Source organism: Drosophila serrata, unplaced genomic scaffold (genome assembly GCF_035046125.1).
Source record: "Drosophila serrata isolate PLE 108 unplaced genomic scaffold, ASM3504612v1 contig_8, whole genome shotgun sequence".
NCBI lineage: Eukaryota > Metazoa > Arthropoda > Insecta > Diptera > Drosophilidae > Drosophila > Drosophila serrata.
In genome coordinates, this window is record NW_028256906.1 from 261765 (window position 1) to 1392969 (window position 1131205).

General features: G+C 35.2%; 56 protein-coding genes, 6 long non-coding RNA genes, 1 other non-coding gene and 1 pseudogene across 130 annotated transcripts; 27 read left to right on the forward strand and 37 right to left on the reverse strand.

Annotated features, from left to right (window-relative positions):
• The first annotated feature begins 7508 nt into the window (after positions 1–7508).
• Hexo2 (beta-hexosaminidase 2) lies at positions 7509–11564 on the forward strand. 2 transcript variants are annotated; one of them, XM_020952838.2, is made up of 3 exons: positions 7509–7840; positions 9560–11097; positions 11161–11564. In XM_020952838.2, exons 1-3 carry the CDS (start codon positions 7722–7724, stop codon positions 11340–11342), a joined length of 1839 nt encoding a protein of 612 aa, XP_020808497.2. In that variant the 5' UTR covers positions 7509–7721; the 3' UTR covers positions 11343–11564. The 2 variants fall into 2 exon arrangements, with proteins under 2 accessions (XP_020808497.2, XP_086682408.1); XM_086826282.1 differs by lacking the exon at positions 7509–7840 and adding an exon at positions 7870–8064.
• Positions 11542–15051, reverse strand: LOC110184345 (uncharacterized). Of its 2 annotated transcripts, none has more exons than XM_020952840.2 (3): positions 14760–15051; positions 13891–14490; positions 11542–12504 (listed from the first exon to the last, which is right to left on the reverse strand). In XM_020952840.2, exons 2-3 carry the CDS (start codon positions 14355–14357, stop codon positions 11697–11699), a joined length of 1275 nt encoding a protein of 424 aa, XP_020808499.2. In that variant the 5' UTR covers positions 14358–14490; positions 14760–15051; the 3' UTR covers positions 11542–11696. The 2 variants fall into 2 exon arrangements, with proteins under 2 accessions (XP_020808499.2, XP_086682454.1); XM_086826328.1 differs by having other exon boundaries at positions 14724–14974.
• LOC110184344 (ribosome biogenesis factor Nop53) lies at positions 14559–16966 on the forward strand. Of its 2 annotated transcripts, XM_086826305.1 has the most exons (6): positions 14559–14640; positions 15068–15296; positions 15362–15535; positions 15607–15927; positions 15996–16397; positions 16459–16966. In XM_086826305.1, exons 2-6 carry the CDS (start codon positions 15169–15171, stop codon positions 16856–16858), a joined length of 1425 nt encoding a protein of 474 aa, XP_086682431.1. In that variant the 5' UTR covers positions 14559–14640; positions 15068–15168; the 3' UTR covers positions 16859–16966. The 2 variants fall into 2 exon arrangements, with proteins under 2 accessions (XP_086682431.1, XP_020808498.2); XM_020952839.2 differs by lacking the exon at positions 14559–14640 and having other exon boundaries at positions 15030–15296.
• On the reverse strand, positions 16860–20358 carry l(1)G0020 (RNA cytidine acetyltransferase l(1)G0020). The gene is made up of 4 exons (XM_020952836.2): positions 20010–20358; positions 19501–19948; positions 17189–19437; positions 16860–17105 (listed from the first exon to the last, which is right to left on the reverse strand). The coding sequence occupies exons 1-4, from the start codon at positions 20210–20212 to the stop codon at positions 16979–16981; spliced, it is 3027 nt and encodes a 1008-aa protein (XP_020808495.2). The 5' UTR covers positions 20213–20358; the 3' UTR covers positions 16860–16978.
• Positions 20359–20595: 237 nt separating this feature from the next.
• On the reverse strand, positions 20596–35259 carry r (carbamoyl-phosphate synthetase 2, aspartate transcarbamylase, and dihydroorotase rudimentary). Of its 2 annotated transcripts, none has more exons than XM_020952842.2 (8): positions 35015–35259; positions 32404–33160; positions 29083–32340; positions 28912–29016; positions 23576–23715; positions 21488–23357; positions 21037–21420; positions 20596–20968 (listed from the first exon to the last, which is right to left on the reverse strand). In XM_020952842.2, exons 2-8 carry the CDS (start codon positions 33157–33159, stop codon positions 20759–20761), a joined length of 6723 nt encoding a protein of 2240 aa, XP_020808501.2. In that variant the 5' UTR covers position 33160; positions 35015–35259; the 3' UTR covers positions 20596–20758. The 2 variants fall into 2 exon arrangements, with proteins under 2 accessions (XP_020808501.2, XP_086682391.1); XM_086826265.1 differs by lacking the exon at positions 35015–35259 and adding an exon at positions 33226–33244.
• LOC110184347 (uncharacterized) lies at positions 24918–28355 on the forward strand. Its single transcript, XM_020952843.2, has 2 exons — positions 24918–25593; positions 25658–28355. The coding sequence occupies exons 1-2, from the start codon at positions 25004–25006 to the stop codon at positions 28251–28253; spliced, it is 3186 nt and encodes a 1061-aa protein (XP_020808502.2). The 5' UTR covers positions 24918–25003; the 3' UTR covers positions 28254–28355.
• Positions 35260–35573: 314 nt separating the features above from the next.
• Fcp3C (Follicle cell protein 3C) lies at positions 35574–39035 on the reverse strand. 4 transcript variants are annotated; one of them, XM_086826343.1, is made up of 5 exons: positions 38933–39035; positions 38545–38872; positions 38242–38450; positions 36035–36690; positions 35574–35792 (listed from the first exon to the last, which is right to left on the reverse strand). In XM_086826343.1, exons 4-5 carry the CDS (start codon positions 36365–36367, stop codon positions 35607–35609), a joined length of 519 nt encoding a protein of 172 aa, XP_086682469.1. In that variant the 5' UTR covers positions 36368–36690; positions 38242–38450; positions 38545–38872; positions 38933–39035; the 3' UTR covers positions 35574–35606. The 4 variants fall into 4 exon arrangements, with proteins under 4 accessions (XP_086682469.1, XP_086682459.1, XP_086682490.1 ...); XM_086826333.1 differs by having other exon boundaries at positions 38532–38872; XM_086826364.1 differs by having other exon boundaries at positions 38545–38862; positions 38933–38981.
• A 220-nt stretch (positions 39036–39255) lies between these two features.
• LOC110184350 (thioredoxin domain-containing protein 17) lies at positions 39256–40381 on the forward strand. 2 transcript variants are annotated; one of them, XM_020952846.2, is made up of 3 exons: positions 39299–39780; positions 39965–40242; positions 40325–40381. In XM_020952846.2, exons 1-2 carry the CDS (start codon positions 39636–39638, stop codon positions 40228–40230), a joined length of 411 nt encoding a protein of 136 aa, XP_020808505.1. In that variant the 5' UTR covers positions 39299–39635; the 3' UTR covers positions 40231–40242; positions 40325–40381. The 2 variants fall into 2 exon arrangements, with proteins under 2 accessions (XP_020808504.1, XP_020808505.1); XM_020952845.2 differs by lacking the exon at positions 40325–40381 and having other exon boundaries at positions 39256–39780; positions 39965–40289.
• A 416-nt stretch (positions 40382–40797) lies between these two features.
• Positions 40798–48677, forward strand: LOC147645131 (uncharacterized). Its single transcript, XR_015270321.1, has 2 exons — positions 40798–41092; positions 48553–48677. It is a non-coding gene; the product is annotated as an uncharacterized LOC147645131 (long non-coding RNA).
• A 604-nt stretch (positions 48678–49281) lies between these two features.
• dnc (phosphodiesterase dunce) lies at positions 49282–277214 on the forward strand. 26 transcript variants are annotated; one of them, XM_086826378.1, is made up of 15 exons: positions 49282–49841; positions 126951–127068; positions 127155–128361; positions 128427–128823; positions 240761–240937; positions 247804–247842; positions 260470–260574; positions 262675–262855; positions 264080–264173; positions 269548–269924; positions 269992–270256; positions 270325–270439; positions 272209–272371; positions 272434–272802; positions 272869–277214. In XM_086826378.1, the coding sequence occupies exons 2-15, from the start codon at positions 127012–127014 to the stop codon at positions 273097–273099; spliced, it is 3777 nt and encodes a 1258-aa protein (XP_086682504.1). In that variant the 5' UTR covers positions 49282–49841; positions 126951–127011; the 3' UTR covers positions 273100–277214. The 26 variants fall into 26 exon arrangements, with proteins under 26 accessions (XP_086682504.1, XP_086682510.1, XP_020808670.1 ...); XM_086826384.1 differs by lacking the exons at positions 49282–49841; positions 126951–127068; positions 127155–128361; positions 128427–128823 and adding exons at positions 142303–142477; positions 145151–145405; positions 176925–178200 and having other exon boundaries at positions 262669–262855; XM_020953011.2 differs by lacking the exons at positions 49282–49841; positions 126951–127068; positions 127155–128361; positions 128427–128823 and adding exons at positions 142303–142477; positions 145151–145405; positions 176925–178200.
• On the reverse strand, positions 63848–64405 carry LOC110184476 (mitochondrial import receptor subunit TOM7 homolog pseudogene; annotated as a pseudogene). The gene is made up of 2 exons (XR_015270319.1): positions 64288–64405; positions 63848–64218 (listed from the first exon to the last, which is right to left on the reverse strand). The product of XR_015270319.1 is annotated as a mitochondrial import receptor subunit TOM7 homolog pseudogene (transcript).
• On the reverse strand, positions 99213–100467 carry LOC110184477 (uncharacterized). Of its 2 annotated transcripts, none has more exons than XR_002319697.2 (5): positions 99899–100467; positions 99755–99844; positions 99578–99692; positions 99415–99517; positions 99213–99351 (listed from the first exon to the last, which is right to left on the reverse strand). It is a non-coding gene; the product is annotated as an uncharacterized LOC110184477 (long non-coding RNA). The 2 variants fall into 2 exon arrangements; XR_015270320.1 differs by having other exon boundaries at positions 99415–99481; positions 99899–100411.
• LOC147645132 (mitochondrial import receptor subunit TOM7 homolog) lies at positions 113857–114339 on the reverse strand. The gene is made up of 2 exons (XM_086826647.1): positions 114254–114339; positions 113857–114191 (listed from the first exon to the last, which is right to left on the reverse strand). Exon 2 carries the CDS (start codon positions 114136–114138, stop codon positions 113974–113976), a length of 165 nt encoding a protein of 54 aa, XP_086682773.1. The 5' UTR covers positions 114139–114191; positions 114254–114339; the 3' UTR covers positions 113857–113973.
• On the reverse strand, positions 115553–117191 carry LOC110184474 (uncharacterized). Its single transcript, XM_086826599.1, has one exon. It carries the CDS (start codon positions 116647–116649, stop codon positions 116296–116298), a length of 354 nt encoding a protein of 117 aa, XP_086682725.1. The 5' UTR covers positions 116650–117191; the 3' UTR covers positions 115553–116295.
• LOC110184475 (uncharacterized) lies at positions 121198–121545 on the reverse strand. Its single transcript, XM_020953022.2, has one exon. It carries the CDS (start codon positions 121543–121545, stop codon positions 121198–121200), a length of 348 nt encoding a protein of 115 aa, XP_020808681.2.
• On the forward strand, positions 121912–123881 carry LOC147645133 (uncharacterized). Its single transcript, XM_086826608.1, has one exon. The coding sequence runs from the start codon at positions 122842–122844 to the stop codon at positions 123166–123168; it is 327 nt and encodes a 108-aa protein (XP_086682734.1). The 5' UTR covers positions 121912–122841; the 3' UTR covers positions 123169–123881.
• ng4 (new glue 4) lies at positions 125031–125207 on the reverse strand. Its single transcript, XM_020952853.1, has one exon. The coding sequence runs from the start codon at positions 125205–125207 to the stop codon at positions 125031–125033; it is 177 nt and encodes a 58-aa protein (XP_020808512.1).
• On the reverse strand, positions 130813–134028 carry Pig1 (Pre-intermoult gene 1). Its single transcript, XM_086826573.1, has one exon. It carries the CDS (start codon positions 131714–131716, stop codon positions 131171–131173), a length of 546 nt encoding a protein of 181 aa, XP_086682699.1. The 5' UTR covers positions 131717–134028; the 3' UTR covers positions 130813–131170.
• Positions 230923–233844, reverse strand: LOC110184472 (katanin p60 ATPase-containing subunit A-like 2). Its single transcript, XM_020953018.2, has one exon. The coding sequence runs from the start codon at positions 232507–232509 to the stop codon at positions 231013–231015; it is 1497 nt and encodes a 498-aa protein (XP_020808677.1). The 5' UTR covers positions 232510–233844; the 3' UTR covers positions 230923–231012.
• A 2227-nt stretch (positions 277215–279441) lies between the features above and the next one.
• Positions 279442–324687, reverse strand: LOC110184391 (uncharacterized). 2 transcript variants are annotated; one of them, XR_015270329.1, is made up of 4 exons: positions 324641–324687; positions 297718–297757; positions 283360–283796; positions 279442–279769 (listed from the first exon to the last, which is right to left on the reverse strand). It is a non-coding gene; the product is annotated as an uncharacterized LOC110184391 (long non-coding RNA). The 2 variants fall into 2 exon arrangements; XR_015270331.1 differs by having other exon boundaries at positions 279442–280357.
• Positions 324688–335466: 10779 nt separating this feature from the next.
• Positions 335467–336712, reverse strand: LOC110184392 (uncharacterized). Its single transcript, XR_002319690.2, has 2 exons — positions 336637–336712; positions 335467–335496 (listed from the first exon to the last, which is right to left on the reverse strand). It is a non-coding gene; the product is annotated as an uncharacterized LOC110184392 (long non-coding RNA).
• Positions 335897–356125, forward strand: Myc (bHLH transcription factor Myc). The gene is made up of 3 exons (XM_020952897.2): positions 335897–337023; positions 338401–339658; positions 350586–356125. The coding sequence occupies exons 2-3, from the start codon at positions 338458–338460 to the stop codon at positions 351560–351562; spliced, it is 2178 nt and encodes a 725-aa protein (XP_020808556.2). The 5' UTR covers positions 335897–337023; positions 338401–338457; the 3' UTR covers positions 351563–356125.
• A 54993-nt stretch (positions 356126–411118) lies between these two features.
• TRNAQ-UUG (transfer RNA glutamine (anticodon UUG)) lies at positions 411119–411190 on the reverse strand. Its single transcript has one exon. It is a non-coding gene; the product is annotated as a tRNA-Gln (tRNA).
• A 16638-nt stretch (positions 411191–427828) lies between these two features.
• LOC110184437 (uncharacterized) lies at positions 427829–430519 on the reverse strand. The gene has a single exon (XM_086826703.1). It carries the CDS (start codon positions 428467–428469, stop codon positions 427891–427893), a length of 579 nt encoding a protein of 192 aa, XP_086682829.1. The 5' UTR covers positions 428470–430519; the 3' UTR covers positions 427829–427890.
• A 42207-nt stretch (positions 430520–472726) lies between these two features.
• On the reverse strand, positions 472727–474157 carry LOC110184418 (uncharacterized). Its single transcript, XM_020952953.2, has one exon. It carries the CDS (start codon positions 473488–473490, stop codon positions 472870–472872), a length of 621 nt encoding a protein of 206 aa, XP_020808612.2. The 5' UTR covers positions 473491–474157; the 3' UTR covers positions 472727–472869.
• A 508-nt stretch (positions 474158–474665) lies between these two features.
• Positions 474666–476988, reverse strand: LOC110184417 (E3 ubiquitin-protein ligase MARCHF5). Its single transcript, XM_020952952.2, has 2 exons — positions 476296–476988; positions 474666–475733 (listed from the first exon to the last, which is right to left on the reverse strand). The coding sequence occupies exons 1-2, from the start codon at positions 476815–476817 to the stop codon at positions 475020–475022; spliced, it is 1236 nt and encodes a 411-aa protein (XP_020808611.2). The 5' UTR covers positions 476818–476988; the 3' UTR covers positions 474666–475019.
• A 1060-nt stretch (positions 476989–478048) lies between these two features.
• Positions 478049–492440, reverse strand: LOC110184420 (glutaredoxin domain-containing cysteine-rich protein CG12206). The gene is made up of 5 exons (XM_020952955.2): positions 491889–492440; positions 488468–490233; positions 478765–478998; positions 478633–478698; positions 478049–478556 (listed from the first exon to the last, which is right to left on the reverse strand). The coding sequence occupies exons 2-5, from the start codon at positions 489974–489976 to the stop codon at positions 478383–478385; spliced, it is 1983 nt and encodes a 660-aa protein (XP_020808614.2). The 5' UTR covers positions 489977–490233; positions 491889–492440; the 3' UTR covers positions 478049–478382.
• A 5273-nt stretch (positions 492441–497713) lies between these two features.
• Positions 497714–504206, reverse strand: LOC110184400 (sodium-dependent neutral amino acid transporter B(0)AT3). 3 transcript variants are annotated; one of them, XM_020952926.2, is made up of 7 exons: positions 503758–504206; positions 502261–502337; positions 501884–502191; positions 500855–501812; positions 500409–500612; positions 499923–500344; positions 497714–499810 (listed from the first exon to the last, which is right to left on the reverse strand). In XM_020952926.2, the coding sequence occupies exons 3-7, from the start codon at positions 502084–502086 to the stop codon at positions 499612–499614; spliced, it is 1986 nt and encodes a 661-aa protein (XP_020808585.2). In that variant the 5' UTR covers positions 502087–502191; positions 502261–502337; positions 503758–504206; the 3' UTR covers positions 497714–499611. The 3 variants fall into 3 exon arrangements, with proteins under 3 accessions (XP_020808585.2, XP_086682854.1, XP_086682850.1); XM_086826728.1 differs by having other exon boundaries at positions 502261–502853; positions 503758–504144; XM_086826724.1 differs by having other exon boundaries at positions 502261–502850; positions 503758–504134.
• A 653-nt stretch (positions 504207–504859) lies between these two features.
• LOC110184380 (alanyl-tRNA editing protein Aarsd1-A) lies at positions 504860–506522 on the forward strand. The gene is made up of 3 exons (XM_020952884.2): positions 504860–505020; positions 505086–505852; positions 505912–506522. The coding sequence occupies exons 1-3, from the start codon at positions 504982–504984 to the stop codon at positions 506408–506410; spliced, it is 1305 nt and encodes a 434-aa protein (XP_020808543.2). The 5' UTR covers positions 504860–504981; the 3' UTR covers positions 506411–506522.
• Positions 506473–507526, reverse strand: LOC110184381 (mitochondrial import inner membrane translocase subunit Tim29). Its single transcript, XM_020952885.2, has 2 exons — positions 507256–507526; positions 506473–507201 (listed from the first exon to the last, which is right to left on the reverse strand). Exon 2 carries the CDS (start codon positions 507184–507186, stop codon positions 506623–506625), a length of 564 nt encoding a protein of 187 aa, XP_020808544.1. The 5' UTR covers positions 507187–507201; positions 507256–507526; the 3' UTR covers positions 506473–506622.
• LOC110184373 (uncharacterized) lies at positions 507310–508381 on the forward strand. The gene is made up of 3 exons (XM_020952872.2): positions 507310–507795; positions 507852–507923; positions 507994–508381. The coding sequence occupies exons 1-3, from the start codon at positions 507620–507622 to the stop codon at positions 508367–508369; spliced, it is 624 nt and encodes a 207-aa protein (XP_020808531.2). The 5' UTR covers positions 507310–507619; the 3' UTR covers positions 508370–508381.
• A 747-nt stretch (positions 508382–509128) lies between these two features.
• Positions 509129–509663, reverse strand: RpS28b (Ribosomal protein S28b). Its single transcript, XM_020952873.2, has 2 exons — positions 509351–509663; positions 509129–509282 (listed from the first exon to the last, which is right to left on the reverse strand). Exon 1 carries the CDS (start codon positions 509587–509589, stop codon positions 509392–509394), a length of 198 nt encoding a protein of 65 aa, XP_020808532.1. The 5' UTR covers positions 509590–509663; the 3' UTR covers positions 509129–509282; positions 509351–509391.
• A 975-nt stretch (positions 509664–510638) lies between these two features.
• Positions 510639–513456, forward strand: l(1)G0320 (signal sequence receptor subunit 1 l(1)G0320). The gene is made up of 3 exons (XM_020952871.2): positions 510639–510813; positions 511742–512458; positions 512523–513456. Exons 1-3 carry the CDS (start codon positions 510750–510752, stop codon positions 512648–512650), a joined length of 909 nt encoding a protein of 302 aa, XP_020808530.1. The 5' UTR covers positions 510639–510749; the 3' UTR covers positions 512651–513456.
• A 3108-nt stretch (positions 513457–516564) lies between these two features.
• LOC110184434 (uncharacterized) lies at positions 516565–577802 on the forward strand. The gene is made up of 5 exons (XM_086826785.1): positions 516565–519660; positions 520176–520282; positions 568260–568761; positions 572363–573522; positions 575669–577802. The coding sequence occupies exons 3-4, from the start codon at positions 568292–568294 to the stop codon at positions 572544–572546; spliced, it is 654 nt and encodes a 217-aa protein (XP_086682911.1). The 5' UTR covers positions 516565–519660; positions 520176–520282; positions 568260–568291; the 3' UTR covers positions 572547–573522; positions 575669–577802.
• A 4886-nt stretch (positions 577803–582688) lies between these two features.
• Positions 582689–763450, forward strand: mgl (low-density lipoprotein receptor-related protein megalin). 2 transcript variants are annotated; one of them, XM_020953035.2, is made up of 15 exons: positions 582689–582927; positions 617469–618168; positions 735861–736016; positions 736432–736563; positions 747322–747597; positions 747653–747907; positions 747973–750300; positions 750363–756020; positions 756082–756293; positions 756360–756766; positions 756829–758333; positions 758402–758714; positions 758779–760965; positions 761030–761277; positions 761338–763450. In XM_020953035.2, the coding sequence occupies exons 2-15, from the start codon at positions 617727–617729 to the stop codon at positions 761556–761558; spliced, it is 14340 nt and encodes a 4779-aa protein (XP_020808694.2). In that variant the 5' UTR covers positions 582689–582927; positions 617469–617726; the 3' UTR covers positions 761559–763450. The 2 variants fall into 2 exon arrangements, with proteins under 2 accessions (XP_020808694.2, XP_086682921.1); XM_086826795.1 differs by having other exon boundaries at positions 582729–588034; positions 616951–618168.
• Positions 763451–764804: 1354 nt separating this feature from the next.
• On the reverse strand, positions 764805–802423 carry Tango5 (Transport and Golgi organization 5). Of its 10 annotated transcripts, none has more exons than XM_086826818.1 (7): positions 801199–802423; positions 800904–801135; positions 799895–799959; positions 766666–767140; positions 766315–766596; positions 765942–766248; positions 764805–765805 (listed from the first exon to the last, which is right to left on the reverse strand). In XM_086826818.1, exons 4-7 carry the CDS (start codon positions 767112–767114, stop codon positions 765311–765313), a joined length of 1533 nt encoding a protein of 510 aa, XP_086682944.1. In that variant the 5' UTR covers positions 767115–767140; positions 799895–799959; positions 800904–801135; positions 801199–802423; the 3' UTR covers positions 764805–765310. The 10 variants fall into 10 exon arrangements, with proteins under 10 accessions (XP_086682944.1, XP_086682948.1, XP_086682938.1 ...); XM_086826822.1 differs by having other exon boundaries at positions 766666–767150; XM_086826812.1 differs by lacking the exon at positions 799895–799959.
• Atg8a (GABA type A receptor-associated protein autophagy-related 8a) lies at positions 801951–805814 on the reverse strand. Its single transcript, XM_020952962.2, has 3 exons — positions 805619–805814; positions 802628–802825; positions 801951–802551 (listed from the first exon to the last, which is right to left on the reverse strand). The coding sequence occupies exons 1-3, from the start codon at positions 805706–805708 to the stop codon at positions 802474–802476; spliced, it is 366 nt and encodes a 121-aa protein (XP_020808621.1). The 5' UTR covers positions 805709–805814; the 3' UTR covers positions 801951–802473.
• A 695-nt stretch (positions 805815–806509) lies between these two features.
• On the forward strand, positions 806510–808005 carry LOC110184424 (uncharacterized). The gene has a single exon (XM_020952959.2). It carries the CDS (start codon positions 806623–806625, stop codon positions 807946–807948), a length of 1326 nt encoding a protein of 441 aa, XP_020808618.1. The 5' UTR covers positions 806510–806622; the 3' UTR covers positions 807949–808005.
• sloth2 (ubiquinol-cytochrome c reductase complex assembly factor 6 sloth 2) lies at positions 808006–808241 on the reverse strand. Its single transcript, XM_020952964.2, has one exon. It carries the CDS (start codon positions 808239–808241, stop codon positions 808056–808058), a length of 186 nt encoding a protein of 61 aa, XP_020808623.1. The 3' UTR covers positions 808006–808055.
• sloth1 (sloth 1) lies at positions 808006–808699 on the reverse strand. The gene is made up of 2 exons (XM_020952963.2): positions 808424–808699; positions 808006–808333 (listed from the first exon to the last, which is right to left on the reverse strand). The coding sequence occupies exons 1-2, from the start codon at positions 808575–808577 to the stop codon at positions 808248–808250; spliced, it is 240 nt and encodes a 79-aa protein (XP_020808622.1). The 5' UTR covers positions 808578–808699; the 3' UTR covers positions 808006–808247.
• A 454-nt stretch (positions 808700–809153) lies between these two features.
• On the forward strand, positions 809154–810753 carry LOC110184425 (histone H3.3A-like). Its single transcript, XM_020952960.2, has 3 exons — positions 809154–809288; positions 809726–810023; positions 810090–810753. Exons 2-3 carry the CDS (start codon positions 809742–809744, stop codon positions 810216–810218), a joined length of 411 nt encoding a protein of 136 aa, XP_020808619.1. The 5' UTR covers positions 809154–809288; positions 809726–809741; the 3' UTR covers positions 810219–810753.
• A 544-nt stretch (positions 810754–811297) lies between these two features.
• LOC147645134 (histone H3.3A) lies at positions 811298–815184 on the forward strand. 3 transcript variants are annotated; one of them, XM_086826979.1, is made up of 3 exons: positions 811298–811372; positions 813148–813445; positions 813512–815184. In XM_086826979.1, the coding sequence occupies exons 2-3, from the start codon at positions 813164–813166 to the stop codon at positions 813638–813640; spliced, it is 411 nt and encodes a 136-aa protein (XP_086683105.1). In that variant the 5' UTR covers positions 811298–811372; positions 813148–813163; the 3' UTR covers positions 813641–815184. The 3 variants fall into 3 exon arrangements, with proteins under 3 accessions (XP_086683105.1, XP_086683109.1, XP_086683111.1); XM_086826983.1 differs by having other exon boundaries at positions 811304–812980; XM_086826985.1 differs by lacking the exon at positions 811298–811372 and adding an exon at positions 812092–813057.
• A 621-nt stretch (positions 815185–815805) lies between these two features.
• Bap111 (Brahma associated protein 111kD) lies at positions 815806–818526 on the reverse strand. The gene has a single exon (XM_020952958.2). The coding sequence runs from the start codon at positions 818284–818286 to the stop codon at positions 816001–816003; it is 2286 nt and encodes a 761-aa protein (XP_020808617.2). The 5' UTR covers positions 818287–818526; the 3' UTR covers positions 815806–816000.
• A 100-nt stretch (positions 818527–818626) lies between these two features.
• On the forward strand, positions 818627–819407 carry fh (frataxin). The gene is made up of 2 exons (XM_086826972.1): positions 818627–819006; positions 819076–819407. Exons 1-2 carry the CDS (start codon positions 818683–818685, stop codon positions 819334–819336), a joined length of 585 nt encoding a protein of 194 aa, XP_086683098.1. The 5' UTR covers positions 818627–818682; the 3' UTR covers positions 819337–819407.
• LOC110184421 (uncharacterized protein CG7065) lies at positions 819395–825103 on the reverse strand. Its single transcript, XM_020952956.2, has 3 exons — positions 824847–825103; positions 822636–824784; positions 819395–821642 (listed from the first exon to the last, which is right to left on the reverse strand). The coding sequence occupies exons 2-3, from the start codon at positions 824755–824757 to the stop codon at positions 820012–820014; spliced, it is 3753 nt and encodes a 1250-aa protein (XP_020808615.2). The 5' UTR covers positions 824758–824784; positions 824847–825103; the 3' UTR covers positions 819395–820011.
• A 515-nt stretch (positions 825104–825618) lies between these two features.
• LOC110184396 (uncharacterized) lies at positions 825619–851599 on the reverse strand. 6 transcript variants are annotated; one of them, XM_086826958.1, is made up of 7 exons: positions 851264–851599; positions 839655–839798; positions 828524–828617; positions 827966–828452; positions 827028–827601; positions 826688–826861; positions 825619–826601 (listed from the first exon to the last, which is right to left on the reverse strand). In XM_086826958.1, the coding sequence occupies exons 3-7, from the start codon at positions 828573–828575 to the stop codon at positions 826491–826493; spliced, it is 1398 nt and encodes a 465-aa protein (XP_086683084.1). In that variant the 5' UTR covers positions 828576–828617; positions 839655–839798; positions 851264–851599; the 3' UTR covers positions 825619–826490. The 6 variants fall into 6 exon arrangements, with proteins under 6 accessions (XP_086683084.1, XP_020808572.2, XP_020808574.2 ...); XM_020952913.2 differs by having other exon boundaries at positions 826682–826861; XM_020952915.2 differs by having other exon boundaries at positions 851277–851578.
• Positions 829537–835340, forward strand: LOC110184361 (male sterile (3) 76Ba). Its single transcript, XM_086827855.1, has 3 exons — positions 829537–829748; positions 829914–829997; positions 830067–835340. The coding sequence occupies exons 1-3, from the start codon at positions 829657–829659 to the stop codon at positions 834220–834222; spliced, it is 4332 nt and encodes a 1443-aa protein (XP_086683981.1). The 5' UTR covers positions 829537–829656; the 3' UTR covers positions 834223–835340.
• LOC110184362 (uncharacterized) lies at positions 834836–839384 on the reverse strand. The gene has a single exon (XM_086826926.1). It carries the CDS (start codon positions 838542–838544, stop codon positions 836844–836846), a length of 1701 nt encoding a protein of 566 aa, XP_086683052.1. The 5' UTR covers positions 838545–839384; the 3' UTR covers positions 834836–836843.
• A 763-nt stretch (positions 851600–852362) lies between the features above and the next one.
• Ankle2 (ankyrin repeat and LEM domain-containing protein 2) lies at positions 852363–858851 on the forward strand. 5 transcript variants are annotated; one of them, XM_020952965.2, is made up of 9 exons: positions 852363–852508; positions 852744–852942; positions 855133–855315; positions 855383–856086; positions 856152–856295; positions 856548–857441; positions 857508–857948; positions 858017–858135; positions 858201–858851. In XM_020952965.2, the coding sequence occupies exons 2-9, from the start codon at positions 852762–852764 to the stop codon at positions 858736–858738; spliced, it is 3204 nt and encodes a 1067-aa protein (XP_020808624.2). In that variant the 5' UTR covers positions 852363–852508; positions 852744–852761; the 3' UTR covers positions 858739–858851. The 5 variants fall into 5 exon arrangements, 3 of the variants coding, with proteins under 3 accessions (XP_020808624.2, XP_020808625.2, XP_086683001.1); XR_015270362.1 differs by having other exon boundaries at positions 852371–852508; positions 857512–857948; XR_015270363.1 differs by having other exon boundaries at positions 852372–852508; positions 855455–856086; positions 857512–857948.
• Positions 858852–861533: 2682 nt separating this feature from the next.
• LOC110184438 (uncharacterized) lies at positions 861534–862502 on the reverse strand. Its single transcript, XM_020952977.2, has 2 exons — positions 862296–862502; positions 861534–862216 (listed from the first exon to the last, which is right to left on the reverse strand). The coding sequence occupies exons 1-2, from the start codon at positions 862321–862323 to the stop codon at positions 861705–861707; spliced, it is 540 nt and encodes a 179-aa protein (XP_020808636.2). The 5' UTR covers positions 862324–862502; the 3' UTR covers positions 861534–861704.
• A 116-nt stretch (positions 862503–862618) lies between these two features.
• ppk23 (amiloride-sensitive sodium channel pickpocket 23) lies at positions 862619–866015 on the forward strand. 3 transcript variants are annotated; one of them, XM_086826905.1, is made up of 9 exons: positions 862619–862641; positions 863204–863658; positions 863760–864059; positions 864125–864206; positions 864265–864547; positions 864655–864793; positions 864860–865070; positions 865159–865359; positions 865416–866015. In XM_086826905.1, exons 2-9 carry the CDS (start codon positions 863273–863275, stop codon positions 865533–865535), a joined length of 1722 nt encoding a protein of 573 aa, XP_086683031.1. In that variant the 5' UTR covers positions 862619–862641; positions 863204–863272; the 3' UTR covers positions 865536–866015. The 3 variants fall into 3 exon arrangements, 2 of the variants coding, with proteins under 2 accessions (XP_086683031.1, XP_020808590.2); XR_015270370.1 differs by lacking the exon at positions 862619–862641 and adding an exon at positions 862871–862999 and having other exon boundaries at positions 865128–865359; XM_020952931.2 differs by lacking the exon at positions 862619–862641 and adding an exon at positions 862871–862999.
• Positions 866016–868751: 2736 nt separating this feature from the next.
• On the forward strand, positions 868752–956674 carry LOC110184410 (rho guanine nucleotide exchange factor 10). Of its 2 annotated transcripts, XM_086826857.1 has the most exons (8): positions 868752–869364; positions 870409–871021; positions 883839–885741; positions 947497–948614; positions 948674–948910; positions 950778–951642; positions 951711–952405; positions 952461–956674. In XM_086826857.1, exons 3-8 carry the CDS (start codon positions 883884–883886, stop codon positions 954825–954827), a joined length of 7140 nt encoding a protein of 2379 aa, XP_086682983.1. In that variant the 5' UTR covers positions 868752–869364; positions 870409–871021; positions 883839–883883; the 3' UTR covers positions 954828–956674. The 2 variants fall into 2 exon arrangements, with proteins under 2 accessions (XP_086682983.1, XP_086682990.1); XM_086826864.1 differs by lacking the exons at positions 868752–869364; positions 870409–871021; positions 883839–885741 and adding an exon at positions 910906–911563.
• Positions 917544–918676, forward strand: LOC147645136 (uncharacterized). Of its 2 annotated transcripts, XM_086826966.1 has the most exons (2): positions 917544–917691; positions 917906–918676. In XM_086826966.1, exon 2 carries the CDS (start codon positions 917935–917937, stop codon positions 918625–918627), a length of 693 nt encoding a protein of 230 aa, XP_086683092.1. In that variant the 5' UTR covers positions 917544–917691; positions 917906–917934; the 3' UTR covers positions 918628–918676. The 2 variants fall into 2 exon arrangements, with proteins under 2 accessions (XP_086683092.1, XP_086683088.1); XM_086826962.1 differs by lacking the exon at positions 917544–917691 and having other exon boundaries at positions 917760–918676.
• Positions 933149–938140, reverse strand: LOC147645137 (uncharacterized). The gene is made up of 2 exons (XR_015270407.1): positions 937802–938140; positions 933149–933398 (listed from the first exon to the last, which is right to left on the reverse strand). It is a non-coding gene; the product is annotated as an uncharacterized LOC147645137 (long non-coding RNA).
• Positions 949209–950100, reverse strand: LOC110184414 (uncharacterized). Its single transcript, XM_020952948.2, has one exon. The coding sequence runs from the start codon at positions 949967–949969 to the stop codon at positions 949379–949381; it is 591 nt and encodes a 196-aa protein (XP_020808607.2). The 5' UTR covers positions 949970–950100; the 3' UTR covers positions 949209–949378.
• A 4886-nt stretch (positions 956675–961560) lies between the features above and the next one.
• On the forward strand, positions 961561–964771 carry LOC110184363 (uncharacterized). Its single transcript, XM_086826888.1, has 2 exons — positions 961561–962401; positions 963055–964771. Exons 1-2 carry the CDS (start codon positions 962110–962112, stop codon positions 964611–964613), a joined length of 1851 nt encoding a protein of 616 aa, XP_086683014.1. The 5' UTR covers positions 961561–962109; the 3' UTR covers positions 964614–964771.
• A 2136-nt stretch (positions 964772–966907) lies between these two features.
• p-cup (presidents-cup) lies at positions 966908–969438 on the forward strand. 2 transcript variants are annotated; one of them, XR_015270149.1, is made up of 5 exons: positions 966908–967703; positions 967767–968159; positions 968223–968686; positions 968743–968884; positions 968949–969089. XR_015270149.1 is itself a non-coding variant. In XM_020952951.2 (5 exons), the coding sequence occupies exons 1-5, from the start codon at positions 967170–967172 to the stop codon at positions 969257–969259; spliced, it is 1848 nt and encodes a 615-aa protein (XP_020808610.2). In that variant the 5' UTR covers positions 966909–967169; the 3' UTR covers positions 969260–969438. The 2 variants fall into 2 exon arrangements, 1 of the variants encoding a protein (XP_020808610.2); XM_020952951.2 differs by having other exon boundaries at positions 966909–967703; positions 968739–968884; positions 968949–969438.
• An 8657-nt stretch (positions 969439–978095) lies between these two features.
• ENGase (cytosolic endo-beta-N-acetylglucosaminidase) lies at positions 978096–982018 on the reverse strand. The gene is made up of 4 exons (XM_020952946.2): positions 981329–982018; positions 979913–980150; positions 979533–979850; positions 978096–979450 (listed from the first exon to the last, which is right to left on the reverse strand). Exons 1-4 carry the CDS (start codon positions 981528–981530, stop codon positions 978235–978237), a joined length of 1974 nt encoding a protein of 657 aa, XP_020808605.1. The 5' UTR covers positions 981531–982018; the 3' UTR covers positions 978096–978234.
• Positions 981881–982956, forward strand: LOC110184415 (uncharacterized). The gene is made up of 2 exons (XM_020952949.2): positions 981881–982143; positions 982237–982956. The coding sequence occupies exons 1-2, from the start codon at positions 982089–982091 to the stop codon at positions 982383–982385; spliced, it is 204 nt and encodes a 67-aa protein (XP_020808608.1). The 5' UTR covers positions 981881–982088; the 3' UTR covers positions 982386–982956.
• LOC110184411 (putative ATP-dependent RNA helicase CG8611) lies at positions 982237–992137 on the forward strand. Its single transcript, XM_020952945.2, has 5 exons — positions 982237–983515; positions 983571–985438; positions 985499–985926; positions 991047–991236; positions 991293–992137. Exons 1-5 carry the CDS (start codon positions 983447–983449, stop codon positions 991555–991557), a joined length of 2820 nt encoding a protein of 939 aa, XP_020808604.2. The 5' UTR covers positions 982237–983446; the 3' UTR covers positions 991558–992137.
• Positions 992138–996333: 4196 nt separating this feature from the next.
• B-H1 (homeobox protein BarH1) lies at positions 996334–1016475 on the reverse strand. 3 transcript variants are annotated; one of them, XR_015270412.1, is made up of 3 exons: positions 1015126–1016475; positions 1011453–1011681; positions 1009972–1011350 (listed from the first exon to the last, which is right to left on the reverse strand). XR_015270412.1 is itself a non-coding variant. In XM_086827021.1 (3 exons), exons 1-3 carry the CDS (start codon positions 1016068–1016070, stop codon positions 1010711–1010713), a joined length of 1809 nt encoding a protein of 602 aa, XP_086683147.1. In that variant the 5' UTR covers positions 1016071–1016475; the 3' UTR covers positions 1009972–1010710. The 3 variants fall into 3 exon arrangements, 2 of the variants coding, with proteins under 2 accessions (XP_086683150.1, XP_086683147.1); XM_086827021.1 differs by having other exon boundaries at positions 1015131–1016475; XM_086827024.1 differs by lacking the exons at positions 1009972–1011350; positions 1011453–1011681 and adding an exon at positions 996334–997552 and having other exon boundaries at positions 1015131–1016475.
• Positions 1016476–1023943: 7468 nt separating this feature from the next.
• LOC110184435 (uncharacterized) lies at positions 1023944–1025249 on the forward strand. Of its 2 annotated transcripts, none has more exons than XM_020952974.2 (2): positions 1023944–1024104; positions 1024181–1025249. In XM_020952974.2, exons 1-2 carry the CDS (start codon positions 1023981–1023983, stop codon positions 1024999–1025001), a joined length of 945 nt encoding a protein of 314 aa, XP_020808633.2. In that variant the 5' UTR covers positions 1023944–1023980; the 3' UTR covers positions 1025002–1025249. The 2 variants fall into 2 exon arrangements, with proteins under 2 accessions (XP_020808633.2, XP_020808632.2); XM_020952973.2 differs by having other exon boundaries at positions 1023972–1024104; positions 1024163–1025249.
• An 86211-nt stretch (positions 1025250–1111460) lies between these two features.
• B-H2 (homeobox protein BarH2) lies at positions 1111461–1122873 on the reverse strand. Its single transcript, XM_020952984.2, has 3 exons — positions 1121260–1122873; positions 1115059–1115311; positions 1111461–1113284 (listed from the first exon to the last, which is right to left on the reverse strand). The coding sequence occupies exons 1-3, from the start codon at positions 1122263–1122265 to the stop codon at positions 1112666–1112668; spliced, it is 1878 nt and encodes a 625-aa protein (XP_020808643.2). The 5' UTR covers positions 1122266–1122873; the 3' UTR covers positions 1111461–1112665.
• A 2178-nt stretch (positions 1122874–1125051) lies between these two features.
• LOC147645138 (uncharacterized) lies at positions 1125052–1127845 on the reverse strand. The gene is made up of 2 exons (XR_015270413.1): positions 1126021–1127845; positions 1125052–1125672 (listed from the first exon to the last, which is right to left on the reverse strand). It is a non-coding gene; the product is annotated as an uncharacterized LOC147645138 (long non-coding RNA).
• Between the last annotated feature and the right edge of the window lie 3360 nt (positions 1127846–1131205).

Below are 1131205 nucleotides of genomic sequence, written 5' to 3' on the forward strand. Positions count from 1 at the left end.
GCCCATCATCAGCACCAGTCGGAAGCTGGATCCGCAGTCCCAACCCCTCCTTAATCTCATATTTTTCTCTTTGCCCCAACGAAACACACAGTAATAAATCTCTCATTTGCTTCTGAGTAAAAATAAAAAACCTTGGGTTGTACATTTCAGGCAAGGCGAGTAGGAAAGAGTGAACAAGAGATGCCTGCGCAAAGGATCAAAAGTATATATGCTTCAGTTTGAAGTTTGAAATTATTACTATTTACCGAATGGCATCCTTTCGAATTTTATTATTATTATTAATTTTTTTGTTTTAGAATTATATCCCTTAAATGCATAGGTTTTTCGCTGAGTGCACACAAAAGCCAGAGTCAGAGGCAGCTAGGAAAATGCAGTCAAGCAAATGCACGCGCGGTGAGGCAAGTCGGAGGGGAGGGGTCTTTTGGGTTAGTGGTGCGGGTTCAGGGGTGGAGAAAAAGGTGGGTTGGGGGGGGGAGGTGGAGCCCCAAGATGGCTGCGGCAAAAATTAATCAAAACATTGCATAAAGGCAGCAAAAATAATAACAATAACAATGTAGAGCGTCAGGCAGAAAAGCAGAAAGAGACGTTGACAGGAGCACCACCATTGTGATGATAATGATAACGATGATGATGATAATGATGATGATGATGATGACGATGCCACTGACACAAAAGCAGCAAACAACTGTCGACAAGGATCTCATTTGTTATCCTGATTATGTTGGCGCCTTCCAATGAGAGACAGAGACAAAGACACGGCGATAGTTGGGGGGTTTTTGGGGAGGCATTTAGGGGTGACATCGCAGCACCCAACAGCATCAAGAAAATGCTTAAAAAAATTTTATAAAAATAGAAAAGGACAGCAGAATTCAAATATTACTTCACAAGTTTTGTTTGATTTATACAAGAAATATAAATACGTAAATTAATTTAAAAAGCTTTGAAAGTATAGATTTCTATGCTTTGAGCAAGTATTAAAAATCTGATATAAAATTTGGTTTAAAGAATTATAAATATAATACAAAAATGTAGATAAATAAATAGTTAATAAAGTTGCTTAGTTGCCTATTAAAAGTCTACAAAAGTGTTTTAATAAATTATTGTTAAACAGACTAGATTTTTTGATAAATATTCATAATATTTTGTTCTTGGCTTAAATCAGTGTGACGCTGAATTCCGTCTTGGGATTTCAAGAATTCCAAATTTATTGGTAATTTGGAATTATTATTCAGTCCGATCACTGTATCGAATTAGATACTTAACCCATTAAATGACCATTACATACGTGTTTATATTGCCATCAAAAATATATCAAAACGAAATCAACAAAACGACAAATAAAACAAAACAAGCGGGCAAAGTTAATTCACGAATCAAAGACCACTCGGAGGGCCTTGAACTTGAACAACAATTGTTGGATTATCAAATCAAAAACAAAACAAAAAAATACAAAAAATTTGAAAAAAGAACGACAAAAAAAGCTTAACAAAAAAGGGGGTGGCCGAGGGGTAAAGGAGGATGGTTTGAGGTGGCTTTTTGGTTGCTGTGGGCAATGTTAGTGCAATTAATTAAAAAGCTAGATTCACACACACTCAGGCTGGGAACAACAATAAAAAAAAAGACCACATGTGTGTGAAAAAAGAGGCAGAAAACTTTGCACAAATTAAAAAAAAATCAAAACCAACAAGAAAAAGAATGGAACTGTGCATTTGATTCTCGACTCATTTCTGCACTCATTCTATTTTTATTTTGCATATACATTTTGCCCTTTAATTTAAGATATCATGGATTTGTATACTCATTTTGGGTTATATATTATTATTTTTTTATATTTCGGCTTAGGCTATTTATCAAGACAGGGTCTTAAGTACGGTAACTTAAATATATATACCTACTTTGAAAATGAAACACATTTTGTGCAAAATTAAGTAATCGTATTTCGTCAGAGAAACCAGACTGTTAATATTTAAATTTGGATTAATTAAATTCTAATGAAATCAAGAAATTAAACCAAGAACACCTTATAGCTTATGTTAGCCTGCTATTTTTTTTGTTGTGCAACAAGATATAGGACAAGTGGCATTAATTAGTTTAAGCAATGTACAAAAGAAAGCTTATATAAAATATTAAACTATATTAATTTATATTCATTGAATTTCACTCTTAATAAACTGGTACTTAAGTTGTCTTTAAAATGAAACCACTTTCTTTTTGAAAACATATATTTATAATTAAAGCATATGACATCTTAGGTTATATTCACAATATCCTTAATCTTAGTTCTTTAACCTGCAGTAAATTGTTTTAATAAAGGGTAAAGAAAGGGTATTCATAGAGTCCTTCTCCAGGAGACTTTTCTTTACCATTTGTTCTTGCACCGTTCTTGTTGTTGGGTTTTTTTCTTTTTTTCTGATTGAATTGAAAACATTTTATGCATTTGATTTAATCAAAAGAAAAACAGAATGCAGTGCAGTGGTCCCGGGTTCAAGTTCACCAATGCCATTCCCAGGGTCCAGGAGGAGTGGGTGGTGGGTGGTGGGTGGGTGAACATTGAAATGAAATGCAAAATGGCATTCATTCATGCAATTTGCATTGTTCGACAGCCCTCCCCTGGCGAAGGCAACAAGCAGCCACAACAACAACACTGGAATAAACCTCATCCACTTCCGATCACTTCGACGATGATTCCTCTATCCACCCCCCCTCCACACCCACCAACACACACACACCCATTCCCCCCTGTTCCAAGGGCCAAACGTTTAGTCGTCAGCCACCTGTGCCCATCGCAAACAATAAAAAACGAAATAAAAAATAAATAAAAGCAAGAAAGGCAAAGCCAAGGAAAAGGTTACCACCATAAACACGAATTTGGGGTACCCTATACTGAAAAATATAGTAGTAAGTAGTAATAGTAAGAAGATAAATTAAATATTGATTGTAGTGTATTTGTTAAGTAGTTTATGTTTTAAATATTTATTAAATTGATTAATAAACAATCAAAGAAACCAATTTTGCGAAGCCGAAGCTTATTTGCCCTTTTAGTTTGCAATTCAAATATAAAATCAAATTGCAAATCGATCATAATTAAAATTAAAACATTTGAATCGATATTTATTCATAATTTTATATGACAATTTTTACGATAAATCAAATTTTAAAAATATCATAACTTGGCCAAAAATGAATTAATTTCAATTCAGAAAGCTGTTCTGTGCTAGTTTTTATTGTGGTAATAAATCTGTATACTTAATTTAAAGTTTACAACAATTTTAATTTTTGACCAAAAATTGTTCAAAATTTTTAACGATACCCCCTTATAAAATTTGCATAAAATTTTATAAATTTTTTTCCTCCTAAATAATATCTAAAAAAACTCGCCTGATGATGCTGATCAAGAATATATATGATTTATAGGGTCGGAAGTGACTCTTTCACATCGTTACAAGCTTCGAACTACAATTATAATACCTTGCAAGGGTATAGATATTTTTCAAATATATCAAACATTTCTATATATACCACATTTTTTATGGCAATACTATATTTATTTTATATCAGATTTTATATATTTATATTTGTTTAAGCAATGTAAGAAACCTACTGTTAGAATTAAAATTAAATAAAAGACTTCCCTCTTTGGCTCTAGTCCGAAAACACAAAGCTCAAATTAACTTTTCCTTTAACTTTGAATTTCCACATATGCACCTTACCCCCCCCCCCATTTTCCGACCTCCCCCCCCCATCGTATGACAAGTCCCAGGTCCGCTGACCTCAGCCACGTTCCACGTTCCTCCTCACATTTTCCACTCCCCCCATTGGTAGCTGCAACTTTTTGCGCTTGGTTTTTGTTTCAATCTTTCTGCTCTCTACTGATTTTCTTTTTTTATTTTTTATTTGCAGCTCTCGGTTTTTTGTGTAATTTATTTGCCGTTTTGCTTGTAATTTGTTACAGTTTTTTAATCTTGCATTGTTCTAAGCAGCCGCATTGTGGCGGAGGGGGAACGGAACTGGGGGGCAGTCAGAGCGGTGACTGATGGAATCTGAATGAAGGACCCATGTCTGACGGAACCGGGATCTGCATCCGGTTCTAAATCATGCACGGAGAAAATTATAAAATTAATATATCTGGATCACAAATAAAAATGTTAAAACTAGCTGTCAAGATCCTGATAGTTTTAACCATTAGCTACTAACCTCAATATCCTGAATCGTCAGTTGGGAATTTTAATAGCGGCGAAGCAAACGATTTTGTTAATAGTTTCTTGAAATCGTGCAATATAAATTGCAAAAGATATTTATATAAAAATTTGTGTTAGTTGCTTTTCAATATTATATTATTACATATTATTTCACAAGTTATCCTTTTTTTTACGGTGTATGAAAAGGGCTTGGGCGTAATGGGCGTGACCAAGGGAGAGGGCGGTATGAGATGCAGCCGCAATGTAATCAACATCATAATCAGTGGCGACGCGCTGAGTTCCAAGTCCCTTTCCCACAACCCTTTTTTACACAATTAAAAAATATTAATAAATACATAACATAAAAAATATAAATAATAAATAATCATAAAGATTTGAGTGTTAATTTATCAAAAAGAAATATAAAGTATACAGAAGATTTCTAATTTGTGAACTATTGGATACATATTGCAAATTTTAAAGTATTTTTAGCATTAAAAAAATGTATTATTTTTGCAAAAATAAATTATTTGTGATCAGGTTATGTTTCAAATTATCTTCGTATTTTTATCTCAGTGCATCAGGCCTTGCATCTGTGCATCTGCATTGTCCTGGAGCGACAGGAGGCGCCAAGTCAGAAAGGATGGGCAGCTGCAGCTGCTACTCATCATGATGCTACTACTACTACTGCCTACATACCGACTCCCGTTCCAGCTCCTGATCCTGGTCTTCGTCCTGGTCCTGCTGCTGGTCCTTTCTGCTCCTTTCCTCCCCCCATACTGGGAATCCTCGTTCAGGACCTGGTGTCCGAGTTGGGCAAAACTCATTTGCCCTGCTCACATGTGTGTGAATCCCCCTAGAGATGGAAGCTTAGGAAAAATATCTCAGCTTATATTGAGGAAAGTGAAATACAAATTATACCTTTAAATTATAAATACAACAAATAAATAAATAATAATAAAATAAATTAAATATTTAAGATAAACAATTGTGAGTATTAAGTTAAAGGGAGTTTTCAAAAACAAGTTTACAATTCATCCCAGTAGAGTTTTCAAGTTAAATTATAATATAAGTAGTATTATGTGGTGAATATGTAGATTGAGGTGAGTATTTAAACCGTGGAGAGTATTTAGGTATAACATTTTTTAAGTAAAAACTATTGCATTAAGTGCATCCATCTCAATCTTTCCATTTAACCATCGCACACTCCTTTTTAATTATTATAATTTTACATTCTAAGCACACACAGTTATACCCAGACCCACACATGCTCTACAGGCTACAACAATGGGCGCAAAAACAACAAATAATAATAATAAAAAAAAAAACATAAAATAAAACAAGAACAACACACACAATAGACGAAGGCGGCGCTATCGCATAATTCAAAATTCATTTGGAAGGCGCACAAAAGGCGCCCATGGAAATAAAATGGGAATGGAAATGGAATTGGAATTGGAATTCAAGCCAGCAACCACATAATAATACATATTATTAATATATAAAAAAAAGGGAGAGATGATAAAGAGTGAGAGAGGACGAGCACTGGGCAGCCATAAGAACTAGATGTGTGAATGCCGAATACAATAAAATAATAATCAACAATGCCCAGTCACTCACACACAAATATTATTTTCTTTTTTAATATATTTTCCAACATGCTCCAACATTTTATCGAAACAATAATGAGGGTGCAAGTACAGTGCGTTTCACAGATATTAAGGAAGACTATATTATTCGAATAAGCTTAAATCAGACTAGTTTAGGTATTTAAAATATCATAATATCAATTTTAAATATTTTCTTTGAATAATACAAAAAGTATTAGGAATATTAAGCTGTTATTTTAAATATTTTCATTAAATTATACAAGAAGTATTAGGAATATTAAGCTGTAAGCAGTAAGAAGAAAAATTACAGCAAAAAAATAATCATTTTTGGGTTCAAAGGATTTGTATCTTGTATCTAATGACAATTATTAATTAAATATTTAACGTACTTAACACAGATCTAAATGTACACTCATATTGTTTTTTAGTGGTGAAACGTAGTGTATTTTACGATAATAAAGGAATGAATTTTATTGGAAAACAAATTTTAATCTGAAACAAAGTTGAATACAAAAAGTATCCTGTATCTTTTGCGGGGAGTTTTTTTATGATCAATTCACTAACTTATATAGAATCTCAGACTGTTGCTCCCCGTCTATATACATTCAAAATTTATCAAATAAATACGCTTTACCTTATCAAATCATTTTCGATTTGCCACATTTAACTTTCAGCAGAGCTTTTCTTCTTTTTTTTCTGATAATCACCCATAATATTAGGCATGTGTTTGCGATATGCCAAACTGAGCAATATTGTGATTTTACCATCCAATCTTTATCTATAAAGATAAGACACTTTGTTCTATGAAATAAATATATAATTAATTTTATAAACATATGTATAAATAAATAAAACATATTTACAATATATGTATAATTTCCATTAAATTTTATGTTCCTATTTGTAATCCAATGTTTATCTATAGATATAAGAAAATTAACACTCGAATCATATAGGTATACTCTTCCTATAGAATTTCAATTTCCATTGAATGCTAATGACAGTTTCGAAATGGATCTACAATTTTAATTAAAGAGCATTTACATTTCTTATTTTCTTGTTTTTTTTTTGGCATTAAACTTACTGGCAGCTTTCTGCCCATGGTTTTATTGTCGTTGTTGTTTTTCCCGTTGCGGTTCTTTTACTGTACATATATATGTATATGTATATATATATATATTATATTTTATCACTCACCCCACGATTTCCGTATGTGGGCCACACATAGCAGGGGGTGCGGTGGGCCTAAGAGAGCGAGGGGGAAATTCTGATTCTTATTCCAGTGCCCTACACAGAGAGAAGAAGAATCAGAGAGAATTATTTCATTGAGTATAAAGTATGTGTATCTTTAGATTCGAAGTATTTATAAAATGTAACTACACTCATACGTTTGTTTCGAAAAATATTTAAATAGGATTATATTTTGTCTAAATTTACACATAGAATACGAAAAATAACGCATTAAATTCTATACATTTTGTTGTCACCCAATTATTAAGAGGATATGCATAAATTTAGAAATTGTACAATCACATTCTTAAGGGGTGTGTGTTCATATCCGGTTGAAAAGGATCCGGTTTTTTTCTGTGCAACTATCTCACACACTCTCTCTCTATTTCTCATTCTCTGCCGCTGTGTGTTATCCACCCGCTCTCCGATTCCGTTATCCGCACTCTCTCCCCCGCTTTTTAATTCTGTCGTTAAGCTCGGCTTCGCTTTTAATTCGGCTTCGGCGTTGCTTCGCCGTTGTTGTTGTAGTTGTTGTTGCGCGCCACAACTGCAAGTGAAATTTTTCGCCCAGTTTCGTTTGTTTCATTTGTCATTTTCCTTTTCGATTGAGTTCGGTTCGGTTTTGTTTTGCTCCGCTTTCCGAGAGTGCTTGCATGAATAAATAAAAGCTAGCGGCGCAGCTGCGGAGCGCTTAGAAAGGAAGATGCGGTTCAGCGGCTACAACCGTTATCATTGCTCCACCTTCGCCTCCCTCTGCCTCTGCCTCGCAGTTGGGGCTGCGCTGACGCAGGCGGACGATGCCGACGTCGACACCGCCAGCAGGTTTGTGTCTCCACAACAACAAAAAGTACAAGAAATATCTATAGTTGCATATGAAAAGTCAAGAAAAGTCGCTTTCGCGAAACTGTGGAAATGCAATTAGCATGAAAAATTGCACCCAACTAAACTCAATTTGTGTGCAAAGTGAAAGCGTAGGCGGAAAATGCGGGTGAAAACAATAGAGATATCGCAAAGTGGCAAAGAAAAGGAATTATTTAAACAAATCAGTAAATATTTCCTAATAACCAAAAATAACATTTTTAAACTTGGTTTAACAATATTTACATTAAAAATACAATTTAAAGTGCCTAAAAATAACAGAAAACAATAATAGTGTATAACGGTTTTAGTATATTATTTTTTGTTCAGTGATCTGAAATATATTTGTGATTTTTAAAACGAAATTTAAATCAAGTTACGTTTTGCAAATGAAACTATAAATTTGTTTAAATAAGTTTTTGAATTAAAAACCAGCCATAAAAAATACGATTTTTGTAGAAAACAATTGTGTTCTGTTCTCATTCAGATTTTTAAGTCTTTGTTAAAAAAAATATACTTAAATATATATATAAAATGCAGTATTGATAACGGATTGCACATTTCTTAAGATATAATGAAATATAAAACAAGAAAGGAAGGCACGAAACCAATATATTTTTATATGTTCATTTTATAAGGAAAATCAAATTAAAAAAATACCATAACTCAGCCAAAACAGCGTTAATTTTAATTCGGAAAACATTTCTGTGCTAGTTTTTATTAGGTTAAAAAATCTGCATACTCAATTTTAAATTATAAAAGAATTAAAATTTTCGCCACTTTTTTACGATTTTAACGATGTAACCCCTTATAAAATTTTGAAAAAATGTGAAAAATTGTTTTCGGCCAAATAATGGTTAGATCGACTCGGCTTTTGATGCTGATCAAGAATATATATGATTTATAGGGTCGGAAATGACTCCTTCACTACTCTGCGAGGGTTAAATGAAACAATATTATATAGGAAAATTGCATTTAATGACTAATACATATTACACCTTTAACCAATTATCTTAAAAAACAGCTGCTTTTCTTAACTCTATAATTTTTAAAGCTTGCAAAAAATAAGGTAATTAAAAAGTCTTTAATTGTGAACAACTTTAAAGGTTGTAAAAAATAATGAAGTAATTAAAACGTATTTCATTTTAACGAGTGTTTAACTAGTGAATTTATGTTTTTTGCAATCACTTATTATTTTTGCTATTAAGTTATTTTTGTGGCACTTCCTCGATAAACTTGTATATATGTAGATAAGGTCTTATCGTCACTCATGGCAATTTTAATATATAGAAAACACAGTTCCCTACAGAAAGTAGGCTACATTTTGTTTACTAAAAATAATCTTTACCATACAATTTTATTGTATAAATTAATTATTTATACTTTTGGTATTTATATTATTATAATTCTGTATTTATTTCATTTTAAACGTTTACTATACATAAGGATTAACTATTTTTTTAACTAGACCAAGCCTAGAAAGCCCATTTTCAAGATCAGATCTCTGTGTTTCAGAAAATTAGACAAAAAACCCTTAGCTTTCTCGACAAGGGATTCAAATTTAATAAATAGTCGAATACCCTTTACATTTGAAAGAGACATCTCAATGGATTGTACTAATATTTTTCTATATATTTTTAATTAATTAATTTTGAACAAACCCTCCCTTTTTCACCTTTCCAGGAAGTGGCTATGCAGCCAGACGGAGTTCTGTACACCGGAGGCGGAACGGGTGCAGGGCGTGCACTATGGTTCCGAACGTTTTGAGAGCCAGCGGGATTGTCGATTGTCCTGCGGAAAGTATGGAGCTATCTGGCCCATGCCCACGGGTAAGGAGTGCACCATATCGAACGATCGAGTTCGCTTTGATCCCTGGAAGGTGCGATTCCATGTGGTGGCACCCGGCGAGGCGGCTACGCAATTTTTAAGGGAAACCAATCGTCTGTTTGTCTCCAACCTGCTGAAGGAATGCACTCGAAACTGTACGCTGGAGAGCAGTAAGCAGATCCTGGTGAGGGCCACGGTGGCTAATGAAACCCTGATCCTGGACTGGGCCACCGATGAGAGTTATGCGCTGGTGGTGCGCACCACAGACACGGCCACGTTTGTGGATATCCAGGCGGGAACGGTGTACGGAGCACGTCATGCCTTCGAAACGTTGACAAACTTGGTCGCCGGTAGTGTGTCCAATGGTCTGCTGATGGTATCAGCGGCCAATATCACCGATCGTCCAGTCTATCCACATCGCGGTGTTCTCCTGGACTCAGCCCGGAACTTTGTGCCTCTGAAATTCCTGAGGAGTACACTGGATGCGATGGCGGCCAGTAAGATGAATGTGCTCCACTGGCATGTGGTGGACACGCATAGTTTCCCGCTGGAAATCACCAGAGTGCCCGAAATGCAGCGCTATGGAGCATATTCCACGTCGCAATCATACTCCCGTCAGGATGCTCTCAATCTGGTGAAGTATGCCCGCCTTCGTGGTATTCGCATTTTGATCGAGATCGATGGTCCTTCGCATGCCGGCAATGGATGGCAATGGGGTCCAGCTGCCGGTCTGGGCAATATGTCTGTGTGCCTGAATGAGTCGCCTTGGCGGCAATTCTGTGTCCAACCGCCATGCGGACAACTGAATCCCCTCAATGATCACATGTACGCCGTAATGAAGGAGATTTTCGAAGATGTTGCTGAACTGGGAGCACCGGAGGAAACCCTGCACATGGGCGGCGATGAGGTGTTCCTGCCGTGCTGGAATAATACCGCTGAGATTCGGAACGGTATGCGGGAACGGGGCTATGATCTCAGTGAACAGAGCTTCCTGCGCCTGTGGTCACAATTCCATCAGAAGAATCTCAATTCCTGGGACGAGATCAATGAGCGCATGTTCCCGGACATTAAGGAGCCCAAGCCGGTGATCATTTGGTCCAGCCACCTCACCAATCCCAAGTACATCGAAGCCTATTTGCCCAAGGAGCGGTTCATAATTCAAACCTGGGTCGATTCATCGGATCCTCTCAACCGGGAGCTGTTGCAGCGTGGATATCGCCTGATTGTGTCCACCAAGAATGCCTGGTATCTGGATCACGGATTCTGGGGCAGCACTTCCTATTACAACTGGCGCACTGTGTACTCCAGTGGTATGCCCGTTGCCCGGAATAAGGATCAGGTTCTTGGTGGCGAGGTGTGCATGTGGAGCGAGTACGTGGACCAAAACTCATTGGGTAAGTATACCTGAAATTAAAAGAACGAAATCAATTAGTAATGACCGATCCAATCTCTTACAGAATCTCGCATTTGGCCAAGGGCCGGAGCAGCCGCTGAACGTTTGTGGTCTGATCCAAAATCATCGGTATTATTGGCCCAAAGGAGATTCTATCGGTATCGCGAGCGACTTTTGGCCCGTGGCATTCATGCGGATGCAGTGACGCCGCACTGGTGTGTCCTCCATGAAGGCATGTGCCTTTAACTGGTCATTCCACTGCTTTCCCTCAACAGGCAACAGGCTGCCGAGTTCCGAGTCCTGCTGCAGATCAAGCATTAGCTCCAGCAACCAGCACTGTGTACATATATGCCCTTTTCAGCCTAGATGTTATATATACACTTATTCATCAGTTATATCTTATATCTTATAAAGATTGTGTTCTCTCATTTAAAATCAGTAAAAGTTATGTTAACAATGTTGAAGCTATATATTTTGTACATGCATCATAATGGTTACATGGATAAATTCTGCAATACTAAATGATCTTGATTTGATCGTGGAAAAAGAAGGGGCGCACAGGTAGGCGGTCCCAGAAATTATTGCCCCAATACGAACTTCCTACTTGATGTAGCCCTGATCGATGGCATGCTTGAAGATATCGGCCAGTCGTTGCTGCTTGCTGGTATCCGTGAACGGCGTTAGGTTCCACACGTCCGTAAGAATGGCATTCTCCTGAATGCTATCCAAATCGGCCACCTCCTCGTCCTCCATCATGGTCATGGGCAGGGATTCAATGCCCATGCCGCAACCAAAGCGTCCGAAATTCTTCAGCTCCTCCTGCAGTGAGTCCCACGAAATAACGGCCTCGGCATCACCACCCAAATCACGGATCAACTCCTGGGCACTCTCCAAATAGGCTCGCAGCAGTGAATCGTAGTGCTGCTCACGCAGCTCCTGGCTGGTGCATGAATAGACGAAGAAGCTCAGATCCAGGGCCAGAGACGAGCATCTTGCCAGCTGGAAATCAATGATAATGATCTTCTCCGACTTGCCCTGCTCATCGTATTTGGTCAGGAAGTTGGGAGTCCAGCAATCGCCGTGCCCGAAGACACTCAGCTTGGAGCGCGTGGACACCAGATTGATCAAATCATCGAAGAGTGGCGGCTGCAGGAAGTTGTCGCTAATGGTCTCGTACTTGCTATTCGGATAGATATGCGTTATGGCATCCTTGGCCACATTCTCGGCCAGCAGCAGGAATTTTGTGTACCACTCCCGGGTGTGTTCGCCGTAATATGTCTCCTCCAGGGAAGCGGCCGCCTTTTCAAAGTTCTCATGATCCAGGGCATTGAAGGCAAGAGCCACGCCATGGAAACGACCCAGGGTTTTCATCGTCAATAGGGCATCTTCCAAAGAAATGTAGTCCTGGCTGTAAAACAATGGAATAAAGGAATTATAATTAGATTGGGAAAAGGAAATGCTAATGTAAACTAATTAAGAGTTGCTTTAAAAAATTTTATAGATTTTAAAAATGTTTTTTTTATAGGTTTTTTAAGGGTATTTGTATACCTCTGCAGGGTATTGTAATTATAGTCAGGAGCTTGTAACTATATTCTTGATCACCATTAGCAGGGGAGTCTTCCTAGACATTATTTGGTAGAAAAAAATTTTACTCAATTTTTTCAAAATTTTTTAAGGGGCTACATCGTTAAAATTTAAAAAAAAAAATGAATTTTTGTACATTTTACATTGAGAATGCAGATTTATTAACCTATTAAAAACTAATGCAGGGCAGCTTTAAGAATTGAAATTAATGAATTTTTGGCTTTGATATGAATTTTTTTAAATTTTGGTTTGTCGAAAAAATTTGCATATAAAAATATAGCTAATATCGATGAAAAATGGTATTGCACCTTTAATAAGAAGCTTAAAAGAGTGTGAAGGAGCCATTTCCGACCCCACAAATCATATATATTCTTGATCAACATCAACAGGAGAGTCTTTTTAGACATTATTTGGTAAAAAAAAATGTACTCAATTTTTTCAAAAATTTTTAAGGGGCTACATCGTCAAAATTAAAAAAAAAAAATTGGCAAAATTTTAAATTTGTTTAAATTTAAAATTGAGTATGCAGATTTGTTAACCTAATAATAACTAGTACAGAACAGCTTTTCGAATTGAAATTAATGCACTTTTGGCTTAGTTATGAGTTTTTTAACACATTAATTTGACGAAAAAATGTCTTTGAAATAATATATAATAATCAGGAATAGTTTTCAATTATCTTATCATCCGGGAAAACTACATTTTGTTTGTTAAAAAGGGTGAAAACAAACAAATTTCTTATAGATCCTAATCTCTGACTGATTATGTGCAAGTTTATCACTGATTGTGAACTATTTGTTTGATAAGATTCTAATATATTAAATAAATAATATACTTATAATCCCTTCCTGGTTAATTTTCCAAATTAAAATCTAATAGAATGATAAGTAATATATAGGAAATGAGCGCAGCATATGCCAAAACCAAAGCTTTCTATGTACGATCAAGAACTATGACATTTAAAACCTTTAATTAAAACTAAAATATGCTTATTTCTGCAATTATCATTGATAGCTTTATCGGAGACTTAATGATTAGACCAGACCAAGCAAACTGAATAAATAAGACTAGACTTTCTAATAAACAGATTAGAAAAATAACTTAACATATTTAAACAGCTTGCCCCACAAAGACACGTCAGTTTTTTGGGGACATCTATATCTATATCTAACATAACATTATTAATAATGTTTCAGATAGAAAAACTCACCGCACAGGAGCCCTGTAGCCCCTTGGACCCACATCCTCTAGGGCAATAAAATCATTGACTCCGTCACAGAGCGATGCCACACATCTGGGATACTCCACAAACGGATGCTTGGCCTGGGGCTTACGCGACTTCTGGAAAGCCTCAATGGCCGGGATGACCTTGGTGTAAAAGTTGATCTCGTTGCGGAAGAATATCACCGATCGGAACAGTCGGCGACGGTGGAGGTTGTCCGGCATGGCCTTCACAATCACACTGACCTCCACGGGTTTCTCCTCCCCATCCTCCTCCTTCACACCGTAGATGGTTATGCGGAAGACGCGGCTCAGGTAGGCATCGCCCTTCTTGCCACTCGGCCCAAACTTGTACGAGGTGTGACGTGTACCGCCCACATTCTGGATGATCTCGTCCAGCGTCGCCTCGGAGAACTTGGAGGAAATGTCCGCGAAACTGGGGAAAGTAGCGCTCATTTTGACGATTACGATGCGTCTGTCGTTGCCGGGGGAACTCGATCGGCTATTTGTAACAAATTAAACTATTTATTCTGGCAGAGGGATAGATAACACGTAGTAATCAGCGACAGCACAAGACGAGTAGCGAAAACTGTAAAAAAATAGAACAAAATACGGTAAATACTCGCTAGAGCCAACCCGTTATTTGAGCTTTTTCTTAATTAATCGAGTGAGGTATTCTGAGAGATGTTTTTTCTCTCGTTACAATAATAGACTAATCAGAATTCTCGGGTAATAAAAGGTACAACATTAAATCAACTGCGAGTGTTCACTGTGGCAATAAAAAAAAGAACAAATCACAAAATAACAACAACGTTTGTTTACCGCTTTTTGTTTGGTACACGTCAGTCTTTCTCTTACCGGCATTTTTTTTTTTGTTATTGCCGGAGCGTGATGCGTGTTCTGATTTACGCTATTCCGGTGACGACGTCTGATCTGCTCTTTAATGGGTTTGCCCCTTTAACCGCCAGCTCACAAGTGGTTGTTAGTTTGCTTTTGTCTTTTTTTGCAATTATAAATTAAGCGTGCAACAATTGCTACTAGATGTTGTTGCTGTTGAAATAAAATACCAATATATGGATTTTTTCTGGTATTTTTTTGTTATGTTATTTAACATTTTACAATTTTACACTTCTCATCGATGCATCGATGTAAATTATCGGAATCAGTGCCGTACAGCACCCGAAAAGCAGTGTTGGAAAGCGTGGTCCGAAGATTGCACGTGGGGAACTTGTTATTTCTCCCGCATTGCAAATAATAATCTGTAGAAATGACTGCCGTGGAGCCTGGGACGAAGAGGAAGCGCATCTCGAAGAAAAACAAGTCCGCGTGGCGCAAGACAGACATTCAGGATGTGGAGCAGTTCCTCGAAGACCAGCGCCAGGAGGAGCGTGTCGGGTGAGTTTGCGACCAAAACAATGCCGCAAGCACGAGCTCAACGACAAGTTGCCATCCAATTTCAGGTCATTTGCGGACAAAAAGGATGAAGATATGTTCGTGGAGGATGCTTCGCCTCAGAAAGCCAAGACCTCGGTGCTGAGTGTGAAGCAGAAGAGGAAGCTGAACGCCAAGAAGCCGATGCGGAGTCATCAGGCATTGGAAAACACATCTAAGGTCCAGGATCCCATAGTAAAGCGGTAAGTCCTGGCTTGGACAGCCTTCCTCAGGCGAATACAACTCATGTTTATAAAATTATCAATTATCACAGCAATCATGTAAAGCAGAAGAAGAACGGCCGCAACATTGAGCTGGAGGTGTGCAATCCCACCAAGCCGCGTCATCGTCAGGCCAACAGCGATCGCGTTGCTTACTACGGCAAGCTGGAGCAGCGTCTGGAGGCCAAGAAGAACAAGAAGGTTGTGGCCGACAAGGATATTTGGCAGGAGGTTGACTTCCGTGACGCGATACCAGGATTGAAGGATGAAAAGGGTTGGATCAGTCGGGAATTGGCCGTTCATACAGCCGGAAATATTGGCAAGAAGGTGGTGAAGACGCATGCCAGCTTGCACCACAAGACCACCAGGGCAAAGTATGAAAATGAGCCGCATTTGTGGCATAAAATGATGATTAACAGGCTTCCTTCTCTCAATTTTATAGGAAATTTGAGCTGCCGCATCCGGGTATGAGTTACAATCCTTCAGCTGAAGATCACCAGGCGCTCATCGACCAGGTGGTGGAGCGTGAGCAGGGCATTATCAAGAAGGAGCAGCATTTAAAGCGTGTGACCACCAGCATGTTCTCCAAGGTGACGCCCGAGGAGCGGGACAAGCGTCATCTGCAGGAAATGAGTCAGGGCATTGAGGATGAGGAGAATGCTGAGGAGCAGGAGCAGGAGAATGAGGAGCAGGATGCCGATAAGCCTTATCACACAATCAATGCTCCAGTCGAGAATAAGAAGAAGAGCAAGCAGGCACGCCGCAATGAGCTCAAGCAGAAAGAGCTGCAGCGCCAAACGGAACTGAAGAGGAAGCTCAAGCAACAGACGGCAGATCTGATACGGTAGGGATTATTATTATATCATAAATTATCTAGAATACAATCGAAATTATTACCTGTAAAGCATCAAATCGATTCGCCACGAGCTGGACGAGGAGGAGGAGGATCTAAACGATCTCAAGAAGCGTCGCAAGCAGCGTGCCGAGAAGGCAAAGTTCGAGCCCAAGCGTCTGGGGCGGCACAAGTTCGAGGAGCCCGATGTGGATGTCAATCTGCCCGAGGATATAGCCGGCAATCTGCGCAACGTGAAGACGGAGAGCAGCCTGTTGAAGGACCGCTTCCATATGCTGCAGCGTAACAATATGCTTCCCACGACGAAGGCCGTCAGCAGAAAGAAGGCCAAGGTCAAGAAGTATCTCCGCAATTCCCACAAGGAGCCGGGAGTCAGCTACCAGGATCTGAAGGAGCGTCGCAAGGTTGCCGCTGCTGCCGCCAAGGCGGGTACGCCCACCATCAAGATATAGGTCGATTAAGTGCTCTTTTTATTTTGAAACGGAGCTTATAACGAAATGTATGTACTTTTCTATATAGCATTAAAAACTACATTATTTTTTCCCCCCTAAACAAAAAAACAATGCCTGTATCTAGATCAGGGACTTTCCCTGATTGCGTTTTAGCTTGGGATTGTTCTTCTTTTTCTTTTTAGACAGCGGAGCAGCCAGATCCCGGTCCTCGGGCAGGTCCATTGGTCCATCCAAGCGCTTGACGCCACTGAAACGAAAGAGAGAGAGAATGGCAGGGTCAATTTTTGTATCCTCCTCCAGTCTGCATTCATTCAAAAACATTACATTTACCTCTTGACGGAGAGCAGCCCGCTGCCACCGCCCGCTGATGCTGATCCATTGGTTTGCAGGGCCTTGGACCAGTCCTCCTCGCTGCCCTTGATCTGGAATTCGTCCAGCTGCTCGGCCTTCAGTCGCTTGAGCTCCTTGCGTTGCTGCTTGCTCAGCTTTTGGGCCGTTTCATCCAGTTCCTTGTCGAGAGACAGACTCAGTGGCTGCAGTTCCTCGCCCGTGGTCAGGTCGGCCTCCTTCAGCATTCCGCCTTCGATGTGTTCCTCGAGTATGGATCTAAAGCACTTATTGCACCGCTTCATGGCATCAAAGAACTTGGCCAAAAGCTGGTTACCCGGCATATTGAGCTCCAGACCGAGGGCATCCACTGATTTACCCTGAACGCCTACAGCCAGGAGAATACCCTGCTGCACCAGATCCAGCTGCAGTCCCTCGATCCGTCCCTGGAAATACAGCTGAGCGATATCCGTCAGTAGATCGAGGATCAACCGGAACTCGGACTGTTGGCGGGCATAACTCTCCAGGCGCTGCAGATCGTGCGGCAGAAAGTAGACGTCCAGCATGGGCTTGTCCAGATGCTCCACTTGGGACTGTTCCACAATCTTATTCTTGAGCAGGGCCAGGCACAGTTTCGTCTCAAACTCCCGGAACGTCTTGCCCATAAGCTTGAGTACTCGCCGTCGGAAGTCCCGGAAATAGAGCGGCAGCCAGGAGCCTTCACTAATGGTGTGCAGCATGATGCAGCTGTGTTCGGCGGTCAGTTCGTTGGATTTCTGGCTTAGATACACGGGCACAAAGCCGGCTCCCTTCCAGAATTTCAACAGCTCGGAGGTGAGGCCATAGGAGGTTCCAATATAGTCCACAGATTCCGGGGTGCGTTCATGCAGGCGCTGCAGAAGGGTGGGTATGCGACTCCTGGGTCGGATCTGCTCCTTGAGCAGGCTCAGCTGCTCCTCCTCCACCTCCTCTATGCCGGCTTTGGCACTCTTGTTGGCAGGAACATCATCGATATTGGTAAACTTATTTCCATAGTAATCCTTCAGCAGTTGAATGGCCCGCTTGCCGTAGCCCATTCGCTGGTAGTTCGGATGCGTTGCCACTCGCACTATCCGCACGCCGCCAAGCTTGGGGAAGTCTCGATCTCCGTATTGCTCCGCTATATTCCAGGGTATTAGGTCACCGGCCGCCTTCTTGCCTCTGCCCAGCGAATCGCTGATGCTCTGTGCCGATATCTGACCCTCCAGGGCCACTTGGATAACCACCAGGATCTCGGGTAGGGCGTCCATTCGTTGAACAGGTCCCAGCAGGCAGAAAAGATGGTGCGCCGGTGCATCGCTCATCATCTGCAGGTCGTTCGGTGTGTTCTTGTAGTGCGACGATACATATATGGAGACGAGCCGATGAAGGAAGGCCTCGGCTGCCTTGTGGTACGAGAAGAGAGCATCCCTGTCCACATAGTACAGCTCACAGGCATCGGGCGTGGGACAGCCAGAACTAATGCCAGGCACTGTGCTGGCATCCAGGCATAGTAAATTGATCAGCCACTTTTCAATGTCGTCGTTCTCCTGATAACGGATCGACTCTTCCAGCTTTAGTGGCGGCCTCGCATTGTTATCCTTTTGCAGCTGGGAGATGAGCTTCAAGCTGAGGGATCTGCCGGTGCCCTCGTAGCCATTGATAGTACTCGCCATGAATACCAAATACGGACCAATCATCTTCTTTACCAGCGGCAGGGGAATGGCAGCTGCCTCGTCAATTAGCAGCAGATCGGCAGCGTTCAGGAGATGTGTGTCGCTGGGCGCTATATACTGTATCGTCTGGCGGCTGCTCCTCGTTATATTTATTCTTATGATGGCCTTCTTGTACTCGGCATTCGTGGACCGGATGATTGTGTAGTCGGCATGCTCCTGATACTCCAGCGCATCGAAGCCTTTGAGGACAAACTCGAAGAGTGTGATCAGATTCTCCGGATGTGGCGATGTCACATAGATGTTCACATAGCCAAAGGCCACAGCGGCGGCAATGGACAGGCCAAGAGCAGCCGATTTGCCACGACCACGTGCCGCTGTCAGAGACATTGGCGGCTTCAGTTGCTTATCCACCAAGGCCTCAATGAACTGTGCCACGGCATTCGCTTGGTCGTAGGTCTTGCAGAGATTAACCAAGGCCCCTGCCGGCTGTACATTCAACAGGCTCTCCTTGAGCTCCTTTAAACTGGATTCGTTGGGCGAGCGACCAGCACCATCGGGCTAATAGAAATTAAAGCAAATTTGGTAAATTCCTGAACTTCAATTGAAAATGTACAATCTTACGTTGACCGGCGTCACATTGATGGTCTTGGAGCTCAAAGGCAGCACAGTGAGGTCATCGTTGACCACCAGACAGCGCTGGCAGTCCGCCAGGGACAGGATCAGGCGCTCATTAAACCGACAGGTGACCGTTTGGTGAGCCTCCGTGCGGTAACGCTTGTGCACATCCATGCTCATGGTGTATAGCTGCTTTAGGGACTGCATGGTCTTTAGCAGTAGGATGATCAGGCCGCCGCCCTCCACCGTTTCCACAGTGCGGGCCAGGAGATTTGGTGTCAGTGCCTCAAAGTCTTGCAGCACACAGACGCCGTATGTTCGCCCCAGTATCGCATGCGTTTCGGAGTAGTATCTGCCATGGATGGTGGTGGCCACTCGGAATGAATCGAACAGATCCGCCTCGTTTACATCCACCTTGCCCACGGCTATCTTCTTGGCACGCTTCTTCCCATGGCTACGAAAAGGAAAACTCATCAATTAAAAAGTATTTAAACATTGACCAGGCAGAAACCCACTTCGATATGGCCTCATCCTTGTTCTTGTAGCACCAGAGCACCGTGGGTCGCGCTTTCACTGTGGATTTAGTCAGAATATCGTACAGGATCGGCACCTGGTCGCGCGCCTTATCGCCGATCACAATGAACATGGTGCGGTGGCCCAGCTTCACGCCGTTCTCGATCATCACCCGTATCCGGTTGTCTATTTTCTTCTTCACCATCCTGAATTATGTGTGCTCGTCGCCTTGTGTCCAAATATTCAGAATTTCGATGTAAATAAAGGGAATAAAAAAGGCGGTCTCGAAATGCACGTGTGCGAGTTTTTAAAACTGTAAAATCTGTGTGACCGTGGTAGCAACTTTTCAAATGTACTGCATACGGCTTTGAGAAATGTACTATTCAGTATATATAATATACTATAAAATACCAGCTGCACACTTAAAGTACGGTATAAAGAGAGGAACGAAAGCTGTTTTAGAGAGAGTGAGAGAAATACGGCTTTGAGAAATATACTATTCAGTATTTATGTAAATAATATACTATAAAATACCAGCTGCACTGAGGACTTGAGCGGGACTTGTTCAAAAGTTGAATTTGGATACACTTTTTGCTTATTTAGTTACATCTTTTAAATTAAAAGGTTTTTTTAAACTAAGAAATGCAAACCGTATGTAGGTTTATTCGTAAAAATGTATCATATACAAAAAAAAGGTGAATACAAAAAATAAAGAGCGTAAAGAGTCATTGGGAGATTGTCTGTTGTCCTTTTAGAGAGCTGTATTTCGGCTTCCCACTACCATGGCCAGCAGGGCCATGCGTATATACATGCCGTATTCCGCCTGCCGGAAGTAGGCAGCCCTCGGATCAGAGTCAAAGTCGCGACTAATCTCGTCCAGGCGCGGCAGGGGATGCAGCACAATCGAACGCTTCTTGGCTAACGTCATAAGCTTGGGCGTTACAATCAACTTACCGCAGCACTGTATCAAAATATAAATAAATATTTAAATAAATGAATAATTACAAGGCACTCTATGTCATAACTTACGCTCTGGTACTCCTCCTCGCTCTCGAATCGTTCCCGCTGTATACGCGTCATATACAGAACATCCGTGGTTGGGAGGACATCCTTTAGCCCGTAGGCAAAGTACTGCTTGACGCCTCGCTGATGCACAAAATCGGTAATGTCGCGAGGCATTTGCAGGCTTTCCGGGGCCACATACTGCAGGGTCACGTTATAGAGCGTCAAGAGGCGGGCCAGCGAGTGCACAGTGCGTCCATTCTTCAGGTCACCCACCATGGTGATGGTCAAACCGTTTACAGTACCAATTTCCTCGCGAATGGTGAAGATGTCCAGAAGTGCCTGAGTGGGATGCTCACCGACGCCGTCGCCAGCGTTGATCAAGGGCTTTCGGGAGAACGAGGCAGCGCGCTATGGAAGGAAATATAATAAAATTAAAGCTTCGTAGCTACGGTAAGTAAGAATTCCCCCTACTCACCGCCACAGCACCTGGAGTGGGATGGCGCAGCACCATGACATCCGAATAGCTGGCCATCACCTTGATGCTATCCTCCAGCGTTTCGCCCTTCTTTACCGACGATGTGATCTGGTCCATACTAATTACGCGGCCGCCCAGTCTCAGCATGGCAGCGGCAAAGCTGCACTGTGTCCGTGTGCTCACCTCATAGAACACACTGGCCATAATCTTGCCGCGCAGCAGTTCATCAACGGAGCGGTCCTTGGTCACTCGCGACTTGAGCAGTTGGGCCAAATTGAAGATTTCGTTCAGATGCTCTTTGTTGAACATGTCCACGGCCAGGATGTGCTTGCCCACCAGGGAATGGGCCACGGGATTGGGACTGGAGGAGCCATGCGCTGGCTGCACTGTGCGCTGCACGTACTCCCGGAGAGTGGTATTACTGGTGGAGTCCAGTCGCATGCGTGGCGACGGTGAAACTGGACGCAGGAAGCTCGAGCTATTGGCCTCGTCTACAAAGTGCACCTTGGCACCAGCAGCACCACCGGCAGCAGTATGAGTCCCCTCATTGGTCAGGAGATGGGCAAAGGTCTCGTTGGCATCGCTGTCGCTGGGCAATAATTGATCCTGAGAGGCAGCACCCTCAGCCAGCAGTAGTCCAAGCTTAGGTTGTCGCACATTCTGGCCATAGCCGGGTTGGACCAGCACCTGGCCATCGATATAGGCCACCTCGCCGCGCAGAATGACACGATGAACGCGTCCCTTGACCTTGGTGCCCTCAAATGGCGTCCAACCCGACTTGCTCTTCATTTCGGCCCCCGTGATGGTCCACTCCTCGTCCAAATCGACCTCAACATAGGTGTGCGGTTGATCGGGCAGGTTGAATATATTCCTGGGATTGCGATGGAACTTCCGTTTGATATCCTCCAATGTGAGACGTCCCTCGTGGACGGCCTGCAGGAGGAGAGGCAGTATGGTCTCCACACCGGGGAAGCCAGGCGGCGGTCGCTCCGAACGCTTCTCGGCCAGCGTGTGCGGTGCATGATCGGTGGCGAATACATCAATGTAGTCCATGTGCTCCCACAGTGCCTCCTGGTCATCGGGTGAGCAGAGCAAGGGTCTCACCTCCGACATACCCTCGCCCAACCGCTCCACATCCTTGGTGCTCAGGAACAGATGGTGTGGGCACACTTCGCATGTCACACGGATGCCCTTTTCCTTGGCGGCGCGTATCAACTGAATCTCCTCCCGTCTGGCCACATGACAGATGTGCACGGGTCGGTCCAGCAGGTGGGCCATTAGGATTACAGCCGCTGTGCTTTGCTTCTCGGCATGACAAACGATCGGCGCTCGTTTTGGCCAGTGAGTCAAGTGTCGCTGCCAGGCATTCATGTCGCTTAGCTTCAAGGTGCCAAAGGTATCATTCAGATACATCTTTAGGCCACATGCCTGGCCGGCCAGCTCTGGCACTTGTCCCCAATTTCCATCTGTTGCACCCACATACAGGGCATAATCGCAACGGGCTCCTGCCTTGGCCAGCTCCTGGAACTGCGTGAATGTCTCCCGATCCACAATCGAGGGATTGGTGTTGGGCATGGCGCATACGAGGGTCACACCACCGGCCAATGCTGCCGCTGTGCCGCTGGAGAAATCCTCTTTGTGCGTGGCCCCTGGCTCTCGGAGATGGACATGGACATCAATAAAACCGGGCAGCTTGACAATTCGTCGCGAGGTCATGCAATCCGTGTGTGTCTTCATAGCCGGCTTGCCACCAGTCATTCGCATTGATTCCACCAATAACTTGGTGCACTTGACATCGGTAACCAACGGAATGGAGTAGTCCACGGCCAGGCGGCGAGTGCGATAGCCATGTGTCATGAAGGAAGAGACTCTGTGGGAGAATATATGTGATATATATTTAGTTGTAATTAAAAGGATTTGATGATAATGATTGGTTATTAATCAATTAATCAATTAGTCTCAAGGTAACCTCTTCTAAATATTGTTTTATTATATCTTTAGCGTTATTTTACTTATCGTATAACTTTGGCTATGAAATATATAATATACTTTATAGACAAGTAGCAATCATTGGCCACCACTACATACCGCCTGGCTCCTCCGCCGCTCATTGGCAGGTTGATGACCATATCGAATTGTTTGTTGGCCAAAATCTCGGCCAAATGACGAAGTTCACCATTGATGTCATCGGGTGTGGTCTTGTCAAATGTCCACTGAACGGATTCCACCTGGAAAAATGCACAAAATAAAATATAAAGTGGGGATATACCAATAAATAAATATATACACATGATATGAACATATAGAAAGGCAACGTCAAGGACAACCTGTAATCGTCATCTTCAACTTGAATCAATTGTTTGCTTAGAACATATAATAAAGATATCGAAAGCTATTTATGGATTGATTTTTCATGTCTATTGTTCGACAGGCAATAAACAATAGGAAAATAAGAAAGACAGGTTGTAACAATAATTTAACACAGTGGTTCTTAGTTAGGAAAGTGTTATTAACTAAGTCAGAAGCTTGAAACTAAGTGAAGGAATCATTTCCGACCCTATAAATCATATATATTCTTGATCAGCATCAACAGGGGAGTCGATCTAGCTATAATTTAGAGAAAGAAAAATTTTATAATTTTTTTCTCCAAATTTTAGGGGTTACATCATTAAAATTAGAAAAAAAAAAATTGAAAAAATTTTAATTTTTGTACATTTTAAATTGAGTATGCAGATTTATTAACCTAATGAAAACTAACATAGGACAGCTTTCCGAATTGAAATTAATGCATTATTCGCAGAATTATGATTAATTTTATATACCAATATTCTGTTCCAATTTTAAAATTCAAACTTAGGCTTTCCGAAAGATATCCTTCTTGTTTTTTGAAAATATTGTTCCTATATATAAAATGGAATATAAAATATTCTCTTTTCTCAAGTAAAAATATGTAATTATCGAATTATATATCGATTTTTGAGTGAAAAATTAAAGCAGTATTATTATATTATATTAATATATCTATATTTTGACCAATTTTATTTGGAAAACATATAAATAAGAGAGAAAAAGAAACAGCTGCACTAGAAACCTTTTTAAAAATGTTCGCATCTTATTATTTTATAATTTATTAACTAACTATATATAAGTTATTGAATTTATAATTTTCCAATAATTATTTTCCACTGTAAAGTGGAAATCAATTCCGTTTTTGATACCTCAGAGTACCAGGAACTCGGGACTAAAGTGGAGACTCAATGGCCAAAGCCAAGAGACGAATCAGAAGCAGGTTGGAGGAGAGCAGGGCCGAACACGGCGCCGGAGCCGGAAGCGGAGCAGTGAAAAGGAAGAGACGTTATCAGGCGGAGATTGCAAAAGTCATTATTTGATCGCTGATCGCGATTCGTGATCACCAAAGACAGCGATCTTATCGGTTTCGTTTGGTTTCTTTTTTGCTTTTTTTGGTTTTTTATCAGGCAAGACAAGAGAGCAGCGCGTATCAGTTCTGAATCAATCATGGGCTGCTCCTGGTCGAAAGCGGAGCACAGCGTTGACACTGCCAGTACACCGAATGCCCTGCAGGCGGCCATTCCCGTCCAGCGTCTGCAGTGGCGTCGTCGGCAGGATGAGAAGCATCAGCGGCAAATCCAAAAGTTGCAGAAACGTAATGCCCGACGCAAGCATCGTAGGAAGCGAGGATCGACCAACGATGGTGGTGGCTCCATTTCCGGTTCCCTTCAGAGACGTCAACGTCTCAGCGGTAAATCCCATCCGGATCTTGCCCTGCAACTGCGTCTCCTGGGCGGCAGCAATGGCAGCAGTGCCACCGAATGTGTGAGTGCTCTGTATGCCAGGACATTGGAGCAGCAGCGTGAGGAGTTCCAGAGGACAGTGGAGCGACGGATGTTGGAACAATTGGATCGGGAGTTGCACACATTTCTACTGAATCAACTCCTGTTGGGTGTTCAGTTTTTTTCACACTTTGAGGCGGAAATGAGCCTCGTGGATGCGGAGCTATTGGCCAGGCGGCAGAGTGCCGAGCATAGTTTGCTGCAAAGCGGGGCCATTGATGCGGCTGTGGCCAGGAATTTGTTATTCAAAACCAAGTGAGTGTAGCCTGAATCCTAGATGGTAATCCTTGAATTGATACACTTCCTCTTCCGGCTACAGCTCCTCGAAGCAACCATCGCAGCCGCTGCAAAAGCCAGTCACATATGTGGTCTTTGAGAACGTGGATGTGGCTCGTCCTCATGATGCCAACTATGACACAGTGGCCACGTTGTGCAAGGTCCTTCTGGAGACGGACTATTACAGCAGGACACCCTGCAGTTCTGAGCTGGTGGAGTTAATGGAGCAGACCCGTTGGATGGGTTATGTGCGTCTCAAGCTACGCGATCGATCGATTCATTCACCGGCAATGAGCAGCAGCAACAGCAATCCTGGTTCACCCATTCCTCCCATTAGCAGCGATGAAGAGTGCACCTCCAGCACTTCCTCCTCTTCATCCTCTGGCTACAGCTCGGGTGACTATGATCACGTGTATCTGGCCAGGTTGAATACACCACGACCTTTAGAGGAACTGCGTTTGAATAGGAAATACAATCTGGAGAGCAATGTGTTGCCAGAGAGCTGCATCCGTCGTTTGGCCAGCTGTTTGCCACCGGAACTGGAGCAGACCGATGATGAGGATTCTTCCTCTTGCGATGAGCTGGATGACAATGAGGATGATGAGGAGCAGCAGCACAGGGATCATAACTATCCTCCCGCTGGCTATGAGACTGTCCAGGTTCTACGTCAATGCCAGGCGGAGCAACTGCAGCAATGCTACCTCAGTTCGCAGCAATTTATGCTTTACTTCGGTGAACTGCTCCGTCAGCAGTTGGGTCACCAGCTGGGCATCAGTGCTGCCCAGCTCAGTGCAGGCTCCTATCGCGGTTGCAGCGTTTATATGGCCAAGGAGGTGCTAGTGCCCGCCATCCATGTACCCCATGCCTGGCCCGATTGTGCCTTTGAGTTTGGTCTGAGGGCCAGACCGAGACTGACCAATCTGCACACCGCTGAGCAATTCCAATGGCCCACCGAGCAGATGAGGAAACGCATACGATCCTTTGGCTACCACGTTGTTCCCGTGGGCTATGCCCCGAAGCGTTCACGTAATCCCTTCCGGGAGCTAGAGTGGCGCATTGTCTTCCCCCAGGCGGAGCAGTATCTGGAGCGCTATTGCCTGACGCCCATGCAGCTGAAGGTGTTCCAATTGATGAAGTTGCTTGTGAAGACATTCGTGGAGAGCACTGATGCCCAGCCGCCGGGAGGTGTACTCCTGGAGCAACTGCGTGCCCATCTCTTTTGGCAATGCGAACGGTATAGTAACGATTGGCCCGAGGAGTTCCTTGGCGAGCGATTGGTGCGATTCATTCGTTCGTTTGACGTGTGTCTGGCGAGGAAGCATCTCAGCGATTACTTCATCGAGCGGCGTAATCTCTTCGAGCATGTCCCGGAGGATACACTGATGAAGCTACGCACTGTGATGGCCGGCATTGCTGAGCAGCCGCTGTTGCATGTGGTCCAGGCTTTGAGGAATCTCCAGCATGCGAAGGATTTTTATCCCCAGCTGGACTACAAGCGGCTGTTGAGGAATCTCTGTAGTCAGGATTATCTAGAGCTGCATTCGTGGGGTAAATTCTCGCGTCCACGTCAGGGTTTTCCTGTCCAGCAAGAGGAGCAGCAGCAGGAGCAGGATGTTGGAGTTCCTGGACCTAAGATCTCACGCCGAAATACAGACATAACCGATGCTGGTGGTCTCCTGGGCCTGGCCCAGCACCAGGAGCGTTCGAGGGGTAAGCTGCGCCGGAAGACACAACTCCTGAGGGCCACCAATCAGAGGCAACTGCAGCGGCAGCTTTCGGAGGCTAATCAGCGGCGTTCCTCGCTGGATTCCTTGGATCTACATCGCCTCCTGGCCCGCTCCAATTCGGAGATTTCTAGCCAGGAAATGCCAGCGAAACCTCAGCTCAACAATGGCCTGGAAATCCTGCGACGTAGCAATCTTCTCGAGCTTCTGCTGGATCATCTGCTGGCCATGTTGACCCGTGCCGTCCGTTATGGTAATCGTGGCCATGCCCAACTCTATCTGGAGCAGGGTCAGCGACTGAGTCGCTTGTACCAGCATTTGGGTTGCTCCCAGCAGGCTCAGCACTTTATCCAGGAGCTGCAGCAGGCGGCCAGCAACATGGAAATGATGGTCAGCAGCAGCAGCAGCACCAGGATACCATTGCCTAGCTCTGAGGGATTCCCTTTTGAGGAGGTGGTAAAATCACCGCCTTTGGCTCGCCGAAAGTCCATCAAATTCCTGGATCACGTTGTGCAGATACACTCTCCCGATCCTCTGGCCAGGCACATGAATCCCCATCCAGCCAACATTAAGTTGAGTGGAATCCTAAGGGGTCAATCCTCACACAAGGATGCAGAGGAAGTGGATGTCATAGAAAACCAAGGAGAAAGGGAGGAGAAGAAGGTGGAAAACCTCAAGGACAAAGGCCAGCAACAGGTTGAGGAAGTGGAGAGTTCAACTCCAAAGGAGGAAGGTACCAAGCTCTCTCTAAATGGCCTCATCCAACGCCTCAATCTCGATCCGAACAAGCTTGAAGTGATCAGCAGTCGGACGGAGCAATTGGTCCAGAAGGTGGCCCCATCGGAGGCCATGCGGGAGGAAATTAAGGAGATCCTCAAAAGCAAAACCCAGAAGATCAAGGATGCCTTTAACTAGCGTCATTGTACATATACAACCTATTCCTACATAATCTTTATATTATATTTTTAGTGATAAGACGTAATTACAGGCTAAATAAAGATAGGGAAAAGTGATACCTAATTTTGCAGTATATTGTTAATAATTAATATGTGTATATAATCTTCAATGAACTTTAAATCAAAAAGTATAAGTGAATAAAGTTGAGTTCAATCTTTTGATTTAAAATTAACTTAAAAAGGCTTTAAAGTCTATAGAAAATATTTAAGCAGTGATATATCTATAGTTTAATATCGAAAATTATCGCATTTTACTTTAAAATATCAATCACAAAATCACAAAATCACAAAATATGCAACAAAAGTTTATTATTATGCTTTCTTTCGGATTAGATTGCTTCAATATACCAAATCCATATCAATATTACCACAAAGTATACAAAAAAACTATCCAATTTATAAATCTTTCATTACAGTTATATGGCATTGATAAATCAAACAGAATATCTTATTATTGCACATAAATTACAGCAATAAAGCAGCAAATTAATTAATTAAAGCCTTATGGAAATTTGAAACATACTTTTGACCCGAATTTTAAATGATTTGAAATCTTTTATAGTATTCCCAACTTTCTTGAAAGACTTATGAACTAATAAAACTAAGGCTTTACTCACATCAACGCCATGCTCAGCATAAAAGTCCCCCGTGCCCATGGATGCATATAGTTTATAGCCCATCTTGGCCAGATCCCTAATCGAAGGCAGCAGTTCCATTTTGTGCTGGAAAATAATAATTTAAACAATAATAATAAGATAAATTCAATAAGATTTAATAGAAAAACCCACCTTAAAGCTGCCAATGGACAAAAGTACAGCATTTTTGGGTATCTGAAATCCGGTGGACATCATGGCCTTGAGATAGGCCTCGTATCTGTTATCCCCGAAGCAGGCCACCTCCCCGGTGGAGGCCATCTCCACACCCAGTTGGACATCAGCACCGGCCAGACGCGAGAAGCTAAACTGTGGCACCTTTACGCCCACCTTGCCCACACCATGCAGCACATCCAGTGGCTCCACATCGAGTCCAACAATGGCCCTCGTGGCGGTGGCCACAAAGTCATGATCCAGAGTCTTGGAGACAAAGGGAAATGAACGGGAGACACGGACATTACACTCGATGACCTTCAGTTCGTTATTCTTGGCAATCAGTTGCATATTAAAGGGACCCGTGACATCCAACACACTGGCCAGATCGCAAGTGATCCTCTTAATGGCCTCCAAAGTCTCAGCATTAAGATCCTGCGGCGGTGTCACCAGCGTGGCATCACCCGAATGGACACCAGCATTCTCCACATGCTCCGAAACGGCCATGCACAAGATCTGTCCATCGGCAGCCACTGCATCCACATCGATCTCCTTGGCCTCCGTTAGGAACTTGGATATAACCACCGGATGTTCACGGCTCACCTCAGAGGCAGCATTCAGATAGGTCTCCAGGTCCTGATTCGAATAGGCCACATTCATGGCGGCACCAGAGAGGACATACGATGGCCTGACCAGACACGGATAGCCCACCTCCTCACAGAACTCGATGGCAGACTGCAGATTGGTCAGCTCCTTCCAACGTGGCTGCAGGATGCCCTTGCGGTCCAACATCCGAGAGAACTTGAAGCGATTCTCGGCACAATCAATTGATTCCGGTGATGTGCCCAAAACTTTGGCCTGCTGGCGATGCAAATCCATGGCAATATTATTTGGCAACTGTCCGCCCATGGAGAGAATGATGCCATCACTGGACTCCATCTCATAAATATCCATGACCACCTCGAAGCTAATCTCCTCAAAGTACAGGCGATCGCACATATCATAGTCGGTGGACACTGTCTCCGGATTGTAGTTGATCATAATTGTGGGACGTTGCAGTTTCCTCAATTCCCTCAGGCAGCCGACGGCGCACCAATCGAACTCCACGGACGAACCAATCCGATAGACGCCCGAGCCAACGACAATGGTGTGGCCACCGGGAAAGGTTACATCATGCTCACTGCCATTGTACGTATTATACAGATAATTAGTGCTCGCTGGCCACTCACCGGCCACCGTATCGATCTGCTTGACATGCGGACGGATTCCAAACTCCTGACGCTGATGGCGCACTGCCAGTTCAGTGCTCTTGGTCGCCTTGGCTATCTGCTTGTCCGAGAAACCGGAACGTTTGGCCAGTAGTAGCAACTCTGGTCCCATCTGGCTGCCCGCCCTGGTGAGGTCCCAATGCAGCATCATGATTCTCTGCAGCTTTTCCAGGAACCAGCAATCAATCTTTGTTAGAGCATGCAGTTCATCGACGCCCATGCCTATATCCAGGGCGGCGGCAAGGACAAAGGGTCGTCGATCAGTTGGCTCCGATAGTTGCTCGTTCAGCTGCTCCTTGTCCAGGGTAACCACATCAGGGTCAAAGCCCAGCACATCGCTGTCCACCATGCGCAGAGCCTTCTGGAAGGCCTCCTCGAAGCTCCGACCAATGGCCATCACCTCACCGACGCTCTTCATGGAGCTGCCAATGTGCTTGCTCACACGCACAAATTTGGCCAGATCCCAGCGTGGTATCTTGACCACACAATAATCCAGCGATGGCTCAAAGCAGGCCGTCGTATTGCCCGTCACCGAGTTCTTAATCTCGGGCAGCGGCAGACCCAAGGCCAGCTTGGCGGCCACATAGGCCAGTGGATAACCGGTGGCCTTGCTGGCCAAAGCCGAACTTCGCGACAATCTGGCATTCACCTCGATGATGTAGTACTGCTCCGAGTGCGGGCACAAAGCATACTGTATGTTGCACTCACCGACGACGCCGAAATGACGAATCACCTTGAGGGCGGTGCTCCGAAGCATTTGGTACTCGCGGTCCGAGAGGGTTTGCGATGGTGCAACCACTATGCTCTCGCCGGTGTGTATGCCCAGCGGATCGAAGTTCTCCATATTACAGACAGTGATGCAATTGTCGTAGGCGTCGCGGACTACCTCGTACTCCACCTCCTTCCAGCCCTTGAGGGATTTATCCACAATCAGTTGGCTTGAATGGGCCAGAGCCTGATGGGCCAAGCTCTGCAGTTCCTGTTCGTTGTTGGCAAAGCCCGAGCCCAAGCCGCCCAGGGAGAAGGCGGCCCTGGCCATCACGGGATAACCCAAACGTTGGGCTGCCTCCAGGGCTTCGGTCACCGAATATACTGCCTCCGAGGGTGCCACTTGCTCGCCAATCTCATTCACACGATCCGCAAATAGCTTACGATCCTCCGTCTCAATGATGGATTGTATAGGTGTGCCCAAAATGCGTACATTGTACTTGAAGAAGACGCCAGCCCGTTCCAGTTCCACGCCACAATTGAGCGCCGTTTGGCCGCCAAAGGTGAGAAGGACACCGTTCGGGCGCTCCGACTTGATGACCTGCTCCACATAGTGCGGTGTCAGGGGCAGGAAATAGCATTTATCGGCCATGCCCTTTGAGGTCTGAACTGTGGCTATATTCGGATTAATAAGCACCGTTTGGATATTGGACTCCCGCATGGCCTTAATGGCCTGCGAACCGGAATAATCAAATTCTCCGGCCTGGCCGATGGATAACCCACCGGAGCCCAGAATAAGCACCTTGCGTGGCTTCGCTGACTGCGTTAAATCTGCTGGCGGGCCAGTTGGCTTCAATCGCTGCTCAATCAGCTGCGGTATGGTTACATCTCGTCGCTGTATGCTCTCTAGGAACACATCAAACAGGAACTCAGTATCCTGGGGGCCAGCATGATGCTCCGGATGGAATTGAACCGAAAAGTAAGGCTTGGTGGCATGAACAATACCCTCGTTGGTGCCATCATTGGCATTCACAAACAGCTCCGACCAGCCGTCGGGCAATTGCTCCAGATCCACAGCATATCCATGATTCTGAGAGGTCATTAGGCAGCGTCCGGTGGCACGGTGAAGACAGGGCAAATTATGGCCTCTATTACCGTACTTCATCTTGTAGGTGGAGCAGCCAATGGCTTTGGCCAACAGCTGGTGGCCCAGGCAAATGCCAAAGACAGGCTTGTTGCTGCCACTCTCAAGCACTTGACGAAGCTGTTGGGGAAAGAACGAATTGGATATTAGATTGAGAAACTAAGTCATAAGAGATTCCCTCACCTGTTGCACAATCTCATCGCAGCTTTCGGGATTACCGGGTCCATTGGACAGAAAGAGAGCATCAAACTGCTCATCCTGAAGACGGGCATTCCAAGGTAGCAACACTACCGAGGCACCACGATCCAGAAGGCAACGCAACTGGTTAAGCTTCAGGCCACAGTCCATAATAGCAATGCGTGGTCCCTTGCCTTGGGGATCACCAAACTCACGACGCTTTTCCACACTGCATTCTTTGGCCAAATTCCTGGTATTGGGATCCACAAAACTTGACTTGGGCAGTCCACCTGATGGCTGCTCTCCGTATACGATCCTGCCCAGCAGGCTGCCCTGTTCACGCAGCTTCTTGGTGAGGGCCCTCGTATCGATGCCACTGATGCCAGGCACCTGGTGCTGCTCTAACCACTTGGGCAGCGTCTTCCAGGCGCGCCAATGCCAAGCCTTGTCGGCCACTTCGCCCACCACTAGAGCGCTGGCTTGGACTACACCCTCCAGCCACTCAAAGTGCCGGGGCAGACCGTGCTCATCCTGATCCTCCGGCGATGGTACACCATAGTTTCCAATTAGGGGATAAGTCAATACCAAGATTTGACCACTATACGAGCGATCCGTGAGGGCTTCGGTGTAACCGACCATGCCGGTTTGGAAGACCACCTCGCCACCAATGCCGCCCTCAGTGGCCGGGGGAATGTGGCCAAAGGGAGTGCCGGGCATGACAGTGCCATCCTCCAGCACCAGGTAACACTTTGGGGACGTCATTCTGGGGGAAAATAAAGAGAAGCACAATTAGCTGGAGAGCAATGAGGGTATTGATTGTTATCAGACAAGTGGGATCATATTCTGCGAAGGCTACACATAATGTCAATTTTGCTGATAACGACATTCCACGACCACTCGAGAAGTGTCTTTAATTAATGAGTTATAGCCTTTGGCAATCGAGAAGCCTTGCATTTTGGCATTAGGGAGAAGTGTAATTGGAGTAGGTAAATATTTGTGCCAATTGATATTTGTTCTAAGGTGTCATCCTATCTGCGACGGGACTTCAGAATGAGAAATCAAGTTGCATTTAACTAAATATTTAATGAATGATTGCTCATACAACGCAGTTAAAGATAGTTAGATAGGGGCTAGGATTTTCTTGATATTTCCAAATGAGTCTTTTAATACAGAAATAAATATTAAGTATACAATTTGTTACTTGATAATTATCCTATTTTGTAGGTCTTCTAATATTAATATCAATATTCACGTTAAATCAAATTAAAAAATCTCTAAACTTGATTTCAAAATTTCAAATAAATGTCTGACTTATATATTTTATATTTAAAAGATAAAAGAAATAATACAGCTTATTTTGGGATACCAGCTAAAAATTGATAAACATTAATTTTTAAAATTTAATTTATGAAATGTATATTCAAAAAATAAATTCTTTTGCAGTTTGCCGAACCTAATTAAACCGTTATTTTTCGATATTTTTATATGACAATTTTTTCGATAAATCAAAAGTTTAAAAAACTCATAACTCAGCCAAAAAAGCATTAATTTTCATTCGGAAAGCTGTCCTATGTTAGTTTTTATCATGTTAATAAATCTGCATATTAAATTAAACATTTAAAAAAACTAACATTTTTGCGAAGTTTATTGATAATTTTAATGATGAAACCCCTTATAGAATTTTGAAAAAATTTTGAAACATTTTTTTTCTGCGGAAGATAGCCAGATCGACTCGGTTGATGATGCTGATCAAGAATATATATGATTTATAGGGTCGGAAATGACTCCTTCACAGTGTAACAAGCTTCTAAGTAGAAATATAATACCCTGTAAGGCTATAAAAATATCCTTAAAAACCTATAAATAACATTTGCGAATGATTTAAAAATCTATACAAATTTTTAGAGCAACTCTGCTTGAGATGGCTAGTTAGACTCGGCTTAAGAATATTATATAAAAGCTTTTGACTAATATTATAATACCCTTAAGGGGTATAAATATAAATAAATAAATGCCACAAAAGCAACATGTGTTTTATATCTTCTCCCTCTCTCTTCTTCTCTCTTTCTCTATTTTTCAACTCTCACCTACACAAAACGAGACCCCAAGCTGAGAGCAAAGCCCGCTAGCCGGCACATTCTTTATCTCCATCCCGCTCCCCCTTAAGCTTTATCGGCGGCCGTCTGGCAACATGTTGCCCGGCAAGAACAACATCAACAAGTCGAACAGGAGGAGAGCGCAATGGAAAACTGATTGGGAATGGTTGACAACGGCGCTTATCAAGTGGTTTAATTTTCTGTTATTGCTATTGATGGTTTGTTTACGCAGATAAAGGGGGATAGACAGACTAGAGGAGTCTCTGTCACTCGATTCGGTCTGGTTCTCGGCTTTCTTGTATGTGAGGAGTACCTAGCATACAGATGTATGCGTGCATAAGCACGTGTATAAAGTTCAGAGTGAACTTGGAACCGGTTTTTTTTATTTTTGAGACACACACAATAACAATAACAAACGCGCAATTTCGGATAAAAATTAAAGTTCCTTGGGAATAGCAAAATTAAATATATATATTTAAAATATCCCTAAGCTTTTATATCTGTATCTCTTTCACACGCACCCGAAAATTCCTTGCAAAGTTTAGGTTTTTATTTTAGCTCAGCCTGCTGCACTTGCACTGGTAGTTGTGAGCGAAGCACGTTTTAGTTTTTTAAACGCGGCTTTTGTTTTTTTAGCTTCCGATTGATAACACAATCAAGCGGCGAATGTAGTACACACACACACTCGCCTTGCTGCTTCGAAAAAAAAGCTGGTTTACTTGTAAATTTACTTCAATTGGCTGACGGATGGACGTGTGGCGGAAAATAATCGAATTCACCGCCTTGGTTTTAGGGATGGAAGAAGTATTTCTAAATATCGATATTTTTATAAAGAAAACATATTTTAAAAAATTATCTAAAATATATACATAATTATTCATTGACTGCTAATTTTTTTTGTATTAAATATTATTAAAATGATCGAAAAATATCGATTCAATAATTTTGTCCTAGAACAAAACCATAAAATATAATTTAGCTTCACTTTTGGTTGCAAGCTTGGCTAATAATTTTTAAATTAAAAAAAAAACTTTAATATAGTTCCCTGAGCCCTTTTGAATTTAAATTTAAAGCACTCAATTTTGTTATACAATTTATTGATTCTGAAACGGATTAACCCATTAATGGACAGCGGTAGGGAACACCACCGCGACAGCAATATTCCCTGCCCGCCTGCAAATTGGTATTAACCCATTGGTTGTGACAGTTTTTGATGAACAAGTAGGCACGCTCCTTGTGGCAATCATGGCCCAAAGCGGAGCATACAATATTAGCGGAATTGGGCAGGTGCTGAACGATCTGTAAATAATTTATAAATTATGGGTCACAAAAAAAAAAATATATATATATATATCGATTCTTTCGATCAGCAAATGATATCGGAACTCTATGCATATCGAATTTAAATGAATTCCAACAATCTTATAACTTGAAGAGGCGTTAAAATTGTTAAAAAAAATAATAAAATGAATGCCAAGTTAATGAAATTTTTCAATAGATGATCAATATTTTATGGTTATTGAAATAATCGTAGTACTCACCGCTTCCAGACACTTGGTTTGGCACTGTTTGCGACCAATGGCATTGCAGGGGAACATTCGATCCAGCTCCTGGTTAATTAATGGAGCCGTGGGCAAACCATTTGGAATTTGCGAAGAGAGGAAAACCCCACAGGTGCAGGGCACTGGCTGATTATCGGGAATGGGCGGTGAAGAAACCACCTCGCCTGCAGCTCCTGGCATCGGTGGCGAAGGAAGCGTATTAATCAATGTACTGGACGTCGTTGTGCTCATCGGCATTGTGGTCTGATTAAATGATTCCACTGTTTTGGGGGAAACATCTCCTGGTCTAGTCGATGATGTCTCCACCGGCATAGCTGTGGCCGTTTCAATGGTGCTACTAGTACTATTATTAAGTGGCTCCTCACTGGCTTCCAACTCGTTTCTGGGTGTTGTTGCCACAATTACAAATTCAACGGCCGATGGCCAGTCCTCTTCGGTGGTGCTGCCGGTGGTCGTGGTGGTGGTGGTTGTCGTAGCGGTGGTGGTCTCCACCTTGAGTCCCTTACTCCTTAATTTCTTCTCCTTTATATAGTTCGTCTTCCCATAAAGTGGCTTTTTGTAGGCGATTTTCGAGGCCTGCTCCAAATGTAGGGCCAACAGGAGCACAAGGAGCAGTAAGGAGTTCCTAAAGGCAGCTGAAATTATGGAGAATAATGCATAAATTGTATTAAGTTTGAATTTTTTGTAATAATTATATTTAATCTCTGAAATTAATCCTCAAAACTTCCTGGTGCTTCTTTATGATCTTACCCATATTGTTCTCTCAGATATACTAATTACTTTTGCTGTTTGGATCAAGCATTTTATAAATAAATTTTCACTTGTCTTGCAGTTTTTCAAGTTCTTTCTGTTTCTTTACAATTTCTTCTTCAAGTTCTTTGGGTTCTGAGGCGACCCTCAATGAAGTTCAAGTTGTGAGAACCGACAAAAATGGGTCATGGTTATCTCTGATTAAGCAGAAATTCTCAAAGACTGCAAATTCATTCATTTAACAAGAAAATTAAGGCAGGTTTCGTACGTGTACAAATCAGTATCTTTCAACAGTAAGTAACTATGATCATTAATTAACTATGATCAGTAAGTATCTATGAACATTAAGTAACTATATACAGTAAGTATCTATGACCAGTAAGTATGTATAATCAGTCACTAACTTTAAACACTAATAAACAATGACTTGCAACTTTGTAACAGAACACATTTCTGAGACGTGCCTGGCAGAAGTCACTTCATTCCGGGGAAGTTAGAACCAGTTGGGAATAACAATGATTAGTAAATATCAATTAACATTAATTAACTCTGACCAGTAAGTATCAATGAACATTTAGTAACTATGATCAGTAAATAACTATGATTAGTAATAATAAGATTTATAAATAATAAACTATGAGCAGTAAGTAACTCTGAATAGTAAGTATCTATGGCCAGTAAGTAACTATGATCACTAAGTATCTATGACCGGAAGTATGTATAATCAGTATAATAACTTTGAACACTAATAAACAATGACTTGCAACTTTTGTAACAACACATATCTGAGACCTGGCTGGCAGCAGTCACTTCGTTCCGGGCATGTTAGAACTAGTTAAGAATCATAAGTACAGATGTGTGAGATTTGTTCTTGAACAAATTTATGAGCAAGCAATAAAACTAGGAGTTATTCTTCTATATAATTTAACTAGTATATAAGTCGGAGCATGGCGAAACGGTGGACTATATATATATATACATATATATCTGCCATAGGAACGATCGAAAAATTAAAAAAAAAAATTATAACTTTTCCAGTTTTCAACAGATTTTGATCAAATTTGATATATAGCCATTATAAATTAATCTGGAATTTTGTGTGTATGAAAATCGGACGACTATATCATATAGCTGCTATACAAACGATCGTTAAAAATAGAGGAAAATGCATGATGAATGTAAAACTTTAAATATAAAATGTATAGCTGAATTTATATTGAATTAACTATTAGTGGATGAATTTCAATCTTCAACCTTCGGCGTGCCGAAGCTGGCTTCCTTTCTTGTTTCTGTTTAAATTTTAAAAGCAATTTTCTCTAAGAATTCTCATTAAAAAAACTCATGTACATATATGTATTACAATTTTACCAAAGAGTTGGTTGAGACAATTGGATAATCAACTACTAATCTTTCCTTCCTGAGTTCTCAATTATTACCTGCATTAATCTACTCCGCAGCTCCTTGCGTTGGCCGAGGTCCTCGAAAGATTCCAGTTCTGTTTTTAAAAATTCAACGAAGGCAATATGCAATATGGCGTTATAGGACGAATTCTCCTCCTTTGACCTCAGCGCTCACATACGCCGATGAGGAGGATAGGTAAGGATACTTCATGGTCGACGGAACTGTCTTCGATATGGGACAGTTACTGCAAGAGAATATATTAATATTTAAACTAATAAATACTTTCCTGGCCTCTCATTATTGAGATTAGGGCCAAAAGGTTTACTTTAATCTTTTACCGACGCCAACGTCGACGCTCTGGCCGGTCGACTCATCGCCATTGCGCTGAGGAGCTGCCCTGTGATGCGTCCTCACGAACTCCGTGTGCGTGTACCAATAGGGAAACTCTATATGCTTGGCGGGGCCCGCTTCCTAGGCTATACGCCGGTTCAGCAACAGTTGGTTACTTGTCCTCCCTCCACCATTAAATTGTGCAACCTGGCAGGCAGTGGTGTTAATTTGTCCCGCGCTTTTTTGCCGAGGTAGAAAATGTTTTTCTGGCCGTAGAGGTTCGGATGCTGCTTTAAAAACTGAAGCAAATTGGTAACATGCTCCGCCTTTGTGTACCTGAATAAAGAAGCATCAGTTTTATTTAGCTAATTTTGTTTTATTAATGTTTTTATTTACCTTGCTGGATGCGGACATTGTTTTTCGTTGTTTGTTTCACGGCGTCTGTGGTGAGATATGTGAACACAGCTGATTTTCGGTATTTTTGCTTGCCAAGTTATCGGTTATCGGTGGCAGGTTGGTATATGTTAACGGAAGTTAACATAATGGAAAGCTCAGAGTGCTGTTAAGGAAATGTTAAGACCTCAGTTGCCCAATTTTATATTCGGATATATTCAGTGAATAAAAACCTAAAACTTAGTTTTTTTAATATATAAACATTTCTTTTACATGTCAAGCCAAGAAGCAATCCATGCTTTTTGACTCTGGCCTCAAAATGTATGGTTTTTCGTTTGATGTGAAAATACTATTTTTGAAATTATACTCAACAGTTAACAGACAGCGGCCTGTTGCGCTTCCTCACAACAGTGCGCTTAACAGCACAGCGCTGTGTGCCGTGGTGTGGTTTTTGTTTACCTTCCCCACAGTTCATTGCAAATTGCCGCAAAAACAAGTGAAAATAATTTGATCGCCGACAAACTCCAGTCCCTGATGGCTGATAAGTAGCGGCTAAGAACCCCATAAACACGCCGATAAGATCCAGATAAGCAGCTCGTTCCAATTATCAATATAAAACCGGCGCTGGAGCATTCCAACTTCTGGTGGCAACGAGGCCCGACTGGTGCTCCCCAACAATAACTGTAAAAGCGCGCAAAGTGAAAAAATGCCCGAATACGTGCCGGCAAAGGGATTCAAGGAGATGGAGAATCTCCTGAAGATACACGACAAGAAAAGGGTGCCCATCTACATCTACTTCTACGGCGAGAAGGACAAGCATGGACGCAGCTGGTGTATCGACTGTGTGGAGGGTAGGTGACAAAGTGCCGTTATGTTTTGTAGGCTACAGGTAGTGGTGCAGTACAGCCAGGCAGTGCCTGTCTGACAAAGTGCCGTTATGTTTTGTAGGCTACAGGTAGTGGTACAGTACAGTCAGGCAGTGCCTGTCCCATTGACACATAATGCAAATAAGATTATTTCGTTTATTCTGCTTAGCCGAGGAGACCATCATGGCCGCCTTTCGCAACAATGCGCCCGCGGATAGCCTCATCCTAGTGGTGGATGTTGGCAATCGTGAGTTTTGGATGGACAAGGAGAACAGCTTCCGCAGTCCGCCATATTCCGTGGATGGTATTCCAGCCTTGCTCCATTGGAAGGGCGTGGAGCGACTGGATGGCGATCAGCTGCGGAAGCCGAACTTGCTGGAGCTATTCTTCGAGGAGACAAGCACTCAGAAGAGCACCGCCACGACGGCTCAGTGAAGTCTGCAAACGGTAAACAACTCACTCAATAAAATTCCAACTTATGTTTTGAGCCGAAACTCAATTGTCTTTTGCACTCCCCCACTTATCACAGCTGGAGGGGGGCCAAACACAACCGAGTGAAAAGAGAGTGAAGAGAGTGAGCGGAAAAGGAAAAGAGGCGGCAGCAGCGGCAGCGACGTCGGCGCCGGCACATTCGTGGTTCGAAAAGCATACGGTGGTCTCGTCGCCAAAAAGTGTTCGGTTAACTGAAAGCGTACTAAGTTCGAGTGCAACGGCAGCAGGGTGTGTTGATTAACCCGTGAAAGGTACGTGGTTAAAACTTATCAAAATTGATTTTTTTTTTTTGTTTTTGCCAAAATTAAGTTAGACTTAAATTGAATTTAAAATTAAATTAAAATTAATATTAATTTTTTTTTAATTTAATTTAAATTCTAATGTTAGGGCTAAGCATTTTTCTGTTAGTGTACAAACACCCTGAACGTTAACGAACTTAAACCCGAACGATTTGGCAGCCGACGAGACTTTTCTTATTCGTACTGTACCATGGGGCATAGCAGCGTTGTCGCTGTCGGTGTCGATGTACGTCGGCGTTTGTACCGTTATTTGCACGCATGTCGTCGAACAGGACGAATCGTTGTGTAAAATCGCGCGGCAGCAAAATAACGAACGGCATAACGGTACTAACAGCGGTCTAACGGTAAACACGCGGCAACGCGCCATCTTGCTCGCATATATAAAAAAACAGCCGCGTGGAATTTGTAATTATTCCCTTTTTTTTGAAAGTGTTTAAAATTAAAAAAAAAAAAAAAATAAAAACAAAAAGCAAAGCAAAATCTACAAAACAATTAACAGAAAATAGGTAACAAAATTGCGCAAAAAAAGGAAAAACTAATTAAAATAAAACATAAGCTCGCACAGCCGAGAAATTAAATTAAAATAAATTATTAATATTGAGAAGAGCCTGTTGCTTCGACCCCAAAAATAAATTTGTTAAAACAAAAATTAATTGTGGAAAGCCAGTTGTTTCCGAAAATATAAAAATGCAAGCGGAAAAACCCTGTTGCTTCCTTTTGCCAAATAATAATAAATAATTAAAGCAAAGTTTTTGAAAACAATAATTAAATAATTTATAAAATATAAAAAAGGCGTTAAAATCAATGTATAAATAATATAAACAATAAAACACTTTCGCAGCACTTGACCCTGTTGCTTCTATTTACAAGAAATTGTAATAAAAGCTTATCAGGCTGTTGCATAAACAGTTCTTTGATTATTATTATTTTTTTATTTAGCAAATATTAAATAAAAAATTGAAGATATAGAGAGGGAGAGTGAGAATCAGGGAGAGATCGGTGCCATCCACTTGGCGGAATGGTGTTAATAAATAAGCGAAGAGATGGCAACAAAATGATTTGAACAAGTCGCAGCGAATGGACAAATAAATAAAAGTGAGCAACAAATAAATTAAATTAAATTGGCAGCCGACGATCAGAATGGGAAAAAACGAAGAATTGGAAAACAAGAGGATACGTATTGGTATTAAAGCGAAGGTTGCCGAGATGTTCAAATTTCCTTGGCCATTTTTTAGGTATATAAAAATATGGGTTTTTCCTTATGTACAAATTGGTAAAGTTAATAATATATATAGGTTAAAATTTAAAGCAGTCATTTAAAAATAAGAACTATCATTTTGTTTTTCACAATTTCACAATAATTTAGTTAAATTTAAACACATGTTTCATTTATAAAAATTATTTACTTAAGTATTTATATAGGTATTTATGAGATATTATTTTTATTGTGTTTATGGTTATTAATTTATTTCTTAATTCAAAAATATCCTAAATCAGGTGTAAAAATATTGCAAATTAATCTACAGTTTTTAGGGGTTGTCAAAGGAAAGATTCTTAAAAATATTATATTTTAAGGCAATTCTTAATAACTCGAAATATAGAGTGTAGGAAATATATTCCAAAGTTAGAATAGGAAAATTTGCTAAAATATGCAACATATTTTTGCTTGGGTGTAACAATCCCGACTGTTTTTTTTATATTGTTTTTTTTTTGTTTTTTTTTTTTTTTTTTTTTTTTTTTTTGTTTTGTTTATCAGCTTCAGCCTAAAAATATGTGGCAAAATTTATTTGTAAAGAATATTTTACATAACATTAGAAGTCTAAAGTTTTTTTTACTAAATAAGGCTCAAGAGATGTTTACAAATTAACAAAATATGAAATGAAATTTAGGTTCTGTTAGTAGCGAAATTAAATTTAAATATACATTTTATAAAATAAAAAAATTAGCTATACCAAAAACTTAATTCTTCCCCCGGAAATTATTCACATAAATACATTTTCTGATCGTTTTGGATACACATATTTTTTGTTTTCTGCTGACCCTGGCATATTTATTGTGGCGAAAAGTCAAAATTTAATGAGCCGTCAGAAAGCATTGGAAATTTATAATAAACGAAATCAAATTCGAATTTTAGTATCTTATTTTTGCTTTGGCTTTCGTTGTTTTGTCAATTAAAAACCAAAAATTCTTAATGAGGCACGTAACAAGCTAGACAGCTGCCAGCCCCCCTCTGAGCCATAAGGTTCTTCTCTCCATCCAAAATGCCGAATTTAGCGAAATGTCATTAAAGAAGCTCGTAAAAATCCGAGTAGAAAAATTGCAAATAAATTAAACATACGCAGAAATTAGTATATATAGGTTATAGAAGGATTATATGTGTGGATTTCGTGAGGATCGGTGGATTAGAGGCTCTTGAGTATTTCGGTTCTAAATCTTTTAACACGTCGTCGATATGCAATAATTTGTATTTATTTTCCTTTCGGCTATCCAACTTTTCCGACTTTTCCGACTGTTTCGCCTGTGCACCTGAAAGATCTTCCAATTTATGGTGTCATTGAAAATTTATAATTTATTTATAATTCCCCCTCAGAGAGTAGATGCCAAAGAGCTGTGATCTTTCTGTGGCTCTTGGATTTGAAATTTGTATTTTCTACTTTCTATATTTCATTTATTATTCCTTTTTATATTTAATTGACGCATTTAGTCCATAACAACAACAAAAACAAACGTGTAGCGCATATATTTCATCGATATGTGGAAATTATATCTATAATGATATAGCCTGATACATGTGGCTGTGTGCAAATATATTTTATATCTGCTGCGCAGAGCTCTTTGCATACCTCTATATGTGTGGTGTATATATACATATATCTCGCGAATCAAAATCAAAAATAACAAAAAGCAAAACGAAAAAAAGGAAACAAATGAATAAAATGAAATATATACGCGAAAATCCAATCAAATGTCACACTCGGTTGAATCTGAAGAGGATGGAGTGTGTTGTTTTTGGTGCAAAAGTGAGCCAAAAGAGATAAATCGAATGGAATACTATATAGAACATTCAGGCGATCTGGGAAATCAGGAAGTGCAGTTCGATAATTTCAAGGAAATTAATGTGAGAAATAATAATACCTAAGAATTTAGGGTTTTGTGTTTTAAAGGGTAAAAGATCAAGAATATGCTAAAAACTCTCATTTAATTTAGATATATTTTCAAAATATATTGGACCAATATTAATATTTATAGCATCAACATTTGTTGTCGCCTTATAGCCACTATATATTTTCAATATCTCAAGAGAATATATATATTTAGATTTTTTCGAATATATATATATATATTTTTTATTGAACACATGTGCAGGTATATATAATTAAAAGAGTGTGTATCTAAAAATGAAGGAAATCTGATTTATTGAACAACGTATTTGGAATTTGAAATAATTTTAATAAATGAGGTTAAGATGTTAGAGGTTATTTTTATTAATCACTGCAAAAGCATAGATATATCTTACTTACATATTATACTTCAGTTAAATTATTTAATTATTAGTCTATAAAAGTATATAAATATAACTATATACATAGCTTTGTGGGTATTCCCCCTTCAATTTGATTCAAATTCACTGTGTAGTTTATTTCGAAATTATTTCTTTCGCAAATTCCTTTATAATGTTTTATTCTAACACCCTTGGAAATAATTTAATTATTGAATTTTATTAAAATCTTGCTTATCAAGCAACAAAAGAAGGCAAAACTGACCTTTCCAGTTGAATTTCAAGTCTTAAAACTTGATATTTCACCTATATAAATGCATTTTTTTATAGTTAGCCCTTATCAGCCCAATACCCCGCCCCCTCTTTGGGCCATTTCTATTGCCAAGTCGTCACCCCCTCTCCCTTTTTTGGGTAGCTCTTGCTCCCATTTTGGTAATGAGCCATGTGGTCAGCCCCCGGGCATTAACTGACCGATTTCCAAAAACGATTGCGATAAATTAACGTGTAGTAGCTAGAAAACGAAATAGAAAAAAATTATAAGAGGGTAAGGGGGATGGGGAGGGGGAGGGAGGATTCTTATCAAAATGTGCAGAAGTTCCACTGATAGAGCAGCGTTGAAGCAAACAAAAACCAAAAAACGAAAACCGAACGAGGCGAAAGTCAAACAAACAAGAGAAATAACAATTTTTTTTTGCCGGCAACGTTGCTAATGACGACACTAAAAGGGGTGGTGGGTGGGTGGGTTTGATGTACGGAGGGGGGAGAGGGGAGTGGAGGGGGGTGTGTCAACTACCGCGCGCTATTTGAAAATCGTTAACAACGTCAATGGCAACAAAAGTGCAACACAATTTCTCAAATGCACTGAGGCGAAACTTTAAAGAAGAACAAAGAGAGATCTGAAAAAATATATATATATTTTATACAATAAAATATGATTTAATATTAATTAAATATTTATTGTATAATTTATATTTTGAATTCGTCTTTGAACTCTTAATTAATTTTATTCTTAAAGTCAAGAGCTGATAAGTGATATATTATTATCTTTGTTTCATTAAATTGAATCCCTACAAAATTTCCCCAGTTAAGGTAGCTAAAACTTGGAACTTTAATTTATTTATTTATCACTTTATTACATTTTGTGCTAATAACACTTAATAACAGTCTGATAGCCATGCTTAAAGTGATATGTTTGGTAAATTGATAAGATATGAGAAATATTTATTTAATGCCAGTCAATAAAGAAGGTCATATCAAATAGAATAAGCGAATTGAATTATTCAATTAAATAAGTTTTAAAAATTTGTCTAAATTATAACCAAATAACAAATCAATATTTATTAATATATATTTATTTATTAATTATTAATATGTATAAATATTTATTTGCAAACCCAAAAAGGCCTTTAGGCCTTACTTTATTAATGCTTGAGTAACTTTCGGATACTGATGGGTAATATTAGATTACTTTTAATAGGACAATAAATATATTCTTAATATATAATATATTAAGATATATATATTATTTTTGCTAAATTTTCTGCAACAAGATAAAGTAAAAATTTCTATAGATTTAATTTCTTTATGAAAAGCATATATTTCCTCAGAAAGAACAGTTTTGTCAGTATCTAATATCAAAATATAATAAAAAGGAATGTTTCTAAAATCACTATAACATCAAGTTATATATTTCGAGTATATATTCTCCCAGAAAGTGTAGTTTTATTAATATCTAATAGAAAAATATTAAAAAGGTGTTTCTAAAATCCTAAAATTAAAATCCCTACTCCTGATACACTCAGCAACACTTATCGTAGCATACTTTTAGCCACCCTTTTCGAGTGATTTCAAATCACCAGCGAAGAAGAGGTTTTTCTGTTCCGTTTCCATCACTTTGATGAGAGTACGCCTAAAAAAACACGTAGTATAATATAGTAGCATCTAACCACGTACTATACTATGCACGTACACTTCCGATGGGGGTTCGATGGCGACGGGAATCGAGATTGGGGCTCAGTCGGGCACCGTTGCCGGTTCGGTTCTGTTCGAGGTTCGAGGTGCTCGGTATTCCGATTGGGAATTCATAACCGTGCGACCGTGTTTGTGGCTAACTGTTTATATTGTGACGACGCTCACTCGTTCACTCGCTTTAATTGCAATTATAATAAGTAATATCAACAGCAATAACCATAACAATAACAATAACAATAACGCGACGACAGCGGCAGCAATAAATAAATGTATTTTGTCAATTCAAAGATCGGTGGGGAAGGGCAGAGAAAAACGCTTGCAATAAAATCAAATAAGAGTGAAGCTCGTGATCGTGATCGTGATTGTGATCATCAAGCTGCAAATAATAAGTGAGAATCAAGATTGATGGGAAGATGGGGAACAGCTGTACGGCTTAATAAATGATTATATGAAAATTTTCAAGAATTTCTTAGATGACATTTTCCTATATACTCTTTAACAAAACTATTTTAACAATATACATTTAGATATTTTTTAATATTAAATATAAGTTTTCCAAGTGATAATTAAGATTGATTGGAAGAGGGAAATTTATTAAGAAATTCCTTAAAGGTATTTTCCCATATACTTTCATTTAAAGATGGTTTTACAATATTATATATCAGTAATAAAATAGTTTTTCATGTGAGAATAGTTAGATCCCAATATGATCTCTCTTTAAAAATCATTTCTAAAATTTTCTGAGTATAATATCATTGAATATCAGTTATAAGATCGTTCTCTAGATAAAGTTATCTCTGTAAATTTGATAAAGTTATCTAAACATGTTCTATAATGCTCATTAGATGCAAGGCCCCTATCTAACTGATTTTATCTCCACTGAAAAGTGATAACAACCTGAGATCTTTCAGGTTATTGAGGACACTTTTGATTTAATTATATTTACCCAGAGAGTAGGAGGACTCTCCTTCAACTAGAGTAGTTCCACTCTTTAGTTAATCAATCAATTATGAAAAGTATTTGCTTAAATAGTTTGAGTTTCTTGATTGATTGATGATAAGTGAACTTGGATTGTGTCAATATTTAGGTTTTATATTGCTGATTGAAGATTTATTTTCCCTATACTTATATGTTTGTATATATATTTCCTTCGATCTATTGGTTCTTGGAATTTACATATTTTGCGATCTTTTGCTGTGATCTCTTGATTTCGTTTAATGTTTGTTTCCTTTTCGATATTTTGTTTGTTTTTACTACCAGCAATTCCTCAATGTTTTTCCTTTTTTGTTTGTACTTAAAGTTTAAACATTTTGAATGGGATTTCAGGTATTTTTTTTGTTAAGAAGTTAAAAGGTTTAAGGGAATTAGGAATTTTCTTTCTATGATCATAATTAAATTATTATATTATTCATAGTAAATTAAAGGTTAAATTTTAGGATTATGATCCTAACTTTCTTCTCAATTTTCTTTTAATTTCTTTCTACCGATCTCTTGATCTGTTTAAATTAAAAACGTGAATACTTTAGTTGAGTGATTTTTTCCTAGGCTCTTTTTTTAATTTTCAGTTTCGGTTGTGCTTTGGCGCTTTCCATTTTCATTTCTCAATTTTTATTATGACTTTTTTGCGTGCACGATTAAAATTACCGTCTCCGCCGCTCACCTCTCGTCTCTCTCGCTCTCTCTCTATCGCAGTTTCCCATCGCCGGTCGTTCTATATTTTCTATTTCCAATTCAGCTTCCAACGGCTTCCATCGAGAGTAGTGCAAGGCGGGGGAGACAGCGGGCCATTCCATTCAGTGTATTCAATTCGGTTCGGTTCGGTCGCGAGTTCGGTTGATTTTGGCGCGTTGTGCTTGAGCGATCATCTCATCGCATCGCATAATCTCGTTGAAGTGACAAAAGCCGCCGGCAAAGCGCACGCGAAATGCGATCAGTGATTTGTTTTAATCAAAAGTGATTTCAAACTTAACAAAAATACCAAAATAATGAAATAAAAAGAGTTATATAAATATTAAAATCAACAAATAACCAAATCAAAAATTTAAACTGGGGTCTAAGCAACAGTTAAGCTATATCTATGTTGCTTAATAAATATATATATGTATATGTATATTTACAGTGCACTCTAACTAAGGTGAACAAAGAGGAACTATTTAGAAAGGTCTTGTGTTTTTAAGAGCTTATTTTCCTTTCAATTTCACTTAAAGTGTGCAAATTATCAAGAAAATTAGGTTGAAAACCTTAATTAGGCTCAAGAACCAAAGACAAATGGGTTTAACTTTTGAGTAAACTTATGAAATACATTAATATTAAGACAAAAAGAAACATTTTTATACATTTACATTTTTACAGTAACAGTAAAATTGAAAGCTAAAAATATTACAAATGTTTTAGATAAACCTAAAATATTTAAGCTTAAAGAGTTCACAATATAAGGTCACCAGTATACGTATATATATATTACATTTATATAATATTTTTAAATTTTTTTTACAGCGCTGCTTAATAAAAGTTGATTGAAAAATATTAAAAACAAACGCGAGTGTTTAACAAATGTTTGAAACTAAACAAAAATCAAACAAATAATATAACACAATATAAATAAACCACCAAACGAGAAACCAATACAATTTTTTTTTGTTATTTTTTTTAAATATTTTTTTCTGTGACTTGTGCTAATCAGAATCAGAAATTTTCGCGATAAGCCAACGGAAGCTGATAAAAAAACAACAACAACGAGGAGGTGGCAGCAGCAGCGAGGCAGGCCGAGACTTTGAGTCGCATCTCTCGAGGAAGGTTTGAGGTGAGTTTTTGAGTTTCAGAATTTTGAGTTTTCTGGGGGAAAAGAGAGAGAAGAGAGAGCCGCTCAGCGATGACGGCTGCGCACTTTTCTCCCTTCTTTCTCCCAAAGCGTACAATTTCCGAGTGACAGGTGTAGGGGAGGGAGGGTAGCTGGCAAAAGAGCAAAGAGGCGGAAAAGAGACGAAACAACAACAAATGCAGGCCGCAGAAGAAGAACAAGCTGCAAAACCAGCAGCAGCAGCAGCAGCAGCAGCAGCAGCAGCAGCAGCAGCAGCAGTAGCAGTAGCAAATGGCCACTAAAAAACAACAACAATAACGGAGCAACAAAAACAACAAGCATACAGATGAGGGGAAAAGCCAAATAACAACAACAACAACAAAAGATATAACGCGGAAAAGCAAGAGGCAGTTTTCTTTGGCCACAGCAGCAGGCACAGCATGCTGGAGCAGCAGCAGCATCATCCGTTGACAAAAAAAAAATCAAAATCAAAACGAAAATAATTCATCTAAAAAAAAGGAAATAGATGAAATAAAAGCAAAACAGCAAGCGCTCCAAAAGCAATTTTCAAGCAATATTTTATAATAATCAAAAATATAATAAGCAGCTATCCGAAATATTTTTCTTAAGTTTTTTTTTTCTAGTTCGTGCCAGTGCAAACAAAAAAAGTGTGTGTTTTGTGAATATAAGAAAAATATCATAAATAAGTTGTGCAAAAAAAAGTAATAATCTTAAACAAAAAGAAATAATGAATACGCCGTGCTAAAATTATACATAAATAAAGTTAATTATAAAAAGCAAAAGCAGACAAAACTAAAGCAATAATATTTTCTATAAGCTACAAAAAGTGCCGAAAATGATATAAAAATATATATACAACAAAAATAACCAAACAAAAACAAACAAACATAAAAATAAAGTTTTGCCAGGCGGCGTTTTTGCGGAGAGCAGAAAGAAGGAAGGAGCAAAACCGAGGAGACAAAAGGTAAGTGACCTTCTCTCGCACACACTCCCTCCCACCAGCAAAACCCCCCTCTTCCCCCACAAACCAACCCCCTTTCTCATCCGGTGGAAAAACAACAACAACAATACAACAAAAACAACAGCTGGGAAACTCCTGAAACCGAAGCAATTAAAAATTCTCAGCTCGTTGAAATTTCTGTGAGGGTTTGCAAAAAAGAAAATTCGTATTGCCTACTTTGAGGGGCCGCAGCTGTTTTCCCCAAAAAGGGGGTGGGATTGGGTATGTGAAAAACCTGGGTTGGGCAACAACAACAACAATAAAAAGTAGTAGAAGAAGAAGGCCAGAGGCTGGTCGCTGTCGGCAAACATTTTTCACCAGTTCTTTAGTTCTTTTTTTTTATTTTTTTGCTTTTCTCAACCAGCCGCCTTATTTTTATTGAATTTTATTTGCCGCTCGGGAAAAGCGCCTGCGTTGGGAGAGTAGTGAAAGAGAGAAAATGCTCATTGAGCGCTTTTCGGTTGTTTTGAGGGAAAATTGTAACAACAGGGAAAATAATGCAGGGTTTCTCGCTAAAAACAGGGACGCACATGGAGCCAGGACTCTCTCCGAGGAGATGAAAACATATTACGAGACAAGAGAGGCTACAAAAGAGAGGGAGAAATTGTGTTGCCTTTCTCTGGAGAGAAAAATTTTGTAAAGGAGAGAAGAAAAGAAATTATTCTCAGTTACCTGAGCTGATTAATGAGCCAGAATCTAGTTGAGTTTTGTAGAGAAAGAATATTTTGAGGACCTACAAATCACAGTGTCACGAAATTTACCAAGAATAAATATCTACAAATAAAATTAAGCTGGAATTTTGTGTTCTTAATAAAATAAAAACTTTGGAGTATATTTTTAAAAAAGAAAATACATACAAAAGTATTATTAATTTTGTTAAGAACTTGAAATAAGAATTTTTTTGTAATATTCTCATAAAGCTATAAACTTCAAGGCAGGGATTAAAAAATATAGAGATGAAAATTAGGATTTGATATATCAATTTCAAAACTTGTATCTAATAATGATTCCAAAATAACCCCAATTAAGTGGCTCTAGATCACTGTTACCATTAAATTTGTACACTTGAGTTGAGTTATTATTACTTTTGTTTGGCTCAGAGCTCTTAAAATTCTCAAGTTCTGAATTGAGTGTAGTTTTTGGAGCGACTTTTGTGCAGACTTTTTCGTGGCCTACCACAAAAACAACACATGTAGAGCTTTTGGGCCGCTTTTTAGTCGCGTTCCTGCCGTATCACATTTGTATTTCGTATCTGCAGGATCAAAAAAAAAAAAAATAAGAAACCCCCATCCTGCCCGGCAAGGCTCCTCCTGGTTACTTAACCGAAGCTCTAGCATCATTTCGCTTTCAGTCTTTCCTTTTTCTTTATTTTTAGTACTCTTTTTTTTTTGCGGAGACCTGGCGTCTTCGGTTTTTGCTACTTTATGGGCTTTGCCTTCTTCTTTTTACGACGAGGTTGTGTCTTCTCAGCCGCCTTTTCCACCACCAGTTTTCCTTTACTTTCCTGACTGCCTTTTGTTGCCTTCTTTCATTGGGTGCTTTCTTTTGGGCGCTACTTCCGTTTGCTTCGGCGGCGGCAACAACAAATTGGCGCCATTAGTGAAATTGTAATCAAGGCATTAGCATATATATATATTGTATATATTTTTCTGGAATATATATACATATGTATCTGTTACCCAGCCGGATGTAGCCTTCCCGAGAATGCTTTTCTCCCAAAAAAAAAGAAAGATGCCACCAAAAATTATTCAGGGACTATTCACATTGTAGTAGTTGGCAAGGTCATTCACAGAAAATTTGCTGGGCATTATTAACCCATTGGGTGTATTCATTATACCCTTGCAGGGTATTATAATTTCAGTCAGAAGTTTGCAACGCAGTGAAGGAGGCACCTCCGACTATATAAAGTATATATATTCTTGATCAGGATCAACAGCCGAGTCGATCTAGCCATGTCCGTCTGTCCGTCTGTCCGTCTGTCCGTCTGTCCTTCTGTCCGTCTGTCCGTCTGTCCGTTTCTACGCAAACTAGTCTCTCAGTTTTGAAGCTATCTGAATGAAACTTTGTAGTTAGCCTTCTATATACTCTCACTCGTATATATGTCGGAACGGGCCGGATCGGACGACTATATCATATAGCTGCCATAGGAATGATCGGAAAATTTTTACAAAAAAATTTTTAACTTTTTCAGTTTTCAATAGAATTGGATCAAATTTGAGATATAGCCATTTTACTATACTCTACAATTTTGCATAAAATTTTATGAAAATCGGACTACTATATCATATAGCTCCCATAGGAACGATCGAGAAATTAATACAATTAAATTTATAACCTTTTCAGTTTTCAACTGATTTTCATCACATTTTAGGTATAGGCATTAAATTTAAGTCTTAAATTTTGTGGTAAATTTCATGAAAATCGGACGACTATATCATATAGGTGCCATACAAACGATCGATTTGATTGATGTGGAGGAAAAATGCAAATCAGTGAATGTAAAACTGCAAATATAATATGTATAGGTGAATGAAATGAAAGCAGGTATTACTTCATTGTTTTTTAACACAAAGATATATAATTTGTATTGTATGGTTTTTTATTCATAGAAGTTCTATCTGCAAGGGTATATAAACTTCGGCGTGCCGAAGTTAGCTTCCTTTCTTGTTTTATTGTTAATTTATTTATTTGGAATTTAAGATGTCAAAGATGTTCACTAGTTGAATGCTGAAATGTATAATATTTGTAAAATTATTATTAAATATATGAATATAGGAATTTTTAGAGAAATTCCTTTTTAACGAGAAATGAAGCCGAATTTTGAATACCCTTGCATTTTCGATTGACCATAACTAAACCAAAAATGCATTAATTTCATATCGGAAAGCTTTCCCATGTTAGTTTTTATTAGGTTAATAAATCTACATACTCAATTTGAAATAAAAAAAAAATTTAAAATTTTTGCGAAATTTTTTTATAATTTTAATGATGACACCCCTAAAAAAATGTTGCAAGAAAATTAAAAAAATTGTTTGTCTGTGTTAGGTGGCTAGATCGATTCGGCTGTTGATGCTGATCAAGAATATATATGATTTATAGGGTCGGAAATGACTCCTTCACAACTTTGCAGTCTACTGACTATAATTATAATACCCTGAAAGGTATAAAAATACATGTTTTATAGTTTAGTTGTTGTAGTAATATTTTAATTTCAAGTAAGAAATAAAAGTATAAAATAAATTATTTATTATAAATTATACTAAATTTATTACGTATACTTAATTTCATCTTCAACAAAATTACGTATACGCAATGTCAGCTTGAAAAAACTCACATAAATTTAAAATTTATTATATTTATTTAAAGTAATATGCCTACAAGCCATTCAAAAATTATTTATTATTTATTTTCATAAATGTATTACGTATACGTAATGTCCTTAAACAAAAATTACGTATATGTAATGTCTTAAACAAAATTTACGTATACGTAATGTCATCTTAAACAAAAATTACGTATACGTAAATTAAACTCTACCAAAATTACGTATACGCAATGTCATTCTCAACAAAATTACGTATACGCAATGTCAGCTTGAAGAAAATTACATAAATTTAAAATATATTATATTTATTTAATTTAAATATGCGAGCATAAAATAAATTATTTATTTCTTATTATTATAAATGTTTTACGTGATGTCAGTTTCCAAAAAAAAAATTACGTATTAGTTTCAACAAAAATTTCGTATACGTAATTTCAGTTGTAACAAAATTGCGTATACGCTATGTCAGCTTGAAGAAAATAACATAAATTTAAAGTTTATTACACTTATTTAAAGTAATATATATAAAAGATATACAGTAATTATTTATTTTCATAAATGTATTACGTATACGTAATTTCAGCTTCAACAAAATTACGTATACGCAATGTCATCTTCACCAAATTACGTATACGCAATGTCAGCTTGAAGAAAATTACATGAATTTAAAATTTATTATATTTATTTAAATTAAATATACAAGCATAAAATAAATTATTTATTTCGTATTATTATAAATGTTTTACGTATACGTAATGTAATCCTTAACAAAAATTACGTATACGTAATTTCAGCTTCAAAAGAATTACGTATACGCAATGTCATCTTCAAACAAATTACGTATACGCAATGACAGCTTGAAGAAAATTTTATAAATTTAAAATGTATTATATTTACTTACAGTAATATATATAAACGCTATATAATAATTATTTATTATTTATTTTCATAAATGTATTACGTACACCAAATATTATCTTTAACAAAAATTACGTATACGCAATGTCAGCTTCAAAAAAAATTACGTGTACGAACTTTTGTATTTTGTGTTAATGAACTGACACGGTTTTCTCTTTAACTTAATAGTTATGTAGTATAAAATTATTCAACTCATTAAATTTTAAATGATAAATAATTCCCTGGCAACTAATAAATCAAGTTTACGGTGAAAATTCTTGGTAATAAACGTACTTAATGGTGTACTTAAATAACTATAACGTAAAGCACAGAACTGTGTCAAATAAAAAGTTTATTAAGACAATATTACGTATACGTAATGTTGACAAATCTCTTTTTATGATTTATTTAATATCTATTTTTCCAATTAATTCCTTTTAAAATATCATAATAAGTAATTAAATTAAAAGCAAGTTTCAGCTAACTTAGAACCTAATATTCAATCTAAAGAACGCTCAAAGCGAACTCAAAAGAACGAATTGGGGGTTTTTCCCCAGAGGCGCAAAAACTTTCCACAACCTCTACATTTTTTTTTCTTTCTCTTTACAAGAATCTCTACTTTTCCTTTCTACCCCTTTCATCTGTGTCTCGATTATACCAAAGTAATCCCATAATAACACTCATTAGAGGGCCTACACTTTAAAGTTGAATCGACGGCAATTTGGCCAACAATGTTCATTCTTGCCTTTTCTTATTTATCTATTATTTTCCTTTATTTTCTCTACAATTTTGTTCAATCAACACAAATCGGTGGAAAACAAACCCCGAAACAAGAAAAAAAGAGATTTCCAAACAGAAAACGTTGTCAAATAGTGTAAAGCAAATGTTTTTATATTAGGTGACCGAAAAGAAGGAAACTAGGGGGAAAAAATAGAGGAAAATAGAAAGTTCTTAAGGGGGTGGAGGCGCCTGGTTGCGAAAGGCGGAAAACCACCGTCAGGGGGAGCCACTAATGAGGCCCTTGGGGAACATATTAAACTTCAGACAGCAACAACAACCCAAAAAAGAAGGAGAAAAACCTAAACATCCACACATGAAAATACATTTTTATATCACTGAAAAAATATTCCAACTATTGCAAGGGATATAAAATGTATATATATATTTAATATATAATAAATATTTCATTTTAATAATATTTGGGTACTGTTTATTGTTTCTATTCAAAACCTTAAAGATTTGCAAGAGAATTTGTTATATTTATTTTTATTTAAATATTTATTTAAAAAATATTAAAACCGAATTATTTAATGTATTTTACATTATTTAATCTTTATAAATAATTTTCTTTTATGGGGTATATCTTTTTGCTGTGTAATATATTTTTTTTTTTTTTTGTTACCATGCGAAGGCGGCAACTTTTTTTCCAAGGGGGGTCTACCAAAAAGAGGGGCCGCCCGAAAATTTTCCCAAAACCGAACTCATTTTCTTTGGAACTCGGGTAACTTTTTAATTTAAAAAAGAAACAAAAACGGAAACTGGATAGCTGAGATTGAAGAGTGTTTTGGGGAAAGAGGATGATGATGGTAAATATACGGGGGCTTTCGGCTTTATTTTTTTATTTTTTGATCTGACTTTGGGCAAAGACAAATCGCAGAGAAGCCAAAAAGAAGTAAAGAAAAAAACAAGCAGGCACCGAAACCCCAGAAAACCAAAAACTTTGACGCTCAACGCAACTCAACTGACTCACAAAATTAAAGTAATAATAACTTTGTTTCAACCCCCTCCCTTAGCCCTATTCTGCTAAGGAAAAACTTTTGTTTTCCCTTCACTCTGTTTTGTTTTTGACTTCGCCGAAACCTCCTCTCCCTTGCTAAAAGCCAAGGGAAAATGTCTTTTCAGGCATTCGTTTGGCAATGGAATTCAATTTGACAGAATTATGAATTTCCCACATTATGTTTTGGAAAATGTAAATAATTCAAAAGTTTTTTGGAACATTTTTCATTTTGGATAGAAATCAGTGCAGCATAAGATTTGATTTAAATTGGGCGTTAAATGTGAAATATTCATACAGAAACTGGTCTCTAATATTTGAAATTAAAAACGGGAATTAATTGGAAAATAAATTCATAGCACAGCTTATTCTAGACCTAGGCCTGATCCCTATCATAGCAAATATATTGATATTAAAATTCTCATGGTTAAGACTTACTTACCGCAGTGTAGATTTGTATTTTTGGTAGCTTCAGTTAGGCCTTTCATCGTAGCATCAAAGTGATCTTCTTGGTTTTCCAGATGTATTGCATTTGCCATGTAATATTTTTGTGTTCGGAGTTCAATCATTATCACAACACTTATCAGTAACGATGTAAACAGCGGGAAGGGCACGGACAGACTAAGGTCAGAGCGATATCAGTGCCTGTATTTATACTGTCCGAGGAAAGAGAATAGAGAAAGTGGGAGCGACAGAGCTCCAGAGAAAGACAGAGAGATAGAGAGAATGGGGTATCTCTAGAGATACGCAGAGAAAATAGACATACCGCAATGGATAAAGTGAGAGAAGGAGAAAGAGGGAGTGGGAGAGGAAGTGGGAGAGGGAGTAGGAGAGGGAGTGGGAGAGGAAGTGGGAGAGGGAGTTGGAAAGGAAGTCACTTTGCATTTTCCTCTACATTTAACGATCAGACGGACAAACGGACGTGGCTAGATGATCAACTCGGCTAATTTATCCTCTATATGGTCGAAAAAAACTGCTTTAATATAATGTCGCCAAGGAGTTTTAGTTTCACGATCCTCCCATAAAAATATTACAAAAAACACCTCGATAGTTTAACGATACCCATAAATTTAAGAACATTTCATTTTTTTTACTCCTCCCCAAAAATGTTCGACTTGTGAACTTTTCAGCGTAAACATAAAGAACATAAAATAAGGAGAAGGAAAAAATTACGCTGGCGACTTTAAACGTTGCCACTGCTACTTTTACTTCTTCTGCTGGTTTTGTTGGTTTGTTGGCTCTGCTGCGACAAGGCAAACAAACAAAAAAATAACACAAAATAAAATAAAAAAACAACCAAGTCAAAGTACAACAGCAGCCGTAACAACAATTACAAGAACTGGCTACAAAACACCAGCGGCAAAGTCAAAGTTGCGAGTGGCCTAAAGTAATATTAATGGGAATGGCAGTTCATTGTTTAAATTTCCGCCTCAGACCCCAGTTTCTACCTTATGTTGCCTTCGGCTTATTAGTGCAGAAAAGTGCCAGAAACAAAAAAAAAATATATAAATATGCATGCACAAAAAATAAACATAAATAAAATAAGAAATTCCAAACAGAAATTAGGTTTTACAAACAGAACTTCACTGATGTAAAAAATGTGATTGTAATTTTTTTCTTTTTAAGTTCCAAGTACTGCATGCTACATTTTTATACCTACATTATTTGTATGCCATTTTTTAATGTATTTATTTTATGCCTATAATTTTTCTCAGTGTCCAAACACCATTAAGGTTAGGGGCAGAGGTTACAGACCACTTAGCCATTATTTGCATACAAACACTCTCTACGTGGCAGGAAAAGGAAAATATATTGGTTTTTCACTAAAATACTTTAAAGATACATTTAAAGAAATATTTTGAAAAAATATTTTCAAAAATATTTAGCAATTTTTTACTTGTTGAATTAGTATATAATTAAATTTTTGCTTCACTCGATTTGCAATAAAATGCCATATAAATACAAAAATAAATAAATCAACAAACAAAGCCCAAAAAAACTAAGGAAAATGTATGCACAAATATGGAGATTTATATTTGGGTTGCCGAATTGGTCCTTTAGAAGGTTTTAACGAGAAAATAGGTGAAAAGGAAAACAAAGCCTGCATAATTTTCCAACTGAGAGAAAAACAAATGAATATAAATAAGGTTGATCTTTTTCTCAAATAAATTGAAGGTTGAAAGAAAGTGTATTATATTAAGAAGAGAGTATTATTTCAAGAACCTTTATGTTATTTATTTCAAATTCATATAATTGTTTTCTTTAAATTAAAAGCAGCTTAATTAAATGTTTAAAATGGTATGATAATTTAAATAAATAAAAACTATTATGTGATAAATAATAGTGTACATATTCTCGCCATAAAAGTTAACAGAACTTCAATGGAAGCAGAAACTGAAAAGAACACATAGCAAGCTTATTATTATGAGAATGCCATCGTTGAATGTCAAAATGCCAGGACAAAACATATATATATCTAAGAATATATATATATGTATATATATATAGATAAAATAGTACAAAAGAGGGAGAGGGAGACACAACTTGGAGAGAGAAAAAGAGACGGCAAGTTTGGGGGGGGTGCGAAAAATTCCTGAAGTTCTTAGCGCCAAGGAAAACCGCAAGCCCTCGGGCGGTTCTTCACTCTCCCCTCTCCCTCTCTCTGTTGCTCTGCTTTCTCAGCTTTCTTTGCTTTCCCTGCTTTCCCTGCAGCTTTCTTGTGTCCCTTATTTCTCTCTGTGTATGTTTGTCCAGGGCTTGGACTGGCATTTTAAGTGATTTAATGTTTGGCTTTTGCCGGCACAGATGAAGTTGAGGTAATATACAGAAAGTGAGTGAGAAAGAGAGAATGAGGGGAGAAAGTGAGACAGAAGAAGAAGAGAAAATTTTTGGGAAAAATTAGGGAGAAATTAAGGAGAACAGTGGGGAGGGGAAGCGGGGGAAAAAAAATGCTGTCGCTGCCGAAATATTTGCAAGCAAATGTTACGCATACTCAGCATAAATCTGTCCATATACAAACATAATGCCGGGAAATCCTAACATTCAGAGAGGGAATTATTGAGAGAAAGCTAAGAGAAAGGGGAAATTCGAGAAGAGGATAGGGAGAAGCAGAAAGAGAAGCTGGGAGAGGGGGCATATTTGGGAGGCTTCAAATTTATGCCACAGGTGCTGAGACCCTTGAACCATGGCCATTGTTACCCACAATTAAACGCATTTTCCACGCTGTCCTACCAACTTTATTTTGGGTTTTCTTGGTTTTTTTCTTACTTTTTTTTCCGAGAAACAGATGTAGGGGAAAAAATAATAATAACGATAAAGGTGGAATGAGAATAAATAGCCATATGGCTTTGTTTCCTTCTTTGGCGAAAAAAGTTTAGTCATTTCGGGAAATCTCTAAAGTGTGTTAGCAAAGTATGTAGTTATTCTAGAGATTTCATAAATAAATAAAGAATAAATATATTTAAAGATAATCTTAGGGAGATAAGGGATGCAAGATTTCAGAAATTTATATTGTTTTTGTTTGGTTTTTCTTAAAAGAAATATTTATATTATATTAATAAAAAGGAAATACCCCGAAAATCAAAGCTTCAATATTTTCCTTTACAAATTCGTTACATTTTTAGTTTTATTCAACGAATTTTTCCAATTTTCTGTGCTTATTTAATGAAAAAAAAGTGGAAGTGGAAAATTTTATACTCTTGCAGTTTGCAATTGAATTTTAAGATTTAATTAAAATATTCGCATTGTTTGAAGAGATATTTATCAATATTTTTAAATGACATTTTTTTCGACAAATCAAAGGTGTAAAAAAACTCATAAGTAAGCTAAAAATGCATTAATTCCAATTCGGAAAGCTGTTATATGTTAGTTTTTAGTAGGTTAATAAATCTGCATACTCAATTTTAAATTTAAAAAAACTAAAATTTTTATCAAATTTTTTGTTGAAATTTTAACGATATATCCCTTAAAATTTTTGAAAAAAAAAAAAAAAAAGATTTCCTGTCAGAAATGGCTAGATCAATTCAGTTGTTGATGCTGATCAAGAATATATATGATTTATAGGGTCGGAAATGACTCCTTCACATAGTTACAAGCTTTTGAATGAAATCATAATACCCTGAAAGGATATATAAAAATGTAGCAAAAGTATCAATATATTGGTAAGAAATTAATATTTGTGAGCAAATTATAAATAAGTTAGGCTTTTAACTTTGAGTAGATATCATTTATAAAAATTGCTAAGTCACTTTAGGGGAGTTGATTAGAAAATAAACGCATAACTAGCATAGCTGTTTCTAAACCTAAACCTGATCCCTCGTAAATTATTTATCTACCTAATATAATAGTCATGGTTAAGACTTACCCCATTGAAGGACACATGGTTATCCGCTTTCATCATTTGGTAATGCCTTTTAGTGCAGATTTATATTCCTGGTATTATCATTCCTGGTTATCCATATCCATTGCATAGGTCACGTCATCCTCTTGGAGTCGAAGTGCACTATCATTATTTCCACAGATGTAAACAAGTGAGCCTCCTCCTGGTAATCCATATCCATTGCATAGGCCACGTCATCCTCTTGGAGTCGAAGTGCACTATCATTATTTCCACAGATGTAAACAAGTGAGCCTCCTCCTGGTAACCCATATCCATTGCATAGGCCGTCATCCTCTTGGAGTCGAAGTGCACTATTACCTCCTCCTGGTAATTCATATCCATTGCATAGGCCACGTCATCCTCTTGAGTCGAAGTGCACTATCATTATCTCCATAGATGTAAACAAGTGAGCCTCCTCCTGGTAATCCATATCCATTGCATAGGCCACGTCATCCTCTTGGAGTCCAAATGCACTATCACTATCACTTTCACCATAGATGTTAACACTAGGTACCCCTAGGACAGACTGAATCGCGCGCGACCCTAGCACCTCTATTTATACTTCCCGAGAAGAGAACAGAGAAATTGAGAGCGAGAGCGAAAGAGCCTTCTCTAGAGATAGGCAGCGAAAGAGGCACACCAAATGAGTAAGAGGGAGAGAGGGAGAGGGAGCGAGCTAGAGCTAGCGCTAGCGCTAGCGCTGGAGCTACAGCTAGAGTTAGAGCGAGAGCGAGAGCTAGAGCTAGAGCTAGAGCTAGAGCTAGAGCTAGAGCTAGAGCTAGAGGGAGAGAGCTAGAGTTGGAGCCCAGTTGTTTACTCTAGAAATTATTTTTAAACCATTTAAAGTGATTTACTTCACAATTTTTCATGCCGGATATAGCTGGAAAGATTCAAATGCTGATGCTGATCAAGAATATATATGATTTATAGGATCGGAAATGACTCCTTTTCTGTTTTGCAAACCTCTGATTAAAATTACAATCCCCTTGAAGGCTATAAAAAGTGGTCGAATTTCCTAAAACAAAAAATGCTTCATTAGAACTATTTGCATTGATGGAAATACTGCCGCCGGAAAAACTTTCGGCTTCAATTTACCATGGATTTGAAACCCGGTCAAAAAAAACATGTCATAACCGGAGGGGATTTCCCTGAAAGGATCCGGAGAGTGCTTTTTTTTTTTTTTGGTTAAGGATATCATGCATGCAGAGAACCGCCCCATGAATGTTGTGACTGCCACTCGTCGTCCTTCAATTGTCCCCACATTTCCAACAGGCTTGCTCCTCCCCCTGGTTTTCCCCCCAGAATTTTCACCCTGATTTTAGGCAGGCACTTTTGTGCTGACATCGTCTAATTTCAATTTATTTAGCCTACCAATGACAACGCACAAAATGCACTCGAGTTCTTGGCTAATTTCGATGTCCTTTGGCTTCCTACCACCACAGCCATGGGCTGGAGTCAGCATTTTCCTTTTTTGGCTTTCCTTGTTTTCTTATTGTCCCGGCAACGGGAAAATCAACAAGTGAAAATGCAAATGTGATTATTTATTAAGCGCTTTAAACATTGCTTTCCCCTCCACTGCCTTCCGCTGCCTTCTTTTGTGTGTTGTATTTTTTTTATATATTTTTCGTGGGGGGTTTTTCATCATCAACAGGTTACCCGTAGAAGGTCACAAGGTAAACAATTTGCTTTGCTTTTTTTTATGTGTGCTTGAAAAAGTCTATGGAAATTCATGGGGACTGGGGCCAATTGAAAATTCAATGGGAAAATTTATAAACGATTTCTAAAGCTATTTTTATTTTTCTATTTTATTTATTTATTTCTGTTGTTCGTTTTCGTCTAAGGCTCTTTGTAATTGCGCAAAAGACTTTTCTTTCTTTTCTTGATTAAACGTCAATGGGATTAAAGTATTCGTTATGGTTTTCCTTTTTGCCTTTGTTTTTCTTGGGTTTCCTTTCTTTTAGCATAATTTTGGCTTCAGAAAAGGTGAAATTGAAAGTGGTAACAAAGAAGATGGGAAAAATTATTAAAAGGGAAAATTATATTTAAAAAAAAATTGAAGGAAAACTTCCGGTACTCTGAAATGAATACCTAAATCAGGAGAAAAACTTTTGGTGTAGTATTTCATTCCAAGTTTAGCTTAATTATGTACTTTTTAGGATTTAATTAATGCGAGTCCTGGGCGTACATATTTGATTTATTTATTTAGATTAATTTAAATGCAGATAATTAAATATATATATTTTTTAAAAGGCTTTGTTTTAAATTTTCCCCCACATTTTCATGTGCCACTAAATAACCCCCCCCCAAAAAAGGTAGAGTATGCTAAGGAAAAGCCCGAAATACTCCCTTTTCCCAGGGGTAAAATTCTTAATGAGCCAAGTCAGCCGCCGCTTTTCCTTAGCTTTCCTCAATTTTCCTTCTCTTGGGCTTCCCCTCTCAACATTTGCTTGGCTTCTGTGTCCTGGCATGCAAATTAATTTAAAACAATTTCTTTTCTGGTCTCTGGCCCTGGCAAACTAATAAAGTATACAAAATATTCAACTTCATTCCCGCTCCTAATTTTCGTATATACGTACACTGGGAGAAATTTCTGTAATGTATATAAATATTAATTGTTACACTTCCTATTAAGGAGATTTAAATTTTTTGAATTATTTAGGTCATTGGTTTTATCTGTTAAATATAGTTTAAAGTCAAATAACAAAATAGATTATATCAGAATATAAATTGATCTCACATAGGCATATCGGTACCTTAAAATATCAACATTTTCTGTCATTTCTAATGTTTAAATTATAAAAATAAATTTTTTAAATGTATTAATTGTTTCTTGATAAATCAATATCAAAATATAAAAATTTAAATATATAGTTCTAAAATTATTTGCTCTGTACACATATTCGCGCACGTGTGTGTTTGGATGCCACGCCCAAAATAAGCATCATTAGGCTCTTAGCAGGCGCCCCCAAAAAAATGTGGGAGTGGCAAGTGGGTTGAAGATGATTTTCCCAAAAAAAAAGGCAAGAAAATGTTGGCACTGCATTCGGTGAAAATGGGCGACAGCTGGAAGACGCCTTGAGGGCATTTTCATTTTACAAGAACCCGAACTCAAGTTACCAAAGTGCGGATAAATCGGTGTGGGGAGGGGGGAAAATGCGATGCCAGAGAAATGCCTGGGAAAACCGAAGAAAATATAGGCGCTCGGTATTTTCACAAAAGCAAAAGCGTGTCGAGCCAAAAAAAAAAAAAAAAAAATGCGTCAAGGTGTTTGTAACGCAAAATGTGGCAAAGGGAAAGGGAAAGTGTGGAAAAGGTGGAAATGAAGGGGGGAAATTCGAAGGGAAAGTGCTTCTAATACTCGCAAAGGAACTGAAAAAAATATATATATAAGAAAATGTCCAAGGAAAATTATAATCCTAAAAGGAATATTATAATTTTGGGGAAAATAAGGGGCTCTTACTATTCCCTTTGAGTTAGAATTCTCAACTGGATCTAACTTCAAATTGATGATATTTATGCTGAATTTTAAAGGTACTTTCTATTTGTATATTGATGAGGAAAATATCACTTATTAATGTTAAAAATGAGGAACATTATTTTTTGCTATTGCCTCAAAATAGTTTTATTAGTTATTAGTTGTGTATAATCTCTCCAGGAATCCATTTATAGCCAAATTACGTGTCGCATATATCCATAGTTTCACATCGGTTTATCGGTTGGGGAATCATAGTCATCATCTTATTGCCAGAATAGACTCAAAAGGGTCAAAGGTGGCATATCACGATCAGCTCCCCTTCTGAAGCCCAGGAACAAGACGAATGGTATGAATCCCCAGGCAACTGTGACCTCCACCGCATTCATCACAGTTCTTAGACGCTGCTTGGCTTCCTCAGAAATCGCCATTTTCGTATAAATATATCAGATTTTGTTCTCTTCACGAATTATGTGAAAGAAATCCTGGTTAAATCTATAGAAAAACTTTTGTTAGTTTTGTTGAAAATTTGTTGTATAATTTTTGTAAAGGAAAATTTCTTACCTTTTGTTAAATTTATGGTGAAAAACTTTTTGTTCAACTTCCGGATTCAGTTACTGTTCGAAAATAATAAAAGTTACAAGGTAACTAACTCGACACTAAACCCAAATGTATAATGATTGCATTCCAAAAATATATATATTTTACAAGGACAACTTGAATTTATTTTGGTTTTGAAATACCTAAGAATTTATATTTGGTTTAAAAAGATTCTGGTTATATTTTTCTCTGTGCATTCTCACGGCAGCCTTTTCTATAAAAAAAGGACCTTTGTCGTTATTTTTTGTTGGATTTTTTTCGGTGCCGGTTCCTTTTCAGTCTTTGCCTTTCAAAATTGCGTATTGGCAGCTTCTTCAGCTTAAATGAAATGAAACGCAAAAATGAAGATGGATCGCATAACACCCACAACAACAAGAAAATAAGGAAAAATGGCAGTGTAAAGTGTGGCTAATAGGGTGCGAAGCAGAAAGAAAATGAGAAAAAGAAAATAAGGCAAACAAATTAAAGAGAACTAAAGTGTTCTACAGGAAAAGTTCTGGACGAATTGGGAGAAAAAGTCTATATCATCAGAGATAATTTTGAATTTTATTGACCTTTTATTTGAATATACCCTTGATCCTAAATTTAATTATTATCACACTTTTCCACAATTTAAATCTTAAATTAACTATAACCATGAATCTTTTGCTAATGTTTGTATTTTCTTTTTCTTTATTTCATTGACAGGTATGTTTATTTTTACATTTGGACATCCAATTAGCTGTGACAAAATCATTGGCAGCCATCTTCAGGTATATAGATATTTGTATATTATTTATTTATGACAAAATGTTCATTATAAAACAAATTAACAGGGTTTTGCGGGTAAAAAAAATATTGAAAAAAATAATGGGAGGAGTTATTTATGACAAATGTTGCTTCTTTATCGTTAGATATATAGACAGATTCGTATATAAATATATATAGATAGAAGTATGTATAGATATATACAATTTTTTTAATATAAAACAATTTAAGAAGGTTTTTGGAGGTTGAAGAATATGAGAATATCTTTGAACATATCTCACAATCAAGTTAAAAGAACCTATTACTATTCAAAGCAAAAAATCATTGCTATGACAACAGATGCTCCTGTGGCTCCTATATAGTATATATAATAATTATTAGCAGATCCAATGCAAATGCCGCATTAGCGTTATCGTCGTCATCGTCTCGTGTGCTTAGCAAATTGGCATTAGTTTAATTGCCATTGAACGGGAAAACTACTTATGTGGCTAAGTGGCCTGATCCAGGCCAAATCGCATGGCATCGCAACGCATCGAATCGAATTGAACAGTGGCTGCTCAAATTATGGCTTATAAAGTTCCAAATGAAATTATAGCTATTGAATTAACTAATTGCATTTGTGCTGTGGGATGTGGTATGAGGTATGGGTTTGGCGACGACGACGCCGACGACGACTACGACAGGACGACACAGGACACTTCATCTGCACCCTCATGCCATTGCACAGACTGTCAAGTAATCAAGTATAATCAATGGCTTCAAAGGGTTGTGTGTCCTTCCAATCTCCCTGTCTCTCTATGCCTGTTAAGGATGATTACATTCTGTGGGTTTAGTAAGGAATGTTTTCTAAGACAACACTAGAACTAGGGGTGGATGTACATATATCGATAGGAAAATCCGATATATGGACAACAGGTCTCTAAAAGTATGCAATGATATGTTTGAGGTTTAAAATATAATGTTAATCTGTTGTTCACAAAGTGAAATTGTTTAGCATAATTTTGAGAAAATTATTTGGGGTAAAGGGTAAATAAAATAAAATAAATTAGCACCGAATTTAGTAAGAATTTGATCTTATACAATATATTTGAAAGTTTTTTTTTAGAGTTATCAAATCTATAGTAATTTTTTGTAACTAAGTAAAGTTTCTTTAGCTGAAGACCTACGCCAACCCTTGGCTTAGAACTAATTGTTAGCTTTAGATGAAATATTTAAGTAATATATTTTCTAAACTATTGAATCAAAACAACAAATTGTCAATGTAAAGTTCCTTCTCACTTTCCTAAGACATTTAAATATTCGCATTTAGGCTGATTGTTGCTACTTATTGTCTGTCAGAAAGCGCTTTATGACGTTTAATATTTTGCCCCACGAAATGCTCCAACCCCAAAAGTCCAAAACCCGCACAGAGTGGCATTAGCCTTGTGGTAGTCATTTTAATGCGCTTAACATCTACTGAGAGCATCCTGAGGAGTATCCTCAGCATCCTCAGCATCCTGAGCGTTCTGAGCTCCTGTTCTTTGAGCCGACCATTGTGTGTGTGTGTGTGCGGGGGGTGTTTGTGTGTATGTGGGACTGTTTGTGGTCGGGATCTGGAGAGTAAGTAACCCTTGGAAGACACTGAAAGAATCTAGCAACTTGAACTAAATTTAATTCTAAAAATATATAACTTAAATCCAATATTAAGAAGACAAAATAACTTACAAATTTAACTAAGGTTTGCAACTCAAATTAAATATTATATTAAAGAAGTTGGGATCCCCTTACTACCCAATTTTTCTCAGTGCATTTAGGACCCGTATTCAGCTGATTCTCACACATGCAGCGGGGCGTTGTTAATGATGCGCAGTTCGCACTCAAATCTCTCGAGTTTTTGGGATTGAACACAGGAGCTGGAAGAAAAAAGGTGGCTAGAAAAGCAGACGAATAATAATGGCATATAGAAAGCGAAGAAAAAAAAAAGGAAAATGGTTGGGAATCGGGAGATACACCACAACCCACACCCACACCAAGCTCGCTTTTGATAACCGGCGAAAAAGGAGCGCCCCTAAGCCTTTGCCATGGCAATTTGTTTCGCAACAGTTGAACAAATTTTATGCAATAACCCAGCACTGAGCGAAAAAAATAGGAGCCTCTATTGCATAAATTGTACAAAAAAATGGTGGAAAAGAAATTACGATTTGTTTTTACCACAGAAAGTTTTTAAAGAATCTTATAAATAGTTAGTTAAATTGTATAAAAGTTACATTTTTCTAACAGAATTCGTTCAAAAGTCCCCAAAAGTCCCTCAGCCTTTTGGTATTACAATTTCCAACCGAATTCAGCAACAAATTAAATTAGTGAAGCGAAATATTGAATAGAGATAGAAAAAAGCGATAGACCGATAAATAAATCGATATTTTAACGTTGCAATAAATGTGCAATAAATTCTTTAGGATGTATCAAAGCAAAGGATATACCAGAAAAAAAGACATATAAACTATATAGAGTATTTTTAAAATATAAAAAATATTTGTCCGATAGAAAATATATTTTTTCGTTTTTTAAATTTCGATAAATTAGAGTTTACAATATTTTCGATATGATATTGAATACGATTAATTATTCAATATATCATATCCTGTTTTTCCTCTCAATTTATATGCCTAATTTTGAGTATTTCCATTTGATTCAGACTTCGTGACCTTAAATATATATATTTTCCGGAAAATATACAGTTCAAAACATTTCTCTAAGTGCTATTATATCGCACATACAGTTCCTTCCCTCCACCCTTATCCGTATATGAACCTCATCGAATCTGTGTCTATATTTTGTGGCCCTAGGATATTTCGTTTAACTTTTTCTGATTGAAATATTTCATTCTATGTATGTGCGTTATTTTTTGTTGCCCCAACCAAAGTACACATAGCCCAAAGTACTGGGAGCCACCCACAAGAACCTATATTCTCCACTCTCCCTAATGGTAAGCTGCAATTTATAACAATTTAATTTACACATAACTTTGCACTAAGCCCCGACTAAGCTACAAAATGTTCATCTTTGGCCCAGACAAGTGTCAACGGGGAAAATGGGGAAAAGGGGGCTTAATAAGAGGACGACAAAAATAGTTTGCAATTGCAATTTGAAATGTTTACCTTGTGGGGTAAGAACAGAAGGAGAGAGAGGTGCGGGGGCTTTAATACAATTTGTATGCAATTTTGCAATAAAATGAAAATTCATAGAAAAATGGAAATTTATAGAGAGACAAGCTAAACGAGTGCTGATATATGTACATATGTATATATGTTTAATATATATATAATTTATGAAATTGGAACGCTCTCTTGTAAATTGAAACTGTTTAGAATTTATAAACTGAAAGTTTTGGCTGAATTAAAATAATTGAGAGCTGTGAAAGTTTTTGGTCATATTCTCTACTCTCTTTTTTTTTGTGAGAAAATGGCATTAAAATAGTTTTAAATTAATTTAAAAGGCACCGTGATGTGCATTATTTTATTTTGTAACTAAAAGCGTTGCTAAAAGCATTAATACAGATTATTTATATATTTATTAAAAAATGCTGTTGATTTGTTACAGCTTTCTGTTTAAATTATTTATTAAAGCTCTGAAACTGAGTTTTAAATATAAAAAATAAATATTTTTTATTTGTTAATGATCAATTAAAGTAACTTTAAATGTTTATACTTGTTTTACCTTTAAAAAAATCCCTTTAAAAATGTATAATCAATTAAAAAATTTTATTTATTTTTGTTTTATGTGTAAATCTTTTCAACATTATTTTAAAAGATATTTATCCCTCTCTTAATGTTAAAATTAAGTTACTTTTACAAGCTTTTACCTGTTAAAATATTCCTTTAAAATTATAAACACATACTTGGAGCTGCCTAAAGACTTAAATTTTATTTATTTATCTTTGGTTTTTATAGCCTTCATAAATTACTTGGTTTTCATTTTATTAAATAAATATTTGTACATCGTAACTCAAGGTATATTTATGATCTCCTCCATCGTCAGAGTCTTAATTCGTCAATCGTTGAATTTGTTAATTGAATTTCCACTCAAACTGTTGGCCAAACTAATAAAATTAAAAGATGTGCGAAGAAAATTCTCCATTAGGACGAATATAAATCAAGCCCACGGAACATATTTCTGTGTTTAATTTACAACTGTTATTTTCTTTGGAGAATTCTCAATTTATATTTATGGTCTTTCCCTCGAAAACTACATATTCTGGAGGCGGTCTAACATTTATATACACATACAAATTGATCGTAAATCTTGGCCATTTGCAATGGTCGTCTCTCCCTTTTGGCTTTCCCCATTTGCATTTCCTTGGGCATAAATTTTGATTTCCCACTTGCCCTTGCCCCTGTCCTGCTGCTCTTCCTCTTTGATCATTTCATTTCAACACGAATTAGCATTTTGGCAACTTAATTAAATTTTTCGTGTTTTTTTTCTTTAATTTTTTTTTATTCCTTCTTTTTGGCGACACTCGTGCAACAAGTTGACGGCTGTCCATGACGCACAAGAGAATTTATGATTGCCACATTTTTGATGGCGGGTAAGAAGGGGATGGGAAGAGAAGAATTTCTAAATTTTTGAATTTCAAAAATTATGAATTTTATTTTTGATTATTTTTCCGAACGAACGGTCGCTGGCGCGCCAGCTGAATTTATTGGAAAAATGTAAATGAAACATAAATATGAGACAGGACAGTTGACATGTGTGTTTTCGTTGGTCTTTATATTTATCCCTCTCTTCCTCTCTGTCTCACTTGCTTTTTTTGTATTTTTTTTCTAGACCGATTTTGTTGGTTGCTTTTCATTCTTAAACCATTTTCAATTGCATCGTTAAGAGCTTTGAGGTCATGTGCTGCTTAGCCTTTCTCTATATATGGATGAGATGCCATATGTATTTTTTCTTCTATATATGTGAATATATGCAGCCACAGGATAGTTTTTCTTAGATATCTATTTTCTTACAGTGGAAAAAAAAGATAGGATTTTTTTTATAAACATTTTAAAGTAGAGAACAGACTTCCAATAAGCTTGAAATGGAAATTGAAAGGGTTATAGAGCTGGTAGTATTTTTTGAAATATTTTATAATTGAAGGACGTAATTAAAAAGAACTTCAAATGTCTCTTCAAGTCTTAAAAACTATCTTTTAATTTATAAAAAAATAATTCAAGTGTTTTTAGCTTTAATTTCTTTCTCTAAAATGTATCTCCTTGGGTTTTCCTGCTCCATTTTTGGCCCAGTGTAATAGCCAAGTTAAAATGCAATTGAAAAGCCATTTAAGAAACTTACTGAAAAGGAAAAAAGCGCGCCTTTGGGGAAGTTTAAGGGCATATACATACATACATACAAGAGCCCCTTACCTACATACGAGTGGGATAAATGCTTTTCTTGGCCATATGCAGAGGAGCATAAAAGCCAGATAAAAAGAGGCTATTAGGATCAGGCCAAGAAAATGGCTCGCACAGACAGAAGAGAACAGAAGAGAAAAACGTGGCAGCTAAGTCTCAATTCGATTTAAAGGTTTTCCTTTTTTTTTAGAACTGCAACTTGGATCCACTCTTAGAACTGGTTTAGTACCTAAACTCTTAGTAAATGGGTTTAATACGTACTAAACTCTAAGCTCTTGCTACTAATTGATTTGGTATTTGAGATGATTAATCAAACTGTTGCTATGACCAATCCAGATTTAAATCCTATGAAATACTTGGGGATTTTATTAAGCCAAGGAAGCTCATCATAAAAGCAGCTTTTGCTTTTAATTTGTTTGCTTAGGACGCATTATATTTACTATACCTTTATCTAAACCCAAAGCTGACATTATTTTTTAAAGTCCAGTGATTATTTTTGAATATTCCCCTTGATACCCTAAACCAATATGCTTATCTTTGCGGTTTCCATCGAACTATTTGTACTTCGATTCCCAACTGAGCTGCCTGCTGCCAATCTAGCTTATCCTTTTAGCTGTTTAATTTACCAATTGCATTCGGATAATGACATATCCTGTCCATACGGTGAGTGAGTTCCCTTAACTCCCATCAACCGGCTTCACTCTCTCTCAATACCATTGGGAGATGGCTTTAATGCATTTAAGTATCATGCAATGGGGGCCCCCCAATGCAATTAGACAAAACTCAGCAGTAACAACAGGAGCAACAACAATAGCAACTTGATTAGCCACTACAACTATGCCAAAGCAACAATAATAATAGCCAACATAGAGGAGAGTATGTACAAAAGCAACAATATGCAACACGCGAGCAAAGCACTTGAAATGCTTTTCATAACTAAGTGGCCATGTAATGTGACATCATGGTAATGGGAAATTTGTTCAGGCCCAAAAACATAACGATCCAACAGCAAGGATCAAAATATTAGGGGTTTTTTCGAAAGTGTTTATATTTTTTGTTTGATTTATTTACTAAAAGGGGATTTTTATTTAAAACAAGAAAGAAACTCACTTTGGGAAACTGAAGTTGCAGTTTGCAAATAATTTATGGTATCAAATTAGAAAGCTTGAAATATTCCCATTCTTTGAATCGATATTTATCAATATTTTCATATGACAATATTATCGATAAAATCTCATTTTTAAAAACTCATAACTAGGCCAAAAATGCATTAATTTTAAATCGGAAAGCTGTCCTATATTTGTTTTTATTAGCTTAACAAATCTGCATCATCAGTTTTAAATTAAAAAATATTAATTTTTTGTAGATTTTTTTTTTTTAATTTTAACGATAAAACCCCTTAAAAAAATTGAAAAAATTAAAAAAATTTTTTTTTCTTCCTAATATGCCTAGATCGATTCTCCTTTTGATGCTGATCAAGAATATATATGATTTATAGGGTCGGAAATGATTCCTTCACTGTTTTACAAGCTTCTGACTAAAATTATAATACCCTGCAAAAGTATAATACAATGTATTCTTTTTAAAAATTTCTAAATTTTTAGAGAAACAAAAAGTAAATTATATACTATAATATAATAATATAAACAATCATACTCAAGTTTAACAAGTTATCTGGTATTTTACTAGTAAAAATTTATAATAATAGAGTAAATAGAAACAATTTGCTCACTTATTTTCGTCAAGTTTTTCAAACGAAAAAGTTATATACATACAGAATTCAAAAAGTGTATTTATGTACACTCTTTTCCAAAATTGGTATATGTAAAAAGAATATAAATATAAATCCAAGGGGAGAACTAAAGCTATTTGCTAAATTGGCTTGGCCAGTGGAAAAATCTTAGTTTTCATCGTCCATATCCAATAATCCACGCCAGCCTGCAAATGCGTTTTCCCCTCTAATCTTGTAAAGCAAGAAAAACACGAGCATTTTCCACGAGTACACAAAAAAAATCTCAAAGATGATATAGTAAAAACTATTACAAACACGAATATTTTAGTAAAGATAAAAATAAAATCGAATTATATTTTACTTGTTTTATTTCTGTGAATCTTTTATAATCACAAATGTGTATTTTACAGATTTAGCAAATTAATTAGTGTGCAATGGCATGAATATTACATTTAATTTGCTCAACTTTATTATATGAGATTCATTAATTTAACTTATTCATATCAGATACCCGCACATTTTTTTGTGTTGCAAATTGCGTGGCAATTTTTTTTGTACCTATTTTTATATGAATTTTCATGCAACAAAAAGTTAAGCCAACTGGAAATGAATTTGAAACAAATAACAAAAATCAAGTACGAAAAAAAGAGTAGAGTGTGCTCACACATTAAATTAAGTTAAATTTTATATACATGTACATATAAATATGTTTTGGTTAATGGAGAAAATTTTATTTAAAACTTAATCCTGACAAGGCAAAATGCACAAGAAAATGTTGTGAGGAACATCCTTAGACACTGTCAACATATCAATGTTGCTGAGCAGTAACTTTAAAGCCTTTAATAAACCTTAAATTACAATTCTATAAAAGGAATCAATATGGTACATTTCAATGTGGATAATACTCTTTATTATTATCCACTCAAATGGATTTTATGTTTGCCAAACACTTGGGTCAGTGCACTTTAGAGAATAATCACTGTAAATGCTATTTGCTCAAGTACTCGATTTGTTTTCGGCTTTAAATGCGTTTAGAATTGGCGCTGAAGCTCCTTGCTTTTGTGTTTGTTTGCCTATTTGTTTGTTTGTTTGAATTGCCGCAAAAATGTATCCCAAAAACGAATCTCAGCCACACTCTCTCTCTCATACACACACACTCACTCAAATACACACATGTTGTGTTCCACAGTGTTCGATATTGGCCACAAAAGTGTCGCTGCCTCAGTTGCACAGAGCCAATGCAAATATTTGGCCCAAAGGCTCCCCCCTAAAATTCGGAAATGCAAACAAAATTGGTAGCAGCAGCAGCTGCAAGTAAATTATTGTCATTTGCATTTGCAATTTCTGACTAGTAACTCAGTTTCCATGGAATTTTAGCTGAAAATTTTGATCCACAACTGTGCTGTTGAATATTTTAATGTGATTTTCCTGTAAGCTGTCTTTTCATATGACATTGATTTTGGTAGTATAAATTAATATAGAATGTTAAATAGATATTAAATATAAAAGCTTAAATTATAGGGAATTTTTCTAGTCCAAATTCAAGTTTGAAGCTTTTAAATAACTTGAAACAATTATATTTTTCTAAATGTTTAAATGGTTCTACTTGTGTAATTGATTTTCTCACTAAAACCTGTCTCTCTTGTTAACCAGGATTGAGGTAAAAATATGTTAAACTAATCTAAAAAACAACGCATACAATAAAATGGAAAAAAAAGAAGTAAAAACATTAGGGAAAATGTGGAAAAATGCAATGCTTGACACGCATAAATTGCCATGAGGCATGCGAGTAGCGTGGTGGGCGTGGTGCAACACAATTTTCCTATTACTAAAAAGGATTTTGTTGCAATTAGAAAATGCACTTTAGAAAAGGGCGAAGAGTCCGCTTGATTGGATAGCATTGTTATCCTCGGGTCCCTCTCTCTTCACAAAAAGAATTTTTGGAAAATGATATAGCAATAGTGATTGTTTTTTTTATTTATTTATTTTTTAATTTAACTTATTAGTTTCCCGTGGGCAGCGATGCCTTAATGAACCATATTAGAGCACAAATTAAGCAATTAAATATGCATAAAGTCCGGTCTCTTCATGCATAATTCAGGCAATGCAAATTCAAAACTGCAATTTAGCCACCGAAAGTTTTTGGCATTTGTTTTGTTGTTTTTTTTTTTCGGATTTCTACATAAACTGTCAAAGGCACACACGCGGAAAATAATATAAATAGTAAATATGAAAATGTTTGGAGTTTTCCCAGCGGTACGTGTAAAAGTTTTTGCCAGGATATTATCTTTGAATTGTATTGTTTGGTAAATAAAATTTCTGCTCCCTAAATATGATTTAAATGGTGTCACAATATTTTGTTGTTGTTGTTGTTAAATTGATTTATTAATTGCGCTCGTTAAACAAGTTCTTTTCGAGTATTTCGGTCTGACAGCGTCAAAGCAATTATTTCAATTGAAGCGTAGTGCTCTTCAATTGAAAATAAAGGGAAAAATGCTAGCAATAAACGTGCCAAAAATTCATAGAGCAATCATATTTGATGATGATTTCTCTATTCGGTTTTTATATTGCCTCTTTTCTTTTCTCCTCGATGAATGTCACATGTCCCTGGCCTAGAAAGTAATATTTATTTTCGAGCAAAATATTTAATTAATAGACTGGCGCATCGCTTTGCTGGCTAATAAATGTTTTTTTTTTTTCGGCTTGGCTCTCTAATGTAAACAGAATAATAAGTTGAGTTAACAAGGCGAAAATGATGAACAATATTTTCCAATGTTTATTTTGGAATTACTCGGGCCAATTATGCATATTAATCTCTGTTGCTGCTGTGTTTTTGTGTTTGTGTATTTTGGTGCCTTGGCCAAGTCGCTAGCGCTTATTGTTATGGCTTAATTAATGCTTTCCGATTTGAATTATTCGCCTTGCTGTAATTTTCTTTTTGCGCGGTCAGCGCATTTGATTTATGCTTTTCTTTGGCTTTTATGGTCCCTGGCCTCCCCCACTTTCCCCTCCATCTCCTGCTCAGGTGACGACGGAAAAGTGTATGTGTGTGTTTGTGTTTTTTTTTTCTCAGTTTTCCCTCGAATTCTTTCATTCAGTCTTTATTATTTGCCAGCATCTTTTATGGGAGGCCATATGCGAGTTTTGTGGCCTTATTTTTAGCTCTCGCATAAAAGCTGAATTCATGGTACAAAAAATTCATTAAATGAAGTTTCTGCTGCTTTACAGAGGATAAAATGCAGTAGTTTTAGTAGAAAAAGTAAGGGGAAAAAAATATATGTATAAATATAAGTATTTTAAATGAGAAACTAGTACTTTTGCAGGCTAGAGATGTATATCAATGGGAAAAATCGGAGATAATATATAAAGATACATAATGCGCTTAATATCGTTTTGTAAATAGCATAAACTTTGTCAAATTGAAGTTTTAAATAAAGAAAAAATCGCCTTGGAAAATTGATAAATAAAAACCGATAAATGTAGTACTCACTTTTCTCGATTACATTGAACCGATATATCAACCAGAATTAAAGTTTTTATATATTGAAATCGAAAAATAAACAATGAAAAATTTGTTAATATTTTTTTTGTCGCTTTTAACGATTATATTAGATCAATATTTTAAACTAAATATCGATATATATATAAAGAAATTTTTAATATAAACAAATATCGATCTATCCATATTTCCTCTCCATCCTCAAATGGATATCGACCAAAATTTTATAATAATATAGAAAAGCCTTGAGTTTCCAATCACAAATTTGTTTTATCCTTCAACTGTGCCCTACAAAATGAAGCTCTCATTAACATTTCTTGTGCTGCTGATCCTTCAGATCTCCAGCATTGATTCACATCCCTTTAGGGCGTCATCCTGTGGCTTTGAATCCTGTAACTTGGATCGCGCCTTTGATGATGCCATTAATGAGGTCCTACCATCGGATGACTATATGTTCCTTATGGATTCCAGTCCCTGCAAGAGCACAGGGGTGCCTTTCACTCCAGCCCCAACGAAGACCAAGGACATGGCTTTGGAGATTGCCATAAATGCCGCTGATGCCGCTCAAGCTGCCAACGAGGCTCAGGCTTCTGCCGCCGCAGCAGCTTCGCGACAGGTGCATATCCAGCTGGCGGACAAGGCCGCGGATGCAGCTCGAACTGCTCATACCGTATACGAGGCCTCCAAGGAGTCCTTCGATAAACTGGCGAGGGAAACCCGTAAGGAAGAGAGTTTAATGGAGCAGCTAACAGCTGGCCTGAAGGCCAGTGAGGCGAATGCCAAGACCGCAGAGGCTGGCCGCAAGAGACTCGAAAAGCAGACAATCGCCATGAAGGCACAATTGGAGCAAACAAAGACCAGCTTAGGCAAACTCGATGATCTCATCGAGCAGGGAAAGGACGATCTGGAGAATAAGAATCGTATTTTGGCTTTAATTAAGGAGCGTATCGAACTCCTGTCCAATCAAGTGGAAAAGGCCAAAAGCGAATACAATCAGGCTGAAATTGATGCCAAGAAGTTCAGCTTGAAGAAGTGTCCAAAGATTAGGACGTACAGGAAAGCAATGCCCAAAATTAACAGAACATGGCTTCCTAAACAAAAAAGAGGTCTTTATTTTGCTTAAATGTCTAAGTTTCATATTTTTAGTTTCCATTTAACTATTTAAATTGAATGTTTAAATACATAATTACCATCTTAACAAGTTGAAATGAATATAGAAGAGATTAAAGATTTTTAAACCATGCAAAAAACCTTTTAAAAAACTATGTAAAACCGCGTAAAAGACAAAAAAAAAGCAGACTTCTTAGTTTGGTTAAGCCCGTGTTGGGCAACCGCAAATACGCTTCAAAGCCGAATTTGAGAAAACAACTTTGCTTTTTGCTTTTGCGATAAATTCGAGCAGATTACCTCGTCGTCGTCCTCGTCCTCGTCCTTGTTGGCGGCGGATCATAGGGCAAAGGAGCACTCACGGATATTTACCCGGCCATTGAGGAGGACCTACTCCTTTTCTATCTTCACTCCCGTCTGCCCCCTGTTGACCTGACCACCTTCTGCTTTCATTTCATTTAAGCCATCAAATAGTTTGCCTTTTTCCAGGTTTCAGCCTAAGCCGAGAGACCCTGAGTCCGAAACCTTTCAATTTGTTGCTGTTGTTAAATGCTTCAGGCGAATGTTTGTGCCCCACAAAAGGATGGATGGGAAAACTCGGGGAAATCTAGGGGGGTGGAGAGTGGGAAAAAGGTACAACGACTTCGCCATATGATATGTATTTTCACTGGCAGGAGCTGGGATTAACTCAATATCTAGCCTTAATATTTAATAATATTAATTTGTATACCCTTTTAGTCAGAAGCTTGTAAAGCAGTGAAGGAATCATTTCCGACCCTATAAATCATATATATTCCTGATCAGCATCAACAGGGGATTTGATCTAACCATCTTTTGAAAGAAAAACAAAAATTAAAAATTTTTGTAAATTTTTTAAAGGGTTTCATCATTAAAATTGTAAAAAAATTAGCAAAAACTTTTAATTATTTTTAATTTTGATCTGAGTATGCAGATTTATTAACCTAATAAAAACTAGCATAGGAAAACTTTCCGAAATAAAATTAATTAATTTTTGGATAAGATATGAGTTTTTAAAACTTCGATTTTCCGATAAAATTGTCCTATAAAATATCGATAAATATCGAGTCAAAGGAAGCGAACACTTGAAGTTTATTTACGATCAACTATGATCCTATAGTTCAATTGCTTTCCTTCCTTAGTTTCCTTTCTTGGTATATTTGTTTTACAATTTATTTATTTAGAAAATCTACTTAATTGTTATTGAATTATTTTATTTTTAATTTAAGTTTTTCTCAATGTATTCCACATATCCCTAATAACTCTGACAAACTGTAAAACTTTTCAAAAAAAAAAACTTGCCTAGAAAGGCAGACTAAAGTTAAATAAAATAAAATTCTATTGGCACACACACACGTCTGTCAGCGTGGAAAATCAAAGGAACTTGCTGGCTCATGTTTCTAAATATTTACCAAAAATAAAAACAAAAATCAGAAAAAAAGGGGAAAGAGAAAAAAAACGTAAAGGCTGATGAGTGAAACTTTATTAATTGCCAGCAAGTTTTCTAACTCGTCAGTTTGTTTAGGTAATTAAAATTATGACCGTGTCCATGTGCTTCAAATTGTTCTTTACTTTTGATTTATACAATTTGTTGTAGTTTTTTTTCCCCCCTTCATGTTTTTTTTTGGTTTAGTTTTTTGTTTAAGCAACAGCAATTAAGCCGTCCCCCAGTGACGTCAGTCGGTCGCTATCCAAAGGGGGGGTTTATGTAATTCCCATCCAAATATAGCTGCGCCCATGGGGGACGGACGGGGGTTAATTCATTCCTTTTTTGTGATTTCGGCTGTCAGATCCGGCTTATATAAGACGGAACTCGGACCCAAGCAGGGCATCTGCCCCCTAAAATAAAAAAAAAAATGCTGAAAAGATACTCATGGGGAGGAAAAGCGCAAAATAAAAAAAAGACAGAAAAGCTGTTTAGCAGGCGAGCAGCTGAGCAGCCCAGCATATGTGACTGTGTCCTGTTCACCAGATTGACACAATTGTCGACCAATGTCAATGCCTTTCGATGTAAGCACAGTGGGTTGAAGGTCCTGAAAAAATAGTACAAAAATTATGTCATAAAATTGCAAAGTTATATGATAATAAGAAGCCAAAGTTTATATATTTATGCAGCTTGAAAATTAATTATATAATCAAAACAGAAGAAACAGTAAAAAATTCATTAATTTGAATTCGGAAAGCTGTTCTGTGCTAATTTTTAGTAGTTTAACAAATTTGCATATTCAAATTTAATATTTAAAAAATTTAAAATTAAAAAAATTTTTTTTTTTTGCTAATTTTAACGATGCAACCCCTTATAAAATGTTGAAAAAATTTCCAAAATTTTTTTTTTCTTGCCTATGTGCCTAGAAAGATTCAGCTATTCATGCTGATCAAGAATATATATGGCTTATAGGGTCGGAAATGACTCCTTCATAGCATTACAATCGTTTGACTAAAAGACCCTGGAAAGGTATAATTCTAAAAAGATTTTATATATATATTAGAATTTATTTTTAAAGTTTCTTTCTAAATTTAAACTTAATGATCGATTTTTTATTGATTGCCAGTATTGAACATAGTTCCATTATTATAACCGGCTTGTATAAGACAATATAGTATTTTTAGCGCACTGTGACGCTGTTGTAATCCTGCCGGTTGGATTGTCCTTCATGTTAACTCTCTCTCTCTTTCTCTCTCTCTATCTCTGCGCAGGCGCTCGGCTTTCGCTCGTTTTGCTCCATTGTTTCTCTCCTCTTGTATTTGAGTTCCGCTCAACTGAAACTCACTCAACTCATAGAACATTGTTCGCTTTCTATGTATGTGTGTGTGCTAGTTCCTGTTCCTTTACCGTTATTTGCACGGTGCGTTGCCCTTGTAGGACAACAAAAGATGGTCACTCTTAAATGACTTAAGTTAAATTTTAGGCAAAAAGTTTAACCATCAATAAAAGATCGAAATGATCGCACCTAAAAGATTTTATTTTAATTTTATCTAAACTATACTTAAATTATACCTATTTTTACATATCGAAAAATGTATAATTAAATTTAAAGGCATAAATATAGTCACATTTTAATGATTTTGTTTTCATTTTACCTAAAATTGGTTAAATAGTTTAAATTAAGAAGGCAAACGATTTTTTGGGCTTAAAACATATTAACACAACAGTAAATGGTCATACTATTATGATTTTATTCCGGCATAATAACTATTTTAATTTGAAAAATTCTTAAATTTAAATGCTATCACAAAACAGTTTTTTGTTCAGTGTTCTTTGTCGGTTGCTCTTGTGTAATTACATACTTTTGCATACCTTTCTTATTTTCTTTACCAGCTCAGACTTACTTTACTTTTTACATTTTCTTTTTTTGGTTTCGTTTTTCTTGCCTTTTTTGGCATTTGACCCTATTCGACTGCCGCTTACCTTTTTATAATTCCCATATTTTTATTCCTGCTGCTCTGGCAAAAACTTGAAGCATCCATAAATTGTAATTAAAGCAAAATAGAAGGTTTTTTGGACTCCAACCAGGAGCAGAGTGAGATGGCAAGGTGGGAAACAGCAAGGGATGGCTACAGAGGCAAAGAATGAAAAGGGCTTGCCGCCAAATTTTGCTAGGCGTGACATCATTAAAAAACAAGTTGCAACAAACTTTTAATTAGATTACTCAACGCCAACGTCAGCTGTTGCATGCATGCTTGTTCTATATGCATATATCTATATATATATAAAATAAATATAAATCTATTTTTCTGCATCACACATAGTGGATTTTGTAATACCTTCAAGAACTTTTGTTTTGACTGCCACTTGTCTAGTTTGCTGAAAGTTTTCCGAGCTCTGTTTTCCAAACTTTAAAATTGCTGTCATCACAGCCGGATATTAGACATAGGACGGAAAGCTGCTGGCTCTGAAACTTGATAACTTGACATTATTATGTGTATATTACTGGACCACAAATTAGTTAGTATATATGAAGATATAATGTGATTTAAATATATAGAAAATCAAGAGAAAGAATATCCAAAATAAGTAATCAGGTTTTGTTGTAATCTCTTCCTTAATAAAAAATATATTTTCTTTTTTAAAGAAAAGATATATAACTGATTTATTGAATTATATTTCTTTTTAGGTTTCCCAAGTAGATAGCTTTCCTTTCTTATTGTTACTGATTTAATTACAATACAGTAGATAATCAATATTTGTATACTCTCCTTGAAAATGTTTTTATATTTTCTATGTATTATTTTTCACTAAAATCAACATACAAATAAACACAAGAGTTATGTAAAAGTTGTTTGCAAGAAAAATAGGTTGAAATATAAAAATTATTGAATAACCTTTGTGGATCCATAACGAGAGGTGATTGAAGTGGTTGTCTGGCGTCAGTGCGAAAGGAATTTGGCATAAATTCCACTATTTCTCTGTCTATTTCACTATTTCATCGCGTTCCTTGGGGCAAAGACACTGGAGAAGGTGCCATTAGGTTGGTGGAGGGGTGGGGAAAATGGTTGGGGGAAAAGTGGGTGGGAATGTAAAAGTAGGTGGTGGTTGCCACCACCCCCAGGCCGCAGTGACATCGAAAGCGACAGCGAAAGCGGATGCCATTTTTATTATTTCTTTTTTTTTGTCGTTTTTCTTTCGCTTGCCCCTTGGGCGGGAATCAACAGTTTGATTGCTACACTCGCATTCTATCACTCACATAGATACTCACACAGATATTCAAAACACACACAAACACACACGCATACCGTAGTGACAAACATTTTAGTTCGTTAGTATCGAAGTTTAATGGGCGACACTTTGGCCACAAATTAAATCAATTCATTTTTACCATCGGAATAGCTCGAGAAATGAATGCATTCATATGGTTGAGTGGATCGCATTTGTTGAATTGCTCAACCACAAATATGATTGAGGAAAATGCAATCAATCAGTCCTTGGATTGAATCAATTGTATTGATATTTTACCGATTAAGTAGATTGGATTCAGATAGTTGCGGTATTTAAAAATTGATTTAATGATTGCCGCAATTAATTGAATGTCTACTTACTTAAATTATAAATTTCATAAATACTTATAACAACAATTAATCCATAACTAAACAACAGTTTAATATTCCTATGTCATACTATACGTTTTATTTAACGGTTTTATTTTCATGATTGTTCAGAAAATCAAATACTTTAAGATATAACCATCAATTATTCATTTTTTCAACAACAGTTCAACAACAACTCAACAACACACTTAGATAATTTAATTTGTTTAAAATGAATATATAGCAATACATTCACAAAACGTTAAAAATATTCCTAAAAGTCGATTTTAAATTCAATCCCGGCTAACTCAAGTTCAAAACAACTCACATTTCATTCAATTAGCTGTGATCAAGGAAATTTGATAGTTGAAGGCATATTAAATACCAGTGCCATTCTATTTTTTTCACAAGATTTTTCCTTTTTGCCACCCCCATCTTGGGTGGCAAAAAGGTCAACTTTCCTGGTAGATAGATAACATTTTGCGCAGGCAGAAATATGAAAATAACGGGCATTTGCTGGAAAAGCCTCTTTAAAAATTTAACAAGAAAATGTGCCGCGACCTTTTTCTTCGCTTACTCTATATATATTATATATGTATATATACTTTTTTTCTGTTCCTTCGCATTTTGCCAATGAAAACCCAAAAAAGGCAGACTGTCAGACAGACAGAAGGAAAGGGACTTGGTATATTGATATCCGTTAGTCATGCAAGGCCCCAGGAAAAGAATGGAAAATCAAGAAAAGAAAAGAAAACGACAAAAAAAAGGAAAATAAAAGAAAAGAGAGCAATGTAGCAAAGGCAGAATGCTAAAAGGTAAAGTGCAATCGAACATTTTGTTAATATACTTTATGAGTTTTCGCCCTGACGACGACGTGTTGCCGGCAAACAAAAAAAAATAAAGAAGAGAATGGCAACAGTAACAGAATAAGAGAATCAGTGTTAGTGAGAGACAGAGAAAAAGAGATAGAGATAGAGAGAGTGAGAGAAACAGAGAAAGAGAGAGATGCTACATTTTATATAATTTTACATAGTGACACTGTAGGAATACTCTTTCTACTTTTAGTCAAGCAAATCAACAAATTAAAATGTTTGTAAATGATTTATAAAAAATCAATTTGAAATGTTTGTAATTAATTAAAAAAAGTAACATAAGAATATTCTTTTACTGTACATATATCTCTTTTAACATACAGCTCAATCAATTTTAGGAAAAGAACTCAATTAGAAACAATTTACCAATTCAACAATGTCTCAATCAGCCTCTTAATCATTTTTAATAAATCGATGACTTGGGTAATAATTGAACACAATAAACAATAAGCAAAGTGAAACACTTGACAACAGGTTATGAATAATACATTTTAATTAATTTAAGTTTTAGATCACTTGAGCTCATATTTTATATAAATAAATTAAAATGAGAAAGACATGACAGGACTAAGACATGTATTAAAGATTGTTATATTGTATGATATGTATTTAATATAAATTAAATTTGTTTAGTTTGATATTTACTTATCATGTTTATTTTTCTCTTTATTTACAGGTAATTATACTATGTTAAAATGCCACCTTGAAGGAAGTGTATCCAATGGTAGATTTCCCAGTGTTCGGTATGTTGATCAAACTCAGTTTCTGACTGACAGGCGTCCTTATTGATGTGACCTGCCTGCCCTGTGACCCTCCTCTGCTATTCTATAAGGGATATTCCATTTTTCTTATTCTTCTTTCTTTTTTATATTATTTTTTTTTTGTTGCTGTTGTGCATTTACCTGAGGGCTCAGAGACTTTTTGGCCCCAAGTGATTTGCGTTGACTTGAAGCTGGGGAAAAAGTAAGGGAAAAGAGTGAAGGGATTGCTGGGGATGGAAAATAGCAACAAGCGAGTTTTCTTTTCCCCGTCCTCCCCTCTCGTCATATCCTGGGCATTTTCTCTTATTTTTTATTTATTTATTTCGTCCTTCTATTCCATTTTTGGGCTTTATGTTAATGTCGAATGCAAGAAGAGCAACAGTGGACCGCGAAAGGTTCGAATGGGGAAAAATAGGAAAAAATTCAGCATTGTTATTTGGGGAATTGAAAGTAAATAACGGATGGATGAATGAATGTCTGGATGATGAGAAAAAGGGTTCTTTTCGCTTGAACCTTTTGCAAGGGAAACAATATCCCATCCATCTATCCATCCATCCTTTGAGTGCTAATTGGTCATGCGATATGTCCTTTGGGGCACAGCGAGAAGTCTTGGCTTGGAATCCATTGGAATATGCATAATTTGAAGTTGGAAAATGCTTCTGGGCCTTGCAATTCGTGTCAATGGATTTTTGCCATTTTCATGCTGCACAAATCAACGGATATTGTGCACTGACAATTTCCGCCCTTTTCTCTGTGCAGTCGGGGAAAATTTCAAAAACACGCCAGCAAAACTTTTCATACAAAGTGACAGCATTTCCGACTTCTTCTGCTCATTTTCCATTTGCCACACTGCGACAAAAGAAAAGTGTCCATTTTGAATAATGCATAAACAAATGCACTGAGAGAATCTTTTGTTATATTATTATGTATAGGGTGAGAAAATGTGCGAAAGGATGTATGGAAAATAAATATGACTCTAAATTTATATATTGAAAATATTGTAAAGTTTTGAAATGTTAAAATTTTAATTATCAAAATGTGTCGCTATCAATTTTAACGAAACAAGTTTGGAAAAGTTTTAGTTAATTTATATATACTATTTTTGAGGGTATAATGATCAAGTAAATTAAATACAATTGATTGATTATTGATTTATTTATTCATTTAAATCTGTATATCGATTTCCGCGTCAAATATCGATAAAGTATCGATATATCGCTTCGTTATTTCCATCCCTATAAGGAGTTCTTAAAAACTAGGCAATTTTTTGCTTTAGGAGTCTTCTTTTCTTGTTCTTAATAAATAATAGAGAATAAATGCATATTTGGAAGACTTGAGAATATTTCCTCTTAATTTGAATACCCATAATTTGGTATCTAATTTCTCGTAGTGTAGCCCATACAATCCTGAGCACTCACAGGACTCACAGGACGCTCCGACGGGGGCCCGGGGGCGTTGAATGTCAAGCGTGAATTGCGGGCGTGGCCGTGTCATGGGCATGTCTATCTGTTAGCCCCAAGAAAAGTGGGCCACAGAGCAACTTGTGCATAATGAAGAATGAAGCTGCGAGTTGAGTGGCGGAAAACAAGAAGGGGGGTGGGATGAAGGCGGAGGAAAACGTTAGGGGAGGTGGGAAAAAAAGGGTGGAAAACCTTAGAGGCGGCGGCTCTGGTGAAACATCGCTAATTGCAATGAAAACACTTGTTGGCTGCCTCAAAAGGTAGCAGCGGTAAATTGTACATGCAACTATTCAACGCTGAGAAAATCGTGGAAAATGAGTGACAGCGCTGGGCAAAATTTTCAGCTTAAAGATAGCTTGCATTGGATAATTTGAAGAATAAATTTCTTAGTATATATTTTATATATATCCTTGATATATGTGTGTAATTTCTTCTCCTTCGACTTTATAAACAATTAATTTTTAATGAGCGAAACTTCTTAGTTGAAGTTTTTCATGCCAGATGGGTGCCTTCAGAATTCTGGCTAGAGATTGATTTCCTTCAAGTGGGAAGTGGAAAAGTTTTCTTTAGCTTTGCCATAATAAACTAAAGGTTTAATATTAACGGTTGAAAGGAAGTTTTTATTATAAGAATGAATATATATATTATTTCAAGACATTTTTAATGGTTTCTGTTAGTTAATTAATTTTTGTAAATGATATTAGTAACTAAATATTTGTAATACCATTTAATCAGCTCAATATTCACTCATAAAAAAATAACAAAATATTCATAATAAAATCCTCTGACTTAACAGACAATCAATTGCAACAGAAAAAGGATTATCTCTGCTTAAATGGTTGAGTTTCTTTGAAATCCGATTTTCGAATTAAGCCCACCCTTAACCCTCTAGGTCCTTTCCCTGCACTCTTCAAACCCCCCTTTAACCCCATCCGATACTCTGATTTCATCACTGAAAGCCATTTTCCTATTCAACGCATCTGTGGACTGTGCACTTCAATTTGCATTTTCATTGCTGTATCAATGGGTGGAAAAGTGTGCGAAGGCAAAAGGGAAAATCGAGAATGCGTTCTAATCTCAATTAAATCAATTGCGTTGTCAACATACTCAAAGTCAAAGTAGATAGATACTGGAATTAAGTTAGATACTGGAATTTAGTAGTGAAAGCGAACCGAAGCTCATTACATGGAAAGTTGACTGACGATTGGGGATACAATTTCATCAAAAGCTTTAGAAAAAATAAACAAAAAATATACAAAAACAAGGAAAACTTGAAGGGAAAGGGAAAATTAACATTTGTACATGTGAACATCTCCCATCAGACATATCAATAGAGAAGCCTCCATCCACCAATCTTGAAAATAAAACGAGGGATAAAGCTAGTTGGATATTACACTGCCTTTTTAGGGATTTCTTTTGATTTTTAAGGGAAGTTTGTAATTATTTATTTAATATGAAATATTACATCTTAAGACAGAATGACCTTAAAGAAATAACTAATTGGATTTGGTTTGAAAATCGATAGATTTTTATATTTTTTTTCTGGGATTTTATATATTGATTTTCCTATTTAAGAATATAACAACAAAATTAGAATTGTATTTAAATATTTAAAATAAATATTTAAACCTAAATTTTCACATTCCCTAAACCAATATATGTATATAAATATGATTTATTATAATAAATTGGCTTATATATAGAAAATATCCTACAATCTTCTGAGCTGGAAATCTCACTGTAAGCCTTAAGAGTATTAACGTCTTCGACGTCTACAAAATAAGATACTTTATAGGCTGGGAAAAGATGGCAAAGCCCAAGACTCTGAGGGAAAATTCTCGTTTTGGTGGAGGCTTTCCGTTTGACGACTTAACAGCTCCCCGGTCGGCAATAAACGAAATTTTAATGCCGGCAAAGTAGCCAAAGTAGGCAAAGTATCTAAAGTAGCCAAGAGTGGCCGGCAGTTACAGTTCCAGTTCCAGTTCCATCTTCCGTTTCAGTTACGGGGTTTACTTTCACTTTCAGTTCGAAATTAGACTTTCAGATACAATATGATAAGCCTTTCGAGGCGGCAGCAAAAAGATTACACTGGCCAACAAAGAATGTGCACTAGGGAAGTGAGTCTTAGAAAAGATTTGGGAGTAAGCATATTTTTAATAGCCTTTAAAAAAAGTAATAATCGACATTACAACAATATTTTCAATATTTATTCATATTTATAAAACTATAAATGCAAGAAAATAACGATATATTTTTTATTTTACCGATATTAATTTAGAAGTCGACATAAAAATCGGTATTTTATTGTTGCCATGAATTTCGAATAACAATTTTCATGTATTTTCGATAAAAATCAATATATTTTTCGATATTTAACAGTGTGCTAATGAAAGTTTAGGTTTTACTCCATAAAATATTAATCGATCTAAATAGGTTTTCTTAATATTCTATGGAAACTTTCGTAAACACATACCCAAATCTAAGTATTTATATATATTCTCTATCATTCTATATATCAGGATTTTGTTTTTAGATTTTCTACATTATGCTATATTAATACATACACTGAACTCTAAAAATTTCTCATAAACTTTAACTTGGCTGACAAGTGTTATTATTTGTTTTTGGTCTTGGGGACGAACAAGATTTCCACGTCCGCCTCCATTTTGTGCGGGCTCAAAGGGAATTTTCTATCAGTTGGGCTGGGCTAGAACAATAGTCCACGAGTCCTGTAATCGATACGTATGTATATATATTCCTTTGTATATATATTTATATATACACACAGTTGAACGCGTGTGTGCGACATTAAAAAACACAATAACAGCCATAAAGCAGCGGGAGAATGGCTATGAAAGGGGCAATCGAGTGGCAAAGAGCAAACACAACTGGGCGATAAATAAAAAAAAAAAAAAAAAAAAACGCCAAACGGCCAAGGAATTCTATACGAGACTTGTTGGCAAATATGTTGAGAATGCCTCCAAGACACACATAGAGAGAGAGACGGAGAGATAGAGGGAAAGAGAGGGAGGGAGAGCTCTTCCTCAAGCGGCCACCATGTCGTATACGTATTTAAAATACGTATACGCCTAGTTGGTCACTAAAAATAGTGTCAAGCTACAACTAAAGGATACTAAATGGGGTTTGTTTAAGGTTTTTATTAATAGAAATTATGACTTTTACTTAAGGATATTAAATATAAATAAATAAAGAAATAGAATTAATGAAAACTGTAGTGTAGGTATAACTACTATTAATTAAATTCTTTGTCAATAGAATGCCTTACTTTGTCAGAGCTTAAAAAACATATTAAATGGTTTTTATTAGTAGCAGTTCCAAGACAAGAGTGATAAATTTTTCATATTAATATTGAGTATATATATATTTAAATTATAAATTTGACTTAAACTTACTCTTAAGCAAGATATAACCAATAAATATTCTTGACCAAAAGTAATGAAAACAAATACTCATTACTATAAATTGAAACTTTTGTCAATATAATGTCTTATTTGTGCAGCAAGAAAGAATTGAAATTTATGATACGCACAATGTCTGGAATAATCTGCTGCCAAAAACACATAATATTCTTTGTATTTGATCGCTTTGCCCGAAAAGATAAACACTTTTTTTTCAAGAAATTTTCCATTAATTTTTGCTCGTTTTGACGTTTTTCCTCAACTTTTCCCAACCCCTTCCCAATGGTTTCTCCATACCAAAAAGCATAAAATACTAAATTTAGGGTTGCCTTTTTTGAATATTTCTCTAAGTTTGCTGTTTGGCTTCTATTTTCTGTTGTTGTTTGACATGACCAGATGGTTTCATCGAGTTGTGGGCCAAGGTCAATAGACTTCCTCCTATTCTCCACTTCCCCGCACACTCCCATTGCCAGACCTTTTGTTTTTCGGAATTTTCTAGTGGAATTGTTCAAGTTTTATGGACATGCATTACAATTGTATCTCGGTATCTTATCAGCAAAGGAAACAAAAAAGGGAATTATGGGAATTATGGAATGCAGAGAGAACAAATTTGTTGGTTTATATTTCTATTGTAAATTGGAAGGGAAAGTATAATCATTTTGTTGTTATTTTCACAATATTTATTGATTAAGTAAAGGGATTTACTACGGAAATTATACATGCACTAAATATATAATTTATAGTGTTTTTTTATAATATTTTTGGTGTTAACTTTTGTCTGACTTTTATTATTTTAATACTTCTCCTATCTTTTTTATGGATCTGTGGCGTCATCATCATTATCATGGCCATCATGATCGGGCTCGGGAACATATATATAAAAATATATATCTGTGCTGGTTTATTTTCATTACGTTAATTCGTTTGTAAATATTTTCCTTAACTTTTTGCCAGGCTCTACCTCTCACTCTCACTCTTTGCTTGTTTATTTACCGATTTTCCCTGCTTTACCCCTCTCTCTTTCTCTCTTTTATTTTTGTTTTGGGTGAAATTGGAAGGCGTGATGGAGGGGAAGGGGCGTGGCTCATGCCTTTGAATAAGCCAGGAATGAACGCTCAATTTCATTTATTTTCTTGTTGTCATTCATGGCACAGTGGGAGACAAAGACGAAGACGATGAAAATCCCTCCTTTTGAATGGACACAAGACGTGAAATAAAGAAGTGAAGGGAAAACCTGAGGTTTACTGGGGCTGGAGGGTGGAGGGATTTTCATTGAGAAAATGATATAATTGGTATTGGACAAGTAAACGCAGCAGGATGAAACAAAGGAGACCAGCCTCCCCCACCGCCCCACTGTCACCAATCAAAGAACGTGAGTGATTCTGTTAGTGACACAATACAGATTTGTCCCTATAACGATTTATATGGCTAAGAAGAAAGAGACAAAAGGAGGCGTTGCTCCTAACATTGTATAAGTGCTAAAACACCTGTAGATCTTTTCTACGGATTTTGCATATATGCATATAAATGTATATTTTATGGAAAGGTATAAAAAAGTAAAATCCTATTAAGGAAGTTTTTTGGAATAGAACTGAGTCAGTTTAAAATTAGTCTTACTTTACATAATAATATATCTCTGTATAGTTTCATAACTTTACTTAATAGTTTACATTAACTATAATCAACTTTCTTACTTCTAATATCGTTTAATAATTTTTAAACATATATTCCTCTCTTTCACTTGAACCTATGAATAGACTTTTATACAAAATATTCCTTGTATTATTTCTTCATTAAAAAATTACATTCTTTAGCCCACTGTTTTTTTTTTTGTTTAGTTAGTTGTTGCTCTTCTTTGTCTTTCCTTTTCTATTTTCATTTGTTTTTCTCCTTTTTTCCCCCGCTTTGTGTGCTCTATGTATTTGATTGCCACATCGAACTCTGACCCTATAGGTTGCCTTACTTCCTTATTCCTTCCATATTGCTGATGGCCGCCGCAACCCTTTCTGGGTTTCGATGGCAAATTGCAATTGATGAATAAACGATGAGCGGTTCATTAATTGCTTTTTTTTCTTTCTATACATATATACATATATCTTGTATATATATCTCTATATATATACCCCTTTTTTTTGAGGTTTGTTGGTTCAGTGAAATGAAATTAACGTGCATTAAGTGCAGGCTAAGGCGTTCATTAAGTGCGGTGTATATTGTTCGTTGGAGGTGTGACCCTGATTTATGTAAATTGCCCAGGTTGGTTTGGTTTGCGTCTTTTTCCTTCTTCTCCACTTCACTTTAGTTTTGCCTTGATGACGTCAGCGCTGAAATGAGGAGAGAGAAAGCACAAAACAATGACGACAACGAATTTATCGCATTTAATTTGCATGTAAATTTGTGCAGGGAACTGCGCTTTTGTCTTCTCCACTGAGTGCCCAGATAAGTATGCAGCGGTTTATTTTTCTCTGTCCAAAGTCGCAATGAAAAATGCACAGAAAAGTAGCATTTACGCTGAAGGGAAAATCAACTCGGGAGTTGCAGTGAAATACCCTTTAATTTTACTGGAAAAATATTATAGAAGAGGGACATTGAGTCTTTGATATAAATTAAATTATAAATAAAATAAATAGGCAGTGAAGAGGGAGGGTATATGATGTCTATTTCTTACTATTAGCAAGCTAAACGTAATTTTTATTTTAATTAAAGTATTTAATACAATAAATAAGACAAGAAACGGTTTTATTATTAATGTCTATACAAGCCTTTTTCAATTATTAATCTTACATCAAATGAAAACATTTATTAATCAGAGAAAAAAAAAGATAATAAGAAAATATATTTTTGTAGATATTTTTATATCTTTATATTTATATTAATTGATATATTTATTACCTAACCAAATAAGTTAATATCACACAATTTCCATTTAAAGAAATCTCCAGCTTAATCAGTTAACTCATATACTTAATTTTCACTGGTAAATATCTAAAGGTAAAATCCCCTTAGTGGCCATTATAAATGACAAACTAACCGGTTGCATTTATAAGAAAAATTTCCCAAGAATGTCTGGACTCTAGCACTTGGCCATTCCTTTTGTCTCTGCCAAGCTATTTTCCCAACTTGTTGTTTTTCCCTACCCGGACTCTCTCTCTATGTTTGTTATTGCCAAGGGCTAAGACGATGGCTAAGAATGAGGTGGAATGGTTGAGAAGTGCTATTTATTTGCTACTTCATTATAGCAGCAAGGTGGCCACCAAGCTGGTAACTGGCAGCTGTAAAATTAATTTGAAATGTGGCGGAAAGGGCTAAGAAAGAGCCAAGGGATAGGCCAAGTTGCGGCAAGCAAAGTATTTTGCATTAAGTATTTAAAAGAGAACATTTTTAAGCAGATTCCGAAGACATTCAGGGGTCCCAGCTGGTCGCGGAGTTTATAAAATGCAAAAAGCGAGTTAAGCTTCGATAAATATTCAAGTGCCAAAAAAATATACGGCGAGAAATGCTAAGCGAATAAATATGAAAATTGCTAACTGAAAAATTCAAGAAAGGACAGCTCAGCAGGGATTTATAATATCTTTTGGCTTTAAATTATTTCAAATTTATTTAGTTGACTTCAAGACCTAATAAATAAGTTATTAGCTCTTACGAAATCAAAGTAAAAGTAAGAAAATTCATATTTTCTTCTACCTTTTCTTGTTAATTTGTTTCTTCTTTAAATAAAGCAAAAAAAGAAACAAAAACTGAAATGAAGGTGGCAACTAATTAACAGGTTGGCAGGATAATGTTTGAAAAGCAGCAGCAGGTGTACTCCTTTTTCCACGTCGTATACTTAATATGTTGCGCATACGACACGTGGGCTGCCTGTTAGCCTCCCAAAAAAAAATAAACGAAAAAATATTAATAAATTAATTCTTGGCAGCTCAGAGCTAAAGAGGAGCAAAATACACATACACATGCATACTGACAAAGGACTTTAGTATCCTTTTGTCGCCTTTGTTCTAAGCTAACCAACAAAAACAAAAAAAGGCGACAGCAACAAGCACAAACCTGCCCATCACACTAAAAATAACAATTTCCGCTCTAATAAACATTTCCGCTTCGTGAAATTTAACATTTTACAATAAATTAAGTGAAAAGGCATAAAGATAATCACATACATATATATATATATATATATTTTCGTATATATATATTTATATATATATATATATATATATATATATAGCTTTATATACCCTTGTGGGTTAACTTTCTTATCGATGGATTTTTCGAGCATTTAAAATTGATTTTTTTTTGGTCCGCCACTCACTGATTGCTGTCTTTAAAATAAAGCCGGGACTAAAAGCCTTCTAAGAACCTATCCCCATGCCTCCCTCCCACTGAAGTTAACCATATCCTTTTTAGATCCCTTTTTTATGGTTTCTAATATTGAATTGAAATTCCCCCGAAAAGGAAAGGATTGCCCCGCAAAAAATGAAAACCATAATTATGCTTAGCTAAACGGTAAAAGATTCCACTAGGGGAAAATAATGAATTTGTAATTATTTTATTTATTATAATTAGTTATAATTAGTTTTATGAAAATCGGAATCCAATTTAATATAACTGAAGGGGAAAAGGTTGTTAAATGTAATGGACCTTTAAACACTAAGTTAACTATATATAACAATAACAATAAGAACTTAACTATGATCAGTAAGTATATATGACTAGTAAGTATCTATGACCAGTAAGTAACTCTGAACAGTAAGTATCTATGATAAGTAAGTATCTATAAACATTAAGTATCTATGATCAGTAAGTAACTATGAGCAGTAAGTAACTTTAAACAGTATGTATCTATGAACAGTAAGTATCTATGACCAGTAAGTAACTATGATCAGTAAGTATCTATGAACATTAAGTATCTTATAACCAGTAAGTAACTCTGAAGAGTAAGTATCGATAAACATTAAGTAACTATGATCAGTAAGTATCTGTGACCAGTAAGTAACTATGATCAGTAATTAACTCTGAACATTACGTAACTCTGAACAGTTAGTATCTATGAATAGTAAGTAACTATGACCAGTAAGTGACTATGATCACCAAGTATCTATGACCGGAAGTATGTATGATCAGTTACTAACTTTGAACACTAATAAACAATGACTTGCAACTTTTGTAACACAACACATATCTGATACTTGGCCGGCAGAAGACACTTCGTTCCGGGGATGTTAGAACCAGTTGGGAATCATATGCACAGACGTGCGAGATTGGTTTCGGACCAAATTTAAGCTATTTAAATGTCGTTATTCTTCTATATATTTTTACTAGTATATAAGTCGGAGCATGGCGAATCGGTGGACTTTATATATACATATATATATAGCTGCCATAGGAACGATCGAAAAATTTAAAAAAACAAAAATTACAACTTTTCCAGTTTTCAACAGATTTTCATCAAATTTGATATAGAGCTATTATATAATATTCTAGAATTTTGTGTAAAATTTTATTAAAATTGGACTAGTATATCATATACCTGCCATACAAACGATCGTTAAAAATAGATAAAAATGCAAATTTAAATGTAAAACTGTAAATATAAATGTATTATTATTATAATTGAATATTTTTTTAATCAAGAAACGTAAAATTTCAAAGTTTTTCAAACATTTATGTTCAGGAAAAACCTTTGTGGATATCTTGCTCCAAATTAATTAATTCAACTTTAGCAATAAAACGAAAAAGTGATTTCCCTTGCTCCCCTCCGTTTCAGTTCACTGAAAAAAAAATCAATGGCAATTACCACCCCTCACTCCCCTATTCGAAGGACACACGAATCCAAAAAAAAAGTACTGGAAGATGGGGTCCCAAGGAAAATTAACATTTAACTTTAAGCATTTTGTTTCCATTTCATTTGGCGTTCTCTCACTCTCTCTGTCACTTTCTTGCTTTGAATTTTCAACAAATTTGGCACTTAATGCTGCCACGTGACTTTCGATTGAGGTGCGAAAAGGACCGCCAGGACGAAATTCAAGAACTGTCACGTACTTGTTAAATTAAAAACGATTACTTACTCAAAAAACTCGCTTGGCGCTGCACTTAATTTAAATCGTTATTGTTATTATTCTATGGTTTGAAAGGGTATTATAATTTTTTTGAGAAGTTTGAAACACAAGAATATATTCTTGATGAGCAACAACAGCCGAGTAAATCTAGTCATGTTCGTTTTTACTAGACTTAGTATCTCATTTTTTTAGATTTCAAAATAAAACTTTAAAGATTATTTGTACACTATTTTCTTTCTTATATATGTCGGAACGGTTCAGATCGGATTACTATATTATATAGCTGCCATATTAATGCTGTCTTTTAACAGATTTTCATGTACTCTAAAAATATATAATATATGAAAGGAACTTCTATTATTTAATGATTCAATTGAAAAGTGCTAGGATATACAAACTTCGGTGCTCCAAAAGTTTGCTTTTCCGGTTTTCTATATAAAGTCAGTCCGCGGACTGGATTCGCGCTGTGGGCGGCCCTCCGGCTGGGCCACTGTGTTTTCAATTAAAAGGATATGCGCCCAGGATTTCTGTCGGGAGCACACAAATGCCAGGCTGGGCAGGATTCAGGATTCACTTGCGTGCCGCTGACAGAAAAATGAATATACATATACAGATACAGAAATATATATATATTAATTTAAAAACAAAAAAAAGGAACAATTGGGAAACAGAGAAAAAACAGAAGGCAAACTCCTCGAGCCTTAAAGTGAAAGCGAAAAATAAATTAAATGAAAATGGAAAATATGAAAATATGATGTAAAGAAGCAAAGTTCCAAAGAAAAACAATGCGATTTTCAGGCATAATTCGCTATAAAAGGAAATTAAGAGCGGCAGCAACCAAAGTCAAAGACAAAAGAAAAATAATCACAGTTTTTAAATTGTTTTTTAGTCAAAGCAAATTGCTTTGTTTTTCATGTTTATTTCAAGAACATTTTCGGAGAAACGTGAATACGAGAAGAAATTATTTAAAATCCGTATATTAAAATCCAAAATACTTTTAAAATTTCTTTTAAATGAGTAGGCTTCGTATAGACACCGCAAGGTAAATGAAAACATTTAAACAAAATTAATGCTAATTGAGTTACTCAAGTTAAAACCTTAACAAAAACCAATAACTGCTCAAAGATTTTGCTGAAATTAAATTCTTACCTATATACAAAGATATTTACTTTGAACCCAAACCCATTTTGGAAAACTTTGTGAAACTACCGAAACGAAACTTCCATTTAAAATCTCGCCTTTGATTAAGATTGTAATCAGTTAGAGGCAGCTGATTATTAGGGATTTTCCCTGGGGGTTGGGGGGGCTGAGGCCCAAGGAGTTTTCCCCAAGGAAAGCTAGCCAAGTTAAAGTGAAAGGGTTCCCAGTTACGGTTATTTTGGGTTCTTCGAGGCTTGCGGCTTGGGGAGAGACTTTGTTTCCACACATCCCAAAATCGCATGACAAACCACAATTTTTATTACGGAAAGCGGAAAAACTTAATGCCATGTAGTATACTTTTCATTTACTTTGGTGGTTTCGTTTCGTTACGTTTCGTTTCGCAATGACGTCATTGGAGAACTCTTCTCCCCATTCCAATCCATAAATATATAGCAAATATAAAACGAAAGCGAAAAATAATAATAACGTAATAAATGAAAATGAAAATGAAAGTTTTGCCCCACGCTTTTGTTTTGTAAACAGTTTTTCCTCTGTTTAGCCTGATTTATTTATGTTTACATCATATTTAAATATATATATAATATAGTGGAGAATATATATATGTATATGGATATGTGCATATGTCTTGACCTTGGCCAAGTGACTTGAAAGTGAAACCTGATTTGTTGACAAGCGTGAAATTGAACAGGGTCTTAGGGGTTCTGATTGGAAAAATGCCTTCAAGGTTTCTATTTACTCGGCGTTGTTTACTGATTGCGATTGATTTATTTCATTTTCCAGGTCATACTTGTTTATTTCAACATTTTATTGGTAGTGAAAAGTAAATAAAATGTAGTTAATATTTATTAAATTATTTTTAAGGGTTATATTGAAGTTTAAAAGAACTCAAAACATACTTGTAGAGCTCAAATTAAATATTTGATGGTATTTTTGGATACTTAAAGATAATTATCCTAGTTTTTTTTTAACCTTGGAAAATATTTATAAAGGAAAAATTTAGGGTAAAATATTGAATTGATCAAAAAATATAAAATTTATCGAAAAATATCGAATTTAAAAAAATATTTATTTTATTTGTTTCCTTTTTCTATTATATCTATTCGATATATCAAACAGTAAATCAATTTATAACACAGAAATCCTTTACAATATTCAAATATTTATATAAATTGATATTTGAACATTGTGATGTATTCCTGTGTGATAAATTAATTTATTTACCTCTTAAAAATCGATAAAGTATCGATAAATTTACATTTCTTCCATCTGTAATTTTATACTTTCTGTGGAATATTTAAAAAAAAATTTCTATACGAATCATTAGAATTGCCTTTTTAATGCCCCATTGAACATCGATGCACACTTCGATTTGTTGGGTTTTGCTAAAATGATATCGCTTACATTATGGCATATGCATTTTATTTATTTATTTATTATATGGCGTTCATTGAGCGAAATAAGCTTTTGCCGCTCGACTGCATCACACAATGTCAATGCTGCTGCGGTCAACCGAGTTGTCATTAATTTTCAATTTCTACTTGTTACGCGACGATTGTTGCCGACAATTAAATGTTGACATTCGAGTGCATCATTTGTCAAGACGCGGTTTGACCCCCTTCACTACGCCCTTTCATGCCTTACTGGTAATGGTCATGGGTTAATCAGTCGACGCCACGTTCAAATTTCATTTAGTTAATTCAATTCCAGGGCACCACGACTACCGACCAACCACCCTTCAAAGTCACGTCCCTGGGAATGCGAAAAAAAGGGAAAAAGGGGGGAAAATCGAGGGAAAACTGGGGAAAAAGCTAGCTGGAAAACGTGACTGAAACGAGAGAGAGAGGATGGACTCTTCTGGGAAAGGTTGACTTTTTGCGGGCTGTCTGCAAACAATCATCGATTGAGGTACATAAAGAGCAGGTATTCCCCAGTTATGTTGCAACAAAAAAATTAACAAGTCATAAAGCAGATTTACATAAAATAAAACAATGAACTGAATGACAAAACAAAAATTAAAACCAACATAAACCATATTTAACAATGAAAACAATTGAAACTTGATTAGTTGAGTTACTTCAAGACCTTTGTTTTACTTATTTTAGTATTAAATATTATCTCACCAGTTACTACGATTTTTTAAATATTGAAATTGAAATAATTGAGAGTCGGTATACATATATTAAATATTTATTTATTATTTACAAAAATGATTTATTCTATTTATTGTTTTATTTAAAACCAAACTTAAGCTTTCCTTTCTTTTTCAACTTATTCCATTTATTACCCTTAATAATATTATGTTTTTATTATAATTATCTTTTAAAAAGCCCAACATTCCAGAATTGTTATCCAAAAATACTGAAATCTCTGACTGAATAATGTAAGCCTTTTAAGCTTCTTCACTTTTATGTTTCATTTTCGTTTTGATCTTAAATATTTATGCCTGCATATATTTTCCAACCTGTCATCATTCGCTGAATTGTTGATCCACCGCTTTTCCCCGGTTTTTTCCCTAGCACTTTTGTTGATTTCCCCCGAAGCACAGCTGAAAAATGCAAACAAAAAATTGAAACTGAATAATAATCTGTGGGCACAATGATGCAACTAGGCGGGGGGGAAATTGGTAAACTGAGGATTTTCTTACGATGATAAAATAAAAATAAATGGAATTTGCTGTCTTTTGACACTTTTGACCACTGAATTTTAACTTTTTCTCAGTATCTCTCTCTCTGATTGGCTTGATCCGGGGTCTTGTCTTAACTTTAACCCCCTCGGCACCTGGACACTCACCTTGCTGGCATGGGTTAAAAGCCTTATATAACCACATTACGTTTCATGCAACGGGTTTCCTAAATAATTAATGCACACAAAAAGCAACAGGCCAGCCATTGTCCAGGTATTGCGGTGCTAGGGATGGCAAAGTTATCGATATCTTATTGGATCGATAATAGGGTTTAAGTATTTCATTACTTTTTACTAAATATCGAATAAGCGATGAATATATTAATTATTATTTTATTCTAGAGAATTTTGTATAGGTGTTGAATACCGAAAATGATTATTTCGATAACCATTAAAAACTAATTCTATTCTAGTTCTGCAAATAATATTTTCAATAATTTATAAACTTTTTTAATACCTTTAACATCTCCTTCTCTAAAAGTTTTCTGTAAAAGAAATTCAATTTAATATTACGACCGATATATCATATAAAATTTGTCTTCTCTCTCTCTGCCGGACCAAAGACCAAACCGCAGGATAAAGCCGTGGTCCGTTTTCCCCCTCCCAAAAACCGGATCCTGCTGCCTCCTTTTCCAGCCCCAAAACCTGGGGGTAAAGGAGATTCCTTCCTTCCATTTTCCTCTGGTCTCCTCGCATTGGTCTGTGTTGGTGGCTTAGTTTTGACCGCAGCCTTCATTCAACTGCCACTGACAGTTAATAGCCCCCGCCTTCCACTCTCTTACATCACAAAAAGGACGAAACCAAAGCGAGGGAAAGAGATAGAGAAAGCAATACAGAGAGAGAGAGAGAGAGAGAGAGAGAGAAGGAAACAACGGACATTGGCATGTGAAAATTATGAAAAAATATCCTTTGCAATTAGCCGCATTAAAATGCGTCATTAAAAATTATTTAAGTGCCCATCTTTTGCATTCTGAATTATGTATTATATTGTATTATTATCACCACCCGCAGGCGCTTTCTTTTATTTTTTTGTTACATTAAAAATGATTATTCCTTTTTTGTATTTTTTCCAGGTGAGTTTGCGGCAGGATGAATCTGTGAAATCTGGTTTGCTTTGCCCATAAGCCTAAGATTAATGTAAGTTATTATAAAAGAATTAAGAAATTAAGAGTTGCAAATATTAACTTACTTGATTTAAGATTTGGGGAGTAGCCTTTGGGGTATATATATCGTATGAAGAGTTGAAATTTTAAACACTTTGAATGGGATTTATAATAATTTTGTATATGAACCTGAGATTAATTAAGTTTTGATAAAAAAATTAATACTTAAGAGTTGCTCAAACAACTTACTTGCTTCAAAATGGGTTTTAAAAAGCTGGAGTTTCCTTTGGGTGATGTTAATTTTTCTTAGAAAGACAATTTGGTACCCTTTAAATGGGATTTAATAATAATTTTATATTAAAGCCTAAGGCAACGAAAGTTATTATAAAGAAAATATCATTTAATTCTTTGCAAATGTAAACTTACTTGCTTAGAAATTTGAGTAGTATCCTTTGAGTAATATATCATTAGGAGAGTGTAAATTTGGTATCCTTTAGAAGGGATTTATAGCAAGACCTACGATTATATTAGTTATATTAAAAGAATAAACATTAAATACAACTTACTTACTTAATATAAGACTAGTTACTTGATTGGAAAATGGTACCCCTTAAATAGTATTCAAATGATTGTTATGCATTTCAATGATTTTGTCCTTGAACCGCCCAAGGTGACCAATAACTTTGATCAGTCCAGCAAATGCCAGCTTTGCAGTTTCGGCAAACCTATCCTTCATTTCCATGGGCTCAAAGAATATAATGAATTCGCATAGCAGCAAACAGGCCAGGACAATGAAGAAGGCCTTCAGGTGACTATTGTGCCAGACGACAGCATAGAAAGCCAAAGGAAGTACCACCAGGAAGGATATAAATTCACCCAGAGAATGGGATAAGTCCAATGTTCGATTTCCAATTTGATCGGCAATAGGTAGATCCAAACATTTGCAGCATTGCGGTTCCATGATTGGATTTTAGATATATATTCAGAAACACTATAATCGAACTGACCAGTTTTAGAATGATTTTACTTCTTTTTTGGATATTAGAAATTCAGACTCACTAAAGTTGAAATTTTCAATGGAATGAACTCTGTTGAAATATTAAGATCGATGTATTTTTCAATGCCTTCTGTGATTTACTGTATTTTAAAGTAATTTAAAGCTTTTGTATAGCCAGAGGCCAGGAGTGTTCTTTTTTTGTTCCTCCCCCGCAGCAGGCAATCAATTAATGAGGATCCTTCGTGTTTCGCGAAATTAATTAATTTTGGCCATCCACCCAAAAGCCAGCTCTCTCGTTTTCCCTTCCCACCTGCCTTCACAAATATTCATTTTATTTGCGTTTTTATCTCTATTCTTTTGGTGGAGGGGATGAGTGGGTGGAATAAAACAATGAAATGGCCACACAGAAAAGTGTAAATCATATAACATCAATTTTCATTAGATCGTTGACAGGCAGGATGGCCATTTTTCGGGGACTCTGGCAATTAAGTTGATTTCACAAAATCACCGGTTTTGTCCCAGAGGAGCGAGAGAAAATGTTTTGAATATAAAGAAAAATTCGGAATAATAATATATTTATTTCATTTAAAAATATATATCTTGAAAATTAAACATTTTTATTTTTCTAATACAAAATTGTACGGCCTGTAAAATAACTAAAAAGAACTAAAGAAAATGTTTACATATAAAGATAGTTTGAAATAATAACAAATATATAATATATATTTAAATATGATATAATAATATTAAATATAAATATAATTAATTTAAAAAAACACACATTTTAAAGTCACAAAACTTAAAAACACCATTTCTGGGTAATATAATTTTAGTCAGAAGTCAAAAAATATGTGAAGGAATCATTTGCGACCCTATATATATATTCTTGATCAGCATTAACCGGGGATTCCATCTGGCTATAACCGGTACAAAACTAAATTTTCGAATTTTTGTCAATTTTTTTAAGGGGTTACATCATTAAAATTGGACAAAAAAAATTGAAAAATTTTAAAATATTCTAAATTTTATATTAAGTACGCAGATTTATTAAATTAATAAAAACTAACATGGGACTGCTTTCCGAATTAAAATTAAAGCATTTTTGGCTAAGTTAAGTTTTTTAATTTTGATTTATCGAAGAAAATATCATATAAAAATATCGATCAATACCGATCTCAAGAATACAAATATTTAAAGCTTAGTTATTATTAATTTCCTTTTCGAACCTCTAACGTATCTTCTAACTTTTACCATAGCACAACTAGAATAGTACAACAAAGTAATTAACAATTTGATTATTTAAAATATATCTTTTTTTCTCAAACTTTATTTTTTATAAAGCTTCTTCTGTCCCTCTGACCACATCCCTGTTTTTTCAGTACTTTGTGTGTATATATTTTTTCTACTTTGGATATATATTATGTTTTGTCTTGGGCAAAGAGGCACAACAAAATTAATTGCATACAAATAGGCGTCAGCAGTTGGGTTCTAGGTAAATAAATTAGTTTTAGGGGCTGTGGGAGGAGTGGAGATGCCGCAAAGGATGTATTGCTTTTCAGCGGGTGGGGGAAAAGTGGAAAATGCAGGCGGGGAAAGTGGGGAGACTAGAGAACAGGGTGACAATGGCCATCAGGTGGGTGGTTTTTGTTTGTCGGTGGTGGGAATGGTGGCGATGGCATATTCCTCGGCTTCCGGCACATGCTGGAAAAGCGACAAGCAAACAAAACAACAACTTTAAGCTTTAACGGAAGCAGCGACTAAAGCTGCGACGGAAAAGCGCGGGGTGGAAAATGGAGAGGTATGTAAGTAAGAAGCCACAGTCACGACAGCAACACGCACTTGGAAAATCATCTCAACCAGATGGGGTTCTGATGGGATTCTGGGAAAATGTCACCAAACATTGCTTAGATAAGTTTACTAAATATGTCAGAGGAGAAGATTGGGAGGAAAAAGGGAGTCTTTAAATAATGATATTGATATGTGAGAGATGCTTGGGGAAAATGGGTTTTCCCCAGCGGAGAAAACTGTGCCATATTTTCAATTACCATTATTCAAGGAAAACAACCTTATCTTGGATATATAATATTTAGATTATCTTTGGAAAGTAAAGTAAAGTCTCCTATTATTTTTCAAACATCTTTCCCCACTTTTTCACAATTTTCCAGGCAAGCCAATTAGGTAGCACTCCAGTTTTTAGTGTCTTTTGTGCAATTTCCTAGTTTCGGGAAAAATGCAGCAAAAGTTTCGCTTTTCCACGCGTTCGCCTTATCACGCTTAAGAGCATTTTGAGTTTGTTAAACTTTGTTGTTGGAGTTTTTCAGAGTTTTCCTCCAGATTTAAAGATGTGCAGCGGGAGCAAGATTAAAAAAAAAGGCGAGTAAAACTGAAACCCCATTGAAAGGAGAAGCCAAGATGGGTAACTGTCGCCTCGCATTTTCCTTGCCTTTTTCCTCTCTCATTTATTTCATTCCATTTCAATTTCGCGCTCATTTCATGCATATGATTTTAATTTTAGCTAAACATATGTATGCTTTCCCTTTCCCAACACCCCCTCCCCCCTGAATTTTCCATTTCCCGAGATTTTCTTGCTCTGTAAGGAGGCGTCGCGTTTCGCTCTTGGATATTCCTTGGCTTGTAATTGAATTTGTTTTTCCCAGAGAAGTGAAAATGGAATTGCCAGCCCGGCAAATGGCTATATATCTGCTCATACATCAGTTGTACATATAAATATATATATTTATGCACTGAGAGAAATAAGTAGATGATCTTTTATAGGGAATTTAAGAGAGCATTGTAATCCAGGAGATATTTGGGTTTGCATTTGAATAGTATTTATATTCGGAGGTTTCTGTTTGATTTTAATTGTATTTAAATATATATACATTATAGAAAAGAAAATATAGAATATAGAATTATATAGAATATGGAAATATATATAGTATTTCTCCAAGTGTCTGTCTATTTATCTTATATGTATGGGGACATATGGACTCCCTGTGACAGCTGGCAAGCGGCAGGTGGACCCTCAAGCCTCAGGCCAGCCAACCGAGTTGGAAGCCAACAAATCATAAATGCCATTACAAGGAACACAGAATGTGGCCAAAAGGAGGAAGGGAGCAGGAGAAGGAGCAGCAGGAGTAGAAATTGTTAGCCAGTTGAGAGTGAAAGGGGGAGCCTTGTGGCAAACTGTTGCACAAAATTCCGTTGCACACTTTTTGTGGTGAGTTAGTTGTCCAACAGACTACGACACCCATTTCCAAAAGCCCTCCAAAAAAAGAAATGAAAGGACCAAAATAATTAGGTTCAAAAAGGCGAATGCAAATCCAATAAAAAACCCATAAAAGGATAACATATCTAAGCACTAAGAGAAAATTTAGTTCTTGGGCTAACGAGAACTATGAAATTGTTTGTGGCAAATCCATTTTTTTAGTCAGAGTTTAAATAGTTTCTGAGGTAAAGAAAAGATAGGAAATATTTTAGTTAATATATATTCTGGGTTTCAGACAATATTATAAAATAAATAATGCTCGTTAATGCTTAAATCAATAATTAAATACTAGCTGAAGTAAATTTAATAATTTTTTTAAATTCTATCTAAAGCTAAACAAAAGATATCTTAATTTTATTAACCAACCCAATTTTCAAGCAAATTTCCCAGCTTTTTGCAAATCAAAAAGGAAACCATTTTTCGGGTGCATTTTAGTTGTGTGACAAAAGGACAGCATCTTGAGAACTTTGTTCCCCTTGTTGGGCAGCCAGCAGGATAATCAAGCTTAGCCAGAAGCAAGAGCTGAATTTACGACTGTTGACAATGTGTGTACAAAAGTTGCGTCACTTTTTACTGCTGCTGCCCAGAAATGAAACGACGTGTGAAAGTTACTGACAGGGGAGATGGAAATGGGAAATGTAGAATGGAAATGGATGTGTTGGGAAATGGTGGGAGTCCCACATATACTAGTCTCTCTCTCTCTCTCTAAATATATATATATATACGAAGGGATGGTAGGGATCCTATCCCTATCCCTATACCGGATGCGGGTGCTGGTTGAATTTATGCAGACGGCTTGGAAAATTTACAACTATTTTTATGAAGCCAAGCGGGCGGTGTGTCCAAGGACACGAACAGCTTTACGGTGGCAACATGCCCGAATATCCTGTGGAGCACACAATATATATGTATATATATACAAACATACATGTGAAAATATATATAGAAAGAGAAGGGTTTATGCTTCAGCAAAGATTAGGAAATTGATTTTAAAATCAACCAAAGTGGCTGAGCGACAATTTTATGAAAAAGTTTTATAGGTGGGTCAGGGCTGCCAACTCGCTTGCGTGCGTCCTTAGTCCAAAGAACGAGCTGCCAACTAAATAAAAATAAAAAAAAAATCGAGGAAAGAAAGCAAGTTTTTCCTAACTGACTTTAATCACGACAAACTAAGTACAACATGGAAATAAAAATACTTGTTAATATAGTGCAAATGTTGCTGTTACCTTTTTATACTTTTGAAGAAAGTTTTTAATGAGAAATTCAAATATTTAAACTACTTTGAAGCTAGGAAATCTTTTCCAACTTATTACAAAGAAAATACTTCTAAGAAATATTTATTTAAAGACATATTTATATACTTCCTGATATTCAAAATGGTGAAAAGGTGGTCCCCAAAGATATTCCCTGAATTATCCCTTGATTTATGTTCGTTGTTAAAGCAATTACTTTATAATAATTCAGTAAACAACAAGAAAGGAAACTAACTTGGTTATGCCGAAGTTTATATATTCTAGCAGTTTGCAATCGAATTATAGGATTGTATTGGAAATTTAACATAACTAGGTTAAAAATATTCACATTCATTGAATAAATTTTTATCCATATTTTGAATATGACAGTTTTTGTCGAGAAATCAAAATTTTTAAAACGTATAACTCCGCCAAAAAAATATTAATTTTAATTCGGAAAGCGGTCCTATGTTAGTTTTTATTAAAGTAATAAATCTGCATACTCAATTTAAAATTGTGAAAGTTTTAAATTTTATGTCAAATTTTTGATCATTTTAACGATGAAACCCCTTAAAAAATGTTGAAAAAATTTTGAAAATTTTTCTTTCTCTAAAATATAGCTAGAGCGAATCCCCTGTTGATGCTGATCAAGAATATATATGATTTATAGGGTCGGAAATGATTGCTTCACTTGGTTTTAAGCTTCTGACTAAAATAATTACACATAAAATATTCCCATTCTTTGAATCGATATTTATCGTTATTTTTAAAGCTTAAAGAACGCATAACTCAGCCAAAAAAGCATTAATTTTAATTCGGAAAGCGGTCCTATGTTAGTTTTTATAAAAGTAATAAATCTGCATACTCAATTTAAAATTTTGAAAGTTTTAAATTTTTTGTCAAATTTTTGATCATTTTAACGATGAAACCCCTTAAAAAATGTTAAAAAAAATGTTGAAAATTTTTCTTTCTCTAAAATATAGCTAGATCGAATCCCCCGTTGATGCTGATCAAGAATATATATGATTTATAGGGTCGGAAATGATTGCTTCACTTGGTTTTAAGCTTCCGACTATATTGATAATACCCTTGGAAGGGTATTAAAAACAAGTAAACCGGAATTTGGTGTGTTTTGGTCTGGCAAGTGGTTTAAGGAGCTCAGCGAGAGAGGCACTCACTCAAACAAAGAATCATTTGTTTGCCCTCCAAAAATTTGTACACAGTTAGACACGCATGCAAATGGCGAATTCGGCAGTTCGTCAAAATGAAGCCATTTGTATGCCCGGCCAGGCTCCGGTTCTCCGACTCCCATCTCCATCTCCATTTCCATTTTTATTTTCATTTTTCCACTCGCCTCAGTTGCTTTTCCACATATGGACCTACTCAGCACTGAGACAAAAATGTTAAAGAAGCTTCTTAAATTATAAAAGTATTATAAATAAGAGTGAAATTTTTTTTGCAACTATTTTAATAGTATTTTTTAATTATTTTATTATCCTGCTGAGAATTTGCTCTGAAACCTTTAAGGTTCATAATTATTCATTTAGTTTTTATACAATTTCATGGTAAAAATGTTTTTAAAATAGGATTATTATTTAATTTCATGGCTACAATATTATTTAGATAAGAAAATATTATTATTTCATAGAAAAAAATCATTTCTAAACAGGAAAAAATTATAACTTCCGGGCTAAAGTGTTTTTAAAGTAAGAAAATAATAAAATTTCATTGGTGAAATATTTTTTAAATATGGGAATAATAGAATTTTATTGCTAAAATTTTATTTTCAAGTGTATTTAGCGTGCCTCTCGCCCTCGCATGTATGTACATATATATTTTTTGTCAGGATTTTCAGGACATTTGTGGCTGCCTCTGGTAGACAAGATCCAGCGACATCCTGATGAGCCCAAGTCAAACTCGAAACATGGCCATAATTTGCCTCATCAAAATGGGCAATTTGTGGCGCAGAAAACAAAAAAAAACAAAAACAGAAACAAAAAACTGGAAATGGAACTGAAACTGGAGCACAACTCCAAAGAGGAAATAATTTCTGTTGTCATTTTCTGTGTGTTTTTCGTAATGGTGTAAAGGGTGTGGCTGCCACAGGGATTAGGGCATTAAATATTATAATATATTTTACATATGCCAACCCACAGATAGTTTTTAGACCCACCAAAAATATGGGAGAAGTATTTTATTAAATTAAGTAAAGGAAAACATTTAGGAAGAGTTGGATATTCATTTCAAATAGTACTTATTATAGGTAATATTGTGTAGGTAATTAACCAAGGAGAATTAACTAAGAGAATAATTACATTAAAAGGATTTCGTAACATGTTTTTATTGAATTATACAATTTAAGGTATTCTTGACTTCTTTAATTTCTCAACAATTTCTTTTTCTTCAAAGTGTATCAAATTTTTTGTCCAAGTTAAGCTTTGCTTTTTTTTTTCTTTGAAGCAAACATTTTTTGTTCCTGCATTAATTGATGGAAAACTGATTGATTGCCATGACCCATGACCTTTCGTTCAGATATCCTTCTTTTCATTTGGATATTTCTTCCTTTTTTTTTTTGCCAATATTTTGTTGCTATCTGAATACATTTTGAGAGCTCTTCACACAAAATGCATTCACCGCTGGCGTTGATAATGATGATGCATCTACTTCAAAAATGTTGCGATAATGCAGTTTGGCAATCCATCAATCCATCACCTAGTCACTCGTTCCATCAAAACGCCGAATTGTTGCCGAACACACACACCAGCAATTAAGTGCATAGGCCGCTTTAATTGTGTTTTAGCGGGGGTGGCAAAACAAAAAAAAAAAAAGGAAAAACTGCCAACGAAATGCTTTTCATTTCAACCCAAAAACATGGCGAGGATTTTTCCTCCTGCCTGTCCAGGAGTGAGCAGCAGCAGGTCGCATCAGCTCGATCTATTAATAGAGGGTAGCAAGAGAGCCACAGAAAAGGGTTGAGTGGGTGGAAAGGGGCTATTGATTTTCAGCCAGTCACATACAAATGTGGTTTACCTATAGTACACAAGGACACTGTAACACAAAACAGGAATTTGGGAAATGGGTTGAAAAAATTCTTAAAAATAAAATAATGATATTGAGAAAACTTGGAAGTACTTTAAGTTACCATTTAAAGATATCTCTAAAGCATTAAACCATTTTAAAGGCAACCATTTATTTTGTGCTTTGGTAAGAGTTCAGTTCAGAAACCAATTTATTTTCAGAACTATAAATTTGTGTTTTAAATGAACTTTTAACTTAGCTTAAACTAAATTGTTGCAATAAAAATGGTTTGATATATACTAGAAATTATTAAAATATATATTTTTTATCTAAAAAAAATCAGAAAACATGGCATTGTTTTAGACTACTTTTTAAGTTATTTTAAAGCAGTGATGAAATTATTATTTGTTTCATAATGGAATTTAGCAAGTCAGTGATTTATTGCTTTAAAAATATTTTGATGTATCTTGGACATTATTAAATGAAATTTCTAAATTAAAAGAGCTTAAATATGTATAGGAAAACATTTTGATATAACTAAAAGTACGAAATATATTTAAAAATATATGTTTAACCAAAAATAATATTAGCAGTCATGAGTCACAGGATAAAACCAATTTAAAAAAACTGATGCATAAGTTTTTACTTAATTTGAAACCCTTTCCTTAATTGAAAAAAATATAAATTTCTTACCATTTTTTGCTCTGCAAAAGAAATAGAAAAGCAAAAAATTTAATGGCTTAAAGGAAGCAGGAAAATTTCCGCATCGTGTGGGCTTGAATACAAAAATAGTCTTACAAGGGGTGAAAGGTTATCAGGTGTGTGTGTGTAGCTACGTGTGTATATGTTGCAAAGCAGGTGTTAATTTTAAATTATTGACCAAAATGCCGGGCCTGCCTTTTCTCAATTAAGGAATCGTAAATCCTTCTTCAAGCTAAAAATTCGTAGCATACTTATTCGGGCACGCTCACTCATGCGCTTTAAAATGCCTACGTGTGTGTGCGTGTGTGCGTGGTACATTTTAAATGACCATTAAATTTAATTGCATATTAAGCGGCATTCATTATTTAATTAAATAATTGAAACTAAATAATGCACAGTGCCAAAGAGAGTTGCAAAGCGAAATTATTTAAGCAAATTATATACCAACTCAAGGTTAGCACAAAGACTTGAGAGTCGCCTTGGGCATAGGAGGGATAGATTAGCCCAATAACGATTTTGACTGGCTAAGACAATAACAAAGGAAATTATATTTTAATTTACAAAAAGGGGGCTTAGTTTTAATTAAGAAAATAGATTGGCATTTTTTGATAAAGATTTAATTCTGTTTTGAAACTAGATTTTAATTGGTTTTCTTAAACAAATTGGTTTATATATTTAAAGAAAATTTGTTTTTAATTTAATACATTAAATCTATATATAAAATGTATCATTTAAATATATAACTATATATTTCTTAAAAATATTAAACAACTAATCAGAACCTCTTCTTTTAGTAGAAAATCCTTTACACCCTTTCCTTAATTAACTAACTAAGCTGCCTTGTGATTGTTGTTTGTTTAATTATAAACAATTACAATTAGTTAATAATATGGCTTGTTTTCCTTGGCATTCCCATTCATTCATTTTCCCTGAGTAATTTTCTTCGTTCAATTTGGTCTCTATGGGAGTGTGGGGGGGGGGAAGTGTTTTGTCTGTGTGTGTTGGGAAAACCGGTGGGAAATGGGGTGAAAAAGGGAGTGCTTTTCGTGTGCCAATTTCAGCTACAACTGTTGCGGTCGTGTCTGCAGAATTGCGTGCATTAAAATGCTCTCTACTCACTACACCTCCCCCCTCCCACACCACCCCTGGGGAAAAATAAAACCAGAAAAACTGAAAAGGCGACATAAAGTACACAAAAAAACCAAAAACAAAAACAAAACCAACAACATTATTCGACGTCTATGAACTTTGTTTTCGGTGCCGGCATGTTGTGGCTTGTCGATGGTTTCCTCGTCCTTGCCACGCCCGCTCTATGCCACCACGCCCACCTGTCAACGCATTCGAGGGGCTTGACATCCTGAATCCACTGACCCATCGATGTTTTTAAGAGTTGCCCAGAGGAAAAACCGGGAAATGTTTTTTGCCTGGAATGTAATTAATGTAGCAAATGGGGAAAGTTTTGGTTAATTTTTTACCCTAAAATATTTGATAATAATATGTTTATGAAGGGGAATATATGTTTATTATATTTTGTATTAACAATGTTAACAATGTTAGCAGTTTTTAAATAAGGTTATTTAGATTTAATGCATTACAAAATATAAGAACTAAAGTCAAAATAGTAAGGTGAGGTGGGTCTTTTGGCTGGCATTTAAGATGTTAGTTTGATGCTTAACAAATTAAGCTTTAATTAAATTAATTTCAGTCTAAATTAAATTAAATAAAGCTTGCATTAAATATGAAATTACTCTGACTAATGTAAATATAACAATCTGCCAGATTTTTCTATGTTCTATAAACGGTTTCTATAGTTTTTCAATACATTAAAATATATATTTTTTTCTGAATTAAATATTTATTTACTTTCCAAAATGTATAGATTCAACTTTCTTGTTATTTTATCATATAAAAGTTTTTTTTTAAAGAGTTATTTTGAAGAGTTAATACCCTTAACTAGTCCTTGAACAGTTTCCCTAGTTTAATCGTTTTTCTTTTTATTTTCCTGAATTTTCTAACGGAGATTAGCTTAGGCTAAATCCACTGATGATGAACAGTTGTAAATGTCGCAATCGCTGTCAAATTGCTAGGGAGAGCCTGGAAGATTGATGATGTTGACCGTGGAGTAAAAGAAAATGGGGAAGGGATGCCAGGATAACCAGGACTCCTGGACTCTCGGAATAATTAGCCCAGCTGGCTAATATCCTTACCCATCGAAATTTAAGGCCACATTAAATTAGGGAAAAGTCAGTCGGGGAAATTGATCTTTATTGAATCGGAGGAGATTCTGGTTCTAAGGAGTCTGCGTTTGATTGATGCATAGCTAATTGATTGATTGATTGACGTCAATTGAAATGCCAGAATAATTGGAGTCACCTACGTTGGCATGTGAAATTCGGAGACAATTTGCAAAAGATTTTTCGGGGGAAAATGAATGAAATCTCAGTGAAAATGGGAAAGGGAAAGGGAAAGGGCAAAGGCAATGGCGACAGACAGACAGAGAGAGAGAGAGGGCAATAGAGATGCAGACAGAGATAGAGACACACGCACTGAGTGGCACAATTAGGACGCAATTCAAACAGCCGGCAGACATGTCAAAAGTTGCTTTATTGGTTTAGCACATACAGGAAATGGCAACTGGCAAAGGGAATGCCAACGCAATGCCAAATGCCAAAACACAACAGGACGAAAAGGAGACGCAAAGAAAGTCCTTCGTAAAAAATAACCAAAACTTAAACCAAAAGTGACCGGAAGGTTAAGTACCCTGGGAAAAGTCAGTAAGCATTATATTTGCAGGCAAAAAAATCACAAATAAATTATGGAAATTATGGAACAAGAATACTTAAAAATCCCTTAAGAAATATTATTTCTAATTCATATATTAAGTATATTCAAAATAACCTCTAAAAGGTATACAGCATTCTTAAAAATCCTTGTAAACTAGCCTAAAAATGTAGAGGAAGCAGGGAAAGCAGGGCAAATGGTGATTTTTCCTATGGCTTTCCATCTATTCTCTATACCCCATTTCCTTCTATGTCCTGCCTGCCTGTCTCATTCCGCCTGTCTGTTTTAGATGTCTGTCTATTTGTCCATTTGCCTGCTTGTGTTCACACATATAAAACATGCGGGTTCTAGGATATAGTACACTCAGAGAAAATACTATAAATAGAAAGAAAATCATTATGAAATTGTTATCTAATTTTATTATACAGAAACAGAATGTTATTTTACAAGAACTATAAACAAACCATTAAAAGGGTACCCAAAAAATGGTTTAATATTTAAATACGAATTTATTTTTAAATTATTTGAATACCAGATTTTTTCAAGCCACAAAAATAAATCAAAATTACATACTCCAAAAATTTTAATAGGCTTTTCGCCGTTTTAAAAATGTTTAAATATATATTTTTGTATTTAGTTTTTATATTTCCTACAGTTTATATTTTCCTCTCAGTGCCCAAAGACCCGATGTCATGTTGGTGTGTCAGCTCTCTGTGTCTTGGCCAACACGCAGGACCTTGGCCACACCTACGACCCCATCCACGCCCACCACAAAACGCCCCCTTAAGCTTAAGGCAAAAAAAAGGAGCGAAAAAAAATATAAAAGTAGAGAAAAGTGATAGAGAAGACGAAAATGGAGAGGCAAAAATGAGGAAAACAACATTCGACTAACTGATTAAATTTATGCGCTCTTTGCATACGAATTCGGAAGGCGAGCCAGAAGAAAAAAAAAACAAATTAGGCAAGGCAATTTGGCCAAAAGGACGAGGTCTAAACTAATTGTTTCTTGCAGGAGGAGGGAAAAAGGGAGGTTTTATTAGCCAGAACTTGACATAGCTTCAGGCTTAAAGGCAATATAACTTGTTCTTGAACTTGACTTCATTCCAACTTTAATCGGAGTCACTATCTGTGCCCTTGAGAAACGTTTGGAAATGTTAATCGATTTTTAATCAGGAGATTTTGGTTAATTAATAAACTTATATATAATTTTGGACTGCTGTGAGTGCAATAAATACATTCCTAAGTACTGGCATTATAATATAATTAAAATTATAAATACTTTTGATATTAAGTGTTTTTTAAGCCCTAAAAAAGGTGCTTTAAAGAAAGGGGGAACAAAATTAGAAACTGATAATGAAAGAATTATTTATGGATCTAGTTATCAAATTTATATATTAAACTTTAAGTACTTCCACTTAAATAAAGCTAGCTATTTAAATAACAATTCTTACACATTATAAACCTCTAGTACAATTGTTTAAAAATTTATTAATTGTTATTTTATACATCGAAAACTTTTCGCTTTAAACTCTTGATTAAATAACCAACTGAAATTCCAGTTATTTTGATAAAAAAAAGAAACTGCTGAAATATTCAGTGTGTTTTTGGATTTATCTGTCCCATCCACACACTTGTTGATTTAAGCCCCCTTTTTCACTTGTATTTTTTTTTTTGCTGTTTTTCCCCTCACTAAGACACTTGTCACTCGTCAACTCTCAAATTTAAGCCTCACAGCTGGCAGCCATTGTGTGTCAGCCAAAAAATATGAAGGGAAAAAGAGGAAAAACCAAGTGGAATACAAAACGAGAACACGACAAACTGAAGAATATAAAAATTATCCAACATATCCAAGGAGCTTATAGTGTTTTCAAATTCTTGTTTTTCTTCTCTCTCTCTCTGTCTCTTTCTTTTTTGGTATTTGCAAAATAATAGGCAGTAAGCTGAAATTTCCAAAGAATTGGGCGTCATAAAAATAACAATAATAAGAGCGTAGAGAGTACCACAGGTCTACATAAAAACACAACACGAGGGAACTGACAAGAACAAGGCGTAATTGTATGCCTCTCTCTTTCTTCACGCCTATATCCATCTCTTTCTGTCGCCCATTTGTGGTGGGTGGCTTATGGGCGAAAAACATTTATTTGTGTAACGGTGCGTATACATAATATAAGTCACGTCGAGCATATCAACATCAATGGCCACAAAGCGCAGCATATCAATATACATAAATACAGGGTGTCCTTGGGGGTTTTGGTTTTTGATAGTAGCTCATAGAATAAACTATTTTGTATATGTTTTATAGGTAAAGAACTATGAGAGGGAAATATCTATATTTATGATCAGTTTGGATTGTTACTTTCAAGAATAAGTGTTTTTTAAAGCAAGAAGGTACAGTTTCAACAAAGCATAAGTCTCACAGTAGAATTCTCAACTAAGGAATTTGCAAGCAGGCAGTATTCCCTTAACTAATAAAAAAAGAGGTTAATTCTTCTAGAAAAATATTTAAACCACCAAAAACTATAAATAAGAGTTCTTCTTATTACAAAAGTGTATTTTCTATCCAACAATCCAATCATAGCCAACATATGGATTTCACATTCTGAATTTCACATTAGTTTTCGGTCAGGATGCATTGTTTGTCATCATCTTACTGCCATAATAGATTCAAAATGGTCAGAGGTGGCATATCGGGATCAGCTCCCCTTCTGAAGCCCAAGAAAAGGACGAAAGGTATGAATCCCCAGGCGACTGTGGTCTCCATCGCATTGAGCACAACTTTCAGACGTTCCTTGGTTTCCTCAGAAAGTACCATATTTCCCAAATATACGATTTTGTGCAACTTCACAAGTCTGGAGACTGGTTAAGCTATGGAAAATATAGATTTTAGTTAAAATAAACAAACAATTAGAGGATATACAAATACTTGCCTTTTGTTAATTTTTTGCTGACAACCTGTCGGGTTGAGATATTGAAAATATTGAAAATATGCGTAGAAATTTAAACCCAAGTAAGGTGACATTGATTCCAAAGGGTAGTGACTGTAGTAAAACAAAAATATATATGTATTCTAAATTATATTTAATTTATTTAAATAATTAAAAATTTTCTGACTATGTTTACCCTGTTTTTTGCACACATGAAGTACATACATACATATGAGTATGCCCTTTGTTTTGCTGAATTCTGTTGCTGATTCTTCCTTTTGCCATCTCTTTCTACAGCTGCTTTCTTTGTCTGAAGACGAATGTCACTTTCACGCATCCGCTGTCTCTTTCACTTGCCCTCTGACGCCTCACTCTCTCTGTCTCTCTCTCATCATAGCTTTCTCCCTCTCTTGTTATGGTGTTGCTTTCATTTGAGAATCGCGCCTGTCATTTGTTTGCAATGCCAGAAAATGAGGAAGTGGATAAGGAGGGAAGGGAAGAGGATATGGGGAAGGGGGAAGAAGCAAGAAGTAGGAGAAGAAAAAGATGAAGGTGCAGAAGGCAAAGTGGGAGAGAGAGAGAAAGTGGAACAACAACAGCAACAGTTGTGCCCATTGTATTGCGTTTGCAGTGCTGTTTGCTGCTTGTTATTGTTTTCCATTCCAACACCCTTTCTTCTGAAGACACCACATTTTATGGTTCAGTTGAAATGAGATATATATTTGGATTACCTTAGAGTTCCTTAAATCAATTTAAATAGCTCTAGGACTTCTTTGGAAAAAATGGCAAGCCATTCACAACCGTTTTCAACAATCTTTCAACAACAACAATATCATAATATTATTATTATTATTATTTAGTACTTATATATGGTGTCACATAAATATTATAATATATTTAGACACATCACAATCGTTGAGTTCAATATAAATACCCCTAAGGAACTTTTGAAACAATAAATGGCGACGTCCTTGCTCTTGGTTTTTTCAACAACATTTCAACAATGATGGATGTAATATCATAAAATTTTCCTATTTAATTTAACCATTTTTGGATTTTCTTTTGTTTTCATAAATTCTAACAATGTTACTAATGATTTACAAATTCTTTTTATTTATATTACAATTTTTGTGATATTAAAATATAAAAATAAAGCCTTTCTACTCACGGTTCTGAAAGAGTATTCACCAAACTCCGCTTGTTATTGTAATGGGAGCCCTCAATTCTTGGGCTATAACCATTTTTATGTGCTCGAATTGCTGATGGGTTTTGGGTTTTTGCTTCGACGGCGGCCGAGGACTTCGGATTCAGAATTGGGAATGGGTTCTCAGGATGGAAATGAAAATGGGGGGACCTTGATGGTTGTTGCTTTCTTTTTTGCTTGCGTGGTCTTTCAACTTGTTGCTTTTTATTGCAGCTCATATATGAGTACATTGCTGTGTGTAATTGTGTTGTGTCTGAGTGTGTGTGTCTTGGCTTGGTGGCAACTTTAACCTTTCACCCTTGGAGCAAAACAACAATGTACGAGAGACGAGGCCACCGAGTAATCAAGCTAACCGATTCAGTGCACTCCAAATACGCCATTAAATTCACTGTCCTGTTCCTTTCTTCCACAGAACTCTCGTTCTGAAATTTACGTTGAGAAATGTTTCAAGACCAAGGTCCTTGAAGAAGTCCTGCCATATGGTCTGGGAAAGGAGAGATTACTTTGGGTAAAATCAGTTTTCAAATACTTTAAATTAGTAATTATTTAAATTTATGTTTTAACTGTGGCAAGGTTCGTAAAGTTGTATTAGAAAGTGTTGATTCCTGGGATGAACTAAAATCTTGAGTCTTGTAGAGTAGACTCTTATCTTTCAAGCTAAAAATGTTACAATGTTTTGTATTAAACATTAAAACAATCAGTATTATGTGTATGCAATTTTATACCATAGCCAGGTTATATATTTAGTTTTTCATATAATAATCCTCGAGGATAGATAGGGGAAAAAAAAATAATTGTCTCTTCTTCGGATCAGTTGACTTTAGGTCCTGTTCCTTGTGACCTAACCCCTGTTACGCCTGCGGGCAGCCCTCCTTCTGGCAGCACGCCTCCTGCGGGCGGCGGCCCTCCTCCTCCTGGCCCTTCTCCTGGCCGCAGTGCTCCTCCTGGAGGAGCTGCTGGAGCTACTGGAGCTACTGGCTGAGGTGGCACTGTCGCTGCTGCTGGTGCTGGCCGCTGTAGTAGCCGACGAGGAGGAAGACGGGGATGCGGTGGTGCTGGTGGTGGTACCGGTGCTATCGGCAGCGGTGGTGGAGCCAGTGGACGATTCAGAGGTGGTGGTGCCAGTGCCAGTACTCTGCGAGTAGCTAAAGGCACAGATCAGGACAACGGCCAAGAGCAGCCAGTGAAGCTTCATCTTAAAGATGGTTTTTTTTTTTTTTTGAAGAGTTTGAAGTGTGGCACTTCTCTGTCATTTTCGGCTGCTGGATCGCCCATTTATAGGCCGATTCTTTGCGTCATTGAGATGAAACAATGGCGCCAGCAAAACACGATTAGTTAAACAACATCTCGAGTTGCGAAAAAAATGTATAATACAAAGAAACAGAGCAAGTCGTTCGAGACATATTTGCACAAATGTCAACTATTTGCGAAACGCGAAATTCTTAAAAATTTTAAAACAAACACAAAGTCACATACTATGTAGTACTACTATTCTACTCGGCACTATTTGCTTGATTATATATTTGGTCTGGAGGGGAATCTTCATTCATCGATTTGACAGCCGCATCACCAATTCCATTGATCACAAGTCTGTGTCTGCTTTGTGAGTGTCTGAAAATCAGCAAATATTTGCCAGTAGCTTTGTTGCCATTTCTATTTTTTATTTCTGTGCCATTGAACATGAACTTTGTTAAGAAATTATAACAAAAAGAAAACAAAAAGGTATATAAAAAGAGAAAAGAAAAATCCAGGCTAGAGCTTAACCTTTAATTTAACCTTTGTCTGAGAAATATGTTTTTTTTTGTGCTTAACCAACAGTCTTTATTGTATAAAATAAAGAAATTCGCAACATATGGTTTCTAATTGTTTGAGAATTCAAGACCAGTCTTGTTATTTTCCTCCTCACTTAAAGACTTTAACTTTGTACTTTAACATTTCGAAATTGTTATAATTTTTGGGTGGAATATACAAACTTTGTAGTAAATATTTAAATATTCAGCTGCTGCTGCAGCGGGTGCATTATTCTTTCTTTATTTTTATTTTGTTGTGCAAATTTATGCCAAGCGGCAAAGGGCTTTTAGTAATTGTTCCGCTCGAGCGCAGTTTTTCCTTTCCTCTTTCCCCGGGGGAAAAACGGAAGTGCAAACATGGCCAAATGGAAAATGGTGAGCACTTCTCCTCTGTTAAGACTTTTGTGTGAGCAAAGTGAAGTTAAGTTAAAGTGTTCCGCTTCCTGTCCGACTTTTGGCCAATTTTCTTTGACTCAATCACGGCCTACCTACTAGCTGCGGTTGCTGCTGCTGCTGCTACTGTGGCGACTGGCTTTCCATCAATTAGCATCAATCAATCAACGTGCATAATTAAATTGCTCATTAGGCGCCAAAGTAACAGCAGCGGCCAGCAGCCGCCGGCTCTATGGGCGGTCTCAGCATCCTTGCGGCTGCTTGGAAAATCGACTGCGAGCATCCTGTCGCTGCCAGGATAAATCAAAATGCGTTCCCACACACACACATGCATACCATATGGTTGGTGGTGTGGCTTTTCATTTACATATTTGCGTATTTAATTGGCCCAAAACAAATGCGGGCCAAACTAAAGGAAAATTTACATGAAAAGCAGTTGCTGTTGTTGGGGGGGGGGGGGGGGAAAGTGGCTCTTAAACGTTTAATTCGATTCAAAAGAAAAGCCTTGCCGGTCTACTGACTTAATTAAGCCGCAGGAACTTAAACTTTGTCAGCCTTGAGGCTAATTTACTTTAACTTTTTACTTCAATAAGATCAAGGCAAGTGGCAAAAGCCAACAAAGCAAGAGCTATAAGTGTGTAACAAGAAATTAAACTTAACTACTTTAGCTTCTCAGAAAGAATTAATTGATTAAATTTTAAGGTATTTTGCTAGTTGTTTATAAATAAATAAATACAAATAAATTTCTAAAAGCATTAATCTTTAACCTTGTTTCGAGCAAAAGTCATGGCAACAAAATGTTTGCTTACCAATTGAGCTGAAATAAATACATAAATCTCAAAGCACTGAACCAAAGTCCAGAACTAAGTCATATCTTCGTTCATTAATTTCATTGAAAACGGTCTCACATTTTTTTTTTTTTTTTGGAGGAGAAAATCAGGTCAGTGATGTCCTTTGGACTTCCTCATACCAAACCTCATCCCTGTATCGGAGTTGCTTTCACAACAAGTCGCTGTTTTCATTTGATCCATTGTAAGAGACTTCGAACAAAATTAATGGCATTCGCTTGTTTGTTTTTGTTTTGGTTTTTTTTGTCATTTTGTTTTCCTTTTTTTTTGGTTTTGTTTTTTTTTTTTTTGTTACTGGACTTTCTGGCATCAATCAATAAAATAACTCGACACGAGTTGGCAGGGTCAACTCTCGATGCAGCAGCAGGGGTACACTGCAAGAAAATAGTAGTAAATGTCCCACTGATATATAGAAAACATAATCTTATTTTCAGTATTGAATAATTCTTAAATAAAATATATATAAGTTCTTGAAAAAAATGCATTAATTCGAAAAATATTAATAAGTAATATTAAATAATTAAGTTATTTAAGAATTAATTAAAGAAAAATGTTCAGCAGGACGACACTGAAGGACATATTGGTTAGGGTCACACTTACAGTAAAGGAAATAAGAGTCAAGGTCACACTGGCATATAAAAGCATAATATTGCTCTTACTCTGTAGTATTAAATATTTTTAAAATTAAAATTTAAAATATGCAGAGACTTCTAAAAACAATTTTCAGTTTGTTATCAATTTTAAAACATTTCAGAAAATTAAATTAAATATAAATACCTAAGAAATCCCCTATAGTTTAGCTGTGTACAGCTCTTGGCCATTGGAAAGTTCCTTATCAGAAGGATACAAGCACACGCACACACTCACGTATCCCAGGATGTGGCCAAAAGGATGTGGGGAGTCCCCAGTGCGTATGGCTGCATCCCCGGAGCTGCTCTCGAATTATTTGCCATCAAAACGCTATTGATTTATTAATGCCGCTCATCATTCGACGACAAGTGGAGCTGGGAGTTGAGCTTCCTGCCCGCATCATAGACATTAATTTTGCAAATGTCTCAATAAAAATCAATAGCATATATGAGCGTATAGAGTGTGTGTGTGCTTTATGGCTCTATCAAGTGGATTGGGTGAGCAAAAAAATAATATTAAATAAAACAAGCACTCGTTTTGCTAAGCAAACAAAAAATTATTAAGGCAATTTTTTGTTTTGCATTAAATTGTCTTCGATTTGCCCCAATTGAAGTAGGAATTTGATTGCCTGCAATTCCACACATTTTTATATTTATTTTTATATTCCTTTATTTATGTCGATTTGATTTTATTGAAGAACTATAAAAATGCAGTATCAAAAAAAGAAAAACAAATGACAGTCGGAGAGGCAGAAACTTGAAACCAAAATTTATTAGGTTTTATATTTGAAATGGAATTGAATATTTTGTGCTCATAATAATAATTAATAATTATAATTTTGTGCAATAAATTGATAAACTAAACTAAACTATTAATAACAGAAAATTGTGGGAAAACAGGTGTTTATATAGCTTAGCTTTAATTTCTTTAAATTAAATTCAAAATGTATTTAAAAGTTAATTTAAAGAAAACCCTCCCCAAAGTTACCTCTTTGTTGCTTGGTGTTTAATAGTTGACAATTTTTGGTTGCATACCTCAGGGCTCCCTCTAATGGCGCCCCAAAAACTATGCTAAATTTTTGCCAATTGAATTTCAACAATTTGAAGTCGTGTTAAGTTGTTTCTCAGCGGTTATTCAAGGCACCTAACAACGCGTCTTTTGTTATGAAAAACGTTGTTGTCATTTTAGTTTTCCTCTATTTATTTCTATTTCCTCTATTTGTTTTAGTAACATTTTCCATTACACACACACATGTGTGTGTGTGTGTGGTATCTATGGCAACCGCTTTTCCCCCTCCATTTTTTTTGTTTTTTGGTTGAAAACTTTTCGCTCATTTCCATGGGAGGTGCGCCTTTTGGGGCTTTTGCTTTTGCGGGTTTTTGACGAGTTCGGTTTTTACGCTAATGGGTTTCAATGGAGGCGAAACTCGACTTTCAGTTGGCTCAAAGGCATTGCCAAGTAAATATTTAATGCCTGTCTGCATTTTGAATATCTTATGAGTTGAAGGGGCAAAACACTGATTTCGTGTACCTTTTTACCCTTTGATCAGGTTGAAAATTGAGTTTTCTCACTTGTGATCTTGTTTATGGATTTGAATTATACAGGTTTACAGGTTTATGTTTCTCTTTTGTTGTTGTTTTTTATTTGTGTATGAAAAATAAAGTGTAATTTAAATATTATATGAGAGTATTCAGGGGAAACTCATTTTTAAGGTGCAAGCTTTGAAACATTAGATAGAGTTTAAAAATAATATATATAAATGGAAGGGGAACATGTAATATTAAGTAAATAAATTTAAAATATTACAAATATTATTTAAGCATTCCTTATCCTAAATAAAAATATTTCCAAATCGAAACTTTGATTTCTCAACTTTAGAGTTTGATAAACTCTACTTTTCTATGTGTTATATGTTCTTCCCCCAAAGAAAAAGATATAATTTTAATATCGATATTTATATTTGCATTAAAACTTCACCTACAAAGGCAACTAAACTTATAAAAAAAAGAATTTAGGTAGTTTTCATTTGGGGTTTCGTCAGGTCAAGGATCAGGATCAGATTAAAGTAAATGCCAGATTTTTTTAAAGGCTGAGGCGGCGCAGACGACGATTCCTGCGGGATCGGGTGCTCCTTGTGGTGCTGGAAGTCGAGTTGGAACGCCTCCTGTGGATCCTCCTCCTCACGGCTGGCCTATTTCTGACGATCTTCCTCCTCCTGTGTATTACCTTCTTGCCAGATGATGATGATGATGATGATGACGCTGTGGTGGTTGTGGTGGCCGAGGCCGATGTGGTGGTGGTACTAGCCGCAGCTGTGGTTGTGGTGGCCGCCTCAGTGGTGGTGGTGGTGGCGGTGCCGGTGGCAGAACTGTCACCAATCAGCAGACAACCGATGGTGGCCAAAAGGAGCAGAAGGCAGGTGTAGCGCATGTTGATGGATGGTTGGCTAATTGACAACTGATACCAAATCCATGGAATCTAAGCCATATTTATACGAAAACTAGAGCTGATTTGCAGCTGCCAAAGATACGCGTATAAATACAAACGACGCATAAGAAAAGCTGCTGATTTTTTCTACCTTTTCTTTGTTGTGTATTTGTTATTATCTTGATTTTTACTTTTTTTTTTTTTTGGCAATTTTGGTGTTAGGTAGTTATTTTGTTGTATTTCTTATAATAAAACTAAAACTAAAAAAAAAAATTGTAACTATCTCACATACTATTTTTTTTTTTTCTCTTTAATATTTAATAGCTGTTATATTTATTTACATTCAAGATGAATAATAAGTAATTCTCATAATAATAATAATATTAACTTTATTATAAATACCATAACTTCATTATCAAAAGTTCATAAAAACTCTATACCGATAGGAATTAAATTTGTATTTTTTTTAAACATAATTATTTAAATTATGTGCGTATTTACTAAGATATAAAATGAGCCAAAACCTGGTCTGACAACTTAAGTATTCATTATTTGAACAATTGCAAAAAAAGGACATGAGCACAATTCCAAAAAACGTAGCTCTTAAATCTATTTTAAACATTTCGGAAAATCATATTCATTCTTACAGGAAGTCACAGACTATAGATTAATTTCTTCTATATATTTTACTGTTATAGAATGTTCAAGTTAAGAGTCTTACATTTTTCTTTTCAATTTTGAATTGATAATTAGTATTTAAGGCTTTCTTTTTACTTCCCCTAAGAATTCCCTCGAGACTGCCCCCTTAAAAAAAGTATGATGTTTTTCTTTTAAGAATTTTTTATATTTGTCCAACACTTAGGATAAAAACTTAACTATGTTAATAAACTAGAAATAAATTAATAGAATCTTGGGAATCATTGGTTCAGTGTCAGGATCATCTATATAAGGAGGTGACTTTCCAGAATCGGAATCCGTACTTAGATCAAATATCTTAACTTCCGGCAGGGACTTGGTCACAAAATTTGAGTTTGAGTTTGACAAAAGTTGAGTTGGCAATTGGCGAAACTAACCAAGTATTTAAACAATTGCGCAAACCACAACTATTGCGAATTTCTTATTTGTCAAAAAAACCCGTATAGATTCTTTGCTTTTCTGCAAGCTGCTGACCCAATTTGCAATTCTGCAAGCAAAACTCTCCGGGACATGACTCAAATCTAGGTCGAAAGCCAGTATAAAAACTCCACAAAAGACTCCAGAAGAGCATCAGTTGATCAGCATCCGCTCCAGTAGCTCAATATGAAGATCTACCTCGTCCTTTTCCTTACTACCATCCTTTGTGCAATGCTGTCTATCCGCCAGTCGGAGGCTGCATCCAGCACCACCACAACATCCGCTTCTGCCACAACCAGTGCAGCTGCCTCCAGTTCCTCCGACACTACAACCGCAGCCAGTTCCTCGGACACCACCACAACCACCGATGCCACCACAACGACCCAGAAGAGTTCCTCCACCAAGACAAAGAGAGTGACTAAACGCCGAAGAACTAAGCCAAGAATTGTAAGGCGTAGTAGACATAGAGACACTTCGACCAAGTCCCGTCGGAGGCGCAGATACTTGATCTAAGTACGGATTCCAATTCCTCCTTATCCTGAAGATCCTGACACCGAAAACAATGATATGACATTCCATTATTTTTCTTTCCTAGCTCGTAAGCCAAGCAAAGTTGTTATCCTTAGTTTAAGGCAAATATAGAAAATGTTTTAAATACAATATATATATATACCTTATTAGGGGGAAAATCGTATGAAATGGTTAGACGAAGGATGTATGGAACATTCCATTTAGCATTGCCATAACAATTATTTAGGTGCACTTAAAACAAAACAACAAATCTTTATTTTTATTTTCCTAAGTCACCTGACTCCTTTGAGACATTATTTTTGCATACGTCTTGCTTCTGTGTCAATTGTTTAAACATTTGGCCATTTGGCTGTGTGTGAGTTTATTTCTGTGCAAATTTTTTTTTTTATTTGCAAACTTTCTCTTCCACTTGTTCAAAGACTCTTTTGTGGTGCAGGTTTAATTTTAGCATTTCGCAATTATTTTGCGGAAATATACCAGACCAAATCTACTTTGGTCTTTGCAAAAAATTAAAAGCTGTTCAAATAACTTCGATTGCGTTGATTATTGGCTTACGTGCGGTCTTATTGATTAATAAACTATTTTTATAAATTGTATTTTTAATCCATACGGTTTCACTGAATGAAAGTGAAATTATTGTTGGGTTTTAATTAAATCATTTACTGGTCACAATTGTTGTTTAAAAAAAGAAAGAAAGAAAAGACTTTAAAAGAAAACCAAACTAAATTCTCTAAATATATTTTTATATCCTTCAGGGTATTACTATTTTAGTCAGAAGCTTAAAACTATGCGAAGCAGTCATTTCCGACCCTATAAATCATATATATTGTTGATCAGGATCTTCTGTCGAATCGATCTAGCCATGTCTTGTAAAAAAATACATTTTTGAAATTTGTTCAAAATTTTTAAGGGGTTACATTTTCAAAAATTGACAATAAAAATTTAATTTTTTTACATTTTGAACTGAGTATACAGTATTGTTAATCTAACAAAAACTAGCACAGGAAAGCTTTCCGAATTAAAATTAATGTTTTTTTGGCTGAGTTATGAGCTTTTGAATATTTGATTTGGTGCTATAATTGATATATATATAAAAAAAAAGAAGATAAATACCAAGTTAAAGAATGCGAATATTTTCAATTAAGTTATGATCGATTTTCAATTAGATTCTATAATTCAAAAGCAAACTTTAAACTTTGGTTTTCCGAAGTTATTTTTCTTTCTTTGTTAATCAACAATTGTTTAGGCTTTAGAGTGTTAAGTTTTAGCAAATTGGCAAAAACTATTTTATTAATTACCAGACATATCCCAAAAGTATAATATATTTTGCTATATCTTTTACAACAATTCTGGCCGCTGTTTTATTATATTTTGTTATTAAATAAATAAACAATCTCACATTTGGTAGACCTTAACCTATTCTGGCTTGTTTTTATTAAATGATAAATAAATGTACAATGGAAGAGAAAGTAAATAAATTCGAATTTTAATAAATAAATAATAATATTATTCAATAGGATATACTGTTAAAAATATATTCTAAAATTTTTGTTAATTTATTTGTTATTTAGAAAACAGATAAACTGGCACATATATGGCAATAAAATATCTATTTATATCGATACATTAACGATGTAAATATATTTTCTGGTAAATCTTATTTCATTATTCAACAGACAAGTCTTACATTTTGTTTAATAATATAATTTTTTAAAGCTTCCCATCCACGAAATGATTATTAATTATAATATCGACTAAAGGTGATATTTATCCATAGTTTTTACTTTTTTTTTATATTCTTAACCAACACTTAAACAAAAAACCAAACAAAAAACAGGCATTTCTTAATACTGAAAGTAATCGTGCTTCTGATAGTCTGTAAAAGAATCAATGTAATCCTCGGGATGATAATCCAGGCTATTGTAAAACACATCCGGTTCGGTGAAATCCTCCACTCTGTAGAGAAACTTGCAGATGAGAAGCCAGGGCAGGACCCAGAGCAGGAGGAAGAGTGCCTTCATATTCGTATAAAATCCGTGGGGCAACTAATTAACGCGAATCGCTGACGGGGCTACAACATAGCTTCCAGCTTTTATGACGGCTCTCACATGTGGGTCAGTTTGAGCAGCTGCCGTTTGGCCCTCCCAGAGCTACAGATTCTGTTCGCGAATGTTGGCAAATATGTGACTAACCCAGTTCCCCATCCAACATATCCACATAACCATAGGGTACTTTCGGGCGACAAATACAGCTGAAAAAAAGATGCTTAAAAGCGGAAGTGTAGTAGCACCTATGGGAGTTTATGACAGGTAGAAAAGAAAGGGGATTTTTAATATGTAAAGTGAGTTATGTTTTGGGTTTGAAACTAAAATTAATATAGTGAATATATGAGGGTATTTTTGTTTATCTATAAAATAGATTTTAGTTGAAGTTTAACAAGGAACAGGAAAGAAAGTTAACTTCGAGAAGCCAAAGTTGCAGTTACCCAAAGGATCATGAAATTGAACATAACTAAGCCACAAATGCATTAATTTTAATTCAGAAAGCTGTCCTATGTTAGTTTTTATTAGGTTAACAAATCTGCATACTAAGTTTAAACATTTTAAAATTTTAATTTTTTGTTCAAATTTTTGATAATTTTAACGATGAAACCCCTTAAGAAATTTTGAAAAAATTAAAAAAAAATATTTTTCTACCAAAGATGGCTAGATCGAATCAGCATTTGGTGCTGATCAAGAATATATATGATTTATAGGGTCAGAAATGACTCCTTCACTTAGTTTCAATCTTGTAACTGAATTAAAATATAAAAAACATAAAAATTCCAAGTGGAATTCCTTCATTTATAATACTCTGCAAGATTAAGATATCAATATTCTTGAATAAATGATAATTAAGTTAGGCTGTTAAGTATACACACTCTTAATAAAAATTGCTGTATCACTTTAAAGTAAAATTAAGTAATGGGGTCCATGGCATTAAGGAAATTAATTGGAAAATAAATTCAAAGCTAGCACAGCTAATTCTAGAGCTAGACCTCATATCTCTTATATCATCTATATTCATAATATAATTGTGATGATGATTATGACTTACCGCAATAATTATCCTTAGTCATCATTGCTTAAGTCCTTCCCAGTGTAGAGTTCTTTATCCAAGAGTAACTTCTGATTAGGCATCGTACATCGAAGTGAGCTGCTTCCTGGTTATCCGGATGTATTGCATTGCCCTAGTGATACATTTCGGGTCGAAGGGCAATCACTATCACTTATCACTAACGATGTAAACAGCGGGGAGGCCGCGCACAGACTGAGGTCCGAGCGACATGGGTGCCTCTATTTATACTGTCCGAGGAATGAGAACAGAGAAAGTGGGAGCGAGAGAGCAACGGCTTTCTCCAGAGATGAGCAGAGAAAGAGAGAGTGAAAGAGGCATCCCTATAGATGCACAGAAAGAGATAGTTAGAGAGGGAGAGAGAGAGAGGGAGTGAAAAAGGAAGCGGGAGAAAGCAAGCCCGGGAGAAAGCGAGGCCGGGGAAAGAGTTTATAATATTACGCTCACAGTTTTGCATTTGTCTTTAATTAATGATTGTTTCTTTATGATATAGTCTTTCGATCTTAATTAAATTAAAGCCGAAATTATAAATAAGCTTTGAAATAAGTTAATTTAGTAATGTTCATGTAGTTTATCCGTAAACTTTGTTACGTTCTCTTAAATCATAAATACTTATTAACTCTTTTTTCTTGTATTCACTTTACTTGCAGCTCTTCCTCTTGAATAAAGATGCATTGGTGGCCAAGGAGATAACTCCTGATCGCAGTGGGAATGATGCGTTTGGCGCGCTTCACGCAAAGTTTCTCGTTTAACAAAAATGCGGCCAAGGTGGAGGGGGCAACCTTAATTAATTCTTAAAATTTCTATAATTAAGCTTAATTATTTATTTGGAAATTTTGTGTGTTTAATTACAGCATCGCGGCAGCGGCAGTAGCAACGGGAACGGAACCAGCAACGGCCAGAGCTTAGGTGGCAGCTGCAACGCCAACGGCCTGGCAGCCAGTGGAGGCGTTGGAGGGGGCGGCGGCGGCGGTGGGAGCGGGAGTGGCCGGGGGAGCGGCGGCGGCGGCGGTAGCGGCAGCGGCAGCGGGACAGGCGCATCCGGTAGCGGAAGCGGAAGCGGGATCGGCAAGCGGAAGTCAAAGGCGCGAACAAAGTGCTTCGGTGGCACAGTGTTTCGGTGTTGCCTCCCTTGTCGCGGGGGCGGCTCCGCAGCCCCCGCCACAAGTCCGCCCCAAACTCCCGCCCAAACGCCGGACGAGCTCAAGGCCAGGCCGGATAATTATCAAGAGAAGCCGCAGGACAATCAGCAGCAAAAGCAACAGCAGCAACAGGAGAAGCTGCCATCGGAGGAAGGTGCTGAAGAGCAGCAACGTGAACGCCTGCTGAGCAATCCCGATTTATATACCAGCGGCGAAAAGAAGCATTCACTGGCAGAGACCATCAATACATCGGTCACCACGCCCATCTCCCTCAAGACCCTCATCAACGACGTGGATGAGGAGGAGCTGCTAGGACAGCAGCTGAGCGCAGCGGATATTGCAGCGGCCAGTTTGGCCAGCGGCCTTGTGGCCCGTCGTGCCGAACCGGAAACGCTGAGCGACGCCAGTGTATCACCCACGGCCGTGATCCAGCAGCAGCTGGCACAGCCACCTGCCCACCTGGTCACTACCAGCACCGCAACCACGACAGCCTGCACCGGCAGCCTGCTCAGCCAGGTGACGCTATATAGCAACAGTCCCGTCAATCAGACGCCAAATCCCACCCAAGGCCAGGCCCAGAGCCCGAGCACGAGTGCGAATCCAAATCCAAATCCCAGCCAGAGTCCGAATCAGAATCAGAATCCCAACCAGAATCAGCAGCGTTGCAGCTGCCAGCCGCAGACCTCGCCGCTTCCCCACATCAAGGAGGAGGAGGAATCCGAGCAGGCCAACTCCAGGCAGTTATCCCTTAAGGAGGAGCAGCAGCACCAGGAGCAGCAACAGGAGCAACATTTGCCTCCCATTACCATAGCCAGTGGCTACTGTGGCAGCTGCGAGAGTGTCCATCACTCCTCGGCCACCTCATCGTCAGGCGGTACAGCGCCAGGAGGCAGTCAGCAGGCTCAGGAGTATATTGCAGGTAAAAAGATTTAATTTGAATGTAATAAATACTTTTTTGTAATAACAATAAATTATAATTTGCAGGCACTTCCTCTACACCCTCGCCGCGAATTAAGCTCAAGTTCCGTAAACCGCACAAATCCTGCTGGTCACGCATTGTCCTTGCACCAATCGGTTCCACAGGCGGTTCATCCTCAGCCGGCGGCTCCACTGTCATTGGTAGCAATTCAAACGAGACTTTAGCCTCGAGCAGCACCACCGGCGGCACTGCCACCACAACACAGAACAGCAGCAGCGCCAGTGTTGCTGCACATCATCGGCTCACCTCGTCGTCAGCCTCGGCGCTTGCCTCATCGCATCCAAGCAACTCACAGTTGCTACCCACCAGTAAAATGCAGGCGGAGCAGGGTTCCATTGGGGATCTGCAGAAATATCATAGTCGGTATCTCAAGAACCGTCGTCACACATTGGCCAATGTTCGGTGAGTGTGGATATATTTTGATTTAAATTTTAAATTTAAATTTAAGAAGATAGATTTTTGAAGCCCTTTAAAACAGCTTTAAGTATGAATAATGCCCCCTAATGTGATCGCACAAATTTGAAAACCATTTCAAAGCCCTGTCTACAGTTTTTCTATGTGTTCTTAATATTTTAAAATGGCAACAACAGCCGCCTTGATCTAGTCTTTATCTTTTTAAGTAAGTTTTGAGTCTCGATAATATAGCAGGTATTAACCAGACTTAAAGCCTAAAGTCAAGCTCAGCAAAAACCCTAAGTAAAGAGTTTTCTACATGTACTTATATATATTTTAAATGGTGACAACAGCCGACTTAATTTAGGCTTTATTTTAAATCACTTTAAGTCAGCTTTAAGTCTACCTAAATACCACCAATCTCAACCTTTTCAAAGCTTCGAGTCTAGAGTTTCCAAGACTCTTAATTCCCCGACTTTAATCAGTCCCATTAAACAAGAAAACAGAGAAAGAGAGCGAGAGAGCAAGAGCTATCTCCAGAAATGAGCAGAGAAAGAGAGAGTGAAAGAAGCATCCCTATAGATGCACAGAGAGAGATGGACATACTGAAATAGATAGAGAGGGAGAGATAGACAGAGAGAGGGAGAGGAAGTGAAAGAGGCATCCCTATAGATGCACAGAGAGAGATAGAGAGGGAGATCTAGGCTTTATTTTAAATCACTTTAAGTCAATTTTAAGCCTAAATAATGCCACCAATCTCAGCAATTTGATATCCTTCTCAAACCTCCGAGTCTAGAGTTTCCAAGACTCTTACTTCCCCGACTTTAATTAGCCGCATTTAAATGTTATAAGAACTTCTCACTTGGCCTTCAAACTCACTACAATTAAAGCGAAAGCCGCAATTATAAAAACATTGTTGGTAAATTTTTACAAAACAAAGTCTATCTAATTATACGCCTTATTTTTTGCAATGTTTGCACAACTGCTATGCTTAGCTGATTTAACAGAGACCGAGAGCAAACGTCAGTTTTTAGCCAGAAAAACACAGCCAACTAACCCAGCTAGCCAAACCAAACTGAAAAGTTAGGCCAGGCCAATGAAGACAGCCAATTAGCGACTTACAATGAAATCAATTTTCAGTTAGTCGACTTAATCGAATTAGAAAAGTTTAAGTGACAGAAACTTTGAGTCACCGCAGGAAGTCGGCCAACGAAGAAAAGCTGTTGATTTTCCCTGTAAACGAATACGAGAGACTAAAGGGGATTGGTATTGAGATTGTGAATTGGATTTGGTTTGGCTTTGGCTTTGGCTTCGGCTTTGGCTTTCTCTTTGGCTTTAGTGGGGGTGTGACTTGTGTGTGTGCGCCTCTTGCTTGAATAAGTTATTGCGATGACTCTCAAAATCGAATGGATAATTGAACTGATTGTGGGCTCTGTCTTAAATGCCAGACAGTTGATAAGTCATCGATACCGACACCTGTTTGCGAGGGCTTTTTGTGCTTGCTATTTTCCACAAATACTTATTGTTGCATATTTTGCAGATTATTTTTTGAGGCATGTCATGTGCCTTTTCTCGTTTAGTTTGGACGTCTCTTTTAAAATATGGAATGTAAAGAACACTCCGAATTAGGTAACATGAATTTGTGACTTGGGAATTTGTTTGTTATAGTGAAATAAAATCATTTCTTTATAGCCTCAATTTTTAAATTCTTAAAATCTTGAATTTAGTTAGAACGAAAGCGTCTCTGTATTGCTTCTGGAGTTAGATCAAGTTTTGCTGGAAATTGTTGTTGAATAGTTTTATTAAAAACAAAACCGTTGAGAAGTGTCGTTAAAGTGTTGCCAAAACTTACTACTGAATAGTGTATTAAAAAATTTGTTGTTGTTGTTGAGAAGCTCTACTTTACCCCACTGTTACATTTTTCTTTTTTTTGTTTCCTACGATTTCTTTCTACGATTTTTTTAACGATGCTCTTGTGACTTGTTTTAAGCCCTACACTTGTTGTCCTGGCTTCTCTTTGTCCTGATTTTCCTTCAAAAACGGTGCATTTGTATTCGTTTTGTCATATTTCTGTTCGCTTCTGGCATATCAGCAATTCCCTGAATCGGCAGGGCAGATTGCATTTTTTAATTTCCAACGAAATATTCATTTCCACGTCCTCCTCCCTTCTGCTGGCGCACAAAAGGATTGCAACGAAAATGTTGTCCCGCCGATGCACACACCAATACACCAATCAATTATTTAAATCATGGGAATAAATAAATAAGGGGAAAAAAACACACACACACATATTTATTGTGTAAATTCTCTGAACTCTTTTTCATTTCATAAATGATTTTTATGTGGAAAATGGAGTTTAACCACGCCTCCTGGCATTGTTGGTGTTGCGGCGCCTGCTGTTGTTGTTGGTGCGACGATTGCTGTTGTTGTTGGTCCTGCGATTGTTGGTGTTGCTGCGCCTCTTGGCAGCTGCCTGTCGCCTTCTGTTGTTGTTGTTATTGTTGTTATTGCGTCGCCTATTGTTGTTGGCCTTCTTCCTGATGTTGTTGTTACCATTGTTCCTCTTTCTCCGCCTGGGAGCAGGAGTAGGACTGGAATCGATATCAGAATCATCATCGGAATCGGCATCAGAATCGTTATCGGAATCCTCAGGTCCCAAATCGGAGCCATCATCTACATCGGAAGTATTGCTGCCCGAGCCCGACGATGGGGAATTACCCGTGGTGGGTGCTGTAATTGGAGTTCCTGCCGCGGTATCATCTTCACCATCGTTATCGTTATCGTTATCGATATCCGCACTTGTATCATCGGCACTGGTATCGGCATCAGTATCGGCACCCAAAATCGTGGCTACAAAGAGCCCGAGGAGCAGGAAACTCAATAACAACTTGTTCAACTTCATTTCACGAGATCTTTTCTATCTTCTCTGACGGCTTGTCTAACGTTGAATCCCAATTTATAGACAAAATTCCAGGCGTCAGAATATTTGTTTAAGCGAAGGCCACAATAGCAAAAAATTAACCGAAAAAAACACACATACTCAAAAAATCTGTAGAAACAAATGTCGATTGAAAAACAATAGAGATGAGAGGTGATTGGTCTACAGCGAATGACGCCATTGGTAGTATAGAGTTTGTTAGTTTTAAGTCAGGTGATATTTTTTCTTTGATTTCTGTATTTAGCTAAATTAAAGACTCACTCAAAATCAAACAAAATATATTTAAAAGTGTAAATGATAGTAGATCATAAACAATTATTAAGTAATATTGTGTTTTACACATTTGATTTGCTCACACAACTGGCACACGCAATTTTTCCATACAACTCCAACTCCAAAAATAAACACAAAATGAAAACAAGAAAGGAAGCTAACTTCGGCACGGCGAAGTTTATACACCCTTGCAGATTGAAATTCGATCACTGGAAATTAATGCAATATAAATTATTTATACTTATATAAATAAACAATAAAGTAATGCCTACTTTCATTTCATTCGCCGTTTTGCAATTTCCTCTAACGATCCTTTGCATGGCAGCTATATGATATAGTCGTCCGATTTTTATAAAACTTAACAAAAAATTCTAGATTAATATAAAATGGCTCTATCAACTATAAAACTATAAAAGTTATAATTTGTTTTCTTAAAATTCTCCGATTGTTCCCATGGCAGTTATATATATGTATATATATAGTCCACCGATTCGCCATGCTCCGACTTATATACCAGTAAAATTATATATAAGAATAACTCCGTAGTTTCATTTAAATAGCTTAAATTTGTTCCAAAACAAATCTCGCACATCTGTGCATATGATTCGCAATTGGTTCTAACGTCCCCGGAACGAAGTGACTTCTGCCAGCCAAGTCTTAGGCATGTGTTGTGTTACAAAAGTTGCAAGTCATTGTTTACTAGTGTTCAAAGTAAGTAACTGATCATCGTACTTACTGGTAATACATACTTACTGGTCATAGATACTTACTGTGTAGAGTTACTTAATGTTCATTGATACTTACTGATCAGAGTTACTTAATGGTCATAGTTAATTACTGACATAGTTCTATAAATCGTCTGATTGTTCCTATGGCAGTTATATATATGTATATATATAGTCCACCGATTCGCCATGCTCCGACTTATATACCAGTAAAATTATATATAAGAATAACTCCCTAGTTTCATTTAAATAGCTTAAATTTGTTCCAAAACAAATCTCGCACATCTGTGCATATGATTCGCAATTGGTTCTAACGTCCCCGGAACGAAGTGACTTCTGCTGGCCACATCTCAGACATGTGTTGTGATACAAAAGTTGCAAGTCATTGTTTATTAGTGTTCAAAGTTAGTAACTAATCATACATACTTCCGGTCATAGATACTTGGTGATCATAGTTACTTACTGGTCATAGATACTTACTGGTCATAGATACTCACTATTCAGAGTTAATTAATGCTAATAGCTACTTACTCATTATAGATACTTACCATTCAGAGTTACTTACTGCTCATAGTTTTATTTCTTCAATTTTCCGATCGTTCCTATGGGAGTTATATATATATAAATATAGTCCACCGATTTGCCATGCTCCGACTTATGCACTAGTAATATTATATAGAATAATTATTCCATAGTTTTATTGCTTACTCTTATATTTGTTCGAAAACATATCTCGCACATCTGTGCTTATGATTCCCAACTAGTTCTAACATCCCCGGAACGAAGTGACTTCTGCTGGCCACATCTCAGACATGTGTTGTGTTACAAAAGTTGCAAGTCATTGTTTACTAGTGTTTAAAGTTAGTAACTGATCATCCATACTTACTGGTCGTAGATAATTTCTGACCATAGTTACTTACTTATCATAGATACTTACTGGTCATAGATATTTACTGTTCAGAGTTAATTACTGGTCATAGATACTTACTGGTCATAGTTAATTACTGTTCAGAGTTACTTACTGGTTATAGATACTTAGTGATCATGCTTACTTACTGTTGATAGATACTTACTGATCCTCTATATTTATTGAAATTATAATTCCCTGCAAGGGTATTTGTTACAATGGTTATGAAAACAAAAAAACCTCGATGATCAATAATGACAATTACGGAGCAAAAAAAAAAAAAGATAAATAACCCCAACAGCTGCGGTTAAGCAAATGAAAGAAAGTCAACTCATGTTTGAGTTGAGCTGAGTTTAGGTTCTACCAGGCCCAGAAATTGAAAACAGACCTTTTTCATCTTGTAAATATTTGACAAAGACCAGCACGAGGCAACAACGTGTCCACTTGAAAACAAAAAACCTTAACAGATTTACAGAATGTATTATTCTTCTTTTTTTTCCCGTTGATTTATTTTTCTATTCACCTTTGTAGCAATATTTAACTCCAGTAAGATACTTTTTTTTAAGTGCAAGCCAGTGTTGTGTCAAGAGACCCAATTTTGTTGGAAATTTATAATTCAAAATATATACATGATTTATTTTTGTTATTTATTGTTTAATTTATATTTTAATGCTTCCTTTTTTATAACATATAGTAGAGTAGTAATCAGCTTAATATCACTTTTCTAATTATTCCATTAATTGCTTAATTTAAATCTCCGAGTATTTAAATGCTGTAAATCTGTAAGAAGAAATCCCTACTGTCTGCTGAAGATATTACCCCCTAAAGGAGCCTGCCTGCTCTCCACCTGCTGTCAGGTGAAATTCTTTTGTTTGGAACATTTAACGAGGGGCGTTACCATATTTCCAGCCCACTAAACACAAATTACACATGCAATTGTCGCTGTCCATGGGCACCGACGACAATGCTGACAATTCCAACAGATCCAGATCCCACGGACCCACATCGCGTGTGTTAATGTTGCCTATCCAACAGGGGGAACCACTACCTCAGTCTCTGACACTGAAAGAAATTTATAGAAATTTAACAAAAATCCAATTACTATATGTGCCTGGTTTATGTTAAATTTGATATCTTCAAATATATATATAGTTTGCATTTAAAACTATATATTTATATGATAAAAGTATTATTATTTCTCTTTAATATTACAAAGTATTTGTAGTTAAAATTATGAATTTATTTATTATTTATTATTTCTCTTTAATATTTTATAATATTTCTACTTAAAACTATAAATTACTTTAGTTATCAGTAGCCATTTTCTCTCTGTTCATGGACTACTTCACTTTGGCCCATTGTTTTTGCATTTTGCACGCCATTTCTGTGTGGCCACAGCGGAAATGAACCTGCTGACAATGCAGGCAACTGTACTTTGGCAGCGGCACACTCGCCGGTCCATCAGTGTGCGTGTGAGTGTGTCCCTAAGTGTGTGTGTGTGTGTGAGAGAGTGTATTCTGTGTGGGTGAGTGCAAAATGTTGTATTAATTTATCACAGGAAGAGCCTTGAGCTGACTCGTCCTCAATCATTTGGGTCTACGGATTTTAAAGGAACTGGGAAAAGGTTCACCTGTTCGAAAGTTTAAATTGCTTTAAATTTGCATAAATATATAGTGAAAAAATTTGATTAAATTGTAGGTAGAATATTAAAAAAAAATATATATTAATTAAACAAGAATTAAATATTTAATAATCCGTAAAACAATGAAATAAAATAAATAAATTAATAATAATGTTAATCTCAGGAGCTAATCTTAGCTATAACAAACTCCTTTAAATAAAATGTTTTAAATAATTTATCATTTATATTTAATAATGTAGAAATATTTATAATGATTATTGCAACATATTTTTTATTTGATTTAAAGCTATTGAATATTTATCGAAACCGGCTTAATTATTTGCTTTAGAGCTATAAATTATTCCTTCAAACTGGCTTAATTAAATAAGCTGACAGATGTTTAAATAATGCCACCGAAATTAGGCCAAATAAATGTTTAAATATCTGTACTTTTCTCCTTTCCATCTTGAGAATAATATATATATTTATATATGCATACACTTCGCGCCCCCCCGATTTTAATTACTTCCATAATTGTGGGCGCCATTTGCCGTGTTGCATGCCCCATTTCATATTTCTTGGACAATTTGATTTACATAATCTTCATTGATGGCAATCATCTGTTGCGCACACGGGGGGCTCCACTCTTAACCCATTCGAACCCTTAACCCCTGGTAGACCCACCATGCCATGCATTATTTAACTCTTTTGTGACATTTCCGCCCAACTTGGGACTGAGACTAGGACTGGAACTGGAACTGGAACTGGGGGCCTTTGGGCCTGGCTGGCTCTCACAATAATTCACGCTTGAGTGGAGCTTCGTTGCTGGTAGTCATTGAACTTCAGCTAAATGTGTATAGATATTATATATTATATTTAACAATCGGGATGGAGAGGGGAACTCATAAAGGACAAGGGACTAACGAGAACTCGAACGCCTTGAGCCTGCCCCAAAATAAACTCGTAATTAATCAATACGCCAGCAGGCCTTAAATTTTGTTGCTGTTTTTCCATTTCTTTTCCTTTTTTGGCGATAGATAATTAAATTATTTTTACAAAATTCAATAGGTAAAAGTCCCAGAAGATGTACAGAATTATCTGTATACTTTAAAATACAAATAATGTGAAAGATAAATACGGTTAGATTCATGGAGATTAAGAAATGATTTATTTTATAAAGTTGTTATTCTTCTGAACTTAAATTTCAAATGTAAATTTAAATATTTATATAAAGAAATAAGAATTTAAAGATATATATAAAAGGGAATAAGGTATTCATATTTATAAAGAGAAAAACTTAGCATATTAGGCTTTAATGTTTAAGAAATTTAACATTTTATAAATTTTTGACGTTTTTTTATGGAGTTACCCCTTACCAAATTCTGAAAGATTCAGTTAAGTATAATGCCAAATTTATTTTTTAAATGTTTTATCGTTTATTGGTTATATATATATCTAACTCTCGGCTTGTTGGCCTTCATATACCTTCAGGAAAACCCAGTGTATGTGTATTATATTTACATTAAATTGATATATTTACATGCTAATTTTTATAGTTAATTAAAAGATTTTCAAATATCATAACTCAGCCAAAAAAGCATTAATTTCGATTCGGAAATCTGTTCTGTGCTAGTTTTTGATAGTTTAATAAATCTACATACTATAATTAAAAATTTAAAGAATTAAATTTTTTTATAATTTTTTTGCCAATTTTAACGATGAAACGCCTTTAAAAAAATTTGAAAAAATTTCAAAAATTTTATTTTTTACCAAACATAGCTAGATCGATTCAGCTTTTGATGCTGATCAAGAATATATATGATTTATAGGGTCGGAAATGATTCCTTCACTGATTTTTTAGCTTCTGACTGAAATTATAATACCCTCTAAAGGGTATAACAATCAAACCAATTTTTCAATTAATAAAAATAATTGAGTATATTTTATGAGCAAAATTTATTCATCATACATTATTTTCTAACCAAATTTTAAATTGTTTATTTCCAATAATCATGAAGCCTTAAATTTTTACTGAAATAGGTAAAAAAAATATGTATTTTATCAATTAAAATAAAATATTAAATAATGGCAACTGTATAAAAATAACAATATCTACTATTTAAAATTAAAATGAGTAAAAACTAAATTTATTTACAAACAATTTACCTAAATACCCGCCACTTCAAGGCATTATTCATATTTAACATTAAGTATACGCACTGTGCAACAGCTTTATAAAGCTCAAAAATGGCTTCCCTGCAGAAGCTTCACAATTTTTCCAAAAATTATAAAGCTTACTTCGAAAACTTTCACATTGTGCCAGACAAAACTTTCACCACACCGTTCAGAAGCTTTCCCCAGACATATTTACCTCGGAAAATCCGTCTTTAGATACATTTCAGCCAATAGCAAAACCGTCAGAGAGCTTTAAAAGCTAACCCCTTGAGTCTAAAGACAAATTTATTCACCGATCCCTGGCAGCCATTAGCCGGAATTACGCGGAAATTGAGTACCATAACCTTGACATTCGAGGCGGGGAAAAGCGGAAGTTGGTCCAAAAGGTTAGCCGCTGCACCTGACAGGAAGCGTGGCCCGGAAATCGGTGCTTGGTGCCTGGTTATCAGTGCTTCTTTGGTGTTTATTTCTTTTTTACTTGGAACCTCTCACAATGTCCTCCAGAAGACAAATCAAAGAGTTTGCCGCCTCCACAAAGCTGCCAGGAAAATAGATTCATGCCGGTAAAATAAGAATACATTAATGTGTATATACATTATGCACTTAGCAGCCAATTTTCCTCAGCTCTTTGAGGTTGAAGGTTAAGGCTACACTGGGAAAAGTAATGTTATTTATCAATAAGTAATATATTTTTATTGATTTGTATATCCTTGTAGGGTATTATAATTTTAGTCAATAGCTTATAACTAAGTGAAGGAGTCATTTCCAACCCTATAAATCATATATATTTTTGATCAGCATCAACAGGGAATTCGACCTAGTCATCTCCGGTAAAAATAAAAAATTTAAAAAAAAATTTCAAATATTTTTAAGGGGTTACATCGTTAAAATTGTAAAAAAAAATTGGAAAAATTTTAACTTTTTTACATTTTAAATTGAGTATGCAGATTTATTAACCTAATAAAACCTAGCATAAAGACGGTTTCTGAATTAAAATTAATGCTTTTTTGGCTAAGTTATGAGTTTTTAAAGCTTTGATTTGTTGATAAAATTTTCATATGTAGAAAAATATCTATAAATATCGATTCAAAGAATGCCTTAATGTCTTAAGCTTAGTAATTGCAAACTGATTTTGTTTATTATTCATTCCCATAATTCTTCCGAAAATTGTAGACAAAAATTTCCATTTATTAAAATTTTTATAAATTAAGTTATAATTTATTTTTGCAACTGCATGAAAGCGGTGCAAGCTCACTCCGTTTGTGCAACATTTTTGAGTGGATAGTTGCCACTGCGGTTGTCACCTGCCAGGTGATGTTGCAACACAGGATATTGTGGTTTGAGATATGCAAAAGTCAAAGGTCCCACGTTGTGGGTGTTATTCAATGAAAATCTAAAGATAGCATTCGCTGGACATAAGAAATTAGGGTATCAAATGGGTCTAAATAGTGCCTTTTGGTAGTTAAGAAACTAGAAAGAAATTGTTAAAGATATTTAATTTATGGTATCAAAGTTGCCTCATTCTGCTTTCTAAAAATATTAAAATAATTAAAGAAATACTAAAATTACCTATTTTATAAATTTTATAGTATAAAGTAATACATAAACTCATAGTTTCTTAGAGGTTTCCGAATATTTTTAAATAAAAACAATAAGAATTAAGAATCATGAAATAATTCAACAAAAAAAGAAAAAATTCTTGCATTTTCAAAACTTTATTTTAATTACTTTTCTGTAGAAAACAAAGGGGAAGAAAGGGAAAGAGAAAAAAGAATATGCAGGTTCAGGGCATACCTGTATTTATAAGTACATATTATATATATTTATATATATATATATATATATATTCGCAGTCATGACTCAATTATCTGCAATTGTTATTTGTTTGTCCTCACTTTACATACGTAATGAAGTCTGGAACTCAAGCAAATATTTTTCGTATTCCATGTGAATTTCTTGGGAAATAAAAACCATACCCACCGTCCACCAACTGAATTAATAACAATTTTCCTCTCTCTTTTCTTGTTTTCTTTCAGGTGAGTTTTTCATATTTTAATATTGTTGCAATTATGAATAAATCGTAAGTAGAGGAATGTTTATATATATTTATATTTAAAGCTTTAAGTAAGATACCATATTTCTATTTGGGTATTTAAAATTCATGTATAATATTCTGTAAAGCCTTCGTTACTCGTAAGGACCTCTGGCCAGTTCATTAGAAACTCCTTTCGGTTGCTAGGCTCTGTCTCTTGTCTTTAATTTCTGCAAAATTCTGTCAGTTTTAACATATAGTTGCATGTGGCAAATGCACCACAGATGCCGGCCGGATGTTCAGTTTATCAATAATTGAGGCCCACAAGGGACAAGGAGGGGCCAAAGGTCCTGCTTCGACATATTCAATCAATTTAACTGACATTTTCTATATCTATACGCCGCTTTCAATTATGTTAACTATGAAATGGATACGAGAAATGAAGCTGATGAGTGGGTTAGTCTCAATATATGTATTTATGTAAATACAAGCAAATATTTCAAAGAATATATTAAAAGGGAATGAATACCAATACTATTTAAATAGTTAAATAATTAAGGGAATTTATGAAACAAATTAAAGGAGCGTTTAAAGATATAATGCTCTCTGTTCTCTGAAGAATGTTAAATATTTCTTTTCAAATAAAAACAACTTAAATATATGCTTAAATATTATAAAAAAAAGAGACAGTAACTTGTATAATCGCTTGGCCCAACCTGGCTTCATTACGAAACTACAACCAACTGGCCAAGTTAATTACGAAAGAGCGATCTTTCCATTAAACAAAGCAAAACACTTGCACAAACTCAATTGGAATGGAAATAAAAGAACTCAAATGAAATGAAATGAAAAGAAAAGAAATGAAGGGAAGAGGGGAAAAAAACATAGAAACAAATGAAAAAAAAAAAACGAAAAAGAAAATATATATAACGAGAACAAACAAAGCCAAGTGAGCAAAAGAAGGAAGCAAACAATTTCGAATGCTGAAACAAAAATTGACTTAGAAACTTTAACTGCATAATGGAAGCTGCTGCTAGCCCCGGAAAAGCTGCGAAAAGTGGGTATAAAAATTGAAAGCGGAAATGTGGCCAAGGACCTGGGCAACAAACAAAAAAAAAACTTTCCATTTCCATTGGGATAAAGGAGCGACACTGAGCGGCATTTATTCCCTGCAGCGCCTGATAAATGTTTGCTAATTTCGTTAATCATACGCCGCGTTGCCCCTGGCATATATATACATATATATCCATACATACTTATGTATATATATGTATAATAGCCATTGTTGTCTGCATCATTCGGATGACTAATGCTCGGGGGATGCTGAAGCTAAAGCTGCATCTCTTCATCATCACGATTCCTCCCCATCACCATTTTGTTGCCAATGCAGCTTAGCCCCTTGTTTTTTTTTGTTCCCTCCACTTTTCAAATTTTTTTTTTAACGGCCCAGTCAGCCAGCTAGCTAACGAACATGTTAGCCTGGTCGACAAGAACCGCCAACTAAGACACCCATCAACTGGCCAGGTTTTAGGCCAACCAACCAACCAGACAGCCAGCCAGCAACATGTTTGCTCGTCCAGGGCTATTTGCCGAAGGCACAGTGGTTTCGATTGGGTTCTATCGCCAGAAAATTGTATTAACAAATGATTATTAGTAAAGCAAGAGTTGGTTTAATCCTTAATTCTTATTCTAATGTGAAAGAGATATTATTTGGTAATATAAACTTAAGTGTTTCAAGTTAGGGAAGGTTTAAAAAATATCGATTTATCGGTCGATCATTTGTATGGCAGCTATATGATATTGAAGTTCGACTTTTATAAAATTTTTAACAAAATTCTTGACTAAAATATATATTCTATATATCAAATTTGATGAAAATCTGTTGAAAATTGGAAAAGTTATAATTTGTTTTTTTAAAATGTTCCTATTGTTCCTATGGCAGCATTATATATGTATATATATAGTCCACCGATTCGCCCTGCTCCGATTTATATACTAGTACAATTATATAGAAGAATTATTCCATAGTTTTATTGCTTACTCTTACATTTGTTCGAAAACATATCTCGCACATCTGTGCTTATGATTCCCAACTGGTACTAACATCCCCGGAACGAAGTGACTGCTGCCAGCCAGGTCTCAGATATGTGTTGTGTTACAAAAGTTGCAAGTCATTGTTTATTAGTGTTCAAAGTTAGTCATTGATACTTACTGATCATAGTTACTTACTGGTCGTAGATACTTACTGCTCATAGATACTTAATGTTCAGAGTTACTTAATGTTCAGAGTTAATTACTGCTCATAGTTATTTGCTGTTCAGAGTTATTCAATGTTCATTGATACTTCTTGATCATTGTTACTTATTGATCATAGTAACTTGCTGTTAACTTCAGCTACAGTGATATAGTCGTCCGACATATATACGATTGAGAGTATATGGAAGACTAACTTCTGACTGAACTTATATTAACCCTTAAAAAAATGCGATTTTACTTCTCTCTATATACCAAACCAGTTGAAATTCTTTGACTTTGATATATCCACAAAAATTCTTTCTTTCAAATAAAATGTGTTAATGGAACCACGGCTTTGTGGCAAACATTCTGGCAGCCGGGCTTTCGATTTTGGTCTATTTGTTTGATTTACGTTTGCACATTGCCTGCCAATCGGCATCGAGAGCACAATTTTGGGATTTGTTTGGCTTTTTTCTAGTAGACCGCATCGAGCTTGCTTCGAACCTGTTCAAGTTCAAGCGTGTTCGAGCATGTTCAACCATGTTCGAGTCGTGAAAGCAACCAATTTCAAAGGCATTTCCTACCGCTTATCGCGTTGCCAGTTCAGTTGCAAATCAGACGTCTATCGTGGGAGTCGAGGCAACAGCAGCAGCATAAAAGCATTAAAGCATAGCAGCATAAAAGCATTAAAGCATAGCAGCAAAAATCGGAGCAACACAACATCATCATCATTTCAACTCAACTTTGTTCGTTCTCAGTGCGTTTCATGCCTATTTTTTTCCAAGTGCTACCTATATTTTTTTTCCCCTTCAGTGTGTGACAACAAAAATATAGATAAATATATACATATATATTAAAAAATACAAATAGCTAAAAAAAAGAAAGAGTCAAACCAAAATCGAATGCGAAATGAAGCAAATCAAAGTGCAAAGACTCTCCAGTGAAGTGAAGTGATCGCCAAATAGGAACTATCACACAAAACTTGTTGCAGCCAAAGCGTTAAAACTTGTTGCAGGGCCCCCACTTAGACAGTAAAAAAAATAAACAAAACAACCTAGAACCTAAAAAGGTAAAACTTAATAAACGCGGGGGTGTTATCATTAAATCAAAGGCAAAGCAAAAAAAAAAAGAGAAAACTAAATAAAACGATCAAAAATAGGCAAATGACAAAGTGCCATAAATAGAACCAAATCGAAATTGAAAAAGTAATAAAAAAAAAAACTAATCGCCTTTATTGATTGTTATCATTTGTTTCCCCCAAAGCGATTCGCTGATTAATACAGTGGCCATAAATATTTGTTGTATTTTAAAACAGTAACAAACAAAAAAAAAAAGAAATACTAATAGAAAAGCCAAATGTGATAAGTCAAAAATTGTATCGATGATTAATGATGCTGCCCGGGGAAATGTAAGGAAAATAGGGCAGAGCTTTTCCCCCAAGGAGATTTAAAAGGAGATCAAAAGGGAAAGCTAAGAGAAAAGCTTAATCAGCAAAATCAAGAGGAGAATCAAGAGTTTATAGTTCACGATAATGACTAATAATTGAGCTTAAATTTGATTTTTTTTAGAGGAAAATAAATAAATTTTATAAGAATTTTTTAGAGAAAGAATAACTTAAAATCACTTTCTAGTCTTATCTAATTTATCTTCAAAAAAATACAAAGAAACTTCTTGAAGAATACCTTTCTCTTTAATCACCTTAAAATATTAAAAATAAATGAACACACGCTAGACCCACTATCATTATTTGCTTAGAGCTTAACGTTGTCTGTGAATTTGCTAATTTCACATATTCCACTGAAATCTTATCATCTTGAGTATTTACTCTTAAGAATAAAAAATCCCAACACCCAAAAGACTTATCTATCAAAAATCGCATGCTCCAACTAAAGAAGAGCCAATCGAAAAAAGAACTTGTAAATAAGAAGAGAGAGTTTTTTGAACCCATCAAAATAGAAATAAAAAACTTTCAAACTATGACTCAAATGAATCACAAGAAAATGGCACAAAGTCTATATTATATAGAACCATAATTAGCATAATAAACCCATAAACTTATAAACTCTATAATATTGTGTCTACCCCGATATTAATTTGAAGATGAGCTACTGTTTCTGTATTAGTCTCTGTTTAAGTTTTAATTTCATTATATTTTTCAGTTACTTTGCCCTCACTTAGTCAGCCAAAGAAATGCGGCCGTCTGTCTAAGAATTTTTTTTTGGCAGCAATCAAAATTATTATAGAGAGCATATAGCCCAAAAGCAAGAACAACTCACACAATGTCCCAAGAAAATTAACACATTTTGACGAACTTGTGTGTGCGGCTGGCAAAAACAATTTAAAAATATGTTTATTTTCTTTCCCTATCCCCTGGCTACCATGAAATGGGGAAAGTTTAGGAAACTAAAACGAAGTATAGATGCTCTTTAATGGTTTCGATTTGGGATTAAAAAAAGTTTTATTAAAGAAATCACATCTATACAATAAAGAGCAGGAGAATTTGTAAGGGAATAATTGTTTTTGAGTTTATAAAAGCTAAAAAGAAAAAGCAATTTGTATACATTTAAAAGTCCCTACAATTTTTAGTTAGAAGAGAAAGTATTTTGCAGGCTTAAAAATAAATTAAAGGTCCTCAAAGTCATTATAATTTTGTTTAGGAATTCATTAATTTTTACAGGCAAATAAAACCATACTATTTTTACCCAATCAATTAGTAAGAGAAAGGATTCTCCTTAATAAACCTCCCAGGACTTAACTTAATAGATAGTACCTGCTAATCCCTTGATAAAGTCCAAAACTGCCTCTGGCAATTCACAGGGAAGAAACAGCAAAGAAAAACGAGGGAAAAAAGAGAGGAAAATGTTGTACCAGAAGACAGAGGAACGCACATTCCCCGTTGGCTTGAGGAATTCATCAAAATTGAAATGAAATGCTTGTGGGTCTGGTGGATAAGTGCTCCTCGTGTCGCATAATTAACGCATTCCCCGGTGCAGCCTCCCCTTCCCTTCTCTCGCTCTTTAAGATTTTAGGAGCCCAAAACAACACATAATCATCATCATCATGGTGCTGTTAACTGGGCTTAAAATTCATTTTCCTGCCAAGAACGAAAAAACGAGAAAAAAATATACAGGCCAATACACAGAACCGAAAAACAGAACTTATTTATAAAACTGAGCAGTCGAGTGGATGAATATGCCGCTCCTCTTGCCCGCTTCCACATGGTATTATATTATTATTTCTCTTTTTTTTTTTTTGGGCCCTGAAACGAACGATAAAAATAAACCAAAAGCCAGAAACGTCCAACGAGACAAAACAGTTTTTCAACCAAAAAGTCGCAAAGGTGTAAAATGTATTGGGGGAAAATAATGAGGGAACAAATGAAAACCGACCGAGCAAGTGAATAAATATGTGAATAAATTCTTGTTCGCAGAGATAAATACATAAAACGACGCAGCTAAATTCCAAAGAAATTTGAACAAAACAAAAAAAAAAAAACAAGTAAAGCTAAAAAGCAATTAAAACAAATTGTGCCGTAAGTCAGGTCGGTGGGCTTACAGGCCAGCAACAAAAAAAAAAAAATACAAAATATATAACAATAATAATAAACAAAGAACAACAAGGAACAAGCACCACCGAAGGATCCAGGACCCCTAAAAAAAACCCCCCACCACACCGCCCCAAAAAGGTAACCAGGAATTATTTAATTAATATTTGCCTCTCTTGCCCCAATGCTGCATACTAAAAAAAAAAAAAGAAAAACCCCCCAAAAGTCCCAACCCTGATTATATATATGTATATAGCATATTTATTACATTTCTCTGAATATTATTTTGCAGTCGATTGCATTTGATTCGATTTGTGGTGGAAAATTATGCACAATAAATATAATATATATGTATATAAACAAATGCCGGCGGGCATTGTTTTTCGATAGGCTTCAATGATTTTTTTCGGGCATAATATTTTGTAAAGCATTGACTTTCAAGGGTTACGTTACGTTGATTTTACAATGCATTTTCCACCTGTTTTCCTCGCCATTTTTCCCGCATTTATTTATGCGAAAAACAATTGAAATCAACACAAAAGCCAAAAACTTGTTGAGCATGATATTCAGCTTCATTCTGTTCATTTATTTTCAGTGGAATAATAAATGGTTTTTAGGGATTAGTTTGTATATTTTATTGTTATTTTTTTTAGCAGCTGCAAAAACTCTGGTTTAACTTCTATTTACATTTCCATAGACAAGGTTTCCCTGAAAATGAAAGCCCTTTTAATTAGTCTGTAATTAATAATGCCCAGATTTACCGCCCTCCGATTATTATGCATATAATCTGTGGATATTCATGAATATTTATAATCTGCAGAAATAATATTCTTAATATTTCAAAAATACCTGACGGCATTTTTAGTAGGGCCTTTTTCACTATTTATTTTTCTTGATTGTTTCACAATTGTGTTATTTCATTGAGATTAATTAAGCAATTTATGCATCGGCCTCAGACTCGATTTTAATTGCCTGAAAATTTGCAAGGCCATCTGAATGCTCATTCTGAAAACGGATCCACTCATCTGCCACTCGCCGAGAGTGGTTCTTGAGGGAAACACCACAACGCACCATCAAGGCACCGTCCCACCCAGAGGCCTATCAGGAAAATGCATCTGCAGGAATGTCTGTCAGACGATGGAAAGTGTGCACATTATGGTTACAGTGTGGGCCAAAATAGTAGAAATTCTGGGGGAAAATTATTTAAAATTCAAGAAACTGTGAAGAATATTCATTAATGCTAATTTTTAGTTAGTTTAAATGCTTAGGGGAAAACGATGTTAAGAAATATAGAAAGGTTAATGTTTAGCTATTACAATTACATTTATTTTAAGCTTAGATAATTACTAGATTCTCAGAAATGAAAATCTCAATTATTTCATAAAATTATCTCTAAACTTAAGACCAAAAATCATCTATAAAATCTCTTCTTTGTCACAACTAAACCCCTTTTTTATACCCTTTCAAGGTATTATAATTTTGTTCAGAAGCTTATTGCGATGTACAGGAATCATTTCCGACCCTATAAATCATATATATTCTTGATCAGCATCAACAGCCGAATCAATCTAGCCATCTTTGGCAAAAAAAAATGTGCAAATTTTTTTCAACATTTGTTAAGGGGTTTCATAATTAAAATTGTCAAAAATCGAACAAAAAAAAAATTTTTTTTTTTACATTTTAAACTGAGTATGCAGTTTTATTAACCTTCTAAAAACTAACATGGGACAACTTTCCGAATTAAAATAAATACTTTTTTGGCGAAGTTATGATATTTTTGAACTTTGATTTTTCCCAAAAAACAATATAAAAAATCGATTTTAAAAGATTATCATATAAAAATACATCATTTAAAGAAAAATATAATTTTAAACAGTGAAGGAGTCATTTCCGACCCCATTAATCATATATATTCTTGATCAGCATCAACAGCCGAATCAATCTAGCCATCTTAGACAGAAAAAAAATTATTTTTATTTTTTTCAAAATTTTTTAAGGGTTTCCATTATGAAAATTTTCAGAAATTGACAAAAAATTTACATTATAAACTGAGTTTGCAGATTTGTTAACCAAATAAAAACTAGCATAAGGACACTTTCCGAATTAAAATTAACGTTTTTTTGGCTGAGTTATGCGTTTTTTTAACTTTGAATTTTCTAAAAAATATATTGATTACAAAAATGCGAATATTTCAAGAATAGTTAAGATCGTTTAATGATTTGATCTTATATTTCAAATGCAAACAGCAAGGGTATATGAACATTGACTTCCCTGTTTACTTTTACTCTTACTCCGCAGTTTCTATTTGGGTAAAATATTTTAATAATATTTAAAATATTAATCACGCAAACTTAATCACAAAACAAAAATGCGATACTGTTTCATAATCGCAGGAGGCAGATATAGCGGGTAGAAAGGGTAGAGAGGTTGCTCAGATGGCTGGGATGGGGGCCACTAACCATACCGATAAGATATCAAACCCTCAATGCGATAGAGAGCCGTCGACTTAGGGCCTGAAGTAGGCATTTTGGGGGACAAGAGCTCCGCAAGCCCCAAAAAATTATACAATTCACACGGTAGATAACACCCGGGAATCAACTCAAGTGAAGGAGTTTAGCCCGGCGTGTGACATAACCGGGTGTCCACTGTAGTAGCCACGATCCGATCTAAAGCGAAATCGATTGACGCATATTTAATCCATCGGCGACATTGCGACTGGGAAGGCCAGTGAAATGTACTATATATAAATTTTTATTTGTATATACATATATGTTTCACTATATCGCTATTAACCTCTGAAGAATGGTAAAATTTTTTAGAAAGAACCTATAAAAATCTTGACACAAAGATAAGCCAAAACACATTCGTTGCAATGATTAGATTTCAATCAAAAGATATAGATTTTTTCGATTGCCCATCATCACGCGATTTAAAGGAAACAGAATGAAAGTTGAAAGATTAAAAATGGGCTTGATACAAATTAGTGATCGATATATGTGATGAATAATATAGATCTTTCCGAATATATATCGATTTATGAATTTTTATATAGCTTATATCTATAAAAAATATGATGTATATGTATTTAACTTTATATTTTTATTTAGCAACTCACACCTTGATTTAGAAATAAAATACAAAGATATTACTTGTATTTATCGATAACTTTACCATCACTAAACATATATCGAAGGATTCTATTAAAATCGATTGGCAAATTAAGGACATAAACCACAACTTTCGAAACAAGATTGTCAAAAGAAAACAAAAGCAGCAAGTAATTGAGGATTTTCTAGAGAAAGAAAAAATTGCCAACACATGTGTCTTTACATTTACATTTAAATGGAAAAAAATGTTGAAATGTTCGATCAGAAGTTTGGTGCATGCTTTTCCCTTGGCTTTTATGAGTCATATTTGCAAGGCAAATGCTTTCTTTTCGAGCTGTACATTTATTTGCAGTTGAAAGAAAACGCTTTTCCAATGAGTTGGCCTTATGAGTCATTTTATGAGGGAGTCAGTGAACCCGACAGTTTGAGTGCCAAGAAATCACAGTCAAATTTTTAGGGTGCTTATTAAAAGTGAATCTTAAATCTATATACCATAAATTGACTCATTATTTGGGCTTCCTTCTGATAAATCCCTTTAAAATCCATTTCCTTTTGGCATTCTCTTAAGCACTTAGCCAGAGTTCTCATTACCTTCTCAGTGCGAATGAGCCATTTTGATTCATTCTCGGCCATTTTCTATGCGGCACGAACTCCAAGTGATTGAAATGTAATTGACAGCCCTGTCTAAGTAGCTATGCCCTCGCTCTTTTCCCATTTTTACATTGAGATACACACAGATACTCAACGCAACGAAATAGAAAAAAATAAAATAAAATACAGACACAGATACAAGATACAAGACACAAGTCGCAGCTGTTAATGCAAGGCTAGTCATGTGCTTCGATTTATCGACAGCATTTCTATTTGTACTTTTGCCGCAAAATATTTACACAATTGACAGCTGCTTCTGTGTTCACCGCCCAACATTTTCCACCCGCTTTTCTCCCCCACTCCATATACATTTTCCCTTCGCTGTTGTGAGTGTGGGTAAGCTGAGCTGGTGAGCTGCTTTATGTGCTCCTCGTACCAAATGAATTATCAAAGCTTATTGTCACATAATCTTTGTCAACATGACTCAGAATACCCTCCACGGAATGCTAAGCCAGCGAATGCTGCAAGCTCCTGGCTTTATCCCCTTGGAATATCCGAAACTTTGGAGGAGGGTGACTCTCTGTGTGGGGTGAAAATTGTTTTTAATAGGGGCTTTTTCACAGGAAATATATATAGGAGAGAGGGATTGGGGATAAGGAAAATCCATTTAGTTTAAACAACGCTAATTGAAATTAATTTGACTATAAAATTAATAAAGCTTGATTAAGTCGGCAAAATTAATAGGAATTTTCTTGCCACAATAATTTGTTTAATAATTCATAAGCACATGGAAATGCTAGAGATACTAAATTTTATTTTATTTTAATATAAATTATCCATACAACTCCTTGGCTTTAAGAAAATACTCTCTCTCTTTGCTACTCTTTCTGGGTACAATGGGGCGTATACGTAATATTTCAATTTGCTTTCATTTTAGAGGTCGCTCCTTTTCCCTGTCCTCCTATTTTCCCTACTTTCTCTTCACTTTCACTTATCTCAGATTATTAAACACGCCGAGGGGTGAATTCTCTTGACTCAGTTTTTCAGATTTGAGCTTAACATTGGTTCGCAAGTATACATTAATACCCAGACCGCAGAATTCACACAAAGCCTCAGAGAAAGATTGGCTAGATGGAAAAGGGGAAGATAACCCCAAATCAGTTGAAAAGTTTTGTAATTAAATAGTAATATGAATGCGTCTGGACGTGCCAGAGTTGATAAGAGCCACTTGGTAACAAGTTTAATCAATCATTGACATTCAACAATCTAGCAGCACTATTTGTTATTGTTGCTGTTTTGTTTTCTGTTTGGCTTGGCCAAGACAACTGGCAAAAGTCCGTGTACTATATTGATAATATCTGATATCTGTGACAAGGGATGTCGAAAATATCGGATTATTAATATTGCAACGAAATTGGACAGTAACTTTCAAGTGAATATCGTTAGAAGAGTCTATGGGAATATATGAATTTGGTCAAAATTAATATGATTGCATGTTATCGATATTTAAGTCAGTATACATGTAGTATATATTTATATAATATATCAATATTTTCGATATTTTGATAACATCTTTAATATGTCGATATGTATATTTCGATATTTTTTATTTAATTATTCATTTTAATAACACCTTTTTACAAAGATATATTCTTGAGCTTTCTTTGGCACTTAGGATGAACTTTGAATAAACAATTATCGATTGATTTCCATAACCCATTTCCTAATCAGAATACATTTTCCTTTCAAGTAAACTGACCTTTTTCCGACTCTAGACCTTGGTATTTGCATAGAAAATCAGGCAAATATTGAAGTTGACTAACCGTCGAGAACAATTTTCGTTTTAGCCATGGCTAATGGCAAAAATTAACGCCCGCAATTTGTGTCAAATCGAAGTTCAAATGGTCAATAGCACTGACAATCTGTTGTTTTGCCATTGGAATTTTCCAAAGAAATTGCATATAAACGAGAGGGAGACAAATGCGTAACGTTAGCCACCACGATGATGAATTGGTTTTGCAATTGGCCAGCCAAATGTCAAATGCCAAATACCGAAGACAATTACGTAGAGTCAAGGATTTTGTCATAATGAGTAAGGAATCTGTGTGTATTTAATCAGATTTAACTAAACAAAGTAGCAAGAAGATGATGATATTCGGGAAACGAATCGATATTGATTGAAATTGATTATGGCATTTTACTTAAAATTAGTTTTCTGCAAAATGTAATAAGAATTATGACCAGGAGAGCTCAATGGTTTTAATTAAAAATATATATTTATTGAATTGCCAACGACAATTCTCTTTAGAAAAACTCAACGAAGAGCAAAAATAATAATGTTCACCTTGCTGCTGTTTTCCATATAAACATCAATAAATAATAAGTTCTTTCATCTTTTTTTTCTGATTGTGTACAACCGCAAATAATAAAAATTCTATTTTGCGAAAAGTTCAATAATAATAATAATCAGCACACCATTTGGACTTGAATTTGTTTTGGCAAATGCCTTTATAAATAGATTTTTATCGATCCCTAAAGAAAATCGAAAGTTAAATTAAAGCAATATATGGAATCTCTTGTGGGCCATCCATCAAATCATGAATTTCCTTTTCAGGCGAAGATCTTGCTCTCGTTTTTGATTGTTTAGCTGACATTGCGCATACGACCTGTTATCTGTTCAAATTAACAAAAATAATTGAATTTCGATTGTTTGATTTACCATCCGACGATATTTCAAAGGCATCATCATTGCTTTTCTTCAACGGCTAGCCAGCATATAAAAAATAAAGTGAAATTTTCTTCGTTTCTTTTATTTTTTTGCATGCCACACACACACACTTCCCCGTCGCTTTCCACTTGAGCCATCGATTTTCGATTTTCCAGCTGCCTCAGTTTTTTCTTCTTCTCGCTCTTTTTTTTCTCCCCCTCTCTCTCTTTATTTTTTGTATTTTTTTCTCACTTTTTTCTGCTATTTTTTGTGTGTGTTTTCTTTCTTTTTGGGTCGCCGAAAACAAATAGGCGAAATACAAAAAAAAGAAGAAAAAATGAATGGAATGGCAGGTGTGCATTGCAGGTCACGTCATATCACTTGATTCAGTCCGGGCTTTAATTTTTATTATTTTATGAACAGCAATAAGCATTATTTTTGGTTAAAAAATAAGACGGGGAAAGCTGTTTAAATACAGAAAAATATATAAAAATGGTACAAGAAGTTAAATAGATTTAATGCAATAATTAAAAGCTGATTATGAAATATAAAAGGACTTATTTGAATACAAAATAAGACCGGAAAGTCTTCATTAAAATATAGGAAAATATATAAAATGTTAAAGGGAATTAATTAAGCTTAAAATAGTAATCAAAAACACTTTATAAAATATATAGTTAGTAAAGAGTTTTAAATTTATAAGAAGCGATATATTAATACATAGTTTCCATCTTACTTTTAACCCCTAACATAATTGTATTTATTTATTTTTACTTATATTACTTCCCAAGGACCTTTTAAGATTTTTCTTTCTCTGCATCCTGGCTGATTTTCCCTTTTGATCTGTAATTTGAAATCCATTTTGGAGGCAGCAGTCGTCAGGTGCAGGCAGAGAGACAATGCGACACGCATGTGTTCATCAAATTTCACTTAGGATTCACCGCTCAGATTCACATTTTGTGTGGATTTTTGTGGCTTCAGGGTTGATTTCTAATTAAAAGGTCTTCCATGGAATGGGATGGGAAGGGAGCACTGTTTCGATTGCCTCGCTGATTATCGTTGAGTAGAAAAGCCCCCCAAAAACATGTGCAGGCGAAATTAATAATCGAACCTTTGGGAGCACAGGCTGCTGTCATCGCTGTAGGGGAATACTGAGATGGATTGTGGTCTGATTTTGTGGCCAAATAATTTGCATTTATGCAATGCAATCGGTATTGGATTTTGAATACTATGGGGATCCACGGGATTTCATTTCAACAAAACTTGACAGAATTTGGCCCAAACTTCAAATGGAATTCCTGGAAACAATTGTGGATATTAAGTTTGAGTTTACTAAACATAAATCGCCTGACTATTTCACAGGAATTTTGATTGACTTGACATATTTGTAATTACAAGCATTGTTTTGCCACATTTATGGACATGTGGTTTTTGGAGTTTGGTAATTAAGGAATTTTACCAGTTGACTAATAGTAGTTATAGGGAAGTTATTTAGATGAATATGAATAGATTTGAATATAAGAATTGCCAACTAATAATATTAGTAATTCCTTATTCTACAAATTGATTAATTAATGAATTCTTGAACTGAGGAATTGGAACAAATTATTCTCCACTGATTCCTTTGAAGAAGTCAACAAATCAAATACAATATATAAATATATATTTCCTGCATTCCTCTAGCCTTCTTTTATTACATTTTTATTATAATTCGGATTCATTCCAAGTGGAAGCTTTAACCAATTTGGCAAACATGTAGTATTTATGGTTGGCTTGCAATAAAATTTTGCACAAAATAACGACATAAATGACACACGCAACCATCCATCAATGGCCATTATGTCATGCAAAAAATATATATATATATTCATGAATTTTGTGCTGAATGCGCCAGCGAAACAAAATAATAAAAAAAAGAAAACTTTCAACGAATTCGTTGCGCTGAATAAATGAAAATTCAATTAAAATATTTGAAAACCATTCAGCAAAAATCAAATCAATTACAAGGCTATAGAATGACATTCCTCTATATTAAATTGATGTTTTAAAAAACCCTTTTTTAATTTAAATCTCTTGGAAAATTTCTTAGATTATTATTACAATTTAAGTGTACATTGTTTTCCCAGAATAAAGGGTCTCTCAGATCTTTAAAAGTATTTTAATGAGATCCCATGTTTTGCATAAACTTTTGCCCTAAATATCTGTTACCCCATTTAAAATTCTTTTTGTTTTGTTGTCAACCTTTTTTTGCCTTTATACATTTTCCTTGCTTTTCCTGTTTGTTTTTTGTTTTTTTTTTTTTGTGTTGTCTGACAGATTTCCCGGCCAGCTACCTGTTGTTGCATGAATTTTTGGATGAGTTTTTGATTAGCTTTTGACATACATAATCCGGAGTTTAGCTATATAGAATGCCAAAAAAGTTTTTTAAGCCACGTTTTGCTTTGGATTACTACTCCTTGCTCCTTTTTGGTCAGTCCGGTAAAAGGATATTTAGATACACATATGTATGTGTATACAATATAGTGCAAAGTTCGACAAAGTTGTGATAATAATTAATTAGGTTGAAGTTGAAAGAGACTAACTTTGTAACCGCACCATGGGCACAATATAGTATATATAGTTTAAAAAATAATAATAAACTATAGCTGGTGGAAATCCTAGTGTAATATATAGGAAGAGATAATGCCTGGCTATGGCTAATCCAGTAAGAGTTATCGCCCTTGCCTTTCAGCCTATTTGCGATAACTGCATGTTATTATTATAGTTACTCTCTTCTTTTTTTGTATTCCTCTTTTAGCTGCTTTTCAAATAAACTGATAAGCAGATAAGAGCTGTAAAAAATAAAACCAAAAGCAGCAAACGAACACGAATAACTTGTTAACATGACTTTGATTGTGATTTATAGGACACACACCATAAACTTATCGCGGCAAATAGAAAAACGCGCGAGGAAAGCTCAAAAAAAAGCAGAGAAGGAAAATCCCAAAAGAATACATGAAAAACTATATAGTTAAATATTTAAAATATATAATTATTTAATGGAAATCATTACAAGTTTTTAGAGTGCTTTCCTAAATTATTTTCTTTAATTAAATTGGGCATGATTTCCTTTTTCTCTACATATATTTTCTAAACACTTTCATTGTTCATGAGATCTTTAATATATTTTCTATATATTCTCTCAACAATTAAACCCTTTTTCCAAGGACTCACAACCAATAATTGATTTGCCAAGGCAGCACAAATCAAGTCCCAGAGTCTTGTTTATTGTTTGAATCAATCGATAAGGATGAATCCTTTCCACTGTCCTGATTCCAAGTATCCAATCTCCAACCTGACCACACAGGAAGTGGTGGGCGTAAAAACTCAACTTGGATGATGCAAATAATTGCCAAGTTTCAGCCACAAACAAGCCAGACAGAGGGAAAAAGGGGAAGAAAGCCAGCATCCTCGGCCTCGAATGCAACAAAGTCGAGTGCAACTTTACTGGTTTAATTGAATTAAGCGAAAGTTTTGCATTATCTGGCAGAGATAAGGTACAAGAGATACCGGGAAAGCGGGGAAAATGGCAAATGGAAAACAGGAAAGTGGCAAGAACGGTTAGGTTTGGGAGGGGAAAAAGCGAAAAGTTGCCGGTGGCAACAAAATTACACGCTGGGCATGTAATTAAGGCATTTCACCAAACTGACCAACAATTCTCCTACTTACATTGTCAACTCTCACTTAGTCTTCCCCTATTGTGTTCTTTTGAAAAATTCACCGAAATTTTCCAAGAAAATGTTTACCACAGAGTGGAAAATGTAACCCAAAAGTGGTAGACAATAATTTGAATAGGAAGATTAATAGGAAGATTAATTTTATAGAGTAAATAAGATAATTACATCATTTATATATCGAAATATATTTATATATGATCTCCCAATGCAAGTTAATGTAAAGTTTTTTATATTCCATTGCTTAAATCCGAAAATCAATATCAAAAGAAACTTTTATATTTCCTTTAAAAGTAATTTTTACAAAGACCATTATATTTAGAGCTCAATATACTAAATTTAGTAACTTATTTCATTGGCACACTGTACTACTCGTCCACCTACTTACGTGTTCAAACTGAAAACCAATTATGAGCTGAAGCTTTGGGTCTCCAGCAATTTGCCAACGTTCAATTGCAGGCTAAATGGGGGGTAAAGGGTGGAAGGGAGTGCAGTGGTCTATCAGCTAGGTATGCAAAAAAAAGACCTTTGATATTGAACAGGACATCCGGTTTACAATCGATTTTTATCCTTCATTTCTCCCCGTGAGTGGCAACTGAAATTAAGAGCATAAATATATGGGAAATTTGGTTTTTAAGAAGTTTTAAACTAGTATTTGGGGAAAATGTATATATTTTGTATATAATATATTTATGAATTATTATTGGAAAATGCTCATAACAGATACATTTATCTATAATGTCGAAAAAGTGTATTGAAAAGGGCGAAAGAATCATTTTATGAAAAATTTCAAGCAGTATTTGGAAACGATTGATTGTTTCTAAAAAAATATTTTTGATATCGATAGTTTTGAAATGTTACAAAAAAATGCTCCTTTCCTTACAATGCTTCTAAGTTTTTGTATATACCTTATTGATGATATCGATTTCTAATCGATCTTCCGGAACTGAAAATATTCTTGCTACCTAAAAGGATATATATAATACATTTTACATAAATATCTTTAAATACTTTTAAATGTATAACATATAGTTATTATCTACAACATCACTTTCTTTAATCGATTAATCGCCAACTTGTTCGATATTTCTTTCGATATATAAAATGACATCTCTAAGCTGCAAACCACACACGTCGACAAGTTCGAGCTCCACTCAATTCGAGTGGCTTCGCTTAACCCCAGCTTTTGGCCCTGTTTACTTGTCAATTGAGGCGGGTTCAAGCGGTGGGGGGGAAGGGGGCTAACAGGGGTTAAAGCGGGTTAGAAACACAACGAAAGTGTGGCGGCATTGTCTCGTTGGCCTTTTGCATGTTCCGTTATGATTGCTTTCCAGCTGCACCACTGCACCACCGAACCACCTCCTTCATTATCCTTCCACCACCATAATTCTGCAGCGGGAAAAGTCGGAAAAGTGGTTTGGGGGAAAATTATATGAACATATATTGAATGGGGAGGAAAGGGAGGATGAAATTCCAATCAAAATTGAAAGTTAAGTCCGTTGCCTCATCAGGATAATCGGTTTTTATTGGCCCTCCGAGTGAACTCATTTTAACGGGGGTTTCGGATAATCAGAGCACTTAAAAAATTGTAGTAAAAAACTTCATTTTGCAGAGAAAAGTAATACTTAAAAGTAGATTTTTGCAAAGATATTTCCCTAGGAAAAAATACAAAAGTTTCACTTTTTTAACAAGTAAATGTTACTCCTATTATTTTCAGGATATAAAAGCCTTGAAATAAATATATACTTGATACATTTAAAGCCCAGAAACCACTATATCACGTACTATTATTAAAACCTTTCATAACTTATCTAATTTACCTGTCTAAACCTTTTTGCCAGATGCAAAGCCAAAGAAAATCCAAGTAACAAAATATTCTAAAGCCCTTTTGCTTGCATTTTCCCACTCCCATGATAAATGAACTCCATTTGCAACTACTCGAAAACTATAAAAGTTTTGCCCACAAATTACTTTTAGTTTTTCAGTTTCTAATGCCGCTTTTAAAAAATGCATTTGTGTTGCAGGAGTTCGCACAAGAGTGAACATTCTCCTCTCGCCAAAATAAAAAGTTCTTTTACAACTGTAATTGCATTCGATTCACCTCATCGATCATCATCATCATCATTAGCAGCATCCCTTTTACCTGCGTGTCAATTTGATTTAATAATGAATGAGGCATGACTCTGACAGCCATTGAGCAGATCGAAGGAAATGAAAACTTTGCAAGGAAACTATGGGATTTTCCTTTCCCCTTTTATTTCTACTTTTTACCTTTACTCATTAGCTATGTTTACCTTTAAGCTCTGTCCCTCTTCTCTACTGTATTTTTCTCTCTCTCTGTTTATTTGTTCAATTTTTATGCCTTTCTGTCGACATTTTATTGGGATTTCGTTTACGCCTCCATTCATCAAGTATACGCAGCGTGGTACACAGCAAGCAAGCTATAAGTCTTTCATCATTTTTATTCGGTTGCCCAAACACTGTAATAAAATTATGGGATTAAAAAATATAAGAGAATATACAAAATTGAATCTTAAAATTATTTTTATGCTATTAATTATATATTTATGAGCATTTCATTAACATTTTGCTAATTATATTACTACAAAAAATAGTTCAAAAGCAATATTCACTATGAAAAATATATGTATTATATTAGTAATCTATATTTTCACTTTAAGAATAATATAAAATGCATGTTTTTTAGGAAAGTAATATTTTAAATTATTATTTGGCATTTAATTAATATTTTGCTACTTCTATACCGCACAATATGTTTCAAAAGCAGAATTTAATATGAAAATTATACAATTTCGACTACCAATCTATAATTTTACTTTGAAAACAATATAAAATACATTTTTGTATAAGAAATTAATATTTTAAATTAATATATTGCTGTTAACCATATAATTTCTAGCATTTAATTAATATTTAGCAACTTCTCTCAACAAAAGAAAGGTAGTATAAAAAACCTACTCTTGCGGCTAGAAATCAATATTTTCACTTTAAAAATAATTCATAAATATTAAATACATACCCATAGTTTTTTTACAGTGCAGGGAATTCCCCCCTGAAACTCTCCTTATATTATTTTGGTCTTTCTTTCATTTGTGGGTGGCCCGCAGCGTATTCAAAAATTTATCAATTCTTGCGGGAAGCCAGGCAATAAATCGCCTTTTAAATTGAAAAATCTCACACACACATTTTTTTTCTCCTCCCTCTTATTTTTTATTTTATGTATTTTTTTTTTTTTTTTGTTTAACATGATTAATTGCGTGTGTGTAACCTCCACCCAAGAGAGATGTGGTGGTGTTAGGATGGAAAATGGTGTTTTTCCTACAAACAGCTGCGACGGCATAATGAGCGCTGTCATTAACTTGTTTTATGTCGCCTAATCAAGTTGGTTTTTGCCCGGTCAGTGCGAAAGTTGTGGAACCTTGAAAGTGAAAGTGGTTCAACATGGCCGAAGCAAACAAATTAACCAGAGGCGGGAAAGGGATGAGATAAACAGGGGGAAAAACCCTGGAGTGGAAAAGCGAGAAGGAACTCAAAGAAAAGCAACCCGAATGTGCTTTACTCATGCATTAAAGCAATTCCATTTGTGACGCAAATTTCGACAATTAAAGGTACACACACACAAAGCTAATAGGTATATATAAAAAATATTTTCCAGCCAAGTTTACTACCTTACTTTGCTGGCCATAAACTATATATATATGTATTTTCCAAATGGCTCATTAAATATTTGATAATCACTTTGTGGCTGGTTGGAAATTGTTGTGTTTATGGAGTATAATTTGCCAAACCTGATGAAATGTTCATATTTTTCCTAAACAAATATACTTGATTTTATAATTTAAGCCTAATAAATTAAGTTACAAACCTTTAAAAGGCATCAAACATTATATAATTTAATTAAATTTCTATGCAAATAAACTATAAATAACATAGCAGGTTGCATAAATACTTCCAACAAAATTGCTATTTACTTGCAATTTCCATAAATATAAATACCAAGCCCCACAAAAGTAAACAAAGCTAGAAAACACAATGTATAAATATTAGCTTTTCATATTTTATTGCTTTAATTCGGGAAAATAAAATAAAAAAAATCCCTTTTATTATGATTTAATTTCCTGAAAATAAGTCCTTTCGAATCGAATCAAAAGAGAAACACTCGCATTAGGTGCCTCTTCAGGATATTGAAAATAGAAAATATTGTACTCGACATCCTTTTTTTTCGGTTGCAGGATCTTAGTATTCCTCTCCCGCTCTCTCTCTCTCTCTCTCTCTGCACGTAATCCCGCGGAGCACTTTAAGTGTCCACTTTCTAGTTGGGAGCCTTAAGCTCCTTGAATGGCATTCTCGGTGGCATGGCGATGTCCTTGCTGACTGTTGCCAGGAAGAGAGAGAGAGAATAGAGAGGAGGAGAGAGCCTGGGAGCATGGAGAGCCATTAATGTTGATGCGCTTAATGCCAACACACAGATACTCGCACACATTCGCAGTCGGGCCAATCCTTTGGCTCCTTCTACTCTGCTGTGTTATATTTATGTGTGTGCTTATTATCCTTATCACATATTTTCTCAGAGAGAGAGAGTGGGAAAATGGAAGCAAGGCGATGCCTGGCAAATGTCAACCAAAGGATCTACACTTTGAAAAACTAAAAGCCAAATTTGATTAGTGTCTAGAAAGTAGTATTATTTATAATATTGTTTCAAGATTTGTACGTCTTTTATTACATTTTTCTTGATTTTTAAAATAATTCTATCATTTTTCTTTTGATGTTTTGTATTAGTAACTAAAAAATACTTTTTTTCCTTTTGTTTCCTTTGTATTAAATTAAAAAAATACTTTCCTTTTCTTTTTGAATTTTTTTATATTAAGATAGAAATACTTTCTTTTAACGTAACCCTTTTCCTATTTGCTATTTTTTTCTCTCTCAATCTGAAACTATCAGTGATTGACAGCTTTGATGGCTGTCACTCAGTGGTCTCCATGAAGGTCCTTGTTGCTCTGCTCTCTCTATCTCTTTTTCCCCTTTTTCGCATCCTATTTTCATCTTTTTCTCTTCTCTTCCGCATATTAGTTTCCGTTTTTTTTTTTTAACTCCCAGCTTATGCAAAATATTTGACATTGTTTCCGAGTATGTTGCCATGTTGACAACTTAATGCGGGGTAAGAAAATAGAAAAAAAAAACAAAATAATAAAATACACACATACAGAAATACACATTCGATGACAAAGGATCAAGAGGGTCAGGATATATATATCATATATATATATATAGAAGGAGGGACAAATGCCATTGGTTGCACTCTTTGGCTCAATGGGATTAAATGTGTCTTCTGGCGACCATTTAGCGGAAAAGGTTTGCAATGTTGCAAGTTAAGAAATTTCACAAATGTAGCTTAAAATTTATATTATTTAAAAAGTTCAAGAAATGCCTCTTAGAAATTTAATTATATGTTTTTTAATTAATAGACTTGTGCTTGAATATTATCAAGTTACAATGTCATAAACTCAAGACTTTATAGCATAACAAATGCCCTGCAGCTATTGTATATATATTATAAATTATTCCAATTATTATGAAATTCCCAAGAACTCAAAAAAAATCACCTGGCTTTCCCCCACCTTGTCCTTTTTGCTAGGCAAAATTCCCCTTAAAGAGCCTGAATTCCTGTAGAATTTCTAGGTTCCAACGTTGTCATTGCATTTCGCTGCTTTCGAGACTGGCAGCTAATCAAATTTTACACTCTGGACTAAAGGGTCAGGAAAAAGGGGTTAGCAAAAATAGGGAACAGAGGATAGAAGGAGAAAGGAGGGGACAAAACTGGGTGGAAAATGTGGCCTCCAACTGTGGGGCTTTTCCGCGCAACGGAAACTTGTTGACAAGAGTCCTTTTGCCGCTCGGCTACTGCAAAATTAAATTGGCCGCGTTGCAGGATGCGTTGGGTGCCTGCAGGTTTGATGGCTAAAAAAGGACCTGCAGGCCAGATGACAGCGTTCCAAATTAACAAAAAACCCCAAAAATTGCACAAAAACAAGGTACAACGTATAAAGCCTTTGACTGATGTTGACAATCAAATTTTTGGAGCTTTGATTTTAAGTGGAAAAGGTCAGAAAAAACAGGATATATTCTTAAATCATATGAAAAAAGATTATTTTGAGGAAAAATATATAAAATATAGAGGGTTCTTTTCTACAAAATAGACAAAGAACTAAATTATAAATATTCTTTACTTTAGCAGTTCAACAAGATTTTAATTAGTAAATAAAATTCGGATAAAAGTTAAAAACCAGCAAAAGGCTTCTGTAAAAGTTAGCTGAAAAGCTTTAAAAATATTCCCATATTTCCTGGCAATATACATATTTCCACAATTTATCAAACGATTTTTTTTCTGTTAACCCAAAAATAATGCCAACGGGCAAGTCAGTAGACAACCTGTTGACGGAAATCACAGTGGCTGCCTGTGTTTTTTCCCTCCATATATAAATATATAAAAAATATACCTATCTTCATTGTCGTTTATTTGCTGCAATTTCCCCTCAAAATCAATATAAAAGCCGAAGGGGCACACACACAAAAACACAACCAAATAATAAAAAGTAAAACGAAGACAGGAAAATTCCCTCAGGTAAATTAAAAAAGGAACCAAAAAAAGCATACACAAAGAAATAAGAAAGGCAACAAAGAAGATGAGGAATCATAAATCGTTATGAATAATGTTTGAAAAATGTATGTGGCAACACATCAAAATTCTTTCTCGTTTGAGGCACACACAAATTACAGCGAATTATGTTAAGCAAACCCACAAAAAAAAAACACAGACACAATGACAAACAGGAAACTGATGAACAGGAAGCGGAAGTAAAATTGCTACAGGGTTGTAAACAGATGAATCTATATTTAAACAGGACGCGGGGAATACCTGGATTTTTGAATTTTTTTTTAGTTTGCTTAATCTTTTAAAGGAAAAATTAGTAAAATTAAAAAGATAAAGGAAATTTATTAAATAATTTAAATCCAAACAAAAATATATATATTATACCAAATAGAAAAATGAGATATAATTAAAGATCCAAATCTAAATACAATAATATACAATAAACCGTAAAAGATATAATCGAAATCTAAAATCTTTGTAAAAATATATTATATTTAAAATAGCATAAAATATATCTAGTAATTAATCTAAATTCAGGCAACAATATTAATTTTCTAGCTTGTTCTTGTAAAATGATATATATTACATATATTCGCATTTAAAAATATTTTTCCTTCTGAGTAAGCATTTACAAAACAAAAATAATAGTTTTACCCCGTAAAATCTATTTATAAAAACGCAATTCACTGAAAATACTTTTGAGAAAATATATTGTTTTTCACTTAAGTGGGTAATTTTGAAGGTAAAACTATTTTCAACCCCATATATATACATATAGTATATACCTTTTACTTGGGCTTCTTAATAATTGTACAAATTTCCCAACATTATAAGAAATGTGTGACAACATTTTCTTAATCACACAAAAAATATGTCTACCTTTTTGGCACCTTGTTTTGACTTTGGCAGAGCCATTAAGCCTGGCTGTAAACTCTTCATATTTCCTTATGACATCATACACGTAAGCTAACTGGGGAGAGGAAAATCTTTATGTTTCTTGGGAAAGCACACAATAACTTTTTTAATGAACATCGTTATGTAACAATAACGACCACAAATCAGTTTTCATATTGTCGAATGCCCTTTGGGGGTGAACTAAAACACATCCCCCTGTAACGTTTCCACCGTAGTGGTCCCTCGTCCCTCGTCCCTCGTCCCATGTTCCTCGTTCATTTTCCATTTTCCCCATCGTTACCCCTCCTCATGCCCCCTCCCTGCTTTTAATAGGTCTCTTAGTTCTACTGTTGACCCTTGGGCGGGCGCGTGTCCCTGTGAATTTAATTTGCCTTCTAATTTGTATGAATACTTTGTTTGTGTGCGTGAGTATGTTCTACCATTCAACCCTTGCCACTTCCCCTAACAAAGCTCAACAGCTTCCGTTTCCGCTTCTCTTTTTTATACCTTCTTTGCTGCTGCTGTTGCTGCTGAAAATGTGAGTGAGAGGTGTGGGAAATGTGTGTGGAAATGTGCGGGAAAATGAGGTGGGGTCTCTGTGTAAGTCTGGTGTATAAGTGTTACCAGCTCGCTGAGCACTCGAGCAGCGACAACTACAATAATAACAGCAACAACAACTGCCAAAAAACACTGGAAGAAAACTAAAGTTTTAAGATTGATTTCTTAAATCAATATTTAAATATTATAAATATAATAATTATATAGCAAGTTCAGGTATAAATATGTATATTTGATGGAGTTTACCTTTTTTATGGGTTTCTGATTTGGGCATACTGTGCGTATGATTGATATTTTCTACAAAATAGTTAAAGGTTTTAGTTAAGTAATCAAAACTTAGGTTTTGATAAATATTTAAACAAGCTTAGGAAGAATTATCTACTTTTACATACCTTTTTTTTGTTGTTTATAAATTTTATTCTCAATGTTCTTGGCTTACTGAGCGTATACTTAATATTTTGTTCTCTGTAGGAAATTAAATGTAAAAAGCTATAACATGAGATAATAACATTACAAAAATGTGCTTAATTTTTCTTACTTAAATCATTATTGCTTATTAGAAAATATAATATTGTTACAACGACTGTGTCTTGTTATACTGTGCGTATACTTAATATGAGTTTACTAAAAGCCATCGCTATGTGAAAAATATAACATAATTGCATTTAATAAAATATATAATAACAACTTTAACCTATTGTATTAAAGATTTTATATTTTTTCAACGTTTTCTGCAAAATATACCCTACGTATACTTGATATTTGCTCCATAAAAATATAAATGAAATGCAAAAACATAATAAATTTAATTTATAAAATCAACTTTAATTTTGATATTTAAAGAATTTTAGCCATTGCCTTGTGTTATACCCTGCGTATACTTGATATTTTTGTCATTGAAGTCTGTAAAATATATAAGTTAAAAATGGTAAAGAAAAATAAAAAACACAGTAAAGATAAATTAATAATACCCAATTCAATTCGTTGTATGTAACACATAATATTTTTTAAGCAATTTCTTTGCGTTATGCGGTGCGTATACTTGATATTTTTGTCTTTGAACTCTGTATGATATAAAATAACAGAAAATAGTAAAGAAATGATATAAATACAGTAAATATAGTTAAATAACACTCAATTCAATGAATTGTATTAAATATATATTATTTTTAAAGCAATTTCTTCCCGAAATACCCTGCGTATACTTGATATTTTTGTGTTTCAACTCTATAACATACAAAAAAAATTGAAAATACTAAAGAAATAATATAAATACAGTTAATATATCTAAATATCACCCAATTCAATGCATTGTAAGTAATGTAAATTAAGGCATTTTCTTCCCGTAATACCCTGCGTATACTTGATATTTTCTCTCTGTGGATGTACTAGTTACGTCTGTCTGCCTTTGGATCTAGGATGAAGCGAAGGCAGGCGGCGGGCGGGGTGCCGGGAAATGTAGCAGAAAACACTTCATAATTTAATTAGTACCGGCAGCCTCGCTCCCATTTCCAAACAGATTGAGAAAAAACACCAAGGCAGGTGGAAATAAGTTAAGAGACAGGCCGAATAAATGACTTGATTAATAGTTATAATAAAAACAATCTCACGCACGTTTCATTCTCGTGTGAAAGAAAATGCAGCAGAAAATGGTGATGGGAAAAAAGAATTCACCACTCTCGTAAGGAAAAGACAAAGAAGCAATTCCCTCAAGGGGTTAAAATGAAAATTCCGCTCACTGACATAGAAACATAAGTAGAATGCGGGAAGCAGAAAACCAGAAGGCAAAGGAATATGAAATCCTGTCAAAAGGAGAGAGGGAGGGGAGAGAGTGAAAAACCCAGAAGAAAACGGCCACAACAAACGGAAAAGGAAAACTGAGGCGAGACGAGGGAAATAGAAAAGCGGATTAAAGTGAGGCAAAATCTAAGGCAAAGTGGAGCTATCAAAATGGGGGAAAATGAAGGCACACAGAAGAATGGGAAATGTGAATGGAAATCGCTAGACATGACTGGGGAAAATTGTGGCAAAAAGAAAATCAGACTCACAAAGGTAACCGAAACAGTGCCATAATGAAAAACAAAGTCTAGGGCAATTTGTAGATTTGAAAACTTGAAACATTTTCTCATGTGAACTTACATGGCAATCTTTGGGGAAAACTCTCTCCAGCACCAGCGGTAGATTTTCCCACAGAAAGTAAACAAAAAATTGCTGGAAACGAAAACAAACAAACATATTTTCAAGGAGCGGAAATGAAAATGAAGATGGTGTTTTGAAGTTTATTTTTTTGTTTTTGTGAAAGCAGGGACACGTGCATTTTCCACAGACATTTCAGTTTGTTCATGCCCACATTCCAGTTCATGTTTCTTTCATAATTTTAATTGCTCAATTTTCCGGTCGAACGATACGCTTTGAATTTATTTAAGAGGAAAGTCTTAGAGGGTGAAGATATTTTGCTTAATTAGTTTTTATTTTCTGTCAGGTATTCCATGAGGGCTGACAACTTGTTTTAAAGAATGCCAATTTTGGGTTTTAATTAAAGTATAACTTTTGATATGGAAAATTGCAGGGTTTTATTGTTTTGTATTACGAACATATACATAAATGGGAATGAAATTAAATCTTTTAAAGAAAGCACTGACAACTCGCTGAATTTAAGAGCAATTTGTTTCAAAAAGAGCCTAAGGAATAGCAATCTAGTTTCTAATTAAAGTTTAACTTTGATTTGACAGAACTTAATAGGGTTTTGTTTCATTAAACAAACTTTATTATTTAATGAGATTGAAATTTAAAGTCTTTAAAGGCCGCCCTGCCAACTCACTGTATTTAAGGTCCTTAACTGCCGCCCTGCCAACTCGCTGAATGAAACATGAGCGGAGCTACTAAATATAAAAAAAGGACACTGTATCACTTGCTTGAGTTCCACTCGGGTCATAAGCCAAGTGCGCTGCAAGTGTAACAAAGAGCAAACAAAGCGCCGGAAAAGGAAAGTGGAGAGACAACACACAGCCACTCATTGTTGCTGTCTACTTTCTTTCCCAACTTTCACCCCGACTTTCAGGCCGCCCTTTTTTTACTTTTATTTTGGCCTTTTCGCTTTTGTTTCGCTTTCATCTTTCGGACAGGTGGCCACTGGAGCATACACTGTGTGTATCCTTTGCACTTTTGCCTACTTTTTCGGGCAATTTTTATATACATAAATATTTGCTCTTCATCTCATATTTATATTTGCTTTTGCTTTAGTTGCTTACACTGCTTACTCCTTGTTATTCATTGAATTATTATGTAATTGCCCCTAAAGAGCAGCCCAGGGAATCCCCGCGGGTGTGTTGCGGACCTGAACAGATTGCCATCAGAAACATGTTAAATCGCCTTAAAAGAAATGGCACAATTTATCGTACATGTGTGTGTTTGCCAGGGCCTGAAGTGCCTATAAATATTTTGATAGCAGGAATAAGCAGCGATGGCAACAAAAGCACCGACAACACACAAAAATGAGCAAAGCCAAAAGCAGACACTCACCTGTCCAGGCTCCCATTCAAACTGGAGCCCACCGATAAGGTCACCACCGACCGCCACAGGCAGCACTCGCTATAAGAGTCGTCATATAATATAAGGTCATAAAACTTGATTATGGGAATGTTAACAGCTGTGATAACTAGGCATTAATAATATGCTATATATAGTAAACAAAGTTATTCTATCAGAGGTTTTACATAAATATTGGTTTAAATAAATATTATATTTTTCTTGATATGAATTTATATTATAAATAATATATAAAGTTAAAATATAGGTAGCAAATGTAGAAATATTTAAACAGGAAATAGTTTGATTATTCTACAATATATAAAAGTAGGAATTTCATTTTTTTAATGTTACAAAATATAAAACAATAGAATACAAAATTAAAGAAATTGAATATTAAGGATATATTTATACTAAAATTAGTTTGACTAACTTACAATATATAAAAGTCAGAATCGCTTTCTTATTTTAGAGTTAAAAACATAGACAAAGTTTATAGGTTACATATGCAGCAGAGAAATTTCATAATCTGCTGTATTTAAACCTTAAGTTTTTAAGATTTTGGGCACCTAAAATATTATTTTTTGACAACTTGAATTAATATTTATGAACCTTTTGAAGTTTAGAGGTTTGTTTCTAATTTTCCAAATGTTACTTAATTTCCCCACCTATGTTTGAGCTGTAACTTTTAATATTTTTACAATGTTATAATAATTTCTCCATATTTCCTTTTTATTGATTACTCACTGTAATTGAGCTAGCGGAACAATTTGCCACAATGCCTTGGCCCCGGCTTCCTGGCACCCTTTTCACCATTCCTTGTCCCTCGCTTGCAAGGCAAATGTTTGAAATGCGTTGCCTCTGGAAGTGTTTGCACTGTGTGTGTGTATGTGAGTGTGTGTGTGTGTGTGCTAGTGTGTCATAGATACAAGATACTCATACACCACTCACTGCCCCCCTCACAACCCCATCCCCCTTGGCACTCATCCGAGTTTTGTGGGGAAAGATCAACATCAGATGCCAGAGCCAGAGCCAGAGGAACTTCACTTTAAAGCCGACATATTTCCACCATCGATTTTGAATTTTTCTTAGAAAAAGAACAAAAAAATAATAGGGGGAGCACACTCACTTTTTTTTGGGGTCAGCTTTTGTGATTCCATCGTTATTCTTATTCAACCGCTTTTCCCTGCTTTTCCGTCCTGTCAATAGTTAACCTCCTTGGAAATTGCCAAAAAAATACAAATATGTTGCATGCCACGTTGTGACCTCAAACTCTCTCTCTCTCTCTCTCTTGGAGGGAGGGAAAAAATTCGGAAAATTTCGACTGACTGACTGAATGACTGATTGATTAGGGGCGTGGTCCGCGGAGGCGGCAACATAAGTTGCGTGCCAAGAAGTTGTTTCGCCTTCAAACTGAAGTTGCTTCGCAAATGTTTCTATTATGGAAATAAATGGCAACTATCAGGAAAACTAAGTGGGTAAAAAGATCGATGGCAGCAGGTGGGAAATATTTAAAATTTATTCTCTTGGGAAAATACTTTATGCAAAGCCTGGAGAAAGTATTAAATATTATAGAGATTGCAGGAATAACTAATTAAAACCTAAAGCAAATATATATTAAGTCAGTTTAAATACTGAATATTATCTCACTCATACTCAGCTTATTTTATTTTCCAGGGAAATCCTTTGAGTTAACCCTTACAAACAACATAAAAAAAAGAACACTGCTCCTCGGGCAAACATGAATAAATATAAATACGGCCATGAGCAGCAAAGAGAACAACAAGTGTAAAATAAAAAAAAAGAAGACAGAAAAACATTTTCATTTTCATTTCATTTAAATGAAAAAGCCAAAAACACGCTTTGAGAGGTTTTTAATAAATTTTTTGTCACCGCGGGCACGAAAATCAACTTTGAACTTAAACCGTATACAAAAAGAGTTGTCACAAACAATATTTTATCATTTATTTCAAAACAATATGGTATATATTGTAGATATTTCCCATTAGTTCCAATTTCATTCCCTTTAGAACAGGGAGCTGACCTTAGACCTTAGGCCGAAGAGCAACCCTTAGGCCGTAAGGCATCATCATTAAATTGGTTTTGTGGCTTTTGTGGTTGAACTCCATTTCATTGTCTTTGTGGTCGTATCCTTGGGCTTCGCTTCAGCTCCTTCTGAGCTCCTTCGATTTTAAAGCGACATCACGCACAAATAAATTAAGCAAATTTATGGCCAACCGACCTGTGACCCCACCTTAACTCACCCCAAAAGCCTACGCCATTAAACCATCTTGCGCCCTTTAATTTTCCGATCTACACTGAGCGAGAATTTGGGGGGGAATTTGATATATATTTGCTTGGAATTTATGGATCCCTTTTGTACTTTGTTCAGTATTTTCTTGCATACTTTTTTCTATACTTTGTTTCATACATTTATTGATAGTTTATTTGTATACCTTTTTCTATTCTTCTTCCATAGTTTTATCCTTACTTTTCTCCATACTTTTTTCCCCATTCCTTCTTTTATACTATCTTCTCTACTATCCTTCATACTTTGTTTGATACTTTCTTCCATATTTCTTTCCATACATTTTTTTTCAAAGCTCCTTTCATAATTTCTTTTATTATTATTATTATTTCTTCTCTTTTATGCGTTTCTACATTCTTTTTCCATAATTTCTTCAATACTTTTTTCAATACTATTTTCAATACCTTTTTCCATACTTTTTTCTATACTGTCTTCAATATTTTACTACTTATTTTCTTTCATACTTTCTCCATACTTTCTACCACACTTCTTTTATACTTTTTTCTATACTATTCTTCATACTTACTCCATATTCCTTTCATACTTTCTGTCATAATTCCTCTTCTACATTCTTCTATTTTTTCCATATGTAACTTCGTGCTTATTCCATATTTTCTTCAATGTTTTTTTCAATACTTTTTTCAACACTTTCCATACTTTTTCCTTACTTTTTTCCATACTATCTTTCATATTTTAGTACATACTTTTTTCATACTTTAAGTCATACTTTCTTCCATTCTTTCATCCACACTTATTTTATAATTTCTTCTATACTTTATTTCAAAATTTTCTTAATACTTTATTCCTTACTTTCTTCAACTCTTCTTTCCTTACTTTTTCCTATACTTTTTTCTATAAATTCATATACGATTTTGTCTTAATTCTTTTTTTCAATACTATCTTTTATAGTTTCTTCTTAAATTTTTCTTCAATACTTCAATACTACAAAATTTCTTCCCTATTTTCTTCTATAATTTTCTTCCACTCTTCTATTTAAAGTCCTTCAAATATATATATATATCCTTTATTGGCGGTATTCGTCTTTAACTTTCTCTTGATTTCCATCGTTCCCATTGATGTCGTCGCCTGCGTGTTGATTTTTATTTGGCTTAGACATTAGACTAAGTACTTAGGGGAAAACAGCTCGGCAAAGAGCTTGGGAAAACAGTCCGGGAAAACAGCTCGAGAAAAACGGCAAACAAAATTCGCCATCTCAGCCAGGACTTGCTTTTTCCGCTTGGCTTTCCCTGCCTTTAATTCCGTTCTTAGGCTTTGACTTTGACTTTGGCCTTCGGTTTGTGTCTTTGATTGTCGTTGTGTTACCTTAAGCTGCCACGCCCCCCGGCCACCGTCACAGCCGCCCCTCTGTTGCCTGCAGCTTAAATAGGCTTAAGTAATGTAGCCGGAAGTGGGTCTAAGGGGGTGGGGGTGGAAGGGTGAGGGGGTTGGGGAAAATGGTAAAATGTGGAAATGGGAAATGGTCTCTCTTACTCTCTCTTCCATTATTAATGGAAGTTTGATTAAATTGCGAGGACAAAGCCAAAGTTCTCCTCTTCTGACCTTTTACTCATCCCCTTGCCACCTGCCAACGAAAAAGGAAAAACTAAAAGTGCAAATAACTTTGCATGCTGACAAATTCACACAAATTAGCCAAAGTGAGTAGTGCATCCGTTTCGGTATCCATATTTTCCCCTGGGAAAATGCAATTTTCCCGCCGGTCCATTCAGGGATAGAAAACCAACCCAAACCACGTCATCCATCCGCGACCTATGGAAAATGCATTAAAATTTCTCTTACACCAACCAAATTCACTTAGTCCCCGGCCTGATGAGCGCACAATGATGCAATAAGCCTGGTCAGTAGAAGGGACGGGGTAGTAGGGGGGGGAGGTGGAAAATGGCAGTAGGAAAACTCTGCGGATAGTTTGATTTCCCTTCCAAACGAGAAGCTGGTAAAGCAATTACTCAAAAGGGTTAGAAAGTAGGTATTTCTAAAGGGACTAGTGTGTTTTTGTTTTAGATTAAAATAGTGATTTAAAATAAATATATATATTTAATTAAATACATATTTTATCAACAAATAAATATATTTTAGAAATTACTTATTTACTTATCTCTTTTATATAGATTTTAGAATTCTTATCAGACAGTTGAATATATATTGATAGTTTTTTACCATTTTCCTCATCAAAAACATATTTGTTATTATAATTTTTGGGGATAGAATATCGATTACAAATAAATTAAAAAAATTAAAAAATATATAGCTGATCTAAAAATTCATTTGTTTCAAAAAAGTCATGCTCATTTGTTAGTTTGCATAAATATTGGAGAATTATAAAAAGACAATTGAAAATATAAAAATGTTTTGTACTACTTGCCTTATAAATTATATTTTTCCTGCCCTTTAGCACATGAATTAATTTTATTCGCTATGAGTAAATCAAATGAAATTATTAAAACATTTTATTTAAATATAGATTCCACTAATTTCTCTATTAAAACTACCTGGCGAAATTTTAAATGAGGAAAAGGCCTAGTAATAAATTCCTTCTGATTACTAAACTCTTTAATAAATATATATATATATATTCATAATTAATAAAGCAAACCAAAAGCTAATATCTCAACTGAAATAATCTACTGAGATTATGCAAACGGAAAAAAAGGTCTAGAAATAAATTAACCTTCAGCTTCTTACATTTGCCAAAAAAAAAAGAAAGCAAATGTTGCGCTGTCTGATATTTACCAAATGATTTTCCACCCACAAACACACCTCTACCACTACCTGTAAATATATTCCTGACGGTCAAGGTCGGCATTTGCTGACATGCATTAAAAATAAAACCACTCCAAATTGACTTTGATGGGCAGTGTCAACACAGGAAAGTGCATTATAATCTGTAAACTAAAAATGTGGTGACAAAACAAAAATTACCCATCCGCCCCGTTGACCTTTTCGCAAAAACCATTGCCTACTTATTGGGGCTGAGAGAGAGAGAGGGGGGTGGAAAAAAAGATTGTAAAATGGCAAAAAGTCTGAAATGTTACTTGTCCAACTCAATTAACGTCGTCAATAATGCAATCTAATTGAACAATTTCCCAATGGCGTAATTGATACCGAACGGTTATTATGATCAAATCGAATCCAATCGAATCAAATCGAATCGAATCGAATTGAAATCGAATTAATCTAATGGGCCAGCGTTTAAAATTGATTACGAAGTCTGTATTTATGAGCGACGGGCAGGAGAAAGGGGATTCAAACCGCTTTCAGGTCTAATTTTAAAAAAGGCAATCGATTAATGCGTCAGAAATCATTAAAAGTTTGAAGAGGAAAATATTAATATTTATAAATTATATATTTAACCTTTAGGGCAATCATTTATTTATATCTATAAGAATGTCTTTTGCTCTTTGAGATCTGATTACGGGGGCATCCATTTTCCATTCTCTTTGATTTTTCTTGCAACTCCTTCGAGCTGGAAAAGCCTTTGTGTTGGTCTGTTTTTTATGCTACTTTCGTTCTTTTTTTTGTTGTGTGTTACATTTTCCTGTATTTCTTGCTCTCGTTTTTTTTCTTTCTTCCCCCTAAACGTTAAGAAATTCATTGGGCAAGCATTGAAAGTGAAGTTGATATATGGCTAATGATGTTGACATGAGAATGTATGTGTGTGCGTCTGGGTTTGAGCGCGGAAAAGCCAAGGAAAAGTAAAGGAAAAGCCATTGTTAACTATGCCAGCACACATGAGGGTTTTGGTGGGGGAGGAGGAGGCGTGGCAATCAACACATGAAGCTTATTGCTTTCGCCTTGTTTGCTGTAAATGCAAATTGGTTTTGTTCTTGTTGTTGTTGTTATACGCTGGCCAATTGTTTGGATTTTCCGCCCATTGTTATTTTTGTTGCATTGGCCGGGAAAATACAAAAAAAATCAAATCAAATATGCACTCACTCACCCTAGAAAGTGTAATAAATAACGCCACAAATGAATGATTTCCCCGAAGCATTCTAGGTAATGTGCAATCGGGCATATCGATTGCAAAATGGCAGTAATCGTAGCCATATATACATATATATTGGTTTATATAGAGTGCATATATATATTTATATGTATATTTCTATATATCTGTGGTGCAATTGAACTGATCGAATCACAGTTACAGCTTATTTTGTAGCCTTTAAAATGCAATTACTTAGGCAGACACGCCTCCTTTTTGCGAAATGCCACAGGGGAAAGTGTCAACAGGCGGCAAAGAGTGAGTTAGAAAGAGTTCCAACGAGACAGAGAGTGAGAGAGAGAGAGAGAGATAGTCAGTAAGAGAAAGAGATAAAGATAAGTAGCAAGGAGTTACGCATATTGCCTACGGCAAAATCCTTATCCTTCAGACCCCTCTCCAATTTCTACACTCTCAAAAAATAACCACATGATTCAGAAATATTTTAGAAATTTAATTTGTAATTGAATTATAGAATCTATATTTATTGATATATTTTTCCTCCAATTAAAACTTAAAATGTCATAACTAAGCCAAAAATGCATTAATTTAGATTCGGAAAACGGTTATATGCTAGTTTTTAATAGGTTAACAAATCAGCATCCTTTATTTGAAAAATTAAAAAACTAAAATTTTTTATGAATTTTTTGGCAATTTTCACGATGAAACCCCTTGAAAAAATTTGAAAAATTTCAAAATATTTACATTTTTACCAAACATGGCTAGATCGATTCGGCTGTTGATGCTGATCAAGAATATATATGATTTATAGGGTCGGAAATGATTTCTTCACTGGTATTTAAGCTTCTGACTGAAATTAGAGCACCCTGTAAAAGTTATAAATATATATTTAAGCTCGTTACTTGGCTCTATCAATTAACTAAAATTTACCTTTAAATAAGGTCTTATTTTTGTCTTGCAGTGCATATTTTAAATCGAAACCCTTCAAAAAACAGTTTAAGACATAGTTCAACACTCATTGCTTTCATTTCATATTTTAATTTTGCAGAACAAATAGTTTCAAAAAATATTTAAGCATTTTACCTAGTTGTACATTTTTACTCTGATTTTTTCTTATAACAATTACCATAGTTTTTGGTGCAGTGTAAATTCGTAGTCGAACCTTTTGGTGCTCAAACTGGTTGGCATTGTCGTCATTGTCATGCCGTTTCTCAGGCAACTAAGCAAGCGAAGGAGGTATTCATTTGCATAAAATTGCAGTAACATCTATTCTGCTCTCTCTTTCTCTGTGTGTGTGTGTGTGCATACCTGTATGTATGTGTGTGTGTGGGAGTCCTGCAGGCCATTTGTCGCTGTGTGCGTGACTGTTGCACAAGATGCGGGACTATTGTTGCCGTTGCCATGTCGCCACATGCCATGTGACAGTCATTGCAACTAAGCGTGTGGGGTCGACCTTCAATTGTCCGACAATTTTTTTTTTTTTGGTAACTACCAAGCAATGACTTGCCCAAAAACGGAGACTTTTGTGGTCAAAACGGAAAGGAGAGTTAACAGGAAAATCAGTTACAGTAAAAGAGGAAAAGTTCAGAAGGAAAATCAGGAAATTTGAAGTCGGCATTAAGTGGAAATTCGAAGCCAAAGCCAAGTTAATTAATTGATATTAAATAGGGAAAGCTTTTAAGTGGCAGATTTACCATAAACATTAGCAGCTTCTGTATAAGTTTTCCACAAATAAATATTTAATTTGTATTTATTTAAATCTCTTTGTGATCTTATTTACTTATTCAAAAAGTGAGCTAAAGATTTTCCGCCTATTCCTTTGACTGCATTTCCCCCGCTCTCTCGATCTCTCTCATTCGAAAAAAAAATATATTAATAGTAGTGAAATCACACTCAATGTGATTGCTTATTGATTTCCTTGGCATAAAGGAAAATCTTCTGTGCGGGGGAAAATGCCAATGGACATTCGCTGAAATCTCCAGGGGACAACATCCTTTTCCTGTTTGTGAAATACCAGCTTCTATTTTTTCTTTCTTTCACTTTTTATTGCACTTTTTTTTACCTGTTTTTTGTTGCACTTTAATCAAAATCAATTAGCTGGCAGTGCCAGGAACGAATGGAAGTGAAACGGAATAGGAACAGAAACGGAAAAGGAAATCAAAGTCATGATTGCACTTAAAGTCAGTTCATTTAATGAACTACACTGCAGAGAAAAATAACCATCAAGTTGCCATTTTAGACATTTTATTATTGAAAAATTAAATTTTTTTATCAAAATATTTATATTTATTTAAATTATAAAAAATCATTTGTAAATTAAAGTCTTCAAAAAGCTCAAGTGAATTATTTTTCAATGTGTAATTCTGTCAATTAGCTGCTGTAAAGTGCAGGGAACAGCTTTCCGCTGAATGGTAGGAAAAATGGCAGCCGGAAAATAGAAAAGGGGGCATGGAGTCACGGTCACGGTTCACAGGTTAATTATGCAGCTTGTTAAGGCACACCCGCAACACAAAACAAAAAAAAAAAGAAAACAGAAAGCCAAGCTCCAAAAAGAACACACAAAAAAAGAATGTGTAGGGAAAAACAACATTTTTCCCACACACAAAAACCGAAAAAAACAAGAAAATTTCGCCAAAGGCTCTGGCAAGAGAGGGCTGGGAAAATGTGGGAAAAGGAAAAGCTAAAGCGGCATCCTGTATGAAAAGGATAACGCGGTGGGGTGAACATGTTGCGTTCGAGTTCGAAGCAAAGTTTTTGCCATTTTCTCTTTTTTTTTTGTTGTTTTGTGGAAAATGTGCCACGAAGTTTATTAATGAGGTTTCCGCCGAAATCATGCGATATGTGTGTGTATATATTTGTAGTATGTGTTAAAAATGCGGAAATCAGCGTATTTTAAATGTCATTTAATTCGCTTAAGTCCTCAAGCCTTTTAAGCTCACATTTCTGTCGCATATTAAATATGGCAAGCTATTTTAGTTGGCATTTTAATAGTTTTAATTATGGCTTATGGGGGTTATTTTAGCGAAATATAACACAGAAAATTAATTTAGAAGTTTATGGTGTTGATTTATTTACGGAAAATTGTATATTTATGTTAGTAAATCCTTCGATTTTAGGATTTTTATTTAGATTTTTGGAGTTTTAAAAAAATATAACACAATGTCTGTAGGAGTTAGTGATGGTGATTTATTTATTGAATAAAACATAGTTATTCTAGTAAATCCTTCACTTGTTGGTTATTTTATTCAAGGCACTTTAGAAATATTTTTAAAAAGGAATTTAAAACAATTTCTTCTATGCCAAATCGTATTTTTTACTCTTGGCTTTGGTTTTACGAATATAAATGTTTCAAAATAAAATTGGTTTAGGAAAAGGTTGTTTCTCTACTTGTTAACTTTTTATTTAATACATTTCCCTTCGGTGACTTTCCCCTTTGAATTTTCCCCACATACCCCTGCAGAGATTCCTCTTAATCCAAAGCGCAATTAAGGCCAAAAAGCCAAAAACTAATCTCATCCTTTGACCCCCCAAAAAAAACGTATGCAATGCATTGAGGCAAGAGGGCAAGCGTGTGTGTGTCACACACTCTTGCAAAGAAAATTAAAAGCATAAATTCTGTTTCCCAGAAACGTAGCGCAATAAAAAAGAAAAGCGAAAGCAAACGAAATACACAACCATGTCCAGTGAGAGCAATGGTGGAACAGGAACAGGAGCTGGAGGAGGAGCAGGAGGAGGAGCACCCCAGGCAGCACCGCCACAGTACATAATAACCACACCCAGCGAAGTGGATGCCGATGAGTTTGGCTCCCTGGGTGAACTCCAGCTGGAGCTGGGTTCCCCCGAAACACAGATGATGCAAAGTCAAAAGTTTGCCAGCTCCAGTACCACCAAGGTGGCCACCAGATCCTATTCGATGACCAGCAGCAGTTCCAGCGGTCTCTCTGCCATGCAACAGATGCAGCAGCAACAAATGCAACATCAGCAACATCAGCAAATCCAGCAGCAGCAGCAGCAACAGATAACCCAACAGCAGATCAAGCAAACCCAACAGATTCAACAGTCACAGAAGATCATCTCCAGCTCCACCAGGAGTCAGAGTCTTCAATCGAGCTCCATTCTAGGAGGAGAGGTGACCATCAGTGGTGGCAATCAGCAGCTGCTGGCCAGTGCCTCGGCTGCCTTGGCCCAACAGCTCAAGGCGCAGAGCTCCACCTCGATAATAACCAGCAGCAGCGAGCAAAGGACCAGCACTAGCACCAGTACCAGCAGCAGCAGCACACGATATATGGCCAGTGGCTCCACAGCACCGGGAACAGTGGGTAATAATAACAACTCCGGTGGCTCCACCTCCTCCACATCAACAGCAGCAGCAGCAGCAGCTCCTGGCGGGAAATCCCGTTTCCAGAGTTTCCTACAACAACCGGAGGGGGCTCATGGTTTCCTCACAGCCCATCAAAAGCATGTCCGGCAGTTTGTACGCTCCACCTCGGCTCATTCGGAGGCAGCAGCTGGAGTGCCAGGATCATCACGGCCAGAGAAGTGCATAAGGAGTGCCTCCACACAGATCGATGATGCTGCCGTTGAGGCTGGTAGTTTGCAGGATAGCAGCTCCACCGGTGGCTCCATGAATCTATCCATGAGCAAACTGGGTCTGCAGCAATCCTCCTCTATTTTGATTTCCAAATCGGCGGAGACCATCGAAATGAAGAGCTCGTCGGCGGGCATGCGCACACAGTTGACACTTAGTGGTGGCTTCTTGGCGCCACCGGGAAATCGAAAGATCACGATCCTAAGTCCTATACATGCACCGCCAGGACTCCACGAGATGCTGCGAAGGGCTCAAGGACGATCGCCGCTATCGCCGAGGATTAGTTTTCCAGGCAGTGACACCGATCTCTTTGGGTAAGTGTTAACTTCCATGAGAGAGTTAGTATAGGAGAAATGAAAGGTAGCTTCTGAGAATCTAATATTGTACAATTGCTGATTTTTATACCCTTGCAGGAAATTATAATTTATAATACCTATAAAGTATATATATATTGTTGATCATTGTCAACATCTGTCTATCTATTTCCGCCCGTTTGTCTGTCTCTCAGTTTTGAAATTAGGTGAATGAAGCTTTGAAGTTAATATTTTATATAATTTCATTATTATATTATTATACTGTATACTAGTAATTTGAAACGGCCCGGATCGAACGACTATATCATATAGCCGCCATAAGAACGATCGTAATCATAATCATAATCATAATTGGTACACAAAAATTTATTACTTTTCCAGTTTCATTTAATATAGTATTATTTTGCAAGCTCGGTTTTAATTTCACTAAAATCGAACGACTATATTATATAGCTGCCATAGGACTGTGTCTCAGTTACTCTATCGCTGCCTCTATCTATCTCTCCCCTCCCTCGTACTCGCTTACTCTCCCTCTCTGTCTTTCTCTCTCTCTCTCCCTCTATCATTTTCGATATGATCGCTCTCGCTCTCTCACTCTCTGTTCTCTTCACTCGGGGACTATAAATAGAGGCACTAAAGGCGCGCGCGCCTCAGTCTGTCCTAGGGGTACCTAGTGTAAACATCTAAAGTGGTAGTGATTGTGAAAAAAGTTGCCTGACCAATGCAATGCATCTGAGTAACCAGGATACAAAACAAAGACTTGTAAGTTTTAAAATTGTTAAAAATTCATAAAATGTTGTTGTTTTATAATATTAAGGCCCCATATGCTGGCATCTTAATAAAAAACAACACACAGAAAAGTTTTCCAAAGTTAAAACTAAATAATCTTGAGCTAAGTTATGATCGATTTCATATTCGGAACCATGATTTAAAGAGTAACTGCAAGTTAGCTTCATTTCTTGTCTTATATGTTATAATTCAGTGACCACTGTTTCACCTTCTCTCAATTAGTAATATTTTTTTAACACCTGTTTATATATACATATATTGTACATATAAAATATACTAATACTATATACTATCTTCATAAATTAAAACAATTTGTGTGCTTGCTCACTGAGTAATTTATGGCAATGCAGACATTCAGATAACCAGTCTATAAGTTTTGGTTTTATTTTTAATTTTTTTTTAATTTCTACACCCTCGCAAAACACAATTTTTGTTTCTATAAATTGTTATAAAGAATGTTATAAAAACATTCTAATATATAGTATTCTGTATACAGTATTTACTGTGAATATTTTCCCTTGAAATTTTCACTAAACTTTCGCCGAGTTGAGAACCCTTTTGGCGCTCTGAAAATTTGTACGCTCGAGTGGTGCTAACCCCTGACCCCCTCCTTGTATATATATATATATATATATATATATATATCCTTGTCCATGTCCAGGACTCTCTGATGGCACATTGAACTCGCTGCTAATTGTTGACTTGTTGTTGCAAATTTATCCGGAGGCGGAATGTCACAAGGAAAATGCTTTCCTCCCCGAAAAAACGTTGTCAAAATGCCAAAATTGTTTGTCATAGTCGTATAATTAAATTTAAATGTTTTTAATTTTTTTGTTCTTGTTGTTTTTCTCCCCGTTACCCCTGCCTCATGGTCGTTTTCTGCCAACGACAGCAGGCACAGCGTGGCATGAAAAAATTAAAAAATATATCAAAAAAAAAATATATATATATATAAATGTATATATATATATAAAGGAGAATAATTTTAATGAACCCCCGAAAAAAGGAAAGAAGGATAACCAGGGTGGAAAATACTATGGAGGCGTGAGGTAATTGAAGCTGGCGGCCCATGAAAATTAAAGGAAACAGCTTGGTGAGAGGGGACTGAAAGAGAGAGAAAGTTAAACAATTATTGGAATTATGTCCATTAAATGTATTTAAATTTAATTGCAAGCCAAATAAGGAGCACAGAAGCAGGGAATGCAAATAATGCCAAGAGTGTGAGGCATTATTATCCATATAAATCTGTATGAAATATTATACGCGCTAATGGTTAAACACGAAAATTACTGAAGCGTTTTACTTTAACCAGTTGACAGTTGTGGCTTTCTATATATATATATTCCTTTTTTATTTCCATTTTTGCTTGGCATTTTTCTGTTATATTTTGTGGAAATTATCGGTGGCGAGCTCAAGTGGGTTAAGGGTTTTGCGTGAGTGGGTAATAAATGAAAGGCACAAAAAGGAAAATATCTGAATGTGGAAAATTATGGCCTTGTCTTAACCAGGCCTTTATAAATTTGTATCTATTTTGTACATTTACAGCCACAATTATATTAATTCTCAAGGATTTTAATTTAAAAGCAAGTTATTTAATTTATAGAGAATGAAGAAAGAACTTAGAAAGGCTTCAAAAATAATTCCTCGATTTTATTTCTATACGTTTGTAAAGGTATTCTAATTTCAGTCAGAAACTAAAAAAGTAGTGAAGGAATCATTTCCGACCCTATAAATCATATATATTCTTGATCAGCATCAACAGCCGAGTCTATCTAGCTATATCAGATCGAAAAAAAAATTTTGAAATTTTTTCAACTATTTTTAAGGGGTTATTTCATTAAAATTAAAAAAAAAAATTGATAAAAATTTTAATTTTTTTAAATTTTAAATTGAGTATGCAGATTTATTAACCTTCCAAAAACTAACATAGGACAACTTACAGAATTAAAATTAATGCATTTTTGGCTTAGTTATGAGGTTTTTAAACTTTAAATTATCCGTAAACTTGAAGAAATTAACTCCAAAGTCTTAAAAAATATGTTAAGACCTTCTAAAATATTAAAAAACTCATCAAAAGTCTTCTTGACTTGTTTTTTAACTACAAAAATTTTTATAAATGAAAAATCTTCTTAAGAATCTTAAGTTATTTATGTTTCCTTTTAAAGCCACTTAATAAAATCTAATAAATCTAAAGCAAACTCGGCTCTCACTTCCTCTCACTCTTATATATCAGTTGCCCATTTTAGTCATAACATTAATATTCCCCAAATCAAAAATTCCCTTAGGAATTATCAAAAAAATAAATGAAGAGAGACAGAAGGAGAAGGGAAGTTTTTGTAGTAGAGGAATTTTGTGTGCTTTTAAAATCCAGACAGATTCAGAGGCAGGCCGCAACATTTGCATAGCTTTGGCCACAACTCCCCTGACCTCTTAACCTCTCCCCCACAAAGGCATAAATCCCTGCACAGTAAAAAAAAAATACAACATTAAATTGTATGATTTATGCGTGGCTTACATTCCTGACATTTGAAACATTTAGGGTGAGAAAATAAAATTCAAAAGTCTTGTAAGTTAAAAGTGAAATTAAAAGGAAGTCTCAGATATATATTACTTTTAATAGTTCTGATAAAATATAAGTTTATTAAAGTATACAGTATATATATTAATGTTTACATTTTTAAATAGTTAAATATTAGTTAGAAAAGGTGGAAGAAATTTGGGAAAATATATGATTAAGATAGAGAAACAAAAGCAACAGATATTATAAGTAAAAGACAGAAAGGGAAATTTAGTTTATTAGTGAAAAATAATTCTAAAAAGGCAGGAAATGATTATAACTTATTAAATGAAATGTTAAATAGTTCTTATCTATATTATAAACTTGGAAAAAAAATTCTATAAAAAAATCTGTTAAAATTATATACCTAAAAGTAGCAGTTATATTAATAATTTCATTTTTTTTTTAAGGACCTTCCCTCCCTTTTTTCTTCTCTCAGTGTCTCTCTCTGCTCAAGGCTCAACTTTAGGTCTCTCTGTGTATGCGTGACTTATGTTTACAGTTTATTTATTATTAAAAACACACAGACAAATGGTCTGAGAAGAAATGTTTATTATTGTTGCTGTTTGCCACAGTCACAGGCACAGCAAAAACATATAAAAAAAAATAACAAAATAACACAAGAAAATGTATACATTTCAAGCAGAAATCCTGCAGCTTTGGCCGTTGTCCTGAGGGGTGTGCCTCATTTATATGCCATGTCAAAGTTGTATTCCAACCAATGAATTGAAAATTTTCACCGCCAAGCTAATGTCTATATAAATTATACTCCAATTTGGCGAAGAATCTTTAAGCCATCAGGGAATTCGGGGTCGAAACGCAGACACAGCCCGCATTTTTTATCAGCTGGGAAAAAAAACTCACAAAACAAAACAAAAAAACTTTAAAAAAGGGTATTCCCCCAAGGATTTTTGTTGGGGTTTTTATCTTCATTTGTTTTATAGTAAAATAAGCATTTTAATTGCTTTTAAATTTTACACAAATCCTTATTGCTTACAATTATTAAATTAAGCTTTAAATAGTCTTTGTACCTTCAAGGGAAACTCCTAGAAAATCATTTTCCGTTACTGTCAATCAATCACGACCCAAGAAATTGTTAATTAAACTGTTCAAGTTTAGGCTTTAACCCCTTCAAGCTGTCTATTTTGACCCCATTTGAGAAGAGTTAAAAGGCCCATTTTGCTCTCTCTCTAAGTTTAATGGTCATCTGACAGTCGTTTCCCTCTAAGCGAGTTTTGGGGGAAAAGTTTTTTTGCACGGAAAACTGAGTAGGATGGATGCTGCTGGAGTGTTTTTTCCCTCGGGGGAAAACTGCGTCGGAAAAGTGGTTACACTGAGGGTTAAGAAATGGGCCGCTTTTGCATGCCAGCACGTGCCTTTGTTTGCATATTGTATTCGCGAACAGGAGTTTTACCATTTTCCCCATTTTATCATTTTCATTTTCATTCGAGTGTTGCATACTTTTTTGGGGAATGTGAACGAGTGGAAGTGAGTGTGGGAGGCGCTAATGAAGGCATATTTGCACAGCTGAAAATTGAACAGGAAAATTGCAGGACCTTTTAGGACACTTGAGAATGTCTGTTTTGTTGCTCATTAATTTAGTTTAGGTTTCGATTTACCAGAGTCAGGCAAATGTCAAGGTTTAAGTTAAATATATAAATGTGCATTTTGCTTGCTCAATTAGAGGAAATAATTGGAATACAAGTAGGAGTTTTACATATTTGCCTTAATTAAATAAGTTTATAATGAAACCTAGAAGACACTGTTAACTAGTTTATTAAGTGTCCTGGAAAAATATAAATATATATAGATAAATGTATACAAATATATAAATAAATATATCTGTACCTGTCATGACATTTAGCTTCCAGAAATGTTTTACACAAATTTTATGCCTTCTGTTTTTATATTTTTAAGCCAATTAAAAAGTTTTCACTTGAGCTTAAAATATGTATATACATTTACTTGTTGTTCTCATTTTTCTTTGGCCAAAAGGAAGGTCAAATTAAATGTTAATTATAGCCAGAATATTGCTTTACAAAAATTAAAGACAAAGGAAAGAAGAGGAGTTATTATTAAAGAAGAATTAATATTAAAGTAGCATTACCTTAAAAAACATATTAACGCTAATTAGAAGACATTAAATCAAGTATAAATTATAAGACCCCACACTCTCCTTTTTTTTCCGCTCATAAATTATGGCCCACATTTCGATGCCTTAATTTATGCATCAAATTAAACTGGAAAACAGCAAATAAAAATAAAAATCAAGCTTGCTAGTTAATTACCATAAATCGAATGCAACTTTAAGGTGATTTTTTAATGCTCTCAATATTCTTTCTATTTATTTTTTATCCCCCTTCTCCTCTGTTAATGCTGACATTACAAATATTACGCATACGACACGTGTGACATTTGCAAGGCAATTTTCTTTTTCGCCAACGAAGATAAAGGAATTGAAAGACAGGGAAATGAGAGCGAAAGGAAAAGGGGTTAAGAAGGAAGAGGGAAAAGAGCAGCTCGGATGGCCATTTGAAGTATATCCCTAAGATAAAGGCAATCTGAGATGGGTTTAGACAAACATTGAGGATGAGGAGCACGGAGAAAGGAGAAAGGAGTCCTGGGCAGGCACAAAGGTGAGCCCTCGGATGAGGAGGAATGATAATAAACACAAAACCATTAAAAAAGAAAAAAAGTAAAGAAGGAGGACCACCAGGTAGAAGGGGCCAGGACAAGGTCAGGAATTTAATATTTATGTCACAAGAACGACACAGATGCCAATTGTAATAAGGACGAATTTTTTTCAGGAAAGGTCAAGAAGGTGTTGAATGGGTAGTTTATATATTTAAATATATAAATTATATAATATAAATTATTTTTTTTATTTATTTTTCCCAGAACTCAAGTTACACAAGATTTTCTAAAAATTCAATTTAATATTTGCACCCGCAAGTATTATGGCATTTTCTGGAAAACCTTTAACCATATATGCCATAATTTTATCTTAAACTTTCTTTTATTTAATTTTTTGGTTCTTTTGCAAGTTTTTAGTTTTTGCTTGGTTTTTTTTGGGGAATTTTTAAGTTGCAGCTTTAATTTCTGGTAAGCTGCTCACCTACTGAGCTAGAAGCACTTGCCTTAGAATTTGGCCAAATAAAAAGTAAAGAAAAATTCGGAAAAATAGGGAAAACAGAAAAGGAAGTTTGCGAACAAAAATAAATGAGAAAAATAAATGCGCAGGTTGCTCTGATAAATTGTGTTTATAAACCAAAAAGTAAGAAAAAACATTTTGAAAAATGTGTGTGGCAAAAAAGCGTTATAAGTAATGATGGTTATAAATTCAAATATATGGTATATATGTAGTAAATATATTATAATTTTTTTGGCCAATACTAAAGCTTTTTTTCACATTGATCTTAAAGAAAATTACTGGCAAAAAAGCTCTTCAGCTGAGCAGCAAACCCAAAGCTAGGAAAAATGTTTGAAGCTTTTCACCACTCAAAGGTATTTTAAGGAAAAACTTGGTGGCCAAAGCTTTTCCGGGCAGACAAAACTTAAAAAGCTTGAGCAGGGAAAACTTACTCAATACCAATTTTGTTGTTTGGGGTCAGGATTTTCTTGAAATGAAAAGCTTTTATGGAGGTGGGAATTTAAGGGGGTTGCCTTTTCCTTACTTTCCTAACAAAAATGGATTTCTTATAAATATAAGGGCATACTTATACAATTTAAAATTATTTTTATGAAATTAAGTTTAGAAATTTAAGCTTAAAAATATTTTATAATAATCAATAGATGTTATAACTTAATAAAATTCATTCTTTACTATTTAATTACTTTTAAATCTTACTAATTTTACATTTTATATCTTCTTTTCTTTACAGGTAAGTCAATTGATTGCCTTGGTTATCGTTTTTCCCCAATAAATTAAGTGATTTCGGTGAGCTCTATATTTAAATTGCATTTCTGCAGAACTTTATCGCTGGTTAAATTTTAAATGCCAGCTATTATTACGTATACGCAATGTGCAACTGGTTGGTGGGCGTGTCAGGCACATCCCCTTTCTTACCTCTCATTTTTAACAAAAAAACAGCAGAGAAAACAATCAACAACACGTTGAACCTTGGCATTTTCGCTTGGAGTTTTTTATGATTAACTTTTTTGGTGGCTAGACACTGGAAGTGAACAAGTGCACTGGCAAAAATTAATTAAATACTTTTTATAAATGTTGAAAATTTTTCTTTCGATAAAGCAATTACATTTTCTATGGGAATTTTATATATGTATGTATATATCTTTTTTAATTTAGACCAAATTGGTAGTATTCTATAAATGACAGATAAAACTTAAATTGAAGTTAAGGAAAAACCTACGTAGATTTATTAAAGGTTAGTTGAAAGTAAACTTTTACATAGCGTTTTGGGGAAATTCTGGTAAATGTAACAAATTCTACTGGTTGTTTGTTTATTAAATAGCAGTTAGCAAAATATTACATAGTTTTAAAATATTGATTAATGATTTGACTTGATTTTAAAGTTTGTTTTAAAACTGTTTTATTTGCTAGTTAAAAACTAACTCTTTCTTAACCCTTAAGTTAATGTAAAACTGAATTACGTTAGTTAAAGGTTTGACAGTTGTATGTGTGTTAACCTTTATGTCTGTTTGACATCGATATCAAATAATAGATATCAAATAATAGTAATCTATTAATTAAAAATTAATTCTCCCATTGATAAATTAGTTTTCTTTCAAATTTGTTAACTAATATGAAAGTTTCTTTAAAAACAAAATTTTTAAAAGACAGTTTATTGATAGGAAAATCTCTTGAAACACCGTTTCCTCGAATTTAACCCAAAATATCCCCAGTGTATTTCCGTTGTGTACTCAGCTGTGCGGTACTTTCAAGCGGTAGGCGGTGGTACCGCCCTGGGGGCGTGGCTGGGCGCCCACCTGCCGCTTGTTGCAGGTGCTGCAACTGTAACTGTAACTGCAGCAGCAGCAGCAGCAGCAGGAGCAGCCGAAGTTGAAATTCGAAATGCGAAATGAGAGACGCATGCAATTTGTTTGTCCGCTGGCCACGCCCACCGCCTCTGCCCCCGCCTCCCCCTCTTGTGGCAATATTGTTAACTGCCGGCGTGGGTGTGGTTGTGGGTGTGGCACAAAAGCAAAAGAAAAATCTCAAACGAAACCGGAGCTCAAAGAGCAGGAAATTGAAGAATATTAAAAGACAGCTGGCGAAAAATAATAATGGAAATTGTGAAAATTCTTGAAAAGCATCCAAGAACTAGCATAAATTTATAGATTTTCCTTTAACTTGCAACTTGTTATTATTGCTAAACTATTTATTATTTGACTTTGTCTCGTAAAATTTCCTTTTAAAACCACAAATATTTGCCATGATGATGGCAATTCCAGGAAAATTGCCCAAAAGCCGTAAAATGTAACATTTTGTTGGTCTTTAACTTAGTTGGATTGGCAGCTGAAAAGGAAAACATTATGATGAAAATATTAGGCATAAGATGGAAAATTGTAGGGAAAACATTAATTTCCAAGAAACATCTTTTGCTTGAAAGTTCGCCACTAATAATGTCAAGTTTTCTTTTATTGGAAAATTTAATGGAAATCTAGGCTAGACTCTCTTGTTTGCTTCATGTTTTGACAATCCAATTTGGTTAAAGTGCTGGAAACACATAAAATACAGTAGAAAATAATTGAAAATACTGTTTAAGAATGCAAATATTAATAGATTTTTTAATATTACTTATTTTTATTTATCTATTATTTGAGATTAAAGTTATATTTTGTATACCCTTGCAAGGTGTTATTTTTATAGTCAGAAGCTAAAAAAACACTAAAGGAGACATTTCCGACCCTACAAATCATATAAATTCTTGATCAGCATCAACAGCAGAATCGATTTAGCTATTCTTGGTAGAAAAATACATTTTTGAAAAATTTTCGAATTTTTTTAAGGGGTTTCATCGTTAAAATTGCCAAAAAATGTATAAAAAAATATAATTTTTTATTTTTTTAAATACAGTATGCAGATTTATTAACCTATTAAAAACTAGCACAGAACTGTTTTCCGAATTGAATTTAATGCATTTTTGGCTTAGTTATGATATTTGAAAAACTTTGATTTACCCAAAAAATTAACATAAAATTATGGATTTAATATATCTAGCATACATATATTTTAGGTTTTCTTGGAAGTATACGAAGGCTTAAAGTCATATTTATTTAGAAATTGAAAGTAAGATTATGAAATTGGAACAATTTTTGACAAACAAAGCACTTTTTTAAATGTTGTAAGGTGTAAAATCGTTAAATATAAACCCTTCCCAAGTATTTGAATAGTATTTTTTGTTATTTATTAATAATATATTAATACGAACTATTAGTTCATTTATTATTTATATAGTACAAGTAAAGCTATAACTAATAATTAATAATATACTCATACAAACAATTAATTGTTTTAGTTTTTTGAATAGTTTAAATAAACCTTTATTTTTATTAATTAACAATATAATAATACAAGCAATTACGCCCGTGAAAAACCATCTTCAAATCCGTTGCACGTTTCCGGTTTTACAATTTTTCTTGCAAAAATATTTGACACCAAATAATCTCTGAAATAAGACACACTCCACCCGGTGCTATATATACATATATATACATACCTATGATGTACGAATGTATGTATATATATTCCCCATTCCTGCCTCACTTTCCTCCCCTTTCCTTTTTTCCTATCTTCCTGGATGGCCTCCTGGGTGCCATTGCCCATCCATTAGTTTAGTTCATCTCTCTCTCCATCTCTCTCTCTCTCTCTAGTTTTCCCAGCTTTTCTTTTCTTTTTTTTTTTTGTTTCTTTCTCCCTTTTGTTATTGTTGTGGCTGTTTGTCAAAGCAAAAGTTGACATAGGCTGGAAGGGGAATAGATTAAGGGAGGAGAGGTTACTAACACCCTCAAATATTTGATGGCAATTTTTTTGTTGGGGGAAAATAGGTGTCGAAATCGAAACGAAATATATTCACGCCTAACTCTTACTCTGGCTTTTTTTAACTTTAAACTTGACCTTGTGTCCAAGTTCAGTTGAAAAATGTAGTACCAATCTAGGACACTTTTAACTGACAGATACGGATACTTATATATCTCTCCGTCTTTTAATGCTAAGAGTCCAGGATAACATCTGGTTTCGGGGTGGTCATAACCATAACGTTGGGCTTTCCATCAAAGGTAATGGCAAAGAAGGTGCTCGGTGCTCGTTGCCTCACCTGTGTACTCGCTTCTCTTGGTGGAAAATCCTCGGTTATTCGCCCTGGAAAATGGCAGCAAATTTTCATTAGAACAAGTGGCATCTTTGATGGATAACTCACGCAGGATAATTGCAATCCCAGCCCGAGGCTCGGCCTCAACTTCTCTCTCTTTAGCTTTTTTGTTTGTTTTTTTATTGGGCCGAAAGCAGAAATTTGAAACTTTCCAGGGGGGTTCTTTTTTTTGTTGTGTTTTTTGTTCCTGTGCAGCACCTTGAGGCACCTGGGGCAGCTTAAGAGCTAATAACAAAATGCCAGGACACTGGTTGAGTGCAGCAGCATAAGGTTACCACCGTCGAGGGGGTCAGGGGTCAGGGGCCAGTTAATCTAGCAATCAAAATGGCCACGGGCCGACCATGGAAAAGTGCCTGGAAGAGAGTCATATAATTAATACACTGGGAACACAGGGGGATGGGTTTTTTAATACAAAAAATAAATAATAATTTAATATATATATCTCATAACTTTTACCTTTTTAAATATTGCATTATAATATAAACAAATAGTATTTTAAATAGATTTTAAATTAGAATTCCCAAGTGAATTAGTGAAAAATATTATAATATTTTATTCCTGTTAATTAAACCTAGGAGATTTGACAACCATTCTAGAAATGTTGTGAATCTTAAAAGAGAATATAATTTAGGTAAACATAAAATTTATATTAGGTTTAATAATATAAAAAAAAATAAAATAGAAAGGCAGTTTACTTCTGAAAACCAAAGATTATATACCATTGGAGTTTGCAATTGAATTTTAAGATCGAATAGAGTATCGATCCTAACAAAGCTTAAAATATTCGCATTCCTTGAATCGATATTTATGAATGTTTTTATATGAAAATTTTACTCACAATTCAAAGTTTAAAAATCGCATAACTCAGCCAAACATGCATTAATTTCGAATCGGAAAGCTGTTTTGTGCTAGATTTTAAAACGTTAATAAATGTGCATACTGAATTTAAAAAATTAAAAAAATTAAATTTTTTATAAATTTTTAGACAATTTTACCGATGAAACCCCTTAAAAAATGTTGCAAAAATTTCAAAAATTTATTTTTCAGTCGGAGATGGCTAGATTAACTCGGCTTAAAATGCTGATCAAGAATATATATGATTTATAGGGTCGGAAATGACTCCTTCACTGTTTCTCAAGGTTCTGATTAGATTATAATACCCTGTAAAGGTATTAAATATCGCTCTCAATTCTCAAATTCTATAAAAAGTATTTCAATTTAAATAATTATAATAATAATACAAAGGGTGGACATTTTTCTTTCTCCATAATATATTTTATTATTATTATTTTCTGCTTAAATTTCAATCTGAAGTTAAAAAAATCATTCAATGTTATTAGTCAAGACCCCAACCTTCTGAGTTCGCCGCAGCTGCTGCTGCCTCCGTCGCTGTCGCTGCAGCTGTTCCTCTGCCAGCTTCGCGGTCGTCGCACCCATCACTTGACCCAGCTTATTTATTGGCATCAGTATTAGTATTAGCATTAGCATTACCATTTGCTTTCGATTTTGGTCCAAGAACAATTGAATGCAAATGCCAACTGAGTAGAACAGAAGATGCGTAAATTAAGTTTTCAAGTGCAGTGCGCAACAACAACAAGAACAACATCAAAAGCAGCATCAATAACAACAAACTCTGATAAGAAGCAGCCACAGCGACGCTGGCAGCGCATCGGCAAAAGAGAGCTAATTGGAATGAAGAACGCGCAGCTTTTCTGCGCAAAAGAGAAGGAAATTGCGGCGAGAGCCGAAAAAGCACGAGCCGACAGCTCCCGCTCTCGCCGTCCCTCTCGTCGTTCCGGCAAACAATAAATAATAGTAGAAAAATAGACCCGAAATAATAATAAATAAGCGATAAGTGGCGGTGAATTTCGGTTGGAAACTCCGGCCAATTGCTAAGTTCTTTTTTTTTTACTGTGCGTCTTTGTTGTGCTTATTAACCTTTGCCAGTTTCCAAGTAAAGTTGAGAGTCCCGAAAAAAAGCATGGCATGCACTCTGGCCGGCGTCTACTACTTTTTTTTCTGCGCACTTCATTCAGTGGAACAATTAGAAGGTAATCATTACGAATAGCTGAATACCCTGGAAATGAAAAAATGTTTATCAAAAATAATGTACATATAAAAAATTATACACTCACAGTAAGCTTTCTTTATTATTATTAATTATATTATTTGTAAGGTTCGCAAAAATACAGACTCGCCTGCAAAATGTGGTGCACTTTTTTAATTTTTATTAGTTTAAAATATATTTCTTACACAAAATATTTAAGAGTCGAGCATGCCCCATGTTCTTGAATGGATACTCAAGCGTCGTTGTCGCTGCCGGCGTCTTTCGCGCTGCAGTCGGCGTCGCTCGGTCTCCACACAGCTTCCGCAGGCGTGCTTTGGATTTTCTCGCCCCCGCTTTGGCCCCCTTTCGCTTCTCTCTCGGTCTCTACCGGGGACTCTCTCACATGCTTACTCTCTCTCTCTCTCTATCTGGAGTGCCGTGTGGCCGACTGTGCTCTTAAAAGCCGAGTGCAAGGTGAATCTGTCCCTCTGCCGGCGTCGCAGTCGTTGGGCGAGGTGAATAATCCTCTCATTTTCCTCTTTCTGGATCTGTCGAAGGGCAAGGTCGTTCTAGCCGATTGTTGTCCTTAATAGGCCAGTAGAACAATAATTAAATTTTTTATATTAAGAATAATAGTTTTGTCTCAATAGTTTTATATCATTCATAGATATCCGTTTTTGCGATTGCCGTTCGGGGTTACAAGTAGCTTATGCTGATTTTTTGCGCCTGATTTATACTTTTAAATATTAAATTACTATTTCATTAGTGAAAATTTTTGAAGTAAACCACAGATCTTAAACCAAACTTGTAGTCTTAGTTTTTATTTTACTTTTATTATTTACCTTAATTATTTTATCCTGAATTATCAATATTATCGTTTGACCTGCGAATGAACTCTTGATAAATATTTTTGATACATCAATGTAATCATTAAAACCATATTTTCATAACTCTATTTTGGTTTATCATAACCGATAGTTCAATGACCTGTTTCACCCCTAGCGATCGAGTCGAGTCTTTTGGGGAAAAAGAAAGATGTTGAGAGTTGCAAAATTCGCAGAGTTCGATAGTTCACCTCAAATGAGAGCAGAACCGTGGAGAGTTTCAAAGAGAGAGAGAGAGGAGTAGCTTACCTCGAGTTCTGCCAGCGCTTCGTGCTTTTCACCCGAGCGCCGACGAAGCCAAGAGAGCAGAACTTCGAGAGAAAGCGCGCGCAAAGTTCAAATTTACAGTTCAAAAATTTCACTCAATGAAGGCGGAACCGCGGAAAAATCTTCGTGAATTTCCAAGGAGAAAATAATCTGCCGCGTCGGTTTGACGGTTGCGTTGCCCACTGCCATCCGAAAGAAATAACAAAATCATAATTTTTGTTTACATTCAAAAAGTATTTATTTAATATATATATTTTTTATTGTTGCTAAATTCATCCACGATGCTAGTCGGTTTCGGGGCTTAAATGTAAATGTAAAAACAAGTTTAATAAAATGGCTGTACCATCAGCTGTTTATGCCGCTGCACAAGCAGCATGGTTTTGTTGTAGGCCTCACGCATTAAATTAATTAAACAAAACCCTTATTTATAAAACAAACAAAAACGAACGGAAAAATGCTCTCTCCAAGCCAATGGCAGCATCAATTAAAATGTGTTTTTAAAAGCAAAGCTGCTGCAAAGCAATTGTTTATTATTGCCGAAAATCCTAACCAAGCATTACCTATCGCATACCGCATATCGCAATTATCGCATACCGCCTATCGTCAAACGCCGTGTGTGTGCATGTGTGTGTGTGCGCGCGCGCCGCCCTAAACAACAAAAAAAAAGAAAGAAAAACGAATAATAATAATAAATAATATTCATAATAGCATGCCGTCACAATAATCGCAAAAATCGTGAAAATCGCCCAAAATATTCGGTAAACAAAGGCAGTTTTTTTTGTTGTTGTGCTTCACTTTTTTTCGAGTGCTCAGAAAAGAAAGAAGAAAACAAACGCAAAAGGAAAAAGAAAATAAAACAAAATAACAAAAACGCAGCAGAAGGAGACAGACGACGACGGCAGCAGCAGCAGCAGCAGAAGCAGGGAGCCGGCGGTTGTAAATTACATAAAAGAAGCAGAGCAAAAAGCAGGCCGAAAGAGCAGAAAGCAAAAAGCAGGAGGCAAAGATAAGAGATAACAGATAAAAGCGTGAATGATAAGCGATACAAAAACAAAACACCAAAATACTTATTCCCATAAATTAGGGCAAAAACTGAAGTTGTTCCATAAACAAAAAGTATAATCAAAGAATAACATCAAAAATCTGACATAAAGAGACCTCTTAAAAGTGAGTAAAAGGTGCTACAAAATATTTATTAACCAAAAAAAACAAACCAAAATTTAACTAAGCACCAAAAACTAAAACCAAGAAAAACTTTCAATTTAAACCAAATCAAACCGAAATTTGCCAAAGTTTTTAACAAAAACAACCTATAAATAAACTTCCGTGAAAATACAATAAACAAAACGAATTATTCATAACAAATTAAAAGCAAAAACGTGTAAATTATGAACTCTTAAATAAACAAATTAATAATGAGACAATAAGAAAAGCAAAAGCATAACGTAAATGTAGGCAAAAATCAAACAATAATCAACACACACGGAGAAGCAATAAATGAATGAAAATAGCCTGGTTAACAATACAATAAAACACCAACTTAATCATAACAAATAATAATAATTGTTGATAAAGAAAGAGTGCATGCAAAATAAATCAAACTAATTACCATTAATGTTAATTCCAGAAAAACCCTATAGTGACCTTAGGTAAACACAACATGCTCAAGTTAAACAACAAAAAGTGTTAAACAAAACAGTTAAGATAGCTTTTGTTATGCCAAACCCGTTACTAATACAATATCAAAGTTCAACTCATTAAAATATAAACAAATAAATAAATAGCGTCATACCTGACTTACAACAGCTTCCTAAATTCAGAGGTGTATAAAAAGCTTAGAAAAACAAACATTACAAAACAAATAAACAATGAAAAATAAACCTTAAAAACAAGCTAACACTAATACAAGGAAATGCAATAAATAATCGTGTAAAAACTGGAAAGAAAAATACATTACTGTGTAATAAAACAACAACAAAAATTTAACACATTACTATTTCCAAAGCATTTACCAACAATAGCAAATTGAACACACCGAAAACCACAGAAAGCAATTGGATAAAGGTCTCTAATTGCTTTTATACTTAAGTTTATAAATAAATCAACAAAGTCTTGACAAATTTTACAAATAACATAAAGAATTTAATAGAAACCTAACACCAAACATTAAATATATATTTTAAATGTAAATAAAAACACTACAACAAGAATTTATTACAACAGTGACACCAAACAAAACGTACACCAGCAAACCTAAGCTCAAATAAATGTTGATGGAAACCAAAAAAATCGCCCAAAGTCAACTGAAAAATTTAGAAAGTTTTTCAAAGTCAAATTCTTGATAAATAAAAGAGCTTTACAATTAAAACGAATTCTACAAGCCAAAAACAACATAAGAACACTAAAACAAAACAATACAACGTTTAACAACAAACTCTACAACATTCACAACAAATAATAATATAAAAAATATACCTAAAAATCTCTTAAAATAATATACAACTTAAAAAAAAGACAACAACAAAGCACCAACAAATGCCGACGCCGCCGCGACGTCGACGCAGCGCTCAACCTGCGTGAGTGTGTGTGTGTGTGTGCTTGCGTGGCTGCGCCGTCTGTGTGGATTACCCATTTTGCATGTGTGTGTGCATGTGAGTGTTTGCGGCAAAGTTTTTTGAACTGGCGGCCAAAAGTGACGACGACGCCGACGCCGACGTCGCCGTTGCAGCGCGTCCAACGCCAACGCCGACAGCAGCCGCAGCAGCATCAACAACAACAACAACCACAACAACACCAACAAATCTTCATTCAACAACAACTGTTGCAACAACAACAACAACAACAGCAGCGGCGGCAGCAGCAGCAGCGGCAGCAGCACGATCGCGACACCTGCAAAAAGCCACCGCGAAAGTGAAAAAGAAGAAAAAGTGGAAGCAAATCTCCTTTGTGGATGATCAACAAAAGCTAAAGAAAGCAGCAGCAGCGGCGGCGGCAGCGGTAGCGAGTTCGACCTCGACGCAGGCAGCAGGTGAACGTAAACCCTCAACCTGCAGCGCCCCACCTGCCTTAGAGGGTCACGCCCCGCGCTTTACCAAGTTCCTTAAACAGAAGACAGCCGAGAGCAGTGCTGCCTTGGCCTCTGCCTCAGCGGGCATCGGCAGCGCAGGACGTCGAAAATCATCGGCAGCATCGATCATCGCAGCGGCCGCCGGCCTTGAGCTCTGTCGCGATCGCGAGAAGGGAGAAAGAAAGGAAAGTGGCAGTCGGCAGAATAGCAGCAGCGCTGCAACCGAGGAAAGTTCCAGCGCCACACTTACGGGCAACGTTGGCGTCGGCAGCGGCAGTGGCAGCAACAGCAACAGCGGCTGCGGCAGTGGTAATACTTCGACGTCGACGTGGTGCGGCAGCATCAATTTCCTGGTGTATATGGTGTGCTCCTTTTGCTGCTGCTGCTACAACTTTCGCAATTCGCCCTCTAGGTAAGAATATCGGTTATCGGTTATCGAAATAATTGAAGGATTTGTTATCGGGGATATTTTACGTTATTTTCATTTTGATATAATGCTTTTATTCTCTAGAGGAACTTATATTTATATATTTGATATTTCACATATTTACTCCAGAGGAGAATATCCCTAATTGACAGATTTGGTCTCTTTTATATTTCTTCTATCGATATTCTAAAATTCCCCCTCAGTCTGAGAAATGGAATTATGGCTATCGGTTATTATTCCCAATTATCGGTTTATCGACAATTAAAGGATTAATCGAACTTGTTGTATTTATTTTTCCCTTTACATTATTTTTTATGTGCTAATTGGCCAATTAAAATAATCTTATCGATGTTATTGTGGGAATTTTAGATTTTCGCACCTTTCAAATAGTTTTTCTAGTTGATTAAAAAACACTATTCTCTATCTTTAGTTGGTTTAATTCATAAATTCTTTACGATAATCGGTGTTAGCTAACAAAGACAGAGTTTTCTCTATCAAATATATCTTTAAAAACAAATTAAGCATACTTTTAGTTAGCTTACCTAGTTAATTTATTTTGGGTTGATAAACATTTCATTATTTTATATAATATTTTTGCAATTGAAATAAATGCAAACTGTAATTAAACATTAAATCACTTTGTAGCCATTCCCTAATGTAAATGTGTGTTATTTCAATGTGAAAACAATTTTCGAAACAAATTATTTGATTTGTCACGATGCAAGCACCGCCCATATTCCCCCTACACACTTTACCGCACTTTCCCGGAGATTTCTCTGCGGCGATATCTATAATTAAGTTGTTAGAATTCTATTCATAAACTATACTGCCTGCTGCTACCCGGTCGGTTTGTGTCGTTTGTTTAATAAAGCATGACCAGGTCCCCATGCAAAGCGGAGCTTATCTAACCAAAAAAACAAAGAGCAAAACAACAGAAATCAGCAAAATATGAAAAATAATAATAAAAAAAAGTGAACATTGAAATTGCAGGCAATTTTGATAGCAAACGATCGCATGTGCGGAATACTGACTGACTTAACAGATGAAATAGCAGAAGAGGATCAATCAGAGCAGAGAAAACCATTATAATGGGTCATGTGATATTCATTTTCATTTAAGAGCAACCTGTTTATTATTTTTTGAATCGAAATTGATATTAAATCTTTATTTAATTTTGTGTTATGATTAACTCGATGGGATTTAGAAAATATAACTATTAATAAGTAGAGCTTCTTAAAATAAATAGTAAAACAAGAAAGGAAACTTTTATATTTACAGTTTTCACCGTTTTGCATTTTCCTCTATTTTTGACGATTGTTTGTATGGCAGCTATATGATATAGTAGTCCGATTTTCATAAAATTTTACTCAAAATTATACATTATAATATAATGGCTATTTATCAAATTTGACGAAAATCTGTTGAAAACTTTAAAAGTTATAATTTGTTCCCTTAAAATTTTCCGATTGTTCAGTTATATATATATATGTATATATATAGTCCACCGATTTGCCATGCTCCGACTTATATACTAGTTAAATTATATAAAAGAATAAGTCCATAGTTTCATTCAAATGGCTTAAATTTGCTTCAAAACAAATCTCGCACATCTGTACTTATGATTCCCAACTGGTTCTAACGTCCCCGGAACGAAGTGACTTCTGCCAGCCAAGTATCAGACGTGTGTTGTGTTACAAAAGTTGCAAGTCATTGTTTACTAGTGTTCAAAGTTAGTAACTGATCATCGTACTTACTGGTAATACGTACTTGCTGGTCATAGATACTTACTGTGTAGAGTTACTTACTGGTCATAGATACTTACTGTTCAGAGTTACTTAATGTTCATTGATACTTACTGATCAGAGTTACTTAATGGTCATAGTTAATTACTGACATAGTTCTATAAATCGTCTGATTGTTCCTATGTCAGGTATATATATGTATATATATATAGTCAACCGATCCGCCATACTCCGATTTATATATTAGTAAAATTATATAGAAGAATAACTCCCTAGTTTTATTGCTTGCTCTTACATTTCTTCAAAAACAAATCTCGCACATCTGTGCTTATGATTCTCAACTAGTTCTAACATCCCCGGAACGAAGTGACTTCTGCCAGCCAAATATCAGACATGTGTTGTGTTACAAAAGTTGCAAGTCATTGTTTACTAGTGTTCAAAGTTAGTAACTGATCATCGTATTTACTGGTAATACATACTTACTGGTCATAGATACTTACTGTGTAGAGTTACTTACTGGTCATAGATACTTACTGTTCAGAGTTACTTAATGTTCATTGATACTTACTGATCAGAGTTACTTAATGGTCATAGTTAATTACTGACATAGTTCTATAAATCGTCCGATTTTTCCCATGTCAGGTATATATATGTTTATATATATAGTCCACCGATTCGCCATACTCCGATTTATATACTAGTAAAATTATATAGAAGAATAACTCCCTAGTTTTATTGCTTGCTCTTAAATATGTTCAAAAACAAATCTCGCACATCTGTACTTATGATTCCCAACTGGCTCTAACGTCCCCGGAACGAAGTGACTTCTGCCAGCCAAGTATCAGACTTGTGTTGTGTTACAAAAGTTGCAAGTCATTGTTTACTAGTGTTCAAAGTTAGTAACTAATCATACATACTTCCGGTCATAGATACTTGGTGATCATCGTACTTACTGGTAATACATACTTACTGGTCATAGATACTTACTGTTAAGAGTTACTTACTGGTTATAGTTAATCATAGTTGATCATATTACTTACTGATCATAGTTACTTAATTGTTAATTGTTGTTGTTAATTACTGATCATAGTTATTTGCTGTTCATTGTAACTTAAGTTTGAAAGATACTTGATATCTATTCTGAATAAATTTTTCGATTAAATTCCCTTTAAAGATTAGTTATATTATCACCGAATGTGAATCTAAAATCCAAGCGATTAGCGCAGATGATTACCAAATGAATAAAAAATGTTTAACAAATGAACTTAAATTGAATATCTGTATATATGTTTGTATTTAGATTAATGAACTAACTCAATTACGACTAGATTTGCCAGCAAATACTCGACTCGAGACGCATTCCAATCAGTAGCTCAGTCCAAATGTCCTGACCGACCATTATCCTTTTTCCACTTTCCCCTGCCTTCCCCGCCTTCATGATTTATCCTGCGGTGGTAAGCTGCTTGCTATGAAACCCACTTGGGACTAATTATTACTTGGCCATCCTTGCCATATATCCTTCAGAAATCAACAGAACAGAAAGAGACGGGACACCCGCTGTCGTCACACGTCAACTTCTGGGTGAGGGAGGGGAAGAGAGGGTGAAATGAGAGGACACAAGAAGCAGAAATAAGAAGATGAAGAAAAATAAAGGAAAACAGAAGAAGGCTCTGCTCAGGTGGCTCTGCTGCTTCAGCTGCTGCTACAGGCAGCGACGTCGGCAGCCAAGAGAAAGCTTTCCTTTTTTTTCTGTTTCTGTTTTTTTTTTCGTTTGGGGCAATCAAATTTTAGGCGCAGATTAGAAGGCTGCGAGGTCAAAGTTCAAGGTTGCACCACACACTCCCCCTTTCAGAGGCGCTAGGGGTTGCTTTCCAACTATTTTTCGTTGATTTTTTGCACCCGTCTGTTTGTTTTACATTTTGACAATTAACATTAAACGCCTATTATGTTCTCTTAGTATTATTTGCTTAAAATGTTAATCTGCTCAACTTGCCGCTGAATTAACAGAAACGAAAGAAATTAAATTAAAAAAAAACGGAAATATAGAAAAGAAAAGAAACTAATTAGGAAAACAAACAGAAGCCTCAAAACCCCTTAGTCGAATCCTAAAACTAAAGGTAAAAGCGACAATTTAAACAATTATAAAACCAAGAGAGTTACTACCTAAATTTATTCAACTCAAAATTTTAATTTAGCTAAAAATGCCAAAGCCTTGAAAATAGGTATGTTTAAATGAAAATTATTGGAATAATAAATACTACAATTACTTATTAAATTAAAATATTTACTGTATAGACTTTGGGCTTATTATAAATTATAATGCATAATGATATAATATTGTATATTATTAAGAATAGCTTATTGTTTTAATGAAAGCCTAAGAATTTCAGAATTCGGTTCTCTTTAAACAAATTTACATGAATATCTCTAAGTATATATCTATATCTATCTATAGAGTTATCTTTAAATATATCTGATAACTCCAACAAAATACATTTTTCTTATTATTAACTTACAATTTTTCATGCCTTACTAATTAACTTTCTATTTCTCTTTACAGGTGAGTCCAAAATATCTGATTTTCCTATATTCTGATTTATCATTGATGGGGATGGTAAGTTCATTTGGGAAACCAATTTAAAATCGTTCTATTTTAGGGAAAATTTAAGCGGTTATTGGGGAAATGTATGGAAAACGGGTTTTCCTGAACATGTAAAATTATAATTTAGGGTTGTATGATAGAGATCTATTTAATTTAAACAATTAACAGAATTCTTTGTACATTTTGTCTTGGGAATTATTCCGTATTCCATAAAAGTCAGAGTCAATTGAATACTTCAACTCGTTTTAATATTTGTATGGGGGCCGGTCTCTGAAGCGGACAGGTGCCCTGCATTGTTGTTTTTCTTTCTTTGGTTTTTTTTTTTTGTCTGATAAGAGCATTGTTGTTGCTGTTGTCTGATAAGAATCCAAAGAGCCGCGGTACTCTTTGTAGAATCCACCAAAAGCCCCCCCACTAGAAAAAGCAAATAAATTCGAGGCTATTGTCGTTTTTTTTATTTATATATATTTTTATCACATGTGATAAACGGAAAAGAGAAGCCTGCCGAAAGATTAACGCAAATACTATATAAACCTTATGGAATACCAAAAAATAAACATAGAAATATAGTCAATTCATTATCATTAAAGAGGAGGAAATAGTCATAAATAATTTTCGTATTTATTTTAATAATTTCTTTTACTGAATATAGAATATGTTGTAAAATGCATGGGATAGAAAAATATTTTAAAGTTAAATATTACTCAATCATCAATTTAGTTTATGAGAAAATCAAAAATTAAGCTGGAAAATAATTAATTAAGCATTAATTGTTTTGAAATATACATACATGAGCGACAGAAAAAATATTTTGAGTATTTTGAAATAGTTATTTTGAATTATTAATTAATTTCAATATTGATTATGGAACAATGAAGCTGGAAATTAATGAATTAGGCACTTCACCTTAACTAAAAGTTTTTTCCTATTTACTTTGATTACCATTATTAATTTAACTTTTTCTAAAACCTCAAATCAAGGGCTTTTATTACCCATTCAAAAAAACTAACCATAATACCTCATCTTACCTATTAATTAATCTCATAAAATGTGCAATTAAATTGATTGGACGTTTCAGTTAATTGCAAATAAGAAATATTAAAATAAAAAATGTGCCAGTTTAATTCATAAAAAAAAGCTAGCGAAATTTGACACGAAATTTATGGCTGCATAAATCACACATGTGTGCTTACATGTGTATGCAGATTTTTACATGTGTCTGGCTTTGAATTCCCCAAACAACAATTTTAAAAGTTCACATTTTTGTTTTTGCACAGTTGGAATTTTTTTCGGGGGCCACTTTTTTTTTTTTTTTGAGTCATTGTACTTGTGCAAGAAGTTAAATAAAAAAGGAAAATAATAAAACAGAAAAACAAGAAAGGAACAGCAAAAAGGAAGAAAGAAAGACGGCGCTCTGTCTGCTTGCTCTGCTTGTAATTGGATTTCCGCTGTTTGCCCAAAAAAAAAAAATAAAATAAAAGAGAAAGAGGGAAGTCGGAGTGGGAGTGGGAGAGAGAGGGCTCTCGCCAGAGAGACAGGACTAAAAGCTGAGAGCAATAGGGCGCGAGTGGGCGTTAGAAAAAAGAGTGGGGTAAGGGTAAGGGGGGCCACCGTCAGCGGCAGCTGTTTGATGATGAATCTCAAGTCGCCGTCTCATTACAACTTTCAATTTCAATTGCCAAGTGCTCCTCCGAGCTCCCTCTTGTTGCCTCTTCTAGCCACTCGGCCTATTCTCTCTCGTTCTCTCACTTGCTCTGTCGGTTGTCGCTCATTAGGCTAAGCATCTTCTCGCTAGCTCGCTCTCCCTCTCTCTCTCTCTCTCACGCATGGCGCCTATTTTGGCGATAAGTGAGAGAAATTAGGGGGGTACTTTGGTAATATATATTTATTTTAATACATTGACAACAATAAGTGTAAACTTATATGAATTATGGAGGATTTGAATTTATATTTACTTTACTTGAATATGTACAAATTTTTCTTTATGTACAAAAATGTATAAACTTTTGTTTGATTTTTATTATTATAGTTACTTTTTTTATTATCATTAAAATAATGAAAGGGTAAGAGTAAAACCATTTTAGCTATTTATTTTTTTTAGCTATAATATTGAAATTAAAATAATATACAAATAGTTATTTGTACATATATTTTTCATATATTTCTATTATTTATTTTAATCATTTTCAGTCACACAAAGTGGCTATTTATTGCTAGTACATATTCATATGTATTTTATCCCTCCTTTTTTCTGCGAGTGTTGTTCTTCTCCCACCCATCGCCCCACCTCGTGCGTTTCCACTGCGCTTTGGCTTCAGCTGGCTCGCCTTCGCCTCAATTCGCTTTTCGCTTCGGTTTTTTTTCGCCTTCGGTCTCGATGTTTTGCTTCGTTTTCGCCGTCGCCGCTCCGGACGCTGCTTTCGGCGACTCTGCCGGCGTCGCTGCAGAGCAGTGGCAGTGGCAGTGGCAGCGTCAGCGGCAGCGCAGCGTTTTCGTTTTCGTTTTCATCATATAACAACGTTTGGGTCGGCGGTTGTTCGTTCTCGTTCTTTCGCTCGTTCACTCTTCGCTCGGCACACAGAAAATTTTGCTTAAAAATTTCGCAAAAACCGTAAAACGCAACAACACACGGCTCAGAAAACAAACAAAACAAAACAACAAAATATAACGCGAGTTAATATAACGCGCAGCATAATTGAAGCGGAAAGGCCGAAAAATCAGAAATGTGTGCATAATATTAGCCGAGAATAGGAAAAAGTACGAGCGGCGGACGGCGGGGGAACAAGTGCAAAAAGAGGCGAAAAACAAGTGGAACAGACAAATAAACAAAACAGGCAAACGAGAGAGAGAGAGAGAGGCAGGAGAAAGAGAGGTAGAAAGAGTGCTACAGAGAGAGAGAGCGAAGGATAACCGCTCTAAATAAATTTAAATACATCAAAAATAAATAAATAAATATTTAGCAAGGTCCTTCAATTAATAATTAATCAATAAATACCTTGAAAAGCTTATGTATTAAGCTCCCTTTTTAATTGAAGCTTAAAAGTCACAAGAAAAACAAGAGAAAATATCAACAAATACACAAAAAATACAATACTATTATTTAATTAATTAAAGTAATGGTACCTGGCAAATATTTGCAGCCATAAAAAGAGCTAAAAGAAGTGAAAAAATCACAAAAATTATAGCAACACCTTTTGGGTAAATGTTTAATGTTTAATTTCAATTAATTGCGGCGGCCCAGTTTAAAAACTTTTCAAAATGTGTGTGTGCGAGTGTGCGATAAAAAAAAACCAACAACAAAAGTGGCACTGAAAAACAAACACAAAAAAAAAGAGAAATACACTTTTTTTTGTACGCCGGCACGAAACGACGCTGACGGCGGCGTCGACGCCAACGCTGACGTTGACGCTGGCGCCGGCGACTGTTGATTTTTATCAGCGCAACAATTACAACAACAAAAGCAACAAATATTAGGAAAAACAATAGAAACTACCTCGCAACTGAATGGAAAATCTTTCTTAAAACCTACAAACATAAATATATTTATGATTATTAGTCGACTTTTTTTCTAGTCTCAAAAGTTGGTCGCGTGTCGGGGTTTCTTTTTGTTTTTTGTTGTTTGTTTAATTTTTTTATATTTTTTTTATGTGTGCCTTTGATAAGGAATGTGTTAAAAATGCTTAATAAATTTTGCCACACTAGTTAACCATATTTGTGGTGCACTGTGAAAAACGAATACCGAATGTGGGTCAGGTATTTGGTTAAATATATATTTTAAATATTCTTTGCAATAAAAACTTAAATAATTTCTTTTAAAATTATTTATTAAATAATCAGTTGTCTATCTAAAGATTATTATATTTTATTTACATTTATATTTAAAGAGATATTCATGTAAATTTAATACAATATTTTTATATATGTAGGAAAGTGATTCTTTAATAAATAATAATCATAAAGGGACTCCTTATAATTATCACATAAATTGATTTATTTACAGTATTTTAATATATTGTACTTAAAAAATACCTCATCAATTTATTAAATATTTATATTTTGGGATTTATTTGTGGCTTAAAATATAAAAAAAAAATATCCGAGATTTCTAAGAAATTTAAAACTCTTTTAAAATGGGATTTAATTGGATTAAAATATTCTTTAAATTATCAGAGATTTCTAAGAGATTATAGTTTGTCTTTAGAATTCTTCTAAAAGTAGGAAAGGCTTTGCCAGCTTAAATATACTGGAAATTGTTCGTGGATAGTCTTTTTTAATATATTTTAAAATATATATAAAAAAGGTATATGTAAAATGTTTAGAAATATGGTAAATAAATTCGTTTTAAATTAACTTACGAATTTTTCTTATCTGCGATCTTCAGAAACTTTCCACAAAACTTTTACTTTTCATGGGACCCTCTTGTTCCACTCCTCCGCCAGTTTTTCTCTCATTTTCTTTTGCTTATTTTTATTTTATTTTCTATTTCAACTAATTCGATATCATTTCTTAGTGTCTCCTTCTTATACTTGCTCATCCTCTTTCCTTCTTCTGTTGTGCATTCAAACGAAAACGAGAACGAAAATCAAATCAAATCAAATTGAATTTTCAGCTCCCGTTTTCCACGACGCCCCCTTGCCTCGCCACAGCTTTCAGGATCCTTCATCCTTCAGGCTCAGACTCAGACTATTGCCCTTCCCATTTTCCTTTCCCCTCTCTGTTGCTCCTTCGAGCAGAAGACAAGGACGAGAAGGAGGAGTGCTTCCCGATTTTCCCCGCTTTTTCCCGCTTTTCAGTGCAAAAAGTTTAACTCCATCGGCCGCGCGCGTTGATTTCTGTAAAATGTAATTTACCACGGGTCCGGCTTTTTGGTCCCTTTCCCGGTTTCTGGGTTCCCGGATTCGGATGCGGATTTTCAAGCCACGCCCCCCCACCAGCAATACGCCCAACATTTATTCTATTTATTTGAAAGGCAAAAATTCTATTTGCTGCTTGGCTTGGCCGAATCGAAATCAAAGCGAAAATTGTAAATAAACGGATAGCTGAAAAGCCGGAGTTTACATTTTTGCTTAAAATCTGACAGAATTTTCACCTAAGGAAATGAGCAACAGAAACCCCTTATAATTCCCAAGTTAAATGTTTGTTTTGGGATTTGTGATATCCTAAAATGAAAACTGGCTAGTATTCTCTCAGTTCAGGTGCTTTTTTTTAGATAAAACTTTTTCAAGATGAAAAAAAAAAAAAAATAAAATAAAATTAAGTTGGCTGCATACTCATATATATTTATATATATTATAGAGAATGTTGGATAATATTCTGCTCTGTCACACATGAAATTGGCAATAATTCCAAGTCGTACTTCCAGTCACGTATTTGCTATTAATAAACCTCCAAGACAACTCGATGGAATTCCGAAGCGTCTCATTGCCTCCTCTCTATATTGTATATATGCAGCCTCGATGATCATCATCATCATCATCATGCAGTGGCTATAATTTTATGGCCATGACTATGCTCTTATTTACCAATTTTACGTATTTTGTCTTCATTCATTAAATTCTTATGCGGCTGTTAAAAATATATAAATAGTTGCAATTTCGGGGTGAGTGTATTTTTATGGCCAAGACTGTGGGTTGGATGAGTGGCAAAATATTTGTAAAGCATGATAATATATTTTAAAATCTCGAAAATCTTTAATATCTTTAATTTTTTCCAACCAATAAGTCTGATAATATCTTATAAAACCATTGCAAAAGGCAAATACTCTTAAAAATATCTGTATTATAATTCCCAGCTACATTGACGGATAGGGCTGAAAGGTTCTTCTTAAGTACATCTTTCGTTTGAAGAACTTGTATATTCCACAAAGCAAAAAATATAAATGATATTATATATATATATATTTCATTTATCTAAAGTTATTTGAAAATCAGACCTATTTCCATGACCACCATCGTTTCCTGCTACACTGCACTACACCATCGCATGTTGGGGAAAACGAAGTGCAAGGTTCAAGTATCGAATCGGATCAGATTGGATTCGATTCCATTCGATCGGATCGCCTTTTGTTTTGCTAGGCGCCGTCTGAGTGTCTTCTCGCCTGTTTCGATTATCGCTCTAGTGCGTTTCTTGTCTTTTATTACCCACTGTTTATTTGTATAGTTGGTAATTCTTGTTTAGCATTTGAATATTGATTTATGATCGCGAGTGTTATACAGATTTATGGCTAATATGTGTCGCCGCGATTGTTTTTGGTAGCTGCAAAAGTTTCGGGTCTCGGGAATTGGGCTTCAAGGGGTTTACTACAACACTCACACTAGCCCTATCTCTTTCTAGCCATAAATCATGCTGAAGTGTGCTCAGTGGGTTAAAAAAAAGAAGGAAATACAATAAAAAAGGAGGGGGCTAGGTGGTGGGTGCTTTCGTCACTAGACCCGCTGCCGATAAGGCTTTTATCTAATTGATAGCAAATTGCTGATTGATGTAAACGATTGAGGGGCCCGCTTGTTGTTGTCATACATTTATGTGATTGATTAATTGATTGATGGCTTGATGCACTCAGCTGTGATTGACTAAACTGCCGGGTTGAGGGGGAGGTGACTTTTCCGACACCACTTGGCTTTTTTTTTATATATTTTTTCGCCACTAGTTGTGCACGGAAATCAATTTTTTTTTGTAAAAGTTCATACAATGCGTTATATTATATTATTTAGTATATTATATATTAAATTTTTATATATTTCATACATTTTTTGGGTATAGTGTATTGAGAGGCAACAATTCTCTTTATTAAAAAAAAAGTATAGTATTACAAAACTTAAAAATAGTTTAAGAACAAAGTTATAAACAGAGAGATACCCTTCTTATTTATATATATCTTTAATATTATTATTTAATATATTTATTATATTTTCCTCATGAATTTTTATATTTTTCTTTAGTGCATTTTACATTTTTACTTGGTGTCCCATTTTTTTTCTAGTTGTTCCTGGTGGTCTGACATTTTTATGCAGTTTTATGCGATGATTTATTGGCCAATTGCATTAAGCATGCCATCTCCCTCTGTCTCGGCGTGGCGCCCACGCTCCACACTTTCATGTCGCCATCTCCATCTCTTTCTAACACTGTGCGGTTGCAAAATTTATCGATTTTGTTTGGCGGTTTTGTAGTTTTGCCTCTGCTAAAAAAAAGGGAAAAAACTTTGCCATCTCTTTCTGGCCCCCAAAATGTCCCCCGTATCCCGTTACCCGTAACCGTATCCGCATCCTTGTTGTGTGCGTGAGTTAATTTAAGCCTCGCATTGCTTCTTATATTTTTCTCCCCCCCTGCCCCCCCATTTCTCTCACGCGCGATAAAATTTTTATTTATTGATTTTCATTTATGTTTTCCTTCCTACTAAACAGCTGCTACACTTTACGACCCCACCAGCCCATCGCTCGCTTTCCACTTTCCACTTTTCCGTCCGCCCACTCCCTACCACTTTTCCGCATCTTCAAGCTCCCATAACCGGTAAGCAATGCGAATCTCTATATAGCCATCTCTTTCGGCCTCCCTCTATCCGTCTCTTTCGCATGGAGCAATTACGTGTTGTATGAAATTCACCGCAAGCCCGTCGTCGTCCCTCTCTTTCCTTCGCTCTCGTGCCTTCTCTTTCTGCCGCACGCTCATTTCTCAGTTTTATGATTCCCCATTCCATCGGAAAATAGGGGGTATTCCAATTGTGTAGGGGGGGGGGGGGGGCAACGAGGGGTTAAGGTCTGGGAGGTTATGTTATATGGGTGAGGTGATAAACTTTTCGACGCGCGCTAATTGGATAACTCAAAAGTTTTGATTAATTCGATGCGATAGGTGCATGCGATGAAAGGTCACACTGGGGTCGGGTCTTACTAAAAGGTTACAGATTTATAAAATGCGATAGTTCTAAACGATTGTGAGTTTTGGGTTTAAAATTATTAAACTAAATTTTTTTTAAATTCTCGTAAAACTATTCCCTATCTTCTAACAATTTCCACGCACTTACCAAAATGTTAAAGATTCGGAAATATCGATACTTCAAAACGATTAATCGTTTTGAGTCCTTAATAATCAATATATGTTTAATTAAAATTCCCCATAGTTTCTTCTTAGTAAATCTATATATTCCCCATTTTCTAACCACTTCCACTCACTTATTAGACCCTTGATAATCGCATTATTCCCACCCTGCACTATTTACATTGAAAATTCCTCTGTAAAGAGAATTTTTTCCCCAACATTCCCTAAATAGACGCAACGACGGCGACGGTGGCGGCAATAATTGCAAAATGCCAGGAAAAGTTGTCAAAGAAAATGCTAAGAAAAATTTCTAAGCCCAGGACACGTGTGTGTCCAAAGCGAAGAAGAAAAACTCTAGGCCATCTTGCCCCCTCTGCTTATTACTATGAAATAAATATAATTGAACGAAATTAAATTAAAAATATTTGAGGGAATTTGCTAAAAGGGCTTCCTGTTGCTTCCATGGAAATAAAAAAATATAATATATATATATATATATATATATATATATATAAAGTGGGGGAAAAACTAGGTCGCCTTCTGTTTGTTCCATTTTCTCAATTTTCCCGCCAAGGAACTGGGCGGAAATTTATGCTGTTCCAACCTCAGGTGAAGAAGAAAGTTTTAATTTTTTTCTTTCCACCACCGCCCCCTAGAGTGTGTGGTGTGAGTGTGAGTATGTTTTTCCCACTGGGTAGCCATAAAACTGTTTGGCAAAATGAAAATGAATCGTCCAGGGGCATGAAAATACAGATCGTTGAGAACAGACAGATACTATATAAGCATAAAGGAAGAAGTATTTAAATGAAAGGCTTTAATCAGTTTCTTTTCATTATTTTTCAGGACATTGAAAAACCTCATTATTAGTGTTTCTATTTTCCCCTATTTTCCTCTCTTCCCTCTTCGTCAGAATGAGAGGTATGGATTTTAATTTCCGTTTTCCGTCACATGACAACGTCAATGTCAAACCAAACTCAACAGATTTCAGCTCTGTCCAAAAACGGATGTGTCTCTGTCTTAAAAAGGACAGCTTGTTGGTTTTCAAGACCTCAAATAAATGCAGAAAAAATAGATGCAAGGACAGCAAAAGTTTTAATATTTATAAAACTAAAATTATGAAATAAAAATTGGTCAAAGGAAATTGTAAATTGTATAAATAGAAATCGTTCCACTGACCCAGACATTAATTTTGGCTACCGAAACCCATAAAAATGTACTTTGATAAATTCTGTTGTTTGCTTTTATGTTTTTTCTTTTTCAATTATTATTCTTCTTGTTGTATTTTTTTTTGTGTGTGCTTTTCATGATCGCTATAAAGCTAGTTGCCCTCATATCTGCACCCAATAATATTATGAGGCTTTTACAATCGAAAGAAAGAAAATGAACTCGCTAGACAAACGACGCAGTTTACAGAAACCCCCATTTATTAACCGGGGTCTGAGTTTTATGAGTTTTGGAAAACCCAGACCTCACCATAAATGCTATTTATAAGGTCTGGTGTCGATTTCTGATATATTTTGCCAACATATTGCTGGTAATTTTAAAAGAAATATGTCTTGGAATGAATAATTTTAAATTATTAAAAGCTAAAGCTACTTATTGTTAAATTAATTGATTTATTATTGTTATATATAGTATGTTTTATTATCTAAAAAATGTACTTGCTAAAGAACCCCATTAAAACGGATTTCCAAATTTTAAGGACATTTTAAGGGACATTTCTTTCTTAGTTTGTTTACCCCGTTTCGATAACGATTGTGGTTTGTACTAATTAACTGGCTCATCGGCTGCCGTTTTATGATAAGTGGATTCGAAACAAGTTAATTGCTTGATCTTTATGGCTTAATGACCGATCATTTTGCCATATATCTACCAATTACCTTTTATAGAATGACGCGATGTAAAAGCGCACCTTAAAATTACCCACCTTGGGGAAGTTTTTTGAGGCAACTGTACCTCGGGGGACCATCATCAATCTGTGTTAAAGACCAACGACTGTCACTCTGGACGCTCTATTTGCCTTCTTTTTTTTGTTTTTTTGGTTGGCTGGGAAAGGAAAACAAATTTCCATTTGCCATTTCCCTCCATTTTCTTGTTTTCTTTGGCCCTTCTCCCTTTTTTTTTTTGTATTTTTTTGCCACTGCTTGTGCTTTTGTCTTTGAGCCAAAGTTGTTTGGCAAAAGTTTTGCACAGCAGCCAAAGCAAGTCCGCTTTCCCCGGTCGCCGTTTTCCCCCTGGTTTCTCTTCCTGGGTCAGGAAGTATTTTGAAATTGCATAAAGTCGCTTTCAGAGCAAAGATTTCAATTAAAGTTGCTCTTCCCGCCGCCTTGATTTAGAAAACAGAGGGGGGAGCAGGGACTGGTGGTTGTGGCCATCATCAAAAGGGAGAACTGAGGAAGTATTAAAGCCAAATACACAGGGGACTCAATGTACAGTGAATGAATATCATAGTGCAGTCATAGTATCAGTTTATTTTAAGTTTTGTTATTTCTGTAGCTTTTCAACATTTGCTTTTGTAAAGTTTCATTCAAAGCGGATTTGAAAACTTTTGAATTCATTAGCAATTTTAGTACCATTCATTTTAATAACTATTAACTCTTTAATTTGAAACTAAATCGTTTATCAATACCGATTTTTAATTCAATTAATTCTGATGTTAGACTTTATACAACTTTTAAATTGCTGATTTAGCTTTGATTGACTTCATTTTGTATGTCTTCCAAATTGAGTTTCAATATTTTCTTTATTTTTTATCAAATTACTATTTCTGAAATTTGTCCCTCTTTCCTGATGTGTGAATTTATTGAAAACCAAAATTGGTGGTCATTCAACCACTTACTTTCTTTTTATTTCCTTTTTCCTCAAAGAGAAAAAGGAAGTCAAGCTAGACAGAGACAACTGGCGGAAGAGAAAGATAGCTAGAGAGTGAGTGAAAGAGACAAAGATATCTAAGTAAATAAAAACGTGAACTGCATTGCATTAAAGTTGATCTAATGACCGACTACGTGAGCTGACTTGCCAAAAGGTGAGACGTCCAAGGGGGTGTGACGACCATTAATGGCTACAAAGCGAATTAGCAGCAAAAAAATAAAAAATAAAATAAAAATAATAAAAAAATAGACACCAAAAATATGAAATGCGGTAGAGTAATGGTTTCTCTAATATATATCTATATTACCTACATATATAAAACATAAAAGAAAGTAAATGGAATGAAAAATTAAAGCTGAGACACAAACAGAAAGAGATAGAGAGAGAAGTACTAAAGCGAGATGGCAATAGACTCTTAAAATCGAATTATTACATGAAATCCACAAAAACTCCGAGCGAGCGCCTTTCTCAGCTTTTCCCTTCGTTATGAAAATAAAATTAAAGCACTTAAAAAATGTTCATTGCACACATTTTTTTTTTCGGCGAATGAAGGTCGTGGTTAAGGGGGAGGGGGTAAAAAGAGCGTAATGCGCCGCCCTCTGACGTAAAGGCGCCTCGCACACCCACACACACACACACACACGCAGAGAGAGAGAGATGATACCAGCGCGCACACACAGATACGCAGATTGTCGGCAGCATCGCATAAATATTAATAAAGACATCAAGAATTGATTGAATCGAAAGCGTAAAGCGAACGCACTCGTGAGCATTACGTGAGGCATTACGTGTGGCTTAGAGATGGGCGCGTGACAGTAGCGGAAATTAGAGACGGAGGCTGAGGCCAAGGTCGCGGCTTCAAAGCTATTAACTTTCAATGGGTTGAGTGAGATTTTTTAGACTTTGGGTTTTATTAAAATGTTTAGAAGTGTATTTGTAAAAATAACTAGGAAATTAGCTTCAGGAAGCCAAAGTTTATACACCCTTTAAAATTGCAATTGCAATTATAGGATCGTATATAATATCGATCATAACTAAGCTTAAAGTATTCGCATGCCTTAGATGGGTATTTTTATATGACAATTTTTCCGATAAATCAAAGTTTAAAAATCTCACAACCAAGCCAAAAATGCATTAATTTCAATTCGGAAAGCTGTCCTATGTTAGTTTTTGTTAGGTTAATAACAGGCCAATTGAAAAGTCCCCGGTCTACCATAGTAAAACAATTTTTTTTTTGAAAATTCTTTTTTATTATTCAAGGTAGTTCCCTTCGAGGGTGATACAGCGATTATAGCGGTCTTCCAAATTTTCGATACCATTTTTGTAGTACGATTTGTCTTTTGCTTCAAAATAGGCCTCAGTTTCGGCGATTACTTCTTCATCGGCGCTGAATTTCTTTCCAGCGACCATTCTTTTGAGGTCTGAGAACAGGATAAAGTCGCTGGGGGCCAGATCTGGCGAATACGGTGGATTTGGAAGCAATTCGAAGCGCAATTCCTGCAATTTTGCCATTGTTTTCATGGATTTGTGACACGGTGCATTGTCCTGATGAAACAAAACGGTTTTCTTCCTCAAATTGGGCCGTTTTTTAGCGATTTCATCCTTTAAACGATCCAATAACTCCATATAATAATAGCTGTTGATGGTCTGACCCTTTTGGAGGTAATCAATGAATATTATACCGTGCGCATCCCAGAATACTGATGCCATAACCTTGCCAGCTGACGTTTGTGTTTTTCCTCGCTTTGGATTCGGTTCATCGTGTGCAGTCCACTCAGCTGATTGTCGATTGGACTCCGGAGGGAAATGATGGAGCCATGTTTCATCCATTCTCACATATCGATGAAAAAATTCAGGTCTATTGCGCTTAAACAGCTTCAAACACTGCTCAGAATCATTACAACGTTGTTGCTTTTGATCGATTGTGAGCTCGCGCGGCAGCCATTTTGCACACAGCTTTCTCATGCACAGATATTCGTGAATGATATGATGTACCCATTCAGATGATATCTTCACAATGTTAGCTATCTCCATCAACTTCAGTTTACGGTCATTAAAAATTAATTTGTGAACTTTTTTGACGTTTTCGTCAGTGACAGCCTCTTTTGGGCGTCCACTGCGTTCGCCATCTTCAGTGCTCATTTCACCACGTTTAAATTTGGCATACCAATCAATGATGGTTGATTTTCCTGGTGCAGACTCTGGAAACTCTTCATCAAGCCAAGATTTTGCTTCAATTGTATTTTTTCCCTTCAAAAAGCAATATTTTATCAGCACACGAAATTCTTGTTTCTCCATCTTTTTTCAAATAACAAAAGTAGCTACACTCAAAAAAATATATCTCACACACGAATGGTCGCACTGCTGTCAAATTTTTACACGTTTCTTTTAAAGGTTGGTTCTAACTGAAAAAAATATTAATTCAATACTAGCACCGCCGCCTGTGTGTCAGACCGGGGACTTTTCAATTGGCCTGTTAAATCTGCATACTTAATTTTGAATTTTTAAAAATTAAAATTTTTTCCATTTTTTTTCGGAAATTTTAACGATGTAACCCCTTAAAAAATGTTGAAAAAATTGACTAAAATTTTTTTGTCTCAAATTATAGCTAGATCGATTCGGTTTTTGATGCTGATCAAGAATATATATGATTTATAGGGTCGGAAATGATTTCTTCACATCGTAACAAGCTTCTGACTATAATTAGCTCTCCTGACCTTATAATTTTCAAGTACAATATTTCAAGAGGGTTTTCAAGCTTTAAACCGGCTTTCGAACTTCATTAAAATTTAAAAAATTAGTGCAAAAAGTTATTTGTAAAATAAAATTGCAGAAAATCAATCTTAAGACAGAAGAATACATTTTTTCTATTATTAGATCTTATAATTGGCTACTACAAAATCCTCACTAATTCATAAAATCTTCAAGAAATCCCTGCAATTGCCTACAGAGATTCTTAGAATATTAAAGCCAAAAGCTATTTAAAAATAATCTAATACCTATTTAGAATAAGTTAATTAAATTGTTTTTAAAATTATTTAAGCCTGTCCACCGTAATTCCTACTGCACATTTTACAAGTCCCATTTAAGCCAACTTGTGGTTATTTTTAAAACCCCAAAAAACATACCAAAGAATTGTGATAATTTCCTTTCATCCTGAAATTTGTAGCCCCTTTTTAATGTTTTTCTTTTATTTATTTTTTTTGTCGAAGGGACTTACGAGTTGTCTCCTAATGAGTTTTGTGTGCTGAAATTGAAAATTTCAACTTGAGCAAATACAAAGCAGGCAAAGGGTATGTGTATGTGTGTGTGTGTGTTTGGGAAGGATTCAAGGATATATGTTTATGTATTGGGAGGAGTGAAAAGCTGTAAATTGTGCGGTCGGCGTTTCGGGATGCCGGATTCTTGATTAGGCGATGCTTCAAGTGATAAACTTGCCCCCGAAAAACTCTCTCCCTCTCTCTCTCTCACCCACATTTACTTTTCATATGGAAATTTTCCGAAACTCCTCTCTCCCCCCTCTCCCTTGCGGCTCTCATGTGTTGAAAACTTTTTGGCACAAATATTTTTATGTAAATTGTTTTTGGCATTTATTCGTTTATATATGTGTATGGGTGGGTGGCATTCACACATATGACACATGTATATTGTTCTTGACATTTTCATAATTTAACTTTTTCCCAGCAAAAGAAAAAAAAAGAACAAAAAACCAACAACAAAAGTGGGGGAAAACAAAAAATAAAACACCACTTGACTTGCAGTTCATTTGGAAGTTGATTAGTGAGGAAAACTTGTTTTCCATTATCTCCCTCCCTGTCTTTCTCTGTATTTTATTTGGGTTTTCCTTATCCTTCTCCATATCCTTCTCCTTTTGCTGCTGCTTCTTCTTGAGACATTCTTCGTTTATTCTGAAGAGACTTTTCCAAGCACTTTTGTTGCTTTTCCTCTTCAACTTGATGTTTTTATTTTCCTTTGCGCATTTTTGTTAATGAGTCTCTCGCTGTTGTTACTTTTCTTTTCCCCCTTTTTTTTTTTCTGTGTGTTCATCTTGTTTTTGTTGAGTGCAATAAAAGGCAAGAAAAGGGGAAGAGGAAGTGGATAAAGTTTCAAGTTGTTTTATTTTTGAAAAAGTCAAAAAAAAAAAGGTTAAAAAAGGGACTATGAAATGCCCTAGAAAGTTGAAGATATTTTAAGAATTTATACCCATAAGTTTTGTTTGGTATTTTGTAATATTTATAGTTATTTAAAACTTACTAAAAAAAAAACTATATTTCATGGGAAAAAGTTGGGAAAAATATATTGTTTAATGAATTCAGAAAGCTCTTTAAATGCTACTTTGAAATATATTTTAAAAGAATTTAAATATAAGCTAACAAAAGTCAAAGAACAATTCTGATAAAAGGAAAATCAATTCTTCATTCATTGATTTCATTTTTAAGAAATTGATTGAAAATAAGTTTATCTATATATCTTTTTAAATTACTATATATACAAATTGTTTAAATTAGCAAACTGTAATTTATTAAGTTCGAATTTTTTAACAACTTTATTGAAAAGTCATGTATACCCCAAAGAACCTTTCACAGGACATTGACAGCTAGAGAAACTTATGCAAAAATGGCACATAAGAGGTTGGGGAACTTAAGGTGGATAAAGGTGGCCAAGAACAGGTGGGCAGGGGGGGGGGGCAAGGTAAAGAGGGGGAGTGAGGCGAAGGCACAGAAAGGTGAGACAAAGGCAACGACAACGCTGCCACACTTAATGTTGCATACTTTTCGAGGTCCTTGTGCCAGTAACGTTTCCGTTCATTCTACTTCCACGCTTTCTGTGATTGTGTGCACACATGGACACACACGGATATCATTTTCTTTTTTATTTCGGTTAAACCTACATATATATGGCCACCTTGAATTTTTTCTACACTTGTGGCTGCTCCAAATGCAAACTAGGCTTAAAGTTAAAAAGAAAATCGAGGATATGGTGGAGCTATTCTTAACATATTTGAATATTTTTGAGTGTCTTGAGTACTGTAAAACAATCATTAAACCCATTGTCTTGATTTGAAATTCTTGTCTGTTTATAATTTACTTTTGTCTTTTAGTTTTTTAAATTTTTCATTTTCTTAGTTCTCTTCTGCAAATTCTCATTTGCTTTGCATTTGTTCAATTCATCTCACATTTCACCTTTTCTCGCTCGCTTTTCTCACCCGCTTTTCCCGGCATCCCGCTTTTCTTTTGAACAACTTGTGACACTTCTTACACTTGACTTTTCTTGTTTCGCATTGTTCTTATCTCACTTGACTCTGCACTTTTGCACTTTATTACACTTCCGCTTTTGCAATTTCAGCGCTTTTCCCTCCCTGTCTCGCACTCTGTCTCTGTCTCTGTCTCTGTCGCTCTCTTCCTTTTCCGCTTTTCCGCTGCTGTAAGCGAGAGCGCCTTAAACTATGCCATGATTTTTTCATATGCACTCGTCTATGCGTCTGTGTATGCCTTGTGTTTTTCTATTTTCTTTTTCTGTTTCTGTTTTTTTTTTGCTTTCTCCTCTTCCCCCTCTGGCTTGTAGCTGCCACTTTATTTGTGGCATGTAGCTCACTCCAGTTTTCTCCATTTTCCAGAGCCTTTGGCAGCTTCTTTGTCTGCCATTTTCCGACTGTTTACATGTGAGACAAACTTGTGCACAGAGAGCAATGAGAATACACCACTATTAAGCAAATATATGGATAGATATTTTATAAAAAAATTTAAAAGTATACCATAAATAATAACATATCTTGTTATAACAGTTTCTGTTATATATTTTAGGGAAACCCACTTAATTTTCTCAGTGCACACCCATCTTTATTTCGTAGTCACATCATGAAAAGAAACTTGGAGTGGGTGGAAAACCCTTTTATGGGCTTCTGCTCCAAACAGAAATATATATTAATATACCTCAATGTGACCGCATTTGTCTACATCTCTGTCTCTGTCTGTCTCGCTATCTCTTTCTCTTTTTATATTTCTCTCCTTTTCTCTTTCCTCATCGCTCACACAACTGTCAAGCTGTCTCTTTCGTGGTCTCTCGTTTCTTTTCTTTCTTTTTTTTTACGTATTTGCATTTGTATTAAAAACGCTTAAAGTGGAATTTTATTTCCTGTTTCTCCTCCTTAACAGCCCCCTTCTGTGTGTGTGTGTCCCCCCTTTGTTTGGCTTCTTCACCATTTATTGCTGCGTCTTTTGCTTTAGTGTATTTCTAATGCCATTTTTATACGCATTTCCCACTCTCTGTCTCTCTCTTTGTCTCCTCCTCTGCCAGACAGATGAAATATTTTTATATGATATTTTTTATATGATGCAAATGGAAGGCCAAATCGATTTGGTTTAAAAAAAAATATATATATAAAGTATCTTTGGAAATAAAGAGAATTGCAATCCTAAAATTGAGTTCTGAAAGCATTTGCAGTAAATTAAATTCTTTGAAACTCTAAGGAAAATAATTTTTATGAAATGTACCAAGGTTTTTACTTTCAAATGATTAAGTTTTTGTATAATTATATAGTTGGAACTATAATTAAATTGTTCGTAAATTTATTTCAAGATATAAGAAAATATTATTTAAAAAATTGAGTTTTGAAAGAAACTCTAAGGAGAGGATTTAAGGAAACTTTAAAAGGGTCTTATCTTAAAATAAATGTTTTGTATAGTTGTAACTATAACTATATTCTTTGTAGATTTATCGCAAGATATTTTTCTCTCGTTTAGGAGAATGTGCCAAAATATGATTGTTATTATTCTTACATTCCGTTCAATATATATAATATATATATCCGAATGAAGCCTGCAAGGACATGTTTATCTAGATGCCTTTTAGGACAAACTGTACTGCTGTGGCATTGGTGTGGCTGTGTTTTTGCGTGTAGGGTGGCAACTCTTTTATGTTTTGCGGCGAAATCCTGCAGGGATTTCACCTACTTATCAGAGGGGCGGTATCCATGCCCCTCCTAGTCAACCCTTCTTTCCTCAGTTTCCCTTCTACCCCTCCCCGGAGTCATCATCATATCATTCTGCTCTGCTGCTTGCCGGGCATTTTCAATTTCTTTTCCTTTTCTCGTTTTCATTTGCTCGCTTGCGTTTTTGGTTTTTTTCTTTCTTTTTTTGCTGTATTTTTTTGGACCAGCAATCAACGTGCTATAAAAAGCCATAAGTAGAAAGGGAATATATATATCGTATAGATATATATATAATATATATATATATGTATGGAAGGATGTTGTGTAATGGTCTTTATTGTGTCTGTTAACGGATTTTGAGAGAAGGAGAGCTTGGCCCACTTTCAGATGTCTTTCCTTTTTTTTTTGTTGTCGTAAAGGTCCTTCCATCTCCTCCTCCTTCCTGTTGCTTTTAATTTTAATAAATGTTCAACGGCTTATAGAAATCATGAGTACAATTTAGTTGTGGTTTACAGAAAGGTCCAAGATCTGGCTTAATTTTTATGCTCTTTATACCTTGATTTTAATTAAATTAAACCCTCAATTGGTGACTTGTATTTCGCGTCATTTTAAAGCATAAGCATACTTTGGGGCACATTATAGTTGGCCATAACGATCAATTAAGGACTTTAAGCCGCATTCTTGTGCGTGTGTGCATTAAATATGTAATCACCTGCCTCGGTTAATTATGCCCGAAGGTAAAAAGCAATTGACTTGGCTTAACTTCCTTTTGCCCCGGACTTGAGCCGGCAGCTTTTCTCGCCTTTTCCGCGTCGTTTCCGTCGTCGCCTTTTTAAACATTTAATTTTAATTTAATTTATGCACACACACTACACACTTACATACACTCATACACCAACGAATACCTTGTGGCTCATCTCAGTTCACCGCACACCACTCACAGACAGGAAAAAACCCCACCCACCTTAACCCGGAACCACCAACCCAAAACCCACCCAACAATCTCAGTGGGCGAGAGAGTGCATTAAATGATTATCAACTAATTAAGTTGCTTGGATCAGCGAGCAAATGAAAAGCGCAAAATTGTTTCAATTTCGTTGCATAATAACTTAATAAATAAACTGCAGTTCCTGCGGGGAATTGAAAATAGAAAATGGAAACAATAGAGAAAATGGGATGGAGAGAGCCATGTGAATTATAGTTGAAAGTAGCAGGGACAAAGGGAAATTACAACTGGAAAAAGGGGAACAATAAGAACCTTAAAAAAGTATTCAATACATATAGTTAAAAGAAAGCTTATAATTGAAACAAAAGGAAACTCTACAGGAATCTCAAACAAGTATTAAATATATTTCATTAACCAACTATATATATAAAGTATCTCCTTGATAAACAGATAATTGAGAAAATAACTAATTCTAGTACATATAATTATAAGTTTTAAATGTCTAATACTAAACTCATAAAATAAACCAAATCTGGTAATTTAAAAATCATCAATTACCATAATTTACAATCGTCTTAACATTCACCCAATGTTATTCCGTAAATAAAATAATAATAATGGGGATTACCTCGCTTACTCTTAAAGTCCCTTTTGCAAAACAGAAAAAAAAGAAGGAAAAAGTGTAATAAAAAGAAAAGCATAAGCCTTTGCTGAATGTTTTCCATTTCTTTCTGTTGGTTTTCCATTTTTCTGTTATTTTTCTTTGTTGCTGAAAAGGAATTTTTCTACCGCTTTCATCTAAACTATTTCACATGTTTTTTGCTCCAATTTAAATGTAACAAACAGCAAAAGTTGATTTGCAAAAAGAAATTCCTTTCACTTTCTCGCTGTCTCTCGCTTTATTTACAATTTCCTTTTTAGTTCTGAAAGAAAAAATAAATGAAATGCCTTTGGGTCAGTTTTTTGTTGGCTAACCAAAGTAACTCGTATGAATACAAAAATTTAACAAAAGAAATAACAGAAGATTCAGAAAATATAATGCAAATTCCACACAAAAAAAAGAGAGAGGATTTCATGGTGATTAAACATTGAGTTTATATGGAGTTTATATATATATATGTATTTCTCTCCTAGACTTAAATTGGAGCCTTTTTTAGGGCTGTAACTGCTTGCAGTTTATAACGCCTCGCAAGTGCTATCAATGGGCTAACACATACACTCTCGCACTTACACCGATAAAAGCAGACACAGATACACACTCAGACACACATTGGCTTTGAGGTTGACTTGAGTGCTCATGCATTTTTGTTGCTGAGGCATTAGTACAAGCACACAAACAGACAAGAACAACAACAACAACAACAAAAACAATAATAACGCACATTACCAAACACTCGGCCCACACAGATACACAGATACACAGATATACAGATACAGATACAAAGGCTGAGGCCGAGGCTGAGGCTCAGTTCGGATACTGAGAGGCAGCAGCAGTCGATTGTAGCTACAAGCATAATCGTTGCTTATTGGCAGCTGCTGCCTGCCATTTCCAAGCGATAAAGATGAAAACGCTGATGGCGCAAACTGTGCGAAACAGAGATAGTAGCCCCCAAAGGAAAGAGATAGAGAGACAGTGAGAGGGTGTGTGTGTGTGGGGGGGAATACCCGGCATGTTTGCCTTCTTCTTCTTCGTTTTTTCATTCAACATCTTCGCTTTAACACGGCCAAAAGTGTGAAAGATCAAGAGTACTTACTGTAATTCCACTTTAAGGGCGAGCTCTTTGGGGTGACTTTAAAGCAGACAAGAAGTTGAGTGATTATTCAAAAGGAAAATAAATAAAAACGATTGAAATCAGGTTAGGTTTCTTGTATTTTTAGTGTTTTATTTAAAGTTTGCTAACTTTAAGTAATTTTTATGTATTACTTTTCACATTTCTATATTGAAATCTAAGAATATTTTTATAAATAAGTATCTCTTAGTGGGTTAAAACTATTTTCTCTTGACAAATGGTTTCTTTTATCTCCAATTTGGACACCTAAAAAGTAGGCAACACTTTGAGCGCTTGATAATATTAAAGCAAATTTCGCTGATGGCATGGCTCACTCACACTTACACAATCATGTGTTGGCACACGCTCTCACACACACCTGGCATTTAGAAATCTTTCACCTGGATCCTGTCCCCCCTCCCCATCGGGAGGACTTTTACATAAAGCATACTTTTTAAGGCAGACACAGGCAGAAGCATTTTCACTGTCACATTTAATTGAGTTTGCCTGGGCCAGCGCTAAAAGCAACGTCATTTACGGCATCCTCACCAATATATATATATATAAAGCTATATATATATTATATACTCCTGGAAACCTACTTTTTCGCCTCCCCCCTTTTCTAGATGAACATTTTTAAGATGCCTCAGCTGCGGCTCTCTGTTCTCAGTTCTCAGTTCTCACCCTCAACTCTGGTTTCCTTCTTGCTTCAGTCTATTTCTTTCATTGTTCTCGTTGGCATCATTTAATTGTCAAAAGACTTTTACAGAGGCGTGCCACAGGAATAAAAACGGGGGGACATTTGTGAGCTAAGAACATTTTTACCACTATATATTAAATATATATATTCTATTATTTATTTTCCTGAAATGGAATCAGAATAGATAAGAAAGAGCCCAGACAGAGAATTATAAAATGTTCATTAGTTTATGTTTACTCATAAATTATATATTAATAAATAAATATAAGATACATATTCCACTAAAATGTAACTGTCTTAATAAATTGTGGCTAGATTGCACCGTTTACTGTAGCTGTAGAGTCCTTTCTCTATCCAGAATTCTTCCCAAAAAAGGTATATATATTTTCTTGTACCCCTCGAAAAAAGCCATGAAAATACGTCCCTGAAGTCATAAGTTTTTGCTGCCACTCAATTTGCAGCATTCAATTTGCAGCGACAAAAAGGGAATTAGAACTCATAAAGCAAAGATGAAAGGCCATCGATGATGAGTGAAAATGGTATCTCTGGGCAGGGTCTATTAATTTTATTGAATTCAATTTGTATTTAGCCCCGAAACACACAGTCTTATTTTAATGTGATATATATTATCAAATTTTGGGCCAAAAGTTATGTTGGCCTTTGGCTAAATCAGTTTAAAAGTAGGCAAAACTACAGACACACACGAACACACACTCTGAGTCCAGTGCTAACCCGATTTGGCAACACTTTTAGTCTTAATTATATTTCTACATAATTTAATTGCAAAACTCGTCTGTTGCTTTTTATTTTTCCTTCTACTATATGGGTGTGTGTGTGTGAATTTTCCTTAAAGTGCAAAAAAACATTTTTCGTGAATTATGTATGGAAGGGAAAGGGGCAAGGAGAGGGGAGTGACGTGTGTGTGGCAAGTGGGGCGTGGCAAGTGGGTTAAGTGTGTTAGCTAAAAATTCATGGCAAACAGAGCGCAAAGCAAGTATGCCCACATAGGGCTAAAAACAATAATATAATACATAGTTTTCTTATAAAATTATAATATATTTATTATAAGAAATTAAAAGTTTATAGAAATCGTAAAGGAATTTTAAAGGAAAATTTATATTTGATATATTTATTATATTTAATAGAATCTATAGAAAAGTAGCAGAGCTCCTTGTCTTTGTATCTTTATTTATAATATATAAAATATAATAATAAATATTATATTTAGCTTTGATAGATATTTTCCAATCTTATTACATTTTTTATATTTTTAATGAATATCTAATAGTTTTCTTCAGTGCAGAGTGAGGGAGAAAGCCTTTGACACACATAGTATGCAAATTGCAACGCCATTAACAACCACAGTTCAGAGTGTGAGTGCGTATCTATGTGCAGCCTCTCTGTATGTGTGTGTATGTAGTTTAGGATGTATATATATGTATGTAGTCAATACGTTTTGACACTAATTTGGTCAGCATTTGCATTGAGACCCATTGAAAATGGCATTCGCCCAAAGGCCAACGTCAACATCATCGTTTCCCATCATCATCAGCATATCGGCATTATCATGATTTGCATTTCCATTTCCAATCACCTTTCTCCCAGTCGTCGGTTTCGGATTTCCATAACCATTTTCCTCCCCCCTGTGCAACACAAAAGCCTCAAATTGCAGCTGGGCCAACAAACTGACACATCTGAGAAACAGGGAACAGGAAATGATGATGAAGCCTACAGTGCTCACTGGAGGGTTAAGGCTCCGCAGGGAGGCTTCCAATTTTCCAAAACGAGGAAAGCCTTGGTCTTGACCAGCAGCCTGAGGTTTGTTAGCTGGCCAAAAAGGCAGGGAACATGGGGAAAAGAAAGAAAAACAGAAAGGGAGTTCCTAGAAGTAACAAAAAAAAGGTGCACTGTCAAAAAAGAAAATGTGGGAGAGAAGTTCAGACTTAAACATGCAACAAAATAATTATTTTATTAATTACATTAATATTTAACAACTGTTCTTGAGCTTCTTGACTTCTGTTGGAGATTGTAAATCTTTTTTTAAATAGCCCTGAAAAGTATGCAACAACAAGTCCTTTACTTTAGAAGTGTAAGCCAAATATGAAGGGTTTCCCTTGGGCCCATTTCCTTTTCATGTGAAAAGTGCGTAAATGAATGCAATTCCTTAAAATTCCCTTCAAAAAGGAGTTTTTGAGCCTGCCATGAAAATTGTAATAAATCCGAAATGCAATCATTGAACAAGTTTCAAGGTTTTCATTAAGCATACGCAGTGTTGCCGCATAACTTTTCACACCATTCATCCCCATGCCGCCGTTGTTTTAAACGCTTTTGGCTTTGGCCAAAAAATATTTTATCCATTACGTGTCCCCCTCCATTCCCCCCTCTTGCATTTTCCATCCGCTAACACTCCCCTCCCTCCCCTCCTCAATGTCAGCTTATGGAAACTATGCGCATATTTTGGAAAATGTTTTGCATTAAGTTTCCCAAGGAGGGAGGGAGCATTATTTATGACGTCGCTGGCAAGGGATATTAGGGCTGATGATAATAATGATTATGAGTATGATTACAAAAGGGGATTATGATGATGATTATGATGATGATGATGCTGATGATGATGATGTAAATGTTGGTGATGCTGATGGTGTTGTTAATGGATGGCAAGAACACAGACACACACTTTAAAGTGCCAAGTAGTTTGAACTAAATTTCAAGTGATGGATGCTGGCTTAAGGGTTTAAGTGAATCGTGGCTTAAAGGTTGATTGGCATTAGCCTTTACATTTATCATTTAATGGCAAATAGTTTTGCATTTGCATTTCAATTTAAATCACTTTGTTTTTTTATTAGAGTTGAATATTTTGCACAAGAAAATGCATTAATCAATAGGTAAAGTTTTTATATAAATTGGCAGAGATTTTCTTACCGAAATTATCAGGGATTTTGAACCATTAAAGAGTTGTAAAGAAATCAATCCCTTCTTTATTAATAAATAGTATTTTTTGTTAGGGTTTTCCCTAGTTTTTGTTTAAGGGATTTTATTTATATATATTTACCTTTTCAGAAACTCTTTTTATCGTATTTTTTTAAGCTCTTTATTGTATGTCCACTTTGATTAAATCACTTCGTTTTTTTCCTATTTGGATTTCGCATTTTTTTGCGTTTTTCCCCTTTTTGTTTTGCTTTCTCTGGCGACGTGCAGTCTGAAAGTTTTTCTTTTTGTCTGCTGGAGTTTTTGTGTGTTCGATTTTCCTTTTTCACGAGGAAGCATTTTTATTAATGAAACAAAACTGTGACAACAGAGACAGCTAGACAGAGATAGAGAGAGATTGGGAGAAAGAGAGACCCACAAGTACAATGTATAAATATTATGTAAACACGCAAACAATGAAGTGATTTGTTGCTACTTAAATTTAGCCCCCGAGAGGGAAACAGCAACAACAACAGCAGCAGCATCAGCTGAGGATGCTGAAAAGATGCAGACACACACAGACATACGTAAAGATATATATATTTATATATGTGTATATATAAACAATTACGGTCAGGATAATAGGATTAGCAGGAGTAAAGATATTTTATTATAGTGTTATTCCCCACCTGAGACTACCGTTTCAAACTAAATACGCAAAATATTAAAATATATATCATATATTGGTGTGCTATATATTTTAATATAGTAAAATGTTTCTAATATTTGCGTAAAATTTTTGTTAAATTTAAAAAATAATAATTTAAAAGAACGATAAAACCTGTAGAAAATATTTTAAAAAAATCGACAGATTTCAAATCAATTAAAAGTCTGCTATAAGTGGTGTTATATTTATATATAAATCAGAAAAAAACATATTTCCTGCTAGAAATTCGTAACTTAAATAATAATAATATTAATATCATTCAATCAATAATAATATCTTTAAAAAAAGTAAAAAGATGCCTCACAGATTTCAAATCAATTAAATACTTTACCCAAAAAAGTATGCTATGAAATGCGGCATCGGTGTAAAAGTATGCATGCGCCTAGGAAAATGTGGAATTAGTTGGAAAAGAAAATCAGAAAAAGCAACAGAGCTAAGGGAAAGAAAAAAAATTGAAAGGAAATATTTGAGTGTGTCTGTGTGGTAAAGCGGCTGTGTGTGTGTGTGTAGCTGTGCGTGCGTGTGGTGTGTGTACAGGCGCAGTCGCTGTAAAAGTAGCAAACAGTGCCCAAGGCGCTCCCCAAGAACTTACAAGAGAGCAGGAGAGAGAGAGGGACAGAGAGAGGGGAGAGGGGTGCATTTGGCCCTGTTACCAGCTTGTTTGCCAACACTTAAAGAAAAGCGCAGAGAAATGAGAGAAAACAAGAAAGGAAGCTAACTTCGGCACGCCGAAGTTTATATACCCTTGCAGATAGAACTTCTATGACTTGGAATCTCAACAATATAAATTATATTTATTTGTGTTAAAAAAAAATGAAGTAATACCTGCTTTCATTTCATTCACCTATACATATTATATTTGCAGTTTTACATTCGCAGATTTGCATTTTTCCTCTACATCAAACATTCATTTGTATGGCACCTATACAACATAGTCGTCCGATTTTCATGAAATTTGACACAAAATTTAAGACTAATACAAAATGGCTATACCTCAAATTTGATGAAAATCAGCTAAAAACTGAAAAAGTTATAAATTTAATTGTATTAATTTCTCGATCGTTCCTATGGGAGCTATATGATATAGTAGTCCGATTTTCATAAAATTTTACGCAAAATTGTAGAGTGTAGTAGAATGGCTATATCTCAAATTTGATCCAATTCTATTGAAAACTGAAAAAGTTAAAAATTTTTTTGTAAAAATTTTCCGATCATTCCTATGGCAGCTATATGATATAGTTGTCCGATCCGGCCCGTTCCGACATATATACGAGTGAGAGTATATAGAAGGCTAACTACAAAGTTTCATTTAGATAGCTTCAAAACTGAGAGACTAGTTTGCGTAGAAACGGACAGACGGACAGACGGACAGACGGACAGACGGACAGAAGGACAGACGGACAGACGGACAGACGGACAGACGGACAGACGGACAGACGGACATGGCTAGATCGACTCGGCTGTTGATCCTGATCAAGAATATATATACTTTATATAGTCGGAGGTGCCTCCTTCAATGCGTTGCAAACTTCTGACTGAAATTATAATACCCTGCAAGGGTATAAAAAGAGAATAGGGGGAAAAAACCCTTGGTAATGCAGGATCCAGAATTGGCCACCTGAGAGGAGGCCTGCTGGAAAACTGCAACTAGCGGTAAAGCTAATGCTAATGCAATGACTTAAGTGGACTTAAGTGGAAAGCCATGTTAAAGCCAAGGCTTTAAGACTACTCTTGTTAGCCTGATTGAATATCGGATCACTAATTGGTAAACAATTGACCTTTACAAATCAAAGAAGATAAGGGATATAACCTTGAATGTGAAATATATTCAATCGAAGATAAAGCTTAGTCAATGGAAGTTCATTTAAATGAGCTTTGAAGGGAAGGGAAAGGATTTGATGTATCAAAATGAATAATTACAATAATAATTATAAATCAATGAAGCGATATTTATAGATTTATTTCTATGACAATTATGTCTACAAATCAAAGTTTTAAAAACCCATAACTAAGCTAAAAATTAATTAATTTCAATTCGGAAAGCTTTCCTATGTTATTTTTTTCAAGGATAATAAATCTGCATACTCAATATTAACATTTAAAAAAATTTATATTTTGTCAAATTTTTTGACAATTTTAATGATGTAACCCCTTATAAAATTTTGCAAAAATGTGAAATTTTTTTTTTCTGCGAAAGGTGACTAGATCGATTCGGCTGTTTATGCTGATCAAGAATATATATGATTTATAGGGTCGCAAATGACTTCTTCAATTTATAATACCTTTGGAAGTTGATAAAATTGTATAAATCAATTTATATAGAAATCCATCCATCCATCCATGTTTATGATGTATATTCTATATTTTTAATTCATTTGTAATACCTCAAACAATTTATTTATTATTTAAAATTGATTTAGGTATATTTTATCATAATTTACTAAACATTAAAGCTTCCCAGCTTTTCCCACTCTCTGGCTAATTAAAATGGAACTTTATGTGTTGTACCTTGGATTTTTCATCTGGAATTATGCCATAGGACATTAGTCGTCCTGACACAGACTTTATGTATAAATAGAGAAAGCGTTTTTTGCTGAGCTTAATTCACTTTAGATGCCACTTTTGCCCCTCTCAGCCGTGGTCTCTTCTCAGTTTCCTTTCTCTATATTGCTGCAATCCTTTCTCCTTGGTGGCAAGTTTTTCCTGGCCGCTATTTCTAGTTTTTATTTCTTGGTTTTACTTGGTTTTTTTTTTCTGTTTTTGCTTGATTGCTAGCTTTTTTTAATGCAATTTGAACAAATTAAAAAGTAGTGCGTGTGCCGCAGGTGGAAAAGTGGGCGGTCGGGGGCTGGCTGCAAGCTTCATCATCATCATCATCTTGGTTGGATCGTCCTCCATCAGAATTTGTTACGCTTCCTGAACTTGGTGCCTGCTGATAGTTTTAATTAAATGCAATTGAGTTGCTTTAAAAATTTGTTAAGAAAACTCTGGGTTTGTTTTTTAGAGAGAGAGAGGTAGGAAAAGAATGCTAGTTTATTATATAAAATATAGATATTTAAATCAAGCTTTTATTCCATTTTCTCCATTAAAGAACTTGATTATTTTTACAAATATATAGAAAAGGCTTTCCTAGATATTTATTTGTTAAATCTACTAAACCTTTATAGGTCAGACTTCTTCCCAGTTTTATATATTTAACCCCAATCTCTGGCTTTACTTTGTTTCTAAATCAAATTTGTTAACTAAAGTCCTGCTTAAACCTCTGGCTATGTGTGTGTTTAGTCCTGTCTTAGCCCCCACCTAAGTCCAGTTCCCCCTCCTTCTCATTGTTAAATCATTTCAATTATGGGTTTGAACTAAAAAGTGGCTACTCGTAGCTTAGGGTCAAAAGGAGGCAAAAGGATGGCTTAGAGAGAGAGAGAAAAACTATAGTTGGGTTTAGTATAGTTGGTATAAGCTGCTCACAGGATTCTGAGGGTCCTTTAATGCCTTCCCATTTTTGTCGTTGTTGTTGTTTGTTGTTGTCTTTACAATTTCTATACAATCTCTACGCAATTTCTATTTCTCTCTATCCTTAACAAGGCAGAAAATAAGGAAGACCAGGAAGGTCAGGGAGGTACATATATCCTATCAAAGGCAAGAAGAATGCTATTCGAGTGGGAAACAAAATAAGTAGGAAAAAAGTTTGCCCTGCACTTGCGAATCTCCTTTATGTTTTATGATTGTGTGTGTTCGGTGTGTGTGTGGTGTGTGTACTTACAAGTGTATCCATAGATGTGTGCAATAATTGTGCATTGATTATCATAATATTCTCGCAGCACCATCAAAATTGTGCAGAAAATCACTCGTCAATCCGGCAGTTTATCCTTGCATCAGTACATCAGTCAGTCATTCGAAAGGAACGAATGTTTATATATACATATATATTTATATGTCTATGTATTTATTTATATCAAACAGATAAAACAATACAGCTGCAAAAATGAAACTGAAAAGTAAATGGAGCGTAGATCCAGGAAATCGGGTGTTTAAATCGGTTCAGTTTAAGGTAGAAAAGGTGTTCAATAAAGACGATTTTATTTAAATATAATATATATTTAATTCAATCATAAAGATTACTTAAGGAAATCGTTAAAAAAACGGTTTAAATAAAGGCTTGAGACATTTGTTTCCACATTTTCTGTACCAAGTTCTATTATTTGTTATTTAAATATTCGAAATATTGAAGTTACAATATTTTCTATAGATTTTTGTATACCCTTGCTTAGGGTTTTATAATTTTAGTCAGTGAAAAAATCATTTCCAACTATATAAACCATATATATTCTTGATCAGCATCAACAGGCGAATCTTGCTAGACATGTTGAAAGAAAAATAAATTTTCTGTAATTTTTTCAAAATTTTATAAGGGGTTACATCGTTAAAATTGTCAAAAATTTGACAAAATTTTTAATTTTTTTAACAATTAAAATTTTTTTTACTTAGTTATGGTTTTTTTTAGATTTGATTTATCAAGAAAAATGCCAAAGAATTCATATATGTTTTTATATTCCGTTTTGCAATTAAAATCCTAATTAATTAATAATAAAATATTAAAAATGAATGCTTCTCTGGCTTAGTTAAATTTAATTTCATGCTGTAGGGGTATACAAATTTCGTTTTCGTGAAGTACCTTCCATTTCCCTTATTAGTGCTAGGTTTTCCTTTTAATTTTTCCCCATTTTTCCTGGCTGTCATCACTGACCCGTTGATCCATCATTTTGGGGACATGTGTCTGTCAGCTGCAGCTAGTTAGTTTTCCTTTCTCTCTTACTCTACTTCCGTTTTTTATATAAATGTATATACGTGAGGCTGTCAGCAGGACTTCCGTTTCCGGCTCTCAGCTCTTCTCCTGTTCTTCCCCTCTTTCTCTCGCTGTCTCTTTTAAAAATTAAACTAATTAAATTAAATGATTAAACCAGATGAAACTATAATAATAAACCAAAACGAAATTCAAACCCGAAAACGAAAAACTTAAAACGAAAACGAAACTGAAATCGAAAACAAAAAATTCCAAACAAATATATAACAATGAGTGCGGTATTTTCAAAGAGAATAATTCTCTAAAAAAAACCTACAAAAATAATTAAACTAAAGAAATACAAAATAAACATCAATCAGAGATGATTGCCACTCTGTTCATCATCTTTGCATTTATCCGAGCCTTTCCCTGGAGCCGCAAAAGGGGAAGACCCGCCCTGGCCTTAACTTTAATGCCAGATGGCGGCGGCGAGGATGAGGAGCATCAACATCAGCAGGATCAACAGAAGCGGGATAATAACAATCGACCGCGTCCCTCCATATCCCTGGGCAATGGCGAGGGCATGGCTTCCAGGAGTCGCCGGAAGTCCTCCAAATTCCATGAGGTCACCTTTAGTGGCAGCGTTGGAGGAGGCGAGAGCGATGGCGATGGTGGTGGTAACGGTGAGGTTACCAATGGCGGTCTGGTGGAAATGTCAGCCAGTGGAAAACGTCACTCTTTGAGCACCACCAGCAACTCCAGTTCGGCTCCATATCGCTATCTGAGTAATAGCAGTCGATCACGAGGATCACGCGGTGACTGTCATGAGTATTATCAATTGCAACAGCATCAGCAATCCTCATCCTTGTCCAATGGCAACCGGATGCGAGGAATGAGCCAAAGAAGCGACACCATGGCCACCGAGGCTGAGGGTGAAGAGTTCGAAGTGGATCCCATGGATGAGGATGATGAGGATGAGACCTATGATCGGGAAACGGAAGAGTTTTATAGCAATATACAGGATGCCACCGGGACAGGCTCAAGTAGTCGGAGTAAACGCTCTTCTCTATTCTCCCGATCGGATAGCTCTGCCACTACAACCTCATCGAGTGGCGGTGGCACCTTCACCGGTGGCAAGCGAAGATCAGCTGCCTCCATTTTATCCTCATCCCTTTGCTCCGATGTAATGATCAGTGATCGAAGAAGCTCCACGGCCACCGAATATAGTGTAAGATCAGCAGTGGCTGGCAATACTCAGCGTAGATCCAGCGGCAGGATACGTAGATATGTGTCCAGGATGACAATTGCGGGAGCCAGAAGACGAACCACGGGCAGGTAACAAATTCATTTGAACAGTCTTTCCATTAATTTTTATTAAGATACCGAAAAAAAATTAACCAATCTAGATTTCACAATTAATTAGGGTAAGTTAAATGATTATGAGCCATTCTCCTGCTGCCATTGCTCATGTTTGGCCAATAGCTTTTGTCCTAGAGGACGCACCATCTTGAAGGCCTTCTCCACATTGGCCTCACTCACGACCTGTGAGTCCTTCGAGGCTCCTGGAACCTTATTGGTCGCACATCGTACACGATGCATGCTAACCTCCTTGCAGGCCAGGCGTATCTCATCTCCTGTAAATTGATCCGAGATTTGCACCAAATGCTCCAGCAATTTGGGTGTCATCGAGATGCTAGTGCCAAGGAGACGTCCAATGAGGGAGCTTCTCTCTGCCTGATTGGGCAACTGAACCAGTAGTTTCTTTTCAAAGCGCCGGAGAAAGGCCTCATCAATGTCCCAGGGTAAATTGGTGCTGGCCAGGACAAAGACACCTTTTAGAGTGTGCTCCATGCCATCTAGAAGTTGGAGGAGCTCATTCTTAAACCGCTTAGAGCTCTCATGATCTGTGACCCGATCCCTCTTGGAGGTTAAGCTCTCAATCTCGTCCAGAAAGATCACAGATGGAGCTCTCTTTGCTGCCATGTGAAAGAGAACTCGAAGAATCTTCTCCGATTCACCACGCCACTTGCTCACCATAATGCTGGCTGTGATATTGAAAAATGTCACCTGACCACGGGTCTCCGAGTACAAAGCCTTGGCCAGAAAGGTTTTGCCACTGCCTGGTGGTCCATGGAGGAGCAGGGAACGCCAAGGCTTCAGACCATGGGCAAAGAGCTGTGGATACTCGATGGGCGTGATCACAGCCTCCTTGATTAGCTCAATGGCACGCTGATTGCCACAGACATCGGACCAACGTAGATTAATCTCCTCTCGCAATATGGAAGTCTTGACCAACTCGGCCAGCGATTGCCAGTCCATGGAGGCGAACAGTGAATCATCTCCGCCCAGGTGGCCATGCTCTATTTCACCCACCAATTTGGGCAAGTTATCGTTCTCCACTGGTGTCTCCATTTTTCTGATTTGCAAAGGATTATTCACATTATCCGTTTGAGAGTTGGATTGAGATTGGGAATTTAGGCTCACGGAGGCTGCCACTTTGGCTGCTCCCACGCCCATGTGCCAATTGGCCAGGGAACCCACTTCATTTGGTGACTTTGTCGATGACTTTTCTAGCTTCTCTGGTTTCTCGGACTTTTCCTGCTGCTTTGGCTGTCCTTTGCCTGCCATTTCCACCTTGATTTTGGGTCCAACTTTCTTGAGTATCTTGGGATACTTGCCAAACTTCATGTTAAAGAAGCTGGCATACTCCAGATACATGCCATCCAAGTCGATATTGTCGCACAGTTCGTACTCCTCGGAGAGGCTACCCTCGGACTTTAAGGCCTCTGCACTGGAATAGAAACCATTCTCCACCAGATAACGATGCATCAGATACATAATGTTCCTTCGACGGGTACTAAAGTTCCTCACATCCTCGCACAGAGCCTGGGCAGCTGCCATGGCTGTTACTCCATACTTTCCATGGGTCTTCATAGCACTTATCCCTTTCTCTTATTTTAAATGTCAATAGAAATAATACTTGGAAAGATATATATAAAGATATATCTTTATAAAGCTTTAGAGAGTTCGCGGAGTTTTTCGTATTTACAGTTGGAAAATCGTAAATTATCTGACTCAGGTCTGACAGTTTTTTTCTGGCACCAGCTAGACAGGGTTGTCATAACGAACAGGTGAAAGAAGGGTTGCCAGGTAACGCTTAAATACATAAATAAATTCGTTGCCCCTTTTTTTTCGTGCATTTTCCACCCTGGCAACCGCAGCGAAAAAGTTGTAATGAAGAAAAATGGGTTGGCCGGAAAAACTAGAAAGAAGAAAGAGCGTTAGCATTGAAGGATTTTTCTTCTTCTGCGTTTCTTTTTTTTTAGATCTGCCTGCGTTAATTAAAAATGCGAAAAGAGCATGACGAGAGAAAAGACCGAAAAGGGAATTAGCAAAACCATAAATACTCTTATTTTGTATATTTTTGGAATGAGATTAGCAGCGGTTGGGGATTTGCGGTATGAGTTTATTTTTGGTCTTCATAATTTTCATTTGTCTGTGGATATTTATAGATTATTTTTAAATTTGTAAGAATTTAATACAGTGCCATAGTTGCATTATTTTCTATGTATTTTTTTAAATTATGCAGCTATGACAATGTCTTACATTTTTTGATTAATTAGAGGTTTCCTTAAAGCCTTGAAAGTGGTTGTACTTTTGTTCAAATTTCTTTTATTGCTTTTAAGACTTTAATGTAAACTATAATTATTGAAATTTAAAATATATCGCTTGACTTAGTATGCCCGTTGGTCATTTCACAAAAGCTTTTTTAAATAACAATTTCAATCAAATACGATATAATACAGTGATTATCTTTAAAATTGTCTCCTTAAGTTGAGTAAAACTTAAAGTATTTTTCATTGTTGAATGCAATTTGGTTATAAAACCATAACTAAATTAAATAAATAAGCCTTAAGCTAGTGAAATATTAAAAAATAATTATATTTACCCATCAAAAAACATGATAATCTTGATTTTAATATAACTATATTGTATAAAAATATTTTAATAACCTTTTCAAACTCTTTGAATACCTATAAATCTACAAATTTGTTCACAGTGTAGTCAATTTAAAGCCTCAAATCCCAACCTAACCCAAATTTGCCATATCAGTTGGCCAACAATTGAGCACCACTCAATTGGTTAGTGTACTTAATTGTAGGTTGTGCATTTCCTCCCACCTCGTCCACCTGCCTTTCGCCTGGTTTTCTCCCGCTTTTCCGCCACCGCCTACCCCCCGCCCACCCCACTTCTCTGCGCTTTTCCATCCCGCAACATGCTCAATTTGGCGAGAGATGACGGCGACAGCTGCCGAGCAGCCTGCGATGGTTAATCAAATGCACGACGCATTGGAATGAAAATCAGCGGATTTTGCCCTGGCCACACACACATGCACATAACACACACAACACACACACATTTGCATGGGCATACGCACACGCACACACGCACAGAGGGGCCACGCCCACTCAGGTGAAATTATGCAACATGCACATGCACAGAATCCCACAGTTCACCTTGTCTTTAGAGCTAAAAAAAAAAAATAGAGACGCATACACAGGGCGAAAAAGTGGAAAGTGTTCTTTTGGGTTACAAGAATAAATAGTTAACTTTATTATATATATATAAATATATATAATTAAAAATTTAATACAAATATATCAGTTTATTAGAATAATTTAAAAAAGAAACATAAAAGTTGAAAATTATTATCTGTGGCTTACAAAAATACCAAGATGATTTTGTAAGTTATATTTAGGATAATATACCCTTCCAGGGTATTATAAATTTAGTCAGAAGCTTAAAACACTATGAAGAAATCATTTCCGACCCTATAAAGTATATATATTCTTGATCAGCATTAAAAACCGAATCGATCTAGCCATGTCCTACAAATTTTAACTTAATATTTAATTTTTTCAAAAATTTGCTATTTTTTATAAAGGGTTACATCGTTAAAATTCTCCAAAATTGGCAACAAATTTAAATTTTTTATGGAGTATGCAGATTGGTTAAGCTAACAAAAACCAACATGGGACAAGTTTCCGATTTAAATTTAATGCTTTTTTGACTGAGTTATGAGTTTTTTACACTTTGATTTTATCGAAAAAATTGTCATATAAAAATAACGATAAGAATTCTTTTTCTGGAACATAATTTTTGTATTTTTATTTAGTTTTTTTTTTGCTATGTACTTAGCAAAGGTAACTAAAGTAGGGTGGTTGGGCTGGTTTTTTCGATGAGGGGCTGCTGGCGGCTGTGCCCATTTCATTCCGGCTCGCAATTTTAATTTGGTTTTTTTTTTTGCCACGCCTCCACCCCTCGACTTTGCCGCCCATGTTGCATCAGGCCGTGTGGCAGTCAGTCTCAGGCTTTTGTTAATGGCCTTGTGACAGTTTTCATGTTTTTTCTTCTCTCTCCCAACTCCCCCTTTGGCGATGCTTCGCCTTCATCTTTGGTTGCAAGCACACACAAATATACACACACACCGAACACACACACCGAACACACACACCGAACACACACACCGAACCCACACACACTCTGAGTTGCAATCGGCAGCATTTGCCTTTCGGTTTTGCACTTTGATTTGGATTCATGGTCCTGAGCTTCGTTGTGCTTTGGATTTTTTTTTGGTTTATATTTTCTCGGTTTTTCACTTTTCTATTTTCAAATTCTTTTCGGGTTTCCATTTTGCTTCAAGGTCCTTAAATTAACGGTATGTGGGGGGCATATATATGCATATGGGAGGCCACTTACCACTTTGCCCTCAAATTGTGAAAGTGTCTGTGAGTCTGAGAAAGACTGAAGATATTTCAAGAAGAGTTCCAAAAATTGTTTGCTTTTTAAAAGGAATTTTAGTTAGGTTTTTAATATAATAATATATCTATAATAATCATTTTCTATAATTATTTTGAAGCGCCTTTTTGAGGTTTTCAAAAACCTGAATGATTTCATAACACTAACCCATTAATATTTGTTTTTATCCCATTTATATAATCGGAATATAAATTATTTTATGAAAAATACAATAATTTATCACACAATCTTTTAAAGAAACATCTATATTTAAGATCAACTTAATAATTAAAACCCCTTTTGACAACTTAATCGATCCCTTAATTGAGGTTAAACTTGCAGCTTAAATTTTTAGTTTACAAAATACCTGAAATTTGCCCTTTGTTGTGCCAGCTTTTCAATGGAATTTCCCTGCCAAAGGCACACACACTCACACACCCAACACCCGCAGACACTCATTAAGTATGTGGGGGCGTGTAAGTCTGACTCTGAGTGTGTGTGTGGGTGTGTATATAAGTGTGTGAGTTGCGAGTTTAACAAACTAATTAAGTTGGGCGTTGAGCTTAGCGCTCTCTTTCGGTAAAAAGTTGATGGGGAAAATGAAAGGCAAGGCAAGTAAAAAGGGGCAGTCTTTTGTCTATGGCAAACATCTATGACGACACACACTAACACTTGGGTTAAATACACACACACAATACATACACGGAGGAAATTTCATTTGTTAAATGAAGTTCAGTTTTCATATTTGGATATTTATTATATTGTTTTTAAGCTATTTAAATTGTCTGTGCTTGAAGAAAACTAAATAGGATAATGGTAATAATTAAAAAAAGATAAATACAAATTGGTAATTTGAGTATTTTACATATTTTTATATTTAATTTGTAATTTAAAATCAATATTGTTTAGGATTCGTATGAACCTAAAAACCTTAATGAAAATACTTAAAATAAACCTTTGCTTAATTATAATTTTCTTGAAGTACCATACATTATAGATTTCCTATTTAATTTGTGAAATATATATAATATTCTCTCAGTGTACTGTCACACACACAATCTGAAACACAGCACTGACTCGCACACACACACACATGCAATCAGCATGCGTCGTTCATTTATTTGCACATATAATTAGGCGCATGAAGAGCTGCCGTCGGGCACACTTCCGTTTCCACATTTATCCCTCCCGATTCCCCTGGCTCCTTCTTGCTTCATGTCCTGGCTGTGCTTCTTATCCTTCCCCCTCTTCCCCGCTCTTTCCCTCTCTACCCATTTCCCTCTATCGTCCCTTTTCACAACAATGCCAATCTTCCAGGCAGGCAGCCAGTCAGCCAGCAGCTACTTTCGCCTTCATCCGGCTTGAGCTTTGGCTTGAGTGCGACTGTGTGGCTTAAAGCACGTCACGGCTTAAGCGAAGAGGAACCCCCTGCAGCACACTCAAACACACACACAGACACACACCAACACTCCCCTCCTTAGGCTCCAACCCGCTTCCCCTTTTGGGCCATGTAATTGCGTTCTGGGGAAGCCCCTGCAAGTATGCAACTAGAAATAATAAAGGAGAGGGAGAATTTGCAGAGCAAATGGTGGGGAATCTTCTAAATTAAATAAAATAAAATATATTGTATAATATCTATTATGTGATTAATTGAAAATATAATATATATATTACAATCTATTGAATATATATAGAATATATATAATAATAAAACTTAAAGGATTTATAAAACATAAAGAAAACAAAAGAGTTTACAGAGTATATTGAGAGTTGTACTTAAATTAAACCACAAAGTATTTATTCAATATTTAATTACAAGCATTTCTTAAATTATATATATCAAAAATATATAGTTAAAACATTGCAAAAGTTTACAAAACAAGCTATTAATAATATAAAACTTCAAGGATTTATAAAGAAAATCAAAGAGTTTACGGAGTAAATTGAAAAAAATGAAGTTAAAATAAATGTTTATAGTATCTTGTATATACTATTCTATATTTCGTTAAAACATGTATTCAATACACATTTTAAAAATAACTTAAAACTCAAGAAAGCTAAAAAGATTACACATTAAAAGGATTAATTAAGGATCAATAAAACAAGAGAGTTTAAAGAGAAATGAGAGTTGTACTATTTTAATTAACCAAAAGTTAATGTAAAGTGTATGTAGTATATAGTATTCTATATTTATTTTATGGCTCATACATTCTGTATATCCCCAGATTATTCAGATATTTATATTTGGTAAAAGCCAAGGACTCCGCAGAGTATTTAAGAGAATAAGCCATGTGTGTGGCTATGCCAGGCATGTGTCTCTATGTGGCTCAAAGTTGAGTGGCATTTGGTGCTTCCTCGAACTCCTCAGCTTAACCCCTGCTTCTCCTTAACCCACTCTTAACCCTTGTTCGCCCTCTTTTTAAACCCTTTTTCACCCCTCTGTTCAATTGAATTCCGTGCTGTTGTTGCTGTTGCACACTTTTTCGCTGCATTTTTGGCGAATTTTGTGGCGATTTTCCACCGCTCCACCCCCTCCTTCCGCTTAGTGGACACTCGGAAAATTATTGTCCTGCTCGCTTATCTTTTGTTTCTATTTTTCCTTTCTTTTCCTTCACGCTTTTTATGTTTGTTTGCTGCCGTTTTTTTTCTTTCATTTTTTGCTTTGCTTTGTTTTGAGCCCTGCTTCTGACGCTTTATGAGTTTGAGTGTTGTTTTTTATCCTCTTTATTTGGTTTTTTGTTGTATTTTTTTTTTTGTGAGTGTTAAGACAGGTCCTTGGGATGTCAGGATAAGCAGGCGCCAAGTATTCTGTGACTTTGAAGGGAATGAATGCGGCATTCAGCGAACAAATGAATGCATGAGTGCATCACAAAATAACTAAGTAAATATTGAGGAGGAAAAGGAGGATAATAAATATAAAAGAGGCTGCAAAAAACACAAAAAAAATAATACAAGAAACTAAAAAAAATAATGTTAACAGGATAATATGATAAATTGTATGTATTTTAAAGTTTTCCCATTTTAAAAATCAATCTATTTCACGAATAATTATCATTTATTTATGTTTTATGTTCCTTTCAATGCATTTCTGTTACTCAATCATATTAAATCAAAGGGAAAACCCATTTTCCATTCATTTCATAAAGCTTAAAACAGAAATACATCCATTAAAATGTATCTCTGCGTTTCCCAATAATAAAAAAAAGACACAACTAAGTTGAAAACCAAATCAACAAAGTAGAATTTTCCCATTTTGCATTCTCATTCTCATTTGTTTTGAAAAAAATATAGAGAAAATAAATAAAAAGACAGCTCCAAAGAGTGTCCATAACACCATTAAAAATACAGAAAAACAGAGAAAAGCAGCAAATATATACAGGAAAATCGGAGAGGAAAGCGGGGGAAAATGTATACCCGAAAACTGAAAACTGAAACCCAACTAAAAACTGTTTGCCGCCGCTGCTGTTGCCATAACTTTTGCTGAAAAGCGCCACAAAGTATGCCAGGGAAACTGGCGACATTGTTGCTCGCCCCAACCCCATTTTCCTTTCCACCCACCCCCCACCACCACATTTTCACCACCCTCGAAAAAAAAAACAGAAAAAACAAAAACAGTAGCAACAAGCGGCAACAACTTTGTGCCAAGTTTACTTAATGACCCCGATATAAATTTTACTTAAAACATCATTTTTCTTTACGACTTTCGCCCCACCAGCCTTTCAAGGCGAAACTGGACGTTGAAATGGGGGCGTGGCCAGGAGTGGGAGTGAGGGTTTTCCGCTCTATGTGTGTGTGTGTGTGTGTTGTGCAAGAAAGTTGTGGCAAGTGTCTTGGCCAAGCGTTTCCATTTGTCCTATTAGGAAACGAAACTGGAAATTCGAATGCCACTAACAAAGCTGTGTCAATGAACCATGGCTACACGGCAAGAAATAATTATGAAATATAGGAAAACACAGAAAAGGAGACCCTAAATTAAGATATAATAAATTTTAAATAATTTTCAGACATTTTTCCTGGGTGTTGTTAACTCGAAATCAAGTTTATTCTCTGTTGTTCGTATTGATATTTCCATAAAAATGAATATTTGTATTTGGAAGCTATTAAATTATAATTATAATTGTTAATAAATATTTTCTGTTGAGCACCAAGTTTATATTCTTTTTTACTCTTTCATATATATATAAAAATTTATTTATATTTGGAATATTTAACGTCTAACCAATGTATAGATTACAAGAAAACTTTGACTAACTAAGAAATAAAAATTGTATTGTGGAACATAAAAAATACGCAATGGACGCTCTAATTTTATTAGAAAATATATTTTCAATTATTCTAGGGCTCTATTCGCTGTATTTCGTACATATATATTTCTATACAAATTATTAATTATATTCTATAATTAGATTTGATTATTTATATAAGAAGATATACCTTTATTTATCAATATTTTCAACTGAAAACCCAATTTATCTCTTCTTATGTATATCTTATAATTTAAATTAAAAATTTCATGTTTAAACAATTAATTAAAATAAAAAAAACTATACAAAACTTAGGAACTCTCGAGAGAAACTCTAGTGGCGTCTTCAAAAAGCTGATTAAAGGTTTAAAGGTCAAGAAGCATAAGTCCAGCCAGCGATAAAGTGAAGTGCCCAAGATGAGCTGGCAGTTTTATGAAAGTTTCATCTTAAAGCATATATACATATATATATTTTATATATATATATATTTCCTTGTATTTTTTAGTAACTCCCCAAAAACTCTGGTCTGCAATTGACTAAACTTTCCTTTCACATTTTCGTTGGGTAGCAGAGTGACTTTTGCTTTCGCATGTTTCTTTTCTTTTTCCTTATTTTTTTTATTATTTTTTTTTTGTTACTTGTTACAAGAATTTTCCCAGCCAGAAAAACTTTTGGCCGCAGACAACCGAGCGAGCTCTGGCAGGCTGTTAGGCAGAAAAAAAAGGGCAAACGCGGAAAATGTCTAACGAAATGAAACTTTAAAAGCGCCTTGTTAGGCGTGCTTCCGTTTCCGGTGGCATTGCCTTCATATTTTTCAGGGATCTTCTTTCCCTTGACTTTTCTTTTTGCCCTTTTTCCCATTTCCTTTAAGAGAGCTAACCAGATAATTTGACAGCTAATTTCGTTGGATTATTTAACACAGCCTAAGTACTTAATATATAAAAGGGTCAGAGTTGAGGGGTGCAAAATTGTATGTACACATCAATTCGGGATTTTATGGCATATGCTGGGTCTTACATTTGACATTGATATATCCATTAAAATTCAAAATTTACCAAAGAAAGTTCTCAAGAAAATTTTAAAGAAAATTCCCATGAAAATCGTATCTAATTTCTATATCTTTTTACATATTTCTATTACAGTTTCGATGTAGAAAATGGCCAGGGCGCTCGATCTCCGCTCGAGGGCGGCTCTCCCAGCGCCGGTTTGGTTCTACAGAATTTACCGCAGCGTCGCGAATCGTTTCTATATCGTTCCGATTCCGATTTTGAGATGTCACCCAAGTCCATGTCCCGAAACTCAAGCATCGCTAGCGAAAGGTAAGTTTAAATTGATTTCAAAACTCTCTTTTTTTTACCCCTTTTTCAAAAAATAGTTCAGTATTATATATAAGTTTGATTCTTCTTCGCCCCAAAAAAACCCTTTTTCGATTTGTTTTAGTTTTGGTTTTGATTTGATTTTTCGGAATGTCACCTATCCATTCGGTTAATGGTTATGCTGAGACATTTTCAACACCTTTTTCATGTTTGCCCAGGTGGCCAATGGCTTTTCCTATTCCTATTTGCCTTTGTTGTGACATTTTCTTTACTTTTCCTCTTTTTTTATGGGGGAAACACTTCTTTGAGTACAATTAATGTTGTTTCCTTTGTGGTGTTTTTTCTGAAACTATCTTTAACTCATTTTTGCTATACTATTTTCTTCCCTTTGATGTGTCTACTATTCTCTCTCTCTATTGATAAAATTTTGAATTTTTTTAAATTTTAAATTGAGTATGCAGATTTATTAACCTTATAAAAACTAGCTTAGGAACGTTTTCCGAATTGAAATTAATGCATTTTTGGCTAAGTTGTGGGGTTTTTAAGTTTTGATTTTTCGATATAAATTGTCCTATAAAAATATTGATAAATATATGTGCAAAGAAATCGAATATTTTAAGCTTAGTTATTTTTTATTTTCGATTTTATTCAATAATTCATTTGCAAATTGCAAGGGTATATAAACTCTGGCTTCCCAAAGTTAATTTCCTTTCCTGTTTTATTTATTTTTACAGAAAAGTATCTTTGAATCCTCTGCTCTTATAAAACTAGTTAATTTTTAGTTTGTTTAGTTAATAATTATTAATTGGTTACTTTAGGGAATACATTTATTAAAATACAATTTTAGACATATATGTGAGAATAAAAGTCAGAGAACAGGGCTAAATATAATTTAAAACATTTTATTTCCTAACTAAATCATTTCTAAATGATTAATTTACTTAATTTATTATGCATTTAATCTCTTTAAGTTGGCGTTTCGCTTTAAGGAATTTAGCAAGACATTTGGCAGGATCTTTTGGTGGGGGAAAAGTGAGAAAGTGGAAAAGACTAAATTCCAGAGGCACACATGCGAGAAGTGCAACAACTTTACTGGCATCTCTCCCTCTCTCTCTCTCTCCCTCTCTCCCTCTCTCTCTCACTTTCTCTCTCTCACTTTCTCTAGGCTTCCCTCTGCTCGTTGGGGCTTTTCCTCTGTTTCCCTCTCGTCTCTTTGTGCTCTTTGTCACTCTGCCATGGGATTGCTGTGACTTTGCTGGAGGCTTACTGTGGTTTCAGTGCAACCGCTTTTCCCCCTTTGCATTTCACTTCAGTTTTTCCAGCCCACCCACTTCCTACTCCTCCTCCTCCTTGCTCACACTTCTTGGTTTCCCATTTTCCCCCGTTGTACAGAATTTATATACAGAGCTGCACTATGGAAAAATCATTTTAAGGCAATTGCCAACTTGAAACCTTTTAGTTAATTTGAATGCTAGATTTATCAGTTCTTTGAGGTGTGGAATTTGATTACAAAATATCAGGAAATCGGTGTGGAAGTCGAATTAAATATAAAGAGTTAAATAAGAGTAATATTTAAATGGGGATAAAAATAAATAAGAGTCTGGTGAATACCGAATCTATATTATATTCATATTTAAAGTGAAGTTCTATAAACACATAAATTTATATTATAACGTTGCAATATATGAAGGTTAATTGATATTCTCTTGAATATATTGATACAATATAATCGGGAAAGGAGATAAATAAAATTGGTAATTTGTTTTCTGATATTTATTAATAATATTAATCTTTTGATGCTGAAAGCAATAAATAAATTTTTCTGATATTTAAAATTATAATAAATCAAAGTTTACAATAATTTCTTTATGTATGATAGTATGCAATATATTTATTGATATATCATATCAGACTTTTCCTTTCGATATTTATCCATACCTAGTTAAAAGTATCTTTTCCCAGTGCTCCTTTACCATATGCTCGGCATAGTTTCCTACGGCCTAAGGCCTCAACTTCAATTAGTTAGTCAGGGAAAGCTGAAAACCCCGCCCCCAATGGAAATTCAAACCCCTCTTCAAAAAAACCCCCTCATTACACATGCATGAACAAAAAAAAAACCCGTTATGCAACACTGAGGCCGGAAATGCTGATTTTTTCTAGTTTTTCTTTTTCTATTTTCCTTGGATTTTCCTTCTTGTTTTTGTGTTTATATTTCTCTCGGTGTGTGCGGTGAGTTTATTTTTTCATTTTTGGCAAGCCTCTCGGCTGCTGTGTTTTTGAGTGCATCCACACACTCACACACACACACACGCCCCCCCTTTTTGCATCCACCATTTTTGGCGAATATTTTTTTTAGTTTTTCTTTTCTTTTCTGTGCACTTTGGCAACTGCAATGGGGCCATCATACACACACACACACACACACATATACCTACAGGCATATTATGCACAAAAACAATAACACCTAATTACACATGCAGTTGCAATAATGTCGAAGGAGGAGAAGGAGGAGGCTCTGTGCTGATGATGATGATCACCATCAAAAGATGGAAATATATATACATATATATATGTACATGCGAAAAGTGGGTGGGAAAATTGCAGAATGTGGCATAGGAAAAGCAAGGGGAAAGAGTGGGCTGGCGGCTGGGAAAATATTTACATTTTTACAGCTATTTTTACAGCGCCAAAAGTGAGCTGCTTCTACTTTCCTCGTTTTTCTTTTGAAAAAAATCTAGATCGCAAATTATTGGTTTTTCGCAAAATATATATGGCCAGAAAGAAGGAAAATCCACTAAAATTATTTGGCACTTGAGATTGAGATTGAAAATTGAACAACGGAAATAGCGCAGATTTTAGATGACTTTTGAAAAGGTGGGAAAATGCAATTACAGGAAGTGATTTATTAATAGAATAATTAAAGGTGGTCAAATATAAAAGACTTGTGTTGTTTTAATCCAAATGATTTCAATTTCTAAGCAATTTTTTAATACTTGCAGTTTTTAGATGTATTTTTTCATACTTTTGGGCTTTAAAAATGTATCAATGAAACATTTAAAGAATATAAAAATATATTAAAAGGAAGACATAACCTTTTCTTTATATTAATATTAAAGCAAAACAGTTAACCCTATTTTTAACTTGGGTTTTATTTAGTATTTTTATTATTTATAAGCTTAAAAATTATTTCAATTATTTCAATTTTAAGCTATAAATTAATTATATTACCAAAGAAATATGTAGTTTTAGTATTAGGTCCCGGAACTTCTATTTACCAATAATGGTTATGGTTTACCAATTTATTTAGGCCATCTAAGTACTTTCTTTTCCTTTTTTTAATTGTTATTTTAACTCTGCTCAGGTGTTGTAGTTTTTCTTATGTTTTTTTTTTTTTTTTTTGGTATTTTTTTTGTATTTGTTTTTGTCTTTTTTGTTGCTGTTGCTGTTGTTGTATCGAGGGCTCCCTTTACGGTCAAATGTTTTTGGCAGGCGACAGCAACGCAATTTGCATTTGTTCGGTGAAAACTTTTGTCTGCCTTCAAAGTTTTTCGGCCTGCCACTTTTCCCCACCCCCAAAAATTTCCACCTCCATTTGGGGCATCGAAAAAAAAGAAAATAAGAAAGAATGAAGCCGATCTGGGGATACTCTGACTCTGAATATAAGATATAACTATAAAATATATTAATATGATTTTAATCATAATAAAACTGTGGGAACAGTTAAAATATGATTATAGATTACAATTGTAATATAATATTATAATAATATATGTTATATATACTAGATTTTATAAATTAACAAAAAGAATAGTAGAGGGACACTTTTATTCAGATAGTTTTTAAACTGAAAGACTAGTTTCAGCACAAACTTATTTAAATAGATTTTGTTTTTTGGCCAACTTCTTAAACCAAAATACCCTTTAAAAAGGGTATCAAGACAAAAAGAAATCTTTACCTTTCAGCGCACGCTGCGTTTGCTTTCAATCAAGTTGGAATATTTCTTTGGGGCCTGCCACTTTCAAACAATGTTCTTGATGAGCTGTCAATTACAAACACTCACACACACACACATCAGGGGGTATGGGGAGTAAATTAGGAATGTAGTATATCGAAAGGGAGAATCAAATATTATATATTGAAAGAATACTTTTATAAAAGAAATTATAATAAATAAATAACCACTTAATGCTTAATGCTATAAAGGCAAAGCAAATACCGATAGATTTGCTTTATATCTTAATAAACATATCGATAGATCAAGCACAGCTCGATATATATTACGGCAATACCGATTGTTTTGCCATCCCTAATATATCCATCACATTGATTGACGACCCTGTTTCTTGGGTTGAGTCGTGAAGAAATCATAAAGATTTCAACACCAATAACAAATAATTAGCCAACTGTCCGAGGCTGTTTCACATACCAAGAAACACACAACACCCAACACCTCCTCCCCTCATTCCCGGTGTGTAAATGTCAAGGTCGTCATTTGAGCAAAACAACTCACAATTAGTCATAATATTTTGTTTTCGGGGGATGTTCCTTCTCACATTTTCGGACAGCAAAACGAGAAAATAATCATAACAACAAATAATAGATGCAGTTAAGTGGAATGTTTTTGTCGAAAAAAAAAATATTGAAAGAAAGAAGAAACATACTTGGGATAGTATTTCTGAAATGAGAAAGATGACTACACTGAGAGGAAAGTATTTACATATATATAAAATATAGAATTGGAAAATATATATAGCGTTTGAAGAAGAACAAGGGGAAAATTAATAATAGTAAAGTAAAATTATGAAATTCAAAATGATGTTTTGAAATCACTCTAATATTATATATTTTAGCATTAAAATCTATAAGTTTCGATATTAAATAATTCAATAAATCAAAGTAAAGGATATTGATGCACAGTTTTCCAAGACATACTCAAAAGTCAACCCAATTAAAGTTAGCTTTTAAAAGTTGTAGTAGATACAAATATTTGTACATTTTATAGTTTCCAACTTTGATTATCTTATCCCACCTCCTTGGCCACAGTTTTCTTCGCAGTGAAGAAATCCTGGCCATTCGTCTTACCGGGAATTGAAACAAATCCTAATCCTCAGGCTCTTGGCACAGAAGCGAATCGAAATCCTCCCTTCCTTCTGTCGTCAACTTTGGGCCCTGGGCATTAATTTAACCGCAAAACTGTGTCAGGTGTCGCCTCGATAAAGTTTTGTCTACCTGAAAGTCCCATCTACCTTTTCCCCTTTCCCCATTACCCTCCTGGAGAGCCATGCAAATGCCTTTGCAATTCATCTTCGAAGGGGGAAAGTTGAAATTGTTGCTGCAAGTTGTTGTGTGTCGCCATTAATTCCAAAACTGAAAGCAACAGAATTGGAATCGGAATACGAATAGAGGTTTTGGGAGGAATCCTTTTAATTGAGTTACCCCCGGCTTCGTCTTCTTCTTTAGTTTGGATTTGGATTTGGAATTTGGGTTAAGTTTTCCCTCAACTTTGCCTCAGAACTGCATCAGTTTTTTGTGGGTTAACGTGGGTTAACTTGGGGGTTAAGAGGGGTTAACTGACGTGTGGGGAAACCGAAATGCCAAAAGGAAACGTAAATGAATTGAGGTTGGCTTAGATAAAGTGAAAAACCATTTGCTAACTGCATTTGAATGAAGTTAGATTTGGATGAGATAGGTTACAACAAGTAGCTCTTAAATTAAATGAGAATTTACTCTTAATAGGTACTTTTAGAATTGGTTATAATTTAGGGAAATGCTTTAATAACTTGAGAGTTAATTGCTTAATAGGGTTAAAAATTGAACTTATTTGCGAAATTGGTATAGAATATATATAACAAATGAAAAGCCTTAGCGTGAGCTTAAAACACATTTAAATTAATAAGACTAATTAGCAGTTTTATTAACTAGTAAGCTTAAGCTTTAGAAAATGACTAAAATTACATTTATAGGACTTTTCTATGATCCGATTAGCTAATCTGAAGTTATGTAAAGGGCCAGCCATTACCTATTTTTTGTACCCTACTCAGCCTTTGTTTTCTTTTCTGTTTATTTTTTTGTTCTTTCTGCTCAATGACATTTCCACAGAGTTGCAAATGCAGGAGACACAAATGGATGGGTGGGAAATGCCAGAGGTGGTAGAAGGGAAAAGGGTTTGGTTTGCTTCTCGGCCATGTCCTTAAATGTCAACACTTCAACTTCGACTTTTTGTGCAGCCAGATACGCTGTCTCTGTCTCTCCGTCTCTCTGTCTCTCTCTTTGCCTCTGTGTCTGTCAGTTTCCCCTTCTTTTTCTCCTTCTCTGTCTGATTGTTTGTTTGTTTGTTTTCTTGTTGTGACGTATGGCGCAGGAATGACGTCACTGATCTATGTGGCGGGGTCATTGTCTGCGTCAGCGAAAGTCAAACTGTGGAAAGGGGAGACCGAGGAGAAGGAGGTGCCCGAATCCGAGCCCCTTTCCAGTGGCCAGTCCGCCCCATTTTCCAATTTTCCCACCAGCTGGACACATTCACTTAGCATTTGGCACGTGACGCATCAATTAAGCTCTTTGGGGGAAAAATGCACTGGGGAAAATTAAGCAAGGAAATATTATTCAAATAAATATAAATTAAAATATGGATTTGATTTTGTTTTTATTAGTTTCTTCTTTTATATTTTTATGTTTGATTATCCTAATGTTGCCCTTTACCCAGTGTTCTTTGTTAGCTACTTCTTTTCCCTCTATATATTTCTTAATATTTCCCACTATTTTCCCTTTTTAAAATACCCCCTATAATTCCCCCCTCTAACTTGGAGATTTTCCCTAATAATTGTTGTCTGTATTATCGTTGTTTATTAAGATTGTAACCCTTTTTCCAGGTTTAAAGAACAGGAAGCCTCTATACTCGTTGACCGATCGTACGTATGCCGAGAGACCCACCTATATCGTCTGTCTCTCTCTCTCTTTCTTTCTCTCTCTCTCTCTGTCTCTTTCTATCTATCTATCTATCTCAAGTGTTATGTCTTGCCTGCCTTTGCATTTGATGTTTGTTGTATGTTTTGTTGTCCTGGTCTCTGTCCCTTGTGTTTGTCGTCCTGCATGCTGTCCTTTTTATTGTTTAACTTTTTCTTTTTGGCACCACAAAATTATGGATTATTTTTGAGGATAATTATTCCACATTTTATTGGGAACTTAGAAGCTAATTTATTCACTCTTTCGATATTGTTTTTGATTCCTTCTTTAAAATATTTCTTTAAATATTTATTTAAGCAAATTTCATTTCGTTGCATGGTTTATATTGCATTTGTGGTTGGGTTTATATACCATTTAAAAAAGAGTTTATTTATATCTATAAACTTTATTTTTAAGCAATAAGAACTACGGTAATGTATGACAATTTTTTTAGTTTTTATTATAGAGAATTCATAATTCATATTTTAGATATTCAAAGAAAGTGTCTATCCCTGTCAAACTATATATTTTTAGATTCTAGGAATCTTTTGTATATATATTTCGATGACACCTTTAAATAAATCTAAATGGAATAAAATATTTAAATAAAATAAATCTAAACTAGATGCAATAATTAATCAAAGTAAATATAAACAGAATAATAATAATATGAACACCTAACTTAAATATTTAATCCACCGTTCACCCTTAGTAGCAGCAGTGATTGAACTGCATTTTCACAGATGCTTGAGTACATATACTTTTTGAAATTAATCGCATTTCGTGAATTAATAAATTTCAAAAAGTAATGCAAAAGCCTTCTAGGAAAATTAAAAATACCATTCAGAACAATGGCTATTCCACGTGCTCCATTGTCGTCAGTTCACTGAACTCTGAACTTTCCATATTTTCCCTATACCAAAAAAACCCCAAATATGTAGACTTGAGTCATCTGTCTGTGCATAATGCTCACATGCTGGTATTATTTGTTGAGTCACTTCAATTTGTCTTTGATGGTCACGAGTTGCAGACCAAATTTCAAATTTCGACCTGGGGAATAGGAATTTCGCACACCGAATGACGCTTTTGGGTAACACAAACAACAAGAATAACAAAATAAATAAATAAATTATAGTATTGAGAGTGCAGGCCAAGCTAATTTAAATATGAAAAACATTTCCTATTTCCTGTCCCCAAGTGCCAAGGAAAACTTAACCGAAAAAAAATAATGAAAATCTAGGGAAAATAAATAAAACGAAATAATTGCTGACAGAAGTCAATCAAGGGGAACTCTCCATCTCTTTCTCTAGTTCTTGCTCACTCTCTCTTTCTCTAGCTTTCTCACTGTCTCTTTCTCTAGGCTTCGCTCACTCTCTCTTTCTCTAGTCTTCGCTTACTCTCTCCCTCTCTCTTTCTCTAGTTGCCACATGCAGTGGCGTCGCACCGGGCGTATACGTAACATTCCCGCTCACATTATTCATACGCAGCGTGACACCCAAGAAAAGCTGGCACACAAAAAAAAAAGAAAAAAACAGAAAATAGTGTAGGAGAAAAAAAATATAAGGAAAAACGAAAAACCCATAAAATATGGCTCAGCCAAGGGAATGCCTCAGCTTCAACTAAATAAAATACATTTTTCCCGTGCATTAAATTTGCTCTGCCTCAGTCCCAGTCCTCAATTGCCCGGACTAGAAATGTGTGTTGTTAGTGCCGGAATATGATTCCTAAACAGGGAGAAAATTTATGGTTCTTAACCTATTAATTTATTTATTTATTTATTTATTTAACAAATTAAGCTTAGCATACAATGTTGAACTTAATATTAAATTATCGAGCACTTCGACACATATATTTAGGATTTGTTTTGAAAGTTCTTGAAAGTATTTTAGTAAAGTATTATATCTTAGTAGTATCTATCACTCTAGAATTAAAATAAAATAATCACAGTTTCAAATAAATGCAAAAACTATTTGTTTATATTAATAAATTAATATATAAATAAATGTGTTTAAAAGAAATTTTAAATCTATTCAAGACAATCCTAGCAAAATATTAGACTTAATAGAAGATTCCGCAACATAATCCCTTTTACAAGTACAATTACACAAGCAAGCATATATCTTTAACATATTTATTCAATTTATTACAATTCCTGCAAGAATCTCATATATCTTTTCTCAGTGTAAGTGTGCGTTGAGAGTGTGTGAGAAGAGCCATCGTGATTGCGGGCACATAATTTTAGCCTTAATATATATATTTATATATATATACTGCACACATGTGCAGGCGGCTCACTTTTATATACTCAGTTATAGATATATATATGTATATACGAGTATGTAGATATATATATGAAAATGCATTGCACATTGCAGATTTGTCATTCACACCCAGGAGCAGTGAAAAAAATAGACATTTTTATAGCACGATGTGCGGCATGGAAATGGAAATGGAAATGCCAGAAGGAGGGGAGGTAGGGAGGTGGGGAGGTAGGGTGGTAGCTCTGTGCCAAGCCAAAAGTGAAATGCAAATTAAGTGCTTTAATATCAGGAGGCTGCAAGTACCCAAAGTGCAGTCTTCCATGATACGGTCCCAATAAGGAATAAGCCAATAGGCAACCAAATAAAATTTAAATAAAATCGGAATTAACGTAATTTAACCCTAAATAAACCTTATATTAAACAGAAAAATATATCAAAAAAACACAAGCCCAAATAAATTTGAAGTCAAGTCAAAAAAGCTCCCAAATAAACCCCAAATTAAACGAAAGTAAACCAGGAAAAGTACCTTAACTTAAGGGAATATTTAATATTTTATAAGAACGATGAGTCCGATATATTATACTCAGATATATTTCTTATAATTCCCCTAAGAAATCCTGAAAAAAACTGTTTAACTCAAGAGAACTCGTTTTATTAAGCCATTTTAATGATCATCTCAAGCTGTTCTCGTCCAGACTAAATCGCAGTCTCTCTCTCTCTCTCTCGCTATCTCAAGGCAGCTCATATGAAATGTGTTTAGAAACTGTTTGATTGCACAAATCCCATAAATCTCCAACTGCACTCTCATCATCCCCGACGAGTGTTTATTCCCAAATGTTGAGGCATTCGACCGAAGGAGCTCTTTTGTTTACGAGGCAGTCAGCCACGGGGAGCGTTCTATAGTCACTACAATCGTTTGCTTTAGTCAGTCAATCAGTCAGTCGGTCAGTCAATCAGTCACTCTATCAGTCAGTCAGTCAGTCAGTCAGTCACAACGGTCAATGCATTAAAGGCGGCGACACTCTGTGGGAGGTTGCACTGTTTGGGCGAAATGTGAAATCAGAGCTCTGTTCTGTTGAGTTTGGCGCACGCTGCGTATGAGTAATGTGTGCCCCATATTACCCAGTTATCAGCTTAAGTGGCACATCTCTTTCTCTATATATATATATATGTATGTCTGTGTAACGTACAGAAATTTGCAAGTACAAAATTATTAATAGAAGTCTTGTAATAATAAACGAAAGTGCAGAGAAGAAAAATTTATGTAATTAAATGGGATTTCTAGGAGATCTGATTTTTGTTTACTTCAAATCTTATTTTAATTTTTACTTATTCAAAAGTATTAAGATTTTATTTTTATTTTATTTTATTTTGTACACTGTAGGCAGAAGTTACAAACTTAGGCTACAGGGATCGGCCATAACAGCGGAGATTTTCGGCCGGAATAAGGTTTACATGATTTGGTTAAATAAATATAGAGGGATCTTATAAATGTATTAACAGTTAATTGCACATGGATTATTTACAAGTAACAAATGACAGATATTTTATGAGGAAAGTGATTGGTTTATATACGGTGTAAAAGATTTGCTGATTTGAGGAAATTAAGAATTAATTGGATGTTAGCAAAATTAGGGTTGAATAACTGATCAGTAAGTTTAATGTTTGGGAAGTTTGATCTATGTGTTTGAAGTGCTGGACAGTCGTTAAGGATATGGGAGATTGATATTTTTTCGTTGTTACAGAGCTGGCACTGATCGTTTGGTGGTTGTGAAAAGCGATGTTCGTGGGTGAGCCTGGTGTGGCCGAGTCGAAGACGGATTATTTTGGTGATCTCTCTTCTAGGTAGGTTGAAGGTTTGTATGTAGTCAGCTATGCTTAGGGCATCTGGGTTAATTTGTTGATACCACTGCGATGATTTCTGCAATATTTTAGGCTTAAGTTTTAGCGTGTCGATTTTTATTTGATTGTTGATGTCTCCACGGTTAACATTTGGCATTGTTAGTAGTGGAGCGTTGGTCGCTTCTTTTGCTGCTGTATCGGCTTTATCGTTGCCTTTGATTCCGACGTGGCTGGGGACCCATAAGAGCTTGATTTTGTTTTTGTGTCTTAGCAGAAGGTCGCGGATATATGATACGTAAAAGTTGGAATTGTTTATGTTTGCAAGTGCTTCCAATGTGGATAGGGAGTCTGAGCAGATGCAAAATTTCCCTCTTGTCTTGACTGCTATTTTGATGGCTTCAAGGATAGCAATCGCCTCGGCTGTAAATACAGATGAGTAACTTGGAAGGATAGCTTGTTTCAGTATTTCCTCTTCTGTCGTTATCGCAAAGCCAATTATTTCCTTACTCAAGGATCCATCTGTGAACAGAAGCGTGAAATTTTTGCTAATAAGCTGGTGTCTGATTTCCAGAAATTGTTTGACAAATATGTCCTTGTTGGTGTCTGATTTTTTTACTCGGCTTAGTCGGGTATCTATCTGGTTGGTATCCAGAAACCAGGGTGGACATGATGGTTTTGGCTTATGGGGAAGAGAGGTGGGGAATCCGAGCTTTAAGCCAAGATTAATGCAGTGGTTGACGGCGGAGGATCGATATTTTTTTGTTTTATTTTTGGTAATCCGGTGAATGATTTGCCTTAGAGGGGTGTCGTTTGCGTGGATAATAGTGTTGATTGTTTTTGTTTTTAAGTGGTCGATTCTGTTATCTATTGGTTCAATATTTGCTTCTAGGTATAAATTGAAAGTGGGTGTAGAACAGAAGGCTCCCAGAGACGTTCGTAGGAGTGAATTAATTAAGGTTTTAATTGGTTTTATTAGTGATTTCGGGGAGTTACCATATATCGGTAGAGCATAATCAATTTTGGAAATGCATAGACTTTTGACGATTTGGATTAGGGTGTTGGGGTGGCTGTTATATTTTCCGTTGGAAAGGCATTTAATTATGTTCGATGATTTCTGTAGTGACTTGTGTAGTTTAGTAATATGGGGTTTGAAATTGTATTTTTTATTGAAAGATAGACCTAGAATGGTGAGTTCGTTAACTGTGTTAATAATTGTGGATTGTGTAGAGACCTGGCATGAACATTGTTTTTTCCGGCAAATGTGAATATGTTTGCATTTTGAGATTGAAAGCATAGCTCCGGATTTTTGGCACCACTCATTGATTTCAGCAAAGAGTGTATCGAGGTTGATTGAAATGTTTTTGTCTTTTTTTAATGGTATTAAGATGTTGAAGTCGTCTGCATAAGCTGTGTGTTGAAGTTCCTTGTGCTTGTCGATTATATCTGAGAGACTGTTGAACGCAATGAGAAAGAGAATTACAGAGAGTGGAGATCCTTGTGGAATGCCATTGTGGAGTGGGTGTATCCTTGAGGTGTTATTATTGGCCCGAACTCTGATTTTTCTGTTTGACATGAAGTTAATCACATATCTGATTATCAATGGTCCACAGCCCCATTCCGACAACTGATTAATGATGGTATGTAATCCTATTTTTTCGAATGCTTTTGCAAAGTCAAGAGATAAGATGGATATGTGTCTTTTTCCAGAGAGGGCTCTGCTAATTAGAGCGTCTGTGTATAGCAGACAGTCCATAACAGATTTTCCCTTTTTAAATCCCAGTTGACGGCTATTTAGTAGTTTGTTACTTGTTGCAAACCACCATAGCCGTTTTGAGATTATCTTGTCGAGGGTTTTAGACAAGCATGGGTTGAGAGAGATAGGTCTGTACGATTCAGTCATGGTTTTGTCAGCACCTTGTTTATGTATTGGTATAATTGTGCTTATTTTGTATGATTGCGGAATATAGGATTTTAATATATTGTTGAAAAAGTATATAATTCTCATTTTGAGTGAATCAGCTACGTGTCTTATCATATCGTAATTTATCTTATCTTGTCCTGGGGTGTGACCCTTTAAGCTATTTAGAGATTTTAAATCACTTAAGTTACTTAAACAAAATGTATTTAATTTCTTGTTTTATTGACTTTTTTATTATATAAACTTTTTATTTATTCGGTTATTTAATTATTTATATGATTATTTATTTTATTATTATATTATTGATTTATTTCTTATATTATTTAATTATTTCTTATATTCATCATTCAATTATTATATTAATTTTGAAGTTCTTATATTCATTAATACATTTTCTTTGAATAAGAACAACCTTTCCTATTCTTTCGGTGTTTTTTCTCTCTCTCTCTTAATCTTTGGCTATTTTTCTTTCTATCATGCGAAAAGATATTAAAATAATTGCTGTATTTAAAAATTGATGTGCGAGTTGTTGTTGTTGTTGTTGAACGCTAATGAGCGTTAATCAAATGCCAACAGCTGCAGCATCAGCAGCAATAACAAAAACAAAAACAACAACAACAGCAACTAAAATTATTAATACTAACAAGAAACAAGCAGCAAAGTGCCAACTAAAATGCCAATTGAAGGCAGCCAGCAAGCCAGAGAGAGGGAGAGAGGAGAAAAATACAGAGAAAGAGATAGAGAGAGCTATAGAGAGGCAGAGAATTTATTAAACATTAGCGTAGGTAAGTGAGGGGCTTGTGTGTTTGTTGTGTGTGTGTAGTGTGTAGTGTGTACAAAAATACAAACTAGAGGGGCGGCAAAGGCACACACTGCAAATGAAAATTAAATTATTTGAGCTTTGCTAGCGGAGGTAGCTACATCTCTCTCTCTCTCATTCCGAATAATAATCGCCACGATAATGATGATGATAATGATTCTGGCCGGGATGCTGAATGGCAATGATGATGATGATGATGAAGTGCCAAGCAAGGACGCAGGTTTTACAGGGTGACTCTACTTCCTTAGAGACATAAAATTAAATTATTTAAAGACATTATTAAGCTGTAAATTTGCATTATAAAATATGGTAAAGTTATGAATTAGGCTTTTAGGGAATAATTTCTACTTAAAATATAGGAATGAGCTAATATTTTGAGGCAAAGAATCAACAATTTTGACTTTGAAATACTTATAAAATATTTAAGGCTTGTTTTATGAGTTAAATATATCAGTAAAATTATTAAATTAAATCAATTGATTAGCTTAACAATTTTATTAGTCCAAATCTTTAGAAACTAAAAGGGTTTTACTTATTAAACTTGTCAATGGATTTTCAAAAGCCTTTAATTGCTTAATTTATAAACCGTACAAAATAAAACCCTTCTATATATATATAAATATATATATTTTTTTTTGGAAATTTATAATTATTTTATTATTTACCCTTCACCCTGTATTTCAATTATTGAGCAAATGTGTTTGTTGTTGCCTGATGAAGACGAACAGCAAGCAAAAAATTTAAATACAAAAAAACAACAACAACGAAAATGGAAATTAAAATAAGAAAAACACACACATTTTCATCATTTCGAAAATGACATAAACACACACACACAGAAAAGCGAGAAGAAATATTTATATTTTTTAAGTTGAATATAATTTGTTTCTCAGCTGCTCGCTGATTCTCTCTCTCTCTACTCTGCTCTTCTCTCTCTTTCTCTGACCCACTCCTCACTCTTCTCGTCCATCTGTCCCCCTCCCTCTCCCTCGCTCTCTCTCTCGTGCTTCGTCTACTATAATTTTTCTTTTTCACTTTTGTGGATTTGTGTGTTTGGATTCTGTATTTTCTGTATTTTCGCGGGACGCGCTTCATTCTCGGTCATCGTGCGCTCGTGGAAAAATCAAATTTAAATTAACAAAAGATAAATAAATAAAATACAAATACAAAAACAAACAAATTAAGAGACCAAACAATTGTTACAACTCTGGAAATAAACTTTTAAATATAAATACATAAATTTCCAGGAGATATTAGTGTTCTTTTGTGACCTTAAAGTTCGAAAAGATATTTCTCTCAGTGGGCCCCAGGGGGCCAACAGTTATCTTTATTATTTTTTATTAGGTTTATATTTTTTTTTGTCGTGTTTTTAAGTGTGTAAAAAAAAACAAAATTAAAATAATGCTAAACAAAAATTCGGCCTCGTCGCAGTCTTTGCCTCGAGTGCACAGTTTCTTCAATATGATACCCTCGATTCTGCAGGACGATCTGGCAGTGACAATTCTCGCCGATCGGGATAATATGTTCTCGATCAAGTCACATCGCAGGTAAAGGATCATAAATATTTATCTTCAAGTATATGTATATATTTGTATATATATCTGACCGATCTGTCAGGGCCTTTTATGGGCCCCCTGACCAGCTCTCAAAAATAGTTCCCATACGTGTCCGCGAGATCGAAATATATGCTCGTATATATATATTTATATTCCAATTTAATGACACCAAACAAGCTGCCTTATGCTTCATGTTCAGCAAAGCAGCGTGTCTTCTATATGCTTTCATTAATTATGATCTATGGCGGTATCCAAATATTCACAAATTCACAAATATTTTCATGTCAATATATATTGGTTCGACTTGGCTCATCTCCGCTCTCTGCCTTATTTATTTAACATTTTAATTGGCACAAAATTGAGGAATTTCTAAGTAGAAATAAATGAAACTAAAACTATTAATGGCTTTAAAAAGATAAATTTACTAGAACTAGTCATTTCTGGTCTTAAGAAAATATATAAAACGTTCCAAAATATATAAAACTTTCAGTGAAAAACTTATTAAAACTAATAACTGTATTCTACTTAAAAGAATATATAAAAATCTTCTCAAGTAGTGTCAGAAAACAAAAGGAATTATAACTATAATAAGTGTTAATGGTTTTTAAAGAAAATTTCAGTGAAAACCCAATTAGAACTAGTTTAAATACTTTACAAAAACTATTTTAAAGCAAATGTCTGAGAAACTTTCCTCTTCGCTTTTCCACCCTTCTTTTAAATCTTTGAAAGCAAATCACTTTCTTTCTAGTGACAAAAAATTCTGGGAATTTTCATTTATTATTATTTTGGTTTGATGTTTCACAAGTTTTTAGGACTAATTGTTTATAAGCAAAACCATTTGTATCAATTATCAAGAATATGAGTTTGTCATTTGGCTTTTAATAAATACAATTTCAATTCAAGAAATTTAGGAAAAATTGCAGAAATTTATTAAGAATTTCCCTAGCATAGAAATTGAAATGTTACTTCCCCCGTAAATATTTGAGAAATGAAAGTGAAAGGTAATTAAAACCACAAATTACTTGCTGCAAATTGAATGTTTTTCGGAAATGGATATTCCTGTGACACATTTCTTTGGCATTTTCCTAAAGATTTTCCTCACTTAATTTGCTAAATAATTTTAGTTTAAGATTCAAATTCAGATTCAAATTCACACACCTTTAATAGCAATGAGTCACTATGTTTTTCAACTAAAGAGGCTATATTTTTGGGACCTGGGAGGCGTGTTGAAAATGCGTCGCAATATTAATAAATCGAAATGGCGATGGCGAAAGACTAAAGAAAATAATAAATAAATTTAAAAAAAAGAATGACAAATAAGTGGAAATACAAATACAAAACCAATCAATATGAGGGAGCAAGATTTCCCGGAGTTTTTCCCGCGGGTGAATGATCCCAATTCAATTGTGGCACTGCATTTGCGGTCATCGATGGATAATGTCTGTCACAACTGGCCGATATTCATGCTATATGCGACGTGCCAAAAATCATGAAAACAAAATGTGAAAATCTGTTGAGCAAACAAGCGTTGAAAGAAGTGCGGGGAAAAATATATAATATAAGTGAAAACAAAACCACAACAGAAAGCATGGTGCTGTTGTGTTATTTTTTCTTTTGTACTTCTTTTTGTTAATTTAATATTATTTTTTATTTTTTTTATTTGTATTTATGGCCGCAAAGGAGGTCAATTTTACATGCGTTAAAAGCCGCCTCAATGGCAGAATTCTTAATTATTTTCTCTGCTTCATGCAGGGAAATTGCCTTTTATTTATTTATTTTGACTGATTTTCATTGTCTGGCAATTTGGCTGAGTGGAAAATGAGTGACAAAATTAGCTATAACGTGTCAAATAATTTATAAAAAATAAAAATAAATAAAAAAGGGATTTTAGCCTAACTGCAAAGATTAATTACTGGTTTAAAAAAAACTGTTTAAGGTGTTTGCTTAAATTTAAATTAAAGTTTTTGTACAAGGGAAAGATTATTTAATCTGAAGGTCATGTTAATATATTTTACTATATATTTTTATTTGGAAAATTCATTTTATGATGTTCCTGAATCAACAATTCTTGAAGACTTATTCATACCCTTTCAGGGTATTCAAATTTCTGTCAGAAGCTTAAAACTATGTGAAGAAATAATTTTCGACCCCATAAATCATATATATTCTTGATCAGCATTAACAGGCAAATCGATCTAGCTATCTCCGGAAGAAAAAAAATTGTTTGAAATTTTTTCAAATTTTATAAGGGATTACATCGTTAAAATTTTCAAAAATTGACAAAAATTGGAATTTTTAAATATTTTTAATGGAGTATGCAGATTTGTTAACCTATTAAAAACTAACATAGAACAGCTTTCCGAATTTAAATTAAGGCTGTTTTGACTGAGTTATGCAATTTTTAAACCTTGATGGTCATATAAATATATTGATAAATATACAGCCAAAGAATTCGAATATTTTAAGTTTAATTATTATTGCAATTGCAATCTGCAAAGGTTTACAAACTACGGCTTCCCAAAATTAGTTTTTTTCTTGTTTTGAAATATTTTCAATGGGAAATGCATTTTATTTCTTAAATTTCCCTAACATAAAAAACCTTTGACTATTTATTTAAACCCTTTTCCCAATTACTTTAAATTCCTTGGCGCCCTGCTTAATTTGTGATATCACTGCCATTGTGTTTTTGTGTGTGTGCAATGTATAGTCATCTATATGTATTAAGCGTTTTATTTTTTATTATTATTAATTTATGCCATTTTTTGTTTGTCAACTTTTTTTTTGTGTTCATTTCGATTTTCGCTTTCTCGTTAATTTTTCGGGTTCCTTTTGTTTTATTTTTGGCACACAGCGCGAAAATTCCGAGGAGGCATTTTTTGCCTGAGAACACCGCCTCTCCACCCACTAAAGTCCCCTAAAAAAATGTCCCGGTGTCCTCCCAGACCCGAATTTTCTCCTATATTTGTGTGTGTGTGTGTGTGCTTTCCACAATTTCTGTGGAATTTTCAATTGCCAAAATAAAAATGGAAGAGGATAGAAACAGAAACTTGGCCGTCGCCATGGCGTCCTTTATATATATATATATATATGAGAAATATATATATATACACGAGTGTGTGTAGGTGTGTGCGTTAAGGACATTCACTGACCTTTTTTTTTGTGTATTTGTATATGTTTGTTGATTTCTTTCCAATTCTCCACAACATTTTGCCATTTAAATTCTAGTCAAAATAAATGTCAAACACACGCACTCCCACAGGCAAAATTAAAAAAAAATTTAATTTAAATAAATTAATAAATTAGACAAAATTTTTCGCTTTGGAAATTCTTGATGTTATTTATGGTCTTGTTTTCGCTGTGTTTTTGGCAATGCATCAAAGTTCTTCCGAAACTAGTATTTGTTCAATGTAAGCGATTTTTCCTTAATTGAGCTTTGTAGATTTCCAAACACACTTTCCAATATGCCAAAGATTGTAAATAATTTGGATATATATAAATATATAAACTACAAATGTATTTAGTTATTTTTGTTGTGGCACTTTTGGTATAAGACATAATATTGAAGGCATTTCCAGAGCATACTGTAGTAGATATTTTCCCATGCATTTAAATTTCCTTAAGTAAAAATAATTAATTTTTAGAAAGTTGTATATATATATATAATATATATATTATATCACAATTATAATTAAATTAATTTTGAAAAAGGTATATTATTAACTTTTTGGTTGAATATATAACAATGGGTTAAAAATAATGCAAGTTATTTGCCAATAAAATTGCAAACTTGTATATCCATCTCGCTTGCACTGGCATTTAGTCAAGGCTCAAACCCTGTTTTTAAGCTGAGGCTATAAAAAATTACTGGGTTCCATTATATTCTTTCTTTAATGTTTATATTTTACGCAGAATGCTTTTGTAATGTATTTAATATTTAAGAGATTGTTAAGAGTGTATATTTATAATTTTTATAACAATTATAAATAAATTCAGGTGGTATATTATAAATATATCCTTTTTTGTGATTATTGCATGTCTTTACATATTCGTCTCCTGTTGCTTTTGGGTTTCCCTTTCGCCTAAGCCCATAAATATGCATTAATATATTATAATATATAAATATAAATATTGTAACTAATAAATTTACATATTTTATTTTATATTTTAATTTGTTTTTCATTAATTTTTGCTTACAGCCATGGCGAGGATCTCATTGTGACGCCTTTCGCCCAAATTTTAGCCAGTTTACGTTCAGTGCGCAACAATTTATTAAGTCTGACAAATGTTCCAGCATCAAACAAGTAAGTGTATTGTGACCCCTGTGACCCCCCCCCCCCCTAAGCCCCGACCCCGTCCCCAGCCCCTCTGCCCCCTGCCCCCGGAGACTTTCAATTTGTTTGTGTACCATGAGAGATGTACTTGACCCAAAAAAAAAAGCTAAAGAAAATACAAAAAAGTACTGAAATCTCACTCTGTTTTTAATCCCCCCTTTTAACCCCTATGTGTGCTGCCTGCTCTTTGCTCGCTTTAACCCACTCACTCCCCCTATGTCTCTCTGTACCTCTCTCTCTCTCTCTCTAACCGACTGGCTCTGTCCCGCTCTTTCGTGCTCTTTGGTGTGTTTTTTGTTGTCTCACACTTTAATTAATCAAAACCAGCGAACAACAAACAACAACACAATGACACACAGTCACCGAGACACCTATAGCCACACAATAACCAGAAATAGAAAAATGGAAAATAAAAAATAAAAACAAAAATATAGATGGATAAATAAAGAGATATACATATATGTCGAAAAAAGAATAAGAGAAATCTGTGAAAAATAACCCTTTGCAAAAAGGTTGAAGGTGCTTACCCCTTCAGCGAAACGTGCCAAAAAATATATATAGAAAACAAGTAGGCCAAAAAAAGAAATCTATTCCACAAAAAACAAAAAAGAAAATATATATAAAACATACATACATATATACACTTGTATAGATCTGGCACAGAATTTAAAATTAGAGAGGGGAACCATGTTTCGGTTGTGTCAATTTTCCAAAAAGCAACACTTTTCTGTATTTTTTTATTGGGTTTGTTCAACCGGGAAATACTTGGGTTTTCTGGTTATTGTTTATTGTTTATTGTTCGCCGGTTGATTGTTTGACATGTGACTAACCACCAATTCTCGACGTTTTAAACCATTTCCCCCTCTTTAAGTATAAGAAACACTGATCAAAAAAATAATTGATTTAAGAACTAAATGCCACACAAATGAAACAAATAATTTAAATGGGAATTTCAATTTTTTGATTGTACGAATAATACTTTTAATTATGGTCTAACAATTTGGATACTTTTCAATTTTTAGAAATGAATACTAAATAATGAATACTTTTAAAACAATACTTTACAATGGATATAAATGTGAAGTAATAATAAAAATATAGTACATCTCTTCAACTGAAATAATAATAATAATTATCTGTGGGATTCTGGTCTAACAATTTAGATGTTTTGTCTACCGAATATTCAATAATCAAAAAATTTAATTAAATTGAAGTGACCGTATAATTCTAAAATAATTTAACTAAAAATCTATTTTTTTTTATATATATATATAATGAAAACCCTGGGAAATGCATGCTAAATGTACATAATAAATATATATATCTTGGGGGAAATGGGTTTGTGTATTGAATGTTAACCCTTAACACCTAATAACCTTAACACCCATTAGGCCCCGAAAAAGACCCGCCCCCGCCCCTGCTCCTGACCATGGCAGAGACTGCTGTAAATATTAAAAAAAAAACAAAACAAAAAGCCCTCAAAAGTAAAAAATTCAATTACAAAAGACAAGCAATTTTGTTCACAAAATATAAATATTTTTCTCTCTCTCTCTCTTCCGCTCTCTCTCGCTCTCTCTCTCTCTTACTCTCTCTCTTTCTAACGCTCTCTCTCTTTCATTTAACCAATTTTTGCATATATGTGTATATGTGTGTGCAAACGTTTTGCAAAAAAAAAAATCACCAACAAAAAATCTAAATGTTGTGTTCTTCTCACCACACACCATGCCTACGTCAATAAAATTAAAAAATATAAACACACCACATCCCGCCTCCCACCTCCCATATATATATATATAAATATATTATATATTCCTTAATTATCACCCTATCATTTGTCATTAATTTTTGCATTTCCAATCGCTTTTCCATTTGCGCTCCCTTCAATGTTTGTTCAATTGTTTGATGGTTCCTTTTGTTTGATTGTTTGTTTATTTCGTTTGTTTGTTTGTTTGTTTGTACTCCTTTGTAACTCCCCCAAACCTCCCCTCTCCCCACTCTACACCCTCTTTGTGTGTGTGCGTGTGTGTGTGTGTGTGTGGAAAAATCGTGTATTAATCAACCAAGATCCAGGCGGCCAACGCAATCCTCGTCGGCTGCCCGCTCCACCAATCCGGCGGGCGTCCCTCTGTCGCAGGGCGAGGAGGCATACACCCGCTTGGCCACCGACACCATCGAGGAGCTGGACTGGTGCCTCGACCAGCTGGAGACTATCCAGACCCATCGCAGTGTCTCCGACATGGCCTCGCTTAAGGTGAGTTTGATATTGATTGATAGATCAATCGATCGATTTGAGATTTTAGAATCAATCTAATACTCGAACTAGGCTGGAATCTTTAAAATTTATAAATGAATATATAAGTATTATCAAGATATTAAAGAATATCAATTTATATTGAATCTATATCGTAATTGGTTCTAAATATAGTATATAGTAAATACTCTATAAATCTAAATCTATACATTGGAGAATATCAATTTATATGGGATCTATATCGTATTTTTATCAAAAATATATAAATAAAACTATCATAACTATTATTATTAAACCATATACATTTATATTGAAAATGTATCTTATTATCATCTAATACATATTGTTTCGAAGCAAAAACATATTCTCAATATATCAATTTATATAGGATCTATATCGCATTTTTATTAAAAATATATAAATAAAACTATCATATATTTATTATTAAACCATATACATTTATATTGAAAATGTATCTTATTATTATCTAATACATATTGTTTTTGCTTCGATAAATAATTACGATATTGGAGAATATAAATTTATATTGAATATATACAGTATTTGCTTTAATAAATCAAAAATTACATACATAAATATCACAATAAAAATGTAGATAATTGAATATATATTGTACTTGACATCGATAATCATAAAATAATAACAATATTGATGACTATCAAATTATATTGGATACATTTGGTATAGTTAGTCATAGATCTAAAATTATAAATATTAATATCATACCGATATGATACAATATAGATTTATATCTTATATAATTTATTTCACATCAAAATGGCATTCAGTAAATTAAAATACTGAATCCTTAAAAGAAGGTTAACTTATCAGTGATATTTGTGTATAATAATATATAAAGAAAGCTACTTAAACATTGCAAAAAAAAATCATGATCCATGTTCCACTGACATTTTAATCTCTAGAGATCTCGTAGACACCTGTTTATTTAAATGTTTAAGCTTCAGGGAAAAGTACTTGAAAAAAGTGAAATTTCGAAATGAAATATCTGCAAAAGTGTGCAAAAATACAGATGATTATATTAAATAAGCCAGAGGAATTTATTTTTATAAAAAGCTTTAAATAACTTTGATTTTATTTAAAGAAAAAAGTGTGAATATAATAATTATTTTGCCAAAATTCGAGTTTGTATTAATTTACTTTTAAACAAACCTAATTAAAATCCTGGAATCTTTCCCTTTTCAGTTCAAACGCATGCTCAACAAGGAGCTGTCACACTTTAGCGAATCCAGCAGATCGGGAAATCAGATTTCCGAATATATATGTTCCACATTTTTGGGTAAGTCAAGATACTAAAATATATAAATAAATACAGGTAGAAATAAGATGAAGTAGCTTTAAGTTGTAGCTATATATTTACGTAAAACTAGATTAGTTTCGAGGTCTCAATTTGCATCGATTCACCTACTTAAGGATGGAGATGAATGGCAAACTTTTTGTTTTTTTCCTACAAAACAATTGCACAAACAATTCCAACAACACTCGAATCATTTCCGCTCCACATCAGTTGGAGATTCAACTGGATTTTCAATTGTATTTACCCCTTATTCCGCACCATCGTCGTCATCATCATCATCAGTGGCAGAAGCATCCCCATGAACCTCATTAACCCTACAACGCCCCCTAATTCAAAGTTATTCAAGATGTTCTTCTGCGGCTTCAACTTTCGCTGCCTGCAATTTGTTTCAGGCGGTTGTTTTTGTACAATAGTTTTTCCCCCTTTTTTTTCTGCCATTCGGCTTACCAAAGTATGCAATAAAATCGCATTAGCCATATCGGCGGAAAAATGCGAAGGAAGAAAGTTAAAGTAGCCAAAGCCATCAGGCATCCATCTCCATTTCGAACTTCGGCTCCATCTCTGTTTCTCCATCTACAGAGCCAACAAATTAGGGCAGAAAAATGCCAGCAAAAGTTATGCAAATGAAGAAAATGAGCTAAAAACGGGAATATATCAAGTCGTCAATTATATACTCTGGAAATATATAAAATAATTTAAGTGTTTGCTAATTTTTCCCTTTACAAACTAGTCATTAATGTGGCACTGATGAAAAGAGGCAGAAAAATAAAATATAATTAATTATATATCAGTTAGGCATATATCAAAAACGCTCAAAAATCAATCAAAATTTGAATACTTTCTCCCAAAAAAAACACAAAATTGTCAAAACTTAAAGATATTTGGTACAATTAAATACCAAATTCAAGATAAATCTTTTAATATTTCAATCCAATTTCATTGGAAAATGCATCATATTTTTGCTATTTTTCGGGATGTTCTTTATTTCGAAAGAATGTCTCTGTTTTCCTCATTTCCCCCCTGCATCCCTCCTGCGTTTTCGGATTGAAAGTGCAAAATTAAATTATGCAGAGCAGCATAAAAACAGATGAAGTGGAAATTTCATTGTTTAACCTGCGAACCAAGCCCCCAAGCGGCGACCTCTGCGCACCCACATGGCGTCCCCTTTTCTCTCTCCCTTTCATCTCCCTCTCTCTCCCTCTTCTTTTTTGTTTTTTGTTCAAAAGTAACCCCTCTGCGGATTTTCCCGATCCCCGTTTTCCAGCCATTTTCCCCTCCAGCTACCCACTTACCGCCTTTGTCCAAAGACAAAGCCACTTTGTGGCACTGCGTGCAGGAATGGAAGCTATTTTTCGGGAACGAATGCACAGAGAGAAAAATATTGAGAATATAAGGATCTATACAAAATATAATAGATAGGAATTTATTTTTGTAAATTATGTAAAATCATAGAGTGATGAAGAAATGTATAAACTTATTTGTTTACCCTTGCAAGGGTATTTTAATTTTAGTCAGAAGGTAAAAACGTTGGGAAGGAGGCATTTTCGACCCCATAAATCATATATATTCTTGATCAGCATCAACCGGAGAATCAATCTAACCATCTCAGGAAGAATAAAAAAATTTGAAATTTTTTCCAAAATTTTATAAGGGGTTACATCATTAAAAACTTCAAAAATTGATAAAAATGTGATTTTTGTTAAGTTTTATATTGAGTATGCAGATTTATTAATCTAATAAAAACTAACATGGGGAAGCTTTCCGAATTAAAATTAATGCTTTTTTGGCTGAGTTATGAGTTTTTAAAATTTTGATTTGTAGAAAAAATTGTGCATATAAAAATAAAGATAAATATTGATTCAATACTTAGTTTGATCGATTTTCGATTCGATCCTACAATTCAATTAAAAACTGCAAGGGTATATATACTTCGGATTCCCGTAATTAGTTTCCTTATTTGTTTAATTATCTTATGTATATATTGATATCAATTATTTCATTGAAAGAACATAATATTTATATTTATTTATATGTACTTATTATTAATCCTTCTTATTTACATAAATTTAAATGTTTTATATTTCTTTATATTTTATATAAATTCATAAAACGATATATTTATTTCTAGAGATTAACCTATTTATATCAATGAACCCAATTGTTGTTTAAATAGGTTTTACTATTAAGGCCTTTCTTTAATATTCTTCGCTCTGTGTTAAAGGGGCGGCTGTTCATGCTTTTGGGGGCGTGGACAAACAAAAACGCCGCACCTAGGTCAACCCAGGGCAGCAGCAACAACAACAAAAAAGAGTTGAAAGCACAGAAAAAAAAGAAAGAGAAAGGGTATCAGGCATATTTGCACATTTGTCCATATTTCTGCTTCACTGAACCGGGCGAAAGAGACAGGCAGAGGGGGGAGAGAAAGAGATAGGAGAAAGGGAGTGAGACAGTGAGAGAGAGAGAGGGGGAGAAGGAGAGAGAGAGGAAGCGAGTGGACAAGAGTGACCTTCTCGGGATCTAAGGCCGCCTTTTTCACTAGAATTTTCAGGCCTAACCCAACTAACTTGTTGTTGCCGTAGTTTATCAAGCATAAAATCGCATTTGGGGGGGTACACACACATACACACATACACAGACATCCCACACATACACACACGCAGCCTGCCTAATGTCCATTTGTAACACTTCATTTGAAACAGAAGCCTCGACCTCGAAAGTCAAAAAAAAAGAAAGAAAGAAAATGGGAAAGTGAAAAAAACAGTGAAAATCCCTCGAAAAAAAATGACGGAAGGGAAAACAGCTTTCGGCACCTGAAATCGTTATAGGAACAGGCAATAGCAAAAGGGAATCCAAATCTGAATCTGAATCTGAATCAGAAACAGACGCAGAATCGGCGGAACATATGCAAAATACACACATCAGGTGAATACATTTCCTTAACAATATTTTCTCTCCTATTTTTTTTTTGTCGGGCAGGAAAAGAAAACTCGTAAAAAACGCCGAGGTGGAGGCGGGGGGAGAGAAAAGCTAAAACAATTTTTGGTAGAAAATTTATGCGTTGTCAAGCTGATAGAGAGCTTGGCACATGAAAATGTCAAAGTGTTTCCCAGAAGAAAAGCACTAAAATCCCTTGGGTAATATTACCAATTGTCTTAGAAACTTTATTAGCTCAAGGGAATATATATATTTATATATTGGGAACTTGACGATGAAAAGCAGGAAATTTATTGTATTTTTTTTTTTTTATTAAAAATAAAGCAAGTTTTTGGTTTAAGCTAGGATTTGTTTAATACATTTTATACATTATACTTCGGGCGAGTTTATTTATTTGTTTTCTAATTTATGATTTAATCTATATAAATCGTTTAAAATTATTAGAATAATATCGTTATCACTACCATACCGAAAATATTCATACATTTTATTTATTCAGAGCTGAGAGCATAATGATTTATGGCACATATGTTACAATCGTTTAAATATTGATTTCTTTATCGACTATTTAATTATTTAAGCCACTGTAGCAACTACTGTAGTAGCCCCATTAGTTCTTAAATCCCTATAGCAGTATATATCTTTAAAATTCAAATTTTTACTTGATAATCTTAGATGCACTCTTCGCATATTTACTCCCCTATAAAATTATTTATTTTTGTGTCCTAGTTTAGCTCTTTAAAAACCACATAATAGACCATTTAATAAACCCGTTTTAATTTATGCCGTACTTGAGCTTCCGCATTACCGAATTTAATGCCAATAAAATTGATTGATTCGAACTAAACGGACATTGAATTACAATACGCCCTATTAATTTTTTTCACAAGTACGCAACAGTTGAGCAGACACGCCCTATAGAAACTATAGAAACTATAGAAACTTAGCGCATTTTATGCCTATATGTATATGTATATTTTCCATACACCAAACTAGAACAGAAAATTCAACGCAAATTCGAAATTTTAGAAATGAATATTAATTTATGCACACAGGGAATTTGAATTTGCTTTCTCCTCAAACAAACAATTGAGTTTTTTTGAGAGGCTGCCGGCTTGGGGCAGGGGTGCGCTCGAATGTAGGCAATGGAATTTTCAATGGGAAACTGCAAAAGTTTTTGCTTGTTTGCCCCGTCGAACGCTTGAATATTTATATGGCTGTTTAAGCGACCAGCAAGAAGGCCCTGAGAAATTCATCCAAGGGTTGAAGGACTCGCTCTACATACTACCACATTTATCCGGAGGCAGAGCTGCCTTCTTATGGCACACTTTCCCCTCCTCCTTCCTCCTTAGTCAGTCAGTGAGTCAACGAGGTCCTGTAGTCTGATATATCCTGGGGCTATGAACGCCCACATCCAAGGATGTGTGTAATGTGACTGTGTTGATGATGATGATGATGTTGATGATGATTTTAGAGCCCCCCTTTAGAGGGGCATTTGACTAGGGTATATTTGTAGATTTAATCGAAAAACAAATAGTGCAAGTCCAAATATTAATTGGGGAAATAGTAAATGGTCCCTAATGTTTATTGGAAAAATAGTTCAAGTCTATAATTAGACTTTAGTCAGAAACTTAAAAGTAAGTGAAGGAATCATTTCCGACCCCATAAATCATACTTATTCCTGATCAGCATCAACAGGCGAATCTTTCTAGCTTTTTCGGCCGAAAAAAAAAAAATTTCAGAAATTTTCCATTTTTTGCAAAAAATGAAAGGGGTTACATCGTTAAAATTTTCAAAAATCAGTCACATTTTATATTTTAAGTCGAGTATGCAGATTTATTAACCTAACAAAAACTAACATGGGAAGTAAAATTAATCCATTTTTGCCTTAGTTATGAACATTTTAAAAATACATTTTATGATCCAATACTTAGATTCTGATTCCTTCTTTATTAGCCCATAAATAATTAAATATCATATTAACAATTATTACAATATGAAGAAAATTTTCTGTAATTATTAATTTATTTAAAATAAATATAATATTAGCAATAATTTAAATATCATGAAAATTCTCCTTAATTATTTAATTATTTCTGAAAAAACGGGTCTGCCGAACCCTTGCCTCTGATTGAAAAAGGGAAAATGTTTTTTAATTCTTCTAGTTCTTGTTAAAAATATATATCAAGTTTAGTATTTAATATTATACTTAGCTTGATAAAATACAAATAAATAAATATAATAAATTCTTGATCAATTTTAACTAAATCCGCTATACCTTTTCCTTTTCCTAGCACCTACTGCTTCTTGTGATATGTATTAAGTTTAGTATTTGGATTAAACTAATTTAAAATAAATAAGTATTATATATTGTATTAACATTAACTAAATATCTTTTACCCCTTTTTTTTGTGAACCACAGACAAGCAGCAGGAGTTCGACCTGCCGTCGCTGCGCGTGGACGAGAATCCGGAGCATGCGGCTGCCACAGCTGCCGGCGGTGGCAGTGGCGGCGGTGCGGTTGGCGCCGGCGGACAAACCACCGGACAGCAATATGGCAACCGTAGCCGGTCACCACGTGGTCCGCCCATGTCGCAGATCAGCGGCGTAAAGCGACCGCTATCGCACACCAATAGCTTCACCGGCGAGCGATTGCCCACATTTGGTGTGGAGACGCCCAAGGAGAACGAGCTGGGCACACTGCTCGGGGAGCTCGACACCTGGGGCATACAGATATTCAGCATCGGCGAGTTTAGCGTCAACCGGCCGCTTACCTGTGTGGCATACACCATATTTCAGGTGAGCCTTTGTGCATAATTCAAATTTGTATTCACTAATTAATGCATTTTGTTTGCTCCGAACACAGAGTAGGGAATTACTGACCAGTCTTATGATACCACCGAAAACTTTTCTTAACTTTATGACTACTCTGGAGGACCACTACGTCAAAGACAATCCGTTTCACAACTCGCTCCATGCCGCCGATGTGACCCAGAGCACAAATGTGCTACTCAATACTCCAGCGCTGGAGGGCGTGTTCACACCGCTTGAGGTGGGCGGTGCCCTGTTTGCCGCTTGTATACACGATGTGGATCATCCCGGTTTAACCAATCAATTTTTGGTTAACTCAAGTGAGTATCTATCTCATTGATCCTTCGAGAGAATTGATAATAATGTTGAATGATTTGCTTTCCTGTAGGTTCCGAACTAGCATTAATGTACAATGACGAATCTGTTTTGGAAAATCATCATTTAGCTGTTGCCTTTAAATTATTGCAAAATCAAGGATGTGATATATTCTGTAATATGCAAAAGTGAGTACATTTTAAAGATACAGTGCTTAAAAAAATATCATATCATAAAAAGGCATTAATGCGGTTAAGTCATTTTTCATTAATGTGGCTTTGACCTAAAATTAAATGTTGAGATATTTAAAGTTATTATTTGAGCTCTATGAGAGATATATTATTCTATATTATAATAATATATATTATATGAAATTATGATATTATATAGGCCTCTTCAAAACTTTAAAATAATCTCCTATATGAGTATGACATAGTTTTGAAATTGTATTTATGGGGATATACTACGTTATTGTATTTTCATTCATTTTCATTTTTTTTTATTCATTTAAGTTTCCATTAGAACCTTAAAAGAGACAACTATATAGCTTGTTTTATTTATATTTATCATTTCTTATTAACTACAGTCACACCAATTATATAGGTAAAGAACAACAATAGTCAAAATTCGCAATACATAATTATTTCTGTAGTAATAATTATGAAAGATATTTAATAGATTTTTATACCTTTGTTTGGTATTATAATTTCAGTCAAAAGCTTAAAACACATTGAAGAACTCATTTCCGACCTTATAAATTATATATATTCCTTATCAGCATCAACAGTCGAATCGTTCTAGCCAATATATGGCAGAAAAAAAATTTAGTTAATTTTTTGAAAATTTTATAAGGGGTTACATCGTTAAAATTTTCAAAAATCGGCCAAAAATTCACATTTTAAATGGAGTATGCAATTTTGTTAACCTGCTTAAAATTAACATACTGCCGCTTTCCGAATTGAAATTAATGCGTTTTTGGCTTACTTATGAAATTTTTAAATTTTGATTTGTCGAAAAATTTCATATAAAAATATTGTTAATTTCGGTTAAAAAATGGTAATCGACCTTCAGTCAGAAGCCTAAAAGTAAGTGAAGGAGTCATTTCCGACCCTATAAATCATATATATTCTTGATCAGCATCAACAGGCGAATCTTTAAAGCCATCTCCGGCCGAAAAAAAATTTTTTCAGAAATTTCCAATTTTTGTAAAAAAAGGAAAGGGGTTACATCATGAAAATTAGCAAAAATCGGCCGAAAATTCACATTTTAAATGGAGTATGCAATTTTGTTAACCTGCTAAAAATTAACATACTGCCGCTTTCCGAATTGAAATTTATGCCTTTTTGGCTTAGTTATGAGATTTTTACATTTTGCTTTCACCAAAAAATTTCCTTATACAATAGTTCATATCGGTTAAAAAATGGTATTGCACCTTCAGTCAGATGCTTAAAAAAAAGTGAAGGAGTCATTTCCGATCCTATAAATCATATATATTCTTGATCAGCATCAACATCCAAGTCGATCTAGCCATCTCCGACAGAAAAATAAATTTTTACCACTTTTTTCAACATTTTATAAGGGGTTACATCGTTAAAATTTACAATAATTGACAAAACCTACATTTGTAAACTGAGTAAGCAGATTTATTAAACCAACAAGAACTAGCATAGAACAGCTTTCTGATTTGAAATTAAAGATTTTTTGGCTTAGCTATGATAATTTAAACTTTGAATTTAGTAACCTTTTAATTACAATGTTTAATGACTTTTTTATGCCGTATTATACCTGTAAAATTAAGTTGTTAATGCTGTTTAAGAAAGGTATAGTTTCATAACGAAGTTTTTAATGTTTTATAAGCATAGTTTCATAATGAACTTTTATGTCTTAAAATAAAACAATCTCTTCAACTATTTATTTATATACTTTCTAACTATAAAAATATTTATATTTCCTAAAGGAAACAACGCCAAACATTGAGGAAAATGGTTATTGATATTGTGCTGTCCACGGACATGTCCAAGCACATGAGTCTGCTGGCCGACCTGAAGACAATGGTGGAAACCAAAAAGGTGGCCGGCTCCGGAGTCCTGCTGCTGGACAACTACACCGATCGCATACAGGTGAGGGAATCCCAGTCCCATTTAAATTAATATAATAACAAACTATATACTATATCCCGCAGGTGCTTGAGAATCTGGTGCATTGCGCCGATTTGAGTAATCCCACCAAACCGCTGCCGCTATATAAGCGCTGGGTGGCGCTGCTCATGGAGGAGTTCTTCCTGCAGGGCGACAAGGAGCGCGAATCGGGCATGGATATCAGTCCCATGTGCGATCGCCATAATGCCACCATTGAGAAGTCACAGGTGGGCTTCATCGACTACATTGTCCATCCGCTGTGGGAGACCTGGGCCGATCTGGTCCATCCGGATGCCCAGGATATACTCGACACGCTTGAAGAGAACAGAGACTACTACCAGAGCATGATACCGCCGTCGCCGCCGCCATCGGGGGTCGATGAGAATCCGCAGGAGGACAGGATACGATTTCAAGTGAGTCCTTGCAAGGTAAATAATTGAATAAATTACTTATTTCATGAAATACAAACCCCACAAAAGGTAACCCTTGAGGAGTCCGATCAGGAGAACCTCGCCGAGCTAGAGGAGGGCGATGAGGATGTGGATGCCGCTTCTAGCACCACAACAGGCACCACGGCCACCTCGGCCCTGGGCGGTGCCAGTGGTGGTGGTGGCGGTGGTGGGGGTGGAGGTGGTGGTGGCGGTGGTGGTGGTGGCATGGCCCCCAGAACGGGTGGCAGCCAAAACCAGCAGCATCACGGTGGAATGTGACGGAGAGTCGTGGGATTCTATCGCAAATTACAGGAAAAGGCTCATAACTTTTTCCTACTACGTTAGTGACTACTATTTAACAGACACTCACACATACAGAGACACAACAAAACAAAGCCAAAAAGGAAAAACTAAAAAAAAAAACAAAGAAAAACTCTTGGAAAAAACACAAAAAAAAAAACAAAACAAAGAAACCTAAGGAAATATTAAACAATTGTTTAAAAAAAACAAAAAACCAAACAGCAATAGCAAAAGTACCGTTTAACTTATAAAGCCTAGAGAAAAACAAAAAGAAAAGCAGAGAAAAACAAGAAAAAAAACGACAAAAAAAAGAAAGTTAGAAATTTACTTATTGGAAAAATGAGATTGATGATGAATACACTTGGAGAAAAAACAAAACAAAAAATAAGGAGGCAGAGAGCATGGAACAGAACACAAATCGTAAATATTCTTAAAAAGCAAAGCAAAAAAGGAAAATCCAAGACAAAGCAAAGGGAGTAAGAAAACCCCATTGATAGTTAAGAATATATACCAAAAGTCCCGCCCAAAAATACCCCCCCTTCCCCCGTAAGGAAACAAGCATAACTATATCTATATAGACGATTTTTGTTGTAAATGAGATTTCTGTTGAAGCCGCCCTCCCAGGACCTTTTAAAACCTTGACTAAAACCAGATCGGACGGGGGGATTACAATTAAATACGATTAGTTTAAGAGAAAGCCTCCTTTCTTTTTTTTAAGTTTTTAAATGTTTATTGCATGCACGAACAGATACATTTTACTCGATGATTAATTTTGGTTTTGATAAACGATAGCCAAGTCGATAGAAATCGATAGCAGGCGGTATTGAATTTTTTATGATTTAGACAAAGCAGAGAAGCGAAAAACACACACAAACAAAACCTATGTAAAGTGTAAGAAACCAGTGAATTAAACCCAAAAAAAAACAATTAAGAATTGAAAGCAAACAACACACACTTAAATTCAATTAAAATTCTTAAAAATCCCTTCCCACAAAACGATTAAGATTACAGCCCGACTGTAGTTTTGTATAGTAATATAATATATAAATATAATATAAATACGTTTTTTTTTATATATATATATATTATTTGTAAATAATTTAAATGTTGGACTCGAATTTAAAAAAACAAAGCAGCTAGCAAATGTTTTTGCAGCTAAACTAAATGAAAGAAAACAAAGCCAAAAAACCACACACAAAACAACACATTAAATTAAATTAAATTTAAAAAACTGAGAGGAGAATAGAAGAGGAAGGAGTTATCAAAAAAGGAAAGATTAATAACTATTGTACAATTAGCTAAAGAATTTCCATTTCGATTTGAATTGCGATTTCATTTGCTTCCAGAAGAGAAGGAAAAAATAGGAGAAATAGAGAGAAACCAAGAGAAAATAATGTCAAACGCTGTCTTCGCAAATATTTTTCGCTATATATAAAACTACTATATATATATATATTATTATTATTATTTACCTAGTTAACTAAGCTGACAAAAACACAATTTAAGCAACAAATGCAAAGCAAAGCAAACACAAACACAGAGACACGAAAGAGAAGAGAGGAGGAAATATGAATTTACTAAAGGAAAAGCACACAAACAACCAGAAAAAGACTCTTCGACAAAAAGGTAAATTAATATTTAAATTTATAATAATAATAATAGTAATGATAATAATTGAGAAGAAATCAAGAAAAGCAAGCACAATTTTTTAGTTTTTCCAATGAAATGCGAAATGCGTAACCAAAACCAAAGCTAGAATGCAACACAAAAAACACACACACACAAAAAGCAAAACAAACAACAAAACGAAGAAAGTCATTGGCTATAATAATGCGATATAATTTATAACACTTAACCTATATACAACAGTCTATATAGAGAGATACATATATACCCCATAGGAAGATATATATATATATGCAAATGTAAAGTCACGATCCCACAGCGCTGGTGCCGTGGGTCGATCGATGTGGCAGGCCAAATTCAAACGCGCATAATTTATATACATACATACATACAAACATACATATATATCTATTGTTTAATATTATTATGTTTTATTGTTATTAATTTATTACCCAAAAACATTATTATTTTGTTTCAGAGCTAGTGCTATATATATATACGATTTATTTTTTGTGTTTAAGCGGGCAGGATCCGCGCATAAAATAGTTCAATTATTTTTTTTTTTTTAATATATATACATGAATATATATATATATATCATATATCAAATAGATTGATATATGATACGATGTGAAATGTAATGAAACAAAAACAATTCAGAAATGAAAAACGGAACCTTGATGGTCTAAAAATATCATTAAAACTAAAACTAAAAACTAAAAACTATTTGCAAAAGCAGAGTTATATATGTATATTGTTGAAGGCAAAAAAGTTGAAGATAATACTTTATAGCAATTTAAGCAGCATTGTAAATGTGCGCTTCTCAGACTTACATACAAACATTATTTTTTTTTTTCGAAACTTAATTAACCTTCGGCAAAGATTCAGCAAAAGATATATGTATATATATATATCTACCTTACATGATGCATACATATATTAATTAATTATACCAACCAACCAACGGCAAGTCCATGGCGAACTTAAAACAAACATAAAACAAAAAGGAAACCAAGCTACTTTAACAACAAATTGAGTGAAATAAATAAAAGAAAAAGAACAAAAAAAGCAAAAAACAAAACAAACCAAATGACTTTTTTCTCCTCTCACAAAAAAAGAAAACTAAAAACTAAATGAAAATTAAGAAAACTAAGAAAATTAACTATTATTGTATTTGTAACACGAATTTCCCTGTGAGTGATGTGTTTTTTGTAGAACCATAGAACCGGAAACACACCGATGAAGAAGAGAAATATGGAAGTGAAAATGAGAAAGATAAACATATAGAGAGATTCCGATAATGATAACGATAACGATTACAGATACTGGTACATGTGTGTGTAGCTATACGATTATGTAACTTACCAGAGTATTAACCGAACATTTACATTTATATATACATATATATATATAATATATATCCTAGGCATACATACATACATATATGCACACGGTGCAGCCACATTACATACATTTGATGTATACTCGCGTTGATGAAACGATGATACTTAAGCCTAACCAGATGTTGTATGTACGTGTATTCTCTGTGCGTGTGTAATTCGATGAATTTAAAGTCCAAACAAAAAAACTGATACCGAAACTGAAACTGAAACTAAAAGTAGAAGCATCCATCACACACAGTATCTTACACCACACACACACAAGCAATTTATATAGTTAAATCGAAAAGTATCTAAATGTAATTGTTAGCAGCAAACCGAAAGATACAACCCAAGTTATAGGCATCTCTCTGTCTCTCTCAGTCTGTCTATCTATTATCTGTTAGATACAAAATCGACTAATCCTTGTCCCAAAGCCAGTTTTTGACTGAATTTAAACACACTTGATATTTTTCCTAATTATTTTTCTAATTTTTTCCTCCATCCCCCCATTGATGTGCCGCCAACTTATATCAGTGTATATAACTATATTTAGAGAATATACTTACTATTTAGCGCATACGCGGTTATGTAGCTCCGGTCGTGCAAGGATACCCACTTATATAGAGATATATATACATATATAAATATTTATATATATAGGGAAAGGCAGGCGAGAGATCAGCATTTGTAGCACACACACACACAGGTTGGCCAAATTTTTTGGGGGGAGTTAAAAAGAATTAAAGTAAAAATGAAAGAAAGTGTGTAACCAAAAACAAAAAAAAAAAATAGGAAAGAAATGATAACTGTTTGTTGTGCTGTTTAGCCGTAAATGAGAACTTTTTTTTGAGATAACTTAATAATATACATACAGATATATATTATATATTAAATATGTGTATCTATAACTATATGAAAAGGCAGGCAACAGATTCAGATACCAGAACCCCTTAAAAAAATATACAGAAAAACCAAAAAAAAGAAACATGAAAAGGTTAATGAAGAGAGAAAATAACACAAACCTTTGAACTGGCAAGTTTTGTACTATAATGAGAATGAAGAAAGAAAGTAAAATAAAACACCAAAGACGAAGATGAAGATGAATGAGGCAAAATGAAACACAAGACAAAACGAAAAACCAAAAATATACCTAAAGATACCATAAAATGAGCGCTGGCGACGGTTGTTAGATGGAAATACCGCTTGAGGTGCCGCAGAGGAAGTGACGTCACATCCGGTGGATCCGGCACTTCAATCAAGAGCGGCGATGGAGTATCGGGAGATATTATATATATACATATAAATCACGTAACGCTGGCGTTACTGGGCAAACAGTTAGGCATTTCCTTCGTTTCGCTTTTTATTTGGGAAATTTAGAAAATTTACAAAAAAGAATCGCCACAGAAGTCACACACAGACACAAATATACAAACGCCTCAGGCCCAGAGATATGAGAAATGAAAACGAGAACGAGAATTACTTACCACAGCGCACTCTCGATCCGATCGGGCGACCTATACTATATAGTATATATACATATATAATATAGAGCTGGCTTTTGTTGTTTTTGATTTATTTTTCCTTCAGATTTTGTTTCGTTTTTGCCTCTCTCAGAATACCGTATACATATATATGTATATTCTATGTATATATATGTAGTTATTGTATGTGAAAAGCGTAATCATTTATGAAATTAATAAAAAAACAAAAAAAGAAAACAGAAGTCTACCCCTGAAAAACAAGTCAAATACATAATAGCATGCAAAAAAGAGTAAGTAATATTTATGAAATCTAAGAACAAAAGTCACTCAGTTTGGCATTAAACAAGACCTCATGGCAAAATGATGTTAAAACAAAGCAGATCAAGAGCATTGGCATGAAGAACACCGATTTGAGAATGAGAAATAAGAAATGAGAAACGAGAAATGATAAATGAAAATGAAACCTAATGAATCTAAATAAACGAGAAGATAATATTAAAAAATAACTGTATTCGTCTTTTATTGTATTTATTGGGTTTACTTTGCAGCATGGAGTATTTCAGCAATGCAGGTATATAATCATCAATGATGGTAAGTAAGATGCAATATTGCCGCCGACAAATAAGCATCTCTGTCAGCATAGTTTTAACTACTTTTAAAGTTCAAATTCCAATTTGGCCATTAAATTACAAGAAATTGCTTGCTGTAAATTCAAAATTATTGTTTTTGTGAAGAAGTAGCTTATTGTGGTTGTTGTTGCCGGCAAAAATGCCGGAAATTGTTGTTTTTGTTGTCGGCAAGAACGCTTTCAATTGTCGTTTTTGTTGTTTTTGTTTTTGTTGTTGTTGTTGTTTTTGTTGTTTTTGTTGTTGTTGTTGTTGTTGTTGTTGTTGTTGTTTTTGTTGTTGTTGTTGTTGTTGTTGTTGTTGTTGTTGTTGTTTTTGTTGTTTTTGTTGTTGTTGTTGTTGTTGTTGTTGTTGTTGTTGTTGTTGTTGTTGTTGTTGTTGTTGTTGTTGTTGTTGTTGTTGTTGTTGTTGTTGTTGTTGTTGTTGTTGTTGTTGTTGTTGTTCATGTTGTTGTTGTTGTACATACTGTGCAAATCGTGCGGTTGTGTGTTGTACATACTGTAAAATCGTGCGGTTGTGTGTTGCCAAGCCAAGCCTTCGATGTGCTCGGCGTCACTTAAAATTCGACCTGAAATACCAGGCGAACAGAAATCAGCAGCAAGCAAATTTAATTTTTTGCAAATTCATTTTACGCCCCAAAAGTATGCTACACCACCCCCAAAAGTATGCAATTACAAAAATATGAACTACTTGCCAGTGTCACCACACCCTAGAATTGTTGGCCAGTGTGTCCATATTGAAATTTTTGGACTGCGCGGTTTATCGATTAATTTATCGGTGGCGGTTAATTTAAATTCAAATTTGAATTTGCACACTTTTGCCAGTGTGACCATATTGTAACTTTTGGCCAGTGTGACCATATTGTGAACTTTCGGTTGTCTGATTTATCGATTAATTTAACGGTGGCGGTTAATTTAAATTCAAATTTGAATTTTGCACTTTTCGCCAGTCTGACCATATTGTGAACTTTCTGTGCGGGACTTATCGATTAATTTATCGTTGGCGGTCAATTTAAATTCAAATTTGGCGGTTAAGCTAAATTGCACTACTGAGAGAATAAGGCATCGCCATTGGATTTAAGCGGCCAATCTAGATATTTTGCACTATTGGGAGAAATAGGCATCGCTCTAGTATTAGAGATGCCAATCTACTTATATATACTGCACTGCCAGGGTAGTCAATAGACAATAAATTCCATAATACAACTATCTTCGTTTCTTTTTATTAATTTTATTTTTATTTTACACACATTTTACTTAATCTTAAATAAATATTTATATACTTACTTTTCTTGACAGAAAAATTAAAATTAAATTATTTATTTATTAAATTTTTATATTTTTGTTTCATGTCATATAAAATTAAAACTATATATATTTTGGCAGATTCTCCCAATTTTACATTGCCTTTAATTTTGTACATTCAATGGCTGCAGTAACGACACCTGGTTATGTAAAATAGAAACTGAAAGCTGTATGCGCCAGTGCTCCTTACAAGATCGCAACTTAGAACATTTTCGTGTAGATGGCGCCATCTTCATGTAAAAAATATATAGCAAAATAGAAAATTTATCTTAACTGAGCTGACCTTTTTTTAATCAATATTTATTGATATTTTTATATGACAATTAAAGTTTAAAGAGCTCATAACTAAGCCAAAAATGCATTAATTTGAATTCGGAAAGCTGTCCGAAGTTGGTTTTAAAGAGATTTTTAAATCTGCTTACTCAATTTAAAATTTTAAAATGTTAAAAATTTGTTAATTTTTGGAAATTTTAATTTTTAAAATTTTTTTATTTTGAAAAAAATCTACAATTTTTGAAAATGTTTTTTTCCTGCCGGAGATAGCTAGAAAAATTCCCCAGTTGACGTTAATCAAGAATAGCAAGATTTAGGGTCGGAAATTACTCCCTCACAGTGTTTTAAGCTTCTGACTACAATTATAAAAACCTTGGAAGGGTGTACAGATAGATACATTTTTTAAGTTATTACCACTTTTTAGGCAACAATAATCATGGTTTACATTTTATTTTATACTTTTATAATTATGTTGGACACTTTTATATATCTTTTACCACAAATTAGATGAGCTTTTATATTTTAAATAAAATCCTGGTTAACATCTGCAATTTCAAAGGATTTCATTTACAAAATGATTTTCATTAATTATACTAAATTAAATCAGAGAAATATATGTTTTATATTTATAAATATAAATATTTTATCTAACAGAATTTTCAACTTGATTTTAGCTGATTAAAAATCACCTTTCACTGCCCAGATTTATACATTATCCTGATACTATTACCCCCACTCTACCTGTAAATTATGATTGCCAAACTATAGGGCATTATAGTGCCAATCCGGAACCAAAGTCAAACCCAAAACATTTCCAAAATTCCAAAAATCTCACGTCGCCTCTTGACTCTGACAGGCAATACGTCCGATTTCCTTTTGCCATAATTTTTGGCACTTTATGTCCCAGCAGATAAGACATGCCTTTATTTACTGTATTTTTTGTTTCGGTTTGTAGTATTATTTCTCTTTTCTCTTTTCTTTTTTTGGGCTGGCATTTCAAGTGTTTAGCGTTAAACGCTTCCTTCCATTGATATGCGCTAGTGCTCGCCGGGTTTTGGTGTTATTATCCTTTTTGGAAAACGTTTCACGTCGCTTTTGCCACTTCACCGAACGACGGAAGAACGGAGCAGGCTGACCCCGACCCTCACCCCAATCCCAATCCCGATCCCGACTCGAATATCAGGTCTCTTGGCAGTATCTGAATCGGTCTCGGTCGAAGTATCTCCTTCTCCTTCTCCTTCTCCTACTCTTTTTTCGGGGCCGTAAAAAAAATAAAAAAAAGGCAAAAAATCGAAGAGACAACGCTCTCATCAGTAGGGGGTCGTGGCTGCTGATTGGAGATTTTCCTTTCCGTAAGTGCATTCAAGTATCACAACTAAGTAATTGTCTGTGTGTCCGTTCCCTGGCTTAGATACTAAGTTGAACCCCCTAGGAAATACAGTGGATTATCGCTAACATAAAGTAGTGTGCTGGAAATGTATTTTACGACAAGAAATAGAAAGTATCAAAGAAATTGTAGAGTTAATAAAATAGTTACTTAATCAAATGTTAATTACAAATATAAATAAGGACAGGTGAATATATATTTTAAGTCATTTGCCTATCAGTTGTTTACGTGGGTAGGTTACTTAATTATTCACTCAGGTATTCAGTCAGTTATTTCCTAAATTCTCTTTTTTGAATCATAAAAACTACTCACATTTAAATTAAAAAATTTCCAGACCAAAAATAAAAAGGAATCTATTTAATATTTCCTAAGACGTTCACTCTTACGGTTGTCCACTGTACCCCATCGATTATGTTAATACAAAAACTAACCCCCGATCTCGGCGTTGTCTTAGTTGTGTTCTCCCTGTGTCCGTTACCGTAACCCAATGACCAAAGATTTTCATAATCTCCGAGCGGTTGTCAACGGTTCTCCCTACTCGACATTATCTCTGGAGTGTTGTCCCATTCCCCCGCCCCAAACACACACAAACACACACACACACTCCCCAGAAGATCCAGTTCTCGGTTCACACGTTACCCATGGAAAATTTCGGTGCTGCACTCGGTAATTATGCATGTTGATCAGTTTTTCCAGCCCCATTCCACCATCGTTTACATATAAATTTGTGGATTTCCCGGTCTTGGGTCTCGGTTTATACATACATAGGGTTACGCGGGGTCCAAATAGCCCGATTTACATGTGTAATGGCTATGCCACAACGTACACACATCGTTTTCATTTCATTTTCATTTTCATTTTCCATCGTCTCATTTTCACGTTCGTCCTTATGGCAATAGTAAGACCTGTATGTCATAGGGTCGTTGTGGGGGGGCCCCCTTTACGGTTGCGACATTTTAATTTGAACGCTATCGAGGGCGAGTGTAATGAGTTTCAATGAGTTCGCAGGGATTACTTTATTTTCCTGATTTTTCTAGATTTTTCTATAGTTTATATTTCTATAAAGATAACTTAGATCTTTCTAAGCAGGTTTTTTTATGGGTTCTACATGAAAGTTCTATAATAAATGGTATAGTATAGTAAAGAAACATATTAGTAAATTGTATAAAATCGAATTGATTTTAAATATGATCGTTATACATTGATTCCGCATAGGAAATACCATCCATATGATTTAACACAAATCTTTCTAAGCCAGTAAAATGATCTATATCAAAGGTATTAGTACCTTTATATTAAATATATAATATCAAAAAGATTTAATCAAAAAGATTCTAGTTAAGATCCCTAAACATCCCTCCCGCATTGTAATCCATCATATAAAGCCTAGATAAATCTCTCCAAGCTAATATATTAAATAAATTGTAAAAGAAAACTCCTATCTGCAAATCCCATAAAATCGTTTTGTTTTTGCTGATTTTGTTAGAATTTTTCCCGGGATCTTAACACGAAAATTCCCATTTTTCCCCCGTCGTAAATTCTTACCTACTACATACCACCAGCACACGTAAACCCAAGATCACAGCCCGCACAAAACTATATACCATAAATAAATGCCTATATAGTACTATATAAGTACAGAGCGATCGTAAAGATCAAATCGCCTGTGACTTCTCAATGACTTTCGGGCCATGTTGTCGAAGGCATAAACAATTGCAACGGCAATTGGATGCCCTGTAAGTGGATACTTGCCGCGCCACTCGAAGATGTCATTTGTTTGCAATAAATAAGGCTGGCCCAGGGAAAAAGGATCCGTTCTCACTCCAATTTCCCAGACTTTGAATATGAAGCAATTAAAAAAAATGTTTTTCACTGAGAGAAAAATATATACTATATATAGAAATTATCTGTCATAAATTACTCTAATAAATATTACTGAAAACTGAACTTGCTTCTGAATATATCTTCAACTTCTTCAAGCAATTAATTGAAGGAGAAATTGTACCAAAATTATGCAAAAGATTTTTTAAACAAAAAAACGTTAAACCTATTAAACCATCACCAACCCTTTAAGTAATTTTTAAAAGCATAAATTTCGTAATGGTTAATCATTATCAAAGTGATTTAATTAATAATCGATTTTTTCTTCACTGTACTCACCACAGGCAGACACTTGTAGGCGTGTCAGAGCAGAAGCAAAAGGAAGCCCAGTTATTGCCAACATATGGAAGAGATTCCAATGCATATGTCCTCCGAAATTCCACCATCGCGCAGGGAGGAGAATAACCCCGATGCCTCTCTGCCTGTGCCAAAGTTCAATAACATTTCTGCAGTAATTTGCATTCATGCCATGCGAAATCTTTATTATTTACTGGCGGAACAGGCGCGACTTCCTTCCGCAGGAGAGTGAGAGACCAGTCCAGCAGACGACTTCCTCTTTATGAAAAGGGAAAACCCGGGGCAGTCCCTTAACCCCTGCGCCACCATCGGGGCTACTAAATAGCTTTCGTACGCAGATCAGGGGCAGCCGAAGTGCTCTGGTTTTTTTTGCCTCAGATTGCTGTGGATTGAGTCCGAGGCTTTATCAGTCCAAGACACTGGGGAAAAATAAGAAAATAATAATAATATTTTAAATATAATTTTATAATTTAGTTATATATAAAAACATTTACAGCTTAAAATGTGTTAGTTTTGGCCTTCATTATCTTTTATATTAAATACAGCCTTCAAATAAGTTTAAAAATGGTTTAAATAATTGGTATATTGAAAAGCTTATTAATTATTTACAAAAAATAATAGATATACCTGTACATCTTTATCTATTTCAGCACTTAGTTTTGACTACGTAGAGGCTAGCATTATATGAGTAAATAACTTCCTAATAATTTATAATATATATATTTAATATTTATAATATTCAAAAATCAATGTGTAATAAAAGAAAAGTTCGCTTATTATAATTTATATGTATATATTTATATATAATAAATTTTTAATTAATTTTTTTGTTTTCAAAATCATGTATTTACAGTCTCAGAATTATTCTTTTTAGCTTGAATAATAAATATATATTTATAATATTTTATAATAATATTTTAAGCCATAAACACTTTACTATATCTCCTCTGTTTAATCACTAATCTAATCATTTTTTGCGGTGCCACATAAACCTCAACTTTGGTCCAGATCAGATCGGATCGGATCTGTGGCACATAAAACATGTTAATGTTGCAAGCTGCAATTTTCAACGACGCGACGTTGCTGTCGATGTTGTTCTTGTTGCTCTTCTTGTTTCTGTTGTCCATCTTCTTTCTTTTGATCTGCTTTTGCTTGTTTTGCACTCTTCCCTATCAGAGGTCCTTGCATTATCCTATCTGAACTTCAAAAATAATTTAATTCAGAGCTTAAGAAAGACCTTTGCACAAGCTTTATTATTAGAAATGAAATAATATGGATGCTGATTTATTTAAATCTTGTCTGAATATAAATAAAATATAATTAGTATTATATAATAAATCAATATTTGATTTTTTTGCAGATCTAAACAATATTATGCTTCAATGTTCTATTGTTTATGTTTTTTATTTCGTTGTTATTCCCCATATAGATTTATAATTTTTATTATATTAGATAAATAAACCATTGAGATAGTAATTCAAGAACATTTTAAAATAATGTTATTGAACTTTAATCGAATTATTATATGATATGTATAAATGTTTTATAATATATCTCCTGTATGTTATCTATTTCGTTTTTACTAAAATGCTTCGATTTTGAATCATCCAATTGTGCAAAGTGCAGAGAATACAAACTTTAGTATGCAGTTTTAAATAGATTTTTTTAAACAGATTATTGTATAGTATTTATTTGTAATATATATTTTTAGGGTATCTGAGCTTTCGTTTATTTAATTTGTTGTTTTCGCAGCTTGTTTTGGTTTTGCTTTCTGTTGTGTTTGCATTTCTTTTCTTTATTATTCTTTTTCCTTCTCTTTCCCTTTATTTTTTTGATTTTTTTTTTGCCAACGAACCGGACTCGCATTCAAAGTCGCGTCTCTTGTCTTCTTAAGAGTGTGTGTGTTTTCTTTTGCGTTTTTTTTTTTGCGTTGCGTGTGCGCATGTGCGACGCCCCTGTGTATGTGTGCTTACAACATAATTTTAATTTATGGCGTCGCGCGGCCAAGTACAGTTGAGACTTGCGGCAGTAACCGGCGCGCAGACGCGTTGCGATGAGTCAGTGTGTGTGCCGCCCAAAGGGGGCGTGGCCGAAGTGTAGAAACAAGAATCAAAACAAAAGCGAAAACACACAATGTGCGAACTTTGAGAGTGGAAAACCCGAATTTGAACGACGAGTCCAGGAATCCCGAATCCTTTCGTGGCGAATCCTGTTCTTGGACAAAAAAACAAAACAAAAGCCAGACAGTCTGGGTTAAGAAACATCTGTGTTCGCAAAAGTACCACCAGGATCAGTAATTATTATTTAAGGATATTCCTATAGTTTATTCACCCTTGAAAACAATATTATATCATAGGAACATTAAGGAAGTGCAAGTTAGTTCGCATTGGGGAAAGTTTATGAAAAGCGAAAGTCTGATTTAATATATTAATACAAATTTCGTGTTAATTATTGTATCGAAAATATCATAAGCTTTTATTTATCAAATTGGTAACATTTTTAAGCCTTGAAAAATATTAAAAAAATTGTTTGTAAAAATATAGTTAATATCGATTAAAAATGATATTACACCTTCAGGCAGAAGCTTAAAAGAAAGTGAAGGAGTCATTTCCGATCCTATAAATCATATATATTCTTGATCAGCATCAATAGGCGAATCTTTCCAACTATATCCGGCCAAAAAATAATTTTTTCAGAAATTTCCCATTTTTTGAAAATTTGCAAAAGGGGTTACATCGTTAAAATTTAAAAAAATTGGCAAAAATTTAAGTTTTTAAATTGAGTATGCAGATTTATTAACCTAACAAAAACTAACTTGGGAAAGCTTTCCGAATTAAAATTAATGAATTTTTGGCTGAGTTATGAGATATTTAAGAATTGATTTGTTATATAAATATATCAATAAATATAAAATTTAAGGATTTCGAATATTTTAAGCTTAGTTATGATAGTTTTTCAATTAGATTCTCTAATTCAATTGCAAACTGCAAGAATTTATAAACTTAGGCTGCCCAAAGTAAGTTTGTCTTTCATGTTATGTTTTTATTATTATTATTATTTTTGCAAAAATTAAGTACAGTATGACCTGGCACACACACACACACACACACACACACACTGGGCAATTATCAATGTATCGGCAACAACAACATCTGTCGCCGGCAAGAAACAAGTTTCCCTCTGGGCAGGAGACACATCCTTTCCCCCAGCCGCTAATCATGGACCCCTCCTTGACCCCCAATTGATGTTTATTGGATGTCGGATCGTTGCATCGTTGGATCGTTGAATCGTTTCGTGCACCCAAATTATGATGGCGAAATTGGATGATGCGATATATCGTGCGTGTGTCCTGTCCACTGTCCAGCTCCAGATGGCTACTAGTTAACCCTCATCAGGCCGCGCACTTAACCCTTAACATCAAAGGGGCCAGCACACACATATACACCTCCTCCTCCTCTCCCCCTCAATCATAATCAACTTTTATGGAGTACGATTGCCCCCAAAAAGTTGACCAATAAATTCAGCATTATGTTGAAAATGTGAATTTTACACGCAATACCAGGCACCTGATTGGGGAATATTTCCCTTTTGTAATCGTAGTTGTAGAAATATCTTCATTAAGACTAAGAAATTAGTTTAATGACATTTTAAGTTTTGATTGTTCAAAAACATGATTTAAAAATGTTGATTGCAAAACAAAAGTGTTTCTGCTAGGTGTATTTATTAAATATCCTTAGAAAATGCAAATGTATTTAGGAAGTTTTTAGGTTTTGGTAATAAGAAAAAGTATAAATCACAAATAAAATAAAATAAAGCGACCAAATTTAGATATAATATACAACTTTCTAACTTTATAAAGAGCTTATTCCGGGAGTTCTTAAGATTATCTGGTACCCGCAAAACTAATAAAACTTTCTATAAAATGAGGTATTTATTTATGACTCAAAATCGGATAACACAATCCTCTTAGATTAAATAAACCAAATACAAGATCCTGATAATATATCCCAACTATTTGTGGCAGCTGATCAATTAAGATAATGTTGCAGTTTCTAACCCCCATTAAGTCCCTTATCCTTGTTGTCCTTCTTGACTTTCGGCAACTTATTTCCCACAAAAAAAAAAAGGAAAACGTGTGCTAATCAGGAAAGAAACAAAATTGATTTGTTTTTAAGACCATCGAGGAGAAAAGAAAAGGTAGGCTAGGAGGATTCCAAAAATCCCCAGGGGGGAGTACTTAGAAACCGCAAGTACCCAGTACTTGGGGTGTGTTTTGAATTCCTGTGTCATTTGCACCTTTCTCTCTTTACCCTAATCCCGATTAGTATTCCTTGGCCAGCTGTTAAGGAAGGGAAGGAGATTGTTTGTAGAGACACGAGTCAAAATCTCAGTACCCAAAATCCCCCGGTGAGTGCTTTCCACTTCGCGGAGACAATCAATCAAAGAAAAAACAACAACTGGCAACAGAAGAAGATCGATTGTATCAGTGCAGAAAGCATATTTTAAGTGTTTATTTTTGGTCAACACTTTCAGAACACTGTGAAAAAATAGGGGTCTTTATATAACGAAAGGTTTTTAGAATAAAAGTTTATATATAAGCTACCTCAGGCTCTTGTTTAGCAACTAATACTTTGCTTTATACATTTTTATGAATATATTGTTAATTATATATTTTATGTATTATTAAAAGCATCAACTATATCTTTAAATTTTTACTAATATCCTTTTTTCTCTCAGTGAACTGCCTGTGCATATTTATGCGACCGCACAAGTCTTGGCAAATGTGCAAGAAACGGAGGGCTCGAACCAGTTCCTACCTGGGGTGTCGCCTTACTTAAGTTGTCAACAATAAAGGTGTTGCAACCGGCGAAGGACGTGGACAGAGGTGCCCCGAGACCCGAGTCCGGATGGCAAAAAAAAAAAAAAAAAATAAAAATAATAACAAGAACAAAAATAAACACAATCCCAGTTTCAAAACTGTGGTCATCTCCAGCCAAGTGTGATCGTAATTAGCCCGCCGTTGAAAGAGATGGCAAGCTAAGGGATATTTGCATATAGAAAGGGATGGCAAGTCGCCCGCCAGCATCTCTCTCAAGTAATCTCAAGGAATATATCCTCACCGCAGGACAACGACAATGACCACACAGGCCTCCTCCCTCCTTACATGATGGGCCCAGCCTAAGCTGCTGTAATCTGCCCTTTACTCTTTCGAAGTATCTGCATACACTGCAAACAACAAATGTGAATTGAATTTCAATACAAGAACAAAGGAGCTATGTTGGTATTAGGAACATACTTAACTCAAAGGAAGAAGTACAATATAATATATGGATAGAAAAATAGAAGCTGTAGTAAACATTAATCTTGTGAATTCTGAAATATCAGAACAATATATCACTTTATCCTTAAAATATCTATATTTTTGAAAACAAGAAAAGAAGCTAGCCTTGGTAAGACAAAGTTTGTATACCCCTGAAACATTAAATTGGATCTAGCTTAAATTTATCATAATTAAGCCAAAAAAGGCTTAATATCAATTCGGAAAAGATTTCTGGGTTATTTTTTATTAGGTTAAAAAGCTGCATATTAAATGTATAAATTTAAAAAACTACAAATTGGTCTAAATTTTTAAAAATTTCAACAATGTAACCCCTTAAAAATTTTTGAAAAATTTTTTAAATTTGTTTTCATATGAAATATGGCTAGATTGATTCGGTTTTGCATGATAATCAAGAATATATACGATTCGAAATATTAAATAATTTATTGATTTATTATATTTATAATTAGTTTGAAAATTTTTTTATATGTTGCATTCCACTTCGTTTCATATAACTTTAAAGCATCATCCATTTCATCAAATCATCATCATCAAATTAGTGTCTAAATTAGACTAAAAAATGTATACTTAATTCTGTGCTTAGTTTATTATTAAAATTAGAATTCTTTGCATAGTTAATAAAATTTTTTAGTAGTGCACTCTTTCACCGAAGAATCTTTGCGTTGGCAGCTGCCACCAAAGAGCTGAACCAAAAAAATTAAAACTAAAAAAAATAACCAGAGGGCGACATCTCTGTTGCAATTGTTGGTCATTAGCACGCTGATCCCCGACCGACATGTAACCCGACCTCCCCATTTTAAATATATATATATATGTATATTTATATATATATTCACTCCTTTTTCTTTCTTCTCTTTACAAAGCTGACCCTCGAGGGCCAAAGTTCAGACTTTCTTTTGGGCCCCGTTTTTCGTTGCGTTGGTAAATCGTCTGCTTTTTTTATTAGTTTAGTTTTATTTTTGGTATTAGGCTAAGGTGTGTGTGTGTGGGGAGAGAGAGAAAGAGAGAGTGAGAAGGGGAAAGGGTGGTGGGGTGATAGCCTGGGGGAGCATAGAATTTATACACTGAGCTCCGAGAATGTTGAGTATTTGGTTTACAACTTTAAGAAATTCAATTAAATCGTATATTAATATACATTTAAATAATTTTATAATATAAATAAATAATTGATTATATATAGAAATTATAGGGAAACTAAATTTTCAAATAATTTGTAAACTCAACTAAATTAAGAAACAACACAAACAATAAAAGAATTGGAACTCTGAATTAAGTAATCAATCTTACTTCCTCTTCTTTATGTGCTTTTAATATTATTTTTATTCTTCTGATTTCAGTATCTTTAGCACGTAAAACTTAAATCTTTCTCTTTTCTTGCAGTGCATATCTTTGTATCTTTGAGTTACATTTTCTCGTGCCTGTCTTTTGGTTAATTGAGTGATGTGATGTGTGCGGCAAACAGCTGACTGGCAATGACAATGGCCCAAACATGTCGACACCAACCAACGCCCCCCACCTTTGTCACCCACCCACCTCCACCTACACCTCCACCTCCACCCCCAGCCTTTCCCCTTCCCCCTCTTTGCGATAGTGATAATGATGATTAAATTTACCGTACGTTGCCAACGAGAAAATATATATAACAAAAAAAAAAAAAGGAAAGAAAAAGTGTCGCAGCCATAAAAAGTCATTGAACCTTCTCAGCGGTAAATTATTGAAATATTGAAAGAAGTACCAAAAAAAAAATTAAAGTCTTTTATCACCTCTCTTTTTTCCACTTGCCATGTTGTTCCTCATTTTTTTTTTTTTTAGTTTTTCTGTTTGATTTTCTCTTTGACACAAATCAACTGATTGCCACGAAAAAAAAAAAACTAAACTAAAAAGTGGGAAATAAATCGATATTCAATAAGTTAAGTGATCCACAAAAGTGCGACTCTTAAACTAATGAGTAGAGCCAGGAGAAGTATTTAAATAAATATAGATTTTCTTTAATGGTTCTAAGAGGGAATGAGTATCTTTATTTAATTTTAAAATATATTAAAATATAAGATATTATTAAGAAGAGAGTTACTAGAGGAGGACAATGGGTTTTATTCAATTATATATAAAGGCAGCAATGAAGATCCCTTAATTGTTTAATCAAAAATGTATCTATACATTAAAGGTTATATGTATGTAGATATTTATCTTTCCAATATATATTTCTATATATTTAAATATGGGTTTTTACATTGTATTTTTATCAGATCCCTATTATGTATTGTCTTTAAAATGTAATAAAAATAGTATCTTTATATTTATGTAAATATTTATCTTTCCCTTACATTCTCATTTACTTATACTTTACTTGAATCTTTACCTTTTCCATTAAATTTTATACATATCCCAAAAATACCAAGACATTTGTTACCACCTCTCTCTTGACTTGGAATATCCCTACATCCATATGTGTTTATTATTTTGTTTAAAAACTGTAATCCGCAGTGCTTTTCCATCATTATTCATACCTAACTTGTAATTTGTACCTTTTACCTAATATATATTCAGGTAGAAAAGGATACATCGAAAGATCTCATCTCAACTTTTTTAGTTTTGCAATATACTTGGCACGACTTTTACTTTCGCTGATTGATAAATTGCTCGCCAGACGGTGCCAGAAATGGACGAAAATGTGGGGGCGTTTAGTACCCAAATGTATCTAGTATGATATTATATATTGTATACTCTATATATAATATAGTTTTCATTTTCATTTTCATGGGGACTGCCGGCTGTCAATCCGTTGGCGTTTTTCCGAATGACATATTTGACTAATTCCCCACGGAGGTCGAAGACCTCTTGATGAGCCACAAAAAAAAAAACTACAAAACTAAAAGGAAAAATCAACAAAATTGTGGAAAATGTGTTGCAAAAGGGTGGCAACTGTCCACTCGCATAATTAGCCAAAAATAAATACTAAAAAAAAAAATAAAACTCTATACAGAAATAATGTTTGCTTTTACAGCTGTGTGTTTCGCCATTTAAGTGGCAATCAAACTACTCCAGAGGGCACAGACATATATCCGTGTATATATAAATATATATATATGTATATAGCTGCATTCCCGTTTGCGTGTTAAAATTAAAAACTCGTAAAATAGTTGGTATGAAAAACAAACGTAAATTGCAGCATAACAAGCATTTTATGATTCATAAAAACCATCATCCAGAAGGGAACTGCAATACTAGGTCCCTCACCATTAAGGGTAATTATGCAATGCAGCAAATACACTGAGAGTCATAAATATTGAGCCACTGATGGGTTGGAATGTGTAACTAGGGGGATGATGATGATAATGATGGTGGAGAGGATGAGGAGTACAAGCAAAGAATTACCGAATTATTGCATTTTAATGATTATAATTAAACGATAGATGAAAGCATATATTGTTGTTAATAATTATAGATATTAATTGGATTTTATATATATATTATTTGTACTTAATTTGTACTTCAGTTTTTAATCTATTTATATAGTTAAAATCTCGATGAAAGTACATATTTCTATTAATCATTTTATATGTTAGTAATTGTATTATACATGATATATCATAGTTTTAAAAACTCATAACTAAGCCAAAAATGCATTCATTTTAATTCGGAAAGCTGTCCTATGTTAGTTTTAATTAGGTTAATAAATCTGCCTACTCAATTATAAATGTACAACAATTAACATTTTTTTAGAATTTGTCGTATATTTAGGAAGATTTTTCATTAGCTAAATGCCCTTAAGGCAATTTGATAATTTAAAAAAAAAGACAATTTACTTCTTAATGTAAGGGTAATTTTCCTTGAGTGATAAAAAACATTTAGTTAAGATGAGAGTAAGTAACCAAGAACAGTAATGACTTCCTACTTCTACGTATTACACCACACACACGCACATATGTTAACTAAGAGTTGGCCGGCGGTAAGCAGCCGTCACTTCGTTTCGGAGATGTTTAAACAAGTTGGGAATCATAATTGCAGACGTGTGAGATTTAGATTCAGAAGCTTGTAACTCTGTCGGAAGTCATTTCCGACCCCATAAATCATATATATTCTTGATCAGCATAAACAGGCAAATCTTCCTAGCCATCTCTGGCGGGAAAAATTTTTTATTATCAATTTTTGAAAATTTTAACGATGTAACCCCTTATAAAATAAAAAAAAAAAAATTGTAAAAAAAATTTTTCTGCCGGAGATGGCTAGATCGACTCTGCTGTTTATGCTGATCAATAATATATATGATTTATAGGGTCGGAAATGATTCCTTCACATTGTTTCATGCTACAAACTAAAATTATAATACAATGCAATTTAATGTTAAATATAGGAAATAATTAAGTATATTTAATTTAATGTTAAAGAATTGGTAAAGCAAAATATATATGAGTATCAAACTTAATGTTTAATAACGATATGATAATAACTATCAAATTTAATAGATAATAATATCAAATTTTAAATAATTTCTTTAATACAATTTTATTTATGGCTATTAGGACCTACTCTACTTGTTACTTTCTATTCCTGATCCCTTTCTGCTAGAATAATGGCCTTGAAACGCACTGTAGCTACCCCTAGATCATGTTGGTCCATTCATTGCTATAATAACCATCGGAATTGGAATCGAAATCGAAATCATTATTATAAACTATAATGCGGGATTGTCCAGCATCAAGAGGGGGGATTCTCGAAGGATACTTTTGAGGGGTGAGTTACCACAAATAAAAACCCAACAACAATTGGCCTTAAACCCCTATGGCGACTGCTCCTAACTGACTGAATGACTAAATGACTAAATGACCAAATGACTGAATGACTTACTGACTGCATGTGCGAATGACTAACTGACTGACTGAGCGTTTGACTTTCTTTTGCTGTCTGCATGTTTGCCTTTTTCATTTTTAGCATTCGGGTTTAACATTTCGTGACCTGCATTTTGTTGTTCGAAATAAATTGGTCGGTCGATCCCTCGGTCTCCTTTTTGGCATATGGCAAGCATGTGGCTCACGTACAAGCCACTTCACTCCTTTCAATTATGTGCGAAGCTGCAGCAGCAACAGCAACCAGCAACATTGCAGCAGCAACATACAGCACGGCAGCAGCAGCAGCAGCAGCAGCATCTGATGCACAGCAGCAACAGCTCAAAATAATGGACTCATCCATGTGTAGATCGAAAAATTAAATACTCTTGCAAGATCGATTTAAAAAAAATGTGTAAAACCCTAAACAAATACTTTTTAAATTTAAATATATATTTAATTAAATATATATATATATTTGTATATATTTATAAAAATCACTTTAAAAACAACTAGCTAAACTTCCATCCTTAAAGAAAAACTATCTAAGTCGTGTGAATCAAGCATATATTCTGAAAATTTATTATAATTATTATTATTATAAAAGATAATTATTATTGAAGCCACAGTCAATAGTCAGAGTGAAATATTTTCAATATTTCAATATTTATATATATTATATATTCAATATATACATAATGTTATTTATAATAATAATTATCCACCAAAATTCTAAATCATTTCAAAGAGTCTCAATATTTCTTAGCAGAGCATCAGCATATCCACCACAACCTATAAACAAATTGTCCAAGTGTGTATATACTTATAAGCAAAACTGTGGCTCCTTTTTCATTAACTGTTTGCCTCTCCTGGGATTCCCCTCCACAAAACTTGACTCCTGCTCGCCGCTTTAATTACAATTACAGTCAGCAAAATGCATATGACACGATCGAATAGCAGCAGTAGCTTCCTTTATTTTGTTTAAAACTCTACACGAGTGTCACAAAATCGAAATCGTGAAACAAAAAACCAACAAAAAAAAAAACAAACTGAAAAGCGAATTTCTTAATTCGAAGGAGAAGAGAACATTTAAATTTCAACTTGATTTCCCAGGGTACTGTAACTGATAAAACCAGAATAAGAAGTCCAAGAGATTAGGGGTCCCCATCCTATATGGGTCACATACAAATAGACCTCTGATCTCCGACTTCTTCCTCAAAGTGATTGCAAAATTCCCAGAATGAAGAGGAGGCACCACACCCCGTCAACTAGAAAAGCACTTGTTCTCTGATATCAACCACGCCCTCTCCTCGATAATAACCCTTCCCGATAATAATAATAAATAATATTTCCAAGATTCTGACGTCAGAGAAGAGGGGAGAGAAGGGAAGCTCTACTATATTACTACACACTTTCCCAAGATCCGCTTAGAGAAGAGGAATTCTGACGAGTTTGCGATTAATTTATATGCCGTCTCGGCTTTGTCTCTCCTCTCGTTTTCAGCTCTTTTGATTGATGATTAATCCAGACTTTGACTTTTGGCATTGACGATGGGGCCCAACAAACTCGAACAAGAAGCCTGAGAATACTTGTGTTCTTGTGTGTTAAGCTTGTGTCTTGTGTGTGAGCAAAAATACTTGTGGACTCCGGGGCACTCGGACTGTGAAGTGACTATATAATTATACCCTAAACAGAGGAGAGGTAGCTAGAATTTTGTAAATATTTTTTAAGAGCATTAGAATGGGATGAATATTTTTTAATTCAAGTTGAAGTTGAAATAAAATATACAATCTAGATTAATCTGAATTTATAAACTACTAAAAATATAACAAGCCCTGAAACCATACTATCTTTGAGAATATATATGAAGTTTTGTTTTATTATATTTATTTCAAGAAATTCATTCATAGGTAAGAGCTTATGAGATATTTATATAAGCGTCAAATATCGTAAGAGTATGGATATATCAATAATTTATGGTATCCATAATATATTTCAATATAATCAATGTAAAATATTGGCCTACCTCAATAGATAATTCCACTTCAATCAAATCACAAAATGTCTAATTAATTCATTAGAAATATAAAAAAAAATTAATCTAGAAATAGAGTATTTCAAATCCGTTATATATTTATTAAACGAAAATGCAAATATGAGCGGAAACGCCTGCTTTGAATGGATAACAAACTGCGACCGCAGCAAAGGGAACTCTCTTGGGGTTACCCATAAGGGCAGAATGTCGAAACCGCAGAATTTATGTTTGTTTATTTTTTTTATAAACATATTGTACAAAATTATTATCTCCTTTTTTTGCGAATATTTATTTATTTTTTATTTGTAGCTTAGCTTTCGATAAGCGAATAAATACATTGTATTTAATGCGATTTTATGCCATTCCTGAAATCGATTTTCCCTCGGGGGATTCGCTGAGATTTCCTGCCGGAAGGAAAAAAGAATTTTTTGCAAAGCCACTACGAAGACTCTTTAGAATTTTGCGATTTCATTTCATTCGTTTCCAAGAAGTTTGATAAGTTTTTTTAAATGGAAATATATAGAAAAAAAGTTTAACGGAAATAAAAAGTGGAACACAATAAGAATAACCCATGGATTTATATAAAACTATATACAAATCTTTTTTAAAAAGCAATCAAAGATATTCGTAGATTAATCCTGCGTTGAAATTGAACTATCTTCTAGAGACAGTCGTTCCTCCATAATTAACCATTTCCCATAGGGGAAAAATTCACTCTGGGGACCTTCCCTTCAACATTCTAATGAAGATCCATTCAAAAAATATAAAACTACAGAGACAAAAAAAAATAAAGATCAACTTGCCGTCAAACTTAGTTTTTTGGCTTAGATCGTAAAATCGAAAAAATGTTTGAAAGACTCGTAAAAATCAAACAAAGGCAACCTTCACAAAAAACTAGAAACTATAAATGTGTAAAAATCGATGCAAAGTTGTTGTTGCCTTTGACTTTGCTTTGCTTTTTTTTCGCATACATTTATGTTTATTTTATTTAAGAGCAAACATTGGGTTAATAAACATAAAAAAAGATCGCTTGAACTGCCATGGAATTGCTTCATAATTAGTTGCTGTTAAACGATGCCAGTTCGAAGATCTCGATGGAAGAGATGACTGGCCAAATTAACAAAATACACAAAAAAAACCTGACATGAGCCAGAGATCAAAGCACACACACTCACGAGCTCTTTTTCTTAATTTTTTATATATATACTATTTTTTTCTGCGGGGTGAGGGGGCAATGACATCGGACATTTTTCCCCCATTTATATAGCATATAGTACAAGTAGTTTGTCATACGGCAGAATCATCTTGGATATTCGACAGAAATAGACGACGATTGCCAGCAATTCAATGATCTTTTTGACAGATCAGTGAACAGACCTGAATCTTCTTAGATTTTTATTAGAGTATAAAAAGAGTATTATGATTTTAGTAAGCAATAAAGAAGTTATTTGTGAGACTATGTATCATATATATTACTGATCGCAGCTATGAAAAAATAATAAAGCAATTATTTCTAAATTTTATAAAAGCCTACATAATTAAAATTGTATAAAATTCCAACAAAGCTTTAATATTTAAAATTATTAATTAAACAACCTACCAATAAGTGTAATCGAAACCTAATTATTTATTAACAGAAACTAGCTTAGCAAGGCTTTTCAAAGTAAAATTGTAATGCCTTTTTGACTTAGTTATAATAGAGTAAGAATACCAATTCCAAACTTTAAGGGTACATAGACATTGGCTTCTTGAAATAAGCTTCCTTTCTGGTTTTCTCTTCAAGTGAAGCAGTTACTTGAGTTGATCGCTTGGGGAATAGGGGTAATAACAGAAAAAGTGCTGGGAAAACCAAAGAAGGTTCTTGAAAAACTGCCCCAGGAAAATGCTACAAGCTAGCATTATATTATATATATATATATATAATATATTATATGTGCTTGTTATAAATAATTACACAAAATATTTAAAATTCCAAAGTGATTAAATATTCTCAACGAGGTCTTCATATTATACAAAAAATATATATATACAAACATTATTAAGAATATTAAAAATAAGTATTTATATTAAAATAATAGGAAGTATTCTAATTAATTTCTATATTTAAAAAAAGAATAGGAAAACTAAGGCAAACTCACCACATTTGTTTCATATTTTACATTTAGTTTGAAACCACATCTAAAAAGAGTAAAAGAAATTTTAAACATTATTAACAAGCTATATTTGATATAAATTATTATAGAAAACAAAATATAAAATATTTTATATAATCCTTTTATTTAAAATATTATTTTAAAACCTTAAGAAAATCATTTTATTTAAAGGAAAACCCACACAGTTTGCGAGAGTAATATTCATTGGATGCTGGCTGCATCGACATAACCTTGCCTAATTATCTGTGGAATTGCATGTCAGCCTCGTCGTATCAGCTGAGATGAAAATCAAATAAATATTTACAAAAAGTGCAGCCATGGAAAACTGGGTGGAAAATTAGGAAGGAAATTGGGTTAACAAGAAAGGCACGCCAAAGTTTATATACGCTTACAGATTGAAATTGGATCACTAGGAATTAATACAATATAAATTATATATATTTATATTAAAAACAATAAAATAAGGCCTGCTTTTATTTCATACACCATTTTGCATTTTCATCTATTCCTAACGATCGTTTGAATGGCAGCTATATGATATAGTCTTCCGATCTGTCCCGTTCCGACTTATCTAAGAGTGAGAGTATATACAAGACTAACTGCAAAGTTTCAGTTAGCGGAAATGTGTAAATATTTTGTAAACAATTCGTACGATAGAACAGAAACTGCCACTACGCCATATAACTATATTTGTATCTCCTCCGAAACTCTCTAAATTAATTAAACATTTTTTTTTTTTTTTTTTGTATAGTTTTTATATTTCCCTTTTGGTTCAGACAACAGGTGAAGATGTGAAGACAGCATTCGGTTCAATGCTCTGCGGCTATCTAAATCTGTGTGTATGTATCTTTGTGGCTACTAAATATTATTATTGGCAGTTCTACGAAATGTGGAATTAACTCATTCATTAAATTTATACATAAGCCACTAAAACACACCGAGAGTAGCCGAAACAAGATATTGTAGATGCACAGAGAAAAAGTAAAGGGTTTTTTTTTTGAAAGAAAAGAGGTGCGAAAGAAATAGTTTAAAATATATCTATTTATTTATTAATAGAGAAATAAGCTACTATGAGTTAAGATATTTATTTTATATATATAGTAAAATACTTCATATTATTTTTTATGCCAAAGAAAGTCAAGAAATTAGAAGGTTATTTTGTCTATCAGAAGGCTTGCTCTTGAAATTATGAATTTTCAGGTATTAAATATAATACTTAATATATTTAAAGTATTGTAGAATTAAGTTATTTTCTATCCTTGTACAATATATATTTTTTTATAATTATACAAAAAAAAAATTAATATATATTTTATATATTCTTTACCATTACCCTTTATTGTGTAGTATAAAATTTTTGAAATAAATTCTTTCCCAATTCCGATCTTAAAAATCTATTTAAAATTATATATTCAAATAAAATTCTTTTAGCATAATTTATCAAGATTTCTCTCAGTGTTTAGGCCCTGCGCTCATAAGCATAACCCTCATAACGAATAACGAAACCTGCAGCTCCAACAAAAACCAAACTCAACCGAAATAAAATAACCAAAAAAACAACAACAATAAAAAACAGGAGACAAAAAAAAAAAATAAAATAAAACGAACGACGACAACGAACCCCGAGCCTCGTATTAATTGTCGGCTAAATTCTTTTTGAACACCAGATTTCGGATCAGAGAACAGGTACCACAGCAACAACAATGGAAGAGAGATAGAAAAAGAAATAGAAACAGAAACAGAAAAAAAGGGGCCGCTAAAGGTCGCCTAATGAAACATTCTAATAGATGCAAAGACTCCGATCCGAAGAGTCATCGATTTGGATAGAATATTCAGCCACACTGAGAAAAAAAAACAATTAAAAAAAAATAAAGTCTAAAAGAAATTCTATGATACAAAAATCTATGAGTAACAACACGGGAGGGTAACATCGGGAAACTGAAATTTCTATACCCTTGCAGAGAAACTCAAATGTAAATCGATATTTTTAATTGATAATTCTTTAGGTAAATTAATTAATTTTAAATCTGAATTATAATCAGTAAGTAGCTATGAGCAATAAATAACTCTGAAAAATTAGTATCTATGACCAGTAAGTATCTATGACCAGTAAGTAACTTAAATAAACAAACATGTATGATCAGTTACTAACTTTGAACACTAATACACAATGACTTGCAACTTTTGTAACACAACACATTTCTGATACTTGGCCGGCAGAAGACACTTCGTTCCGGGGATGTTAGAACCAGTTGGGAATCATTACTCAGATGTGCGAGATTTGTTTTGGAACAAATTTAAGGACGAGCTATTTGAATGAAACTATGGAGATATTCTTCTATATAATTTTACTGGTACATAAGTCGGGGCATGACAAATCGGTGGACTGTATATATATATTTATATAAATTTATATAGCTGCAATGGGAACGATCGGAAAATTTTAAGAAAAAAAACTATGAGCAGCAAGTAACTCTGAACAGTAAGTAGCTATGAGCAGTAATTAACTCTGATCAGTAAGTAACTAAGATCAGTAAATATCTATGATCCGTAAGTAACTCTGAACAGTAAGTATCTATAACCAGTAAGTATCTATGACCATTAAGTAACTATAATAAGTAAGTATGTAAGATCACTAACTAACTTTGAACACTAATACACAATGACTTGCAACTTTTGTAACACAACACATTTCTGATACTTGGCCGGCAGAAGACACTTCGTTCCGGGGATGTTAGAACCAGTTGGGAATCATTACTCAGATGTGCGAGATTTGTTTTGGAACAAATTTAAGGACGAGCTATTTGAATGAAACTATGGAGATATTCTTCTATATAATTTTACTGGTACATAAGTCGGGGCATGGCAAATCGGTGGACTGAATATATATATTTATATAAATTTATATAGCTGCAATGGGAACGATCGGAAAATTTTAAGAATAAAAAATATGATCAGCAAGTAACTCTGAATTGTAAGTAGCTATGAGCAGTAATTAACTCTGATCAGTAAGTAACTAAGATCAGTAAATAGCTATGACCCGTAAGTAACTCTGAACAGTAAGTATCTATAACCAGTAAGTATCTATGACCATTAAGTAACTATAATAAGTAAGTATGTAAGATCACTAACTAACTTTGAACACTAATACACAATGACTTGCAACTTTTGTAACACAACACATTTCTGATACTTGGCCGGCAGAAGACACTTCGTTCCGGGGATGTTAGAACCAGTTGGGAATCATTACTCAGATGTGCGAGATTTGTTTTGGAACAAATTTAAGGACGAGCTATTTGAATGAAACTATGGAGATATTCTTCTATATAATTTTACTGGTACATAAGTCGGGGCATGGCAAATCGGTGGACTGTATATATATATTTATATATAAATATATAGCTGCCATAGGCACGATCGGAAAATTTTAAGAAAAAAAACTATGAGCAGCAAGTAACTCTGAACAGTAAGTAGCTATGAGCAGTAATTAACTCTGATCAGTAAGTAACTAAGATCAGTAAATATCTATGACCCGTAAGTAACTCTGAACAGTAAGTATCTATAACCAGTAAGAATCTATGACCAGTAAGTAACTTAAATAAACAAACATGTATGATCAGATACTAACTTTGAACACTAATACACAATGACTTGCAACTTTTGTAACACAACACATTTCTGATACTTGGCCGGCAGAAGACACTTCGTTCCGGGGATGTTAGAACCAGTTGGGAATCATTACTCAGATGTGCGAGATTTGTTTTGGAACAAATTTAAGGACGAGCTATTTGAATGAAACTATGGAGATATTCTTCTATATAATTTTACTGGTACATAAGTCGGGGCATGGCAAATCGGTGGACTGAATATATATATTTATATAAATTTATATAGCTGCCATGGGAACGATCGGAAAATTTTAAGAATAAAAAATATGATCAGCAAGTAACTCTGAATTGTAAGTAGCTATGAGCAGTAAATAACTCTGATCAGTAAGTAACTAAGATCAGTAAATATCTATGACCCGTAAGTAACTCTGAACAGTAAGTATCTATAACCAGTAAGTATCTATGACCATTAAGTAACTATAATAAGTAAGTATGTAAGATCACTAACTAACTTTGAACACTAATACACAATGACTTGCAACTTTTGTAACACAACACATTTCTGATACTTGGCCGGCAGAAGACACTTCGTTCCGGGGATGTTAGAACCAGTTGGGAATCATTACTCAGATGTGCGAGATTTGTTTTGGAACAAATTTAAGGACGAGCTATTTGAATGAAACTATGGAGATATTCTTCTATATAATTTTACTGGTACATAAGTCGGGGCATGGCAAATCGGTGGACTGAATATATATATTTATATAAATTTATATAGCTGCCATGGGAACGATCGGAAAATTTTAAGAATAAAAAATATGATCAGCAAGTAACTCTGAATTGTAAGTAGCTATGAGCAGTAATTAACTCTGATCAGTAAGTAACTAAGATCAGTAAATATCTATGACCCGTAAGTAACTCTGAACAGTAAGTATCTATGACTATTAATTAACTATAATAAGTAAGTATGTAAGATCACTAACTAACTTTGAACACTAATACACAATGACTTGCAACTTTTGTAACACAACACATTTCTGATACTTGGCCGGCAGAAGACACTTCGTTCCGGGGATGTTAGAACCAGTTGGGAATCATTACTCAGATGTGCGAGATTTGTTTTGGAACAAATTTAAGGACGAGCTATTTGAATGAAACTATGGAGATATTCTTCTATATAATTTTACTGGTACATAAGTCGGGGCATGGCAAATCGGTGGACTGAATATATATATTTATATAAATTTATATAGCTGCCATAGGCACGAGCGGAAAATTTTAAAAATAAAAAATATGATCAGCAAGTAACTCTGAACAGTAAGTAGCTATGAGCAGTAATTAACTCTGATCAGTAAGTAACTAAGATCTGTAAATATCTATGACCAGTAAATAACTCTGAACAATAAGTATCTATAACCAGTAAGTATCTATGACCATTAAGTAACTATAATAAGATAGTTTGTAAGATCACTAACTAACTTTGAACACTAATACACAATGACTTGCAACTTTTGTTTCTGATACTTGGCCGGCAGAAGACACTTCGTTCCGGGGATGTTAGAACCAGTTGGGAATCATTACTCAGATGTGCGAGATTTGTTTTGGAACAAATTTAAGGACGAGCTATTTGAATGAAACTATGGAGATATTCTTCTATATAATTTTACTGGTACATAAGTCGGGGCATGGCAAATCGGTGGACTGTATATATATATTTATATAAATTTATATAGCTGCCATAGGCACGATCGGAAAATTTTAAGAAAAAAAACTATGAGCAGCAAGTAACTCTGAACAGTAAGTAGCTATGGGCAGTAATGAACTCTGATCAGTAAGTAACTAAGATCAGTAAATATCTATGACCCGTAAGTAACTCTGAACAGTAAGTATCTATAACCAGTAAGTATCTATGACCATTAAGTAACTATAATAAGTAAGTATGTAAGATCACTAACTAACTTTGAACACTAATACACAATGACTTGCAACTTTTGTAACACAACACATTTCTGATACTTGGCCGGCAGAAGACACTTCGTTCCGGGGATGTTAGAACCAGTTGGGAATCATTACTCAGATGTGCGAGATTTGTTTTGGAACAAATTTAAGGACGAGCTATTTGAATGAAACTATGGAGATATTCTTCTATATAATTTTACTGGTACATAAGTCGGGGCATGGCAAATCGGTGGACTGAATATATATATTTATATAAATTTATATAGCTGCCATAGGCACGATCGGAAAATTTTAAGAAAAAAAACTATGAGCAACAAGTAACTCTGAACAGTAAGTAGCTATGAGCAGTAATTAACTCTGATCAGTAAGTAACTAAGATCAGTAAATATCTATGACCCGTAAGTAACTCTGAACAGTAAGTATCTATAACCAGTAAGTATCTATGACCATTAAGTAACTATAATAAGATAGTTTGTAAGATCACTAACTAACTTTGAACACTAATACACAATGACTTGCAACTTTTGTAACACAACACATTTCTGATACTTGGCCGGCAGAAGACACTTCGTTCCGGGGATGTTAGAACCAGTTGGGAATCATTACTCAGATGTGCGAGAATTGTTTTGGAACAAATTTAAGGACGAGCTATTTGAATGAAACTATGGAGATATTCTTCTATATAATTTTACTGGTACATAAGTCGGGGCATGGCAAATCGTTGGACTGTATATATATATTTATATATAAATATATAGCTGCCATAGGCACGATCGGAAAATTTTAAGAAAAAAAACTATGAGCAGCAAGTAACTCTGAACAGTAAGTAGCTATGAGCAGTAATTAACTCTGATCAGTAAGTAACTAAGATCAGTAAATATCTATGACCCGTAAGTAACTCTGAACAGTAAGTATCTATAACCAGTAAGTATCTATGACCATTAAGTAACTATAATAAGTAAGTATGTAAGATCACTAACTAACTTTGAACACTAATACACAATGACTTGCAACTTTTGTAACACAACACATTTCTGATACTTGGCCGGCAGAAGACACTTCGTTCCGGGGATGTTAGAACCAGTTGGGAATCATTACTCAGATGTGCGAGATTTGTTTTGGAACAAATTTAAGGACGAGCTATTTGAATGAAACTATGGAGATATTCTTCTATATAATTTTACTGGTACATAAGTCGGGGCATGGCAAATCGGTGGACTGAATATATATATTTATATAAATTTATATAGCTGCCATAGGCACGATCGGAAAATTTTAAGAAAAAAAACTATGAGCAGCAAGTAACTCTGAACAGTAAGTAGCTATGAGCAGTAATTAACTCTGATCAGTAAGTAACTAAGATCTGTAAATATCTATGACCAGTAAATAACTCTGAACAATAAGTATCTATAACCACTAAGTATCTATGACCATTAAGTAACTATAAGAAGTAAGTTTGTAAGATCACTAACTAATTTTGAACACTAATACACAATGACTTGCAACTTTTGTAACACAACACATTTCTGATACTTGGCCGGCAGAAGACACTTCGTTCCGGGGATGTTAGAACCAGTTGGGAATCATTACTCAGATGTGCGAGAATTGTTTTGGAACAAATTTAAGGACGAGCTATTTGAATGAAACTATGGAGATATTCTTCTATATAATTTTACTGGTACATAAGTCGGGGCATGGCAAATCGGTAGACTGTATATATATATTTATATATAAATATATAGCTGCCATAGGCACGATCGGAAAATTTTAAGAAAAAAAACTATGAGCAGCAAGTAACTCTGAACAGTAAGTAGCTATGAGCAGTAATTAACTCTGATCAGTAAGTAACTAAGATCAGTAAATATCTATGACCCGTAAGTAACTCTTAACAGTAAGTATCTATAACCAGTAAGTATCTATGACCATTAAGTAACTATAATAAGTAAGTATGTAAGATCACTAACTAACTTTGAACACTAATACACAATGACTTGCAACTTTTGTAACACAACACATTTCTGATACTTGGCCGGCAGAAGACACTTCGTTCCGGGGATGTTAGAACCAGTTGGGAATCATTACTCAGATGTGCGAGATTTGTTTTGGAACAAATTTAAGGACGAGCTATTTGAATGAAACTATGAGATATTCTTCTATATAATTTTACTGGTACATAAGTCGGGGCATGGCAAATCGGTGGACTGAATATATATATTTATATAAATTTATATAGCTGCCATAGGCACGATCGGAAAATTTTAAGAAAAAAAACTATGAGCAGCAAGTAACTCTGAACAGTAAGTAGCTATGAGCAGTAATTAACTCTGATCAGTAAGTAACTAAGATCTGTAAATATCTATGACCAGTAAATAACTCTGAACAATAAGTATCTATAACCACTAAGTATCTATGACCATTAAGTAACTATAAGAAGTAAGTTTGTAAGATCACTAACTAATTTTGAACACTAATACACAATGACTTGCAACTTTTGTAACACAACACATTTCTGATACTTGGCCGGCAGAAGACACTTCGTTCCGGGGATGTTAGAACCAGTTGGGAATCATTACTCAGATGTGCGAGATTTGTTTTGGAACAAATTTAAGGACGAGCTATTTGAATGAAACTATGGAGATATTCTTCTATATAATTTTACTGGTACATAAGTCGGGGCATGGCAAATTGGTGGACTGAATATATATATTTATATAAATTTATATAGCTGCCATAGGCACGATCGGAAAATTTTAAGAAAAAAAACTATGAGCAACAAGTAACTCTGAACAGTAAGTAGCTATGAGCAGTAATTAACTCTGATCAGTAAGTAACTAAGATCAGTAAATATCTATGACCCGTAAGTAACTCTGAACAGTAAGTATCTATAACCAGTAAGTATCTATGACCATTAAGTAACTATAATAAGATAGTTTGTAAGATCACTAACTAACTTTGAACACTAATACACAATGACTTGCAACTTTTGTAACACAACACATTTCTGATACTTGGCCGGCAGAAGACACTTCGTTCCGGGGATGTTAGAACCAGTTGGGAATCATTACTCAGATGTGCGAGAATTGTTTTGGAACAAATTTAAGGACGAGCTATTTGAATGAAACTATGGAGATATTCTTCTATATAATTTTACTGGTACATAAGTCGGGGCATGGCAAATCGGTGGACTGTATATATATATTTATATATAAATATATAGCTGCCATAGGCACGATCGGAAAATTTTAAGAAAAAAAACTATGAGCAGCAAGTAACTCTGAACAGTAAGTAGCTATGAGCAGTAATTAACTCTGATCAGTAAGTAACTAAGATCAGTAAATATCTATGACCCGTAAGTAACTCTTAACAGTAAGTATCTATAACCAGTAAGTATCTATGACCATTAAGTAACTATAATAAGTAAGTATGTAAGATCACTAACTAACTTTGAACACTAATACACAATGACTTGCAACTTTTGTAACACAACACATTTCTGATACTTGGCCGGCAGAAGACACTTCGTTCCGGGGATGTTAGAACCAGTTGGGAATCATTACTCAGATGTGCGAGATTTGTTTTGGAACAAATTTAAGGACGAGCTATTTGAATGAAACTATGAGATATTCTTCTATATAATTTTACTGGTACATAAGTCGGGGCATGGCAAATCGGTGGACTGAATATATATATTTATATAAATTTATATAGCTGCCATAGGCACGATCGGAAAATTTTAAGAAAAAAAACTATGAGCAGCAAGTAACTCTGAACAGTAAGTAGCTATGAGCAGTAATTAACTCTGATCAGTAAGTAACTAAGATCTGTAAATATCTATGACCAGTAAATAACTCTGAACAATAAGTATCTATAACCACTAAGTATCTATGACCATTAAGTAACTATAAGAAGTAAGTTTGTAAGATCACTAACTAATTTTGAACACTAATACACAATGACTTGCAACTTTTGTAACACAACACATTTCTGATACTTGGCCGGCAGAAGACACTTCGTTCCGGGGATGTTAGAACCAGTTGGGAATCATATGCACAGATGTGAGAGATTTGTTTTGGAACAAATTTAAGGGCACTAAAATAAATATCTACCTTTAAATATTATTTTTTCGTAAAAAACCCAACTCCCATTATTTCCAGTGCATAGTTTCACCTGTATAGGCCAAGTTCTTAAACGCACAGGTACACAGAGATCCATAGATCCACGGGCCTCACATCTTCAACCCCATCCTCCTTCAATCGAACTTAAGATTGGTTTCTCTCGTCCGGCTCATTCAGTTCGTGATTTAAATAAAACTTAGATTAGTGTCGTTTAGCAATTTGGAATTTTCTTGGCATTTCTGGTATTCATCGCTCTCTACCCTCTCATGTGAATAATTTCGAACGCTTTGCGCGTGCTAAACTGGACTGAATGGAACCGAAAATCAAGTCCAGTTGAAAATCGAATCGATTCGAATCCGAAGGGAATCAAGAAATGGGAATGAAATTATTCAAATGCTTTTCCCATGAACTATCGGCCTTTGCTTGGCCACTAATTCACAGCCTTATCGCCATACGAATTTTGTTCCAAGGAAATCCATTTCGCATAGATAGATATATGTTACGTATAGACTCACCACGTAGAGATACTCATACTGTGGATGCCACGAGTCCAGCGAATGATTTATGAATCGTATTTTGACTTTAATTTGTCTGGACATAGTATTTTATATTGTCAATTACATACAACGTAAAAGAGAATTAACATTAAAATTAAAATCTGATAAGAATGTGTCATGTCTTGTCATAAAAATGTTTCTGGACATATGTTCTAGGTTTTCTTTAAAGTAAAATGTTATTTTTGGAGTAATTAACTAAAAGTGTTTGGAAATATTTATCTCTAGCCCTGCAAAATATTTTCTTTATAAACAATATTTAATAAATATTTACTAGGAAGTATTTATTTCTGGTTCTATATAGTTCTCTCCTAAATATTTTAAATATTTCATAGTCAGTCTTAAGAAGTATATAATTATAAATTTATCACTTATTTTATCAGACTTATTTTTTGCTCCCTTAGATGACACTGAGTTCAGGCTATTCACATTCTAAAATCATCATCTTTGGGCTATAGTATGCCTTGACATTTGATGTCAGAGTCATAAAATTAATCAAGAACTGCCTGGCTATAGCAATGGTTATCTACAGTTCGCCAGGCAGTTCAATGAATTCAATTCCCCATCCCAAAAAACCAACCACATTCGAAATACTACATATATGTACCGCCAGAGTGGGTACTTTTAATTTTTTATTATTTTTATTACATTCTGAACGATAGTTTAAGCCGAGGCGAGGTCAAGCACGGCGGCTATGAGAGAGATTAGATTAGGCAGATACACAGGGAAATACAGGGAAAATTAGATTTCCAAAAAATATTTAACTCTCTATAAATTAAAATAGTTCAAAATTCTTTTATATAAAAGATTAAAATATTTTTCATATAATATCAAGCGCAATATATTCCTCCATCTATTCCTTTTAATATAAATCCCTAGCCTTGATTACAATATCCCTTGTAATAAATTATCTGTTATACATATTAGTAAAAATTTTTTTTAGTGCACATCTGAACCCTTTGCCGGATCAATGGGGTCTGGTCTACTGAGTACATAGAGCACCGGGGGATATAATATAAGTAGTCAGTCACTCACGCACTTATAGTCTCTAATCACATGAACATTGGATCGAAAAGTCGAAGAAACAAGTCCAGCCATTATACATAAGTCTGCACTAATTACCGCTAAGTGTTGGGACAAACTAATCTCTTTTATTTGTTTTTTTTTTACCTTGTGTACCCCTCTTTTTTTGGGAAATTTTTTTAATCGCCCACGCATGTTGAGAAAAGTTTTAGTGCTAATTGGAAAAGCACGAATTGAAAAGGAAATCAGAGCAAACTAATAACTAGGAATCAGAAAAGTAAACTTAATTATGCATGACATTTAAATTATATTAAAAATTATTATTATAATATTAAAATTAAAGTGAGCTAAAATTCAAGCATATATACCTCTTAAAATTAATAATTTTTCTATATTTACGGTGTATTTCTATAGTAGTAAATTATATTCATTAAAATCTGATTTAATATGATAACACATAGACATAGACATAAATAGTATTAAACTTTATGTATATAAATAAATCTTGTAATAACATATTGATTTATAAATATATAATATAAATACTTATTTATAGATTTTTTAATAACCTTAAGGGGGCTAGCAACAGATGCTCAATAAATTCTACAATCTATTACAGACACAAAATCATTCATTATATCAATGTTTAATATTCATATAATCAAAATATAAATAATATATATCATATAATACCTATAATACACATGAAAATAGAATACTAAACGTTTATTTTCTGTTACTCAATCAAAAGCGAATGAATTAATATTCTTAAGGTTCTAGTTTAGAGTTTATATATTTGTTTTGGTATATAAAAAAATAATCTATGTATATCAATGTCTTGTTTTAAAAATTGAGTTTAGAAACTAAAATAAAATTGTGTTTTTTCCTTACATAAATGTTTATGTAATACATGAAACATACATCAAATCTTAACAATTTGTAAAATATGAAACTTGTTTGTATTCAAATATGGCACTTCTAACAACTTTCAGTTCACTATTTTAAAATCCGATTAAACAGTTAAATATTAACTTATCTATTTAAATATCATAATATTTCTTCTTCTAAAAAAAATACAAAATGTAAATTTTACCCTGACAAACCACAAACTAGCACTTATTTCCCCACCCCAAAAATTATAAATAAATAAATAGTTAAAGGCTTAAAACCCAATTTGTCACAAAGGAAAGTGTGTGGCGAAGAAACTCGATCGGAATATCGGACATTTATGTGGAGAGGGGGGCGGGGCGAGGGCGTAAAAAGGGGGCGGCGGTGCGTAGCTGCAAAGTAGGCCTAGCAACGCGACACGCACCTGCCCTGGCCTGCTCACCTGCTCACCCGCTCACCCGCTCACCTGTCCACCGCTCCATGACGGGCGACTCTCGCATTTATGGCGGTCGCTGGTCGTCGGTCGTCGGTGGGGTTTCGACGCTTAAGACCCTCGTCGCCATTGATATCGATATGCAATCTTAATAGCGCACACAAATCAATCATAAAAAAAAGAAATATTATTAAACATAAAGGTAATGTTCAGTTAGAAGAAGGAAAGAGTTTTCCAGAGTTTTCCAAGGTAACTGGGGAAACTCAATGGGGGATATTTTGTGGGAGATTGTAAGGCAGTCAAAAACATTTAGGCCCTTAAATGTTCAATTTTATTTTATTTAATTAATAGAAACTATGTCATATATATGAGAAAATAAAATATAGGTTGTTTTCGAATTTAACATAATTTTTAAAATATATTTTAAAGCTTGCCCATATTTTTTTACATATTTTCAGGGCTGCATTTTAAGGCTTTAGAATTTGCAAAAAGTCAGAAATATAATAAGAAAATATGTAAAATATTTTTAAAAATATTACAAACTAGGAGATTTGTTTTTTTTTTTTTAATATTTCTTGACATTTAAACCCATTTAGGGTAATTTAATTTAGGCAAAATGTAAAAACATTGTGAAGGAATCATTTCCGACCCCATAAATCATATATATTTTTGATCAGCATCAACAGGCGAATCAATATAGCCATATCCGACAGGAAATTTTTTTTTTAATTTTTTCAACATTTTATAAGGGGTTACATCATGAAAATTTTCAAAAATTTGCAGATTGTATGCAGATTCATTAACCTAACAAAAACTAACATAGGAAACCTTACAGAATAAAAATGAATCCATTTTTGGCTTAGTTATGAGATTTTTAAGCTTTGTTTTATACAGAACATTTTCATAGAAAAATATCGATAATTAATTGATTCAATGAAAAACTGGAAAACTGGTGTTTTTTTAAGTAGTGTATATTTTAATGAATATTGTGTCTATTAAAATATTTAAAGTATTCTTAAAGATTTAATATCTGTAAAATATAATAAACTAAGAAATTCCACTCAGTAACCAAATCCTATTGCTGCTCTATCATTAAATTTCCATCTCCGAAACTATACCTTCCCTCAACTTTAAAAATGAGTCAAAATATTTAAGAATATGCCTACAAAACTTCCTAATTTATAATTATTATAGTACTAAAAACTCCCTTAAACAGTTTAAAGGCCAAATAGAGAAGTTCTCAAATTATTCTTAATGTTTATTTTTGTACGATTCGCTGACGCAGCCGTGGAGTTTATCGAGCTAATATTTAATGAATTTACTAGAATCATAGTCCGCATGTGTGTGGTGTGTGTTTGGTGTGTGTATTTTGGGTGTTTCTACTCCATTGAGCTCGACAGAGTCTCATGTGTGTGTGTATGTGTGTTCCTTGCTCTTTTCTTTTATCAAATTTCTGTTTACACACATTTCAGTGTTTGCATTTTCTTTGATACTCATACGTTCGGTTGTCATCGCACTTGTGTAATCATCATTGCGATTGTCATCACCACCGAAACCGATAGACGGGCTCTAAACAAAACATCAACAAAGGGGAGGGGAGGGGGATAGCACAGAAAAAAATATTTCAAGTTCCCAAAAACGACTATAAAAATGGTAAAATAAATATAGGGGAAATAAAGTGATTTAAAGTACTAATTAAACAAGATTTGAAAAGATTTGAAGATTTGTAAATTAAGAACTAAGGGTTCTATAAAAAAATTTAATTATATTTTTATTAAATTATCTAAATTTATAATATTTATATTTTTCAAAACTAAAATAAAAAGCCAACATGTGTTTGTAAAACTCTTACCTTTTACTATAGTATTTCAATTTGAAAATATTTGTTTACCTTTTTTAGGAATTTAAATACATTAATCTAGGACATTGATTGAATGTTAAATTATTCTATTATATCAAAAAGAAAATACCATTTATACTTTTAAAAAAAACCAATTTAAAGCCTTAAATGACTTCATGAATTCATGTATCGCATTTCGTGTTTAAATGCTTGACAATTATTTTATTCCCCTCTTTTTTGAATTGAAATAAATATTTCAAAAAATGTAATTAAGTTTCATTTAATCCCAATTTATATTTGTATATATTTTCGTTCAGTGTAGCATTGCAGTTTGTTTATTATCCATTTGGAATGCTAATCCCTTGGACAAATGCCGTTTTGGCCCAATGCAGCCTCTGGTCGAGTGTAATCAAGAAATTAGAGCAACATGTATGCAAGTGTGTGAGTGTGTGTGTATCTATGTATTTGAGCAACATTTGATATTTGTGAGATACTTGGGCTGTATCTATGAGATAACAGAGTTATATATATATTTTCTTCTTTTTTTTCCATACTGCAATTTGGGATTCCCAGACAAGCGATTTGATGTGATGTCAGCTGTGTTTTAGACTTTTTAAAATATCTAAAAGTCTTTTTTAATTCATTTTCAATTTTTTTTTTTTATAATAATTAAAACATTTAAATATTATTTTATTATTAATAAAAATTATAAAACGCCTTTTTCTGAAGTAAAAAACCAAACCAAAACTGATACTCTGCTTTTCTTTGGCGTTTTATTTCTTCTATCTCTAAAATTTCCACACTAAAAGGTTTTCCACTTCACATTTATACATATGTGTATGTGTGTCTTTAGATATATATGTCTACTATCTGATACATATATATATGTTTAGTAGATATGCTCTGTTATCTTTTGTGTGTGTTCGCTTTCTTTGCTCACAAAATTCTCACGTCTGTCAAATATAAACGAAAAAACGCAACCGAAGACGACAAACGATCATCATGATAATGGTAATGATAATTATAATGCATACGAAGAAGAAGCTAAATATGAAGCTATATGATACACCTTAGATTTTACCTGCAGGAAAAATGATTTTGAAATCAAAAATAAAGTCAAGACAACAGGGAAAAAATCATTTACAAATCAGAAATCCTGATATCTGAAATATCTTTATATTTACAGTTTAATTTAAATTTGAATTTCATTTTAAAATTAACAGTTATTTTAATTAAGAGTTATACTTTTGAAATTTTATAAATTGTATTAAAATAATAATAGTTTCAGCAAAAAATCTATTATTTATAAGAAAAAGAATATTGAACCTCACAAAGTTAAAACTTCGTATAATTGAAATTTTATATAACTTTTAAAATATAATAGTTATGTAATATAATATTATATATATAAAATAATATAATATATGTATATATAATAATATAATATATTTAATATAATATTATATAAAAAGAACAGAGAATATAGTCCATAGCTTAACTCCAAGTATCGGAAATCTTTTGATATGTAACCATAGAATACCTGTATTCCCCTCCAGGTAAATGATTACAAAATAACGTTCTCGTCCAATTTGTATACCTAGTTTTTTTCTCTCTTTTTTCTTTTTTTTTCTTCTGACAAACAATGTTTGCTTGTTACATATTACCATTACCGAAACGAAACCGAAACGAAAGTGATATGCAAATGTTGACAGTGGCACAATTTTTATGGACCACCATCATCATCTTCATCGTGGACGTTGAAATCGAGATAATGATGATCCGATTCCCGATCCCCTGATCCCCGATATGTGTGCACAGGTAATAGCTATGGTAATCATAATGGTAAACGACAAGATGCTGCTGTTTGCACATCAAAACCCATCCCATCTGGATTTTTTCTTTGTATTTATTTTTATTTCTTTGCCTCGCTCCAAATTAGGCGCTGATGGTCAGTTCTCCATTATAGTTATAGGATCTTTGCCCCCCGAATTTGTTGTTAGTGTAAATTTAGAATAGACAAATTAGAGACATATAGCCAAAAGCAAACTAAGAGCCAGCTGCATGACATTTATCTATTGTTCGGCCAGATTTTTAGCCCGTGCTAAGTATTTAACATGGAAAAAACGTCGTACAAATGTGTATTTATTCTATCCATTTGGTTCTTTGTTAAATTTTTTTCTTTTTTTTTTTAGTTGCTCCAAATCCAAATGGGGGATATATACCTTAAAGTACAGGGTATAAAGGGGTTGCTAAGGATAAGTGTAAGTAATTTATGAAGCTATTTTGTATACCATATAGAGTTTACAGAGGGAGTTGAAATATAATTTCCTACTCTAAAAGCCTATGAAAAATGCTTTAAAACTTTATAAAGAAAGCATGTAATACAAAATAATTTTTATCTAAGTAAAATGTTCAAAAATAACCATAATAAATAAAAATAACTATAAAGTTTGTAATCCCTTGCAATAGTAATAACATTTTAGTTAGAAGCTTGTAACGCAATGAAGGAATCCTTTCCGACCCTATAAAGCATATATATTCTTGATCGGCATCTACAGGCAAATCAATCTAGCTATCTCAAACAGAAAAAAAAAATTCTTAATTTTTTTATATTTTTATAAGGGGTAACATCGTTAAAATTAAAAAAAAAAAAAGTTGCCAAAAATTAAATTTTTTAAAATTGTAAATTGAGTATGCAGTTTTTTTAACCGGCTAAAAACTAACACAGGCCAGTTGTTAGAATTGAAACTAATGCTTTTTTGGCAAAGTTATGAGATTTTGAAACTGTGATTTGTCTAAAAAAATTTGTCTTAAAAATTTTGTATTAATAATTTTCTTAAATATTTTTCCAGGTAATTTATGCGCTGATAGAGTGTGACCAAAGTCACATTCATCACAACGCCTTGGCGCTTCGTCTGTTGCTGGCTGCTTCCTGGTTACACTTATTTTTGGATGCCGTCGCCGTTGTCTGCGAGTGATTCCATCAAAATCGCATAAATCCAAAACAAAACGTTTTAGTCGCCAGCCGTTGACTTTTCGAGACCCCTTCCCCTGCCCCCTGTGTGTGTGTGCCATCGTGGCTGTCGCCTCAAAAATAGTTTATGTACGAATTTTTGATTTGATGCCAAAATGTCGCAGAATAAATATGTTTTAAAACCGAGAAATCTCACTGTCGCCTGGCTGCGACCTCATCAGCTCCCCAATTCTTTCCTCCCCAGTCCGCCCACTTGTACTCCATTTAATTTGGAATAAGACCACTTAATACTTGTACATAAATATATATAAATATATAAGAAAATAATAATAATGATTTTGTGTGGCTTTAAAAGCAAGTGTTGTGATTATTATTTAATTTATTTGTGTGGTAATTAGAGGTATTTATTATGCATAATATATGAAGTTGTAATACTTGTAATGAAAACCAGAATCTCTCTTAATTTTTTTATTAAGAAACACACAACCATTTATTTTTTATATAAAAATTTAAAACTTCCATTTAAATTATTTCAAATAATCCTATAATTTCACGACATCCTTTATACACTCCCTTTTTTCTAAAGACTTCCTTTAAAATTCCAAACATTTATCAGTAATAAACCTTTGGCTGCAAATTTCTGCCTTCCTTTCAAGTAATTTTATTTTTTTGTATTGTTTCTCTTTTTTTTTCAAGTTGAGTTTTCCTTTCTGTATTTTCTTTTTGGTTGTCTTTGAGGCTGCCAAAATACATAATGTTTGCTCGTAAATTAGTTTTAAAGACTTTCCAGTCACAGACATAGGCGCATGTGAAACATATTTAAAACGTTTTATATTTTTTTCTACAGTATCTTTTTTTTGATGGGGTGGAAAAAAATGAAAGGTGGGCCAATGATCTGAAAGGCAGTCGTCAAGTGGCGAAAAAAACTGAACTAAAATAAAAATAAAAAATACACACAAGCTGCTTGATTTTTATAAGCTAACAACGAAAGGTTAAGCTTCTACAAAAATGTTAATATATAAATAAATGCAAAGATAAATATATAAAAATAAGTAAAATTCTGTATATATACATAAATATATATACCTATTTTTATAAGAAATTTTGGTAACATAATACTTAAGAAATATAACTCAAACATTACTTTTTACAGCGAATATTATCACATTTCTTGTCTAGATTGTCCCTGCCCTTATTTACATTTTTTTTGTCAGTTGATAAAGAAATCAGTAAGCCTTATTACCATATGTGTGAAATTCTTGTCTATATCCACACAATTTTTCCCACCTATTTCCGTATAAATACAAATATATGAATTTCAAAATTTCCACTCCTCGAAGAACCATAAAAGATGGGCCTCTACAGGGTAGGGTATAGCCTAGTACTTAAGAAAACGAAACTGAAGACGAGCACAGTCGAAAAATAACAACAAAATAAAGCTTTAAAATAACAACAAATAAAAAATAGAAAACCAAAACAATTTCATGGCTTTTTCAACATTGTAATATTTTTATTTTCCTAATTCTAGCAACCAGAAATTACAGAAATTTATTATTTCACATAATGTCTTTATCTTTAACGCTTTTTATTTGTTTTAGTTTTTTGTTTCTATTTTTTTTTGTCTGCTATTTGTGAAGGGCGTTCCGCGGGGGTCTTTAACACATTTTGTCTATATATTTTTTTTTAATAATGGTCTCTACATTTTCTTTTTGTATATTTATTTGCTTATCTTTCTCCCGTTTGCCAACACGTGCCTTTAATTTTGGTCTCACTTTTTTTTATTTCCATGTTTCATGTATTTATGTTACTTTATTGTATGGAAAATTTCCTGGCTGTGATCTTTTACGGCTATATATGTTCTGTCTATATATAATCCAGTTTTATTAGTCACCAAGCAACTATTTGATTTATATCCTAGAAGATCTTTCCCTAGAAAATTAAAACTCTTGATCGTTTTAATAGTAAAATAAACTTAATTGTTTTCTAAATGGCTTAAAAACGCTTATTACAAATAATTTGCTGTAACTCAAAGACATTTAATGTTTCAAAATGAAGTTCCCACATTACCCTTGCAGAGGTATTATAATTTTAGTTAGAAGCTTAAAAAGTTGTGAAGGAATCATTTCCGACCCCATAAATCATATATATTCTTGATCAGCATGAAAAGCTGAATCGATCTAGCCATCTCCGGAGGGAAAAAAATTTTTACCAAATTTTCCAAAATTTTATAAGGGGTTACATTGTTAAAATTTTCCAAAATTAACGAAAATTTTACAATTTAAAACTGAGTATGCAGATTTATTATTCTAACAAAAACTAACATAGGACAGCTTACCGAATTAAAATTAATCAATTTTTGGCTTAGTTATGAGATTTTTAAATTTTGATTTGCCATATAAAAATGTCAATAAATATCGGTTGAAAGTATGCTAATAGTTTAAGTTTAGTCATGATCGATTTGGGACACGATCCCATAATACAATGACAAACTGCAAGGGTATATAATCTTCGCCTTCTCAAAGATAGTTTCCTTTCTGGTTTTTTTCTATACCAATTTTATCTAGTTTTATTGGCAACAATCAGCTGTGAAAAATTTTCCATAAACTTTGGAAACAAGTTCCCCTGCCCCAGCGATATCTGTGTTCTTTGAATAATGTATAAGCCCAGCATATATTTATATATACTACTAATTCGCTTCTTATTTCACATTATATCGATTCAAACTGCGTAGAAAATTGCAAATTAAGAGACCCAGGGGAAAGGGAAAATATTTAAAATTTTTATATACACGATATATATTATATATATTGTGCAGTGTCAACAAATATTTCCCAGCACCGTGTCGTCTAAGGTGACATTTCCTGCAGAAACGGCCTTTGAAGCATTTTTATATTTTATTTTATTTTTTTAAAGGAGACTTTGGTTCATGGTGCTGTTTAGTCTACGGCGCAATTAAGTCCATTTTGGCCTTATTTTTTGCCTTATTTCTTTTAGTTGGCCAATTTTAGCTGACCAAAAATTTTTCAGAAAGAAAGAAAGGAATTCTTTTGTCCAACTTAAGCAAAATTACATTATTCACATCGTTGGAGAAATATGGTATTATTGAATATTGAATATCAAATTTGCCGACAACAGCATTGTAATTTAATAACAATAATAATATTGTTTATTATTTATTTATCGAGTGCTTAAACATCACTTTACAAGTCCGTCAGACAGTCAGCAAAAAATGAGTATAAATAAAAATAAACAATAAATTCAAGAAAAAGAATATTGCAAGAAAAGAACTCTGATTAAATAAATAATGGTGTTTGGGGTGTAAAAAAAAGTTTATAAAATTTAAAAATAAACAAAAATCAGAATACAAAAATATATGTTCATTTTAATTCCGTATTTCTCACTTCCAAAAAAATTTATTCAACAACAAAATATAGTTTTGCTATTATAAATATATGTATATTAAAAATGCCCAAAAAAGTCTTAATCAAATTTTAATTTCTATATTTTAAATACAGAACTAGTAATATTTCATAAAAGTAAGTCAAAAATGCCATTAAAAGTACATAAAACTGTTTTAGTTTTTTTGCAATTACTTCAAGTGCCGCATTAAGTTTTCCCTTTCGATATGTACTATCAGCAGATATTACGATATATACACATATATATTTGTATATATGTATATATAGCTTTGCACTTGAAACCCATTGCGTTTTGAATTACCATTAAAAAATGATTTATACTTTGCTGGACGGGAGAAGGAACTCTGTTCTCAAGAAGTAAATTTGAGGAGACCGGAATGTCTGACTGCAGGCAATTTATAAATATTTTTTAAGTCTAGCGTAATCATTTCCCTGATTTTTGTCATTTTTAATATATTTTTTTTATTGTCGGACCAAACGGAAGGTCTGGGTCTGGGCATTTTGCACGCGCCGATTTCTTTTTTAGTTATTTGGCATTTTTTTTGTACTAAGTTTAATGCCTGATTACCTAAGAAGTAATGTGTTGGGTTAGCATTATTGTGGATTTATATTTATTTGTAATATATCAAATAATTTATTTGAATTTTAAAGTATGAAAATGTTTTATAATTTAATGGAAATTTTTAGTAAGAATAAATGTATGTTTATATTTATTTATTATATTTGTATATTGTATTTAAATTTCACATTTCCCTTTAAGATATCTTTGAGATTACTATAAAGCCAAATGTAATAAACTTTTACTTGATATCAAATTTTAATACCAGAATTCCTAAGGACTCTTTTCATTTTCTACCTTAATGTGTTGGCTCAATTACTTAATCTTCATTAGATTTCATTAGATCATTCAGATTTCGATTTATCATAAGAAAATAATCTTATAATTTTATAATCTTTTTTGAGAATTTGAATTTATAAAAGAAATTCCAAAAACTCTACAATTACTCTTTCTATTGTCTGTCTTAATTAACTTAATTACTTAATTTCTCCTAGCTCCTTTAAGCCAATCAATAAGTGATTAAATCAAAGACTTAACTAACCAATCTCTGGGGTCAAGTGGGTGATAACCCTTTGAATATAAAAAATATATATAAAGAAATGATAATGTTATATAAATCGTAAAACTGTTTGCTGATTCGTCATGCGTGTCAAGGTTGTGGGCCAAAGTGCGTGAAACTTCTTATAAATTAATTGAGTGTGTGTCTTAATGTGAGTGTGTGTGCCAAGTGTGCGTGTGTTGGAGTGTGGAAAAGCTGTCAAAACAACAAATGTGATAAAAGTAAGCAAATGCTTAACCCTCCCATTGCCCCCACTCCAATCTCATATTCCCTTAGCCTGCTCCAGCGCGTGGGAAAATAGAAACTCAACCGCAAAGTTTTTTATTTCGTTTTGTTTTTACTTAATTTTTTTTTTACTTTTTGCTGGTCTTTTTGTTTTTATTTTTTTCTTTTTACTCTGTTTCTTAGTTTTCTTTTTTTCCCCATTTTTTTATATGGCAAGTTAGATAAAATGGTTTTAAACAAAACGTAGAAAAATGCTAAGGAGATTAAGAAATATAATTACGAATTTTAGATGCTCTAAAATAATTATTAAAATTAATTCCAAGGAAAAACTTTAACCGTATATATATATTTATTAAATTTTTCTCTGTCCTTGCTTTCTTTTTATTAAATTTTTAAAGCTAGAAAGCAGACCTTTGTAATCCCTGATTATGCTTTAAGCCACATGTTGCAAGACTTTACTAATTTAATTAGAGAAAATATCTGCAAGAATTACCAGTCACGCGTCAAATACACACACTCAACACACACACTCAACGCACAACCTGAACCCGGAAGAATGGATTATTCGGTGAATTTCAGTGGTAATATTACCGATTTTTACCGGGCATCGATACATCGATCTGGACTGGTTCGGTTCGCTTTGATTGTTTGGACATTTCCATACACTTGTCATGCGCCATATGGGCACAAGCTACACAGCAGAAAATATGCATATATTTATATATTTAAAAAAAAAATATATATATACAACTCTCCTAATATTTATATATATTTTATATGTATTTTATATATATTTCATATGTATTTATACGCATTTTATAATATTTTTACTACAAAGAGGGACAATTATTTAAAATATTATTTATTTAATATTTATTTGGATAATAATTTCGGAAGGGAATAAATAAATAAAATTTTTAGCATTTTTATACCCTAACAGGCTATTATAAATGTACTTAGCAGCGTAAAACAAGGGGAAGGAATCATTTCCGACCCTATAAATAATATATATTCTTAATCAGCATGAAAAGCAGAATCGATCTAGCCATCTCAGGCAGAAAAAAATTTTTACCAATTTTTTCAAAATTTTATAAGGGGTTACATCGTTAAAATTTCACAAAAAATTCCAAAAAATTTAATTTTTTAAAATTGTAATATTGAGTATACAGATTTGTTATTCTCATAAAAACTAACATAGGACAGCTTTCCGAATTGAAATTAAAGCATTTTTGGCTTAGTTATGGGTTTTTTAAATTTTGATTTGTCGTTAAAATTCTCATATCGAAATATATAAACAAAAAATATATTTAAACCCATTACAAGTATTAATATAAAATACTAATAAATATATATAGCAATAATAAGTATTATTTTTGCTATATAATTATGAAATCTAAATCAAATTTCTCTGTGTGCATAATTTGTGAAGGGCTGCGAACCGGATTGGACCACCGAGTAACCTCTGGGCCACACTCCGCCTGCCGAGTGCCCCAAACAATGGTTGTGCCAATTGATCAACTGCCGATCGCTTTGAATGGATATAGCTTTAGGGGGAAAAATCGGGGACTAACTGGGGGGAATATGTGTGAATTGTGGAGGGGCACAGTGGGGGGCAACCTTATAAATCTGTCCTAAAAATTATTATTTAAAAATATATACTCTTTCCTAAAATTTTAGTACTAATTTGATCATTAAAATATAAATAATTGTGGAATAATTTAAGAAGGTTTCTCATATAAAATTATTAAAAAACATATTTAATTGTATAATTTTAATTATGAGAATTGAAAAATATTTGCAATTGTTTACTGAAACTGTAAGACTTATATTTGTGTAACACAACTTTATGGGTAAATGTGGAAATAATAAATTATGTTATTAGTATTTTTTTTATTATTTAAATTTACTATCTATATTTTTTATTTACGTTTATTATTTATATTTATATTTATATTTATATTTATATTTATATTTATATTTATATTTATATTTATATTTATTCATTATCTATGGAAATAATGGAAGATATGGAAGTAATACATAAATAATATATATAATATAATATATATTTAAATATTTATTTAAATAATAACAAATCCCTCTCGCCCCACTGTTCTTGATTCATGCTTTTGGTGCGACAACAACAATGACAATATAAACAATAACAATAGTTTGAGGTTCATGGTCAAGCGTTGTAATATTTTAATTTATTTGGCGTTCTTTCTTTTGTTCTTCACATTCGCCACAAGCGTGTATATAGTATATATATAAATTCTTTTAAATATATATGTATTTTTTTATATTTAATATTTTGTTTAAGATTTTCTTTAGCATTACAATAACTTGAGTTCTTATTGCTGTTTATTGATGGGAGCTGGAGTTTTTTGTATTTCCGATTTAATAAAAAATAAATACAAAATATATATTTATTGCTATATATTTTCCTTGTATTCTTTTTTATTGAAAATATTTAATAATTATATTTATTTCTCACTGTGTTAATTTCTCATTGGGCTAACTTTTCGCAATTTCCCATGGCCCCTCCGTGTTTCATATTTTGTAGAAACTTTATTTCGGGCCTTTTGGTTCGATTCGATCATTAATCTTTCGCCTCATATTGAGTGGTCATCCCCCTTTCTTGCCCCCTTTTTTTGTTGGTGGGCCTTTGTTCTTCCAATTTGCTTAATTAACTTCTAAACGTCGCCTTTGGCTTGTTGTTTTATTTTATTTTGACTTTTTTGTATTTCTTTTTGCGATATTTTGCACGCAAAATTTCCTTTTTTTGTGTCTCAACTAATTAGCAGTTTCGTTTTGGTCTTTTATCTGCTTTAAAAATGTTTCTTAAAATGTCAAATAAAATAACAGGAATGGAATCACAGTGATTAAGTCGTTTGAGAGAGTCAATAAAAGAGGCTTTAAAGGGGATGGGAAATTATTTAAACTATTTAAAATTAGAGAAGCCGAAGCAGGAAGTTGATAATATAGAACTTGGCCAGATATTTAACATTCATTAATAATAAATATAGTATATTTGTATTACTTTTTAAAACTGGAAAGTATTCAAATATTATTATTGAAGTGCCTTGCATTAAATATATAAATATATTTATACTACTTATAACATTTCAATGGGATTTATATTTTTATTTTTGCATATTTATTTATCAATTATTAAAACGTTTTGGTCTTCAATAAATTTAATTGTTATTTATTTTAATTTTTTGGCCATATTTCTTATTTCTTTTTGAATTATTTGTTAGTTTGTATTATTTGTAATCTTAATTATTCATCATTTAAAAATTTTAAAATATTTTTATTTACCCGATTCCCATTTTATGAATCCATTAAAATATTAAATAAATTTCTCCTATTTGTATTTATATTTTTATCTCTCATATATGACTTATTATATATTCATATTAATAGATAATCCCACTATTTAGTATTTTATTCAAGTCATCATTTGGTAAATCTAAGAAGTCTCGCTACCTATCTTTATTAACTGGCCAAGATCGGTTAAGTTAAGGCACTTACTTTAACCGCTGATAACACCGACAACGCGTCGCTTGATTGCGACTAAGGTAAGTCGGCATTATTATAGTAAGAATTACCCAACCCACCCCCTTTCCTCCTCCCCAAAAAAATAGAGGAAAGAAAAAAAACTTGTCCCTCGATGGTGTGTGCCTGTTTCTGACCTTGGCGGGTGTTGGGCAAAATTTATTGTTATTTCTGTTTGAGGTTTTTTATGTTATGGCATTATTAATATAATCAAAAGCTCTGCGTGGAAAAGTGCGAAATAAAATGCGTGAGGTGCAAAAAAAAAAAATATAATAAAAAAAATAACGAAGAAGCCAACAAAAAAAAATGTTTAAAAAAATGTGAAGAAACAAAAAAAAAAAGAAAAGAAAATTAAAAAAGAAGCGTATGCTAAAAGATTAACGCAAGGCGTTTATTTCTTTTGCAGAATCGCGCGATACAGACCTTGATTGATAACTAAACTATATATAACTATATATACATATAACTATATATATATACATATAACTATATATTTATTAACTATATATATGTATATACATTTTAGTGCTTTTAGCAACCAAAAGACCTTCAAATAATATAGAAATATTTTACTGCGGGAGAACGTTTCGAAAAAAAAGTGATAGTAAATTAGTTTAGTTTAGTTTGAATTATACTACGGCACTTAAGTGTCTGACAATTGATAAGATTCCATTCGCACCGATATAGATATTGCTCTTGCTGAATATATATATATATAAATATATAAACTAACGCACGATTTCAGCTGCGGAAAGGAACTTAATTAGCAAAGTTCGGGGGAATCACAGCCAAAGACCCTTCAGATAGAGTTTGGATTTGATCTCTGGAATGGCGAAATGCCGATAGAAGGGACACGTGCTGAGATCAGGGGTCTTTATAATGCCGGAAACTAATATATATATCAGAAACTTAATTTTAAAGGTCTTTGGTTAATTATTTTAAGCCTGAAATAAGCCTAAATATATTTAATGAACATTTTTCTATATTATATGTATATATTAAATCAGTCGAAGTATATTTCAATAATATATTATATATATTAAGTCTTCTTATATAAAGTTAATATTTTATATATTTTAAAGATTAAATATATTTTTGTTATATTTTATCAAATCAGTAATCTTGACAGGTATCATCGACTTCTTTAAGCAAATATATTAGATATCTTTATTATTGTAAAAGGGACTTACTCACCTGAATTCTTTTGAATATATGTAAAAACCAAACGGATGAAAGGAGTCTGAAATAAATAGAAAATATTCGAGTATAAAATATATATAATAAATTTTGAACGAATAAAAAAAAAACAAATTAACAAGAAAGAACTTATGTTAAAAAAAATTAAAAATATAGTATAGTATAAAGTATACATTTTATATTTACAGTTTTACATTCACAGTTTTGCATTTTTCTTTATTTTTTACGATCGTTTGTATGGCAGCTATAAGATATAATAGTCAGATTTTCATCAAATTTTACACAAAATTCTAGATTAATATATATAATATATAAAAATATATATTAAAATTTATGAAAATCTGTTGGAAACTGGAAAAGTTATAATTTTTTTCTTACAATTTCCCGATTGTTCCTATGGCAGCTATATATATGTATATATATAGTCCGCCGATTCTCCATGCTCCGATTTATATACTAGTCAAATAATATAGAAGAATAACTCCAAAGTTTTATTGCTTGGTCTTAAATTTGTTCCAAAACAAATCTGGCACATGTGCGCATATAATTCTCAACTAGTTCACACATCCCCAGAACGAAGTGACTTCTACCAGCCACGTCTCAGACATGTGTAGTGTTACAAAAGTTGCAAGTCATTGTTTATTAGTGTTCAAAGTTAGTAACAGATCATACATAGATATGTACATACATACCTACTGGTCATAGATACTTACTGTTCAGAGGTACTTACTGCTTATAGTTAATTACTGATCATAGTTATCTACTGATCATAGTTATTTAATGTACATAGATACTTACTGACCATAGTTAATTACTGGTCATAAATACTTACTATTCAGAGTTGCTTACTGATCATACTTACTTACTGTTGTAAGATATTAAGTAATCCTCCACATTTAACACTTATGAAAATATGGTCAATGCTGTAATAACTAACTAACTGTGATATAAAATCCAAATCCTGAAGCAGTTTTAAGCTTCTGACTAAAGGTCTTATACCATTCCTTGAGTCAATATTTATCAATAATTTTCTATGACAATTTTTTTGACAAATCAAAATTTAAATAATTCATAACTCAGCCAAAAAAACATTAATTTTAATTCGGAAAACTGTCCTATGTTAGTTTTTATCAGGTTAACAAATCTGCTTACTCAATTTTAAATTAAAAGAGAATTAAATTTTTGTCAATTTTTTTTACAATTTTAACGATGAAACCTCTTATAAAATTTTGAAAAAATTAAAAAAAAATATTTTTCTGCCAGAGATGACCAGATCGATTCTGTTTTTGATGCTGATCAAGAATATATATGATTTATAGGGTCGGAAATGTCTCCTTCACCATTTTTCCAGCTTCTGACTAAAATAGTAATACCATTGAAAGGGTATAAAAATTAAATAATTATACAACAAATTAAATAAATTAATCCTTTCCGAAGATAACAAATTCGTAAAATTTATTTACCAAATAAATTAAATAACAATTGGCTTGCTTTTTGGCATACAATTCGGTCGATTGACTTAAATATCTGCCTCCTCGACTTCCTATTTAAACTCCTAGGAATTTAGAGGCGGGACTTTGTTGGTATATATTTATATATACATCTATATAGGAGATATATAAATATATATAGAGATAGAAGAAAAGAGGAAGAGCGACCCCAGGTGGGCTAAAATTAACATAGCCCCAAAGTTTTTGTCAAGAAACTGCAGCTTCTAATTTTGTTAAGAAAAAAAATACATTAAAAAAAGCGTCTAAGACTGACCAAAAATATCCATCAAATACGAAATATTCACACAGTGAGGAAATCATAATTATTAATAATTATTTATATTTATAATAAAATAAATTTATATTATATTATGTAGTTTTCTATATACATAACAAAAATATGTATTTAAATAGGTTTCACATTTCAAATACTGTAATTCCCACTTAAAATTCATGTGATAAAAACTCCTTTTAAAAATAATATATTATAAAAATGGTTTAGCAATAAAGAAAGAAAGAAATATTTATTTAAATTATTTTTATATTTAAACTGACAGTTTTGAAGCTAATATAAAATCCTTCTAATTATTTTATTTGATGTACTTTCTTTTCCCTTGATCACCTATATAAATCCAAACCCCTTCTTCTTTTTTAGATAAATTTCTCCCAGTGCATCCTGTATCCGCTCTGACTGTTGTGCAGTTTAAGGGACTTTGCTGATATTTCTGTAAAAGGTCACGCTCTTGGCGGCCAGACGTGAGTGACAGAGAGCAAATACAAGAAAACACACACAGAAATGGAAAGCGAAATAAAATTAAAAAATACATAAATATATATATAGTAAATATATATATGTATGTGTGTGCTGTGTGTTATCCAAAAATAAACAAGAAAATTATCTCGACACAGACGGAGAGCGGAAAATATTAGTTTTAGAACTGAAGAGCTCTGGATTTTCCCGCTTATCGTGCGTGTGTTTAATGATTTTTCCTCGACGATAACCTCAAGTGCAACTTTGACGAGACGTCGGGGGTCTTGAGAGCACAGAAGTGCCATGAGGAGCATCGAAGTAGCAGGTATATAGTTGCCCCTACCCCACACACCCATCCTCATCAAAAGAAAAACTAAAAATTTTCCACCCCTGGGGTCCCTGTCTTTCTATTTATTTTTTAAGAGCTACCCCTTAGGAGGAGAGTTTAAAAGAGTTTTAAGTCATTTGAAGTGTAATTAAAAATGTAAATAATTATTTTTTTTTATTGCAATTTTTTTTTTTAAATATATTAGTTGAATATTAAAACTTTTTCTAGGCAATTCAGTTAATTAAAATTATTTTTTGTCACAAAGAAATTATAGTTTATAATAAAGTTCAGTTATTTTTCTATTTAATTACTTTAATTTCTATCTTAAAAAATCGTTAAAATTTCTATGTTTCCTTTACGGAAAACTATAAATTTATATTGCATTAAATAAAATTTTCTTGGTAGAACCTTTAAAAGTTTACTTACTGGAAAATAATAAAAGAATTCAGAAATATGTTTAAATTTTAGAAAGAACATAAATACGTCTTTTGATTATTATTTAATGTATTTTTATCAATTTATTGTTTATTTATTAACTGGTTTATTTATTTATTGGTGTACATTACTTTTACTCTCTCATTATTTATTCATTATTTCTTTCTTTATAACTTCTTTATTATTTACTAATTTATTTAAGGTACCTCCAAGTCTATTTTCTTTTTCCAATCCCTCAATTAATTATTTTCCCTGTCCCTCATTTTTGGTGTTGATTGTTTTTCCCCCGCTGGTGGCTTCTTCGCTTTTGGAAACTCTTCTGGATTTTCTTCACTCGAGTGGGTCCTTTTTTTCTGTGCCCTGTGCCACTTGTATCTCGGCACTTTGACCCCTCCCCCCTCAAGAAAATTACAAGTGCATCATGATTTTTGGGGGAAAAACAAAAGAAAATTGTGGGGACATTAACAGTCGGCAAGGGGCCCAAGTGATAAAATGGAAAACTCCAAAGAAAAGCGGTAGCCCCAATAATCAGGGGCATAATGTGGATATCAGAGGGGAAATTCTTAAAGATTACAGTAAATTAATGTATTTAATTAATATTAATTAATAAATATTTCAAGAGATTGGGAATAGATCTTTATTTAGATAAAGTGATGTATGATAATGTAAATGTAAATTTTCTTTATATAAAAACATAGTTTTATATCTTTGAAAAATGTTTATTTAAATACTTGTATTCCTTTCAAAATATTTAATACCTATATCAAAAATTCATGAGTATAAAAACTAAACTTTAACAAATTGCTGTTTAAATTTGTTCGCTTTTCCCCCATTTTCTTTTGATTGTCCCTGCTCCTGGGTTTTCCGCAGTTTACTTTCTTGCATACTATTTGTATTATTTATTTTTATATTTATTTTTATTATCAATTCCGATTTCAATTCCGATGCCAATTCCGAATTCCCGACACAGACGCATCGCATTAACCTGCCCGCCCACAGTATGACCTTGAAACTGGCGTGACCTTGAGCCGGGATGCCCTTATACATAAAAAAAAATCTAAACAAATAAAGTACATATAGTACAGAGACAAAAAACCAATGATTTAAAAAAAAAGATAGCCAAAATAGTTGAAATAAGTCATGAAATAAAAGAGAACTTTAATTTAAATTTGTTAAATATAAACACCGACAAATGGGTGTACAAATTACTTATTATTTGATTAGTTATATTAAAATTTTATTATTAATTATTGTGTAATTTATTTCATACTAAATCAAGATTTGAAAAAGAAAAAACAGCAAAACCCTTTCAAAATTGTTTTACATTATTTATATATTTATATATTTATATATTTATATATATATTTATATTTATATATTATAAAGTAAAAGCAATATATATTTTGATTGATAAATAAATAATAAATTTAAATTATTTAATAATAAATTTGTTTATTTATTTTTTATTTATATATTTAAAAAAGTATTAAAGTATTAGACTCTCTACAAATAACAAAAACTTATTTTTGCGATGCAAAGATTCCTCCCAAACAAAAATCAAGGAAAGTAAATACGGGAAAAATATAATGGCGGAAAATGGCTGGAGGAAAATGGAGGAACAAGAAATAAGGGAAATGGCAGGATGCAGCCACATCCTCTATCCCACTCTCTCTCCTCCCCCCACAAGGGCGTGACCTTCACTGGCGGAAAAGTGGGTGGCAAGATGGCGTCGTCTGGAATTGCTAAAATCCTTTGGAGACTTTCTTGATTGCGCAGGACACGCAGCAGCAGGAGCAGCAGCAGAGGATGTGGAAGTGTCTGTCTGGCTCCTTAATACCCCCTCCCCTCCTAATATTTTCCACACACACACACATTTACCTCCTCTTCCTGCCTGAATTTGCGGTTGAATGTCCTTTTGCTGCCCCTCCCGTCTGGCAAGTTTGTTTTTTGTGCTGCTCCTGCTGCTGCGCCCGGGGTTTGATTACCGTTTTGAAGGTCGCAGACAGCAATGCCACGCCCCATTTTCCGCCCTCCCCACCTACCATTTCTGGCTAACTCCCCTTGATTTTTCCGTGCTGGGAAATTTGTGCCAAATTCGCAGACAGCCGCAAAATGGCAAAGAAAGCCATAAAAATAAACAACAACAAGGTATAAAGGATGTTTAAGGATACTTAAACAAAGAAATGAAGTATTTATATATATTATATGTTCACATTAATATATATAACATAAAATTCAAGTGCTATTTAGTTTAGTTTTAACAAAATAATAAATAAAGAAAGAAAGAAAAAAACAACTAGGGATAAAGGATTTAAATTTGAATAATAAATACCTATAGAAACTCTAAATAAATCAATGTTAAATTGGAATACGAAAATGTTTTTTAATTTTTAATCTGGCAGAAAATAAATGTAAAAAATAATTTCAAATATATACTATGCATTTTATAAGCTCCTAAATAATAAGATTGCTTCATAAGATAAATATTTAAAAAATACAATTAAGAAAAAATCGTTCAAGGTATAAAATAACTGTTTTGCTTTATAAAATAAATATTTAAATAGTATAATAAATAATAAAAAATACATAAATAAATAATTAATATATAATTAAAAATAATTATAAACTTTTCAATTGAAACATACTTCTTAAATAAGGAAATAAAATCCTATAAACACTTGCTCCCTTAGACATTTCAATGATCTAACTTTAATTAATTTAATTGAATTTAATTAAAGGATAGTGGGGGGTAAACAATATTATGTACAAATTTATATTCCACCCAAAAAATAAATGTAATGTGTGTTTTGGGGATGAATTCAAAGCGAAAGTGGGGCTAAGAGTGAAAGTGAAAGTTGAAAGGTGGACATTTGGGGATCCATAAAAAAAACAGATAAAAATCTATGAGTGTCGGGGGAGATATTAGAAACATATATTTAAATAAATAAAATATACACAAAACCAAAAACAATAAAAATTTCATTATTCAAGCAAAAATTAGCAAGATTGATCTTTTGTAAAAAAATTTTACGGAAAACTTTTGAAATTAATAATCTTAAACTGAAATATATTTAAGAATTTAAAATATTTAAAAATTCTAGAGTTTTTAAATGTTTTTTCTTTTAAAATGTTGCCAGTGCTAAGCAGGTTTGCTGCGGCAAACAATGTTTCGGCAACATCAAAAAGCTTAACTAAAACTGCTTTTTAAAATATATTTAGTAACATTTGACAGTCATGCCATTGTTACATATAAAATGATTTATAATTAAATAAACCCCTAATTGCCTATTTTGTGTATATTTATTTTATTTCCCTTAGCTTTTAAATATTTCAAACATCAAAAAGCAATGTTGCTGCAACATTTTTGAGTCTAAGCAACGCCATAAACATTCAGAAACATAAATACAAAACTCACTCAATTTGCACGAGCTCTCTCTCCTGGCTCCTCTCGCTCTCTCTCTCTCTCCGCTTGTCACTCTCCATCGTTCACCGTTTAACACTCACACGCGGACTCGGTTGCCGCAGATTTCATGTTCCTCTCCTGGCCAACCTTCTTCCTCTGGCAGTTTTTTCCCCCAAAATATTACCCCACCCCGTTTTGGCCGCCTTTCTGCCCACCTTTTGTTTTGGGCCGCATTTGCAAAATGTTCTATAATTAGTCAGTTTATATCGTTTCAAGCGTTGATGAAATACCGGCAAAAAAAAAGCGAATACTAGCCGGCAGAACGGGATGGCAAGTGGGAGCTCTCGAGCTTATAGCGAGCTTTTACGGTGAACTGAGCTCGCTCTGGTGCTTGCTCTTGCTCTCTCTCTCAGAGTTCCCTTCTGTGTTTTGTTTGTCTGTCTGGACACCGTGTCGCTCTCCCTCTCTCTCTATCTTTCTTTCCATCACTGGCGTCGCAGTTCTTCGTTTTGTTTTGAGTGCAGTTAGGCGAAAGCAAAAGCAAAAAGGGCCACAGTAGATGGGGGTAATGGGAAAAGATAAATAAGTAGCGACTTTTGCTTTTCGCTAAATTAATAAATAATAAAAGCAGCGCGCTGCAGTTTCCCCTCAATGTGCACAAATTTCTGTTGCCAGTGTGTGCATATGTGTGAGCGCAACTGTACCAGCGTCTTCGTTTTATATTTTGTTTTTGTTTTTTCTGCGTTGTCTCCTTCCCCTCATTCAACGATTGCCGGCTCCTTCTCCTTCTCCTCCTCCTCTGCGCCCAGCGCTTTTTCGTTGCTTTTGCAGCTGCCGCTCTGCTCCTCTTCTTTCCCCTACCATCATCTTTTGCCGGCTGTCTTAACACCTTTTTGTGTAATCCTTTGCATGCTCTTTGAAAATTTGCAAAATGTGTCAACGAGTGGAAAATGCGAAAAACAAACGAAGCCAAGAAGGAAAATAAATAGGGAACGATAGAGAAAGCACAAAAAGCACAGAAGGCGCCATAAATAAAAGCAGTGAATGATGATGAGCTGCAAAGGGGGATGGGGGTATTCGATGTAAACAAGACCGAACACGATTCCTTACGAAAATAGAGCCATGCAAATAATTGTTGTAATCGAGTTACTCATTAAATTGAGGCTTCAATTATTACCAAGTAATTGGTATAATGAGTTATTATTATTATCAAAGATCTAAATACTTGATATTTGAAATTAAATTGTTAATACTACCTAAAATACTTAATTGTTTAACACTTTTTAATGGTTCTAATTTTTTCAGGGTCAGGACTGTTTTTTTTTTAATACAACAAACAAAAGTCCTGACCCCAAAATCGCCACATATGGTCAGTATTTGTGTTTAGTAAATAACTTCCCCTAGGCCTAGTCCCCCAAAGACACTTAAAAAAACACAATGCAATCCCTTTAAAAGTAATCCTCGCCTTCCAATCGCGACCTTCAGTGGGGTTTTACGTCTATAATTGCCCCTATGATTCAGTTATGCCGAAATACTTGAGTATTGAGCTCCTCAAATAATTTATTATTGAAGGTTTGCACAGGCGTTATCTTTTCTGATACGAAAGGCGCCTAAAAAGTGGTAAATTATATTACCCAATCGAAAATGTGCAAAATAAATACACTTGGTTAGTAAAAAAAATTGAATCGGAAATAATTCTATAAAACAATTGACCAACAAGTTAAAGGCTTCCTATATTTTTGGAATTTAAATTAAATAAACTGTAAAATTTTAATAATATATTTATACATATTTTGTAGTTTAAAAAGAGCATTACTAAATGTGGCTAAAAGAATATAGTAACAAATTTTAGATAACTACAATGTTGCTACAAAAAAAATCTAGTGCGCAAAAATGCAATTTACGATTACTTTACGTTATCAATGGGCGACTGTTTCGGGCCTCCACGAGCATAACGGTATTCATATAGTATAAAACCAGACTATAGCATTTGAATTGCCATTACAATTACAAAAGCACACCTGTCCTCGGCTTCAGTCCACCTTATCAGCTACTATGCATATATACATATATACATATGTACATATGTATATACTTCCTAATACAACTTACTATATATATTACAAGCATACATTAACGTCGTCGTTAAAGCTACATTGTTGATGCACGTGTAAACCGTTAAATATCAAATAAAACTATGACTAGAGATGCGATTAAATGTATTAAAAATATTTTAATATTTAAAAAAAAGTATTTAAATTTTTAAAAAGTTTTTTTATCAAGTTCTAGAAATAAGAAAAATAAATTATAAAATTAATGAAGAATATATTTACTGAAATCTAATCAATCTAAGATCTGGTAATTTGGCTATGAATGTTTGTATATATTATATTATAATTTATTATAATATATTATAATAAATAAATTGATAAAAGATAATAATTTTAAAAATTTAAAAACAACCAAGCATATTTATTTTTCACAAATATGAAGAATAATTCTATTATATTAGGTTTCAATGCAAATATTATTTCAATACTATAATTTAGCTATATCATGGCTATACCATATCGATGCATTTGATGGAAGTAAAGTGTTCCAGGTTACGTTACGTCCATTTTTTGAAAGCTCGTCGAATTCTTGACAAACTGGAAGTGAAAACTTAATGACGCAGCGCCACTGTTACTAGTTGGTCTTTATTTACGCAGTTGGTTTTTCTCCTCATGCACCCATTTTTGTAACCAGCAAAAATGTATATTTAAAAAAAAGAGAAAAAAAGCCATAAAAAAAAGTAGTAACACGCGCAAAAATTAATTGCGCAAAAGTTTAGCCACCAAAATATTTCAAAACTTATTGAAATCGAACTTGGCGGGAAAAAGCTCGCAAAATGTGCGCCAACTTGTTGTTTTTCTTTCACCGCTGCACTTATACCTTTCAGTAACAAGTGGTAAGGAGTATACCGATTTTATAATAACATTCTTTTACTCATCTAAATATTGTACGAAAATAATTTGATATAATAATAATAATAACAAAAAAAATTTATGTGAAACTGTCTTTTAATATTTTCCAGCATTAATCGTAGGTTTCGTACACATAAATAAATAATTAAATTATATATAGTACAGGGTATCAATCAGTCGCTATGCACATTGCACATTTCTCTGCTGTGTTGCCTTGTTGCGAAATCAAAACAAATCAAAAGCGAGTGAAAGAGCAAGGAGGAAGGGCACAGGGCGGAATGCACGCGCCAAAAAGTGCAATGGAAATTGCAAGGGGATAAAGGGGACGGTTAAACGTAGAAATGGAAATCAAAGCGAAACGTAACGGAATCAGCGAATCAGCGGGCGGTGAAAATTATGAAAACAGCAAAGAACTTTGCGCCGTTTATTTATTTATTTATTTTTTTCATTTATGAGCCCACCTGATGATTTTTGTCGATTTAACTATTTTATTATTCGATTATTAAGTTGGTGGGAAAAATAAGGAAAAGCCCTAAGAACAGTCTTAAAATTATGAATAAATCATAATATAAAGATTATATAGTGTATTTAAAAAAAATCCTAATCATATCTTAATTTTAGTCAGAAGGTAAAAACGTTGTGAAGGAATCATATATATTCTTGATCAGCATAAAAACCGGATTGGTTTAGTCATATCAGGTAGAAAAAAATTTTTTCAAAATTTTATAAGGGGTTACACCACTAAAATGTTTAATAATTGATCAAGTTCTTAATTTAAAAAAAAATTTAATTATGGTTGCAGATTTATAAACCTAATAAAAATTAACATTGAACAGCTTTTCGAATTAAAATTAAAGAATTTTTGACGTAGGTAGGAGATTTTCAAACTTTGATTTTTTTGAGTTGTGATATTTTTTATATCACAATCATAAATACAACTCAACTTAAATAAAAAAAAATCTAATTATTTATGAAATGTATAAATAAATGTATATGTTTTGTTATTTAAGTTATATCTTAACAGGCAAAAAATAAGCAGTTAAATCTACTGCTTTAAAATTATTAAAAATAAATAATAAGGATTTTTTTAAACAAAATTAAAAAGATAAATTTAATAAAATAAATTAAAGTTTTCGAGCATTTTTAAAATTATTTATATGTTGAAAAATAAAAATGTTAAATTAAATATTGAACTTACCACGGCATTTGAAGTATGATAATGATAAATTATTTAATTTGTTCCATTTTATATAATAATTAATGAATAATTATTATTTTAATTTTACACATATTATGGAAAATCTTGAATTTCTTTTTTGTCTTTATTTTCGACATTGTTTTTACCATTTAGTGGGTATAATTTAATTAGACTTGAGGTAGGTTTCGCGCACTCACTTGTTATTTTTATTTTTTGTTATTTTATTTCTCCTTTTATTGTCTTTTTCTTTGCCGCAAAGTTCAGGGGTTCAATCAACTTGACAAACTGAAATTGGAGTTGCGAATGAGAATGGATGAGCGGAAGAGAGGGGGAAGCGTGAAAGGTGCAGCTTAAATTACAAACAAAACACAGACGAGAGACTTCATAAAACAAAGGAAGAAAAATAAATAGATAAAAGTGATTAAAGAGACAATGACAGTCAGCAAAAGGAAAACCAGGAAAATAGGCAAGAACAGGACGTAAAATAATAAGCTCTTTGTTTCAAATAAATACCTAAATTAATTCCTTTTTTATATCACAATAAATTGCTTTTAAATTGCACAATTTATTTACAAAATATATGAATTAATTATTATTATATTTAAGGGAACGTAAACAAATTTCACAAGCTAGTTAAATATATTTTAAATGTTTTATCATTCCTCACTTGCATTAATTTTTTTCTTTTTTCAAAAGATGATGCAAAATGAATTTGTTTATTTTTTCCCCTTGCCCGACTGCTCTCTAGCACACTGGGTTCAACTTGCTTTGTGTTTGTAAACAAATTTCCACTCAAAAGGCGCGAAGCAAAACAAAAACCGAGTGAGTGAGTAAGTGTTAGAGACTCAGAGAGCGAGAGAGTCGAACCGGCATTTGTCCAAGTCGAGAGAACAAAAATCGCGCATCACGCTCTCGGCTGTCGTCGGCAACCGTCGACTCCGTTCGGCTTTTGAAGAAGCCTATATATACCAGTGCAAGCTGCTTATTCGGGAAAACAAATTTTTTTTAAACGAAATTTGACGTGGAAACTGGCTCTCTCGCTTTGTGGATTTTTGGCTGTTTTCCCGCCCAACAAAAAAAGCAAAGTTCTGTTTCTGGAAATAATAATATTGAATACCAACTAGGCTAACGTCCAAAAAGTAAAGAAATAATTAATTACAAGCAACAAATCACAAAAAAACAGTTCGCTAAAACCACACAACCACTGTTACAAATCCGTTAAAAATGTCACACAGAAATAACCATAGTGCAAAAACCGGAGAAGGAGAAACGCAACGAAAGTCCTATTAAACCAAGGAAATTCGCGCAAAAACCTACAACAAGCAGTGAAAGAAAACAATAAACTTAACAAATAAATCAAAGAAATAATAAACCAGTGAAATAACACATAACTAATACAAGATAATCGGAATATATTCCACTTACCGAAGAAAAAAATCCAAGTAAAGCGCGCGAAGCAGAGAAAGGAAAACGAATTTTTTTTGGTGTCCCTTTTTTTGGTGTTCTTGACTAAATTGTATTTGTTTGACGCAAAAAGTGCGCAACAACACTTGTGAGACTTGCGAATAAGGAGAGATAGAGCGCGAAAGAGAAGGCAGCGGTAAACGCAGCAGCAGCAGCAAAACGAAGAAACTTAACCAAATTGGATTACATTTACATTTAATTGAATAGAACACACACATCCGCAAAAAAAAACACGCCCGCAACAACTGACAACTGGATACCAGCACATATATACACACACAACCAACGCAGTCGAACCGTCTAAGTAACGGGACTTCGTCTACAAAAAGGAAAAGCTGTTGAAAAACGGTGAGTGCGAAGGCGAAATGAAATCAAGAGTGCGCGGCTGGCTTATCCCGAAACAACTGAAATTGTTAGTGAAAAAAAGAGATCAGTGCAGAGGCAGAATTCGAAAGAATTTCGCGAGAACTTCATAAGAATGCGGGAAGGGGGAAAGGGGAGATGGAAGTTTCTCGATTCCTAACTGTTAATGCGCTCACACACCAGTGAAAAAATGTCTGTTATTCCTTTTTGTGATCTCGCGCGTGCATACACACAAGCAAAATTGGTTCGAACAAGAATTTTAGTCGTTAATATTTTCTTGTTCAGTGTTCATCGTTTTAAAGAAAAGAATTTTAATAAAGTTAATGTACAATTACAATTTACTTGCAATTAATTTGTCTTGAGCTGTGAAATTAAAAAGTACAACTAATAATAAATTAAACTGTGCTGAGATTTAAAAATAAAAATACTTACTTCCTTTAAAAAATTTAAATATTTAAACTTAAAAATCTAAGTGACCAAAACGTAAACTTTTCTTTATATTAATATTTAATAATAATTAAATATTAATAATAATTATTAAATAATTCATATTTCAGTGATTCGAAGTTCTTGCAAAAGACCCTTGTGCTTGTGTATGCGTGCGTTATTAAACTGTACTGTGTTTACCGTTAGTTTTCTGCCAATGCAACGGCATGTAAAGGAACCAAAAAAATTGAGAGAGAGAGAGATTTATTAGTTGAAGGTCAGCCAAATATGAGAGGAATGAGAATTGGAATGGGAATAGGAATGCGAAATGGAATATAAATCGGCGTTGCTGCCCGCGGCCGCCGTCTCTATCTCTCATTCCCTTTTTTTTTTGTTGTTGTCCATCTGGAGGAATCGCAAGTTCGAGTGCTGATGAACCGTTAATAGTGTTTAAATTGAATCGCGTAAAAGGCTATTAATTATTATTTTTTTTTTAAATTTATTTTATTTACTTTCTGATAACATTTCCTGAACCCTCCGCCACTGACGTCAAGCAATGAAATGGAAATCGGGACAAGTTTAAAAATGCTATTATAATTACTACTTTTTTTTTTTTTAATTTATTTTAATTATTATTAAAATAATAAAAAAAATTACAAATTTATAAAATTTAAATAAAAATGAGAATTTAGGATTTGAGAGTAAAGAACCTCTCATATTTGGCTCAACATTAAAATACCTATTATTTGTAAAATAATAAATGTGTATAATTCCAAATTAATTCTATTAATTAAATGGACTTGTAAAAATATAAAATATAAATATTAATTAAATTTCAAATAATTTCCAGTAATTTAAATAAGTACAAAAAATGTATATATGAAATATTTTTATAAATCGTTAAACAACAATTTTCCCCATTTTCTTATTTTGCAGACAGCGCCCAAAACAAACTCAGGAAATAAGTTAATAGGACACACACAGAATTAAAAAATGAATTTATTACCAATATTCTCGGAGGAGGAGGACTCCACCACAATGAACTTTGACTTGTGCAACAATTTCTTTAGCGATCCTCTGTTCGAAAATGATGAAACGATGCCCAGCATTCGTAGTGATTGTTTAAAGGACAAAAATGAAATATTCTCCGACGGCATTCCATACAACTGGAGAGAGGATGTGAAGCCGAGCATTCTTAATGCAGACCTCATGTGGTCAGCGCCAGCGGGCTGCAACAATGCGGCAAATATGAATGCAAATGGCAACAACAGTGCCGCATCCTCGTACAGTGAAACCAGCGCCATGTCCTTTGCCGAGGTCTCTGGCTCAACGAATCCCTACTCAACCTATCAGCGTCCTCAGACGGGACAGACACAACAGCAGCAGCAGCAGCAGCAGCTACAGCAGCAGCAGCAGCAGCAGCAAGATAACAACGATGATCAACTCCCAGTGATTATCAAGCTGGAACAGGCGGAAATGGATTATACCTGTGCTGAGAAGCGTCGCCGTATTAGGTATTCCGAGACTCTGAATGAAGACCAATTGATACCGCCGGGCACCAGTTTATTGCGTAAAAGGAATCCCCCAATGTTGTCCAGTGTCTCGTCCTCCGCGTCCAGCAACCGCAAGGTGAGCGAGTTGAAGAACAGAAAAATCCAGAGGCCAGACACTCCACACAGCCTCAACGATGAGGTGGCGGCTGCCCCCGAATTCCGACATAATGTTGATCTGCGTGCCTGCGTGATGGGCAGCAATAATATCTCACTGACCAGTGATGTGGATGTGATTAGCCAGATCAGTGGTTATTTGCTAAATGCTGCCAAGGGACTGTTTCCAACCCGTTTTCCCATTAACGATATGGACGATGTCCTCGATGTGCTCAATCAGGAGGTTGAGTCCCAATCTAAGCAGCAGCATCAGCAGCAACAACAGCAACAACAACAGCAGCAGCAGCAGCAACAGTCTGCCATCGATAAAGTGGTCAGCAGCAGTACAGTGGCCTCACCGCCAACAACTAGCTCCGATTGTGATTCGGATGATGGCGATTCTAATCCCTATGCCCGGTCGCGGCGCAATCAAAGTAACAAAATCATCAGCAACAGTTACAGCATGATGTTGCACAGTGATCACAGCTATACGCGATGCAATGAAATGGTTGATGATGGACCCAATATTGAGACGCCCTCCGATTCCGGTGAGTTTTTAATACACATTTTTTTAACTTTGAGAATTATCTAACTTTGATATACAAGATTGACAAGATTCCTTGTGTTGATTTAAACAGTTTTTAATTACAATATAATAGAACATTTTTAGAAATAGAGCTCTAAATATTGGTATATTCGTTTTCTATATTGAAATTAATCAGTTAATATTAGTCAAAATTTATGTATTTAGGTATTCAGAGTTTAAAGTATATAATTTGAGATACAAGTTTCTAGTGTTGCTTTTAATCAAAATTTATTAGAAAATTTTTAGAAATAAAGGTATACATTTTGGTATTTTAGCTTCCTTAATTGGCATTAATCAGTTACTATTAGTTATAATTTATATATATATAAGCAGTTAAGGTTTTAAGACAATAGATCTATTAAATACCTATACATTTTCTTGGCTCTAAAAATAATCAATGACTTGTATAAGATTGTATTTGTAAAATTGATTGGTGGGTTAATCGTTAAAAGCAATCAACTAATTATAGAACAGGATATATCTTGCGGGGTTGTCTTATTAATTTCCACCGCTTTTCTTTCCCACACAACTTATACTCCCGCCCCTCCCCCCTCTCTCCTACCACTTATTCTCTTGCCTTAACTCAACATTGTTTTTGTTGCACATTCAACTAGTGTTCGCACTTCCGTTTTGTGTGGGCGTTGCACAGAGATACACTGAAACCAACAAGTCACAACAACACGCAAACACACACACACACGCACAATTACCACCATCGGAAAATCGATCAAAGGGGGGTTGGTGGTGGCGGGAAAAAACACGCCTACGTCAACAGCAAACGTAGTAAACTTGTTACGTTGCTCTGCACACGCCCACGTTTGTCTGAGGCGATTCTCATTGATTTTTTTCTGTGTGTGTGTTTGTGCTTTTCGCCGTTTTCCGTTTTGCCTTTTGGGCTTTCCTTTACGCTTTTCTCCCTCCCCCACCCCCACCCACACACAACTCGGAAAATGTTGGCGCGTGGCTTTCATGGCTCATTGTGTATACTACGTTGTGTGTGTGTATATATTTTTTTTATGTTTTTAATGTTTTTCCATGGCGTCATCCTCTCACAGAAAAAGAAGGAAAAAAAGTTATCATCAGGCAAAAGGAAAAGGGGATGATGTTCTTGCGCAGTACTAGTACTACGCCCAAAAATGAAATAAAAGCTGAGCTAAAATACATATATACTATATAATATATATATATATAGTGGAATCTGGCGCTCTCTTTTGGGCCAACACCCCAACATTTTCTAAGCTTTTCCTTATGTCGCCGCCTGTTGTTGTTGTTGGGCTTTTCAAGGATGTCTGCCCGGCATGGCCACGTGGCAGACAGCCCCAAAATTTTCCTTTCCTCCTTTGCCGGCATTTTATATATCACATTTTTTTTAGGGAGTAGTTGCGACTTTTTGCATACCTATTGCCTCTTATTTTTCACAATAATAATTAATAATAATCGAAATGTAAAAACATTTAGAATATTCAATTAACTTCAAAGTCAATAGCAAAAGATTTCTAATAATTAAAATACCCATTTTCTCATTTGCATTAATAATAAAATAATAATTAATAATCACCAAGTTATGCATTAAAAATTAAAAATAATACATTTTATTGCGTCAGGCAATTTAAATGAACTTTTTAATACAAAATAGAGTCATTACCATTTTGTAAAAATAACATTTAAAACATAAAATAAAATCCCTACACTTCAAAATAAATAATTAAATAATAAATATTAATTATATTACAAAATAAAAAATAGGATATCGTGTATGCCTTTAAAACTATTTCCAACCGGGTTCAATGTCTCCTCTCTCTTTTTGGCGCGCAAATCTTTACTATCCATTGAGCAACCCTCGCAGTCGCACACGCGCGCCCCGTCTCGCTCGGGGGCCGCCGCCTCTCACGCTTACGTCACGTCACGTCAATCATCTTTTACTACGCTTTACGCTACAACTACAACTACGATTACGACGACGGCAACTACGACTACGACTGCAAAGGCAAATACAAAATGCAAATGCAAATGCAAATGCAAATGCAAATGCAAAATGCAGCTATGCAAAATACTAGCTTACTATTCATTAGTTTCTTGATTGTCTAAACGAAACAATAACAAAAAAAAGCATTAACTTAATAATAAAATCAATAAATCTTAATAATAATAACAACAAATGCATCAAACAAACGAGCGAAAAAAAAGGCGAAAAAAAATAAGCTAAAGCAAAAGCAATAAAAGGCAACCACCAGACACTCACACTTGTTTTGCTCCCCATGCTCGTGCTCGCTCTCTCTTCCGCGTGCTCAGATGCCGGCTGGCTGGCCGGCCGGCTCTTTTCCTCTCACTCTCTTTCTCTTGCAATTTGCCGAGTGCAATTAAACCGAAGTGCAACCAACAACAAGAAACACTCTCACACATTTCGATATACATATATACACTTCGCGTCGCGTCGCGGCACTTTTGCACGTTTCGCACGTTTGTTTTGATTGTGTTGTTGGTGGCTTTTGGTTTTGCTTTTTTGCCGTTTTGCTTTTTCGGGTGTTGTCTCGCTGCTTTTGCATTTTCGCATTCACCGTTGCCGCGCATTTTGACTTGTGTGTTGTTACCAAGCGCTCCACATATTCGTGTATTTATTTTCTCCCGCCGCCGCTGCCGCCGTCGCCGTCTCCGCGAGCGATTAGCAGAGAATAGAATAAAATTAGAAACAAGAAATCGGCGGGTGGTGTGTGGGGAAGGGGGGTAGGCGGCAAAAGTGTAGCATAAATTGAGTAGAAACGCCCACGACCACTGAGCCCATTTATTTATTTTAATTATGCGTTGCCATCAAAAATGAAAAAGATGAAGAAAATGATTCATTTGTAAATGAAAGAATTTCACTAGGAATTTTATGAAAAATTAAGCGAATATTTTGAGCTTACTTAACATATGAAACTTCAGTTTTCTTATAATTTTATCCTAAGAAATATTAAAAAAAGCTTCTACATATTACTTTTCAATTAATTTATAAAATTGTGCAATTATTAGCAATTAAAACTTTGATACTAAACTAATAGGGGAAACTGCAAATCTTTTGACAAACCAAATCTAATCAAATGTCGCTTTTACTTCCCCCGCAACGAAAGAATTCCATGTCATCATCATTATCATGATCATCACATTCTAAACATCATAACTTTTCCACTGCTAATTCAGCAACTAAAAAACTTGACACAAGTGGTCTAAGATTAATTCTTTTCTTTCTTTTTTTTGAACGCCCAGCAACACGCACTGCCTAGAGAATTAGAAATAGATATCGAAATAGAAATAGCAGAAGAATAGGAACGCAACAAAAAAAAAATAGAAATGAAATGAAATCAGGTGCGTGCCGCAGATTAGCAAATATGTATGTATCTACCCATCTCGCTTCCGCAAGCGGTTGATTAGAGCCAGTGCGAGTGAGAGACACGCACTTGTATCAATATCAGTGCCTCTGCTGCCGCCTTCGCTGCGCTGCACAGTTCAGTTCTTCTCTTCTTCTTCCTCTTCTAATTAGTATAAAAGGTTCCCTTTTCGCGAGTGAAAGGGAGAGGGCGTGTCACGTGCGAGCGGGAGAGGCGAAGGCGGCGGCGGCGGCGCCGCCAGTTGGCAACAGGGGAAAAAAAACTTAAACTACGCACAATAGATTTGGTTATGAGGGGGTGCGAGAGGGAGAGGGCACGACATGCGTAAGTTGGCGCCTCTGTGTATTAATTTTTTTTTTTTTTTTTGGCATTTCGCACCTTACTTTTTGTGTGTGCGTGTTTGGAAAAATGTTAATGAACTGAACCAAGGTCAGAGTCGGCTGGAAAAAGTGCGTAGAAAACGAAATGCGCGAAAAAAAAACTGAACACAGAAAAAAAAAAACAAAACTACGAAGTTACTCACGGAAACAGAACAGAACACAGAAATAAAAAAATAATAATAATTGCCCAAAAGGTTTAATTTCCTTTTTGGGTTTTATTTGGCGGTTTTCACTTTCATTGCCTCGCTTTTTGCTCTTTCTCTATTTCTCTTTTGCATTAATTTATGCCACGAAAAGTAAACAATATCGATGTAACAATTGAAAGTTAGAGAGATATCAACAAATATCAATGCAAATTTAATACAAACAATTAATGATTAAATAATAACAAAAAGTTTAAAAACTTTGCATGATAATGCTTGTAAACTGTAAAAATATGTTGGTAATAATGCCTTGGTTTTTTTTTCCATCAGCATTTTGCCTTATTTTTTTTTTTTTGGCAGTTTCTTGAGTTTCTTTGGACTTTGTGTTGCTAGGCGCGTCTTTTCGTCTTTATCTCTCTCTTACACAAACGCTCACTTCTTGCCCCCCCCCCCAACCTACCGCTGTTGTCTCTCTCTCTCTCTCTCTGTGTGTGTGTTGTACGTATTGCGTCGTAGTTGGTTTTGTTGTTGCTTTATTCGCACACGTGTAGCAATAAATTGTTATGCTCAAGGTCGCAATAGCTGCGGCGGCGACGACGGCGGCGATAAAAATGCCAAAAGCCCATACAGAGCCACAAAGACAGAGTGGGAGAGGAGGAGATAGAGAGAGAGAGCGAGGCAAGCGGGCACATCTGGAGATAGAGAGTAGCGGTGATGGAAGGCGGAGGGAGAGCAGGGAAAAGCTCTCCCTGCTCTCTCTCTCTCTCTCTCTCACGCACTTGGCACAGCTTTATTTATTTATCTTTTTTTTTTTATTTTTTGCAACGAGCCTCCCTTTATGAGAGATTTCCTGCCCATATATGTACATAAGTATATTTCTTTATAAATCCCATAGAATTTATGCTACAGGGCACATTCGATATATTATTATAAATTCTATAAGAAACCCCCAAAACATGTTGCCAAGCAAACCAGAAGTTGCCCTCTTAATGCACAAGAATGTTGCTAAAAGCATAAGGAGAACTTGAATGTTGCCAGACGCATTTTCATAATTTATGTGCAAGTTACATTATTATTACATTATTGATGCGATGATGCTGTGCGATATGTCGCATTGCGACGCCGGTCAACATTAGTCATTATATATTGCACTTGAGTAGGAACGTGGGGCGGGGCGGGGCGGTGGGCTTAACTTTTGATGACTCACATCCCGCTTTTTCCACCGATGATGAAATTCCCATTTCCCAACTACGTCACTCACTTATAGGCGAGAGAAAAAGGAAAAGCCGAGAAAATGAAAAGGAAGCAAAAGTGCAACAAATGCGCGTGGGAAAATCTGCCAAAGCAAAACCAGCAGCAGTAGCAGCGGAAGCATATTTTTTTTTCTCCACAAATATCTACAGTTAAGGATATATAGTTTGAGAAAGTTTTCAAAATTAAAGTTCAAAATTAATTTATTCCGTATAAAATCCTTTCCTTGTGTTGAAAAATTCATGTTGATATATTTTGTTTATTTAATTTATTGTTGATATGAACATTCTTTCGACCTATTTTCCTGGCCACAATCGTTTGGGTTTGATCTGCTTGATGTTGCTGCAGCCTGGATCTGCGGTTGAGCGACATGTTGCCAGCAGATGTTGCTGCCGTACTTGCAATTTCTGTTGCAGATGCAGCAACTATTGTTGCTGTTAGCTGTTGTTGTTGTTGCTTCGCATGAGGAGGCGTCTGTTAACCTTTGGCTTAAGTGCACCATGTGTTGCAATTTATTTGATTTTCATGCGAAATGCCAACGCAAAAATTACAAGAAAAATCAGTGGGTGAGGCGTGGGAAAATGTGCATTTATATTATATAGTAAATGTTTTCGTTCTTGTTTAACTATATTTCTACGAATTTCGCTTAAATTTTAAAGCCGTAATTTGGCATTCAACAGAAATCGTTACATTTATTATAAACAAATTGAAAATGAAGGAATATATATGTGTGAAGTCATTCCCCTTGGTGATGATCTAAAGCCAACACAATTCCTCACTCAATGAACTTTCTTCTAAATATTATTAGTAAGCTTTTGCAGTTCTCTCTTTCTCTATTTTTTTATTTTATTATTTTATCTGTGGGGGAGGGAGAAGAGAGAGAGATAGAGAGAGGGAGAGATATATAGATAGATGTGTCATAAAAGTCGAAGTAAACAAAACTGAAACCGAGGCGAGTGAACACAACACTGCGTTTGTTATTAAACAAATTTGCCAATGAAGGGAAGGGGAGGGGGAGGCGCTGGGGGAAGGGAAAACGTCTCCAGACTGATGTTATTGTTGCTGCTGTTATATGAGCGCATTTGTTTAATTTTACGACTTACGTGTACAATGGTGGAAAATGTAAAACATATTGCGATATTTTTTGGGGAATTTTTCTTCATGATATTTTATACATTTTCATTTTATTCATTTTTGTAAACATTTATTATTTATTTTATTCACTATTCATTTAATTCATTATTATTAACATAAGTAAGTTAACAATCAATTCATTTTATTCATTGTAAGTCAATTTATTCATTATTTATGTTATTCATTTTATACTTATATCTTTTTTAATTTTCCAAATATTTCTGGACTAATTTCTTTATTTTATGTATCATTATTCCTTAGTGTTTTTCTAAATTATTCATTATTCATCCTCATAAGTTAGTTAATGATTAGAGTTTACTGGCCTAAGGGATTACTAACCTAATAGTTTGCAAAAAAAATATATATACACCTATTGAGTCATTGATGACTCAATTTTTCGTTGAAATATAATTCTATGGTAGCGCCAAGTGGGCTTAATTTGTCCCACTGTGCCTTATTTGTCGCTGCTGCTTGTGTTTGCTTCTTTTATTTTTATAGGCTTTTTAAAAAATTCTTGTCTGTATTACATCATTTTACTCAGTCTCTGCCTCTATCTTTTGCCATTTCCATTTTCATTTCCATTTCAATTTCATTTGTCTGACCCAGCCCAAAAGGTTTGGATTTAACCCTTTTTGATATCTGAAGCATCTCATCTGCTGCATTTCTGCTGCTGTTGCCTTCTTTTTTTCTTTTTGTATATATTGATGATGATGCACTTGTCCCTTTTGTTTTTTTTCCCTGTTCTCTGTTTTGGGTCTCCCTTTGCACTGTCTGTCCGCATCTTCATTTGCTCCCTCTCCCATTCCCTCTCTTGCTCTCCCTTTTGCTATGCTAATTTTATAGGGCAAAAGGCGTCTGTGCTTATCACACACACTCACACTCACACACAAGCGCTATATGCAGCTATACCTCTTGAATATCTATCTATATGTATATATATTCCTGTATAGGGAAAACCCCAGACCACCACCCCCTTGTTTTTCCCCCTGTATATACTAGTGCCTGCACAAAAGTTGCGCAACATGTGGCGGCGTGTGTGCATTTTATTTGCAATTGTAATCCATAGCAGCCCCGTTGTTTCCTCTTCAGCATTGTTTGATACCCTTTTGTAAAGGGTATTGAGAACTTTTGGTATTTAACATTTAATATATAATTAAATTAAACTGAAAGTTTTACTTTGATTGGTTGAATCACTTCCGAGTTCCTTGAGTTAGTATTCGAGACGATCTTAAAATGAATCTTTTAATTAAAGATTACTCCCTTGTTTATTGAGTAAACTAAACCAAACTTGGCATAAGTTTAGACAAGGCTTCAATGCAACAAATACAACAATTTAAGCTCAATTGAAACATATATTTTGTAAAATTGAGAAGAGTATTTAAAAGCCTTCTGTGTGCGCAGCTTCCATTCACCTTTGCTGAAGCCGGCTTTTGCTTTATTATTACGATTTGATCTTGGCTTCGTTCGCTTAGCAACAAAAGTTGCTGTCGTCTCGGATATATATGTATGTATATACACATATATGTATATGTATATATATATATATAAAAAAAAATTAAAAGTTGCTTTGTTTGGTTTTCTGCTTCTTCGACGCGGTTTCTTGTATTTTAATGCAGCAAACGAGTTTGTCTGGTTTTTTTTTCTCCTTTATTTTTTTTTTGTTGGATCCAAAGAGATATATGAAACAGGCAGGGGGACGAACCGATTTACGCGGAATAACCGTTAGTAAACTAAGGCACAACCCTAGTTTTTATTTAAAGCAATGCTGCTATTATTATTATTATTATTATATTATTTCTATTTGCTATACTGCAAATAAAATGCACTTTTTGCAGGGTTGCTGATACATATTGTATTTAGTTTTATCATTGTCTATCAACATCATCATCCTCCCATTCATTGTTTATTTGTTGCAGTCTGGGTCTCTGTCTGGAAATTCCCCTTTTCGATAAATAATAAAGCTGTTCCCTGGAAATCTCGCTTTGACAGTTGTTTTTTCTTTTTTTTTTTTTTTTACTCATTGTTGCTTCATTTTTATTGATTTTTAGTTGAAGCGCAATGCCGTGTGTGTTTGCTTTTCGATTAATTACTTTTGTTTTTTAAAGGGAATTTTTGTGCTTTTAGCAAGTTGCTGAAATTTCTGGGAATTATGCATAATTGAATTTCCAGATTTCTAGAATTCCACACTTCCAGATATCTAGAATTCCAGATTTCCAGACTTCTAGATTTCCAGATATCTAGATTCCTGTGTGTCATCTGAATTTATTTATTTGAAATATTTATTCCATAGCTTTAAACAAATGCCTTTCTGCTTTTCTGACCATTTTTGGTGGCATTCCTTGGAGTCAGTCTTCCACTTGGCAGCTTTTTCCGCAGCGTATGCATCTTGTTTTTTATTCCTTTATTTTTATTTTATTTATTTATTTTTTTTATCTTGCTGCGTTCCTTTGGCGCTGCTAATGAAAAATGGCCGACGAAGCAGCATTCCAAGATTTTTTCTTAAAACCCAATGAGGGGCAAAAAGGGGAAATCTTGGTGGTCTGTTGGTTGTCTAGCCAAAGTGAAATGATGACGTTAGCAAAGCAACAAAAAGAGGAAAAAATATAAGAAAAAAATTCCAAAGAACTTGTCTTGACTCCTTTTTTTATACAATCTCCTGGAAAGAATCATCTGACTCATGCCCACTTCTCGGCCGAGCCTCTCTTTCGCACCCATCGCACGGCAGGTTTCGATTTCGTTGCGGTTTCCAGTTTTATTTTTATTTATTTGTATTTCTTTTTTTTTTGCACTTGATCTTGCAACTTGTTGCACTTGTCAGCAGTCTCCTGCCCCATACCTCCTCACCTGGGTTTTATTCCTTATTTATTTTGTTGTCAAGCGCCAAGTTTCAGCTTCTTTTTTGTTTTGTGTCTTGCTTGCACAGTTGTTTATTTTTTCCCATACAAAAGTATTTAATGTTTAATGTTAAAAAAAGTGAGAGTTATGTTTAAACAGTTGATTTGCTTTGGCGAGGTGTTTTATTTAAAAAACAATGCCAAAAAGTGAGCAAAGGCCAAATTTTATGGAATATTTGTATAAAAAGTAACAAAGAGCCCAAGAAAAATATTATAAGTATTTAAATGTAAATAAAAACATTTAGAAAATAATAGGGGGGTATCAGAAAAATAAGGAAATAACAATAATGTTTTATCGATTTTTAAAAAAATCGATGCATAAGTTGGCATTTCATAGTGGCAATATATGTGAAATAAAACAATGTTAAGATATATTTATATATCGAACCAATATTGTAAAAAAAGGAAACGTACTAATTGAATACAAGCTTTCGAATATTTGTCGATAATATCGATATTTGAAAGTGAATTTCAATCTTTTCGTCCTTTATTTATTCTGTATTTAATGTTAAGTTTAATAATATGAAAACTTGATGTTATTTTGTAATATATATTACCTGTATTTTTCAATTATATTAATATTTAAACGTGTATTGTAATATTTTTAGATAATTTTTTTATTTTATTGTTAAGTTTGATATTATGTTGTATATTTTTCCTATACATATTTTGTTTTTAATAATATCGATACTTTAATGGTAAGTACGATATTTATTTCCTTTGTTTTTCGATAATATCGATATTTTATCTAAATTGTATCACATTTTCAATATAATATTTTATTATTATATTATCGATATTATTTTTCGATGTATTTTCCCCTCGATATACATCCCCCTCCCCTTCCTGCAGTTAACCTGCAGCATCTTCAACTTATTCTTGGTTCAATGTTCGCAACGGAAACGTTAAATTAGCGAAACGGAAGAGGAGAGAGAGAGAGAGCGGAGCCCCCCAAAGCTTTCTCCAATAGCTCCCCAGCTTTCTTTCTCTTTCTCCCTGTTGCCAGGCGGAATTCTATAGAATGGGGAACAGAATGGCAACAACAACAAGAAAAAATACATATAATAATAATAAAAGAATGGAAAACAACGACCAATGACGTCAACAACAACACACACAAAAAAAGGGCGTCGTCGTCGGCGACAGACAGACGACGACGTCGTAGTCGTCGCCACTTGAAATTGAAATCCGTGCAAATCTATTGCTTCCTGAACTCTGATACACTATACTATACCATACTATACTATATAATACTATACTATACTGTATATATACTATATACCGGATATGGAATATACACCAAAGGAAGAGGCGGAGGAAACGTTGACACACTAATCCGCTTTAGTCCTCAGCTCAGTCCTCCTTTTAGAATAGTTTTTGTTTGATTCTCTTTTTTTTTCCACCTACCAAGTCATAATTCTTAGCCAAGGGTCATTAAACTTGGGCCAAGGAAAAGAAAAACATTTGCAGGGCTTTAGTAAATAGAATAAATAGTAAGAAGAGCCAAAGTATTGCATGATGGGTAGAAATGTAGTAGAAAAAAATGTATAGTAAATAGAGCTCTCTTTTGTGATGAATAATTGTAATTATTTAGCTGAAAAAAACTAAAGGAAATGCATCTTGTGTAAAATAAAATAACAAAATTAATGTAAAAAAACAAACCCCCCTCCCTCCCCCATATTTAATAAGCAATCCTCTTTGATTTGTATTCCCTTTTTATAGATGAGGAAATCGATGTGGTCTCCTACACGGACAAGAAGCTGCCCAATAATCCATCGTGCCAGATAATGGGTGCTTTGCAAACAAAAATGGCCCATAAAATATCTGTGGATCAGAAGAAGCCACGATATGGTAATTACAATCTACCATACACACCGGCCAGTAGTAGTCCTGTGAAATCTGTGGCAAATTCACGTTATCCATCGCCATCGAGTACACCGTATCAGAATTGCTCATCCGCCTCGCAATCATATTCACCGCTGAGCGTTGATTCATCGAGCTCAAGCAGTTCGAGCTCGAGTACAAGCTCGATATCCTCTGGTTTGGTGGCAAATACCACACAGAAGGGGCGTAAGCATTATTACCTGAATGTGGCCACAGATGGCATTGGATCGCGACGAATCCTTCAATCATCGTCATCATCATCCATGATGAGCAAAAAGTGTCGTGGCAAGAAGGCGGCAGCAGCAGCAGCAGCAGCGGCAGCAGCGGCAGCGGCAGCAGCAGGCAACATTAGCAGCAGCAGCAGCAGCATTAGCAGTTCCTCATCATCCACCGGCTCCGTATCGCCCATGGCCCAAACCCAGCAACACAATTGGCAACGCCAAAGCAGCTCAAACTCCAGTTCGAGCCTGGCCAATAGCGGTCGAAATGGTAACAATAGCCAGTTTAGTTTGGATGAGGCCGATACGATTGAGAAGCGTAATCAGCACAATGATATGGAGCGTCAGCGTCGCATTGGCCTGAAGAACCTGTTCGAGGCACTCAAGAAGCAAATACCAACCATTCGGGACAAGGAGCGAGCGCCCAAGGTGAATATATTGCGTGAGGCGGCCAAATTATGTGAGCAATTGACTCGCGAGGAGCAGGAGCTCAGTTTGCAGCGTCAAATGCTTAAGGAGAAGCTCAAACAGCAACAGGAGCTTCTAGCCCGATTCCGTATGGTCAAAACCGAGCCGCTTCAGGCAACCAGCGGATAGTAGTGATGATGATGATGATGAAGGATCAGGAAGGAGCAAGGAGCAGGTGTCCAAGCTCTGTGATGAGCAGGTGAAGCTCTAGAAGCAGCAGGAGCTGTCAAGAGCAAGAAGCCTTGGAATAGTAGTGATTATGATAACTGATTACTGATCGTAATGATATGACCCCCTAGAGCGGCGGCGTTAGGTCGTAACTTTAACATATATATATATATAACATATTTCCTTATAATATTTTTCTTTTTTTTTTTTACTTCTATATTTCACTATGATCCACAGAGATCTTAGATATATTTGACCTTGACCTTAAACATCTTAGGGTTTCTTTTCTTTTTTTTTTAATTTTGTTGTGGAACTTCAATATCAGTTATAGGTAGGCTTTATACAATATGTTTATAACCATTATTTTGGGCTTGCTTCTTTTTTTTAAATGTTGGTGATTTAACAACAAATTTGATTTCTTTAATGTGATATATATATGATTTTCTTCTTAACCTGCGATTCGATTTCGAAGAAGTATGATCGAAACAGAGAAAAACTAAGGAAAACTGCATTTCCTTTTATTATTTTTGATTTTTTTTATGGAATCACGTTGAAGTGTGTTTTTTTCGTCGCTGCTATAATTATTAGGCCTTAGCTAGTTAGTTTAGGTTTTCTGTAAATAACATATATATATATTAATAACATGTAGGGTTTATATTATATAGCTATTATTTTTTTATATATTATATTAAATTAGCTACTTAACCATGAAGTAAACAAAATGGAAAACAAAGCAAAAAACAAAAACGAAGAGAAAACAAACTACAAACAAACAAGGACAAAGAACCAAAACAATGAAAAACAGATAGAAACACGAAATGAAAGGGAAAGCAGAGATGGAAATGGAGGAGAAAATATATATATCTATATATAAACAAAAAAGAAAAACAAAGAAAAACGGATACGGAAAACAGACAAAAGTTACAACGAAAGAGCCACAAAGAGGAGTTTAGAGAGAGAGAGAGAGAAAGAGTTAGAGAGAAAGCCAGAGAAAGAGCACACATAAGATCGAAATAAGATCTATATTTTATAGGATTTAGTATAGCTAAAAGTAGAACTTTTGGTTGCTAAAAACCCCTTAAATATAACCCCCCCTCCCCCTAAAAAACATCTTCAGAAATGTTGAGCCGGCTCCAAAATATTCTAAATAATGGTTCCCCCCACAAAACTTCTTGACGAAGCGATTCGGAACGGGGCCATTAAATATATATATGCTGCTATTTACGCTAAATATATATATATACACTACACCTTTATACTTTGACTTTAGTTCGATAGTTACTAATAAAATATATATATAATATATAAAAAAAAGTATATATATATATATATATCTTTTTATATGTGCGCTTGATCCTATGTATATATCTTTACATATGTACAAAAGACGCATCCTTGGAGCAGAAGCAAAGAAGAACGCACCTCCCCCCCCAAAAAAAAAACCAACCTCAATATGCTTTTGCTTAGATACCCTCAGATTCAGATATACAAAATATATCTGTTAGAACTATGATAATGATGTTGAAAGGAAAACGCTTTTTATATATATACAAACAACCTCCCCCCTTACCCCCACAAATACAAAAAAAAAAAAGAGAAACCACTTGAACGAACTCTACTGCCTATATAAAAATACATTTTTTTATTTGCTATGAAGATTCAAATATATGAATATATATAAATATATACATATATAGAGAACCTGTTTACACTTATACATATATTATTACTATATTCAGTTTTTTCTTTTTGTTTTTTTTTTTTTTTTTGCTACTTATATTAATATATATAATACAAATATATTTTTAACTGATAACTATGCATATGAAATGCGCAAAAACTTAACGAAAACAAAAAAGAAACACGGAATTAAGAAAACCTTTAAACTATTTAATAGTGCTAAAAACAAAAAACTAAACGAAAACCTCTCGGGATCGATATAGTAGGAAGAAGTGAAATACATAGATAACGAAAGAAAGAAAAAAAATAGAAACGAAAGAAAGAGCGAGTAGTGGAGAAAATTGGCTGCAAAAAGTTTGTTGTTTATTGTTGGAGTAGCGAGTAGCAAGTAACGAGTAACGCACTATGAGTTACAAGTAACAAGCATCGAGCGCCGCTCTATAAGTTACAAGTAACGAGAAGCCAGTAACGAGTGAACCCATATAGCGATCGAGAGAGAGATATCATCATCAAGAGATATACCCCCTGACCCGACCCCAAGAGAACTCAAACTTTTGTGAGCTGTTTAACTGTCGATTTTTTGCTAATAAGTTAAAAATGCCGCTAGGCTATTTATATATATATATATGAATATATATGTTATATAGATATACGTATATATATGATGATGAATGATTATTATACCAATATCTAAAATATCAACTAAATAACTTACTACAATTATTACTTATACATATATATATATATATATATATATATACTAAAAGGACATGAAGTGAAGTTGAAAGCGCATTCAGAGAATAGGGATAACGAACTGCGAAAATTAACGAGTGTCAGCTGTTATTTAGGTTTAGAAAAACACACATACACACATGATATGCAAATATATATTAGGCATGGAAATTGAATTAGTTATGTACGAGAATATATGTATATATATATTCGTTTCAACGAAATTTTGATACATGAGTTTCTAGGCTTATATACTATACCCATATACAATATATATTATTATATATTTCTTATAACTTTTTTTTTTAACATATACATTATATAATCAGGATCAGTCCCATGAAATATCCCCCTATATTTTTTCAATACGCCGCCGCTAAAAAAAAACAAAACAAACTTAAATACTTGCTACATTTTTTCTTTGGATTTAATGATAAACACGAAACTTGTTAAATGAAAGGAACTATTGAGGAATATATATATATTTTTTTGTATTGTTTCAACCATTAAATGTACACACACTGTAAATAGCAATCTCGTTAAATAATAGTTACACACAACACACACACGAACCCAAAAGATGGAATTATTTTTATAATAAACAAAACAAAAAAACCCCGGAGAGAAAACACAAAGCAATAGACTTAAGCGAATTGTACAACGCGAAAAACAAAAACAAAACTTCAATAAACCAAAACACACACACACACACCACAAACACACACACCTATATATATACATAAACAAACAAAATACACACACACAAATGCACCTATTTTCCTATAGTACATACAAGAAATAGCTTAAACACCAATAATATCCTTGTTTTCTTTCAACAACAGCAAACAATATTTTCACCAACAAAACAAAACAAAAACAAGAACCGTACAAATTTACGATACAATAAAACAAAAAACAAAATGTAGAAAACAAATGACAAGAAACAAAAACATAACAAAAGTTACAAGAACATGAGAAGAAAATGAAAGGCAATTTAACCTTTACTTTGTTTTTTAGTCCTTTATTTAATTTATTATGTTTGTCGCCAGACGCAAACGAATCAATTTTCAAGTGAAACAAGCATTTTTTTTATACATAATTCTTTATTTCGATTTCAATTCGAAACATTATAAACAAAACAAAAACAAAAAAAAAAAAACAATGACCAAACCAAAATCCTCGCAACACAAAAAAAAAAAACTTTAAAAAATTTGTTTTTGCTTATAAACAACAATTATAACTAAAAAAAATGGAAACAGTTTTTATGTTTAAATATATCTATTATATAAATTTTTTATGATTATGAAATTTTTTTATATTATACACACAAGCTACTATTTGAATTAGTTGTTAAAATTTATTATTATTAAACGAAAAACATTATTTGAAACAACAAATGAAAGAAACAACAAAAATAAAAAAGTAAACAACAAAAAAAACTTGTAAAAAACAAAAAAAAAAAGGAAAAACTTATTAAAAAAAAAGGAAACAATATAAAAACACTGTTAATACACTGAAATAAAAATTTATGATCCTATATAGACGAGCATAATTGAAACATTATATGTATATTTAAACAGCCTTTTTTTAATGTATTTTTGATTATGCTTTTGTCTATTTTTTTGGATGAATATTTTTGAAATGCAAACAATTCTATGATTTTGATGATACAAATTCTGTTCATTTTGGTTATTATTGCTTATTAATTAAATATACATGTAAAAAATCGCAAAATAATATTGATTTACAAAACAATCAAGCTAAACAACAACTCCTATAAATATATATATATATATATAATCTAGTAATTTTTAACTCGTTATGTAGTTACCTATTAATGAAAAACAAAAAACAAATTGAAAACGAAAAAAAAATGAGAAAAGTAAACACAATAATTACATTTTATGTACCTCTTACATATATAAAGTATATATTACACAAACACACACACACACACTTATATATATACACACACACAAACAACAACACTACTTTATATAGAGAAGAAAAAAAAACAAACCGTTTAAACATATATAATATCTTTTTTTTTCAAAATTTATGATTATGGAATTATACAATAAAAATATTTCAACATACCAAGAAAGAAATCAACTTTTTATTTTGTTTTTATTTCAAATTCACATCTGTTTTAATATTGAAGCTTTCCAGCTTTCCATTTCCGTCGATTTTTGGAACAAGGCTTTTGCTCTTTTCTTTTGTTTTTTTTTTTTAATTTTTCAGGCGTCTATGGTTTTGTATTTTGAATTTCAGAATTCTGGTTTTATGTTTGTTTATTTCAGTTGTAAGGCGGATATGGCAAATATCCGAGGAAATCTGAGGAAAAAATACCCCATTGATATTTTTTTAATTACTTTAACAATTGTTCTAATACATAGCTTAAATTATGGTTTTTATTTTTATTATCACATACACTATATATAGTTGTTATGTATTTATTTATAAATATTTATATTTATTTTAAGTAATTTAATTTAAACCCTTAGGACTAACTTAAAATTTGTAAGGTTTAACAACTTACTTTATACTAATTTATAGAATTTATATTTATGCCTTAACCTAACACTATATACTTAAAAAAAAATAAGATTAATATTAGCAAACCATTTAAACCCAATCGTTCCTATGACAGCCATAAGATAAAGTCAACCGATTTTAAATCGTTTTTAGGCATCTATAGTAATTTTATATGCAATAAAAAGGATATTAAATTTTACAATATTACCTATATTTTCTGTTATTGAAATATTTTAATAAAATTTTTGTTTTTTTGAGGAAAAGTTTAATTTAGAAGGATTTACAATTTAAATTTTTAAACAAGGAGTTTAAATTGACTCGGCTGTGAATGCAGTTCTCGAAAATGAATACCATTCACTGTCTTACAAACTCTTTATAAAAATTATAATACCCTTTACTTGAGGAATTTTTTAAAGTAAAGTAAGTAACTTTTCCTAGTGTTTTTTTTTCTTTTGTTTTTGTGTCTATTATTTTCCCATTTCGCCAATTTTCACTTTCATTTTTGTCGGCGGTCAGACGTACCGCAGTTTGAGTGTTTGTGCGGTTAGTGTGTGTGAATCATTCACAAATGATTCATGGAAAAAAAGGGGTGATTTCGGGTGGGAAAATTGCTTTGTCGCCGTTTCTAATCAAGAGCTTTTGGGGTGTCGGGTCGGCGCATTCTCCGCACTTTGTTCGTTTGTTCGAACAAATTAAGTTAATTCAATCAGAAATTGCTGCTGTTGTTGTTGCAGTTCGTTATTGTTATTGTTTTACCGGCAAAAAAAAACAACAACAAAAAAACAAAAACAATTTAATGAAATCAAAGCGACAACAAAGGCAGGAAAGAAGCAGACAGAAGCCGGCCGGAATAACAATAACAATAACATTAATAGTAACAGTAACAGTAACAAGCAAAATGTTTATAATAAAATAAAGTAAAATAAAATTTAATGTAAGCAAGGTCTCTTATTTTTTATTTTTAATGTTTTTTATATTTCTTGAGCTTACCACAATTATTCAGTTTAGTTTTTTGTGTTCTTTTACTTTTTCTTGGTAAGTGAATTAAGGAAAACTAATAAATAAAACAATAGACAAAACATTTAAAATTTATTTATTTTAATTATATTTAATTAAGCTTATTTTAATATTAAGAAAAAATTTCCAAGTTTTATTGTGATTAAGTAAAGAAGCTATTTTAATAAAATGTCTATTATAATTTTTATTCTATTTTACATTTATTTATATTACTTTATTATATATATATATATATATATATATATTTATATTACTTTATATTTATTGCTTACATATTTTTATATTATTAAGCATTAATATAAATTATTATATATTTCTTTATATTATTGTGTATTTATTTATATTTTTAAATATTCAATTATATTCTTATATACATTTTTTATTTTATTTAACAACGAATATCTATAATACTTTTACTTCTACTATAAATTTATTATATTATATTATTATATATTTATTTATTATGTATTCTTTGTATTATTAAGCATAAATTTGAATCATTATATATTTGTTTATATTACTGTTTACTGAATTTTAAAACATTTTCCCAGATAAAATTTAATATTTAATATTGTTTAATGATTGTATGATATTAGCCTTCAAAAATATTTACCTTTGATTGATAAAAACAATTAACTTAACCATTTTTTTTTTATGTATTTTTTATATTATTTAACTATTTTCTTTACAATTGAAATGTTTTGTTTATAAATCAGATAGACAAGCCCCCCTATATAGTGGTTATAGCTTGAAAAATAGAAAGGGTAAAGAGAGATAAGTAGCCGGCAAAATTCGCACACAGATGCAGAGCCACAAAGCAAAACAGAGACAACAAAATTGGCGTGCACAATTGTTAAAAAAAATATATAAAAAAAGAAGCAAGAAGAATAGCAATTTTTTTTTCTTATTTTTTTTTTTTATTTTTGTTTTTTGTACACTCTGAACTCGGTCGGTCGCTTTATTGGGTGAAGGTCACGCCGGCTGCGCTGCGACTGCGACTGCGTCTGCTTTTCGTTTTCGTTTTTTACATATTTATTATTGTTATTGTTTTTATGATTGTACTTTTTTCTTGCTGCCGTTTATAATTTTTCTGTTTATCTTTTTATACATATATTATAGGTGTTCTTTGTGATATTTATTAAAGTTTTAGTCGTTTGTGCATCTTCACAAAAAGTCATTATCAATTTTCATTAAATTGAAGACTCTTAATTTGATTTATTTAGAGGAACATTATATTTTATTTCCAATTTGCGAGTTACTGTCACGTTTTTCCTCTAAAAAACCAAATATTACCAATGTAGTACCTATGAATCACCAGAAAAAATATCACTAAAAGTGATCACAAAAGTGATCTGTTACCCAAGTCACAGTTACTTGTCATCTCAATCGCAGCTTTTAATGTCACAGTTCATTTTAAACACTGAAAATTAAATTTTTGACTTAGTTTTGGTATTTTTGAATTAACATACATTTATTTATAACAAATATTTTTATACTTTTAATTTAGTTGTGATTTTAATGAGTTAAAAATGCCTCAATTTGAAAGTTTACTAAACAATTTATTAATAAATATTTGAGAGTATTTTAAAAATACTAAATTTAATTTTAATAAATGTTTTGAAAATATTCAACATATACACAAATTATTCTGTGTTAAAAAACGTCTTAAAATATATTTAACCGTCTTTAGAAATTATTAATTATTTATTTAAGCAACCCAAATAATTCTTAAATTAAGTCAAATTTTTTACACTGCACTTAATTGTTTTATTTCTATTTTTTTAATTTTCTGTCGAAATTCATAAATCTAACGCCTCTGCTAAAAGCGCATTTTATTTCAATTAAAAGTTATTTTTGTCACCGTTTAGCGTATATTTTTTTGTTGTTAATTTATGGCCTAAATTTGATTCGGAAACTGGTCAACGAGCAGTTGGAATTCTCAAGGTCATTCCAAATAAAAAACCAAAACACACACACTCACACACACAAAAGTAAGGCAATGCAAAATCAAAAGTACAAAATAGTCATAGAAAACTATAAAAATAAATGTAAATAAACAAAAATTAAAACCAGAAAAAAAGATAAATTCAAGATCCAAGAAAATCTGCTTATATATATGTACAGCTTTAAACTAAAAACCGAAAAAATACATTTAACAGGCTTCAATAGTTCAACTAAAAAATAAATATATAAAACAAAACGAAAAGAAACAAAGAAACTTTTGTAAATTTTTGTATTTTTTCGAAAATATTTAATGAATATAGAAAATAATAATAATAAAAAGCAAGAATATTATAATAAATCAACAGCTATTTAAAGTAAATTATATATATATAATATACACCATATATACTTATACATTATTCAGTTATATATATATACACATATATATATATATATATATATATATAATATATATATATATATATATATATATATATATTTAGACGCAAAAAAAAGAAATATAAACTTAATAGAAACTTAACAAATTTGTAAGAAGCCGAGGCGTATACGTAATAAATGAAAGAAACAAACCAAAATAGAAGGACAGAAGAGCTTAAAGAAAAAGACAATTTTTGTATAAAAAGAACACACAAAAAAAATTTAAGAAAAGAAAATAGAAGAAAGAAAATTTTGATAAATGTGGAAAGTTAAATAAAGAAAAGGCAAAGCGCAGAGCCACACACAAAACAAAGAAATAGAGTTTTATTTTGGGTATTAAGTCTTCTACTTCTACCTCTTATTATTTAATTGTTAAAATTTAAAGCTTTATTTTTAGTGTTAATATATGGATTATATATATTGATATTCCTGAACAGATTTTTTTCAGTACCCAAAGACAGATGTATCTAAAGGTGTGTCGTCACCCAAAAAGGACCAGCTGTAACTTCTTCCTTCGGTTTCATCTTTTTTTACTTTTTGTTATCCGGGTGTTCGAATGTCACATAACTGGTCTGAGTATGAGTATGAGTCTCAGTATGAGTATGAGTATGAATTTGAGTCTGGTCACAACCCTCTTGTTAAACTTTCAACGCACTCTGCGTGCTTTTTCTTCCTTTTATTTTTTGTTTTCTTTTTCTTTTTTAATTATGTATAGATTTCGTTGGCTTGCAGCTTGCAGCATTTGGGTTTTGAGGAACCAGAAATCGGGGGCAGAGGTAAGGGTGAAGGGGGTTGCCACTTGGGGAGATGGGGTTGCAACAGGTGCAATTCGTCGATCGCCTGAGTTAACAGTGTCGAAATGAAGGCGAATTAACATGGTGGCCCTTACATTAAATATTTGGGTATATTCGTATTTTAGATCAATGGAAAAAATACTAAACATTTTAATACTAATTTATGATATATATATTATTTTTTGTATTATTTATTTAATAATATTATCCATATACTTGAATGTACATCTTTTATCTATTGATTTTAATATATATTTCGCTTACTTTTAATAATTCTAATTATATATTTATGTAATCGCTCAGAGAGTATTTATTTTTATAGTATTAACAAGAATAAAACTTAAAAAAAAAAAAAACAAAGATTATTTTGATTAATTATAAATTTATATTAATCATTAAATAATACTTATCATTTAAAAATCATATTCATTAAATAATTTTAAACATTAAAATATAATAAGTATCATTAATTAATATTTATCATAATTTAATATTAATCTTTATTATTTTAGAGTTATTTTTTGGCCTAATTTATAGATCATAGTCCCATATCGTCTTTTAGTTTTCTAAACTATATTACACTACCAATTCAAGTTTTTTTTTTATTACAATCCCATTAATTCAATTATATAGTTATTTAATTTTTTACCTTTACGATTTAACTAAACAACTTCATCTGAGTTAGGGTATTTTCTTCGAGGGGGTTGGAAAAATAAAAATAAAAAATAAAAACAAAAGGGAAAGGGGAGATTTCTGCAAGGTGTTCGTTGTTGGCTAGGCACGGGCCCTACTCCGATTCCCTGAAGATTGAAAGACCCAGAGACTCTGGAGTAGCCCAAGGGGCTACCTAAATAAAAACACAACAGGAAAAAATAATAAAAATAATAATAAGAAAAAACAGAACGGAGAATTGGGAACCGAAAACTGATTACGAACCATCGTTGTGCGTGCCGCCATCGACTTAATTGAGCTTAATGCTGGCCGGGTTGCAATTATGCAGGCTTGTCCCTCTGCACCTTTATTTAATGATGACATTCGGCTCGATCCATCCGATTGTAATAAATGATCCCATATTATATATGATATGCAGTGTCTTTGCACAACTAACCAACCATCCATCCAGCCAGATTGGTAGATGGGGGAGTTCTAGGGGGACAGGTGTTTGGTTGCCAATTCAAAGGAATATGTATAAATATATTATCAAATCGAAGGTAATATCATATGGGGGAAACCCTAAAGTGAAATTTACAATACAAATATTTACAGATTAAAATAAAAACCAGATATTTTTACATAACAGAGGGAAATAGGGTAAGTAACTCAAGTAAGTATCTTAAATATTTAAGCAGAATAATAATATAAAGCTTATTACTCTATCCTTAAATATTGATATATTTTTAGAATGTTTTTTATGTTTGAAGTTTCTTATATTTAAAATGTTAAGTTCCATTATTATACTATCCTTTAACAAACCATATCTATAACATGACTGTCTTTTATCTATTAACTTTATATTTATTATTTGTGTATTAATATATTTATTATCATATTTATTTATTGTTTATTGTTATACATTTATTTAAATGTTAAGTTCCATTATTATACTATATACTATCCTTTAACAAACCATATCTATAACATGACTGTCATTTATCTATTAACTTTATATATATTATTTGTGTATTAATATATTTATTATCATATTTATTTATTGTTTATTGTTATACATTTATTTATTGTCTTATTATATTTTCTTGTATATTGTTGTATATTTATTTACTGTCTTATTATATTTATTTAATTCCTTATTATATTTATTTATTTTCTTATTTTATTTATTTATTTTCTTATTATATTCATTTCTAAAATACAATAATCGAAACCATTTTGATAACAGACCCGAATTAGGATGTATTTTTAGTTACTCCCAATCTATCGTCACGTTTTAGAAATAATAATACTTTATTGATTGAACGATATTTAAATTCCTATATAGAGATTTTTTTCGACAAAATCAAATCTTAAAAATCTCATAACTTAGCCAAAAAAGCTTTAATTTTAATTCGGAAAGCGTTCCGATGTTAGTTTTTATTAGGTTAATAAATCTGCATACTCAATGTACAAATTTAAAAAATTTACATTTTTGTCAATTTTTTGTTGAAAATTTTAACGATGTAACCCCTTATAAAATTTCGAAAAAATTTAAAATTTTTTTTTTCTGCCTGAGAAGGCTAGATCGATTCCCCTGTTGATGCTGATCAAGAATATATATGATTTATGGGGCTCTTTCACAAAGTTTCAAGCTTATAACTAAAATTGTAATACCCCGCAAGACTATAAAAGTATACTAATGTATATATCCATAAAAAGGTATAAATCAAATTCTTTGATAAAGAAAAAATAGAAAGGGAAGCTATAAATGTCATTCCATAAAATCAATCTAGAAAAACTGTAACAGTTTGGTAATTCCAGAAGCGTTCTTCCTCTGTAGATAGTTTCTCCTACCTGATGTGATCGTTATGCCCGATAATAATAATGCCCAAAGTGTAGTTGTATTATCTCAAGCGCTCTTCTTGGAACAATTTAATGGCGCCTCCTACTTTTCCCTTGACAACTCTCTTTATTTTATTTATGTATATAAAGTACTTCTCGTACTTCTCACTAAGAATCTGCAGATGAGGTCGAAGTTGAAGGTGAAGGTGAAAGTGCAGTAAAAGATGCGACATCCTGTCGTTTTGCCATAAAAGTGCTCGTTTGTCGATCGTAAAAACTCTTTTTAGGTATGCCAAAGATGACGATAATAGATCCGGGCCCTTTCCTCTAACCATATATGATGATGCCCCTTGAACCCAGCCCTGCCCTACCTGTACTTGTATGTACCTGTAAAAGTACACTGCATATACTTATATCTTTATCTTGGTATTGCAGGTGTTTTCCCTGGCGGAGATGAATCAGCTAACTGAGTGAGTACAGAACAATTATTATTATTATTATTATATTGAAATGCCCAGCGTACCACTTCCCTTGAGTAATATATTTTTTTCGAGTCGAGTTAATTGCGCGCCTCGTGCACTGAGGGGAATTTTTGGGGGTTTTTAAGCGGAAATTGGGGATATATTTTAGACAATTCTGGTACTAAAGATATGTATATTTTTAAACATTTTTAACATATTTTATTTATAAAATTTCTTATTTTTTGTGGTTGATATAACACTTCAAGTGTGATGAATAATATTACTTTTTAAAAGAAAATACGGTCTAGATACTCTAACTTAGTCGCACAAAATGCAGAACATTGAAAATATGCTAAAAAAGATACCAAAGTAAATTTAGATTTATTTTTAAAAAACTTTAGGTTTTCTAAATATTTAAAAAAATATTCTATACGTGTATATAATTGTGAGGAAATGATAACCCAGAATTAGGAAAATTAATCCATTAATATTCTGTTAAAAGAATTTTTATTGACTTACATTTCTGTTAAAATTATTTTTAATGAATTTTTTGGAAATCTTTAGATTTTAAATATTTTTTTTTCGCAGGTTCTTTTTAATGCTTTATTTTTTAATTATATTTAAAAATATTGTTAGCAGTGCATAAATAGTTTTTCTGCTGTTCCTCAGTTGCCGGTGGGGTGGAAATGAGCGGGGAAAGTCTGACTAATTGAAGATCCCCTACCCCACTCTACCCCTAACCACCACTCAAAAAATCCGCCCCTGTTGCTTTTTTTTTTTTTTTATTTGTTTAATAAATTTTTCTATTTGCCTGCTTAACATGGCGTGGGCCATCGCATCGCTTACGGTTTTAATGACACTTTAGTTTGGTTTTTGGTCGATTTTCTTTATTATTTTTTCTATTTTCTATTTTTTTTTTGCCGGCCTTAATTGCCAGTGTTCCAGCAAGCTGATTCATGCGGGCTGGAAAACTCATTATTATTATCAAAATGCTGAAAATGAATGAAAATCGAATAAAAGGTTAGGAAACAATATGTATATAAAAAATATATAGGGCTGTATGTCACACTTCTGATGAGTTGTTATCAGGGAAATAGCAAAACCGGGTAACTGGAAAATTTAATAGAAAAATAACTGAGTTAATGAAATTCTAGAAAACTTGAAAATTAATAATTTAAAAAATTACACAGTTGAAATGCTGAAAAACTAGAAATTTATATAATAAAAAAATGGAAAACTATAAAATTATAAAAGTAGTAAAATGGAAAATTAGAAAAATGAAAAATTATAAACCAAAAACGTTCTAGAAATACAAAATTAGAAAACTAGAAAATTAAATATTGGGAGAAAAATAAATAATACTAAACTAGAAAATTAGAAATATATATTATATATATTAAACTAGATAATTAGGAGGACATATAAAACCATAAAATTAGAAGAAGAAAATAAGAACAGTTCAAAAATATAAAATTACAAAAGTTGAACAATATGAAATTAGTAAAATAGAAAACCAGAAAAATACAAACTTTTCATACTAGAAAATTAAAATACTTGAATACCGGAAAATAATAAACTAGAAAATTAGAAACATAGCAAAATATAAAATAATACAATTTTGAAAGGAGAAAACTAGAAAAATTAGAACAGTAAAAATCTATAAAATTATATAATTGGATTATGGGAAAATAAAAAAAAATATATAATATGAAAATTAGAAAAGAGAAATAAATAGAATATAAATCTAGAAATTTAGAAAAATTATGAAGCTAAAAAACATGTATGTTTCATTGTTGGCTCAAGCGAGATCCTTGGATTTTTTTTGGACCTCAATTCTCAGGTTACTTCCCACTTTTCGATTTGTCACGACTCTCTGGTTCTGACTCTGTCTTCGACCTGTTCAATTGAATATTTCTTTGATATTTGTTGGACATTTCTTGGCAGCATGACAAGTGCAATTTGGCCAAGAAAGCGCTTCCTGTCGGTTGAGGCATTAATAAAAGTCGATGGTGCACAATGGCAACGGGGATTCCCCCGGTGCAGTCAAGCCACTCAGCGTACTCAGCACACTCAGGTTGATTCCTGGAAACCAGTTCAAAAGGCCACTGGCTAGGATTCACCTTTTGCATTTACCTTGTTATGTCCCTGGGAATTTTGTTTCTAAACTCGAAATAGCAATTTGTATTGAATTTTCAATGAAATTTCCATTGGCTTTGTAGTCAGTTTGCGGATACTTTATTGCTAGTAATCAATTTGAACTGAGATGCTCTTGTTTCTTACTCTGAACTGTCAGCGTGAATATATATATTTTTTCTATGTTATATTTAGCCTGGGAAATCGGTATCTATATAAACTATAATGAAACCATACATAAAATTATAAGTAATTAAGGATAATTTAATAAGAACTAATAACTTATAATTGACCTAAAAAGCAACCCCCAATTAAAGAGATTTATATTAGGATTGCAAGCCATTTCCCGTGAGTGGATTTCTTTTTTCTCTTATAAAAATCTATATAATAGATTTAAGTCCATAGGTTGGTCCCTTTAAGCCTCGCATCTGTCAGATACTTCGATGAACTTCTGTGTGCAAAAATAAAAGAATATATACTTTCCCAACTTACGTGTGCTTGAGGGGGGAAAGGGATGGGCGAAGTCATGACCATTAATCATAATAAGATGCCAGCTGAGAAATAATAAAAGATTCGCAATACTTTGGACACCAAATGGCTACACTAAGCCAAAACTTCGAACAGATTTATTTACACATTATATTAATAAATGGAATTAATATAAGTATTTCCACATAATATATCAATCTTTATTTTTTATTCACAACATAAAATGCCAAAGAATACAGCTTTCCTATATTTAACCCTGTCAGTTCAGTACTTTTTCCCAGTGTAATCCCCCAATAAATGGCTTTAAAAAGTGGGCGTGTCACATGAAAATTTCACCATATTACCGGCAAGCTAAATCATCTTCATTTCCAGCACCTAGCAACACATACATATTTTTCGAACGATCTTTTTAGCCGCCAAAAAATTTCCACCAAGCAGAAATAAAATGTTGAGAAAAACGCGCCTGCCAAAAAGAAAGAGAAAATTCGAGGAAAAGGTGTTGGCGGCATTAAAAAAAATAATAATATCAGTGCAGAGGGGAAGGGAAAGCGTTTTTGCACGCTGCTTCCCATTATTTTTATCGCCTTTTTTTCGCTCGCCCCGAAATAGATTTGACCTATTTTCTAACGCTTCCCGATCGTTCTTGCCTTTCTCTTATTTATCCTATTTTATGTTTCCTTTCATTTTTTTTTTTTTTTTTCAATTTTATTTTATTATACTTTTTTTTTGCACACCGTTTTGCCGCATTTTGATGGTTCATATTAAATTTAAATTAAAATTGTGGCGGGTCTTATAAATAAACGAAACTCTTCTTCTTGGCCAATCAAATCGGGGGAAACCGATTTTGGGAATTAAGGTATATGGATTTGGGTGAGGGATATATCGCTTATAGGATATATATTGTTTAGACAATTTTCTAAGGTTACCTAAGGTAAATTAAAAAATAATTGTGTTAAATTTATAGGGGTTTATATATGTTTTGTAGTTGTTATTTTTTAAAGCAAATATAAACTTTGTAGTGTTAATTTTTCTTTATTAAAAATTATTACAATCTTGGTATTTTTATTTTTTAAATATTACAAATTAATTCTAAACACTGAACAAGGTACCCAACATACAAAAGGTTGTTGCTTATTTAAAATTCTCCACCAGAACCCTTATTCAAAATTATTTCTTTTAACAAAGGTATAAAGAGACTCTAAAAAATATTTAAAAAAATAATATTTTGGGTCTGTAAAAATTACAGGGTATCATTCCAGACTTAGAACCACTTAGTTCAGTGTACTATATTGTATTTTGAATAAAATGCGTTGTTTCTTTGGCGGCTATTCTATTTGGCTTTTTGGCGCGATATAAAAATAGCGCCTAAGAGCGTTCGAAATGCGAAATTAAATAGATATATATCTCAATATATATATATAAAATATATATCTATAGAGAAAGAAAGAGAGAGAATGAGAGTAGGCTGGCTGCCTAGATCTTACAATATGCAAACATTAAAACATACGTATAAAAAAAAATAAATAAATAAATAGAATGTATAAACACACGGATGCCTGACCGACCGAGCGAACGGTATTTTTAGTTTAAAATTCCCAAAAAAAGCAAAAGCTACAGATACGCGATACATAGATACAGATACGGATAGATATATAGTATGTGTATCTGCAGATAGAGATGCGGATATGGATATGGATATGGATATGACTTTGGGTCGGGGTCGGGATCTCAGGGTCGTTGGACTGGGTGCCCACCTCCCCCTCCCATTAGAAGCCGACAAGGTGCAGGTCCAGTCCAGGGAGTAGTACTTAACATATGTGTGCGTAATTGCCCAGCTGGCCATCTAGCAGATACATAGATACATAGATACACATGGATATATCTGATGGTTACACTGCCAGCAGGCACACGTCGTGTAAATGGCAAACAAATTTGTCTTTGAACTTCGTTTATTGCATTATTTGCCACAAGACACAAATTGTGTGGATTACAGTAGACACTCGCGAAATGAATTTGATTTTGTTTGGAATATACAAGTAAAATAAGATTTATATAAGTAAAAAAAAAGAAAAATTTAATAGTAAACCAACAAATTAATAATAATACTAATAATTCAAGTGAAATTGTTTTTAACATAAAACGTTTCTAATTATTTTGTGTATTTTGATCTTTCAATATTAAAGGGTTAAAATTAGGGATTATTTTGAACATTAAGGTTTATTATTATTATTTTTAAAGCTTTAAAATAAATATATATACAATTTAAGGAAAATAATATAAACTAAATAACAAATGCTGAGACATTTTATTATAATTTTGATAAATGATATAAAAAAATCTAACCATAACTGAATAATTTGTGCTTTTAGACTTTATTATTTCCATTATTTTTAAAATTTAAACACAAATATATATTTGAAAAATCAAGTGAAATTTAATTTAAAATGAATTTCTTTCCAATTACTTCCTGTATAGTTTTATGTTACAAAATTAAACATTATTTCCCTTGAGGCTTTACTGTATCATTACGACAAACCCTTGTACCTCATACCTTGTAGCTGCGACAGTTGGCTAAACTACCGGGGTTGCTGTCGAACGGGGCACACATCAATCAATCCATCAATCAATCAAACCGCACACACACACACACACATACAGACTTACACACAGTAACACTGAACAAAACATTCAGCAGGACATTTACGACTTTAGTCATAAATATTGCTGGAAATAATCCAGGGATAACATATGCTGGCTATCTCAGGTTTAAGTTGATATTTCACGGTCTTTTCAAGGGTTTTTCCCCTCAAAAAAAAAAGAGTTTTCAATCTATAATCAAATACCCAGAAGTCATTCGAAATGTATTCAATTGGAATTGAAAGTGGAGCAATGCAAAGGTTATTCAAATTACTTAGCACCATTTTTTCTTTATTCTGATTTCAATTCCTATTCCTATTTCTGATTCGGTTTGGGTTTTTGTTTTTATTTCAGTTTTTGCTTTTGTTTCTATTGGAATTGTTTGTTATTTTGTTTTTGTATTTGTTTGTAAATCGGTTCAGTGAAAAAGGGTCAAGTTAAGGGGAATACATTTCAGGCTATATGCAAGGTTTTTTTTTGTTTTCCTGGATTGTTAAAAATAATCTATAAGGCTGAAATGTACATTAGGTATCAAGTATCTTAAGCTGATGGTATTTATTCTCCTCAATAAATTATACTCCTTACTCCATTTATTTTACAAATTATGTCAACACAAATCCCTCAAAATCGCATTAGATACCACTTAATCCCTTTATAAAATTCATTTACAAAACAACCCACAACAAATACAAAACAAAATCAAATCAAAACACAAAAAAACCTTCCCCTAATTCCCACGAAATCGAACCAAACTAATCGACATTGATCGTTGTATCAGTGGCACTATCAATATCGATATTGATATCCTTTGATATCCCAGCTAGTTAGATCTTCTTCAAATGACTTCCGTATTTTCGGTAGCAAAAAAAATATAATATATATAGAACACATAGAGAGAGAGTGAGTGTATCCTATTACCTCCTGTATATCCCTAACCTGTGTCCTGCTACCTGTTTTCCTAATTGACAAACGTATCGTCTTTCCTGCTTTATATTATTATTATTTATTTATTTTATTTTTTTCTGTTTGGCCATTACACCACCGCTTGGCAACAGAGCAGAGACTATAGAGATTCAAAGATTGAAAGATTCACAGATTCACAGATTCACAGATTCACAGATTCAAAACGTATCTCTGAGATACGCAATTCGAAAAGATCCGCGCGTCACGTCGAGTGGAAAAGGTTGCCGGGGGATTTATGGCTAGTTGAAGTTGGTATATATGCCCTTGAACGAAGATATATACACATACTTTTTTTCAGTACGGTTTCGGCTTGGTTTTTGGTTTTGTTTGAAGAGTATTTTTGTGGCAAAGGTAAGCCGACACACGCACACTCACGATGTGTGTGTTTGCTTGAAGTATCTACACAAGAAATCGCTGGCTTGAAACTAAAGTATCTTGGGATTCTCCGGATTAGAGATAGATTGCTAGATGGATTAACAGGGTTCGCAATTTGCTTAGAATATATTCCAAATTTAAGGGATTTTTTTCAGGTACTTCCAGGTGCTTTACAAATATTCAAATATATACATTTTTGTTAAGTATAGTTCCTCTTGATAATTTTTAAAGTGTGACTTGACTACCATTCCCATTATTCACTTCAATATTCAACTCATTCGTTATTCGCTGAAATTGAATTCCATTCGAGTACGGAATATCGGGACTAATCGCGTTCAGGAAGAACCTTTCAAAATCGAATTCAATCGAATTCAGAGGTTGATTGGCCGCACAAAGGTGAAGCCTCTTTGTTCCACTTTTCGTTTGATTGTATTTTTCCCCCGATTTTTTTTTTATGGGCTTCCTTTTGTTGATGTATGTTCTTCATGTTGTTCTTGTTGTTATATATTTTTTCTTTTTGTTAGTTTTTTATTTGTGTTGTGTTTCAGTTGGAGGCCCTACCAAGTTTCTCTCCATAAATGCGACAATGCTATATGCAAAGAAGTTGGCACAGAAAACTATTTTTCAGAGATTTCAGAGATATATGTCATGGTTAATAGAAGAAACTTAAATATAAATATATATTTAATTTTTGAACAAGTAAATAAAAAATATAAAGAAAAGAAAAAATATTTAAATAATACTTGGAATATGAACATAATACTTTGAATGAATTAATTAATATATAAGAAATGTGTTATGTTTCAGTCAAAAGTTTGCAAATTAGTAAAGGAATTATTTCCGACCCTATAAACCATATATATTCTTGATAAGCATCAACAGTCAAATCGATCGAGCGTAAATATTTTATAAAAAAAATTTAATTTTTTTATTTTATAAGGTGTGACATCAAAAAAAATTTCACAAAAAAATCGACAAAATGTTTGACTTTTGAAATGAAGAATTTTGGCGTGCTAATTTGTTAACCTACTAAAAACTAACACAAAACTGCAATCCGAATCAAAATTAATGCATTTTTGGTTTAGTTATGACGTTTTTAATCTATTAAAAATCATTGATAAATATTGATTTAAAGTCCTTAGTGGGCCTTATTTTAGGCATTATATTTTATGAACTTCTTTTATTTACAACAGATATTTAAAGCAATATTGTTAAAAATAAAAAAAATGATGGGGATGGGAGCCCTGTACAGAGGGGGTGGGTGGCTGTCATAGGGAGGATTTTACGTTTGCCTACGTTTGCTAGTTTGCTGGCGCAAAAAAAAAAATTCTATACAAAAATAAAACTTCCGCATTTGATAAGCGGACGACAAGCGCGCCAGCGGTTTCGTTCCGCTCTTATTTTTTTTTTGTACTTCTCTTTTTTTTCTGGCTTGACAACACCTCCCCGTCACCCACCCTGTCGCCACCCTGACAACCGGACGGCACCCCACCAGCCCCTTTTGAGTCACCTTTCCATTCTGCATAATTTGGAAATTTAGTATTTGCTTTTCTAATTTGATTTCGGTGCTGTGCGCATAAAAAATCCAAACGAGCAGAATCACACAAAAGAAAAAGACGCAAAAAAATCGTAACAAAATAAAAGAACAACAACAACAAAAAAAAAAAAGCACTTTTGGCAAGGTCAGTGATAGCGATACTCGTACAGGTACAGGAGGTACTGCCTATAAGGGAAATATTAAACAGAAAGCAGTGATTAGATAAGAATTAATATTTTTTATATTTGTATATTTTCTAATCTACTTGTTACGAAATGTAATATTTTATCGTAAAAAAAGAAAAGATACATTAAAACAACAAATTAATTTGTATTAAAACTAGTATAATCAGGCTTTACTTTAGCTAATTTACTGCATGAGATAAAGAAACTTCGTAGTTTTTAAAGGGGAATTCGGCAAAGATTAACCCTTTCTTTTCTTTTATTTACTTGCTTTATTATTGTGATTATTAATTTATAAAAAAAATATTAAAATATCACTTAACTTTAAAGTTGATAAGGTGGATAATGAAGTCTTTCTCTTATTTTATTTTATTTTATTTTATTTTATTTTCGAAAATCTATTCATTTTTCAAAAATAAATAAATGTCACTTAACTTCGTGAAAATGAAAACTTTCCTTTATTTTATTTAATTTTCAAAAATGTATTGATATTTTAAAAAATATTTAAATATTTAATATATCACTAAACTTCATAGGGTAATTTTGCGAATATTAATACCATTTTTTAAATTGAGCTTTACTTAAACCTACTACTTAAAAATAAAAAAAATATGTATATATATATATATATTTATATAGTTTATTGAATACACATAATATTTCTCATAAATGAATAAATTTTGCCTGTGTTGACTGTAGCTGCCAGCGAAATTTTGACGATTGCCAAGAGATTCGCCGCTGTCTTTATAAATTTAATTTAATTGATTTCTTTTTTATGAACTCTCCTCTCTCCTCGCGGTTGAGATAGTTTCTAAGTTTTTGCCTTCCATTCTTTTATAATATAGAAATATATAGTTCTTGTCTGTTTTTTTTTTGCGTGATTTGTTTTAGAATTTTTCCCTTCTTTTTTTTTTTTTTTTTTTTTTTTTATAATATATGTATATTTAATTTCTTTTTCATGGTCGCATGTTGCGCACGCTCTTCCAGGGGCGGTTCTAGCACACGCCCACTGATAATAGATGGCGCCATTCGCAAGGGGGGAGCCAGGGGAGGCATGTAGCTAAGGTAGGCGCCAGGGGCGGTGTGTGTGTGTGAAAGGGGGGCGGTCTGTAGTTTGCTGATAGTGGCGGGGAAAGTTTCAGTTTAGTTTGCCATTTTAAGAATCACGGCCAAAGATAACGGACAACTTTTGACGTGATGACAATGCCAGGCGAAAGGCCGAAAGCCAGTGGGCTGGCAGGTGGCAGAAAAAAAATTACAGGGGCGTCTTAAGGGGGTAAAAAGAGGGGTAGTTAATATTCGCTGGTGATGTATACAAAATATTACAAAAAGGAAACTATTGATATATAAAAAAATAACAGATTAAAATAATAGTACAATAATGTAATAGAAATGAGAAAGATCATTTACTTATCATTCATAATATTTTCTGTACATAGTTATATTAAACATAACCAACTATATGTTTTTATAAATAAAGCCTTAAGAAATATTTAAAATATGGAATAATTTTAAATGTAAAATTTCGATTATTGATAATTACATCTTTGATATCAACGATTACAATATAAAAACTTAAATATCAATCATAGTAATAATCATTTCAATAATATATACATTTTTCTCAAGTATCAGTAGTAGATCATTTATTTATTTATTTAAAATCATCTTCATGGAAAAACAGTCACTTAACCCAATAATATTAGGTACTTTTTAAGATCTAACCTTTAAGATCTGTAAAGTAACTACATTTACGAAGTTGTCCCTTCCCTACAAACAGCTACTTAGGCTTCAAAGATTCTTTGGAAATATCTGTATATATATATTATATGTGTATATCTGAGAGATCGGACAACAATTACCGACCATGACACTGACAGAATGTCGCATTACAATACAGAGACGTCAACGATCTGAGATATTTATACCCATGCCACGATTGATGTGCGCCAAATAAATCAATAAACCCCAATGATGGTGGTGGTAAAAACCGATTGGGCTAAATAAATGTAAAAACAATGGTGAAACAGTAGATGGAATTACAAAAAAAAAGAATATATATATATATATATATATATATGTATAAATATATATACATATTTGTATACATATCTAAACAATGACCATAAAAAGACGAAGATATCAATGCTTTATAAGGGTATTATATTTTTAAATATTATGAAGCACTTTAAAATAATATGTTTTTGTTTTCTATAATCAGTAATTGTTGTACATAAGATAGTAAGTTAAACAATTGTTTATATATTTTATATTGTATATATTTTTTATTATATACAATTTTCTTCGTTTATATTTATTTTGAATAGTTATATTACCCCCTCTATAGGGTATAGCAAATCGGGCAAACAAATCGAATCATGTTGCCCAATTAGATGAGGAGCTGACAGCAAATGATGAAACAATGTACACAATCTATAAATCTATTTGGGCCTGTAAATATATGTATATATAAATATACATATATTTGTATTTATACATACAATATAGATAGGGGAGTGGAGGGTAGCCGTGATAAATGGATCGATGTATAGAGATCGACTTGCCATCAACAAATTGTGCTATCACTTTATTGTAGATCATATTAAGTAATTGTTATTTCATTTAAATTGAATTTTTGATACACAATTGATTACTTTTTTTATTATACAGAAACCAGCTTAATAAGATGTAACTGATATGGATTTAATTCAATTTGATGTAATATTTGTTATAATTCAGAGATCAAATAATGTAATATATATTATAATATTTAAAGAGTAATTTTTGGTTGTATTTGAAAAAATATTTTATAGAACAACGCTTATGAAAGAGCTGAAAGAAATTAATTTTGATATTAAATTAGAAATTTAATCATTTTTTAAGAGTCATTTTTGGTTATTTGAAGAGATATTTTATAAATCAAATTAACTTCAAATGTTTATTATAATGTATTTATTACAAAATCCCATTAACATATTATTTCTTCATTAATTTTTCTTTATACAAAATTCGTTTTGAAGTGCTTTACATTTTAGATATTTATTTAAATAATACAACATATAAATATACTAAAATCCCTTAATTTGTAGTATTATTTTGTACTTTTTTTTTTTTTTTTTTTACTTATGATATATATTCTATTTAAATATGTACATAATTTATTCTTTTTAAATACATATACTTATTTGAATATATATATTGTAGTTGAATATATATATTATATTTGAATATATATATTATATTTGAATATATATATTATATTTGAATATATATATTATATTTGAATATATATATTATATTTGAATATATATATTATATTTCAATATATATATTATATTTCAATATATATCCCATTTAAATATATATATATAAATATTCAATTTAAATATGTAAATTCCATTTTAATATACATATTCTTTTATCACAACCCCCTCGAGTTGTTGTCAGATAAATCAACCTGTTGGCTTTCGGCCAAGAGCAGAGTTTCGGCCACGCAGGCAATTAGCCAGAGTGTCATATGCAGCGGGTTAACTTGGCAATTAACCGGACATCGGACATCGGATCGGAACAGAAAGCAGTTAGCAACCGGAAGTCGTTCAATATGCGTAGGCTGTGGTTCTAGAATATATATATTTATATATGTACATATATAGCTTTGTGTTTTTTTTTTGGTCCGTTCAACGGCGCGTGTCCATTGCGTAGGTATTAACGCATGAAATTGGCCACCATCAAAAGGTGGCTCTAACCATCCGAGCCGAGTTCGAGCCCAAAGATTAAAAACTCTTTAGGATAATTTGACCCATCACACAGGTGTCTTTCCCTTATACTCCTACCTATGTTTTTATTGTTGTTGGTTTTTTCCTAATTGATTGAGTTGTTGTGTGGTTAATGCCAAGATAATTACAGGATATATGTTCATAAAAGGTAGGAGAAGGTCCCTCGTTGAAATATATCTTAAAGGGTGGCCTTAAACTCTTGCTTAAATGGTAAATAAATGTCAAATTATAGGAGGTAGTATAGTTAAATATTATTATCATTTTAAAGTAATGTAGGAATTTTAAGAGAAATTCATAGAAGAATTTTATAATTAAAAGATAGTTATTTTGAGTTAGGTAAAAAATATTTAATGATAGTAATTAAAAAAACAAATATTGCAAATAATATAAAAAATGAATGGTTAATTTTTGTATAAAATTGCAAGAATTATAAGAGGATTTTAGATTGAGAAATAATATTTTACCCTTGGGTATATAATGATAGTAAATAAACACAAAAACCATATAAATATATTACTAAAATTCCAAAAAAAATATTTAATATATTACAAATCAAATATGAAACTAATAAATGCAACTAGTTTTAGCCAGTTTCTAAAGTTAATCCCTATTGTTTGCCCTGTTTAGAACGTAGTTCAAACTGCGTTGTTTTCGTGTTGCAAATTTTCCACTATAAATACTTTGGATCCGATGCGAATTTCGCATTATATATATTCTCTAGTTCCACCTGTTGTGTGTTTGTGGTAAACAAAATGCGACGCACTTTCGGTACAACAAAAAACACATAATAATACATAATAAAAAAGAAAAGAGAAAAAAAAACTATAGCCATATAGCCTTGAGTTGGTCCGACTATAAGTTGGCGATAAGTCCGTATATATACTTGTTTATATATATATTTATATACTTATATACTTCAACTGATACGCAATCAATGGCGCAGCAATTCTTTCACACTTAATTTTCGGGGTGAGAGTGGTCCAACCAGATCAGATCAGATTTAGCATAATATCCACTAAAGCAACTAATTTGATAAATTCAATCATAGGGTTATCAGGAACATTGATTTGGATTGATCGTAGAAGGTCTTTGAGTGGGTAAAACAACTTTCTCCTGGGTCTTAAAGCCAGCAATTACAAGTCTTGAGTGTTTAGAGCCAGTATATTGTGATAGTTACTTGTAAAAATAATTATATTTAATAATAATTGCGGTATAAAGTAAAAGTTACTTGAAAGAATAATAATTTTTAATAATAATAAAAATATATGTATGTAGTTACTTGGAAAAATAATAATATTTACCAATGATAATACTAACAGATATTTAATTAAATTTAAAATTACTTCAGCTTTTTGGTATTTAAATTGATTTGCTATTTAATATATATTTTTTTGGGGTTTAATAATCTATTGAATCAAAATTCAACTCAATTTCCTTATTTTTCGGTGTCCCTCTGACCCCTCTTATAATTTTGGTCTACATTTTCGCACCTGTTTCCAGGTGAGTGAGGTGAGGTGAACCACTTGTTGGCATGTTAACAGCATTCCCCAACTCTAATCAACAACGCCCCCTTGGCTACGCTAAAAAAAATAAAACTTAATATTTTTCTAGCAAGTAAATTAATAAATAAATTATAATAATAAATGGTTATTTAAAAATTTATAAATAAATTATAATTCTAACAATTTTTCTATGATAAATAAATAGACCATTTCATTGGATACTAATTCCTAATAATAATATATAATAATAATAAAACTATAATTTTTAATAGTAAATAAAAAAAAATTATTAAACATTAAAACCCAAAAGCATTAGTGAAGTTTTAAAGTTAATATACTTATAAATATTTATAAAACTATAATTTGAAACATTTGTCAATGAAAAATAAATACATTTCATTAAATATTAAAGCCCAAGAAGAGGTTTAATAAATAATACTAACAAAATTTTAAACAGATTTCACTAGTAATTTTACAATAAATCTTATTCAAAATAATATTATATGTTATACCTATAAATTTTAATACAAAGAGTTTTATATTATATTATTATATTGTTTATAATGATAGTTTTGTTTTCGGTGCACTTGCAATTTTCTTGTAACTGTCCCGTTCATTCATAGAAGTTTCGCTGTCTATGTAAATATATATTTTTATATATATATACATATAACTGGGCATTTCCTATATCCGATCCAGTTGGCAACAACTTAAGCCCCAGATCGATCTTATGCAATCTCTCGGGTATTTCAGGCATCCATCTTCTCGTGTTATTTTTTTTCAGTTAGTTTTCCGCCTACAAAAATAAAAAATGTGTGCGGTTTTGTATTTCGCTGCTGGAATTTTTGAGCCGAGAAATTTGCATTTGGCAAACGTGTTAAAAATAAGAATCAGTCAGCTGTCGCTGGCATTATGCAAATCGCTCTCAAATGTTGAATTAGTTGAGGTAGTACAGGTGTCCAGATAGCGACAGGGGAAACCCCCACCCGAAAGGCAGAATCTCCACTTAGAGATACTTTGGCTTTGGTTTCTATGGAAATTTACATCTTTTTTTTACTGATTAATTAATTAATTAAATATGTTTCTGCCTTGAGTTTAAGTTTTGATTAAATATTAAGTTAATGCATAGGCAGATATTTTATGCTGGTCTCTTTGGAATATTATATCTATAATATAATATAATATATTTATTTTATACCCTTTCAGGGTATTGTAGTTTTAGTCAGAAGCGTATAATTCTGTAAGGAGTCATTTCCGACCCTATAAATTATATATATTCGTGATCAGCATGAAAAGTCGAGTCGATCTAGCCATCTCCGGCGAAAAAATAAATTTTCGAAATTTTTTATAAGGGGTTACATCGTTAAAACTGTCAAAAAAAAGTTCAAATTTTTAATGTTATTAAATGTTTTTATTGAGTATGCAGATTTATTATCCTAATAAAAACTTACATAGGAATACTTTCCGATTTAAATTTTATGCTTTTTTCACTGCGTTATGATAGTTTTTAGACTTTGAATTGACGAAAAAATTGTCATATAGAAATATATATAAATATCTATTCAAAAATTGCGAGTACTTTAAGCTTAGCTATGATCCATTTCCGATTTGATCTTATGATTAATTTGCAAACTGCAAGGCAAGATAGTTGCATTTATTGTTGAAAATAATTTTTTTTTTTTTAGTAATAAATACTAAATAATAAAGAAAACTGTTTTAAAAGTGCTGAAAAATAAGGCGGTAATGCTTAATTTACAGACACAATCTATGCTGGTTTGCTTGAGATATTATATATATAGTTTGCTAAATTATTTGATTTCATGGAATATTTATTACCATTTTAATATAATTTCTTTACTTCTATGAATAATAAAGTTAAAAATAATATAAGATGCTGCACATTAAGAAGTAAATGCTTAATTAATCAGATATTCTAAGCTAGATCCCTTTGAGATATTGTATCTAAAGTCTTATGAAAGTCTTACCTTAAATATTTCTTTATAAATACATTTGATACATTTTCTTTAATAATAAATCAAAATTATTAATAATTATAGCTGTGAACAGTGTTAAAAATGTTGAAGAATATGATTTTCCTTCTTTCCTCGAAACTTCTTAAAGAGTTTTGCATCAGTCAGAATTTTAATATTCTTTTTCATTTTTTCGGGGGTCGCCCACATTCACTTTCTGGAAGAGTCTGTCTGTGCGACCAGATACTACTACAACTACTTCTCAGATATAAAATATATATACCATACAGATACTGTATCTGCTGTGGTGGGTGCTGTCATCCGCACACGGATACTCAGCAGACTCACTGCGGTTTGTGTAACATTTGTGGGGGCAAACAATTTGGCACCAACTGCCATACACACAGATACACACATAGCCATAGACATAGGCACATGGGCGATAAAAAGACGCGGAACGGAGCGGAAAGGCCAAAAAGCCGCGTCGGAATCGTGGCCAAAAGCGGCCTCAAGTTGTTGGCCATTTTCAGGTGGGCTCACACTTCGATTTAACTTCATGGGAAAGGGGATATGTGGGGGCAATGTACGTACGATTTGACCACGCATTTAGCATTTAGCTTTTTAGCCATGTCTGCGACTACGTCACGTGCGCCGCATTTCAAAATATTCGCCATCCATTGGATCGCCGGCAGAAGTACACCCATAAAACCACTCAGAGCAGCCGTAAAAATAGTAAAATTCAAGTAGATATTTCAAGTAGTTGAGGGGTAAAGAATATACACATACCGTGGCCTTATGATGGAGCAATAAATTTGCAAAGGAAAAGGGTCTAAAGGTTGCTAGAAAATATCTAAATAAATTAAAACATAAAATATGCTGGGTTATATTTATAAAAATATATACTAGAAACTATGGGTTATAATGTAAATACACAGCAGAAACTACCTTGAAAGAGCAGATGTATTTTATTTGATAATTAAAATACAAAAATAGTTGGGAATAAATGAATATCTGAAACTACTTTTAAAAAGCAATGCATCTTCTTTTGGTTTATAACTTACAGCATCACTGCATTAAATATAATATTAAAAATATTATTAAATAAAGAAATGCTCAAAAAATATATAAATAAAATAATAAATATGCTATGTTCTATATAACCAAACATATAAATACAAATTTATAAAGAATGGTACATTATCTAAATGAATAATTACAAAAACTCCTTACAAAACCATTACATCTCCTTTTGATTCATGAATTACTGCAGGACAGCCTCAACTATTATGTGAAAAATATGATTAAAAATTATTTAAACATTTATTTTCAGTGCATGACTCCGCACAATAAATAATAGAGACCATAAATATATAAAAGACACTGTTAAACAAAGCATAAATATTGAAATAGAATAGCGTTAAATCAAATTAAATTGACAAATTGGCCGTTGTCTCCGGGCTTCCTATACAGTGAGGCTTGCCCACAAATCAACCGATTTGCATTAGCTTTCACTGTGGGAAAGTCGGCTTTAAAAGGGGCGAGAAATTTGGATGATGAACCCACACACTAGTTATACACACACCAGAGGTCACAAAAGTAGATAAATACAGATAAAAAAGAAGCAATATTAAAAAGTTTACAGCCGGAAATGGGAAGGCTTACTTTATGATATAAAGTTAAATACAATTGAAGTATTAAAATTAATCTTGGTTTTTAATTTTTATTAATATTAATATTTGTATTCTCTTTTATTAATTTTAGTATTTGTATGCTCTTTTAGCGCTCTTAATATATTAATTCTTTCAATATTTGTCTTTTTTTTTATTACTTTGTATATTTGTTTTTTTTCTTATATTAATTTTAATATTTATTCAATATTTGAACCATATTTGTTTGAACTCAAATAGAACCAAAAGCCAGACAAAACTCGGGAAGCCAAAGATCCATAAAAGGAGCGGCGCGGCAACTTAATGATCCGCATAGGCAGAGAGGTCGAAAAAGCAACACACGGGGCAGCGTAGGTGTTAAATTTGGGCCTCTTCTTCGGTTTTCATTTATATATATAAATATATAGGTACATATATATCTATATATATATATATGTTTTATAATTTTTGCTTCTGCTGTTTTAAGAATTAAACGAAGGCACCCCCGCAGCCAGGCTTAAAAGTCAATACACTGTGGAAAAGGTTATAATAAATATTTTAAAGTTCTTGACTCTTAATACACCTTGAAAGTATTCGAAACTACAAAAAACTTCTTCATTCATATAATGAATCTATTGGAAATAAACTATTAAGACCCATTTAAACATCTAATCTAATGCAACAAAAATTCTATTACCTCATCACATTATTGAGAATTTAGATATTAGTTTTCACTATACCCCAAGTACTGAATATTTCCTCTTATAGAGTTACAGAAATAAAAAGTGAGTGCAAAGGGTTGAGGTTGAGTGATTTGAGTTCGAGTTTTGAGATTCGAGATCCGAGTTCCGAGTTCCGAGTTCCCAGTTTCCAGTTCCAAGTTCGAGCCTCGTGTGCATGTGGCACGAAACTTGTTGAAGCGTGTTTATGAACATGAATGAATCAAGCTGAGTGAATGAATGGCTGAGCGACTGAGTGAGTGAATGAATGAAGCCCACATGCAATCGGAGGCCAGTTGGAAACCAAGACGAAAACCCAAATCAAAGCCAAGACCAAGACTCCCTCCATTCATTGTTTTTGTGTAATTATGTACATTTTATTTGATGTGTTCTTTTGTTTCTTCTTTTCCTTGTTTTTATTTTAATTTATATTTTGTATTTTTTTTCTTTTATTGTCCCATTGACCTAACCACCCAAGACAAAAGAACATCAAAATCAAAATAAAAGACAAGAAAAAGGAAAATAAAGGCTCAAAATAAACGCGAAAAACCGCACAAAAATAATAGGTACAGGTGTCCAGCTGTATGTAAAGTCGTAGTCAAAATAGAAAAGAAATGTCTAGAAAATTGTGCAAAAAAGAAGTCAAGAAAAATAATAATAATGAAATAATACAAGATCCACACACGCATTTGTATGCGTGCGGAAAAAGAAATCAAAACACAAAAGCCTCAAAACAACAAATCAAAATAAGCAGCATATAAATTATAAAAAAAGGAAAAAAATACGACAAAAAATTCAATCCAGAAGAGGGTTTTCCAAGAAAAGCCGAAGCTTTGGATACACTTTATTTTTTAATAACAAATTTGTAACGTATACGTAATATTAGATGTATATTACGTATACGTAATATTAATATTAAATAAATATTACGTATACGTAATATTATTATATGGATATTACGTATACGTAATATTATTATTAGATGGATATTACGTATACGTAATATTATTATTAGATGGATATTACGTATACGTAATATTATTATATGGATATTACGTATACGTAATATTACTGTTAGATGGATATTACGTATACGCATTGTTATTATATGGATATTACGTATACGTAATATTATTAGATGGATATTACGTATACGTAATATTACTATTAAATGGATATTACGTATACGTCATAGATTTATCAATTAAATAAGCAACTGAAAAGAGACCAAATAATGAATACTTAATGAAAAATAATAATAATTATAAATTAAATACCTATGCTGAACAAGGATATATATATACTGCGTTCAGAATATATTTTATACTATTTCAAGGGTATTATAATTTTAATCAGAAGCATGCAATACATAGAAGGAATTATTTCCGGCCCTATAAACCATATATATTCTTGATCAGCATTAACTGACGAGTCGATCTAGCCACATCCGGTAGAGAAAACGAAATTTTAAATTTTTTTCAAAATTTTTTAAGGGGTTACATCGTTAAAATGTACAAAAAAATTTGTCAAAATTTTTAATTTTAAATTTAAAATTGAGTATGCAGTTTTATTATACTAATAAAAACTAACATAGGACAGCTTTCCGAATTAAAATTTATGCTTTTTTGACTGAGTTATGAGTTATTTTCCTCCGCAAGTGTATAGAAACTTCTGTTGGTTGAAGTTACCTTCATTTTTTATTATTTATTGGTATTCATTAATTTATTATTCACTTTTTTTTTATTCATTATTTTATTACTTCATTTATTTTAATTAATTTAAATAAATCATAACCTACTTCTTGAACTTTTTCTTTAGGTTTTAATTTATTTTTCCATTAAACACTTTATTTTTCGAAAATCGTATTAAATTCGATACACTTTTTTAAATAAAGGGTATACCTTATAAAGAAACAAGTTGCCGCCGTTTGTCTTCGGTTGCCAAGAGGCCTCAAAATGGAAATCAAAATAAACGAATCTCGAGTGGGGGGGGGGGCTAAGGGTAGGGGTAGGGGTAGGAGGAGATTTGTGGAGCCTATTCTCCATCTCCATCTCTCTCTGTTTCTCTCTCCCTGTCTCTCTCGCTCTTCTCAGTTTCGCCTGAGATCAATTTACGTAATTTAAAAGCTTCGCTTAGACTTGGGCTTTTGTGGGTTAAGGGGGTTAAAAGTGATGAAAAACGAGAGGGAGTGGAGGGGGTTAAGGGACCGGAGCTGTGCGTACTATAAGCGATGATTATGATGATGATGATGGGATCATGTGGCATATATCAACAGTGTGTGTGTGTAGAGTGTGTGTTTGTGCCTAGGCATTGTCACAAGTTGATTTCTCATATTTATGAATGAAATTTGCCCCAGGCAAAGAAATGGCAACTGATGAAATTCACAAACGGGCGAGGCAAAAGATACAGATACTTTGAAACTACAACAAAAATAAATATAGGTTCTTAAATATAATTAATATAAAATATTAGAAGAAGAAGGTAGAGAATTTAGGAAAACTTCACCCTAAGCCCAATGAAAGTTAATTAAAAGGAAACTGTTTCTATATTTATTTCATGTTCTAACTTTCTACTGAATAAACCTTAAGATACTTCTTTAAATTTTACTTTATGCCTAGCTAAAGATACAATTATCTAGTCATAGATACAGATACAATTCCTCATCTCATAGCTGCCTTTCATTTATTGTTGGTTTGATTATTCCATTTTGATGGAATGCCAAGAGCAAATACTTGGCCAATTATTCATTTCGCCCACTAGAACAGAAATCGATTTTAAATTAGTTCACCGATCAAAACTATTCTACCAAAAATATCTACATATATATACGTTTCTATATATATATATATATATATCGAACAGTGCCAATGAAGTGTTGAATGAAATCAAGAAATTTTGCTATTTTGAGGTTGATTTACCTTTTTGGCAGAAGCGTGAAAATTGAGGAAATTGTTTTGATAATTTCATTAGCAATGCATTTAGCAGAGAATTTATGTATTTATTTTATCTACATGTTTATCATAAATATATACTTTTTATAAATATACAAAGTGTTTTTATTTATTTATTTATTTAAACTCCATATTACATAATTTAAACAGTGTTGTTCTACTTTTTAATTACCTAGGGATTTAGCTGAAAAGAACATGTTGATATTTTAATTATCATAGATTTATTTTAGCTTTATATTAATATATATTTTTTACTATAATTATATATTAAATTTTTAGCAATATATTATATTACATAGTTCAAAACTTTTCTTTACAATTTTTTGTATTCACAATTAACTCTGATCGACTTACAGCTGTGTGCTGCTGACCCATAAATATAAATTTCTTGATTCTCCTTCCGAGTGATCTCTTTTAATTTATGTAAAAAAAGAAATGAGAAATATGAAAGATGAAAAAACCCAGACTGAGATGAGATCATAGATGATTGATCATCATTAACAGCAAAGACAAAGAGATCGTAATATGCTATATATATAATACTATATACAATATGGGAAAGTCTGAAAAGAAAGACTTTTTTAAAGATTAAAACTTAAATTTAAAATACTAAAAATAATGTTTTCTGATTTTACTTAGACAAACTATTATTAATAACTTGTTTATAAATAATAATAATAGCTAAAAGAAACTAGGGAAGGCTTCTCCCTGTTAGAAATATCTTTTACATAATACAATAATTGAAAGACTTATTATGAGTAACTATAGAATTATAATTTTTTAATTATTGTATAATAAAAAGGATGATTATAGCACAGTTAAAGGTAAAAGTTTATAAAATATATGTAAGCATAAGGTTCTTTTGATTTTCTGTTTATAGTAATCCTATAATTATAGTAAATTTATACCTAACAGGATCTTGAAAACACTCCTTCCTGATATATCCCAATGAAGCATATTATAATTATTTATCTATCCCAAGAATATTATATACTATAGCCCAAAACGATCCATGAAGTTGTAGAAGAATTTACGTGTAGAATCAAACAAAAAATGAAAAGAAAAAAGAAAACCTAAACGATTCCGATTGCCGATGGCGTAATAGATCGACGGGTGGTTAACTATATATCGGGTCGGTTTTGGGTCGGATCCGTTGGTCGATGGTCGATAGGTAGGTGGTCTGAGGGGTTAGTGGGGGCGTACCGCCCGAGTTGCGGTTGCGTAAGCGTTTCTCCATACAGAATGTATGTGTGTTTGTGTAATAAGAGTAATTTATATGTACATTCGTATGCCTGTATTACCATATAATTAGATACTCGAGAGTTTCTTGACACCGTACAAAACTTATTTGTGGGTAGCGTGTGTGTTACCTCGCTGGCAAATTCCGATTCCGATTCGGGCCCCGAAATTGTATCGAACAGTTTATCAGCTCTATTAACAGATCTCTCAAGTGCTCAAGCTTGTTTCGGCCTGACAACGACATAACACAAAAAAAAAAGAATCATACCAAAAAAAAAAAGAAGGAAAAAAATGCGTAGAAAACGAGATACTCGTATGAGTACTCACACTCGCACTCAAAGCTTTGTTCAAGTGGTTGCCCAAAAAGTAGTCTCAGCGAACTTCTACCCGCGTTCCGGAATTCCTCATCATCCAATGCGATCCGATTCTTGGAAACCCCCAAAAAATACAAAAAGAAAAATAACCAAAAGTCCGTTGAGAAGCTTAGCAAATAATGGTATATATGTACATGGGAAAATATATATGTATACTAAAATATACATATATACCGTGGGCAGACTAGAGGAAATTCATTTCAAAAGTGTTTTGAAAAATGTTAAAATTATATATTAAGTGTTAAAATAATACTATGCTGGATTTTCGTATTTAATTTCTATTTACTGTATAAAATCACTTTTTCCCAATTTATAATTTTTTATAAATTAAAACTTTAATGGCCAATCGAAATAAATATAAATTAGACCAATCATTTGCTTTTTGGTCGTAATAGACCAGTAAATCCTAAATTATATGCATTAAAGAGACTTTACATCAATATTTTAAAAGATTTACCATTTTTGGGAAAATTCAAATTTTTAAAATATCATAACTAAGTCAATAATGTATTTATTTCACTTCGGAAAGCAGTTTTGTGCTAGTTTTACTAAGTGTAATAAATCTGCATATCAAGTTGAAAAAATGTAAAAATTATAATTTTTGTTGATTTTCTTGACCATTTTTTACGATGTAACCCCTTATAAAAGTTTGAAAAAAAAAAAATAAAAAAATTTTTTTCTCTTTAAGATATCTAGAAAAATTCGCCTCTTGATGCTGATCAAGAATATATATTATTTATCATATAGGGTCGGAAATTACTCCTTCACAGCGGTTTAAGCTTCTGACTAAAATACACATTTAAATCTATACAAAATATTTACGTTGAAAAATCATAAATAACATATATTACTTTTTAATAATTTTGAAAAATTAAATACGATAAGAAATTATTTATATATTTAATATTTATGAATTATAACATTAAAAATGATTTATATATTTGATATTTATAAATTTTAAAACCATTAAAAAAGATGCTTGGCTTTTGCCAAATAAAGGAAGGGTACTTAATTGAATTATCGAAATCCCTAAGAGTTCCTAAAAATATTTTATGAATTCCCTATAACCTACTGAATCCCTTTGAACGTAATCTAATAACCGAAAATCGCCAAAAACCAATCGAAGCTTAAAGTTTAATTGATTGGAAATCTTGTTTGCTTCTCTAATTCCCCAGAAAACAAATACATATATTTTATTTTATTTTTAAGAAAAAGTAAATATATAACAAGAAAAGTGCGTAAATTGGAAAAGAGCAAAAGCGATAGCTGAAGTTCATTATTTATTTATTTATATATAATAATTTTTTTTTTTTTGGGGGGCTTTTTAGACATTTTTTCTTGTTTTTTTTTTGGCTGGCGGACGGGGGCACAATGGGAATGTGGCAAAAATTTGCCAGAAAGGGAAAACCTGAAATGACTACGGCAAGAAAATAAAAACAAAACAAAAATACAAATACACGAAGTAAGGAGGAAAAAGAAGCAGCAACAGCAGCCGTAAGCAAAGAAACACGAACAAAAAAAATCTCATATTATTTTGGCCTTCAAAAATTTTTGGCGGGCAATGAACCAACAACAACCGACAGAGACAGAGACAGACGCAGAAAAAGAGAGAGAGGGAGAGCTCACACAGACGCTGGGAGAAAGGGACGGGTCGATCTTTGGGGGCAGCAGCTTACACACGCATGCTGGAGAAGGGGTGTGTGTGTGTGTGTGTGTCTGCACAGAAAAGAAAAGAGTTAAGCTGGAAATTAATTAATTTTAAAATTAATTAATTAAATATTCAATCAAATAATAATACATTTTAGTAGAATAATATATGAAATATAACATTATAAACTAAAACTAATTCAATAATAATACCTTTTTTTGTATCTAGAAGCTGAAAGGCAAAAATGTTGACCCCATATTTAGCATCTTCAGCTTGCTAGACTTACCCATGTCCGTTTGTCCGTCTGTCCGTCTATATGAATCCCTAGATAATATAAGAGTTATAGGTTCCCCTACTGTAGACCACTTTCCTATTGAGTGTTTGCTCTAGAATAATCCCCTTTTTGTATCTTTCTTAATCTTAAACCTTTTTGTTTTAACAACTATCAAAATTTGGCTATCATTTCCCAGTAGCTTTTTTCTTCTTTTTATAATAGATTTTTAAATAGGCAATTCTTTAGCTCTCAGTGTAACATTTGAAATTCCCGTGGCTTCAAGTCTTTGGAAGTCGCTGCACCAAAAACGTTCCTCCCGACCACCTCAAAGGCCCCCCCATTCAACGCGAGCCTCTTGTTGGGTACAGACTCCCCCCTTTTGGGTACAAGACTCACCCCCTTAAATCGCTACGCCTCTGAACAACGCATTGCGTGCAGACTTTCAAGTAGACAACAACATACAATGGGAGTAAGAAGTGGAGAAAATGTGAGAGAAAGACTAAGAGGGGGAGGACAGATGCCGGCCGGCGCCCACCCCCTCCTCCTCCACCCAAAAGCATACTCCCCTCCCACACACACACACACACACACACACACACACACAATTTGGGCAAACAGTGTCACCACAAAACGGGGAACCACAAATGTTGACACAGCGAATTCTGCAGAAGATAGAAGAAACGCTGCCATATTCCATATTGCGCAAAAAAATAAAGGGGAAACAAGTATTAGCAAAAATCAATAAAAGAATAACAAGGGTTTAGTTAAATATGTAGATGAAGCGATTGCCTAGTCACAGTAGCTAAGAGAATGAAGATATTTTACCATATCTATATCTACGTATCTATCTGTTTTAATAAAATTTGAAAGCTTTTATACCAAAAAGGACTGTCAATGTATCTATATATCTGTCTATATATATATTTATGTATTTATCTTTTTATGTATCTATCTATTTATCTATCTATCTATTTATCTCTCTATCTATATACCTATTAATGTATCTATTCATATGTATAGCTCTATTCATATGTATATCTATCTATTAATGAAGCTATTCCTCCATCTGTCTAAAACCTATCTATCTTTATATGTATCTATTTATCTCTCTTTTTATCAATGTATCTAACTATCTATGTAATTTTTTATCTCCCTTTTTTTTATTTATCTTTCTATCTATCCACTATCCATCTATCTATGTACATATCTATCTATGTACATATCTATCTATTTATGTATATATCTATCTATGTATATATCTATCTATGTATATATATATCTATCTATCCATCTATCTATCTATCCATCTATCCATCTATCCATCTATCCATCTATCTATCTATCTTTCTATCTTTCTATCTATTTATCTATCTATCTATCTATCTATCTATCTATCTGTCTCTGTCTGCCTTTCTATCTATCTATCTATCCATCCATCTGTATATCCATCTATCTATTTATTATCTTCCCAGATAGATGGAGGGATATAAATATACAAAAATAGATACATCAAGAGATAAATATCTACCTGTATATCTATCTTTCAATCTATATATCTATTTATCAATCTATATTATCCCTCAATGCCTTTTTAGCTAAATCTCCACTTAAATACAGCATTTTACAGCCTCCTTGAACCACTGTGCCTCATTGGGTGGGGCAGACAGAGACAAGGACAAAAACACAGACTGAGACAGAGATGAAGTGGCTGAAGGAGTGGGGTCTTGAGGTGCACGAAGGAACTTATGCCATATCCATAAAAGTACAATGTGTGGTAATGAATTGGGGGGCAGAGGAATGGGGCATGGGGCATGGGACATGGGGCGTGGGGCATGGGGGCGGTGGTAGTGGTAGTGGTGGCCAGGATTTCGCATCAGACAGCAGACAGGAGGAAAGGAGGAGGGAAGTGGAGAAACTGGACAGAGACTGGGGACAGACGATGGCGGCATCGTTTCACACGGTCATGCTTTACATGGTAAGTAAATTTTGAGTGATGCGCTGGAATGAAAAGAGATGCAATAAGTACACTGAAAACAATTTATATATTTTTTTAATACATTTTTTTATAATAAATTTTTCCACAACATGGACATATTTAATAATAATAATATACAAATAATAACAATTCAATAAAATAATATTACATTTTGTACATAAAGTGCAATAGTGATATCACATTTGTATTTTTATAGCCTTTAGGGGTATTATAATTTCAGTCAGAAGCTTATAACGCAACGAAGGAATCATTTTAGACCGTATAAATCATATATATTCTTGATCAGCATTAACAGCCGAATCGATCTAGCTATATTTTAAAAGAAAATATTTTTTTCGATTTTTTTTCAAAAAAAGGTAATGGGTTATCGTTAAAATTGTCAAACAAATTTATAAAAAATTGAATTTCTTTCAATTTTTAAATGGAGTATGCAGATTTATTAACCTATTAAAAACTAGCATAGGACAGATTGCCGATTTAAAATTAAAACTTTTTTGGCTTAGTTATGCGTTTTTTAAATTTTGATTTGGGTACAAAATTGTCACTGTAAAAATATGGTTTAAAGATATGCTAATACTTTAACATATAATCAATTTCCGATTTGATCCAAACTGCAAGGGTATATAATCTTTGGCTTTCTGGTTTTTTTTTTATTGTATAAAATATTTTTCCTAAATTATTTACTATCTATATAAATCGATCTTAATTTTTTTTCGACTGTGTGTTGTTGGTAGGCTAACAAAAAACAACATCATCATCATAATCATTATCATCATCATCATCATTATTATCGATGGCGTTGTCTACGAGTCCATCGCTCATCGGCGGCTCCACTTCACAAACCGTAAAAATGTTTAACTTGTGTCTAATTTGTGAATACAAAGTGAAGGAACTCTTCCTGCCGTGCATTTAAAAATGGTCATTCCAGAATTCCGGATTCGCGACTCTGCGAATTTGCGAGTCTTTCGGAACCAACAAGGCGCTCCCCTGGGGGGGAGAAGGGCGTGGTCCAAAGGAACCAACAACCTGTTGCCTCCAGTTAGAGAAGATGAGAGGACTTGATGGATCCCAGAAAAAAAGAAACACAAGAAAAACTCCAAAGAACAGCCTTTAATGGAGTCATTGAAGCTGCAGCTTTTTGGCACTTCATGCAGGGGTTTCTTTGGGTTTATTTTTTTAACATTTGTTGAGTGCTAAAAATTGTCTATATATATATATAACAATTTCTTTAAAAATATTACCTTTCCTTGAGAAAAATCTTAATTTTCGTAATAAGTGTATGAAATATATATTTTTTACTTTTTAAATCATCTTTTTTAAAAGCTTGGCTTGAGATTGATTCCTGGAAGCCAGGGCATTTCCTTCAATTAAGAAAAAAAAAAAAAACTAAATAATGATCAGAGGTGGCAAAGTGTTACCCATGAAATAGCAGCCAGAAAAAAATAAAACCAAAATAAAAATAAAAACCTCGAAAAGATTGAAACCTAAAAGCAAAAAAAAAAACACGCAAAAAAAGAACGAACAGGAATCATATGAAAGTCGAGGCACGCTCTGTTGGGCAAATGAACTTAAAATTCCGTTTACGTTTTGCTTGCTTAATAGGATTCCCTTTTTATTTCTCATTCTTTTTTTCTTCTGTGTTTTTATTTTATTTTTATTTATTTTTTTGCGCCTTTCTTTAAACCGAAGAAGAACTCCAAGGGGGAGCTCTGTGATCATTCCAAGCTCAAACTGTGAACCCAACTCAAAAAGTTATCTCCTTTGAGGGTTTTGCCTAAAAATTATAAGGAATTTTCTAGCAAAGAGCCTTTGTACGTTTTTTTTTTTTTTTTTGGAAATTACTTAAGAAATATTTTAAACCCTTTTTGTACCTGGAAAAGGGAATCTATATATATTTTCGATCTTTTAATAATATAGCAAGAAAGTACAGTTACTGTGGTGCCTTTTAAGTCCTGGGAATATCATTAGCTGTTCCTAAACATTTTTATCAACATTCTCTAGGAACATTTCTTCTGATTTTTGCCATGTTAGTTATCATATTTAAATATTTAAATAGTTTTCTCATAAGAACCTTTAATTTAATTTTTGCTGAAGGAATAGGTTAATTAAACAAAAATAGTAGGTGTTGTTGCAACATCAAATGTTGTGGCTCAACATGTCTTGCAACATGCTGTGGCAACTTTTCTTGTGCCTTGCGCCACATAAGATATAGGTCTTATTCCTTTAATTGTAATTATGAAAATATTTTAAATTGGTTTTTATACAATAGAATAGAAAAAATATCAAAAAGAATACTACTTAAACCCTTTGAATCTCTATCAAAGCTTTGTAATTATTGTTATAATTTTTATTATTGTTTAAAATGCAAACTAGGTTAATAAGCAATATATATTAAATATCGCTTTAAAAATCTAAACCTTAACATGACTGAAAAAAAAAAATCCCACAGAAGCTCTGCTTTATTTAAATGGCAATCACGTAAATGACTGTTCAACGAGTCATTGAATGTCAATGTATAATTTTCCCATGTCCCCGAATCGAATAAAGCGAATTAATTGCCGATCTTTGTTATATATACCTATATATATATATACAAAGTTATATATTTCTTTTACTCAGTGTCTACTCTTCTTTTATGTTTGCAATCTTGTGAGTCGCCAAAAGTCTTTATCAGAAATGCGGAGAATTCAAAGGCAACAACGCCGTAGAAATATAAGAAAAATCAAATCAAATGGGCAATTAATCAATCAAAAAAAAAGTGTATATATATATATATATATGAGAAACTACACGCACAACTGCGAACTTTGGAACAATTGTCACTTGATTCAATAATGGCCAAAGATTTGGCCAACAAAATCGCAACAATTCGTTACGGATCGATCGAACTTAGGCCCAACAATTAGTTGGCAATTGTGAGAGGCATTATTTTCTTTGATTGCCAACTGTGGCGAATGCGATATTTCTTTTGGTGGCATAAATATATATATATATTTCTTGTAGCATATATATATTTTATGGCTGCTCTCGATCCAAGTCTATAGATCGCAATTTTATAGCATCTCAGCTGTTGCCAGGCCAAACTTAACGGGCCGATTATTAGGCAAATTAAGGAATGTCATCGCATACGATTTGCATATTCACCGCAACAGGTTCAGTTTTCAGTTTGTATCTTCTGTCGGCACAACTCCATTGAACTCGATTTTTTGGTCTATTCCACCTATATATACATATGTATAATATACATACATATATCTAAAAATTAATATTAACAAGAATAAAAGAAACATCAAGCATTCGTTCGTGACTTTTGGATGGGAGGGGATCCCTTATCAAAAGCACGACTCGAAATGAAGCGATTACATTGGAAACATAAATTCAACACTTAATGGAACTATAATAGATATTAAGTTTTGCTTATTATAAAATTTAATTTATATGCAATATAATTTATGAGACATCTCGTTGGCCCTTTTTTTATTTATGTACAATTTTTATTTACTTATTTATTTGTTGAGCTTGTTAGATTGAGTGATTCTACAAGCAAAAACGAGGTAATTACTTGTTTTAAATGTGCTCTAAATAAAGCACAAAAATTCATAGAAGTACATATTTTTGTATGTTATATCTCACTAGTAAATTTAATAGCTATTTTAGTTGCATACTAAATTTAAAAAAATATATATTTAACAGGCTTGACTTGTTCAAATGTATTGTCAAACGAATTCCACAAGCTTGTTCATATAAAATGTCTTAAAAATGCTTAAAATAACAATAAATATTTGTAAAAATTCCTCATGAACTCTTAAATAGTTAATTTAATAAATTAAAGAATTTTTTGTATTTATTTAATACCTTTACAATACATATTTTTCATACCGTATTGTAGAAATGTTTTAAACACGGAAACCACAAGTTGAAAAAATGCGTTAATATCATAAGAAAAAGTATTTGTAAAAGTAACTTAATGGATTTTAAATATTTCAGTTAGTAAATTCAACAACTTTTTTAAGTTGGACATTAAAAATACATATTTTACTTATATTCCTAGTTTAACTAAATAAAAAATAAAAGAAGTAGCTACTTGTAGTAAATGTGAGAAAATATGCTTAAAATTTAAACAAATAATTATAAAAGTGACTTAATTTATAAATTCAAGTATTTTTTTTTACTTGCATACAAAATTTAAAAGACACATTTTGTATATATTCCTTGTACACATTTATAAACAAAGGAGTACCACAAGTAAAAATTCATAAATGAAATAAAATCATTTATTGGCTTCTAATAACTTTCATTCCAAATCCCAAATAACTATAAGTTATCCTAAAACAATTATTAATTAATTGAGCATTTAATGAATAGTAAAACAAATAATATTTTAAATATTTTATTAATAAAGCTTAAGCCTGCTTTATTAACTACTATTATTTAACTTTGTTAAAATATATATTTGCAAATCTCCATTTCGTGTCACGCTGGCATCGCCTCATCCATCTTTTTGTTTCTTTAACTTTTGTTTTTATTGTCTTTTCTTTAGATTTGTTTGAGGCAGAAAAAAAAAAAACAAAACCTAAAGTTAAATCGAAATCGACCGGATTGAGATTGAGATTTCATTAATTAGTCGATGTGTTTGAATGGTTGTCTCTGCGATGTCGCCTGATATGCTCACTCAGCGGTTGCCAGGGGGGCGCTGGCTTTCGGCTGGGGAAGCTCGATCCACCTGACTATATCTTTATATCTATATCTGTATACGCATCTGTATCTGTATCTGTATCTATACCGGCCCGTGGCTCGCGTTGTCAAATCAATGCCATTTCAAACATTTCGTATGCAAATGAATCGTTTGAGGCGTCGCATAAATTATGAGCATAAAAATGCCAACTACAAGAGGAGCGGAAAAAGATTTCAAATAATATTAACTTGGCCGCAAAGCAGCAGCACGTGCGGCTCAAAAACGGGTTTATATATTATTTATTTTTATTTTTATTTATATTTTTACTTTTTTTCTGGCGGCGTCGGGGAAATGTACAATTTTGCGTAGGCCAAAAAGAAGTTGCCACAAGAGTGAAAGATATATGTGCGAACTGTTGCCACAATTCCCATAAAACCAAATCCAGAATTTGGCCAAAAGGAGAACATTGTGATAAAAAGACTCCAAGAATTTCAAAAATGTTGTGAGAATGAAACTTAAAAATACTCTTCTTGGATATATTTTATTAGAACTTAAATTTGATATTGAAGTAGAACGAGAAAGTTTGTATTTTGTATCTTTATAGCTCATAGTAAGAGCTACATGTATATTAATTTATTAACTAATATATACTTTTCTTGTATATATTTTTTGTTTAATTATAATTTGAAGTTCAAATATTAAGAGAGAAATTTAATTTATATTTTGTATCTTTTGGATATATTTTGGATATATTTTAATAAAATGTTAAATTATTTTATTACAAGTAATACTCCTTTTTTTAACTCATGTTTTTTAACATAAAATATATTATCTATCTCAGAAGAGTAACTCCTTTTGTAGAGTATTGTAAAAGGGTCGCCGACAGACCTCGAAAATTGGACTTAAAAGCCTTTCGGTTGCCGCATTCAGTTCAAAAGGAAACGCCAGAAAGATATGCGAGGAGTTTGGCGTTTTGTCTGCTTTTTTTATTTTCTGTTCTTTTTTGTTTTATTTAGTATTTTTTTTTTGTGGGCTTTTGCTTTTTAGGGCAACAAGATTTCATTTCATTTTAACTGGAATCAAATTACGAAACCGACGACAATCAGGCAGACGATGATGATGAGGGCCAGCAGAGGAGTCCCCCGACAAAAAAAATTGTGAATGAAGGAGTTAACTGACTTTATATTCTTTATATAAGCGGAAAGTTCAAAAATAAATTTATATTAAATTAAAAGAGGATTTTTAAAAAAGCGGTAAATTAATTAGGAATATTTTATGCATAAGGAAAGTAGTTTAGAATATTTTAAAGCTTTAGACAGTAAGGAAAATAATACAAGAACCGAGAACATTTTTCTTTATATAAAATTACTTAAATAATGTAAGGTATTTATAATTTAAATTATTTATTCCCATCCCATTAAATTATTTAGGTAAAATTGTATATATTGATAATTATAGTAATACCAAATATTCTTCGTTGTTGGTTTTATTTAAAATTACTTTTTATTTTACATTGAGAGTATTATTATTTTTTTTTTTTTTTTGAAGAATATATTTTATAAAGCATAAAAAATAATATATTTATTCTTATAATTAATATTAATATAAATTTAAATTTTGCCATTAGTTTAGAGATTTTCTAAAAGACTTAAAATCCGTAATACCTATTCAACGATACTTTATTTTTTTATTCACGCTCTTCTTCAATGCAAAGTGCTCTTCATTCACAGAACTCCAAACTCCAACTCCGAGTTGCTTTTGTTTTTATTTCATTTTTATTTTTATTTTTTGCGTTCATTTCATGTATGTATTTTTTTTGCTGCTTTTTTCGGGGCCCTTTATGGCTGTCCACTTCAGTTTTTAGCCTGCTTTTCTGAGCCCGAAACGATCGTTCCCCCCTTTCTGCTCGTTTCCCACCTTAACGTTTTCGTATTACTTAGCAAATTAATAACCATAAAAATCTTAATGCCCAGCGCTAAAGAAACGAAGTCTTTAGCTTGCCTGTTGAATTTCTTATGAAAAACGTTTCGCTAACTAAAAAAAAAAATAAAATCAAGAAAAAGAAATACTGAACTGAGTAGGTTGGAAAAAAAATTAACAGACGTACAAAAACAAATTCAAATTACAGAGGATACTCTAAGGACAAAATATATTATATATAATTTTTAAAATATATGGATAAAATACTTAACATATAATAAATATGTGAGTAATCCTTTGAAATTATTGAAAATAATATTAGTACTCTCCTAACTCTCCTTATATTTTATACATAATAACAAATGATAGAGATATAGTATTTAATATATACATGAGTTACATTATAAATTTATTAAAAATAATATAGACAATATTATACATTTATTAAATATAATATAAGAAATATTTTTAATTTATAAAATCATTTTTATTTTTTTAATTATTGAATATCAATCAATGATATTGAAAACAGAACCTTAGATGCCAACTCAAGAATACAATTTTAATTAGCAATTAATAAGCTAATGCTCCTTTTTCGAAGTTCCTATACAAATAATTAAATATATATTTATAGTATATACCTTTTTCCTATATCAAGTCATCACTGTACCGAAAAAAAAGGCAGAAGACACAAAGGCAACGGGCTGAAGAAGAAGAAGATTAACAGAAGTGCCGCCATTTAAATTTATTTACTTACGAGTGTGAACTTTATGCCCGTGGCGTTCGCCTTCCCCTTAACCCCCAAGGGACCCCTTAACCCCCAGCAGTTGGCCATTCTTAACCCTTTTTTCTTTGTAGCTTTTGTTGTTGTTGTAGAGTAAAGATCGGACGCCACCGTTGTCAATGCCAAAATGTGTGACGGTCGCCAGAGATCCCAAAACTCGATCTTAGTTCGCTTCCTGCCCCAAAAAAATGAAAAAGAGATATGCGGAGCTGTGCAACCTTTTTTGTTTCTCACATGATCGAGCGAAATAATGCGGCCTAGGTAGATCTCATTATGGGGTTACCAAGAAATACTCGTCTTTTTTATTTTTGTTTTGTTTTCCTTATTTTTTGTATATATTTATTTCTTTTTTTGCAAAAGCTAATAGAAACTTTCACTTTGTGAAAACTAAAAGAGCAAGAGAGCTACAAACAAAAAAAGGGTTGGGTAGGTAACACTTTGCGATTATCTAAGGCTAGGGAAATTATTAAAATGGGATTTACTCAGACTTTTATTGGGGAAATTTATATTATAATATATTAATATAATGTGTATATTTTTTTATAATTTTATTTAACATGTTTTGGTTTAGAATTTTAAGTATTTATTTGCATATTTTGTAATTGGGAATTTTAGGTTTGTTAAAAATTATGTATCTTTGGTATACTTCAGTGTTGGTAATTAGGGAAATTATTTAAAAGGGTTGTCTAGAGACTTAACAAAGTTTTTATGAGGAAATATATAGTCAGTTGGAATATTTATGTGTAGAATTTAAAGTATTAAAGTAAAAGTAGGGACTTAAAGAATATTCTTTTAATGATTTATATGCTTCAGTGTTGGTAAAGTGTTTTTATAATAATTATTTTATATATGAATATTTTAATATTTTTATTACATTACAAACAAACTATTTTAAAATTTAATTTAGCCCCCTAAGAATATCGTTTCCCTCAAAGTCTCTCCTTTCTGGCCATCTCGAGGCCTATTTAAAGTCATTAAGATCAATCTAAATGGTGGACCAAAGTGGGTTAATCCCCGAAACAGAGACACAAATCACAAGCCTTAATTGGCTTTCAGCACAAAGTCTCTCTAATTAAATTCTGAACGCAAATAACTTTCAATTTCCTTAGGGCCAAATATATCTATATGAAAAAAAAAACTAAAGGTGGGATAGTAACAATTTGATAATGTGTACAAACATGAGCAAACATCGAAACCATCGTTCCACATATAATTATGTATTATGTATCGCTTGTTCGACGATATATGAAATACATAATTAATTAAGCCAAAGCGGAGAGAACTTGAAGCATAACTCGGGCCTATAGCCCTTCATTGTCACTGTCCCCTGATTAGCTTCCCCCCGGATACCCCACATATAAACATATATACATGTATATATATATGTAAAATAAACCTGACAAATCAAGTTGGCTCACATTCCTTCAGTCGCAGCAAATTCATCGCATAAAACAAAATTAAATTCAAAAGCCATAAAAAAGTCTTTTATACGCACTGTGCTTGACTTTGGATTTGGCTTGGTGATTGTGACTTCCCCTTTCGATTTTGGCCATGTTCGTTACCACACAACCGATCCCGGCTTGACTCCCTGGGTGTGTATATAGATACATACATATGTGTGTGTTCGAATCGAGTATGTAAATGTTGGATGTTTTAAATATTTATAAAATTTAATTGCGTTTGTTATGCGTATTTGCTGCCAACTGCCGATTGCCGATTGCTGACTCTGGGCTACCTCAAACACGCACATTCTTTCCATATTCACACTTTGTCTTTGGTTTTGTCAGGCGACAAAATTACCAAAAGATATCTCTGTAAAGAGAATGAAATTATAGTTTAAATATATTAAAATATAAATATTTTGAATTAATTTAATTAGTATATATTTAAATCTAAATATTTATTTATATTTCTATTTGTTGGGGATTTTAAGACCTAGGTTTTAGAGAAAACATAATATTTAGATTTTTGGTTTGAGTTTCTTATAAATAAAATCGATACTCTTTGTTCTTAAATTTTATTTTAACATTTTGTTGAATTTTGTTTATGTAACAAATTATATATACAAATTTTTGTATTCGAAGACACTTGCAACAGGTTGTTTGTACGGGATTTTTAGATTTTTTCCACTATAACTTTATCAACAAACTTTGCAAGAAATCGGACTTAAATATGTTTCTACTTACGATATTGGAAATGGGAAATGTATATTATATAGGGTAATTTTTTTAAAGGTTTTTTTATTTAAATATTGCATAAGACAAGTGCAGCAGGTTGTTTGTAAAGTTTACGTTACTTTGTATGATTTAAATTTCATATTTTTCTATGAATCTTGAATTTTAAAATAATTTCTAAACTGTAAATAATTATTTTCTAAGGATCCTTAAATAAGAAAAGGACTTTAATATCTATTATAATATGTAAATAACTATTTTACTTTAAACTTCTTAAAGATCTTTCCAAATTAGAAAAAAGGCTTAAATATATTTTATAGAATTAATATAATTATATTATTTTAAAAACCCTTTAACCCATCATTCTTTGCCTCTTTTGTCGCCTCTCTAAACTCCCAAAATCGGCGACAATCCCCTCGGTTCCCGTAACGATCCGCTGGAACCATTCATAGAACAAGCCAATCTACTCAGCAAGAAATTTATGTAACTGCGCAGATAAATTGTATTTCTTTAGCTTTTCGCCTGAGTCTGTTTTTTATTTATTTTTTGTTTTTGGTTTTTTCTTTTTCTTTTTTTTTTTTTTGGCTCTAAGTTCTAAGCAATCCGAAACAGCTGAGCTGGAGGACGGGTTCAGAACCAGTAATCAGTACGCAGTTCCATAAGTACCAGTATATGTATACCCTTTAGACCTATTCCCTTTTGTTAATTGTAAGTGGCACTTTTAATAGGTTTCTTTTTTGGTTGCTGTTGTTCTTTTTGTTGCTGTTTTTTTGCTGTTCTTTTTTAACTTAATTATAATTTCGATACACTCGCTGGGGGCATTGTAGTGTAGATTAGATTCATATTATAAAATCTGTAGGTTTAATTATATATATATATATATATATATATATATATGAAGAATAGGAAATAAAAGTAAACAAAAAAGGAAACTAACTACGGCAAGACCAAGTTAATATAAACATGGAGCTTGTAATTGAGTTAGAGGATCGTATTGGAAATTCGGTCATAACAAAGAGTATTCGCATTTTTTAATCAATATTCATCAATATTTTTATATGACAATTTTTTAAGACAAATCAAAGTTTAAAAATCGCATAACTAAGCCAAAAATGCATTAATTTTAATTCGGAAAGCTGTTCTATGTTAGTTTTTATTATATTAATAAATCTGCATACTCAATTTAAAATTTAAAAATATTAAATTTTTTGACGAAATTTTTCACAATTTTAACGGTGAAACCCCTTAAAAATTTTTGAAAAAAATTTCAATTTTTTTTTTCTGCCAAATATTGGCTAAAAAGACTCGGATTTTGATGCTGATCAAGAATATATATGATTTATAGGGTCGGAAATGACTCCTTCACAATGTTTTTTGCGTCGGACTAAAATGTACATTTTATATTAAATAAATTATTTTTGTATTTAAAATTATAAAAATAACATTTTATATTGAGTTCTTAACTTCCAGAGACAGAAAATAATATTAATATATTATATTACAAAGCAATTGCAACAACTGCGAGAGTTATAATTACTATGAATATATTAACCTTATAAGTATTGAGTTGATAGTTTTATGTCTAGTTCTTTAGGTTTAAACCTTTCTTTAAAAAAGAAAATAAATTAAGAAGAATTTTAAAGAAATTTTATTTAACTAGAAGAAATATTATAAAGTTCTGTATTCTTTATTTACAAATACAGATAGAGATACATTGAAGATAGATATACAGATACAGCTAAGAGAACACTTTTGTTCAAGCCAAATTACATCATCTATAATATTGACAACAATTTCTATCTTACAATTATCTAGTTGGTATTTCTATATTTAGTTCTTTGGTTTTAAATTTTTAATGAAAATATTTTAATATTTTGCTGATCTTTGTAATATATGCAACCCCTAGGCCTAGGATAGATGGACTGGACACCTTCACTGTTGCGATTTATGGCAAAAGACCTTTCTAATGATGAATAATCGTGGTTGAGGCTTTGACAAATCGAACTTTTACGAGAACGCGTGCGTCTGTCTCTGTCTCCGTGTATCTCAAAGATATATAGGTGTTGCCTGGGCAACACCATTTGAAATTCAAATGATTGGGGCGAAATTTCAATGGCTTTTCCCCACCAATGGCCATGATTTTGTGGCTTGTCTAGTTGCCGCTGGCTCTTTTGGCCCGCAGTTTGAATTGGCCATGGAGCTTGGATTGGGATTGAAACTGGGACTGGGATTGGGATTGGGACTGGGAGTGGATGACGCCACCAGGTTTTGCTCTTTTTCTATATATATATTTTTTATATATATTATATATAGGTAGACTTATACTATTTATTATTTTTGGGGGCCCAGAGTTTTTTTTTTCTGGGGGCGTGAACGGCAGACACTCCGGTTAACGTCTCGATATTCACACGCCGCTTAATTGACTTCCATAACTGCGCCGAAGAAATCGTTTTCCAATCATTAGGTTTTTTTTTTGTTTTTATTTTTCCTTGTGTGTTCCTTAACCCATTGTTGCCGCCCAGAGTTAGGGCTACTCCTCCAGCCTCTACACGGGAAACAAAAAATAGGGGAAAGATCAGTAAATAAAGTGTGTAAGGGAAGTAATTTTAGTAGTTTAGTTATACTATTTAAATTGTATAGTAAATATTATATATAGAATGAGATATCTGTGTAGATCATTTAATTTCTTTTAGTAATTTACAAAATGTATATGCTTGTTTTTTATTAAAAAAAAATATTGAAATATTTTAATATTCAATTTCTTCCAGTTAATTTTCAATTATATGTTTTATATACAAAAGTATCTTAGTATATTTATAGAGATATATGAGTAAATAATTTTTCCCAGCAATTTTTCTTTTATATATTTCCCATTTTTTAAAATATCTAAATATTTCTTCAGGAAATTATTAATTTCTTTCACTAACTTTACAATTATTATTATAATTTCTATACACAAAAATATTTAGGTATATTGCAGAAGATATCTAAGATCATTTAATTTCTTTCAGTAACTTTCTAATAATATATTATTATGTATACAAAAATTTCTAAATATTTTACAATACCTATCAATTTCTCGCAGTGCATCTGCAATATCTACTTGGAACTATCGAGACGATGGCAAAAGTGCCAGGTCGCTAATTGTAGCCAGGAAATTAGAGCGGGTCCGTCTCTAGGATTTGTGTTAATTTCTGCTCACCTTTTGCTTGCTTTTAGTTTTATTTTTGTATTACTTTACATTACAGGTCCCTTTTTTGCCCAGCTACCTGAAGGTTTTTACTTTGGTTTTAAGGTTTAGGGTTTAGGCCAGGCTCAGTGGATCTGGCTGGTAGTTGTTGGTCATTAGGCCGAGTTCACAGATTTTGCCGCTGTTTGGTCTTGTATCTGTTTAGATGTATATAGCTGTATCTGTATCTGTATCTGGCGAATGTATCTGAGAGCTGGCACAATGTTTGCTCAAGCAATTCATTAATCATTGATAATTACATTAAATGTAGGCCTACCTGCGCATGCGTCGCCTAATGAACGTGGCTTGGCTTTGGGTTTTTTTTGTTGAGATAGTTCGCCGGCGTTTAGTTTCTAATTTTTCAACTTGTTGCCAAGCCGGCTTTTAATTGTCCGTGAATTATAGAAACACGGGACATCGGACAGGCCCGGTTTTTCAAAGCGTGTTTTATTTTCTATATAGTATATATGTATATATCTTTTTTCTTTGGCTACGTGCAACATTCGTATCTAAAGGAAATCTGTTTTGGCCCTTTTCCGCGAAAAACCTAAACCTTACTAAAGCTTTTGTTATGCGAGCGTGCAAACATTCAAAGGTGTCATGCGGGGTTTTTTAGGTTTGAAAATGTTTGGTTAAATCTATTAGGAAATTTCTACATTTTTTTTTTATAAGAAAGCTTGATTTTTACTTTACAAATCGGTTCAGATTTTAAAAATTGAAATAAATAAAATAATGATAAAATAAATCCAATATCTGGCAATGACCCCCAAGCTTCTCAAAGCCATTTACGCGGCAATTAAATCTAGCAGATATCCTGTATTTAGATACTTGAGAGCCTAGCAGATACATCTAGAGATACAGATACAGCCACAAGAACAGCTAGAGATACATCTGCAGATACATCTACAGATACATTTACAGCTAAGAGATACATCTACAGATATTACCACTTGAACTCTGGCCAGACAATAAAGCACTCGAGAAATTAACATGGATTTTTGGGACCGGCCAGCCAGAAATTGGGGCCAAATGGGGAAAATCCATACAACGGCGGGGGTTCTTCCACTTGGCATTTCTGCTGTATTTTCTTACTTTTATTTTATACTTTATATACATGTAGTTTTTTTGTTGTTGTTGTTGCTACTTTGGCATGAATCATGGGCTGCGGCTAATGCATTTTCACGAGGCTGGCCAAAAGGAAAAACCTGCCGGGGCCAAAAACGCAGACAGTCGATGGTGCGGCCAAATGCGTCGACAACGATGTCTTTAAGCTGTTTTCTTGAGGGGGTGTTGTGGGTCGAGAGGGGGAAACTCTTCAAGGGGTCGGTGGGGGGTGGTGAGGGGTTTTCCTAGGAAAAATCACTGACAGCGTCGCCGTAGTTGCCCACCAGATGGCGTCATCGTTGTTAGCGTCAAAGCCACCGGCCGGCTTAGTCAGAGTTCAGACATTGAATCGATATTCAGTTGAGGGTATTACCATTAAGTAAAATAAGTATATTAGCACTAGCGAAGGTTGAGTAATATTGAAGGGAATATTATAGAAATTAAATTGATATTAAATTTATTCGAATTAGGCTAACTCTAGGCTTTCTACAAGTTATTTTGAAAATATATCTTCGAAATGATAAATATATGAAATTTTATATAATATGATCTGAGTTCTAAGAATTTATTTATCTATATGTATATTAAAAAGAAGAAAGGAAACTTAAATAAAACTTAAAATATTCGGATTCTTTGAATCGTTAATTATCGATATAATAATAGGACAATATTTTCAAAAAATTAAAGTTCAAATAACCCATAACTCCGCTAAAAATGCATTAATTTCAATTCGGAAACCGTTCCTATGTCAGTTTTCATTAGCTTAACGAATCTGCATACTCAATTCAAAATTTTAAATAATTAAAAATTTTGCCAAATTTCTTCACAATTTTAACGACTCAACCCCTTATAAAATTTTGAAAAAAATTAAGTAAATTTTGTTCTGCCAAATATTAGCTAGAAAGATCCGTCTGTTGATGCTGATCAAGAATATATATGATTTATAGGGTCGGAAATGATTTCTTCACATCGTTACAAGCTTCTGATTAAAATTTAGAATACCCTAAAAAGTCAAACTTAAGATCTATAATTTGATATTTTTTAAAGAGCAAATACATGAAAATTATATGTCTTATAATATATTTAGTATTGCTTTTTATTTTCTTATTGATTTAATATTTAATTATTTATTTTTAAGCTCTTTCATCACACTATTTGTAATGGGTAACCCACATTTCGAGTCTGGTGAATAAGACCCACTTGTTCAATGACTCGGTATGAGTCCATTCATTGTGCGGGGGCAGCCTGCAGTTTTGGTTTTTATTCAAATTGCAAAGTCATCGCCAAGCAAATTGTACAAATACGAATATATATATACATGTATAAATATATAAGTTTAAATGTACTATTAGTTGTATACATTGTATCGGAATAGTTGTGACTGTATCTGAGCGACTAATTGGCTGCTTCTAATCAACGCTATCTCTCTCTCTCTCTTGGTAAATCTGTTTTTAGATCACCAAAAATAAAATAAAAATGTCCAGAAAAATCGAGACCATTGCGAATATTATGACACCAATGTCCATAAGCGAAACCGTGTCTATTGGCGCCGCCGGTCCTCGTCACCAAATTGTGGTTTTTGGCTACCCAAAAAAAATTATCCATAAGTGGTCGCCGTTTTGTGTAATCTTTTTTTTTTTTTTGGGAAATTTTTGGTTGTGGAAATTAACGCTGCAGCCACTGCATTCTGAATTATGCATCAGTTAATTTGTCTGGCTCTCCGTTGAGAGCCATTTGACATTTGGCCGAAAGCCCGTAATTGAAATGTTTGGCGAGGAAGTGTCAAAGTGGCCAAGTGGCTTCTCTCCCCTCCGGGTGACAGTTGCCCACAATCCACAAAATATTGTATATATAAATATATATATTATAATTGTGATGAATTTGTTGGGTTTCCAAGGCAGTGGAGTTTCCTCGGGCCCCTTTGATTCTTCCTTAGGCAGTTTTCTATATTTATTAAACACCTTTTTTGTGGCGACTCTGGTTTCAAGGTCTTTAAGGTGATTATTTTTCTGAGTTTTATGGATTTTTGGTAGCTTTTAATATTAAAAAAAAAAAAAGATTATTCATATGTTTGTATGGATTTATAGAAGGTATATATTTAAACCATTTAGATATCCATAAAAATAATATTTTTAATAAGAAAATGAATATTTTAATATAAATACTTAAAATAACTAATAATTTTAACTCGTTTAATTCTTAATTATTTTGCAATGTTTATTTTGTTGATATACAAATATTGTTTACACTTTTTTTTTAGATTTAATTGAAATTTTAGTATGAATACATTTATTATATTTGTTCTCACAAATATATATAAAAGTAATAAAAGTATTAATTGATATTCAATTGATATATCCATATAAAATATTTCTTATGTTTGTTCTCCTGTATATTATAGCAAATAAAAATCTTTTTATATATTTATTTAGGCCAATCTTAACCCCAAATCTAAAATGCAAATAAGGACATCCATGCGAATTATTTTTTTAACTTATCCAGTTAAATCTTTATTGGTTCATTTAATCAAAAACTAATGACAAATAGCCCCAAAAATCTAGGCAGAAATTTAAGCCTTAAATCAAAGTCTGGCCTAGACAATATCTGGCTAGGAATCAAATTGGTATCACTTTTGTCACAATTTTTGTTATATATTTTTTATTTTATATATGTATATATATATATATATTTTTTTTTTGGGTCACTCAGTATTGGGCCTTGTACAGTGCGTATATTTCTGGGAATGCCCAAAAACATAAATCTCAGACTTGTTACGATCAATATCTGGGCTCTGGTTTTGGTTTTGGTTCCTCGATGGCTAACAATTTAATTCCCGAAGCCCAAAACTCATTCATAGGCCTGACTTTTTTCTATGTTTCTTTTAGTTTTTTGTTTGTTTTATTTTAATTTTTTTTTTGTATATATTTTTTTTTTTTTTTGGTTTATTTTCTTTCCTGGCTTTGCTGTTTTTTGCCTTTGGTTTCCACTCTTTTGCGTTGTCGAACATTTTTGAGCTTATTTTTTTTGTTTCTAAAATTTTTGTTTTTGTTTCTGCGCCGGCAATTAACACAAAAACATTAATTAAGTTACGAACTAATGTCTTTTGGACATCAGTACCCGGCCCTGACAGACAGCCAGACGACATGAATATAAGTCAGCGCACATGTATAATACAGTGAAGACTATCTATAGTTTATTACTCCAAATAAATCCTGGGTTTTCTTTGATTAATATTATTATTAATGTATTTATGGATTTATATATAATATATATATTTTCTCTTCCTTTAAATTATTCTTTATCGAGTGCTTACTGTACCCTCTCTCTGTGAATGAGCTGCAGACAGACACACGCAACGTTTTTCAGTTTTCTGTATTTTTTTTTTGGGCTTGAGGGATGCGACGCCAGTTCCTTCTGGCCGCTAAAACAAATTTAAACATTTCAATGTTGAAATTCGTTATAAATGAATGGACATTGTAACGGGCAGACGCCTCTGGCTGAAAAAAGGGGGTACTGGGGGCTGGGGAGGGAGGTGACTATGTCTGAAAATGGAAAATGGGAATAGGAAAAAGGCCACACGCGCAACAATTGTCTTGCAAAGAAGGCCAAAAGAGAGGAGAAAGACTGATGGTGGCATTACTTGACTAGATTTTACTTATTTTTAATTTATACAATATTATATATATATAGAATTAAATATTTAAAATATATATTTAAATATTCCCAATTTATTTAATATTTATATGTTATATTATATAAAATATAGTAGCCTTTTTTTATTTTTAAAACGAAGCCTGCTCTTAGCTTTCCGGAAACCTTTTTATATCAACAGTATCTTATACATTTATTAAATCTCATATATCTATGTATATATATATATTTAAATATTTATTTAAAATAGAAAAGCATTATTTTGTTTCAAATACTAAGCCTGGATCTTGCAATTTTAAAGATCTCAGTTTATGTGAAACCTTTCTTAAGAAACTCTTTTTTTATTAAACAATTTTCCGCTGTGTTCCCTATAAGATATTCATTCCGTTAATATTATATATACATATATCTAATATATCTCATAAAGGGTAGTGGCTAGTCCCCTGGGTTGGCCAACATAATGATGGCCATGCCTTGACCATGTTTAAGTACCACAATTCGTAGGCATTTTGCTAATTGAGTTGCGACAACTCCCCGTTGATTGTTTAGGCCCCCTTAAGACCCCCTCAAAATTAGACCCAAAATGCCGCTTAAAAATACAAAAAAATTATATACAAATAATATATACATATATATTTATATATATATATACTTCTGTACTTATAACCATCGTTGATGGTCCGTGGCTAGTTTGTGAAAATTTTGTGTTAACATTTCCGGCCCAAGTTGAAGCCAAAGAATCGGCTCGAGCAACTTTTACTTTTTCGCTTTTTGGTTTTTCGTTTCTATTTTTTGTACATACATATATATGTATATATACACCTTTTTTTTGGCAATCCGAAAAGCCTAACCCTTCATGGGCCTCTGTTGCCAAGCGCAAAAATCCAGCCACCATTAAAGGGCCGCTTTAAAGCCAGCAAAAAAACGAGGAAAAAAATTAATAGAAAAGGCCTAAGTGAAGGCCGGTAACTTAACTGTGCCCTAAACATTTGCACACACACATGGCAGAAAAAAAAGAAACAAAATTTATTACGGAACCGCAGATTTCCAAATAGAGCTAGGCAAAAAAAAAATAAAAAAATAAAAAATTATACAAAACAAGAAAGAAAGCTAACTTCGGCACGCCGAAGTTTATATACCCTTGCAGATAGAACTTCTATGAATAGGAATCCATACAATGTAAATTATATATATTTGTGTTAAAAAACAATGAAGTAATAGCTGCTTTCATTTCATTCACCTATACATATTATATTTGCAGTTTTACATACACAGATTTGCATTTTTCCTCTACATCAAACGATCGTTTGTATGGCACCTATAAGATATAGTCGTCCGATTTTCATAAAATTTGACACAAAATTTAAGACTCATATAAAATAGCTATACCTTAAATTTGATGAAAATCAGTTGAAAACTGAAAAAGTTATAAATTTAATTGTATTAATTTCTCGATCGTTCCTATGGGAGCTATATGATATATTAGTCCGATTTTCATAAAATTTTACACAAAATTGTAGAGTATAGTAAAATGGCTATATCTTAAATTTGATCCAATTCTATTGAAAACTGAAAAAGTTAAAAATTTTTTTGTAAAAATTTTACGATCATTCCTATGGCAGCTATATGATATAGTCGTCCGATCCGGCCCGTTCCGACATATATACGAGTGAGAGTATATAGAAGGCTAACTACAAAGTTTCATTCAGATAGCTTTAAAACTGAGAGACTAGTTTGCGTAGAAACGGACAGACGGACAGACGGACAGAAGGACAGACGGACAGACGGACAGACGGACAGACGGACATGGCTAGATCCACTCGGCTGTTGATCCTGATCAAGAATATATATACTTTATATAGTCGGAGGTGCCTCCTTCACTGCGTTGCAAACTTCTGACTGAAATTATAATACCCTGCAAGGGTATAAAAAGATGAATGGAAAAAATTTGTTGTTTGACAAGCAAACACGAAAGGAAGCTCAAACTAGGCAGAAAAAGAAGATCGGCTTTTGGTTGGAATTTGGTGTCCCAAATTATACAAAATATATGTTTCTTTTTTTTTGCTTTAATAAAAACAGGTGTTTATACCTTAGATACAAAAATAAAGTTTATTAGAATAATTGAAACTAGGGACTTAAATATAAATATCAAGAGGAAAAGTCAATTAAAAAAATATCAATATCACATTTAAAAAATATTTCTAAACTTCGATTAATTAAAATTTTGAATATAGATAGATATAAAATTAAATTTTACATATAAAATTCATTGGACAAATATTGAAAATATATTATTAAATTTATTTATAGTAAATCTAAACTTTAAATATAGAGAAATACCTGATTTGCTAATTAAACTATTAAATATCGTAATCAGTGTTATTAAAAAATTTTGTAAATGTTTTATTAGATTTATTTTCCTGTTTATTTTGTATTATATTTAACAAAATATCTATTTAATGAAACTAAAAGAACTAAATATTATAAAGACTAAAGTACTAATTAAAAATAATTAAAATCAAGTTTTTCACTGAAATAAAATACGCAGAAAAACTATACAATGCTGCCTTAATAGAAATTATTTGATTTTCCAATTTTTGGTATACGTTTGCTATAAGATTTTGAGTTCAATGAAATCGTATATTACTTTTAAAATAAATAAAAATCTTCAAAATACATAAATCATAATGGTCAGTCTATCTGAATTATTTACCATTCATACTGATACTGGATCAGTACCATTGATACCCTTTTTTGTTTTCTTTGATACCCTTCTCCTCCTTAGCAAAATGTCATATCTCTTAACCAAAAAAAAAAAAGTAAATCGAACCCAAAATCGAACCCAAAATGATCCCGTTTCCATTTCCATTCCAAATTTTGAAATCTTTACCCCTCTCTCTCTCTCTCTTTCTGTATCCCCTGTCACATATCACGTGACACAAATCAAATTCACACCGCAGCTCCGAGAAAAAAAACTACAAATAAATAAATAAATACAAATAAAAAATACACACAAAAAATCAGTCCCAAAATCATTTCAATGAGAGGGATACCGGAGTGTACGAGTTTTCGGTTCCGGGGTGGCCCATGGCAATTGTGCAAATAAAACGAACAAGTTTGTCGACTTGATTAACGAGATAATGACCAATGAAGTGCCGACTATTGACCAATACACCCCGCTGTTACCCCTCTATTTACCCCCTCCCCCCTGTACCCCTGTACCATTACCATTTCACTATTTAACTATCATCATCATCATCATCGTCATCGTCATCGTCATCGTCACGAACATCATGAGCAAATAAAAGTGAGCAGAGGGTCCAAACCGCTGTCAATCATTCACGTCCGATAAGCGACACTCTTGACACACACACACTCGGTTTTTTTTTTTTCGTTTTTGAAACCCAAAAGAATATATAGGAAAAAATAATAGGAGAGAAAAAAAATAATATTATATTTATTAATCAAAGACAGCAGGTTCTACCGAGATTTGAACTCGGATCGCTGGATTCAAAGTCCAGAGTGCTAACCATTACACCATAGAACCTGATGATTGCAGCGTGTCAGAATCCCACTGAAAGGGGTGGCAAAAGGGAAAGCTAGTTCGGGAAAAGCAGCTCAGAGAGAGCGAAAGAGAGGGGTAGAGATGGGAGATGAAATAGAGAGAGAGAGAGTGCGAGAGGAGTCGCATCTTGGTGCTATAAATAGCTCTAGGCTTTGCATGGGGGTGGGTACACTCGAGAAAAAGGTGTGGCTTAGATATTAAACTAGTTTTATATTTACATATATCTTAAATATCAATTTAATATTTTTTATATCATATATACATTTAACATTGCACTTACATTAAGTTTATCTTAATTCATACATCTTTTTTAATATATGTAAATTAATACTAATAATTATCTAATTTATTATTTTATAATATAAAGACGTATTTTATAATACTCAAGATTTTTTATATAACTTTCAATATTAATATTATTACATGTAAATTTACAATGGGCATATTTATTTGAAGAAATTAATTAGTTACACCAAAAATATTTATTAATTATTTAGTGTAAATATTATAATAAATATTATATATTTCTTTGAAATTTCCTTCTGAAAAATATCATAGTAATATCTCTCTCTCTTTGATTACAAATCTGGCAAGTGATCAGTAAAATTTTCACATAATTATCACAAAATGTAATATAAAAAGCAGCATATTTTCTGTGAATATATTTCCCATTTATTTTGCATTCAAACAAAGACCTTTAATATTTAAAAAAATATGGGCTAAAATAAATAAAACATAAAACCACAGAACACTTTCTGTGAATATATTATCTCTTATAAATTAAATTTACATATACTAAAATATAGTATAATATATTTATAATATTTAAAATATTATAAACTACAATCCATTTTCTCTGAATGTAAAAAAATAATTGGACACGGAAGGCAAGTGTAGGTGTAAATGGCAGGAACTGTGGCCAACAAATGTTGTTTTATGTGCAGGTGAAAAGAGATAGACACAGCCTGGGAGATAGATAGAAAGAGACAGAGAAGTGCATGCTGTTAGAATGCAACCAAGGTCCTTTGGTGGGTGTAAGTGCCACGTGGGTGGCCTCGGGGATACATTAAGGGCTGCGCAAATGCGTCACAAATTAAAATTACAAATTAGCAACAGGTTAAGAGTGTTGGCATGTCACCTCTAAAGGGATTAATTAAAGATATTTATACGTGACTAATTGCACATTAAGCTATTAATAGGACAATCTTAATGGGGTAAAATATAAATGGGAAATATCAATAGAATTTGAATGAAGGAAAGGATACTTTGGTGTCATAAGTATATCCCTTAAATATTTATTTACTTCAATCTTGATGACTTCCCTTTGATGATTTTTTAAAGATATAAACCAGATAGCAACCGATATAGTATCTAATAAATTCAAGGTGTCCACGCTAAGAGGATCTGTGAAAAGTGAAAAGTACAACAGAAGGGGGATCATTTTGATAGCACACGCGAGAGAGAGAGAGAGGGTAAGAGGGAAACCCTTCAGAAAATGATGTACACACTTAGGGGTTGTGCACACACACCCCTGGTTTTGCACTTTACTTTTAAAATATACATATAAGAGGGGACCGACGCGGCAACAGGCTGAGAGACATGTCTGCCCCTGACAAGGGTCAATTATGCGCATCAATTAAACTGTATTCAAACTGAAATTAACAATTATGTCTGCGGAGCTCCTGCATTTGCGTTGTAAAAAGTATATTATAAGGGAAACTTTTTTTGTTGCCAAAAGGGAGCAGCTTGAAAAATCTTACAAGGGTCTGAAAGCGATCCAGACAATTACAATTAGGGCTGCATTTTGTTGTAAATGGGGAAAATGAGCATAAAAGAAAACCCACCTCTTAATAATAATTGTAATAGCAAGCAGCATACATAATTAACCAAACTTTAACAGATACATTTACGAATTAATGGCTGAAAAATTAATTTAAAGTCGCAATAAGTCCCTCTTCTCATGCGGCATATTATCAAAAAGGTCGAATTCTAGGGCCTCTGATCTGGTTTACACATCAAAATCAGAGCCACAAAAATGAAAAAATCATGGAATTCAGACACGTAACAGTGAAAACATAAAAATTGACAAATCGAAAACGAGTTGCCGCAAGCACGCACCTTCGGAGGCATGGCATTTACACCTGTGGCCCCACCTGAGGCTCCGACGAGGTGATGATCATCATCATAATTATTGTAGGCTTCCTCCTCCCCTCCAATCGATCGATCGTACGCTTTATGGTCGATAGGGGGCCCAGGGTCACCCAATGAATTCCTGATTTTGCACGTTCTTTTCCAACCATCTAGGGTAATAAAAATTCTCATCGATAAAAGAGCCTAGAATATTAGCATTTTAAGTGGGCTTCGATTGCGTCATGTAAGTGCAATGGAAAAGTTGTAATAATTCTTTAGCAAAGAGAAAAGAAAGAATATACATACTGTATATATTTTTAAAGTATATTTATATATTTAAATCATAAAGATTTCTTATATTTATTATTATATTTGAAGTCTCAAACTTATAGGCATTTTTCACTTTCTTTTCTAAGGATGTTAACTATGTAATAAAATATGATTTTATAATATACAAAATAGCTTCTAAAAGTAACTTAAAGTATCTATGTATTCCTGAAATAATCTTTAGTATTAATAGAAAATTAGGAAATTTTTCAAATCTAAAAAATTACCACTATCAACAACATTAAAAAGAAACCATAAACGTTTTCTTAGAACTTTACATTTATGATTTCTTGATTAAAATTAATTAGGAACAAAAATATATTAAGTTCACATTCCAAATTTATATAAATAATATGTATATAAATAAAAACTATATATTTAAATAAATTTATACAAATAAATCACTCAATAATTTCATTCTTTTCCAAAAAAGTTGATAATTTTAATTGTTATTTTATTTCATTTCTATATCCAAGACTATATTCCAATAAAAATTACTACTAACATATTTCAATGATTTCCAAAATAAAAATTAATAACAAAAATAGTATTTATAACTCCAAAAATCCCTTCCTAAATAAACACTATTACTAAGTATGATTAGGTAAATATATAAAGTTATTTCCCCTTCGCTATCTTTATCAATTTCATTGAACCATTCCCAGGGGGCTGTAAATAAGGAAATATTTGTGTTTAGTTTTCGGGGGAAACTCACTGATAAAAAAAATCAACCGAGGCGACGACACGTCAACTATTTTAAATTTAATTTTTATATATATATATATTTTATGGCCATTACCATTAAAATTGGTGCCACCATATTTACACTTCAGATCGAAGGGGCGATAATTTCTTTTGGGGTTCTCAAAACCCATCGACAAGAAGTGGTCAGTTGAGGTTTTGGGTTGCACAGTAAGACATATAGAAAGTGAACTAAACATATTTATAAACATATATTTCAAATCATTATTTTAATCTAAACTAAATATTACTAAATGTTGCTTAGAAAATAAATGATAATGTTTATTATTTAATATTATAAATCACATATTAAAGCTCCTACTGTGTGGGTGTATAAGCTCTACGAATCAGGAAAGTCTCTTTAGGAATGCGATAGTATGTCTGGCACTTGACTAATCTAACGATAGACTTCACTTCAAATACAAATATATATAGAAATTTATATAGCCAGAGACAAATTAATGGCTTTCGGAGCAAATATTCGTCATGTCATGCCGTCAAGTGGCTGTGATCGGTTCCTAAATAGTGATGAGCCTTTTGGTGGGACTGTACTTGAAAGCAAAGAAGGGCCAAGGAAACCCTTCTTTTCTTTTATTATATATGTATATACACATATACTTTTTTTGCTTACCTACTTCTTCGGGACAAGGACAAGCTTCCAAACAATAAAAAGAAGGAGGTTCAACCACCTTTTTTCACCGAATCTGAATCTTTTTGTTTCTCAGCCCATTCATTACGCTTTGATTATTGTTTGATTGTTTGTTGAATGAAAGAAAGCTTGTCCTTTTCAGCTAAGTTCGTTTTTATTTTGTTTTTTTTTTTCGTCTTCGAGTACTCCAGGCTTACAGGTATGATCCTGAACTCGAATCCTTTTGTCCTCCTCGACTCGATCTTTTGGATTTTCGGGGTTTTGAATTTCAGCCACAAAATGCGAACTTTGATTGCGATCACCGGAGTGGCTGAGCAAAGCCGTGTGACGCATATCATATATTCTATATTATTCAACATTATTATACATTATACCCGACACACAAAAACTGACAACTGAAAATGCCTTTCAAAATGCTTGCTGCTGTTCAGGATTTTCCACATTTTCCACATTCGCAGCGCTTAAGTGCTAGAAGAGTGGCAAGAAAAGTGCCAAAGTGGGGGTAAAAAAAGATGAAGAAAGAAAAGTGGAAAATGTGTCAGACGACACATCGGTGGGGCGACATTTGTGTAATGTCTAGCCAAATAGACTCATATATATATCATGTTTTATATATAAATATTCCCATATATAGAAGGGGGTCCAGAAATATGGCGAAAATTCGGGAAAGCAAATGGGAATTTTCAAATGTGAAAAATGTCCAAGAGAAATGAAAAGAAGCTGTGGGAAAATTATATTTTTGGGTTATTTAATTGTTATTAATTCATATATATATTAAAATAATAATTATTTTAAGTAAATAAGCTTGTTTAAAGATCTACCAAAATATGCTTAGTTACCAGTCTTGTTCTTAAATATTTATTTAATAATTTCTTGGCAAAAATGTTGTGTGCTTGAATTGATAAAATTTTAAGTCTGTCATGAGCTTTGTTTTCTATTTTTAATAATGTTTAATTTCCCTAAGAACTCTTTTCTTAAAGATAATTTTTCAGAAATCTTTACAAATATTTATCAAATATATATATATAAATCAAATATCTACTACAAAATAATTAAACAAATTAAAATATATGATTATATGATCTCCAAATAAAAGCTTAATCAAACAGAAATAAATTTCTTAAATTTACAACATAAAACAAAAATTAATTATGCTAATGACAAGACTCATTATTAATTTAAAACTTGTATCTATTAATTTCTAAACTTGATAAAATATATTCTAAGCGAATTAAGAAATTAAAGAATTCACTTTATGAAAAATTACACCTGTAGACGTATAATAATTTATTGTAAATAAGACCAAGACTTTTTTTTATATTTTCTTTTGCCAAATGAGACCTCAATGCAGACCATAAAATTACAGACATATAATATGCTAATTTGATTGCCAGAGAGGCTCGTCTCGTCTCGTCTCGAGGAGAAACTAATCCAAGCAAGTCGGACCAAAGTCGGCCCAGCAGAATTTTTAATATGACAATCGTGGCGAGATAACTAATTTAATTAATGCATAACCATAACGATTATTATTGTAATTATATACACACAGACGTTGAATATGCATGCATGGCCAAAAAAAATAAAAGAATACAAAAAATAATACAACAAAAAATAAAGCCTGGCTATCTCTCAAAAAACTATAAAACTATAAAACGTCAGACCAGCTTCCCCCTCGAAACGGCATAAAACCCGTTTCTGTCTCTGGCCAACTAATGACGAAGCGGCGACTTTCATGCATATATTTACTATAACTATATCTAAAAGCCAACTTGGCGACAGGTGCACGGGCCCATCCCAGGTCGAGTTCCAAGTTTCCCCCTTCAAACATCTCATGACGTCATGGTCATTGTCAATTCGCCAAAAAATTATATATACACTGGGAGATAAATAGAAAAAAATTCTTCAATAATTACAAAAAAATCGTACAAGATATTTTAACATTAAAAAGTATCCAATGATACTATTTTATATAGCGAAATTGTACTGGTTTTAAGTCCTGTACAAATATTTCCAAAAATATCTTATAAAATTTTGTAAATAAAATATTAAAGATATTTCTAAAATAACGCAATAAAATTCTTTAATTACCAAATGTCTTAGAGCTCTTAAAATCCTTAAAATATGCAAAAAAGTATGCTATAATATTTTTCAGTTACCAAGTTCAGCATTAAAGTGTTTTCCTTTTAGGATCTAGAATTTGATAGTATTAATTTGGATACTTTTTTTTTAGCAGTTTCAAAAACCCTACCAATATCTGCATCAATTTTTGTCTAGCTACAATTTTTTGTAGATTTTATTCTCAGTGTATTTTTTTTTGTGTGTATGGAAATTTAGTTGGGCGGCCAAATCAAATAGGCATTCAGATATGAATTAAGTTTAATCAATGCAAATGATTTGCACTAATTTAGCAACTAGTTTTTCGGTGTCAGTTTGCTCAACTTCCTAGTTTGCTCACAGTGTTCACTCGTTAACGAGCCCCTCATAATGAGCTGCGGAAATGTTTGCCAGCCACGAAGCGAAGTCAGCGGAGCCAACGAAGCCAAGATCGCAATTAACAACTTCTTATTGCCGGACTTAACTCTGGCAGTATGCTAATTGGCAGTGCAGTTGAGTTCATTTCTCTTATTTTTATTTTACATATTTAATATTACTTTTCCTATAATACTTCTGGGCATACATATCTGCATTATCCGGGAGTCCAAAGATCACGCAAAGAAAATATATATTGTAGATTGTACAAGTCTGTGATTCGTCATCGAAAGTCGTGTAACAAGTTGAATGGCATTTCTTAGAATCATTTCGCTCTGTTGTTTATTCAACAATTCGCGGGAATCTGTTTCAGAAAACAACCTTCTGATTCATTGTTTATGTATGCAAAAAGCATCCTGTTCTTGAAATATACATATGTATATAAAACTATCTTAAATAGATCTGTAAATAAATTCCTTTCGAATTTTTAATTCAATTTAATTGAAAGGTAAATGTAAACATTTTTAAAGATTACTTATAAACTATTTCTAGTTTACATTTATCATGATAAAAAGATTGTCATAATTACAAGTTAATAATTAAACCTCAATTTTAGTTAGAAACTTGTAAAGATGTGAAGGAGTAATTTCCGACCCTATAAATCATATATATTCTTGATCAGCATCAAAAACCGAATCGATCTAGCTATAATTTGAGACAAAAAATTTTTACTAAAATTTTTCAACATTTTTTAAGGGGTTACATCGCTAAAATTTCCGAAAAAAAATAGAAAAAATTTCAATTTTTTTAAATTCAAAATTGAGTATGCAGATTTATTAACCTAACAAAAACTAACATAGGAACGCTTTCCGAATTGAAATTAATGCTTTTTTGACTGAGTTACAGGTTTACAAAACTTGAATTTATTCATAAAATTGTCACATCAAAATAATGATAATAAAGAAATTTCAGTTCAAGAAATACATATATTTGAAGTTTACTTATGAGACAATTTCCGATTTAAACCTATAAATAAATATGTCTAAAATATGGGACACATATTACTTAACTTGTAGGTGAAGTTTTCGTATATTTATGAGGATTTTTCATTAACTAAATGCCTTTAAGGCAATTTAGTTATTAAGAACAAAGACAATTTGGTCTAAATGTAAGGGTAATTTTTTTTCAGTTATAAAAAACATTTAGTTAAGTTGACAATAAGTAACTACGAAGAGTATTGACTTGCTACTTCTATTATACCACTCACACACACACATAACTAGGAGCTGGCCGGCAGTAAGCAGTCGTCACTTCGTTTCGGAGATGTTTGAACAAGTTGGGAATCATAATTGCAGACGTGCGAGATTTAGATTCAGAAGCTTGTAACTCTTTCGAGAGTCATTTCCGACCCTATAACCCATATATATTTTTGATCAGCATCAACAGGCGAATCTTGCTAGGCATAAAAGAGAGAAACAAATTTTTTTTACAATTTTTTCAAAAATTATAAGGTGTTCCATCGTTAAAATTTTAAGAAATTGATGAAAATTTGATTTTTTTTGAAATTTTTGATTGAGTATGCAGGTTTATTAATCTAATAAAAATTAACCTAGAACAGCTTTCCGAATTAAAATTAATGCCTTTTTGGCTGAGTTATGAGTTTTTTAAACTTTGATAAGCCATATAAAAATATCGATATATTGACTTAAAAAATTCAAATATTTTAAGCTGGGATATGATCATTTTCCCACCCAATTTTATAATAAAACTGCAAACTATAAGGGTAAATCAACTGGCTTTCCGAAATTAGTTTTCTTTCTTTTTAAAATAGAAATTTCATTACTTGTTTTAAAGTAAATTAATAACATAACCTTTGTTATTTTTACCACGTATTATATTTAAGAGTTTAAGATTTATTTTTCAAAAATTTTAATTTAGTCTTTATTTTATTTCAGATTATTGGTTTCAATTTTACGGAAATTGTATGACTATATCATATAGCTGGCATAGGAACGATTGGTAAATATATTATTTTTATTTATTTTTATTATTATTTAAATAATATAGAAGCCATGAAATAAAATTTAGATATTTCTTTCCAATCCAGGTCGAAAGCTGGAAGCTTTCTTTGGAAGTGGCCGGCTGACATCGCCACTAGAGCCTTCCATTGTCGGGAAGCGACCCCTCCCTGTGGGCATTGGAAATCATTTACTCCAAAGTCGCCAAGAAAAAGCGGGAGACTGTAAGAAGAGTCTAAGTCTCTACGCAAAAAGATCGGTGAAAAAACAAGTAAAACGCGGAAAATTAAAAAAAAAAGTGCGGAAAATATGTTAAGTAAACTTTCGGAGTGAAAAGTGTTAGTGAAGTGAAGTGAGGGCGAGGCCCCAAAAGTAAAACCAGGCAGCTGGTTGTGTTTTTTTTTATTCATTCGTAAAAAATGTATGCCAAGATCAGATCGATTTATTTTGGCAAGGTAATTTTTTGTTTTTTATTTTCCTTTTTTTTATGTGCAAGTGCAAAAAAAAAAAATAAGTGCGGGAGTGAGTGTAAGTATAAGTACTGTCAGTGTTTCATCTACTAAATCTACTAATTCGCCATTGGGATCTGAAGAAGCAACTAATGTTAACGAGTGAGTGAAACATAACTATTTTAATATTATATTTATATTATATTTATTTTTTTATTTTTTCTTTGTTTTTTTCATATCCTTACCTATTTTTGCTCTTAAATTATTATTGTTAATTGTTTTCCCCTAAAAGTGTAACCTTAGAGCGAGAAAATCATTAAAAAATAAGATCCACTCTTGTGGTAGTCAAATTAGGCATTTGAAAAGCTGAAAAGCTTCCTTTGTTTATCTTATTTTCCTAGGCAGATTACTAATTTCCCGATTGTTCTTAATGATATGATATGATATGACATATAGTCGTCCGATTTACTTAAAATTAAAACCCAAATTTTAAAATAATACAAAATAGTTTTTAAAACAGGAAAGGAAATAATATTATTGCATAAAAATCAGATTTATTATTTTAATACAATGCTTTCTTATTGCTAAAGATAAAAGTTAAAGATGATTTACCAACTGAGACTCCCAAAGCCCCTTTTATACCACATCAATCACCTCAAAAATAATCTAGTAAAATGTATTAAATAAATTAAGAATCGTACACGTAAGTTGACCCACAAAATGAAACCAATGCCGCATTTCCATTCCATTCACAACCATGGCAAGCGACCGTTACACACAACAAAAAAATAAAAAAAAACCTGACTAAAAAGCAAGAGAAAAAAAGAATACAAAACAATAATAATAAAAAGAACACACTGGCAAAACACCTACTCACTTAAGACCCATTCACTTGCCCGTTTTTTGCAATTGTGAATTGCAATTGCCATTTGCCGGCATCGTGATCGGACAATCAATTTAACTGCATTTCGTAGTTTCTGCGAACTGTCCCGCTTGGTGAATCACTCGTCACCCATACGAATGCGTCGGGTAACGAATGCAGCTCTACTTTTTTGGCCTCTCCCACGCCACCACAGCAGCTGTGGGTGTGTGTGTGTGTGAGTCACTTAGTTCGTAACGGGTTTTTTGTGCACTGCAAGAAAATATTTATTTAAAGGAGAGAAAGTAGTGATTATGAGTAGATTTTAATATTTATAAATATATTTTACAAAAAATTCTCATAAAAATATCAACTTTTGCGATTCATTTGGTGCTTAAAAATTGTATAGCATACTTTTTCGGGCCCTTTCTAAGGATTACGAAATACTCAACACATTTTCTTGTTTATTTTCTTCAATTGTTAATGATTTTTATATTAGAAATTCTTAATATTGAACTATACATTATTTATATAAATATTTATATATAAATATTTAACAAATTATCAATACTATTAAATATAAGTTTTTTTTATAATAGATTCTTAGTGCTCCCCTTTAAATTATGGTCTTATTTATGGTATTTTATTAATTAAAAGCTAAATAATTTCATTTCATACTGAATCTGCCAAAAAATTAAGAAAAACAAGAAGGAAGGCTATCGTCAGAAAGCCGAATTTGTATACCCTTGCAGTTCCCAATTTGATCTAAATATCAAATAGAAAATCGATCATAACTATGCCAAAAAGGCGGTAATTTCATTTCCCAAAGATGAACTGAGCTAGCTTTTATTGGGTTAATACATCTGCTTACTCAATTTAAAATTTAAAAATTTTATGAATTTTTGAAAATTTTAGCAATGTAACCCCTTATAAAATTTTTAAAAATATTGAAAAATGTATTTTTTTTGTCGGTGATGGCTAGAACAACTCGGCTGTTGATGCTGATCAAGAATATATATGATTTATAGGGTCGCAAATGACTCCTTCAATGCTTTGCAAGCATATGACTATAGTTTTAATACCCTTTAAGGATATATGTATGTTCCTTGCATTGTCATGAAATGTATAATTTTTTTTTTAAAGTCACTTTAGTTACTTTGTAGAGTGTAGAAGATAGTCAGCATTAGTTTGCCAAAACAGCTGTTCATCCATGATTTAATATATTCATCTGTTTTTAGCTTACATTCACTAAATAAACTTCTCTAAGTGCAGATGACGATCATTTCGCAATTATTGATTTAGTCCGTGGGCCAGTGCAAATAGATGGCGAGAGCTGTGATTTCTGAGCTGCGGTTTTTGTGTGTGCGCACAACATTTTATTTATTTTTATTTGAACGGACGACGCCTTTCGTGGTAATTTAAAACATTTTGTGTACACAGTTTGTTAAGATTCGTAAACAAATCACGTACAACAACAACAAGAATGCGCTTGCGCAGCAACGCCAAAAGTCGCAGTTCGTAGTTCGCGGTTCGCTGTTCGCGGTTCCCAAGCGCAGTTTTTTTGTATTATTATTTTTTTAAATACACAATTCGCGAAATATACTACAAACATACATATACAGTGGCTCACAGCTTATTTCGTGCAAAGGTTAACCTAAAATTCAAACTCGTATATTTAACGAACGGTAAGAGGTATCAACAAAATTTAAATGCAGTTTTGTTAAGTAGGATTTAGGCATTTATGAGGACACTTCATTATTTTTAAATACCATTAGATAACGCTTAAAACTAAAATACAAAAAAAATACTGACTTTTTTTATGTCACAGCTTATTTCGTGCAAACAACTTGATCTTAAATTATAATTATAATAATAAACTTAATATTTTGTGTGGCCTCCATATTGCTTAATTACATCCTTAAAACGAGTTTCCATTGAAAAAACAAATTTTTCCGTTGGTTTCTTTGCAATCTTGGGCCATTCTTCGAAGAGGCCTGTTTTGAGCTCATTTGGTTGGGTATCGACCTCTTGCCAGGATACCAGGATCTAAAATTGGCTACAAATTCTTAATGACGTTAAGGTCAGGAGACTAGGCAGGTGTATCCATTAAGTGAGGGCAGTTCCATTGCATCCAGGTCTGCAGAAAATCTGATTTTTGCTTTGGGTCATTATCCTGGTAAAATTGGTAGCTCCTCTATGTTCAATTTCTTGGCGTCCCGGTCCAAATTATCCTTCAACTGTTGAAGGTACTTATGTTTGTCCATAGTTCCATCGATTAACGCCAAAATTCCAACTCCGGATAACGCCATGCATCCCCAAGCCATGATTCTATCGCCACCATGCTTGACCGTAGGTATTAGATTTTTAGTGTGCAGCTCTGTATTTAGTTGATGTCAAGAATACTGCATTCCACCCTTCCTAATTTTGGCCCAAAATGTTGATCTTGGACTTGTCTATGAAAATAACATCATTCCAGATCGATAACGGATGAGTTACATGGTCGTTGGAAAATTTAAGCCTGCGCTTCTGATTCTTCGGCCTAATAAAAGGCATTTTGCGGGCTACTCGGTCATTAAAGTTGTGTTTCCGCAAGTCGCGGCGGACGAAACCTTTTCCCATTTCATGTTCAATATCTACTTCATGTTTTGGTGCCCAATTTTAGCGATTAATTAATTTATTTAATTAATTTTTTAGTATAATTCGCCTTTTCTCCATAACTGAAAAAGTTCTATTCTGAGCATTTTGGCCTTTATCTGCTAATAGATTTTCTCGGTTGAAGCATTGGATGATATATTGGACAAGAATATAGCTCACGTTTACTATTTCAGCAAAATTAAGTTTAGTTTTTTAATTTTTAATGTGATTTAGGACCAGTTTGCTTTGCTCCATGGGTGTACGCGTGCTCATTTTGGTAAATCAAAGAAAACTTTTTTTTTCAGTGTAACCAAACGTTAAAAAGTTATAAATATATAAGTTGATATCTTCTCTAATGGATTGCAACAAGAAAAAGTTATTTAAGATTAACGAATTACAAATTTAGTGTACTTAAAGTTCTTGCACGAAATAAGCTGTGACATGAAAAAATTCGTTATTTTTAGTTTGTTTTAGATTTTAGAGTTAACTAATAGTATTTAAAAATAATAAAGTGTCTTAATAAATGCCTAACTCCTACTTAACAAAACTGCATTTAAATTTTGTTGATATCTCTTACCGTTTGTTAGCTATAAGAATTTGAATTTCAAGCTTACCTCTGCACGAAATAAGCTGTGAGCCACTGTAAGCCGCATATAAGATATAGTATTCGTATATATCGAAAGATGCCGGTTGCGTTGGCGTCGCCTCTCAGATTTTGACCGTTTCTTTTCGAACGCTCATTAAAGATATGGCGAATGTTATCGGGGGGTATTAGGGGTATATATGATTTTTGGAAAGCTTAAAATATTTTTTTTAGTGGTTTTAGTTTTTAGTTATATACATGTTTTTTCTTTATCAAGAAACATTCCGTTTTTTTATTAAACACCTTCCCGCATCTTAATAGTTTAAATAATAGTTTGTTCCTTATTAAAAACAGCTTGGAATTTAATTTAAAAATATTCAAAGAAATGTAAATTGTGCAATTTCTAAATATTTTTTCAAGCTTCCTATGTTTATCACTTATTTTTCAAACCTTTCTCTAATAATTTGTTTACAATATATTAAAATATATTTTGTATAATAATTTTTACACCCTTCCTAGGTGATCAATGTTCCATACATACGTCATATAAAATACTAAATCAAACAAGTTTGCATATTAAATTGGTTTACAGGGTATTCACGTTTGCGATACTCTTTGCCTCGTTGCCTGCATTTGCGGTCTCTCTGTCTCTGTGTTCCATTTCGCATTCATTAGCAGTATTCGCACTCTTTTCGTCCGCATTCATTTTGCATGCATCGTTGTTTCTTTTTGTTATATTTATTTTTATTTTGCTTTTTTTATTTTTTGTTCGCTGTCTGTCTTTATTTTATTTGTATTTTTTTTCTTTAATAAACAAGGGAAAAAGAGCAAAAGAAGGCAGCGCCAGCAGCGAGTAAGGGGAAAAAAATAAATGCAAAAATAAAATGAGTAGAAAAAGAAAACAATGCCGGCCGGCTTTTTTAACCGACTGACGCTCTGAGTCATTGAGACGCGAGCGAGCGAGACGGCAAATTGCAGGTTTTTGAACTTGCAGCACAGTCACGCCCCGGGCCAAGGGGAAGAGCGAGCGAGAGGGCGCGAGGGGATGGCGGCTGCGCCGGCGCATTTCGCGTGCAATTTTTCAGCGCGCGCTTTTCGATTTTTCGCGTTTTGTTTTTGTTTGTTCGGCTGCTTCCTCTTCGGTTCTCCGCTGTTTCCGTTTTCTGTTTTGTTTCGCTGCTTCTCGCGGTTTGTTGATTTTCGCATTCTTTTTTTTTTTCTTCCTTTATTTGTTTTTTTTTCTTGTTGTTTTTGTTGGCATTTTTGAAATGTTTCTGCGGTTACAGCTTGCAGTGTAGACAGTGATAGGTCGTTAGGGTGAACCATTCAAGAAAAAGCCAGCTAGGGATTAAGTTTACTTAAAAAATTATTATATGGCAGAATAAAATGATGTGTTTCTTATAAATTTGGCAAAATCTTAGTGTATTTTCTTTGAAATTAAACAATATAATTATATATTTAGTAAAATTCTGTAAAGCCTATTTCGAAAATGTTGAGATTTATTACGTATACGCATTGATTTATTACGTATACGCAGTGTGGTTTACTTTGAATGTTAACACAAAAAATAATCTTATAATCGTATAATTCTTAAATCTTTAAGTAAAACGCTTATAAAAATAATTTTTTATTTGATGTGATTCTTAAATTCTTGGCATTATTTTATAGTGTATTTTCCTTGAAATTAAGAGAAATAATTCAAAATAAGCTTATATTCTATAACTTTCTATATAATTGAGTAAAAGTTAAATGATGTAAAGCCTATACAGAAAATGTTAAGAATTATTACGTATACGCATTAAGATATAACGTATACGCATTTAAATATTACGTATACGCAGTGTTGCTAACTTTGAATGTTAACACAAAACAAAAAAAAAAACGTAAAGAACAGATAAAATTCAGAATTCCTCGAGTAAACAGTAACTTATAAATTAATTATATATGTTAGATATATATATATTATTTTAATTAATAATTAAATTGTTGTATATAACAAGAAGCCTTGCACAACTTTTAAAACTGTTTATAGAAATGTAACTTTGGGTAAACGATTGCAGATTGAACATTGATTTATAAAATCGAATCGAACATCGATCTTAAATAAGCTTAAAATATTAGAATTTATTAAATCAAAATATATCGACATTTTTATCTGACAATTTTTGTTAAAAATCAAAACTTAAAAAACACATAACTTTGCCAAAAAAGCATTAAGTTTAATTCGGAAAGCTGTTCTATGTTATTTTTAATTAGATTAATAAATCTGCATACTTAATTTAAATTAAAAAAAGATTTAAATTTTTTTGATAAATTTTTGAAAATTTTAACGATGTGACCCCTTATAAAATTTTGACAAAAATTAAAAAAAAAAAAATATTTCTGTCTGAGATGGCTAGAACGATTCGGCTGTTGATGCTAATCAAGAATATATATGATTTATATGGTCGGAAATGACTCCTTACAGAAATATACCTTTCTGACTAAAATTATAATACCCTTGCATAATAATAATAATTAAGAATTTACACAAGTACGGGTATATAATATATGATATTATATGTTATATATTATACTACATACCAGTATATATGTATTTCAAGTATACCCTCTTCGATTCTTCACTGTATTTCTTGTCTTGCTTTATCTTTGATACTTCCTCCTTTGGTTTTGATTCATAAAATAAATGGATCGTCTTTTAAAGGCACAAATGAATTTGTCTGTTGTTGTTGGTGTTGTTATTATTGTTGTTGATAATATTGTTGAAGTTATTGTTATTGTTGTAGTTGTTGCATCGACATTAACCCCTTGGGTTTCGACGAAATGCAAATGACGACATGATTAGTCCGCGGCGGGGACCCTGCGGGAGTCCCGGGGGGTCGTTCTTTAGAGCCAGATCATAAAAGCTGGGAAATGGGAAGACGGGGTCCCTGGCAAACTGGCAATTAATTAAAATGCATAAATTATTACCCATCCGCGGTGTTCGCAGCTCTTTTCCGCACATTTGTTAGTCGCTTTTATGGCGCCGTTTCATTAGCAATCCGCCACCGAGATTCGCGCCTTTCAACGCCCCAAAGTAGGCAATAAAGAGGGTCCTTGAAGGGATCCTGACATATATTAAAGAATAAATATTAAAATACGAAAATGTATAGATTATTGAATAAATATAGGTGAGCTGAATTTCAAAGCTTATATAAAAAGGATGGAGGAGGCTTACCTACAATTATTTGGGAATAATTTTTTTGTATATGTATCAAAAAGCATGAAACACTTTAAACAAAAAATCATCTTAAATCAAGCATTTTATCCTTGTTTTCCTTTTTTATTTCCCATTTTTTTTGTTTGCGTTGAGCTCATTTGGGTTCGTTTCCGAATCGTTGACGTTGTAAATTGAAGCTAAAATGTTATCCCCAGCTGGATCTCCGGATGAGTCTCTGGAGATTGGCTTGGGATAGAGATGAAGATGGAGATGGAGATGGGGATGAGGATGAAGATGGAGATGGAGATGGAGATGGGGATGTCTGAGGAGGTGAAGGGTGGAGACAGAAGAAAAGATGTAGATGCCGGCAACACTTAATTTTTTTTGGTCGTGCTGCGAGTGTGACAAAACAATTAATGTTTATTTTTGCATTTTAATTTGCCAACATTAATTGCAAGTTTATTGAGCCGCCAAAAGAGCCAATGAACCATGGGGATGTTGGCCTTGTAGAATGAATAAGCGTCGCTTCAAAATATAACTTCTTAAATTAAATTAAATGCAATTAACTAATAAAGACCCAAGTATTTATTTTGTATTTTAAAGTGCTGCTGATCTGCTCACTGCTCACTTGGCCGACAGTGTTATGGTCATCAGAATGATATACATTGAATGGGCCAGCAGATTAAAGTCAGAGCCCAGGCCCTCCCAGTAATAGTCCAGAATTGAGGAACCATAACGTCCCAAAAAGGCAATAACAGCCAGGTCACCATATAGCCGATTGGCCTGATTAATGCCCAAAAATAGCAGAGAGACGGCATTGCCCAGCAGGGTTAGCTCCTTGAGGGTTTCGGTGGCATGATCCTCAGTGTCCCGCATCTTGGCCACCATATCATAGACCAAAGGCACCACAAAACAAAGGTGGGGCAGGGCCAGACCTGGGCTAGTTGAGCGTAGATATAGTTCGATATTTGTCAAAGGTAATGGCACAATCTCCATCATTCCATTGGTTATCAATCGAATGCGATTGCACTCATCCTCTTCGCCATCATTCTGGGATGATCGTACCACTCCGATGAGGCCATGGACCAGACTTAAAGTTGCCACAGCATACCCATAAGGTGTCTCGAATGGATGCAAAGTGTACATGGCATAGCTGGAGCTAACCACCAGCAGACTATTGAACAAGGCATCCATCATTAACATCTTTAGGTTTGGCAGAGATTTAATATCCTCCTGATGTTCCTAAACTGCCTTTTTCTTGGCGGAGTCTCCTCTATAAGCGATTGCAAGCACGGTAAATTTAGTAAAATTAAAATCACTTTAGACCCATTTCAGTGGCAGGAATAAATGGCTCTGACACTTGCAGCCAAGTTAACTAAAAATGAGAGATTTTTAGGGCTTCATAAAGGTATATTTTTTACCCTAAAGTAAGTTGGTAGGATCATCTCCTTATTGTTTCTCTATTTAAAAGATCTATTAATAATCTAAAGCCTCCGTGTCTTTGGCATGTAATTGCTAATGGTTAATGGTTAATGGATTTAGATTTGGTATTTTGATTCAAGATTCTCCTCCTTCGGGGATGAGTAACTTCTCATTTGGCTGAGCACACTCTTTGGGGTTTCTGGACAAGACCCAATGTTCACGTTGATTTATTGCATCAAAGTTGGCCAGTTTAATCCACTGCATCCACCTGCAATCCACCTGCAGATGGTTCACCCAAAGACTGAAAACTCTGAAGAGACCACAACCACAGAGCTTGCCTTAATTATTAATTTAAATCGCACCGTTTATATGATAAAGACACTGGGACGTGCCGCTGAGCATTAGTGCATGCTCATGCCCCAAGTTGCAACTTCTTGCAAGTGAAGTGGCAAGTGCAGCTACAGACAAGAGGGGATCTCAAAAATTAAGGGTTTATTAAACAATATAATAATAATAATTAATCAAGATTTTCTTGAACTCGGTTAGGTACTTACTTTCATTAATAAGTTATATTTTTTTATTGAGTATTATGTTATTTTATATATCTGCTTATATATTTTCTTTATATTATACAAAGATATTCTATATATATATTTTTAAATATTTGTTTGGAAAATTTTATGGTTAAATAATTTAGTTTTCTAATATATATCTCAGATTTAACCACTTCTTACACTAAACTTTTGAAAATATCTTTAACACTCTTTAAAATTTGGCAGATATAATTTAAATTTATATTTTATTAAATTTCTGCAAGTATTTAAAAGGAAAGCTAATAATGATAAAGAAAATAATTCAGAAATTAAATTAATAATATTAATTTGAGTCTTATTAATTTTTGTAGCACATTTTTTTATATTTATATTTAATTTTTTTGGCACATAAGAATATTTGGTAACCCCTAGAACCGCTCCTGACTTTTCCGTCTGAACTTGTGGCGTGACAAAAGTTGTTGCTCGAATGCCTCCCCTCGCCGGGGTGGCCCCCTCCTCCTCCACCTGTCTGTACCGGCTGTAACTTCGCAAAGCGTAAAAATATGAAAAGTGCCGCAAGGCCAAGGGCAAGGAGGGAAAACCAAGGGGGGGAAAGCAGGGAGCAGGAGCAACAAGTGCCGCATAAAAGTGCATGAAAGTGCACAAGTGCAAGTGCAGGCAACCGGCGGCTGTGGCTCAGACACTCAATTCATAATTAATCAGGCTCTTTCTTTTTTCCCTTTTCCGCAAGCTTAACACTTCCCCCACAGACAGTGCCACACTTGAAGAAAATGATATTAAAATTAAGTAAATTAAATGACATCAAAAAGCAACTTATAGTAGTTCCAGGAAATTAGAGTTTACTTAGAAGTGTTGCAGGAGTTTAATCACGGTTTCTTTTTGGCTTTGAATTCTTGTTTTATTATTTTATTTTTTAGTTTTTTTTAGGTTCTTGTTTTCTTTACAAGTTACTTAATATTTTTTGCTGTGCAGGGACAAACCCTCCAGCCTGGCCTGACTCTGCGCCAAGGTTGAGCGAACATTCCGTGATCCGTTTTCTGGCCGGGGAATACCAGACCAAGCAGATCCGGAAGAGAGGGGAATCTAGTTCTTGGCCAAGTTCGCGTCTGGCCTTTTTGGGTTTTGCTTTTCACTTCTAGTGGGGGTTTCTTTTTGGTTCTGGACCCTGGTTAAGAGGTGCCCCTCTTGAAACCGCTCCAGTTTCCACTTGGCTCGTGTTTATTTCCCTGGGTACCCCCACCAAAAGTCTCTTGGCCATTGATTAATGGCCAACTCGACGCCCCGTCTAATCAGCAACATTTGCATGCAGATCGCAAAATTTGGCCAAAATGTTTAATGAGCAACGCACAAAAAATTACAAAAAAAAAACTACAAAAAAAATTAAACAAAAAAACCTGCGTGGCCAAATATTTTCCGGCTGACAAAACAAAACCAAATCGATTTCAGTCCAAAAAACGACTTGAGAAAGTTTAAATTAAGACGAAGAGTCAAGTACTCTTTTAATAATATTATTAAATAATACAAATATTTATGCATATATATATTTTATTTATTCTTTTTATTTAATGATTTTTATGTCTTTGGTTTATTATTTAATGTATTAATACAATAACAACATTTTATTAATGTTGTTTCCCAAAGAAATGCTGTTTTCTCTCCAAATTTGCTATATACCTTCTTTAATTATTCATGAATTATTATTTTTAGATCATTTTATTATTATATATTTGAATTTATAACCTTTAATTAATTAATTATTTCATTTATTTACCAAATAGTCTCTGAAGAATAAACTTTTTTTAAGAGAGTTACTTTCAGTTTTCTTAGGATTTTTCTTTAAATATTTAGTATTTTATACAAGCTCCCTAAACTTAAGTGGTACCCCTTATTACAGGGTATTTTTTTGTGGCCAAGACGCTCCAACCCAAAAAGAAAAAAATGTTTAAAAAGTGCGTGAGCGATGCGCAAATATTTGGCCGAAGTTGGTCGATTCGAAGTGAAGAAAAAGCTGAAACTGCTTGAAATGCGCGACAGAAACCTTACGCACTTCATAAATTATTTAACAGCTGCCCCCGGGCCCCAAAAAGGGGGGCACCAAAAGGGTTTAGAGGGGGTTCCAGGGGGGTCTCCTCAAACGGGTGGCTTTTGGGTATCCAACGGATGCGAAGGCAAAAAGGGGACCAATTTTAATTGCCGGCTACATGACAATGACAACTCAAAAAGCACACGCACTCACGCATTTTTTGGAGGCCAATCGGCCCTCTTGACAGAGAAGAGGGGAGATGGAGGGACATGAGGGGATTTTCAAAAAAAAAAAGAAAAAAAATGTGCGAATTTTTGACAACTGCAAAACCGAAAACGAAGTCGAAGCCATGTACAACATGGCTTTGTACATGATCATCGATCGTCCTACCCACTTAGCTCCCCTTCGCCATCGCCAAGTTCCACCTGATTTATGGCAACCGGACAGCTTTCCAGATCGCCAAAAAAAATCACTAGGCTATACTATATCGATACGATCTGAACCATCGTGATTCATATATAACATACAGATTGCCTCATTCGATGGACATACTTGTCGCAGCGAGAATGGGTTTGGCCAAAATAGAAATTAATAAAGCAAGCAAAGAAAAAAGTTAATAAAACACTTGACGGGTACGGAAAGTGGTTTTTAGATAATATAAATATAAATACTATAAAGATCTAAGGTTGAAATATTTAAAATAAGTAAGACTTCATTAGTTAATTAATATATAAATTAGTAATTTTGTATACGAATGAAGATAAGACTTTCTACACAATTAAAGTCTTGACTTTCATAAGGTAAAGGTATGCTAAAAGATATAAATTATTTGTTAAAACATATATAGTTACTATTTATTTATAATATATTTCCTTTTGCTTTATAGTACCCCCCAAAAAAAAAGTCCATTGAGAGCTAATAAAATATTTCATTAGGAAATAAATTAAGCTTAAGTTGACAAGATTAACTCGAGTGGTACTCACGGAATGTTCCTTTGATGTTCTTCTCTACTCATTGACTTAATTGATGTGCTTGACAGAATAACTTTTATTTATATTCATTTATTAACCTTTTCATTCAAAGAAACCCAAAATAGAACTGATTTAGCTGAAGCCACCATAAACTCAACTTGAAGCAAAGTTCTACAATTTGACTATTTAATAGTTTTCATAACATAAACTATATTACAAGACAAGTCCAATTAATCAGATATAATGAACTTAAATCCGACAAAGTGGATAGCTCTAGTTACACAATGGCTGAGGAGATTCTCTATCTTATACTCTATATATTAAAAACATCTTTGGCCCATTATTTTCGCATTTGATTTGATTTATTTCGCTTTGTCGGCGGCGATTCAAGGATGTGACACATCTTCTCGCTATTATTTGGATTATTTATGGCCTTTGTCGGAAGAACAGCATCCCAAAAACCGATCTCCATTCAAATATATGTACATTCCCATGGCAACATATAGCTACAAGTGCTCCCCAAGACCCAGACCCAAAAGATTCTGGGAAGTGTTCTGCGAGGCGGAAGTTAAAAGTGCTAAATTCCAGGAAAACCAAAGTCGAACTCTATTTCTTGACTTTGCTATATATTGATTGAAGGGCAAAATGCTCGGCGTTTTCTAGAGAAATAAGGAGTTAAGTTATTTAGACATATTAAAGATATTTTCTACACAACTTCTTTGGTTCCAGTAAATATTATAAAGTTAGCTTGTCATTTAATTTAAATTCATCTTGGCATTGCATTTCCCCCGCACTCACTTAAAACTTCAAGAGATATCTGTCAAAACTGCAGAGAATATATATATGTACATATATATCCAACAATAAACTCAAAAAGTTCCATCATTGAAATGAACGATTTGAGTTGGGTTGCCACAAAATAAAATAAATACAAAAAAAAGATAAATTCCAAATTGAAAAAAATACAACATACAAATTTACTTCTTGACGCTGCATAAAATTAAAGCAATGGGGGTGTTTTGGTGGCAAAAAAAGCCCGAAAAAAATGTACGAAAAAATAATAATAATAAAAAACAAAGACAGTTCTCTTCGTCTGCCTGTCAAATGTCAATGATGTATACTTAAGCCTTCCCTCGTTGTCCCTGCCTTGTTTTTTCTCTCTCTGTATTAGGAGTCTCGGCATGTCTGAATGCATCAGACAGTCGCTCAGACAGTCGATTTCTTTATTTTCAGTCTCAGAGTCTCCTTTCAAAGAAGTCATTAAAAATGCACAGAATGTCAATGTAAAACGCTGATAATACGCAATTATGCATCTGAGACTTTGGGATTTTGCGTATTTTTTTGTTTTTTGTTTTTGCCAGATAAATAACACGGCCAAAGGAAGCTAATGACAGTTGGCGAAAATATAAAAAATGATGATGATACCATCCGTTTGGCCGAAAATGTGAAAATGTGAGGATGCAAAAGGGTTTTATGGTATGTCATATATGATGTATATATACTTTCAACATAATTCCACAAGTCGTTTTTATTTTATTTTTTTTTGGCACTGAAGCGAACAGAAATTGCTTGGGAAGTCAATAAATTTAAATTGTTATGTTCAAGAGAAAGGAAAATGTGGCTTGGAAGTACTGATTTAGCTAATGATTTGATTTTATTATTATTTATATTATATTTATTATTGGTATGTAGAGTAACGATTCGATATTTCGAAATATTTCTTCTTTTAGGTATTTTAAAGTCTTTAAAGTCTGAATTTAAATAATTTGACTTTTTTAAAGTACTTGTGTATAAATAATTATTTTTTAATTAGTTGCTTCTATTTTATTTAGTAGCATAAGCATAGAGAAAATAAATACAATAATTAATAATTAAATACAATAATAAATTACAATACAATAATTAAATTAGGCAGTATTTATATTTATTTATATTTTATTTGAAAGGTTACTTAACTTATAAATTTCTACTTTATTAAAGTATAATGGTAGAAAATTTAATGGCAAAAGTTTCTCCAAAACTTTTAAGTGTCATAAATAGAAAGTTAAACCTATTACTCTACAATAATTGCTAAAAGGGGTTCTATTTTATTCAATTTAAACTAATAATTTAATACTTTGATTAATTTAAATAAATTTATGAAGAGAAAGAAGAAATGAAAAACATTTTTTTAAGATTTATTAAAGTTAAGGTCCAACTTTAAGTCTTAAAGAAATTTATTTACAATTAGGCCTTTATTGTAAATAATTTCCATTTAAAACAAGCCTGAAAATCTTTTGATTTTGTCAACAAAAATATAGTTCACTATTTATTTTAAATTATATTTTGAATTCTAAAAGATAATAGTAATATTTTTATATATATTTGAAAATAATTAAATTAAATATATAGATACTATTTGTAATTAATTTTCCTTTAAAACAATCACTAGGTGTATTTAATTTTATTAAACTTAACTATGTATTTAGGGCTTCAATAAATTTAAATTAAATATAAGCAACAAAATAGGCATGGAAATTGATATTTCATTTTATTATAGTTAAAATTTTCGAACCAAAAACAAAAAAAAAACCTCAATAACATTGCTATAAATATAAAAAGAAAATATGAAAATCGCACATGTCTAAATTGCGCCAAAATATTTGCACACGCGTCGCTGCCATTGATGTCGGTGTGATGTAAACAGAGGCAACACATCATTGCAGCCGACATCAGACCCCCCCAGCTACCCCCTCACAACCACCAACTAGCCCCGCCCCCGCGGAAAAGTCAGCACGAGCCACTGGCATGTGCGATTAAAAATGTTTTACGCAGTTTCCGACCGACAACATTGTAAGCTGAAGCATTTTAAATAGTTTTCACTGCCGGCATAGTCTCTGTGTGTGCGGTGTGCGGTGTGCGGGTGTGCGAGTGTGTGTATGTGCAACAATTACACGTGCGAGACCTTTACCATATTACAATTACAAAAAAAAAAAAGAAAAGCGAAGCGTAGCGCCAGCAGAGACATCAACGTCGCGTCGGCAGCGTCGCATTTGCCGCGCATTTTGCATTTAACGGCAAAAATAAACATTCAACTAAAACTAAACAAAATCTAAAAAATGGGGGATCGCCTTATTTAATACTCTAGCTATTTTTTTAAATTCATACACAAGAAATTATTTAAGATTTTAAGGCAAGTTTAAAATCATATTTCTTTGAGGAATCGTGAGTTTGTTAAATAAGAAGTTTGCAATATTTTTTGTTGTTAAAAATATAAAGTAAAAAGAATTACATAAATATCCTCAACATATAGAAGAAATAATAATTGTTGTTTTTAAAGCATAATTATTATAGTTAATATTTTATTGTTGATATACATATATTTAATCTGGAAACCAAAAAAGGTTGTAAACGAATTCCTTTAAAGAATTTTGTTTGTTAGCAATTAAAGGTTTAATTATAAAAAAAATCAACTAAAAAATAAGAAAAATAATACCAGCGTATAATAGTAATAATAATTGTTTTTAAACTTTAATAATAATGGTTTTTTTTATTACGTTATTATTTTTATTATACCAATATTTCCTAATAAATAGGAGAAAAACAGAAGTGAGAAATAAGAAAAGCACTTGCTTACTTCAGTTAATTTAATATTCTAAATATAGTATATCCCGAAATAATAATTAATTAATATATAAAATATATAAATTATTACATTTGCAATGATAAACAATTATTTCATTTGCAATGAAAAATAAGTTGAAACCCCTTTCAGAAAAAGGGTATTCATAGTAAGCATTACGGTTAGCAACATCTAGAGTTTTAGAAATATTAAAAAAAGGAGCTAAAAAATGATTATGCAATTGTTGTTAATGTTTTCCTAATGGCAACTACCAGGGGTTAAAGGGTGACAAGTCCCCTAAGGTTGTGGGACTCTGGGGAATCCCCTTGGGACTCTGCTGATATCTCAAGATATCAGTGGACTTTACGCATCATTAGCATAATGCAAATTGTGCAAGACGGCGCCTTTCAGTGTAATTTTCGCCACTGCAGTTTCGGAATCACTCGTTCTTCAGTTCACTACTCAGTTTAGGTTATTCGAATGATAAATGGCAGAACAAAAGGCATAGATGAGTACCCGCAGACAATACCCATTTATAATGGTTTATCTATTAAGGGGAATTGCATTTACGAATGGGTGTTTCCCCAGCAATTAAAATATTTGAATAATTATCAAGCCGAAAATGAAGTATTCAATGAATAGTTTTGAATAAAGTTTAGTTGAGTTTTTATCACAACAAAACAGTTAATACGAATATTTAGGCATTGTTTTCAATATTATAATATAGTTAGTAATATTATTTAGCTTAAACTGCAATTATTTGCGTAATGAGTACACGATCCCCGCATTCATTTGCATTCATATTGATATTCATAGTCATTCGCTTCATTCATCCGGCAAACGTCACTTAATTACCTCAACCTTCGAGTAGGTTTAGCATAGCAAATTCTGATTTTTCCAGTTGCAACTCGTTCAGGGTTCTTGCATAACTTCTATATGGACTTTTGAACGCTTAAATAAGATCAGAAATAAATTCCATATTCCACATATTTTAAGAATTTGCATAGGAATTTACGTTTATATTATTTAAATAAATTCTAAATAAGGTTTACTGTGTATATATTATTTAAAATATATTTTAAATATATTAATATATGTATATATATTGATTTTTCCTATCTTATAACACTTTCCCCCTGTTGTCATAATTTTCCCCGCCTAAGTATACCCAATAAACTCACCGTAAATCACTTATCTCAAAAGGTCCAGACTTGCGATACTGTATACTATATAGGGTATAGGTAGCACACACATAGAGCTATTAAATTTCAGACGGCGACATATGTATATATATTTATTTTATTTTCCTAGTTCTTTCTTCTTTTTTTTCTACTTTTTCAACTTTTTTACTGTGTTCTGGCGACCGGGCGGCCGGTAATCAGTAATCTTATTTATGGGCTCTAAATAAGTGTGTATATACCGAATGGTACATACATATATATATGCTAGGCGATTATAGAAATTAAACTGGGTCACACGCGTTCTCCTTCTCCTTCTCCATTTGCTTTTCTTTGGCTTTTAGTTTTAGTCGCATCGCTTTTCCTCTTTTGTCTTTAGGATATTATAGTTTTTCGACATATTTTCCCACCGATATATTTATTTTTTTTCTTGTGTTGTGCGTCAGATCGAAATTGATCCCGTTGATGATGAGGTGACCAAGTTGAAAATCTGTGTCAGGAAAAACGAGTGGGTGGGCGAGTGTGTGTTGTGCGAAAAGTGCGTAACAATATCGCATTCGCCGGCAAATGGGGCGTATGAGCAATGTCGCTTATAATCGCAAATAGTAATTTGCTGTAATTTGTTAAACAACAACGATCCGCAAAGGAGTTTGGCATTAGCAACAAAAAAAAATAAAATAAAGCAATGAGTGTATGCAAATGACTCGTAACGCCGCTGATAAGGCCAGGCGCCGATTGCGAAACGAGAAATCGGAGCGAGGGAAACAGATGTCCCTTTCGATTGAGGTGGAAACTAAAGAGACGTTACTGATACCCTGGAAATTTAGTTGGGGTTTTTCTTTATTCTAAAATCTTTTTTATAAACTGGGGAAAAGTAGAAAATAAAGTCATGAACTCAAGAAACTGCAAGATATTATTATTTCTTAGCCTTAAAAAGGTTTAAAACGTTAATAAAAGGAGTATTCATAGATTTGAAAATTATTTAGAATTTTTACTAGGCAGGTCAAGGAAAATATAAAAGTAAAGGAACGACAAGGATCTGTTGCATTATATTGATTTTAAACTTTAGTAAATATAATACCTTTATTACCAAAAATAATATCCTATAATTTGGAAATTAAATTCGGATTTCTTTCTGGCCTTAAATCATTTTGATAAACTGGAAATAAATTAAAGAAAATATGGATTCCACGCTTTTAAGATTACTTAAACGTCAAATAAAATAATATCTTAAATCTCTTACTAACTTTATTAAGTAATAAATGTGATATATTATAATATTAGCATTACAACTTAATATAAAACTTAATTTAACATTTGCTATTACTAATTTTCTTTTAAATAAAAGTCTATTAATGTTAATAAATAATACACATTAAAGTTAAGTACAAAGAATACCTTGATACCTTGCAAAATAAAGTACGAAATATATACAGATGCTATTAAATGTATAATTATATTTACAAATATATATTATGAATGAATAATAAGAAAATGATTTGCTATAACACATTTATATATACATACATGTACATATATATATTTGTATGTATATAAGTATGTTTATATGGAGACAAGCAGACGGAATCCCTTATCATCCATCCATATAGCACTTGTGACTCGGACTCGCCTGAGCCCATTATCGCATTATAGAATAACGATCCACTCGATTCGCTTCGATCCGTTCGACATTCGATTGCGGCAATTCAATTTTGCCCGAAATTAGAAACTATAGAAAACCGAAAATATATACACACTATCGGTTAGGATTCTCTAGATTTTAGGTATACAAATTTATACATTTAGGGTTTCTTTAACAGAGATGCAATTTATTAAAAAACAAAAGGACATATCTTAATTGATACGTCTGTTGATGCTGATCATATTTGTTGACTATATAGAGGACCAAAGTCCTTTAAGATATATCGATAATAATAACACGCTCAATATTATATTGAAAATATTATAAACCTTTCTTATTAATATTTTTATAAAGAAAAAAATATAACTTTTAATGTTAAAATATTGTTATGATAGAAAAGTATTAGAAACAAATGTTTACTGATTTATTTTCCTCCTTTTTCTAATTATATTGTTTGGATATATTAAATAAATCTTCGATTTAAAGCACAAAAATAGTTAAACGTTAAAGGATTTCAAGTTTGTCATCAAATATCAATACAAAATTATATATATGTATATTATTCTACAACCTCTCTTAAAAATCTCAAGATACCCCCTGCAGAGGGTATATAGCCAGCCCCGAAAACCGACAAAAAAAAAAAACTGATGATGATTTCAATTATGAACCAAATGGGATTTATGCCATGCATTAAAACAGTGACAGATACCGCGGAAACACATGTTCGCCGAGGGCCTAGAGGTCATGATCCCATTACCACCGGAATAGGAATCTAAAGTCAACATCAAAATCAAATTCGGAATGGAAATTGTAGTGGGAACTGTTGGTTTTTTTTTTTGGCAAGCCAATTAGCCATAACTGCGAATGGATTGCCCCTCAAGTGGCGATTTCAAGGCAAATTTTGGAATCTCGAATGTTGTAATCGGTAATCTTGAAAGCGAAACTGTCAGCGTTGCGTTGCGTCCACAAGTCCACTTAAAGTGGCGCCAAATGGCTTATCACTTATCACTTGGCCAAAAAATTATTCACTGGGAAATTCACTCGTTAACTCCAATAAGAAGTCTCCCGAAAAAAGGTTGGGTTTTTTCTTAAGATTAAGCATGATGCATCAGTAATAGTTTTGGAAAATTATCTATTCATTATGTGTGAGAAATAATTTCATTTGAAAATGTAAATGATAAATGAATGGAAACGTATTTTAAGAAATAAATATGGGTATACAAGTATAAAGTCAATGATTTTTATAGAATTTTTATAAGATTATTGAAAGGATACTTGATAATAATAATAATAAATTATCTTAAAACCCAATATTATTGCACGCATTTTATCTATTTCGTATTCCTACTTAGTTTATTAATTAACAGTAAAAGTAAAATATGCAAAGTCTTTGAACTAAAACAATTGAAGGAAAGAGTCTTTAAGTATTTTTAATTCAAAGAACTTTGATGCTCTGGGATCATTTTCCTTAAAGTATATTTAAACTAAACTTAATATATTAGAATAGAGATATTTTCAATTTTTTAAAATCTCATAACTCAGCCAAAAAAGCATCAATTTTAATTTGGAAAGCTGTCCTATGTTAGTTTTTATTAGTTTAATAAATCTGCATACTCAATTTAGACTTTAAACAAATTCAAATTTTTGTCAATTTTTTGTGGCAATTTTTACGATGAAACCCCTTTAAAAAATTTGAATTTTTTTTGAAAATTTAATTTTCTACCGGACATGCCTAGATTGAATCCCCTGTTGATGCTGATCAAGAATATATATGATTTATGGGGTCGGAAATGATTCCTTCACTTAGTTTTGAGCTTCTGACTGAAATTATAATACGATTGTTTAAACGATATTAACTATACATTAATGTCAATTTTATTAAAAAATCACAGTTTTAAAAAACACATAACTCAACCAAAACTGCATTAATTTTAATTCGGAAAGCTGCCCTATGTTAGTTTTTATTAGTTTAATAAATCTGCATACTCAATTTAAACTTTAAACAAATTCAAATTTTTGTCAATTTTTTGTGACAATTTTTACGATGAAACGCCTTTAAAAAATTCGAAATTTTTTTTTAAATTTAATTTTATACCGGACATGCCTAGATCGAATCCCCTGTTGATGCGGATCAAGAATATATATGATTTATGGGGTCGGAAATGATTCCTTCATTTAGTTTTGAGCTTCTGACTGAAATTACAATACGATTTTTTGATCGATATTAACTATACATTAATGACAATTTTATTACAAAATCACAGTTTTAAAAAACGCATAACTCAGCCAAAAAAGCATCCATTTTAATTCGGAAAGCTGCCCTATGTTAGTTTTTATTAGTTTAATAAATCTGCATACTCAATTTAGACTTTAAACAAATTCAAATTTTTGTCAATTTTTTGTGGCAATTTTAACGATGAAACCCCTTTAAAAAATTTGAATTTTTTTTGAAAATTTAATTTTCTACCGGACATGCCTAGATTGAATCCCCTGTTGATGCTGATCAAGAATATATATGATTTATGGGGTCGGAAATGATTCCTTCACTTAGTTTTGAGCTTCTGACTGAAATTATAATACGATTGTTTAAACGATATTAACTATACATTAATGTCAATTTTATTAAAAAATCACAGTTTTAAAAAACACATAACTCAACCAAAACTGCATTAATTTTAATTCGGAAAGCTGCCCTATGTTAGTTTTTATTAGTTTAATAAATCTGCATACTCAATTTAAACATTAAACAAATTCAAATTTTTGTCAATTTTTTGTGACAATTTTTACGATGAAACGCCTTTAAAAAATTCGAAATTTTTTTTTAAATTTAATTTTATACCGGACATGCCTAGATCGAATCCCCTGTTGATGCGGATCAAGAATATATATGATTTATGGGGTCGGAAATGATTCCTTCATTTAGTTTTGAGCTTCTGACTGAAATTACAATACGATTTTTTGATCGATATTAACTATACATTAATGACAATTTTATTACAAAATCACAGTTTTAAAAAACGCATAACTCAGCCAAAAAAGCATCCATTTTAATTCGGAAAGCTGCCCTATGTTAGTTTTTATTAGTTTAATAAATCTGCATACTCAATTTAGACTTTAAACAAATTCAAATTTTTGTCAATTTTTTGTGGCAATTTTAACGATGAAACCCCTTTAAAAAATTCGAAATTTTTTTTTAAATTTAATTTTATACCGGACATGCCTAGATCGAATCCCCTGTTGATGCGGATCAAGAATATATATGATTTATGTGGTCGGAAATGATTCCTTCATTTAGTTTTGAGCTTCTGACTAAATATATAGTACCCTGGAATGGTTTTTCCAGGTACTTTTAACTTTCCTTTTCCCCTAAGATAAATCTTGCAGCCAAGATCGGTGGAATGATTTACTTTCCCCCTCTTATCAGTAGCTTCCTACAAAAAGGGGAGGGGAATTAAAGACGAAGGCTGACAGAGGGTGAGAGAGACGTCGCCCGGTGATAACAGGCTGATAGTGATGACGTTTGCCCATCTTTTTGTGCGTGAGTGCGGTTGCCAAGACCAGAATTATAATTATATTATAATCAGCTGCCCGTCCGGCTTATCAGTGGTTGAAGGCCTTTTTTTTTTTTTGAAATTTTTACGCAAGCTACCACATCACACATCGCATCCCCCATACACACACACACTTGAGATTAGTTTTATAAATTCTATTTGCGTAGATTTTGTGCGTAGCCTAATCAGCCAGAAAGCCCTTTCTGCCTCCACTCTCTACCTCAATTCTTCCCCTTTATTTATTTTTTTTTGGCACGGCAACGGTGCGTATGAGTAACGAGCAAATTAGGAAATTTCGAATCGTATATTGAGAGCGATAATATGGCGCATGTAATTAATGGGAAACAGCTGATAATTTGACAGGCAGCCGAATAAAGTCGCGTCGCGTCGAACACTCCAGGCACGCGATTAGCATTGAGGTACAAATATATATATATATACAAATTTATATATATATCTGTATATTAGGACTATTAAACCATTTTTTTTCTTGTCAGGAATTTCACAATTATTTGCAGTCCATGATTCAACCTTTTTTTGTGTCCAGTTTAAAGTCGCAAGACTTTCGAGGAGCGTGTGTCCAGATAAGAGTAGAAACTATTCAAAGGGGGGTACTAGTACCCAGTACGCAGTAACGCCGTATAAATACAAATATTTATATATACATATATACCGATGTATATATATTTATAGAGTACTTCAGAACAGAATAGTTGGCCTGGCAACCGTATCAAAACCGATGCCTGCCGTAAATATAGTAAATTTTTGCAGATTGCCAGCTGACTGCCGGATATGAGACGATATATATATACATGTACGTATAATCATACATATATTGGACTCTTGATGTCAACTAGTGCGTGGGAATTGAGATAATATAGGAATTTATCGCACTAGAAAGAGGTGCAAGCCTTAAGGAGAATTTCCCCGAAATAGTATTCCAAAGTTAATAGAGTTCTAAAGTGTATAGATATTTTTGTTTAAACAAGGTATATATAAGATATTATAGATTTATAAGGATTAATCCATGATCTGTTCTTAAAGATAAACTTAAAGTGTAATTTATGGACAGAAAATAAATGTTATAGGAAAATTCAGCCGAATATGAATGTCTAGGTAACATTCTGCTAAGCTTAATAAATTTTTACCTACTTTGATAATATACATATAAATATTAAAGGTTAACCATAACTAAATAAATTCTCAAAAAAATATCTCTATTTTATTAAATGCATTGAATTTTTGGGATTAATCCTAAATTCTAGATCTAGATCTTAGATTAAAGATTCTAACTTTTCTTCTAAATAAAAATGAGGAGATAATAATTAATTATTTAAATACAACAAAATTTACTGAGACTTTTTAATACAATAATAAATGCTATTATCCCATTTTAAACATACAACTATATTCACTTAAATATTTATTTAAATTAAACAAAATATGCTGAGACTTTTAAATAAAATAATAAATGCTATTTTCCCATTCAAAATTCACAACTATATATACTTTAGTTTCCCCTTAATATCTTAACAATTAAATCTTATAATAATTATATTTTTTCACCTATACATAATGTTTAAAAATCCGTGCGAAAGCCCTGTCAAGATCACGTTTTAAATTATGATTTGGCTTTTAGCAGCTCAGGTTCTATACTTTAATTATGATTTATGAACTGCTATAAGCCAAATGCTCACAAAATATTTCCCTGGAAACTATTCTAGATAATATTTAGCCATCAATCATGTTCAGTATTGTTAATTTAATTACTTTACTTTTCACAGAACTTTAAAAATTTAAATAATTAAGTACTCAATGTATGATATTTCTTCATGAAAAATATACAAGAACTTGTCGAAGAATATTCAAACTTAAGTTTCTATGTGACCTTCCTTGAGGTTATCATTTAGTGTAAATAGAACGCAGTAGCAGCAGTAGCTTTGAAAAGAAAAACTTCAGAGTAATGTTGGCTGAAAAAATCCCCACAGACTTGAAATCGAGATTTATAGGCCCGGAAAATGATCACCAATCAAGATTCATTATTCCGAGGCATGTGACTGGTATAGCCTATAAATAATACCGGGCCCGGTTACCTCTTATCTCAATTAGCAGGCGCATTGCAAAAATATTTTATCTGCACACAGAAACTATCATGAATTCAATGTTAAGGAACCAAAAAAAAAATAGCAAGCAACAAAAAAACTAAAGAAAAATTTACTAAAAAAGCTGGGTGGGGGTTCTGGCGGACACTGAAAGAAAGGATGGTTGGAATATTTAAAAATATGTATTATATTTTATATATAATATAAATATAAATATTTATTAAATAATATATTCTTTCGTAATTTGTTGCTAAAAAGAAAACCACTTTGATAAATATAATAAAAATTTATAAATATTCTCAAAACAAACTGCACTTTTCTTCGGTTTTTATGTAATTATTTTTACTAATAGTAATTTTGCTACTCATTTTTTTGGTTTCCAAATTCGAGTTTGGGATTTTTAGAGTGCTTTTTGCATATTTTTTAGCAATGCAAATATTTTATAATATTGTATTGCAAGGCATTTTATTTATAAAAAATACATTTTATATCGAAAGAATTTAAAATTTAATATTTTTCGAATCTCTTCTTGAGCTGTAATTAAAACTTAATTAAATAAAATACATTTTTTGTGACTGTGTAGAGGTAAGCACACGGCAACCACTCGAGCAAACGCTCAAGGAGAACTGATTTGTTTCGTTTTTTGTCGTTGTAGCGTCGTTTAGTGATAAGAACTCTTATCACTCAAGAGTCGTAGCTCCCCCACCAACCTCCCCCCTAAAGACAAACTGAACAGGCAATGGCAACATCGCAGCAGCAACAACAACAAATTGCTGGCCATAAATTGTGGACACTTTTTTTGTTTCTACCGGTAACTAATCAACAAAAAGTGCCTACATCAAGTTTGACCTAATTTTGATAAGAGAAGACTTTGCAAAAAAGGAAAAAAGAAAAAAACGAACCACATAAAACACAAAATGAATTAGAATTAGAAGTGGAAGTGGAATAAGGAAAAGAAGTCAAGACTTAGTCATTAGCCCAATTAAAATTAATTGCAGCAAAGTGTGTGCAAGGTGAAGAGTCATCCCAGGCATGCTTGACCCCTTGACCCCTCCTCCAGACTGATATTTCTAATCGTTTTAGGTTTTTGGAAACATATCAGGGAAGTGATTAAACACCTCCCCCTAGAGGAGAGGATCCAATGGGGGGACTAGCATCTAAAATGGCAAACGGAATCTCACTTGACCTCTGTGGCATTAGCATTTAGCATTTTCCAGCTGTCAGCGAGGTCTGTTTGAAGCTGAAATCAAATAAATATTAAAGCAAATGTGCAAATAAATATAGCAAAAAAAATTACATAGAAACAAAATATATAGAAAAAATATTGAGGGAAAAAAAAGCGGAAGTTAAAATGCTACTAAATCTGAGGCTCATTAATGGTAGACTAATATTATTTAAAGTGTATTAAAGTGTATTACAAGTCTTTTTATTTGTAATAACTTTCTATAATTTATATTTAATAAATCCATATCTTATATTTAAAAAATCCTTTTATTTGCCAAGCTAAAACTTAAATCTAAAAATTCCCTTGAAACTCTGTTAGATAATGTCTACAATGTGGTCAACTGTTTGATTTATTAATCAGTCTAAACACGTGTCTTGCGTCACTTCCTAGTCCTTTTCCCCATAAATAACTCTGCTGCACTCCCTTCTTTAATTTTTAAAGAAAATAAATAAATATAAAAAAAGAATCAAAAGGGGGGAATACAGAATACAGTGGCAATTGCCTGTTTCCCTCCGAAAAAGACGTGCAAATATTTTTGAAGCATTGCCTGGAATGTAAATATTTACCATTTATTTCATTCAGTGCACTCACACACTACTACTCATTCAATGCAATTCCCAATGACTTGACTGTTTTTATGGGGAATTCATATCATTGGTTATACTATATATGTATATTTACCGATAAAGCTATCTTTAGAACGATCAAATATTACTTTTGCATATTCACATGTCCAGAGTTCAAAGAGCTTTTCTATAAGTGTGTGACTTTTCTACTACTATTCCCGGAATGCAGTGAGTAAACCTAGAAACTGCCCTCCCATTCACACCTGAAGTGAACTGAGAGCTCGGAGAATTATCGCAATTATTAAACTAGCTGGCAAGACAGAGGCGCCAGGGCTATCGGTGGAAAGTGATTTCCACGAAACTCCCCGTTGGGGAAATCACCAGGCTAACGATCGCTCATCGGTGATACCGGGGTATAAATAAATACGAACAAAATATCACGCCTTACTTGCCACATATATAGTAATGCTAATAACGTGACTGGCATTGTACACGGGACCTAATGAAACTATCATTTATTAGTTGGCAATTATTTTATAACAAAAGTAGGGGAAATGTATAGGTATATCGAGAAATATTGAAAAATACTGTATATAATGTTAAAAAATCAATCAATAATGATGAGAGGTTTAAGATTATAAGATTTATAAGATTTTAACATTGTTAAGAATTTTATTTTGGATTCTTTGTTGAAAGCAAAAGTCCGATGGAATATATTTTTAAGAGTATTGCACAGTTTGATATATAGAAATTTAAAATACAGAAAAAAAGCCTGCATTTAATATAGAAATATGGATAATATACCAAATGTTCAAAATTTTAATGAAATTGTTTTACTTTATCAATTTACCAAATTAAAAACATTTGAAACATATTTTGTAAAGTCCTTTTAGAATTTTACAATGAAAATATAATATAAGTTTGGGGTTTTTCTCTGCTCATTGCGATATATTAAATAGAATATTAATTTAAAGTTCTAAATATGTCAAAATTAAATATTAACCTTAGTTTCAAATATTGATATATAATTAAAATTTTAAATTTACTTCTATTTTCAAATCCTTGCCCTATTAGAGATGGTTAAAAATTGTAACTTTTGTCCTTTTAGAATTTAAAGAACAAATATTTTTATTGGAGATGGTAGAAAAGATAGATAACTCAGTAAAGTTTCAATTACATTATTCAGTTAAGTTTTCTATAATCTTTTTAATTTTCAATAAAATAGTATATGCTATTTTATGCACTTGACTGCGATCAGATATATTTCCTAATTAGTTTTTAATCGGAAGCTACCTTCAGCGACAATCGATCGCTGTTATCGGGAAGTCACTGTGTGGGGTGCAGGGCCAATTATTGAACCGCCATAAAAACACTCGTAAACAAAAGGCCAAAGCAAAACAAACGAGTGGAGAATGGTGAGCCGGCGAAAAAAAAAAAAAAACAAAATAAAGAAAATAAGAGAAGTTGAAATAATACACAAACACAACTCGGCTTTCTCCTCACACCCTTTCTCCTCGATCCTCAATACTTTTCCTATTTTTCATTTTACTTCTTTATTTTTTTGCACAGTTTTTTTGCACTATTTTTCCTAGGCAATGTTTACATTGAGTTTTTTTTCTTTCTGTCGCTGTTTCGTTTTGTTTCGTTGAGAAAAATGTGTGTTTACCAAAAACCTTGAAAATTGAAATTATGAACTTGACTTTGTTAATGCTAATGTTTGTGTTGTAGCTGGCCTAGAGATAAAAGAGTTACAGCAAACAGCAGCAGTGAGTACAGCGACAAAGGCCTCAGCAATTAGCAATTGCAAAATTGTTTTCCAACAACAACAATAAAAAATAACAAGGAAAAAATCACAACATTGCGGAAATATATTTGAGGATTTTTAGTAAAAATTTCTCCGTTTCCCTTCCATGATAATATTTAGGCCAATTTCATTTATCTGAAATATTTTTAATGGTTAAGCCACTTTTATATAACCTTGAAGAATAGGAAGTGAAGGAGTCACCTACGACCATATAAAGTAGATATATTCTGGATCAGCATCAACCATTTGTTATATATTTTATCAAATTTGATTCATACCCATCTTTATTTATTATTATTATTAAGAATTTATTATTATAGAATTTAGTTTTTAGTTTTATGAAAATCGGAATACTATATAATATTACTCTCTGAGAAACGGTTATTAAATATAGATGATTAGTAATTATTTTTCAACAGTAAGGATCTATGAGCACAAAGTAACTATGATCAGTAAGTAACTATGATCACTAAGTATCTATGAGCAGTAAGTAACTATGATCACTAAGTATCTGTGATCAGTAAGTAACTCTGAACAGTAAGTATCTATAAACATTAAGTAACTCTGAACAGAAGGTATCTATGACCAGTAAGTAACTCTAAACAGTAAGTATCTATAACCAGTAAGTAACTATGATCACTAAGTATTTGTGACCAGTAAGTAACTATGATCACTAAGTATCTATGATCAGTAAGTAACTCTGAACAGTAAGTATCTATGACCAGCAAGAAACTCTAAACAGTAAGTATCTATCACCAGTAAGTATGTATGATTAGTTACTAACTTTGAACACTAATAAACAATGACTTGCAACTTTTGTATCACAACACATTTCTGATACTTGGTCGGCAGAAGTCACTTCGTTCCGGGGATGTTAGAACTAGTTGAGAATCATATGCACAGATGTGCGAGATTTGTTTCGGAACAAATTTAAGACCAAGCTATAAAACTTGTATTAATTTCTCGATCGTTCCTATGGGAGCTATATGATATAATAGTCCGATTTTCATAAAATTTTACACAAAATTGGCTATATCTGAAATTTGATTAAATTCTGTTAAAAACTGAAAATGTTATCATTTTTTTTGTAAAAATTTTCCGATCATTCCTATGGCAGCTATATGATATAGTCGTCCGATCCGGCCCGTTCCGACATATATACGAGTGAGAGAATACAGAAGGCTAACTACAAAGTTTCATTCAGATAGCTTCAAAACGGAGAGACTAGTTTGCGTAGAAACGGACAGAAGGACAGACGGACATGGCTAGATCGACTCGGCTGTTGATCCTGATCAGGAATATATATACTTTATATGGTCGGAGGTGCCTTCTTCACTGCGTTGCAAACTTCTGACTGAAATTATAATACCCAGCAAGGGTATAAAAATAACCGTATTAATTACAGTGCACCATTACAGATGCATATTATTGACTGCAAAAGCTGTCCCATCGAGCGTTGTCACCGCATTTGCATGCGATTAGGCGAGCATATTATGCACATGCATATGCATATAGCTTCATTTTGCTATTTTCCATTTGCATTCGCACTTGCATTTGCATATGGGGTTCAAATACGAGAACTAAATAATACAAAAAGAGGGAAAAGTAGAAAAAAACAGAGAAAAATAAATGGAAAATAGAAGGAAAATACGAGTAAAATGCGATTATTAAGAGCCCCGTACCTGGCACTTGCAAGCTTATCGCCCTAACTGTAAACTGTGACTGCACCGGAGACTGCATTCTCCGGCTATCAGGGATGGAGGGGAGGGGGTTGCAACAAAAAACAAAAACAAAAAAAAACACACCCCGGCCAGACTAAAATGAGAGCAGGCGCCAAGCCAAAGCTCCATAAAAGCCACGTGCATGGCTAATTAACAGATGCCAAGGCGGCAGAGCCCCAATGAGAGAGAGAGGGAGAGAGAGGGAGAGAGAGAGAGAGAGAGAGAGAGAGAGAGAGAGAGAGTTCTTATCACTGGGATACACAGTGAAAAAAATAATTAGAAATATAATTATCAATAATAACAAATAATATCTGTAAATCACTTTCATTTTATAGATTTTTCACACCAAAAACAATGAAAGTTTCGGGATTTTCTTATCAATTTAATTATATATATTTAATATATATTTATGATGTTTATTAGAAAACCCTTCCAGGCATTCTGATAAATGTATTAAATTTTTTTACAATCAAATTATAATTTTAAAACAATTCTTTAGTAGAAAATGCAAATTTTTTGCCATATTAACAATAAATTCAGTTATTTTAATACTTTTTTTTTTTTTGAGCCCAAAGTAATATTTAAAATTATGTTTTACCATAAGCATTATCTCCAATAATTTCCATTCATCTAGACAATGTCCTTTTCCGTCTATCTTCTTATTCATGTTTTGCCTTATTTACAACAATTTCTGATATTTTTTAACCTTAAAATATTTTGTAAAACAATTTTTGAATACAGAAAAAATCATCTTTAATATATTTCATTGATCTAGAAAATTTCCTTGTTATACTTTTCTTTCTATTACTTGCTTATTTGCTCCATTTATCCCTGTTGTCATATATTTTTCTACCAATTATTTTTTAGACATTTTTTAAATTTATTTTTCCTCCTATAATTTTCTCCCAGTGTTCTCCCAAAGGGGGTGGTGCATCCCCCAAAAAGGTGCCTTGCGGTGTCAACTGTTGCGCTCCGCTGTGAGAAAAGGGCGGGCAACATGTTGTCGTTTTTTGAGCAGAATTTGTTTTTGGCGAGCGGAAGAGGGTAGGAGACCAGGGACGGCTGGCGGGTGCAGGGCCAGGGCCGTGGCGTTGGGGAAGGCTCCACTGTGGTTCCCACATTTTGAGTGCTGATTAAGCGACAACGAAGGGAAAAAAAATAAAAACAAAGGGAAACTTGTAGAGTAATGAGCCGTTGTCCGTAAGGAGATACCCTAACATCGTTTAGGGTATTGTATCCCCGTGGAAAACTACGTAATAGAGGAAGGTAATCGATGCGAAATCGATACGACTTAGGGATACCTATAATTGTTTATTGATATGTATAATATACATACAACTATATAATGTTACTATTATTTATTAATTTCAATTGCAGAATGATGATTAACTAGTTTCAAAGTGATTTCGATTTTGTATATATTTTTATAGCCTTTCAGGGTATTTTCAATTCAAATTTCGGACCCTAGAAATCTAAATTCTACATTTTTCTAAGGGTTTACATCGTTAAAATTTTCAAAAATTTGGAAAAATTTATTAACCTGCTAAAAACTAACATGGGAAAGCTATCCGAATTAAATTTTGAATTTTTGGCTTAGTTACGAGTATCTTTAGACTTTGATTTTTCAAAAAGTTGTCATAAAAAATATCAATTAATATTGATTCAAATAACTCTAATATTCGATCCTAAAATATAATTGCAATCTGCAAAGGTATATAAACTTTGGCTACCCGACTATATTTTAACTAAATTTAAATCTATTTTATACTATTTCCAAGTTTTTCGTAGCCCCAAATACCCAAAATTTAATGGGTGTCGAGAAAAACAAACAGAAATTTACGATAACTGCAGTGTGTTGACATTTTACAGCGTCGACGCCGGCAGCGGCGCAGCTAATTTGCCAAATGCACACAGAAAAAAAAGAACAACAAAAACAAATTCTAAAAACAAAAAAAAAATAATACAACAAAAAAAAATAGAAAATAAACAGAGACAGACAGAGACAGATAGATAGACAAGGTGACAAAGTGCAGGGCGACAACAACTGCGAAGTAGAAGGCGAAATGAAATTACGTAAAAATGCTAAACAAATGCTGCAAATAGAAATAGAATTGCAAAGGCAGAGCAAAAAAAAAAAACAGAAAAAGCAACCGAAACAAAAATATAAACAAAGAGGCGTCGGCCAAGACATAATAATAATAATAATACTAGGAAACTGCAATAACGGCGTCGACCGAGGCGCCCAGAACAGCAATAACAACGTAAACAAAAATCGACGCGAGTGTATCAAATGTCAGCAATCGTTATCGTCTATCGATAGCCAGCCGACTCACACAAGTCCATATTATACATACATATATTACACATACATTTTTTACTATCGTAGAACAATAATAATTATAAAAATATGCGGGAAACTTGAGTAAGGCGACAATGTCGAATGCAAAAAAAAGAGTTGCTTCCCAGAAACAAGTATTTTCTGTCTCTATATAGATACAAATATTTATATATATTTTTAGCATGAGTTATAGGAAATCGGTAATGGTGCAGATATGGCAATGTTTTATTTTTACTGCCTCCCCGCGAAATGAGATCATGCAGATTCATTCGCTTGAATTGTGTGTATATATACAAATACATTGTGCCAAATGTTATCAGGTTACTTAAAAACAGTGCTCAATAATGCAAAATATATATAAATGTATTTCGAACTTAGACATCGCCTTAATGGACTCGAAGGGGCGCCATTAAAAGATAAGACCAGGATTCAAAATGAAATCAAATCTACCGGAAGTATAATGCATTATTTATACTCAGGAAATAAATAAAATAAATATTATGAAGGTACTTTTAAGAATATAGTACAATCAGCATATTATACAAGATATTATTAAAATTTTGTATCGATAATTCATCGATAGAATAACTAAGCGGATCTGCAAAGATAGGGAAAGAAAAGATTGTATATTTCTTGAGAAATAATGAAGATCTTAAAAGCAATTTTTATATGAATTTGTCAACTAATTTAATGTATAATACTTTTCTCAAGGTATTTAATTTACTCTATAAATTATAGAAGTTGCCCTCTTGATATCTTTATCCTAAAATAAAACTAAAATTAAACTAGAGAATGATAAGAGTTATGGTATCTTTAAAACTTAATCAATTCTAAAACATTTCCTTAGTGATTACCCCTTGGAAAGCTACTTCTAGTAAAAATTATCTAAGTTGCTACTTTATTATTTACACACTTACTCATCACTCTACTTTATAAGTTCTTCTATCTTTGAAGAGGACTTTATCTCTTCGGATCTGTAATCTTATCTGAATACTTGGCATTAGAATACTGTCTGTATTACTATATAATATTGCGACTATCACTCAACGAGAGTTTACTACGTAGGGGCGTATAAAGAGGCATTACAGGGTATAAGGTAATCATTATTTTCAGTTATTAAATCAGTTAATTAGGTTTATTATTAAATTAAATATTTTATTTTGATGTTAAATTATTTGAATATAGATCTTTGATCATCTTTAACATATATGAATATGCTTCTAACTCCTTAGTTAAGTTATTTCATTTGCTCAACAATCTGTTTAAGGTGGTATTTTAGGATATAACTACCATAGTTCTGATTATTAATATTTATATTATTATATTTCATATATTTTATCATTTAATAAAAACTATAAATCAAATAGATCTTATAGAAACTTTAAGATATATATTATTTTTACTTCCTTTTTTCAAATCAGTTCATTCGATTAATAAGACATTTTAAGATTTCATTACAGGGTATAAAGTACTCAGTACTTATTTTTAAATATATAAAAAACCGTAAACTATGAATATTATTATATTAATTTGAAAGTAATTGAATATAGATCTTTGATAATCTTTAAGATATATTTCTATCTTTTAAATCATTGCATTGGACGATCCCGGAACTGTCACACATAATCCCCATTCCAATCCCATTAACCATAGCATCCCATTATCTTTAGCTCAAGTTGAGGGCCAAGGGCAAAAATCTATGTGTGTGTGTGTGTTTCAAGTGTGCAAAATTTTTGTACGTCATAAGCGAGTTTTTACGACGACAGATACTGTGCAAACATTTGTTATTGGCGGTTTTTTTTCGACCAACTTTAGTGGCGTTTTTTTTACGAGCATAACTTATGGATGGGGGGGCTTTGAACAGTTTGCTTTTTACCGAAATAAAATGAAATAAAATTAAAAAAAAAAAAGTACAAATAATAATAAAAAAATATATTTTTTAACTGCAGTCGACAAAGTTCGGGGACGGAAGTTGAACTGGCTGGCAAAAGGCAAATAAGTGAAACGAAATGAAAATAAGTAAATCAGCGAAAAAAGCATGCGGCGAAATCTCGAATTTCAAATGCACGATAATGAATTTATATATATATATATATATATATCATATAGAGTATACGCCATGTGTACAATATATATGTTTATACATATGTACATATATGCAGTGTGCGCCGTCTGGTGTGCATTTGTCTGTGTAATTTATGTATGCTGCTGATTATGACCGCTCGCTCGCCGGCGAGTCTTCTTTTTCCCCTGGCAACATTTAGCACTCGAGGGCTCTTTGCCGGCTCCCTCCCTCCCTCTGCCTGCCCCGCTCTATCACTAAGCTATGTTTTATATTCGCAATTCGCATTAATCGCCACTCAAAAATATATACCTTAATTATTCGCATTTTATAGTGCCAACTGGGCGTGCAGGCAGCAGCAGCAGCACGTGTGATGTCCGAGAATATGTGTATCTATGAGGTTGTGATGGGGGATCTATAAGATTATAAGATACAAGTATCAAATGGCAACAAAATACAGATCTTATAATTATTTACTATTTTATTCCGTATATATATAAAATAATTCGAGTTGTCAGAGCTTGTTCTAATTATTTAATGCATTATGAATGCTGTTTAAGAGATTCGACAATATTTTATAGTCACTTTAGGCAGGAGTATTAAAATTTTAATTTAAAATAGTTGAATTATTAGTTGTTTATATTTAATTCTATACTTTTATGTATCAATATTAATAAATTGGTCATATATTAAATAAATTAAATGATTCCATATATTTATATTAATTATTTTTTACTTTATTACAAAATGGGAATTACTATTAACATCACATAATTTACAGTTACCACAAACTCCTAATTAATAAACAGATTATAAAAATAAGCAAAGTACATTAAACATTTGAATTATTATTCATTGAGTAATTAAGTAGAAATTATTGTATTTCTATTATATATTAATATTTATTATTATTTTAAATGGAAACACTTAATACCAGCAATACAAAGTACATAAACCTTGAAGTTAGCTTAGAAAATTATATTAATTAAGTGTATAAATTTTATTAAAAATATGTAAGTAGTAATGGGATTTTTTAAATTGGCCAAAATTCAATAATATAGATAAGTAATAAGATATATTAAGTTTGAATTAGATTGATATGTAAAATATTTAATTTTATTATTCAACCAATTTAAAATTATATTTCTCCTTACCTATTGTGTCCTAAAAATGTTAATATTAATTATTAAAATGCTAATATTAGCAATGTTTCAATATAAATACCTAAACCCTTAAAAGGTACATTAAATAATATATATATATATATATATATATATATCTCTTTCAATATAACAACATATAAGAGTATATAAATTATAAATACATGCTCAGCTCTTAATATATTTTAAAATTTCTGCTGTAGTTATAAATATTTTATGTATTATAATCCTAAATTACAGTATAAATTCATATCTAACATTTAAAGTGGCGTTTTTTCTTCCTATACAAAAATTAAACACTTTAAAGTAGTATCTTAAATTCTAAATCTATAGCTTTATTTTCCTGAATCATTTCAATATATCCCAAGAAAATATACTGTGGAAATGTATCCCTGAACTCATTAAATTTAGCAAATAAATTAAGAGCCGGAAAAGCCATAGAAAATTAGGGGTTAAGAGGCCATTGTCATGGCCAGTCCCCAGTTTTAATCAACAATAAAATGCAATAAATAATCATAAAGAAGAAAGCCTCTTTGGAGAGAATAATTATCTTTATCTTTATCCGGTTTGCAACGTAAATATTTGCAAAGTCAGAAAATCAATAGATCTCTACCTAGTTTTTATTTATTATTATTTTTTTTATTGTTTTTGGGTCGCCGCCGCAATTAAATTTGTCTGGGTCGGGTCTCTTCGGGATTTTCCCCATTTTCTTCACTTCTTTCGCTGTTGTTGTTGTTTTTCTTTCTATATTTTGTTTTTTTTTTGGGGCCATTATGTTGGTAACACGGTGTTAACGCCGTATGGCAGCCACTTTTCCTTTCACTCACGTACACAGTGAAAAGGCTGGAAAAGCGGATGGAAAGGCGGGTGGAAAAGCGGCGGGAAAATTCGCAGGCGACGCCCACGCCGAAGGCACCAACACAGACACAAAAAATCCCCCACAGCAGCGTATAAAATAGCCATAAAAAATGTCAAGAATTCGTCATCAAAGATATATATATATTTATATATAAAACACATATAGAAAAGAAATATAAAAATATGTATTAAATTTGCCAGTAAAATGTAAATAAAGATGGCGCACTTATTTAAAATGATTACTATTATATTACGTTTCTGCTTTAATTTTTAACTTAAACTAAAAGAGGATAACATATAGTTAAATCCTTAAACAATACTTTAATTTGCTTTCCCACTTGTTCTGGATTTTTGTATATTTTTCTTTTAAAGGAATATAAACTTAAATAATTTATAAATATTTTCTATAAAACCAAAAACAAGTCTAAATATTTGTAATAATTAGGAAAATAAATAAATTCAAATAAATAAAATTCAATCAATAACTTTCCCATGTAAATATTTATAAATCTTTTAAAAATATATATAAATAAAATAGATTAACAAGAACAAAGAATTTTAATTAAATTCCTCATACAAAAAGCTTTAAAAATATAATACAAAAAAAAAGAGAATTCTAGATTTTAGCGTAAAATTGTGAAACTAAAAAAGCTTCCAAGTCCACAAAGCAATTTAAATTAACAAAACGCAATTGCACAAAAAATTGCAATTGCACAGTCATTTCTAATTACAAAATTGCGCAGATTTTTAGTATAAATATTAATAAATAAATAAACACTGCCCTTGCCCAAGCTGAAAAAAAAGAACACAACAAAAAAAAATAGAAAGGAAAGATATTTCGAGATTTTAGCTTGGCGCCAATTGTGAAACTAGAAAAGCTCTCTCCAGCTCTTGGGTCTCTCTGCGTTTGCCGAGTCACATGCAAAAGAACGCTGCTGGGGGGCATTTTGCCGGTTAAGCTTTTCTACTTGCCTTGCCGGCTTTTCTCTCGTTCTCCTGGGGGGCTATTTGCTCTCTTGAGTGCTTTTTAAGAGTATCTTAGCTTTGAAGGTTGAGAGAGATTGAGTTTTTTGGCTTTTGTACTCAAACATGTTGCTGAAACATTTGCTTTTGTTTTGTTTTTGCGGATATATAGTTCAATAATTTGATATAAATTAAAAAAAGTATATAGAAACAAATTTTAAGCAATACTATATTTAATAACAAATATACATATATATATTTAAATTTGAAAAAAATATATATTTTTAGATATTATAATTGGTTTTTTATTTTAAAAAATAGGCAGTAAGTCATTTTCGACCCTATAAACCATATATATTCTTGATCAGCATCATCATCAATCGAACTAGCCATCTCAAGAAGAAAACAACATTTTTTGAAATTTTTTCAAAATTTTATAAGGGGTTACATCGTTAAAATTTACAAAAACTTTTAAAATTTTTACATTTTAAGTTGTGTATGCAGATTTATTAATCTAACAAAAACTAGCTTAGGAATGCTTTCCGAATTGGAATTAATGCATTTTTGACTTAGTTATGAGTTTTTTAAGTTTTGATATTTTCGCAAAAATTTAATCTTTAAATATATTAAATAAAATCAAGGGAATTTTTTTTAACACGTAGATTAAAAATATTCTATTGATTTATTTCTTTAATAATTATATTTTTACAATTAAATTTGAATGAAATGTTAATTTTATGAAAAGGTTTTTAAATATTTAATTTTAAAATAAAATGTTATCGATAAATATAGATTTGGGGAATTAATTTTTCGTACAAAAAATATGGAAACTTTTTTGAACATTAAAATTTAAAATAGTCCTCTTATTTAATCTTAAATTATAATATTTTTATAATTAAATTTCAATTAAATTTGTGTACAATTTTCCCCTGGGAATTTCCCTGTCATAAACTCAGCCGCATTTTCCTAATTGGCTTCATTCCGCGAATTTGCCTTGGCATATTGCGATTTTGTCTGCAGTTGGCAATTCATTGGCAATGTGTCAAAGCCAAGTGACATTTGGCCACTTTGCTCAATGGACGACGACGACGACGACAGAAAGGCCCTCTCTGCCCCCCAATTACATCACGAATTACGCCAAAACCAGAAGAAAACGGCAATAAAACGAGAAATTCCACCAAGAAACCAGGCGGAGACCAAGCCCGACTAGAGATGGCACAAAAATATCGATATAGCTTAAATATTTTATATAATTTTACAATTGGGATTTAAAATATAAAGCTTTTATTAGCATTATTTAGTAATTAATTTATGTTAATAATCGGGGAATTTTAAATCAAATTAAAAAATTAATAGATAACTTCGCGAATATATTGAAAAAGTAGTCAACATTTAATTAAACATCGCGTAAGCTGTAACTCAGAATTATATACAACAACTTTCGACATTTTTCGCTATCAATTTCTTAAATTTTTCCAATTATTTATTATTAATCAAATGTCAATATTTAGTAACTCCTTACCAAACAGTTCTTCTCTCTCTCTCACCTGAGATTTGCATGCAGTTGACAATTGAATAGTTTCCCCCCAAACCCCTGGAATTTTCAGCACCCTCGCTGAAAAGCTATGCAAATAAAAAAAAGACCCGCTGAAAATGCAGCACGAGGTCAGGAATGGAAACGAAACGAAAAAATTGAAACAAAACGAAAAAACGAAAGACTTTGGCCACAAACCTCAAAGTCAGCGGTGCGTTAAATCTGCGGCGCGCGTCTAGCCCTGTCTCTTTTCCTCTCCCTCAGTCCCTCTCACTCGCACGGTCCGAGTGAGCTGTCATTACGTCACTTCCGGCGTTTCAATCATCACTTTGACGATACACTTCTTTCATTTTATTAAAATTTAATGTATTAAATAATAATAATATAATGAGAACCTTTTTATAATTGGTATTTAATTGGTAATATCAGAATTTAAAAATCATAAAATAAAAATTGTCATAAATGATTTATATATTTATTTATTATATTTAAATTTCTCTGTTATTATTTACCTATTTAATTAATTTTTCTAAAATTATGCAAGGGCATTAACAACTCTGCCAAACATTTTTCCGCATTTCATGAATGAAAACTCAAACGGCGCCAGAGAGGAAAAACGCTGGTACATCGTACACAAAAAAACAACAAAAATATATAAATAAATAAAAAACCAGAACGATTCGTGTTTTTAATGCACTTTGGTTTGCTTAACCCTTTTGTTTATCCGGCCACGTTAACCCATACACGGACACAAATTGATACGCTCTCTGATTTACGATCAATGCAATTGCATGCGAACAACTAATTTTCTAAAAAAAAAAGCAAAAAACTAAAGAATGTGGTTGTATTTACCCTTTTGTTGTTGTTGTTTTTTCGGCTATTATTGAAATCATTTTCCATTGCATTTGTCATTCGTCGCATTGTTGTTGGCGGTAATTTAGCAATTACCTCTTTGTGAATAGTCATGTCGGCTTAATTAAATTATCGCACTCAGGGACAGGGAAGTTTTGGCCAGATAAATGTTGTAAAATAAAATGTTATATACAGTATAGTATATATTATTACGTATAGGTTATATTAGATTTAAAAGTTCTGGTTAGTTGATGGAAAATGGGGCGGAAAAAATATATTAATATTAGAAAATAAAATAAAACCGGTTAAGAATGTTTAACAAAAGTTTCATGGCTAGCTTATGCAAAAAAAAATTTAGTGTATTTGGTAAGTTAATTTTTAATAATATTTTGAGGAACAAATAGTTCAAAGAAAATATATTTTCACGGCAGAATTTAATACATCTTATTATAGATACTTCTTAATTTAATAATATATGTAGATTAAAAAAAATACCATAGGTTAGTAGTTTAGTAGAAAGTAATTTAACTAATTGATTTTAATTAAACAGCTTACAAATTCTTGTGTATTAAATATAAATGCAAGAAAAATATTTAAGCCAAATAAGTACTTACTTATTATTAAATAATCTGCATTTATCTAAAATTATTTTTAGCTCGAAAATGTAAATCGAAATATAAAAAAGAGATTTCTCAATATTCTACAAATTTGTTTTCCAAATACTTAAGTAAAGTATAGAAACAACAAAATAACTTTTGGTATATTATATATATCGTATATATATTTCATTTAATTTATTAATATTATTATTTAACTAAGGCTTATGTCTATCTTAAATCCTTTACAACTATGTTTATATATGTATTTTTGTATTTTTTCCTTGAACAAAACCAAAATATTTCTCCTTATTTCTATTATATTTCATTTATAATATTTAATAGATTTTTAACTAATAACAGACGTTAAAATTTTACAAAATAATTCATAGTTTCCCAGCAACACACATTCCTTAAGCCAAAAAAAAAGAACCCAAGAATTCTAATAACTATTACGCTATTACATTTGCTCTTTGCACTGTCTACTATCAAAGCTATATACTTGAAAACCCGATCAGATCAGTATTGATCGGTTTTCGGGGATCACAAAGGAAAGAGAACCGACGCAACTTGCACAAACGAACTCAACTCAGCTCAATTCCAATGCATTCAATTCAATCAAAACTGTGTCAGTGGGTTACGAGTTGCTGCTGCTGCTGCAGTTGTTGCAGTTGTTGCTGCTTTTGCTGCTGCAACCTAAGCAATGTAACAATGTTGCTGCAGCATTTTTGTTGTTGTTAGAGGCAAGGCAGCGACAAGTTTTGCCAGCAAACTAAGCTCTTGCCATTTCCCTTTGGGCCAAAGCGGCCAATTAACTTATCTGATGCTAAAAAAAATAAAAGAAAAGATATATAAAAGAAAAAAACATAAAGAACAAAAAAGAAATAGTAAAAAAAAGAGAATAAAACGTGGAAAAACAACGGAAAAACTACAACAGCTGCAACAACAATAGCAAGTTGTAGCTATTGCAATTCATGGCGTTATTTGTCTGCGATCCTCAATCGCTGCCTACGTACAAATATTCAACTAAGACCGGCTTGTAGACAGTTAAAAAAATGCAGGACTAATATTTAAAAAGCTTACATTAAAAATAAGTAAAGTTTAATACACATTATTCAGTTAAAATTACACTTCTGTTTATTATTTTTAAGAGGCTACAGTGAGACTGTACAAAACCAAATTTAGAGTGACCATCTGGATGAAAAATGTATGACCATTTAGAGCTGGAAAAACATCGATAACCTTATAGATAGTAGCTTAAACTCAGTTAATCTTACCACAAACTTGATATAAACTATAAATAATACAACTTTGCTAACAAACTTTCGATCTTGATGAAATTTTTAGCTTTACACCCTACACAAATTTTCTCGCAGTGCATTCAGCCTTCGGCCTCGGCTCTGTTGTGACTTTTTCCATCGCCTGAGTTTGATTTTGAGCTGCAGCCAGTGCTTTTTGACTTCCATTCATAGTGCCGGGGCTAATATGCCCGTCTCTTTTCACCGATTAGAGGCCATCTCGCTCGTTCCCCAGCATCCGCATTGTTGCAGACACTTTGTCTGGCCGCAAAACGGAACGAAATGGCACGGGAATGGGTATGGGAAAACCGGATTTTCGCGGGAAATCTGTATCAGGAAAATGCTAAAATATGTTTATTAGGCTCGGCGCTTTTCCAGGCCTGGCCCAAGTATTTCACTTTCGGCAGTCCCACCCCCCGCCCCAGATATTTTGTGGGTGGCCTCGTCTCCTCCTTCTCCATTCATTTCGATTTCCACTCCCGCGGAAAATATTTCAAAGTGAGTTCAGGGGCTTGGCCAGAAAGGATTGAAAAATCGTGGAAAACATGAAATTTTACAAATATATTTACACAGTTTAGGTAATTTTAAAAAGCTAGTATCTTTTATAAATAATATACAAATTATAATATTAATTAATATTGAACGAAATTTTTTTTACAAAATAAATAAAAGATACTTATAAATTAAAAATAATAAGAATCTTTTTAAAATAATCCAAAACATTAGCTCTATTTTAAAACCGGATTTCCTTTGCTTCCTTCCACTACAAAAATATTTTTAAAAATTCCAGCAAACTCAGGAAAATGTAGAAAATTCTAAAACAATTTCCAGAAAACTTTTCAAAACTGGCGGAAAATGTCCAAGTCAGCTTGTACCCATATCACTGCAACATCTTCATCTCTCTTTCTTTGGCTTTGATCTCTCGCCTGCAGTTGATTGCCCAACTTAAATATCAAAGCAAGAGGGGGGTTAGGGGGGGGCTAGGAAAATTCTTGTAAATTTTTGTACTGGAAACCTGGAAGTCACCACTTGGCATATGCCAAAATGTGGGCGTTCTACCTACAATTTCCCGCCTCCGACACAGCTCACCGCAGACAGCACTCGGCTGCTGTCAATCAAAGCTGCATTTTTCTTTTCAAAAAAACAACAACAAAAAATGGAAAGCGCCGGCCGGAAAACCGGAAAAGCGTGTGTTAATATGAAAAACTTCAAAAACCAAATGCCGAGTGAGGCTCGGAAAGGCAGGGCAGGGTATAGAAGGAGCAGGTTCCTATTTATGATAGGGATGGAAATATTATAAAGATCAAGAAATTGTAAATTAATTAAAAAATTTTATTAATAAAATTAATATTAATATAAACATTTGTATCATTCAAAATATTACTTTTTTATCTAACTAAAATACTTCAAAATATTCCATAAAGCTTTTACTTACCTATCGATATTTATTGATATTTAAAGTAACCTTTCGGTATACTCTGAAGAGTTTGTTTAGTTTCTTTACAAACATCATTAAAAATAATCTATTTATCTATTTGAACTAATCTTACCTTAATAACCACACTGTATTTTAATTAAATATGGAACACAGTTTTTTAATCGATACTTATTTCGATAACATTTCGATATGTTGTGAATGCCCTGTCTGTCTAACATATAGCACTTGCAGTGGTTGTCACAGCAAGGCATTAATTATGCCATCAGCAAACCGACGACGACAACACATCAGACATATCCTGTTGACAGTAAGCCCCTCCCCTCAGCCACACCCCTTTCCCTCCTCGTACTGCTCCGCATTTTCCAACCCCCCCTACAGTTTTCCTCTCGAGAGTGAGAAAAGTTTTCGCATGGCAACGGAAGTCACGTCGCCTGGAACCAAGTTTTTCCAGTGAAAATACTTGCAATTATTAAATAATACATTTGACATAAAAAATAGAGAGGAAAAATTTAAGAAAAGAAAACGGAATGAGGGCGGAGGTGAGGCTGAAAGAAAAGGGGGCGGGACAATAATTAAGTGCCAGGCAAAGCAAAACGAGTGCCACTCTTTAATGAGAGCACTGAACTGCCGGGTTTTGGTATATGAACAAATTTGCAAAAAATACATTTGCGGTAATTAAAATTAGAAAAAACTAGTAAATAACTTAAGAAATATATTGTAAATATTTATATATACTATATGCTTGTATTTTTATTTATTATGTGTACTTTTTATTTGCAGATTACATACTGAAGATCACCAGAGAAAAGACTTATTGGAAATTTGGGGTAAGTCAGACCAAATCATAAAGAACCCTTACATTATTATAAAATAATTAATTCACTCATTTATACTGCCTCTTAAATGTGTAATTTTAATTAACAAAAATTACAATACATTAATTTTCTTGAAAAGAAACTTACAAGAATCAGAATATTTAAACATTTTAAGATTAATAAATTAACAACAATTCACTATTGGAATATTCCCTGCTAATTTATTACCTGACAGCCCTGTTGACCAGTGTATGGAAAAGAAAAGGCGCCATCAAGACATATATTTTGAATATAAGTAAAAAAAGGAAAAACTCAAAAGAAGAACCCCCGTTTTCGGCTGTATAAAAATAAAACAGACGAATTTTTTTGGGGAAAATTTTATGTGGGGGAAGGGGAAAAGAAAAACTAAGAGCGCGCGCAGCGTATCATCTATGAGTTGTCGCCGCTGACAAATAGAAAATTCCATGCAAGTGTAAAAATAAACTTGAGGCAATGTTGGGCTTAGCTTTTTTTCCTTTTGCCTTAAGGAATTTCCACCGCGGAGATGGAAAATCGTCTCCATAAATGTCAATTAATTTATGTGCGGCCCATGGCAGCGAGACAGCGGCTGAAGATCGGCTGGGAAAGTGGGGGAAAAACTAGGAGATGGTAACTGGGAGAATGTAAAATGGAGAGTGGAAAATGGAAAATGGGGAAATGGAAAATTGACTGCGACTGCGTTGGCGGCCTTTGGCGACGTTGTCAGCGTTCTGGGCGATTAGTTGCCTTAAAAATAGACTCAGACATGCGGAAGAAATGCTGGCTAAGAGATATGCACTTGAAGAAAAGTTATAAAATACATATAAATAGCAAAAAAAATTAACATTTAAAAATATTTACATGAAAAATTTCCAATATTTTCTGACTTGAATTAAATAAAAATGTGTGTTCTGCTATAAAGACATATTTTTATTTATTTCAAGTCGGGTCAAGTATTGTGAATTTATCTTATAAATATTAAATTTGTTATGTTGTGAGTAGTATTTTTTTTTCTCAGTGTTGGGGAGGTGTGTAGGGGACAGCCAAGGGGGTCACTGTTGCCGTGTGCTCGGTGCTCGGTTGTCAGGCGACATCTTCATCACATCTCTCTGCGCCTCGTCCACCCATCGTCATCCATCCAATTCCCGCCCACACTCTCTGGCCACCATCTCATCTCCTCCTCCGGTTCAGTTCGGTTCGTTTCGGTTCTGTCTCTCAGTCCCTCAGTCTGTCTGTCTATCTGTCTGTCTGTCTACTAAAAATATTTCCCACTAATCCTACACGAAAAACTATTTCGGTGTTAATAATCTGCTTCCGCTGCTCGTCTTCCCCGCACCGCTGGCCACAGGATTCAATATGATCCGATGCCTTGGATATATCCCAAACGATTTCAACTGTCTTCAAATTGCTCTAAACTTATGTTATTAGTGGAAAATTGTGGAAAATAGTGGAAATTGTGGGATTAAATAGGCTGATCTTATGAGAATTTTACCAAATGGGAGGGAATAGTGTTTTTAAATGAAATATTTTAATATGAATTGATTATTCTTGACTTGTTATAACATTTACTTTAATTATTTTTAACTAGATCACAAAATATGAGCTGTTTGAAATTGGGAAAAGTTATAAAAAAGTACATTTTTAATATTAATTTTAATAGAATATAGATTTTAAAAGATTTCATATGCTTTTTCCCTATTATTATTTATGTATTTGTATGCAACATGAAATATATTTTAAATATATTGTATTATATGTATAGGCATTAACTTAAAATATTATTAAGATCTTGTTAAATATCTAAAAATTAACACATAATTAGTGCTTAATTAGTACTTAATTGCTTAAACCTTGAATAAGTCTTGAGGTTTTTTTTTAAATGACAAATGCTTTTAGATCGTTCTTAATTTTTCATTTCTATTTATATATTTCGTATTATTATCTATATTATTTTCTCATTTCGCCCACTCATTTGGTCATCTAAAATTAATGTTCTCATTTCAAAAAAAATGTCTTTTAAAATCATTCAAATTGAAATGTTTTAATTGGGAATAGTAAATCACATATGAAATCATAAGAAAAATGTATAAATTATACCTTTATTCAAAATCGAAATATCTTTAAGATATATTTCTGGATTCAATAGGAAGTATCTAAATTGTACCTTGAACTAATATATATTTTAATCATCCGAGGATTACTTTTGAATGGGGCTTTGTTTGACTTTTCCACCGGGTGGCGTTAATTTGCCGGATTTACCTCAACCTCTATCTTTACCTTTACCGTAATGGATAATATTTGCCAAGTCAGGTCTCTCCGCAGGCCATCTCTTTCCCCATGCATATATCCGACTCTTTTCACTGCTGTTTTATTTTGTTTTGTTTTTGTTTTTTAAACATATCGTGCCGAGGTAATTTTCATGCAGTCATTCCTCATTCATTAAAACGTCGCCGAAGAAGTATGTATTTCTTTCTTTCTGAAGAATGGAGAAGCAACAGCAGCTGCAGAAGAATCCAATCCAGAAGAAACCAAAGACGGAGATGGAAGACTTTTGGCATGGCATTAACCTGTAGAACTCCTTTCACTTTACATTCTAATTCCAAAAAGTTCCAGCATTCGCATACCAAGAGCTTGTTACCATGGTCAGGGGGGGTGGGGGGTAGGAGGGGGCACAGGTGGTCAGGTGAGGTGAGGTAAGGTGAGCCAGAGGGGGGAGGGAGGGTGGCATTCTCCGGCATTCTTCAGTCTTGGCCTGCCATCTCGCTCTAGCGAAACCTGAATGCCCGCTGAATGCTAATGCTAATATAACGTAGTGTACCTGGGCCGAATTTCCCCTCGGGCGGCCTATAAAAAATATATGTGTAAATGTATATACACTCAACGAAAATTTAGGGATAAATCTAAAGGGGGTTTTCTTTTCTGGAAAACCCGAAAATGGGATTTATAAAATCATAGTTATTGGAAATTAAATGAAAACAATTATGTATCTGTAAAATAATCCAAGGTTTTGCAACTCTAGGTAAAAGTTTTCTAAACCTTTTCGTCGGGGAATGATAGAAAATATTAATATATCGATAACATATTGATATTTCATGCAAATGGAATGATATAATATCGATACTTATACGAAATCGAAAACCGATACAAATTTATTAAATAACATTTTTCGATAATTCGTTTATACGATAAATATGACACATCTTTTACAATATACATATATCTATGGCTGATACTGTAGCTTAGTTTAATAAAGTTTTAATTAAGCATATAACTTACAAATAATGTAATATTATTATATAATATTTTCGATATTGAGTAATCTAATCGCACCAATAGAAGTAGAAAATTATACAATTATGTATTTAATTATTATTTAATTATATTTATTATTAAATATTTATATTCTATTCTTTAATAATATTAATATTTATACGCTAATTACCATTCTTTTCAATGTTTAATACTTCGATACAACAAAGTTTATGTAACTTTTAATAAGACATTGAGTAAGATATATTTTTCGTTATATCATATTACAATTTTCTATCGAACACTTATAAAGTATGTTGTACTTGATGTTTTCTTTTTAAAATATTAAAATTTTTTACCGTGCAATCCTTTTTTTTAAGTATGAAAAAAAGTAAAATCAAAAAGAATTCCCAACTGTTAAGGCCCAACTATCGACCGAAGTTCGTAAAGGCGGCCAAATCGATGGCACAAATAAAATATTTAATTGCCCCCGCCTCCTTTCGCTTCAGGTGATATGCATTATTAAGTAACTGCAAAGCGTGGACACACACACACACACTCAATAAAAAAACAGGGCCACGGAAGTATCTTCAAGTGCCGAGCAATGCAATTAATTGAAGCGAGGTGCTCAGTAAATTAAGTTATATGTTATATAAATATATAATCACAAATGGAAATTGAGATCTGAATTGTAATGCAAGCGTCAAAGTAAATTCTTTAATTCAACTGGAGCAGAGAGACATATAGACAGACATTTACCTGATATATATATGTATGTTTCTGATAAGGTTTGAAGGTGGAAAATTTTCAGAAAATTATTTCAGTGAGGAAGTGTTGGAATACCAAGATAACCACCAGATAAATACTGAGGAGAGTGAGAAAGAATAAAAGGGGTTTGCCCCTATTAAGAGATGACAGCCCCAAAAATTGTGCAATTACATTCATAAATGATAATAATGTCATATCTTTACATAGAGGAAATTTATTTTTAAAATGTTAGTCTTTTAATAGTTTTATATTAATAAATTCATTCTTATTTGGATTGGTTATTATTATTACTTTATTATAGTTATGAATTTATTCTTTTAACAATTATGTATGAATTTATCTTGTTTCAAAAAAAATATAAAATATTCTTTTAACATTAAGTATCTATGACCAGTAAGTAACTCTGGACAGTAAGTATCTATGACCATTAAGAAACCTTGATAAGTGATACTCATTAAACATTAAGTATCTATGACCAGTAAGTAACTATAATCAGTAAGTATCTATGACCAGTAAGTATCAATAAACATTAAGTCACTCTGAACAGTAAGTAACTACGATCAGAAAGTATCAATATACATTAAGTAACTATGAGCAGTAAGTAACTCTGAACAGTAAGTATCTATAACCAGTAAGTAACTATAATAAGTAAGTAACTTTGAGCAGTAAGTAACTCTGATCAATGAACATTAAGTAACTATGATCACTAAGTATCTATCACCAGTAAGTATGCATGTATGATCAGTTACTAACTTTGAACACTAATAAACAATGACTTGCAACTTTTGTAACACAACACATTTCTAAGACTTGGTCGGCAGAAGACACTTCGTTCCGGGGATGTTAGAACCTGTTGGGAATCATAAGTACAGGTGTGCGAGATTTATTTTGGAACAAATTTTATGAGCAAGCAATAAAACTATGGAGTTATTCTTCTATATAATTTTACTAGTATATATGTCGGAGCATGGCGAATCGGTGGACTATATATATACATATATATAGCTTCCTTAGGAAGGATCAAAAAGTTTTAAGACAAAAAATGATTACTTTTCTAGTTTTCAACAGATTTTCATCAAATTTTATATATAGCCATTGTTTATTAATCTAGAATTTTGTGTACAATTTTATGAAAATCGTATTACTATATCTGCCATATATATTGGTAAAAATAGAGGAATATATATATAGGAACCGATAATATATTTAGACACCCATGATATATATAGTTACCTATTATATATGTACATAGATAACCCCTAGAAAAAGTACGTTGACAGCTGTTAAAGACTGCTGCAGGAATAGTTTACCTGTAGCAGGTGTGATAAGAACCCGGGATTGAGGATGGTGGGTGAGGAGGGGGGACTTTTGTTTTTCCGATTTCGAAACGGCCTGGTCATCGATATCATCTGGGGGGCAGACCTATAAATATAAATGCGACCAGCGACCAGCGAGACTGCGTCGTATATCAAAGAGTGGACGACGAGTGGAGGAGCTGTGAAGCTATAGAAAGAGGAGTTCCATTCTCATCGAACTGCGCCACTCCAAGCAATTACACTGCCAAAAAGCGATTAATCATCCCCGCCGCCTATTTGGACTATAGCAAAAGCAAAAGCAATAGCAATAACAATAACAATAACAATAGCATTGGCAATAGCTATAGATTAACATAGCCGATGTCTGAGACTGATTCTGGTTCGGATTGAAAGCCATCGATGCTGGGCCTTAAGCCTCATAGAAACACTGACACACAGTGAGAATTTTAAGGCTATTTAAAAAAGATTTCTAATAGATTTCTAAAGCTTTTAAAAAATTTTAAATACATATAAATAGGTAATTATAAATACAATAATATTAATTTAAATATAAAATATATATATAGTAAAAGGCTTATATGAAAGAGACCTTTTTTCAATATAAATAGTAGTACGACATATTAAAAACAAGGATTTAAACAAAAAACTAGGAGCAACCAAGCTAAATAAAACATAATAGTTAAGGGAATTAGAAGATTAAGTAATTGGAAAATAAACAATAAAGTAATATATCTTCGGAAGGTCAAAATTTATATACCCTTGAGTCATAATATATTTTCAATATTTTTATGTGCAATTTTTTAGGTAAAATTAAAGTCTAAAAATCTCATAGGTAAGCCAAAAATGCATTAATTTCGATTCGGAAAGCAGCCCTATGTTAATTTTAATGAGGTTAACAAATCTACATACTCAGTATACAATTTAAAAAAAATGATTTTTTTTGGAAAATTTTGTCGATGTAACCCCTTAAAAAAAAACAAAAAAAAATTAAAATTTTTTTTGTTTGCCTGAGATGGCTAGATCGATTTGGCTGTTCATGCTGATCAAGAATATATATGATTTATAGGGTCGGAAATGACTCCTTTACGTGTTACAAGCCTTTGACTAAAATTATAATACCCATGGAAGGGTATAAAAATCATTTTAATTAAGCAAAAGGTCCTACAAAATATTGAAATTAAAATAAAGGATGTGAAATATTCAATCTTAAATAAAACATTTTTTATAATGCAATAAAATTAACAAGAAAGTCTATATGTTCTATAGTTTTTGACACTTATAAAGAAGGTCTAGGTTATGCTCTGAAAAATATCATTATTTCCAAATAGTATTGGTTTTAGACAGTCCTATGCCAACTATATCTAATCCAATAACTATTTATTGATTAAGTAACATTTGTGTGTTCTTTTCTTATATATTTTTATATAAGCTTTTCAATATTTTCTGCAAGTGTTTCCACTCATGCGTAGTCGCTGAAGAGTCCGCCGCACAGGCTCATCTAGATCTAAAGTGCCACTTGCCACTTGCCGCAAATTCCCTTAATCATCGCCCGGTGTAATAAATCTAATTTCCCCCCAAGAGTAATCGAACAATCGATCGATCGATCTGCATATATGTATATATACACATATGAAGCACACAAAAACCAATCAACTTACTGGAATAGCCTTCACTCTGCCTAACAACAATGACAACGAAAACGACACTTCAAATACAGAATAGCTATTCAGCAATAAAATCTAATAGAAAATTGCCAGCTTTAAATTAAAATGAGGAAGGGAACCAAGGAAAACCACAAGTAAGGAAATATAATATTTCATTTCAAGAATTTTTAAAACATCTTAAAGAATTTTCCAAAGCTTTAAACTCTCCCACCACCTTTTTGAAATCTTTCCCAAAAGCGGATGTGTTTCGGCCAAGCTCTCCCGCTCCCTTAAGTACAAGTCCCTGATCTTTAATACCCGGCCAATGCCACGGCTTGAAACTTAGGGAAAAGCTAAAGAAAAACAGACAACAGATCCGCGGATCGATGGACAATGCCAGCCAATTACCAGCGATAACAGACACAAGACAACAAATTCCAATATTTTCTGTAACAACCAGTTCTGGGGCTGGGCTTCGATTTCAGTTTCGGTTTCGGTTTCGGTTTCGTCAGTCAGAAATTAGCACGTAACTTGGGCTTCAAAATCGGAACCCCACCCCAAAAAAATAAAAACAAGCCGAAAACCCATTGGCACTAAGTCATAAAAATAACAATGAACAAGACACAAGACACGGCCCAAAAAAAAAAAATTGTACAACAATTTTGTTTTATATCTTTTGTTTTTTTTTGGTTTTTCTTGTGTTTTGTTTTTTGTATTTTTTTTTTCTTATTTCTTGTGACTGTCATGCCCATTGAGCACGCTTTTGAGGAGGGGGCGGCGGGTTAGGCCTTTTTGGTAGCCAAGCTTCACTGTTTGAATTGTGCGTGCCCCTACTTACCGTCGATTTGTTGACATTAGGTCTTAAAATTTATTAGTTCTTATTGTCAGCAGAAAAGGGGTTTTTCTCAACACACTACACTCTTTTTTAAGGGGGTATTAGAGGGGTTTTTGGGGGTATTTTTAAGAGGGAGAAGGGGTTCCACAACAAAAAAAAACCCTGGGCGTGTCCAATGCGATTTTGGTTACTTAATGCCCTCAGGTCGAGCATTTCGAGCGGAATGCAATGCCATAACAATTAAATTAGTGACAATTAAAGATCAAGTAATTTAATTATCAATGAAAGTGAGCCATGTCTTAGTTCTGTTTCCTTTAAAAGTGAAATGAAAATCCTACTGTCTCTACAGATTTTCCCAACAAATATGGTTTTGAAATGTTCAAATAATAGTTTGATGTAAGCTTACACAATACACCCTTTTTCTTATCAACCATTAAGATTTTATACCATTTAGGAATCGATTACTTTTGTGAAATACATAGATTAAGTATTACACAAAAGAAATCATTTCTAAAATGTCTAAAATATAATATGTTTTAGGCTTCTATAACACACAGTGTTTCTTAATTATGTGCCAAGAAAACTTGTTTAAAAATTATCCAGAAATTGTTTGATTCAATTCTAAATCACAACATTTTCCTAAAATATTTTCCATAAAAAAAAAAGTTTAAAAACTATTTAAAAACGGTTTTACTTAAGCTTCATAAACCACATCACTTGTTTCAACTACTTACCATTAAAAATTGGCTTAAACATATTTAACACATTTTATTCAAGCTTAGTCTAATTCTGCTTATTTAACTGAAACTGAATCAAGTCTGTAAACTTTAAGCAAAAAATAAAAGTAATTTCGGGAAGCCCAATTTGAATTATGGGGTCAAATCGGAAATCGACCCTAACTAAGATTTAAAATTTCGCATACTTTTAATTAATATTTATAGAGATTTTTAGATGACAATTCAGTTTAAAAACTTCATAACTCAGCCAAAATGAAATAATTTTAATTCGAAAAGCAACTCTATGTTAGTTTTTAATAGGTTTTTAAATCTGCATATTCAATATAAAATGTATTTCTTTTTTTTTCAATTTTTTGATCAATTTAACGATGTTAGCCCCCAAAAAATTTGAAAAAAAATTGTTCAGTCTGAGATAGCTAGATCGACTCCCCTGTGGATGCTGATCAATAATATATATGAATAATAGGGTCGGAAATGATTGCTTTCCTACATTTTAAACTTCTTACTGGAAGTATAATAGGGATATAAAATAATATATAAAAAAAAAGCCTAAAAATTCTTTCTTATGTGAATCAACCCTTGTTTTTGTTTTAATTGTGCATAAATATAAACACATTAAATTTAACATTATTTTGTTGCTGCAAAATTTATTCAACATTTTGCTCGTTCAAGGGTTCATTGGTTTTAAGTACGGGTTCAGCTTGGAGTTACTTCAAAAACTAGCAAATTTGATCCTTGAAAATGCAGGAATTCTCTATATATTTTACTTCTCTCCCGATACGGCCAAGGCAGCAAGAATAAAGAATCCTGACCAGCTGATGTAGGTAATGGGCATAGCGCTGCGCTCGACCCATTTATCCTCAACGTACTCGGCCCCGAACTTGGCCATGAAGGCAAGGAAGGCCATTCCACCTAATTTCCAGCTGCTGTCGTTGATGGCCAGAAAGACCAGCGAAGTGATATTACCCAATATGGTGAGAACCTTTAGGGTATCCAAAGTGCCGAAGTCCTCGTTCTCTACTTCGCTCCTGAACAGTCCCAGAATCATACTTATTCCAAGCGGGACCAGGAACATGCCATGGGCCAAGGCTATATTGTTACTCTCCGCGGCCAGATATAGATCCACATTGACCAGCGGCAAGGGTATAATCTCCATGATTCTAGATGTCACCTTATGGGCTTTTCTAAAATGATTGCGATGGTCTTCATCATCATGATGATCAACCAGGGCATGGAGCAGACCCGTCAAACCATGACAGAATCCAATGAGGCAAGCGGTGAAGGCCCAAGGATGCTCAGCAGGTGCAGCCTTGACGAAACCAAACCCAGTGGCTCCACAAAGGACCACATTGAGTACACAGGTCACAGCCTTACGGTCCGACATCCCGAAGGTGGCTCCTCAAAGACAGTCTTTTCCAATGGTACAGTTGAGAGTTGATTTTGGAATCTTCTTTCAGGCTTCCAGAAATATAAATAACATCTAAACTTGAGCAATTCTTTTGTTCTTGATCTGGATCTGGGTATTATTGATGATTCTTCGACTTGATTTCGTAGATTTCTTGGATCAAAACAGCTTAGCAGGAAGAAGTTCAACGTTTTTGGAAATGGGTCTTCGTCTTGATTGACAATTGCTTGTATTTCTTGGATCAAAAGAGCGCAGAAGGAAGAAGTTCAACGTTTTTGATAATGGTGATTCGTCTTGATTGATAATTTTCTGAATTTTTTGAATTTCTTATACCAAAAGAGCGCGAAAACAAGGATCGAAATTATTTAATACGCCCCAAGACAGGGGAAAATTTTACTTTTACTTTTTAGATTTACAAACGAGTTGCCTTTATTTGACTTTCGAGAATGTGTCGACCGAAATGTTGAACGAGATGTGTGAAAATGCTACACACTCCTAAGACTGACAAATTTGGAAACCCAACAGCAAAGTCAAGGCCTACTATATCTCTGAAAAGGGAGAAAATTATATAGCTTAGAATTTAAAGAACAGAGTTAACAATAAGTTCGGTTGCTTTAAAAAAGTAAATTTACATAAACAAGGAACTTAAATGAAGAAATTTTCATCCGTAATATAAAATAGGAACAGCAAAAAAATATATATACAGATTCAATACCCACATTTTATGGAAAGTTTAATAGATATAATATAATAATATTTCTTACACTAAAAAATATATTTAATGTTGCAATAAAAGCATTATCAATTACTAATTTCATCGGAAGCAAATATTAATAAGATACATATAACATTAGGTTGCTTCTTTAAAAAAAGCATTGCCTTAACGTTAAATGCCGAATTTTTTTTTATATTTTAATATCAATATAATAAAGTTTACAATATTTTGAATGTTTAAAATTAATATATAACAAAGTTTACTATATTTTCGATATGATGTTATTTTTGTGTATTGAACTTTTCCTTCCGTTAACTAAACAGATCTTAAAGACTCTCAAAGATCGATAAGAGTTTCTAATGCTTATCTATTTGCACTATATTATATATTTTTATTTATATTTAATTCCCAATGCACCAGATAAAAACAATTCCACAGATTAATTTTAACAATTCTTTCCAACAATTTTATTATTGTGTTCCTTTTGTTTAAATTTAGAAATTGACGTATAAAAAAAAACAAGTAATTTATTATATTCCTTAGTACTGCATCTTCTTTCTTGAATCATTTTCTAAATTGTATAAATTTGATTTGAAAGTATATGAATGTGATTGATTCCATTAATTGTGCAAACAAGGTAAACGATTTGTCTTCCTGTGTAGTATCTCCATGACTTGTGTTCAAAAATATATATATATATTCATATGCTTCCTTAATGAATTTAGTTCTGTGGGTTACCAAAAAATAAGACATGTTTTTTAGTATTATCCTGCTCCTTGGATCCACAAGGAGACTAAGTATCATCTTCTCCAATTGAGACACTGTAATAGTCCTGGTTTGGCTGGGGAGCACTTATTTCTGCCTGATTCCCATCCGCATTTGGAGTTGTCCCATTGTCCATTTCGTTATCTCCAGAATTTTCACTCGAATCGTAGTATTCAACAAAGCCAGCATTTACACGTACATTATTTCGATTTTGATCCTGGGCGGGTGCCTCTCGAATCTGACCGCCCATATGGAGTCGCACATTCTCATCGGTGTAGTCAAGGATGCGAAGGCGACGATTGCGAATGTACAGCTTCTGGCGAAGATAGATCTTTAGCAAACCCTTGGCCACGATGTAGGTGATGCCACCGAGAAGGGTGCGTTGCACCGGATCCTCATAACGATAGAAGAGCAAACTGCCCACAAAGGTGGCAATTGTGGGCAGTAGCACGGCACCGCAAAAAAGTCGATCGATATTAAGGGGATCCGCAAAGGGATTTATCTCGACGGGGGGTAATCCCTCGGAGCTGCCGCCTCTGTTCTCAACTTCCGGTTCCCCGCTCCAATGCAACAGGGGGAGCTTCCGGAGGAAGTTGTACCTGCTTCTCATGATCCGCAGGACGAAATTCTCCCAGCGAACGAAACGGGACAAGATCAGGACCGTCGGTATGCCAGGGAGAATTATAAATACATAGGGACACCAGTCCTCGATGAGCTCAATGCCACGTTTTTGGCCCATGATCTAATTTGGAGATGGGGAGAAATAAGTTGGGGTATCAATCAAATATCGAGTTAATATCAATAGTTAGTATTTATATACCATCAATAGGAAGTTAAAAAAGCTAGATTTCAGCTCTAGTATTATAATATCTTCAAGATACTCTCATGTTTAATGTCTTTAAGATACTTTAATATTTACTTTTAGGCTGCAACATCTTAAAGCTACTTTCATATTCAATGTTAAGCGCTAATATCTTAAGGATACCATTATGTTTAAAGTTAAGCTGTAATACTTTCATGAAGGATAACTAAAGAATAATAATATTATTGAACCGTGTTTAAAAAATAGTTATATATAGATAATTGAAGTGAAATTCGAAATATAAAACAATATTCAAACGTTGAAATTTATATGTAAAAGTGGAAATTCAATGTGGTATTTTACATATCTGAACAAAATAATCCAAAATAGGAGACTAATCTACCAATATTATTAATGTTTTTGAGCTATATGCGATAATATATGTTATGATATAATGATATCTTTCTGATATCCTCGCTATATATCGTTGTATATATCATACCTGTACTACAGTAAAAGCTCCATATGTGAGCGCTGCCCAATAAACGCAGCCAAAGAATACACCAGCTGTTAGATAAGGACAAATTCGGCAAACTGCATAATCAATACACTCCAGGGCAGTGGCTAGTTTGTTCATTTTGGGAAACTTGATGATATATTCCGTCTGGCACTGCTGACAGACAACGGCTCGGAGATGATTGCCATTCTGTTTCTCATCGATCCAACGATAGAGGCAACTCTGGTGAACCCATTTGGTGGTACCACGGCATTTGCACGGCTGCAGCCACACGGCATGACGATTATCATCATCGGTGGCAAAGCAAATCCAACAGGTGCGACTCTGCACCGGTTCATGACTGTCAGAAAAATTATTAGAGCCACCACTGCCACGGGTCTCGGCGTGATTCAAGAGCTCAAGAGGCACAGCCTCCTCGTTTCCATCATTATCGGGGAAGTTATTATCGTTCAACTCAGATTGCTCCTGCTGCTCCTGCGGCTGGTATAATCCCCTGATCGCCTCCATTTCGAGGTCAAAGGTCAGGAAGTTGGCCGAGTTCTATTCGATTTTTTTTTTAACCACGTTATTTGTATTTCGTTTTTTCGACCCAGATATCTTTACAATTTTTTGAAAAATAAATATATATATATACACACACAACGAACTTGAAACCGCACAGCATGTAAAAACGATACTGAATGTAAAAACGAGAGACAAGTCCTAAAAGCTAGGCATAGACAGATATTTCAAAGCCTGGTTGAGCAGTAAAAAATTATAATATAAGTAAGTAGAAATTAAAGTAGTATTATTGATGACAAATTCAAATTAAATAATACCATATCTTAGCCAAAAATGCTTTCATTTCAATTCGGAAAGCTGTCCAATGTTAGTTTTTCACAGGTCAATAAATCTGCATACTTAATGTAAAATGTAAAAAAGAAAAATAAATTTTTAGTTGAGATTTTGAAAATTATAATGATGAAACCCCTTAAAAAATTTTGAAAAAATTAAGTAAAATTCTTTGTTATAGAAATATAGCTAGATCAATTTGGCTGTTGATGCTGATCAAGAATATATATGGTTTATAGGGTCGCAAATGCCTAATTTATGTTATAAACTTCTGACAACAATTATAAATCTCTAAAAAAAATATAAAATAATATCATAAATTATAATATTAGTTTTCTACATTTTTAAATTTATCAGGCTATTATTATAAAAATATTAATATATGTATATATAAGTTAATATATCATATATATATATTTTTTTAATTATATCTAACAATATTCCATTTCTGAAGAAGCCATTTTGCTGTTGAGGGACTTCCGCTGACTTAGTCGAAATGTGTTGCCTACTTTGATGGGCAACATAAAAACGTTGCCTACTTAGGGTGAACTCACTACATCATCACTTGATATGTTTGCTTTGTGTTGCTAATAAATTAATATAATGACCAAAAATAAGTATTATAAATTTAATAATAATATTTTACAAATATTTTGCATTTATTTTGTAATATTTCTTGAAGTATTTTTATCTCAAAGCTTTTACTTGTATAACATAAATTTATTTCCCTTGAAAATATTCCAGCTAAACCAATATTTAGCCCAAAAGTAAACAACAATTAAGTTTCATTTTAAAAATTTTTTACACTCAAAGAAATATATACGGCCTAAAAGCAGGCACTGCAAAATAAATAAATATAAATAACAAAAAACAGCATCTATAAGAAACATGCATAAAAAGCAAAAAGTATAATTTCATATTTTATTCGATTATCTCTTCAATTCACATATGCATATGTAGGTTTCATCGTTTGTGTGTATGTGTGTGTCTTTCCGTTCCATTTCACTTCATTCCGTTTCGTTTCGCTTCGTTCTCGGCCCCTAACTTCCGGCCACCACAAAAACTGCTCTCAAATATCACAACTGTTAATAATAAGCGACTACTAGAATTGCGCACGACAAAAAAAAGAACTTCTCCTCATCTCAGATAAAGATACAAAAAAAAATAGATATACATTTATATATATATATAATAAGGGGGGTTTTTGTGTTCTTCGGGAATCTATCTATATAATTCCTTCTTCAGCAATTGGGGCACTTGACCAGGCCAACTTCATCGCAATTCATGCACTTTAGAGCCACAAATTCGGCTGTGAAGTGATTGCGATGAACGGACTTTTTAGAGCCGCTGCACGAAGGACATGGCAGCAGGCGATATCCTCCGCACATTTGGCACGTATAGGCTGTGGCAATGGACTGAAAAATATGGAAAAAATATATATGTATTAATATGATTTTAATATATATTGCTTAATATTAAAATTCCCCCTACCTTGTATGGTTTGAGCATTTGTCTTAGTTCACCGCTTTCATTCAGCCTTTCCACAACATCGGCATCCTGTTTAAGATTAAATAACTAATTATTTAAGGCTTTTCATTGGTGTAAAATCACCTTAAAACTTACCCCAATATGCTGGCCTTCAACAAAAAGTTGAGGCACACTGATGGCCTCGTCGTGCATCCTTTCCCTCATCTCCTGCTGATATTCAAGGCTCATAAAGACATCCCGTTCCTCGAATTTAATTAGGAGAGTGCGCAGGATCTGCTTGACATTGGCACACTTGGCATACGTTTCCCTGATGATGCCCATGCTGGTGGTGTATAAAACCACCTTGCCCATGTCCTTTTCCAAGTAGTTCTGTTAATGAAAATTAAGTTTAGATATATATTTTAATTAATATATATATAAAACATATTATTAAACAGAGAAAGAAAGTCTAAAAGCTGATTTTGTATATTTTCTATCAGCAAATTATATCATTTTCTCAAAATAACATATAATAAGGCTTGTGAAAATATATTTTCTTTTTTTATCAGATCTACATTTCTCCAAAAAAGTATTTATTATTTAAAAATGTAATATTTCACTTTCCAAATATAATCTTTAATGACTTTGGGAGCTATAATTTCCACTAATTAAAATAAACTTGAGCTGTTGTAGGTCCCAAAAATACCCATTTCGTTGTTTCTTATTTTAAAACTCTTCCACTTATTCGTTATTTCACACCTGCACAACCATATTTTTGAAGACCTAATTAAACGGTTTTGGTTACAATAAGCCAACTTGTGGCATGGCTAATAAATCGAGGGCATCTTCTTTGGCTCACCCTGGCCCGAACTGCCTTTGTTTCAACCTTCCCCTTCTTTCCCCCAAAAATTAACCAAAAACCTTGATAAAACACTTGAGCCACATAGAGATACAAGTATATATGTATATAAAGATATTGCTGGAGAATTGCTGTTACAAATTGCCTGCTAATTGCTGGCCAACAGCAATTTGGACAACGCGAAATACTTGTTAAACGAAACCGAGCCAGAGATTGCCAAACTCATTAGCTTGGATACCTGAAATAATCGGAGACAAACGGGTTGGGATCGGGCACAGAACAGAGATACATCTTTCAGTTCTTTCACTGAAAGATACAAACAACGAATTCAATTGAAAATTACGCATGTGAAATGGAAACAAAGTGAAAACCTGACACCACGCAAAATTCGAAATATTTCGCTCGATTCGATGAACGAGTTTTATTTAGCGAGGGGAAGGGGGCAGAGGGGTCTCTTCCGTTAGTCAGCCTGATTAACGAGACTTTTCCGAGTTTCCCGCGGTGACTTAAGCGTTGACGAAACTTTCCTCAGTGAGTTGTCAAATTTTCCATGATTTAATGGCATCAGAAACATCAATTAAGCACTGATATTAATACAACAAAAAATTTATCAAATTAATTGGCTCTATCGCCGCTGGATAGCAGACTATATATATATCTCGATATATATTTATATATATATATATATTGGATCGCTGACACAAGGGAATTAGTTTACATTAACTTGTTTCCCAAGAAAATAATTTCAACTGATAGCTTGGCTGGTTATTAATTGGTTATAATTTCATGTTATTTATATTTCACAAATTAAATCAATATGTTTCGCTGGAAATTGTAGAGTGATACGGCTTTTAATCTGATTTATACGAAAAAATAAATCACATAATTACAGGGTATGAGCAGAGTTAGGGAGTATTTTAATAGCTTATTACTTAGATATGTTATATATGTTAAATAAATATATATATTTATAAATTAACATATATTAAAAATGTAATTTATTTCATGTTATTTATTTTTCTTTCATTACTTTAATGCTTATTATTTATATTATATATATATTACTTACTTCATTTAATATTTATTATTAATACTTATACCTTTGCATGGTATTTTAATTACCTGTGGTTAGTAAGTATCTATAAACATTAAGTAACTATGATCAGTAAATAACTATGATCAGTAATTAAATATGTGCAGTGAGTAAGTCTGAGCACTAAGTATCTATAAGCAGTAAGTAACTCTGAACAGTAAGTATCTATGATCATTGAGTAACTCTGAACAGTAAGTATCTATGAGCAGAAGGTAACTATGATCACTAAGTATCTATGAACATTAGGTATGTATGATCAGTAGATAACTATGACCAGAAATTAACAATGAGCAGTATGTAACTATAATCAGCTAGTATCTATGACCAGTAAATAACTCTGAACACTAAGTATCTATGGCCAGTAATTAACTATGACCAATAAGTCACTATGATCAGTAAGTAACTATGATCACTAAGTATCGATGACCAGCAAGTATGTATGTATGATCAGTTACTAACTTTGAACACTAATAAACAATGACTTGCAACTTTTGTAACACAACACATGTCTGATACTTGGTCGGCAGAAGTCACTTCGTTCCGGGGATGTTTGAACTAGTTGGGAATCATAAGTACTGACGTGTGAGATTTGTTTTGGAATAAAGAGCAAGCTATTTGAATGAAACTATGGAGTTATTCTTTAATATAATTTTACTAATATATAAATCGGAGCATGGCGAATCGGTGGACTATATATATACATATATATAGCTGCCATAGGAACAATAGGAAAGTTTTAAGAAAAAAAATTAGAACTTTTCCAGTATTCATTAGATTTTCATCAAATTTGATATATGGCCATTATATTTTAATCTAGAACTTTGTGTAAACTTTTCTGAAAATCGGCCATACAAATGATCGTTAAAAATAGAGGAGAATTTATATGACTTTATAAATATAAGTTTTCTATATAATATTCTGTTATAATAATTTCTTTTCCTTATTTTCTGCCTCAAAAGGGTTATATGTATATATTTCTTCTGACACCCTATAGGGTATCAACCATGTCTGGGTTACAGCTTTTCTTTAATTTTTTTCAACTGCATCGGCTCATTGCACTTGCATAAGCCGCCAAGGCAACCTGAGCTCGCCAACAGGTGTCCAGATTCAGATGGAAATGGAGATGGCGATGGCGATGGCGATGGCTATGACTATGGAGCTGCATCGCCTCAGGTGGCGTTGGGTTATTTAATATATGGCTCATAATAACCAAACATAACACGAGAGAGAGAGACATAAACAAATGTAAAACTGGTAAACTGGTACATTAATAATTGCCATTAAGTGTCCAACTAAACGGGGCTCATTTTGTCGCCGAGATATAGAGTTCAAAGCCATTGAATGTAATAAACACGAGATGGAGTATGTTTGTATCTGAATTTGGGGCCCTGAACTCTGACACTAGAAACCCTAACTGAGCAACTCTTAAAGAACTTCGAAAACCAGAGGGAAAAAAAGAAGTTAACAACATTATGTTTAGAGCAGCAGCAGCTTCAAAAAAAAAAAATAATAATAAGATCTTCAAAAATTTCTCGAGTGCCGCGAAAGAGAAAGCAGGTCACTTGTTGAATAAGGGAAGAAGGGGATTGGCAATCGCTAGCTTTTGATCTGGTCTTCAAAGGAGCTCCAGTCAGTGGTTCCCAAAAGAAATATATATAAAAATATATAAAAAATAAAACCAACCCAGAAAAAAAACCCAATTAATACGTCACACTGGCCATAAGTTACATAAGTCTTTGTTTCAGACGCACAGAAAGTGCGTTTTTTCGATGCCCATCGATGGGTTTTTGGTTATATATATATTTTTTTTTAGGCAACTTGGCATAATCATGGGAATAAATTTTTGGCCTTTGGTTTCTTGTTTTTTTCTCTTGCCAAAAAAATATCAGAGAAATATCAGATTTTAAAGTTTAAGCATAACGAACTTTGAGTGCTCTAAAAGTAAAATTGAGGAAGCTAACTATTAATAATAATAACATATTATATATATATATTATATATATATATATATATATATATATATATATATATATCATTTTATTAACTAATAACAAAATAATATAATAAGCTGTTTATTTCGTGAATAGATTGTTTTCTTAATTTTATAATACAAATTGAAATCATTAAGGGAATATCATAGAATCTCATTTAATCTAAACCATTTTTGTTTCTAGTAAAAACCATATTATTTACTATTAATAAATTCTTAAATAAATATATACTAACGCAGAAAAAAACTTCTACCCAATTAAAAGCATTTGTAAAATGATTAATTTACTAATTCAGAGCCTGACACGACCAAAACGCACTGTTTTATATGCAATTTTGGCTTGTAACTTTCCTTGGTCTTTGCTGATTTTTTGTGGTTTTGTATTAGGGTAGAGCCAAGATCTGTCTGCAAGTCGGTTCTCACACCCAAATATATCCCCAAGATATATATATATATATACAAATATATATATATTTTTATATGTATTTATATGTACATATAACTAACCCCCGCCTCCTTTCTTTTTGCATAAATTCACACTCGTACGTGAGCGGAGTGGAAACATTTCACTTTCGTTTCATTTGGTTTGGTTTTTTCGGTTTTTTGTTTTCAGTTTCAGTTTTTATTTTTTCAGACTCCCAACTTCCATTCAGTTCATGCCCTGAACGAGCTTCAATTTTGCAATAATTGGATATTTTAATAAGCCCACTTCGACTTTCTTTTGGCCCTGAATGCAAATTGAAATTAAAATGCAGCTAACGCCCCTTGAGCGCCACATAATCTTGTGCGTTGTTTTTGTTTCTTAAGTGTTGTGTGTGTTTGTTTTTATTATTATTTTTTGTTTTATTTATTGCACTCTCGTTTTCAGTTCATGAAACTATGTAAATCTTGAGAGGAGATAGCATAGCATAAATCTGCAGCCCGGTCACGTACATTTTCGTATAAAATTTTAAGACCCTTTTTTGCTCTCCGACAGCATATGGAAATAGTCAGTGTTTGTAAGAAATATAAACAAAAAAATGTATAAAAAAAAACTAAGAGGGAGTGTTAGGTATTATGTGGAGATATACAAATATTTTTAACTTTGTATATAGGGCTTAAGTTTTCTATAATATACATTTAAGAGAAGGTCCTAAGGGTAAAAATGTTCAGGTTTACAAGCTCAAAATGCTTTTAAAAATTTAACAAGTTTAACAAACATAAATATATATTAATATACTAACAAAAACTTATTAAAATATTTAATTAAGTCAGTGGCTAAATATAGAGAATATATAACTATATGTTTAGATATAAAAACAAGTCAAGGCTGAAGGGGTGAATATATGATATAATAAGTGCATTTAAATAAATCTCCTTAATAAATCCCTTTAAAATAATTTATTTCTTTAAATTCAGATTATTTCTTATTCTCCTAAATAAAGTTTCCATAAATTTCTAGCTTAAATTTCCAAAAATTAACCAACCTTTTATTTTTTATAGCTTAAATTTCTGGAGCCTGTTTTATTTTTTCTTAAACAATTTTTTTCCCACCAAGTTTATGTTTGTCATTTTGTGACTTAAAATTTTCTCTTTGTTTCTTTATTTGCATAAAATTCGTTTTGTTTAATTGAGGGTATTAAAAATGGTTACTATTGTTTATGATTACCATTTTTTTGTGTTGTCATTAAAACAAGAAAAAGATTAAAAGAAATAGACGGGAAAATGGGAAAATTTGGATGGATGGTAAATGAGCGTCAGCAGTTAAAAAAAATCATGTATCTTTAGACTTAATGATGTTTCTTTTCAAATAATTATTTTTACATAAAATATTGAAAATATTTATTAGTTATATTTTTTTCTCAAATAATAACCTATGCATTAAATATCGAAAATGCTTATTCTTTTAAAACAATACCTATCCTCAGCTTTCTTAAATATATTAAATGGTATTATTCTGATACATATATTATTAGTTATAATACCATTTAAATATATCATATATTTAGAAAAAAAGTAAAATAAATATTATATATTTAAATTAGAAGTTAGAAGACCTAACAGAATGTCGTATTTAAAAATCATTCTGTTTATCAAATTCATAAATATATATCTTTAAACAAAGACCTCTAAAGGGGGATTTTTTTCGCCTTCATTTTCAAAGTTTTAAATCGGTCATTTTGGTTAAAATTCATTTAATTACAATCATTTTTTTTTGGAAGGGGACTTTTGGCGTGTAAGCGGGCTTGTCATCGGGTCATTACACACGGAGATAAACTTTCATTTTCTGGCAAATGCCTATTAGTATGTAAACACGGACAGACACGAAATAGCCTCAAATGGGTACGAGAGTAGATTTGAGTATATATTTGAGTATACATGAGTATATATTCGAGTATATATGCTTAAAGTCAAATTAGCTAAATGATATTTTAATGACACCGCTCGAATCGAGTTAAAGACTCGTCTCTGAACACGAAAATGCCAAAAGGAATCAACGACGATTGTGTGGCCCATAAAATATAATTCGATCTGTCTGACAAAGTATATATCCGATTGTTATTATTGTTGTTGTTGCATAATTAACGCATTAGTCGCTCTTTATTATTATAATTTGTGTATATTTCTTTTTTTTGCGCGTTTCTTGAAAAATTATGCAAGCTTATTTTAGCCAAAATAATGCTGTTTCTTTTGCCTTTTATTTTTCACCTTTTTTTTAGTTCGTTGCCAATAATTATTTATATTGATTTTGGTTTCAAGGTTGCTTTGCTAATTTGCCTAAGAAAATCCACAAGAAGCTAACAAAAAGGAAAAAGACGACAGACTAACCAATAATACTTTGATGAGTCCACCAAAAGATTGACATTTAATTTGATGAGAGACATTAAAAACATTTGTTTAAGTTGTGAAATGAATAATGTATATGTTTTTCGAGCTTTAAATAATTGGTTTTGAAGGTCGAGGGGCTTTAATACTATTACTAAAATAGGATAAAGCTATTAAACTATGGTCTAGTTTGAGTTTTGAATGGGAAAACTTAAACACAAATTTATTTTTCACAGAGAAATTTAAAAAATTAAATTCTGCAAACCACTACTTTGATATATTTAAATATTTTGTAAAATAATATGGAATTTTAATTATAAATTATAATAATAAAAGTTCAAAAGGTAGAATTGTTTATTTTTAGTTAATTTTTATTAAACAAGCATTTTTTTTAAATTTATTTATTAATAAGAGCCTAAAGTAAATATTAAAAACTAACGCAAGTAAATAATTTCAAGAAGAACAATGCTAAAAACGGAGTTATATTAAACATTATTGCATTAATTAAATTATTTTTTTGAAAGTAATATATATTTGAGGAACTATAAAATGGGAAAATATTGGTTAACCAATTAATTTTTCCTTTAAAGGTATTTTTAAAGCCTGAAATCATGCTTTACACACTAAAGTAAATATTTGGAACCAAAACAATTAAGAATTTTTAAGAAACAATAGTCAAAACTGATTTATTTTAATAGTAATTTTATCAATTGAATTATTTCTCAGTAGTAACCTATCTTTTAAGAAATATTAAATGGAAAATAAATGTCTTTTCAATTAATTTTATAGTACAACTATTTATAAAAGACTTAATTTAATCCCCACAAAACTTCTCTAAATATTTAAAACTAAACCAAGTAATAAAAAATCCAAACCTCGAACGATATTATATGTTCCACCTGATCTCTTGGCGCCTAATCAGATCGGATACGAGTATTAGATAGTTGTCAATATTGCCCAACTGTCCAGGGTTAATTCGATACCCTCAGTCTTGTAAATTGATTTCGCAAAAAGCAACAGCAACAACCAAATGTGTAACAATATGCGAAGACAAGCAATTCACTTAACAACAAAAATATAACACCAAGTGAAATAAATAAAATACTATAAGCCCCAGCGATGACGAGGCATTTGTGAAAAGTGCGAGCATGGCCAATTCAAGCTCAATAACATTGATATTCCAAAAAGAAAAATATATATATATAAAAATGGGTCACTTCGTATAAGGGGAACCCAAAAGAACTTTCCCAAATAACCAAGAAAAAAAAAAGCGAAAAGAAAGCCGCTTAAAAATAGAAATCAAAAGTTGGAGAGAGAGACAAAGAGACACTTGCAATTAGTCAAGTAGCGGACCATTTAAGCCCGGCATTTATCTAACTTATCTATCCGACTATCTGGCCCTGTACTTCCGTCAACTTTCTTTATATATATCTTTATATATCTGTGTTTCTCTCCAAAGCGGATCCGATGCCCAAATAGAGGCGAAACCCTACGTATGTGACATATTAAGCCACTTAATGGTGGAAGGTGTTAATTGTCTTCAAGAAAGAAATTTCTAAAAAAAATCCAGAGACAATATAATAATGTAATAAAATATAAAATCCAGTGATTTATCGAGTGAGTCACCCAACAAAGTCTGGATTCACTTTCACACGAGCAAACAAACATTTTCAAGCAAACAAACAAACAAAGCGAGTCGGCAAACAAACAAGCCCTCACATGCGATTATATATATATATAAACACAATATGTATATGTATCTATGAATTTATTGCATAATGCTGTCTGAGTATCTGCAAGATGCATCTGCATCTGCATCTGCACAAATGCATCTGCAGATGGAAAGATCTTCTAGTGTGGGTGAGCAAGTCAGCGACCTACAGTCCGGTCCCACGCGAAAGGCAATAGGCAAAGAAATGCACACAGAAAATGCAAAGAAAAAATGCAAAAATAAATACAATAAAAAAAGAAAACAACAAATATATAAGAGTAAAAAAAAAAGAAATTCATAACGAAAACGAAAACTTTCTCAATGAATAACACCCACATGCGATTGAATGACTGTTTGTTTGGTTTTGCTTGAATCATGGGGCCAGTTTTAAGCATTTGCAATATAAATAAGCCAAGCTAAAGGCTTAAAAAATTAAACAATTAAATACATTATGAAATGAAAAAGGTCAACAAATAGGTAAAATAGTATTAAACTAAATGGAAAATAGAAATACATTTAAGTTTAGATTTCATATAGAGTTGATTCATTAAAAGCACATACTTTATTTGCAGTTTCTCTTTTAAAGTTTTCGATATGAAATATTTTTAAATTTATTAAAAGATAATACTCTTCTTTAATCCAAAATTAAAATTTCTTTAATTTTCCCCTTTTATTTAAAACACTCTTCCCCCTCACAGACCCCTACTTCGAATCACTTTATAATTAGTTGATTTAGGTGCCAACTGTAATTGAAGTTGTCAAGGTTTTTGAAATAAATTTAAGAGTACATTCTATAATGTTTAATGACACAGTCTAGAGCAGCACAAGTGTCAATAAAAAAAATGCTTAATTAATGCCATAAATACAAAGCATTGACTACTGTCACTTTTTCCTTGAAATCACTTTGATTTTTCCCATAAATTTCGCTTGCTAATTTAACCAAACACACATTTGTTATACAAAAAAGAAAAAAGCAAGAGAAATAAAAGAAGACTGGTTGTGAATGCAAGTGAATTTAATTACACTTCATTGTGAAAACATTTTTCACACAACAAAAACAATTTATTAAATTACATACTTCAAGTGCAATTTATGGAGACGTCTGCAAAACATTCACTGAATTTATTTGCAGATTGCACTTTTGAACGGATCAAAATCAAAATGTGTTTTTACATCAATTTTGCAAATGTTTTTCCCTTTAATTTCAACAATCTTAATTACTTTTTGAAATACTTTATTTGTGTGGAAGCTTCACTTTTAGTTAATTACTCATTTAAGAGAACTGTTTTTCAACATGAACTATTTCAGGGGATGTTTATTTTTTAGATTTCTTGAGCACTTGATAACTTTATCAATTTTTAACTTTTATTATCTTTTTGTTATTAAATATTTTAAACTCACCTTGACATTGGGCTGTTGCAGTTGCAAGAATGTGGCTACTCCATTGCGCACACGATTCTTGACACCCCTCACTGTTCCCTTGGCGGATCTGATGGTGGAGTTGGCAGATCCTTTACCCGAGGATCCCAGCACCCTTACATCCTTATAGCCAACAAAGGCGTCGTCGTCCTGCGACGGTTCCTCCTGAAAGCCGGAATTCGTCTCATATTCCGGCGTCGTTGAAGCAGAGGATGTGGAGCCAAAACTCCGGAAATTCTCGTGCTCATTGACATGAAAGTTATAGAATCGATCGGCTTCATATTGCAGCGGTCTGCCATCGATCTTGGTGGATATCAAGGGTGCAATATCCCTCGTTTGCCGGTGACTGTGTATATCACGAAGCAACGATGTGGGCAGAAGGCCACCCGAATGCAGCGAGTCACAGCTGAGGGAGGAGCTGCTGCTCTCGTCACACTCCTCACTGGAATCGGTGAGACTGTAAGCACGCAATGGCGATGAAACCTCGCTGACCTTCAGCCGGTTGGTGGTCAAATGTAGCTCCAGTTTGGGCACCTGGCCGGCATTGTTGCCGGCACTGCCTCCAATCTCTGGTGACTTGACGCTCTCCAGATCGCTGCCAGTGCCGCTGTCCAAGGTCTCGCAGGGCGAATACTGACCGCTGGACACTAGGAACTGCAGATGTTGTTGGGGATGTTGCTGCTGCTGCTGCTGCTGATGGAACACCATCTCCTCGCCCTCGTTGAGCTTCACCACGCTGATTTGCTTGCCTAGATTTCGGGCCTGACTCTGGCTTTCGATCTGTATTTTAACAGTGTGCTCGGTCACTGCACTATTTGATGTTGCTGCTGATGCTGCTGATGCTGTTGCTGCTGTTGCTGCTGGCTGACTAGCAACGACTACAATGTCGCTCTCTGCAATTTCACCTAAAGTTGTTGCTGCTGCTGTTGCTGCTCCAGCTGCAGCTGGCAACACATTGCAGCTGATAATGGTGCTTGTTGTTGCTGCTGCTGCTGCTGCTGCTGCTGCTGGTATGGCAGCTGATGTTGCTGCCCCTGTGCTGGCAATTTCTCCGTTATCCTCGGACTCTCCAATGCGCAACAACAACTGTGGATAGATTTTTGTGCTGGTGCTATTGACTGTCTCTGTGTCTGTGTATGTTGCTGCCGTGTCGTAACTAGTTTCCAAATTATCTTTGGTTGCTGCTGCTGCTGGTGCTGCTGCTTGTGTTGCTGTGGTGTTTGTGTTGCCGCTGTCGCCAAATGCCAGCAACATGCCAGCCTGTGACTTGAGCGACATTTCAGCATTGCTGCTGCTGTTGTTGTTGTTGCTGCTTATTGTTGTTGTTGCAGCTGCTGGTGCAGCTTCTGATGCTGCTGATTCAATGATTATCGAAATACCGCGCATCGGCCTTTGACGTTGATCCAAATCCAATCGCAAGATGTTGCTGCTGCTGCCGCTGTTGGTGCTGCTGCTGGCGTTGACACCTGTTGTTGCCGTAATTGCCGCCATGGTTCTTAATGCATTTGTTGTCTTTTCTTATATACTTTTTTGTTGTTAAACAAACAAACACTTCTTTTATCTGTGTGCAAGTGTTGTTTATGCAATAAATGCCGATGTTGCTGCTGCTGCTGCTTGTGCTGCTGCTGTGCGTTCCACTTGTTGCTGCTGCTGACCGTTGCCAAGTGCTTTACAGTTAGACGACCGCATGTAGATTGCTGCAATTGACGCTGCTGCTGCTTGTGGTGCTGCTGCCACTGCTGATGTTGCTGCAAATAATAAGAGGCAACGAATAAGTACAGTGAACTTTGGCTGAAAAGGAATAGTATTTGTCTTAGAAAATTCTAAGATATTGGACATATTCTTTACTTGGCAATCTTACAAAGTTATTTTATTGTTCGTTATCTTCCCCTATTTATACTATTTGTTCACTTTATCAAGTGTGTACTGTCTAAGCAAAACAAGAACTACGCGCTGAAGAGCCAGACCTGTAAGAGACCACACGAGCTTGACATTTAAACCGAAGATGATGCCGAATAAATGTTAAAAGCTTTGCCAAAGTAACAAAAAATAAAAGAACAGAAAAAAAGTGGGGGAAACCAGAAAATAAAAAAAAAAATACAATAATCATAATAATGATAAACATGAAACCGCAAAAGCCAGTCAGAACTGGCCGAGGAATGCCACAGCAAGAGGGAGACCCTGAAATACCCTGAAATTCGGAGCTTGGAATTCCGAATTCGGAAATCGAAAATCGGAAATAGGAATTTTAACAATGGTGACGCCACCTGCAGGCAAAAAGGCAACAAATGCACCGCCAGGTGGCGACAGGCAAAAGGAATGCGGACAGGAAGTGTGCCATTTTGCAGGCGACAGGAAACGGATGCCATGTTTTAGTTATTATCAGACTATGAACACTCTGAACAGATTAAGTACTGAAATTTACTTTTCAAATTTTATGGTTAAGATTTTTAGACCTTCTATTGTGTTTCTTTTTAGAATTATAATTAATTTTTACCATATTTATTGAAGAAATAATTATATTTTGGAAGAAACCAAATAAAATCATAATAATAATGTTTGATTGTACATTTTTATCAATGGCTAAAGCTTTTACTTTCACAAATATCAAAAATTTTTAAGATATTTAAGAATACGAGGTAACTTGTCAAATTTTTAAATAGAAAAGTTTTCAAAAAGACAAGAGTTATATTTACAGTTTTTTAATATTGAATTAAAATTATTGAAATTCAATCTGATAATATTGATTATTTTATATAAATTCATAGAATTTCATAGAAGATTTCACTTGAAGTACAGTGTTTCTGCCAAATATTTATCCATTTCTAGGCGTTTTTGTATATATTACTCTTCAGTTACAATTACCAGTAATCAAAACAATATATTTTTTCTGGTATCAGGAATTTCTTTCCTTTGTTTAATATAGGCTTACATTATAGCAATTTATTTATGGCTAAACAATCGCCAGAAGTTCTGGAAAATCCTAGATGTTTATCAATTTCAAATCGATAAGTTCGATTTGCCTTCAACTGCACCTGCTAGTAATAAAAAACCAACTATGTCTCTGGAATTTTCTTTCTTCTACCTTTGTTTTTTGTAACCATTGTCCCTGTAAGAGTGGGTCAAGTCAAGTCAATTAGTGCAGCAACTTCTTGATAGCTCAGGGAATGAATGTTCTTGGCTGTTAAGAACAAGTTGGGATTTACATTTGAATAGCCAGCTTTTTAGGAATCCCGAAGAGTCGGGGAACTTGAAATATTGGGCGCGCTCTGCCTGCGGCAAAATTGATTTTTTTTTGGAGTCTGGAAACTGGTTACACTTGAACCTGGCGTTGTTTTTTGTATTTTTTGTATTTCTCCTTTTAGTTTTTTTTTGTTGTTTTGAAATATTTGAAGCGGCTTACCAGTATTTGTTGAGGCTGTGATTTCTGTTGGCCTGCATTCGCCGCTTATTGCACACAACAATTTTCACGCTCACATTGAAAAAATAAAACAAAAATTTAAATTGTAATTGGAAAAGGCGGAAAAACAGTTGGCACTTTGATAGATTATTATTTTCTTTTTTGGTGTTGTATTTGTTAAAAAAGCTGGGAAGACACTAAACTTTGCTTATGTGATCAATTGTAAAATTCGTAGATTTGTTATTGGAAATCTTTCGATCTTTTGATTCGGGGAAGTTTTTCGAGTATACTCGCCGCGCGTACAACTCATTCAAAATCGCGCTGGCAACTGAAAACCGCAGCAACAAAGTCGCGCTGGGTTGGCGTGTTTCGCCAGGGATTGTTTTTTCTTTTTGTTTTTTGTATTTTCTGTTGTTTCTTTACTTCTATCCGTCTCTTTCGTCTGGCCGAGAGGCCGTCTCTTTCGCGTCCGTCGGTTGTTGTGGTTTTTTAATTTTTGCTTTCAAGAAACCCACAAAAAAGCAGCAGCAGCAGCGGCAGCCACACAGAAATTACCTGAAACAAAAACAAGAAAGCTGGATTAGCTGGCCAAAGTCGAAGATAGTTCATACCTTAAGAAAATAAGTCGAGATTATTTATAAATTTAGCTTTAAAAAATATATATTGTTTTTAAAGTTGGAGATCTTAAAAGGCAAGTTACAAATTTGAAGACCGAGAATTACTTCCACACAAATATCTTGCTCAATTCCACATTTTATTATTTCTAATAAATTTAATAAATAATAAAAAATATAATAGATATATCGTTTAAATATCTCAAAATATTATTCACAAATTTAATATAAAGCTTTTGTCCCATTTTCCGATTATATTTTTTGTTGATATAAAGATATTGTCTAATAAAATATTTAATTTATAGTTAAAATATCTATATCATCGACTACAAAATATTAAATTTATCATTAACATATCGACTACTACAAAATATTAAATTTATCATTAACATATCGATATTATCTAAAAATATTATTCTAAAAATTCTATAAAATAGTATTTTTTTTTTTTTTTCGCCCAATTTGTTTATTATTTTTTTTATATTCTAGGAATATTAGTTATATTTAATTATTGACCAGAAAGAATATTTGTATTGCTTAAGAGTAAAGAAAACAATACATTTTTAGCTCAAAATGTAGTAAAAATAAATTTAAAAAATTATTTATCTTGGATGTCTAAGTTTTATTTATTAATTTTCTTTACAAATTGGTAACTTACAAGCTTCTTAAACACTTCTTAAACACCTTTTTGTAGGGCATAACGAAAATATGCAGCGCTGAGAATTTGTTTACGTGCGCAGGCGCAGCCGCTTTCGCTGTCGCTGCTGCCGTCGCAGTCGCTGGCGGCGTTGCTGCCTCTGCTAACGTCGGCACTTGCTTATTACGCTGCTGCTTTTATTATTGTTATTGTTGCTATTGTTGTTAGTATTGTTGTTGTTGCCGCTGCAGTACTCGTTTGTTGCCAAAGTTAATTGTTTGCGGCTGCCGCACAGCTGAGGCACAGTGGAACCCGCCAAGAGCTAGTGGGGCACAGTGGGCAGATCGAAGAGCTGCGGATCGCCTGGAATGTGGCAAGGCCTCAAACTGGTTTTAGTTGTTGTTTTATGTTTTTTTTTAATGATTTTCTTCGTCAGATCTCAGGTGCAACTGAGATGCCGAGGTGCTGAGATTGAGAGACCAAGATTGAGATTGAGACTTCAACTTTGATGGTGGAATTTTTAAAGTTGGTCGAGTTTTTGGCCAATAAATATGGCTAGGGGGAGTGGGAAAATTAGTATCGGTATCATAATTCATTATAATTTCGGTTTGCATTTTGTGATATATATTTTTTATGAAATATTTGGAAATAAATATGGGTCAATCGTGAGGAAAATGCAATTCAAACTTTTTAGTAGAGTAAAATTATTTATACTTAAAAAATGAATATAATCAGTAAGCTAATGGACATTAAAAATTAATTTGATTCTAAAATAATTAGAAATCAATAATAGTTCCTAAAGGTATTAATTTATCATTATCCATAGAACAAAGTTTCAAGCTCTCAAATTATATAAAATGCGTTTTAATCACAATATGAAATATTATTAAATAATATTAATTATTGCTTTGACTACATTTTATTTAAACCTTGGAAAATAATGTTTCTTTTCCTAAATCATTTTTTATTTTGTTAAATTTATAATTTTAGTCCCACTGTACCTGCCACTGGCGGTCGCATAAACGTCGATCGTATTTATTTTGAATTTTTTTGTTTGCGGCATTCGTCTTAGCTATTCCATTTATTTCACCTGCCTCATATACATACAGACACACCATATTTACCCACAGACTTACCTAGGCATACATATCTCCATCTCAGCTAAGCATCTTTCTCTCTATTGTCTTTCTTTTGCCTTTTTTACCAAACATTTTTTAGTTTATTGTTTCTTAGGATTTTTAATTCCATCACGAAGGTACTTTATTAATTTTTTTGTAGTGTCAATTTGACGTCAGGCATAAAAGACTTAATTTTGCTGAATAATATAACCATTTTTAAAAAGATTTTTAAGGGTTTCTATTGCGAAGTCAAATTGAAAAGATATTTTTTATATAATGTATTCATTTATTTTATTTTCCTGTATACATTTAACCGATATTTTTATATGGTAATTTTTTGTGTAAATCAAAGTTTTTCAAAATAGCATAACTAAGCCAAAAATGCGTTAAATTTAATTCAGATAGCTTTTCTATGCTTTTTTTTCCGAACATGGCTAGATCGATTCAGCTTTTCATGCTGATCAAGAATATATATGATTTATAGGGTCGGAAATGACTCCTTCAATGTGTAACAAGCTTCTGACTAAAATTATATTACCTTACAAGGGTATAAGAACACCTTAAATTCCTTTATTTTTAATACCCTGCAAGGGGAAAAAAATTATCCATGATCCTATAGCATCTACATATATACGTAATATAATTATCATATTTATGACTTACCGCAGTAGAGGATAATTGATTGATTAATTCCTTCCAGTGTAGAGGTTTATTCCTGGTGACTTCTATTGCGCCTTTCATCATATCACTGAAGTTAGCTTCTTCCTGGTTCTTCAAATGTATTCCATTGGTCAGGTGATATTATTTAAGTCGCAGGGCTATCACTATCACTATCACTTTAGATGTAAACAGGGCGGAGGCCGCGGACAGAATGAGGTCAGCGCGACATGAGTGCCTGTATTTATACTATCCGAGTAAAGAGAACAGAGAAAGTGAAAGCGAAAGAGCAAAGGATGTCTCCAGAGATAGGCAAAGGGAGATAGAGAGAAAGAGGCACCTTTAGAGTTACACAGACAGAGAGAGAGAGAGATAGAGATACCAAAATAGAAATTTAGAGTGAGGAGAGAAAGATAGAGAGTGTCAGGAGAGACAAAGAGATACATAGTAACTATGATCAGTAAATATCAATGAACATTAAGTAACTATGATTAGCAAGTATCTATGACCAGGAAGTAACTCTGATCAGCAAGTATCTATGAGCAGTAAGTAACTCTGAACAGTAAGTGTCTATAAAAATTAAGTAACTCTGAACAGCAAGTATCTATGACCAGTAAGTAACTATGATCACTAAGTATCTATGACCAATAAATAACTTTGAACAGCAAGTATCTATCACCAGTAAGTATGTATGTATGATCACTAACTAACTTTGAACACTAATAAACAATGACTTGCAACTTTTGTAACACAACACATGTCTGAGACTTGGCCGGCAGAAGACACTTCGTTCCGGGGATGATAGAACCAGTTGGGAATCATAAGTACAGTTGGGCGAGATTTGTTTTGGAACAAAGAGCATGCTATTTGAGTGAAACTATGGAGTTATTCTTCTATATAATTTTACTAATATATGAATCGGAGCATGGCGAATCGGTGGACTATATATATACATATATATAGCTGCCATAGGAACGATCGGAAAATTTTAAGAAAACATTATTATTTATTATTTTTAATTATTATTTTTCCAGTTTTCAACATATTTTCATCATATTTGATATATAGCCATTATATATTAATCTAGAATTTTTAGTAAAATGAAAATTGGACTACTATATCATATAGCAAAAACGATCGATACGAATAGAGAAAAATGCAAAACTGTAAATGAAATGATAGCAGGAATTACTTCATTGTTTTTTAACATAAATATAAATAATTTAAATTGAATTTCAATCTGTAAGGGTTACCTTAGCTTCCTTTCTTGTTTTAAGCTAAATTTGTTAGGGTATTTAAACTTCATTAGCTTGTTAATATTTTAAAGCTGTTTGCTTTTGGTTTTCTATTTATTCTATTTCTCTTTCTCTCCGTCTCGAACAAGTGAACCAAAAAATTCAAAACCGAAATTTCCGCCTTACAAAAATCGCATTCCAAAATCGACACTTTGAATGTATTTTGATTTTTATTTAAATGAATAAAAAAAAATAACTTTCCTAAGTGCGGCTCCGCTCGATGAGCAATTGCCGATGGATTTCTGCTTTTAATTATACCAAAAATGTTTATGCAAAGAAACGAAACAAAGATAATAAAGAGGAGCGAGGAGAAAGAGTCAAAACAGAAAGAAAGAAAGAAAAACTCTTGGGATTTGTGTGTGCAATCAGCGGAATGTAAAGCTGGTGCTGCTGCTGCTGCACTTGGTGTATGCAGAAAGTAACAGCAGCAACATGCAACATTCATTGCAGCTTGTAATTTACCGCTAATTCGATGCACAGCGAGACGTCCAACGATGATGATGACGACGATTGTTGGCCAAGCCAAAGCCGGCCAAGAGAGCTCCCCTTCGCCCCGCCTCGTCCTGTGATTGAGTCTCTGGTCACTTGGCCATTTGTTTCCGCCTGTTGCGCTCCGCTGGCATCGCAAGGGCCCGCTGAAGGCGTTGCCACATGCAGATTACCGTTGCACAGGTGCACGGTGAGAAAAATTAGGGTATATACTAGTATTTTTATACCATTGCAGGGTATTATAATTATACTCAGGAGCTGAAAACGCTGTGAAGAAGTCGTTTGCGACCCTATAAATCATATATATTCTTGATCAGCATGAACAGCCTAATCGATCTAGCTATGTTTGGAACAAAAATAATTTTTTTAATTTTTTTCAAATTTTTTTAAGGGGTTTCATCATTAAAATTGTCAAAAATTTAAGAAAAAAATTAAAATTTTCAAATTTGTGAACTTGATAAGCAGACTTATTATTCGTAAAAAAACAAACTCAGAACTGTTTTCCAAATGGAATTTAAACCATTTTTGGCTTAGTTATGACATTTTTTAATTTTAAATTTCCCACTAAAATTATATATATATATAGATAAATATGGATTTAAGGAATTTGTATATTTTAGGTTCTTGGTGGCATCTTTTGGATAACTTCTTAGATTAATAAAAGAATATAATTTACAAAATAAATAAAGCACTTCAGAAATCTTAAATTTTAAGAATATTCTTTTATTTTGTAAAAATATTATTAACTTCAGTAAATTACTTTTTCATATTCTGTAATAAAGACATAAAACTAAATTAAATTCAGTGTAGTGCAGTAAAGTATTGATCAGCTTCACTGATCTTGAAGAACTTCTTAGGAAGCTCATAAATTATGGAGGTTTCCTATAATTCTTGAAAATAATAATTTCAAAAAACCTTTAAAAAGCTAAAATAAAAACTCAAGTTCAAAATAAATATAATATTAAATTATAAAAGCCCATAGATATATGCACGTAAAATGCAAATACAATTTCAAATCTTAGTTTTATATTGTTTATTGTCATTTTAGTTTGGAATTCTCATTATAATTTATCAGTTTGCGAATTAAATATTAGTAAATTATTACCATTATCATGATCAGTGCGAATGAGTGAGTTTTACATCAATTACGAGACATTTTCGAGAGCGAGAAAAATAATCGATAACAACAATTAATCGGAATAATAATCGGATTCCCTTTTCGAACATTTAATAATTATTGCTTCGCCGTAAATATATGTATTTATACGTTTTGTTTTTTTTTTTAAGTTTTTCTTTTATTTATTATGATCTATTTTTGGATTTTAGCAAACTGTGGGTGGCTCTGTGTGTGTACTTCTTTGTCGTGTTGTATCGGAAGTTTGTCTATATCTCATCGGTTTCTTTTGTTTAAAACTCGTTTCTTATGGGTTTCTTTTATTGTCAACATCAATAACACTTAATACATGTATAATATATATATATATATCTTTGTTCTTTCCTTCTAAATAGATGTATATAATATATATATCGATGTATATGTATAAATATACCACAAATAAATGTTGAATTTATAATACAGCGAAATCAATTGCTATTCGGGGGAATCGGGATTGCGGATTAATGTCAAAGGTTAACCCTTAACTATACAAAAATTTCAACAGACACAAATATATAATTATATAGGCTTATGTATATATATTTTCATTAATTTTGTATAATAGTTCGTCCATGATGCGATGATATAAACCTTTAAGCTGCCTTCTCCAGTTATGTATATGTATATATATATAGAGTTCCTCATCCACCGATTTATTTGTATTTATCTTTTTGGGCTAGTTGAACGGTTGCGTTTGCGTTTTGTTAAATGTAAATGTAAATGTAAATATATGTGTATATATATATCTAGAGATATATACTCCCACCCAGTTCCTAACTAATCATCTCGAGTGTGTAGATCATAAGTACAATGGAGTGGAGAGCTATGGCGATCAACAAGTAATATTCGATTAGAGCAAAACATAATCATAATATACATATATCTATATATTTGTATATATCCCCATAACACTGAGACTTTGAAGTTTAGCTAGCATAGTTTTTCGGATGTGATATGAGCAACATTATCCTCGATAACAACAATAAACACAGAAAGCCGATAGAGCCTGATCACAACAGAGAATGAATAGGTATAGTTGATAATATATATATTATAATATCAATATATTGTATATTATAGGTGGTGCCCTATGCCCGCATATGATATGGTAATGGCTTAAACATTAATCGAGTCAGAAATCAAAGTCTAGCATATTGTGTATATCGTATATAGTCAGCAAGTTACAGTTGGTTTTCTCTTCTTGGGCTCGAAATCAAATATGGCTATATGAAATCGGATATGTAGAGCCCCTACAAGGGCTGGCTGCCTGCCTGTCTCTCCCCCCACAAACTCTTTGCCATAAAATAATAATGTATAATTATGATTTTATGATTATGATTTTGCCACATGCTAATGATGTTTTGCGGAAATATTTCTCTATCGATTTTCGGCTTTTGTTTTTCAGAGCTTTCTGCTTGAATGAAACCGCGCATCCAGCGTCGAGTTTTCACCGTTCCTTGTTTTTACTATTGCTAACATTTTTGTTTTCTTGTTGTGTTTTTCCTATTTTCCTTATTATTTTTTTGTGGTTTCTCTTTAATATATATATATATTTCTTTTCTTTTTTCAACAGTCTTTGGGACCATATATAGTAGGAGTGTTTCTTTGATATCGACGCCGCCCAATATCGGTGAGTGTGTGCTTAGTTATTGTCCATATTTACATTACGATTTCATCGGTTTCTATTTCGTGTTTTTGTATTCGTATATCTCGTTTATTTTATTGTCGTCGTCGTCGTTATGTGTATATATCCTTACTCCTTACTCCTCCTCCTCCAGGGACTTCTCTGGCAGTCCATATTTGGGGCAACACATGCCCTCCGTACCATCCATATTGAAGCAGAAAATGCTACGTTCCAATTCAGTTGGTTCATGGGGCACAATGCCATGGACTTCCTTAAGTTCCGCTTCCGGGAACCAGGCAGGATCCGAATCCTCGACCACTTTGATGCCGCAAAGGCTGTGAAAATGTGTATATAAATATATTTATGTAAGCAAAGTGCAACTAAGTGTTTATAAACAAGAACTTCACCAAGGATCTTTCTCGCAAGGATTTAAATATATATACTTACCGCAAAATCGCCACAATTGGAATCCACAATATGGACGAGAGTATGAGAAAGAAGGCAATCACAATGCACCAATGTGGCCACTCCATGGACTCCGTGGCTCCTTTGGCTGCAATCCAGGCGGGATAGCTACTGCCCTCGGTTAACAACTGATAAAACGAAGCCAGCAGTATAGTAACCATGGCACACGGCGACAAATACTTCCAACAAAACATCCAATAAAAATTGGGCCTTGAACCAGTCATCATTTCAATGTCATCCGAGAATCTCCGTACACCATAGATATAGCTTATCGACAGGCACTCGAACAGGGCAATGATCAGCAGAGGAAAATTACCAGCAAAACTATCCATCAGTTGAAAGATATAGCTGCCAGCACCATTGGCAAAACACATGGAAATCAGGCAACAGGAGAAGCAAAGTGCCTGCCAAGAAATCAAGAAATTATAGTAAATATTGATTGTGAATTATTAAAATCCAGACACATACCCCCACTATATATTCCTTGGGCAGATTGGGAAACAGTTTCATGTCCACCAGTGAGGTGACCACACCCTCCAAAGTTCCAAACTGCGAATCAATGCCCAAGGTAAACAGCATCAGGAAGAAAAGGACAGCCCAGAGTTGAGCGCCAGGAAATTGATTGATCGCCTCTGTGAATATAATAAAGGCCAGTCCAGTGCCTGAAGCGCTCTGTAAAATAAAAGATATATTAGTTTTAAGTAATTGATATATACATTTAATTATTATTGTAAATATATACTTGAAACTAATTGAAAAAGAGTCCAAAAGTAAGACTTGGAATATTCAAGGGTTCAAATTCAAGGATAGCAATCGCTTTTCAAGTGATTTTAAATCCCTCTGAACTCTAATATTATTTAAATATATATCTACAAGTATTTATAGTCTATTAATATCTCAAAATCTCTACTCACATTGGCCAATTCCGTTTGCAAATCACAAACAGGCAGATTAGTTGTCTTATTCTGTAATATCAATCCATTCCTCTCCTCGGTGCATCGATCAAACGTTGCCGTGGCCTTAAATCCAATAACCGAAAAGACCACAACGCCTGCGAACATTGAAGTACCACAATTGGTCATCGATACGAGTATGGCATCCCTGTAGCAATTATTATTTGCCGGATTATATGAACTGAAGGCAATCAGACCGCCAAAGGCTAAACCCAACGAGAAGAAGATCTGAGTGCCTGCCTCCAGCCACACCACCGGATCCAGGAGGGTTTCCCAACGTGGTGTAAACAGATGAGCCACACCATCGGCGGCTCCCTTCAGTGTGATGCCGCGAAAGAAGAAAATGATGAGGACAACATATGGAAAGATCGCTGTCATATAGACAATTTTCCCCGACGAAGTAATACCCTGCACCATGCAAATGTAGACCAGAAACCAGGAGACAATCAACGCAATGGCCATGTGATAATTGAAGTTCTCCGGCAGGTCAACGCTCTCCGAGCACTGCAATGTGGTGCGATACCAATAGAATTGCGTCGGCGACGAGGCCACACACTCCGGCTCATGGTCGTACGTATAGTTGGAGTACAGTCTCGTGGGGCAGTCCGCCCACGGTAAAGGTGATTCGAAGCTATGCAGCAGGTAGATCAAGCACCAGGCAATGATCGTGTTATAGTAGAGAGCCACAATATAGCTGACCACCGCCGAGGAGATGCCAATGCCGCCCAGATATGGGGACACTTGACTCCAGACACCAATGGCACCTTTACGCAATCGCTGGCCAATGGCCAGTTCCAGGTAGAAGATGGGTATACCCTGGATGCACAGCATGATGAAGTAGGGCACCAGAAAGGCGCCGCCGCCATTCTTTTGGGCCAAATAGGGGAAGCGCCACACATTGCCCAGGCCAACGGCATAGCTAATAATAAAAAAGATATATAAATAAGTTAAGTTAGTTTATATAATAATGAAATGTAACATTTTCCTTACCCTATGGTGGCCAGCAGAAACATGATTTTGCTATCCCAACTCTCTCGCTCCTCGCCCTCCTTCTCGCCCTCGACAATGTCCTGCTGCTGATCCGCTGCCGCATTGGCCACCAGTTCGGCCTTGGCCTTGGAGGTGCTTGCCTCAGAGCCGAAGGGCGGTGGATCCTGTTCAAGTTCCGAGGATTCATCAAAGGCATCGGACATAAAGCCCTGATTGGTGGCTCCATACAAAGGCTGATGCAAATGCAGCGATGTGTGATGATGGTGACTGACGCCATGTTCCTTGGGTACCAAGCGGCCGCGCAGTTCCTAAATCAATATAATATAATATATATATAATATATAAAGAATATATATTTTAGGGTATTATTAACTTACCCTCAATTCCAGTTGATCAATGCTCTTTTGGCTTTTGAGGACTATATCCCGGGAACTCTGGCGACGCAATAACTGTGCTGTGTTGGCCATGATTGCGGTTTATTATTATTATTAATACTTGATTTATTACAGGCGTGTGTATTCTATGTGTGTCTAGGGGTGCTCTGTGTGTGTGGGAGTATACTGTGTGTCTAAGTGTGTGTGTGCTGCTGTGTCTCCGTTTCCGTTTCCGCTTCCGCTTCCTCTATTTATCCGCTAACTTCGCTTTCGCTCTCGCTTTCGCTCACTTCGTCAGCGCCGCCTGGTGTTGCATTCAGGTAACTAACAGTTCGCTGGACATTTTTCGTTGCATACCTTTGGCTGCTAAATAAAGGACTTCATGCCTTCTCTTTTCTATTGTTTATAGTTGGTATTCTTGTAATTGTTATTGTTGTTGTTATCGTCGTGTTTGAATATTAGTTTCAGTTAAAAGTTGTCACAATATTGAGTAACTGTTTCTTTTGTTTGTCTTTCTTTTTGGTGCTTTTGTTAGTGCTTAATTGCTGGTGATAACGGTGCATTAGTAGTAGACGCCATCGCAGTGCTGCTAGCTGCTTTTGTTGAGTGAAATACATACGCAATTACTAATAATAATCGTACACATTGCATGCGTGCACAGAGAGAAAAAATAAGTATCTAAATATTATAAGAAAATCAAAATTTAAATGGAAATTAGTACATTTTTGGGAAAGCAATATTACTTTTATCCTTTGAATACTTTTTAGATTTTATATTTTAAAAGGTCTTCTTTTAAATGGTATAATTATGAAGAATTTCATATATAATTTAAAAGTAATTATACAGAATTGTAGACCAAATTTCAGGTATAATAAAAGGTTTTCAAATTCAATAAAAATTAAACCAAACAATTAATAATTTAAAGTTGAAAACTGTTTTTTTCTAAAGCAAAGGTAGGAACGCTAAGAATTCTACCGTAATTAATTAAAAATCTATAGTTTTTTTTACTCGAAATAAAAATTAAACTCTGAATATGTGATAAATTTTGGGCATAGTTTAGCCTCTATATATTTTTTCTCTCTGCCATTTTGCCATCAATCAAATCATGCAAAAAGGGAAACAGGCACAGACAGGCACACACACGCACACACAGAGGCACATGGTCACCAACACCACGACATCTATGGGATATGCGTGACTGGGCACACACAATAAATCAATCAACTGAAAGTCCTTTTTAGAGCCCCCGCTCTGGCCCGACCTGCCCCCCCTCAGATTTTCCACCCACCCAGCAAATGCAGTGTAATGGAATTTATACACATTTCCCTCCAGCAATTAGTTTGGGTATTAGTTGCCAGGGAAATGCAGGTGAGGTTTTGATTTTGATCCTGTCTGGGGGAAGACCTGGCCGTCATGGAGACCTATATTTTGACTTTATAATAATAATAGCATGCAAATGTGATGATGGGCGAGTAGAGACAGTTTTTCCTATTTTCGTACTTTGTTTGTATCCTTTTTATTTGATGAAAACTCTTCGAATAATTGTGTCCCTGTGTCCACTTATATAACCGACAAAAAACACTCGCGAAGAATGAAACGGAAGTCACAGAAAACAAAACGGGGGTTAACAGGGGAGCTTAACAGGCGTTATCGCGACTTTGGCGCTACGATATACGAGAGACGACGTGGTTCTGGGCGATTATCCTTGTTGATTAACGGCAGGTGGTTGCATTTAAACTTATTTAAAGGGTCCCGAATCCGTCGCTCCCGTTATGCTGATTGGAAATAACGTAACGGTGTGTCGTAACGGGACATTGGCAGGAAACTGTTGAGCAGCGAAAGACGTAACTCGCAAATCACAGGATGAAAAGTGCGTCTCTCTTTCACGCTCTTCTCTCTGCGCGCCTAAGTTTGCGAGAGAGAGAGCAACTGTCTGGTAACTCTGTTACCTGGCCACTGATATGGCAGCTCTGCAGAACTAACAAAATTATTATTGAAATTATTAATAATTATTAAAATCAAAACAAAGAACATTAATTATGGGAAGTAATAGGATAAGACTTAAACATTACTTTCAGTAAGTTTTGTCCTTAAATATGACAAATACATTCCATAAAAATCAATTTTACTTGGACAGCCCACGACAAAGAGCGAGATAGAGGTAATATGTGAATAAGAACGAGAGAGAAATAGACAAGAAGAAAGTGTACTGAATAAGTTGCCTTCGTATTATAATTTTTGTTTCTATAATATGTCTCTAAATTAAAATTTTATGTACTTATGTATAATTTAAGTTTTAAGTTATTTTATAAATATTTAATTATCATTTATTTGCCTGGTTAATTTTTAAGCAGTGTTGGACAAGCCCCAAAGCTTTGAGCAGAAATTTTCAGTGATAAACTGTGACTGTAAGCTCAATAACATATTTTAATAAGTCACAAAATAATTCATTTGGCTAAAAATAAAAGCAGTGAATATCATTAAATATATTTAATAAATAAAGCAATATAAACATTTAAAAACATAATCACCAGAAAAGATTACATAAAAACTCATCACTTAACTTTTAATCATCATAATTAATATCGTGACCGTTTCACTGTGACTATCTGCGCATCTCTAGAACGAACCAGCGCGCTAAAAATGAACACTTGTTGACAGAATCACTCATAAGTTTTATTGTTTGGAAAATTTGGCTGGCAATTGGTTTAATTGAATGACAAGATGGTCTTCAAGTGCCAGGAGGATAGCTTCCTGAAGCAGGTGACTATATTATCAACCTGTGATAGCACCTAATTACATAATTGTTAACCAATTATTGGGCGCAGTTCAAGACAAAAATTGTCAGCAGCGAATTTGCCACTCTCGACTGGACCAATTCCGATGGCCAAGTGCAGACACTCAAGGGCTTCAATGTGATCTGTGAGGACACCATCCTGTTTCCCGAAGGCGGCGGCCAGCCCTGCGACTATGGCACCTTGGATGGCTTCTCTGTGAGAAATGTCCAGCGAAAGGGAACCACGGCCGTACATTTTGTAGAATCGGCGCAGAGCTTCGATGCGGGAATGGAGGTACTGCTGATCCTGGATTTCCAGCGGCGGCTGGACCATATGCAGCAGCACTCAGGCCAGCATCTTATTACGGCTCTCTTCGATCGAGAGTTCAAATACGACACCACCTCCTGGTCCCTGGGAAGCAGCACATCTTACATCCAGCTGAGCACGCCCCATCTGATCAGTCGCGAGTCCCTGGACCTCATTGAACGCCAAGCCAATGACTTAATACGCGAGGGACGCGAGGTATCAGTGCTTCTCGTGGATCCGGAGGTGGCACAGGAGTTCCAAGACGCCAGGGCACCCAGGGGCTTGCCCAAAGATCACGAGGGCCTCGCCAGAGTCGTGCGTATCGAAGGCATTGAGAGCAACATGTGCTGCGGCACCCACGTCACAAATCTCTCCCAGCTGCAGTGTGTCAAGCTGCTGTACGCGGAGAAGGTCAAGACTAATATCAATGTACATTTTGTGGTCGGCGAAAGGGTCCTCACCAAGCTAGGCGAGGTCTTCCACCGCGAACAGCAGCTCACCCAGGCCCTGAAGTGAGTTCCTAAGGTCATACTCCAGTAATTCTCATGTTAATCCCAATTGCAACTCACAGAGGTGGTCCAGCACAGCACCTGGATCTGCTCCAGAAGCTGCAGCAGAATGTGAAGAGCACCCGGAAATCGTTTCAGCAGCTACTCAAGGATTTCGCCACCGCTGAGGCCGAACGGCTGGAGGATTTGCCAAAGAAAGAGCGTCCCAAGTACTTTTGCCTTCATCGGCGTGATGGCATCGAGGTGGACTTCATTAATACGTTCCTGCGACTGGCTCCCGAGGAGATTTTCTACTTTCTGACCGTCTCTGAGGGCGTGTCCGCCGGCAGCAGTGCCAAAGGTCATATGGTGTTGCGCGGTGATCCCGAAATTGTCCAGCAACTGGGACCACAGTTCCTTGATCTGCTCGAGGGCAAGGGCAATGGCAAGGAGGGCAGCTTCCAGGGCAAGATCAACAATCTGGCCAAGCTGCAGGATTGCCAAGAGCTATTGGAGGCGCAATTTAAGCCAAAGAAGATCGTGGAAGCAGCAGCAGCAACACAGCCAGCTAGTGCCTCCTAAAACGGAGCACAATCCAAGCCAAAGGGAGTTGTTAGTGCCTGTTCCAAGAACCAAACAGAGTCTTTGTATGATATTACATTATAAATGTTAGCAGAAAATGCTAAATGCGTAACATACATTGTATTCTTTTTTGGTTTAAACAGGGAGCAACAACATCGTAAGATTATAGTTAAACTTAAGGCAGCGTCAAAGAGATCCCGGTTCCAGATCCCTCACAGGTAATTTACATCGAAGTTGCGCATCTTCCACTTGAGGCGCCAGAACTCGTTCCAGAAGCCCACATCGATGACGCGCTCGTGGAAGTTGAGGAAGCCCACCTTTGTATACTCGCAGATGGCCGGATATGTGCAGTCGTCTTCATCGTACAGATCCACCCAGAGCAGCGTGCAGATGCCCAGCGATAGCAGGCGAAGCTTCTTCTGGTTAATGGCCTGTTCCAAGGTGCGCAGGTATTCCGTAGCTACGGGATTCTGCTGATCCTTGGCCACCGTTATCATTCTGTTGCTGTCCCGGCGCAGCAGCGTCATGAAACAATCCTCGCCGGGATTGTTCACAGCGCTCTGGTAGAGCAGGACCAGCCCTGTGCCATAGAACAGCGCCTTCTTGGGTTTGGCGTAGGATTCACGGACCACGCCAACCGCCACCTCCGAGTAGTCGCGCATCAGGCCGTTCCAGTACTTGATCCACTTCTCCACGAACGTGTCCTTCAGTCGCTCCGGCATCACCAGCTTATCGGCCAGGCGCTGGCGCAGCGCCGTGATGCGAATCAGTCGCATCTCGCTGCGGGTTTTCTGTGATAAAAGTCAATTTAGAGCAGTTTCATCGAATGTTAAATAATTTTTTACGTTCGTGTTATGGCGAAAATGGGAAAGGAATAAAAAAAACCTGGTCCCACTGTTGCCATCAGCTGTTGCCGTGGGCGATATGCATTTGTAATCGAGATAGTTTACAATTTGTTTGTCATTTTAACAACATTTGAATTCTGATTGATAATATAAATGTAATAGGTAGTTCAGCAGTATTATTAATACTGTTTCCTACTACATATATATATTTATTTAATAAGCTGTTATCAACTCTTCTCTTTCGATATATACCGCCTTAGCGACGTTTACTAACACTCCCCAGTGTTGGTAAGCGTAGGAGGCCGGCCATGTGCCAAGTTAATTTACTAAATTTGTTTTGACTACATTTTACTGATTTGCCGCTATGTTAATGCCGCCAGAGCGCATTGAATACTATAACAATAGCCTGGGGCAACATCTTCGGCAATTGCTCACCTCCTTAAGGAGTTACCATGCCTTGAAGGCCGTAAAAACAGCAGATTTGCCGAATCAAGCGAGCCGCTTGTGGGAACTGAATCAGAGATATCGCTTGGTTAAGGGGTAAACATTAGCCTACCAATTAGTTAAATCTTTCTAATCATATGATTTTAATACAGTAAAAATGAAGCGGCATCGATTTCCCTACTTTCTGCCTGCCAAGAAGTCTACAACGCTCTTTACGACAGCATGTAAGTGGTGCTGCCCGGTATTCCCAGGGAAAAACACCCATGACTTTTCTTAATATTGTATTTGTTATAGATTAAGTCTAGTAGAAGAGCTAGATGAGATATACATGCAAGTTTTGGAATTCGAAAACGAATGCCTGGAACTAAGAAAAGAACAAGGTGCATCATCGAACCCAGTCTGCTTAAGAGAACTCCTTGATTTCATCGAAGAATCCCAGACAGCTTTGAAAAATCAAACAAAATATTTGGAACTGCATCTGCGGGATCTTCATCCAAAGTTTGGACTTGGAGAATCTGCTCTGGAGGCCTTCCAGGTCGATATCCAGCTGCCGGAGCACGTAGAAGCCCATATTGCATTTGGCTTGGCCAAAATCGAACGATTATTAAGATATCCCTTGGATTTTATACAAATAACACAAAAGACTGGACAAATAGAGTTGGGGAGTTGAGCTGAAAGTATATATTATGGGTTTTCTTGGCGTTGAGGAAAATTATGGCATGTTTTCAGGTTTTTGTTAAAGATTTATGGTATTACTATAGATTCCTGCTGTTTGTTTAAGTTTTAACTCGCTTCTTTTCGAATGTAAACACAGTGAAACTAACATTAAGGAGTTTACATTCCAAGACAAAGCTTTGATTGGCTTATTTTCACGTTTAATTAGTTGTGCCTGGGCTGTGGAATAAACCCTAGACTGTAGAGCCTTTCATTGGACACAGCTGGCGATTATTTTATGAAATAATCTAAAAAGCCTTTCCTACATTCCTCTAAAGACAATACACCTTCACAAGGAAGACATTTCAAACAAAAGTTACTCTCACAAAATTAGAAATACTAACTCTGGCTATGAGCTAAATACATTTACATGTAATTGGTTACATTTCACAGAATATAACTCATTAATTCCTATATAATATGTATTAAGACAGTTTGCCTGTGTACAGAAGCATTTTGTGTTGTAATTGGCGGGTAATTGAACCCCAAGAACATGTAAACATAATTCTGTGCTAATTTTATGGATTTTTCCATTTAAATTCAACGAAATTCAGCTCGGCAGCACTCATGGATCGTTTGCCAGTTAAGCTCGTAAGGTAATGCCATGATTTTCCTTCAGCACTTAGCCATGCATTGTCTTTCAAATTTGTTCACTCGACACACAAACAAAATCACAATAAAAAAAATATTAAAGAAATGAAAACCACAGTTTGGGTTTCTTTTTTGTATTTTTAGAGGGTTGTCCACCGCTTCAGATTTATTTAAAACACATTTTGCCAACTAGTTGGTTCAATTACGTGTTTATTTGCATTTGTTTATAACGGATTTCGCGATGCCAAAGCCTCGTGCAAACAATGTATCAAAAGTATCTGTAAAAGAGAAAGAAAAACAGGCAATTAGGGGCTGTTTCTAGAACACGTAAAGCCAATGGACTCACCTTCTAAATAGATCAGGAGCAGCAGAGGAGCATCAACCCCGTTAGCGGAGTCTTCTGGCCTCACGTTCGGATTCCAGCAGGGTGAGAATATCGCCCTCGCGCACGGGTCCCTTCACGTTGCGGATGATCTGGCGGTTCTGCTCGCCGAGGAACTCCACCTTAACCTGGGTACACTGGCCCTGGGAGCCGGTGCGGCCGAGGACCTTCATGACGCGAGCCCACACAACTGGTTTGTCCATGGCTAATCGAAATTCGCTGAGAATTCGCTGAGAAAATTCACGTGCAAGTTGCGCTTCAATTGACAGCCGCAAGCAAAAAGGAAGTTGAGGGGTTATCGGTGCGGCGGCGTGAACTTGGCTGCGCTTTCAGCGGCGATAGGGGCGATGCCAACTATCGATATAGCGGGCACGAAAACGGCGAGAAAAAAGCTGAATTTAATATTATTTAGGCGGCAACAGTTAATTTTTGCTAGATGTGTCGGGTATATACATATATATATATATTTAAATGGTTTTTTAATTTTATCTTACCGATTTGATATACAATTATTATTTTATTATTTATTATTTGCAATTTTTATTTAAAACGAGACAAAAAACCATTCTACATGTGTTTGTTCCTATTTTTAACATTTTTAATATTTGGAAACCGAAATATACATTTTTTATGAAATAATATTTTCTCAAAAAACAAAATAAAAATATAACAAATAAACAGCTAAAAACGTTAACAGCGTGAACTAGCTGCTTTAAGCTTGAAAAAGCCAAGTTGGCAATCCTCTTCTTGATATACATATCGATATATCGATAGCTATCCAGTGTTGGTAGCGATAACATGTGTGCTTATAATCAATCAAAACAACCTTCTCGCTAAACGAAATGAAGAAATAATGTTATTTATGGTGTCTATTAAGTGATATATTCGTCTGTGTTTAAATTTTAAGTGAATAATTTGTTAATACACGAGCAGTGACAGTTGCCGCGTTTAGCAGCACTGCTTGCCAAATCCGGGTTGCCGAGGCGAGGAAAAACGTATAATATTTCTTAGTTTTTGTGTTAATATTAGAAAGTAGGTATGGCAAACTATAAAAATATTTATTTCGTTGCCTGTTTCATTGATGCATTTGATTATTTTTCGCGTTAAACAAACAATATTCGGTGCGAAAGGGCAGCTGTCGGCACTGATTGCGATGGTCTGGTAACCCTAGACGTGGCACCACGTAGACATTTGACAGTGAAAGTCGTGACGACTTCGTGCCACTTCGGCTGTCGCCGCCACTGTTTTCGTCACTCTAACTGTTTCCCCCGATCGCTACGGTTGCCTTTTTTCGTGCGAGTGTTTTTGCCTGCTCTGATTTTTCCCGTGCCGCGCATTGAATTGCAGCCGAAAAAGCGACAAGATGAAGCACCTGATGTTCCTTATGCTGATGGTCCTGCCCATCGTCATCACCACCTTCTCTGCGCGTAAGTACTTTTGCCGTATTTTGCTGTGATAAATAACGGCGATACCGCCGGACGCTGACCATGGTGTGCAGAGGCAGGGGGCGGGGGCGACGCATACGTGGCACTGCCGACACTGCGTTTGCTACGTGGAATATCATAAGGTCTTTGAGAACCAAGAAAGTCATCAATATCATCGTATTTTGGTCATTTTCATTCAACGTTTTCGGCCGATTTTCGCGGTGACACTTGAAAACTGTTGAGTTGGCACGCCGACCTTCTATATGCCTCTCGCTCTTACTCATGCCGTTTGGGCCGCTTCAAATGGCTATATCTTGGTTGTTTTTCAAAATAAAGTCTTTAAAACGCAACATAATGGCAAATCTTGAGTTTTCCAGTGATATTACCAAATTTCATACAAATCGGATAACTATATCTTGTGTTAGTTTTCAAGATCAAGAGTTATAAGTTATGTGAATGGTGTATTATGTTTTTTAATGTTTGTAGAAAGTTTTACATAAATCTGTAAACTATATCTTGAAGATTTCTTTAAAAATATGTAGTTAAAGTGTTGCTTTTGCTTGAAAAATTAATGTTAAATTCAAGAAATCTTCAAAATCTATTCTTATTTGCATATTTTCGATATTTTTCTTGTTAACAATTCTAAATAATAATATATAAAATAGTTTCCAAGCAAATAATCTTTATAGATAAGCAAATCTTTGTTGTTTTTTGTATACAAACTTTCATTCACCTGTCGTAATATGTACTTAAATACAAATTATGAAAGATTCTTTTAGATTTGATCAATTATTTTCTTGATTTATGAGGCTAATTTATCAAATGTCACCAAATAAAGCTGCCAAGATTCAGACTACCCCGACCTCTGCTCACCATTCAGTCCATATCTTTTACAAAAATCACATATTAAACAAGATTGCTCCTTTTTTAGCTACCAAGTTTGGTGCCTATGCCGCCGAAACCGCTGAGGATGATCTGGTGGATGTGGACAGTGAGGAGGGTGCTGTGACCGGTGAGGATGCGGAGGCGGACGAGGACAACGATACGGGTAGCAGCAGCTCCCCAAATGCGGACACATATCTTTTATTCACGAAACCATTGTACACGCCTGGCCAGCAGCTGGATCTGCCCGGTGGCAAGCCCGTGGAGTTCCTCATTGGATTCACGAACAAGGGTGCCGAGGAGTTTGTGATCGAGACCGTGGAGGCCTCTTTCCGCTACCCCATGGACTTTAACTACTTCATTCAGAACTTCTCGGCTGTGGCCTACAACCGTGAGGTGAAACCCGGTTTTGAGTCGACCGTTTCGTACACCTTCCTGCCTTCGGATCAGTTTGCCGGTCGTCCCTTTGGATTGAACATTGCTCTGGCCTACCGTGATGCCAATGGAATTCAGTACAACGAGGCTGTCTTCAACGAAACTGTTCTGATTTCTGAGGTCGATGAGGGACTCGATGGCGAGACCTTCTTCCTGTACGTTCTGCTGGCTGGCATTGTTGTCCTGCTTTTGGTCATTGGCCAGCAATATCTGCTTGGCAGCTCTGGCAAGCGCAAGCGTGCCGCCGCCAAGAAGGTGATTGAGACTGGAACCGCCAACGATAGCACCATTGACTACGATTGGGTGCCACAGGAGACGCTGCGAGCGCTGCGTAAGCACTGGGATAAGGAGTCCTTTAGATAAAAGCTAATTTTATGTTATTTTTTGTATTACAGAGAAATCTCCGCCCAAGTCTAAGACGCCCAAGACTTCTCCCAAGCCCGGCAAGCAGGCAAGTCCCAAGGCTGCCAGCCAGCAGAGCCCTAAGCAGCGAAAGGTCAAGCGATCAGCTGGCGATGATTAAATCAATCGATCCGCTAAAGACTGCATATCCCCAACAACAACAACAAACAGAGGCAGAAACAACACCATTTGCCACTGAAGCAGCACTAAAAACCACCATTTTTCATCCTGTAGGAGGAAGCAGCATAAACAGTTTCGTAATTAATTAATTAGTTATGTACGATTCCATGTTCGATCATCTCTAGAGATACACCTATCCATTATTTTTTTTATTCGTTTTATCGCGAGATTGTTAGTCTTTAAACCAACAAACAAATGTTTCCACAGTTTTGTTTTAGAAATTTCAATTTTCCAAATGCCCAAACTCTGCACATACTCCATGAAAAAGGAAAAACGAAAAAATGGAAACACCAAGATGAAAACCCCTTGACAAATAATTGTAATCCTAATGAAATTTCTTGAGAATTGTCTTCGTTTGTTGAAGACACATGAGAAAGCTTAGAAGAATGACTGCAGAAGACAGAGTGAAGCCAGAAAAAATATGGAGAAGAGATATTGATTGATTGAGACAACAAAAAAAAAACCTTCCACTTGTACGATACATTTAATTAGTCCTATTATAACAAATCAATTGATTAACTTTTGCGTTTTATTTTGCGTTTCGCTCTCCCCTTGCATCCATTTCCGATCTTGGACTGTCATTATTTTTCTGTTAATTTCGAGAAGACAAAAGAAAAAAATATGTTGAAGAGTCAGTGTTTTTTTTTTAGATAGAAGTCGCAGGAAGTCGACAGGTGAATATAAGAAGTTTTCATACAAAAGAGAGAGAAAAAAAGAAAATAAAAACTAAAAAAAAAATATACAAAATTGAGTTTTATTTGTTTTTTGAATATGGGTTTCTTTTTGGGTATTGAAGTTTTAAATTAATATATTTTTAATTTTACTTGGATATTTTGAAAGACTTGTAAACGGTGTTCCTGATCAGCATCAAAAATTGAGCCGATCTATCAATATATATATATAGATCACCTCAATACTCCTTACAAGACTTTTAAAATATTCAAGTAATATTAAAAATAAATTAATTTAAAACTTAAATAAATATATATATTTTTATATTCGTCTACGAAACTAGTCTCGGATGAAACAATACATATTAATATATTTTCTATACATAAAATTAATAATATTCATGTAAAGACATATGTAATTAGTATATTAAGAGAATAGAAAATATAAAAAAATAAAACAAAAATGCATTTAATTAACTCGAAAACCAAGCGTCAATTAATGTTAAATTCACTAAAAAAAAACGTGATAAATATTTTATTTAAATCTAAGCAGATTAAACCAAATCTTTCTATACATTATTATAAAACTAATCTCGGTGCTATTTTAAAGATACTTTCAATATTTATTTATTTGTTTATATACTTAATATAAATAATATTTATGTTAATACATAAATATAAAGATAATAGAAAATATCGAAAAAGCAAGAATGTATTTAAATTAAGCAAAAACCAAGCTTCAATTAATTAAGAAAATATAAAAGAAAACAAACCATAATAAATAATGTACCAAAATAATTTTTACGCCATGTGTGCGATTACTTTTAAGCGTCAATTTGATCCAGCTGGAAGCCTTGGTAGTTGTTCCGTTTTCCCACGCTCTGTCTCTGGCGATCCCTCTCCCATCGGGCGTCCAGTTCGTTATCTCTTTCATCTGTTTATCTATCTAATCCACGTTTAAGTCGCTTGCTATTTTGTTTCCCAAATAGAAAATATTAAGAACCAAGCGTCAATTAATAAAAAAAAACCATTAAAAACAAATCAGAACAAATAAGTGCGCCAAGTGTCCGATTACTCTCAGGCATCAGTGTGATCCACCGAGAAGCCATTTAATTGTCCCGTTTTATGGAGTCCAGAGCGGCATCCTCGCTCCCACACTTCCACGCTCTCATTCCGGCTCTCCCTCTCCCACTGGATGTACAGTCCGTTGTCTTTGCCAACTGCTTATGAGTCATGCTCAAGTCGCGTGCCATTCAGTTCGCGAGTTTTCGACAATCAACAAGTCTTGAAGCTTTTTTGAAAATTAATTAATACAATATTAATAATATTTGTGCAAATACCTAAATAATATATATGAATCTTATAAAATATTCTAAACAAGGATACATTTAATTAAAGCTTAAACCAAGCATAAAGAAATTAAAAATATTTTCGCCAAGTGTGCGATTACTGTCCAGCGTAAGTGTGATCCACCCAACGCCTTTTAATTGTTCCGTTTGAAGTCCAGAGCGCTTCCCACGCTTCCCCTCTGGCCCACCTACTGGCCGTCGTCCGTTATCTTTACTGTCTGCTTATGAACCATACTCAAGTTGTGTGCCATTCATTCCGCAAGTTTTCAAAAATTAACAAGTCTTTAAAAATTAATTAATACATAAATAATATAAAACATAAATAATATATATTAAAAACATATAAAATAATAAAAATACAAGGATGCATATAATTAAATCTAAATTCAAGCAGCAAGAAATTAAAAATATTTTCGCCCAGTGTCCGATTACTCTCAGGCATCAGTGTGATCCACCGAGAAGCCATTTAATTGTCCCGTTTTATGGAGTCCAGAGCGGCATCCTCGCTCCCACACTTCCACGCTCTCATTCCGGCTCTCCCTCTCCCACTGGATGTACAGTCCGTTGTCTTTGCCATCTGCTTATGAGTCATGCTCAAGTCGCGTGCCATTCATTTCGCGAGTTTTCAACAATCAACAAGTCTTGAAGCTTTTTTGAAAATTAATTAATACAATATTAATAATATTTGTGCAAATACCTAAATAATATATATGAAACTTATAAAATATTCTAAACAAGGATACATTTAATTAAAGCTTAAACCAAGCATATAGAAGTGATAAATATTTTCGCCAAGTGTGCGGTTACTCTCAAGCGTAAGTGTGATCCACCCAAACGCCTTTTAATTGTTCCGTTTGAAGTCCAGAGCGCTTCCCACGCTTCCCCTCTGGCCCACCTACTGGCTGTCGTCCGTTATCTTTACTGTCTGCTTATGAACCATACTCAAGTTGTGTGCCATTCATTCCGCAAGTTTTCAAAAATTAACAAGTCTTTAAAAATTTATTAATACATAAATAATATAAAACATAAATAATAAATATTAAAAACAAATAAAATAATACAAAATACAAGGATGCATATAATTAAATCTAAAACCAAGCAGCAAGAAATTAAAAATATTTTCGCCCAGTGTCCGATTACTCTCAGGCATCAGTGTGATCCACCGAGAAGCCATTTAATTGTCCCGTTTTATGGAGTCCAGAGCGGGATCCTCGCTCCCACACTTCCACGCTCTCATTCCGGCTCTCCCTCTCCCACTGGATGTACAGTCCGTTGTCTTTGCCATCTGCTTATGAGTCATGCTCAAGTCGCGTGCCATTCAGTTCGCGAGTTTTCGACAATCAACAAGTCTTGAAGCTTTTTTGAAAATTAATTAATACAATATTAATAATATTTGTGCAAATACCTAAATAATATATATGAATCTTATAAAATATTCTAAACAAGGATACATTTAATTAAAGCTTAAACCAAGCATAAAGAAATTAAAAATATTTTCGCCAAGTGTGCGATTACTGTCCAGCGTAAGTGTGATCCACCCAACGCCTTTTAATTGTTCCGTTTGAAGTCCAGAGCGCTTCCCACGCTTCCCCTCTGGCCCACCTACTGGCCGTCGTCCGTTATCTTTACTGTCTGCTTATGAACCATACTCAAGTTGTGTGCCATTCATTCCGCAAGTTTTCAAAAATTAACAAGTCTTTAAAAATTAATTAATACATAAATAATATAAAACATAAATAATATATATTAAAAACATATAAAATAATAAAAATACAAGGATGCATATAATTAAATCTAAATCCAAGCAGCAAGAAATTAAAAATATTTTCGCCCAGTGTCTGATTACTCTCAGGCATCAGTGTGATCCACCGAGAAGCCATTTAATTGTCCCGTTTTATGGAGTCCAGAGCGGCATCCTCGCTCCCACACTTCCACGCTCTCATTCCGGCTCTCCCTCTCCCACTGGATGTACAGTCCGTTGTCTTTGCCATCTGCTTATGAGTCATGCTCAAGTCGCGTGCCATTCAGTTCGCGAGTTTTAGACAATCAACAAGTCTTTAAGCTTTTTTGAAAATTATTTAATACAATATTAATAATATTTGTGCAAATACTTAAATAATATATATGAAACTTATAAAATATTCTAAACAAGGATACATTTAATTAAAGCTAAACCAAGCATATAGAAGTGATAAATATTTTCGCCAAGTGTGCGGTTACTCTCAAGCGTAAGTGTGATCCACCCAAACGCCTTTTAATTGTTCCGTTTGAAGTCCAGAGCGCTTCCCACGCTTCCCCTCTGGCCCACCTACTGGCCGTCGTCCGTTATCTTTACTGTCTGCTTATGAGCCATACTCAAGTTGTCTGCCATTCATTCCGCAAGTTTTCAAAAATTAACAAGTCTTTAAAAATTTATTAATACATAAATAATATAAAACATAAAAAATATATGTTAAAAACATATAAAATAATAAAAATACAAGGATGCATATAATTAAATCTAAAACCAAGCAGCAAGAAATTAAAAATATTTTCGCTCAGTGTCCGATTACTCTCAGGCATCAGTGTGATCCACCTAGAAGCCGTTTAATTGTTCCGTTTGATGAAGTCCAGAGCGGTATCCTCGCTCCCACACTTCCACGCTCTCATTCCGGCTCTCCCTCTCCCACTGGATGTACAGTCCGTTGTCTTTGCCATCTGCTTATGAGTCATGCTCAAGTCGCGTGCCATTCAGTTCGCGAGTTTTCGACAATCAACAAGTCTTTAAGCTTTTTTGAAAATTATTTAATACAATATTAATAATATTTGTGCAAATACTTAAATAATATATATGAAACTTATAAAATATTCTAAACAAGGATACATTTAATTAAAGCTTAAACCAAGCATATAGAAGTGATAAATATTTTCGCCAAGTGTGCGATTACTGTCCAGCGTAAGTGTGATCCACCCAACGCCTTTTAATTGTTCCGTTTGAAGTCCAGAGCGCTTCCCACGCTTCCCCTCTGGCCCACCTACTGGCCGTCGTCCGTTATCTTTACTGTCTGCTTATGAGCCATACTCAAGTTGTGCGCCATTCATTCCGCAAGTTTTCAAAAATTAACAAGTCTTTAAAAATTAATTAATACATAAATAATATAAAACATAAATAATATATATTAAAATTAAATAAAATAATACAAAATACAAGGATGCATATAATTAAATCTAAAACCAAGCAGCAAGAAATTAAAAATATTTTCGCCCAGTGTCCGATTACTCTCAGGCATCAGTGTGATCCACCTAGAAGCCGTTTAATTGTTCCGTTAGATGAAGTCCAGAGCGGCATCCTCGCTCCCACACTTCCACGCTCTCATTCCGACTCTCCCTCTCCCACTGGATGTACAGTCCGTTGTCTTTGCCATCTGCTTATGAGTCATGCTCAAGTCGCGTGCCATTCAGTTCGCGAGTTTTCGACAATCAACAAGTCTTGAAGCTTTTTTGAAAATTAATTAATACAATATTAATAATATTTGTGCAAATACCTAAATAATATATATGAATCTTATAAAATATTCTAAACAAGGATACATTTAATTAAAGCTTAAACCAAGCATAAAGAAATTAAAAATATTTTCGCCAAGTGGGCGATTACTGTCCAGCGTAAGTGTGATCCACCCAACGCCTTTTAATTGTTCCGTTTGAAGTCCAGAGCGCTTCCCACACTTCCCCTCTGGCCCACCTACTGGCCGTCGTCCGTTATCTTTACTGTCTGCTTATGAGCCATACTCAAGTTGTGCGCCATTCATTCCGCAAGTTTTCAAAAATTAACAAGTCTTTAAAAATTTATTAATACATAAATAATAAATATTAAAAACAAATAAAATAATACAAAATACAAGGATGCATATAATTAAATCTAAAACCAAGCAGCAAGAAATTAAAAATATTTTCGCCCAGTGTCCGATTACTCTCAGGCATCAGTGTGATCCACCTAGAAGCCGTTTAATTGTTCCGTTAGATGAAGTCCAGAGCGGCATCCTCGCTCCCACACTTCCACGCTCTCATTCCGACTCTCCCTCTCCCACTGGATGTACAGTCCGTTGTCTTTGCCATCTGCTTATGAGTCATGCTCAAGTCGCGTGCCATTCAGTTCGCGAGTTTTCGACAATCAACAAGTCTTTAAGCTTTTTTGAAAATTATTTAATACAATATTAATAATATTTGTGCAAATACTTAAATAATATATATGAAACTTATAAAATATTCTAAACAAGGATACATTTAATTAAAGCTTAAACCAAGCATAAAGAAATTAAAAATATTTTCGCCAAGTGTGCGATTACTGTCCAGCGTAAGTGTGATCCACCCAAACGCCTTTTAATTGTTCCGTTTGAAGTCCAGAGCGCTTCCCACGCTTCCCCTCTGGCCCACCTACTGGCCGTCGTCCGTTATCTTTACTGTCTGCTTAGGAGCCATGCTCAAGTTGTGCGCCGCCATTCATTCCGCAAGTTTTCAAAAATGAACAAGTCTTTAAAAATTAATAAATAATACATAAATAATATATACATAAATAATGTTTACATAAATAATATAAATTAGAGACATATATAATAATACATAATGAATAATACATAAATCATATATTAGAAACATGTAAAATAATAAAAAACAACAAGTCAACAAAACAAGTCGCGTGCCATTCATTTCGCCAGTTTTCTTTAATTAATATCTGTTCTGCGCGTCGTGCTAAACCCCGCAAGTAACTGTTTTATCTCGCGTAATAACCCGAAAGTTCTTAATGTGTTTAAATTATCTTGTGGCACCTCAAAGCCTCTTTTAAAAATGAAGAGCTTTGACTTCTATAAGATGGAAAGTTCCTTAAAGACATACCATGGCGCCATCTATACGAACGGCATTGGCTAAACTTTCACTGCCAGGAGCTTTTGCAGGTAAGTTAGCTCTCTGTAAAGGATGTTTAACAGTCCTGTTAACTGGCATAACAACTTGTTGTCCTGTCGCTGTCCTCTGCCTGTCCTGCGAAATGCGAAACTCATTCGTCAACAGACTCTCGTGCGGTTCGGTATTCAGCCTCAGCCTCAGCCAAGAAAATTCTCAGACTCAGTCACAGTCACAGTCGCAGTCGCAGTCCGGAAGTCACAGCATCAGCAGTCACTGTTTAAAGGCGCAGTCGCAGTCCCCGCGCTACGTTTTTCAAAATTATTTGGAAATTTTTTTTGCATTTTCGAAAGTGCTGCTAGAGGCTTTGAATTTTTTTTTTTGGTTTTTTGTGCAAAGCTAAGCTTAGAAATTTGAATATTTCTCGCGACAGCATATAAAGATGTTTTGGCCAAAGGTTTTCCGGAGCCAAATGTTTTGAAAAGAAATTTGAGGAAAAAACCACAGCTAAAGTGAAAGTGTGTGTGCCAAGTATTTGAATTCGAATCGCATCTGTTGTTGTTTTCAGCGGCTGTCAAAGCAAATCAGAGGAGGATTAAGAAGCAAAAGCCAACCAAAAAGGACGAAGAAGAAGAAGACAGAGAGAGAGAGAGAGTGAAAACACCGCAGTCAAAGGTGAGTGGAGTGCTTGACAAATGTAAATAAGACAAATTCCTTCAAAAACAAAAAATCCAAATAAGAAAAAGGCAACAAACTGTGTGGGTTATATTTGAACAAGAAAATCTGAATTAATTTGGGAAGTTGTGTTTTTCTGATTTAATAAATAAATTTTGGAGTTTTTTTGTGCTGCGGAATTTAAAATTTTGCAACAAAAAAATATATTTATGTTTGATTTTAGGGAATATATATTCAAAAATAATTAACAATAACAATAAAATAATCATCCACAGACATTTTTACTTTCTGTAAAGCTATAATACATTGTAGATACTTATTTTAAAATGTTTTATTAATCAAATTAATGTTGTATTTGCTTATAAGTATAAAAAATGTTTCGTTTGTTAATTTTTCGTAAGGTTTTGAAAAATTGTATAAATTCCTTTCCTATAAAGGTTTATTTAATATTAGGGGGCTTTTATAAAAATCTCCATTTACTTTCTAATTTCCCTAAAAACTTCAATTAAAAATCCTTCCCCTACTCAACAGCCTTTCGAAACCCAAAAATATGCGTAGCATCCTTTAGCAAGGAATTAAAAATTCCATACATCTACATACATACATATTTGCTCAACTTAGAAACCATTAGCAATTATAAGTTATTTTCGACTTTGCAAAATCTCAAAAGAAATATTTGAAATATCCTTGGCGTAATGTATACAATGTCTATTCGTGTATGTGCCTTCGCGCACATGTTTGCTTATTTAGCCAGCACTTTTGTTTGTCTGTCAACAAAATGGTTGACTGGAATCGAGTCGAGTCGCGTCGAGTCAAGTCGAGTTTGGTTTTCCGTCAACTTTCCAACCGTGCGGCGGTTGGTTTTTGGGGGTGTGGGTGGATGGATGGAAAATGAAGTGAATTAATTACCTCTTCGGGCTTGAATTCGTAATTAATTCGCTCTTGTTCTTCTTGTTCTTCCATCTAATTCTTATTCGACTTATAAATCATGTTGGATGAGCAAAGGAATTACAGGCAAGGGGACCAGACTCGGAGAAAGGTGTTTACAAAGGTAAAGCTCATTTTGAAGTTGTAACAAAAAAAAGTTGGGAAAAAATCAAAGCATTTGCTCAAATTTAAAATCTAGTATTTATTCATAAATAATTTACTTTAAAGTTTCTATAATTCTTGAAATTGTATGGTATTTTTCTAAAGGATTTTTTTTTTAATTGTAGAAAAATGTTTCCATAAGAATTCCTTTAAATTATATGTCTTTTACGTGGAATTACCATAATTCCATTTAACTTTTATTCCTGTTGGTGGCTGATTCTTAACTTTTTAACGAATGTAAAATAGTTTTACAACATTCCGGAACCAGAAAAGCCAAAAAACCCAAAAAACTTTCTGCTCAATTGGCACTTTGTTTGGCCATAATTTCCACGAAGGACTTAAACAGGTGGAAATGTTACCAAATAAATGAAAATGGGAAAATTATGGATATTTTCACAGAAATTTTAGTTCCCTGAGGCTTCTTCTTTTTTTATTTTTTAACTTTTGAATTAGATTTTTCAGGTTTTTCGAATGTTGTTTTAGGAACATTTAACTTAAATAAAGTTGAATTTATTTTTCTATATAACAGGCATTTTATTTGTTTTAAATAAATGCTTTTTATACAGAAAAATAATATAGTTTTTATCACCGACTTAATTTAAACAAAACCGCTTTAATTTGAAATAACAAGGATATATTAAAAGTACCTCCCTTTGATTAAAATAAGGAAAAAATATATATAAATAATTAAAAGTAGTGTTTATTTCGCTTTAGTATTTCCACATATTTCAAGAAAATTTTAGAAAATCTACAGCAAAATATTTCCAATAATTAGAAAACAATTAAAAATCATTTAAAGTGCTTAACTAAACCAGTTTTCACATTATTTCTTTTTCGCCCCTAAAAAGAGTTGCTGTCATTTGCGTTTATTTTGGTTTTGCTTCTGTTTCGGTTTTCCACATTCTTGTATTTTTATTTCTTGTTGAGGAAAAAAGGGAGGCAAATAATTTTCAAGCAATTTTACTTAATTGCCTTTTGCAGATAATAAATCATTTTCTTTGCAATTTGCGCCGACATCAAAAACCCGCACTTAAGTGGAGGTCTCCACAGAATCCAGAATCCACCTTCTCACCCCGCCTCCCATTCCGTACTTTTGGCCTTCATCTTAGCCGACTTTCACCCCCTTCCTTGTACCGCTATTACCACCCCCTTTTCGCTGCTCAATCAGACCTTAAGATGGCCTTAGTTGGTTGCTCCTTTTTTGTGTGACGTTATCTGCTTTTTGCTAATTAACTTGGCTTGTTGCCTGTTGCCACAAATACAGACAAAGACATATCCTTACACACACCGACACACACACACACACATAGCTGCACATACATATATAGAAAAAGTTGAATAAGCTACGTTTTGAATTTCTTTGGAATTTGAAAATCTCATTAAAATGTTCGCCAAGCATTGGCAAAGTCCCGGAAAAAAGGGGAGAAAATAATGAAAGAGGCCGAACCCCTTTGGGGATTGGAAAGGTTAAGAAAAATATCAATAATCAATAAGGTTTTTTTATAATTAAAGTGAGCTTTCATAATGTTATAAATAAGTAAGCAATATATTCTTTCTGACAAAAAACTGGGCAAGCATAAAGAATGGTGTGTCAAAAAGTATGCTACAAAATATGACAGCTCTTTGGAATATGACACCTCTTTACTCAAAATAATTTATTGGCCTTTTTAGACACATTTTAAATTAATTTTATAAATAAAATAAAACAAATAACAATTGATCGTTTTTAAAGCCAGGAAATTATAGGGTACATTCTTACCTGTTTTCTATAGAAAACTATTTTTTTCCTTGCTTTTAAATTTATATATATATATTTTTTGAGATAACAAAATGTAGTTGTTAACCTTTAATTTATATTTTTGTTAAATTTACTTTACAACTTTTTTTGGTTTTATAATAAAACAACATTTATTCATTCTCTATTTATAACTTATTTTCTTGGTATTTAATACACAGAGAGACATCATGTACTATATGTAAAACAGGGTTAAGTGAAGCATGGACCTTTGATATTGGTTTCTTCTCAACGAAATGCCTTCCTTTTCCGCCTGTTTATTTGAAATTTGTTTACGTTTGTCGTTTCTCCTTTACGGGGTTTTTTGTCAATTTGCATAATGATATGTGCGGAAAATGAAATCCGAAATGAGTCAGCCGTAAGAGATATATTTGTGGGTTGCCATTGAAAGGAAATTAGATTGGAAATTTATTAAGGTTGAAGCTGAGAAAATATCATAACACGAAATAAAATGAACCGCAGAAAATCAAAGTAAGGCAAATATATAAAGAAAATTAAAAGAAGTAGAAAGGAAAACCTGATTGGAAAACGGTTAAAGAAGATACAAAAATCGATTAAAAGGAACTGAATGTTAAACGAAAATGTGGCCAGAAGAAGGGAAATTGAAAAATGACGAGATTAAGACGCCAATGTGATACAAGGTGATTAAAAAGTAAGAGAAAAGCAAAGAATAACGAAGAAATAGAAAAGAAAATCGTAACAAAGTAGAGAGAGGACAAAGGAAAGAAGCTTGAAATTGGGGGAAAAAGGTGGGAAAAACATCAGTAAAATATTGTATTTAAATTAGGTGAAGACTTGGAAGAGTAAAATAGTAAAATTAATAATTAAAACTTGTTGCTTAAAGCTTGTAAATCATACTTTTTTAGGTCTACTTCAGGAATTCTAGAAACCTGGTAATATTTATAATACCTGGGATTACAAAAATACAAATTATATCTAATGAATAATAAATAATAATAATTTAATGTACAATAAATCCCCTTTTGAATTCTTAGCCTTAGAAAATTTCCCCCAATCATTTTAAAAACGCTTTACTTCACACATTATGTGTCACACTGTAGTCGAATTGAAATATGAAATTATAATTGCATTTACATACTGGTTGGGCTAACACAAAAGATTTCCCAAAACATACTCCCGGACAAAAAGTTCTCCAAAATGAGTAAAAAGCAAGAAAGGAAGTTAAATTCAAGTACCCGAAATTTATATACCCTTGCAGAGAAAAATTGTCATAGCTAAGTAAGAAATGCATTTATTTCCAATCGGAAAGCTGTTCTGTGCTAGTTTGTAATAGGTTAATTAATCTGCATACCTAAATTTCATTTTTTAAATATTTAAATTTTGATCAATTTTTTAAGATGTCAACAATGTAAAAACCTGTTAAAAAAATTTAAAAAAAATTAAAAAAAATTATTTTCTTTCCTTGACGCCTAGAAAGATTCGCCTTTTCATTCTGATCAAGAATATATATGATTTATAGGGTCGGAAAGGACTCCTTCACTACATTGTATGCTCCTGACTGAAATTATAATACCCCGCAAGGGCGATATTTCCCTCTATGACGATTTTTCTATACTCCACAGCTTTAAAAACTCATAACTATGTCAAAAATGCATTAATTTTGATTCGGAAAGCTGTTCTGTGCTAGTTTGTAATAATAATAATAATTAAACTGCATACATAAGTTTCATTTTTAAAATGTTTAAATTTTTATCAATTTTTCAAGATGTCAACAATGTAAAAACCTGTTTAAAAAATTTGGGAAAATTAAAAAACAAAATTTTCTTCCTTGATACATAAAAAGATTCGCCTGTTCATTCTGATTAAGAATATATATGATTTATAGGGTCGGAAACGACTCCTTCACTACGTTGTATGCTTCTGACTGAAATTATAATACCCTGGAAGGGTATAAAAAGAGTCACCTTACTTACCCCTTGACCCCGATCTTGGTCCTTGTTCTGGTCCTAGTCCTAGTCCCTGGTCCAATCCAAACATGTGCGATGACAACATTTTCCACACCCGAAACCAGAATGAAAAATTATAATTAAATAACAACTAGCAGGGGGGTGTGCACACAGACAGCCAGACAGACAAACGAGGTGTGAGTGGAGGGTTAAGGGCTGAGCTGGTAATTCACTTGCCTGACCAACTAAAGTTTTCCCAACCGAAAATTCTGACCAACACGTTAGCCCCCCTTGTACACGGTGAAAATTTTATATTTTTTGACATTTAATACGAATAATTTATAGTTTTAAAAGTGAGATTTAAGTCTAGAAATGATAGAAAATATATTTTAAAAGCAACATAAATAAAACATGCTCATCAATAGGACTCAGAAAAAGGCAATTTAAGATAAAAAGACTTTAAAACTCTTGATATATATTTTAAAAGTGCCTAATCCCTTTGAGTTCCCTTGAGTTTTCCGTGTAGAAAACTTGGGGGAAAAGGGGAAAAAGCCAGTCAAGATAGATAGATGGAAATGGGGTGTTAAGACTAGGAAAGGGGGAGGCGCTTCAAGGAAAAGTGGAGTAAGGCGGCGTAAAGTTAAGCAGAGACGACAACTTTTTTTCTTTTTTTTTTTTTTGCATGATAACGACAACAACACAACACTAATGGCCATGTATAGCACGATTCCTACATGTGTATGTGTGTATATCTGTGTGTACTTTCTCCCCGCCTGTGTGTGTGACAGGCGGCTGTCATTTGTAATGTGAAAAAGAGAAAGGAGCAAGGAGAAAGGGAGGCAAAAAAACAAAAAAGGGAAAACGAGGGAAAAACTATTTTCTCGACATTCGGATTCTTCATGAGCGGAAATAGGGAAAGCCCCTAATGATACATTTGTGCCAACAAAAAAACAGGGTTTTGTTTATAACAACGATTAGGTGTTAAGCTGCCACAAAAAAAATAACAAATTAATTTCATTTGAAAGAAACTTTTAACATTTTAGACAAATTTAATTCAATTTTAGATGCTTTTCAGCATATTAAAATGTTTTTTCTTTCAATTTGTTATTTAGAAATTTTAAAAGTAAAAAGTAAAAAGGGGATAAAATAAACTCACTTGATATATTTATGTTTAACATGTGAATAAACGTATATATTATATTGATGCAGTACTTAAACAAACTAATTTTAAAAATAACTAATAAGTAAATTACCTTCCTTTAATACTCTGCCAACTTACTAGGTATTGAAAATCTTAAGAAACTTCAAAAAATATAAAAAATATCTATGCCTTTGAAGAACAAATTTAATGTATTTAACCAAACTAATTATATAAATAGGTATTGCTTTAAATTTTTATCAAACCCATTAAAAGTCCTGAGAAACCTAATTAAATTGTACACAAAAAATATCTCTTTATATTTAATTTCTCTCTTTATTTAAATTAAAAATGTACAAATGCAAACACACATTTTAAAGCCCTTAACCCTTTAAAAAAATGGCAATGAAAGCGAGCCAGGTTTGGATATACCCGGCTGAATTCCATAACAAAAACAGCAAAACAACAACAAAAAAAAAATATATATATATATATCATGTCTCGAAACAATAACTCACACACACACATAAACACACAGATACACAAGAAGAAAAGCGAGTAAACAAAGCCATTGCTGAACAATTTCAAAGCTGAAAAGGAAAATGCAAGGGGAAAAAAACTGGATGGGGGGAGGGGGTTAAAACAACTGAGGGAAAGCAGCTCGGGGAAAATGCAGGAGGGGCAGATAAGAATTGTTGTTTGTCGCCGCTGCCTTTGCTGAGCGAGAACAATATTCATAAATTTTTGAAATAAATGTTTACAGACACTTTGCACGATTTCGTAGCTGTTGTTATTTTTTATACATAGTATTTTTTTTGCTGTTTTTGTTGTTGCAACAACGCACTTGATGCAGATGAGATATCCTTTTGAATGGTGGCAAAAAAAAAAAAAAATCCAGAGAAATGTGTGTGTGTGAGTGGGCGTGTCTAGCTCATCTGCATAGGATGTCGGGATAGTATGCTTACTTATTCATGCCACTTCATTTGCATCGAATGAGCCCCATATTTGCAGCCACACATTTTCCCCGCCATCAAATCGCAATCAGCTTTTCCGCCATTTGACATCAAATTAAGTCGTCAAGTTTTTCCAAACCGCCCCCCCGTCTTGACTTTGGCATTGGCAAAGGGTTGCGATTTTAATGATTTAAAACCCATTAATTTTGTTGGGGTTTAATGGACATTTTCCATTTTCCAGATTGTCATAAAATATGGCTGAAGGTTTTCATTTTTGTATTATTTTAAAAGTTTATTGCATAGCAAAGAGACAAGGGAAAATATTAAATACGACGTATTCAGAAAAGGCTCAGTTTTCTTTAAATTTCTTTTTCTATAAATTATACTTTTAAAAACTTAAATCCAAATTAAAATTAAATTTATTAGGCATGCAGACCTTAAAGAAATGTATTTTCTTAAATCTGCATAAATTTCCTACTTTTATATTTTTTAAACATCATAACATCACTTTCTCCAACCTTTTACTCAAGAATAATCTCATGGATATTGCCTTCTTTCATGAAAATAGAGACAGGATATAGAAAGTGAGCTCGGGCAGAGCTCAAAGGGAATTTTTTGTAAGAGTCCTGTCCTATCCTGTGCATATTTCATAAACATTGCACACAGGGAGCAGCACACCATCAATTAAACACTATTCACTTTACACAATATATATATAGAAGAGTATACAAAAAAAATAATATATATATATATAAATAAAGCTAGAAGCAACAGCAGGATGGGGTAATAAAATATTTACAAAAAATAAAAGTGCCGGACAGCAAAGTGAACTTGCATCGTCCGCCTTCGCTTTTCCGCTTTTCCATGTCCGCTTGTTAAACGAGCCAAAACTCTGTGAGCAAGAAAGAGACAGAGGCCGGGCAGAGAAAGAGAGGGGGAGAATCAATGTTCAAGTGGACTGAGCTGCATAAGTGCATCTGTCGAGCACTCCTTGAACATTTTGGTTTTTTTTTTTTTAGCTGATTCGTTTATGCTATTTACCCGACTTCCAAGTGCATCACTTTTTTTCTGTTATTTTGAATACCCTGTAGTAATATAGGGTAGTATAAACTTATCAAAATATATATACCAAAACAATGTTAGGTTTGTATTTTAATTTATAAATAAAGAAAAACAAGTATATATCTAAAAAAATTTAGAAATAAATTAAGAGGTACTATCACATTCTATCCACTTGTTGTTCACCCCCAAAAAATAGAAGCTGAATTAATTCGATTAGTTGAAGGAGTCCGAGGCTGCAAGAAATGCAATCCATTTGTAACCTACTTTCTTTTTTTTCTTTTTTTTTTTTGGTTAGGAAAGCCTCCTTCTTGGCCAAGGCCTCATTATAGTAGCATTTACATTGGATTTTCTAAGGAGTAGGGGGGGAGGCACGAAAACTTGATTTGTTACCTACATTTTCGGGCCAAACTTGATTTCTAGTTAAGCCCATTTATATATAAAGGAAGGAAATGAGGAAAAGGAGAAACTCGAAGCGAGTTTTCTTGGATTTTCTGACTAGCTTTAACCGTCCTGTGAACCTTCTTCCTTTTGCTTTCGACCAGATTCTTTTATGGGCTTTAAGTGGCCATTAGTTTTCATTTACAAATGTTTTTTCGCCTCTCTGCCTGTGTTGTGTGTGTGTGTGTGTTCGTGTGTTTTTTGTATGGTCAGCCCGCAGTTATTTGCTTAACTTCAAACAAAAGTCTGTCTGTGCCGACACCAATTACCCGTAGTGGGAAGAGCCAGCAAAGACAGGAGCAGGAGTTTGGCCTTAATTTGCCCCTGGATACAGTGAAAATAAATTATAATAGCAAACAAATTTGGGTCTGACTTTATGAAAATGTTTAAGAAAAGTCAAAATTAATGCAATGATAATTTTGTGTTGGCAAAATCTCTTTAAACTGTGCTGCAATTAAAATAAAACTTGAAGAATATTTTTTCAACTACTAAAAACAGGAAAAAATAAATTAAATAGATAAAAATTTGGTCTGGCCTTACGAAAATTGTATTAAAAAGTATCTAAAAGTATGGAATGATATAATTGTTTTACGGAAATTACTTTAAACTTGTGCTTAAGGATTTGTTATAATAATAACATAATTTTTAAACACTTCTTTTTACACGCTAGACTTTAATGGCAGAGGTTTAGTATTTATTGGAAACTTGAAAATAATTTCAAATTATTAAACAATTAGGAGAAAAATATATATTTCTTAAATTTGTAATAAAGAAAAAGATACTTGAACAAATTGTGTGCGTGGCAGAGTGTCCTTGTGTGTGGCTGTTCAAATATTTTACGCTTAATGTGGCAACAACATAGTAGCAGCAAAGCAATAACTAGGCCCGCATGTTTTGGCCAATAATTTGGTTAGGAATTGGCAACAAAATAGGCTCAGAAATTAAGAAAAGTGGGCGAGCAAACAATGGGAGATGGGTTGCATATGTTTGCTAATTAAAAGAGATTTGTTATGGATTTTTATGCTGGTTAAGCCTATAATCTATACTACTTTGTACTTAATAATTGAAAATATTAAGTTTTAAATATTTCATCAGTTATCTACAACAATTGGGCAGAATTTTATTTACACTTTCTTGCAGTGTCCCCATATTAAAAGCACCTTTTCATTGCTGGGACCTTGACAATAGGTAACCTCGACCTTCTCTTCCATTTTCACTTTTTGCATCCTGCTCGTTAAGCTGATGGGCGTGGCCCATCCCTCAATGGGATCAACTTTTATGTGATTGTGAGTTTTTAATTGCTCTGTTTGGGCCCCTAACCAGACAAAAAAAAAACGAAGGGGTTGTTGTTAAGCCGTAAAGAAAGGGTAGAGAAGGGATTAAATTGTTCAGCTGACAGTTTGAAATTGATTTTTATGTATTGCCATGCATTTGGGAGATAATCAGCTTATTACAATTCACGTCTTGCTCGAGTTTTTTGTCTGAGTTTTATTTTTATTTTCGGTATGGAAATCCCATGAAAATGGAACCCAAATTGATTTTAACCAAGCGCCCCACGCCTCTCCTCCTGGGGCACGTGTCCCCCACAATCAAGGCTCTGCAAATATCAACTTGCAACTTGTTTGCTCAAAACTTTCAATGAACATAGCATACTTATGGCCAGAGCATTGATTGGCTCTAGTTGTAGCTATGTCTTCTCCTTGGGGGGAGGGGGTTGGGAAATGGGGGGTGCGGTGTGGGGAAAGAAACAATTCCTAGAGGGAAAATTGCACAATGTTTTAACTCTCAACAGGCCTACGCTGCGTATGCTTGATATGGCAACGAACTATTACTTTATGGTGGAGAAGAGGAAATTGCACTGGGGCACTGGGAAAAAATATTTTAAGAGCTTTGAAATTGTGTTAAAAATATATGTGAAGAAATATTTCAACACTTTTAGGAATTTGGTATTTTACAAAAAATTAATAAATAAACCCTTAAATACCTTAAATAAATTGCATATTTTATTATATATTATTACTATTATTATACATTATTATGTATAAAATGAAAGCTGATTAAATTGAATAATATTTTCAAATGTAAATAACAAAAATTAAGTGACTTGGTGATTAAATTCTGGAAAAATACAAAGATCACATTTTACCTTCGAAGGGTATTATAATTTCATTCAGAAGCTTAAAATTTAGTGAAGAAGCCATTTCCGACCCCATAAATCATATATATTCTTGATCAGCATGAAAAGCCGAGTTGATCTAGCCAACTCCGGAGGAAAAATAAATTTTTTCAAAATTTCAAAAATTTTTAAGGGGTTTCATCGTTAAATTTGTCAAAAATTTAAACAAAAATTTAAATTTTATTAAATTTAAAATTGAGCTTGCAGATTTATTATCCTAATAAAAACTAACATAGGAAAGCTTTCCGAATTAAAATTAATGCTTTTTTGGCCGAGTTATGAGTTTATTAAATTTTGATATATGGGATATATTTGTCATATAAAAATATCGATATATATCGATTCAAAGAAGGCGAATACTTGGATAGTTATAATCGATTTAACAAGTCTTTGCCTAAAAATATCTTTTCTTCTCCTTAATTTGGTTGAAGTACTCAAATTTTAAACCCTTTTTAAAATAAACCCTTAACAAAAAACCATATTCTTTTCGTTGTGAATTTGTTAAATCGAAAAATAGTTTATGATCCCTGATGATTTGAAAATGTTCCTCTATGCTTTTGTTCCATCGAGTGCATTGAAAAATCTTCTTCCTGGTTGATTTTATATCCTTTCCCTCGTGTCCCTTCAGCTGCTATATCCCATTGTCTGTTATATCTCTCGCTTTATTTCTGCCAGCTAAACGAATTTTATGACTAGGCTTCCGCCATTCTGCACACTTTTTTTCTAGCAAACTTTTGATAGAAAAAAATCTAACTAAAAAAGAAAATGGAATTAAAAGAATTATGAACAGCTTAGTGTTACTAAGTAAACTCGGGAAAATTTATATAATGGGATAAAGTTTTCTTGGCAAAACTCATATTATAGCTTTATCTTGGATGAAAGTCGATGGAAATTGTTGAGGAAAAATATGAGAAATTAATTTTAATAATTTTAATTTAAATAAATATTGTTTTGTTTTGGGAATATATATGTTACTAATTTTATGTTATGTGATTTCTTATAGTTTTTGTTATTTTTTTGTTTTGGAAATATTGAATGCATTTTTATTCTAAAAAAATTAACTGCAAAGAATATGTTACAAAGTTCCGCACTTTCTTTGCTGACTCCCTCAGGTGAAATTTCGACAACTCCATTTTCTTCTTTATTTTTTTTTTTTGTGCGCTCTTTATTGCCCGAGAAAAGCTAACTAAAAATTGGCAGAAAAAATATTGAGTGCTCTGTGGAAACATCTGCGGTCTGGTCCAATGATTTATAGACTACATGGTCAAAAAGGGGAGGGGAGAGGGAGAGAAGGGTGACGTTTTCGGGTCGAAGTGCATCGACGGATGGAGCAGAAGAGTCAGGGGAAAAAATCGAAAATAACAAAAAAAAAGGGAAAACCAAAAAAATCGCAGTAGAACAGCAATATTTTCACTGCATCCCCAATGCAGGCAAAACAATCAACGCACTGTGTGTGTGTGTGTGTATTGGCCAACTTGGGTGTGGCTCTAAGAGCTTTCAGGCTTTAACAATTGCAGTTAACCAGAATCTACCAAATCGAGGGAATATAAGAAAGAATGGGACTAAAGAAGGAAAGTGAGAGTAAATAAATATTTTATGAATGATTCAGTTACGAAATATGTATATCAAATATTGTAAAGAGTTTCCAAATAGTATTAAGGTATTTTACAAATTCAAATTCAGTCTTTATAAATGTTTTAAAATATTAATTTAACTATGAGAATACATATATCATATAGATTTATTTAAAGAATGTATTTGTTGCCTGAAATCTGTCTAACTATAAATGTTTTAGACTTCTTAAATTCCCTTGCAGTCTGTATATTTATATATGTATAATTCCCATAAGTTTTCGATACTACAGGTAACATAATATATAATTCAGAGAGCACACACACAACACACACATATTTATCCGTTGGTCGGGGCTTCCGGTTCCTGTCCGCTGGCGTTTCCATTATGATTTCTATTATTCGCAAACTCGGCACAAAAATTTCGCTGAAAATGAAATGAAATAAAGATTCAGCTTAAGAGAAATGATGATGATGATGATGATGATGGTTGGTGAGGGGGAAGTGATGATGATGCTGATGATTCCATGACGTTGGGGACTCACACATCTGTGCCTTTGCGAATATGCAGAGAAAGAAAAAGGATTTTAGTTGGTTTTTTTAAAGAAATAAAATCAATTTAAAGAATTTTCTCGTACACAAATGTATTCAGTAAATAGTTTTTCCAAACTAAAAACCTTTAAAGCTCAAATAACTCTTAGAAAGAGGGGAAAACCCTACCTTACTTATTACCTTAAATACATAGTTTATCTTAGGAACTCAAAATTTTCTCTCAGTGTTCTGTATTTATGTCTGTGTGACCATAAAGCGCACATGGCCCCCTGGAGTAAGTGGTCAGCTTGGAAAAGTAACGAAATGCGAGGAGTCTGACAGGTGGAGAGGGAGAGAGAGACAGAGACACACTCACCGAGAGCTAAGGGGGAACCCAAGAAGAAGGATCCTAAGGATCCAAAGGAGGCTGCAAATGGAGTTGGAGTTGGTAATGGTGGCCTCTACATATGCTTAACCCATAAAGCCCACGAGCCACTCCAGTTATAGTCTTCAATTTGCGACTCCCCGGACCGATGGCTGTCAATTAATGACCCATTTGGCCAGCCAAGGGTTAAGGCCACCCGCATTCATGTGTGTGTGTGCGAGAGTGTGTGTGTGCTATGGTGTGTGTTTCTATTTAAGGAATTGCTTCTGCTATTTTTTCCAACCATTCAACACGCACACAAAAGACTGGGCAAAAGGAAGCGAGGTGTGGGTTAAAGGTTCACCAATTGGTATACCCAGTGTTTTTTTTAAGGAAAATTGTAGGACAATTAAGAGAAGGTTTTTAATTATTTAATTATTATATAATTTTAATATTTATTTCAATTAACTTGCATTATATTTTCTTGAAGATAAGATTGTATTTTTGTTACTAAAGAAATAAATGATGGGGGGTTTCGGATGATTATTATATCCTCTTAAAATCAGTTTTCTTTTCCAATTAAAAATAAAATTACTATAGTATTAAAAATACTATGAAAATACTATATAATCTTATACAATCCTGTATAAAATACTCTAAATATATATATTTGAAATAAAAACACCTGTCATATTTCCAAGACTTACTTTCTTTCTGCTACTGAGCATCGTATAGTTGGTCCTGCAGCTTGGCATTCCTGTCTTTCTCACATGTCCTGCCCTTAGACCTCTTAAGCTCTGGGTGTGTGTGTGTGTGTGTGCCACAAGTGTCGAAAAGTGTGCGCACTCCAAGCATTTTCATTTTCGTTTTCATTTTCATTTTCAGTGGGTCTTTGCCTTTGTTCGCCTCCCCTTCATTTTCTGTTTCCCGTGGCAGGACACTCGTCAGCACTTCGTTGCCAGCATCTTGCTTGCCTGTTGCCTGTTGGCCGCCTCCTTGACAGGACTCTTGACAAAAAAAAAAAAAGGAAAGAAAAACTGTCGAAGTGAGCAGGCCGTGAAATTCTTGTGAATTGAGCAATTTATCAAATTTGCTTGGGCAGAAATTAAATCAAGAATTAAAAGATTACAAATGATAAGAAATCTGCTTCTAAGAAAGATAGTATTTCGAAAATTGAAAAAGTGGTTTGGGGAAAAAAGGATAAAACATATCTTCAAGATATATTTTTAGTGAGTACAAAAAATGTTGTTTTAAAATATTCTTGTGACACTAGGTGTTTTTCAAGTTAAATTTTAACCACAAGAAAAGAATTCGCTTATAATTAAATCAATATTTATGATAATACAGTCATAAAACCATTCATTACCCTAATTAGTTACACTTATTTTTATTATCAAATTCTTCCACAAAAGAATACCAATATCCAAGCTCAAATGCAATGCCAAAGAAAACACTAAAATTGGATGGCTGCAATTGTGTGTTCCTTTTCTCCAATTGGGAGAAACTCAAGGCAAAATTCTCTACGAGAATCTCTCTCTATATGTGTGTGTGTGTGTGGGTGTATGTGTGTATGTGTGTATGTGTGTGTGGGTGTGGGTGTAGCCCTGAATCGCCAGAGGCTCTATGTCCTTTACGTATCCCCTCCCTTTCATTTTTCGGCACCGCCGCCTCAGTGTTTGCCTTTTCCTTTCAACTCCTCGCTCACTAATTGAATATGCATATTTAGCTGTCAGTCATTTTGATTGCGTAACAAACCGAAATCAAATGAAACATGCAGCCCCAAAGCCGCCCTCAAAATCTACCCCCACCCCCAGAAAACACCCCAAACTCAACCCAAATGTTTTACCCTCAGTGTAAACGTTTTACATTTGATTGGCTTTCACTACAAATCATTGTCATCATCTCGATTTTCAATATTTTGCCAATGCATTCCAGCAATTATCTACTTCACTGGGAGAAATTAAGTGCAATTTGTATATTAAAATGAAAATATAGTTATTGAAATGTTAATTCTATTTATTTAAAATTTATTTTGAAGATTATTATTAAGGCATGTGTCTCTAAATAGAAACCAAAGCTTCATTTGAATTTATTTAAAGGCTTCAAAATATAGTTAAAATATATTTTATTCAATTATGAGGCTCAAAATATACAAAAATATATTTGTGAGATTTTTTAAAAATATAAGTACATAATATTAACAAATTTTAGCTAGGGTCAGTGTGCCCGTTTGCCTGTTCTGGCCAAATACTTCGCAACTAAGACCAGAAATGATTTACACTTATTAATACTGTATGCAAAATAATCATCATTAGAGTTATTTGACAAGAAATATACTCTATTTTTCTACAGTGTTTCACAAACAGGGAAACATAACTGAGCCCTCGCACTGACATATGACAATTAAGTTGAATAATTAAGCATCTCGGTCAATTTGTGGCAGTGTAGCCCGTGTGCATTTCAGGGCACTTGGACAATGACAGTTGATAATGCATTTTAATTGTTGAAATATGGATGGATTGTTCGTTGGGTATAATGGGAGCCAAAGTGAATGAATGGGTGGATGGATGATGTAAATGCAACTCCACTTAATCATCGATATTGCAATTTGCATAAGATAAATAATTATGAGAAGCCAAACAGAAAAGGCAACTAATTGAGGTGTTACTATTTAATTAAAGAAAAAACTTGAGAGATTTGAAATAATGGAAATCTAGATTATTTAAGGCTAAAATTATTTAAATTCATTTTATATATTTAAGTAAATTCTACACAAAAGATTACTATACATAATTGAAGCCCATTTTTGAATGTATATTCCCATTTAATTAACTTAACATTTAATTCAAGGACATTTTTAAATGGAAAACCTTTAACATATGACAATAAATTGATGCGAAAGCTTCAGTTGGTAAAAGGCCTTCAGTTAATTGAAATGAAAATTGCCATTTCAATTAATAGCAGAATCCCCAAAGTCGAATTTTGTTTGTTTTCGCTTTCAGTTCGAATCCATTTTGGACTGCTGTTTGCTGTAATTATAATTGGCAATTTGCAAATTCAATTGACCGCAATTATGCTGGCGACCACCGAAAAATCGCCATGAATAATGCAACAGAAATTCAAATTTCATATTCATTCAATTAGAGAGTTTTTTGAAGGGGAGAGCAGAGAGGGGGTCCAAGGAGTCGAAACAAAATTGTGAATGGCACACGCAAGGATAATCCAGCATCCGGTAGTCTGGCATCCTGACATCCGGAATGATTGTAAATTTGTGGAAAACATCACGTATACGCACACGTACACGTACACGTACACAGACGACGGACACAGACAGAACTCCATGGCAATTGGCAATAAAATTCTAATTTTATGCAATTAATTTAAATACACGTTGGCAACAAACAAAGCAAAGAGCTTACAATCTTATTACTTTATTGCCACTTGAGCGTTTAGCGTGGGGCAAATGGCAGAAAGCGAGATGGAGATGGAAAAGGGTTTTCCACTGATGAAAGTGTTCAATTTGTAAGGATTTTGTTTGCGAGTGTGTGTGTGCTTTTTTGCCTTAAATGTACCTCGGGGACCGGGCATGTAATCAACTTAAAAGATATCTCCTCTCCGAGCACTCGGGGAATCCGATTATTGTGGCAAACGAGTATTGCAACTGTGTGTGTGTGTGTGTGTTGGCATTGTTTTAGCCAGTATATCGCTACCAACCTGGCCAAGGATTATCTGCTACGTAAATCTGGAGTGAGTCCAAAAAGTGTGAGAGGGGAAGGGTAAGTTTTGCATTGCCAGTTATTAGGGATTGATTAAAGTGAATTGGATTTGCTGGGAGTGACTAAACAAGAAGCTGATTTAATTACAAAACTTCTGCTGAGTTCCGTTCGAACTTGATTAAATTATGGTAAAGGTTTAGCAATTAAAAAAGGGAGAGACTGTACTCAATATGCAACAATTAAGATGGAAGGACTTTTTAAAAATGGATTTTAAGTCTGAAATTAAATTCTAAAATATGTATTCTTTTTTTCAAAACGTTTTCAAGTAAATTTTCTATGATATTTTTATACAGATCTTTGATAAATTTAACAAATTAGATGTTTATAAATTGCACATATTTTATTTGAATTTTACAACACATCTTTTATGATTTGCTTAATTTTTATAAAGCTTTACCATTATTTTAAAGACTTCTTATGATCATTAAATATCTTTCAAATATTTAATATTTAAATAAGATAAATTAGAGGATTCTTAGGCATCTTGTAAGTGCAAAAGTCATGGCTATAAAACACCTCTGGGTTTAACCCCTTAATTCTGTTAGAAAAAGCCACATGCACATGCATACATTGTAAATAATTGAGTTATCCTCTCGATGTTTTTGCCCCCTTTTTCTGACTTTTTCTGGCTTGCCTGAATATTTATTTATATATATATTTATATATATATATACATTTTTTTCTTGTCCAACAACATGACAAATTTATCCTAAAGTTAATTCCCTTACTTAGAATCGAATCCCCATCTGCACCCACTGCTCTACGCTGGCCCGTGGCTGCTGACCCCTTTGCCCTGTCTCATGAACTTTGGCCCTGTGTGTGGGCACACTTAGCCTCAAAATATTAGCTATCATATTTTGAAAATATATAATAGCAAAATTTATATCAATTATATATAGTATACTTATGAAATTAAATTATTATGGATATTTTAAAGAGTTTTTATATAAAAATGTCTTGGAAAGTAATATTTTAGTTTTTGTTTAAGCATTACAAATTATATTTCAAACTAATAACTAAAGCCACACTACAATTTATAGATATTCATTAGTTTATATATGATTTTTTTAATTATTTAAATGTATGCTACTATTTCTATGAACCCATCTGTCCCCTGTGTGTGTGTCACTTGGGATGTTGTTCATTTTGGTTGACGATGTCCTCGGTTGGTCGCAATTTGTATACATATATTGATGAATATGTATAAATAAATTTCTATTGATTTTTCATTATTTATTTTTAATAATAAATAAAGGCAAGCAAGCAAGCCAGTTTCAGCTTCCCCCGGCTTTTCCCCGGCTTTCCCTGGCTTTCCCTTGCTTTTACTGGCTGGCGTTTTTCAGAAAGTGTTGACACACCTAAGTTTGAAATTGAGTCGTTGGAGCACATTGATTGAGTTGTTGCCTGCCTCTCTCTCTCTTTTATTTTTTATATACAAAAAATGTCCGCTTTGTTGAGCATCAAGAGGGAAATACATTTTAAATTTTGCACCCGTACCACCCCCGCCAATAGGATTTTCCATGCGGCGTTAAAAATGTTTTTCTAAAGCGTTACACAGCTAAAATAATTAAATTCAATTGGAATTCAGTTTTCGCGCGAAAACCAATAAAGCTTTTGAGAAAAAACAAAATATAATAAAAAATTGCAAAATGTTTGTACACCTCCCAAAAAAAAAAAAATATATATATATATATGTATATACATCCCTCACAGAAATAAATTTCTACTGCTGTGTGTGTGAAAAAATATTGAAAATTTATTTATAGTCAAATACGCTACACTGCACCTGCTGTATCAGTGTATATATATGTGTGTGTATGTTTGCACAACAGATGTTTGCTGGTGTTGAGTGTACGCACACGCGCAAACACACACATACACACACCCACACCTGCAGAGTTGGGGTGTAAAAATGATTGAGTGTTTGAACTCAACTTTTGTGTCGTTGCCATCGTCATCAGTGGCTGTGAAATAGCAGTGGCAATGCCACCCACATCCACACACACACATACAGTTCACAGTGGGGCACCAACACCACCACAAAAGGAAAAAAAAACAACAGGGGGCTGCCTCCCATACTCTATAATTCGCAGGATCTGGGGTTTCCAATGGCTATGGTGGGATTTGTAAAGTAAAGAAGTTGTTTAATATCCAAGGCTTTGGGTTTAGTTGGATTATTTATTAATACATTTCTTAAATTATTTATTTATTGATCAATATATAGATTATTTATTTCGTTTATTCAAATATATATTTATTTATTCAGTAATGTATTTACTTAAGTAGTTATCTGTTTATTTGTTTGTTTGCTATTTGCTGTTTGTTACTCATTAATATATTTTCTTATTTGACAATTTATTTATTTATTTAAATAATTTTTAAGTTATGTGTTGGCTTAATTATTTATTTATTTCTATTTATTGGTATTTATATATTTATTGATTAGTTAATTAGTCTATCAAAAGAAATACAAAACTTAGGTTTGTAATATAATCAAAGATACATGATCAAGAATGGTTTAAGATCTCAAAGTAATTATCACTTTTAATTAGTTCTTCTAACACATACATTTCTAAATATGTATAAATACCTATAAATGTAGGTTCAAACTAAAATATAACCAATTTAAATCAATCATGCTTATTCATAAACTAAAAGATACAATTGTTTACAATTCAAAGTCCCCAAAAAATCATTTAAACTGATTAGTCTACAGGTAATATAAACAGGCAATTTAATAGAAAATAAATGGAATTCAGCCTTTATTTGATTGTATTTATATAACCAGGGCAACGCACAGATAGTTTTTCAATCAACTAATCCCAAGACTATGGCAAATCCATTGTTTTAAAATTTATTTGTTTGCATAAACAGCTTTGTAATCTGTCAACAGCCTTCAAGTGCATTTCAACTTCGACTCACTTTCGCTATCTATATATAAATATATATATTTTATCGCTTTTGTTGTTATCTCTGTGGGGTTTCTCGATTTGTTTGGCTTGCTTTTCTGTGTCCCCGCGTCAAAGCAAACGTAATGCAGAGTCTACCGCACATGCACTGTTGGAAATAATATAAAATATTAAATTAACATTAAATTTGAAATTTTTTCATGTTATTTCTTTTACATTTAATATGTTGATTTATACTTTTTTGTAGAGAAATATATTTATACAAGAATAGTATTTATTTTATATAAATTTGGTTTAAATATAAGGTTAGGTGTTAAAGTTACAAATTCTTGAAGTAAAATCAGCAAGTATTTAGGATTTTAAAAAGGAAAAATATAGAAAGTGAGGAAAGGTAATTTAAAATATTTTCTGGGCTTTATCTTGGGTACTTACCTGACATCCTTTTTTGCTCAGTGCATCCCTTTATGCTGGCTACGGTTTTAAATTGTATTTAAGGTAGCTTCGACTCTAGCAGCTTTAGCTGCCACTTCTTCTTTATCTGCCTCCGATTTCTTTGTAGTTGTTTTTGTTGATGTTGTTGTTGTTGCTACACAGGAAAATTACCAGCGTCAAGGAAAAGCAGCAAGGAGCAGCGACAAGGTGGCACTGGTTGGGGAAAAGTCTACGGGGGCAGTGTCAACAGTTTTGCCTCCGGCTGAGTGAACTGCCTCCGGGCATGTTTGTTTGTATGCACTTCAATAAAAATTTAGCATACGCTTCACTACACTTCACTTGCCACACGCACAACAAAACCCACACAATGGGGGTCAAGATAATAGTAGCTATAAAATGTGGAAATAATATGCAAAAATCTTGGACTTTAAATGTTGGATAAGATGATTTGCAAGATACTAGAGTAGTATAATTACTTCATAATTACCATTTGCAAAAGATGAGGAACATGGAAGTTAAGTTTTAAAATATTAATGCAAAAAAAGAGTGAAATTTACCACAAATTTAATTTTATTATTATATCAATTGTTTAGTATAAATATTATAAAGAGATTAGAGATAGTTAACAAATGTATGGGATATTTACTAATAGATCCGAACCGGTGGGCAGCTGCTGCAAGACTGAAGCGGGCCCCTCGATCGTGCCTCTATTTATACTTGCTGCTGGTGTTGAGAGAGGGAGAGAGAGCAAGTGAGAGGGATAGGGATTGAGGGACAGAGATTGAGTTACATTGATTGAGTTACAGTACAAGAGGGATAGAGAATGAGTACATTAGCAAATTACTAGACTAGTATAATTACTTTATAATTACCATTTGCAAAAGATGAGGAACATAGAAGTTGATTTTTAAAATAATAATGCAAATAAATAGTGCAATTTACAACAAATTTAATATTAATTTTAATTAATTTTAATATTAATTATGGTTAAGTATAAATATTATGAAAAGATTACAAATTAGTTAACAAATGTAGAGCAATTCACTGTCACAATAGATCCGAACCGGAGGGCAGCTGCTGCAAGACTGAAGCGGGCCCGACGATCGTACCTCTATTTATACTTGCTGATGGTGTTGAGAGAGAGAGAGAGAGTGAGAGGGACAGGGATGGAGTTACAGTGATGGAGTTAACAGTGGCAGAGGCAGTGAGAAATAGAGAGAGAGACTGAGATGGAGAAAGTTGTATAGAGAGGGAGAGCGATCATGAGGGATAGAGAATTAGAGAGGGGTACAGAATTAGAGTGGGATAGAGGCAGAGAGCTAGAAATAATTACAGAGTGAGAGAGATAGAGAGCTACGAAGGCGCTACGTATGAGTGATTTCTTCTGAAGCAAGTTTGTGATATTCTGTTGACTGCAGGTGTATGTATCTACACATACACACCATACCCTCCCAGGCACACACACACACATACACACACGAGGCGCACAGCACACCTGTAACGCCCCCCCTGGCGGCGGCGGGCGGCTGCTGCTGCTACACACGAAAACATTGCTTTGTATCATTTCCCCTTGACGAAGCATTTTTCGATTATATGTTGCCTTTGCTTTCTGGCTCGTTTTTCAATCTAAATGTCAGCAGACACACACACATGTGCGTGTGCGTGTTGTGTGTGTGTCAAAATGGCTGCCAGCTGTGCGTGCGTGTGTGTGTGCCCCAGAGTGTGTGTGTGTGTGCGCGTGTCGTGGCAAATTACTCGAGTGAAGTGCGCACTTGAAGAACGAAATAGCCAAAAAACAAAACTTCATCCTTCAGCCAGCCTCCGTTTTCCGTTATCCATGGCACGCCCCTCTCCTCTCACCCATCCACCGTCCTTGGAAAACACCCGGAAAACTCAGCACCTGCATGTGCGTGTATGTGAAAGCGCGAGAGCGAATTTCCTTTCTAATTTGCTTAACGCAACTTTCTCAAGTCTCGTTACATTATTGTTCATTCATGTCGCCGGCAACTGCAACTGCTGCTGGCTTAAGCTCTTTCAAAAAACAAAAAACAAAAATAAAAGAAAAACAAAAAATATAAAAAAGGAAACATAAAAAACTTGAATACAGGAATATATGTGGCTTAAAACAATGAAATACCCTTTAAATAACATTAATTGGGCATCAAGTTACTTTCTTCAAATGTCTTTCTATTAATCTTTAAAAGGTTGGTACTATAATCCGATTGGTGGAATTTATAAAAATAATTTTATAAATATTATTATATTTTATTATATTATATATGTTGTCTAACTAAGTTTTTGGCTTAAACACAACCTTTTTAATTATTTGATGTCTTTACATTACATTACATCAAGAAGAATGTACGAATACATTAAAAAATAATTCGAAATGATAGAATTTGTTGACTATTATAATTTACATTATAATTTACATTTTATAAAGTATTCTTTTGGGGTAAACCCATAATGTTAAGTATTTTAAATTATTAAAATACTCTGACTTTAGTTTCATACCCTCGAACACTTGGCCCCTAATGTGTGCATATATTTAAATGTGAAATGGAAACTTTGAAGTTGAAAATTAAGGAAGCATAACAATAGCAACAACAATACATATTAAGATGTTGAGTAAGAGAAAGAGAGAGAAGAGAGAGATAGAAATGGAATAAGTGCACAATGAGTGCAGAGAATATTTAATTTAACATAATTGCAGCTGTTACTTCTCGGAATTTTCCCTTAACTCGCCTTAAATATATTTCATACCAATTATTTTATTTTCATTTATATTGAGGTAATCAAAGAAAAAAAATTAAATGAATATACAATCTTTTAAAGTAAAGAAAACGCCAATTTCAATCGCAGTTTTGCGGCAAAAAAAAAAATAAGAGAAGAGAAATATATAAAATATCCTACTACTTATATGCATAAAACATTGTCCATCAATCGGGGAGTATATCGCATTACGGCTGATGTAAATACGGATGAAGGACCTTCGACTTCCTCCGGCAGGAAGTGAGCAAGCAGATGTTGGGAGGGGTTGGAGGGTCGGGGGCAGGCCAGGCAGAAGGATAAGCAGGTCCTTTAAGCTCCGGCCTTCGAGTTGGGCTGCCTTTGATGTCGCTCAAAGTGGTTGAAAATGCATATTAAATGTGTGGACTAAGTGGATTCATTCGAATACTTGACAATTAGCTAATAGAACGAGAAGGATATCTATATATATATATATATTAACAAGGAGAATGCCGAAGAAGTTTATGAGGAAAACTTAGCTGGAAACTAAGAAATAAGCTGGGAAATAATTTGTATATTAAAAGAAAACTTGAATTATTAAATAATTTTAAAAAGAATGAAGAGTAAAGTTTTAATAATAAGCTAGTTTAACTTTTCTTTGACTTTTAATATATTTAAGATAAGATTTTGCTAGGAAATTATATAAATTATATATTCAAATAGCTTTTCCATATTTTTGCTTTTCCATAATGCCATCAGAGGGAAAGATACTATATATATTTATTAATTTATTAATATATATTTTATGCACACATTTCATATATATATATATATTATACAAAAATGGATTTCAATTAAGTTTTTAAGCCTTTGGTTCGAACTAAAGTCACATTACAAAATATTGTAATAAATTCTCTTGAATTGTTTGTGAGCATAAATTTAATCAATAAATAAAATGTAAATTTTTCAACGATTTTCACGTAGCGGGGGAACTCTCTGATAAAGTCGCCAAGTAATTTCCTTCCTTCGTCTTCATTTTGTTGTTTTTTCCCCGGTATTCTTTTGCTTTCTGTCTTTTTGTATATATTTTGATTGCTAGGCCTAGCGGCTGTTGACCCGAACTTCCCGTTCCTTTTTTGGCGGGGTCAAACCGCAGGTGAAGCCAGGTGAAATTTTAGGTAACAAAAAAACATACAGAATAATCGAGGAAAAACTTTGGGCGAACGAAAAGCTAAGAGCAAAAAAGGCAGGGAATTCAAGTCACGACATTCGCACCTGGAGGGCGAATGGCGTTTAAAATTCAGCAAAAGGTCAACAAATGCCACGTAACTGGCTTGGTCAGCTACGCAATTCAGAATATATATTCTCTATATAAGCATATTCCTGTATAGATATCTTCAAATGATTACGTACAGTATGCGAAATGCATGTAAAGGAAAAATAAAATATAATTATATCGAAATTGTGCATCGATAAATACTGATTCGATGCGAACGTCAATATATTAATGGATATTTTCATGTGTATATATGTGAAATAAATCGTTATTATATATAAAAATAGTTCAGGATATAAATAAATTTATATTATTTTTTTTACAACATTTTTAAGTACTTTTTATAAAACAAACGCTTTTCGATGTTTAAAATTTTAAAATATCGAAGTTTGCATTATTTTCGATATGTTATGGAGCCCAATATTTTTGTTGGTAATATGATAAAGAACCTTTTCCCTTTCGAAGTTGAGAATTCTAAGAGCAAGTTGTGTAATAACTCTGGTATGAAGCTTCATTTATATATATTTATTTATTTAAATTGTTGGATTGCTATTTAAATAAATATATGTATATTTTATTTTACTCAATATAGCCTTACATTTTATTGTTTTCTTTGACTTTATACCAATGAATCGCACTGTCTTGGCTTAGCCTGGTATTTATGTTTGTAGAGCGTCCAGTCAAAAAGTCTCGCTTCAATTACTTTGAGTTGTGCAAACCTTTCTGTCTCATTTTCTGTTTCCACTTGCTTCGTCCTTGTCTGTTCCATTGTCCCACAAATTTTCTTCACCCCCATAACGCGCCCCCTTATTTCATATACACCCCACCACCACTGTCCCATAATATTCAGTGGCCCCTTGTTGCTTTCTTTTAAATGAAAGGTGACGCGGTATATTTGAATTTTGAATGCATAGTTTGGGGGAAAGGGCAATGGTGATGGATGTGGGGAGGTGTTGGGGTAGGGGGCCAAAAGGACCTTTCCATCATCCTTGCCATTGCCTTTGCTGTCGGCTTGCCGTTATTTCTTGTCGACGCGTCGCCCCGGCATTATTATATATACTGGTTTGTGCCAGTATCGTATCCTGGTAGCTTTCTCCATGCCCCGTCAGTTTTTATTAAAAAACTCATTATATCTCGCTCAGCAGGACAACAGGATGCGGTCTATGATAGAGCATTTTTTCCTTTTGGCGAGCAATCCAGCATTTAAATTTATTTTTATATATTTTTTTGTAGGCAATAATCATTGTCGGAAAATATGGAAATTGTTCAAACTAATATACCAAGTTTGCTTTATTTAATTTCCATTGAAAAGACCTTTACCTGTTGGCTGTGATTTTACAAAAGGGAAATGCCACAATTCCCAGTAGTTTGCATTCATTGCCTTACTTCATTTCCTTTGGTCTTGCCACATTTCCGCTGGCGGCTTCTTGAAGATTAATTTCCCCTTTGGATTGGACTGTAAAGTTGTCTCAATTTGTGTTTTTCCTTTGCGAGCCACCAACCACCCATTGATTTCCCCTATTAAATTTCCTTTTTTTATTGCTAGAAAATGTTGTTACCCAACCGTCTTTTGTTATCTATTGTTGGTTGCTTCAAACTTTTTGAATTTCATTTTCACTCTCAGTCAGCTGTGGCTTAAGTAATTTGTTGTATTTTTTGCTATATTTATTTATTTACTTGCTGCTTTTTCTTGGGGACAAGCCAGCAGAGCGGAAGGCGAAAAACGTAAAATGAAAAACTATTTTGCGACACAATCCTTCCGGTTCGGTTGGGGTAAAAAGTTTCCCTTTTTGGTTTTTTATTTTTGTTGTAGCTGGAAAGGAAGGGAAAATCCAGGAAAGTAGGAAACTTTTCAATAAACTATCGCATCGCACACATGCCACACATCCGTTTGGCCAACTGCTGCCAACTGTTGAGTTATTTTTTATATTGTTAGAGCCATGTATATATATATAGTATATATATAACCTTATCCATTTCTGCTCTGCTCCATGACTCCCTTTTACAATTTCTCCCCTTCTCAATTTCTCCTTTTCTCCCTTTTCTCCCCTTTCTCTCCATTCTCAATTTCTCCCCTTTGTCGTGTGCACTTCTCTCTCCTTTCTTTGCCTGCCATTGATAAGCTGCGAATAGTTTGAACACCATTTGCCAGTAGATTTGTTCGCTGCAGGACTTTCAGCAGGACAATTTGCTTGCCTTGGCCCTGGCTTTACAGTGTAGCCTGTTTATAAAGGAATCTAATATACTTCATAGTGACAACTTAAGAGTTATGGTTGCTATTCTATAGATAATCAGTTTTCTATCCATTTTATTGTTTTAAAATAACCTTTTATTAACGTTTCTCAAGTATTTTGCACACTGTAACTTGCTGCTAAAGCACTCCTTTGACTTGTGTTTGTTTTTCCACCTCCGCCACTATAAAGTTAAATTGCAATTTCGAAAAAGTATTTAATATGACAGTTGCGCCGGAAAAAAGGGGGCGGCGGTGGAGAGAAATAAGGACTTTTGCAACAACAGGAGGCAAGGAGGGAAGGAGAGATAGGAGACAGGAGCCAGGCCAAAAAGGAGGTGAAAAACAAGTAGTGGCGTTGAGTCGGCTTTCACAGAAAATCTCGGCATCGCCAATGGAATGCTGACAGCATTGCAGTTGCTATTGCACAGTTTTCAACCAGTTTTTCACCCCAGTTTTTCACCGCTCCCCTACAGTTTTCCCGAGTGAAATTCTATGTGTCTCGCTTTCCACAGGACAGTGAAAATCGCTTAGGCAACAAAATCTGACAACGTATCTAGTTTTTGGCAAATGTCACAGCCTGAAGAAACTGGTCTTTGCTGCTAATTGGAAAATGCTTAAATGGCTTGACAAAGCAGAAAATAAGGAAGCTTTCAAGACTCTGAACTGTACGCTTTAAAATTAATTAAATGTTTATATTTATTTCTGACAAAATGCTTTTTTTTGGCTTATTATGAGCGTATGGATTTATGCATTTATATTCAAGGCCCAATAACAGCCTCTCTCTCGCTCATTTTCCGCATCATGGCTTACTGAAAGTTCCTCGGCGGCGCGTAGATGGATCCTTGTCCTTGACCTTCGCCACAATGGCGTATACGCAATTTATGGAAAAGAAAAAAAAATATGTGAAAACCAAATGAGCTTTGGCTCCCACAGCTCATGTAAATGATATTTGCCATCCGATGCGGAACAAATTCATGGGCAAAAATCAACGACAAACAATATATATATATATGTGTAGATATATATCCCTATATTCGATGACAGGAAAATTTAGTAAAATGTGAAATTTGCCGCATAAATATTCATATAAATTAAGCCAAAATTTTTTGGCCTGACAATATATTGAAATATTGGAAAATGTTCAAGGACCAAGGGAAATTTTTTGATATATGTATACACACATTGATATGTATATATAAAAAGCAACCAAAATTGGGTTCAATAAAAAGAAGAACCTCCTCACACACTTTACGGCCAAAGAATGAATCTAAATCTTGGCCATAAAAAGGGCAATATGAAACCAAAAGTAAATCGATGCGAAGAAGTCAAATGGCGGGACACGTTCCGATTTTCAAATGAAGAGTTTTTAAATTCGATAGAGATGTATTTTTTTTGTTCTTTTTTTATATCCTTTAATACTATTAAGTTTTTTTTTGTATCGACAGTAGCAAAAAGAGATGAGGACAAGAAAGGAAGCTAACTTCGGCACACCAATTTTTGTATATTATTGCAGATTGAAATTCGATCTCTAGGAATAAATACAATATAAAGTATATATATTTATGTTAAAAAAAAAAACAATAAAATAATGTCTGCTTTCATTTTATTCACCGTTTTGCATTTTGCACCATATTTATCGATCGTTTATATGGCATCTATATGATATAGTAGTCCGATTTTCATTAAAATCTGTTGAAAACTGGAAAAGTTTTAATTTTTTTCTTAAAATTTTCCGATCGTTCCTATGGCAGATATATATATGTATAAATATAGTCCACCGATTCGCCATGCTCCGATTTATATACCAGTTAAATTATATAGAAGAATAACTCAATAGTTTTATTGCTTGGTCTTTAAAGAAATTTCGCACATCGGTACTTATGATTCTCAACTGGTTCAAACATCCCCGGAACGAAGTGACTTCTACCAGCCAAGTCTCAGACATGTGTTGTGTTACAAAAGTTGCAAGTCATTGTTTATTAGTGTTCAAAGTTAGTAACTGATCATACATAATTACTGGTCATATATACTTACTGGTGATAGATACTTACTGTTCAAAGTTACTTACTGGTCATAGATTTTTAGTGATCATAGTTACTTAATGTTTATAGATACTTACTGTTCAGAGTTACTTACTGGTCATAGATACTTACTGATCATACATACTTACTGATCATAGATAGTTACTGATCATAGTTACTTACTAGTCATAGATACTTACTGATCATAGCTAATTACTGATATAGTTAATTACTGATAATACATATTTACTGGTCATAGATACTTACTGCTCAAGATTACTTAATGTTCATAGATACTAACTGTTCAGAGTTATTTGCTGGTCATAGATACTTACTGTTCAAAGATACTTACTGCTCATAGTTAATTACTGCTCATAGTTATTTACTGATCATAATCCCACAATTAAGAAAAAATTTAACTTGTTTAAATATTGTTGGCAAAACGCACCCCCGAAAAAACAAAAGCTTTCCTTTCGCTGAACGATAAACAATTCAAATTGAATTCCGTTGACTAAATAATGACCGAAAAACGAAAACTGAAAGTGAAATAAAGAAGCAAAAAAAAAAAAAAAAAAACTGAAAGCGAACAGGTTAGTTAAGGTCGAAGGTTATGGCAAATGAAAATAAAATGTAAAATAATCAAAGCGCATGTGATTTGCATAATTTGTAATGTGGAATTTCCGCTCACATGGCTCTCATTTCCTGTTACACACTTACACACTCGCCCACTTTTCCGCATTTCCCGACAGCGGCAGCGGCAGCATCTCTCTTTTCATTCCGCTTGGATAACTGTTTAATATGCATAAACTTCACTGGGAAATGTGGGTTGGGAAAGGGGGCAAAAGGGAGTGGGAGCGGGAGTGGAAGTGGAAGAGGGAGAGATTTTTGGATGTTGTATCCTTCCGTTCGGTTTTCCGCCCGCGGGGGAAAATCCGGGGCGACGGCAACAGCAATGTGAACGGTGTTGTTTTGGCCTAATTGGTTGCCGCTGCTGAGCGACGAACTTTATCCACCAGTTTTCTTACAATATATTCCGGCTTTAAAGCATTCTCCCTTTCTTTGAAAAGGATATATGCTTTATGTGTGCTTACAAATCAAGGAATAGAATGGATATATGTTTTATGACTGGTTAAAAATCAAGGAAAAGAAGAGATATATTTTTTGTATCAATTAAAAGGATATACATATATATATATACATTGCATATACATTAAAATGTATTAATAAGAATTCATTGGCTTTTTAATAAATATAGTTTAAAGGGTATTAAATATTTGAAAGATTAAAAGACTATACAATTTCTTCATATTTTTGTGCATCTGCTATGGCTGCAAAGTTCTCCTGTTCGCCATTTTTATGGGATTTATTATTTGCTTTATGGCGCAAAACTTTAAAGACTAATTGGGCGTATCTTTATGGGTTCCGATTTCAGCATAAATCCAGTCAGGAATTTTCCTTGCCTCCTTCTCCTAACTTTTACTTATTGATCACTTTTTTGGCTTTGACTTGAGGAACAAGTTAACGTTTCAGCTTCTTGGAAAAGCTTTTCGCCAAGGCAGGAATTTTCCCAAAAACTAAAACCAAGTTTTTGGTAGTTAATCTCAAAAGATTTAAGCAAAAATTCTTGGGATAGGAGTAGTATCACTATAATTATTAAGAGGTTATAGAAGCTTGTTTTTATTTTTACTATACATTTTATATATATACATTATATTTTGCGACGGCCATTAATGTCTGTGCCATTTTCCCTCGAGTTGGCGTAAAAGTTTTCCCATAATACCCGTCATATCATCCCTACCCTTGGCCCGCATACAAACTTTTCGTTTCACACACACTCACACACTTTACGTTTTATATTCAAACAGTTTTATTTCGACCTGATTTTTACACATGAATTAATAAAAAAAAAGAAGAAAACACTCATTAAACCCTTCGTCCCCTGCTGACTTATATGTATGTGTATTTATGTATATTTAGTTTGCGGTTCGCTGTCCTTGTTGTGGTTTAGTTCGGCCTACGGTGCGTATGAGTGATGCGAAATGTAAGCCAGTTTTGCGGCACATTTGCATATATGTATGGATGAATGTGTGTGTGTGTGGCAAGGGTTTTTCCAGCGAAAGAAGGAAGCTAATTTGCATCCAAGGAGGAGGCACCGAAGGCTCTGAAGGGCAGAGACGAAGAGATCCCAGCCCAGGATCGATGTGAGGGTGTGATTATGTTTTGTGCGCCTTTTGCGGTTGAGTTTCCACTGGCTTTTCTTTTCTTTTCTTCGTTTTTATTTTATTTTTCGGTGCTTTTTTTATGGCAAATACTTTTTTGTGCGTTGTATTCCATTTTTATGTTATTTGCGTGTGCTTTGCATACTTTGGGGTGTCTTTAAACTTGCATTTTGAATACGTTTTAAATGCCCCTCTGCGAGATGTGTGTGTGTGTGTGTGTGTGTGCCATCATAAAATGAGTTTTGTTTTTCCCGGGGCCGCCACCCGTTTGCGGTTTTTCACGGTCCCCTGGATACCTTTTTCAGGAGTGCCACTTCCCTGAAACCCTCCAAAAAAAACCCTCCGCCCCCGCCACCCGCGGCATGCGTGCAATTAAAAAAGGGTTCACTTGCCTTTTCCAAAAGGACCCTCCGCCACTGCACCCTCCCCTCCCCACCCCTCTCAGGTCCCTCTTTGCTCATTTCATTTGCATACTTTGAGGGGCGGCGGCAGCTGCGTCAAATTGATTTCCAACCTTGAATAACAGCATCCCCGTGTCCCTGTAGAACAGTAGACAATCGATAAAAGAAACGTAGGTAATTCAAAAAAAATATATAAATATTATTTTCAGGAATTATTAAGAGCGGGTTTTTGTGTATTTAAGGTTAAATATTACATTATTTTTAGCTTTATTTCCCTATATTGATTTAGAGCCTGTAGTAAGAATAACTATGACACTTAAAATTCGAATTTTATAAGTTTATATACCCTTTGCAGGGTATTAAAATTTCAGTCAGAAGCTTGAAAAACATTGAAAGAATCATTTCCGGCCCCATGAATCATATATATTCTTGATCAGCATGAAAAGCTGAATCGATCTAGTCTTGTCCGGGCCAAAATTATTTTTTTCAAAATTTTTCAATTTTTTTAAAGGGATTTCATCGTTGAAATTGAAAAAAAATTGGGCAAAAATTTTAATTTTTTAAATTGTAAAACTCGGGATGCAGATTTTTTAACAATACAAAAACTAGTACAAGAAAGCTATCCGAATTGAAATTAGTTAATTTTTGGCTTAGTTCTGATATTTGAAAAACTCGAATTTACCCAAAAAATGAGCATATAAAAATATAGATATAATATACCAAGGATACACATATTTTCGGTTTTCTTGTAGGTATACAAAGGCCACCAAGTTAATGATTGCCAAAAGTTATATTTATTTCTATTTGCAATAAAAATCTATTTGATTTAGATACAATAATAATTAGGAGATATATTTATTCGAATTAAAGTTAACTTCCTGTATTATTAATTAATAGTTTAACTGTTGCTGTAATTAAAAGCTATAATTAATTACATTTTTATTGAAGCATCACTGTACTTGTAGCTGCTTTAGCTGTTGTTGTTTTTGACCTTAGAACTGTAACTGAAACGGAAACAGAGGCTGCAGATGAAACTGAAATGCCGGCAGCAACTTAATTAACGCGTGTCAAATTCATTTCGTTGGCCACACTAAAACAAATGTCATTCTGGCAGGACACGCAACTTATTTCATTGCGGCAAAATAAGAACAAAAAACGAGCGGTACGGAGGCTCAAAGTCAAGCGGATACGTGATGGAACGCGTTGCGGGGGATTCCCCGGGCATAACCACGGGTATGGGTATCCTTAATTTTGGCAGGCAACAGTAGCCATTTTAGTCCAGAAGATAAACAATTGAGGCAGTGGAAAAATAAGACGAGACAGACATTAATTAATACCCTAACTATAGGCAATTTTAAGGAAGCTTTAAAGCAGTATGCAAAGAATTAAGACTGATTTATGCTTAAATGAAATCAAAATAAAATAGTATAAAATTCTTAAACTATGCTTTATCAGAATCTATAGAATAAATATATTTAAATTACTCTAAATATTTAAATTTCAAGCTGGTTACTTAGTTCCTATACCCGAAATCTTAATTTCCCTTCAAGAGTATATTGGCAGACATTTAAAAGTTTTTCTTTCCGCTAGCTTCTTCACTTTTATGATTCCAAAAATGTCTAAACAACAATTGAGATACAACATAAAGAAGAACAATAAGGACAAGTACAGCAACAACAAACTATATAATATTAAATGAAATTTATTTTATTGCAGACAACAGACGCCAAGTTTTGTGTTTTGTTTTCCTTTTCGTTCATTCTGCTTCTTTTGACTTTCACTCTCTTCCCACTCATTCCCTTCCCCGCTTTCCATTCACTTTCTGCCACAATTTGTCCGGCTGCCCCAAAAAGTATGCTTTAGGAATTATCAAAGCAGAAACAGCCAGGAGAAGTGGCTCTGCGCTCTCCCTTTAAGCCTCGGAGGGATGGCGAAAAGAGAGAGAGAGCACAGGTAAAAACCAAAATGGACACCTGGCCTCAAGTGCTTTTCACACACACACATAAACAAATATACACAACCAAAGAATGAGGCAAACACATAAAACATAATTGCAAATTAACCTTTTTCTGATTTACTCCACACACACACACACACTTATATACACTTTATATACAGAAGCAAACTCGGTGAACTCAAATAACTGTAATTTCATTTTGAGGCTGCCAAAAAAAAAGAGGCAACATTACATGCAATGCACTTGAAAAAATTTAGGGGAAAGTAACTTAGTATGACTTATTACAAGTTACAGATGGCACTAAATATAGATATAATGAGAATGTATCGATATTTGACGCTGATGATCGATATTTTATTACATTTCTTTTTTAATATATAGGATTAAATACTAGGAAAGATGAGCAAATATATTAAATACAATTAAGGTGATATTTTTCAATATCAAGATCGATACTTTACCATTGAATATAAAATGTCCATAAGGTAAAGCAAACAAACAAAATTAAGTGGCAATTCTTTTTAGATTACTTTCACATCAACATTAAAAATTGTAAGACAATCGATGGTTTTTCTTATTTTAGAACTAATGAATAATCAAAAAACTATGTTGATAATTAAAAATATATTTTAAAACTGAACTCTGACAACTCTTTAATAAAGTTCTCAAGGTTATTAAATATCTATAATAAAATAAATAAAATAATTTCTTGAAGAATTTTATATTTTTAAGCTGAATTTATCGTTAAATACTATAATTAATATCTCGCTAATTATTTTAGTAGCTTTTAGTTAAATAATTGCTATACCTTTCCCTTTATTTTTTTCTAAATATATTTTAAAATATTGCATTGGTTTTCAATACCTAGTACTCGCTTTAGATTTCTCTCAGTGCCCTTAAGCTCAACGGCAGTGACAACTTCTACCTGTTGATGGCAAGACAAAAGGACAACTGTGAATTAAGTAGGCAAAATTATTGAGTTTACTGTAATGCCGAAATAAACACAGGAACGCAGGAAGGACCTGCCAGGGAAAGAGGGAGTAGTCTGGAGTGGGGGGGAGGGCGTGGCAGGAAGCCATTAACACAATTGCCGCCCTGGCTGGATGGCTGCCAGGGATTCACTCCTGTCGCTCCTCCTCATCGTTGTCAGCGTCTTTGGGTTAATGATTTTTATGTGCATTTTAATGTGGCAACAGTTTTTCCCTCGCTCCTTTCCTGGAATTTCCCGGCACTTGTTTGCGTGTAAAATGAGCGAAATGAAAATAATGAAAAAAGGCGCCTGGAAGCTGTGAAATGTCACGGAATACATACACATGAGCATTACTTAACTACAATAACATCAACTTGAGCAGGAGACTGACTGACTGACGCCAAATGGGTGGTGCAGGGTGGTGCAGGGTGGTTCTGATGGGTGGCTCTAGTGGGTGGTGCTTGGTGGGTTGGCTCATGTGCGCTGCGGGGTAATAAAGTTGATTGCCTTGACAACTTGCGTCGCCAAGTTTGGCCCTCAACTTCCCTCCCCCTACCTTTTATATTAAAAAACTCCTCAGAGCAATTACAAACTTCAATTATAATGCAAAAACATTATCTTGTAATTTCAAGGACAGAGTCAGGGATACCCAAGAGCGAACCAGATTGATTTTCCAAAGGATATTTGTCCTTATTTCAAGGCTGGTGATTTTCATAATTGTATCTAATTATAAATTGAGCATGGAATCGTTAAGGTTTTAAAGTTTTAGCTTATAATAATAAGAAAATGTAAAGTCTTTGGGGGTAATATATATTTCTTTAAAAGGAAGAAAAATATATTTTTCACTAATTATTATGATGAAGAAGTAAAGTAAATTCTTGAGATTAATATAAGTTTTTACTAGCAAAGGTAGATATTTTTTTAATACAATTCTTTCAAGATTTTTACTTGAGTAAGGAAAGTAAAGGTGACTTACTTTATCTTAATCTCTTTTACTTTCTTTTTCTGCTCTTTTATAGTTTTGTTACATTTGATTTGTAAGGTTTACAATTTTCTACCAATTTCTTCTGTGCTTCTTTTTTTTGTAGGGAAAATTGAACTGTCAACGGCATAAACAGTTTGCCCAGCAGGCTGAAAAGTAAAAATGTTTTGCAAAAGTATGGGAAGAAACTGGGAAAAAATCAGTGGAATGCAAAATGAAAGAAAGTTTTTCACCTTGCTCTCCCTTTCTCCCTTTAGTCTCTGTCTCTTTCTTTCTATCTAATTTTTCGCTAGGGGCAGTTTTAGGGCTGGAAAAATGTTGGCCACAAAAGATAAACAGTGAAAAAGTTTTTTAAATGTTGCAAAATTACTGAAATCATTGTGGTATAAAGATAATTTTAAATAAATGTAAATATTTATCTATTTAGAAACAAAATGTTGTATTGTTTTACATTGAATTAAGATATTTACTTACACTTTTTTTAAAATTCTTTGATCCAGAAAATTTGAACTGTTGGACAAAGTTTTTTTGGAACATCTTGAATTTATTAATGGATGTTAAAGTAAATAAAATAAAAAGCAAAAGAATTTCCTTTTGGATTTACAATGTACAAAAAAATTTAAAAAACAATCGATTTTATACATCGATTGATGCTCAATATATATGCCTTTGGGCCTGGAATAAATGTTTATGGAGAGTCTATGGAGAACGGCAGTCAACTGTTGATTGAACATCTGCGTTGCCTTTTCATTTGCATATTTATATTCTTGTTGGTTTTGCCGTTGCCTTTTCTGTTTTCCTTTGATTTTCCCTTCCACTTTTCCCGCTTCATCACTGCTTTTTTTTTTATTTCTTTTTATTGTTGTCTTAGAAAAAGTTTGTCAATTGTTTTGCCATGCGATTTGCATATGAAAATTGACACAAAAAATTATCGCCTGGCTTTGTTTCTCTTTAGTTTTTCTATTGTTTTCAAAGTGCGAAAATTAATTAGCAAAACATTATACAATTTTCATGAAATTTTCATGCATTTTCCTTTCAGCATATTTCCAGGCAATTAGCAGCAAGAGGAAGAGCTCGAGCGCTTCTTTGAAGCGGAAAAACTCGACAAAAAACTTTCTCCTGACTTTATGCCCATGGCCACGAAAATTCTATGTGTGTGGGTATCGTTTTTCCCACCTCACCCTCCCCCTTTTCCCCTGCTTCTAAATATGCTCATCTAATTTATGGCTTCATAAAGCGGCAATTATCGAATTTTGGTCTAAAAGGTGCGCTCTCACAGAGGCAGTTGGAAAACTTTAATGTGTGGGGGGAAAATGGCAGGGAAATATAGGGCAAAGAAGTAAATCATTTTAGTAGAAATGTGACAGAAGATAAATAATAAATAAATAAATAGTAAATAATAAATTGTATGGGATAAAATATGGCTTTAAATATCTTGAATCTAAGGATTCCAATAGGGAAATAATTGGTGATTCATTTGTATTTGTATTTATTCTTCAATATGTTAAAGAATTACTTATTTTAAAAGTGAAAAAATACAATTTAAACTGTAAAAATATACTAGATGTTGCTTTAAAAGTCAACAATTGAATTCGTTTTCCATTGGCAATTTTCTAACAAAACCCCTAAATTTCTTTCGCTGCTGAACCTAAAACTGTAAGCAATGTCTAAGGGATCCAGCCTCTCCCTCAGCTCTCTTTTGTGGCTTTAAGACAAATGACGAAAAAAATGTTGGTTCTTGGTCTAAATGTTTGCCGTCAGCCACACAAAAACAGGCACAGGACACACACAAATACATACACACACTCATATTAAGACACACGCATGACAACCTGGCGCCTAAGCGTAGGCAACGTAATTTTTGGGACACTCTTTAATTTTTTTTGGGAGGAGAGTATTAGCACCTTATATTATATTAACTTGTTTATATAAAAAATGTATTCAAGAGCTTAAATTTACAAGATTTTTTGTATATATTTTTATTTATTTCTTTATTGTTTAATTTCACTCCAAAGTTAAGCTACTTTAGTGTACTCATTTCTTCGTTTTTTCTACCTTTGGGCTTTCTCTCTTCCTTTTTTTTTTTTTTGGTTGTCAGCGGACAAGGACAACAAAACAAGAGGCGGCTGCGATGTCCTCGTTTCTTGTCCTCGTCATGGCTTGTCCTCCAAAAAAAAAAAAAAACGTAAAAAAAAGGAAAGTTGGGCGCTCGCAATATTTATTAAGCTTTTATTCAAGCCATCAAGCATTAGGGATAACGATGTGTCGTTGGCAGCAGCGGCAGCAACAGCTTCTGGGGAAAATCTTTTCCGCCTGCAAAGAGGCAGCCGCCTCAAAGGCTTACCAACTGCTGGTGGCGGGAGGGGGAGGAAAATGAAACGGGTGAAACGGAGTGAAAGGGGTGAAAGTTAAGGCAGCCTCTGAGGGGAAGATTGAAAGCGAGAGAGCGAATTATGTGTGTGCGCACTCCTTGGGCAAAGTCATGAAAATGTTCTCGATTTATTTCGGGGGCTCCCCGAGACCGAGGCCAATTGGCCATTAAGTATACGCCGTGTACGCCGTGAAGGCTTTCGAATGAAAATGCCTTGAATGAATTGGGATGAAACAGATGCCTAGAAAAGGAGTCTATAAATGGAGAGAGAGAGAGAGTTCATTATTATTTTTAGCTTTTTACCAATAATATATATATACTTTATATAATGAAAGAGCTGTGTATTTTCTTTATTTAATGTTAATAATAATAATAATTTATAGAATTGAATTTAATGTCAAATATTTGCATTCTTTGAATCGATATTTATTGATACTTTTATTTGAAAATTTTTGGCGAAAAATCAAAGTTTGAAAAACTCATAACTCAGTCAAAAAAGCAGTAAATCCAATACGGAAAGCTGTGCTTTGTTAGTTTTTAGTAGGTTTATAAATCTGCATACTCAATTTAAAATGTAAAAAAACTAAAATTTTTATCAATTTTTTGGTGACAATTTTAACGATAAAACCCCTTAAAAAATATGAAAAAATTTTAATTTTTTTTTTCTGCCAAAAAATAGCTAGAAAGATTCGTCTGTAAATGCTGATCACGAAAATATATGATTTATAGGGTCGGAAATGACTCCTTCATATTTTTTTAAGCTTCTGACTGAAAATATAATACCCTATAAAAGTATGTAAAAAAACGATGACCAATTGAAGAGTCTGTCCAAGAGCATTCAGTTTGAAGAGTCATCAGTTTTTCCCCCCATTTGCTTACTTACAAACTATATATATATACATATATATATAAAGGTATATACTCTCCTTCCCCCCCGAAAAAACTAAAAATCCATTAAAATGCACTTGAGTGGGCCACAGGATGCAAGCGGAAAGCCGGTGTCTGGACAGAAAGTCCCAAAATGGAAGTGGAAGGAAATCACTGAATTCAATTTGAGCAATTTCCTGTTTTTCAAAAGGTGGCGGCGGGCCAAAATTAAAATGTTGAGGTGTCGCTGAGAGAGAAAATAACGATGAATAATAACGTTGGAAATGGAATTGGGAAAGCTCTTGAAAGTCACTTGGAAAATCGAAAGAAGAAAGCCATATTCCTTCCCTTTTTTTTTTTTTTTTTTTTTCTTCGTTTTTCAATTGAATTTTTCAATTCAAATTGAAATTAATATTCACTTTGAGCATATCAATATACACTCCCACCCAGATTAGTCGCTGAAAATCAATATTTCTTTCTTTATTTATTTATTTCACGAGTCCTGCTGAAATTAATGAAAAATTCAAATAAAGACGAACTTTATCGATTTGAGAGCGGCGACGAGAGTCCATTTGCACAGCGTAAAAAAGGAGCTCGTATTAGGTAAATTAAGATAAACAAAATGGGATTTATATGGGGGGTCATAAAGAAGATGCCAAGGATGCCAAGGATCTCTCAGTCGGGGATACATTTACGACAGCCATTTGATTTACTCAAATGAGGACAATGTCAAAGCCAAATTGTAAATTGACAATGGGCCCATAAAAAGAAAAGGGAAAATCCTCCCCCGAAAACCAAGTGAAATGAAATGAAATGGAAAGTGAAAGTGAACTGGAAATGGAAAAGGAAACGAGAAACGAGAAAAACGTGAAATGAGAAAAGAGAAACGTGAAACGCTTGAGTTAAAAAGAAAACCCAACTCATTTAATAAGTGCAATCATCATCAAATAATAATTTGTAATATAACGAATAAGGACCAAATGAAGCTACATATATATATATATATATATATATGTCCTGGAATTAGTAACGGATAATCAATATTTTGTAAGGAAAACCAGCCACAAATTTTTTATAATTTTAAAATAATAATTTGTATGATAACATAATAATTTTTATTTATTTATTTTATCGTACTTAAATGAAATAAAAAATTAGGTAACTGATTTAAAAATATATTTAAATGATGACAATAACACTCACCAAACAAGTTCTGCTTAAAAATATATCTCTCCAAACTGCAATGATTGATGATGTCTGTGTTGGCAGGGATAACTGCCTCATGATTGATTGTAAGCAAATACAAATTTAGAAATAACAAAACAGAAAAGTGGGAAACCCTATTCAAGGAAAATATCTAGGAAAGAGTTTTCCAAGAATTTGGCACCCGTTGACAACAGATTCCTATCCGGTTTTTCAATTAAATTTCCAGGGAAATAATTAAAATTGATGTGGAAATAGTTGGCTTTGAGCACCTTGGGCTGAGCAATTGGAATGGAAAAGTCTGTGCAGTTTTCCAATTTCGGCATAATAATTAGAGACAGAGGAGGAGAGAGAGAGAGATTTGAGGAAAAACAAACCGACTGCAGGCGAGATAAACGAAAAACTTTCGCCACTCAAAAAACTTGCGGGGCCAAAGTTGTTTTGTTTTTTCGTCTTCGTCTTCTCGTCGTCTCCTGTCAAAGTCATTGTAAAGCCTCGAGAGTCCTGGGCTCAGAACTCATTACAAGAGTCCTGCGGAGGTACAAAACTTTTCGACTAATCCGTGATTAAATACTCAGTTCGTCTTTCAGTCTCGCATCCATTAGGTTGGGTTCGTATTTCGGTTTCGGTTTTCGGGTTTCGGTTTTCGGTTTTTTTGGGTTCCTGGCTTCGTTTTTCTCGGTTCAATCATGCCACAATAAGTCCTCATTTCCCCTTATTTCTGCCTATATCCCCACCTTCCGCCATGGCCAAAGGCCGGAAGTCGTCCGCCAGGATCCCATTTTGACCCTTTTTTAAAGAGGTTCCACGGGGGCCAAGGGGTTTTCTCTGCTCTTAATCCTGTGTGCTCGACCTTTAAAGGGTATCAAATTGTTGTTGAAAAATGCTAAAGGTTGTCTGGTTCTTTCTTATCGAATTTTTATATATATTAAAAATAATTATATTAAATTTCATGCATTAATTAAATTAATTCTAAGAATAACTTTTAAGACACACATCGCAGAGCTTTAAACATTTTGTAGAAGTTTATAGCTTGATTTGAAAGCAATTAATCCTTATAAAATCAATTGAAATATATTATAATTAATATATATCATAACAAATATATAATATATATATTATATAGTACCAACAAGTCTGTAGTATTCCTTGATTATCGCTGGCAGTTCATATTTGGCAAACATTTGACATTTTGTTGCCTGTTGCCTGCCGGCCGCCGCCTGCAATTGAAATCAATAAATGTCGGCTCCTCATTCGCACTTGCTCTCTCTCTCTTTCTCGGAAGGGAAAAGCTAGGGGAAAAGCTAGGGGAAAAATATGAAGAGAATGCTTTTGACGATGGCTGGAAATTTTCATTTCACATTTATGATTTCTTTGCTCCTCTTTTTGGAATCATTTGCAGCGCCATCACGTGCCGACAATCACGCAAAATCATTGCGCCATCATTTATTAGCAGCAGACCGAGGGAAAAGTCTTGGAAAAGTCTTGGGAAGGAGGGTAAGGGGGGTCCTATATAGAGTTGCCACTTCCGCTTTTGGCTGTGACGGAGGTCTAATGTCACTGCCTTGGAATTTTCCCCCACTTCCTGAGTGTGTGTGTGTGTGTGTGTCTGCTCCTTGGTTAGGTCAGCAAATTGTTTTGGGTCCTTTGGGCCTTAGATGAAGATATGAAATTTGAAGAGTTCAATTTATCATTTCCACAAAAAGCAGATGCACTGCAGGAAATAAGTTGAAATTAGAATGGGAATTACTTTATAATATTTATTTATATAAAATAAATCTAATAATTTCATGATCACTATAAAAGATATATTAAGAATGCTAACGAAAAGAGGATAGCTATAAAATGATTAAGCCTGATAAATAATAAAATATATCAAAATTTGTAAGGGTTCTGTTTAAATTTATTTAAATGATTTTCAGACAGTTTATTGCTTTTGAAATAATTTAACACTTGATATACAATTTCCTACCAACTACTATACCTTCTTTTAAAATCGCTTATAAGTCCCCTCAAAATTTCGCTCAGTGTGCCAACTAAATTCACCAAAAAGTTCTCAAGTATTTTAATAAAGATTTCAACTCAAATTATAGGCACTTTCCCTTCTTACTTCTCGAAGGGGGAATTTCTAGAGCAACAAGTTAGTTATCACAGCGGATAGAAGATAAAGGAATACCACCTGTTTCAGGTGCTTTATGGTCGTGAACCCCAATTCCTGTCATTCAATTTAGATTTACGGCCAACAAAATTATATATATATATATAAAAAAAAAGATATTCATAGCCTTTGCCAATATGGCTATAACCAGACATTTCTCTTGATGCCACAAAATATACACCCATTTCAGACGGTCATTTATTTATTTATTTACTTTTGGGGATGGAAGGAGGGGGGAGTATGAAATGGATTTCTGGCCATTTATCTCAATCAATGCAACCGATAAATCGCTCTTCGATTTCTTTCCACAATTGAATATGTATTTATAGATAACTTTTTTTTGGGATTGTCAACTGCAAGTGTCTGAGGAGGGAGAGGAGGAGCTCCAGCATTTGTATTCATTGTTACCGATTGTCTGGACATTTATCACAGGCCAACAACTGACTCAGTGGCTCAGAATAATTGTGCAATAAAATATTTATTATTTATTTAGAAGGTAAACAAGTCAGGCATGTGACCGCCACTCGAATTACATCAGTCGTGTGTGCACTTCAATAACAATTATCTTGCAGTTAAATAAACATAATATTACACGGACACAACATTACAAGATGCAAATAATCATGGAATTAATTTTGTAAATGCAATTGAAAATATTTTATGGCTAAATAAATAAATAAGTATTATCAGAGAGAATGATAATAAAGGTAGCTTTATAATTAATCATATTTAATTATAGTTGATATTATTAAATAAATATTAGCAAACAGTTTTTCCTAATTAGTCAGACTTGTTTTTTGTTTTTTTTTTTGTTTTAGAGAGAGGTTGCTTTATAATTACTCATATTTTATTATTTTTTGCTTTGTTTTCATTTCAAACTTTGTCCTTTTTTCCATATATAATTAAGCGCATTAAATTTGTTTTAAAAGTGGCACAATGTCGATTTTAAAAGTTAATTGTATCTAAATGCTGTCTGACCACTCAAGTGGTTTTTTAAATCCCTCAGGGGGGGGCGATTTTCTCTCCACCGCCTTTTCATTCTTTGGTCCAAAGTGCGATTCATAAATATTTGTCACTGTAATTATTTTTGATGCTTTTTTTTTTGCTGTTGTTGTGCCTTCGTTGGTCTGTGGTCCTCTGTTGAAAATCCGCTTAAATGTAATAAAAATAAATTTAAATTGAAATACGCTTTTTGTAGACGGACTCAAACAGTTCGCCATGTAAACATAGACGAACTTTGGGGGGTGGTTGAGTGCACTGCGAGAAATGTAAGCGTCCTTTAAATAGTTAATCCAGAAATACAAATTACTTAAGAGTGACAAGTAAATATTTGTATATTTTTGAGATAAGTCTTATTAATTAATTGATGATTTTTAAGTAGTTTCTTACATTTGTAATTTACTTGAAATGATGTTAGTATTTGTATTATTTATTGTTTTATATATTTATATTTTGTAATTTTATGAAAAGTAGTAATTTTTTGTTTTTGTTTTTTTTTTTAATACTTTGTAATTGATATTTCTTTTATATATTTTTATAATAATTTGCATTATTAAAAATATATTTCTATTTGGAATTATTAAATGTTAAAACTTTTAACTTTTTAACTTAAAAGATATTAAAAAGGATTATTCAATTGTTCTAAAATGATATTTGTATAATTTTACATATATTTATATATTTTTATATATTAATATACTTGCTTTGCTTTATTAAAAATTATCGTATCTTAATGCTTGTTTGCTTTTAAAGTTTATTAAAAATAAAAACAATAATTTTAGATTATCAAATGTTTTTTGTCATTACACATTATCTTACATTTAATATGATTAATTTATACTAAAACCTTTCAAATTTAAATCATATTATTTATTAATATATTATTATTTTTATATTATTTTTTTATATATTATTTTTATATATTATTATTTTTATATTATTTATTTATAATAATACCTTTTTGGCCAAGTGTCTTCAGTCTTTGGAAGGCAAAAGTCGCCTGGGGACTGGGTTTTGGTCTCCGGTTTCGGGGCTCGGATGCTCCGTGTCTGATTGACCGTATCGCCTATCTGTATTTTTGGCCCATGGGGGTGTCACATTCAAGGGTCACGTTCTTCCCGGTATCCCAAACCTTCCAGGTCCCCTGTCCCCTTTTCTCCTTGTCCCCCCTTCGAGCTGTTCGCTTCTAATTAAACCATTTTGAAGTTGATTGCGTTTACAATGCCGGTTCGCAGCTCGCTCCGCTTTCCGCCGATAAATCAAATTTAAATGTTTGAGTGCTACTCAAATTGACTGTCCCCCCGCTGTTTTTCCCCCCTGGATAAAAAAAAACAGGAAAATCGAAGGCCTCGTGGGGAATTTGTATTGGAATTGGTCTCTGGATTTTCTCTCATTTTTTCCCCCCTTTTGCGTATTTTTAATGTTATTTAAATACATAATAAATCCGTTATTTAAATTCTTAAATGCTTGACAAAGGTGGGGGTGTGAGATCACATTTGAATTGAATTTAAAGTGTTTTATAAATAATAAAGTTAAAGTGTAGCGTAATTCCTTTAGTGCTTTGGAATTTAATTTGTATTATTTTATTACTTACATGTTAGTACTTTAAAGCTGGTTTGTTTGAATACAATAAATAAAGTTATTAAAAATATTACTTGAGACTGATTGAGCTATGTTTTATTGTTTGAATCTAAACAGAATTAAAATTTTCACAAGTAGAAACTCTCTTTATAAAATAGGTTTAATTTTCTATGATTTCACATGGCTGAAAAATATTATAATAAAATATATATTAATATATACATATATATATATATATATTACCATATTCTTTTGTAGTCTGTAATAAATTATGTCAAATATTTCTTGGTTTACCAACTATATCCTATTAATTAAATTATTTGGAATTATTTTTCAAGTGATTTTAATGATAAAAATTTTAATAACAAGTTGTCTATTGATTTTTTTTTTCACTTTCAATATATTTTTAATCACTTTAAGATAACAATTTCCATTTATTAAAATACCCTATAGTTTTCCTATACTTTAAGATATTCTACAATCAAATAATGAAATCGTATTAAAGTTCCTTTAGTTAAATCGTGACCTTCTTTGGGAATAATTTAAAGGTCGGACCATAGGTGGAGATATATATAACATATCATAATTGAGCCACTCGATTGTGCTGCTCCCCTTCGCTTTCATTGTAGTTTCTGTAGTTGGTGAAACTTTTCCACCCGTCTCCCTTCCGTTTTCCCCTTTTCCGACCATTTCCCAGGACTGCCTGTTCATATATGTACATACATACATACATATATCTCTCTTTTTGGGAACCGACTTTCATCAGTTCCCGGTGGGTCTATCTGTCAGCTCACACGGTGAGTACTTAGTGAGGGAAAAAAGCGATTTGAATTTTTGGCCAGAGCTTACAATACCAGCTTCTGCCTTAACCTATAACAATCTCTGGAGATAGAGAGAAGGTGAGAGAGAGAGAGAGAGCGGGAGAAAGGGAGGGAGAGAGGGCGAAAGGGAGAAAGAGAGAGAGAGAGAGAGGAAGAAAAAGGGATAGCGAGAGCGGGAGACGCTTGTCAATTTTCATTTTCATCGCGGGAAACGCCAAAAGAGAAATTTAAATGAGGCAATTTTTTTCATTTTTGCTTCCCATTTTCTTTTTTTTTTTGAATGTATACACAGAGGGAAAATATGCTTGAATTTGATTAAATATCATTTATACCCTTGCAGGGTATTATAATTTTAGTCATAAGCTTGAAACATAGTGAAGGAATTATTTCCGACCCTATAAATCATATATATTCTTGATCAGCATCAGCAGCCCAATCAATCAAGACATCTCAGGCAGAAAAATAAAATTGTTAAAATTTTCAACATTTTTTTAAGGGGTTTCATCGTTAAGATTTCCAAAAAATATTGATAAAAATTAAAATTCTTTTATATTTTAAATTGAATATACAGATTTATTAAACTATTAAAAACTAACATAGGACAGCTTTCCGAATTAAAATTGATGAATTTTTGGCTTAGTTATGAGTTTTTAAAACTTTGATTTTTCGAAAAAATTGTCAAATAAAAATATTGATAAATGGGAATATTTTAAACTAAGCTAGAAAAGTTTATAAAATTCTGCTTTCCGAAGTTTGTTTCCTTTTCTTGCTTAAAATATTTTTATATATTTTCATATATAATTAGCATATTTTTATATATTTCTATATGTTTGTATATTTTTATATATTCCTAGTTATAATATACACATTATTATATTTATTATCATATTTTGCCCTGTGTTTAAATGCTGGCAATTCCCTTTTGTTGTTCCCTGGTCTTAAATGCGGACATGTGTGAGTGTTGTATGTGTGTGTGTTGGCTCTTTGGCTAATTACATGCTGCTCACAGTGCCACAAGAGGTGGAAAAGGACGAAGAGGAGGAGGAGAAGGAGGAGGAGGTGGAGGTTAAGGGCTGGGATGCTGGCTGCCGGCCAGGTTGAATTCGATCCGGGAATCGAATGAAATCGCGGCAAATCGTCGTCGATTCGGTTTGCTATTAATAGACGCTCATTATTGGCATTTTTGGCATTGGCCAAAGTCACACTCGTACTACACATGGAATAGTGTTTAGCGTGTGTGAGTGTGTGTGTTTGTGTGTGTTAACTCAATTGGCAGCTCTATGGCGCCAGTAAAGTCAGCTAAATCGTAGCCAAAGTGATGCTCGAGGGAAAAGTCCTTGAGGAAATAATAACAATATTAAAGATTTCAGTTGTCGGGTTCTTCTAAGTTTTCTACTATTTTTAGTAGCCTTAAAAAGGCGTCTGTAACTTTATATTAAATACATGATTATATATATAAATTTAACATTTCTTAAAGTATTTAAATATTCTTAACTTTTAACTTTTTATTTGATAAATTAAAAGAAATTACTCGGAAGGAATATAAATGCCTGCACCATGAATCCTTAGATAAGCATAAAGTCTCACCAATTTTTTAACTCCTGGACAAGGTTCGCATCTCAGGTCCTTGAGTTGAATTAAGCTCACACACACACACAGGAACGAAAGGAAAATCTTTTCTTTCTTTTCTTTCCTTTTGTGATTTTGATGGGCCTAATGCTTAATAACAATTTCATTTACATTTTCGGCACATTTCACATTGGCTTTTCGGGGCCCACGAGGCGTATGCGCAATGAACCCAGCCCCGAAAGGTATGCTCTCTTTTTTTATTGTGTTTTTTCTTTTTGCAGAACCTATTGTTCTGCCACCTAGAAAAGGGGTTTATATATATTATATTATATATATTTTTTTGTGTTTGGCTTCCTTTTCAATTCAATTCAATTAATTGAGACATTTTCATTTTGGGACACATTTTCGTGTACATATTTTTTGTCTCTGTTTCGGTTTGTGCTTGGGATTTGCTGCCTGGCATCGAGGAGAATATTCGCTTTGTCCCGACGGCACTGCAGTGTAATTATAATGCACAAAGGCTAATTAAAATGCGAATGGGGAAATATAGCAGCAACAGGGGGAAAAGTTTAACCTTTGGCATTGAGTTACCTGATTTGCATTTGTGTTTTTTTTATGCTGGGTAAAACAATACACTTATATTGATCAAGTGCTTTACTTTGAACGTTAATTAACAAAACAAAAAACAATGTCAAGCAGCTACATAGTTGAAAGCAAAAATAATCAAACCAAAAGTAGAAAGCATCAAGTCTCACTTTCATCGCAAAAAGAAGAATGTTTTTTTTATGGAAAATAAGAATTAATTGTTGTATTCTTTGGTCTTTTAATAATTTTATACATTATTTAATATATTTTCATTATTTTTTTATGTAATTTATACAAAAAATTCAAAATATTTCATATTTTCTTTCATTCAAAATAATAAATACTTAAATAATCCTATTAGGTTTTATGGAGCGACAAATTGATTCCATGTTTATCCTGACACTTTGCCATGTTTTCATTATTTTCTTTTTAGCTCTTTTTTGTCTCTGCTTTTGCCAGTTTTTACCATTTTTATGTATCATTTTTTTTGTTCTTTTTTTTATCAGCAAATTTACACAATCAAAGTAAACAAAAGTTGTGGCCCGCAAAAATCAAGCTCAGCTGTGGCAAACTTTTGCAGTTGATTTAAATTTGTGCTAACCGAATTTGATTGCTGGAAAGTTGCTGTCGCAGCCTGGGCACAGTGACCGCAAAATGTCAACAGCAGCACAAGCTGCGAATATTTAAAGACACTGTAAGAAAAATTCCTATAAATCCTTAAAATATAAAATTAAATCTAAGGGTGTCGCAATACAAGAACTTTAAACTTGTTTCAAATAATTCCAGAAGATTTAGATCATTTATTTAAAATCCTCCCAAGATATATTATAATATCAGATTTCATTAAATTATATACCTAATTAATCCGATTTAATTTTTTAATTATTTTTCAGAGAGTCCAGCAGAGACATAGAGGTTGGTCAAGATGCGTCGCTCCTCGTTTACGCCCGTTTTCAACCTGAGCACCCAGGAGCCACTGATCGTGGTGGAGGAATCGCATGCCCCCGAGGATGGTGATGATTTGGAGGGCGCCATCGGTGGCTGTGATCCTGCCGGTGGCACAAAGCGTTCCAATAGCGATGATTCGGAGCCGGATTCACCGGTGAATCCGTATTTGCTTTGCCCCTTCCCCGACATGCAGCAGAGGCGAAAGCATTCGCTGCCCTCGCTTCAGATCACCGAGGGCATTACCGCCAGCCAGGTGCGACGTCTGTCGGAGGTTGGCGGCGAGACCGGCGGTCTCAGTCCCAAGGAGGTGGAGTTCCTGGCCACGCTCTCGCAGAAGGCCAATCCAACGGCCGGCGGAAGACGACATTCGGTGGTCACCATTTCGGCTGTTCCACCGACGCTCTTTGGTCGCAATCGGCGAGAGTCCATTTCCGGAGTTTCCTTTAGGTAAGGCTCTCTCATTCTCTCTTTCTTTCTCCCTCTCTATTTCCCTTTCTCTTTCCCTCTTTCCCTATCACTATCCCTCCCTCTCTCTCTATCCCTCCCTCTCTCCCTCTCTCTCTATCCCTCTTGCACTCTCATTGTCCATAGAGTAATACTCCTGCTTTGGTCATGTCCGGCGCCATTAGCCAACCGGAAGTGTAGTGTAGAGGACACGGAACCATAGTTACAACTTCTTTTGGTCAGGACACTAGGAAAAAAAACAAACAATTTAGGAAGAAGGAAAGAAAGAGGAAAAAAGGAAAGCTTTATGTAATTTTTAGTGTTTTATTGTAAGGATAACTAGACCTAAAATAAATAAATTAATAAATAAATTTTTACATGGAAATCTATGTGCATTAAATCGATAGTCAATCGATAGTTCAATATATCAAAAGATATTGAAATAAAATAATATAATAGTAAATAGGGAAAGATAAATAGTATACCATATTTTAAATATTGTTCGATTAAATCGATATTTTAACTTTATATTGAATACAATATTTCTGTCAATATTTGATTTCCCCCACGATATATATTTGGAATATCGATACACATTTCGATATATAGGATACAAACATCAATAAAATGTTTTCAAGATCAATAAATAAGAGCTAAAGATGTTGATATATATATATATTTTTGTGCAGAATATTATATCGGACTTTTATTCTCGATATATATATTATAAGAATATCGATATACTTCCTATATATTCCATAAACATATGATTACCTTGGACCGCATTCTTTTCTCTGTTAAACATATTTTCGGTAATGTTAGAGTCTCTTTTTGAACTCCCATTTATGGCTTAAAATTTCTCTCAGTGCCTTTGACCAGTCATCTCTTTTCCTTTTCCCATCACCGATTCTATGTACCGGGCCTAATTGAATTGCGCCGCCGGCTGTTTCCCAGCTTTTGTACTGTGACAGCCGCATTTTGATACCCTAATGGTAAAAGGAGGCGGCAAGGAATTCGAATTTGGTTCCGGATTGGAATTGGGAATGGAAAATAGGGGGCTGGTTGAGGATATACGTACATATAGCTAGAGGCATAATGAGATGAGATTGTCATAAACTGTGTCCGGGCATTGCCATATGAAATAACAGTGTCCCAATAATGACTCCAGTCATCGATGCGGAGATGCAATAAAATCCCTGGGATTATAAGAGGGTGCAGCCTACATTTTTGGGAAAAGCTTTTATGCGAAAATAAGAGAAAGTCACATTTGTATTTGTATTTTTATTGAAATACGAATCAATTCTCTATTTATCTAAATCTTATACATCTATATAAAATTAAATTAGTATTGTAAATGAATGAAGAGTATTTGCTTACACATTTTTTCATATCATCTGACATATTTTATATTAAATGCTGTTTGCTATTTGTTATTTCTAAAAAGAAAAAGGTAACATTCACAACCTTTTCATTTATTTTAATGCTGTTTAAATTAATTTTTAACATTTTTCTCAACGTTATACTTTTTTCGATGCTTTTCAAACTGTTTTTGATTTCATTTTAATTTATCCAAGTTTTAAAACAAACCCCAACCTGTACAAAGTCGTCCATCATTTGTCTATTTAATCCAAATTCAGTGCCTATTCTGACCACATCCACATTACGTTTGTCCCTCAAGTTTTTTTGTGTGTGTGTTGTGGGCCATGGTGTTTATTTAAATTGCATCCCACCCAGCTTCCTTGCTCGGTGCCAGCTTCCAGCTCCCAATCCCTGGTTCAGTTCTTCCTCCCGAGAACAATTTCCCCCGTGTCGCGTGTCCATTAAACGCCCAACGCACTTTACGAGCCCAAGTCAACCAATGGCAATGGGCAATGGGCAATGGAAATGGTACTAGAGTTGGCAAACGGGGACCACGGGGCGTATAATTTATGCTAAAGTGATAACCGCAGACCCATCAACCACTTACTATCTATGGGGGCAGCCTTTGCATTTTTCCTCTATTTTTAACAATCGTTTGTATTGCAGCTATATGATATAGTAGTCTGATTTTAAGCAAATTTTACACAAAACTGTAAAATAATATAAAATGGCTATATCTTAAATTTGATGAAAATCTGTTGAAAACTGGAAAAGTTATAATATTTTTTCTTAAAATGTTCCGATCGTTCCTATGGCAGCTATATATATGTATATATATATAGTCCACCGATTCGCCATGCTCCGATTTATTTATTGTTAAAATTATATAGAAGAATAACTAAATAGTTTTATTGCTTGGTCTTAAATTTGTTCCAAAAAAATCTCGCACATCTGCGCATATGATTCCCAACTTGTTCTAACATCCCCAGAACGAAGTGACTTCTGCCGGCCAGGTCCCAGGAATGTGTTGTGTTACAAAAGTTGCAAGTCATTGTTTATTAGTGTTCAAAGTTAGTAACTGATCATACATACATACTTACTGGTCATAGATACCTACTGTTCAGAGTTACTTAATTTTTATAGATACTTACTGTTCAGAGTTAGTTACTGATCATAGATACTTAGTGATCATATTTAATTACTGATCATAGTTACTTAATGTTCATTGATACTTACTGATCATATTTACTTACTATACATCAGTATTATGTCGATCTATTCAGTTTCCCAATTTAATCATTACTTGATCGAGTTAAAATAGATTGAATAATATATTATTATTTACTTATGTAATCAATTCAATACTGTTTATTGATGTATACAAAGTAAAATTTAATATTTCTATTTCATAGTACAAAGTTATTACATTTCAGTCAAAAGCTTGAAAAGCATTGAAGGAGTCATTTCCGACCCTATAAATCATATATATTCTTGATCACCATCATCAGGAAAATCTTTTAAGCTATTTTTTTTGGTAATTTTTTTTTTTTTAATTTTTCAAAATTTTTCAAGGGGTTTTATCGTTAAAATTTCCACAAAAAAAATTGAAAAATTTGAAATGTTGTTCAATTTTAAATTGAGTACACAGATTTATTAACCTAAGAAAATCTAACATAGGACAGCTTTCCGAATTAAAATAAATGAATTTTTGGCTTAGTTATGACTTTTTTAAACTTTGATTTGTTGAAAAAATTGCCATATAAAAATATTGATAAATATCGATTCAAAGAAGAATATGATATATAATAACTTCTGTTTAGTTATGAGCGATACGATACGATACGAGTATATATATGTTGGCTTCCTGAAGTTAATATACTTTCTTCTTGTTCTTGAAAATTTAGTTTTGCTTTGATTGAATTATTAATTATATTTTTGGAAGACTTAAATTCAACAAGTTTCAGTACTCTATATAGAATATAGGTTGATAAAAGGAAATACTCTTTTCTATATTTAGATTTTGTAAAATGTATATTCCAATTTTCCTCAATCATTTTATTAAATTCCATTAATTAATTATATTTTTGGAAGAATTGAATTCAACTAAATTCCTTGATATAAATAATTATATTTTTTACACACATATCAATCTATATAAAGATAATATATTAATAAAAGCAACACTTGTTGCTATTTTTTCGATTATTTAAAATTAATTTTCCATTTTTCCTTATCCTTTTTCCAGTGGCAGCCGCCGTGGCAGCGCCGTTGGTGGACCACCGTTGACCGATCATCGCGGCAGCATACATAACTTGCAGCTGGACATTATGGATGGCATTGTGCAGCAGCGGAAGACACGGAGCGGCAGCGGTGTGTGGACAGCGCCCGTTCTGCAGGAGGCCGACAGTAATGTGCCCGTGCAGACATAAGCGGCTGGCAAGAACATCAACGGAGGTGGGAGGTAGTGGACAGCAGGATGGCAGGATGGCAAGATGGCAGGATGGCAGGAAGACAGCAGCAGGTTGGATATGGGATGGATTGGAAATTGACGATTTAAGGATTCGATTCGAGAGGGGAAAGGAGGAAGGCTTTTGGAGGGCAGATCGGCTGGAAGGGAGGAGGAGCAGGTGCAGCAGGAGCAGCAGCAAAAGGACGATGGTATGGTTTTTTTTGGGTGGACACTGAGCAATACAAACAAAACGCATGGATACTCCAAGCTGGACCTTTATTAACATTTCGTGCTCCACTCTCCCCACTCGCTCGCACTCCTCCTTTCCGCCGGGAAATTGCTTTTCGCGGCTGCCGCATAAAGCAAACAAACAAACCGCAAAACCGCAGCAAGCCCAATGGAAACAAAGAGAGGAAAAACGCGGAAAATCGCACGGAAAATGAACGAGAAGAGAGGCAGAGGTGGAGAGAGAAAGCTGTGAAAAAATATAAAACTTCGAAAATGGAAAAACTGCAGTTAAACAAAGAGCCAGCGAGAAGCAGTTTAAGATGAAAAGAATTGTTAACAAAAAAAAAAAAAAGAGAGAGAAAGTGGAAACCAACCAAAAAATGAAACAAAACCAAAAAGAGAAACAAAGTAAAACCAAAACGAAATGCAAATAGTAAGAAAAACTGAAAATTTCGGTTAACACACACACACACCTGTGCCAAGTGCCACGCCTCAAATCAGCACCTCGCCCACCATTACCGCCTGAGGAAATACCCGCCAGAATATATATATTCGTAAAAGAAACAAACCCCATAACCATAAAATTTAATTGGAGTGTTAAAGAAGCGTTTCGAGGTAAACCCAAAATAGCGCAAAACAAAATAAAAAAAAACATGACTAATTTCGCGAAACTTGAATGTTTATAACCGAGAAAATTGGACAGCAACAAAAAGGAACAATTAACCGCGGTGAGTGTGGAACATATATTATTATTATTTAATTGATTTCAATTTAAATGTCATTTTTGTTATAAGTTAAACATTTACATTGATATCTAATTATCCAAATATTATGACCAATTTTCATTTCATATTTTTTTAATAACTCTTGTAGAGTTCTTTTTTAATAAAAATTTATTTCTGCTTAATTTGACATTGAATATACAACACTTAGAAGAGGTTTTTAAATGCTTTTGATTAAAAATTTGTATCAGGAATTATTATTTATGATTATAAGACAAACTGAATCGTAAGGCTGTGCATTTTTTAGGGTATATTCAACCTTAGAAAATGTATGTACTAACAAATCTATTTGTCTTCAAATCTAAACCAAGAAATACTCTCTCAACTGTCTTGTTTTATTTTTATCTTATAAATATAATTGTCTTAAAATCTTAATTCTTCTAAAGAGCCAAGAAGTTAACTCTTAACTTTGTTACTCTATTTTGTTATTTATATTTCAAACTGACATATTATATTATTTTAAAGCCTTTTCTTATGGATACTTATTTTTTCTACTTTACTTTTATTTATCAATTTTTGTTAAGAAATGTTTAATATAAATTTTAAGACAAATAGAACTTGTCAGACAAACAATTTTTTAAGGTTAATTAGACTTTAGAAAATTCCTTGTCTTATAAATCTATTTGTCTTAACATCGAATCTCTTCTAAAAAGCGAAGAAATTTTCTCCCAACGGTCTTAGTTAATTTTGTTATTATTTATTTATATTTTTTTGGTAGTTTTCATTAAGCTGTAATATTTTTCTCAAAACTTAACTTAAACCTTTTTTATTTGATAATGATGATGAGTAATGAGTGATTTTAAGTATATTTTTAGTTGCTCATTTCATTGTACTGTCTCCGTTTTTCCTTTTTTTTTTTTTGCTGCTACTTTTTTCCCACATTATTTTTAACATTTGTCATTTTGGGCTGTGTGAAATTTTAATGAACCGGGCAGCTGCACATAAAAAACACACGCCGAACACGTACATAATGAAATGCAGCTTGGGCCTCAAGGACGAAAGCAAGAGTGAGAGGAGTGGGGTTGGGCTTGAAATGGGGGCCAAGGACGCAGCCCTGAACTCTACTCCTCGGCCTCGCAGCTTCTCTATCTCTCTCACCCTCTCTCTCTCTCTGTCTATCTCCCTCCCTTTCTCTGTCTCCATCTCACTCTTCTCCTCGGGCCAACGTGGCGTATGAGTAATATTTTGCAGCAACAGCTGCATCAATGACAATGCCAATGCCACGGCCAAAGGATGCTGTTGGTTGCGTGAGGGGGGGTTGGGTTGGGTTGGGTTGTGTTTTTAATGGCTTGTCCCCTGGCCGATTTAACCCTCCAATGGCCACGCCCCACCACCCCCAACGCCCCCATTTTGCAGCTCAATAAAGCTAATTTAATGTGGGCGGACTGCGCTTAATTGAAACGCGTGTTAGTTTGCATTGCAAACCCACTCATTGCCCCGGAAACTAATTATAGAAAATCAAAATGCAATTGCCAGTTGGCCAACTGAACTCCGTTTTAGCCAAAATGCCGTTGGCCAAATTGGTGAGGAGGTGGGGTGGGGGATGGAAATTATTGGTTTTGGTTTTCGGTATTAGTTTGTGTTTGCCAAACAATACATAATCGTGTAAGGCAATTTTATGGTTGAAGACGCGATTAATAAATACTGAAAGAAATTTATATTATTATTTTGGTGTACAAAAATTATTAACGACGATTTTGGGCAGGGTTTTCAAGAATTTGTATTTACTTTTAGGTTGAGTTTTAATTTACAACAAGAAAATGTATTTTAAAAGTGGATTATTGTTTGGGAATTTGAATATATTGTATTTAATATCTTGTATTTAATGTAATTCAGTTTATTTTGGCATTTAGCTTGGTTTTTATAAATTTTTAAATCTTTTTGAATGATTTTAAACATCATAGAAAATTAAACACACATTTTCTTTTTAATTTATGTAATTTTTAATCAATTAAACAACAAACTTCATGTTGTGTTACATTTGCTTTTATTTATCTTCAAATAATTAAAAGTTTTTCCTTAAATTTTCCTTTGAATTTTTATTAAAAAGTAACTTCTGAAGTAAATAAAAATTTTTTCACTCTCTCTTCAGGTTCCATCAGCAATCGATTTAAAAATTAAATATATAACTCTATTTAATCAGTAATAAACTAATACATGAAATTAAATCAATATATTGTATATTCAGGAATTGATAAATTAGTGAATAACTAACAATGTCGACACTATTTACTTAGGAACTATATAGTTACTCCTACTTTTTTTGAATGTTGTGTAGACTCGTGAACCACCGCCAGAAGAAACCACCAAAATGCAGACACTAAGAGTTAATACAATCCCACAGACTATACATATATCTGAACATTCGAATTCAGAGACATTTCTGTTCCTCAACCCCCGACAAAAAAGATTGATTCAATCAACAAGTGCAATCAGAACAAAACCAAAAAGAAAAAATCCAAGAGAGTTGATAAATGTACCAGGTACCTTAAAGAAAACATAAAACCAAACCCTAACATTTAAAGCGAGAGAAAAACCCTAGGCTAAGACTCTGAGATTTATCCGTAATGAAAATGGAAAGTCAACTAAATAAAAAATCAACTATTTTTGAACTTGGCTTGCTGCTTGCCCAGCCCAGCAAGTTAGCCAGCCTTTAGTTCAAAGTAACTCCCCAAAAAATGTTTCCCAAAATAAAATACTTTTAAATATATACGGATTAATGTTGAAACCTTGGGGGTTACTTCAATTTTATTTCCGGTTTTTTGACTAGAAAATGTTCATATTTTTTGTGTCATTTTTGGTGCATTTTCTTTGGCGATTCAAACTTCAAAAAGAAACAAATTAAAATTGAAGAAACCATCAAGCTCTCAAGTCGATGGCGTTTCCCTTTACATAAGTCTCGATGTTGTTATTGATTATAGAGTATATATATGATTATATACCATAATAAGCTTTAGATTGTACATAAACACAAACTCGGGTTTGCGCCTTCTTTGCACTCCAAGAAAAATGAAGGAAAACTAAGCACTTTTAGCCACTCCCAACCCCCGGAAAATGAATCTCCCCAAAAAAAACGAAGTTATCCAAAGAAAAGTCCCAGGCCTTCCTCTCTATTTTGACTTGAGAAAATGTCGCTGGACGACGAAGAAAATAAACAAAAGGGAGAAAACAAAAAAAGAGAAAGAGTATAAATGAAAAACTAGAACATTTTTTTATTATTAAATATAGTCAAAGATAATCAGCACAAGAAGTTGGAAAATCGGGGAAACTAAAACCGAGAACCGAGTATCGGAGTAAATTATTATGAAAACGTAATGATGTAAAAGATATATTTATAGAAATGAACTATATGTATACATAATGACAGATTGATTATATGATTATATAGTAACTTATTGTCACAACGCAAGAGCAATCAATGTTTAACTTTATTAAATGTTACAAAGAGTTTTAAAATATTACTATATATACATACAAAAATATACATATATCTATATATATATATACAGATATACATATATTGCGAATTATATTCTATATATATATATAATTTCTAGGTAAAGCTAAACTGAACAAAACACTAGACGTACTTGTAGTTCCCATTATGTTTGCCAAAAAATAAAAGCAAGTTTAGGAATGAAGATGATGAAGTTGTGCCAGCCGAAAGTGTACATCATTTGTACATCACAGGATGTATGACTGTTTTTCTTTCACTTCTTTTAAAGGAAATTATATAGAAAAAACTTGTAAGTCTGTGGTGTTTGCCAAACTAAAATGAATTTTTTTGATAAACTTTATTAGTTTTCACATATTTCTTGTTTTTGTGAATTTATTTTAAAGTTAAACCTTACATCAAGGAGTTGATCCTTGGGCTGGCACTCTTCATTCACTCTCTGTTTTATTTTGTTAGTTAAAAAATCGTTTTTTTTTTTTTTTTTTTTTTTGGGTAATACGAATTCAACAACAAAAAATTTAAGAAAAAAAATTTAACTATATGTGTGTGTCTCTGTCTCTCTCTCTCTGTCTCTATTGTGTTTGAGATTACTCGTATATTATAATGAATAATGAATATTATTATTAAACTAAAGCAAATGAGAAGTATGAAAGCAACAGCGTCGACGGAATGTAAAACCACAACAGAAATTAAAATTACTAATTATAACGATTACTTACATTAGAATTAAGCAAACAATGATTAAATAAAGAAAACGATTTCCTTAAATTAACATTGATCTAACAGTAATTTTGTAAATTTCAAAAGCTTTTCGCAGGCGGCGAAAGTCTTTTATAACAGTGAGCTTTTTTGGGGGTTGTTATTTAACGGTGAAAGTATAGTCTTAGTCAGCTTAAAGCTCCCTAAAATAAGCTATATAACAAAATCAAGTCAAGTCTTAAACGAAAGCTTTGGTTTAAAACTGGCTAAAAGCCATTTATTGTTAGCTTTTTCGCTTTTTTTAAAGCAATTTTGGAGCGTGTTTTTCTTTATTTACACTCTTTTTATTCCGGAGATTACGTGTAACAATTGCCTATTTATAAAATCTGAAATGGGTTGACACGTTTTTCCTGATAATCTGTTAAGTTTGTCCAATTATTGGCATGAATATAGCTTCCAATTATCTGGCATTATAGTATATGGGATACAATTTCCGGTACAACAAGATTCAAAAAGAGATACTTAATTTTTTATATAATTTACAATTAACATATAATTATATATTTCATAAATATTTTTATAACGTTAACATTTTGGATAAACATTTACAAGACACAGCTAGAGATAATCATCAACAGCAAAGCACATCTAGACACTAAGTCTTTGAGGTATTTGCTTTAAACAAATATTTGTATTTTGTGTTGTTAATAATTGTCTTTTTTTAAGTTTTATTGAGGTCTTTATTGATTATTCATAGGCAAAAATATAAACTTAACCTTTATTTATTCAAAATAAACCTTCCATTCTGCATTTTCAATGACAGCCTTTAGACGCGTTGAGTAATTTCACTGCAGAAAACTGATTCAGTCACAAACAATGGGCTTCTTTACAACCAGAATTAATCATAATAATCAATTTATAAATATCAATGAATAGGTTTTGTTGCTAATAGAAAAATGAGCTTACTTTCAATGGAATTAAATGCCTTCCAGAAAGTGGAATAAAGTAAACAAGGGAATAAATGAACTTTTCCATAGGAAAGTTTACTCCTTCCGGCGTTTATCAATGAATATGATTTGCTTTAAATAGAAAAATGTGTTTACTTAAAAAATAAAGCATTAGGTATACAATTCTCCTTTGAAGTGCAGTTTTTTCCATTTCTGGAACTTTTACAATTTTCCAAACGCAATTTTAACTTATTCCCCTATAAAAATACATTTAAATAGCTGCAAATTCAAACATTTATAGTTATATTTACATTTTTTTTTTCAACTTATAATTTTGGTATTTACTTGTCTCATAATTTATATGCAAATCCAAGTCATTTATTAAGCAGACAGAAACGAGCTAAATTGCGATCAAGTGCTCGACCTTGGAGACTCGGCTCGACTCCAGAACATGCTCAACGGCCGAACTACTACTTTTGGATGGTTAATATATATATTTATTTATATTTATTTTGATTATTTGCTGGCGTCAGGTCACGCTTTCGTCGTTGACCCTCGATTTAGTGAAAGATCATAAATAATTTACGAAACGAAAAGTGCCTGTCTGCGGTTTTCTTTTCATTGTAAATAATTACTTTTTTTGCTTAAAGAAAATCTCATCAATGCGGTTGATATGCACATGTGTTTACCTTTGCCGATTGAAGAAAAAACAAAGTCCCCACAATCACAGTCTGAGAAGTCCGTAACGTTCGGTAATGTCGCCGAAAACGATCTTGTTTAGGTATATATGTATATATATTTATTTTTATACATATATATATATATATAGATATGTCGCTCAACTTGGCCAACTGCTAGGGGAAAAACAGCTTTTCCGCTTGCAAACGGCCAAAACCACTAATTATTCGATTACCCTTCCAGGAATGCGAAATGCCAGAAGGCTGGAAAGTAAAACGTTTTAAGCACCGAAACAGCTGTTCATTTGCTGGAGTGACTTGACGGCAATTACTTTGATTTTCATGATTTTCACTGTACTAAAAACACACAAAAAAGGTGTGTTTAAATATAGAAAGAAACTAATTATGTTCTGCTTATCTAGACTAAATTTTTAAAAGAGATTTTTGCATTGTTGTGTTGATTTTTGTAGCCCAAAAAAGGATATTTATATGCTTGCAAAGTATTTTAATATCAGTAAAAAGCTTACAAAGCAGTGAAGGAGTCATTTCCGACCCTATAAATCATATATATTCTTGATCAGCATCAATAGGCGAGTCTTCCTAGCTATTATTTGGCAGAAAAAAATTACAACATTTTTTAACATTTTTTAAGGTGTTACATCGTTAAAATTTCAAAAAAAAAAATTTACAAATTTTAACATTTTTTAAACTTTAAATTGAGTATGCAAATTTATTAACCTCCTAAAAACTAACATGGAAAAGCTTTCCGAATTAAAATTATTGCCTTTTTGGCTGAGTTATGAGTTTTTAAGCTTTGATTTTTCGCACAAATTGTCATATAACAAAAACGAAGCTAACTTTAGCACGCCGAAGTTTGTATTCCCCTTTCATATTGAAATTCGATCATTAGGAATAAATACAATATAAATTATATATATTTATGTTAAAAAAGAATAAAGTAATGCTTTCATTTCATTAACCGTTTTGCATTTTCATCTATTTTTAACGATCGTTTGTATGGCAGCTTTATGATATAGTAGTCCGATTTTCATAAAAATGTACAACCAATTTTAGATTTATATATAATTGCTATATGCTAATTTTGATGAAAATCTGTTGAAAACTGGAAAAGTTATAATATTTTTTCTTAAAATGTTCCGATCGTTCCTATGGCAGCTATACCTATGTTTATATATAGTCCACCGATTCGCCATGCTCCGATTTATATATTGGTAAAATTATATAGTAGAATAACTCCATAGTTTTATAGCTTGGTCTTAAATTTGTTCCAAAACAAATCTCTCACATCTGTGCTTATGATTCTCAACTAGTTCTAACATCCCCGGAGCGAAGTGACTTCTGCCGGCCAAGTCTCAGACATGTGTTGTGTTACAAAAGTTGCAAGTCATTGTTTATTAGTGTTTAAAGTTAGTAACTGATCATACATACTTACTGGTCATAGATAGTTACTGTTCAGAGTTACTTAATGCTCATTGATACATACTGATCATAGTTACTTACTGATCATAGTTAATTATTGGTCATAGGTAAATATTTTAAGCTCAGCTATGACCAATTTCCAATACGATCCTAAAATTCAATTGCAAACTGCAAACTTTCGTCTTAGCAATTTTAACATATTTTAGCACCTGTTAAACTTTTGAAAAATTATGTAATTATGTATTTTTTTTTAGAATTTTGCTATATTTTTTGCATTATTTACTAAATTTTTTAATAAAAAGTATATAAAAATTACGATTTTAATGACGATTGGGTTGCTATTTTCTTTTTGAAGGTATACATGGAACAAATCCTCTTCATTTTTCCTAATAAAAACCCCCAATCCAAGGGTCAGGTGTTTTAAAGCGAAGTCTCATAGAATAGGAAGATTTTTCTGAAGATTTTTTTTCCCCCAAAAGCATCAACCTGTTGAAGGTTCTCCCAGTGCCAGTTGCAATCCAACATAGACACCGCCATCGAACACAGCTCGAGGCGAACACAAACATGTTGCAAGCTTGATTGTTTACTCAAAATTCGATGTTAAAAATTTAGAACAATTCAGAATTCTCCAAGATTTCGGTCGATTTGCAGCCAGAAACACACATTCTGAACACACAAGCACACAGCACACAAATTGTGTACTGTGCACACACGCGGACACAACTCGTAGGCTACTTAAGCTGCTCTAAATAATAAATTCAATTGTAATCGCCAAGCCATGAGTCCAAGCGTTTATGTAAATACTTACTCAGATTGTCAATTTACCTTCAAGTGTGTGTGTGTGTGTTTGTGTGTATTTGGGGGAACAAGGGGAATTATCCTCCAATAGTCCGCGAGCGAGATATATGACAATAAACTCAACAAGTTGTTCTCGAAAAACTGTCAATTAGAAGACGCGAGTCTCGAACCTCGAACCGTCGAGCTCTCAAGCCTCGAACACAGGCGCTCGAGCTGAGGCAGCAACAATTGTCCAAAATAAAAACACAACATTCAACATGCTGCATGCAACTCACATCTCAAACAATGTTTCAACAGGGGCCTAGGGAGGGAATATGCAAAGAGGGTCCATATAAAGGGAGTTTTATTTATTTATATATAATTTGTATTTATATATTTATTATTTTATATATTTTTTTTATTAAAATTATATCCCAAAAAAAAGGTCAAGTAACAAATACATAGAACGGTTTTGGACATGGAATTTCTATCAAACTATATAATTCTATCTATCTATCTAATGCTCAATAACGTAAGTTTCCATAAATATACTCAACAACTGTTTTTATATGCCAAGATTTATTTGAAATTCGCACTATATATAAACTTCATTATATAGTTTAATTATTAACTCTAAAAATATAGGAAACATTGATATAGTTGATATTTTTTTTTAGAAAAATTCGTTTCAGATTTTCAAGTATTTTAAATGTAGAATATTGGACTTCGAATTTCTTTCATATATATATTTTTCAAAATTAAACATAGACTTTTATATGCTAGGTTGACTGATGTTACAAATCAATAAATTCTAATAACATCTTTTGTTATTATTTTATTGCTTGTAATTAAAGAAAATACGTTAATTTTTTATTTGAAATAAAATCAAATTATTGACTAGTCAACATTCTCTCTGTCTGCCTCGATTCGCAGTATCTCACATATAGTTTAAGTATCATTATAAAGCTAATTTCTAGCTCAGATTTTTCCTTAGTTTGCAATAATAAAATGTTAGAGTTGCACCTGCAAACCCCCATTCAAACCGGCGCCTCTGGTCCAACTCCGCTGCGTTGCAACGCAACGTCGCAACGTCGAACCCGGCGCAGGGCAGCCGGAGCAGGGCTCCGCCGTCTGGCAGCCGCTGGCGGCGAGTCAGTCGCTCGCGGAGCGTCGTCGTGAATGGTCAGCCACCGCGGCAGAGCTATATAGATACTGACTCTGGTCCGAACCCAAATCCGAGCTCGAGTCCGATCCCAATTCCGATGCAGATGCAGTTACGTCCAACGTGGACAGCAACGAGAATAACAATAAACGCTGAATTGCGAGGTAACTGCGAGAAATCCCAGTTTTTTTTCGAGTGAGTGCGCCGGTAAATATATATGTTTATTTCAAAGAAAAAGAAATATTCCAATCATCTATAGTCTTATGCAGTTTCTTTTTTTTATTGTGTTCCGAAAATAAAATAAAACGAAACAACGGCAACGACAACAAAAAGTATAAAATATATATGGAAAAGAAACAAAGCAAATAAGTGAAAAAATCGCAATCGCTAAAAAAAAAATAAGAAGTAATGAAAAAATAATTGAAATCGAAGAAATGGCAAAGGGGCATTGACAGGAAAGGAAGTTTGGCAGACGCGAAAGAAAGCGGCGCGATAAAGTGGGCACTGTAAATTTCTAGACAACACAAACTATATAGTTTTCAACCCGAATCTGAACACTTTCCAGAAAATAAGTAAATAAAAAATACGTAAAGTAAGCAAGGGAATAAGTGAACCTTTCCAAGACTGATCCATGGGAAAGTTCACTCCTTCCAGCGCTCTCTTTATCTTTTTTTATTAATTAATTTCCTATAATTTTACTTCTTAAATATTTATGGAATTAATTGAACCTTTCCAAGTGTGACCCATAGAAAAGTTCACTCCTTTCAGTGTTCACCTTATTTCTTTATTTATGTATTTTCAATAGTTTTTCTTCTTTAATTTTTTTGCAACAACAACAACAACATTGTGTGTTTGGGGCCGTTGGCGGCTTTCGCCACTTTACGAGCAACTTCCTTTTTTGGCCAACAAAAATATAAAAAAAATAACAACAAAAAAACCAGTCTGGCCAAGACCTAGACAGAGAGAGATGGCAAATGGCCATGGAGAGTGAGAGAGATGATGATGTGGGGGTCTGATGGAGAAAGAGAGGTCCAGTTTTTAGGTCTCTCTCTCTTGGCCCCTTGACCAAACACCGAAAATGTAAACAAAACGGCAGCAAACTCGTATTTGTTTATGACTTGGCCAGGATAAAACCAAAAATGATTTGCTACGACTTCTCTGCCAGACATTCTCAAGTGTGACTCGAAAAAATAAAACTGTTTTTCCGCCTTCCCCCCAGAAAAGCCCCCGTGGAAACCCCTGAAAACCCCCCTCAAAGGCCCCGGTGAAAGTTTCCCAAACTCGCAACTTAGAATTCTCTTCATTTTCGGGTTTCTTTATTTTTTGCTTGATAAATGAGTCGCCGGCGGAGCCCCCGGGGCGGTAAATCATCTCTGCTTGTGGCACTGACAATTTCACAAATTTTATATATATATATTTGCCACAACACACACCAAAATACGCAAACATTCACACAAATCCAGAGCCAAAAAACTTTTCCACTTCGAGAACAAATTTTTGGACTAAAATGTGACTTAAAAGCGGCAAGTAGCTGGGAAATTTGTCAGCGATCATCTGACCGCAATTAGTCAATTTTTCGTTGACAAATTGAGAAATTAAATTGAAAGTTGCTGTTTTTAATTTGGATTTAATTGAAATTAGTAATTGTAAAATTTAATAAAGTGTGGTTTTGGAACTGTTAAGGTTTCTTAAGATATAAGAAAACATTTCTTTGGAAACCACAAGTGTTTTTAAAATAGTTTTTATTGAACCACTTAGGAAATTTATTAAATTAATTCGGTTTACTTCTGGAAAAAGGGATTTATTGAACAACTAATATATATATATATATATATATATATTATTTGATATATAATATATAATATTTAAATATTCTTCAAAAAGTTTCGCCATTAAAATTCTAAAGATTGAAAGCCTTCAAACTTTGCAAAAATACTTCTATTATAAATATTATTCCAAAGCAAAATCATTAAAATATATATTGAAATTGATAGAAATTATTAAAAGTACCATTCTAGTACCCCCCCTTTTTTGGCACTGCTTCTCTCCTCCCCTTTTCCATTGATTATTTTCCTTCTCGGTTCTCCGATTTTTTCTCGACTTTTCGCTGACTCCTCAGAAACTCCACACATCGAATGGCAATCTGGAATATGCCAGGTATATCCAATTGCATGCCACATATGCAGATGTAATGGGAGAGTCGGCCCACTCAACCCCCCCTCCACATCCCCATTGGAAACCGACGCCCCTGCCAACTGTACCGATGATCTGCTTGCCTCATTGCCGGTTAGAAAGCCAATGGAACGAGTTTCGTTGAGTGTGCAACTAATTTTCTAAATGGTTGTCGCTGCTGATCGTTGAGCGTGGCAAAAAAAAAAAAAAAAATACAAAAAAAAAACAACATACACATTATTTATATGGCCAACAGCGCACAAAGAAAAACTGTCGCTGAAATTGGTCATCAAATTGGTAGGGTTTTGAAATCAGAAAGGGTTGATCATATATTATATTTTAGCTATATTATTTGATATATTTAAATTTGAATTTTAATTGATGTTTTGTTAAAAACAAATTTAGGAAATACAAGTTAAATGAAGACAATACGAATATGGAGTATAGGTTTTAGCGAATAATATATTTATCAAAAGCTATGAAGGTCCCTAGGTTTTTTCTTATCTTCAAATAGCAGCAAAATATTTAGAAAATATTATACTTAATATCAAAATAGTCAGTTAATTAACAAGAGTTCAAGTTTTTTTGAATTAAAAGTTTATTTTTAAGGTTCCAGGTTCCTTTCCTTTATATTTTCATAGCTTTGAATTGATCTTGAGATGTATAAAATACCATAATTTCCCTATTACTTTCTCTCTACTTCCCTGAATATTCCAGTAATATTTAATTATTACATTCGCAAAGTTCTTGTTCCCATTGGAATTATTTTTTGCCTTTGGGCAAAGATTTCATATGTTTGGTTCAAATCTAGGCAACATCCAGTTTGTGGGTGATATTCCCCAGATTATATGGCATTAATGCCATCCCATTCATCATTGCAAAGATCGGACTGCCAGTTGGGAAGATTGATTGATTGAATTTTAATCAAATCTTCAGAATCTTTGATTCTTTTTTCTTTTTCATTTATCCGGGATTTTCTTTTTCTACTAATTTTTTTTGGAGTGCGTCGTCATCGTAAAATGGTAGAAGAAGAAGAAGGAGGGCAAGAGGAAGAGGCCAGAACCCAACGAAGAAGAAGAGTCAGCTGAAGAAGATTTAGAAAGAAAGAGAGAGACAGGGAACGACAGAGAGAGAGAGAGAGAGAGCTGGCAAGTTAATGGATTAGGAAGCGAGCACAAAAGACAGTCGAGAATCGAATTTTTCTCCCTCCCACTACCTCTTCGCCCTCTTCTAATGGAGAATTAGAGAGTTATCGAGAGAGAAAGAGAAAGAGCGGGAGAGAGAGAGTGAGAGAGCGGTAACTGAGCGGAATTTGATGGCCAAAGGAAAGGTGAAAAGAGGCACAAGTTGGCTTAGATGATGATGATGACGTGTGCATATGTTTGTATGTGTGCGATACCTGTTTGTCCACACACACACACACACACCTGTGTGGAATAACTAAACAGCGACCCGATTTCCAAGGCAGAAAGAGAAGTCCATAGAGCGAGAGAGCGGGACAGATGAAACAGCCAAGAAGATTAGAAAATAACAGAACCCAAGAGTCTTAGCCATGCTTGCGTAGATTATAACAAATTTTGAACAAATCTCGAACAAATCTATTACAAATCGTTCAATAAATCCAATAAATCTGTAAAAAGTTCTTAATATCCTATAAAGGAATAAACTACATATTTTTATTAGGTGTTTTTATGCAAATAATAGTATTTTTTAAGGTCTAGATTTAGAAATATATTTTTTTTTTGTTGGTTTTTCTTTTCATTGTATATTTTGTTAAATAAGAGTACTTTACTATTATGTTAATTTATTTCCTTATACATTTATTAAATTATAAATTCTGAAGCTTCATCATAGGTTATAAAAAAGAAAGCGGATTGATTTTACTTGAACTTTCTTAAATTCTTTATTTAGAATGCTAATTAACAATTCAACAAGTACACATAATGTGTATTTTTTGTTCATATTTGTAAAGTCTGTTAAACCCACAAAGTCATGCCACCAATAATTCCAATTTCTTTAGCACCAAAAGAGTGCTATTCTTGGCCCCGCAACCGAACCAATTTAAATATCACAAAAAAAGGTCCACTTGGAAACTGAAATGTGTGCTGGCCGACTAAGCCAATTATTTGTGGTATATGTTTTATGCTATATAGGCCGAAAATCGGTATGCAAAAACAACAACAATAACAACAACAGCAGCAACGGCAACAGTGGAGACAAAAATATGTAAAACTGTTCTCATTAAGTTCTCAGCAGATCATAATGATGTTTCGCTCTTCTTCTCCCTCTCTCTCTGTCTCGCTCTCCATGGTACTTGTATGAAATAAGATTTTTTTTATTTGGTTTTGTGGGATTTTTGCCGGTTGCCACACCTGAAATTCAACTGTTGCGCTCTCGCTCGCGCCAAGCAGGCAAAACGAAAGACTTAAACAACATACGTGGTTTCTTGCCAGAAGAGTGCGAGAGAGCCAGAGAGTGGGAGAGCCAGAGAGCGAACTCTGCTGACGTCGGTTCTTTGCTCTCGGTGCCTCCTCTCTCTGTCCCTCTCTGAGCTTGTTTTTTTTTTTGTTTTTTTCTTTTTTCATTTCGTTTCCAAAGGCGCGCCGTCGCAGTTCGTAAAACGCGGCTCGCCAGCGAAATTAACTAAAAACCACCGACAAAATCTTTGAAATAAGTGAATCACATTAAATGAAACAAGAAAATAATACAGTAATACTATCGGGCGCGTTGAATATAACACAGGGAATTGCGGAACCAATTCTTCCTTAGTTTATTTTCTGTTTTTATTTTTTTTCAAGTGCTGCCAAAACAGTTAGTGTGATTTTTTTTCGGGTTTTTTCTTTTTGCGTGATTTCTGTTTGCCCTTTTGCCTGTTTCGTTTCGGTTTCTGTTTTGATTCTGCGTTTTCTTTACTTCACTTACCTGTTACACTCTCACACACAAATACATGATAAGAGCAATTGCCAAAAGGATCAAAAATAAAAACAAAAATAATTAAAAGGAACACAAGTGTCGAGCACAAGGATTTTTGGCTGTCTCTCTCGTAGGCTCTCGCTCTCGCGCGCTCTCTGCCTCTCCCGCTGTCTGGATTACGCTCAGTTGTCTTCTTTTCTTTTTTTGCTAATGACAGGTAAGCAAAGACAAAAACAAAAACAAAAACAATAATGCAAATACATATAAAAGCAAAACGCAGACACACACACACAAATGCAAAACTAACAACTAGAAGAATGGAAAAACAATTTTAATGTAATTTTAATTGGAAAACGTGTTCGGTTTGCCGCCGAGACACACAAAAATGTGGAGAAAAAAAAGAGGAAAAACAAAGAGATAAACTAGAGAAAATGATTTTTTTTTTGGGAATTGTTTGGAAATGCAAAGCGTGACATGAGGTGAATTAATCTGTTGTTTTGCCGGTTGAGCTCTCAATGAAGTTGTCTTTGAGACAAGCCACAAAAACCATCGATTAAATGTCCTTTTAAAGCTTAAACCTATATCCTTGACCTTTGTTGATAGACAGATATGCCTATTGTAACTTGAATTCTAAGGATATATCGTTTTTTCCTCTTTTTTAAATACATAATATTAAATATAATTTAATTATTATATATTATTATAAATTCTATTAAAATTACATCAGTTAGATTACGAAAATCACTTCACAATCAAGATCTTATGATTTGTTGTAAAATCTTTCCAAATAATTTAAATTTGATAATTTTTTAACTGAAAGAAGTCCTTCATTAAATTTCAAAGAAATGATAAATATCAAATAAAGATAATAAATATAATTCAATGAATATAATATAATATTTTAAGAAAACAACATATAATTTTTAAGATACATTATAGAATTTCTAAATAAATTATAAACTTGTTGATATCCATAGTTATAAAAGAGTTTATAATATATCTAAAAATACTATATTGTATCAAGATGTATTTTATTTTATTATTATATTATTTTTATTTTATTGTTATATTTATTTTTAATATTCTAACTATTCTAATATTTCTAATATTCATAACTCAGTTCAGTTATCACAACTGAGTTCAGATCATAACTCAGTCTATATGATTCTTTAAATTGACTAATAAACAAAGTTTAAATTAAGTCTTTAATTTTACTATATTTAATATATATTTATATATAAAATATCTCTACATATGTATTTGTATCTTCCATTTGTTTCAAGTGTCTTTCTCTAGTCTTTCTATTTGTATTTTCTCAGCTCTTAACTTTAGTGGCATTCCCTTTTCGCTCATCAACTTGCTTGTTGTTGGGCTGCATTTTCTGCGCTTTTCAGTTTAGCCAATATACACCCCCTCTGGGCCCTGATGCCTGCCTGGCCCCAAAACGGAAAACTTAGTGATTTTCCTTTTCGTTCTGTCTCATTGCCTTTGTGCTCGCACTCCTCCGCATGCCTCATACTGATTTTTCTCTGTCTTTTCCTGATGGCAATGCATTTGGAAGCAGATCTAACAAGATTTTTCTTTTCTTACAACAACAGCGGGGGGAAAAACCAGCATCTTCTTCAGCTTCTTCTTTGAGATTACCCCCAACCCCCTGCTTTGGTGTGTGTGTGTAAAATGTTTTTGTTGTCTTGCCGCTGATTAAATTGTTTGAGAACTTTCGTTTTATAATTTGAAGCGCTATCTCGCTCACGCGCTCTTTGTGGGAGAGGAAAAACTCACGGCCACCGCCACCCACTTGGAGGTTTTCCAGCCCTCCCCCCAAAAATGCCGCCCACCGTATTTAGTTTCATTTCTGTGTGCAATTAGGCAGCATTTATCTCGTTTAAATTTGCGGCAGTTTACGAAGCTCAGCGGGTCCCGCTTATCACAAAAACCCAAACAAAGCACAAAAGATGCGTGGGCGGAGGTGGTGAGGGGTGGCCAAGGAGGGGGCGGAATACACTAGGGAAAAATATGGAGACTGTCTTGTAAATAAATTAATTAAGTGTGAAGAAATTGAATTGAAATTAGATTGTTAAACCTTTGCTTTACATTTTTCTAGAATTAAAAGGAATGATTACTTTTTTAATATATTATTATTATTATTAATTAAGAGCCAAAAGAATTTTTATATAAGGTTTAAGTAAGAAACACTCTTTTCTAATTCAATTTACCAATCTTATTTTTAGAATAACAGTGAAACAAATTATATGTTAAGATCAAATAAACTTTCTTTTTGCTAACTAAAAAATATGAATTAAATTTATAGAGAGCCAAAGATTTTTACAGAATATTGAAAAAGCATAAAATAATGTTTTCAAGTTATGAAATTTAAGCTAAAACCATTTAAAGTTTTTTTTGTCAAACTATATTTCTGTTAGATTTGTTCTCAGTGTTGAAAGGAGGCTGAAAGACTGATGAATGCCTGGCTAAATTTAACTTGGAAGTTTTCAGGAGTCTGTGGAAAATTCAGATCTAAAGAGAAGATGAGAGATGTGTGCGAGGTGGAAGAGATTAGCATGAAGAAATTGGTTGAAAAGGAAGTTAAGGACTTTTTAATAATTTGCAAACTAACCACAGATGGGCAAGAAAAGTTTAACTCAAGGAATAGGAGCTTAAATTAAAGTTCAAGTTTAAATATTTAATTCAAATTTATAATGATTAATACAAAATATATAAAGTAAACTTAAAGTATATCGGATTGAGTTGTCACAAATTAATTACAGGCCCCTGAAAATGGGTAATTTCCCTTTGCCGGAACCCATTGAGGCCTCTTCCAGAGGAGATGTAAGCCTCATGGAGGCCTCTCTTTTCCCTCGTCGAAAAGGTCTCCATTACAGACCTACTTACTCAATTGTTTCTCGCTCACTTCACAATGGCAGGCACAACCCCCTCCCTCTACCTCCCAGAGTCTATACTATTTTCCGGGAAGCACCTTCAGCCTTCGAAGGAGGAGGAGGAGGAGGAGGAGGCTCTGGCGTGAGGTTCGATTCTAATGCATTTCCAAACCCTGATGGCAATTGAAATGCTGCTGCAGTGGAAGAAGCAGCAGCAGCATCATCATCATCATCATCATCAGCAGCATCATCGTCATCTCCTCTTGTTGTTCCGTGTGGCATGTCATCATTAGGATGTCGTCTGTGCACTATAAACTCCAATGATACCCTCTTGTCAGAAGGGGAGTATTTATGTCAGGCTCTTTTGAATGATTTAATTAAATTTATTATTTATAAAGAGTGGAATCAATTGGTTATGCTTCAAAACTGTGACAAGTATTCTTTATTTTAACTTTAGTTTGATGTGTATTTGCGGTATATTGATGGGTATCCATTTATCTGTATCTGTCAGATACTTGTTGTATTTTTGGATAGCTGCTTGTCCTGCCGTTTCATGTGCTGCTTCTGCTTCTGTTTCTGCGGCGGCTCTAATGCATTTTTCATGCATACATTTAGCAAACGTTCGCCAATCAGACGATGCCGCTACTTGATGCCTGTCCTTGTCTGTATCCCCTTCCTGTCCCCGTCCCAGGACCCAATCTCCTTCACCCCCCTTTCCCCCCCTCGTATCCTCGACCTCGCCACCTGTCTCTCCAAAAACTCAACTCGACTGCAGTTTTTTGGTATTTGTCATGTTGACAAATTGCAATGCCAACCAACATATGTGGAACTGCTGTGGAAATTCAAGGAGCGTCCAATACAAGAGGGGGGGTTTAAGGGTTGAGGGCTAAGGCGGCATGATAGGGCGAGACAATGGGTGGGGGTGGTGCTGATTGAGAGGGGGGAGAGTCCCAAATCCATATGCAAATGCCATTGACAGGTGGGCAGGCACAGGTAATCTGCATGACAATCTTTTTTTTTTCTACTACTATATTTTTTTTTTGCTGTGTGTGTCCTCAACGGTTGAATTGAGTAAATGCACTGGAAGAAAAATAAAAGAAATTACAATTAAATATTAATTATTTAAAAATATAATTACAATATAAATATAATAATAATTAATTCAAAATAGAATTCTCCCTAGGTTTGATAGGAAAAGTCGAATATTATATGTACAAGAAATTATTGGTCCCAATTTAATATTGAAAATATTATAAACTTTGATAATAACGACATTTTGATTACATATAATATAATATTATATATATAATATAGCATTAAATATTTAAACTCGATACGATATGAAATGGCTATATATCTAATTTTCCGATCGTTCCTATATATATTATATATATAGATCGTTTCTATATATATTATATATATATAGATCATTTCTATATATATTATATATATATATATATATAGTCCACCGATTCGCCATGCTCCGATTTATATATTAGTAAAATTATATAGAAGAATAGCTACATAGTTTTATTGCTTGGTCTTAAATTTGTTCCAAAACAAATCTCTCACATCTGTGCATATGATTCCCAACTTGTTCAATCATCCCCGGAACGAAGTGACTTCTACCAGCCAAGTCTCAGACATGTGTTGTGTTACAAAAGTTGCAAGTCATTGTTTATTAGTGTTCAAAGTTGAAGTGATCATACATTCTTACTGATCATAGTTACCTACTGGTCATAGTTACTTAATGTTCTTACTGATCATATTTAATTACTGGTCATAGATACTTACTGTTCAGAGTTACTTATTGCTCACAGAGACTTACTGCGTGTAGTTAATTACTGATCATAGTTATCTACTGATCATACATACTTATTGGTCATAGATACTTTCTGATCATAGTTACTTATTGGGCTTAGATACTAGATGATTAAAGTTACATACTGGTCATAGACCTATTCATAGTTAATTACTGGTCATAGATACGTAATTTACCGATCATATTTACTTACAGATCATAGTTACTGATCATTGTTCCTATGGCAACTATATAATATAGCTTCTGACTGAAATTATAATACCCTGCAAGGGTATTTTATTTATAGAAATTTTGAATATACAAAAATATATTATATAATGTTGAAATATGGATTTAAAAAAAATATTATTGAAAATTTTACTTAAACTATTTGTTCCTTCTCCGATTTTATTTGTCTGGCTGCATATAAATTTATATATATATGTGTGATGTAATTATTTAATTCTGTGTAATATATTAATACAGTACCGATATAAAAGTTCCTCTCAGTGTAATGGCTAAACAAATTTAAACCTTTATTGGGGACAGAATTTCACTGATTCGAACCAATTTCGACTAGAATGCAATGGCTCTATAGGTATTCCATATAGTACATTCTCTCTCTCTCACTCCGTGTGATTTTACCAGATTGCTTTCGAACAATTGCATTTTAATTGCAGTTACAATTGCCGCACTTTTCCCGATATTTGCCATATGTACACACACACACACATGGATGTATATATAAAAATATATATATATATGTATCTATTTAGAATCGGGGCCCAAAATGCTAATCAAGTTTCGTCTGCTTTCCGCTTCCGCAGTTGATTTCCATCCGTTAATCGTTGGTGTATTTTTGTGTTTTTTTTTTCGATTTTTCAAAAGTTTCTAAAAACTGCGACGAAACGGTTGAACGTGTAGATTTTGCGTATTGCAATTATCGACGATATTCTCCCGTGTTTTATTTTGTTTATTTTGTGGTTTTGCTTGGGCCTTGGACTGCCGCCGATGAGAGATGATGATGATGATGATGATGATGATGATGATGATGATGAGATCATAGCCCAAAAGGCGTTTCGTTTCTGGCAAAACAGAGAAGAGCCTTTGTTTGTTTTTGCAAGGAAACAGGAGCCACTCCAGGCTTTTGGTGGGGCTAAATAAATAAATATAACACAAATTTTAAAACAAATTGCCGAAACGTGAGCGACATAAGCAAGCAGATGCCAAAAAAGGGAAATTATATATATACAAAAATATATATAAATCGACTCCAGTGGGTAAATATATTTATGAGGAAGTGCCCAAGAGATTGTCAAGAGATTAATTTGAAAGATTTGTAATTGAAAGGTTTCGCGGATATTTGTGATCTCGAACTTGGGCAAAAATTTAATTTGATTTATTTTCAATTACCTTTTCTTTTTGTTTATGTTTTAATGTTTTTTGTTCGTGACCCTGAGCTGTTCAAACTTTTGAACTCTACTGGGATTTTATATAGATATTTACTTTCAATAGAATAAATCTTTATACACTTTGTACACACGATTTGAGAGATTAATTCATTTTTTCACCCAGAGCCAGTTTCATTAGACAATTACGTTTCATCTTTGTTTTTTTTTTTTAATATTAATTAACAACTGTACTCGAGGTGTTGATGTTCAGACAGACACTCACGTGAAGCATCTCTCGGATTGTTTTCCAGGAATAATGTATGCAGATAATTTATTTTGCTAATTATTTAAAGCTACAATTTGCAAATAATATCTAGACAATACGAGAACTTTGCCCACATGTATATATTTATATATATACATATATCTGTATATTTATATATACATATATATATATATATATATATATATATATTGTGTGAAGTAGAAATTCCCCCGAGCCCAGAATTATTCCAGTTTTTGCCCCGCCATTGGGGGGACTTTGTAGGTCCCCAAACAGGTCTCGAAGCCAGCAACTCGGGATCCCACTCCAAGGCGAGCAAAAAAAAATATATATATATAAATAATACAGAAAAAAAAGAAAGAGTAAAAAATGGAGGGGAAAAAAAAATCAAGCACTACGGCAAACTTAATTAGAAACAACAGCAACAACTTGCGGCGGGCCAAATAAAAATTAGAAATCTTGAAATGTTGCTAAAGTTGTTGAGCATCTGTAGTGAATACGTGGCTCTCCAGCTCTGTCTCTGGCTTGCCGTTCTTTTTAATTCTTTGCAAAAAAACAATAAAAAAAAAACATAAATATATAAAGAATAAAATAGAGAGAAAAAAAAGTTTATAAAAAGGCAACTTCGCGGGCCTTGATTACGGCTTCTATTCCACTTCACATCATGTGAATGTGTGGCTTATGCTAATTTTATTTTATTTTATTCAATTTCATTTTATGTCGCCATAATTGTCGCCGGCTGCCCGCCAAGACATTTCGAATAATTTTAATGGAAACAATAATTTTGCTATAATTATTATTTCACAAAAGCAAAAATAAAATTTTAAAGAAATTTGTGAACTTCAATCGAAATCTTTTCTTAGACTGCTTTTGTTTCCAACTCTGAGGCTTTCAGAATGTTAATGATATCATTATGCGAAGCCTCTAAAAAAGATGACTAATATTCCAGTAGCTTTTGATTCAAGTCTACTTAATTAATCAATAATCTTATGTTTTTGGATTGCTATTAAGTTTTCAATGGCATTGTTATCGGGCTAATGTCATCAATCATTCTGCCTATTGGTCATACAATACTTTTCTTTTCATATATGAGAAAACCTAAAAGTGAAATCATATCGATAAAGCATTTTTAGTAACAATTATAAGGTGTTTGCCGGTATTTATGATTTTAAAACAGAAATATATTTAGAAAAATAGATTTATAATTGATTTAAAGCTTTTTATCGAATATATCGATGCAATTTAAGTATTGATTATGTGATGATTTATGGTATTTTAGTTTATAAAACGTATATACCGAATATATTTATGAGAATATTTGGGGAAAAGAGAGTTATCATGGAAAACTCTGTATCGGAAGTAGTATTTTCATATGTTGTTGGAAATATCGATATACTTTAAATATAGATTATGATATTATGATTGAGAAAAATCGATTTATGATGGAAAACTCTTTTTCGAATGGTGAATTATTTGATATTATTACACATTTCAATGAATTTTAAACCTTGATTAAACTTCTGATAGTCATTTACAAGTATATCGAGAAAATTTGATTTACAATGAGCAGAATGTTGCGTGTTATCGGATATATGTTATCGATGCACCACGCCATTATATATTAATTAGAGCCCGCCTTGGTAGCGTATTTTCGATGTCACAAAACTTTTGCGGACTCCACCCCCCCTTTTTTTTGTAATTGAATATACTTTTCGGTCAGAACATATAGTTATCCGTGGCCAAAAGGGGATGAGGGGGAAAAACGACACACAATCTGAACTCTGGTGGCCTGCCATTTGGATTTGAATTACTGTCCGATGGAATAATGAAAAAGCTGGGAAGATGAAACTCGGAAACTCGGAAAACCTTTGCGCAAGTTAATGAATGAGCTGACATTTCGGTTCGGTTCGGTTTGCTTCAGAGCCAGAGGGTAAAAGTTCAAATATTGGTTTGCATCAGTTTACACACAAATTAAAAGTACCGAAAAACTAAAAAAGTAACATGCCAAAACAGACCGGAGAGGGGACAGAAAATGCCACACGAAAAAAGTTGGTTAACTAAAAAGTTTGCACTATTTTCAGGGCCCTTCTGCCAACCAAATTCTATATATATATATATATATATATATTCCAAATCGAATTTATACATACCTGGTACTTCGATTTCCCCTTAAAACTCACGATTCGGAAGAGAGTTTCTTAGTTGAAAAATGTACTACGTACATGCGAAATGTGTGAAAATTGTGGGAACGTGACTCTGGTGGAAAGTAAAATACAAAAAACTATATATATTATTTCGTGATTATTGTCTCAATTATATTTGTACCTGCAAAATATCACGACATTACTAGCTGAAAGTTATCTGCATAGTTTTAGTTTTGTTTATCAGTGAGTCATAGAAAAATTAAGCATAATTATGTTTATAATTATGAGTAGGGAGAGTTCTACGGAACAACCTTTAAAATACAGTTTTTATACTGTTCGGAAATATTTTTCCAACTATTTTTTTTCTTGATATTAAGAACACACATATTCCTTGTTTTTTTGGGGTACCCAATGTACAAAAGTACTGGAAAACTTATAGACATAATCACAAACGTGGCTGATACCAGGACCCAACAACAATGGCAACAAATTTTTGTATTTCTTTTTTTTTCTGTATGAAGAGCATCGCAGCTCCTCCTCTGCGAGCGAAGAGCAAACTAACCACAATGAACTTTTGGCAAAACTTGGTTTGCAGAAGCCCAGCAAAAACTGAGAAAACCCAACCAAAATGTCAAAAGCCAGGAGCAAAGAAGATGAAACTGAACTGAAAACTGAAAACTGAAAACTGTGAGCTAAAAAGCTGAAAAGCTGGAAAATACAACACAAAAAAAAACTGAAAGACCAAGAGTGTAGCTGAAATGTGAAACTGAAACTGTGATGACCTTGCCCCGAGTGCCAAATAAAAGTCGATCATAAATATTTGCCTAAACAACAAAGCCGGGGCCCCCAGAAAATAAAGCAAACTTAAATTAGCCATCAGCCCCCCCCCGACTGTTGGAGCTAACAAAAAATTTGTGTGCCATAAAATGTAAATAACGGTGGCAAAGGACCAAAAGGACGACTCCCAGCTGCAGCAGAAGGCAAGACAATGTGGCAGGACCAGACCAGACCGCCTCCAGATGCTCCCCCTAAAGCAAAAAAAAAAAAAAATACGGGAAGTTAAATGAAGATATTTGTTACAGTCAGTGCACCTTGAAATTGTTCTGCGGCAACCGAAAAACCTCACCCTTGGAATCCTTACGAAAATTCAGGCAAACAAACTCAAGGAGTACCAAAAACCAAAACTTGGCGATTCCACTGGGGGAAAAAGTTCACTTTGATCAACAATATTTAATAATTATAATATAATATTGAAGTATATTTATAATATATATATTGAGTTTAAGTTGTTTAAACATATAAACAATAAACTTAAAGTCTTTATATATAATATAATAATTTTCTCTCCGTGTCTTGGCCATGTTGATCGGGTGTGGCAGACTGGGGAGTCACCTGTGATAAGGTGAGCAGATTTATTGGGCTGAGTTGCAGCTGCAGCAGGAAAAGCTGCTTGGAATTGAGTGCTGCAAGCAGCTTAATTTTCTTGAATTTTTTTGTTTTTGTTTGTTTTCCCCTGTCACTTGTTTGTGGGATATTATAGGTAAAAAGCTTATTTTCAAAATATATCTTGGGATCAATCAATTTGCATGTATTATTGGGGTTATTTATATATAATTAAAAGACACATATTAATGTATTATATATCTATAATTATAATTTATATATATATTAGCAAATATTTGAATAGTAAAGAAATTGCATAGACTTTATTGAAGTAAGGTAAATTTTCGAGTATTGCCCAATCACTTATTTATTAACAGTACTACAGAATAACTATATATATTTTAAATATACTATTAATATAAATTAATATACATATAGAAATATATATTATATATATTTTGGATATTTTTTTATACAAATTAAATTCATTTTCGTAAATATTGCATCATGGTCATCATTCTATTATAATATCTACCATATTTTCATTACCTTTTCAAATATCTCTTATGTTTCCTTCGCTATACTATTATTTCTAGTATATACATTCTCAAGAACGATATATACACTCCAAATTTTTCCCTTTTCCAGGGTATTTCCCTAGTTCACTCAGGTGGAGAATACCTTTTTGTTGGATGTGCGCTCCTTGAGCGAATCTTGTGTATTATTTGAGCTTATTTTGCTCACTGCTCAGATATCTTTTATAGTCATATCCTGCTGTTTCTGCTTCTGTTTTTCCTCCATCTCTCTCTCTCTCTCTCCTTTTTGGAGAGGTAGGAAAATTCAAAAGGAGGGACGGGAACAGCGGAGTGCCAGAGACAGATTATCATCAGTGGGCAACTTTATTAGTGTCATTAGATGCAGTCAAAGCGCACGGCATGGAGCAGAAAATGCTGGCCATGCGATGCCAGAAAACTCCACTTTATGTTCTCTAGAAAACCCGACACCACCCCCTAGACCCCCTAAACCCCCTAAGCCCCCCTCTTTTGCCTTTTCCGGAAGACCACCATTCCAATTTTCCATCGTCTTTTGCTGGTTTTCCCAACTCCGTTTTGTGCTATTTTGTCTCTGTTGTTGTTGTGAAACGACTAACTGCAAATTAGTAGCTACTTCTAGCAATTTATCTGAGCATTGTATGGCTCTGGCATGGGTGTAGCAAAAGGGGGGCTCTTTTCATGGCGTCCTAAGAGAGGGGGGAGGGGTGAACGAAGAGAGTGACTAACAGCCGTCGGATTGGAGTCTCATTATGAATACGCGTTCGCAGTTTGGACACTGACACAGGCGGGACAGGGTATAGAGTACGGGGCCATCATCATCCTCACAGTCATCATCATCATCATCATCACCCTCATCTTCATCCTCAGTCTCATTTTCATCCTCGTCCTCATCTGTAGCTTCCCTTTTTCGTCAGTCGCATCTGCAATTGTATCTCCGGCGAAAACCCCAAAAACTAGAAGCGTTTCAAATGCCATGCCATGTGCAATGCCTCTAAGATGCACTTGGAAAATAAACGAAAAATGCATATAATTTAATTGAAATATTACTAAATACTAATTTATTTGATTTAGAAATGAGTGTACTATAATATAATATAGAAAAAGAATAAAGTATATTGCTTATAAGTTTCTGGAAAATATATTAAATATTGTGAAGCTAAAAAAAAATCTTTTAAAATATATTTATTAAAATATATCCTATTAAAAATGTCCTAAATATCAAAATATATCATATTTAACTTTAAAATATTTGTATTTATGCAAGATATCAAAGAAAATGTATATTTATCTATGTTTATATTTATTTCTCCTATATATCTGGAAAATTATTCAATTATTTTATATGTTGTATAACAGAACCTTAAAATATCGATTTATTTATCGATTTATTCTTTAAATATCGATATTGTATGTGTATATCGATATTTTATGCCATACCCATTTGCAAAATTCTCAATAATTTCACCTTTCTCTTGGTGTCTGCTCCCATTTCTCTGGCTATCTCCCTGCATCATTCACCATCTCTGCATCCATCTTTGCTCAAATATATGAGTGTGTGAGGTGTGTGTGTGTGTGTGTGTGTGTGTGTGTGTGTGTGTGTGTGTGTAGGGATTGGTAAGAGGGGGAGGTTCGTTGAAGGGTCGTATGTGAGTGTTTCATAAATTTTGTATGCTCATTATTTTCGACTATGCGGAGAGATGGCAAAAAGGTGCGGGTCCCTGTGCCTCTGACGGCTCCACCTTCTCTTTTACTTCCCTTTCCACTCCAAGCCCCTGCTTTTTCCCACCACCCCTGACCCGCTCACTAGGTTTTCCTTATATACACCCTCGCAGTCCCTCGGATTTTCCCAGACCATTCACCCTTATATCTACCATTATTGTTTAGCTCTCTGGCCCGTTCGCCGACACTGTTGTTGTTGTTGTTATCCAAAAATTTTCAAGTGATTCAAAGTTTGCCATGTGTGTGTGTGTGTGTGTGTGCTGCTGTGTGTGTGTGTGTGTCTGGTGGCAACCTAATTTTTTGGTTTACGTTCAGTTTTAATGGGCTTGGGAGCCCGTCAACGTGGCTCTCCTCAGGCTCCCTCTTCTCTGGTTGGTTTGTTGGTGTTGTTGTTGTTGTTGTTGTTGTTGGCTTTTATAGTTGTTGTAACTATTGGTGTTGTTGTTGTAGTGGTTGTTATTGTTTTTGTTACTGGCAGCATCCTCATCAACAACAAACGTAGGTAGCTAAATTATAGCAACAACAACAGCGAAGAAATGGAGAAAGATGGAGGAGTTTTCAGCTAAAACTACTACAGTAAAAGAAATTTAGACTAAAGTCAAAATATAAAATATTATACAACAAAAATAATTTCTACAATTCTTGGGCAGAATTTTGGAAATAAGGAAGGGACTTATTGTCGACATTATATACATTCTTAATCAGCATTATGCTAAAAAATTTTTTTAAGGGCTTACGTCCCTAAAAAACTTTTATATTTCAAATTTTAAACTTAATACTAGATTTTTTCAACAATATAATAGGTTTATTTTAAAGGTTTACTAGCCTACAATTTGTACTTAAAGTAATAAAATAAAATACATAAAAATTTATAATATTTATAATGTTCTTTTTAATTGATTAAAATTTATTTAACAATTTTTCTCTGTGTTATTTTTACAAAATATCTGCCCTCTCAAAGCCACCCCCTATCCTTCACCCATCCCTTGATCATTCTCTTCATCTCTTCATTTGCTAAAAAACAATTGTTTCTTGTTTATGGCCCAAAGGCAAACATTTTAAATTTCGCTCTCTTTTTAGGCTGCCAGATTTCGTTTTCATCTTCTCTTCTTCTTTATTGTATTTTACCATATTTTTTTTAAGCATAAAGTTTGGTTTTTTAAACGAATAGGGGGTGTAATAAATAAAATACCTGATATAAAATAAGATATCTGTGGGGAATATGTAATTATTGTTTATTTTATAAGGATGCATATTTTCCTAACAATATATTTTAAATATATTTCAGTAGAAAATAAAAATAGGATCCGATTGCTTTCTTAAATTAAATTAAATTAAATTAAAATCTTCCCTTTTCAGCTGCTTATTTTAATTGTTAATTAAAATAAAAGCTTACCTTTGCTTTTATCTTTATTATATATTTATTTAAAGATATGTGACTGCAGGCTTTGTTTACACATTTTTTGTTATGCCAGCTCTGGTAAATATTTTTCCACTTAATAAATTTGATTGCTGTGGCCGCTTTCTTTGCAAGCTGTTGATGCTGCTCTCTGGTGCACATATGTTGCTGTTGTTAGCTCGATGTTGCTGCTGCTGCTGTTGCTGTTGCAAGTGTTGCTGGGGTTGTTGCTGCTGCTAATTGCATTGTTGTTGCCAAAGTTGCTAATGTTGCTGGTGTTGCTGCCGCTGTTTGCACTGATGTTGCTACTAGAGTTGCTGCTGCTGCTGCTTCTTTCTCCTTTTTGCCAGTGGGCTCCATATGGAGCTGAAACTTTTTATGTTGCCGCGGGGCAAGTTGCTGCTGCTGCTGCTGCTGCTCCTTCTGCTGCTGCTGCTGCTGCTCGCATTAATAGTCAGTTAGTATGCACGGTAAACGCCCGCGGTCTGGCTAGTAAAAAAAGGAACATAGTGGTTGGCTGGTTCAACTTTTTTTATGATGTTTAAAATAGTTTTCGGCGCTTTTTCACTGCTTTTTTCTTTTATATATATATTTTTTTTTAGTTTTGTGGCTTGCTCTGGAGGCCAAAATCAAATGCAATTAATTAATGAACAAGTTAAACAAAGCAGGCATAAAATCAAACATAAGATAAACTTTGGCCCCATCCCCCCCCCCACAAAACTTTTCACATAAAAGAGAGAGATGTGTTCGTAATTCAAGTGTTGAATTATGGAAAATGTTTGCCCAGACTCAGAAAATGAATCGAATAATGCCTCTCTTCAGACTTGACTTCCCTTTACCACCGAGAGATATATATATACAAATATATATATACATATGTGTGTGTAAGAGTACATGTACCTACATACTCGGACACTTACCAAACGATTTCCGTTTCCTGTGTTCATTAAAGTGTCCGAAAAAGAAAGCGTCGACCGCATGGATACACGATACTCAGATACTTAGATACTCATCGCTGGCCACAATTACAACAATTCACAAAATACAAAAAAAAAGAGAGAAAAAGAATTAAGCAAAAAAAGATACAAAAAAAGACACAAGAGTTAAATTTAAGCTTAAAGAGGGAAAGACAGAAGGTTGTTTAGGGCTTAAGAAAAATTACTTATCAGTTAATGAAGAGTATTTAAAATTAGTTAGTAAATTCTTTTTAAAATAAATAATATATTAATTAACATTTCATAACAATTTGATTATTTTTATATATTTCTGATAAGCCTTGTTTAAATAAATTTAATAAATAATCAACTCAAAATAACGAAATCAGCTGAAGTACTTTCTTTATTAAATAAAACCCTAGATAATTGCTTGCAATCTCTTTAACTTAACTTCTAACATATAATATAATAACATATAATACGAAATCCTCGATAATCTTATGGAATTTTCCCTTAATTATTTTGAGCATCTGTGAAGATGTATCTGTGACTTTAATGGCGTATCTGTGGTTTGCTTGACGAGCTTTCATTACACAATCTGCCATTTGCTATTTCTCCTGGCCATTGAACATCATTTCGCACATGTTTGGCTTGAAGTAGTTGCTATATGTTTTTTGTTTTTTGTTGTTTTTTTACCTACTTTTTTTTTTTATTTTTTGGTTTTATTGTATTTGCCGGTCGCTAATGTATTCAAAAGATATCGCAGAAAACAAACGTGGATACAGATACAGATACAGATACTTGTCAGCATTGTTGCTGCTTCGCCTGTTGCTTAGCTTCCCCTCTCCGCCCTCCCCCCTACTGTGCTCCTCTTGCACCCTTGTCCCCCCCATATAGTGCCACGCCCCCCTGTCAACTGTTGGCCGCCCCAACGCCCCCCTATTGGCCAGACAAGAGGCCACGCACACACACCGCAATGTGAATGACCCTTTTGTCGTCTTCTCCTTCTCTTTATCTTTCGCTGGATTTTTCAGTGTGTTTGGTTGTTTTTTCTTTTTTCATTTCTTTTCTTTATTTTTATACCCTTGCAGGGTATTATAATTTCAGTCAGAAGTTTGCAACGCAGTGAAGGAGGCACCTCCGACCATATAAAGTATATATATTCTTGATCAGGATCAACAGCCGAGTCGATCTAGCCATGTCCGTCTGTCCGTCTGTCCGTCTGTCCGTCTGTCCGTCTGTCCGTTTCTACGCAAACTAGTCTCTCAGTTTTGAAGCTATCTGAATGAAACTTTGTAGTTAGCCTTCTATATACTCTCACTCGTATATATGTCGGAACGGGCCGGATCGGACGACTATATCATATAGCTGCCATAGGAATGATCGGAAAATTAAAAAAAAAAAATTTTAACATTTTCAGTTTTCAATAGAATTGGATCAAATTTGAGATATAGCCATTTTATTATACTCTACAATTTTGTATAAAATTTTATGAAAATCGGACTACTATATCTTATAGCTCCCATAGGAACGATCGAGAAATTAATAAAATTAAAAATTATAACTTTTTCAGTTTTCAACAGATTTTCATCAAATTTGAGGTGTAGCCAATTTATATTAGTCTTAAATTTTGTGTCAAATTTAATGAAAATCGGACGACTATATCATATAGGTGCCATACAAACTATTGTTTGATGTAGAAGAAAAATGGAAATCTGTGAACGAAAAGCTGCAAATATAATATGTATAGGTGAATGAAATGAAAGCAAGTATTACTTCATTGTTTTTTAACACAAATATATATAATTTATATTCTATGGATTCCTAGTCATAGAATTTCTATCTGCAAGGGTATATAAACTTCGGCGTGCCGAAGTTAGCTTCCTTTCTTGTTTTATTTGACTTTTTTTCGTATGTTTTTTTGTTATTGTTTTTGGTTGTTGTGCGGTTATTTCTACAGAGATTTTTCTAGCTTGCTTTTGTCGCTGGTTCGCTAGCTGTTCATTTGTTTGGCCAGGGAAAATAATAGAAAATTGTACACGGCAAGAAATTTTAGTTGATTATTTCTTGCTTTTAAATTTATAGGATTTTTTAACGGATTTTTTGATGTAGAAAGTAATTTATATTGTACACTATGTCAGTCAAGGGATTTAATTCTATTTATATGTAATTCGGGGTTAAATAAATATGTATTACACATTATAATTAAATTTTGTTCTATTTATATATATATTCTATTTATAAATTATATTATATATATTATCTTTTATCATTAATACCTACAATATTTTTAATTTCATTTATTGTAAACATTATAAACTAGGTTTCGATTGTTTCATAAATTCTTTTTGGAATCCTTTTAGCTGTTCAAGTCTAATGAAAAACCTTTTAGCTGATCATAGTTTTTGAATTATTTATTTCTTATCATATAAATATATTTAGAATTTTTCTCAGTGTAGAAAATTACGAAGTGCGCGACCGTATGTAAACTGAAACCTCACATTAGCCCGCAAGGGGGCCAAACCTGGCTAACTGGGCAACAGGTATGAAAAGCCAACTGCCACTGTAAGGCCCACAGACAGAGAAAGAGAAGAAGAAAGAGGCAGATAGAGGGACAGAGAGAGATGGAGAGAGAGAGAGAGAGAAAGAGAGCGTTAGAGGGTGATCTATTAAAATAATTATCGATGCAGTTGGCCTGCAATCATTTTCTATGGCTTCCCATTTTGCATTTCGCAGAAAATCTTTATTGTAGCATGTGTGCAAGTGAGGGTTAAAGAGAGGGTTAAGAGACGGTTAAATCTGCAGTTGGAAAAAAGCTTTAAGTTTGATATATAGGTGAAAAATCTTAAATATTATATAGTACATTTTAATACCTTTCAAGTCTTATATTTTAAAAAGGTACATTAAAAGTTTGAGCAAAAATTTAAAGCAATATCAAAGATAATCATTTGATTAAGCCTTGATTTTTTTTCTCTTAATTCTTGTGAAGATTTCTACCTTTCTTTCTCGTGACTTAAAGCCACGTGATTTTTGCAGTCTTTGTTCTTGGCAAAAACCCGCCAAAATGGGTTAAGCTCACCGGCTCTTTTTTTTTGGGGGCTAATTATAATCAATTCTCATCGGAAGCGGGAGTCGGTATTGTATTTTTATTTTTATTTCGGGGCCATTGGAAGTCGTAAAATGTGCAAAAGAAAAAAACAAATAACCGAACGTGACTGGAAATTATAAAATTAACACGAATATTGTTCATGTTTATTTCGGTTTTTGGTCATTTTCAGAGAGAGAGAGTGAGAGACTATATTCCTTTCCATATTTCTGAAATGGTTAAATGCATCGAGATAAATAAGTGTGTAAATATGCAAAACTGACAGAGAGACAGGTAGAAACAAATAGAAGTCAGAAAAAAAATATATAAAATACAAAATAAAATGAAATATAAATACACAGACACTCGTAAGCAAACAAAAATGTTTTGCGATCATGTGACGAAATAATAAATTTCTTTTATTGCCTTAATTTTGTGTTTCATACAAATTACTCTGCACTTTGTTTTTTGGGGTCTGAGATAATTTGAAATATGATTTAAAATTATGAAAAATATACATAAATCAATAAAACTAGTACAAATTATTAACAAAAACCACGTTTCAAGTTCAGTGACTCAGTAAAAGGCACTCTCCCGTTGCACTTTTTGCTGAAATCTGAAATCAAGTAGCCGTAATTTGAAGCCATGACTAATGCCAGATATGGAATACTTCGAGACTCTCCTCAATATCCATGGCTTTTCACTTGAAATATCCGCTGTGGAAGTGGATATTGAATTACCAAATTGCGTGAAGGGTATAATGCCATCGAATGAATAAAAAATAAACTGTATATATATATATATATACTATAATAAATATATATGTGATGTGACTCTGAAACATCTGGTTACGGGCTATATATTTCATTGAAAAAAGTGTAGGGGCAAATTGTATTTTTTTTTTACTTAATTTATTATTTTTATGCTGAGCCGTGATTAATTGTATGTATGGATGAGGTCATTTTGGCTTTAAATATGCCTTATATCGTATTATATACATACATATCGTAAAGGAGGCGTGGCATAGTCCCCCAACAAACAAACAATCTAATTGCATTTGCACGCATTTTTCAAATCGTTTTACATGGCATTCTAATGGATTTGATTTGATTTGATTTTCTAGATTTTCTACTTTTCAAACTTTTTCTCCATTGTTTTCGGCCACTGAAAATTTTGATTGGATTTTGTTGGCCAAAAATGAGAGCCATATAAATGTATATGTGTGTGTGTGTGTGTGTTGGTCTATGAATTTGGTATTGATACCATTCAAGTTCAATGTTGCCAGCAATCAAAATCAAACAAAAACACACAAAAAATAATGCCCAAAAAATGTTGTTTTGTGGATCGAAAATGGTTATGTGAAACAGTGGGTCTAAGAGATTTAAAATTACAAAAAAAAAAAGTATTTAAAAGGGAGGAAAATATTTTTTGGTAATATATATATATAAAAGATATGAAAATGTGTTAAACAAAATCAATTTTTTCAAGGTGGAAAGGTGGAAAAATGTGTTAAAAAAATATATTAAATAAGAAATATATGAAAATATGTCGGAAAAATTATATCCATAGGGTATTAAGTAATATTTTATTTTACTTATTATGCATATATTTCACTTATAATAATATATAAATAAATTATTATTAAAAATTTTCTTTGCTTATTTATTTATCAGTTTTCATTGTTTCTATTGCTTATCATTTTCTGTTCTTAATCTTTATTAATTTTCCCTTAGAGAAATGTATTGTTAACATGAGTTGGATCTAGGGTTAAATGTTTATTTGCATGTGATTTATTTATATATTATATTATTTATTTGAAACAATTTTTGTTATCAACATATCAAATCTCTCTATTTCCCTTTCTTTATCTTTTTCATCTTGTTTTTAAAACAAACTAACATCTTCAGTTGATGTTTGCTTGGCATTTTGTCTGTGTTTTTTTTAGTTCAAACTTTTGCAAGCCATGGTCAGCTGAGTCAGATATATACATATAAAATATATATATATATATAGATTCCGATTCCCATTCCGATTCAATCAGTTAGTCCCCCCAAAAGCTGCGCCATTTTTGCAACATTTTTATTATTGAAAATTGTTATTTTAGCTGCGAGTGGAGGCATCGAGAGAGAAGTTTGAAATTGAAATTGGGCGCAGCTGACTGGAACTGTAACTGCTCCTCCTTAAAAAAAATGTGATGTGATTTTCCTTTTCCTCGTATATTTTTCCCCCCTTTGCAAAAAAAGAGTGGGGAGATTTCCAGACTCCAGTGTAGCATATTTCCGCCTTGGCTTCTGTCTATCTTCATTGCGATTTTTTTTTCGGGTGTGTCGTCGCACCTTTATAAAAAAATAATAGAAAGAAGAAAAAAAAACCGAAAATTAAACAAAGGCCAGTGGCAGAAAAAGGGAAAAAATCAGTGAAAATAGGGATAGGAAAATTGGGAAATTGGAAAATGCACGGCAGCATTTCGGCACTGGAGCTGGGGCTGTCAGGTCGAGAGTCTTCTCAAGTCAAGACAAGTCAAGTCCATTTCGTTCCATCACTCTGCAACTGCAGGCCTATATCTATTGGCTTTGGCTTTCACTTTGAGCGCAGATTTTTCCCATTTTCCGCTCACTAATTTTTCCGGATGCAGTTCGTCGTTCTCCTCCCTCTCTCTCTCAGTCTTTCCCTAGCTTTGTATTTTCCATCATCGTCGTCTCTTGGGGCCCGCATCATTGCAACTTCCTTTAAAAAAAAAGGAAAACAGAGAGGCCGAAATTGACCTTTGTCTAGGGCCATGGCAAAGCTACACTGGTGGAAATTTTGAGGTTAATTTGAGGGGGTTTTAAAGAGAATTTAAAACAAGTTAACTTTGAAATATAAATGAAACTTAAACAGTAAACAAATGTTACTTAGTTATATGTTTAATCTATGGAAAAAATAAACTTTTAATATATATTTTTAGATTTCTCTATTTTCTCTGTTTTTTTCTTCTTTCTGCCAGTGTAACCCCTCACCCTCCTGTGATCTTTTGTGTCATTTTGCCATTCTATTTAGACATTAATTATGCTAGTTGGTGCGTAAATTTCCGCTTCAGTTTTTGAAAAGAAGCCAAAACGGAAAAAGGAAAACTATGAGGCAGCCCCCCCCCCATTCAATTCCCTATCCCCTCTAAGTATTTTTTTGTGTGTAAATAAATCTCTCGGATGCTGGACATTAAATGACAGTTGAGCTATTATTCCCATTATTATTATTATTGGCACTAATCTGGTTGCTGTTCGGCATGATTTGGCTCCCTTAACCGATTTACTGATGGTGATTAATGGCTTTGGACTTGACTTTGGCTTTGGCTGTGGATTTCGATTTGAGTTTTGGCTTTGGCTTTGGATTTTCGATTTAATATGGTCTGTTGGGTTTTCCCCCTCGAGGTTCTCTGGGATCTATTATTGGTTTGATTTTAATTTATGGCATATGGGAGATGACACCGCTATGGAAATGGAGATGTAAATAATATATAGTATATGGAAAAATATAAAATAATTTTCATGTTGTGGCAATAATGTATCACAATATATATATTTTAAAAAGAATAATGTATATTAATTAAATATAATCTTGCAGCAAAAGTATCTGTTATTTTTTGTTTCATTTAAACAAATTTCACTTATCTCTTTGTATATATATATATTGCTATCTCTAGGGCAGAGACACTGAGAGTTTGTCGTGTGAAAACAAAAGCGAAATCCTATGGCTTAAGGCTGCAAAGCTATTTAATGCCCTGCTGTCGCTCACTCACTCAGCCAGTCAGTCAGTCAGTCAGTCATTCAGTCAGTCAAGCAGACAGTCAGTCATTCAGTCAGTCTTTCAGTCATTCATTCAGTCCTTCAGTCAGACAGTCAGTGGAACTGAAGTTCAAAAGGCATAAGCACCTCAACGGATTCTCCACTCTGCAGTCAGAGTTTTTTGGGGCCAACAAATTGAGTGCATGGAAAAGGGATAATCGTGCCGAAAATCCCCGAAAGGTTTTCCCCCAACCAAACACACAAAAAAGAAAAAAAAATACAGAAAACATAATAAAAAAAGCAGAGAAGGAAATCTTCGATTTCTGTTACGAATTTTTCGCCTTGATGCCAATGCCAGAGCTCAAATGGGAGTCTAGCAAGGAGTCTATGCGAAGCAAACATTTCGAACAAATAAATATAAAATAAAATAAATAAATACTCTATATATTAGGGTATTTAATATGAATATTCTTGGTATTTTATATAAATATTTTATGGGAAATAAAAACATTTATTACATTGGCTTTGACAGTGTTTAAAAATATACATAGTAAAAGTTAACTTGAAGGATTTTTGAAAATTCTCAAAAAATTCTTACTCTGCCTGATCTCAAGAATCAGAAATTCCTTCTTCCATAAAGAGTACCATAATATAAAAAATGTTTAGTATTTATTTTCGAAATTCTAGAAGAAATAAAAGCATATCATATATTGGTTTTGACAGTTTCAAAAATATTTATAAAAAACTTTTATTTTTATTTAATGTGCTATTTAAAATTCTTTCAAATTCTTACAACTTTGCCTGATTTCTAAAGAATCAGATATACCCTGTTCTATATAGAGCACCAAATAAATATCAGTTGTATATATAACCCCACGCGACTGTGTGTGTGTGTGGCAAGCGAAAAATGGCAATGTCCAAAAGTGGCAAAGGGGATTTCAGCACCAAAAAAAAAAATAAAAAGAAACCCACCTGCCCTTGGGCCCGAAAATTGAAATCGAAGCCGTAAAGCAGCGGCAAAGGATCGGGTTTTGTGAGAGAACACAACACACACACATAAAAAAAAAAAAAAAAAAAAACAACAAAACAAGGAAAAAGGAACGAAGAAGGGTCCTGGAAAAAGAGCTCAACGCAAACACGAAGGAAATACAATAAAAATATTTACCATTGTCGTGGCACAGGTGAAACGATAGGAGTGGGTGGTGGGTGGTGAGGGTGCTCTGGAAAGGGTTAAGAGGCGCCCTTGAGGTGGGTGGGGGGAGGGGTTAAAGAGGGAGAAACCTTGGGTGGGTTAACAGAGGGGTAAATGCTGCCTTGGACCTCCTTTTGAATGGCCAACAAAGAGAGAAAACATCGTAATAAATAAATGAAAATGACGAGGGCAATTGATTTATGTTGCCGTTGCATAACTTTTATGCAGCACTGTGCCAGTGTGTGTGTGTGTCATTGTGTGTGTGTGTGTGTGTGTGTGCGAAGGAATTAGATTTATTTCGTTTTTTTTTTGCCCCTTCTTCGAGTTGAATTACCTTAATGTTATCAACAAAATGTTTTACTGCAGGCTCTTTATCTAGATAAATAATCTGATTTCGAGACTGCTTATACCTGAAATATAAATATTTAAACTCTGGTTGTATTTATATACAAAATATATATATTTACAAAGGGATTTTTAACGACAAAAATATAATATTTAAGTTTTATTGCATACAAAAAGTGAAATAAGAATGCGTAGATGCTGTGACTTTATAAGTCTGCAATTCTTAAGGAATTTTACTTTGTTTTGTTATAAAAAATCATTTACGCTTGAGTAGTTTTCCATAATAAAAAAAAATTAATAAAAACTGAAATGTTTGTAGTAGACTGCTTTAAAAAAATCACAATTTTAAATACTTCAAAAAACAAGAAAGATAACTAACTTCGGGCATTCAAAATTAATATACCTTTATAGTTGGCAATTGAATTATAGGATTCAATTGGAAATCGATCATAGCCAAGCTTAAAATATATAAGATTATATACGATTTTTAGTCGATATTTATCGATATTTTTATATGGGAATTTTTTTGGCAAAATCAAATATAAAAAAATCTCATAACTAAGCCAAAAATGCATTAATTTTAATTCGGTAAGCAGTCCTATGTTAGTTTTTATTAGGTTAACAAATCTGCATACACAATTTGAAATTTAAAAAAATTAAAATTTTTTCGAATTTTTTATTACAATTTTAACGATAAAACCCCTTAAAAATGTTGAAAAAAATTAAAAATTTTATTTTTCTTCCTGAGATGTCTCTATCGATTCGCCTGATGATGCTGATCAAGAATATATATGATTTATAGGGTCGGAAATGACTCCTTCACAGGATTTTAAGCTTCTGACTAAAATGAAGATACCCTGCAGGGGTAAAAATATAGTTTATTTCTTATTATTATTCATTGCTGAATTTTTTTTTTATAAATAAATGTACTATTTAACTACTTTTTTTATTCATAAACTTGTTCAAGTTTTCATTTAATAGGTGCACATTTATTCATTCCGCTCGCTTTTCGCTGCGTTGGCCATAAACTCTTGGTCAAATGCAGACGCGGCAGCAAAAATTGCGAATACGTGCACACACATTTGGTCGTATGCAGATATTTATATATATTTGAGTATATATATATAAACTTCACCCATTAACACAGTTTTCACTCAAGTCGGCCAGAAGATATTTAACCCAAATAACAGAAACCCAGAGAGACGGAAGACTGTAGAAATAAGGCAGAAGATAGTAGAAGAAAAAGGCCAAAAAGAACGAGAAGAAGGCAAATAATGAAACAGCAAAAAGTCGCCACAAAAACGAATGAACTGAGAATTTCTTTGAACATTAAAACTAAGGCAAAACTTAAGCTTACAAAAATATATATATAAAAAAAGAAAAGATACAAATAAAAGCGAAAATGCGAGGCAGGAAAGTCACCTTACCTTACCTGTTTTTCCTATGGCTAAAACACTGTGCGAAATATGTATACATCAGGGAGATATATAATATTTAAATATACAAACAATTGTTATTAGTTTAAATATTTATTGTATATATATTTAAAGCAATTCTGAGATCTTTACTAAGCATTATCTAAAAGTTATTTTCCAAAATATGTAGTCAATTTATATTTTCCAATTCCAAAAAGTTTTTCAATTGTTTCCAAAATAAATCTTAATTTATGTATATAACTTTAAGAGTTATATACATATTTTTATTTTTTTTATATTATCCAAATTCATTTCTCTCCTCTATATGCATAACTTTGTCACTCTTCTTTTCAATTTATTTATTTCCTGCTGCTTTCCAGTCGCTGTATGCAAAAAAAAAAAAAAAACCGGAGAGGTGAAATAGGGAAAACCCATTGAATTTTCAGCACGATTTGTCAAAAGCAGTGCCAAGAAAATCCCCTAGTCCCCTCTTTTTCCCCCTCCCTCTCTCTCTATCTCTCTATTTTGCCTTGGAACAAATCGCAAATCTCGCAATGAAAGCATATCAAAGCCAGAACACACGAAACAATGATGAATCAAGGTGAGAACCGGGAAAAGCCGAGTCGGGAAAATGTATTGGTGGGGAGAGAGAGAGAGGGGACTAGTTGCTGCCCAGCTGAATCTAAAGGAAAAAAAAATACTGGAAAACAGGAAAACTCAAAGCTCAAAGCAACGCGGTGCTGGAGGGATCGGTGACGTACTATCAACCTCCATCAACATTTTAGTTGACAATGGCGGAAGGTCAAAGAGAACAAAATACAAAAAAACGAAGGAAAAATGAAAAGAAAAGCAAAGTGAGGGGGACTGGGAAATTGCTCTGATTTTTTTCCAATTGAATATTTCAATTTGGGCTTGAAATAAATGAGAGCAGGGAGAGACTAAGGAAATTCGCAGGAAAATTAAATGTTAAAAGGGAGATGCACAGAATTTGGAAAAATAAGGATAAGGTTTTTGAATGCTTAAAGGGAAAAGAAATTTATTTTTCTTGAGAAAAGATTGTGTAAAGTCGGTTTTTATTTATATATTTATTTATAAGAAACAATTATTCGTATTAAAAAGATATAAGTAAGGTGATTTTTATCTTGTCAAGTTAATTATAGTTTAAAGGCTTAATACTTCTAATTTCTGTTGAATTTTAAAGTAAATTGTATAGATATTTTTCTTCATACTAATAAACAATATATCAATAATTTTCTTATGCTTCAAGGTTTAAAATTAAAGTCAATTTCAAGCTTAGAATACTTAAAGCTAACAACATGGAAACCCTGAGTTTCCCTAGGATATCTTCATTTATTTATTAAATGCATTTCTTATAGAATTTCCACTCAATTGGAGCACCTAGTTTTTGCCCCCATTTTCCCCCTTTAAATCTGAACTTCATTTAATGTAATCCAATTCCCAGGACCAAAAACGCTTTTCTTTACCACCCCTCAGCTCTTCTTCAATTTGTCATTTATTTTCCGCTTTATTTCTTTGCCCGTCCTCCTGTGAAGCTCAATAAATACTTTTCCTTAATGTAAAACAAAATTTAAATATTTCAATTGGGAATCCCCTTTGCCTTTCCCTTTCCCTGTTTATTTTTTTCTTGTTGGCTGGCAACTTTTCCCCACTTTGGAGTATATTTTATGGTATTATTTTTATTTATTATTGGCTTGTCTGCGGCCTTACTGCCTTGCCGCCTCTCCTTTCGATTGTTGTAAAATTTTTTATTTATATTTATTTTGCTTTATTTTGTAAATGTATATATCTATATATTTTTTTTTTTTTTTTGTATCATATTTCATATTCCTGACATAATGCGCACCTGATGCCCAGGCCGCGTGTGGCCAATTGGCCAAAAACATTTTGCGGTGCCGTCTTCAAATATCTTATAGCCGCCACCCCAGATATTTTCTGATTTTGCCTTGCTTGCTGTTTTTTTTTTTTTTTTTTTTTTTTGGGTTTTGGTTTTGGGTTTTGGATTTTCACTGAGAGCTTTTCAGCGCGAACATTAGCGGGATTCTGGTTTCTGAGCAGAGGAGTGGAGAGGAGGTGATGGTGGGTGGAGTGTGCAATAAATCCAGATCCGAAATGATTTTCGAGAGGGAAGCTGGATTGGATCGTTAGGCAAAATGACGCCCCGCCATGGCCACAGGCCCCCTTCCCCCCTCTTCCATTTCAATTTCAAGTTATGACGACGTTCTAGTTGCCACATTTAGAGATGGGAAAAAGTTGGGGATATAATAATAAGGTTTTGATATATATTATAGAAAATAATAATCAAAATAAACTATTGATTTCATTGTCTTACCTTTAATCATTATACTCTTGTGTTAGTGATACATTAAAAGGGTTTCTAATATGTAATATAAACTGATATTTGATATATGTATATAATACAATAATAAAAGTAAAAGTAATAAAAAATATAAGATTTTGTATACTAACACGATACCCAGTTAATGATTAATTATTTATTCTACTTTTTTGTATACATTTATTATATTTTATTAATGTTTTGTGACATATCACACTCCGATTATTTGTAATTACAACAAACATCGATAATTTCGATAACATTTGATGTATCGCTTGCCCATCACTAGTTCCTGCCCCTTCCCCTTGCACCTGTTTGTGGCCATTTTCGAAAATGGCTTTGGCAATTTCTTGGTCGCCGCGTAATGAAAACGGACAGGTGTGCACGGCCTGGCCGAAAAAACCACCCACCTGGTGAAAGTCCACCCCTCGCCGCCCCTCCTCTTTCCAGACCTCCTTTTGATATGCGTAACTTTTCATTTGCGTGGCAAATGTCGCAGATGACGATGGGCCATGGACTTAGATGTCCATGTTGATGATGGGTCTGTCATTGCGGGGATTTTTGTAGAACTATATTTTGTATTTGATAGGAACTTGAATGGTTAAGGAAATATCTGAGGTGGGATTTTTTTCTCAGAGAATTTTTAAAAGGTCATAACTAGGCTTACAATTATCATATTCTTTGCATCAATATTTATCAAGGTTATTATATGAAAATTCGAAGGCAAATTAAATCTTAAAAATCTCATAACTAAGCCAAAAATGCTTTAATTTTAATTCGAAAAGCTGTGCTAAGTTAGTTTTTAATAGATTATGAAATCTGCATACTCAGTTTCAATTTTAAAAAAAGTACAATTTTATCAATTTTTTTCGACAATTTTACTGATAAAACCCCTTATAAAATTTCGAAAAAATGTAATAAATTTTTTTTCTCCCAAAAAGAAGCTAGAAGGATTCATTAGTTGATGCTGATCAAGAATATATATGATTTATAGGGTCGGAAATGACTCCTTCACATTTTTTCAAGTTTCTGACTTAAATTAGAACCCTGCAAGGGAATAAAAATCTGTGGTAGCTATGATAAGAAAGCAATCAGTTAAAAACTTTAACATATACATAACATATTTTATTTGTAATAAATGTTATACATATTAAAATTATAATTTATTTACTAAAACTCGCTGTACTCGCAGGCCTTAAATATTTCTAACATTACATATTCAATTAAGTTCAGTTTTCAGTATTTTCCGCTTAATTAAAATACCTTACATTTTGATGACAATTTATTTAATTTTCAACTGGTTTTTATTTTTTGTTGTTTTTTTATTTTATTTTATTTTTTTTATTGCCCGATTGCGAGTGCATTTCATCTTTGACAAGTTTTGTTGGCTGCCTTTTGCATTGGGCTTTCCTCTTTTGTTTTCCATTTTCTATTTGCAATTTTTTCTCATTTTGTTGTTGTTGTTGCTATTGCAATTTTCCTTTTTTGTTTTCTGTATTTTTCTTTGTTGGTGTATATTGTTGTTGTATTTTCTTTATTGTTGTTGTTTCTTTTGCAATTTTGTGCGCCTAAGCTTGGCTGGCGTGCGTGAGCTTTTGTGTGTGAAAACAGGTTTCACTGATTTTCAATTTCAATTGTCTGCCACAGGCATGTATATATATATTTATATATATGTGTGTGTGTGTTAGAGTACCCCTGTGTGTGTGTGTGTCTATTTTGTGCCATTTTTATTTGCGCACATTAGCAATTTCTTTTGTTGGCTCGTTGGCAGCATCGTCGTCGTCGTCGAGCCTACTCCTCAATCTGACCTAACCGCATGACCCACCGCCCTCTCTAAACCACCCACCACCCACCTCCTCCCACACCACCCACACCTCCCACTTATTGTTATTATGGAGGGGCAGTAGAAGAAGGTGGAGGAGGAGCTTTGCTTTTTTTCCACTTTCCATCGAGACGATGTGCGTGATTTTCCACTTGCGCCCGTACGCTTAACCTCTCGATTATTATTATTTTTATTGCTATTGTATGTGATTGTTGCTCATCTTTTTAATACCTTATTTTTTTATATACACTTTTATAAAAGCATCTAGGTTTTATTTATTTATTTTTTTTTGTTCTTCAATTTAATGGAATTTGTGAAATGTTCTATTTTCTTTTACATTCGAGGGAAGCACTTGATGTGGTAATCTTATTAAAGAAATTCTACGAAAATTATTTGGTATAAGAACAAATTATAGTACGAAATTAATTAAAGAGGAAATTTGTAAATGATAGTTAATAATAACATGGAAAATATATAAATAAAAGTAAACAATCAATGGGACTTTGCATAAATAATAGTAATAATTTTAAAGAAAATATGCAAACTCTCTACCAACTAATCGCACAGCATTTAATAATTGGAAAAATACTCTAGGAAAACATTTTGCTAACTTTTCCCTACTTATTTTCTCATTTTCGTATTTTCTTTTCTACTTTTTTCTTGCAGAACTACAGTGGAAACTCCACAGGACATGCAAATTTCCCTATCAAACGAGGGAGCTAGCAACAATCAGCGTGCTGCCATCTCCCTTGCATCATATTAATTTTTATTTTTCAAGTGTCTGAGAAAAAAAGGAAATACATGCAAAAAAAATACAGAAAATTTATATAAAAAGAAAATCGCGGGGCGAGAAGGAGAAAAGTTTAAAGACGCCGAAGGCAAAAGTTCACATAAAGCAGCCGAAAAAAGTTTTTCAATTATTGTAAAAAGTGTTAAAAAGATAGGCACAGACCCGTGAGCGAGAAAAGGAGAGAGTGAGTGTGTGTGAGAGAGAGAGAGAGATGGGGCTGTTGCGAGCAAGCGAGACAGCCGACAATTATCTTTCATAAAATAAAAAAAAGTTCGGGCAAAAGAGCAAACGGAATTTTAAATTTAATTAATTGCTCTTTGAAGTGCCTACGGCCACGCCTACGATTTACCAAAAAATTAAACGCGTTAATTTTTCGATTATTTCATTAAAGCAGCCGCCAAACCTCCGAGAAAATATATACACCTATATATATATATAAATAAAAAGATATAGAAAGAGAGATTGAAGAAACACCAGCCGAGTGTTTTTGGGTTTGCCACCCCCCTTGAAAAAACCAAGGAGACTCCATAAACCGGACTCCCTTAAAACCACACCAACAATTAAATAAAATCCAATCAAACAAAAGAACAACAACAACAAAACATAGGCTGCTGGTCATAAGGAGCGGAGGACGAGCCGCCACTGAACCAGGATGAATCCGACGCCCATGGGCATGGGATTCGGATTTGGTCGCAAGCCGCCCAACAAGGCCAAAATGCGTTCCCGCTGGCGACCACCGCTGCCGCTGTCCCGCCCCATTGACAGCGAGGAGCAACATCCCGCAGCAGCCACTTTAGGCAGTCAAATGGATAATCTGGAGGAGCAGCACCTACAGTCCTGTTTGCCAATTAATGCCACACAACAACATAATCATAATCAGCCTAGGCAACAGAAGCATCAACGTCACCAGCATACCCAACAGCAGTTGCAACAGCAGCAACACTTGCAACATCCACAGCAGCAGCAGCATCATACTGGACGCAGCCAGATGACAACCCTGGCTCTGCTGCTACTGGCCCTTGTGGCACTTAGCAACCTGGAAACTCTGCTCGCCGTGCGAACCGAAGGACCACGCAATCGTCATGGATCACCAGGTGAGTTTTGAAAGCTATAATAATTAAGTGAGAATTAAATTTCAACAATTTGTATCATTTAAATTTTAATTTTAATTAAATAAAATACTCAAGGAGCCTTGAAAGTGTCCTTGCTCTCTTGAAACTACTTTAAAAATCCGTTGGCATGTTCTCTCTCTTACTGCAAAACTGATTTTCCCCTTATACATATATTGATTAGCACTTTATGCCGGTTAATTAATAAACAAAGCAATGACCATGTCCGTCTGTCCGTCAGTTTGTCCGTCAATCAGTCATTCAGGAGACTGCTCCCCTCCCACATCATTTCCACACACACACATCATTACATCACATTATTGTGTGTGTGCGGCGGTAACTGTTCGTGTCACTTGAAAATCTCGCCCGCAGCATGACCAACATTTTCAGTTTTCCCCTCTAACCCTCAGACCCTCTCAATTTCTATAAAAATTATGAACGCCCCGGGAAGACAATCGAAAGAAAGCAGCCCAGGCAGTCAGCCATCAACCAGACCAAGAAAAAAAGCAAAAAAAAAAAAATATATATATAAAAACAACCAACAAAAAATTTATAAAATTACAAAAATCGTTACAGACCAAAAACAAAAATAAAACCCAGACAAAAAAACCAAAATAACAAAGCTTGCAAAACAAAAAAAACCAAACCGAAATGAGGAAAATAACAAGTGAAGAGGGGGGAGAAAGAGAGGGGAGACATAATGGAGGGCGAGAAAAAAAAGGAAATCCCTCGCCGCATTTCCCGCAAATTCTTCGCGGCAAAAGTGCGCCAAGTCGTTGGCTTTTGATTTCTACTATTGCCAGAGAAAATTAAGGGGTATCAGGGTAGCAGAAAGGAGAATGTTGAAAATAACTTTATAGTAATATATTTAAATAACAATAATAAAATTAAAAAAGATTTAAAAGAGTTTGAAGAAGCCGAAGAGTAATCAAAGATATATGCTTAAATTAAAAAACAATTTTTTTTTAAACTCTTCTTTAACAATAAAGGAAACTGACCTCAAAAAGCCGAAGTTAATAAACAATTGCAGTTTGCATATTAATTATAAGAATTATAGAATTAGAAAAATATTCGCTTTTCTTCAACCCTTATTTTCGAAATTTTTATATGACTATTTTTGTAGACTAATTATATCTTATAAATCTCATAACTCAGTTAAAAAAAGCATTATTTTGAATTCGGAAAGCTGTCCTCCGTTAATTTTTAACAGAATAATAAGTCTGCATACTCTATTAAAATTTTTAAAAAATTTTAATTTTTATAATTTATTTTTTTTTATTTTAACGATGAAACCCCTTGAAAATTTTTGAAAAAAAATAATTACATTTTTTTTTGCTAAAAATAGCTAGAAAGATTCGTTAGTTGATGCTGATCAAGAATATATATAATTTATAGGGTCGGAAATGACTCCTTCAATGCGTTTTCAGCTTCTGACCGAAAATATAATACCCTTGGAAGATTATAAAAATAATATTAATAAAAGACTCTAGGGTAATCTCTAGTCTGTATCATCTCCCTCTTCGTATTCCTACTTGTTTGTAGTGTGATTATTGTTGTTGCTGCTGTTAGTGCTGCCAGAAATTATGAATCAGGAAGTCTTAATAAGCGCAATTTCAAGTCGTTAGTCACACAAAATAAAAAGGAAAACAACAAAAAAATGCTGGAAGCTCTTCTCCAGCCACGTCTTTGCCAGTACTCTGGATTCTTACTATATTTTCAGTTGCTGCTAGTACACACACAGTCATAAATATATATACATACATAAAGATATATACGTCCAGGCTATTAGCGCCTGTATGGTGGGTAATACTTTATATATGGGGGCGGTCATTTTGCAGTTGTTGTCGTTGATTTTAATTAAGTGAAACGTTTTAATGTGCGCCACAGATTTTTCAGATTTTCTGCCCTTGATGCAGGCGGTCCAAAATGGAGAGGGGAGGAGGTCAGGGCGGAATTTCATGGGCAACTATACTATTTATTGTGTGTAGAGGGAAAAAATGAAGAGAGAAATAGAGAAATGTTTCAACAGTAAATGTCAAGACAAGCGATCAAATTGCTTATTAAAGCAAATGAAAAATGGTCAGGAGAAGGGAGGCGGGGGCAGAGAAGTTTCCACGGAAAATTTGACAGAGAAAAAAGCATTTAAGTATGAAAAAGAGACAAGACTATGAGATACCCGGTAAGTAGGGTATTTGAAGAATACTTCAAAGATTAAGATAATTAAAGATTTAAAGATTCAAGATAATATATATAAATTATTTAAGTAAAAAGTGCATAGATGTAGATACCCTTACTTTAAGCTATTGCTGGGTATTAAAACGATAAGAGCTTGATAAATGTCTAGCCTTGGTTGAGTAAGCTATTTTAAGCCTCCTTTCATAGACTTGTCAGAGTTGGCTAAGACCTGCGGCTTAGTCAAATGCCAGGATAATCTAGTTAAAGCGACACCCCAGAGGTTTACTTGTATTCTTTTTTACAATTTTCCTAACAAATATTTATTACAAAAGATACAAAAATGAATAATGTAGTTGAATAATAAATATAAGCTTTAGAATATGTTAAATAGTAGCGATTCCTTTTTATATTATATGAGAAAAGCTATCGTATATAGCTTGAGGAACTAGCAATCTCTCTGTTTTAGTGAATTTCCTATATACTCTGCCTTGATGTCTTATGCTAATTGGATATATTATACAATCATGGACCCTGGACTCTGTGTTAAAGTCATGTGACAAGCATGACGAACCATTAAGGTTGCCCCATACCCTAACCCCTTTTCTCTACTAACTCCCTCACTGTATCTCTCTCTCTCGCTGTCTCGCCTTCTCTCTTTCTCTTTGATAAATCTGAGATATATATATATTTTTTTATATATAAAAGTGTGTAGTGTAGTAAAAGAAGAGGGGTATAGTGGGGATAGTGCAATTGCAATACAAAGTCATTTAATGCAATTTGCTGATTGCGCTTTGTTGCTGTTGATGTTGTTCCCTGATTTACCTTTTGACATTTGAGTAGTGTGTGTGGTTGTTGTTGTTTTTGTTGTTGTTGCTGACAATGCAAGTCTCTCACAGTGTGACGCACACTTCCGCAACCCTCTTACCCAGCACCCTGTAACCCCCTTGCACCCCTTTTTCTGGTTACCAGACCCTTACCCTTTGGCGGGTTTTCCCCCCACAAGCAAAAGTGCAAAAGCCAAAGGCAGAAGAAATGGCTTTAATGGCATTTAATAAACATGACACAAACACACAACATTTTCAGGGAAACGGGCTGGGAAGGAGGCTAGGCTAGGCTAGGTTAGAGGGGGAGAGGTGTATCTAAGGGGGCCTTAACAACCGGCAACCGGATTCAAATTCCAGTTTCAATATGACGCTGACTCTGTTGCTGCTGCTGCTGCTGTTGCTGCTGCTGTAGATGTTGCTGCTGCAGAATGCAGCTCCAAAGTTGCTGCCGATGTTTTGAAGGAGTCGCTTGCCTCATCATAACCATCATTATGATTCTAATCATCATTGGCATCGGGCATCATCATGGCGATTATTATGCATTATCATCATCACGAATGTGCTAGTTACAGAGTGACACCCATTTCAATGCAATGAAATGCAATGCAACGCACTGCCAGCGAAAAGCATTGCAGTTGACGACTAAAACGATGATGTTACTTGAGTACCAACTTTCTAATACCCTAGAATAGAAAATACCCTTTAATAGAAAAAAAAAACTATAAATCTCAGTTCAATGACTAGCAGCAAGGTTAGGGTATAAAATTCTGCGAGTTTGCTGGTCCAAAAAGGAGCTTAATTTTGCTAACTGAACTCACACAGAGAATTCATTTATTTATTTTCTATAATTTCCTGTAAGCCTTAATTCAAAAGTCATATATAATTTATTTACTTCATTTAACACTTACTTATTTCCTTACTTAACTTATTGGTTTATTAATTTGCAAATCAGACTTTATCTTAGGCAGAGAACTTGCCACTTCGGTGTTGCCCTTCTTTATTTCGCTTGTCTGTTGCTCGCTTTCAGTTGCTTGTTGCTGTTGTCATTTGGCCTTTAATCACAGACGACGGCAGCAACATCATCAGCAGCACAACCAGCAGCAGCAGCAGCAGCAGCATCTGCAACTGCAACTGCGACGGCAGCAACATCAACGGCAACCGCAGCATCAGCAGCACCAAAGCCACTGCCACTGATGCAGCTTCTTCTTTCACACACACACTCGCTAAATACACTCGCAGAAATACGCACACACAAAGGCAGTGCTGGCCGGTGGGTGGCTGTTGACCGCAAAGTTAATTGCAGTGTGTGTTGCACTTGCCTTTTGTTGCTGCTGTTGCTGTTGCCGTTGCAGCCTTTGCTGCTGCTTCTGTTGCTGCTGCTGCTGCCGCCTTATGTTGCTGCTGTTGCGGTCGCTTGGCCCGTTGCGGGCAAATAACTTTGCTAATACTTTGACCAGCCCAAAAGGCACTTGGCAAACTTTGCCACCACAGGCAAAGCACACACAGGGGCTTACACTGACACAAACAAGGTAGAAATAAAGGCCTACACTGTCACAGAAAAAGGGAGAAATAAAGGCGAAAAAAATATTAAGAAAAGGCAGAAAACAAATTCATAGATACTTGTGTTGTTGATTAAATAATCAACTTATTTAAGCAGTTTAATAGTAATATACTGGTAAAGCATACTTGAAATTTAATTTGCTTTTTAAAAAATATTATTTCTCAAGGAAACATCTATATATTTCAGTCTAGATTGAACCATTTACATGAACGCTGCTGTCCGACTTTCGCCCGACAGTTTGGCAACCGTTCAATGCGAAACTGTCGCGGCCATTTAAATTCCATGCCAATGTCAATAAATATGTTCATTGGTGTATATTCCCGGTCCCGCTCGTTGCATCTAGCCAGATCTAGCTACCTCTCTTTCTCTCTTTCTGTCCCTCTCTCTCTCTCTCTCTCGGTCTGTCTGTCCCTCTCTCTATACCACCTTGGCGGGGGCTCAGGTGAAACCAGTTCAAACTGCAATCTCCAAACGCAGTTGGCTGCTGCGCTTGGCTGCCTTGCTTTTATGCTTTTTTTTGCTGCTGCTGCTTTTGCTTTTGCCGGCCGGCTCTAATTTTTGTTGCTTTGTGCTTTGTGCTTTGTCTCTTTCAGTGTTGCAAAATGGCAGTTAAAAAGAGACAGATTTAAGAATTTTAAGGGTATTAAAAGAGTGTTCTAGATAGAGCGGATAAAACATATCAATATGGTTTGGTGTTCAAAAATAACACTTAAACTTTGCTATATTATGAGTAAAGTATTTGAAAAGCCGTATATTTTGAGAGATTTCAACTAATTTTATGAAATTATTTCATTCAACAACCTAACATTATATTACATATTAGTTCGCTGTCTAAATCCTTTGATTTTGGAATTATTTCCTGATTTCCCAACTACAAATACCATTTATGTAGATTCAAACACAATGTAACATAAATGTAAATGAAGTGTACATGTTAATATGGGATTTACCTAAATACTGGCTAAATGATCATCTCCGCTACTTGAGTATCGTTTTGTTCACTTTTCAAATTTTGTTTTTGTTGTTGCACTCTCGTCATCCTCATCATCATCATTATTATCTCTCTTTCTTTCTTTGTCGTCTCGCTTCGACCTCTTCGGGAGAGACAGGGAGGGGTAGAGCGTTGATCACTGTGCGAAAAAAAGGTGCGAGCGGGTGGAGGAGGAGGTCGGGTAAATGCCGGTAATAACATCATAGGTCAGCCGGTTGGTTTTGTTATTGTTTTTGTTTTATTTCATTATATACCCCGCTGGTCACATGTCTTGCATTGTCTGTCTCTTTTCCTCCAAAGAGGTATTTTTTGTCTTCTTTTTTTATACGTTCTCTGTTGTAGTTATTTTCAATGTTGTTGTTATTGTTGTTGTTGTTGCTGTTGCTATAAACAATATTTTGCTCTTCAGTTTGGTTGTTGTTTTTTCTTTATTGCCGCTTTGTGTGTGCGTCGCCGTTATTGTTGTTGTGCTTGTTGTTGGTGTTGTTGTTGCTTTGTCTGTCTTTCATTTATTTATTTTTATTTTCCCTCTCCTCTCACTCTCATTGCCTCTCTCCCTCACTCCCTCGACTCGCTCTGTCGTGCAGCGTTCGGTGCCTGGCACCGGCGATCACCGTTTCAAACACAACACACAAGCACCAGCATCAACAACAACAACACCAACACCAACAACAACACCAATATAACAACAATTACAACAACGGCGACAGACAATCGTTGCTCAGTGCATTTGCACTGTTTTGTGAGAGGGAGAAGAGAGTGCGATTTGTGAGTGGGAGTAGGAGAAGGTAATATTGGAGTGGACCCAAAAAAAGAGAGAGAAAAAAGGAAATTTTCATGTACTGACTCTAAAGGGAAATGTTTTTCTTTGGGAGTAAGCTTTTTCTGGGACATTAAAAATCAAATTAGAGTTGTTGGAGTAGGGAAAATATGGAAGAGCGAAAAGATTTTTTAAGTCTAAGACCACATGGCGTATGAGTAATTTTTCAGGGTATTTTTGAAAAGAAGAAGAAAGAAGAAGATTTCTATTTGCTATTTTTTAACAATTTTAGATATGTAATTAACTCAGCTATAGGTCCACTCTAGTACCTGTGTTAATAACTTGATATTCTATACGGAACCTTTACGGGGAAAACACGATCTGATGTGTAAGATAATCCGTTGAATAAATCCCGCCATTCTGAAGCTACTTTGTAATACAAAACAAATAAGATATAAAATGTATAGTTTTTTATATTGCATTTTAGATTTATTACAAGTTTTTTTTCAACTGTAATTAGCTGCACGAAAATGCATTGAGATAAATCTCTGATCCGTCAAAGGGTTTACATGACATTTAATGACATTTTTTAACCAACAAACTTTATATAATTCACAGCAATTATACAAATATTTTTTCATCCTAGAAAAAATATTAAAAATTTTTAGAAAAAGTGTTTGTTAAGCTACTTAACAAATTTCAGTATAATCTTTCAAGTATTTTCTCTCATTTGCTTCTAAAAACTCAAACTTTTAAGCTTCCTGTCAAAGATTGTTGTCTCACAAATTCGTCATTTATTGGCCGGTTTTTAAGCATGTCTTGTGAGCAATTTTGGCTTATTTCCCTCACTGCTTCTCAATTCGATTTATTTTCCCAGGCATTTCCAACGATTCATTTGAGGCTTTAATTGCACAGCATTCAAAATCCCAACCAATTAAGCCCTAGTCAAAGTAAATAAAACGAAAATTCCAGGAAGCGGCTATAAAATGAAAACTCGTTTTAAATTCTGTTTTCAATTTGGCCGCAGATTAAGTTGCCTATTTATTAGTTTATTTTGCTGTTGTTTTTCCATCGGGAGTGGGAATTTTTCCAAAATGTTGCACAAAGTTCACTTAATTTGTGTGGCTCATAAATTCTTTACGAAATATTTTTGGTTTTGCTTTTGGCTTTGGCCTGTGTTTTCTTTGTTTTTCCTTATTTTTTATATTGTTTCGCATTTACGATTTGAAGCTGGCCACCGTATGCCGCGCATCTAAATGGAAAATTTCCTTTATTATTTTTTATCCTCTATATTTTTTGTTTTTTATATATGGTTTTTGGAGAACACCTGCAGAGGAAGAGTGAATGTGTTTTTGAATTTTGTAGCTTGTGGCATTTAATTTAAATAAATACTGTATCCGGATCGATAGCGTTTCAATTATAGAAAGAAAATGAAGCAAAACCATTTACTGTTGGGTATTAGCATTTTGGTAACAGACATAAACCGCTTAGCCATCAAATTTTAAACGAAAAGGAATCACTTTACTTTTGTTATTATTTTTAGCAAAATATATATACATATATTTATTTTTTGTGTATTTTCAATCACTTTTCCGCAACGACTCAAAGTCACATTTAGATATTTCGATGGAACACATCAATTTGCAATTCCATTTTCCTAAGCTCAATGACAGGCTGAGGGGAAAACTCTGTAATAATAAATAAATACTCGAAATCGCATTACGATTTCCATCTCCGACCACAAAGGCAAACAAAGCATGTTTAATAAATAAATAAGTTGACTAATCAAACAGGGGAGGGAGGGAAACAGAAGCTTACCAAATTTGTAGGGCGGCATTTTAAGGATAAAAGCTTAAATCTTTGGGCTTTAATTAATTAGTTTTGAGTAGGGAATGAAAACCTATTAAATATATATACATATATAAATATAAATAAATAAGAATACACATTAATTCCCTCGTTGAAACATTTTTCAAGAAAAATTGAATTGAATTTTAAGTGCCTTGGCATGATGGCTTTCACTCAACTTTAATGGGCTTTCTTAATTGGTCTAATTATAATTATATGCATTATGCATTCACCCCATTTAATTATGCCACTTTTATTTTATTTTTTAAGCGAATACTTTAAGCACAAAATACATCGCCGGTGTATGTGTGCTCAGAACAAATTTTTAATTGAAATTTCAACAAATTTTCGGCAGTTTTTGGAAAAACTTTCTCCAGGCCAGAGGGTGGTGTTTTAATATATATATATTTTTTTTTAGCGGATATAGACTCTATAACTATCTCTTTCTGTATATAAATTTATATGTTTATTTGTATTTGTTTTATAAATGTATGGAAACCAATATGGCCATGTGCATAGCTTTACACACAGCCAAACACACAGCCATTATGCATTCTAACTGTGCCTTCTAATGCCTGTCCTCGTTGCTCCTCCAGGTGTGTGTGTGTGTGTGTGTGTGTGTGTGTAGGTGTGCCGGCTGGCAAAGTTAATTGTTTTTGAATAATTAATTACACACTATGCGGCAACAACAATGCAAATTTATGTAACCGCCAACGATGACTATGATGATGATGATGATGATGATGGGAGTGGCAAAAGCCGGGTTAAAAACTATGGCCAAGAGCGGGAAAGAGGTAGGGAAAGAGGAAGGGAAAATGGAGGAAAATTGGAAGGGATTGAAGGGACACAACAACAGGCTAACGTTTGTAAGCCGCCATCAATGTCAATAATGAGGTTTTGATTGAACTACCGATGGACACATGTTTCAATCGGTAAGCTTTTATCACTGAAGTAATAAAGGGTTTTCCATAAACTATTACAAAAAAAGGAAAAGAAAATTATAATTAAAATTATAATTAAAATTTCAAGAAAAATAGATGTTTATATTTTAAAAGTATACATATATACCTAATGTAAACAATATATTCAATTTACTGAAATTGAAGTGCGGCTTAAAACCTTTTTCCGATTTAATTGGTAGCAACAAACTCGATTAAGCCCCAGAGCACTCTCTTCGGGCCCTTAGTCATTCGGTATTCGCGCCCAAACATTATTAAGTTTTAAAATATTCCCTTTCATGTTGTTATTTACATATATATATAGTATATATATTTTATTTTTAATTTTTTTTTTCGCGGGAAGCGCTGAGCAAATAGTTTGGCCAAAGCCTTTCGGCCTGGCCATCTGGGGGGAGGGAGCAGGGCTTAAATCGATTTTTCTCTTCTTTTCGTTGTTGTTTATTATTATTTTTTAATCAACTATTAAATTGGGTCCTGGAATCGAATTTAATTTGCCGAAAAATACGAAATGCGCCTGCCTTTTAGCACATTTTTGCGTTATTTTTTATTGGACAACACCTGCTTTTTTGTTGCTGTCTTTAGTTTTTTGTTTTTAGCTTTATAATGAAGTTTTCGCTGTGCAGTTTCCCGTTTTATTAATTGGGTTGAAATGGAGAATTGATTAGCAACAGCCGTCGTATTCGGGACACCTGTGGATCTCTTTTTTACCATCAACACAAAGGGAACTATAAAGTGGTTTTTGTTTTGCTTTATAGTTTATTGTTTTATTCTGTATATATATACTGTATATATGCCTGTATATTCTTTATATTCTGGAGAGTATTATTGGTCAGATTCAATTTCGAAATGTGTATAATTGCTATTGAAAACAAGCGTTTCGTTTGTGGAAATATTTTTAGGAGCGAAAAATAAGAGGCATTATTTTTGGCAATTGTAAAATATTAAGTTTCAAAAAGAGTTTGTATTAGGGAAAAAGTAAAATAATGTATTGGAAAATTAATGAGGAAACCTCACTTTTAATCTCTGCTTTTCTTGCTTTAATTTTTCAATTTCTTTCAGATTTTACTATAAAATCACCGATAAAAATCTGTAGTTAATAAACTTACTATTTGCTTGACAAATATTTTAAAAAAGTCTCTCTTTATGAAAGTGATGTTGTGCTTTACGAAACGCACTGTATGGCAAACAGCAGCAAAATTAATTGAATGGCACAATTTTCTGGATGAAAAGCGCAAAAAATACTATCCGCCGTAGGCATCAACACCCGTGTTTTTTTTTTGCTCGAGAGGAAAAACCATTTGGGTCGTGATTTTTTATGATTACTTTTTTGCAACTCCCCCCTTCTCTGTGCTTTTCTTTTTACTTTTTGTTTTTGTTTTTTATTCGGGGTTGCATAAACGAATTTGCATCGTCGATGCGATGAAATAAATGCGAGAATTTATACATTTAACGTTATTTTTGCATCTCCATCGGTGCGGGAGGGAAAAGCCTTTTGGATCGACCACGCCCCCACAACGCCCCGTAATGCTCTTAGCGGTGCTGCCTGAAAATAATAAAAGAGTAAGAATAAAATCAGAAAAATAAAAACAAGTAAAATGCAACGCGAATAAAATCGAAGCCGAATAGCTGAACACAATTTAAATTTGCATACAAGTCCAAAAACCCTTAACAGTGAAGCATATATCCGAAATCGGAGATCCGATTAAAGGGATATGCGAATGGGAAACTCAAAACTTATCTAATTCCCTTCTTTAGATACTTATTTTAATATATTTTTATAGCTATTTCTATATATTAAATATATATTACTTCATTTGATCCTTACAACCGATTTTCATAAAACTTTGCACAAAATTCTAGATTAAAATATTATGGATATGTATTAAATTTGATTAAAATCGGTTAAAACCTGGAAAAGTTATACTTGTTTTCTTAAAGTTTTCCGATCGTGCCTATGGCAGCTATATATATGTATATATATAGTCCGCCGATTCGCCATGCTCCGACTTATATATTAGTAAAATTATATAGAAGAATAACTCCATAGTTTTATAGCTTGGTTTTAAATTTGTTCCAAAACATATCTCGCACATGGGTACTTATGATTCCCAACTGGTTCAAACATCCCCGGAACGAAGTGACTTCTACCAGCCAGGTCTCAGATACGTGTTGTGTTATAAAAGTTGCAAGTCATTGTTTATTAGTGTTCAAAGTTAGTAAGTGATCATACATGCATACTTACTGGTGATAGATACTTACTGTTTTGAGTTACTTACAGATCATAGATAATTAGTGATCATAGTTACTTACTGGTCACAGATACTTTATGATCATAGTTACTTACTGCTCATAGATACTTAGTGATCATAGTTACTTACTGGTCATAAATACTTACTGTTCAGAGTTATTTACTGGTCATAAATACTTACTGTTCAGAGTTATTTACTGATCATAGCTATTTTTTGATCATATTTAGTTATTGATCATAGTTACTTAGTGTTCATTGATGCTTACTGGTCATAGATACTTACTGATCATAGTTAATTACTGACTATAGTTACTAACTGTTCATAGTCAAACTGCTGAATAAAATTATAATACCCTGCAAGGGTATGAAAATATCGAAATTCGAAAGTTTATGATATTTTCGAGATGATATTGAGCCTGATGTATATGTTATATATTTAACTAAATATACAACCTTTGTAAACGAGCAACAAGAGCATTTCCTCTTCGTTTTCGATGGGAAATTTCGAATTTTCCTGCTGGAATATCCTCCAAACTTGCGTTCAAAAATGCGAAAAGGACTTGGTGCTGTTGCCCTATTGAATTAGTCTCGAACGCTGCAATTGCTTGATTAACTCTTGTATAATGCAGGTGGGCAATACCTGGTGGACTCTGAGCTTCCCAAAAAAGGGGGTCGCGAGGTGTTGTTGCATTCCACCGATATTCGAGTGTGTGTGTGTGTGTGTGAGTGTGTTGCAGTTGCCATTGCCGTTGCAGTGGCAGTCACGGAGTGAGAGGGACAAGTCAATGACCATAAAAGTCAACACTCACTCGACGCACGCGACGCGAAAGAGAGATGGTTGAGGAGGATGAGGAGGGGGTTACCTCTAGCGGCGGCATTTTCGCCTTCCGGCCAAACCTGAAAAGCTGACACACACACACACACTCACAGGCAAAAAAAAAAAATAGAAACACCAAAGGATAAGATACTTTGCAATGCAAATTTCTTTCCTTATTTTTTTTTTGTGTCACCTTGCAACAACACCCTAAGTGCGTGTGTATGTGACATATTTAAACTTCATTTAGTTGAGTTAGTCAAGGTATTTACACTGGGATAGATTTAAGGGGTAAATATATAATAAATGTATTCAAATATGTAGAAATTAAATATTTATAAAACTTTTTCACAAATAGAATTAAAAAATAAATATACAAGAAAGTTAGTTCTTTAGGTACTTGTTTTCCAGTGTACTCGACATTCAAATGGCTAAAATAAAAGACTAAGCAAAAAAGCCAAAGATGATAATGATGATGGTGATGATGGCAGAACCAGTTGCTTCACTCAAGCCCGGCCATAACCATTAGCCAGGTTCATTCATAGATGCCAAAATGCACAGCCAAGAGATGGAATCTTTTGCGGCATTCCATGAAGAACTCGAATGCATATAGCATATAGCATATACCACATAGCATTATATATATATATATAAATATATATAATCAAATATAGTAGAGGTTTCCATATGCTGACCAGCTGTGTGTGGTTGTTTGTTAACCTTCTGCCCAGAGTTTTGTTGCTCAATCGCAGATTCAACTGCCAAATGCCAAATTGAAAATTGCAAATAGCAAAACACCAAATGCCAAGCCTTTTGGCTAAAATATATACACAAGAAAATTGTTTAAAAATTGCACATTGCAATGAAATCTATTAAGAAATTCCCAGTAATCCCATCTAAAGATGACTTTTTTCTAGCTGCTAAAGTTTTTAATTACTTTGCCAGCAAGACAGAAGAGAGGGAGGATTGAAAGCCACTCCAATGATTGATTACACACTGATAGCAGTCAAGGTGACTTCGGGATATCATCTTGCACTTCATCTGCCACTTGTCTCCTCCCCGTTTTTCCCGCACATTTTCCATTGCGAACTTCACCCTCTCGTGGACTTGCTCTCGCTCTCAAGTCCCTAAGTATCTCCAGTGTTTATAAATTAACTTGGCTTCGCATCTCAAACCCGATGCCATGAGGCAGCAGCAGCAGCAGCAGCTTCACCTTTGCCATTGCCTTTACCTTTACCTTTTCACTTTTTTTTTTTACCTGGGCGAAAAACCCACCGTTAATCACTTGGGCGCCCCCTTAATGCCACACTGTACCCCCGTTTATGGCGGCCACTGCAGGTGGTGGTGGCCCAATTACAACTTCAGGTGCTCTGTTTAAAGACGGGGGATTTTTTTAACAACTTATATAAGAATATATATTTAAAATTGTGAAGAAACTAGAAAAACATTTTATTTATCAGAATAAAAAATACATTACAATATTTAGTTAGGAATGAGAAAGATTTTAAGAGCTAGAACAATATATTAATAATATAATAATATTATGACACAATACCATATTTATTTATTTATCAAAAATTAATTATAATAAATATTGGAAAAATATTATCTATTAAAAAAATATATATATTATTTATCCAAAAGAAATAATAAGAAATACCATGAAAAATAACATTTAGCACGGGTAAACCGCATAAATTTATTTATTAAATTGCAATAATACAAATCAAAATATAAATTATATAGAAATTAAATATATATATAATACAAATCCTTTTGCAGAGTATTCTAATTTCAGCCAGATGCATAAAACGCTGTGAAGGAGTCATTTCCGACCCCATAAATCATATATATTATTGATCAGCATGATCAGACGAGTCGATCTAGACATCTCAGGAAGGGAATTTTTTTTTAATTTTTTCAAAAAATTTTAAGGTGTTTTATTGTTAAATTTGCCAAAAATTTTAATAAAAAATTAAAATTTTTTAAAATTTAAAATTGATTAAGCAGATTTATTAACCTAATGAAAACTAACATAGGAAAGCTTTCCGATTTGAATTTAAGGCATTTTTGGCCTAGTTATGAGAATTTTAAACTTTGATTTGTCGAAAAAATTGTCAAAAAATAATGATTCAAAGAACAGGAATATTTTAAGTTTCCGATTTCGTATTCGCTTTACTAATTTTATTGAATTTTTCCTTATCTTTTCAGGTAAATACCCAATCTATTAAAAATCGATCTATATATAAAACTGAAGCAAGAAGACTATTGCAAAAGTAAGCTTATAATTAATTCAATGAAATATTTATTTACAATATAAACCAGGGATTTTTTATTTATTTATTTACATAGTGATAAATAAATGTGAAATTATCCCCTTACTTGATCCTACTTTTGTAGGGTACTTTGACTTGGAAACCCTCATTTTCTAGCTTTTCCACCCACTATTTTCCCCCAGTTTTTGTTGTTTTTTTTCCGCTCACCTCTGGCCGGGATTCGGGTTCGTTTCGGTGCTGCTGCACTTGCCATCTGTCCCTCCCGTCCGCCCAGCGCCCACTCATTAAGATTCCAAAAGCTGGGTAAAGTCTCGGGCAACCTTGCGCCCAGCACACCCTTTCCCTTTGACTTTGTTTGCCGGACTTGTTTTTCACAAAAATGTCCACTCAAATGGCGTTTAGCGTGCAATTATGAGTTTCTCTACTGTTTCCCACCGACTCTCTGCTCTATTTTCATTTATTTCATTTTTTATTTTTTGTACATTTTCTTTTCCCTTTCCCTCCTCCTGTAATTTTTTATGCTTAAATGGGACGTCTGGTGCGGGGATTAATGAAATGATAATGTTGAATAACTAAAAGATCTCGTCGTTTTTCGCATAAACAGATTTATGCATTTTTTATTGGATGCCGTTGAACTGGAAAATGAAGAGTTTTTTTTTGCGTGAAGGAAACTTCATTTAATTAAATTGCAAAACAAGTCAAGTTCTACACTTTATTTGTGGTTTTCCTTAGTTTTGTGATGTTTGAAAATTAGAACTCATTTTAAAAGAGGCACTAAATATTGTGTATAGGATTGGAAATTATTGAACCATTTGTATATTAAATTAATTTGGTATATCTTTGTGACTTTTCTTGATTTAAGTATTTTTTTAAATATTAAATTATATGTTAAGGCTTTATTATAAAGTTTTTTCAATATATTTTAAAAATATTTTATATGTTTAGGCTTTGAATAATCATTGAAATTAAAATATTTAATTCTGTAGATATATTTTGAAAGTCCTTTTGTTTGCTTGTCTTAAAATTTTCTTCAGGTAATTCTGTGGTCGAATATTTCCCACTTTCCTACTGTATATTTTCTCCATACTTTGGTTTTCCTTTCTTTTATAATTTTTCTTCTCTTTGTTTTTTATTTTTTTTTTTATTTTTTTTTTTTTTGGCTGAAGCCCCATCTGATTGTGTCTCATTTGCAATTGAGAATGTTCCTTCTTTTTTGAGAAGAGCCTCTCCCGGCTTTAATTGCTGTCACAGTTTTTGTTTTTATTTAATTTTTTTTGTTGTTCCCCCTGCTCTTGTTGTTGTTTGCCTTTGTTTTGTTTCTATTCACCTCTCCGCTTCCCCTCTCCCCTCGCCGGGAAACTTTAATTCACATTTGTGGGCGGTGGGGCAGATGGCTGGGGCAAAGGGGGCGCGGTCGGCATTGAGGCGGAACAAAGCTGACTTAATGACTCCAGCCGCCCACAGAAGAACCAGAAAAAAATAAATAAAAAAATAAAATAACAGCGACAAAAAATAAGCAAGGGGCTGCAGAAAGTATAAGTAAAATTTTAAATAAAAATGCCAGGCGACAGCAGGAGAAACAAATTAAAAAATGCTTTAAGAAAAAAGTGCGGAATTTAAATCAAATTCAAAGGGAAGGTGGGGGGGGAGGGAATACATATTTAATGGTGTTTTTTAGGGATGAACATTTATCGGGGGAATAAATAATATGGTGACAAGTTAAGATAGATTATCGGATTATCAAGTTGTTTAAAGCCTACCTTAATGATAGGTTTATTTCATCATTCATTAATCATATACTTTTATATTAAATTATTTATTTATTTAAATTATTAAATTAATAATCTGTCTATTGATCGCAGTAATCATTGATTTGTTTATTAAATTAATTATCCATTTCATTATTTAAGTAAGCAATGTTTTATTTATTTAATTATCATTCTTTTATATATAAATATATTTCTTGATTTATTTATCAATGAAATATTACTTGTATTTATTTATCCATTTAACCATTCGTTAATTTATAAAAGATTTATTTTGTCAATTTACTAAATTATATGTTTTATTTTTGGAACTAATTATCGATTTATTACTCGAGATGTGAATAGTTTTATTTATCAAATTTATTATTTGTTCGTTTGTTGAACTGCATTTAATTGAATTGATATTTTGTAGAATATCAATCGAATATATATATCGATATAATGCCGAATTTAATTATTTATCGATAGTCTGTGCCATCTCCAAATCCGTTTTGGTTTTCTCACTTTTCACCGCCTTTTGAGGGCGTTGATGGTTGAACATTTTCCTGCTTCTTGACATTGATGAAGATTTTAGGAAGGTTAAGTTTTGCTTTAACCCCCACACCACACCATCACCCTCTGCCCCTTACATTCTCGTTGACCTTTTCGGGTTCTGTGAATGTGACTTTCATTGACATTAGATGGGGGATTTTCTGTTGCCGGGAACTAACTGCTGCTTATTAATTTACGTCAATTAGAAGCGGCAGAAAAAAAATTTATTCATTTTACTTTTTTGCATTTTTACGTTTTTTCTTTGTCCGTCCGTCTGGCGCCGCTGATCTAATCAAGCTTTGGGAGGGGGGGTCTAACTCAACCCCCCCTCCCCCTTGCCTCCCGCCCCCTTCCACAAAATATAGCATCTCCCCTTTTTAACCCCCTAATTGATATTCATTGTTTTGTCTAGAATCTTTCTGCCCGGGGGATCATAAATCTTTAATTTGATTGAGGCCGTCGATGCGATGAGGGTCTTGTTTAAGGCGGATTCAATTTACTTCTCTTGCATTCAATTAAAATGTTTTCATTTTTCCATTTGCTTAGTTAATAATTTATCAAAAAAGAACAAAAAAAAAAAGGAACTCGCTGACAGCTTTCAGGGATTTTTGTGCCTAAATTAAATGCTAAGTACAATTTTTCTAAGCTGAAATTGTACATAATTTGAAAATAAATTGATCAGACATATAAATAATATTAATAATTTTTAAAAAATATTTCAGCTTTTTGTATTTTTTAATTATATATTAAATTATTTAAATAAATCAATTCTTTGTAAGAAAGTCCAAGTTCTAAGTAGTTTATGCCTAAATTAAATGCTAACTTCAGTTTTTCCAAGCTAAAACTGTACATAACTTGAAAATAATTAGATAAAATATTAGAAATAATTAATGATAATTATCATTGCTCCTTGAAATGTTTAATTTTGAAACTCTGTTTGAATTTCTCAATTGAATAAACTAAAAGGTATTATCAAATTCGCATTTCAAAAAGTTCACAAACAACTTTTTTTGTTTTTTTTTTTTTTGGCCAAAAGTTCAGTTTGTTAAAAATTTCTCAACTGGCCACGTAGATTTCGCATATTGTTGGTAACACGCGCCTATTAATTAGCCCAAAAGTCACTCCAACTAAATCGCACACCAACACAAACACACACACACATTTGCTAACGAACTAACCCGAGCGGGGGGGCTATTCCCTCTCCCTCCCCCCACGAATTGAAAATTATATAAGCTGCCTAATTATGGGCGTGGCTCTCTTGGCTGCATTTAAATGTTGGCAATTTTCGGCTTTTTAAACACAGCACACGAAATACAAAATTAAAGCAGGGGCAGAAGAAGGGGAGCGGGCGGTCAGCAGCCGGAAAAGCCCAAAAAGAGAATTTTACTAAATTTTTTTTTTGATTTGTGGCTAGCTCTGTGTTTAGTTGTTGTTGTTACTCGGTGCCGGTCACCAACTGTAGCCGATTGTATATCTCTTCAGTGTATATATATCCACCTTGATGCCCCTCTAAATACTCCCCCTTGAAAATTTGTTGAAAGTACAGTAAAAGTGGATTTTAAAAGACACAACAGTGCGTATGCGTAATATTTGTAGTATGCGACGTATGAGTAATATTTAATAGGAAGAGGGAGAAAATGAAGATAAGTAATTTTTATAGTTAAACTATTAGTTATTGGTATGTCTGTCCGTCCGTCTATACGTCCGCCTGTCCGTCCGTCTGTCCGTCCGTCCGTCCGTCTGTCCGTCTGTCTGTCTGTCCGTCTGTCCGTCCGTCCGTCCGTTGGATAGAGAGGAAAATGCAAAACTGTCAAATTAAAACTGTGAATATACTATGTATAGGTAAATGAAATGAAATGAAGCATTACTTTATTGTTTTTTAACATAAATAAATAAATAATAAATATAAATAATATTGTATTAATTCTTAGTGATCGAATTTCAATCTGCAAGAATAAACCTACTTCGGATTGCCAAAATTAGCTAGTATATTAGCTTAGTATATTATAATTTTAGTCCGAAACTTGCAGCACAGCAAAAGAGTAATTTCCGGCCTTATAAACCATGTAAGTTATTGATGAGCATTGAGAGAGAGAGTGAAAGGGAGAGAGCTTCCTCTTGGTATGCCTATCTCTCTCTCTCTCTCTAAGTATCTCTATAGATGACTCTGTCCTCTGCAACACTCTATCTCTATCATATCTCTAGAGCTAGCCCTCTCTCTCTCTCTCTCTCTCCCTCTCACTGTCTCTGTTCTCTTTTCTCGGGAACTATAAATAGAGGCACTGCAGTCGCTCTGGAATCATTCAGTGCGTGGCCTTGCCCCTGTTAACATCTTCAGTGATAGTGATAGTGATATATAGAAGAGGAAGAAGATTAAAATAAGTATTGATTATTGTTAATAATAATGATGCTGATTACCTTTTACTTATTGGTATGTACAAAAATCAGTAATCAGGTTTTAGATAAATCTTGAGAGCTTGTGTGGAAGAATTTTTTAAATATTTTAAATGTTTATTAAAGATTTAGTAACCATTTTCATAAAAGATGGATTTTGGGAGAAACAACAGTGCGTATACGTAATATTTGCAATAAGCAACGTATGAGTAATATTTAATGAAATAAGGGAGAAAATGAAGATAGGGAATTATATAAGTTAACTATTATTTTTTTGAAAAATATCAAGACGAAAGGTAAACAGGTTCCAGATAAATCTTAAAAGCTTTATCTTAATTTAGTTTTATGATTTTAAAATTATCTTTGCGATTTCTTAACAATTTTCAAAGTATAATTTATCATCACTGCTCAAGATATCTTGTTAAAAATATATATAGTTGTTAATTAACATACATACATTAACCTTATAATTCTTTAATTTACAATTTTTACTGTAGTTGTCACTGTTGGGCAGTGGTCAAGCGGGTTCAGTTGGACAGTGGGTGGGGATATGGGTTGTTCAACGCCATTGACCACGAAAATTGCTCATGCATGGCCAAAAAGGGGAGGGTAGTGGGTAGGGGGTAGGGAGTAGTTGGTTACTTCTAGCGGGGTGTGTTGGAAAAACTAGGGAAAAACTGGTGCTGTGGTGGCACTGGTTGTGGATCGAGTGCGTGCGCTTTTCGTGTTAATAATAATTGACATTATCGTTGCTATTTGTTGCCGGTTGTTTTTGGTTTGTTTTGCCATTGTTATAGTTGTTGTTGTTGTTTCTGCTTTGCTCTATTTATGCTAGCCGAATCTGTGTTGTTTTTTTCCCAGCCCCCCCTTTCGGCCTTACCCTCTCTTCTGGGTGCGTTTGTTTTTGGCCTTTTGTTTGGGTATTTGTCCACAAACATTCTAATCAAAGTTTATTAATTCACAAATTGCTACACTTAACTAGCAGCAGTCAAATAACAATGGAAATGTTGGTAAAGTTTAGAAAAAATGAGTGGAAAATGAAAATGAAAATCGGAAATGCAGTTTATTGTAGAGTTCATAAAGGGAGAGAGAGAGTGGCTGTTATGATTTGATTGAAATAAATTTAATGAAGAGTAGGAAATAAAATTAAAAAGAGTTTGACTCTTAAGGTTTCTCAATTATGAAAATAGTGTTTAAAATACAAATTTGAATATATAACCTAATCAATGATTTCTTCAATTATTTTCCGTATAATATATCAATAATTATATATTTTAAACACGTATCAAGTATGTCAACAAGTTTCTTAATCTGAATAACTTGAAATACAAATGTTTAATTAATGTTTTACTAGCATTAGCATATCTGTAAATATCTTCAATTATAACTAAAAACAGAATATATACAATGTATATATTCGTGATTGAATCAATTTCATATTCATTTTTTTGATTGCATATTTTTATTACTATTACTGGAAGCGAAACCTATTACCCCGTGTAATTCTTTTATGAAAAGCAAAAATTGTTATCATCTGCCAACTGTGTGACATTCATTAAATTCGTTTTATTTTTTTCTTCTTTCGCCAGCACTTAATTTTCTTGTTTTGCAATTTTCATTTTTCCAATTTTCCAATTTCCCCTCCCACCTTCACTTTTCTTTTTTGTTCGCCTCTTCATTCCGATTTTGTTGATTTGACAACAATTTGCATGCAACAATTTATTGTTGATGGTCAATTGTCAGTTTGCTGTGTGTCAATCAAAGTTGACAATGTTGCGGATAAGGGGATGGAGGGGGCGGATGGATAAGGGGGCGTGACCGATTGAGGCTGGGCCTGACGTAATCAAATTGCAAATGCCAAAATGGCAACAACAGAAAAAAAAAAGAAAATATATATAGAAAGGAACATAAAAGAGACGAGAGCGATAAAAGCGAAACTCAATTATTTGAGATGCGTCGTCACCTTGAATAATTGAATCAACATTTTGGACAAACTCTCGTGTCACCCTACCCCGTCACCCTACCCCCCTCTCTCACTCTGAGGGTCCTGAACTTTGACAATTGAATTACGAGCCATCGAATGTCGAGTATCGAGTATCGAGTGTAGGGTATCGAGTATCCAAGTTGAATGTCAGTGGCGATTGAATCCGGGGCAAAAATGGAAATGCAATTAAAATCAAAGATGTCCCAATGCCAGACTGCATCAGGGTGAGAAAGAGATGGACAAGTGCGGTAAGAAAGAGATAGATAAAGAGAGAGAGAGACGAGGGTTGTACAATGTGCAGAATGAAAACTTGGCTCGTCTGGCTTTTTCCTAATGGAAATTTGATTGAGTAACAATCGAATAGAAGGGATATTCAAGAACAAAAAGGAGATACTGAGGGCAATTATGAGTAAAGAGGAATAAGAAAATTCTATATCACTTTTACTGCACAAATCGCTTGAAAATCAACTAAATCATTAGGATAGCTGGATATTATTTAAATTGAATTTGTTAAGTGATTAAGATTAAAGTCTTTTGTTACAGAGTTTGATTTAAATGTGATTTTAAGAGGGTTGATTAAGCTTTAAACTTTACAATATTAGATACTATGAAATTATTAAATACAACAATTCCCTTAAAAGGGTATTTTAATTTTAGTCAGAAGCCTAAAACGATGTGAAGGAGTCATTTCCGACCCTATATATCATATCTATTTTTGATCAGCATCAACAGTCGAATCGATCTAGGATCTTAAAGAGACAAAAAAACATTTTTAATTTTTTCAACATATTTTAAGGGGTTTAATCGTTTAAATTGTCAAAAAAAAAAAATCGAAAAATTTTTAATTTTTTTAAATGGTCTGTGGAGTATGCAAATTTATAAAGCTCCTAAAAACTAACATAGAACAGCTTTCCGAATGAAAATTAATGCGTTTTTTTATTAGTTATGACTTTTTAAAACTATGATTTGTCAAACAAAAAAGTATTAAATAAAAATATCAATTTTAAGAATCTAGAAAAGGAAATTGTAATTTTAATATGTGAAGGAGTCATTTCCGACCCTATAAATCATATATATTCTTTATCAGCATCAAAAACTGAATCAATTAAGCCATCTTAAACTGAAAAATACTATTTTTAATTTTTTCAACATTTTTTAAGGGGTTTAATCGTTAAAATTGTCAAAAGAAAATGGAAAAATTTTTAATTTTTTTAAATTCCCTTTCAAGTATGCAGATTTGTCAACTTTATAAAAACTTACATAGGACAGCTTTCCGAATTAAAATTAATGAATTTTTGCCTTAGTTATGGAATTTTTAAACTTTGATTTGTCAACAAAAATAGTCATGTAATTATCAATAAATACGATACGATCCTATAATTCAATTGCAAACTTAAAGTTACCATTCATATTGATGCCTTCATCAAAATGACTTCATTTTCTCAGAAAATCAATGATATTAATAGACTTTAAAAATGAAACAAAATACAATAATAACAATAGCTAATGACCTGTAACGGATCTATTAATTCTCAATGCCATTAAAAATGTCTCTCTCTGTTTCTCTTTGCGAGATTAATTCAATGTTATGTTGAGTTCATTTATCACAGCGAAACTCGTGTCGATATTGGCCAGACTAACTAACTACTTGGCCATTTGGCGGGGGAATTAATTTGCCATAACTAAACTTTTGGTCATAAAACGTAAAGTTTTTTTTTAAATTTTTTTTGTACACTTTTATGGCTTATTGTTAACGAAATAATATAATGGAGCACGTATCACTTGGTTAAATTACAGACATTAAAGTGTGGCAATGTTTTACCAGCAGAATAAGTATGCAAATTTATTTGGTTATCTTTTATTTATTTATTCTTTATCATTTTATTCTTGATTTTTTATTTTTTTGAGGGGAAGCAAGGTAAATAACGAAATTTTGGGTAAGATAAGGGAGTTGAGCGTTGAATTAAGTTGACTGTCTTTTGTGGACCTTTTCCCTTTTTTCACCCCAAAAAAGACAATAAACCGCAGAATGTGTGTGTACATTTTTGTGGGTTTTCCATATGCTTGTGTGTGTGTTTTCAAATATTTGAATGTCGCCTATTTGTCAATTTTCCCCCATGCTTTTCGTTTACGTATCAATGACCCAAGGCGACCATCGATAGAGGCAGCTGTTCTTCAATTGACTTTACGGTTTTCTACTATTTGCTTGGCTTCAGAAATTGCAAGTTTTTTTTCTTTTTTGGGAAGGAAGCAAAAATTCAAAGAAGTCGTAAAAAATTGATATAGAAAAAAATGAACCATAGCTTTTGTGGGCTGTAATTCCATTAAGTTCTTTAAAACTTTTCGCAAACACTCAAAGAATGATGGAAATGATGAACTTATGATTGGAACTAAGCTCAAGTTACTATTTGCCAAGAACTTTTGAGATGCATTTAACAAATTTTCAAGAGTAAAGAGAATATATATACTTATTACAAGCAAAACTATAGAATATATTTATTTCCCTAAATTACATTTGAAATTTATCACCTACATTCAGTTTGGTTCTTTCTATTAATTACTATTTTACATATTTAATATTTATAATTTCCTATATTTTCCATACATTTTTAATGATTCACTATTTCCGCACTTAAATCTGTGCATACACCAAACAGGAAATATAATTATTTACATGAATTCCTAATTGTTTCATAAACGTAAAGCTCTTGAAAAAATCATAGTATAAAGGCCACAAGTACTACTTTTTAATTATAATTTTTATTCAATTAGCAAGCACAAAAAAATAGAAGTTTGTATTTAAAGTCGAAAATTCTTTTGGCAGTTAAAGCCAGAATTGTTTCATGCATAAAATGCCTTTCGGGCTTTTAATTGCAATTTCATGTTGGCCAGCATTGTTTGGTTTTCTTTATTGTTGCTGTTACTGTTGTTGTTGTTGTTATTATTATTATTATTATTGGCTTACGCACAAATATTTGGTTCAATCAAAGGTCAAAGAATCGCAATAATAATTATAAAATTAACAACAATAGCAAATAATGCAAATTATTTTTTAATATTAAATGGCCATAATCAACATAATTAACAAATTCATTGAGCTCAATTGGACAAAGTCAACGACTTGCTGCCGAGTGTCGAGTGGTAACAATTGTCCATATAATAATGGCCATAATAACTTGGCCATTGTATCTATCATCTCTCTTTGTCACTCTCCCTCTCTCTCTCTCTTTCTCTGTCTCTCTCTGTTGCCACACGAAGAGAAGGCTTAAGGAGTAACTTTGACTTTGGTCCGGAGACTTGGTTCAAAGAGCGTTAAATAAATTATGCGAAAATTCTTGAATTATGGTCATCGTTCGTTGGTTGACCAAAAAGGGAAAACGGAAGGTATTATCCTTCAGGAGACAAGAGAGGAATAAGTAGGAAATGCAGAGCGTTAAGAAGATTTAGATAAGTGGTGTGGTGGGTGAGGTCCTGTGCAAGGACTTGAGGGGATTTTGGGAATTTGTAAAAGGATACTGATACTCTTTTCCACAACTGATAATAATATAATATTAAAATAAATGTAATATATAAACTTGACAAATAAACAAAAAGAGCTTTATTATATACTATATTAATATAAATAGAACATGTTAAACATAATACACTTAAATATTTAAATTACTCTTAACTAGATTATTTTATAAATGAAATATAGAACATTCTCCCCCTATATTTTTGTGTGAATTTCCAACCTTTATCCCAAAGAAGAACCATCTTGTTCCTGAACTTAGAACAAAAGAGCAAACTATTACTTTCTAGAAAACATAGAGAATATATGTTTTATAGTCAGCAGTCTCTGAGTAAGAACGCAAACTAATCCAATTACAAAGCGCCAAAAAGTTGAGAAGAACTCACTCTATACTCTCAACAAACTGACCTGCGGCGCCGGCAGTTTCTGCTCCATTTGGAGTGCGGTTCGAGTGCGATAAATTCATGGAGGGGAGGGTGAGGAGGGTTATAGTCCTTAGCCCCCCCCCCCCCTCCAACAAAAAAAAATAACCATCCCCTCAGGAGGCTGTGCAGGATGTGGCCGAAAAGCAAAACCAAAGCCAAAAACGATAACGAAAACGAAACGCTGCCCAATGGAGGCCGAGTGCGGTTGCAAGGCATTGAAACCAATTAACGAACAATCAACTCGGGCAACCGCAAAATCCAAAATGTTCAGCGATACGAAGCGAACAGAAGAGAGGAATGAAGAGGGGGGCATTCCAAAGAGGGGGTTTTTCAGTTTCAGTTTCAGTTAATAATACATATTGGAGGGGTCGTATATACTATAAACTATATCAAGTGGAGAATGAAATGCAACTGGCTGCAGTTACAAACAAAATAAATAATAATAAAATAATAATACGCACAACTTCAGCCAGAAAGCAAATTTTAATCTTTTAAATAATAAATAAAACTAAAAAACACAAGAAAAGAATTAAGAAAGTAATAATATATAGATTAAAGGAACAAGTAACATTATAAATTATTCAAATTAAATGATAAAAATTCAAGGGAAATTATGCTCAGAAATCTTTCAAAAATATTTACAAATTTTTTTTCTATTTTAAATAGTTTTTAATTACAAACTAGTTAATAATTTCAATATAAATAATACCCAATTTAAAGGGTATTTCCCCACAGCGATTAAGAACTTGTCACTTATTTAAGCCGATTTAAATCACGTCTGTATGAAAATTGAACATGATTGTTGCATTAATTTCCCCACTTTCTGTCTTCACTTTTATTTTTTGTATATTTATTTAATTTTTTTATTCCCCCTCTCATTCATAAATTATATAATTCAGAGCAATTTTAGTGAAAACATACAACAAATAAAAACAATAAGCATTTTAATTAAACTACAATAATAATGAGCAGAAGGCAGGAGCAGCTCTGGCTGGAATTATAATACAAAAAAATATATATCCATACAAACACATACTTAATAAATCATTTTCCATTTATATGGCAAATCAAATTATATTTAAATATGCTCAAATTGAGCAAACACACACAGCCAGCGGGTAATTTTCAACAAATCCCACAATTATATATATATATATATATATATATATTTCATTCGCAGACGGAGACATTAAGTAATGCATAAACCAAAGAGAGAGAGAGTTTTCGTATAAACAAATGACATAAACAAATCCATAGACAAACAAGGCTAATCACGCAAAAGTTGCCAATTTCTGCATTAAATCAATCAAATTAGCATTCAAATTGAAATGCCTTCAAGCTGCTCTTCGAATGTTCTTTCAAATCTATGGGGAAACCTTGATGAAAAGTCCGGGGAATGGCTTAAGCCTTGTTTTAATGGAAACAGTAAATAATTGATTTGCCATCGTTCTTCTCTTTTTTACAATTGGATTTGTGTCTTTTCAAGATAAATAAATAATTGGAAATTATGGGCAAACCCATAAAAGGAATTATAATTGCCTGATAACCACAGTTTTCTCTACTCATGTTATTTTTTCTATTATGTTTTGTTTTTTTTTATGTGGTTATTAATACATGTCCAATAATCACTAAATTTATTTCCCACTCATTACTCAATTTGGATTTATCAACACTGATAATTTAATTGTGCAATCGCAGTGCTTGTAATTTAATCAAATCGGCGTCAATATGTTTATTAAAATAATGCCACACTTCCAATTACCGCATTCTCTCGTTCAATTTCAATCAATGTAATTCAACAAATATTTATGTTATTTGTTTAATTAAAAAATAATATAATAATCTAATCTAATCGAGAGTGTGAAAGTGAAATGCTGTCAAAGAAACACACACACATAGAAGTTCCAAAATATCTTTTAAGCACCTGAAAGAGTCGGGCGTAACAAACCAAAACCGTGAAATTGAAGTTTTTAAATATATACATATATAGTTAACAAATAAACAAAAAAATATAAGTACAAAAGAAGGCGGCAGACTAAAGCGAGCAAATAAAAATTACAAAAATGTGTGAATGAACCAAACAAAAATATAAAAATGGAATGGAAAGAGAGGCAGCGAGTTGGCAGCACTTGGCGGTCATTGTTCCAATTTCTAACCATTTTTTTTGTTTATACATATATATATATATATTTATATATATTTATGTGTGGTATATATTGTGTAGGTTGTTGTGTGTGTAGTGGTGTGGATTTTATTTTGTTGCGTCCCAACTTCTACTACTTCTTCTTCGTTTTCCAAGTGTTGTTGTTAATTTGTTTGGTTGTGGCGCGCATTTTTCACACACTACTAAACAGAGCGGGGGGAAAATGGGGAAAGCCGGCATGAGCTCCCTCTCTATCCTGTTTTGTGTACCCCCCTGATATTTTATGACTTTGGTTTCTGTACATTAAAGCCTGCAGCAGCAATAGCAGCCCAAAAACTATATATATACAACAATTTAAACATTTGTATTCGTGCCTGTGGCTCGCATGTCAGGTTCATCAACAACAATAAAGAAGACAACCGAAATAAAATAAAAACTAGTTCAACAACAACAAATCAGGATGCTTGCACATATACACTACGATAGATCCAAAGCATGGGAAAATGTTTATCAAAACCTTAAATAATTCACAAAGATGTAATATAAAGCAGAAAACCTCATCGAATTTATTAAACACGTATCATAATACGATAGCAATAATACACCAACAGTAGAAAAATGTTTCTAAATCATTCAACAAAAATATCTCAAGATACAACCAGTTATAATCAGAATAAATAAATTAATTGATAAATATGAAAAATAAAAGAAAAGTTAAAACCTAATTAGATTATATTAACGAAATTAAAGCAGAATACCAATAGTTCAACAACAGTTCAAAAATTTTAATTGAAGCAGTTCATTAATACATATGCTTAACTAGAAAATTTTGTATAGCAAACGCTTATAAAAATCAGGAAAAAAAACACTAAAATTATATATTAAAAATTCTAATTAATACCATTAAATGAATATATTAAAGTAATAAATTCTATAATGAAATATTGCCATATCTCAACAGTGCTGCAAATGTGTCATAAGCTTATGTCATGAGTGTGGAATGCAACCAATATCGCTGACACTTTTGAGTGTTGTGAGTGTTTAACGGGTCGTATACGCAATTTTTGTGGAATGTGTATATATTTTAAAGAAATTTACCAATATGTTAATTTATTAATTATTTAAACAAGACCAAACCTATAGTTTTGCTTCATAAATAGTGAGTAATCATGTTCCGTTTCCTTTTGATGTTGCTGTGTACCAGGGCGTATACGTAATATCACTATACCGTATATTACGTATACGCCCCAGGTATTTGGAATATATTTTTGTTTTGAATATTCCCTTTTTCATAACAGCCGAAAATTCCATTAAAATCTTAACCAAATCCCAACAACATGAGTGCACGTAGAGTGGACTTTATTAAAGCCGAACTTGAGGGAGTAAAAACAAAAAAAAAGATAAGAGATTTCAAGAGTGCGAAATACTAAAAGGATGGCAAAAACGGAGTTTGGGGGTCATAAAAGGGGTTGTGTATTGGACAATATGCAATGTTAGTTTGCTGTTTCTACTCCAATTTTTCCATTTTTCCTGTTTTCCTATTTTCCTTTTTTCCTTTTTTTTTTTCCTTTGTTTCTGTTGCCGGCCAGCGATTAAAAGCGCCGCTACACACACACACACACTCGGGTTCGCATGCATACATGAATAGATAAAACCGAACACACACTAGCTCACATAGAGAGAGAGAGATAGATAGAGAGTGCGAGAGTGAGAGGGGGCGAGAGCGGGCTGACAGCTGCCGTCGGCTTAAATGGCGCTTACAGCAAAACGCAAAAATTCGCGCCAAAAAACAAAAACAGAATCCGAGAGATAGGAACAACAAGCAAAGAAGCAACAGCAAAAACTAGAAAAGCATAAAGCAAAGGTATACTACAGGTACAGGTTGTATTCCCTAAGTGAGAAAAGGTTATATATTTTATAAGGAGGAAATAATAGGAATTCCCTAAATGATAAAAGTTTATAAATTTTATAAAAAAAAAATGCAAAAAAGTTCCCTAAATGAGATCAATTTATAAATTGTTTAAAGGAAAATATAAAGAGTAAATATTTTCAGGGATATATTTAATATTTCTATCAACTTGTATGTAATATAATTTAAGGTAGTAATAGTTTACAGAAATTATACCTTAATACAAAACCCTTTTATATTTGTATTATTAAATTTCTCATTAAATAAAATATAAAAATTTTTTGGCAAGAAAGTAATAAATAATAGGTACCTTTATTCGTGACTCTTTTAGTTAAATTTGTAATCATTTTAAAGTACAACCTCTTTGCTCAATTTTAAATAAATTTATTGGTTTAATATTTATATTTTCATTAAATAAAATATAAATAAATATAATATACAAAGATACAAACTTGTACTATAATTTTGTAATTAGTTAAAAGCAACAACCTTTTAGTTACATTTATAATTATTTCATTGGCTACATATTCCGTTTTGTAAATTGAATTTACTGACTTTGGCCTGTGGGTTTCCCAAAAATGGAATTAACGTTCGCATAATTGAGCGCAAAAATTGTAACTAATAAAACAGGAAAACAAAAACTCGGCAAATTCAATTAAAGCCGCAGCCAAAAGCGAAGAAGCAGCAGCAGCAGCAGCAGCCAAAATCATTTCCAACACACACTCGCACACACACACAAAGTGAGTGTGAAAATTAAATTTGCCATGCTATTAGCATTTGTCTACGCAAAAGAGGGGGGAGAGAGGAGGGGCTGTGTGTGTGTGTGTGAGACTGATGTGAGAGAAAGATGGGTGTTTTTTGGGAGGTTCTTCAAATGATTTTCCGGGGGGGTTCTTTGGGTGGTTTTTCCAGGACGGTTCTTTGGGTGGTTTTTCCAGGGGGTTTTCTCGGTCGCTTTTTGATGGATAGTTGAAGAAGCTTCTCTTGTCAGACACGTGCCATGCTAAGCAGTGTTAATGTGACATTTAGCTGAGAGCAAGGACTTTGTAACATAAACATTTCTTGATTTTCCTCTACAAATTTCAACTTTTACTTAATAAATAATTTCACAGCTTACTTTTTTTTAACCACTTGAATGAGTTTTGTGGCCCACTGTTTTGTGCAGTCAAATGTTTTATGAGCAATTGAACGATTTAATTGGAGGCTTAAATTGAGTTGCCTTCAGCGTGAAAGTCAAAGTCAGAACTTAATTTGAAGTTCAAGCTTGCACAAGTTGTTTTATTTTTCTTAAAGTAAAAGTTGTGGTAAATATTTATGGGATATTTTCTTGGATAAAGAGGGGCATCCTTGGCAAATCATTCATCTCTGTCCACATATCGAATTTATCAAAGTCTCGTTTCGGGTTGACCAATATTGCATATGCTTGTGGTGCATAAACATATACATATATATAATAAATGTATTTTGTATTTTTAAGCAAAGGAGTCAACGATCGCAGTTCATTCAACTCGTTCTATACTTCACACTATTTTATGTATATATATTCCTATACACATCTTTCGATGTGAAGTGTCAATTTTTTGGGTCGCATGGCACCCAGCTTTCTGATTTGATTTCCGTGCGCTAATTCAATTAGATTTATGTGCGCCATTTGACATAGTTCCCTCTCTTTCCTCCACCGCCTCGGACTGTCTCTTTCTCGGACTCGGACTCTCTCTCTCTCTCTCTCTTTCGCTCGGAATGTATGTGTGTTGGTTTATTTATTCCTGGACATGTCGCTAAATGGGTTTTCTTGTTTGTTCAAAATCAGATCATGGCCAATAAATCAACACTCAATTCGATTTCGTTTGTGTGTGACGGGTGTGTGTGGTGTGTGTGACGGGTGAGTGGTGTGTGTGTCAAGCAAATTGATTTGTCCATTTTCTTCAAACAGGAGGAGGTTAACTAAATAGATGGCCCGCAATGGCTGGTTATGCAAATTAAGACAGGAAGGGGCATCATCCGTTTGCGCTTAAAAAACAACAACGATAACAACAGAAAAACCAGCTCAAGGAGTCACAAGAAAAACTTGTTTTTCCAGCGGAAATTGTTGCCTTTTCTCTCGGTTTTAATTTAAAGCCAAAGTCAAAGACTCATAATTGATACGCAGAAAGAAAGGGGGAAAAATGCAAGAGATGGCGACACAAAAAAACCAGTTGGAAACTGATAATGAATTCAGGAGAAACTGTGTCACGGAAAAATAGGGAGGAGAAGAAAATGGTGGAAAACTCAATTACCTTTTGATTTGAGCGATTTGAAAAGGTGCCATTTGTTATAAATATATATTATTAAAACGTATTAATTGAAAGTCATGAAGAGTGATCAAGGTAATTGATATTAAAGTCTAGCTTTTATAAGAAAATAAGCTAGAGACTTAAGATCTTTAGTGGTAACATAAATCATCATCTTTTATAAATTTTAAATTGAAATTGTGTTTTATGCTTAAGAACTAATTAAATTGATTGGAATTGAACTCTTCTTACTAACCTTGATCGAAAACAAGTACAATGTATACTCATAATATACTTGTCGCATTTATCCTCAATTGAATATCGTTTTTGGGACAAGACATTCAAAGTTTGACACTTTGGCTGCTGCTTATTGAAATAATTGAATTTAAACTTGAATGATCACATCGATCTCATCGATCGCATCGATCGCTTGTCCCCCGATCGACCTCAGGCGATGAGGTGATGCTGATTTAATTAGACGTGCCCAGCAAACTCAAATTGAACCGGAGCAAGCTCGACGACATTGTCGCATTTCTAGCACGTACAAACGGGCCAAAGACCAATGGCCAATGCAACTGGCTGCCATTGAGCCAGGTTATAATAAAAAGATGTATATATATGTATCTGTATAATAATGACCAAAACACCGGTTACAGTGCTACGGGGTGTATTTGTTCGGTCTTAATTTATGACAAGACTTGCTTGGGATTCTTTCTTTAGATTTTTTAATTTAAGGGTTTTAAATATATATACATTTATTCGTGTATATTAAATTATATTATTTTTATTTCATGAAATGTTTTATTAATAAATAGTATTATAATGGAAAGTAGATTATATTCTCTGAAGATTTGATAACTTTAAATCTAGGGAAAGCTTCTCCTTTTTAGAAACTGTTTTATTATTATATTTCCTTCTTTAAATTTAAAAGGTTTTAAGTACTTTCTTTGTATATAAAGCAATATTTCTTATTTTACATATATTTGTTGTATTTATAATTTTTATTACTATGGAATATTTACATTTCGAATATTTGTAAAGTACCTAAACCTTTTTCTTTCGTTGAATCTTTTGTTTTCTTTTTATACATTTTTTATTACTATTTGTATACGTTCTTACATACAGTTCTTCCCTAGAAGTATTTGATTTCATTATTTTAGTTTATTATACATTTCTTTATAAACTATTTAAAATTGTAAAAAGTATACATTTTTTCTGAGAAGATGGTGATGTTTTTAAAAATATTGCAACTCTCTCCCTTCTAAGAGACCGTAATTATCACTTTGTAAGAACTAGAACTGTATATATATATAATATAAAGACATCAAATATTTTAATGTAAATGTATAAAAACCTCTCCTTTACTTATCTTTTAATATTTAAGTTTAGTTAATGCTAGACAGGGGCATATTCTTTTATTATATTTTCTATATATAAAGAAATGTATAAAAATCCAGTTTTTAAATATTTTTCACAACATTTTCCTTCAACTTCATCCCACTGTGCTGGGTTTTGTGCAATTTCGAGCGTGTGTGTTGGCGCCTCGGCATTTCTCGTCTCCGAGTCGCATTGTCAATGTGGCAGGCAACTAACTCTTGGAGCTCGGGTCTTCACTGTGAAGAGTCGCCGGGTCTGTGAGGAGTAGTCCCTGGTCCCCTGGTCATTCACATTATTGTTGCATGTGCCAGAGGGGCAGAGAGAGAGAGACCCTCGATGCATGGGTGTGTTCGTTCATCTTTATTTCTCGTGCGTGCAAAAATTTAACAATTGCAGAAATTGAAACTTTTGCCTCTTTGCCGTTGTTTGCAGTCTCGCACAGTCTCGTTGTTGAAAGGAAACTTTCAGACATGAAAATCATAAAAATAAATGAAAATAAAATAAAATGTGCACACGTTGGCCTGTTTTGTTGCTGTTTTCTGTTTTCTGTTTCTGTTTGAGTTTCAGTTTTGAGTTTTGTGCCCTGCAGACGGGAGACGCTTAATATGCCAATGCACTTCTTTCATGGACAGTCGGAGGGGGTGAGATGGGGGGGCTTAGCTTGATTATTTAATCTTTCACCGACAAAATTGATATGCTCAAGTAATAAACAAACATCGCAGTTCAGTAGCAGAAAAGGGAAATATATATACATAACATATATGTATAACACAAATTGAAATTTATGTTTCAATATTTGCTCAATGTCTCGAGAAGCGGTTTCTCTTTGCCCGGCAAAGTGCAAAGTGGAGTGTGGAGTGCCTGCCTGGGAATCGATTAAAATTTAAAGGGTGCTAAAAGCTTTTCACCAATAACAGATTTAGCCGCACAAAGAAAACTCAGATTAAAGAAAGATTAAAGATTAAATGTTGAACGAAAGAGAAGCACTTTGCTACAGTTTCATTATTAATTTATTTCATATTTTACTTTACTGATTGATCAATAAGCAAATAGGTTTTTGATGTATTTACAAAGAAGGTAGCTAAAATAATTATTATTAAAGCTTGTATTATATTTTTTTGATAATTTTGTAAGGTATTTAGTTATTGGTATTTACTTGTGCATAATTGTTGTTTAAAGAATTTATTTATTTTTATACCCTTGCAAGGGTATTCTAATTTTAGTCAAGAGCTTAAAACGATGTGAAGGAGTCATTTCCAACCCTATAAATCATATGCAGCTCCTAAAAACTAACATAGGACAGCTTTCCGAATTAAAATTAATGCATTTTTGGATTAGTTATAGGTTTTTAAAACTATGATTTGTCAAACAAAAAAGTATTATATAAAAATATCGATTTCAAGAATCTAGCAAACGGTATTATAATTTTAATATGTGAAGGAGTCATTTTCGACCCTATAAATCATATATATTCTTGATCAGCATAAAAAACTGAAACGATCTAGCCATCTTAGACAGAAAAAAAGCAATTTTTAATTTTTTCAATTTTTTTAAGGGGTCACATCATTAAAATTGTAAAAAAAAATCCAAAAAATATTAATTTTTAAAAATTTTCTATCGAGCTCGCAAAGTTAAAAACCTTAAAAAATTGAACATGGGACAGCTTTTCGATTTAAAATTGATGCTTTTTTGGCTGAGTTATAAATTTCTAAACTTTGATTTTCTCATAAAAATATGTTCATATAACAATAAAAAAACAGCGATTCAATAAATGGGAATATTTAAATCTTGTTAATGATAAATATTCCATTTAATCCTATAATTAAATTTCAAACTGCAAAGTTATATAAACTTCGGCTTACCGAAGTCAATTTCCTCTCTTGGTTTTATTGTTTCATTTAATTATTTATTATTAATGCATTTTTAAGGGTATTTTTCCTTGATGTGTATTTTTTTTTGTTGTTTTATTATTATTATTGTTTAATTGCATTTCCCCCCTTTTTATTTCCTGTTCTCGGTGGTATTGATCCTGGGAAAATTATTTTCATTGTCCATTCACTCTCATGTTGATTCCTTGGCAGCCTTCGGCTGATATGAAGCATACGCCATGTGGCACCACATTATGCGAAATGTACTTCTTTTGGCACACTTAACCCCCATGTGCCCCCACTCTTAACCCCACTGCTGGTGCTCGCTGACTCATTCTGGCCCGGTCTTTCAGCGCTCTTTATTTGGTTTTCCTTGGTTGCCCTTTTGTTTGCTTGTTTATTTATTCTTTATTTTCACTGGCCCCCATCTCACTCTCTCTCTTTTTATTTTTACTTTTTTATGTAATTTGCGCACAATTTGCAGTTCATTGTTTTTAAGAGAAAATGGAGAATGGGTGGGAGCGGAAGAGGGATAAGCAGGAGTAACAAAAGTGTGCCTCATCAGGACATGGGTTAACCCACTCTATCTGCCTCTCTAGGAGCATTTACTAGCACTTTAACCCCCTTTTTTACCACATTAAATTCCATATATCCCCCTTTGCTCTGGACTCTGCCACTGCTCCACTCATTTCTCTAGGGTTTCTCTAGGGGTTTCTCTGGCAAGAGTTTCATCCTTTGGCTCTGTTGTGAAACGAGTTTCTTTTGGTGTGTATAATTATATATTTATATATGAATACTGGAGCTGGAAAAACATCGATAATAATCGATAGACTTTTATAGAATTTATTTAAATATTTGTTTAGTACTTAATTATTTTAAGAGTGGAATATTTATGTAATTATTCAGCAAAAACTATCAATTATAAATTTATTAAATAAATACTAGAGTTAGACTATTATTCAAATTTTGGGAAATATTTCATTTAATACTTTTCTATTTATTGATTATTGCACATTTTAGAAAACTATCATTCGATAGCGAAATAAATGTACAATTAAAATGGCTTGCTATTATCATTGAAATATAGATGTATTTAAATTTACTTAAATGATTAAAACCTTTATAAGCCTAACTATCGCAAGCTTCTCATCTCGAATATATTTATATTTAAAGTAAATCTTATTAATTTATACTAAAGTGTGGCTGCGTGGGAACAAGGACAAGTTGCGGTAGTCGTAGCAATTTCTCTGTTGCTTTCTCAAATAATCATTTCAATGCAATTTTTATATAATTTTTCCCTCCAATTTCTCCTCTCTCTCTCTCTCCCACAATTTCTCTCGCTCTCTCCCTCACTAGTTCCCTCACTCTCTCTGTCTCTCTCTAGCTAACACTCTTTCTCTTTCTCTCAGCTGCCTTCGCCGACTCTTTCATTCGCCTTGCTAATCCACTGTTGACATGCAATTTGATTCAATTATCATGATTTTGTTTGAATGTGTGCAAGTCCCCCTTTTTCCCCCTGAAGTTTTCTTTTTTCCTCTGTTTTTTTTTTGTCTTATTCTTTTTTGTTGTTACTTTTGTCGCCGTTTTTCTTGCAAGAAGCGTGGGAAATGTAACAAGCTTTTGGGTGTTTTTCTTTCGCTTGTATGTAACTCATGCAATTATTCAATTTGTGGGCAGCCATTAAAACTACCCCCCAGGGCCAGCACAAAAAAAAAAAAAACGGTAGGAAAATCTATACATTTTCCTGTGAGCTCAGCTAATTAGTTTCGATCACAGTAGATACTGTGACTACTGACAGCCCTTTATCCATAGTTCACTGTACTTAATGGATTTTATAACTAAGCGATGCGTGAATACGAAATTAAAATCAAATTTTGCTGAATTTTTCCTTATTTTTCGCCTCTTAGCAATTAATTGTTTTACTCTTAATGATTATTCTCTATGTCTGTCTCGCTTTATCTCTTTATATCCCTCTCTCTCTTTTTTCGTTTTATTTACGCATTTGTTTGTTTGTTTCATTAATTAATCATTGCTGACATCACGCATACGCAACGTGTGCTGCATATGCAATTTTTGTGCAAAGCGAAGGTGAGAGTGTGGGAATTGTGGGAAAATGGTGAAGAAAAAAATTGTCAAATTGAAGGAAAACTTGATTCAAAGATAAATTTATAAAAATATACTACTTTACAGTTATTTTAAATACAAATAAAACAGAAAATACTGCTTAAAAGATCAACAGGTCTTGAGGATTTGTTTTTGTCTTAATTACAAATTACAACCAAAATTGAAGTCTCCATCTATCCCTCTCTCTCTCTCTTTGCCCTCCCTTTCTCTCTCTCTCTCTGTCTCTCTCTTTCTCTATCGTTATATGCTCGTTCTCCCTCTTTATATATACTCTATCTCTGTCTTACCAAAAAATTGCTTTGGCGTCGCATAATCGCCGCAGTGTTGCAACAACAATAACAAATATGGCAAGAATATGGCAACAAAATCCCATTTCCCCCTCTGGTAAAAGTAATTTCTATGCAAGGACAACAAGGACGAGGGCGGGCTTGGAAACAGGAGTGACAAAACGGTACTTTTGGGCAAGCATATTTATGATGTGTGCGAGTGAGTGAGAGGCGGACGACGCAAGACCCCTGCTCATGTGTGTGTGTGTATAATATACAAAATAAAAAGAAAAAAAAAACTAAACAAAAAATCTAAATAGAAATCTGCACAAAGGGCATGAGCTAAGAGCCAAAAAAAAGGAGCAACTCTGGTGTCACGGGGTCAAAAGGAGCTCGCCCCCAAGCAGTATGAACAGTTCGTAGTTCACAGCAAGTCCCATTACGGCCATCAGGGATACGGTTTTTTTTTTTGTGCACTTCAAAAACATGTCCCGGGAAAAAATAAATGAGCATAAATGCCTACAATAACAAAGTTTTATGTTATCTGTAAGGTTATCCCTCACAGTTCATTCTTTGTGATTTCCCTTTAAAAATGAAATTATTAGTTATTCTGACTTGACTTTTACCAACTTGCTGCGTAATTTTCAAGCTAAAAAAAGAGAAGAAAACTGCATCAGGTCAGCATCTTTGGTATCTTTTCTTCACTTGAATCTGCCAGGTCTGTGAAAATATTTCGGATCGCTTGGCACTTGGACTAAATCCCGATATCGCATTTCCTTGGTCCTTCCGAAAAGAAAAAAAAAAAACTAGAGAAAGGAGAAAATCTATTCGACCATCAAATGACGCTGCACATTGCAGATTCCCTTTTCCGCAACACACAGTCGCTGACACAGACTCTGACGCGGACACATACACACCCAAAATTTAGTATCGCATAAAAATTGCACAAAAATACACACGAAGAACATGACAGGATGAGCACGAAGGAGCTGCGAAAGGAGCAGATAAAGCGTGGGGGGGGGAGGAGGAGGGGGCGGTACAACAAAGTGAACGCTGAATGGACAACGCTCTTGACCACTTTTCAGGACACGGACTGTGAGAAAGGGGGAGGGGTAGGGTAGGCAACCCTTGGGGATATGTGAGGACCCCCAAGCAGCTTAACCACTCAAACATCCTTGGGAGCCACTCACCAGCTCAGCTCTGAATCGAAAAAAAGCGACTTGAGATGGCCCAAATGCATATATCGAAGTATCAATATAGTTGGGATAAAGAATATATCCATATCAATAGGAAGGAACACTGTATTTTAAGTCGAATTTGTTAATATCAATATTTACTTTTAGCTATTAAATTTTACATATCATAACATTATATTCGATATATATTTATATATATATATATATATATATATATATATATATATATATATATATATATATATATATTTAAATAGTTTGTTATATGATTCGATAAATATTAATATATCGAAAAAGTATCAATATTCTAGCGATAATAGGAATAACTCTGAATATTTTAAACGATATAAAATAACTATCTCTTATATACCGATTTTGATCATAGCAATATATTTACCTTGTTTTTAATTGTTTTTAATCGTTTTATATTTAATTGATATATTTTTATACCTTGTTTAATGGTTCTATAATTTGATTATAAAAGAAATCTGTGGTAGAATTCGCTCTTTCTTTATTCCAAACTTAAATCCCATATTAAAGTTCCCTGAATATATCGTTATTTATCTAAAATATATCAAAAGTATATTATTACAACTTCTATCGATAGCCTGATATACATCCCGATAATTTGATTGAATGCGAAATAACTCTCAGGTTTCCTACAATATTTATATTTATATATATATGTACATTCCTTACCCTAAGACCGACCCATCCAACGCCCAACGAGTCTCAATAACTTTTGGCCCAGTCAAAGTCGAAGCGTTTGTCGCCGAAACGAATTTGTGTGTCACTCAGCAAATAAGTGGCACTCACACACACACACACACACACACACACACACTGTCAAAGGAGGTGTAAAGGTGGGCGGAGTGGGTGGCAATATTGACATTGGCCAACACTAAGCATCGATGCCCAAAACCCACACAAGCAAACACTTGCCCAATGTCGTTCAAACGAAAATGGGTTGGAAAACAAATGGAGTAGAAAAATAAAATTAAATTGAAAAATAAAAAGGGGGAAAACTTACCTGATTGTTGATTTCCTATTTGCTGCCAAGGCAAAAGCAAAAAGCAAGTAATAAAATTCAAGGGCCTTAAAGACATAAAAAGGTTGCTGATAAAGAATTTGTTCAGCTATTGTTTTTTTCTCATGAGGATGTTTTTGTTTTTTGATTATATATATCTTAAATAAATAGTAAATTCTTAACACTCAAGTATCATGTTTCCGATTAAATGCATTATGTAGCATACTTTCTGGATGGCAATGTCGTATTGCCATGCAAAACATTTCGAGTATGTGCTTAAGGCCCAATAAATTCATATTTCCTTATAATTAAATCGATAAATTGGACAAGAGTCACAGCTTGCACCATGGTAAATATTATAAATCATTTGGATGACCCGGGACTAAGCCTAAGCTTTTGGCCTGCTTTTTGTATAACTTAAACATCTGCAATCCCCAGACAATTATGACCACAGAAAATGACTGCTTGCCTTCATATACATATATATATATATATAGTTCGTTTTATGCATATATTTGGCCAAAGTCCCCTTGGGGCCATTCGGTTTATGGAGTCGAAAATTATTCGATTATTTGCTTAAAAGTGAAAGAAAACTCAAACTCGAACTCAAAATCCAAACTGAATCGATTTGAATAGTCCCTGGTGGATTGTGTTGGCTGAATATTTGCATCTAATATTAAGCATTTATATGGATTTCTGTGTGAGCTTCCGTGCATTCCCTAGAGATTCTCCATCTTCCTCTCCCCCCCTCTCTCTGGTGTGGCATACTCTACATTTTTTGGGCTCAAGGATATGTCCGAAGTCAGGACATTTTAGTTGCAGTTCGCTGCAGACGACCGCAAATTAAATGGAAATAAAATGCATTTCCACTTTGGGGCCTGAAAATGTAAAGGAAATGTTGAATACTATATATATATACAATATAAAAAGGGGGCAAAAAATAAAACTTCTAGCTATATTTATTTATATATAAAGTGACAGCCAGGCGGAAAACCATGTGACACACACGCGCAGACACAGACAGACACGCACACATACATGACGAGAAGAAAAGTTTTGAGCCATTCTTTTTAAACGTTTTTCCCTGTTTGTGTGTATTTACCTTTGGGATTTATGAGATTAGTTGCAGACGCACACACACAGAGACACAAGCAGGAGCAAAAGCAGGACCAGGACTAGTGTGTGTGTGCAGTACGGTGACTGCAAATGAAAAGCAGTTCGCAATTGCTTTGAATGCGAGCAGAAAAATATTTAATACAGCTCAAAGCACAAGCACAGACACACTCCCCCCCACACACACACTTGCAGAAACCAGGCCATGAGCGCCATGAAGATATTGCACAAAGGACACGCACACACCGTTAACCAGACGCACACACACAAACACACACACACAGACAGCCAGAAACAGACACGGCCACACACACAGACAACTTCATTTCAAGTGCAGCGAAGCGCGCCTTTTTAGTCCCAGACAAATGTCCATGTGGGTACAGTGGTCACACGGTCAGGTGAACTGTTTGACTTGAATAGATGTACAGTGCATACACTATAGGAGTTACTTATTTAAATTATAGATAAGTTGGTGGTTTTAAAATAATTTAATTACTTTACTTAATGGAAAACTTTATTTTATTGAAATAAATTAACAGGATCGATTACATTAACGATAGTTTCGATAAAAGCTTGTCTGTTATATGTGTTCTTTTTTATTGTTCTTCAACAATTCAAGGAGTATTTCTATTTGTTCTAGCTGTTTGCAATAACAAATAAAATTATAATAAATTAAATATATTTATTTGCTATAAATGATCTATTTTCTATGTTTTACATTTTTGTTAAAATAATGTCTTTTATATATTTGTGTTCTTAACAATAAGATTATTTTCACTGATATTGCTATAGTATTTATATTTATTTAATACATTATTATGTTATTATATGTATTATACCCTAGGTTTGTCCCTTGCCACACTTCACTGTAACCACATTTCTGTGGACATTTCCTTTACAATGGTAGAGCAACAGTGAAACATAAAAGTTGAACCATAAATTGTATGACAATACTTGCAGTAACTCAGACCTCGGCTCTCCTCAATCCCTTGGATTCCCACTGGCCATGGGAAATATTGAGTTTGGAAAATCAAAGATTTGACTGTGATTTCCATTGCAAAATAATTACAATTATGCAAGAAGTCAGGTCGAGACAAAAACCTAGAGAAACGGCTGAATGCACTGTTTGCTGCCAATTATTAATCCGTAGACCTAGATTTTAATTACTGGCATATTTCTGTATAATTAAACCAAAAATATGCTAACCAAAATGAATCCTTTTCTTTGCAGGTAAAAATATAATTACATCACCAAACTATTTACAGCTGAGGGAATATATTTATTAGTAAGCATTTATGGGTTTTGAAAGGTATGTGGAAATTATTATAAATTATCTTTGTCATGTGAAAAATTTATTGGTTAGGTAAAATTCACTCAAGGATAAAAAATTGTTCTCTCTTGTTTTGACTTTGGTTTTCTTTAATTTTCTTCGTTAGTTTCCTTTGTTTGTTCTTTGTTTCTCTTGGTAAAAATTACTTGAGTTAAAAAATTGTTTAGGGTTGACTTCGTTTGACTTTAACGCCAGTTACCATTTCCGATAGAAAAACAAAACGGAAGAAAACTCAAGTGATTTGTCCGCCATCGATAGCTTGTCAAAGTCAACAGGAAACAAGGCTGCCTTTTGCTTTGATGAAAAGGATGTGGAGCAGGATGTCTGTGCTTCGCCGCTGTCCAAGATGTAACATATAAATAAACTACAAATTGAATTGACCCAAAAAAAAAAAAAAGAAACACAAAAACAACAGAATAGATTAGATGGAAAGAAGTGTTTACCCAGCGGAAATTGATTTGGCTCCAACTCCATCCCCTCAAAAAAAAATAAAAGGGTTTGAGCCATCCATCAATTTGGGTAAATAAACTAACTAGGATAACACTTGTTAATTTATTTAAGTAATTTGTAAAGATTGTTATTTTCTGAGAAATTATTACTTATATTTACTATATTTAATTGTATTATTCGAAAAACTATTTAATTCTATTTTAGTAACGTTTTATTTAGCCTTCTTGAATTTTAACATTAACAATATTACTTGTACATCTAACATTTTCTTTTACTAGTTTTCCTTTTGGTCCTTTTAGCATCCTTTTATTTAAAAGGAAAAAGGAAAGAAAGAAAAGTATTCTTTCCAGTCTTGATTTTTGTGTTTTTCCTTTTGTGTTTCTGCCAATTTGCCGTAATTGCTCAAATTCATTGCATATTTATATTTAGTTTCTCGAATGTGATTCCCTTTAAACTTTTACCGAAAACATTTTCCAAGTATTTCCGACCGGAGGATGTCCTTTTGCTGTACCTTACCTCTATCTCTGTCTCTCTCTCTTGCTACGTTTCATCCTTCTTTGTCTGTTCCTGTCACTTGCTTTGGTTTTGCTTTACGTTTGCCATTTATTTGAACTGAAATCAAAATGCAATTTATACAGAACGTAGACTTTGGACTAAAGATTAAAATGTATTTCTTGGGTGTGCTGGATACTGTTGTCCTAGATCCTGTTGCATTAACACAATTGCCAATTAATATGGCCAGGATATATGTATATGCAGGCCGAAAATCATTGCCTACTTTGTGGCGAATCCCATTTTGACAGTCGGAAATCCATTTCGAATATTATTACAGCCAACAGGCGCCTTTTGCACCTGCCCAACCAGTGTCCTCCTTCCGCAACAGCTGCTTTTGTTGCCCGTCTGCTATCCTGTCTGCTGTTTTTCGTTGTTTGCTGTTTGCTGTTAGCTGTTGTCCTGTAGCCTCTGACAAGTAAATTAAAATTCAAAACAATTTTGTCTATGGCAAATTCCATTTTATGACCATCAAAATTTATGCAATAAATATAAACCAAAATTTGTTGCCAACAATGTGATAGACAGAGATGGAGAGTTAGAGTGAGAGTGAGACAGAGACAGAGCGAGAGAGAGAGAGTGTGTGACAGAGTTAACAGCATAAAGTGTAAAACAAGTGTGTGCACTGCTCTAAAATATGCATGATCTAAGCAAATATTATTTTGTTTTTGGTGCATATTAAGAAGCCATAGCAAATACATACATATATTTATATGCATATATAATTTTATTCCTCATAATAATCCCCAAATTGTTAATTGAATATTAAATATTTATGTTTAAGCCTCCAAAGAATTATCGATACAATGTGCAATATTGTAAATTGATTATCCCCACTCATTTAAATCATTTCGAATATATATAAAGCATTAATACACATTAATTATACATACATATGTATCGTATTTTTTTTCGCTATTTCTGTGTAATATGGCGGCATAAAGTTCTTAGCGTTATAGGCACCTTTGAAATTAATATTTAATTAAATTTACACCAATGCTTTGAGCTGTGAATGTCAATTCACATAAAAAGTGGGCATGAAAAATAGCGGATTGCGGAAAAATCTTGAAAAAAATAGAATGTTTTGCATGTTGAATTGATATTTGATAACATTTTTTGTCTGTGCACACACACCCACACACGCAAACACGAACAAAGTAGCAACAACATATGCATAACCTGTGCTTTCTCTCTCTCTTACAATAAATCCCCCTCTCTCTCTCTCACCCTCTCTCTCTCTTTCTCTGTCCCATTCGAGAGGCGTGTGCAAGCAGATAACGTTGGCATTACGTCAGGATAACGTTGAAATTACATTTTTCACACAGGGTCTGTCAGCTGTTCTGGCTTTTCCGAGGGCTGAACGAAAGGGGGATGGCGGGGGTGTGGCGTTTGCGGCATGCTACAGCTGACGACTGACCGTTACACATGCAAATTTACTTGCAGAAGCAGCAAAAACACAACTGTTAAAGTTAAGCCACGTCTGACTGGTTTCCCCTCGTTGTCTTCCTTTTTTTGGTGTTTGCCAACGAAAGCTAGAGACCGGAAGGGGAAGGACTACTAGCATATAGTGTGGCCAGACTTTAAGGATAAGGTAGCATGTGACCAGCTCTAAGTTTGTGTAACTGTCAGCAAAACGTGAGGCAGGCAGTGAGGTTTTTAAATGGGTTTTAATATAAATTAATAACTAAAAGAAAGAATAAATAAATAAGTAAATAAACAAAAAAGGAACTGAATATATAAACTATAAACTAAATAAATATTTATATAACAAATCTAATTTAATTTAATATTTGGTAATATTATTCAGAAAGTATTTATTTAGGCTCCATAGCCAGTCTCTAGCTGAACGAATTTTGTATTAAATTTATTAATTTAAAAGTATTGTATTCGGTTATTAATTAATTCCCTTATTCTTAATTTCTTCTTCTTTCTTTTGCTGAATGAATTTATTATTTTATTTTTTATTAAAACATTAATTATAAACAGTTTCGATCACACTTGATGCTCGCTCAGGCACAAGAAAAGGTGGAACTGTATGTGCTGGTTGTCCAGAAGCACTCCACAATATGCTGCATAAGTGCATATCCTTGCCAGTCCTGCGTCGCCCTTGGCTTTGGTTTTGGCTTTTGCCTCGTTTAGTTTTCCGCTGTAGTTTTCTATGTTTTTCACCTTTTTTTTATATGGGGGCGGAAAAGCGGGCGGAGCCTGGCAAGTGTTCTGGACTCCGTCGACCTGTGGCTCTCTCTCTTTCTCTCTGTGTGTGTGTGTGGCACATAAAGTGCATATTACTCCTATAATAATTCTGCCTGTTTGCCCAGCTTTCCCTGTCTGTATGCTTTCGAGGATTTCAGCCAGGACTCGTTTGGGTTTTCGTTTCGCTTTCTTTTAACTCTTTTTGCCATTCGCCATTTGCCTATGCCAAGTTTTGTTTTGCTGCTGCTGCGGGCTCCTTTGCATGCCAAACCATAAATGTGCGAATTAAAATATAAAATGCAATTTACTTTCCATGTGGCTTTGCACGGAAACCGGTGGTGATGGTGGTGGTGGTGCTTCAAGGGATGCACCTGTGTGGCTTACGGGGCGTATGCGGAATGCGCTTGAGGCTGTGGCCAGACTTTGCTGAATAGTTTGCCTGTGAATGTTCCTTGAACTTTTGTTGCACTTTAACTGAAAGTATTTCCTATGATTTGCAATAAAAAAACATTAAGTTTTTTATTCATTTATTTATTTATTAAAATTAAAAGCTTGTCATGCTTTCTCTTCAAAAATTTGGTTAATATGTTTAAAATAAAAAATATAAACTTTATTTTTAGCAATTTATCACATTATTATTGAAGTCCCTTAAAAAGTGTTGTAATATCTCCTTTTATCTCTAATTTTTTCCTACAACTTCTAATACGTTTCCATGGCCAACTTTTAGGCAAATTGTTCGCTTTTCCAGCTGTCTTTTTATCCTCGAATTTATTTAATTGAAGGCGAATCAAGTTCTGAATCATTTTAATGGATTGATTGATGGCCACTTGGACTGACTTGCCGTCAAAGGTCAAGTGGATGATGGCTCACTTCGATTCCTTCAACTCCAAAATAACCAATTCCTGGCCAAAAACTTGCCTGAGTTGTTTTTGTTATTGTTGCTAAAATTATTTTCCGGACTTGAGCCCAAGGCCGAAAATGAAAACCATTCAAGTGCAATTTCAATTTCATAACAAAACTTGAAGGGAAACTCACAAAGGGCTCATCGTTGTTAGGCAGATAAATTGCAATTAATTCGATTAAAAGGAAAAGGACTTTGATTTGATTCATATATACATATTTGCTTAGGGTTTTCTAAGGATTCTCTGAGCTATATAAAAACGAAGAGAAGGAATAAAAGCAAGGAAATCACACAAAAAAAAGAAAATAATATTGTCCATACATCAGCAGAAATAAAATTGGGGCATCTTCGACCTTTTTTCTGTTTATTTTTTTCTTTCGTTTTCGATCATTTGCAAAGCGTCTGCGGTCAAAGTTCACTGAAGCAAACGCGTCCGGCAAACCATAACAACAACAGCCGCGTCAGCAGAGAAAGAGAAAGAGATAGATAGAGGGAGTAAAACAGGCGGGGATAGTGGCTGACGAGAAGGAGACGCAAACCGATTATCTACCACAAATATGGCCGCTTCCGTAAAAATTGGCATGAAAAGGACTTCCGGTTGTCTGAGCAGCGGCGGAAAAGCGGGCGGAATGTCTGCTTTCTTCTATTTTTAATTTTTTTTTTAACCATAACTCTTTTGTATACCTGAGATAGGGAGTACACTTAAAAAAAGCCGAGCCTTAAAGGTAAATAATTAATAGTAAATTTAAAAAAGTTGTTCAGCTTTGCTTGGTATATATATATTTATTTTTCAGATATTTGTTTAATAGAACTTGATTTCTACATTTTCTTGAGCATTTTCTTCTGTATTTCTTCAAGTGTTTTGTGCATTTTGATTTACTTTTCCCTTCGCCCCTTTTTCTTTCCAATTCAATTTTCCCCCCCTCAAACCAATCGCAGCCCAAACCAATTTGCCATGAAAATTTCCTCCCACTTTTCAAGTTCTGTTTATTAGCAAAAGTCGCCCTCTTTTAGCTATTTTTCCCCAACTTTTCCGGACAGTCCCTTGCATGATGCATATTTTTTTCGGCAAGGGAAAACTTCTGGGCTTTGCTTTTCTACCATTTGTTTGTCTATTGTTTGCGCCGCTTTAAATTTGACTTTGCCCACATATCGAAAGGATATATATATATATAGATAGATATATGTATCTCCCTTTTTCTCTACTATTCTGTTCTGTTCTTTTATCGATAACCTTAAATGGTTCTGTGGGAATTTTCTTTGGCTAAATAGAAAATTGCTGCGGACGTACGATTCTAGCAAATGAAACTTTTCCTTGACTTGGCAGCAGGGGGGGGGGGAGGCGGTAGATAGCTACAGGATGGGGGGGGGGGGCGGGGCAATCGACATATGTGGCAGGACTCGAGCTCAACTTCAATTCCAGCGTCATTTTGTATCAATTACCTTTTAACAAGTTTCAATGGGCCAGGAGCAGGAAGGAAGGGAAGGAGGGGAAGGGGAGCTGCTCCTCCACGCTCTCAGCGGGGGGCATTTCCCTGCACGCACATTTCAAATATTTTAGTGCATTTTTACTGGATTTCTGTGCGCTCGTTTCTATGTATTTCCCCGTCTCCTTTCTCTATGCTTTTCCTCGTCCTTTTTTTATTTTCATTTCTTTTTTTTTTGGCTGAAACGGAAACGGCAGCAGCAGCAAAACTTTTATCACGTATTGACGGTTGAGTGCCCCAAACGCTTTGACCCCTTCATGCCCCATGCCGTGACCTCGGCTCCCCTCGGCTCTCAACCTTTCAGCCTTTTGGCTACCTTGCTTTCAGGCAGTACGGTGGGGACACACTAAGGGGTCTAAGCTTTTAGTTAAATGAGCATATCATTCATAGCAGCTTGGGGTTTTATAATAATATATAAAAAGTAGAATCAATAATATTTTATAGACAATTTAATACTTATTTTATTTTATTTACTTACTAACAAAGTCTGCATATAACTCTTTCCTGGAAACATTTTTCACTTTGTGAGAGATGACTGTGGCTTAGCGGTCAATCTGTGCTTAATGTATCTTTGCGAACTTAGTTTCGCTTGTTAGGTATTACAGTGAATAAATAATAAGTGCGACTACAACAACATATACATATGTGAGAGAATATTGTATATGAAATAATCTTAAAATTCGTATTATACATTAATTACATTATTTAAATTATATTAAATTATATCTCCTTATTTTACCTATATATATTATTTTTTATAGAAGTTAGGCAAGGTGCTTAAATATATAAAAGGCTAATATATGCTTTAAATATACTTTTGTCTTTACATTTTTAATACTTATTCTTTCTCTATTATTATTATTATTATTATTTCTATATGAAGCTTGAATTTGGGTAATTGCAAATAAAAATTATTATTAATTTATAGTCAAACTTATTTGGTCTAATTCCTATTAGTTCCCCATCGCCGAGTGTTTACTGTACCTAGGTGCATGGGAGTTTTCAAGTGCATAAACGGTTAGATTGCTGTGAAAAGTTTCGTCTACCCTTCTCTACCCCTTCCCCCACACCTGTGACCGCCCTAGCCCCCTCACCCCACGGCCTTGCCATTCCTTTACTAAAAGGAGGTTGGAAAAAAGTTATTTTTTTGGTTGGAAACGTTTTTGGCTTGAACGTCAACGTCTCCTTAGCCTAAGCTGCTCCCCATCCGCCGCTCCTCTTTTTTGGGGGAGTCACCTTTAACCCCAAAGCCCACCTCTTTCGCTCAGCGAGAATAAGTTTAATGCTCGCAAGAGACCCCCTTTTTCCGCCACCCCTGGCTTGCCCCTCTCCATCCGCAGTTAGTTTGGCCAAGGAAAGCGTTTAAATGAAATGAATTTCCAAGTTGTTGTTTGTCTGCTCTGGCAGCTTAGCAAGGCGGCAAAGTATGCTATGGAAAGTTGTTAGTACTCTCAGGCAGGGTAGGGTATATAGGTTTTCCCAGCAAGTTGGTTGCAATATATATATTATTTTATAAATTATTACAAGGTATGGAATTTCAATAATTTAGGGTTGAATATTTATCTTAAAATTAAAATTATACAAGTAGTAGAATAAGAAAAGATCGTTAAAATCTATTAAAACTGTTCAATGCAAATAGAAAATATATAAAATATTGTAATACAAATACAAGAAATCTTTATACATAATTATATTAATAATTCTTATTTTCTCTCACCAAAAAAATATATAATTTCAAAAGCTTCAACATAAATATTTATAAAAAATACGAAAGAAATTTAAAGCTGACTGCTAATAATATATATTTTAAAACAAAATACTATCTTTATTCCAAAGTTTATATCAAAAAGTGTATCCCAAACTTCGTTGTTAACATTCCCACCTAAAGACAGAGAGAAAGAGATAAAAAGGAATGATGCTCACATGCTGTTCTCTTCTTCTCCTCTTCCTCTCCCCTTTTGTTTACTGACATTGTTTATACATTTTAACTATGCAGCCTGGCAATTATTTCAATTAGTTCATTATGTTGCCTGATTGACTTGCACTTGCCTCTTAGTACACACAACTATTTGTGTGTGTGTGTGTGGTGGAAAATGTTGGGAGGTGGAGAGAAAATCCCCGGGCTAGCTGAAAGAAAAACTTTATCGTCCACACGGAATCCCTTACGGGACACGCACCAAAGCCCAAAAGTTGTTTGTTAACAAGCACAATGTGTTAATTTAATTACAACAAAAGCAACATAAAATAACAAAAAATAAAATAAGATAAAATAAAATCAAGTAGAATAGAATAGAATAAAATAAAATAGCTTGTGGAGAAGCCTCAACTATGAACATAGTTGGGCGGAACTTGTCTAATTAAAGCTAATGACTGACTACAAAAAAAAAAAAAAAAAACAAAGTGAAAATGGAAAGAGCAAGGAGCCATATTTTTTTTAGCTTTTGCAATTAGTTTAGTTTGTGAAAAGTTGTACCTTTGGGTAAGGTCAAAACTTTAATTAATAAAATTGACAGGGAATTAAAACAAAACCTAAAGGTATTTGCTGTTAGCTGTCTGCAAAAACATTCAATTGAACTATTGCATAGATTGAACTAAAATATATATATATGTGTCTGGAAAATTGCCTACATTTTCCCAATTTTTTATTCAGCATTTTGTACAAATTTTAGTTACGCTTGAACAATTCGAATTCTCGTTGTGCTTTCTCACTCTCTCTCACCGGTCGTGTGACCTCTGTGATTCCCTGTAATTATCAATTTGTCCATTTGAAAATTTCTCTTAATTGGTGGCAATTAATTTCCACGCTAATTAAAATGTGACCAACACACACACGGCGAAAAAAGAAATGCAAATACAGGCATAGTGCAGAAAAAAAGGGAAAATTAAAAATAGCCCGAAAAAAAGAAACAGGGAAAGCTAGTCACAGACAGCGGTGAAATTTGGAAAATCAAATCAGTGGGACTGTGACTGGTAATGATGATGAGGTTGTTGGTTTCGGATTGCTGGCGGCATTTAGCTGCAACAATTACAGCAGCAACATGCAGCATGCAGCATGCAGCATGCAGCATGCAGCAGCAGCATTAGCCATAACCCAACGGCAATTATCCTGCCTTAGCATCCTTGTTGCAGCCAAAAAAATTAAAATAATTCGCGTTCCGCTTCCTGTTTTTATGATTATTTTTATTATTATGTCCTCCACACACACACACACACACAGGCACAGGCACAGCCTCCTCGAAAATTGCCACAGCAACCACATGGGCGCACCGCCAGCCACACTTGCCCCTACATCCTTTTACCCCTCGTTATCCTTATCCTGCTCCTCATCCTGCTTCTCATCCTGCCTTCAATTTGCCTTCGCTTGGCTAATTTTCATGTAAGGCTTGCGCCTTGTTGATGTTGCCATTGCCGCTGCCTTGCAAGGACATTGCACAGTGGTCCCTCAAATTGCGAAAATATTTGGCATTGCTCCTGTTTTCCCTTTTGGCACCACCAATCCTGGTCGTTAGCAATTAGGCCACGAATCGTTAATTACTACGAATTGCGGCTCAAAAGAAGTGGAAATCAAAAGAGCCAAGAGAGAGAGAGAGAGAGAGTTACGTTACCAGGATTAAAAATCTCTATAGGTATTTATTTTTACCATTAAAATGCATATATTCCTTTATAGATTTTTTAAATATTTAGTATTTTGTATTGATTTTATTTATTTTTACTGTGACCAAGCTGATTTTTTTTTAGCTATACGAGAGCACAGTTTTTGCAGGGGATTTATAAAAGCTTCCAGCGGTGTTTAAATATTATTTTAAGGTGATATTTTTTTTCTTTTTTATTGTTTACGTGACTGTTTTTACTTTGAGTGTTTATTTTCTTTTGTGAAATCCTTTGAAATGATTTAAAGTGTGTCTGAAAGCAGGCAAGGATTTATTTTATTTCAAACGACTATACAGAAGGTTTTGCTTGTAAAGGCTTTTCGAAATGATTTAAAAATCTATCCATCTTAGATTTTATATTTAATTTAATTTAAATAAATAAAACATTAATTAGCTAAGGCCTTATGTTTAATTTAATGAACTTATGAATAACATTTTGTTAAGTTCTAGTTTCATAAATTAATTTATAAAATTCTAGATAGTTATGTGAATTATTATTTACTTTCTTTTATTGATTTATATTTGACTATTTTATCATTTATTTATTTTCTTGATTTACTACAAAATATTTAATCAAATATTAATCCCTTAATCTCGTTGCATTCCACTGTCTTAACACTGCTCTTAACTGCCTCTCTGCCCTACTCTCTTTTCGCACTGTGTATCTTCACGTCCTGCTTGTTGTTCTTCCTTTGGCTTCCGTTGCTCCTTGTTGCTGCATGTTGGCTGGCTCATGTGCAATGCCTTTGTAATCACGCTAATAACTTGACTTTCGAAAGTAATTAGCCACATAGCGCTTTCCCAGTTTTGGCCAAAAGGGGAGGGGGTGGGGGGGACCAAAAGACGGAGAATTGCCTGTCATGTTGCTGGTGTTGCTGTTGTTGCTGATGTTGCTGCTGTTGCTGTTGCTGCCTGCTCGCCTTCATGTTCTTGTCCCGCCCCGATTCACATTTGCTATTTTTGGTAATTTGACTAGGAAAACCAAACAAGGCTGGCCCCAGCTTGGTTTTGGCCATGGCTTTTGGGCCTTGGCTTTTTGGGATTGTCCATCGCACCGCAGACCGCCAAACCAAGTGGGACGGCAGCCACCAGCAGCAACAGCAGCAACACCAACAATTATAGCAACAATGGGATGGCCGACACTTGCCAGGAACATGACAAGTAACAAATGCATAAAACACAGACATTCCTGGAACGCTTCAAGGATTTTTGGCGAGCCTGTTCCCTCTTCCCTCTTCCCTCTTCACTCCCCCAAAAAATATTTCTTCTGGGCGGCTGAATTCCAGAAAATAACTAAAACACATATACATAAGGTTTTCTGTGTGTGCTCGTCGTTTATTTGACAATTTTCAAAGAGTTTTCCACATATTTTGCACCTGACTGGGCTGGCAAGAAATAAAATCCCAAAAAAAAGAAAATATATATATGTATATAGAAAAGAAACCTGAATAAGTTAAAGGAATTTCACAGCAGGACAGCAGAAAACTTGTGGCAAAACAAAATAATAAATGAAGAATATTTATAGATAAAATTATGGAGAAAAAGGCAAATAATATAGAACATGTACATGGAATATATTTCATTTTGTTTTTTTTATACTCTTGCAGGGTGAAGGAATCATTTCCGACCCTATAAATTATATATATTCTTGATCAGCATCGAAAGCCGAATCGATTCAGACAACTCCGACAGCAAAAACAAAATTTTCATTTTTTTCAATTTTTTTAAGGGGTTCCATCGTTAAAATTGTCGAAAAAATATTGGAAAAATTTTAATTTTTTTAAATTTTAAATTTAGTATGCAGATTTATTAATTTAATAAAATCTAACATAGAACAGCTTTCAGAATTGAATTAATTCAATTTTTGGCTAAGTTATGAGTTTTTAAAACTCTTAAATTGTCATATAAAATATCGACAAATGCAATTATTTGAATATAGATTAAGCTAAGTAGGTGTACATTTTTAATAAGAAAAAACTTAAACAAACTTAAAACAAAAAATATGTTTAGACAGCAAAAAATAAAAACAACACAGCATTATCAACTTTAGGGTTTTAACAATAGAGAACAAATATATATGCGTATGTGTGTATATATAACAATATCGATAACAATTGCAACATTATACTCAACACAATAACAATGGCGATTACATCTCCAGCACCAACATGCGACATGCGAGTCACCGCAACGACATGCAACACCTGCAGCAACTGCAACACGCCTGCAACATGCCTGCAACACGCCTGCAGTAACTGCACTTAACTGCTAATCATTAGCAAAGCCATTCGAATCAGAGTCCTAATTACATCTATTAATCTTTCAACAAGTCGAGTGACAAATTCTTTTCCATATCTTATACATTTTTGCTCCTTGTTTGCCACTCCATCATTGGAGCTCTGTTGACTGGCAGATAATTAATTTTTCATGTGCCCTGCCCTGCCATTTTCCCCCATTTTCCTCCAGGTTTCATTTGAGCTTAGCTCGGCTTTCAGGAGTTTTTCCCCCCTGTGGCCTTATTGGCTTTTCTTCATTTCAGGGCCAGAAAGATGATTCGCCAGATTTTGCTTAGATTGATTAAGGCTAAGGCGCCTACTAATTAAATTTGCAGAATAGCAAATAATATATATGATTACGCGTTAAAAATATATATTATATTTGCTTGCTCAGCTTTTATTTTCTTAATTAATTCAATTAATTTTTAACCCTAAGGTTTTATTTTCCAACTTGTGTGTGTGAATTTATTTAGAGCTTTATTTTTCGCCGGATGTGGCCAAGGTCTTAGCTGCTCTTAAGATCCTTTGGGCCTGCGAATGGACATGTTGACCCCCTCCTTCTCAACCTGTTATAATGAAGCATTAATAACGCTACATCGTCGTTATCAACGTCATTATCAGCGTTATCAACATCATCATTATCGGCTTAATCGCAATGGTGGACAGGAAGAGGAATGGTCTCTATACGTGTGCATACACATGGAGAAACCACACCTGTCTCGCTCTGTCTCTCTATCTCTTTCTCTCTCTCTAGATATATATCTTTCTCCCCATCTCTCTCTGATTTTCACTCACCTGTGACCAGCAAATGGCCGTTTCACTTTATTACTGAACACTGACTTCTGTCCCGTCTATGCCGCAAAACTTAATTGCGCTTTAAATTGGTCTGCCGCTTATATATTCATTTATATATTCACATATATATGTTTATATATGTGTATAAAGATTGTATATATACAGCCTATATATATCGGTTTATATAGCACATTTATTTACGTTCTATCTGTAGCCGTGTTTGTTGGTTCAAGTACGGTTAAAGCACTTTGAAATAAACGAGCAAAAAGCGCTTCGAACAACACGGTCACAATGAAAATCTATGCCGCCAGCTAAAAGTCGAAAAAACAATTTAGAATTTGCAATTTTGAAGAAGAGTCTAGTTGGCAATACCCTTTTTGAAAATGTAGAAAAAATATTAAAGAGGTGCAAACAGAAGAAAAACAAACCAATGATTTTTTTAGATGTCTAAAATAAATAAATAAATTTATTAAATATACTTAAAAGTATGACTTTAATGTTTCAAGGTCTCTCGAAATTTCCCTTAAACTATTATATAAATATATATTATATAAAAATCTGTAATTGAAATAGAAAATCTATTAAATAATAATACCTTACATTACCTTTGATTAAATTGAAATAATATTTCAAACAAGAATGCATAGTTCAGTTTAAAAATGATTTTATTTGTGACTTAGAATCATATTATTTAGATATTTCAAAACAGGTGTTATAAATAAACTTAACCTTATTTCAAGAAAGTTTTACTTTTCTTCAAATTAAATAAAGTAAAATACAAAAAAACTTAATCCAAAATGCAACTCAAACCCTATAAAATCGATATATTCTACTGGCTATATATTTTAAGTCGAAATACAGAAAAAAAAAATGCAACTCAATTGCATACGAAATGCACACGAATGTGTCCTGGTAAATTCACCATCGTCGCTGCCAAACATTCACCTGTCTTCGGTGCTTGTGCAAAGAACCTTTCATCCTTTGGCAAATTACGTAAGACCCGGGATCCATTCCGTAGGCACAGGACCTGAGCTGGGGCTGTCCGTTGTGGATTCGATGTTGCCCCCTCGCTTTCTCTCTATCTCTCTCTCTCTCTCTCTCTCTGTTGACTGTCAACTTGTGTGTACGTATACGTAATGTGGTTGTGCGATATGTTGGTGTTAGTATGCTGCTGGTGTTGCAGGTTGCTGCTGCTGTTGCTGTTGCTGATGCTGCCACTGACGATGATACTCGCATTTAAATTAACATTATTTGCATGCGGCGCTTACAGCATAAATTTCCGAAGCCACCCTGCCAGTGAGAGTGTGTGTGCATTGTTTGCGTTGCATATCATTCACACACCGCCACTCGATGGCAAAGTAAATTGCTTAAATATGGCGCCCAGCGACAAGAACAATGGCCAAATAAGAAAAACACCAATCTACCAACCTACCTTCTCCCAAAAAATTTCCATATGAAGTTTGGCCACGGGCTTCAATGTTTATTAGGTACTTTTCAGAGGCCGATCCTGCTTTTGCATCCTCGAGATAAAAGGCACACATATTGGCCAGATTAAGGTGCATTGTTGCTACCCTAAAATTTGGTACAGATAATTGGTGCGGTGGCCATTCAATACGTCAGAAGGAACTTAATTAAGTTCAGTTTTCGGGAACAATGGCCGGCAGTAAGCCCTTCCTGATTAATTAGTTAGATATTCGTTCGGGCCGAAACATTTGCGAATGAAAATTCAAATAATTGAGAATTAAATTGATAGACAGTAAGCTAAGGTTGCCAAGGTATTTCTTGTGCCCCCCTCCCCCCCCCAAAAAAAAAACAATGTCATATTTCTGTGCTTCACAAGATTAACTTTGATTTTGAGCTCTGCTCTGTATTATTTTAATTAATAAATTACTAGTAAATACCTTGGATTAAATTAGCAAATTAGAGTGGTTTTAGTTGGACGTTTATTAGCCTGGCTTTAGTTTTGTTTTTACAATAAATAAAGCCCCACACACACACAAGTATGGTTAGCTTTTAAAAAATAAATCATTGCATTTTCCTTTGGGATTTTCGCTTGCAAAAATCTGGCCACATTCAAACAGAAAATGTTTCCCATTTGTAGCATTTTTGTTGTTGTTATTGTTCGATTGTGTTCTGGCGTGGCAAACATTTTTCATTCTTCTGGCAACAATTAATTTTAACAAATATTATCCAGCAGCCGCCGAATGCACTCCATTAATGGAATGCAATCAAAGGGCCAGAGCGAGATAGCAAGCAAGCAAGTGAGTGAGTGGAAATGAGACAGAACTACAAGTGGTGGTTATATAATTATAATAACTTAATCAGGTGGCTCTAGGGCAATAAACATTAAAACCCGACAAACACATTGAGGGTGCAGGAGGTGAAAGACAGTTTACTGCATCATAATTTAGCCTGGCAACCCTGTTTATTCTTTTTTTTTTTTTGCTCTGTGCGGCAATTTTATTGCCATACATTTTTTTTTTGCAGCTCGTTGGCGGAAAATATCATTATTAAATGCACTTGCTTCGCCTATAAATATAATTCTTATCGCATTACGTGGCCCAATATCCGCAGTGTTTTATCTCGCCACACCCCACCGTGGCAACCCTGCTGCACCACCTTTTGCTTATTTATGGCAATAATAAAGTTGTTGGAAACATTTTATATGTGTTTTGGTTGCACAAAGGAGTCAACAGATTTGCTTGTAATTAAAAATTTGTATGCTGGCCGAGGTCAACATTGGTGACAATTATTTAATGGAAGTACTTTAGAATGCTAAATTAATGTTTAACAAATAATTAAATATTATTTATATGAAAAAGAAGAAAGAAGAGCTAAACAAACACTGAATTTATTATCAATTTCTTGTGGCTTAAGCTTACTCTCTTTCTCTCGTTCTCCGTTAAAAGTCAACGATATGTTGGCCCAGAGTTTTATTTATTTTGTGTGTATAAGTGGTGTATGTGCTCCTTTGACTGTCACTCAAAATGACTTTTTGAAAATGAAAGGAAAAAAAAGAATAAAGGTTTTCTTTGAGCGAGGGGAGGGGCATGGTGCGGCTTAAGCTTGTAAGCCAACATAAACTGATTTTGCCAGACATTCTTAGATTGCCATATAAAGTGCATCAGAGAATATTTTCTTATTGAAAAATATGCAAACGCTGCGAAAGTACCCAGAGCACAGGCAGTGAGGCAGTCGGGCAACCAGGGGTTAAGGGTGTGGGGCAACGCTTTAACGCATCAGCGCCCAGGACACATGAGAGGGTATGGTATGGTATGGGATGCGGTGACTTTGGGGTCACTGCATCGAGCACCTTTCACCTTCTTTCCCTCTCTCTCTCTCTCTCTCTCTTTCTCTCTCTCACTACCTGTCTCACTTTGAGCTCAATAAAAAGAGGAAAATATATATATATATCTCCCCTCTCTCAATCTCCTACCTACTTAAAGCCTTTGATGGCATTAAAATGGATTAACTACTTAACGTAAAGTTTTAATAAGGGGTCCCCGATAAGTATGCTTTAAAAATGGCTCATGGGCTCAACTGAGGGGTTCCATAAAGTAACTCAAAAGAAAGGTATATAAACCTTAGTGCAAAATAAACTTTAATACATAATGTTATATTAATTACTGAGAATTTGGGGAGGAGATAAAAAAGAGGATAAAAATAGGTATTTTAATAGCGGAGACAGGTTCTAAACTTACATTTATTACGAGAATTTTACTTAACACTCCGCTAAGTTTGACATCTTTCATGGAATGGAAAATGTTGCTTACAAATATCTATATTCTTTTTAACTAATAAACGATAAAGGAAGCTAACTTTGGCACCCCGAAGTTTGTAAAGCCTTACAGATTTTAATTCAATCACTAGGAATTAATACAATATTAATTATTTATATTTATGTTAAAAAATAATAAAGCAATTCCTGCTTTCATTTCATTCACCGATCGTTTGTATGGCAGCTATATAACATTGTAGTCCGATTTTCATAAAAAATGTACACAATATTCTAGATTAATATATAATGGCTATATATCAAATTTGATAAAAATCTGTTAAAAACTGGAAAAGTTATATTTTTTATAAAAATTTACGATTGTTCCTATGGCAGCTATGTATATATGTATATATATATGTATAGTCCACCAATTTGCCATGATCCGAATTATATACTAGTAATATTATATATACTTATATATATATTTATATATTATAGTTTCATTCAAGTAGCTTGCTCTTAGATTCGCACCAAAACAAATCTCGCACATCTGTGCATATGATTCCCAACTAGTTCTAACATCCCCGGAACGAAGTGACTTCTGCCGGCCAGGTCTCAGACATGTGTTGTGTTACAAAAGTTGCAAGTCATTGTTTATTAGTGTTCAAAGTTATTAAGTTATTGATCATACATACATATATATATTTATAATATCTTTTATAAATTTGTACAAAATTCAACAGAAAATGTGGGTCAATTTAAAGAGGAAGGCTTATCGAATTGCATTTTTGGCTTAGTAATCACATAGCTTACTGAAAGGGTTCGTTTCTTATTAAACAATGTGTTTGATTTGAAATTGAAATCTTTGTTTATATATATTTTATCAGACTTATTCTCTCAAAATACTTTTCTAATTCATATTTAAAGTTTTGGGTTCTATATTAACCTAAATAAAAGAAAATTATACATTAGCGAGATATTTAATAAAATTTAATTTAATTTATATAAAACCTATTTCAATTTATTTTACAAGACCATATCTATCGATATTCTGACCATCTCTAAGGACCTCCACTCTATCCACTTTGTGGCACTTTCTTGGCAATCGCCAGGACCCAATATGTTCGCAATGTTCGCACGCCTGCGGCTGGTCAGCGGCTGAAGAGTGAAAAGGGGTTTAAGGGGGTTCGGCGGTTGGCTTGCGGAAAATCCAGTCTCCTGCCGGATTGCATCTTGGCAAATGCTCACAAAGGCGCGCAGATTGGCTCCGCCTGTAGGAGAGACTCTACACATATAGATATATATATATATATAGAAATATATAGAAATGTATATATAGTAGACATGACATGCTTTTGGCTCACCACTTGGCCGCATGTCGCCACCCCTTTCTCCATATTTTCCATGCCAATTCCGGAATATTCTTGGCAGCGATTTTGGCCACAATTACAACATCTTAATAGGAACAAGTTCGTTTTGGAAAAGGAAAATAGTAGTAAAAGCTCATCGGGGGGATGTGCAGGGGTTGTGAGTTTCTGGCAGTGTAGGCGGTGACTTGAAAGTCCTTTTGCCTTTTTGATTAGTTGCGAATGATTGTGTTGAACTTTGGGGAGGGGAATGGGATTTTGGAAGAGTTTTCTTATGGGTTTTTACAATTTTTTTATTTTAGTTTTTCCATTTTTTTTTTTTATGTTATGAAACTGGACAGTTTTTTTTTTGTTGGGGTGGTAAATGAGTCCTCAGGGTAAAGAGAGCAACTACTCGATTTGTTCTAGTTTGTAGGATACTCTTTTTTGGGTACTCTTTCTAAGAGTGCTCTATAAAACTTGAATAGTATATTAAACATATTTAAACATATATATTTGTAATATAAATAAATATTTACATCTATATTCAATATAATCCTTTATACTTTAGATATTTTTGAAGTATTTTTAAACTAGAATTTCAATATTACTACATTTTTTATTTTCTTTCTCTTTACAGGTAAGAATGACTGACAATTTATGCTCAAATCCTTATTTCAAACTGTAAGCAAAGCTATTTGTATTTATTTTTACATTTTTTCTACTGAGAAATGAATAGCAATCATTATATATTCAATATATTTATTCAATTGACTGACCTGTACAGAGTATTTAAACCTTTGTAAGCTTTATTCTAAATTTTTTTCCTTACATTTCCCCCTCCAATTCGATTTATTTTTTTGGCTGCTGCTTCCTTTTTTTTTTGGTATCATCATCAAAAGAGCGGAAAATATTTACGCTATATGCTCAATATATATGCAGGGGATATGCGATTGATGCTGCAAGGGACATGGCAAGGATGGGGCGAGAGCCTTGTTAAATGCCTTTGGCTTATTTGGCAGACCAAAGGCACTGCCAGCAAAGCATAACTTTTTTTCAACTCGTTTGAATTTCCCTAACAAAAAATAAAAAAAAAGAACACGATAAAAAAAACGTAAACGTAAAATCAAATAAAAAGAGGAGAACACCTTCAAGGTCTGTTGCCAGAAAAAGTGGGCAAAGTGAGGGGTGGCGAACGCGAATTGAGTTTTGAAGAACTTTTGAAAAAGCGTTTTAGCGTGAAAACGTTCGTTCAGGTGCTGGTGTAGAGGGGAAAGTCGGGAAAAGTCGGGGAAAGTCGGGGAAAGTCGGGGAAAAGCAGCAGCAGCATTTTTCCCTCTTCCAATTTTAAATGCTCGAGGAGTAAACTTTTTTCCCCCCAACCCCGCTCCTCCTCCTTGTGTAATTTCCTTGTAGTCAACTCGAAATGCTCTCAAAATGCATTTGCATGCAGCCCAGCCTCGGCTTTTCCCCTCCCCCAAACCCTTGCTGGCTTTTCCATTTGCCGCTTGAGGTTGCCATGGCGTATGCGTAATATTAGTTTTGGCGTGCGAAAAGATCTCATGGCAAGCGCAAGAAAATAAAAAGGAAAATCAAATAGAAAACTTGTTAAAAAACAAAAAAAAGCAAAAAATGAACCACAGGGAGGAGCAGTGGCAGAGCTGTGGAAAATAGGGAAACAAGCCACGGGAAAAACCACAAAACAAAAGCCCCCCGCCCACAAAAAAAAATGTGTTGGACAAAAAAATGTAATTAAAACTTATTATTCGTGAACTGAAGTAAACATATTTTGTTTCGCAAAATGTAACTTTTATTAAGCAGAAACTGCTGTCGGGAAAATTTCAAATTAAGTAGCTTTTAAGGTTAAAGAATTTTAAAGGAAATACTTTAAGCAATTTGTAATTGAAAAATAAGAACGACTTGACCAATATTTAATATTTCTGAGCAACTTAAACTTATCAAAAACTTAACAAATCAAATTCCCTTAGATTTATTCCAATCCCATGTTTATTTTCCTAAAAGCTAATCGGTTGTTAGATTCTTAAACTTTTCTATATCTCAATTCCGTGTCCGATTTCTACATTCCCCTTTGAATGTTTAACCAGCTGTGGCAATTCCTTGTTATTCAGCAATTCGAGTTGATAAATTTGTCCGATTTGTGGGTGACTTTTTTCCCCCGCTTTTGTTTCTGCACTTTTTTACGGGCTGCCAACTAATCCACCCTCTAGGGTTTTTTCCCCTTTTTCTCCGCCAAACACTTAATTCATTCGCAATACGCTGCCAAAATCTCAGTTGGCAAGCCACTAACTCATCTTCCCCTAATTTTTCCGCTTTTCCAGCTTTTCCATCCACTCCTTCTTTTATTTCACTTCCTTTTTTTTCCAATTTGATGCTGACGACGTGGAAAAATGTTTGGTAATTATTCGGAATTTGGATAATTACAATGGCGCCTTGCTAAAATGTTGCAAATGATGTAGCATGAAAATTTCTTAAATTTTTGCCAACATTTTCATTTTATTTTTCGTTGAAATGACAAGCGCAAAAGGGGTGGAAACACTGAGGGATAAACCATATGTAGCCGCATAATTTTGCGGTTTTTTTCCCCCTCAGTTAGCTGTCCGAATGTGAGGTCAAATGTTAGAGATGTGCTTACTTAATAATGTGTAATGTGTGCTTCATTAACTTTTGTAATAAGATGGATTTATTTCCTCAACTTTTGATTCAACATTCACTAACTAACTGAGTGAGCTTTTCTCTTTTTATCTCAATTAATGAATACTATTTTATAAATGAAATTAATTAATCCATTTCTAGTTGGTGAATTTCACCAATAATTTCAACAACACTATTATCCAAATAACTGACTTAGTATTCCCTCTGCTCAGACTTATCATTTCATTTATCATCTCCATTAATTAAGCCAGCTTTGGTATTAATATGAGGAATTCAATAACTTGGCTTCCATTTGTAGTCTTCTGACATTATCGATGATTTCAACAATACCAACATCTATGCCAACTGATTTATCATTTCCTGCCTCTCTCCTCACATCTTGATTAATTAGGATTTGGCTCTGGTATTAATATCTGTAATGCTATAGTTTTGCCATCATCTCTAGTTGATGGTGTTCACCAATGGATTCACCAACCCAGTGAACTGGATTGGAATGAGTGGAGTGACTGGCTCACATCATTCCCGTCAGACTCATACTCATCTAGCTCAGCTCCGCCATGACTCGTCTCGTCTCGTCTCACATTTCAATTGTCCGGCAGGCGATTCATTCGTTTATTCGCCATTCCTGACTCGGCGAGTGTGTTTGTGTGTGTGAGTGTGTGTGGGTGCGGTTTAAGCCTCATTTCCTTGCACTTCCGTTTCTGGCATATGAGCAGAGAGATAGTGGCTTAACCCGTCCTATTCCGGACCAACCTTAACCCGCGCACAGTTGGAATGGCAATGGTAAACTGCTCTTTGGGTTTGTTGCCTCTTTTGGCCTGCTGAAAAATGCAAAACTTTCATTTGCACTCGGTTGCTCGTTAGCCAGAGAGAGATGGAGCTACTCAGGAGTGAAAGGGATCGAGAGATAGAGAGAGGGAGAGGACGAGAGAGAAGCGAGGGAAAGGCCTTTCGGTCGTAGTCCTGGCCTTTAACTTGGTTAGAGTCCGGTTAGAAGCCGGGCTATCCCGTTTAGCATTGCCCAGCAATTTATTAGAGTTTTGTTTTGCTTTCCTGCCTTTGTACCATATATATACTCCTTGTATACGTACATATATCCCCAGTCAAGCTTCTCTTTCTCCTTCCCTTAGTTGTTTTTTTTTTTTTTTGTGTTAAAAGTCTCTCGAATTGCATAAGTAAATAACGCACGTAAATGCATTTTTGCACAACAACAAAAAAATAACAACAGCAACAGCAGTAGGAAAACAGGCAAGATTTCCTGGTCTCACTAAAAACACTGAAAACTCTAAATTAAACAACAACAAAAATGGTGGGGAAAATAAGTGAAACACAACGTTGCGAAAATAAGTTGAAACTGTAACAACAGAGAAAAACCATACACTAAAACTGAGTTCTAAAAAGAATAATAGTTTCTAATATAAAGAAGAATTTATGTTTATTTTCTGGGTTATAATATTTTATTATAATAATGTTTCATTTAGTAAAAAAAATATTTATCATTATGTAGACGAATTTGTGTTTATTTCCAGAGTAAAATATTTAATTGTAAATATTAAATTTAATTAACTTTTGGCTTTGATGTTTATGTTTTTGCTTTACTTACAGAAAGAGGAATTTATATATATTTCTGGGGTATGATTTTTAATTATAAATATTTAAGTAGCGAGAAAATAGTTACCATTATTAAAAGGAATTTATGTTCATTTTAAGAGGAAAATATTTAATTTATTAAAGTATAAAACTAGCGTAGAAACGCAGGTGTTATTGAAGTTCTGCTGTTGATTATATTTCTTATGAACCCTTTAAATCCCTTTAAGAGATTAAAGTTAGATTGAAGGATACATTAAAAGATACATTTTCAATGCCAGAACATAATACCTTATCCATGGGATTTAAAGAGATAAATGTTTCCAGTATCCTATTGTCGTTTTTAGGGATAATTGTTTTGTGTGGTTACACCAAGCCGAATTTTCCAGACAAATTCGGACAGCCCTTTTTTCAGGTGGGGCTCTTCCCTCTGTTACCTCTCTCTCTTTTACCCCTCTCTCCCTTACCTTTGTCTAACCTAAATCCACCGCATTTTCCTATCCTTTTTCTGGGGTGCACAAGTTCCAGAGGTTGGCCGGAATTTTCCTGGCCAGGCCACAAAACAATTTTACGAAATATATTTAATACACAAGTTTGCTTAGTGTTGTGTTTGGTTCAGACGGGATTTTTATTTGTATTTTCTGTTTTATTTTTCCCCGACTCTTTTTTTTTAGTTGCAGAACTAAACATGCAACACAGCAGGAGAATATAGAGAAAACTTCTCGTTTGTTGGACGAGGTTTTCCCTTTTTACCTATTTTGTTTTTGGCCAACAACTGTGTTTGCGACTTTAAAGTTTTGCATGTGCCATAAAACACAGTCGTCGGCTTCTTTCGTTTTCACCTGGTGTTTTCTTACTGGCTTCTTTCCTTTGCATTGGTTTTTCCGCACTCTCTTTTTTAGAGTCCCTCTTTTTGTGACATTTTCCGCTTACAACATGCTGGCAAAACAATGTGTCGGAATTGGGGGAGTGTGTGTGTGTTGGGTGTTGGCATTGCACATGCAAAAGTTTGCCTTTTTTTTGGGAAAGTATCTTTGCCATTTTTTTTTTTTTTTGTGGGGGTTGGGTCGCTTGGCATACTTTTAGGCGGAAACTAGACTTAATTGATTTGCAAAGTGGAACGCAAAGCGGCCGGCGATCAAAAGGAAAATGTAACAAACACGAGAGAAGCGCAAAGAAAATCCTATTGCAAGCTGGCAGCATCTATGGGAAATTTGTGTCGCAATTTGAATTTACCTGACGGTTTTTTTTTGCTCTCCTCTCTTTTTTTATTGTGTGTTCTTGCGAGCTTTTCCTTGTGTGTGTGTGTGGGTGTCGTCACACAGACAATGCAGGTATGCAAACTATGGCTGGGAAAATGTTGGCAAAACGGTTCGGTTCAGTGGCATCCTGGTATCCAAACAGCAGCATCCCTACCCATCATAGTGACTCACCTGGCCGAAATAATCAATATTTCTTCGCAGGTGACTCAAATTAACAAGGGATCCTCACCACCCCCCGAGACGGTTCAATTTAAAGTGGTTCGGTTCAATGGTTCGATTTATTTCGCTCTTCCTTGTTTTTTTGTTACTTGTCTCGAATAATTGTGCGAAACTTGCAGGTTTTTTGAATAAATAAATAAGGAATTGAAGACTTGCCATGGGGTTTACATGTGAATTAATAGCAGAATTTACAAATATAAATAAAATAAATGATAATAATAGTAATGGGGTAAATTACAAAATTAAAAGAGTCTGGAATAGTTCTGGCTTTGGTTGCCAAATCTTCAATCTTAACAATCTTATTATAATTATGGCTGGTTTCTTCTAAGAAAAAACATAAAATATTCATATTTATTTGTTATGCTTTTAATATATAAAATATATATTTTAAAATAATATAAAAAAACTATATTCTTTAAATTTACATTCCTAGTTTCTCCCAAGTAATCGAATCAAATTTAATATATATATTTTCTAAGCTGATTTATTTATTCCTTATATATTATCACCAAAGTAAGCCCCATTTTAATATGCTTTCGGCTTCAGTGGCCTAAGCCAATAAGGACTCACCTAACAATCCTAAGCAATCCTTGATCAGCACCCACAACTTGCAGCTTGAAGCTTGGAGTGTGCGGCTCAGTGGTTCAGTGGCGTTCCGGCTCAGTTCCAGTTCGATTTTCCTTCTCGCTCCCCATTCCAATCGATTTCCCAAGCTTTGGAAAAAAGGGCAGCGCAGCCGAAACTGAGCCAGAGATCCACCAATACCAACACCACCACCACCACCACCATCTCCTGCATAATTTTGTAGCATGCTAAATGCAACAGCTACAATTCTAATGCCGTTCGACCGGGGCAAGAGGGGCAAGGGGGACTTGGGAAAGCAATCTGCAAATGCTTTGTTGCCAAAGCATTATTAAACTGGCATTTTCATTTCTGCCACACACGCACAACACAACACAGGCACAACACACAACACACACCCAGCATATACAGAGATAAGCAAGCATACATATGTTCGTTCGGCAGGAAGTGCAAGGGGGGAATTCACCCTCTAAGGACTGCGGGAAATCCTGCTTTCCACATTTGAATTTGAAGTACACAGCTTCAGGCAGCTCTCAGACAGATTCACTTTTAACAGGTTTAAACACGTCAAAACTGTGTGCCTTTCTTGGCCAGCCAGTGTGACCAAAACTCAATTGAAAGCATGCAAGGATATGAATTTTAAATGGAAAAGAAAATAATAAAGCAGTGCTTGGAAGATTTAAAATTTTCCTCATAGCCTTCTTATTAAAAATATTTAAACACTTAATGTGTTAAAATTATTTTAAGCTAGAAAAAAGACAAAAGCTGCAAAACATTTATGCAAAAGAGCATCCAAAAAAATGTCAACTCACAACAATGGAGACAACGCATCTACATCATTATGGAGTCTGTAGGTAAAGAGCATTATGCCAGATATAGATGCAGCTATATGGCCAGAACACTGGGTCTTCATCATGCTCCAACAACAACAAAAAAAATAATAATAAAAAAATACAGGGGGAAAGAAAAAAAAACGACGGGGAGAAAAAGCAGCAGAAAAAATAATAATAATGCGCTCGAGTGGAAAACGTAGCCCAGCAACAAAGTAGAATTTCCTTTACATTTCTTTTGTCGCCATTGTTGTTGTTGCTGTTGTTGTTATTTTGCAGATGAGTATGTGGCTATATTCCAGATTCAACCAAAAAAAAAGAAAGAAAAACAGCAGCCACCCATCCCACCATTTTCCGTGTGATGAGCGCTATTGATAATGTTATATCCCCCTTGGAAATCCTTGGCTGCGCTTTTATTGTTGCCTGCAGCGCTCCTTGTTCGCTGTTCTTATTGTTGCTATTTGTGTTTGCTATTGTTGTTATGGTTGTTGTTGTTGTTATTATTATCCTGCTGCACTGCGACAACATCAACAATTGCAACAACACCAACAAGAGCAAGAACAGGAACAGGAGCACAAGGAGCAGGAGCAGGAGCAAAGGAGCAGAGCAACATCATATGCAAAATATTGTTTTGTCTTTTACCCTAAAAGCATAATCAAAATGAGATACTTATATCAGCTTCACCAGCTTTCCACGGGGGAAAATAACAAATTTAATTTAATAAAGAAATGCATTTCCCCGCATCAGATAAGGCAAGAGTCCTTGGGATAATAAAGGTTATTCGAGGGCATTATTAAAAAAAAGGAGAGCAGAAAAATAGGTATCTTTGAAGCAGATTTTAGGTTAAAGGAAGGTAGCAATTTTATTTTTATTTGTTTTAAGAGAAATTAAAAGATTAAAATAATAAATAAATAATGACACGAAGTTGAGGCTTACAAAATACATATTTACTTATGATTTAATATTAAAACAAGCAAAAATTCTAGATTAATTTATAATGGCTATATATCAAATTTAATGAAAATCTGTTGCAAACTAGTAAAGTTATCTTCTTTTTTTCTTAACATTTTCCGATCGTTCCTATGGCAGCTATATATAGCTGTATATATAGACCACCGATTCGCCATGCTCCGACTTATATACTAGTAAAATTATATAGAAGAATATCTCCATAGTTTCCTTCCAATAGCTAGCTCTTAAAATTGTCCCAAAACAAATCTCGCACATGTGTACTTATGATTCCCAACTGGTTCTAACATCCCCGGAACGAAGTGACTTCTACCAGCCAAGTCTCAGACATGTGTTGTGTTACAAAAGTTGCAAGTCATTGTTTATTAGTGTTCAAAGTAAGTAACTGATCATACATACTTACGGATCATGGATACTTACTGATCAGAGTTACTTACTGGTCATAGATACTCACTGTTCAGAGTTAATTAATGCTCAGCTACTTAGTGATCATAGTTACTTACTGATTATAGATACTTAATGCTTGTAGATACTTACTGTTGAAAGATACTTACTGCTCCTCTACATTGAACAACCGTATTTTAATTTTCATAAAGCTAATAACGAAATTCTATAATAATAATAGAAAGCTTTGAATCAAATTAGATACAAATATGTTAAAAACTTTATATTGTCGAAGATTATGCGTTTCAAACCTCTGGCTGAAGTTATACCCTGCAAGGGTATAAAAACGACCTCTGCTTACTCTAGAATTTTTTAAAGTTCAAACTGATAATTCCCTAGAATGTCCCATTATTTAAAACCTCTTTCAAATGATTAATTTGCAATTTGTTCTTTAATATTTTAAGAGAACTTACCCTACTTTCTACTTTCCCCATAACTCTCTTCTATATTGTATGCCATTTTCTTTTGCATTCTTTTGGTCAAAGTGATTGCTTTCTAGCCAGGCGGCTGGCCAAAGCAAAAATACCATAAATCTTGTAATCGTCCTTTGCTTTTCCACCGTGAAAAGCGTACTACGAAAAGAAGTTTTCCTATAATCAACGCGTAATATTCAAAACCCATTTTTTGTACTTTCCTCTTTTATTTGTTGCCAGATTTACGTTATCTATGGCTGGGTCTCTTGGCTTTTTTCCTTGACTTTACTCATCGCATTCTACCAATTTCTTTTGCCTGATTTCCCTACGCTTTGGGATTTTCATGTTTTGTTTCATTTTTCGCTATCCACTTCTTCTCAGTTTTTTGTTGTATATTTCTTTCATTTTTCCTTTGGTCTCCATTATTTTGTATTTTGTATTCCCTTGCGCTCGATTTGTGTGCATCCAAAAGGGGGTGGAGCGGGAGAAAAATCGGAGGCAGAATGGGTGTATAAGTGGGTGTGCGGTGGGTGTGCGGTGTGTGTGTGGTGTGCGGTTTGTGTGTGTGTTAGCATAATACGCTTTATCAAGCAGAGAAAACTGAGAACTGCCAACGTCGTCAACTGACAGAAATGTCTTGGTTTTCATCTATATAAATACATATATATAAATCTATATATATATATATATATAACAATATATATACATATAAATAAATCTATATATATATATATATATAACAATATATATATATCTATTGTATTGATGATGGTCCATCAGCTGGGAATTCTGAAACTGGTATCCAAATGATTTTACTATATATATTTTCCCTTGACTTTTTACCATTTTAATTGGCTCACATTTGCCTTTTTCGATTCGCGATCTTGTTTCTCATCTTCTGGATTGCAGGAAATGAGATAGCAGTGGGGGGAAGGGGGAGGGATAAGGAAAATGTATCCTTTGTATCCTTGTAGCCACGCGGATTGGCATAAATTTTAATTAAGCCTCAAGGAAACCGTCACCCTCAAAAACCAACTTCCGCCAGTTGGTCAAACCAAAGTGGAGTGGAAATCTGGTAGTGGAAGTGGAAAAGTTGGAGTGCAAAAGTGCCACCCACCGGCAGATGTAACATTTCCATTTCCCTCAGTCGAAAAAAAGGGAATTGCGTAAGAAAATCCGATGAGCAAACAATGAATTGCAATTTAAACCGCGAGACAACAATTGCTCTCGAAGCCACGTCAATCGATAGTGGTCTTAATCAGTTGGCCATGGTTGTATTTTGTTCTTTGGAAATTTTATTGGAAAATGAAAACAAGATAATATAGAGGGAAAAATATATTCGGGCTTATGATAGAATTGGAAAATAGATTTAGAATCGAAAGTTAGTGCATTAACTTTTAGTCGGTAAACTATTCTAAAAGAATTGTGGTAACTAAAATGAAAGTACTTCGGGAAGCTTAATAGTATATAACCTTGCAATGTGAAATTGAATTATAGGACTGAATCGGAAATCGATCAAGCCTAAGCTTAATTGTTGCATTCTTTGAATCAATATTTATTGATAATTTTATCGACTAATCAAAGTTTTAAAATCTTATATAACTAAGCCAAAAAAGGCTTAATTTCAATTCGGAAAGCTCTCCTATGTTAGTTTTTATAAGGTTAATAAATCTGCATTCTCAATTTAATATTTAAAAAAATTAAAATTTTTTCGAATTTTTTGTTCACAATTTTAACGATATAACCCCTTAAAATTTTCGAAAAAAAAATTTGTTCATGTTGTCTTTCTGAGATGGCTAGATTGATTCAGATTTTGATGGTGATCAAGAATATATATGATTTCTAGGGTCGGAAATGACTCCTTCATGGATTAAAATACCTTCTGCTGGATCCTTGAAATCGATATTAGTTATTATTATTATTTAATACTTTTTTGTTTGACAAATCAAAGCTTAAGAAGTACATAACTAAATCAAAAATGCATTAATTTCAATTCGGAAAGCAGTTCTGTGTTAGTTTTTATTAGGTTAATAAATCTGCATTCTCAATTTAAAATTTTAAAAAATTTAAAACTTTTTCAATTTTTTTTGGGAAATTTTAACGATGTAACCCCTTATAAAATTTAGAAAAAATTAATAAAAAAAATGTTTCTTAGGAGATGGCTAGATCGATTCAGATTTTGATGCTGATAAAGAATATATATAATTTATAGGGTCGGAAATGACTCCTTCACATCGTTTTAAGCTTCTGACTAAAATTAGAATACCCTCAAAGGGTATAAAAATAGTTACAAATTGCTATTTAAACATTTGCTATTAATGCTGATTAAGATTTATGGAGTCGAAAATGACTTCCTCAATTTCTCACAAATTTCGAACTGAAATTTAATATCATATATATTATTTTATATATATTATTATATTTAAAGTGTATGAAAATACTAAATAATGATGGCAAATCCGGAAATCCAAAAAAAAGTCTTTGGCTAGATAAACATCAAACTTCACGAAAATTGTGGCCACAATGTTGAAAGACATCTCCATCCGGGTTCTCCTCTAAATATTCATTTAAAATGTTGCGTAGTGCCCAATAGAGGGGGTTGGGGGATTGAGGATTGGGGATGAAGCTGGTCTGGGGAAAAACTGCGGCAAAAAAAAGGGTGGCTACGTTTTTTGGTTCACGTTCGCGAGGTAAAAACGTTTTACGATGAACTCGAATTGATATTTTTGCAGCAAAACGAATTTTTGAATGTGCTTTCGCTTCCTTTTCACCAACTCTATACCGCACCTTAACCCTCAGCCATCTTATTGATAGCTAAGCACAGTGGTTTTATACGAGGGAAAACATATCACAAGTTTATTTATATATAAATAATTTTCTATATGATAGGTTTACAAAGATTATTAAATATCACATTAGAATAAAGTTGAAAACTTAAGCAATTTAAAAAGGAAAAAGGACAGATTTTATATTTAATGTTCTTGGCCCACTGTGCGATGTCTCCGGTACGTGATGGCAGAAGACACGGAATGGGGCAGGAAGGAGCCAGGATTGAAATGGTGCGGTAAAGATGGCAAAGGGGGAGGGAGAAGCTCCTCCCCGTCGATAAGGACGCACCTGCTCCGCCTGCGGCTTTCTGTGCTCTCGATTGAATTTCCAACGCTGCAGCAGCCTTTCGCCGAAATCATCATCGTCATTGGGTAGCAGCTGCCAGGCATTTTTTAATTTAAGGCTGCGAACGCTCAACAGCAACAAAAAAGAAAAAAAACAGATAAACGAAATATATAGCAGACTTTAAGGGGCTTTAAGTGCTGCTGCATGTGCAACACACGGCGTATGCGTAATATAATTTTAAATGCGCGCACACTTGCCACTAAATGCTTCTCCCCCTCTCTCTCTCTCTCTCCCTCTCACACCCTCGTTGCCTCTCTCTCATTGCAGGTAAATATTGGTAGCAAATATTTGAGCTACGCTCTTGTCTCCAGCACAATCGACTGAGGAAACTGTCACGCCCAGATTGAAAACTCCCACTGCTGCACTCCTCCTCACAATTTCCCATTTTCCTTCAACTGCAATCGCCGGGGCTTATTCACTTGTGAGTAAAAGTTGGCCAGAGCCAAAAGCAAACGTCTCCCCACCCACCACCAACCGACCAACCTCCCGCTGGCAAAGAAATGAGGGATAATGTTAGATGGAGCATGTAGCATAAAGCGAGGGAAAACTGCCAGGAAAATACGAGGGGAGGGGGGAGGGGGGGGGGTGAGGTCTGGTCTCCGTTCAAACAGCAAAGACATTGAAAAGGATTAGAAATATGTCATCGGACGGGTGTGCGTGATGTTTCTCATGCCAAAAGGAGGTTCAACAAAAAAAAAATATAAAAATAAAGCAAAAATAAAAGTGACCAAGTCGGAAAATGCAGGCAGTCAGGAAAACTTAAACACATATTTAAGTAGATAAGGTGAACAATTAACAAAGAATATCTCACTAAAAAGACTTTTTAAAATACCCATTTTAATTATAATAAATAAAACTTTCTTTGTTTACCAAATAAACTCCAAAAATCCATCAAAAATAATTATTACTGACCATTACTGTATAAAACGCATTTAAATCCTAATATTCTAAATAATGCTTTAATTATGCTATAAAAACAAAACAAAAGCTTTTTAATATTCCTTATTCTCCTGGCTTTTTTGCTTAATTTTATGATTTTTATGCATTTTTAAGTCCGAAAGTTTGAAATTCAAACTCTATTATTCACTTCCCAACTTTCCTATGTTTGTATTTACCTTTCTTTATTTGTATCCTTACCATTGCTTCTTTGGGGCTAAAAGAGCATCAACTTCTTCGACTTGTCAACGCCGCGTCCCCTTTTTTTCCACTTTTCCTCAGTTTCTTCTTGTTTCATCTTTGCTTTGTTGTGTTCATCTCATTTCTCTTCCTTTTTTTCATCCCGTTTTGCATGCAGAAACCAAAAAAAAAAGAGAAAAGCGTTGAAGACATCCTCAAGTTTTCAGTCCCTGACAGTCAAAGGGATTGAGGGTTTTAAAGGGGGGCCAAAGGCGGCGGCCATGTGTCAATAGCAGAGGTTCCACCTCATCAAACAGTTGGCGGTGGTGACCCACATGCCACATGCCACATTCCCGCATTCCACACACACCACCCCACACATACGCACTTGCCCCGTTTAAGTGCATAAAAATGCCTCCCTGCACTGCCAAGGGGTTAAGTTCTGCATGCCATAAAACTTGCGATGCCTGGAATGGGTTAAACGCTGGGCAACACATGTCAGAGGCAGCTTGTAAGTGTCAAATTCGATTGCCTAAAACAACACCGAAAACAATTGGTCTTTGAGTATTAGAGATGGTACCAAATTGTAGGATTAATCGATAAATATATCGATCTCTGAATTATCCTTGATTAAGCATGCATTCTAATATAGAGTGTGAGAGATATTCAATATTTTAATTGATAACACTACATACAGTTTGTTTTGATACGTTATTGATGTTTTTTTTATACATTTCTTGGAATAACACTTCTCTTGCTTCACTATTGAAACCATTAAAATATATAATAAATCCTAGTTGTTTTCCCTGTGTAAAAGCAAAGAAATCCCCCAACAGGCAAGTCTCTCGCTCACTTCCAGCATCTTTTACTCCGGCAGAAAGTTTTCCTTGACGCTTTCCTTGTTCTTTTTTTCTTCATGGTCGCCAAATAAAAGTCTCTCAAATGCCACAGTGCGGTGCACCTGAGACAGGGATACAAATAGAAGAAGAGAGTGAGAGGGGGAGAGATGGGAGAAAAAGACAAGAAACCGCCGTGACACTTGTTACGCGATGGGCTACGTGTTAAACGCATTTCCGCCACTTGAAAGTTTCGCTAAAGCTAACCAAAAGAAAAGAGGAAAAAAGAAAAGAAGAAAATATATATATAAAAAAAAACATACACCGAAAAGAGATGAAAGAGACAGGCAGAGAAAAAGAGTGAGAGAGAGAGTCGTTGGGATTTGAAATAGATGGCAAGCGAATCCTTCGAGCTTTTGGCCCAAAGTGCATGTGGGATTTGAACTTTGATGCAGTTGGCTGTGATGCACTGATTGCCGGCTTTATTGAGTTGCGGTCACCGGTGCGGAGTGAGAAACCGGGCCAAAAGAGAACACTGTAGAGAAAGTGACAGAGAGAGAGAGAGGGGGAGAGGAGAGGAAGAGATATCCCTGGAGAGAAGAGCGAATTGAAGCTGACTAAAGCCAAACGAAATGAGTCCCACGAGTGCACGTAACCAAAATAAAAATTGCCAAACGCTAAGGGCTTAAAGCGCTTACACAAATTGGTTAACCAAGTTCAATTTGGCACTAAATTGGCTAATCAAAAATGCTGTTAGAAAGTGTAAAAATATTGAAATATTTTGATAAAACACATAAAGGTATAATAATACTGTCTCGCACACAAAATAAGGCCTTAAATTTAACATATTATTTCAAGTCTCTGTCAACAGATATACAATTTTCATATTATTAAATCTTCAGCATAAAAGCCCAGTGGTATTTTTTGTTAAGCCATGTTAATACCAAAAAAAAACGATTCGACCCAAAACTCACCCCAAAACTCAATACCGCAACTCATTCTTGGCCACATTACGCATACGCCGCGTTGGCCGTCGTTAAACATTACTACGTCCCAACATTACGCCGCACTTTTTAACTGCTGATACCAGGCAAAAACTCTACTTAATTATATTTAATGAAAATAAAAAAATATTAAAAAAAACAAGGAGAGGAGAGCTTTAGCAGTTCCGAAGTGCCCTTTGAGCCAAAAGAATCAATATTTGCGACCATAAATACAGGCAGTAGTAACAGGCAGCAGCAGCAACAACAACAAGAACTGCAACTGCAACTGGCAGTAACTGCTGTTGCTGCAAATGCAAACTGCAAACTGCAACTGCAACTGCAACTGCGGTTTACGACCCATGATCCGCCATGCGGTTCGTTTACGGCTGCTACAAAAACAGTTTTCCCGGCAAGGCTTCGAATTCGATTCGATGGATTCTGTCAATTTTCTTTGATGGATATCGGTTGCCATGTTTTTGAGGCGTGTTAGCGTAGATCTTGTTTCACAGAAACAAGAATTTTTCATTTCATTTCAAGGAAAATGCAAAAGGTTTTATCTGCGGGGAATTAATAAAAGACACCTCCAAAAATAAGGTGCTAAATTTTTCTTACATTTCAATTAATTGAAATTAAAATGAAATACTTATTTCTTTCAGTATTTCGTTGGCAATCAATTAAAAGAGATATATTTAAATATGAAAATAAAAAATAATCAAGGCAGGCGAGCCATGAAAATGCAGTCACCGTTGGCAATTTCCCAGCCATTTCTTTTTGAGCCTCTCTTTTTCCTCGCGTGCGAGTGTGTGTGTTTGTGTGGATTTCACTTGGGTTTCCCTTTTTGCCGCTGGTTGGCCAAGTGGCGTATACGCATTATTGTTGCCATATTTCTGCTGGCCAGGACATCCCCATGGTGGGTCCCCGCTCATACCTGGCATTGCTGAACGTGTGCGGCGGAATGACAAAAATTGTCCCCCAATGGCAGTTGGTGTTGCAGGTTGCAGGTTGCAGGTTGCTCATGTTGCTGTTGTTGCTGTTACTCTTGTTGTTGGTGTAGGTGTTGTTGTTGTTGTAGGTGTTGTTGTTATTGGTGCTGTGGAAAGGCGAGGATTTTTGTGCAACTATTATTGTTGCCACTGCTGTTGCAGTAGTTAACTGCTCTAGCAATGCTGCTGTTGGTGTTGCTGCTGCTGTTGGGGTTGCTGCTACTGCTGCTGCTGTTGTTGCTGTTCCTTCTCCTGTTGTTGTTTCTGCTGCTCCTGCTCCTGCTCTTTCTTATTCTCCTTCTGCTACTCCTCCTGTTGTTCTTGCTGTGGTTGCTGCTGTGCCTTTGTTGCCATTCTTTTCCTCAGCTTTTGTTGCTGTCGCTGGTGTTGCTCCTGTTGCTCCTGTGGCTTTCGTCCCCAAAGCCCTTGTTTTATGATAATTCTTGTGTTATTATGCACAACTTTATTATATTGTCGCCCTGTTAATTTAGTTGGTGCATTAATTTAGTTTGCCCGGTAAAATACATGCATAAAAGTGGGACTTTATCTAAGCATTTGATTTATTTATTTTATAATATTTATATAAAGGTATTAATACCTATTTTGAGATAAAGCCAGCTTTTATTATTTTATTATTGCGGTATTAATTTTATTAAAATCGAATGACATCGAATGAATCGATCTGTAAACATAGAGGAAAATGCAAAACTGTGAGTGTAATGCTAATATTAGGCCTCTCTCTCTCTCTCTCCCTCTCTAGAGAATTCTCTTGCTCTCTCGCTCTCACTTTCTCTGTTCTCTTCACTCGGGGGAGTATAAATAGAGGCACTGCCGTCGGAGTGGCCTCATTCTGTTCGCGGCCTTCCCCCTGTTCACATATATAGTGATGGTTTAGTGATAGTCTAGTGATTGATCTCCGACCCCAAAAATATGTCTTTCGCTTACTTATGATGGATTTCATATTCCAACTTATGAACCAATAATGAAGGAGTATACAAACTTTGACCTTTCTTTCTTGTTTAATCTTTGGCTGTTTTCCATAAATTCAAATTAATGTAAAATTTAAATGAGGTTCTTAAACCTTGAAATGATCCATAAAATATCTTTTTTAATTAGCATTTTATTGAATTTTATTCGAAAGCTACCGCCATAGTAACTGTTGCTGCTGATTGCCGCTGGCCTGAGCAAAGTGATTAAACAATTTCATTAACTTTTCTATCTGTAAACCCCTAGCAAAGTCAAATATTATTAAAATTTATGAGAGCGGCCGCAGACTTTCCCAAATGCCTTTCCCTTTGCCCCCTTTTGCGGGGGGGAAAGTTTTTCCCCCACTGAGAGGGGGGGAAAGGAGGAAAATGTGAGCCCTTGAGACGAACTGCTGCTTGCCTTAATGGTGCAAAAAAGTTCAAATAGCAAAAACAACAACACCACCAGTTTCCCTATAAAAGGCATTTGTCAGCTCCTCGAGATGGAGAGGGAGAGAGAGAGGGAGATGGAGGGTTAGAAAGAGACAGAGGACCTGGGCCAGAGAGCGAGACGGCTAGCCGGTTAGTAAGGTGAGAAAAGCGTAGGAAGAAGCTGAAAACAGAAGAGGCAGCTGCCAGGCCAAAGTGCACTTTGAACCTAAAAGCATAAGCCTTGAAGGACCAAGTAAAAAAAAATGAGAAGAACCAATTCTCCAACTATGCAGGTGTTTTTTTTTTTATTCCTTCTTCTCCTGGCCTAGTCTTTCCTTCTCTCTCAGACTCTTTAGTTCTTCTCCTCCTATTTTTTTCTTGAACAAAGGGAAATTGTTAAATTAAGTGCTTGCCCGAACTGTGGGCGTGCCTAAAAAGTTGCAAGTGCAAGGATAGCAGGCGGAGCAAAGGGATGCCATGAGGAAAAACCATAAAAAACATAAGACCCAAGGGAAGCTAGAGGAAAATTCTTCTCAACTATGTAGTATCAATGCCATAAATACCCTCTCCAAATGATTGAGAACTTCAAGAGGGAAATAAAGCTTTCTTTTAATTGCAATAATTGAACATAAAGACATTGAGGGTTACTCTGGTATATATTTAACTGTTTTTGAGAAGAAATTATTAAATAATATAGTCCAATAACGATTAAAATTATTATCAACTAATAATAAAATATAAATGAAACATTTTATTTATATATTTTATATGAAATACTTTCAAATTCGAGTAGCCAAAATGGAATTATGAACCTGGAGGGTATTTAAGTGAAAATGAAAAATACAAAGAGTGAAAGTTTTCCATTTTAAGCACACTAGCACATACACCAACACCCACACACCAACACAGACTAATCGCAGCAGCAACAGCGACGTTGACTTTTTCCATTGCCTACTTTTCAGCGACGCTGACTTTGGTTTTTTGTAATCAACGCAAGCCAGCAGTGTGACCTCTGACCCCGCTCATCCTTCTCCATCCAGCATCTCCTTTCTCCTTTTTCCACCCTCCTCCCTCCCTGTACTTGGTAGTGTTTTCATTTTCCGCTGCAAGCATCGCCGCATCCGTGTGGAAAATTAAATTCACTTGACTATCTGACTGACTGCGGGTGTTTTAGTGCTTCAGGTCCTCGGGTTTTCAGTTTCAGTTTTTCGAATTTTTTGGCTTAGTTTATTTCATTCACAGTGGAAATATATATATATTCTTTGCCCGCAGCTCTTGTGAAACATTCCGCATTTGTTTTAATTAAAATCACTAGCATAGTATTATTACATTCTGCATTTAGTTGGTTTCTGTGATTAATCACATGTCAGCCAGGGTTGCATGTCTTTTATTATTTTAATTTTAGTTATCTAAGATTTTCAATATATATTTTTTTCTTTGGTTGTTATTTATGGACGTTTTTAGTGATCGATTCACCGAGTGCTGTCAATTTTGTTCAGGCTCAATTCCTGCCGACTCTTGCTCCACTTTTGCACCCGCTCTCTCCCATTTAATCCATCGTTTCTTCCTGCCTCTTTTTTCCATTCATTCAATTTTTGTTCGCTTTTTTTCTCGTCTGCCACTTAATTTCCGCCAAAGTTGGTAATTTGCTCGTTTCTGCCTCTGAAAGAATGGGGATTAAGGATTTGACGTGGGGCTAACAAAAGTGGGCGGCGGCGGTGATGGTGGGGCGGTTGTCTATAACAAAGTATTTGCCGTTTATAGGAAGCGATTGGTAAAGGCACAAAAAAAAAGAGAAAAATAGCAAGGAGCAGCGGAAAAAGCTCAAGCTCAGAGGCTGAATTAGAGGGAAGAGGGGATAGGTGTAGGTGGGCTGTGAGGGAAATAGGTGGACACTTGGGAGAGGGGTACATCCTCTAAGAATAAATATCGGTATAAAAATGTTTAAAAGAATTTTGGAGACATGTATTGTCTAGCATTCGAAATAAATATTTTAATAAGAACAAAAATTTATATAACTGCTCAAATGATATATAGAATAATTTATTTAATATATATTATAAAACATATAATTGATAATATAATAACTCATTGTCGTTAGTTAGTCTCATTGTCGATTAAAAACACTTTAAATATTTCTGTTTAGAATGTCAAGCGAAAATCAATAGCAATAATAATCGAATAGCAATATTTAAAAATTTTTAAACATACATATATTGTCATTTATAATATTCATATATGTTTGTATGTTTGTTTATAAATATCGATATATAAATGTTCATATATCGAGAAAAGTGCCATCACTGATATCCGCTACAGACGCTGCTGACGTCGCCAAATTGAATTGTAATCTTTGTGCCAGCGCGGCTGTATGTGAAGGTGTGTAAAGCGGAAACGGAAGTTTGTTGGAATGCAGTTCGCACAGTTCCTCTTCCACTTCCGCTTCCTCTTCCACATCCTCATCCTCATCCACATCCACTGCCTCTTGTACAGCCGCCGCTGCCACGCCCACCGTTCGAAGGAACGTGGCCCATTATGAGGCCAAAGCCAAAAATGCCAGCCAAGCGCACAAAATCACTTCCGATGAGATTTCAATTTAGCGATTACTTAATTGACACTCAACGTAATGGAACTTTGCCAAAACCCAGCAAGGACACAAAAAAAAAAACACCAAAATGAGAAAAAAGAGGAACATGGGCGTGGCAGGTGTTTGCCATCTTCAAGTTGCTAACTTTGTGCCTTTTTCCCTTTGCAATTTTCTATTAATTAAATTTCATCGTAATTGAATTTAGTTTTGCACTCGCAAAAGCCGTTTATGTTCTCACTCATAATGGTAGCTCTAGCCCAGAAGCTCTGAGTCCTTGTTGACTTGGACTTGCCCAAATGTCATTGTTATTGTGAAATAAAGTCCTGGAAAAACGTCAAGGTGGATTTTGTCTTACATTATTTGAAAACAAACAAAGCCGGTAGTTCTCCATTTAAGGCGAAAAATAATTAAATTATTAAAGTTGCAAGAACTAAAATAATTAAATCAACAAAAGGTTTTTTTATTAAACTTTTTTAAAGAATTAAATAATAAATAAATCAAGGAGTAAGGTGCCTTGAACATTTTTTCTATTATTTTTTTTGTTGTTGTAATTTTCCCAGCTAAAAGGTTATGCATAATAATAAATAACCTTGGAAAACCTTTACCTGATTTTGAAGAGAGGCTGCGAACCCATTTCTCGAAAGGTTTCCTTTTTTCTTTGCTAAATCGACTGAAAATTAAATAAAAAGAGTTGTATGTGTGTGTGTGTGTGTAACCGAATAATAAAAACAATAATGTAGCGCAAATTGTGCGCGAATGAATAAAACAAAACGGAAGTGGGGCCATAAAAACTGCGTTTAAACTCACCAAACTCACGCACACCGCACTGAGGGAGGTGGAGGTGAACAAGGAGTCAGAGGATTCCGAGGACGTTGAGTAAAAGAGACAGCAAACGAGATGGCAGACAGAGACAGCTAGATACATTGGCTAAATATGCAGCGTCCCAGTTCAGGATGTATAACATTTTATGGGGGACAACGGAAAACTCAGCGGTTTCCTTCCGGCACACTTTTTCCACCAACTTTGTTTTCGGCCATCAGATTCCGTTGCCGCACTTTTGACCTCTGTGTTGTTGTTGTTCGTTGTTGTTGGTGTAGTTGTTGTTTTGGAAATTGTTATAGTTGTTGGAACTCGGAGTTGAGATGGCAGTGTGACACGATAGGGGAAAATGAAAATACAAAAAAATTGTTTGCCACACAATTAGTTCGGTAAAAAAAAACCAAAAAGAGATGGAATAATGTGTGCAGAGAAATTTCATAGTTAAATTTGTTTAGTTCTGTGTTTGCCTAACTTCTAATCAGTTGAAATATTTACCAAAAAATTACTAATAATAGTTAAAGCATTCCGTTACTAAACGAAAAGGGTTTTATTATTACAAAATGAATAAGAATTTAAAGATTACTTGTTTTATGTTCTTAGGTATTTATGTTATTAAATAAATTACCATTTAATCATATTTAATTACGATTTTAATCTTAAAATATGTAATACCCTTTATATCGCTGACGAATAGGCCTAATTTCGTTGACTCCTTGGCCCGAGGCTCACCTGATGGTTTGCCTTTAATTGACATGGACAGGTACCCCTTGACCCCCATGGTTACCCTTTAACCCTCTATGTAGATATATGGTATCGTACACTTGGGCTGACGGGTGATTGACGAGCACTCGACTTGTTGCTGACAAAGTTAGTTCCATTCCATGGCTTAAGGACACTCTGTACTCTGGACTTGAATCACAAACGGATATCCGAGACGGTCAACTTGGGCATAGGGGAATCTATGTGGGAGTTGAGATACAGCACTTGCACTTGGAGAAATCATAGTAAATTATACGAAGATAATAATAATAATAGTTATACAAATAATAATAATAACTGAAGTTTATGTACCCTTGCAGTTTACTATTGAATTATAGTTTAAAATCGGAAATCGACCATAACAAAGTTCAAGCTATTCTTCTTTGAACCATTATTCATCTATATATTTATATGACGTTTTCTTCGACAAAAGCAAAGTTTAAAAATATCATACCTCAGTCAAAAATGATTTAATTTCAATTCGGAAAGTTTTCCTATGTTAGTTTTTATTAGGTTAATAATTCTGCATACTCGGTATGAAATTTAAAAAAAATAAAAATTTTTTCAATTTTTTTGGGAAATTTTAACAATGTAACCCCTAAAAATATTGAAAAAATTGAGTCATCAATTTTTGTCTCAAATCAAAGCTAGATCGATTCGGTTTTTGATGCTGATCAAGAATATATATGATTTATGGGGTCTGAAATGACTCCATCACAAATGAAAATTATAATTCCTTCTGGTAGATTCTTGAAATCGGTATTTTTATAAAATACTTTTTTGTTTGACACATCAAAGTTTAAAAAGTGGATAACTAAATCAAAAATGCATTAATTTCAATTCGGAAAGCTGTCCAATGTTAGTTAGGTTATTAAATCTGCATTCTCAATTTAAAATTTTAAAAAATTAAATTTTGTTCAATTTTTTCGGGAAATTTTAACGATGTATTATCCCCTTAAAAAAATTGGAAAAAAATCAGTAAATTTTTTTTTTTATCAAATCATAGCTAGATCGATACGGTTTTTGATGCTGATCAAGAATATTTATAATTTATAGGGTCGGAAATGACTCCTTCACATCGTTAAAAACTTTTGAATACCCTTCAAGGGTATAATGATTAATTAATAATTTATTATAACAAATGTTTTAAAAAGCTAAGAAATGAATAGTAAGAATCAATATACCAATACTGCATCGATAATTAAGCCAAGATTCAAAAGCATTATACTTTTATAAGAGTTAAAAGTAAATATTAATCTGGCTTTCCTGTAGTTTTATTATAATTCCCCCACTATATCTTTTATTAAGTCATGTAAATGATATACAATTTACAAGAATTGATAGATTTTCTCAGTGAATTCGAGCAACTTAAATGGTGTGCCAAAGGCAATCGATAGGGACAGAGAGAAACACAACGATAACTGAGGCTCACATCGACTTTAAGTCTCGACTGGCTGATAGGGGCTAAAATGGTAAACACGTCGACACGACAAATTGATGAAATTGTCAATTTATTCGCACGTCGTTTGTTCATTTTTTTTCGTCCTTTATTTTTTCTGTTCTCGGCTCTTCCTGAAACATGGAAAGAGAAGACATCAAGAGAAAGGAGCTAGGAATAGCGAGATAGAGGGATATCGGAATAGAGATAGCTATAGAGAGACAGAGAAAGAGATATACTGGACAATAACAATAACAATAACACAGCGTTTACCACTCGAGTGTCCTGGCAGCCAATTTAGACGTAATGGCAACAAATGTCACTTGGGGGGGGAGGTTGGGAAAAGCGGAAACGGAAGGCGCAAAGTGGCCAAGTAGAGAGTGGTAAGCGGAAAGCCTGGCAACTTTTTTTTCCAGTTGTTTTTCACCACTTTTCAAACGGTTCAATTCACTCTCGCCTTTTGATTTCGCTTCAACGACTCTCACACAGAGAATGGCTACACAAAAAAATAGAAAGCAAAGAAAAATAATCATGAAAGACACTCACTATTTTCTCTCGAGTTTTACTCCTTGATTTTCAAGGGGAATGAAGAATCGACCGAAATCGTAGGCAACAGGATACTACTAGGACACAAACCGCTTGACATGAACTTTAGATGGTCGGAAAAATAAAGAGTTTTCCCCGGCCGCTTGCAAATAATTATTTCATCTAAAGAAAAATTTTACAAAACAAGAAAGGAAGCTAACTTTGACACGCCTAAGTTTGTATTCCCTTGCAGATTGCAAGTCGATCACTTGGAATTAATTCAATATAAAATATAAATATTTATTTTAAAAAACAATAGAGTAATGCCTGCTTTAATTTTATTCACCGTTTTCATTTTCCTTTATTTTTAACGATAGTTTGTATGGCAGCTTTATGATATAGTTTTCAGATTTTCATAAAATTTTACACAAAATTATAAATTAATATTTAATGGATATATATCGAATTCAATGAAAATCTGTTGAAAACTGGAAGAGTTATAATTGTGCTTTCTTAAAATTTTCCGATCGTTCCTTTGGCAGCTATATATATATATATATATGTATATATATAGTCCACCGATTCGCCATGCTCCGACTTATATACTAGTAAAATTATATAAAAGATAAACTCCATAGTTTCATTGAAATAGCTTGATCTTTATTTCAAAACAAACCTTGCACATCTGTACTTATGATTCCCAACTGGTTCTTACATCCCCGTAACAAAGTGACTCCTGCCGGTCAAGTCTCAGACATGTGTTGTGATACAAAAGTTGCAAGTCATTGTTTATTAGTGTAGTGAAGATGAAGTGATCATACATTCTTACTGGTCATAGATACTTACTGTTCAGAGTCACTTACTGATCATAGATACTCACTGTTCAGAGTTAATTATTGCTAGTAACTACTTACTGATCATAGTTACTTACTGATCATAGTTTATTTTCTTAAATTTTCCGATCGTTCCTATATCAGCTATATATATATATATATATAATCAACCGATTCGCCATGCTCCGACTTATATACTAGTAAAATTATGTAGAAGAAGAACTCCATAGTTTCATTTAAATAGCTTGCTTTAAATTTGTTCCAAAACAAATTTCTCACATGGGCACTTATGATTCCCAATTGGTTCTTACATCCCCGGAACGAAGTGACTGCTGCCGGCCAAGTATCAGACATGTGTTGTGTTACAAAAGTTGCAAGTCATTGTTTATTAGTGTTCAAAATGTAAGTGATCATACATACTTACTGATCAAACGTACATACTGATCAGAGTTACTTACTGGTCATAGATACTTACCGGTCAGAGTTACTTACTGGTCATAGATACTTAATGTTCATTGATATTTACTGATCATAATTTCTTACTGTTCGTATTAACTTACTGTCGAGAGATACTTACTGATCCTCTACATTTAACAACTGTTTCTCTGGCAGTTATATTATATAGTATTCCGATTTTCACAAACTAAAAACCAAATTCTATAATAATAAAAGGGAGTTTTGAATCAAATTAAATAAATATCAACTTAAATACCCTTACAGACGTATTCTTTCAAATATAAAATAAAATATCATTGCAATTTCTTAACTAAGAGCATTAAACCGTAAATATGTATCGTTGAATCTTCTTTTATATGGATTTTATTTTTTACAGACCTCAACAAAAATTTTGTGAGGAAATTTGCATTAGAAATTACTGAACTTTTTAAGTAAAAAAGATTTCATTTTTGCGGCTAATGTTTTATGCAAGCTATTAAAGAATATTTACCTTTGGGTAGTTTTTTTTTTGTTTTTTTTTTTGGAAGACAAAAGAAATCTGTTTGTCAAAATTCCTGTAAAAGAATGTCTGATACCCTCGACACAACACAACATCTGCAGAAAAAGAAAAATAAAAATGAAAAGCGTGGAGGAAAATTCTCCGAATTAGCAGGCAAACGAAAAAAGTTGAAAAATGTTTAAGCCTCGCGGGACAGCCTGGGAAATTATTATCAAGGAGAAAAGAGAGAGATAGAGAGAGGGTGAGGGAGAGGGACAGAGAAGGATCCTTGGAGAAGGCGAAAACAATTTTCGAGCCTGTTAAAGCGATTTGTTATTGTTGCTGCCACTTGGTGTGCCACGGTGCGTATGAATAATGACAACTGCCAGTCGAAATGGCCAGCAGATGATGATGAAGGGGGTGGGATGGGAGGGGAAATGTGAGGCAGGGAAACTGTCAGGACATAGCAGAGGCTAAGGGAATAAAGGGGATGAGTGGAGGGACTAGAGAATGAGAGAGATACCTGGGAACCTAAGCCCAAGCCCGAAATGCGTGAAGGAAAAGTGTTTACAGTTTTCGGCTCGTGTCCTTTTGTGGGAAATTCAGTTTCGGTTCTTGCCACCATTTGTGTTCGCCATTGCAAATTGTATCCTGTAAATAAACAGAGGTGTATATGGGTTGATCAGGCTAAAAATATACAATATAAAAGGGATTTTGTTAAAGTTTAAATGGAAATTTCTTTGTAATATATGTTTAATGTCTTTAAGAAATTGTTTGAATAATTGTTTAAGCTATTTTATTAAACTTTTTGGTTCTTAAATTTAGGTTTTTTATACTATTTCTAATTTATTAATTAGAAAATATAGAATGATGCTAAAAAGTAGATCTCCTTACATTGTAGCATCCTAATATGCGATAAATTGATATTCCGTCTTGATAAAGTATTTTAAGTAATGCTTTATTATAGAATTTTCCAGAGTATCCCTTGAGTCCTTGCAATCGTCCTAGCTGCCTGCCCTGTCACTTAGCTCTCTTTTTTTCGGGTTCTTTTGTAAGCCGCTCGAGCGAGGACTCTTTCTGGCATTGGCCATGTGGCAGCCAGGACCTGGATCCGCTTCACTCCCCCCCCCCCCCCCTCCCTCGCTCCACTCTCACTTCGTTTTCCATCCACATTTTCCACCCACTTTCCCAGCCCATTGTGCGTCCCTTTTGTGCCTCCTTGTGTTGATTGCATGTGATGATGGCGTTGATGCTACCATGCAATGTCACGCTCATGTCAACTGTCGGATTGTTATTGCACACACCGGCACACAGACACACAATGAGAGACAGAGACAGAGTAACAGAAAGATATATATATATATATATATATATATATATATATAGAGAGAGACAGATAGAGAGCAGAGAAGGACATCCCAACCTTACCTTGAAATGTTTTGTTATTAATTTTTAATCCCACTTCTTTACAACATAAACAGAAAATAAGAAAAAAAAAAAAAACAAAATTCAATCCTCAAAGAAATTGGTAAAAAATCCCAATTTAAATCCTACCAGATGTATAGATGAAATTCTGAAAAATAAAAGTACAAATAAAAACAAACAAATAAAAGTCCAATGGTAACCCCCACATACAAAGTTCGATTTAGACAAACCATTCAACATCTCTTTTTTCCCCGTGCCCTCAAAACATGGTAAAACATTCGTTTCTATCTGTATCCTCCCCCTTCTGTTCCCCTAAAATCTAACTCTTTTTGACCAGCAACAGCAGGAGCAGGAGCAGGAACAGAAGCAGGATCAGGAGCAGGAGCAGGAGCAGGAGCAGGAGCAAAGTGGAAGCTTTTATAGCTGACAGTTGGCCAGTTTGAAGTCTGTGCAGTAAATTTTAGCAAAAAAACAAAAATAAAAAATATACAAAAACGAGACACTGCAATATGAGTAACGGTTACAAAAATGGTAAACGCTAGGCTTTCCTTTTTTTCAAAATTTATTGGGCAGCATTTCTTTTTTTGTTTGGGTTAGGGGAAAGCGTTTTATGTCCGCCCACCGGTTGTGCCCGCTTTTCCGTCTAAGAGTCTTTGATAAAAAAAATACAAAGAAATAATAATGGAAAGTCGAAACTAAAGGGGTATACAAGTTAATATAATAATAATATTATAATAATAACTTTAAGTGGTTAATTTTGGGTAATCAATTTAGGTAACAAATTTAAAGAAACTTCTTCTTCTTTCTTTTTCCTTTAGAAATAGTTAAAGTTAGTTTTAGGAAAAGGATTTAAAAATTTATATTATTAAATACCCAATTTTTCTTAATCGAATTATTAAACTAAATAATACTTACCCTGTATCTTTTTTTTTAGTATGTATCGATATTCCAAAAATATTTTACAAGAAACTATAAACTTATATATTTAATAACCAATTTTAGTCAAGACACTAAGAGGAACTTGTGGTAAATTTAGCTACATTTCTATTACTTTATTATATAATTTATAATCCTATTTCAAACTGAAATATCTAAAAAGAGAAGATTAAATAATTTATATTTTAAAAAACCCCCAAATCTTTGTTCATAAAAATTGCATATAAAAGAATACTTTCCTAGAATTATTTAGACAATTTTTTTTTTATTGCCTTGTTGTGTCACATGTTTTCCCACTGTATTTACACTAGCTGTATCAATTTTTATTTAGTGTTTCTGTGGCTGGAGCGGCTGCTGTTAGTGTCGCATTTGAAATGTCAAAATTTTTATGACCCGCAGCCGCAGGAGCAGCAGGAGCAATAACACCAATAATACCAACAGAACGAAACCCACAACGATTGACATTATTGACAAGACCAAACAGTTTTGTGTGTGTGTGTGCGTGTTTTTCCTTTTTTTTTTTGTTGTTGTGTGTGTGTGTTCATCAACAGGACATGCCCCTTTGGTCTCCCTGTGTTTTGCCCAGCTTGCTGCTCCTTTGACAGTAAATTTTCAAATTGAATTTATGGTTTTTGGGGTTTTTTGCCAGTGGCTCAAAAGTCCTTTGCCCTTTTTCAGTGGCTTTATGTATTTATGTTTATTTCAGTTTTATGCCATGCACTAACGCCTCCCCTCCCTCCCTGCCTCCCTTCCTCCCCCCTCTGTCTGTGTGGATTTTCCGTCGTTTTTATTTTATTTTATTTTATGAATCGCACGTGGTTCATTGAACCAACTTGATTAGGAAACTTTTTCGGGGTTTTCCATTTTCTGGGGGATTTCAGATTTGATGGCCGTGGCGAGTAAATTGGAACAGGTGAATATAGTAGTGGGCCAGGCAGGCTTTCAGCCTTTTTGCCTAAATAAGCCATTTGTCAGGCTTACTACCATCGTCCTCGTCCTCGTCCCCCTCCCCGGCCTTTGCTCCCTGTTAATTACACAACTCCCAATGGCAGCATATAAACTGAAGAAAAAAAAGGGAGGGAGGGATTTTACTAGGGAAGAGGGGGGAAGAGTCCTCTCGAAAAATGAAAAGCAAAACGAAATCGCAGCCTTTAACACAGCAAACATTCATTTCAATTGCCCCGAGTGGCCAAAACGAATCCTGGCATCATTCCCCCAACCCCCCTTTTTGAATCCTTCTGACCCCTCAGGATCCCCCATTTTGACCCCTCTTTGCTATTAAAACTGGCGCGTTGCTGCATAAAAATTACACACACAGGGAAAGTTTTGCGGGGAAACGACAAGAAAATATCCCGCCACCGGAAATGGCCATTAACTTTGGTAAAAAATTACTTAAAACTGCGACATAGTTTTCGAAAAAAAAAAATGTCTACACTTCAGGCAAACACTTGAAAAGCTAATACCTCTGGGTTTTAAATATATTTGTATATGAGTTTGATAAATTAAGGTCAAGATGCAGTTTAATTTATAGTTATTTTTACATATTTATATAAGGATAAATTATTCGTATTTAGTAATTTAAGGTTAGTCAAGGTTTTAACCCAAAATAAGTATCTCTTTTCATATTACCTTAATGTTGTTTTTCTTCGAATCTTTCTTTATTTAGTTATCTATTAATATTATTCCCTAAGGTAAAGCTTAAGTGAAAAGGTATTTTTAACTTAAAATTGCATTATTATTTTTATTTAAATTTTATTCATTATTTATTTATTTATAAATTTTGTTTTATTTTTATTTATATGTATTGAAATAACTAAAATAATTCTTTAATGAAATGAGGTAAAGCTAAAGCATCCAAGGCCTTCCGGCTAATAATGTATAAAACAGCTAAAGTGACCCTTAAAAGAGCATATCCTGTAGATACCCTTTCCCACAGGCCTGTTTTTTCGGGTGGAAAGGGTGTAATAAAAAATTGTAAAATATTTCACAACATATTTTTGTTGGTCGCACAGTCGTCGTCGTCGTCTCCGCTTGATGGCCTTGGTCAACGGCAAGCGCTTTAAACAATCCACATGACCATAAATCCCAGCGCCCTGCACCCTTTTTCCCTATCTGCCACGCCCCTCTCGCCCTCCTCAACTGCTGTTTTTATACATATAAATATACATATGTGTGTTTGTATGTATATATTTTTTTAAAAAAAGGGAGACAGAGGATTGGGGGCTACTGCAGCACCGCTTTTATGACGCATCCAACGTACAACTTTTGACCACTTGGCCAGACCGCGACATTTTCATTTCCACACCGCTTTGGGGGGGAGGAAGGGTGGAAAAGTCCCTACCCTGGCCCCCACTCCCTTAAAGCCCCTTACTATTTGGCCCGGGATGTTGTGCAGTTTTTGCCAACGCCTAAAAGTATTCCCAACTCTGGTTTTGGCTTTGGCATTGCCTTCACTTGGCATTCCAACAGTTTTCCGTCCTATTTTTTCCTTTTTTTTATTTTTGTTGCGGCCAAAGATTTTCCCTTTTTTCGTCCCAACATAACTCACAGCAGCAGAGGGAAAGCTGCTGTAAGTACAGTAAATACCCTTGCGGTGGGACAAGGTCTAAGTTTTAAATTTGCTAAATTTAGTAGTTTAAAATCTTTGAAAGTAATTTTAAAATTTACTTATTTAACATTTCAAATAGAAATATATATTTTTATTGGAAAAATATATTTTTCTGAGCTGTATTTGTATTTAATAAATATTTTAAAAAAGAAGAAACCACCGAAGTTTGTTTAAGATTTTTAAATAAACTATATAATCCAATAATTAAGTTAATACTTTTATATTACAATTAATTTTATTACAATACAAATTACTTATTTTTTTTGTAATAATTATTAGTATAAGAACTATAAGTTCTTAAACTTAGCTCTCCTTTTGAGGTGAACCCGGAAAAGTTTCACAGCGAAAGGGAATTCCAAACACTTTCGCTGTATAGTTTTTATTTCCGCCACTCAAAGCGAAATGTTTACATAAAATGAGATTTTATGCGGCAAATTATTATTTATTGCTGAAAGAGATGGATATAGATAGAGTAAAAGAGAGGGAGGGCTTCATTTATATTGATAATTGTGATAAAAATATGTCATAAATTGTTTTCAGCCTTGTCGCCTGTCTGTTTTCTCTCTAGTTTCTCCTTTATTTTGCCTAGAGGTATATGCCATAAAAAAAGTATATACATATATATGCAAAGTGTTCTCTCTCTCTCTCTTTCTATCTATCTCTTTCTGTATATCTATCTCTATCTCTCGCTATCTCCCTCTTGTCGCATGCATATTTCAATGTTTCTGCTTGGACGCCTTGAGTTATGCAACAAAATAGGTTTTACTCTAATGAGAAATGCCAGACAGAGGGACAGAGCGACAGAGACAGACCGAGCTGCGTTAATTACAAAATGAACTGACAAACTGACAAAAGGAGCATTCATCATATTTCAACGCCACGCCCACATCCTGCATCTCCCATTCTCTTTTTTTTTTGACACATTTCATGGGCCATTTAACACGCGCCCAAATTTAATTTACAACTGTCAAGGGTTAAGGCGTTGCTGGTGGCTAGGGGTCAAGGGTCACATGGGGGGAGGGAAAGGAGGGCTTTGACTGTAATTGACCAACTCGGGCTGCTGCTGCCTCTGCCAGCTGGCCACGATTGACATTTATTTGCATTTAATTAATCTGACATTTTAAATTAACTGCACAATTCGGGCTGCTCTGCTCGCTCGCTCGCATCTGTCTTGTTTAATTTTGATTTGCAACACATTAACCATCCTGCCTGGAGGAGGAGATGGAGATGGAACCCCTTAACCCCTGACTGCCTGACTGCCTGACTGTCCTGACTGTCACCCAGCTTGGCCTGGCTCCTCTGCCTTAACCTCGTTGTGCCGGCAATTCCATTCAATTGTACGTGCCCGGGACAGGACAAGGCCCAATCTAGGCTGTCACTCAAAGGCAGCTCCACGCTCCTGGCTGCCCGTGGATTCCGCCTTTGGTTAGGTTCAGGACATTGCAACCTGGCCAACACTGTGCGAAACTTTTATATAAAGACTTGATAAATTTCAAGAAAATTATTAATTATAAGGAACTGTTAGGGTAAGATTTGTGGGGAATTATTATTTACCTGCTACTAAAAATGTTTGAAATAAATAGCCTAGGAAGCAAATTTGAACAAAGCTTTAAAAGAGTTTGAATTTATTTAAATATAATCCTTCAAATATGGTTAATTTTTTGATTTTTAAATGTTGTTTAATTGTTCCTTTCATTATTTATTTGTTCCTTTGTTCTCTTTAATTCTTGATTCAACTTTTGGTCACAAAATGTTAGAATTCATTAAGAGTTAATTTATTCCCCTAAAAATTCTTTAGTTCTCTAGATATTTTTCAAGACACAACTTAAAATATTTTTTAACTCAATTTCTCAAGAATTTGCTTTTAAAGTTCGTTATTTTTGTGTACAGTGCAGGCGGGGCATGTTTAATAAAGTCAAACAGACACACTTCAGGCCACACGTTGCACGTGCAACATTCAGCCGTCTCTTTCCCTTTGTGCCTCGGCCGTCTCTTTCGCTTTCTCTGTGTGTGATGGCGAGACAAAGTAAACTTTGGCGCGCAGACACGCGTAATTAAATGCAACAACAGAGCCGAGGTGGCAACACCTACTCCCCAACAAGCTGTGTGTGAGTGTGGCGTGTGTGTGTGTGTGACAATTTGCAACAAATCGTTGCGACATGCTGAATGCAGCCAACCAAGCGGACCACGCCCACAACTGTTGACGAGAAGCGGAGACCCAAGTTCAGGGAAGGGAATAAAGTTTGGAGGGAAGGAGACCTGTAAAAGGGAGTGTGGTGACCCCCAGAGGAGTGGGCAGCCACACACACACACCCGACACACTCCCACACACACCCACCCCCCACAAACACTTACAAAACAGACAGACACATATGCCTCTAATGCGCTTTTGTCGTGCATTGTTAACATGAGGCGAAAAGAGAGCAGGTGGATGAGTGGGAGGTTTATGCCCCGGTGCTGGGGGAAAATAGGTCCACCCAAGGGGGAGGGGAGAGTGATGGAGTGATGATGTCCAACGGGGGGCAGCAGGTGGAGGAGGAGGAGGAGAGACAGGCCTCATCATCATCATCATCATCATCGCCATCATTGCTGTCAACACGTTGACAAAACTCAGCAGGAGACAGGTAAATGGGAATAGGAACTGCCTGCCCACCCCCCTCCTATTCGCTCTCCATATACATATATATATATATATATACCAATGTGTGTACGTTTTCCCATTTTCTCCTTGCCAATCCCTCCTCTCCTGTGATCCTGTGCCTTTTCCTGGTCACAGATGTGCTGCCACATTGACAAAGTTGTTGCCAGTTGCCAGGAGATTGAGTTACGAAAAGGAGGTGAACCGGGCAACAAATCGACAGAGGAAGGAGGGGGGTGGGAAAGCAGCTGCTTTGCATGCATTTTCCTTGGCTTTTGGAAAAGCCTCCTCCTTCATATTTTTCTCCATGTCTTCGTCTTCATCTTCATGACTGCAAATGTGTTGCTTCCGTCAATTTGCAAACCTTATCTAAGGCTCTTTCTCTCACTTGAGCCAATGCACTTGAAATAAGTCCTGTCACTTGAAATTAATATAAATATATATACAAAAACAATCAATATGGTTATTTAAAACATAACAATATAATCTTGTTAATATATATTCCCAAGATTAAATATATATGCTTGGAATTTCTTGCAGTGCACACACGCACTGACTTAGAAGCCTGATCCTTTTGGCTGTCGCATTCGTGTCGAGGTTTTGTACAATTTCATGTTTAATTTCCATAATTTATTTATGTGTCCTTCGGTCTATAGGATTGTGTGTGTAAATGCGGGTGTGTGTGTGTGTGTGCAGGCGGGTGTGTAAACGAGTGTCCTTGTGTAAGCAAGTGGGCTTAATGCCCAATCACAACTACCATGATTTGCCACCGCACAAGATAGATGCTGAGTAATGATGGTCGAATAAAATCGATATGTTAATAACGATCAATTTTATTAGTACCTATTGAAATTTATCGATATTTAAAAGGATTAAACAGAGTTATTTCCACATCATTATAGTTTCATTATATAGTTTCTACAATTTATGTTTTCTAGAGCCACAAAATATCAATTTCTGTTATTAGAAATGACTTTTCTATAGTCCGATGCCAGTATTAACATTTTTGATAACGTCGTATTTTGTATTAAATTTTTTGTCAATGTATTTAATCTCTAATTTCCTGCCTATTTACGTGCATCTCTAATGCTTAGTCACTCCGTCTAAGTACGCATACAAATAAATGCCGGCATCCATCTAGGATCTCTATCTGTGACCGGGTCAGAGTGTGTGTGTGTGTGTGTGTATTTCTGTGGGTTCCTGTTCTAACTGTGTGTACCTGTGTGTGTGTGTTTGTGTATCGGTATGCGTGTGTAATTGGCACTCACGTAGCCATTGATTGGCAAGATTTGCTGAAAGCTCCTGAAAACCCAGAACCCCAGAGCCAAATTGAACCAAAAACCAAAGTTGGACAACCATTTATGTGGGTAGATGTCTCTCTAGTTGTGTGTGTGTGTGTGTGTGTTTCAGGTGTGTGTGTGTTGTCATGTGCCCTGAGTGTGTGGGTATTATTTACGATTGCGTATGGGTGTGCATCTTTGGCTGGCAAATTAGTCGAATGAGTATTCCATTTGCGAAAAAGAAAATCAAAGCATTACCTGCAAGTATCGTCAGGTGGAATGTTTGCATTTGGTAAACCTAAAGCCTGAAATGTTATTGCCAGCAAATATTTGACCTATGTGTGTGTTTTATTTTGTTGAAGAATTTGCTAAGTAAATTGCTTTCAATTATAATAAACTTAAAAATAATGGCCTTTAAACTGTAGTTTATAGTATTGCCTTTTTTACAAATCTCATGGCAATTCTTTATAATTTGCTTTAACAGTATTCATATTCACTTAAACATTGTTTATTTCATTTATTTTGTTTAATTTTCCATTTAAACCACAAGCCACAGGGCGTATGAGTAATATTTGCTTGAGGGGAAATATCACTCATACGACATGTGGCTCAAAATAATTTCGTCATTTTCACTTAATAAAAATCCAAATAAAAGCTGTATATATTTCATTAATTTAATATTATTTAACATAAAATCTTAAATTGATATTTTGTATTCAAAGATTCGCTTAAATTTGAATATTTTTCTGTATATATATTTTTTTTCCCCAAAGAACATTTCGTGAGTACTATCTTGCCTTTTGTTGGCAGTTTTTCCTTTCATTTCATTTCGTTTTCTTTTTTTCGTTTTCTTCGTGTCTTTCGGTTTGAATTTGCATGCATAAATATTTCAAAAGCGCGGCTCCAATCTCGGCCAGCGCCACAGGAAAACAAAAGCGTTTGCACTTGGACTCCTTACAACAATTGCACAGGTGTGTGTTTTGCCAGGACCTCTAATATGGCATTTTCGTGGAAGGCTGAGTGCGAAATAGCGGGGCACGCTTCAAAAATGCCCGCAAATGCGAAATGAAAGCTCTGGTAAAATGAAATTTTCACAACACGCTCACACACACACACACACACACACACATTTAGCCTTTGTTTTCTTTTGTTTTGTGCGAATTTTCAATTATTTTTTACTATGCAAATAACAAAAACATGAAGACCTCGACTAGGCAATTCCTCGTGTGCAAAGAAAACTTTTGCTTATTTAAAATTTTAGGTAAAATAGTAATACTTTGTATAATATATATTTTATCTATAAAGCCATTTCTATATACCCTTTCACCTTGGGAGTACAGGGTATAAAAACTAGAGAGGAAATGTTGCACACACAAAAAATCAAAATAAAAATGGTCGGGGAGACACCGGAACCGGAAGGGGGCAAAAATAACATGCACTTACAGTCACGGCACTAACTGTTAATTGGCTTTCGGGCTCCAAGGGGGAATGTGCAGGAGCAGGAGGAGGAGGAGGAGAAGACAGAGGCGGAGGCGGTTACCGTCCAGAGAGAGGGGCGGAGAGCGGCAAGTGGGCGTGACTCAAGTCACACGAACAACGGGATTATATGGAGTTTTTCCGCGAAAGCACAGTAATCCAAAGCAGGGCAATTGTTCCAGCCATCAATCAAATCAAGGCTTTATTTTTAATCATAAGGCTTGCAAGGCCTTAAACAATATTTCTTCTTTTGTTTTATATATTTATTATTTTTTCTGTCTTTAAAATTAAAGCTATATCTTGTGACAACTGCGAATTTGAAATTAATCATAACTTAGCCAAAAATGCATTAATTTGGATTCGGAAAGCATTTCTGTGTTAGTTTTTAACAGCTTTAGAATATTTCATACTGAGTTTACAAACTTAAAAGAATCGATTTTTTTTTTAATTTTACCGATGTAACCCCTTATAAAATTTTGAAAAAAAAATGTAAAATTTTTGAAAAAAATTATTTTCTGCCGGAGATAGCCAGAAAGATTCGCCTGTTAATGCTGATCAAGAATATATATGAATTATAGGGTCGGAAATGACTCATTCACTGTATAAGAAGCTTTTGACTAAAACTAAAACCATGAAAGGTTAAAAAAAAACCGGTCATCTTAGTATTTGTATTTATTTTAATTTTTTTTTTTTTTTTACGCCTTAATAACATAAATTTTATTTAGGATTTAAAATCATTTAAAGTCTTTATTTCATAGTTTGAATTGTAAGAAATAATCACTTTCGTTCATCGTTTTTATTCTTCCTTAAAATATAAATATATACATTAAAAAATATTTTTACTTTTTATCAAAAATATTTTAAACATATATTCTTTATTATTTCTCAATCTCTTTTAGAGTTTATTTCTACCATTCTAATCGCTTTAGTTGTCCCCATTTTCTCTCTACGTTCTCATGAACCTTTAACACCAAGTTCTATTCGGTATGGGTGCCTATAGGGTGGGGCCAAGGGGGCGTGTCTCATAAATACCGCCCTAAATGCGCTCACATCCGGTCCTCGACAAACTCGGAAAAGCTAAGGTCCCCCCCTCCCTCGATTTTCCCACTGGGGGAAAAAAAGCGAGCCACCTGAAAGGCCGATGCTATCGCTCGATCCGGAGAGTTGGGTGTCAGAAATGTGTTATTTCCAACACTATTTAATAGCACAACAACAACAATAGCAATAACAACAACAGCTGCAGTGGCGGCGAAAGCAATTTCGTGTCCCCTTTCCTGCACTTTCCACCACTTTTCCCCCTCTTCTTGCTCTTCTTCTTCCCCTCTCTCATTTCCATGCAAAGAAAATTGAATTCAATTTTTCCCCTCGCCAGTGTTGTTGTCGTTGTTAATGTTGTTGTTGTTGTTGTTGTTTTTCCTGCTTAATGCGTTCGTTTGCTATTAACTTTCCACCATATCCTAGTTGTTGGTGTGTTTTTGACATGTGACATTATAAAAAAAATTAAATTGAAATTAAAATAAAACAGGGTTTTTAAAAATAAAAACATAAATAGTATGAATATTAACATGACAAGTTATAGCGACTATAAGATACTTATTTATTGGTCAACTTTTATACGTTTACAATCCTTAAAGTAAATAATTAATAGTTATCAAATTAATAAATAGAAAAACTGTATTTTTTAGAGATTTAATAATAAAACTTCTTGTTATTATATACAATTATTATTACCAACTTTTCACTTTTATGTAAAAATATAATTGTGAGGTAAATTTAAAGGGTTATTTAATCCATAAAATGTATTAAAATACATCTATTTTTTGGTATGGCAACTATGAAAGTATATTTATCTATAAACAGTATAAAAAAAATATTATTTTTTAATTTAAAAGAATATTTAAATATTCTATACAACCCTTAAGACCCTGAGAAGTGTAGGGTATAAAACAAGAAACTCATTTGCCGTCGCTCACTTCCTTTCCCACTTCACACGAAATGCGAAGAACACAAACTGAAAGTTTTACTTGTCCCCTCTCTCTCTCTCTCTTTCTCTCTCTCTCTCTCTCTCTATTCCTCTCTCTCTTTCTCTTTATCTTTCTGCTTTTCTTTCTCTCTTTCTCACTCCCTTTGCCCCTTTCCCTTTCCTCTTTGCCATTCTGATGCCCTTTCCCCTGCAGAAGCAACAATCGCGACTTTCATTGCATTCTGTGTCAAGGATCTCTTTGCTCCATTTTAGTTTTTCTCCTCGTTTTTTGTCTTTAGTTTTTCACTCGCTTTTCACTCTCCTAAATGTTGAATTGCATTTAAACCAAAAAATTAAATAAAACATCTATTTATATTCATATGTATATATGTACTGATTAATAATGTATTAAATACTTGCAGAACTTCATACAAAATTATTATAAAAATAATAAATTTCAATCAATAAATGTGTAAACCAAACTCTAGGCTTGTCTCTGAAATTTAATAAGAAATTTCAGCTTTAATTAAAGATTTTAATATATATTAATTATAAAGCCTTAAAATAATTTGTATTCCTCCATATATATTTATGAATTCCGCTTTTTCAGTTGTCGCAATCTGTTACTTAATTATTTATCAAGTTTGCTTAGAGAATTTTAATTAATTTCCGGAATTTTCCGTTTTGTGTACATACATATATCCCTGGAATTCCAACTCCTTTTCCATGCTAATTTGTGATATTTACCTGACTTTCCTTTCTAGTTAAAGGTAAAAAATATTGGAATCTCAGTTCCAATTAGTTGTAATCTGCTTTTCGTATTTTGCATTTTGCATTGCCATTACACATAATAAGAAAGTAGATGGAACTTCACCTACGAGCCCTACGAGTTGATGCCTTAACCCTCTTACCATTATTATTACTATTACTATTATTATTTTTATTGTTATTGTTATTGTTGTTGTGCAAGGGCTGGATTGTTGTTGTGTTTTAGCTTTGGTTTTGTTGCTGTTTCTTGTTGATGTTATGACCATCATAAATATGCATAAAAATGTCGACTGCATTTCGCATTTTGCAGCTCCACAAATGGAACTTAACTTTTATTGCACTCTGCCCTACTCGCTCCCTTAACACCCAAATGGTCCCACTCTCTTAACACCCTAATGCCCTGGTGCTGTTGCTGCTGCTACTGTTTTCCCAACCCCATTTCCCTGATGTTTCCATTTAGTTTTGCTCATGTGCTCAGATAGAATCGTTGCCGTATTATGATGTTATGCATAGAAATGCAGTCAAAGGGGTTTTTTTTGGGGGGAAGGGAGAGCACGAAAAATATGAGGGAGGGGAAATTGGGGGTGGTGGAAAATACGGAAAATGGAGACGCCGCGAGCATTGCATGACAAACGAAGCGACATATGAAAAGTAGCTGCTAGTCAGTAAACTTGGCAAAACAAGGGGAAAGGCACACAGGTACCGGCTCAGGTAAACGCTGGTAACCGCTCACCTTAACCCCCCCTTCCCCTCTCTCGATTTGCATGCAAAGGAACTGCATAAGTTTGCAATTTACTCGAAAGTTTATGAACTGCCGCCTTGGGGGCAGAATTTTCCTTACCGCTCCATTTGCTCCTTGCAACATATATATTTATAGATAACGATATACGAAAATTCCAAAAAAAATACGAAATTCCTATATGCTTATGCTCGCCATTTTCCATTTTCCATTGCCATTACATTTCCTTTTTGTTTATTTGCATATTTCAACTTTTTTGTTTATGACAAGTTGGAGGGGAGGAATACTGTAACAATATATTGACTTTTTACTATTTAAAAGATTATTAATAAATTAATCGTTTGGCTTTAATAAATCTAAATGATTTTTAACATATTTTTAAAAACGTGTAATATAAACTAACATCATTTCATTATTTTTATACCCTTGGGAGATAATAAAATTTTAGTAACAAACTTGTAAATATGTGAAGGAGTCATTTCCGACCCTATAAATCATATATATTCTTGATCACCATAACAAAGGGAATCTTTCTTGCTATCTCCGACAGAAACTAGAATTTTTCAACAATTTTTCATTGTTTCAATCATTTTAAAAGGGGTTACATCGTTAAAATATTCAAAAATTGGTTTCAACGATATTTTGCTTGGCAGCTATATGATATAGTAGCCCGATTTGCATAAGATTTTACGGAAAAATCTAAATTAATATATAATAGCTATATATCAAATCTTATGAAAATCTGTTGAAAACTGTAAAAATTATATTTTTTTCTAAAAATTTTCCGATCGTTCCTATGGCAGCTATATATATGTAATATATATAGTCCACCTATTCGCCTATATAGTAAAATTATATAGAAGAATAACTCCATAGTTTCCATCCAATAGCTAGCTCTTAAAATTGTCCCAAAACAAATCTCGCACATGTGTACTTATGATTCCCAACTGGTTCTCACATCCCAGGAACGAAGTGACTCCTGCCGACCAAGTTGCAGACATGTGTTGTGTTACAAAAGTTGCAATTCATTGTTTATTGGTCAGATACTTACTGTTCAGAGTTACTTACTGGTCATAGATACTTACTGGTCATTGATACTCACTGTTCAGAGTTAATTAATGCCCGTAACTACTTACTGATCATAGTTTCTTACTGGCCATAGATCTTAACTAATTAGGGTTACTTACTGCTCATAGTTTTTTTTCTTAAATTTTCTGATCGTTCCTTTATCAGCGATATATATATATAGATATAGTCAACCGATTCGCCATGCTCCGACTTATATACTAGTAAAATTATATAGAAGAATAACTCCATAGTTTCATTCAATTAGCTTGCTTTAAATTTCTTCCAAAACAAATCTCCCACATGGGTACTTATGATTCCCAACTGGTTCTCACATCCCCGGAACGAAGTGACTTCTGCCGACCAAGTCTCAGACATGTGTTGTGTTTCAAAAGTTGCAAGTCATTGTTTATTAGTGTTCAAAGTTATTAACTGATCATACTTACTCAGTGGTCATAGATACTTACTGTTCAGAGTTACTTACTGGTCGTAGATACTCCCTGTTCAGAGTTAATTAATGCTCACTCCTACTTAGTGATCATTGTTACTTAATGTTCTTTGATATTTACTGATCATAGATACTTATTGGTCAAAGATACTTACTGTTGAAAGATACTTACGGATCCTCTACATTGAACAACCGTTTCTCTGGTAGTTATTCCGTATTTCAATTTTCATAAAACTAAAAACGAAACCCTAGAATAATAAAAGATAGTTTTGAATTAAATTAAATAAAAATATGTTAAAAACTTTAAATGTTATAATTTTATATTTGTTTAATTTAAAATTCCCTAGTTTGATATTCAAGCCTATTATTAAAATATTTCAATTAATATTTTAAGCTGCCTGTCTCCGGCATTCAAATAATTCAATTCAACTCGAGTCCGTTGCCCGTCCTTCAATTTTCTTTTCATTTTCATTTCATATTTTCGTTTTGTGACATTTTACAAATGGCCGCAAGATGGAGGAACTATTTGTGTGTTTGTGTGCGTAAAACTAAAAGCGCAATTTAAGTGGAATTTTGTTATTATTTGCAGCTTTTGTTGGCAATTTTTTATTGTTTTTTTTTTTTTGTTTTCTCTCACGCCAGGATAACCGGGTGGACTGGCCATTGTCACTGAAAATTTCTTAAATGTTTTGAATATTTTATGATGGCAAAATCTCTACCAACAATGGCCATAACGGAAAACAATGGCCGAAGGAGCCAAGAACAAGAAACAAACTGTAAATCCTTTCTCCCCTTTACGGTGTGTGTGTTAGAGTGTGTGTGTTTAGGCATCTACAAAATATTCATAGGAATAATTTGCTTTTAATTAAGGGAATCTTTTTTTTTCCTTTTGTTACGTTTTACATTTTATTTAATTTGATTTCGTTTCCATTTCATTTTCATTTACATTTACATTTTCATTCCCATTTCCATTACCATTTCCATTTATTTAAATCGCCTGCAATTGACATTCGGCCAAAAAGTTGCCAAAAGGTCTTATAATACAAAATGAGCGAATGGAATCATTTGCATATTAAGAATGCAGGATTATCACAAGGATTTCAAAGGGAATTATTGCGTAAAAGGGGGTGGAGATAAATATAATATCTTAAGACCTATAAAATTATCATATAATTAAGTGTCTCAATCATTTTTAGTCGTGGCAGTTTTTCAATAAGAAAACAATCTCTAATTTGTTTATTATTTTTCTTATCTATTTACAGGTAAATTTTTGGGACTAATACATAATCCTTTACGTTTTTTCCCTTGCAACAAAGGGACTTTAAGGAAGTGATTTTGGTAAGAAAACCTGCGATGACTGATCGACGGTCATTTTGAGCGGCGGAAGTGAGAAATAATGTCACGGTGCGGCAAAGTGGCGCATTTAATATTTCCGCGCCACTAAGCCAAGCTATTGCCACCCACAACACACTCACAAAGATACACACACATGCCACCACACATGCATTTAAGGGGTGTGCCACTTCATTTGCCCCGCCTTTAAATTCTGTCGTTCCCCCTTTGAATGGCCAGCATTCCGCAGGTACAACATGGCGTATACGTTATGCTGGGGAAAATGCCATGAAAGAGTTGAAAAAAATATATATTATAGAGACAAGAGGGGAATTATCAATATTATCAATAGTATTAATTAATTAAATACCGATAAAAAAAAAAAAGTAAAATGGATTATTTTCCACCTGATTCCAGGGTATTTTCCTAACATTTCCCTTTGACATTTCTCACTGTATCACTGCGATTTCCCTTTGTTTTCTGTGGTTTTTCTTCTTTAATATTTCTTCATGTGTTTTTACACTTGCAAAAATGTGTTGTGAGAATTTGTAGAATTTTTTACTATTTAAAAATTTTATTTTAGCATTGGAGATGCATTCAAATAAATTTATTTCCTCTAATGACTTCTTCTTATTCAAATTTGTACCTATGTTGAAGTATTTTTTTACCTTTAATTTGTTATTATATCCTAGAAAAAAAGGGTATTATGATTTTAGTCAGAAGCTTATAACCAAGTGATGGAGTCATTTCTGACCCTATAAATCATATTTATTCTTGATCAGCATTAATATGAGAATCTTTTTGGCTATCTCCGACAAAAAGTACAATTTTTCAAAAAATTTTCATTTATTTTTTAATTTTAAAAGGGGTTACATCATTAAAATTGATAAAAATTCGATTTTTTTTTTTAATTTTAAATTTAATATGCAGATTTATAAACCTAATAATAACTAACACAGGAAAGCTTTCCGATTTCAAATTAATACATTTTTGGCTTAGTTATGGGTTTTTTAAGATTTTTATTTTCTCTCAAAAGTTATCTTATTAAAATATTGATATAATTTAGGCTTTATTATGATAGATTTCAGATTTGTTTCTGTAATTAAATTGCAAACTGCAAGGCCAGCTTCCTTTTCTCGTTTCTTACCTTTGTGTTTCCAGTGTAACCATTCCGGTTGGTGGCTTTCATTGTTGCTATGGTTGCTGGTTCTTTGATGGTTACAAAAGGGTGCATTGTGGGGCATTTTGCGGACGAATGCATTCAAAAATTTGGCCGTGTGCTGCTGACCCTAAATCACTGGCCACGGCTGTGCGGCCAGCGACACTTGCAGTTGACCGCTGGCCGCTAGCTCTCCCCCTCCCTCTGCCCCATTTCCTTTAACCCTTTTGGCCATGCTGCAGTCATCGATTATTAACAGAGGACAGCGAGGGGTTAACAGGAAGTAGTGGAAAGTGGAAAATGGGGGGGGGGGGAGAGAAAGGAAAATGGTGAAAGCGTAGAGATTGGCTGAGGGCGTCAAACTCGAAGCTGGTTAAAAGTGGCAATGCAGAAAGGGGGTTAACACACATTCCACATTGGCTGCGATTGACCAACGACACCCGAGGGGCTTTCCAGCCCCTGATTTTCCCCCGCTTTTCCACCAATTTTCCCCCGCTTTTTCCATTTTAAACTTTAAAGTTTTACCCAGAGTTTCTGGCCCCTGTTTTTCGGCCATCAATTGCTGGCAATTAAAACCCGAATTGCATTTTCCAATAATGCCGGCATGCAACGCGTGTGTGCCCCTCTTAACCCCTACCGTTGTGCCTCACTGATTACCCTTAACCCTTGCCAAGCCCCCTCGGCACCGTTCATTGTTGTTTTCGGGGGCACACACACACAAAACGCCGGCAAAATTGTTTGGCATCGCTTTGGCCTAATGCTAATTTCGCGCCGTCTGCCACCATAAACAACATCAGGGGCTGGTCACACCAACAAGCCCTGCCCTTTGACCCCTTCACCAGTTAGGCCTCAACTTCCCTCAACCCTTAACCCCCTTTTTTTCTATCCAGCCTGTCCGTACTCTGGAGTGCGCGTGATTTCATTTTGAACGCGCTTCAAATTCAAATTAATGCCGCACAAATGTTGCAAGGAAGCGTAAAAGGAAAGTGGAGGAAAATTCATAGGAAAATTGAGAGAAAGAAAAATACAATACAAGCTTGTAGATGGATAAATTTAAAATATAATTATGTTGAACGGAACTAACTAACAGTAGAGCTTTATGATTGTATTAAATTATAAAGGTTTATACATATTAGATACGTTTTTTGTTTATTATATTTGGCGTATTGCAAAAATTATATTAATTAAATTAAATTAGAGAGATCGTGGTGCAAAAAATAGGATTTTACAATATACTTACCTTGACTTTTATAATTTATTACCAGTTGAAGGTTTTAAAAAAATAAATTATATTTATATTTACAGTATGTATGTAATTCCTCTTAAATTAACTATCCTTAATTTAATTCCCCTCTTACCCTTAACAAATTAGTTCTCTTGTGGAAATTAAATATTCCTCCCTACCGTACTTTCAATCCTTCACTTAAGCAATATGTACCTCCCTGCTCTCCATTCCCCTCTTTCACTTTCAAGGTCATTAGTCATTATCCTCCGCCTCGAGATCAGAGCGTCAGGCTTATGAACACCACTTAAAGTTGCCTTACAAGTTTCCTTGGAGCACAGAGAGGAGAATTCTCTTGCATTTTGTATGCCAGTGATTGCATTCAGCTGCTGTTCCGTACGAATCGAGTCAATGCCATTGTCCTTTGGGTCCGCGACAAAGGGATTTTCGCCAAGCAGCAAGGCAACAACAATGGTGCTCGGGAGAGGGAGGTGTGTGGCGGAAAATTGTGGATAAAGGGGGTAGGAAAGCCATAATAAAGCCGCACACAACAGCAACAAACGCGAACTGAAAGAAAAGCCAAAGCAAGCCGTGCAAAAATCCCTTTGTGTCGGCTTTAAAGTTGAGAGCCGCGGGGACAAAACACAACGCGCAGCATTTAAAGGCAAAGGAAAAGCAATGGATAATCATTTTCTTTAAATTTGATACTTTAAACTATGCAATTTACATATCTCAAGTATATAATTATATGTGTATGTTCAACTACAAAGCGAAAAGAAATTATTTAAAATGTTCTTTCGCTTGTTGTAAATATTACGTATACGCAGCGTTGCCGTCAGTTGCAGAATTTCTTTCATGTTGAAAACATTCGAAAATATTCTAATATATATTGGAAAATTAAAAAAAAAAATAAGGTGGAATATCTGAAATATTATTAAGATTTATTATTATTATTTTTACCTTTTAAATATGATCTTTTTTTCACAAATTACGAGCACAATAGTCGATTTCCTAGTAATCTTCGCTTCTCCTCTGTGCTTTTATTATAATTGTTCGTGGGGTTTATTTTATTGTAGCAATATTGACATTAATTTCTGAGTTATTTATTTTATTATTACTATTATATATTATATTATATTATTATATATTATAATAATAATTTTATAGTAACGAGATGTTCCACTTCCTATCTGCTTCACATTAAAGTTGCGGCAAAAGTTTTATTTTCTTTTTATTATTTCAAAAAAATCTCGACAGCAAAATTTTCTTTGATATTTTCTTTTTTCTCTTTCTCGTATTCTGTCTCTCTCCCTTTCTTTTCATTCTGTTTTGGAAAACGTGCCGAGCAGTAGACATCGAAAAACACGAGGGGAAAGAGTGTTTATGCAGAATGGCGCTCACATTTTGGCAGGCATTAATTTCTCCCGTGTGTCACATAACGGGAATTCCCTGTCTCCCATTTTTTTTTATTTTTCTCTTCTCCTTTTGCTGTTCTTTCTTTTTGACATTTTTTTTCTGGGCTGTTTTATTTTTTTGAATTTATTTTCAGAGCCGGTCAAAATAACATAAAGGAAGAGGTTTAAAAACACATAGATACTTCCTATTCAAAGTTACTTACTGGTCATAGATACTTACTGTTCAGAGTTACTTACTGGTCAAAGATACTTACTGGTCATGGATACTCACTGTTCAGAGTTAATTAATGCTCGTAACTACTTACTGATCATAGTTACTTTCTGGCCATAGATCCTAACTAATAAGGGTTACTTACTGCTCATAGTTTTTTTCTTAAATTTTCTGATCGTTCCTATATCAGCGATCTATATATATAGATATAGTCAATCGATTCGCCATGCTCCGACTTATATACTAGTAAAATTAAATGGAGGAATAACTCCATAGTTTCATTCAATTAGCTTGCTTTAAATTTGTTTCAAAACAAATCTCGCACATGGGTACTTATGATTCCCAACTTGTTCTAACATCCCCGGAACGAAGTGACCTCTGCCGGCCAAGTCTCAGACATGTGTTGTGTTTCAAAAGTTGCAAGTCATTGTTTATTAGTGTTCAAAGTTATTAACTGATCATACTTACTCAGTGGTCATAGATACTTCCTATTCAAAGTTACTTACTGGTCATAGATACTTACTGTTCAGAGTTACTTACTGGTCATAGATACTTACTGGTCATAGATACTCACTGTTCAGAGTTAATTAATGCTCGTAACTACTTACTGATCATAGTTACTTTCTGGCCATAGATCCTAACTAATTAGGGTTACCTTCTGCTCATAGTTTTTTTCTTAAATTTTCTAATCGTTCCTATATCAGCGATATATATATATAGATATGATCAACCGATTCGCCATGCTCCGACTTATATACTAGTAAAATTAAATGGAGGAATAACTCCAAAGTTTCATTCAATTAGCTTGCTTTAAATTTGTTCCAAAACAAATCTCTCACATGGGTACTTATGATTCCCAACTGGTTCTCACATCCCCGGAACGAAGTGACTTCTGCCGGCCAAGTCTCAGACATGTGTTGTGTTTCAAAAGTTGCAAGTCATTGTTTATTAGTGTTCAAAGTTATTAACTGATCATACTTACTCAGTGGTCATAGATACTTCCTATTCAAAGTTACTTACTGGTCATAGATACTTACTGTTCAGAGTTACTTACTGGTCATAGATACTTACTGGTCATAGATACTCACTGTTCAGAGTTAATTAATGCTCGTAACTACTTACTGATCATAGTTACTTTCTGGCCATAGATCCTAACTAATTAGGTTTACTTACTGCTCATAGTTTTTTTCTTAAATTGTCTGATCGTTCCTATATCAGCGATCTATATATATAGATATAGTCAACCGATTCGCCATGCTCCGACTTATATACTAGTAAAATTATATAGAAGAATAACTCCATAGTTTCATTCAATTAGCTTGCTTTAAATTTGTTCCAAAACAAATCTCGCACATGGGTACTTATGATTCCCAACTGGTTCTCACATCCCCGGAACGAAGTGACTTCTGCCGGCCAAGTCTCAGACATGTGTTGTGTTTCAAAAGTTGCAAGTCATTGTTTATTAGTGTTCAAAGTTATTAACTGATCATACTTACTCAGTGGTCATAGATACTTCCTATTCAAAGTTACTTACTGGTCATAGATACTTACTGTTCAGAGTTACTTACTGGTCAAAGATACTTACTGGTCATAGATACTCACTGTTCAGAGTTAATTAATGCTCGTAACTACTTACTGATCATAGTTACTTTCTGGCCATAGATCCTAACTAATTAGGGTTACCTTCTGCTCATAGTTTTTTTCTTAAATTTTCTAATCGTTCCTATATCAGCGATATATATATATAGATATGATCAACCGATTCGCCATGCTCCGACTTATATACTAGTAAAATTAAATGGAGGAATAACTCCAAAGTTTCATTCAATTAGCTTGCTTTAAATTTGTTCCAAAACAAATCTCGCACATGGGTACTTATGATTCCCAACTGGTTCTCACATCCCCGGAACGAAGTGACTTCTGCCGGCCAAGTCTCAGACATGTGTTGTGTTTCAAAAGTTGCAAGTCATTGTTTAATAGTGTTCAAAGTTATTAACTGATCATACTTACTCAGTGGTCATAGATACTTCCTATTCAAAGTTACTTACTGGTCATAGATACTTACTGTTCAGAGTTACTTACTGGTCATAGATACTTACTGGTCATAGATACTCACTGTTCAGAGTTAATTAATGCTCGTAACTACTTACTGATCATAGTTACTTTCTGGCCATAGATCCTAACTAATTAGGGTTACCTTCTGCTCATAGTTTATTTCTTAAATTTTCTGATCGTTCCTATATCAGCGATCTATATATATAGATATAGTCAACCGATTCGCCATGCTCCGACTTATATACTAGTAAAATTATATAGAAGAATAACTCCATAGTTTCATTCAATTAGCTTGCTTTAAATTTGTTTCAAAACAAATCTCCCACATGGGTACTTATGATTCCCAATTGGTTCTCACATCCCCGGAACGAAGTGACTTCTGCCGGCCAAGTCTCAGACATGTGTTGTGTTTCAAAAGTTGCAAGTCATTGCTTATTAGTGTTCAAAGTTATTAACTGATCATACTTACTCAGTGGTCATAGATACTTCCTATTCAAAGTTACTTACTGGTCATAGATACATACTGTTCAGAGTTACTTACTGGTCATAGATACTTACTGGTCATAGATACTCACTGTTCAGAGTTAATTAATGCTCGTAACTACTTACTGATCATAGTTACTTTCTGGCCATAGATCCTAACTAATTAGGGTTACCTTCTGCTCATAGTTTATTTCTTAAATTTTCTGATCGTTCCTATATCAGCGATCTATATATATAGATATAGTCAACCGATTCGCCATGCTCCGACTTATATACTAGTAAAATTATATAGAAGAATAACTCCATAGTTTCATTCAATTAGCTTGCTTTAAATTTGTTTCAAAACAAATCTCCCACATGGGTACTTATGATTCCCAATTGGTTCTCACATCCCCGGAACGAAGTGACTTCTGCCGGCCAAGTCTCAGACATGTGTTGTGTTTCAAAAGTTGCAAGTCATTGTTTATTAGTGTTCAAAGTTATTAACTGATCATACTTACTCAGTGCTCATAGATACTTCCTATTCAAAGTTACTTACTGGTCATAGATACTTACTGTTCAGAGTTACTTACTGGTCATAGATACTCACTGTTCAGAGTTAATTAATGCTCGTAACTACTTACTGATCGTAGTTATTTACTGGCCATAGATACTTACTAATAAGGGTTATTTACTGCCTATAATTTTTTTTTTCTCAATTATTCCGATCGTTCCTATGGGAGATTTATATATAGATATATATATATACATTTAGTTCACGGATTTGTCGTGCTCCGATTTATATACTAGTTAAATTATATAGAAGAATAACTCCATAGTTCCATTCAAATAGCTTGCTTTAAATTTGTTTCAAAACAAATCTCGAACATGTGTTCAATGGTTGTTATTATTTTCCTGTTTTTTTTTCTTTAATAGTCTTTGTTGCTCTTTGCCGGCAAAACGTGTTTATGGAGTCACTTTTCTCAGTTTTCCAATTTGGCTGCAAGGGCACGTACATATCAGTCAGCCCAATTTTTTTGTTTTCTGTCCCTTTTTTCGACTTATTTTCTGTCCTTTTCCTATTTGTTTTTAATATTATCGGCCAACAGTTTGATAAACAAATTAATCCGAAATTTTTAAGCATTTTCAAACACATTGATATTGGCACCTAAGTGGCTTTACTTTACATAAAAGTATTTGTTTATAATTTTGAAGCAGAAAATTTAAATATCTTACGAGTGTTAATAATTGTTTGCAAATTTCTATACATAATTTAAATGCTCAAGATATATTGTATCTGTATAATAACTCTTCAGTTATGCCTTTGTAAAATAACTTTTGAAGTTCGTTTATGTTGGAATTAATTATGCCGGCTTTTAAAGTTGCGTCCGTGTCGCGAACAGCTGGGATTATTATTATTATTATTAATAATATGTGCAACTCCGGCTATGGTTCTTGGTTCTCCTGCAAACCGGATCCTGCCTGAGCGTCCTTTGAAGTACTTTTCGCGCTTGTTTTGCTCATTGAATGTGCGTAAGGTCATCAAATATAAATTGTGGGTGTCTGCGTCTTTCTGTCCCACTGTGTGTGTGTATTGGTGTGGGTGTATGACCTGCAGCTGAAAGCTTTAAGTTGCGAGGGTTGCTCTTAATATTGTTTCTTATATTTAAGAGGTTGTACAAATTGTTTAGTTTAATTTTGTCTCAAAATGTTTTGTTAAAAAAACTAGTTCTATTTAACAAGTAGAACACAATAGCAGCAATAATTCAACAGCACTTTATAAAAATTTATTTTTCTATTAATCAATATATATTCAAAAGAAAAATTATAACAAGATATTATTGAAAGGAGTAATATGTAGAATACCAAAAATGTATCATCATCAATTCGCGCTATTTAACAACATTAATTCTAGCTTAATTCAACATTGATTCAACAACTTTTTTTTACAAAGAAGTGTTATTTCCGATCGTTAATGGGTATAAAGTAAACCTTTTTTTTTTTGAGGTCCTTAAAACATATCTTATGTTAACAATATAGAAAACTTAAATGTCGCCCCCTCTGACTGTTGGCTGTTTACTTGGCCTCGTCGCTCGTCGTTGGTCCACACATCACTGGGATTCCGGGAGGCAGGGATCCAGGGATGCAGGATGACGGGGGACACAGGGACACGGGAATCCGCAGGATCCATCCATTGGCTTGCTGCCGCGGTCGCATTAACCCTTCACAGCCGTCGCGGGTCGACGACGACGTCGCCCACGTCAGCGCTAAAAATAATAGGCCGCCTGTGTGCATACAAATGAGTCCCGGGACGGACTGCGCTGAGAGAAAATTACATAAAAGACGTGTCAGAAAAATGATTAATCTGAATAAGATATATTCAAGAGAGCGCCTAAAATGTTCTCATTATTTTACACGCTTTTGCCAAGTATAAATACATAAAAAATACAACAAAACACAAAGTGAAGTGCATAGTTTTTTCAAGTGTATGCAAGCTTGGAGTTTCGGATTGGAGGTTGGCTTGGAGCATGCAATTATGCCAGCCTCCCTTACCCCCTTCCCATCGCTCCACGAAACGTCGGAACCAGCCCCTAACCACCACCATCACCACGACTGTGGAGCCCCTCTTTTATGGCCATGGTCTGGCGCCTGTGTGCCGAGTTTTTTTTCCCTGTTTTTTTTTTATTGCAACTATTTGCATGACAGCGTATAATAATTTACTCGTTAAAAAAAAGAATCTCACTTTGGTGGCATAATTAACGGCATCTCTGCTGAAATGTTCCACAACCTTTCTTTTTATTTATTTTGTTTTTTTGTTTTTTGTTTTTATTATTTTCTTTTGCCAAGTTGCATTTGGTTGTTGGCCTTTTTTTGTTTTGGTCTCGGGTCTCGTTGTCTGTTTATTCTCTCTCTCCTCTCTCTCTTCTATTTGACCCTTTGTATGCAACATTTATTTGCCTATTTTTATTTGTATTTATTTAATTTATTTTGCTCCTTGGCTCCTTTGTTTGCCGTTTTCTGCCGCCAGGTTATATGCCGCATAAATATTTAATTTATTTCCATTTATGTGCCCCAAACGCAAATAAATAATTATTATGCTACTGGGTTTACTTGCACTTTTTTTCTCTGTCGCATGTATTGAAAATGCATACCGTGTTTGTGTTATAGTGTTGCGTTTTTTCCCTCTTTTTAAGATTTTTTTGTATTATTTTTCCATTGGATTTTGAAATTTATCACATTTAATACTGGAAAATTTGTCATGTGATTTAGTGTCACGAATTTATTTATAAGTTAATGCCGGAATATGCATTTTATGGCGCATTTTGCAGCGCAATTAATTATTTATTTAATATTATAAATTAATCACGAACTGCCATGGCGCGCCTCCCTCGCGTCCGTCAGCTGCCGCATCGAATCACGTACGAGATCGCTGGCTGGTCATGAGGGGGTTAAGAGCGGGCTGCTGCGGTCATCGATATATTGCTATTTTTCAAAGGGCATTTGTAGGCTAATCGAATGTGTGTGTGTGTGTGTGTGTGTGTATGTATATATATATATACCTTGCGATGGCACGAATTCCATTTTGAGATTGAAATAGATTTTATTTACAAATTATTTAATTGGTATATCGTTTCACGATGATTAGTAGATTTAATTTAAATCGTACAATATCGATAAGTAATCGATAACTTCAGTTACACAAAACAAATCCTTTTTTGTAAGTTATATATTTAGAATTTAATAAGAAATTACTTTAACTTTGAAGAATGATGATTTCAATGATTAAAATCGAACAAATTCATGGATTTCGATAACAAAGTTGCTTAATATTCCTCAAGTTATGCAAAATACATATTTTGTTATATGTTTTTTTTTGTTTTGAAATCATTAATAATTAATATAGTGAAGAAATTACATTTTAATTGATTTTAATCACAAAATTTACATGAATTAATACATATCGAATGTATCGAAAGGAGTGCCACCTCTTGGGTATGACACCATTACAACACCCACTGAAAAGCCACCCGGCCAAAGAATTTTAATGCCCTGAATGGGAAATCAAAGGCAAACATTGTAAACTGAGACGTGCCTCGATGCGAATGCCCGCAACAATTTGCCGGACATTATGACGCGGCTTCATCGTTTTCGCATTACTTTTGCCATTTTCCATTTTCCGGCTGAATGTTGCGGGTCTTTTGAGTTTTCTTTTCCGGCTTACATTTCTTTCTGGCATATTAGCTAAAGGTAACAGCTTGGAAAGAAGCCTTTAGAAAAATGCGTTTAAGCTTTTCAATCATTAAAATAACTCAAAGACAGTGGTGGTTAAAATATTTATATAGCAAATATTGTGTCGATATTTGAAAGGTGTGCTAAATGTAAGAGCGATAAATATTTATTATGAGACCTGTAAAGTCGCAAAGGGGGAACAAAAAAATTGAATAGTATATTTTCTTAACATTAAATTTAATATTTTCCCATGTTTAAATTATCTACACATCAAAGTTCGCTATTATATATGACTTTATTACACTCAAGACTTTGCCTTATATTTTTTTAGAACTACAGTGCATAAACTTCAGTTTAGATTTTATATTTAAAGAGTCCATCATATAATTTGATTGTACTAAAACTATGGTTATAAAATATTTACGATATTACTTTCGTATGTATCAATTTCTTGTATCAACATTTCCCTATTGGTTGTTAAATATTTAAGGGTATTGAATATTCTGCTTTGGTTTTTATGCACTTACCATTATTTTATTCCCTTTGGCTCCGTTTCTTTTTTTGGTCTCGCTTCCTTTATGACTGCCAAATGCACTCTCCACATGACCAAACTGCCTTGAAAAACACCCACACACCCACACCCAACGCCATTATTCAAAAAAGAAAGTATAAAAAAATACAAAAAAAATATATATATATATAAGAGAGAGAGAGGGAGAGAGAGGCGTTTGGAGTTTGAAAAGCTGTTGCCAGTTATTGTCTCGCCCTGAAATGTATGCTATACATATATGGAGATGGATACTCTGGGTGCTGTGCCCCATAAAGCACCCCCAAGTCTCCCTCTCTCCCTTTCTCTTCCTGCCTCTCTTTTTGGCCATCAATAAATAATAAATTGCCTATAAAAACTGATAAATTCATTGATGAATCTTCGCTAGAGTTGGGCTCCCGTTTCCAGCATCCGATCCCTGTTCCCTTCTCCGTTTCTGGTCATGTGGCTCCCATAACGCGTTTGTCAGACTGCCATATTTGCGGGCACGCCCCCTTAATCCTCCGATCCGATACTACGCCCCATCCTACTTCCCCCCCTCCAGTCCGATTTACCCCTCTTTAAGTGAGTAATGGAAATTCATGGTAATAAATGTATGGAAACGCAGTCAGAGACAGGGGAAACGGATTGGGGAAGGTCTCTTCTCTCTCTCTCAGAATGCGGCTTGGTTTTTTTTTTTTGTTTTTTTGAGCCATTTACCCCGTTCTCCCTTCCCTTACATAGTTTTCAGCCACTACAGCCATGGTCATGGGCATTTATACACAGAAAAAAAACGAAGTATATCTTTAATAAGCTATAAAGTAATTTAGTAAAGTAAGAATGCATTTTCTTCTACTTTTCTTGAGTAAAATACCTTTGTTTATATTTAGGAGATTATTATTTAACATATTCCCTCAAAATAAGATGTATAATAATTATTTCTGAATTCATTTTTAATACAGAATTAAAATTAAACCTTAGATATGTTTCCATCATGATTTTAAAATATTTTTAAGAGTGTTTTTCCAGGAGTTTTCAATAGAATTTTAATACAATTTTAAAGATATCCCTTGAATATGTTTATGCCATTAGAGATTCAAAGATATATACATTTAAAATATATTTTTCGTACTATATTTTTCCCCTGCACAACATTAATGACTTTGTGCTGGGTAAATAGTCAGCCATCTATTCATGGATTACTTAGAACTGAAGTAGTTATTTCCATTTTGATTTGCCCCAAAAATCTTTCGTTCTCCAAGTTTTTTTTTCTTTTTGTTCCCCCCTCTGAAAATCCAAACATTGATTTATGCTTGTCTCTGTGATGTAAGGGGAATCGGCTTGAACTCAGCTCTAAGCCGAATGTTTGGGACTAAGCTGGATGAAGTCCAAAACCTGGCTAAAAGGAAACTCGTAAAGAAAAACAATAAAGTTGTTTGTTGGTATATAAATCCTGGAAAACGGAAAGCTGTTGGATTGTTTACACCTGTTCGAACTTAAGACGATTACAAATCGGTTTTTATTAGCTAATACAAAAAATTTGGGGCATTCAAAAAGGGAAAATTTGTGATTAAAGTTATTGGTTTATCTTTATCTTGACGGAAATTCATAGTTTCCTTTTGGTAGTTATTTATTGTAAAATAAAATAATATCAATATCCATCAATGCTTAAATTTCCCCTCTGTTTATTTTCCCTTGGAAAATGTCTCAGATTCTTTGGTTTTCCCTTCAGGCCATCCATCTATTTCATCTATTTTTGATTTACCGAAAAACGAATCTCAGACAAACATTATTTCCTGTTACCAAACCCGAACCCGAAACCCATTGTTTGTGCATTTTTCGCCGCTCTCTCTTGCTTTTTTTTTGTTTTTTTTTTGCTTTGTTAAATGTAATTTTAAGTGACGTCGCCAAAGTTGAGACGTGACAAAATTACAAAATATTTTGTAAGCTGTTAAAACCGTTGACGGTGGCAAAAAAGGAGGTGGCACAGCAGCAGTAGCAGCAGCATCAGGACATGGCCATAACATGGCCCATAACAATAAAAACAAATAGAAGCAACGGCAACATAATACTTAATAACGTGCATTTTGATGTTGTCGCGGTTGAAGGGGGCCAAGGAATTTCCCGAATCGAAGGGGGGAAAAGCGGGGGAAAAGGACTCTGGGGACACCACCATTATCTGCCTTTTTGGGGGGACAAAAACTTTTGTGCGGGCCAGGCCCATCAAAGGCGGCAGTTCGTTCGGTGTACTCGCCTCCCTTTTTATTTTATTTTTTTGGTGACTTGGACACCAAACTAAATAGTTTCCCCGGCAGCCAAAAACTATTTCAAGTTTGGGCCTTTCTGCTCTTCCCAACAAAGTGGCAAACAAACGAAGTAGGAAAAGGCAACAACATTAACGGCCAAAAAGTTTGCCAAACTTGTCCTTGGACAGTGGTACAAAATTCTAAAATATCAAGGTTTAACGTAAGGTTTTGTTAACATTTTTAAAACTAACATCTAGTTGATGAGATAAATATAATCTTTTTCAAACATAAAATACCTTTTTATACGCTTGCAAGGAAGGGTATTATAATGTCTGAAAAAGCAATAAAGGAATCATTTCCGACCCTATAAATCATATATATTCTTGATCAGCATCAACAGGCAAATCTTCCTAGCTATTTCCGGTAGAAAAAATAAATTTCAAAAATGTTCCATTTTTTTTCATAAAAAGGAAAGGGGTTACATCGACAAAAATCGACAAAAGTTTGAATTATTTTAAATATTAAATTTAGTATGCAGATTTATTAAACTATTAAAAACTAACATAGGAAAGGTTTCCGAATCGAAATTAATGCATTTTTGACTTAGTTATGAGATTTTGTCGAAAAAATTGTCATAGAAAAATATTGATAAATATTAAATTTGAATATTTTATTATTATTTTTATTCAACTTCTTATTAATATTAGTTTATAGATAAAACAAAAAAAAACTCAAAAATATAAAAAAATATATAAAAAAAATATTTAAAATATTGAAAAGTATCTAGCAAACTAAATAATATTAGAAAATATAAAAACTCTATTTTCCAAATACAAAAATAAGTAAAGAAAGACAGAGAAAATACGAGGTAAAAAATAGCATTATTGTAGCGTATATTCATAACAAAGAGGATACATTTTTCATTTAATTTAAAATATAAATAGTTAAGAATTAAAAAAATATAGATACAACATAGGAAAGTAACATAAATAAGCCGACTTAATCACTGTTTGCACTTTCCATAATTACTATTATTATTTTGATTCTTATTTGTGCAACATAATGCAACGAAAGCTCTCCACACACACACATACAGTACACCAAACATGGGGGATTCCCCCGAAATGTGAATTATTCGTTGTGTTAAAACATGACTCGGTTTTTCGGGTTCGTCGTGTATTTCATTTTGAGTGTGTGTGTGTGTGTGTGTGTGTGTGACGACTGCTCAGGATTCAATTTGCACAGCGACGAGAAAAGCAGGAAAAGCGGGAAAAGTGGGGGGAAAATGTGGGCTGGGATCAGGGACTGGGGTGGCTGTCGACTGCGGTTTTCCTCTTATTATGGTGCAAAAGCGGAAAAAATAATTTCGGCATGAATTGCCAAACGGAGAATGCACTCACTAATTAGATGCATAATTAGACATGAAGTTTTGCGGGTTTTGCAAGGGGACTTACCTTTCCCGCCAACCAAAGTCGAGGTGCTATTAAATCCCGGTGTGTTGAAAATTAATTGAAAGTGTTTTCCAAGAAAGATGAAATCCAATACAGTTATAGTTGAGGAAATTCTATAATTTTGGGAAGAGAATTTCAAAGGAACTTGTTGCAAATAGTATATATGTATATATATTTTTTCTTTACAAAACTTTGACGTAGTGAAGAGAAAATTAAACAATTTAACTTTCTTGATATTCTTCACCTTCAAGTGTATACATTTTCTGCTAGTTTAAACCAAATAAATAAATAAAATAGTTAAAAGTTTGTGCTTTTAGCCAATTTAGATGCTTTCTTCTTAGTTGTTCCATTCGGTTGGCTAATTCAATTCCATTTCTTGGCTTTGCTTTGTGCCAATTCCGTTAACTTCTCTTTGAATTTGGCCTAATTGAAGTTCGGCTTCAACTTCCATCGAAGATGCGTCAGCTGAAGTTGCAGTGGCAGCAGGTGCAGTCGGAAAAATACGCCACTCTGTTGCTAGTCTCTCGCTCTCGCTCTCTCTCTCTCTGCCTCACACATTTTCTATATTTTCCAGCCCGTTTCTCTGCCTTTCTTCCAGCATTTCTCTTGGCACTTCTCTGCACCTTTCTCCTGATCTCCTTCTCCTCCTTGCTGGCCGCAGAAAGTTGGGCACGTGCGGAGTGCACGTAGCCGGAAACAAATGACATTGTCAGCGCCCTGGACCCAAAAACTGAACAGACGACGACCCCTTGTCGCCTTTTCTGCACATTTCCTTTACATTTTTGGACCCCCTCCCTCCCCCTTTTCACATTTCCCGGCCAGTTTTCCAGGCATTTTTGGTCCTTGCCCTGTCGAGAAGAAGAAATCCCAGCTAAGCATTTCCGGTCGCGTTCTAGCCTTGTCTGCTCCTTTTGCCTTGGCCTCTGCTGTGTTGCAGTTGCTTTTCCTGCACTGCACACAACACATGCTGAGTGTGTGTGTCCTGGTTGTGTGTGTGGTGTGTGTGTGTGTGACAAGGCCATTAGCCGCGACGGCTTTGGCAGCCACAAAAGTTGAGACGCATCCTTGCAGCTGCCATTTTATGACAGTCTTTTGTTGTCTGCAGCAAGGTCTGCCTTGGCCCTTTGTCTGCCCTTTCTCTATTTTTTTACACTCCAAAAGAAGATTATTTTAAGGAGAAAATATATACTTTAGTATATTTAATTAAATATTTAATTTGTAATTTTTTAATCAAAGAAATCCTTGCTGTAGACACGGCTTAAGGGTGTAAATGAGACTTGAGTCTCTTTACTTGGTTTAAAATATCTGTGCTAACAAACTTTTATTATAAATCATATTTTAAAATGTTTTAAAAAAAGAAAATATATATAATATATATTTGTATAATATTCTTGAGCTATTTAAGTCTTTCTCCAAGTGTCTTGTGCAGCTGTTGGCTTATTATCCAAGTTTTGGGGTCCAAGCTCCGCTTAAATCAAATGACAAAATGGCAGCCGGCTGCCAATTAGTTTTCCTGTTTTTTTTGTTGTTGCTTTTGTACTGGTAAATGAAGCTAAGAACTTCCACTGATTTTTCACCGAATTTCCCTTCTATTCCCCCAGGTGGCAGCTTGGGCAGCACGAGCGGCATCAGCGGCCTCAATGCCGAGTGTCCAACGGACTCGTTTCGGTGCAACAACGGCAAGTGCATCTCGCACCACTGGGTCTGCAATTACCAGAAGGACTGCGACGATGGCGAGGATGAGATGCAGTCATGTCGTAAGTATCACGGGTGGGGAAAGCATTGAGCGGAAAAGCCGCAATAACCACACAAAAAATGGAAAAACTCGACCATAATTAAAATGCAAAATAAAAGAAATACCATGGGTGGTAATTAAGTGAAGTGAGGAAAACCAAGAAAATATTCAAGTGCTTAAATCGATTTTCACTTCACTTGTTATTAATTTAATTAAATGCCTGATTATTGCATTGCCGATTATCGCAGAAATGTGTAATAAAATAAGTGCTTAAAATCTTACAAAAGATTGAATGAAAAGAAAGATTTAAATATCCATAAAAGTCCAGGGCAGTGAGGGAACTAGGGATGACAGGACTCATCGATATATCGATACTGTGTCGATATTTAAATTATAAGCATGCATTATATATATATTTTATATTTATTCACTTGCAGCCCCACCGGAATGCGAGACACCTCAGCTTAATTGCGGGCAATATGTGTTCAACAAGACATATTGCATTCCTCCGCATTATCGCTGCGATATGATTGACGATTGTGAGGATAAATCGGATGAGGCGCAGTGCAGTGAGTACTATATACACTATATCTTTTCCCATTTATATATATCAAACGAATTCAATCTCAAGGATCCCCGCGTTGAGGAAGCTTGCCTTTTCTCACTTTTCTATGTAAATTTGTTGACTCGACAAATATTGGCTGACTCGTCCCGCATATCCTTTAGTTAAATCTCATTCCCTTTCCTCTCAAGTGACTGAAAGGGGGAGTAACAATTTGCTTAGCAAAATGTTTACATTTTATTATGCCAATTTTATTTATGCAAATTCCAACAAATTCACATGAACCCCCCAAGAGTAAAGAGGGAGAGGGGCGACCGCAGTTCTTGTTTTTCCCAACTATATTACACCAAGGTGGTCTCTCCCCCCACCTCGAAAAAGAACATAAATATTTAAACTTTACCCCCAAAAACTTACTACATGCCAGGAGGATATCTGTAAAAGGATATCTGTGAAAGGATATCTGTGAAATCCCCAAGGTAAGGGCCGCAAATTAGCGAGGAAAACTCAAGGAGAACTCAGCACAGCAACACAAATGGATCAATTTGATGTTGGGCCATAAATCTTTTTCTTACATTTTTTTTCTGTTTTGTTTTTTTTTTTTTTTGTTTTTGCGGGTTAAGGTTGAAAGGTTAACCCTTTAGCAGCTAGTTTGTTGGGAATGTGAATTGATGATTGCCAGCCAAAGTTGCTTCTGCTTACAGAGAGAGAGAAAGCGAGAAAACTTCATGAACAGAATCGCAAATGAACTACGGTTAACTGGCAATGAAAATGGATACTCTCCAAGGAAATGGAAAATGGGAAATCCTTGGGGAAATGGGAATTTCGATACAGGAAGCTGAGGCATCACAAAGGCATTAAATACCTTTTATTGTCCGTGTCTGAGACGGGCCAATATTAAGCATATTGATTTAACAATAAAATTATGAATCGCCTAAGAGCCTTATTTAAAAATATAGAAAATTGTGATAAATTATAGATTATTGTATAATTTACTCGATATTATATATTTTTATTAAAGCAATATCTTCTTATAAAATAACATATTATTTATTTTTATTAACCTTTTTTCAATTAAATCAGTATTTAAAGTCCTTCCTATTACATTTAGTAATAAAATACGTTTTGAAATGATATTTATATTTCATTAAATATTGAAAACCTCCTACTTTTCATATTTTCATTTTCCCATTTGCCTAATAGCCAATTTCCGGAAGTTCTCTTTTCACTTTTAACCAGGCAACCGATTAATTTAAAAGGCCCTTGGCACTTGGGGGAATATTTATCGCTGATGACTTTAATAATCCGCTGACAGGACACCTTCTCCTTCCATCTCTTCATATCCTTGGGGGGAAAAAGTCTCTGTTGTCTGCTCGTTTTGGGCAAAGAATTTAATGCATTTTCAACAGCTCTCGCTCGGTCGGACTTTGTATAGTGTGTAGTAGTGGTGGGGAAACTCTTTCTCCCATTTTCTTTTGCAGCTTTGCCGCTTTTCCAGGATTTCCCTACTACTAACGCCTCCTCCTCCTCCGCCCTCTGCGCCCTTTTCCTGCGCGGCATAAAGTTCAAGTGCATTCAGCCAGCAGACTGTGAGCCGCACATTTTGATTAAAAGTTTGCCTGGTGAGAATCCAAGAAAAGCGAGGAAATGAGGAAAGCGGAAAGGCGGGAAATAGGGACAGTGAAAAAAGCGAGTAAAAACGAGGAAAAGCGGGGGAAAGCAAGCAGCATGTCCATGCAAATCGCCAAAAAGTGCCCGAGACTTGTAGAAGCATTTATTGCTTGTTATTTAAGATTTATGCACACTCATACACCGACAGGCAAACAAATATTTAAATATCTTTGAGGCGACCAATTTCCAAGTGTCCTTCCTCAGTTTTCCCCCCCTCCTCAATCCGCATCCGCATCCTTTTGTGCAAGTTTTAGCCGGCAGCTTTGACGACTCCGTCTCGTTGAAACTCTAAAATCGTGAAAACGGCTAGACAAACGCCCGGCAACTTGGTCCTGCCAGTGAGCTCCTCCTTCGCACTCCTTCTAAGCCGAGCTAGAAGGCCAATAATTTGTCCGCTAGCAGAGCTACCAAAGCTGATCAGTTGGCTATAGCTTTTTTCTTTGCTTAACAATTAATGGGGAGAAGAATTTATTTGAGCCCATCTTATTGTTTATGTTCTCAATATTGTATTATTATTTAATAAAGATGTTAAAGCTGAATGTATATAAAAGACACCAAGGATATATCAAATATAAGCACTTTTTGAATCTACATTAATTGAAGTCATTTATATGAAAAAAACAGAGCTTAAGGTAATCATAACTCAGCCAAGAATTCATAAATTTCAATTCGGAAAGCTGTTCTGTGTTAGTTTTTTAAAGGTTAATAAATCTGCATACTAAATTAAATATTTTCAAAATTTCAAGTTTTTGACCATTTTAGCGATGTAACCTCTTTCCTTATTCTGACAAAAAAAAAAAGCAAAATTATTGAACAATTTTAATTATTGCCGGAGATATCTAGAATGATTCGCCTGTTGATGCTGATCAAGAATATATATGCTGTATAGGGTCGGAAAAGACTCCTTCACATCGTTTTAAGCTTCTGACTGAAATTATAATACCTAGGCCTGATGGTTCCTATAGCATTTATATGTATAATATTACCGCAGTAGAAGACGCACCATTCTAGTAATTGTTTTACTCCTTTCAATGTGAGTTATATACCTGGTGACTTTAATTAGGCTTTCTTTAGTATCATCGATCATCCTGATTATCCGGATACATGGCATTGGCCAGGTGATATTTTCGGGTCGAAGGACAATCACTATCATTATCACTTTAAATGGAGAAGCCTCGGGACAGAATGAGACCAGTCTGGCGGTGAAGAAAGTGAAGAAAGTAGAGAAAGTGAGAGCAGGAGAGCAAGAGAGCTAGGCAGATAGAGATAGAGAGATATCTAAAGAGATACACCAAAAGCGATAGCCACACCGAAAATATTGAGAGAAAGAGAGGGACATATAGAAGGGCATAGAGAGGGACAAAGAGAGAAATAGAGACAGAGAAATACAGCAATGCTGATTAAGAATATATATATTCATATAGTATATATATATATATATATAAATAGCTACACTTTAATTACTTCACGGGCCGTTCGCACATAAAACTATAAACACTACATACTTTTAGATATTAATTTGAGACTTTAGAATACTAAATAGTAATTCTTCGGGGAAGACAAATTTCTTTTCAACTATTTTTAGCCATTTTTTTGGGTAATAAAAAAGCAACACTGATGCAGGCAGATGGCAGACAGAGATGAAAGGCGCAACAACTTCACTCCTTTTTGGCTCTGAAAACTTTTGCCGGCACAAGATCAAGTTTAAATTTCATTTTAATTTAATAAGACGTTGCCGTAAAACGAGTAGAGAGAGAGAGAGAGCTGCAGGTCCTTCGTGTGCCTGTCTCTTTCTCTTTATACTTCTAGTGCCAACAGCCATCTCTCTCGCACTTTGTTGCACAATAATTTATCGCGCTTAAATGGCGACAAAATGTTCACTCTTATTGCGTTCTTAACTAATTTATTTTGCGTACGTGTCAACGCGTCGTCGTCGTCTTCTTTTGCTTGTCTCGTCTGGGTGACAGTGGAGGTACCTTTTTCTCGACGCTTTTCCCCGGATTTTCCGCCCATTTCCCACTCTCTCTGTCTCTCTCTCTCCTCGTTGTGTGTGTGTGTCTGCGTATCTGTGTTTGTTTGCTTTCGCTTGCCTTTGTTTGCTTAATTTATGGCATATAAATATTAGAGCGGGCTTATTTCAACTATTTAATTACTTCAGGTGTTGTGCGAGCAGGGAGATGAATGTAGGAGAGCCCAAAGATGTAGGATGAGCCAGGCAGATAATCCACACACACACACACCCCATATCCTGCCTCCTACCAGATACCTTATAAATTTGGGGGCCATGTGTGTAATTAAAATCATGGCAGATTGTTTGTATTTTGAGTTACATTTCCAGACCCTAAATCATATGTTTTTCCAAGAATTAACGCCCCCAAGAATTATCGTCTAAATGATAAGGCTTTGACTGTAATTTAAGCGCTCATTATTTTTGAATAATTTAGGGGAGAGAAGAAGTAAATCATAGAGTACAGTAAATGAAAATCTATATGTTTCAAAGGTTTATTTAATATATATAATTTATAAGAAAATATTTCTAGGCAGCTATAAATATTATGCAATTAATAACAACATCATTTAAGTTTGAGCAACATTTAACTAGTGTTGTAGTGTATGTATTCTTTTGCATACCCCATTTTTCGATCAGTGTAGTTATATCTTAGTACTTGTGTACACAAGAACACCTTCAAACTCAGCGCGAAGTAAGCGCTCCTTCACTAATAACTGTGAGAACAAACAGCGAACATCTGCTGCTGCGAAGGACACTTGGAAGTTACTGCTCTACCGTTACCTTATCAACCCGCCCAACTTCCGCCACCGCCCCCCGGCCCCCCATTGCCACCCAGCCACCACCCACTTCCGCTTTGCCGATTATTTTTGTTTCCTTCTTCGTTCCCGTTGCGGTCGCAGAAGTCAACAAGCTAAAGCTGTGTCAGTAGTGGGAAATAGTATGATTATTAAATATATATCGAAATATTTTATATTTAATAATAATATATATTTATTTTATTTCATTTACTTACATTTTCTCAATATTCAATCATTTTATCCTGTTTATAATGAAGAAAAGTTATATAAAAAGCATTTTTATTTATAGAAACTAAATAAAAATAAATCTTTCTCAAGGAAATATAAATAAATCAATAGGTTTGATATTTAATATCAGCTAAACATGAATTTTATCATCTCTAATTTAAATTAGAGACTGAAGCACTCTTTTCTGTTTACTGAAACCAGATGAGCAGCCCCAAAAACAGGGCAGGAAGAAATGGGAAAGGAAAATGAGAGGAAAATGAGGGAAAGTGATAAAGATAGGAACAAGGGAGTACAGGGGGTACATTTTCCAAGCGGACATTTCGCATTTCGTTTTAATTGCAGGCAGCATCTAATGAGGCAGATACTGCCGCGTAAAAAAGTGCGTAAAACACCAGGAAAGACCCGTAGAGCTTAAGCTCACCAGAATTTCCCCCTTTTTCGTATACCTGGGCCACAGGACTTAAGACTTAAGTGTTATGGCCACTGCCATTTCATTTAACTGCTCAGTGTTGACAACTAATTCTGAAAAAGAAGGGAAAACAGCTAAATAAATAAAACAGAATTTAAAAAGTGACAACAAGGCGTATACGTAATATGGGGAATTCTTTAAAACCTATAAACTAAGATCAGTAATTTTAAAAATAGGATAATTTAAATTTATTTACATTTTATAGGAGTCATAATTAATTAAAATAAAGGAAAGGAAAACGCTAAATAAATAAATAAAAAGTGACAACAAGGCGTATACGTAATAAGGAAAATTCTTGAAAAAATGCTTTGTAAACTATAAACTATGATCACTCAATTTACCACATTTTTCTGGGCTTGTCAATAATTAACCAGACAGAAAACTAATTTCGGAAAGCCGAAATTTATATACCCTTGCCGTTTGCAATTTAAATATAAAATCGCATTCTTGGAATGAATATCTTTATATGACAATTTTTTTGGGTAATTTGTATATATCATATTATAAATATCATAACTAAGCCAAAAATGCATTTATTTCAATTCGGATAGTTTTTCTGTGCTAGTTTTTATAGGGTTAACAAACTTGTAAGCTTAATTTTAATATAAAAAAAATTAAATTTTTGACAATTTTAACGATGCAACCCCTTTCCTTTTTTTTTAAAAATTTGAAAATTAACAACAAAATTTGTTTTTGCCACAGATGGCTAGATTGACTCAGCTGTTGATGCTGATCAATAATATATATGATTTATGGGGTCGGAAACGACTCCTTGACTGCCTTATAAGCTTCTGACTATAATTAGAATACCCTGCAAAGGGCGTATACGTAATACAAAAAATTATTTATAAAATTCTCCGTAAACTATAAACTAAGGTAAGATATTTTAAAAATAAATTAAATTAAATATACAAATTATTTAAAGGTTTTGTATATAAAAAAGAAAACGAAAAACGTTAGGTAAATAAAACAGAATTTAGAATGTGACAACAAGGCGTATACGTAATATTTTAAACTTCCTCAAACTGCTAAAAATTGATCATGAAACTTTCTTAGTAAATTTCCAAGCTACCAAATCATACAAAATATAATCTTTTACAACGATTTTTTGTGCTAAAAAATACTAATAAAAAAGTGTACTTTAGTTACCTAAAATATAGATTTTTTTTACGGTTTTTAGAGCCAAGTTTCCAGCACTGTCAACTGTCTCATAAAATGTCACCAGTTCACCAGCTTCTCTCTGGCCCCTTCCCTACTCCCCAACCCCCCTCTCTCCTGAAATTCTCCGTCACTAAACCACTTTCTCCATCTCTCCTTTTTGCCCCCCGTTTCCATCTCGCTTTTTCTCTCTCTGTAGTTTTGTGAGTGGCGACGATTGCAGCTGACGTTTATTTGACTGCAGCTAAACGTGACGCTACCATGGGCGGGGGTCTTGGTGTTTCTAGAAGGGGGAATGGGATGCCGTGGGGGCGTGGCACTTGTCGCGCGTAATTACACAACCCAACGTAAAGAAAAAGGAAACTCCCACCCAGAAAACTACTCTCTCCACTTGATACACGCATAAAAGTCTTGGCTTGCAATAAAAGTTAATGCTGAGAAAACGGCGAAGGGAAAGAACCAGAGAACCCAATTAGAAAGTGTTTGGTTAAAACAAAAACAAAAAAAAACAGCAAATAAAAATAAAAACAGTGAGAGAAAATGCGGGGGCGGTACGTGTTATTGTTGTTGCTATTGTTGTTTATAAAGTGCCAACAACAAGCTTCACGCCCGCGATTTTTCGGTGCAAAGTTTAGTGCCAAAAAGTTGTTTGCAACCAAAACGGAGGAGCGAATGAAAAATGAAGCTTTTCCAACGAAATGGGGAGGGGGAAGGGAGGTGGAAAATAAAGAAAAAGGATCGAGGGGGGGGACTGTTAAGAATCTAGATAAAGGGGACAAGGAACTAGCACTATTTTATGTCCTTGCCGTGAAAATTGCAATGATTGCAGCTACAACATCACCAACTAGTCACAGGTCCTTCTGCAGTCATTATGATTTTTGTTATGTAAAGGGAAAATCGATAATTGGGTTTATTAAAAAGCAAATATTGAAATAAGCAATAGCGAACACTAAAATATAGAAACCTATAGTTTTTAACATTCAAGAATCAAAATTACGTAAATAAGGTTTTATTATATTTTTCAATATTTCAAAAGGCAAATATTTGATATATATTATCTAAAAGTAAATAAATCTTTAATATATTAACTAAAGAGTATCAAAAATATTCAAGATCAAAACCTATATTATTGTAATCCTCCCATAGATCAAAGATATAATATCGCTAGATCTGCGTTCGATATTGATCGATATCTTGGCAATATTTTAGGGAAAAGCCAGACAGCGCAACAAATTGTGGTCGTAAATCTCTTTTGGCCTGGCCAAAACGCCCACCAACTGCAGCGGGTCCAGGGATTAGCACTAACAAAGTTAATGTCGCAAAATCGGGGGGCTGGAGAAACGGGTATATATATAGTAGGATGTCGGAAAAGTCTGTGGGAGGGGATGAGGAGGTGAGGAGCAGACGGTTCCCGGAGTGCGTGACACATTTTTATGATTTCGCGGAGTTGGAGTTTGCTGCACAAAAAAATTTCCCTTCCGCCGCTCCACTTTGTCAATAGGAAAACCCTCAAGGGGACACAACAAAAAAAATATATAGAGATTTATGCACTGACAAAAATATTAGTTCCCTATACAACGAATATAATTCTTTAGTTAAAAAATGAATTTAAAGAAATTATTTACCATTACTAATTTTCTAGGTAGATGCTAGCAAAGTTGTTTATATTTATTTATGCTTTTTAGAGCATTGTATTATTTTCAAATAGTTCTATTTGTTTAACAAATAAGTTTATAAATATAAAATATACAAAACATAAACAATAAGTTATTATTTGAACATTAAATATCAATTATAAATATTTAAAACCAAGGCCTTTATAAGGCTTAGTCTCAATTTTATACAAAAGAGAGATTAATAGTGTAAAATCTAGTATTTATAGGGTTAAATTCATTAAAAAATGTATACCCTGGAAAGGGTATTATAATTATAGTCAAAACTTCCAAATACAGTGAAGAAATCATTTCCGAACCTATATATCATATATATTCTTGATCAGCACGAACAGCCGATTCTTTCTAGCTTTCTCCGGAAGAAACAATGCGACACTTTGTTAGTCTTCCTAAAATATTAAATGCATTCATTACAAATTATTTCTTTGTTCTTAATTCTTAAATTGTAAGTATCACGACTTGATTTCTAATTGAAATTAATATTTAAACCCATCACCTGATTAAATGTATATTTGATGTAATTTTTTTGTTTTGTTTTTTGTATTTTTTTCCGTACAAAGAAAGAGAGGCGGGGAGATGGGAAGTGGGAGACAGACAGGGACATTCAGGTAACAGGTAACAGGACTGTTACCTGCACTCGCACAGAGGGAGCAGGGACGCAATGTGGGATACGCATTCCATTGTTTTGCTTGGAGAAAGTTTTGCGCTGTCGGGAATATTTATACAACTTGGCTTGTTTAACTTGCACTAATTAAGTTTGCCCTGCCACACTCGGATGCTCCCGTTGGAGCCGTTGGAGGAGTGCTCCAGGACCTAAACGAGGATTGGGGGCAGGGAGAAAGGAGCACGGAGCATGGAGCATGGAATGCGAATGCGAGTTGGTTTTGAGGACGATGACGAGGACCACGACCAGGACCAGGACGAGGACGAGGACGAGTGATTCCGGCAGCTTAAGAAGCAGGGAGACATGCATAAAATAACCCCGTTTGCCAAGTTTATGATGTCCAAAGAGCCGGGAGGGGATATGGGAGGAACGGGAATATAGATCAACCAGTCGAGGATTAAACCTAAACGGAGATACACTTTTACAGTGGCCATGTCCCTGGCATACACACAGCAAGAAAATAGTAGTCAGTTTATTAGTAAAAACATATACAAAGATATATATTATTAGGTATAAATTTAACTTGTATGATAAAGATAGAGTTTGTTTACTTAAATGTATTTCTAAGTATATGAATGTCATATACCTTATATTCTGAAACTCTCATTTTGCTCTAATTTAGTCATTCAAATGCTTGAATGTTCCGTATACCTCCTTTTTTATCAACTGAATCCTTGACACAGGGCCTGAGTCAATCCAAAATATACCCTGTAATTTATATTTATAGCAGAAATATTTTTAAAAATATGTATAATTGCAGGAAGTAATAAATATAGATATGGAATAGTGAAAGGTATTTGATTTACTTAAAATAATATTATTCATGGCCTTAAGTCCAATGTTAACTGACATTTTTTTAAACTTAAAAGTTTCTCTTTAATTTTTAAACACAACAAGTTCTAAATGAAGAACTAAACCCTATTTTAAACCTGGTTTTTTATGGTAATAATATAAATAATTACAGAATAAGAGGTATTTAAAGTCCTTTATTTATGTCTGGTTAAAGCCTATGTCCTTTATTTTTTGTATTTTTTTTTAGAAGAAGAAGAGAACAAAGAGAAGAAGGAGTAGGAGGAGTAGGAGAAGTAGGAGAAATAGGAGGAGTAGGAGGAGTAGGAGGAGTAGTGGGAGTAGAGGGAGTAGGAGCAGCAGTGGGATAAGGATAAGTATGAGGAGAAGGTGGAGTCCAGCAACCCAACTACTCGATAATTTATAGCACTCTTGCCTGCCAACACACACACACTGTCACAGAGACACACACTCATCTAGAGACACACACACTCATCTAGAGACACACACACACACACTTTTACACAGACACACACAACTCAAGTGCACAATGTGGGAACGAGTGACTGACCGCCGGACAGATGGACCGAAAGGACCAATGGAAGGACAATCACGCCCCGACATTTGTACAGCGGCCATGCATTATGTATACGCCATGCGTGCCCAGAACACGCCCAGGATATGCCTCACCATTCCATCAGCCCCCCTCTCTCTCTCTCTCTCTCTCTACCGCCCAAATGTCTGGCATCAAAATTTAATGTCTTTGGCAGCACAAATAGTTTTGGCCTGCCATTTTTAAGCTGCCCCCTTGAAATCCCACACACTCCTTTCTCACCCCCTCTGAGGAAGATCCTGGGAAGCTTGGCAGACGACAGACGACAGACGACTCTGATGAACCGAGAAACGGCGTTGTCCTTGTTTTGAACAATGCGTCAAGGACCTCGAGGGGAATAGCTACCTCTCTTCCTCCCACATAGAGCCCCATTGAGTTATGGACCAAGGCTGGGAACCTGCTCCTCCTACTACCATGGAGTCAAGGATCCATTTTACTAGCTTCTCAATGCAAATGCGATTAATTATAACAGAGGACCCGAAAATGCGCACTAATTGAGTGCAGTCATGCACAGATTATTATTATTATCTCCAGGGGTGTTTTGCGCCGAATATCTAAATAATAGAGTAACCCCTACGGACCCTACAGCGTCTGTGAAAAATGTGTAATTAAAGGTTTAAGAGGGAATTCATTTTATGCTATAATAACTATTAATATTATATTAATATTAATTATAATAAATCCCTTGCTTCCAGCCTACCGCAAATGCCAGCATACGGATGTCTTTTGCAATGCCCCCAATGGTGCTGCTCCGGCGGAGGGCGCCCGTTTGGTTGGACCCTGTGTGCCCAAGGAGAAGCGATGCGATGGCTACCTGGATTGTCGTACAGGACGGGACGAGGATGGCTGCAGCGGTGTATCCTGTCGCCTGGACCAATTCCGGTGTGCCAATGGACACAAGTGCATAGACGCCGCCCTCAAGTGCAACCATCGGGATGATTGTGGTGACAATTCCGATGAGCAGGGTTGCAGTAAGTGATTAATAATTTCCCATTTTCCAATATTTAATTTATTTTGTTTCGGTAGATTTCCCACCCTGCCATCATGCTCAGTTCCGGTGCTCGAATGCCTTGTGCATTCCGTACAACTTCCATTGCGATGGCTACCACGATTGTGCGGACAAGAGTGACGAGGCCAATTGCACGGCCATTGCCTGTCCGGACAATAAGTTCCTTTGTCCACGTGGCGGAGCCAGTGGCACGCCCAAATGTATTTTGAAATCTCAGCTCTGTGATGGAAAGCGCGACTGTGAGGATGGCAGTGATGAGGAGACCAATTGCTGTGAGTACTCCAAGCCAGGAGCTTGCACAATATCCTACTGACTTTCTTTCTCTACCTTCCCTTAGCCATTGCCTCCTGTCCCGCCTTGAGCTGTGAGTTCAAGTGCCGACCTTCTTTAACCGGTGGCGTTTGTTACTGCAAACCGGGTCAATCCCTGGCCCCTGACAACCGAACCTGCGTGGATCTGGACGAGTGCGCCGAGTGGGGACACTGTGACCAGCTGTGTACCAACACCTTGGGCTCCTATACATGCCAATGTGCCCAGGGTTACTCACTCATTAATGACTCCAAATGCATTGCACCCGATGCCAATAATTTGCAACTGATCTTTGCCCATGACAGGGCCATCATGAGAATGTTATCCCATGGCACGGACTCTAAGATCCTGGCCAATGCCACGGCTGCGGCGGGTGTTACCTTCCATTATGCCAGGAATACGCTGTACTGGTCCGACATCAAGACGAGGAAGGTGCAGAGTTTGCCGCTGGATCCACAGAATAAGGCAGTGTCGCCATTTGATCAAACCCTGCCTGGCACATGGGCACCCGTGGCCTTGGCCGTGGACTGGGTTGGAGATAAGATCTATGTGGCGGATCTGGTGGGTCAGAAGATCGACGTATTTGAGCTGAGTGGACAGTGGCATGCCGTAGTCCTCGGTTCCAATCTGACCTCACCCGCTGATCTGGCTTTGGATCCTACGGCTGGACTAATGTTTGTGGCAGATGGTGGTCAGGTGCTGAGGGCTCACATGGATGGCACACATGCCAGATCCATTGTCTCGGAGGCGGCGTACAAGGCCAGTGGCGTGACGGTGGATATCATAAGCAAGCGAGTCTTCTGGTGCGATTCCCTGTTGGATTACATCGAGTCCGTGGACTATGAGGGAGCACATCGCGTCATGGTGCTCCGTGGACAGCAGGTGCCCAGTCCATCGCGGCTGGCGCTGTTCGAGAATAGGATATACTGGACGGATGCCACCAAGCAGGGCATTATGTCGGTGGACAAATTCGAGGGACCCAGCTCCATTCAGGTGACATACAAGGCCAAGGATATTAGGGAGCCCAAGGGCATCATAGCCGTGCATGCCCTCAGCCAGCCGAGGGTATCGAATCCCTGTGGAAATAACAACGGCGGCTGCAATCACATGTGCATTGTGACGGCCGTGAAGGGTGCTCCCACTGGACTTGGTTTCCGCTGTGCCTGCTCCACTGGTTATCAGCTGGAGACGGATCTTAAGCTCTGCAAGCCCGTTGTGGAGTTCCTTATGTACTCCCAGCAGCGATTCATCAAGGGCAAGGTACTGGAACCGGTGATTGAGGGCTTCAGTGATGCCATCATGCCGGTTGTCTCCCGTCGAGCACGTTTCGTGGGCCTGGACTTTGATGCCCGTGATGAGTTCATCTACTACTCGGATGTCCTGCAGGATGTTATATACAGAGTGCATCGTAATGGCACTGGCCGAGAGATAGTCCTCGCCTCGCAAAATGAAGGAGTTGAGGGTCTAGCCGTTGATTGGGCCTCCAAGAATCTGTACTACATTGACTCCCGCAAGGGTACCCTGAATGTCCTGTCCACAAGGAATGTGACCCACCGTCGCACGCTGCTAAAGAACCTGAAGCGTCCCCGTGCCATTGTGGTTCATCCGAATCGAGGCTTCATCTTCTTCTCCGAATGGGATCGACCGGCCAATATAACGAGAGCAAATACCGATGGCAGTGGATTGCTGGTCTTCAAGAACGTGACCCTAGGATGGCCCAATGGCCTCTCCATTGACTTTAAGGAGGATCGTGTTTACTGGTGCGATGCCCTGCTGGATCATGTGCAGCATGCCAACCTAGATGGCACGGACATCAAGACGGTCAACTCACGACTGGTGCGTCATCCCTTCTCCATTGTGATTCACAACGATTGGATGTACATCACAGACTGGCGATTGGATGCGATTATAAGGCTGCACAAACTAACCGGCGAGCAGGAGGAGATGATGGTCCGGGAGCCGCAAACGAACAGGCTTTATGGCGTCAAGGTCTACAGTCACGAGGTTCAGAGAATATCAGACACACAACCCTGTCACAGGAACAATGGAGGCTGTCAGAAGATCTGCTTTGCAGTGCCCATTGGAGGAGGTGGTCAGAATTCTACCTCCGGTGAGGTAACCACACCATCACCCTCATTTGGACGCCTGCAGGCGCGCTGCTCCTGTCCCTATGGCGAACGATTGGCCGAGGATCAGGTGAGCTGCATGCCCGATCCCGGAGCAGAGCCTCCAGTACAACCCTGCCCCAACTCCTGGGACTTTACCTGCAACAATCAGAGATGCATACCCAAGTCGTGGGTGTGCGATGGCGATGATGACTGTCTGGATAACAGTGATGAGGAGCAGAACTGCACAAGTGAGTAGCAAGATCTCTTACTTATCTTGACCAATCCTAATCCTATGTGTAATCTTTTCCAGAACCTACTTGCGGAGCCAATGAATTCCAGTGCCGTTCGGGTCGCTGCATACCACAGAACTTCCGATGCGACCAGGAGAACGATTGCGGTGACAATTCGGATGAGCAGGAGTGCGGCAATGTGACCTGCGGCACCTCCCAGTTTGCCTGCGCCAATGGTCGATGCATACCCAATATGTGGAAGTGTGACAGCGAGAATGATTGCGGCGATGGCAGTGATGAGGGTGACTTTTGTGCTGAGAAGACCTGCGCCTACTTCCAATTCACATGTCCCCGGACGGGTCACTGCATTCCCCATAGTTGGGTTTGCGATGGCGACGATGATTGCTTTGACAAACAGGACGAGAAGGATTGCCCACCGATCTCATGTCTGGCGAATCAATTCAAATGCGCCGATTTGAGGCAGTGCGTCGAAGAATCGTACAAATGCGATGGCATTCCGGACTGCAATGATGGCTCCGATGAACTGGGCTGCCCCTCGATGGGACCCAATCAATGCAATCTGGAGAAGCATTTCCGCTGCAAATCCACTGGCTTCTGTATACCCATTGCCTGGCATTGTGATGGATCCAACGATTGCTCCGATCATTCCGATGAGCAGGAATGCGGCCAAATCACCTGTGCCCAGAATTTCTTCAAGTGCAACAACACCAATTGTGTGTTTAAGGCCTATATTTGCGATGGCAAGGATGATTGTGGAGATAACTCGGATGAGGGTGCAGAGCACGCCTGTGTTCCGCCGCCATTCAAGTGTCCCCATGGCCAGTGGCAGTGTCCCGGCGTCTCTGAGAGATGTGTGAATATCACTTCCGTCTGTGACGATACACCCGACTGTCCCAATGGATCCGATGAGGGCGAAGGCTGTGATCTCGCGGAGTGTGAGCATCAGGCTGGTCAGTGTTCCAGCTTCTGCCAGAAGACGCCCAATGGAGCGCTGTGTGTATGCCCGCCGGGCTCAGAGATTGGCGAAGATGGTTTCACCTGCATCGATACGAATGAGTGTGATCCCCCAGGACTCTGTTCGCAGCAGTGCACCAATACCAAGGGCTCGTACTTCTGCTCCTGCACAGATGGCTATATCCTGGAACCGAACAAGCATACCTGCAAGGCTGTCAATCACACCGCCGCCTTCTTGATCATCTCCAATCGTCACTCCATCCTGGTAGCTGACCTCAAGGAACAGGGACTGGAACGGGTGCCCATCATTGTGGAGAATGTGGTGGCCACTGCCTCGAATATGCACACTGGCACCATTTTCTGGAGTGACATGAAGCTGAAGAAGATCTCACGATTGGACAGAGGCATGGAACCGCAGGAAATTATCAATACGGGTCTGGATCTGGTCGAGGGATTGGCCTACGATTGGATAGCCCAGAATCTGTATTGGCTGGACAGCAAGCTGAATACCATTGAGGTGTCCGCGGAGAATGGTTCCAATCGATTGGTCCTGGTCAGGGAGAACATCACTCAGCCCCGAGGCATGTGCATCGATCCAAGTCCCGGTGCCAGATGGATCTTTTGGACTGACTGGGGCGAGAACCCGCGAGTGGAGCGTATTGGTATGGATGGTTCCATGCGGAAGACAATCATCAATACGAAGATCTATTGGCCCAATGGATTAACCCTGGATATAGCCACCAAGAGGGTGTACTTTGCAGACTCCAAACTGGACTTTATTGACTTTTGTTACTACAATGGTACCGGCAGACAGCAGGTCCTGGCCAGTAGTCACTATTTGCTTCATCCGCACTCGCTGTCCCTGTTCGAGGACACACTGTACTGGACAGACAGGCAGCTAAACCGTGTTTTGTCTGCGAATAAGTTCCGTGGCAAGAACCAGACAGTGGTCTCCCATCTGATCAGTCAGCCGCTGTCCATACATGTCCATCATGCCTCCCTGCAGCCCATGTCGCCGAATCCTTGTGCCCAGGCTCATTGCCAGCATCTGTGCCTGCTGAGTCCCAAGGAAACGGAGGGTTACTCCTGCAAGTGTAAGCCCGGCTACAAGCTCCTCAGCGAGGGACGCTGCATCGAGGAGGAGAATCCCTTCCTGATGGTGGTCAAGGGCACACAGATTGTGGATCTGCCGCTGAATGGTGGCGATGCCAGAGCCGGAGCCCTGGCCCCGGTAATTGGCATCGAGAGCAGCACTGGACTGGACTTTGATCGCAAGGGTGAGACCCTGTACTGGGTGCAGGGCAAGGAGGATGACGATGAGAATTGCACCATCTACACGACACCCTATGGCGGCGGCAACAAGACCCTGTTCCTGGGCATCGACAACGGCATGGTGGGAGCCCCCTACACCATTGCCTTTGACTGGCTTGGCAGGAATCTGTATATTGGCAATCGTGTGGCCAGTAATATCGAGGCAGTGCGAGTGGATGGCAAGCAAAAGTATCGGGCCATCATCCTGGCCAACAATGGTTATCCCAACTCCGTGTCCCGGCCCAAGCAGATTGTCCTGGATCCCACCGATGGTAAACTCTTCTGGATAGATGAGGGCGTCCTAGAGGTACCGGTGAAAATCGGTCGCGTGGACATGAACGGCAAGAATCCCATAGTGCTCCTGCAGGAGATCTCGCATCCTGAATCCCTGGTCGTGGATATCGAGAAGAAGCTGCTGTACTACAGTGCCAGCAACCCGGGTCTCATTGGTGTCATGGATTACAATGGTGACGAGCGCACCACCATTACCATGAAGGATTCGCATCCGATGGCCAAGCCCAAGAGTCTGGGCATTCTGGATCACAGGCTCTACTATTTGGATCCCCTGTACGAACGGATTGTGCGGCTGGATCTGCCGCATGGCGATAACCCCAAGACCATTGTGGATAACGAGGCCGATCTGCGCTCCATGATGATCTACAAGAAGCGGGCCTCGATGCAGCATCCCTGCCAGACGAACAACGGCGGTTGCAAGCATCTCTGCCTGCCAGCCGAGGCTGCCACAAGATCCTGTGCCTGTGGCATTGGTTCCCGGAAGGAGAACGAGGTCAATTGCGTGAACTACAAGACCTTTGCCGTGGTCTCCCAGCTGGACACGATCCGTGGTTACAGTCTGAGTGACAGTACTGAGGCCATGGTTCCTGTTAGCGGACCAGGACATCACATCCTTCATGTGGACGTAATGTTCCGTGAACAATGGATCTACTGGGCGGAGTACAATCGTGGCTATTGGAATGGCATCTTTAGATCGCGACCCAATGGCACTGATATCCAGCATGTGGTCAAGGATGGCATCGGTAGCAACGGCATTCGAGGATTAACCATTGACTGGGTGGCCGGCAACATGTACTTCACCAATGTCTATCCGCATGAGAACTACGTGGAGGTCTGCTGGATGGATGGCAGCAACAGGAAGGTTCTGGTGAAGACCACCACCGATGCACCGCGTGAACTGGCCGTGAATCCCATCAAGAGGCTGCTCTACTGGATTGACTATGGACAGCATCCCAGAATTGGCAAGGCCCTGCTCGATGGCAGCAAGTGGACGCCGCTGGTTACCTCGGGCATCTCGATGCCCAAGGATCTCACCATTGACATGCAGACCCATGATATTTTCTGGGTGGATTCCAAGCTGGATACCATACAGAAGATCTCTTACAATGGTGCCAATCGCAAGGTCATCCGTCGGGATTTGCCCAATCCCATGGGCATTGCCATCTATCTGAATGATGTATATTGGGTGGACAGGAACCTGATGACTGTCTTCAAGGCCTCCAAGCTGAATGCCAACGAGTCGGCCGTTCGTGTGAGAACGAATCTGGAGAAGCTGCGCGACATTGCCATCTTTAATATCAACAATCAGCCGCAGGATGATGCCAATCCTTGTGCCCATCTGGGCAATGGTGGCTGCGATCAGCTTTGCTTTAGTTTCCCACCGGAAGGCGGTGCCACGGGTCCCTCGGGCCGGAACTTCCGCTGCGATTGCGCCACTGGAAAGCTGAGTGCCGACGAGAGGAAATGTGAGACTGTCAATGAATATCTAGTGTTTGCCACCAGAACTGAGATCCGTGCCGTTAACCTTGATCCACATTCCACGGAAGTGCCCTTCACACCGCTTACAAATCTCACAAATGTTGTGGGGCTGGACTTTGACTTTGCCGATAATCGTATGCTGTACACACAAATCCGTCCCTGGGCCAAGATTGCTTACACCAAGGCCAATAAGCCGAGCCATGATGACATCAATGTGGTCCTCAACAAGGGCATCAATCCCGAGGGCATTGCCTACGACTGGACCCAGAGGAAGATCTACTGGACGGATAGCTCCAACAACTCCATCTATGCCATGAATCTCGACGGCAGTGAGCTGGTGATGATTGCCCGCGTGGAACGTCCTCGTGCCATTGTTTTGGATCCCTGCAATGGCACCCTGTTCTTTACGGACTGGGGAAGATTCGGTACCTCTGGCAAGATATTCCGCACCACCATGGCTGGATCCCAGAAGCGAGCCATTGTGGACAAGGATCTATCACAGCCCAGTGGCCTGGCCATTGACTATGATGAGCGACGCCTGTACTGGACGGATGCGGTGAGGGAGAAGATCGAGAGATCCGATTTGGATGGTCAGAATAGGGAGCTTTTGGTGGCAGCCACCATATATCCGTTTGCCATAACCGTGTTCCGGAACTACATCTACTGGACGGACCTGCAGCTGCGTGGAGTTTACCGGGCTGAGAAGCATACGGGAGCCAATATGATCGAGATGGTGAAGCGACTGGAGGACTCACCCCGTGACATTCGCATCTACAGTGCCGATCGACAGAAATGCAATGTGAATCCCTGCCGGATCAATAACGGTGGCTGTGCCCAGAGCTGTCATCCGGCGCCCAATGGCAAGGCGGAGTGCAAGTGCGATGACAACACCAAGGTGGTCAACGAGGGCAGGATGTGTGCTCCCAGGAATAATACATGCGAGGCAAGCAAATTCTACTGCAAGAATGGCAGATGCATCTCAAGGATGTGGTCCTGCGATGGCGACGATGATTGCGGTGACAATTCCGATGAGGATGCCAACTATTGTGCCTATCACTCCTGCTCCCCGAATGAGTTCCGTTGCAATAATGGGCGCTGCATCTTCAAGTCCTGGAAATGTGATCACGAGAACGACTGCAAGGATGGCTCCGATGAGCTGGGCTGCACCTATCCGCCCTGCGTGGACGGTGAGTTTACCTGCGGCAACGGACGCTGCATTCCACAGGCTCAGGTGTGCAACGGTGTCAATGATTGCAAGGATAATGCCACCTCGGATGAGACGCATGAGCGTTGTCCCATGAACACCACCTGTCCGGCAAATCATCTCAAATGCGAGAAGACCAACATTTGTGTGGAACCTTATTGGCTATGTGACGGAGACAATGATTGCGGTGATAATTCGGACGAGGATCCGCTGCATTGTGGACAAAGGACTTGCCCCACGAATAGCTTCAGGTGTCCCAACCATAGATGCATTCCGGCCACTTGGTATTGCGATGGCGACGATGACTGTGGTGATGGAGCAGATGAGCCGCCAGATTACTGCAAATCGGAGGGACGCACCTGCTTTGGGGATCTGTTTACCTGTGACAATGGCAATTGCATACCCAGAATCTACATCTGTGACGGGGACAATGATTGTTTGGACAACAGTGATGAGGATAATCGGCATCAGTGCAGTAAGTTTTGCTTCTCTGCAGAATGTTAAGTCTTCTATTAATACCCCTTATTTTCCTGCAGATGATCGCAAGTGTGACGAGGAGACGGAGTTCACTTGTGTGGAGAACAAGTCCTGGCAGCGTGCCCAATGCATACCCAAGAAATGGATCTGCGATGGAGATCCAGATTGTGTGGATGGAGCCGATGAGAATACCACCCTGCACAACTGTGCCACACAGCAGCCATGCGGCGAGGACATGTTCACCTGCGGCAACGGACGATGCATCAATAAGGTAGGAGGTCCTTTAGATCCTTTTTAAGAAGGAGTTTATTAATAGAGAGTTTTAATATTTATACAGGGCTGGATCTGTGACCATGACAACGATTGCGGCGATGGCACCGACGAGGGCAAATTCTGCAATTCCAAGTACAAGACCTGCTCACCGCAGGAGTTCACCTGCCAGAACTTCAAGTGCATTCGCAATCAATCCCGCTGCGATGGCGAAGATGACTGTGGCGATCACTCGGACGAAGTGGGTTGCGTCAAGGAGAATGTGACCTGTCCGCATGGTCAGTTTGCCTGCACAAATGGCCAATGCATTGACTACAACCTGGTGTGCAACAAGTATCCGGACTGTGCCGATGAATCCGATGAGCCTGCCCACTGCAATGTCGATGAGTGTGCCAAGGTGGAGATTAATCAGTGTGGCCACAAGTGTGTGGATACTCTAACAGGTTACTACTGTGACTGCAATGAGGGCTACAAGTGAGTGTTGAATCCCAGGCCTTATTAACTATTATTAACCTATATTATCCATCTTCTACCAGACTCCTGGCCGATGGCAAGGCTTGTGCGGATGTGGATGAGTGCTTGGAGCAGCCGGGTGCCTGCTCCCAGCACTGTTCCAACACTCCAGGTGGCTTCTACTGCAAATGCGATGAGACCTACTACGAGAGGCAGAACGATGAGCATACATGCAAGCGAAAGGACAATATCCCACCGTGGCTGATATTCACCAATAAGTACTATGTACGCAATATGTCGGTGGATGGACACCAGTACAATCTGATGCATCAGGATCTCATGAATGTGGTTGCCTTGGACTTTGATATACGCGAGGAGTACATGTACTTCTGTGATGTCACGGCCAAGACTATCTTCAGGGCCAAGTATGGAGAACCAGATGATGAGACGCCGCCAGAGAGAGAGGCAGTCATTAGGCATGATTCCCATGGCCTGGAAGGCATAGCCATCGATTGGGTTGGCCGAAAGCTCTACTGGCTGGACAGGCACTCCAAGAACCTGGACGTCTCCGAGCTGGATGGAACCAAGAGGAAAACTCTGAGGAGTGGCGTTGTTGATCCCCGTGCCATCGTCGTTCATCCTGGCATTGGTTATCTGTACTTCACCTCGTGGCATTTGCAGGCATACATTGCCAAGATGGGCATGGACGGTTCAAATTTCACCAGGATCCTGAACTGGAACGATGACATTGCCTGGCCCAATGCCCTATCGATTGATTACTTCACGGATCGCATTTACTGGGCCGATGCCCATTTGGACTATATTGCCTATGCGGATCTGGAGGGTCGACATCGTCACACGGTGCTGTCAGGCAGCAAGGTGCCGCATGTGTTCGCCTTAAGTCTGTTCGATGATTATATCTATTGGAGCGATTGGAACCTGAAGGCCATTGTGCGAGCCAATAAGTTCCATGGCGCCAACTACACCGTCCTAAGGAACACCACCCACCGTCCCTATGACCTGCACATCAATCATCCGCTGCGACAGCTTCCATATACGAATCCCTGTGGCACAAACAACGGCGGTTGCTCTCATCTCTGCCTGATTGCTCCACCGCCGGAGTCCACCTACCTGAACATCGAGGGCTACATCGAGGAGGGAGCACCCATTTACAAGTGCGCCTGTCCCAATCAATTCTATCTGGCCAGGGACATGAAGACCTGCGTGGCCAACTGCACAGCTGGACAGCATTTGTGCGGTGGACGGGATGAGAAGTGTATACCTTGGTTCTGGAAATGCGATGGCGAGAAGGATTGCAAGGATGGCTCTGATGAACCAGCAACCTGTGCTCCACGTCACTGCCGTGCCGGTACCTTCCAGTGCAAGAATACAAACTGCACACCATCGGCCACGATTTGCGATGGCGTCGATGATTGTGGAGATCGCAGTGATGAACAGAATTGTGATCTGCCTTGTCCACTGTCTGATTTCAAGTGCAAGTCCAGCGGTCGTTGCATCCTGGATAGCTGGCGATGTGATGGTGATGCTGATTGCAAGGATGGCAGCGATGAAGATCCCGCCGTGTGCTGTAAGTACTAGAGAATACTATGGGTAGTTATGCTTATATATTAATTCATTCTTCTTTTCCTGTTACAGTCAAGCGAACCTGTGACCCGAAGACCGAGTTTGCCTGCAAGAATGGACGCTGCATTCCCCAGCTGTGGATGTGCGACTTTGACAATGATTGCGGTGATGATTCGGATGAGCCTGCTTACATGTGCCGGCAGAGGAACTGCACCACTGGCTGGCAGCGTTGTCCTGGCCAATCCAATTATCGATGCATACCCAAGTGGCTGTTCTGTGATGGCAAGGATGATTGCCGGGATAACAGCGATGAGCTGCCAGAGAACTGTCCCAAATGTAATGCGGAAACGGACTTTAAGTGCGGCAACAACCGATGCATACCCAAGTGAGTGAAGCAAACATAAATGTTGCCAGCTTCCATTATTAATCCTTGATTTATCCAATTCCAGGCAATGGATGTGTGACTTTGCCGATGATTGTGGCGATGCCAGCGATGAGAACGAGGCTGTGTGCAAGGGTCGTTATCGTGACTGCTCCGAGTCAGAGTTCCGTTGCGGCAATGGCAAATGCATCTCATCCCGCTGGCAGTGCGATCACGAGGATGACTGCGGTGATAACTCCGATGAGATGCACTGCGAGGGCTATCAATGCAAGAATGGCACCTTCCAGTGTGCCTCTGGACACTGCATTGCCTCGTATTTCCGCTGCGATGGTGATCGTGATTGTCGCGACATGTCCGATGAGGTGGGCTGTCCACCACGCTTCCCGGGCGGCAGATACTGCCCGGAGTCACGTTTCCAGTGTAACAACAATTTGTGCGTTTCCCTGTCCGATCTGTGCGATGGCACCGATGACTGTGGCGATGGCAGCGACGAGGATCCCAGCGTATGCAGTGACTTCAACTGTGACACCTTGCGGCGCTTCCAGTGCTCGAATCATCGTTGTGTGGCCCGCTATCAGATCTGTGATGGAGTGGACAATTGTGGCGATGGCAGCGATGAGAACAACATGACCCTGTGTGCCAGCAAACAGAAGCCCTGCGATTTGTACACTCAATACCAGTGTGCCAATAAGCATTGCATCGAACGCTCCCAGGTGTGTGACTATGCCGACGATTGTGGTGATGGCAGCGATGAGCTGGGATGCCATCACACGAGCAGCTGCTCGGAGCAGACACGTGGCGGATGCCAGCATCATTGCCATAATCTCACCGATGGCGGCTACATTTGCACCTGCTATCCGGGTTACATCATAGCGGCGGACAACAAGAAGAAGTGCTCCGATGTGGATGAGTGTCTCACGCGACAACATACCTGTTCGCACCAGTGTCACAACCTGAATGGCACCTATTCGTGCAGCTGTCGAGAGGGTTTCCATCTGACCGATGGAGCCAGTGGTGTGTGTCGTGCCGAGAAGGAGGATGTCATTCTGGTGTTTGCCAACGGGCAAGAGATTCGAGGATTGGACCTACAGAAGCGCGAGGAATTCGAGGTGATAGCCGCCGAGAAGAGAATCGAGGCACTGGACTATGATGCACAACAGCAGATCGTGTTCTGGGCGGACAGCTATGACAAGACCATCAAGCGTTCGTACATGGTTAATGCCATTGATGGCAGGGCCAAGATTGGCTTCGCCCAGGATCTGAACATGAAGGGCGGCTCGAAACCCACTGCCGTGGCCGTGGACTGGCTAGCCTCGAATCTCTACTGGACCGAAATGGACAGAACGGGCTCTAAGCCAAGGGGACGCGTGATGGTGGCCAAGACCGATGGTCGGTATCGTCGTTCCATAGTCAATGCCGGTCTGGAGGTGCCCACATCGATAGCTGTAAATCCGCAGCTGGGCAGGATCTATTGGTCTGATGCCGGTTCGGCGCCCAAGATCGAAGTGTCCTGGATGGATGGCTCTAAGCGCAGGCCGTTGATTACCGAACAGATCCGTCATCCGGCTGGATTGACCATTGATTACTCGCAGGATCACATCATCTATTGGGTAGACACCAAACTGAATGCCATCGAGTCAATGCGGGCGGATGGATCACGCCGCAAGGCCATCGTCAAGGGTGACCAGCTGCGACATCCTGTTTCCCTGGATCTCTTCGAGTCGAACATGTTCTGGATGACCCGCGACACCGGGGAGCTGGTGCGCCAGGATAAATTCGGACGCGGAGTGCAGGTGGTGCTGCATCGCAATCTTGTCAATCCGTCCGGCCTGAAGGTGTACCACGACAAGCGGTACAATACCTCGCTGCCCAATCCCTGTGACAACTCCACCTGCTCCCACCTGTGCCTCCTCGTCCCTGGCGGTCATCGTTGTGCCTGTCCCGATGCCTCTGGGCCGCCGCCCTCGCATCGCAGCACCGCCGAGGTTATTTGCAATGCTGCCGCCGAGCATCCACGTCCGGCGCCAAGGATCTGCCCTTGCCAGAATGGTGGCCTCTGCAAGGAGGATGCCCAGGGCGAGCTCATCTGTGAATGCATGTCCGAGTTCCGTGGCGATCACTGTGAGACAAGCACCACCGGTGCCTTTGGCCATGGCGGTGCAAATGTCACCGCCGTGGTGGTGCCCATAATGGTCATCGTGCTGGTAATGATGGCCGCCGCCGGGGCCTGGTATGTCATCCGCAAGCGACCATTGTAAGTAGTTTTTTATACCTTGCAAAAGTATCATTATTAACCATGTTTCCTTACTTCCTTGTAGTGGCAAACTGGCACGCATGCCGGCCATGACCTCCTCCCAGAGCGTCACCTTCCGCCACGGCTCGAATGTGGAGTTCAGCGAGAGTGGCTTCCCTGGCGCCTCTGCTCCCGGAGCAGGTGATATGGCGCCCATTGAGGGCTACAACCTGCAGACTGTGAATGCCAACAAGGCGCGTGACTTTGCCAATCCCATGTACGATGCCGTGCAGTCGGGCACCACTGCCGATCCGGGCATGGGCAATGGTTCGGGTGAGTTTGGAGCAATCCAAATCAATCCCCATCTAATCCCCTCTTTCTCTCCCTGTGCAGGCATCTATGATGTTCCCGGTGAACCCTCAGCCAAGGGCAAGGCCATTGGCCATCATGCCAGCGGTTCCTTTACGGAGCCCGCCTCGGCAATCATTGCACCCAGCAGCATCACGCACAAGGCATCGCCGCAGCTCCAGCTGCGCACCAGGGAGCTGGATCCATCGGCGGACACCGGCAAGGATACACAGTTCCTTGTGGAGGAGGATAAGTCCGAATGCTGATATCAAGCCCATCACTCGGCTGCCGTTGCGATGGCTGTGGCGGTGGCCAGCTGTCGCCGTCAGCTCTCCACCGCGGAGACCAAGAACACTTATCCCCTGCAGACATAACAAAGAATCATCAGGCAAAGGAAGGAGCCGCAGTCACAGATGCAAACGGAGCCGGAACACCATCATCATCATCATCAACGGGAGGTACAAGGACGCCCTAGCAGTAAACATCACAAATCCTGGCAGGCGGCCAAGGCCACCACCAAGGTGTAGCCAGGCAGCAGCACCACAGCAACCAAGTGGGAGAATAATGCGGCCCAGGAGAAGGTCCTCTGGGGAAGGGGATGGCAAATACACATATCCAAAAAAAAAAAAAAAAACAAGAAGGAAAAGGTAAGAACCAGCAGAAGAAGCGTTGCAATTATTATTAAATAAAAATACAATTAAAAAAGTAAAAAACTAAAACTAAAAGGTTAATCTAAATATATAAATGTACACAACACTAGGAGCAGTTTTATCAGACTCCACACACACACATACACACAAAACCACTTTTGTAAAGCCAACTTTTTGTGACCTATTGTTTTTTTCCCCTACTATTTTTTTCGAGTGTGTAATGTTATTTTGCAAAACAAAAAAAAACTAAAGGAAAGCTGAGAAAATTGTAAAAAGCAAGAAAAAAAACGAAACAAAATTAAGGCATAGAGTATATATTTTTTTGAAAGCTAAATGACAATATTAACTATATATAAATGTATGTAAATTGGAAACGAAAAGCAACAAGAATATATATATATATATATATATATATATATATATATATATATATATATATGTGTGTATATGTATACAAAGGCAACTAAGGAGAGAACACATTCCAAGCTAGGATTTCTATATATATATATATATTTTTCTAAAAAAATATATAAAAAAAACTAAACAAACAAAACAAAACACAAAAAGCGAGCTAAAAAGAATATATATACAACAAATTATAAATTATAAATGTGCAGCCACACTTTTGTGCTAAAAACCCAGGATCGAATCTGATCGGATCCAAAAGAAATCAAGCATTCCCACACACACACACATCTATCTATCGATCTATTTATAATAATTAATTTAATTATTTATTTAACACACACACGCGCACACGCAGGCTAATTAATAATTAATCCAACAAAATCGCATTTGATCGAGATTTAAAAATTAGTTTCTTCCATTCGCAATAGATTCCCAACAAGAAAAAAAACTAATGAAAATGTAATAAAAAGAAAAGCCTAGCTTTTCCTTTCTCTTGTCTTGTGTTTTACCACCTCCTTTTTATATATATATATATATTCTCGATTTTTGTTGTGTGTGTAGTTACAAAAAAAAAAAAGAAAACTTTTCGTCGTTGCGCGTGTTTTTTTTACACATCAATCTATATATAAATATATTTTATTTTTTAAATATATCATTATGATTTTTATATTTATATATACATAAATGTGTGTGCATTTTTTTTATATAATTTTTTCGTTCTCTTGTGCAAAAACAAATCTGTGCTTCCCTCTTCATTTTTAAGCGTGTGTTTTTAGAATAAATTTTAGTAAAAGAAAGAAAGGAAGAAGGAAGGAAACTAAAGCTGTATTCGCCAATCGGGCCATATACAACGCTATATATGTGAAGTTAATTGTATATTTAATGTCAAGCTACATAATGGATAACGAATGATGGAAAGAAACCACAACATAATATGAGTAAAAATGAGAAATGAAATAATGAAAGAGAAGAGAAACTATTTGTTGAAAGAATAAAACATTTTTTTTATTATTATTATACATATATATACTGGGGGGAAAAATTGTAAGATGAAGAAAAACTAAAAACATTCATAATAAAGAAAAATCATTACAAAAAAATTGTAAAAACGAATAATATTATATTATATAATATATATATATATATATATATATATATATATATATATATACATATACAAGTCAAAGCATGAAGGTAATTATAAGGTAAGTGTTAGGAATGGCAAAACCATTGAAAAACCTTATTTTGACTATTGAATATTTAATTTAAGAATGCATTTTCTCACATTTGTTATTCCAAAAAGTCATGATATTAATCTTGTTGTTCAAAAAGTATTAATTTAACTGCCAAATTTGAATTAGAATTTAAATAGACCATCAGTACCCGCCATATCAGTTAACCGACAAATTTGAATGTAAATTGCCGGCAACGATAAATTAATCGATAAATCCCCCAACCGACGGTTCACAATGTGTTCATACTGGCCAAAAGTTACAAAGTTACTGGCAAAAAAGTTTGCAAAATTTGAATTTAAATTTAAATTGACCGCCAACGATAAATTAATCGATAAGTCACGCAACCGAAAATTTGGAGTATGGACACACTGGTCAAAAGTTTACAGTGTGGTGACACTGGCAAAATTGCAAAATTTGAATTTAAATTTAAATTGACCGCCAACGATAAATTAATCGATAAATCCCGCAACCGAAAATTTGCAATGTGGACACACTGGCCAAATTTTAAAGTGTGGTGACACTGGCAAAAAATTGCAAAATTTGAATTTAAATTTAAATTGACCGCCATCGATAAATTAATCGATAAGTCCCGCAACCGAAAATTTGCAATATGGACACACTGGCCAAAAAAATTGGGGTGTGGTGACACTGGCAAATGGTTTATATTTTTGTAATTGCATACTTTTGGGGGTGGTGTAGCATACTTTTGGGGCGTAAAATGAATTTGCAAAAAATTAAATTTGCTTGCTGCTGATTTCTGTTCGCCTGGTATTTCAGGTCGAATTTTAAGTGACGCCGAGCACATCGAAGGCTTGGCTCAGCAACACACAACCGCACGATTTCACAGTATGTACAACACACAACCGCACGATTTGCACAGTATGTACAACAACAACAACATCACAAATTACAACAACAACAACAACATCACAAATTACAACAACAACAAAAATTACAACAACAACAACAAAAATTACAACAACAACAACAACAAAAATTACAACAACAACAACAACAAAAATTACAACAACAACAACAACAACAACAACAACAAAAACAACAAAAACAACAAAAACAACAACAACAAAAACAACAACAACAACAACAAAACGACAACAAAAACCACAACAACAAAAACAAAAACATTGGCTATTTTTTTACAACAAAAACAAGAATGATAATACCCAGCCTTCCCATATGAATTATTACACACATCGGCTTTCAGTTGTATATATATATTCATATTTCGTTTATTTTTCAGCATTTGTATAATTTATTCTTAATTCTCCTGACTCTACACTTAATTTTGGGTTCTCTGTTTGCTCTGGCTTGTTAATATTTTTGTTTTGTCTTTTGCACAGCTTTTCCTTTTGCTTTTCATTAGGAGAGACGACTAGCTGCTGTCTGTTACTTTCGCGACGCAAAGATATAAATTACTAGGGTGTTTTCTTTCACTCTCCTGAAATATATTCATCTCCGTCTATTGTGGCTGCTACACGGATCACTCCGCCTTCTTCTCCTTCGCCTCCTCCTCCTGCTTTTCCTAATCTAGTCTACAAGGTAAATTCCTCTGGCTCTATTCTCTATTTCTCTTTTTCTCAGACTGACAAAAAAAAAAGGATTAATCTTTTCACCGCATACACTTATAATTCGACTAAAAGCGACAAAAACATTAAACAAAATATATATAAAAACGAAACTGATCTGAAGAGATTGCGACATGCTCTAATCTTTTAAAGCCTTAGACTTGCCCAGCCTCTTGAGCGCCGCTGTTGATGTTCCTGGTGGCGTTAACGCTGACGGTTTCTTGTGCAGTCGCTTGTGATAGCTCTGGGCCAGGGAGTTCACAATGGAGACTACAAAATAGCAGACCATACCGATTACGAACGTCTCAAAGATTTTGGACAGCAGGTTGCCAGAATCACCAGGACCGCCAACGCCACCGATTGTTCCACGTTGCTGCCGATGCAGTCGCTGCTTTTGATTCTTAAGGAACGACTTGAACGGTTCCTGCAGCTTATGGCCGAGCACGGGTAGCGTGGCCAAGAGGTCTACCGCCCGCTCGATGAGCGTCTCATTGAAGGCAATAATAACGAAGATCTTCTGTATGTGCATCTTGATCACGGCCTTGCCGATGAGCGTGGCTCCGAAGAACGTCCAGAATGGCACCAGAAAGTGGCCGCAAGTAATGCCAGCCAGATCAAACAGGGGATTGGGAATCTGCAAGGCAAGGAGGAATTAGTTATTAGTTCCCATTTTTTAGTTAAGACAAATGGTTAGCAGAGTTCGCACATACCCTCCCTCTCGCAAGAGGATATAATACGAACCCCACTGAATAGATATATCCACCACTCACGCTTGCACAGGCCAGGATGCCAAAGAAGCCGACTCGCTCCACAACGCGCTCCATAAACAGCTTGCCCTTGTCCACTAGACTGAGGTTCTTCTGATGACGCTTGGCATTTAACGCCTCGAATTCGGCTAGCTCCTCGGCATCGTCCGGATCGTAACCCGAGAGTCGCGCCGCCTTGGCCATGAAGTAGGGCGGCAGTTCGCCAAGCGCCGTGCCTGCACCCCATAGGAAGGCCTCCAGTCGCACTTTGGACATGATGGACCAAATGTTTGGTACTCGCTTATCGTATGGCTCCTCCGGGCAGATGATGCTGCGTGTAAAAGAGAATGAGTTAGTCACACGAGGGCGAAACCATTAGGCCATATGGAATACTCACTCATCTGGATACGGTGGCTGGGGAAAACGTAACGAATTGCACTCGTAGGCGGCCAGGGTAACGCTGGCTATATGCGGCCCCAAATAGAGCAGGAACGTGTGCAGGCCGGTACCCAGACCCACGGACGAAAGTACGCCCAGTCCGATCCAGTAGACAAAGAACCAGGTGTTCCGTTGCACAAGCTCAATGAACACCTGATGAGGACCGTCTATTTTGTAAATTATGCTAAATACAATTCCTAATACTATCAGGACGGCCAGTAGAAGCCGCTGCTGCAGCAATCTGCAAAAGAATATCAGTTTGCTTTCAGTTTGGATTCCTCCGGATTAAGATGGTTAAGGCATCACTTACCTGGCGCTCCATGTGCGCAGGAGCGTGGCCAGCTCGAGACCACAGTACTTGGTGGTCTGCAGCGGACGCCGCCAGAGTACCAGCTGGCTGCGTTCAACGCGTTCCCTTTCACGCTGCTTGTCTTTTTGGTTCTTCTCCTTCTTGTTAATCGCTTGCGCAGATGCGGCGCCGGCGCCCTGCATTATGCTAATCCTACTACTGGCGTTGCTGTTACCACTGAGGGACTTGGCGGTCGTGTAACTGCTGGTATGTTGGGAGTTGCTATTGGCCTTCACACTGCCATTGGCCGCCGCCGTGTGTCGCTTGTAGCTCTTGTTGCCGCTGGTGGCTGCTACGGAGTGGGAGTTTGGAGTGGTATTGCTGTTGTTCGCATGTTTATGGCTCTGGCTCGCATGGCTACTGCTGCTTCTGCTGCTGCTGCTGCTCTCCTTCTTCGAGTGCTGCGACATTTAAGCGGTGTGTGGGCTGTGTGTGGCTGTGTGTGGCTGTTGTGTGGCAAAAAATAAAACGCAAGAATTTCGAATTAAGAACTTTGAATTTGAAGCGGTAACGAAATAGAAAACAAGCAGTTGCTCCTGCGCCGACAGCCACTAGTAAACTGATAAGCGCGGATTGTCCAAATGATGTATAACATATATATTTGTATGCATATTATTTATATAGTGTTGGATTTTTAATTTTGTGCATGTCCTGATTTATGTATGTATTTTTGTTTTTGATTGTCGTCACTTTGTATGGATTTTGGATTTGTGTTTTGGGCAGGAGACGGGGGGCTTACTACTCTTATCATTCTAGTGTCTGGTCAGGTCTTATCGCAAAGGTGTGTGTGCGTTATTTTTTATCGATATCCCCGGATCTGTTATCTTAAGGCCCTAACTTAATCTGTGTCTGTCAGCGTTGTGACTTTTTGTCTTGTCTATGTTGTCTTTGCTAATAATTGTACAAAGCCCTAACATGCGAGTCCGTAAATATACTCTTCCGGCACACGCACAGAATCTAAACACATTGTATATTATATATTTAAATATATATTTTTTTATGCAAAATAAGTTAACTTCGAAAACCAATATTCCCATAGCTTGGTCAAAAATGCATTAATTTTAATTCGGAAATCTCTCTGACCCTAATAAAAATTTGAAAAAATTGCAAAAAATTTGTTTTCATCCAAACACGGCCAGATCGACTCTCCTGTTAATGCTGATCAAGAATATATATACTTTATAGGATCGGAAATGGCTCCTTCGCCGATTAAAATTATATGTTTTTGTTTTTTAAATCGATTTTTTTATACCATATACTTTGGGACAATGAAAGTTTAAAAATCGCATAACTATGTTAAAAATGCATTAATTTTAATTCGGAAACCTTCTCTGAGCTAGTTTTTTACATGTTTACAAATCTGTATACTCAATTTAAAATTTTAAAATATTCAAATTTTTATCAATTTTTTACAATTTTAATGATGTAACCCCTTATAAAATTTTGAAAAAATTGCAAAAAATTTGTTTTCATCCAAACACGGCCAGATCGACTCTCCTGTTAATGCTGATCAAGAATATATATACTTTATAGGATCGGAAATGGCTCCTTCGCCGATTAAAATTATATTTTTCTCTGCAAGATTCTTGAAATCGACATTTTTATTTAATAATTTTGTAAGTATTATTTGGGACAATCAAAGTTTAAAAATCGCATAAATGTGTTAAAAATTCATTAATTTCAATTCGGAAAGCGTTCTTGGGTTCGTTGATTGGAGGTTAACAAATCTGCATACTACACTTTATTTGTTCCTGTGTTAGGTTTTTGGAGGTAAATAATTTATATTTGAAAATTGTTTTTTAAATCGATTTTTTTATACCATATACTTTGGGACAATGAAAGTTTAAAAATCGCATAACTATGTTAAAAATGCATTAATTTTAATTCGGAAACCTTCTCTGAGCTAGTTTTTTACATGTTTACAAATCTGTATACTCAATTTAAAATTTTAAAATATTCAAATTTTTATCAATTTTTTACAATTTTAATGATGTAACCCCTTATAAAATTTTGAAAAAATTGCAAAAAATTTGTTTTCATCCAAACACGGCCAGATCGACTCTCCTGTTAATGCTGATCAAGAATATATATACTTTATAGGATCGGAAATGGCTCCTTCGCCGATTAAAATTATATTTTTCTCTGCAAGATTCTTGAAATCGACATTTTTATTTAATAATTTTGTAAGTATTATTTGGGACAATCAAAGTTTAAAAATCGCATAAATGTGTTAAAAATTCATTAATTTCAATTCGGAAAGCGTTCTTGGGTTCGTTGATTGGAGGTTTACAAATCTGCATACTACACTTCATTTGTTCCTGTGTTAGGTTTTTGGAGGTAAATAATGTATATTTGAAAAATGTTTTTTAAATCGATTTTTTTATACCATATACTTTGGGACAATGAAAGTTTAAAAATCGCATAACTATGTTAAAAATGCATTAATTTTAATTCGGAAACCTTCTCTGAGCTAGTTTTTTACATGTTTACAAATCTGCATACTCAATTTAAAATTTTAAAATATTCAAATTTTTATCAATTTTTTACAATTTTAATGATGTAACCCCTTATAAAATTTTGAAAAAATTGCATAAAATTTGTTTTCATCCAAACACGGCCAGATCGACTCTCCTGTTAATTTTGATCAAGAATATATATACTTTATAGGATCGGAAATGGCTCCTTCGCCGATTAAAATTATATTTTTCTCTGCAAGATTCTTGAAATCGACATTTTTATTTAATAATTTTGTAAGTATTATTTGGGACAATCAAAGTTTAAAAATCGCATAAATGTGTTAAAAATTCATTAATTTCAATTCGGAAAGCGTTCTTGGGTTCGTTGATTGGAGGTTAACAAATCTGCTTACTACACTTTATTTGTTCCTGTGTTAGGTTTTTGGAGGTAAATAATTTATATTTGAAAATTGTTTTTTAAATCGATTTTTTTATACCATATACTTTGGGACAATGAAAGTTTAAAAATCGCATAACTATGTTAAAAATGCATTAATTTTAATTCGGAAACCTTCTCTGAGCTAGTTTTTTACATGTTTACAAATCTGTATACTCAATTTAAAATTTTAAAATATTCAAATTTTTATCAATTTTTTACAATTTTAATGATGTAACCCCTTATAAAATTTTGAAAAAATTGCAAAAAATTTGTTTTCATCCAAACACGGCCAGATCGACTCTCCTGTTAATGCTGATCAAGAATATATATACTTTATAGGATCGGAAATGGCTCCTTCGCCGATTAAAATTATATTTTTCTCTGCAAGATTCTTGAAATCGACATTTTTATTTAATAATTTTGTAAGTATTATTTGGGACAATCAAAGTTTCAAAATCGCATAAATGTGTTAAAAATTCATTAATTTCAATTCGGAAAGCGTTCTTGGGTTCGTTGATTGGAGGTTTACAAATCTGCATACTACACTTTATTTGTTCCTGTGTTAGGTTTTTGGAGGTAAATAATGTATATTTGAAAAATGTTTTTTAAATCGATTTTTTTATACCATATACTTTGGGACAATGAAAGTTTAAAAATCGCATAACTATGTTAAAAATGCATTAATTTTAATTCGGAAACCTTCTCTGAGCTAGTTTTTTACATGTTTACAAATCTGTATACTCAATTTAAAATTTTAAAATATTCAAATTTTTATCAATTTTTTACAATTTTAATGATGTAACCCCTTATAAAATTTTGAAAAAATTGCAAAAAATTTGTTTTCATCCAAACACGGCCAGATCGACTCTCCTGTTAATGCTGATCAAGAATATATATACTTTATAGGATCGGAAATGGCTCCTTCGCCGATTAAAATTATATTTTTCTCTGCAAGATTCTTGAAATCGACATTTTTATTTAATAATTTTGTAAGTATTATTTGGGACAATCAAAGTTTCAAAATCGCATAAATGTGTTAAAAATTCATTAATTTCAATTCGGAAAGCGTTCTTGGGTTCGTTGATTGGAGGTTAACAAATCTGCATACTACACTTTATTTGTTCCTGTGTTAGGTTTTTGGAGGTAAATAATTTATATTTGAAAATTGTTTTTTAAATCGATTTTTTTATACCATATACTTTGGGACAATGAAAGTTTAAAAATCGCATAACTATGTTAAAAATGCATTAATTTTAATTCGGAAACCTTCTCTGAGCTAGTTTTTTACATGTTTACAAATCTGTATACTCAATTTAAAATTTTAAAATATTCAAATTTTTATCAATTTTTTACAATTTTAATGATGTAACCCCTTATAAAATTTTGAAAAAATTGCAAAAAATTTGTTTTCATCCAAACACGGCCAGATCGACTCTCCTGTTAATGCTGATCAAGAATATATATACTTTATAGGATCGGAAATGGCTCCTTCGCCGATTAAAATTATATTTTTCTCTGCAAGATTCTTGAAATCGACATTTTTATTTAATAATTTTGTAAGTATTATTTGGGACAATCAAAGTTTAAAAATCGCATAAATGTGTTAAAAATTCATTAATTTCAATTCGGAAAGCGTTCTTGGGTTCGTTGATTGGAGGTTTACAAATCTGCATACTACACTTCATTTGTTCCTGTGTTAGGTTTTTGGAGGTAAATAATGTATATTTGAAAAATGTTTTTTAAATCGATTTTTTTATACCATATACTTTGGGACAATGAAAGTTTAAAAATCGCATAACTATGTTAAAAATGCATTAATTTTAATTCGGAAACCTTCTCTGAGCTAGTTTTTTACATGTTTACAAATCTGTATACTCAATTTAAAATTTTAAAATATTCAAATTTTTATCAATTTTTTACAATTTTAATGATGTAACCCCTTATAAAATTTTGAAAAAATTGCAAAAAATTTGTTTTCATCCAAACACGGCCAGATCGACTCTCCTGTTAATGCTGATCAAGAATATATATACTTTATAGGATCGGAAATGGCTCCTTCGCCGATTAAAATTATATTTTTCTCTGCAAGATTCTTGAAATCGACATTTTTATTTAATAATTTTGTAAGTATTATTTGGGACAATCAAAGTTTCAAAATCGCATAAATGTGTTAAAAATTCATTAATTTCAATTCGGAAAGCGTTCTTGGGTTCGTTGATTGGAGGTTAACAAATCTGCATACTACACTTTATTTGTTCCTGTGTTAGGTTTTTGGAGGTAAATAATTTATATTTGAAAATTGTTTTTTAAATCGATTTTTTTATACCATATACTTTGGGACAATGAAAGTTTAAAAATCGCATAACTATGTTAAAAATGCATTAATTTTAATTCGGAAACCTTCTCTGAGCTAGTTTTTTACATGTTTACAAATCTGTATACTCAATTTAAAATTTTAAAAATTCAAATTTTTATCAATTTTTTACAATTTTAATGATGTAACCCCTTATAAAATTTTGAAAAAATTGCAAAAAATTTGTTTTCATCCAAACACGGCCAGATCGACTCTCCTGTTAATGCTGATCAAGAATATATATACTTTATAGGATCGGAAATGGCTCCTTCGCCGATTAAAATTATATTTTTCTCTGCAAGATTCTTGAAATCGACATTTTTATTTAATAATTTTGTAAGTATTATTTGGAACAATCAAAGTTTAAAAATCGCATAAATGTGTTAAAAATTCATTAATTTCAATTCGGAAAGCGTTCTTGGGTTCGTTGATTGGAGGTTTACAAATCTGCATACTACACTTCATTTGTTCCTGTGATAGGTTTTTGAAAGTAAATAATGTATATTTGAAAAATGTTTTTTAAATCGATTTTTTTATACCATATACTTTGGGACAATGAAAGTTTAAAAATCGCATAACTATGTTAAAAATGCATTAATTTTAATTCGGAAACCTTCTCTGAGCTAGTTTTTTACATGTTTACAAATCTGTATACTCAATTTAAAATTTTAAAATATTCAAATTTTTATCAATTTTTTACAATTTTAATGATGTAACCCCTTATAAAATTTTGAAAAAATTGCAAAAAATTTGTTTTCATCCAAACACGGCCAGATCGACTCTCCTGTTAATGCTGATCAAGAATATATATACTTTATAGGATCGGAAATGGCTCCTTCGCCGATTAAAATTATATTTTTCTCTGCAAGATTCTTGAAATCGACATTTTTATTTAATAATTTTGTAAGTATTATTTGGGACAATCAAAGTTTAAAAATCGCATAAATGTGTTAAAAATTCATTAATTTCAATTCGGAAAGCGTTCTTGGGTTCGTTGATTGGAGGTTTACAAATCTGCATACTACAATTCATTTGTTCCTGTGTTAGGTTTTTGGAGGTAAATAATGTATATTTGAAAAATGTTTTTTAAATCGATTTTTTTATACCATATACTTTGGGACAATGAAAGTTTAAAAATCGCATAACTATGTTAAAAATGCATTAATTTTAATTCGGAAACCTTCTCTGAGCTAGTTTTTTACATGTTTACAAATCTGCATACTCAATTTAAAATTTTAAAATATTCAAATTTTTATCAATTTTTTACAATTTTAATGATGTAACCCCTTATAAAATTTTGAAAAAATTGCATAAAATTTGTTTTCATCCAAACACGGCCAGATCGACTCTCCTGTTAATTTTGATCAAGAATATATATACTTTATAGGATCGGAAATGGCTCCTTCGCCGATTAAAATTATATTTTTCTCTGCAAGATTCTTGAAATCGACATTTTTATTTAATAATTTTGTAAGTATTATTTGGGACAATCAAAGTTTAAAAATCGCATAAATGTGTTAAAAATTCATTAATTTCAATTCGGAAAGCGTTCTTGGGTTCGTTGATTGGAGGTTTACAAATCTGCATACTACACTTCATTTGTTCCTGTGTTAGGTTTTTGGAGGTAAATAATGTATATTTGAAAAATGTTTTTTAAATCGATTTTTTTATACCATATACTTTGGGACAATGAAAGTTTAAAAATCGCATAACTATGTTAAAAATGCATTAATTTTAATTCGGAAACCTTCTCTGAGCTAGTTTTTTACATGTTTACAAATCTGTATACTCAATTTAAAATTTTAAAATATTCAAATTTTTATCAATTTTTTACAATTTTAATGATGTAACCCCTTATAAAATTTTGAAAAAATTGCAAAAAATTTGTTTTCATCCAAACACGGCCAGATCGACTCTCCTGTTAATGCTGATCAAGAATATATATACTTTATAGGATCGGAAATGGCTCCTTCGCCGATTAAAATTATATTTTTCTCTGCAAGATTCTTGAAATCGACATTTTTATTTAATAATTTTGTAAGTATTATTTGGGACAATCAAAGTTTAAAAATCGCATAAATGTGTTAAAAATTCATTAATTTCAATTCGGAAAGCGTTCTTGGGTTCGTTGATTGGAGGTTAACAAATCTGCATACTACACTTTATTTGTTCCTGTGTTAGGTTTTTGGAGGTAAATAATTTATATTTGAAAATTGTTTTTTAAATCGATTTTTTTATACCATATACTTTGGGACAATGAAAGTTTAAAAATCGCATAACTATGTTAAAAATGCATTAATTTTAATTCGGAAACCTTCTCTGAGCTAGTTTTTTACATGTTTACAAATATGCATACTCAATTTAAAATTTTAAAATATTCAAATTTTTATCAATTTTTTACAATTTTAATGATGTAACCCCTTATAAAATTTTGAAAAAATTGCAAAAAATTTGTTTTCATCCAAACACGGCCAGATCGACTCTCCTGTTAATGCTGATCAAGAATATATATACTTTATAGGATCGGAAATGGCTCCTTCGCCGATTAAAATTATATTTTTCTCTGCAAGATTCTTGAAATCGACATTTTTATTTAATAATTTTGTAAGTATTATTTGGGACAATCAAAGTTTAAAAATCGCATAAATGTGTTAAAAATTCATTAATTTCAATTCGGAAAGCGTTCTTGGGTTCGTTGATTGGAGGTTTACAAATCTGCATACTACACTTCATTTGTTCCTGTGTTAGGTTTTTGGAGGTAAATAATGTATATTTGAAAAATGTTTTTTAAATCGATTTTTTTATACCATATACTTTGGGACAATGAAAGTTTAAAAATCGCATAACTATGTTAAAAATGCATTAATTTTAATTCGGAAACCTTCTCTGAGCTAGTTTTTTACATGTTTACAAATATGCATACTCAATTTAAAATTTTAAAATATTCAAATTTTTATCAATTTTTTACAATTTTAATGATGTAACCCCTTATAAAATTTTGAAAAAATTGCAAAAAATTTGTTTTCATCCAAACACGGCCAGATCGACTCTCCTGTTAATGCTGATCAAGAATATATATACTTTATAGGATCGGAAATGGCTCCTTCGCCGATTAAAATTATATTTTTCTCTGCAAGATTCTTGAAATCGACATTTTTATTTAATAATTTTGTAAGTATTATTTGGGACAATCAAAGTTTAAAAATCGCATAAATGTGTTAAAAATTCATTAATTTCAATTCGGAAAGCGTTCTTGGGTTCGTTGATTGGAGGTTAACAAATCTGCATACTACACTTTATTTGTTCCTGTGTTAGGTTTTTGGAGGTAAATAATTTATATTTGAAAATTGTTTTTTAAATCGATTTTTTTATACCATATACTTTGGGACAATGAAAGTTTAAAAATCGCATAACTATGTTAAAAATGCATTAATTTTAATTCGGAAACCTTCTCTGAGCTAGTTTTTTACATGTTTACAAATCTGTATACTCAATTTAAAATTTTAAAATATTCAAATTTTTATCAATTTTTTACAATTTTAATGATGTAACCCCTTATAAAATTTTGAAAAAATTGCAAAAAATTTGTTTTCATCCAAACACGGCCAGATCGACTCTCCTGTTAATGCTGATCAAGAATATATATACTTTATAGGATCGGAAATGGCTCCTTCGCCGATTAAAATTATATTTTTCTCTGCAAGATTCTTGAAATCGACATTTTTATTTAATAATTTTGTAAGTATTATTTGGGACAATCAAAGTTTAAAAATCGCATAAATGTGTTAAAAATTCATTAATTTCAATTCGGAAAGCGTTCTTGGGTTCGTTGATTGGAGGTTAACAAATCTGCATACTACACTTTATTTGTTCCTGTGTTAGGTTTTTGGAGGTAAATAATTTATATTTGAAAATTGTTTTTTAAATCGATTTTTTTATACCATATACTTTGGGACAATGAAAGTTTAAAAATCGCATAACTATGTTAAAAATGCATTAATTTTAATTCGGAAACCTTCTCTGAGCTAGTTTTTTACATGTTTACAAATCTGTATACTCAATTTAAAATTTTAAAATATTCAAATTTTTATCAATTTTTTACAATTTTAATGATGTAACCCCTTATAAAATTTTGAAAAAATTGCAAAAAATTTGTTTTCATCCAAACACGGCCAGATCGACTCTCCTGTTAATGCTGATCAAGAATATATATACTTTATAGGATCGGAAATGGCTCCTTCGCCGATTAAAATTATATTTTTCTCTGCAAGATTCTTGAAATCGACATTTTTATTTAATAATTTTGTAAGTATTATTTGGGACAATCAAAGTTTAAAAATCGCATAAATGTGTTAAAAATTCATTAATTTCAATTCGGAAAGCGTTCTTGGGTTCGTTGATTGGAGGTTTACAAATCTGCATACTACACTTCATTTGTTCCTGTGTTAGGTTTTTGGAGGTAAATAATGTATATTTGAAAAATGTTTTTTAAATCGATTTTTTTATACCATATACTTTGGGACAATGAAAGTTTAAAAATCGCATAACTATGTTAAAAATGCATTAATTTTAATTCGGAAACCTTCTCTGAGCTAGTTTTTTACATGTTTACAAATATGCATACTCAATTTAAAATTTTAAAATATTCAAATTTTTATCAATTTTTTACAATTTTAATGATGTAACCCCTTATAAAATTTTGAAAAAATTGCAAAAAATTTGTTTTCATCCAAACACGGCCAGATCGACTCTCCTGTTAATGCTGATCAAGAATATATATACTTTATAGGATCGGAAATGGCTCCTTCGCCGATTAAAATTATATTTTTCTCTGCAAGATTCTTGAAATCGACATTTTTATTTAATAATTTTGTAAGTATTATTTGGGACAATCAAAGTTTAAAAATCGCATAAATGTGTTAAAAATTCATTAATTTCAATTCGGAAAGCGTTCTTGGGTTCGTTGATTGGAGGTTAACAAATCTGCATACTACACTTTATTTGTTCCTGTGTTAGGTTTTTGGAGGTAAATAATTTATATTTGAAAATTGTTTTTTAAATCGATTTTTTTATACCATATACTTTGGGACAATGAAAGTTTAAAAATCGCATAACTATGTTAAAAATGCATTAATTTTAATTCGGAAACCTTCTCTGAGCTAGTTTTTTACATGTTTACAAATCTGTATACTCAATTTAAAATTTTAAAATATTCAAATTTTTATCAATTTTTTACAATTTTAATGATGTAACCCCTTATAAAATTTTGAAAAAATTGCAAAAAATTTGTTTTCATCCAAACACGGCCAGATCGACTCTCCTGTTAATGCTGATCAAGAATATATATACTTTATAGGATCGGAAATGGCTCCTTCGCCGATTAAAATTATATTTTTCTCTGCAAGATTCTTGAAATCGACATTTTTATTTAATAATTTTGTAAGTATTATTTGGGACAATCAAAGTTTAAAAATCGCATAAATGTGTTAAAAATTCATTAATTTCAATTCGGAAAGCGTTCTTGGGTTCGTTGATTGGAGGTTAACAAATCTGCATACTACACTTTATTTGTTCCTGTGTTAGGTTTTTGGAGGTAAATAATTTATATTTGAAAATTGTTTTTTAAATCGATTTTTTTATACCATATACTTTGGGACAATGAAAGTTTAAAAATCGCATAACTATGTTAAAAATGCATTAATTTTAATTCGGAAACCTTCTCTGAGCTAGTTTTTTACATGTTTACAAATCTGTATACTCAATTTAAAATTTTAAAATATTCAAATTTTTATCAATTTTTTACAATTTTAATGATGTAACCCCTTATAAAATTTTGAAAAAATTGCAAAAAATTTGTTTTCATCCAAACACGGCCAGATCGACTCTCCTGTTAATGCTGATCAAGAATATATATACTTTATAGGATCGGAAATGGCTCCTTCGCCGATTAAAATTATATTTTTCTCTGCAAGATTCTTGAAATCGACATTTTTATTTAATAATTTTGTAAGTATTATTTGGGACAATCAAAGTTTAAAAATCGCATAAATGTGTTAAAAATTCATTAATTTCAATTCGGAAAGCGTTCTTGGGTTCGTTGATTGGAGGTTAACAAATCTGCATACTACACTTTATTTGTTCCTGTGTTAGGTTTTTGGAGGTAAATAATTTATATTTGAAAATTGTTTTTTAAATCGATTTTTTTATACCATATACTTTGGGACAATGAAAGTTTAAAAATCGCATAACTATGTTAAAAATGCATTAATTTTAATTCGGAAACCTTCTCTGAGCTAGTTTTTTACATGTTTACAAATCTGTATACTCAATTTAAAATTTTAAAATATTCAAATTTTTATCAATTTTTTATAATTTTAATGATGTAACCCCTTATAAAATTTTGAAAAAATTGCAAAAAATTTGTTTTCATCCAAACACGGCCAGATCGACTCTCCTGTTAATGCTGATCAAGAATATATATACTTTATAGGATCGGAAATGGCTCCTTCGCCGATTAAAATTATATTTTTCTCTGCAAGATTCTTGAAATCGACATTTTTATTTAATAATTTTGTAAGTATTATTTGGGACAATCAAAGTTTAAAAATCGCATAAATGTGTTAAAAATTCATTAATTTCAATTCGGAAAGCGTTCTTGGGTTCGTTGATTGGAGGTTAACAAATCTGCATACTACACTTTATTTGTTCCTGTGTTAGGTTTTTGGAGGTAAATAATTTATATTTGAAAATTGTTTTTTAAATCGATTTTTTTATACCATATACTTTGGGACAATGAAAGTTTAAAAATCGCATAACTATGTTAAAAATGCATTAATTTTAATTCGGAAACCTTCTCTGAGCTAGTTTTTTACATGTTTACAAATCTGCATACTCAATTTAAAATTTTAAAATATTCAAATTTTTATCAATTTTTTATAATTTTAATGATGTAACCCCTTATAAAATTTTGAAAAAATTGCAAAAAATTTGTTTTCATCCAAACACGGCCAGATCGACTCTCCTGTTAATGCTGATCAAGAATATATATACTTTATAGGATCGGAAATGGCTCCTTCGCCGATTAAAATTATATTTTTCTCTGCAAGATTCTTGAAATCGACATTTTTATTTAATAATTTTGTAAGTATTATTTGGGACAATCAAAGTTTAAAAATCGCATAAATGTGTTAAAAATTCATTAATTTCAATTCGGAAAGCGTTCTTGGGTTCGTTGATTGGAGGTTAACAAATCTGCTTACTACACTTTATTTGTTCCTGTGTTAGGTTTTTGGAGGTAAATAATTTATATTTGAAAATTGTTTTTTAAATCGATTTTTTTATACCATATACTTTGGGACAATGAAAGTTTAAAAATCGCATAACTATGTTAAAAATGCATTAATTTTAATTCGGAAACCTTCTCTGAGCTAGTTTTTTACATGTTTACAAATCTGTATACTCAATTTAAAATTTTAAAATATTCAAATTTTTATCAATTTTTTACAATTTTAATGATGTAACCCCTTATAAAATTTTGAAAAAATTGCAAAAAATTTGTTTTCATCCAAACACGGCCAGATCGACTCTCCTGTTAATGCTGATCAAGAATATATATACTTTATAGGATCGGAAATGGCTCCTTCGCCGATTAAAATTATATTTTTCTCTGCAAGATTCTTGAAATCGACATTTTTATTTAATAATTTTGTAAGTATTATTTGGGACAATCAAAGTTTCAAAATCGCATAAATGTGTTAAAAATTCATTAATTTCAATTCGGAAAGCGTTCTTGGGTTCGTTGATTGGAGGTTAACAAATCTGCATACTACACTTTATTTGTTCCTGTGTTAGGTTTTTGGAGGTAAATAATTTATATTTGAAAATTGTTTTTTAAATCGATTTTTTTATACCATATACTTTGGGACAATGAAAGTTTAAAAATCGCATAACTATGTTAAAAATGCATTAATTTTAATTCGGAAACCTTCTCTGAGCTAGTTTTTTACATGTTTACAAATCTGTATACTCAATTTAAAATTTTAAAATATTCAAATTTTAATCAATTTTTTACAATTTTAATGATGTAACCCCTTATAAAATTTTGAAAAAATTGCAAAAAATTTGTTTTCATCCAAACACGGCCAGATCGACTCTCCTGTTAATGCTGATCAAGAATATATATACTTTATAGGATCGGAAATGGCTCCTTCGCCGATTAAAATTATATTTTTCTCTGCAAGATTCTTGAAATCGACATTTTTATTTAATAATTTTGTAAGTATTATTTGGGACAATCAAAGTTTAAAAATCGCATAAATGTGTTAAAAATTCATTAATTTCAATTCGGAAAGCGTTCTTGGGTTCGTTGATTGGAGGTTAACAAATCTGCATACTACACTTTATTTGTTCCTGTGTTAGGTTTTTGGAGGTAAATAATTTATATTTGAAAATTGTTTTTTAAATCGATTTTTTTATACCATATACTTTGGGACAATGAAAGTTTAAAAATCGCATAACTATGTTAAAAATGCATTAATTTTAATTCGGAAACCTTCTCTGAGCTAGTTTTTTACATGTTTACAAATCTGTATACTCAATTTAAAATTTTAAAATATTCAAATTTTTATCAATTTTTTACAATTTTAATGATGTAACCCCTTATAAAATTTTGAAAAAATTGCAAAAAATTTGTTTTCATCCAAACACGGCCAGATCGACTCTCCTGTTAATGCTGATCAAGAATATATATACTTTATAGGATCGGAAATGGCTCCTTCGCCGATTAAAATTATATTTTTCTCTGCAAGATTCTTGAAATCGACATTTTTATTTAATAATTTTGTAAGTATTATTTGGGACAATCAAAGTTTAAAAATCGCATAAATGTGTTAAAAATTCATTAATTTCAATTCGGAAAGCGTTCTTGGGTTCGTTGATTGGAGGTTAACAAATCTGCATACTACACTTTATTTGTTCCTGTGTTAGGTTTTTGGAGGTAAATAATTTATATTTGAAAATTGTTTTTTAAATCGATTTTTTTATACCATATACTTTGGGACAATGAAAGTTTAAAAATCGCATAACTATGTTAAAAATGCATTAATTTTAATTCGGAAACCTTCTCTGAGCTAGTTTTTTACATGTTTACAAATCTGTATACTCAATTTAAAATTTTAAAATATTCAAATTTTAATCAATTTTTTACAATTTTAATGATGTAACCCCTTATAAAATTTTGAAAAAATTGCAAAAAATTTGTTTTCATCCAAACACGGCCAGATCGACTCTCCTGTTAATGCTGATCAAGAATATATATACTTTATAGGATCGGAAATGGCTCCTTCGCCGATTAAAATTATATTTTTCTCTGCAAGATTCTTGAAATCGACATTTTTATTTAATAATTTTGTAAGTATTATTTGGGACAATCAAAGTTTAAAAATCGCATAAATGTGTTAAAAATTCATTAATTTCAATTCGGAAAGCGTTCTTGGGTTCGTTGATTGGAGGTTAACAAATCTGCATACTACACTTTATTTGTTCCTGTGTTAGGTTTTTGGAGGTAAATAATTTATATTTGAAAATTGTTTTTTAAATCGATTTTTTTATACCATATACTTTGGGACAATGAAAGTTTAAAAATCGCATAACTATGTTAAAAATGCATTAATTTTAATTCGGAAACCTTCTCTGAGCTAGTTTTTTACATGTTTACAAATCTGTATACTCAATTTAAAATTTTAAAATATTCAAATTTTTATCAATTTTTTAGAATTTTAATGATGTAACCCCTTATAAAATTTTGAAAAAATTGCAAAAAATTTGTTTTCATCCAAACACGGCCAGATCGACTCTCCTGTTAATGCTGATCAAGAATATATATACTTTATAGGATCGGAAATGGCTCCTTCGCCGATTAAAATTATATTTTTCTCTGCAAGATTCTTGAAATCGACATTTTTATTTAATAATTTTGTAAGTATTATTTGGGACAATCAAAGTTTAAAAATCGCATAAATGTGTTAAAAATTCATTAATTTCAATTCGGAAAGCGTTCTTGGGTTCGTTGATTGGAGGTTAACAAATCTGCATACTACACTTTATTTGTTCCTGTGTTAGGTTTTTGGAGGTAAATAATTTATATTTGAAAATTGTTTTTTAAATCGATTTTTTTATACCATATACTTTGGGACAATGAAAGTTTAAAAATCGCATAACTATGTTAAAAATGCATTAATTTTAATTCGGAAACCTTCTCTGAGCTAGTTTTTTACATGTTTACAAATCTGTATACTCAATTTAAAATTTTAAAATATTCAAATTTTTATCAATTTTTTACAATTTTAATGATGTAACCCCTTATAAAATTTTGAAAAAATTGCAAAAAATTTGTTTTCATCCAAACACGGCCAGATCGACTCTCCTGTTAATGCTGATCAAGAATATATATACTTTATAGGATCGGAAATGGCTCCTTCGCCGATTAAAATTATATTTTTCTCTGCAAGATTCTTGAAATCGACATTTTTATTTAATAATTTTGTAAGTATTATTTGGGACAATCAAAGTTTAAAAATCGCATAAATGTGTTAAAAATTCATTAATTTCAATTCGGAAAGCGTTCTTGGGTTCGTTGATTGGAGGTTAACAAATCTGCATACTACACTTTATTTGTTCCTGTGTTAGGTTTTTGGAGGTAAATAATTTATATTTGAAAATTGTTTTTTAAATCGATTTTTTTATACCATATACTTTGGGACAATGAAAGTTTAAAAATCGCATAACTATGTTAAAAATGCATTAATTTTAATTCGGAAACCTTCTCTGAGCTAGTTTTTTACATGTTTACAAATCTGTATACTCAATTTAAAATTTTAAAATATTCAAATTTTTATCAATTTTTTATAATTTTAATGATGTAACCCCTTATAAAATTTTGAAAAAATTGCAAAAAATTTGTTTTCATCCAAACACGGCCAGATCGACTCTCCTGTTAATGCTGATCAAGAATATATATACTTTATAGGATCGGAAATGGCTCCTTCGCCGATTAAAATTATATTTTTCTCTGCAAGATTCTTGAAATCGACATTTTTATTTAATAATTTTGTAAGTATTATTTGGGACAATCAAAGTTTAAAAATCGCATAAATGTGTTAAAAATTCATTAATTTCAATTCGGAAAGCGTTCTTGGGTTCGTTGATTGGAGGTTAACAAATCTGCATACTACACTTTATTTGTTCCTGTGTTAGGTTTTTGGAGGTAAATAATTTATATTTGAAAATTGTTTTTTAAATCGATTTTTTTATACCATATACTTTGGGACAATGAAAGTTTAAAAATCGCATAACTATGTTAAAAATGCATTAATTTTAATTCGGAAACCTTCTCTGAGCTAGTTTTTTACATGTTTACAAATCTGCATACTCAATTTAAAATTTTAAAATATTCAAATTTTTATCAATTTTTTATAATTTTAATGATGTAACCCCTTATAAAATTTTGAAAAAATTGCAAAAAATTTGTTTTCATCCAAACACGGCCAGATCGACTCTCCTGTTAATGCTGATCAAGAATATATATACTTTATAGGATCGGAAATGGCTCCTTCGCCGATTAAAATTATATTTTTCTCTGCAAGATTCTTGAAATCGACATTTTTATTTAATAATTTTGTAAGTATTATTTGGGACAATCAAAGTTTAAAAATCGCATAAATGTGTTAAAAATTCATTAATTTCAATTCGGAAAGCGTTCTTGGGTTCGTTGATTGGAGGTTAACAAATCTGCTTACTACACTTTATTTGTTCCTGTGTTAGGTTTTTGGAGGTAAATAATTTATATTTGAAAATTGTTTTTTAAATCGATTTTTTTATACCATATACTTTGGGACAATGAAAGTTTAAAAATCGCATAACTATGTTAAAAATGCATTAATTTTAATTCGGAAACCTTCTCTGAGCTAGTTTTTTACATGTTTACAAATCTGTATACTCAATTTAAAATTTTAAAATATTCAAATTTTTATCAATTTTTTACAATTTTAATGATGTAACCCCTTATAAAATTTTGAAAAAATTGCAAAAAATTTGTTTTCATCCAAACACGGCCAGATCGACTCTCCTGTTAATGCTGATCAAGAATATATATACTTTATAGGATCGGAAATGGCTCCTTCGCCGATTAAAATTATATTTTTCTCTGCAAGATTCTTGAAATCGACATTTTTATTTAATAATTTTGTAAGTATTATTTGGGACAATCAAAGTTTAAAAATCGCATAAATGTGTTAAAAATTCATTAATTTCAATTCGGAAAGCGTTCTTGGGTTCGTTGATTGGAGGTTAACAAATCTGCATACTACACTTTATTTGTTCCTGTGTTAGGTTTTTGGAGGTAAATAATTTATATTTGAAAATTGTTTTTTAAATCGATTTTTTTATACCATATACTTTGGGACAATGAAAGTTTAAAAATCGCATAACTATGTTAAAAATGCATTAATTTTAATTCGGAAACCTTCTCTGAGCTAGTTTTTTACATGTTTACAAATCTGTATACTCAATTTAAAATTTTAAAATATTCAAATTTTAATCAATTTTTTACAATTTTAATGATGTAACCCCTTATAAAATTTTGAAAAAATTGCAAAAAATTTGTTTTCATCCAAACACGGCCAGATCGACTCTCCTGTTAATGCTGATCAAGAATATATATACTTTATAGGATCGGAAATGGCTCCTTCGCCGATTAAAATTATATTTTTCTCTGCAAGATTCTTGAAATCGACATTTTTATTTAATAATTTTGTAAGTATTATTTGGGACAATCAAAGTTTAAAAATCGCATAAATGTGTTAAAAATTCATTAATTTCAATTCGGAAAGCGTTCTTGGGTTCGTTGATTGGAGGTTAACAAATCTGCATACTACACTTTATTTGTTCCTGTGTTAGGTTTTTGGAGGTAAATAATTTATATTTGAAAATTGTTTTTTAAATCGATTTTTTTATACCATATACTTTGGGACAATGAAAGTTTAAAAATCGCATAACTATGTTAAAAATGCATTAATTTTAATTCGGAAACCTTCTCTGAGCTAGTTTTTTACATGTTTACAAATCTGTATACTCAATTTAAAATTTTAAAATATTCAAATTTTTATCAATTTTTTACAATTTTAATGATGTAACCCCTTATAAAATTTTGAAAAAATTGCAAAAAATTTGTTTTCATCCAAACACGGCCAGATCGACTCTCCTGTTAATGCTGATCAAGAATATATATACTTTATAGGATCGGAAATGGCTCCTTCGCCGATTAAAATTATATTTTTCTCTGCAAGATTCTTGAAATCGACATTTTTATTTAATAATTTTGTAAGTATTATTTGGGACAATCAAAGTTTAAAAATCGCATAAATGTGTTAAAAATTCATTAATTTCAATTCGGAAAGCGTTCTTGGGTTCGTTGATTGGAGGTTAACAAATCTGCATACTACACTTTATTTGTTCCTGTGTTAGGTTTTTGGAGGTAAATAATTTATATTTGAAAATTGTTTTTTAAATCGATTTTTTTATACCATATACTTTGGGACAATGAAAGTTTAAAAATCGCATAACTATGTTAAAAATGCATTAATTTTAATTCGGAAACCTTCTCTGAGCTAGTTTTTTACATGTTTACAAATCTGTATACTCAATTTAAAATTTTAAAATATTCAAATTTTAATCAATTTTTTACAATTTTAATGATGTAACCCCTTATAAAATTTTGAAAAAATTGCAAAAAATTTGTTTTCATCCAAACACGGCCAGATCGACTCTCCTGTTAATGCTGATCAAGAATATATATACTTTATAGGATCGGAAATGGCTCCTTCGCCGATTAAAATTATATTTTTCTCTGCAAGATTCTTGAAATCGACATTTTTATTTAATAATTTTGTAAGTATTATTTGGGACAATCAAAGTTTAAAAATCGCATAAATGTGTTAAAAATTCATTAATTTCAATTCGGAAAGCGTTCTTGGGTTCGTTGATTGGAGGTTAACAAATCTGCATACTACACTTTATTTGTTCCTGTGTTAGGTTTTTGGAGGTAAATAATTTATATTTGAAAATTGTTTTTTAAATCGATTTTTTTATACCATATACTTTGGGACAATGAAAGTTTAAAAATCGCATAACTATGTTAAAAATGCATTAATTTTAATTCGGAAACCTTCTCTGAGCTAGTTTTTTACATGTTTACAAATCTGTATACTCAATTTAAAATTTTAAAATATTCAAATTTTTATCAATTTTTTAGAATTTTAATGATGTAACCCCTTATAAAATTTTGAAAAAATTGCAAAAAATTTGTTTTCATCCAAACACGGCCAGATCGACTCTCCTGTTAATGCTGATCAAGAATATATATACTTTATAGGATCGGAAATGGCTCCTTCGCCGATTAAAATTATATTTTTCTCTGCAAGATTCTTGAAATCGACATTTTTATTTAATAATTTTGTAAGTATTATTTGGGACAATCAAAGTTTAAAAATCGCATAAATGTGTTAAAAATTCATTAATTTCAATTCGGAAAGCGTTCTTGGGTTCGTTGATTGGAGGTTAACAAATCTGCATACTACACTTTATTTGTTCCTGTGTTAGGTTTTTGGAGGTAAATAATTTATATTTGAAAATTGTTTTTTAAATCGATTTTTTTATACCATATACTTTGGGACAATGAAAGTTTAAAAATCGCATAACTATGTTAAAAATGCATTAATTTTAATTCGGAAACCTTCTCTGAGCTAGTTTTTTACATGTTTACAAATCTGTATACTCAATTTAAAATTTTAAAATATTCAAATTTTAATCAATTTTTTACAATTTTAATGATGTAACCCCTTATAAAATTTTGAAAAAATTGCAAAAAATTTGTTTTCATCCAAACACGGCCAGATCGACTCTCCTGTTAATGCTGATCAAGAATATATATACTTTATAGGATCGGAAATGGCTCCTTCGCCGATTAAAATTATATTTTTCTCTGCAAGATTCTTGAAATCGACATTTTTATTTAATAATTTTGTAAGTATTATTTGGGACAATCAAAGTTTAAAAATCGCATAAATGTGTTAAAAATTCATTAATTTCAATTCGGAAAGCGTTCTTGGGTTCGTTGATTGGAGGTTAACAAATCTGCATACTACACTTTATTTGTTCCTGTGTTAGGTTTTTGGAGGTAAATAATTTATATTTGAAAATTGTTTTTTAAATCGATTTTTTTATACCATATACTTTGGGACAATGAAAGTTTAAAAATCGCATAACTATGTTAAAAATGCATTAATTTTAATTCGGAAACCTTCTCTGAGCTAGTTTTTTACATGTTTACAAATCTGTATACTCAATTTAAAATTTTAAAATATTCAAATTTTAATCAATTTTTTACAATTTTAATGATGTAACCCCTTATAAAATTTTGAAAAAATTGCAAAAAATTTGTTTTCATCCAAACACGGCCAGATCGACTCTCCTGTTAATGCTGATCAAGAATATATATACTTTATAGGATCGGAAATGGCTCCTTCGCCGATTAAAATTATATTTTTCTCTGCAAGATTCTTGAAATCGACATTTTTATTTAATAATTTTGTAAGTATTATTTGGGACAATCAAAGTTTAAAAATCGCATAAATGTGTTAAAAATTCATTAATTTCAATTCGGAAAGCGTTCTTGGGTTCGTTGATTGGAGGTTAACAAATCTGCATACTACACTTTATTTGTTCCTGTGTTAGGTTTTTGGAGGTAAATAATTTATATTTGAAAATTGTTTTTTAAATCGATTTTTTTATACCATATACTTTGGGACAATGAAAGTTTAAAAATCGCATAACTATGTTAAAAATGCATTAATTTTAATTCGGAAACCTTCTCTGAGCTAGTTTTTTACATGTTTACAAATCTGTATACTCAATTTAAAATTTTAAAATATTCAAATTTTTATCAATTTTTTAGAATTTTAATGATGTAACCCCTTATAAAATTTTGAAAAAATTGCAAAAAATTTGTTTTCATCCAAACACGGCCAGATCGACTCTCCTGTTAATGCTGATCAAGAATATATATACTTTATAGGATCGGAAATGGCTCCTTCGCCGATTAAAATTATATTTTTCTCTGCAAGATTCTTGAAATCGACATTTTTATTTAATAATTTTGTAAGTATTATTTGGGACAATCAAAGTTTAAAAATCGCATAAATGTGTTAAAAATTCATTAATTTCAATTCGGAAAGCGTTCTTGGGTTCGTTGATTGGAGGTTAACAAATCTGCATACTACACTTTATTTGTTCCTGTGTTAGGTTTTTGGAGGTAAATAATTTATATTTGAAAATTGTTTTTTAAATCGATTTTTTTATACCATATACTTTGGGACAATGAAAGTTTAAAAATCGCATAACTATGTTAAAAATGCATTAATTTTAATTCGGAAACCTTCTCTGAGCTAGTTTTTTACATGTTTACAAATCTGTATACTCAATTTAAAATTTTAAAATATTCAAATTTTAATCAATTTTTTACAATTTTAATGATGTAACCCCTTATAAAATTTTGAAAAAATTGCAAAAAATTTGTTTTCATCCAAACACGGCCAGATCGACTCTCCTGTTAATGCTGATCAAGAATATATATACTTTATAGGATCGGAAATGGCTCCTTCGCCGATTAAAATTATATTTTTCTCTGCAAGATTCTTGAAATCGACATTTTTATTTAATAATTTTGTAAGTATTATTTGGGACAATCAAAGTTTAAAAATCGCATAAATGTGTTAAAAATTCATTAATTTCAATTCGGAAAGCGTTCTTGGGTTCGTTGATTGGAGGTTAACAAATCTGCATACTACACTTTATTTGTTCCTGTGTTAGGTTTTTGGAGGTAAATAATTTATATTTGAAAATTGTTTTTTAAATCGATTTTTTTATACCATATACTTTGGGACAATGAAAGTTTAAAAATCGCATAACTATGTTAAAAATGCATTAATTTTAATTCGGAAACCTTCTCTGAGCTAGTTTTTTACATGTTTACAAATCTGTATACTCAATTTAAAATTTTAAAATATTCAAATTTTTATCAATTTTTTACAATTTTAATGATGTAACCCCTTATAAAATTTTGAAAAAATTGCAAAAAATTTGTTTTCATCCAAACACGGCCAGATCGACTCTCCTGTTGATGCTGATCAAGAATATATATACTTTATAGGATCGGAAATGGCTCCTTCGCCGATTAAAATTATATTTTTCTCTGCAAGATTCTTGAAATCGACATTTTTATTTAATAATTTTGTAAGTATTATTTGGGACAATCAAAGTTTAAAAATCGCATAAATGTGTTAAAAATTCATTAATTTCAATTCGGAAAGCGTTCTTGGGTTCGTTGATTGGAGGTTAACAAATCTGCATACTACACTTTATTTGTTCCTGTGTTAGGTTTTTGGAGGTAAATAATTTATATTTGAAAATTGTTTTTTAAATCGATTTTTTTATACCATATACTTTGGGACAATGAAAGTTTAAAAATCGCATAACTATGTTAAAAATGCATTAATTTTAATTCGGAAACCTTCTCTGAGCTAGTTTTTTACATGTTTACAAATCTGTATACTCAATTTAAAATTTTAAAATATTCAAATTTTTATCAATTTTTTACAATTTTAATGATGTAACCCCTTATAAAATTTTGAAAAAATTGCAAAAAATTTGTTTTCATCCAAACACGGCCAGATCGACTCTCCTGTTAATGCTGATCAAGAATATATATACTTTATAGGATCGGAAATGGCTCCTTCGCCGATTAAAATTATATTTTTCTCTGCAAGATTCTTGAAATCGACATTTTTATTTAATAATTTTGTAAGTATTATTTGGGACAATCAAAGTTTAAAAATCGCATAAATGTGTTAAAAATTCATTAATTTCAATTCGGAAAGCGTTCTTGGGTTCGTTGATTGGAGGTTAACAAATCTGCATACTACACTTTATTTGTTCCTGTGTTAGGTTTTTGGAGGTAAATAATTTATATTTGAAAATTGTTTTTTAAATCGATTTTTTTATACCATATACTTTGGGACAATGAAAGTTTAAAAATCGCATAACTATGTTAAAAATGCATTAATTTTAATTCGGAAACCTTCTCTGAGCTAGTTTTTTACATGTTTACAAATCTGTATACTCAATTTAAAATTTTAAAATATTCAAATTTTTATCAATTTTTTACAATTTTAATGATGTAACCCCTTATAAAATTTTGAAAAAATTGCAAAAAATTTGTTTTCATCCAAACACGGCCAGATCGACTCTCCTGTTAATGCTGATCAAGAATATATATACTTTATAGGATCGGAAATGGCTCCTTCGCCGATTAAAATTATATTTTTCTCTGCAAGATTCTTGAAATCGACATTTTTATTTAATAATTTTGTAAGTATTATTTGGGACAATCAAAGTTTAAAAATCGCATAAATGTGTTAAAAATTCATTAATTTCAATTCGGAAAGCGTTCTTGGGTTCGTTGATTGGAGGTTAACAAATCTGCATACTACACTTTATTTGTTCCTGTGTTAGGTTTTTGGAGGTAAATAATTTATATTTGAAAATTGTTTTTTAAATCGATTTTTTTATACCATATACTTTGGGACAATGAAAGTTTAAAAATCGCATAACTATGTTAAAAATGCATTAATTTTAATTCGGAAACCTTCTCTGAGCTAGTTTTTTACATGTTTACAAATCTGTATACTCAATTTAAAATTTTAAAATATTCAAATTTTTATCAATTTTTTATAATTTTAATGATGTAACCCCTTATAAAATTTTGAAAAAATTGCAAAAAATTTGTTTTCATCCAAACACGGCCAGATCGACTCTCCTGTTAATGCTGATCAAGAATATATATACTTTATAGGATCGGAAATGGCTCCTTCGCCGATTAAAATTATATTTTTCTCTGCAAGATTCTTGAAATCGACATTTTTATTTAATAATTTTGTAAGTATTATTTGGGACAATCAAAGTTTAAAAATCGCATAAATGTGTTAAAAATTCATTAATTTCAATTCGGAAAGCGTTCTTGGGTTCGTTGATTGGAGGTTAACAAATCTGCATACTACACTTTATTTGTTCCTGTGTTAGGTTTTTGGAGGTAAATAATTTATATTTGAAAATTGTTTTTTAAATCGATTTTTTTATACCATATACTTTGGGACAATGAAAGTTTAAAAATCGCATAACTATGTTAAAAATGCATTAATTTTAATTCGGAAACCTTCTCTGAGCTAGTTTTTTACATGTTTACAAATCTGCATACTCAATTTAAAATTTTAAAATATTCAAATTTTTATCAATTTTTTATAATTTTAATGATGTAACCCCTTATAAAATTTTGAAAAAATTGCAAAAAATTTGTTTTCATCCAAACACGGCCAGATCGACTCTCCTGTTAATGCTGATCAAGAATATATATACTTTATAGGATCGGAAATGGCTCCTTCGCCGATTAAAATTATATTTTTCTCTGCAAGATTCTTGAAATCGACATTTTTATTTAATAATTTTGTAAGTATTATTTGGGACAATCAAAGTTTAAAAATCGCATAAATGTGTTAAAAATTCATTAATTTCAATTCGGAAAGCGTTCTTGGGTTCGTTGATTGGAGGTTAACAAATCTGCTTACTACACTTTATTTGTTCCTGTGTTAGGTTTTTGGAGGTAAATAATTTATATTTGAAAATTGTTTTTTAAATCGATTTTTTTATACCATATACTTTGGGACAATGAAAGTTTAAAAATCGCATAACTATGTTAAAAATGCATTAATTTTAATTCGGAAACCTTCTCTGAGCTAGTTTTTTACATGTTTACAAATCTGTATACTCAATTTAAAATTTTAAAATATTCAAATTTTTATCAATTTTTTACAATTTTAATGATGTAACCCCTTATAAAATTTTGAAAAAATTGCAAAAAATTTGTTTTCATCCAAACACGGCCAGATCGACTCTCCTGTTAATGCTGATCAAGAATATATATACTTTATAGGATCGGAAATGGCTCCTTCGCCGATTAAAATTATATTTTTCTCTGCAAGATTCTTGAAATCGACATTTTTATTTAATAATTTTGTAAGTATTATTTGGGACAATCAAAGTTTAAAAATCGCATAAATGTGTTAAAAATTCATTAATTTCAATTCGGAAAGCGTTCTTGGGTTCGTTGATTGGAGGTTAACAAATCTGCATACTACACTTTATTTGTTCCTGTGTTAGGTTTTTGGAGGTAAATAATTTATATTTGAAAATTGTTTTTTAAATCGATTTTTTTATACCATATACTTTGGGACAATGAAAGTTTAAAAATCGCATAACTATGTTAAAAATGCATTAATTTTAATTCGGAAACCTTCTCTGAGCTAGTTTTTTACATGTTTACAAATCTGCATACTCAATTTAAAATTTTAAAATATTCAAATTTTTATCAATTTTTTATAATTTTAATGATGTAACCCCTTATAAAATTTTGAAAAAATTGCAAAAAATTTGTTTTCATCCAAACACGGCCAGATCGACTCTCCTGTTAATGCTGATCAAGAATATATATACTTTATAGGATCGGAAATGGCTCCTTCGCCGATTAAAATTATATTTTTCTCTGCAAGATTCTTGAAATCGACATTTTTATTTAATAATTTTGTAAGTATTATTTGGGACAATCAAAGTTTAAAAATCGCATAAATGTGTTAAAAATTCATTAATTTCAATTCGGAAAGCGTTCTTGGGTTCGTTGATTGGAGGTTAACAAATCTGCTTACTACACTTTATTTGTTCCTGTGTTAGGTTTTTGGAGGTAAATAATTTATATTTGAAAATTGTTTTTTAAATCGATTTTTTTATACCATATACTTTGGGACAATGAAAGTTTAAAAATCGCATAACTATGTTAAAAATGCATTAATTTTAATTCGGAAACCTTCTCTGAGCTAGTTTTTTACATGTTTACAAATCTGTATACTCAATTTAAAATTTTAAAATATTCAAATTTTTATCAATTTTTTACAATTTTAATGATGTAACCCCTTATAAAATTTTGAAAAAATTGCAAAAAATTTGTTTTCATCCAAACACGGCCAGATCGACTCTCCTGTTAATGCTGATCAAGAATATATATACTTTATAGGATCGGAAATGGCTCCTTCGCCGATTAAAATTATATTTTTCTCTGCAAGATTCTTGAAATCGACATTTTTATTTAATAATTTTGTAAGTATTATTTGGGACAATCAAAGTTTAAAAATCGCATAAATGTGTTAAAAATTCATTAATTTCAATTCGGAAAGCGTTCTTGGGTTCGTTGATTGGAGGTTAACAAATCTGCATACTACACTTTATTTGTTCCTGTGTTAGGTTTTTGGAGGTAAATAATTTATATTTGAAAATTGTTTTTTAAATCGATTTTTTTATACCATATACTTTGGGACAATGAAAGTTTAAAAATCGCATAACTATGTTAAAAATGCATTAATTTTAATTCGGAAACCTTCTCTGAGCTAGTTTTTTACATGTTTACAAATCTGTATACTCAATTTAAAATTTTAAAATATTCAAATTTTAATCAATTTTTTACAATTTTAATGATGTAACCCCTTATAAAATTTTGAAAAAATTGCAAAAAATTTGTTTTCATCCAAACACGGCCAGATCGACTCTCCTGTTAATGCTGATCAAGAATATATATACTTTATAGGATCGGAAATGGCTCCTTCGCCGATTAAAATTATATTTTTCTCTGCAAGATTCTTGAAATCGACATTTTTATTTAATAATTTTGTAAGTATTATTTGGGACAATCAAAGTTTAAAAATCGCATAAATGTGTTAAAAATTCATTAATTTCAATTCGGAAAGCGTTCTTGGGTTCGTTGATTGGAGGTTAACAAATCTGCATACTACACTTTATTTGTTCCTGTGTTAGGTTTTTGGAGGTAAATAATTTATATTTGAAAATTGTTTTTTAAATCGATTTTTTTATACCATATACTTTGGGACAATGAAAGTTTAAAAATCGCATAACTATGTTAAAAATGCATTAATTTTAATTCGGAAACCTTCTCTGAGCTAGTTTTTTACATGTTTACAAATCTGTATACTCAATTTAAAATTTTAAAATATTCAAATTTTTATCAATTTTTTACAATTTTAATGATGTAACCCCTTATAAAATTTTGAAAAAATTGCAAAAAATTTGTTTTCATCCAAACACGGCCAGATCGACTCTCCTGTTAATGCTGATCAAGAATATATATACTTTATAGGATCGGAAATGGCTCCTTCGCCGATTAAAATTATATTTTTCTCTGCAAGATTCTTGAAATCGACATTTTTATTTAATAATTTTGTAAGTATTATTTGGGACAATCAAAGTTTAAAAATCGCATAAATGTGTTAAAAATTCATTAATTTCAATTCGGAAAGCGTTCTTGGGTTCGTTGATTGGAGGTTAACAAATCTGCATACTACACTTTATTTGTTCCTGTGTTAGGTTTTTGGAGGTAAATAATTTATATTTGAAAATTGTTTTTTAAATCGATTTTTTTATACCATATACTTTGGGACAATGAAAGTTTAAAAATCGCATAACTATGTTAAAAATGCATTAATTTTAATTCGGAAACCTTCTCTGAGCTAGTTTTTTACATGTTTACAAATCTGTATACTCAATTTAAAATTTTAAAATATTCAAATTTTAATCAATTTTTTACAATTTTAATGATGTAACCCCTTATAAAATTTTGAAAAAATTGCAAAAAATTTGTTTTCATCCAAACACGGCCAGATCGACTCTCCTGTTAATGCTGATCAAGAATATATATACTTTATAGGATCGGAAATGGCTCCTTCGCCGATTAAAATTATATTTTTCTCTGCAAGATTCTTGAAATCGACATTTTTATTTAATAATTTTGTAAGTATTATTTGGGACAATCAAAGTTTAAAAATCGCATAAATGTGTTAAAAATTCATTAATTTCAATTCGGAAAGCGTTCTTGGGTTCGTTGATTGGAGGTTAACAAATCTGCATACTACACTTTATTTGTTCCTGTGTTAGGTTTTTGGAGGTAAATAATTTATATTTGAAAATTGTTTTTTAAATCGATTTTTTTATACCATATACTTTGGGACAATGAAAGTTTAAAAATCGCATAACTATGTTAAAAATGCATTAATTTTAATTCGGAAACCTTCTCTGAGCTAGTTTTTTACATGTTTACAAATCTGTATACTCAATTTAAAATTTTAAAATATTCAAATTTTTATCAATTTTTTACAATTTTAATGATGTAACCCCTTATAAAATTTTGAAAAAATTGCAAAAAATTTGTTTTCATCCAAACACGGCCAGATCGACTCTCCTGTTAATGCTGATCAAGAATATATATACTTTATAGGATCGGAAATGGCTCCTTCGCCGATTAAAATTATATTTTTCTCTGCAAGATTCTTGAAATCGACATTTTTATTTAATAATTTTGTAAGTATTATTTGGGACAATCAAAGTTTAAAAATCGCATAAATGTGTTAAAAATTCATTAATTTCAATTCGGAAAGCGTTCTTGGGTTCGTTGATTGGAGGTTAACAAATCTGCATACTACACTTTATTTGTTCCTGTGTTAGGTTTTTGGAGGTAAATAATTTATATTTGAAAATTGTTTTTTAAATCGATTTTTTTATACCATATACTTTGGGACAATGAAAGTTTAAAAATCGCATAACTATGTTAAAAATGCATTAATTTTAATTCGGAAACCTTCTCTGAGCTAGTTTTTTACATGTTTACAAATCTGTATACTCAATTTAAAATTTTAAAATATTCAAATTTTTATCAATTTTTTACAATTTTAATGATGTAACCCCTTATAAAATTTTGAAAAAATTGCAAAAAATTTGTTTTCATCCAAACACGGCCAGATCGACTCTCCTGTTAATGCTGATCAAGAATATATATACTTTATAGGATCGGAAATGGCTCCTTCGCCGATTAAAATTATATTTTTCTCTGCAAGATTCTTGAAATCGACATTTTTATTTAATAATTTTGTAAGTATTATTTGGGACAATCAAAGTTTAAAAATCGCATAAATGTGTTAAAAATTCATTAATTTCAATTCGGAAAGCGTTCTTGGGTTCGTTGATTGGAGGTTAACAAATCTGCATACTACACTTTATTTGTTCCTGTGTTAGGTTTTTGGAGGTAAATAATTTATATTTGAAAATTGTTTTTTAAATCGATTTTTTTATACCATATACTTTGGGACAATGAAAGTTTAAAAATCGCATAACTATGTTAAAAATGCATTAATTTTAATTCGGAAACCTTCTCTGAGCTAGTTTTTTACATGTTTACAAATCTGTATACTCAATTTAAAATTTTAAAATATTCAAATTTTAATCAATTTTTTACAATTTTAATGATGTAACCCCTTATAAAATTTTGAAAAAATTGCAAAAAATTTGTTTTCATCCAAACACGGCCAGATCGACTCTCCTGTTAATGCTGATCAAGAATATATATACTTTATAGGATCGGAAATGGCTCCTTCGCCGATTAAAATTATATTTTTCTCTGCAAGATTCTTGAAATCGACATTTTTATTTAATAATTTTGTAAGTATTATTTGGGACAATCAAAGTTTAAAAATCGCATAAATGTGTTAAAAATTCATTAATTTCAATTCGGAAAGCGTTCTTGGGTTCGTTGATTGGAGGTTAACAAATCTGCATACTACACTTTATTTGTTCCTGTGTTAGGTTTTTGGAGGTAAATAATTTATATTTGAAAATTGTTTTTTAAATCGATTTTTTTATACCATATACTTTGGGACAATGAAAGTTTAAAAATCGCATAACTATGTTAAAAATGCATTAATTTTAATTCGGAAACCTTCTCTGAGCTAGTTTTTTACATGTTTACAAATCTGTATACTCAATTTAAAATTTTAAAATATTCAAATTTTTATCAATTTTTTACAATTTTAATGATGTAACCCCTTATAAAATTTTGAAAAAATTGCAAAAAATTTGTTTTCATCCAAACACGGCCAGATCGACTCTCCTGTTGATGCTGATCAAGAATATATATACTTTATAGGATCGGAAATGGCTCCTTCGCCGATTAAAATTATATTTTTCTCTGCAAGATTCTTGAAATCGACATTTTTATTTAATAATTTTGTAAGTATTATTTGGGACAATCAAAGTTTAAAAATCGCATAAATGTGTTAAAAATTCATTAATTTCAATTCGGAAAGCGTTCTTGGGTTCGTTGATTGGAGGTTAACAAATCTGCATACTACACTTTATTTGTTCCTGTGTTAGGTTTTTGGAGGTAAATAATTTATATTTGAAAATTGTTTTTTAAATAGATTTTTTTATACCATATACTTTGGGACAATGAAAGTTTAAAAATCGCATAACTATGTTAAAAATGCATTAATTTTAATTCGGAAACCTTCTCTGAGCTAGTTTTTTACATGTTTACAAATCTGTATACTCAATTTAAAATTTTAAAATATTCAAATTTTAATCAATTTTTTACAATTTTAATGATGTAACCCCTTATAAAATTTTGAAAAAATTGCAAAAAATTTGTTTTCATCCAAACACGGCCAGATCGACTCTCCTGTTAATGCTGATCAAGAATATATATACTTTATAGGATCGGAAATGGCTCCTTCGCCGATTAAAATTATATTTTTCTCTGCAAGATTCTTGAAATCGACATTTTTATTTAATAATTTTGTAAGTATTATTTGGGACAATCAAAGTTTAAAAATCGCATAAATGTGTTAAAAATTCATTAATTTCAATTCGGAAACCGTTCTTGGGTTCGTTGATTGGAGGTTAACAAATCTGCATACTACACTTTATTTGTTCCTGTGTTAGGTTTTTGGAGGTAAATAATTTATATTTGAAAATTGTTTTTTAAATCGATTTTTTTATACCATATACTTTGGGACAATGAAAGTTTAAAAATCGCATAACTATGTTAAAAATGCATTAATTTTAATTCGGAAACCTTCTCTGAGCTAGTTTTTTACATGTTTACAAATCTGTATACTCAATTTAAAATTTTAAAATATTCAAATTTTTATCAATTTTTTACAATTTTAATGATGTAACCCCTTATAAAATTTTGAAAAAATTGCAAAAAATTTGTTTTCATCCAAACACGGCCAGATCGACTCTCCTGTTAATGCTGATCAAGAATATATATACTTTATAGGATCGGAAATGGCTCCTTCGCCGATTAAAATTATATTTTTCTCTGCAAGATTCTTGAAATCGACATTTTTATTTAATAATTTTGTAAGTATTATTTGGGACAATCAAAGTTTAAAAATCGCATAAATGTGTTAAAAATTCATTAATTTCAATTCGGAAAGCGTTCTTGGGTTCGTTGATTGGAGGTTAACAAATCTGCATACTACACTTTATTTGTTCCTGTGTTAGGTTTTTGGAGGTAAATAATTTATATTTGAAAATTGTTTTTTAAATCGATTTTTTTATACCATATACTTTGGGACAATGAAAGTTTAAAAATCGCATAACTATGTTAAAAATGCATTAATTTTAATTCGGAAACCTTCTCTGAGCTAATTTTTTACATGTTTACAAATCTGTATACTCAATTTAAAATTTTAAAATATTCAAATTTTTACAATTTTAATGATGTAACCCCTTATAAAATTTTGAAAAAATTGCAAAAAATTTGTTTTCATCCAAACACGGCCAGATCGACTCTCCTGTTAATGCTGATCAAGAATATATATACTTTATAGGATCGGAAATGGCTCCTTCGCCGATTAAAATTATATTTTTCTCTGCAAGATTCTTGAAATCGACATTTTTATTTAATAATTTTGTAAGTATTATTTGGGACAATCAAAGTTTAAAAATCGCATAAATGTGTTAAAAATTCATTAATTTCAATTCGGAAAGCGTTCTTGGGTTCGTTGATTGGAGGTTAACAAATCTGCATACTACACTTTATTTGTTCCTGTGTTAGGTTTTTGGAGGTAAATAATTTATATTTGAAAATTGTTTTTTAAATCGATTTTTTTATACCATATACTTTGGGACAATGAAAGTTTAAAAATCGCATAACTATGTTAAAAATGCATTAATTTTAATTCGGAAACCTTCTCTGAGCTAGTTTTTTACATGTTTACAAATCTGTATACTCAATTTAAAATTTTAAAATATTCAAATTTTAATCAATTTTTTACAATTTTAATGATGTAACCCCTTATAAAATTTTGAAAAAATTGCAAAAAATTTGTTTTCATCCAAACACGGCCAGATCGACTCTCCTGTTAATGCTGATCAAGAATATATATACTTTATAGGATCGGAAATGGCTGCTTCAATGTTTTTCAAGCTGTTTACTAAAACTATAATACCCTTAAGGGGTATAGAAAGTGTGATATTTTTCTAGCCACTTTGTTATATTTCTTACTCACAGAAGAGCAATTTTTACTAACACTAAATCCTTAAGTAAATGTTAAATATTTTAAGAGGTTTTTAACCGATTTATTTACTTTATTAAAATAGGAAATCACATTTGTCATAAAGTTCTTAAAATATTCATCTACCTGTTCACCAGTTACCAGCTAAAACCCTTTAAAAATTCTAGTGTAAGTCAAGATAAAAAGAGTGTTGATTCTGTTACAACTTTTACTTGATTAGTTTGAATTTAAAAATTAATATTTGATTGCAAAATTACTTTGTTTTATTTGAATATTTTTAAGAAATTTAAAATATGAGATTATAAAAAAATTTCACTGATTTAAATATGAAAACCAGGTAGAGGATATTCCGTATTCGACTTACATATACATTTATTTTTCGGTCATTCTGCGGGCGTTTTGATAGTTTTCTAAATTGAATTTGATTTGCTTGGGAAAAATGAAAATCTCTTTAATCTTTTTTCTCTATTAGCCAGTGTGCGTATGTGTTTGTGTGCAAAGCCCGCGGAAAAGCGCAACAAAAACAAGACCAAGAACGGGCGACATCACAGCGGTAGCGCGAGATAATCATGCGATACTTGAGCACCAATAAAACGAATCCACATGTTCACCAAACGAAACGAGCCAGAAACAGAAGCGGAAAACAGAGACGGAAGGCACACACACACACATACACACACAGCAATGAGTGAGAGGGAGGGAGAGTGCAAAGAACAGTGAGTGACGGAGTGAAGTACAGAGACAAGGAAGACAACAAAAACAAGCTGAGCTGGACAATAACACGACTGCTATTGCTGCTGCCGTTTTGCTGTTTTCGCTTGCCTTTTCTTTAATTTGTATTCTTATTCTTTTTCTGTTGCTTTTTCACCCTAGAGTGTCTAATCAGCATTTTTCGCCATAATTCAATAACACAATTGTCCGTCGAGGAACAGTTACTACGGGTTACGGTTATGTGGCAACCGATGCAGCTGTTTTTTTCTTATATTTCTTTATATTTTAGTTCTTCTCCGGCAATAGGCTGGGGGTTCAAGAAACCCGGCAGCGACGGGGGTGGTGCGATTGGCAAACCATCCCCCAACAAAAAGACACGAAAATCAATTGCATTTGGTACGCGGAAACATATTAATTGATAACTGAACTACGCATGTTATTCATTTCTCTAATTTACATCGTCACGAGGCACAACACTAACAACACTAGCCACTAGAGCAATAACAATAACAATAACAGTGCTCAGCAGTGGCGAGGTTTTTCTCTCCCTCCCCCCGTGGGCTGATTTTTGTTCTCTCATTTTTTTTTCGATTTTGCACCTTCTCTCCTGTTTTGTAACTGGGTCCGATTTTATCCGGCAATGTGGCAAACGGCGTTCTTACCTGTTCTTGTGTGTGTCCGTGTCCGTGTGGGCCCTGGCTCTGGCGCGGGCGTATTGCACTTTTGGCACACGATGTGTTTCACATGAAAAAAACGCGATTTGTTAATAATTTTTAAGCACAGCTAGAGCTGGCAGTACCGCGATGTAGCGGCGATTGCATATCGATGGTTTTGGTGGCTGTTATCGATGGGTTTCTTCACCATGTCCTCCACTTTTTTTCGGGGTTATTTTTCCTGAAAAAAAGGAATAAATATAGATATAAGAATTGTTGCTAATTAGTGAGATATCAGACTTACTTCCACATTTTCTGTATGCAATTCTTTCGGATAACCAGCAGATCAACAGTGCTGCCCATCAATGGAGCTACGCGGCGCCATTTTCGAATCGGAAGGTTCGCATTGATAAGATTACATATTAAAACAAAGGAAGTGAATCACTTTGCCTTGATAAATAATACAAATATCATGCAACGAGCTGTTTGACATGTTTACTTTGTTTTAGATTTTGAAAACTTGAGAGATTTCTGTTAATTTTAAGTGAAATTACAAACAATACAATGAGAGTCAAGGTTTGCAAGTGAAAGAGTCATGTCTGACCTCATAAACCATATATATTCTTGATCAGAATGTTCAGGCAAGTAGATCTAGACAAGTCAGGCAAAAAAAAAAAATTTACCCATTTTTTTGAAAATTTGATAAGGGGTTGCATCGTTAAAATGTTCATAAATGGGAAAAAATTTACATGTTTTTAAATCTTAAATTAAGTATGCAGATTTGTTTACCTATAAAACACTTGAAAGTCTGATTTAATACAAATATTGATCAAAATATGATCATATAAAAATATAGATTCAAGTCATGCACATATTTAAGACCAAAGGTATACGTTATTACTATTTTTTTTATCTTATGTGCAAAATACTTAACTGTTCGTTTAACAAAAGAAATAACAATTGGTAACTTTTTTGTTCCACAACTCCTTTCTTTTATGTACATTTTATTTGTTAACCCAAGAGTGGTTCAAGTGAACCCCAATCAAAGCAGTTTACTTATTTTTGTAGTTTTTGTTTATTTAATAATAGATTAATTACCGTACACTTAACCGAGAGAGTCCTATTCGTAACCATACACACTAAATATGCACAAAATTTTGTTGTATTGTAAAAAAAAAGTGGGTAAAAGGGCGAAATTAACGAAATAAGCGAATAAAAGTAAAGTACAAAGGGCATGCGCCTAGCAGCAATTGAAATTAGATGGGGAGCTTGTTTCTGGGGTTAATAATGGTACGAAAAGAGCGGAGTTTAATTGAAAATACTAATGCGTATAGAAAATGTATATATATAAAATAAAGTTCACATAACAATTGTTTTTGTCGTTTTTTCTGGGTGTTTTGTGGATTTTTTTGTTGCCTGGTTCAGATCATTTTCAAATTCTTTTCATCAATTCGTTTAGCTAACTCGCGTCCGTATTTTTAAGCTGCATGCTAAACGTAAAATATATTTGTATTTATATATATAGATTTCTGTATAGGGGGTTGTTTGCCACAGCGGTGCAGTGAGAAGCGCCGCCGAGTTAGTTGACCCTGGCCATGCCGTAGACATTCTCATCGGAGTAGGCGATATACAGGAAGTAGTCCTCCTCGTGGTGTTCCTTTAACACAATAGTCAAGACAGAAACGCATTAAACACATGGATCAGAGAGAGACAGGAGAGGGACGATTAGTTACCTGATACAGGGAGCCCATGGTTGCCGATGTTGGTGGAATGACGTTGTTCACAAAGAAGAAGAGGGCATCCTCGGGACGCAGGTGGATGCGCTTGCGGATGAGGAAGTAGAACTGGCCAACAGTCAGATCCGAGGGCACCAGGTACTTCTTCTTGTCCAGGTCACCGATGCGCGCCTTAGGAGCCTTCTCGACGATCACCTGGCAGGAAAAGAAAACAGGAGGTTAGTTTAAGATTGCTCAATATGTGCGGACTACGTGCCAAGGCATTGCATTTCTGCGTGTGCTCGACTACGTGCTACCTGGGGATTTAATTATTTCGTGCCTGAACAGTGGAAAGCAATTATTTTGAAAATTTTATGCAAATCAAAGCATGACCTTGTTTTACACTTGTATTATTTCTCTATTGTTCAATTGTATATCTAAATAACAAATAATAAACTCAAAAACGTGGTTATATACAAGACGGGAAGCTAAATAAGGAAAATATATAGTATAAAATATGATTCCTGTTGTTCGTGACTTAATTTAGGTCTTTAGAGGCTAACATGATTCATTTGGTAGTTAAAATTAGCAATTTCGTGCTTGCATTGGCCAGTTTCATCATTTCAGAAGTAATTTTAAATCTTATTTCATCAGTTCACTAGTAATTTCGCAATTTCAACAATAATTAACCTTGATAAATGCCAGATTCTGTATTTAAAACTGAAAATCAACAGATTAAATCTTGATGTTAGTTAGTTCAAGTCTATTGGGGTAAAGACGTACTTGAGTTACCAATTTAGTAACTGAAATGTGTAATTAGGCAGTTGAATGAGTAACGAGGATTTTTGCAATACAAGTTTCAGGTTTACAACGCACTTTTTGTTTACAATTGAACACCTACCTACTCTGGCAGAAGTCAGAAGCCTGCAAAGCAGTGAAGGAGTCATTTCCGACCCTATAAATTCTTGATCAGCATGATCAGCTAAGTCGATCTATCCGTCTCCGGTAGAAAAACAAATTAAGTTTTTTTTTTTAATTTTATAAGGGGTAAAATCGTGAAAATTATTAAAAATGGACAAAAAAGGTTTTTTTTTTTGTTTTTTTTTTTTTTAATTTTAATTGAGTATGCAGATTTAAAGACTAACACAGGAAAGCTTTCAGCATTCAAATTAATGATCTTTTGACTGAGTTATGAGATTTTTAAACTTTGATTTGTTGACAAAATTGTCATTTTATAATAGAGATAAATAAAAAATATTTTAAAGTACATTAAAATCCCTCACTTAGTGGACTAGGGGATTTCTTTTTTTTTTTCGTAAAAGCTTGACTAAAGTAGAAACCACTTCCCTTACAAGTAGATTACAAACTAAACTTTACTATTGAGTACTAGAAGCATAATTTAATATTAAATTCTTAAAATTTATGTAAGTAATTTTACCTCTATCATTGGGTCTCAGCTTTGGATACGATGCTCAGAAGGCTTTTTGAGCTTTATTTATCAGTGAACTGATATTTTTAGTTTATATTAATAGCTAAAAGGTTTATTACTAACTTTGGGTGCTTTGTTTCAAGTATTTTGGTTAGAACACTATTAGAATTAACAAATTGGTAAATATTGGGTGATATATTTAACTTTTAGTAGTTTTGGGTATGTATTATCTACTAACCCCAACTTTATTTAATATTTCAAGATGTTTTTGTTTTAAAATATTGAACGATTTTAATAAAATTAGGAAACAACTGGTTTCATCTAAATTTTTGGTCAAAAAGAAGTTTAGCTAACATTTAATTACTGATTAAGCTTCTTTAAACTCCGCTTAACCCCTGTTTTGAGTCAAATTAAAACCCTGTGTCGGTCTAATTGTTGAACTGGTTTTTGGCCAACTTCTAGAACAGGAAGCGCGGAGCAAGCACCAAATAATATTTTTGGTCGATGAACACGAAATTAGGGAACCATTGCCGCTTATCGCTACTTTTTTGCCAAAAGAAAACCGAATCTGGTTAGCGTCATTGGCCGAAATCAAGGTGTCTGCTTTTTGGCAATAGCGTCTATGTAGAATGTATTCATGATACTAGAAGGAATTTGTATAATATATGATGCGACGACCAGCTGGCCTTTCGCGCACTCATCAGCTGTTATGTGACTTTGGCACTTTGTACACTTGCCAAAAACAGGCGAAATCAATATAAACACAAATAAATCATATATACATATGTGCCTACGTATGTAATCATCGAAAACAAAACAGCGAGTGGCGATTGGGGCACCTTCAGCTTGAGTTTTTACATTTACAATTATTTTTAATTGTATTTTCTGCCTCCTTTTGTGCTCTGCAAAAGGAGTGGAGTCTGCTGATAAGGTGAAATAGCAATAGCTACTACCCCCCGCTCTTCGGTCTCCCTTGTTTTCCCGTTTTTCTGTTTTCTTTTTGTTTTTGTGTGCAGCCCCCGTCTCTATGACTAATTCCTGTCGCTGTGTGCGTGTGTGTGTATTAGTGGGTGATTTGTTATTATGCGCAGTACACTCGCTTGTTTTTGCAAGCAAACAAACACCAAAAATGAAATTTAAATCAAAAACAACTGGTTCGCGGTATGGCAAGCGGGGTGAGGGGTAGAGGCGCAGATGAAATCGGGCAGGCAAGTGGGAAAACAACAACAACCCAACAGCTGAGCAAGTGAAACGGCTAGCTCACTCGCACTCGCACATACACACACATACACACAGCGAGGCTGCTTTGTTCTTCTATTTGTGTTTGTGTGAGTGTTCGACAGGGGACAATTTTTGCATTTCATTATGGTTGGCTAGCAAATGTTTTCCCAGCTGAAGTGCACTTTATGCAATTGCTGCGCATTCGGCCCCTGACATGCCGTTGCGAAATTATTAACAATTATTAACATCCCCAATATGCGCAGTATTGATTTTCCTCGGTACAACAAAAAAAGCGAACGACGCAAAACAAACGCATACACACTCACGCACACACAATACATATATACTAGGGTACTTACTGGCACACGGTCTGGATATTTGCGACGGATCTTGTCCCCCTCGGCGCGGCGCTTCTCAAAGGCGTGCTCCTCCTTGTATTGGAACTTCATGATGTACAGGAAATTGGCTAAGAAACGCAGTTTTCAATTTTTACTTTTTTCACTAGTCACTGTGTAGCTGGATGCGTGTTGTTGGTCGTGGTTTTTTTTTCCTTCTGCTTCTTCTTTTTCGTGGTGATGATATCGTGATGTTGCGTGAGCTCAGTGTTACTTCGTGAGTTCCTTAACATTTACATCTGACACGCCTGCAGAGCTGTTTTACATGTTTACAGATACATGAGGTCGAATTCTCACTGGGGTAGAATGCCCATGTATTATGTAGAATTCGTAACATAGCTGCTCTCTGCTATTTAGGGTGCTGTCGAGTGGCTGTAAATTAACAGGACTTTCTCTCGGGTGCTGTCGGCTGCCGGGTTGATCTTGGTTGTTGGAAATATGTCAAAATACCAAATTATGCCGTTTTCAGATTCTGTATCATGTATAATGTAAAACTCATAACATGGACTGTATTCTTCGATATTTTGTTTCTGGTCACTCTGAATACCGAAGCTGTTATTTAACATTTTACATTTTACACGCTTACAGATACATGTAGAGCTCTTATGTCGGAAGTGAAATTCATTAACAGACCTGCTCTCACCCAAACAGATAGAGCGTAAATTAACAGATCTTGAGAGTTAACAGAATTTTGCAGTTGAATTGAAAAAAGTGTGACCAAAGGCATAGGAATCGAAAAATGGTACCGATTGTTTCGATCTGCAATATATCGATGTATTCTTAAAATCATATATTTATATCGTGATAGTTTAGTTTGCCTAAATATCGATGTTGCGATATTTTTCTTTAATATATTAAGTGCTCTTAGTATTTTTTAGTCATTTTCGGCCACACTGCCGTATTTGTTTACATTCTTGAAATTGGCAATAATAGAATAATATAATAAATTAATCACACCTTGGGACACAATGTTGCGAAACCTAACCCGGGATACCGCCAGAGAGCATTGCCGCACCTGTCTGCTCAAGCTGGACGGAGGGCACGGCGCAGAAGGCTTCCAATCAGACGAGGTTCCAATCAGCCCGGAGCTGCAACAGTTGCTTCATATAAATCTTTTGCTGGACCAAAAGAATGCAGAGGAGGAACAACCGTGGTGGCCTCGAGAACTTTGCCCGGAATGCCTCGACTTGATCCAAAAGTTCGAGTGGTTCCGCACCAGAGCGGAAGAATGCCACCAACGGTTGCTGCAGATCTTCAAAAAGGAGGCGGATGAGGAGCAAGAGCCGTCTTTCGAGGTGGTTTACGAGGATCTAGACACTCTGAACCACAACCAGGAGTCGCTGCACAGCCTGGAGCCACCGGAGCCCGATCCTGATCCCGATCCCATAGATGAGCCAGCCGCAAAGCCCAATAAGTGCGCAAGAAGTGCGAGAAACAGCCTCAAGTGCCCGGTGTGCCAGCACAGCTTTGCCCACCAACTCACCCTGGCGGCCCACATCCGGAAGGTGCACGAGGGTAGCAAGCGACCCTTCCAGTGCGATCAATGCGAGAAGGCCTACAGCTTCATGGGTGGCCTGTACACACACATTCGCGAGGTGCACACGCCACTGGAGCGGCGGCATCCCTGCGACCAGCCGGGCTGCGAACGGGTCTACACCAGTCGCATAGCCATGCAGAAGCACAAGCGGTTGAAGCACAGTCCGCGGGAGCGGGACAGCGTTCCGCGCAAGTTCATCTGCGAGCAGTGTGGCGCCAGCTTCAATCAGTCGGCCAATCTCAAGTATCATCGCCGAACAAAGCATCCGACGGAGGACGAACTGGCGGCCAAGGAAGGCGGCAGCGGGGAACGTCACTACTGCGACATCTGTCAGAAGGAGTTCCATTCGCGCTACACTCTGCGCTATCACACGCTACAGCAGCATGCCACCGCTAACGAGGATGGGAGCCGCCAGGACGTGCTGCCGCATGAGTGCCAGGTCTGCGGACGCCGGATGGCCAAAAAGTTTATGCTACTGCAGCACATGCTGATGCATTCCAGCGACAAGCTGCCCTGCGAGCACTGCGGTCGACGTTTCGCCCGTCGCTTCGAACTGGAGGCCCACGTTCGGGCGGTCCACCTCAAGCTCAAGCCCTTCGCCTGCCGCCACTGTCCGGAGAGCTTTGCATCCCGCAAAACGCTGCGACACCACGAGTACATCCACACGGGCGAAAAGCCGTATGTGTGCGGCACCTGCGGCCAGGCCTTCCGGCAGCAAACGTGCCTCAAAAACCACCGCAAGGTGCACGACAAGTAGCCTAGATTTAGCTTAAAATAGATTTGTTAAATAAAGCACTTTAAGGTTAACACCGAATTCTATCTTAACTTTAACTTTAATCAACAGAAATTTTGTGAAACACAGAATCAGGTCGAATCTGGTGGCTTGGCACTGGGACTCGCATCTGTGCTATGCTTCTCCCGCTCTATATAAGCGGGCAGATCTTCGAGCGGGCGATAGTACATGTGCACGGCCTGGGATCCGGCCATCATGGCCAGCATGGCACTGCCCAAGAACTTCATGTACTGTCCCCAAGAAACACCGGCGGGCATTGTTGATCACTGCTCGGTGGTGGTCTGCCTTTCCTGCAAATGCTGCTGCTCCTCCACGTAGTTCTTAGCCTGGCGGCGCTTAAATGTGCGATCTACGGTGCGGAAAAAAATGCAATTACTTAATATTCATAAATATAGACAAATGAACTCTGAAAACCCTAGAGTTTTGGTATCCCACTCACAAAAGTTGGTCTCCCCAACGGTCCAGTTGATCATGGAGAATTCTAGGCCGGCGCCCAGCAAAAAGAAGAGCGGCAGGAATCGGTAGACTCCGAAGCGTTGCTTTCCGGGCCAGCTGTCCAGCAGACGACGAACGGAGCCGCTGTAGGGACTCATGTGTTTCTTTAGCCGGCGGTTATATAATTTGGTGTCTTTTACGGCGCTTGTCCGGAGGATTCAGCAAGGTGGCGGCAGTTGAATGCCTCTGTCACATGTGGCAGTAAATTCTCTATATGTTTCTAAGACAAAACATCAATATTATTGCAACTTATTTAATTTTTGATAAAAGAAATCAACAAACTCACGTTTCAGTTCAATTTGTTCCGCAAGAAGAAAACAGCTGATTGAACTAGGTAAATTTTATCGATAGTTTAAGCGCAGATAACAAATTAATCAATTCATTTTCAAAAAACGATATACATCCCGTTGCAAAATAAAACATTGGAAACAAGTAATTAACTTAATTAATTAATTAACTTAAAAATAAAAAAAAAAAACATTAAACAAAATACAGGATCAACGAAACTGTGCAGTAGTTTTGTATGAACAAGTGGCACATAAGATATTCAACTACTGTAAGGTATAATCATTTACTAAACATTATCAATTATAAATCAAAAGTATCCTTATTTTAAAAAATCGTTTCAAAAATGAATGTGTGTTAAGAAACCTTTGATATTTCTGTTATTTTCTGCCCTTACGAGTTGATGTTATTGCAGCACTACAATCCAGATTTCATTGTGATTCGAAAGTTTCGAGTGTTCGGACCGGTTGTGCTCTACTAAAAAAACAATAAAATAAAAATAACTTTTGTGTTCCAATAATTCGGTGAGTTCTAATACGGTGGTTTTGTGTGTTCCAAATTAATTCTTAACCCGTGCCTTTCGCAAAATTTGTTCGACCAAAGCCTTATTTTAGTTCGGTAAAACAATCTGTGCTCCGCTTAACAGCCCCAAATTTTCAACGTTGTTGGACATAGATATACATTTTGATTAAAAAAAGACTAAGTGCAATTAGTTTTTAAATATTTGATCATTTCGCGTTTGCTGGCCGCTAGAGGGTGCTGCATGTTGGCAATTCATAATTCGCGCCAACACATTTAAAAGACAAGGCGCCAAGAAAATATGTAGCTGCTACATTAATTTAGCAAATCTGTTCACTTCGCGCTTGAGCAGAAAAGCAAAGAAAAATTGTGGAAAAGACTGACAGCTGTCACAATTTTACAAATTTTAATTATCGAATATTTTCCTTGTGCATTCTTGCAGCTTAAACTGAGTAAAAATGGCACGTACAAAGCAAACAGCCCGTAAATCGACTGGAGGAAAGGTTCCTCGCAAGCCGATGGCAACCAAGGTTGCGCGGAAGACCCGCCCAGCTGTTGGCGGTGTGAAAAAGCCACACCGTTATCGCCCAGGAACCGTCGCTCTGCGTGAGATCCGTCGTTACCAGAAATCGACAGAGTTGCTCATCCGCAGGCTGCCCTTCCAGCGCTTGGTGCGTGAGATCGCCCAGGGTTTCAAGGCCGACTTGCGTTTCCAGACTGCTGCCCTCGGAGCCCTCCAGGTGAGATTTGACTCGTAAATCGAAGCGAATGTATATTGACAAGTTTTGGTTTATTCCGTATTGCAGGAGGCATCTGAGGCCTTCCTGGTTGGCCTTTTCGAGGACACCAATTTGTGCGCTATCCACGCCCAGCGCGTCACCATCATGCCCAAGGACATACAGCTGGCGCGTCGCATCCGTGGCGATAATAATTAAGCTGGGCCAGTACCAGGATCATCTATGTCCATCTTCATTCACTTTGTGGCAGCAATATTTGCTGTCAATCACACGCTGATCAATTTACCATTCGTAATCTTAAAATCCTACACAAACACCATACTCATTTGTTAATTTTACGAATGGTAAAATCTGCAAGCTTTGGGACAAGAAAAAATCACATGCATACAACCAAAGACACATCTTAACAGTAATGCTGAGTCGTCATCGTCTGGATGCAATGCAGCGCTATCTGGGGCCACATTGATGCTGGGCTACCCTGGCGGCTCCCACCAACTACTTCAACTGCTCGGATGACGGGCCGTGGAACTCAGTGCTCCATGGATCCGGAGGCGCCTGTCAACCATTTGGCTGCCGGGATTCATGTTGCTGGCTACACAGAAAGACTACAGTACGTTGACGGAGAGCCTGTAGACCTGTAAAAGCATGAATATAAATTAAATACGCATGCTTTTACACTAAATATATGTACACACAAACCTTAAAATAAATAAATAAACCCATGTACAATCAATTCTCATTTTTTAAAAGCTTATTCATAAATTTTGAAAAAAATTGCACAGTATTCCGCTAGAGGCCGCTACAATTTTCAAAATTCAAAATTTCAAAAGACATGGCGACATGAATGTAGCTGCTCCATTAATAATTTATTTCTAGCTGCTCCATTAATAATTTATTTCTATGATTACTAGAATAAATTTTAGATAATACATATTAAAATGGTCAATTTGTCATAAATAATTGTTGTTTACTATCGTTATTTAGCAATAGTTTCGGAATATCGATTGAAAGCAATATCCAAACATCGATATTGCTTCGGTATTTCCCAGAAACGTTAACAGAAAAGTGCGAATGAAAATAAAAATAGAGAGTTTAACGCTGCTGGCGAATTAAAACTTTTAGAGAACAAACTGTACGTTATTAGGAGCACTATCTCTGGATAGTGGCGGCAGAAATATCGATAGTCGAAAAACATCGATGATTTCAAAAATTCGAAAACATCGATGCAGCGGTGTTTTCATCAATATTTTGCACTTCCATTGGCCACACTGTTTATCGAAAATTTGTCTAGCCCGGTTGTGTTCTGTGCGAAGAATTTCAAAGAAAAATAATTTTTGTGTTCCAATCAATCGGTGAGTGCTGGAAGTGGCTTTTTTGTTTGCTTATTTACTTAATATTTCGTGCGTGTGGCTAAAGTAAAATAAGTTGCAGTTGCATTCCTTTTTGTTTTTTTTCTCTTGTCTAAAGCATTGTTTTGGTTCGGGGTGCTCCGCTGGACAGCCCGGCGGAGCCCCGACTTTTCACCGCACACACACACTTATTCTATGGATACACACAAATACGCGAAGATTTAAGAGGTGTCTTCGTTTTTTTTTTTGTATTCGCACGACGAATGCATCGGAGAAGGGGAACACCGTTTTGGGTGTGCGTGTAGTGGTGCGCTGCTATTTTCCAAAATGGCCGCCACGCAGGAGAGTTTCCGCAGCAACAAATAAATTTATTTGCAGTTGCAATTAGGTCGATGGGAGAAAACCCGAACTTGTATCAGAATTTTGGTTTCCAGAAAGGAAAAAAAATGGCTGGCAATTATAAAGTTTTGATTTATTCGCCTGCAGTTTCTCTGTGTGTGTGTGTAAGGTGAATGCAAATGTGCATATGTATGAGCGCGTTTGTGTATGTCATGCGCAGTTTCTACAAATTCTGGATGCTTCGGCGGAACTCTTGTTTCTCTACCTCTCTATCCTTCGTGTCAGCCCCTTTCCTGACTATATTGCATAATTTTTCATTTCCTTGAGGATGGTTCGGTTGTCAAATATACAAACGTACGTGCATACATGTACGTATGTACATCAAAGACATTCGCACTCCATAAGCTGTGGCAAAGACGCAATTAGTCGATCCTCTCTTTCTCTCCTTTTCTAACGTGAGTGTGTTGTGTAGCTATCCCGCTTCAACTTGCCGCCTTTAAATGCGCGCCAAGTTTTGGCTTATGCTTGTTTTCCCATTTTGTTTATGTTTATTCTTCCCTTTTTTTCTCGCTTCGTAAAGCCATGGTGCTGTTTTCTTCTCTCTTTTTGTGGGTAGGGGGAGCTAAAGAAACGACTGGAAAGTGACTTAGATGCAGATTGGTGTAACTAATTAGCAAGGAACGGCGAACGAATACAGAGTTAATGGAAAAGAAAATCCCTTCCATGTGCACATTTCCTTCTTTTCTTTTCTTTTTCTCCTCGCTGCACACAAAAAGAAAACTACAACTCATTACTTCAACTTGATTAATTCCGCATAAAAGGAATAAAAAAAGAATAGGAGAGGGAACAAAAAAGTGCGACTCATGTTGTGCTGAGAAAAGAAAATAACACAATGAGGAAAAAAAGTTCAAGTGGCCACTCCATTCGCCGTGAAACTGCCGCTGGTCTGTGGCAAGCAAGGCACGACCTGGTCTGGCTCTACTTCGCTCGCCTCCTTCCCACATCCACTCGAGCAGAAGTTTCTCGAGTGGCTCGTCGTCTCTGTGTGTTCCCAGAAAAAGAAAGAGAAAAAAATTTTAGAAGAGTGTTTGGCAGGCAGCTGTCACGATTTTTAAAATATTTAATATTTACATTCCAACCCTCTGCGGCGTCATCCTCATCTTCATTCTCGCAACGGATCTCGGATAGTCGTCAGTAGGCCGCCAGCGCTTCGGCGCTGTGCATAGGCTCTTACTTTAGCTACCCGGCTATATACAAAACTATAATATTTTCGTCAGTATCCTATTTAAACTATTTAAAACTTGTTTCCGTAAACATGCTTTTTGTAAAACAAAGTAAATGTTTAAAAAGTTTGTGACATCTTCAAACATAAAATATGTTCCTAAGATTGGGTCCAAGATTGTTTCTCTATTGTAATGTATCCTTGTGTATTTTTGCAGTTTTAACTGAGTAAAGATGGCACGTACCAAGCAAACAGCCCGTAAATCGACCGGAGGAAAGGCTCCTCGCAAGCAGCTGGCCACCAAGGCTGCGCGTAAGTCCGCCCCATCAACTGGCGGTGTAAAGAAGCCCCATCGTTATCGTCCGGGAACTGTCGCTCTGCGTGAGATCCGTCGTTACCAGAAATCGACTGAGTTGCTCATCCGCAAGCTGCCCTTCCAGCGCTTGGTGCGTGAAATCGCTCAGGATTTCAAGACCGACTTGCGTTTCCAGTCGGCTGCCATCGGAGCCCTTCAGGTGAGATTTAACTCGTAAATCGAAGCGAATGTGTATTGAGAAGCTTTGGTTTATTCCGTATTGCAGGAGGCATCTGAGGCCTACCTGGTTGGTCTATTTGAGGACACCAATTTGTGCGCTATCCACGCCAAGCGCGTCACTATCATGCCCAAGGACATTCAGCTGGCGCGTCGCATCCGTGGCGAACGTGCTTAAGCTGGGTCAGTATCAGGATCATCTATGTCCATCTCCATTCACTTTGTGGCAGCAACCTTTGCTGTCAATCACACGCTGATCAATTTACCATTCGTAATCTTAAAATCTTACACAAACACAACATCTTACATTTGTCACTTTCTTTCTGTTAATTTTACGAATGGTAAAATCAACAAACTTTGAGAAAAAGGAAGACCACATGCATACAAAAAAAACAAAAAAACAAAAACAAATCTTAATTGTAATTCTTAAATATTACTTATAACTCTTATTATTATTGTACATTAGTTTGTAAGATTTTTTTTCGCTTGTGCTTGAAGCTGAGTCGTCACGTCGTCTGCAAGCCGTGCAACCCCATCTGCGTCCACATTGTTGCAGGCATATCCGGGCGGCCGTCATCATCTGTCCGTCTTTAACATCTGACCACCAACCACTCCAACAATTGTCCGGATTGCGGGCTGTGATAGTCGGTGCTTCATGGATCCGGAGGCGCCTGCCAACCCTGGTTAATAATCAGGGGGAAGTTAACCATCTGGCTGCCGGGATCCGTGGTGCTGGCAATCATGGCCACTCAAACGCGGTCTGGGCGTGGTAAGGCGGACAGACGGTGGCCGGACTGCTCGACGGCGTCTCCAAGGATTCAGAGAAAGGCTTCAGGACGTTGGCGGATAGGCTGAAGGCACTGGCATCTATAAAAACATAAAAAATGATATCCAACATAACACCGAAGACCGAATTGAGTACACTTACTTTTACGTATTACACTATAAATACATATAAACCTAAAAATATATATATATATATATCTTATATATAGAAAACACTAGATATTAATACTCTTCCGTTTCTTTTTGTCCTTTTCTTTACTGCGAGCCACAAACAAAAAACCGTTTATCACCGATTTCGTGTTTGGTTCCGATTCTAAAAACTTGAGAAGAAGACGAGGATAACAAGTCCTTTTCAATATTGAAAAAAGGATCGATCGTGAATGTTAAATTTCGTCAGTTGGATTCGAAACTAAATACGAAAGCGGGGATGTACATATTAAACAGCGAAGAGGGATGGACGGACGGCTAGTTGATTAAAGAATAAGTTTTAGATTTACATGCATTTTTTATACGTTTAGACGGAAGGCAGAATACGAACGAATTCAAAACAAAACAAACAAAAAGCCAGACAATGAAGAAAATAGAACGACTTGCCCGATACGATAATGGAAGAGCATCAAATAATATTAACCGAAAACCACACAATATTTATTGTATGTAGTTTGAAACACACGCAAAATATTCAATTGTATTGTACAACCAGCATATATATTGTATATTTAATGTAATACGGTGTCGATAAAACCAGTTGCACACGGTACATTTAATATATGGTATGCATATGTGTCTATCGTAGCTTACGAAACGCAAAAACCAATCCAGAATCCGAAAACAACAACAGACAGCTAAAAAACTTTAACGGAAACATCAGCAAAACAACAAAAAATCACCCAAACAATAAACTGTTTTTTCTAGAGAAAAAACCAAAAACAAAAACAAGCCTCACGTTTTATTTTTGGGGGCGACGGAAGCAAGAGAGAGAGGGCAATACAGGTATGTACGTATATGACATCAATAAGGGGGAGGCAAAGGGGGCCGATGAGTACAGTTGGCTCAGAAAATCAAAAGTCAACGGCATTTCGCTCTCTGTTGACGTGTGATAATCTCTATGCGTTTGTTTGTGTGTGTGTGTTGGGCTAGTGGGCTGGGAATCTGCAAGCGTATGTAAATATATGTATGTATATACATATATATTATGTATATTTGATCGGTATTGTTTTTTAAAAGCTGCAAATAATTAAACCATATGCTTTTTGTTTACATTTCAGTTAATTTGTTTGCTAATTAGAAAAGCCAATCCCAAGTAGTCAAATATAACTTAGTCAAAAAATCATTAATTTTAGTTGAAAAAGACTTTCTGAAAAATTTGAATTTTTTAACATTTTAAAATTAGTATGCAGATTTGTTAACCTATAAAAAACTAGCACAGAAAAGCTTTCCGAATTGAATCTTAGGATTTGGCTGATCTTAGGATCTTCGGCTACAACAAAGTTGGCTTCCTTTCTTGTTTTTTAGTTGAATGCCCAAAAATGTGTAAAAAGCATTACTACATTTCCCTTAATTTACATGTAAACATATATTTATTTTAATCGTATATTTTAGAGTAAAATCCGGAATGCACCTCCCGCACTCATTTTATAAAATATTAAAATTAGAACACGCACAAAAAAATGGTTTTAACTTATAATTAAAGTTGGATGTGACCCCCAAATTATTTATTTTAGGTTCTGAGAGTAGGATCATTCGTGGTCCTTAGTCTGCCTCGTTTTTCTCCGCCTCTGGATGCTTGCCGGTCGCCGTCGGCGCCGGTGCAGGGGCTCCAGGTGCACCAGCTGCGACTCCAGGTCCATCTACAGCGGCTGCACCAACTGCTGGCGACGGCGGCGGGGCTCCCGCTCCTGCTCCCGGCGGTGGGTACAGACCACTGCCTGCTCCGGCAGCGGCAGGACCGGCTCCGCCACCTACTGGAGTTCCTACTGCGCTTGCGCCTGCTGCTCCACTCGACTCGTGCAGGTGACCCGGAGGCGGTTGTTGCTGCTGCTGCTGCTGCGGTGGCGGTGGTGGGTTACTTCCGTGCTCTGGCGCATAGGGATGTCCTGGATTGCCGTTGTGCTGCTGCTGCTGTTGCTGCGGCGGCGGAGGACGCGGCGACATGTAATGGGATCCAGGTGGTGGTCCATAAGACTGTTGATACGGAGAGAACGGTGCGTAGTAGGGCTGCGGCGTTGGGTGTCCTCCGTATTGCGGCTGATAGTAGGGCCGCGCTGGCCCACCGGGCGGACCAGGTGGTGGGCCATGCGGCGGCCCGCCATAGTTGGCATAGCCTGTGTGGGGAGGTGGTGGCGGCAGGCCAGGCATGCCTGGCGGCGGCTGATGCGGTCCCATGTGCGGTGGCATGTGCGGATGGCCTGGAGGCGGATGTCCAGGATGTGGATGCATTTGCGGCATGCCGGGCGGAGGAGCTGTTGACTGCTGCTGCGGCAGTGGCAGCTGCTGTTGTTGGACCGGCGGTGGCGTATGCGTTGTCGCCGCTGAAGCTGTGCCTGAGGTCGGTATCGGACCCGATCCGACCACTTCCGGTGGGGGCGTGGGCACGGGCCCTGGCGTAGGCACCTTGCTGGGCGGTGCCACGACCTTGGCTACCTCTGGCTTTTGTGGATCACTCACCGTGGACTGCGGCGGCAGTGCCGCGGCCATTTCCAGCTTCTCTGGCTTAATGGGCGGCGGTGGCACCGACGGCTTTGGCGGCGGCTCAATATCCATGGGCTCCGGATCCGTTTTACTGGCCGTTTCGTGGACATGTACCACTGGCGGTGGTACGGCTGGAGGATTGGGTGCTGGACTAGGCGTGGGTGTGGGTGTGGCTGGCTTTACAGCTGGCGGCGCTGCTGCTGCTCCCGCTACTCCTGTTGCTGGATCTTTGGGCGGCCCTGCAGCTCCTGGCTCCGGGACAGCGGGCGTGGCACCTGGCTGAGCTGGTGGTTTCGCCGACTCTTCGCCGCTCCTCGTCGCTGGCGTGGTCGCGTTCACGGCATTGTTTGCACTGGGCTCGTCCAATCGCTGGCGATCCCGCTTGATGTCCTCATACATACGATGCACCATCTTCTGGAAGGTATCCTCGTCCACAGCCGGCTTGCAGTGTCGCTTGAGCTCCTCCTGGAAGGCCTCGCTGGACTCGACCATACGCTGCTTCTTTGCCTCGAACTTCTCCTCCATCTGCTGCAGCTCCGCCTCCAGCTTCGTTTGGTGCATGGTCAGTGAGCTTACCTGCCGCTTGAGTACCTGCATCCGCGTGGTGGTGACCACCGATCGTACGTCCGGGACAACAGCCTCTGAGAAGATTTCGTTGATTAGCCGATGATTGCGCAGGTATCGTGCGTAGGCCATGTGCTTGGCCGTATAGCCCTCATCCTGGTCGTCCTCATCCTCCGCCGGCTGGATGTCAATGCGGCGTTCGTGCTGCGATTTGCTGCCGCCTCCCCGAGACGGTGTCTCATGCATATCCACGTCCGACTTCACCTTGCTCTTGGCCGACATGTAGGCCTGGTAGGCGGGCGTCTGGTGGTAGGCCTTTAGCGACTTCTCATACTCCAGCTTCTCCGCCTCGTACTCATCGATGAACTCGGTCTTCTCATCCTCACCCAGTAGCTTCCACATGGCGCCGATCTTCTTACCCAGCTCCCACAGCTTCAGTTCGGGATTCTGCGCCTTGACACTGTCCCATACGCGCTTTGAGTAACGCATATACGGCAGAATGGGCTTCTCCGGCGGCTTTGGGGGCTTGGGCAGACGCGATTCGTTCTGGTTCTTGCTGCTGGAGGATTTGGTCACCTTCTGTGGAGTGAACGCCGGATTGCCATAGTTGCTGTGCGTAAAGATGGGCGTCTGGTCCTTGTTGCGATCGGAGGCTCCTCCGCCGCCGGAGGAACGTGACCGGCTACTCCCGCCGCCGCCACCGGTGCTCCCGCCGCCGCTTCCGGTGTTGCTGTTGCCGCTTCCACCTACCGCAATTTGCTTGTAATTGCTCGGTAAGGCCATGGCTCTTCTCTTCGTTGGCTAACTTGGTGTAAATATCTTAATTTGTACAAATGAAAATTTTCAGGCGGACGCCATTTTCTGTCGGCCTGCGTCGGCGTTAGTTCTGACACTTTTGCAACCCGATAGGCAGCTATCGAGATTCCCACCTTATCGATATATGCGCTTAGAGTAGGAGCTCTTGGAGTTAAGAACTTGGTAAATATTCTTTTAGTGTTTAATTTCACATTTAACAGGTCAGAATTAGTTAATTACATTTAGTATTTTTAGTTTGCAGTCAACATATTCAATGAAAAGCATGAATTATAATTAATCGTAAATATACCAAAACCACTTTGCATAGAGTTGGCAGCGCTGAATCTGTAAAGATAGAAAATAAACAAAACAAGAACTAGTCTCATGTTTACCTGCCGCTTTCTCGCTCGCCTGAGCCGAAATCAGGCCTGCTTGGCCGCAATCGGACGTCTGGCGATACCCCAAAGACTGGCCAGCCATCGTATCCTGCCCAGCTACCCGATGGCCATCACAAATGCAATGATTCCATGCAGAGGACCGGAAGCCAACCGGCGATTTGCCAGCAACGAAGTTGAAACGGATTCCTCCAGCCTGGACAGTGTCACCTACGAGCGTGTGTGCTCCGAAACACTTGATGCACTCTGCGACTACTTCGAGGAGCTGACTGAGAACGCCGCCGATCTGCAAGGCAGTGATGTGGCCTACAGCGTGAGTCCAGGTTCTAGTTGTTGTCTTTGTTACATCATACTTCAATGTGTTTCATTTTGTTTCTGATAGGATGGAGTACTCACTGTGAATCTGGGACACAGCCATGGAACTTATGTGATAAACCGGCAGACGCCCAACAAGCAGATATGGCTCAGCTCCCCCACCAGTGGGCCCAAGCGGTTCGATTTTGTCCTAGCCGACGGCGAAGGAGCGGGCAAGTGGGTCTACAAGCACAGTGGCCAGTCCTTGCACGAGCTGCTGCAGCAGGAGATACCACATATATTGGAGCAGCAAACCGTGGACTTTCTCCGCCTGCCTTACTGCAAATGAGGGCTCTGTTAATTCGTAGATTAATGCATATTTTCACTATAAAAAGTCGCGTTAAAGGTTTATATACTACACGATTGTGGCTTTTATTGTTAAAAACGTTGGCTTCTATATCTCGGGGTTAATGGTTCTCGATCCAAGGTTTGGTCTCTAGGGTGCAACTACGTTTTCAATTAAAATCATCACAAACCTTTTTATTGTTTTCTAACTTTGCACAGGTTTAATGGTTTCATTATTGTATATCTCTGTTTTATATTCAGTTGTATATTTCCTTCAAATTTAAATGTACATATGTCTTTTTATTTTAGTTTCACCCATAAATTTATCTAAAAAATACACAAAAAATAAAAGCCACCGTCGTTAATATATTAAAATTTAATGTGTCTGTTTATTTTTCGCTGTTGTAGGTCAGATATATATATATATATATATTTATATATATTCATATAAACATATATAAGTTTTCCCAACCTCGTGCATTATTATCTTTATTGTTTCAATAATCGTAACAAAAAAAAAAAACTCCATTTTTGGCAGAGGAAAAACAGGCATTGGTAAAACCACAGCAGCGAACACATTTAAAAAAGGATTTGACCCTTTTCGCTGATGATTTAGGAGCTAGGATACAATGTAAGGATATATCTATAGATCTTAATGGGTAATGGATAATGCTATAGTTCAATGACGTCCCCCGAACATGTTGTTGTAGTGTGGGGCATTCGGTTGCTGCTGCTGGTTTACGAATTTAAGAGGTATCTGGCTATACTGCGGCTGGGGCGCTCCATTGTTGGCCCAGGGATTAATCTGACCTCCTCCCATGCTTGCTCCTCCTCCTCCATAGGCACCGTGTCCGGGTGACACTCCAGCTCCCATGGCCGCTGGATAATTAGGCTGCGAGCCGTTGCCGGCATATTGATGATAGCCCCCGCCGGCAGGACCGCCACCGCCGTAGGGATACTGATGAAGGGGATCGGGTCCACTTGTCACATTGGTTATGATTTGGCGTGCTTGCTGCTGTTGTGCTGGAATACCAGGATATGCTGGATTTTGATAGGGTCCCGTCGAACGATTTCGATTAGGATTTGCCAGCTGCTCTTGCTGATTCATCATAAAGTTGTTGCCACGATTGCCAGGTGAGCCACTTAATCCAGAGCCTGCGGCTCCGCCGCCCTTGCCTAGAGTACCCATTAGGTCGGCTATTATGCTTTCGGTGTCTTTTATGGAGAGCTTAGGCGAACCTATTGCTGGCTTGAAGGTGAGGGCATTGGGTGACGATTCCACCGGTACGATGGGTGGTGTAGTTTTCCTAACAGTACCACCAGCACCGCCATTCGAATCGCATGCCTTCATTACCAGATCATCAAAGTTGTAGTCATCATCCTCGTCGTCGTCGTCATCATCGTCGATCGTGAAACCGGGCGAATTCTTCATGCGTCGCTGCTTATTGATGGGCAGATTGTTAAGGTCTCGGTCCGAGCTGCGACGGCGCGAGGTTAGCGACGAAAGGGTCTCCAATGCAGGAATAGAGCTGCTCGCGTTGGCGGCTTTTGACGAGGTCGATGCCTGGCCGCCCGTCACCGTGGCTATGGCCTGTCCAATGGCCGATTTCTCAATGGGCTTCGGTAACATTCCACTGATGCCGGTGCTGCTGCTGCTACTGCTGATTGTCGATTTGTTAACCACACGCGACAAGAAATCACTGCAAGACTCTCCATCGGAACTCAGCTCCGCCAGGTTCACATACTTGCGCAGACGGTGAACCCGCGCCGGCTCCATCACCTCCAGCTTACGCAGATGTCCAATGAGATGCACCTGCTCCTCGTTCGACAGAAACTTGAAGTTCTGCAGCAAAGTCTGTAAATCGGAGTCGGTTAGCGACTCCATGGCATTGTTGCCGCCGCCAATGTTGGCTGGTTCATTGGGTTTGACACCTGCTCCTGAACCGGAAGCCACATCTATCGACTCCTTGTTCAGCTGGTTCTCCACCTCCTTCATTAACTCGTCCAGATCGATGCTGATGTTCTCGGCTTCGGGATTAGCTTCCGCTTCCTTCAAGCCCAGCTTGGTACAGACCTCGGCAAAGCTAAGGTTACTATTTATGTCAGCCTGACGGCGCTGGTGATCCATTTTCACCATCAGGGTAAACAGATGCAGGAGCTTGGTCATGTCCTCGGTGCTTACGTCATAGTAGCCTTTGAGGACCAAAGCATTGGCCAGCTTGGGGGCAACCATATTCCGATCAAAGGGCAGCTGTATGGGCACCGGAGCAGCATTCGCCTTGTGCTGGCCTTCGGAGGATTCGTTTCCACCTAGAAACGTCCAGATCGTGCACGGATTGGACACAGAAGGGAAGGGACACAAAAGAAAAATCAGTTAGGATTTGACATCACAGGAGGGGATCTGAGTTTTTGGTTGTATTTGTCTTGTTTTTTGTGTGTCGCGATTGGGATTATGCAAATTACATTTATACTTATGGATGTGGTGTGGATTCGATGGCGACTGGACAGACAGCTCACGGTTCGTCGTTGGCACACATTGTTCACACACCCGCCAATAGAGGGAAGAGCTGATCAAAGAACGGGGTAACTCGAACTCGAAGAGTTGCAGAGTGTTGGCTCTGCTTCTATAACTTCGAAATGACCGATTTCTTAAGATAAAACCCCGATAAATCACGAAATGCTTAAGCTCCGAGAAAATTACATATAAATAAGCAGCTTAAACTTGATAGATATCCACCCCTAGAGCATTAACCCAAAGCTCTTCTACTAATAACGCGATACGAATTCAAGATTTATAGCAAAAATTAAAGATAGTGATCAAAACCTGATACAACTTAGTATAACTTAAGTCTGTGCAGAAATTATAGTCAAGAAAGTTACACCAACTGTCTTGTTAAGAACCCGTCCCGTTGAGACATTTCCAATTTTTGAACATTTAAAATCTTTACCCGCCACAATGCTATGAAACACACGCAATATACTCGGTTAAGTATTTAAGCGGTTGTTGCATTCATTATTTAGTAGCCTAGAATAAAAAAAACACCAGCTTACATTGTTTATTTTGTTGTAAACATACGAAATCGAAATCTAATTTTATTTATTTAACGCGAAAAAGAACGATCAAACGCATAAAGAGTTGCGACATAAAACCTCAACTTTAAATGTTTCTTTTTTGCATATATCCTTGCTAAAGGATATTAAGGCTTTTATTTTTTAACACTCATACTTACCTCACTTTCTACTAAGACAAGAAAAAAACAAAAAAAAAAAGAACAAACACGAAAAAAAGAGGGATAGACTTACCTCGCGAGGTGACCTGAAAAATGATGGCCGCTATATTGGTGATCACTTTCTTCACGACGCGCACCTTCTGCGGATCATCGAGCACCTCAGCAATGAGTATGCCCTTCAGCTTCTCCTTCGTGGTTTCCAGGAAGACACAATTATCATCGTTCAATAGCAAATCGTCGGCGGCATTCGGTTGTACCATCTCCATGGCCAGTGCTTTGCTCAGCAAATTCAGCGCCTTGGGGCCAAGGCTACCCAGGTGCTCCTCCACGGCTGACAGCATGCGCAGCACACTGACCACTGTCAGCGGTCCCTCATCCACAGATTCGGTCGTATCCTCCTTGCTGTTACTTTTGCTATTGCTGGTCGAAACCGCCGGCGAAATGGAACGGACCTTGGGCAAACTTTGACTGTATTCGGGATACACGCGCGAGTCCATTACACGGAAGGTCTCGACACGTTCGTAACGACTGGGGCGGACGTAAGAGTCGGACCGATAGAACTCGCTGGAGCGTTCCCTCTCCATGCTGCGGGAGCGCCTACCATAATCACGAGAGTGGGTCGAGGAACCACGCTCCCTGCTGGAGGGACGCCCGCTGCCATACCGATCACGCCGATCACGCTGCTGTCGATGGTAGTAACCAGGCGTGCGGGATCGACGGGACCTTCCGTCGCGTGAATTCGAACGGGACCGAGAGCCACGGCGGAAGTTGCGGTGAGACGAGCGGCTGCGGGAACGCCGCACCGGACGACGTCCTAGCACTCGCTTTGCCGACTTGGAGCGCGAATGAGAGCGCCGATAGGAACCGGAACGATTGTGACACGGAGGATCATTGTCATCATCACTGATATCAATCACTGTCACGCCTCCTGCTCCGGCGGCATTTAAGGGTCGATTATTACTGCGGAAATTTGCCTTGCGTCGGTTGTTTGCTTTTGCCGGGGCGCTGGTCTCACGCGGACTGGCTACACGGATTTTATAGGTTTCCATTAACTCCTTGGTCTTCTCCTCATCCTCGTCGCCCAGCTTGAACTTCTCCTTCAGTTCCTTCTTGATCTTATTCACAGCTATATTGAAGAGCTCGATGCGACGATCCTTCCAATAGCTGATCCACTCGGGCTTATAGTCATAAAGATTGGGATCACATTTCTTCTCCTCCTGCAGCTGCTTATAGCGTCTGTTCCAGAACTGCTTCCACTCATCCGGGTAGTCCGGATGCTTCTCCGGATTGGTCTCGTATGTCTCCGTCTCGTCGCGCAACTGCTTAAGCTGCAGCTCCAGCATGCAGCGGAACTTCTCCCACTTGTAGCGCTCTTGGGCAATGTGCGAGGCCTGAATGGACAGCTCCTTGGGCGTGGGCAGTGCATTTATCTTGGGGCCAGTGCCCGGCTGCGGCGGTGATCTATTTGCGCCGCGACCATTTGCTGACTGATCTTTGGCCAGGGTCTTGTCGCGCTGCGGCTTCTTGGCGGACTCATGGATCGATGTCGATGCCCCGAAACTCTCGTCATCGCTGGAGATGGCATCCAGAGCAATGGTGTTACCATCGGTATTAGCATCACGCTTCAAGTCCGCCTCGGTCATCTTCAGGTTGATCTTGATACCCTCGTCCAGCTTTAGGTCCTGGAGTACGCGCTGCGCCTCCGCCACAAAATCCGGACCGGCACACTCATCGAAATGGAAGCTATCCCTTACTTGACTGCAGATCTTGGAGCGAAAGCGACGGAACTCTTCGCCACTTACTGTTAGCAATTGTCGCGAGCGCCCAAAGTGAATCTCAATTAACTGGACAAGATGGCTAGTGGCCTGGACCAGTATGGGGGCGCTGTTCGGCGTCCGCTTGAGCTTCTGGAGCACCTCGTGGGCCTTCTGGAAGTGTGTCTGTAGATATTTGGTGCGATGCGCCTGCGAGGTCCAATGCACGAAGATGGAGCGACTGTCGTTGCAAGTCTGGCACAGCACACAGTAGTAATCGGGGCGGAGCTGGCCGGCTTCCTGCAGCTCAACAGCGTACTCGGTACCCAGCAGCGGGGCGCTGTTGTAGTTCTCGATCTGCTTGAGGACGACGGCCGGCCGCAGGGGCTCTTCGTCGTCCTCGAAGCCCGGCGGTAGCGGTTCGCCTGGCAGAAAATTCATCGTCGAATATGCAATTCCTCACAATATCTGCGGGAGGGAACCACAAAAGAAGCCAGTGAGGATTTTCCCTCTACAAAATGTGTACTCACCTCTCTGCGCACCTCTGTTCGCCGTCCTTTTCCCCACTTCGTTACGCTCTATCTCCGATTTTCTTTTTCACTTAGGTTTGCGTTCTCGTCGACACCGTTGTTTCTTCTTTTCGTTTCACTTGTTTTACTTCACAAACACTTAAAATTGGACGGCTTCCGACATGTTTATTTTACTTACTTTATTTTTCCTTTTTTCGATAATTCTAAAATGACGTTTGGTAGAGATGCAAGAGATGTAGCCCGATGTTTATTTCTGCGGTGCTATCGATAGGTGTAGGTGGATTTGGTTATATCGATTGCCACCATTGAATATATGTGTATTCGATATTTACCATTTTACTAGGTTAGATTTATTGAGTTTATAATATGCATATCAAGTTTTTTTTTGTATTATTAATTAAGTAACCTTTAAAGGGTTCAAAAACTTTTGGCAGTCACTGGTGTTTCTGGGCATCTTATGCCCTTATATGGACCCGAAATATTGGCATACTTTGAACCAATATTTATCGGAAATTTCATATGATTACTTTTATCATAAATCAAAGTTTAAAAAGTTCATCAAATCAAAAGAGCATTCTTTAAAATTCGGATAGCTTCTCTGTTCCAGTTCTGATTAGATTTATGGCGATTTGGAGTATGTATCAGGTTTGGCAATCACTGGCTTCTTCCCATATTTTCGCGAGTGACAAATATCGATTTTCGCAGACATCGATAAAATGAAAACCGCAATTCTTAAATTTAAATTTTTTCCAAATAAGAAGTCCTCTTTGGATTTAATGGTTAATTTACCGTCTGGCTTCTTCAATATATTTGCAACATTCGAACGTAAAATATACATATTGATGTAAGTACAAGTGGTGTATAAAAGTTCGATGAGCAAAATTGACAAGAATTGTGTGTGGCAGTAAAGAGTTTTTCTTGTTCATTTCGTTAGCTTATATTTTTTGTGATATATGGTATGTATATATATTTAAATATTGAAACAATTATAGGTGTGGTGTTTTCATTTAATTATTGTTTGCTTTGTTTTGTTTTGTTTTAAGTTTTTCTTTTGTTTTGTGTCTCCTTTAATACAGTAGTAGTTACATTGTAAAGTTGCTCTATTTGCTAAAACTGGAAGGAATGATTGCAGTTAATTGTTGGACACAATGTTCACAAACTTAATAAATAGGGACTTTAAAATTAGAGGTGAAATCGGGAAGTCTGAAGTGAGTGGGATAAAATAGTCAACAATATATAAATAAAGCTTTATAATAATTAACTAACAGACACGTGTGAGTAGTACTGGTTAATCAGAGAGCTGGGAAAGGGTGTGTGTGTGTGTGGGAAATGGGGGAAAAACAATCTGCACTTAGGATCTAAACATACACTAAACGTAATTTTGGTAGTTTGGGCTTAAACTACTTAGTTGCTTTTTTTTCATTGTTTTTTTGTTCTCATTTTTTCTTGGTTGCCTATCATTAGTAAATACACATACATACACACACGCTTAAATGCTACGATGCTACTTAATAATTCCTAATAATGATGTCTGGTTAAAAAGATGGAAACAAAATACAAAAAATATAACTAAAGCCGAAGAGAAAGAGATTAAATCAATAAATAATAAGGAGTAATGGGACTTCCAACGGGAGAGGCCGGAAATTAAAGCTTTGTATGTTTGACAGTATCCGTCCAATAGTTCTGTATTGTCATCGCCTCCAGCGAGTTCAAGAACGAGTCGTTGTCCAGGCTGTACATCTCATCCGAATTGTCCTGCAAAAGTGAAAATGTAATTAAATCAAGTTCTGCAAGTTTTAAACTATTTACTAAAACTTTGGCCGACGAATCCTTACACTCACCCGCATGGTGCTGTCATCAATATAGACACTCGAATCCGGTTCGCTAAGCGCCTGCGGTTTATTCACATACCGTCGCCGGTACAGAACGATACCAATGGTGCCCACTGTACAGCAAACGCCAAAGACAGTGAAACAGATTGCCGAAATGGCGCCTGCATCTAGGAAATATGTTCGCTGAGGATGATAAAATTAAAATTTTATAATATAATCAAGTGTAATAAGTGTTCATGCATAATTTATAAATAATTACAGCCTCAAGCCCGAAAGATTCGAGTACAAAAAGTCCTATTGCCTTAAGTATCTTAAGGCTTATACAGTCTTTGCCAAATGGCTCACCCACCTGTATGGCCAGCGCCTCGGATGAAATGTTACCCTCATCGCCAGCGGCAGCAGTTGCATCGTAGAGCCCAGCCCCATCCCCCGAAACGCTGGGCGCCGCGGATGCTGATCTGGTTAGCAGGCTCTTGGTGTCGCTGGAGAAGTTAATGTAGCGATTTATGTGCTTGTACTCCGCCGACAGGACCTTGGATTTGCGCGACCTATGCTCGCTCTCTGCCCGCCGTAACTCGTCCTCCTTGTTGGCATTTTCAAGTGTGAAAGGTGCCTTCTCGCCATCCGCTAGACCTGCACTGGCTCCAGCCAGCAGTTCGTCGGACAGCCACTCTGTGTTGATTTTCGGCGTGGACGGAGTAGCTGCCGCTGAACCCAATGGTGTCGACGTCGATGGAGTAGCAGCAGCAGCAGGAGCAGGAGCATCCGTACCGCTCTTGGCAGGCGGTGAAGTTCGCGATGCTGCTGTTGTGGTTGATGTGGCTACCGCTGGCACTGTCTTTGTTGTGGTTGCTCTTGGTGCTGGCGGATTGATGCTGCTAATTGGGACTGGTTTTGTGGTGTTGCTGATGCTGCCATTTGTACTGGAGGATAGAAAAGATGCAAGGTTTTAGTACAAGGTTTAAATATGAAATAGGAATAGGTTTTAATAGGAAAATACATCTTCATACATTATCTTTTAATTAAGAATATGTGTTATCAATTATAGATTTCTGCTGAGTTAGGATAATCTTGTAGGTAAGCTAACCAAGTTAAAAAACCTTCCCAATAATAATAGGAATGGACGAAATGTAACTTTCTTATTAGGTTTTAACAAAATGAATACAAATACTAATATCTATTGTGAGAGACAAATGGAGTTTAGCTAAAGACAACTCTGTCGTTCGCTACCAAGAGCGATCTCTGGATAAAAGGGTAATATGTTTTTAATAAAGTTGATTGACCTACCTAGTGCTACTGCTAAAATTCGTAAAGTTGTTTAGCTGCTCGGAGGTGAAGTCCGCCGATCGCTTGAACTCGAACTGAGCCAGTTTCTCATTTATTGCAGCTTCCTCTGCATCCACATCCGGATCTGGATCCGTATCTGGATCGGCCTCCGTATCCGGTTTCTGATTCTGTTCCGGACCCTGTTCCTGATAATTTAACAGCATTCGATCCTCTTCCGCCGCCTCCTCCTCCTCCTCATCATCATACTGCGACATTGTCACATCGCCCAACTCGGACAGCTCCTGGGCCTGGGTAACACTTGGAGTAACCGGACGATTGGTGGTGGGTCGGTGGGTCAGATCCATAATGTTGCTCTGGGTGGCTGTGGCCCACGTCTGGCTCACGGTTGTCTGATACAGCTTGGTGGTGCGCACGGGCTGGGTACTGGAGGCCAGAGATTCACCATCCTGGCTGGGATATGTATGGACATGGCGGCACAGCAAGCCAACTGTGGGTGTGGATCGGATGAGAGGGTTCATGGCTTAGTTACATCGCGAGAAGAGGGTCTTCTTAACTTACCAATCAGGACTAGGGTTATCCAGAACCAGTGTGACCACCAGTAGAAAGTCATGATGCGTCCCGTTCTGTGATCTTGCGATGACTGCTCCCAATGCTGGACGCCAGGAATGGTGTGAATAAAACAGAGAAAGAGAATACATATACATATATTAAAAGTAAGTTAAAGATGAGTCAGAGCCAGAGCGATCGGGGGAAGCAATTGGTAGGTAATATGTGTCGCCGTGTCAGCCCAAAAGGGGATGAGGTCATCAAAATCGCGTTTTGTGTTTATTTCGAAATTCGCTTTACATTCTGAGAAGCTCAGAAACGGGTTTGGCGGCGCCCGTCCCCGTTTGAGGAGGAGGAGGATTTGCCATTTTGGGGCATTTCTGGGTGCCCCCTCCTTAGGCCCCACCGAAGGTCGACAACTCGTGCCATAAACAAAGGCCTTTTCTTCATGCGACGCATCTGCCTTTAATAAATACACTAATTAACTTACAACTTTGAAAGCTAAAGATTTTATTCTCCAGATCTGTATAAAAATAAAAATTTGTCAACTAGTGTTGGTTACGATGGCCCACGCCAAAAACATTTTTGTAACTGTCATAAATGACTCTTGTGCTTGCTCTGCCTTTTGTTTTATGCTTATTTCCCATTTAAGCCAAATAAGAAAGCCTCTTCTAAGTGTGCAAACGAGATAGATAATAGGCTGAAACTATATTGTTAAATAATCTTAATTATTTCAAGAATTTTCATTAATATATACAACACGTGCTTCCTTTAGTAGGGATACTTTTCAACACCGATAAAGTAGAATCGATAAAAAAAACATAGTTGGCCGCTTAATATTATTATGCAATACTTTATAGTACCGATAGCAAGGTAATTAAAAAAAATATAGAAAGCAATCTAATCATATTGGCCTATATTGCAATATTGCACAATGCAACTAAAATAAAAACAGAGATTTATGGGGATCAAATTTTAATGCACTCTTACTATCGCCTTTAAAATCTCGATATTCAGTATATCGATATCATAGTAGGTCATTAACCCAGCTCTAGGATAAAGCTCTTTTTTTCACTTCCCTACAGCATTTTTTCGTTGATAGATAACTTTTTATTCCGAAAAAGAATTTCGATTTCAAATCAAAGATGTCGCAGAAGGATAGAGAAAACTTATGGTTCCTAAATGAAGAGGATATGGAGGATGATGAGGAGGAGGACTACCGCATAACGCTAGCCAAGTAAGTACTTAAATATGTTCTATATGTATATTTAAGTATATATATATAACAATATTGTGTATTTTCCTAACGAAAATTGTACTAAAGCTGTACGATATTGTACTAAAGCTAACGATTTTATTTAACTGGCACTGTAATATTCTAACAATGATTCCCCCTTTATAGGCTCTATGAGGAAGTGGAAGCAGAAGATGAGGATGATGATGAAGAGGAAGACGAGACCCTGGATATGTCAACACTCACAGACGGGTAAAGGCTTGAACTCAATATCCTTTTTTTCAGGTTAGAATTAACTAAACTTCTGTAACTAATTCATAGGGGAATTATTTTACGGTCAAAACAAACTAACAAAGAAGAGAAAACTGAAAAGGCTGAGGAGGCGGAGGCGGAGGCGGAGGCGGAGACGGAGACGGAGACAGAGCCGGAGGTTGTGGACTTAGATGATGATTCGTGGATTACATCACTTCTTAGTCCCGAATCCGTAACAGAGGACAACGGAACAACAGAGGACGATGCTTCAAAGGAGAACGAGTCAGAAGAAAGCAAGCCGCCACTTGATGATGATGAGCTACTTTTGCAGGCCCTTGAAGATTGGCTCGTAAAAGATGGTATAAACGAGCCCCTAAATGATATACCCGAATATAATATGCTCCTGGAGTTGGGCGCTGATCCTGAGAAAAACTATGAAATTCTGTTTAAGGTGCTGACACCTAAACCGATTGAAGAGAAAAAAGAAATCGTAAATCCAGAACTTGATCCGAATGAAGTGGCCGAGGAGTCAGAGGAACTAGAGGAGCTAGAGGAGCTAGAGGAACTAGAGGAGCTAGCGGAGCTAGAAGGCCTAGAGGAGCTAGAAGAGCTAGAGGAGCTAGAGGAGCTAGAAGAGCTAGAAGAGCTAGAGGAGCTAGAGGAGCTTGAGGAGCTAGAGGAGCTAGAGGAACTAGAGGAGCCAGAGGAGCTAGAGGAGCTTGAGGATCTAGAGGAGCCAGACTTACCTATGCAGATCCCAAAGAAATTGGCGCCTGTAGATAATGATAATAATGGTAAACCCAGCTTTATGAATGAGAATACGATGGCCCCGAGCGTCGCCAACATTCCAAGGGTAGTACTTAAACCAATTCCCATGCCAGGGAACATCAACAATATAAACAGAGCTCCATTTGACTTCAGTAAGCTTCAACCCCAACCTACCCAAACTTCTCAATCGCCTAAGTTTGTAATACCAACTTGTCCGGCAAGCAAAGTTCGAAAACCAATTATGCCAGGAGCTCCTACGACAAATAGATTTGTGCTAGATAAGCCAGAAGCACCTAAGCCGACTTCAAGCCAAGTGATTCTTAAGCAAGTGATTCCTATGGAAGTGACTCCTGGGCAAGTGACTCCTAGCCAAGTGACTCCAAGGCAAGTGACTCCTGCGCAAGTGACTCCTGGGCAAATGACTCCTGGGCAAATGACTCCTGGGCAAATTACTCCTAGGCAAGTGACTCATCAGCAAGAAACTCCTAGGCAAATGACTTCTAGGCAAGTGACTTCTAAGCAAATGACTCCTGGGCAAATGACTCCTGGGCAAATGACTCCTGGGCAAATAACTCCAAGGCAAGTGACTCCTGCGCAAGTGAATCCTAGGGAAATGACTCCTAGGATAGTGACTCCTAGGCAAGTAACTCCTAGGCAAATGACTACTAGGCAAATGACTTCTAGGCAAGTGGCTCCTCAACAAGTAACTCCTCAGCAAGTAACTCCTAGACAAATGAATCCTAGGCAAATGACTCCTAGGCAAGTGAATCCAAGGCAAATGACTTCTAGGCAAGGTACTCCTACGAAAGTGACTCCTCAACAAGAGACTCCAATTCAAACGACTCGTAGGCAAGTGAATCCTAGGCAAATGACTCCTAGGATAGTGACTCCTAGCCAAGTAACTCCTAGGCAAATGACTACTAGGCAAATGACTTCTAGGCAAGTGGCTTCTCAACAAGTGACTCCTCAGCAAGTAACTCCTAGGCAAATGACTCCTAGGCAAGCGAATCCAAGGCAAATGACTCTTATGAAAAAGACTCCTCAACAAGTGACTGCTCAGCAAATGATGCCTAGAAAAGCGACTCCTCAACTAAAAACTCCTAGGCATATGACTACTAGGCAAATGACTTCTAGGCAAGTGAATCCTAGGCAAATGACTCCTAGGCAAGTGAATCCTAGGAAAGTGACTCTTCAACAAGTGACTCCAAGGCAAATGACTACTAGGCAAATGACTTCTAGGCAAGAGACTCCTATGCCAATGACTACTAGGCAAATGACTTCTAGGCGAGAGTCTCCTAGGCAAATGACTCCTCAACAAGTGACACCTCAGCAAGTGAATCCAAGGCAAAAGACTTCTAGGCAAGAGACTCCTATGCCAATGACTACTAGGCAAATGACTTCTAGGCAAGAGACTCCTAGGCAAATGACTCCCAGGAAAGTGACTCTTCAACAAGTGACACCTCAGCAAGTGAATCCAAGGCAAAAGACTTCTAGGCAAGAGACTCCTATGCCAATGACTACTAGGCAAATGACTTCTAGGCAAGAGACTCCTAGGCAAGTGACTCCTAGGAAAGTGACTCTTCAACAAGTGACACCTCAGCAAGTGAATCCAAGGCAAAAGACTTCTAGGCAAGAGACTCCTATGCCAATGACTACTGAGCAAATGACTTCTAGGCAAGAGACTCCTAGGCAAGTGACTCCTAGGAAAGTGACTCTTCAACAAGTGACACCTCAGCAAGTGAATCCAAGGCAAAAGACTTCTAGGCAAGAGACTCCTATGCCAATGACTACTGAGCAAATGACTTCTAGGCAAGAGACTCCTATGCCAATGACTACTGAGCAAATGACTTCTAGGCAAGAGACTCCTAGGCAAATGACTCCTAGGAAAATGACTCTTCAACAAGTGACACCTCAGCAAGTGAATCCAAGGCAAAAGACTTCTAGGCAAGTGACTCCAAGGCAAATGACTTCTATGAAAGTGACTCCTCAACAAGTGACTCCTCAGCAAGTAACTCCTAGGCATATGACTACTAGGCAAATGACTTCTAGGCAAGTGAATCCTAGGCAAATGACTCATCAGCAAGTGACTCATCAGCAAGTGACTCCAAGGCAAGTGAATCCTAGGCAAATGACTCTTAGGGAAGTGACTCCTCAGCAAGTGACTCCTCAGCAAGTGACTCCTCACAATGGGACTCCTGGGCAAATGATTCCTAGGCAAGTGACTCTTCAGCACGAGACTCCTCAGCACGTGAATCCTCAGCAAGTGACTCCTGAGCAAATTACTTCTGAAGAGATTACCACATCGTCGGAAACCACGGTTACGGTTCAAACTACTGTATCCAAGGCCGTAAAGGTTGTGTCTCGGCCTTATGCCCCAAACGAAATTCTACAGACAAAAACCGTGATTGTTAAGAAGGAATATGTTTCGGAAGAGGTAATAACTACTGAGGTAATACCCCGGACAAACTATCTTCAAATCGCTTGGCCGGAACATCCTCAACTGGCTCACGGATGCCTTCCCCCATTTCCTGGTCAGGTACCACCTCTACCGATATGCAATACTGACGAGCAAATTAATAACTGGCTTCAGATTGCTGATAACATGGTTGAAAACCAAATTCTATTTATCGATGCCAAGGATAGATTAGAAAATAACGGTCGCCCATTGGGCCAAGTTGAGCCATTCGATCTTCCCCCACATATTGCAATCATCTTTGACGAGGAAATTCTGGGATTTACGAAGCCGCAGATTAAACTAATGTCCCTCAAATGGCACAAACATTTTGGCGCTGAATCGTTGGGTAATTTACGCAGATTTTTGCCCATTCCGGATCTGACAGCTGGCTTGGATTTTCTCCAGGCGTTAACGCTCAATATTCCCAAAGATAGCCCCAGAGCCGAGTTCTTTAGCATTGAAATGAGATACACGAATATATATAGCAATGTTGAATCGAAATCTGCATTAAATCTACGAATCTCGGCACGTTCCCTTGATCGTGCCGTCTACAAGCACCACATTGATGTGCTCCAGCATTCATATGACACCATTCGCATGACTTGGATCTGGCCCAATGGCACGTTCTTGATCATCAACGGACTCACTCAGGCTGCATTGGAGGACACCCATCAGTTTCTGGTACCAAAATTGGTGGATTTAAATTTTAAGGGTGCTCCCACTCTCAATATTACCTACATGCATCTAATTTCCCAAACCCGTTTTCCCTGGGGCATTGATTTGCGTAAATTCAGCCAGATGGAGGCCCTGGTTGGACCACTATTTGGTGAACACTATTGCTACTATGTGACTAAGGATTTGCCTGGAGTAACGGCTCGGGTGCACGACTCTGGACAGGTGCAAGTGTTTTCCATGCTCATAACAACTGCCAACGATCTGATCTCCAGACTATACCCCATTATGTTCAAATATCGATTGATTAACTCCAACGCTCTCATTTAAAGGATATCCTAATAAATATGATAATTCATATAATTTGTTTGTATTTAATATATATGTATTACAACAATCAAGAAGTCATGTATTCCATCTTATTACGGATACATTTGTTGACATCACAGGCGTTAAAGGTCGCAAAAACAATTTGGTTGCTTTATGGTAATTCGAGTGGCCATAAAGCAAAAACATTGTGATTGTGTTTAAAACTTTAATGCCTGCCGGATTTTTGTTGGAAACAACAGACAGAAATAAAACAAAGAGCGTAGAAGTTCTGCGAACCATAACGAATGACATCCATACTAGACTAGACGCGGTTTTAGCTTCGCCTTCGGGCAAGCAAAAGCTGAAACTGAAAACCCAGCGGGTTATAGACGTCAGTTGGTAGAAGGAAAATATATAGCAATGAGAAGAAAACCAGGTAACTTTGAGGCTTTTGTTTTTTTATAAAAGAAAAGTGAAAACTATAGAGGAAAACAGGTGGAAAATCGAGGTAGCACAGCGCGGACCTGCAGCTTAACAAGTCCTCTGTTATTCTTTAGCGTAGAGATAATTTACAAGGAAATCGTTTTAATTTAACCACAACTTTATCTAAGCCATAAACAGAACAAATCAATTGTCTCTTTCCTATACCCATATGAATGAATGCACTTTATTTAAATATTATTAGCAACAAAATGTGCAAATGTTATGGACAAACAATGACAGGTAATTGTTGCTTTCAACCCATTTGGATGTCCCTGCTATTTTTCCCGCATTTCTCTTTCTTCTCTATTTTTTTTTCTCCCACATAGTGGATTTTCTTTGATTTCCAGCCTCTGGCTCACTTATCTAACAAATAACTCCCATTTTTGTCTTTACTCGCACGGCATGCAAAATGAAAGTGAAGGCGGCTGGCACACAGAACACAAAGTGAAATTTTTTTTGTTTGTTTTGCATGCTCCCAGCATAGGGCACAGAAAGTGTCTAGATCGGGGTCACTGCTGACGCGTGTTACAACCGTAAACAATAGCAAGGTAAGTGAGTCTTATGTGTAACTCCTCATGTGGGCTTTTTCATTTAAGGTAAGGAGTAATTTCAGTTTAAGCTGAGCATCGATATAAATTAAGTTTATAATTGTCCAGTCACCAGTAGATATTTACACGTCAAGTAAGTGCATTTGAATATAATAAATAAATTCCATAATTGATATTACACGGGATTGATTGGCTTAATTGATGTATTAAATCGAAAGCAATGACTGGGTTGATGACTCTTCAATTAACAATAAAGATAAACAATAATACACAGAAATTTTGGAGAGTGGAATGGGAAAGTTTTTATACTCTGCAGCTTTACAAATAATATAAATAATACTACTCTTTCCAAATACTGAGAATAAGACATTTTTAAGAGCTAGAAATGTTTATCTTTATGATACTTTGGTTCAAAAGTTCGCTTTGGAGTTGATACAATATAATATAAAAATCCTTATACCATTTCTTGGTATTATAATTTCACTCAGAAGCTTGTAACATTGAGAAGCAGTCATTTTCGGCCCTATAAATCATATATATTCTTGATCAGAATAAAAAACTGAATCGATCTAGCTAAGTTTTGCGGCAAAAAAAATTTAGTAAATTTTTTGCAAATTTTATAAGGGGATACATCGTTAAAATGATCAAAAATTTATGAAAAATCTTAATTTTTTTAATTTTTAAATTTAGTATGCAGATTTATTAACCTAATAAAAACTAACACGGGAAAGCTTTCCGAATTGAAATTAATGCTTTTTTGGCTTAGTTATGAGATTTTTAAACTTTGATTTGTCGAAAAAATTGTCATAGAAAAATATTGTTAAATCTTGATTCAAATAATGTGAATGTTTTCCAATTTGATTCTATAATTTGTAATTGCAAGGGTCTATAATCTTAGGCTTCCAGAAGTTAGTTTTCATTCTTGTTGTCTATAAGCCATATTCGATTTATCTGCTTAATATACATTAGGAAAAATAATCTTATCAATTGTTTGCATATTTTATACATATTATGTACATAAACTTACATTAGGTGCAATACGTTTTCTATATTCCAAATTTCAATAAATAAACTATGATATCTGTACTTTTCCCTGGAAGAGTATAACAGTATATCTACTACACTTTTTCTAGGCATCCTTTTGTTTATTGCAAATTTTAAAGTTTTTAGTTTGGGAAGACACCATTAAGCCCCACTTTTCCATGGCCTTAGGTTTGGTAATATTAGAAAACGAAGCAAACTGCCAAACAATTGATGCTTACAAGTCGTTTTTTTCTTTTTGCCTTTATTTATAGTAAGCTGATCTCTTCATTATTATTATTATTATTATTTTCGCAAGAGTGTTTCACTTTCTTCAGCTTCAGTTCGAGTTGAGACGAAAAGTGACGAGTCAAATACAGTTGGATGCAATTTATTTAGGTTTTTATTTGTAAGGAGTTCAAAATATAACCTTTTATTCTGTGACATTCCTTGCCTTTCTTCAGATATATTTTATTAAGTATTTCCATGCCTAATTGTTGTAATAAAATATATGAAAGACAAGGAATATAAATTAATATAGTTATCCAAATTGCCAAATTAACAGTTATTTCTCTTTTTTTTTTTTGTCAATTAGTATTGATTGAAGAAGGGTCCCTCATTGTAATAGGGCAGGGCTGCCGGGTTGTTCGGTATACCATTCGGATGTGGGAATACAGGGAATCTCGGTGGCTGTACATCATATCTTGGGGCAAATCCAGGTTGAAAGTATACAGGACATCTTGGGAAAACACCAGGTGGAAAATATACAGGATATCTTGGCGGCTGTTGAACAAAGTTGGGATTCGGCGGAATGATTGCAGGGCATCTTGGTTGTTGATAAAAATTGGAATTAAAGTTGGGTCGTGCGACTACAGGATACCTCTGCGGCGGATTTCTCGGCGGTATTGGTACTATCTGTGGAGTGGGCAATAGTACCATACGGGGTTTCTCAGTTCGCTGTCTATTACCAGAACCCCGTCCCTTCCGAGAACGATATCCGCCAGCTCGAGGAGGCTTTGGTGGCAACGATAACGGCAACGATGGCAACGATGGCAACAAAGGCAACGATGGATTCTGTACTGGCTTCGAGTAAAATTGCATGGTTGCATACGGAAGTGATGGCATTGCCAGAGGCTGTCGCATTTCGGCACACTCCCTGCGTATATCCATAATGACGGGCATAAGGGCATCCACCAGGGGCACCTCATTCTGCAGGAGAGCAGCCTGCAAACGATGCTGCTGATACATTGTCAGCATCATGGGTGGTGAAATTTCAGCATTGTAGGAGGTGCGAGTGGGATCATAGTCCCCTTCATTCTGTGGCTCCAGCCTAAAGTCCATGGTGCTGATGGTCTGAAAGGGCATGTTCAGGAAACCCGGTTCCAAGGGTCCTGCCTCATAGGTGCCCAATGGCACCACTTCCATGGATAACTTCTTCGATTGGTTTTCTTCTCCTTGGTTCATTTGACTCATGGGTGTAATGGTCACAGTGGTGCGGGGCACAGTTTTCGGATCCGGTTGACGCTCCGGATGGGCGAAGAAATCAATGGCATTGATATAGGATGACATATCGGGCAGACAATTGGTAGTGGGCAGAACTCCCGGCGGCAGATGCACTGTGGCATGAGTGATACCCGGACGAGCCTCCATACGAGGCAAACAGGGCTGGAGCCCGGGATGTGGCTGTGGCTTGGTCTTGGGCATGGGCTTACCCCGATTGGGAGAGTTTAGCTGTTCCTCCTGCTGCTGCTGCTGCTGCTGATGTTGCTCCTCCTGCTGCTGTTGCTCTTGTTGTTGCTCTTGCTGCAGCTCTTGCAGCTGCTTCTCCGCTTCCTCGACCTGCGGAAGACACTCTGGGCCTGTGTACATCATCTGAATGGTGGTTCCATGGGGAAGAAATTGATTGCGGAGGACGCGCCAGTCCCTATTGGCCTGATAGGGAGTGGCTTCTTTGGCTGGAGCGGCCCGAGGCGGTTGTGGGTGGTGAGTTTTGAAGTTCTTGAACTTGGAGAACGACGATGGCCAGCGCACCGCTTTTATAGTTGGTGGTAGCGGTGGCTCCTGTCGTTGTGGAGCTTGTGGGTGGTGTCGTCTTGACTGTGGGTACCGCCTTGGTGGTGGGTGACGTCGTGGTCGTGGTGGTGGGGGTGGTGGTGGAGGTGGTGGCTGTTGCTGTTGCGACGGCGATGCTAGCTGTAGCTCTTGCGACGGCAACGGATCCAATGTTTTTTTCTCGTTTTGGGGCTTACCCTGTGTCTTCATCTGCGACTTTTTGTGCTTTCGATTAGGCATTTTTGTTCAGGAAAAAATGTATTTTATAGGAGAGGCAAGACCCGTGTGTTCCTGCTCAGATGTCCGAAAGGAATTGCTGGATAAAACCAACTTGACAGTTTAAAATAATTTCCAAAGCTCTCTAGGATGAAACTTTTTCCAGGGAAACAAATACAAGTAAAAACTAGAGGCGGAGACACATCGATAACATCGATTAAAATGCATCTCTAGTGTTGAAAAATTCAGAAAATAGCTAACACAAGTTGCATTGTGATTTATGCATGGTCCTAGTTAATTAATCATAAACTGTTTAAATTTATTCATTTATTATTACTATTAAAATAACGCGATAGCGTTCTAGTTTTTACGAGAGATACTTCGTTTCTTTAAAAACGAATGGATGTTTCACGGAATCCAATAGAATCTATGGAATCAATGTTGAAATCAATATTTTCCTAGCTCAACCAAGGGTTACTATATTTTATAATTGGTTTATAATTAATTTTCAACTTACAACCGTACAATCAATCGTATAAACAAGAACAAACGATAGTACGTAAGCTTTTACAATAGGATACATCGTTTCATTAAAAGGAAATCGATGTTTGACAAAGGGAATCGATAGGACCGATGTTGAAATCGATTTATTCCCTGCTTAACCAAGTGCTGTCTTACTTTATAATTTGCTTATAATTATTTCACAACTAAATTCTTAAGTTTAACACTCTTTAACTATCTTCATTATTTCCCTATCCGCAGATCAGATCGCCCCGATGTGCTGTGAATTAATCATAGTTTTACGCAATTTCCCCGTAAGACAAAAAAGAGAAGAAACCAAGAAGCCAACAATGCCAAGATGAGATTTCCATTGGACCCACAAAAAAACACAAGGTACAAAAACAAAGTTGCGTTTTCATCTCGAACCGCTTCTCGTCTCTATATATTTTTTTTTTGCCGGCTTCCTATTGTTTTAGTGGAAGCTGCAAAATGCAACTGGCAACCGGATATGGTCACAAAAATTTGAAGTTTCATTCCCATTCCCATTCCCATCTGCAAAAAGCCTCCGTCTACCATATGCACATGATTTTCTGTTTGTTTGCGGTTGATTTTCCCCTCCTCGGGGGTACTTACAGTTTGGTGTTGTTGATGGTGTGGTTCCTACTTTGATTTCCTCACTGCGGCTTTGCTTTTTTTCTTTTTTTGTATTTATTTATTTATAAAGTTTCCTCCCACAGTCAATGGATTAAATGGATTTCCCTCTTGATTCAGGTCCAGCTGCAAGTTAAATAAATAAAGTGATTACAAATTGGATTCCTGGAGATCAATCATCTAATAGCAAGTAAAATGGTGAAGAAAACAGGTGAGTATTAACAGTATAAAGATATATATATAAGAATACCATTTAATAGTTATTTTAGTTTTAAAAATCTTTACATATTACAGATCAGTTTAAAGCTTAGATCTGTGGACGCCAAGAAAGAGAAGCTCAAAGTGGTGGTCGGGCAAAGAAATGTAAAGTCTAAGAACTCTATGTCCTAGATCTTTTTTAAAGAGTTTCACATTATAATCCATCATTTTAGCTTTGTCTTTGACTCAAGTATTAGTCGAACCTCTAAGATCTTTGCTCTGATTTGGATGCCCCTGTTGACTTGGTCACACTCAGTTGCGCTCCACTGCGGATCCGTATGCCTGGCTGGGCCTGATCTGTACCGATCTGACGGATCTCCACAATGCCACCATAATGTTATAAGATTAAGTTTCAGCTGCTGCGTATTTTTTGGTTAATCAAAATCAAAATCAAAAACAAAACGTGCCGCTGCCTTGATTTTGTTTAATTACAATTGTAATTTGGCAACAGAGTTGAAGCTGGCAACAGTGAACCAATAAGATATACACTATATAAGATTATGGTTTCTTTCGCTATTATTATTATTATATAGGATTAGGAATTCTTCAACCATTATTAAGAATATATTTTTATATGTATTTCAGAAGGTTTTGGAGTTCTATAAGGGCATATAACATTCGGTTTGCTGAAAGTTGCTCACCTTTTCTGGTTGCTCACTACATTAAGTGATCTTCGCTTGAGTTTTTAAGAAACTTATGCAACATTGTAAGGCAATTAATTCAACTCGATAAGAACGTGCTCGACTTGGGGTTGGGTCTCGAGCACCATAAACCATGAAATGGCTTAAACAGCAGCGGTAAATATATTAGAACTCAAAGCCAAGAGAGGGTAATGTAATATAATCATCTTACTATATGAAAATCCCTCCATTATATTCAATTTCTTTGTATATAAACTCGATTTTAAAATTTGTAATATATATATTTATAAATATTAAATAATAATAATAATTCTTGTGCTGGTGTCACGTCCGTCGTCTGAGAAAGTGAAACAAAACCAATTCCATTGACCGGGTTTGGTATTGGCGCTTCTTATTCCTATTCTGTTTTGGTTTCAACTTGAAGTTTGTTTTCCATTTCTACTTCTGTTTTTCTATGATTTTGTTGTTCTCTTTCCATTTTTTTTCTATTTCTATTTCTAACCGACGCGTTTGGCATGAGCAAGTGGGTTCGGTTAGGTGGTACTTTCCTATTGGGGTCACCACCGGTTTGTTGTGGGTGCGATTAGCTGACACCGATTCCCAACAGCTGATAAGGCCAGTTGGATGTAGGGCGCGGGTCAAGTCAAATTTTATTGATGATTTCAAATTGATTCTTTTACAAAAAAAATTTAAATGGGGTGATTTTAACTAATTAAATATAGGGAAAAAATTCTAAATAATAAATCAACGAAAATACTAATAATACTAATATAAAAATATTTTGTAAATACCAATTGATAGCCTAATGAAGGAGTAAATTGGATGGAAACAAATAAATATGACTGGTATTATTTATAAACACATTAAAGCCAGAAAGATCAAGCTGCTATAATAAGATATTGCTTTAAACTAATTTATTTATTCATTGTTACCTAACTGCCACTCCCTGTGTTTAGTCAAATCAAAAGTCAAGAAAATAAATTAATAAAATTATTGGTTTAGATACAATTCCAACTTGAAATAAGTCAACACACAAAAGAATGCTTTCGAACAGGTTAGATAAAGCCCAGCTTGAGCTGACATTTAAAAATCGCGATTTATTACTATATAAAATTAAGTATCTATATTATTTATGAGTATTTAAGAATTTGTACAGACTTTATGTTAAACCTAAACTCCTCTGGCTCATATTTTCCGCTTGCCATCTTTATAATATAATTCATTTATAACCAGTGTTTCCCAGACGTCTGAGCCTGGGGTTAAATCCGCTCAAGTTGAGCTAACTATGTGCAAAACAAAAGCCACGAATATTTGCCAAATATTTAATAACTATAATTAAGTGTTTAAGCAGAAAATTGCATAATTACAAATGTTTTTGTTTTCCTCCTTTATTTTGTATATATTATATTAAATATATTATAATTTTAAGCAGAAGTTTGCAAATGCAGAAGGCAATTTCCCATAACAATCTTAGGAATGGGGATGGAAATCCGTTAATCAGATATCGGGATGAATGAAAATTTAAAGAAAATGAAGACCTATATGTATTTTTCACGTTAATCATGGTGTTAGTTCTCAAGGTGACTATTTTGTCCGCTGGGAAAAACTTTCATATCGACTAATGTTAATGACTCTAAGAGGGGGGAAACCTGGGGAATGACTGGCTGGGTTGAGAGAAGTCTTGGCATTGAAATCTGGTTATTGATGATTGCACGCAAGCCACGAAAATGTGGAAAGATACAGATATAACCAACATATACATATGTGTATATATCTTAGCTGAACTAAAGCTATCCGAAAACATTGCATCGCCACAGACATCATCATCTTCCATTCAAATGGGCTTGGGGAAAAGGAAAACCTTTCTATTCGCTACCGTTTCAGACAATGGTATCATGATATATGGCGTATATGCATTGAATATGTTATATATATTTATATATATGACCGATTCCCTGCAGAGCAGTACACTTTTTCTTTTGGCTAATTGCACTACTTGGCCAGCAGCAGCAGTAGCAGCAGGCGGTGCCACTTTCCCGAATGGCAGACACAAAAATTAACAATATATTAACAATTATATATTATATATACAAAACTATCTTTGTTAAAAGGGAGCAGTAGAAAAGGTTAACAATGGAAATGAATGGCATGGGGTGACATAATGGGGCCTCTTAACTTCCCTATGGCCATTTACAGCTCCTTGTAATTAATTATATTTAATTGTGATTAATCAATTTGCCATCTCATGACTAATATCATGAAATCATAATGCGTTACATGATTTTAAATATAGATAATTGGAGGTGGAGAGCAACAGCAAGAGCAACAACAACACCTGATTATCAGTTCCTGTTTCTTCTTCGTCTTTTCCTTTTTCACCCATCACATTTCCTATGCGGATACGAAAGAGGGGAATGACTGCTAAAGGGTGTAGCAAAGGGGGGGAAATTGAGATAAAAGAGGCAGAAAGCAGAGATCAAAAGATGCGATGGATATTTATATATTATAATGTGTAAATTATAACTAATAGAAAATTAAATATTTCCTCTTACATATTCTCTATTAAAATAAGTACTATTTTTCCCTATAAATCAGTCCAATTTTGTTGTAAAATCACTTCCCTAAACACAACTAAAAGAAAGAGAAACCTTAGACTTCCCATAGGTAGGTCTAAGCCTTTAATAATAGCAATTCTTTTATGCTTAATACAATTTTCAGCATTTATTTGTTGCACAACATTTTTATAAAAGTACTAAATAAATGGGGAAAGAGAGAGGGGAGAAAAGAGAGGGGAGAAAAGAGAGAGGAGAGTGGAGAAAGAGATGGTTAGCCCCATTCGCTGCACAACGGGACGTATGAGTAACGTCAATTGAATTGACAGTTTAAACGAAATTACACAACATACACAGCACACACACAGCCAGGAGGAAAAGCCAGGGGTAGCAGGAGGGAAAAAGTTCAGACAATAGTTTAGAGGGGCCTTAGTAAGCGCTTAGAGTGGAAAATGTCTGTGAGCTAATTATTTCAGTGCTGCACAGAGAGAAACAAAAGCAAAATTAGGGAAATTAAATTCCTTTCAAATGTATATATGTATAATTATTAATCTCTTTAAAAATGTATATATATTTATTTTGGAATATCTTTAAACAACAGCAAAGCAAGAATTCAATGCATATTTATATCTTTATTATGACTCAATTATTTCGCTCAGTCTTATTGTTGAATTTTAGCATGTGAGCTCGACTTTTGAACGCTTTGTACATGTCTAAAGTCTGGCTAAGGAATGCAGCGGTGACATCACAGTTAAATAGGGTTTTATACCCTTGCAGGGTATTATAATTTTAATCAGAAGCTTGCAACGCAGTGACGGATTCGTCTCCGACCATATATCATAAATTACATAAATTCTGGATCATCATTAACAGCAGAGTCGATCTAGTATTCGATTCAGTAAGAAACTCTGAAGAGTAAGTATCTATGACCCGTAAGTAACTCTGAGCGTTAAGTAACTCTGAACAGTAAGTATCTATGGCCAGTAAGTAACTATGATAAGTAAGTATGTATGATCAGTTACTAACTTTGAGCACTAATAAACAATGACTTGCAACTTTTGTAACACAACACATGTCTGAGACTTGGCTGGTAGAAGTCACTTCGTTCCAGGGATGTTAGAACAAGTTGGGAATTATATGCAGCTGACCAGTAAGTAACTCTGAACAGTAAGTATCTATGACCAATAAGTAACTCTGAGCGTTAAGTAACTCTGAACAGTAAGTATCTATGGCCAGTAAGTAACTATGATAAGTAAGTATGTATGATCAGTTACTAACTTTGAGCACTAATAAACAATGACTTGCAACTTTTGTAACACAACACATGTCTGAGACTTGGCTGGTAGAAGTCACTTCGTTCCCGGGATGTTAGAACAAGTTGGGAATTATATGCAGCTGACCAGTAAGTAACTCTGAACAGTAAGTATCTATGACCAGTAAGTAACTCTGAGCGTTAAGTAACTCTGAACAGTAAGTATCTATGGCCAGTAAGTAACTATGATAAGTAAGTATGTATGATCAGTTACTAACTTTGAACACTAATAAACAATGACTTGCAACTTTGGTAACACAACACATGTCTTAGACTTGGCTGGTAGAAGGCACTTCGTTCCGGGGATGTTAGAACAAGTTGGGAATTATATGCAGCTGACCAGTAAGTAACTCTGAACAGTAAGTATCTATGACCAGTAAGTAACTCTGAGCGTTAAGTAACTCTGAACAGTAAGTATCTATGGCCAGTAAGTATCTATGGCCAGTAAGTAACTATGATAAGTAAGTATGTATGATCAGTTACTAACTTTGAGCACTAATAAACAATGACTTGCAACTTTGAAAACACAACACGTGTCTGAGACTTGGCTGGTAGAAGTCACTTCGTTCCAGGGATGTTAGAACAAGTTGGGAATTATATGCAGCTGACCAGTAAGTAACTCTGAACAGTAAGTATCTATGACCAGTAAGTAACTCTGAGCGTTAAGTAACTCTGAACAGTAAGTATCTATGGCCAGTAAGTATCTATGGCCAGTAAGTAACTATGATAAGTAAGTATGTATGATCAGTTACTAACTTTGAACACTAATAAACAATGACTTGCAACTTTGGTAACACAACACATGTCTGAGACTTGGCTGGTAGAAGTCACTTCGTTCCGGGGATGTTAAAACAAGTTGGGAATTATATGCAGCTGACCAGTAAGTAACTCTGAACAGTAAGTATCTATGACCAGTAAGTAACTCTGAGCGTTAAGTAACTCTGAACAGTAAGTATCTATGGCCAGTAAGTATCTATGGCCAGTAAGTAACTATGATAAGTAAGTATGTATGATCAGTTACTAACTTTGAACACTAATAAACAATGACTTGCAACTTTGGTAACACAACACATGTCTGAGACTTGGCTGGTAGAAGTCACTTCGTTCCGGGGATGTTAAAACAAGTTGGGAATTATATGCAGCTGAACAGTAAGTAACTCTGAACAGTAAGTATCTATGACCAGTAAGTAACTCTGAGCGTTAAGTAACTCTGAACAGTAAGTATCTATGGCCAGTAAGTATCTATGGCCAGTAAGTAACTATGATAAGTAAGTATGTATGATCAGTTACTAACTTTGAACACTAATAAACAATGACTTGCAACTTTGGTAACACAACACATGTCTGAGACTTGGCTGGTAGAAGTCACTTCGTTCCGGGGATGTTAAAACAAGTTGGGAATTATATGCAGCTGAACAGTAAGTAACTCTGAACAGTAAGTATCTATGACCAGTAAGTAACTCTGAGCGTTAAGTAACTCTGAACAGTAAGTATCTATGGCCAGTAAGTATCTATGGCCAGTAAGTAACTATGATAAGTAAGTATGTATGATCAGTTACTAACTTTGAGCACTAATAAACAATGACTTGCAACTTTTGTAACACAACACATGTCTTAGACTTCGCTGGTAGAAGTCACTTCGTTCCAGGGATGTTATAACAAGTTGGGAATTATATGCAGCTGAACAGTAAGTAACTCTAAACAGTAAGTATCTACGACCAGTAAGTAACTCTGAGCGTTAAGTAACTCTGAACAGTAAGTATCTATGGCCAGTAAGTAACTATGATAAGTAAGTATGTATGATCAGTTACTAACTTTGAACACTAATAAACAATGACTTGCAACTTTGGTAACACAACACATGTCTGAGACTTGGCTGGTAGAAGTCACTTCGTTCCAGGGATGTTAAAACAAGTTGGGAATTATATGCAGCTGAACAGTAAGTAACTCTGAACAGTAAGTATCTATGACCAGTAAGTAACTCTGAGCGTTAAGTAACTCTGAACAGTAAGTATCTATGGCCAGTAAGTAACTATGATAAGTAAGTATGTATGATCAGTTACTAACTATGAAAACTAATAAACAATGACTTCCAACTTTGGTAACACAACACATGTCTGAGACTTGGCCGGCAGAAGTCACTTCGTTCCGGGGATGTTAGAACAAGTTGGGAATCATATGCACAGATGTGCGAGATTTCTATTGGAACAAATTTAAGAGCAACCTATTTGAATAAAACTATGAAGTTATTCTGCTATATAATTTTACTAGTATATAAGTCGGAGCATGGTGAATCGGTGGACTATATATATACATATATATAGCTGCCACAGGAACGATCGGAGAATTTTATTAATAAAAAAATTTCCAGTTTTTTATATCATATACATAGCTGCCATACAAACAATCTTAAAAAATAGAGGAAAATGGAAAACGGTGAATGAAATGAAAGCAAGAATTACTTTATTGTTTTTTAACATAAATTTATAGAATTTATATTGTATCAATTTCTAGTGATCGAATTTAAGGGGTATACAAACTTCGGCGTGCCGAAGTAAGGTTCCTTTTTTGTTTCTATATACTACCTTTACTATATAGTCCACTTATAAGCACGCCCGCCCACCTGTCTCTCTGTCGATGACTGTGCCTTCAGTTAAATAAATTAAGTTGCGATTTACATAAATTTTGGTAATCAAATCGAGGTGACAAAGTGTATAATTTATGCGCTACGCTTGATAACAACAAAGGTGGCAAACACAACAATGAAAAATATACAATAACTATTCAAATAGGTATATACATATATGAACATACATATGTTTAAATAAATAAATAAAATGACAATGAAATCGGTATTTTTATTGCAACTGCAACTGCAACTGCTGCAACGGTACTAGTTCGTATTTGCTTTTTCACTTAAAAACTCAAGGTAGCATCATTAATCCCGTGATTATGCTAAAATCGAAAGAAAGACGGAGTCATCCTTCCCATAAATGATAAATTATACTTTGCCAAGATGAACAGAAAAAAACATCCAAGAATTGGATACTATTTGCGGAAAATCTCTATATAGATAATAAATGTGCGAAACAATATAACGCATTTAAGTTCATATCGAAAGTATCATAAACTTTGATATATCTAAATATTAAATATTACATATTATTATTCTGTAACGTTAAAATATAGATTTATCGAAGGATTAACTAAAGATTAAATAAATTTTTGAAGGTAATTAAAAAAATAAATTATCAACAGATAAATTATCTCTGTTCTGCTTTTGTTTTTGTTGTATTGTTAGCATTATTTATTAGGTATTTGCCACGTGCATCCTATTGTTGTTGTTTTTTGTTATTGCTGACACCATTTTCGAAAGCATCTCATTTGGTTAAGAAATATGTATTCCATGTGCCAAGCAGCCTATTGTGCGTTCAATAAACTAAACTATTGCCATTGTTGCTGCATTTGCAATCCGTTGAATTAATATGTTTTCTTTTTTATTTGTTATCTTTTTCTCCGTTTGTTTTGCTGTGCCATAATGTGGCAGCAAATGGGTCAATACGGGTGGAAAAAAATTAAAAGCATAAAAAATTAACACCACGGATCGATCCTAGAGAACTTGGAAGGTCAATAGGCCCACGATCTTCACGAAGATGCCAAGTTCAAAGTCGAGACAACAAGGAAGTGTGTGAAGTAAATCAAACAAATTGAAAACTTTAACAGAAGGGAAGGCCTTTTTGAAGAAGCCGAAGAGTTTACACTCTGTTACAATTAAGTATACAAATACTTATGCAGTTTGCAATAAGTTATGGGATAGTATCAGTAGTAGAACAGCATAACTAAGCTTAAAATAATAGCGTTCTTTGAATTGGTATTTATTGATATTTTTATATAACAATTCAAAGCCTAAAAAACTCATAACTAAGCCAAAAAATCATTAATTTCAATTCGGAAAGCTGTCCCATGTTAGTTTTTATTAGGATAATAAATCTGCATACTTAATTTTAAATTTTAAAAAAATTAAAATTTTTGAATTTTTTTCTTGACAATTTTAACGATGTAACCCCTTATAAAATTTTGAAAAAAATCAAAATTTGCTTTTGTCTGCCGGAGGTGGCTAGATCGATTCGGCTGTTAATGCTGATCAAGAATATATATGATTTTTAGGGCCGGAAATGACTCCTTGACTTAGTTACAAGCTTCTAACTAAAATTATAATACCCAGAATGGGTATAAATATATAAAATATATTTAAAGAGAGCGAGAGATCTGCAAACTTCTTAGTAATACCCTTAGTTAGAGTATACACATCTCAAGTGAGGTAAATATCAAGCGCAGCTGTTGAAGACTTGAATTTTCAAAGCTTCCCCCTAAAATTGAAGTTCAAACTGAAGCTGCCATCCTCGCCGCTGGCAATACACTTGCCCCATTTGATCACTCAATGTTCAATCATCATTATTATTCACATTCAATTATTTTGGATAATGCTTTAAAAACCAACAAAATCTCCCATGTCTCCTGTTCTGACATTGGCCTAAATTCAAATGTATTATTTTGTGTAGTTTAATAGTACATTTGTCAGGGCTTTATAATTAAGAGGGGTTACCAAGAGGTTGAAATGGGGGAAAACACCGTGAAACGGAAGAGGCTTTACACGGGAGTGTCTTGAATATATTTTTTTAAATTATTTTTTAAACGCTAATAGGCGGGAAGTTGCCTTCAATGGCACGCTTCGTGCTCATCTACATATTTATATATATAAGCCCCTTTCTATACCTTTCTTATGCGACTTTTGATGTACCCAGTATAGCACCTCTTCAGAATAAACTATTTCGATTTTATAAACCCTCTAATATCATAATTATACGTAATAGTTAAGGAGCTATGCAGCTATTTATGTTTATAATTATTGAATTGAGTATGTAGACTTAATGCCTGATATACCCCAAACAAAATGGATGTTTACAGGGATCCCAGAACAGTCACAGTAAGTAGCTATGGCCGTAAGATCCGCAGCTGATTCAGCGTCAGTTGATTCTACTTACTTAACGTGGTGGCCTCTATGCCCGACCAGTCATAAACTGGTTTAACGACTCAAAGTTCTTCGCACACACACAGCCAGAGAGTGTGGAATAAATAGATATATGTATGTTTATGGAGTTTATGTAGTTGTTGCCCAGGTAGGCTCTATGGCAGTTAGAATTTAATTAATTGCAATGCAAACTATTTCTATTTCTCTAGATATAACTATTATTGTTATTGTTAGCACGTTTGCTGAGAGTCTTAACTATGGGCACCCCTGCTATTGACGCACTTGAACTTGTCAACAATGAAAATGCACTTGACTGTGACTCATAGGAATCCTCACGCTTCCGATTAGATAAAGCCACAAATTGATAGCAAGAAATATACAATGTACTAATAAAAATAAAACAACAGGTACAGATAAATGATTAAAGAAAGAAAAAACTGTAAAAAGAGAGGTAGTAGCATCAGAATCAGTGCATGGCAGCTGGCAAAGTGTAAATAATTAAAAGCCAATCCAGTTAGAAAAGGCATTAAAAAAAAAACAAGCTGCCCGCTGACTGTGCTATTAAATAAAAAAAGTAATAACAAATCGCTTGCTTTAGAGAGATAAAGTCGGACACTAATAGGGGTCAGGCTATTACTAAATCGCTATATAATAGATCACCTGATACCTGGGGTATTGTAAAGTTAAGTCACGAATCAAAACAACAATAAAATCTATATCGAAATTAAGCAAATAATAAGATAGATAACAAAAATATGTGCATTATGAAAAATTACAAATGAAATTACAAAATTCTAAGTTAAATATTGAAAAATTTAACTAACGAATAAACACTTAATAAAGTCCAATTGGCTAAGCACAATCACTTAATTACCGTTAACCGTGGTGTACTGTAGTTTCATTTGTTTTTGGCCCGCTCTTAATTGGCAACTCCGGCGTTTTGGCCATGCTCGACTAACTAAGTGAGCCTCGTTTAACGGTCTTTTTATTAACCACCACACTTGTACTCATTGGGAGCAGCTGTTCATAGCTCCCCCTTTCCCGCTCTCTCTCTCTCTCTCTCTCTCACTCCTGCTTGCTGCAGCAGAAGAAATAATTGCAAAAGTGCAAGCACTGCTCCTCTCTTTCCTTCTCTCTGAGATCCTTACACTCCTCTGACATTCCACCTTCTCAAACACAAACAATTGCAAACGTGCAGAGAGTAGGGCTTTGCTCCTCTCCTTCATTCTCTCTATGATCCCTATACTCCTCCGACCACAGTGCACTCTTATTAGAATGAGATAATAAGAAGAAACAATAGCAAAGGATAGAGAGTAAGATATGCTCCTCTCTTCCTTCTCTCTGAGATCCTTCTACTCCGACCACAGTGCACTCTTTACAAAGTGAACTAATAAAAATGACTTCTTTCTTTTACGATTAGCAAGGGCAAGAAAGATCACTTTAACTAACTGAAGTTGATTAATATATCCTTAAGTATGCCTCATATAAACAATTCGTATGTTTGCTTACAGATAGTTTGCATCCTCTTAAGGAATATTTTCCTACATAAAACCAAAATCAAATATGGCTGCCCTTTTCAACATTCCGAGGGACTACTGTGTGCAAAAGGACGTGCACTTTAGTGTTTTGACTTTTGTTTTATTGATTTTTAGCAAGGAGACAGGTTCAAAACGCACACAGGCACACTCACACACACACAACCACCCACACACGAAGGAAAACACACCCTTGCTGTGTATCCCTGAGAAAAAAAAACGCTTGGAAACAGAAGCTAATTAAAGTCAAGCGTAGCTTACCCTGAAAACCAACCTGTGTTTGGAATTTGTTGTATTTGCGTTTTGTCGTAGTCGATTGATTTTGTTTGAAGACACTGTTTAGGCTTAAATAATTCACTTATTCCTTTTTCTTTTTCGTCAATAAAGACGCGCGCCGCACTAGAACAGCAACAACATTGGTAGCAGCACGCCAAACACCCACAACAAACACACACGATAAAAAAAAGACGCAAAAACGCGCGAGAAACCCGCTCGCAACCTGTCGAAACGAACGTTATGTTAAGTGTGACCGCAGCCGAGGTTGCTCAAATATATCGTAGGAACCAGCAGAAAAAATACCAAATAAGACCGTGCGATCTGCAGTCTATGAGTGAAATACCGAAAAAAACATAACTGACCACCAGGTGGCGTCCTTGCTTTATAAATTACACTGCGATCATTTTTTATTTCCTTGTCTCCCATATTGGGTTTTTAGTTATATATTTTATGAGTCTAGCTTCTTTTGAGGTAGTTAGTTTGCAAGGTACTTATAAAAAATAGCTATGCATTAATTTGTTGTCATTGGTTGTGGTTTGGGGACTTTAGTAGGTCTATAATATCTATATTTTCAATACCACCATTTTCAAGGATGTCATGGAAATTAAAAAACTAATCTTAAGCATATTATAAATAATTTAAGTCATTTTTTAATGTTTTTCGCGACATAAATATAAATAAGTATTGTGTCACATTTCAATATTTCAAAATTTTGGTCTATGCAATTTTACAATATTTTCTATCTGCATTGAGCGATATATATTTTTCGATCAAAGTTCTCTATATTGATATATATTTTCCAATTAAACTTTTCCATTTAAATATATAAATTTACCGATGAAACTTTTCAATATCATCTAAATTCCTATTCCTATAACAGCCTCGAATACGTTTCGGTAACTAGAAAAGTTGTTATATAAAACTTTGTACATATATATAGTTTAAAATATATTATTCGTATATATATTATACCAATTTTTAGAAATTAGATTTGTCTAAAAACAGCCGCTTGATATAAAACAAATAAACCATTTATGTAGCCAATACCCTATAGTTTTCCTTGGTAGAGTGGTATTTTTCAGTATTTATGGTATTTCGCCATTGGACGAGGCACGGCCACACTGCTTGGGACGCCCCCATCCCCAGAATAGTTGTAAATTTCATATCATCAAAGCGGGGCCAACGAGATTTTAGATGTTCTATGAGACGCGTTTCGAACTTTTGTAAAAGGTAAGTGTAGCACCGATGCATCGCCATCTTGGCAACTTCTAAAATGGCGGAGACTTGTCGCTCCAAATCCCGTCACTCCCGCTGTACTAGGTGTTTTGTGTTTTGCGTCATTGTATTTACATACACAGACGTCGTGAGACAGGCGGCAAGCAAAACACCGAGAACAGTTTCTCTACCTCCCTCCCCTCCCTAATGTTGTTTTTGTTTCATTTTGTTGTTGTTTTTAATTGTCCAGAATCTTGCATCTGGAGAGATGTCCTACTTCGCGGTCTATATACCGCCATCGAAGGCGGTATTTGAAGGAAGGGCGGCGCAGTGTGCGGGCTCGATTGCGGCAGTGAGCCTGAAGTTGCTGGATGCCAGTAAATCTGGGAATGGGCCTGCATCTGGATCGGGACTGGCTGCAGTGCTGCCGGAGGATTCCGAGTTTCCACGTAAGTGTGAGCGAGATGGGGCTAGTGTTGCGGTGTACCTATGTACGTGTGTGTGACTCTGTGCGGGTGCGTTCGCTGCGTTCCAGTTATTTACCGCTTGTTGCTATATTTGTAATACCCTGGAACTGGGTGGGCGTACACGACACATCAGTATGCTTCCACGTACTACTGTATTTACACAATTTATTATTCAGAGTAATGCTTTGAATATCATTTCTTTCTAACAGAAATTTTTCAATTGATTTATTTTGGCTTATTGCAAGTTTTGAGATTTAAATAGGGAAAATAATTTTTTATACGATTTTAAATACATTTCTTAGTAGAGGTAAAAACAAGAGGAAATTAAATTAGTTCTATTCAAAATTATGGTAGGTGATATTAACTTTAAATGAAGTTCAGTTTTGTAAACAAATAATACAATTTATACATTTTATTAGGGTTTTGAGTTGATAATGATTCCTTGGGAAATTCCCAAAATCATCAAAATGGAAACTCCCTAACTCCAGGGTACTTTAAATTAGTTCTCTTGAATTGAAAATTCCTTTATTTTGTATTGATTTTGAATAATTGTCGCTCGGAGTCTTTTTAAAGCCATGACTAAGTCACTATATCCAGAAATACCTCTTTAAAAATATTCTGTAAAAATAAAAAGGTAGAAAACCCAATTGATTCAGCCGGTAATTTCGATTTAGGTGTAAACAAATTGTAAACAATTGCAATTTACCAATCGAATTCAATGCCAGTGTCCCGCTTCCGCTCTCCTTTTCAATGGGAACGTGTAATCCAATTAAATTCGATTACGAAAACGATAAAAGATTGCTGCCCGTTGATTCCAGTCAATGCCCCCCTTCCAAGTGGGGCTGCATTACTAGGACCTTGACCTCCTACTCCTCACTTCCACAAAAGTGGTATAACCCAGACATATGAGGTCATACTGATAGGATCAGGGCATTGGTGCTTTTCAAATATATATAATACAGCCCTGTATTATATTTAACGTTTCTTGTATTCCTAAGAGAGAAGAAAAACCGTCGTATTAACATTAACTTAATTAACAAAAAACTCAACTATAACTTCGGTATATCTTCGTTCGGTGTTTCTTAATTTTGCAATTTTATTTATACCTTAAGTGACCCCAAATAATTTTATGTGACAGCCACAAATTCTCATCATTTTTTAACAATTTATTTATAATACCAGCTGTAGGAACAAGTACCCCAGCTAGTGAGTGTGTCTGTAGTTAGTCCCCGGATTCAATATATTCACTATAAATATATATCATTGCCGGCTGACGAGTGCACTTGTTGTTATACCCTTGCAGGGCATATTAATATGGGTCAAAAGGAGATACTTTCAATTGTATAAAGTATATTCATAAATATATATCTACTCCATAAGTTCTAGGAACGTAAACTACATCCTATAGCTGTTAGATCCTACATATTTTGAGGGTACATTAACTTTAGTTTGTTAAACTCAAGTTCTTGGAGGCGGTTAACGTCTGAGTTTATGTCCGTGTCTCTGCTATACCCCTTGTCCCAAGCCATTTAGACCAAGTCAACAGTCGTTGCCCAGAACACGAAAAAAAAAGAAAGGAAAAAAGAAAACAAAGGAAAAGCAGAATCGTAAAAGCAAAGAAAATATAAAAACACAATTGGTAGATTAATTCAAGTCGATCTGTAAAGTACCTTAACCAATTAATTTGATGTTCTTTTAAAATACAAAATAAATATAAACATGTCTAAATCGTCCCGGCTGTTGATGCTAAGGCTGGAAAGCTGGAAGATGGTAGCAAGATATTAAGGGTTATGGTATATAAAACCTATTGAAACACATCAAAAGGAAATTATTTTGGAAGTTAACAAAATAAATGTATATATTTTAATGTAGACAACCTAAATCCCTGCATCGATGGTGCTCTGTTCTAGGTCTAGGAATATTTTTTTGCCGGCGTAGTGCCAACAACTACGTCACACGCATATGTATATATAAATATATATATATAGAATTTCCCAATGCCCGCCCACCCAACGCCACCTCGCATTTGTTTTGATTTTGTTTTGCTTCACACATTTCTCGGCTCGTGCGACTTTCGCCATTCATTCGCCGTGATGATGGCGTGACCAACCGAATAGCTAACTTATTTGTTATTTGATTTATCCCTCGATCACCATCGGACCATCCGAGCAGCCGACTCTCCCCTTTGGCTGATATTCACGGAGAAAGTCCATGCACTGAACGTCCTGCGTCACTTTAAGGACGGACGATTGCGTGAGTTTCCCAACCAGGAGCAGGCCGAGAGCTACGTCCAGTACGGATTCGAGAGCATAGAGTCCCTAAAGAGATTTGGCAAGACAAAGACTCCCAGCAGCAGTAAGTAATCCCAAAAAATACAAATACTATACACAGCACATTCTCAAATTTGTTTAATTTCTTAAAGAGAGCATCAGCATTGGCTATAAGAGCTCAACAAATTCCACGGACAATTCGTATAACTCATTCTCGCCTACAGGAAGCCACAGTGGCATTCCCATCGGTGGTATCAGCGCCAATAGCTTTGCCTCCATGGGCGGCAGCTTACATTTGAGCAGCTCGCCCACCTCCTCGCCGGGCAGTGGCAGTGGCATCATTTCCAATGGCCGTCAGCAGCATCAGCAGGAGCTGTCCGGAAGCGGAGGAGAGCGTCCACAGTTCCGGGCACCGGGCAAGCAGGAGTTGCAGGAATTTCGACGGCAGATCGAGCGTGGCAACCTTGAGAGGGTGAAGCAAATTGTGTGGGATAATCCACGCTTTCTTATCAGCAGCGGTGATACGCCCACCTGGCTGACCGAGGGCTGTCGCTACAATGCACTTCACATCTGTGCGCAGGAGAATCAGGCTAAAATAGCCGAATTGCTACTAAAAACCATCTCAGACAGGGATTTCACGCAACTGTATGCGGGCAAAAAGGGTAGCAGTCACATGTTCTTTTCCGCCTTAAACGAAAGTCTCTTGGATTACTATCTAAACATGCCGGACAGTGCCCGCGGCGAGACGCCACTTCACCTGGCAGCTAAGCATGGTCATGCGAACGTAGTCGAGGTGCTCGTCGCCTATCCGCAGTGCAAATCGCTAAAGAATATCGATGGACTGCAGCCCAAGGATGTGAGTATTTAATTAGTATTTGTATCAATTAATATGTATTAATAAATTGCCCATTATTACCATAGCTCATCTGCCAACGACCTGCGGCGGAGGCCAACAGGAAATTGGATGTGCTCATGTGCGATCCGCATTATGTGCCCGTGCTGAGATCCGTGGCCAATGAACTGCCACCCCAAGTGGGTAAACCCTTCTCACCAAAACAGCCACCGGTGAGTGCGATAGGATTTACACCATGGAACCCATTTGTAGCCCAACTTTTTATATAGTATAGATGGTTCATTTAAGTAGACAGATAATTAGAGATGTATTTTAATTAGGGTTGCTTTTTTGTCTATTATGCCACGCATTAACATTTATGCATACACAAGTAATAAGCATTGTCTCGCTCTAATTCAATGCCTTCAGAAACAATCATTTCCATTGGAATTGTAAGAATTCATAGGATGAGGATTCTCTTGCAGAACCTGCAGCCAAAGGACGAATGCGGCATTCTCAGTACACAATTGTCCATCAGCGCTCTGGCAGGACCAATGTCCCGCGACAAGGCACTCAACTTTTACAAGCGCTGGAAAACACCGACTCGTGCAGGGAGCTGCGTAAAGTCACCCATTGTCTCGCCATCTCGCAGGCCAGCGCAGATTCCCAAGAGCAGCAGTGCCAATGGTAATGGTGGTGGAACGGACCGTACGATACGTACGGCACGCAGGCTACCCTTTGAGTCGACCGGAGGCGGCAGCAGTAGCAGCAGCAGTAGTAATGGTAATCTGAGCGAAAGTAACAATAACGATATCGCCAAGATGGCAGACACCTGTGATGATGAGAGCGTGGTCTTAGACCTAAGCCTGATAAATCTATCGAGGAACGGCAGCGAGTACACAGAAAGTTATCGCGAGCGACACATTAAGAACTCGGATATCGAAAAGGGCCTGGAGGTAATCGGACGGCAGTTGGCCAGCCAGGAGTTGCTGGAGTGGCGGGAATACTGGGACTTTCTTGACGCCTTCGTGGACATTCGAACGGCCGAGGGTCTGGATCGACTGGAGGCCCATCTGGTGGAGAAGAGCGAGCAGGCAAAGAAGGAGGATGCAATGATGAATTTTGCCCAGCTGTATCAAAGTCTTGATCTGGTGGCCAGTGAGCAACAGCAACAGATGGACAGGTCCGCTGCCAATACCGCTGAGGTTGTGCCCACTTTCACCGAATTCCAGACGCCGTACACTTGTGTGGAGAAGTCGCTGCAGGTGTTTGCCAAGCGGATCACCAAAACCCTGATTATCAATATCAAGGAGGTGACCATCAACGACATGCTGCTCGCCGAGCTGAAGAGACTCAAGACTCTAGTCGCTAGCTTTAAGGTGAGAGCGTGCACCTTGAATACATATTATTTCTAGATCCTTTTCAATATGTGAATATTTCTTCAGATAGACGCCCGCTTCACTCACGTCGATTTTAGCAAGGTGCACTCCCGCATTGCCCACTTGGTGGCCAGCTATGTGTATGACTCACAGGAGGTGAATGTGGCGATGCGTCTGCTCCTGCTTCAAATGCTGCGCAAGCTGCTCCAGCTACTCGCCGCGGATGAGCGTGGCCGGGAACAGCATTTGGGCTGCTGGTGTAGCAGCCTGCTGCAAAAGCTTGAACAGACACCGGGTTCCACTGCCGTTCATCAGCTGCCGGACGCTGTGAATACCGAGGAGTTGTACATTAGCGCCTGGGAGGCGGAGCAAAGCTGTCCCTGCCAGTGGGTTGTCCCGCACAATCTCAGCCGCAAGAGCAGTCGCCGGAAGCGCACCGAATCCCTGCGAGCCGCTGTCGCTGCCGCTACCGCCTCTGCATCCGAAGATAACGACAAGACTTTATATGTAAGTAAAGTCTTGGCCAGAATATTTGTTACCCAATTTATATATATATTTTTAATGTATGCTTGCAGTATGACTGCCTAGAGACACTGACTGTATGTGATGATGGTTCTAGCAGTGACGAGGATAACTTTAGAACGCCGCCAGAGAGCATGACACCTCAGTGGGCCTACCAATTATATATATATGGGTGAGTAACCCAGCTGTCTCATACATTTAAATTTATTTTATATTTATATTAACATGCCCATGCAGCAAAGAGCCAACGAAACGGGATGTTGACGTTCTGAATGCCATTATTAATGTGGAATTGGATGAGGAAACGAGACCGCGTGTCTATGCTTGGAGAGCCAACATGGAAACCTTCTCCGCTGCAGATCTGGAACTCTTTCCGTCGCCAAAGAACGTTCAGAAGACGATAAAACCCGATCACTGCTGGTGGGCTGGCAAAAGCAAAGCATCGAGCAAGCCACCCAAGCCGATCGTTGCCATTCTGGCCACACCGAAAATAGGTTCCTTTGATGGCATAATTAAAGGAGGGCGACGTGCCAGCCCCAATCTCAGTATTCAGCCGCCACCACCACCAGCAGCAACAGCAGCAGCGGCAGCCAGCTTCATCGGCAATTCATTATCGCCAGTTTCGCCTTTTAAATCTTTGGCGGCTGCCGCGCAGACATTCCCGACGGCGCAGACATTCCAGACGCCGCTAAACAAGGTGCGTGGACTTTTTAGTAAATATCGGGAGGTACGTACCGCCTCCGAGCTGGACTCGTCGAGTGGCAGTGGTCGCTGAGACTACGTTTTAAATTTATTTTTATTTTTTTTTTTGTAATCAAAATTTGTTGGAATTTGTAAAAAGTTTTTGAAATAATTTGAAATAAATTATGAATATATTTCCCAAGGCAATTTCTAATTCTTGTTCGTCATTTATGTCGTTAATAATGGAGAGCCCTATGAGGCGTGCCTAATTTTCTATTTGACTTTATAAAGATTTTGGGTACAAATTAGACCAAAACTAAACTAACTCGTAACTGCCTTTAGTAATTTCAACAATGTAGAATTTTTTCGCGAATTAAAAAGCAAAGATTTATTGCTAAAATTAATTAAATAATTAATAATAACACTTGAATATATTTATACAAATAATTAATTATTGAATATATTTTTTAAATTATAGAATAGAATCAAATCTTACTTTTTTACAAGCTTTTTATACCTTTCACGGTATTATAATTTTGTTCAGAAGCTTGTAATTATGTAAAGGAGTCATTTCCGATCCTATAAATCATATATATATTATTGATCAGCATCAACAACTGAATCGATCTAGCTATTTTTTTAGAAAAACAAAAATTACTACATTTTTTCCAAATTTTATAAGGGGTTATATCGTTAAAATATTAACAAATTTTGAAAAAAAATTTGTTTCCTGGAAACATAACTAGATCGATAGGGCACTCGATGCTGATCAAGAATATATATGCTTTATAGGGTCGGAAACGACTCCTTCACTTCACAGCGAGTTTATCATACTCTGCAAGGGTATTAATTAAGATTCATGACAATAAGGGACATAATTGAAAAATTAATGCACAGCTAATTATAAACAATCTCTTCTATAGCATATATATATATATATATATATAATATAATAGTCATAGTTAAGACTTACCGCAGTGGAGGGCACATGGTTATCCTTCGTCATCATTCTAGAATTCCATCCAGTGTAGAGTAATATCATCATCGAAGTGCGCTTCTTCCTGGTTATCCGGATGCATTGCATTGGTCAGGTGATACATTTGGAGTCGAAGGGCACTATCACTATCACTACCACTATCACCAGAGATGTAAACAGGGGGGAGGCTGCGCACTTACTGAGGCGGCGGGCCATCAGTGCCTCTATTTATAGTCCCCGGGTAAAGAGAACAGAGAAAGTGAGAGCGAGAGAGAAAGAGATAACTCTAGCGCTAGGCATAGAGAGTTAGAGAGTAGTAGATGTCTCTAGAGAGGGAGAGGGAGAGGCCTAATTTTTAGCATTACGCTCACAGTTTTGCATTTTCCTCGATATTTAAAGATCGTTGGTATGTCAGCTATATGATATAGTCATCCGATTTTAATTAAATTAATACCGAAATTATAAAACAATACAATATAGCTTTATCTTAAATTAGATGATAATATCTTGAAAACGGGAAAAGCTATAATTTTTGTTCTAAATATTTTCCGATTGTTCCTATGGCAGCTATATAATATAGTCGTTCGATCCTGCCCGTTTTAAATTATTAACTAATTAGAGTATATAGAAGACTGGCTGCAAAGTTTTATTTAGAGAGCTTTAAAACTGATAGGCTAGTTTGTGGAGTGTTTTAACTAAAATTATTATACCCTGCGAGGGTATAAAAAATATCCTTATTTTACATAATATATAAACACTTTCCCCTCTGGTTCCCAACCCTCGATACCCTTCCCTTGAAGACGAATTTCGGGGAAGAGCAAACGAAGATGCAAACAAATTGGTTTCTGTTGCCATTTCGTTCAGTGGTCGAACCACTTTTCACTGGCAAGGCTTTGACAAATGATCGCTGATAAGGAAGCCATCCGAACCGAACCGAACTGAACCTACCTGTATCTGCAGGTGAGGGGCAAAGAAATACCGGCCCGGCCAGAGAATACATTGGTAAGAAGGCTAAAGCGACCATAAAAATAAACGTCAGAAAGCGAACGAAGAGTTAAAGCCAGGTCTGAAATATACAACCCAATACTATTAAGGAACGGGGGTTCTCTTGGATGATTTTAGATCAGGTCCTAAGTATACTTTTCCTAGGGATATTTTATCCTTCCTCCAACGCCATCTCTATAGTTTCTCTTCGGATCTTTTGGGGTTGGAATAACTTAGACTGGAGCGGGCACTTATCCCGACTGGCGCCAGTTGCCTCGATTATCTGACCACCGCCATCAGGTTCTTTTGTTTTGTCCTGCAAATCCCTACCAAAAAAAATAAAAAATAAACCCCTCTTTGCACTCTTGTGAAACTTGAGAACACTCCATGGCCATGGCTAGGGAGGGGCCACTAAGGGAACAAAGAGGGTCTGAGCCGTGTCAGAAATTCACACAAGACTTGTGAAGTTTCTCCGTACTGTGGGACTGAAGTGAATGCAAGTTGAGTGTGGAGTGGACAACATCCACAACATGGCAGGGATTTCTTTTTTGCTTGCATTTTTTTTTATTATTTTACTTTATTTTATTTAGTTTTTTATTTTTGAAAGCGAGGCGGCGCCGGAAGCTGGTCAGACAGCTTTGACCAATTAAACCAGCTATTCATACAGGCATTTATCCATTTGGGACTGATGTATGCTTAGCTGCGATCAACCTAGCTTTTCTTTTAGCTTCAGCGGATTTAGGACTAAAAGTCTAATTTATATATTTTTTAAAATATATAAATGCATATTGATACAACTGTGAAGAAGCTGGATCAATAGAGGCAGGAGCCTCTCCTTCAAGATTATCCAGGATCTCCCATAAACAGTCTGAAGTTGCTATCATCTTCAAAGATAGGAACCCTATTATAAAGCTTAAAAAATACGCTGATTAATGTTCTAGAACCTTTTTAATTTGAGAACCCAACAAGTTGATATGGAAAATGTATACATTTTTGTATAAATTGCGGTGTTGTCATCAAGGAAATATCTTGATTTGGGAATGTATGTCTTGACTTCCTTGTAAAAGGTTAAGTTCTCCAAGGATTTCATTTGTGTGCCTCTAAGTCCAATACCATAGCATTTGTCGTCGGCTTGGTGCGGATTTTGATCTTGGGGTCAGCATTACCTTTGGACATGTCTTTGGAAGTGGTGATGGTCCAATTGTATTTTGGCGTAAGACCTCAATTGGTACTTTATTATTGAGGAAAGTGTTAGGTTGACCCTTCGGCTTCTCCTTAATTGGAGTGGTCACCTCTTTGACCGGAATTGGTGGCGGAACATTTAAAGGTGTATATGTGAGTTCCTTGGTGACTCCGGAGACAGGCATCGGTATCATTGAATAAAAAAGGGGAGTGGAGCGAGTACTCTCGATCTTCAAATCAGTTGTCTTTGTAGGTATTTCTGTATCCTGAAGTTTCGACGACTTGGTATCATCCACCAGAGACTCCACCCCTACAGTTTCCAAGGATGATACCACATTATCGATATTCTTTCGAAACTGGTTCAACTTGAGGAACATATCAGAAAACAAATTATCAAGTTCCTTTACAGCAGGCAAGTCCTCGCGGGTTTCTTGGGAATAGAATGGGGAGTGGTTATATTAGGACAAAAGAACTCCCTTATGGCACATTTTCCAACTGAATAAACTTACTTTTTATTTCTCGCTTAATCTCTGCCATTTTTCTTTTTACTATCAATTCAATTTAAATAGTAGAAATATATTTTTTCCGTGCTGTTGTCGCTGAGTGAAAATTCGGAAACTGAATGGAAAAATCTCGAAAGAATTTTCTGCTTTTTAAATGTAAATCTCAAGGACTACTAGATGCTGACTTAAAATAAATAAATCGATAACAAAACTGAAAACAAATTTTCCATCTGTTTAGAAACATGGAAAAGAACAGAAATAAGTTTGAACGGTGTATATTTTTATGAGATTACTTTACAAGGAAATAGAAAAACGACTTCTTTAAAGTTAGTCTTAAGGATAAATTATCTGTGTAATTAATTGGCTATATGATATATTTGCTATATTATATATATAGGTAGTCCTAGCTCTTATATCTTTAAGGGTTCAGGGCAGACAGAGAGCTGGACATGACTAAATCACATTTCCCAATTATGCTGAAATAGAATATAATTACATATATATTTGAGAGGATTGGAAACAGTGCTTTTTACAGCTTTTCCAGTTGATATCATAATTTAATACTCTATAATATACTATATAATAAATTGATGGTTAAAAACAGACATCTCAAATCAAACCTCAAAATCTAGTTACCTTTTAAGTCTAACAAATATTTCCATATAATTAATTATTTTAGCTTTTGCAGTCTGCGATTCATACTATGCCTGGTAAGAGTATATCCATCTAGATAGGATATATTAACTGCCCCAATTCGAGACTCAATCAGAGGCATGCAAGCGTCAGTGCATAAACAATGAAAGGCTTTTAGGGCCAACAAAAAAATTAAAACATGAATGCTATGGCACTAATGACCCACGCATCGATTCCAAAACCAAACCAAACTAAACCCTCCTCCATTAATCCGACTTTAGGTCAGTCATTGCGGTGACTTTGAATCGACTGGGACTGGGTCGTCGGCGAGCAATGTTCCTGAAACGGAAATGCCGCAAGAGAAACGCCATCCGGTTGCGGAAATGCCATCCAGGCGTCGGCGCGCCCTCGAGACACTGGTCATCTTCCGGCGTAGCCTCATCTATCAGACGAAGGAGTTCTTCCAGAACTCAACGCTGCACGGTGTTCGCTATATAGCCGAATCGGGTAGACCCATTGGTGAGAAGTTCATGTGGTTCTGCTTCACCTCAATTGGAGCTGTCACCGCTCTGGTCATCATTATGAGTCTCTGGGAGAAGTTCCAAACAAATCCCACTATCACCGGTCTGGATACGGATTTTCACAATCAGAATGTTGTCTTTCCCACCACCGTTGTCTGTCCAGAGGCAGCCTTTGACCATGACAAAACCGAAGCTGTTGTATACAAGACCCTGGCGTGAGTATCGACCCATAGTTTGCAACCTTTGACCTTTGGGGTCATAGATATAAAGGAGTCATAGATATAAAGTTGTGTACCTAATTCCCCTTTGATAATAGAAACTACGACGAAGACGAGGTTCCCAAGTACACTTCATTTCTGGAGGTGCTTACTTCACTGAGCTTTGAGAGAATTGGTGATGCCAAACTTCTGGCCCAGTCAATACCCAAGGTCAAGCTGGAGGAGAATACCCTAAGGCAGTGGGCCTTCGAGGCTCATATAAGCTGTGAAAGTACCTTTGTCTCCTGCAAATATCGAGATGAGGAGATACCCTGCTGTGAGCACTTTGAACCCATTTACACAGAGCATGGATTTTGTTATGCCTTCAATAGTCGCTTCAAGTCAACGGCCACTGAGGAGTAAGTTAAATTATTACACATATTAATTAATTTGATTAATTTTATTAACTTTCTCTTGTTTCAAGTGTCAAGACGGGAGCTCCCCATGATCTTTACGAGACGGACAAAAAGTGGGCACTCTTCTTTGTGCCTAATAGCACTTCCAGGGTAAGGCTCTTTGGGCTTAGTTCTTAATTCAAATCTAATTTAAACATCCTCTGAAAAGATCTTTATATTCTCAAATGAGGAGTATTTTGGCTCTGACTTTAATGCCCAGATCGATTGGTCAGAGAGTCAGCTGGTGGAGGTTAGGATATCCAAGAAGAATACCTACACCACGGATGATGCTCGGCAGCTATCTATTGGGCAGAGGAAATGCATTTTCAGTGATGAGGTTAAGCTCAACTATTTCCCAGATGCATATACCTTCTCCTCCTGCATGAAACAGTGTCGGATGAACAAGGCCATAAAGCTTTGCAAGTGTAATCCACCATTTTACAAGCCCATAGGTAAGGCCAGAGAAAGGTAGATCCTAAGCATCTTATTAATTTACTTACCTGTACAAACATTATGTGAAAATAATGTTGATGGGATTATATTTATTTCCTGCTCTCAGTCAATGTTCCCATGTGCATGCTAAAGGATCTGGATTGCCTCAATGAGTTCAAGGCGAATATCACCAACATCAAGGACTGCCTTCAGTGTGAGCTTAGCTGTTCAAAGACCGTTTTTAACATTGATAAACTCATCAAAATGTAAGTTTTTCTTAAGTTCTTCTTTGATATTCTATTGAAATCACCTTCTTCTGGCTCTTACCTTAGTGTGGACCGGCCAGAGAGCACAGGTGTGCTGGTGGAGTTCCTTACCTGGCCCATTATCCGATATAAACGGGAAGTTCTATTTGGTTGGGTGGATCTTCTGGTGTCTTTCGGTGGCATAGCCAGTCTTTTCCTAGGATTCAGTCTACTCTCCGGAGTGGAGATTATCTATTACTTTACACTTCGTGCCTGCTGTATGGTCTATAAAAATCGGGTAAGTCAGCAGGGTTGAAGAGGTTATATCATTTCTTAATTTAAAAGTATCTGATAGATCACGGCCTTATTATCTTCTTTATTTGTAGCAAGAGCTCTATGAGATCGAGGAGCGAATTCGTCGTGAACCACCGCCCAGTATAGATCTCAAATTGAGTTTGAGATCACATTCAAAGCCTCAATTTGGTGACACGCCCACATCGGCAGTGGTTCAGGTGAAACCAGCCATTGAAGGTCAGAACTTTGGGTCTCAGGGTCCTTTATGGGTCCATCAAAGGAGAAACGAAAAGGTTAGTAGGAAATTATATTATAAAAATGAATTTATTTCTAGCTTAAATAATTATAGGATTATATTAACCAAACAAAGAATTACTATCGTACACCCAAAGTTTTACCCGATCATGGTTACACCAATAAGACAACCAATCCCTGGACAACCTACGATCATTCACAATATATGCCCTGAAGTTATCAAAAATAAATATATAAATATAAATAAAACAAAATAAAAATACCTCAATCTTAAATTTAAAGATCAACAATATGGATTAAGAAGCAACAAGGACAAAAGAAATCATACAGAAGTTTCTTAGCTTTTACAAACTTATTAAAGTTGATATAATTTGATAAAAAACTGTCATAAATGCTGAACTCCATGAAATATTAATCACTAAAAAATATATGGCTTTAATTACAACAATAATTTATTTAAAAAAGCCTTAAATCAAATAAAATATATATATTTATATATGTTATATGTATGGGAAAAATATATACTAATACCCAGCACCGCATTTCCTTGAAGGATTCAATTCAAAAAACAATGTATGAGCAGCTGCGGAAAGTAAATAGCATTTACTCGGAATTTTTTTATTTGCACCTTAATGTATTAGCCACATATTTAAAAATTTAAATAATATATATATATATATCCCCTAATGAAAGCGAATGGTGGAAAATTGTTTTCGATGGATTTTTTTGGCTACCAATTAAGCTCCTTGTTCCGTGTTGCATACTTAACAGCGGGCGGCGGGTTCATTGCACCCATGGTGGAGGCGGGGCCAACTAACCGCCAAACCGCCGACCCACAGTGGCCGCCAATATGCTCCCATCTCCAAATTCCAGCTCCCAGGTTCCAGCTTCAGCTTGAGCGCCAGTCTCCCGGCTCCCAGCTCCATCCGCTAAACCCAAAGTCCCAGGGGCCGAGGACGAAGGCGTACATACCTCAAAACTCACTCCCAAATGGCATTCACAGCCACAGCTCAGCGAAAAGCGAAAAGCATTTTCCAGTTAACATCGTTGCCAGCTCATTGTTAATTCCTAGCACTATTGACTGCACTGAGAGAAAATAGGTGGAACGGAATAGGAGTTACAGAAATTTGATAAAAAGAATATAAAGAAAATGGGATCACAGGGAGAAGATCTAGAGACCCCAAGGAAGTCTAAGCTGAGATAGCATTTTAAAAGAGAAGGAAACAAGAACAGACGGACAAGCGAACGGACAGACGGACAGACGGACATGGCTAGATTGACTCAGCTCCTGATGCTGATTAAGAAAAACTGAAAAACTCTTAAAGAGCTTTGAAGTCTTCTCTGATTTATAAAATATGCAAAAAATTCAAACTGAAATTCCCCAAAAATCAACAAGAAGCATATAATTTTAATCTCAGTGTGTGCAGTGTCTGCGTATACGTAATTTTCACTGTTTCTCACACAAGTGTGTGCCTATATGTGTGTGTGTGTACTGGTTGATGCGTGTGCATGTGATCTGGTGGCTGCGATTAGAAAATGATTTACACCTATGACAGAAATCCAGGAGAATTGCAAAACTGGTTAAAAGGAAAACGAAGGTTGAAGAAGCTGCCACGAAGAGGCAAAATCAGAAATATTCTTGTTCTTGGCAATAACACATTTTATTATTATTAACGTTAATGTCGCCCCTGGGATGGCACTAACTCCCGGCTACACATAAAAGCCTCTTATTAATAAGAAATTGCCATAAACTACATGGTCCTGTATGTGCACTTAAAACAAAATTGCTTTTAAAGTCAATTTTAAGAGATTTTAGTTACTTAAAAGAGATAAGATCATAGCGAAAGAATTTACACAAACTAAGAGAGGCTTATGGGAGTACTAAGTTCTCTTTATTTGAGACTCTTTTTCTTTCAGTGATTGCAGGCTTCGTTAAGCAACAGCTGGTGAGGGAGTGAGAGGCTAGGGATAGTGACTTGGAGGAAGGGGGAGAGGCGAGATCCCCAGCCGGCAAGCCAAAAGCCAACTAGACAGACAGGGAGTTGTAAAGAGAGCAGAAGAGAGAGAGAGCGATATATTCATATATATATGTATATATATATTTAGAGAGAACCTTTGAGAAACAGCTGGAAGAAGAAAGTCACTCCTTTTACGCTGCTTTCCCCTTATCCCATTCTCCCCACTACAACTCTTCCGCTCTCCCACTGTTGGCCTTGCACTGAGAGTAAATCAAGCGACGCTCCACATATTTTAGTGAGTTGGAAAACCAGTAATAAAGTACAAAGCTCACTGCCAGCTGCAGCTCACCAAAAAACTCACAACCACACACACACACACACACTCGCAGATGCAGCCACATATGGAACCCAATGCTCCGCCGAGTGCACTCTCTCAGTCACGTTACGTTGCCTGATTCTTCCTCTTGGTCCTCTTTCTCTCTCCCCACTCAGTTGGTTGGTGGTTGTTGTTGCTGCTGCAGAAGCCTGCACGCGGGAAAATGCAAAAAGTTCCAGGAGCGGATTCAAGGACTCACAGAGGCCTAAAACCTAATGCCAAAATATTAAATATATGAGACAAGGCGAAGGAGTTATTGCTGTTCTGTTCCCTTTCTCCCTCTTAGTTGCGCCCTCTGACTCCCCCACCCCCTCTTTTTACTACCGCCCCTGTGTTGTTTGCTAGGCTCAAAACATGCGCGCCTAACAAACCAAAAACAAAATGCCGGTTTAACTTTTACGTTCTTTGGCGTATACGTAATACGCCTCCTCTGGCCGCAGTCGCTGCCTCTGCCTCTGCCGCTGCCACTGTCTCTGCCACCGCTGTTTGTGGTGCTGCGATGACAGAGGGAGAGAGAGAGTGCCAGAGACAAAGAGTGGTAGAGAGCGGCGCTCAGCGAGCCGCTAGTTGTTTTTGTCTGATTGGAGCTACTACTAAAACTCCTCTGCTCAGAGCACAGAATTGCCCTGTTGTTGTAGTTGTTGCTGTCTTTGGTGTTCGGTATTCTTTTTTGTGTTGGTGCAAGCTAGCAGTTCTTGTTCCTTTTCTTCCATCTGCACCACATTCGTACGTACACACACAACCAGGAGCATAGCACGGGGCACAGATATAGCAATCTGTTCGTTATTTAATATTGTTTTAAAGCGGTTTTAACTTAACTTAATTGTGTTTCTTATTATGTTTCGCCTTTAATTTGTAGAGGACATATGATTATTCCATAAAACATATTGAAACACCTATTCATTTGTTTTTAATGCTCAAGTATAGTGCTTTATATTAAAATTGTTTAAAAGTATAAACAAAACACTAAGTATATCATATGCAAGTCTATATTTAATTTTCATTCCCTTACTCGCACTTCGCTACTATTCTATCGGGCGCGAGTGTCTCTGGTGAACTGCATTTGCGAACGCAGTTGGCGAACGCTGTCGTCCGTTGGATTTCGCCGCAACTCTTTGAGTTGGATTTTGGTGATGCTCGCGCGAGGACGTGCTTTCCTTCTTAATTTTCAGCGCGGTAAAAGTGATACGCGGAAAAGTGCAAAGAGCGTTACTTTCGTCGTTCGGTTAGAGGCGCGATCGAAAACAACATTAAACAACAACATTTATAACAAAAAAGTTACATTTTATACATGAGCATACAGTAATTTCGTCAGTGCTAGTGTGTGAGTGTGTGTGTGTGCGCGCGCGGTTCTCCTTTATTTCTTTTTTTTCGTGTGTTTGTGTTTGCGATTTTTGTTTTGTGGCAAACTAGTTTCGAGTCAATTGAATATATTCCTCTTTTTTTACTGGCGCTCTTGCTGCAGTCGCTAATTTGCTCACAAAAATGTCTTTGCGCCTAACTGATCGTCGCTAAAGTGTAAGTGCGGAAAGTGTGGGGAGTACAAAGAACACGTAAAAGAAACAGAAACCGAAGTATGTGTGTGTGTAACGAATGCCGCAGGACAGTTGCGGTCACGTGGCAGCTGCCACTTGAGGAATGAAGGGCACACAAAAGAACCGCAAAACGGAAAAACCGCCAAAAACTTGACACTGTTGCGTTTAATTGTGGTGAGTATGTAATTGTAATCATTGCGTAGGCTTAAGGTAATAGTTCTCTGATGGCAAAGGGCGCATTTTACATGAAATTTGGCAGCGTACATGGGAAAATAAGCCCGTTGGCTTTGGTCAATTTATTCTTTACAAATTAAATAAATGAGGGAATACCTCGCAATCGCAAATTCCTCCTTCCACCCCCCCGTTATGATCGCAGTGTAGACACACGGGGCAAAGGCTTGGGCAAATTCTGGTTGGAACGCCAGCTAGTAGGATGCAGTGTCCAACCAGAAACCAATAGGCCAAGTTTTATCCCATTTATTTGAGGCCTAAAATGCCAACTGGTTTTAGGCCTTAACTAAATGTAAAGAGAGCCTGCAAAAGATGGTGTCGTATGTTTACTAGAATTTATGCTACACTTTATGTAGTTTAGTGTGAATTCTCTCGGCTACAAGAATTTCTTATTAAAACTTGAACCTATTTCTTCCCATATAGAATTTCCACCCCTCTTCGCCCTCCACTAGTCACCTCTCCTCCCACGCTTTTCGTTTCGTTTCGTTTTTTTTTTTTTTTTTTGCAAGCGCTCAATGAAGCTTGAAACGCGCTTCTAAGTAATGGCAATCCGCTTTGGCTTTCAAGTTTCTTCTCTCCCTTCATTCTCCCTTCTCTGCTACCTTCTTTGCATACTTGGTGCCGTGTGTAGCCCCTAGGCCTTCTTTTTCAATTCCAATAGAGGAACAGTGGAACAGGGGAACAGGAGAGCGCTAGAACAAGGAAGCATTGGAATAGTGGAAGCATGGGAACTAGGAGGCATTGGAATAGTAGAAGGATTGGAACTAGGAAGCATTGGAACAGAGGAACAGACACATTTTATGGAATAATTCATTTACAGTTACTAGATTTGGAATTTTTGGAAGGGAAGGGAAATAAGCGTTGTTAATGTCGAAATGGGACTGTAGTTTAAAAAATTTATATATTTGCTTCTATAATTCTTATTCTGTATATCATAAACGTTTAATAAAAACCCTTCTAAATATATTTTTTTTATTTTCTTTACAGCCAACAGCTTAAATAAAACATATAATATACACAAGACTAAAACAAATAAATAACAAATGAAACATAACTTAATTTAAACATAATATTGGGCTTAAACGTAATAGATTCTTTTTTGTTTTGTGAATAATGAAAGCTTGCTAAAGTACGATTGATTTTAATTGCCAGAAAATATAAATACCAAATATCAGAATACAATGCCACAACAGAGAAGCAAGGCTGTGCAACCAAAATACCGGAAAATTATAGTGCCACCGAAAAAATATTGTACCATTTAATGTGATTCCCAATTAAGCCAAAATTCGTATTTAAGGCTTTTTTTCAAACCAGCAGCAACGAAAAAGTAGTACGAATTCTGTGTAACAAAAAAAAAAAAAAAAAACAAAAGCAAAGCCAATTAACTGAAGTTTTATAAAATCTAAACAAAAAATAAATACATAAAATTACAAACTAACTAAAGCGAAAAAAATATATAATAATAAAGTAAAAACACCGTTAAATCCCCGTGGGATCGGAGCTAAAGACTGCAGCTTAATTGCGTGATATAAATTTGGAATGCCTTTTTACTGTCGTAATCTAAAGTAACACAACAAGGACAAAAATGTATTAATTTAAGGTAAGTTTTTATCACTTTTTGATTTTAAGAATATAATGTTATTTACTGTTTATTAATTAATTAAAATTTGGGAAAAATACAGGAAAACTTTGTAATTGAAATGATGAGTCTGGAGACTGAAACAATTTTAGTTTTCGTGCCTGATTTATTTGTTTAAGTAAAACAAATATTGGTCTTAAAAATCAGCTAATTAAGCTCCCATATTATATATTAAATATTAATAAACCTGATCATATTTTAAGTCTTTTAAAAGGGATTCTGCACTGCGACTATGTAGTGCATCCTTTTTGTTTCTCTTTTTGTTTATATATATTTATTAGCTGCACGCAACTTTTAGCCTGAAATAAAAGTCGTTTGTTGCACTTCTTCTTTTGTGGCTTGGATTAACTAACCACCCCCGTTAGCCACTTTATCCAGCTGCTAAGTGGTAAGGAAGTTGGAAGGGGGGTGGGGGTCCCCATCAAGTGGGTGTGTGGGTGTAATGTGCGGCATGTTGGTAATAAAAGTTTCATTGACTTTTGCACTAGAGTTGACTTCAATGGCCTTTTTACAGCCGCTCTTATTTAAGAGCACTTTGCCAACATATATGCATCCTGTTTCAAACATCTTTGTCCTTTTGTTTTATGCTGAGCTTAAGTAAAAGTAAAATTATGAAAATATATTTAGATATCTTTAGTTTATTGCTATAAAATATCAAATTAAGATGATTGAAAGTATTGTTTAACGATTTTTAAACTTAACTTTTTGCTAGATTCGAGGATCTTGAGAACTTGTCCTCTGCTGTCTGAGATTTGGTTAGTCAACAACTGTTGCTCTCTTCTTATCCAATGAGGTGGGCGTACTTAATTAGCATTTTTTCTTTTCTTTACCATTTCATCACCAGCATCCTCACCTTTGCCGAGGAAGTAGTAAGTAGTAGCAAAGTAGTGTCATAAAGTGTGTACTTTTCAGTGTCAGAGCAAACATTGTTGCCTCCTCATTAATGATCCTCGCATCCCACTGCCTTTTCCTTTCCCGTCTTACCATCAATTCCACTTTTAGAGTGAGTGTGAGTGGCCAAGGAAATGGGGAACGAAATTCATGAACAATTTCCGCTATTCAAATGAAACAACATATTAGCCTGGCATTTAATTTCCACTTCATCAACATTAAATGAGAGAATACAGTGTGTATGCGTCTTTATTGCATTTATCAAAGTTGTCGAACAAAGGACTGGCAATTAATTAAATTCAAACTTTAATTAATTAAGTTTATTATGGTTTTATAGAAGGAAAACTATTGAGTGATGATAAATTTGAACTAATAATCCTTAGAAATATCCCATAAGCAAAAAGTACAGACCTTCATATGGAATGTAGCAATAGGAAATGCAGGTGCCTGAATATTCCGCTTACTACATGCTCAATGGGGAATGCATCCTTAAGGTCCTTCCTGTTGCACATGAAATTCAACACTGAATTCGTTTGCCACATGAAATAAGGTCCAACTGGGCAGTTATACTAACCGTGCACTGTGCGAAAATACTACCCATAGCCTGCAATTTATTACATTATTTTTTAAAGATTAAATTAATTTACTGCAATACTTATTACTTTTTATATATATATAATTTTTACACCATAAATAATCAAATTATCTGCACCAAATTTGATCCTTTTTATGGCTTCCTTACTTTTAAAAGCCACCTCTGCTCAATTTTAGTGAGTTTGCTGAGTTTCAGCAAACGTTTGACTTTGTCTCGGGTCGATGGATTCTCGACAACTGACATCTGGCGTATATATATGTAGAGTGGATAATATGTAAACATAGCTGGTCCAGCTTTATGTCCTTCTCCATCCTCAGACTGTGCCTGTGAGTCCTGTGTGTCCTGTGTACGGCTTCTCTCTCTCTGTTTGCGGCTGCTGTTTGCCTGACTTTCATTTTGAAAACATTTTAATTTAAATGAATTTGTGTAATCGCTTCATTTCGCTCTTGTTGTTGCTGTTTTTTGTCGTTTTGTTTTTTATTTTTCTGGAAATGATTTTTATTTATTGTGCCTGGCGCAACCTGGCTTGTTTGCCCATTTGTCACTCGCCTCTACTGCCGCACTTCATCAGCGTGTTTGTCAACACTTTTTATTCATTCACTCTGCAGCTCAGAAGTGCAAGTTAAAAATGAGTCCAGGACAGGCGACAGGACGAAAAGGAACATTAAAGAGCATTTAATTTGTTGTTTAACTTATTTTTAGTTAGAAAATACAGCAGCCACAAGCTGCCAAATTGATTTAAATGCATTCAAAAATAGATTTTCATTTTAATGAATAAGTAATTATCAGCTTAACCAAGGATTTTGTTGAATATAAATTATAATGCGTCATTATTAAAAATTTAATCAATAGATTATTATAATTTTAGGAATTTTCCAGGGGCTTTATTGTTCTTTTTATCCCGTTTTTTATTTAGCTTTCATCAGAATTTGATGGAAATAATTTTCTTTGCATTTATTTAACACTATAAAAGTTGTGTTGTTAATTGCTTTATATTGTTAACTTTATTGTGGGGGCTCACAAGTATTTGTTTCAAGTGGATTTATATATTTGTTTAATCATAGTCCTCGTCTCTGGCTCAATGGACTAATTGTGTCTAGACGTCGATCGAGTGCAAAACTAAAGTTTTGGCCAAAGTTTGAGTTAAGCGATTGTTTGGCTTTTAGGGATGAGGACCTCTAGAGGTCCACTTGTGGGTTTGATCACGCCTCGTTGGAGGAGGTTTCTCACCCGGTTCAATTGTTGGTAGGAAAATCAATCATCTGGTTAATTTATTGGTTTTTAGAGCTGTGATTTTAATTAATATTTGTACATTTCAAACTCAAATTAAATTTTAAAGCTCATGATGTAGATATACCTATTTCATAACATATACACTTTTAGGTTATTTTACTTTTAGTTCAAAGCTTACAACGTGTGACCCTATAAATCATATATATTCTTGATCAGCATCAAAATCCGAATCGATTTGGCCATGTTTTTAGGTGAAAAAAATTTACTCAATTTTTTTCAAAATTTTATAAGGGATTACATCGTTAAAATTTAAGAAAAAAATTAATTTTTTTTTACATATTAAATTTAGTATGCAGATTTGTTAAGCTTATAAAAACAAGCACAGCACTACTTTCCTAATCGAAATTCTAGCATTTTTGGCGTAGTTATGATATTTTTTGTCAAAAAATTATAATATATAAATATAGAAAAATATCTATTTACAAATACGAAAATCTAGATCTTCTTGAGGGCATAAGTTGGTCAATAAGACAGTGTTGGGCAAAGGTCTTATATATTCCGATTCACAATTAAAATATTAATAATTTCGTCTAAAAAAATAATAGGAAATCAAAATTTCAAAATTTTATCAAATTTTTCCAAATTTAAAAATACCAAAATTTCAATAAAATTTCCAATATTTTTAAATTTTAAATTCAGAATGCAGATTTACAAAACTCTTAAAAAACTAGTATACAAATACTTTCCGAATTAAAATTAATGCTTATTTAACATAGTTGCGGTTTTTTAAACTTCGTTTTTAACATAAAATTAGCATACAAAAATATTTATAAACATTTTTTTAATATATATATATATATATATTTTTTTGCGATTTGTCCTTAAAATCTTTATTAATTAATATTACAACTCCTTATGCTAGTGTTGTTAACCTAACAAAAAGTATTTGTTGCAATAGAGTTTAAATATTTCTCAAGAAAAAGTGATAAAATGTTTTTTTTTATTTGTAAGTTTTACAAAAATTTAAACAAAAATACAAAATATGTTTATAATCGAATATCTCAGTGTAAAATAACGAAAAAGAACACACCTTTACGCTCTTCTCCGACTCCCCTTGGTTAGCAGCTCTGATTTAGAGATGTGTCTGCTTCGTACAGATGAGCCACGCCCCCTTAGCCGCTATGGTTAAGGGGGCAATCGACGAATGGAACACAGAAAATTGAACGAAAGGTAACAAAGTGCTTACAAAAAGGCTTCTACCACTTTTAGATACGATGCTCCGGTGTTGGGTGGTCGTAAATTATTATGATTATTGGCAGAGGAGTTAATGTTCAACAATGCTAAAGCTAAAGAGTTGGGCAAAGAGCTCCGATCGGGCCAATCGGCAACTTGTTAAGGCCATAGAAGTGTACACTGTGTGGAAGGTATATATATTTAAAGTTCCTGAAATATATTTTAGAAAATAACCAGTTTTGAACAGTTTTAGACTAAAAGAAGTATTCAATTTTGCTATTTTAATTAATAATCAGTTAGCCACAATCAAGTGTTGATAAGAAGAATATATTTTAATATATATTAACCACTTTTCTCTCTGTATATGAAATACATTCGTAAATAAGGCCACAAAACGTGCTGGCACGATCGTGAATTTTTGCTACTGCAAGGAGTTTAAAGATTCTCCAGCAAAGGGAAACGGGATCTCACCGAGGATATCTCTGGCGATTCACGTAAAATTATAAATGGGTCTTGAGAGTCTCTTGGGTAGGCGTTTCCCCGATATCCGCAACAGGCGTTGGAGGAGCATTCATTAAACGGCTGTCACTTGGATCGAAAAAAAAAATATATATATACAGAAAAAATAAGGAGGCTGGTGTTTAGAGGTGTATCCCAAGGAATGAAGAAAATATTAATTCGTGACGAGTGCACAGTTCTTCGACTTTATTAGCGCCTTCAAAAGAAATCGAATCGAAGCACACAAAACAGACAGAAAAGAAAACAAATTAAAAAAGGAAACACATTTTTAACACCTCAAAAGTAAAGGTAGACGGACGTGATGAAGCTATTGGATTACACCACAGAAATCGACAAAAATAAAACTGAAAAAGCTGAAAAGCTGGAAAGCGATCCAAGCGAAAGGAGGAGGCTCATTGATAATGATCATCAATGCCATATTTAACGCCATTTAGGCAGCAGGATCGGAATGCCCAGAGGGCAGAGAGACGGCTTTTTTCCAGGTTGGAGCTTGGAGCATGGAGCTCTGACTCTGAATCTGGCTTGGATTCGGGATCCAAGAGGGAGTGTCCGAGGGTGTCTGCAGTGAACAATGAAATGTAATGGCAATACGTGCATTTATTTATAACGGTGTTGCGGAACATAAAAACAGTAAACAAAAATTGTTGACTATAAAAAAGAAATATAGATTTAAATGCCATAAAAATCAATGTATTCACCTGATTATTTCTTATGGAGCACGTTTATAAGATAGTTCATTTGAATATATTTATTTTAATGGTTTCTTAACTCTGGGTCTAAGTGTTTTAATTTGATATTTATAGGGATCGAGATTCTAAATATAGTAAAATAAATAGTCCTATTTGATGTTATGAAAGTAATTTTATATTGAAAATATCGTATCGTATAATATCGATTTATCGGGTTTAACTATCGATTACACTACTTTTGCAATCAATTTCGATATATTATCAATACATTTTCGATATATTGCTTTTCCACCTCAAATGCTAGATAGTTTGTACTGATATTTAGTTTTTCCTTCAATAAAATCACCTTCTTGAATTCATTTTCTCTGAGTGCATAGCTGGTAAAGGGCACTGTAGACTCGTTGCATCTTCCTTGGTCTATCTATTTTCTTTTTATTTTCATTTCTCTCTCTCTCTTAAAGTTGCTTTTTCTTCCCGGTTACTTGTTAGCATTTTTGTGGGCGTCTCAGTCTCAGCTCCGTAGTCTTCTGCAGATTCTCCCAGAAGAGGATATTTATTTCGTTCTAAACGGACAAAAAGTAAATCAGCTGAAAAAAGAGGAAACGTGATGAACTCATTTTGTGTGTGGAGATGAGGAGAGGAGCAAGGAGAGCAAGGAGCAAGCCAGCAAAGGCAGCTTTTCCAGGCAGTCAGTTTCCCCTCAATCCTTGCGGCCAAAGAGGAAATACTTTATGGGCATTGATAATTCGAGCCATAATGTGCAACGGAATTGACTCCGATTTATGTGTGCCGAAGGCTGCTATAGAGGGGCTTTCATTACTGGTTAAATAAATAGGGAATATATATTTTTTATTGGAGTCTCTGTTTAGTGAATATAAAGGGAAAGGGTATAAGTAAGTTGGAAAGAAGTTGAAGTTTATTTTATTAGCAATTATTTATAAATATTTACAAACTAGGGATAATTCGGAAGATGCTTATAGGGAATATATGCAGTTAACAGGTTTTGTGATGCTGTTTTATATATTTATTAATGTTCTACTTACAAATTTACAAACTACAGAATATTCTCATGCATTTTATTATGAAATTATAATACTTTAGGATAATGTCTTTAGGTGATGTCTCCTTCTGCCGCTTAACATACATTTTCCATTGACACTAAGTTATAGTAATCCTTGGGTGTGTACAGGGTATGGGGTATTGGGTATTGAGTTAAAAAATCCCACAACTTCTTAAGGAAAGGGTATTGGAAATCAAGGAATCTCTGGCTAAGTGCCCCGGCAGTTATTTGTCGGTTGAAGTGCTGGTATGCAATGGTATGCAGTGCCTTACAAGCCAAGTCAATTAAACTTAAGCTTCCGCAAACTTGGCCAAAAGGGAAAGTGTAGCAGTTGTTGGGTAATTGAAAGGACTCGCCATAAAACTATATAATTTATAAAAGAAAACAGTCAACAATTGAGTTTTTTAGTAGAGTTTTCTTACATAAAAGTAGGTAAATTAATGGGAAATATTAAGTAATTAGCTTTAAGGTAATACAAGTTTTTCTTGTCTAAGTTCTATGGCAAAAGTGCTATTGATTTGGACTGCAAATTTGATTACAAAAACCACTTTGGCAAAAGCTACCCAGGTGCAATTGCATATGTATTACATATATTTCAATTGGCGAAGTGCCAAGTACTGGGTGTTGTAACGTCGGGGGCGGAGGGGTGAAAAAAAAGTGCGTGTTGTCGCTTGTTAATTAAATTTTAACGCAACGCACTCCTGGTTGGTTCACCCCTGGATGACTACATACATAGACAGCCGGTGGAAAAACAGCCCGGACCATTGACTTTTGTCGTGTGCGCTTTGTCAGCGCCACTAAGTTTTGGAGTGTTCCCATGGATTCGGTATGGAGTCGCGACCTGCCTGAGGCCACAAAACAGAAAAAAAGGAAAATATAGGGACGAAGGATTCACATCTCCAGTCCTTTTCCCTTACCCCACTTGTAGTTGTTTCGGTTTCTGGTAGGCGAAGAAGCGAAAACTTCGATGCTTGAAGGTTTAACGAACTCGCAAAGGGCCACAAACGTTTCAACGTTTCTTTCTTATTTTGCCTTTGACTTTCACGTTTGCAGTACAGAAATGGAAAAAATCGTATAGAAAAGCTGTGGAATGACACCCGTTGCAAGTGTAATTTTTACGTTTACCCCTAGCTTTGGGCTCACCATTTCGATAAGGGTTCGGGGCGGGCTTGTAAGGTCCCATGTGGGCTCCCCTGGCAAGCAACACTTGTCTTTATCATGCTGAGTGGAAGTGGGATTCTGACGATGAAGATGACGACGAGATGATGATATTCATTCATGCCCAAGAGCTACTTCTTGGGGAGCATATGTGCATGCGGGGACGACCAGGGGTTGGGTATCATTAAAAACAGTGGGAAAGGAATAGAAAATGCAAGGTTACGGTAATAGAATTGGGCGATCCACTAGGTAATATTGTTATTTATGTGGATATATAATATTGTTTTTAGTTAAAGAGTTTTTTTTAGAATATAAATACAATAAATACTGGATTAGGAACAGTGAAAAAAGAACAGAAAAAGCAAGGCTCTGGGAATTAAAATTGTTGCTCTGGTTCTTTTTAAATTTATACTTATTTTGATATATAATCTTCCTTCAAGTCCAAGAGCTATTAATAATATTAATTCTTTATTTATGCTGGCTTAGAAACAGTGAAATGAAACAGAAAAAAACACTTGGTGTTCAAGAAATTTTTATACATTTCAAAATATGATTCCTTTAAGTCCAAGATATATAAGAAATACAAATCCTGGCATAAAAACAGTGGTAATGGAACAGATTGTGCGTCCAAGAGCTACTTCTTATGTAAACATGCCGATAGAAACACTGAAAATGGAACAGAAAATACTACACTGTTCCAACAATCAAGATTTCTAAGAAAATAAATCTCATTTAAGCCCTGCATAATTCACATCTTTTGACCATTGACAAACTGGTAACAGAGCGCCTTAGACCCGGTTAATGACCTTCTCAGGCCCCACGAAAAAAAAGGAGGAACTCCCCCCACATGGGTCCAAGAAATTATGCACAAAGTAAAAGGCGCTCGAGTGCACAAATAAAAAAAAAATATATATATATAAAGATGAAGCTGCAACTTGGACTGGGACCGGGATTCAGATGCAGATTCATTTTTCCTTCTCTCTAGACGATGAGAGGGGAAGGTGACCCCTGCCCAATGCGTGGCATGTGGCATTGTCTTGTGACGCGGAGGAATACAACAACAAAAAAATGGGGGGAAAACAATGGACTTGGGGAATGTCCCTTTAAACTCAAATCCTTAGCCATGTGATTATGTGGAGCATGTGACGGTTGAGTGTAGTTGGCTTTTAACAAAATTACAAAACAGGGAAATGTAAACCCTTTTCTTTTACTTTATAACCATCCTAGTTGTGTCCCTATATTTTCCTATTCAAAATGCAGCTGATTTTCACTTAATATTCTACACTTTAAGTGCAACTTTAAGGAAACTCCCAGAGCAACATCAAAATCGAAGTCAACTTTAATGGGGGAAAACCTGAAGAAAAGGAAGCTTGTGTGCGAAAAAGTGAAAGCGAAGCTATTGACAAAATGTTCAAATGAAAACGACACTTTAGCATGCGCAGAATCCACAGTTTTTTGAAGTGAAAGAAGAGGAGAGAAAGGGAAATTGTGAGGCTAATGCCTGCTGCTATATAAAGTCAGACTAGACCTAAAAGATGCTAAATAAAATCATGAGTCAAAAGGGTGTGCTCAACACACACAACACACACACACACATTGGGATGTGTGTAAGTACCTGCAGCTTATCGGGGCAAATGGAGAATGAATAAAATGGGGGAGAGAGTTGCAACAGGGAGTAGGAAGTTTAATGGGGATGCACACATAGTGCCTGCTATTATCTACATACATATGTATATACCCAACAAGCCCAACTTCATCCTCATCATCATTATTAACATCATCATCATTATCATTATTTTTAGTGTCGTTAGAACGATATCTGAGGTATAAAAAAGTGCATGCCTTTATATTCTGACAACTTCCTTGTTCATTGGAAAGCTAATGATTCAGTAGTTCAAATATGTGGCATTAAAAACAGATTGTTGTTAAAGTTTTAAGCTGTTAAGGTACTCCAGAGATTTTTAATATATAAAAATTGATATGGAACATGTTGTTTCTCATTGTTTTAAGAACTTAAATATGGGAAAGCATTAGGAACCTGAAAAAAGGTATTCTTAACATATCTTAATATAATATATAAATGATCTAATATAGATATAATATAATATATATATTATGCCAATATAAAAATCCCAACTTAAGAAAAACTAAAGAGATTACTTTACTTTACTTACTTTATTGTAAATAAAACACTTTGAACTTCATGAAATGTATATGTTGGGTATAAAATTAGCTACATCTTTCAACTAACAATTAAAAAAACAAACATCAAACGTTGGAAATACATTAAAATATTTCGTTTCAAGTCATGAAAATATCTTTGGCCTTTATGTGTTTATATATATTTCGCACAGCTGATGGCAAAACAATTTCGAAATATGTTTTCTAATTACTTGTTCGCGCTCGGTCCATAAATGGTGGGGAGGAACAGAAACAGGGACAGAAACAGAAACCTCGACAGACTGAGAAGGAGTCTCAGTGAATTGGCGACATATAAATGCGAAAATGTAAATATGATAAAAGAACATGCTATATACACTCTCTCTAGCCCGGGGGCAGACGCCTTGGGTTGATGTTGATGGTGATGGTGATGGTGATGCTGTTGCACTTGCCGCTGCTTCTCTGCTGGCTCAGCATATAATTATCGCAATGCGTTTCTGTTTGTTGCTGTTTTGCCTTTGGTAGGGGTGCCGCCATTGTGGCAAAAAAATAATAATAATAATAAAAAAGAAAACCGGGGGTTATTCACTCAACAACCAACAAGTCCTTAAATCATAAAGGATTCCAATTTAAAAACAATTTTATTAATATTTATGCAAAAGTTGTATTGGTTAACTGGAATTCATAAGACAGGCAAGAAATTAAAGTTGATTGTGGTATAATTTAAACAAAAAAAAAACCGAAAGTCTAACATGACAGAATGCTTAAGGAAAACTTAGTAGGCATATGTTGCTAGACAAAGTTGCCAGAAGCATGTGTTGCTCGGAAATGTTGTTAGACAATGTAGCTACTAAACAATGAAGCTAGGAGCATGTGTTGCTTGACAATGTTGCAAGGCAAAGCTGCTAGACAATGATGCTAGAAGTATGTGTTGCTTTGTTATGTTGCTAGGCAATGCTGCTAGTCAATCTTGATAAGAAGTGCTGCTAAGAAATGTTTCTAAGAAATGAAGCTAAGCAATATTAGTAGGCAAGGTTATTAAGCAAAGTTGCGAACAACATGCTGAGCAACATACGGGAACCTGATCATAACAACATGTGTTGCTCGACAAAGTTGCAAGGAGAATCTTGAGAAATATACATGAAATACCTTATAATAATAGGAAGTATACAAATAAATCTCAAAATGTCAGGTTCCTAGCGATATTTCAATACAGATATTCCTAACAAAGTCATAAGTTTAAGGATATATCTCAAAGATGAAGCTTAAAACTCTTGTAATAAATATACCAATTAAAGTACAACCATATCTTAAAGATATTATCTTCCCAACATATAGCCAATGGGTGCATGAACTGCAAGAGAGAGAAAGAGAATTGCAGGAGACAAAACTAAAGTTTACAAACTAAAAAATTAAAAAGCATAAAGGAAGTTAGTATAGCCACGCATTGTCGCATTTTAAAATTCGAATAAGTGGGTTGAAGCTAGTACAAACAGAAAGTTTATCCTGGAATCCGGAAGCCCAAGGGCTGCCTTCCTTCCCCTCCTAAGCATGTGCGAAAAACACATGTAGGGAGCGAGGAGAACCTTAGAACCCCATCAGGGGTTGCCAGATACCATCGTTGGGGCGATAGGTAGGTGCTCCGTGTTCAGAATCAGGGGGAAAATAGGAATATACACTTGCCCAGCGTGTTTCGAGTGGCTTGCTCCCTTGCTGACTCCAATGTAAGCACACACACACACACACACCCATCCTGTCGTCCTGTCGTCCTTCCGCCAGTTTCCCCAGCTTTGCCATTGTTTGTTATATCTGACTGTTGACAATGTCATGCGTTAGCGTTAGGGTTTCTTGATGTTTTCCCTTCTGAAGCTGGAAGCCCTTAATCCCCTTAATGCCTTCTTCTACGCTCCTCACCCCAACAGAGTTCACCTTTTTCCTGGGGACCTCAAGTGCACGCAGAGCTTTAAAATTCAAGGAGTAACTCGGTGGAATTGAGAAGAACGAGCTCAGAGAGAGAGAGAGAGCGAGAGAGAGAGAGAGGGAGGGAGGAGGGAGCGGGAAGAGAAGACAGCAGAAAGAAAGAGTCGACATGAGGCTGGGATCCATTCAATTTGTTGAGTTGCTAAATTTAGACGCTAATTTGGGGACCTGCTGTGCCATCGAGATCGTGTCTAGCTCGAAAGACTTGTCTCAGTTTACAAAGAGTGCCAGCGAAGAATTGAGAACTGAGAAGAATCAGAGAGAGAGAGAGAGTGACAGAGAGAGGATGATGAGAGAGAAGAAAACATTAACAAAAAAACAGGAAAGCAGGCTTCAGGATGAGGGATTCGAACTTAAGATACTCTTTACGCACAGGGATTTCTGATTAGCTTCAGGGTGAGAAAGAGAGAGAGAGAGAGATAGAGCAGAAAAGAGATAGAGAAAGTTAAGTAAAAATGAAACAGGCTTCAAGACAAGATACTTTTTTTCACAAAATAATGTCTGCTTACCTTTACCTTTTTCAGTACTAAAAATCAATGATTACTTTTAATTTGATCGCAGCAGATAGAACTTATATACCCCTAATCGCGTACAGGGTATTTGAAATAAAAACCAGAACCCGGCTGGGTCTTCTACTCAAATTACAAACTGAATTTCAAGCTGCTACCATAAAGTATCCTTGGGGATATGCACTCAATACCTAGATTGGTGGCATTATAAAAGCCAACTTAATAACAGTTTCTGAATTATAATCTAGCTCGGCATTACCTGGAATTTTCATAGATTTTTTCAGGGATATAGCTCCAGTTATCAAGTAAAACTATACGATATATTTTCGGTTTAAGGGGGAGAAGAAGAGTCAAAGTCTGGCATTGATTTAACCTTCCCAGCAGACTCATCAGCAACAGCTGCTGCTGCGCCCTCGGCATCCTCAGGTTCCGCGTCTCATTTACGGCCAAACTCATTTCTCGACCAGCTTGCGTGCTTTTTCAATTACCTCTCGGCCAGGTCTTTGAAGCGGGTCTGCAAAAGAAAAAAAAAACAGAAGAACAACAAAAAATTGGTAACCCTTTTTGCTGTCCATTTTAAGCCTTCGTAGTAAGGGATCCCCCGACTCTCAGCTGAATTAGCGGCAATTAATCACAGCGACATGTGGGATTGTGGCAAGGAATCTTGTTCCAGGAACTACAGTTTATATATATATATGTATTTATATATATTACTAACATTTATGTTTTATTTTCTATCATTTATTTACAGTTTATTGGCATTTTTTGCGACGCTGGAGCGGCCCCAACATGAGCCATGGAGAGCCTGGGCTTGGGCAGCAGGCGCAACAATGGCGGCAACTCTGCCGCCACGCCCACGGCTCCATCGACGGCCGGGGGCGGTGTGGGAAAGGTTTTGGTTCATTCAAAGCTGAAGACACAGCCGCAGCAGCAGCTTTCCAATCAGAACTATTACACACAGCAGCAGACACAGCTGCAGCGCCTTAAGCAGCAGCAACAAAAGCTGCAGCAACAGCAGCAGCAACAGCAGCAGCAGCAGCAACAGCAGCAACACCAGCAGCAACAACAGCAGCAGCAACAGCAGCAACACCAGCAGCAGCAGCAGCAGCAACAGCAACAGCAGCAGCAGCAGCAGCAACTGCAACCGCAGCAGCAACAGCAACTGCAACAACAGCAGCAACATTGCCTTCAGTTTCCGCCTCCGCCGGACTATCCCCCACCGCATACCGCAGCTGCTGGTTCACCGGTAAGCAGCTCCACCCAAAACCGAAGACAGCTACTGCCCCGCTATCCCGATCCCGATCCGGATGCCATCGAGGTATGCAATGATCCCAGGCAGGAGACCTCGCCGCATCATCTCAAGCAGCTGGCGGCGCGGCATAGCAAGAGTCTGGGCAGGCTGCAGAGCTCATTAGTGACCCATCAGCCGCATCATGACTACTCCTATGCCTACTATGAGCCCGGTGCCGCCATGAGGCACTCACCTGGCACTGGAGCAGCAGGAGCAGGAGGATCAGCAGCAGGAGCAATCTCTGCAGCATCTGTTCCAACGGTGGCCAGTAGCTCCTCTTGCTCTTCCGCCGCAGAGACATCACCGCCGCCGCCAAACTCGATACGAGCTCTGCTCTCCAAGGGCAAAAAGAACAAGCAGCTCGTGAGTCCCGCCACCCTGCAATCCTACCAGACGCGCTACCACAAGTTGGCCACCACAAGAACGACACCTGGTCAGAGCGAGAATTTCTACGAGGAGATCAATGCAGCTGCTCTGCACACCACCAGCAGCAGCAGCATCGCCATTACCTCGTTGCAGGGCACAATGGGTTCCCAATCTGCAGGATCCTTGGGCCAGAGCCTGGTAGAGGAGGAACTTCGCCGGGTGCAGAGTCGCCATCATAAGATTCTAGGCGAACTGAATCTCAGTGTGGAGGCCATGCTAATGCCGGAAAGTCCACCCAAGTCATTGGTGGAGCAGCCGGCAGCAGGGACTGGAGCATCATCAGGACAACCAGAGCCAAGTGTGAGTGTAACGGCAGCCAGTGGACAGCCGCCAAGCATTCTGGCACGTCTCACCTCCGCCTCGGCGGATAATATCTGTGATAGGAGCGAAGGAGCAGGTGGAGCAGGAGGAGCAGGAGCAGGAGCAGGAAGAGGAGGAGTGGGAGCCCGAAGGGATCAACTGCTAGTCAGTGCCGATCTGGATAGCGGCTTTAGCGGCAGCAGCGGTGCCAGCTACATAGGAAGCCTGCGTCTCAGCAAATCCCAGCACATCAAGTGTGCCCGGCAAGCGCCCACGACGGTCACCCAAAGCTGTCGATCCTTCCAGCGAGCTGCCACCGTCTACGATGAGACGGGAATGGGTATCGGTTCGAGTGCGGGCTCGGGATCAGGATCGAGTAGCACCTGCGGAAGCAGCTTCCTGGCTCGCGCCTCCTGCGGCCGGCGAATCCTTAGCTGTGCCAAAATAAGGGCCGCCGAGGATCCGGGACCTAACCATCATCATCGAATCACTGGACATCAGACTATGTCGGCGGTGCAGGCCACAACCACAACGGGCACGGAGTCCAAGGCCAGGAGTTTTTGGAGTCGCAAAGGATGGCGAAAACTGCCAGGATTTTCAACCTCTACTTCTAGTATCAACGATGCGGGTCTAACGGGTGAGTGACCGTATTTTGCTTTAAAAATATATAAAAAATTAGTCATTTATATATATATCTTACGCAAATATCATTATTAATGAGGGATATCATGAAGACATTTTAAAATTTTACAAAATTCAAATTAGTTTTATCCGGAACACGCCCTCTGTTGTGTAATATGCGAAGCTTGGTTTCTTTTCATACGCCGCTAAGGGGCGACAGTCTCTGACCGATAGAAGTATAAAATATCCTCTTAAATTAAGACTAAATCCTTTGCTGGTATTTTTTCTTTTACATTTTTTTAGCGAGAAATTGTGTCTAAAAAATATTTCTACACAAATTTTAATTAAAACACTTACTCCATCTATATTTCGCTGCTATTATTGGGTTCTTGGCTTTTCCGATAGATGGAGCCACTCATGTTGCCAGCACACTGTAAAATGTCAAGGACTTTTAAATAATATAGGAAAAAATATTAAAATGTATAAACATTTATACAAATAATTGTAACTATAAAAACTAAAAATGATATTTAAAACTAAAAAAGAAACTAGGTTCGGGAAGCTGAAGTTTGTAATTAATTTATAGGATGGAATCGGAAAATTTTTTCTCTACTTTTATATGACCATTTTTTCGACAAATCAAGGTTAATCTGTTAGTTTTTAATAAGTTAATAAAACTGCATACTGCATTTAAATTTTTTAGAAAATTAAAATTTTGATCAAATTTTTTATTGAAATTTTAACGATGTAATCCCTTAAAATTTTTGAAAAAAATCAAAATTTGTTTTTCTCTTTCGGAGATGCCCAGATCAATTCAGTTTTTAATGCTGATCAAGAATATATATGACTTATAGGGTCGAAAATGGCTCCTTCACTTATTTTTAGTCTTCTAAGCAAAATTACTATAACAATTTTTAGCCGATATTTATCTATATTTTATATGACAATTTGTACGGAAAATCAGAGCTTAAAAATCTCATAACTCACTCAAAAAACCATTAATTTTAATTCGGAAAGCTGTTCCACGTTAGTTTTTAAAAAGTTAATAAATCTGCGTACTCCATTTAAAATTTAAAAGAATTTAAATTTTTATCAAATTTTTTGTTGAAATTTTAACGATGTAACCCCTTGAAATTTTTAAAAAAAAATCAAAATTTGTTTTCTCCTGTCAAAGATGCCTAAATCGATTCAGTTTTTGATGCTGATCAAGAATATATATGATTTATAGGGTCGAAAATGAGTCCTTCACTGCTTTGTAAGGTATTGACTAAAATTATAATACCCTTAAGAGGGTATAAATATAGTCAAAACAAAAGTTCAAATTAACAAACCTTACGGCGTTACGTATCTTCATATTGTCATTACTTGAAGAGTTTTTGACACGTGATTTATGTAAACACATTATTTCTAGCTTTTAGAAATGATAAAATACCATAGTAAAAATTAATTTTGATAAAGGAAAAGAGAGCAAAAATATTGAAATTAAAAAGAAAATAATGATTTATCTGGAAAATCGGTATATTTGTTATTATCAGAGGCTTCGCATGCGGAGCGCACATCAGTGAGCGGCGAACAAAACCCCAAAGAGGCATTTGAGTCTGGTCTTTGGGCACATGCTCCGCTGGCTCCAGTCTCGTTTTTTATTTTTTTACTTTTGTATAGCTATTGCCTTTTTTTTTATGTGTTTTTTACTTTTTTTTTTTTTTTTTTTTTGGGTTTTTGCTTACTTACTTCGGTGCGCTGCGCTTCGGGTATGCGATGAAATGGATTCGTGGTTGCGGTTTCAGTAGAATCGATCTTGTCGCGGATGCTGCATGCTTTTTTCTCGTGTGTGCTCTCCGTTTAAGCTACGGTCTCAGTGCTTTGTGTTTATTATTTTTTGTGTTTCTTTGAGAGAGAAATTCTCCTAGAGTTTAAACTAATTAAAAATTGAAATAACAAACAATGAATTTGGCGTAAAATTAAATAATATAGAAACAATCAAGCACGATGACCTTCCAGCAGCAACAGCAGCAACATTTGCTTCGTCGTCATAGCCATTTGGGATTGCCCCATCAGCATGCCGCAGGAGTTGTCCTTATAAAATGTAGGTGAAGTTTGCTTATAAATAATTTCAAATAATTAATTATATTTAATTAAATTGAGAATTGAAATGCTAACAAAGCCAGCTGCTTGATAGATGAATCAGTGCATCCCAACTATTTTAAAACATTTTTTTTTAGCTATTTCTATGCGTAATTGTGATTGACTCACCTGTAGCCCAATTTGTTTAGAAATCAATTTGTAAGAATAACAATTAAAATGGGACAAAGAGACTACATGTTTAGGCAGGCTTTTGTCTAATTTTTAAACTGATCTTTAAGAACTTAAATCTTATTTTTATGACTCAAATACAAATTCTATAGTTTGAAACCTTTCTAAATTAATGCTTAATTAAAAACTAAGCTGCAGGATAGGTATGAGCCATAGTTGTGGGGCTTTTTTCTGACAATATCCTTTTAAATAATTCCTGGTTTACCCTTTGCCGCACTTAATATACAAATTTTTAAAAGTTTTTCAAAGTTTATCTAAGTTGATGTTTTTCCCCTTTATTATTTGTTCACAGTTTTCTGCTCTTCACTTTTTGCATTTATTCCTAGATTCCTTTCAATTATTCATCATTGAAAGTGCAAAAAAAAGAAAGAAAAGCAAAAAGAATATGAGAGAGAAAAAAACGATTTATTATTATTGCACTTTTGTGTTATCATTTTTATTCGCATTTATTGTCCATTTCACGATTGTCGTTGGCTTTTGTGTTGAGTGGATGGATGATGTTGGAATGATGCTGTGTTGGAATGATGCTGTGTGTCTGTTGACATCTGTGGCATTAGCAGCTCGTGTTTGAGTGCGTCTAAGCACTCGTTAATCACGGTCGCCAAGGCATCTCCTCGGTGGGGTAGCTCATTTCCTACTCTTTGGTTATTATTGTCCAGAATCCGAGCAGCATAGTTCGTTAACTTAACCCACTAAAGCTCCTGCTCCTGCTCCTTCCCAAGAAATCTAAATTCAAACCCAAATCAGGTTGCAAAGTTTGTCATGTACAGCACGAAATTCGTGTAGCCTTTGCTGCATTATATATACTTACTTTTTTGCTGCTTAGTGAAAGTACAACAAACAGAGTAACGTTAAAAAAAAACTTACTTAATATATCTCATTTTGGAAAACACACCTGGAATGGCAACATAAATAACTGGAGAGGGAGGAAAAAAATACAACAAGGAACAGCGACAACACCTTTGTAAATTTGCATAATAACAAGCACAGGAAAAAAAAACAAAATATCTGACCGACAATCGGTAAACTCGACTTATCTCAAATTATAACAAAAACCAACTAGACAATGCCGAAAAAAAATTAAAAAAACATTCTGTAGTTGAGTGTATCGATTGTAGATTACCAAGGAAAAGCCAGATATAATATATATTGAAAACAAGAAGGGAAACTATCTTTGGGATGTCGAAATTTAAATACCCTTGAAATTCATAATAATTAAAGTTAAATAAATCAATCGATTATCAATATTTTTATATGACAATTTTTACGGAAAATCAAAGTTTAAAAACCGCATAACTCACTCAAAAAACCATGAATTTTAATTCGGAAAGCTGTCCCACGTTAGTTTTTAATAGGTTAATAAATCTGCATACTCCATTTTAAATTTAAAAGAATTTAAATTTTTATCAAATTTTTTGTTGAAATTTTAACGATGTAACCCCTTGAAATTTTTGAAAAAAATCAAAATTTGTTTTCTCCCGTCAAAGATGCCTAGATCGATTCAGTTTTTAATGCTGATCAAGAAAATATATGATTTATAGGGTCAAAAATGACTCCTTCACTGCTTTTTAGTCTTCTGAATAAAATTATTATATAAATTTTTAGCCGATATTTATCTATATTTTATATAACAATTTATACGGAAAATCATAGTTTAAAAATCGCATAACTCACTCAAAAAACCATTAATTTTAATTCGGAAAGCTGTTCCATGTTAGTTTTTAAAAGGTTAATAAATCTGCGTACTCCATTTAAAATTTTTTAAAATTTACATTTTTATAAAATTTTTTGTTGAAATTTTAAAATTTTTCAAAAAAATCAATGTTTGTTTTCTCCTGTCAAAAATGCCTTGATCGATTCAGTTTTTGATGCTGATCAAGAATATATATGATTTATAGGGTCGAAAATGACTCCTTCACTGCTTTTTAGTCTTCTGACTAAAGTTATTATACCCAAAAAGGGTATAAATAATAATAATACTCGCAGTCTATGTAAAATCGAAAATGTCATAAAGTTAGTTATTTAAAAACAAAATCGAAAATATTATTGGAATTTCCAGTCGCACAAGAACAGTTTTTAATTGCTTGGATATATACCTCTTTTTATTCATTTATAAAAAATCCCAATCTTAAGTTGTATTTATTTTTGTTTTTGTTGTATATATATATTTTCCTGTTTAAATTACATTAATTTTGTAGGCCATGGGCAAGATGATTTATGGTTAATACTTAGCTGCCGGTGTTGCTTCTGCCCGCGTGCTGTCAATATGTCGGAGCTCTGGACCCAGTTAGCAACTCCTTGTGGCCTCTTTTGAGTTTTTTTACCCCCCCCGAAGTCTTCTCTTTTTCCTGTCTCGGCACACTTGTCCAATTATCGCTGTCGCTGCCAATTGAAAGCCATAAATTTGTCTAATTTCGGTTCCACTACGATTTTATTTTGGCCAATGTGAGGGGCTAAGCAATATAAGATATGTGTGTACATTTGGTCAATTGGATTTTATGGTGTTGACACGATTAAGCCAGGCCGTCTAGAAGAAGTTTTAAGAATGCCAACCAGATCCTAAGGTGGGGATTTATTTAATAGGGAATATTCCCTATATTTAAAATTAATTCCGGAAGCAGTCCTGTTTTTTTTGGGGAGTATTTGTAGATTTTACACTTTTATATTTACAGATAAACCCAATAAATTCAGGGTTAGGATACCTGGAAGTAATTTAAGAGACTTTTCAATTACTTCTTAGCTAATGCAATACGCTTAGGTTATAGTTAACTAATAGACACCGTTACAAAAATGGCTGTTAGGTGCACGAAAAGGACTGTTAAAACCACAACGTGTGCTGTAATGCGACAAAGTGTGCTGTAAAGCGCAAAAAGAGAACTGTAATGTGCATAAAGTGTGCTGTAAAGCGAACAAAGAGTTCTGTAAAGTATCCTTTACAGAGCAAAAGAGGTCTGTAAAGTGCACTGAGAAGACTGTTAAGTGCATTAAGAGGTCTGTAAATTGCATAAAGTGTGCTGTTAGGGTCATAAGTTGTGCTGTAAAGTTCCAATGGGAACTGTAAACTTTACAACATTTGTTGCCAAAAAGGACTGTAGATACCTTAAAGTGTGCTGTAAAGAGCCTAAACTGTGCTGTAAACCACAATTCTTGTTTGATCACACAAAAGCCAGATATCACTTCTATTTTCTTTCAATAATAACGATTAGTTCTTAATCTTAGACGGGATTTAAAAATTGATCTTCAGCTAACCTTTTTTTTCCCTTAACTCCAACTATTCTACTTGTTCTTTGTTCTTCTTAGTTCTTCTTACAAAATGACATAGTTTAAACCAAATAGTTGCACAATTCTTTTAGCTCTCATTGACTTCCCTGATCCACTTGAGGCTGATGCCCAATAAAAATGCGAACAAAAATGCGACAAATTAAATTGGGAGCAGGCAAAAGTCTTCTGTCGTCGCTGGTTGCATGCCACTTGATCATTTGCCCGAGATTAATGTAGCAAATATCCGCCTCCTACACTTGGGAAAACTCATAAAATTAATTGAAATTGGGATTCTTTTATTTTACCTTTTTAGTGTTTAATTTTTAGAATTTGTAGTTTAAGAAAAGTTATACTTTTTAAAAAGAGAGAAATAAGTTATTAAGAAGAAATTTAATTAGCTTTCATTCTATATATATTTTCTTCTATTTATTTGATTTATTTATATTTTACGGTGTACTTCAACTCCTCCCCCGAACTGCTATTCAAACCCTCCCCCGCACCTTTTCTTTGGTACCCAATTTGGCTGACGGCCATGCATTTTAGCCGCATTGCGCATACGCACCGTTGACCCAGCCGCTATACTTTCGTCTCTGAATTCAATACGAAATTCGAATTAGAATCCAAAACAAATAAACTGGGCCAAGTGAGTATAGATCGGTCCCCTTTCGTACCCCCCACCCCCCCTCCTCTCTCATTTGATATTTTGCCCCACTGTCTGTCTCCGTTTGGTTAATTAAGTTTTTGTGTTCGGCTGTCAGCAACTGGATTGACTTGAAATAGTTGCAAGTAGCAAATGTGAGGAGGAAAATAAAAAATAAACTAAAGGAAAACTACTACAACAACCACAAAAAATAATGTGGCTGTGCGCGACGAATGTGTCTAACCAAAAAGCGTATGGCTAGCATTTTGTGGGACAAAACGTTTTTGGCACGCATCTGTTGGTTGTTAGTTTCTCGTCTTGGCCAAGTGCTGGATGTTGGATGCTGAATGCTGACAGTGGGCCGCTGCTGCCGTTGTTGAATTGGTCAACAACATGATTTATGTCCAATCTGTGAGCCTGGGCGTGGCCTAGAGCTTTTGAGCCGGAAGCAGACGAGCGCCGGACAACTGGCTGGTTGGATGGACAGATGGTGGTTACCCAAAAGTACCACATGACAGACAGCCTCCAGACAGAGATCGCGCAGTCAGATCACAGTTCTTCTCTCTACTTCTCAGGAAGGAGACAATGAAACAAATTAAGGGAGTAAACTCTAAAGAATTCTAAGAAAATTCAAGACAAAATAGTAGTGGTCAGAAAGGAAAGATAATGTAATTTAATATACAAAATATCGATATTACCAGATATCTATTTGATATCGATATTTTAAGGATATTAATTTCTATGAATATTATTTAATCGATATATTTTGCTTTGCTAATAAAAATATTATTAATATTTTAATGTCAAGTGCCACATTTCTACATATTTCTAAATTTGTTAAGTCGAAAGTTACGATTATTCTCCTCTCGATATATGTAAATCCCAAATATTATATGTAGGTTTGCTTAATCAGATTTTTTCTTTTTTATAAGAAACATTATAATATTTCTTCTCTGTGCAGCATCTTTGAAATAAAAAGAGCAGCCGCAAAAATTTCCTGCTTATTAGAGATCTAATCTCTCAAGTTCAGGTTTTAAGTTTGCTTTACTTTGTTGCAGCGCAGCGAATGCTAAAAGGTCTTCAGGTTAAGTTAATGCCTTTAGTCAGGCTTTCAATTTAGGGACACTGGAGACTTTACCACATTTGTTATGGTTTCTATAGTATATCATTTTATTCTCAAGTATTATTACCTTTAACAAATTATTCCTTGCTCTCCTTTGTGGAAGATAAAAGGCTGTCCTCTCCATGTATTTTGAATGCAAAGCTTCTTTATTAGAAAATATATGTTCTTTAAACTCAAAAACAGCAAAAAACTTCACTGAACTCAAATCGAACCGGATGGAAACTACCCACAAAATGTATTAAGTAAACCACGCACCACCGCAGCATACAAACTGCATATATATATATATATATTTATACTGCTTTTACATACATATATGGCATATATATGTTGCATAATTGATTGCGACTTGTCGTGGGGGGACGAGAATGGAATGTCCATGTAATAGCATGCCAGGTGTCATAAAGTCATAAAACTCTTGCAATTTGCACTGAACACCCGCCCAGGCAAGGCAGCCAACGAAAAAAAGTGTCATACAGTGGAGCCTATGAAATTAGAGATAGAAAAGAGAGGTATATATAATTCAAATATTAAAAAACTTATGTATAAAATAAAGTAGTTCTTATGGAAGGAATAAAATATTTTTATAAGGTAGCCTAGGCAAACCTTCCATTGCATTTATTAAAAAACAAAACTAGTTGAAAGCTCAATGAAATATATCCTGATATACGGTCACTTTAATCCTTTGCAAGCTTATGCATGTCACTCCACCCACCAAAATCGGGCAACAAAGCATCGTGAGGGGGCAACATTGAACGTTCTGGACGCACTTTTGGTTTCTGTTTCTTCCGCCCGCATTCTCAGACTGTCGTCTGGAGGTACTTATGGTACAAAGTAAGAATAAATTGCAACCAGGCTGCTTATTTAACACAGTTTTACTTCTTCCACTAGTCAGAGACTAGTTTATTTTTCCTTTTTTTAAATGAGAATGAGAGTGAGAAGCAAAAAAGTGCAATCACTGCAGTTTTATTTGCTGTTTTTAAGCACAGGAAAAAGGGTATAGCTCCGGAGTTTGGTTCTTAATACCTTTTTCCGGAAAGCACCCAGTTTTTAATTAAATTTTTGACAGCTTTCTAGGTACTTAAGAGTAAACTTGATATTCAATATCATCACAAAAGGTTATTGGTCTATTTATTATTATTATTTCTTATTTAAACAATCATTAAAGGGTATTGATAATATCATTTACTGTCGACCTGGTCCATTCCTTCTGCAGGGTTTCGTATTTCCTTTGTTTAAACGTCATGGCAAAAAAATTAAACAAAATAAAAACAAGAGAAAGGAAAAGAAGGGCTCAAACAACAAAGGAGTAAAAAAACCAGCAAACAAATGCCAGTGCCAAAAGTGGAAAGGATTTGCAAGAATAAAACCGAAATTCAAAGGGAAGCTAAAAATGTTATATTATTTATTTATTTTAACATTATTTTTTTACTTTTTTTTCTTTCTTATTTATAATTTTTTGTCACCCAATTCGTTTTAATTTGCAAGTCTGTCAGTCAAAGATTTATCAAATACCCGGGCATACAAAATTGTCGGCAAATATCTGAAACAAAAATGTACGAAAAATTAAAACCATTCAAAAATTCATTCCAAAAGGTGAATTATAAAAGTAATGGAAGGTGGGGAGGGGGTTGGATTTAATACCTGTACAGAAACAACCGAACGAAATGCTTAATCAGATTGCATGAAATGCGATTTGCATTTCCCAGGAACAGAAGAGAGTGGAGGGGAAAATATCACGGAATTCACCGCCTTTGTGTCCTGTCCTTCTGTCCTCCAGTCCTCCAGTTCTGTCCTGCTCGTGTGCTTTTGTATTTCCAGCCTCCAATTGTTTTGTTTTCTGCGTTGTGTTTTTCGTTTGCCAAAAATAGAACGTAATTAAGAGCAGGAAATTTCACTTTTGCGTTTTCCATTGAAAGTGCTCATAGAAAACAGCTCAAAGTGCAGCCACAAACACAAATCATACATATATATCTTTATATATTATACACATGTGTATATACATTTTCCTGTACAAATATATATATATTGTAGGGAAAACAATAATAAGATGAAAAGGAGTTGGAAAAAATTCTGGCTTGAGATTCATCGATATTAATCGATATGTTAGTCGTAAACCAATACCTAAAAGTTGCCATAGAAGTTGGTAAACAAGTGAAAACAAAATCTGACTTGAATCAAAATTGTAAAAGGAGTGAGAAAAAAAAAGGCAAATAATACCAATATGTATCGATATTTTAGGGGTAACAATCTATAGTTTAAAGTGGCGAAATATGTTTAATAAATCGATATTCTGCTTAGTATATCGCATCAATTTAATCTAAAACAAATATGGAAGTTAAATTCATATTTTTAACATTTTACTTTAAATTCGCTATATAATTTTGGTCTTTTTCCCCGATAAATGTACATACATCGCTAGTTCCGTATCGCTTTTTTCTCAGCATTTCTTAAGTGAAAAATTGCATTTAAATCAAGGCTCTGGTTCCAAGAATGCACTCACAGCATCCAGGACATATGGCCTTGGCATCCTCTTTACAAAACCCTATCCCCTCGTACCCTCCTACCCCTATATATAGTATATTTTATACCATACTCGGGAAATCGCTTCACAATAATTGAGAGCACGCGCGCAGGATTACACGAAATAATTTTATTACAGGACCCTGGACAGGGTTGCATGAGGAACGAAGGATGAGGGATGGAATGGGCAGGATTATGCGGCAGGAGGGATGCTCCTCAAGTCAAGCCAATTGATCTTTTCAAATATTTTTCCAAACCACTGAAACGAATCAATGCGCACGATGCCACCCCATCTGGTATATCATCTGCAAAATATTGATATCACTTGAGTAAACAATATCGATATATATGTACATATATAGCCAGCCCATAAATAATACTACATTTAACGATGTCAGGTCCCGGCACCCGTGACTTCTGTTTACCTTTACCGATTGTTATTGTTATTGTTATGGCTAGAGCTAGAGCTAGATCTGGAGAATTTTCGGGAAGCCATTAAGTGTGGGATAATAATATATACGCAGAAATTTAACCGATGCAGGTAATTACTTTTCTCAGAGATGAAGATATTTTAGTCATTTGGAAAATCTGATGTATTTCAGTTTTTCCAACAACTATCAAACTCAAGTCTCGGGTTTCCACAAGTTTCCTGCTTAATGTTTCTTATTGATGCTTCGAATTGATTCGAGCAAAGAGAGATAGAGAGATGAAATTAATTGTCTCCTCTTACCGTCATTCGAGCATCGCCACACGCATCGATTTCGGGGTCCATTTCTTCAGGGGTGGCCATCAAGGTGTTAACACCCCGCTTCTCCCCTTTTTGATGTTGTTTTTTCTTCTTCTTTATCGCCCGCACCTTAACACTCAACGTGTGTAACCTTAGCCAAGGTAACAAACTTGGCCTAGGCCAAGAGTTGTTGCGCTCAGGCAACCAAAAAAAAAAAAGAAAGAAAAGCAAAAAAAGGGAAACCAAGCAAAGTTGAGTTTCCTAATCGTTGTGAGTGATTTTTTCGTTTTTAGTTTTATGAAAATCGGGATACTATAAAATATAACTGCTGGTTGTTAAATGTAGAGGAACAGTAAGTTTCTTTCAACAGTAAGTTAGATCAGTAATTAACTATATCCAGTAAGTATTTATAACAAGATATTAAATATTATCAGGAAGTATCAATGAACAGTAAGTTACTACGATCAGTAGATAAATATGATCATTAAGTATCAATGAACATTAAGTAATTCTGATCTTTAAGTAACTCTGAACAGTAATTATCTATGACCAGCAAGGAACTATGATCACTAAGTAACTATGATCAGTAATTAACTCTGATCAATAAGTATCAATGAACATTAAGTAACTTTGATCACCAAGTTTATATGACCAGTAAGTATGTATGATCAGTTACTAACTTTGAACACTAATAAACAATGACTTGCAACTTTTGTAACACAACACATGTCTAAGACATGGCCAGCAGGAGTCACTTCGTTCCGGGGATGTTAGAACAAGTTGGGAATCATAAGTACAGATGCGTCAGATTTTTAGAGCAAGCTATTTGAAAGAAACTATGGATTTATTCCGCTATATAATTTTACTAAGATAAAAAAATTATAACTTTTGAAGTTTTCAATAGATTTTCATCAAATTTGAGATTTAGACATTATACATTAATCTATAATTTTGTGTAAAATTGTATGAACATCGGACTACTATATCATATAGCTGCCATGCAAAAGATAGTTCAAAATAGAGGAAAATGCATAAAAATTAGGAATATTAATATTTATTTATCTTTTTTTATTTTAAGTCTCCGATATATCACACAAAATATTAATTTATTGCACTTCTTAAAATATGGATTTATTTTACATTTAATTATCATAATAATATCAGAATTATTGAATAATCCCTTTTTTTTAATATTGTTTTGATATATTATAACGTTTAACTATAGTCTTTTGCCTCAAATTTTGGTACCGTACAGCATCTATTTATTGATATTTTATGTGATCCCTGAGCTAAAACATCTTGGGAATTTAAACTAAGGAATGATATATATAAGCAGGTTACGATTTCTTACATAATTTAAAGGCAATATCTATACTATCTATATTATCTTTTAACATTTTCTTATAACTTCGTCAGATCAATGCTCCTCAGACTGTCCGTTGACCGTCAAGAGCAATTAGTTAATAATTTCACGCCTCGTTTGTCTTGATGATAAAAAATTCAGTTGATAATGGCCTAGGTATAGTAGAGGGGAAATACTTGGCCAAATAAGTGTTAAGTTGGTCATTAATAAATAACAATATATAAATACTATCGCCTTTGGCGTGTTTCTAAAACATTTTGGCGTCAAGGCATTCATTCGCCTTTTTGATATTTCCAAAAAAAATATTTGTTTTTCTTTTCATATTCGAAATATGTTGTTTATTGTTTTTGGAAAGCCTTCTCCAGCTCCAGATCTAAGGAATTTGTTTATATATATATATGCTTGTCGGTATATATGAATATATATTTCGTTCACATGATTTGCCCATCTCGCATTTTCCTCGACCTTCTCTTTTACCTCTTTTCTTTTTCAGTTTTTGCCTTTGGCAAAGAAAATGTTTGTGTTTTGGCCAGCATTTTGGTTGTTGTTGTTGTTGCGTTGCCAATTTGGCGATTTGAATGCCAGATACTCTCGGACATAAACGATGCATACTCATAATTTTTTTTTTGTTACTAGTTTTTTCTTACTGAATGAGATTTATCGACAAAAACTTTGCAATACCGCAGGCCATGAAAAGCAACCGAAGTCCGCTTGATAAGTTGTCGTCGCTAAGGCCATATTGGCAATATTGCTGTTGTTGGCCAGGCCAATAGGTAATTTTACATAACAACCGTAAGGCGTGCCGTGTCGACCAATAATAATTGTATGTGGCACCTAGCTAAGTCCTAGGATTATCTAGGATTTCACAAAACTTTACTAATTAATCTAAAAGGAACTCTAAATTCTTATTTAAAGCAAGAACTTGATAGAAAATAATTAATTATAAATATATATAAATTGCGGAGTGATATTTATGACCTTCTTATGTTTATTAATACTCCAATTAAGTCCTAAAATATTCCTATAATACTTAAAGGTAATATAGTAGTTCTCTGATACACTCCTAGCATTAGCATTAGTCTCATCATCTAAGGCACTGAGCTATGCGGAACTGCGTTCAGGCGTTTTGTTCGTTGAAAGGGCGCATTGAACTTTTCCTAAAAGCAAAAACAACAAAATCAAAAGCGAGAAATGAAAACGAAAAAAACAAAAACAAAAATCTGCGAACCGTCTGCGGGTCGGTCACTGCCATCCGCAGAATTGCAACCTCAGCCCTCAGATCTTTAGCCAGCATACTCAGCAGCATCAGAAGCAGCATCAACAACATCAGCATCAGCAGCAAGCAGTCTTCACTTCCAAATGCCAAATGCAGAGAGACACATCCACCATCTATTTCTGGGAAAGGGAATTTCTCTCTCATGCAGTTTTGATTTAATTGAGGGGAAGCAAATATATGCTCAGCTTACTCAAAATGCAACTTAGAACAAAAGAAAAAGAGTCCCTAGCTTGCTAGTGAGCGAGGACATTGCAGGCAAAGCGTGGAAGAATGAGCGAGAGAGACAAACAGTCACAAGAGAGTGAAAGTTGCCTTCCCAAATATCCCTGTAACTATTTGTATATCTATATCCCAGCTTTCTATCTTTATACTTTATCTAACTATCTATCTATATATGTATCTTTTAATCTGTCTTTATATCTATTTATAAATGCGATAGATAGAGAGATAGCTTAATAGATAGATAAGTACCTTAATAGATAGATAGATACCCTAATAGATAGATAGATACCTCAATAGATAAATAGATACTTTAATAGTTAGATATAGATAGATATATGGTTTCACAAAGATTGATAATATATCTATCGATATACCTACCCATATCTACTAAACTATGTATCTGGATAACTGATATCAATTTATCTACCAATCTATTGTTCTATCTATCCATCTATCTATTTATATATTAATCATATACCTAACTATCTATCTAACCTTTTCATCTATCAATATCAATTTCCAAAACTGTAATGTATCTATGTATATAGCAAACAATCAATTCATCTATCTTTTAATCTATTAATCTTTCATCTATATTTCAATCTAGCTGCCTGTCTAAATATATATATAGTATATCACTATCTATATATCTATGTATATTATTATCTATCTATTTTTTTACCTATCTATCTATCTATCTGTATACATATCAACCCATCTATTTTTATATCTATTCATCTATCTATTTATATCTATATTTATTTATATCTATATCTTTATTTATCTATCTATCTATATTCCTAATTGACTTTCTAACCATCTGTGAATCTATATATTTATGCATCTATCTGATTTTTTATATATCTATTCATTTACCTATTTGTTTTTGTATCTATCTATCTTTATCTCCTATCTACTTACTTATGTATATCCCGTGACTTTCAATCCCATATTCCCCCCCCCCAAAAATCATCAAATAGGCTTCCAAATTTTGCTTGAATTCAATTACGTTATCTGTTATCCTGTGGAATCCTGCCTGGGATCCCGACGTCATTTGTCCGATTTTGGAAAAGCGTGTGTGTTTGTGTGTGTGTGTCTGTGTGAGGGGGGGGGGGGGGGCAGGATGGAAAAGTGAGTGAAATCAGCATGAAACGTGTCCCGACAACGTGTGTGTGCTTTCTGCGGCCATGCTTACACTTGGGGAAATAATTTTACTCACAGATTTATTTAAATATTTAGTTAAAAAAGTTGTAGGGAAATATATCCGGAGTCTGTCTGACTTAACAGGATATTTATGGCATCTTTTCCAATTGATTTCCACGGAATTTCCCATAGTTTTTTTCTCTCCCTGCAAAACTTGTTGTTCATTCATTGCGTAAAAGAGCAATTTGTCGTTGCTTATTTTACGCTTATTATTCCATTGGCATTGCCAGGCGGACACAATATTTTGTTCATATTTTTGCATTGTCCTCGGCCCGCCCACAGTCACGCCCACTTTTGGATGACCGCTTGCTGGGAGCGTGCAGAAAATGAAACACGAGCTTTTAATTGAGTTGACTTTTTGGTCAACCAACGAAAAAATTAATAACAAAATAATATTAGGTGAAATTTCCAAGGTCCTGTTTTGTGGTTTTTATTTTTTTTTTTAATATTTTAAAATGCCCAGAAGAAGTTCTTATAATTTTTAAAAATGTCCTGAAGGAGAAAACCTTTTTAATGGGATTTTATTAAGATAATAAAAAAAAAACAATATCAAGAGTCCTTTGAACTGAGCTCCAAGTACAATGTGTTCTTTATTCTTAAATATAGGCGTATTTTTAATGAATATGTATATATTTTAAAAATATCATCCCTGGGAAAATAATACCTTTTTTCACTCACTTAAGTTTGTTTTTCTTTTATCTATTGAATAGAAAAGATACACAAGAATGCCGAGCAGTGTCTGCTTTGGCTTTACGACCACATTTTCTTTGTCGGCCACGTGTCTCAGAATATGGCGTGGAAAGTTGGTTGCTTTTCCTCTGGTCGTTAGTTTAAAGCCATTTGCCATTTAAAATGTCAGGCCGCAACAGGCATAGAGGAAAATGTATATTAGAGAGAGAGAGAGGGAAGGAGATTTTCAATGTCAAAGACGGTGCCTTGCATAAGGCAGCATAAGCTGCAAAGTTTTACCCGGGAAATTGTGGGGTGGGGGGAAAACTATGTTAGCTTGCGTAAATACCAAGGGTAAAATGAGTAGATAATTTATAATTTATATATGTATAAGATATTGAATGTATTCGTGGAGTCTACAGAAATAACAAGGGTTCTCAAAAACCCCTCAGAAGGTATTTCAAAATATGTCATAAATTATTCCAAAGTAAGTCATATATATAAACACTTTGTAAGGGTTTTGTAAACCCTAGTGATTTCTTTAAAAAACCTAAATAATTATGTTTATTTAATACATTTATTTAAGCAAGAATTTACGTGTCTTCAGACTTGTATGTGGGTTCAATATTATTAATAATATTTCTGGATTAGTTAAACTTCCGCTCTATCTAAATATTTATATCTATATATATACATATTTGATTTTTTGAATTCAATTCCTGTCCCAAATTTACCACTTTAACGTCTGAGAAGATATTGCAATGCCAGACGGCGCTTGTCTTGTATATCTGCATCTGCATTTGTATCTGTATCTCCATTTGTATCTGCATCTGTATCGGACCCAATTTCCCAATCCATTCCCGATTTAGAGTTGGAAAAATAAGCACACACTCGCTTAATGGCTTATTCCTGATAAAGATCAGATTGCTGGCTGGTGATGGTTATGATTCTGTGTCGGACGGCGTGACCCATATCAAAAAGTAGAGTACTTGCACACCTTATTACTGGGGGCTAAAGGGGAATGGTGAGGGGGGGAGGGGAATTGGCCAGACATTACATAATCCAAGGAGAAGCAATTAATCGCCGATACTTATTCCCACTCTCTGTCTCTGTTGCTCTTGAAATGCTTCTTTGTTATCTTAATGAGCAAAGCTACTTAAGCTTAATGTGGAAAATATTTTGGGGATTGTATTGGATTGGTTTTCTTCTATTTTTTTTTTTTTATATTTTTTCTTATATGCATCTTAAGTGGTCTATTAGAATATGAAGAGGAGATACGCATAGCCCAGATTCCCTGAAATACCCTTCATCTTCATTATTATTATGCATTATGTATTATGATTATGGCATTGTCCACTCAGAACCCTAGTCTCGGTCTCCATGGGGAAGGTGTAAAAAGGGGACAATACTGGTAAATGGATCGCTAATGAATATGCTTTATGTTCAAGACCAAAGGAACTGAGATTAACACCTACAACGGCGGCTAAAAAACGAGAATCCAACAGGAAAATAAATGATTATGACTGATAAATGTATCTAGATGAGGCAGGTGGTGAATTATTCATTTTCTAGCATTCTTTGAAGGAACAAAATGTATATTATTTATCTTGTAAAAAAAGCTAGAGTCAAGAAAAGACTCTTTCTCAACTTTTATCAATTATTATTACAAGAAATTAAAATGCGGCCACATTTTAAGATCAAAGAATTAAAAAAAGAAACTGAAAAGCTAACCTATTGCAGTGCCAGTTAACGCTGTGTCTATATAGATCTTAATTGAATTAGATCCATCTCCATGTCCAATGGCAATCGAATTCATTTCCTTCATGCTCAGTGCCAGTCTCTGTTTTTATATTTGTTTATTTTCTTTTTTTTATGGAGAAAACAAACAATTTTGACCAGAAGAACAAATTTCATTAAGCGAAACCATTGAGTTTTACAAACTTATTAATGGAGGGTGAGGTTTTCTTCTTAAGAGTGTGGAAAACTATATTTAATAACTTTTATTAATCATTATTAAAAATATGTGCTTAGTTTCAGTATAAACCAAACTATAGGCTTTAAAATAAATAATTATTTAGAATATTAAAAGAATTAATATCCCCTTGATATGGTTTTGATTTCTATGTTCAAATTTTGCTCAGTGTAATGCAATGTGAACTCATTTTAAGCGAGTGCAATTCCCTTTTAATTGCCATAGATTTCCGGTTGATTGGATCAGTTTAATTCGCTATAAATCGAAATGAAAATAAGCCAATCCAGTAATAGCCTTGAAAATATACAAATATTTACGTGAATATTAAATATTTCTGATCGATATTCATTTAATAGATTTCCTAATCGTTTTTTCAATAAACAATTTAACATTTCTCCGAGTTAAAAGTTTTTCCTAATTATATATCAACACCATAATCAATTAACGAATATTTTCACTTTCGGTCACGACTTGGAAAGCTTCTACCGATCCATCTACCCCATCCAATATATAGCCAAATAACCATACATACATATTTATAACACTTTCATTTGGAACTGGGGACCGAGCGCCTTATGGTTTATAAAAACAAATCAGAAGATAGAAAAAAAAAGAAACGATTTCTGGGAAAATACCCGTTACAAATGCATAAAAACCAAATGAATTCTTCTGGGACAAGTCGAGTAATAGTAATAACAATGATCAATAATAATTCCTAGATATATATATTTATATTGGAGCATATCAGACTTTCAAAGTGTTTTTCCTCATTCTTTTTTGTTTTTTGGAAGAATATAAACAAATTTGTGGGGCAGGGAGCATGGTTAAGAACACATCGCTCTGTGTGGCGTCTTGAAGAGTGACCCAAAAGTGATCTGAAGTGATCTGGAGTAAAGTGGTGACCCCAACGACTTCATTATGCAAATGCAGCCAGCCCCGCACTTCACTCACTTCAAAGAAGCCCCCAAAAGTGCTGGCCATAATTATATGACAGGGCGCCTCCCGTTCTTTATCTTAGGGAGAACAGAAAAGAGACTCTATAGACGTATTAGATGCCTAGTATTATAAATAAACAAGAAAGAAAGCTAACTTCGGCAGCCCGAAGTTTGTATTCCCTTGCAGATTTAGGATAGGAATTAATACAATATACATTTTATATATTTATGTTAAAAAACAAAAAAGTAATGTCTGATTTAATTTCATTCGCCGGTTTGCAATGTCCTCTATTTTTAACGATCGTTTGTATGCCAGCTATAAGATATAGAAGTTCGATTTTAGGAAAATGTTACACAAAATTCTAGATTAATATATAAAGGCTATATATCAAATTAGATTAAAATCTGTTCAAAAACTGGAAAAGTTATCATTTGTTTTCTTAAAATGTTCCGATCGTTCCTATGGTAGCAATATATATGTATATATATAGTCCACCGATTCGTCATGCTCCGACTTATATATTGGTAAAATATATAGAAGAATAAATCCATAATTTCATTCAAATAGCTTGGTGTTTGTTCCAATACAAATCTCGCACATGTGTACTTATGATTCCCAACTGGTTCTAACATCCCCGGAACGAAGTGACTGCTGCCGGCCAAGTATCAGACATGTGTTGTGTTACAAAAGTTGCAAGTCATTGTTTATCAGTGTTCGAAGTTGGTAACTGGTCATAGATACTTACTGCCCATAGTTACTTTATGTTCATAGGTAGTTACTGTTCAGAGTTACTTTCTGTTTATATCTATTAACTGTTCAGAGTTACTAACTTATTATACATACTTACTGGTCATAGATACTTACTGGTTAGAGTTACTTACTGGTCATAGATACTTACTGGTCAGAGTTACTTACTGGTCAGCTGCATATGATTCCCAACTTGTTCTAACATCCCCGGAACGAAGTGACTGCTGCCGGCCCAGTCTCAGGTATGTGTTGTGTTACAAAAGTTGCAAGTCATTGTTTATTTGTGTTCAAAGATAGTAACTGATCATACATACTGTTTACTGGTAATAGATAGTTAGTGATCAGAGTTACTTACTGGTAATAGATATTTACTGATTAGAGTTACTTACTGTTCATAAATACTTACTGGGCAAAGTTACTTACTGGTTATAGATACTTACTGCTCAGAGTTACTTACTGTTCATAGATACTTATTGGTCAGCGGCATATAATTCCCAACTTGTTCTAACATCCCCGGAACGAAGTGACTGCTGCCGGCCAAGTATCAGACATGTGTTGTGTTACAAAAGTTGCAAGTCATTGTTTATTAGTGTTCAAAGTTAATCTGATCATACATACTTATTGGTCATAGATACTTACTGGTCATACATACTTACTGGTCATATATACTTACTGTTCAGAGTTACTTACTGATCAGAGTCACTTACTGGTCATAGATACTTACTGATCAGAGTTACTTAATGCTCATAGTTAATTACAGATCATATTCATTTACTGATCATAGTAATCGACTGATCATAGTTACTTTCTGGTCATAGATACTTACTTTCCATACTTAATAACTAATCATATTTAATTACTGTTTTCATATGACAATTTTTTCGACCAATTCAATGTTTAAAAATCTCATAGCTCACTCAAAAAGCCATTAATTTTAATTCGGAAAACTGTCCCATGTTAGTTTTTATTAAGTTAATAAAACTGCATACTCCATTTAAAATTTAAAAACATTAAAATTTTTTATCAAATTTTTTGTTGAAATTTTAACGATGTAACCCCTTAAAATTTTTGAAAAAAATCAAAATTGGCTTTTTTCTGTAAAAAATTCCTAGATCGATTCAGTTTTTGATGCTGATCAAGAATATATATAATGCATAGGGTCGGAAATGACTCCTTCACATGTTACAAGCTTTTGACTAAAATTAAAATACCCTTCAATAAATATAAATCTAACTTTAATATGAAATATACCTACACAATATACCCTATTTTACCCTGGGTGAAAATCGCTTTAGGCCTTTAGACCAAGTCAATAACGAGGCACCTTTGCTTTCCTAACATCTTAGATGTTAGTTTTCATGGGTTTTTAATTAGCGTTCGATTCGAATGACATCTCTTTTCCATCTCTCTCTCTGTGAACCATCGGATTAATTGAAAGTTTTATGTCCAAGTCTAGAAGCATTTTTATGGGCGAAAGTTGCCAAGAGAGGAGGAACTTCAAGGGATGATTGCTCCGATTGAGATATACCCGCATAAACCTTTTAAAAAATTTAAATGGGTAAAAGAGGACCCTACCTCGTGTGTGGTCATTCCTGATAAATGAAAGGAATTCTCCTTGTAAATCACTTGCATAACAATTTCCTTAACTCTTCTATACTTTATCTTGTTTAGAAATGTGAATGAAAAACACAGTTTATCACAGAATTAATGCCTTTCACCAAGTGTAAACAAGTTAAGCTGTCATCTTAATCTAGTTTCCCCCATCGAAGGCTGTTCGCTGAGGTTTCTTTGGATTAATAATTATTTTTCTTTTGGTTGGTCAATGTCAAGGTCCTCCCATATCATTCCGAAGCCATCTCTCCATTCAGTCCTTCCAACTAAACGAGTCACGCCATTTCCATTATACTACGATTTTATATGTTAGTTGTTCCTGTTTCCACCTGTATGGGTATGTGTTTTCCCTTGTTTTTCCCCCAAAGCTGTTTGCTTTCCTTCTTTTTTGAATGGTTTATGACGCATTCGGTGAGTGTTATCTATGGGGCTTAGTGTTCCGTTGAGCTGGGTAGTATTGTTTTCTTTATCTGTATATTACTGTATTGAGGGTATTATATTATGAATCTGTATTTTATATAAAATATAATAATATAGAATATAATAATATACTATAATATAATTCAGTTAAGAACTATGAATCAGTACTTTAATTCCCAACTCTATATTCCGCTCACTTTTATTTACAATTACATTTGTCTAAAGTTAAATACTTTGCTTAACTATCTAGGGTACGAAAATCTGACCACATTGATGTGTTTTGATTAACCGGAAAAGGGGTTTATTATATGCCTTAATATCCCGATCCTGTCATTAGCGGTTGTTTTCCTTTTCACGCATTTTCACATGCTCTCTGCCAAGTTTTCCATTTTCCCTCTCCTTTCCTTTTCCCTACCCGCAATTGTGAAATGACTTGTTAATTTTCTAATTACGAAATCATTTTCCTTGGTTTTTCGTTGGGAAACCTGTAGTCGTCAGCTACCTGACCCTGTGACTGTGTTCCCCAGTCCCCCCTCCCCTTGTTTACCTTTCCCCTCTGCCGTCCTACCTTTGCGAGGCGGCAAGGCTTTTGAAAAAAGGAAGAAGAAGGTTGTAATGGGAACGGCGGAATGATGAATCCCAGGATCAGGGAGAGAAAAACCAGTTTGGTTTTGTCTTAATTTCTTACACCAGCCGAAAATTCACATTACCCTGTGGCGTTATACACTGATAAAATAATTGAATTTTGAAACAGTTTTGAGAGTTGGAAAACACATTTAAAATATTGTTTCAGAAATAATTAAAAAGATTTGATATAATTTTGTGTGTGTTTACTTTTCTAAGCCTTCTTTTTGGTCCCGTTTCCTTTACATTCTGTTGGCAGGTAGCTTGAAAAATATTAAATATAATAAAAATACTTAAAATAATATATAAAAACATGCTTAAAAATGCATTTATACGTTATCTTTTCCTTTGTTTAGCATATTAGATTTTACTTTGAATAATTTGTATAGTTCCAAGATCTTTTTAGCATATATAGCTTTATATTCTCTTCAATTTGTATGCGTATAAAAGAAAAATAAGGATAACAACGCATAAAAAAAGACCACAACATCAGAGCATATATAAGAAAAAAATTTAGATAAAAAACATAACGTTGGATGTTCTTTACCTGTTCCCCAGTGCTCATTGTTGTTGCTGTGTGTTTTTTATCATAATCATTTGTGAACTGAAGCTGTCTCTCTGCTGGTTTCTTCTTTTTTTTTGTATCTGATACCCAGTAATGTTATATACCGGGTGTATTTGTACTGGAAAAATGGGTATTTTTAAATAGAAATTAAAACAATTTAAAATTGGTTTATTTATTTAAATTTACAATTAACTAACTTGGCAAATAGACCCCATTCTTTGTGATTCTAAATGCAGGGGTCTATAAGATATTACTTGAACTTTAAAGAAAATTATAAACAGTTATTTAATATGCATAAAAATGTTGTTAATATTTTTATTTAGTCAAAAATACTAAGAGGCATATTTTGGTCCAAGAAAAAAGCTACTCCCTGGCATTGTGAATTTGTTCTTCTTTTGTGTGTTTTGGCCCTCGGCTATCTGATGCGCATCTTAAAGATACATGCATCCAGCAGGAGCAGCAGCAGAAGCATTCGTTTGCGAGTGGGAATGTCTGCATGAATGATTTTCTGGCTGGATGGCAAACTTCAAGTGCGACTGCTGCCTGCTTCTGTCTGTTGGTAATCACAATTATCTTAAATTCTTAACAACAACAACAACAGGCGGGAAAGGTAATATGAAGTAGAAATTATGTGCAGCAACAACAAGCGATTCTGTTTGAAAGATCAAACTATAATGCTTGACAAGAAATGGAAAACTAAAAGGGAAATTACATGAATGAAAGAACAGACAAGAGTCGCGTATGTATAGATACAGTAGTCAGTGTTTAGACAGTGATTTAAATTATAATGATATTGTTAGAACATTTCTTGTATTTTAAAGATATACCTCTTATAATAATATATAATATAATGTAAGTATTAGTAATATTAGTATATTTCACACATGTATTAATGCAGTAGTCACTGTTTAGACAGTGATTTTAAATATTATTATATAGTAAGAACATTTCCATCGTACTATATTTGATAGTTTCTTGTTTTTCGAGGTTTCACTGTTGTTAATTTTTTTTCTCCATGTAAATCTCCTTGATTTCTGTCTCTGTCACGTCACAACCTTAGCAGGTGTATCCAAGAAGAAGAAGCAGCAGCAGCACTTGCTAAGTACATATTTATCTGGTGGGGATATTGCCCGGATCTCTGGCCTAGCCACAGTGCAGGTGCATTCATTAACTGAAAGCTCTAATCATGTTATCACTGAGCCAACAACAAACATACGCCCCGTGGTCCCCCTGTGTTTGCGTTGACAGACAAACTAGAACAGTCACGGGAAAGGTTATTAAAACTAGAGTTTCAGCAAAAATAATATTATTTAAATATTAACCAGATCAAAAAAGTAATAAATATTTGATAATAATAATATTTCAGAGTAGGGAAATCACTATTTATAGATTTTAAGCTCACAAGAAGCTTTCTGTAGAAGCATAGGCCGTGCCTTATACTCTTCTCGCACATTACTGTCAACGCACTTTTGTAATTCTCTTATTTTTCATGTGTGAAGAAGAAGGGACAAATGGCACGGGGCCCTCGGGGCCAGCTCTGATTTACATACCTACAGCAAACATACATTCATACACTTATATATACACATATATTTACTTTTTTTGTGGCCACAATTGTAAAATTCTGTAGAAAACCAGAACAGGAACAATGGGCCAGAAAGGGATAGGTAGAATTGTTCAAGTGCAGCGACAGTTTAGCGAACACAACAACAACAAAAAGAAGAGAAGAATACAAAAAAAAAAAGAGAAGTGAAGAGTGGAGTGGAGTGTAGAAAAAACGAGGAGTACAAAAGAAGAAGCAGCTACAAAACAACAACAGATGCAGCAATTTCCGGTGCTATTGTTCTCAATCGGCTAACGCCCTCTATTCTCCCACTCTTCATTCTTTGCTGTTCCCTCTATCTCTGCCCCCTTTTCTTCATCATTCTACATTCATTTGGCTCGGTGGTTTTATTTGCGCAGACGCGACTGTTTTGATGGCAAGTCTCTAACATGCGGGTGTGCGTCACGGCCCTAAGGCGGAGGAGGGAACGAGATGGAGATGAAGATGCATGTGCAGGGAAGATGTGAAGCTCGCAGCCCCATTCTCTTATCTAAACTCACTCACTCTCTCTCTCTCCATTGCTCTCTTTGGCTTTCTCACAAAACAAAATCAGGAGAGCTGCGATTGCGTCGTTGAATTAAAATATTAACTGTAAAAAAAACAAAAGGAGTCTTAACCCCAAAGAATTAGCATCAAGAATAGGGGAACTGCACAGGAAACTCCCCTGTTTCAGCTTTCCATTTAATTTACCTTACTAAAATACCCGCCAACTGTAAAGTTATATATTTTAGTATGAACAAAATTATTATTTGGATATTTACTGATAGTGAAGTGTATTAAAAACAATAGACACCCAAACATTGAGTACAAACAGTAAAGGTAACGAAAAATAATGCATTTTAATATACATAAATGTTAAATATTTAAAAATATTTATATTTAATTAATCAGATATTGATTTATCCATTCAACATCTAACTAAATATTCGTACATGTATTTAGTTGCATTAAATTATACGCAAACAAGTACTCAGCCAAATTGCGGGAGTTATTATTTCACTGTCGAGCGCTGTGAGCGCTTAGAGTGTGAGAGGAGAGCGAGAGAGCGTAAAGTACAGTGTGGACATCTTAGCGGCTTTCAAGCCAAATTCGATTACTGGTTGAAGTTTAGCGGAAGCTGTGCTAGTAATGCAAGCTACTTACTATATTAATGTTGGGGCTATACAATTTTATTTTAGACTATTTCGAAACTAAAATAGGCAATTTACTTATTTGCTCTTACGAGTTGCTATATAAATGGCTTTAGTAGCTAAACATTAACCCAGAACCCAAACAGAATTTGGCTATGCCGCGAGCAATGGTGGCATCACTCAGAGAGAGTAACAGAGCGGTGTCGTGAGAGAGAGCAGCACATAGAGGGAGCGAGAGCAGCCGCCTATTTCGGTTTCCCGTTTTCTGTTGCTATTGCTTTTGCTTTTCAACTTTCGTCGTGAACAGTTCGTTTTTCGGTGCGCGTGTTCCGTGTGAATTTGTTCAACTTGTTGAATTGATGCAGTTCGTGTGACAACCATAAACGCTGCTGAGGCGAATTGGAAACAAGCCTTTCGGTTTTTTTTGTTTTGCGATAAGCGGAGATCGACGCGAGTGCCAAGAGCTTTATTTTTTTGTGGCCAGCAACAAGTGCATACCAAGAATTTTGACCATTTTCCGAGTGCGTGCCAAAGGGAATTTGCTAAACAAATTCAAGCGAGAAATACCGTATTCGAAAAAAAAGAAGAGAAGAGAAAAAAGAAACAGCTCGAAACGTGCTGCAAGTAATTATGTTTTTGTGCGGTTTTTGACGTTCTGTTTTTGCAATAACACAGCTGTCAAAGCGGAGAAGGAAAACAAAGGAGAGGCCCAAGAAAAGTGCACCACAAAATGAAACGATCGGTGGCGAGCGAGGAAAACCCCAGAAAGTAAAATACATAGTGAAAAATACAATAGAAAGAGCGCAGAAGTAGTGGAAAATCAAAGGAAAATCAGTGAGGAGAACAAAAGGAGACGAACAGAACTCGTCATCATCATCATCAAGACGTCGTCGTCGTTGTCACTAAAAAGGTAAAACAAATTACAAATGTAGAAAGATAGAGGAAAAGAAATGCAGCGAATGATCGATACAGAGCACACAGTTGTTAATAGTGCGAGTAGCGTCGCTCTCTTTATACCCTCTCCCGTTATTATATACTCAAATAATGCTTAATGCTATTGGAATTTAACTACCCAACCAATTTGTGTGTAGGGTAGTGTGTGGCTGCGTGCGAGTGCAATTTTTAGAGTTGGTTTATTTAATTGCTTCTTCTCCGCTCTTATTGATAATTGCTCGGCTCCTTTTGCTCCCGGCCTTATCTCTCCGTATTCCTCTTCGGTTCTCTTAATTTATGATCAGGAGTCAAAAGAGAGGGGCGGAGCTCGTACGTACACACTGAAGCCTCCTTTTTTTTTCTTTCTATATGCCCTTCTCGACCTGTATTTATTATTGTAATATTTCTTATGCTTTTGGGAAAGAGAAACACAAGAAAGCAGCCGAAAAATTCTTGTTGTTGCATATTTAAAAATTCAACACACAGCTGCATTTCAATTGCTTTTATGAAAATATTCTTAAGAGTATGAACGGGGTAAGGGAGAAGGAAGGTAAGGTAACGAAGTTACCATACCCTTTTTTCTGTAGAATTCCAATTAAAATGTATTTATTTATATTATTCAAAATATTAAATTCCTGTTGTGTCCTTAATAAAAACCAACATAATTACCAAACATTTTGGGCTCAAATAATTTTATTGCATACTTTTAAACACTTTTTCAAATGGAATCAAAAAGAAAGAGAAGAGAAATTATTATTTACTCATTACTTCCATTAACCTTTGCAAGGGTATACCGGAAAAGGACCATACACAATTACAAATCATTACGTTTTTGTGTGGGAGCGGAAGGGCTCTTTTCGAACTGCAATTGCTTGGTCTAAACTAAAAAAAAAAACCCTTACCAAATTCCACATAACAAGGGGAGGTAGTTCGCGAAGGAAGAAATTTATGGGGCATTAAATGTTTATTAAAAACATCCTTTTAGTTCCTAAGCAAATAAGAGCATTTTAAATAATTAAGAAGCAAACAAATAGTTATATATTTATGTGGAGAAATCTACAAATGTTACTGTTTCCATCACAGCTTTATTAATTCTAACATTCTTCATTATTATATTATATCTCTGTTAAAATTTACATGATTTTTAACCGTGTAGCGTTGGCTGTACTCCAAAAGCTGAGCTTTTCGTCGCGGCTTTATCGCTTAAGGCCAAAAAAGAACAGCCCAGGCCAAGTCTGTAGCTTGAGAACTGCAATTGGACTCGTTGGTTGTCGCGCTCATCTTTGAAGGTTACAAAGTTTTGTGTGTGTGTGTGTGTGTGTGTGTGTGTTTCTTTTACTCAATATTGAGGCCTTTTTTGTTCGATCAAAGGTTGTTATTTTCTTCTTGGCCGATTCTTTCACCTCATATTTTGTATTTGCCCTTTGGCTGAACTCTGCTTGTCAGGCTTTAATCAAATTAAATGGCAGGAAACGTGCAGTTTGGCGGTTCCTTAAACCTTCTGGCCACCTCTAAAACCTCCTACTACTCCTACCCACTCCTTCTCCCAGTTTTTGCCTTCGCTGCGGGACAACAGATTCGGATTCGGATTCGGATACCGATTTAACTTGAGATTCAGATTCCGAGGAATGCTCAATATGTCGCACGTTTGCCACACATGTTTGGCATTTGTTGTCGTACCCAACGCGTTGTCTCGTATCTACAAATGGACAAAAACATATACATACATATATAAACATACATAAACAGGAAGAAACTGTGGAGTATGTTCATATATATACAGATTTTCAGTGTGTTTATATAGCGCAACTCAAAGAACAGAGGAAAAGTCGTCGTCGTCGTGACGTTTGACAAGGCTCGGTAACAAATTGAGTTATTTGGCAATACACAAACATTTGGAAGCGACATGGAGATATTGTATTAACCCTACATATTGGGAAATATTCAAAAGAAAATATATATATCTTAGGTTTATACACCTGAACTTTATAAAGTAATAGAAAAAGCATAGATAGAGTTGCATCATATGTTGGTAATATATCCATACCTAATGATCTACAAAATAAGAAACCACAGAGAAAGTGATATTGTTTTCTAATACCAAAAACTAAAAACTAAGAAAGAGATGGAGAGAGACACGTTAAAGTACATTAAAAGAAAACCCAGGCAGACAGAAAGATGATTATATATATTTTTTAATGGCTTTAGTACGAGCGCAGGAAAAACGAAAGTTGTTTTTCATTAGTAATGTGCTTGTGTGTATTTTTACACATGTGCTTTCTTTACACATCTCGATTTTGGAAGTAGAGTCACATCGAAATATGGTATTTAGATCTATTTTGAACGCACTTTTCAAAAGTATTCCCCATAAAAATCCTTGAATATGGAGTAATAAGTATCTTTTGTATGTTTTTAATATATTTAAAAAGTGATGGAATTTCCCCCCAGTTTTGTAGGAACCTTACCTTAAAATTCCTCCAATCTCACACTGAACTATGTATGTTAATTCCCGCAAAAGTAACCTTGGATTTTAGCTTAAAAACAATTTGGGAAAAAGTTTTAATTACTCAAGTAGGGCTTATGTATGCCATGCACCGCAATCCTTTTCAAATCTTTACCAACCGCTGGCAAACTTTTCTCTTAGCATTATTAATCCGCTTAAACAACTTTTGTAATGGTGACACAAAGGACCTCCAAGGGACTTGCTCACATATGTAGTAATAAAAGGGAAATAAAACACCGGAAGGGGTAATAGCTTCGTCGGGTTTATTTACAATTCAAGTGCAAGTGCAAACACCCAAAGTTTTTCCCCCAACTATTTTCATTTGAAATGAAAAGGAAATGAAAAATGCCTGCTGCCTGCCTGCCAATCATCGTTTTAGAATTCGATTGTTTTCAATTAAGCGAATGCCACCGATTGTAAGAAAGTAAAGTGACTCAAAGTCATAAAAAAAGGTGGAAAGGGAGGAGATTAATTAGTTGTCCATGAACTACTTGCAATTGAAAAATTGAACGATGAAATGCAATTTGGAATGGAACATTGACCCTCTATGGGCTTACAAATGAAAAGCTATTTGTTTCATTGTCAAATCGTGCAGTTTTATATGGTTTCAATTCATGATAATTTAATTAGGCGTTCCGGGGGAAACGATAAATGTTCTCTATACTGAACTCTAGAGCAGGGTTTAATTTTCTTATAGAACTGTAGAGGAGGTTTATGTTGTTGCTGATTGAATATTTAAAATATTTTAATATAGCGTTCAATTAGTTAGTAAGTAAATATGTATCTCACACTTTTCTTAAACTAACTTGTTTTGTGATTCAAGTCCTGGCCTTAAATCTTGCATCTTTAGAGTTGCTTTCGCAGGCCGGTCAACGTGGTGTTTTTTTAGCTTGGTCAGCCCTGCCCTCTATGCACCGCCCTGTCACACACCCACACACACCCCGCCTTGTTGTGTGTGCGTGCTAAGTGTTTTGATGAGCGTGTAATGGCCTTTTGCTGCTGTCAGTTTAATTGATGGGAAATGCCCTATCCATACATTTCCCTTCTTTTTCTATTCCATTCACAAGTGGGAAACACAAGAGAAAATAAAACAAAAAGGAATTAACTTGTTGACTTTTGCCAACAGAGTTCATTTTATAAATTTTATTATCATATTTAGTACTAAAATTTATTAAAATTATAATTATTTACTAGATTCTCTACATTTTACACACATTTATTGCTAAATTTGTATAAATTTCACACTTAATATTACCATGTTCTCAGTGTATCTATGCGGGTGTAAAAAAAATTAAAAAAGATCGAAAAGGAAAGCGATCCAATTTAGTTTTATTTGATTTTATTATTGTCTCTGCCCTCTCGTCCACTTGAGCTCATTAACTTGCCATTTAGAAGCATTTCAGCCAGAAGCTGCGGGTCTTGGATAAACATAAAGCCGAGCTGCTCACAAAAATGGGGTAAAGAATATATATTATCCAAGCCTTTGCCACTGTTCTAAAATTTGTTAATGTTAAATAAATATCCTAATGTTCAACTAAAATAAAAAGGGCAGCTAACTTCGGCACCGCGAAGTTTGTACACCCTTGTAGATTGAAATTCAATCACTAGAAATTAATACAATATAAATTATATATATATATGTCTAAAACCATTTGGTTTATCCTCTATTTTTAACGATTGTTTGTATGACAGCTATATAATATTGTAGTCCGATTTTTATAAAAATTTTGCACAAAATTCTTAATTAATATATATTGTCTATATATTAAATCTCATGAAAATCTGTCGAAAACTGGAAAAGTTATATGTTTTCTTAAAATGTTCCGATCGTTCTTATGGCAGCTATATATATGTATATATATAGTCCACCGATTTGCCATGCTCCGACTTATATACTAGTAAAATTATATAGAAGAAAACTTCATAGTTTCATTCAAATAACTTGCTCTAAAAAACTCACGCATCTGGACTTATGATTCCCAACTAGTTCTAACATCTCCGGAACGAAGTGACTGCTGCCGGCCAAGTATCAGACATGTGTTGTGTTACAAAAGTTGCAAGTCATTGTTTATTAGTGTTCAAAGTTAGTAACTGATCATACATACTTACTGGTTATAGGTTCTTACTGTTCAGAGTTACTTTCTGGTCATGGATACTTACTCGGCAGAGTTACTTACTGGTCATAGATACTTACTGGTCAGAGTTACATACTGGTCTTAGATACTTACTGGTCAGAGTTACTTACTGGTAATAGATACTTACTGGTTAGAGTTTCTTACTGGTCATTGATACTTACTAGTCAGAATTACTTACTGGTCATAGATACTTACTGTTCAGAGTTACTTACTGGTCATAGATACTTACTGGTCAGAGTTACTTACTGGTCATAGATACTTACTGGTCATAGATATTTACTGATCATAGTTACTTAATGATCCTTGATACTTACTGATCATAGCTACTTACTGGTCATAGATACTTACTGATCAAAGTTACTTAAGGTCATATACATTTTGCTGATCAGAGTTACTTACTGGTCATAGATACTTACTGATCAAATTTACTTACTGGTCATAGGTACTTATCATAGTTGCTTACTGGGCATAGATACTTACTGATCATAGCTTCTTACTGGTTATAGATACTTACTGATCATAGCTATTTACTGATCATAGTTACTTAATGATCCTTGATACTTACTGATCTAGTTACTTACTGCTCTTAGTTAATTACTGATTATAGTTACGTACTGATCATAGTTACTTAATCTTCATTGGTACTTACTGTTCAAATTTACTTACTGATCCTCTCCATTCAACAACCGTTTCTCTGGCAGTTTTTTTTAATATAGAATTCCGATTTTTATAAAACTAAACGAAATTTTATAATAATAAAAATAGATAGCTATGAATCAAATTAGATAAAAATATTTTCAAAACTCTAAAAGTTATAATATGGCAGCTATATGATATAGTCGTCTGATCTGGCCCGTTTCGTCTTATGTAAGAATGAGAGTATTTATAAGACTAACTGTAAAGTTTCATTGAGATACCTTAAAATTTGTGGGGAGTATTATTTTTAACAAGGAATATGGTTTATTTAGTTAATTCGTAAGATAGCTGGAAAAAATCATTAGAAATTAAGAGCACAACTGGCGGCAAGTTTCTATATGTATTTTGCTGTTTTTAAATTATTTTCAACAATTTTTTATTACCACATCGCTAAAAAGACATAAACGTAAATCTTCTCAGCTGTCACTGTATATATATGCACTGAGACAAATCTGTAAAAGTAGGCATTGCAATTTAAGTAAATTAAAGCAAGCTTTCATTAAAAAATTTCTAATTGAAAAACATAAATTTTGAGAAAGGAGAAATATTTTGTTTTGTTAGAATAAAAAAAAAGGTGAGATTGCTTTTCGTTGTCCTAAAATATATCTCCTCCTTTCTCTCAGTATCTCAACCTCTCAGATTTCGCTAGAGCTAAAAGATAAGCTCAAGACACCGTCGCCTTTCCCAGAGATTTCAATCTTATTTTTATGACAGTTTCTTTCGTCACTACGTGATTTTGCATGTGATGGTAATAATAGGAAGAAAAAGAAGGTAAAGCGTTAAAAGGTCAGAAAGACCAAAGTATTACACACAATTCTACAGATATTTTCTATATCAATTTCAAACCATCATAGTGGGATGTTTGAATACACTCACTCGCCTTTATATATATACAAATCTTTTAATGTGTGACATACAAGTAGTAGAAACTTATAAAACCAGTGATCTTGATGATCTTGAGCAATGAATCCTATTTGCAATATAGATATTAACCGACCCGAGTGCGTTCGATGGATGAATGAGGTGTACGACAGGTGTAGAGATCTTCTCCTTTATCAAATTGCACCGATCAATCCATATTCCTTGTGGTGGATCTACGATACTCCGGCTGTTTACAAGGAAGTGAAGGAAATGACTGCCATAGACTGTCATAAGCTAAAGCGGGAATTGGACAGGGAACTGGAAGCGGAAGCGGAAGCAAACACGGAAGATAAAGATGGCCCTTTATTCCTGGCAATCATCATAGGTGCTGTCATCTTGATTATCCTTATAATTATTGGCCGTTGCATACAGTTATGCTGCCGAAGAACAAAACCTGCTGCAAGTGATGCTGATGCTGCTGCAGCTGCTGCTGCTGCTGATGCTGCTGCTGCGGCTGCCGCTGCTGCTGATGAAATCGATCTCGAGGAGCAGTTGGATATGGATCTGGCAGAAGTTCCTAAAAAGAAAAAGAAATGGAGGATTGGCATTAAAAAGTGGCTACGCCGTCGGTTCCGTCCCTGTTTTCTGCACAGCGATAATCAGATACGAGAGTTTGAGCTCGCCACCGAGAAACAGGTGGCCACCCACAATGAGCGGATGAAGTTAAAGATTGCCCTTTGGACGAAGGCCCAGAGGCGCGATGCTCAGAGGAAGCTGGCAAAGCTGCAAAAAAAGAAAGAAAAGTTAAATGAAGAAGCTAATAAGAGTTTAACGCCAACAACTTAGTTGATTCTTCAAGTTTTAGTAAAGTTTTAATATGTTTTAAACCAAAAAATATCGATTTTCTGCTTAAGATTGTAGTAAACAAAAAATTCAGGAGTTGTGTTATATATATCTTAGCCTATCCTGAAGTCTTCTTTACTATTATAATATACATCATAGTTGATTCTCCAAGTTGATGAGAAATTTGTTTGATTTCTTCTAGCTGACTTTCTAGCATTCAAATATAAAAGATTTATTAATCATTATATTTATTCCATGCCTATCTTCCAGTCCTTTTCCCTACTATAAATCCATTTAATTAAAAATCCCTTGACAGCCCTTCTAGTTGTCTGATCTTAGCTGTTAATTTATTTATTTTTTAGCTTACAAAGTTAAAGAAAAAATTCACATCGCCCCCAACTTTTGCTTTGACACTTGGTGTGTCTCTGAACTTTGCTTCAAGGGGTATTCATAGTATTTTATTTCTCTTGTCGTCGGGTTTGTTCTTTGTGGCATCATCAATCATGCAACAATACAGCGCAGGCGCAAATGCCAAGCTGTAGACCCAGGTTCAGAGCTGGGAATAACCTGAAAATAATGTTTTTTGGTTGGAAGAAGGGGGTCTAGCTTAGAGGTAGTTGCTGCAAAATGTTTAACAAATATTTAACATTAACCTTTTCCATTGATTGCACTTAATTAACAGCTTAGCTGGCTGCTTTTTGACAGGGTATATGTCTAAATATTATATATATAATTTTCAAAATATATTTAACAAGCAAACAAGTATTGAAAAACTGAATCCCTATTCTGTTTTGCTTTATAATTTGCAATGATAAATTATTAATAATATTGAACTACTCTCAGAGGCCGCAAAAAATATTAGATATTTGGGTCAGGGCAGTCGATTGACGTCTGTTTTGAAATATATGTATGTACTTAAAAATCGGGATATATACGCATATATACATAGGCAAACACATGTGCGGCTGAACACTTTGCACCATCGATGAATTTGAGCCATGATGGGAGGCAACAACAACCTCATTGGGCCCATTTTTCCCATGTAACCAATTAGTGCGGAAACAAGAACAACACTGAGAGAAATTAAAGGAAAATAATAGTTCTATATAACATTAAATTATAACAGCATAGGTTTATTTATTTATCTATAACTTTAGCTTAGTTTCAGTTGAAATACTGAGCAAATTTCAAACATTGCCTAAGATTATCTCAGTGTAGGTACCGTTTATGACTTTGGTTCCAGTAACCTGGCAGTGGGTGGTTGGGTGACTTACTGACTGACTAGCGGGAAAGCCATTAATTACGCCACACAACAACGGAGAGAGGCCCAATGCTAATGATGCTCGACTATGATGAGGCTGATGGAGTGGGCTAATTGGTTGCTTGGTAACACTCGAAACCCTGTGGCACTACCTGAAGCCCCTGCAAGCTCCTAGACGAGTATGCTTCTTACTTTTCTATACTATTTGATAGGCTTTAAAATTATGGAACTTTAAAAAATCTTCCCTAATCAATGACTTTATTAAACTTTCATCAATCTTTCTCTCTAATACGTCTTGTTCTAGTCGATTGATTTTGAAGAAGGATTGATTGAACGTAGATTTAATTGACTGCCAAATGAGCTAAACGTTTTAATCGGTTCAAATGACCCTGCTGCCATTTTTCCATTCATTTGTTTTCTCAATTTTCATTTGCTCTTTTTGCATTTCCTTTTTAAAGTAATTTTTAAATGAAAATGATAACCTTTTGTATGGCTAAGAAAGAAAGAACTGCCATAGCATTTAACTAATGCCTAATTGACCCCTTGAGGCATTTCTATGAATATTTAATATACATTTCCTTAATTTATATTGATTTATACCACCGTTTAATAATTTTTGGGTGGGAAAACAAGCAATCAGAAATTGATTTCCATGATTTCCGACTTGTAAAAGGCTTTGAACTTTGCCTTTTTTGTTTATTTAAATATTCTCTGACCTTTATAAAAATATAAATCTTCGTTGTAATAATGTAAAGTTAATTCCCCTAATTAAAATTTTTGGAACGTTCATCAAACCAATGAGTTTTGTATTTATTGTTACCGCTGTTTTGGGTGTTGCTCAAAATATATTTGCATAATGTTAGTTTTGTTGGCTAAACAAGAAAATATTTACCTAATGCGACCTTCAACCGAAATGTATATATTTTTTTGTTTATAGTTTTTTTTGTGAGTTTTGAACTGAAGTTAACCTGCATTTAACCCACCTTAACCTTAACCTGTCTTTCTATATATTTATTTTTGGTGAATAGTTATTAGTTCCCTGTAAGAAATTAGCAGCTGCGTGTTATATTTATATTTATAAAGAAAAGTTTCTGCTGAGAACTAGTTGCATTTGCACATATTTTGCACTTGGGAGAAATGTATTCAAAAGAATTCTAATAATTAGCTTCTTAGCTTTCCCCACATTTTCCGTTCTCCATTTGACTGTGTAATTGCTGCTAATGAATCGTGATTAATACCAATAGAAATAGAGCTTTAAAAACCAGAACATTTGACTCTATATTTATAATGAGGATAGGAATTATGTTTTATTATCTCTAAGAAAAAAGTGTCAAGGAAGTCACAGGATGGTACTCATACCTTGTCGACTTCCTTGTTATCAAAAAGCCAGGAAAAAAGAACATAAACAACTGGAAAATCAACAAAAATAGAAAAGAATTGTACATTGTATATTGAAAAGATATACAGAGAGAGAGAGAGAGAGAGAGGGAGGGGGTCGGCGGGGAAATGGGAAAACTACAACGGGAAAAGCAATTGAAAAGTCACGGACAAAGTGTTAACTTTGTTCGTTCGACATCTGCCATCCGTCGATGTTTGTCGATTTCTTATGCATTATTTATTCCACCGACAACGACGACACGAGCTGTGCACAGCTGTCAAGGCTATCGATTCCAAGTAATTCCAAAAATATATAATCAAAGGTTTTAAACTAAAAAAAAAAGGAAGAAAGAAATTGAAAAGAAACTACATCCAAAAATTCGAATTAAACCTATCAAAATATAAACATTAAAAGGGACAAAAATACAAAAGGAAACACACAACAAATGGTGCAGCAATTAAACCTTTAAAAAATATAAACTTTAGACAAATTTCTTTGCATTTGAGTTAATTTCTAGCTTGGACTCTGCTCGTTTGCCATTAATTACTTGCAGCTCGCACTTTAATTGACATTTTGCTGGCTCGCTGATAGAACTGCCTTTGCTCTCTATCACTCGTAACGATGATGCCAATTGAAGCAGTCAGTCAGTCAGTTAGTCAGTTAGTCAGTTAGTCAGTCATTCAGTTAGTCACTCACTCACTTACTCACTCACTCATTCACTCATTCGGTTACTGAGCCACTGATTTACTGATTTCGACAGCCAGTTACTCTGAGGCGTTGGCACTCGACGCCTTTGTGTGACGCTTGTCTTTTGTTTTCCACTTGGGTGGCACTTTTCTTGTTTTATTTTAACTGCCATTGTAATAAGTAGAAATAATAAAATAGGAAAAATGGAAATGGAAAAATGTAAAGTGACAAATGAGTGATTTTTTTTTTTATTATTGCCAGACAGGCTTGGACAACTGTTGCTCTTGATTCCAGCTGGTGATGAGGATTCAAGGCAGCTTGAATAATTATGAATATATATATTAATGGAAAAACAAGGCTTTTTATTTACTTAATAATTAAATTACTTGAAGGAGGCGATAAGATGAAAATTCATTTAATGCTAATGAATGTATTATTATCATTAATCTTTATAGTAATAATAAAGCACAGAGTTATTATTTTACTTACTTTTAAAAGTACTTGAGGGAAATGATAAGGTTAATTAAGGTTATTAAATCAATTAAAATATATGTTCTAGGTATGTTTTCATTTAAATAATCTAAGCCCTGAAATCATTTCTTGATTTCTTTTTCATACCCTTTCAGGGTATTATAATTTTAGTCAGAAGCTTGAAACGATGTGAAGGAGTCATTTCCGACCCTATAAATCATATATATTCTTGATCAGCATCAACAGCCGAGTCGATCTAGCCATCTCCGGCAGAAAAATAACATTTTTAAATTTTTTCAAAATTTTTAAGGGGTTATATCTTTAAAATTCGACAAAAAAAATTGGAAAAAATTTTGAAATCTTTAAATTTTAAATAGAGTATGCAGATTTGTTAAGCTAATAGAAACTAACTTAGGAAAGCTTTCCAATTTAAAATTAATGATTTTTTGGTTGAGTTATGTGATTTTTAAACTTTTATTTATGGACAATTTTGTCATATAAAAATCTTTATAAATAACGTTTCTAGACTAGTTCCCTTCTTTATATTATTGATTCAGGAATTGATTTACATAAAAATCTTTCTGTTTGAGAGAGAGTGAGGTGTTGCCCCCTTTGTATTTGTCTATCGATTTGTAATTTTGTCAGTGGGCCACAGTTTTTTCCTCTCCTCACCTTTTTGGTGTTTCCCATTTAACCATTTGCCTGGTTTTTCCCATTTTTGCCCCCCATTTGCATTTCTATTTCTACTTTTATTTGCCCTTTTCACTTTCATTTGGGGGTCTAAGTTATTAACTTTGGTTCCACCAAAGTTTGCCCTGTCTCTTTGGGTTGCCTGGTTGCTCAGCTTAGCTGGTTGGTAAGTTAGTTGTTTGGTTAAAGCATTTCACTTTTCCCCAGCGATACATATACATAGTTTTTTGTCTATTTTCTTTAATATTTCATTTGCCACGCCCACACGCAACTAGCGCTTTTACTTTCTACCTAAAAATAAGCAAAAAATTACTACATATGTTGCACTTTTTGGTCTTTGTTTTATTTGTATTTGTGCTAATTGTGATCTTTTCTCTCCTTTCTCCCATCTCATTTCAGGTGAGTAAGAAAGCCTACGCCATGAGAGAAAATTCTCATCATTATAACCACCAACAATCTTGATTTTCTGATCTTTTGGTAAGTGGACTAACGGTCGCCGTGGACCTTCCATTAATCTTCCTTCTTGGAGTTTTTTGACAATGACTCATGGTACACTCGATTCGCACAGTACCTTTCATCTCGTTGAGTCCAACTGCAGTCCCTGAATGACTCACACACACGGCTCGAGTTTGGTGTACAAAAGCAGTCGCAAATATAGGTTTATTCAGGGTATTGTTTATATTAAATAGGGAGAATTTTAGATACTTTTAGGGTATTTATTTTAAAATTTAAGAAGACTCAGAGAGAACAAGAGGGTTTTCATTTAAATATATCAATTTATATGGGGTTTTGTATACAAGAAAACATTAAAAGATATTTTCGTACTGTAAAATTGGGAATTTTAGTGCCATGAAAAGGGGAATTCTTCAAGCTCCCTGGCACGCTTCTAATCAATTAAAAAATATATTTAAACACAGTCAAGTCAAGGTTTAGCAATGTAATTTTGAATATATAATATGCACATATATTTGATAATTTTTATCAATGCTTTTCCTGTATCTATCTGAATACCCTCGACTATTCAAGCGGTTTTTCTGATTGTTTGGTATTTTTGCTTTTCTGCTGCTTTTGGCCATTTATTGCCGGTCCGACTAGAACTTGGCAAAGACCAAAACAAATGTATATATATATACATAATATATCCCAGATTCATTCGGATGAGTCAGTCGCCGCAGATGAGATGAAAATGCAGCTGACATCAGCAGTGCGAGTGAGATGAGTGTTAAAAAGAGGTGAGCACGTCCTCCCTCTACCTCTCTCTCTCTATCTCAATGTCCCCTCTTTGCATTTTCTAATTAAATAAAAACCATTTTCGAGGTAACCTCACGACCCCGCCTTTGGCTGGGTCACCCACAGTTAAATAAATCAACAGAAAATGCTACAAAAAATTAGATTTATACACAAAGTAAAGGAGCAAAGGGTTTAAAAAGTTCACAAATTGCCTTTCACTTTTATTATTTCCAAAGAAAACGAACTAGAAAATTAAAACAAATTTTGCTCTTGTTACTAACATTAAAAACTTCTTTAAATCAACTTAATAACAAAGCGAATACTTCTAAAAATGCGCCATTTCCTGTATTTAGTCGAGCATTAATTTTAATGAGATGCTAAAATAATTTATGATGTCTGCCATATGTGTCTTTGGTAATTCTTTGCGTTTGTTCATTATTTTTACAGCTAATTTAATTGTATTCTTTTTATGACACTGATGAACGAACTGTTTATTAACGGATATTTTTATTGCTTTTAAGTTTACAGTGGTTTTTAGTTGTTTTTAATTATTTGTCTAGTAATATTTTAATTGTAAAATTAACTTGTGTTGCTTTTTCTGAAATTTCTTTTAAAAATCACTTTTTAAAGCCATATAATTCCCATCTAAATTGTTAAAAAAATGTTTGTTATTTGTTTATAGTCTCTAAGGGATTAGATATTTGGTTTAGCTGTCATACTTACCCTTTTTAAATATTTTTAATAAAAAGAAAATTAATTATCTTAAGGGTTTTTTAAATATATTTATAAAGTCGTAAAATTTCTTTTAAAAATAATTGAAATTTAAATTCAATCAATCAAAAATGTAATTACAAACAAATAATTTGTATTATTAATTATTTTCACCCCTGTCAGGGTCATGAAAACAATCTGGCCAAATTTTAAGATCTGCTAGCCAAATTGTTTATTAATTTTTGCTGAATAATTGCTTGCATTGGTGGCACTGTGGTGCGGTGGTGCGACGGCGGTGGTGTGGTTATTTGGTGGTGCGTCATCCGCATTTTCATTGCCGTCAGATGTCGACGGTTTCTTGAACTCGTCGGATGTCATCTTGCGCCTCATTCCTCGCTCGTCAAACTTAATTGGCAGCCACCCATACCACCCACCCACTCCGCCTACACCCACACCCACACCCACTCCCACACCCACATCCTCCCCCCCCCCCCCCCCCCCCCGAAAATTGCCACCTCGTCAGCGGCTGCCTAGCGATAAATGCAAATTAAATATCATTTAATGCTAAAGAGATGAGAAAAAATACGAAAAAACGAGAAAAAGATGCCTTGAACCTTTCAACACAAATATTTGCTGGCAGCTCTTTTTATTTTATTTTTTTCCGGAAGTTTAGCTAAATGTATTTTTTTTTTCATTTTTGTTGTTGCTTATTTTATGGCTTTTTAAATGGTGCGAGATTTTGTAGATTATCCAAAGAGAATCTATAAGTGTATTTCGGTTTGTTTTCTTTATACCCTTACTTGGGGTTTTATTTTAAATTTATTTGTATTTATTTTTTTGTTTCTGATTCCATTTTATTTTTTAATAATAATGAAGATACTCAGTATGTTTTATTAAAGAAAAGCTTGGGAAAAATACAGTTTTTGATGAATTAGCTCATTTATTTATGAAATTCATATCAATTCTAATGGAATTCTGTTGTAAAATCTATATTAAATTATTTATTAAATTCTGAATTAAATTCTAGTTTAATTTCTATATTAAATTCTTTAGTAAATTAATTCTTGCAAAATTCTTTTCGATTTAAACAACATAACAAACTAGGAAAACCATATATTTGTGTGAGCCTTTCCATCTTTGATCTACTTCAGAAGTTTTGTATCTGTATCTGTATATCTGAATTTATTTGTATCTGTATCTGTATATCTGGATTTGTGTATCTGCATCTTGTGGCTTGACTTTATAAGGAGAATCAGCACATACAGCTGGTCATTTGCTGGCTGTTTATATATATGTATGTTAATTATTTAGCCTGAGCCGCCTTTGTTTTGTCGCAGCATTTGCCATTTCATAAAATTTCATAAATTATTGCACAATTAACCTTGAATGCCACAGCAGAGCGGATCTCTCGGATATGCTTCCCTTTTTTATTTTGTTAAAGTTGTTTCTCTAGTGATCCCCTCGAGTCTGCGAATGCTGTGATCTTGAGAACTCGCGTTGGTCGTTGGTTTTTATGCGACCAGACATTACCAGATAACCCATTTGACACTCGGCACCAGTTTGCGACTCATTTAAAGTGTATTAAGTTCTTTATTTTTGCGTTTTGCTTTTCTCTCTGTGGTTTTTTTCACTGCTTCACTTTTCATTTCAGTGCCATTTTTTGTGTTCATAAATATTGTTTTGTTCTTGGGAACTGAGCAATAGAGCAACAGAGGCTGTGTTCTGGTCATGGTCCTCATCTTTTTCATCTCTTCATCACCTCATCTCTTCATCTCCTAATGTCTTTGTATATATATCCCACTAGATCTGTGAACTTTAAGTTTTCTAGGGGGCTTTGAATCATAGCAAGGGTATGAGCTCTTTCAATGCTGTATATAATATATAGTTTTTAGTTTTTTTAAAGGCTAAAATAATATATATTATTAAGATAGTTGTAGTAGAAAATGGTTCATAAGAAAGGTCATTCTAAAGGTGTCTGAAGTGTATTTGTTAGTGCAAAATATCTATATATAAATATAGATATACGCAATCAAGTATCTATATTAAAAGTCTGCTTTATGGAGTGAACATTTTTATGCAAATCAAATGATTCTGTCACAATTCTAATTATATACGCTTATTGGTTATCAGTTTTGCTATATATATATATTAAGCAGGTTTTGTTTGGTTTCCAAAAATTTACCATTAATGCATATATAAATAATTAAGCTTAAAAAGGTTTTTAAACCAACCAAAGAAAGACTTGAAATATATTTTAGATTTCACAAATGCCTAAGGTAATTAGTCCATTTCTGATTTATTTTCCTGGTTTGGCAATTACCAGTTATATTTATATATATTTTTACCACACATTTTTTATGCCAGATCTTAATTAGACCAGCTAACTTATGCCTCCTCTCTCTATCTCTTTATTTATGCTTTGGGAAATTTGTGTAACGCTTTTGTTTTTTCGTTTCCACCACTTGATTTTCATGATTAATCGACTTTCTGGGCTAAAGTTTCCCAACGCTTTTAAAAAATCTTGCAAATATCAATTCCTATATTTCTAATGTATATTTTTTTTATATTTTATTGTAAAAGAGGTGAAACCTTCACCATTGAGGTCCTTTGCCAAAAACACTCCCTCTTTGGCAATCTCTCAAAACAATTTCCAACCCATAAAAGCTGCACCCAATCATTTGAATCTGCCCAAAAAAAAAGAAAAATAAACTAGCCAGGTGAATAAAGTGCATTCAAAACAACACAATGGCATTTAATAATGGTTTGAAAAACAAAACACAATAAAAACAAAGTTTAATGCAAAAAGAAATGTAAGATGAAAGGGCAACACGTGTAATACACGGCATACAAGGCCGTTTCTTTAATAACTTGTAATGGGAAATGATTATTAAAAGTATGAGCACAAATATTATTGTAATTAAAGACCCAACCCAAATCCAAACCCAAATACAACCCCCTTAAAACCAATTTGAAGTTTTGCCAACATTTGCAATCCCAATCTCAACGGGGGGAACCTCTCGACTTTGACTCCCCCCAACAGGTGCCGTAAACAAAAATGTGACTGGTTTCGATTTCGACTTGAACTTGAATGGATGGTTGATTTTTTAGTTATTTTATTTTTTTGGGTCTCTTCAATTATCGTTGTGTATACAAAATATATGGGCAAACCTCAACTGAGTAGGTGGACGAATGCAAAAAAGTAGCTACGTCATCATCATCATCATCAAAAGTTGAACTGCGTGCCGAAGGGCAAACTTGCTATAAAAGTCACGTCCTTGACTTAAATATGTTTCACCAGGTCTCTAGGAAATGTACAAAAGTGTAATGTATATAGAATGTATTAAAGAACGAATAATACATATGTACACTTTTTCTCAAATTAACATTTTAACAAAGTTTAAAGTGGGAAAAAAGGTTCTTCAAAGTTAAAACCAGAATCAAGGCATGCGTGATTCTGAATTGAGAGGGTTATGGTGTATAGTATTTTCCAGGTATTAAATATATTTCATTAAGAAATCTAGAATAATATTTATAATGCATATATGTATGTATATTTTGTATTATCTTGAAAAAAGATAATCCCAAGTGAGCATTTATTAATGACAACATTAAATGGGCAATCAATTGTAATTCCTGGAAATGTATAAGTACACCATATTTTATTTATTTATCCCACTCTCTTTTCTCTCCCTCTATCCCTCTTTCTCTCCCTCTCTCTCATTCTATCTCTTTTCGTCTACTGTACTCCCAACCCTTATCTATTATTTCCCATTGAATTCTCTTATCGCTTTCATCAGCTAGCGCTTCTCTTGATTCATTCGACTCTCTGCCAAAGGTTCTTGTTTGTTTTCATACCCAGTAATTGTTGTAATATCTAAGAGTATACACGATTTGTGGTCAACTATGCAAGTATGGTTTTTAACGTTCCTAAAAATGAGTCAATAATAACTAAATAAAATGTGTATATAGTTATATAAACAAAATTTCATTTTGTTAATGACGTGAACAAAAATATATTAAAATATGATTTACTTAATCTATATTAGTATAAATATGAGTATGAAATAACTTGAAGACTAATCATTGGGTAACTCATAGTCGAGGCATTCTCTTCAGTTGATTCCCGACTCTTTTGCTGGCCACTGCGAATTTTACATATTTCACTTTTCCGTTCTCACACACTCGTTTTGTTGTGCCTTTCGCTTCATCGTTTGTCGGGGTACTGACCAGGTGACTCACATTATTTTATTTCATTGACAAAAGTATGCCGTCCGTGGAAAACGGCAAAGTGTTGCAAAAATTCGATGGAAAACATTTCCATTCAGGGAAGGAAAATACACGCAAACTTTGTGATCATTTTCGTCATAGCTGGAAAATATCAAAAGTATTTAAGTTATTAAATTATTATTAATGATTATTAATCTTTTCCATGTAGATTTTCTTTATGATGTATTTTTTGTAAGAAGTTTTGGTTTCCTTGCAGGGCATGCCATAGTCGTGACCATTAACTATATACATTAATCGTTCTTTCCTGATAAATTCTCCTCCCCTCCTGCTCCCTTCATACACACTCACATACACTCCCACAGAATTTGCAGAATTCTGTTTTCATTTATTTAGCTGATTCCGATAATTGCGGAAAAAGGGGTTCCAAAGTAGTTGTGTGAAGAAAAAGGGGCGATTCAGCCATTGACCCTGAGACTTCAGTTCCTCTGTATGTCAATTACTCACATTGGGGATTTTAATGAATCATAAAACATATACATGTGTATATATAACTCTTAAATGTAGCCATTTAAAAAAATCCAGATATATGACTGAAATTTCTCAAGTTTGCTCCCATAAGGACATTAAAAATAAAAAATACTAACATCTCTAGATAGAAATATATATTGACATGCATTTTATCTGAACACAAGAAAGGAAGCTAACTTCGGCACTCCGAAGTTTGTATAACATTGCAGATTGAAATTTGATCACTAGGAATTAATGATTCCCAACTGGTTCTAACATCCCCGGAACGAAGTGACTCCTGCTGGCCATGTCTCAGACATGTGTTGTGTTACAAAAGTTGCAAGTCATTGTTTATTACTGTTCAAAAATAGTAACTGATCATACATACTTACTGGTCATAGATACCTACTGTTCAGAGTTACTTACTGGCCATAGATACTTACTGGTCATAGATACTTACTGGTCAGAGGTACTTACTGGTCATAGATACTTACTGGTCAGAGTTACTTACTGGCCATAGATACTTACTGGTCAGAGTTACTTACTGGTCATAGATACTTACTGGTCAGAGTTACTTACTGGCCATAGATACTTACTGGTCAGAGTTACTTACTGGTCAAAGATACTTACTGGTCAGAGTTACTTACTGGTCATAGATACTTACTGGTCAGAGTTACTTACTGGTAAGAGTTACTTACTGGTTAGCTGCATATGATTCCTAACTTGTTCTAACATCCCCGGAACGAAGTGACTGCTGCCGGCCAAGTCTCAGACATGTGTTGTGTTACAAAAGTTGCAAGTCATTGTTTACTAGTGTTCAAAGTTAGTAACTGATCATACATACTTACTGGTCATAGATACCTACTGTTCAGAGTTACTTACTGGCCATAGATACTTACTGGTCAGAGTTACTTACTGGTCATAGATACTTACTGGTCAGAGGTACTTTCTGGTCATAGATACTTACTGGTCAGAGTTACTTACTGGCCATAGATACTTACTGGTCAGAGTTACTTACTATTCATAGATACTTACTGGTCATAGATCTTTACTGGTCAGAGTTACTTACTGGCCATAGATACTTACTGGTCGGAGTTACTTACTGGTCATAGATCTTTACTGGTCAGAGTTACTTACTGGCCATAGATACTTACTGGTCAGAGTTACTTACTGGTCAAAGATACTTACTGGTCAGAGTTACTTACTGGTCATAGATACTTACTGGTCAGAGTTACTTACTGGTCATAGATACTTACTGGTCAGAGTTACTTACTGGTTAGCTGCATATGATTCCTAACTTGTTCTAACATCTCCGAAACGAAGTGACGGCTGCCGGCCAAGTCTCAGACATGTGTTGTGTTACAAAAGTTGCAAGTCATTGTTTACTAGTGTTCAAAGTTAGTAACTGATCATACATACTTACTGATCATAGATACCTACTGTTCAGAGTTACTTAGTGGTCATAGATACTTACTCGGCAGAGTTACTTACTGGTCATAGATACTTACTGTTCAGAGTTACTTACTGGTCATAGATAATTACTGGTCAGAGTTACTTACTGGTCATAGATACTTACTGGTCACAGTTACTTACTGGTCATAGATACTTACTAGTCATAGATACTTACTGTTCATACTTACTGGGCAGAGTTACTTTCTGGTCATAGATACTTACTGGTCAGAGTTACTTACTGGTCATAGATACTTACTGGTCAGAGTTACTTACTGGTCAGCTGGATATGATTCCCAACTTGTTGTAACATCCCCGGAACGAAGTGACTGCTGCCGGCCAAGTCTCTGACATGTGTTGTGTTACAAAAGTTGCAAGTCATTGTTTATAAGTGTTCAAAGTTAGTAACTGATCATACATACTGATTACTGGTAATAGATAGTTGCTGATCAGAGTTACTTACTGGTCATAGATACTTACTGGGCAGAGTTACTTACTGGCCATTGATACTTACTGGTCAGAATTACTTACTGGTCATAGATACTTACTGTTCAGAGTTACTTACTGGTCATAGATACTTAATGGTCAGAGTTACTTACTGGTCATAGATACTTACTGTTCAGAGTTACTTACTGATAATAGATAGTTACTGTTCAGAGTTTCTTACTGGTCATAGATACTTACCGGGCAGAGTTACTTACTGGCCATAGATACTTACTGGTCAGAGTTACTTACTGGTCATAGATACTTACTGTTCAGAGTTACTTACTGGTCATAGATACCTTCTTGTCAGAGTTACTTACTGGTCATAGATACTTACTGGTCAGAATTACTTACTGGTCATAGATACTTACTGTTCAGAGTTACTTACTGGTCATAGATACTTAATGGTCAGAGTTACTTACTGGTCATAGATACTTACTGTTCAGAGTTACTTACTGGTCATAGATACTTAATGGTCAGAGTTACTTACTGGTCATAGATACTTACTGTTCAGAGTTACTTACTGATAATTGATAGTTACTGTTCAGAGTTACTTACTGGTCATAGATACTTACTGGGCAGAGTTACTTACTGGCCATAGATACTCACTGGTCAGAGTTACTTACTGGTCAGCTGGATGTGATTCCCAACTTGTTCTAACATCCCCGGAACGAAGTGATTGCTGCCGGCCAAGTCTCTGACATGTGTTGTGTTACAAAAGTTGCAAGTCATTGTTTATTAGTGTTCAAAGTTAGTAACTGATCATACATACTGATTACTGGTAATAGATAGTTGCTGATCAGAGTTACTTTCTGGTCATTGAGACTTACTAAGGATACAAACCCAGATCCAAATACAAATACATATATAAGACAAGCGCCTTTTGGCATTGTAATATCTTCTCAGACGTTAAAGTGGTCAATTTGGGACAGGAATTGAATCCAAAATACCAATTGAAATACAAATACAAATTTGGAGCTTAGTAGTTTCCCATTGCTATAGTTGAATAAAGTTAATTTTCACTCCCTTTTCCCAAGCTGATGAATTTGAGTGATTGACAAACTGCCTTTCCTTTGGCTTGACTCATTTTGACTTCCATTGCTCGAGTTGTGGAGCTTGAAGCTTCCGCTAATCAAATTGCCTTTGACGCAACCACGCCCCCCACTCGCTCCACTCGCCCCACGAGTGTGCCACCCGCCCACTCCTCTGAGGCGGCCCTTTTTGGTTTGCCACGAGTGTAACATCAACTAAATTAATGTAAATTGAATGACACGCCAGCAGGGAGTACAGGGAGGCGGCAGTAAGGGCTGCTCCCACATTTCCCTTTCATCCTGGCGACGAAATATTCCCCAAAAAGATAATGAGGACACAGCTAAATTCTTGAATATTTCACTCCCGACTTGAATACTTGCCAAGAAAAGCCAGAGTGCTTTAGATAATCTGTATAATTTATTGATTTATAAGTAGATAGATATTAGGTTTTATTATTCTTTTTAAGAGAAAAACTTGTGGAATCTATACATATATTTTTTTTAATTGATTTTCAAATCTGACCTTGAACGGGAAACTCCTCTGTATATCCTTCATTCCTGCTCCGTTATCCTCCACTTGCGCCATAATACCTCGTGTTCCGACTTTGGAATATGCTAATGAGCATTTAATTCGCCGCCGTCGCTGTCTCTGGAATAAACCAAAAACGCTTTAAATTCACTTTAAACTTCCAGCTTCCTTTCCGTCCTTCCGCACTCAGACTCGCGACCTTTACTAGCTACTAAATTCGAATTTAATTTGAATATTGTCTTTGGCATCGTTAGCTTCCACCCCGCAGCCTCTTTCGCTTAAATTCCCTTTTGAAAATTGCTGTATAATTAAATAGCTTTTATTAAGGCCCGAATTTTGGCCAAAGATTGTATTTGTAACGATTTCCGAAATAATTGTAATTAATTAAAGTGCTTTATATACATATTACATAGTATATGTTTGCTAAAATGTCTTATATATTATATATTACGTCCTTGTATATATTATATATGACTTCCTGTCACCAGTTATATATATACATATATAAAATATTTTCTACAATTATGCTCAGATCAATCAATGTCGATTTCAATTGCAACTCTGAACCAGAATTTTCTGTTATTCAGCTCATTTTTAATCGAGTTAATTGCTACTTTTTATGGCTACATGTATTGTATATACATATATATTGTATATATATAAATCTAGTTTTATGTGCTGCAATTGTTTATATCTGTGTTCGATCTTATGTCGTGTTTACGGCACTCCAATGTCAATGTCGCGGGCGTTGCTATTTGATTCTCGTAGAACAGGAAGATATAATGGATTATACTCTTATATATATGATATTTAAAAAAAAAAGTTAAATAAATAATAAAAGTTTAACAAAATATATAAAATTTGAACATAAACCTATGATATTTACATAATAATATCAATAAATAATAAATATTTCAACCATATATTGGTCACTTTTTGCTATGGGAGTTTCCCCTGTTAATTTGCATTTAAAATGTTAGTGTTTTGTGTTAAATTAATTTTTTAACTTACGACTGAAAACGAAACTCACAAAGACATGAATTACGAATTGCAATTTGTCAACGCTGCATAGTTAAGTTTAAAAAAAACCGAGGGAGAGACAGTCATTAATTTTTGGTCAGTGGTTTTTTATTCATTCACTTGAAGCTGGCGACCGAATGCATAGTGCTTAAAACAGTGCGTGCTGAAACAGTAAGGCAGTTTAAATACCTTTTTTATATAATTAAAACAAAAGAGAAGAGTCTTAAAATAGAAGGTCTACAAGATATACTTAAATATCTTAAGATAGTAATAAATATGAAATTTCTACATATTTTAAAAAATTGTAATACTTAAATATGTTGAATTTGTTTTCAATAATTTAAAGCTATGAAACGCACTGTATATGCAAAGTATCTACAAAATTGATTTAACATCTGGACATGACATATGTTGCGCTCTCCTCCCGCCCCCCCTCACAATACACAGGAAACAACAACTTTGTCATTCAATTCAGTTCGATTTGCATGTTGCCCGCCCACGTTTTATTTTATTGTTTGGTTTTTTATTTATTTTGTTTCCCCTTCCTTTTTTTTTTGTCTGCTTGCATTTCTTTACCTCTCTCTCTCTCTGTTTTTAAGCGCCTTAAAAAAGCCAAGATGTTGACGGTTTTACTGTAATTGGCAGGTTGTTAAATCGAAGAATAATTGAGTCTCTTTTTTGCTCTTGACTATGACTTTGTGCTGAAACTAATTAAAATTATTTTGTTGTATTTTGTATCTTTACAGGTGAGTCGAATCTTTGCAATATTATCATTGAGATGCATCTGAAGTATTGGTAACAAACCAAGGAATAAACTGGTATTTATTGAGTGATAAGAAGTTAAAGGGGAACGTTAAAGATTACCCTTAATAAATAGGCAAGATAGTAATCCTGGAACACTAAAATTGCTTGCATATTCCAGCGTGTTATGCATCTTATTATTTTTTTCTGTTTTATTTCCTATCATTTACATTTTTTTTTTGCGTATTTGTAAAGTGATATTATCCCTGAAATAACCACGTTTTTTGTGTGACACACATTGAAAAAGGGAGACCTTCTGTACACACCGGGTTTCCCCTTACACACGCATTTGCATTGACGTGGATAAGTTTTAGTTAACTGCCCAAAAGCTTGATGGGAGGGAAAATGGGGGAAATTGGGGAAAATGTGTAAAAGGGAAAAGGTATGGGTAAGGGTAAGGGTAAGGGGTTTTCGGGCTTGGTTTGTTTTCCGTTTGTTTTATTGAATTGAACACACCCCAAAATGCTAAAAAAAAAATGAACAACATGCTTGATTTTCCTTTACAACATTGAGACAACATTGTCATGGTCTATTTGGCTTTTGGGTTTTGTTTTTTTTTTTTATTCTACACTTATATATACACTGGAGTTGAAGAGTATATAGAAATAAAATGTCAAGGCAATCGATCGAGCTGAAATATTAAGATTATATTTTACATATTTAAAGTATAGATATACCTGACTGCCTGAAAAAAACTGCGTGGCGAAAAACCTTTAAAAACCTAGAAAAATTCAATTACGAGACACGCCTAAAAAAAAGTGAATAAGAAGCAGGAACCTACCTAAGCCAGGGCTTATGAGTTTCCTTTTTTTTTTTGTTGACTTGGAACCAGGCTTCTTGGCCTGGTCCTTTTGTAAACAGACAGTAATTTCCCTCAGCTATATTTACCTCTTTAAACCCTACTCTTCTCCCCAACAGCGGTGGAAAAGCTTAAAAGATTTCCTTTGTGCGAGCTCCTCATTTTCTTTTCATTTTTTGTAATAACTTTCAGTTATGAAACGAAGAGGCCCAGGAGATGTTGTATTCTAAAATTACAATGCAACATTTGTTGCCAAGAGAAGCAGACACACAAACACACACACAAATCTATATTAAGCATAATTTAAAATTATTTCACATTCAAGAACCGCCACCACCACCTACCCATGGGGTAAAGTGGGCAAAGTCTCTCCCCCTTTCCACCTGCCTTGTTTGCGGTCTGCGTAAATCAACCCAGTGGAAATTAGTTGGAGTTAAATCGCTGAGAAATTGACTTCAAATGAGGCTAATTAGCCCAAAGGGTTTACCATTAGGGTCAGGTCATTAGGGGAAAGACCGTTTGGTCAACACAGGCGAGTTAAAATAATATTATAATTAATATTATTTAATATATTCAACTTTATATTCAAGTTCTTCAAGGGTTTAGTTAGTTAATGTACTTTAAAGATAAGAAACTTCCTTAAAAGTGTTTCCTTAACTGGCTTATCCTGACCCTGATTGTACTTTAGGGTGAAGGGGCCATGACCTTGGCTCCTTAGTCCCTCTTTGGGTCTCAAATATTTATATCATTTACATTGCCTAAACAATATGTGCCTCAATTTCCAACTGACACTGACAGACATCGACTATTGGTATCTTCCTGTCGAGACTGAGACCCAAAAAGGAAAATGCTGGCCAGGCTCAATCTAATTAGTTGTTTTTCTTTTCCCTCCCAGTCTGTTTTCTGTTGCTATTTTTGGACCGCACACAAATTAAGTTTGCTTTTGTCTTAAAGGAACTCTGCTAACATGGCCAAAAGGAGAAGATTTAAAGAGGGTTTTCACTTGACTAACCATATAAATTTTCTGTTTTAGGGAAATGAGTTCACCATTTCTCCCCCAGTAATTAATATTGTGGTAATTTGCATATTATTACTAGTTTTCCTCGGTTTTCGTGACAATTTCTGGCTCCACCACACCCATTTTTCCTCCAAAACTGCCTGCTTCTCTCCTACGCTCTGATTAATTGTGAATTATGTCATGATTTTGGACGAGTTATCTGTTTATATAAGCGGATAATTTTATTTGGGAAATGCAGTCGCATTTATGTATTGATATACAAATATATTTGATGAGATCCGCTAATGAAGCTATATCCATAACCTGACCTGAAATCCAAAGTTAAAACAGTTTGCCTGCTCATTTAGCGCAGACCAAGTTGCTGGGGCTTTGGCTGTGGCTTTGGTTTTGTGGCTCAAAGAAGTTGGAAAATTATGCTAATTTTTTTGGGTGCAGTATTGGAGTTGGTAACCCTTCAGCACAGCGTTTACCAATTCAATTAGCCCCACACTGATTGTCTGTGGCTTACAGTGTGTGGCTTAACCTGAAAATGATGAAGAAAATCAGAAAACCCAAGCTTTATGTGGCGGAGTGCAGATACCCTGCAGTTAAGGAGTATTCTCGATTATAACTTTGCCAAAAAAGTATTTATCTAAATTTAAAATGCATATAACATGTGCTAGTTTTTATTAGGTTAACAAAATTAGCATATGAAGTCTAAAATTTAACAAATTAAGCAAGTTCCTTACATTACCAACATTATAAAATGTTGCTAATCATGTTTCCAAGGCACATTGTGTTGGCAACATGTACCTAACCACATTTTCTTGTGCATTCTGTCATGTTAGATTTCATTTTGTATACCAAGTACTTCATACATTTAAATGAAATGTAACCCTTGCTCACCGGGTATTCCATAGTCTGTAGCTCTCTTAAGATGATATTTCTTGTCTTCTTGGTTTGTTTTTCTCAATTGCAATTGAAGTTCGGCTCGAAGCGCCACAAAAAGAGACTCGACTTCAACTCGATCAATGTCAATTGCACCTGCAGAAGCATCAACAGCAACAGCAATAGCAGCTTTGTTAAGCGATAAACCGGCGATAAAACGATAAACGATTTGCTGCATTGTCAACACGACATGTTTGGTGAAAAGCGACGTGTGCGCCCAGGTAGCTGCAAGAGTGAGGCACCTCCTCCGGAAATCTCAAATATCTAACCAGACCCGCGGCGACTTTCAAAGTCAACAACAACCAGATTGAAAATGAGAAAAGTAAACGGTTGCTGCAACTTGTTGTCGCTGATGAATGTTAAGTAATTGCATTGAATTGTTGTTGTTGTATAGTTAATCGGATAAGTTTAAACAGAAACATCTGCTGCGATCAGAGAGATATATGTATAATATGTATAGATACAGATGTGTGTGAGAGAGTACGTGACGAATTTGTAAAGAACCCAGGCGGTAAAACAGATGGCACATACGTTTAAGATGTGTGTTTGATTACAAAACACACTACTGTGTTTGCAATAGAATTTTACATATATAAACTAAAATAATTGCAAGCGAAGCAGAAAAGTGTGCATTAAATTCCAGCATCAATTTATAGCCAACTGTATCTTTGAGATACTCAAACTATCTATTAGCTTGTTGATTCGTGAGCTCTCCTTAGCTGTTTCTAATTTAGTGTCTCTTGGTGGCGCCACTCGCTTTTGGCATTTATTTCTATGTCTTATTGCCAACTGAAATTCTTTTTATAAAATCACAGCCACACCACACCACACCACCCACTATTATAAATTGTTTTCCTTTTGCAATGATTGCACAACAAATAAACATGCATATGTTGGTACTATAATAAATCGTAAAGCTTGTCTATATGTTCTCTGCTCATCTCTTGAGGCTTAAACTTTGACAAGAGAAGGAGTACTGATGCATGGAGGTGGATCATCATCATCATCATCTGGCAGTTCAGGCGCTTCAGGTGTTTGTTCCAAAGAGGTGATACATCTGCCGCTGCCATAAAAGTTAAGTGGCCAGCAAATGTGGCAATTTCTTCTTCATTGTGGCTCCCATTTTTCCGAACTTGTATATATATACAAATTTTTTTTCTTCGTTTTTTATTTATTTTTCTCAGACCCCCCCACACGCAATAATAATATTATTTTTTGTAGTTTTTTTCTATTTGTATTTTTATTTGTATTTGTTTGTGACCAACTCGAGTCGATAGTCAAGCGATATGCAGCGAATTAAGGTCAAGTTTGTCGCATGTGCGTGCCTTCATCATCATCATTATCATCATCATCCTCATAGTCGTAGTCGTAATCCTCATCGGTGACGGTGCGTGTTGCAATCTTTTTACTGCCACCGCCACATGTCGCCAGAGAAGAACTAGACACAGTGAGAGAGGGGGGAAATAGAGGGGGGTATCAATCATAAAAGTTTTCAGGTTTATTTGTTGCTATTCTCACCGCCAGCAGCTTTCTCAGGAAAGTCATCAAACTGTTAACCTAGCGAACAAATTATGGAAAAGCAATGGGTCTCAATGCCTGGCTATCCTGTAAAGAAATAGAAAACGAAATATTAAGAGAGATTTGACAAAAAAAAAATTCTTAAATTAATATACGGATTTATAGTCATAACACGATAAAGGTTTATAGGAAAGCCTGTTCTAAAGGCATAGAAATTCCCATAATAATACACTATGCCTTAAGGTTAGCAAAAAGTATCACTATATCGATATGTGTCGCAAAATTCGATATATAAATCGATATTTTAACATATGTTATATACAATATGTGCAATAAATCAATATACAGTTTGATATATCAGACCAAAAGGATTGAAAACATCAAACAAATAAAGTAAATAAAACTGTTCTATTATCCTATTATAAAACAGATTTATATTTTAACGTTGAATTATAATAATCAATACTTTTCGATTATTTTACGATAATATTGATAATTGAACGTTGAATGATGATGAAATTGATATACATTAAATGCGATATTGTTTAATAAATTTGTGATGATATCCAAGTTTGTATACATTAAAAGCGATCTTTTTCAATTTTTAAACTATCGATAGAGCAAAGTTTTTGACATTAACTTTGTGGTATTTTATTTATCTAAGTTTTCTAGTAATATATATTCCCATTATCTTTTAGAACGCTATGCCTGGGTATTAGCTGTCCACATTAATGACAAAAGTCCAGCATCAAGTTCAGCTGGAAAAACCCATTAATAAGTATTAGCAATACTTTGTATTCATTTACCCTTTTATTTTTTTTCTTACACGATTTCTTATTGTTTGTCTTGCTTTCGGCGTCTTTTAATATGCCCCAAAAATAAGCTGAGCTAGCTGGCTTCATCATTGCTCAACTTGTTGCCAAAAATGACAAAGTAAACACTAAACAAAGGAAAAGATAATGAAACCATATTCGAACGCATTAGTTCTTGGCCAGTTGGAAGTCATTAAGTGACTATTTGTCCGATTTGTAATACGGATATATGTATATATAAGTATACCAAGTGAATCACAGCTTAAACTTTGAGATGCACTCCGTGATATTTAATATACCAAACAGAAGGGGTAGGTAAGGGGATTGCACTTTCCCAAGATAAATAATAAACTAAATATGAAGAGAGGGAAACCTGAAAGGGTAGGCAAATCAGGCAGTCGAGCAAAAATGATTAAATGGGAGGACGGAAAAGGGCATTGGCTGAAAAATTAAAGTGCAACGACGACTCCAGCAGACTGCGTGTCGATTCAAAGCTGGAAAATCATTGAAAAACCTGATGGCAAGCGGTGGAAATTTGCTGGGAATGGTAAATGCATTTTCCAAGGTGCCTGTCTTATTGTTATGTAATAACAGGGAAGTCACCGCCGCCCTCACGCACTTCAAAAGCCAAGAAAAGACAAAAATAATACAGAAAAAAAATCGTCAAGATAAATACCATAAATATGGGGAAAAAGGAAACCAAAAGCCACAACCAGAGCTGATCACACATCCAACTTCCGATGGGTTTTAAGTTACACACAAGTTGCACACGTAAACAAAGACTATGCACGGGATAATGGAAAATTGTCTCTCATTTTGGTTAAAAATTCTCCTCTAAATTGCAGTATCCCTCCAATAGGAGTAAGAATATTCTAAACCAATCAATGCAAGTGTCCAAAGCTATTGGAAATTGAATTATTCAAAAGCCTGATGGCCGAGAAGGACATCACTTTTGACAGCCATTATTGGAGCTGAATAACTAAGTAAAGCAATTTATATTAATGCCATTTAGCTCTTGTTTAAATGCCAAAAATGTTGTGTTGTTTATTCAAATATGACATTTTATATAAATCTAATTTCGATATATATTTCTGGCCCCCATTTTGTTTAATAAACTTTTCAATGCATCCGGTTTGGTGGATGCTCCTGCACTGCATCAGCACTTGGCTGTCTTAATTCAATGGGACAGCAGCCCATTGATGTGGTGGTCCTGACAGGAAATCTAATTTCCTTGCAAGCCCAGCAACGAAAAGCCTTTTTTAAAAATTTTATAACAAAAAAAAGGGGGAAACTCCCACCGGGAAAGGATCCTGTGTATGCAGTTTAGTTTTCTCTTTTCCCTTAAATAACCAACACTGCTGGCATTGGTCGCAAATTAAAGCTATGCCGGAAAAGGAAAAGCCAGAGCTTTACACAGAGATAAAACAATGAAATATATGTGATTTATATATATTATTTTATAAATATATAATGGGTGAGGTTGAAATTAGATGAATATATGAGTTCTACAAAGGAAATGTTTTGTTTCCAAGGACTTGTATAGAAAGGAAGGTATTTAGATTGAATATCTTTTGTTGCAGTGCAAGGGAAATCGCTTGTGGCGTTACCTCCTATTGCTCCTGGCTGTTCTTTTTTATTCATTCTGATTTTTTTTGCTTCTTTCCTTTTTTTCTCGTGTCTGGGGTGTGGGCCACTTGAAGTCGCCAGCATTGTTTTCAGCTCAGCGCCCGCTAAAAATAGTCAAAGGCATGTGCCCTCCATCTGTATCTGCATTTTCCTCATCAACTGAACCGGCATCGACAAATAATACAAAAAAAAAGTGAAGAAAATAGCTTCAGACAGGAGTTTCGACTATAAAGTACCAAGTTGTGAAGTTATTAGGTCTAGGGATGAGAGGAAATATCAATATATCCATCCATAGTTATGTGAATCTATATTTAAACTTAGATATATGGGTTATAATCCATATTAGATAGGATATATGAATGTAATGTAATCAATAATGAAATGCGATATATTTTTGATATATTTAAAATTGATATATCATTCAATATATCATATAATTTAATTAATTACATTATGTATTAAGGATATAGTATATATTTGAAAGTTAAATGCGATATTTTTTACATTTAAAATACGATGTAAAAAAGTTTGATATATTCCATGATTAGTTTAGATTTAGATGCAATCCTAGATGGGACTTCGTTACCTTTTTTAATTTACTCTTTATTTATTAAACTCTTTGTTAAGCGTTTTCTGACTAAACTTTATACAACAAATTGTGACTAACAGGTCTAGATTTGTTTGTCTGGTGTCTGTCTTCTCTTCACATTGTAAACACTATACAACACTAAACCCCCTGAGTGAGTGTAGAATACAGGAAGAGAGCTAAAGAACTAGAACTGGATATGGAGCTAAAGTTTATATTCTCTAGTATTTTTTTTTTGCTGCCTCAATTTTCCTCCTATATTCCTTTTTCGCATGGACATGGGCATCCCGGGGCGTCATCGTCAAGTGCACGGCCCTGCGTCAAGTTGCCAAAGCAATTGAGTTGAGTTGACTCGAGTTGACTTCACAAAAGGCGGAGGAAAATGCTTGGAAAGGCGGGAAAACTTGAATAGACCGCGACCAAGCCCGAGACCTAGACCCACTCGAAGAAAAACCAAGTGACTAGGAACAAAGACAACAAAAAATCACATACCACACGAGTCCGTGTTTAATTGGGATCTGGAACTTTTCACATGGGTACCACAGGTATACATACATTTATGCACATATGTATATATCCAATCAGAGCAGCAAATAACTAATTCATGTGGGACAATGGATATCTGTACCACTGCCTCACTAACTGACTGACTGACTGCCATTTTCCCGTTTTACATTTCCCATTTTCCAGTACCTTTCCCATCTGCCTTCTGCCAACGGTACTCGGTTGTGCACAAATGTGGAAAACTAGTTCGCAACTCGATGGCCATTGTTAATGACTATAACTATAACTGCCTGAAAAGCGGTGAGAGGAAAAGCGGGGGAAAAGGTCGGGAGATGGGGGGGAAGTTGGGAAAACTTGGAAACAGTTTGCAGGCCGCAAAACTGAGTGACATTAGCAAGGCCATCTGGGGGGCAATTTGTAATCGAATTTCTATAACCAAGTCACCATTAATATTGATGAAGGTGTCGGCCAAGTTTGTGAATGATTGGTCAAAAAGTCAAGGCATTCTCAAGGGTTTTATATATTCTGGAGCAAGGCAATAAAGAAGGCTCCAGGTGCAGTTTTGAGTGCAATTTCCCATAATCAGTCTTTTAAGGGGATTAAAAAAAAACAGAAAAGAAAGAAAACTTTGGGAAACTAAAGTTTCTATACCCTTGCAGATTAATAGTTCTTCTATGTTACTTGAAGAAAGAAATATGATTTAATTAGTATATCATTTGCTGTTTGGGTTTTATGTGTCATTTAGATGAGCTGAAACAAAGGCAGTATAAAATTTTAATCGATATTATAATATAATAATGCTTTGAAGGAAATGAAAATGTTTCAAATATCATAACTTGGCCAAAAATGCGTTTATTTTAATTTGGAAAGCTGTCCTGTGCTAGTTTTTTAGAGGTTAACAAATCTGCATACCGTTTTTAAAATTTAAAACATTTTAAATTTTTTGAAAATTTTTAACGATGTAACCCCTTATAAAATTTTCAAAAATTTTACTATTTTTTTTCCCCCACAAAACATAGCTAGATCGATTCGCCTGTTGATGCTGATCAAGAATATATATACTTTATAGGGTCGGAAATGACTCTTTCATTGAGTTCCAAGCTTCTGACTAAAATAATAATACCCTGCAAAGGTATATTTACAAATACAACACTACCTTTAATTGAAATCTTTAATTTTTAAACTAAATTTAATTCCTTTAAGTGCAAAGTTTGTCTCAACTTTAAGTTCTTAAAGTGAATTGTTTTGTGTTGTGTTGACTCACTAAAGTTTATATATTCTCTCTATTTACTATATTTCTCAAGTTGAAATCGCCTGGTCATTAGCTCTATATTGGTTTTTCGTCAGTTTTCCATGAAAACCTTGCACAACCTCTCACCACCACCACCCGTTGTCTGTTTTCCTCCCCCCAATTCCGCACATTAACACCTTGTCTGCCCTGCTCTTATTTTGCTTTCAGCATTATTTCGTTGGTTTTTTATTTTGTGAGAAACTTGAGCAAAACACTTTTCTGCAGCTCAATAAATAGCACAAAATAAAAATCGAATAAAATACTAATGATACCCATCGATTTTCACACTAAATTGTAAATAGTTTCAATTTGATTTTAATTGGGGATTTGTTAGATGTGAGGCTCTGTTGATAATTAGGTCGAAGAAAAAGTTGGAGAACGAAGTTTGATTTGTTTAATACTCTTTTAATAATATTTTTGTACACTTTTTGATTTATTATTAGTTATTAAATACTTTTGTTATTCATGTACTTGGAATACATAACAATATTAATTATATTTTTAAGTTACAAAATTGGCAAACTATATTAATATTTCCTTAGTTAAGTGAGTAGTTTTAAGTTTTACAAGTTCATAACAAAATTATCTTAATATTAGGATCAGGTCATAATGGAACTTGGCCTTTTGTTCCCAAACAGCCAAGTGTCTTTTAAATTCTTCCGTTTCTCAAAAGACCATGGCTTATGAAATTTTGCCAACTTGTCTTGAAGAATTTTGTGCCTCCTGAACAAAACTTGTCCCCCCAAGAGATGGGGCAAGGAGGAGCACATTGAGTGGGAGGAAATTAAGAGAGAAAAAGAGATAGATAGATAGCCAAATGGAGATGGTGATAGAGATGGAGATAGAGAGTGGGTGTTCCCCCGCTGCTCAATTTCATACAAACACGAAATTACTTTGCCTAGAGTCGCACGAAGCCTTTGTGGCCTCATTAGAAGACCTCCTCCGTAGAGTGGGAGAATTAGAGAATTGGAGAATGGGTTACTTCCATGACGATGACTACTATATGCCACCACACAGGTGACTACTTAACCATTCTGGCCTGCATTTTCTGCACCTCTAATGGAATATTTATGAAGCTAAAAGAAGAGACCATAGCCTATAGGTGAGACTTACTCCACAAAGGGGCCACTCTTTCTAACCAAAGGTTAATTATTATGCCTACTTCTTTCATAGAATATATAGTACATATATGAATAATTGTGATCCAGCTTGTCATATTAATTAGCAATGGAAGCAAAGCTTCAGCTTTTTCGGTTTCTATGACTGTTTCGACGCCCCTTGTGGGCGTTCCATGAGTTGGCAAAAACAATATTAATAATAATAATAATAAGGAACTCATACCATACTATATATGGTTATGTGTCTGTGATTTTGTATAATTTTGTGCGAGCATTCGCGCATTGTCAGAGATCTGAGATTTCTTTGTTGCGAGCCTTCTGCATTGGCATTAATAAGTGGCTCATTAATCACTCCCGGTAATAGGTACACTCTCAATGCCTTCAAATAGAATGAATGATTGAGAGAATGAGCTATTCGGAGACTATGTCTCTGACTCTGACTCCGACTCTGTCTGACTGATGGACCGATGGAGAGTGAAAACAAGTCAAGACGAGACGACTGACTCCCCCGCGAGGCTCACAAGGCTCAAAAGACTCACTAGGCTCACATGGCGTATGATTAATTTTTCACAATCATTTACCATTTACCATTATGCAAAAAGTTACGGAGGTGGCTTTTTGGTAAGTTTGGCAAGAGTTTGTTTTTCGGTTTCCGTTAACTGTTGCACATTGCCGCATTTTGTAATTAATGATGAGGTATAAGTGCGTGTGCAGATATTGCAAAATTCAAGATAAGAAAAAAACTGCATAATGCGTGTGGTTTTTTTTCTTAGATTTCTAAAGGATAGACAACCTTACCTCTGCCATAAAATTACAAGAATCAAATAAACCCCGCCGACATACTTTTCAGTGTGTAAAAAGAGGTGGTTTGATTGCTCCCCCCCAAGAAAAAGTTAAACAAACTCAATTTTGCTAAAGCGAATAGAGGGTCAGTCTGCCTTGGCTTGGCCGTATATTTAATGTAATTTTGAAGATGTTTTCACATTTTGCTCCAAAATATTTATGCAACCATTTTCCCCCCAAAACTTTTTTGATTTCTTCTTGTATTCTGGTTTTTTTTCTTTTATTTTGTTCGTTTTTTTGTATCCCGGTTTTAGACGATTATTAATGGTCATGAGCATGAGACATTGAGTTTTGTCTTGACTGAAATCGTTGAAATCTGAATCAGAATTGGAATCAAAATCACCAATTCTCTTGACACTGGGGAAAATTATGTGTCATTTGGTAAAGAAATCTTATCAAAATGCACAAAACAACTTGAAAAATATTTAAAACCTATCGTTATTGGTTTTAAGCCAATGAATGTTTGAATATTAATCAAGAAAGTAAGGAATAATGGGACCATGATTGATTATGAATCACGAATGTAGGAAATAATGTGACCATGATCGAATTTGAATCATGAAAGCAAGGGAAAATGTTAGCATAATCGATCATAAATTAGAAAAGCAGGAAATAATGTAACCATGATCGATTATTTACTATAAAAGCGAGGAAAAATGTAACCAGTTTTTAGTTGTTATTATATAATTTTTGTATTATTTTGTAATTTCAAAATTAATGTGTATATGTTCTGACATTTTGCAAATGTCTTTAGTCAAGTTAAGTTAGTGTAGTTAAGAGAATACATTCGCAAATGTCTTTAGTCAAGTTAAGTTAGTGTAGTTAAGATTTCTCCCAATGTATTCTCTGGGCCTGGTGTCTCTCTAGTGATGTAGAATAATGGTGGCGCAGTACCGACAGTGGAGTGGCTGAGTGGCTGGCGGAGTGTGGGAGTTGCTGCTGCTGCTGTTTCTGCTGTTTGTGCTGGCCTTCTTGGCGGTAAACCCACACAAGACTGGCCAAATGAGTCTCGGCCAGAACAGAATTGTGTGGCGGCATTCTGGCTTTGATTTCTGATTTCTGCAAGTTCCAGGCCACAGAAATTGACGGCCAGGTAATGTCGCGACCGCGATGACAAGCCATGATGTGAGGGCCATGGCCAAATCCTGTTTCATTTGCATACTGGCCCAAAGATTAAGATGCATGACTTCATCCATTTGAATGGCTCATTATTAACATATATAACATATACGGTTTATGCATGGCGATACATATGTTCTTGTGCGATCAAGTATGTTCCTTGGATTCCGTGGTATATTTAAATGTATTCAATCATCATTAAACTTTTACCTACTGTTTTTTGCTCACCTGCTCAGATGAACACAAACTGAACTCTGGCTCATGGGAGGATACCTTGGACGAGCCTCAGCACCACCACAACCACAACCACCACCACCAGCATCACCACGCTCATCTCAGCCAGAGACGCCAGCAGAGCACCTTCATCGGACCACCGCAGTCCAGTGTCAGCATCACCACCGCTCAGCTACACAGTGCTTTTAGTCGACGGATAGCCGAGCAGAGGGAGAGGGATCAAAGGGACCAAAGGGATCGGGATCGGGATCGGGAAAGGGATAGGGATCGGAATAGGGAACGAGATCAGACGGGCTACATTGCCTCCTATAGCGGCACCACAATTGCCGGCGGAAGCTTCAGCGCCAACGGTGGCCAGGCTGCCGTTGGTGTTGGCGTCGCGGACGGCAGGAGCAGCTGCAGCAGCAGCAGTGAGCGCGACAACAAGTCCCCCTGCAGTGAGAGGGATAGAGAGAGAGAGAGGGAGAGGGAGAGGGATCGGGATCTAGAGCTAAAGCCCGGCCTCACCGAGGAGGAGCAGATTCTCACCGAGGAGGAGCAGACCAGCAGCAGCGTGAGTTCGCTAAGTGCCGGTAATCAACGCAATTCACAATTGCGTTCCACTTTCAACAAGGCCAAGCAGCATTTGTCCTTTGACAAATGGCGCACGGCCGCCATTGGAAGTACCACAGGTTCCGGTTCCGCTTCCGCTTCCATTTCCGTTTCCGGTCAATCCCCATCCGCTGAGAACAGCAACAATATGATTATGCGACGGGCTAGTGCCTGCACGATGGCCTCAACTGGCGGCGGCGGTTCAGGTGGCTCCCAAAGGGAAGATGCCACAACACCGGGTGAATCACCAGGCGGTCGCCTATCCCGTTGGTTCTCCATAAGACGCGGATCCTCGCATCAGTACGATGTGGGTGGACGTGATGGACGTCACTCTACAGCCTCCAGCTTTGATACACCCGACTCGGGTTTGAGTGCAGGCAAGGGTGGTGGAGTTTTGGGAGGAGGAGAAGGTGGTAGAACTGCAGGAGGAGGAGGGGGAGGAGGCACCACTGAAGCAGCGCTGGACGCCGCCTCGGCCCAGAAATTGGCCAATTTTGGTGCCAGCAAAATGATGCCCGGAGTGCCAGAGGTGAGTATAAGAACTGAATTGTTTTTAAATATATTTTAAATCATTTATTTCTTTCTTAGTACGATGATGATGGAGGCAACTCTGCCGATGGCAATCGCTTTAATATGGACCTTATGTTGACACCGGGCAGTCGGGCCAATGGTACAGCTCGTACTGCCCAGAATCGTCTCATTGTTCCAATGCTGCCTCCAGCTCCCGCCGGACTGTCCCAGCAGCAGCTGAAGCGTCGGCACATTGTGGCAGCCATTGTCCACAGTGAGAACTCGTATGTGGCCACCCTGCAGAGACTAGTCAATGTAAGTGTTGCCCACATTTCCATTTAATGCATGACCCTAAAAAAATACTAACATTTTGATCCCCAACAACAGCCGAGTTAATCTAGTTCAGAGCTAATATTTCACAGGTTACCAGAATCTTTTTGTACAGATAGTTAAAGAAGTATTAGAGATCTTAAAATCCCTTTAACCCACAAAATTAATGGATTTCTTTTTGAAGAATGCAAAAAATTTAAGAGAGCTTCGCTCTAAACATTTTTTTAAGATTATAGAATTAAAATAGGAGGATTCTATAAGATAATCGAGTAAAAAGCCAGTATTTAAAAGAACTCTTGAACATATTTGAATTTATTGGTCGCTGTAATTTAGTTTTATATTGATAATTGTCCAGATACTGATATACATGAAGTTGATCCAAACTAAAGTCTAACAAATACATATGTCTCAGTATTTCTTAGACTTTAGGCTTTACAACGCTTAATTGGTAGCTTAGTCCAGTTGTAGGTCCTTAGTTTCGTCCGATTCAGAGTCCAGGATAATGTTAAAGTTGAAATTGAGTTTGGGAATTGTGAATTTATGCTTGGCATACTGAATATCTGCTTCCTGGCCCTGCAGTTCTGGAGGATCTAGTTGAATTGTGATCCCCTTGTCCTCCCCAATGCACAGATTTTCGAGATTCTGCTGAACCATAAGGGGAGTCGGTAGATTGTCGGGATCAAGGAGTATATCAATATCAATGGGCAAAAGCATATATTGTTCCCCAGTGAGTTCGTCAGTTTGTGTTTTCCCCAACAATTCCATATCCTCCGGCTTGATGTGATTTACGCAGACCACCTTATTGTTGTTCCATCGATCAACGGTTGTGGGTTCCACTACGTTACATTCCATTAGATCCTGGGTAGCCAACGGATCCTTATCACTGGGTTCTGGCAACTGGAAACTGGTCACCTTTAGTGGCTCTATTTGAATGAAAGCATCCTTAATGCCAGGTTCTAAAAACACCTTGATGTTACCCAAAGCCCCGGCCATTACTTGATCCATTTCATTTTGCTGCTTAATCGCCTCTGACTCTATATCCATTTTGGTTTATAAAAATATACTTGAATGCTCGGGAAGATAAATATATATACTATAGTTTTGATTCAATTCAGTTGTGAAATATGATTTGAAATTTGGAAATGTTTAGGAATAGCCTCTAGATGAGGGAGAAAATGTTTTAGCAAGAGATGAGAAATATATTAAAGATTAACTCGGCTGATTGTAGTTTTAAGTATACTTATGTAATACAATGCATGCTTAACCCCTTGTTAAACCCATTTAACCAACGCATTTAACCACTGATTAACATTAGATCTCATTTCACATTGTTTCATCTCTTCTTACATGCCATGCTCTCCCCATAAATGCAATTAATGTCGACTTCACCGTCCCAAAATAATTAAACCGACCAACCAACTAACTTTCTCTTACACTCACTAACTAAACTAACTTATCTATTTATGTATCACTATTTGAACTAACTTTAAATCGAACCCGTAACCCATCAACATCATCATTTCTCCCACAACTCCATCTCAACTAGTCGCAAAATTAGAAAAACCAGATATTGTAGGTAATTTAATGATTTAAGAATTAAAAACCTCTGTTGATGAGAGATTTTAAAGTTTGCTTCAACCAGAAATTTGATATTATTGGTAATTATTTAAATATTTAAACTAGAAATGGTACAAATAATAGTGCAAATTGGAATTTACAAACCTTTTATGATTGAAAATGTTATCTTTTCAGTATTAAAATTAAATTTCTGGTTGGTGTAACCTTTTGGTTAGGAACCTTCTACCATTAACATCCATCTCTACTATATTATATACTTTATATCCCACTTTAGGATTACAAGAAACCCCTGGAGGAGTGCAGTCCGCCTGTGTTGAATCCGGTGAAGATTGCCACTTTGTTCCATTGTCTGCCGGATATCCTGCACTCCCATAAACTCTTCCGCATCTCCTTGGCCGAGTGCGTACGCAACTGGGATCGTGATGAGAAGATTGGAGATTGTTTTGTGGGCGCCTTTGGGAAACCGCAACTCCTGGAGATCTACTCTGGCTTCATCAATAACTTTTCGGCCGCCATGGAACTGGCCAAGATGGAGGAGAAGCGTAAATCAGCGTTGGCCGATTTCTTCAAAGTCAAACAGATTAGTGCCCATGATAGATTGTCCTTTTTCGGGCTCATGGTGAAGCCAGTGCAGCGTTTCCCGCAGTTCATACTGTTCCTGCAGGACCTGCTGAAATATACGCCACAGGGACATCATGATCGTATGTCCCTGCAGATGGCTCTGTCCCAGCTGGAGCTTCTCGCAGAGCTCCTGAACGAGAGCAAGCGGGAAGCGGAGCAGTATCAGGCTTTCAAGGAGATGCTGGGACACATTTCGGGCACCTTTAATGCCCGCTCCCTCAGTCTGAGCAGCGTGAGTGTAAGTGATTCGGCGGGTGGACATACGCGACCCAGGTACCTGCTACGTGAAGATAATGTCACCCATATGGAGTTCAATCAGGCTGGATTTATGGTCAAGTGCAAGCAGCGGCGTCTGCTCCTCCTGAATGACAAGGTCATTTGCGTTTCGGTGGCACCCAAGCAGTCGCATGACTTTGGGGCCACCGAGAAGCTCACCTTCAAGTGGATGTTCCCCGTCAACGATGTGGAGATTGTGGACAACACCACCTCGGCCACTTTGTCGAGGATCCTGACAGCGGGTAAGTGTCTTAGTCTGACTTGGAATTCTCTCTGGGAACCTTGAATCTAATAAATCTATCCCTAACAGGTCTTAACCGCGGTGGCAGCCTCAAGTCCAACGGCAGCAGCAGCGCCAACGGTGGCAGTCCCTATGCAAATAGTACTCTGCCGGGCGGCGGGGAGGGACACAGCACCCGATCTCCTGCCGCCCAGGTGGCCAATGGACAGGCAGACAATTTGTGCAGCGAGATGAGCACTTTGATGTATGACTATGAGGTTATTTCACGCATTCACGACCTGGTTGGTAGCCTAAAGGGTAGCTACAAAGAGCTAAATGCAAATACCACCCGCAATGTGCTCAACCTGATCCAAGGATCGATCCAGCGCAAGGACGAGGAAATGGCCTGGGTGGACTCGTGCTGCCTCACGCTTAATGGCCGCCACAAGTCCGGCAAGGAGGAGTCCTTCACATTCCAAACGCAAACGCCTTCGGTCAAAAAGGAATGGATCACCGAGCTACGTCTGGCCCAGTTGGCCCTCGATCCCAATAACTCGCCAGCCTGGGAGCGTGGCGGTTCCCATCAGCAGCCCGCCATTCATCACCAGCATCATCAGAGCTCTCCTCACACCCAGCACCAGCATCAACATCATCCAGGCTCACCCGACTCCCGCCAGACGCACGAACAGCAGCAGCTCCAGGAGGCCGTCCAGCAGAAGCAATCACGCAAGATGCCGCTCTTTGTCAAGGCAATGCCAGTCTACAAGTCACAGCATCAAACCGAGGTAAGTTGAGGCTGCACATAATGAAGGATATATTACTAACTGGCTTCTCTTCCAGGTGCGCTGTGGATGTTATTACAGCATAGCCAATGACACAAGGCAAAGCGGCAATGCTCGACGCCGGCACAAGCAGCTAAACTATCTATGGATGTGCAGCAGCGATGGAACCTCGTCGCACATCACCGTTCTGGCCCAGCATCCCCAGCAGGCGGGTAACCTGCGCGAGGCGGGTTCCTTTGATATATACGAGACGCAGGTTTCGGCCATGGAATTTGTCAAGGGATTGGATCAGGCAAGAGGAGGAGGAGGAACAGGAGGATTAAGTGGAGGCCCAGCAGGAGTGCGTGAGGAGCCCGCCAGCCTGCTGGACGATCTCGTGTGGCTGGGCACAGACAGTCGAAAGATTCTGGTCTATTCCGCAAGGAATCCAGAGCAGGAAGAGCAACTGGGCAGCTATTCAGTGCCGGGAGCCGTGCAGCGTATCCTGTACCACTTCGATGCTGTGTATGTGGCCCTGGCAGGAGCCACTGTCCTGATCTTTCGCCGAGCACACGATGGAGCCTGGCAATTGCGTGATCCGCAAACCATCAAGCTGGGTGACTCGGAGCTGCCAGTGCCCAGCCTTCTACCCATTAACATGTGCATCTATGCCTCATGCGGCAATCGGGTCTACGTGATGAATGCCCTGAATGGCGAAATCCAGCGGAGCTTTGAGGTCCAACATGGAGCCAGCCAGCAGGTGAACCTGATGGCCCACTCGGGCATCGGCCTGTGGATATCGCTGAAGAACTCCACCATGCTTTGTCTGTACCACACGGAGACATTTAAGCATCTGCAGGACATCAACATCGCATCCAGTGTATTGCGCAGCGATGGCAAGAAGGAGCAGCCGTTGAACAACAGCGCCGTCTATGTGACTGCCATGATGGCCTGCAAGGGATTGCTGTGGGTTGGCACTAACGTGGGCATAGCGGTGACTATACCCCTACCCCGCCTAGAGGGAGTGCCCATCATAAGCGGCGGCATCAATATGTCCTGTCACGCTCACTTTGGTCCCATCACTTTCCTGCTACCGTTGATACCGAAGGTCTATCCTGCCTACAAGCCGCCGGCGGCTGTTGCTCCGCCAGTGCCCAGCATGGGCGAGGATTTGCAGCTACCAGCCATCGATGCGGATCCCAAGCTAGATCCACTGGAGCTAGACGATTCGACTGTGGTGGTGCTGCGACGTGACCTGGCCAAAGAGGAGGCAACACCTTTGAGTACAGACGGAGGAGGAGGAGGACCAGCAGTTGAATCCGTGACGCCAGTGTCAGCCTCACCCCGCAGCTCTAAGCTGGACAAGCAGCACTCTCTGGATCAGAGTTTCACGGCCAAGATTCGAGCTTCGCTGGCCAACTCGCCGGCCTTCCATCGCAAGCGTTTCCGTGATGATCCCAACAGGATGTCCAAGACCCTGCCACGCGGTCTGGGCGCCACTGGAGCAGCAGCAGCAGCAGCTGCCGCGGCAGCTGCAGCCGGAGGAGGCACTGCAGGTGGTTCAGGCAACACCTCGCAGCACAGTGAGCATGGCATCTGTGATGTCTATGGCCTCTATGGCAAACTGATATTCGTGAAGGAGGATTACGATGCAGAGGAAGGCAATCAAGGCAATCTCATGGACATGATGTACGAGGGAATGCGACGATCTGATCCAGAATTGGCAGCCATACCGGGCAAAGTTTGTACTCTGGATAGACGACTGCGAATGAAGGCCTCGCGACCAAGATCCCTGGACCTATCCAACTGGTCCGTGGACTCGAAATCCTCCAGCTTGTACACCTCGTCGGGCAGTGAGGAGAGCATGGGCATCAAGCACTTTGGCGGCAGATCCGTATCCCGGAATAGCAGCAGTGCCAGCCACAAGACCTCCGGCACAGGCAGTGACCTAGGCAATATATCTGAGAACGGGCTGATGACCACAGCGGATATACACCATCACCAGCAACAGCAGCAGCAGCAACAGCAACAGCAGCAGCAGCTCCAGCTGAACAGCACGCCCAAGGGCAGCACTCCGGAGGAAGGAAGACTGGGTTCCGCCACCGTTTCAGGTCTGGGACTGGACAAACCCGCTGCAGCCGCTGTGGCCACGCTGAAGCGCAAACAAAAACAAAACTCCAAGCAGCAGCAGCAGCAGAACGCCGATGGACCTAGGACAGTGATTACACTGATGGGTGGGCGAGGCTATTGGCGTCAGATGTGGTACAATCCCTCCGCCACAACCAGTGGATCCCCTAGCCACAAGAACAGCACTGGCGGTGGCAGTGGCGGCAGTGGGAGTAGCTCTCGCGAAGCCATGCAAACGGGCAGTGGTAGCAATTGCTGCTCCACCCTGACGGCCAACTCCAATGATGCCCACATTGTGGTCTGGGAGAAGAAATTATAATCGCAGGAGTTGGTGTGCTGCTGCACCCTTCAGCAGCATCCGCACCAGCATCATCCGCCGCTCCAGGAGCTATGGCGTTGCCAGCAGCAGCAGCAGCAGGTTCAGATGCAGCAGCAGCGCAGGGGACGTGGCCGAGTTCGGTTTCGGGGATCCTTTATCCAGCGCGATCGCAGTGCAGGACACACAGAGGAGGGTTCTGGGACAGGACCAAGTGCCGGCGGAATGCTGAGTGCCAGCCTGAAGCGACTGACCAAACTGAAGCGTGGCGGCAGCCTGAAGGAATTCTAAATTCTAGAACTAATTGCACTCTTCTCGCGGAATGTGTACATTATCTACATTATCTCCATTATCTCTATTATCTCCATCTTCGAATTATTTAGTTGTTAGTGCTTAGGGTTTACACTTAATTAGGCACAAACCACAAACACATTACTTACTAACTTCTGTTGGCATATGAATGGGTTCATATCTGTTCGTTCGAATTGCTATACTCGTTTTTGGTTCATTTATAATTTATACATTATATATTTACTTTCATTCTCACTATTATATTTCCTAAGAAAAACATTATTATATCTTGGTTCATTTCTTAAATCAGATATATTTCTATATATATTTGTTTGAGAAATCTCAAGTTACACATGATGTTTTCTTTCTCAAAACTTTTCTCAATATTCGACTAAACAAAAGTCAAAGCCTAGAGCCATAGGGGAATATATATCTATATATATACACACAATATATATAATTTTTTTTTCTTTTTTTTATATAGCTTATAACTGAATATCCAAATATACAAATGTTTTTTTCCTAGTTGCGTAAGGAATATGTTACATAGGTTATAAACAAAAAGGATCATGGGGCTAAAATTGGGGGACAGAGCACATTTGAGAGCGGCAAAGCCAACAAGCTAAGCGAAAAAAACAATACAAAAATACAAAACAAACACATTGTTAAATCTAAAATATAAAAGAAAGAAAGAAAGAGAGTTGATCGTGATCGAGGGTATCATGGGTTCGATTTAAATCAAACGAAACACACATGAAACCACACACTCATTCACTGAAAACTCGGCAGCACCTTCCTTATATTATACATGTATTATAATGAAACTAGAATTTAATTAATATATTATACTCTCTCATTGATCGACTTGTGGGAAAGCAAACCGCAGTTGGTAGAGCTCTTGTGTCTGGGTATTTGTAAAAATTTACAACAAACATACATACAAAGGAGAACAAAAGGTTTTTTTCGGCACTTCATATATAGTATTATTATTATATATGTATACAAAAAGGGGAATTAGTAGGGCGTACAAGGATTATCTTATATATATATACACGAAAAAATACTTATATATACGATTTACAGCTAAAGAAATATACATGTGCGTGTGGAAAGATATATTATTATTGTTTTTTTTTTTTGAGATACGAGACATCTTTTGGATAGCCTCCTCTCGTAGGGACAAAGTCAGGCATAATGCAATTATGCAACTTTTGATATCATTGCGCGTGTATATATATTTTATATACATGCAACACGCACTCATCTTCACACACAAGTAAATACATATACATATATATATATATGATGAAAAGTAATATATTTACCTATATATCTACACACAAGCATACATATTTACGCGTTCCCCCGGGGAACCCTTGTACTTGGTCCATCCACTGATGGAACCATATCTATCCCAAGATAAGTTGCTTGTCTGGTCCAATGTCTATCAGACAGCAACACAAAAAAATAATAATAATAATAATAAATAATAGAACACAGCAAGATAATTGATGTATTCAAGAACAAAGAAAATGTATTAAAAAAAAATTATACAAACATTTACAGCAGTTGTGTGTTTTATTCGATTAATCATTCAATTTCAATCAATCATTACTAATCTTAAAATACTCGCATTCATTTATTATTTTTGTATGACAATTTTTACGACAAATCAAAATTTTTAAGAACTCATAACTAAGTCAAAAAAGCATTAATTTTAATTCATCTTCATTATGCAAATGCATAATGCATTAATACATTCAAACCCTTGCAGATTAAAATTCGATCACTATGAATCAATACAATTTAAATTATATATATTTATATTATGTTGTATATCAAATTTGATTAACATTTGTTGAATGCTGGAAAAGTTAAAATATTTATTCTCAAAATTTTCCGATCGTTCCTATGGCAGCTATATATATGTATATATATAGTCCACCGATTCGCCATGTTCCGACTTATATATTAGTTAAATTATATAGAGGAATAACTCCATAGTTTCATTCAAATAGCTTGCTCTTAAAATCTCGCATAGTGTACTTATGATTCCCAACTTGTTCTAACATCCCCGGAACGAAGTGACTTCTGCCAGCCAGGTCCCAGAAATGTGTTGTGTTACAAAAGTTGCAAGTCATTGTTTACTAGTGTTCGAAGTTAGTAACTGATCATACATACTTACTGGTCTTAGATACTTACTGACCGTAGTTACTTCATGTTCATAGGTAATTACTGATCAGAGTTACTTTCTGCTTATATCTATTAACTGTTCAGAGTTACTTACTTATCATACATACTTACTGGTCATAGATACTTACTGTTCAGAGTTACTTACTGCTCATAGATACTTAATGTTCAGAGTTAATTACTGATCATAGTTACTTAGTGATTCTCCATGTTCCGACTTATTTACTACTAAAATTATACAGACGAATAACACTATAGTTTTGTTCAAATAGCTTGCACTTAAATTTGCTCCAAAACAAATCTTGCACATCTGGGCATATGATTCCCAACTTGTTCTAACATCCCCGGAACGAAGTTACTGCTGCCAGCCAGGTCCCAGAAATGTGTTGTGTTACAAAAGTTGCAAGTCATTGTTTACTAGTGTTCGAAGTTAGTAACTGATCATACATACTTACTGGTCATAGATACTTACTGTTCAGAGTTACTTACTGCTCATAGATACTTAATGTTCAGAGTTAATTATTGATCATAGTTACTTGGTGTTCATAGGAACTTACTTATATTTTCCGATCGTTCCTATGGCAGCTATATATATGTATATATATAGTCCTACGATTCGCCATGTTCCGAATTATATACAACTAAAATTATACAGACGAATAACACTATAGTTTTGTTCAAATAGCTTGCTCTTAAATTTGCTCCAAAACAAATCTTGCACATCTGGGCATATGATTCCCAACTTGTTCTAACATCCCCGGAACGAAGTGACTGCTGCCAGCCAGGTCCCAGAAATGTGTTGTGTTACAAAAGTTGCAAGTCATTGTTTACCAGTGTTCGAAGTTATTAACTGACCATACATACTTACTGGTCATAGATACTTACTGATCATAGGTAATTACTGATCAGAGTTTCTTTCTGCTTATATCTAGTAACTGTTCAGAGTTACTTACTTATCATACATACTTACTGGTCATAGATACTTACTGTTCAGAGTTACTTACTGCTCATAGATACTTAATGTTCGGAGTTAATTACTAAAAATAGTTACTTAGTGTTCATAGGAACTTACTTAAATTTTCCGATCGTTCCTATGGCAGCTATATATATGTATATATATAGTCCACCGATTCTCCATGTTCCGACTTATTTACTACTAAAATTATACAGACGAATAACACTATAGTTTTGTTCAAATAGCTTGCTTTTAAATTTGCTCCAAAACAAATCTTGCACATCTGAGCATATGATTCCCAACTTGTTCTAACATCCCCGGAACGAAGTGACTGCTGCCAGCCAGGTCCCAGAAATGTGTTGTGTTACAAAAGTTGCAAGTCATTGTTTACTAGTGTTCGAAGTTAGTAACTGATCATACATACTTACTGGTCTTAGATACTTACTGACCATAGTTACTTTATGTTCATAGGTAATTACTGGTCAGAGTTACTTTCTGCTTATATCTATTAACTGTTCAGAGTTACTTACTTATCATACATACTTACTGGTCATAGATATTTACTGTTCAGAGTTACATACTGCTCATAGATACTTAATGTTCAGAGTTAATTACTGATTATAGTTACTTAGTGTTCATAGGAACTTACTTAAATTTTCCGATCGTTCCTATGGCAGCTATATATATGTATACATATAGTCCACCGATTCTCCATGTTCCGACTTATTTACTACTAAAATTATATTGACGAATAACGCTATAGTTTTGTTCAAATAGCTTGTTCTTAAATTTGCTCCAAAACAAATCTTGCACATCTGTGCATATGATTCCCAACTTGTTCTAACATCCCCGGAACGAAGTGACTGCTGCCAGCCAGGTCCCAGAAATGTGTTGTGATACAAAAGTTGCAAGTCATTGTTTACTAGTGTTCGAAGTTAGTAACTGATCATACATACTTACTGGTCATAGATACTTACTGATCATAGTTACTTCATGTTCATAGGTAATTACTGATCAGAGTTACTTTCTGCTTATATGTATTAACTGTTCAGAGATACTTATCATCCATACTTACTGGTCATAGATAATTACTGATCATAGTTACTCACTGGTCATAGATACTTACTGATCATAGTTACTTCATGTTCATAGGTAATTACTGTTCCTTTATGACAATTTTTCGACCAAATAAAATCTTAAAAATCTCATAACTAAACCAAAAAAATATTGATTTTAATTCGGAAAGCTGTCCATGTTAGTTTTTATTATGTTAATAAATCTGCATACTCAACTTAAAACTTAAAAAATTTGAAGTTTTTATCATTTTTTTTAGTTTCAATGATTAACCCCTTATAAAATTTTGAAAAAATTGGTTATACATTTTTTCTTGCTTAAGATGGCCTATTCGACTCTCCTGTTGATGCTGATAAAGAATATATATTCTCTATAGGGTCGGAATGATTTCTTCACTGCGTTGCATGCTTCTAACTGAAATTATAATGCCCTACAAGGGTATTAATATAAGAAATCGAGAGAACATCTTCGTTCGTTAGCCTTTTAAGAGAAGTTGTTTGCTTTCTACGAAATTTGATTAAAATTATCTTATTAGTCTTAGAGTTATAAGTTCGATTCACTAAATTGAGAATTAAGTACACTAATATATATAATGGTTTCTAGTCTATCCGATAGAGATCCTTGTGATGCACAGACTTTTGTTCCTTAAGTTTTTCTACCATTGAAGCTCTGATTTTTGTTTCAACTTATATGTACACACCCTGTGGCATTAATTTTGCGTAAGTGTCACCAAAAGTTAAGGCAGTCGTAAAGGGGGAAAAATTAGAGAAAGAGTCGTCTCGGGCGTACCAAATTGATATTATCAGTAATGAATAATAATGCCTAATAATGCAGCAGCTGATAATCACGATGTCGGCGGAAGGTGACGGCCCATTACATAAACGAAAGCACATTGCACCGCCATCGCCATCGACATTGCCATCGTCACCACCATCTCGAAGCACCGCCAGCTTATTAGTGTTAATTGTTGGCGACACTTTTATTTCCATTTTTCATTTTCATTTCCATTTCATGTTTCTTTTCTTTTTCCCAACGCTCATTTTTCAATCGTCGAACTTGGCAAGTGTCTGTCCCCTTAACGCTTAACGAGATTGCGTTTCAGTTCGATTCAGTTTTGTGTTCAGTCTGGGCCAGACATTATATAATTGTATGGATGGCCCTAAAGCGATTCGGTTCGCTAACCAAAATAGCAACCAAGATGTAATATTTCCCCTAAAACTATCTGGAATTTCTTAAGCATTTAAAAGAGTTTTTATATGTTTCCCCGCATCCAAACCTGATAGTCACTAGTTCTATCCAACAACCATATTTCGACTTTAAACCAATCCCGAAATGGTAAAAAAAAAACGGCACTCTCCAGCTGGTAGCAGATGCACCAATTGCAGCTATATATCAGCCAAGTTTATGGGAGACTGAGGCAGCATTAAGTGGGAACAACAAACAGATACAGCAGCGGTCATTGCAGTAAATCCAGCGGCAGTTGCTCCAGCTCCTCCTGCTCCTCTCAATCCCAGTGTGTCCCAGAGTTCAGAGTTTGTCACAGGCCATGACCTTAGCCAAGTGCTTTGCGTAACAACAAACGACACCATCTCGAGAGGGTTGACGAGTGTTTTTTTTGGCTTTCCCAGCCAGTCACGATCGTCGCAATTTTCTTGTCACTGTCACACCGAATAGACGACAAAAAAACACAGTGGCAAAGCGCACGCAACAAAACAGCAACTGCTGCAGCACACACAGCAGCAGCAGCAGTAACATCGGGCCAAAAACACATCTATAACATAAACAAAGCGTCGGTCTAAGGAAAAAACGAAAAGCATAACAACAACACACAAACAGAAGCACTAACATTAACAACACCAGCAGCAGCAGCAACACCACCAGCAGCAACAGCAACAACAGCTGCAACACCAACACCAACAACATCAGCAACAACAGCAGCAACAACAGCAGCAACAACAGCAGCAACAACAGCAGCAACAACAGCAGCAACAACAGCAACAACAGCAGCAACACCAGCAGCAACACCACCAGCAACAACAGCAGCAACAGCAGCAGCAACAGCAGCAACAGCAACAGCAGCAACATTGCTGGCAGCGAAAGAGCCTAAGCAGCAGCACCAACTGGTAACTGACGATTTACCACGCTGATAAGAAGAAATTTGGTGGTGCTACGAATTTTGTATGCTCTATCTGAGAAATATGCCCAAAAAGCATAAAAAGACGTGAAAGGAATGCAGCTGTGTCCCTGTTCGGGCTTCATAAGACATAAGGATGGAGACGTGAATTTATAGAAGTAATCTTTCTCTTTGTCTAATAAGATAGCCCTGTTGGGGGTAGTGTATAAATGGTTTGCTTGCAAAAACGAGCAACAACTAACGACGCTGCCAATGTTGCTGCTGCAGTATGTGCTGTTGTTGCTGCTGTTGCTGCTAGTTCGGTCGCTGCCTCTGCCAGCGAGCAGTTTTCATTTCTTTTTTAAGCTAACGCTCGGCGCGTTCAGCGTTTTAATATTTAATTGTCGTCGATCGCGAGCGGTTGTCATTGCTCCAGAGCCGCTGCAATTGCGGTCGCTATTCCGTTACCATTAAACATTAAACGTTAAACGTTGATCGTCGAACGCGAGTCGTGAGGAGCGGCATTCCGTGAATTTCCCGCGGGAATCAACTACTTTACTTTTTTGTTTGGTGATTTTCTTGAGTTTTTGTTCAGACTTCCTTGGCTGAAGGATATACACAAGGATACCCACAAGGATACTATATATATTTCCTGTGCCACCATGATGCCCAGGCTATTAGCCGCCTGTCTGGCCTTCGTGCTGCTTGTCATGTGTCCCGTTCGCATATCGTCGCGCAGCTATAGCAATGGCCTAATCTTCTATGAACTGAGCTCGCACACACCTTACCTGCCACCCACAGTCAGCGTGTCCCGGGGACGCAATCTGGCCAGTGTCAAGTACTCGGAGAAGGGTTCCATCTGGTCAACCTTTGGACAGCCCTGCGATTGCAATGGTCCCATGTGCTCATGCTGTGCCGGCCTTAAGGTCGATCAATACGGATTCGATCAGAAAGGTGAGACGGAATCGAAGGAGAAACTTTCCAGGAGGTTCCACCTTAAGATCCTAGAAGGGAAAACAGCTTGAATAAACACTTTGAATGAACTGGCAGAAGTGCCTCGATCATCTTGATCAATACTAATTCACACAATGAAATCAAATCACCATCCTTAGCCAAAATGTCTTTGCCTGAATTTACTCCATTAGGCCTTATTTAGCATAATTCATGACTATATTTACGTTGCGGGGCAAAGTCGCATTGCCCCAACAAATTGAGACTGCCGGGATCACATCCATGGATCCAAATCGTGGCTCCTGCGGGCTTTTAAGAAACTCTCTTGAAAACGGAACAGCACTTCGAATCGCCAGTCTTGGCAAAACCAAATCTCGGCCGTGAGTTTGGCAGCGGCGCATGCCAGAGACAACAATGAGAGCTGCTTTTATTTTCGCTTCGTGACATGCCTGCATTTGCCAATTAAAATGCCACAAATCGTTGGCGCTTCCAGCGGTGGTGATGCCCCGACAACTTACCACCCGCCGCCACTTTCATTCATTGACTGGAATTCAAATCGCTGTATTTTTCCCTTTGTTTTTTTCTTTGCCTTAACATTTGCATTAGATTCTTCTTAAACATTTTTTAACATTTTTCACGTCTCGACTATGTTGCAGTCTGTGCGAATGTGAGCTTTGTGCCGCAACTGGAGGAGGCCCGTCTTGAGGTCTTTCTGAATGACAAACCCTCCTCGAAATATGGGATTTCAGTGCGAAATCCGGCTCCCTTTTGCATTCCCGTAATGATGGGTGTGCCCATGGCCATGTGTGTCCAAATGACCGATGTGGCTGTGGTGGGTAGCAACCTCAATATGTGCATGGACTTTGTGGTCCGAATGGCCACCACGGATCTCTTTGAGATGCATTTCCAGTGCATGCGGATGGGGACTGATGGTCTGCAATATGTGGATAAGAATGGAAAGCCAGTGTTGCCTCAGGGACAGCAGAGTGACGATCCCGAGGAGTATGCGGAGTATGCAGAGCTAGAGGATCAGCCGGAATATACCTCACAGGAGGAGGACTATCTAGCAATCAAACCTGAGGAGCACCAACCTGAGAAGAGTCCAGCAGTGGTAGACGAACCTGTGGGTTATCCACAGCTGCAACATCCAGCGCAGATTATTGAACAACTAAAGAATCATACTGAGAAGATTCCAGCACAGAGCAATGATCAACTGCAGCAGGATCAGGAACCAGTTGGCTATCAGCCTCTGGTAATTGTTGAGGAACTCCCAATGGAACCACAAAAGTTGGAAGATCAACGACCTCAGGAGGACCCGGAGGATCCCGAGCCATTGCCGATCGAAAGTGAAATGCTAATGGCTGGCGAACAAAGTGAAGATTCAGCTACTGAAGATACAGAGGCCACAGAAGAAGCTACAGAAGACACCCAAGAGACAGAGGCACACACAGAGAAAGAGAAAGAGCAGGAGAAAGAGAAAGAGAAAGAGGTGGGGACAGGGACAGAGTTAGGGGCGGAGGCACCTGACAATGACCACGACAATGACAACGATAACGACAATGGCAGCGAGAGTGGCTCCAAGCCTCAAGTAATTGAAACAATTACCAATTCAATAAAAGCCACTGAGGCTCCAACAACAACGACAGCAACACCAGCAACAAGTACAACAACTACAACAACAACTACACCAACAACAACTAAAATAATACCAATACCCAACATTGCTGGTATCGATTACACAAACAATGAAGCAAAGACAGAGACCAAGGAGGTGGAGGAGGATAAGGTGAAGAAGTCAAGCGAAGCAGAAGAAAAGGAAGAAGATGGTGAGGGAGAGGAGGAGGATACAGAGCCAGAGGCAGAGGCAGAGGCAGAGGATGATGATGAAGGCGGAGAGACCACGACGCTGGCCGTTGAAATGGAAAACGATAGCGACAATGAGATAAATGTGGATGATGATAATGATGACTATGAGGACAAACTCCAGGTGAAGGAACCCCCAAAGCAACAGGATGACAATCAAGAAGAAGACGATGAAGAGGAGGCCGAAGATGATGGGGAGGAGGATGACGAGGACGAAGAGGAGGAGTACGAAGGTGAGGAAGCGGCAGAAGAAACCGAGGATGCGGCATTGCCGGCAGTGAAATCACAGCGTCGACATCGTCGGCGGCACAACCGTTCCGCCCACCCACGGCGATTGGGGAAACTCCACTAAGTGCTCCTTAAACTTAATTTACCGTAATTCGTAATTGTTAATGAATTGTTAATGCAAAAACGTTGTTGCCTGTTAATTAATACGTATTTATTGTATTTATTGAAACCGACTCAAAGCCAAACCACTCAAGCGAAATAAACTAAATAATTTTAATATAATTAACTATCTGGCTAGAGATAAAGAGTATATATTTATTACTTATGGGTGGAATAATATGCACCTAGAAACCTAAGGCTGTTAAAATCATATAGCTCTCATAGAAACAGCTCTCTCTAGAGCTCTCTTTCTCCCTAACTTTCTCTAAAGTTCTCTTTCTCTCGAATTCTCTCTAATTCTCCCTCCCTAACTCAGGAGCTATCTCTTTCTCTCTAGCGCTCTCGCTCTTACTTTCTCTGTTGTTCTCTCCACTCGGAGACTATAAATACGGGAGCTCGTCTCCCACTGACCTCATTCTCTTGGCGGCCTTCGTAGTGTTTACATCTAGAGTGATGGTGGTAGTGATGGTGTTGGCCTTCGACCCGAAAAATATTACCTATGCAATTGCTTTCTAAATAAATATTTATGCATCCTTTGCTTAGTTATGATCGCTTTGATATTTGAACCTTTGGCCTGTAAAGTTATACACACTTTGGCTTCTCGAAGTTAGTTTCCTTTTTTGTTATTAATTATTATATATTAATTCGCGAATCCTATGAACTATTTCTTTTTGCTTAGAACTCAGTTTGAACTTTGGAAATTTCCCCTTTGGGGCCAGGCAATCCACAAAATCCCTCAAAGACTAATTGAAATGCAGCTGGTGGCTCGCTTTCTGCTCAAGATTGCTTTTGTTTTTGTTTAGTTTTTTCCCTTGGCTTTTTGTTGGTTTATTTTTGGCCACATTTCTGCAACACCACGCTTGTTGGCTTGTTGCGCCGGTGCCAAAAACGATACGGAAGAGGCAAAACATTTAATTGTCCATCTCACTTTTTCCAACCACTTTCTTTCCGCAAAAAGTAAGTAAATAAAATTGTTTAAAAAAAGTCCAATTGCTGCGACACCCACATACAAATGAAGAGTAATCGCCAGAGCCCGCGGTACATGGCATTAAATTCACGGCGCGATTATGCAAAGTTAAACAGAAAACAACGAAGGCGCGAAACAAAAGGCAGATGATGTGAAAAATAAAAGCCATTAAAAATGATAAACACAAATGTTATAATTGTCGCCACCGAAAAAGAAAAAAACAAGAAACTTAAATGAGTTTGGGAAGCCAAAGTTTGTATACTCTCATAAACAAAGCAGTTAAGTATAGTTAAATCGAAAGTTTATCTGTGTTGCTTTTTTAAAAGGTTAATAAATCTAAAAATTGAATTTAGAATATATAAAAACGAAATCTTTTGATAATTTTTTACAATTTTTTTATGTAACCTCTTTAACAATTTTGATAAAATTTTGCACAGTTGTTAAAAACAATTTTCTCAATATTTTATTGTTAATTAAAAAGGTTTTGATGCTTAATCCATAAATATATATATTACTTTTGGGAATCACTTTCTTTGTAGGTTGAAATATTCACATTTTAAATCGTAATTTTTGATAGTTTTATATGACAATTTTAACGATGTAACCCCTTATAAAATTTTGTAAAAAATTTAGTAAAATTTTTTCCCGCTAAAACATAGCTAGATCTATTCGGTTTTCAATGCTGATCAATAATATATATGATTTATAGGGTCGGAAATGATTCCTTAACAGCGTGGCAAGCTTTAGACTGAATTTATGAGGTATACAATAATTATAGGGTATAGAAACAGGAAAAGAGACGAGGGAAAACAAAGCGAATGAAAAGCATAATTAAATCATTTTTGGCAGTCACTGCTACCAAGTGTTGTATAATATGAGCCCGATAATTAGGGCAGGTCTTAATTGCACCTTGCTTTTTCCACAAAGTTTGCCCTGCCATTTTGGCAATTTCAACATTTTGGGTCGAAGCTCAGGTAAATGCTGTGAAAATCCAACACATTTTGTTGTGGGAGAAAATAATATGGTCTGGTTGGTCGGTTGCATTGACCACAAAAGGTATGCGGTAATAAGGTTTAGACCAGGTTGAAAATGAAACTGAAATTGAAATTGAAACTTAAAATGAAGATGAACTACAAGTTTTGCCACATTAAAATAGTTATGTAAGGTCCAATTTGTGATTTATTACTAAAATGTATAACGAAGCTACTGAAGGTATTTAAATTAATATTAGATACTAATGTTGATCAACTATTTCTTGATATACTAATCTATCTTTAGATTCAAATATTAATCAACTCTTGTACATTATCTGTAAAGATGGTAATTTACTTTCTTTAAAATGTATCCATGAATTCAAATTGCCCCCTGCAACATTACTCAAAATTCGAAAAATATTCCCTGCTTTCGATTTTCGAATTTCCCATTTCCAATTTGGAGCTTACAAAATTGTCAATATCTTGAGTTAGGCGAAATTCTCAAGTATAGCTAAATCGCTGAGCCAAGATCTCTAGTTATCCTTCGTGAGAAAGTGAGAGAGAGTACCGGAAGTGAACCATGTCCTGGTCGAGTGGCCTGAATAGGGCATCCCTGCTGCCCCAGCTGAAACCATGGCAGCGCTTCGACTGGAGGTCCTGCATCCAATCGCAGATCTATCGGGATTGGGGCACCTACTACACCCGCCGCCTGATGAGCCAGACGGCACTGGCGGCTTTTGGACGTGCGGTGGATGTGTGCAAGGAACCAGGACCGTATCTCAAACCAATGCCCTGCCTGGCAAAGAGCTGCCAAAGCAGGGACATTGGTGTCTGCGTCGACGATTACAAGTCCTTTTTCAAGCGCAGTCGCTGCCAGAGGGCACTGGCACGTCCGGATCTGGCCTATGTGGATGCCCAGCGGGCGGAGCGGGCCCTGGCCATCATCCAACAGGATCAGCCGCAGAGCATCCTGGCGGCGGATATTGTGGCGGAACAGGGTGCCGCTCTCAACGACATGAATGCCTTTGAGATGGCTCTACTCACGCTCGACGATGCCGAGCAGCAGTTTGCAGTGAAGCACCAGCAAGGACGCTTTCGGATGATGAAGAAAAAGGCGAATATAATGTAGAGACAACCTGCCGGTCCGGGATTTAATCTGTGACCTGATCCCCAACAGACCCTCGCCGTGTTTGATGATACTGTGGGTGAATCACTGCCTCCGTTTCTGCAGCGGAATGCAAGGATCATGGAAGAGGCCGCTCGTCATCGTCAGGAATTAGCCAACCATGTCTCGCGTCCCCTGTGGAAGGTACTGCGCGAGCGGGAGGAGTGCGATGTCCAGAGCATACCCGAGGTGGCGCCCATCTCGCTGACACCGCTGGAGCGGGCCAGGAGGCGCCGGAACGAGACCCGATACACTGACACCTACCTGTGGCACAGCACTGTAGATGTGGTGTTACTGCGGCAATTGCGAAAGGATTTGAATTTTCTCAATCCCCACAAGCTGCGATCCACGCCGTATCTAAGGCATCTGAGTGCCGACAGGTATGCCGTCATCCGACGATTCCTGGTGAGTTTCCTCGAAACGATGAGAGCAGGATCTTAATGAACCCGAATGGATATTCCTCTCCAGAAAATGCTGCACGCACAGAATCCACTGTACAACCGAGAGCACGCACGGCACTTGAGTAAGAAGGTGAAGCATCGACGACGGGAGATGCATCTGTTCCATGTGGAGCTCAAGACCCGGAGGGACTGCCTGCGGATGCTGCGGGAAGTGCGAGCTCGGCGACGCGAGGGAGATGTGGATAAGCTATCCGACTATGTGGAGTCCATCATGTCCAGTTATATTGAGCAGAAGACACACCGCACATTGCCCTGGAAATGGGAGTTCCTGAACGATGTGTACAATATCCTGGCCCTGGCCTATCTGGATCGCTGTACCCTGCCCAGCAATGTGGACTTTCTGGAACCGCAAAATCGTTACCTACTGTATTTGCTACGACCAGAGAGGGTCCGGGATATGTCCGTCACATTTGGAGGTACCAATATATACCTGGAGATCGATCGGGAAAAGAAGGCCCACAGCCGGATCAAGTGAGTCCTATGAATGTAAGCTGTAAGCTAAGGTTTGAAACTATGATCGCAGCCAGAAATTGGAGCAGCTGGAGGATCGGCTGAGACACTCCCGGTATGCCATTGAACGGGCTTACCTTCTGTTTGAGATTGCGCGGTGTCATTTCAAGAAGGCGCGGTATGACAAATGCCTGATGATGTCCCGGAAGGCCTTCAACGGTGGGACGAATCCTGTCCAAACAGTGTTCCCATATTCCTCAACTTTCTCTCACTTTCTCTGCAGAGGCCCGCAGCTGCAACAGCTTGGTGTGGCGATTCAATAGCATCTTTCTGGTGTGCCAGGTCCATGCTCTGCTCAACAGCTTCGAGCGACTCAAAGAGTCTCTGGCCAAAGCCAGCCAGTTGGCGCAGGATCTTAGGGCTATGCATCTGGTGGCCTTCATAGGCATCTGCATCAATGTCAATGACTATGATCTGGCCATGCGAAGGATACGCCAGTCGGAGACATATGTGAGGAGGTCCCGAATCAAAAGCGCGGCTGCTTCGGTGTCCTCCCTGACATCGGACACAACTATTACGGGGGATAGTGCATAGGATTCACCTAGTGTCCAGTTGCACCTGTTGGCTCTTCAATCAACTCTTCTATATGCTAAATAGAAGGGTTGAATGAGGAGCCCTGAGGCAATTGGACAGAAGGTGATGCCGCTTTTTACCTTTTGAACTTTGTGGGAATGTGTAATTTTATTAAATAGAACATAGTCTTTATAAAAAACTAAGTGGGACACTCATTACAGAGTCCTTCCTGCTCGTTGAACTTGGAAACAAGGAGGTCCTTTTAATGAAAACTGTCTCATGATTACATTTACCGAGTGGCTTTGCAAAGTCCTTTACTAACTTACAAAGCAACTCATCCAAGTGCACCCAAATGACACTCTTACAGGTGTGACTCCACGTGCAAATTGAGTTCACCTGAAGCTGAAAGCTGAACGTTGACGTTGTGCGAACTGATAACATTTGCCACACATGGCTCCCAGGAGAGCCAGTTGAGTAAAGCGGGAAAAGTGGTGGGGAAAAAGTGGCAACAAGATAGGGAATATCCTTTAGGATGTGGCTAAACTGTCCAGAGGCAAAGCATAAAGTCCATAATTAATGTTATGGCAAAGCTTGTACACTGGATTCTCTTTGAATGACATCCTTCTTGTTTTCACAAATTTAAAAAGCCATATTTCTAAAGTCGGTCATATCTTTTCATTGAACCATTCAGTATGAATCAAGACATTATCTCGAGAGCAAGTTTTATGTGCACCGCCACTGTGGCTCCTGTCGCACAACGACCACCACTGTTCGGTGTTTAGCCTCGGCTCTGAGCCGACAGGATAAACAGAATGACTTCGGCTTCGGCTTTGGCTTCGGCTTCGGCAAGGGACTGCATGCGGCGGAGACTTTTGTTCAGTTCGCTTCGGTGTCCCCTTGTGGCAGGTCGTGTGCTTGTCGGTCTATCGACTTGGGTTTTCGGTGCCATCACTCATACGCCCCGTTGGCCAGCTTTCCGTTGGAGATTCGAAAAAGCGGCAAAAGGCGTTGCCTGTCGGTATCTTGGGGTTTGGAGGTAAGGATTGAGTGCGATTGTTGTCACCACTTGAACATGAGAATGGGTAATATTTCTCCTCCCCCTCCCGCTCTCACTCTCTAATCTCTGTCCAATTTATTATTTATCCGCAAAGTGTCAAGTGTCTGGAACATAGGCCGACTGTCTTACACTATGTATCTTGTTTTGGTTTGCCGAAAAGCATTAACATGAATCTTTCATTTCATTACCGTCTATTTTTGCAACAGTATATAGTATAGTGAATATAATATATTATGGTAAAGGGGGGGACAAGAACAGATATTTTCACTTTGCTCATGGCATTTTTATGAGACCCTCAAGTGTGTATTCCACTCGGCCGATGGCGGAAACTTATCCCAATTCTGTCTCCATCTTCTCTCAAGTTTTCCGAATTTCCCTCATCATGTGTCTTGTTTTTGTTATTTTGTGTCACAAAGCAAGCACATAAATTGTAATGTTTGTATAAAGAAATAAACAAAAATAAGTAAGCAAATAGAGAGAAAGATCTTAGAAAACAATGCAAGATAATAATTATTAATAAAGTCAGGCTAGGAACTTAAAGGGTTTGTAGAAATATATTTAAAAAATATTCATTCCCTTATCTAAATTCCGCTTGAACAGGAAACAAAATTGCCTCAATATTGTCCCAACTCAAGCTGAAGATTATCTCTTTGAAAAGTATCTATATAATGGTTTCACTTGCCCTCATGTCTTGTACATTTCTAACGAAACGCTTTGGGGATATCATTATCATCATCATTGTGCAAACGGACTGCAAGTGCAACTTTCTGAATGTCTGAATGTCTGAATGTCAGTTATCCCATTGTCCTTGGAACGACTATTGGATAGGCAATGGGGTGGGTGGGTCTGATATCTCCAAACGTTGAATAAATACTCGCACATCGCTGCACTTCTTCCGCTCCACGTCAGCGTTGTGGTAATCAGCTGCCACCTGACAATGCAGCAGCATCCAGCATCCAGCACCCAGAGTCATAGTCATAGTCATAGTCCCTCCACGACTGATTGGCCCAAAATGTTGGATGCGAAAAACTGCATAATGCCGATGCAATCATCCGTGCCGGAACGTGTGTGTGTGTTGGGGGGGCGGGGGCACTGGAAATTGCAGCGAGTGGAAAATGCTGTCCTTTTGGAAAAGCATAGGGAAAGACAGGCGTTGGCCACATCATGGAAAATTCATGAAAGGCGCCACCGCCACCGCCGAGTGCTGAGTGATTCCTTGGGGTGCCCCACCTGTCGTCCATCCATCTTGGAGACAAGGAATCTCTTCTCCGCTAATGAATAATGCAGTTCTTTCAAGGAATATATAGAGTACATCATCAGATGTCTGGTTTGCTTGGACCATTATTATCCTAGAATGGTGACCCCAAAGGTGTGCAACAGTTAACAGTCCGACATCTAATTTAATTGCCACAAGTTGAGCTCCGGGCTTAAGGTCATCGCTTCTCGTTTTTATTCTCGTTCTTCAGCTTGGAGCTTTGGCTTAGCTCCTCGGCTTTTCCAGCACCGACATGGAAAAACATGGAGAGCATTAACCTTCTGATGGCCGAGAGGGAGCTCGGGGGCTAGGGGATTTTGCCGCCAAAAGCATCGTAAAACGCTGCGTATCAAATTATCGTTAGATTTATTGCCCGCCAGCGAGGCAGTTGCTCCCTTTGAACGTCGTTTTATGGCTGCGAATGTAACAGAGAGAAAGTTGTTCCAGAACAAGTGTTGAGTGCACAAATAGCATTAGGATTATCCGATTTACTTTCGGTTGAAATTCAAGTTTTTGGTAAATAAATTAAATTTAAATAACACAAAACTTATCTTGAGAAGCAGTTATATCTGCATAAGCATACAAATTTCCTAGAATACCTTGAGCTATTGCTTAAATAGGAGAAATATGATTTGAGACAGCGAACCCATTTTCCCGCTTTTCCTCCCCCCTGCTCTGAAAAGTTTCTCATGTTTCTCGTCCTTTCGCACATTTTCCACAAATTTTCTTGCTGCTACTTGTTGGTAGCCATTAATTTATGATGATTGCGAAAGGAAAACTTAGGACCAGCAGGGCAAACTTTTCACGCGAATCCCCTTTTATCTATGTACATAGGGACCCACTGTTGCGGTTTTATCAGAGGTTCTTTGCGAATTAACACATTTCCCCAAATCAATGCGTGTGTTGAGTGCCTTCACACCATGAAAATTCCATTAAATTCACCTTTGAATGAAAACTCCAAGAAGAAGGAATAGAAATATACAAGATAAGTAACGCTTAGAGCAATCAGAGTCATCTTATTCACTGAAAGTGTCCTGGTTATGAATAAATAAGATAAGTAACGCTTGCAACAATCAGAGTGCATCTTATTCATTTAGAGTATTTTCCCCTTTTGCAAAGAATTCCCCCAAAGAATCCTCACGTATTTGGTTAAACTAACGTGCCAAATGCCACACGACCTTTAAAACTGACCCAAAAAATAAATAGCACATACTTGTGTCTGCAGTTAAAATTGTATCTATATCTGTTGCCAAGGGGATGGGACCTAAAGTCCCCTAGAATCTCACCACCCTAGAAGCCCACCCTAGAACCTCCTCTGGAAGTGCAGAGGCATCTGTGTGAAAACATCCAGATAATGCAAAGCAAAACAATGCAAACAGCTCGGCTTGGGGGCGTTGTCGTGTGCTTCCCCGAACTTTGGGGGACAATGGGGAGGACACTGTAGGTGTAGGGGACGAAGTCCCGGGCAGACAGCTCTCTTAGCACTTGAGACGTTGTCAGACAGACAGCTTAAGCTATACTATTAGGTAAATCTGCAACAAAAAAAAGGAAATGTAAAGGCAGGCAGTCGTCAAAGGAGGTGCCTTAAAAGCAGGCAGCTATCAAAGAAATATTTATTTTGTATAATATATTCATAAGAATTTTAGTGCTTCCTGTTAAGCCAGGGATTTTTTTGTATTATACTCTGTAGCACGTAGTTTCTTAGCTTATTTCTGTTGGTTAAAGCAACTCTTCTTGGCCTGAACTGTGTCACTGTGAATTCATATTTCACTGGCCAAACTGCCGCATAATTCACTAGAGTCCAAAGTTTTTCGCCCATCTCCCATAAACCCAAAAACCGAAAACTTTGCCAAGTTAGCAATGCAGCTGCAGCTTACTGCCAAAATCATTGCTGGATTTGTCTAATTAAAATTTGGCCCAAAACAGTGGTTCCCAAGGTTTAGTAGATAATGAATATTCTACAGTAATGGTTTAATATCAAAAACAATATTTTACTTATTAGGATTTAATATGAAGAAATGGATTTATAAGCTTTCATTTATATAGGTTATATAAAGAAGTATTTCTTTTAGGTGAGCCATAATTAATACCAACGATTTCCTTATAAAAAATATAAGATTTTGAAACCTGATCTTTTCTTTAATATTTTCTAAGCAAATCCCATGGAATATCTTTGTCAGTTGCATTCTTTGTAATTAAATTTATAAACTTCGGTACTCTGTAAATATGTTTCATAAATATTAAAGTATAGTAACCACTGTCCCTTATCCCCGTCACTGTCATTAGAGCCATTTGCCCGCACCCGCTGCTTTCCTGCTTTCCTGCCTTCCTGCCCGCTGGGAAGTTAGTGGTCAGTTATGATAAGCTGCCATGGCCAATGGCCATGCATGTGGCATAGATGTAATTTGGAATCTCGCTACACAACCCCTATAGCGGAAATTTACCAAATGTCGATTAGCAGGGATGACAATGTGGATAAGTCCACGGATATAGCAGCTTCCTGTCCACGAAAAACAAACACAAAAATTCATTAAAAGTTTAGAAACAAGACTTTATAATGGATGACCTATCTTAAATCTGTTTCTGAACAACAAAACCTTTCTATTAAGTGTCTTTATTACCAATAAGCTTTAATATATGTGACTATAAAGCCAGAATGCAGTGGTTACTTAGGATCTTTGACATTAATCCAAGAAAAATCCACCCAATAAATCTCATACTTTTGATTTATATATTTCTTCAAAGTTCTTGAGTGTTGGACTGAACACAGATTCGCATTGGATTAGGCTTTGCCATATATCCGAATGCAATCCGTTTCACCTGGTTTTTTGGCCGGGAAATCCTTTTCCTGGCACGCATCATGGCCTTCAGATTCGATGCTTGACTTGCTTTTGACATCTCCCGGACGTCCTCCTCTCTCTCTCTCTCTCTGTGTTTTCCGGGTAAACCGAGACGGCTTTTCTCCTTCTGACCTTGCCAGTTGGCAAGTGCCGGGCTTCTGGGTAACTGGCAACAATGTCCTGGCATCGTGCTTGACAGTTAGTCAGTGTCAGGCTCTCAGATTTTCCTTACCCAGTCCTCAGATCATTTTGATTTATAGGTCCTTTTGCATATGACGCCGCCAAACAAGGACACACAGTCACGTACACATAGGTTTGCCGAAAGAGCTGCGTAGACGTAATCGAAGGTTGTACAGACCGGGCCAAAAACCAACTTCCAGATAGGCCAGACAGTCAGGCATTCTGGGCTCCATTTAAGCCCCTATTTATGGCGCCGCACACTGGAGTGTGTACAGTGATAGAATAAGTTTTTCTTCTTAAATATAGTACATATAATATGTATATATATTTAAATATAATTAAGACAGGATGCTGGCTGCTTCTATAATAAACGGAAAGGTCTAGAATCTGTAGAATTTCTATAAAGTTAAAGTACTTCTTCTCCTGTACCTTTCTGGAGTTACAAGGAAGATATAGGAAGGATCTATCCAATTATAATCATTTTAGATACTAATTTTCCCATCTAAGAACTACAATTAGTCCAGCTTCAATATAAAGTCAAAGGCTATCTCATTTGTCAAAGTGGTAAAGAGCGTAATTTCACGCTACAAGATTTTACCCCCATATTTTCTTTATAGCCAAAACAGCAAGTACATGGGCTCTGACGTCAAAGAGCTCCTCTTTCTATGTCCGGCTAAGAGACCGTGAAGAGGCAGTAAAATTCAAGTCCCAGTGGACTGTCCGAGTTGAAATTGTAAAACTAATTGATGAGGCCATTAGGTCAAGGAGCAGTCAGTGCATAAAGATGAACAAAAATTAATTAAAAATTTCAAAAGTAAGGGTATTCGGGGAAGGGAGAGAGTGAAAAGCGGCTGTGTAGGAAAAACTCTGACTCATGACGGAAGGCAGGCTGCATTCCAGCCAAGGCTCTTTGTCAGTCTGATAAATGACATGTTATTGAGTGACGTTGAGCTGTTCCAGAACAGGGCTAAAGTCTCTAGAGAAAATAAACAGGAACTTGACGGAAACGGAAGTTGAAAGCCGCAAACTTGTGATGGAAACGCTGAATATCCTATCTGGTATGTCAAAGTTAACATGATTTTATGTTTACTTTATAAATCAGTTATTTAAACTGGCTAAAAAATTATTGTGATGATGTGATGATGATGGAACTAAAAGCTATAGGTTTATAGGCTGTTTATTTTCAATAAGGTTTGTGGTAAAATTTATGGTGAAATTGTGTGGAAATTGGGGCCGCACTTTTCCTCATATTTCATTTCCTTTCGCAGGCAATAGAGCGTCAAATCCTTGAGGCTGGCGCTCCTTTTTCTCGTTTGGATGTGTTAAACCTTTTCTTTTTTTCTGTGAATTTGTGATGCCTTTTAACTTTTCTTCCCCTCCCCCCCAAGACAGAAAACTAAAATACTACAAAAACATAAAATATAAGAAAAACCCAGACTTTTGTCTGTGGGGTTTGAGTTTTGTGTCCACAATTTATGCGGAAACTCATTTCTTGTGGTCGCATAAATCTAAATAAAATAGGAAAAACTATGGGAGTTGGATTTTCCGGGGTCCCTAGGTTTCATAAAAGGAAAAAACGAGGGAAATATATATATATATTTAGGGATAACCTTTGGTGGTTGAATAGTAAATAAATGATTTGTTTCTTGTTTCCAGTGAGGTAATCATGGAGAATCGTGGTATGAATCCTGGTAGGTTTAGTGATTGATGATGGCTGCACTCCTGATGGAAAAGTGCATGCCACAGGTGAGTCAACTTCACCCACAAGGTGTCATAGTTCCACCTCAGAATTAGAGAGATTGTTAGGATACAATGTGTCATAAGCTAAATGCTAAAAATATATAAGGAATGCCATATTCTTCCAAGCTAAACACATTAAATATTGTTTAAAATTGAGGGGAAATGTATCATGAGATGGAAATTTCAACCCATATTTTCATCTCCTTCATTTCTTTGGCTTAATCTCAGGTATATATTGAATTTAGAGAGATTGTAGCTGCTTCCGTCATGATGGTCAGAGGCTCCTTTTCAACAATTTAATGCAATACAAGTCCAACGAAAAAAATATGGCCAACATATATATACACACATACAACATGAGGCTTTTGGGGGGTTTGCTGACCTAGATATAACTTTCCGGGGGAAAATTCCAGGCCAGGTGGGAGAGCTGCTGCCCTTAAATGCGAAATTGCAACTGGGATTTTATGCATTTAAATGGAAAGCAAATGGAAATTGAAATTTAATGCGACAGCAGGTCAGCAGTATCTCTGGCACTGAATTTCCATGGAAATACATTGCATTCTAAAAAATTATTTAATGACAAATGACTGAAAAACCGTGCATTATATCCGCTTTTTCCCCGCCTAACCGTTTAGCTGGTATAATTATCGCTTTAATTTTTGCAAACAATGCCTATGCATTCTCGCTTATGTCGTTAATCTCTGCGAAATGTGGGCCATGAACGCCATTGAGAGATAGCCAGGCACTTGAACAAGGGGATATATGTTTGTCGATCCCCTCGACCTCCGGGCTGAAACTTAATTAAAGAGAGGTTGCATCATAATTCCCCGCCTCCTCGGAGCCACCGGAAATGCCGCCTCTTTTTTTACGCTTCCGCTTCGGCGCCCCCCAAAAGGGATGCGAAAACTGAAAGCAGCTGAGGAGCAAGGCCAAAGCATGCCAAAGTTAAATAGAAAGCGAGGGAGAACTAAACAAATAAAATGACATAAAACTGCGAAAAAGTCGCTGGCTGGGACGGAGGGCGCTGCACTTGCCACCGCCAAAATGATGTCAACAGAGGCAAGAACAACTAAATCCCTAAAAATCTGCATTTAAAATCTGTCAGAAAATAACTAAACTAAGGTTAAATGGGGGGGTGGGACTAGGGGGTGGTGACTAGGGGGACCAGGACTAGGCGAGGGACAGGGATCAAGGAGCAGCTGCAAAATTTAAATGCAAATTTTTCGGTCAGTCGGACACGTACGCGGCCAAAGATTAAAATATTCGTATACTATATACCCTGGGTTAATGGGTTTTCAAAGGATATATCTATACTGGAAAGGCAGGAAATATTCATATATATACTGAAAAATTATGAAAGCATTGATGTTTCTAGACCTCTAATAATTGCCATCTTTAAATCTATGTTTATTGATATTTTGTATGGACAAATCAAAATTTCAATGTACCATAACTTAGCCAAAAAAGCCTTAATTTTAATTCGGAAAGCTTTTCCTTGTTAGTTATTAAGAGGTTTCAAAATCTGCATACTTTATTTAAATTTATAAAATTTTGAAATTTTCATCGATTTTTAAAAATATTAACGATGTAACCCCTTATAAAATTTTGAAAAAATTGAGCAAATTTTGTTTCCCTAAAAACATAGCTAGATCGATAAAGCTTTCGATTCTGATCAAGAATATATATGCTTTATAGGGTCGGAAATGACTCTTTCGCAGCGTTTTAGGGTTCTGACTGAAATTATAGTACTAAAAACCCGATTATAAAAAGTACAACACAAATTGCTTAAAGGACATTCAAAATTTAATATCGCATAGCCAAAAATATGTAAATATACTGACAATTTAAATATGTATATCAATATATATATATATATCAATATATATACGAAGAAAAAAAAAGAAACTAAACTAAAATCAACCAATTAGTTGGTCACATGACTCCTCTTCCACATATCCCGGCGGTAGACATCAATTTCCTCCTTTCGCTGCGACGAAGTTGCATTCCAATCTTCGAGGGTTGGTGCCTCAACGAAAACGGCCCCGAGGTGAGCCGATGCCTGGGATCCCGTCGGTCTGTGGCATTTTACTCCTATATCTTCGACCCGTACGGGTCCATCGAACTTGGCAAGGAAGTAACGCACATGCCAGCCCTCTCCCTGCATTCGGGTTTGCTGAGGCAACTTGGCATGAACTATGCCCGGAGGCAGGGGATCCACTACCGGGGAGAGAAAGCAGCGATGTGGCGACAGAGTCGATCCATTGTACTCGCTGCATACCAGGTACAGCTCCTCCTTCAAGCGATCGTTTCTACGTAGCGGAGTCACACGAGCAACCACTTCAAAAAAGTGGTACTCACTTCCAATTCCTCCAAATTTAAAGGCATAACCCAGTAGGAGCACACCCCGGGTTAGCACAAAGTCCGTGACAAAGAGCCGAAAGGCTCGGTCGTAGTTGGTCACAAGAAGTGAACAGCTGCCCGAGAAGGCCGTTTCGAAGTCGTGCACAGCGTTCTTGTCCAGCGGAATCGACGGCTGCAGCGACTGTCGCGACAGATTGAAGAAGGAGCGTCCGGAATCCGAGGTCCTGGTACCGCAGTCGTAGTTCCGGAGACCGGAACCCACACAAAAATCCGTGAAGAAGGGCAGCGATCGATAGGGATGAGTGGCCAGAGCTGGCCAAATGCGTGACCACCAGGCCTCGTTCCTGGCCAGAAAGGCGGCGTTTGTCTGCTCATCTCCGCGGGAGTTCTTGATATTATAGCCATAGGAGCCAAGGGTCTCGAATGACCAGCCGGGAGCAAAGATACCCGCCGAGAAGCCCATTCCGGCTATCTTGTTCATGCTTTCCATAGTCTGAAAGCCGCCCTTTCGGCTCCGGCCAAAGACATCCAGGCCCATAAAGACGCGATGCCGCTGGGATTTCTCCTGCTCCACCTGCCTGGCACTGCGTTCCAAATGCTGATCGCTCCAAGCGTAGTTGACCAGCGTTCCATGGCTGCGGCGGAAAAACTCGGCATTGCGCGGATTCAACTCGTTCTGCCAATTGAGATCTCCGCTTTCGGTGACGCTGTCGTACCAAAAGACTCGACCATGTGGCACCCGGGACTCTGTCTCGGTGGTCAGTTCCTGCACAAAGCGACTGTGAAAGAGGGAGAACAAGTTAATTAATATCTTACCTTACTTAATCTTTGTCTTTGTCCGTAAATAGTAACAATACTTACTACAAATTGGGCATGTTCTGCTGGGGTACCCGTACCTCCACATTGACCAGCCATCCCTCAAAGCCAAAGTGCAGGCAGAGACGTGTCAGAGCCGCCACCGTTCGGCTCACACTCTCCTCGCTGGCCAGGACCTCGTCCAGGGGTCCGGCAGACTCCACTATGAAAGTGCCCAGCACTGGAACTCCATGACGATGAGCGGCATTCAGCCAGCCGCTGGGTGGAATGGTCACGTACTTGTGGCTGAAGTAGCAGAAGTAATCCACGGCCGACCAGTGCTGGAATCTGTAGTCGTCGTACTTCTCTGAGCTATGAAAGTGCCTGAAAAAATGAATCTATATAAAATAGAGTTCCTTATCTAGATCCCCAGCTATGGTATATACCGATCCTCGAGGTAGTTCCCCATCATATCGTGGCAGACGAGCAGCTCCCTGCGGTTCTCATCGGTCACTGGGCGCCGGGTGCTGTACAGCAAGTCCACCTGGTGGCCCAAATAAACCGCTCCCGAACGCACACTCGTGTCCAGCGGCTGCACGAAGCGACTCCAGTCGATGTTCCTGCTCCGCACCCGAAACTCCAGCAGCTGACGGTTGTCATTGATGGCCTCCGCCTCCAGTTGGGCTTCAAGAGAGGGTATAAAAAATGTATTCTGGTAGACGGACATTTTCTACTCCGACTGCTGTACCCAGTCTGACATCCCAATGCGCAATGTGGGGAATGCAAAATCTTAAAGTTATATATCTCTGACCTCGTTTTATATTAAAATGTAGTGGGTGGACGGGGGTTGAAGGCCGCTCGTACAGAGCAAACAAATAGGAGCATTGCATTTTAAAGATAACTATTACAATTTGTATTCCCTTGGATGACATTATAATGCCATTTAGAAGCTAGCAATACATAAATTAGTCATTTCCGACCCTATAAAGCTTATATATTCTTCATCAGCATCACCAGGCGAATATTTCTAGCTATCTTTTGCATAGACTAAAATTTTTTCAAAAATTTGCAATTTAAAAAAAATGGAAAGAGGTTACATCGTTAAAATTTTCAAAATTTGACAAAAATATAATTTTTAAAACTAAGTATGCACATTTATTAACATTATAAAAACTAACATAGGAAAGTTATCCGAATTAAAATTAATGCATTTTTGAATTAGTTATGATATTTGAAAATCTTTGATTTAGCACAAAAAATCTATATATAGCGATTTAATATACCTAGCATTCATATATTTTAGGTTTTGTTGGAGGTATACAAAGGCCAATGATTGCCAAATTTAATATATATATATCGATTTGCAATTAAAATCTTAATCAATAAAGTTTTATAGGGGGTAATCTCATTAAAATTGTCAAAATTGCATACAACTTTTTATTTAAATATTAAATATTAAAGCTTAATATTCTGAAATCCTAATGAAAGAAATCTCATACAGAAAAGCTTTGCAAATTAAGATAAATCCAATGGCGAACTGCAGGGATATAAAAACTTCGGCTTTTCGAAGTTAACTTACTTTCTCGTTTAAGTTAATTTTTAACAAAATTTTGAATATATTTATCTATTCATGAACCCGATTCTCCCCACACTGTTACTCCTTTTATTAAGTTTATAATTCCCTTAAAAATAATTCCCTTTAAAGTTAATTATTTACCGGCTGCCTGCTGTACTAAATTAGTAAAGTTCTAAACCACATATCTAAATGAGCCCAGTTTCGAACCTCGCGTTCATTTTATTTGGTATGAAATTTCTTTTAAAAATTCATAATAATTATAATAATAGAATTAAACGATACTTACGGCATACGCAGATACTTTCTTCGTTGCAAATTATGTGTGTTTGCATTCCTATTTTACCATAAAATTTCTCTTCTTGGCTTACGGTCTTCCCCGCCTCCTCTAGTTCTGCTGCCACCAAGTTGCCGGCATTATTGCTCTTTTCCCCTTGGTCACCATGTTGATCCGCCAAATCTATGTGTTTAGTAGTCTGTGTTTGTTCCATGTTGTGCTTAGAAACTATTAAGCACTTATTTTCACTTAAAAACTGGCAAACAATAAGATAAAATGTAAGGCGATCGGAAAAACAAAGGTATGTGATTATTTACAAATTGAAGCAGCTGATTCACAGTGCTTCCCCCAACCCGCCAGTGCTGCCAGACCAAAGCAGTGCTGCCCGTTAAAAGCCAGTGCTGCCCGTTACAAGCCAGTGCTGCCTGTTAAAGGCCAGTGCTGCCCGTTAAAAGCCAGTGCTGCCCGTTGAAGCCAGTGATGCCAGGAACTGAAACACCGGGCTTTTTTAAATTTGAATTTTTAAAATAATTGTTTACTTAAATTTATTTTACCTTTTTGCAGCGCAATGAAGCTCCATGGATGTGTAAACAATTCATAATACATTGCAAAACAAAACAAAAGTGACGGGAAAGCTATAAAACGACCAAAAACGGAACTGGAAATCGCTGCCATCTGGCCATCGAGTTGAAAAGGATTTTGGATAAAAGCAACTCACAGTTTTCTATTGTACATTGGCTGGCCTATTTTTGTGCTTTAGGCGTGTAACAAAATGCCAGCGGGTCGAGTAGCTGGCAAAGCCGGCTACTCCAATCACTTCTACAATGGTGAGTGCTTGCTTAAATCTACTAAACTAACATTATATAAATAAGTAATCTCGTTTAACAAAACATACTTTCCTTTAACCTGAACTTTGCTAGGACGCTCGTATGTGGGAATCAATGAAGAAATCATGTGGGTGAGCATTGGAATGGGCGTGACCATCGTACTGCTGATCACGATTGCCCTATGCTATATTGCCCGGGAAAAGTGTCAGAAGCGCCAAAGAGAGTACTACGTGACCGCATAGTTGTGGTACGTGGCCTGCCACACGACGGGCGGCATCGGAGGCGGCAGTGGTAAAGGAATTATGAGAGAAAATCCCCAAGAAAGGCCGAAAAAGCAGGTTAAACTCAAAGAGCACTGCAGCCTGGCCATGGAGACAGAGGGAATTCCAGCGATTCCACGAGACGAACTACCAGAAAGGGATGGGGATGGAGAAGAAGAAAGGACTATGGGCGCGGAATTACAAGGAGCACACGGGGGAGACGGAAGAGTACAAGCAGCTATCACCGTCATGCATTGGACTGCGGTTGACATCTGTGGCGCCCGCAGCTGGGGCTGACAAGCCACCCACGAAACCACGAAAGCACTAAGCCACTAAACCACCACCAGCCACCCACCCACCAGTCACAAGCCCCACAAACTTATTATGACAGCACACACACACATCGCTGCCCAAGGCAGCTAAACATTTTGCGTAGGTTTTTTTTTTGTGTAGCCAAAGAAGTCGTTGTAAGCATTATCAGTATTTAGAAAACGTTACTCTTAACAACCATGTTACAGAATTTGCCAAAATATATTAATATACAATATTTAAAGTCTTGGTTTCGCATAGTTTGGAAACGCGACAAAAAATTCAAACTTAAAACGGAAAATAATCGATGGTGACAATGCAACAGATGTTCGGCCAATAAGCGATAACCGATAAATATATCCCATAACTTGGGAAATGACAACTATGTGGCAGCACTAACGAAAAACTTTCCTATGGGCATCACTGCAAGCAAAACAGCTTTGAAAATTAATGTTATTTTAACTTTGTTATGTTTTTTTTACATTTTAATTTATCAAACATTTATACATATAAAAAATCTTTTTATTAATGCGAATAATAGTCACTAAATAAGAGCAAATTATGGTAATATTTGAAAATCCCGCGGCAATCAGTAAGTTCTCAACAATCTGGCAGCACCTTACAGTCTTCTTGGCAGCACTGGCAGCGTGTGTCAGCTGTTCTGTGCACGTTTTTTATTTTAACAAAAATTGAGAAATATTGTGCGTTCCGTCAAAAGCAACAAATGCGTGAGAATGGTGGACAACATAACGCTAAATGTAAACGTTAAGCCGCCCACCAAGGCGGCCAACAAAACACAACAGGTAAGCACGTGCAATTCATTCTCCAGCGTTTATTATTGAGTTTGTGCGTTTCCAGAGCCAGAAGGCAAACGTGCCGGCGCCGAAGAAGCGTGGCGTCAAGGAGCAAGATTTGGGCTTTCAATTTAATGTGGAGAAGCCGAAAGTCAAGGCAATTGTTGTGCGGCGAAAGGCGACGGCGACAGCCTCGAATTCGAAACCAAATGTTACTACCGCATCCTCGAGTTCGTCAGTTAAAATACCTCAAACTCAACCGAATCCTGTTAAATCTACGAATCCTTCTGAGGATATTATGTTTAATGGTGTGCCACCAAAGACCACTCCTGCGAAGGACGATTTCATGCTAAATGTAACCACAGCCACTTCGAATATTGTGCCAAAAGCCAAACCGAAACTCATGACAAGAGCCGAGAGATTGAGCAAAAACAAGCGGGACAAGAAGCCTCTGGCCAAGCTCAGCGATGAGCAACTCAAGAACGCATTGAAGGTCTCCAGAGGAGCCATAAGGAATCCCAATCAATTGCCACGGCCCGGCGATATTTTCCGCGCTCAAATGGAAGAGGAAAGGCGTCAGAAAGCAAAGGCTAATGGCGTTTTAAAAGACTCTTCGGAATCACCAGAAATGTCACCAAAACCTCCACAAACAGCGGCAAAAGGCTCTGATGAAGAATCTGGAGAGGAATCACAATCCAAATCAGAAAAATCCCCGGAATCCCAGTCACAGAAACCCCAAAAGAAGGAGGAAACTGCGTCCATAAATCGTTTTCGCACCAAGAAGGTAGGACTCTTCGATCAGAGCGATGTCGAAGCCCTTAAGCAACTCGGACAGAGGGCTGTCAAGACGGTAAAGGAGACAATATTCTCCGGATCTAAATTAGAAACCTTGGGCCTGCATCCGCATGCCGTAAAGAATCTGCAGGATTTGCTCAGCATAAAGGAACTGACGACGGTGCAGGAGAAGGCCATACCTCATGTGCTCGCAGGAAAGGACGTTCTGGTGCGATCCCAAACTGGTTCCGGCAAAACCCTGGCCTACGCACTGCCTCTGATCGAGATGCTGCAGAAGAAAAGTCCGAAGATCAAGAGGACCGATGGTGTTATGGCCCTGGTGATTGTGCCTACCCGAGAACTGGTCATTCAGACCTACGAGCTCGTCCAGAAGCTGGTGAAACCGTACACCTGGATAGTGCCGGGCTCTCTGCTGGGCGGCGAGAGCCGCAAGAGCGAGAAAGCGAGACTGCGGAAGGGCATAAACATCCTCATTGGCACGCCGGGTCGGCTGGTGGATCACCTGTTACACACGGCCAACTTCAAGCTGACTAAGCTGCAGTTTCTCATCCTGGACGAGGCCGATCGCCTGCTGGAGCTCGGCTACGAGCGGGACGTCAAGCAGCTGGTGGAGGCCATCGACAAGCAGCGTGCCGAGGAGAAGGATGCTCCTGAACTGCAGCGATTGCTGCTAAGTGCCACACTCACGTCCCAAGTCCAGCAACTGGCCGGTCTCACCCTAAAGAATCCTCTGTACATAGACAACAGCGACGAGGCGGCCAGTGCCGCTCTGAAGACAAAGGATGGCTACCAAAAGGAATCCATAGAAGCCCAACTGGAGGTGGAAGACGACGGCTTGGGTGAGTACCAGGAAGATGTCACCGGCGTGCTAAGCATTCCCGAGAACCTGCATCTCAGCTACGTGGTGGTGCCACCCAAGTTGCGTTTGGTGGCGCTCTCATCGCTGCTGGCAAAGGAAATGGACGCAAATCCGAAGAACTTTAAGGCCATTGTGTTTATGAGCACCACGGAAATGGTGAACTTCCACCACGACATGCTGAATGAGGCGCTGACCAGAAGGATACTCGACGACGAGGATGAAGAGGCTTCGGACGAGGACGGCGACACACCTCTGTTAAATGGACTGCGCTTCTTCAAGTGAGTTTAGTTTTGGTCAAGTAGGAATCTCCTTCATCTCTAAAAATCTTTCCTCAACAGATTACACGGGTCCATGACGCAGACGGAGCGACAGGGCGTCTTCCGTGGCTTCCAGTCCTGCGATAGCTGTGTCCTCTTGGCCACCGATGTGGTGGGTCGCGGCATCGATGTGCCGGACATTAAACTGGTGCTGCAGTATACTCCACCGCAAACCACAGCAGACTTTGTCCATCGTGTGGGTCGCACAGCCCGAGCTGGACGCAAGGGTCGAGCAGTGCTCTTCCTGGCACCCAGCGAGGCTCAGTATGTGAGGCATTTGGAGAAGAAGCGCATTCGCATTCAACAGGGCGACATGTATGCCTATCTTCAGACGCTACTGCCAAAGGACGAGGAGGCGAGGACCGTGCAGGAGGCGGCCTCCAATCTGCAGCACAAGTTCCAGTCGCTACTCGAGGACGACAAGGAGTTGCACGACAAGTCTTGCAAAGGTGAGTGAATCTTGCTATTTGTTTAAGAAAATCTAAAGTAATGTATAGGAAAACTGAGACGAAAAACAGAAAGAATCCCCTCTGATTTCCCTAGTTAGTTAGAAGCTCTTCTGCCAGCTTGAATCTTGAATCAGTATTTTGATGTTTTTTTATACCCTTGCCTGGTATTATAATTTTAGTCAGGAGCTTGTAAACCTGTGAAATAATCATTTCCGACCCTATAAATCATATATATTCTTGATCAGCATCGAAAGCCAAATCGATCTAGCTAACTTTTTTGAAAACCACAATTTTACTCAATTTTTTCAAATTTTATAAGGGGTTACATCGTTAAATTTTCAAAAATTGGCAAAAATTGAATTTTTTTTATATTTTTAATGAAGTATGCAGATTTATTAACCTAATAAAAACTAACATAGGACAGCTTTCCAAATTAAAATTATTGCTTTTTTGGCTGAGTTATGAGATTTTTAAATTTTGATTTTTTGAACAAATTTTCATATAGAAATCTCTAAAAATATTTATTTAAAAAATGCGAAAATTTAAAGCTTAGTTACGATCGATTTTCGATTCGATACCATAATTCTATTAAAAGGGTATATAATACTCGATTTCCCGAAGGCTGTTTCCTATCTTGTTTAAAGAATAATACTAAGGGGTAGAACCCCCCTTTCCAGTCTATTCCCGTCCTCGGTGGACGGGTTCCCATGGCACTTACTTTTCCAATTGCCCCAACCCTTGATCCTGGCGAACAAACTAGCAATTTAATCCTTTCACCAAAGAACATTAACTTTGTAATTACGATTTTTTACAACACTGCCCAATGGGGAAGGGGGCGAGAATAAAAAACACAGATATTGCGAGGGAAAAACACACAAACCAAACCCTCTGACATTTTTCCAATTATAAGTTTGACCGCCCACTTCGTCCAGGTCCAGTTATCATCCAGTGCACGTTAAAAACACAAAAATTATTTCATATTTGAAGTTAATTTCGATTGCGTGTCAAATAAACAGTCCTCTCGCCCCTTCGCTATCCCAAGGACCTCCCATCAGTCATCGCGGTCAGTTACCACCAGCGACTCCTTTCATCGCCCCGATCCTTTTTTTCTAGCCTTTCACTCGTTTCTAGGTTTTATTTTATTGCTTTTTTTAAAGCTAGTTGAGGGTGTGGGAGAGTTCCTAGACTTTATGAGAAGGGTTTCTGGCCAGATTACTTCTTATTTTAGTAATTGTATTTTCAAACGGAATATATTTTATATGGACTAAACTGGCAAATGATAGTGATAGATAGGGTTTCCTAGTGACTTATTTAGTGATTTATTTCCCTTGCTTTTAACGACTGCCTGTCTATATCCTGCTAAAGTAGTTAATTTAATGTTTAAGAGGATAAGGAGAAAAATTGTTATTGATAGATATATAGAAGCAAGGCAAGGATCCCTTCGATTGAAATTATGGGAAAAAGAGGCTCTGGGGTGCCCATCGAATCTTCAAGAATACTCCGAATATGAATCATAACAAGAAATAAAGCTAAGCGATTCGAAACAGGAAACGGAAACTGAGCGAAATACCCAAATGGCTTTCAGGCCAAGCGCAAAACAATAGCAAAATGCCAAGATAAATACGACCAAGTTAAGAGAAATAGGGAGAGAAATGGGGCCTAGAAGGGATTCGGGAGGGAAGTCTGGTCAAAATGGCAACTCAAATTGCACTTAAGCGCCGAGTCAAGCGTCAAGACAGGAAGTCACTCTTGGCAAAACTTAAGAGGGAGTCACAGGAGGATGCAGCTTGCTCCTGCTGCTGCTCCTGCTCCTGCTCCTGCTGCTGCTCTGCTGCGTCCAATCAAAAAGCCATTAAAAAGTATTACGCTTGAACAAAACTGTACAAAGCAGCAGATAAAAGCAGCTAGAAAAGGACCAAAAATTTGATAGCAAAAGGGATGATGCTTCAGCAAAGATAAAGCGTCTTCAATTCGCAGTTGAAGCTGAAGTTATCCCTTAATATTTGAGCAGGCACAAAGAAGAGTTAGTTTTGGGAGAGCACAACAAAACCGAAACATAGTACGAATATTCTCTCTTTAGTCTTTTAAATGCTTGTTAAAATCACTTTTTTTTCTCCATAAAATACCCATTTTCGTTGACCGATAATCCCTTTTTGGTTCACGCTGATCCTGGGAGTTAATTATCGACTTACTAGCGTATTTCTTTTTTTCTCCGGCTTTTATCCGTTCCATTGTCTCGCATTATCCCACCGAGAAGTGCTGCTGAGCTAATGCTTTCACATTTAAGCCTCTGATGGCTCATAAGTCCGCCCACTCCGGCCACGACAACGAACGACACCCCCGATTAGCTCTATAACCCATACATCCGCCGGATCCGGCGGATGGGGGGAAGCCCTCGAAGAACCCCTTTGCAGGGGTGGGAAAAAGAACTGAGACAACGGGGAAAACAATCACAACAATTTGCCACGCCTACACACAAATGAAAACCGCATGGACACGCGCTCTGTGTAAAGCACAGTGGGTCCTTGATTGACTCACTGTACTATTTAATAGCATTTTTTGTACCCTTGCTGGGTATTATATTTAGTCAAAAAATATGTAATTTTGGACCCCATAAACCATAATATATATTCTTGATCAGCATCAAGAGGCGAATCTTTGTAGCTATATCCGTACGAAAAATTTGTTTGTCCGAAATTTTCCATTTTTTGAAAAAAAGGAAAGGGGTTACATCGTTAAAATTTTCAAAAATCGGCCAAACATGCACATTTTAAATGGAGTATGCAGTTTTATCAACCTGCTAAAAATTAACATACGGCCGCTTTCCGAATTGAAATTAATGCGTTTTTGGCTTAGTTATGAGATTTTTAAATTTTGATTTGTCGAAAAATTTGCTATAAAAATATAGTTAAAATCGGTTAAAAAATGGTAATGGACCTTCAGTCAGAAGCTTAAAAGAAGGTGAAGGAGTCATTTCCGACCCTATAAATCATATATATTCTTGATCAGCATCAACAGACGAATCTTTTAAGCCATCTCCGGCCGAAAAAAAATCTTTTCAGAAATTTTCCATTTTTTGAAAAAAAGGAAAGGGGTTACATCATTAAAATTTTAAAAAATTTGCCAAAATTTGATTTTTTTTAAATTCCTAATTGAGTATGCAGATTTATTAACCTAGCAAAAACTAACATTGGACAACTTTCCAAATTGAAATTAATAGATTTTTGGCTTAGTTATGAGATTTTTAAAATTTGATTCTGTCGAAAAAATGTCATACATAAATTTCCATAATTATTAATATATAAATATTTGTAGAATCGGTTTTCATCTCGTGCCTATATTTTAATTGAAAACAGCTAAACCGTATTTATTTCTAGTTAAATTGTACGTTAAGGGGTTTTAACATTATTAAAGTCAAGCACTTCTGGCCCTCCTTAGAATACATTTTAAGATTCCCCCAGTCTCCATCACTTGACGCTTCGATTTAGCTTCATAGAATCGGTTAGCCTTTAGCCCACTAAATGTTATATTCTATATCCTAAAATTGCTGTTATTCTCCTCACAAGTAGTCCACTTTTCGGGGTGTTTACTGTACTTTTTGCTTGCACTCTGAGACCCAGAATTGAACCGCTGACGTGCGCATTAGCCACAGTCGCTAAAACCACCCAGCCAAGTCAGGCAGGATACTTCCCAGCAACACCCACAAGCACACCCACACCCACTCTACTTGAAGGGACACTCCTGGCTTTGCCTCGAGACAATGGGAGTGCAAACGGCCAAGGAGGTGGAGGAGGCAAGGCAAAGTGGCATAAAAAGCCATTTTGTGCGGTTTCTGTGCGGTGGATTTGTGAAAGTCCTCCGAATCCCCAAATGACATTTATTTTATTCGCCACTTCCGGCTGACAGACGTCTCTAAACATCCGCTGTCGTCGCCGTCATCATACTTTTTGTTTGCCTAATGTCTGCCACTTGACTGTAATCGCATTTGCGGCAATTAAGCCAGACCAAAAAGCCAAGGGCTTGACTTTGGCAGGACCAAGGAAGTCACAACAGATACAGATACAACACTGCTGTGAGTTAATTGCCGGGGCAGGATCGTCTTTGCATTTATTTTATGCCTCTGCTCCATCCTCTACAGGATGTTGTCCTGGAATTACAGCTTGCAAGCTGGAGGTTACAGTGCGGTCTGCGGTTCTGCTCCGGTTTTCAATTATGAGCTGAAAGCCTGGGTAAAGAAAATGCAACTATTAAGGAATTATTATTAATCTAGTTAAATTGTCCTGCACCTTTAATGGGTTCTATAAATTGGAATATATTATCATATAAATGTTGTTATGGCTAATTGTTTTAAGATTTAGTTTAAGTAAATCGAGACTTAACTTGCCAAAAGCTAACAGAAGGCGGTGAACTGAGACAATCTCTTGATTTCTGATAGCTTTGTTCTTTGGTTATTCTTCATATACTTTTATATGATACTTGACCAAAAGGACCTATTCAAGCTGCTCTCTAGATACTGAACTTTAAACGGAGAACTGTATTGGTAGATTTATCACCCTGTATAGTTATTGTTATTCCAAGAAGAGATACATTTTTTAATTTCACATCACATTTACATATCCAACTCCACTCGCAACGCATTCTGTCGTTGTCAATTTTATCCCTGCACAAGATCCTTATCGGGGTAACAATTGCGGTCTTTGTTGCCGAAAGGGGCTCCAGCTCTGTTGGTAATTTGATATCATTGTTGTATAATTTGGAATTGCCTGGCATAAGTGCTGCGTAATTAGCAAGGACATGCCCACAACAGCGAACCACAGCGACTGCGACAGCGACAGCCACAACCACAGCCGCCGTATACATTATATATTATATGCACACACAATAGACCCGAGACGTGGATGTGAAATCCTTTGCTGACATTGCTCATTTGTCATTTTAACGAATTTATTTTGTAATGAATGCGGCACACACACATGCAGCCAGCGGTGGCACTTAAGCCAAGACATCAATTAATTCTAAAAGCATTAACATCTCCATCTCTCCTTGCCTTGTACTCACCCCCGAAACGCTCTCTATTTTCTACATATATATATTTAATTGTTTGTTTCTCCCGTCCGCAGCCTTTGTGTCCTGGATGAAGTTTTACTCGACATTTCCCAAGGAGCTGAAGCCCATCTTCAACGTACGCATTGCCCACATGGGCCACTTTGCCAAGAGCTTTGCCCTGAAGGAGGCGCCCAGCAAGTTCGCCGCCAAGCATGCCGCGCCCAAGGCGGCCCCGCCCACCAATCGACTGACCTACACAGAGCGGTAAGCGATCGAAGGACTTTCAATAGCAAGATTCCTAATTTTGTGTCCATTTTCAGTGATCCCGAGAAGGTGCAGGCCCAGAAACGGACCAAGCGACGTATGTTTACCACGACGGTCAGCGGAGATGTGCGCCAGATGCAGCAGCAGCGAGAGGGATCTGGTCCGGGCAGATCGACAGGCGCTTCTGGAGGAGCATCGTCCTCCGTCGGCGGCCGGAGCAGCTTCTTGAAGAGCATGAGCAAGTCCAGGGCACTGCACACATCCGAGTTCGATAGCGGATTGCCGGCAATGGGACCAGCGAAGCGACGTAAGGTGGCGTAGGAGGAGGAGGAGTCCCCCAGCAATCCAAGGAGGAGGAGAACTCCCTAGGATTCGCTGTCCGGACGGAATGCTTCCTCGGGCACTTTGCGGCGCTTTATGCGCGCCATTTTGCTCAAGCCTGCTCAAGCATTTAATCGAAAAGAAAATTGCTATATATATATATAGTAAAAATCGAAAAAAGGAAACCCAAGGATAAGCGCATCATAAAAGTTTCATTTTTCTCAACTTTTAAGCTCGGACGTCCTGCGGGAGAGGAGGAAGGCGAGGAAGAAGGAGGAGCAGCTGCCTTCCGCCTGCCAGCATATTTTAAGCTAAACATTGCTTCCTTTTTTTTCCTTTTATATATATATACTTTCCTTTTTTTTTTTTGTAATAATTTTATGAAGAAAATATTAGAAATCCATTTTCCGCTCACTGCAGATTCATTCAGTTTTGAAAATGTCAGGGATGATGGTTTTCCATTGGCCGTCAGAGGTCGGCACGTGTTGCCTGATGGCTGTCGCTGTTTGCCTTTTTATGCAACTGAAGCGCATAATTTGTTGGACAAGGCATAAATAAATATCAAATACTGAAACATAAACACTTGGCTTATACATTTCCAGGGAGGACACGTGACCCCGGGGTTGGGGCAGGAGCCAGTAAGTATTATAGCACTTAATTGAGGCCTCTCGATAGGATTGAAAGACCCCTAATTAGACGCAAAGCGATTGATTTTTAATTGGGCCAAAGGGCCTCGCATTTTCTTAGCTGTTCTGTCTGTCCGGCTGTCACTCAAAGTCGAGAGTCAATCAAGCATGGACAATTGGGGCCCCAAAGTCGATTCCTAATTACGTGCGAGTGTCAACATATGAATATTTTCCAATAAATGCGACCATTAAAAGGAAACCTCCACCTCCACATGCATTTATATATCTGTACGGCCGGCAACTCATAGTCTTTTCATTCGAGTTCAAATTTATTTTATTTCTTTTGTTTTTGTAAATTCTAAATTTTTGTTGTACTAAAACAGTTCTATATTTTTGTTGTTTTTGTTGTATTTTTTGTTGTTGTTGTTGTTGTATTTTTTGTTGTTGTTGTATTTTTTGTTGTTGTTGTTGTAATTTTTGTTGTTGTTGTTGTTGTTGTAATTTTTGTTGTTGTTGTAATTTTTGTTGTTGTTGTTGTTGTTGTAATTTTTGTTGTTGTTGTTGTTGTTGTAATTTTTGTTGTTGTTGTTGTAATTTGTGATGTTGTTGTTGTTGTACATACTGTGCAAATCGTGCGGTTGTGTGTTGTACATACTGTGAAATCGTGCGGTTGTGTGTTGCTGAGCCAAGCCTTCGATGTGCTCGGCGTCACTTAAAATTCGACCTGAAATACCAGGCGAACAGAAATCAGCAGCAAGCAAATTTAATTTTTTGCAAATTCATTTTACGCCCCAAAAGTATGCTACACCACCCCCAAAAGTATGCAATTTCAAAAATATAAACCTTTTGCCAGTGTCACCACACCCCAAATTTTTTGGCCAGTGTGTCCATATTGCAAATTGTGATTTATCGATTAATTTATCGTTGGCGGCAACACCCCAAAAGCATGCTACACCGCCCCCAAAAGTATGCAATTACAGAAATATAAACCTTTTGCCAGTGTCACCACACCCCAAAATTTTTGGGCAGTGTGTCCATATTGCAAATTGTGATTTATCGATTAATTTATCGTGGGCGGCAACTATCGAACATTTTAATTTAAATTCAAATTTGTCGGTTAACTGATTTGGCGGATACCGTTTAAATTCAAATCTATTCATGATCTTTTTTAATTCAAATTCAAATTTGGCAGTTAAATTAATATATTTTTTGTACTTTGTTGTTGTAAATTTTAAATTGTTGTTAGCGCTTATCCTTTAATTCAAGTTTATCGTTTTACTGACGTGGCGGCAACTGATCGAAAATTTAAATTCAAATTTGTCGGTTAACTGATATGGCGGGACCGTTTAAATTCAAATCTATCCATGATCTTTTTTAATTCAAATTCAAATTTGGCAGTTAAATTAATATTTTTTTTGTACCTTGTTGTTGTAAATTTTTAAGTTTCGTTGTCGTTTATCCTATAATTCAAGTTTATCGTTTTACTGACGTGGCGGCAACTGATCGGAAATTTAAATTCAAATTTGTCGGTTAACTGATATGGCGGGGCCGTTTAAATTCAAATCTATCCATGATCTTTTTTAATTCAAATTCAAATTTGGCAGTTAAATTAATATTTTTTTTGTACTTTGTTGTTGTAAATTTTAAATTGTTGTTAGCGCTTATCCTTTAATTCAAGTTTATCGTTTTACTGACGTGGCGGCAACTGATCGAAAATTTAAATTCAAATTTGTCGGTTAACTGATATGGCGGGACCGTTTAAACTCAAATCTATTCATGATCTTTTTTAATTCAAATTCAAATTTGGCAGTTAAATTAATATTTTTTTTGTACTTTGTTGTTGTAAATTTTTAAGTTTTGTTGTCGTTTATCGTTTAATTCAAGCTTATCGTTTTACTGACGTGGCGGCAACTGATCGGAAATTTAAATTCAAATTTGTCGGTTAACTGATATGGCGGGACCGTTTAAATTCAAATCTATCCATGATCTTTTTTAATTCAAATTCAAATTTGGCAGTTAAATTAATATATTTTTTGTACTTTGTTGTTGTAAATTTTTAAGTTTTGTTGTCGTTTATCCTATAATTCAAGTTTATCGTTTTACTGACGTGGCGGCAACTGATCGGAAATTTAAATTCAAATTTGTCGGTTAACTGATATGGCGGGACCGTTTAAATTCAAATCTATCCATGATCTTTTTTAATTCAAATTCAAATTTGGAAGTTAAATTAATATATTTTTTGTACTTTGTTGTTGTAAATTTTTAATTTTTGTTGTAGTTTATCGTTTAATTCAAGTTTATCGTTTTACTGACGTGGCGGCAACTGATCGGAAATTTAAATTCAAATTTGTCGGTTAACTGATATGGCGGGACTGTTTAAATTCAAATCTATCTATGAACTTTTTTAATTCAAATTCAAATTTGGCAGTTAAATTAATATATTTTTTGTACTTTGTTCTTGTAAATTTTTAAGTTTTGTTGTCGTTTATCCTTTAATTCAAGTTTATCGTTTTACTGACGTGGCGGCAACTGATCGGAAATTTAAATTCAAATTTGTCGGTTAACTGATATGGCGGGACCGTTTAAATTCAAATCTATCCATGATCTTTTTTAATTCAAATTCAAATTTGGCAGTTATATTTATATTTTTTTTGTACTTTGTTGTTGTAAATTTTTAATTTTTGTTGTCGTTTATCGTTTAATTCAAGTTTATCGTTTTACTGACGTGCCGGCAACTAATCGGAAATTTAAATTTAAATTTGTCGGTTAACTGATATGGCGGGACCGTTTAAATTCAAATCTATCCATGATCTTTTTTAATTCAAATTCAAATTTGGCAGTTAAATTAATATATTTTTTGTACTTTGTTGTTGTAAATTTTTAATTTTTGTTGTCGTTTATCGTTTAATTCAAGTTTATCGTTTTACTGACGTGGCGGCAACTGATCGGAAATTTAAATTCAAATTTGTCGGTTAACTGATATGGCGGGACCGTTTAAATTCAAATCTATCCATGATCTTTTTTAATTCAAATTCAAATTTGGCAGTTATATTTATATTTTTTTTGTACTTTGTTGTTGTAAATTTTTAATTTTTGTTGTCGTTTATCGTTTAATTCAAGTTTATCGTTTTACTGACGTGGCGGCAACTGATCGGAAATTTAAATTCAAATTTGTCGGTTAACTGATATGGCGGGACTGTTTAAATTCAAATCTATCTATGAACTTTTTTAATTCAAATTCAAATTTGGCAGTTAAATTAATATATTTTTTGTACTTTGTTCTTGTAAATTTTTAAGTTTTGTTGTCGTTTATCCTTTAATTCAAGTTTATCGTTTTACTGACGTGGCGGCAACTGATCGGAAATTTAAATTCAAATTTGTCGGTTAACTGATATGGCGGGACCGTTTAAATTCAAATCTATCCATGATCTTTTTTAATTCAAATTCAAATTTGGCAGTTATATTTATATTTTTTTTGTACTTTGTTGTTGTAAATTTTTAATTTTTGTTGTCGTTTATCGTTTAATTCAAGTTTATCGTTTTACTGACGTGCCGGCAACTAATCGGAAATTTAAATTTAAATTTGTCGGTTAACTGATATGGCGGGACCGTTTAAATTCAAATCTATCCATGATCTTTTTTAATTCAAATTCAAATTTGGCAGTTAAATTAATATATTTTTTGTACTTTGTTGTTGTAAATTTTTAATTTTTGTTGTCGTTTATCGTTTAATTCAAGTTTATCGTTTTACTGACGTGGCGGCAACTGATCGGAAATTGAAATTCAAATTTGTCGGTTAACTGATATGGCGGGACCGTTTAAATTCAAATCTATCCATGATCTTTTTTAATTCAAATTCAAATTTGGCAGTTAAATTAATATATTTTTTGTACTATGTTGTTGTAAATTTTAAATTGTTGTTAGCGCTTATCCTTTAATTCAAGTTTATCGTTTTACTGACGTGGCGGCAACTGATCGGAAATTTAAATTCAAATTTGTCGGTTAACTGATATGGCGGGACCGTTTAAATTTAAATCTATCCATGATCTTTTATAATTCAAATTCAAATTTGGCAGTTTTATGTCCTTTGTTGTTGTAAATTGTAAGTTGTTGTTGTCGTTTATCGTTTAATCCAAGTTTATCGTTTTACTGACGTGGCGGCAACTGATCGAAAATTAAAATTCAAATTTGTTGGTTAACTGATATGGCGGTTACTGATGGTCTATTTTAATTCAAATCTATTTATGGTATATTTTAATTCGAATTCAAATTTGGCCGTTGAATTAATATAATTTAAGTCCTTTGTTGTTGTAAATAGTTGTTGTGGCGGCAGTGGAACGACTGATACCGACTTAGGAAGTACCATTGGTGAGTACGAATGGTAAGTAAATTGGTATTTATTTTTTATGAACATTTTTGTTGACAAATTAATGTTTAAAAACGTATAACTAAGCCAAAAAAGCATTAATTTTAATTTGAAAAGCTGTCCTAAATTAGTTTTTATAAGGTTGATAAATATGCATATTCAGTTGAAAATTTAAAAAAATTAAAATTTTTGCCAAATTTTGACAATTTTATTTTATTTATTATTAAATTTTGAAAAAAATGAGTAAAATTTTGTTGTTGCATAACATGGCTAGATCGATTTAGTTTTTGATGCTGATCATGAATATATTTGATTTATAGGGTCGAAAATGGCTCCTTCATAGCGTTCCAAGTTTCTGACTAAAATTGTAATACCCTGCAAGAGTATGAAAAAAAATGTCAATCCTTGTGGACACTCGTATACCCCTCGATTTGTGTCCCATAAGTGGCCAGATAAAAGGAATATAGTTGTATTTTAAGGACATAACGAGCACATATACATACATGCATGCCGGAAAAAGCCACTGACATTCAACATCTGTTGGTATTACATTCCCCGCATTCGATTGATTCGAGCCCGATGTTCGCATGTGTGTGATTAGAGCCAACTTAATTGGATCAGGTCCTGACTGCTGCCGTCAAGGATGTGCCGGAGAAAGTGGCTCGTTACCGCAAAACGCCACCCCCGCTAGGCTAAGTCCCCCCCAAAAAAGGGTTGGCCGTGGAAAATTGGTAATGTGATTGCACTAATGGCTTGAATTATGGACGCATTAGGGTAAATTAAAATCATTCACTCAACTGGCTGGGCTGTGCGAGGGGTAACGGGGTGGCTCCGGGTCGGTGTCGTCCTGGGGGTTGTAATGAAGTCGTAGTGGCCGCCGCACCAACAATGCCATTGTTGGTTTGTTGGTTGGTTGGTCAGGTGCAAATGTTGCCTGTTTTTTCTATCCCTTCCTTCGATGGGGTAAACACGACCCAAATCAGCTGTCAGCATTTTTTCCTTCCTATAAAAAATAGAATAAAAATTAACGTGGCCCGTGGCGTTGACAATTGGGTGGAGCTCGGTCTGGGAAAGGAAATTCTATTGGGCTCCAGGAAATAGAGATAGGGGTGGCAATGGTCCCCTGGAAGGTGCCAATTATTCCAGTTAGTTGTGGGTTTCCCCGTCACCAAAGTAGGGGTTACGTTACACGATTGGTTCGACCAGACTGGAGACTCCCATTCCTTGACCCTTTCGTTTTCTCTTAAAATCTCTATTTTTAGTTTAAATAATTCAACGGGGATACCAGTATACTTCTGATTTTATACAGGGTAACAATGTTTTAAGCTTTCATAAGCGATGGACCTGACCCCCGGAGAGTGCGCTGGAGTGCTGCTTGGATTTATGGCGCACAGCGCCAACTGCCAATTTAAAGACAATTTGGCCAAGAGGCGCGATTTCAGCTAAATTGCATCACAAATGCAAACAATTAGCCGCTTTTTCACGGACCTGTAGCTGCAGTTGCTGCTGCCAAAGCATCCCAGCATCCTCCCAGCAAAATCCCAGCATCCCAGCTATGACAGATGATCCTCGGTACTGATAAAATATCGACCCCGTTGAGCGTCGAAATTAATTGGGAGTTAACGCGAGGCGACGATGGGCACAATGGGAATGCCAAGGCTACCCAAGATGCGTAGAACAGAAGCAAGAACAAACAAAGGTTTTTAGACTTTACCTTAAGATATTTTTTCATAAAGATTTAGAGGGTCGGGAACTGTGTTGTCAGCATCTTCTAAAATTCTGACCTCAGCAGATATTAGTATGGAATATCTTCAAATATGTGGAAACTCTTAATAAGTATAGATTTAAAAAACGTGTTACTTTCTTTAAAAAACATTTGGTAATATTGGTATAAATTATAATCTAAATATACTTTTATTATAGTACCCTTTTAGGTAAGTCTTATACTATAACTTCAGAATAATAATTGCAAAATAATAATAAATTATTGTTAATAATAATAATCGCTAAGAGCCCCCCAAAAATGTTTCTTAAAATGTATAGAAACTATCTTGTAAGTAACTCAAATAAATAATCTACTAGAAAGTAAACTTGAAAATGTATAGTATGAAACAAATAATGTGTTCAGGTGGAACTTTATGTATCCTTCTGTGTGCAGGGTATCCCACAGTCCGTAAGCACATTCAATCCTTAGCCAGCGGAAGTACCGCCAAGGCAGCAGGAGAGTCACCCGTGGGGCATCGTTGGCGGTCAACGGATCGCAGATATTGCAGATTCAACTTCATATTCACATTCAGCTGCGGCGGCGGCGGTCGCAAATTATCAACAAATTAGACTTTTCGTCCAAAGAGCCGACGAATTCGAGCTGCAAACTTGAAGCCGGAGCCAAAGTTGGAGTCGGAGTTGGAGCCGGGTCATTTGGTTTGATTTGATTTCATTTGTTCGCATGTCTTGTTGTCATTTCTTTGGACCAAGGATGGAGGGACTACGGAGGGATTCCACGGATCGGATCCTTTTCGGGCCAAGCCAAGCCAAGCCGATTTCTCATCGGAGCTACGTTTTATGGGACGCCGCTGGTAAAGTGATTTCTTCAACGCTTTGTTAGCGCACCGGATTGATGCGGCTGTCATTAGCCGATTTCGTTTTCGGCCTAAACGGGACCCAACAGTGAGAGAAATAGTGTGTGGAGAAGGTGTAACAAATTATTGATGGATTTGTGGGGGTGGTGAGTTTATAGAATTTCACAGAGTAAATTGTTATCGAAATGATACAACTTTCTCTGAAAAATATTCATTCATATTTGCTTTTGATTAGCTCCAAAAATAAATAAAAACCCCACAGTATCTTTGCCTCATCAGTAGCCAGACCCTGTTGAGAATTCTAAAGCTTAGCAAGCGGTAAGAGCTGCCGGGGAACCTTTTAAACTTTGTACATTTATTAAATTACACTCTAAATATAGAATATAAATATATAAAATAAATATATAACCACAAATATACTTTAATTGGTTGCTGTTCTTTACTTATTTTGTTTTGTGTTCAATATAAATTCGATGTATTTTTCTCTACCTGTAGAGATCTGCCTTTCCCCCCTTCCATGTGCCATTATCACGATCTCTGTTTGCGAAATGCGTTTTTAACGTGCTTTTAATTGTGTGTTCCCCACCTCGGCTGCCTGTCCCTCCTGCTTCCCCGGACTTAGCCTTAGCCTCCTGCCCGCTCGGTGGTGCTCTCGGCTCGCTTGGCAAATTAAATCAAATTTGAACTAATTAACATAAATAAATTTACACAAATCCAATAGCAATATGGCTCGTTACAGGCCTTCACACTTTCCGCTTCACTGTGCGTCAGTCAACCCCTAGGAAGTCCTCATCATCCCTCAATCCTCGCCTCCCACCGGTGCTGACATTTACAAGCGATATCTGTCAAATGGGACAAGTTGCATTTGCAAATAAATAGAGACGGGCACTCGTTCGAACGGAAACGGAAGCTGACGAGCCACGAAGCTTGCCGCAAGGGGTTGCCCGGGGATGGGGCATGGGGCATGGGGCATGGGGCATGGGGGGAAGGTTGGTGTTAGCTTTGCTTCAACGCCTGGAATTGGAAATTGGTAGCGGACAGTGGGGAGAGGCCGGGGTTCTTTTTCCAATCAAAATAATCTATTATAATATTTGTATATAAAAATACCGATAAATATCGATTTTAATCTAGTTTATGGGTATATTTCAGGTTTTATAAAGGTCATAAGTTGCCCAAAAAGCCAGTGATGGCCAAAAGTCATATATATTCCGATTCACCATTAAAATCTCTATTGATAAGTCATAAAATATTGGGAAACTAATTTTTTTTTAATTTTCCCAATTTTTGAAAATTTTAAAAGGGGTTACATCATTAAATTTGTTAAAAATTTCAATTTTTATACATTTTAAACTAAATATGCAGATTTATTAAGCTGTGAAAGACTAACACAGCAAAGCTTTCCGAATTAAAATTAATGGTGTTTTAGCTGAGTTATGGAATTTGCAATTTTTGATTTATCTACAAAAATATGGTATTTTTATGATTTAGCTAGAAATATATATATAATATAAATAAGGAAGGAAACTAACTTCAAGAAACCGATGTTTATATACCTCTGCAGTTTGAAATTTAAATATATATTAAATATATATATAATATAATATATATTATATACTCGCCTTCTTAGAATCAACATTTATCAACATTTTTATATATTTGTATATTTTTTTATGTGGCATTTTTTCGACAAATCAAAAATAAAAAAATTTCATAACTAAGCCAAAAAAGAATTAATTTGAATTCGGAAAGCGGTCCTATGCTAGTTTTTATTAGGGTAATAAATCTGCGTACTCCATTTAATATTTTTTAAACATTGAAATTTTTGTCAAATTTTGATAATTTTAACGATGTAACCCCTTATAAAATGTTCAAAAAATCGACAAAATTTTAAAGTTATATTTTTTACCGGACATAGCTAGATCGATTCAGTTTTTGATGCTGATCATGAATATATATGATTTTTAGGGTCGGAAATGACTCCTTCACTATGTTTTAAGCTTCTGACTGCAATTATAATAATTATATAAGTATACAATTTAAAAGAAAATATTCCCATTTTACCATATCCTTCCTCTGTATTTTTCTTTAAAAATATTGTTTACTTTTTCTTGAATAAAATAAACTCGTAAGTTTAGAGTTCTATTTATTCTGTTAGAATTTTTAAATTTTATTTTGTGGGATAAAATTTACCAACCAACCCAAGAAGTCACAACTGTGGGTGCTTATTGCGTTTCCTTAGCCATTTGAATCCTGGAACAGGATGTGCTTCGACATTCGGATTGTATTCTCGCTAAGCTGCGGTTGCCCATGCGGCGTATGCGCAATGTAACCAAGTCCAGTGCCACTTGCCTCTCACTTGCCACATTTTCGTGCCACCCTTAACCACTAATCCCCAAAGCGCCCAGGAAAAGCCCCAAAGAGCCACCCTGCCACCCATTGCGTTCTCAGTTGCCAGTTATTTACTGCTTTATTTGCGGTCTTGTCAAAGCAATCAACACAGTCAGAGCGTGTCCTTTTCCTGCCGCACCCTCGTGCCACCGCCCCCTCATCCCCTCCTCATTACCTTCTTGGGCATTGGACAATCCCCAACCCCCCAAATGGCAGAGGTGGTGGATTTTATTTACTTGTCTGGCGGCGAGTGAGTCCTCTCCCGCGTCCCGGCTGATTCGTTGGCTCCGGGTTTATTTGTAGAATGATTTTTCAATAATTTATGTATGACGTTGTCGACAACAAGGACAGCCAACACAACAGTATGGCGGTAGGGGAGGGTGTGCTGCAGCGGGGGTATGAGGTATGGAGTATGGGGTAGCAGCACTTGATTTAATGTGCGGGGTGTTACTTTCAACACTCTCCAATCAAAATAATAACAGAAACGGCAGAAACAGAGCACTATTGACTGGCGCTGTGACAATGCAATTATAAATGGTGACAAAATAATTTCCGCTGCGTGATTTTTATGACAGTTGTTCACCGTACGTTCGTACATACGGGTAGCAACATTCTGCTCTACTGAACACCGCCGAATTAAATCAGAATTAAATAGTTTAACTCCCGGACACGACGGACACGGGATGGGTAATATTTTCTTGACCGTCTCCATCGTCTCTGCTCATTTCAAATGCCATTTTAATGACCATAATTGGTTAGGATGTGGCCGAGGCATAATTTCAGTTCATCCGTTCCTTGGTTTCCTGTTCTGTTCTGTCCTGTCCAGTGCTGTCCAGTGCTATCCTGTCCCGTCCTGTATCGTCCTGTTCCCCTTCCTATGTGGGTGCTTCCCACAGTCACTGGCAGAGTCAAGGCTGACACGATGGCCATATGAAATCATAATTCCAGGGCAACGTCTCGCGATTTTATGAAAGCTTGTCATTTGTGGCACGCAATCGCATTGCATTATAATTGGAAATTGGAAATTGCCATGAAACGGCAAACATAAAAAATACAACAAAAAAAAAAAAAAAAGAATCCGCGAACAAAATACAAAATCAGAGCGCTTCTCCACACCGAAAGCAGGAATGAAATATTAAAAGGCTCTCACATTCGATGCTCTTTTGTGAACTCTATTAACTGCAATCGAATGAAGCTTTCACGTTCTTGCGATTATTAAATGGCTATAGATACATGGGGATCTCTTATAAGGGGAGCTCGGTCTTCATTGATTTTCCCTTCCAAGATTATCCCTTAAGTAATAAGCAGAGCTTGTACAATTGTCTTAACCTGTGTGATCACAAAGATCGAATTCAATTACTTATTTTTTAATATATTGCAAGCTTCTGACTGAAATGATAATACCTTTGCAAGGGTATAATAATGTAGTAAAAGTTGGTGCCAAAGTCAGGGTCAGATTTGAAACTATTATTGTAAGGGCCAGAAATCAATATTCGTGAATAATTTATAATATAGTTAGGCTTATAACTCCAAGTATACGTTTGTAGTTATCCCTAATTCAAATTGCTTTATCACTTTAAATCAAAATTAAGTAATGGAGACCATGGCAATAAGGGGATTAATTGGGAAATAAATGCATAGCAAGCACAACTGATTTTAGATCTGATCCCTCCTATAGCATCTGTAGAGTTAGTTCATCATTGAAGTCAGCTCCTTCCCAGGTGATGTTTTTGGGTTTCGAAGGGTTATCACTATCATTACCACTTTCACCAGAGATGTAAACAGGTGGCAGGCCGCGGACAGAATGAGATCAGCCCGACGGCCGTGCTTCTATTTATAGTCCCCAAATAAAGAGAGCAGAGAAAGTGAGAGCTACAGAGAAAGAGATGTCTCTAGAGAGAGCCAGAGAGAGATAGACATACTCAATGCGAAACGAGCGATAAAAAGAGGGGGAGAGAGAGAGAGCGACATAGAGAGAAAGAGATGGAGGGATTGAACCAAATTACACTCTTTACACTCACAGTTCTGCATTTTCTCCTATATCTAACGATCGTTGGAATTGGGAGCTATATGATATATTGATTAATATAAAATGGCTTTATCTGAAAGTATATTAAAATATTTGTTCAAAACCATAGAGATATATTCTCATAATCCATATACAAATATGACTAGTACTTGAAATTGAATTAGTATCTGAAGAGGTTCAATCTTCTCCCTATTTTCCAGTTCTCCCAGTCTTTGGCCATAAATCTAGCTGGCTTCCGGTGGTTCACACACACTGAAAGCCTCCCCGGGCTCTTTGCATTTCTAATGATTTCCTTTTTCTGGCTAAGGGGGGATAGTCCGTCGATTTAAATTGCATTTCCTCCTTTGCTCGTTCGGCCTGGCTGCATACTGGCGAGGGATTTTCATCCAGCAACCCCGTTGCACCCCCTTCGGAGTCGGGATTCCATGGATTCACCGGATTTTTTTCTTTTCCGCGCATTGTCATCATCTTTGTCCATTTGGCAGCCGTTGCTTTGATTTATGTGCACTTCACGGTCCGTCTCGCCCCCGTGGCCTTTGGCCCAGGGTGCGGGACGCATTATCCTGGACACGTGTGCGCACAAATTGATCCTTTATGAGCATTTTGCGGTTAATAATGCAAAGGCACGTGCCGGGGCTACCGTTAAGTGTAAATGATAAGCTCGGCCTTGAGTGGGCGGATGATGTGGGGGGGGGCAGGACCTCAAGCCGCTTTCCATTGGGGTTAAATGTTAGTTTGTTTTTCCATTCTCAATGGGACGGATGACGGGGATTCCGGCTGACTCGGCGGAGTGCTTGACATGTGACACCTTTTGTCGACTTTGTGCCGTGTCCTGTTTTGTTAGACGTTGTCCTTTTTCGCTACTCCCTCTGTGTCTGTGTGATTTTAAAGCGCTTAATAGTCCTCTGTGTGTGTGTGTGGATAAATCCCGAATGACACTTCACACTTAATTTGCTCATAATGCCCAACGTAATCCGTTGACTGCCTCGGACCAGGACCAACCCCTGCTAATATCCTGCCAATTACACTGACAATAACAATATTTTCCATAGATTTCCACCACCACCGCTGAGAAGCCCAATCACCACCGTATAGAAAAAATATAGATTCGAAATTTTTCACAAAAATCGGATCTTATCGGCGGGGAAAAAAAGCGGCCTGCTCACATATGCCTAATGTGACAAATTCATCGTCCTTGTTGATGTCCTTTTTTCCAAGCACCGCTCGAATTCTCATCGCTGATAAAGCGCAAATCCCTCGTCTGCCGCATTTTAATCTCCCAGCGAAAGGACAAATTGCCGAGATCTCTGGCCATCGATAGAAAATGGCAACAAATGTTTTAATTTATATATATTTTTTTTTGCTCTCCCCTCGAAGGATTAGGCCAGAATCTGGCAGGCGGCCAGTTGTGAAAAGCGTTTTGCAGAAGATACGATCGCTTAAATATGGGTCCAATAATTACAAATGAATATATAATATATATATTTCCTAAACTTAGCTCAACTTAAAGCCTCTTAGCATACGTTGGCCTCAACAATTTGCATAACTATAGCGACCAGGAGCGCATAAATCTTCTATATGCTTTCTATTTAACTTTTACTAAAGACTTCCGACACATTTCTGCGGCAGGCAATTTGCCAGGGGATTCCCGGATTCCTGCGGCTTCAGACTCCACTCGAACGCCCTGTCAACACCTACACACTAATGGCTATCAGTGTTGGCCAAAAGAGAGAGAGCCTCTACTATTATATTCCTTACATAATATTCTATATACCTTTCCAGGGTTTTATCTATGGAAAAACCTAGCCAAAAACTAATGGAAAAACAGCTGAAAGGGCAACACTTTTGGGCAACGGTCAGTGCATGAAGGAGAGTTCCAACTGTTGACGACGATGGCGTGCCTGGCCTCCATTTGGAAGCCACTCGCGGAGGTGGCCCTGGGTTCCACCTGCGTCTGTATCTCTCTCTCTCTCTCCAAGTGTGTGTCTGGAGCCCTCGAGGCTTGTAACTTATCTAAATGAACACAATTATTGAATATAATCGCTGCCAAAGGCTGAGGTGAGCGCAAAAGGAGCGAAAACAAACACGAGAAATTTCATGCCGCCTTTTAGGCGTTTCCTGAGCTTTGCAAAATAAGACAAGGGAATGCCCTGCCACTTGGAAATATATATAAAATAAGAACTTGAAGCATTTATAGTGCATAACTCCTTATAATTTCCCCATAACTCCCTAATATTTTCATAGAGTTAAAGGCTGGTTCAATTAACCCCTTGCACAATATAAACATTTTTGCAATTATCAAGCAAATATTTATTTAAGCGCAATTATCCCGGCACGATAAAGAGAAGAGAGATGAGACTATGGCAAAAAATCAAATAAAAAATTCAACTTGCCGGCAATTAAGCGCAATTTCCGCTCGCCGTCGGTTGATTATTTGAAATGCATACATATCTCCATATGTGTTGGGGGCTAAATAATTGATGCGGCCCTTTGCAAAATGATACAAATTATATAGCGCGAGAGATTACAAGAATCGGGAGTTGGTAGTTGCACATAAAAAAATTAAGCAAAAAAATAAAATACATAAAGCAAAAATTAATTGAATTAAATAGGCTGCAAAAAAAACAAAAGACACTTATTAATTCCGCCCCAGAAAGGTGGCATATGCACCGTGTCAGTTGGACGACAGGGAAATCAACAAAGGGCGGAAGCCACATGGAAATGGTAATGGTAATAAATAAAAATCACCAATAAAAAATATATAAAAAAAGAAGAGTGCAAATTAAAAGGCAAACAAAGTTGATGCCTTGCAAACTTTTAACTTTGCATTTCATTTCATTTCACTATTTGTTTATTACACTTTTCCCCCGAAATGTCAGGCAGGTGGAAAGTGGAAAATGCAGGCAAAGCTCCTTTGCTGTTTTTCTAATTTCTTTTTTTGAGGGAAAATTCGCGAATTTGTGGGCGTTGTTCCGGTCCGCTCGTCCAGCCCCCGTTTTTCGTTGAAGGGTCTCTGGCCTATAATTAGCCTGAATACCCGGGCACTGGGCTGGACTGCTTTTACTTTTAGGTATGTATGAAGTTGTATTTACTTTATACCTCTTAAAAAAATCCTTATAATACTAATGACTAATAAAAAAAATGTCTAAAATATATGAAAGCTCTCAAAGGTATATTAAAATTACCCTCAAATTCAAGGTTTCCTTTTAGTAATTCGAAAATAAACAGTATGACAGTCTTTGCCCGACCCCAAAAGGACCCACAGAAGCCACCCTGTTCCGTTGATTGGCTGCTTAAGCGAATTGCGGTGGAGGATTCAGCAGGATTCGGTTCGGCTTCTGCTGGATGCTGCATGTTGGTCCACCCACAAAAATGTGCAGCTAATTGGATGTCTATATGCGAGGATGGATATGTGGCAGGTACTTTGACAGTCGGCGCCTGATTTCTATGCAAATTGATGTTACAGCACAGTAAGCAGGCAATATTTCTGCTTCATTTCGTAAATGCGTCCGGGGCATCCCCTCTCCTTTCCACTTCTCTCTCTCTTTGCAGAGCTCCGCATCATAACCAAATCCCTGATGGCAGTCGTCCATCGAGCTCCTTGGATTGGCGCGTTTGCATATCAAACGCCATATCTGACGCCACGTCATGCCGGTGATGCGTCTTTAATTATACATGAATCCTACAGCCAATTTCATGTGTGTGACATTAACCAAATAAAAAAAATAAAATTAAAAAAAAAATACAACACATATAAAAGAAAAAATACATAACAAGCTTAAGGAAATTAAATAAATAGATTACAGCTCTACAGTTTGTACCTTGAATACAAATGCAAAGAACTCCAAGTGAAGAAAAGAGGAAACTAACTTCCGAATGATAAAGTTTATATGCCCTTGCCGTTTGCAATGAAATTATAGGATCAAATCGGAAAACGATATTTAATAATAAAAATATATGACCAATTTTTCCTATAAAGCAATGTTTAAAAATGTCATAACTCGGCCAAAAATGCACTAATTTCAATTCGGATGGCTTTCCCATCTTAGTTTTTATTAGTTTAATAAATCTGCATACTCAACTAAAAATGTCAAAAAAATAAATTTTTTTAACATTTTAACGATGTAACCCCTTATCAAATTTTCAAAAAATATATCAAATTTTTTTTTCCTAGAAAAATAGCTAGTTCGACTCGTCTGTTCATGCTGATCAAGAATATATATGCTTTATAGGGTCTGAAATGACTCCTTCATAGTGTAACAAGCTTCTGACTAAAATTAAAATAAGGGAAATAATAGAACCTAAGACTTATAGCAGATGCACAACGCCTTACGATTTTTTTTATAAGCATTCTAGATCTGCCAGCCTGTATACGCCAGTAGGATCCTTGTGTACTCACATCTTTAGATTTTTGCAAAAATAAAGAAATTATCTTGCCTATCAGAGGTATTGAATGAGCATTATCCATCTTAGAACATTAGACATAATTTGTTATAACCCTTGCAGAATATTATACTTTTACCAGCTGCTCTTGGATCCCCATTTCTTTTGGGCCACTCTTACCCATGGCTTTGGAATCGGTTCAAGTTTTTTGTTTTTGTTTCCAACTATCACCGTAATTAGCACACATCGGAACACACTAAGGCACACACCGATCGTGTTTAATTGAGCGTACATATATGTGGTGCAGTTTCTCTGTATTGTGTCATTTGCCTTTAATGAACGGTTGCCCGCTGGCCAAACAGACCGCTCCACAGCCACAACCACTTCGACGTCCATGTACCCACCGTCTACTTATTTTCATTGCCCTACCAAGCGTCGCGTGGCCTTTGTTTTAAGCAAACAGCAATTTAAACGCTGGCAAAAACAAAAAAACGAGAGCAAAAACATACAGGGGAGTATTTTTTTGTGATAAATTACAATATTACAAAAATATCTTCCCAAGTTCAATACATAACAAGACAGGATACTAAGTTCCAGAAGCCAATGTTTATATACCCTTGCAGATAGTTATTGACTTATAAGATCGTATCAAAAATCTATCATAACTAAGCTTAAAATATTCGCATTTCTTAAATAGGTACTTATAGAGATATTTTTATATGAGAATTTTTCGACAAATCAAACATTTTTAAAATGTCATAACTATGCCAAAAAAGCATTAAATTCAAATCGGAAAGCTTTCCTATGTTGGTTTTTATTAGGTTAATAAATCTGCATACTCCACTTACAATTGAAAGAAATTGAAATTTTTGTCAATTTTTGACAATTTTAATGATGTAACCCCTTATAAAATTTTCAAAAAATCGACAAAATTTCAAAAATTTTTGTTTTTGACCAGACATGTCTAAATCGATTTGGTTTTTGATGCTGATCAAAAATATATACGATTTATAGGGTCGGAAATGATTCCTTCGTGGTGTTACAAGCTTCTGACTGAAAGTATGTACATATAATACCCGGCAAGGGTATAAAAATGTATGTACTTTGAATATGCTAGGGAATGCAGTCAAAAGTGAGTAGAATATATATAAAATTGTTAATTTAAAGGAAATATAAGTTATTCAGCTTGATTCAAGGCAGGAATGTGCACTGAATGACAAGCTTAGAGCATTCCTAGAGGCATAAGAATTACAAAAATGTAAGCAAAGCTAATGGAAATTGATCAACCGTGGTTTATATAGTGATCTTACCACCGAATATTTATTTATCTAAAAGGGAATATCTTTTTAATTCTTTACAGATATAATACCTAAACTCTACTACCCGTAAAAGATTTTGTAAACATTTTCCCAGTGCCTTAACTTCTTTTTATTTTCTGCCACAAAACTCCTTTTTATTTCAGACTTCTCTCTTAGCCAAGTCATCTTACCAAAGTTCTTTGCTTCTCACAGTTGTAGGATCACTTTTTGGTTATAATGTAACTCGGAACTTTAGATCGTTCCGTACGGTCAGCTGGCCCTTTCCTTGTGCTTGGTCCTTGGTCCTGGGACTTCAAGGATCGTTTGCTGGCTTTCGCCTGCAGCACCGTTTTATTTCGTTATTTTTTTATTTTACTTTTTGTTATTGTTTTTTTTGGGCTTGCATGCGAGCACGCAATGCAAGCTTATATATGTAGATATATACGCTACCTCTTAACCCTCGGCGGGCAGTGTGTTTTGGCCAACTGGTGGCAGCTATTCAATATATCAACTTTTGGCCTAATAAATGCACTAATTGCGGTTAAATGCATTTTGCATGCAATTATAATCATTAGGGGTTGGCTGGCACGTCGTCGTATATCCTCCCCTCCAACTTGCCTCGCCCCCGCCCCTTACCCAGACATCGTTTGTAAATTGTTTCTGTTGGTCATTATTTTAATTGCCTTGGGACATGACCAGTTACTCCCCTCACACACCGCACAAGAGTTAGTGTTATATATATATATATATTTCTGTAGTTTTTAGTTTTTATTTAGGCAAAAAATATGTGGTTACTAAACATAGACAAAAAAAAACACACACTCACACACACACACATGTACATATATACATCAATATATATATGTACTTTAGATTACAACATTTATAGGTAGTTTCTAGGCTATGAAAAAAAAGGGTTACGTTTATTATATTATTTCTAGGCGACGTCGAAGATAATACATTTTGTGGCTAAGCTCAACTATACAAAACTCTTTCCATTGTTTATATTCTTTTAAGTTTTCTTTTGTTTTTTTTTTTGGCTGCTAGTTTATACAACATTCAACTGTTATTTGTTCTTAAAATTGTTAAATATTAAAAGCAAATGAAATAAATAAGACAAGCACACTGAGATATGGTTATATACACAAGCACACACACAAGGACGAGAGATGCTCCAAGGACATGATTTCGAAAGGGTTTAAAGTTTAAATACAAATACAATAAATAAATATATAAATCAATAAATAAATATGGTTTATAGTTTAAGCTGCAAGTGATTGTCGGTTTCCTCTCTGGCTTAACTTTTCTTTTGGCACCAAAATGTATGCGAATTTCCCTTTAAATAATAATAAATGAGAAACCTCTTCCATAACCAAAGTGCCTGATCTGTATACTTTTCCCTTCCGCATCACGTCCTTGGTAGCGCCTAAACCTCCCCCTTAAACACACATAAACAAACTCTCAGGACATTTTCCTTTAACCTTTCACACCTGAATCTGATCCTCATCCTCTGACTGGGAACAACTATCCACCGATCTGCCTGGCGGACTGCCAGGATCCAACGTGGGACTTGGTGTCGACGGAGGACGTGTTAACGGTGGCGGCGATGCAGAAGGACCTGCCCTGTAAGCAGATCCACCCGGTCCCGGACTGGGACTACCCCCCAATGGTTTGGTCACACTTCCAGCACTTGCTCCCGTGACGGACACAGCCGTCGGAGGCGGTGGCAAAGGATTTCCCGCTGCGGCAGCTGCAGCAGCCGCACTCTGATAATAACTGCTCAGCGAGGACAACGAACTAGAGGCGGAGAGGTGGGAAAAGGGTGCCGGACCCACACCCACGCCCACATTGGGCACACCGGCGTACAGGTTATACGGCAGCGGTTTTTGCATGGCAGCAGCAGCGGCCGCCTGGCGGTAATAGATATCGATGCTGGTATGTGGCGCTGGTCCATGAGCGGCAGCGGCAGCAGCGGCGGCTGCTCCAGCACTGCTACCGGCAGCAGCCGCATATGGCCAGGCGCCCAGGTATGGCGATCCGCCATATAAACGCTGGAACGCGGCAAAGTTTCCAGCCTCTGCCAGGAGTTCCAGGCCCACAGCTGTCTGGCGCTTCCATTTGGTTCTGGAAAGAATTAAACAATAATAAAACTAGATTATAGTACTTCCATTTCGCAAAAGGGGGGTAGGTATGAGAATGAAGTTTGTTAACTTTAAAGACACTCACCTACGATTCTGGTACCAGGTCTTCACCTGACAATCACTCAGATCCAGCTTGTGGGCCAACTCCTGACGCTCCTGGACACTGAGGTACTTCTGCCGCTCAAAGGACTTCTCCAAAGTCTGCAGCTGGTGATCCGTGAAGGCTGTGCGTGCCTTTCGTTGCTTCTTGCTCAGACCGCTCATGTCACTGGTGGAGCCGCTTTTGATGCTATTACCATCATCATCCTTGCCGCCTGGATAGACCAACAGAACGGGGGTATTTAAGGTATTTCTATTTGGCTTTCTTGGCTATAAATTTACTCGAAATGCTAATTCTTAAGGTGCATCCCCATCGATCTGTCTGCAAGCCATGGAAACCGTTTCACCCACAGTTAAAAGGCTCGTTTATGGCCACGCAATTGCCTTTTCCGCTCACAAAGCGATTCCCCTTCGCAATGTGTGTGTGCTAGTGTAATAAAAATGTGTAGCAAAATGTCTAAACTTGGCAGAAAAAGTGCAAAAGATAGCCGGCAAGCTTGCACTCACCCCTTCTCGTTGAGAACTGTTCTTGCCACCTTTTCACTTCACCTTTTCCCCCCTGCCCCTCTTGCCCCTTTAGTATATACAATTTATGTAAATTAAAGCGATTGTGGCTACCCGATAAGTGAGAGCGTGTTTTTGGGCCATGGTCAGCAGGGCTAAGGGAGGAGGTAAACTCTCAAGCGTTAAATTATTTAAAGTGAAAATTTGCCAAGTTCCGCATTCAAATGAAGTCTGCTCAAGTGGAGGTGAATGGGCTCTACACAAAGAATAAAACATACATTTCCATACAAAGTAAATCCAATCAAAGGATACCTGGTACTTCTACTCTATCCCTATCTAAATCAATATCAGCAATATATATATTAAGATGTCGATCGACAACTTTAACCTAATCCCCAGGGATTTCAGTCGTAAACCGCCGATCTATAACACTATTGGCGTCACCACGGGTTCATCGGTGCTGGGAATTCGTTATGACGATGGAGTTATGATCGCTGCGGATACTCTGGTGTGCTATGGCACTGAAAGATCCTTTCCGGACGAGCCACGTGTCTTTAAAATCAACGATAATATTTTGTTGGGCGCCAGCGGTGATCATGCCGACTTCCAGTTCATGCACAACCTGATCGAGATCAAGACCATTGAGGATTTTTGCTATGGAGAGCCGAATGTACTCAAGCCCCACATGTTGGCCTGTTGGTTGTCCAATACGCTCCATTCACGGCGTAAGGCCATGGAACCGCTCTTCTTCGATTCATTATTGGGTGGACTTGAGCATGATGGAACCCCGTATCTGGCATCTGTGGATCGATACGGTGGCTACTTTGAGGACTATACGATAGCCACTGGGCCGGCCAATGCGGGTTTACCAATGGTTTGGAGTCGCAAGCCGCCCCACAGGGAGTTCACCGCCGCGGAGGCAGCCCAATTGGTTGAGAACATTATGACGCTGTTGTTCTATCGACACTGTGCTGCCACCAACACCTTTTTGGTGGGAATATGCTGTGACGAAGGTTGCAGCGTTGTGGGACCCTTCACTGTCAAAGAGGATTGGAAGCTTGCTGAAATTGTCACTGGCTACTAAATGTTATACATCATTTTCCATTTAACAAGGCGGTGGTGGTGCCATACATTGTACACACACATTAATATTATTATTTTATACCAAAGACTTATGCATTTGAAATAAAGCAAGGCTGGAACTGGTTCAATCTTCTGTTTTGGTTTGTAATTAAATAAAAAACATCAAGTGATTGATGGCAGCGATAAATGGCCTGTAATTGAATTCAATTCATTTTCAATTAAAGCAAATTACTCACGAATGCTGAGATTGGCTTTTAGAATTATTGATTTGCTGGGCAATCGTGTGATTACATTTCTCTAGTTAATCCACATGTTGTCGAATTAAGAACTGAATAAAAACCTATTAATTGACACCTTTGATGGCGATTTATTGTGCACAATTTAATTTTGCTTTTAAAAATGGAAATGTATTTCCCAGATTTCAATCCAAAACGACTTGCTCGATAATTGTTTTCTCTTTTCAAAATTGGCATCCTTGGCATCCTTTTTTTTGCTACAAAATTTCTGATGAATTGACCGATTGCAGCTTTCCCTGCCTGCCGGCTGATCGGCCAACTGACTGACTGGCCAATCATTTAGCCCCTCGGCGGCCACAGAATGCCACTTTATTCGCTGTCATTCGCAGTGGCCATCATCAGCAAAAAAGGGGCTGAGATAAAAGCGACTACCGTTTATAAAAGTGCAATTGGAAACAGGAAATTGCTGTAATAAATGGCACAGAACAGGGCCCAGATGGAGCCCGATGGAAACCCGGGTCCGGGTCCAGAGTAAGCCTAACCTTGCCTGGCTGCAACATTTTTTTTTATTATCCGCCGGCTTCGCCCCTAGCCTTGGGGGCATCTATTAAAGGGGTTAAATGCATTTTTATAACAATTTTCACAATTAAATGACAGAGCGAGCGGGCGGAGGCAGTGCGTGAGATGCTCCACAGAAAGACTCGCTCTATGCAATTATTCAAGATTTTTGCACATCTCCTCTGCGGCACGCCCCACGCCATGCAGGTGCATGCCCCCCAGGAGTGGTGCAGGGGAAGTGGGGAGAGGGGGGATGTTTTCTGTCGGCGCCGGGGAAGCGGCTGCCTTTAGAAGCTTCGCCATGACGCAAGCAAAGCGTGAAAATGCATTTTTTTGTTTTTTTTTTTTTGTTTTGTTTAACCACAACAAAAAAACTGAGAGAGAAAAAAAATAAAAAATAAACAAAAGCGACGGGTCGAGAATGTAAAATGGTCATGCAATAATTTTTACAGTTTGTTTAGCAAAGCGACATCGACGAGGGCCACCCCGAAGCCCCCTTCCCAACCGCTGCAGGCCTCCTTTTCACGCAAAAAAAGAAACAAAACAAAAGACTTAGGCAACGAACTTGACTGCGGAACCGATTTACTTGTAATTTTTTACTTAATTGAATTAGTTTTTTTTTGATTTACTCAAGCTGGCTTTAGTATGGGGAAATGCGGTTTTACACTGAGTTGCACAGTTGTCCAGAAAAAAAAACTTTAAATGAAAAACTCAAGAAATTGAGTGCATAGCCAAGCATTTGTATGGTAAAATGTGGCTAAGAGAGAGAGAGAGAGAGAGGTGCGAAGGACACTTGGCTATTTGATAAGTATATATAATTTATTTTTATAATACTAATTGTATTATATGAGAATTTATTTGGGACTATAATGTGGGATTAGCTTAAAGTTCCAAAATAAAGATGGGAATAGTTTAAGCTGTGTCATTCTCTTTGCTTCGTATGGAACTCACTTATTTTAGTGATTTTCATAACAGTCATTTAAAACCTTTTTATGAAATCACATTTTTAATTGCATAGCGAGTCTAACCTAATTAAAAATCAATGCATTTACTCAAACGCAGACTTATTAAACGACGGATAAAGAAATTAAAAAATAAAATGTGAACTAAAGTCTAACAAAGATTATAATAAATATTATAAGTTAATCTGTTTAAGAAATATTAACTAAAACCCTTCATTAGCTGACCCTATCTCCTCCTACTCCTCAAAAGCCCCTCTGTAGGACGTCCTTGTAACTACCGAAAACTCCCTCCCTCCCCCATAGTATAGAGGCTCACCTCACCATTGCTACAAACGCTGTGATCATCCATGTGACCGCTGCCTCCTCCGCCGCCTCCCGCGCTGCCCGCCTCATCGCTGTCGCATTCCTCGTTATCATTATCGTTATCATGCTCGTGCTCATTCTCGATCTCGTTATCCTCATGATAATCGCTGCTGTCATCCAGTTCCGTTCCCGTTCCCGCTCCTGCTCCGACTCCGACTCCTCCCGGTACTATACCACCTCCTCCTGCGCCACCGCCGGCTGCTGCCACAGCGGCAACGGCTGCAGCAGCTGCTGCATTATTTCTGGCAGCAGCAGCGGCTGCAGCGGCGGCATAATGCTGCTGCATGGCCGCCGCATATTGGGCCACATTTAACCCATTGGTGGCACGCGGATGTGCCACGGCATGCGGATGTGGGTGCGGATGCAAATGTGAATGCGGATGTGGATGCGGATGTGGGTGGTGGAGCGGCAGTGGTAGATGTGGAGGTGCCGATGCCGCTGGTGGTTCAAAGTTTTCGCCATTGTTGTTGTTGTTGTTGTGAGCGGGACTGCTGCCGCCGCTGGAGCCCGAATTGTTGTTGTTGTTGCTGCTGCTGAGGCGGTGCTGGTGCTGCTGCTGTTGCTTGTAGAAGGTAGTGGTCAAGATGTCATTGATCATGAAGCGGGAACGACTGGGCTTCGAGGGGGTGGTGGTGGTGCTGCCGGACATCGCGATGCCAAGGCCAAGGCCAATGCTGGCCGGCGGCGCTGGCTGCTGCTGTTGCTGTTGTTGCTGCTGCTGAGCCGCGTAATGCTGCTGCAGGAGATGCTGCTGCAGCGGCGGTGGGTGGTGTTGCGTGTGCTGCAAATGCTGCAGGTGCTGCAGCGGATGGTGGTGCAGGTGATGGTGCAGCGGATGCGTGGCCGCCGCTGGCGTCTCAGCGTGCGTCTGGGTCAGTATGCTCATCGAATCCTTCATATCCTTCCGGGGCACCCAAAAGCCAGCGATGCCTGATCACTTTCCAGAACACTTTGCTGGACTTTAAGCACTTTACAACCAAAAAAAAAGGAGCTCAAAACTCATTCACTGACGTGTTTGTTTGCTTGCCAAAGTTTGCGGTTAGTTTTTCATTATTTTAGCGGTTTTTCGAAAGAGATTCTCAGCTTAAATTGTTCAGTTTTCACTTGGTTTTATAAAGTTAATTGGTTTATAAAATTTATTTATTGTTTTGTTATTTGCTCTCTTGTTGATTTAACAGTTAATGTTTTGTTAACAAGACTCTGTAGCACTTTTAGCAAGTTTTGCCAAGAGCTTTCAACACTTAAAAAATTCCCTCCAACTCTCACATCGACGTCGTGCACGGCTTGGCTGCCAAAACGAGACTGAGCATGATTTGTGCATGAAACGCACCTGCCGGCGTTTCGCTGCCACACTCTGGCAGCGGCAGCGCTGCTCGACGGTGGCAACAATTTTGCCACTTTGTTGTTGTAGTTGTTACGGGCGGGGTGGCATTGAAGTGGTGGCTATGCCGCCAACCGTCTGCCCGTCGTGGGTCAGACAAGGACGGTTGTGTCTCGGCTTGCCCTCAGGCCGCTCGAACTCTCTCTCTCCCTTTCTAATATTGCCATCTCATCGGTTGTCTTGCTTTGCGGCAGCGCCATGTTGCCGGCGCGAGCGCGAGCGGTTCGAACTCACCACTGTGGTGAAACGGTCTCTCGCGAGATTTTTATAGCAACGAAATGTCGGTCAAGTGGTTGAAAGTTGAGAGTTCCCTGAGTCGGATTTAGCTATATTCGTATTATTTTTTTAACTTTTAAAAAATTACAATACATTTTACACTTAATTATTGCAAAAACGATTTGGTCTTTGCAGAAATTAATTATGAAAGCAAATAAACAAATCAATAAATGCTATAAACAACTTAAAAATGATAGATAGCTTCGACTTTTGTAATTTTTAGGCCCTTATAAAGGCATTATAATTATAGTCAGAAGCTTGTAACGCCTGAAGGAGTCATTTCCAACCCTATAAATCATATATATTCTTGATCAGCATCAACAGGCGAGTTGATCTAGCCATGTCTGACAAGAAAAATTTTTTTTTTAATTTTTATCAAAATTTTATACGGGGTTAAAATTGTCAAAATTTGGCAAAAATTTTATTTTTAAACTGATTATGCAAATTTGTTAACCTAATAAAAACTAGCATGGGACAGCTTTCCGAATCAAAATTAATTGATTTTTGACTTAGTTATGATATTTTGAAACTTTAATAAGTACAAAATATTTGCATGCTAAATGATCTATGAATATTATTTTATAGATATTAGATCTATTAGACATATATCATCAATATTCAAAAGTATAGTAAAAATGGCTCCCTAATGCTTTTTTAACGCACAGAATGGTATACATTTCCCTCTTCATCTCCCCCTCCCTCTCATCATCTTCAAGTGTAATTTCCCACAACAAGAAGACAATTAAAATTTCACGCCAATAGCTCAGTCCTGGGCCGATGGCAATAGGGTTTTGATGGCCACATGTTAGCCGAAGGACTAATTGCAGGAAAAGGAGCGGAGCGAGGTAAACAAATGCAATTTGTCGGGAGCGGCGGTTTCCGTTTGATTGATATTGATTCTGGTCTGGTCGAGAGGAGATGGAAGTGGAAAATGAATGAGGAAAATGGGAAAATGGGAAAAGGGAAACGGAGGCGAAAAGGTCAGGTGACCTGCGAAGGTCGTTAGTGGTGGTGGGGAAATTAGAGCGGCTACCAAGGACTTGAAGCGCGCGCTTCAATGGCGTTTCGAAGGCATTAAAGTAATTAGCGTCTGGCGGAGCATCAAATGCGGCGAAAAGTCACCCGAGTCCTTCGTCCTGATGACGCTTATTGCACTTAAATGCATATAATTGCCAGCCCAGTCGCATATCCTGCGGTCTGCGGTCGGATTCGAATTCGTATTCGAACTCGAGCTTCGACTGCCAATGCCAATTGAATGCTTAAAATAATTGCACTTCTGCAGCAAACAAAAAAAATGTGAGAGGGAAAACACTGCGGAAAAACTTTGAATACTCAAAACATATTACTAAATAAATTATAAAAGATAGTATAATTACATGTAAGAAGGATGTTTGGTTTGACACAGTTCTTTAACTTTAAAACTAAAGCTAGCTGTATGAATTTCTCGTAAAGTAAACTGAGGAAGAGACTTTCCCTGTAACCTAGACATTGATCATTATTTTATTCAAGGATTTCAAATTTCTCCAAGTGCATCTGCGGGAAATTATGAAAAAGAAATGTACGAATGCTGAAACCGCAATGCGCAGTTGTCCACACAAATGCCACACCCCCTTTTCCTTCGATTACTGGACAGTTGCCAATGCGAAGCAAAAAAAACTTGAACAGTTGGCAGCGTTTTTCCGGTCTTTCTGCCTGCTCACCAGCTGTCCATATATATTTTCTAGCGTTATATATATTCATCTATCTGTAACTATCGATATATCTCTAAATTTCGCCTTAATTAACCATTGAGTATAGTCTTTACTTGCATTCCCAACATTCACATGCAGATTTCTCCCAATCAATATCAAATATTATAATTTCAAGGAGGTTCAGAGATATGTCTTCGTAATTAATATTTTTCAAATATAAATATAAAGAAGAAAATCTATATATCTTACTTTTATAATATTCCTGTATTCCTTAGCCATCTTTTAAGTGTCAAATTTACTTGTCACACTTGCAGGAATGAAAGGAAGGAAGGCACCTTGTGTATATATATAACCAAAATCAACCCACCATACATCCAGCATCCCAATTCTCCTTCCACTTTCAATTCCAATTCTGATCTGTTTCCGCGGGGCATATGGAATCTTAATCGGCATCTTTGATATTATAATGTTCGTGTTACTGCGTGGACAAACGTAATAAAATAACTGATCGTTGTCGCTGATAAGTTAATTTACTTTTAATGTGCTGCCCTCGCCGAAGATCCGTGGTCCCTAGTTGGGGATTCAAGAGCCAGCATCCCAGATCCGGCGGTACAGAGGGTTGGGGTAAATGGCACCGGAGGTGACAAAGGTTCTCACTGGACCCAAAACAAGCCCACGATCTGAGACTGGAGCTGGCTGCTATTGATCTTCTTTAAGTTTCACTTGCGAATACCCTTTTGATTATTTTGAAATTAAGACTAAAGGAATTTAGTTCAACATTTAGATGAGTTTACAATTTAAAGCCTCTACATTTACTGGTATGAATTATATTGGAGAAACAAGCCACTTGACTTTAACTTTACTGTTCTTAGTTTGGTTAGTATATATTTTAAAATTAAATATCTCAAACAAAAAGGGTATTTCCGTCTTCGTTTTTGAGCACTTTTTCCACTGATTTGTGTTGGTTTTTTTCCCCTGCCTTGTTTTATTTGGTTGTTTTTTTTTGTTGTTTTGTGTTGTGTCGGTCGCGTGTGCCGTCGATGGCCAACGTTGTTGCCAACTGATTTGTCAACAACGTGGCCAACAAAGGTGTTCTCCTGCCTGGGTTTCCCCCCCGCCCTCTGCACACTCTGGCAATTTATCGCTGCTCCAGATCAGTCAGTATATATAGCAACTACACAGGATAAACATAAAGCCTGATTTGGATCTCTTCCACTCGCTGGCTCGTTTCGGAATTGATGTCCCCCCCACTAAATGGAGGCTATTTAAATTTTTACTGCCTGCCGGCACCTATAAATCCATTGGAGGATCCATTTGGATCCTAGAACTTGGGATCGATCGATGATCCTTTCCCATTCCCCATTCCTTAGCCACCTGCCTTAATTTTTACGAGCTCGGCTTAGCCCGGTTGGCTAATCAACACCTTGCGATGATTGTGGTTCCAAGCTGGAGCGTTATGGAGCGGTAATCCTTCTCAAGGAGAAGCGTGGAATATGTCTTATATGAATCACATTAAAAGCAATTTTTAAAGAATTTTCAGTTAGAAATGAGTGTAAAATTGGGGTTTACTTTGATTAAGAATATTGCACAGATGCAATATGGTAAGAATGAGCGCACTAGATAAGATCAGACCAGAATATAATAGTTTAATACTATCCCAAGAATCTCATTTCCTTTTCTTTGGGAGTTCCCCCTTTTCTACATTTCCGGTTCCTTCCTTAGCTCGTGCCAAAACCGAGATCCCTTTTGGACTCTAAAGTTTTGTGCATCCAATTTGTAGATTAACCAATGTGTTTCCCTCGGCAAATCGCCTTATTTTTCTCTTATTTCCATTTATCGGCAGATGGGTCTCTTAATTAGGAGTGCAAGTTGGATAAACGGCGGCCCAGGCGACACTTGCCACATTTGTATGGACCATAAAAATATGCCCACAGTCACTTTTAAAATGCAACCACTTAAATGGAAGAGACTGAAAACGGTCTAAGAAGTGAAAATGTATTTTATGACTCAATTTGGTGCTCATAAAACGGGGACCTGTATGGGCCCCGCGGCCATACAAAGTGCCACAATGTTGGCTGAATGAGCGATAACGATGCAACCGTCGAAGGTGAAGGTGTGATCTTTGGGAATGGTAGCGTGATCGATATTTAGCTAATTTTAATTTGCTTATAAGTCCGAGTAAGGTTTAGTTTTCTCGATAGTATATTTAAAGTTCAGTAAACCCTTTCTTAACCAAATAAGTTTTACATGCCACGGGTAAAGCTCGCTTCAGACTCCTTAGAAATTTTATTAAAAGGAGCGGAGAGCTTTCTTATTCAGCTCTCATATTTCTCTGCGTTTTCCATATTATTATAACCCTTTCAAGGTATTATTATTCAGTCGTAGGAATATATATTATAACAGTCAAAGCAACGGTTGTTAACTAAGTAAGTAACTATGATCAGTAAGTAACTCTGAACAGTAAATAGATATGAGCAGTAAGTAACTCTGAACAGCATTTATCTATGACCATTAAGTAACTATGATCAGTAAGTACCTATGACCAGTAAGTATGAATGACAAATTATTAACTTTGAACACTAGTAAACAATGACTTGCAACTTTTGTAACACAACACATGTCTGAGGCTTGGCCGGCAGCAGTCACTTCGTTCCGGGGATGTTAGAACCAGTTGGGAATCATATGCCCAGATGTGCGAGATTTGTTTTGGAACAAATTTAGTAGCAAACTATTTGAATGAAACTATGGAGTTATTCTTCTTTATAATTTTACTTGAATAAAAGTCGGAGCATGGCGAATCGGTGGACTATATATATACATATATATAGCTGACATAGGAACGATCGGAAAAATTAAGTAAGTTCTTATCAATACCAACTAACTATGATCAGTAAGTAACTCTGAACAGTAAATAGATATGAGCAGTAAGTAACTCTGAACAGTAAGTATCTATGACCAGTGAGTAACTATGATCAGTAAGTACCTATGACCAGTAAGTATGAATGACAAATTACTAACTTTGAACACTGGTAAACAATGACTTGCAACTTTTGTAACACAACACATGTCTGAGGCTTGGCCGGCAGCAGTCACTTCGTTCCGGGGATGTTAGAACCAGTTGGGAATCATATGCCCAGATGTGCGAGATTTGTTTTGGAACAAATTTAGTAGCAAACTATTTGAATGAAACTATGGAGTTATTCTTCTTTATAATTTTACTTGAATAAAAGTCGGAGCTTGGCGAATCGGTGGACTATATATATACATATATATAGCTGACATAGGAACGATCGGAAAAATTAAGTAAGTTCTTATCAATACCAACTAACTATGATCAGTAAGTAACTCTGAACAGTAAATAGATATGAGCAGTAAGTAACTCTGAACAGTAAGTATCTATGACCAGTGAGTAACTATGATCAGTAAGTACCTATGACCAGTAAGTATGAATGACAAATTACTAACTTTGAACACTGGTAAACAATGACTTGCAACTTTTGTAACACAACACATGTCTGAGGCTTGGCCGGCAGCAGTCACTTCGTTCCGGGGATGTTAGAACCAGTTGGGAATCATATGCCCAGATGTGCGAGATTTGTTTTGGAACAAATTTAGTAGCAAACTATTTGAATGAAACTATGGAGTTATTCTTCTTTATAATTTTACTTGAATAAAAGTCGGAGCTTGGCGAATCGGTGGACTATATATATACATATATATAGCTGACATAGGAACGATCGGAAAAATTAAGTAAGTTCTTATCAATACCAACTAACTATGATCAGTAAGTAACTCTGAACAGTAAATAGATATGAGCAGTAAGTAACTCTGAACAGTAAGTATCTATGACCAGTGAGTAACTATGACCAGTAAGTACCTATGACCAGTAAGTATGAATGACAAATTACTAACTTTGAACACTGGTAAACAATGACTTGCAACTTTTGTAACACAACACATGTCTGAGGCTTGGCCGGCAGCAGTCACTTCGTTCCGGGGATGTTAGAACCAGTTGGGAATCATATGCCCAGATGTGCAAGATTTGTTTTGGAACAAATTTGGGAGCAAGCTATTTGAATAAAACTATGGAGTTATTCTTCTTTATAATTTTACTTGAATAAAAGTCGGAGCTTGGCGAATCGGTGGACTATATATATACATATATATAGCTGACATAGGAACGATCGGAAAAATTAAGTAAGTTCTTATCAATACCAACTAACTATGATCAGTAAGTAACTCTGAACAGTAAATAGATATGAGCAGTAAGTAACTCTGAACAGTAAGTATCTATGACCAGTGAGTAACTGTGATCAGTAAGTACCTATGACCAGTAAGTATGAATGACAAATTACTAACTTTGAACACTGGTAAACAATGACTTGCAACTTTTGTAACACAACACATGTCTGAGGCTTGGCCGGCAGCAGTCACTTCGTTCCGGGGATGTTAGAACCAGTTGGGAATCATATGCCCAGATGTGCGAGATTTGTTTTGGAACAAATTTAGTAGCAAACTATTTGAATGAAACTATGGAGTTATTCTTCTTTATAATTTTACTTGAATAAAAGTCGGAGCATGGCGAATCGGTGGACTATATATATACATATATATAGTTGCGATTGGAACGATCGGCAAATTTAAGTAAGTTTCTATGAACAGGAAGTAACTATGATCAGTAAGTAACTCTGAACAGTAATTAGATATGAGCAGAAAGTAACTCTGAACAGTAAGTATCTATGATATGATGCCGAAGTGAGCTTCATTTCTTGTTTTCAATTTTGTCTTAGCCCTCACGCTGCCATCTCTATAGACTGTTTTTTTTTTTTTTAATTTATCTCCAACAACAGTTCGATAGTGGTGGCTGCGCCTTTCGTCTGATTGTTGTTAATTTTTATGTGCAATTAATCGGCTACGCGCATTGAGCATTTATAAGCATTTCTGGCACCAACAGAGCCCAAGATCCCATCCAAAATGGTTGGGTAGGGGGGGGGGAAGGTATCTTTTGGAGAACCGAAAAGAAATTAAGTCGCTTTGAATTAAAGTGAAATGCAAAATGCATCTTCACCAGCTCCTCTTCCAGTATCCCCCCATCCAGCTGGTAATAAAAAAACCGACGGAGGCAACATTGTGAGCTGAAAGGAGTACGGAATTCGGAAGGGAGGACGATCCGACCGATGGTCATAAAAGTGGGCAAGGTGTTGAGATCCCCAGCAACTGTTCATTGCTGTTGAAACCTTTAATCCGGAGCTACATACGCCGACAGATGCGTCCGATATCCCGCTGTTTTTTGAGGGAAAGAATCATATTGAATGTGAAGTAAAAGCTGTAAATGTTCAAGAACAGGTCGATGAGAGACTAGGGTAACGTCTTCTTAATGCAAGTAGTGAAAATAACAATAAGTTTGAAATTGAAAACGAAATATGATCAAGTAATCCTTGGAAAGAATGTACACAGCACATGTACAGTGTTGACTTTGTCACTTTGTCACAATCAGCTTTTCCATACAAGCACTATAACTTTCTCAGTATTTTTACAATATTATTCACAATGGAATTGAATGTTCAAGATCACTTCACCTGCAGTAAGTAACAAATCTTTCAGTTTTACCATTAGATAATATAACATAAAAACACATTGAGGATGTCGCACATTTATAGCCAATAACTTCCCTGACGAGTCTTCTTCCTCTGATGACGAATTGGAAAGCAACAATATTCATCTCACTCCATCGCTTGAAGAAATGTATGTTCAACAGGAGGTAGAGACTCCAGAGATGATGGAGCTGATCGTAAAGTTCGAGGAGCTCACCATTAAGGAGCCGGAACAGCCATTAGAACCGATTCAAGCTATACCAGAGGAAGAGATTTGCAATGGTGACCCTGAACCAGTTGTATTACAAGAAAGTATTGATACAAAGTCAGAGAAAAATGTAGCAACAGAAGATCTCTATGAAAACCCTGCCGACCCCGATGTGTTAATGGAAAACTCTAAAGAAAACCCAGACCAATCAGAAGTAACAGCAGCAGAAGTCGTAAAGGATGGCAACTACTTTCTTAAGATTCTCAAAGACGAGCAAAAGCGATTGTTAGATTTAGCCAACACTGCTGACCACTATGCAGCCGTCTTGGTTACCAGGAAAAACCGTTGGGAATATGCTTTCGAAAAACTACGACTCTTCTCAGGCTTGGCCAAATTGTTAGTGTCTTCCAAAATGAACCAGTTTGAGGAAATATGCCTAAAAAATATTAACTCTTCACCAAATGACGACTTCCCAGTTACCAATGACGACCTGCATGGATTTTGGGATATGATATATCTGCAAATTCCAGCATTGGATGCACATTATGCTGAAATTGAAAAAATTAGGGATAACAATTGGAAACCTCCAGCTACGGATGCAGCTCAGGTACCTTCGACTTCGGGAAGGCAGCGGAATACCAATTTAAAAACCCGTGAAAAGCTGTGGCGCAACAACTAAACATTAAGTTATATTATATATTTTGTTTATTCACAAGCACACTCAAAACAGAGATACACTTGTTTAGTTCAGAGTCACCCAGATATCCCAAAATTTCTTTTCAAATCGAATTTGTCTTGCAATTGCTGATCTATATATCGCATTTACTAAATTTTAATATTTGTAACTAACATTCAACTATGTGTAACAATCGACAACCCACAGAAATACAAACAATTGTTAATAAATTCACTGATAGTCCACACGAATTTAAATCAAGTTAAAGTCCTTAAGCTCTCTCTTTTGGCCAATGGAAATTAGCCAACACCCATTCGTCCTTGGCCAAGGTAGGAAAATCCCCATTCTTCCCCCTCCTCTCCCTGCTTAATTGCATAATTTCATATTCGGTTTCTTTTGGCTTTCACATTGCCTGCTGTTCACGTTCTTTTTTTTTCCTCTTTTGGTTTTCTGTTTGGCTTTTGTTCATTTGCCAGAGCTGTTACCTTACTCCACCCTCCGCGTCTCTCCGGGGGTAGAAGGGGGTCTCTTCCTTTTAGCAGCTTAATTGCCATGGCCGAAAGTGGCAAAGAAATGCAGCTCACTAATTACAACAACTTCGACGAGAATGAGAGGAGAACAGAAGTGGAACAGAGGAGAATTAGTGGCAGTCAGGCATGTCCTTGCCACAGCTCCTCTAGGGGGTTTTCTTGAGCTATTTTAAAGGGAGGTGGGGCAAAGAAGTCTAGGTTTCCCCCCAATTCATACGCCTCTGTTGCGAGTGTCCTTCAAAAAAAAGGCCAATTGTCGTGCAGCCACGTTGCATGTGCAGCAGCAGCAGCAGCAGGGAAAGGAGCTGGAGCTTGGGCTGGGGTTATGGGCATCGAATATATGTAGAATTTCCAGTCATAAAACTGCGGAATGTCGCCAATTAAAATTGTTGCACACACACACACACACACACACACACACACACACACACGAGCGTTTTGGTGTGAGTGTCAGACCTGCCACTGTGTGTGTTCGTGTTGCACATGTGACGTGACATAAATGCATGTCATGTTCGTTGCCTGTTTTTTTTTCTGTTTCGTGCGTTCCAGGCCCAGTCCCAAGGATTTCCCATGGGCCATGGTGGAGCAGGAGGCAAGTTCGCGCGCTAAAAACTATGCAACACAATGCCCGTAAATTGCGCAATCAAATTACCAGCCATGCCCCACCCCCTTAGGCCCAAACCGTCGTCGAAGCCCCTCCAAGTGCCCACTGTAAGCTTAGGCAATCAATTATAATGTTAGCATGCAAGCTTTATAATTGTTCAAAGGGGTTTGCGACAGCAGCAAAAAAAAAAAAATATATATATATATATAAAGTGACTATGGTGGGTTAAGAGGGCGTCTCGAAGGACTGCACTGGGAGGAAAGTCAAAGAGAAGTGGTAACTAAGTTGGGAAATCAAGTTTTCAATACTATAATAAAGTAAGAGGAATATCCCTACAAAGCTTATTCCCTTGTCCAGATTGATGCTGCTTATATAGTATATAGATTTTTAGGTAAGCAATATCTAACCATAAAACCAAATAAAATCTTTGTAAGATTTGATGTATATAATGTATTCTAAAACTCTTACATTTTGTCTAGGTTTTCAAAGAAAACTAGCATCTAAAAAGGGAAAAATCCCTCCAAACCTAGTCCCTTGTCTAGATTAATGCTGCTTATATTTTATAAATTATTATTAAGGTAAGCAATATCTCACCATATAACCTTGATAAGATCTTACATATACAATATATCTTGAAACACTTTTATTCTGTCTAGGTTTTCAACGGAAACTTTCATCTTTATATGTCTATATTCTTCTTATATATATTCTATACCCCAATTTTCTTACAGTGTCCATATCCTGCCGTTGTTGCACTACAAAATAGGCATTTTAGGACTCAGGGAACGCTGATTGTCGTTGCGTTGTTAGCCTAAGTACGGCCCGGCCTTTTGGTGTCACGTAAGGTAACTGTTACTGTTACTGTTACTGTTCCGGGTACTGCGCTTTTGGGGTACTTCCCCCCCGACTCTCTAATTTTAAGCATTTAACGTGACCGCGTGCAAATTTCCACACACACACACACACACACGCATGCACACACTCTACCAACTTTGTACTCTTTAGCACTCTTTAGTTGCGCTTTGCATTCACCCGGGGGGAGGTAGAGGTATTCAATTGTAGAGGAGGGGAGTTTTTAGGTGTTTAGGGGTTAGATTTTAGGGTGGACATGGTTTAAGGAGTGGGGCGGAGGTAAACTGTACTCGATAGGAGAGTTGGTTGATTAATGACGGAATCGCATTAGCCGAACCGCGGCCAAGTGCAGTTAGTCAATCAATCAGCGGTGGCCCTTTAGGATTTACATCTACGTTTCTCTTTCAGTGACCTCTTGACCCTGGCTAATGGGTTCCAAAATGGTTAGGGATTATATATATACAAAGCTCAAAGGAAAGTTTATAAACAAGGCTAAGAACATTACTTGTTTTCTTTAATTCTTAAAAATAATTAATAGTATATATATATACCAACTAAAACTGGCTAAATGAACTTTCAAATCCAATTTAGATCCAAGTTAAAAATGGCACAGAGATGGGAAATAAGCCAGCTCTCTCGGTTCAACCTATTCGCATTGCAAATTGTGTGAAAATCGTGGATTTTTTTCACAGGCAACAAACAGGCAAACATCCCACTAAAATATTGCCATACATTGTTTTCCCGTTGCGGGAAGAGAGCTTAATCCATAATTTATAATTTGCCATTACGACCGCTACCTCCCCCTGGCTTTGGGCTTTTAATTAGTTAATTATTATTTGCTATTATTGCTTAGGTTTTTTGTTTTTTTAGTTTTGTTTCAAGCGCTGCCTAGCTCTGCACTCGGCACTTTAAAGCCGTTTTGGTGTAGAGTACTGGGAAAAGGGAAAATTCAAATGGAATTTGGTCGAGTTTTATTGGAAACTATATCATATACCCATTTCCCACTTCAGAAAAACAACGTTCTGCCAATCAAAATAATTCCTTGATTACCATAAACTTGAGAATAAATCAAGACATTAAATCGAGTCTTAATTAGTTTAATTTAATAAAATAATATCCCATTCCTTTAATATAATACTCTCTACTTTCAAACGAAGCATTACAAAAGAAACATTTAAGCCAGTTTATTATTTACCAACCCAACAAATCCATTAATCCCATTTATTATTTCATTTAATTTAACCAATATCGCAAGCTAATCGCAACTCGTATTAATTGCGTAAAGACGTTTTCCAAACGATCCAGGGAAATGGGGAAATTCTTTGCACCATTTTCAGTTAAAGACGGAAAAAAAAGTGCAAAGCAGAATGGGAGAAAACGAGCACGAAAATTAACTGTACTATAAAAGGTGGAAAATTGTTCAAACAAACCAACGAAATTTGCATAATTATGATTAACACAACACTCGGGGGGCGGGAGAAAGAAGGAAGGGAATAACAAAAGGAGAGTGCATTCGGAGGAAAAGTTCGTGTTTGTGGGCTGGTAAAAAACACACACACACAAACACAGTAACAATAAAAAGTAAGTATATTTCCCTCTTTCAGTTTCATTATACCCTTCGTCCAGGGTATTATAATTTCAGGCAGAAGCTTGCAAATCAGTGAAGGAGTCATTTCCGACCCTATGAATCATATATATTCTTGATCAGCATCGAAAGTCGAATCGATCTAGGCATGTTTTAAAGAACAAAAAAATTCAAATTTTTTTTTTCAAAATTTTATAAGGGGTTACATCGTTAAAATTGTCAAAAATTCAATAAAATTTTAAATTTCTTAAAAATTTTACTTGAGTATGCAGATCTGTTAATCTAATAAAAACTAGCTTAAAACAGTTTTCCGAATTAAAATTAATGCATTTTTGCCAGAATTATGAACGATTTGCTTCTCTAATCCAATGCCCAAATTGCAAGGGTATACAAACTTCGACTCCTTTGGGGTAACAGTCTTTCTGACTTTTATTTGTTTTAGCTGGACTTTTGCGGTTTTTGGCGTTTTCCGCCATAAACGCTCGCAATCAAATGTACATAAAATAATTCACACACAACAACAGTTTCAAAAACAAACGATTTGCTGGCAGAGCTTATCTCGAGGTCCGTTTATGCGAAGGCTAACTCATGGAATCACATTGGAAATAATATAGTATAAAATATTAAAATATCAATAAATATTATGAGAATTCCTCTCTTCTTAATTTCTTATAATGCAATCTGTATCCACCTATTATTTTCCTAATTTTTCGTGTCCTGTACTTAACAACGTTCGACGTATAAACACAGCCTACCCCCATTAACCAGGACACGGAGAATAAATATATTGAGGCTTTCTCCCTAATTTAATTTCGGTATGTATATTTTATAATTAGTTCATAATCTTTACTATTAAAAAATAGTAATACTACATTTATTAAGATATTTTTTATACATTAAAATATAGCAATTTTTCCGCGAAGTGTATGCTTTTTCCTGGCTTACCTTTCGCCGCCTTAGTAGGGAGACGAGGGCCTAGGGAAAATCCGGGGGCGGGTTTAGGGGAGGATCGCGAGGTGAGCAACAACAAACCGACGGTTAGTGGACCCTGAAGTCTAAAGTCTGCGTGGCATTTAATTTGTCTGATTAGCATTTTCAGTGGCACGCATGAAACACATTAAAATTTGTTTCATTGTGAGCGTTCGTTTTTTCGCTTATTCGTTTTTCCAGCATTTTCAGCTTGTCTGCCGGAAAAGCGCCGACGCATAGATATCGATAGGAAGGAAACACGAAACCAAGGCGATAAGAACGGATGCCGCACGAAATGTGGCACCTGTTATCTGCCAGGTGAGTGCAGAGAAATGCATTAAAAATTGCATTTATAATATAAATATTACAAAGACCATAAAGTAGGGTACTTTGAATATAATAATTTCTATAGAAAATATATTAAAAATATATGATAAAGTTAGTTTCCTGTTCTATTAACTACTTAAAATCATTTGAATCGATGTTTATATTGCTCAAGTTCAAGCTCAAGCAAAAGTATAAGGTTTCCTATTAATTTAACCCCAAAAACAACCTAGTAACATGCCCTTAAATTGATCCGGTTTACATAAAAGGTAAATTCCTTTGTAATTAGGACAATATTTGACGGGAGCAGCAATTATTAAATGATTTTACTAGGGCGTGATATGGGAGTTTCTGCTCATGTTTTACGGCATTTGTGACAAATCATTGCCGGATCATCAGTCAAAAGTCCAGGACGCAATGTCCTGTGACAGCTGACGAGGCTGTGAGGTCCAGGAGCTTCGCCCAGGATCAGACTCGCTCTCCTTTTGACGTTCCATGACACATCCATGTAGCTGTCATGATTGACGACGTCTCTTTCTGCAACGCGGTGGCCATCTCTCTCCAACGAACAACTGTCAAGCACGCGAGGCTGTTGATTTATTTATGACCTTTAAAAAAATAACATTACAAAACAAAAGCAACAGAAAGTACAGAAACCACACCGAAAAAAGGAAGCAATTCAAGGGCCACCACGCCTTTTTCCCCCCCCCAGCCATCCATCTAGGCATCCCTCCATCCATCCATACATCTCTCCATCCATCCATCCATCCATCCATCCCTTCGTAATGAATTTCAAGTGATGTGGCAATTTTTTCCCTGCTCATTGTTATTATTTTTACTTTTTTGCATTGCTATTAAGGCCCTTAATTTTCCTGCTTGTTTGACTGCAGTTTTTTTAATTGTCAAAACAGTTTCCTGAATATATGTTGTATCTAGAGTAGAGGCTGGTATGGATACCTACTATTATAATGAAATTTAAATGTTTAATTGGGATTTTAAATATTATTTAAAAGTCTTCTTCAAGTATCTTAACACAAACTGAAAAACAAATGTACCCTAAACAAGATCAAAGATACAAATGAATCTTAATAAAATCAAATCAGTTCAAAGAAGATCTAATAGAAGAGTTTCCATCTATCCATGTTTATAAGCTGTGTATAAAATATTTAATAAATATATTATTCCTTTCATTATATCTAAGCGAAAATGAGAACTTATTTCTTTGTTGGAAAAATTCACTAGATAAAGAATTCTCCATAAGCATTATAATTCATATCCTCATATAATAACATATATGAAATATCTTCCTACTTATAAAATATATCCAGTAATTAAATACATCAACTTTCCCCCGAAAACTCTGGGCGTAAGTACTTCATAAATATCTCTACTGAATTTTCCCCATTTTTTTTTTTTGTTCCAGTTTCTATAGGATGACGGTGTTGTCGGTGGGTCCTAGTCCTGTCGGCCTCGTGTTGAAGGCATTCGTTAAATCATTTCGTGGCACTATCGGCACAAAAATCAAATGCCTTCGTTTAAACGAGCGATAAGGGAAATGCCTTCGAAAAAAAGGACCTGCGGTGGCCCCCGGGGAAAATTCACGCAATTAGTTTGTTATTGTTGTGGACGTCGAAAAGGCGTCCAAAGTCAACTCCAGTCGCGACTTTGCCTCATTAACAATAATTTCGCTTTAATAAATAACGCTAAAACATGCGCTAAATAACATTTTTAGGCTTGTAGCCAAAACAGGAAGGTTAGTTAGGAATGGGGTTGCACTGAGAGAAAATGTTGACCAACCAAATAAACAAAATCCTAGAGCTTTTAGAACAAATCTAATTCTATTAATTATTATATAAGTATGTATCTTTCAGGGTTTCTAGTTTGTTTTGTCAGCAACTAATCATTCTTTTTGCTAGTACAATTTTCCTTATTTCCAAATCTTTTATTTGGATTTCTATTATTTATTTCTCTCAGTGCTGGACGCCTGGCCGGGCGTTGAAATTAATGTGCCGCCATCCAGGGCGACACTAATTTGCCTGTGAACATGTCAAATCAGCCTCAAAGTAAATTTTACGCCAACGTTCAGCATTCAACGTTCATGTCCAAAGTTTCCCAAGTTCTATGCTTCGACCCTTTGCCGCCCTCACCACCACCGCCATGCACCACCACCCTGCACCACCGTTGGGCACTTAATGAAAAGGTCCTTAAGTAGTTTCCAACGGTATTTTGTTTCCGTTTGTACTTTTTCTCTGACGTCGCCGTCGCTTGTCGTTGATTTGTTATTGTTTCCACCGTCGAGAATAAATCATTCCAGCCACGCTGCACTCGAAAAAAAATTACGAATGCCATAAAAGGATAATTTTCCTTACAAAATATTTAAAATTCCATTTTTCTAATATTCTGTTTAAAGTTTAAAATCATTTTTAAATGCAAAATTCTATTATTAACTGAAATGAATTTTAAACATATTTTTCCTTTCATTTTTCTGCATGTAGAATCACTGGAAAAAAATATAACAGAAAGGACTCGAACGGGCCACTTGGCTGAAGTGGATTGAAGTGGTGTGGAGTGGCGTTGCCTTTCGAGTGGCTCGTGTGGTGCCTTTTTCGGGGTGCCATGGGAAGTGATTAAAGTCATTTAACCCACTCTGCCCGCACGGGGCGAGCTGAAATTAATTTCTAATTGCGCACAAATGTAGGCAATGTAAGCAAACAAGTGTGCGAGTGTGTGCGTGTGCGTGTGACTCATATTTAAGGACTAACTTTTGCTCAACCTAATCTATAGAGAAATATCTTTAGAAATATATTTTCCATATTAGAAATATAAATAAGCAAGAAGACAATTTTCCTAAACTTCAAAACCCTTGTAAAATAATACTTAATATATACAATAATGTCTTTATTTTCTCTCTATCTTGGCTCTCAACCAAGTCCCTAAAGGGTTACCTCTTAGCCCCAAGGCTGGCAAAGTGAACCCAAAATTTCCGCTTTGATTAATTGACTGCCAGAATTTCAGAGTGTGTGTGCGTGGCTTTTTGAAAGGGTTAAAGTAAAAGCCGGAGAAAGCGAACCCCCAAACCCTGTTTGCATATGCTAATTGAGCTATAAAAATACTTTGTGACCGAAAAGGGCAAAAAAAAAATAAAGAAAGGAGAAACACAAACATGGTCATAAAGTCAGATGTGTGTGTGTGTGTGTGTGTGTATAAACCCTACCCTCTGCTCTGATTTTCTCGATTTTCTTGGGCTCCCCCCCAAACAATGGCAACTAAGTCTGATAAAGATGGCTAGCTGAGGTTGCAGGACCCATGCGTGATGCTTTCACATAAAAATTATGGCATTCAAGCCAAATGGAGCTTATGAGACGGAAGAAGACCCGACGACCCATGGAGGGTTAAGAGAGGAGTGAAAGAGAGACCCTGGAGCCTGGCGTTAGAAACATGATTTTTATTTTACGCAACTTAAGTGCGAACAATAAAAACGATTTGGGCCAGATTATGGCCGCCCCGTTGCCTTGGCTCATAATGCAAATTAGTCATGGCCGTCGCATATGCAAAAGCACACCCCTCTTAACCCCTCTTACACACACACACACACTCTGACTGCCTTGGCATTTGTTTAGATTTATGAGTGTCAGCCGTATTATGACCAACCACTTGACTTCCTGCCGCGTGTGTGTGAGTGTGTGTATGCGGGTGTGTGTCTCTCTGACATTTTATGCCCCGCACGTTCTTGGCCGGCACACTTGACCCCCTTCAGCCCTTGGCTACAACTACACTTTGAAAAAAAAAAAAAAAAACAACGAACAAAAAGATCGTCAAGTTACTCGACTTGAAGATACCCATTGTGGCACACAGCAGAGATGATCACACGGAGCATCCAGGGGCTTTCAGTGTTTAAAATTCACTTATTGAGATTAATAACATATATATATATTCTTTTTAAAAAGTATATATCCTAAACAATGGTTTTCTTTTTATTTTTAGTTTTTTCCCTGTGTAGTCTCGTCATCAGTATTAATAGCTATAGTTTATATGGCACCCACTTGTACACATTTCAATAGTTTATTGCCTACTTGTCCCACACGGCGTATACGTAACTTCCGGACATGTATATTTTCAGACTCCCTGTTTGGGTTTTTGTTTATTTGTTTTATACTTTTGTTTGTTAAGTATGCAATTAGCCAGGGTTTAATATTGAAGTTAGAGAGTAAACTAATATAAATCACAATACAACTTACAATTTGAATATATAGCAAAATAAAAAGCCATAAAACATTTCAAATCATAAATAAAGTATTAAATTGTTCATCAAATGATGAAGTATCCCAAATAAAATATTATGAGGCATTTTCATATTCAATAAACTGTTCTTCAAAGTGAATTTCTATACACATATCTATATTTATGTTTCTATGCCTGTACCTATGGGTATATCCTTTCATCCTCGGCTTGCTTTTAAATGAATTAAGCTGCTAAGTGAGTTTGCGGTGCCGCAACTTTGTCGCAACGAAATCTTATAGCTCATCAACTTGGTAAAACCAAAGATATATATACATATATAACATATATATATGCTACATATATGTATGTATATTTTCAAATAGCCTTGTGTGTCCTTCCCTCGCCTTCCTTCTGCCACTTCCTGGCAATTACGGGCGAAAATTCGACAACAAAGCCAAATAATATTAACATATAAATTGCACAAAGTGCCGCTGATTTAGTTTTATGAAAGAGAGAGAAAGGGAGATATAAATATATATATGGGGAGTGAGGTTAGGGGCGACAGACTTTGCCAGTTTGTTTTTACGTCTTTGTCGTCATTTACGTTTATTATTCCGATTTTCTAGCGCAGAAAAATAACACTTATGCGCACACACACACACATTGAGACACACCAAAATGTGTATGTAAATGCTGGCTGCCAAAAACTTGGCATTTATTTTGCAAAAGGAAGGATTTCGGGGTTTCACGCACGCACAAGCCTGGAGTAGAAGAACCAACAAACCAGCCAGCAGCAAACCAACCACCCACTCGGGGAACCACCCGGCAAACCACCCAGCCTCTGGCTCCCCTCCCCCCTCAAGGACACCCCCTTCTGCCGCCTTCACACGCGTCAACAATGAGAGTGCCATCTCGTTTTTGCGCACATTTCCGGCATTTGGCCAAGTTTGCTCCTGCTCCGACTCCGGCCTTAGCTTCTTTTTACCATTATCTAATGCCAACCCTCTCGGCCCTGTGGCCCTTCTGTGGGCTTTTAGCCTTCTTTCACATACAATTTACTGTCGTTTCAAAGCTAAACATTTATGGTCTTTCTCTCCTTCTCTCCTTCTCTCCTTCTCTCCTTCTCTCTTTCTCTTTCTTTCACTCGCTCTCTGTCTCTTTTTATGGGGCACAAAATGTCGTCGACAACGACGGGAAATTGATATTTTTGATAAAAGTTTTTCTTTTGCTGGCACACTTGATCGAATATTATATGTGTGTGAGTATATATATTCGTTGGATGAAAACTAATGTAATGTACAGTACAGTAAGGACTTGTTTTTAGGGTTCTTAATGCCCATTTACGGAAAATAATCAAAACTATAGATATTTTTTTTACGAAAATCTATTAAAAGAACGATAAACTTTGATGTTGTTTCCGCTTTAAATACAATTCTTTATTCTATAATTTCTATACATATAAAAATGATAAAACTAAAATATGTACATAAAAACCTTTTTCTAAAATAAAGTTATTTTAAGGAGGTTAACGGTAGTTTAATGTAGAGGATCAGTAAGCATCTTTAAATAGTAAGCTACTTTGAACAGTAAGAAACTATGATCAGTAATGTACAGCAAATATCTCTGATTAGTAAATGATCAGCTATGAGCAGTAAGTAACACTGAATAGTAAGTATCTATGACCAGTAAGTAGCTATGACCAGCACGTATGTATGATCAGTTACTAACTTTGAACACTGGTAAACAATGACTTGCAACTTTTGTAACACAACACATTTCTGAGACGTGGCCGGCAGCAGTCACTTCGTTCCGGGGATGTTAGAACAAGTTGGGAATCATATGCACAGATGTGCGAGATTTGTTTCGGAACAAAGAGCAAGCTATTTGAATGAAACTATGGAGTTATTCTTCTATATAATTTTACTAGTATATAATTCGGAGCAAGGCGAATCGGTGGACTATATCTATATATAACTCTCATACGAACGATCGGAAAATTGAAGAAATAAAATTATGAGCAGTAAGTAACTCTGAATAGTAAGTATCTATAATCAGTAAGTAGCTATTAGCATTAATTAACTCTGAACAGTGATTATCTATGACCAGTAAATAAATCTGAACAGTGATTATCTATGACCAGTAAGTAACTCTGAACAGTAAGTATCTATGACCAGTAAGTATGTATTATCAGTTACTAACTTTGAACACTAGTAAACAATGACTTGCAACTTTTTAAACACAACACATTTCTGAGACGTGGCCGGCAGCAGTCACTTCGTTCCGGGGATGTTAAAACAAGTTGAGAATCATATGCACAGATGTGCGAGATTTGTTTTGGGAGAAATTTAAAGCAAGCTAATTGAATGAAACTATGGAGTTATTCTTCTATATAATTTTACTAGTATGTAAGTCGGAGCATAGCGAATCGGTGAACTATATATATATATAACTCCCATACGAACGATCGGAAAAGTGAAGAAATAAAACTATGAGCAGTAAGTAACTCTGAATGGTAATTATCTATAATCAGTAAGTAGCTATTAGCATTAATTAACTCTGAACAGTGAGTATCTATGACCAGTAAATAACTCTGAATAGTAAATAGCTATGACCAGTAAGTAACTCTGAACAATGAGTATCTATGACCTGTAAGTAACTCTGAACAGTAAGTATCTATGACCAGTAAGTATGTATGATCAGTTACTAACTTTGAACACTAGTAAACAATGACTTGCAACTTTTTAAACACAACACATTCCTGAGACGTGGCCGGCAGCAGTCACTTCGTTTCAGGGATGTTAGAACAAGTTGGGAATCATATGCACAGATGTGCGAGATTTGTTTTGGAACAAAGAGCAGGCTATTTGAATGAAACTAAAGTGTTATTCTTCTATATAATTTTACTAGTATATAATTCGGAGCAAGGCGAATCGGTGGACTATATATATATACATATATATATATAGCCATACATAGCGATCGTTAAAAATGCAAATGCATTGTCAATGAAAATTAATCTTTCAGGAAGAATAACCAATATTGTAAATTCCACTTATTTTTATTCATTTTTAATTTAAAGTTTACCTATAGTTTAACATACTTCATATTTTTCAAAGCTTCTATAAATTTCTCAAACGAAGTTTTCTAGTTCTTTCCAAGGCAAGCCTTACTGTTTTCCAAAAATTCGCATACAATTTGATTTTAGAACGAATTGATTTCCTTTCTCCTTTTTGTATTTGTATTAACCCCCAAACTCTGTGTTTTTTTTGGTACACAGAAATGAGGTTCTTTGACTTATATAAAAGCCCCCATTTAGTTATCTCTGCTCTGAGCTTCCTTTTCCCTTTTTATTTTTTCCTGTGTACCCCTTCACCATATATCTTTTTATTTGTAAATGCGCGGAAATTGTTAATTTTATGGCCAGCCATATCCGCAGTTTCCTCCCCCTCTCTTTTGTTCCCCCTCAGCTTCCTGGCACCCCATTTCCCTGCCCATTTTCATTCCCATTTCCAGCTGCTGCGGCCCCTGTGGCATTTCCAAAATGGCCGCCTCGCGAGTTGTCATAATGGGGCAGGCCGAGGGGTCCACCGATTCCGACTCCGACTCCGACTCGGACTCGGAGGGATCGGGGCCCAGAAGTAAATGCACCAATCGCATTATGGTCGTCCAGCGTTTTGGCCTCAAATTGCCGATTGCCAACTGCAACTGCAACAGCAACAACAGAAAGGTTCCAACAACATCTTGGGCCATGGAAAAGCCCCGCCTCGCCAGGGGATCGCATAATGGTCGATCGATCAGCGGTATCGATAGTCTGGCCTGGAAATTGTCGAACCTCGGGCAGTTTGGCCCACGTTTTGCAGACATTTTCCTTTTGGTCGGTCTATAATTTTCAGCGACGGGCCAATTGTTTTTCGAGGAGTCAAATAAAATGCACTTCGACAGCTGCACAGAGAGCCATGTTTGGGTTTTACATTTAAAGGGTATTTTAAGTCAAATTAAAATTTAAAAAATAAGCAAAAGAACACTTGTTCAAATATTACTTAAATTTTCAAATGCATTAAAGTTAGTTTAAGTTTATTTTCACTTAAACATTAAAATTTGTTTAGTATTTTATTTCGGTGTATCTGTGCCTTTGGCAGCATTTGTGGCCTTTTGTCTGGCATATAATTTGCACAAATTGCAATTTAGAGAAATATAAGGAATCGCAAAAGGGAAACGAACCAAACAAAACAATATAGAAACCCCAAAAATATGAGACGAAAAATTATTTTATTTTACAGGTGATGATGCTAAGGAAGTGTTGGTGGGTTTATATATTAATCAAGGTATATATTTGAGATATATTAATAAATATGTATATTAATAAACAAATATTATATATATTTGTTTTGAAATCCCAATAGAACACTCATTAATGAGAAAAATTATATTTATTTAACGATTTTTTTTGGAAACGTATATTTAGGTTCCTTAAGTTTCTGTATTTATAATTGACAAATTTCTTAAAAAGGGAGTTAAAGGTGGTATTTCTTATAAATATCAATCTCTATCTCTGTTTTTCTCCTATTAATAAAATACTTGTACATATTTGAGTATATGTCTTAAAAATTGCACTTATTCCAAGGGCTTTGTATTAATAACCCATTTTTATATTGACAAAACTATTTATTTTATTAAATTTAGACTTAAAGTAGCCAATTCCTTCATCGTTATGGCCGAATCTGGAGTTGGTATTGACAACCCCTATAGGAGCTCATAGTCTGTCTGCTATAAGCCAGATCGTTGTTGCTGGAAGCCAATGCGGCGGTTGAATGTTGAATGTGGATGTCGATGGCATTGCTAACATGGCCAACTGGCAATCGCCAGCGAATGGGAAACATAGAAATCACGTTTCAGCCATCAACGCTGCAAATGCAACAATTTTTTGGATGGAGGACGGAGGACGGAGGATGGATGGATGGGTTTTGGGATAAAAAACAAAAAAAAAAAAAAAGCGGAGAACGTGGACGACCGCTGCAATATTTCTTCATTGTACTGATTATCGGTTGTAATGTTGCAAATTAAATGCCTTTGCCATCAATCAAACAATCAAACGAAACTGGCAACTGGCAACTGGCCATCATGATGGAAACTCGAAATGGAATCGAAATTAAATGGAATAATATGCTGGGGGATAGCGATTCAAACGCTGCACAGTTGGATTTAGCGGCACTGTAATTTCCCCATATATTCGAACATTTTTATGAGAAAACTTAGCGAAACTCAAATTGGTCGGACATGTTTTCGAGTCTCTGTCTGCGAGACGGGCGATTATTCGAATACGATAAGGAATTTATGAGGGAATTAAATGCCACAAATTGATGAGAGAGGGTATCGCCAATTGCCAATTGCCAATATCAAATTATTTTACCCTCTCTCTCTCTATATATATGTATATATATATATTTTACCCCTTTTCCCTGTCCGGTTATTATAAATTTGAACCTGAAACTAAAGTGGTACAAGGCGAGTCTCTGCTTTGCACAGGGTATGCCCACATCGCGACTTGCTTTCTTTACTAGATTTATTTTTTTATTTTTTACACTGACATCGTTCCCCCAAACGCCATGGAGTCTGGGCTCTAATCGAGCCAGATCTTGGCTGATAAAAGAAATAATTATGAATGGGAGAGAAGGCTGCTTCTTGGCACTCTAATTGAAAATGCAAACAGCCACCATAATAATTAGGAGGGATGCCGAGGAGTTTCAGGCCTAGAAAATGCATTTAAGATTTGTTGTTTGTACAACCAGTTGGTCTATTACCCTCAAAAAACCTCGACTATGGGGTACTCCTTAAATGGAGAATAAGAAAATCTTTAATAAATGAGAAAACTTGAATGTTTAAACACATAATAATGAATTTATAGAGATTTAAGGAAGTTAATTAAATAAATTATTAAGAAGCAGCTCAACTCTGAGTAATAATATATCCCACGAGGTATCTCTTGTTTCAATCATAACCATAACTATGTCTGGGAAATCGGCCAAGATGATGACTCTTGAAAGATGGGTTTCCATCGCGAATTGTTGTTTGGTGAAACTTTGTGCAACAATTAGCAGCAACTCACAAGTGGCAGGTTGCCTGCCGAAGCCGCTTGTTGCGAGTTGTGAGTTGCAAGCTCATTGCAAACGAGATTTACTTAGTGGAGCAGCTGGCTCGTAATTAAGCACTTAAATGAATTTGATTGTGTGAACATAACGGAGACAATGCCATCGAGCGAATTGTGGCAAGACTTACTATATATACAGACATATACGTATATATGAGCAATCACTTTCTTATTGAGGCAACCGCAATTCAGATTCGAGTAAAAGGGAACCCTTAGATTTTCACCCCTTGGAACTGACCCTACTACCCTAAAGCCTAACCCTAACCTCTGCTCTTTTTTTTTTTGTGGAGATTTTCGATAAAATCTCTGCGATAAGATCGCCAAAATAAAGTAAAATGTAAATTACAACAAAAAGTGCAGCAAGCTGGGAGAATGCCAGATACTAGATACCACACAGGGATCATACCTGGACCTGGTCGTGGTCGTGGTCCTGTTCCTGTTCCTGGTACACACCAGATGCCAGATGCCTATCAAGCAGCGGATTTGTTCTAGCCGCCGCACAAATAGCACTCTTAAAAGAGATCAGACCCAGACCTAAGGCAACCCAGGGGATCCGATCCAATGGAATATGAGACGAACTGCTAGAAGGACTCAGCTGGTGGCCACAGATCTCTGAGAGGTGTGATCACCGGGGATCACCCGCTGGGAGCGCGGATCTGGGATACAGAACGCGTGCCCCGCCTGATTAGCGCAAAATGTTAATTTCACACTTTGATCGCATTTCCACGACTGCGCCCCGAAGATGCGTTAATTTAATTTCAATTTAGTTTTGCTGCTCATCTCGGGCAACAGTCAGTCCATCAATCACCCAAGCAGCCGGCTGCCCAGATACTTACATTTTCTATAAAGCTACTCCACTACCAAGATGCAGAGAACAAAAATTGTGAAGGGTTTCGAACTTAAAGTCTTAAGACTCTGTGACTTTAATCTAAAATTATACAAAATGTTTCTGTATTTTAGGGAAATAAAACCATTTTCCTTTGGTGATTATTCACTTATTAAGTGGCAATACAAGTATAATTTGGGTAAAGACTGACAAAATTGTCTGAGTCAAATGCAATTTATCTAATCAACCAAAGAGAGGGATCCCACATTGCAATTTTTTAGTTAAATTTGATCAAAAAATCTATATATACATATTTTATAAGAAAAAACATATTATTGCCAATATTTAGTAGCAATTGCAGTGGCTCTAGTTATGGTTTACCACCCAATACATCTCTAAAAAATAATTTCAGACTTTAAGAGGTTGTTTAAAAATTAATTTCCCTTAAACAGGAGACTCTAAGCGACATAAAGATTCTATTAAAAGACACCTAAGCAGAAAATTAGGTGATTTGGGGATATATATAAGTACATAAATAATTCTACCCTTTGCAGGGTATTATAATTTCAGTCAGAAGCTTAAAATCAAGTGAAGGAGTCATTTGCGACCCTATAAAGCATATATATTCTTGATCAGCATTAACAGCCGAATCTTTCTAGCATTGTCGCAAAGAAAAAAAAAATTTATAACTTTTTTCAAAATTTTACAAGGGGTTCCATCATTAAAATTTTCAAAAATTTGACAAAATTTGGATTTCTTTAAATTTTAAAACGCGGTATGCAGATTTGTTAACCTAATTAAAACTAGCTTAGAACAGCTTTCCGTATCGAAATTAATGCATTTTTGGCTTAGTTATGATCTACATGAAAAACGATCCTTTGAGGTAAATGCAACCTACAAAGCTTAACTAAATTTTGACCATTAGGTATGCCAAAATAACTCTTTCTTTCTCTTTTATGATATATATAATACACACTTTAATATATATAATATATTATTTAATATATATAATTTTTCTAGAAAAACAAGCATCTATAATCCCACGAAACATGCATTTTTTATGGGTACTAAGTATCCTACAATCTATCACACTTTACTCCACCAAATCCCATTTGTTTTGAACCGTGTACTGTTGAATTCATATGCCCAGATATGCAGCTATCCAGCTACCCCCAGATGCTCCTTAGTTGCTTCCCAGATGATCCTCAGATACTCCGCAGTTGGCCAGAAGCGGTTTTATTAACAGCCGCTCGTCAAGTGGTTTTTTTCGGCCTCATTGTTGCATTTTGTCCTACAGCGCTGCCATCAAAGGCATTCCACTGCCAGTTGCTTTATCTGCATTCATCAGTCGCCAAACAAAACAAGTCAACTGGCTTCATTTGTAATGGATCTCCCATCTCCGTCTTCGTCTCCGACTCCCGGCCAGAGATGATCGTGGAGGAGCAGGAGCTACACAGATGGATCCAACACCGAGTTGGAGGCGGCTGCGCAGTAGTCAAGGCTCTGATTGCTGGGCATTAATCACTCCCAGTCGGCGAATGGTATAGGGTGTGGATCCCAAATAAAGGTTGCACTTGTCAAAAAAGGTATCAAGTTTGCACATTAAATACCACACAATTAGTTGATAATATAACTAGAAGGTTTCATGGAGTAAAAGTTAAGATATTCAAGTTAATAAATGGTAAATAGTACCCTTAAGTACCATAAAATCTATAATATAATAGAAGTCATCATTTGATTGCCTTCAACTTAAGTCTCTCAATATATTTATTTATCTTCTGATTACTTTTTCCCCCCAGTGCAGTTTTGGCCTCAAGTCTTGCTTCCAAGCTTCCAGCTTATTGGCCCGGCTAACAAATCTCATTGTTGTAATTGTTCCTGCGGCTTCCAGATCGCCTCGGTTATCGATTTCGGCTCGGTTCGTTCGGTTTTAATGATCATAATGATCTCGCAAATCGATCGCAGCTCATTAGACACTTTAGTTTGCAATCGGAGCGTATGTATCTGCGGTCTGCCATATAGCTTTTGCTTTTTTTATGTAATCAAGCGCTTAAACATTTACTATTAACAAATTTACAATAATTTATAACATTTTGCGGCGGCAATGGCAACAACGCTGGGTAATCGGAGAGCGTTAGGTTCGATGCTCTGGCAAAACTGCGGCTGCAACTATTGATCTTTAAGTGAGTCGGTTGGGCAAGTTGGTTATTCCATATCGATTACGAAAAAGGTATCAATAGTTAGTGGTAGTAACGCTAAGATCGATACTATCAATTGCTTAATGCGCAACTGTACCTTGAGTACTGTTTAGAGGGTATATATTAGAACGAATGATTATTATGGTTAGCTGGGACTTTGAATTTGTATCTTGAGAAGTTACTTCCTTCTAGCTTCTTGTACCAACTATATTAATTGTCTTGTCCTGAACCATTTGGCTCTGTTCTCTTTGACGTTTGCCGGCTCATGGCCCCCCCAATGTCTTCCAATCTTCGACTAATTGCCTTTTGATTCGAATTGATCATAGGATCTGTGGCACCTTCAGGGTGGCTGTAGCACCTCCACTAACTGCGTTGGCGGCCAAAGTCGTAGTTGGTGTACAAGAACGCACAGTAGCCACTTTTGGCTAAAAGATTCCGATAAGCACAGTAGGCAGTAGCAGCTGCTCCTGAGGATCAGCTAGGAGGGAGTCCAATGGTGCCCCCCATTCCTTGTAACCACTGTATCCACTTCTCATTAATAACTCTTGCATTGATCATTAATTTCCCCCGTTCCGCGTTTCATTAATCGTCCCGCAGTGCAGGAAGCAGACTCCTTTCTGGCCTAAAGCATGCTGCTGCTGTTGTTCTGAAGAGTTAAGGCCAGAAGCCAGAAGTCAAAGAAGCTACAAAATGCACACATTTCAGGGGGAACACGGGCACGTGCCTCTACACTTAATTATTGCAAGAGAATTGCAGAGTGTATATCGAAAAGGGGTTTTACTAACTCTTAATGGGTTTTCCTATATATATTATAGATACTCATAAGTCCTCAAGGATTACTCACTCTACTCTCCCCAAGTGAAACCCAATTAACCATTGGCATGGCAGATTTTTGATTGTATTTTACAGCCGCATAATTGCATTTCACCTAAATCGGGAAAAATAGTCGGACGCAGGATCCTGGGTCTATTTCGTAGATATTGCTTTATGCAAATGACAAAACGGCGCCGCCGACTGTTGGCAGGCAGTAACGGTGCTGAACATGCAAACTACCAGCCGTGAAAAATCTCGTATCAAATATTTTACAGCATTTTTTGTGCCTGCCTGAGCACTGGTCCTGCCACCGGCTACACATCCTGCCATAAGGGGTATGTATATATGTATATATATATGGGCTACGGCCTGGTCACAAGCCACTAAACAGTGTGCCCATCCATCCGATGCCCATCCCAAATTCCAATACGAATTCCCCATGGGCAAAACCATTTGAAAATTTCGCTTAGCGTTGCCAGGACAATCAGGAACAGGGGACAGGGACAGGGACAGGGACAGGGACGGGGGTTACAAAATAAAATAAAATACAAAAAAAAAACACCGAAAACCGAAAAACGAAACGAAATCAAAGCGAAATCGAAACAGGATAAATAAATGTGCACATTTCCGCCTGGCGCGCATATCCTGTCCACGCTTCCTGACCCATCCCATCCCATCCCATCCTCCCCCAAAAAACTTGCCATCTCTTTTATATATATTATTGATCTGCCGCGCATAAAAAGCCCATTTAAAAACAGCAAAAAGAAACACACAAAAATAAATACAACAAAAAAAGGGAAAGATAGACGGAAAAGCCGCCATCATCCTCCTACCACCCTCCCCCCCGGAACGTGAAAATTTCCCCCGAAAAACGTAGCAGAATTGTGTAGAAAAATTTCCCCACACACACACACAGACAGACAGACGACAGACACACACTTGAAATTGTAAAACTGGCCATTTTAGCTTGTTGGTTACGCTGGGCAATGGCTGATTTTTTGGGAACAAGGATGGGGATGTCCTGGGGTATTTTGGCGATTGGCTAGACTATTTTTCCAGGGGGGGCAAAGGTGGAGGGACACAGGGACACAGGGACCCAGGGGGAACCCCCTCACTCTCCCTCTCTCTCTGTGTAACAGCATTTGGCTGAATTGAAGCAGAACGTAGCCGCTGAGCGGCTGGAAAAAAATCGTTGACAAATGAACGAGGCACAGGGGAGATGCATTTAAAAGATACACTGCTCTAAATTTGGAAAGGATATCTAAGATACAAATTTACTGATTGCTAAATGTTCCAAATAACAAATTGTAAACTATTTCTGTGCAAAAAAGTAAAAGGTTTTCTCACAGCTAAGCTTAAACAATAATCATAAATACTCTTATTCTTGTGCCTTGAATTTAAACTTAATTTAAAGCTAGAAATTTATCATAAAGAACTTTTAATTATTTAGTATTGTTTAATAATAAAAGTAATAATATACTATGGGCTTTATTAAATTAAATATCATCTGAGGTCGGTTTAGTTCTCCAACCACAGTCTCCTTGACCCTCCCAAAGGACCATCAATTTAGGCAATTTTTCAAAAACGTTTGCTCATAGCCATTTTGATTTTAATTTCTTGTACAATTTTCCCATTTTCTCATTTTACAGCATATATATTTTCCCATTTTTTTTTTTTTTTTTGCCAGCTCCTTTAATGTTGCTGAAATTTCTTTTTACAGCGCTTTAGTCTCTTTTATTCCTCGTCGATTTCCATTAAAATTCAATTGATGTGACATGGCCTGGGTTGGCAATGGAGGGGGATTTGAATCGGATTCGGATACGGAATCGGATCGGAAGTGCCCAGTCAACTATCCGTGTGTGTGTTTGTATGTTTTTTGTGTGATTTATCGAAGATTAGAGTAACATTCAAAATAAAATTTCTGGCTAAGTGCCTGGCAAAGCAGAGAAATTCAAGCATTTTAGCAGCAATTCATGTGGGATTTCAACAGGGACGGAGAGACACTCAAAAAATACACACATAAAACATATGGTTACAAAACATTGTTTGAACAGGAATTTTGATGAATTATTTTAACCATTAAATGACCCCAAAAAGGCAGGAAAGATAAGCATTCTATAAACTTTAAATCGATTTATATCGATCTATTTTTAAGAGAAAAGTTTATAAAGCCAATTAATTATAAATTTTGAAAGCTCTTCTGTATTATCAATTAATTGGTTTTAGTTTGTTAGTAAATATAGATTCATTTGCATTAATCTTTTTCCCTTCAAAAAGCCAACGGATGCGCGCTTTCTTTGAACTTTACATCGACACTTATCAATATTAATTATAAAGAAAAGTGAAATTGAAAAGAAAAATCCAGAAATCAATTAATTTCCATTGGTTTTCCCGTTTTTCAATATTTTTCTGTATCGCACAAATATAAAATCTAAAATGAATATAGTCTGACTTGAAAAAGTCTCCCCAAAAAAGCGTAACTAACATTAAGCATTGAGTTTATAAAGCCATCAACATGTGGTTAATTTTTTTTTTTTCGCCCAGCTTCCATACTCATGTTTGTATGTATTTCCGATCCGCAGGTGATTACAAGACTTCCGGTTATGCGTTACCCAAATTAAAACAAAAAGTCTAGCCTAAACGGAAGTTATTTCCAGGCCGTGGCGTAACTATAACATTATCATTTTCAAACCGAAAATTTCTTTCGAAACCAAAGCCTCGAAATAAAAAAAAAAATGAAAAACAAAAACGGGAAGGGGAAGCACTACTTGTGCAGGCTCTCTGCATCACAATGGGGGAGATCTGAAAATCGAGTGGAAAACTAATTAAAGCAGATAAAGAGTCGCATTAAAACAATAGATAAAGTAAAGCCGGGGGGTGCATGCATAATTGAGTTTGAGTTTCGGTTTGGGTTTCAGTTTGGAATCGTCCAACTCAATTAAATTCATGTGCACCGTGGAATGATATCCATCCTGCTCTCACACTTAGCTGTCTCTTTTTTTTTTTTGCAAAACAGTGGGACTGTACTTAGATTTAAAGATATTAGAAATCATTTTTGGAAATCAAATAAATCAATCTATAAATTTTGAAGATATTTCGATTGTTTTCATAAATGTAATTGTATAATCTTACAGTTTTATAAGACTGATAGATTATTTTAAATAATTGTAGCATTCTTGATAAATTAATTTACATTAATTTAAGTTCATCAAGCTAATCATAATTTACTTTTAGACCCTTTTGCGGCACTGTACTTTTTATGGCTTACAAGTTACATAGTTATGGCAACAAAAAATGATCATAAAAAAAGGTTGCCTTTAAAACAGCCCATTTCCTATTGTTTTCGCAAATGAATTTGCAAACCCTATCTCTCTATATATATCTGCATCTGTGTATCTGTATCTGTGCCCGTATTTGCCGCTTATAATTACAACTAGCACAAACAATGGGTATTTGTGAAATTGTCACTGTTTAGCATATTTGGTCACGAAACACGTTTTTTTTGTTGTATTCTTTATGAGGCATAACAATTTATGCGTTGAACCAATTTTCTATAAAACTCTCCGTGGCGATTCACAAAAAAGTTGAAAAGTTGAAGTAACTGAAATTAAATGGAAATTTCAACAGGGATTTCCGCTTTTGATCATGTCACTAAAATAGCCAAGCATCGACCTGTATCTTTTTTTTGATCTTTTGTTGTGCGTGTTCAGGCCACAGTCCCATGGGTCAATTTTCATAATGACCACAAAAAGCACACATCTATATACATATATTTATACATATATATTTACATTCATAGCTACTCTGAAAAGCATAATAACTTTCGGCATAATTATGCGTGGCAAATGGGGTGAAGGTATACCATTACATTATTTGCTTAATATGGAAAAGTATTATATTCACAGCATAGTTAGTAAATGCCAAATTCAGATAGGATAATATTTTTTTTATTTTAGAATTTCTTCTTGCATTCCTTTTTGGAAATTTCTTTTATTGATAAAAACCCTCACCATCTATACATTTATTTCTCTTGAAAATATTATGAAAAACAATATATTTAAAGTATAGCAATATGAAAAAAAGGTACCACAAGTACTATAACTTTCTACTTATTCTATATTGTTTATTTTTTCCTTCCTACGTGCCATCGGTGACCTAATAAATCCTATCAATGGGAAACTCTTGTGATGTCTCTGAAGACTCACTCGCTAGCCCAATTAGCATAGGAATTTACTATCTTTGCTGTTGTTATATTTTCTTCTTCTTGTTTTTTTTTAATGTTTTTGTGGTTCCATTAATTAAGTAAGGAAATTTACGCTGAGATTTGTGCCAGTTTCTGACCCTAATCTTGGCTAAAAACCTTTTGTGCAGCAGGCTGCATTTTTTTATGCCAATTAAGTGTCGCATGCAACGAAACGGAGGCGTTGGCATCTTGGCAATAACTATGCACATAATAACCCAATTTGGGATTGCCATAGACAGTGTCAGGTGCACTGAAAACTAAAATATTTTTAAATTAAAATTTGTATTTTTATACCCATTCCCGGGTATTATAGCTTTAGTCAGAGGCTAGTTACACCATGAAGGAGCCATTTCCGACCCCATAAATCATATATATTCTTGATCAGCATCAACAGCCGAGTCGAACTAGCTATTTTCCTGGGGAACAAAAATTTACTAATTTTTTTTTTTAATTATTTAAGGGGTTACATCATTAAAATGTTCAAAAATTGACAAAAATTTTTAAAACTTTTTTAATTCAAATAAAGTAAGCAGATTTATTAACCATATGAAAACTAGCATTGGACAGCTTTCCGAATTGAAATTAAGGCTTTTTTGACTGAGTTGTGAGTTTTTAAAAATTTTATTAGTCGAAAAAATTGTCATATAATATAAACAATAAATATTGATTAAAAAATGAGATTTCCGATTCGTTCCCATAATTAAATTGCAAACTGCAAGGATATATAAACATTGGATTCCCAAAGTTCTTATTTATTATTGCAAAATATGAAATATTTCTAGCAAAACTATTGTTTTTCTCTCTGTGCATCTTTCAGACTTTCGCCTGGGCAAGTGGTTCGGTTTTGTGCTTGGATTCCATGGGAAAATCTGTTGCAATTAGCTGCTCACTTTGCAAACAAGAAGCAGTCTGAAAGGCTTGAGAACACGCAGCGAAAACAATTTCTAAACGCGCTCAAAACGACTTAATTATGAGTGAGAAATATGCGCGGCGAGCAGAGCAACTGTATCCCAGTATCTGACAGTACTTGTATCTGTATCTAATGCATCCACCTCAACCCCACCCCCCTTAGCCTTAATTGCTCCCACTCAATCAAAGCGGACCACCTTCATTAGACATTTGCGGTAAAAAGCTTCGGTAAAAATTACAACAACGAAAAATAGTATATATATGGAGAGAGGGAGAGAAATAAAGGCACGAACATCTTATAACAAAAACCTACAAACCGAGTTCACACGATGTGATGAACCCGATGAATAATTAGCAGGCTGTAGATATATATGCACTGATATCGGGTAGGGGGAGGAGGCATAGTTATAGCGCCAACAGTGACTGGTCATTAATCACGGGAGAGAATTATAAAAATGTGACTTTAGTTTTCTAAATAATTCTAAGAGCAAATTGTCACGACTTGAACCACTAAATAATGTTTAATTAAATGCAACGGCATTATTGTAATTATATTTAAAAAAGACCCAGTTGTGTTGAGACCCAAAATTACTGATCTCTTGCCAAGCGGTGTGCTTTTCGTTTACCCTATTGAATTTCATATTTGGAATTTTCATTCTTCTTTTGAATTTTGTTTTTTTTTATGCATTCGCGAAACCATAGAAATATGTGTATATTTCGTATGGGAAATTAGTGAGCAATGTAAATAACTGTTAGGAGCTACTTACAGTGGTCAAAGTAATTATAAAATAATAATACATTTTTAGGAAAAGTATTATAGGAGAACTTTCAGCAAGTTTATCAAGTTAAAAGTCTAATTTGTCCCTTTTGATTTTTATATTAAGTAATTGTATTTTAATTTCAAATTTATATATACTTAACTTATACTTAACAATTGCTTGGTTTAAAATTTTCAAAGGGTTTTAGCTAAACACTGCTAAGACTCAAGATTGATATTGATGATTGATGCAGGGGTCACTCTAGGATACAGATAAGGTAGCATAAATATAGTTTACTTCAAATTTGCTGCAATCCACTGTAGATATCACCTACCCCTCCTATAAATTCCACTCTCGCCTTCCTCCCCAAAAAAAGTGAATGCACAATGCACTGCCTAAAAAAATGTATTAAAATAATTAAGGGGATAATAAAATAAATATATTTTAAGGCTATAATTGTTTGGTAACTTATTAGAAGATTTCCAACTTTGAGTTGATATTTAATATAGATTTTAAATATTGAATTTAATATTTTAAAATATTTTCCAACCCCTTTTCCAATATATTTCGTATGTCAAGTCAAAGCTTGTTACCTGAATATTACTTTCTGTAATGAATAATATACTTTATTTCCTAAAATAAATATTTTCCAGTGTAAGAAGTCTCCCAGCTTGACCACAGGCATGCCTCTGGTATTGGTATTGGTGTTGGTCACACATTCACACACTCATACACACACACACCGAGACACCTCATCGCTTGCGGTCAACTCTCTTGTCAGCGACAATTCCCCATAGACTTTGTTAAACCTTAAAATTAGTTTAAGTATTTAGTTACCAATTTAGTGCGGAGCGGGGTCGAAGTGCCAACCGCCGAGAGGGGGCTTAGGACAGGGGTGCAGAGTGTAGTGGGAGAGGGGAAAGGGGGACGTTAACTGCCCAGTGTCCGAGCGTTGATGTTGTCGATGATGTGTGCGGTTTTTGTGGCAACGAAGGCCTGAAAGCGAAGCTCTCTGAGAGGGCTTCTGAGCGGATTGATAAAGAATAGGCCGAAGCAGTTTGTCAGCCCTAAAAGGTTGAATATTATTAAGCTATATTTCCCAAAGTTTAGCTAAGGGTATAAAAATCATTGGAAATATATATTTATTAAATGTAGAAAATATATATTTCTTGAATGAAAAACTATTGCATATTTAAATGGCTTTTTCAATCGCTGTAAAGTGTTCTACGTTCCGATACAATGTTTCAAGTATCGAATTTCTGTAGCAAGGAAGCCTCAACTCGGGTGTCTTTGGCATGAGTCCTGTAAGAGTTCTTCAAGTGATGTAAATAAATACTTAAATTACATATAAATGGTTGAAGCAGTTATTAAAATTATATATAGAATAAACTCGTTTTGCCCTATTTATACCCTTGAAAGGTATTCTAATTTTAGTCAAAAGCTTGTAACACAATGAAGGAGTCATTTCCGACCCCATAAATCATATATATTCTTGATCAGCATCAGCAGCCGAATCAATCTAGGTATGTTCAGAGAAAAAAAAAATTTCGAAATTTTTTTCAATATTTTATAAGGGGTTACATCGTTAAAATTTCCAAAAATTGTCAAAAATTTTAAATTTCAAATTGAGTATGCAGATTTGTTAATCTAATAAAAACTAAAATAGGACAGTTTTCCGCATTGAAATTAATGCATTTTTGGGTTAGTTATGAACAATTAAAAATTAATAAATTTGATATTTCTATGAATGTATATTGTATATGAAATGTTCCCAAATGATAATGTTTGTTTAAATATAAATAGGTATTTCTACAAGAGTACATACTCTTCGGCTATCAGAAATTTTCTTCCCATCTTGTTTGAGTTACAAAATATCGTTTCAAATTTTACGCCACATATTTTGTGTCTTTTTTTTGTTTAGTTTTTTTTTTTGTTTTTTAGTTTTTCTGGTTTTTTAATTCCTTGTTTGGTATTAAATTGTGTGGTTTTTGTGGTGGTGTCGGACTTAAGTACCCCGCATTTCTGCAGCATTTTCCACTTGACAAAAGCCAACCCAAGGAGACCAGGATCGAGAGCAGGAGGGAAACGGGCTCAGAGGAGCTGGCAGAAAGAGTAGGATAAGGAGAAGAAGCAGGCCAAGATGAAGCCGCAAAAGCGAAGACGCTTGGCCGTAAAACTTCGGCAACAACTTCAACTATTATGGCCAGTGGTCAAGCATTTAGACTTGGCCAAGAAAGGAGCTGCTCACGCAGCACACATCATTTTTTAAACTGAAAGAAAACAATTTTTACACTTGCTGGAAGTTAAATTCCCCCTCTTACAAATTTATTTGCAGTGTACACCTGGACAAGACGTCGCCAGTTGAAATTTCAAACCGCTGAAGCGCGGCTAAATGTGTTGAAAGCCGAAAGCTCAAAAGAGAGGCTCTTTGATTGATGATTGCAGCTCAGGGTTGCCTTTCAACTGGCCAAAAAAAAAAGACAGCAGACAAAAACAGGAAAACGTGGCAGTAAGTCGACTAAAAGATACCCGCCACTTGGCTTTAGTTTAATATATTTTATAAGAAATATTCTAAAGAAAATTGTATACTGTTCTCGAGAGACTAAGGATCCTGCAGACAAACGACCCTGTCTAAATCCTCTCGCCTGCTGCAGCACACCAAACATACCCCTTAACCCCTTGACTGGTGGCCATAATAATACAGGAAATAACGAGAAAAGGCACAAATTAATACACACATGTAACACATATATGTATATGTTTAAGACATATAGGGATATGTGAAACAGTCGGCAGAGAATGAAATTAAGTTGCCTCTCCAACAGGCAGGTGAGAGATGAGGTCTGGAAAAAAAAAGGCCGCGGATCATGGGCTCGTGATTAAGCGCCAAATGTATTCAAAAGATTGTAATTAAGGCCACAAAAGGCTGCAGATCTGCATTGCCAGATAGCGCTTGTTAACAACAATCATACACAAGTATATATACATAAATAATATATATATTTACCCGGCTTATATCCGCCGCTGACTCACGATGACGCACAATTGAATAATAATTGTTCAACGGTTTTGTCGCATGCAAAAAATACACCAATTAGTAACGCATAGAGTCGCGCTCCCATAAATGTGTATCTCCTCCAACTGCGTATCTATCGCTTCAGTTTTGTATCTGTATCTGTATCTGTATCTAATAGCTTCAGCCTGGGTGGCATCCCGTGCAGCGAAAAGCCCAGACCGAAAAGCCCAAGCCATATTTTCAAATATAAACTGATTTTTATGACTCGAGCATAACAACTTCATCAGTCGAAGCGGCAATACGAAGCGAATCGAACTGAATCGAATCCGAATCGGGAGGTATCAATAGAAAATAAGCCTCGGTCAGAACCACAGCAGAGTTGAACTTTCCGAATTAAGCTATTTAATTGTTTTAAGTTATTAAAAGTAAATTATACTTGCTAATGGCACAGTGATTTTAATCTAATTCTAATTGAAAGCTACAACTTTCCCTTAATTTATTCTTCGATTATATAGAGCATTTAATATTCGATTTTGCATATATTTATATATTTTTTATTCTATTTAAATTCATATATATATTTATTCACTGGGGTCAACTTTTAAGGCTTTTGTTCAAGTCCATCGAAGTTAACATTTTTATTTCAAAGCGGCCACTGTAATTTATGCAAAATCATTGGTCGATCGATCAATAGCCAGCCGCCGCTTGCCGTGCCAAAAAAAAAAACACACCAACAAAAAGTAAAACAATAAAAATCGAAAAAAAAAAAAACAATACTTAAAATCCCCCAGAGAAAATTAAAAACCAAAGGCCGCACACACACACACACACAGGTGCGGACAGGAAGCGGATTTTGGTATTTAGGGAGTGAGGCAACTGGCCATCCCTTTTAATTGGATTATGAGTTAAGTCCTGTCACAGTCTCACCCCCCTCAGAAATCCCTCGCTTCCTACGCCCACATAGACCGCTACAGTGAGGCCTACATATAGGTGTTACAATACCCAAAGGATTTTTAGTATAGGTAAGTGTAATGGCAGAGAAAATCATAGGTTAGATTGTTATAAATATTATACAATCCCTGAAAAATCCTAAAAGAACATCTTTAGATATAAGAAAAACTGTATAAATAATTTTGATATTTTAATTTGTAAAATAAATATCTTAGTTTAGTAAATAAAAAGCATATAATACCTGAACGTAATGCCTTGAAAACCCCATATATAACCTTTATAGTTACATATTGTTAGACAGATTTTATTATATTTTATGCTTAAAGGAACCTATGCTATAAAATAAAGCAATATATATAGAAGAATAATAAGTTTAAAAAAAATATATAGAAAAAGTATCTTATATAGTTAAAGTATCTTTTACTTCTATGCTATAAAGTTAATAAATATATATTTAGAAAAAGTAACTCTTAGAAAACAGAAGTATATTTTACTTCCTCTATATATTTTTTTTAACTTTATAGCATAGTTCCCTCTAAGCAGTGTTCACTGTAATTGCCATCGAATTAGTCAAGGAGCTCAGCAACTTTCCCTCAGCATTTTCGGTATTATTTTTCAGTTTGCTTTTCGGTTTTTACACCCGCAGTCAAGGCGTCAAATAGAAACTTCGATTTGGTCAGCAGTCCGTCTATCCGTCCGCTTGTCCGTCCGTCGCCCCTCCCCTCCCGTTCACCGTTTCTATACATGTATTTCCGGCCGGCGTCAGGGTGGCGCCTGCGCAAAGGCAACGCTGCGCTGCACTGCGTCTGCCGCTGCGGCATTTAAGGAGTGGGCGTGCCCGATGACTTAAAAGGTTTTAAATGGGCGCCTTCGCATCGCTGGACTACTGAAAATAAACCTCATCCTCGGCCATTTCCCTCCTTATTTTTTCATCTTCTCATTTTTACTTTTGACTTTTGCCGACAGCAACGCCTCGGGTCGGCCGCTCAGGTTCATTGATCCATTTCAATATATATATATATAAATGTATCTAGATATACATAAGTATCTTTGGGATACTGGCGGCTTCTGGCTTCGGGCTACCGATTACCGACGTGTTAAACGAGTTGGTTTGTTGGCCAAGTCAGACAAAAAGTAACATTAAAATACACAATCAAACAGGTGGCTATTTGGGTATATTTATATTACATTTTTCAAAGATTTATTAAAACTAAATGGTTGCTTTGAAGCAGCAGAAATTTTGCTTGTTTAAAAAACAATTTTGTAAGATTTTAAAAGAATTATCTTCAAATCCAAAACAAGATTTCTTTTATAAATACCCAAATGATCTTTTAAAATTCAACCTTAGCTACTGTTTGACGCACTCAACTTGAAATTCAAATATCTAAAATCAAACAGAAAAAACACCATCTATAATGACCAAAAAAAAAGAAAATAAAAAAGGTTTGAGATCTGTCTCTAACGCCCAAAGGGGTTTTCAAAAACGAGGCAGCCATAAACAGAGGCAACTCGATTTTCTATACAAAATTATGAAATTGCTATTATTAATGACTGTAAACGTTTTTTCTACACTTTGCTAGAAATTGACAAGCGTTTATTAACGATTTTATAATAGCCATGGATCAACTGATCGAATGGCCTCCATTGTCCTCCCCAAGAAAACGTGACGTGACCGTAGGCCAAAAAAAAAAAATAATAATAATAAATAGAGGGAAAAATTATCCAAAAATTATGGATTCATAAAAGGTGAGATAGACAATGGTAAACCTTTGAAATATTTTGCTCAAGACAGGAAGCCACTTTACATAATTAATCAGTTTATAAATACCGCTTCTTCAAAACTAAATTAACCAGGGGAAGCAGAGAATCACTATATAATAGTGAAAGATGCATAACGCTTATATATTTCTTTAAAAATCGAAACAAAATCATATGGCGTTACGCATCTTTTATGGTGTAGCTCAGGGTGTTGTGCATTTTGCATCTTTCATGTGTCTGCAAAATAAATTTAAAAAGCCTTTCAAAAAGCAACACTCCAGCGAAAAGGCAGTGACGCATTGCGAAAACAATTGTGAAGGCTAAAGCTGCTTATTTAGCAAATTGCTTGGGATTGTCCCCGCATAAATGTCTACAAGGGAATATGCATCTATATATACATATATATATGTATATAGGGGGAGAAATCTGAGAATCAAGAACTGAGAGCTGCTCTGAAGAGACTCTAAATTGTCCAGTTTAGGCTTTAAAATTGTGCATTGCGTGCAATAAATGCCGGCAGAATGCGTGTGCGTAACTAAACGCATAATGTCAATGCACCGATTTCCACCCCGCCATTATATATCGTATAAACATCATATATATTAGACTCGTGTAAATATATGGTTGCACATTCTTTTTCCATATACCACATTTTTTTTATTTTTGCAAATTGCCCGTTTCCGTTTCGAGCAATAGATGGGAAAAATTCACTGGAAAAATGCTTTAAACATTTTCCAAAGTGCTGCAATTTATGGGCACAGTGAAGCGTGGCAAGGCACCCAAACCAAAGCAGACTCAGGGTTTATTTTTTTAGATCGTGGTTAGAAAAGCATACAATGTGCGTAGCAAATTATAATTATATATTTTACATGAAGACCGGGAGTATTCTGTAGCAGAGGAATTGACTTAGTTTTTTTTGCACTGGGCACAGAAAGTCAAAGGCGGAAAGTTCTGCGGTTTTTTACCCGCACAGGTGTCTTTGCGTAAGAGTGAAGGGACTTTTAAGGCAAATTCAAAGCATTTTTAACGCACTTTTAAGGCAATTTTAAGGCAAGTTTAAGGCAGTTTTTAAGTACTTTAAAGTCTTTGAAAAAATGTTATAGGATGCTGTAGATCTCCAGCTCTTATTTATTCTTATTCCAAAATTTGTATAGTCGTTTCACAATTTTTTGGCTAGATCTACAGTCCATTTATCACTAATCCACCCTTAAAAACCCCTACCATTCAAAAGTAAATTGTTGCATTGCTGGTCAACTGTTAAGGTTCAAATTACGGATGAAGATCACCAGATCTTAGATCTTCAAATGATCGATTATCGCCAAACTAGATTTTCACACATTCCAGCCACTATTTAAGCTAATAAACCGTTTCGCCGCCGTTCAGCCAACTGGCCTCGGCCAAAAAACTAATGCTAACTCATCATCATCTGTGATCAGGGATCCCTAAACCCTTAAGACACTGAGAAAAATCGAACAAAATATGGTAAATACTTCCTTATAAGATATAATCTATATTCTTAAGTAAGTATTATTTTCTATTTTTAGTATAAAATATAATTTTAAATAATTTTGCCTTGAAATAACTTTGATTTCAACTATTTTTCTCCTGGTTTATATGTGTGTCTACTTATGGTTATGTCTGTTAGTGTTCCCCTTACAAATAACTTGCCTTATCATCATCATCAGCGATCGTTCGATGATCATGGCAAAAAAAATACTGTGCGTCATTGTCGGTAGCAAATGCCTCCGATTCCGATTCCACAGACCAATATCCCCTCAAGTATCCGATTCCCGTATCCAGGGACCAGAGTTTCAACCGCGGTAGACGCACAATTTTCGCGCCTGATCAAAAGACAGCCGATGGAATGAGCTCCCCAAAAGAAAAGATCATCTGGTTTCGGGGGCGAGGGGTCGATTATGAACAAAAATAAACAAAATCATACGGCATAGATCAAAGTGATCTCTCTTCAGTTTTGGGGCAAGCTTCAAGCTGTTTTGTTCCCAGCTAAAGCTGAAGGAGGAGGGGCGTGGCCAGTCGGGATAAATGCACAGTTTGCCGCATTTTAATTTACCGGGATTTACACATGGAAAATATATGGTGAAAAGTTAGATTTCGATTTGTTAAAGAATATATTTTAAAGGATTATCTTTACTACAAAAGATATATCTTTATTTTGTCTCAATAATATTCTTATTTATTATTTAATATATATGAAAAAAGGGTTTGCTTATAGGTAAAATTTCTCTTAAATATAATAAATATCACGCTTTTTTTTAACAATTTTTGTTTACCTTTTTTTGGTAACAGAAGAAAACAAAACAAAACAAAAACTATAAAGTCCATGCGGAAGCAACATTGGCAGTAGCTTCACGAAATATCTGAAGCATCCATATGGGGCTAAAGTAAGGGGTTTTCGGATCTGAAGTGGGCCGAAACCACTTAACACAAATTACGCAGCAAAATGTTGAAACGAATTGGTAGAAGAAGTCTTCAATGAAAACGCTCGGTTCATTCATGAAAAAGGCCATCAATGAAAAGGCAAAATACCCAAAAGCGACTATTAGACACATCCAGACTATATATATATATAACATATAAAGTCAACAACAAAACAGATCTCGTTTCTTGAACGAACAATATATTCTAATGACAAGCGCCTGTTTCCGAAGATGTTGATTTTTTATTTATTTCTGGACTGTATGGGGAACCCTTGTAACAGATTAACATTTTCAATGATCGTTGGGCTGAGATGATTTTAACACCTCGTTAGATACATTTTTTCCTTTGCTGATTGATCTGGCGACTCTGGGAAAATGTTAAACCATAAATTCAGTAAGCTACAGAAATTGTTGGCTATAAAAAAAATAATAAATAATATTTAATAAAGTGTTAAAAATTATATTGAAGAAAATTATATTAATAGAAACATGACCTGATAATGAAATGAATCTTTTCTTAGTTTATTTGGTTATTAGTTTCCATTCGTTATAATTTTTATGAAAATCGGAAAACTATATAATATATTTGCCAGAGAACAGGTTGTTCAATGTAAAGGATCAGTAAGTTTTTTTCAACATTAAGTAACTATGAACAGTAAGTAACTAAGATCAGTAATTAACTATGATCAGTAGGAATCTATGACCAGAAAGTAACACTGATCAGTAAGTATCAGTGAACATTAAGAAACTATGATCAGTAGATAACCATGAACATTAAGTAAATCTGAACAGTAAGTACCTATGACCAGTAACTATCTATCACCAGTAAGTATGTATGATCAGTTACTAACTTTGAACACTAATAAACAATGACTTGCAACTTTTGTAACACAACACATATCTGAGACCTGGCCGGCAGAAGCTACTTTGTTCGGGAGAGGTCAGAACCAGTTGAGAATCATATGCCCAAGTGTGCGAGACTTGTTTTGGAAAAAAGCGCAAGCCATTTGAATGAAACTATGGAGTTATTCTTCTATATAATAATACTAGTATATAAGTCGGAGCATGGCGAATCGGTGGACTATTTTTATACATATATATAGCTGCTATATGAACGATCGGAATATTTTGAGAAAAGAAATTATAACTATTTTCAATTGATTTTTATCAAATTTGATAAATAGCCATTAAATATAAATTTAGAATTATATATATATAATAATATATTATATATAATTATGATCATTACTAGCTTGAGTTCTCTTACTATTATATTTTAAACTATTCCATTATAGAAACCCAAAGACAGAACGTTTAATAACCCCTTTTTGGCGTATCTTAATTTATTTTCTGATCATTGAACTCTGCTAAAAAAATATGCTAAAAAATACCTTTAATTATAGGGCTAATCTGCGATTATACATATATTTCTCCCCACCCAGAACGCTTAAAAAAATAAAAAAGAAAGCCATAGCCATTCCGTTTATGTTCTGTTAAAACCAGTAGCCGGCACTTAAATAAAAATCAAAATACACGAAGAGAAAATGTGCCGATGGCGAAGAATAAACAACAACAAAATCACACAAAACTTGAGACCGATGAAGGGGCTCATTTTCGGTAGCCAACCATTTTCAACATTTTTGCATAAATTTAAGGCCATTGGGAGAAATCACAGAAGGCTAGAATGAGAGAGATACAGAGCCAGAGACAGAGAGGGAAGACAGACGTTTTCACAAACCAATAATCAAGCTCCGAACGAAGACTAAAAAAGGCTGAGGGGGAAAGCCAGAAAGCCAGAAAAGATTTAATGAAGTTTAGCACGATCAGTCCCTTAAGAGATCTTTTGCTGATCTCTGCTCTAATTGGATGCATTCGCATCCAGATAAATGCTCAAAAACTGTGGAATAATGAGATAAACGCGAAAAATTAGCGATCGCAATGGGGTTCGATGTGGGATTGAGATCGGTTTTTGAGTTTTTTCCATCGTTTTCTGCCTTTAATCCAATCACAATCACGCAGCTGCATTTTTTACCCTACAGAAGTCGAGTTGTTTGGCTAATTAGATAAAGTAAGAGCTCTATGGATTTGTAATGGAATACGCCTGGAGAGAAAATTAAATGAAATATCAACAGAACCTACGGAATACTTTAGGGAAAATGTATATAATATTTTACTTTAAGGCAGACTATTATATTTTCATTAAAACTTCTACATATTTAATAAGGAAACATCATAGAAATCCTAGTGTAGTTAGAGTAGTGTTCCATTGTTACCTTCGTTTGCATATTTTGCAAACAATTGTTATTGTAATTGGCCATAATGGCAGCCAAGCGGACATGCTCTCTACCCATCTCTTTCTCTTACCATATACCCCTCCCTCTCTCTCTCTCTCTCGCTCTTGGTATAATAAAGGTCTTGGCTTGGAGCCACACATCATTTGGCCAACTCCTCTTGTAAACGAAAACGTTTTAATGCTTTTCATAAGTAGTATTTGCTTGGTCGGTGTTTTAATTTCTTTTCCTTGATACCCTTTTTGCAGGGTATTATGATTTTGAGCTATGTACAACATATAGTATATACCTGATCAAATTGACCCTTCTTTTTGGGCCTCTTGTCTTTCCTCCTATTCATCATCGATTAACAGCTCTTATGAATGAAAATGAAACAGTTTTCAGAGTCTGGGTCAGGGGGTCGAGGGAGGGGGGATACAATGTGTGAGAGGAAATCATTACATATATTTTCAGTTAATTTTGTTCTCTCCTTCACAGCTCCCCAATAAACTAGCCCATAAATAATTGAACTCGAACGGAAAAGAGCTGGCGTAATTACGCCTCAAAAGTCTGGTATTTTGTCTTTTTAGAGCTCTTTCCTCTAGACAAGCACTGTAAAAAATGTAATATTAACATAGATACAAATTTAAAATAAATAAATAAATAATTATTAAGAGAAATACACAAATAAAATTGCATACTATAGCAATTTAAACTCTGTAAAACATTAAAGATATCTTTATATACTCATCTAACAAATCTTTTTAATAAAAACTTTTTGAATTTTTGTCAAGTAAATATTGTTGATTAATCTTTCACCCTTTTAAACCAAGTTCCTTTAATTTTTCTCAGTGCTGACTACATTTATTTGTGTCTCGCTCCACACTTTGTGGTTAGCCATTGTCTTGGCCTGAAGTGGAGCCGGCTTTTGTGGCGCATTTAATGCGTTTTAAATGGTTTCAAAATTTGATATAATTATAATTATGCTACTACCACGAACCGCCGAAAAAAAAACCAAAAACAAACTAGGGAAATAAATGAAGGAAAAAAAAAACAAGAAAAACACGAGTAGTAACCGCAAATTTCAAATTTCTAACAAGCTCGCCAGCAGCAATTACGAAGCAAATCAAAACCCAGGGCGCTCTGGGTCTCAGGTCTCTGGAGAATTATCGTTAGCGATAATGCAACAATTGTAACCCCTTTTCTGTGGCACTTAATTAATTGCCAACAAATGAGTGTTGGGAAGATGGCGAGAATTGCTTCCAGTTGACCGAACCAATTGCGTTTTATGCGTTTTGTATGCAAATTTTCAGTCCTTCTGCAGGATCATTAGCATGCACTCCTGTCATCGACTCGCTGCCGAAACTCAAAAGTCAAAGACTGAAGGAAAAAAAATTATATATATATATGTATACAAAAATTAAATGATAAATTATCCACTCCCTTCCCTCCAGTCGGCAGCCAGACAGACAGACAGACACTGTCAAATGTAAATGATTATAATAATTGCAATTGTATCTCGGCATCTGTATCTTTTTTTTCGTATCCGCGTATCTGACTGGCTTAACCAAGCGTGAAATTTATTTAAATGTATTTTTAAGTGTGTACAAGTCGGTATTGTGGGATATAAAGTACGAGTATGTATGCTAATATAGATTTATCTTCACAAAAGGGAAAGGAAAAATCAATTTGCACAAAATGAAGCTCAGGTTCAGCTTTCACAAATCTGAAATCGATAGATCTTTGTTCATACTTCTTTGATTAAATATTAGATAGCATGTATATAATTTTCAAAGGAACATTCTTTACATTTACCCTTGAAAATGAGCTTGTAATGAGTGTTCAAGTGTGCGGCCTGTGTGCCCGTGTCTGCGTGGGAGTGTGTTTAGTGTGGCCAGGTAATTGCGCTATTGCGTCGAAAGTGGTGACAGGAATGAACGACACGAAAACGAAAATGTTGAGAGTCAGTGACAAGGAACGAGGCAAACTTGAATGGATAAATGGAAGGTAATATGGGAGGATGATGACGACGATGATGATGATGATGATGACAGCGCTTTGTTGACAAAACAGCTCGAAAACAGTTAAATGCATTTAAGTTCATATTTTAACAGTTGGTTAAGTTTTGTTTAATGATTTAAATAATTGCCGGCAGCTGACGACACACGCAAGCTGCATGAGCACAAAAGCTGTACCATATACCTTGGAAAAAATATAAAAAAAACGAAAAACTGTCTGGGTAAATTGAGGTTTTTCCACAGTGGCCTCAGGAACACCAAAAATTTTGCGCTGCAGGAGGAACAATTAAATGAGCAGCCAAGCATGACAGCCACTGTCTCTCCTCCTCTTTCTCTACAGTTTTTCCCACCCCAATCTTTTCGTTTTCTCAATTTAAGTTCCTCCATATAGAAACACATAGATGGAAGAGGTGTCGGTGGCGCGCCAGCGCAGGGAAATTGTCTCATTTATTAGGCACGCAGGCGCACAAAGCAAATAAAAAAGCAAAGTGAGACAAGACCAAATTGTTCTCTCGACACTCTTCACAAACGAAATTTAAATATTTTAATAGGTTCAAGCGACGAAGGAATGCAACATAAAAAAACCAACTGCATTACGATTAATTAAAACTGGCTAGAAGGCAGGGAAATAGCTTAGCAAAAGCAGAATGTTTTCGGTATTTAGGGGCTTAAAAAATAAGAAATAATGATGTAATAACAAAACTATTAAGTTTTGTTAATGGAAATGTTGTTAAAGAGTGTCTGTTTCATAATCAGCCTAGGGAGATATCGAAAAATCAGATCAGTACCATGTTTTTCTAAAAAACATAAATGAACATAAGAAAATAATAAATACAAAGCATTTTTGTATAATTTTCTAATTTTTAGCTCATTTTTTAAAAAAGGATTCCTTGATAACTTGTTCATAATAAATAAATAAACAAGTAGTCTTAAATGGTGAAAGTAATTACCAGAATATTAGTACTAAAGACGTTCCTGACAAGATCAGAAATAATACTATACCAAAAAGCAGCTTTGGACTGAACCAGCATACATATTTAAAAATGATAAATATATTTATGATATATTAAACATTATTTTTAAAATACATAATTTCTAGTTTACTATACAATTAATTCCTATTAAAACCAAGTCATATTGAAGAACCCACTTTTTAGCAACCAACTCAACCTTTGATTTTCAAGATCAGGGCATTATAGTTGGCAGTTAGTTAGCTCACCTCACTATCGGATTAGATCACCCCAGGGGAAAACGGCCGGTCACCCGTGGGCAATGTGTTTATTGTCTTGTTGGCATGCACTGAGAACAATTCGGGGTGGAGGACGGGGAACGATGTGGGATGTAGAGCGCAGGGTGGAGTGGTAAGAGGGGCGGACTTGAAGCGGACCTCAAGCGGACTTGGACGAGAATATAGTCCGATAAGCATCGCTTCCGGTCCGGCAGTTGAGTTTTTTTTGTGTTGCTCTTGTTGTGTGTGAGTGTGTGTTAGTGTTCGTCTAAAGCGAACTGAACCTGACTAAACTACTAAACTGAGCTCTCGGGGTTAGTCGTGTGTATCAAATGGGGTCTGTGGGACCTCCTGACACCCTCCTCAGCTCTCGGCTTAGGCCAAATAAATGCGTCTATCTCTTTGTTGATAACACTCTAAAGAAAAACGTTCAAATAGACTAGCTAGGTCAAATAGAAGCAATTATATAAATAAATAAAGAAATTATGAATTTGAATATAAAATATAATATAATAGATCGATCTAAGGTTATTTTGGGAAGAATATAATCGAAATATATCGAGTACTTCGTTTATCGATCTTTAGGGAATTATAAATGTGCTTATAAAGTCATAGAAATATAGATATTCAGTGTCAGGAAAATATATATTAAAGGATATAATATATGGTATCAATATAATGATCAATTGGGGCTCCGCTTTTTTTAATATAAATTTAATAATCAAAACATAGATTATGGATCATAAAATTCATTGTTTTGGTAGGCAGAAAACAATCAAAATATATCAGGTTCTTTTTCCACTTCGATCTAACTCTGAAACACTTAAAGTTGTGCTTATAATTATATTTAGTAAATGCTGATGAGCTACATATATTTATTTAATTTTTCCAAGTGTATAGTTTCTATCTGAGTTCCTCCCCTACGGCCGTGTGAGATGCAAAACGCGATACTAATTTTTGGTACCTACACTTAATTTCAAACCCCTCCTCCTCCTCTTTGTTTTTTTTTTATAGTGGAAATCTGTAAATTTGTTTTTATTGTCATTATAATTTGTGGGGTTTCCCTGTGTGTGCTGTGTGCTGTTGTGTAGCTGGTTCTAGTTGGCTGATAGCGTTTAACACCTGACATTTTAGTGGCAATTATGGGGCATAGAGAGAGGGCCCGAGTCAACGAACTGGCCCCGCCGAGTGGGAGACAAAATGCCTAACTGTTCAACGCTCTATCTAGCATTTATGCTCGTTAGAGCAGCATTAAACGAGACCAAAAATAAAAAAAAGGCCACAGAAATGGGAAAAAAGGAAGATTGTGGATTGGAAAATAGAAAAAAAAAACACAAAATACGTTGCCTATATGTATGTTGCATGTTGTCATGAGTCATAAAGCAGAGTTGCATGTCCAGGTGCAACAGCAACTAATGCAACTGCAACAGCAAACGGCAAACGCTAAAAGAGCGGCAACCAAAACTTAAGTCGCCACCGAGCTAAGCTTAAAACTAAATTATAAATTAAGAAACAGAAACAACAACAACAAATGTTTAATGTGAGTGCGGAAGTGGGACAGAGTTTTTGTGGATTTAATTTGATTTCAAGAAATAACCTAAAGAGTCTTAAATGCCCTTTAAAAAAATTAAATAATTAGCACTTACCACTTAATTAAAATCAGAGTAATTTAAGGTCTATGACAATCCTTTTTAGTGACTGCATCTTCAGCAGTATTGATCTCATTTTCATATTCCAATCTCATCAAATAGTTAATATCATCACTTACCCTGAAAATATAAGAAATATATATTGTTAATATTGTTAGTGCATTTGTTAGTTCGAGATTAAAGTTAGTACAAGCTTCAGTGCATTATTATTACTCCTTTTGCCGCCTCCTGCCTGCCCACCCACCAAGTTTTTTCCGTTTTTTTTCGTTTCGGGGCCAACTATAATATTTTGTGTCGCGTTTTTTTACGGCTGCGATTACGTTTACGATTACATAAGAATATAATATCGCAATTAATCGCATTTAACACAAAAATGTTATAGCCAGGTCCAAGAGCCCTCCTTTGCCACAACAACAGTGCTTTTCCGCTTTTCCGCAGGAGAGCTCCTCGCCCCCCCTTGGCATGTGTGTTTGCTGTTGGACTGACTGACTGTTGGCGCAATCTAGACACGACATACAACAATTAAAAACTTTTTAATCGCTCCGTCTTTTCTTGAATTTAATTTGATGGCCTGCCAGCCAGTCGGCTCCCTTTTTTCATTGGCATGCGATTTTTTTGTATTTTCGGATTAGTAGCGTTCAAAATTCCGAATGCCACTTCTAAGCGGTATTTTAAGTTTCCATTTTAAGTTCTTTGCCGTCTGGCTTTTGGGCGGGGAGAAACTAGGCGAAATATATAGTATATGTATTATATTTCATATATACCTATGGTATGGGTTATAATAGTGTAAATGGATTACGAATTTTTATAAACATTTCTAGTAGTAGATATTTTTAATGATGAATAATAATGAAGTTAGAGATCGCTACACAGTGAAGGAATCATTTCCGACCCCATATATCATATATTCTCTTGATCAGCATCGAAGGCCGAATCAATGTAGCATTGTTTTTAGGGGAAAAAAAATTTACTCCATTTTTTCAAAATTTTTAAGGGGATACATCAATAAAATTTTCAACCAAATTTTTAATTTTTTTGCATTTTTAATTCAGTATGCAGATTTATAAAGCTGATAAAAACTAGCTTAGAAAAGCTTACCAAATTGAATTTAATGCATTTTTGACTTAGTTATGCATTTTTTAAATAAGTAACTCTGAACAGTAAGTATCTACGACCTAATTAATCAGTAAGTATCTATGATCAGTAATTAACTATGAGCAGTCAGTAACTCTAAACAGAAAGTATCTCTGACCAGGAATTAACTACGACTAGTAAGTATAGTATGTATGATCAGTAAGTATCAATGAACATTAAGTAACTATGATCAGTAAGTATCTACGACCAGTAACTATGTATGATCAGTTACTATGTACGATCAGTTACTAACTTTGAACACTAATAAACAATGACTTGCAACTTTTGTAACACAACACATGCCTAAGACGTGGCCGGTAGCAGTCACTTCGTTCCGGGGATGTTAGAACAAGTTGAGAATCATAATCACAGATGTGCGAGATTTGTTTTGGAACAAATTTAAGAGGGAGCTATGTTCCTGAAACTATGTAATTGATCTTCTATATACTTTTACAAGTTTATAAATCGGAGCATGCCGAGTCGGTGGACTATATATAGATATATATAGTTGCCATAGGAACAATCGGACGATTTATAAAACTAAGATTTGTAATTAATGTAATAAACTATGACCAGTATTTACTATGAACAGTAAGTACCTATGAGCAGTAAGTAACTCTGAACAGTAAGTATCTATGACCAGTAAGTAACTATGATCAGTAAGTATCTAAGACCAGTATGTATGTATGATAAGTAAGTAACTCTGACCATTAAGTAAAACTGAACAGTAAGAACCAATGACCAGTAAGTATCTATGACCAGTAAGTATGTATGATCAGTTACTAACTTCGAGCACAAATAAACAATGACTTGCAACTTTTGTAATACAGCACATGTCTGAGACTTGGCCGGCAGCAGTCACTTCGTTCCGGGGATGTTAGAACTAGTTGGGAATCATATGTCCAAGTGTGCGAGATTTGATTTGGTACAAATCTAAGAGCAAGCTACTAGAAAGAATTTATAATCTATCTAATTTTCTATCTTCCTTCTATTACCTTCTATGACCTTCTACTATTAAGCTCACTTCATAATTTGGTTTTAGAATTTTCCCCAAACAAAAATCATAGAATATCTTAATTTCTGTAAAATATAAATATACATAAATAAATAAACATATAATAAATAATAAGATAAATAATACCATAAAAGTTATTTGACATTTTGCGACTGTGAAATCTCTATTGCTGTTGCTTAACATTTCCCCAGCAATATTTTCCTATGTATTCCTCCAGGTTAAATAACAGTTTTCATACCTTTCTTAACTTTCTTAAACATTAAATAACATTAATAACGAAAAATTGCTGGTATTTTTCACTCCAACTCGAACAGAGCTCTATCCAAAATCTTTTTCTGCGTCGCATTAGGACTCAAAAGCCCAGCCAAAAGGTAAGCAGTTAATTTCTTTGGCTTTTTCATCACTTTTCACACCTGGTAGAGGAGTAAAGGAAAAAAACACGCCCACGAATGTGGCCAACTATCTAAGCCATATCTCTCTCTGTGAGCTCTATAGACCGAAAGTGTATTTTATTTGGTGTTTAGATTAAAAGATTTATGGCTACAAATTATGGTTCTTTGCCACGGCGATAACATTTCCGTTGGTGGGGAAGGGCCGAAGACTACTTAAACTCAACTTAATTTCTTGGCCAACAAACAACGGAATGAGAGCGGCTATAAAAAATGAACAATTAATCTTGAATGGTGAATCTAACGACCCGAAAGTTCAGAGATCTCTCTATAGCTATAGCTTAAGGTTTCTCCTCCCTGATAGTTTTCAGTGTGTGTATTTAGAGGGCTTAAGCCCCTCGAGCGGCTCGTAAACCTTCGAAATTTATTCTCACACCCAATTTGAGCCCAGTCAGTAGATAAGAGCCACCTCGATGACCATGTGTACCCTCCCTCCCCTCGTTTCGGTTTTCCCCCTCTCTCTCTTGGCCAAAAGGGGAGCTCATTAAGGCACCGCCGCGGACCACGGAGACTGCAAAACACACACCTTAATTTGTCATTAATTTGCATATATGTATGTATGATCAAGGAGATGGAAAGAGGGGGAACCACCCCACAAAAAAAGATATAAGATGGAAATGGAAGATATATACGCTAAGAAGAACCAAAGAGATAACTTTAAGGTTAAAGATTAGAGACTAAAGACCATAGAAAATAATTATTGGGTTTGTTTTATTCTTTGGTATTCTTAGAAGACTTTGTAATATTATGATCCGGAAAAATCATACAACTAGAACTGAAAAAAGTATAAAATTATATCAATTAAAGAAGGAATTCAATTTTAAAATCAAGAAAGTCAAGTTCAGTTCAAGTAGACCAAGAGAATTGAATATATTTTGTTGTAGAAAGTAATGTAATGTATTGTTTTTTATACTCTTCCTTTCCCTCTAAAAAATTCAAACCATTCAAACCCCAAATGTAAAAGAGATTAGATTAAATGCAATGCTTGCCCAAAAGTTCAAGTCTCTCTAGTGTGAACATAACTCTTAAACAAAATTACTATAAATTATTCGGAAAAATTCCGCTTTTCACCTTCCCCCAAAGTCAGACCCATTGGCTGGACCTCCCATCTGGGCCCCAGCCAGAGACGTGAAGGAATTTAAATAATGTGGTAATAATAGACGCGCTTCAGCTGCCGTAATGATTGACCACAGAGACTTTTCGGGGTTTTTCTTGGGTTTTTGGGCGAGAGACCAAGGCACTTGACTCGTTCCGTGGTCCCATGCCCATAAATTAGGCCGCCAGTTCATTCGTTCGTTCGGGTTCTGTGACCAACCAACAAAGAGAATAATATTCCTTTATTTCTTTCTTTTAGTTAGCCGAATTTTCCGAGCGTTTTCCGCCCCAGCGAATTTTCCAGTGGCTATTAATCACACGTCCCAAGTACGAGGCACTATTAGATGATGAGCAGCCCATAAATATTTCATATGCATATTAGTGGCTATCTAAACGAGGTCATGTCCTACCAGATCGGGACTAGATAAGGGTATAAATGGGGTTCTTTTTGTGGGTATTTTGGAATATAATTTCCTTTGTTTTTAATTTGTTAGAAATATAAATTATTCTAATGAAAAGTTCCTTATAATCCTTAAAAACCCTAACCTAATCTTTTGCCTACTCTGAGTTGCTGCTTTTAGTGGAGCTTTTAGTCTAACAAGACGTGAAAATGTCGCCGGATCGGCTGACTGAGCACCGACAACAAGCAAAAGCAAAAAAGCAAGAAAACACAGCCAAGCAAAAGCAACAAAGTAGGCGAAAATCGGAGCAAACGAGCACAGGAAAATATGGTAAGCATTTTCCAGGCTGCGCATGCGCAACTCCGACGACTTCCGCTCGAAAGGGACTTGAGACTCTGAACCCAGCCAGAGTCTGCAACTGAGACTGAAAATTTATGCAGTTTTAAGTAAATTTGTTAAATGCGCGCTTTAATGCTTCGTTAACGCTTCGTAAATTTTTCACAAACAAAAAAAAAAAGAAAGAAAATACAAAAAAAGGGCCAAGAAAACACGGCGAAACAGAGTGACGAACCAAATAGCTTTCGGTCTCTGGCAGATCCCAGATCAACGAAGAACTCTGGCACTTCACCAGAAGAGCGACGGCGGTAAAGTCAACCACCTGTAATGAACTGACGCCACCGCAATTTAATTCAGTCTTTGCTCGGACTCGAACTGGAACTGGTAATGGGAATCCGACTGGGAAAGAGGAGAATGAAGGTGAGAATTGTGCAGGGTGCCGGGAGTAGGGATGCGAGGGCCAGAGAAGGCCCCATGACCATGGCAGTGATGCAAAACTGAACAGAGGCACTCTAAGAAATAAAAGAACATTCTATATTACAAGAGCTAACTACTTGTTGAAAAATCTATTTTCCAAAAGCTTAAAATAGCAAGAAAAATCTTTGATCTTTAACGCTTTAAACGTTTCCAAGTTTTAAAAATCTGTTTAAATATTCATAAACAATAATTTAGTTTTCCCCAGTGCACTCCTCAGTCTTCAGTCTTGGGTCTTCCGCTCCTTTCCCCTATTCTTTGCTCCACTAATGAGCGGCGAATGCTTCTGGGACTCGCTCATAATTAGTCATAGTCATACTTAGTAGCATCTGAGGCGGCCTTGTCGGCCACAAATCAACTAGAGGTGGGCACGTGACACGGTCAGGTCCTTTTCTATCCATACCTATATAGGTATAGCTGGGTATAGTTAACTGATATTACTTAGTAATCGCTTCTGTTTCTAATTTAAATTGAATATTCCATAGTTATATGTTACAATCTTGAGGTTTTTCCCATCACCAGCTATGATTGAAATCATTTGCACTGATCGTATTCCCATCTGGGGTCCAGAGCGAAGCTGCTGCGGTTGCCAATGTGCTTTGAAATTTAATCTATTGTAACTAATTAAACTGAGAGTGGAAGTGGGAGTGGGTGGGAGACTTGGGGGGGAGCAAGAAAAGCGCTTAATTTGCAGTTAATTTTCAAGCTTGCGGCTTTGGCATCACTCGCTGGAAATGTATTTTTGCAAATCGCAGCAGCAGCTGCCCGGCGATTGTTTGCATAATCTTTTACACCAGTTTTGCTGCCGTGAGAGAGAGGCGGTGGAAAGTCATAATTATGCTAAATCTGTGAATGGTAGCCGCAACTGTACTTTGTATGATAATGATGATCGCAACGGCGATGATCGTGAGAGAATAATGGATTTATAAGACGAATATCGAACGCAATTGAGGATATGAAGAGTTGTATCGAGACTTAGAAAGTATATTTCCATGGCGAGTTAAGTTAAGTAAAGCGCTTTAGTTAAGTTTCGATTACTTTAGTTCACTTTTTGCTTAGTTCATAGGTTAGTAAGTTCGTTTGATCGTTCATTCGTTTATTCTTCGTTAGTTCCTTGGTCCCTTAGCTCCTTAGTTCGTTAGTTTGCTACTCGATACTTGTTACTCGATACTTGTTACTCGATACTTATTACTCGTTGCTAGGTACTTCTAGGACTAACCATTTATATCATCTATGTAGCTTCAAAATCAAAAAAGGACCAATTGTTTTTATAATAAAATCGATATAATTTAAATAACTCGCCCGGTGTGAATCTCTTTGATCGATTGCCCCCATTGAGCATCAGAAATGCATCTCTTTTTCCACTGAAAAATACCCAATTCGCTCGCTCTCTCTTTGTGGCATTTGTAATAGCCCCAAACTCCTGTGATCAACGATTGGCCATCATGCCCCTCCTAACAAATGCCGAACTTTTAGGCTCGCTGTCAATATTCGTTAAGCCGTTCCAGGTGTCGTTCGAACTGCTAAAGTGTCAAACCTGACAACAGCCGGGACATTTTCTTAATGATCTTACCCAGAAGTCGGGCCAATTGCACGTTGAGTGCCAATTCCGATGCGCTAAATGAGTTATACACTGGAGTTTATGAATAATTTTGAGTATTTTAAAATATAATTATTATAACTGAAAAAGATGAGCGACTCATATAGCTCAAGTTAAAGTTTATTACTTGAATATCCTGGTTAAAACTTTCCTCTCAGTGACTAAGAATCCGCAAAGCCATACATAAATTATCAATACGCAAATCAAATTGACATTTTCTCTCTTTTTCAATTAACAGCATTATGTTTTTGCTAAAGTTGGCTTAGCCTCGCTGCCACGGATCTCGGAACTGCGATATCGAATCTCGACTTGGGGATCTGGGGGGTTCTGGGGGAACTGGAAATCCCCGGGATCAGGCACCAAAAGTGCTTAATAAACTTGTTGCCGAAGCCGAATGGCAACGGTGAGCGACAGAAATTATAAATCGTTTCTGACATTTCAATTGACAGACACCAATGAGCGAGTTAATTTTCCAGCACCACCGTACCAAGGCAATTCAAGGTGTTACAGTGCCAGCGAAAAGTCTTCCAGCTAGACTTCTTCCATAACCATAAACCATATACTATACATAGACCAAGATTAGTCATCTTTCTTATATTTTTATTTATATAATATTCTCTGAAGATAATATATCTCAAAAACTAGTTCTTTTCTGCTTCGCAACCTTTATTTTCCCTCTGATTTCTATGAATGATTTCCGTTTCAATTGATTTCTTTCTGTAATTGTAATTTTACTCTCAAAATTGTTGGCTACCGTGTTAGCTGTCGCTCGAACTGGCGATTAAAATGTGTCATGATGGCCGGACAGAGTCGAGTAAAATCCAAAATGTGATTAATTTCTTGCATATTAGAAATCATTTTTCAATTACCAAGACGACGGGCTACTTATGATTTCCTGACAACTTATCAAATTAAATCGACAAACAAAAAAATCAAAAGTGATATCAATGAAGAGATCAAGCATCGTTCCGTTGCGAACAAAAAAAAAATAATAAAAAATAAAAGTAAACAAAAAAAAACCGAAAACTGTTAGGAGAAAGCAAGTAGAAAAGTCAGAAATCTTTCGGGGCGAGTAGAGGGAATCCGATGAATGAACGTGTGTGTAAGTCAGCAGTCAATGGAGAGAAAAAGGAAAACCCACAATGTATGCACAGTGTGCATCGCTTAAACTGAACCCATACCTTTGACTATAAATAAAGAATCTCTATTGGATGGGTTCACTGTATCTGTATATACATATATATATAAATTTTATATATATTGAACTCTCTGTCCGGTCAATGCGACAGGCAGACTGGCAGGCAGCAGCGCCTTCTCACTCGCTTCTCTTCAGAGACACCAGCGATCCGGGGCCCTTAAGACGCAACGCATCGCGATCTTTAAGCTGCTTAGGGGATTAGTGTTTTCAGACATTTGACACGTTAACGTTGTTTCGAAGAGGTCTTGGTCTACATAAAAATAAACATTTGAGTGAGGCAAAAACTTGCCCCACTAAATACTAAACGCTGCAGAGGAAGTGCGTTCCATGAGCGCATTGGAGACAAAAAAATATCAAGAGGTTTCGACTATAGGATACCCGATAGCTAGCTGATCATTACAGATATAGTAAAATAACTTCCTAATGTCATTGTCCTTTCGGTTAAGTAAAGAAAAAAGACTTTTTTATACCCCCTAATTTTAGCAAGTCAATCATAGCATACTTTACAGATCAACAACCCATTCAATCAAGTCAAAGGTAATAATAATACACCTCTTTATATTGGGGTATTAAAAGTGCATTAGGAAAAAATAAACCTACAAACAGGAGCAGGAAACTTCAAAAATATCTTTCTGAGACCCATAATTCGGTAGCCAGTTTCAAGTTATTTAGTTAACTCTTAAATATATATTTATACCTCAGTTGGTTCAGTATTTTCCATTACCATATACAGCTTATAAATCCCCCAAAAAGGGCTAAAAGCACTTCAGGATTCATATTTTAAAAGAGATAAAGCAACAACCCAGTTTTAAATATTCAATTACGCTTCCTTTTTTCACTTAAAAAATCATAAAGACTACTTAAAGCTTTTCATGCCAGAGTATCTAAAGCCCAAATATCTCTACCTGTCTTAAGCCTCTCGTTCCTTCTTCTTATTTTTTTTTTTTTTTTGCATTTCCATTGAGGGGAGAGGTAAACGTTTAAGACACCTTTTGGCTCACCCGTGGCCCGTCGCCAGGTGCGCGCTGGATGGCAGAAAAAAAAAACTGCATTTCCTTATCTTAATCTTGGCAAATTTAATTTAAACTCAATACGCAATTTACGCAAGAGCATTTTAGATAAAAGGACGATGGAAAAGCAAAGCAAAAGCGGCAAACAGAGGGCAGGCTTAAAAGTTATTTTTTCTCATTTTTTATTGTTCCTGCCACGCATGCGCAGCGCATGGAAATGTTGACAAATGCTAAAATGCAAGCGGATTGCGTGTGACACTTCTAAAGAGCAGCTAAAAAAAAATCAGGAAAAAAGGTAGTGCGGAGATTAAGGGTGCAGTCAGTGACGGGCCGAAAGGGGTGCAATATGGCCAAAGGGGGCCGCGAGGGGTGAGGGTGAGGTGATTCCCATCGCGCGATGCATTCAATCGTTCAAATTGTTTTGCGCTAAAACTCACGTGACGAGTGCAGCGACAACGAAGCTGCCAAGGTTCTCTCTTGGCCATACACTGGGGGAAAAAATTTAGTTACAAAAGAAAAATTACAAAAATATATTAGGAACATATGGTTATAATACCGAAAGTGGGTAATGGTATGAACACACTATTAGCCAGATTTCTAAATGAATGCTTTATAATAATTATGCTAAATATTATGAAATATATAAAATATATACAGTATTACGAATTTCTTAGTATTATACATTTTAGGTTTATTTTAAGTAAATTTTCTTATAATTATTTTAAAATAAATTCATCAATTTAAATGCCAAACAATACAAATTATTTAAATATTTTTGCACATTATGTTTAAGGAGAAACCCTTAAAACCTTGTACTATTTCCCCTCAGTTCTTTTCATTTCTATTGCTCATATATATTTTCTCTCAGTGCACTTCCTGCTGCTGCTGCTATTTCTGCTTCTGCTCTGCTCTTCATTTTATCAGATTTCTTAAGTGCAAAGCGAACTTGTTGGCTTTTTGTCGTCTTTAATGTTGAGCCCGCGGTTTAAATGTGACACTCGTGACTCTTGATGGGATTGCCAGAGCCAGGGATGCTGGAGAAGATGCAGGGAGAAGGAGGACCATAGAGAGGGAGTCATGGGAATGGATAGCCAAATGGCAAATGGCAGATTAATTTGCACACTTAATTATTTCCAAACTATAAACTAGAGTTCAATGGAGCCGGGGGATGGATACAAACGAATAGAGCCATAAAAAGTTATGCTCGAAAATTGAAAAACCATGTTAAGCGCCCAAACAGATCAAAGTCACAGTAGACCAAGAAGAAGACGACGAAAAAAAGAGCATTTATTTTGATTGCTGATTCAGACAAATGAAACGTTCTATAAACAGACAAATAACGAGCCCAACAACGTTGGCCACACGCCGCCGCCGACAAACAACAACAAAAAAGAACAGAAAAGCAACGCCAATGAAGTCTTGTCAAAATGCATAAAAATTCAAATCAGAATCGGTGAAAGAAAGAGATAGACAGAGGTGGGGATAGCTGGAAGAAAGAGATGGGGAAACATCAAAGCAAAACAAGGCCGAGATCCCGATTCCAGGGAGTGGGTTTCGGATCGAGATCCAAGATTCAAGATCCAAGATCTCTCACAGAGAAAATAAACCCAAGTCTGTTTTAAAATAATAAGTTCAAACAAATTTTATAGAAAACACTATCGAAAAGTGTCAGGGATTTCAAATAAATAGTAAAACCTCTGCTTAATTTAATCGAGAAAATCAAAATTTTAATTCATAGACCCTATTAAATAGTTGTCAGTGTATCTCACAGCATCGGTTTCTTGCCTTGAATCTCTTGACTCCGAAAATTGTGAGATTTAATGCTTATTTGCGCAGAGTCAAAACAGATTTCGTTGCGGCCATAATCATGACATAAAAAAGCAGAACAAAAACGATTTTCAATTCGATTTCAATGCGTACAGCAATTTAATTAAAGCCGTTTGGCTCTCGCCCAGGCAATGTCTCAGTCTTAGCCTCAGACTCAGCCTCAAACTCAGTCTTAGGCTCAATCTCAGTCTCCTTCTCTGTGCAGATATTACACAAATTAAATTTAATACCAATCTCTGGTCGTTTGTCGGTTCTACGCTTAGAATCATTAAATTGGACATGCGATTACAATTACACATATCATTTAAAGTGACTGTAAAGGCGTCTTGTCTCCACATAACCCCCTTGGTTAATTGTTTGGTAAATCCAAAAAAAAAAAAAACATACTGTCACTAACTCTTACTCCAACGGCTTAAATAATATTTGTAATATGAACATTTTTACTAATTTAATAGGTATAAATCCATATCGAAACCAGAGACAAGTACAGCTGGCTTTTAATATACAGCTGTTTCGACCTAGCTAATAGACTCTCTGGTGCCATTAGTGGATAGTATATCATTGTTTGTCACCTAATTTAAACTTGTAAATGTATTATCATAATTTCTATTGTATTTAAAATTTAAAATAAAACTAAATAATCTTCTGTTAACTCCTGGCTAGATCGTTTCGGCTGTTGATATTCTCTCAAAATAAATATAAAGAGTTTAGAAAAATATGTATAATTCTCATACATTGATTATGTCTATTTTCTTAGTTTGTTGTTCAAGAAATCCTAAATTATAATCTGAAAAATTATAAAGATATATTTTGTATATATCTCTATTGACTGACAAAGTTAATTCCATTTCTCTCACTGCTTTTCCTCCCAAGACCTCTATTCCCCATTAATCCATTGGTAATTCGATGCGGTGATCAGTCGTTATTAGTCGTGTGGAGAACAGAAATAGCCAATATAATGTGCAATTTATGTACTATAATATTGCGATTTAATTTCCCTAGGTTACCCATTGATGGATGGATGAGAAAGGGGGGTTTTTTAGGGGAGGTAGGACCACACACATGCACGCTACACTCAAAGAATAGTACAATTATACGAAGAAAACTGGGGTTATCTTTAAAAACAATGTGAAATGTGTTCCTCTTTTGAAATAAAAAATATGTGGAGTAAATTACACAAAAATAATAATATATATAATCTATAATAGGTATGCTCTCAGGATTTAATAGACTTAAATTAATTAAAAAGGTTAAGTATAATGTTTAACTCAACTCACAAAGATAATTTTTGTAGACCTTTTAATAGTTCGAGATTTATTTCTATAACTTAATACTAGTTCCATTTTTTCTCTCTGTGCACTTAGCCCGCAACTGTACTAAACATGAGTGTATATTTTTATTATTATTGTTGCCTTACTCAAAGCTCGCCATATGCAATTAAAAGTCAACTGGCAAAACCATCGACAGCGGGATCAGTGGGTGAGAATGAGTTGGCGGAGAAGATGGGAGCGAAACAAAAGGAAATGTTTAAACAAATTATTTCGAATTAAACTGCAGGTATTTATTAATGTTTTGTGCTTGGCCGAGCGTGTCTCTGTCTGTGGCTCCTATATGTGTATATGTAGTCTCTATCTGAGTGCATTTTCCAGGCAATTGCCAAGCACCAGACCTCTGTAAGTGTGTTTGTGATTTGAAAATTTTACAATTAACAGCAGGTTAGATGGACCAAAGGGGAGGGGGGCGGGCAAAGCGGCGTATGCGTAATTTGTAATCGCTGCCAGCTGCTCTCGTGCCTCAGTGACTGCAAAAACGTTTCAATTTCAATCCCTGAGTCCATTACATTTCGTTTTGCGGAAGCATAACCGCGTTTTTTAGTTTTCGGGCTTTCGGTTTTCGGTTTTCGATGTTCGGTATTCGGTTTTTATTATTTTTCATTTTTTTTTTATTTTTTTAGTGGGCATTTTAATAACTGCATCTTAATTGGCTTGCGATTCCGTGAAGCATGCTATAACTGGGTCTGGCAATTAAAGCCTGCGCCTTATGCAATCGATATGGTACAGTCGCACCTCCTGCTTGACAAACTCACCGAAACACCGACCGAAAAACCGAAAACGGGGCGGCCCACTTAACCAGTGAAGTGCTAAATCCGATGCACAGTAAAAATATATATATCCAAATCGATCGGCTTAGTGGCTTTTGTAGCTTGTTTTGAATTTGTAAGTTAAACGTTTGCTTGCAGTGCAGCAAATGAAAGTGTACGTTTTTGAAGAAAATTGGTTTAAAAGTTAACTTTAAATGTATTTATATATTATTTGAATATATTTATTGCATTTTTTATTTTTTGGGTACACTTTAAAATTAAATAAAAGAGATATTATATCATAAATGTTGCTGAACGAGTTGAGTTTGTGTTGCTGGCAACATTTGAACCTAGAAAAAATGTCTTCTTTGCCACATGACGCCAGCAACATTTTTTCTTGTGCACTTTGCCTTGTGAAAGGTATTATAATTTCAGCTTCAAATTAAGTGAAGGAGTCATTTCCGACCCCATAAATTATATATATTCTTGATCAGCATCAACAGCCGAATCTATCTAGCATTGTCTCAAAGAAAAAAAAAAATTTAATTTTTTCACAATTTTATAAGGTGTTAGATCGTTAAAATTAAAAAAAAAAATTGAGAAAAATTTAATTTTTTTTAGTTTATAACTGAGTATGCAGATTTATTAACCTAATAAAAACTAGCATCGAAAAGCTTTCCGAATTAAATTTAGTGCATTTTTTGCTTAGTTATGGTATTTTTAATGTTTTATTTGTTGAAAAATTGTCATATAAAATATGGATAAATATATAAATAAACTTAGTTATGATAGATTTTTATACTATCTGCAAGGCTATATCAACTTAGGCATCGCGAAGTTATTTCCCTTCTAGTTTTTTTAGTTTATTTATTGATATTTATTATATATGTACATTATTAAAATAGATACAAACAGAAAGAGTTTTCTATGGACCCGAGGGTGTTGTACAACCCATTTCGTTTACAAAACATATTTGTATTTTCACAACAAATCACTGTTAAAAACGAAGATATCGAAGATATATAAATAAATTCATCATCGTCTCGCCTGAATCAATTGTGATTCCATAGTGTCGTCAGACCAGAGTCGCATTATATTGTCCAAATCACAAATGGTCATTTAAACACTCCAAAAAAAATCAAATCGCTGACCTCCTCCAGCTATTTGTTGAAAAGTCCGATCCCAAAATAACCCAGATACAAACTCCACAACTGACACAAAGCGCCAATAAATGTATATTTATAAGTGTATATATACATATATAGATGCGCGAATGTGTTTACAATAATCGAGGCAATTATTTAACACATTTTGTAACCAATTGTCGAGGGAGATGATGAGAGAGATGGGGGAATGGAAAGATGAATCTGTTGGAGGCAAGGGAATGAGCGTCGCTAAACAACCAACAAAACAAACAATGAAAAGGTCTATGTAACTGTCATAATTAAAGTAATTTGGTAGAAAATTTTTAGCCAATTAACCAAAAAACGAAGCAGAAAATGTGACAAGAAAAATAAAATAAAAAAAAGGCTGACAGCTCAAAAAAAAAAAAAAACGAAGAGGTAAAGCGACAGCAATGCTGCTTAGTTTAATACTATAAAATGCCATCACATGGAGACCATGACGATGGACAAAATTTAAGAGACAGACATTGTCTGTATCGACGGCATCTCGTGAGGCTGATCAAGAATATGTATATGTACAATAAGATATATTCGTAAGGGATTTATACACGCGGTATTCACAAGTTTTTTGAATTGCAAACGAGACCGGGCGGCGACAAGCCCTAAAACCGCAAAAGTTTTGACGCTTAATCAAATCGGCAAAGCGTTAATAATCCGATCTACCCAAGGTGACAGCCGAGCGTCACCAGGAATTCTGCCAGTATCAATCATCATCGCAATCGCCAGAGGAGAACCCCATCTCAGGATTGAAAAAGGGAAAGGAATTCGTCAGAATATATCAAAGTGTAGTGTGTTCTTTGTGGTGAATTCATGTTTCATCGATGAAAATAATTGGAATACCCCTAAAATAATATTAGGGAGAGGTTTATTGTCTAGAATAATACAAAAAAATGTAGTAAAATAATTTTAAAATTATATATAATTAAGTTGCTTAATCAGTTCCTAACTGCCATGGCTACATCAACTTCACTGTTGATTCTGATCAAGAATATATCTGCAACTATCTGCCTTAAATTATTATGCACCTAAAAATACAAAATATTAAAGAAGAATTATTTCTTATAATTTAGTCCTAATTGTTGTGAAATTTATTTACCCAAAAAATATTGTACTTTATTCATGAAATTTTATTTTGTGAAATTAAGGCCTATGAAGAATTATTTTCACTCCTAGTGCAGAGTGTAGAGTTGGCCAAGAACTTTGCACGTGCCATAATTTTCAGCTTTGACATAGTTGCGGCTGACCTTGACATTAGCCCAGTTGAAAACGATTTTTGCATTTAAAATACAAAACTCCAAAATGCAAATCAATGCAGTTGCTTTTTTTTTGTATTTTGAAAAAAGTTTAAAGTTTTTCAAAAAACATTGTAACATTAGCAACAAAACAACAAAATAATAACTAAAAACAACAAAAAACAAATTGTCTAGAGAGCGAAAGAGAGAGAGAGAGAGAGAGAGAGAGAGTAAGAGAGGTGCCATAAAAGTGGCGAAATTCACCACACCCGCCAGGCAAGAAACTGTTAAATCCCCTCTGTCGGCGTCGCTGCTGTGGTGAGTGGGGGGAGTGGTGGTGTTGAACTCGCAACCTCCCCCTTAAACCCCGCCTTTTATTTTCTAATTGATTTAAAGTGTGTTAACTTCCGCTGTCAATAATTTTGGTCCAGCGCCAGCGAGCGAGTGCCTGCCCTCCCTTTCGCTCTCTCGCCACGACCCATGCGCAACACATACGGCCATCTCTTTCGCCTCTTTCGCACCAATAAGCAGCGTTGGCAGAAGAGTGCAGCTGAAAATGAGAATACACGTAATTAAGTGGTGAGAGTGAGAGAGGATGGGATGTGATGCGAAAAGAGAAGAGCCCTCTCGGACTTGTTATGTTTACAGCAAATCATTAATTAATCTGCACGGTACTCCGACTTCGACCCCGTCCCGTCTCTTACTACTCACTCTCCTACAGTGACCCCCCCGACTCCTGTTGCTGTCCCACTCGCTCACGACAAGCAGCGACGCCGGCAGCGCAGCAAGGGCCCTCCTAGCACAGGATGTTAAGTAAAAAGCATTTTAAAAGTTATTTTATGGCATTTAATGCAGTTTTGGATACAGAAAAACTGTGCGTTTAGATTCTTTTGACTCAAAGTTTTTGGGCCAAAGTGTGTGCCCCGCCCCCAGCACCGACTGCCGCCCTCCTCCCCCCTCCCAACCGAAAATGGCGAACGTAACGGAAACGCTTTCATACAATTAGATGGCAAGAACGTGCAGTGTGGCAGCATCGCAAAATGAGCAAAAAGGATACGTAGAGAGGGAAACGGGATAGTCAGGAGGAGCAAAAGCAGGATGTACTTACATATGTATGCATTAGGGGAAAGGGGTAGAGAGAGACAGAGAGAGAGAAAAGAAATGTAAAGGCAGAATGGAACCTTAAACAGGAGTTATCCTTAACACTTAAATGGGGTTTTAAATCTACCAAGAAGCTATATAATATATATATATTATAATATATATATATTATAAATGAAATTTCCACATAATTATATTTAATAACTTTAAAATCATCAAAATATTAGATTGATGTTTTTATATTATAATATTATTATTATTATATTATTCGATTATTATTATTAAAATATTATAAAAATATAATCATGTCTTTAAAATAATTATTAAATGAATATCTTCCAAAATAAGAAAATTTTGATAACGTTGAAATAATTTTTTTCGAAATATTTGAATAGAATATTTGTTAAAAATCTTCAAGAAATTCTTGTAATATCAGGAAAAATAAGATTGAAAAGTGTTTATTAACACTTTCTATACCAATATTACTTTTTTGATCACAATGCCTCTGGTTAGAGTATTGGAAATATTTTCTGACATTTGAAAGGTTTTTGTTTTTCAACTATATGTATACATTTTTTTATTACCTAACTCATCATCAAAAATGTTTCATGACAATGTCCAATGTCCATATAATATAATGAAATGAAAAAATCGATAGCGACTAATGTTTTTTTTTATATATTTTTATATAAACACACAATGCTAACACACAAAATGGTTTACAAAATCAACAAACAAGTCGACCGATGTCGGCGATGGCCATGCAAAATGACCCATTACCATTAATTAGTTGTATTTAAACAGCGTCAGCAACAACTGGCAACTAATTAAATGACCGCCAGTCGATAAAAACAAAAAAAAAAACTAATAATAAAAACGATAAACAAACACGGACACGAGCACGCGAAGGCAACAATGTTGTTGCAATTGCCAGTGACAATTTAAGCGCAATTAATTTTTGCGGCCATGCAATGTTTGCTTTTTTATTTTATTATTTTTACATGAACACACAGTAATTCCCTCAGTACCCTTAATGTCGGATTTAGTTTAGTGTATTTTATGGATGATGAGTTTCGAAAAACCTTTCCATAAAACTAAAAAAATATATAGGACTCAGTATATTCATTATTTTTCTTAAAGAGATATTTAGATGCCTCACAATATCTTCTTTACGTATTTTGGAATTTTATCAATAACTTTTTTTCAATTCCATTTAAAAATTTAAGAAGGAGTTACAGACTATATTAACTTTTCTTTCTTGTTTTATTATTTTTTATTTTAACTATTCCCAGAGAGTAGTGTATGCCTCTTAGTGTAGGATTCTTTGTTTTTGTGTAGGGATATTATGACGCTATTATTAAATATGATTTGCTGTCACGCCATCTCGCACACGTAATGCTGATTATTTTTTAATTAATTTGTCTACTTTAATGCTTTAATAATTTTATTTTCGCTTTGTTTCCCGCCACAATTTTGTTTTTAGCTTTGTTTCGCTTTAGAGATCAGCACACAGCTTAGAAAGTCCAGTGATTTAGTTGAAATTAAAGAATTGTAACTATAAATGAGTGAGAAATCATATATATCATATAAACATATATGTCTCTATTTTAAACTACAAAACAAGTGTTAAATGAGAGCTAAGGATGGTCAAATTCCCACAACAAATGCTGATCGTACATTTCAACTACCTTCTGCTCCTGTTACCAGTTCCTCTTTTGGGCTATAATACCAAAATATATATATATATATATTTAACCATAAGTATGAAAGTCCTTCAACGCCTGCGGGGCGCTGTTACGTGTAACTGTAATTAAACGAGTCAGCGATACATGATTTTAACGCCTGTCGAGCAGCCCTGGAAAATACAACAAATAACGGTGGAAGGAACGGTAGAAAAACAAAAACCAAAAAAAAATAGCCGAGGAAAAGCGTATAACACCTGAAAAAAACAGGAGCTGCTATAACAGACGATCCAGATCCCTCGCTCCCCTTCCCCCCCTCAATCCCCTTTAAGTCTACATTATGCTTCCTGGTTCCCCATTCCAGCGAGTGCTAAGCGGCTTTTACGGACATGTCCCTGTGTTTATCTAGCCACAAGGACAATGACGCCACAAAAATTGTATCACAGCACTGGGAGAAATATTTCAAAAGAAGAATTAATTAATTATTAATTCATTTTTTTTTTAAAGAATTTTGAAGGCCTAAAGCTTTAGAAAATTATAAATACTCAAGTGTGATGCGGTCTTCCTGACCCTATTATTTTAGAAAATTTATAATCTAGCCTAACAACAATTTTCTACCTTGATTATAAAGATATTTACGTTTTAATGTATTGAAAATAAAACTTAAATATAATTAAAAAAGAAAAGAAGGAAACTAACTTTGAAAAGCCTAAGTTTGTATATATCCAATTGGATCAGTAGACCGAATACAAAATCTATCATAACTCAGCCAAAAATAAATTCATTTTAATTAGGAAAACTGTACCATGTAAGTTTTTATTAGGTTAATAAATCAATATAAAATTTAAAAAAAAATATTTTTTTTTTTAATTTTTGAAAAATTTTTATTGTGTAACCCCTTATACAATTTTGAAAAAAATTTAAAAAAAATGTTTTCTTGCCGTATATGTGTAGATTAACTCGGCTGTTCATGCTGATCAAGAATATATATGATTTATAGGGTCGGAAATGAGTCCTTCACTTGCTTAGACAAAAAGTATAATTTCCTGGTGACCTAAATGTACATATATAATATAATAGTATTGTATATACATAATATAATATTAAACATCAAAAATAATACAATTTATTGTAATAGAAGTAAGTTAATTTTAATAACTTAAATTATTTCCTCTTATAAACATTTTTTCATCACCTACAAAAATGGTAAAGATGGAAGTTTGGATATAGTACATCCTTTTTATTCAAAGTGGATTGTAAGTGGTTAATTTTTTGAATTAAAAAATTTCCCTATAATCAATATTTACGAAACACACTCATTTTTTGTGCAGTGCACACCACATACAACATGTGCACCTCATAGATCCTTTTTGTGGGCTCGAATGTATGTATGTGTGTGTGTGTGTGTTTCTGTAGACCGCCGGTCATGTCCTGGCCAGTTTTGTTTTCATTTGCGGGCAGCATAAGTGACCAATTTTATGTGTCATTAAAATTGGACGCGTTACCTTCGCCTTGGCCTGGCTTCCTTCGCTCGTTTGCTGCACTTTGTTTAATGAACACGCTAACAACAACAAGAGAAGTGGAAATACAGGACCTGCTCTCCTGCTCAGACAGTTCAGCCAGCAGGCGTCCCTTTCATGTACCTGTCTCGCTCTTAGCTGGTCGCCTTGCATAATTAAATTACACCTGTCCCAGTTGCCACTTGTCCTTTGTCCTGCGCCTGGCTACAAGTCCTGCTTAGCTCTACTCAGCTCTCTTCAGGCACTACTCTGGCTGCGTTCTGGGTTCTAGGATGTGTGCACTGTGAAAAATACTCTGTATTTTCCAATCTATAAAACCTACTTAAATGGGAACAAATTCTACTTAAAATGTATACACAATATAAGTATATGTGAAACTAATTTTCCCTATGATATTATATTTGAATAATCTTCTCTAATTTTGTTTCCTCTGTAAACTCTATGTTCCTGCCACCGCTTAAAAGTTAATTAACGCGCCTGTTCTTAGGCCTCAACCGGAAATGTCTGGGTCGGGAGTTAAAAAATTGTATTCGGATCCGATCAGACTCTAAACTAGTCCAGCTTCAGCAGGCCCACCATAGTGGCTAGGCTAGGCCAGTGCTGTTGCCGTTGATAATTAGCCCGGCCAAGAGGGGGAAACAACACAACACACAGCCAAGAGAATTTACAGTAGCACTGAAAAATTTCGAGGCCCCCGGGCGCCCCACAGTGTTTATTTTATTGGTTTCTCAGTTGTTGTATTTTTTTATTCAAGGGATATATTTCATTCATGGAATCTCATGTGAAAACAACAACAAGAGAAATATATACTTGGGCTTATTGGAAAGTTGAATACACTAACGCAATATAAATATAATATAAACATAAATATAAATAAAATATATAAGTCAAGAGAATACCCCAAAGATATGTCATGACTTAAGTCACAAAATAATAATATATAAAGTAAAACATTTAAATATAATTTCAACTAATAAAAATAATATTTATTAGGGGTGTTTCTTCAGGAACAAAAAAAGTTTTAAAAGAATTATAATAGAATAATTAAAAATTCAAAAGAAGTAAAAGGTCCCCAGTTTTAATACATGATTATTAAATGAGTAAGTTTATGAATACTTTGTCTTAACTAAAAAGAAATATATATTTCTCCTATATATCCTATATATTCCTATATATTTCCTTCTATATCCTTTTAAGCTAAGTCACAAGTACCCTTTTTTTGGGGTTGTGTATCTTCTGAATTAAAAATCTTTGTTTGGCGGCGAAGGGAAATGTGTGTTACGCTTCGATTTGATTTCGTTTCCTATAATAACATATATACTTTAGATATATGTATATATTTATAAGTTGGGCAGTCGTTGGAGCTCGTCTTTCAATTTAAAACCAATTTTAGAGAGAGAGACTGATTCCGACATTCGACCTAAACGTTGGTCATTAAAGGATCATTAGTGCTCATAATCTGATTATAATGCGCTCCGTTTGATTCTGCCTTAGTTTATCTCTGTTTTGTGATTTTATTTTTATTTTCTTGTTGATGTTGTTGTTTTAACATTTTATTAAGAAACTTTTACCTGAGAGATATATATTTATGACTTTGACTGGATCTGCGGCGGACAATTAATGAAGCACATCCCGTTTGCCGCTGCCAGTCGTCAGTTCCCATTTCGAGATCTCGTCTCATATCATCGGGGATTGCGTGTCAGCGACAAATCTTTTCTCCAAGTCTGAAGTCTGAAATCTGAAATCTGAAATCTCTGGGGTCTTCTGAGGTCTGGGGTCTGGGCTTTGGTGCCTTGTCTGGGGATCTTTGGGGTCATGTGAATGCGGCAAGCTAATTGTGCCGGAAATAGAATTATGAATACGTTGGCGTGCGTAATTTATGCCGATGAAAATGCTTTCGGCTAATTGCCGAAGCCAAGAAATGATTTTGGGCCACAATTCCTAGAAATATATATACAACAAAACTTTCCTAACCATAGCCATAGGCCTTCGATATTTACCTTTAATATTTATTAAATTAAACAGAGCTCTATTATTTATTAAAGCCAGAATATTAACTTATATTCATGGCTGTTTATTATCTGTTTATCATCTGCGCCTTATCAGCTGCATTATGTACATTCTTTAGGGCCCGTATCGGTGGCTGTAATGTTTCTTAGCCTGATTTTCTTTTTCGCCAAGACTATACTTGGCCCTTACGTGACATTAAATACAAAAAGAGAATTGTATGCACAGAGGAAAAATGTATTAAAAATGATTTAAACAAATACTAGATGTTCCTTATTAAATTCAATAACATTTCTTGGATTAAAAGAAGGTAAAATATTTTGTAAATATTTCTTACATATTTTTTCCTAGTGATTAACAGGAGAAATAGTAACTTTTCTTAGCTAAATACTACTTTAAATATTTTTTAATTATTTTTAACTGGGAATCTATTAATTTTCCTAGTGCAGTTTTTTGCCTCCTGCCAAGGCTTTTAGATTTATCTAAGGCCTAGCACTAAATAAACTGCTGGCCTGGTCTCCTCCAAGGATGGATCTCTCTTTCTCTCCTCTTTTTTTATGCGGTCGCAGCGTGTGCGTATAATTTACACTTGAGCTAAAATATTGATACCTAAAAAGCAATTTAGATAAGAACCACCGCACCACCGAGAGCAGACTGGAAATTCCGCTTCACACCTACCAAAAAAAAAAAAAATAAATACACACACACAACACACATTAAGTGAGGGAAGAAGACAAGAGGAAAGGTGTGAAAAGGCAGTGCTGTCAACAACAGGTGATTGTCTTATAAAAGCAAGGTGGCTTAACCCACCTTTAATATACATTTTTAAGTACTCTAGACTTGTTTTTAAAATACCTAAAAAACAATATTAAATTTAGTTTAAAAATCTTTATCAAATATATCCAAAGAAAACAGATGAAACCTCATCACTTTTTGCTGCAGGTTGGACACTAAGTGCACTGCCTTGCCAGCTGTCACCGGAAGAAAAAGAAGACCTTCGTCCGAGGACGACTCAACCTCGTTAGAAAATAGACCCTGGAAAAATGGAAAATGTCTGGAATGTGGCAGCTACCAGCTGTCAGCGTTGCCCCCCGGTCACACCTTCGCGTAATGAGTGGCGATAACATCAAAGGGCCAGACATGATTTGGCCGTGACACGTCGTTGTGGCAGTAGTGCAAGTGCAGGAAGTCGTCCCAAGTCCCAGTTCCCAATCGCTCCGTATAATTACCTTTCATTTATTTTCGAATTAACATTTGATCGGTGCGGATCATCTATCTGAGGGCATCAAGGCGTTGCCAGGGTCATTAGCAAAATACTTCAGCTACGTTCCAGTTTAACGCCATTTTTTTGGGGCACTCGAAAATAGGATCAATAGATCTTATCAATGGATTATTATTATATCCGGTAACCATGGGCTAATACCCTTGATTATGGAAGAGAAATATATAACTTTTATACTTTTTAACATATTTTTATAATTATAGGACTTCGTTTTTAGTTTACTGCGCTATATAATGTAACTGCCAGAGAAACGGTTGTTACATGTAGAGGATCAGTAAGTATCTTTCAAACGTAAGTAACTATGATCGGTAAGAATCTATGATCAGGAAGTATCAATGAACATTAAGTAACTCTGATCAGTAAGTATCTATGAGCAGTAAGTAACTCTGAACACTAAATAGCTATGAGCAGTAAGTAAATCTGAACAGTAAGTATGTATGATCAGTAATAATGTATGACCACTTACTAACTTTGAGCACTAATAAACAATGACTTGCAACTTTTGTAACAGAACACATTTCTGAGACTTGGCCGGCAGCAGTCACTTCGTTCCAGGGATGTTAGAACAAGTTGGGAATTATATGCAGCTGACCAGTAAGTAACTCTGAACAGTAAGTATCTATGACCAGTAAGTAACTCTGAGCGTTAAGTAACTCTGAACAGTAAGTATCTATGGCCAGTAAGTAACTATGATAAGTAAGTATGTATGATCAGTTACTAACTTTAAACACTAAACAAAACTCATAAACAATGACTTGCAACTTTTCTAACACAAAACATGTCTGAGACTTGGCTGGTAGAAGTCACTTCGTTCCAGGGATGTTAGAACAAGATGGGAATTATATGCAGCTGACCAGTAAGTAACTCTGAACAGTAAGTATCTATGACCAGTAAGTAACTCTGAGCGTTAAGTAACTCTGAACAGTAAGTATCTATGGCCAGTAAGTAACTATGATAAGTAAGTATGTATGATCAGTTATTAACTTTGAACACTAAACAACACACATAAACAATGACTTGCAACTTTTGTAACACAACACATGAATGAGACTTGGCCGGCAGCAGTCACTTCGTTCCGGGAATGTTAAAACCAGTTGGGAATCATATGCACAGATGTGCGAGATTTGTTTTGGAACAAATGTACGAGCAAGCTATTTGAAACTATGGAGTTATTCTTCTATATAATTTTACTAGTATATAAGTCGGATCATGGCAAATCGGAGGACTATATATACACATATATATAGATGCCATAGGAACGATCGGAAAATTTTTAAAAACCAAAATTATAACTTTTCCAGTTTGCATCAGATTTTCATCAAATTTGATATATAGACATATATTAATAAAGAATTGTTTTTTTATTTTTTAGTTTTCAAATTAAAATTGTACAAAAAAAGACGAATTTCTTTTTGGACAATACACATTTCTCTTTGTGAAAAATAATTATCCTTCAAAGACATTCTCAGCTATTTCCTCAATTTCTTCCTTAAGTACCTTGAGTACCAACATTCCTCAAAGACTAATGCAAAAGTTGTCACCTACGAAAAAGAAAACTTCCATTTGTGTATTTTCCTCTGAAAAAAAAAACACCCAAACTTGACCATGCTTAAAAACAAAGTTTCCGTGGAAAATCTCTAGCTAATTTTCCAGAGCGCGCTGAGAGAGAGCAACAGCAGGAGCAAAAAAGGCTACCAAAAGAGGAGAAACGAAAAAAAAAAAAAATGCAAAATGCTTTTAATGTGAACATTTTTAGCACTAATGGTGCCGGAATATTTAATTTGAGTGCCGGGTAAGCGAGGAGGCGAAAACCCGTGAGAGATAGAGACAGTGAGTGCTAGAGTAAAAGAGAGAGAGAGAGAGAAAGCACTTTAAGGACCAACCACCCAAGGACCTGCGAACAGCAGGAAAACCACCCACCGCAGGACATGTCAAATGTGAAGCCACCACCTTGGCTAAAGCAGTCCTCACTCATTTCCCCCCCAAAAAGTTCCCCGTTCCCCATCCTGTCACGCTTTTGAGCTGGAGAACTTGGCGTAAATTTGTTAAATTGGCACCGATGACAACCAACCCAACACAGTCTAAAAACACCACCGCACACCAGCAATCCACGGGGGTTGTGGAGAGGGTAGCTAGCAACAGGCAACCTCCACCAGCAGCTTTTCAGGAGCTTCAAGGACCTGCTTCGACATGGGTGGGATTGGTTTGCTGTAGCAGGAATGAACGGAAAATAACTGTTTTTAATTTTTACAATTTAAATTGTAATTGAAATATATTCTTTTGTTTTTTCTATTTCTAAAATAAATTGATTTATCAATATTTATAAGTAGGATTGAGAATTTAGAATAGAAAAAAAATTATAAAGGCATACAAGGGATCTCGAAACATCGATACTGCATCGATATTTAAAGCTAAAGTTTATAAATCGATAGATATATAAAGTTTGGCATATGTAATGTAATATATATATTGATATTCTGATTCAAATATATAGAATCAATATAATTAAATATAAATAAATTCAAATACAAATTAAATTGTTTTTTTTTTACATTTTGTTGATACTATATAGAAAATCGAAAATTAAATAATCGTTATATTAAGATTTACAATATTTTTAGTCATATTTTCCCACTCTATATACAACTCCAAGCTCAACTACAATTCCAGGGTATCTTTTTGTCCTTACTTGACCCATATTAAAGCTGTTTTTTGGGGGTTTTTTCTTGTTTGTTTTTTTTTTCGCCTGTTGGTGTTGCAAGTTAAAATTGTGTTAATGTCGAGCGAAAGAGAGAGTCAAAAATTTATGTAAATTGCGCTCTTTTTGCATATTTAAAAAGCGAATACACGAGCACTTTTCCAAGGTAATTTGTTACATAATGGTAGAAGAACCCGAGGGGGAGGACGGGGGACCACAGAGATGGCAGTTGAGAAACATTGCATCACTTTCCACTTTGGGCGCCATTTTTTGTTTGTTTTTTTTTTCTGTTTTATTTTTTTCATTTTTTTATTTTTGTATAAGTTTAATTTGGCATAAGTGCGCGCCATTTTCAAGCATTTTCTCCAACTTTTTTTTGAGAGGGGGGGGGTGGTGGGGATGGTAGAACGAGAATGACTTAACGAAAATTATGCAAATGCCGTTTGGCTCTAAAAGTATGTTAATATCTGTCGTTTCTTGGCACTTATTGTGCAAAATTTGTGTAAAAGGAAACAGAAACAAAAACATGTCCAAATTCATTACGAAAATTAAGCTTAAGTGTTTTCAAAGCGATGGGATATTTTTGGAGATGAAAAGAGATATTAGGGGTATAATTACCATATATATGTACCTTGTAAATGTATTATAATTATGAACCAAAAGCATGTAACGTAATGAAGGAGCCATTTCCGACCCTATAAATCATATATATTCTTGATCAGCATCACAAGCAGAACCGATCTAGCCATGTTTTGAACGAAAAAATGTTAGTCAATTTTTTTCAAAAATTTTAAGGGGCTATATCTTTAAATTAAAAAAAAAAAAAATTGATAAAATTTTAAATGTTAAAAAATTTTAAATAAAGTATACAGATTTATAAAGCTGATAAAAACTGGACTAGAACAGTTTTCCGAATTGAAATTAATGCTTTTTTTGCTGAGTTATGATATTCGAAAATCTTTGATTTCATTAAAAAATGATCATATAACAAGAAAGGAAGTTAAATTCGAAATTGATATACCCTTGCAGAGAAAATCGGTCATAACTAAGCCAAAACTGCATTAATTCCCTGTCGGAAAGCTGTTCTCTGCTAGTTTTTAATAGCTTAATAAATCTGCATACCCAAAAAAGATTTTCAAAATATTAAAAAAAAATTTAATTTTTCAAAATGTCAAAGATGTAAAAACCTGTTATAAAATTTAGAGAAAAAAATTTTAAAAAATGAATTCCTTTTCTTGATGCCTAGAATGATTCGCCTGTTAATGCTGATCAAGAATATATATGATTTATAGGGTCGGAAATGGCTTCTTCACTGAAAAGTAAGCTTCTAACTGTAATTATAATACCCTGCAAGGGCGATATTTATTTTTATATTTATAAGAAGATTTTTCTACAACCCACAGCTTAAAAAACCTCATAACTAAGCCAAAAAATCATTAATTTTCAATCCGAAAGCTGACCTGTGCTAGTTTTTAATAGTTTAATAAATCTGCATACCTAAATTAAATTTTTGAATTATTAAAATTTTTGTCAATTTTTCGTTATGTCAAAGATGTAAAAACCAGTTACAAAATTTTGAAAAAAAATTTAAAAAAAAATTATTTTTATTTTACATGCCTTGAAAGATTCTCCTTTTGATGCTGATCAAGAATATATATGATTTATAGGGTCGGAAATGACTCCTTCATTGAGTTTCATGCTTTTGACTGAAATTATAATACCCTGCAAGGGTATAAAAATATCAGTTTAAAAATGATATATTATATTTCACATATTCTAAGTCATCTTTGGGACATCTGAAGGCAAAAAATAAATAACTGCAAAGAGTCATATAGATTTGAATTTGTCATTAAATATATATTCAAAAAATTTATAATTAATTTTAAAAATTTTAAACTTTATAATTAGAATTCTATTCTTCAGACTAGCTTCTAGAGTTTTTCTTTTAAGATTTTCTTTATAACCTTTAAAATAAAGTAAATTATGGCAACCAAAGCTTTGATAAATAAAGATTTATTATACCTAAACTGGTCTAAATCATGTGATTGGAAAGGTACTTGTAATATATCTCAGCCACGCCCCCAAACTTCCCCCCTAGAAGTCAGAGCGGGACAACGACAGTCACTCAATGTCACCATTGAAATGCAAACTATGTATCATAATCGTCGACAAAACAAATCATAAAAAAAATAACAAAAACACATATAAAGTACTTGGTTGGCAACCTCGAACGATAATTGAGTAATAAACTTTATCTAATGACAATTTATGCCATTGGAAACAAAGCATTGGAATGATAGAAGACAGAGCTCATAAATTTCATTTCTGTCGCCTCAAATCATAATGTCGAAAAAAATGCTATAAAAAGCGAGAGAAACGGCGGATCTCATTAGTATATACTATATAGTATAGATCCTTCGAGCGGAAAAGGTAGACTCGCACTAATTAACTTAAAAATTTCAATTAAAATGTCTTTTCTTTGTGTGATTTTCGCCGTTTGGACATTAGTTCAGAGCCGTGGCCAACCGGAAACTTTTGTCACCCGAAAAACAAAAATAAAATAAAATGAAAATAAAAATAACACTAATGAATGCACACCCAAACACACATCCATCGCGTCCACTGACCATTTCCCCAAATTTTTAAATATTTTTTTGACGTAACTGCTTCCATCCCCCATCTAGGGTTTCACTTCCACGATTCACCCATTTCATTTGTTTAATTTTGGGTTTATGCTTTTTATCAAAATCTCTTCATTAGCACCATAAATTAGATTTAATTACATTTTAGTTGGCTTTATTAAAAATCACACGACGGTTGCCCCATTTCAACCATGGAAGTCACCAAATTTATGTCTGAAGAAGTCTTGTATAAGTAACTTTTTAAAATCGTATTCTTTATCACATTTATTTTATGTTTAAAATTTATTTAATATAATAATTATATATTTAATATAAATATTACTATAAGAGTGTACTTTGTTAACTCTTTTTAAACAATATGAAAGTATTTGCATCTCATAATACTTGAAACTTTATGCGAAGCTTGAAGAAATTTAACATCAATTTAAATACAGTTATATATACTTTAAAAACAAATTGTTTACATGTTAAATTAATCAATTTTATTACAGAAAAAAACTAAGAAAAAACTTTTTTTATTTAAAAACAGGACAGGAAGTTATTTGGGAAATGGAAGTCTGCAGAAATAGGGCCAGTACACCGAATGAAATTCGATCATAACTTTACCAAAAGAGCATGAATTTCAATTCGGAAAACTGTTCTGTGTTAGTTTTTATAAGGTTAATAAATCTGCATACTAAATTTAACACTTAAAAAAAATTAAAATTTTGCTAATTTTTTTTGCAAATTTTAACGATGTAACCCCTTATAAAATTTTGAAAAAATTTAGTAAAAATTAATTTGCTTCAAACATAGCTAGATCGATTTAGCTTTTAATGCTGATCAATAATATATATGCTTTATAGGGTCGGAAATGATTCCTTCACATCGTTACAAGCTTCTGACTGAAATTATAATACCCTGTATAAGTGAGCCAATTGATCCTTGAATTATTTTTAAATTTATCTTGTATATGTATTTTTGAATATTATTTTAAACTAGATAAATTTCCCATTTAAAAACCCTTCCCTTTTTAGTTATTCTTAGATTTTTATCATCCATTTAACCCTCTCTTTCGTCCACAACAGTAAGTATCAATAAACATTAAGTAACTCTGAACACTAAATAGCTATGAGCAGTGAGTTACTCTGGACAGTGAGTAACTCTGAACAGTAAGTATCTATGACCATTAAGTAACGCTGAACAGTAAGTATCTATGACCAGTAAGTATGTATGATCAGTTACTAACTTCGAGCACAAATAAACAATGACTTGCAACTTTTGTAACACAACACATGCCTTAGACGTGGCTGGTAGCAGTCACTTCGTTCCGGGGATGTTAGAACAAGTTGAGAATCATATGCACAGATGTGCGAGATTTGTTTCGGAACAAATTTAAGAGCGAGCTATTTTCCTGAAACTATGTAATTGATCTTCTATATACTTTTACAAGTTTATAAATCGGAGCACGCCGAGTCGGTGGACTATATATAGATATATATAGCTGCCATAGGAACAATCGGACGATTTATAAAACTAAGATTTGTAATTAATGTAATAAACCACTATGAGCAGTAAGTAGCTATGAGAAGTAAGTAACTCTGAACAGTAAATAGATATGTGCAGAAAGTAACTCTGAACAGTAAGTATCTATGACCAGTAAGTAACTCTTAACAGTAAGAACCTATAATCAGTAAGTATGTATGATCAGTTACTAATTTTCAACACTAATAAACAATGACTTGCAACTTTTTTAACACAACACATTCCTGAGACGTGGCCGGCAGAAGTCACTTCGTTCCGGGGATGTTAGAACCACTTGGGAATCATATGCCCAGGTGTGCGAGTTTTATTTTGGAACAAAGAGCAAGCTATTTGAATGAAACTATGGAGTTATTCTTCTGTATAATAATACTATTATATAAGTTGGAGCATGGCGAATCGTTGGACTATATATATATACATATACACATCTGACATTGGATCGAATGGATAATTTTTAGGAAACAAAATTATACCTTTTCCAGTTTGCAATAGATTTTCATCAATTTTAATATATTGATAAGAAGTTATATTTGGGAAACGGAAGTCTGTAATACCCTTGCAGAAATAGGGCCAGTACACTGAAAGAAATTCGATCATAACTTGACCAAAAGAGCATGAATTTCAATTCGGAAAACTGTTCTGTGTTAGTTTTTATAAGGTTAATAAATCTGCATACTGAATTTAACACTTAAAAAAAATTAAAATTTTGCTAGTTTTTTTTGCAAATTTTAACGATGTAACCCCTTATAAAATTTTGAAAAAATTTAGTAAAAATTAATTTGCTTCAAACATAGCTAGATCGATTCAGCTTTTAATGCTGATCAAGAATGTATATGATTTATAGGGTCGGAAATGATTCCTTCACATCGTAACAAGCTTCTGACTGAATTTATAATACCCTTTATGTGAGCATTTGATCTTAGTTAGCATCCTGGAATTATTTCTAAATTTATGTGTATATATATTTTTGAATATTATTTTAAAATGGGTCAATTTTCCATTTAAAAAACATTTCTTTTTAAGTTATTCTTTGATTATTATCATCCATTTAACCGTCTCTTTCTGTCACAACAGTTCAGTTGATTGTCAAAAATGCGCAACGAAAAACTATAAGAAAACAATTATATTTATTTACCACTATCGTTGCGTATTTATCTTAATTACTTTTGGTCTATTGAGTGGTCGGTCCTGCGTGTTATACATTTCAATTTGATTCGACGAGCAGCTGAAATAAAGACAAGCCCAAAAACAAGGCGGTAAAAGAAATAAACGACAAACGAACATGAAACAGAAAATAACAAATCCAAAACAAAAACAAAAAAAAACGAGTCAACGACAACGGCGACAGAAACAATTCAATCAATTTTAGCCATGTTATCGCCTATCGATATCCTTTTTAATGATATTAGTGGAGTGACGGCGGAGCCAAGTGACCAGACCTTTTTTCCGTATCAACCTTTTACCCATTCCGTCTGCACTCCGGCGGACAATTAGAGTGGTGAAGGGAGGAAGGAAGGGGTTGGCCCAAGGTCTGGAACAAATCAACCTCATCTCAATTTACCAACAACCATCGGGCGGGGGCGGGGGCGGGGACGGGAGTATGTCATCAAATCGGTGGGGGCGGGGCAGATCGGTGGAGAGCCGAACGGATGGCTGATGATGATGGTTTCCAATGGTGTCGTTTTGATTCACCGCAAACCAAAATAATTCATCAATCATGCACACTTGACCGAGCCAACGAAGGAATGAGAGAGAATGAACGAACTTCCAGTGGACAAGCGGACAAACTGACGGACAGACGGACAAGCTGATGGACAGTGAGGCATAGCCGACGGATAGGCAACGAATTGGAGACCACAGTGGACACTCTTTCAGGAGATTTTTATATCAAACAAAATCAAAGAACTTTAGTTAAGGTCCTGACCACAGGATAACCGGTCATTAGATCACGGTTCTCTTATTTATTTATAAGTACTTACATTTCAAACAAAGAATTTATTTTATTGTATTTAATTATTTAATATATTATATTATGATATATAATTATTTATCTAGTTATTTATCTTATAGTCTACTCTTCCTTAACTTAACCTTGAATTAAATACTCTTCCCACTGTAAACCTGACGTCCATCATGTATATACCTAGCGAGACATTTCCAATACCTGACCGATCTGTGTTAACTCCTACCATTATTGGTTACCTTTCCACTTGTGGACCATTTTAGTGCCTTTTTTTTATCGGCATTAGGTTGACCGTCGCCGACATTTGACGGCGTCGCATCCTTTTTGGCCGAAATTGATAGTCGAGGCGACCGTGTGACAAATTATCATCAATCAATTTGAGAGTTATGCAGCCCCGTCTATAGCCGTCAACTATTCAATTACGTAAATAGTTTAGTCATCATTGTATTTCGTGAAACTACATATATGGCACAACAAACATTTAGTTTGTTGTGTGAGTTGTGGATTAACTCTTTGTTCTATTAGTATTATTCTCTTGATTATAGGATTTATTTATTGCAAACTTATTAAGTTTGGGTAAGAAGGCAGACGGTTAGACTAGCTTTACAAAGTCTTCAATCTATAGTTTTAAGGTATATATTTATCTTTTAACTGATTATATATCCAAACAACTGTAATATAATCGCATCTAATTACTTTAAAGCTTCAGGCTCTTCAATCTAGACTACCTACAAGCCCGTTGGTATTCACTTCCGAAACACCTGTTCTAGTTCCTAGTCTCTTCCCTGCCATAATCCAGTGATCTCTTCAGGGGGAACCCCCTATGGAGGGGCTCGTCTCACGAGGCCTTCTCCCACTCGGTTTATCGATCTCTCATCTCCGATCACCGATCAACTACTTTCGCACGCGTAACGACTGACTAATTTTAAACAATTTGGGAGGGGGCTACTCCTCCTCCACGTCATCTTACTCCTCCATCTCCCCGGAGAAGAAGGCCTGGAATGGTGGTGAATGGTAAAGCAAATTGACAAACGTTCAAAATGTAATCAATGCGATATGCGTAAATCGAAACCGAACCTGAACCGATACGAAACCTGTGACTCTCGATGCGGAGTATAGCGATCGGATGGATATTCAATGAATCGGGCTATGTGGAGCAGCAAGCAAGCACAGTCCACTTTTGACCAAGTTAAGTGCTCATTAATGCGTAACGCGGAGATTGGCTTCAAAAGCCATGCACCGAATGCCTTTTAATTGTTATTAAATTACCTTTTGCCAGCCACAGTCCGGCAGTCCTCAGCGGGTTCACATGCCCCATTGTGGAGTGTACTCGAGTGAAGTGAATGTGAGGACCACACGGGAGTTGTTCACAAGGCACTGAGAGAAATAGCTATTAAGAATTTTAAATGAACCTATTGATATTAAAAACATTCATATAACATATATAGACATATTCTTTCATTCTTTTATTTAAAAGTAAATTTAAACTAATTTCTTATTGATTTTTGAAGCACTATTTCCGCTGAGTGTCTTCGATCTTTGAGTGCGTATTCAAATGTTATTTAGCAATCTATTGTTAAGCTTTCGCCAAAAAAAAATATACTTTGATTTTGCATATATTGTTGGGATTTAGTGGCAAGTTCAATCAACTATAATGCGAAACTTCAACCCCTTTTGGCCCTTCAAAGCCCCAGGCCCTTTTCATTGGCTACTGTTTGGAAGGAAATAGGAGACTTAGGATTTGGTAGAAACCCCAAGAAAGCCGAAATTATTGACACTTGAGGAGAGAACTTCAACGGGCACCGGGTCTGTCTTCGAAAATGGTTCATTAATGAGACTTAATTGATTCCATTCATTAATCATTAACGCACACAATCATCTTTCCCAGAGAGGACGTGTCCCCCACTTTTCTGTGTTTTAAGGTGAAAGGAAGAGGAGGTTTTGATAGCTTCCGGTGAAGTTTAAGGGTTAGGCATTGGGATGACGCAAGTTTTTCCAAAGATTATCCAGTTTCCTTCTCGAAAAACTTTCACTGCTTTTTGTTTTTCATTAGTGGAAATAGAAAACAGAGTAAAAATCTTGAAGAAAATCGAAGAAGCGGGCATTAATTCTCGGGTTACGTGCAGGTTTGTCCAGGTCGTAAACTAATAGCTGTCTATTTCATATCTTTTTGAAAAGAAATTCATTAAAAATGAAGCTATGAAATGTAGTAACCGACTGATACCCTTCTTTAGGGATTAATTTATACCAAAGGAAAGGTTTTAACAATTTATATATTCTTTATAAACAAGTTTCTGAAGTAGATAAGTATTTGAGGTAACGAAACAAGCTTTAGTATTTATTTAATAAAATATATCTTGAATATGTAATATAATAATATTATATTTTATTATTACGTATAAGTAATTTATTTATGACAAAGCCTTTGAGATAGCTAATTCTCCCTAGGCTCCATTGATGCCACTTTTAGGGTATTCAATTATGCATTTTTGATTTAAAATGTGCGCAGGCGCAGCTCGAAGAATGAAAATGGACAAATTTATGAGACCCGAATATGCATTTCCCCCCTCTGTGTCTTTTTGTTTCCTCTCTATTTTTATGTTGTGACAAAAAGAAAACTCCAGGCACTTTGATGTGGCCCACACAGAGATACGGGAAAAGCCGAGGAAAAAAAAAAAACGAAAAATAGGTGTTAGAATAAAGGTCCCTTGGTCATTGTTTTGTGCTGTTAAATTTATGTTTGGCTCTTAGCTAAATTCAAATTCTATCGCTCAATTATGTTGAGATAAAAGGAAATTGCTGCGACATTAACACTTTCTTAATCTGATGTTCTGAATTTATGTGCGGCCATGGAATTTTGAGGCGGCGTCTCGTGTCGTCTTGCTACAAAAAAAAAAATATATATGTATATATATATATACGACAACGACTTGTGGCCTTAATGCCACGCGCACACTAAGCGGGCCCAAAGTCAAAACCCCAAAAGAAAAAAAGGGCCGCTCTGGGGCTGGGCTGTTTATTTTAAAATTTATTACCAAAATTATCGACTAAACGATGCAAGCAAATACAATCGATAAAAGTGAATTCTTCGTCCAGGGATCCTCGGAATGAACTAAAGACGCACGATGCTGAGGAAGGGGGGGAAAACCTTTTAATTTGCTTGTAACAAAAATTTGTTATCTCCTAAACTGTGCCATAAAAAACGAGAACGAAAAAGGCCGCTGTGCCGAACCCAGATCCATTTTAATATATCACAAACACACACACACACAGAGCGGGGCAGGGACAAGTCCACTTTCCAGCCAAAGTCGGAGGAGTGTGGTGGCCACCAGACACTCGGTCTGGAATTGGTTTTGGATTTTGGGATTGGGTTTGAGTTTGAGTTTGATTTCGGTTAGGGCCTTGGGCTTGGTGCCTTTCGTTTCAGGCTCTTAAAAGGTGTTGATGTTTAAGTTTAACATTGTTTCTCGTTATCGTTATAGTTTAGTGGCAGCGACAACAAAAGCGGCCCAAAATAAAACAAAAACCCAGAGGAGAGAGCCGAAACAACCAACCAACACATCCCAGCCAACTCTAAAAAAGTAACCGAACTTGGCTAATTGATGCAACTTTTATAATGCCAACGGCAGGGGTAAGGTGGGGTTAAGATATCGGGATCAGTCTCTGAGCCTGGTATTTTTAGCTCACACGTTTACAACCCGGCGATAAGCATCAGCAATGCTTCAGATAATAACAACAACAGCTGAGACACACACACACTATATACCAAGTCCACAGAGGGAAATGAATTATTAACAAAAAATACCTAAATAAATAGTTTGTATAAATAAAAAATAAGGTAAATAAATATAAAATAATTAATAGAAATAATAAATAATTTATATAAATAATACATCATTTGTATAAATAATACATCATTTGTATAAATAATACATCATTTGTATAAATAATACATCATTTGTATAAATAATACATCATTTGTATAAATAATACATAATCCTTTCGAAAGCTCTGAATACAATAATTTTCCAAGTAAAAATCCTAAAATAGTGACTTTAAATTTGATTTATGTAAAAAATTGTGAAACATATGTAAAGAAATATATATTTCTTTCATATTTGGGAATTTTAAGGGAAAACCAGAAAGAAAGAGTGTGAAGGAATCAATTCTGACCCTATAAACTATATATATTCTTGATCAGCATAAACAGCTGAGTCGATCTAGCTATCTTAGAAAAAAAGAAAAATAAATAAAAATTTTGAAAATTTTATAAGGGGTTACATCGTTAAAATTAAAAAACAAAAATTGATAAAAATTTAATTTTTTTTTAAATACAAAATTGAGTATGCAGGTTTATTAACCTAATAAAAACTAACGCAGGACAGCTATCCTAACTAAAATTAATGATATTTTGGCATAGTTGAGTTTTTTAATTCTTTAATCTGTTGAAAAAACATACATATTTATTATTATTTATAAACACTTTCCAGTGTATATATATATATGATCTTCCGAGTTTTTTTTGTTGTATCTGGAGCAATCGCGTACAACTTTTACATTATGCACTTTTGAATACATCTTGTGCAGATAAGAGCCCAGGCCCAGACTCCATACTGGACCTGGGTCCCTGGATCCCTGGGTCTGCGGGCCAACTCATGGGGCTGAACTCATCTGTGGGGGTACAGGGTATCACTGGGGGTATATTTATTACTTTCTCTTCAGATCAGCAACTAAATCTAAATCTAAATAATAAAGGTAACGTGGAGTATACCAGTTAGTAACTCTATAAAGATACCCATTACTTTTATACTTTTCCCAAATATTTATAACTGGGTATGGAGTAGTCCATCAAGGATCTGATGTCCTGTTCGTGGACCGTTCTTTCGGGTTGTGGTCTCAGCTAAAATATATTCATCACGGACCAACTGATAGCAAGGCAGAGCTTTAATGAATGGCCACAGAGAGAGTCCAGTTTGGCGATGAGCTGAACTGAACTGAACTGAACTGAACTGAACTGAGCTAAGCTGAGTCGAAGGTAGGTAGGTGTGCTAATTGATGTGCCATCTCTCCATCGCCATCTGGGGGTAGAATGCTGAAAGGGAGGAGGAGGAGATGTGGACGAAGGAGGACATCGGCCGGCGCACGTCATCCCGGACGCGTGGGCTTATCGCGCTCCAAAGTTTTCGGGGCGTCATAAAGTGGCACGTTGTCGAGACCTGGAGAGCTGGTGGGGGCCACAGGGAGAGAGAGAGAGAGAGAGATCCCCTCCTAGTCCTCCTCCTCCTCCTCCTTTTCACAGTCTCTTTGAGCCATGTTAATGGATCAATCTGAAGACAAAAACGAAAAACGTGGACAAAGGCCAGGGGAAACGACGTTGCCAGGAACTATTTGATTTATGTAGATGACTGTAACTGGAGTTGAATGGCAGGCGAGGAATGCTTCAAATAAAACAAAGAGCACACCATACAAATGGGGTATCTTAGGGTATTCAGAGAAAGGTATATACAAGTACATGTTATTTTAAGTTATTAAGTTCATTTTTTAAATAATTTGTAATGAAAATTTCAGATTTAAATAATTTATCAATGTTTTCTTAATAGATAATCCCCTATTTTCAACAAGGTTTCTTACTAAAAGAAGGTACATTACATTATTTGTATTTGTACTCAGCTACTCTAATAGTAATAGAATATTAAGAAAAATCCAATAAAATATCTTATTTATCTGCCTTTATTTATAAAAGTTCCATTAGCAAATGAAGTAAAACTAAAAAAAAAAAAATATAAATAAATAAATTATAAATTATTATAATATGTATAATACATTTCCCATTCGCCTTTAAAATTATAAACCTTTTCAGAAGATCCATTCAGATGCCATTCAGATCAACAATAATAATATTAATAATAATAATATCGGCCGCCGTGTTACCATAACAAAGAAGAAATCGTAAGAAAAATTGATTTGAACAATGCGCACACGGAATCTATAACCAAATAAAATATATGCGACAGACATGAGCACACAAAATATTTATGCCGTCGTGGCGAAGGAAGGCGAACAACAAATATCGAATAATGAGATTCGAAAATAAATAATTTAGCACTTATCTTTAAGCAAAATGTTAACTTAATTAGATAATTACTTTAATGTCATTTTAAACAAAAACAAATGCCCTGTCATCGCACTCCGTTGGCGATTCGATTCGAAAATCCGATCTCGGATCGAGGCATTAACGCACACCGATGCGATTTTTTGGCTGAATGAATGGATAAGGAAGGGAGAAGATAAACCACAAAAAAAAAACAACAACAACGGCTACAACAATATATATATATTTATATAGGTATATATAAATACTTGTATGTATATGAAGCTTAATCGAATTGAATCGAATTCGAATCGAATCGAATCCGAATCGAAAACAAAACGTGTCGCCATCTCGTCGTCCCTCTCCGAAACTTAATTAATGCACAATCTTTTATACTGCTGGAAATTGACTTAAATTATTTATTAGCGAATAAAATTAAAAACTTAACGCCATAAAAGTGTTAAAACCACTTAGCAAGCCATTTGCCAAAGCCACCTCCTCTCCCCAAGTCCCTCGAATCCCTCGATTCGGATTCCGATCCAACATCCACATTTATATCTCAGCATCCACAATGCCCCGAGTCGAGGGCGAAATCATTTATATGCGTACAGCCTTTGTCACAAATCGCTTCATTTGACAAAATAAAAAATACAAATAGAAAAAAATATATAAAGAGAAAAAATAACACCGAATAGAATGGATAGTGCGTTTCATGGTTATAAAAACTAGCTTAGGGCTAGACCCCGTTGGGAATTTTAGTGCAATGCAAGCAGGAAGTTCTAGATATATACGAAACCCTTAAGAAAAAACCGAATCTATATCATATAAAAATATAAAAAATATGTATATATATTTCAATAGACAGAAGTATTAATCTATCTAATAAAAAATATTTGTATATATTATCGATATATATATCGAAAATATATTTATATATTGATAAAACATTAATATATCGATATCTGCTGAAGTGATGTACTGCTACAGATGTCTCTTATAACAAATAAATGAGCTCTAATTAGCGATAAAATTAAATTAAAAAACTTTAGTTTCATATTATAAATCTATACAAATTTTCAAGAGGCTTGGGCCCTTATATTTACATACCACACTGTTTGTTCATCTATTAATTCGTGGGGATAAGTCTTTGGCTTTTGAAGAGCGTGTGGCTCTGTCTTAATAAATTAACCCCCTGAAATCGGGTTTGGGCCTTAGGTTCTGCAATCTTTGGGGCACTTGACAAGTCAGCGCTCGTCGATTACTTCACCTTTAACGTTTTGCGTTTTGATTTTGTCATTTTTCTTGTTGATATAAATATGCCAGCGATTAGCATAAAAAAGCAGTTAACAATTTGTATAGCATTTATCTAGTTTTCCATTTAACTCTCTCACTCTTTCTCTATCCCTCTCTAGACCATGGATCTTAAGTGTTTCTTTTTGTATAATGTGTAGGATATGAATGGCCGGACCGTATATGTCTTTGTCTTGGGCTTGGCCTGGGCCAAGCTAAGACTTGGTTCATTCATGCTTTGGCCAGACTTGGCCATAAACTTGCAATATTAAGAGCGTCTTTTTAAGAGCTTTAATCGATTCCAATTGGTTCAGGAATTTGTGAAGTTTGGATGAAACCAGGTTTAAATTAAAGTACACTAAGAAAAATATAAGATAAAATCGACGCAGGTCTTTATAATCAAATAGATCTTTATTCATATTCGGTAATTCGAATCGCTTACCAAGCAATACAGGCTTACCCAGTGGGAATTCCCCGAAAGTACATCAAAATAGTAATCAAATGTAATTTGCAACACTCGGGTTTCGAGTCCTTCCTTTCCCCCCCTAATGCTGGTGTGCCATATGCCATATGCCACTACCATACCATACCATGCCACGGGGTGCTACGCCTGGGCATCTTCCACTTGGTTTACCGCGCACATCAACACCCTCGGCTAATTGATGACAAATTATTATGAGCTCGCCTCGCACCCAAAGCCAATTTTGATGAATAGGAAATGGAAATGGATGGAAATTGAAATGGAAATGGGAATCGACATCGAAATCGACAGGCGAGATATATATATATAAATGGGAAATGAATGAAAACTTCACTCCACAAGCCTGACAACTGTCAAATTAGCAAATGAGCAAAGCTGACAATGGGCAAATGGCAAACACAATGGCAAGTAAATTAGGGCCAGGAACTTTACATTTTGCATACACAGGACAACACAAAAGCGGCCAAGGACGAAGAAAGGCCTACCAGCCGAGGCAGCAGGGGGTGGATCTGTGAGTTTGGATTATAGCTCAAGGGGACTCTTTATTTAATTTCGGACTTAGGTCTACATAATTATTAAAATCCACTTGAAAAGTGGTTTAAAAAGATTTATTATATAGAATAGATAAAATAAGATGAGTCCCTCGCTCTTAAATCTTATTTAAAAGTCAGATGGTCAGAGAGAGAGAAACAGATTTGTAAGATATTTTCAGTGCAAAAATGTATATGAGCCCGGAAACCCGAATACCTAAGAGCGTTACACACCTTACGCATTTTATTTTTATTAAATTTTTGTTTTACTAAAATATCTACAAAATTATAAATTTTATAATACTCATTTTTCAAGATATTTTCTAACACTTTCTAAACATATTTATATATTTTAGAAAATCAATCATCTGTTGCATGCGCGTTATTCATCTAACGCTTATATTTGTATCATTTTTTTTACTACCAAAATGTGTATTTAGTAACAATTTTCCTAAACAACTTGTTCAAGGCATTTTCTAATATTAAATATATATTTATTAAGTTTTAGAAATAATCCAAATTCCGTTCGAGACTCGACTCACCCTTCCTGTTGGATCAACCCTTGGTTGCCTTTTTGCCTTTGGCCCTTTTGCGTGCCTACTTATTTGGCCTGCTGTTGCCTTTTATTTTCATTTTCATTTATTTTTATTCCAGTTTTTTTCTTGTTTTGTTGTTGCTCGTTTCTGGGCCTTGACTTGGCACAATTGTGCTCGCAAATTGGCTGAACTCCAGCTAAAGTCGAAGTCGCCTCGTAATTGGATACCAATGTGGCAACTGTGTTTGCCTTGTGCCCGGCCTTTGAATGCATTTTCGGGCGCACAGCTTGAGGTCCATTGAAAGGACCTCTGGCGAGTGACTGACATGCGGCAGGAATTACAACTACTACTGTTAATATATTTGTGCAGCGTTTACAATTTACATAGCCGCCGGCGCAGTTTAGTCACACTTCAGCGATAAATAAATATGAAAAACGGGGATATAAACACAAAGTATATATACGAATGATTTCGAGGAGTAACAGCTCCCTTTGGCCACGTGTCGACTCTTTCGACCTGGCCAAACAAAAAGCTTGACTTTTGGCACCTCACAACTCCTTGGATCCTGTTGGGGACCACACACACGCTCGGCTAACGGAATTTTGGGTAAAAAAAAGCAACTAAAATTAACAAAAACAAAAACAAAAAGAAGGAGGTAAAAATAACACCGACTAGCTGGAGAAGAAGTATCGGCTTACCGGCTATATCACATAGCCTTGCCTCGCCTGGGATCGCTATTACACGCATCGGCATCAGGCTGTGAGAACCTTTTGACATTGGCGTGTGCTCCCAGAGAAGGCGGCTGGATACGGTTTTGCATACCCTATAAAGGGGTATGTATGGTGCTTCATATAGAGGAATATTATTTTGATATACAAAAGAAAGTTGGTGGATACTAAAGGGGATATATGATGGTATTTTACTGGTTTTTATATACTTAAAAGTATTTTTTGTATATTTTTCTGCATCTCTACATACTTTAATACATTTTTTATATATTTTAAAGTAGTTTTTTACTTGTTTTAATACTTTTTTGAATATTTTTAAAATATTTCATTATCAACACTCATATATCCTTGATCACGAATCGATTTAGCTGTATACCAAGTAAAACTCTGAGACTTTGAGTTCACAAAGAACCCCATCTTCTCCTCCCTATAGCATATAGTATATTATAGTACATTTATTTCAATACAGGATATTCCCCTGTCTATATAAATCCCAAGCTCTGTCAATTTTTCTGCCCAGACTGTGATTGCCTTTTGCACAGTTAGAATTGATTGAAAAACCGAAAACCGCAAATGCAATTGCAAAGCGAATTGCAAATCGAACGCATGCAAATTGGGCCGCCGACTCGACTACGGTACGCTTTGCTTTCGGTTTTTGGTTATGGTTTTGGTTTTGGGGGCTATATTCAGTGGCATATTCAAAAACCAGTAGCCGACCGACCAGTAGGAGCTGAGGAGCCGCTATCCCCCAGGAGTGGGTAAGGCAAATTGGCAGCGTTTAACTGGCGGCGACGACCGACAAATCGATTTTTCTGATCCCTGGCGCCACAGAGCCCATTTACGGTAATTTAAAGGCAAGAAGAAATACTAGTAGTAGTAGTAATAGTAGTCTTTTCCCCTTTCTCTCCGTCTCCCTCTTTATATTATTTGCTATTGACATAACCTCACGTCCAGCTTTCTGAGGGGGAGGGAAGGGGTATCAAGCATCATCATCCCCGTTTTTTTGGGTCCATAAATCTCCATTGGACTTCCTGACCTCGGCACCATTCCCAATTCCGGCATCTAATTCGATAAACACACGCTTTTAAGCGCACAAATTTATTGATAACGGAAGCTACCGAAAATCTATGTGTGCTGGTTACACGGAGAGAAATTTGATCAGTAACGCATACTAAAATTGCACAAGAAAGTTATAGAACTGAATTCCTTTTGCTTACTTTCGAGGCTAACTTAGGGAACAGTTTAAATATAAAACAAGAAAGGAAAGGAGAGGGTTAAATACTCTTGCAATTCGTAATTGAGTTATAGAATCGCATCGAAAATTAATTTTAACTTAACTTAATATATTCGCATTCTTTGATATATATAGATATTTTTATATAATTTTTCGAAATATCGCATTTTTGAAAGCTCATAACTAAGCCAAAAACGCATTAATTTTAAATCGGAAAACAGTCCCATGTTAGTTTTTATAAGTTTAACAAATCTGCATACTCAATAAAAAATGTGAAAATTTCGACATTTTTTCTTCAATTTTTAGGATGTAAACCCTTAAAAAATGTTGAAAAATTTTTTAATTTTTTTTTTTCTCCCTAAATGACTAGATTGATTCCCCTATTGATGCTGATCAAGAATATATATGATTTATGGGGTCGGAAATGACTCCTTCACTGCTTTGCTGGCTTCTGACTAAAGTGAAAATACCCTTTAAGGGTATACTAATATTTGAAGACTAATAATAATCTCTAATTTATTATTTTTATTCTATAAGATTATATATATTTCTTTTAGTGTTTTTAGTATATACATATCCCATTCGATTCATCTCGATTCCGTTGCGAGTTGCTTTCGCTTTATGCGCAACAAATTGCCTGTGTAATGAAGCAGCCTGCTCCTTCCTGAATCCCAGCATCCTTGCACATCCTGACATGCCGACATCCCGGCATCCTGTGACAAATTAGCGTCACAAAGAAGTCACTGCTGTGAGAAAGGAGAAAGGAGCTAAAAAAGCAAAGTCAACGCAAGGCGAGCCCCAGAAGTAAGTTGCCAATTATATAGAAGCTGGGCGATGGACTATATACCGGATTGTGGGGTGCGTGGGATCTTTGGCTAGAAAAGCCGGTGGTTGAGTGCAAAACTGGGTGGCGACGGCAAACGCATTGCAATTGCTTCCGGTGTGAAAGCACTTTGTCAGCTTGGATGCACAAAAGGCTCAAAGTCAGACCCCCTCCCACCCAAAAAACTGGCCGGAATGAGAAAGGAAGTTGTTGCACAATGAACGCAATTGCATAAAAAAATAAGATAAAGAATCGAAATGGAATTTGGGAGAAGGAAAAAACCCCTTTTCCAGACTGAAGACTATACTTCTTTTTCAATGAACACGAATGGAAGTTTACATCAACGAGCTAAGGTTATACCCAAATAGTCTCTGCATTATAGAAAGGACTATTAAAAAAGTGATATCCATAAAGCTATGAAACTGAGAAATACGTTTGCACAGAAATGGTCAAACGTTCTCACGGACTTACAGATCTAACGGACAGGCGAGTTTAATGAACAAACAATTTAAAGGACAAAAGTTCTAACGGACTGAAGTTTTAACGGACGGACGTTTTAACCTATAGGCAGGTCTAACGGACAGGTAGGTTTAATGGGCAGGAAGGTCTAACAGACAGACGATCTAATGGACAAACATGGCTAACGGACAGACAATCTTACGGACAAAGGGTCTAACGGACAAGCAGATCTAATGGACATATTGCCTAATGTAGAGACGGACAGACAGTCTAAGAAACTTACTGTCTTACGGTTAGGTAATTCTACGGACAGACAGTCTAACGGACAGGCAGGTCTAGCGGACAAACTGAGAGACGGACAGAGTTAGATTGACTCATCTGCTGAGGGTTATCAAAAATACAGATACGATATGGAATCAAAACTACCAACCCTTTTTATTTATAAATACACTTTCGGTTAAATTATAATACCCTTCTATCGAATGGCTACAATAGATACCAGCACCGGGATACTCAACAGAAAGGGTACACAAATATCCTTAACCACATGTTAGCCCAAAAGAATTCAACTGGCTTATGTTTAACATATTATTTTAGCCGCAATTTGTCATGCTTTCCCCACAAAGTAGCCCTTGGAAAGCCAATAAAATGTTGGAATTACAATTTTCCCACTTGCCCAATCAACTGAAAGATGACAATTTAAATACACAACTTTCCAGGGCTAGTCCACCTAGAAAAAAACACCAAATATCTCCAACTCCAATTCTCAACTCCCACTCCAAAAAGCAAAAAAGGCAAAAAGCCAAACAACGAAAAACACACAAACAAGAAAGCTCTCTCGGTGAAAAGTTTCGCACGGTCTGACGATTTAACGGGCTACTCATAAATTTATAAGTACTCTCCTCTTGGCGGCCACTCATAAAATATAAATTTGAAATCGATGCGAAAAAAAGCAGAACACATTGAACAGAGAGAACTGTGTTGTTCTCAGCGAGGAAAACCGCAGCAAATAATCAATTTGTTACAGAGGCGTTATGCAGACGTTCTCGAAATCGAAACTCCTCTACGCACAACCCCAAAATATATACAAAAAAAAAGGAAGGGAAAAGGAAATTCCAAGCAAACCCCTCGACACTTGACTTGGATCGACGACGACGCAGCCACTTCAGGCCCAAAGTCGACATTGATGCGATTTTTTGACGAGAGTCGGCATCCGGATTGGATTCTCAGAATGAGAATGCGAATCGAAGCAAGGACCTTGTAAGGGTTGTGTGTGTGTGCGAGTGTGTGTGCCACTCAAAGGCAACGCAAATTGAATTCGCTTAGCCGCAACCCCATAAATTAAAACATTAACCAAGGCGGCGGCGTGCAGAAATTGAAATTGTCATAAAAGTTGGCAAAAAAAAAAATGGCAAGCGACATGTAAACAGGCAAAACAAATAACCACTGAGTAGGTCCTGCCACCAGTTAGAGATGGGTTAAATGTCCTAAAAGAGTTTGAAATGATAAATTGAATCTAATATTTTTTTTTTTTAGAGTTTTTAAGCAATTGGAAGCTTAAATGGTATGAGTTTTATTATTTACAAATTTTTAAAATATTTTAAATCCCAATAACCCAAAAAAGAGAATTGATATATTAAAGTATTTAAAAATATTAAGAATATAAAAGATAAAATAAATAAATAAATTTATAAAATAAGATAACATAAAATATTTAAAACTTATATTTTAAAGCCAGTACGAAAATTTCTTAACTTTAGTATTATTCCACCAGTTAGAGATGTGTTCTTTCCTAAAATAACTTCTATTATTTTATTAAATCTTGTTTTTTAAAGACCTACATAATTTTTGAGAAAAGTTCTTAAGCATTTTAGAGCTTTATTATTGAAATTTTTATATTAAAATTGAATCTAAAGAATCTTTAAAGAAAAAATACATTTTTGGGATTTCGCAAAGTATTTTATTATATGATATATACAATATAATTTACAGATACAGATCAAAACTCATTTCGTGATTTACCCCTGACGGCCTCACGATGTCATCTGTAAAGCGTTTCAATTGCCTTTCAGGGTAGTTCCGGCAAGTCAATTAGAAACGTTTCCATACTCAAACGACGTCTTTGCAAAGTTGAAATCGATTCGGAACTGGCACTGGAATATATATATATTTTTATATATATAGGAAGTGGTGTGGGATCTCTTGACTGAATTGGTTTGAGAATTGCAGGCTCACTTCTTGCCAGGGGTCCTTGGCAAATGTTAACAATTTCTAAGTGAGCAGTTTAGTGGCTGCTTCCCAGGCCAAAAAATGCAACAGTTTTTTGAGTACCTCCTTGGCCTCGTCCTTGTCCTCACCCTCGTCCTCATCCTCGTCCTCGTCCTGGTTCCCCTTGAGATCTCAACTTGGGCGGCATTGTTGACGGCTTGCTCGTGTGTCAGCTTGCATTAGGCTCAGGATCGGCCAGGTCCTTCAGCCCTCGAGTCCTTAAGTTGCAAAATAAAGGCCAGTTCGTTTCCCGATTGCTCTTTTTTTTTCTTTTTTACTTTATTATTACTACACACAATAGACGTCTTAAGACTAGGCTCAAAAAAAAAGTAAAAAAAAATTGTTTGCAAAAAAAAGTATGTTTTGTTGTTGTTGGTCTGTTGCGTATGTACAAAAATCATTTACAAAAATTTACAAAAAATTTCTCTATGCTAGATTTAATTAAAAATATATATTATATATATAGAAAAAAAATTATTTCGCTTATTCTGGTTCACAATTACTGGAGATTATTCTTAAAGACAGATGAACATGGAGAGTGTCTAATACTGAGAACGCTTCAAGCCATATATCCAGTGAGAATGTTGTTGTTTTGAGACATATATATATAAATATACTATATATATATACTATATAGTACTATTAAATTGGCAGATATACACATTTTTTACATAAATATTTTTTGTCAAGAATATTTATAGACCAGAGATGTTATTTTCTTGTTATTTTCCTCATAACTTAACCCTTTGTATGGAAATGTTTCTAAACATGTCATAAGAAACCAATTAGAAAATAAATAATCTTTAGCTGAAATGAATTTTTAAAGTTAATTTGTAAATGTAATTGACAGTCAAAGCATTTGTTAATAAAAATATAATATATATATATTTTAAGTTAAAGTCAAATTAAATGGTTGTATTTTATCTACAAAGGGTTAATTTCAGAATTTGCTTTGTATTTAATTTTTACCATAATTATATATGATAAAAAATTAATCTGGCCCTGAAGTAGAGTTTATTTATATATATTTTACTATTTTCTGTTGTATTTTTTAAATTGATTTTTACAACACATCCCACAAAATCATTGCCATTTTCTATTTTCTTTCTTTTTTGCATATATCACCCACTTAATTTAGATTTAGAGACATTCTTTGTGAGATCCAGCTCCAAGGACTGACAAATACTAGCCAACAAAGTCTTAAACTTTGCAAATACACTGGTATGAAAATATATTAAATATAAACAAAAAAAAAAAAGGTAAATACGTATATACAGGAATATGCAAAATTAAAATTTTACATACATATACTTAAGGGAGAGGATTTCGATTTAAATAAATAATCATTATTTGGTATTTAAGCTAGCAAGGAAAACCAAGAAACCCCAGAAAACCCCCGAGTACCGAGTGCATTTTCCCCGTTGGCTAGTTTTACATGCTGGCCAAGCCCTCCCCTTGCTCCTCCTCACACCTCCAAGGCCAGCTCCTCATCCTCATCATCCCTTTCCTCCTCGCCCCGCTGCTCAATCTCTGGTTCCGCCAGTGGCAGCTCGTCCTCGCCCCGCCGCGTCGGCGGACTGCCCGGATTAAGGGGCGGACTGGGCGTTATCAATCGCTGGCGACTACTACTACTACCCCTCTCGCAATCCGCCTCACTGGTGGCACTCTGGCTAGTGGCAGGCGATCTGTCCCTGGGTGGCAACAGCGAAGCCGTTGGCGGCTGTGCAGAAGCGGCAGCCGCTGCAGCGGCGGCATAATAACCGCTCAACATGGGCGCTGCTCCCGGTGGCGGTGGAGCGGGCATACCAGGCAAGGCCATGCCACCCGGCATACTTGTGGGATACATGCGGTACGAGGCAGGCAGAGCGGGTTTCTGCAAAGCGGCAGCAGCGGCCGCCTGGCGGTAATAAATATCAATGGCCGAGGGCGGTGTACCATGAGGGGATTGGGCCGCAGCGGCGGCTGCATAGGGCCAGGCGCTCAAATAGGGCGTGGCACCGCCATAAAGACGCTGAAAAGCGGCATAGTTGCCAGCCTCGGCAAGGAGTTCCAAACCCACAGCTGTCTGGCGTTTCCATTTGGTTCTGTAAGAGAGAGAAAAGTAAACAAGAAAAGTTAAAGAAAGTCCTTTTTCTAGATTTTTAATAAAATATATAATAATTTTCTCCCTTTCCTTCAGTTTAAAACTATTTATTTTCCCTACTCTTTGAACTAAGGCCCCGCTATTCCATGATGGTGAACACTATCCTTAATCTGTAAACCTTAACATTTAAAAAAGAGAGCAAGGAACATATAGAGAGGACTCGATCCTCTCTATTAATCATGAACGAAATAGTGCCAAGTCACTAAAGGCATCTCCTGCAACCCATATCCCGTCGTGCCGCTCTCGAGGGTTCCGCCCCGAGTGTTTATATTTCGCACTTAATTGTTTTGTCATTAATCTTGTGCCTGCCCGCCAAAACAGACTAGAGAAAAAAACAGCTCTTAACCGAAAACTGCAGCCTAATTGGCAGAGACCCGCCTCTGGCAGCCATGAGCCGGCTCCTTTCCTATTTTATTTTTTTTTTTTGCCAAATCCTGTAATTGTTTGAGGCGCCAGGACCTAAGGAAACTAGAACTAGAGCCAGATCGACGGGGTTTGTTTTTAACAATATTTTGCCCATTCATTGAAAAACAGCAGCTGTGAAATATTTTGGCCTAATGTGAGGTATCATGAATTGACTTTAAAGTAAGATTATGACAGCCTTGGGGGTTATATTTCGTTTTCATTTTACACTTTTCAACTCAAAGTTAAGGTTTGCCCAAAGCTTATTAATTAAAAGAAATGAATTTATTTTTAAAAATTTTAAGAAATGCAATATAAATTAATAAATCAAGTACAAATGCCTTGAAACCTGAATTAAAAATTCCTTAATCTTTTTTAGTGTATTAAAAGTTTGTTGCGTAGTTTCAACTTTATAATTCTCAAGTACAAATTCAGTACGTATATATAACTACAAAAATTTAAAGAAACTTAATTAAAAATGCCATAAAAAAAAGTAATTAAATATTGTCCCACTCTGGTTTAGTTTTATACTAATTTCTGCTATTATTGAACCTCTTTATGCACATTTATTCAATTAAATATACCTCACATCAAGCTTATATTACAGCTAAGTTATTTATTTAAAAAAAAAAATTATATAAAGAAATATTAAAAAAAAAACCCTATATGATTGACCCCCTCTTAAGGTCCCCCTTCCGAATAAGAATTCACACAGCCCAATGCGGCCCAACTCATATCCGGTTGGACTTGATGCTCTCCAAGCTACGAGCAAATATGTGTGGTGTGTGTGTGTGCTTCTTCCTAGGTATAAGCCTCTCGGCGGCCAATTGTTGTGGTCAGCATTCTCATCGAAATAGTGGCAAGTCATTGAACAATAATTAAAAACGAAAATAATACGCGATCGATCGTAATAAGGCAGTAGCAGCAGCAGCAGCAGCAGCAGCACAAGCACCATCACTAACGAAAGACTTAGGCAACAAACTTGCACTGAACAAAAAAACGGCCAAACATAAAGCAAGCCGCTCTCTCTCTCTCCCAGAAAGATTTTACGATGCGCCGCGCAAAATGCAGCAAATTAAGCAATCAGCATAAAAACTAAAATGCCGATAAGGTGATGTATCCGAAAAAGGATGGATGAAAAGCATATGAAAAACATTTTTATTGGATAAGTGCGCAAAAAGAAATGGGCGCAACCCATTAAAGGCGCTGATTAGCGGCCACTCTGTGGCAAAAACCTCCTCCCCCTAGCCCCCTCCTCCACTCCCCTATCCCTCTCTACCACTAATCAGAGGCAATATGCCGACGCCACTCACCTGCGATTCTGGTACCAGGTCTTCACCTGGCAATCGCTCAGCTCCAGCTTGTTGGCCAACTCCATACGATCCTGGACACTGAGGTATTTCTGCCGCTCAAAGGACTTCTCCAGCGTCTGCAGCTGGTGATCCGTGAAGGCGGTTCGTGCCTTTCGCTGTTTCTTGCTCAGGCTCAGGCTCAGGTGCGATGAGGAGTCACCGTTGGCTGAGCTGCCATTCTTGAGGCTATCCTCGCCATCATCGTCCTTGCCACCTGCAAATGTAAAATGTTGAACAATAAATGTAAATGTAAATTGGATAATTAATTAAAGCTTCTAAAGAGAGTTCCCGTTTAATCTAATTATTAATTAATTTAACAAACAAACTAATCTATATTTCGGGGTAAAAACTAAGGCACATTAGCTATATTTGTTTAAATATTCCCCCCCTCCCCCCTCCTCCTGAGCTTTGTACATTTTCCTTGACTTGTAATTTTCACTCCCCCTTCTCCACTCCATGAAGACATCTCTCATATTTGCAATTTTCTGCAACATTTATGCGCTTTCTTGGCGTTTTTATGACCGGCCAACATGCAACAAGATCAACTGCTGCTGCTGCCTCAACTTGTGTACATACTATATACATACATATGTATGTATGCATGGGGCAACATTGTTCTTACTGCTGCTGCTGCATTTTCTCTGCTCCGTTCGAAAATGTTTTCTGCTAATTTGCAATTAAACAGTTTATGAGCAGAAATTACAACAAACAACAGCAACAAACAATTATCAGCATTACTTTGATGGATGGACAGTGAACAGTGAAGATTGGCGCTAAAGGCTACCTGGTGATGGAAGGTGGAGGTAACCAAGAGCATATAGTTGAGAGTAGAGAACTTTATAGACGCGCATCGACCTTAAAACGTGGCTAATTTAATGATGGGCATAAATAGCTGTTATTTGCTGTGAAGTCTACAACTCCGATTCTAATTTAATGTTGCCTTTCCTTTGTTGTTAAGCAACACGACAGGTTTTTAATGTTGAGTTCAAGAAAATGGTTAGAAAGGACAAGGAAAATGTTTCATCATTATACGAAGCTAAGAAACATCAACATTTACAGTAAATGCCTCTAGAACTCATTGGGAATTTTAGAGGCAATTCAAGAGTTAAGTACAGAGAGAAATGCTACACTCCCTGTTATAATTTTCAACTAGTTCCGCTTATTTTTATTTAATTTTAATTGTTAAAAGCCAAACAGTTTTGAATTCAATTAATTTTATTAATAATTTTGTTAAGAATCTCTTAAATCACACTGTTGCCATATGTCACAATGCACTTGGGGCCAAACTGGGCTTGAGAATCTTATTTTTTTCTAAAATCCATTTTACTTTGTTGAATGCTCCTCTAATAACTGGGGTAGGTGCACCTGCGGCATCTTCCGCCTTCTTCCCTGCCCCTGCCCCTGCCCCCATCTATGCAACGCCCGCTCTAAACATGCATTAACTTGGCTTTCGAGTTATTTCCGCAATTTCTGTTCCACACTTTGCAGACCTCATAGCAACCCCCTCTCTGGCTCTTTGGCTCCCCCTTTTTTTTGTGGCTAGGTAGTGCCCGCGACCCCTCCTTGAAGTTTTACATTCGCATTTGTAATTAAGTGCTTGTGGCTAAACTGTATTAAACATGCCTAAGTGTGCAACGCCAACTTCCTTAGGCGCTATCTTCCTCTCCATCTGCTGCTTCCTGCTATCTCGTTCTGTTTTCATTTCACAGTGAACCCTCTGTACAGTGAACTAAAGCATATAATGGTATAACTTTTGCCATGAGAATATAAGAAAGTAAGCCTTTAATCTCGAAATCTCAATCGAAGTCTAAAAAATCTATATAATCTTAAATAAAACAAGGCGAAAGTCACAAAAGGCATGTTGCAAGGTAAATGTTGCCAAGAAAATGTTGAGCTTGCAACACAGGCATGTTGCATGTTAAGCCGGGACTCAAACCCAGGGTTTGAGGCGTGTGCAAGTGAGATAGATATAAGCTTGCAACTTTAATGTCTAATAACTCCTTTGTTTATCTTCCAAATAAGATTACATTTTAGAAACAAGTTCATAGAAAGCTAATTCATATATGTATATACAGGTATACGAAAGATAAGATAACTATAATCAGTAAATAACTATGATTAGTAATTAACTCTGAACAGTAAGTATCTACGACCAGTAAGTATCTATGAACATTAAGTAACTCTTAACAGTAAATAGCTATAACCAGTAAGTAACTATGATCAGTAAGAATCTATGACCATTAAGTATGTATGATCAGTTACTAACTTTGAACACTAATAAACAATGACTTGCAACTTTTGTAACACAACACATGTCTGAGACTCGGCTGGCAGCAGTCACTTCGTTCCGGGGATGTTAGAACCAGTTGGGAATCATATGCACAAATGTGCGAGACTTGTTTTGGAACAAATTTAAGAGCAAGCTACTTGAATGAAACTATGGAGTTATTCTTCTATATAATTTTACAAGTATATTAGTCGAAACATGGCGAATCGGTGGACTATATACATATATACATATATACATATATATAGCTGCCATAGGAACGATCAGAAAATTTTAAGAAAAAAACTCGAACTTTCCCAATTTTCAACCGATTTTAACCAAATTTAAAATATAGCCATTATATATTAATCTAGAATTTTGTGTAAAATGTTTATCCAAATCGGGCTACTATATCTACTATACTACTATAAAGCTGCCATATAAACGATCGTTAAAAATAGACGAAAATGCAAAACGGTGAATGAAATGAAAGCAGGCATTACATTATTGTTTTTTAACATAAATATATATAATTTATATTGCCCTGATTCCTAGTGATCGAATTTCAATCTGCAAGGATATTCAAACTTTAGCGTTCCGAAGTTAGCTTGCTTTCTTGTTAATAATAATTTTGTATTTTGTAGCATTTTCCTAGTTCACTGTAGTTTGCTTACTTCTTCTTCTTTGGCTTTTAATTGCGCAACCATGGGAAGAAAAAAGCAGCACAAGCAGCAATAAGCAAGCAAGCAGCAACACATTTGCAATTGGCCTTTTTGCATTTTAATTAAAGAACAGCAACAGCCAACGTTCTTATTTTCCCTCATTTTCCTTTACATTTCGTTCGTTTTTGTTTGTTAAACGTTTATCAACATTTTGATAATGTTGGCGTTTAGTGTACTCTTGAAGGCACTGGCAAAAAAAGAGCTGCACCAAACTAAGTATGGCAAGTGCAACAGCAGCAACATGAGAAGCGTGTGCTGTGTGTGCTTTTGTGCTCTCTGCTATGAGTGGTTGTGCTTACATAACGGTTATTCGGTTTTCGTGCTACCTGCATTATAATTTGAAATTATTATAGTTACTATTTTTTATGGGCTTTTGTTTTTTGTTGTTGTAGTTGTTGTGTCTGCGATTGAACATTTCCTTTACGGACAATGGGTTAATATCTTAAAGTCGAAAAATGTAACAATGTTTTTGAAGGAAAGAAATCTTATTAAGATATATTATAACATCTTTAATAAAAAATGAAAACAGATGATATGCTGTTAAATTTATTTTAAAAAAATAAAGCAGTTACTAATTGTTAATTATACTAAATTATTCTGACAAAAATTAAATATTTATGTACACAAGTCAAGGTCTTGCATTAAATTCAAAGATACTATTAATGGCATTAGTAATTATTAATCAACATGATAAATTTAATGGATAAAGTTAGCCAAAAATAAAATTATTAAAAAATCTACATATATTGAAGCATATATATTTATTTATTAAACATTATATAGATAAAACCGATGAGATTTCACGTGGAAGCCAAAGCAAAAGTCTGGCATTCTTGAATCGTGTTTTGTGAAAGGTGATTCCCCAAAATATCAATTTCAATATTGAAATTTTGGTGTTTATTTATTTTTTTTTTATTTTGTAGCACTTGCGGCAATGGAAATGATCCTGATCCCTGATTATTTTTCGAGCCCCACCTTATACCCCTCTGTCAGTGCACAGTTCAATGGGCAGGAAATAAGCATTTGGGTCCATTTCAAAAGCGATGAGATCTTTTTTTTTCGTCCTAAGCCCCCCACAAAAGTAACCCCCAAGAATAAGAAGAAGAAGCTGACAAAAAAAAAGGACAAGGAGTATGGGGATAAAAAAAATATATAAAAAAAAATAAAAACCAAAATAAGTTAAGGGAAAAGGAGAGGCAGGAGTAAGGCACGAACAAGGAGCAACTGTCGCTCGCACGCTTCTCAAGTGACACGCGAGCGTTGCCTCGCCTCCTCCTGAAACTCTGTTTTTTTCTTTAACTATTTTATATATTATTTTATAAAATTAAAAATCCCTATAATATTGAATTATTTCCCAATGAAAAACAACATATAAACCTATAGTTTCTAGTAGTTTTTGGTGTGCCTACAAAACATCTCAATCTTTAAGGCGTGGGCTCTTTCAGAAAGAGAGCCTAAATGTCAATGGGATACCATATGTGGGCTGTGTTTGTGTGTGGCTGCCAGCCAGCAGATAAAATTTAATTTTTGATTTCTTTCTTTATTATTTTTTACTTTTTGTTTTATATGTATGTATATATTGTGTGTTTGGTTTGGCTTGGCTTGTGTCTTAAATCAAAGCGATTTCGGTTGGAAAAATTGACAGCGGGACGTCAAAACAGAAGGGGGTCATGAGTTTCTTAGATCGAATCGCTTGGCCTGGCCGGTGGTAAGAGCTTAATTGATTTTGGCACAAGTCAATAAAAAATATATGTTTTTTTTTATTTTTGAAAATGATCTGTGAAATTGGAGAAAAATAATTGAGATGCGTTGAAGCGTTTGATCAAAATCAAAATAGAAAACCTAATAACAGATAATAATTTGTGAAGCCATTAAATGATATTTTCAAGCGAGGAATTAGGGTTTAACTGAAGAGATTTCGTGCTATAAACAGAGACCAAGCTTTTAAAAATAATATATATTTATATGAAGGTTATGTCAGTTCTATATATAAAACTCTCTGTAGTTTTTTTTTAACTATTTTAAAATGTAATAAATATTTCAAAAGACTTAGCCAAGGTCTTGCTTATCAAAACTATACTTTAGCATGATTCTATAGCCTTTGGTTGTCCTCTTAAAATAAATATATACATTTGTGTGTTCTCTCTCTACAAAAAAATTACAGGGAACTAAATCAATTTCAAGCGCACGATTACGGCTATTTAATAGTAATTTGTCATAATTAGCATAACGTTTAAAAGCACTTAACGGGTAATCAGAGAGGGGCGAGGCTAAATTAGCAACTGAAACTGAAACTGAAATTGAAACTGAAACCGAAACTGGCAACAAAATCAATTAAATTGTTGCATGCAAAAAAAAAACGAAACAAACTAAGGACGGGCGTCAGTCAAGGGTATTCTCGAATGCGATATTGAAACTCCTCCGGTTGACAGAAAGATACATATATCTATATATATAAATTCACAGCTAATCTGCTTTAACAAGTGAGACAGAGCTAGAGAGACACCTGCCTCAGACTCAGACTCACCTGTGTGTGCCTCAACTATCCCCCACTGCTGCCTTTAGTTTTCTCAACCTTTTTCCCCACTTCGTGCCTCTGAATTAATGGTGGTGCTGGTTGGTAGTGGTTGTTGTTGTGGCTGTTTTTCGGCCGTTATCTATTAGCTAACAGCCACAACAACAACAGCAACTGCAACGCTTAGCACTCAATGTTTGATAGCCATATGGTCCGATATATTTTTAAGTGGTGTGAAATCACTTCAGGTTTTATCATCAATATTAAAGTACCATACAAATTTACACCAAACTTGGTTGCTTCTTAATTTAAAGTTGCAACGAATTGGTAATAACTAACTCGGTTTACTTTCTTCTAAAGGATTATTACTCTATTATTATTTCATGAATATTATGTTTATGAGAGTTAAGTTATTACGAATTTAAGAAAATATGCAAGGATTTATGTGTAAAGTGTGGTAACCTTATCATTTTTCAAAATATCCCTTGATAAATAAAGAAATAATATGAATATCATGGTGATCAGATTGAGTCAACCTACCATTAAAACCAACTTAGTAAATTAATTGCATATATATCCCGAAAAATTAGATCAAAAATCTATTCAAATCTGATATTATATATTAGAGAATTTTAATGGATAAAAGCTTTAGGACTTACCGCAATCATCGCTGTCGCTGTCATCGATGGTACTGGCCTGATCACCGCTGATGCTGCTGCCTGCTCCCGCGAGCAACATGTGGCTGTTGCCATTTCCATTGTTATTGTTGCTGGTTGCCGTGTTAATGTTAATGCTGTTATTGTTATTATTATTATTGTTGTTGTTGCTATTTGAGCTGCCATTGTTGTTATTGCCCAATTGCTGCAACATAAGCGGCGATCGGGATCGGTCATCATGCAACAGAGCTGCCTGATGTTGCTGCTGCCGATGCTCCACCGTTAACCCATGACCGCCGCCATGTCGATGCAGTGCCTCCAATCGCTCTCGCTCCATTTGCAATTGATGCGGATGGGGTTGCTGTTGCTGCGCCTGTTGCTGTTGCTGTTGCAGGGCAACATAGTGGGCGGGTGGAAAGTGTGCGAGCAAGTGAGGCGGCATGGCGGGATGATGATAATGAGCTGGTGGCGAATGACGCTCCCGAAAATGTTCCCGCTCCCTTTCCCTTTCCCGCTCCCGATCCCGTTCCCTTTCGAAGCGCAGCAACTGTTGCTGTTGTACTATGTATTGCTGCAGTGCTGCATGATGTTGCTGCTGGTGATGTTGCGCCTGTTGCTGCTGCTGTTGCTGGTGATGTTGCTGCTGCTGTTGCTGTTGCTGCTGGTGATAGTGGGCGGCCAGGGCCTGCTCCCGCTCCCGCTCTCGCTCCCTCTCTCTCTCGCTGTCCCGCTCTCGGTCCATCGAGTCCTGCGGACTGCCACGCCCCGTGGAGGAGGCTGCGAAGGCAGCTGCTGCCGCCGCTGCACCGGCCAAAATATCGGTGATCATGAAACGGGATCGCGTGGCCGTCGTTGTCGGCGTTGTGGATGTGTTGTTGCTAACGGTATTGCCGACGGCCGGTGTGTCGCCACCTGGCGGTGAGTCACGCGGCGGGTGGACAGTGCCGCTGGGCACACTGGCAACGGGAGTTGCCGTTGCTGTGGACATTTCCGGTGGCATTGTGGTCATGTGTGGCTGGCGGCGGTGATCCCCCGATCGGCTACCACTCCCCCACACCGGGCACTGTCGACACTTGAACAAAAAATTCTTCACACGCGAATATATATGCCACACCACAAGTTGCTCTCGTTTTATGTGTGTGTTTGTGTGTGTGTCTTGTTGATAATTTAAAAGGACAAGAGTTTGTCGAGTTTGTTTTTAATTAAGTGAAAGTTGTTGATAGTGGCCCCTTGAAACTTGTTATTTCTTGTTCAGTTTTGGGGCTTTTTCATTTTGTTGTTGTTTTAGACTTCAATTTATATGCAATAAAAATCACTTTTAATTGTTCCACTAAAAGTTAAGCTTGTGTCTAGACGTTTTGTTGTTTGTTTTTAATAGTTTTGAAAGGTTTTCCGTCTTTTTTACTTAATTTCGGAGGGTTGATTTGTCTTTGTTCTGCTAATGTTGCAGTTTTTGGTGTCACACTTAACAGACTTTTCGATAACAAAAAAATATATATGTTTGAAGCACTCAGGTGCGCTTGAAGCTGTGGTATGTCGCGCACTGTTTTTGTTTTGACTCAAAGCGGAGGAGCGTGCTGCTGACAAAAACAACCGCTCGCCTTTGGCTTTCCACCGAAACTGAGACTCTTGACGGCCAGCAAAAAGCAGCTTAGCGGCGCAACAGCGAGCAGCAAGCGAAGGAAAAAACCAGTTGAGCCTCTGAGGTGCCTGCCAGCTGCCACCTGTCTCGTCGTCTCTTTCTCGCCGCCTGGGGGCGTGGTGAGTTCCTCTCGCTGTCCGCCACGAATCTCTCTAGCTCTCCAGCACTCTCTCTTAAGCTCCGCCGCTCTGTCTCCCTCTATCGCATTTGGCCACTTACTGGCGTGTCTATTGCCCGCATTTATTGGTCGTAATTGGCAGCAATTGACATTTATTAGGCTTCAATCAGCAGCAGCAGCAGCAGCAGTAGAAGCAGCAGCGACGGCAACAACAACTCCAGTGTGTAAATGTAAGTGTGCGTGTGTTGTTCCCCTCTCCCTCTCTCTGTCTCTCACTCTACCCACTCTCTAGCTATCTTGGTGTGGTGAGTTTCCCCACTCGCAATGGCCGCTAACGGTAATTTTTATGGCAAGAGACAAATTTGGTTTCGGCTTGATTTGTAATCCCCCAATTTTATAAAATAACGAATAAAATGATTATGATCGGAATTAAATATTATTAATAATTATATTAATAGTACTATTAATATTAATATTATTATTATAAAGTATTAGTTCTAAATTAATCAATTTTAAGATCAGGGTTTAAGGTTTCAGAAAAATTTCAATAAAGGTTTGCAGATAAAATAATAAAATATAGATAAATAAAACATATATATATATGTTTAAATAATAATATATAACAATAAAATAAAATATAAATAATTAAAAAAAAAAATATGTATTAGAATTTAATAATAATAAATTTCGAACTAATAAGTTCTGTATTCAATATTTCATTAATTAAATTAACTAATTTCTCAGTTCCCGATATTTTTGTTTCCAACAAAAAAATAATAAAAATTAAAAATAATAATAAAAAATATGAAATCTAAAATTTTTAGCCCATTTACAACCTAAAAACTATTTGCAAACAATTTTCTAAGACTTGCTATAAACTTTTTATGGCATCACCCCGGGCACACTCAACACGATTATGGCAATGTTGCAGCCTCTGGTGTATCTGATGGATTGCCACAGATGGCCAAGATGGATGGATGAATGGGATGCTGTCATCCCTGTTTTGAGCAGACCACGCCCCCTTAAACTGGTTCACACACACACATACACACACATCCATACACACACGCTAGCGCGTGGCTACATCTGCCTCGCTCTGACACCGGCAATGGCCGGCACTCTCACACACACACGCATCCCCATCAGGCTCTCTCGCTCGCCAGACTTTGTTGTTCTTTGTATTTTTGCGCTTGTTAACACTTTTTGTTTGCCATTTAAACAGTAAATTGGCAGCAGTTAAATGCCGCACACTCGCTCTCTGTCGCACAGTAGAGTGCCTCTCTCCTTACACATCTTTTTCTACACCCTTTTGGTTTCCTTTTGTTTGTTTTTTCTTCTTTTTTTCCGATTTTAGTATCGATGTCGATTTGCTGCCTAATGTGGTAGTGAATTGCCAGGCTAAGTAGTGCAAAAGCATTATTTTACGATATTTTACTGTATGAAGTTAATTAATTTAGACTTAAATTCAATGATCTAGTACACGAAACTAATTGATTTTCATATTATTTTTTACTCTTGATTAAACAAACTAGTTTTTTCTATATAGATTTTTATCAAGTCTATTAATTTCCTTTTGTTTGAACAACCCCTCTATTAAAAAAAGTACTATGAAATCACTCGGTATGGCTGGAATCGGAATTTAACCAGCTTCCTGTTGCGGCCCCGATGCTTCCAGGAATATTTTGAATTGATTGTAGTAGATATATAATCAGGTTTAAGCAGGAAAATAAAGATATACATCAAGTTAGCAAAGTAACTTTGGAAAATCAACCATTTTAAATGCACAATAATTTGCGTTAACTACGAATAATTAAAAGTAAATTATGGTGCCATCAAAAGTTAAAATTTTCAAAGTTGCGAACTTAATCGACAACAAAAAACTGTCAGAAAGGTAGCTATTACAATAAATATGAGTATAAATAACAATAAACAAATAAAACAAAATGGTGCAAATTTTTGCATTAAAAAGGATTCCAAATATGTACATTCAATATAAAAATTAAACAAATTGCTCACTCACCAATTTTATTATATCTTTCTTCATCGTCTTCGGAATTTTTCTTCTTCAATTTAATTATTTACCCATGGCAAATATTTAATTCTGTCTGCTCACGGTATTTCCTTTGGTGTCTTTATTTTACTAACACAACTAAAACCATTTAATATATTAATTAAACACTTACATATTCACTTTTTGAATCGAAAATTTAATTACTCACTGCACACATCAGATTCTAGGCACACAAGAGCTTTCTTGTCTTTCCTCTTTTCATCCTTTCCCTTTGAAATTTAAGGCTATTTTTAACCTCACAATCACACTTAAAATAAGGCGAAAAAAAAACAACAACAAAAAATGGAAAGGAATGAAAAGAAATGCAAAATTGCACACACTCACTCACGCATCACATCACAGCACTGCACTTTAATACTCACTTAGTTAATACACGCACTTTAAACATTTTTTTATTTACTTTTTTACGTTGAAACTGTTAACAAAACGCACTTGAGCCGCAAAGAAAATATTTCTTTTGCTTTTTTTTTTTCTCTTTCTTTGCCATGTACACAAACATGCAAATATGCATGGACTCCCTCACACACATACATATGTACATACATGACGGCGGCTGCTGCTGCCTCCCATTGTCGGCATGTCTCCCTGCAATTGTAGAGGCATTAATTAGATATCTACTTACTAAATATTTTTAAAATGTTTTCTATTTGTAGCACATAGATATAAATATATATGTAGTTATTAATAAAAATCACCTTGGCACTTGCGCAATTGCGGATTTTTTCACATTCCGTTTTTCGCCCTCACATTTTTGTTGGGAGTAAAACCGTTCTTTGCCAGCGGCGCATCTCAATTTTGATCATCTCTTTTCTTTTTCTCTTCGCACTCTCAGCATACGGCAATACCGATTTCAATATACGCAATTTTGGTATGGCAACACCAATTGGAACACAAACCTACATACATACATACATGCATGCAAAACATACATACCTAGCGGGGGCGCTCCGTTAAATGCCGCGGGAGTCACTTTTCTTAATGCAGTTTTAGTGGCTTTAATTAGATATACACTTGCTAACTGTATTAAAAACGTCTTCTTTTAACATCACTAGCGTATTTATGTAGTTATTTATTAAGTTCACTTCGGCAATTGCACAATTTATAAGTTTTCACATTCCGTATTCCGCCATTACATTTTTAGTTGGAGGGCGAAGCAGCGACAATTTCACATATACACAAAATCTTTATGAAATCCACTTGTTTACTGGTAAATTAAGCGCGCCCGCATAAAACACGGTTTGTTTAATTGGTTTGATAGTTTAGCAAGTATTATTAAACGTTTTTTCCTAATTAAAAACGCTCTTTAGCAGCAGCGCGTCTTTTCTTACACTTCGCCAATTTTGATCTGCTCTTTTCCTCTTCATCTTCACTTCGCTCTCGCTCTCTCGCCACAAGAAACCGTTTCTAACTTGCATACGGTATCTCACACCAACGCATTTTTGGCTGGACGACACATAATTGGAACACACACATACATACATGGAGGGGGTGCGCCTTTCATTGTGCGCGGCAGACTCACATTTTTAAACGCAGTTTTAGTGGCTTTAATTAGATATACACTTGCTAACTGTATTAAAAACGTCTTCTTTTAACATCACTAGCGTATTTATGTAGTTATTTATTAAGTTCACTTCGGCAATTGCACAATTTATAAGTTTTCACATTCCGTATTCCGCCATTACATTTTCAGTTGGCGGGCGACGCAGCGACAATTTCACATATACATAAAATCTTTATGAAATCCACTTGTTTACTGGTAAATTAAGTGCGCCCGCATAAAACACAGTTTGTTTAATTGGTTTGATCGTTTTGCAGGTATTATTAAACGTTTTTTCCTAATTAAAAACGCTCTTTAGCAGCAGCGCGTCTTTTCTTACACTTCGCCAATTATGATCTGCTCTTTTCCTCTTCATCATCACTTCGCTCTCGCTCTCTCGCCACAAGAAACCGTTTCTAACTTGCATACGGTATCTCACACCAACGTATTTTTGGCTGGACGACACATAATTGGAACACACACATACATACATGGAGGGGGTGCTCCTTTCATTGTGCGCGGCAGACTCACATTTTTAAACGCAGTTTTAGTGGCTTTAATTAGATATACACTTGCTAACTGTATTACAAATGTCTTCTTTTAACATCACTAGCGTATTTATGTAGTTATTTATTAAGTTCACTTCGGCAATTGCACAATTTATAAGTTTTCACATTCCGTATTTCGCCATTTAATTTTTAGTTGGAGGGCGAAGCAGCGACAATTTCACATATACACAAAATCTTTATGAGATCCACTTGTTTACTGGTAAATTAAGCGCGCCCGCATAAAACACAGTTTGTTTAATTGGTTTGATAGTTTTGCAGGTATTATTAAACGTTTTTTCCTAATTAAAAACGCTCTTTAGCAGCAGCGCGTCTTTTCTTACACTTCGCCAATTTTGATCTGCTCTTTTCCTCTCCATTTTCACTTCGCTCTCGCTCTCTCGCCACAAAAAACCGTTTCTAACTTGCATGCGGTTATTCACACCAACGCATTTTTGGCTTGACGACATCTAATTGAAACACAAACATACATACATGACGGGAGCCCCGATTTTGTTTATTGCAGTTTTAATAGTTTTAACTCATTTTTAATTGTCAAATCCTTTGAATATGCCGTTTTCATCATGTAGTTAGTATCTTTGTTTGTAGCGCGACACCCGTACACTTCGGCACTTGCTGAATTCCATTCGCTCGATGCCACAATTCCAATTGAAAAGATGCACAGCACTTAATAACATTTTAATATTGAAAAATGTATGTTATTCATGGTTATTTGAATGTTCCCACGTGAAACACAATTAGTTTTAATAAATTAATTGTTTTGTAAGTATTATAACACATTTTTTCGGCAAATAAACGTTTTTTTAACAGCAGCGCGGAATTTTCCACTTTAGCAGCTTCGCTCTTCGCCTCCCTCACACTCTCCCTCATTCCCTTTGCCAGTGAAAACCGTTTGATATTGCAACGAGAGCAACGAGAGCGCGAGAGCGCTAGAGCGCTAAAGCGCCAGAGCTCTAGGGCGTGAGGGCGGGAGGGCGGTAGGGCGCGAGAGCGAAGTTAAAAAGGAGGCGAGAAAGCAGATCAAAATTGAAGTGTTAAATTGAGATGTGCTGCTGCCAAAAAAGGTTTTTAATCAGAATAAAATGTGTAATAATACCTGCAAAACAATCAAACAAATTAAGCAAACTGTGTTTTATGCGGGCGCGCTTAATTTACCAGTAAACAAGTGGATTTCATAAAGATTTTGTGTATATGTGAAATTGTCGCTGCTTCGCCCTCCAACTAAAAATGTAATGGCGGAATACGGAATGTGAAAACTTATAAATTGTGCAATTGCCGAAGTGAACTTAATAAATAACTACATAAATACGCTAGTGATGTTAAAAGAAGACGTTTTTAATACAGTTAGCAAGTGTATATCTAATTAAAGCCACTAAAACTGCGTTTAAAAATGTGAGTCTGCCGCGCACAATGAAAGGAGCACCCCCTCCATGTATGTATGTGTGTGTTCCAATTATGTGTCGTCCAGCCAAAAATACGTTGGTGTGAGATACCGTATGCAAGTTAGAAACGGTTTCTTGTGGCGAGAGATCGAGAGCGAAGTGAAGATGAAGAGGAAAAGAGCAGATCAAAATTGGCGCGGTGTAAGAAAAGACGCGCTGCTGCTAAAAAACGTTTTTAATTAGGAAAAAAGTTTAATAATACCTGAAAAACGATCAAACCAATTAAACAAACTGTGTTTTATGCGGGCGCGCTTAATTTACCAGTAATCAAGTGGATTTCATAAAGATTTTGTGTATATGTGAAATTGTCGCTGCTTCGCCCGCCAACTGAAAATGTAATGGCGGAATACGGAATGTGAAAACTTATAAATTGTGCAATTGCCGAAGTGAACTTAATAAATAACTACATAAATACGCTAGTGATTTTAAAAGAAGACGTTTTTAATACAGTTAGCAAGTGTATATCTAATTAAAGCCACTAAAACTGCGTTTAAAAATGTGAGTCTCCCGCGCACAATGAAAGGAGCACCCCCTCCATGTATGTATGTGTGTGTTCCAATTATGTGTCGTCCAGCCAAAAATGCGTTGGTGTGAGATACCGTATGCAAGTTAGAAACGGTTTCTTGTGGCGAGAGAGCGAGAGCGAAGTGAAAATGGAGAGGAAAAGAGCAGATCAAAATTGGGGAATGTAAGAAAAGACGCGTTGCTGGTAAGGAACGTTTCCAGTCAGAAAAACGTTTAATAATACTTACAGAACGGCCAAATCAATTAAACAAGCATTTAATTTAGCTTTGAACAAGTGGAATTTTAAAGAGTTTGTAGAAATGTGTGTGAGTAGGCGATGCAACTTCTTTTAACTGTAAATGTGAAAGGAGCAAACGGAATGTGGAAAAATTATAAATTGTGCAATTAGCGAACAAAAAGCCAGTGTATATCTAATTAAAGCCTGTCCACTCCTGTGGACAATAGGTGGCGGCAGCACCCGCCATTATGTATGTACATATGTGTGTGAGGGAGTCCATGCATATTTGTGTGTGTGTGCATGGCGAGTAACCTCTCCAAAAGGAAAATGCAATATAAATGTTTAATTTGCAGTGCAAAAGCGTTTAATCAACGTTTTTTAAATAAAGTCTTAAAAGTGCGTGTAGAAATAAGGCATATGTATATTAAAGTGCAGTGATGATAAAATGAGCCAGAAATGGCAGTGGTGTGGGAGTAATTTTCACTCCTTTCCATTTTCCACTCTTTTTTTTTTTTTTTTTTTTTTAAGTGTGATTCCTTCAATGATGTTTAATTTGGAGTTGAAAATGCAAAGAAATGAATGGACAATTAATTAAATTCAACAAGATAATTACAAAGATATTGAAGAAAAAAGAAATGAAAATATGAAAATCGGTGAGTGAGAAATTTATTTTATTTTATATTGAATGAATTTAGATTGAAATGAAATTTTGATATTTTTATTTATTGTTAGGCACCTTTTCTTATCCTAATTAAATAGATCTTTCATATAATTTGCAAACCGAACATATTTAAAGCTTTAATCCTTCCAAGCAACCTTCGGTGGGAATTCCCCAGAGCCTTTCTATCATCGCCTCTCAGTAATTTCCCAATTTGGACACAGTTCCCTCCCCATCCCCCCACCCCATTAATAAGATTCCCCGTACAAATACTGTGACAATAATTTGTCTCTCGGCATTCCCTTTGCCTGTTAATGAGGCAACTTGACTTTCGCCACTCTCTCCCACGGACACGCGAAGTGTATTAATTTTCCAGCTGGTCCGCCGCCATTTTGTCGGCGACTAACTAACGGTGCAAAGCGAAATATGGCTTACGAAAAAAGGGAAATAAGTTAATTAAAGATGAGTTCGGTGTGAATTTTCCTGAGAGAAGGTATCGACATAGTAATGCTCTTCCTTTATAAAATATTTAGAGCAACGAAAGAATATTTTCCTAATAACTTTATTATACTTATATTATTATTATTAATTTTATTTTATTATTTTATTACATTTTTAACTAAACCTTTTATTACTTTTAACCATTAAAAAAAAATCCTACATAACTTGAGCTATTTATTATTATTATATATATATTATATATTATTATACCAACATTAACATACATATATTTAAAACTATATTTATTATATATAAAAGAATATATATTTAACCCATTTATTATTATATCTAAAAGTGTATACCACTTTCGTATCTAATTCTAATATTTAACCCCTTGTACTTACATTAAAAATAATGTTACCTGTAAGAGCCCTGGTTTTATAGACCCGTTAGAGGGTCAGAAAGATGGCCATTAAGCTCGGTTCACCTTTCACGTGGTTTAAAAAGACATTAAAAATGACAAATACGCAGTTGGCGGACCGAGAAGGTCTCCGTTCCCAAAACAAATGACTGGGGACTGTCGACGCTCATTAAAAGTGGCTGCAAGTTGACCATTAACCTGAAATATACCCATCCACTAACTCCGCCCTTCTGTTTTAGCCTGCTTTTCCAGCCACTCCACCCTTGGATATGCCACCCATTCCCCTCGCCCTGCAAAATTTCCGAGTGTCG

Excerpts from the sequence above, each read along its gene's own strand:
- dnc (XM_086826378.1), top strand. The coding sequence starts at position 127,012 with ATGATGCGTTTGGCGCGCTTCACGCAAAGTTTCTCGTTTAACAAAAAT. Across the intron at positions 128,362-128,426 it reads GGCTCAGGAGTATATTGCAG|GCACTTCCTCTACACCCTCG; the intron begins GTAAAAAGATTT and ends TATAATTTGCAG. Across the intron at positions 260,575-262,674 it reads AATGTTCCAGCATCAAACAA|GCGGCCAACGCAATCCTCGT; the intron begins GTAAGTGTATTG and ends ACCAAGATCCAG.
- LOC110184410 (XM_086826857.1), top strand. The coding sequence starts at position 883,884 with ATGGAGAGCCTGGGCTTGGGCAGCAGGCGCAACAATGGCGGCAACTCT. Across the intron at positions 885,742-947,496 it reads CAACGATGCGGGTCTAACGG|ATGAACACAAACTGAACTCT; the intron begins GTGAGTGACCGT and ends TCACCTGCTCAG. Across the intron at positions 951,643-951,710 it reads GTCGAGGATCCTGACAGCGG|GTCTTAACCGCGGTGGCAGC; the intron begins GTAAGTGTCTTA and ends TATCCCTAACAG.
- LOC110184435 (XM_020952973.2), top strand. The coding sequence starts at position 1,023,981 with ATGTACAGTGTTGACTTTGTCACTTTGTCACAATCAGCTTTTCCATAC. Across the intron at positions 1,024,105-1,024,162 it reads TCAAGATCACTTCACCTGCA|GATGTCGCACATTTATAGCC; the intron begins GTAAGTAACAAA and ends AAACACATTGAG.
- Pig1 (XM_086826573.1), bottom strand. The coding sequence starts at position 131,716 with ATGAAGTTGAACAAGTTGTTATTGAGTTTCCTGCTCCTCGGGCTCTTT.
- LOC110184415 (XM_020952949.2), top strand. The coding sequence starts at position 982,089 with ATGCCAGCGGGTCGAGTAGCTGGCAAAGCCGGCTACTCCAATCACTTC. Across the intron at positions 982,144-982,236 it reads CTCCAATCACTTCTACAATG|GACGCTCGTATGTGGGAATC; the intron begins GTGAGTGCTTGC and ends GAACTTTGCTAG.
- p-cup (XM_020952951.2), top strand. The coding sequence starts at position 967,170 with ATGTCCTGGTCGAGTGGCCTGAATAGGGCATCCCTGCTGCCCCAGCTG. Across the intron at positions 967,704-967,766 it reads TTCGGATGATGAAGAAAAAG|ACCCTCGCCGTGTTTGATGA; the intron begins GCGAATATAATG and ends GATCCCCAACAG. Across the intron at positions 968,687-968,738 it reads AAGGCCCACAGCCGGATCAA|CCAGAAATTGGAGCAGCTGG; the intron begins GTGAGTCCTATG and ends CTATGATCGCAG.
- LOC110184373 (XM_020952872.2), top strand. The coding sequence starts at position 507,620 with ATGTTAATGCCGCCAGAGCGCATTGAATACTATAACAATAGCCTGGGG. Across the intron at positions 507,796-507,851 it reads AGATATCGCTTGGTTAAGGG|TAAAAATGAAGCGGCATCGA; the intron begins GTAAACATTAGC and ends ATTTTAATACAG. Across the intron at positions 507,924-507,993 it reads AACGCTCTTTACGACAGCAT|ATTAAGTCTAGTAGAAGAGC; the intron begins GTAAGTGGTGCT and ends TATTTGTTATAG.
- Myc (XM_020952897.2), top strand. The coding sequence starts at position 338,458 with ATGAATTTATTACCAATATTCTCGGAGGAGGAGGACTCCACCACAATG. Across the intron at positions 339,659-350,585 it reads TGAGACGCCCTCCGATTCCG|ATGAGGAAATCGATGTGGTC; the intron begins GTGAGTTTTTAA and ends CCCTTTTTATAG.
- LOC110184363 (XM_086826888.1), top strand. The coding sequence starts at position 962,110 with ATGATGCCCAGGCTATTAGCCGCCTGTCTGGCCTTCGTGCTGCTTGTC. Across the intron at positions 962,402-963,054 it reads ATACGGATTCGATCAGAAAG|TCTGTGCGAATGTGAGCTTT; the intron begins GTGAGACGGAAT and ends ACTATGTTGCAG.
- LOC110184475 (XM_020953022.2), bottom strand. The coding sequence starts at position 121,545 with ATGCGCTACACCTGCCTTCTGCTCCTTTTGGCCACCATCGGTTGTCTG.
- LOC110184362 (XM_086826926.1), bottom strand. The coding sequence starts at position 838,544 with ATGCCTAATCGAAAGCACAAAAAGTCGCAGATGAAGACACAGGGTAAG.
- Ankle2 (XM_020952965.2), top strand. The coding sequence starts at position 852,762 with ATGTCCTACTTCGCGGTCTATATACCGCCATCGAAGGCGGTATTTGAA. Across the intron at positions 855,316-855,382 it reads GACAAAGACTCCCAGCAGCA|AGAGCATCAGCATTGGCTAT; the intron begins GTAAGTAATCCC and ends AATTTCTTAAAG. Across the intron at positions 856,296-856,547 it reads TCTCACCAAAACAGCCACCG|AACCTGCAGCCAAAGGACGA; the intron begins GTGAGTGCGATA and ends ATTCTCTTGCAG.
- mgl (XM_020953035.2), top strand. The coding sequence starts at position 617,727 with ATGAATCCGACGCCCATGGGCATGGGATTCGGATTTGGTCGCAAGCCG. Across the intron at positions 747,908-747,972 it reads TGATGAGGAGACCAATTGCT|CCATTGCCTCCTGTCCCGCC; the intron begins GTGAGTACTCCA and ends ACCTTCCCTTAG. Across the intron at positions 758,334-758,401 it reads TGAAGATCCCGCCGTGTGCT|TCAAGCGAACCTGTGACCCG; the intron begins GTAAGTACTAGA and ends TTCCTGTTACAG.
- ng4 (XM_020952853.1), bottom strand. The coding sequence starts at position 125,207 with ATGAAGGCACTCTTCCTCCTGCTCTGGGTCCTGCCCTGGCTTCTCATC.
- LOC110184425 (XM_020952960.2), top strand. The coding sequence starts at position 809,742 with ATGGCACGTACAAAGCAAACAGCCCGTAAATCGACTGGAGGAAAGGTT. Across the intron at positions 810,024-810,089 it reads CTGCCCTCGGAGCCCTCCAG|GAGGCATCTGAGGCCTTCCT; the intron begins GTGAGATTTGAC and ends TCCGTATTGCAG.
- r (XM_020952842.2), bottom strand. The coding sequence starts at position 33,159 with ATGACGTCCCCAAAGTGTTACCTGGTGCTGGAGGATGGCACTGTCATG. Across the intron at positions 32,341-32,403 it reads GCGATGAGATTGTGCAACAG|CTTCGTCAAGTGCTTGAGAG; the intron begins GTGAGGGAATCT and ends TTTCCCCAACAG. Across the intron at positions 29,017-29,082 it reads TGTCCATTGGCAGCTTTAAG|CACAAAATGGAACTGCTGCC; the intron begins GTGGGTTTTTCT and ends ATTATTTTCCAG.
- LOC110184437 (XM_086826703.1), bottom strand. The coding sequence starts at position 428,469 with ATGTTAATGATGGATGCCTTGTTCAATAGTCTGCTGGTGGTTAGCTCC.
- LOC110184420 (XM_020952955.2), bottom strand. The coding sequence starts at position 489,976 with ATGGCGGCAATTACGGCAACAACAGGTGTCAACGCCAGCAGCAGCACC. Across the intron at positions 478,999-488,467 it reads TGCAACAGCCCAATGTCAAG|AACTACTTGGAAAAGGACAT; the intron begins GTGAGTTTAAAA and ends TTTCATTAACAG. Across the intron at positions 478,699-478,764 it reads TTGAAGGCCAGCATATTGGG|GATGCCGATGTTGTGGAAAG; the intron begins GTAAGTTTTAAG and ends AATCTTAAACAG.
- LOC110184424 (XM_020952959.2), top strand. The coding sequence starts at position 806,623 with ATGTTGCGAAACCTAACCCGGGATACCGCCAGAGAGCATTGCCGCACC.
- sloth1 (XM_020952963.2), bottom strand. The coding sequence starts at position 808,577 with ATGAGTCCCTACAGCGGCTCCGTTCGTCGTCTGCTGGACAGCTGGCCC. Across the intron at positions 808,334-808,423 it reads CGTTGGGGAGACCAACTTTT|ATCGCACATTTAAGCGCCGC; the intron begins GTGAGTGGGATA and ends TCCGCACCGTAG.
- LOC110184411 (XM_020952945.2), top strand. The coding sequence starts at position 983,447 with ATGGTGGACAACATAACGCTAAATGTAAACGTTAAGCCGCCCACCAAG. Across the intron at positions 985,439-985,498 it reads AATGGACTGCGCTTCTTCAA|ATTACACGGGTCCATGACGC; the intron begins GTGAGTTTAGTT and ends TTTCCTCAACAG. Across the intron at positions 985,927-991,046 it reads GCACGACAAGTCTTGCAAAG|CCTTTGTGTCCTGGATGAAG; the intron begins GTGAGTGAATCT and ends TCCCGTCCGCAG.
- LOC110184347 (XM_020952843.2), top strand. The coding sequence starts at position 25,004 with ATGGGCTGCTCCTGGTCGAAAGCGGAGCACAGCGTTGACACTGCCAGT. Across the intron at positions 25,594-25,657 it reads AATTTGTTATTCAAAACCAA|CTCCTCGAAGCAACCATCGC; the intron begins GTGAGTGTAGCC and ends TTCCGGCTACAG.
- LOC110184414 (XM_020952948.2), bottom strand. The coding sequence starts at position 949,969 with ATGGATATAGAGTCAGAGGCGATTAAGCAGCAAAATGAAATGGATCAA.
- LOC147645132 (XM_086826647.1), bottom strand. The coding sequence starts at position 114,138 with ATGGTACTTTCTGAGGAAACCAAGGAACGTCTGAAAGTTGTGCTCAAT.
- ENGase (XM_020952946.2), bottom strand. The coding sequence starts at position 981,530 with ATGGAACAAACACAGACTACTAAACACATAGATTTGGCGGATCAACAT. Across the intron at positions 980,151-981,328 it reads AGAAAGTATCTGCGTATGCC|CCCAACTGGAGGCGGAGGCC; the intron begins GTAAGTATCGTT and ends CCTCTCTTGAAG. Across the intron at positions 979,851-979,912 it reads GGGAACTACCTCGAGGATCG|GCACTTTCATAGCTCAGAGA; the intron begins GTATATACCATA and ends TCATTTTTTCAG.
- LOC110184434 (XM_086826785.1), top strand. The coding sequence starts at position 568,292 with ATGCGTCGCTCCTCGTTTACGCCCGTTTTCAACCTGAGCACCCAGGAG. Across the intron at positions 568,762-572,362 it reads ATTTCCGGAGTTTCCTTTAG|TGGCAGCCGCCGTGGCAGCG; the intron begins GTAAGGCTCTCT and ends TCCTTTTTCCAG.
- B-H2 (XM_020952984.2), bottom strand. The coding sequence starts at position 1,122,265 with ATGACCACAATGCCACCGGAAATGTCCACAGCAACGGCAACTCCCGTT. Across the intron at positions 1,115,312-1,121,259 it reads CAGCGACAGCGATGATTGCG|GTGGCAAGGACGATGATGGC; the intron begins GTAAGTCCTAAA and ends TTACATTTGCAG. Across the intron at positions 1,113,285-1,115,058 it reads ACCTGGTACCAGAATCGCAG|AACCAAATGGAAACGCCAGA; the intron begins GTGAGTGGCGTC and ends TCTCTCTTACAG.
- LOC110184400 (XM_086826728.1), bottom strand. The coding sequence starts at position 502,350 with ATGGCCAACACAGCACAGTTATTGCGTCGCCAGAGTTCCCGGGATATA. Across the intron at positions 500,613-500,854 it reads TGCAAACGGAATTGGCCAAT|AGCGCTTCAGGCACTGGACT; the intron begins GTGAGTAGAGAT and ends TTTATTTTACAG. Across the intron at positions 500,345-500,408 it reads CCAAGGAATATATAGTGGGG|GCACTTTGCTTCTCCTGTTG; the intron begins GTATGTGTCTGG and ends ATTTCTTGGCAG.
- RpS28b (XM_020952873.2), bottom strand. The coding sequence starts at position 509,589 with ATGGACAAACCAGTTGTGTGGGCTCGCGTCATGAAGGTCCTCGGCCGC.
- Atg8a (XM_020952962.2), bottom strand. The coding sequence starts at position 805,708 with ATGAAGTTCCAATACAAGGAGGAGCACGCCTTTGAGAAGCGCCGCGCC. Across the intron at positions 802,826-805,618 it reads AATATCCAGACCGTGTGCCA|GTGATCGTCGAGAAGGCTCC; the intron begins GTAAGTACCCTA and ends TTTTCCTGCCAG. Across the intron at positions 802,552-802,627 it reads CCATGGGCTCCCTGTATCAG|GAACACCACGAGGAGGACTA; the intron begins GTAACTAATCGT and ends ATTGTGTTAAAG.
- LOC110184474 (XM_086826599.1), bottom strand. The coding sequence starts at position 116,649 with ATGAAGCTTCACTGGCTGCTCTTGGCCGTTGTCCTGATCTGTGCCTTT.
- sloth2 (XM_020952964.2), bottom strand. The coding sequence starts at position 808,241 with ATGCCCGCCGGTGTTTCTTGGGGACAGTACATGAAGTTCTTGGGCAGT.
- LOC110184421 (XM_020952956.2), bottom strand. The coding sequence starts at position 824,757 with ATGAATTTTCTGCCAGGCGAACCGCTACCGCCGGGCTTCGAGGACGAC. Across the intron at positions 821,643-822,635 it reads TTTTCAGGTCACCTCGCGAG|GTGGAAACGAATCCTCCGAA; the intron begins GTAAGTCTATCC and ends GGACGTTTCTAG.
- LOC147645136 (XM_086826962.1), top strand. The coding sequence starts at position 917,884 with ATGAATCCTATTTGCAATATAGATATTAACCGACCCGAGTGCGTTCGA.
- Fcp3C (XM_086826343.1), bottom strand. The coding sequence starts at position 36,367 with ATGCCGGTGGAGACATCATCGACTAGACCAGGAGATGTTTCCCCCAAA. Across the intron at positions 35,793-36,034 it reads AAACCAAGTGTCTGGAAGCG|ATCGTTCAGCACCTGCCCAA; the intron begins GTGAGTACTACG and ends AATTATTTACAG.
- LOC110184472 (XM_020953018.2), bottom strand. The coding sequence starts at position 232,509 with ATGAAGACCCATGGAAAGTATGGAGTAACAGCCATGGCAGCTGCCCAG.
- fh (XM_086826972.1), top strand. The coding sequence starts at position 818,683 with ATGTTTACCTGCCGCTTTCTCGCTCGCCTGAGCCGAAATCAGGCCTGC. Across the intron at positions 819,007-819,075 it reads GCAGTGATGTGGCCTACAGC|GATGGAGTACTCACTGTGAA; the intron begins GTGAGTCCAGGT and ends TGTTTCTGATAG.
- LOC110184361 (XM_086827855.1), top strand. The coding sequence starts at position 829,657 with ATGTCGCAGAAGGATAGAGAAAACTTATGGTTCCTAAATGAAGAGGAT. Across the intron at positions 829,749-829,913 it reads TACCGCATAACGCTAGCCAA|GCTCTATGAGGAAGTGGAAG; the intron begins GTAAGTACTTAA and ends CCCCCTTTATAG. Across the intron at positions 829,998-830,066 it reads ATGTCAACACTCACAGACGG|GGGAATTATTTTACGGTCAA; the intron begins GTAAAGGCTTGA and ends ACTAATTCATAG.
- ppk23 (XM_086826905.1), top strand. The coding sequence starts at position 863,273 with ATGCCGCAAGAGAAACGCCATCCGGTTGCGGAAATGCCATCCAGGCGT. Across the intron at positions 864,060-864,124 it reads AAGTCAACGGCCACTGAGGA|TGTCAAGACGGGAGCTCCCC; the intron begins GTAAGTTAAATT and ends TCTTGTTTCAAG. Across the intron at positions 864,548-864,654 it reads ACCATTTTACAAGCCCATAG|TCAATGTTCCCATGTGCATG; the intron begins GTAAGGCCAGAG and ends TCCTGCTCTCAG.
- Hexo2 (XM_020952838.2), top strand. The coding sequence starts at position 7,722 with ATGCGGTTCAGCGGCTACAACCGTTATCATTGCTCCACCTTCGCCTCC. Across the intron at positions 7,841-9,559 it reads GACGTCGACACCGCCAGCAG|GAAGTGGCTATGCAGCCAGA; the intron begins GTTTGTGTCTCC and ends TCACCTTTCCAG. Across the intron at positions 11,098-11,160 it reads CGTGGACCAAAACTCATTGG|AATCTCGCATTTGGCCAAGG; the intron begins GTAAGTATACCT and ends AATCTCTTACAG.
- LOC110184350 (XM_020952845.2), top strand. The coding sequence starts at position 39,636 with ATGCCCGAATACGTGCCGGCAAAGGGATTCAAGGAGATGGAGAATCTC. Across the intron at positions 39,781-39,964 it reads GTGTATCGACTGTGTGGAGG|CCGAGGAGACCATCATGGCC; the intron begins GTAGGTGACAAA and ends TATTCTGCTTAG.
- B-H1 (XM_086827021.1), bottom strand. The coding sequence starts at position 1,016,070 with ATGAAGGATTCGATGAGCATACTGACCCAGACGCACGCTGAGACGCCA. Across the intron at positions 1,011,682-1,015,130 it reads TCACAGCGTTTGTAGCAATG|GCGGCAAGGATGATGATGGT; the intron begins GTGAGGTGAGCC and ends TGGTCTATCCAG. Across the intron at positions 1,011,351-1,011,452 it reads ACCTGGTACCAGAATCGTAG|AACCAAATGGAAGCGCCAGA; the intron begins GTGAGTGTCTTT and ends AATTCTTTCCAG.
- Bap111 (XM_020952958.2), bottom strand. The coding sequence starts at position 818,286 with ATGGCCTTACCGAGCAATTACAAGCAAATTGCGGTAGGTGGAAGCGGC.
- LOC110184380 (XM_020952884.2), top strand. The coding sequence starts at position 504,982 with ATGGTCTTCAAGTGCCAGGAGGATAGCTTCCTGAAGCAG. Across the intron at positions 505,021-505,085 it reads AGGATAGCTTCCTGAAGCAG|TTCAAGACAAAAATTGTCAG; the intron begins GTGACTATATTA and ends TATTGGGCGCAG. Across the intron at positions 505,853-505,911 it reads CAGCTCACCCAGGCCCTGAA|AGGTGGTCCAGCACAGCACC; the intron begins GTGAGTTCCTAA and ends TGCAACTCACAG.
- LOC110184344 (XM_086826305.1), top strand. The coding sequence starts at position 15,169 with ATGACTGCCGTGGAGCCTGGGACGAAGAGGAAGCGCATCTCGAAGAAA. Across the intron at positions 15,297-15,361 it reads CGCCAGGAGGAGCGTGTCGG|GTCATTTGCGGACAAAAAGG; the intron begins GTGAGTTTGCGA and ends ATCCAATTTCAG. Across the intron at positions 15,536-15,606 it reads CAGGATCCCATAGTAAAGCG|CAATCATGTAAAGCAGAAGA; the intron begins GTAAGTCCTGGC and ends CAATTATCACAG.
- LOC110184438 (XM_020952977.2), bottom strand. The coding sequence starts at position 862,323 with ATGGCAGAGATTAAGCGAGAAATAAAAA. Across the intron at positions 862,217-862,295 it reads GATTAAGCGAGAAATAAAAA|AAACCCGCGAGGACTTGCCT; the intron begins GTAAGTTTATTC and ends TCTATTCCCAAG.
- LOC147645133 (XM_086826608.1), top strand. The coding sequence starts at position 122,842 with ATGAAGATCTACCTCGTCCTTTTCCTTACTACCATCCTTTGTGCAATG.
- LOC147645134 (XM_086826979.1), top strand. The coding sequence starts at position 813,164 with ATGGCACGTACCAAGCAAACAGCCCGTAAATCGACCGGAGGAAAGGCT. Across the intron at positions 813,446-813,511 it reads CTGCCATCGGAGCCCTTCAG|GAGGCATCTGAGGCCTACCT; the intron begins GTGAGATTTAAC and ends TCCGTATTGCAG.
- LOC110184418 (XM_020952953.2), bottom strand. The coding sequence starts at position 473,490 with ATGTCGGACCGTAAGGCTGTGACCTGTGTACTCAATGTGGTCCTTTGT.
- LOC110184345 (XM_020952840.2), bottom strand. The coding sequence starts at position 14,357 with ATGAGCGCTACTTTCCCCAGTTTCGCGGACATTTCCTCCAAGTTCTCC. Across the intron at positions 12,505-13,890 it reads GGCTACAGGGCTCCTGTGCG|CCAGGACTACATTTCTTTGG; the intron begins GTGAGTTTTTCT and ends ATTGTTTTACAG.
- LOC110184396 (XM_020952913.2), bottom strand. The coding sequence starts at position 828,575 with ATGACTTTCTACTGGTGGTCACACTGGTTCTGGATAACCCTAGTCCTG. Across the intron at positions 828,453-828,523 it reads GATAACCCTAGTCCTGATTG|TTGGCTTGCTGTGCCGCCAT; the intron begins GTAAGTTAAGAA and ends CCACACCCACAG. Across the intron at positions 827,602-827,965 it reads AATTTTAGCAGTAGCACTAG|TACAAATGGCAGCATCAGCA; the intron begins GTAGGTCAATCA and ends TCTATCCTCCAG.
- LOC110184417 (XM_020952952.2), bottom strand. The coding sequence starts at position 476,817 with ATGGAGGCGATCAGGGGATTATACCAGCCGCAGGAGCAGCAGGAGCAA. Across the intron at positions 475,734-476,295 it reads GAGCTTTTACTGTAGTACAG|ATCATGGGCCAAAAACGTGG; the intron begins GTATGATATATA and ends TCTCCAAATTAG.
- Tango5 (XM_086826812.1), bottom strand. The coding sequence starts at position 767,114 with ATGTCGCAGCACTCGAAGAAGGAGAGCAGCAGCAGCAGCAGAAGCAGC. Across the intron at positions 766,597-766,665 it reads CTGCGCACATGGAGCGCCAG|ATTGCTGCAGCAGCGGCTTC; the intron begins GTAAGTGATGCC and ends ATTCTTTTGCAG. Across the intron at positions 766,249-766,314 it reads CAGCCACCGTATCCAGATGA|CATCATCTGCCCGGAGGAGC; the intron begins GTGAGTATTCCA and ends TTTTACACGCAG.
- LOC110184381 (XM_020952885.2), bottom strand. The coding sequence starts at position 507,186 with ATGCGACTGATTCGCATCACGGCGCTGCGCCAGCGCCTGGCCGATAAG.